The sequence below is a fragment of the Camelus bactrianus genome, chromosome 1 (assembly GCF_048773025.1).
Source record: "Camelus bactrianus isolate YW-2024 breed Bactrian camel chromosome 1, ASM4877302v1, whole genome shotgun sequence".
NCBI lineage: Eukaryota > Metazoa > Chordata > Mammalia > Artiodactyla > Camelidae > Camelus > Camelus bactrianus.
The window spans coordinates 4,070,646-5,177,229 of record NC_133539.1 but is presented as its reverse complement, the minus strand read 5'-3'; the positions used below and the strand labels follow the sequence as shown (position 1 = coordinate 5,177,229).

At 44.1% G+C, this 1,106,584-nt stretch overlaps 3 protein-coding genes, 1 long non-coding RNA gene and 2 other non-coding genes across 13 annotated transcripts; 4 read left to right on the top strand and 2 right to left on the bottom strand.

Moving 5' to 3' along the window:
* The first annotated feature begins 17,522 nt into the window (after positions 1-17,522).
* IGSF5 (immunoglobulin superfamily member 5) lies at positions 17,523-57,584 on the top strand. 7 transcript variants are annotated; one of them, XM_074352253.1, is made up of 10 exons: positions 17,687-17,819; positions 21,080-21,157; positions 21,788-21,881; positions 28,073-28,390; positions 33,053-33,352; positions 42,848-42,988; positions 45,715-45,739; positions 48,893-48,993; positions 50,264-50,337; positions 56,723-57,584. In XM_074352253.1, exons 4-10 carry the CDS (start codon positions 28,180-28,182, stop codon positions 56,816-56,818), a joined length of 948 nt encoding a protein of 315 aa, XP_074208354.1. In that variant the 5' UTR covers positions 17,687-17,819; positions 21,080-21,157; positions 21,788-21,881; positions 28,073-28,179; the 3' UTR covers positions 56,819-57,584. The 7 variants fall into 7 exon arrangements, with proteins under 7 accessions (XP_074208257.1, XP_074208229.1, XP_074208480.1 ...); XM_074352156.1 differs by lacking the exons at positions 17,687-17,819; positions 21,788-21,881 and adding an exon at positions 17,523-17,680; XM_074352128.1 differs by lacking the exon at positions 21,788-21,881 and having other exon boundaries at positions 17,681-17,819.
* On the bottom strand, positions 19,925-25,375 carry LOC141574950 (uncharacterized). 2 transcript variants are annotated; one of them, XR_012502113.1, is made up of 4 exons: positions 25,150-25,375; positions 24,540-24,668; positions 21,059-21,857; positions 19,925-20,103 (listed from the first exon to the last, which is right to left on the bottom strand). It is a non-coding gene; the product is annotated as an uncharacterized LOC141574950 (long non-coding RNA). The 2 variants fall into 2 exon arrangements; XR_012502105.1 differs by lacking the exon at positions 19,925-20,103 and adding an exon at positions 20,118-20,956.
* A 38,422-nt stretch (positions 57,585-96,006) lies between the features above and the next one.
* TRNAV-AAC (transfer RNA valine (anticodon AAC)) lies at positions 96,007-96,079 on the top strand. Its single transcript has one exon. It is a non-coding gene; the product is annotated as a tRNA-Val (tRNA).
* A 3,036-nt stretch (positions 96,080-99,115) lies between these two features.
* Positions 99,116-153,901, top strand: PCP4 (Purkinje cell protein 4). Its single transcript, XM_045506825.2, has 3 exons — positions 99,116-99,219; positions 124,257-124,308; positions 153,494-153,901. The coding sequence occupies exons 1-3, from the start codon at positions 99,211-99,213 to the stop codon at positions 153,619-153,621; spliced, it is 189 nt and encodes a 62-aa protein (XP_045362781.1). The 5' UTR covers positions 99,116-99,210; the 3' UTR covers positions 153,622-153,901.
* A 70,365-nt stretch (positions 153,902-224,266) lies between these two features.
* DSCAM (DS cell adhesion molecule) lies at positions 224,267-768,818 on the bottom strand. The gene is made up of 33 exons (XM_074373020.1): positions 768,758-768,818; positions 766,539-766,856; positions 753,274-753,420; positions 481,031-481,177; positions 473,804-474,082; positions 470,054-470,329; positions 464,944-465,240; positions 463,927-464,202; positions 440,175-440,453; positions 420,873-420,992; positions 402,420-402,593; positions 350,793-350,989; positions 349,731-349,827; positions 349,045-349,173; positions 341,331-341,498; positions 332,846-332,916; positions 318,349-318,589; positions 316,197-316,343; positions 311,560-311,715; positions 301,856-301,989; positions 287,678-287,831; positions 282,791-282,908; positions 281,262-281,425; positions 279,586-279,684; positions 276,420-276,608; positions 274,992-275,282; positions 271,557-271,733; positions 259,717-259,747; positions 253,638-253,753; positions 250,360-250,509; positions 241,566-241,763; positions 239,931-240,233; positions 224,267-225,232 (listed from the first exon to the last, which is right to left on the bottom strand). The coding sequence occupies exons 1-33, from the start codon at positions 768,816-768,818 to the stop codon at positions 224,880-224,882; spliced, it is 6,057 nt and encodes a 2,018-aa protein (XP_074229121.1). The 3' UTR covers positions 224,267-224,879.
* A 228,985-nt stretch (positions 768,819-997,803) lies between these two features.
* On the top strand, positions 997,804-997,877 carry TRNAT-AGU (transfer RNA threonine (anticodon AGU)). Its single transcript has one exon. It is a non-coding gene; the product is annotated as a tRNA-Thr (tRNA).
* Positions 997,878-1,106,584: the final 108,707 nt, after the last annotated feature.

Here is a 1,106,584-nt window from a genome sequence, read left to right as displayed (position 1 = left end):
CACGAGGGGTCTGTTACATTCCTGCCTCGGGAGCAGGCACTGTCCTAGTCTTCTGGGTATCCTCTCTGTGGGACTGGGGAGTCTGGTGTCAAAGAGGTAACAGGTGACTCTGGCTCCCTCTGAGGTCTTCGCCATCTAGTGGTCAGGTGTGGCCAGTGGCGAAGTAGTGCACAGGACAGATGGCGTCCGCTGGGAGGGTGAAGTAGTATCATCCGCGAGCCCCCAGGAGAGTCAGAGGGCCCCTGGGGACCAGCAAGTGCAGTCAGAAGCCACGTAAGTCAGAGAACAGGAGACTTGCATCTGTCGGCTGCAGCTAGAAACCTGGCCGTAGTGGACACAGTGTTGGCTTGGCCCCCATCACCCCGCTGTGGACTGTGTGGAGTGCCATTTCCTCTTGTGACCCTGCTCATCAGGCCACAGCGGACTCGCCTGGAGGTGAACACCAACTAAGATGGATCAGTGAGCTTCTGTCCTGGAGCTCTGGATGTGGCCGGAAGGATACAGTCAGCCTTTGTCCAGGGCTGGAGGTGAATGCCGATGGACTGGGGCTTTTGATGGAAGGACAGCAACAGGAGCTGGTCCTCATCCACACACAGAGGCGAGGGTGGCGGGGAGACGGAAGGGGTGTGGGGTCGGGCTCCCCCTGGGCCTGAAGCACGGCGCTGATTCTGTCCGCGATGTCGGGAGTCACTCGGCGGTCGGCGGTCCTTACAGTAAGTTGCTCACTTTTGTTCAGATGATCCGTGTTGGATTTCTGACACTGGCAGATGACCAGACTTGGATAAATGCACATTCAAAGCTAATGGTCACCCCCCTCAGTGAGTGCTGATCAGACCCCTGTCGTCAGGGAGCCGAGGCCCCTCCAGTCCCCTGAGGTCCTGGACAAGCTTGTGGGGAACCCGCCTGGCCGCGGGGTGGATGGAGGAGCCAAGGCCTCTGGGGTGACCTGAAGGGCGTTGGAAGGCCACGCATCCCCCTCCTGCCTACATACCTTCCCTTAGCACGTGTCCCAGCGCCTGGGACTCTCCCAGTGGGGACCCGTCACCCAGGTCTTGACTCTCCTCCCTCCTGACCATCCCCTAATACATACACCTTGCGGGAGGGCCAAACCGCATCGCCCACCCCTCGCTGCTGTTAGACTCCACACTTACACTTGTGGGATTCATTTTTATTGTACACCTTTCTCCTCCACCTGACTGTGAGCTCTCTGAGGGCAGAAACCATGTCTGTTTATGTCTGTGCGGCACGAAAACCAGACCCTGACAGGCAACAGGTGCTCCACATGTGCTGAGGAAATGAACGAGTATCGGGACTGCCTGTGTTGTAAACGACAAAATTCTGGAGGCGACTGCCCCTCTCCCAGGCTTCACTTGGGCCAGTTCTAGCACAGAAGGAGACCCCAGGCTCCCCCTGCCTACATGTTGGCTTAGCCGAGGGCCAGCCTGGCCTACTTCTCTTGCAGGTCAAGGTCAGGCTGATAACCGATGGGCGTTAACTGATGAGAGACAGAAGAAACAGACAAGAAATAGAACACATATATCTCTTGTGTATATAATACCCACAAATTCGATGCACACAGTGCTGCCCAATAAACGTCATTTGTCCCTAACACAAATATTACGTGTAGGCTACATGGGGCAGCCCGCTTGGCTTGGCATTCCTGTGCATTTTCCTTCCCGCTGTAGGTCCTGGTGTGCGCGCTGGCCCGGAGAGATAGAGACGTCATGCCCACCAGCACGTGAACGCCCAGCACTGATGCTAATGTCACAGAGCAAGTTTTGGCAATTTGACCCATGAAGATGGTTTCTTGATGATTTAGTTTTCAATTGACCATTTTTTTGGTCTTAGGTGTTTTAAAATAAACTTTAAATTTTAGAATTGCTTTATTTTTATTTTAATTTAAATTTTAACCCTTTTAATTGAAGTGTAGTCAGTTTACAATGTGGCATCAATCCCTGATGTGCAGCATAATGTTTCAGTCATACATGTATATACATATATTCCTTTTCGTGTTCTTTTTCATTATAGGTTAGTACAAGATATTGAATAGAGTTCCCTGTGCTCTACAGTAGAAAATTGTTGTTTATCTATTAGAATTGTTTTAGATTTACAGAAAAATTGCATATAGTCCAGAGGGTTTCTATATACTACCTGCTTAATTTCCCCTATGAAATGAACACCCCTATATCTGTATGGGACATGAAAAACATCCAACCCCAAATGAAGGACATTTTGCAAACTGTCTGTCTGGTTCTCCTGAAAACTGTCAAGGGCATCAAAAACAAGGAAAGTCTGAGAAGCTGTCACAGCTAAGAAAAGCCTAAAGAAACATGATGACTAAATGTCATATCGGATCCTGGATGGAATTCAGGAAAGAAAAAAGGACATCAGAGGAAAACAGGAAATCTGAGTAGAGCCTGGGCTTTAATTAATAAGAATGAATCGTTAACTGTGACAAGGGTACCAACTCTCTTGAGCTATTAGTAAGCAGGGAGGGGGTGGTACATGAGAACTCTCTGTACTATAAAAGGGATTTTTCAGTAAATCGAAAACTACTCTAAAATAAAAAGTTTATTTAACAAACAAAAAATCCATGTGGAATCCGAAAGAAACCAAGAAACCACCAAAAAACACCCCTAAGCTTTAGATACAGAGAACAGATTGGTGGTTCCCCAGAGACAGGGGGAGGGCGAAATGGGTGAAGGTGTCAAAAGTTACAAAATTCCAGTATAAGTCCTGGGGATGTCATGTACAGCATGGCAACTGTAGTTAATAATACTATATTGCATATTTGAAAGTTGCTAAGAGAGTAAATCTTGCAAGTTCTCATCAGAAGAAACAAATTTCGTTAACTATGTGAGGTGATGGATGTTAACTAGACTCACAGTGATAATTTCACACTATATACATGTATTGAATTATTATGTTATACACCTGAAATGAATATGTTATATGTCAATCATATCTCAATTTTGAAGAAGTCCAGATACTTAACAAAACAAGCCACCACCTCCCTACCAGAGAGGAACACTAGTATGCAGTGGTTGATGGGTTGACCAGCAGGGGGCAGGAACCTGGCCTGTAGAGAGACACCTGAAATCACATCTTTCAAGATAAGGGCAGTTTTCTGGGTGAAGGATTCGGTTAGTGAAGCACCTTCTAAACTTTACCATAAATTTCCTAATGAAAAGACTGTGCAGGAGAGCGGGAAGAGCTCGGGGAGACTTCAGAATCAGAGACAGAGGCAGAACTCCCGGCTTACTGATGGTGTGACTCTTGGCCACGCAATGAGATGTCTAGAGCCTCAGTTTTAGTCTCTGAAATGGGTATGATAATACCCACCTCTCACGACTGTTGGGCTGATTGAATGAGACTGTAGAAATGGCCCCCTACTCAGTGCTGGGCCCCGGGGAAGCAATTTCTCAACTGTTCACCAACATTGAGCCCCACAAGGGGTACAAATCACAGGGAAAGCACATTTGAAAGTGGAAATACTGTTTGAAAAACGTGTTTAGTTCAATAAGTTAGTTTTTTTTTCAAGTACCTATACTATCTAAAGCTGGAACACCAGTATTTTATTACCTGTTATAGGTAATTGGGATTTGCCTGCCAATAATTGATTAAAGTGCTTTAAAAATTATTTACAAAACAGAAACAGGTTCCTAGACATAGAAAACAAACTTTTGGTTACCAGAAGGGAAAGAGGTGGGGAGGGATAAATTGGCAGTTTGGGATTTGAAGATGTTAATTACTACATACAGAATAGATAAACAACAAGGACCTACTATATAGGACAGAAAACTATATTCAAATACCTTGTAATAACCTATAATAGAAAAGAATATGAAAAAAATACATATATGTACAACTGAGTCACTATGCTGTACACCAGAAAATACAACGTTGTAAATCAATTATATGTCATTAAAAAATTAAAAATAAATAAATTAAAAAATTATACTCTCTGCAGTAAACTTCTGTATTTTATTTGTGTTCTTAATTTGGTTCAGAACAGTTTAAGTTAATTCTAAGTTTGATATTACCATAAATTCCAAATTAAAGAAATCTAAATCCATGAGATTTTAATTTGTGGTGAAAATAACCAGGTACTTAAACAATGTGGTGTCCTCCGCTCCGTGGACCACATCCCTCTCCTGATAGCATCAGGTCTGCATCTAATGTGGCGGTGTCAAATACGAATAATGCACTTCTCTCCCACTGCTAAGCCAGGTGGTGTACTGATCAGTGGGGAGCAGGGAAACTCACATCCAGAACACCCTGGAAAGTGTCCGAAAGACCAAAAAGGACTCAGAGTGACACGGTAAAATAAACAAGCATCTAGCCAGCCAGGGTGGTTTCAAAAAACTTTCTTTGTTTTAACTTTGCCCACAATGATGCTTTAAATGTTGAGATGTGTGCTGAGAATCTTCTGTGAGAAGGAGGAGCAGAGAACTCCAAGGAGCTACAGCGTTTCCAGAATGATCCTCTTGCTTTCCCAGATGACAAAGTGGTATGTACATTTGTAGCAATCTTGGAATGCACAATTAAGAAAAAAGAGAAAAAAATGTAAACATCCTTTGTAGCTTTCCTTTTTCCTGCTCCTGCTACCAGCTGAGTCTACAGAGAAGACAGAAGGAAAGACTCTGTGAGCTGGTCCAGGACTCCTACCTCTGGACTGCTCTCTGCAGGAGAAAATGCCTTATGTGCATGAGCCCTGTCATCTGGGGTTTCTCTCAATATGTTTGAAGCACGTGTGGCTGACATCATAGCAAACATTTACAACCTAGGGATGTGTAATAACGAACCTATTTGCCGTCTCATCAGGTTAGCGAATGCTGTGAGGTGTTCAGTAAGACTCGGTTGGTCTATGTTTTGTTTTCTGCTAAATGTGCCTGATTCAGCCATTGTGATTTTCCACTCTTTCAAATAAAGAGATCAGGGCTCACTTGCCCCATGGCTTTATTACAGAGCCTGCCGTACCCAACTGGAATGGAAAACTCTACTTCTGTATTGGAGGCCAAGATGTTTAAACATTTTTGGATACTTTTTGCAAAGTCATAAAACACAACTAACGCAGGAAATAGTAACAACTCACAAATAGCTCTTGTTGTTAATCATTTCAAACGGAACCAGGATATTTCTCCTTTCACTGTGCAAAGGCAAGCCCATTTGTTCCCCTGACATAGAAACTCCCAAGTGATTTTCAGCGTTTGAAAATGTTACCTCTTTCTTCTCTGCTGGGCTTAAAATAAAAGAGCTTCTGACAGTCCCAACATGTGAACCAAAAATTCACGTTTTAAACACTTCAACAGATTCAAAAAGAAGACAAGTTTCTTCCTCTGGAGACAAAACAGGACTAAATCTATAAAACTTGACTTTGGGCCAGATGACCACTTTTTCTACAACTAGTCCATTAAGTGAATTTGGAAGCACAAACACAATGTTAATTTTAGTAACTCTGACTTTATTTTAGTGTCAATTAGGAAATCATGCTCATAATTCCACAGATACTCCACATAGATTTAGGATGAGACCAAAGGAGGTAACTGTCTTTTAAGCCGGAAATCAAATCAAATTAAAGTATGAGGCACACGCTGGCTGTGGGTGGCGGCTGCTCCTTCACCCTGGGCTCCACGGAAGGTGAAACTGGTCCAGGTGACAAGAGGTCACGGGCGCCGAGGACCTGCAGGATCCCGGAGGGAGTGCAGGCAAGGACGGTGCCAGGCACTGGCTGGCGCTTTAAGTCCCATCAGTCCATCTGAGTGAAATGTGATTGACATGTTTAATGTGAGGATTGACATTGACATGAGGTTGATATGAGAATGACACGGGGGCTGTGATTTTTCCGCCACTGCATGTTGTCTGGTCCCTAACTCCCTCTTACTGTACTAATTTTTAACCGTGTGTGTGTGTGTGTGCATGTACACATACGTGCAATCAACTCCAGCGGTTGGGGGCGGGGTGGTGCAGAGCGGGTAGAGTCAGAGAGGTGATGAGGAAAGACCTTGATTCATAGGTATGGACTTTGAGAGATCTCCCCCTCATTCAATCTGTGAGTCAGAGCAGTTAAAAAATTAACCAGAAATTCAGAAATTGGTTGGAGACCTCTGGTAGGGACCTAGAAGAAGGTACTGAGTATAGTTCCTTGTGCTGTACAGTAGGACCTTGTTGCTTATCTATTTTACATACAGTAGTTAGTATCTGCAAATCCTGAACTCCCACTGTATCTCTCTACACACCCCTTTCCCCCCGGGAACCATAAGTTTGTTTTCTATGTTTGTGAGTGTTTCTGTTTTATAAATAAGTCCATTTGTGTCATTTTTTTGGAGATTTCACATATAAGTGATATCATATGGCATTTTTCTTTCTCTTTCTGGCTTACTTCACTTAGTATGATGGTCTCTAGGTCCATCCATGTTGCTGCAAATGGCATAATTTCATTCTTTTTTATGGCTGAGTAATATTCCTTGTCTAAATATGCCACAACTTCTTTATCCAGTCATCTGTTGATGGACATTTAGGTTGTTTCCATGTCTTGGCTATTGTAAATAGTGCTGCTATGGACATTGGGGTACATGTGTCTTTTTGAATTAAGGTTCCTTCTGGATATATGCCCAGGAGTGGGATTACTGGGTCATATGGTAGTTCTATTTTTAGTTTTATGAGAAACCTCCATACTGTTTTCTGTCGTGGCTGCACCAAACTACATTCCCACCAACAATGTAGAAGAATCACTATTTTACAAAAGAGAAACTGGGTCTGGTAGTAACTTGCACCATTTATGGCCCTCAAATCCATATCCTTTCTAATTACCCAGGACCAAAACTTTGTGTAGCAAACCTTGAATTTCCCTAATGGTCTCCAGCTTTTACCCGTGAATCCTCTCATGTTGGTTGGCGTATAGATTTGGCTGCTAAAGAGACCAAAATAACAGTGTCTTGAACAAGGCAGATGTTTATTTCTCTATGCAAAAGCCTCCATGGGAGGCAGCCCTGCTCTCCAAGAGCCTCCTCAGATCCCTCTTAGTGCTCCTAATGCCCCTGGGGGTGTGGTTTACACTGGCTCCTTCTCACCCCACTCTCCAGCTGGTAGGAATGTGCGAAAACAGAGACAGGAGAACAGACTCCTCATTAAAGGCAAGATCCCCTCACATCCCACTGATGGGAATCGAGGTGCCCAGCCATGCTTCACTGCACAACAGAAGGGCTGGGGAATCAGCCTGTATTTGTGCACAACTGAAGAGCAGGATTCTGTTGCCATAGAATATGAGAAAGTGGATGTTGGGGCATGTCTGCCATCGTGCACGGGGTACCCCTTTGTGCATGGTGCTGTATCAAGCCTTGTTGGGAAGAGAAAGATGAACATATCTTAGTCCCTGAATTCCAAAGACAGAGACCACAAAGGGGAAGTTCTGTTAGCAGGCAGAAATGGCCAACGTGTTCCATGGAATGAGAAGAATACAGGAGCACAGATAACCCAAGTGTGATCAGCAGCACGTACTGGATGAGAGAAAACACACAAAAAGAAAGAAAGAGGGAAGAGAAAGTAATATTAAGCTAGTTCAAGACTTGAGATGCAGATCTCCTTGGGATATTATAAAAAACCCCGAACCACCCACTGACCTCAACTTCCATTTCTGAAGGCAATACAGCAGGTGAATAAATCAGAGTTGGGGCAGGAGAGAAATGAGACCAGAGAAGGTTCACTGGACTGGGGAATTTCAGTGACTGGTGGCAAGCCATTGGGGAAAACAGTGAGTTCAGCCAACACTGGTTTGTATCTTGGGGCTGCCAGAACAAAGAACCACACACTGAGCGGCTTGAAAGAACGGAAATGTATTGTCTCAGTTCGGAGGCCAGAAGAAAGAAACCAAGGTGTCTGCAGGGCCGCACTCTTTTTTTTTTCTCTCTATTTTTGTGGTTTCTTTCACTTATCATGTTGCTTTTATTTACTTATTTATTTAAACATTTTTTATTGATTTGTAATCATTTTACAATGTTGTGTCAAATTCCAATGTAGAGCACAATTTTTCAGTTATACATGAACATATATATATTCATTGTCACATTTTTTTCTCTGTGAGCTACCATAAGAGCTTGTATATACTTTCCTGTGCTATACAGTATAATCTTGTTTATCTATTCTACAATTTGGAAATCCTGGTCTATCCCTTCCCACCCCCCGCCCGCTTGGCAACCACAAGTTTGTATTCTATGTCTATGAGTCTATTTCTGTTTTGTATCTAAGCTTTGTTTGTTTGTTTGTTTGTTTTAGATTCCACATATGAGCGATCTCATATGGTATTTTTCTTTCTCTTTCTGCCTTACTTCACTTAGAATGACATTCTCCAGGAGCATCCGTGTTGCTGCAAATGGCTTTATGTTGTCAGTTTTTAATAGTATTGAATAGTATTCCGTTGTATAAAGATACCACATCTTCTTTGTCCAGTCAAGGGCCATACTCTTTCTATAAACCTATAGGGGAGCATCCTTCCTGGCCTCTCCCAGCTTCTGGTAGACCCAGACATTCCATGGTTGATGGCAACAGGATTTCAGTCCCTGCCTCTGTCTTCATGTAGCCTTCCCCCGGCGTCTCTTCCCACTGTCTTCCCTCGCCATATGTCTGTCTCTGTGTCCAAGTTTCTCCTTTTCATGAGGACATCAGCCAAGTTGGATAAAGGGCCAACTGAATGACCTCATTTCAACTTGATTGCTCCGTAAAGGCCTTATCTCCAAATCAGGACCACATTCTGAGGTCCTGCAGGTGTGGATTAAAACTTTTTTTGGGGGGAAACACAACTCAACCCATAATGGCTTGCTTGATAGATGTTCATAGCTGAAGGCAAAGTCAGTTTAACTCTCATCCTCAGAAGCAAGAAAGATCCCACGACCAGAGCCCACGTTACCATCCAGCGAGTTTCATTTCCCAGGCAGCTTGGAGCCCTTGTGTCAGCACGAATTGCCAAAAAAGGGCGATGTAATCATTTTTAAACCACACGCACCTGTGATGTGTCAAGCCATTTTGACATGCCTAAAATGAGAACTCTGCTGTAAAAATAGGAGAAATTAGATAATGGTGTTCCAAAGGCATTTGATACTTTCCTATGCTTTGGAATTCGTTTTCTAAAAAATTATTTGTCTTTGAATTGTCTACGTTCACTTTTAAGGGCTACTTTTATTTTGCTTTTTGTTCAACCGTTAATGTATGAACTGTATCAGGCCGTGAATAGGGCAGTAACTAAAATGCGGACCCCCTGGCTTGGGGCTAGGGCACCACTAGAAGACTCCCTAATTTAATAACTGCTTTGAAAAGATTTTGCAGATTTTGAAGCCCTCTTACCCATCAGCAGGCACTACTCTTTGCCCAGCGACAGAAACCAGGTTGCCCTTAGAAAGCCTCTTGTCACATGGAGGACACCTGCTGCCTGAGGTCTAGAGCTGGGAGCCTGCTTGGTGAGGATGTCCTTGTAAACACAGGTCATCCCTGCCATTCCTTCAGGGTTTCTCCTCAAGCCAAGATGATCTGAGGGTGTGATGATTTTAAAACATTGACACCCCTTCCCCAAATTCTTTGACATCTTCCATTGAGGGGGCCTCCCTGAATCTGGATTCTGTGACTTCTCAGCCAATAGGATACAATGGGATGATTGCAGTAGGAAGAACTCTAATGACCCCGCAATAACCCCCATCTATGTACATCCTCTCCCCTTTGAGTGACGCCACTCCTTGATTATGTTACATTACAGGGTGAGAGGGAGACTGTCCAAGTGGACCCCGTCTAACCACATGTGCCTTTTAAAAGCAGAGCGGTTTCTCCAGCTGGCAGCACGGGGGAAGCTGGAGATTGGAAGCAGAAGGGGGTGTGATGCATCATTGTCGGCTTAGGAGATGGAGGGGGTCACGTGCCAGGGAAGGCAGGTGACCTTTAGGAGCAGGTAGTGGCCCTTGACTGACAGCCAGCAAGGGAACGGGGACCTCAGTCCTACAACCACAAGTAAGTGAATCTGGCTCCCAAAAGAAATAAATTGCCCAGACTTCTGACCTACAGCACTGTGAGATAGTAAATGGTATTGTTTTAAGTCACCAAATTTGTGGCAGTTTGTTATCAGTAACAGAAAACTAACACAGTGACATTGCCAGTTTCTAGGTCCAGGCTTTAAAAGACTAGTAGCTCCCCATCTCTTGTCTGATGGGGCAGTTGCTCTTGGAACCCAGTTGTCAGGCTGTGAGGGAGCCCAAGCAGTGCATCAAGAGGCCCATGTGGAAAGGAGTGAAGATCCTCAGCATCAGGACCAACCTTCCAGCGTGTGAATGAGCCACCTTGGAGGCTGGTCCAGCCCCGGCTGATCTGTCCCAGCTGACACTGTGTGATTCTGGGCAGGTCGTCTCTACTGAGCTCTGCCCAGGTTGCAAAATAAACGATGGCTCTTATTTTAAGGTACTAAGTTTTGGGGGTGATTTAAATAGAGTGTGAATTTTCTGCTGTTTGTCCTGGGCCAAGGCAGCTCATTATGTCCCTAGTGACATGATTGATGTTAGAAATAACCTAAATAAAGACATGCCTGCAGGAGAGGGCAAAATGGCCCTTGTGACTTTAAGGACACATTTTTCTAGTCAGCTTTCCTTCTGAGATTGTGTGATTGAGGAGTGCAATGGACAGAGAGCGTTCTGCGAATTCCTTCTTGCAGAGGGATGTATTACCTTTGTACCCCAGTTAACCGCACTCACGAGAACAGTGATCTTCAGTGCTGCTGAGGGGGTGGTGAGGGAAGCCGTCTCAGACACTGCATGGGCTTGTAAATTGGTGTAGTTCTGGAATTGAATTGAACTCTTTCAATAATTGTAAAATGAATAATGTTTGGACGTAGGATTCTAATTCAAAGGGCCCAAGATGAGGTACATTACCAAACGCAAATAAAAAGGCAAAAAACCCAACCCTCTACATAAACAAATACGTTCATCTCAGTATCATTCACGATATTGAAAAGCTGGAAACAACATCGTGTTTAAGGGTTTGGGCATTCTCCCAGTTACTATGATTTACTTATAATGATATTATGCATCATCACGTAGCATATTACTATGAAGCTATTAAAGCAACCCTCATGCATGGTTTTTAATAATATGGAACGATACTTATTTATTGTTAAATTTAAAATGATTATAATATTGTACAAACAACATCATATTCTATTGTACAATACATGAAAGTATATATGGTTGTTCAAGGAAAAGATTTCTACCTATTAAAATACAGATGCAATAAACCCACACTTGGAAAAACAAAATGAAAAAAATAGAGATGCCAAAAAAAAAGTAAAAAAATACAGATGCAATTTAATGTTTAATAATAATTACTTAAATAACTGATAGGACATCCATAAAACATAACACTTTTTAATCCACTTAAAATTATTTCATAAAATGCATAAATTTATGGAGAAACACGGAAGCCATGCAGGCAAGTGGCTGCATGAGCTTCTTAGGGCTTCTATTACAAAGCACCACGTATTAGGGGACTTAGAACAACATGCGCTTATTGTCTCACAGACACGGAGGCTACAAGCCTGAAAGCAAGGTGTCTGCAGGGCCGGGCTCTCTCCGGAGGCTCTAGGGGAGGGCCCTTCCTTGCCTCTTCCAGCTTCTGGTGCTGGCTGGCAATCCTTGGTGCTCCTTGTCCTGGGACCGTATCCTTCCTGTCTCTGCGGCCGCCCTGTGTCTTCACATAATCTTCCCCCTGCGTGTGTCTCTGTGTCCACACGTCTCTCTCCTTGTAAGGACGCCAGTCATGCTGGATTTAGGGCCTTCTGTAAGCCAGTATGAGCTCACCTCGCTTTAACTAAACACTAAGACCCTATATCCAAATAAGGTCACCTTCGGAGGTTCTGGGTGGACACGCCTTCTGAGGGGGACACTATTCAAGCCAGTAGAGTAGATTAAGTGAAAAAAGGCAAGGTTTGTGGGCAAAAACATATATAATAATTCAATAAAAAGTTAAGAATGATCCATGACATACGCAGTCACACGCTCAGACCCACAGGTGCACATCCACACACGTAGAGGACTGGAGGGTTTATGGCACTCTATGGTGGGTCTCCTTGGGTGGCAAGGTCCTGCGTTCTGCTCAATGATCTTTGCGTACGTTTCTGAATTTCTACATTTTCTACATTGACAACACATTCTTTGTGTAATTAAAACAACAACGACTGAAAAAAATTTTGGCCATTTAAATTGTCAAAAATTAAAATAGCTGACGGTGTTGGCTGCATTGGACATTAGCTGCTAGGGGTAATGTAATTATCTTGGAGAGCGTTTTGCTAATCTAGGATGTTTCGGACTTCCTACAGTGTGCATGTCTTCCGACCTAGGGACTGCATTAAAAAGAAAAAAAAACTTTGTTCCTTAGTGTAGTTTTGGGTTCACAGCAAAACTGAACAGAAGACACAGAGAGTTCCCATGTATCCCCTGCCCTCACACACGTATAACCTCCCCCCATCAGCCCCTCACCAGAGGGGTACATGTGTCGCAACTGATGAACCTACACTGAAACCATCCAAAGTCCTTAGCTGACCTTAGAGTTCACTCTTGGTGTTGTACATGCTATGGGTTTTAGAAAATGTAAAATGACATGCATCTAATATTATAGTCTCACACAGAGTATTTTCACTGCCCTAAAAATCCTCTTTCATCCTCCCACCCTTAAAGATCACCGATCCTTTTACTGTCTTTATTGGAGCAATTGCATTTTTCAGACCTGATCCCAAGGAAATCATTCGGTGTCTAAGCTCTGACCCAGCTGTGAGGACGTGCACCACCAAGTGTAATGGTCGGAAATGCAAGTTACGTGAAGCCCGACAGCAGGAATCTACTGAAATAGGTGACGCATCTTCATTTGACGAAATCACGCTTAGCCGTTAAAAATAATGCGAGCGTTCACTGACCGGGGCAGAAGCTTATAATGTATTAAGTAAATTATGATTACTAAGTAGTAGATAAAATATGAACCTTTTATTTTTAGCAGATACATGCCATGCTACTGACTGCTTGTCTTTATATGTTGAACTTGAGAGCAGTCAGTTTTAAAAATTTCCTCCTTTTCTGCTCACCTGAATTTTTTCTAGTTTCTCCATAGTTAATATATATCATTTGTAATAAGGAAAGTAATGGAAGCTACTTGTTAACAATCTATAATGCTTACCTAGGGGTCATGTTTTCAGATGAATTTTGTTTTCCTCTTTATATTAGGTTGAGCCTAATATGAAATTGCTGTCTCTGTAGGTGAAAAAGAGTTAAATGTGGGCACTTTTGTAACAGGGAAGAACAAATTTGACTTAATATTGGATCTGTTTCTTTTACTTTAATCTTTGTATTCTATTGCTTTTGCTACAGGTTAATCACTAAAAGAATATTGCCTATGGCTGGATATATACAGGACAGCCCATTTTCAAGGCTTAGATCTTTAAAGGTACAACACTTTTCCATCCATACGGAGCTAAAAAGTTGCAGAAAAGAGAATAACATTTGTCTTGTTGGAGATTTATAGGAACATTGTGACCAGACCTGTGTGGGCAGCTGCAAGAACAAAGGATTCCAACACCAAGAAGTCTGTGACAACCAGCCACACCTGGCCCCTTTTTAATATAAAAGAAGCCTGAATTCTAACTCAAGTAAGTTTGCTCTTTGGGGTCCCAGTCCACCATCTTCTCAGCCTGCTGGCTTTCTGAATGAAGCTTTTATTACTTGCCCCCACACCTCATCTCCCGATTTATTGGCCTGTCATATGGTGAGCAGTATGAGCTTGGACTTGGCAACACTTTTATATGATTCAATCTAAATACTTTAAATATTTAAAAAATATTCTGCAGAGATCACACCACATGTTCACTTAAATTCCTCAAAGAGCTCCTGTAATGGGTTTGAAATCATGGCTCTCATACAAATCTAATAGGAATGTGTCCCAGATTTTATTTAACTCAGTTAATAAGGGAACAAGCAAGGTGTTACAACAGATCCAATGGAAAATTCAAAGGACACACACGTCTATGTACCATCATGAATGCTGAAAAATTTACAAATAGATGCAAAACTGGTTGATATCTGCAGGGCAAAAGTCAGTTGCATGTTCACCAAGGTTCATTTGCATTTCTACACACTGGGATCATCTGTATTACCATCCGTTTGTTACAACTGTACATTAGTCAGTGTTCTCCGGGAGCAGAACCAATCGGTCATTCATTCACTCACTCATTATGAGAAATCGGCTCATGTGATTACAGAGGCTGAGAGTCCCACAGCTGCCAGCTCCCAGAAGAGCCCATGGTGTCATTCTAGCCCAAGTCTGAAGCCCTGAGCACTGAAGGACTGACTGTGTCAGTTGCAGTTTGAGTCCCAAGGCCTGAGAACCAGACGCACCAACATCCTAGGGCAAGAGAAGACTGGTGTCCCAGCCAAACGGTCCAAGAGAGGAGATTCCCGCTTCCTCCAGTTTCTGTTCTATTCAGGCCCCCTGTAGATTAGGGGAGGCCTGCCCCCTCTGGGGAGGAATCTGCTTTACTCTGTCTACTGACTCAAGTGCCACCTTCGCAGACACAACCAGAAATAATGTTTAACCACGTATCTGGGTGCCCCATGATATGTCAAGTTGACACAAAAAGTAAGCATCAAAGAATTAGAATTTTCAGTAGCTCAAAGACAGCAGCTAACCCCACAAACTTCTTTGCCCATTTCAAAGTTTTTCCACTTACCCTTTTTATATCTGAAGATCAAGACCAGCCCCTTGCCTGAACCCTTGGTCTGGACCCTGTGTCCCCTCTGGGCTCATCTGAGGTCCCCTTGGCTCCCCACCTAGTAGCATTCAGGTTCCATAAGTCTCTTTAATGTTCTCAGGGTCCCAGGCCTCCTGCCACCTATCCTGCTGCGGAGGTGCACATTGTTCCCTCTGCCCCAGGAGTGGTTCCCCAGCCTCCACCTTCCTACCCAGTTAACTCCTGACATGCCCCCCACCCCACACTGACCCCGGCTCAAAGCCAGTTTCCTCAGAGAATCTCCCCCCTCCACCCCACCCCTCATCAAAGCTGCCTTCAGAGATTTTACTGCAATTTGAATTACAGTGTAAATATGCTTTATGTAAATTTGAACTTTGTGATTTTAAAATAGCCCGGGCTAAAAATATTAGTAAAAACTCTGAAATGAGCACCTCCCAGATTAGAATAAAAAGTCCCTCAGGACCACACAACTTGAGCTGCATTTCCAGTGACTTGTAGGTAGTGTCTCCACTTTGCCCCGGGGTAGCCTCTCAGTAACTGGTGGACAGGAGTTACCCCCCACCCCCACCCCGGGCTGGAGGGCCCTGCTCGTGCTGTGGAACTTCTGGGCGTGGTTATGATCATTACACATGCAGAGCTGTTATGGCACTTGTAAGGGGTCAGAACGTGCAACTCTAAAGTATGCCACTTTGGCAAAGGATTATTTTAAGCTGAAGATAATTGAGAAACAGCAGACACCAAACAAACTCTCTGCCCTCCTTTCTCTTTTGTACCAGGAAGGGCAAAACGATCTTAATCGCCGGAGGCTTGTATCAGAATCCACATGACAAACCTTATCAAGACAACCCTTATCTTACAGTAGTTTCGCCCAGACGCTCACCTTCCTGCAGTTTGCCACCCCCCCCAAAGCCGAAACTCCTTTTCCTTTTCTTGTCACTTCTCTACGAATTCATTGTCTTGTTAGATACCATTTAAGCTTGAGCCCTAACTCACGCTTAGGGCTTGTTTCTCCTGCGTGTTTGTGTGCAGCATGTGTTAATAAACTCCTGCCAATCTCTTGTTTTTTTTCTTGTTAACTTAGCTTTGTCTATTTAATTTCTAGGGCCACAGCCATAGGCTGAGGGGGGTAAAGTGTTTTTCCCCCTCTCCATATGCACTTTGTTATTATAACTTGAAATTTTCTAGAAGCTCTAACAATATTCTCTCGTAGTCATGCTGAGGCTGAGGGTAGGGCTAGAAATCTTGGTTGATACTGTGCTCTGAAAGCCAGTCCTCATGACTCCTGGTGCCGACTGATACTCTAAACATCAGGAAGGACTAAAACCAAGAAAATTAAAAAAAAAAAAAAAAAGCAAATTAGGACAATAACGAGCTACCTTGGCCTTAGATTTTTATTCCCGTGGCTCATTGTTGGAATTATCTGAGTTTTGAATTATGCTAGGTCTTTGGGGACACAGCTCCTAAACAAGATCTACAATCTTACGTGTATTTATGAAGTTGTTTGATGAATATATTGACTCCCCAATTCTACCTGCCTATTCACCATTCTTCTGACCAGGTCCTAGTACAGAGCCTGGTAGGGAAGGGGAAAGAGTACTTTCCTCTACCCTTTTATGTTCTGTGAAAAAGGCTTGTGAATTAAACTGACAAAAGACAGATTAACAGGAGAAAAAAGTATATTTTGTGTGTATATGGGAGCCAACAAGGGAAGTACCTGACTCATTAAATGGTTAGGGTTAATGACTTAGTAGCTAATTTAGTAAGGGAAAGGGAAGGGGTAAGAAATATGGGAAGAACATATACATTTCTTCAGGATGGACAGGGATTAAGAAAGCAGTAGTAATATTTGTCTGTGCAGGTATGAGCAGCCTTTCCATCTTCTTCGGCACCATAAATTCTGCTGCAGAAGGGATCTGGAGTAGATTTGTTTGTGTTCCCCTAGGGGGAGGAGATCCACCCTGGAGAGGAATTCATGGCAGCCTTGGAGTTGGTGGAGTTGCTGCTTTTAGTCAGAAAAAGGGAAGCTCCGGGAAAGCCTTTTTTTTTTTTTTTTTTTTTTTAATCTGTTCAATTTCAAAGGTCTTCATTTTAAAAATAATCTTTGTGCAAAAGTGGCATACTTCAGGGTGGCATATTCCAATCCCTTTCAACTGGAAGACGCAGCATTTCCCCCTATTTATTTGCTTCAGGACCTTCTCTAAGTGTATAGTCCACATGTCCCACTGGCACCTATTCTGTGCGGAAGCCCTGGACCCTGAGTCCCATGACAGAATTAGAATGTGGTGGGGACAAGCCACTTATTCCAAAAGAACCGTAAGAGAGCAGACAGTTCCATACAGTGCTGTGCTGCAGGATTTTGGGGGGTGGTCTTTTCTGGGAAGTGCCAGGGCTCTGAACAGCCAAGTTCCCTTGTTTACTTCCAAGGGGCTGGGAGAGGGTGGGTGTCTGCAGAAACCTCTGAGCGGTGGCTCTGCTGGGAATTGAACTTGACTTCTAAACTGGCCCCATCCCGGAAGACTTCGCCCTCAGGACTATTTTTTTTCCTTTCACAAAAGAACTGTTCTTGTGAACATGGAGGAGCCGGGCTGGCCGAAGGAACCGGCTTGGCCAGCCTCGGGCCTGTGCTGGAGCCCAGGGAGCAAGGCTGGCGGGCAGCAGGCCACGTCCAAGTGCACGTCCACGTGCACGTCCACGGGCAGGAAGGGGCCGCCGGCCTCCCGCCCGGGCAACAGTGGGGCTGAGAAAGGCTCCGGGCCAGAGAGAGGGTGGAGGCCAAGTGCAAGGGCAGCCTTGGCCCCAAGGCGGGGCGTTCTCAGCTGGGCTGATGATTAACGAGGCGTCTGCTGCTCCGGAGGAAGGGAGGCCACCTCTGTGCGCACAGCCCGGCCTGTGACGCAAGCAACTTCCTGGTGACAGGTGAGCGCGGGCGGGATTCTCCGGTGGCTGGCAGATTTGAGCCTGCGTCTGCGTGAGGAGAGCTGGGAGGCAAGAGAGAAGCTTTTTGGGAATAGAGGACCTTTGCTGAAGCCCCGAGGGGCCGATCCACCTGCCAGAGGTGAGGCAGACCCTGGGCGCGTGCGGTGTGGCCAGCAGACTCCCCGCAGGTACCCGCTCTCCTCCCAGGAGCCGGTGCCCAGCCCCCGCCGGCCGCTGGCTGGTGTCCAGGGAAATGTTGGACGATCGAACGCGCATCTGTTTCCCAAATTGCACGGAGTTAAACATTAAAAGATCGGGCTGCTCTGTGAGTTTAGGAATTTGAGGCTATTTCTATCAAGCGTCCCTTCTCTGGGGATGCGTGGAAAGCCGGACTGGGCTGGAATGTGGGGAGATGGGGATTCAAAGGCTGGAAAATTCCCGGCTCTCGTGCTGTTCCCTGGACAGACTTTAAATGCCATTGTTCTTCCCCAGTGAGAGGCCTCATGGAAAGGAAATCGCTCTCAATCTCTGGAAGTTCGGAGACTCCCCAGGTCTGGCCAGCAGTGCCAAGACACCTCCGAATGTGGGGGCACCCAGAGCGGGGGTGCCGGGGTATAGGAGGGACCTCGGTGCCTGGCTCTGTGCACACAGAGGTTTGCAGGGACCCCCTCGCCTGGATTTCGCTGCAGCTGTTTCCCACTGAGCCCAAGAAACACCCTCCCTCCTTCTTTTTGGGTTTGGGCTTCATGCTGAGCCTAAAAACAGGATGTCTACAGCCTTTGATTTTGTGATATCAAGCTGTTTCCAAGAACCCAGACATAAAGATTTGTGTGTGGAGGGGTAAATGAGTGAGACGATCACATTTAGCAATTTTCTTCCCAAGATGACAAGGCTGGTGACCCCAGACAGGTCTTCTGAGTGTTTGTTTTCCCCTTGTTGGGGCATCGAGGAAGTGACTGGCATTTAAATCGTGTCTCTTTAAGGCACTTTAATAAGATTGAAGATTTAAAAAAGACTTTGCAGTTTTTTTGGCGAAAAGTTGGCAATTCAAATCTTCTATAGTGAAATGAATGAGAAGTTCCATCTCAGACTACTCCGCAGAAATATTAACTTGCAAATTACCTGGCAGAGGCCCTCATTTAATTAAAAGGACTTGTCTGAGTTCAGTTACGACTTGAACCAATTTGATGACAGTTCCTTCCTGCACCCACCCGTCAAATACCGTCCCCTCACAGATGCACATCTGGGACCCTGTAGGTCTCAAGGTGGTCCTGCCCCACCTGCCCTGGGGGCTCTGCTGGGCTCTTAGAAATGGACTCATTCTGTCATACAGAGAATAAGCAAGTTAAGTAATCCGGTCCTCGTCTGCCGCCTGGCTGACCTTGGTTTTCAGTGAGTAGAAGTGTTTCCTAGTGAACCTTAAGCTATGGCTGCAGTTTCAGTAACGTCGGGTCCACATGTCGCATTTATTGCTTTTGGTAGAATGTGTGACTCATAACTCGATGGCTCAGTTTCTCCTCCATCCTCTGCTGGGGCTAACACCCTAGATGACTGACTGGAGAGCGACTGGCTTATCCACTTGCATTCACTGAACCTTGAAAATGAGTAAATGATTTATACGGCATTCGGTTGTCGGGGATGTTGAATTGGCTCTGGGGAGCCTGCGATTTCAGTTCGGTCTGGGTTCAGCTGCTACACTGCTTGGTACTGAGTCAGGTTGGTAGGGATCCTCTGAGTCTGGTTTTGAGGATTGCCAGGGTTTGAGTCACACGGTGGGAAGGTCCTGCAGCCCAGGGTCTGTGACCCTTACATTACACCTGGCCTCTATGGTTTACTACACCGCCTGGACTTCGCCTCCCGAAGACATTAGAGAACAAAGAAGAGGAAACCCTATGTTCCCTCTCGTGAGCTGTGAGCATCCAGTGACGCACTGACATGTAAAACTGGGGGGAGGGTCTCGGGACAGGGCGTCCCTGAGCCTTCACACCCCGGCTCTGATTCATTCAGCACCTCCCATGAGGTGCCTTCCACAGGTGGAGACGGGTGGTTATTACCCGCGCCTGTCTTCCTTCTTGCATTCCTGCTTGTGCGAGGCTGTGGGGTCTGCCTCCTACAGCCCTTAAGAGAGGACAGGAGATCCATCCGTCACAGAATCCTGCATGGGGTCTCTGATGGAACCGGTGCCGCACGTGTTGGAGGGATGGGGTGGATCCCCCCACAGGGCTGTGAAATCTGTGTGGACGCCAAAGTGAAAACTACCCCCTAGGTCACGTCTCTGTGCTAAAGACATTTGAAATAAAGGGACACTTTCCTGAGGCCGAGGAGCCGAGTTTTTGCAGACAGTTCACAATACCTTCAGTGGCTGATTTAGCCCAAAGTGCTCCAGTGGCACCAAACGGTGCTGGTGACTGCCTTGAATGGGCCTGTCCCAGTGAGAAGGAGAAAATAAAAATAAAAAAATTCAGGGATGGAGAGTGAGCACAGGGTTTATCAAAGAGCAAAGGGGTTGGCAGAGAGGTGTACATGCCAGGGCCCGTGTGTGCAGCCAAGGGACCAGTAAGGCCTCACCTCATCTACTGTGACCTTACTCACACTGCTGTGACCTGCCCCTGCCCCTTGTCCCTCACTCTGCCCCAGCCACAAAGCTCTCTCTGCAACTCCTCAAATGCGCCAGGCATGGTCCCACCACAGGGCCTTTGCACCTGCAGTTCTAGCTGGGATGCTCTTTCGCACACGTGGCGGTCGTCTCCCCTTCTACACTTCGTAGAGCCCCTTCTTGGGATCCTGTCTCTGACCTCCCTGTTCAGAACATCAGCCAGCCCATGAACACCCTCCCACCCGCCCCTGTTCTATTCTCCTCCCGACCTCTTACTACCTTCTAATAAGCTTATGCTCTAGTTCTTCATTCTTTGTCTGTTTTCCCTTTTGATAATGTAAATTTGTGGTGGGTAGGGTCTTTTTTTTTTTTTTTCTTTTTTTGTCCTGAATGATCAAAGCATCGTGATTGAAATGAGTGGCAGGAAGCCCACGCTCCTATCCCTCGGCCAGTAATTCCGTGGTAATGCTACAGCTTCTGCTTCCCCTGATTTATACACAGGCTTGGGAGCTACATCGTTTAATACAGTGATTCTCGAATGTGAGTGTCTACTGGGATCGGTGCACCGCTTAAATCTTCAGGCAGATTTCTGGGCTTGCCCCCAGAGTTTCTAATCCAGCAGGTCTGGGGTGGCCTGGAGAATTTTGCTTTTCCAGCAAGTTCCTGGATGAGGCTGGTGCCTTGGAGGGGTTAGTCAGGCTGAGGAGGGCTGACTAACCTCTCCAGGGACACATACGAGCAGGGAGGGTCCCCGTAATCTCTGGGTGGAGACACACAGTTACCTGCCTGCTTTGCTTCCCCAGGCTGACGAAGAACATTCGAGATGGAGGGCGGCTGCAGAGGCATCCTGGCCACGTTGGTCGTCCTGGCCGGGCTGGCAGGTAGGGCCCCAGGAGCTCGGTGGACAGTTCCTGGGCATCCATCTGGAGTGGGTAGAAGGGACCCGAGGAAGGCCACCTGGGTGTGTGGCTGCCAGGAGATTCTTCTTTAGGCACTTTCCACTGCGTCCCCTTCCCACCCCCACCTCGCCAGCGGGGACCACTCTAGTAGGTTCCTTCAGGTGCACCGGACCCCAGGGGTCCTCCTCACTGGGGTCTTTGCCCCCGGGGCTTGCTTTGCTACCTTCTCAAAGTCATTGCTCTTGTGGAAACATCCTGCCCCCAACCTGGATTTGCTCCTCTTCTGTTTCTCTCTGGTCTCCAAGGAAGACCAGACTCAGGTGTCACCTCCTCCCTGAAGCCCTCCTGACCTGGCAGTTTTCAGGGTGATAATCCCGGTTCCCATGACTGACAGGGTGGAGGACCCGCAGCCCTCCCAATTGCTCCTCCTCATCCTGGAGCTTTCCCAGGGTGTCCCAGGCTAGGGTGTCCTGATCAGACTCCGCACTGCAGGACACGGAGCGTTCAGACCACGGGGCCCGAAGGGTAACCGGAGTCTGTACCCTCAGCTTTATTTTGACTACATCTTGCCTTGATTTCATAGCTCCAGGTGCGTTTGTCTTGTTTTCCCAGTTAGGCTTCCGCCTCCTCAGGGCGCTCGTACCGCAGGGGTTTGAAGGCATTGTGTGGAAGGATGACATACCTGCAGAAAAGTGCTGAGTCACAGGTACAGCTCGACACACGTCTACAAACTGAGCGCCTTTGCGTACCCGCAGTGTGCCCCAGGGCCCTCCACAAACGCTTCCTGCAGTCCTCGCGCCCCTGCCTGCAGGGTCTGAGTTCTGGCTTCTGGCTGCACTGATCAGTCCCTCTTGCTTTATGCTTCATACACCTATAAGCTCTATTTCTGGTGGCTAGATAGTTAAAAAAAAACCACAAAAACAAATACAAAACTCTGTCCATGACAGCACTGAAAAAACAAAATCAATAAAATAGCGTAGTGACTGTCAGAGTGTGTCACGTGCGGTAAGGGCTGTTTTATAAATTTTGGTGCTGGGTATGTTTACATATTAAACCAAGGGGACGAGGCTGTGGTGATAACATGTATTTGGGGGCCAAAGATGTTTGGAAGCCCCTGTCTTGTCGTTGGAGGCACTAGGCGTTTAGTAAGTACTTGGCATTTGTTTGTAGAGGGGGAAGCAGCGTCCCTGCGGGGGTGGAGTCAGGGACCACGGGCTAGCAAGCCAGGCTCAGCACACGTTGCAGGGACGTGGTTCCGACGTAGCTGCCCCAGCCACGCTGGCGAAAACATCTCTGCCCGTGGGAAACAGATAAGCTCTGGGTCTGCAGGTTTTCTGAGACATTTTCCCTGAAATACTGTTTTGAAGGCAGGGATGGCTTTGGTTGAGGCCTGGGTGTGGCTCTTCCAGGAGAGAAGAGGATTTGGGGCTAATTCTGGAGCCCCCTGGGGGATGGGGTCCATTGCAAGCATCTGAGCCCCTAGGATGCTTCATCTTGGAAAGAGCTGGCTAGAGACACCTCCATTTGTAGACTTGGCTTTGAATGACTGAAGGCAACCTCCATGTGCACCCAGAGGGCTCCTGCCCGCCCTCCCTTCTCCACCCCAGCATGATGGGTTATTAGAACTCGACCAACCTATTTGTTCACTCAGTGAATATTCGCTGAGGGCCTCTTATGTGCCATTTAGTTGCAGGCACTGGGATGCAGTGATGAGCAAAACCAGGCATAGTCCCTGCTAACAAAGAGCTTAGAGCCGGGCAGCGGATGGAGGTATCAACTGATAAAAAAATCAACATAAAATCACCACCATGACAATTACCTCACTGATTGAAAAACCTGCTATGGATAATTTGACCTAAGCAGGGCAGTCTGGGAAGGCTGGGAAGGCTGGGAAGACTTGACTGGGAGCTGAAGAGTAACTGAGACCAGCTCTCCAGGTGGTCACTGCCTGTGCAAAGGCCCTGGGGCCAGAAAGATTTGGTGAGTTTGAGACACTGAGACAGAAGACATAGTTTGGGGCAAAGTGAAGTTGGAGAGGAAGTTGATGTGAGACAAAGTAGGGTCTTAGGATAACGTCAAGGGTTATCTGGTCTGTATATAAATGATGGATATATTTTAAACAAGGTCTGGGCTGTGGAGGAGGGAGGAAGGGAAGGGCACCTGGCCACATGGGTGCGTTGAGAAGATCTATCTGGCGGAGAGCAGTTTTGGGCGGTGGCATAATAGTGATGCTGGCATCTCCTGCCGTGGTCCGCAGGACCCCTATTGGCAGCTCAGATCCACCTCCCTCCCTTCTCAGTGTCCTTCTGATGGTCCCAACCCCCAGTGTGCTTTGACTCCCATTTTCGTTTTTGGAGCTGCCTCACCTGAGCACTTCCCTTCCACTGCCCTTAGCTTTGTTTCCCTTTCTCCCTTCTGCTTTTGATTGTCTACTTTTCTATTCATCTCCAGTGTTAACTAAAAGAAGGGAGCAGGTGAGGGGTCTGTAGGTGCAGGAAGGAAGCCGGAGACGAGGCGAGTGGAAGAGCAGACTGGTTGGTGCAGACCCTCCATCCCCCATCCCCATGCCAGGGAGACACCAGCTGCTCTCCTAGGGAGCTGAGAAAAAGCCAACGCAGAAGAATGGTACTTATGTTTGGGATCACTCTCTGGAGGGCTGGGAGGGGCCCGGCAGCTGGCCAGTGTGCCGCCATATGAGTGATTTCAGTTTCCCAAGTGTTAGGACGCAGCAGGTGGAAGAGAAGCTTTTCAACCCTGGGTGGTGGCCAGTTGTTTACGCAGAGATGCTGATGGAGTAGGATTTGCAGGGCAGGAGAAAGCAAGGGCTGGAGCCCTGGGCTTGGCACTGGAGGGTGTTGGTGTGAGTAGGAATCTTGCAAGTGGATCAACTCCTATAACGGAGGACCCGGTGATGGGAGATCGCCGTAGCTGGTGGCCAGGGGCGGGTGGGGGGACACGGATCACTCCGTGGCTCTGCCCCCACGCGGGCCCTTTGCTCTACAAGGTGAAAGGGAGAGCACAGGAGAAAGGGAGGCTCTGCGCTGAGGTGGGGGACAGTTTGACTAAAGGTCTTATTTACAGTTTTCTCATATTTGCTCTGTGGAGGGCAGGTTACACACTCCATAGCTGATAGGATCCAGGTGAGAGAGCGGCGAGGTTCCAGGGCCCCACGTTACCAGAAACAGAGCTTCTGAGTCTCAGAAGCAGAGCCGGAGAGGTTTACTCCTGGGGGTGGCAGAGTGCAGGCCATGACGTCAGGGGGTTTAGTGATTAGGATTTGGTGCCGCCTGTTTAACTTAAAGGCTGAGTTCAAACTCCCACGTCCCTCCCTCCCTCGTTCCCCGCTGCACATTCAGGTACGTACCTGCGTGCATTCCTGGTCCCACATGCAGTCTAGAGGGGATCTACGCTTGGAGCGCATAGTGTTCTGAAGTGGATAAGCTACCTGGCACCAGGCAGTGATGGAACCTGGGTTTCAGATGCTTTGCTCATCCTGTTGGAGAGATTTAGACTCAGCTCCTGGCAGGACCAACCCAGGTGCCCCCGTCCTTGCCCTCCCAGCTCCCAGCCCCGCGGGCCCTGTCCAGCCAACCCCCAGGACCAGAGTCAGGAGTGGGGAAGGCTGCTATCTCAGTGCGGAGAGTGAGAGCGCGGCCTCGGGGTGTGGATGTGGCCGTTTCTTTTCGTTTCTTCTTAAGATGCAGTTCAGGGCTCGTGGAAAGATCCAAGTTGACACTGCAGCTGTGGCTTCCCTGGGGAATCATTTCTGACTTCCTTTCCTCAGGGATTTTTTTTTTTCCTATTTTAAAATCCCAGCTCAAAGGGATCCTTGGATCAGAGAGCCGTGCCCAGGGGCAAGGGAGGATACCCAACTCGAGCCACATTTTCTCTCTTTTTCTATCACGCCCAGAGGCAAAACAAAGAATTGTGATCATGTTTACCCCCGAACGGGATTGGTCCCGGTTCATTCTGACCTTTCCTCAGTTCCGCCTCTTGGGAGCCTGCGGGCCCCTCCTTGACCCTGGCTGCCTCGCTGGCTGGTCCTGCCGGCCTCGGGGGCCCTGTCCCTGCAGCGCGTTCTCTCCCACGGGCCTGGCCCCGCAGTGGGCGTGCATCTCACAGTGCACGCTGGGTGCTCAGCTGGGTGACGGTGTGGTAACCGCGTGTCCGGCGGGGAGGCTCCTCCCCAGAAATCTTTAGAGGGGTAATGAGATTCTTTTAGAACTTGCCTTACAACTTGACCTGATAAGACTGGAAGTGCTAACTAAAAACTGGCACTTGCCATCTGCCTCTACAAGGATCGGATCACGTTGGCACTGGCCATCTACCTCTGCTTGGATTAAATCACGAGCCGCTGCAGCCACTGACCTCCTACACCCCCTGCACGGAGTTCAGGGTCGGGGTCAGGAATGAGGCGCTCTGCGCTCCGGGAAACATGGCTGAACAGGCCTTCAGATAATTAGATGTTTTCAGGAGAAGATTTTATGAGTCCAAATTCTTGCATCTCCTCATATCTCGAAAAGCACTAAAATCATTAACGGTGATGTCTGCTCCTTGTGACCAGCAGCAAGCCTCTGCCTGAGCATGTGCTTGACTGCACGTCCCCCCTTCACTGAAATCATACATAATGTTGAGTTGCCCCCGACTCTTTGGGACAGTTTCTCAGAGCTATCCAGGATCCTGTCTCCCAGGCTATAGTCCTCATTTTGCCCCAAATAAAACAACCCACAACCCTCATGTCGTGTGGTTTCATTGCAGTTGACAGAAGGAAGAAGGGGCTGCAATTATTTGGGGCTCCCAGTGGAGACGAGGGCTGCCTGGTGGACCCACAGGGGTCAGGTGGCTGCAGACAGTAGCGGGAGCGCATCGTGGTCTTACTGATGGTGGCAGGCATGGCTGCGGAGAAGCCGGGGGGTGGCCTGCCGGGGATCTCTTTGCCCTGAACTCAGAGTGAGATCAGAGTGGGTGAAGTGGGAAAGGGGGGAGATGCAGAGTGAGGAGGTCCTGCCTTGCGTCCCAGCACCACCGCTGTGATCACAAGTCCTGAGATGTTGCTGGTCTTCGTTTCCTCAGCATTAAAAGCAGGTGGTGAAAGATGAGAATCAGAAATCTGTATTTTATTCATTTTTTTAAAAAACTGAAGTACAGTCAGTTACAATGTGTCAGTCTCTGGTGTGCAGCATCATACGCCAGTCACACATATACAGACATATATTCATTTTCATATTCTTTTTCATTAAGGGTTATTACAAGATAGTGAATCTAGTTCCCTGTGCTGTACAGAAGAAATTTGTTTTTTAAATCTATTTTTATATATAGTAGTTAATATTTGCAAATCTTGAACTCCCAAATTTATCCCTTCCCACCCACCTCCCCCTGCCCACAACCATGAGATTGTTTACTACGTCTGCGAGTCTGTTTTGTAGATGAGTTCATTAGTATCTTCTTTTTTCTTTTTTTTAGATTCCACATATGAACGATCTCTTACGGTATTTTTCTTTCTCTTTCTGGCTTACTTCACTTAGAATGACGATCTCCAGGTCCATCCATGTTGCTGCAAATGGCATTATTTTGACAGAAACCTTGAAGGCTCTCAATTGCTATGCAAGTCCTACTCTGAATTATAACTACAAACATGGGAAAGTCTAGGAAAACCCTGGCCACCCATTTGCTCTTCTAGGGTGATAAGAAAATCAGTGTTAAATGCCCCCCAAATTTCTTGAGATCTTTAGGAGCAGAACAGGCTCCATCATGAGTGATTCTGACCAAGTTCCGGTGAGCCAGAGAGCTCTGGATGGAAGCCCAGGTGGAAAGTTTGTCAGAAGCTGTCATTTTGGTTAAAACCAGAGCATTTGGTGAGCAAAGAGTAGGATGCTGTGAAAAGTGTGAAGGCAACAATTTTACTTTAATCCAGGACTTTCTTGGCTCGTCTTGCAGGTCAACCCAGTCCCTTCTTCCAGGTCACATGATAGTGAGTGTTTACTGAGTGCTTGAGGGTCACCGGCACAAGGCTTTACACAGGTCATCTCACTGGGCCCCAAAGACACATTGCTGTGGTCCTAGTGTCCCTGCTTTGCAGCCGAGGGAGTGGGCACAGAGAACTCACCCAGTGAGCCAGGACTCGCTCCAGAGTCCACATTGTAGGTTCTAGAACCACCTACCCACCCGCTGGAGTTTTAAACTCAATACGAGATGTGAGACTCTCTCTGAGGCTGCCATGGGTGTCCCCTGACTCATTAAGGAGTCCCCCCTCCCACACACTTCTCCGTATTTCCCTCTCTGTGCCCCCCCCCCCAACTCTGCCGTGTTTCTCCTAGTCCTGGGTAAGAGGGGTGTGGCCTCAGTGACACTTCTGCCCTAAGAGTCCAGGGAGCCGTGATCATGGCAAGCTGGGATTCCCCACCCTCTGTGTAAAGAGAGGCTACCCCCTGCCCTGTTCCCCCCTGAGCCTTGGGGTCTCCCAGAGGTGGAAATCACAGGTCCTTCCCATTTCACTGGGAAGGAAATTCTCATTTCATAGTGAGGCTGAAAAACTTGCCTAAAGTAACCGAGACAAGATAGTGGTGGCTCTCCAGGCCAGGCAGGGGTCAGATACTTAAGGTAACAGCCCTCCGGAGGTGGGAAAGGGGCACCGCTCCCTCCGCCCCCAGTCCTGCTGGGAGTGGTGTGGCTGTGGAGAGAGGGCACGGGCGAGGTCAGGAGGGCACGGGCTGGCTTCCTGTCCACTGGAAGCTCCCCACCCCCCTGGGACACCTGGTGTCAGGGCCAGTAGAACACGGAGTCTGGGTCATTGGATGGTCATGAGGGGCCACAGCTGGTCCGCAAAAGGGTTAAATCGTACACTTGACTTCTGTAGAGTCATCCACTCACCACCTTGAAACATCGGTTGTCTTTTAGCTTTTGGATCTGGCTATGAAATCATAGAAGGTCCCAAGAATGTCACAGTGCTGAAGGGCTCGGAGGCTCGTTTCAACTGCACCATCTCGCCGGGCTGGAAGCTCATCATGTGGGCTCTGAACGGCACGGTGGTTCTGAGCATCACGCCCAGGGAGCCCATCATCACCAACGACCGCTTCACCTCCGAGAGCTATGAGGTGGGCGGCAGCTTCATCTCCGAGATGATTATCCACAACGTGCAACTCAGCGATGCCGGGCAGGTCAAGTGCAGCCTCCAGAACAGTGACCGGGAGGGGGTTGCTTTCCTTTCCGTCCAAGGTGTGTATTCAGGTGGCTCCCAAGAGGAGCATCTGGGGTCCACTGGGTTGAATAGATGTCAGGGGCCTGGAAGGGACCTTCTGAAGTTCATGTCATACGTGGAGGCGTAGAGGGTCTAGCTTCAGCTGGTGCTGCACTTGGGCTTGCTCTGAGCTGGCCGATGTTTGCTGCTTTGCTGTTTGTCTGTCTCTCCCCTCCCGTCCCCACTGACCCTCTCCCTGCCTCCTTTCCTCCTTCTCTCTCCCGCTCCCCTTCCATCTTCCCTTCCCTTTCCTCTTATTACGACTATTGAAGACGGGTATTCATCACTTTCCCATCTGACCCACTTCAGAACTAACAGCTTTTCTGAAAATACACCGGAAATTCCAGGGCCATTTGTAGTCACTTGTCTGATTTGGAGAGAGAGCTGATAATCATCCGCCCTTTTTCTAGTTCTTCATGTCCTTGACTCTATTTCTTTGCCTGACATCATGTATCCACTGTGAACCATGCTTTAACTTTTCCTCTTTCCAGATGAATTTTCCTAATCTAGTACCCTTTTCTGCCCCCCAGGGGACCTTAGAGTCAAAAGTGTGTGTTCACTAAACCATATTAAGTCTTTCAGAGAAAAGAAAAGAGTAAACACGATAGATACGATAGATATCTCAGTCTTCCTTTTATCATTTATTCATTTTCAAAGTAAGATTGTTTTGAGGTGCTGAAGATTCTGCTACATAGGGAAAAAAGTAAAAGGGTACTTTACAAGGATTCAGGACATCTTTATTGAAGTTTAATCACTTTGCATTCCTTAAAAATGTAATTATGTACATTTATAGATGCACTGGAGCTTTTAGAGGTCCTGATTTCACTGGCAACATTTCTTAAAACAGTCTAGAAACAGTGTCTTTGCTTTTTTTCTTACGCCTATTTGTTTGTCTAGGAGAAACGTCTAATGATTTGGTCTATATTCGTACTGCTATCAAATCAGATTTGATAACATTTCATGGAGATACATGTCTACCTATTATTTCTCTTTGTATTTTTTTTTAATTTAGCCAAATTGTTGTATCTTTACTTTTATATGTCTTTAATTTTGTGTGGTTTAATTAAGGGCACAATGATATTCTCTAAATAAGTGATTCTGTGCGGCTACCTGGATTTTTGACCTAGTTTGCATGACCAAATTGTTTTCATAGTCATTTGTGGTATAAAGGAAAGAACGCAGGGCAAGGAATCACAGATGAGAGTCCCGGCTTTGCTCTCATCAGTTAGCTATCTCAGTGACCCCTGACCTGGCTCGATGTCTTCACCTTTACGGTGGGGGTGAGTCTCCCCTGCCCACACCACCGGTTTACTGTGAGGATTAGATGGAAAAACCACTGAGGGCAGTTTGGAGACTCCAAAGCTCTGTCTGTTTCCACTTCCTGCACATGAGGCTTGGGGGCCAGGGTGGTCCAGTGGTTAACAGCACAGACCTGAGCCAGACCGCCAGGTTCAAGCACCAGCTTCGTCACTAACCATGTGACCTTGGGCAGGTTGCTCAATGACCCGGTGCCCTAGCTTCCTCATCACAGGGCAGCTGTGGGGCCAGGTGAGCAGGTCTGCACACAGCCTTTAGAACATCACCTAGTTCACGGCAGTCTTCATGCTGTCATTGGCTATTATTTACTGTGCTCCCCATAGGAGCACGCCATTGCGTTAGGCATTTAAGGGGGATTCAGGGTTAAATGGAATGAGACATAGTCCTGCCCTCAAGAACCTTACATGGAGAGCGGATAACTCAAGTGTGTGAGTACCAGTGGTGCAGTGTAGACGTTGGCAAGTCCGATGAGACGGAGCCAAGGCCAGGATCAAATTGGCAAGGGAGCGACTCAGCGAAGCCTTCTAGGATGACTCCATGGAGAAGGTACCATTTGAGATGTGCCTTGACGGTCTGTAGATGACAGGCAAAACGGGGAAGCGAGAGAGGAGGGCACCCGGGGTCAAGGCAACCCGATCAAAGGCGTGACTCACTGGTACACTTGTGGTCTGTTACGTTCATAAATCCATGTGGTTTTATAGCCTCTCCCCCAAAGCTCAACACCTGTAAAGTTGTCTGAACACCCCTAACATGCACGTTTATATGTTGGTAATTCCTTTTGCTTTTGGCTTTAACACAGCTGGAGGAACACGCGTCTAGGGAAGTTAAAGTCCTCCCCAAGGGCACACGGAAGGAACCCATAGAGCAGGACAGAACCCCGTCATCCATTTACCCTGGATGCGTTGGTCTGAATGGTGCTTTGCACTTAAAGGCAGAAAAGTTCGCGGAGCAACAGGGTCTCTTCAAGGGAAAAGAATCACAAAAAAGGAGGAAACATCCAATTTATTTCGCAAGTGAATTTTCCAAAGATTGTTTTTTTTTCCCTTCCCCAAGTGTCAACAAGAAAAATAAAGAGAACTTATATAATTCCACATTGAGTCTTCCAAAATCTGTGTGAATGTTCTAGCCATCACCCTGTGTGAAGTGTTTGTCCCGCTACTGGATAACCCTTGTGAAAGCCAGTGGGAAAAAGATGGATCTCAAATATATACTGAAAAAGGAAATGCTTCAGATTGCCACATTTGTCTGTTTTTTGCCCAATCCATCAATTAATCCAAACATACCAAACTCTAGACCTCCTGTGTTTTGAGGGCCACTAAAACTTAAGTTCAAGATCATCTGTTAACTGACTGAAATAATACCATCCCCGCCTGTCCCCCAGTGTCTCTCATCTTAAACCTCTCCGTCAAGGACACCGCGAACGAACAAGAATCAGCACAGAGCCCGTTCGCCTTAAGGGACAAGTCCGCTCCTTCCTCACCGTTGCATTTACAGTAATCCTTGCATTAACACAGGCGCTTTACTCGCTCCAGCACCTATTCAGGAAAGGAGTGGCTGGAAGTGTAACATCGCAGAGTGAGGAGAGCTTTCAGAGCCGAGCCAGCTCAGCCTAGTCTGGAAACTTCCAGGTGTCCCCTAGATCCTCTCAGGTTGGGCTGTGAGCTCACAACTGTTTTCACAGTAATAGTAAGATGTGACTTGCCTTTCCCACGCTCCTGGTCACCTGCGCACAGGGAGTTTTCCACGGTACATTCCAAGTGACTGGTGTCTAATGATACGAAATCAAACCAGGGTAAAAAATCCATTCAAAGTGACAGATAGAGCAATGGATTCCAATGTAACAGAATGAAAGTTCCTCTTTCATTTTTCAGTTTCCGCAGCGTAGCTAACCTTTAAGAAACCACTACTTGTTAAGTTTTGGTATAGGATCAGAGACAATCCATGATTATCTGAAAGGCCTTCTCACCATTTCAACTATATAGCTGCCCAAAGTCAGATTTTTTTTTTATATACTCTAAATAAAGCAATCCTTTTGCAACAGATTGAAGGCAGAAGCAGATATGAGAATCCAGCCATATGTTAAAGAGATTTGCATAAATATAAAGCAATGTCATTCTTCTTACTGGTTTATTTTGGTTTATAAATTTTTTTTCATAAAAATATGTTAAGCCTATTAGCATGTAATGGGTTATTATTGGTATTTTAAAATAAATATTTAAAAATAAATATTTAATTCTAACTTCAAATATGGGAAATACTGATAGAACCCACATAAACCAGAAGTCTTTGGAGTCCTCAGTGCTTTTTTTTAAAAAGCATTTCCACCTCAGTAAAACCAATGATCTAGTTAAATTCTCTTGTTCAAAAAGTTCCAGCAGAGAGCCTGAACATTTCAGGGACTTGCCCAAGGTGATGGCAATTTTGGGGGGAAGCCAGGATTGAGAACAGATTTTTTTTTTTTTTTTTGGATTCTTAGTTCAGCGTTCTTTCCATTATACTACATGACACAGGGTTTTAGGATATTTTAATTCGAATGTTTCAATGTATATACATTTCGCTAAGGCTGTGTCTTTACCGGAGCCAGTCCTCAGGTTACTTTAGTGATATGAGCACACACAAGTGCTATTTGCAAATGAGTTCTTTACAGTGTGAACGCTGGCTTGTGCAACGGGGTGCTCACTAAAAAGTTTAAAATGATTTATCTGAGTCATATATTCTGACACATGATTTAAGGTAATTATTTCTCTGATTATATTAGATTTGATTTTTATTTAATTGGTACCTAGAAAAAGATTTTAAGGCAATATAAGTCATAGGAAAATGTATTTAAAATGTGTGACTCAAAAGTAAATGAAATGCATCTGACTGGCCAAAGGCCAGGAGAGACTTGCCTCTCACGAGATGCTGAGCTGTGTCCTCCTTACAGTGAAAAGAATGCAAAGGTTATTTCCCTTTTTGCTTTGGCTCCCAGGTCAGCCCCGGATGACTTTGGGATTCCACTGCTGTGGTCGTGTATCCGTCCACGACAGGCGCAGCTTCTCTCTCCTTCCCATGGAATTTGTATTCCCCCGGATCCTGATTCTTATTTACTCATTTTCTCTGATATTTATGCTTTCTGGGGAGCAACCTCACCTTCTTCTGTGAACCTGGCAGGTATAAATAAAAACAGATAAAACCTGAGCTCAGGTTTCCGGATACAGACACAGCCAACTGGGGTTTGGGAAGATGGCTCTCACATAACGTGATTTGAAGGAAAAGTTTTTAAAAGTCTGGCACTGCAAGGCATGGATGTTTCTTCAGAACATTTCTCTTTTCTTCTTCAGTTGTGGGGCAGTTGCTCCTTCCTGGAGGCAGTCTGGTAGTCATTAAAGATGAGCCTTGTAACGTGACTTGCCGCGCAGTGGGCTGGACCCCACTCCCAGATATTTCCTGGGAAGTCGGGGTTCCGGCGAGCCATTGGAACTATTATTCCGTTCCGGAGCCGGATGGTCGTCAAAGTGCGGTGAGCGTCCTGGCGCTCACGCCCCAGGGCAGTGGCACTGTGACTTGTGTGGCTAACACGAAGGAGCTGCAAGTCCACGAGTCTGTAACTGTAAATCTGACTGTGGTTCAGCCTCCCTTGGGTAAGTGAAGACTTTCCACTTTATATAAAGTGCATCATTATTGCATGCTTTGTGCTTCCTCAGTGACGCCTGGGAAAATCATCGGCGACCTTGATTTCAGGCAGGGAAGGTAACGGAGACAAGTGTCTGGTGTCATGACCTTGTGATTTCACTTTTAAAATTTCATCTTCAGATGTTTCTTTTCTGTTTACATATGGACACCATTAAGAATCTTGACAATTAGTTACCATAAAACAGGATCAAGGTCAGATATAGATACTTAAATTCAATGTTTTTCTTCAGCTTTCACCTGTTGTTCTGGTCTGATTTCATTCCCCGGGCCAATAGGATGCAAGCTCTTTTAATATCTGAGAAGGATGTGCACGTTCTCAGGGATTCTGCCCAATCTTAGTGGAATTAAGAGGGTTCTTTTTTTAACAAATCCAGTGTATCTGAAAGTACTAGGTCTATGTATTTTTTTTTTTTTAACTCAATAGAATGACTCAACAACAAGTTTAGATCCCAAAGAGAATTGTGGGAGGGTCCCTGGTAAACCCCAAACTTTGACCACACACGTTTACCTTCTGTACCCCTTGAATGACGCTATTGAGACCACGGCTTCCTGGCTTCCTTTTTAGCTCAGTCTCCGGCTACAAGGTCTGCCATCCCCAGAAAGAGAGAGTTAATAAATCCATTGGAGCACCCATGCTAAAAATCACTCCCCCCAAACAAACAAACAAACAAACAAACAAAAACAAAAACCAAACCCTTCACAGGGGCTATTGAGCTACTTGAGCTCAGAGGCTGTATTCCAGGTCACATGCGGACGGCACGGAGCGGCCCCAGCACAGGAGGAGCTTCTCCCTTGGTCCAAAGCTCTTCCCGCTATGAATACACCTTTACTTAAGATCTTCCAAAGTTTGGAACAAAGCTACAACCATAGCAAGGTTAATAATAATAATAATGATGATGATGATGATAATAATAATAAAAACAGCATTACTTATAAGTAAAGATACTCTTTTAAGCTGTTCTCAAATAGTAACCAGATTCTCCCGCACAGCATTCCTGTGAGTGACCCTGTTATTGGCTATTATTCCTGTTGTAAAGACCGGGTGACAGGGCTGCGGTGTTGTCTGGAACTTGCCCATGTTTATAGTAAATGGTGGAGGTGGCCCTGCCAGTTTGTCTCCAGAATCTGCTCGCCTGCCCCCCCCCCCCCCCCAACGTGAGCAGCCCCTGGAAGGTGTGTGAGTGTCCTGGAGCGGCCGCGGCAAAGTGCCTCAGACTGGGGGCTTGAGCAGCAGATACAGTCTTTCACAGTTCTGGAGGCTGCAAGTCCAAGATCAGGGTGGTGGCAGGGCTGGTTCCTTCTGAGGACCGTGGGGGCAAACCTGTCTCAGGGGTCTCTCTGGCTTCTGGTGCATTGCTGACGCTCTCAGTGTCCTTTGGATTGTAGATGCCCCACCCTGATCTCTGTCTTCATCTTCACACGGCGTCTCCCTGTGCACGTGACGTGTCCAAATTCCCCCTTTTCATGAGGACATCTGTGATATTGGATCAGAGGCCACCCTGTCCAGTATGCCCTCATCTTAACTAAATTACAGCTGCAACAACCCTGTTTCCAAATAAAGTCACATTCTGATGTACTGGGAGTTAGTACTTTAACACACGAATTTTGAGGGGACATAATTCAACCCAATGTCTTTGTGAACCTGTGAAAAGCTATTCAGTGCCTGGTCTGTGGTCAGCACCGATAGCCTGTGCTCTGCCCTGCGGAGACTGACGCCCAGTGTAGTACCAGCACAGGCTCGTTCTCCTGATGTCTGGCCCTTGTCCCTTGTCTCCAACTCAGGGGTCTCCAAAGACCAGGCAGACAACAGAAATGAAAGCATGAGTGAATGCACATGTCAGGTGGAAGACAGAGTACAGGGGCCCGTTGCAAACCAGACAGCATGTTCCATCCACACACAGTAGTCATACCAACTCCAGCTGGTTGTTGCCAACAGAAATGGAGACCCATGACCTCTAGACCTTTGACCTAGTTCTGGTGAATACCAGTACTTTAGAGATTAAAATAACATAGAAATCTGTGCTTCTTTGGTTTTAAGTCAAGGTTAATTTATTTTAGCTTATTAAATTTAAAGGAATTTAACATATTTTCTACCAAGACTGTATATGAGGATGAAGCTAGAATTCAAATCTAGATTGCTTTTCTTTCTCTACATTGTTATTTTGAACAATTAAAAACCTTCAGAAAAGTTTCAAGAATAGAACCGTGAATACCAATGCACCCTCACCTAGATTCAACAGGTGTTAACACTTTGTCATGTTTGCTTCTCTCTCAACTTTTCTTCCCTTGTCTTCCTCCCTCCCTCCCTTCCTGTCTGCCTTCCTTCCTTCTCTCACCATCTGAGAGTTAGTTGAGGACTTTATAACATTTTACCCCTAAAAACCTCAGCACGTGTGTGATAAGAACAGGGCCGTTCTACACAACCCCAGTGTTGTTGGCAGTTTGGGGATTTAACATCGAAACAATACTATTGTACAATATTCAGTCCATGTTCAAATTTCTTCAGTTGTCCTTTACAGCTGTTTTTTTCCCCAAACCAGGATCCAGTTAAAGACCATGCTGTGCCTTGTCAGGTCTGCTTCAGTCTCCTTTCATGTCCAGTTTTCCTCCACCTTTTTTGTCTTTCCTGATATAAACGTCTTCAAAGGATCCAGGCTGTTTTTGCAAGATGCTCATCAATATGGATTTGTCTGAGTTTTTCCAACATACTTTGATTTAGGCTAAGTATTTTTGGCAAGACATAGGTAATGTCATGTGGGGACATGATGCCAGTTTCCTCTGTCATTGGTAATAAGTTTGATCACTTGGCTGGGGTGTTGTTCCCTGGATTTCTCTGTTGTAAAGCTACGTTTTTACCTTTATAATTAACACATAATCTATGAATACAGTGTGACTATCTTATTTCTGGACAGTCTATCACCTAATAACATTTGCATTTATCCATAAGTCATTACTTGAATCACTTATTTTTAAGGTGGGTGTAAAGGAATGATTTTATGGTTCCATCATTTTTCTGTATTTATTAGCATCCTTTTGTAAAAAAGAGACTTCCCTTTTTCCTTTTTTTTTTTTTTTTTACAGTTTTGGTATGGACTTATTTTTATTCAATACATTATAATTTACTTCTGTCATTGTTCATTTTGATGCTCAGATTGCTCCAGATCTGGCCAGTGGGAGTCCCTTCCAGCTGGCTCTGGTGTCCTTTTGATGTGTCCCTCTTAGTTTTTGAGCACTTGGCTCAGTAAGATGTCTCAAACTTTCTTTGTATTTCCCCTGTCCCAGCATGGAATCAGCCATCTCTCCAAGGAGCCAACCCAGCTTGCTTTTAAGCTATTTAAATTTGAAAAAGTGTGGTCCAGGCTTTGAATGGGAAGACTGGAAAAAAGTTCCATTAGCCCCAAACAGTGAGATGAAATAGTTTAAACCACGTCTTAACAAGGTGATAACGCAGCAGAGAGCGCTGGTCTGATTGAGGAGATGGATGTAGAGATTAGCTTGCCTGCAAAGTTTTCCTTTTGTGGGAGAAGCGCGAGGGGCGTCCGATTTCCCTCGATCAGGCCTGGTTCCGCTGAATCCCTCCCAGCCTGGGACCCGCGAAGTGAGCGGCCTTAATTACGGCAGCTGGGGTCCCAGCAGCCCCACAGAGGAGAGCGCGGTGGGTGCGTTGCGGTGAGCCTGACTTTATTGGGCTCATTTGGAGAAGGGTAATTTGTTTCTCAATTATTCATCAGGATCTAGAGCAGCTGGTGGCTGGCGGTGTTTTGTGTGTTTTATGCAAGGTTTAGTAGCTGAAGACCTCACTACGGCCTTGGCTGGCGGAGCCGGCTGGGGGCTGGTGACGGGCCGGCTTCAAGGAGCCCAGGCAGGTTTACGAAGCGCTGAGGATGCGCCAGGCTGTGCCTGTTCAGGCTTCCTCAGGACTTGGATAAGCATCAGTCCTGCCACCCATTTCCTGAGAGTGCAAGGAATTTGTGTCCTTTTCTGGAACCGTCCATCTGAGTCGTTGGAAGAATGGCCCTGGCGGCTTAGGAAGCCTCGCTACTTCAAGCCAAAAGGTTGTGTGAACTACTTATTGATTCTTTAAAGAAAAGCACATTGCTAGTGTTTTTAAAAAAGCCGATCTTCTCTATCATGGAGGTAATACAGATTTTAAGCACTGCAGACGTACGTGCTGGAAGAGGAAGGCCTGTCTTGCTCCTGCTTTGAGACAAGCCCCTCAGCCCTCTGTCTGACTGTCTGGGTTGTTTTCTCTATACGTTACCAAGTCCGAACTCGTCCTGCTCACCACACGACAGGCCAGTAAATCAGGAGACGAGGTATGAGGGCAAGGATTAACAACTTGATGCAGAAAGCCAGCAGGCTGAGAAGATGGGGGATGAATGTTCTGGAGAACCATCTTCCCCAGGTCAGAATTCAGGCTCCTTTTATACTAAAAAGGGGAGGGTCTGTGGCTAGTTGTTGCAAACTTGGTGTCAGAATCCTTGGTTTTTGCAGCTCTTCACGGGGGGCAGGTCACAATGTCCCTCTAAACCTCCAATGAGACAAGCGTTATTCTCTATTCTGCAACTTTTTAATCTCTATACGAATGGCAAAGTGTTCTACCCTTAAAGGTGAGAGCCTTGAGAATGGGCTCTCCTGCGGATTTCAAAAGGTGCCTCACCAGCAGGACTCAGTACAGGAGACAGAGCCCAGGGTTAGACCCAAAGGAACAGGTGTAATGTGGAGTCAGGTCTGTTCTTCACTATTACATTTATACGTACCCAAGTGTGAGGGCTGTGGAATGTGAAAATGAAGCAGTATTTCCAGGACACACGGTCAGCTTGTAGAATGGAGTGATTCCTGGTGTGATCTGAGTTCTGTGGGAAGGGGTAGTTTCGAAGGCAGGGGAGAGGGGCGGCAGTGACTGGGTGGTGGCTTCGGCACCAGCTGTGTGATGTTGGGCAAGTCACTGACCTTCAGGGCTCAGGTTTCTTGCCTGTAAAACAAGGTGCGGAGGAGAACAGGGCAGGTGCCCCTTCTCCTGGCTGCCCGTCAGCCTCTGGGGAGCTTTCACACATACGCTCAGGCCCCAGCCTGAGGTTCTGATTTAATTGGTCTGTGTGGGGCCTGGGAATTGGCATTTTAAAAAAAGCTCCCCAATTACTCTACAGGCTAGTCAGGGTTAGGGGGTTACTGAGATGGACGATCTCGAAGGCCCCAGCTCATCAGGTGCTACTATCCACAGAAACTTGGACACTGGACAGCCTGGACTAAAACCCCAGCTTGCCTACTTATTTGCTGTGTGATTTTAGGCAAGAGACTTGACCTCTCTGTGCCTGAGTTTTCTCATCTGTAAAACTGAGATAATAATAATACCTACCTTATAGAGTTGTTGTTGGTGTGGGAAGTAAATGGGTTAAAACACCTAAAGCAATTAAGACCATCCCTGCCCCAGAGCCCACGGGACAGGAGAGTGAGTGATGGCTATCGTTTATTTTATTGATTCAGAGATCTCCCGTGTCCCTTTTAATCAGCACCCAGCATGCTTTGCATGTGCTGGTGGCCACATTTTGTAGTCACCCAGTTAGTTTTGAGAAATTCTATGTGCCCTTTTAGAACACCGAGCATTCCTGTGGGAGCATCTGGGAAACACTATTCTCCTTTTCCTCACAGATGGGAAAGGGACAGTCTGGGAGCTGAGTAAGGTCCCACAGTAAGTTCAGTCACGCAGCCCTAGCGTGCACATGGTGGTGTGAAGGAACGCAGGGAGGAGGGCAAGCGGTGTTGAACTTGGAGATAACCTTCCTTGGTCACTGTTTGTGGGTTCTCAGGCATGGTACCCTCACCCTCGCCAGCGGACCTGCCGTTCACCTTGCATCACCACGCCCACACCCCTCACTACAGTACAAGTCAGGGACTGGTGTCCACCTAGACTCCCCATTTCTTATAAGACCTGGAATCTAACTTCCCCAGAAGGAGCCTTCCACACTGGAGGCCCAGCGTGGCAGGACGGGGGGATGCGAGTCAGCGCCTGGGGCTCTCCTGCTCTCAGCACCCTTGACCCGCTGGCCGAGTCTCTTTGTCTGGAGTATCTTACCTGCGTGACACGGGGCTGGGCTATGGACGAGATCGTTCCAAGGGTCTGTTTTCTGTCCGCTGTCATGATTTTTGATTTATTGGTATGTGACTATGGTTTACTTTTCTTTGAACCCACCATACAGGTGCTCATTTAAAAATTAATCTCATACTCAACAAAAATACCCATGATACATGTGCCTGCGTGTATGTGAGTTCTAGATGGTAAATTGAAAGTTATTATTAAAATAAGAAAGGTTCTTCTGTGCAGCTCCAGTGCCAGATTGCACCTCTTCACAGCACAGACACCCTGCTTTGCTTGGGGCTCCCCTGGAGTGGAGGAAGGGCGTACAGTTTTCTTATGCGTGAAACTCCGTGGGAGATTCAGCCCCAAGTGGGGCGTGGCTGATGCCAGCTGCCATTGTGGGGGGCGCCTGGGGCTTTGGGGGGAGTGCAGGTGTCCCTTCACTGAGCTTGCTGGTTAAATTAAGGGACAAGGGAGGAAGGGAGGCCACACTGTCATCTGCTCTCTGCCTTGATTCTGTCTCCACCCTCAGTGAGGTGGCCTCCCTTCCTTTAAGCAGGCCCTCCCTGAGGATGAGTGGCTGTCCCCATGTGAGACGAGAGGGAAGATTGTTACGCCAAGACTCAGCTGACAGAAGCCGGCACGCTGACAGTTCTCTCCAGGAAGAAACCACCCTGATAGGGAGGGCGTGAGTAAGCCAGTGGCGTGCTGACTTTCTCCAGGAAGAATTTCAAGCCTGTCTCTTGAATTTTGAGCCAGACCTTACTGTTTAACCCCCGTTGGCTCCTTTATTATGAAAGCTCCTATTACTTGCAAGCTTCAGTTTGTAAAGAGCTCATCAGACTGAATTAAGATGCCCACAGCAGTCTTGAACACGTGTGCCACAGCACGTGGACATGCATCCTTTGAGTCTCTGAACAGCCTGGTGGGGCAAGAATTGTTACCGATGAGCGAGCCAGAGGCCAAAGGGAGCACAAGCGCACGGCGGCCGTGAGAGCTGACTGGTTCCGTTAACATGAGGGCTGAAGGTCTTTGTCAGTTGTGAAGCTTCCACTGAGTAGCCTAATTTCAAACTGCAGGTTGTAAATATCCTAAATGCAGTTCTGGGCTTAGTGATTTTATCACCACGTCTGTGGGAGGGAGGCTAACCCTGTAATGTAATGGGCTGCTTGGGCAGCATTTACATTTTGGCTGCACACAGGGATGCTCAAAGCACCTGCATCGGTCACCTGGGGTTCCATCCCAGACCCCCGACTCAGCATCTCGGGAGGAGGGTTCTGAGTTGGTGCACGTAACAAGCATCCCAGGTGGTGCTCGGGATTCTGCCCTCGGTGGAGCAAGGGGATGAGCCATGTTATCGTCTGGATGTGAAGAGACTGGCTTGTTTTAAAGCTCCACTTATGGGGCTGGGAGGGGTGCCACGGGGAGGGTGTAATTCTGTTCCCTCCCCCTTCATCGTTCGTGGGGAGAAACTCTTGTCTTATCTGTCCATCCCAGCTCACCTCCGAAAAGTGGTGGGTGATGTGGAGATAGATGGTTTTAGTTTTCATTTTAAGTCCTGTAATTCTTCTCTGAGCATCTCAATATAGGGAGAAAGGTGAGGCCTAGGCCTGGCTCAGCTACAGCTGACTGCCTGGTGCACAGCGTTCTCTTCTCCATAGAGTCAGAAGGAACTCAGTCTCTTTGTCTGTCCATCCATCCATCCACCACGTCGCCCCATATGTGCCAGGTGCTTGGGGTCTCAGGAAAATAAGACACAGTCGTTGACCCTCAGGGGACTAGGTCTAGTTTAGGTAGTAGCAGAGGTGTGGAAAGAAATGGAAGTGACAGCGGTCCCTTTCAGAGACATTTAAGATGGCATCAGATGTGAGATGTTAAAAAAAAAAGAGAGAATTTAAACACCATTGCAGGTAATGCAGAGAAGCTTTGCACAAAGGGCAAAAGGAGGCAAATATCCCTTTCTGGTATGTAGTTCTTCGAAACACAGAGTTCCCTGAACTTTAGCACTTGCTTGGAGAGGAGTCTGTGGATAATCCTGCAGTGGGCAACTTATTCTGAGCATTTAACTTTGACACCGAGATAGAAAAGTGCGATTTCAAGGAAAAATCTAAGGAAGAACATCCAAGAGACCTTTTTCAACTATAATCTCTGGTTCCAAAGTGCTGGACGGCTACTGATTTAAAAGGAAACCTGATCTTCCTTCTAGGAAGTCTGTTGTTTTTAATATTTTTCTGATGACTAGCATCTAATAAAATAGCACGAACTTATACTGAGTTGCTACCCAAGCACTCAAGGCTGAGTGAGTGACTTTACTGACTAGCAATTCACATTTAAACAGATCGACCTAAAGGAGGCTTGACGTGTTTCTGCAGGGGAAGCGCTGCGGGATTGGGGCTTTTTGGAACATCGGTGCAGTTCCCGCAGCCCACGGCTAGGCGGCGCTGCCCCACGGGACTTCCCCAGATGGAGGCAGAGCTCCTTCCCCATCTGTAGCAACTGAGCCCTTGAAATGCGGCCAGTGGGACTGAGGCGCTCTGTACTTAATTGTATACAATTTAAATTAACTTAAATTTGAATTTAGACAGCAACATGGCGTGTATAGGAAAGTTCCGGCAGGGACATGGGCTGTGAGAAATCGAAATGTCTTTTCTTCTCTCCTTCTCTCCCCACCACCCCCCACCTTTTTTTTCCTGCCTGTCCTGCCCGACCTGAAACTTCCTCTCTCCCACCTCCGTGACTCCTGGATAAAACAAGAGGGCAAAGTAGACACTAAAGAAGGTGGGTCTTGGAGAGCCACGGAAGGAGCAGTTACTGGATGAGAAGCGAATGGAGGTTGGGGGTGGGTGGCGCTCGGGGGGAGCCTTGCCCTAAGTTCCTTCCGGAGTGACCCTCCCTGGGTTTGTCCTGATTTCCTCTCGGCTGGCTTTTGACTTTTGATGGGCGGGGACATGGAAGCAAGAACCAGCGTCACCCTTCCAGCCTTGTCCAGCAGTAGCGCCTCAAGAAATATTTCTTGAATGAACAAGGGATGCTGGAGCTTGGAAGTCACTGCTCCGACCGCAGGGCGTCATGGCCCAGCCCAGCCTATCTCCCTCTCGGGAATGTAAGAGGCGGTAACCAGCAAGTGCTTGGACCGTGTTCCTAAGCAGGCATCCACTGGGGGCATTAAGCGCTGTGATGGAATGTTGAGTGTTTAAGCACACTGAGCGGAACTTGGCCTTTGACACTTGGCCGTAGCAGACCGAATAGCTACATTATTGGAAAACATAATCTAGTTTACAGTGTGGCAGAACCATTGATCATACACCCTTGACACTGCCGAGCATCACTAAAACGTTTCTTTTTTCTTCTTTCGACCTTGTAGGCAGTATTGATAAACCAGAAGCATCGTTGCCTACCTGGGCCATAATTCTACTCGCAGTATCGTTGTCATTGCTTTTGATCCTGATGATTGTTCTGATTATAATATTCTGCTGCTGTTGTGCCTCCAGGAGCGAGAAAGAAGGTAATTTTTTAGTTCGTATCGATTTGTATGTATGTTTGAACTTTTGGTACACGCGTTTGAAGTTCATCAGCTCATTGGCTCTTTTAAAAGAGACACTGGCTTTTAGAGTTCTTGAAAGGACGCATGAAATTCACAAAGAGGGAAAGGACTTTCTCAATGAAGGAAGCCCTTCCTCCGGGGCCTGAGGCAACCCCTCCAGGAAGACAGATCTCCACACTTTGAGAAGGTAGAGAGGTGGTGCCAAAGATGCTGACTAGTTGAGTTTTGGGTTTATCTGCAAGGATATAAGGCTATCGCAGTCTGTCATTTAGATGCTGTGTTTTTTTTTTTTTTCCTAGAATAATTCCCACCTCTCTGAGCACATGAAAAGATTATTTTCTATTTTGTAGAATTTCCAGTCTCCTTTTGTAGGTGAATACTGTTGTAGTGGTAGAAAAAAAATATGGTCTTCTGTTAAGAAAATACAAATAAAATGAGTAAAAATAATCACACACTTCTTCTAAACGAGATCTTTTGACACAATTGAAGATAAATTTTGTTTGCGGGGCAGGCTCCGCCCTGGGCTGTCTCGCCAGCACTGGGGTGGTTTGTGAGTTCAGAAACCACAGGGTCTTCATCACGCGGACAGCTCAGGGCTTTCCAAGTGCTGAGTGTGTGTGTCCATCCTTGTCTCTCTCTCCTGAAACCGTCACCTACTTCTATTTGAATATTTTCTGAAGTTAAATTATCTTAAAGTCAGAGTTTTGACGTTTGGCTACATGTCAGTTTAATTGCACTTTTAATTATATTAATACTAATTGCCCTTCGATGAGCACTTTTGCAAGTCTGCCAGGCACCGTGTTACCTAACTCTTTTACCCGGAGCAGCTCTCTTAGTGAGATATTCCGTGTGAGCTGCGTGGTCCAGCATCGGGCTCATAGCCTAGCCTTAGCTCCTTCTTGGATTTGGGGAATTGATTCTGTGATAGGCTTTTATTCTCAAGGAAACAGAAATGAAAAGTAGTAAGCAACTGTTGACCCAGATATGATGGAAGTTTCTTTTTACCTGGGAATTACCCTGGACGCCACAAATGCGTTACTCAAAAAAAAAAAAAAAAAAAAAAAAAAACCAAAACACTGGATTTTAATGAAACTGTTGCATAACTTAAACTTTAATTCAGAACTGACGAGGATTGGTCGGTGCCTTCAGACGGTTGTTTTTGACATTAGCTCCTGTGGTGTAGCTGGAGAGCATCCTGGTGTGCGGACTTCAGCGTCTTTGAGGCTTGTGTCTGTTCCACACCAGTCCAGCAAATCTTGTGGTCCACACAGGATGTGCACTCAGGTGATGGTCTGAGTCCCAGCTCCTCATTTACAAAATGGGGCTAAATACCATCCTATATATTGGTTATGAGAATTAAATAAATGGATGTGATAAAAGTTCGTGTGATCTGTCCTAGATTTTATCCTTTATTTACCTTTGAGAGAAAAAGCTGATGCACAGCGGATTCCTTGACATAAATGTGAGGCGTCCAGTGAAGTCCTGGATTTCCCCATGATAATTATTTCTATGCTTAAAAATATTAAACATCAAGATTTTTAAAAAGTATTTTCTGGGGCTCTGCTTTCTTGGTGCCTGGAGGAGTCTCAGTGCTCTGGCTGGTTTCCGGGGGGCCGACTGAGGATGGCTGGGGCCCCCGTGCAGCGTGGCCTGGAGGCCGTGGGGTCTCAGCTTCTAGAGCAGGAGGACCAGGGCCCATCTCCCACAGCCTGGCCCTTGCGGTAACACTGGTGGCATCTCCCTATGACCAGAGGGAGACCAGACAATCTCTCTCCTTCAATTCAAATAAGATTGCTTCTGAGGTTCAGTTTGAGGCGTGACTCAGGAGATGTGATTAGAACAGAAAATAAGTGAGAACGGTATCAAAAAAAAGTAAAGAAAATGAGTCTTTTTTTGGATCTCAGTAAAGCTCAATGCTTTAAAAAAGGCAGAGGTGCAGAGCGCACTGGCTTTAGAGACAGATGGTGGGGGGCTGCCGTGTGGGCTCAGTGACCCCTCATTTTTAAATGCTAAACTCCCTCCAGTCCAAGAATCCATTGATTAAAACCATTAGCAATTTAATGAGAGCTTTTGGGGGATGGATACAACTGTCTGAATTGATACCATTGGTTCATACTGATTGAAAATGTGTTTTAAAATGAAAGAAATATAGTGCTTAAGGGATTTCATTCCTTATCTGTTAGAATATGGGTATATTTGTATAATAGTATCTAGTTTGTTAAAAATATGAGAACACTAACACCTGCTTCTTGGGTTGTTGTGACGTCTAAATGGGATAAGACCTTGCACGGTGCTGGCGTGGTTTCTGCACACGGTAAGTACTGAGTGACTGACAGCAGGGACTGGGAGCAGGGGACCTCTTCGTGGTGAACAAATGGAGTCTTTATAACCTCATGAATCAAATTCAGTATTCACTCAGCACGTATTGGGTATCTGCTCTATTTTGGGTACCTAGGTATTATAAATACTTATATTTATGATAGTGAATAGTGAATTCTACTTTCCTTATGCTTGGAAGTTATTTGATAGCTCATTGTGGGGGAACTTAATACCTACCAGATCCCAAATACTCAGTAATGTGCGTATTTAAAATCAGGGCGGTCTATAAAATTGATGAGATTTTATTTTCAAAATAACTATCCTGATTTTACTAATGTGATTTTATTTCTTTTTTCTTTTTTTGGCAGGATCTAGTTATCAAAGTGAAATAAGGTAAGTTTGAGATCACGTCAGTTTCCTAAATATAAGAAGAAACAAATGAAAACCAGCCAACACACACACACACACACACACACAAACAGCTGTGGGATTTTTAGGATTATGTTACTCAAAATTAAGTACTGAAAACGAACAACTCTGACAAACACATATGCCAATCACAAACTCATAGGGCAACATTAATTGTGGAATAAAGTAGATAGGTTCCTGCTGCCTAAGTTTGACTTGTGCACTTTGGAAAGTGGAGCCAACTTTTACTTGGCATCTGGCATTTGCAGCTCTTTCCACAAGAGGACGCTGTGCACCATGACTGTTGGCCCTCCTGCTTTGTGTCAAGGTTAAGGATGTGAGGACCGTTTCAAGGATGCTAAAGAACCAGGTGGAGGTCCTGCTGGAATTTCTGGGTGGTGGAGACCGTGGGGCCAGCTGGGTACCTTTGGGCAATGGAACAGAGCAGGTGGACAGATTAGGAGTTGTCACTGCTTGTAGCGCCCAGTGGGGAGGGAGGGAAAACTCCTGCCATTCTCACGGTTGCCTGGAAGTAGCTGCAAACACTTTTAAGGTAACTGTGTCAAGGACTACAATAATCAATTTAAATGTCTGCAATAATTATAAATAATTATAATTATAAATGCATGCAGGGGAGGGATTTTTAGGCAGCAATGGTTTAGTTGGGGGGTGTTAAAACAAAACCGCATCTAGCTTTCAGTATTTTATTAGATAATTTAGATTTTTTAAATGCTGTAATTTAAAACATCTTCCAGCTACATGTGGGGAATAAAGATTATATATAATCATCATGTAGCAGACTGTTGACTGTGTAACGTTTTTCATTTCTTCTTACAACAATTTTATTTATTTTTTGGAGGGGAGGTAATTAGGTTTATTTATTTATTCTTAGAGGGGGTGCTGGGGATTGAACCCAGAACCTCGTGTATGCTAAGCATACGCTCTAGGGCTCGAGCTATACCCTCCCCGCCACATTTCTCATTTCTTTTCTCTGGGGTCTTGGGTGATTTCAAAACCTAGTGCAGTGACCTACAACTGTTTGGGGAAATGGGTAGAGAATAATAATAACGCAACATCATCATGACGGGGGGGTGACAATAACACCTGATATATCCTGAGTGTCGGCACGTGTGCCAGGCACTGGTCTACACTGAGTAGAGGTCATCTTGCTGCTCACAATGATTTTATGAGGCTACGTTCCCTTCCTGTGGCTGAGGAAGCGGAGGGGCACAGACAGGTGAAGTGATGTGCCCGGAGACTCCGGAGCCCGCGGACCTGCTCAGGGCTTAGCGGCCCTCCGCCTGCAGCCTGGCCCTTAGATCCAAGTGCTCCAGGCCCAGGGAAGGAAGACGGGGCCGCTCCCTGGGGCCCCCGTGTTTACCTGCTTTCCCCTCCCACTGTGTCAGCACTGCTAACCTCGGTTGCTCACAGATTTCTTCTGTGTTAAAAGAACATCTGTATTTTTTCCCCATAGAATCAATGCATGTTTATTTTAGAAAAAATACTGATAGGTGTAAGCAATGGCTTTAAAATCACCCCTCATTCTGTTGCCCAGAAGTAATTATTGCTAAGTATCTACACACCTACACACGTGTGTTCACACAGACACACACACATGCATTTTGTGAAACTTGGATCATAATAAATGCCATTTTATATGTTGCGCCTCTCACTTGACACTATTCTGAAGAGAATTTCTGTTGACAAACACTTGCCTGTAATGTTCTCATTTCATTTGCTTGATAAAGTCTTTTTATTGAGATATAAGTGTACACACATCATAGGTGTGTGGCTTGATGAACGTTCACAAAGCATGTGCACCTGCACCTGGTCTGCAGATGTGCAGAACCCACACCCCAGCACCCCCACCTCTGCTCGGGCCCCCGTCAGATCATCTCCTGCCCCGTCCGCAGAGGTCACGTCTAATGACACCCACCCCCACATCCCCAGAGGTTAGAGTCACGTGAACTTGATATAAATGGAGGCATGTCCTGCTTCCTCATTCCCGCCTGCCTTCTTGAGCTTCACGCTGTGAGATGGAGCTACACTGTTAACGTAGCTGGTTTATTATTGCATAATCCCAAGTTCAGGGCGTGGACGTGATTTATTTTCCCATTTTACTTTCTAAGGGCATTTGGGGCCACGATGAACACTGCTGCACGAAGCAATCTAGTCCCTGTCTTTTGGTGACATGTCTGCCAGCATTAACTCCTGCTCTGTATCCTGTTGGGTGTAACCAATTAGTGAAAGTCGGGCCATGGGGTAGGGACGTGGTCAGTGCTAGGTGAGGCCGCCACGCAGTTTTCAAAGCAGGTGTAGCAGTTACACTTCTACCCGCAGCACGTGAGACTTCTCATCTACAATAATTCTCACAGTTGGCATGGAATTCCATTTCAGGGATGTCTCAGCATTTATTTCATGAGTCCCCTGTGGCTGGGCACCTGGCTTGTTTGCAATTTTTGTAACATAAGTAGCTCATGAATGAATCTTCTCTAGTGAATCTTTGCACATATCCTTGCTTATTTCTGTTGCTTATTATAATCAGTTCTTAGTAGTCAAATAAATATTTTAGATCTTTGGAAATCCATTGCCAAACTTCCTTCCCCTGGGAAGCTGCCATTTTTGCTTTATTTCAGGGGTTGGTATCCTTTTTTCTATAAAGGGGCAGATAGTAAATATTTTTGGTTTTTCAGGCCACGTGCTCTCTGTCCCAGCTCAACTCTGCTGCTGTAATAGGAAAGCAACCATAGACAAGATGGAAGCAGAAAGGTTCCAATAAAACTTTATTTACAAAAACAAATGGTGGGCCAGATCTGTGGGTCATAGCTGGCCAACCCTGCTCTATATGGTCACTGGTTTCTGAGAGCTGAGTACCGCCTGGGGACTGGACGCCATGCACCTATCATGATAAAATTCCATTTCTCCCTGCAGTGGGAGTGTGTGAGCAGACAGGCCGTCTACACAGCCATGTGGGGGGGCTGTTAGGGTCCAGCCTGACGCTGGCCACCCACCAGAGGCCAGCACCCGAGCTTCCACCTTGTGGAAAGTCCACCGTGGGAGAATGCTCTGGGTGGAGCAGGGTGATCAGGACATCTGTCGCTGATTAACATTTGGTTTTTTAAAATGGTCTAATTCTAGGAAATCTGCAAATGTGAAGACAAATAAAGAAACTTTTGAGACAAAGTTAAAAAGCGGAAATGAAAACTATGGCTACAGTTCCGATGAGCCAGGCACTGCCAGTGAGTGGGAATCGGGGGGGGGGCTGGGGGGAGGGGGGCAGAAAGATCTGGAAGGGTGCGTGTCGGGGGAGGGGCTGGCTCACCAAACACCGGCTTCTCAGGGCAGCTGCCTTACTTGGCTGTTGGTGGTCATTATTTTGGGGGTAATTTTTAGAAGAAGGAGAAATTCCAAAACTAGAAACACTCTAGGAGAAGGTAACAGTAAAAAATCTACCTATCTGCCTGACATTTAAAAGAAAGTGAGGTGGAAATCTAAGAGTTTTAAAAAATAATGTTCCAGTTTTTGTTTTTTTCATGCTTTTTCTTTAAAGGCGTCTACCTTAAAGTGTGTGAGGAGGACTTTTAATACATTTGAGGGTAACGTCCCCCAAATGTCAATGAAAATAGAAACTCAGCAAGAAATCTTTTCCTCTTCAACTTTACAGGCTGTTGGAGAATTCTGGAACCCTAAACCCGGCCTGGAAGCCTTTTTGCGGCACCCAAGTGTCTTACCTTTAGATGATGCAGTCATAACGGGGGAGGGGTGTCATATCGAAGCCACTGTCACTAGTGAGCAGCAGGGGTAGGATTTGAACCAAGAGCCTTTTGAAAGCAGAGAGAGAGAGTCTACAATGACTCCTTAGCAGTCGGGTAGGGAGACCAGCCCTAATGAGCTGCTAGCAAAACAAATTCCACGGGAAGACTCTTGGTTAACCGATTCTTGCCGAGAGGCCTGGAAACACTTTTTGCACTAAGCCTGGGACTGTCTTCTTGGTAGACCCTCTCTCCCCATCCTCCGGTGGGTGCCTTCCATGAGCGTTCCAAACTGTGTGCTTCAGACTCAAAAAATCCCACAGAGCATCAACAGTTTCCTTTGATAATCTGATCACAGCCTTTTGCAAAATTTCCCGTGGTAGAATATGTATTCATTAGTATTTTGAGTGATTAATCAAATAATTTTGCCCAAAATCATGGCCCAGACTGAACCTCTGGCTCCCTTCCCCCATTTCCCCCTGTGTTTATTTTCCTCCATCAACTGTTGAAACTATGGATTCATCTTGTCTCTGGATGAGACTAACAAGCCAAGAGAAGAATTGATTTCATTAGAAAGATAAAGTTCTAAAAGTATGTAACCTCAAGAAAACTTTAAAAGAAAACCTGTTTGTGGTTGAGGATGCTTTATGTCAGGGGAACTGCATAAAAGCGAACATATTTCTTTTTAAATCAAAATTGTTGTAATAGGTCATACGGTTTTCGGCACTTGCGACTCTCAGATCACTTTCTATTGCAGAGACGTCCTCTCTCCCTCCGAAGCCCGCGGAACCCGGCGTTCCCAAACAACACGGTGGCAGGCAGCCTCAGCAGGTGATTCAGACCGTCCTTCCCCATTTCGGGTTTTTCCTTTTTGCTGTTTAAAAGCCCCTGCCTTGTGGTAGGTGATTATAACACGGTGCTTGTTTTATGTTCGTGATGGAAGAATGTGGCCTTTGCTCACCTCCAAGTCACCTGCCAGCATGGAGGGAACGGGGCCAGGACACGTAGCATCTCTCCCTTTGTAGCGGTGTTTTTTTTTTTGGCGGGGGTGGGCTAGTAGTCTTGTGGTGTCTGTTTGACGTCCACACAGAGGTGTGGAGTGTGCAGGTGGGTGTGTGAGTCTGGGGTCCCAGGCTGAGGCTCAGTCACAGATATTGCTGTGGTTGACGCAACTTTTCTTGGGCGCCATCCTTCCACGGGACATTAACATAAAGCAAATAGTCAGCTGGGACCCGTGAGGACCCAGGACATTCATTTTCTGACAGGAAGTCAGTACTGGTTGTCAGTCATGAGTGAATCAGAGTTCATATGCAGAACATACGACTCTACATTCAGACGCCACATTAAGCAGATGTACGTGCAGCCAGGACTGCTTTGTGGCCTGTGCCGACGCAGCCTCAGAGGAGAGGCACTTGGATGCCATTCTGCGGTAGTGTCCCCATACGCAGGGATGTTCTCCCGTTTAATTTTGGGGAAAGCCAGGCTCTCAGACTGTGGTTCCAGCAGCTCAGTGGGTTACACGCCCTTGGCTTCGTTCTGCCTCAGACTCGCCTCGGGCCCGCGGTGCTGCCCGGCCGAGCGGGGGCCTTGGCGGCCCCACCCCTCCTTCCCGGCGCAGGGATTCATGTGCGTTTCCAGAAAGCTCCAGGCCGTAGTGTCCCTCCCTGCAGCTGGGCTTCAGCTCCGTACATCCATCTTGCCAGTGGTGTGTGCCTCCCAGGCCTCTGGGAGGAAGGGGAGCTTTGATGGACGCTCAGCCCTGCGTCGGGAGGAACTAAATGATGCTATTAGTGGCAACCCAGGTAGCCAGGCACCAAGACATATGAAGGGTCCTTGGCACAAAAGCAGTTGGGCCTACGTGATGAATCGTCAGCTTCCGGGACGAGTCAAGCTACTTCCTCAGGCCCCGCAGCAGGCCAACAGAGAGAGAAAATTCTTCCCATCAAGGCACATGTATCATCCGGCTGTGGAGATGGCAACCATCTTTCCTTCGAAGGGCCCATCTCTTGACTGAGAGGCGGTGGGTAGAAGGGAGTAATTGCCTGGCTGTGAAGGATGTTTCCTGTCCAGGTTCTACCTCCCGACCTGAGTGGGGGCTGTGGACTGATGTAAGGGGTTCTCTAGTGCCCCCTCACCCCTCCAAAAGTTGTCACCCCAAGAGCACATATAAGCCAATTGTTATTTCCGTGGCCTTTCTGTGGTTACCTTTTCAGCTGTGTGTCTTTCCACCAGACAAGCCACAGTGCTCGGGTCTGGGGTGATTCCGAAGTGGGTCATGTCAGATGGCTCCCCTCAACGTGAATGCGGAAAACCGGTAGCTCTCCATGCTTGCAGACACAGGAACGGGGGGGGGGGACGTCTGGGGCTCTGAATAGATGCTTCCTAAGCTTGAAGTGCTGCTTTGAAGCTGTGCCGGGTGAGAAATTTAAGAAGTTTCTGCTACTGAAACATGTAGCCGGTTAAATCATCTGTTGGTGGAAAAAGAACAGTGGCCACTGAGATGCTGGGCCCTGGGGGCTGGTCACACACACCTGTGCATCTTGAATTGTTTGTCCGGCTTCTAGGGGAGCTGGGCATCTCGGCCAGAGCAGCAGGGACCCTCAGAAACAGAGGATGCAAAGAGGATGGACTCTTCCGGTCTGAGCTAGAAACTGATGAAAGATTTTTGAAGAGCTGGAGTTTTCTCAGTGCGGGAACTTAGGACAAGCACATTTCTGAAGAGAACGGTCTTTGATCATTAAGCCAAGGGTTCCTGGGGGGATGGGCCCTGGCACTGCCTCCGGGATGCCCATTTGGAACCCGGATGTGAGGCACCGCCAGCGGGCTGTGCTTCCCTGGAGGCACTTAAGGGAGGGAGGGGGCAGGATGGGGGTAGCGGAGAGGGCTGGGATTTCAGGAGCTCCCTTCTGCGTCTTCAGTCCAAAGAAGACCTAGTCCTGTGTGTGGTCAGCTGCCACGTCTCGCAGCCACAGCTTGTAGACGCCGATCACCTTGACCCTGAGCCAGAGGCTCCTTGAGCACTTGCCAAGGCCAGGCATGCAGCCAGCCTGGTCTGTGTGGCCGCACCCCTGCTGTGCCGGCCACGCATGTGGGCCTCAGGGGCCGGTGGGCCTCCTGCCCAAGGAGCTGGCTCCTCAGCGTTCGGGATTGTTGACTCCAGATTACACAGTTTTGCAGAAAGTCTGCCCTAGGCTGGGGGCCTGAAAAGCCCGTAGGTTAAACCGAGAGATCTCCAGCCTTGAGTCAGCCTGCAGCAAGGACGTGGCCTGGCCTCCAGCTGTGGAGCTGGTGTGTCAGAGGCGCGTCCCATCTGCCGAGACAGGGTGTGTCCGGCAGCACAGAGGCTCCGGCCCGGCGTGGACAGGTCTCAGAGCAGGGGGTCCTGGCTTCGGCTCACATATGCGTGTCCTCTGCATGCTGCCCCCTCACCTGCTCAGCCGGTGTCTTATCTGCCCTGAGCATTTTCAAGAGGTCTTACGTAGTGGACGGCCACTGACCACACGCGGTCTAGCACGGCCTTACTGGGCGCTCGTGACACAGTCATTCCTTCCGGTGGAGAGTGTCCCCAGCACCCAGCGTTGTGGTGTCACAAGCAAGCCAACACCAGGAGTGCGTGTGCCAGGGGACTGATCATCACAGTGCTGTCACGATGAGAAGTGTGACTTGACCGGCGTCGACGAATATGCAACGTTATACTTTGGATCATTGGAGAAGAGTGAATAATTCCACATCAGAGTGTCATTTTACTCCTCTGTGGTCTTGGTCACTTTGGTTTCTTCAAGGCTGTCTTGTTCAAACAGGAGCCACGGCCGGGGCAGCCTGAAGGGCCAGGGCCTGCGTACCGGCTGAAGTAAACGACCTGGCCTTCGGGATGCCCAGATTCCGGGTCCTCACCTCCGGGCCTCCTGGCTCAGTAGAGCTGGGCTGGCCTGAGCGTCTTTGTGTTTTAGAACCACTTGGGGGCTGGGGTTCTGACACGTGGCTAGATGTAAGGGTTACTGGCTACCTTACCGTAAGGTGGAAGTGGGGCTTGCAGGAGGGGAGAGTGGGGCGTTGCCAAGATCAACTTGCGTACTTTGTAATTTCACCCCACCCAATACTTAGGATTTGCTCAGAGTCCAAGGCGTTTATGATAGCTGTGCTAACAAACTCCACTGGGCAGGGGCTGTCCCGGAGCCTCCCGGGGGTCGAGGGTACCTGTGCTCTTGCTGCAATCACGTGGCCTCCCCTACAAGGAGCGGAGGGTGCAGACACGGAGCCCTTCAGTCTGTGACCACGCCTGCTCAGGGCTGAGCCCAGGCGCCAAGGAGCAGGGCGTTTTCTGGGTCACTCTCAGCCTCACCTTCAGTCCCACGCAGAGCTCCACACATCTGTGTCTGCAACCCCAGGCTTCAGTGAGCTTCCACACGCTGTGTTTTCATCACGCACTGCCAAGCAGGATTGTAATTACATCTTACACCCAACAGTTACTAAAACAGGAGACTGGAATCTTAAGACTGTAGGAGGGGGCAGAACCCCCACCCGTCGCGGCACTGGCCTCCCACAGCTCTTGCTCCTACGACATCCTTCCGATTAGTCCAGAATGCCCGAGGCCCACACTGCCACGGGGGAGGTCAGGGTGAGATGTCGTGGGGGACTTTTTTTTTTTTCACATCTCCAGTTGTCTCTTGATGCTTTCAGTGCTGATGGTCCTTGGAAAACTTCAGAAGGGCTGAGGTCTCAGCTCAGGGACAGTGTCACTGGGGACCGGCTGGAGGCTGGAGGCTGGCCCCACCGAAGGCCAGGCACTGTGATCACAAGCTACAGGGAGGCTGTGGCAGATGCAGGTCAGGTCAACTGGGAGTCGATGGCTCGTGAACTATGGTAGGAAGGCGGCCCCTGCCGGCTGCCCGGCGTTCCCTCCCATGGTCATCCCCACCCCTCAGCCCCCAGCCCTGCGGGGTCTCCCCCGAACGTGGGCTCTTTATCAGAGGCGGAGATGGGGAGTCCTTGTTCCTGCCAACAACTGGTGGAAACGGCAGGTGCGTTTCCTGCATCCTGGATCCCAAAGGACGCTTGCTCAGAGGGCAGGTGCATCTAGTGCCTGTGAATGCCTCCATCTCGGTGCCTGGTGGCTGAGCAGTGGTTCTCAGGACAGAGAAGCGCTTCGAGTGCTTGTTAAAATACTGGCTCCTGAGCCTCGTCTGGACTTTCTGGGGCAGAATTTCTGGGAGACAGAGCTGAAGAGTGAGTATTTTTTACCACGTTCCCCAGTCAATCGTCTGGGGAAATTTTTTGTGGCTCAGTGTGAAAACAAAACAGATGTGCCCTGCATTGTTTCTCAGGGAAAGTCACCCCGGGGTTCTGGAGGTTTTCTTAAGACTGGAGTGACCTGTGTTTATGACCCCACTGCACCAAGATTTCCTCAAAACACAGAGAATTTGAGATGCTTGTATGCAGCTGTGATGAGGGTCAGGTGGACGAGTCTCGGCATGGAAATACTCCAGAACCAGGCGGCACCGTGGCTGGGGGACACTTAAAATCTCCCATGTGTTTTAGGGGGATCCTAAGGTGCAGTGCATTCAATGTGAATGAAAGAAAGAGGATTTTAGGCTATGGAGACCCCAGTCATGCACTAACTTGTAGGAAGGATCAGAAGGTTAAAAAAAGAGACTGATTTTCAAAACTGACATAAACCAAAATAGAACCCTTTATTTTAACCGATTATTTTTCTTCTGAAAATAATCTACAGTGAAGATATATACCTCTGACATTATTTTCCAGACAAGAGTTTCTGTTGGTGAAGTATAGTTAACGCAGGTTTAACTGTTCATGAAACATGTTAGTGCAAAACCAATAAGTAAAATCAGAAATTCTTCCTAAAAACAACAGTTCGTGGGAAAGGAAGGTGCCTTTTATTTTTATATGAAGCCATGGGGTTTGCCAATGTTTCACATTTTGAGGAATGCTTAAAACAAACAATCCTTCTTTTCCTCTTCTTGACTCACTGTCAGTCAATTTTTCTGGTTATTTCAGGCCATTCTGTGTCTTTTCTCTTGAGTCTGTTAGTTTTAGGGGGGAGAGCTTGGGAACAACTTGAAACCTGGAGATCACGTCTTCCCCCCTCATCTCTCCCCTTTTGAGATCAACTGAAATGAACTCGATAAATTTACAAAACGACAATGGCTCATGCAACCGTGTAGTGGGAACACAAGGCATATGACAGCAAAAATCCCAGACGTCATCACAGCAGGAGCACCACCTCGCAGCGCGAGGCTGAGGCAGCCCCGCAATCCCCCACAAGGGAAGGTCATCCCGGGGTCCTCCTTGTGTGATCGGGGGTCAGTGAATTAAGACCATGAGCCAGAGTGATTCCATCCCCAAGGCTCACTGACACTCTGCGGTGGTGTAAATAATTTAGGAGGCCCAGTTACATTATTGAAGATGTTAAATGCGGCTACGGTGCCCAGGAATCTGAACTGGCGTTGTCAGGACCGGCAGGGAAATGTGCTGCGTGTGTGTGGTTAAGGCAGTCCTCTCCCCCTGGCCCTGTGCCTCCGAGGAGGGAGTGGTCTGCGTGGGTCTCATTTCAGAATGAGAAGGACAAAGACTGCCTGCCTGCCTCCTGGAGGGGAGCCAGGACCCCACACTGTCCGAGGACACATGGGTCATCTACATGGAGTCAGTTCTTTAATTTTGCCTCTTTCCTTTAAAAAGAGTGTGTGTTATTTAAAGAAGGTTGGACAACAAGGACCTACAGTACAGCACAGGGAACTATAATCAATTTCTTGTAATCAGCTGTAATGGAAAAAATCCTGAAAAAAATATGTATGTATATGTATAACTGGACGTCTTTGCTGTACACCTGAAACTAACATTGCAAACTGACTGCACTTCAATCAGAAATATTAAAGAAGGTTAGAGATATTTGACATTTTCATACAATAGTGAGAATTTCCATAGGAATATTGAAAAAACAAAACAAAACACTGAATCTTTGCCATTAATTTGCCTTCACACACACACTGGATTCTTTGAATGAGATAGTTTTTTAGGCCCTGAACTCGAGAAACGTCTACAATGTGTGTTACTGAAAATAATAAAAGAAACACGTGTTAACATTCGTGTTCTGCTCTGTCCCTCATTTTATCTCATCGGACGAGTGGAGCCTCTTTCTCAAACACGCCCTTTACGGTGATCTCGACCACTAAACCCACCCTGTTCTCTCTGTCACCAGGGACCTGATGACCGCCGGCCGGCCCCAGCAAGTCCCCCACAGGTCTCCGTTTACTTGGGCAGTCCTAAGAAGGTCAGGAATGTGACTTTGGTATAGCACAGACGTCCCTTTGTCTCCACAAGGCACTTGGTGGACGACCTACGTCACGATGATGCCATCACTGCTCACGATGATGTCACTGTGCTCACAGTGACGTCACCATTGCTCTCCTGAAGTCCTCAGGCTGGGCTCCAGCTTTGCCAGCATGACCCGGAAGACACGATATTGCTTGGCATCATCAGAACGGATATGTTATAGCGAGAGAAGGAATCTATTTTCCCAGCTTCCAAAGCGGGATGTGACTTTTAAAATGTTTCAAGATTTCAGTGAATTCCATAGTGACTAAGTCAAAGCCGCACATTCATCATGACAGTGATCCTCATCACGCAACACTCCTGCTTGCTCATCCGACGGATGGTAGCTAAGTCTATATCCCACCATGACGTTTAAGAAGTTTTTGTTACCTTAAATTGTATGAAGATGATATTTATGTATCTTTAATATATAGATATTATTGCATATTGTCTGTGAAAAAAGAGGATAAAAATTAGAATGAACAAGGAGTCTAAAATTTCCCAGAAAACCAGAACTCACAGGTTATAAATAATATTACATTCTAAAGCTGACGTTCACCTTGCGAGATGCCTTGTTATTGGATATTTATACGAAGACATCATTTTTACCTGCTTCCTCGTCAGTCGTGCGCCCGTGTGCTGGAATGAGTTAGGTGTGGGTTATTCTTTGTGGGGGATGTCCCTCGAACCATGGAAAAACTGGCAATGGGCAATATAGTCTTTCATAAATAAAAGCCACCACAAAAGTTGTACTGCTTTTCTGAACTCTTTACTCTTTAGCTGGTAGTTAAAGCATCATAGGGTTTAGGAATCAAGCATTTTCCAAAAAACAAAACAGGAGACTTCCATACATTTTTTTTCTTTTTTCATGTGGAGATTCTCAGTGCATTTCACTGCACACCCCATCATTTCACATTTAACCTGGAGGCTGGGCGATTATTTGGCTGAGGTCCTTGCAGGTTGGTACAGATTTCTCTGATGGTGAGTAATTAGGAACTTCTCTGAACCCTCCATCACCCCCAAGCCCAACCATGCCATTGCCAAAGTAGAATTTGACTTTTAAATAGTGTTAAGACATTAGTGAATTCCTTAAAATTACCTAGCAAAAGACACAAATTCATCGTTTTGATGTTTCTTACCACTCAACACTCCCGGGTGCTAATCCATGGTTAGAGCAGTCTCTACAGGCAGACCTCGGAGATGCTGCAGGCTCAGTCCCAGATCGCAGCAACAGAGCAAGTCACATGAATTGTTCTGGTTTCCCAGTGCCTGTGAAAGCGGTGTGTACACTACACCATAGTCTATTAAATGTGCAACAGCATTATGTCTAAAAAACAATGCACATATATTAATTTAAAAATATTTTATTGCTAAAGAATGCTCACCATCATCTGAGGCTTCAGTGAGTCACAATCTTTTTGCAATAGTCACATCAAAGATGACTGGTCACAGATCGCCATAATAAATATAATAATAATAATGAAAAAGTTTGAAATATTGTGAGAATTACCAAAAAATGACACAGAGACTGGAAGTTAGCAAATGCTGTTGGGAAAATGGCACCCACAGACTTGCGCTGGGCTGTCACAAACCTTCAATTTGAAAATAATGCAGTATTTATGACACACAATAAAACAGAGCACAATAAATTGAGGTATGCCCATATATTATAATGATTTGTAAATTTTTTTTTAGCTTTAATCATATCAGCCCCTACCCTGGACTCCCTCTTATGAATCAACAACTAAATCAGGGATATTTATAATCTACTGCACAACACGGGGCTGTGTTGTCTTGTATCTGTTCTGATTGGCTGGTTCCCATACAGTATCCATTCTGATTGGTTGGTGCCCATACACTATCCATTCTGATTGGTTGGTGCCCATACACTATCGGTTCTGAGTGGATGGTGCTCCTGCCTTACAGGTTGTCCAATATTTTGAACATCACCACTTAGAGGATCTTGAAAAATAAAATCATCTCTTCTAAGACTGTGTCCCTGATGTGAGGGAACTGGTCACGTATTTTCTTTAGAGAAGAACTAAAAATGCAAAGCTTCAAAAACTGGTGACTATTGCTACATCCTTTTCCTATGAGTCCTTTTTATGGGAAAAATTGCCAATTCAACTGCTTAAAAATGAGACTCTTGTTTATTATAATGACTTCTTTACTCCCTGTCAACATGATTCTGTCTCCTGCCACCATCCTCAAATGGATACAAGTCAAGGAGGAAGATCAGAAACTCTAAGGACCCTTCAAGCAGAGCTGTTTGATGAGCGACCTCCATATTTTTTGCTTCATAGTTTACTCTCCTTAAATTGCCACAGAACCCGGATCCCAAGACAAGGCAAATGTCACGTCATTTATGCCTTTTGTAACCTTTACAGAAGCTGGCATTCAGTAGGCATTGAGTAAATATTGATCTCAAACAGGTTAATATTGAGAAAGACAGTATATTGAAGTATAATGAATATTTGCCATCTGCCTGCTGTAAGAATCATATTCCCGTGGGGTTATTTTAGGAGTCGGTGGGGGCGGGGGGGTATTGCATGTAAAATATAATTGAACTTAAAGTTTTAAACTCTGGAGAACAATGCCAGATGATATTTGTTGAAATTTCTCCAACTTGCTATGGGCTCAGTGAATCCGTCTATGTGATTTTTTCATTCTCCCAACTCTGGGAAGTTCTCCAGTGTCACTAGTAAACAGGTTCTTAATAGTAGCTTATTCCACAAACAAGTTTTCTCGAAAGGACCCCCAGCCAGATTCTATTTCACAAGAGGGATGTATATTTTGTGAATAGAACTACCTAGAGTTGCGCTGTTCAAAACCCTAGGCACATGCAGCTATTTGCACGTAAATTATTTGAAATTAAATAAAATAGAAGATTAATTTCCTCCATCCCACTGGCTACACATCAAGTGTGCAGTAGCCACGTGTGGCTAGTGTTTACTGTATTGGCCATGCAGATGACAGGTTTCATTGCTGCAGGAAGTTTTATTGGACCGTGCTGACCTAGAGCCAGCTCCTCGGAAATGACCTTGGCGTGTCCAGGATGGGCCCTTTTACACAAACACGTAATCCGTGTTTTCTCTCAGGGTTACGTCTGTGTACTTGCCAGTTTCTATTTAGGAGTCCTGCAAACCCCAAGGCAGCTCTCAGCTGATAATGGGATTTCACTGATGTGGTGGATTCATCGCTCACTCCGGCGATGTGGAGAGCTGAAGCAGGCTCAGGGGCTGGGGTGAGAGGGGTCGAAATGTCATGGCCAAGGGCATTTCTCAGAAAGATAGATGTGACTCTCTGCTCATGAATGGCCAGTGAAGCTAAGATAAATTAAACAGATTCCTCAGAGTCTCAGTCATAACATCCTACCCAGAGGGACCCCATCTGCCCATCTTTCCAGGGATCTTTGACCTTGGTTATGCGGTCACATTGCAAACCTACCCCATGAAGTCAGGGATTTTCCAGAGTTTACTTAGAGTAGGACTCACTTGAAAATGCCAACATATTGAAGATGATCGGAGCTCAAACAGATGCACCTCCTTTGCCATGTGCGGTCCTGATCTGGGAAAACCATTAGGGACGTTAAAGTTGTATTGCTAGTTCCTAGGCAGCGATGACCTAAAGGTGAGTGGATTTTGCCAAGCATCCGGGAGATGCTGTGTCAGCATCCGAACCTACCACTTAAGTGAGTAAAATGTCTCTGGATAAGAACGCCGTGTCCTGTGAGGAGCGGGAGTGTAGTCCTTTCTGGGGAACAGATAAGGATGCAGAGCTCAGAGATGAGAGAAGTCAGTGAGGGGCTGGAAGGAAGGGTTCAGGGGTGTGTAGGAGGGGATGGAAGGCGGTCTGGCATGCCTGAGGCAGGACCCGTGGGCCTGGGGGGCTGTTATGCTCCACAGGGCTCACAAGGCAGGGAGAGGAGGGCAGCCCTGGATGGAGAGGGCCCCTGCCAGTCGCTGGGGCACAGGTAGAGGGACACAGCCAAGTCGTGGAAGGGAGTCAGGCGACAAAGCCTCCGTCTCCTCACTTTCTTGCTCCCTGTCCCCAACCAGAGCCAGGGGTCCAGGTTGCCCACTGATACCATCGGGCTGGAGGAGGGTGACACACGGATGGGGAGAGGAGGCAGTGACACCCAGCCAGGAGGACGTGGATGTTTAGGAAATAGAAATCAGGGCCTCGAGAATGCGCCTGTGACGTCATGGGGAGGACGATGTGTCAGAAGGGTTCCACTTCTTCCTCTCCTTGGGATGAATCCATTTACCAAAAGAGGACACACGTGGGGGGAAAGGAATCTGGCGGCATTGAACTTGAGTGGGTCACGGCTCTGGTGACACATCGGTAGAACAGAGGGATTGAGTGCACCCCCATCCTACCTTCATGGAGATGTTCACACACACCCACACACACACCTGTGCCCTGTCCTCATCGGACACGGCCCGGCTTTTGGGACCGGGGCTGCCCCCCTGACTGCATTCAGGCCTCCCTCACTCCTGCAGCGTTTGGAGGGAGCCACGCTCCCCTGCAGATAGTAAATATTTAATTCTCATCTCACCCAGCTTGGAAATCATGCGGCAGACCATGACCTCGGGGAGACTCACTTTTCAGCGTTTACGAAGTAGGGGCTCCAGCCTCTCGGCCTGGAAGTGGGCAAACCCGAGGCAGCGGGCTGGGGCCCGAGCAGAAGAAGCCCCGCGTTGTCTTCTGTCTCTTGTTGAGTAAGACGTGTTATCTCTAAAAACGCAATGAGACTCTGAAGGGGCCGGTGGGACAATGTGTGAGAATCGTTGCTCAGCCAGTGGCTTCAGACGGAGAGATTCATGCCTGTCCTTGTAATCCACCTGGGTTGATAAAGCAGAAAATTTATAAGACTCCAGAAAAGTCTCTGGGGAGACACGTAGAACAGAAGGTGTGGATTTTATTCCTCCTCGGAAGCCTGAAGGATGTATGGTATTTCCTGGGGTAACAGTCTGGGAATTCAGTCACACTGGGCTTCACTTTCATGGCTAACACGGTCTCAGGGAGTTCAAATAATGGCGCGTGTTGTCTCAATCAGAAACAGATTTTAGAAACCGCAGTTGATCTAGTTTCTTTTTTTCTTTCCCTCAGAAAGTACACACTGGACTGGGTTAAGTGCAGTGTAGTCAGTGTCAAGCCTTGTATAGCGGCAGGAGCATCTTCACAGCTGTGTGTGTGTGTGTGCGCGTGCCTGTATACACGTGTGTGTGTGGTATGTATACACGTGTGTGTGCACACGAGTGTGTCAAGGGCCAGGGAAGGGGAGAGACGCTGGAATAAGTCATCCATTCTGCAGGCACTTAGCCACCCGTGCGGCCCTGGGGGCGGGGTCCCGGCTTCTGCAGGGCGCCTGCACCACGGGGGGCTGGCGAGCTGAGGGAAAGGCAGGGGTCCCGGGCGTTCCTCCTGGGTCCAGGTCTGCGGGGCTGCTGGCCAGCTTCACCTCACGTCCCGCTCTTGTGCCGACGGTGTGTCTGCAGGGGCCGCGCACACCGTGGACATCACAGCTTCCCTCCCAGACCCTGGTTAGTGACTCTTTTCTGACCCTGTGAGCCTCCCCTTCTGGGCCTTTTCCTCCCCACCATCTCCTACGCTGTGGGAGGTGGGATCCAATAACGAATCCCTTATTCCCTGTCACTCAGAGCCTGGCGGGACTCTGACTCCCTCCCTGCTGGGCTAATGCCTCGACTGTATTACCACGTTGCCTTCGACGTCTCCTTCACTGTACTAATGATGTGCCTATGTAATCAATCACCGATTGCCTGCTTTCCCATTAAATTCCTCTAAGGTGGGCAGGCTTCACATCTGCCTGCTCCCCCGTGGCCCTGGCGCTGCTCCCATCAGGGCAGGGGTGTTTCGTGCGGTCGATAAATGCTTGCAGAATGAACGATTTATTCCAGAAGCAGCTTGGGGACATGGAAATGGGTTTTGCTCTTAGGCGATGGTTACCATTGTTTTCAGAACCTCCAGGCTGTCGAGGCCTGTTGGGTAACGTGTGTCAGAAGCCACTCTCCCCTCGTTGGCCCACCTGGTCCCACAGCATCTCCAGCAAAAGGGGCACAAGCACCCACCTGCAGCTGAAAGACACACCTTTAAGGTGACCATGAGGATTTGTTTGGTCTGGGGGAGCTGTTGTAGAGTTGGATTTTCCCTTGCAGAGGACACAGCCTGAAAACGAGCCATCGGGCTTGCAACCAACTTGCTGTGTGACCGTGGGCACGTTGCCTGACTTGTCCGAGCCACGGGCTCTTTGGTCAAAGGTGTGGCCCTTCCTCTGATGCACGTGTGATCCTTGAACTTCTTAGTGATTGACACGTGCTGGTGACTTTCAGTTGCGGGCGAGTTCCTAGATGCCCTGCCAGACTTGGGAGAAGCCACAAAACTTTCACCTGTCCCGTCAGGCGTCTATATAAGTGATAAATCTGTTTATCTGAGCCTATTTTTCACTATACATATTTCACAATAAATAAAAACATAGCATGTTTATCATGCGTGGAAATTACACTGAACTTTCCATGAAGGCAGCTACCCTGAAAATCAAGCAAAGATTAAAGTTGGTTTTGGGAGGAGCTTGCTCAAGAGTTGTTTGCCATTTTGGAAATCTGCACCACTAGGAGCACCGCCGCCAGCAGTGTCCGAGTTGCTAACACGATGCACAGGGGCCCGTCTGGGTGATAGTGGCTGCATCCCTGCATCCCTGGTGAGTCTAGGCTGGAGGCAGGAACTTCAGTACTTCCCGTCTTCTGGTGTGTCCCGTTGAGCGTTACACTTGCTGTCCTGTGAATCCTTTCATACCTCCTGTATCTCACATAGTGGGCGTTATGTTGGAGGTTTTCATCCTGAAATATAAATAAGTTATGTGATCTATGACTTCAATTTCAAAAAAGCAAAATGGGCATTGCAAAAGAATTGTGACTCCTATGGCACTGCATTTGAAAGCGTAAGAGACTTTAGACTATCTGCGTGTGAATATCCTTTTAAATTTAAAATATCTCTGCATTTCTCACCTTCCACAGCGTCACATGTGGCTTCTGAAGGAGGTTTGGTGAAGGAAAAAGAGAGGTTTTCCCCTGATTGTTTAGATTGGTTTAAGTAATCGTTTCTTCCCTTCCCCCTCTGTTGTTCTTCTCAACTGGATGTTTCCAAATTCCGGGTTATTCTTTGGAGCAATGGAGAACTATCAGTGATATCAGAGCCTCGTGGTAATTACAGTGCTGGGCTTGGCGTTGTCATGTTGGCAAAATACATCTCTGCTGGTGCAGAGCTCAGCATTTACCTCCAGCCAACGTGCCGCTTAAGACTGGACTTGGGTTCCTTTTCTGCCTGGAATGTAGAAAGCTGCAAGGACCATCACTCAGACCATCATGAGAAAAGGCTGGATAAGCTGCAAAATCAGAGCTTTTCCTGAGCCCATCAGAGGGGCAATCAAGCAGCCAGAAATCCAAGGTACTAGAGACTGGGGAGTTTAAAGCAGCAGAACTTAATTTTCTCACAGTTCTGGAGGCTGGAAGTCAAGGTCACAGTGTCGGCAGGGCTGGTTTCTCCTGAGCACTCTCTCCTTGGCTTACGGACGGCCGTCTCCTCCTGGGTCCTCATGTGGTCTGTCCTCTGTGCATGCGCATTCTTGGTGACTCTTCCTCTTTTTAAAAGGACACCAGTCAGATCGCCTTGGAGGTCACTCTTATGACTTCATTTAAGCTTTATTTCCTTTTTAAAGGTCCCATCTGCAAATGCAGTCTTGTTCTGAGGTTCTGGGGGTCAGGGCTTCCACAGGCAGACTTTTTGGGGAAACAGTTTGGCCTCTAACAGTAACAATAACTAAAACAACCCAAAGCCAGTTCAAGCCTAACTAGATTTACTCAACCCCCCATGTTTTTTTCAAAAAGTCACCTCTCATTATACTGCAAATATTTTCCCTGTTGCCGCACAGTCTTTGTAGTTGCCATTTTTAATGGCCACATAGTACTTCTCTGCGTGGCTTTGTCATTCTTATGCCCCTTACTGTTGTCTCGCATTTTAGGTTAGTTCCATATTTTTTTCTGTAAGAAAAAATCTTTTGACACACATTTTCCCTTTGTTTGGAATCCTTCCTTATGATAGGTCCTAAAAAGAGACATTGTTGCATCAAAGGGCAAGACCCCAGTCATGGACTGAATTGTGTCTCCCCCAAAATTCATGTGCTGTCCTAACCCTGATATGATGGTATTTAGAGGTGGGGCCTTTGAGAGGTAATTAGGGTTAAATAAGGTCATAAGAGTGGGGCCCTAATCTGAAGGGATTGGTGTCCCCGTAAGAGGAGGAGGAGACACAGAAAACTCTCTCTCTTTGCACTCACAGCCATGGAGGAGAGGCCACAGGAGCACAGAGAGAGGAGGCAGCCTCCTGCAAGTGAATTTCCTGGCACTTTGATCTTGGACTTCCAGCCTCCACTACTGTGAGAAAATAAATGCCTATAGTTAGAGCCATCCCTCCCATGAGATATTGTCTGGCAGCCTGAGCAGATTATTACAACCCCTTTATACACAGGCATTAACTTACCTATAAATTCCCTTGTCTATGAACAGCTATCTGCCTTTTTTTCTGGCTGTTTTCATGAACTTCTCTGTGCCTGCACCTTCACAATGGACTTTTCTGTCATCTATAAACATAGGATATTCGAATGTGCTTCCCTCATTTGAACAATTTTTGAAGATATATGCCAGATCCTAACACTGACATCCCATAATTCAAAATTATGAATTTTGTGTCTCTAAGCTTATCTGTAAAAGAGTGGTGCTGTCATTCTGATTATTTCTTTTTCTCTTTTTAAAATCATTCCTTTAACATACTAGGAAACAAACAAATGACCAAATGAATGAACAACTGAAGCAAAGAACAAAACTGAAAAAAAAAAACCCACACCGCCCAAACCAAAACACCCTAGAGTTACAGAAATTCACGTCTGGAGGGGAGGCTGCAGCTCAAGTGGCAGAGCACGTGCTTAGCACTCACGAGGTCCTGGGTTCAGTCCCCAGGACCTCCTCTAAAAATAAATACATAAACCTAATTACCTCCCCTTCCCCACAAAACAAATAAATAAAAACTAAATCCATGTCTAAACCATATATATATTTTAATATAGACATTTCTCAAAAGTATATTTTTATACCTTAATACACAAGGACTGTTATTTAAATACTTGCTGCTATGACATGATTTGTGTTCATTTGAAAAATAGAGGGAAATTTTTGGAGCACAAGGGATTTTTAGGGCAAAGAAATTATTCTACATGATACTATAGTGGTGGCTATATTATGCATTTGTCAAAACCCATAGAATGTACAACATCAAGATGAACCCTAATGTAAACTATAGACTATGGTTGATAATAACGTGCCCACGCTGGTTCATCAATTGTACCAAATATGCCATACTGATGAGGGAGGCTGAGGGTAGGGGAGTATATATGTGTGGGTGGGGAGGGCTGTGTGCAACTCTTTGTATTTTCTGCTCAATTCTGTTGTGAACCTGAAATTGCTCTAAAAGAATAAAGTCTATTTTAAAAAATAGAGGAAACTTTTAATAAAACATTTTTCTGTCCTGTGAGTCAGCAAACGTGAGTGAAAGTCATATGATAATTAAAAATGAATAGTTGAGAAGAGATTTAACTTCATTGGGTGATCTGACTTCTAAGATAATCCTTTGATTTGCTCTGGGACAAAGCTTCTCGGGGGCTATAGACGTATCCCACCCATGGAAGGCCAAATTCGCTTCAGAACCTTTATTTTGCTATTATCAGTTGAACTTGAATAGCCAGTCAAATAGTCATTGATTTTCCAAGGTTCCTTTGGACACAAAGACTGAGACACTGTCCGCATCGACTTTTCCAGTCATTGGTTTGTCGAAGTCTTGCTTTGAGGTTGGCTGCTGCTTACCGTGGTCTCCCTGTGGACCTGCATTTGGGTTCTCACATGAGCTGATATTGTCTGAGAGGGACAAACACCTTCTCTGCTTCCTGGGCCTGCTTTCTGCTCCTTCTGAGACTGGCTATCTGGCAGCCAGCGTACCGGCAAGGGCTTTTTGAGGAGTTAGGGAGGGAAATTTTCAGATGATCCGAAGTTGTCACTTAACAAAATCGGCTCATAAATTCAGTTAGCCCTTCAGTCAATTTCCTGACTACACAAAATAGGTGGGGGGTGGGGCTTGGTTTGAGTTTTCACCTCCAGCAAAGAAGGGGATTCTGGGAGGCAGGAGGCGGGGAGAGGGGAGAGGGGAAGCCGACAAGCAGGTGTGGACATTCACCTGTAAAGCCAGCAGGGGTGCTCCAGCGCGGGAGCTCCTGCGAGGAGTAGGGAGCCCAGGAAAAGCCACGCCCCAGTCCCCCAAAAGGACAGGAGGCTGCAAAACTCGTTCAGCTGCTCCATCCCCATTGATGGGGACGTTAATTTCCTCCTCCTTCCCTCCAGCTCCTGAGAAGACCCTGCAGCACAAATGGGAAAGCCTCAAGGTGGCTGCCTGGGGCGGGAGCCGGGGGCACTGCCAAGTGTGCGATGAATCTGAGGCTCCCCTGATCCTTCACCTCGGGCCGAGAGACAGGGTCGAGGAGGCGGGGCTCCAGGCACCGGAGGCATCTGCCTCAGGCATCTTCCTCTCCCTTAACTTCGTTCTATCAATCCAGGACTCCGCAGTCAAACAGGCAAAGATTGGGGAGGCCTAGAAGAGGAGGACTTGGAAAATCTCAGACCTGAGGAATACAGCTTCTGGCACAAAGTGTTGGATACTTAAGTCTTTCTGCTTTATTGGAAAACCGCAGAGAAACTGTGCAGGGCACGCAGCTGCTCTTCGCTTATGATAGTTACGAGGAAGCAAAGGAATGGAGAACCCTGGGGGGACTTCCTTATCACTGGTAAGCAATTGGTTCTCTCAGAGGCCTATGGGAGTAACAGGGCCGCAACATGAATGAGTGTAACCGGCTTTAAACTCGTTGTTTCAGGGCAAATGTGGGCAGGTGCAAACAGCGACCTGCAAAATGCAAACTTTAGATCTGTTCTCTGGAAAACGCACACTTCTAAGCTTCAGGGACCAATGGAAGATCGCGGTTACAGCTGGCCACACGTCAGGGTAGCGCCAATGTACTCTTGACTTTTTATTTCATCATGAAGATAAAAAATTGTAATGTCTAGAAAGATGTGATTTATGCCTTCTTAAAAGCTTAAAATATTATATGTTTTATTTAAAACAATATATATTTATTATAAGGAATTAGCTCACATCATTATGGAGACTGAGAAGTTCCAATATCTCTCCAGCTGGCCAGCTGGAGACCCAGGCGAGCTGGTCTGTGTAAGGTCCCGTCCGGGTCTGAGTCTGAAGGCAGGAGGAGATTGCTGTTTCACCTCAAAGACAGTGAAGCAGAGGATAAGGATTCTTTCTTACTCAGCCTTTTATTTTATTCAGACCTTCCACTGATTAGACGAGGCTCACCCACACTGGGGAGGGCAACCAGCTTTCCTTGTATTGACCAGTTTATATGTCAATCTCCTCCAGAAACACTGGCACAGACATGCCCAGATTCACATTTAACCAAGTGTCTGGGAGCCCTGTGGCCCAGTCCAGCTGAGGCATAAAAACAGCCATCACCCCACACTTGTCACTGTCCTCAGCTCATTTTTGGGTCACTTCTCCTGGTTCATGGAAGGTTTGAACACTCAATTCATTCTTATTATCTGGGCACATGCTGAGAAAATATTTTTATGTCTCTGTCTAGTTAGGGTTCTCTGAATACATCTTACTGAAACTTGGGACTGGGGCTAAAAGAACAAGGCTGCGAGGTTAGGGGTGATGGGGTAGGGGCAGACCTTTCTGAGAGACTGCCCTCCCTGGAGGCGTGTGTTTATATTTCGAGCTGGGGCCGAGACTCGGGACCTTCACTCGTCCTGGGTCCGAAGCTGGAGACACTCATCTTCTCGCCTTCTTAGAGTCATTTATTTACATTCCGAAGGATAAGAACCCAGGATCCTTTCCAAGGAGGGTTTATTTACCTTAGGGAGTGACAAAGGTTCTTTCCTTGACCAATTTTAGTCAGAGTCCTGAGCCTTGTCCTAGATCCATCGGAGCATTTCCTTGTAGAAGCCAGTTTTGGCAAGAACCGTGCTAAGTCAGTTTAACCAGAAGGCCCCGTCCTTGCTATCTGACCCAGTTCCTTGTCCTCCACCATCCCCCGGATGGCGTCTGCTCGCCCAGGCTGCCTTCAGCAAGACCCTGATGGCTTAGTTTGCCCAGCAACCCCCGACCCCTGATGCTTCCTCTCAGTAATTTTCCCTCCGCTGTCCCCACTCAGCTCCCTGGCTGTAATTCCCAATTGTCCACATCATACTCAGAGTTGAACCTGGTCTATATGGAGGTCTCATTTTTTCCACAATTGCAGTCGTTCTGAATAAAATCTGTTTTTACCACTTTACCATCCAACTCTGTTTTTCCTTAGACAAGTTTTAATTTTCCTTTTTAGTAAGGGGAGGAGGGCTCCTATACCAGCCGTTCTATATAACAACTCAGATGCCCACATCTTCATTTGCAGCTGCAGTGTGCACAGGGGAGCATCTGGTGTGGCCCCCGTTGCATCACCCCGGGGACAAGAACTGGGCTGTGCGGGGAGGGGTGTGGTTATTATAAGTAAGTAAAACTTCATCTGTTCTTACTCTGGAAACTCACATCTACCTCCACCTTAACATGAGCAGATACGGCTACCGAGCACCGAGCACTGTCTTCAGCGCTGCTCTTCCGTTCTTGGTGTTTCAACATTCATGTCAAACCCGGCACGCCAGCTTCCCAGCTCCTTCATTTCCTCGCTGCTCACACACCAGGTTTTCTCTCCTGCGCCTCAGCCACCTGCTCCTTTGGTCATTTCTTAGACCTTCAAAATTTTAATCCTAAACGTGCTCCTCTCAGACTCCCACTTCTTATCTTGACTGGCTTGAGCCCGCTGCCCTCGCAATGCTTAGTCTACACTGGGACCACCGGTTTATTCCTCCTTTTTCACTATCTTTTTTTTTTTTTTTTTTTTTTTACCCACTTTAGAATTCATGGTCCTTAACTATAATCACTCGCTTTGCAAACACCCTCAGCTCTTTGCCCCTCTTGACATCATTTGGCAAACCTCCAGCCTTGGCAGAAGTAAAGTTTCTGACTAATTCACACTTGCTTCCAAGCAACTGAATGTGGCTAGAAATGTTTTGCCAATAGTGCTCACTGGTCCCACTTTGAATTCATTTCATGATTTCCCTTAGTTCCTCAGCACTGCCCGGCTACCCTGTTACTTCCTCTGGTCAATTCTTTCTCTCACATCTTCACACTTTCTACTCTTCCTTGGAGCTGCCAGTATCCTTGTGCATCAGTCAGTTTTTGGCGTGTAACAAGCAAGTAGAAAATCCCCACTACATACAACAGCCAGTATTTGTGATTGCACCTACTAAGCCATGGATCAGCCAGGTTGTTTGTTCCATGTGTCTCTTCTTATTCTGGTGGCCAGAGAAACACTCTTCTCATGATGGTGGCAGAATCAAAGAGATCAGCCCAGCTGGGCCAGATCATTTCAATTCTCTGTTCACCTCACATTCACTCACATTCCATTGGCCAAACTAAGTCACAAGAGCAAGCCCCACATCAGTATGGTAGGAAAGTTTCCTCCTCAGGTGGAGATGTTGGAGGAAGGAAGTAAATATTTGCTGAAGGATAATCACTCCCAATTGGTGATCTTGCTTTAATTCCCTGAACAATCAAAAGACAACTACCTTATATTTTCCCCACCGAATCGCCAGCCCCACAATAGCCTCTGTCTGACTCATACCCTGTACCTACTTTCTTTGATAGAGTCTGCTGTGTCAAAACCACCCCCCACCCCAACGTGCTCTGGATCTTCTCTCTACTGGCTACTGTCAGTGGCTTCCGTGCACCATCAACATCCCCTTCTTGCTTGGATCACTGCCATCGGCAGATGTGTTGTACCACCTCCCACACCAAGACGTTGTCCTTCTTTGACTTTTCATCCCACTGTAGTCATCAACCCAATTTGCTGTTCTTTGTAACAAAAATCCTCAAGAGTTGTCCCAAATGACAATTCCTACTGTCTCATCTCCCTATTCCAATAAGCTTTTCACCTCCATATTAAAATCACACTGGTCAAGGTCTCCAACAACCACCATCTTATCAAATCCAATGGACGCCTGCAGCCTTCATCTTGCTTGACCCACTGGCAGTATTTGGTACAGTTGATCACTTCCTCCTTGAAATCTCTCATTTGGTTTCCATGAGGCTCCATTCTCCCCCTCCCACTTTACTAACTTCTTTTTCTATGTTATCTGTTTTGTAGGATTCTCCTCTTCTTGTGACGTCTAAATGTTGGTTCATTCTGGGCTGAGTTTTTATTCCTCTTCTCTATCTACAATCTTTTGCTAGATGGTTTCACATTTTACTTAGTCTCATGGCTTTAAAATCCATGCATAAGCTGATAGTTCTACATTTTTATATTTGTCCTTGACCTTCCTGCTAAACTTCACACTTGTTATCCAATTTACTACTTATCTCATTTTGCTGTTAAATAGATGCCTCAAATCTACCTATCTCCCCATTGCCCATCAGATCTACTGCTTCCCCAAATCTACTGCTCCTCGTTTCAGTAAATGATGCCACCTGGAGTCAGGCCACCTGGCTTTGGTTTTCCTCTTCAAATTTTTTATACATTTTCTTATTGGAAATATCCTTTAAATACATCTGGAATCCATCTACTGTCACCACCTCTGTGGTTGGCAGAATAATGGCTCCCCTCAAAGACGTCCATGCTCTAATCCCCAGAACCTACAAATGCCACCTTACATGGCAGCAGGGACTGTGCAGATGCACTTAAGGTTACAGACCTTGGATGGGAGGCTATCTTAGATTATCTAGGTGACCCAGGTTAATCATATGAGTCCTTAAAAATGAAAGAGGAAGGCAAAAGATGGATCAGAGAGAGATGACATGAGAAGGACTCAACCACTGTTGCTGGCTTTGAAGATAAAGAAAAGAGGCCATGAACTGAGGAACGCTGTAGCCCTCATTTTAGAGTCTGCAAAGAAAGAGGAACCTTGGCCCTGTAGCTGCAAGGAACGGAACTCTGACAACTCAGATGAGTAGGAAACAGTTTCTTCCCTAGAGTTCGTTCTGGACTATAAAGTAATAAATAAGTGTTGTTTTTAGGCACTAAGGCACTAAGTTTGTAGTGAATTGTCACAGCAGCCATAGAAAACTAATACAACCTCCATTACTATCAGCCTGTCAAAGGCAACACCATCTCTGGGCAGTAGCCTTCCAGCTGCTTCTGCTCCATACATTAACCAAAGTGGTATTTTAAAATTTAAACCAGGTCATGCCATTATCCTGCTCCAAAGCTATTCTGCTCTAAAAGCTTCTTTAAAAAAATTTTTTTTTAAATCCGATTTTTTTCATTATGACGCAGAAGTCTCTCCATGTCTGATGCCTGGGTAACTTTAGAATCTTGAATTCTTTCATGTCCTTCTCTCTCATTTTGCTCCAACCATGGAGCTCACAATTTCTAAAACAGGCCAAGCTCTCCCCTGCCTCAGAGCTTTTATCCTTGCAGCAACTTTTCCCTTAAATCCATGCTATTTTCCCAGATAGTCACCAGGTTGGTCCCCTCATTCCATTCAGTTCAGTGCTAACACGGCATCTCCATGGGCAAGACCCTTGGTTGGCTGTATCTATAATTGTCCCATGTCCCACTCCTGTCACCTCTGTTCCTTCACCTGTTATATTATTTTTGATAGCATTTATTAGTATTCAAAATGAGTGTGACAGGCTCATTCCTTTGCTAGTTTATTGTCTGTCTCTGCCAGTAGGAAATACGTTTCATGAGGGCCTCTAAAAGTTTGTCCTGTGTGTTGTTGCTTCGTGCACTGCTGGCCAGAACAACTTCTGGCAGGTAATGGGGGTTCAATATATTTTTGTTGAATGAATGAGGAAGGGCAGAGTGTAGCTAGAATATCCGGGTCTTTGATTCAATGAATCCGTCCCTCCCACATTTCAAGGGCTTGGAGAGGGAACAGAGAGACACGCCTTCAATTTTCTACATGGTTAATTGTTTATCAGGCAGGTTGACACCGCAGTGGCTCACTGGGTGGAAGGTCTCTGCAGAGCTTGGAAGGCAGTGGGGCTGGACTAGACGAGCACGTTGCTCATGTCCCAGCCCAGCAGGACCAGAGCTCAAGGGGGCAATTCACACGGGGGGAGCATCTGGTGGTGCTGGTCAGCTGCTGCCCCAGGGATCTGGGGCTCAGAGGTGTGAGAGGTCAAGGCATTTTGCTTGCTCCTTTGATTTTCCGCTGAAATGTTTTTGAATATAATGATGGCCTCCTCATACTTACAGAATGATCTGGCCCCATGCTGTCACAGCCTACAGGAGAGGTCACCGAGTTTGCCCTTCCAAGTAAGTCACACATCCAGCATCTTTCATTTCTGATGACACTGCTGAAGTGCGGAGACAGCAGGGCACGTGGTGTTAAAAGATACTTACTCACAGAACAGCTCCTTCGTCTAGGGAGGGTGCCCTCGGGTCTGCATGGCCAGCAGAACACCTCCATCTCACCGTGCACGTCTTCCTGCTTATGTTTCAGGACCCAACTGGCACAGAAAGACTCGAGCTTCTGCAGCCTGTTCATTTACACCAGGAGTTTTCTTGTGGTTTTGACCAAACATTTTTTATTATGACTGCAACATAGAAATTTACATTTCTTTCTATTAAAAATATTTTGTCCTGTTCAAGTTCTTCTGCTGGTACCCATTTCCTGGATGGAGTAGCATTTTGGAGTGCATGTTGACTTGAGGATTCCTGTCTGTAGCGATCTACAGCTTAGGAGTCTGCACAGGAACCATGCCTTGTGGTAGACAATGATGCATCCTGTCATCCATTGGCGCTGACTCTGCGCCGGGCTCTATGCTAAGAACAGCACCATATATGGACGGTGCCTCCTCCTCCATTCTCTTTCCCACTCAGTCTAGCTTCTGTCCCTGGTACATCAGGGAATCAGCTCATGGTCACCAACGACCACCATCTTGTCAGGATCCAGGACATCCACATGGGTTCCTTCAAAGGTCCTCTTGGCAGTGTTTGGCCCAATTGACCACTTACTTCTCCAGAAACACTTCCTTCTTTGGCTCCCAGGTTGCTTCATTCTCTAGATTTTCTTCCTCTCTCAGATTGCCTTCCTTATTGCTTGTTTTTACCATATGACATGTTGGAGAACTCTTGGTGGTTGCCCCTCCTTCCTTCTTCATTTATATTTTTCCCTGCGGTGGTTTGCTATGGTCCCATGACTCTAAATAACATCTACAAGGTCCTGTTCATCCCTCACCTCTTCCCTGAACTCTAGACTCATATATGCCGCTGCTCCCTTGCCATCTCTGTTTCAATGTCTACTAGGCTTCTAAACCAGAAAGTCTGAAACACAACTTTTGATCCCTTGTTATAAAATTTTAAAAATTCTAGAAATATTCCTTGGTTCTCCTCTTTCCAGTATGGCCACATCCCGATCCATGAGCAAGTCCTGCCAGCTCCACCTCCACAATGTACTTGCCCAGCCTACCCACTGGGCTCATCTTAACAGCTCCCAAGCATCAGCGCCACCTCTCTAGGTGCTCTAGCCTCTGTCCTGGTCTCCTTGTCTTCAGCCTAGCTCCAATATATGCCATTATCCAAACAGTAAGGAGAGTCTTTCAAAATGTAAATCAGATAAGACATATTCCTTTGTTAAACCATTCAATGGCTTCTCATCAGATTTAAAGAAAAATATCGTCCGAGCTCTCTTAACATGGCTGCACCTCATTTTTCTTACTTCAACGGCATGCCTACCCTGACATCACCCATCAACGTACTTACACAACGTGACCTTGTTTGGAAATAGGGTCTTTGCAGACGTAATAAAGTTAAAATGGGGTCATTAGAATGGGCCCTAAATCCATTAGGCTAGTGTCCTTACAAAACAGAAGATTTGGACACAGAAACACATGCACAGGGAGCCCCATGAAGACAGAGGCAGAGATTGGGGTGATATCTGTAAAAGTCCAGGATCAGCAAGGACAGTGGTAACCACCAGAAGCTGGAAGAGATAGAAGGTTCCTCCCCCAAAGTCTTCAGAGACAGCAGAGCCCTGCTGGTACTTTGACTTCAGTCGTCTGGCCTCTAGAACTGAGAGAGAATGTCTGTTTGTACAGACACGAAGGTTGTGGTCATTTGTTACGGGAGCCCCGGGAGACTGACGCAGTGCATCTAAGGAACTGGACAGCATCCGATGCTCAATGTAAGTACAAATCGCTGTTTTGGTTGTTGTTGAAGCAGCTTATTTTTATTTTAAAAAGTGGCTTCCAGCAATCTATATGGAGAGACAGTGCATTCACATGCTTCTCAATAAAAACAAGAATGCATGAAAAGCCTCGCTCCTTCTTCTGTCCCCATGTTTCCTCTCCACAGGCAATGCGTTTAAATTAGTTTCTTGTGGATTATTCCAGGAGAACATTGTGCATATACAAACAGTTCAAGGACATATTCTGCCCCCATTAAAAAATATCATAGCATGCTATACACTCTGCTTGGCACTTTGCTTTTTTTCACTCAATTATTTATCTTGGAACACTTTCCAAATGAATATATAAAGAGCATTTTGATTCATTTTTACAGTTGCAAAATATTCTACTGCATGCTGGGAAGGATGATTTATTTAACTGACCCTCTCCTGACGGCCATTTAGATAGCTTCCAATATTCTGAATAATGCTAATAATGCTAATAATGCTAAATAATGCTGTAACACATAAATTTGTATTTGTCATTTCATGTATTTGTGACTATTTGTAGGATTAACTCCACAAAAGCAAAATAGCATAATCCTAAAGGCATGTACATTTATTTTTAAAAATTATTTATTTTATTGTGATTAAATACACATAACATAGAATTCCCCATTTTAATGATTTTTAAGTGGCACTAAGCATAGCGTACATTTCAGTGGCTTTAAGTCCGTTCACATTGTTGTGTGACCATCACGCCATCCATCTCCAGAACTTTTTCATTTTCCCAAATTGAAACTCTGTATCCATTAAACGTTACCCTTCCCCTCTTTTCCGCTTCCTGTAGCTCCTGGCAACCACCTTTCTACTTACCGTCTCCGTGAATTTGACCATTCTAGGTACCTCATACAAGTGGAATCATATACTGTTGTCCTTTCGAGTCGGTGTATTCCACTTAGCTTGACGTCTTCAAGGCTTTTCATTGTTGGAGCATGTGTCAGAATCTCCTCCCTTTTTAAGGCTGAAAAATACTGCGTGGTATGTATATAAGACATTTGTTTTATTCATTCATCCATGAATGGACATCTGGATTGTTTCCATCTTTTGGTTATTATAAATAACACTGCTGTGAACATTGGTGTTCAAATATGCATTCAAGTCTCTGCTTTTCTTTCGGGTGTGTACTCAGAAGTTCCTCTCTGAGCCTGGATACTGGAGAGTCAAGGTTGCCACCTCTTGTGTTTTCCTTCCCAAATTTATAATGTCTCTGTTTTCCTATTTTGTTTTGAGTCAACAATTCAGTGTGCTTGTCCCCGAGAAAATGTTATTGGAAGACAGGCTTTGATCTGATGGATGAGTTCACACATCTGTTTGCATCTTGTTCATCTTTTATCCACAGCTCTTGCCACAGCACCTGGGACACAGTAGAGGCTCATAAAACATTAGCTGGATGAACGACTGAATTTACAGGAAGCTGGAGTCTGCAGCTTACCCATCTGGTGAAATAACCAACGCCCAGGCAAAGAGGGATACTCTGAGACACAGGGACTCATACATTCACTCATTCATTCATGCATTCATTCAACAAATGTTTATCTTTTAGACGAGGGGCATGATTCCCTGCCCCGGGGAACTTCCAGTCTCATGAGGGAGACATACCTTGGACAAATAAACAGTAACTATAAACTGATAAATACCAGGAAAGAGGGTGCAGGAAGGACTCAGTTGCATGGTCCCAGAATTGGCTGGTGCAGAGGTGGGGCGGAGCTCTGCGCTCAGTCACTCACCTTGGCGTCCTCCGAGCCCTGACACAGGTCCCCAAGGGGAAGGACCAAGGGGCCCAGGAATCTGCCAACCATGATGCATTAGGGGCCCTGGGTTCTTAGAGCGAACAGCTCTCTTCCAAGAGAGAGCAGTGCATTATCTAACACGCTCTGCGGGCAGAGCCAGCAGTTTGGATGGAGTGTGCTTTCTGACACCATTAAAATTTTATCTGCTGAGACTTCTGTTCCAAAGAGGCAATAAACTAAATATTTAAGAGAGCTCTGAATTAAAATTGATAGGCGGACCCAAAGAAGTCTCCTACTTTGTAATTATAAAAATTAGCATAGTTTCCACTTCATAAAAATGTACACTTACAGGCTTTATTGGTTCTCATTTTATGGTGGCTTAGCTAAATCTGAGCCCTCAGAGTTCGGAATTCTAAAAATTTTATAAAAAGCGTGACTTCATTCTCTTCTTTTTAAAGCTTTAATTTCTTTTCTCCTCTTTATGAAATGATGGGCCAGTTTCCAAATCCTCTTAAGACTTTGGAATGCTTATTCTGTTCTATTGGTTTTCCTTTTTCGTCTCCTCTCTTTCTCTCTCTGCAAAATATAAAATTTGAACCCTAAAATAAAACTCCTAAAATTAAACCCTAAAAAAAATCTAGAACCTGTATTCTCTTTACTAACACATTCCATAAAGTATTGAGGGCATAAGACAAAGGAGACCGTTTAAAGTCCCTTCTACTACAAGAATATTATAAAAGCCAGTACGTTTAAAGATTTAATCTTTAGTGATCCTCCCTTCATGTGACCGTAACATTGATTTCAAGGGGGTCAATATTGTCAGTTTTCCGTTTGCTTTTTTTAAAATTTATTTTTTATTTTTATTTTTTATTGAAGTACAGTCAGTTACAATGTGTCGATTTCTGTGTACAGCATAATGTCCCAGTCATGCCTGCACATACATATGTGTGCATTTTCATAAAAGGTTATTACAAGATATTGAATCCATTTGCTTTGGTATAGCAAATCTACCCATTGTTTATTCTTCCTCCCTGATCTCTGACGTTTGTGGACCCCTCATTTCTTCACTGGTCTTGGACAGTGTTTCTCAAATGTTCCTCTGTGTCCTCTTTGCAGCAGAGAGAGATGTATGTCCCCACGGTTCTGGGGGATCACCCAGGATGACTTGCCAAAAGCACAAAATTTTTGTGTAATCTCATATTTCAGTTTCCCATTTCCCCCATGATTTGCATGCTTACCATATTCCTACTTATTTTAACATGAAATTGTCTATTTTCCCAAACCCTCAAATCACGCTGGTCCTTTGGGATGCTGGGCCCGACAGCCATGCATCTGAGGAGCATTGGGAGTACTCGGCCCAGCTGAGCCGCACGGCATCTGGGGGTAGGACTTAGCCCAAGGTGGACTGAGAGTGCCACACTCTTGATGAGAGGGCGAGGACCAGAGCCTGGCCTCTGGTCGCCCCAGGAGCCTAGCAACAGGCTGTCTTGATAGTTTCTTCAGTCTCCTTCCACATCTCCAAATGTCATCTCCTTCCTGAGGTTTCCTGTATTATCCCAGCTAGAGGTGGACTCTCCCCTTCCTTTAAGTCCATATGGCAAAAAGCAAATCTGAACAAAACAAAGGGAGACAGAATTAGTTGGAAAATGATGGAATGAGAAAATTCTTATTTTGCAATGATCACTATAACCGAGTCAGCTGAAAGTCATGGGATGAAAGTTGTTGGGGAACAGGAGAGTCACACGGTCTTGGAGTAACCCTCCCTGGGTTATTCATTAATCACAAGGGGAAACTTCCCTTCCCAGCCCAGCCATCTGTCCGCATCAGGGTCATGCGAGGAGCTGACATCATGGGCTCATGCTCTGATGCAAGAGGAAGGGCCCAAGCATCAAATATTTAGCATTCTGGCCCAAATTGTTTTTAACCTGAATCTAACATTGAGGACACAGGACAAACTCAGACTGTAAGACCTTCTACAAAACAACTGGCCTGGATTCCAAAAATATGTTACAAAAAAATAAAACAGAAACATAGGCAAAGAGCCTGTTCTGGGTACAAGGAGGCTAAGGGACGAGTGACAAATACAAGGCATGATCCTTGATAGGGCCTTGGATGACCAAGACACTTGAATATGGACTGTGTATTTGCCAATATTATTTATTAGTGTTAAATTTCTTAGATGTGACAATGAGATTCAAGTGATGGAGGAAAACATCCTTTTTCTTAGAAAAAAATATTTGGGGATAAAACATTTGGGAATGAAATGTCATAATGACTTCAACTTACTTTCAAATGATAGGTGGGGAGAGAGAGAGAAAACACGTGCAAGTTGGGAAGATTTAACTGGTGAACTGGGATCAAGTGCATAGTTGTAAACTTTGGCTTGTTCTGCAGGTTTGAAGTTTTTCAAACTTCTGCAAAAAAAAAAAATTTAAACACCTGCGTAGCAACATCTCCATCTGCAACTCTCGCCTGGCAACGTTAACCTTGCCCTCCAGTTGTTTGTGGGCGTTCTACTGCCCCGATGAGATGCTGCCTTTTCTAGGATGAAGTCCCATCTCGTACACTCTCCAGGCACCCACAGGGGCTGATTCGTGGCTTTCCACACAAACTGTGTTCATTAAAGGTCACTTACATGAGTGCCGAGTACTCAATCTTCACCTGTTGAATGAATGAATGAACCCCTCCACCCATCCTAGGGCAGTAAAATGGCTCAGTTGCTGTTGCAAGGGGTAAGGAATTTTAACCTCTTGGGTCCTGAGGATCTTGTGAGCCTTTCCAGTAGGCTGGCCCCACATTTGGGATGCTGGACTTCTTGGCCTCGAAAGCCTGACCTTCATCTATACAAGATGAGATGTGTGTGCGTGTGTGTGTGTACACCTTGTGTGCGGGAGTGCCCCAATAGGCTGAGAGTTATGTAATAATAACGCTTTTATAATCGAGGAGGATGATGCACTAAGTTGCAGAGGCTGAAGTTTTTATGAAGTTCTGTTTTGAGGACATAGGGCGTGAACAATAGGAAGGAAACGCACATTTGAGTTAACGCGATCACAGTTTTTAGAGTGCTGTGTCTACCCAAGGCTCAGGGATGCTGTGGGCTTTTCTCATGCTCATGAGACTTGGGGAGACTTGATTTGTTTTCTGGAGGGGCTCAGTGATGGAGAGGGAGGGCTCCAAACCTTCACACGGCTTGTACCCTGTTTTACTGACTCCATCCTGGATGAGGTGGAGGTGGACGTATACAGTTTCTTCACTGAAGGGCCAGGTCTATTTTGGGAGACCGCTCCCCTTCCCTTAAGAGGACTGGTTTCTCCAGCATGGCCCCTCCACAGGGCTTGAATTCTGAGAGCCTCCAGGTTGGTCTGGATGCTAGTGGAGAACACCGCTGCTGCTGAGACCCCAGGGGAAGGGTCATTACTCTCCTGGGGGTGCGCAGACCAGACCCCCCACCTCTGGTTCAGTCCAACCATACAGGCAGCTGGCCGCCTTTCTAGCTCACCAGCAAAGCTGGCACACCTTGCCAAGAGAGTGCTATTTCTTTTTGGCGACAACGCAGTTGGTCTCACCCAATGAAAGCATGTTACTCCTATTACATGACCTTGTCATTGCCCCTTGCAAAACAATAAGCCCTGGCATCATTGTGCCCAGCAGTGCCTGGCTTCTCCCCAGGACCAGCTTCCATTACAAGTGCCTCCTCACTGGCTATGAATGGGTTTCTCTTCGCCCACAGGCAGGAGAAAGTTGCTCTAAAGAGATTGTTTTACCTCTAAATCTTCCCTGGTGATGGTACAAGGGCGGTGATAGGGGATATTATAAAGTATAACCATAGCCCCACATTATGTACCACTCTTTGTTTTTGTTTTTCCATTTTGATTCCATTTTGATGCTTTGATTCTACTCTGGACCCATGGGGACCAGCGAGGGAGAGGGCAGATGGATGTAATTCCCCAAGTCACACTGCTGTCTCTTTCATTCTGGGTCCCATTTTGTCCCAATGCTTGGCTTACTTGAATATTTAAATTTTACTTTATATTAATTTATTTGAACAGAAATCACATTTGCATGATACAAAATTCAAATCAATACAAAAGGCGTACTCTGAGATGTCTCCGCCCAACCCACCTCCCGCCTCCCCTGTGCCCTCCACTTGCCCTCCATGTCCATTCTCTACCCTCTTCTGCCTGCTCTGCCTGGAAGCTTCCCCATGGAGCACACAGACCAGGTTTCTTGGCTCTGTTTAGCCAGTGGGAGATGCTGACAGAGGTTCCTGAAGTTGTTGGTCTTGGGCAGTTAACTTCCTCTTCTGCTTTGTTAATCCTGCCTTGACTGGGTACAGCCTCTACAGTAAACTCTTTTCTGTTAAACCCATCTGAGTGGATTAACTGCTTATGGTCAGACCCAAATTGACTGAAGGGAGAGAGAGCAGGGCTCAAAGAGGTCACTCAGCTCTCTCAAAATCACACAGCTCCTTGTGGAGCAGAGTTCTGCTGTGGACTGAATGTTTGTGTCTGCTCTCATCCCCAATTTATATGTTAAAGCCCTAACCCTGAATGCGATGGTATTGGGAGGTGGGGCCTTTGGGAGGTGATTAGGGTGGGATAAGGTGATGAGGGTGGGGCCCTGTGATGGGATTAGTGCCCTTATAAGAAGAGGAAGAGACACAGGGGTTCTCTCTCCACAGGCAGGCACCAAGTAAAGGCCATGTGAGGACATAAGAAGAAGGTGGCCCCTGCAAGCCAGCAAGCAGATTCTCACCAGAAACCAAATCTGCCAGCACCTTGATCTTGGACTTCCAGCCTCCAGAACTGTGAGGAATCAAGTTCTGTTGTTTGAGTCCCTCAACCTGTGGTATTTTGTTAAGGTGGCCCAGGTGATCAAAACAATCCTGAAAGCCAGGAAGCCCTGTGTGTTTCCCTGACTTAGGACCCTCCATCCTCCTGAGGAGGGCATGGGGGTCAACAGGGGTTTGAGGTTCAGTGTGAGAAGTTCTAGAATCAGGGAGAAGCTGTTGATTTGATGGTGGCTCAGTGGAGATGGGAGGGCCTCAGCAGGAGGCCACTGGTTGGATTCTCTGAAGATGCAGAGATGGAGAACAGAGGGGACACCTGGGCAGGGCTTGAGGACAGCTGGACTGGGCAGGGGGCATGCCCCAGGCTGAGGGATTTGATCATGTGCACAGAGGTTCAGGTCTGTTTCCCCTCTGTCTGAGGAATGAGTGTCTTTGACCACAGAGTGGTCATGGTGGTGGTGTGGGGGGTTGCTCCTCTGCAAAGCTTCCTCCTCAGCTCTTTTGTCTGTAAGGATCTGGGGGCTTCTCAATTCTGTGACCTCAAGAGGTGCTAGGTGTCCAGCAGAAGAGCTACAAAGTGACCTACATTGGGGTCTATCAAATGAAAACAGATGCTTTTGCTACATTTGACCCAGGTTTTAGTTTATTTGTGGGGTGGATGTCCTCCCAGCATGGCACCCATCTGACATCACCTAATCATAGGAGCTGAAAGCCTCTGAACCTCTTTTCCTTTCCATTCTCAGTGGCTGACTTACTCTTATCAAGTAAGTGTTACCAGTACAATTTTCCTTCCTAGGAAGGAAAGGAAGGGAAGAAAAGGCTGGTTCTGGAAAAAGGAGGGAGAATATCTCAAAAGGAGGTTTTGGAGAGGAAAACGCCACAAGGTCTCGACGACTCAGGAGGCGCAGTAGAGAGGCACTGCTGTCCTCTGGGCGGCTCTGCACTGTGAGAGCGGCAAGGTGACGGGAGAAGAAGTCCCCTGATTTTCCTGCTGGGGATGTTTTTCTATGAGCTCTAGAAGCTTCTGAGTGTGGAGAAAATTCATTCTGACTTCGTGGCATTCCTACTTGCACTGAGAAAGCCAAGCTCTGTGGAGGGCGAAGCAGGAATAAACTAAAGAAGAGAATGGTCTGGAAGGGGGTCGGGTGCAGGACCATCTCCCAAAGGTGACCAGCCCGCCCCACTGGTCCTTTCTGCTGGCTGAGGTCCCCTTCCTCCCGAGGTTATCTTATAAAGGGGCCTTTAAATCTCAAGCCCTGGCGCCCAGGGATTGGGTATTAAATCTCGAGCCCTGGACCACAGGGGTTGGGTATAGCGGCCCTCACATCCCAGTTTCCTGAGACCAGAAGGGAAGAGAGCGGGCAGAGGTACACTTTTATCATCACCACTTTTCTAAACTGCAAGAAATAATTATCGAGGTCTTTTTTGAAACACATTAATTCCCTTGTCTGAATAGAGATTGAAATTTGTTAACTGATAATTAATGTCTTTTTTACCTTTTAATTAAAAGTTAACTGTCAGTGAAAAGTGCCAAGGAAATTCCTGGGCTGTACCCAGGCAGTTCATGCTCTCTGGGCTCTCCTGACCTGCCGGCCAGTTGGCAGCCCAGAAGGTGACATTTGTATGCAAGTAATTAGGGACTTGGGGAGCTTGGAAGAAAAGTTATTTCTTTTATGCAAAATTATGCAAGAGGTAAGGCTGAAATAAGGACAAATGAAAATCCTCTCCCCATCCACAGTGCCGTCTGCTACCAGCTGCGGCCCCACTTCCTTTGCTTCTGGAGAGGAGAGGAATGGCTTGCTTTGTCTTCCCAAGGATGAGGGATGAGTCATCATAATCGCTTTCTCCAGTGTCTTCCACAAGTGAAGGACAGCTGGCCACCATGCTGTAAGGCTCCACTGGGACAGTGCCTCCTTTTTGCCCTCCCGATTGTCATGAACTGTCACAGATGGCGTTTAACTAAAATTTCCCCAAAGGATACTTTCTTCCCACCATCGTTGGTACCTTAGTTCATGGCATGTGCTATGTTCTGTCCAAGGTTGGAAGGTGGAAGGCAATGTTTTTACCTAGAAGCTAATTTTTTTTATTGTATTTTGCACAATCCAAGTTTAATTTGCATCCTCAAAGAATTCATATTTACCATTTTTTGAGCTCTTATTATGTGCCGGGCACTGTGCTATCGCTCTGAACTCTTATGAATTTTATGAACTTTATGGAATTGCAGATTTCAACTGCAGTTTAACCTACAAAACCAGATACTTCCTATGGTTCAGCCTAAGATCTGGTTTCACTTTATCCTCACAGTAGGTCTATGGGGGAGGTATCGTTTATTAACTTTTGGGGTGGTGAGGAGCCACTGTTCAGGGAGGTTAGGGGGTTCGCTTAGGCTCGTGTGGCCAGAAGGCTGGCTTGCGTGAACTAGCTTGTGCTATTTTGCACCTTACTCTGGGGCTCAGGAACCGTACTGTGGGTTTCAAGAATTTTGGACTAAAATTCAGTGCTTTTCAACAGGATGCCGTGCTGTGCTTAAAACAAAGTAGGCAGGTTCAGAGTCACAGCAACTGGGGTGGGGGCCCTCCTAGCATTTACTGGGTGGGGCCAGGGGGCTCAGCATCCTGTAAAGGGTGGGGCGGTCCTGACCAATGATGAGTCATTCCAATCCAAGTGCCAGTTTCCTCCTCTTTAGGAACATGGGCTCGAGTGAATCCCAGGTTTCTTTAGCAGTAGAATCCAGCCATTCTGAGCCTTCAAAGGTGGTGCTTCTTTCCGTGAGTAGCTGACAGGCTGTCTGACCAGCCCCCCTTTGAGGATGTGCTGGTCCTGCCAGGCTCAGGGCTGGCTCCTGGGGAAGATGATTCTGGTTTGTGACCACATCCCCCAGGCATAGTTGACTCACCCAGGGGTGGACACCGAGCCAGGCTGATTTCTAGGAAATCTGACCACATGCACACACAGAGACCCCACCTGGCTGTAGCCACTGCGTATGAACTTGGGCTCGTGGCGGTCACCTTCCATCCATGTGGGCCTTGAGTAGCCGAGAAGCCCAGTTTGCAGTGGAGGAGGGTGGAAGCCACCTGTCAGAGCTTCCTTGACTCCCCAGCGGTCTCAGCCCCCACATCCAGCCTGCCTTGTCCATCATCTGCCTTCCTGTTCTTGGGTTCTAGGCGGCAGACTGCTTCCCTAAGACCAGTCCTCCTCTTTGGCTTAAGCCAGTTGGAAGTGGTTGCTGTTTTTCAAAACCAAAACAAGGTTGAGCAAGGGAGCTCTATCTGCTCTCCCTTCGCACTCACTGTGGAGGGGGGCTGTGAGGATGAGCAGGCTGCAGGCTCCATCCTTGGGAAATAAAGTTCAACTTCATGCAAATGTGAAGATGCTCATCTTAATTTGACTCCACAGGAGACTGATAGTTTTATAGTAGGAAAACTTAGCTTTCATTGATCGAGGTGAATTTTCCATAATTAAAAAGGCAAATTAACTTGTGAAACTGAAAGCTGCGATTAATTAACACATTTTACAAAGGAAAATCTCGTTTCCCAACTTAAACACATCTTTTTTCCCTTGAAATTCTTCTTTGAAATTGGCCTTGTTATTTGTCTAAAACTGTATCTAATATTCACTAATTTATTGTGCAGCTAATTTTAATAATGTGGACAAGCATGATCATAATTGAGCTATAATTCAAAGTAAGAACATAGGTGTTTTCCATATCAAATAACTATTACTTGTGAATGTTTTTCATCTTGTGGATTTTGGGGGGGCAATAAAAGCTATTTTCCTTATATTTAGATTGTCACTGCTAGAGTATTCCGACTTAATTACTTTCAAGGTTTTATCTTCATAAAAGTCACTGAACTACTTGGGAATAACAGTTTCAACATCCAGTGATAGAAATGTATGTGAAAAAATTCCATCCTCGGATGCTGAAAGAAATGATTACAGCAGTAGACATCTACACTCTGCTTCTTTTATTTTTATAATTAGAAGTACTGGAACCCATTATTATGAAAAAATAATATGCTTAATTTATTGAAAAATGGATTGTACCTGTTACATAATAGGAACCAGATTCTCAGCTCATCAGACAGTTAGGGAAATTCTCTGAGATACATGAATTTTCTGGAACAATTTTTTCTGCAGTTGACTTTCCAGGTGAGTCATCAGCAATCTAGATAACTTCTAGAATTTTAGAATGAAGCCCAGCTCCTGCAGAGGCCCCGGCTTTGCTTCATGTCTTGATCTGGATTGTTTACATCTGAACCCACTTCACTGATTTATTTTTCCTCACTCCTTCTGGGAGGTGGGGCAGGGAAGGGCTCATTGAGTAGAGTCTGGACGTCTCATGGTCCAAAAATGGTGGCAGAGTGCGTGTGTGTGTTTGAGAGAGAGAAATGCAGGGGAGTGGGTGGGGGCGCCACGATCTCCATCTTGGGTTTCACCTGCATCTGCTTGGCCGTCAGCCTTCATGACGATGATGTGATGGTCACAAAGGGTAAGATCAGCACCCTCATCAAAGCAGCCGGTGTGAACATTGACCCTTTCTGGCCAGGCTTGCTTGCAAAGGCTCCGGCCAATGCAGACACTGGGAGACTCTTCGGCAACGTAGGGGCTGGTGGACCTGCGCCAGCGGCTGGTGCTGCCCCAGCAGGAGGCCCTGCTCCCTCGGCCACTGCTGCCCTCGTTGAGTAGAAGAAAGTAGAAACAAAGAAAGAAGAATCTAAGGAGTCTGATGATGACATGGGTTTTGGTCGTTTTGACTAAACCTCTTTTGTAGCATGTTCAATAAGGAGCTGAACTCTTAACCTTGCCCCCCCCCCAACTCCCCAAATGCAAAACCCCAGCAGCCTGTGGCGGTGGTTCTGCCCAGAGACCCTGATGCACACGTCCATGCGGATGGCGCCCCGGCTCCAGGCGTCTTAGTGGCTGCAGCGGCCCTTGTTCTTGCACTTCTCAGAGGTGGGCAGTGTGGTCAGCAGAATGATGACTCCCAAAATCTGCCCATGTCCTAATTCCCAGGGCAGGTGAATATGTTACCTTGCACGGCAAAGAAACTTTGCAGATGGGATTAAGTTAGTGATTTTGAGATGGGAAGGTTTTCCTGGATTAGCTGCATGGACCAATGTCATCACAAGGGTGCTCAGAAGATAGAAGAGGGGGTAGGAGGGTCAGAGGAGACGTGACAGCAGAAACAAGTTGGAGTGATGTAAGATCATGAGCCAAGGATTGAGGCAGCCTCTAGAAGATGGAAAAGACAAGAAAATAATTCTCTCCTCAGGCTTCCAGAGAAATGTAGCTCGACTCATTCACTTTAGACTCCTGGCATCTCGAACTATAAGATAGTAGATGCGTGTTGTTGGAAGCCACTAAGTTTGTGGTAACCTGTTACAGCAGCAATAGGAAACTAATACAGACAGATCGCTTCCCTTCTCTGAACCTCAGTTTTTTCATATTTAAAATGGGCTAATTCTGCCTGCCTCAAGGTGGGAGTAAATCTCATAAGGCAGATGAATGCATTGTAGAATCTAAAATAAGACACTAGGCCACTGAAACCTTTGCAGTGTGATCTGTCTGTGATGACAAGAGGCCATGAGGTCTGTAACCATGGGGCTGAAACGTGGGCCATCGATTGCTAGACATCTGGTTTCCACACTGATGCTGTCCCTTTGGGTTTGGGGGGCTTCCCCTATGTTCAGAGAGCAAACAGGCAAGGACAGGGGCACACACACACACACACACACACTACAGAAGCTGAGCCGGGCTCACTGCCCAGGCCCCCGGGCTAAGGTGGAGGCACGTGGAGGTGAGCTGAGGCTTTGGAGCAGACTCCCTGGTGTTGAAAACCAACACCTGCTGGCTCTGAGGCCGCGGGCTGTGCTCAGCTGCGGTGAGCCTCATCTCTACCCTACGGTACTGCTCACCCTATTAGGATGCGGTGAGAAGTAAACGAGACTGTGGGTAAGAAATGCCAAGTGCAGGAGCCCTTGGTAATGTACCCACCTTGCATAACTCCTGCTTCCTGGGACAACCTGGCATTCCTGTCCCCGCCCAGGTTAACTCGGGGATGGGGGCGCGACTGGGTTGGTGGGGGGATAAACCCCGCACCTTCATCACCCCAGGGGGAATGGTTATCCACATAGTCACAGATGTGAAACCGAAATGCCATCTTCCCAAATAAAGTAAAATAAAACCTAGAACTGCCAGGACCGACACTGGAAGAAGAAGAAAGCTTCCTTTCTTTCTCCCGGGGAGTCTGCCTCCCTCAAGGCCTCTGGCTGATGCCCCCACTCTGCCGTCCGTGCCGGCCCTCAGAGCACGCTGTTCTCTTTTGCCATCTGTAGACGAAAGACCCTTTCCTGTAATCTCTGTTGCTCCAACAGGAGATTCATGTTCGAGAAGACTTTACAAGAACGGCTGGTGGATATTACAAAGGCAACATAGATCCGGAAGGACCAGGACCCTAAACATCTGACTCATGAGACAGAGCCTGTGGCCCAGGCTCCCAGGAACTCCATTCCTTCTGGGACTGACCCTCACCCTCTCTGGCTGCTGGCTCATGGGGAAAACCCAGACATCCTGGGACTCAGCAGGCAGGGACTCTAAAATAATGCCACTTGCAGTGACCAGTTTTGGTCACTCCATCCCCACTGGCCTCCTGCCTGGAAATGAGTGCCAGTGTCCCAGGAGCCCCTGGTGTCCACAGCCGTGTGAGAATCTGCCTCTGCTCGTCCTTCCTCTTGGCTCTGGCTCCCTCTTATTCACCATCGCTGCCTGCAAGCAGCATGTTACAGGTTCACCTCCGCCACCATGACAACCCCCATGGAAGGGCAGTCTTTAAGCTGAGATCTCTCCAGATGCACCCAGAACTTCAGACCCTCCAGGTGCTGGCCCCACGCCCAGGTAGGAATGGCCCCGGCTCTGGCTGTGAGCCACACTCGCTGCCACCAGGCTCCAGAAGCAGCTCTGCTCTGCACCTGGCCTCATCAGTCTCCTTCGAATGGGGGCACCAGACACCGACCATCACTCTGTGTCTAGGATCTCACCAAGACAGCTCTTTGAGCAGGTGGTGAGGCTCATGGAGAAGATGGTGGGGTTCATGCAGAAGGGGGTGCAGCTTCACACGACTTTCTCCCTAATCAAACTCTAGTCAAGCCCTCTGAGCCCTCTTCTTGAGTAAAACTCAAAGTCCCCCTGTAAAATCTGCAGCCTCTCAGCGCAAATGATTGAACCTCCCCGCTCCCCTTCCACCAGCATGCGTGCGCGCACACACACACACACACTCATTCAGAGGTTTCAACAAACAACTAAGAGAGTTTCTAACAGCTCAGGGCTGTGGACAGTAACGCAGCCCCCTTAAGTTCCCATCTGGGAGAGGTCAAGGGCGTCAAAGGAATGTACTTTCGCTCCAGGGAAAACCTGGTGATGGACAGAACCTACCTCCTCTGGACTCATAGAACTGTTACTTTGGAAAGTTTGTGATTATAGATCCTTTCTCTGCTCCTTTGAGATACAGATCTTCTACCACACACGACTGCCCTCTCAGGGACGCGAGTGCTGTCTTGAGCAGGACTCGTGGGGTTGACTCCTTACTCTCAGTCCCAGTCCCGGGGGTGTGGGGAACACCCAGCTTGGGTGGGCACCATGCTCTAACTTGAACCCCTACGTCCTTTCCTAAAGTCATGGGAAGTTTGTTTCTCTGAATAAGCACTGTGGACAAATCCAAGTGGCCTAGTCACCTAGACCCCCTCCTCTCTGCCCCCTTGTTGCCCCTCAGTGCCTTCTCTGCAGCATCTAGGCTTTTAAAGTCTCCTGGCTTTTGTGTTGGTGAAGCTGAATTCAATTCAAGCCAGTCCCTCTTCTCTGTTGCAAGAACGCGTGCTAATAAAATCCATCCTCGCCCCTTCAGCTACTGTCCGGCTTTATCTCAGACACGCTCATAGTTCCATCCATTTCCTGCCTCCACCCCGCAGAGAGGGACAGACTCATACTGCCTGCTTCATCCAGCCCCCATGTCTCCTTGGTCCCTCCTCATGGCCCAAAGTCTCACTCCTCCTGGAGCCTCAAACCAAAGCCCCTTCACAGGTGAATGAGGTGAGTCGTCTTAGCCACCGCTGCAGGGTACAGGGACGAATGTCGCCGGGCAGAACCTCTTTGTTGCCCTTGCTCTGGGGACCAGCCTGAGAAAGAGATGCCTTTTCTGTTCGCTCTGCAAACTCTGCTCTGGTTCTCCTGACTTCTGGAAGTGAGCGACCCCAGCGCGGTCCTGGTCCAGTGTTATAACCACACTGTGCTTTCAACTGGAGAGACACAATGGCCAGAAACGGAAGACGTGTTCCTAGAAAATGTCCTTTGGGTCGGCTCTCAGGCAGCCAGTACTGGTGCCCAAGAAGTTCCTCCCAGTTCACCCCTGAGTTTAGCCCAGTTTTCACCTGTAAGAATTCTCCATGCATAGTGGACACTCCAGGGTCTCATAGATGCAGTTTTTCCTCATCAGACCAATGTCCAGAACAGCCCCCCTTCTCCTGGCCGCCTGAGTCCGAGGTGCTGACCTCGCGGGCCCTGCCCAGCTCCTCTCACCCGAAGCACGAGGCACGTGCTCGTAACCCCGGCCCGCCTCCGTTCCTCGGCTCTGGCCTCTTCCCCTCTCCTGCACTCAGTGGCTCTTTGGGAGACTTTTGGGGGAAATTCCACTGGATACTCTCTTCCTGTATCTTTTAAAAGATTTTTAAAAATCTTTTTAAATTTTTTTTGTTGAGGGAGAGATAGTTAGGTGTATTTATTTATTTATTAAATGCAGGTACTGGGGATTGAACCCAGGACCTTGTGTGTGCTAGGCGTGCACTCTACCCCAAGCTATACCCACCCCCTTGTATCTTTTTTTTAGCTGAAGTATAGTCCTTGTACGATGTTGTGTTAGTTTCAGCTTAGTGATTCAGTTACATATTCATATCTATGTTCTTTCTCATATCCTTTTTCATTATGGGCTATTACAAGGTATTGAGTATAGCTCCCTGTGCTGTGCAGTAGGACTTTGTTGTTTATTTTATATATAGTAGTTTGTACCTGCAAATTCCAAACTCCTAATTTATCCCTTCTTGTATCTTGACTCCACCCTCTCTCCAGTCTCCGCTGGTCCTTGGTCCTCCCAGGACAGACTTCACATATGGCGAGCGCCACAGAGCCACCCTCCGTCCCCACTGCTGGGCACCTCCCTTCTCCCGAGGGTGAAGCCCGGCCTGTAGCCATTCATCTCGCGCCTTCTGTCTACCCACCCTAGCCTGGTACTCTCACATATTCCAGGCTGCTCTTCCAATGGTTGAAGTACCTCATGAATTTTCGGTATCTTCCCATGGCCCTAGAGATCAGGGGATGCCCAGGCTCCTGGAGAGCCCCGTGTCCCCGTGGATCTTGTTAAAGGCGTTGCTGTCACTACTGTGGACTGTGTGCTCACGGGGAGTGGGCAGCCAGCCTGCGCACTTGAGTGCTTTGCATACGGATGTCGCTATAGGTGTCACTCTGGCCCTTAACCTGTTCAGGCCGGAAAAGGGCCACTGAATAGAATGTTATCACTCTAAATATGTTTTGACCTCTGGGTACCCGCTTGCCAAAACCATTTTTCAGAAGAGGAATGAGAGCTTTTTTTTTTCTGGTTAATTTCTCTATGTGATGAAAATGGCCTTGCCTTTCGGGACCCAAGTATACAATGACACTGAAGTATTTTTCAGCTTCTTTCTCCACAGTTATGCTTTAGTCCAAATGTCTCATTTATGAGGCTGGGGACTCTGTGGCCACTCTGGGAGAAACATCACACTTGTGCTCCCCCAACCCCCAGATGCTTAATTAGGGAATGAAATTTTTCTAAAGACTTTATTTCACTGACTTTAATTGACTGAGATCTTTTTTCTAATTTTACTACATCAGTAATAAGTTCTTCAGTGTGATTTAGCACTTGGAATTTTTTAAAGCAAATGTTCATATTAAGTGGAATGAACTTATCACTTTTTATGCTAATGGTTTGCAGTCTTGAAATGACTAAAATGACACGAAGGTTTTTCAGGAGATCAAATTTGGACATCATTTTTGCTTTCATTTTGAAAGATTCTAGCACAGTTTCCCAGGATCTATTGACATGTGCATGAGACCCAGATAGTGGGAACTATATATAATTCTTTAATGACCTATTTAAACGCTGTTCAATTTAGAAGGTGCCACTGGGACTATGTTATGGCTGTTTACTTTCTGCCTGCCCCTTTCTCCAGCCGCCACCGTTGAGACGCCCCCCACCCCCCAGATCTTTGTCCTGTTGGCTGGGCCAGCACAACCCCTAGTACAGGGAAGGGACTCTGTTAAGGATTCTGAGGGAACAAGACAGTGGTATCCGTTTTACACCCAAGAAGGAAAACCAGGATCGAATTTTAAAATTTTGCTATCATATAAACTTTTTTTTTACTTGAGGGTAAATGGTTGCATTTTCTGAACTCAGGGAATTCAAATTTATATTGTGGGTGAGTAACAACAGCTAAATCGCCTGTTCCCTGGTATTTTTATTTCCAGATCACTTGGGGTTTCTCACGGACATACTGTCTGAGGTGCAAGACACGTTTCATCCCACAGGACCCTGGTGGACTTTTCCTGGATGCTCTCTTGTGATCACAGACTGACCGGGCAGTACTTACAAATCCTACTAACCCCACTCCAGCCCCTGACGGACACTCCCCCACACCAGTGGGCCCAGGCGTGTTACCATGTGTGCCGCTACGCAGCCAAGCGCACAAATTTTGGAGTCAGTTTGTTTCTAAAAACAAGACTTCATAGTTACTAACTGTGGGACGCTGAGCAGATTACCAACTTCTCTGAACCACAGATTCTTTATCTGAAAAAATGAGGCTAATAAAATTACCTACCTCATTCAATTTTGTGAGCACTAAATGTAATATGGCATTTCAGGGGCTATACAGGTGGGTTAGATCAGGAGGCAGAAACCACACCAGTTTTCGCTCAGAGTGGAGTTAATATGAACATTGAGAATGTGGAGCAAAGTTGTTGGCTAGCTGACCGAAGCGGCAAAAAGAGAACTCTAAGATATTGTAGAGGGAGTGGGTACAGGGAGCAGCTCCTACCTGTAGGGCTGGGGGAACAAAGGGAGGAGTCAGGATTATTAAAATTTAGAAGCTTAGAGGAAGGGCCTCATGGAGCTGAAGTTTGGATCCTTGAGGTGGGGGGGTGCGGCTTGGCTTGTGTCTCTGGAGGGAGTGTGCTGAGGCTGGTTCTGTAAACATAGGGAAAATCACAAAGTAGCCAGGTAGAACCGCACTGCCAAGGTACAGAACGGCTGCCACCAACAGGAACAGGAATCAAACAGGAAGGGAGCAAAGGAAACATGAAGGAGGAAAAGGAAATAAAAAGGAGGAAGAGGAAACAGAAAGGAGGAAGAAGGAAACAGGAAGGAGGGAGAAGGAAACAGGAAGGAGGAAGAGGAAACAGAAAGGAGGAAGAAGGAAACAGGAAGGAGGGAGAAGGAAACAGGAAGGAGGAAGGAGGAAACAGGAAGGAGGAAGAAGGAAACAGGAAGGAGGAAGAGGAAACAGGAAGGATCACCTGCTGAGGAAACAAGAAGGAGGAAGAAGGAAACAGGAAGGAGGAAGGAGGAAACAGGAAGGAACACATCTCTCCTTCCTCCTCCAGCTTCGCGCAGTTCCTCCTCTGCTGCCTCTTGGCTGATTCCGGGAGCGAGTGGCTGGCCAACCTGAAATGTGCTTCGCAGCCCCCAGATAGAGGATGGCAGAGCAGAGGCACAGGAGAGCCTACTATTTCCATCCCTTCTGTGATTTGTTTCTGTGAAATGAACGAATCGTATTGTCCTGCTTTTTTTTGCCTGCCTGGTAGTTTTTGATGCCAGGCCCTATGAATGTCGTGTTGCTGGGTGTGAGATTTTACTGCATTCCTTCAAAGAGTGTTGGGTTACTTTTCTGGCACACAGTTACGTAACCTGTGGATCAGTGTGAGTTTTTGAGGCTTGCTGTCAGGCTTTGTTACGTGAGCCAAGAGGCGTCTTTGGGGCTAGTTTAACCCTAGTACCAAGGCCCAGCCCGCTGAGGCCGCAGCCTGATGCCTGTGTTGCCTGAGGCCACTCCTCTTTGGCTGGTGAGAGCAGGCATGGTTTCCAGTTCTGGGGGACCTTCCAGGAACTATTCAGGGGCTCTTTCCCCAGCGCTGGGAAGTTTCTTCCACTTTGACTTCAGTGAGTGTTTTTTGCACAGATCAGTGTTCAGATAGATTCAAGGGACCCTCTGCCCATCTCTGCAGCTCCATCCCTGCAGCAGCCTCCTTCCTGCTCTCCAATCTTGCAAACCTCGGGCTCCCTGCTGCCCCTGATTTCACACTTAGCCTTCAATTCCCGATTAATCAGCCCAGCCTGCTTTATTTCTCTCCAAAGCCTTGATTTCCCCAGCAGCAGCCATCTCATTCCATCATCCTTAAAGTTACCTTTCCTACTTATTTGTCTAAAGTCTGAGATGTGGCTCCCACCCTGTGCACTCACTTCCACAGGGAGACCACCCCACCTTACGTGATGAGTGTTTCAACCACCACCAGGCTGCACCCTTGGGGTCTTCGTGCCCCATCTGCTGCCACTGAGGGTTCTGGTGGCCATCTGGCCAGCAGGTGATCCAGCTCCCGACTCCAGGGCAGGGTCTGCTTTCTCCCGCCACCTGGTCCGACTGCGTCAGGTCGCACCTGTAAGCAGACCCGGGGGTGGAGGTTAGCAGGCAGGGTGATGCTCGGGGGTGCCCTGTCATCACACCCAGGGGGATGAAGGCCAGGATGGGGCAGAGGGGGAATGTGGACTGTGGTTCCAGCAGATCCCACAGGAAACTTTGGAGCTGGGATGGAGGACCCTGCAGAGTTCTCCCGAATTGGGACAAGGGGGCCAAGACTTTGTTGGATGTGTCTGAATGGCATGGTGACTCTGGGCGAGGCAGCTCCCTTGGGCTGAGAGCAGGCTCCCTGAGGACTGAGTGGAGCGCTGAGCCCATCACCATTGCCAACGGGCAGCAGCTGGGGAGTGAGCGCTTCCGTCCTGGGAGGGCGGGGGTCTGGGGCATCCAAAAGGGAGTCCTCTCCAGAAAGAACCTCAGCCACAGACTGGATGTCCCAGTCTGCTTGGGTTTCCACAACAGAGGGCCACAGATGGGGGCAGCTTAAACAGCAGACGCCTTTTCTTTCATGATTCTGGAGGCTGGACGGCCAAGATCAAAGTGCCAGCAGGGCTGGCGTCTCCTGGGGCTTCTCTCCTTGGGGTGAGGATGCCGTCTCCTCCCTGTGTCTTCACGTGGTTGCCCCTTGGTGTAGGCAGTCTGTGTCCTGACTCTTCTTACCAGGACACCAGACCTATTGGATTAGAGCCCATCCATACGACTTCATTTCACCTAATTCCCTCATTAAATAGTCCCACGGGTCTTAGGATTTCCATGTGTGCATGGGAGGGGGTGGGGGGCCATTACAGTTCAGCCCGTAGCACCGGACAAGTGGGCTGGCTCTGCAGAATCACTGATTTGTTGCTGGAGAGTGAACTGGAAGACTTCACCTGTGTCGGAAGCAAAGATAGAATAATTAAGGACACAACAAAGGACCCAACAAATTAAGGACCCAACAGTTCTGACCGCTGACCCGGCTGCGAGATGGGAGAGCCCTACCAGCAGGCCATCAGATTGGCCTTGAGCAAGGGACCCGGGCTGACGTGTCGGAGAAGGGGCTCTTTGAACACAAACACCCACTGACCTTTTCATCAAAGAGAGCGCTGTGGAGGGCAGGCATGCTGGCTCTGCGGGCCGTCCAGGCAGTCCCCATCCCAGGGGCAGATTTGGACATTTAATTGGGCGAAAGGGGCTGCCGGCTCTAAGGTGACCTTTTCATCCATAAACTGGGAGGGATTTAAACCTTAAGAATGGTAGAGGCTTCAGGTAAGATTGCAACCCTTGGAATTAGCCAATGAGATGAGCAGAGTTCTGTGGAACTGGGGCAGATGGATGTGACTGTACGTGTCCACCTCCTGCATAATCCCTCTTTCTCTCCTACTGGTGATGCCCTTTGCAAAGACAGAGTGACCTCACCGAGGGTCAAGGTGGGGTGGAGGGTTGGATATGTAAACGCAAGTTATTTTAGGTGAGAAAGAGACACGGGGGCAACAGGGGGCAGAGAAGAGAGAACTCAAAGATAAACTTTCAATACCTCCCAGAAATAATAATATGTATGCATCTAGAGGGGAGGGTATAGCTCAGTGGTAGAGTGTGTGCCTAACATGCACGAGGTCCTGGGTTCAATCCCCAGTACCTCCATTAAAATAAATAAACCTAGTTACCCCTCCCCAAGTAAACTAGTTAATTAAACAATAAAACAAAATATTAAAAAATGTATACATCTATTATCCATGTTGGCCAGTGAAGGGCAACCTCTAGGGCAGAGAAGGGAGGGGACAACACACGTGTCAGGCTGGGGGGAGGAAGCGGGACTAAAATGCAAGGTATTTGCTAAACCCTTGGAAGGCCACCACTGAACATGTCTATTAATCTATTTTTTCTTTAAAAAGGCAGTAAAACCCAGTCATGTAGGTTGAAAGCAGGTCAGTCTTGACAGCAATTTTTTCAAAAAATGGTTTAAAAAGTTGGCTTAAACTCTGACGGCAGAGAGATGTTGGAAATACCCTCTTTTCTCATTTTCAAAAGAGAAAATTCTCAGATGTTAGCTTTGGAAAGTGAATCTAATTTTGTGGGGAAAAAAGAGTCTTCTTTACAGAGCGGTGTCCACACTCAGTGAGCGCAGAACACTGGCTTGTGCGGTCAGGGCGACAGCCGACAGGGGCGGGGTAGTTTCATGCTCCTGCAGGAGGTTTAAAAAGCCAAGGAGGTGGGAGACCAGACGTGGTAAACGGCACTCACAGGAAGGGAGCATTACAGTAAAGAAATGCTTCCAGGAGAGGTTTGTAGAATTAGGTTGCGTTTCCGCACTTGTAGGTAGAACCTGGGTAGCCTCCTGGCTCTGGGCCACGTGACGTTCAGAAGTTGGCACAGGGCTCCAGCCTGTAGGCGGGATTCACATTCAGGGTAGCAGGAAGCAAGGTGGGGGATGGCAGGCAGGAGCCCGCCGGGTCCGCCCATCAGGGTGGGGAGGGCTGAGTCTCTGGGGTGGGGACTGTGTAGTCACCAAGGGACTATATTTGGCTTGTGGTTGATGAGCAGTGAAGGCAGAAGGGAGGGATGACACCAGCCAGTGATGCTGGACCACGAATCCTCCATGATGGCCCTCCACAACCCTCCCGTTGTGAAGCCTTCCACATTCAGGGATTCGGATCGTGCTGTATGAAAGTCTGCTGGAAGGTGTTAGGTCATCAATATACACTGTCCCTATAAATAAGCCCAGAGGAAGATTTTGAAAGATTGCCTGGTCCAACCCAGTACCTTCCGGCAGGCTCACACTTCCAAGAAGATGAAAATAATCTATCCACATTACATATTTTTTCATAAATTACAGAACCACATGTCTGTATTTTAATTCAGCAAGGCTGAAGTATTCCCCTAGATCTAATATATGAAGCTGTAGATCTAATTCTCCTGAAGTTCTTTCAAAATTTATTTCCCAGCTCAATGTATTTAGTGTATATATTTTCACTTAGGTTGGCAGGTATGAGGTTTTAATATCTCTATATTACCAGTGGGGGAAATGAGACACTGAGGGATGGACAGGCTTGGCCAAGGTCACAGAGAAAACTATCGCTCACTTCAAGGACCAAAGTCCTAAGCTTCTGGTTCATGATTCCATCTGCCATGTGATGTGGTGTTTGGCTGACCTGAGGAACATCGCATGGTAGTGATGTGCAGAAGCTGTTTAAATAGGATTGGTGCCTGTAAGAGCCAACAGGGGCCATGCAGATGCCAAAAGGAGGTGGGGTGGGGGAAGGGCAGATGGGCAGGAGGGAGCCTGGAAGTTTGGAAGGAGTGAATGAGTGACGTGTGTGTGTCCTATGACTGCCTCAAGCAGTGTTTCTCAGATCCGACTGCTCATCAGAACCTCACGGCCAGGTTTGAAGACCATCTGTTTATTATTACGCTGGTCCCTGGGGATTCCAAGACAAGGGTGGTGGAATCTTTGCAGTCCTTGGTCTGATGCAGTCATTGGTGTCACTGCCCCAAGAGAATGGATGGAGCTCGGAGGTGTGGTCCAGGTGCCCAACCTGGGACATGACAGAAGGAGCATTCAGTGCCTGGGGAGCTGGCCAGCGAGCACACGTGGAGATGTGCTGGGGGCACACTCATATGCATCGGGTGTAACCTGTGGGTGCTGATTTTCCCTTGGGCAGCTAGGTTCTCTCTCTCTGTGGCTGCACTCAGCATTTGCCTTGTGTTTTTTAGAACAGACACAAGCCCACAGGTCGATTTGCAAGAGGGCTCCCTGACCAGTGACCAGACCCAGCAGCCACACGCATCTCAGTTCCCATCACATTGGCCGTGATGTCTGCCTTGTACAAGTCCAGGGCCCACTTGGATGCTCTTCAGGGTCTCATGAGTCCAGGTGTGGGCCCAAGAATCTTCACAGCCAGGCTGGACAGGCAGATTCCAGGGTCAAAGCTGTGGTCACAGCGTGACTCTCCAAGTCCATGACGCCATCTGCTCACGTCCTCCTGCCAGGGGATGAGTACCCGGGGTACAAGCAGGCTGGCGGATATGGGGTTGGAGGAGAGGAGTGGAAAATATTCAGCTCTGAAGGCAGAGGCTTGTGCTACAAAGGCAGGGGAAACGGCAGCCCCGGAGAAAAGCAAGAGGCGGGTGAGATGCCTGGCCTCCGTGTTTCCAGAACAGCTCTTCCTTCGAGAAACAAGCCTCCAGTCCACTGCCACTGAACGTGCATTTTCCCACACGTCTAAGTCCTGTAACCTCTTGAAATCATGAACAATGGCAATCCTAGAATGATCTGTGTACCTTCGACTATGACTCTTTTTTTTAAATTGAAGTATAGTCAGTTACAATGTGTCAATTTATGGTGTACATAATGTCCCAGCCATGCATATACATGCATATATTGATTTTCAGATTCTTTTCTCATTAAAGGTTATTATAAGATATAGAATATAGTTCCCTGTGCTATACAGAAGAAATTTGGGGTTTCTTAATCTATTTTATATGTAATGATATGTATATTATTTGACTCTCTTGTAATCTGTCGTTTCTTCTCCCTGGCTGGGCTTGGAGCTGGGACCAAGCCCGCCTTCCTCCTTTGCTCCACTAGGTGGCCCTTGCTGCTCTCAGATATCTGCCAGGCGTTCAGACAGGTGAATGCATCTCATTGGCTCACGGGAGGCATGATGCTATCGGGCAGCCCTTTTTAAGAGAAAAGCCAGGACCGTGGAACAGCGACCCCTGAGCAGTGCTGTCCGTGCGAGCAGTGGGGATCCCGGAGCTGCTGTTAAGGCATCATGAGTGAGGTGAGCGGGGCTTCTACTCTCGCAGGGAAACTTGGGGGTGAGAAGGGGCTTTGCGGAGCAGCAAGGCTCAGCAAAATGAAGGGATTCCAAGTGGTGAGAGCACATCGACCCTGTGACTGTTGGCCTGGAGGACGGACACTCCTCCTGTCTCGGTTTGCATGGCAAGGGCAGAAATTGGTTAAGTTGGCAACTTTTAAACATTCACCTCAGATAGAGAGAGGGATTAACTGTTTGCTTCCGATTTAAAGGTGACTTTGGAAAGTGCTTTGAGATTTAGACCTCAGAAGAGAAAGCTGGGTTTTTTGGGGTTTTTTTCAGTCTCTTGTGAAGATTTGCGCTACACGCAGTGTGATTTCACGAGCCTTCCTTGGTGGGTACCTTTCAGAGCGCTAGCAGGCAGGCCATCTGGCAGACGTCAGTCTTGGAAGAGAAGTGAGGGAAGGATTGCAGTGCATGGCCGTGTGGACGCACTGCCTGCACAGACTACACCTGCAGTTAATCAGAGCACCAGTGGGAGAAATGCAGATGGTGTGAACCGCGAAATATCTGTGTGTGTGAGTGTGGGGCCCAAGACCCGAGAGACCCTGGCAGGAGACGAGCTCCAGTTTTCAATGAAAAGTCACTTCTCTGAATATGTTTATCCAGAAGATAGTTTGTTGGGGCAAACTGATAGTTCATTGTATTTTTAAATGATCACATTCTCTGTCTTCCTTTTAAAAATGGCAGATTTGGGGTTTGACAGCACCACCCTCTAATTTTACTTGGTAATCGAGACAAATTCATTTTCATTTCCTTTTGGTTGGCACTTAAATAATTACTTTTAAAAATCTTTTGTCTGTCTTTTTTTTTTTTTTCTTTTTTTGACAGACTGGTGATCCTTTTTTTGGACTCTAGAGTAAAATTAACAACTTCAGAAATAAAATGCCTCTTCCTGGCTTTTATCTCTCTGATGGGTGGTTTTTGGTATAAACATGACAGGAATCCTGAGCTGGCAAAACGTTATAAAATTTAGAAATGGGGTTTGGGATGGGGCCAAGGGCTTGGGCGAGGATGTGGGCAAGTGTGTGAGGAGGAGGGTGGGGAGGCTGAAACCATCCAGCAGCAACAGCAGTTATCACCACAGCAGCTCCCGCTTGCCCAGCGTCCCCAGTGCGCAGCAGGGTGTCTAGTTACCTTATTTGAACTTCCCTGACAACCTGTGAGGTAGGTGCCATTGTTATGCCCAGTTGACAGCTGAGGCATGGAGACGTTCAAGGTCAGCTGGCTCAAAGCCACCGGCTAGTGAAGGGCAGGGCTGGGACTTGGGAGGGTCTTGATGGCCAAACTGCGCGTGGAGTTCTCTGAACAGGGTGAACCATGGATGCCAGTGAAGGAGGAAGAGGCGGAGGGCGGGAGTGGGGATCCTCCCACTGGCTGTCACCCCGTCTTCAGCAGAGGCTCCTGAGCTTTCCAGAATGCCTCATCTTGGCGGTGTCCACTGCACAGTGGGTCCCCAGGGAGAGAGCACGGGTCCCAGAGCTCACCCATGATAAGGATCACAACCTCCTTCCTGCTGAATGTGTAATTAGGGCAGCTTTGCAGCCTCAGCCCCGCCCCCGCCTCCCCATTCCATCAGTAGGCAGGCAATTGCAAGAACTCTGCAGTAGTTCCCTTAATGTTGATACAATCCCACAATGTGAGCAGCTCACACCTTTGCCTCCCTTTGCTGCCCATCAGATGCCTTCCAGTTCCCTCCACCTTTCTCCCTCTGGTCCTGGTCCCGCCTGCTCCCATCCCCCCACCCCCACCTCCTGTGCAGCCCCCATCCTCTGGCCACCCGCTGAGTGACCAGCTCTTTGGCTGATCTCCAAGTTTCCAGAAGCGTGGTCCTCGGAGAGCGGGAATTTGTCCTTTGGCTAAAACTTAAATCTGCGTAAAACATTTAATAAAGTTGAACAGAAGCTCCTTTCTGGGAGGAGAACTGGATCCCTTCTCCACCCCCTCCCCAGTGTCTCCCCAAGCTTTTCTTTAGCTGGATGAGTTACACGTGGCTTCTAGTTTTAATAACTCTCAGCGGCGATGGATTTCAGATATTGTTGACGTACCCATGTAACTAATTACCCCGAGGGCTGAATAAATGGATTTTGTCAGACTTTCCTCCGACTTCAGGATTTACTTGATTCTGATGGGAAAACAGATCCTGATCCAGCTGTTAGGGCTTAGCTCCAGCTGCAGAAATTCCCAAGTTCACAGCTGCGTCTTGAGTCAGTGCAGGAGCTGGGCTGGGAGGAGAGGTTGCCGAAGAGCCAAGCGCTCCCCAGGGTGGCGCTGTTCTTGCGGGGCCTGCGGCCTTTGGTGGGGGCGCTTCGCCTGGAGCTGGCTCTACACTGGGCGACTTTACAGGGGCAAAATGTCTTCTTTCTCCCCTTTGACATTGCTTTTTAGGGGGAACAGCACGTGATTGAAAAGAGCAGCTCAAGTGTAGCGAGGAAAGTGAGGTCCAAATTTAGGGCAACGTGAGAGAATGGAGGTGGTTTGTGGGGGTGTCTGATTTGCATTTCAGTATTGAAGTGTGTCAGATGTGCCGGAACAGTCTACGAGATGAGCTGGAAGACAATTTAGCAGGGATCAAAATGCAGGCTTAGGTGCATTCGCTGGATCAGAAATCCTAACCACCAAGGTGGAAGTTTACAAAAGGCATTCTTGTCTCTCCCTGCTGGACTCCCTGCACAGAAGACGAAGAAAAAGAGCCTCCCTCTGTTTCAAACAGACCTAAACTGTTTGACAACAAGTCCCACCAACAATGACAGGCAACCCCGTTTTCTCATTCAGGCATCTGGTTTTAGGTTGCTTTTCAAAAGAACTTATTCAGAGGAGCTAGGAGCAACATTTGAATGCACAGAGGCACACATTTGGAGAGTTGATTTGAAACATGACACACACCATCACCCTGTGTGTGTGTGTGGGCCTCCCCGCTGTGTAACGCGTCAGCTGACAGCCATTAATTAGACTTGAGGCCCTTTGGGGGCACGGTCCCCAAATGCTTGTGTATTGCTGCCACAGCCTCTCTTCTTGCTTCGGCTTGGATGGGATGTTGCAACTCCGTGCCGGGCTTCTCGGCCTTTCTCCCATCCAGACATTGGCCACAACACAAGGACCACACCTGTCAGAGGCGTGGCTTGAATACACTGGGGGCATTTAAGGGCAAATCTTGAGACTCTCAGGGCTATCCTTTGCACAGAATCAGAAGCTACTTGCCTTACCATAAAATCTCTAAATGCAAGTGGAAAGCAGTGAACAGCATTGTTCCAGACAGAGGTTGCCAGGGGAGGCTAATGCCACTTATGTCTTGGGATGAGGGCATGGAAAATAAATGATGTTTTCCCAAAAGGAGCCATTGATTTAAAAACCACATACGACGCTGGTTTAGGGCTTCACTTGTTAGCTGTCGGGTGCCTCTTTGGTGAGACAAATAATAAGATGAAAAAGATCTAAAATAAGAATTACACTAGTTCCTATGATGTAACAGTGAGCCAAAATGCCAATGAGGGGGTAAAGGTCCTCAAGGGACCGTGCAATTTAGACCCGTTAAGCACAGATTCTGAGGGTTACTGTGTAAGACGTAGATTTTTGCACCTGGCCCCAAAGGCTTAGCAAGATGAGGTCCAATGAAAATTCAATTTCTTATGTAATTTTGACCTCCTTTGGGGTTGTACCTGCAGCCAGGAAGATCCAGAAAGATCCATACAGTTTTGCTGGATCACGTAATGGTAGATGCTCTCTCTACGCCGACTGGGGACGTTAGGTCTTGAAAGACACCGATTACAACTTGGGGTCAAGGTTCAACATTTCCCAAGTGGGAGGAGGCCACAGTTCAGCCAGAAGCTGTGTTTGCCAGGCTGATGACTGCAGTGGATCGCTGTAAGGTTCATTTCCCCAATCCTGCATGTTACTAACGCATGCTGTGGGACTGAGAAGCCTCACTGCTCTTCTCTTTTGAATTCTAAGAATGCCAGAATGCAAGATGGCTTGTTTTTTTTCAGAAAGAAAAATTGAATAAATGACTCACAATTGATTTAACTGAAGATTTGGTGGAATAGTGTGACCAAGATGAGGCAAAGAGTGTGGCTTTTTGTCACGGAAAGTGCCTTGAATTTACGATGAACACGTTTTCTCTGCAGTATTTTTTCAAATTCTAGTTTCTGCGCTCAGTGTTTTGTTGGGGGTGTTATAGGTGAAAGGCATTCATGGTTTGTCTGGGGTCCTTCTGTTCTTAGTCTACTGGGCACACTGTACTGTTTGAACACCTGAGTAATATGAGCCCAAGCCTGGGGTTTTCCATTAATTTAGAATGACTTTCTAGAAAGGGCCTCATAATGAGGGAGAAGAAGGACTTTCGGGGGTGAATATCTGCAGATTTGTATCGTATTTGACTAATACTTTCATAAAACAGCAATAAGGTGATGCTGTCAAAGTGTTACCTTAATCTGTCTGGGCTGCTGTAACCAAGGACCACAGACTGAGTGGCTTATAAACAATAGAAATTTATTGCTCACAATTCTGGAGGCTGGGAGTCGGAGATCAGGTACAGCACGGTCGGGTGAGGGCTCCCTTCTGAGGGGCAGAGGTCCTGCGTCCTCACGTGGTGGGAGGGGTGAGGGAGCTCTCTGGGGTCTCTTTTATAAAGACACTAATCCCGTTTGTGAGGGCTCAGATCACCTCTCAGAGGCCCCGCCTCTTAATGCCATCACCTTCGAGTGTTGGGATTTCAGTGTGTGAATTTGGGGGGGACACAAACATCCAGATCATAGCAAGTATTACTGGCTACACTTTTTTTATTAGAACCACCTTACCTAGACTGTGAACATCCTGGCATCATCCACAGACTTGGCTCCTGGTTTGGCTCTTGGCAAACTTCAGTTACTGGATGAATTACGAGATTTCAGGGTGTAGACTTACCCGTTCATGTGACCAATGGACCAGCACCCTCTTTTCTAAATGTTGAGATTTGTGGTCCCGGTAGGTTTGGAGAGGAAAATTTCTCTCTTTTGTTCTTCACTCCAGGTTTGGAACCTGTGCTTGCCATTTAAATCCTTTTACATTGGAAATGGGTGCATTGTTACACCTGCAAAATAAATGCTTTCATGGCAGGCAAAGAAAATGAGAATCTCAACAGAAAGAACGCGTGACATTTGGGAAAATGTCAAGGAAAATAGGGATCTGAAGGAGGGATGGAGAATTCTAATATCCTCCAGTTTGGGGTTGTTCCCTGAGACTATTTCACTTCAGGTAAGTTCTGTGAAATTCAAACAAAGAGGGATGGTGGCCCCAGGGGCAGAGCCCATGAATACCTTGAAGAAAACAGCTGCTGTGTTGAAATAAAAAACCAATTTGACTGGGGTTAGAGGAGAATAAGAAAGAGTCCAAGCTGATCTTTAGTAAGGTAGCTCCTCGTGCCCAACAATAGTCAGCCAAACCGTAAATTCTGGAAGATTGTTGAAGGCACAGTATATCTAGCATCCAGAAAACAAGTTGCATATTTAAATATTATAGTTAAATTGCCAATATTAATATTAATTAAAACAAATATTTTAACTATAGTTGCATATTTAAATATTATAGTTAAATTGCCAATATTAATATTGATTAGAACAAATATTTTAACTATGGTTGCATATTTAAATATTTCAGATTCACTTATATTTGAAATAGGAATATATGGCAATTCATATGCAAAAAAAGATCAACCCATATTTGTCCTCCTGGGAAGCTGGACACTGAACTGTGCGTCAGCACCACTCTGCAGTTTAATGGGGTCTCTCTCACTTTCCTATTATCTCCAGGCACAAAGTATTTATTATTCTTCCAATCTTTGCAATGAGATGAGGCATAAATAATGAATGGAGAAACGTTTTCCATTTGATTTGGTGCAGGCACCTTTTGGGTATGGATGTGAGAATGTTTTATAGCCCGTCGTTTTGTGTCATGCGTCAAAAACACCCATCAGTGGCCCAAACCCATAAATCCAACATCTATTTCTGGGCTGTTTTACACGAACGACTCAGCATGAGTTACACATTCCAGGCATCAGTCTGCTTGAATATTGTTTGTGCCTCGCAAATAGCCCTAAATTTATGCTTCAGAATCTCACTGAATTACTTCTTGTGCCGTTTCTGAAAGGGAAATGCTTGGCCATATTTATAACATTGCCAGTGGAAAAATCAATCACCCACTAAATGCCATTATTTTATATTTTACTCTTAAACTGCCACCTGGTAAGGAAAAGGAAGACAAATTAGAATCATAAAGCAGGAAGGTAATCACCCACAAATTGAAAACTCCCCTGCGGGTTATCTAAGGGGAAGATGCCAAAAGGCGTGAGCCAGCGGAACTACTCAAACGGGGTCATCCTCTCACGATGGCGCTATTATGGAGAGCAGGGGTCCTTCTCTCTGGGGGGGTCTCTGCTTCCAGTTTGAGGACACTGGTGGACTTCGCCAAATTTAAGATTCTTATGTATATCATTGCCTTATTAAGTAGTGTCCACTTTCTCATGAGGAGCTGTTAGAAAAACATTAATTTATCTTCTTGAGCCTGGTAAAATGGCTAAGGTACCTAGGATTTTCTTTTCCACATTTCCCCATGCCTCTTTTTTTTTAATTGAAATATAGTCAGTTCATAATGTTGTGTCAATTTCTGGTGTACAGCATAATGTTTCAGTCATCCATACACATACATATATTCGTTTTCATATTCTTTTTCATTATATGTTACTACAAATATTAAATATAGTTCTCTGTGCTATGCAGAAGAAACTAGTTGTGTAACTATTTTTCCCCATGCTTGTTTGGTGTGCAGAAGAGTCCCTGAGGCCATGAATTAGTCAAATTGTGAGTCAGCTGGAGATCACTCATGGTGTTGGCCGCCTCACCTGGGAGGGTCAGAGGTCATCTGTAGGCATGAGTGTTGACACAAACCTGCCCACATCCAAGGTGGCCAAGCGTGTTGAGCCCTGCTTTAAAAATCCTATCTCTTCATGTGTCTCAAAGCGCTAAAGATGGAGATACAACAACAAAACTTCAAACTGTGACGCTGTAGGAACTCCTCCTGCAAACAATTCAAGGTGCTTTGAAAGGACTACGTTCTCTCCCTTGTGGATGCAAAAGGAAAGAAAGCGTCTATCCAAAGGGAGATTCTTTGACTTTTTACCATGAGCTGTCATTATTCTAATAATAACTATCCACAAGTATTTAAAAACTAACATTCAAAGCTTATCAACTTTTTGGGAACCATTGCCTCCGTCTTTCTGCAGATCCACGACAGAACAATGGCATAGTATCCACAGTGACCATCAGTATCAATCCTCAAAAAGTGTGGTCCTCAAAGTTTTTGATAGTGCACCCTCTCAGGAGGAAAATAGGAGCATGCATGCACAATACAGTTTTACTTACTTTAAAATTGTGTATGTACATGCTAATGTGCTCATATATTAGGTGCAGTTCTAAAGTATACAAAAATAAACATTGAAAAGAATGAGAGAATGATGATATAAACTATAGATACCTTGCTGATTGTGATGGCTTTACTAACCCAAGTCAAAATTTCAGGGCACCACATATACTCATGAGAGGTGATTGTTGATGGAAGAGCATGGAACTCTAGGATTCAAATAGTCTTGGTGACTTCATTTCTTTTTAAGCCGAATTTGTTGATCGTGGTTTTAAAGCTTGTATTGGTGCTTGTGTAGACATTCCAATAGTAGAAGGGTTATGTAGAGATTCCATCATTTCCTTGTTTCTTCAGCTGGGGGTATTCGTATTACTTTCAACCTGTGAAATTTTATGCAGGAATGTTTTAATTCCTGTAAAAAACATCATAAAATGTATCACCTTATTCATTTTTAAGTGTATCATTCAGTAGTGTGGTTCACTTACTTTGTTGGAAACAGATCTTCAGAACTTTTTCAATTGGCAAAACCGAAATTCTACCCAATGTACAACTCCCTTTTCCCCTCCGTCTATCCCCGCTAACCACCTGTCTGCTTTCTGTTTCTTTGAATTTGACTACTCTAGGTATCTCATATAAGTGGAACTATACTATATTTGTCTTTTTGTGTGTGTGTGTGTGACTGGCTTGTTTTATTTAGCATCATGTCCTCAAGTTTCATCCATGTTGTAGCAGGTGACCATGCAGGAATATTTTAAAGCCACTTACCTACTGCAGGGAGATTAGGTTGATTACAGGTAGATTGTATAAGCTATAAATCCTCTTACCCGAGTGCAAGGACCCGCAGTGCAGCACATTGTGATACGCCAAGAACAAGTTAAGGGTGAGGGTGTTCTGGACAATCCTCCATCATGGGAGTTCCACTCTTTCCTACCTACCAAATGATGGTGTCAATATCAATCCAGATATTGGCTGTTGATGAAATCTTATTTCTTTCTTATTGATCCTAAACTGATATAAATAGACATTCTAAAATTCTCTTTATCATGCATTGTTGTGAGAGTTGAGCACCTTATAACACCAGAAGTGTCATTCATACTGCAGTCGGTGTCAGTGGCGCCCCCTAGAGTTGTGCTGTGCACAGCCTGTGCAGCTGAACATGGTGGTCCTGTCCCTGCCTAGAGTGCAGCCGGCCTCCTTAAAGACTATTGACCTAGAGAAAGACTGTCATTTCTATAGTCCTGCTTAGAATTCAGGGAATTCAAGGAGGCTCTGTTGTCATTTCATTCAAAATAGTCATTTTAAAATAGGGAACTGAGTGCCAGAAGGCTAAATTTGTTCAGAATCACAGAGTTTCTTGAGGTAAAGCCAGGCCAGGTTTCTCTTACACATTTCCTGTCCCATTAAATTTCTCATTTTCTGTCATATCCTGGATATAGCCCAATTTCTTTTATACCTGCCCCAATTCCATTCAGGACTTGGACATGAAATATATTAAAAATAATATCGTCCTGGATTTTTTTTTTAAGTCTTGAGTTAAAAAAAAGAACAACTACAGAAATCTTGACAATGTTGGCGTTGCTACCCCTGTGCAGTATCTCATAAGATCTCTGTTGACAAAGTTTTCTTCTGCCTCTCCTGAGAGATTTCCCTTGACTTTGAATTTACACCAATGGCCTTCATTCCTTACCTTGCCCTCCTGTATTCTGTTTTAATAAGAGAAACCATCCTGAATCCCCAAAGTAAAACTCATAGAAAACATCTGCCCAGGAAAGGGTGGCCTTTTCTATGGTCAAAATCATGACCAACCTCGGAGACACTGTGGATTCACTTCCACACCACCACAATAAGGCAAGTCACGTGATTTTTTGTTTTTGGTTTCCCAGTGTATGTAAAATTTATGTTTACACTGTACTGTAGTCTCTTAAGTGTGCAATAGCGTTATGTCTAAAAGAAAGTACATACCTTAATGAAAAATATTTTATTGCTAAACAATGCTAACCATCATCTGAGCCTTCAGAAAGTCATAATCCTTTTGCTGTAGACACATAAAAGATCACTGATCACAAATAGAATGATAACATAACAAAAAGAACGATAATGAGAAAGTTTGAAATATCCTGGGAATTACCAGAATGTGACCCAGAAACACCAAGTGAGCAGATGCTGTTGGAAAAATGGAACCGCTAGACTTACTTTATGCAAGGTGGCTGCAGCCTTCAGTTTGAAAAAAATGCAGTATTCTCAAAGTGCAATAAAAAGAGGTATGTCTAATCGGTAATCACTGACCTTGTCTGTCACATTTCTTCCTGCCTTCTAGATTATGAAACTTGAGAAGACAGAGACTGTCTTCTACACCCTTTCATCTCCCCAGCATGTACCATTCAACCCACAGGGATGAAGAATCCGTTATATGTTGGATATTGTGCTGGGTGAATGGCCCTACCTCTCAAAGAGCTTATAGGCTAGCAGGGGAGGCAGAGTCACCTAAAATTAACTGGATGATGGGGTCCATGCACAGTATAGGTCTACTCCCTATATAAACCAAGTGCCAGGGAAGTATTGGTTAACACCATTGTGATCAGGAAAGCCTTCCCAAAGGGTCAATGCTTACAAAAGTAGGGGCTCAGTTATATACTGGTTGGAGAATAACCTTCATAACTAATGGTTAATCTTAAGTCATGTATTTTAGAACCACCTGTGAATTTAGCAATCTTAAAGTCCAATGGATAAATACATGTCTATTAGGAAACTATTCAACCATCCCTCGGTATCTGAGAGGGACTGGTTCCAGGACCACCCTGTCCACAGATGGACACCAATCCAAAGACGGTCAAGCCCCTTGTATAAAACGGCCAAGTACTTGCATAGAACCTACACACATCCTCCCATGTGCTGTAACTCACCTCTAGGTTACTTATAATACCTAATGTAATATAAATGCTGTTTAAATAGTTGTAAGTGAAATGCAACTGTTATGTAAAGAGTTGCTGGCATGCAGCAAATTCAAGTTTTGCTTTTTGGAACTTTCTAGAATTTTTTAAAATATGTTTAATCTGTGATTGGTTGAATCCCAGATCCAGAACCATCAGATATGGGGGGCTGACTAGTTGATATCTCCCTAGAGATATAAATTCCTTTAAACGTGTCGGACATTTCCCCATCCTTACCAATGAATAATTGGGTTCTACTGACTTAACATATCTTCCTTCAAAAGTGTTGAGTGAAAAAAAATCTATTCAGGACTTTGGCAGCGGATTACGTAAGGACGATCAATAAGACTTTTGGAATTGTGCCTATTGTGTTTTTTTAAAAGTTCCATGCTCTAACGGTGAGAGACACCGACGTGAATTTAGATGTGCCTGTAATCTAGCTTCTGTGAGGGTATTAGTGTTTGTCCACGGCGGAGTATCACTGCACACCTGGTATCTCAGAGCCCCTGGCGGCTTCTTAACCATTATTACTATTTCCTTATCTCTCATGTTGGTTCCAGGCATGGGCTCATCCCTGTGTTTATAGCTCAGTTCTCACATACGCATAAATCCTGTCAAAGTATCGAGACAATGCAGCACCCCACCACAGATACCGTTCCTGGCGATGCTCTGTGCCTCGTCAATGTGGGCTATTTTCCCTCTTCTTGAAGATAGCACCTTAAAACAGACGTGGCGGTTAGTCACTTTGTGCCCCTACCGAGTACCTCCTGCAAGTTCACTGTTATTTCTTCATGTAGATGTAACCTTTCCCGTCTTCCGAGCAGATACGTTTCACTTTGGGGGCACTGTTTCGTGAACTTCCATGTCATCGTTTATTCGCCGAGTTCTCGCTGAGTCTGATTTGGCTGAAGTACACGTGCGCGCTGCCCCACCGCCAAAGTTTGGAAGGGGATGTGGAATTCTCACGTGACAGACATCTAAAGGCAGCGTAACAGAGCGGTCGGGCTATAGGCAGTGCCCCCAGGGACCCTTCCCCGGCTCCCATGTCCCTTCAGAACTACAACAAGGAGGCGTGACAGGGGCGGGAGTCGGAGACGACTCTGGGATCCTTTGCTCCTGTCCACCTCTGCCATCAGCCTCTCTTGAGGTGACGGCAGCTCGGGGTGGGGAACTCTCAGTGAACCCGCAACTGGGCGGCAGGGATAGGACCGGCGAGAAATAGAAATGAGGTGCTCCATGTTGGACATTATTAAGAATCTCATGAGCATAAGACCACGTGCGGGCCCCTCTAATTGAGGGACCCTGTGTGCCTGCGTGGGTCACCCACCCACAAGGCTGGCCCTGGGAGGGCGGGGACAGGCAAGTGCTTGCTTTTTAGTGAAAAAAAAAATGAAACAAAGCAAAAGAGAGAGAGACTGAGCTGATGAAACAGCATTCCAGTATCCCTTTGCAATGCCTGAAGTCTTTTATGTTTTTTTTCCCCTCTCTAAGCGGAAGTTTCTGGAATGGCTCAGGCCTGATTGTGGAAGCAGGTGGCTTGAGGGTCTCACCCACAAATCAGACGGTGTTTTCAGGCCAGCTTGGAGGATGACCACCCAGTGACACCCTTGAACAAGGAATGAAAGATGCTGGCTGACCCCACGTGGCTGTCGTGAGGATGGAATAATAAAACTAGTTCAAAAAGATGAGGAAAGCATGTATTTTGTGAAGACCACACAAATGCTAAACTCTAACCTCACTGAAAAGTTCCCCCAACTAGGATTCCAAATGTCTTTATTGAGTAAATGCTTTAAGTGGCCCGTTTTGTCCTGAGACTTTTCCTGTCCTTAAGCCTTCTGTCCTCACCCGTCTCTCCTTGCTTGTGTGATGTCAAGGGCACGGAGGACAAATGTGTCAGGCTTGTTCAATTATGAGACATTTTTGTGCTTGGGAAGCAAAAAGTTCTCACCGCAGGAAAAGCCGGGGTCAGCATGTGTAGGAAGGAAACAGCTGGGTGGTGTGAGTGTCTGTCATTTGAAACAGCCCTGTCCCTGTGAGGCAACCTATAACTAAATTATGGGTGGGTTTGTTCTCCAGCAAATGAAGTTGTTCTGGATTTCGGAAGGATTTGCAAATAAAATTTGGAGCAAGTATCTGTCATGAAGGGGATAAAGGTGCTAGACTGAGCTGGTCAGAGGGGCTGGGTGGCTCCGGGTAGCAGTGGGAGGTGTGTCTTTTGTTTTAAATGGAGAGAATGCTAGAATTTTCACCTCCCCCGGGTGGGGGCAGCTGATCAAATGGCCCGGATAGCTTCTATCCCGGCTTCTAGTCTCTGTCATTTCACTTCTTGAGCTGTGACAGCTGATTTAGGACAAAGCCCTGCCCTCTCTCCCAAAAGTATACAACCTCAGTCTTCTCCTGTGTTCTAAGGCTATTTTTGTTTTAGTTGAGTGGGGGCAAAAACCCTGGCTGCTTCTCTATTACCAAAAAAGAAAGCCTCTGGCTCCTGGTGCCTGGAGCCTCCCCCCCACCGCCCCTCGGAGAAGCATGTGGCACAGCGCCGGCAGCCAAGTCAACATCTGTGCTTTGTCTCGAGAAGTCATCGCGCGGGGACTGAGCTTTGCCCTTCGTAGGGGGAGTGTGTGTGCACGCAAGCGTCCATGGGGCTAGTTCGATGTGTGAAATAAATCCAGGGAGAGAGCTGTCTGCGTGGTCGCGGAGCCCTGTTCTAGCACCTTGCAGACCCCTGGGGCTTCCCAGGACGGCTGAGGCGGGTTAAATCGACTGTTGCCAGGGTGCACGGAGGTGGCTGCGTACTGACCCACGCACGCAGCCTTTTATTCAACCTCAGACGTGGGGAGGGTCTGCTGATTGGGTTAGGGCACCAACATTGTGGAAGGTGGTCCTTCCGGCATCCTTCCAGTTTCTTCCTTTGACCTTCAGCCTAACCTCCTCCCCCATCTTCTCTGTCTAGAAAAAAATAAAAGTAGTAACTTATACCAAGCAGAAACACATCCTCACTAGAAGCAAAGGCCCAGAAAACTTCACTGAAATCAATAGCTTACGAGCAAACAGGTAGAGGCTGCTTAATTTATGAAAAAAATGTTCATGCTAATATTTTGTCTTTGGAGTCTCATAATAGCCATGCGAAATGCATGCTTTATTTAATTGTACTTATTTTTTACTGAAGTTTAGTCAATGTACAATATTAGTTTTTCTTCTAATTGAAGAGCTGTCGATTTATAATGTTAGTTTCAAGTGCACAGCAAAGCGATTCAGTTACACATAGATATTTTTTCAGTTTCTTTTCCATTACAGCTCATTACAGGAAATTGAATACAGTTCCCTGTGCTGTACAGTAGGTCCTTGTTGTTTATTTTATATCTAGCAGGGTGTGCCTGTTAATCCCAAACTCCTAATTCTCCGTGAAAGGAAATTGAGCATGTGAAGTAGCCACGTGAAGTCACTCATTCAGGATCCTTCGGTCACTTCTGAGAGCCGGGCTTCATCCTTCTTCACACAGCTGAGCCTCCTGTGCTTCTGTTCCCTTAACTCACGACAAGTCGAATACGATGGGAAAGAAAGAGGGGCTGGTCTTTTCAAGCCTTTTACCATTACTTTGCAGCCTGACTTTTTTTAGGGACCGCATCCAGGCGATGTGACTCTTTTTGTCTCACTTAATTCTCACAACCTGATGAGGTAGGTGCATTGTCACTCCCATTTTATAGAAGCAGAAACTGAGGCTCAGAGAAGTTAAGTCAGGGTCACACAGCTGTTAAGTGACAGGGCTGGAGAGCCTGGACAGTCTGATACTAGGACATTTTTTTCATTCTTTTCTTTAAAAGTCAGGTTATTAAAGTATAGTTTATATATAGTAAAAATTACCCTTTTTAGTTGTACAGTTGATGCATTTTGACACATTTACAGTCTTATAATTTAGATGTAGACTATCTTATCATCACCAAAATTTATTTTGTGTCCTTTTGGAGTCAGTCCTCTGGCCCCACCCTTACCCCCAGAACCCACATTGTTGCCCCATCAGACGTTAAAGAAAAGTAAACCCAATTGGTGATGCAATGCATTTACACTGTCTGGAGAATGGCATGATCGCCCTGGGTTGCAAATAAGTTCAATCATATAGCGCAATCATTTCCAACTTTCCAGCTGAGAGCTGAAGTGGTGGAAATGTAAGAAAGTGGCCCAGGGAGTGGCGACAGTCCCGGAGCTCGTCCAGCACTCACGGAGCAAGCAGTCAGGCTGTGAAGCAGGGCAGCCTCAGCTTCTGCATGGCAGCCTCAGCCCGGTCTCTGCCTGGGTTTCCGTCCTGCTCCCTAAACTGACACTCAGCATCACTACCTGCTCCCTTTTTCCTGAGGGCTGTTGAGGCAGGATCTGCTCCCGGTCTCTGCCCTTGGCATATAGCTGACCATCTTCTCCCTGTGTCCCTTTGCCTTGTCCTCCCTCTGCGTGTGTCTGTATCCAAATTTCCCCTTTTTATAAGGACACCAGCCTGCTGGATTAGGGGCCTGTCCTAATGACCTCACTTGAACTTGATTACCTCTGTAAGGACCCGATCTCCTAACAAGGCCACCTTCTGAGATACTGGGGGTCAGGACTCCAATCCCGAGGACACACAATTCAACAACTAACACTGCAGACGTGGTGGTGTCTTCCACCCCACTTCAAGGGCCACTTAGAACCTTCCACGCCATTCCTTCTCAAAGGTAAGTGACAGCCACATAGATGTCATTGCGACTCTTTGTTGAGCTATGCTGAATAAACAAAGCGAAGTGATTTTATTGGCATGTTTGAGATACATGGATTTGAAACGTAGAGGTGTTTACTGGAAATGACCTTCATAGGACATGCACTCATCCCATGATGAAGTCATAGGACACCATGTCATCATGTCGATACAATGGATAAAATGAAAGGATCCCACACAGAAGCCGTTAAACAGCAACTATTCTTTAAATGGCAACGTTCACTGGTTGTGAAACTGTATAGGTGTCATCCACCATTTTTATAAAACAGAAGCTGTATCTACCTGTGTCCATGTTGAAAAAAATGGGAAGCAAATACTCCAGAATATTTCACAGAATATTAACATGGATGGACTCTGAATTTCTGAATTATAAGTAGTTTTTAAATTCCTCTTTGTTCATTTATTTTCCAAAATTTTCATAGTGACCATATCTCACTTTTATAAATAGAAAACAGTGTATTCAGAAAGAAAATTGACACAGAGATTTTTAAGGGTAGAAAACACGAATTTAAAAATAAATGGCTATGGGATAAAGTATCAAGCAAACTGCAGCAAGACAAGCCACACATCCCTAAAAATGAAGGCTCTCTCATAAAAGGCCTGCCTACCGACAGCAAGGCTAATTACTTCTATTACCATAAAGGTCAGGATAAAAATGCTCGGAGCTGAATATAGCATTTGAGGCAGAATTATTTGGGTCTTTCAGAGGTGAGGGCGAGAGGAGGAAGAATTAGGAAGAATTATAAAGGCTAATGCACTTGCCACTGAAAGCCCATCATTTTGTTTTTAATCAACTTTTTTTTCTTTCTTTTGAACCCTTCCAGCTGAAATTCTCATCTGACATTGTTTTTCACACCGTTAGGGATTAAATTAGGGGATTTTTTTAATGCTCCATATTCAAAATATTACTGGGAGAATTATAGATGATTTTAAAATATCAGTGACAAGAAATTAAATCTATTCTGTCTTGATCACAAAATGTTGGCATAAAAGCCTCTTCCGCTCTTCAGACAAATTCGGGGCCTTTGATTTGCAAAAGGCCTTTAATGGTGTGCCTTTGATGTCTCTGAGAAGCCACTCCTTTCATGACTGTGGTGGCCCCAAGCAGTCACAGCCGCCTGGTGGCCGGCTGGGCTGTTTTTCCTATTTCCCTGTGTGATCGCCCTGGTCTCCCTCCTCTGTTCATTGAAAGCCTGATATTTCATCTGAGAGACTCACGATCTTTTGTCAATAAAACATTAAATATAATACCCTAGAAACAAGCTTTTTTGTTTTTTTATAAACACGGTGATCAAAAGAAAGCACAGAAAAAGATGCTCAGAATGGTGGACTGAGATCTTTGGGGCTGGTTCCCGTCTTGGTGTCTCTCCTGGGCAGGGTATTGATTCTGCAAAGAATATGAAACTTCCCGGTCCCTGAGTGCAGTCTATGAAAAAGACATGCGGATTGGTGTTTTCCCCCTTATTTATGACCCACCTGAGGAACTGCTTGTCACGATGCTATCATTTCAGGGGCGCCAGAGTCCCTGAACCCATTTGCAGTCTGAATTTCAGGATGCGACAGCATGAAAGGAAGACAGTGCCCCAGAGAAAAATGACTTAGGAGCAAATGCATCCAGCGGGGGAGCCGGGGCTCAGCAGCACTTGCTAACAAGCGCCTCCAAGCCGCCGTGGGAACAGGGTGGCGCTTTCTTTCTTTCTTTGGCCAAATCTCTGCAGCTAAGTGGTAGATAGAGTCCAGGGGAGGCCAGATATTGGGAACAGGGGGAAAATGCTAAAAAAAAAAAAAGAAAAATGCCTGGAAACAAGGACTGACTTTTTCTCTTGACACAGGGATGCTATCCACTTGATGTCACCAAATAATGCCTCTTCTGGAAAGCACTGTCACTGACGGGTGAGCGGGGAGGGCATGCCTACTGCATGTCAGGTGCCTACATGTGACCAGTAGGAGCCTGAGGTTATGATCTGTCCTTCTCAGACGGAGGGGACGCAGACTCTGATAAGGGTTTCCCCAGCCTCGCACAGCTGGTGGTGACTCATACTCCTCCCTCAAGATGGGGAACCCCCCTTTCCCCCATCCACTCCAATGTGAGTTGGGGGACCCTTGCCCATGCCCCTGACCCTGACCTTGGTCATCCTGGGTTAAGTCTCATCCACCATTTGAAATAGCTGGTTTAGTCTCCGTCAGTCCCTCCAGGCTATGAGCCAACTGATGTCAGAGAATGTGCCCTTCTCCTGGGGACCCTCAGGGACCGGCCCAGTGCCTGATTATCGAAGGATAAGTAAACCATTAGTCCAGGAGCGAGTCACCCCATGGGTTGAGTCTGGGTCTCTGTCTGACACTGAATCCATGACTTTCACTGCCAGTGATCTTGCACGTTGGTGAAGGTACATAATTTTGATTATCTGCTTTTGAAAACAACCTTTTATTTCTTAGCCTGGGAGAGACCGAAGTCCTCTTACTGGGGAATTTCCCGCACGTGGCAGCAGTGCCGGGCTGACCCAGGACGGTGAGGAGCCCCTTCACTTCCTCCCCTGCTGGTTCAGTCACGGTGCTGAAAAGAAATGTCTCCATGAGCCAAAGCCCTCTGAGGGCCCCTCTGTCCTTTGTCCCCTGTGGACCTGGCTCTGTGGCAGTTGCTGTATTTTCTCCAGTGTTGCCAAAGCAAATGCATGCTTGGAGCTCTTTCCAAAATTTTGTGACACAGTGGGCGAGTTGCTTGGGGAGATGGAGGAAGGAGGGGTGAAGAGTTGGGGGGAACTCTGGGGATTCTGGGGACCCTGGGGATAGCCTGGGACCCTTACTGCTTCAGGAGGCTCTTGGTTCCCCAACTTTAAGGGGCCTTTGGAAGTGGTGACCCTCCAGTCAAGTCAAATCTCACCAAATACCAAGCCAAGTTCTTGGAGTGAAGGCAGGCTTGTCTAATTAAATGGTATAGGTGTCAATTCAGAAAATATTTTTGGACTGTCATTTGTGCCCCAAATTTTACCTACTGGAATTCGTTTCACATTTTATTCTCTTCAACTTTCTGCAATGAAAAATAAATGTCTTTTAATGGGAACTTGTGTTTTATCCTAAAGATGAAACAGCGTGTCCTGGCTGAATGCTTTTCCAAGCAGACATAATCTGTCTGGGGTTCTGAGTCCGCATTAACGAGGAAGCAGGTGTTTGTGATTCCGTTTCCCACATGACGTGTGGTTGGCGTACTCGGTTTTATGGGTATCATCGGCAAAGCATGAAAGATGGGACTCTCCACCGAAGTATTCTAGAAATCATATAATAAAAACTGGCAGAATGACAGCACAGAGTCGTAACCTACAGCCATGGCCCTTGAGACAGCTGTAAATGGGGGATTTCAAAGACCGTATTAAAATAATTTTCTAAATCCTTGAAATCACTTGACTTCTTGAATCTTTTACTTGCTTTAGGGAAACATGTGACCAGTGCCTGGTGGAGCCGTGCAGGAACCTCAGGCAAAAGAAGTATTAGTAATAGGATCGATCCTGTCTTTATGTAAATTTTGGTATTTCCTTTATCATGACTTTCTGCAGTACTTTTATTTTTATTTAAATTTAAAAATTTTTATTTTTATTTTTTTGATGGGGAGGTAATTAGGTTTATTTGTTTATTTATTTCTTAATGGAGGTACCAGGGGTTGAACCCAGGACCTCATACATGTTAAACAGGCACTCAACCACTGAGGTCTACCCTCCCCCTGCAGCACTTTTGATTTTCTAGAATATTGCATTAAAATAGTATTTATTTATTTTTTGCAGCTTTCATTGAAAAATAAAACATACTTGAAGCACACCACCAGATGAGTTGATACACGTGCACATTGTGGAAGGATTCCTACCATCGGGTTAATTACTGCATCCATTTACCTTCCTTTTGGCGAGAACCCTTAAGTTTCACTCTCTGGCAAATTTCAGTTACACAACTGAGTGGCCCCAACTACCATCCCCGTGTTACACACGAGATCCTCAGACTTAACTCACAACTGTGTGTTCGTACCCTTTTACCAGCTTCCTTTCCCCTACTCCAGCCCCTGGCAGCCACCGTCCTGCTCTGCTCCTATGAGTCTGACTGTTTTTGTTTTCCAGGTTCCACATAGAGGTGACTCCCCTGCAGCAGCTGTCTTGATTAACGAGTTTCTTGGTTCCCTCTTAACTTCCGTGCCTGAGGCGAATGCTCCACCCACCTTAGCCGACGGTGACCACTCCAAGAACACTAAGACTCTGTAGCAGATTTCACAAGGAGGAAGGGGGGGGGGAGTAACAGAGCCACTCATTTTCACAGGCGCATGGGCTTTGTGATGAGCACGCAGTGAGATTATTTTTGAGTCTGTCTGTGATGGTCCGGCTGCCAGCACACTTGCTATTCGAGCTGACACCGCTAAGACGGGTGTTAACTGCCGTGCGTACAGCTCCTCGGCGTAGCCTAGAAGGGGTGGGGTGATGCCCTCTCTAAGCTCAAAGTCCGGGAAGAAACGGCTCCAAAGCCAGTTAGGAACCGGGATGCTGGTGCGGCCTGTTCCACTGTGGCGTGTCTAGCGTGGAAGGGCTGTCTGTAACTTTGCAACTTGGTTGAAAAGAGCCCCGCAGCCAAGTTGATGTGCTGAGTCAGACACCTCTCCTGAGTCACTCCAGACCCTACCAGGGAGGCCCCTGCGGGTGGCCAGCTGGCATGGCTTCCGCAGGCTTCGAGCAGGTCTGACGTGACAGCACGTCACCGCCCGTCCACGCCGCGTGTCACTGCCTCTCCACCTCCTGCTGTGGGGCTTCCTCCTTGTCCCGGCCAGATGCCCAGTTGGAGACGTGGCCCAGTCTGAAAGCATCAGGTCCTGAGCTCCGTGGTGCTCATCTCGGACCAGTGAGAGACAGGAGCTGGGGGATACTCTCCCCCCTCACCAGAGGGCTGTCCCCAGACACGTTTGTCACCGCGTGCAGTGCAGGGTGGTGCAGGGTCAGGGGTCTGGGTGTGCCTGGCCGTGCCCGTGGATGACGAGTCCTCACGTGGGCTCTCCTGGCCCCACTTCCCATCCTGACCCCCTCATTTCCGGCATCTCCCTCTCCAACAAAGTTGTAGCCCAAACGGCATAGCCTCAGGCTCCGCTTCCCGGGAACCCGAGCTGTGATGTATTCCTTGTTCTTTTCCTGAAGCCCTCGGTGCAAGGGGGCTGTCAGGAAAAACCACTTCAAAAATCATCCCTTTCAATGCCAGTCCTGCCTTTTTATGAACACTTGGCACCTGCTGGATTACCAGAAGGAGCGATACATACTCACTCCTCATTTAGATGAAGCCCGTATTCACTGGGGTTTATGAAATTCTGGAACGCTGTCGTCTTATTTGTTGAGGTCATTGGAGAAGGGAACCTCCCTTCTGAGCCCGTGTGAGCTGCCCGGCCAGGGTTAAGGGCTGAGGACCCAGAGAAGACCTCTTCTGGCCGTGGTGCTGCCTCGTTCCCTGAGACCTCCCAGCCTGCGTGCCAGCCACCAGCGTGTGCTCACGAAGGCGACTTCTGCGTTGTGCTTTAAACTTGTGTCGTATCCTTAGATGGGGACCCAGCACGTCCTAATTGTGAAACAAGGGCAACAGAGAAGGAGAGGGGATTTTGAGGAAAATGCGTCTGTGTTCTAACGAGACCAGCGGTTTTCTTGCTGGTCTAGGATTAGTGATCGTACAGACAAGCTGTGTGAAATACCCTCCCCCCCCCCAAGACCCTCTGTACTTTAAAGAGGCCTTGGGGACGGTGACAGGGACGTGGTGTTGATGTGTGTGGAGTGGGAACGCCAGCGTCCCGAGGAGGTGGGCGCGGAGCTGGCTTGAGCAGCAGAGAGAGTTCTTCCAGACACGTAGGCAGAAGAGAAGGAAGGGGCGGTTCTAGACGCTTAGGAGAGGATGCAGGAAGGTCCCAGGTCTGTGGTGGGACACGATGCTGGGGAGGGTCCCACACAGGACTGTTTTATGAACCTGAGGTTGTTAGGGCAAAAGTGGGGCTGGAGTTGACCAGGGAAGTACCTGAAGGAGGACATCTGTGCCAAGCACCACGACCAGGGGCAAGAATCAGGGCCAGGCTCCTGGGAACTGAATTGGGAGGAGACCTGGCTCTGGTTTTGCTGTTGTTAAAACTGATGCTGATTTTTTTTGCCTGCACTTGCTCCCCCACCAAGGAAAAAAAATAAAAAGCCCATAGATTTCCACCACTGCTGATCTGGGCAGCCATCACGATTGACTCCCTAGATCAGTTTGAAAACATGGAAGCACATTTCTGCTGATAAGAAGGTGTGGGGTGGCACAAGTGGGAGGCTGTTCAGAGACACTGGTGCTTGGTTTTCTAGACCATTTCGACAGTGCAGCTGACACATCTGCTTTGACCTGGTCCTCGTGGCTGTGTACATTTCACTGATCAGAGAGGAGTTTTTTGCCCTCTGCGCATGCTAGCGCATGAGGCCGTGTTGATGTGCAAACTAAACGACGCAGTGGTGGTTCTCATGATAACACTGACTTCTTTCTGAAATTGCTGGAGAAGCCCTCAGAATCCCAGAATCTCACATCAGGGTTTGCTCTGAAGACAGTTCATAGTGTTCTTTCCCTTTAGCCTTTGATCTTGTTGTCAGTTTAGTTAGAACAGATGATGGTCTTGAGGTGTGGCTGCGTCCCTTCCTCAGGCAACACAGCTTCTCCGGGTGATGAACTCACGGTGGGGCCAAGGATGGAGGGTCTTCTCTCGCTTGGGGACAAGAGTAGGTGGGGAGTAAAGGCAGCTTCGTCCCCCCAGGGCGCTAACCTCTATCACTTTGTGAAAGAGAACCTTTTTCTTACTGGACTTTCGGAGAACATCCATCCATTCATTGATTTTTAGAGAATCTAGTTCTGAGTTCTTGTGTTATTTAAACTTTAAAAAAGATCTCACCACAACTCTGCAACTGAGCCCCTGACTGTTGGTTTGTCTCTGCTGCTTCTGGTTAAGTCAAGTGTCCTTAAAACTCTTGCCTGAGGGTGCTAATGAGGTCGCATTGACCTTCACGCAGGGATCTCCCCACCTGCCGAGGGGGAGGGTCTCAGGAGGTCACTGGGAGATGCGCAGGCTCAGTGGTTCAAGGGGAAACTCCGGTGCCAGTGTCTCTGGGTTGGGGTTCTGTCTCTGCCACCTCCCAGCTGTGTGACCTTGAGCAAGTCCTCTCTTTGCCTTAGTGTACAATGTGCAGAGCGAGGCCGATGAGGGCAGTGACAGTATCTACCTGGTTAGGGCTGTTATCAGAGTCCAGTGAGCCTGTGGTGCCCAGGGGCACTTGGAGGATGTCCGGCCTCGGGACCCAGCACCCAGCCTGACTCAGGTCCTCTCCAGAATGGGTCAGAGGAACTTCAGCCACCTCACCTGGTGATAAAACAATCATGTGTGGTGACCAGCACAGCCCGCAGGAGTAGGAAAGCTCTTGGATAGTTCCCCTACTGCTCTCAGCATTGCCTTAAAAATGTCTCGAGGTCTCGACGAACTCTGGAACGAGATGCTTTCAACGACGAGTTCTCTTTTGTCCGAATCATCTTCTGATCCAAGACAGCATCTCCTTATGACATCGATCGGCTTCATTTTGCCTCCAACAAATAAGACCTCACACAAAAGCTCGTCTTAGAAATCCTAAAAAAGGGAGTCCTTTTCTCCCCTGAGCACATTTCATTTTGCTTTTCTTCAGATTTCTAAAAGGTGATCTTTTATGGAATGAAGTATTCATGACATTTGAAAGCTGTCGATGGCTAAGGTCTTTGAAGAGAGTTGGGTTGAGTGGGCACCTAATTTGCACTTGTATAACATTTAATTTGACTTTATTCATCTCTAAAACCCTGTCCTTTTATTCTGCGGAATTTGCTTTGTTTTCCAAGTCATCTATGAATTCTGTGGGGAAGGATGGAGGGTTTAAACCCTGGACTAGTTCAGCCCCCAGTGATTTGACCCTTCACAATGGCGATCAGATTTCCATCGCAGGCAGCAAACTTACCAACTTTGTGTTTGAAAAGAGGAGACGAAATCTGCACAGGCAAGAAGAAAGTGGCAATTTACCTGCCAATCTGCTCTATTTAAGAAATGTGTAATTTGGTTTAAATCAAGAGGATGTGTTGTGGGGGATGGTATAGCCCAGTGGTAAAGCGCACGCTTAGCTTGCACAAGGTCCTGGGTTCAATCCCCAGGACCTCCATTAAAAATAAAAAATCAATAAAAATCAAAAAAAATCAAGAGGATGTATATTACAGATTGAGTGCTTTAGATAATAATGCCATGAGCTGGGAAACTAAAAGGAGTTTATTGAAAAACAATTAATATTTGGCTAACAATTGCAACCTTCTTTTTATACGGGAGCGTGGGCAGGTCTGGATTCTGAAAACTCAAGATGTTTCAAATTAAATGTGAAGAAGGAACCCTCAAAAGCTAACCTTTCCAGCTTGTTGCCTTCCCTTCCCTTCCTGCCGGAGACAAGTGGTTTTTCTTCTCCTTATGAGGCACAGCATCACCACCCCCCAACCCGACCTGGGTGGGCGTTTGCATACGCATGGACTGGGATGGGGTGTGTGTGTGTGTGTGTGTGCGCGCGTGTGTGTCTGTTTGTGGTGGGGCTGATGATAAACGGGAGACTTGACTTTGCCTCTCTCTCGAGATATCATCTGCACAAGGTGATGAGTGTACACAGGGTGGTTGACTTTGTTAACTTAAGTCTACGTCATTCACCCTAGTTATTTACACTAATCAGAACTTGAAAGCAAGATCCTCCCAGATGATTCAGCCACCATTAATCAAGGGTTGGCTAAGGACCTGAGAATTTCTCATGACAACATTGAACAATAATGGAAAGTGATTATTATTTTTTGCTATTGTTTTTAGGCTGAAGTCTTAGACCCAAATATAAAGTGTGAGGGCATGCTTGCTTACCGCCGGTGGGAGCCACCTGTGTTGCTTTTCTCCCTGTGCGGTGCCCTGCCTCTCCTTCCAGGATCCTGCTCAGACAGTTACATAACAATGACGATTCCTGCAAGACGCTAACCTTGGCAGGGAAGTCCAGTCTCCAGTCTCGACTGTGCCACCAATTAGCTATGTGACCTTGGACAAATCAGGCTCTCTGCCTGGCCTCATTTCTTCTCCCTGAAAGTTAGAGACTTCACATTTGCTTCAATTTTTTCAAAGAGCATATTTTTTGATAATGACCAGGAAATTAGATTGACAAAATACTTCTCTCTCCACAGACTAGAACAATTCTGAATGTGTTATTTAAAAACAGTAGCTGGATAAGCTTTAGAAAACACGCTTCTATGTCTGCATAGGTAATGCATTGCTCAAGGCTCCCCAGACCACATAGCCAGAGACTCTTTCCTGAAGCTTCAAGACTAACCTTAAAGTATTCATCCTTTGAGTCAACCTGGCAGAATGAGAATACACAGAATAGGCATAAACACCGACAGAAAAATAACTCAAGAATAGGAGAAACTCTGACTGTCGACATAAGATGTTTTTAGTTAATTAAAACTTATTTGAAGATAAGACATTGAACACAGCGATGAGAATAAGAACATAGCAATGAAATCACCGTCAAAAGCGACAGTTCTGACCTTCTCACATTCGGCACAGACTCTTGGCTGGTTCCCTCATATTTTTCAGCAAGCTTGTGCTCCATCAGCAGCCCCCCAGCTGGCTTCCCTTGTGACCAGTGAACTGCATTCACAAAGCAGTGAACCTGGTCGAGGGAAGCAGCCTGCGGAATCTCAGCAGCTCCTTTCTTGGGTGAATCTTAGTTTCATGAGCATCACACTTTAACCACCTGAGCTGAGGTAACACAGAACTCGACACGATGCGAGAGGTATCTGAAACAGTAAGGGGGAGAAAAATAATTCTGAAACATGTCTGATAACAGTTTCTTTTCTCTCTTTTTCTTAACTGCCTTTAGCGACAAGGAGCTGGGGCAACCAATGGAAAAGACAAGACGCCTGGCGAAAATGGTAAGACCCCGTGAATTGTGGAGCTACTTACATTTTTTTCCCATCGGCAGCCTTGGGCACGTGGCAGGTGTGGATCGTGACTTCCTTGTAAATCAGCTGCTATATATTCTGCACATTGGTGTAGAGTGGATTTTAGCAATTTAAAGTGAGCACTGTGGTCTGGTTTTACAAAAACAACAACAAAACACAACAAAACTGAGCTAAATGTAGTGATAAGAATGTAGTCCAAAAGGAGGACTCCCATTTGGGGCGACATGATAATTGCAGTGCAAATATAGTTCTCTGCTTTCTTCATTAGGGTTGGTGAGAATCACCAGCGTTGTTGTGAGGAAAAAATGAGACCAAATGAGATAAGTGCTTTGAAAACTGTGAAGCGCTCAGCTAGGGAAGGAGGTTTCCAAACTGGCTTCGGCGCCCCGCGGTGTACAGAGCGCAGCGCTGGTCCCGGGGGTGGTCCTGGGTCAGCGAGTGTTGCTGCGGGATTCACCAGCAGATAAAAATAATAGCAGACAGAGCATTTGCATCCTTGAGTCCAGTCTCCACCTTGGCCTTAAATTGTAGGAATGATCGTCAGATTTTATGCATGGGGAAACAGGCTGCGAGTTAGGGAGCTGGGGTGTGGCTGGGAGTGGGAGGAGCACAGACTTTGAAGGAGCCGGAGCCGGGAGGAAGTGCAGCTCCCCAGTTTTAGCGGTTGTGATGGAGGATGACTGGCGATAGTGAAGAATCCCCAGTATGTGTCAAGGGTTCCGGTTCCGGTTCCGGTGAGGATAGATTCTGGGTGTTCTTACTTTTTGATAATTACAAAGTGAACTCATGCTCTGTGGAAGACTATTCATGCTTCCTGCCGGATGGAATTTGTGCTGGTGCTCACTTGTCCAACTGTGGACAATGCCAATCTCCAGCTGTAAGCATTCCTTAGGGGCCCCAGAACCACACTCTTGAGTTTGAGTAAGGCCTGAGCAAGGCAAAGTTCTAGAATGTTCCTTCATGGTGCACTCGTCTGGGGTCTGCTGGCTCACCCACCTACTTTGGCCATCCTACTGGGCGGGATCAGTGTGGTGACCCCTGGGGTGGAAAGGTCCTTGTAACAATAAGTAGAGGGGCTGGTGCTCAGGAATGTGCTGATCACAGTCCGGGGGTTGGGGCCGGGGGAGAAGGTAAGTTCTTTCACAAGCCTTTCACAACACCCACGGCTTTTCCCCTCTTCTCTGTATGGGCTGGCGTGGGTGTGGGCTATTGGCAAGGAGGTCGGACAGCAGAGGAGGAACAAATGACAGCTGCCCAAATGGAGAAGGATGGACTGCCAAACAGGACTGTCCCGATTTTCTGTGTTCATAGATTCACCTCCATCTTGTCATTGGAATTCCTGTCCATGGACCCTCCCAATCTCAGAATCATGGGGTTTTATAGTTGAAGGACTCCTGAGAGGTTCCCCTACTCCTGTGGCTGTTCTCAAACTTTTTGCTCTTATGACTTCTTTCCATTCTTAAAAATTCTCAAAGGCCCCAAAGAACTTTTGTTTCTGTTAGCTGTATTTACTGATGGTTTCCATATTAGAAATTAAACTGGAGAAATTTTTTAAAGGTCTACTTATTAATTCATTAAAAATAGGAACTATCTTCAATATCTTGTAATGCCTTATAACAAAAAAGAATCTGAAAAAGAATACATATATGTACATAAATGTATGATCAAATTACTATGCTGTACACCAGAAACTAACACCACATTGTAAGTCAACTATATGTCAATAAAAATAAATAAATAAATGACGGGTAACATAAACAACATTTAAAAAATAAAAAGTAATGATATTTTCCAAGACAGAAAAAAATACTTAGCAAAAGAGTTTTATATCTTTGCGAATCTCTTTAATGTCTGGCTTCATACATTCAATCTGTTATAACCGCAGGTTCTACATTCAGTGTGTTATAACATCCTGTGCTGTGTAGCTTCTAGAAAAGTCCACTGTGTACCTGTGAGAGGATGAAATTAAAAAAAAGCAGAATACCTTAATACTATAAAAAAAATAATTTTGATCTGGTGGGATCCCTCAAAGGAAGGAAGCGCCCCCAGGGTGCCCGGTCCACACTGTGGGAACCGCTGCTCTAGGGCAAGCCCTGTGTCATGCAGGAGGAGCCTGGAGTCGGGGTCAGGCCGAGTGGTGGCCAAGGCAGGACGAGATCCCTTGTGTTCGATGCCTCTGCAGCCCGGCTTTCCCCTGTCATCCGTAGATACTTCAGAGCAAGTCTTCATGCTCCGTGCCTTGTATGAGATGAAATTATCAGCTGTTACAGAAGACGCTACCTTCTGCTACGCTAAGGCATGAAATTTCTTTCAGATAAAAATCGATCCACTCTAGTGAAAATTCAGCGTGCCTTTTCTGAAGGTATAAAAGTTAATAGAAGGGAAAAAATCCAAGGTGCTAGGAGGTAAAGCTTCTCTTTATCTAATTCTAGATATTAGAGGATATTCATTTTTTGAGCAGAAGTCCGAGGTTATTTGGTAGTTATAGAATCATGGGGCTATGTAAACTCAAATTGTTACTAACATGTTCTACCTTCATTTCAGAAAAAAGTGCTCATTTTGATATCTGTACAGGATATTTTATTATAATACTAAGCTTGTGCTTTTGCCTCTAAAAACAGACAAAGATGAAAGTCAATAAAAACTCAACAAAAATTGGGGGAAAGATTTCTAGGTATGGTCTAAAAGACAGTTTTCTAAAAAATCTGAAGTTGCTTAATTCTTTATTCTTAAATTTGTTATATGAAAAGACCATCTTGGAATTTCTATTTTAACCTAAGATTGCATTCCCCTGAAATTCAAATTATGTAACTCCGCCATCGCAGGTGTCTAGAGAGACCTTTTATCTTAATGTATATTTCCTATTAATACAAATGAAGCTGCCTACATAGGGTGAAGGAAGAGGGACCCATGAGACTAGAAATACGAAGCAGAGATGATCAAAATGTTATGAGATTTAGATAGCAGTCAATTAATCATAAAGTGAATATTCCCACATTTCATTAGCTGACTAGAAGTCAGAATGTCCTTATTTTAACTAGTATAAATTGAGTCAAGGTCTTCGTTTAACAAAAAACAATGAAGACAAAGGGAGTTAATTACGGGTGCCTTGAAATTCTACTTTGGATCAGAAGACCCAAATCAGATACATTAAAACTCCAGAGGGATCCAAATTCTTGGGCTCTGCTGAAATTTTATTATATTAAGTATTATCTCAAGAGGGCCATTGGCTGGGATCTGAATTCTTCCAGGATTTGTTTTTGTGTTGTTGTTGCTGTGGTACTAACTGACGTGAAATATGACACATCCACCCCATACAATCCAGAACAACCCTGAAATCGTCCTTACTCTCAAGGATGCCAACCTCTGGATACACAACCCAGCAGATCCAGATGCCCCTCATCTCACCCGCAGTGTGAAGAAAGGTTTTTTTCTTTTTCCCAGAAATACTGGGGTTATATTAATTTTTTAATTTAAAAAATAAGTTAATTAGGATCTTGTTGGTTCAGAGATTTTCATTCCTAGATGCACAAAGTACCTTTATTATTTGATGAGTTTATGCGAAGGACGTCGTTTGTTTCTGGGTATAATGCCCTACTTGAGGGAAACAGTTTATAGCTCCGGTTACAATTCATCTGCTACATTAAATTCAAACGTGTTGATACGTACAGACACAACCGTCTGAATCTAGCTTATTCACCACTTTAGTTACCATTTGGACACAATCAAAAGTTTTTTTTGTAAGACAATAATTTGGCTGGGTATCTTGTTGTCAAAAGACACTTTATAAATCCTTTTTCTTTGTAGTTCTTAACTAGCTGGGTGTTCTGGCTGAATATCTTGATCTGTATCTCGATTCTCATCATCCATAGAGACTTCAAGAGTTAATGTTCTTTATTGACATACAAAAGTAGGAAAATGCTGGGAGGAGAGTGGCTGCTGGGAGACTTCCAAGGAAAGATTTATGAGTAATAAACTCAGATGGAGCTTACTTTTAGAGCTTGGAGGCTTACTCAAGCTAAATTGAATTTCTAAAGCTGGAATGGATTTCTCTTGACTTAGTGAGCGGTAACATATTTGTTTCCCAAATTCTGTCGTTGGAGGCAAAGGCATATGGACATACCTGATTTAGATAAGAGACTCCCGTCAGCCCAGGCTGCAGGCACAGGCTCAGAAGGCAGATCTTGTTCTGACCTACCTGTGGGGCTTGCAGCAATTCTCGTTTCTTTGAGGTGCAAGGAGCTGAGCAAAAATTCAACCACCATATGGAAAAGAGGTTATGGCTTGAGAAATTGCTAGAAGGTGTGGGAATATGCTAGGAGCACCTAAGACTCAGTTTGTGTCAATGTGATGACATCATTACTAATAATGAATAAGATGAAATGTTACCTGACTGGGTAATCTCCTCTCCTTGTTTTGAGTAAAACCAAAATCACAGACAGTTAAGTTTATCTCACCTTTGGATTTGAGGGAACACACACATGTGCGCGTGCACACACACACACACACACACACACACACACTCGCACAGAGAGTAATTTTATTTTTCTGCTATCAAGTAGTTGTAGAGAGAATTTGATTGAGAAGGACCTACATTCATAGATAAATATATACCATTCATCTGAGTCTGATTTTCCAAATAAGAAGTAAAATTCAAGTATTTATTCCCAAAGCACCTCACACCCCACCCGTGCCCCCTCCCTCTTGGCTCCAGATTGCCCAGTTGATCCCCAGTTTTTTTTTCAGTGTCCTGGGTGATTTTTCCGTGCCTACAAATCGATTTGGGCAGATTTTACCTGGGATACCTTTAATCTATCACCGCTCCTTGGTTTGTGGAAGTGTGTGGGATGAGGTCTTTGTGCAAGGATGGAAGATCAGCTTGGAGAAAGCAGGGACCGCCTTTGGGGCCGGGAAGGAAAGGGGACTGTGCGCTCACTACCACACCCAAGAGAGACAGTCACTTCTGGTGGGAGATGCTGCTGGACTGATCTGGTTCCTGAACACAGGAGGTTGGGATGGGAGACAAGAAGAGGAAATGCAATTTCCAGAAAGACCACGGAGGGCTCACGGCCTGTAACTGCCTACAGCGGAGACGTGACTCAGTTCTGCCTAAGATACGGGATGTGACCGTTGAGTCCAGGGATGGATGCAGAGAATGTGGATGTGGTGTTTCTGCAGGCTGCTGTGGCAGGGGGCTGGAAGCCAGGGGCATGGGGAGCTCTGCTCCACACAGGATGTAATTCACCAATTCTGCCCAAATCTGGGTAGGAGTTTAGGTGGAAATTTACCATGCTTAATCCCTAATAAGCCTCTTCGAAAAGGGAAAGTGACACCTTAGAATGTTGAGCCGCCCTGCTCATCAGAAATGAGCTGGTTAAACTTTCAGACTGCATCTGGCTCTGGGAAAAGCACCTCCCCGAAGTTATCAATCACCAAGGTGTGCGACTGTTCCTGTGCCAGAAAGCTCTAAATTTGTTTCTTGCTAGAGCAATAAAACCGCGGGCTGCACGAAGCCCCGCATCCACCCGCGCTGAAGTGCTGTACGTGCTGCCGTGAATACCGCAGACACACAGAGCCTTCAAGGTGAAAAATCAGATGGCTCTGCTCTCCATCAGGGGTCGCCTGGCCCCTTTCCCCTTCTCTTTCTGTATTTGAAGTAACCAGAAAACAAATTCAAAACAAGGATGGATGAAACACTAACCGGCTTTCAGGCATTGTTAGCAGGATGTGCCCTCTGTGGTGTTGGCTCCGAACACGCCAAAGAATCTCTATTCCAGAAGGAATACGTGGATACACAAAGTTGCTTGTGATATTGAGTCAGACGGGGCTGGAATGAAATTGGAATTGCTTATTAAGCCAGGCCTTTCGACCGTCAGGTCTGCACACAAAGCTAGTCAATGGGTAATACTGTTCAACAAGTGAATCGATTCTTTGTGGGGCTCTGTTAGGGATCAGTGTTGACAGGGAATTTATTATTGCCAATCTCGGTTATAAGATTTTTTTTCCCCTTCAGGTGGAACATTATAATAACTTCAATGTGCTGGTAATACCTTCAATAAATACGATGCTTCTGACCCAGTGTCTAGGAGTAAACATGCTTGAAGCCTTGTTAATAAAAGCAGAGATTTTTACCTGTTCCTGGTTACGGTTCCCTACCTCTGTGTGCATTTGTGTAGGTTAAAACGCTCTCACACACAGCTGATTCCATGGCAGACTTGGGGGAGGGTAGGGAGGCCATGTCAGGCCAAGATCCTCAGGAAGTCAGGTGATAGGTCCAAGTGTTACCCAAAAGGGGAAGGGGAAAGACCCCAGTTCTTTTCTTACCTGAAAGAGAAGAATTCAGATGGGAGACAGGAGCATTGCGCAGCGAAAGATTTTAAAGGATTTATTAGCGGAGGGAAAGAACCCCTCCAAGCCTGGGAGGCCGGCTGACCCAGGGGTGGAGGGCAGTGGTCTTTGTCTGCCCCTACTTCTATACCCTCGCTCAGAGGGGGTCTCCTGATTGACTGATGGCTCTTGCCCCTGGCGTGCTTAGTCATGCTCGTCCCCTTTTGTGCGTGTCCTTACCCATGATGCACACAGAAAAGCGCGTGGGGGTGGCGTGCGGGGGAGCTAAACCGCAATGCTAATTATATTACAATGAGCATTGGGTTGTGTCTCGTTAGGTCCTTGTCACTATCGTGCAGTTGTGGCTGCCAGGTTCTAAGTGGTTTCTTGCTGGCACTCATTTAGAAGAAGTAAGGCCCCTTTATGCTGAAGATGGGCATAACGCCATCTTCCAGACCCTCCTCTCTCTCCTCCACCTTATCTCCCTGGTGTCCCCACTTACCTAACTACCTAACACAAGTCGCATAAATCAGAGGAGGGAAGACTGCAGGTCATCTGGCCCCCAGTCTAAACACACCAGGTGTCCCCAAGTACACTCTTTCCTGAGTTTTCTCTTGACCAGGTGGGTCTTGGTTGTAAACTGGCAGATAGGGTGGGCTGTGGTCGGAGCCCATATGACTGGAGGAGGTTAACAGACGTACATCTTGGCCAGGCTGGAAACCATAGTCTCAACAGAACCATCATGTCATCAGTGCAGTTAACTAGCCCCTGGCAAACAGGTGAGATCTTAGACTAATGACAGGGAAAGCCATGTTAATTTTCAAAACAAAAAAATGGAAGCGATGTTCTAATCTGTGGGCTTCTCTGTATTTTCTCTTTCCTCGCCTCCTTGCTTCCTTCCTTCTTTTTGAGATGAAACATTACTTAGCTTTAGACTAACTGAAGAAAGAATTTTGTGAAAACATGAGGTTAGAAATTATGCCAAAAGAATTGCCACTCCAGATCTGTTTTGGCTACGACGTAGCTTGTACCAGGACAATGGGGGCCCTTGTCTCTTTGGCTCCAATCAGGAGACAGGAATGTTTCATATTCACTCATCAATTATTTGTTTGGAAATAATACTTCTCCAAGTGCCTGGAAACATTTTGCTCTTTTAAGTTGGTGATGCATTCATAGTTTTATTTGTAGAATTAATTTGCACAGCAGCACGTTTTCAGAAGAGAGAACCAATTTCAGCCTGAGCTACATAATAAGATGGTTTAAATTTGTAGGGTTCCTATTGGGGGGGGTACATCTGTGATTATAAAGGTGTGTAGAAATGCTAACATTCCTTCTTCGGAAAGGATGTTTTCGAGCAAGACTTCCTCTTAGGCTGGACCTGCTCTTCTGTTTGAGTTGTGTGGGGGAAAGGCGCCTCCGAGCCCCTGTGAACGCCCCCAGGCACATCCTTAGAGCAACCATGGGACTTGCTCAGACCAGAGGGCCGAAGTCTCCTTGGGTCTCACACGAAAGCTTTCTGCCAGAGATTCTAGAACATAGCTTTGGCAGGAGCACCTGGGGATTGTTGTGAGCTTATGTAATGTCCACGCAACACAAATGATTGGTTTCTTCCAACTTCTTAATCAGTAATGAGTGGGAGTTTCGAATCGATATAATTAATTGTGAAGATTTGGCTCAATGCAGGTGATTCAGTCGAGAAATGGTGCTATTTCACTCCAAGTACAATTGATATTCTCTCCTAAGTGGGTCCTTTGTGCTCAGAAAGTGACCACTTTTCATTCAATTAGGCTAAGAACAGACTGGCTCTGAATCATCTTTCTTTTCTTAATTGTCTTTATTGAAATATAGTTAGGGTACAACATTATATAAGTTACAGATATACAATGTAGCAATTTACATTTTTAAAGATTATACTCCACTTATAGTTATTATAAAATGTTGGCGATAGTCCCTGTGTTGTACAACATATCTTTATAGCTTATTTTATATCTAATAGTTTGTACCTTTTAATTTCCTCCCCCTATCTTGCCTCTACTCTCGTCCCTCTTCCCACTGGGAACCACTAGTTTGTTCTCTCTATCTGTGAGTCTCCTTCTTTTTTGGTATAGTCACTAGTTTATTGTAGTTCTTAGATTCCACATATAAGTGATATCATACAGTATTTGTCTCTCTGACTTATTTCACTTAGCACAATGCCCTCCAAGTCCATTCATGTTGCTGCAAATGGCAAACTTTCATCCTTTTTAATGGCTGCATAGTATTCCATTGTAGATAGATGTATGCCACATATTTTTTATCCTGAATCCTCTTTTTAAGAGTGACTTCAAAGTGTGGTTGAGTTTTTTTGATCCTGGGCTAAAACCTAGTTTAGAGGATTGGCTGTATCAATGTGGCTTTCTCTCACAGAGGGAAGGTGCCTCCTGCTTTTTGGGGTGGAATCAGGAGAACAAAGTCCATGGGTCATCACATGGCAGAGTTTGTCTCGAGATTGGCATGACATCACCCAGCCACAGGCTCTGGAAGACAAGCCCCTATAAGCTCATTCTTAACTGTCCCTTACCTCTTTCGCTCTCTACCAAGGACAAGGGTCCAAGGGAAAATGGAAAACATAGGCTCGTTTCTAAAAAGTACTTAAACATTCTATTTGCAGAGGATAGATAGTTAGATTTATTTATTTATTTATGTATTTAATGGAAGTACTGGGGATTGAACCTAGGACCTTGTGCGTGCTAAGCACACACTCTACCACTGAGCTATACCCTCCCCCCTTAAAAAGTATTAAGCAGAGCATTAAACAAGCCTGGGCCTTCCTGAGAGTGGGTCCCTGCACACATTACCTGCCGTGATGCTGGTCTGAGGGTGTCACATACAAATGTATTTTTAAAAACAATTAAATATATATTATTCATTTCATGATATATTTTCCCCTCATGCTTTCTACACTGCTGTCCTGCAGCTAGGTCATTGGAAACCTTTTTGTATGGAAATTAATTTGACTCTAATTACTTTTCTAAGTCAGGGGCATAAAGCTTCCCTTCCTTTTATTATTATTGTATTTATTTATTTATTTGATTTTTAATTGAAGTATAGTTGATTGACAATGTTGTGTTAGTTCCTGGTGTACAGCATAGTGATTCAGTCATATATCTCTATCTCTATCTCTATCTGGATATAGATACAGATATAGATATATAGATATATTCTTTTCCATTCTAGGTTATGACCAGCTATTGAATATAGTTCCCTGTGCTGTACAGTAGGTCCTTGTTTATTTATTCTCTGTATAGTAGTATATTTTTCCTGACTTTAATCACCATGTGAATATTTCTGGATCACTTTGTGTACTGGCTGCGATTTTGTATGATTTCTGTTTTGGGATCAGATTTTGAAGAGGAGTAAAGACAGCTGCAGAGGAGAGGGAGTTCTAAGCCCCTCCTCTTGCTTCGGGCAGCTGGGACCCCTCAGGCCAACAGCACACAGCAGAGGGGAGGGAGGCCTGTGAGTTTCTGGGTTCAGACCTTAAGAAACTGGCACCTTCCACCTTTTTCTCTCTGGGAATGCTTGCTGTAGGAGAAGCCAGCTGCCACTCAAGAACTCCCACTACCTTAAAGCCATCGTGCTGTGAGGAAGCCCAGGCAGCCCGCGGGCAGCCCTGTGGACAGGTGCCCCCCAGCCCGCGGTCGTACCAGCTCTCCAGCCCGGCTGGCGGACGTGTGGGTGGAGGTCCTCCAGGTGCCTCAGCCGCAGGGCCGTCCGGCTGCAATCGCGTGGGGGACTTTGCCCAGGAGATGCCCCGCTGAGCCCACGCTGGGGGAGAGAATACTCGGTTCTGTGTTTAAGCTGCTAATCTGAAGTGACTCATGCTGCAGGGATAGTCAACTGGGATGCACGTAAACCGCTTCTTTGCTAACCCGTGGGCTCCTTCCCCTTCTCTTGCTCTGCCCTCCTTCACGTACATCCCAGACCGAGCTCTACTCTTTGCTAGTTGGAATAGAATCCCTCCTGGATACAGACCTTTAGGTCCTTAGTAACCAGACAAGGGAGGCCGTAAAGTACTCTGGACTCCAGCTTGGCGCTGAGCATTCATTCATTCATTCATTCAGGAAGTACTTGCTAGGCACCTGACATGTGCTGGAGAGGGCACTCAGAGCTGAGGATGGCGGACCTTGGAAGAGCAACACTGGGAGAGTGAAGCGGGGCATCCTTAGTGACGGGCGTGTCAGGCGTGGTCTGGGGAGGAGCTCCTCCACTAGCAATTTGAGGAGTGTTGACTACAAAGGGACCATTTGCAAAGGTGTTGGCAGGGTTTAGGGAAACTCACACAGACTGGCAGTGGCAGGGCCTGCAGGGAGGCCCAGAATCCAGAAAGGGTGTGTGCGGACGGGTAACCCACAGGGGCCGTGGTCTTTTGTTGAAGGACAGAGCTGATCTTTGGGCAATTTTGCAGACTCTTAGGGTTGCCAGATTTAGCCAATAAAAATACAGGGTGCCTCATTGAAGTTCAATGTCCAGTAAGCAAGAAACAAAATAGCATAAGTATATCCCACGGAATACTTGGGGGTATACTTACACTAAACATTTGTTATTGTTATTTGTTGTCGTTTACCTGCAATTCAAGTTTAACTGAATAGTCCACATTTTGTCTGGCAACCCTAGAAGAGAAGGGAGCAATGAAGTAAACCACCCAGAGCTCTCTTTTTCAGTTTTCTGATTACCTCTAGTATCACCCGCTGGAGGAATCCAACCAAAGCCACAGCACAAGGCTTAGGAGGAGTGGGGAAGGGTGGAGAGTGGGGAAGGGTGGAGAGTGGATCGGGGAGGGGGGGCAGGAGGTGACAAATTGCACTGCCTCTTACCCGTGCCTGCCCTTCTCTCGCTGGGCTCTGGGCCAGGTCGCCGGAAAGCCCCCCTCAGGCTTCCCTAATTACAGACGTAGCCTGCTATACTGTGCGACTGCAGCTTTACAAAGACAGAGCAGGCGTGATTTTTGTACACAAAGTCTAGACTAGTTTCAGGAAAAAAAGAAAAAATCAGGCCATCAATATCATCTTTCTATTTTAACTAGAGTGTCCTTGGTTGGCTTAATATTTTTAAAAGAAGGAAAACTGTCAGATATTTGAGGAAAAGAGGACATAGTCGACACTCTCAGAGCAATTAGGCTGCCTCTGTAAAGATCAATGTGTGTTCATGCTGTCAGTTTGAGCCACCCCCTGGCCCCGCTCAGGTGTCATTTGGAGCCAAGGGAGGTGGCCAGAGATGGAGGGGGCGGACGCAGAGGTGTGAACATCTCGGTCTGGTCTGAAGGGAAACCCTGCTGGAGACCGGCCCGCTGGGAATGGGGGTGTGAGCGCAGAGCAGGTCAGGTTCCCCCTGAATTCAACTGTGTCAGAGCAGGAGGGAGAGGACAGAAGCCTCCAGCCTCCTGGAATTTGGGGCCACCAGGGCCTGAACAGGGGTGAGCGGCATGGTCAGACCTCCTCCAATGAGCTGAGGCTGGAAGCCAGACACCACCCGTTGTGGGCTTCCAGAAAAGCTGCCTTCAGGAAGGGAGGGCACTGTGTCTGGGGAGACTCATTCAGCTGCTCTGGCCACCGGGAAGGTGGGGAGGAGCGGGACCGCCAGGACTCCAGGTGGCCCCGGGGGGAGGCTTGGACCAGCTGCCACGTGGCCTGGGGCTGAAGTGTTGATCTGCGGTGGACGGCCCTGTGCTCTCCCAGCCAGCGTTTCAGAAAAGAGACGCTAACATTTGCCTCCACTGTCCTGGGGAGGCATCAGGGAGAAGATTTGCTTTTTTTTAAGTCCCTCTTGGACTCCTGAGTTTCAGAACTTTGAGTTAAACTTCCAGCTTGTGACTGCGAGCCCAGCTGCTTAACAAAATACAAGGCATGACCATCCCTTTCTTTTAATTCAGTACGAAGCAGAGCCCAATCCTGCATTCCTCTTCCTCCCTGCACAACCAGGGGGATTGTTCTTTTGGGCACCATGGTGACAATATTTCCCAAAGAAATGAGGATTGGAGCCCCTTGAGTATAAGTCATACTTCAAAAGTTCAAGAGGGAAGAAGGATAACCAGTGTGTGGGGTCACTGAATATAAAAGGCGATTATTTATAGACTTTGCTTTTTCCAGCATTAATTTGGAGTATTTACTGTTATTGTTGCTGCTGTTGCTATTTACAAAATTGCCGCTTGTCAAGAGTGAGGGCAATTATTTGCATACTACTAGATTTAATTTAATAAGACATTAAAATTATATTTCTCTTGAAGATTACCCTCTTTCTCTAAAAGCTAACTAAAGAGGAGATGCTTCTCATCAACCCTCTGGGACTCCTTTGGGTTCTTGCCACTGCCGTCCTGTTGCAGCTGCCACCTTCCTTCTTCCTGCTGGGACCTGGAATCCAGGAGACCAGCGATCAGCTGAACTATGTACTGATCCCATAGCCCCCGATGAGGGGCCAGAGGAAGGGTGGAACCCGGGCCGACAGCGACATGGCCTCTGCACGTGTTTCTGAGAACGCTCCTTACTGTCACTTACCATTACGTGCGGTGGAAGCTTGCTGCTACTTCTGTGCTTGGCAAGTGGCTCCTTCAGTATTTCCAAGGCATATTCTTCTCTCTCTACCATTCCACCATCCCAGACCCTGGGGATAATTGAAAATTGAACCGTGCTCTGGCATTCATTTGGGAAGCAAAGTCTCCTCGGATGTCAGGGAGATGCTCGGTGCTGGTGCGAGTGAAGCCATTCCCGCTTCAGGCTCGTCCAGTCACACTCCGCTCACGGACCCAAGCGCGGTGGGACCGAGCGCCCTCCCCGGCAGAGCCCATTTCCCTCCGCGCAGCAGGCGCTCAGTGTGCCAATCACGGTGAGACGCCGAGTCTGCCTGCCTCCGAGCTTTCTGAAACTTCAGGGTTTCAGAGCTTCAGTGCAAACATAAACCTCCTGGCAGTTGGAGTCCATGTGCCCTCACCGAAATCCAATTTCCCACCAGTCCGTAAAGACTGTGTTTTTACAGTGTGCTTTAAAAACAGGCAGGGTCATCAGAAACAGCCCCTGAAGATGCTTGCTTGTTATTATAATGCACTTTCTGGCCGTGAAGAGTGCTCTAAATGCTCCTCTCAGGCAGTTGTACTCAATAATTGTTGCCTGTTTCACAAAGAAGTAGAGAAACGTTTAGCATGAAATTTTCACTGGGTCTACTCATGGAAGAGCTGACACCAGGCTGCCTCCTTGGCAGTGCTTTTTCTGTTTTAGTCAATTGCTTTTAAGACCCTACTTTTTAGCCATTTCCCGATTGCTGCATCTCTTAGCCGGCACGGCTGCAGGGTCTGGCGAGAAAACCTTTTCTGATTCTTCATTTCCTCCTCGTAAAGGTGTGGGGGAAGGGTGAATCCCCAAGACCTCTGGTCCCAGCCATTCTGTGGTTTGGCCATTTGCTAGTGGGGGTTCACTCGTGGTGAATCGATTCATCTCTTTGGGTCCCAAGGTCCTCTTTGTGGGACGATGTTGTCTTTAGACTCTTGTCTAATTTTGACACTTTCTGATTCTGTCTTTTTCCCGGGACACTATAGCAGGTTTGACTTCTTTTGATCTTTCTGCACACATCAGGGGCTTGTTGCCTGGGAGTCCAGAGGGGAAATCACATGCTATTTCTTGGTGGAGGCCGTGGAAAGGAAAGAAGGTACAATGTCCAGAATCTGAACGGGATTGTTACTAGCCGGGAACATGTGATAACAAATAATGGAACTATTTCAACAAAATGGGTGAAAATGAAAAATACGGCCTTTTATAGGGACAAACTGTATTTCTAACCAGCTGATGGCCAAACATGGAAAGAGGGCTTATTTCTCTGGATGTTTCGGTAGTGTGCATTCGGGTTTGCAACAACCTGCCCTGCAGGTGACTGGCCTCCAGGCGAGGGCAGGTGTAGACAACAATGGCCCATGCATGATGGGAACACAAAGCAGTGGGTGGCCTCCTAGGGCTGAAATGGGCACACCTGTGCACATGAAGAGGCTGCTGTCAGCTCTCCCTTCACCCCTAAAATTAAATTGTTACTGTGGTTTTGCAGCCAGAAAGTATTCCAATTTTCTTTTGAAACTTGATAACCATTTCCCGTGTGGGTCTGGGAGCTGTCACCGGGTTCCCTGCCTCTTTGGAATCGTGTGTGAAGTTGCCGGCATGTACCTTCTCCAGCCCTGCGGCAATCGAATGTTGAGTTGCAGCTACTTCTTAAAAATGTCTCACTGGCATTTTCTACAAATCCAGCCCGGTGACATCTCCTTTTTTTTTTTTTTTTTAGTAATTTTTTTTTGTTAGTTTGTTTGCAGTGGGGAGGTAATTAAGTTTCTTTGGTTTTTCAGTGGAGGTACTGGGGATTGAACCCAGGACTTTGTGCTTGCTAAGCATGGGCTCTACCATGTGAGCTATACCCTCTCCCCACAGCCCAGTGATATCTTAAATGACAGCAGGGTGTGTAGGAATTGCACTATAATTTTGAAGTTATAAGCCAGATCTGTGTATGGAAGGCCCGAATGGGGTCTTAGAAGACGTACTGAGACTCGTGCAAAAAAGATATTGTCTTTGTCTTTTCACACACCTCAGATTTGAACAAAACAAAACAAAACAAAAAAAATCTTGCCAATTACATATCTGGGCGGAAGCAGCCTGTTAAGCTGCCCTGGCCATTCCCAGCTGGCGGAGGAGAGCTCCCTGCCGTGTCGTGCCTCAGCGCAGCTTAAAGTGACTTCAGCAAAAGGTCAGATGCCGCCGCTCCGGGGAACCCTTCTATTCTCTAACAGACTGATGTTAGACACTTTCCCTCTAACGTTCTACCTAAATTGGTTTCTCTCATCCGTTTCTTGTCATCAGCCTCTATTTAATGCTCCCTTGAGCTGCTGCAACCAAAAAGGGCATTTTCTCACTGCTTCCATTTTTGATCTAGAAAGAAATGCTTCCACTACCTCTGTGAATAATTAGAATGCTTCAAAGGATGATCTTTCAAGGCTGGTCCTTTGAAAAAATATGTTTTATTAAAAAAATTATTTCAGAGTTGAATCATCATTCATCCTGTTGCCTGACACTGGAATTTGAGGCGGGGGCGGGGGTTGGAGTTCTTGAAATGAAAATATTCTGCTTGAGTTTTGGTTTATAAGAGCTTCTGGATGGGGGGCTTGGTGGCCCCCCTGTCACACTGTCACACGAAAGGTCTTGGCTAAGCAGTGGTGGTGGCTGTCCGACCAGGCACAGCCCACATCTGAATTCTTCGCCTGAATCTGTAGGAGTCTGGACTTCAGCAGTTGTCCACTTGCTGGAAAAACGTTCTTCCATGTCTCCTTGGGATTCGTTGTCAGCACATTATTATCAAATAATGCTTAAAATTAAAACCCAAACTCTACCGTGAGCTCATCCTTCTGACACAGAGGTGCTGTTTGTGGTTCGGCTCCCTAGCCCAGAAACCACATAACTTTATTTTTTCTTGGGTGTTTGATTTGATTCTCTTTTTACAAATATATGAGCCTGTCTTCCTGGTAAGTACGATAACAAAGCCCGAACCTTAAAAGGACTCGCCTCCAAAAAGCGCTTTCCGGCAAATCAACATGGGTCTGGCTGTGAGCCCTTAAGAAAGTATCACTTTAGAAAAAAGCAAATAGAAGCAATGTTTTTGCCTGAAATCTGCAAAAGGGAACATGGAAGGGAGACTGAGGCTGTGGGGCCAGGGGGCTGTGCATGCAGTTTAAACCCACAGAACAGCAGTTTCTGGAACTGAATGCAGGTCTCTGTTTACACGGAAATACACATTTATGAACAAAGGCACACGCCTCTGTGAAGAGCCCACCCTCGTCCTTCGGATATTTCAACGTGGACTGCCTGGTCATGGTCAGAACGTTTGGAGGGCATTTTAAAATATGGTAAGTCGGGGATGGACGTAGTCTCATCTGTTTCTGCTCCTCTTTTTTTTTTTTTTTCTGTTGCAAAGGAAAAGGGTAAGGAATGAGGTGATGCATGACGGATGGGGGGTGGGTAGTCAAGGCTGACTGCAGTCCTGGGTTTGAAATGTTGAGCAGTAGCGAGCATTAATCAGCCCGGCTGCATCCGGACCTGCCTCTAGCTTTGCTTCACAGACCCCCTTTCAAAGCATCAGAGCTTTGCACCCAAAGTCAAATTCTTTATACACAACGGGCGCATCTGCCCGATAGCCTTGTGCGTCTAAGAAAGCTTGTAATCCCTGAAAATCCACAAAGGGAAACACCTGTCTGCCTGGATTAGAGGCACAGGGCTGAAGAGCCGGAAAGAGAATGTGTCCGGCAAGATAGCACAGCCCCTCGGCTCAGCTGCTGGCAGGGGTCCAGGAAGGATGCAGAGGAGCTGATCGGGGCTGATGCTCGATGCTGGTACGCTGCTGGAGAAAGTACCTCTAATCAGGCAGTGCTGCAGAGAGCACAGGGAAGGAGAAGAGTCTGAAAACAGCTTTGGTACCTTTCTGGCATCCTTGTGGTGATTTTTCAACCCACATTGCTGTTTGCTTTCCAAGGCATTCACAGAGCCTGACTAATTCCACGAGAGCCCTAAGGCATTCTGGCCTTTCTTCTTATCAGCCTTTTTCCTCCTGCACTGAGTCCCCGGAATGCAGTCCATCTGCCTGAGATCCTACTTTTCCGCTTTAAAGTCAAACTCTCTAGAATGATGGGGTGAGGGGAGGTGGACACTCAATGTTCTCAAGTCAAGTTTTTTATATTAATTAGGTGAACTAATTCTCCTTCAAGGCTACCTGAACATGTCCTGGGATTATGATTGCATTTGACTTTTCTTTCTATTTCAAACTGGGGAACTTTAGAAAATCCTCTATGGTGGTGAAATTTGCAGAGTTTAATCCTTTAAAATTGGTACTTTGGAGTTTAGAAGCTGGGGCCAACATGAGTCTGAGAAGGTTTCGCCCTTCTGAAAAGACAGGAAAACACTCAAATTATTCCAATGCTCTGAAAGGAAGAAAAAAGATGGACTTGGAGCAGAATGAAGGGAAGGGACTAAAACCTGGTTGGAGAGAATGCCTTCCTAGGAGCTGCACCTATTATTTCACATTTATTTCCTAGATTTTCAAACACATGAAAATCTATACACTTTCCAAATCTGTAAGGGGATGGGTGTGGAGGAAAAACTGATGCCCCAGGAGAAGAAAAAGAATAAATGAAGCAGGGAAGATGGAGAGTGATGGTTGGCAAAGGTTACAGGATATAGAAGCAATATTTCTGTAGGAAAAAAAACCCAAGATTTTTTTAAAAGTACTAAGTTCTATAAAGAAATGGCCATCCGTGTCAGAAACTGGGCAAATGTGTATATCAGAAGAATGATCATATAGTTAAGGGAAGAAAATGAAGCCATACTGTGCACAGGGATGTATATTTGAATTTCTGTTATCAGCCTAAAATGAAATGTTCTCAAATGAATTACATTTATTATAAGATATATGTCAGTAGATGTGGTTCATCTACAAGAAGCTGAAACTCTGAAATAACAATTGCTTAAAACAATAAAATTTATCCAACTCTCATATAAAAGGAGTCCAGAGGTAGGTAGTTAAGGGCAGTCAGAATAATTTCAAGGAGCATTTCAAGTATTACTGTTTTGCCATCCTCAGCATAAGACTTTCAACCTATGATCCAAAATGGCTGCCGGAGCACCAGCCATTGCATCTGCATTCCAATTAGTGCGAAACAGGAATAAGTAAAAAGGGCTAAGGGTGTCTGTCAGCTTTCTTTTAATGAGATTTCTTTCTTTTTAACCCACATCATATTGACTAGAACCTAGGTCACCAAATAGCAAGAAGGATGGAAACTTCATTCTGGGTAACTGTGTCCTCAGTCCCAAATCAGAGGTTTTTATAAGAAAAAGGGGGTAAGTAAAGGCAAGGAATAGTCTTGTCCACAACACATTTCAGCTAGTGGAGTTTCCTGAGCACTTACATACCTTGCTGGCTTGTGTGGAGTGCAGGTCTAAGGTGTTAGGTGACTGATTTGTTCTCCATCCTCCCCTCACCCCCCCGGGTCAGCTTCAAGTCTTCACAGCGGGAAGGGGGACAACTGTGGCTTTTCTGAGTGGTTTACTGTTAAGGAAGTTAGCTGCTGATCCCTGGGAAGGAATTTTCATTCTTTCCATGTGCTCAGAAGAGGAAAGAAACATTTGACGAGTTATCCTCACCTCCAAAAGGGTTCTTATTTACCTCCTTTTCTTCAAGTTATTCTCCAGGATGTACTAAAGAATTTTCTATGCAGGTAAAATGAAAGCCCCCATCTGATCTCAAAACACATGGCGTCGTTCTTTACCTTCCATAGCATCCCTCTCCTCCGCAGCCCCGTGTAAGCTCGGTGTGCCTGTGGGAGACGGTGGCTCAGAAAACAGAAGCAACTCTTGCTAGATTCAGCGGAAAGGGGTAACTACAGGGAATCCATGCCTTACAGAATTCCTGCATGGCCAGGACCAATGAATACAGAAACACTCGACCACACAGCAAGTTGTTCTAGCAGAAGCCCCACTACTGTCGCTGCTGCCTGGCCCATGACACTGGGCCCAGGACAATGGATGTCTGCCTGCTGCCCCAGAGAGACCCAGTCGATGCCTCTGCCTCTGTGCTTGCCAGAGGTGGGAGCTTCCTTTGTCTGGCTGCCTCCCCTGGGAGCTCACTTCTGCCCTCTCAGATCCTGCCCCAGGGCACCTGTTTGGCTGGCCCTACACCTGGGCAGCCAAATTCTACTCCCAGGACACCTGTGGTGGAGGGAAAAGATGGAAGGAGAGGGAACTGGGCGAGCCCGTCGGCAGGTCCCCGTCTTGGGTGATAGCCCCGCATCGCTCATTGTCATTCACACGATGCACACAGCCAGTGCGTGCTCTTCTTGCGCCTCTAAACATCTTGAGAGAGAAACAAGCCTCGATACATTCTCTCCCCTATTTCAAACCCAAGGGAGGAATGCGAACCTCAGAAAGGCAAATCTGACCTCGCTCAGTCAGTTGGAACTTGAATTTGAGCCTTGTCTAGTGAAGCTGTTTCGCATCATACCTCACCTGCTTGTCTGTTTTTTCCCCCTAGAAGGTGCAGGCATTTTGGCTACTGTTATGAGCTGCATTGTGTCCCCTCCTAAAATTCATATGTTGAAGCCCTAACACCTAGTGCTTCAGAATGTGACTGGATATAGAAATCTTTAAAGAGGCAATTAAGGTAAAATGAGGTCATTAGGGTGGGCTTTAATCCAAGGTGCCTGGTGTCCTTAAAAGAAGAAATTGGGGCACAGACACCCACAGAGGGAAGACACAAGGAGAAGACAGCCGCCCACTTTCCAAGGAGGGAGGCCTCAGAGGAGCCTGGCTCTCAGCACCGTGACCTTGGACTTCCGGCTTCCTGGACTGTGTGAGGATAAATTCCTGTTGTTTAGGACGACCAGCAGCCTGTGGTGTTTGTTAAGGCAGCCCCAGCGGACTGAAACAACTAGGAGCCAGCTTTGCCTTTCCAATAGGAAAACTACTTTTTTTGATGATATTTGTATCTTTAAAAATCTTTCAAACTAATTTATTTTTCAATAGAAGTACAGTCAGTTGCAATGTGTCAGTCCCTGGTGTGCAGCACAATGTCCCAGTCATACATTGTACCTTTTTTTGTCCTCTTCCTAGACTTAGTGAGTTTGGGGGAAGTTTTGATCCATCAGTGTTTATTCTTTTTCATTGATCCCCCCAGATGTGCACTCATCTGATTACCTGCATGCCGCAGCGGGGTGGGCATCTTTTCTGAACAAGGGGCATCCACAGAGGGGTGGGAGAAACAAGATAATGGGAGTCAGGGGACCTGGAGGGTTGGCAGGAAGCTGTCGCTCTCAGCTGATGCAGTGAGGCTTTGCAGCCACACAACCCTACGTGAACTGTGGAGAACATGGCCTCTCTTTTAGGACGAAAGAGAATTTCTCTCTCTCGGTAAAAACTGTGAGGACCGAAAGGGCGCTAACTTGGGAAATGGGAAACTGAGAGAGATGGCAAATGGGTTTTCATTTGGTGCGAGAACACGGTGGAGGCAGAAAGCCCCCTTGCTGGCTAATGCCTGACCCCGCTCATTAATCTCTGCCACTTAGCAGAGACCTGGAAAATTGCAATTCTCTGCACCAGCAGCCTCCGTTCAATAAATCTCCAGCCAGCGGGCAGGAGCGAGAAACCGCCCGGAGCGCGGAGCTGGGCGCCAGCCTGCTGGGATTCCTCACTCCGGCCCAGCAGAGTTAAAACGCCCACTGTTTCAGCTCGGGAACGACTGTCTGAAAGCTCTGTGGCCTCCCCATGTTTATTTCCAGCTTTTTCCAGAACGTGATTTTCTTGACGTTTCTTTAAATGGATGCTCCATGCCATCATCATTAGGAACTAGATACACCAGTTTATGACTGTTTTTCCTCTGCAGGAGTGAACCTTTTCCCTAACACTAGATGCCTTGTTCTCTGCGTGGATTGTGATCCCACTTGAGGCTTAAGGGATAAAAATTCCAATGTCTTACTTGTCCCTTTGCTTTCCCTGCCTGGAGGGCTGGGTGGGTCCTTGCAAAGGAAGCCACACTGGCCCTGGTGCGGGAGGGGGCGGGCGGCCAGCCCCGGGGCCAGGAGCCCAAGCCCTCAGGTGTCAAGGACAGCAGATGTGGAAGACGTGCGCTCTTTGCAACTTAACATTTCACGTTGAAAGAAGGTAGGGCATTCTGCGAAACTTGGCATGGAAACACCCTATTTGCAAGTCATACTTAAGTTAAATGACTGTTATTTCTTGATGGCGTGCTAAAATTCAGGTCCTTTTATAGTACGCTCTGTGCTTTGCCTCCTAATCAAGGCGAACTCCTACTCAGCACAATTATATCCCAATTTACTGCTTATGTGCGAATTTCTGATCTACAGGATTAGGCCTTAGGAGGTAATTTGTGTCTATAAAATAAGCCTTAAAATATGGAGGGTTATAAGCATGTAAACGAAAGCCATTACCTCTGTGTGTGTGTGTGTGTCTGCGTGTGTGTGTGTGTGTGTGTGTGCTCACACGCCCCTGTGTTCACGACTTACTGCCAGTATGACTAGGCAATGACTTTACATCATTGTAAGCATAGAAACAAATATATTTGATATATTTGAGTTCCTGTGATCAAGCGTGTGGCTCGACATGACGTATTTTAGAACGACGCTGGATTTCAAACTTTTAAAATCCTACCCGGAGTTGTTGCAGGTCCATGAATAGCGCTGCTATGCCCGGGACGACCGGATGTCTGTTAATTTCCGAAGAATTTATGCTAATGGGTTGAAGTCTGCCACTTAGATTATAAATGCATGGGTGAAAAATAGTTTTTTCAAAAAGTGAAGAATAATTTTTCAAAAAGTGTTGTTTCTCGGGGGGGAAGGGCATCTGCCACCTCTCCCACCCTGGCAGGTGGGCCTTAGGCTCCCCTGGGGGACAGGCCTCTGCCCCACATCCGCCTCCGTCCCAGAGGCCGGACCTGACCACTTAAAGCATGCACACCCGCTCTCCCGCTTAGCACCCTGCTTTCTTCGTGGAATTTCAGAAATTCTGTTACTTATCCGTGCATTTACCTTCTAATTTTTTTTTTCCCAGGAGAGCAGGGTCTTGTGTGTGTCCCCAGCTCTCTCCCAGCTCCTAAGACAGTGAAGGGCCCAGTCAAGACGTTCCAGGCCATTTGCTGAGTGATGGAATTGGGTGTAAATTCTCCTGGACCGCCTGGTAAACGGGCAGATTTTCCAAGCTGGTAGACCATACCATGTGTTTCCACTTGGACTGTTTAAGTTTCTTTTCTCCCCTGAGCCACGTGAACTGGTCCACACAGAAGGCTGTCCTCCTGGCCTATGTCTAAGGAACTGCAAGTAATGATAGACCAGGGAAGAAAAACAAGATTTGGAGCAAGACAGGAATTCTGAATCAGCCGTTGGCCGCCACTCACCGGATGCTCTCTGGCAAGGCACATTACCGTCTCTGCGCCTTTGTAAAATGGGGACAGTGGATGTTTCCTGCAGATGCCAGATGAGACACAGAATACAAAGCTCCTTTAAAACCTATAAGGCCCCGAAATTAGATTAGGGGCTATTATGAACTGAGCTGTGTCTCCTCCCAAATATATACACTGAAGTCCTAACCCCCAGGACCCCAGAATGTGACTGTATTTGGATATAGGGTCCTTAAAGAGATGATTCAGTTAAAATGAGATCGTTAGAGTGGGTTCTAATCCAATCTAACTGGCGTCCTTAAGGAAGAGGAAGAGACCAGTTCATGTGAGAACATGGCCAGAAAGCGGCTACTGAAGCCAAGGAAGGGAGCCTCAGGAGGAACCACGTCATCTGAAACCTTGGTCTCGGGCTTCCAGGCTCCAGGATTTGGGGAAAATAAGTGTCTGTTGTTTAGGGCACCCAGTCTGTGGCATTTTGTCATGGCAGCCCTGCGGATTCCTAAAGGTGCCCAGGAAGAGCCGGCTGGTGGGCTGTAAGGCTGATCTGATGACCTCTCCTCTAGTGCTAGACTGTGTGTTTATCAGAATCAAGTCACGCCAACGGGACTTTAGTGCATCAGACCGTTTTCCCTTTCGATGGATTTTCATGACCACATCAGAGACGCGTAATATCCATTTGGGATTGTCTTCACCGCGTAGTAATTCCTTCCTCCAATATTTGCGATTCTCTATTTTTCATTTGCTGTCAAATGGTCCGTAAAAGAAAATCCACTTACGTCTGTGAGGGAGGAGCTCTTTAATGCTCCATGAAGACTGGTTCTTATTACAGTGACCTCTTTAAGAAGGGCTACCTGAACATTTCTCTTATGATGTCGTAAAATGCCAAACAGCAGAGCCATTTCCTGTCTCGGCTTCTGCAAGGAAAAGGCAATAGTATTCCAGGAAAGTGGCATGAGAAACACCTAGAGCCGTGCAGGATGTAACTCTGAACAGGACTGGGTTGCTTCCTGGTGGGGAGGTTGTGGCATTTCCGAGTCCTCAGATGTCCCGAGCCCCAGGGGGCGCCGTTTCTCCACTGGGCTCTCGTTGTCGGCAGAGCTCTGTGCTTTGGTTGTTTGAGGGAGTTTCTGCCCTTCAAAGGCAGGAAGGTCTGGTGGCTTGGGGCTGCTTTGCAGCTTGCCTTTTGTTCTGCGAGAGAAGACGGTTGGTGACATAGATGGATAAAGGAGAGGTAGACAGTGTGGACCGTGTCTGCTGCCCTGCCTGACAGATCCTGGTCCTCACATCCGTAGACTGCCTGGTGTCTTCGGGACCCAGTGCTCCAGGTAACAGACCTGGCAGTCTGGGTGAAGTCTGAAGGGCACGTGGGGGCCCTGCCCCTCAGGCACACAGAACATGGCCGTTTGGGGGTCCCTCTCACACCTCCTGAGCCATACAGTCAGGAAGCTGTTTTCCCTCCCATTCTCCAGGGCGGTTAGCAAGCCCTCTCTATATTAAATCAGCCGACGGGAATGGATAATCTCTAGACCATTCTCCTGGTCAGCTTCAGAGCCCCCTCACGGTGGGGACACACAGAAATGATAAACTTCCAGAGCCTGAGAGAGCTACGAAGGACAGCAGCCATGCGCGGTCCTGAGCAGTTTACAAAGCACACCGGCGAAACACTGCCCGCTTGGGCTGGGAAACCACCGCCAGGAACTGAGTGCCAGTGCGTTTTCCCTTCAGGCGGGGAGTGCTAAGTAAAACTGTCAGGTGCAGCCCACCCCGGCCACATGTGAGCCGGCAGACGTCTTCATGAAGCGGCAGCAGAGGATAGGGGTGGGGGTGGGCCGCAGAGCGATCCGGCACGAGGACGGCTGTGTCCCCGGCACGGCTCGCTCTGATCCGCCGCCCCTTCTGCTGGGGCCGCTGTGCTGAGCCGGGCGCCCCAGCCGCGGAGACCAGTCTCAGCCCTCTTTTGCGCCTGTCCCGGGTGCCCAGCCACAGGACTCGGGAGTCGTGGGCTGCACCGGTCTTTAGGCGTAGGAGTCTCCGTGTCCTGCTCTGCTGAGCAGTGACCATCCCAACACAAGCCCAGCGAATGCCACCCGCCACCCCAGAGCCTGGGCGGGGCCTGAAACTGCCGCACCCCTGCCTGGCTGTGTTTGATGGTTGCGTGGCCAGAACGGGAAAGCATTCCTTTCCCCTTTGCAATGGGGCCTGAGCTTCCAAGAGTCTCACCGCTGAGCAGACACAGGGCTCCGGCCAGGCCAGAGAACCACGTGATGGCCCACATCCTTCTCTGGCAGGGCAAGTCCTGCCCAACACCACTGGGCCCGCGTTTAATTTACACCATGGCCTTGATCTGCATGTGACGCTGGTGGCTGGGGGAGCAGGCTTTTAAAAAATAATTTTACTTCTCCATTTTTGAGATGAGCAAACTGAGACCCAGAGAAGCTAGGAACTTTCCCGAGGTCACAGAGCAGGCAGAGACACCCCCCAGTCCACCCTGAACCCACACACCTGATTCTGCTGGCTGCCTCACCTGGGTTGGGAGGGTCTGAGTGTTGGGGGGAGTCAGCCTCGCCCCCCCAGGAGGCCAGAGGGCGCTGTCTGCATGATGTGAGGCCTGCCTTCCATTTACCCCTCACCCTGGCGCTGGGGGCAGGCGCTGTCCTAGGCTTGCAAGGGCCAGAGCTCCCTGGCGTGGGAACCACCGTCACCGGGGAAGGTGCCCACCTCTGCACCCCTGTGTGCTCCGTCTCCCCGCCAGGGCCCTGACTGTTTCCTGCAGCCCTTCAGACAGCGCCTTCTGATGTCATTCCACGTGGCCGTGTCTCCCAGCCAGGAGAGAGGCCTCCCAGCTTCTTCCCTGTGTCCCCGTCCCCTGTGGGCGGTGCTCCCTGTGTCCTGGCCACGGAACTTCTTAGTCTCCTCCTTTCGAGGCCTGCTGCATGGAAATATAACGGTCACCACCAAGGGCCACTGGTGTGGCCCTTCGGGTGAAGGCCTGCACTGGACAGCTGCCTGTCTCATTAATGAATGGACTCACTTGTCATTATTGGTGACCCATTGAACACCTGCTCTGTCCTGTGCTAGCCGCTAGAACCAGACAGATGAAGTCTGGGACTTTATGGAGCTCACGCTGTGGTGGGGTGAAGGACCACAAACCAGGGAGGAGAGCAAGAAGTGAAATCGGATGGTGACTGCTCCGAGAGGAACCCTAGTGTGGGGACAGGGGATGGGGTGCGCCCTGCAGGGGCCACACCCCCCAGGACCCTTTCTGTCCCCAGCAGGCGTGGCTGAGGTTCTGCCTCTGGGCTTCAGCTGGTGCTGCCGGTGGGCACCCCAGCTCTGCCCTGGAGGGATGGGGAGGGGACCTCTCATACGGCTACCCTGCACCCCTCTGTTGCCACCATCGCCCTAGGTCGTGGGAGGGGAGCCTCGGCAAGCAGCTTGATGCCTGGGATTTGTGCAGGGCCTGGGGCTCTGTGGCCCTGGCTGGCTCCCTCCAGACACCCTCCTCCGTCGTCCCTTTGCTCCTGCTGAGTCTGGGGTGCTCAGAGCTCTGCTTTTCTAGCTCTCAGGACCACATGGGCCATCTTCCGGCCTTAACATCGTTTGCATTCAGCCCTGTGACACTGAATCTAATTCGTTGTCCCTTCTCCACCACCATCGGGTCCCCCTCCTGCTTTGCACATCCCTGGTCAGCTCAGAGGAAGGACTAACAACTGCAGACCATCCCCCAAGAAATGCTTGACTCTACAAAGTAAAGGGAAAGTAACGATTCCCGAAATATTAGTGGTTTCTGTTTTAAACCCTGGAACATTTTTTCAAATGAGGAAGCAGTTGATGTATCACTTTTGGCTGAAGATATTAGTTTAAGACATAATTGTTAAATTCACTTTTATGACCCGTCCTTACTGTCTCATTATATATTCCCTAAATATACATAATTTTCTGCCTCTTCATTCATCATTTGTCAAAAAATAATATTGGCTGTTTTCTTCCATTATCATAAAAGGGAAAAGATGAACCAGGCCGTTCTGCAGCCTCAGGCTGCAGCCACATTTTAAATCTGAAAGAGAAATCTCCCGTTGCCTTTCGAATCAGAGCTCGTTCTGCCCCTTTGCAGCCATGGGACCACAGACGCAAGGGTTCCTTTGGGAGGAAAAGGACTTGGGACTCCAAGCCTCTTATGCCAATTCCTGGTGCAGAAGGTCCGGCCCTTCCTCCCTGGCCTGGGCAGGGGAGCTGGGGTAATTTGCACTTCAGGTTTGCCAGGTACGGGAGCTCCAGTCCCAGGCTCGTGGGATAACGTTAGGGAAATATTTTTAAAGGATGGACTTGAGCCTCAGGAAACTTGTCCCTCCCAGTGGTCCTGCCCCTCAGTAGAATCTCTGAGGAAAGCGCCCTGCGGTATGGATTGAAAGGCGAACAGCTACCCGATGCCATGAAAGACAACCCCACATATTCTCTGTATCATCTGGGATCTCATGGGTTAAAACAGATCACCCCAAGTAGTCCCTAGACATCAGCGCACTCAAAATCTCTGCGCTTGTGAGCCTTGGCAGTCAATCTAGGACAGAGGAAAACAGTTCTACTGATTTAGGTGATTTAGGTCACGGACTGATCGGTCCTGCGAGGATTATAAAGTCCTCCCTTCCCAGATGGAGGCGGGGTTGGAAGGCTTGGGCGCAACCTGCTTGGTCTCTGGGAAAATTGAGAGCAGCCTGCTGAAGGGTCTGCAGAGGAAATCAGGCAGCCAGAGGCATCTATCTGTCATCTGTCTGTCTGTCTGTCTGTTTGTCTGCCTATCTATCTACCTGCCGACCTACCTATAGAGAGAGAATAGGACAGAGTTAGCAGGAGAGAAGGAACCTGCCTCACTTATATGTAATCCCAGTGTCCTGACCCTCTGTGCCGGGCGTCCTGCCTGAGCACTGTCCTCCAGAGGCACTGAGACAGGTTGTGAAGGATTGGACCACATTTAGGTTCAGTGATGAACTCATGCTGTCTGGTGACAAAGTCAGGAATAGAGCCCTGTCCCTGCTCCCTGGCTGGGCTTCTTCTCCTGCCTCAAATGCCCCTGATTCTGCCGTCCCCAAGCTGGACGTGCCCTCATGCTGTGGGGCCCCTCTGCTCCAGGTGTGGAAGCCCAGGGTGTCTATGTTGCTCTCAGCCCAGGTACCAAGCGGTGGGTTCTGGCCCCCAGTTCTTCCTTGAATTAACTTGAGGGCCTTGCTTGTTACTTCATCTCAAGTCAAGTAGCTGGATCTCCGTTCTGACTGTATCCTGGAATCATGTGAGAGCCTTCCAGAGGAAACTCTAATCCGAAAGGACACATGCAGCCTAGTGTTCATAGCAGCACTATTTACAACAGCCAGGATACGGAAGCAGCCTAAGTGTCCTTCGGCAGATGACTGGATAAAGTTGCAGTATATGTATATACAATGGAATACTACTCAGCTATAAATAAGACTAAAATAACGCCATTTGCAGCAACACGGATGGACCTAGAGATCATCGTACTAAGTGAAGTAAGCCAGAAAGAGAAAGAAAAATACCATATGATATCACTCATATGTGGAATCTAAAGAAAAAAAAAGACACAAATGAATCTATTCACAAAACAGAAACAGACTCACAGACATAGACATCAAACTTATGGTTACCAGTGGGGAGGAGCGGGGACGGGAGGGATAAATTGGGAGTTTGGGACTTGCAGACACTAACTACTATATATAAAACAGACAAACAACAAAGTCCTACTGTACAGCACAGGGAAGTTTATTCAATGCCTTGTAATGTCCTATGATGAAAAAGAATATGAAAAGGAATATATATGTATAACTGAATCACTATGCTGTCCATCAGAAATTAACACAGCATTGTAAATGGACTGTACTTCAATTAAAAAAAAAAAAGGTACGGCTGTTTGGCCCTGTCCCCAGGGAGGCTGGTCTATCTAACTTGGTCTTGTTCTCAGGAGCTCTTCCCGCCGTGGCCATACAGAGGGGCAGCCCTGGGTCTGGGGTGGGTCCTCGTGTCTGTATTTAAAAAAACCGCCTTTGACGATTCTGATGATCAGCCTTCCCTGGACTGAAGGAGTTTTGAAGGTTCTTCCCTTCTGTGACCAGAGGGCTTTGTTTATTTGTCTGTGTTCAGCATTTGGATGGAAAGCTACGCAGCACAGGGGGCAATCAGCACATGTTATCACCTCGCTTTGGTTTGTATCTTGTTTTCAGTGATCATAACTGTGAGTGATCTCAGTCTTCTGCCTTAGCAGACGAATTGCTAAGCCCACGTCATTTGGAACAAAGTGTAAGACTTGTGAGAGTTCAGCCTAATTGTGAAAGTCAAAGGGTGTCATCTGCCTGTGACAATGATGGAAACACAAGCCCTGATTCACTAAGTAAATCTCATCAGTCATAGAGGCATGTGTGCACAGAAACTCAGAGACTTTGTTAGCACAAGCTGTTGTGAGCATCACCAGCCATCAGCTCCACGTCTGTAGCACAGTTTACATTACCTATACGTGAGCAACCAGGGGTAAGGAACAGCAGAGCTGGCATTTTAACACTCTATGTAAAATGTGGCCGTGAGAAACAGACAATCACACACACAAGGTATCTAAGAGGTTGAGACCGTGTCCTTGAGTTTCTTTGTCCCTCCCTTGCAGGTGTAGAGTTCAGGCAGCCTCAAGCCGGCTGCTTCTGAGCTCTGATGAGGCTCAGGACACGCTCCACTGTACTTTGCAAACTAGGTCTTGTGCTGGGGGTGGTGAGCTTGAGCCCCGTGGTGCACCCGCGGCTTTGCTTTCCAGGGCTGCTGTCTGTCTTCCTGCGTGCAGCTCGGTGATTGCCGTCTGTTTGTGTTTTTCTTGCTGCAGATGGGCAGAAGAAAGTTCAGGAGGAATTCGACATCGACATGGACGCGCCAGAGACAGAACGCGCGGCAGTGGCCATTCAGTCTCAGTTCAGAAAATTTCAGAAGAAAAAGGCTGGCACCCAGTCCTAGGGGGAGAGCGCCTTCCTAGTCTGCCAGAAGACACCAAATTCACCCATCATCTGTCAAGAAATTAAAAGAACCAACCCCCTAGAGAGAAAGCGCCTGCACCTGGTACCCATGCACCCAGCATCCCACAATGCATGTAGAGACCCGTGATATTTATACCCTCGTAGGAAGGTGTAGACAGTGCCGTTGTGAGTGGCTTAAGCTCTGTTTATCTCCAGTATCATTCCTCCTGCAACTAATTATTTTCCTTGATGTTATAATAAAATGGAGTTAAGATGTGTGATTACAGTGTCTGCCTCCGTCTCTCCCCTTGTATTAATGCGGGCAGTTACCACTGTTAGAAGGGACTCCAGGCCAGGTGTTTGTTTTCTTCTCCCTCTAAGAAGAGTTAGAGCTGAAACAGGGCCCTCTGTGAGGAGCTCTCCTGCTGAGAAGGGGAGACCTGTTCTCAGCCTGCTTGTCCCATTTGGAGAGTCCTAACTGCTGACTGGCAATGGAGATGTGTTTTCTTCCCATGTTGGAAATAGAGTCTTGGACCCTGAGGGGAAGAGCAAAGATTCAGAAGGTTCCCTGGAGAATTGTGACTCATCAGGAGAACAAGAAGTGGGAGGGGGGCTGCGTCTGTTGGAAGGGTGTCGCCCAGGCTCACACAGCAGGTGCCTACAGCTTTCCGCACCTGTGGGGCTCCCGGGCCCGGTGGCTCTCTGGTGGCCCCTAACGCCCCCTCTCCCACCCTGAGCGCCTTACGCTCTTCAGGTAGCGATTTGCTACCTGCTAGGATTATTTAGCACAATCTGCAGTTTGCAGAAGCTGTGGGTTCTCCCTCACCCCATCTCGTCCCCTGCAAACCTTGTAGGTAAACTGCTTCCCACACCCCGAAGGGTAAGCAGTGAGGAGAGGGAGGCCTGCTACATGGGGCGGGCGCTGCACCGAGTCGGGAGCCAGGGGGCTGGGTGCGTGCCTGCTTTGTGGCCCCAGGTGGCAGGAGCCCCCAGTGCCCAAGTCTGGCTTTGAGTTTGCGCTTTGTCACGTGAGAGCCTGACATGGAAGCTGCATCCCGAGATGCTCTAGGACAGCATGGCGCACCGCTGTGGGGCGGCCGTTTTCTTTCCTTTGCCAGAAATTAACCAAGGATCAAGGCAGAGCCTTCCACTAACCAGAAGATAATGCAAAAGGGAGGAATCGTGTGCTGTATGTGTGTGTGTTCACACACGTATGCCTGGGGGTGACAGTGTAAAACACGGAGGTTGGAAGCTACCAGTGGGCAAGGCCACGACTCGCTACTCCTCCCACGGGGCCCCCAGCCTGGGGGCATGGCTCTCATACTCAGACTTGGGCGGCCAGCAGACAGGACCCCAGCACTCAGGATTCAAAACTGGATTCATTTCTGACCTACGGGTCAGCCAAGTGACCTCAGAGAAGTTATCTACCTTGTGCAGCTGGATTCTTTACCATCAAGGTGGTGATAAAATCTACTTGGCAAGGTGGATGGAACATGTCAGGAATTTAAAATGGCTCAAATGGGTGTCTGATAAATGGAAGGTCATTAATAGTAGACCCATGAGGTAAAGAGTCAGCCATTGCTCCACCACCAATATCCTTTTTCCTAACTCGATCCAGTTCATGGGACTCAGCTTCTCTTGGTCACAGCCAGTTGGACCAGCGGCGGGCGCCCGACCCAAGATGGGGCTCTGCCAATCAGAAGCTTTTCCTTGTGAGTCAGAACAAAGTGACTAGAACTGAGGCAGTTAATGGGAGGAGACGCCAAGCAGGGGCCAAAGCTATTGCTGCTGCCGGTCACAGCTGCGGAAAATGCTTAAAAAATAAACTTTTCTTTCCTTTTTTGCAAGAAAATGCAGAAGTTCATTTGGAGCAAGATGCAGGGAGATGTATGAAAGGATGCCAAGCCCAAGATATATGGGCCCACGAGAGGCGGAAGGGCAACCCCGGTTGAGTTAGTCATTTGGTTGCCATGAGCAAAACCCCACTCACGTGACCCGATGAGAGAGAATTATTCAAGTCATCCAAGACCAGAACATCCAAGAGAAAAACAGAATGCCACAGGAATGCAGAATTACATTAAATTAATAACTAAACTGGGCACAGTGAGGGGAGAAGAACTGATGTCTTTATCTTATTGTCTATACAGCATTTTATGACCTTTTCAGTCAAGTTTGGTAGATACAGATATATCTTTCTTCATATAGGTCTTGCACATTTCTTTTGTTCTATTTCTAGGTATTTCAGAGTTTTTGTTGTTCTTCCAAATAGAATCTTTCCCCAGAGCATTCTCTGGCTGGTTTTGCTATTTTCTAGGAAAACTACTGATCTCTGTATATTTAACTCTAGAACTATACATCTTACTGAACTATGGAACATCCGGTCATTTTTCAGTAGATTCTTGAAAGATTTCCAAGTAGATAGTCCTGTAAATAGTAATTTTGTCTCTTCTTTTCTACTGTTTTTGGCTCCTCGCTTTATTCTTGTCTTGTCTACCTTCCACTCCATCCTTGTGTTTGGAGGGACATGTACGGACTGTTTCCATTTCAAGTGACAGTGAGAGACCATCTCATGCATGAGGTAGGCATTTTCATAGGTCATCTAAGCTTGATTTTAACTTCATAGGTCATCTTTTCCCAAGTCTGGTAAGCCCCTTTTATGTACCTCTGAATGCACACATTTTATGTAACCTGAGATTTAACCTTGATAAACTAGTATGATTGTAAGGGAAGATTGGAGAGGGAGAAAGTGATTGGGTTAGAGCTTATTTAGGGCTTGTGTTTAGGGTGAGAATGCACATTAATGGCATGTTAAGGAGGTTTCACTTGATTCCAATTCAAATCACGGATGAGTAAGGTGGGGTTGCTTGGTCATTCTGCAGTGTCCAGTTTCTCAGCTTCCACCGCTCTAACAAAATGCCATAAACTGGGGGGCTTACCCAATCGATATTTATTTCTCATAGTTTTTGGGGCTGGAAGTCCGAGATCCAGGTGCCAGCAGATTTGATTCCACAGTCAGGGCTCTCTTCCTGGTTTGCAGACAGCCTCCTTCTCGCTGTGTCCTCACAGGGCGGTGAGAGAGGGAGAGAGCTTTGGTGTCTCTTCTTATAAGACCACTGATCTCATCATGGGGGCCACTCGCACGGCCTCCTGTAAACCCAGCTACCTCCCACAGGCACCCATCTCCTAACACCACCATGCCGGGAATTAGGGCTTAACCCTGTGAATCTGGGGGGAGGACACAAACACTCCATCCACTACGTCCACCTTCTTGGGAGCAGGGCTCGCCAGTTCTCCTGGATGACATTCACTATAATGTGCTCGGACTGAGCAACCCCCTGGACTTGACCCACAGCCCTGCTGACTTACTGCTGATGTGTTTTCACTGCCACTGTTTCCTCTGAGTCGCTGCTCTGATATTGGCTCTGCTTTTCTTACAGCTGTGACAGCGGACTCTGCTCACTGCCACGCGGCCCTTTTTGAAACAGTTTTTCTTTTGCTAACAGATACTTAATTGAATAAGAATCATACTGCTGCGCTTTATGTGACCTCCCCGGGAGTCAGGGGTCTGCAGGGCAGGGATAAGGATGGATTAGGGCAGGACCCCATCAGGCTCTATGGATAAAACAACCAGAGGATTGTTAAAAGTACAACCCCTGAAGGCGTCCTCTCTCTGCTCCTCGCCCTGTAAAGCTGATCTGAATATGGAGATTTTCAGCCCCAGTGCTGCTGGTCTCGCTATTTCTATGTGCTGGTGCTGCGGGGTTGCTGCCCCTGAGAGTTTAGAAAAATGCCATCACTATAACGACGGCCACTCACAAAGGATGGGTGGATGGAGAAGTGCTTCTCCGTTAGTGCTTTCTGGGTTTTGGGTAGGGGTTTTTCTTACAGCCCCTCAACTAAAGAATCATTTCCTAGCCCACCTGTGAGATGAACTGCCAAGCTCCAGTGAGACAATTGTCTTTTCCCAACCCTGTCTTTGACTTGTGAGATGGATTCCTGCACAGAGACAAGTTGACGCAGGTAAAATCACAGTGTTCACTTAGACTGGGGGAGTCTTCCGTGCCGTGTTCTTACGTGAACCTTTCTGATGCCGAAAGCATCACCCTGATTGCACATTTCCCTCTGGTGCAGACATGGCCACCCGCATCCCAGTCCTCTAACCATCCACAGTGGTGCGGAAGCCACAGATGGAGCATGTCCAGCTTGAGACAGGAGAGCTTGTGCCCCACTCTCTAATTACCCACTGGTCCAAAGGGCTAGAGAAAGCGGATAACTGGGAGAGAGACATGCCACTCCACACTGGAATCACTTTGTCGTTCCTGTGATTCCTCCACTTTGCACCCACGGCCCTCTTTCCAGGATGTTCCCCTGTGGCAGCCAGAGTAGTCTTTTAAAAATGTGCATCTGATCATGTCGCCTTTTCTTGCCTTCTTGCCCCCACGCTTAAAACCTTGCACCAGCTTCACTGAGCTCTTTGGATAAAGCCAATCACCTCGATGTGTCCTGTGAGGACCTGCACTGAGCTGATGTGTGACCTTCTGGAACAGCTGAGATAAAACGTACAGCTGGGAACGATCAGCCCCCGAATCCTGGAGGCTGCGCCCAATAGAAGCTTATTTCCCACCAGTGCAGAGCCTGAAGCAGGTGTTCCAAGTCGCGGCCATTCTCCAAGTGGGAGATGGCATCAAAGGTCTGCAGTGAGCCAGGCTTAGAAGGGACACAGAGCAGCTCCCCTGGTCTGAACGCAGACACGTGGCCACTTGCAGCAGGAGATCAGCCTAGCCGTGTGTTCGGGGGGGAGAGGAAAGACACTGCACTTCTGCCACAGCCCCTCCCCTCGCACCCCATCCCACACATGAGGGCCTGTTCTTGAAGGCTCTTATTCAATCTTCAATTTCACAGGCATTTATGTGATTCTTCGATCCGTGCTCATCACCTCCTCTCAGCTCCACCAGGTCAGGGACGTCCGTTTGCCGGCAGGTTAGTTGCTCGGTAAATACTTGCCAAGAGAGTGCGTGAATAAACCCGTGCCCACGTTTGCTGCGAGCAGCCTGCAGGAATCGTATCTGAGGGCCTGAAGACCCATATGTGAGAGACATAGAGGAGCCCCATGTTTCGTTCAGTAACAGCCAAGAATGACCCTGCTTGGTCAGAGTTCAACGTCAGCCTGTACTCTTCATTTTACTTTCTTAAGAGGGTCTTAGAAAGGCAGCCCTGTTGAGGATTTTCTTGTCATCTGAGTTTACGATGGATAGACAGATATAAAATGGGATCAAGACAGACGGACAGATGGGCACTTAGACATGTACATTCTAGGCCACTTTCCTCCTAAAAAAAAAGCAAACAGATCCCCAAGCCTGTAGTGGCTGCAAAGACAGCAGGTTTCTGAACACTGCCAGTCCAGGATCCTGCTCAGCATATGTTTTTGTCATCCCTTCCAGGTGGAATGTAGCCCCTCCTCTCCACCCACCTTCCCGGGGAGCAGACTACCCTGCACCTGTGGTCAGCAGAGCCAGACTTTGGCCCTGACTCAGTCTCTACCACCAGTGCTGTCCTGGGAAAGAACCATAACTTCTTCTGGCTTCAATCCCAATCTCAAAAGTGGGTATAATAGAGCCGCCAGGGTGGGAGGGAGGGAACGGAGTCCCTTCTGTGTCAGGCTGAAACAAACCACTGGGCACCTGATATGTGTGATCTCATTTAATCGTAATCATCTTATGTAGTAGGTGTTTTATCCCCACTTTACAGATGAGAAAACTAAGGCTCAGGGAGGACCAGGAAATGCTTAGGGTCATGCAGTTAGTGAGGGGCGAAGTGGGATTTCTCACTTGGCTCTGACTGGAGAGCCTGCAGTCTTTGACACCTGTATCAGCCAGTACACGGCACTGAAAACCAATTTCTTGTCCACATAGGCTGCCATTAGGGGCCCACAATCTTCAGTGACCCCCATGATGCTTTCCATCCATCCAAGACCTTAGGAAATCCTTTTGCCTCTGATTTCCGACAGTGGTGGTGGACAAAACGATGACCCCCGAAGATTCCCAGAAAATATAAATATGGCAAAAGGGACCTTGCAGACGTGCTTACGTGAAGGACCTTGAGGTGGGGAGAGTGTCCCGGTTGTCCGGGTGGCCCAGTGTCATCATGGGGTCCTTATCAGAAGGAGACAGGAGGATCCCATCAGAGCAAGATATGACGAGGGAGTAGAAGCTGGAGCGGTGCCCTCTGAAGGTAAAGGAAGCGGTGGTGAGCCCAGGAGCGCAGGCGGCCTCGGGAAGCTGGGGAAGGTGAGGGAAGAGCTCGTCCCCCAGAGCATCCAGAAGGAACTCAGCCCTGCCCAGACCTCGATCTTCCACCCATAAAACTCATGTTGGACTCCTGGCCTCCACAACTGTGAGAGTAAATTTGTGTTGCTTGAAGGTACTAGATTTGTGGTAATTTGTTACGGCAGCAACAGGAGACTCACACACCGGTATTTTCTGTGTCCTGTCTCTGTGTCTTAGCCCTGCGTGTGGTCTTGTAACTTAACTGCTATGCATGTGGTCATTACTATCGCCCTGGCTAAGGGAGAGGCCCTTGGCGGGGGGTGTGGAGACCAGAGTTTTTCCCCCTCCGTAAGGACAGTGCAGACCCATAAGACGGTCGAGTAGAAGTCTGTTGAGGTCCCAAACCATGAGCCAGTGGTGAGGCTGCTGAGATGACTGGCAGGTCACTGTGCCACCAGCGGGGCCTCTGGGATGGGAGCACTGGGAAGACCCTCCCCAGGTGGGCGGCACTGACGCTGAGCTGGGCCCGCTGCCTCAGGGCAGCTGCAGCTGGAACTCGGCCCGCAGAGGGGCCCAGACCCAGAGGCTGGCCCGGGGCAGCCCCGCTGTCACCGCAGACCTTCTCCTGGCTCAGGTGTCACTGAGGCTCTTTGGCGTGCCATCTGTCTGCAGCCCAGCCAGGCAGCAGCCTCTGCAGCACCAGGGCCCAGAGCCAAAGCAGAGGAACACAGCGGGAACGGCTGTGCTGCTGCGGAGCCACGGGCGGGAGGGAGCAGGGCGGGAGGTGGGAATGCTCCTCCAGCATCAGCAGCCTCCCGCTGCGCCTTCCTGGTGGCGGTGAACGCGGTGGGAAAGCAGGAATTGGGTCCTTTGTTAACTTGAAAGCCTCCAGGGTGGGTGTGTGATGGTGGCGGGGCTCCATGGAGCTGTTTGTGGAGGGGCTTTTGTGACTGTCTGGGTCTAAATGAACTGCCCTGCGCTCAGTCCAGCACCCCCTTACTTGGCTCTCTCACCCCCATCAACAGCTCCCTTACGGGCCTTCCTGTTTATAAATCAAAGAGCGTTCAGTGCTGCAAGCTGCCGTAGGGGTCTCATCCGCTCCGGCATTTCATAAACTAATAAAGCAAGGCTCAGAGAAATGGCGGAGCTGGTCCACGGCCGCATGGCCCAGACCCCGCTGAGAGTCTTTCAGGGCCAGCGTGTCTTCTGATGGAGCTTAATCCACAAACAGGGCTGATGCCACCATCCTGACCTGCCATCGGAGACACGAGGCTGTGCTCTTGGCCAGCCTGGCCTCCAGAGGCCCCCAGCTGGCCGGGTTGCACAACCTTTTGCTGAAATTCCCTGGGAATGGAAGTGGAAGAAAGATCAGGAGTAAATAAATAGCAGGCCGCTCCACCACGATTTACGTCCAAATCTCAGAAGAGCGGAGAGGCGGGGGTGTGGCCATCAGGATTTAACTTCAGCTGCTTTAAAACACCCGGAATCAAAGTGGCTCCAGCAGGAGGTAGTGGCACCTGTGACTGTCTACATGAAGCGTCCCAGGGCTGGCAGGCTGGGAGGGCAGCTCCTGATAGAGAAACACATTCCTTCCGTCTCCTTGTTCTGCCCCCTTTAGGTCCCGCCCTTTCCCGTCTGGTCTAGGATGGACCACCACGGCATTCACTGTCCAGCTCCAGGAAGAGGAGACGAGAATGGACATCTTTGGGGGGGGGATGTCAAGCAGCCTCTGCCACACGGGTCATCTTTCATGGCCTATGGAGACGGGCGTGTATGTGGCCCCAGTTCCCCAGACGGCTGGCTTCCCCCGACCTCTCTTGGCGCATGTGGCCTGGGAGGTGTGGCTGATGTGGTGAGGCAGACACTTTACACACCCGCTCACATCTCCCCAGCACTGGTCACTCCAGTTAATACCGATGGCCTCCTCCCACAAGCACCTGTGCCCCTCAGGGGCACCTCCCAGCCTGCAAGCAGGGCCTGAGGGTGATGGGGCATCCCTGCTGGCCAGGGCAGTTTCCTGGCCAATGCCTGATGGGGTTGGAGGATAACCATCCTGGCTCCCTTGCTCCCCAGGTGGGATCACTCCAAGGCTGCTCCATCCTGCCCTCCAGAGATCCTAGTGTGTGGTGGGGTGGGCCCCAGACAGCACAGAGCCGCCTGCTGGACCACATGCTCTGCCTTGGCTTTGCTGCCTTCCTGCCCCCTGCCCCCACCGCACTCCCCATGCTCCCTCAGAGAGCCTCCCAGATAAACCACTCACATTCAAATCCTTGTCTCAAAGTTGGCTTCTCGGGTAATCCAACCCAAGACATATGGCAAGGGGGATGTGTGGGCATTTTTAGCCAAAACTCCAGGTTCCAAGAATTCTGGACATATGGATGATGCGTTTTGTTTATATCACAGTTTTTACAACCTCCTTTTATTAAGAAATCAGCTTCTTAAGACTTAAAAATGGGAAGAACTGACTTAGTTTTTATCCATGAAGAGTTTTTTTTCTTCCCGTCTTTGAAGGGAACACTTTCCTGTCTTGATGAAGGTAGGTGGAGTGAGATGGTGGAACCAATCTGCTGTGTGTGGGGCTCTGGCTACGTCTTGGATACAAAATGAGAGAGACCTGGCCTCTGTTTTTCCCGGGAGGTTTTCTCCAGTGGGAGACGAGGGCGTGCTTACTTCCTTAGTGTGAGAAGGTGAGTAGGATGCTGGCAGGGCAATGCAAGCTGTGTCTCAGTGGAGCTCTTGCTTATGAGATAGCGAGTGTGTCCTTGAGAACTGGAGAGGTCCCAGTGGGCGTGCTGGGAAGCCGGAAGCTTCTAGAACTGGAGACTTAGTGGGGAAGAGGTGGAAGGACATCCACGAATTAAGTGACGATGCCCATAACGAGACCACATGTTTCCGGAGCAGCCTCATCCACTCCGCCGGAACTTCAGCCACGGACCCCTCCCTCTGCTCCTTGGGCATTGCACGCAGACGTCCCTCTGCTTTTTCAGGTCGGAGACCATGAATTTCAGGTTGTTTCAGGGGCAATGCCTTCTTTAATGATTTGTTATGACTTTGCGCCATCTGGGATTAAACTGGGTGCTGGTCTCTGCACACGTGCACCCCTCCCTCCCCTCAGTGATGCTCTCTGCCGCCCAAGCTCCCTGCTCCTTCCAGATGTCTGCTTCCTTGCTCTCTGTTGAGGCTCCCTCGGCCCCCTTACCCTCCAGATAATTCTCAAAATGGTCCTCGCTCCCTTGTGCTTGGTCCAGTCTAGTCAGCTCAGGACTCTGCCTGAGGGATAACTTCCTCAACACCTTGTGACAATACTTCTCAGATGGACAGAAGCTGCTGGCGGTCCTGGCTACAGAGGGGACTGAGGCTGTGGCCTGTCTCCCCATACCTCCGCTGTTCTAGGACCATGAGAAGATTCTCCAGTTAAAACCAGTTCAGTTTGGGTTGAGACTGATTACACTGTGGCCCCTCCTCTTTTCCTATAGTTTCTAAGCCCCTGGCTATGATTTCCCAGTTTTCTTAACAGGCAATTGAACAAGATAAGTTATCTTCTAGACAGATTAGATCATCTTTGTCTTGCTTTAACCTGGATGCCTCGCCTGCGCTGGAGCAGTCCTGGGTGTGCCTGATTTGGTTTGCTCTGACCTGAGACCACGTTCCTTCTCCATATGAGGTCTCCCTCGGACATCCCGTCGGACTTGACAGCTGTGTTCTGTAATAAGTGGGCTGACTTCATCTCTTGAGTCAGCGGTAGCACCGGTAGGCTTTAGGGATAAGGCGGGACTAGCCGGGTCTTGTGTATGGTCTGGATGAGAAAGACACAGAACTTGACGCCGCGTTGAGGACAAGGAAGCAGAACTGTGTATCTCCTCTTCTTTTCACCTTCCCTGCTCTCAGGTTGCTCTTCTGTTCTGACTCACCTGGATTCCTACGTTCCATCCCTTTATAATAATAGTTCCATTACTCAGAGTAATTAATGCTAGCTGCTGTGACAAACAACCCCACATCTCAATGGCTGGATACACAAGACGTGTGTTTCTCACTTCTCTACAGTCTGACGAGCACCAGACAGCTCTCCCAGGCAGCTCCCCATCCAGGCAGTGACTCAGGGATGCAGGCTCCCTCTCTTGGGGAGCTCTGCACCCTTTGGGCCATTCACTTTTGGGAGAAAGAGCTGGAGTGATTACCTGCTGTGTTACTTTCCAGGGGCTTCCATAACAAATGGATATAAACTGGGGCCTTAAAACAGCAGAAACTTGTGGTCCCACAGCTCTGGAGGCCAGAGTCCAAGATCAAGGTGTTGGTGGTGTTGGTTTCTTCTGGAGACACTGAGGGAGAATCCGTTCCTGGCCTCTGTCCTAGTGTCTTCTGCTTCTGGCAATTCCTGAGTTTCCTTGGCTTGTAGACATATAACTCCAGTCTCTGCCTCCGTCTTCACTTGGACCTCTTCTCTGTGTATCTGTGTGCTTCTCTCTCTCTCTCCTCTTATAATGATATCTGTCATTCGATTTAGGGTCTGCCCTAAACTTCAGAGTATCTCATCTCAAGTTCTTTGACTTAATTACATCTGCAAAGACCCCTTTGCCCAGAAAAGGTCACTTTCACAGGTTAGGGGGTTAGGACTCGGATATATCTTTTTGGAAGCCACCATTTGACTCACATGGTTTGTTTTATTTTCAAGTCTAGAAGTGGCACACGAGTCCACCCACATTCCACTGGCCAGAGCTACTCACACAGCACAGCCCTAATGGCAAGGGAGCCCGGGGAACATAGGCTTCCTGCTTGCCCAGAGGCAGGAAATGGAGGTGGTGGGCATCTGGCTAGTCCCCAACATCTGCTGACACTCAGGGAGCACTCACTCTTTGCCAGGTGCCCTGCTAACGACTTCACCAGGATGATCTCATTTCAATCATTTTTATCCTCACAAGAAACTTGAGAGATAGATACTCTTGGTTATCCAAGTTTCAGCTAAGTAAACAGAAGCACAGAGTCCTCCGAAGAACTTCCCATGTCATTTGTAAATGGTGGGACCTCTGTTTTCAGGGCCTGTGTTTAGCTCCTGTGTGACTTGGTCTCAAACTGCACTGACTATAGGCTATTGGTCTCTGTGGGGCACAATTTTCCCCTTCCCCACACGTCCCCAAGTCTGGACTCAGACCTGTCTTTGCTCAGCACTGGGCACTGACCTGGCTGGGGTGAAGTGCTCACGGGGTAAAATGCTCTTTCCTTCCCTCTGGGAAATGCCTTATCTTTCTTCTCCCGGCTGTGACTTGTTCAAGGACACCTCAATGGACCATGATGAGACAGCTGAAGTTCTCACCGTCTATGTCAGTAACTGGGTGACACCAATCAACAAGGATGATGGTGCAGATTCCCCAAGTTTACTGAAGTACATGTGGACAAGTTCATCTGCCAAGAGCAGAAGCTGGCCAGGGTAGCCCGATGAGCATGCCCCAAGCACAGTGACTGACTTTTGAGTGAGAGGATTTATTTCTATCTTGGCTGCTCAGAGAACTGCATTTCGGCAGTGCTAGCACAATCCACATCAAGCTACAAAACATCAACTGGCAGCTTGTTTGAAGTGGATCCAAATTACCTTGTCTGAATGGAACACCACAGCACCTTGGTAAGCAAGAACACCTTGGATTCATGGCCAGTGGGGAGAAAAGGAGCAGGGTTACCCTCTCCCTGCTGCCCCTTCCATTCTGGAAAATTTGCTACTGGCTTGCAGAAGTCCAAAGAGGGGCAAACACGCTGTGTAACGTACCTCATTATGATTATTGATCCAGATTTGTCTTGTACATAGAGAGACAAAGATATATTTTATCAAAGAATTAAAGTCCAGGAGAAGAGTGAAGATGGAGGATGGGTAAGAAGAAGGAAGAAAAGAATCAAAAAAAAAAAAAAAAAAAAAGAGAAAAAGAAAGAAAAAGGAAGAGAGGCAGGAAGGGAAGAGAAAAAAGGAAAGAAGAAATAATAGGAAAGAAAATAATTTCCCTCTAGCTGGATTTTGAGGTGAGGGAAAACGTTTCTCACCATGCCCTTGGCAAGTGCTTAGTTAGGGGATATGTCTGCTAAAAGGTCTGGCAGATTCGCTCCCAGTTTCTGCAGATGCAGAAGATTTCGTCTTGGAGCTGGAGTCCTGTGATCAGTCCATGGATGGGGGCAGGGACACCTGAGGGCACCTGTTGACATCAGTTTACTTTGTACCTGCTTATAGGAGGCATTGCATCAATTCTACGGGGACACAGAGAGAACGGCGTAATTAGGTACACCCCATCCTTTCAGGTCTGCTTTGATTAAGCACAATGTTAAGACATGACCATCTGTCTGCAAGGAGCTTGATTTTTAATGGTGGTGATGGATATGCCCACAAGTAAGGTAAAAGTGGCATGTTCTCTGGCAGACAGACAGAGAGACAGGGAATGGGAAGGGGATGAGATACATTTCAACCCAGAGAGTCTTGCATGGAGAAGTACAGGTCTTGAAGAAAGCACAGAAACTGAATGTGTGGAGATAGGGAAAGGCACATTCCAAGAGCGGCAGCCACAGGGGCGAGGAAACACTTTCGGGGATCCCAGCAGCTATTCCAATTTGGGAGACGTGTAGGGAGCTTAGAGTTGTGTGGTGGAGTTGATGCGTGAAGAGGCAGGTTAAAGCCAGGCCAGATGCCAGATGGCCACCGTGGCAGAGATAGCTAGCAGTTCACCTGCCTGTCTTCTCCTTGTTTTGGGAACACAGCCAGTCTACACTTCTCAGCCTTCCTCACAATTAGATGTGGCCAGGTGACTGAATCCCTAACAATGAAATGGGCAGGAGCCATCTGCCAGAAAAGAGGAGCAAATACCATGGATGGGTGGAAGGTGACCCTGCACAGCTGCATTCTTACCACGTCAACTGCTACCACTACCACCTTTACCATCATCACCACCACCACCAATACTGCTATCACCATCAACACCACCTCCACCACCATCACCACCATCTCCATCACCATCATCAATATCACCATCATCACCACTGCTCTCATCATCACCTCCACCACCACCATCATCACCACCACCATCACCACCACCAATACCACCACCACCACCATCAGCACCACCTCCACCACTATCATCCCCACCTCCACCACCATCACCACCATCTCCATCACCATCATCATTATCAATATCACCACAACCACTCTCATCATCACCTTCACCACTGCCATCATCACCACCACTGTCACCACCATCAATACCACCACCACCACCATCAGCACCACCTCCACCACTATCATTCCCACCTCCACCACCAGCACAAATGGAAGAATCGTGCTTCAGGCTCTACACTCAGCATTCACTTCTCCTCTCCAAGATAATCTTGTTTATGCCCATAGCTTCCATCAGTTGGCTCCCAAATCTTCATCACCAGCTTTCTGGTTTTAAATGCTCAGGCTCCATATAAGGAACACCTGAAGGAAATAACTCTTTGGTTTTATGTAGGCGGACAAAGATGGTATTCAAAATACTGCTGTGATGGCTGGAGACACATGGCAGAGGGGAGCATGCTATCAGCCTGCTGTACTTCCTTAGTGAGTGCAAGCCATTAAGTGTAGAATACAGCCTTCTACCTCAACTAAAGACTCAGGGTGCCTACCCGTCTTCCACATGAAATCCATACCTTACTCTGTCTCGATTTGGGGCCTGTTTCATACCTAAACTGTTCATATTCTTCTGGTTCCCAAATTACCCTGAAATTACATTGTATGTTCTATTTTCTAAATTGGTAGATTATTTTTAGTACTTAGTAAGTGCATTATGGTATTTTTTTAATTATTATTTTTTATAGAGGTGTAGTCGATTTACAAGCAATTCAGTTACACACATACACACATATAAATACACTTTCAGATTCTTTTCCATTACAGCTCATTACAAGGAATTGAATATACTTCCCTGGGCTGTACAGTGGGTCTTTGTTCTTTACCTGTTTTGTATACAGTCATGTATATTTATTAATCCCAAACTCCTATTCTTCCCCCCCCAATTCCTGCCGGTAACCACAGTTTTTTTTTTTTGAAATTACATTTTGTAGTCCACCTGTAGCTAGGCCATAGAAATATGGTCTTTTATTCTTTTTAAGTTCAAAATGAAAGTGTAATTTTGTTTATTCTGTGGCTTGGAGCACAAGGGGCTAGCCAGACCTCTTCCAACTCCCACATTCACTCACGCGCTCGTTATGCTGCCCCTGGATTCAGTCTTGTTGCTGGCGTTCTCGGCTCTGGCTCAGACTAAACGCACCCACAGAGCTTCGGAAAAGCACCCTGGTTCAGGTTCCACCCTAGACCAGTTATGGGGCCTGGACTTCAGTGCTTTTGCATTGGTGCTTTTCATATGATTCAAATGTGCTGCCAGAGCTGAGAGCCACAGTTCCAGACTTTTTTTTTTTTTTTCCTTTGCCCAATTTGTATTCTCTCTTGGCCAAGATTCAAATCTTACTCTAGTGAGTCTCCAGCAATGCGTATATCAAAATCATCTCGAACACTTATAAAGACAGATTTCTGAGCCTCACCCTTGGGGTTTCTGATTTGCTCGGTCTGGGGTGGGGCCCAAGAATTTTCATTTCTAACAAATTCCCAGGTGATGCTGACACTCTGGTCTGCGGACCACACTTTGAGAACCCACTCCATCTTAGTTAGGCCTAATCCTGCCTAAGAGTGTTGGTCTTCTGAAGTCTGCTTCTCAGAGTCAAGGTAACCAGCTAGTCCAAATGTTGGTGCCAAACATCCCACATCGTGGGGAACCCCTCAGGCTCTGGAAAACAGTTGGTCACCAAAATGGTAAGTACACTTCCTAAGCTCTGGACCCTGTGAAAATCATCTTATTATGAAAAAGGACCTTTGCCGATGTGAGTAAGTTAAAGATCTTGAGATGAGATGCCCACAACGGATTATCTGGGTGGCCCCAAAGCCAATGACAAGTGTCCTTAAGAGAATGAGGCAGAGGAAGATTATACGGACAGGAGAGGAGACGGCCACACGATCACAGAGGCAGAGAGTGGAGTGATCCTGTCACAAGGAGCTCCAGAAGCGAGAAGAAGTAAGGGCTGGACTCTCCCCTAGAGCCCCCAGAGGGAGTATGGCCCTGTCCGTACCTTGATTTTGGACTTCCCCAGAATTATGAGAGAATAATTTAGTACAGCAGCCACAGGAAGTTAATACAGTTGCCCTGATCACTGCTCTTCTCTTGGGGGTGTTTCTTGTCTCTTGTGCCTATCAAAAGTGAGATATTCACTTAGAATGACAATGTCCAGGTCTCAACTGGGAGTTCAAGATTTGCAGATACTAATTACTATATAAATAATAGATATACACCAAGTTTCTACTGTAGAGCACAAGGAACTATATTCAATATCTTGTAGTAACCTACAATGAAAGAGTATGAAAAGGAATTTCTATGTGTGTATGTGTGACTGAAACATCGTGCTGTACACCAGAAACTGACATAATATTGTAAACTGACTATAATTCAATAAAAAAAAGTAAAAAATGAAAAAAATGACATATCTGGAAAATATATTGCCTCCACAGAGACTGGATGATTGACTAATGAATCTGTAAAAATATTTCCCAGAAAGAACGGGCTGGAAGTCAATGGAGTACAGCTAATCTGACATATTAAAAGTTCTGAAGATTGTCTCCAGTAGGTCATTAAGCAGCAAATGAACGAAACAGAAAGTCTATTAATATTAAATGTGCCACTTTGTTATGCAGGCTACGCAGCCCAGCAGTGGTGGGTGTCCTGTCAGGAATGTTCTGGAGCAGGGGGCTCTGGGTCTGAAAAACAGACCAGGTAGAGAATCCGGAGCATGTTCGAACTCCCGACCAGCAGACCACCCGTAGAGTCAGGTGTTGAAGGGATTTCTGTGTTCTGAGAAGGTTCTGGTATCTTTACATCATTGGGCCACAGAGGGACAGAGCTCTTGTGAAAGGGCTGGGCCACCATCAGGACACACCCTGTCAACTCTCGGTCACTCCTTGGGCCAAAATTCTTGGAAGGGGGAGGTTAAGATACATATGAAAATCCCAGAAATAGCAGCTTGCCCTGCAATGGTCTTTGAGTTCTATGCCCTGAGCTGGTTCTGCTCTGGAAAACCAGGTGTAGCTCTATCTGGGACCCCCTGACTGGCATCCTCCATTTTCTCCATCTCTTCTGGGTTTTCCGCTGGCTGCTCCTCAAGGAGACTCCGGCCCCTCCGTCCTTGCTAACGTCTGAGTCATGGTTTTCTCCTGACAGTCAACGTCTGGACTGGTCTCTGGACGTACCACTGTGTGAATTACCTTGTCCAGGCTGCCCATACTTAGTATATGCCCAGCATGTCCTGTGATGCTTCATACTTTTTCTTCTGTTAATTTTTTATTTTTTTTTTTGCGGGGGGAGGTAGTTAGGTTTAATATTTTTATTTATTAAAAAAAAATTTGAATGGAGGTACTGGGGATTGCACTCAGGACTTCATGCGTGCTAAGCATGGCTCTACCACTGAGCTAGACCCTCCCTCCTTGTCTATTTTTGTAAAGTTGTTTGTCAGTTGTCTCCTGTGTCCTCTTCTGCAAGTTGAGATTACTAATTATGTAACGACAAGGATCAGGCCCCCTGCCTTTTCTCATTTGCAAGACACCCACATCTGGCACCAGCACGAAGTAGGGTCTTATCTGGAACAGACATATTCACAGTTCCCCACCACAGTGTTGTTGTTTTTTTCATTCTTGGATCTACGTATTAATACAGCCTTCTGGTTCAGCTGTGAATTGAATGGGGTCCCCCTGAATGGGCCTCAGAAGGGGGTTGAATATTCTAGAATACAAAGACAGAGGACCAACACAGCAGACCCGGGAGAGGTGCGGGGAACCATGGCCCTGCTCAGTATCTGGCACCTTTGCAAACACTCAGTGAATTTTTGCTGAATGAATGCTGCCTGAGAGAATTAGCCGTGTCCAACACCTCGTAACAGAGCACCTTGGGGTGTTTTTGCATTGCAGAGAAAATCTGCTTTGAAACTCAAGTTCTGCAAGTTCTTTTTGGATTTCATTTCTGCGACTGTAGAGGAGAAAACTCCAAGGTAAATTTAATGTCACGTTCAGCCTAAGACATGACGGGCTCAAAGGCCTGAGATTGGTTTGCAAGCTGGTGTTCTAGCCTCAAAACTCACACGCACGTCTGTGCTATTCGCCAGTGTTTGCGTTGTAAATCACCCACCAGGGAAGAAAGCCAGTCTTCAGGGAAGATGGCTCTGTGTTTTGTTACTTTCTTTCCCTTTCTTTCTGAATCCTGGGGTTCAGGGTTCTCGTGCGTAGCCCTCAGATACGGCTGGTTCAGGCTACAGCTCTAAGGAATTGTGTTAAAATAGAGACATTAAAGAGGAAGTGACAGTTTATAAAATGTGAAGATGTAAGAGATACTTGGTTCTCCCAGCTACCTCTGGAGCAGCTATGAAGGATGCTCTCAGAGAAAATTTAAAGTGCTTATTGCTAAAACTAGAAGCCACCTGGCGAGATGCAGCGGGCTAGTGTCACAGGCTCTGTAACCTTTTCTCCAAAAAGCAGAATGGTCAGAAAGCTAAAACGCTGTGGGGTTTTAACTCACAGGTTTGCCACTGAACTTTTTACTTGGGAAGGCCAACATAAGAAATACTTTGCTTGCAAAGTGATCAGTAATTTAGGTGATGGTTTCTTTGGGGATTTATTCACTGATCTTACTGAGCCTTTGCAAGGTACAGAAGAGAGAGCAACAGTTTTTGAATATTGTTGAAATTATGCCACACAAAGGCTCTAAATTGGAAAAGAAGAGCTTAAAGGGAGATCAGAACACACTACCTCCTATTAGTGGGAAGAACAGGTTTAAGAAACTAAAAATCTTGTATCAGTCACTTTGGTGCAGAGTTAGGACAACCTTTATGTTGGTTCTTATAAATTTCCATTAGATTTGCTGTAGCATTCTGTTACTAAGTCCCAAATCCAAAGTGAATTTTGTAAAATGAATTTATTATACTAAAAAAAGAAAAAAGTGTATCCAAGGATAGTCAGGCTTCCTGCTGACAAAAAGTGGCTGTTTTCTCTTGGCTATTGTTCTAGGAACTATTTCTGGAAGCTTACTAATGTCTTTAAAACTTAGGATTGCGAGCCAGTGTCATGGAAATGAAATCAAGCTTATGAAAAATCAGTTTCTTTCTGGTTTTAGCACTCTCAATAAACAGTGCAAAATAGATTTTAAAAATAAGTTTTGACATTGGGGAATTACGGTGCATGGTAGAATAAAACAAAATGGAAATAGTATTTTTAAAAATTATGTGAGTCCACTAACTTTGTCCTTGGCTTTAAAGGTGTATTTAGCCTATAAGCCTCAATTTAAAGAAACCATGGTGAGAAATTAAGTTTCATGGAAAGAGGCAACACCTCTGTGGGTCTCAGGGTTAAGTTCATCTGAGGCTGAAGTCATGTCTATGGATGCGTGATTAAATCACGGAGCTCCATTTCAAGAGGCATCTAACAAGCCTTGGAGAGTTAACTGATGCTTCAGGTGCCTTACAGCCACATACCTGCAGCACACGTCAGCCCTAATTTCTCACAAATTATCACCTGTAGCTCCACAAGGTATAGATCACCATTAGGCAAACAGGCAGCATTAATTCTTCTTTTCCTTCTTTTTTTAAAGAAATGAATTATATTTATTGTACAATATTATATAAGTTACAGGTGTACAATTTAGTGATTCCCAATTTTAAAAGGTTATACTCCATCGATAGTCATTATAAAATATTGGCTCTATTCCCAGTGTTGAACAGTTTATCTCTGTAGCTTATTTTATACCTAATAGTTTGTATCTCTTAATCCCCCACCCCTGTATTACCTCCCTCTTTCCCTCTCCCCACTAGTAACCACTAGTTTCTTCTCTAGATCTGAGTCTGCTTCTTTTTTGTTATATTCACTAGTTGTGTTTTTTAGATTCCACATACAAGTGATATCATACAGTATTTGTCTTTCTCGGTCTGACTTAATTTCACTTAGCAAAATGCCTGCCTGGTCCATCCATGTTGCTACAAATGGCAAAATTTCATTCCTTTTTTATGGCTGCATAGTATTCCACTGTGCATGTGTGCACACATTGTGAGATATACATATCTTGCATTTTCTTTATCCATTTATCTGTTGGTGGCCACTTAAGTTGCTTCCATATCTTGGCTATTATAAATAGTGCTGCTACTAACATTGGGGTATATGTATCTTTTCAAATTAGTGCTTTGGGTTTTTTCAAATATCTACTCAGGAGTGGAATTGCTGGGTCATATGGTAGTTCTATTTTTAGTTTTTTGAGAAAACTCCATATTGTTTTCCACAGTGCAGGCTGCATTAACAAACTGTTAAGTGAGGGTAGAGGGGAGGCTGTGGGGCTAAGGGCACAGACATCTTTGTTGCATTTTCCAAGTCACCTTTCCTCTGAGTTGTCCCAACAATCTGCTTCTATCAGTGCTGATGTTCTATGGAGCAGCTGAGCTGTCGGTCTGAGCTGGCTGTTCTGACTTGCTTCTCTTTTTGAAAAACGCTGACCTGATGTTTTCCACCTTGAATTTCAAGAGCCAGTGGATTTGGGGGAAGTTCAAATTCTGTAAGTTTGTATGTTACCTTTAGCGGGGGCTTGAAAAGCAAATAGATGGGCATTTATATAGGGTGACTTTTCAAAGAATGTTATGTCTATATTTTTATATTTAACAGTTTGACTAGACATTTAAAAAGATGGCTTCATGTCAGCAAGGAAACTTGCAGCATGAAACTTTTATTAAAAGTTAGAACTTAATGAAAAATCCCAGCAAAAACACTGCATTTTAGCGGAAGGTAGGAAACCGTGGGAGAAGATAAAGTATAGGGGAGGCTGTAGGGCTCTGAGCTGGGTTTTTAACTCAGATCTAAGGAAATGAAGAGACTGTTGGCTTCAGTTTTTCACCCGTCTTGACATCAGTGTTCTTCATTTGCATTTCATTTCAGAAACTTGTTCATGGCCTTTTTCTGGGTCTTATAATCGTGCAGAATTACTCTATTTTCAAGGAAGGCGCATTCCTCACCATGGCTGCAACCGTTGGTCTCTTCCTCTGTCTCACTCCAAATGTCCTTTTTTCCTCCATCAAACCAGCAGCTTACAACCTCCCCCCTTTTCTCCCAGTCCTTCAATCATTTTTTACTAGTTTCCCCACTTGGTCTGGCTGAGATGATCAACCATTTTCCATTTTAACTATTCCCTTACTAGTGTCCTTAGTTTCAATATCTGCTTGATTTCTTCATCACCCATTTTGCTTTTGTCTAACATTGATAAAATTCTTGTGTGTGTGTGTGTGTGTGTGTGTGTGTGCCCGTGAACACGCACATGTTTTTATAGTCTCGATGGTGAGCTTTTAGATACTATTAGAAAAAGATACTCAATAAAATTCATTACTCTCATCACAAAATTATTTTATATAACCTCAACTGAGGCCGCCTTGCTACTTGACATTTCTTATCAATTATTCTAGTTAATTCCCTAGTGAATTGCCCACAGTGGATGATCTACCCTTTTCTGTTCTCTTCAGTCATACTTACTTTCTAAAACTGCCTCACTCTGAAGGTGAACTTGTGCCCTGCTTCACTGAGAAGACACAGCTTCTTACACCTCAGTTTCAGAATTCCTCTTCATCCTCTCTTCTCTCTTGCTAATTAATATTTCAGAAGAGAAAATATCTCTCTTCCTTTTTTCATTGCTGCAAAATTCTCAGCCATTAATTGTTACTTCTGCCCAATTTTCTCCTCTGTGGGACACGAAATGTATGTATGTTGGAACTTCTGAGAGTATTCCATATGTCATTTATGCTCTTACTTGTTTTTCCCACTATTTTTTTCTGTCTGCAATTTGGACAATTTCTACTGGCTTTTCTTCCAAATTACTAATACTAAGTTCTGCATGTCCAGTCTGCTATTAGCCTATCCACTATTATCTCAACTTGAGACATTATACTTTTAAAAGTTTTGGATGTCTGTTTGATATTTTATGAACATAAGTTCTTTGGAAAAAATCTTTATCTTTTTGTCTATATTATGATTCTTTCCCTTCATTTAAAGAAACATTAATCAGGTTAAAATCCTTGATTGCCATCTCCAATATCTAGCTTATCTGTGTTTCTACTCCTATTGAATGTTTTTTCTACTGATTATTAGTCATAGGTCTTCTCTCTTTACATACCTGATTTAAAAATTCATATGATTTATAAAAGAACAGTAGACACTCCAGCTGATGTTATCTTCCTCCCAAAAGACTTGTTTTTTTTTTCCCCCTCTTTAAGCAGAGAAGATAAGAGGCTGATCACTTTGGTATAACCAAGATTGAGCTGAATTAGGGGCTGAGCTGCAATTTTAGTAAGATTCAGCTTACATCTGGCTTACCATGCTTCAGGCTTTTGATCCACAACCTAATAAGTCTTTATCTTAGCCCCGAAAGACCAGAAAGTTCAGTTCTGCCCTTCAGAGGTTTTTCAATTTAGCTCTTTAACTTTACCTATTTCTGCATCACTAATTACCCCAAACTTAGAAGCTTAAGAAGACAAGCATTATTGTCTCAGTTTCTGTGGGTCATGTATTTAGGAGCCACTTAGTGGGGTGATTTGGCTCAGGTTCTCTCCTGAGGCTGCAGTCAAGATGTTGGCTGGTGTTGCCATCAAGATCAAGACTGGACTGGAGCCAAGAGATTTGCTTGCAAGCTTGGTTACTTGGCTGTTGACCTGTGCCCTTTTTTCCTCTCTGATTGTTGGCCAGAGGCCCCTTTTTCACAGTGTAGCCTCTCTATAGGACACTTGGGCATCCTTATGACATGGCAGATGGTTTCCCCCAGAAGGAGTGATTCAAGAGAGAGCAAGATGGAAGTCACAATGTCTCTATGACCTAAGCTTAAAAGTCACACCCCATCATGTCTGCCATATTCTATTCCCTAGAATTGTGTCACTGTGCAGAGCCCCCACTCAAGGGGAGGGAGATTCGTTCCATTAAGGGAAGAGTGTCAAAGCATTTGTGAACGTATTTTAACTCACCACACCTCCACACACAGTTTTCAAAATCTGGCAAATGTCTTCAGGGAAGCTCTGCCTTGTGTTCAAGGCAGACTCCCTTGTCTTTAAAGCACCAAGAGAATGCAGGTAAAGTCACTTAGTTGTTTAGAGATCTTGGCCAGCCTCCCCCATCTCCCAAGTGGCTCGGAACCCAGAGACTGTCCCGAGGCCCCTCTCATTTCCCGCTGCCACAGCAGCCTAGTTTGCTGTTAGAAACTTTGTTTCTCTCTGTTTCAACAGAAGCCTTCTGCTTGTCCTGATCTTCAGCACCCACCAGGAACAGAGCATCCCCAAGGGGAGAAATGGCTGGCCATCATCATTTAATCTGAGAATGACTTTCCCATGTTTGGAATCTTAGTTTGTCTAGGCCTTATTGCTTCTGGAGTTCTCTGATGCCTTGAAATTGTAGTTCTGTAATTTATCCACCTTGCTGTGGTTGCCACAGCAGGAGCGCTGGCCTGACTGCTACATCCTACCCCGCGGCAGAAGCAGACACTCTTCCTTTTAAAGGAAAAGTCCCATTTGTTGTCTTGCTGCTGAGTCCCCAGAAGCCCGGCACCATGAAGCGGACGCCCTCTCCCTGGCACCTCCCTTCGCCCCTGTTCTGCTCCCTTGGCTTAGAGACAGCTTTGTCTTTGCTCGGCTAAACAAATCTGCTTTTTATTTCAACGCTGACGACCCTTTACCACCACCCTCCCACGCCCCTTCCATGCCAGCTCTGCAGCTGCCTTAGCCTCGTGTCCCACGTGTGTCCCTTACACTCTGGTTTCTGAAAGCTCCACGGAAGGTCCTCAGGTGGCCTCTGGACAAAACCCAGAGGCTTCCCCGTGTCCCTCACCTCCAAAATTCCAGCCGGGTTTACTGTTCTTTTCTTTGGCGTTTCCCTTGAGGGGTCCTTTTGGGCACAATTTTGTTACTTGCTGTGCTCATTTCTCCTGCTCCTGGGTGTTCACTCCTAATTTCACTAAAACCCAGGGTTTCAACATCCCCTCCTCTTCGTGTGACCCCTGGGTTTTCATCTGTGGTCTTCTGCCTTTCCCTTGGACACTAAATCCAATGGTAAGGGCTAACCGGACATCTCCATAGGACTGGATAATTCTTACCCTAAAAACAATATTCTTCCCTAAAATTTGATTTTCATAATCTCCATTTATTTGTCAAGACTCAGATCCTGTTGTCCTGCTGACTGGCATCCATCTCTGGTCCCTTGGGCTGCTGGGGGCCGGACGGGGGTGGGGCTTCTCTGTGCGTCTCCATCATGCACTCACTACTGGGCTCTGCGTCATCTCCTCACTGTCCCTCTTGCTCCCCTAGAGCAGCAGTTCTCAACTAAGGGCCTTTTACAGCACTCCCTCCACCCAAGAGAATTTGACGATGCCTGGAGACATTTTATGTAGTGACTATATGGATGCTGTTACCGGCATCCAATGAGTAGAGGCCAGGGTTGTTGCTAAACATCTGATAATGCATAGGACAGCCCGGCAGCAAAGAATCATCCATCCCCAAATCTGGCTTCTAGTGCTGAGAAACTGCACTGGACTATGAGCCTTTCAGAAAGTAGTAGCGTGTTTCCCTGATCTGTGCACCTGCGGGGCTTGACTCACTGTGTGTGCCCAGGAGATGCCTGCTAAGTGTCTGAAAGAAAAGAAAATGTTAAATATGCTCCCCTGCCTTCCCTTCCAGATTCTGTAATATCTTATTTCCTCTTTGTTTACTAAAATCTTGTACATTCTTTATGATTCAGCTCAGATACCAGTCTCTCATGGTTCCTCCAGAATTCCTGTCTCCTACGTGCTCCCACAGCAGTTTGCTCTCAGCTTTTATCACCTCTCCCGGAGAAGTATGTTTATTTGCTTCCGTGGTAACCTCCCTAAGTTAACTCAGAGGTCCCCTAAAGCTCTGTTGGCGAATTACTCTTTTTTGGAATGTTTTTCGGCCCAGTAAGTTGCCTCAGGAGAGTAGGCATGTTTTTTCATCATTAGTGAGTTGACTCAGTCTCTCCCACAGAGTCCTTTTTGTGGACCAGGTTGTGTCCCCTGAAAGGATGCAGAAACCCGTGGATCATTTGGACTTCCTGTTGGGTGTCATTGGTTGTCTGAGGATAAACGCCTAACTGAGAGCTGATGGGGGGCTGGTGATGCCCTGTGGTATTTGTTAAATAAATTCCAACAAAAAGGCTTCGGAAAACATCTTGCTCAACCACAGCATCAGAGGGATTAATACATATTTTTCCATAATGATGAATAATTTTTATTTCAATGTATAAATACGAGTATGTTTGCCAAAAATGAAAAAAAAAAAAAAACCACAAAAATCAAGCATATCCCTCAACAGGCACACTTGGCCTACAGCACTGAAGGACAGGGGACTCTGCTGTCCCAAAATGTGCCACTTTGACTCGTTGATGAAAATAATCAGTAAACAGTCGATAAGTCTCATTATTATTTGAGCCAAACTGAGGACTATCCTGGAATCCGCTGCCCAGTGACTCTGAAAAACTGCTCCAAAGAAGCAGGGTTTCCAGCAGGGTTTTCTGTCTTGTCAGAACAAAGACCATTAAACACGTCAGGGGTACATTTCATCAAGATTTCAAAAAAAAAAACAAACAAAAAAAAACACAGATCCACATGTACACACACATAGGCCACGTGGCCTCGGCACCTGGGAAGGGGTCTTGTCATCAAAGGAGGACCAGCTCTGGCGTCCTGGGAAGAGGGGCGCTTCATCTTTACATTTAACATGGACGTTCTTTACTTCTGGTCAATGTGCCCTTTTCTTTAGTAATTAAAACAGAGGTACAGGGTATGTTTGATAGGTTACAAACAGGCTGTTTTAGTCACCATCAAATTCAAGTGAACTCATGTATAAGCCCAAATGCCTTCCCTGTTTCTCAGAATGTGAACATATCGAGCAGATAGAAGGAAAGTTCCCCGCCCGACCCCATTTGCCTAAAAGCAAGATATAAATCTGTAAAGGTGCCCCCGCCCCTTCCCTTGCTACGAGGAAGGACAGAAGTTAATCCTTGGAGACAACGCTGGACCTTTATCAGCCCAGTGGTGGCCCCAGAGCAATCTACAAGACACACCTTACTAGGTAGCACTTACCTCCCGTCTGTTCCCCGATACGTGCACCGTCCCAGAATTTGCCTTCCCTAGAAGCTCAGAGTCCTTTCCCTATGTCTTATCACTTGTCCAAAAATGTGTCATTCTTCTGTTAAGACGCTATACATGCCTGAGCTCCAACCCCCTTGAGTTATTCATCACTGGGTACTCTCTTGTGTAGATAAGCTGCACGTATCAATAAACTTCTGTTTATTTTTTACTTGCTAATCTGTCTCTGGTCAGTCTAACTTACACGGTTCTAACCAATAAACCTAAGATGGTAGAGGAGAAAAAAGTTAAGCTTTTCCTCCCCTCCAGGACATATCTAAAACATTATGAACAAGTTCAGAAGTATGGCTGTTTATTTAACAAGCCCCATGGGCTGGCGCTAGGCATATAATGGTATGGATAAAAAATGTTGCCTGTGTGTCAGCAGACAAAGGATGCTGTGCTCGTCAAGCCATCAACCATTACCACTGCCTCCGGTGGTGAGTCCGAGGGAACTCAGGATGGGGACAAACAGGCTGCCTGCTGCCAAGCCCTCAGCCTCTTCAGCCACCCACAACGGTGCACCCAGAGGGGACCCATGATGGGAAAGAACGGGACGCTGGCCCTGGACAGCTAAGGTGCACATCAGAGGAATGATTTCAATGAGCCCAGACTCTTGCATCTTCCTATACACAGACAAGTATTGCATTCATTAATCTGAGACGTCTGGTTTTCTCCAATTAACAATCATCTTTTGATGTTTCGACTACCTGGTCTTTGTTGCAGAAAACGTCTATATATCCTGGCTCCTCCCCTACCTCTTCTGAGCAGTTCCTCACAGCTGTCTGAAAGGCTGGCTAGAAGTCCTCTGAAAGTCCACCAAATAAAACATAACTCTCAGCTTTCAGGTTGTGCATTTTTTTCTCAGTTGACAGTGGTGAAAAAACAAATCCTTTCAAAGACGGACTCGTTCTTCTTCCCATTGGCAAATTCTTGCTCTTTGATGGTGGATTTGAATTTTTGAAATTGTCTGAAATCTTTCAGAGTTGAGAATAGTGAATAAAGGAGATTTGCCCTAGGCCTTCTCTGCAAGCTACAAACAGGGTATAAACAAAAAATTTAAGCTGTGTTTCTTGAGTTGCTTATAAACAAGTTCAGAAAGCCATTCCAACATGGTTTTGCATATTTCAGCATCACTGATACAGCTTCTGGAGACTTAAAATGACTACTTTGAGAGGGTCAAACTTATGTTCATATAAAAATTCTGTCAAAGTCTCATTATCTGCTATTCAAACCTTGTTTGGAAATGTGTTTAAGCACCTTGTGAAGAGGCAATTACTCCGACTCCATTAGGAAAGACTCGAATATTCAGAAGACTGGGGAAAAAGAAGAACATTCAACATCTTTCTTGTGAATGGCCCCTCAAAGTATTCCTATTGCTTTAAATCACGGTGTTGCTTTTTTTCTGCCTCTGTCTAGAAAACTTCCAGGCATTTTAGATTAGATTTTCTGTGCTTCCAACACAAGCGTATCATTGGGGAGCTAAATTACATTTAGAAGCTACATTTTTATTTTGATGATAGATTGTTGATTGACTTTGCACTCAATTTAATAGAGTGATCATCTTGCTCCCGAGGGTCTGTGACACCCTCAGTGTCCTAGGCCATGAGCCAGAATCAAGATCCTGTGTAAGAAAGCCATCAAGCTCTTTAAAGGAGAAAAGGAAGAGAATAGATTCTCTGCTGCACACCCTCCAGCCCCACCAGCTGTTTTGAACTCGCTTTCATTAGGTCTGCAGAATTAATAAATTATCTTTTCCGAAATAGCAATACCAGTTTACACAAATGGATGTGTCCTGAATGGACCAAATAGGTGTGTGTTTGTTTTGCAATAAGAAAGGCATGGACTTCCAAGGTTATAGTTTTAATGTTAGACGTTTAGTTCCATTTTTCTTTTCAAAATATGCACACACCCTCAGATACACAACAAATTGCAGTGAAAACTTTCAGAACATCTAATTTAATTCTGCAGTGCTGGGATAGGACTGTGATAGACACAATTCTACAGGGCCTCATCATTTACAGGGCCCATTTTGTGTTTTAGTTTATTCAGTTTCCAAAACTACCACTGGAGGTGAGATGAGAGAGTGATGGAGCCAGGAGCAAGTCGTCTGGCCCTGTTCCTCCACCCTCTTCTTTGTAAGAGTGTTTCCCAAACTTGAGTATTACACAGGCCCCTTTGAAATTAAGGATTTCTATGTTGCAGCCTCTAGCTGAACTCCTTCCTCTCTGGGAAAGCTTAGTCTTTGTTCTGAAGGCCTTCAACTGATTGGATGAGGCCCACCTGCATTACGGAGGGTAATCTGCTTTACTCAAAGTCTACTAACTTATTCTTATTCCTATCTACAAAATACCTTCATGGCAACATCGATGTTAGTGTTTGACTACCCAGCTGGGCATTCTGGCCTAGCCAAGTTGACATATAGTGTTAATCATTACACCCCTCCCTGCATGACTTGGCTCCAGAGGACAGACCAGCTTGGGCCCCTTCTCAGGACACCCATTGATCCTTAACTGTCAGGCATCCTTTTCTGTGATCCTTCACCCCAGCCTGGGAACAATTAAAAATTCTCCCATGGGGCAGGGAAAACTGGCTCTCACTTTATCCTATGTTCTTCCAACTCTGTTGCTTATGGTATAAAATGTCTTTCCCTGGGTCCTTCAGGATTGTGGCTTCTGTGACTCAAATGGCTTTTCTTATAAGACGTGGTTTCTCCAGTGAGTAGCAAAGGTTATTTTTGCACTCAGAAACTGAGAGTTGATGCCCTGGTTCTGCTGTGTCATTGCAGAAGGAAGGATCACGCAGGGGAGGATCTCATGATGTTCAAGCTGCCTCCTGACCCAGGAAGCAGCAGAGGGAACAGGAAGAGTCCCTGGGAGTGAGGACACCAGTCCATCACATCAGCGGCTGCATTCCTAGGACATAATTATGTGCATCTGGACCAGAACCTCCTCTGTGGCCGCTTCTTCACCTTACTCATCTGCATTAACCACCGCTGGATTTCACTGAAAAGAAGTTGAATGGAACATTGGGAAGCTTCCAGGTTTTCCTCACCCCTGATTGACTGAGACAGGCTAGGGGGTACAGCAAGTATACATTTCTTTAAATAAGAACTCGAATTTCTTCCCATCTCTGGTTGGCACTGTTCTCTAAGGTGGCTGAATATTTTTACAACCAATGAGGCCAAAGGCTTAATGAATTGTCACTCCTCTCTTCATAAAGCCCTTGCTGATGGTAAGATTATAAAGCCAAAATCCATTTATTTTTGTCATTCAGATCAATTATTATAATTATGTTTTGAAAAATAAGACTTTCGAAGCACTGATATTGAATGAAGATTTAACTGCCTCACTCAGACTTAGTCCTCTGTGTCCTTGAACGAGTTTCTAATTTGTCTCAGGAAAGCTGGCTCTGTGAAATACAGCCTATCTTTAATTGCTGAGGAAGATCTGCATAAATCTAAGGCTCTATTTCTTTCTTCAGAGACATACCATCTTACAGAACCAGCGCAGAGGAGGCTCTCAGTATTATACGTTGAATGAAGGAACACACATTAATAATACAGAAGCTCACATAAAACGTAAAACAGTCAGCGAGCCCCAGGGGAGACACAAACCCGTGTGGCTTAAATCATTGGTATTGTTGGCACAGATTTTACCATCTCCATTTTCTGATCTTGAGGGAATTTAATCAATGAGTAAATTGTCAGAATCTCTAGAGTGAAGCAGAGAGGAATTCACTGGAGGCTTCCAGAACTAAAGAGAAGGCTGGAGAACCTGACTCAGAGAAGGAGCAGAGAACAAAGTGGACTCAGCGGCAGGGCTGGAGCCAAGGGTCCTGCAGGCTGGTCATTGTTGCTGGCACTCTGCCCCCCCACCCCGGACACCAAACGCCAATGCTGACACACCCTGGGGCCGGAGGCCACCGTGTACCTGCCTCCGTGTGGCGGTCACTGTGAGTGATTTTCTCCATCTTCCCGGCATCTTTGGGTCACCCTCCCAGATGCGGAGGCTGGGGCAGGAGCTTCTTGTTGGCTGAATGGCAGTCACAAGCCTACTCAGAAGCCACCAGGGCGGCACGCCTGGCCTTGCCATCCATCAAGATTCACACAATTTGAGGACTCCCCTGTGTTCAGAATCCCGGGAAGCCAAACTCCCAGTGGCGCTCAATGATAGGCTGCAACTGAGCCATGAGCAAGTGGAGTTTCACAGAAATGAAAGCAGCACAACGCCGAGGGGAACACATTCTGCTCCTAAGGAGCCGCTTAGCACCTGAGGCGGGCCTGTAATAAACACTCAGCGAATATTGTCTCCTGCTGTTGCTTTATTATCTCATTGTTATCAGTAGGGCATCGTCCAGGTTCTTAAAAATGGTGGCTAGTCCATGGGCTGGCCCTTGGTCGAATGGTGAAGCCAGGGAATTTTACCTCCGGCATCCACTGCCCTGCATTGTCGCCACTCTATCCATCTCCCTCTTCCCGCCCCCACTTTCTTCCCCGCATTATCTGTTCCTCCTCCCAGTGCTATTGTGTTTTATTTATTCCTGGTGGTCAAGTCCCATTCCTTAAAGTAGTTAAGACTGAAAATGGCTTCCGTGCCAACTCTGCAGAGCTGTTAGTGTTTATACCACGAGCTTGCAAAGGTGTTAGAGTCTGCAAGGCCAAACGAACGAGTCTTCAATGGTGATACTTACTGTTGCAGGAAAAACGAGCATTCATCGAGGAAGCATCACATGTTGGCACCGAGCTAATGTTTTGAATGTATTACCCGCTAGGCATCAATGCGTTTAATCCTCAGGTTTGGGATCATTACTATTATTATTACTACCCTGATTTTCAGATGGGAAAACCAAGGCTCAGAGTTAAGGCTCAAACACAGTTTAGACTGATCTGCAGCTCATCCTGGGGGGTATAGTTCAAACTACCTCACTTTCAGCCTAATTTCTCATACTCCCAGGGCTGATTCTCAGCACTGCTGCACATCAGTAAAGAAAATAACTTGTAGCACGTGGAGGAGTTCAGACTTAGTCAGGGTTCTCTGGAGAAATAGAACCAATTGGATGTATAAATATAAGGAATTGGCTCATATCTTGGGACATCCCAAGATCAACAGTAGACAAGCTGGAGTCCCAGGAGAGTTGATGGCATGGTTCTAGTCCAAGTCTGAGTCTGAAGACAGAAGACTGATGCCCCAGCTCCAGCAGCTCGGCAGAGAGAGAAGTTCTCTCTTACCCAGCCTGTTTATTCTCTTTAACTGATTGGACGAGACCCACCCACACTGGGCAGGCAATCTGTGATGCTCAGTCTACGACTCAAATGTCGATCTCATCCCCAAACACACTAGACACACATCCAGAATAACGTTGGAACAAATGTCTTAGGCACTCATGACCCTGTCAAGTTGACACATAAAATTCACCATCATAAATCCTCATTTTCTAAAGTGTTTTGAATTCCTCAAGGTCAAGGGATAATTTTTACTCTTTTTTGGAGTTTTCTGCTATTTATTAGTATTCAGCACCCAGCTAGTTGAGTTGAATAAATCCACACCAGACTTAGTTCATGCATAGGAGTCACCCCAGTGGCTCTGGCGAGGAGTCCTGAGCCCAGATGTAGGAGCCGGAAGAGTCTGGCTTCAGCCTTGTGTCTGCAAAGAAGCAAGTGATTCTGCGTCTCCAAGTCTCCCTGTTTCCTCTATCGAATGGGGGATCTAGTTCCCAGGGTCACGGTGAAGGTTAGGGAGTCAGCAGGTGAAAGTCCCAGGCACACAGTAGGTCCACCTACTGGGTGCTGTTACACCTAAGAGAGGAGGAAACTGAAATCAATTTTGCTGGTAATGATCGAAGATGGCAGCATTTTACTTGAGCCCAAGCAGTTTAGGGAGAGGAGCATCCCCAAGCCTCTGTCCATTCACTGGCTGGGCCAGAGTTTTTCTCACAATCTATTCTGGATGGTTTCACTTTAAAGACACCCAGTATGCCTCCTTTTAAAAGATAACTCACTGAAGATATGACCTTTGTATTCCAAAGCAGCTTTGATCTGGGCCAACAAAATATTTGAAATGCTGAGAAAGCCTTTTATATAGAGACATTTACTGCTGACTGGCAGAGCCCGGGTAGATGACCTTTTAATTGACAGTGTACGGAGTTCTCAAAAATCAAGTTGAAAGTTAATTTGTTAAATAATGTTCCTTGAAAGAGTTAGAAGTTGTGATTTCTTTCTTGCTAATAACAACATAGGGCTTTACTTTTTTTTTTTTTTTCCACAAAGTATTTGCTCCCTGTTTTAACATCCCTCCCTTTCCCCCAAGCATCTCTGAGGCCTTGACATAGAAGTTAATTCTCTGTGGCTCGGGACCTCTGCTGAGATACTGCAGAGAAACAGATTAGTCTCCGAGACTCACAAAGACTTACAGAGAGTTCCCAAAGAAGCAGGAGGATAAATGCTGGGTCCGATGCTGCAGCTCACTGAAAATCTATAGTGCTACTCAGTCTTCCCGCTGAGCGCCCCTTGCTGAGTCTGCATGGACGCGATGGTAGATGGTGGCTGTCGGTGGGAACACTTGGCCTCTGCCCTACCAAAGCAAGCACAATGCTCATTCAGGAGGAGGGGGTCGAAGGGTATTTCATTACTTGAAATAGACATTTCCTTTCTTACGTTACTCGGTCAAGACACCATTTCAACTTGACGCTTCCCTTTCCCAACTGCCCTTTGAACTGTGGATTCCCCAGGGACCATGGCTCTTGACCTTATTCCCAAGTATCTCTTTTGATGGGGAATTTTCTATTCTTTCAGTCACCATTATTTACGCAAATATTCAGATTTGTCTTTGTGTGTGTGTGTGTATGTTTGTTTAAATCCAATAGAACGTTTGACTGTGTGGGCTTCTAGAATGTTCCTTTTACTGCTGAGTTTGTTACCTACTCCTACTTTCTGGGCATCCTGGTTTGTCTCAAGTACACCAAGGCTATGAGTATAGATGGCCTGGGGTTTGGCCAGCATCCTGTGTTTGTCCAAAGGCATAAACTCAGAATGTTTACCATACTGGGCCACCTCTAACCTGAAGACATTCCTTTGATAAAGCCCCTATTGCCTCTCCCAGGGGAGGGTCAGCTTCTCTTCTGTCCTGCATCTCCCTCCCCTGGGGATGACCCACCGAGTCAGGGTACACAACTGCTTTTGGTGCCCTCGTCCCTCCACCCAAAGCACTCCTGACCCGGGAGGCTATTCCCCAGGGCCCCCCGCCACTGGAAATCATGTACAGTCAACTTCAGACTGAAGGAAATTGCTCCAGCCCAACGTATTTTTGGCTCAAGCTAGCTGAAAGCCATGAAATGCTGATTTTTTAAAAAAATTTTATTTTTTTTTTGCCAGAAGCACATGGCTGCCTCTTTAAATTATTTCAGCTAACTTCCGTTGATGGTCTGTGGATAAACAAAAGTGCCAGTTGAACTGAATTTGTGGGGTGATTTCACACAAAAGAGGCATGGCGTGAGTAGGAGATCTGTACTCCAGAGCGTCTAATTAGGAAACCCTAACAACAGCCTCGGTAAATACCTCCCACGGATCCTGCATCCGAGCTCAATGCATACATTGCATATTAAAGATTCAGGGCTTTTGTGAGTCATTAAAAACTATGTAACAATCATAATGGCAGGTTCTCAGCTCTCGGGGAAAATGGAAGGCATGATTTGGGGTTTAAAAGTCATTGGCCTTTGTGTGTGTGTGTGTGTGTGTGTGTGTGACACAAAAATGCTCACTAGGAGACCTTTGCTCCACATGCCTCCTGCCTTGGCCCCCACCCTGTATTCTGCGTCTCCCCTACGGGCACCCATGTGGGATTTCATGTCATAGGTCCTCATTATTTTGCTAGCTGTCATGTTGGGGAAATGAACATCCACTAAGCTTTTTAAGATTTCGAGCAAACACGTTTTAATATAGAGCTTCTGAACTGAAAATCTTTCCAGACCCACAAGGATTCATGTTGAATAACAGCCTGTGGGCTTCCGGAAGAGCTGATGGGAAGGTGATTGTGGTCAGACGTGTCCTCGCCTCACCTCTCAGTTCCCTCCGTTCTGGAACGGAGTCCAAAATCGAGGTGTCGGCAGAGCCATGGCACCTTGGAGCCATGACGGCCTCTGAGGGCTCTAGCGGAGGATCCTTCCGCCTCTTCCAGCTTCTGGAGGCTCCATGTGGTCCTTGGTTTGTGGCTGCATCCCTCTGACCTCTGCCTCTGTGACCACACGACCTTCTCCTCTTCTGTGTAATCGCCCTCTGCTTCCCTCTTCCAAGGACACAGACCTTTGGATTTAGGATCCACCTGGATCACCTCGGATGATCTTACCTTGAGATTCTTACCTTAGTTACACCTACAAAGACCTTTTTCCCAAATAAGGTCACATTCATGGTTCCAAGTGGACACATTTTTGGGGGAACACTAATCAATCCACTACCTATCTCAAAGCACAGTACACAACAGAGAAAAGGGCCACTACATTGCTCTAACTCAACTTCCAGGAGAAATCTGTTAGAAGGTCAAAGCTGGTACCAGCAGGAGCATCACTGTGTTGCCTCCACCTCCTTCCTTGCCTCCAAGATATTGTTCTGCAATTCCCAGCCTGATTCCTGGAGGATGACCCTTTGCATAGATCTGTGGCCAGCAGTTCCTTGGGGTAATGGTGAGCACTCTGGACTCTGAATCCAGCGATCCTTTGCATAGATCTGGAATTTTTAGTTTTTGCACCTAAAATTTGGAATCTGGGGATAAATCCTTGAATTAGGCAGTACTACTTGGACAATTTCTCATATATAAAAAAAGGGGTTTTATGAGTAAAAATCCCAAAGAATTAGCCTCAGATAATGGCATTTTATTTTCTTTTATTAAATTTTATTTTGTATTGAAGTGGAGTTGATTTACTATGTTAGTTTCAGGTGTACAGCAAAGCAATTCAGTTCTACATATACATATACATACACATATATATATTCTTTTCTATTATATGTTATTACAAGAAATTGAATATAGTTCTCTGTGCTATGTAGCAGGTCTTTGTTGTTTATGTACTTTATATATAGTGCTGTGTATCTGTTCATTCTAAACTCCTAATTTATCCCTCTCCTGCCCTTTCCCCTTTGGCCACCACAGTTTGCTTTCTTTAAAAAAAATGATACAAATTCTATTTACAAACCAAAAACAGAATCAGGGACATAGAAAACAAACCATAGAAAATCAAATAATGGCATTTCAGCTCCCTTAAAAATTAATGGGGCCTGATCTCTGTGGTCAGAGGTCACTCCTGTTGATTCTGGTTGGGGGGACCTGGCAGAGCAGCTCACCCTCCCCCTGTAAGAGGATCAGGGTCAGCGGGAACGAGAGGGTAAGAAGACATGGAGCAGGAAGAGCAAGGTGAGGCTGGAGAAGCAGAGGGAGAAGTGTGGGGACCACAATATGTCAGAAGGCAGGAAATGAACCCGAGGGGAGAAATGGAAGCGCAGGAAGAACGGGAGGCTTTGAAACAAAACATTGTGAGGATGCAAACTCTTTCTTAGGATGTGCTACATCCTGGAGCTTTTCCATGCCCTGATGTCAATGCGAAAGGCAACTAGAAACCATACTAGTCTTCTCTGGATCTGGAATTCCGGCCTTGCGAGTCCTCACTTAGAGCCTGGACTTGGCTCAGAGCCGATCCAATGTAAAGCCATAAAGATCCAGCATGACCTGAAATCGAGGTGTACATTTACTTGTTTTCTTACCACCTTTCTTGTGAGAATGAAGGCTCCATGGGGCCAGAGCTCCTGTCCATCATGCTCACCCTCGGGAATAAGATACCCAGTTCCTAACCTCGATGTCTGACACGTAGCAGGTGCCCATAAATATGTGATAAATGAAGGAGTGACTGGTGACCTCAAGCTTTGTCTGCCTGTATTTTGTTCAGATTTGAATCTTTGAATTTTCTTTGACTTACTTCCTAGTCCTCGCTAGTGTCTGAGTTTCCCCCTGTTTGTCCCGCTGGTGGGGGACGCACTCTCCCCCTGGGGTTGTGGAGAAGTGTAGCAGGCAGGAGCTCTCCCCCAAATCACGTTACTCCTGGTGCTCATGTGTTAGGTGTTCACTTACATGGGTGCCATCTTCCCTCATCACAAACAACCAAATAATAATGTAATACAATAACATCAGTACTATTCTCATGTTTTTAGGAAAGTATAATATATTTGCAAAGAAAAGAGACTCTTTCTTGTCTTTGGAGTGAGACTGAGGGAAGTTCAACCAACCAGCTGACCCGGGAGAAGTTGCTTGACTTCTCTTAGCCTCAGTTCTTCATCTAAGTATGGAGAGTAAGGCTTTTACACAGATTAAATGTAAGGCAATATGATGTATAAACTTCCAGCCCAGCGTCTGGGGTGTACAAGGCTCTCCTTAATCGTGATTACCTTCATCGTGATTGTGTGGCTAGTTCTTTTGAGACACATGTCTTAGCATAAAACGTTTGTGAACATTCTTGAGAAAATACCAGTTTGCATGCATTTTAGAAGATAAAAAGGGCCACTGGGGGTGGGACAGTAGGCGTCATGGCCATATTCCAAATTGTAATGGCATGCTCCTTTGACAAAGTTCTAAGCACTGCTCTCTCCTTAATGATCATGCATACCTTCACACTTGCTTGCGGATAAAGACTGAAGTCCATACATGTTTTGAACACACGTTTTGGCCATAAAGGATTGGGGCTCAGCCCTTCCCCTGGGTCCCACGGGAGGAGGGCACCGTGGTCGACCCATGCTTGCTGTCTGGCTCCCCAGAAATCCTTTGTTTCCTCTTTCTCCCACCTTTTCTAGGCAGACTTCTAGGACGTGGTAGCCAGACCACATTCATCGGAGGGAAGATGAAAGGAAATCAGTGGTTCTGGCTTTACAGCCCACGTGGGAAATCTGTGCCCTTTCTCCAGGGGGTTTAATTTTTTTACATTATGAACTCTCTGGCAGGCAGTGAATTTCCTTTAAGACAGTCACTGCACGAAGCTTCTGTTGGCAGAAATAGCTTTGTGGAGCTATAAAAATTTTGGCAGAGTTCGAGAAACACACTGGTGGTCCCAGCCCATCTCCAAGGGACCGCTCCACCAAACCCCAGGAATCAAACAGTTTGGTCCAGGCCCCACTGACAGCGAGCATGATGCTGGAATTTATTACACAGTTCAGAGTCTAATGATCCTGGGAAACAATAAAGAAACAGAGATTAAATTCCCAGCCGTGCAGCATAACTCTTCCAACAAATGGATCCGATCCTGTCTCTTATTGTGGACTCCCAAGATTGACTTTGAAGGTCTAGACATTTCTGTCGTGGGTGCTACTTAACAGAGAGGCTGGTTCCAAAATCATCGAGTGCTCTGTTGTAGAACAAATGGAGTCTTAATGACCCGCGGTGCCGCGTGAATACTGATGCTAACAGGTACTTTCCATTTAGGAAGTAAGGACAGGGTAACCCAAAATCAGCCCCGATGGCCGGCTAGTGACTAGACAGGAGCAAACTGCCACATCCATTAAGGAAACTGAAGCGGCCGTCTTCTCTCGTCTACCTGCACTTTCTCCACATTTGCTGAGCTTCCACAGTCTTCTGAATGTGTCTACCAGTTTTCTTCCAACCATTAAGTGCTCCGTTTCCCATTTACTGTTACTCAGTTAACAATAAAGGAACTCGATATAAAAAAACCTTAGTGCAAAGAGCCGAATACTTAAAACACATTAACTGGGTCCTTCAAGTAAGAGTGAGGCCTTGCAGATGGCCCAGGAGCTCTTGTGGGTTACCACTGCGTGCATCAGAACTGCCGTCGCTGAGCCCAGTTAAGAATGTAGGTTTCAAAACGTATAGAACCGGCTGGGTGGGAGGATGGATGGCTCTTCTGCATAATCGGACAAAGTGAAAGTAAAGGGCTCTCAGGATAAACAAAAATGATGACCTGTTAATTTCCCAGTCTTCAGTCAGAACCATGAGAATCATGTCTTGACCTACCAGCCGTCCCTCAAAATCAGTGTGTTAGACATCACAGCCTGCTTCCAGAGCTTGTCTGAAAAGAGTAAATTTTTTTTTGAAGTCCCAGCCATTGTTTGAGGGTTACTTTGCTTTCCGTTTTTCTTTTTAACCAAGAGTTAGTTACAGTCCAATAAGATCACCAGGACTGAGAGTCAGGCTACCTGAGTCTTAGCTCTGGTTCTGCCACTATCTAGTTTGGTGAACTACTGACAGACCTCTGAGTATTAACTCAGTGTCCTCGTCTCTGAAGTGGAGACATTGGACCAGATCACCTTCAGGGTCCACTTCTGTTTTAATCCGCACTGAGACATTTAGACAACGGCGCTCCCCACTGGTCAAACTTCTTCCCGCTTCCAAGCTCAAAAAGACACTTTAAGAACCAACACAAAACAGAAAAGAGAACAGAGTTCTGGGGTCTTGAACAGGACTGGAATACCCTAGGTGTGGAAATACAGTTTACACGCTTTAGCGCAGTGGTTCCCCTAATTTTCACCACGTACAATCCCGTCATTTGGAGATTGACTTCATACTTTGCCTATAAATGTACAACTTTGGGATCAGGACACACAAATTTCTCCAAAATACTTGAACTGTTTTTACTCACAACACTTCTGGTACCAAATGTGTGGGGTTTTCCATTCCAAGCAATTCCTCAAATTTTCCGAGGACACCAGCTGGGGGTCCTATAATTCGATTCAGTTCTGACACTAACTACTTGGAGGTAGCAGAGACCCCACAAGTTTAAGGCTCAGCCCACAGGCCTGCCCTCACTTCAGAGACCAGTTCCAAGCCCAGGCCACCCGTACATGGACCTGCCAGCTATAAACTGAGGGCTCCTACGACCCCTTCCTTGGGTTTATAACTTTCTAGAAGGCTCACAGAGCCAGGAAATCGTTTTACTTACGTTCATTGGTTTATTATAAAGGATGTGACTCGGAACAGCCCGATGGAGGAGATGCGCGGGGCCAGGCACTGGAGGTTTGTGCTGGGCGTCCGTGCCCTCTCTGGTCTCGTGACTCTCCCAGCACCCAGGAGCTCATCACGTCCTGTCCTTCAAGAGTTTTCACAGAGCTCAACCTCCAGCCCCATGTCCCCCTTCCTGGGAGTCCGTGTGTGGGGCTGAGTTCCGGCCCTCCAATGCCTTGGTCTTTCTGGTGACCAGCCCCCCATCAGAGGCCAGCTGGGGACCCCACTCTAAGTCGCCTCATTAGCATTAACTCAGGTTTGATCAAAAGGGGCTCCTTAGGAACAACCAAAACCACTCCTATCACTCAGGAAATTCCAAGGGTTTTAGGAGCTCTGTGCCAAGAATGGGGACAGAGACCAACTATATTTAGTGCACGACACCACACTTCTTGGCTACGCAGCTGGGGTTCCCACAAACCCCTCTCCCTTTCAACTTCGATAGTTCGCTAGACTCACGGGACTCAGGGAAGTACTTTACTCACTGTGACTGACTTATTATAAAGGATACTATTCAGAAGCAGCCCAATGGGAGAGCCGCCCAGAGCAAGGTGTGCGGGGGGAGCACGGAGCTCCCGTGCCCTCTCTGGGCACGTGGTCTTCCCGGCATCTTGATGTGTCCCTCAACCCGGAAGTCTGCTGAACCCCAACGTGTGGTGGTTTTTATGGGGTTTCATTAAGTAGGCATGAGCGATTAAATCACCGGCCTTCGGTGACTGAACTCAGCCTTCAGACCTAGTCATGTAGGCTGCCCGGAATTCGTGCTGCAAAGGAAGGCATTTCATAGGATTCCATTGATGGGACTCAGAACTTAAGCATCCTTCTGCCACTTAATTAATAGGTCAAAAAAAATGAAGTCTTTGTGTCGGAGACCACGTTTTACGCAGGAAGTGAATATATGATTAAGATAGGGTTCTTGTTCTCAGGGTGGGGGGAGGACACTCATTGTTCACCATTGTTTAAAGTGTCAAGACACAAAGGTACAGGCTGTATTGTGGGAGTTTAGCCTGAACTTCAGACCGAGAGTCAGGGCCTAACTCATTTTGTACTCAGCCATCAATGTCTTTGAATTTCAGCATCACATCCCTCTTCTGTGCCATTGCTGATGCAGTGAGTCTGCAGACAGTGATCAGCAGCCGTCCTGAGACTCCCTGCAGGGTTCAATGTGGCACTTCCCAGGACGGCTCAAGGGAGATTTCTGTTTAACAGTGGCACTTGCTTCATCACCAGATGATCTTTAACAAGAATGTTGAATCAAACATCGAAGCAAAAGAAGGGAGGGGGGGCAGCATGGTTTTGGAAACTCCCTGAATTCCCTTAAGAACACACAGAGCAACCAGGATAACAAAACCCAAAACCCACAGGCACCAACTTGAGATTTAGTGGTAAGGTAACCCCACAGATCCCGATATCTAAGCGAGTCAAAAGCCCGGGCCAACAGATGCCATCACGCCACCCCTTCCAGCTCATCTCCTCCTCAGGTCCTCACCATCTTTCCCTCCCTCCCTCCCTCCTTCCCTCATTCCTTCCCTCTTCCTTCCTACAGAGGAAGTAATTTATTGGCCATTGCTCTCCCCCAGCCAGTGCCATCCACTGGACTCTCCTCAAATCTGAGGGTCACATGCATGGGATTTTCCAGAATCCCCTTGGTTTCATGTAATTTTATTCTTTTCAATAAAGTCAATTTGCTAAAAGCATAGAACGAAATGCTATTTTTGTAGGCTTGTAAAACTTCTCATAAATAAATTCATAAATCCTAAAAATAACCTTATTTCTAAAAGTGCACCATGACTATGGCTTGGGAAAAACAGTTTTTAGAGAGGACACAAAGGGACACATTTAAATTGAACAGCTGGAGAAAGAAGCTAGAAAAAACAGTTCCTCCTCTAAATAAGACAGAAGGATGTGATGGGCAGCGCAGTTCAGTGAAATCTGCTACGATTGCTTGTGAGATTTCACGGTGTTGGTTTGCGTTCCTGACGCGGCCCAGCTGTGACTGAAGTTTGAGTGGCCCAGGACTGTGTGCAGTTTTCTGCTACCAGGGGCTTCCTTTTCCTCACTTTGCTGACCCATCCCAGCCCCTCACTCTGCCAGGCGGAGTGAACGCATCCTTCCGAGTCCCTCACCAGCCCGTGGTACTCCCTGTTCCCTCCTTCCCTGGGGTCATCTCTGATGCTCACGCGTGTGCACAAAAACATGCTGCAGACTCCCAGGCACACTTCTCTGGCCCTGACTGGTCTCCGGAATTCCAGACCCGTATTTCCAGGTAACTGGAGGACACCTCCAAGGAGGCTGGAACTTTGGAGCCTGGATCCGTGGGCACTTTTGGAGTCCAGGGATGGCGACTGGAGATCCACATGCATTTTTCTGAGGAGATACATAGAATTTGTCAGATTTGTACGTGGTCCCTGGGGCCCCCTCCCTCAGCAAAGCTGATGCTCAGTGGGTGTGGACCTGGGTCAGGCATGGGTCCGAGCGCTTCATCTGAAATGCTACGTGATGCAGTGGTCCTTGTGCACCCTGAGTGGTCCCCTTTTTTGCCTATGACGAGATGGAGGAGCAGTGAAACCGTAAGCAGCCATGGTCAGAGCTAATGGACATGAAGGTCAGGTTCAGCTCCGGGCTTGTAGACGCCCAAACGCAGGTTTTTAACCCCAGGGTTCTTCTGTCTCCTTTGCCTCCTAAAGTGAACAGCCCCCACTCTAATCCCATGCTCTCCACTGGACCCTGGTGTCATCGCTGTGACCCGTCCCATCCTCCAGGCCCTGCCTTTCCCTCCCTCAGCCAGTCATGGGATCTGTTCTTCTGCACTTTTGATCCTCTTCCGTCCAGATGTCTCTCATAGCCCCCGCTCCACTCTAACCCCAAATACCATGTCTGAGTTAGTTGGTCAGACCAAATTATCATCGCACTGGCCTCCTGCCCTTCCTTTTCACATCCATCTGCCACCTGCTGCCACCCTGTCTCTCTGAAGCATCGATCGGATTGATTGGCTCACATTCCTCTGCTCAGACACGTCCGTGGCTTTTAGTGAGAAGCCGAGTCACTCCATGATCAAGGTCACTCTGACCTTTCCAGCTGAAGTTCTGACCAGCTCACACACACACACACACACAGAACTGAGCCTTGTTCATGGTTCCTCCTCTGAGATGTGCCATCTAGCTCCTCTTTCTGGAATCTCTGTTGACTCAATCCCGTCCCCATCAAACCATACCAGTGGTCCATCACCTTTCCACGTGTGATCCCTCCTGAATCACCCCATTCAGAACACTCTCCTCCCTTCGGTCCCCAGGGCCTCACAGCAGGCGCCTGGTCTAAGGCGTTGTAGTCAGGGGTGTATGATTCTGTTCCCTCCAACACACAAATCAGGTCCCACTCAGCTTTTCCTCTGGCGCCCCTGTGCCAGTCCCTGACGTCTCCCAGTCTGTCTCCCCAGGTCTCCTGCAGGCGTCTGACACAGGACATTCAATGGCATCTCTGGTTGGAATGTGACCTCTTTTTCAGCTGCCACATTTTCCAAATGACAGCCACATGGTCGGATTGGTGGGTGGGGTGTGAAAGAAATACTAAGGGAGGTTTGCGCCCGTGGAAAGTCTGGGAACGCCCATCTGAGTGCTGGAACTCTCCAAGTCCTGCCGGTCCCTGAGCCTTGGACCCCTGGACCCACTGAGGGAGGAAACAATCACCAGTGAGGGAGAGGAAGGAGCGGAAGGGGGTGGGGTGGGGCAGACTGCGCCCCACGTGGAATGTCATGGACCCGTCCTGTCTGAGTTCAGGCAGCGACCGCTCAGAACACTCCTTGAGCTCCAGCCCCTCTGGGGAGGGGGACGCTCAACCCAGCTGTGCCTCTGAGATCCTTCACCCACCAATACCCCCAGCTGCTGGGGAAATGAAGGGGGCTCCGGGTGACCCACTGGGACACCAGCCATACCTTTATAACTCCAAACATAAGAGTCTTCTAGAACTTGTACGGGCACTAGAGATTCTCTAGTCCAAAAGTTTCATTTTATAAGTCAGAAAAATGAGGTCCAAATTCAGTAAAATGTCCATCCAAGTCAGTGGTGACACAGCTTTTCAGTGGCTGAGCCAGGACCAGAGGGCACCTCGCCTGCTTCGTGGTCCATCTCTTTTTCCACATGTGTAATGAACACCCACTGCCCCCCTCCCCACAATGGACCCAAGTTGCTTCTGGTGGTGGTGGGGTGTTCCCGTGTTGACAAACCACAGGTGACCAACCTGTAAGATCCTTTCTAAGTCTCTGCGAAGGAAGTCACAGGGCTGACACTCAGCACCCCTGCATGGAAGCAGCGAGACAGGCTGGAAGCATCTGCAGGATAAAAAGAAGGCATTAGAATTTTGAGCTTACCTCCAAACCTCTCGACAGTCGTGCCCGATGGCTACGAACTCCAGGAGGACAAGACCCCCCACCCAGTCATGGGCGTACCCCCAGCACCTAGCGCAGAGCTGGCACTTGGCGGGCCACACCAAAGGCTTTCTGAGCTAATAAACCTCTTCATAACTGGTAACTGGCTCATCCAAACTGCTAACATAGGCTCTCCTTCAAAAGTTCCCTCAGAAATTAGCATTATCTTCTCAAGTCTTATTCTGAACTAAAAAAAATGCTCTAAAATGAACATCATGATCTCATTCTATTCCAAGTCACCAACCTGCTGTCTTCCCACTGGGACTGTTATGATTTAGCACCTAGGAAATTCCCCAGCCAGCAGGTCCCATGGTGGGATGGAGGGCCAGAGACTCGCTGCGGTGTGTCCTGGGGAACAGTGCCTGCAAGGGAGGAGGGAAGCAGACCTGGGCAGAGGGAGATGCTGAGCTGAGAGGAAGGCACAAGGGAGGTCTTGGCTGGGGAGGGGGCTCTGGAACCAGGGTGCCCTCTCAGTCCTCTCAAGTCAAGGCTAAGGGTGAGGCCTCTGTGCTCTGCAGCGACCAGTCCTTGGACGCCAGCTGACCAGGGCAGGGAGCATCGCCATGGGTGGGGCAGCTCACTCCCCAGCTAGGGCTGGTCCTGGACCGTGTCTCAGCTGTGAGCCATGGCTTTGGTCTTGAAGCGGGTGACAGACACAGCATCGTCTGCATTCAGCGATTTGTTAATGTGTCTGGATATGACGAGGGGCCCGCTGCGGTCCCACAGCACCAGACAAGACTGATGCTCCTAGCACGTGCTGAGGCTCACGGTGCGGCCCACTCTGTGGGCACCTACAGCTGCCTCTGCTCTCGGCCCAGGTCACCCTCAATCTTTCCCTCATTCCCAAATTCCAAGGCTCTGCAGTACTGGGGGTTAGGACTTCAATATGGGAATACAATTCAACACATAACAAGAAGGAGGGGGGGAAGTGATTGTAAATACTATCGCTATAATTTATTTTCTCTACCTCTTGCCTAAGTACATAAGTCTTTGGAATCCCAGCTGGCCGTGGATATGGGCAATGTCAGAGAGTGGAGATTTTTGGTGGTGATCTAATGGTCCCTGGGCCAAAACAGGGCTTCTGGCTTTTACAATGAAACGTGTCCCTGGAAACTTCTTTGAAGGGCAGAGCTCCCCAAAGCAGACAGAGATGTGCACTGTGTTCATCTTTTGGTCTCTAGAAGTGTGTCTGCTTTTCAGATAAGGCATGCGGTGATTTGAGGTCAAGAGTTGGCCGAGGGCACCTGTAGCTGTAGCAACTGGTGTGTGTTTTCATTGTGTATTAATTGTAATAAGTGATAATAATGACTCTAACACTTTATTCGGGTTTCCTATGTGCTGGGCACTGGGCTGAATATTCTACACGTGTTATTTCACTTACGTTAGATGTGAAAATGGAGGATCAGAGAAGTCAAGACATGTGCCCAAGGTGAGCAGCCCGCAGACGCCCTGAGAGCCAGTCGGACAGCGGCGGGAGGAGGTATGAGGTGAGGCCCCCCACGTGGGGGAGGGGCTCCCAACTAAGTGAGAATCGAGGTCTGCCTCTGTTCCATGCACACCTGAACACCTGCTCTCGGGTGCCCTCCCAGGTGCCCTCCCAGGGGTCCTCAAGCCACTGCTGAGGGTGGCACTGTGCCCACCTCCTCACTTTTCTGCCTCTTCTACCCCAAACAGTGGTTCTCCAAGCCGGGCACCTGGGCCGGCAGCCTCAGCGCCACCTGAGCTCTTCTTAGTCATGCAGAGCCTGGGGCCCCTCCCCAGACACGCTGAGCCAGATACTCTGGGGTGGGGGCCAGAAATCTGTGCTTTTTCAAACCCTCCAGGTGAGACTGATGCACTCAAATCTGAAAGCACGAAGCCAAACTGCCAGGTTTACAAACCCTCGGCCAAGAATTGACTGAGAGGAATCTGCTTTTCAATTGGGATGGACTTCCCCTTGGATGCAGAAGACCCTGCTTCGCCCACTGGCCACGGACAGCTCCCCGGGCGGGGCGGCCGGGCTTCTGGGCTTGGGTCCCCGGTCCAGCATCTTTCTGCCCCACGGCATCCCTGCTTGTCTGGCTCATTCTTCCACAGCATTCTTAATGCCTGTCTGTGTAATAAGCATTTTTACTTTCCATCAGCAACCACACTTTAATTTTTGCTGTGAAATTAGTTTTAATGAATGGAAACCCTTTAGCACTTTGTGCTGTGTTTCCATGTTCCTGGAGAAGGGTCAAGTAGGAATGCTTATGGCGAGTTAATTAACATTTTGCAGTTAATTCAGAAATCCGAGGTTTTAAACATTTGACTCCCAGGGATGCTGAACACATCCCTTCAATAATTTATATGAAGGAGAGGATGGTCTTTGATCTGGCCATGACAGAAAGCAAATTAGATGGGCTCATTTTGTTTTGCCACTTGACAAGCGGCTCCCCCAACCCCATTCAGCTGCTTCACCAGCTACAGGGGTGGTGGGGGAGAACACCCAGACCATCTGGGCAGGGACAGGTCAGCGTTCAGGACCGAAGGGTGAGCACGGGCAGGTGAGTGCAGCCAGGTTCTGCCCCCCAACAGAAGCTGTTCCTAGTCCTCTGTCCACCCTGGGACTTATGAGTAGGAAGAGGGCAGACCTGGGGCCTCAAGTTCCTGAGCCTCTGATGCTGTGCTCCCATGACGCTGGGGAAAAGGGGCGAAGACAAGACCTGCCCAGCGTGGGTGCCGATGGTGTTACTGTCACTGGGTTTCAACCCAGATGCTGTCAATGTAACTGCGCAGTTTGATTGAATTAAATGCTCTTCCCCTGGGGGTCTTGTAATTCCCCCCAGCCCCCATGCTGAATGTTGAGATCTGTGTGGGGCAGGACTGGAACTGTCAGACCGCAGTGAGGTGGTCGGCTAGAAGGATGGGCGTTTAAGACAGGCGGGGTAGCCCAGTGGTCAAGGCCGTTGACGATGGGGTTGCTGCAGGGTGTGCGTCCCATCTCTGTGGCCTTGAGCAAGTTCCTTGGCCCCTTCTAGGCCTCAGTTTCTTCATCCACAGAGAGGAGATGGTGATAACCATCCCCACCTCATGGAACTGTCCTGCAAAACCCAAGACTCTGTATTCATCAAGTGCTCAGAACAGGCACTGAGTGTGAAAGTACAAGAGACTCAGCCAATGATCTGACTTGTTTTCTAGTGATTTCTTTTTCCTCCTAAAGACATAAGACAGAAACAATCATTCTGGTTAATGGAATTAATTGAGGGTTTTGGAGATGATGTAACTGAGAAGGATGCTGTGGGACCTTCCCAGGACAGACTCCCCCATGTCCTCCATCTGCCTCCTGGTTGTAGAGAAATTTTAGCCACCTTGGCCTTCCCCATTCCAAAGAATAAATTTAATCAGACAAATAAGAAAATGAAGAAACAAAGGAAAATAGTCAAGTAAGACAAAGTAATAATAATAATAGTTTAGCCATTAACCTTTGGTTCCTCCTCAAGGGCTATAGATAATATTGTATGTCCTTTGAGCTACTTTGCAGACATTGAAACCCCTACCAGGTGGGAGAAGTTAACTGGACGCTGTCCACCAGCAGGTAGACCCCAGACTGACTGGGACCAGAAGGTTGATGAGGTTGACTCCGGATTACCTCACCACCAGCCAATCAGAAAAATGTCCGTGAGCTGATCATGAACCCCACAGCCCCCCTCCCTCACCCTGTCTTTAAAAACCTTTCCCTGAAAGCCATCAGGCCATTCTGGTCTTTTGAGCACTAGCTACCTGGGCTCCTTGCTTGGCGCCTGCAACAAACATGGCGCTTTCCTTCACCACAACCCGGGGTCAGTGGATTGCCTTTACTACACGGGCGAGCAGATCCAACTTTGGTTTGGTAACAATGACTTTGTATTAGTTTGCTAATGAAGCAAAATCATGGTAACAAATCATGGTGACAGTACCAGGCTTGCTGGCTTAAACAATAGAAACGTATTGCCTCCCTGTTCTGGAGGTGGGAAGTGTGAGATCAGGTGTGAGCAGGATTGGTTCCTTTGAGGCTGTGAGGGGAGGATGTGTGTCCCTCCTTGGCTTGTAGAAGCCCACCCTCTCCTTGGATCTTCATTGTCTTTTTGTGTGTCTATCTGTGTCCAAATTTCCCCTTCCTATAAGGACATCAGTCACACTGGATCAGAGTCACCCTGATGACCTCATTCTACCTCGATGACCTCTGTAAAGACTCTGTCTCCAAATACAGTTAGTTCTGAGGTCCTGGGAGTTAGGACTTCAATATAGCTTTTGGGGGGCCCACAATTCAACCCATGACAACCTTTAACCATTGTTTTGGTTTCTGTGATCATCTAAAGCTGTCACAAACTAGCTCCCCAAAAAGTCCTCCTTGCCACTAACTCAGCCTTCTCCAACACTGGCAATTTGCATTGGGATCTGTGCTCTGAACTCCTCTGGTCTCTGGCCATTTGGAATCCTAAATGAAATCAGTGTTTCCTCACAGATTTTTACAAGAGACTTGTACTTCCAGTTTTGAGGTCACCTCAGTGTGGTTTTGCTTTAATTGGTTTATTCTTTTCTGGTCTAGCCTGATTGCTACCAGCACTTGGCTTAGTGGACAAGCTTTGGGGATGCTCAGAAGTACGCAGCAGGCCAGAATCCGGCCCACGCAAAGGCTGGTGCAGGGCTGAGGGTCAGGCATGACTGTTAATGACAGTTATCACAGGGTGATGCTCAGAGCCAGTGTCATATTCAGAAACATTATTCCCCTCAGCATCTGCTCACTTGAAATACAGGCATGGGATATTTAAAGAATCAAATATTCAGAACACGCCTTTCTTCCCCCTGTTTCTGAGGAACTCAAATCACCATGACTCTGGCTTTCCATGGCACTTCATGATAACATGGCAACTTAAGGCACTAGGGAGTCAGATGTGGTTATACTGGGGTTACTGGAGTCCACACAGGCTGGGACGACTCACAGAGACATGCTCTGTGAAGCAGCAGGGAGACAGAAATAGGGATGCCAACATTGCTGACTCTTGGCCCTGTGTTCCAACTTCTGACCATACTTTATCTAGGTTGACCAAATTTGGAGACATCTGTCATTGCAAATCCCGTCTGTGCTCTGATGCGTGTCTTCTGCAAAGGCTTCGAGGAGCTTTGCTTTATGTGCTTTTTTAAATTATCCATCGCTGCCCTGAAGTACATCCTGGGTTGTCAAAATCCTGACATTTTTGGATGGTTCTTCAGTTGGCCAAGCAGATGCCAGGGACGCCCTGCTGCCAGGCCCCCGGTGTGTGGTGGGCCCGGTGGGTCCACATGCCCCTTTTCTTTCTGGAAAGACCCCTGCCACCTGGCGCCAAGAAAGACAGAATAAGGGGCCGTAGGGAGGGGTCAGTGGGGTCACATCTTCCCTCTTCTGACTTGTGAAATGTGTTTTTTTTTTTTTTTTTTTAATGAGCAAAATGAAACCAGCCTACCAACGATACCGAGACACTGTGGAATCCTGTGTTAGTTTCCTGGGGCTGCTGCACAAACTAGGTGGTTTAAACAACAGAAACTTACTCACAATCCTGGAGGCTGGAAGTCTGACATCAAGGTGTTGGGAGGGCGATATTCCGTCTGAGATTCTGGTTAGAGCCTCTCTTGCCTCTTCCTAGCGGCCGGTTGTGGCTGTTGCCCTTTGGCTTGCTTTAGTTTGTAGCTCTGTCACTTCAGTCTCTGCCTCTGTCATGACATGTGTTCTCCCGTGTGTCTCTGTGTCCAAATGTTGCTTCCCTTATAAGGACACCAGTCATGACACTTAAGGCCCCCTTTAATTCACTGGGACCCTACCTTAACTTGATTACATCTGCTAGGACTTTATTTCCAAGTGCAGTCACATGTCGGGGTGATCGGGGATTGAACCTTCAACATATCTTTTTGGAGGACACAATCCAGCCCAGGACACAGCCCATCATCCTCGCATGCACTCACTTGTCTTCTTGGCTTTTAGAAGCTTTATTTCAAGAATGTAAAGTCCTCAGAAAAATTGAAAATTATCTGACTTGGGGATTTTGATGCTGGGTTTTCAGTGGTCATGTGTCCTTTGTTGATAGGGGTAAGAATACAATTTGGAATGCTTTTTGGTTTGTAGGGATCAGGTCAGATGCCCAAAAGACAACTACCAAGCTGTCTGATCCCCACTCTGCTGCCATCAGAACTGGTAAACGCCCACTCAGACCCACAGCTGTGTTTCACTGGTGGAATTGTCTCTGTTGGAAAAGACTCCCCAGTGTTTCTATGTGTGGTGAGGGAGTTTGGGCAGGATCAACACTGAAATTAAAATAGCAAAGCAAAAAGCACGGGTGTTTTGTTAACAGCATTCTTTAGCATTCATTGGGAGTTGGAAAGTTTCATAAAGAAAAAACAGAAAAACTTGGGCAGTTGATTCACTTTTAGGAAGTTGACTGTCTCTTGTCCAGAGACACAGCCTGAAAAGAGGACACCCTGTCCATGTGGCTTCTCCATGCTTGTGTCGTTGAAGGAATAAAGGTGATGGACCCTCATACTCCCCACCAGGTTAAGAAGCCACCTGTGTGGACATTGAACTGGCAAGAAGACCCAGAGGATGTCCGTTGCATCTTTGGATTCACTTGGTTCTGACCTTGGGCAAAGCAATTCGACGCCTTTCTCTTTGCTTCTCTCAGTGTGAAGTGACTATCACAAGAAAGAAGCTCACACAAGAGAGGGTCCCCTTTGCTGTGTGGGAAATAGCAGGACCCTCAGAGCAGCTTATTGGGGTCTAGTGTGAATGGCATTCACAGCGAGGCTTTGAACACGCTCATTAATGTTTTCAGGGTACTAGGGCATTATTGAGTAAATTGCAACTTTAGGCATAAAAAATAAAATATAACTGAAAAATAATTCTAAAGATCCCAACAATTTTACATGAACTTTTTTTTTTTTAATAGGTAATTGGGACTTTCTAAATAGTTGGGCTGTGATGATTCTCCCACTCAAGGAATTCTCCCACAATCAGATTAACTGAAATAGTATAGGTCCTGAAACCTGCTTTGTAGCAAGTAGCTGAGTTTAAAGGACGTGTCTTTATGCAAATGTGGCTTTTTGCATATACATTTCATGTGTCTTTGTTAGGTAAAAGTAGCATTTGCCAAAACAGCCATTGTGGGAGAATTTCCACTCAACTGAAATCGAGGTTGCTGTGAATGAGGGAAAAGGGCTTCTGTTGTCACCTTAGAGCTTCTTAGGGCCACAGCAGGGGGAAAAGAAAATAACTCCATGAATTGTGTGTCTTATGCTCCTATTATCAAGCTAGTGATTTGCTATGTATTTGTTCATATTCCTTGATAAGCAACACCTGTAAAGGGACTGACTAAGCTTGAATCGTAGGTTTACGTGCACGTTTAAAATTCTTAACTTTTGGAAATTTGAACAGTTACTCACAGATGCGAGTTGAACTGGCTCCTTGTGAAGTGTCAGCTCATTAAGATGATGAACAAGAGCCCTGCAGTTTTATTTTTTCCCAATCTCTGTCCTTCCCCATTCTGCTGGGACGAACTCTCCCTCCAGGCAGCAGCTCCCTGGATCAGCTCCTGGACAGGACTGATTCCTTCTCAGTCCCTTTGATTCTTAGAGCTGTGTCACTCTGGTACCCAAGATTCAGGGTCGTTCCTTTGCAAACATCACTCTCAAGTTTGGTTCAAGTCTCTCTTCGCCTCACAGAGCAGGTCACATCTCCTTCTCATCTTCCTCCTCCCCCCCTCTTTCTCTTTTGGGTACTGGATCCTCTGAGGATGAGGTCAGGAGGTTGGCAGAAGGAGGTGGATGTTTCCTGGGTTGCCAGGTAAGACTCCGTTCTCCTGGCTGATGCTGACTGACCTCTGAGGCTCTTCTTAGGCTGAGAATCCAGGTGTTCGGTCCTTCATGGCTTAGACGCTCATGTGGTTCCTTGAAGGACCCTAGAGAGATCTCTGTCTCCTGGCCCCACCACAAGAAGTCCCATCCTTATATTCTTCCTGCTTTCATGGAAGACCCCTTCTTCACTCAGTCTCCACAAGTCAGCACCACCTTGAGATAATCAACCACAAGGAACTCAGTCACAAACGGTGGAGGAGCAGGCTGCTCCATGTGTGCTAGCTTAACAACCTCCCCACGGTCTTCACGGAGAAGGGGTGCTGCCCTACGTGGGCTGACTGGGGAGAGTGAGAGGAGATGGTGCGGAAGCTGGGTTTACGAAAAGCCCATGGGCTCCTCCCCACTCCTCTCCCACCCCTGAAGAAAGCCCGTGGGGGCCTGCAAAGCCAGCGGGCCCCTCAGCAGGCAGAGGGAGGCTTCCAGGCGAACCTCCTGACTGGCTGCAGAGTCATCTTCAAGTGAACCCCATGGTTTTTATCTTCACCATCAGTCTTGGATGGAAACACGCTGTCTACATAAATTTGCTTCCCACAGAAATTTCACAGGCTGAGAGGCTGATGAGTTCATTTTAAAGAAGAGGAAACATTCCAAGTACCAGGCTCCCCTCTTGTGTAATACTTTCCCTTCAGACACCTTCTCCTGGCACTTTCCATCGTTCCTCCTTCTGAGACAGAGATAACCACCTCCTTGAAGCCTCCCATGATTGGGTTGACCTTTATTGTCCTTCTTCCTGGATACTTAATTTGGCACTAAGTTTAATCTGTTTTGCCCTATTTTATCTGTCAACTGTATTGGTTTTGTTTCTCTAACCAGATGGTAAAATGTTTGAAGATGAGAATCACCTCTTCCAAGACGTATATTCTCCTCTTAATTACCTAGAAAATGCTGAAAAAAATTTAGGAGATATTTTAAAATAGTTCCTGATTGATGGGAAAGAGCAGCGCCCCAAACTAGTTTTAGAAGCTTGGATCATTCGGGCATTTCCTTGGATCCGTTTTTACGGGGCAAACTTTGATCCAGTTGAAGAGACCCGTGATTGATAGATGCCTCCATTTCCTTCATTTCATTTTACAGACAAACGTATGACCTTTGGCAGATCCAGCCAGGGCTGGGCCCCGTTCAAACGCACCCCCGGGGAGGCGTCCCTGGACTGCCTGCTCTGAGACCCAGAACGTGCAGATGGCGGTAGCTGGGGTGTCCTGCCCTGCAGCTTCCTTAGTCTTCCTGGAAAGGTGCTCTCAACAGCGCCTCACAGAGACGTCCAAGGAGATGGCTGAGAGAGAGCGTAAGCGCACTGCGGCAAAGTGCGCGTGGCTTAATACGCAGGAGACGTCAGCGATAACGTGTGTGAGACCAGCGCCCCTCTGTGGTCGCAAGGAGAGTCTGATTCTGGTGCTGAGTGCGAATCAGTTCTCCCCGAAGGGCTGGGGAGACCTGAGCGACCATCTCTTTCCCATTCTTGCTTGACTCTCTTTTCCCCTCATCTGCTCCCGTGATGTCCCTGCGTCTCTTTCTGTCCTTCACTGAACTGCATTGGATGGGCAACTACTCGCATTTTGGCTGATTAAAATAAAACAGCAGCAAAGCCCTCATCCATTCAGGAATTCTTACTTAAGGTACTGACTTTAAAATACAGAGTTTCATGAATTTAACTCCTGCAACATTTGTGCTAAGGCAGCGGTCCCTAAAGTAACCAGAAGTGCAGTCTCCCCCCGGCCCCGACCGCGCAGTCCCCAGGCTGCAGTGTTTGCTCCTTCCCGAGGATGGCTCTTGTTTTCTCCTTGTTACCTCAGCGGCTGGAATCTGTGATCCCTTCCGGTGTCTGAGCAGATGAAAGCAATAATAGAGTCAGCCGGACATGGGTTCCGATCTCTACTTGGTTGCTTGTGAGCAGCAGTGACTTTGGTCAACTCACCTGATCTCACAGTGTCTTCACAATGCCACCCGTCATTCTGTGCACATCAGAGGGGACATGGGGCTCAAGGGTCAGAGCTCCCCAGCCTGCAGAGCCCCGTGGAAGGGGAGGGGACAAGGACCGCTGTTGCTGTCTCATGGTTTGGTGCCCACTTCCTTAAAGTCGCTTATGGTGACCTTTGTATAATAAACTAAAAAACTGCGTTGCCCCATGTGATGCAACATCAAAATAGCGATGCCGATGGTAACCTGGCAGTTGTAAATGCAATTTTTTCACGTGTACCATTACTTGGATTCTTATTTTTCACTGTCGCTAATTTTTGTCCGAGTATTTCACACGGTTTCCACAACGGCATTCTCGTTGACCACTGTGGATTTACACTCACTCCTCGCTTGAGTTTGAGGAAGGAACAGGTGGGTGTGGTGTCCCAGGGGCCTCTCACTGCGCTCAGGATGCTGTGAGCTGTGCCTCTGCGGTGAGTCTAGTGTGAGGGTCGGGTCAGCTTGACTGTGGAGGACAGAGTACTGAGCACCTGGAGGAGAAAACAGAAGGCAAGCCAGCCTTTAGGAGGGCTTAAAGCCAAGTTCCAAGGTGAAAAGGGGGGAAAAAAAGTAAAAACATTAAAAAAAAATCCTCATTAAACTGGAGGCATTTGGCCAAATCTAAATCTTTCACAAATTGCTCATTTGGGCCTCAACACAGATGTGTCCTAAGGCTGAAAATACCGAAAACACCAGCCTGAACTGTCACGTGACAGTCGTGACCCGTCAGCGGCGACGCTGTAGCTGAGCCCAGCCGCGCTCACCTCCGTGAGGGGACGTCCCGCTTAGGAGCAGGGTCTTCAGACTGGTCACAGCATCACGTTTGTTTCCTTCTGATAACAAACCTTTAAAACTTTCAGGAAAATAACAACAAAAAAGACTTTGTTGACACTCGTTGACCGGCGGGGCTGTGTCTGCGGGTGGCCTGGCTATGCAGCCAGGAGACAAGCTGCACATCCTCCCAGACTGAAGACGGAGCAGTGCTTCCCGAGGGCACCAGTCCTGCTTCCTCCCTCAGCGAAATCCATATGAAATCCATGGAGGGACAGGAGAGCTGTGGAGTCGCTGACACAAGCTGGGGGGTGGGGAGCTGAGCCTCGGCAGGTGCCGGCCGTCAGACGGCCTCGAGGATCATGTCCAGGGGCAGCGGGAAGTCACTGAAAATGTAAGTGGGAGAGCTATTTGATCATACTTCCGTTTCAGGAGGATGGGTTTTTAGGAATATGAAGGAGAGACTGGAGGGGGCACGACTGGGGTCAAAGAGGCTGGTTGGGAGCGCCGCCTTGCTGGGAGAAAGAACACCTGTCGCTCACGCAGACGATGAGATGGGCTCCTGCAGGCGCGGCGGGGGAGCGGGAAGGGCCAGAAATGGAGGCGGTTGAGTCTGGAGCAGACTGCGTCTAGAGCCACTGAGGGTGGGGGCTGAGGTGTCTGGAGGAGACAAGGCTGACGGGAGGGAGACGAGAGGCTCTGGCTGCTTGACATCTCAGCTCCTAGTCTTTATAATCTGTGCCTTTGGGCAAGTGAGTGTCTGCCAGCCTCAGTTTCCCCACAGGTAAGATGGGGGTAGTAACCCCTGCTTCGGGGGCTGGTTAGCACATCCGACAAGGGGCCGTGTGCCCAGATCATGGTGCCAGGAGCCTGAGGCCTGGCCGGAGTGCCCAGACCCAACACGTGCGGACGTCATCAGAATAGTCTGAGGCCATGTAAATAGAGAGGGTCGACCAACGACAACCGCGCAGTGATGTGAGGATTTGCCAAATGCAATTCTGGTCCCTATAAAAATGGGTCTTTGCTTCGCACACAGGAAAACTTTTGCCTGGATCCAAAGGGCGTCCTTATCCTGTCCAAGCTACAGAACTAGCTGCCACGAGCTTACGCAGACAGAGCACGGTCTCGCCCCGCAGGCGGCTGAGAGCCGGACGAGGGGGCTGCGGGCAGGATCGGAGAAGTCCGGGTGCGGGTCTCAGCATCGCCGCCACCTCCTGCTTACACCACCGAAGGCGAGTTTCTCGCCTTGTCTGCGTTGTTTCTTCGCCTGGAAAATGGGAATGCTCATGCTTGTTTTGGGAGGATTAGGGGTGACACGTGGCAAGACTCGGCCAACACTTACCATCAGTAGGGGAGCGGGCAGGCAATCACAGATAGTCACCTCGCACAGAACGGGGAGCACGCTCACAGGGGCAGGCTGTTTGGAAGTTCAGAGGAGAAGGGGACCATTTTCAGCTGAGACAGTCGGGAAGGCCTCCCCCTGGAGGAAACAGAACTTGCTCTGGGCTTGGAGGGGGCACTGTGTGGTGGCTTCACCGTGCAGACTTGGCCAAGCTGGACCTGCTTTTCCCAGCATCCCCTTCCTTGCGTAGGACTGGGTTGGGGGGGCCACGGGGCATTTGCCTGAGGTTTGGAAGGTGATGGAGAAGCAGCAGCCACGGTCCTTCAGACCTCGGGAGTTGATGCCCAGGGTCCAGGTGCGAGGCTGCACCCATGGTCCTCGTGTGCTGGCTCGTCTGGGTGGCGCAGCCGGGCCGGCCCCCACCAGGTGTGGGCTCTGCTTCTCCGACGCCTGGGGGTGGGGACGCAGGCTTAGCTCTGTGACAAAGAACACCAGCTTCTCTGGCAAAACACCCCGCATGCCTGTCATGGAAGTGGGAAGTTCGGAGGTGCAAGAGATTGGGGTAAGGTCTAAGTTACCTGTGCCCTCGCCACTGGGGAAACACAGGAGGGCCTCCCGTGGTCTCCTGCGGATGCAGTCCCCTGGCTAAACCGCTGTCCCGTCGTGGGGACCGGGTGCAGGGCACGCTGAGCCTTCAGCTGTCTGCCAGGCTGCCGGACTATCCAGGCCGACCCTCCATGGCCTCCCGGGGGAACTCTGCCTGGTGATCCTGCAGAGCCTCCTCCCTCCACCCCGGGGCTCACCCCGCTCCCGAGAGTAACCCCAACGCGGCCCTCCGCGGCGCGTGTGCCCTCCTCCCCGGGGGGGCGTGGGTGTGACCGATGCGCCGCAGCCGTCCCACTGTCCGGCGTCAGGCGCTGCGCGCTGGGTGGGCCCCTCAGCCCTGCGGGCGGGGTGCTCCCTCCCCGGCGAGGCAGAGCGTCCGTGCTCAGCGGACACCCAGGCAGGTCCCGTCTGGCCGACGGACTCCTGCTCCAGTCGTGGTCCCGCTGTCCTCCTCCCCCTGGGCTCATGCCCATCCTTCCTTCCCCCCGCCTCCTTGGGGACCTCAAGCCCCAGCCCCAGACACAGAGGCCACGGCCCTGCGGGGACTGTTTAATCAGCTTCCAGAGCCGCACGAGTCAACGCGTGGGTCATAGAACTTAATTACTCCCCGGTGGCCCGTTTCTTCAAGGAGCAGAAACATAATCTCCCTAATTCAACTCTTCAGAAGGGGGAACATTCACTCTGGAGACCAGCATGGTGGCAGTTGTGCAGGGGAGGAGTTGGCCTCTGGCCGTCCGTACACACGGCCTCCTCTGCAGTGTTCAAGGTCAAGTTCTGCTGGTGCTTCTCTGCCCCATGCCCCGCTCAGGACGGCGACCCCTCCTCCCACATTTGATCCTCCTGCCCTCTCTCAGGGGTTGGGGTCTCTCTGAGGCCACTTTGTGCCCTTGGCTTCAGCATCCCCTGCAGATGTCTGCTTGGTGCCCAGGGACCCCCAGGTCCTCGACTCTTGGGTCTTCAAACATACCAGAGGTGTTTCTGCCTCCTCCCCTTGGGGCTTGTCCTGGGCTGAGTTCATGGCTTCTTCTCAGAGACCTTGCATGCATCTAATTCTTCCCTTTTTCCTTTTTCTCTTCTGGTCTAAAGAGAGTATTTTTCCCTTTTAGGAGAAGCAAGTATTTCAAAAAATCTTATTATCTTTTCCTTGGGCTACAGCTTTAAAAAAGAGGGAAAAAATCCTCAGATATGAAGAACTTGACATCTTTCCTATTTCTTTCCAGTTGACCTGATGACTTTGGAGAAATGGCAGCCTCTGATACCAGCTGGGGAGGCCACAGGGCCAGTGAGGGAACAAAAGGCACACACACCACACAACCCTTCAAAATCCCAGATCGCAGAGGAGAGGTGCAGAACCCAGCATCATAGACTGAATGTCCATGTCCCCCCAGATCATATACTGAAGCCCTTACTTCCAATACAATGGCATTTGGAGGTGGGGACTTTGGGAGGTAATTAGGTTTCATTGAGGTCATGGGGGAGGAGCCCCGGCGATGGGCTAGCATGCTAGGAGGAGGAGGAGGAGACCCAGCCTGTGTGCACCCACCGAGGAAAGGCCACGGGAGGACCCAGCAAGGAGGCTGCCGTCCACAAGCCAGGAAGAGAGGCCTCATCAAGAACTGAGTCCATGGGCACCTGCTCTGGGCCTCCCGGCCTCCAGCACCATGAGGAGTAAGTGGCTGCTGCTAAGGCCCCGGCCGGTGATATTTCACTACAGCAGCCTGTGTGGACCAGGACCCTGGGGGAGCCAAGGGAGGGACTGGATTCCAAGGGAGAGCTGATGGGCAGCCGGCCCCCTTCTCTCGAGTCAGGAAGGCTGGGCCTGAGGAAGGCCATTCCATCTGACATGCAAGAGAGCATTTTGGGGAGAAGACCAGAGAGAAAACAAGACTGTAAAGGGTCATGAAGGAAGCAAGGACGGGAAGCACGGGCTGTGGCGTGTCAGCCTCCTACTTTCTAAGGCAGCCTAGTCAATACAAGTGAAGATAGACAACAGAAGACTTAGCGCCCTCAGGGGACAATCAGGTCCCAGCAAGGAGGATACTTTTAGGACAAGGGACACGTGGGTGTTCTGGTTGACAGGAGAAAAAGCCGAAGGTAAGGAAGAGATCAAACATGTAGTGACAAATCTCCGCACTTGGAAATGGAAAACCTGTTTTGGAGTCTTGGCCACCATCCTGGCCAACGTGGTGGCCTTGGACGGGATAGTAAACCCCTCTGAGCTTCACTGTCCTCATCTGTATGACTTCTGCGGACGGCAACTCTGTCACAGGCTTGCTTTGAAATGTTTTGCTGTTGAATGAAAAGGACTTTGCCTAATACACCACCACTTCTACGAAGAGGGACACCAATATGGCCTCACTATGCATCAGGCCCTGCTCGCCGCCTTTAGCGTACACTGACTCACTGAACTGCGTTCACTGAGTGTCTTCCAGCTCACTTAATTCTCAGAGCAACACCGTAAGCTCGTCACTTTGATCATCTCCATCTTACAAATGAAGAACCGAGAGGTTCATAACTTGCTCAAGAACACAGAGCTTAACGAGGCAGAGAGACTGCCAACAACCTCTGCTCCTCACCGCTGTGCACACTGCCTCCTCCGAATGAGCTTTCAGGATGAAAACTGATTACATGGTGGATTGATGGGCTGAACAGAGAAAGACGAAGGATAATTTTCAGGAGACAACAGCAAAGAAGGAACTAAAGGGTGGGATCAGCAGCCCAAGAGGAAAGGATGACTTCTAAAGGGTGAAGGACAGAAGATGAAGAGATGGAGCTGCAGGCTGACAGTAACACTGTGCAAGCAGCTGTATCCAGCCGCTCCTGAAGCTGATCGGATCTCGTCCCCCAATTTCTGCCTGAGCCAACAAAATCTCTTTCTTGCTCAAATCAAGACAGACTGGATGTTCACCCACCTTGCCTCTGAAGGATGATAGCTGGGATGCCCATGGATTTTGGAAGAAAGGTGGATGGGCTGTCATTTAATGGACCTCGTCCAGCTGTCTGCATTAGTGTCCTGGGGCTGCAATGACAAGTTACACCAACTGAGTGGCTTAGAACAATAGGGATTTATTCTCTCATGGTTCTGGAGATGAGAATTGTGAAATCAAGGTGTTGGCAGGGGCAGGCTCCCTCTGAAGGCTGTAGAGAGAATCTGTTCCTTGTCTCTTCCTGGTTTTTGATGGTTTTGAGAATCCCTTGTGTTCCTTGGTTTGTAGATGCGTCACCCCACCTCGATCTCCCGCACCACGTGGCTGTTTGCCCTCTGCGTGTGTATCTTTTCTCTTATAAGGATACCGCTCATGTTGGAGCAGAGCCCACCCTGATCGAATATGACTTCATCTTAATTTGCTTGCAGCTGCAAAGAGTCTGTTTTGAAATAAGGTCACGTTGACAGGTACCGATTCACCACCCTTTGACATATTTGGGGGGAAACATAATTTGCTCACTACGTCCTCACAGCACGTTATACACAACCACTGCGGCAAACCATCGTTTTTATGTTTTTCCCATTTCCTCCTATCTTTCCACAAAAGTTCAGGCATCTTGCTGTCTCCCAGATCTCAAGGGGAAGGGATGATAACGTCTAGAACAAAAGCCAGATTCTGGGCTACGGGTTCCAAAACTGACTCTTGAAAGCCACTGTAAAGATAACAGTCTGAAAAATCAAGGGGTTTTTGATTGACAAGAACTGGGCTTTGTTGAAGGACAAAAGGATCTGTGAATTTCAGAGAGAAAGCTTTGATGGCTGAGCACAAAGAGTATAAAATAAGGCAGAGTCCGGGAGAAGACACGGAACACAAGGCAGTGGCAGCTTTTCGACTCCTTGCAGAGGGAAAGAAGCTTTCAACAAGCAGGGTGCTTAGGAGGCAACAAAGTTGGAACAGAGCTGTTGGTAGGCTTCTGTGAAGGCCTCCATCCTATACTCTGCTTCCTCCTGGAGTTAACACTCAAAAAAGGCAAGAATTCTGCAGCAGTTTGAGGAGCCCCAGAAGCACAGTTTGGGAACACTGCATGCCTCTTAGGATGGGCCAGAGCATCTGGCCCCGGGGTAGCAGGTGACCTAAGGTTGAGGGAGGTGTTTAGCCAGGCAGGTCGCAAGGCGGTCTCCAGGTCCCGCACGTCCCAGTGGGGAGCCAGCCTCCAGGCGGACTAAGTGCCCATACGGCCAGAACAGGGGGCAGAGCTGCCAGGGCAGGGACCGCAGACCTTAGCCGTGGCTGTTGGCATGAAATTCCCTAAGACCACGAGGGCTGCATCGCTGGGACTGAGGCAGAGGCAAGAGGCCAGCCCCCGCCCCAGGCAGCCTGTCCTGAGTAATGTGTGTGTTCCTTAAAGCGCACCCTCTCCCAGAACTTAGATTGTCACAAAGACAGGGACAAGAGGAGGGACAGGAGGGACCCCCCCGCAACAGGCTGAGCTCTAAACTGAACCTGATCAATTTCCTTGAATTAAGTTTTTATTTTTAATCATCAACTGAAATATAGGTTGAGTTCAGTTTTGGAGAAATAGAATGGCCACATCTTTACACACCTAAGGTTTCTTAACATATGTACCAGTTACCTACAGCTGTGTAACAAATGACTACACACTTAGCTGCTGAAAACCATACACGTTTATGATCTCAGGGTTTTTGTCTGTCAGGATTTGGGGTATGATGGACGTAGCTGGGCTCTCTGCTTTGGGGGTCCCACCAGGCTTCAATGAAGGTGTTGACTGGGGCTGAGGTCTCATCTGAGCACTCTGCGGGAGAAAAATTCACATCCAAGTTTGTACGGGTTGCTGGTAGATTCATTTACTTGTAGTTGTAAGACAAAGGCTGGTTGTTGGCTGGAGACTGCCTACAGCTTGTGGGGTTCCCCACAGGTCCCTGCCACCCGCCATTCACAACATGGCACATCCCCTCTGGAAGACCAGCAGGGGAGGGAAAGGGAGGTGTCTAGCAGGGTGGAGTCTTATGCAACATAATCATGGGAGTGACAAACCATCACCTTGGCCACATTCTATTTGCGGGAAGAAAGTCACGGGTGCTGCCCACACTCAGAGGAAGAGGATTCGTAAAGCCGTGGCTATCAGGAGGCAGGGATCACTGGGGGTTACCTAAGCGTCTGTCTGCTACAGTACATAAATTTTCAAACTTGCTCTATGTGTGCAATCGACTGCATATAGTTTTCATCCCAGTGTATGGGTTCGACAGTTTTCAGTGAAAGAGTATATTTGTTGAACTCTCTACAGAATTTATAAAGAAGCTGAGTAAATCGTATCCAACTTCTGAAGGATGGGAAAACTTGGATATGCAGGACTCTGTAGAGAGCACAGAAGGGATGTCTCCCAAGGTCTGCCACGTGGGTGTACTCTATGTTACAGTTCCCTGGACCACTAGGGTCCAAATGGACTGTTTCCTTTATCTACTCAGATGTTACTCAAAGAATTTGGCTATTAAAAAAGGATATAACATTTGAGAAACAAGAACTTGTTTTTATTACTTTTATTAAATCTAGTAAATAAGAAATAAATGAGAACATGGAGCTACATGACTTTAGTGACCATTTCAGAATTTTAGATGTTCTTCCTTTAGGGAGATAATGGGGCTGCTGCTTTCAAAGTTGAAGTTATAAACGCTGTCACTTACACATTTCTGGTAGACATCCTTTAAGAAGTGGTTTCATTTAGTGCCTCTGCCCTCTTCCTTTCCCCATCCTTCCCCTTCCTCTTTCTTCTCTAATATATGTTAAAATAATTACCTTTAGGAACCAACCTGGTTCAGTGAAGCAGAAGACATGATCTAAAATTGAAAAGGAACTGCGTGGCTAAATGTTTAAACACAATTAAACAAACGCATTGTACATGCCGTTGGGCTGAGAACTGATTTCAGTACCACGGACAGGAGTCCAACCCTAAGCCCCCGGGAGCGTTGCCTTATGCCCAGATATACAAATATAATAAAATGACCCTTTTCAGCCCAAATGTTGAAACAGTGCTTGGGATGACTGAGTGGGATGTTTGTTGGGACATTCCCCATTGACAGGTGTTACTCACAATACATTGTCTTAAATCAGTGGGTCAAAAGGAATAGCTAATCACAACTGCTATCACTGATTGAGAACCTGTTATGTGCCAGACACTGGTTCTAAGCCTTTAAGATGCAGAACTTATTTCATACTCACAACATCCCTAAAAGGAGTTACCATTATTTCCCTTGCTTTACAGACAAGGAAATCAAGACCGGGAGGAACTTGCCCAAGGTTACAAGCTTATCCATGGTACAGCCTAGATCGGAACCCAGTAATCTGCCTCCAGATCTCACACTCCTAACCACTAGGTTTTAAGTTTCTGAGTGCACATGGGTCAATCCCTGTAAAAGTCTTTGGAATGACTGAAGAAAAGCAAGTCAGTCCTTTTAGAGCTGTTCCATTAAGTCTCAAAATTAACTGCTTAACAAAAAGACCAGGGTATGGTGTGCATTCAGGGTAGCAGAGTGGTTTCCATCTGGACAATGAGGCAAGTCCTGATGAAGCACATTCTCCTGGATTCATTATTTTTGGGCCAAAGCCTAGTTCATATTAACTTTGTGTGAAATGCTATCTTTTTTTGGCCCTGTTTTGAAATATTGTGCTCAGCTCAAGTCAACAATCTCTTGCCCCAGGTGTTAAAAACCCTGGGCTCTTCTTAGCCACAAAGGGAGCCTTAGAAGGAAGCCAAACTCAAATTCCGGGAAATGGTGTTAAAGGTTCCACATGTTTTGTAAGACGTATAAATATCTCATCTTCTATCTTAGCCCTTACTGCTAGTCCAAATGTTAATCCTCATTAGGTTAGAAACCTGGAAAGGATTTTGTCATCAAAGACAGTGCTACATTTGGATGCTTCCTAGCTGAGCCCAACCCTGCTAAAGAAACCGAATGACTTCCCTCTCCTGGGCATCAAAGCCCCAACAGATTTACCTCTTCCCCAAGCCTGCCAATCCAGAAGAAGAGGTCTTTGCTGAATGCCTGCTCTAGCAGCGTTCTGCCAGTTCTTCATCTGGGAGGGGGCCTGGCAGGGAAGGTTAAACCCGGAACCAGCCACCACCAGCCATGCGTCTGGCGCCATGTCAGGTGACTCTCATGCTGGTTCCCAATTGCCTTCCCTTCGTCTGATGGTGGGTGCGCAGCTGCAAAGCAGACCCTCCAGGCTGGCTCATGTTCATTCGAGACTGTAGAAAAGCATTTTGCATTTCAAGAGGATTTAATCTTACCCTTTCTCATTTACTTTTGGCCAAGATTTACTTGTACCATCCATCCAGAAATTCAGATATCATCCAATAAGCATCTCTCCAGAGATATCTTGATATGATTGAGAGCGATCATAATCATATTCCTTAATAAGGTGAATAAGAAAGGAGGCATTAACATTTGCAATGATATCTGATCTTAATTGTTTATTGCTAAATATGTATTGAACGTCTAACACACGCGCTAAGGTAGGTGTATGGGTAGAAAGAAGAGTAAGAATTAGGTAGGGCTCCCTGAAAATAGAGCTTGAGATGTGAATTTAAATGCAGATGATTTATTAAAGTGCTACCAGAAGAAAGCAGAGAGGGAGTGGAGAGGAAAGGCTGGAAAAGGGAAGAAGCAAGGATGTGATATCCGGCAAAGTCTCAGCTCCAGGTCAACCCCGCGGGGCGTTCTGGAGCATAAATGGCAGCTCAGCTCTGCTCCCTGTGGAGGCAAAGGAGCTCCGCACGTGTCACTCATCGGCCAAGCGCTCTCCAGGGAGACGTGAACTCCCAGGCACTTGGACTCTCTGTGCTGGCAGGACAGGCACTCCCGGCAGCTCGAGAGCAGCCCAAGGGAAGTTCCAGGCGCTGCCGCTGGGAGGAAAGCACAGAGAATCCGGGGGACGAGCACACGGAGGCGCCAGAAGGGATCTGCGGGACGGGGTGGCACACCGCCAGGGGACCCCAGCCCAACCCTTGCTCTCTTTAGCTCTGCTCACTCCTCACAGTCTTGTATTGAGTTCACCCCATCCTGTCCCGGCTTCTTCAAGTCTGTGGCTGATTTCAGTTTCTGTGGAAAACCCTGCAAGAGGAGAAAGTAAGTGGGGCAAACTGTAGCTCCTTCTGCTGCACGTGGTCCCAGGGCAGGGTCTGGCCGTCAGCGCCTCTCCTCTGGCACCCATCCAAGGGCCCCTGCTCCTGCGGCGAGCGCTCCTGTGGTCTGGGTTGCCTGCTGGGCAAGGTCACCGAGACCTGCATCCCTGAGTGGACGGAGCCCTTGGTTAGTATCTCATTTAAGGCCCATGTGCTGTTAACAATGGACGTGGGGCACCAGGAGATATCCACCCCGGTAAACCTCGTGAGTGCCAGACACGTTCCCCCTGCCCCTGTGGTGGAGAAACCCTGCCTTCTCAGGATGATGAGGGTCAGTTACTCTCGCCAGCGTGGTCACACCTTTTTGCCTGCTGACCTGCTGACCTGCTGTGAGAATCTAGAATGGCTGGGCAGTGGCTGTTGCTTTAAGTTCAGTGTGACTTTTACTGTGTCTCTCGATGGAGACATCTCACCTCTGGTACCTGGGGCTTCTGGACCCACTCAACCTGAAGTCGTGGGGATGAAATCACACATTTGCTTGTGAGTCACTGGGAGTGACGGTGCGTGAGGTCACTCCTGCTTCCACACTTCTGTTTCTGGATCCGTGCATTTTACCAGTGAGGACTTAGCACCGTGTAACAGCTGTTGGCTTGAGATACATGCTGCTTCCCCAAGCACAGGACCCCAGCCGTGTGGGGTGTCACCTGCAACGTGGCATCTTGGCTGCATCTTTAAGATGCTATTACCACGCTCTCTGGTAGCCTCTGGATGTAGCAGGACCAGTAGGTCCCATCGGCATGTGCCCAAAGCCATAATTTGTCAGCTGTAAGTGCGTCCCTTGGTTCCAGACACCATTTTGTTATGTGGGACCCCGTGGAGGTACATTCGTCATTCTACAATCTCTAAAGATGTCACACGAGCCTTGGCACTGGGGCAGGGAAGGCAGGGTGTTGTATGTTAATCCCAATCACAGTCGCTACTTTTTCCAGACCAGGGAAGAGGAAGGCAGATGTCAAACAGCAAAGATGTCACTTCCAGCGAAGTTCCAGGCTCAGAATTCTCTCTCAGGGAGAACTGGAGAGCAAGGTACAGCCCAGCAGAATGGTCGTTCTGCTCTTAAGCAAAGGGGCTTGGGTTCCCCGCGCCTGCACCAGGCTGCGGCTGGCCAAGGCCCCTTCACCAGGGTACATAAACTCCCAGTCACCTCCTGCTCTATTCGTTTGTGGGCAAAGTAGCCTCGGCAATCAAAGGGAATTCTCCCCAAAAGAATCACAAGTGTGGACACTTGAAGCAAGGGGATGGGAACGGAGGGTCTGAGGAAAAGGGGTCCGGGGAGATCTGGGCGAAGTGGAGCGTCTGTATCATGGGCCTGGTCCCTGGGTTCATGCAGGTCCCAGCCTTAGGGGAGTGGCAGCTTCTTTTCCATCACAGGTTACGACAAGCTCCTGGATCTAGTTCCCTGTGCTGCACGGTAGGTCCTTGTTGTTTGTCTGTTTTATATTCCCTAGTGCATATCTGCTAATCTCAGACCCTTAATTTATCCCTCCCCCCGGAAACCCCAAACTGTTAAAGGGGGTTGATGGCAACCCTACCTGCCAAATTGTGTGCCTCAGAAGGAGACACTGCTTTTATTATCCTGGTCAGCAAACAAGTCTGCTTTTTGCCCACCAAGAAACACCTCAATCTTCCAAGATGATTTGTTATATAAAATCCTTGAAGAGATAGGACAGAACGGAACCCACTCCTGCCCCTGCTCAGGAGACACACAGATGCCAGGGCCTCGTGGAGGACTGTTACTTCCCGCTCTCAAGCTGGATGACACTTGAGAGACCCAAGTGACGCTGAGGTGCACCGAGTCCCAGTCCCGGCCGGCTGGGGGCGAGGGGCTCAGCCAGGGTCCTGTCCCCCGATACCACTAACCGTGCTAGCCTGGGTTTGTCAGGCTCAGAAAGCCCTTCACCACTCAGGACTCCACCATCACAAGCCTCCTTCTCAACCAGGCGGTCGTACAGAGCAAACGCACACAGTTCTTGTGGGTCCCAGACTCCTTGACTGAAGCCCCGGGCAGGCATTCCGGTAGCTTGGTTTCTGCGAGCTGAAGAAAACCTTCACTCCAGCCTCATTCCTCCACTCTGTTGTTTGACAGGTCACTTTGGGCCAATGGGTGGAAAAGTAACGTGGGGCTTGGGACCCTTGGATATTAAATTGCTGACAGTCTTCCCAAGTGACCTTCAGAGAGCCGATGTCACCGTCTGAGACACATCCTTCGGACAGAGATGGCTTTGGGACGTGGTCGTGTGTTAGTTCCCTTTAAATCTTCGCAGAGCAGGTGACTGTAACGAACTTGCCCTCGGAGTCCTGATCCTGCTTCAGGCCCTGGAGGCGGCCCGCCCTGCCCACCGCTGATGGAAACAGAGGCAGGTCCCACTGCTCCAGCGGAAGGCCTCTGCCATTTCTTTAAACTCTCATGAAGATGTTGGCACATGACGAATCCAAGCCCCAAGTCCGAGGGGCCTTAACTGAGTGATGACTGATTGCTTATTTTAAAGGCCACATATGTGAGTGTGTTTTCTTTTTTTAAATATAGATATATTATTGAAGTATGGTCAGTTTACAATGTGGTATCAGTTTCCGGTGTACAGCACAATGTTTCAGTCATAGATGTACAGACATATATTTGTTTTCATATTATTTTTCCCCATGAGTTACTACAAGATACTGAGTATAGTTCCCTGTGCTGTACAGTATAAACTTGCTGTTTATATATTTTATATATAGTAGTTAGTATCTGCAAATCTCGAACTCCCAATTTATCCCTTCCCACCCCCTTCCCCAGCTGGTAACCGTAAGTTTGTTTTCTATGTCAGTGAGTCTGTTTCTGTTTTGCAAATGAGTTCATTTGTCTTTTTTCTTTTTAAGATTCCATATAACTGTTATCATATGGTGTTTTTCTTTCTCTTTCTGGCTGACTTCACTTAGAACGACAATCTCCAGGTCCACCCATGTTGCTGCAAATAGCATTATTTTATTACTTTTTATGGCTGAGTAGTATTGTATTGTATAAATATACTATGACGTCTTCATCCAGTCATCTGCTGATGGGCTTTTAGGCTGTTTCCATGTCTTGGCTGTTGTAAATAGTGCTGCTGTGAGCACTGGGGTGCAGGTGTCTTTCTGAATTAAGGTTCCCTCTGGATATCTGCCCAGGAGTGGGATTGATGGATCATATGGTAAGTCTATTTTTAGTCTTCTGAGGAATCTCCATATGGTTTTCCACGTGGCTGCACCGAACTGCATTCCCACCAGCAGTGTAGGAGGGTTCCCTTTTCTCCATACTCTCTCCAGCATTTATCGTTTGTGGACTTTTGAATGACGGCCATTCTGACGGGTGTGAGGTGATCCCTTACTGTAGTTTTGATTTGCATTTCTCTCACAATTAGCGATGTTGAGCATTTTTTCATGTGTCTATTGGCCATTTGTACGTCTTCTTTGGAGAATTGCTTGTTTAGGTCTTCTGCTCATTTTTGGATTGGGTTATTTGTTTTTTTTTTGTTAGTAAGGTGTATGAGCTATTTATATATATTCTGGAAATCAAGCCCTTGTCAGTCTCATCTTTTGCAAACGTTATCTCCCATTCCGTAGGTTGTCTTTTTGTTTTGCTCTGCAAAAGCTTATAAGTTTAACTAGGTCCCATTTGTTTATTTTTGCTTTTGTTTCTATTGCCTGGGTAGACTGCCTTAGGAGAACATTGCTAAGACTTATGTCAGATAATGTTTTCCCTATGTTTTCTTCTAAGAGGTTTATAGTGTCTTGTCTTATATTTGAGTCTTCAAGCCATTTCAAGTTTATTTCAAGTTTATGGTGTGAGGGAGTGTTCTGACTTCATTGACATATATGCAGCTGTCCAGTTATCCCAACACCATTTGCTGAAGAGATGGGCTTTACTCCATTGTATGTCCTTGCCTCCTTTGTCAAAGATGTTCAATTGATCAGGTGTTTGTGGGTTTATTTTGGGGCTCTCTATTCTGTTCCATTGACCCATATGTCTGTTTTTATACTAATGCCATGTTGTTTTGATTACTGAAGCTCTGTAGTATTGTCTGAAGTGTGGGAGCATTACTCCTCCAGCTTCATTCTTTTTCTTCAGTATTGCTTTGGCAATTCTCGGTCTTTTGTGATTCCATATAAATTTTAGGATTATTTGTTCTAATTCTGTGAAAAATGTCCTGGGTAATTCGATACAGATCACATTAAATCTGTAGGTTGCTTTAGGCAGTATGGCCATTTTAATAATATTCTTCCAATCCAAGAACATGCAACATCTTTCCATTTTAAGTCATCTTTAATTTCCTTAGTCAGTGTTTTGTAGTTCTCCACATGTAAGTCTTTTACTTCCTTGGTCAGATTTATTCTTAAGTATTTTATTTTTTTGGATGCATTTTTAAAAGGGATTGTTTCCTTGCTCTCCTTTTTTGATATTTCATTGTTACTGTAAAGAAATGCAACTGATTTCTGTATGTTAATCTTGTATCCTGCTACCTTGCTGAATTCTTTTATCAGCTCTAGTAGGTTTTGGAGCCTTTAGGGTTTTCTGTATACAGTATTATGTCATCTGTGTATAATGACAGTTTTACCGCTTCTTTTCCAATTCTTTTTCTTGTCTAATTGCTATGGCTAGGACTTCCAATACTACGTTGAATAGAAGTGGTAGTGGTGAGAGTGGGCATCCTTGTCTTGTTCCAGATTTTAGTGGGAAAGCTTTCAACTTTTCACATTGAGTATTATGCTGGCTTAGGTTTTCCATAAATAGCTTTTATTACATTGAGATGTGTTCCCTCTATACCCACTTTGGTAAGAGCTTTTTTTTTTTTATCATAAATGGGTGTTCAATTCTATCAAATGCTTTTTCTGCATCTATTGAGATGACAGTGTGTCTTCAGTGTCTAAAGATATTATCAAGATTCTCTGTAGCAAAGACAGAAAGAACAATGGGATTAGAGCTTATCTGGGTGAGCCTGGGACCAGCTTTACAGCCTCTCACTCTTCTGTATTTTCCCGCCTCCATTCTCCATCTCCTTCTCTTTTGGGTGATGTGGCAGATGTGGGGACAAAGCAGGAGGCAGGCAGATGTGGGCGTTGAATGGAAGCATCATTGTACATTCCTGTGGCTGTACCAGTGCCGAGTGCTGTAGCCTGGCTGGAGGGTAACAGAAGACCTCACTCACTTCAGGAAGAAGGATGTTTTTCAGACTGCCAGCCAGATGGATGCCTCAGAGACCCAGTCCATTGACCCAATAGCTATTGTCCATTGACCCTAGAGATTTTGGCCAGAAGATAAAGAATTTATCTGGCTTTCACCACTCTAAGATACAGCAATATGGTTGCAGACTCAGACTAATAAGGTGACCTCTGAAAGGCGTTATAAGTCAGATTAGAGATGGCAGAAGTCCAGAGGAGAAGTATTACTGCTCTCAGTAATGGTCTTTTAAGTACTCTGCGGCCCTTTACTCTGCACACCTGGATCTCTTTGTGGATGTGTATAACAGGCCCCTTCCTGAGTGGTAGGGTGGACTTCTGGATACAGTGCTTACGTGTCAAACTCATTTAAAAGAGCATTTTCAAGGCAGTATTATTGAAAACAATCCATTCCAGAGGCATACATGAGGTGGAATTTTTTATTTTTGCACAGCTTGAGATAGAAATTGAAATAAAAGGTAAACGTCTGAGTTTGGAGAATATAGAAGTTTTAAACTGATGAAAGACAGCGCTTTATTCCCCTCTGCCGAAAGTAGCATTTTACTTCTTTGCATTAAAAAAGCCCGTGAGAGTCGGTGGGGATGCAGAGAATAAGCTGTCAACATGAATTCTGAAGCCATGGCAAGAAAAAGACCAGTTCACATCCACGGAGTCATCTAATGTCAGTGCCAGCCGGTGGTCCTGACACGGTCCTGGACCTGCTGTGCAGACATGCTCAGTGTCACTGCATCCATGGAGGCAAATGGGCTTGCCTGGAAAAGAAATGGAAGGAAGAAATGATGGAAAAGGGGGATGGAAGGAGAGGAGGACAGAAGGAGAGAGGGAGGACAGGAAAAAAGTTTCCAACATGTCCCATGTGGCAGTAACTGGCCCCAGCCCATGCTGAGGGCTTAGAGGGGAGCCTGCAGATGTGAAGGGAGAGGAGGTGTTTGTGCAGTCTGCTACCTGGGCGACTCGGTCAAGGTTTCCAGTCAATGCCAAAGCCCTGACAAGAGACCTGAGAGAGTCCGGCCTGGGAGTGGGGGCCATGTGAGGATTATGTGCTCTTTCTAAAGCACCCCATGGGAGGGTCATGGGAAGAAGGGCGCAGTTCATACAATTTAAGAGTAAGTCCCCTGTTAGGATGAGCCATGTGGTGAATAATTTAAACAGAGGAAAGAGGAGAAAGTTAGGTCTCAGAGGAGCATCACTCACTCTGGACTCGCTGCGGACTCGCCTTCTCTGGGTGTAGAGGAGTGGGGCGGAGGTGACATCCACCAGGAAGGGCTGTTGCTCATTTAGACCCCAGTCCCTGTGGTGGCAGGACAGGTCCCTGAGGGCAGGGCGCCTGAACTTCTCTTGGGCCAGTCTTCTTTCCTCCAGCTGCGGGAGGGACTCTAGAGTAGGGGTCTGCCGACTTTTTCTATAAAAGGTCAGAGGCTAAATAGTTCCAGCTTTGAAGGCCAGACCATCTCCACTGTAACTGCTCAACGCCGCCATCATGGCACGAAACGGCCACAGACAGAATGCCAGTGGTGCGTATGACTGTTCTAATAAAACTGCATTTATATCAACAATGGTGGGCTGGATTGTCCCACAGGCCCTAGCCTGCCAACTCCTGGTCGAGCCAGAAGGCCAGGCGTCACTGGAGACAAGGGCAGCACGTGGGGGCGGGGTTAGGATACACGCCAGCCCCTCGTTAAGACTGGGACCCAGCGCACCTTCTGGGCCCCTCCCCGCCATCCCGGGCCGCTCGGGGTCTCGGTACCCTCTCTGCTCTGGGTTCAGCCCTGCTGTTTGCAGACACAGCATCCCTGGGAAGGGGACCCAGTGATCAGCAGGAGACGAGAGAAGCAGACATGGAAATAAAGGCCGACCACCTTTTCTTTTTTATTTCGCTTAGACAAAATGCAAAGAGTATCTCATTAAATTAAAAAATAAACCAAAAAGAAAACCAAATTGACCCCCCCCACCCCTTCACTGACGCCACTCATCCTAAGTAACAACAGAAGAAGGTCAAACTGAGGACCCCGCTTCTAACGGGAAAGACAGGTGTGCAAACGAGACTAAAGCTGCCCCGCCCCCAAATCAATGTCCCCTGTAAATTCACAAAGCGGGTAAATTTTTTTTCCTGTTTTCTCTCTTGAATCTTGTGTGATAGAACCTCCAGTCAGAAGGTTTAATGAGTCCCCCATGCACTTTGTAGAAAATCAGTAAAAATGCAATAGCCTGTGAAGATCATAAAACTGGACTCTTTCCCAAAAAATCAGATGCCCAGGCGGATGGAGCTCACACTCAGACAGAAAAAAGGCAGGAGAGTCTTTGCACTGTCTGTGGCTTTTCAGTATTTTCTCTTTTTTTTTTTAATATATTTTGGCAATTTTCTTTCATTATAAATATTGGAATTCCGTAAAAAAAAGGTAGCTTTGATTGAATTCTTTAAATCGTATGTACAACCGCTGTCCAGCCATGCTGTCTGTTATACCAAGGTGTAGGATTTTGCGTAGGGATTGTTGCCTTTCAAGTGGCCCCGCGAGTCCAGCAGGGATTCCTGGGAGCTGCTCATTTTGGCCGCCTGTCCCAGCTCCGCCCCTTCCCGCTGAGGTAATGTGGCCACGGCCCCCTGCTGCCACTGCTGTCCCTCCCGGGCGGAGGACGTGGAGGCGGCGGCTTCCATGGGGATGGGCTCGAGGACCGTGGGGCGCTTCAGGGTCCGACTTTTCTGAGGCTCCAAGCACGCCTGCCCTAAACTCAGGTCCCTGCTGGTGCCTGGACCACTTCGGTTCAACAAGAAGTCCATTCGAAGGTAGGGAGGCAAATGTATGAGGTCGCCTGGAAAGAGACACACAGGGTGAGTCGGCATCTTCACACGGTAAATGGGCGCCGGGGGCCCCTGGGCACACGTGGTGGGCCGCTCAGGGTTTAGAGGTGGGACTGTCACAGCACCTGCGTGCAAGTCCCGAGGCCCCTGTCAGAGCTCCTGCCCGCCATCGTCCTCATGGCTCTCCCACTGGACACAGGAAGAGCTGGCTTTTCTATGGCACATTCAGTTAAGCTCTTAAACGTCAGAGTTTAACCAGAGCAAGAGAGGTCACAAGAGCCTTTGAAACCCCACCAGGGGAAGAAAAACATACATCAAAGGCAACAGCGCACACTGGCTATAAACTGCTAGACCAAACCCTGCGTGTGGCGGCAGGTGCTCGGCAGAGCGCGGGGCTCAAGGAGGGGGGCACGGATGCCGAGGAACAGAGGGTGGAGGGCCGGCTCGAGCCTCAGCACTTCCACGGGCCATGCAGCCTGGACCGCCACTTAGTCATGGTTTCCACGACTGCTTTTGGTGGAATCGGAGAGCACGTGGCCTCCTTCCTGGGCTTTCCCTGCCTGCTAAATGGCTCGTACCTCTTCTGTTTCAGTTAGTGCCGTGTACAGAGAGACAAGAACAGCTTAGACCTAAGTATTAGGGTTTCTGCTTCCTTCTCAGGACCTCTCACTTCGGCATCCATGGTCCCAGGCAAAGGCACCCTCTTCAGGAGAACTCACTGTGGGGTGAGAGGCTGGCGAGCAGACTCCAGCTGTGGCCCCGGACGCCGAGGCTATCTGTCCTCGGGGCTGCTCCCTGCACTACCTGACATGACAGGGTCTCCTGATGCCCGTCCCCCACCCGGTGCAGGATTTCTCCATGAGGGATTTGCTCAGGGCATCTCCATCATCCCAGCCGCAGGCTGCAGCCTCCTCAGCAGGGTCTTGCCGCTGAGGGTCCCCCTGCCCACTCCTTCCCTCCCTTTCTCCTCTCGCAGGTGTCACACTTGTGTCATGGTCTGTGGGCCCTCCTTGCCTGCTCCTGCTGTAACTAAGCTGAACCCTGTGGGGCCTTCCTGGGACAGACTGCCCCCCTCCCCACTGTGTCCTCTGCCTGCCTCTTGTTTATAGAAAAACTTCAGCCTTCTAGGCCTTCCCTGAGTTCCAAAGGACAGATTTAATCAGAAAAATAAGAAAATGCAGAAAGGAAGGAAAATAGGCAAGCAAGACAAAATAAGAATAGTTTAGTCATTAAACAAAAGTGAAGGGCCTTTAGCTTCTCCTCAAGGATATAGATAATATTCTGGGCCATATCTTTGAGCTGTTTTCCAGATACTAAAACCCACACCAGGTGGAAGTTAACTGTATGCTGCCCACCAGCATGTAGACTCCAGACCAGGTGGAAACAGAATGTTGATGCTGCTGACTCCCAAGTACCTCACCAGCAGCCGATCAGAAGACTGTCCACCAGCTGATCACAGACCCCAGACCCTCTCCTCAGCACAGAGCCCCTTCCTCTTTTCCCTACAGAATCTCCCAGCAAAAGCTGGAGAAGGGGGAGCTGGTTCTTTGGGACATGAGTCCACCTTCTTCCCAGGACTGTCAGCTTCCTCAGTAAAGCTGTCTTTCCTTTAACCTAATACTTGTCTCTCAGTGTGGGATTCTTGAACAAAAAGCAGCAGAACCTGAGTTCAGTAACACTGCTACCTCTTTCTTTATTCTGCACAAGAATCTGCCCCCACCCCCAATCCCCTGCAGAGCTGATCTGTCTTGGCATCTGCTTCTTGGAAAATCAACTGGCACAGCTGCCATCACCATCAACTACTGAAACTGTTCTTTTGAAGTTCAACTATGACTTCTTTTTTAATGATTACATCACCTTTACTTACACTCATAACACTTTCTATGCTATATTCACTAATTTATATCTATAATTAGGGCTTGTTAATAAAGTATCATGCCATCAGAAAGCACAGGGCACAATGTTTGCAAAGGTAAAATAGCGTAATTCTGTCCTGATTCAACTATGACCTCTAATTGTCACATTCAGTGGTTTCTTCTTGGTCCTCACCAACTTGTAGCCCCGACATTTCACGCCGTTGATCTTTTGTTCTTGGGCCTCCAGCTTCCACGGCACTGTGCGCTCCCACATCTCTTCCTACATCTCTGACTGCCACCTGTCACTCTCCTTTCCTGGACCCTGCCCTCCATCCATCCTCTAAGACAGGGTTTTCTCCTCCATCCATCCTCTAAGACAGGGTTTTCCCAGTAGCCTGTGCTCAGCCCTCCAGGAGCTGCATCATCCCATTACGAATAGCTCTCATATCCATCTTTTCCATTTTGCTCTCTCTCCTGAGCCCTAGACTTGAATTTCAGATGCTTTGCTAGATATTTCTACATGAATGCCCATCATGAATTTTAAATGCCACAGTCTACCAACCCAGTTAATGAAGGCCTACCCAGACTCCCAAACTCATCCCCAAGTGCCTTTTTCTCCCTATCTTTTAAAAAGCCATCCTCATCTTCCCAGAAATTAATACTTGAATCCTCAGTGCTCTCACTGACACCTCCCTCTCCAGGTTACTTGTACTTGCAAAATATCTCTTGATTCCTTTTCGTTACCATCTTTATGACCCTGGTTCAAGGCTTTAACACATCTCATCAGCCCCCCGTAATGCATGAGTGCAATCAGGGCCCAGCTGCTGGACACAGGTTGCAAACGACATCCCCCAGGTTTGAGGTGGACTGAAGCCTGGATCCGACCCTCGGGCACTTTTGGAATAGACTGTGATCATCCCGCAGCCCAGTGCATCCCACCGGCCTCACTTCGAGATGCATGCAGACAAGGGGTATTTGTGCAGCACGCTGGGGTGAACGCAGGGGGATCTTCCTGGTCATTGTGGGGGCTGAGAGCCTCACCACCTTGGCTCACCTGTCCCTCCCTTGTGGCATAGTTGGTGAGCAGCTGTGGTGAGAAAACAGGTTGGGGGCTTACAGTCCCGGAGTCAAGAGCCAAGGTAGGAGGATGTGCAGGCAGGGGAGCCAGGACGACGGTCTGAGCTGGGAGGATGTCCACGGGAAGTGAGAGGGAGGGAAACCGTGAGGGCGGAGGAGGCGCAGGGCACTGGCCGCAGAACTGAGGACAAGCAGGGCCGGGGGAAGGGAGGGAGGGGCAGGGACGACTCCCTGCCAGGTTTCAAGCTTAGGGAACTGGATGGACTGTTCATTCCCTACGAAGCACTGCCAGGAGAAAGATCTTGTTTTGGTGGAAAAAGAGAATGGTTCGGACATGCTGAGTTAGACGTGGGTGGGGACACCCCAGAGGAGCTATCCAGTGGGCACGTCAGGCTTAATAACGTGTCTAAGGCAGAACTCATTCCTTCACTTTCTGACTCTAGAATAACTGGCAATTCCAGGTTCCTTTGCTTCAGAATGTTCCCTGCTTTCCTCACTGTTGCTCACGCCTGCCTCAGCCGGGCCTTTTGTGGGGGACAAGGGCCCTCCTGTGCCGGGCAGGGCTGCCCGTGGCTGGCTGTGCTAACAAAGTAGTGAAGTTCAGACAGTAACTGAAACCCCAGAGCTTCTGAAAATTCAAGCTGACTCATGGAATGGGAATAACCATTTAAACAGAAGGGAGAGACTGCTCAGTGGTACAGGAAAACCAGAAACAAAAGCAAGACAGGCTGAGAAACTACTGAAAAAATGCACACGCACAGTTTGAATGAGCACAAGAATCTTCAAAATGCTTGACTTCTCTTCAGATTTATTCTCCTCCCAGGGTACGAGGAACGATGACTTCATTTTGGGGAAATTTACCAAGCTGACGTCTGCGTCCTTGCATCCCACTGCGATGTCACTGGGGATTTACGATGCAAGAATCCACTTAGCATTTTCCTGTTGGCTTTCTCAGAATGTCTGTAACCCACCAAGCGATAGTGAGTAATTATAGGATTTTATTAATTTTTTTTGCATGTTATTTCACTAAAAGGGCCCCAGCAACGTCTGGGATTTGGCTCACTGAAATCACAGATACTCTGACTCAACGGTGGCTTCATACAGTGAACTGGATCAAAGGAAAACCCAGTAACAAATTCCTTGGCAATAATTTGGCTGTAACACTCTTAGAGAAAGAAATGATGTGACTTGGCATTACTGTGAAATGGGTTTTGGCAATGTGATATAGCTGGACTTCGGCTTAGGAAGGATGGTGGCATTAAGGTTATCATTACAGACTCCAGGGTTGAAGGTCTGCGTATGCTTGCTTTGTGTATTAGCTTTAGTCTTGAGAAGTAAAAGTATTTAATATTTAAAAGCAAAACCTTATGTCCCTAAAGCACTTCATGACGGCATTGAAAATTACGTGTCTTTGTTTATGGGAGTGATGTACATTCTTCAACCTTCCCTCTCGAGGGGTAATTGTTTACAAACAAATATCATGAAAGCATTAACAGAGATGTCATTAAAAATAAACTGAAAAATTCTTTCATAGTGTGAAGAATATTTTTTGTATATGAATCTATTACATCCTAACTTACTGATTTTGAAATTTGTGGATTTTTATAAATCCAATTTCCTAAAAGCGATGATCTGTCTTTAGTCTAAGTCCAATAAACAAATTAATTTGCTCTTTATTTATTTACATAACTAATATTATTTTTTAAATCATTTTGTCCAAATGATTGAGAAAATGTGGAAGGCATTTATCTCCAGGGTTATTTTAAAATATAGGTCAAGAGAGCCCGGAGAGCCATATGCTGCTTCTGAGACTCAGCTGAACCCCGAGCACTTGACCTGTCTGTAATCCACAGATTTAGGAAGGAGTCTAGCCCAGCAACTCCCCACTGAACGAACAGGGCTTATTAAGCCCCGAAAAGGCAACAGCATCTTGGCCTCAGCTGCCTTGCAGGATGCTCAGGTGTTAGACTGGATGGAACAAAGGTGTTTGTGGTTCTCCTGCACCACTGGAGCCCACGCGGGCTGCCCGCTGCCTGCAGGGGCTCTCACTTCACACCGAGTGATCGAGGTGGTGCCGGCAGCTGGGAAAGCTCGGTGAGAGCTGGAAATCCTTAATCATGGAGAGAAGCTCGGCACCACGTCTTTACACCCAAGGGCGTCCACGTTTGCTTGTGGCACGTCTGCCCAGCACCCCGAATACTCAGTGTCTCTGAGAGATCCGCTTTTTCACGCAAAGCTTTATTAAGTCGTATGAGGCTCTAATTAGCTCCTTTCAACAGTGTATGTTTTTTGATTAGCGCCCAAAGTAGCCCTTTCAAGTGTGTGAATTCTGCAAGCGAGCTCCCTTAATAATTCACGCACTCAGGCGGGAGAAAGCGCCGGAACAGTCGGTGGGGAGTGCTGTTCAGTAGAGGCATTTTATGGCCATTAAACCCCGATCCTTTGTGCTACTCCCAGTGCCAGTGCGGAGGCTGGATTCTCAAATCGTCTGTCTATCGTGTGTTCTTTGACGTCTACAGACGCCGAGACAGCCGTGCCCGGGTGACGCCGGACAGAGAACTGAAGTGAGACACTGCGGTGACAATCTCTCCCGCCTGAACAGGCAGACACAGGGCGCACGGGCTTTTCTCACCCTCCCTGCCCCGCATCTGCCTATTTTTCACGGGAGAGGCTGAACAATGCTTCTGACAGTGATGACTAAGAGGAGTCCGGACGACACCGCCGCACTGCATCTGACTGGTGTAAGTCTGGGCTCGGTTTCCTTATTCATAAAGTGGGACTAAGACCGGAGCCCACCGCGGAGGGCGGAGGTGAGGCCTTAGTTATCAGACGCACGTGGAAGTCTCACCGGCGGACGTCTAGCATGTCAGTGGGTCTGCAGTTATGGGAATGAGCTGGGAACTTTTCTTTTGACCTTAATTTCTGTCTTTTATGGGTTGATTAGTGCCCCCCACCAAAATAGGTCCATATCCTGACCCTCAGAATCTGTGAACGTGACCTTATTTGGAGAAAGGGTCTTTGTAGATGTAATTAAGTGAAGGATCTTGAGATGAGATCACCTGAATTGAAGGTGGGCTCTGAGTCCAATGGCAAGTGCCCCTATTCTTTAAAAAGCAGAGGGAGATTTGAGACACAAAGAGGGGAGGAGGCCACGTGGGGTGGAGGCAGAGGTTGGAGGGATGTGGCCACGAGCCAAGGCCCATCAGAGCCAGCAGAAGACGGGAGAGACCAGGAAGGGGTTCTTCCTAGAATTTCTGGAGAGCGTGCCTCCCCAGCCCGCAAGTCGCACCCTTCGCCACAGCCTGCCAGAGCCCAGGCCCCGCTCTGACTCATGCCTGGAAGGGTGACAGGTGATTTAGCTATTATTTCCATGTTATGCCTTATTATTTGACGTAATGGTCCATTTCTCATCCTCCTGTCACTGCCTTCTGGGAACTTTCGGTGCCATTAATATCCCCCAAAATTCAGACTGAAGTCAGCATCGATTTCTCCCTTTGTCCCTAACCGCTTTGCTCACTGGTGCCTGGCCTCCGGCCCTGAACCAGCACGGATACCCCGGCCATCCCACGTCCACGCTCAGAGCTAGCCGCTCTCCGGCAGGGGGCCTTCCAGCCCTGCTCAGCCTGCTTATGTGAAAACTGCTGTATCAAACATGCCTCTTTTTAGCTGAAAACCAGGAGGCTCCTCCTTCCTATCAGGAAAGCAAAATGTCCTGAACTTTCTCAGTCTATTCAGACCCACATGCAAGGCTTGAATGAGTTTTAGCTTCGGAAGAAGACTGGCAAAGTCAACACTGAGACAGAATGAGAATGGGTCAGTTCAGAAAGCCTGTCGTAGATGCACATTCCCTGAGTCTGGCTCAGGCTCTGCCACCTGCCACTGGGGAAAGAAAGTCTTCGGTCTAGAATAGTCTCAGCTGAGAGCAATTTTGCCCCCCAGGGGGCACGTGGCCATGTCTGAAGGCTTCTTTGGATGTCAGGGTTGGTGAGACGGCTGCTACTGTCTTCTAGACAGAGGCCAGGGGTCCACTGGTCAACATCACACAAGGCACAGGCCAGCCCCGCACCACCATTGCCCAAAAGAATCACCCCATCCTGAATATTAATGGCGCTCCTGTTGAGAAAACCTGGTTTAGATGATCCAAGTTCCTAACTCCAAGTGGATCTTTATTTCACTTTAATTTTCCTTGAAAAGTGTCAGGTTCAATTAGAAGAAGGAACAGTACCCCTCTGCCTCTTCTAGACCACAAGGAATTACGGCCCCAGTTCTTTAGGGGAGAAAGTAAGGGACCGGCCCGATGGAGCAGCAGTTAGAAGGTCCGAGCCTGGCCTTACCTGACGAGGTGGGAGCTTAGAGCAACGGGAGGGGCACGGGTGGGAGACGGCTGAGCTTTGCCTCCCTCTGCCTCCAGGAGTTCCGTGACCCCTTCGCGTTTCAGTTCTCATCTCTAGTCAAGGGAAACAGGCATGATGATTTCCAGCGAAAGCCTTTAAGCCTAAAAGAATTTTTGTTAGGCACTGAACTATCTGGTTTGTGAGAACAGGTCAGGCACCTCTGCGTTCGGAATGGGGTTAAGTAAAGAATGAACAAATGCATTTCTGGGAGCCTAAAGTCCCAGGGGGCATGGCAGCAGCCTCCCCCCTGCGGTGCAATTCCTGGTTAGTCAGCAACCGTGCAGACAGGTGCATGCGTTCACAAAACGTCGTGCAGAGTGGAAATGCAGCAGCGTCCCCATGGGCTTCCGTCTCCTCCGGGGACACATCAAAAAGAACTTTCATCAACTTCTAACAAGGTCTGCGATCTCTGCTTGGATGGAGCTGGATACTGATGCAAAAGTGAGAAGCCAAGGATGCTTCCTCGAGTTCTAGCAATTTCCATAAAAACCACAGAGATCAGACTGGCAAAGACACTACAGTATCAAAGAGCCCGTCACAGAGGGGAGCGTGGCGTCCGCCCACGCCGGAGGCTGACAGGATCTAACACTTTCCCAGTTTAATATTAATGTTGCAGCTTGGTAATGAAAACCTGTAAACAGAACTCTCTCGGTAAATGCATCTTCACTCCCAAATGGCCCCCAGGAAAAACTCTAAATAAGTGATGTGAGATGGATATCGAGGTCCGTGTCTGCGGGCTCTGTTACGGCTCTTGGCTCGTCCCAGGGAGACTGCGTGCATTTTAAGAGCTCGTTGGTGTGATCCTCCCCCTCCCTCGCTGGTGAACTTTGAAAACTACACTGAGGTATGCAGCAGGCCTTTGTGCTTGGTGTGCTCCCCATTCTTCTGAAATTGAGTCTTTCTGAATAAAAAGCGGGATTGGAAAATCTGCTCAGAACGTGGGCAAGTGGAGAACTCGCCGGCGGGGATTTCGGAGCTCCTCGTGGGTAAGGGTCCATGAGGTTCAAAGCCAGCTCCAGCTCCCACGTGAGATGCCCCGGGACCCACACACTGGGTGCCCCCGAGGAGGACCCCTGGGGGGACTTGTACCTGCTCAGCCACGAGGCTGGCAGCCCCATCTCGATCACCCTGCGTGTCACCCCACAGGAGGCCTGAGGGAGCTGGAGAGAGGATTCCAGGCAGGGGAAATCAATGTTTAGGAGGCCAGAGAGTCGGAGCTCGGAGAGCAGGGATCAGATGTCGAGGAGGACGAAGCTGGCCTACCAAGAGCCCCCGAGGTCTCTACCCAGAAAGCAGTGGGTAGGCAAGGAAGGAATTTTAAAAAACTTTTTTTAATGAAGGGACTGGGGATTGAACCCAGGACCTTGTGCGTGCCAAGCATGCGCTCTGCCACTGAGCTGCACCCCACAGAAGGGACTTCAACACGAGGGGCTGGACTACATTGCTTGAATCCCGGTTTGCTGCGTCCCCGCCTGGGAGCAGGACGCGCTGGAGCTTGGCGCCAGCCGCACCCACACGGGACCGCGGTGAGAGACTGCCCTCTGCGCTCTACTTCCTTCCTTCTGTACCTTCTCAGGACCTTCAGGTTGCTCCGGCTTACCGTGACATCCCACCAGGCTGTGGCGGGGGGGGGGGGGAGGAGCCCCTGTCTTCCATAAGCTGGGCTTTGTCTTGTTTCTCGGACCTCCTCGGTTTTCTGTCTTGTGTCTTTGGGACCCTTTGTCTTCTGTCTATGGCACTACATGCTATTCTGGTTAAAATAAGGAGCCTGCTAGAGGGGGTGGCTTAATGCCTCTGATGTCTTAGGGTGATACCTGGAGTGGCATCTTTTACAGAGAAGATACTCGCTAGAGGTGGGTTGAGTAAGTGGGTGTATTACACTCGTGTTTGGACGGGGCATCTGGAGACGCAGCGCACTTGCAGGCAGGCGGTGAGCCTCTGCTGGGCATCCGTACGCCGCCCTGGAGTGCAGAGCTGCCTTCTGGTCACACAGCAGGACACAGGTGGCCATCCTGCCCTTCGTCACGGCCCAGGCCCCCTCCTCACCTTCCACCACCTTCTGCAGCAATGGGAGCTGAACCTCGATACATCAACCGAGGGAAACAGCAAGCCACCTACAGGCTCAGAAGCCAGAGCCAAGGCGGTCGGAATGAAAGGTGGGGGTGGGAAGGGAGGAACTGGGGGTTTGAGGTTTGCAGACACTAACTACTACGTATAAACTAGATAAACAATGAGTTTATACGGTGTAGCACAGGGAGCTATATTCAATATCTTATAGTAACTTATGGTTAAAAAGCACACGAAAACGAATAAATGTACGTCCCTATATGACTGAAGTACTGTGCTGTACACCAGAAACTGATACAACATTGTAAACTGACTATACTTCAATAAAAATATTTTTAAAAAAGAGAATGAGAGAGCAAATCTCTGTGTAGCCGGGGCTGCAGCAATAAAACAGCGGGAGCACGAAGTCGGCTCGGGGCTTCGGGGCTGTAAGCAGGCGGGGGCGACAGGCAGGCGGGCTGACAGTTCCAAGCCTGGGACCCTCGGAACAAGTCCTGCCATCGCTTTATGTGTCTGAGGGACATCGACAAAGAACAGACTAAAATTACAGACGGGTCCTTAAGAAGACAAAATTGCCAACGCGCATCGGGGAGGCTTGGTTTTCTAGCAGGAAGCCAGCTGGAATGGGCACATTCAAATGTTTAGGTCGACCTAGAGCTGCGTGAATAGCAATATTCAAAGGCGCTTCATGGCCCCAGGTCCTTCTAAGTTTAACTTCTAACTTTAGGTGGGACTGTTAGAAAGTTTCACTTTTGGCAGCTCAGAGGGAACTCCCCTTCTGTGATGGGGATGCCAAGTTCATTACTATCCGCCTTTCTCTCCGCTCCTCCCTTGGCCTGGACCACTGGCCCTCAGGGGCTCCCCTCCCCCCGCCCCCTGCGACTGACTGCCGATCACTCCTGTCTCCACTCCCGTCTCCAAAACACCTCCTGCCAGACTTCATCCCCCTCCTCGGTTTACTTCTCTTCCCAGCACCGACCATGATCTGAAACAATATTACCTGTTTACTGGGTTAGTGTCTGGCACCCCCCAGGAATATAAGCTCCTTCCAAGTGGGGTCTTTGTGAATTTTGCCTACTGTTGACTCCCCGGCTCTGACAGCAGGGCCAGTCCTGGAATGGGCGCCAGGAAGCGCACACTGAGGGCGAGGGGAGCAGGGACGGTGTGGGGGGAGGAGCAGGGCCGTGTCTAGAAGGCGGAGGCCAGGGGAACACAGCAGCGTGCGGTGTGCGCGCATGCGTGTGTGTGCGTGACTGTGTGTGCAGGCATCCAAGATAGTTGCACATAAGACCCTTGCCGTAGCTCTTGGAATCACATTCATGACAGAAATTTCAAAATTGAATTTTAACGATGTGCCAAGAAGAGAAGGAGGATGTAAGCCCCTCATGGGGGTGGGGGCAGCCCCCGACCCAAGGAGAAAAAGAAAGAAGAAATATTCTTGCTTGAAGGGAAGGGGTGTGACACTTGGGTCCTGAGGTGGGAGCCCTGCACCCGTTTACCTGCCAGGAGCGGAGCTCAAGTCCTCAGGTGGTGAGGGAGATGCAGGTAGGGGAGGGGGTCGCTTGGCAGTGAAGCTCTGTGGATCATTCTGATTCATGAGCCAACAGGAGAGCCACGCAGGCTTCGAGGGGAGAAGAGCACGTCACGAGGACAGCTGAGAGCAAGGCCAGCCTTTGTTGGGGTGTGACCTGAGCAGAGGTCCGCTGGGCCTTCGGTGGGGGGGGGGGGCTGCCTCTCACTCCTCTCTCTTCTCTTCTGTTAAACACACACACCCAGAAGAGCATGAGGCATGGGACGACTGGATCCTAAAATTAAAATTCCAAACTGCTTTGCATAACTGGTTGTTCAGAGAAGCAGCAAGTTGGCGGCAGGCGGTGGCCACTTCCAGCTGGAACACCTCAGCCACGTTCATGGTGGTGGGGCTGCGGGCTGAGGTGCAGGTGTTTAAGGCTGGGGTCCCAGGGTCTAAGTGCAGAGATCTCATGGGCAGGTGCTTCTCCTGTTGCTGGCGGGGCCAGGCTGTATTAGGTTGCGTATTTGAAGCTTTAAATTGATTTAAGCAGCTCCCTGCAGTGGCAGCTTGGCTGCACAGGATAAGCGTCATGAATAAAGAAGGAGCAGTAACCCAAGAACGTGAGACACTGGCTCCAGGTGCTCCCCGAAACCGAGAGAGGGACGGGCGTCAGAGAATCAGAGCATCAGAGCCACCTTGACCAAGAGGAAAAGAAGCTGCTAAACCTTCCAGCTATTTCTCAGGGGAACAGTTTTGTTTGTTTGTTTACTATGTTTTTTGTTTTTAAAGACGGAAAGAGTCTCGCCTTAGGGAAGAAAACAAATCACATGACTGGTATTGTATTTAAAATCCACTAGTCCTAGAAAGGCAGCTGATTCAAAATTCAGGTGTTGTTAAAAATCTAAAGCTGGATTCTGACGCCTGCCTTGGTACGAGCTGTCCACATTTCATGGCGAGCTCTTCCCCATCTGTGGAAGAGATTTCCTTTCAACTTCAGAGCAAGAATAGAAAATAAATCCCTTTGTTTCAAGTTAGGCTGGAAGAGGGCATAGACCTAAAGATACTCTTGCATTTTCCTCAAAATTTCTAACCATTGCAGTATGTGAACCGATTGGCCAATCTTGCCATCACAATCATGATACATTCATTTATTCAATAGCGTTTATGAAGCACCAAGTATGTATCAGACACAGTGTTAGGAGTCTATGTTCAGCACCATTATGTCAGTTAAAAATATTTCTTGAGCACTCACCCTGCTGACAGGTGTCTGCTAGACTCCGGGAGAGAAATACGGAGGTAACTAAGATACATTTCCTATTTTTTCAAAGTCACAAACTGGCCAAGTTCATTTAACTTAACCCCATTCACAGAGAATTTAAAAGTGTGAGACTGTGAAGGAAAAAAAAAAAGATCACAGAAGACGGAGAATTGATGGCGAGGAGAAGGAGTCCAGAGATCTGGACGGCTGACAGCACTCAGAACACAAGGAGCTGCAGGTAAGACTGGCGTGAGAGCCCCGCTCAGGGGACCGCTGGCCGGGGCACAGCCTCCAGCCAGCAGGACGGGAAACTGTGACTTGGGGTCTCGTGCTAAACTCCGTTCTGTTGTAAAGGAGCAAAACAAAGGCTTCCAGAAGGACGAACTAGTTTTCTAAAAGCATATCAAACGTCCAATAATAATACAGCCCTCTAGAGCGGACAAAACAAAGGCTGTCGGCATTGGAAGTCACACGGATTTAAAATCTTACTCAGACCTAAAGATGAAAACCATTTTAGTCTAAATAGAATCTTAAGACAGTCTTTTGTATCTCACTTAGCTGTGATCTTTCTGTTCCCACGGATCCAGGCAACAATGTCATGGGACTCGCTCACACATTTTTTTCAATATGAGTTGAACGACACGCCATCCAAAGGAAGCAGACTTTAATGACGTCAAGGTCTGCGCGCAGGACGGACGTTTGGCCCAGGGGATCATGCTCTGCCAGCGGGGGTGTGGCCCGTGCCTCCGATGGTAGCGTGAAGGACAGACTGGGAGGCCCACAAATGAGGTGGATGCTCTCCAGCAATCCGTGGCCACGGAAGGTAAATAAACCAAAGAAGGAAGGAGACGGGGGGGCCGGCAGCACGTCTGCCAAGCATCATGGGAGTCACCGTGGGAGCTCTGACAACAGGTAAAGGAGGCAGCGACTAAGGCTGGGGATGCCCGCACCCGGCGACCTACAGCTCACACAAGACCCCGATGGCGGGCGCTGATGGGACGCCCATTTCACAGATGGGGCAACTGCAGCCCAGCGAGACTAAACAACATGCTCGCGGGCACCCTTTCTCCTCTCTGGCCTTCCTCGCCCTCAAGCTGCATAGCCACAAAAAGCCATGGCATTTATCCTCCGTTTTCTGCATCTGCCTTGCAAATAAACGCCAACAACCAACAGTACTTGAATGCAAACACCCCACAAGTAACGACTCGTCCCCTTCCCGAGGAGAGGGACAGCATGGAAATAAATGAAGCCATCATTCTTTATTGTCTGTGGGCAGGGATCTTGGCTTGGTTTGGAAGATTAGTTGCCAGATAGACAATTCTTATTTTATGTATTTTTATGCATTTATAAAGCTCATTGCCGCTTGGCCGTATGCCATAAACCCCAAAGGGACCTTGGTAATTTAAAAAGAAGATAAATTTTTTAAATGGAACCTGTATGGTGGTTCAGAAAATGGGGACAAAGAGAGAAATAAAACTGGAGTCAACAAGAACGGATAGGCCGGTGCACGAAGCCAAGCCTACAGGCGGGTATTTCAGGGCTACGAAGAAAAAGCGATCCTTCAGACGAGACCCACAGCCCAGGCTGCAGCGGGGTGGACCCGACCTAAAGATGTGCTTTATTTGCCCCGCGCGATGGTTTGCAAATATCCGAGCAAACACTCAAAAACTACGAGTCTCCATCTAAAACCCAAATTTCTGCTTCTCTGGAGAAACTCGCTCGTCCTCGGCCCCACTTGGGATCAGCCAGCGGAGCTGCTAGAGTCCTCTTCCTCTAGATGGTCACTGACTCTTGAATTGTCCCTGTCTCCACCCCTCCCTCCACCTCCCTCCCCTTCCTCTTCGCTCATTTACATGATCTGCCAGGCCCTGCAGGTCTTAGAGTTGGCAGCTCCCACCCACACACCCAGAATACTCAAGGCAGAGACCAAACTACTGCTTTTCCCAACATTAGCCATTTACGGTCACTTGGGGTCACTCTGCGAAGCCAAGTCCCAAAGGCTGGCTCACTGGCGAGACTGCTCTCCTTCTGAAACCCTCAGGCCCCCACATTGTTGACGCTTCTCTCACTGAGCGGTGGAGAGCTCCCTCTCTAGAATCTGGGCTGCCTGGGGCAGAAGTGATGGGTCAGTGTCCAGGCCCTGCCTGAAGAAACTGGCAGTTTCCACTGTCTCTTGGGACGTTGGCTCCTAGAACTGAGTCACCATGACGTGAGGAAGCATGAGCCACCTCGCAGAGAAGCCCCTCTAGGGACGCTGTGCCCAGCACCGACTCTCTATGTGAGTGAGCTATTTTGAAAGTGGCTCCTGCAGCCCTAACTGAACCCCGCTGTGACACTGCTGGAACCGAGATGAGCATCCCCACGATGCCCAGGCTGAATTTCTGATTCATAAACAAAATCAGTGATTGCTGTTGCCGTGTGCTTTGGGGGCACGGTTCTTTACGCAGCATGGGGCAAACAGAACACCAAGGGCTCTCACAGAGGACCGGTGGGAGTTGGGAAGACGCGCTTCCCTTGACAGTGGTCTGCGCAGCCTCGTCTCACCTGGCCGATGCGCCTTTGGAACCGCCATGTTCATCACTCGTCCTGCATCCTGAGGTTTGGGGGGAGATGCAGTGAACCTGCAGATCCCCGACTCTGAAGGGGTGCTGGAGGTCAGGCTGTCTGTGTACTCGTTTGTCCCTGCCGTCAACTGCTCGGAGGATGTGTCTGATATGAAGCACTCCGTGATGGTGAACTTGGCGTGCCGCAGCTGTTCCTCCATCTTGGCGTGCTCGTAGGCCCTGGCCAGCTCCTCGTACGTGGAGGAGGCACTCTCTGTGGAGACCATGCTGCTTCGTGCCCGATCTGTGCGGGCGGCGGTGGGGGGAGAGAAAACAAGGCAGGGGGTTTGTCAGCCCAGGTCTGCACTGACCGGTGGCTCTCTGGGGCTTGGGGCGCTCTGTCCCCGGACACCGTGCGACCCTGCAGGACTCCCGGGTCTTTGTCTGAGGACTGCCTTTGTCACCGTGAGGCAAGCTTCTTGAGACTCAGCAAAGTGGCCTCAGGGTGTCAACTGAATCCCTGGAGTCAGAGGTCCCCAGCCGGGGACATACCCTGGGATCAGGAAGACACTCCCCTGGCAAAGTTCTGCCTCTAGATAAGACAACGGGGAGCCAGCGTAAATGAACTGCAGTGCCCCCTCCACCCCCTGCTCTGTCTCGCGAGTCCACTCGGACCCCAGAGCATCATTCATTGGCGGGGAGGCCGCGAGCTCTGCGCTCAGCTGCTCAGGCCTCCGCGTGGCGGGAAGACGCAGTGATGGTCAGACGTGAAGCTGTGAACTGCAGGGAAACTGGCCCCTGGGCAGAAGTCCCCAGACCCCGGCTCCTCCTTTGTGTCTGCCACCGTTTCTGGGGCCCAGAAAACAGCCCGGGAGATGAATCTCTGCCTTGTAAGCTCACTAAAAAGTTCTCAAGTCACCTCTGTGGAACTCTGAGCTTCTTGTAACAGAAGTAACTGGCATAAAAATAAACGTACGTGGTGACACCCCACCTCTGGAAGACTATTTTTGAAGTATATCCTCCAGAACAAAAGAAAACGAGTATTCAAGCTCCCTACAGCTATTAAGTTGAGATATAATTTCTTTTCAAAATTTAAAGTTTGGTTGGGGAGGGAGGGTCACCCAGTGCTACACTCGGGCTGTCTCCTCTCCAGAGTGAAATCTGGCTGGTGGCTGGCAGAGACGAGGTGACTTACCTTGTCATCAGCCCTTGTTTAACAGTCAAATGGCTCAGCCACATCCCCTAGAGAGGGGGCCGTGACCTTGTCATGTAACTTCAAGTGCAGCGTCTTCATTCTGGAGGTGGCAGCGGGGCAGACGCCCTCAGGGTATAATCAGAATGATTGTAACCATGTGGGAGAACATTAAGACATTTCTGTGTTTTTCTCAGCAGGGCAGGAACTAAAAGGGGGGAGAGCACATGGGTCTGAGATTCGGGACGCCTGCAGAATAGATTCCCTTGGTTCTGTCTGCAGAATTCACCAGGCCCTGGACGTCACCACTGCTGTACAGTGGCATTGGTAACTGTTAAGCACCTAACAATTTGAAAGTGGCCTTGAAAGGGAATAGGTGGGGGGCCCTGAGGCCCAGGGTGGGCCTTGCTCGTCCCAGGAGAGGAGGAGGCATGCAGACCCTACCTGTGTCTTGTGAGGGGCTGACGCTGTAACTGTCACTCTCCTTGTCCATCGACCCCGCAGCCCTGGGCGTTGGCAGCCTCCAGTCAGTGGTGAGGGTGTGTGTCGACACGGTGGGGTGGGGTCTGTTGAGAGTCCACTGGCTGGCGTATCGGTTTCTCGCCGTGGGCCCAGCCTTTGCGTTCCTCCTAGTGGTGGGATCTGGAAGGAACCAGAACAGGGTCTGTCTTTGTCTCTAGGCAGGTGGTGAGCCGTGATCAAGGTGCTGAGTGGGGTGCTCCCAACCCAGCCCTGTGACCCACCCAGCAGGTGGCTTCCTCCAGGAAGCCCTCCATGACTGCCCCTTTCTCTTATGGTCGGCCTGAAACATTCACGTGATACCTAAACACTTAACCCAGCCCTGTAGGGAAAGAATGTTCCATTTGGACTCAGGAGTTACAGATTTGAGTCTTGCTCTTGGCTTTGAATAGTTTCATGACCCCCTCATATCACTTCCTGAGAATCACCACCTTCTGTCCAAGGAGGGAGTTAGGCCAAATACGCTCTCAGGTGGTTTCCTTTCTACGGTTTTGCCTTGAAGGGGTTGAACTGTGTCCCCCAGATGAGATGCGCACATCCTATCCCCAGTACCTCAGACTTGCAATCTCGCTTGCAAATAGGGTCATTGCAGATGTAATTAGTTCAGATGAGGTCAGACTGGGGTCAGGTGGGTCCTGGAGCGAGCATGCCTGGTGTCCTCACAAGACAAGGAGATAGACCAGGGAGGAGGGAGCCGTGGGGTGATGGAGGCAGAGGCTGGAGTGCGGCAGCTGCAGGCCGATGCACCTGCAAGACTGCGGGCCACTGCCGCAGACTAGGAAGAGGCAGAGATGGGCCCGCCCCTGCAGGTTTCGGAGGGGGCATGGCCCTGTTGACACCTTGACTTTGGACTTCTGGCTAGCAGAACTGTGCAAAAACAAATTTCTGTTCTTTTAAGCCACCCAGTTTGTAGGATTTTGCTATAGCAGCTACAGGAAAGTAAGCAGGTGTCTCCTGAATGTATTGTCTTGTATTTACTCATTGCCTTTTATTCAGCAATTAAACTGCAAGTTCCTGGAGCAGGAGGAAGAGAGATCTCTAATCTCTCTGCATATGGTAGCATCTCTTCAATGGACTTGTCCGAACCTGGACAAAGACTTGGGTTATTCAGTGTGGGGAGCAAAGGGTTAATGCGTCTCTGGCTCTCACAGGTCCACCATCTTCAGAAACACACAGGTTTCTGGAAACAGAGGCGGGAGCCAGATGGGTTTCACGGTCTCTAAACCTGGAACCAGAGACAACAGGTCAATGGCGTGGATTGGGTTCTTAGCTCAACTCCTTGCTGAGCTAAGAAAAAAGATGTTCCAACAGCACAGAATGTTGGACACTGGAGTGGACGATCTTGCCTTTTCTGGAACTCTGTAGAGAAGGGGAGAGGCTCAGTTACCTGGAATGATTTTTCTGGGGATCCAGCCCAAAGGCCACATAAGGTCCTAGATACTTCTCTTCCACTTTGGAATTTGCTGCTTTTCATAGAGGAATTTTATGCAACAATATTTCAGTATGATTGGGCCACTTCTGAACACAGCAGCCTCTACTGACTGCTTACTAATAATTGGATTTCAAAAGAACAAAACCGAGAGGGCCGGCCCATAGCCTTATTACCCAGACTCAATTATGTGTGTTTATGAGCCTGAAAGTCTCTCCGGGGACGGGGGCAAGGGTTACATCCTTGGATCATCCCGCAGAGCCTGCTGCAACCCCCGGCACAGAGCCCCCTGGGTGAACAGCTCAGGGTCACTCACAGATGAGGCAATGGAAGCTCAGAGAGGAGAAATGACACAGCTGTTAAGTGATAAAAATGGAGCTCAGGACTCCACCTGTCGGTTCAGAGATTACCCATTACTTGGCTGTAAGCATCCTCACGCCTGACATCTAAGTGTCCTAGTACAGGGTCTGCAGACCCTCACTCGTTTATAATTCCATGTTGGGTCATGGGAGGCAGACGCTTGAACATCATGGAGTGACTTTCTTTTTAAATGGAGGATTTTCCTTTTTGCAAGTTTCTAGTTATTGGACTTTGAACCTAATCCATCATTCGACAATCCTGGAGAGAGGCATTCACATGGCAGCCAAATCAATATATTTTAAGATTTCCTGGTTCATCAAAATGCACCGCCTTGGTGCATAATTCTCCGGGGCATTGATTTTTAAGACATATTTCATCCGTTACTTGCAAAATTCCACGGAAGACTTTATTGGAAGACTTTTTTTTTGCCTTGATTAGAATGTAAATGAGTTATGCTAGAACGCCAAGCTCTCTGGACAGCAAGGTATGAATGATAATTGGGTTTCTCTGCTGAAATGCTGAGAGAGAGAGATCCTCAAAGAGATAGAAAAACATTCGCCTGGGTGGAGGCTAAGTGCCCTCCAGGCGCTGCCGCCCGCCCGGTAAGTGGAGCTTAAACAGGGGAGCTTGTTATTTACATGCTAATGAATCTTTTCCAGAAAACCACCCAGTCCCTTACATAAGTTTTCAGGGTTCTCATTTTTATTCTTCTTTAAGTTTCTTATAACTACAGCTGTGAATCAGGTTTGCTCCCGGCGTGGATGCTTGTGAAAGAGGGGGTCAGACTGATAGTCCCACTTCAGGGACACAATTTCCTCAAACTCGCCAAACCCTCAGGACTGTGTCCCTCCTGCCCCGCTCGCCCACCAGTGGTGCGGCCGCGGCTTTCACGCGGACGGCCCTGTCCCGCCGAGATCACCCTGTTTGGAAAGTTTCATGATCAAGTTGCAAGTTTCAGCCTCTACTCAGGCCGGAAACCTTCTCATTAATTTTGTTCATGACCCCTGTTTTTCCTCGATGAGGACAGTTTTACCAGCAGCCTGATAGCGCTGGGAAAGGAGGCCACGGTATTACCTGCTGTTCGTTCTGCTCTAAGCAAGCATCGTAGGCGCAAAGCTGTCTCAGTGGGTAGAATATTTGAGGAGTTGACACATTTGTTTTTTTAATAATCAGATTTTTTGGAGCTGTTTTGTACCTGAACTGAACTTTTCTGGGACAGCAGCTCAAATAAAACTGTTACTTGGACGGCATCGGCAGCCTCCTTTTTGGACCTTACAGGTAAATCCATTAACCAAATAAATGCTGGGGTTTACTGCCCCCGGGGGGAAAGTATTATTTGGGTCCCCAACATTCTAATATAAATAAAATTTAGTGATGAGGCATCATGCTTGCTAAACAGCCAACGAACAGAGGGTGAGTGATATAAATAACTCTTGGCCTTTCAGCCCTGGGTCTGAACCTGAATGAAGCTTCTGCTCATTGAATCAAATTATTTTAATTATCCTGAACTTGGGATAAGAGAGGATTTTGTGGATAATAGGGTTATAAAACATGCCACGTGTACTGTGACGATGGTATTAATCTGCTTTCAGTCTCTGCTGTTGCTTTTCATGTCTTACAGACGCCGAGCCCTCGGATTTGCGTGATGAATTACCAGTTGTCTCGCAGAGAAGATGAAGCCGGCAGGCCTGAACATTCCTATTATTTAATGAGCAAATATTCATCAAGGGCTTATTGTACACCAGACTGTCTTCACCCCATCAGGTATTTTCCTGCAGTATGTCTGGTACCATCTGAGGGGACAGAATATGCATTGTTTTAAAAGTTTCAACAAAAAAGATTTAATCCATGTCGTCAGCTTTCCTTATTTAATATGTATGTAAAGTCTATTATGTCCCTAGATGTCCTTTAAGAAGCGTCAGCCCCGTTTAGAGGCAGCTTGGAGGGGCTGAGAGCAGGGCCTGGGAGCGAGCTGAGTTTGATTCGGTTTCACTGCTCGCTGGCTGTGACCTCATCGATGTGCCCACTTCCTTCATCTCTGAGACTGGGGTGAGGACATCACCCACCACCAGTGCTGCTGGGAGGCAGACATGGGTGAGGCTGGCGGGCTGGGGCCTGCAGGTGTTGGGGGCGCAGTCAGTCTGGGGCTTCGCCCAGGATTCCTGAGTGACAAGCACTTGACAAGGGATGGGACATGTCCTGTTTAATGGGAAGATGGTGACGGGAGATTTGGTAGGTTGATCAGGAAGGCCAGAAACTCAACTTGGAGAGATAGACAGAAAGATACCCATTAAAGCCCACAAAACTAGATACTAAGGGACACCTGCGATGCTGAAAGGTCTTAACTAGGAGAGCTGGGGAGGATGGAAGCCATGTCCTGCTCACTCTCCAGTCCAGCCCTGTGTAAACCAGGGGTGCTTGGTAAATGCTCTTTGCACGAATGTACGAATGATGAGTGAATGGATGACTTCCAGGAAAATATGACAAAACAAGCCTGGGTCAAATCTAATACTGACCGCTTCACATGTCTTGTACTCTTGCATAATTTGTGAGTAAAAAAGTGGATTCAGTTTCTCCAAAGCAATGATATCACTGATAAGTTTCTGCAAAGTGTCCTGGGAGGAGCTGAGTACATATGAAAAGAGACACGTCTAACTGGGTAAGGAGATACAGACACCCAGGCGGTCAGACGTCTCAGGAAACAGAGAGCAAAGGGGGAAGAAAGGGATTGCCCAACTCCTATTGAAAATTCTAAATATCCTTTCTCTTCCATTCCCTTTGAGACAGGAGGGAAGGGGGCAGGGAAAAACCTTTAAAAGAATGACACAGCCGTTGAGGATACGACCAAAACCAGATAGAACCTACTGGGCCCAAGACGGCGGAAGATTCTACTTCCAGTGGACCTCGAGCTCATTGTAATAATTAGCTGCTAAACGACACTCCTCCAGGCACCCTGACAGCTCCTGGGCGGACCGACGAAAGGCCAAAAAGTGGGCAGGGCCCCACTCCCGGAAACCCTTGCCCCTTCCCCAAAACAGCTGGAACAGTCCCCCACCTGTTAGCCTATGACATCCCCCAGAGCATGGAAACTAGGCACCCTGCCCCCGGGACTGCCCTCCCTTCTGAGACGGACCACATTCTGCCCACGGAGTGTGCATTTCTCTAATAAACTTGGCCTTCACTTTACTGTGGCTCGCTCTCGAATTCTTTCCTGCTCAAAGCCAAGGACCCTCTGGTCAGGGCACATCCCAGGGACACGCCTGAGACCTGGGACATGGCTATCCTCTCACGCCTCGTTTTCCTGTAACATCTTACTCTTACTTCAGAAGCTGAAGTCAGGCAGTACTTAAATGTATTTACTGAAGGTCCACTGTGTGTTGGACCCTGTGGCAGGAGCTGGGGACACTGGCGTGAGTAGAAACCCAGCTTCCGAGTGCGCCCTAACCCACAGGAGGGACGAGAAGTGGCTAGAGCCAAGGACACAGCCGAGGCGGGAGCTCCCACAGGCTGAAGGAGAGGAGCAGCACATCACTGTTACTTCTCCCATCCTCGTGCTTAGAATTTTTGCAACTCTTTGGCAAAGTAATGAAATGCTTAGAAACGTAACTTCTACGATGCAATCATTCCAGTGTGCAAACAACATATTTTAAGTGTTCTCCTTAAAAATAAAAAATTTTAATAATAAAAAGTTAATTTATTAGCCCTGGTTTGGAGCCCAAGTGTCTGTACTTTGAAAAGCTTCCCGGGTTGTTCTGATGTACTGTTGGCACCGAGAACCACCAGTATATACAGAGGAAAATACAAGACCAGAGGGAAAAAACTCCTACAATAACCACATATTACAACAGAAGAATGTCTTCTGTAGCTGAGGAAACAGACCATGCACGGATCTCTGCAAATGCGCCAGATCGCAGTGAGAGGGACCTGTTCCAGGGGACAGAGGTGACACCGGGGCAACACCTGGGCACAGGTGACAAGCTCTGGGGCACCAGAAGCAAGCAGCGGACTGGGCTTCCGAAAGCGCAAGGCTTCAGCCTCCGGGATAACCTGCTGGGGGCGAGACACGCACCGTTTCTGCTTCCAAATAAAAAACGCAGTGCTCTTAGACCCTCACAATGCGGTTTTCAAGGAATTGCTGATGAACAAATGATCCCAGAGATCTTTTCCTAACGGAGAAAGTTCTGCAGATGCTAAATGAATAACTCTATTTTTTTTTGGAACTAGAGACTGAAGCTCAAATTTGAGTAGATTCGCCTTGTGTTTGTAAACATTATTTCAGTTCATCACAAATGAAAGCAGCACCATTCTACAGGCTGTAGCTGTTTCCATGGGATGTGACCGTCGCAAACCCCGGGCGAGCGCCCCAACCTGCTCAGATGGAATGGAAACGTGTCACTTCTGCCTGCAAGGTCCAGGGCGAGGTCCTACCAGCCCAGGGCGGCCGGGTCTCTGGCCCATCCTCACCCCCTTCCCCCTCGATCCCTGCACTCTCATCCCACTTCTGTCCCCAAAATGCCTTAGGTCTCCCTCCCAATCCTTCTGCCTGGCAGGCCGGCTTCCGCTGGTGACGCAGGCCGTGGCTCACACCTTCTCCGCCGTGCAGGTCTTCCCAGAGCCTCAGACTGAAGCAGCGCCGCCCACGGTCCCCCCGCCCCGCGGACTCTCCGTCACATCAGTCTGTTCTATTTTTCCCTAGTACGAACTGATAACCGATAAATGCTTCCGTTTCTTATTTAAGGTTTGGCTTCCTCCACTGAGATGCAGTGAATGTCTCTCTGCGCCTTGTGAGGTACCCCCATCGACTGAGCACCGGAGCCACATGGAAAGTCATTCCTTAATAAACACTTCTGAGTTTGAATGAAGGAATTCTTAACGTGCCCCAAGCACGCTCACACCCCTGGAGCCATGAGAGAGACACCTCCACGCCCCTTCCGTCGGCCTCGGGCCTGCCACACACCTCCCCCTGGCTGGACTTCTGCCTGTGGCTCGGACGCCGGTCTCTGCGGGTTTTCTGAACGGCCGTCACGTCGGCCTTCCCTCTGCTCTGGGGCCGACGGCGCGGCCGGAAGGCTCCCCGGGCTGGGGCGTCGCGGCCCCTCTCTGGCCTTCACTACTTATGACCAGCCTCTGTGTGTTTCTCCGCTCACTCAGCGTGGACAGGGATGTGGAAAGGCACTTCCTTTCACCTGGCGGGAAGGACTGATGTGACGGGAGCCCGGCAAGCTGGAGGGCTTCCATGTGGCAGCCCTGAAGGGGAGCAGACACGGTTCCTGGGGTTCTGTGTGACACACGTCTAACCCCTGGGGAAGCGTTTCTCAGCGAGGGGTCCAGGCCACCAGCACAGAATCACCCAGGGTGGCTGTTACAGTGCAGATTCCCGGCACCCACTCTAGACCAAGAGGATCAGACTCTCTAGGGGTGGAGGCCTGGAATGAATGTTTTAAACACGCACCGGGGTAATTCCGCTGCACACAGAAGACTGGGAGCCAGCTACCTGGCGCATCTGTCCTGTTTTCTCTGCCTCTTTTTTCTTCTCCTGCTAATGTCTCCATTAACTTCCGCTCTGACTGGGACAAAGGAAGGCCGAGGTCAACGATCCATCCATCCATCCAAGTCCCCTGGGGTCTCGAATCTTTCCCTGGCTTTACGGCAGTAAGTGGCTCAGAAACCCAGCAGCGCAGCGTCCTGAAGCAGCCAGAAGCAGCCCAGGCAGCTCGGGATGGAAAAGACAGCTGCCGGAGAATGCCAGGGACCTCGGAGCAGTGTTTAAGAGCAAGGCTCTCGGTCCTACACGCCTCTTCGCAAGCAAATCCTCACTGACACCACATTTATGTCTTCAGAATGGACTCATGTCACCAAAGAAGGGAGGAGGTGAGGTTACACAGAGGGGAGGACTGAGAGACGCCTTTAGAGAGTTCTTGAAAACAGTTTTCAAGTGAATTTCAGTGACTGCAGAACTGTTTTTCTACAGAGCGTGGTGGTATTCAGGAACCAACCCATTTGTTGCATAAACCTCAGTGCACTTTACAAACGCTTCCTAAGTCAGACATTGTAAAGAACAGCCGTCAATGGTATAATATTTACTTTTCTAATTATAGTGCTCTAAGAATGTAAGTTTTTGCAAAGAGAGTGATTAATGATTTAAAAGCTAGACATCAAAGCTTCCCAAAAGATAATCATCGGGACCTAAATTTCTCGGTCTTTAAGGAGATTTAGGAACAATTTCAATGATGAAGGAACAAGAATCTAATTAATAACTCTAGATACGTATTAGGGGATTTAATTTCATGGCAGTAATTAATTTCCATATAACATGGATGCAAATATTAATAACTAAACCAAACATAATCCCAGATTAGCCAGAAGTGTATTTTTCTCAAACAATGGTTCTGGAGAAAAAGCATGAGCTTGGAGGACAGACAGACCTGCAGCTGAATCCTGGTTTTACGATGTAGTATGTGTACAGCTTTGGGCTGGTTCCCTAACCTCTGTGAGATTCAGTTCTCCCATCCATAAAACAGGGGCTCTAATATCCACTGTGCAAGCAGGTGGCTTGCGGGGCTGTTGCAAAGGTAACAGACATGACCTCACCCTTCTGTCCCAGTCCTGGCACAGAGCAGATACCCACTAACGCTAACTCTTCTCCCGTGCAGTCTAAATAAAAACAAGTAACAACTTGACCTGAAATTGCTAACACTTTCAGAATAAACCAATGCCAAGAGTTACTGGCTTCAACTGACACAATTTTACTAATAGCTAAAATCAGACAGTAAGAGCTCAACGTCCCAGCCAACGACGTTACCATCCCTATTCGTTTCTTAGGCGCAGGGCTGAGAAGCTCCCCCGCCTTGTACTGGACAGGCACGCAGCGTTAACGCACGCTCAGCACGGACAACACTCACACAGGTTAACTGATGCTTGACTACTCACTGGTTCCCGGCCGAGCGTCCGAAACGTCCACCAAGGGCCCGGTGGCCTGCGACACCGATTGGTAGTGGACTGTGTGCGTCACCGTCAGGGACTTCTGTTTAGCTGCCTCTCCAAAGTCAGCATCCGTCAACAGGACCGTGGAGCGATCATCTACAGAACAGCGGGAACCCAGGAAGCCAGACACCGTTACCCACTGCTCAGGGACTCCCGGCCTCTCTCTCCTGGTGCTTGCGTTATTGTTAATAACAACGATGAAACAACAAAACAGTCAAGCGCTGCATTAGAATTACTCGGGAATGCTAAAATAGACGATCACCCTCAGGGCTTGGCTTTGGAGCATGAATGAAAGAGAACGACCACAGCAGGGTCCCTCCTCTCTCCTGGGACTCGGTTTCTCCTCATCAAGCAAACATTGACTTGGGGAGCCTGCTGGGCGGCTGTCCATTTAAAAGAGTTTGGGATTTATGTGTTTGTCAAGAGCTCTACTGAGACATCAACTGCCATGTCACCACCACCCGGGGACGGGACTGCCATTTAAAATAAGCTCTGTTTGCAGTCCTAGAAAAACTACACGGCGGTGGTCTATCCCGGGGTCACCTCTCATTCTGACCCTGGCAGGTGTCTGAGACGGGAGGTGGGGGAGGAGCAGACAGACCTGTCTTCAGGGTGTCTTGATTCCTGGACTGAAATGGCTCTGCAGTGTGTTACTTTTCTCCCCTCGTCTCCTGAGCTTTAACGACGCTAGAACACCCTTTAACAGACTTCTCAAAATGACTCCCTTGTCAGATTCCCCAGGTCCCATCAGCATAGGCACTTGAAGGTAGGGAGCTGGAGCCTGGGTGCAGGTGATGTGGAGGACTTTGGTGCTTGGAGAAGGAGTGGTTGGTTGGGCTTTGTGTCACTATTGGATCGTCTCAAGATTTTCCTTACTTTGTTATGATACTTTTCACACTTCCTTAGGAGCTTTTTGACTCCAAGGGAAAGTGGGTTAGAATGTACAAATTTTTCATACATTTTCAGGCACTGCAGCCTGGGATGATGCTCTTGTGAGTTTACCAGTCAGCCGGGACCACGCTGCAGCCTGCCCTGACACGCGACGGTGATGGGAAAGTCATAAACAACACAGCTAGACTTCTGTGCCCAAAAAAGGCCCTGAACAGAATGAACCTTACAAAATCCAATTACTCAGGGCTCTGGCAGGAAAGGAAAACCTCTTGAAGTTAGAATAAAATTTCTTGGCAGAGAAAAAGAGGCAGCCCTGCCAGGAAGTCTGCAGGAACTCCGCGCGTGGTGCAGCCCAGGCTGGTACTGCAGCGTGGGGAGCCGGGGCTCAGCTTGGGGGTCCTGGCCCGCAGCCCTCCCCCCCCCCCCGCAGATAGGGTGGCCTTTCCACCGAGACAGGTTCTTACGATTGGACCTGGTGTCAGAGGCCCAACACCCACGCCCGTTCTTCATCCAGAACACCGTGCTGCGGCTTCTACCGCGCAGCCCGGCCAGGAGCGCCCAGGGCACCTGTGGGGCTGGGCTTCCAATTTTAATGGGTCATTTCAAGCGCTGTCAGTTTGTGAAGTTAACCGTTCATTCTGGCTAGAAAATTGATGGCATTTTCCTATTGGATTCTTGTTGGCAGAGCCCAGAGCTCTTTAAAGCATCCAGTTTCTACTTCCCCAATAATTAGAAAATGCCATCGACCAAGCTGTCAGGCAGCACCGGGAGGTCAACGACTCTTGGTGATGGATGATCCTGCAAGGAATGGGCTGCATCCCTGGCCAGGGGTCGTTACTGTGTACAGAAATGACGGGCAGGCCTCCCTCCGGCGTGCGGTCAGTGGTGACTGGCTTTTAGGAGGCGATGCACTGCTCCCTGGATCTGCCTAGCCATCTGTTTTTTTCTTTTTCTTTTTATTGAAGTGTAGTCAGTTTACAGTGCGGTGTCAATTTCTGGTGCACAGCATTATGTTTCAACCACACATATACACACACCTATTTGTTTCCATATTCTATTTCATTATAGGTTACTACAAGATACTGAATATAGTTCCTTGTGCTCTACAGCGGAAGCTTGTTTATCTATTTTATATATATAGTAGTTAGTATCTGCAAATCTTGAATTCCCAATGAATCCCTTCCCACCTCCTTTCCCCCTGGTAACCATTTAAGAGTGTTTTCTATGCCTACGTCTGTTTCTGTTTTGTAAATAAGTTCATTTGTGTCATTTTTTAAAGATTCCACATATGAGAGATCTCATATGGTATTTTCCTTTCTCTTTCTGGCTTAGTTCACTTAGAATGACAATCTCCAGGTCCATCCACATTGCTGCAAATGACATTATTTTCTTTAAACAGCCACAGGTAGAATTATTTGGACACAGGTGTTAACAGTCACCAAAGGCAAGGCAAGGGCCAGGCGGGGGCCCTGCCCGGTTCCGCTCCTAACTGTCCGAGTGACCTGCCAGCTGCGTCCCCTGTCCGCATCCCAGCTCCAAAGTGGTGCCTTTTCCCTAGACTGCTCAGGAGGAGTAAGTTAACACACACAAAGTGCTTACAGAAGTGTGTAGAGCTCCTCTAAATGTTAGCTCTTCTTCTGATCGTTTCTGCGGTGGAAATAGAAAGTCTCTGATTCTAGAACAAATAGAACCATCTAGGTAAGCAGTGCAGGACAGCAAACTTCGAGTGGAAAGAAGCCAGAAGGAGTCAAGACACCGCGTTCTGGGTGGAAAGGCCGCTAAAGCTCGCCAAGCGTCTGTTCTGCCGTCGTGAAACAAGGCGGCCGGGTCTTTCCCAAAGTACCAGGGCGGAAGCTATTCCAGGATGTTGAAGGGGCACTGGGGGTGGAGAAAAGATGCCTGTGCAAAGACCCCTGTTTGCTGAGTGTGAGGGGATTTCAAATGTTTCTTGAATAAAGGCCCTACTGGAGCTGTGGAGATTACATGAAGTGAACTTCCAAGCCGGATCTTAGTGTGAAGCCTTCCTCAGTTTGTTAGATTACAGACGTTGGTTCTTTGGAGCAGCACAATAGCCTCTCCAGGAAAGACCCAACTTGGGTCAGAGCTGGGGGACTCTGCTCAGCTGACCTCTGTGGAGTCTCTAAGTTCATTTCCTCCCATATTTGCTGGTACTTATTCGTCTCCTCAGTAAAAGCTGTCTACCTCCTAACTTCTCTGCTCATGTAGCATTCAAGATGGTCTCATGTCTCATACTTCCCATGGCCCAGGGTTTGGGCTGAGAGGGCATGGCTATAGCAGCCACGTTGTGTAAACAGGCAAACAGGGCACCTTACCGATGGTCTCCATGGTGTCTCTCTCCTCGATCAAAAGCTGAGCCCTGGGTATGTCAATGTGCATCCTCAGGGTCTGCTGTTGCTTGCTCAAGGTGTCCGAAGTCCGGGTGTTCTTACTGGGGATAAAACAGGGGGAGGCATCAACAAACTCAGTTCAGGGGTACATTAGGCCAACACGTGCTTGTCCACTAACTCGGCTTATTATCTAATTATGTGAATGCCTGTGGGGTGCGGAGGGGAGGGAAAGAGGCACATGATAGATTTTTCTTCCTTCATTCAATTGATATTTATTAATATTAAATTTCGACAGCCCATTGTGAGGTTTAGAAAATATAATCATCAGTAGGGATCGATTCTACATCGGTCGACGGAAATTTGGAGTTTCCCGTTCCTTGTGTAAAAGCCAAATGAAACACACACATGAGAAACCACTCATAAACCAACACATTTTCATTTGTCAGATATGAGTTATTCCAGTGACAGCAAGAGACGGAGCCTGGGTACTGGCTGTTCACTGACTAGGTTTGTATTTATATCTGGAGTCATTTTATTTTTGTTCTAGTAACAAATCATAAACCTTGTTAACTCCCCTTGCATTAGTTTAGTTTTCCTAGCCCAAATTACACTTTAGAATAGAAAAAAAGCAATTACTACAAGAATTTTACCTCAAAATTTGTGTACCAGAAAATTACTCTCAGAGTGAGCTGTCTTCTAAAAGTAAATGAAAACAAGTAGTAAAACTGCATGGCAGAATCAAAGGCAGCCACAGCGCGAAGTAACAACAAGTCTGCATGTTGGACAAAAACCCGCAGAAGTCGATGAAGACCTTAATTAACAATCCAATTAGAAGAATGGTTGCTCAGTCTTTGCAGAATTTTAAGAATTGAGTAGATTTAAAAAAACATCCTCCAGAAGCAGCAGCCATTCGGATAATTTAATCAATGTGGTGATCTATGGCATCCATAAATTCAGCTCAAAAATTGCCAAAATCTGTTTTGAAATGGTCTGTAGAGCCTCGTACACTCAGTGACGACTCATCGCCGTGTTGGCCACACTGAGTGGAGAGCAGTCAATGGGAAGCTGTACTGTATCTCAGATGCTTTTTGCTACAACCAAGCCTTCACCAGGAGGCCCAGATCCTTCCTCGTCCATGAGCACTCATCCACTCTTGAACTACGTGGCTGAAGAATGTTAATAACCTGAAGGTCAAGTTCACTCGAGAAGTTTAATGTTTGCAGTCAGGGGTCTATGTTAATATTCTAAATTTTTTTTAATGGCTCTTTCCTCACCTGAGTGTCAACAAAATAGCCCATGAAAATGACAGCTTTTGAAAGGCACAGGGGCCCAAGGTAGGACTCGCTCTTGAACCAGATTTCTTGCTCTGCAGACGAGTAACTGGGTTACGTAGCTAGATCATGCTAATTACGCAGAGCCCAAATTCAAGTGCCTTGGCCTGAATTTCTTGCATGGTCTACCGACTCTTTTCAATTATTTGCTTAACCAAGGCCTCATTTTATTTGTGCGTGTGTTTTAAAGCAAAGATTCAGATATTTACACAAAACAGAAAGCACTGGTGACCGCAGTTATGTCATGCGGAAACAAGCGCTCTTTCCAGGAAACACACGGGGAACTGCTCCTCGGTGAGTCTCTCGGAGTCTGTTTCGGAACCTCACTAGGGACGGGCGCTTGTCCTCGCACCAAAAACAGCAGCGCGAGCTCGTTCCTCCTGCTCACCTCCTGCTCGAGTAGGGATGAGGCGGCTCTGCTCAGCGGCTCGGAGCCCCGCCGGCCTTCCTCAGCCTCAGGGTCTGCTGCCCCTCGGCACGGGCAGCAAACTACCCGCAGCCGTGCTCCACCGCGGCCGGCGCCCAGACTCAGCACATGATTTAACTTCAGGAACAAGGACAGTCAAAGCTGGAGGGAAATTCCCGCTCCCCCAAGGACTAAGCTGCCAAGCCCCGCTGCCGGAAGGCGAGGAAATGGCCCAATAAACCTTGAGATGCAGGGCTAACTGTTCCTCTCTCTCTTTGAACTTGCTGGTCCCTTTGCCTAGGACACACTCCCCCAGCTGGAGCCCACGTGGCCGGGTCCCCTCCTCCATCTCTTCAGGGGAGCCGGGCTGGCCCTGCGGCGGGGACACTCTGTGCTTCCTCCCCCGTCTCCACTCAGTCTTCTCCCCTTGTTGGGCACTTAATACTCCCCAGCAGGTGTTTAATGGATCCATCTCCTTTATTACCCCCCTCTCCCAACGGACTATCAGCTCCTTAAGGGATATTTTCATCCCTTCTGTCCCTGTGTATCCCTGGAATTTGGAACAGCATGTGACCAAAGTAGACACTGAACAAGTATTTGCGGAAAGTCTTGAATGAATTGCACTGTTTGGGGGCTGAGTGACGGTCCCAGAGCCCTTGTTTTGGGGGCAATAAGAGCCTTTTCATCTAAAAGGGTCCCAAGGAAGCTGTTTCTTTATCTTCACCTGCACTGCCATAGTTTACAATCTATTGTTATGTGATGGTTGATTCCCAAAATTGTAACAATTGATCATTAGGACAGCAGCAAACCTTCAAAAAAAAAAAAAAAAGCAATTTGGGAAAAAAAAAAAAAAACCTCATTTGTGACCTGGAAAAAGATTCTGGGTGTTTTCACTGTGGAAGCAAAAGTGCATCTTCATATGCTATGGGATCATGCTTAATGTATTAGTTATTATTGAAATACAATCGTCCACCATCCATTTGCCATCTGGTTGTCTGATTAAAATGACAGAGAGCTGACGATGGTTTGCAGAGGATGGTATTTCTGGGCTCAGCCAATAAATTACACGCACTTGCTACAGCTCTTTGAAGTCTTACTATTTCTTTAAGTTTTGTGGGAAAAAAAGTAATCATGGTGTTTGCATAGCATTCCCTTCTTCAAAATATGATATGGAACATCCCACAAGCATAAAATAACTGCGAGGGTATCGGCATCATCGCTCATTGTAATAGTCAGGTGGGCGTTTTTATCACCACGCGTATAAAAATATAAACATCAAAAACTAAACTAATTTAAACTCTCAACCAGAACCCTTCACTGTCTACAACTAGCTTTCTTAGGAATACTGGTCCTCGGACATTAACGACGCGTTGGTTAGTGCCTCAGGGCAAGCCAGTCTGACCTCTTAGAAGCCTAGTGTGTTTAAAAACCTTATTCTTGCCTAATCGTATAAAAGGAAAATCCTTCCTCTCTGAGCACGGTGGGGGTGGCACCAAGCAGGGGCCCCCCCGAAGGCTCTAGGATGTTGGTGTTTGCCCTGCAGTTGCCTCTGTCTGTCTGGCCCTGGGGGAACTAAGCTCGCCGAAATACTCGGATGCTTCCTTGTGGGACACGGACGGATAGTAAATGTCACATTCACCTGCATGTCACACAGAATGACAAAGCTAGAAACAATCTCAAATTCTTGTTTTCAGATGAGGAAAGCAGGACTCAGAGATGCAAAAGGATGCACCCCCCATCCCAAAACCATCTCGTGGCAGCACTAGGCCTAAACCTAAGCTTGTGACTCTGTGTCCTCACGGCCCCAGCCTGCTAAGTCCTCAAGTCCTCGCCTTCCCAGAGAGAACACGGAGCGGGGACAGCGAGGCAGTGCAACTCTGTACCAGTGGCCCTGACTCGCCTACACCTCCCGGGCCACGTCTGGAACGTGGCTTTCCTGACCCGGTCAGGCTGGGGCTGAGGCCTTCGGTTGCTTGGCCTGCTGACCTGCCAAACGTACATCGAGCTGGCCCTTCGTGAATAAAAGCATCGCTTTCACTTCTAAATTAATCCCAGAAAAATCCATCTATTTGAGGAACCCGGAAATTCCCTTCATTTTCAACCACATGCATCCTTTGGGAGAGAACCGCCTCGCACACCTGGAGCGGCCGTAATCACTGGTGTCCATGTTCCTAACTTCATGCCGGCAGCTGCAAACCGCAAACATCGTCATTAGTTCTCGCTCTTGTCAGTGGGCGGTCTTCCAGCCACGCTGCCTGCCTGCTAACAGAGAAGGACGGGGACGCTCTCTAGCATCTAACCTGGGCTGACGAGCGCGGGTGCGGGGACGTCAGAGAAGCCAGCGCCAAGTCACCCTAACAAAGCAAATACTGACCATGTTAGAAAACACGGACCCCGGGGTCACGGGCTTGGGCGGAGGCAGGGCTGATGGTCTGGGATGGATGAAGGAGGTGGCCAGGAGCTCTCTGGGGGAACGCGCAGCGCAGGAACCAGGCTGGGGAACACATCGGTGAGGAGGCCTGGGGTGGAGTCAGGGACGGGGCCACTGTGCTGAGCGGAAGCCTCACCCAATCTAAAGGGGGTGCTGGTAGCAGGTCCAGACATCCGTTATCACCTGGGCTGTGCCCAGTGCGACCAAGGGCATTTTCAGGAGAAGTCAGAAAGCCACCGTTTTATGTGAAATTTCTTGATTCTTAGACGCCATCAACAATTTCGTATTTTTAAGTCTACATTAGAAAATCTATTTTATTGGGTAGAGAACTATTATAAATCGAATGACTCTAGTTTATTTATTTGTTTTCCAGATGTTCTATCAGATTTGCTCAACACAAGTGCACACGTCTGGCTGCCTTCCACGTGACCACTAGCAAACAAGTACAGATATGCACAAGAGCACGGACTGAAGGCGTTTTATATAGATTTTCATAATCATGCAAGTTTGATCTAGCGTGATGTGGTTAGATAGACGAAGGATGTATTTTACAGACCATTTGTCTCTCTGAGCACTACTCTGAACTCCAGCTTCCTGCTACCAGCTACTTGACACCTTCACTGGACGTTTAAAAAATATCCCGAATTCAACACAATCCATGCAAGTCTTTTTGATCTGATCAACATGTCTTTCCTCCACCCTACAAAAAAGTCCACCCCAGCATCTATCTCCCTAATCCTGGCAAAGGGCATCAGTGTTTTTTGTTTTTTTTTTTTTAACATTTTTTATTGATTTATAATCATTTTACAATTTGTGTCAAATCTAATCACGCACACCAACTATTTCAGAGTCATCCTTGATTCCTGCACATCTGTTACCAACAATTCATACTGTTTTAAAACCAATAAAGACGCCCGTGGGAAATGTAACCTGTGAGCCAATGGTATTCAGCCTCTGACTTGGATCTTCAATGACACTGGTGATACGGGACATGACTCTCTGTGAATAACACAAAGTCCTAATTTTATATGCAAAGCTGGGGCAGGAAGTTAGAGCCAACTGCGGTGAGGTAGGGGATGGGAAGGGACCTACATCCCATCCACTTTATCTCCTACATTAGTCATCCTAAAATGACAATGTCAAGTTCACCATCACAGTCCTTGACATTTTTCTTACCTGGTTCCTAGACTCTGATTATCTCCCTTTCACTTTTGGTTTAATCATTACAATATAAAATACAAATACTGGAGTGCCTTCTATAGCTGTGAACATTCAACTACCCCTAGTCAGCCATCTACTCAATGGTTAAAAATGGGGCAACTCCAGTGCTGGGTACTCCTAAAACGGTGATGAAATAGGAGGCCGTGCCCTCCAAGACCAGACAGGGAGCAGACATTTGCAGCAGGAGTTGGTGAGTGCCTGGTGGAGGGATGCTGAAGGAGCTGTGGGAGCTGGGGACACGGAAGGTCCTTCTTGATCAGCCCATTGATTCTGGGGAGCACAACAGACAACCCATTTCACGAGGTGGGTTTCTTCTCGCCTGGCTGACTGCTAGCAAGAAGGCTTGGCCTCAAGGCGGCGTATCTGAGTGGAAGCAACACCAAAGCTGCTTATTCGTAACACGCCTCTCTATTCTCAGGTTTATGGGAAACACTCTATTGGTTGAGTCCAGGCTACAAGAAAACTACCTAGGCTGTGCAGAAGAGCGTAGTATCTGGGATCTATGTATCCAACTCTGCATGACATGGATATTCCGGTCCATAGAATGAAAGCTGTATGTTAACCACAAAATGGGTTATCAACTTCAGACTGTCATTAAAAGGAAAGAAACCATCAAAGCAAGTTGGAGATTGTTCTTTTAAACATGACATTTGGGATGCTAGGTCTTGTTCTTACCTCATGAGCATCTCAGCCAAACTCTTCGCATCTGGGGAAAGAAAGTTGATATTAGTACATGATAAACAACTCATTAACATTCGCTTAAGCATTTGTGACAAATACTCTACAGATTCAGATGACAATGGCCATTTTTAAATGTGACTGTATATCCAAATTACTACTAATGACCAAAAGTTTTATGGATTCCTTATTTCTTCTAAATGAGGCACCTATCTATCTATCTGACAGCATAAAGAGATAGCCACAGATCTCTCAGATGCTTGCTAAAGGTTTTATTACAATCTATTCATTTGTCACTTTTCAAAAACCCAATTTTACTTTCAGAAGGCAGAAATCAACATTTTGGAAGTAATTCATTATGTAATACAAATTCTACTCTCTTTGTTATCAAAATACCAAAATTAAAAAGATTATGATCACTTAACAAGGCATGTTATAGAGTTATGAGTCCCTTTGGCTGATCAAGGAATTGTATAAATGGAACATCACTGTGTCTGGAAACTTAGATGTTTATTTCAAATCAGAGATAAAACCCTTCTTTATTCCTTTTCTCTGAGGACACTGTTTACCAAGACCTGGTTATCACTCCTGACAAAAAGAAATCCTTCCTAAACATGATGCAAATCTTTTTTTTTCTTTTTTTTTACATTTTAATGGCATTGTTTTGAAATTCTCATTTCCCTTAAAATATAATTTCTTCTTTTTACACATTTTGTCCCAGCAAAAATGAATGTTTCCTTCCTTAGAACACAAAGGCCTTCTTTCTGTTTTTTTTTGTTGTTGTTGTGGCTCTCTAAAAGTCTCGATGTTACTACCTGCAGTGTTCAATGGACAGAACTTTCTGGAAATGGATTCAGCTGACTGTGTGACTGGCTCTAGAATGAAGACATGCGCATGCTGGAGCATTTCCATCTCTGGGCGCCTGACTTTTGAATGCAGTCGCTTTCACATCAGGGAGCAGGAAGCTGTAACTGAGAGGTGTGGGCAGTGACAGGGCCAAGCACACGTGGCCCGGCACCCCATGACCTGCCAGGCCTGTTGCCACTGGTGACCTCACAACGAGGCCCCGAGTCTGTGCACAGATGGGCTCAGTCTGGGAAACGAAACAGCTCGCTTTACCCCACCCACATAGCAAAGCAAAGACAGCAAAGTCGCGTCCAGTCTCCCAGCTCATGCTGCTATATTTATCTGCAAAGACACAGTAAGTATGAGGAGCTTCTCCACTTCCGGAATGATTTCACACTTGCAAAGTAAACACACACATACACACACACACACAGTGCCAGCAGCCTGGGATTAATTAGCTCTGTGTCGCAGCCGGGCCCTGGCTGGTTCAATTCTCTGAGTAAGAGAGGGGAACTCTGTGGAGCAGAACGCTGCACAGCAGCTCACGGTGTGAGGGGAACTCGGACTCAAACGTCTCCAGAAGGGACCCGCTCTCCTCGTTTTGCCGGCACCGCTGTTCTTGTTCTACGCCTGACGTCAGTCATCAGAGTTTTCTCTCCTGTTTATCTCAGTGTGTAAGGAATGGTGGCGTCCGAGTGAGCACAGAGGTCCCTCGGGGACCGACATGCTCCAACTGCAGATCTTCCGTGTCTGCATCTAGCAGGCGCCTCCATCCCCGCGCTTAGGGCCCAAGCCATCCTGGTCCACCCTCGCCACGCTTGTCATCTCACATCCCTTCCTCTTTTATCTTAGCTCCTACCTTCTCCTTCGGATTCATCTGAAGTTGTGAGACACATTATAGTCAGGGAAACTCACTTCTGTGAGTTCACCTTTAAGAAAGCTGAGAGCTGGTGGGGTTGAAAGCACAGTGATGGGGTCTGGACGGCACAGGTGGCACCATGGGCCAGCAGTGAATGGCTTCTGGGGAGTGGGGGACGGAGTGGACTGGGGTCACAGTGCAGCTCACGCCAGTTCCTTCTGGACGGCCGGCTCACGTCTGCTTGGTATCTGTCTCTGCCTGGGGGCTGTTATGCTCGCCTTTGGAAACCAGGAAACTGGGGCCCAGAGACGTTCAGTCATTTGCTGCAGCTGAGTGGGAAGTCATAGCGCATGTCTGTTGGTTCAATCTCTTTTTTAATCACTATCTCAAAGTCCTTTGTGGATTGAGTGCGATACACATCGTATCCGCAGGGACACCCAGAGGAGCAGGCGCCTCGTGCCAGGTGACTGAGGGACACATCCCGGGAGGGCACTGTCTCAGGTGGGGTCAGTCTGAAAGGATGGAAGCCTGCCCCCACCTTCAAGGGAGCATAAACTCTCCTGGGAAGAGTGCGCCACGGCACAGAATGAATGTGTGCTGGGATTTGGCCCTCCTTCAGGAAGCAAGGAGAGGGTCAGGTTGACTACAGGGGTGGTGGTGAATTGGGGATGGTCAAGTCTTTAAGGAGCCAAGGGGATGCAACTTGGCACCACCGGTCATAATCCAGAAGCTTTTACCAGGGCCAAGCGGGGAAGTCGAGGAAGGAGGGCAGAGTGGGCAGTGATGAGTGGGTGTAAAACCAGCATTAATCAGACGGTCCAAGCGCCTGAATGGGGGGCGGGCAGGGACTTGTTGGCAGGGGGCAGGGAGCGGACGACATGATGGTAGACAGAGGGCATCTGCAAGAATCAGGGACCCACAGGCGTGGAGGGGACAGACAGAGGGGCCGCGGGGAGTCCAGGGGAGTGGTGAGATTTGGGACGTGTGCGGCTGGCTGTATGGTAGCGCGAGGGGCAGACACAGGAGTCAAAGACATGGAAGCGGTGATTTGGGTGAAGGCGGAGGTGACTGGCTTCAAGCACCGTGAGTCCTCTAACATATTAATATAAAACGGCAACGTTAGGTGGAGCTGCTCAAGGCAGATTTGAAATCAAGTTTGGGAGCGAAGTCAGGGCTGAGGTGGGGCTTAGGGTCTTTCTCACACAGGGAGAGGGGAAGGAGAAGATGGAATTTCGGACTTGCTTCTGCTTAGGGGCGAGAAGATCTAGGACAAGTTAAGACGATATTTTCAGTCATGGAATCATAGTATCTTAAGAGCATGAAAGGCTTTTGAAATCAGCCTCTTAGTAAATGTCCGAATCCCCTTCACAGCATCTTGGACAGATGTTAAGATGAGCTGGGGCTGTGGACACTCCAGGGAAGGGGCCGACACCCTTCCTGCAGGCACAGCGCCCCCTCTCACTCCCAGCACCGACCTGCCTACCACGTCTGTTGACGGCTCCCAGCTGCACAGGGAGCAGGGCCTTCTGCTGTTTCCTCTCTCAGTTCAGTTCTCACGGACTAGTCAGGACCTTCCCTGGCCTCCCCAGCTCCAGACGCCCAGCCCTCTGAGAGACACCCACACAGCAGGAGGGGTGATGGATCCGAAACACACCATCTGTGCTTTAAACCTCCCTGCCAACAGGACTCCTCAGTGCAGACGACCAGCCTTCTGTGCTGGGCCCAGGCTGCCTTTCCAGCTCGGCGGCCTCCTGCTTCCGACCTCCAGCCGTCTCTCTGAGTTTCCTGCGCTTGCGTTCCCTGCCGAGATGCCCGTGGCTCTGCTCCTCCAAGGCCGTCCTCCGCCCACACCGCTCTGTGCAGACACGACTTGCTCCGCACACCTCCCCAAGCCCAGCAGGGGACGGGGGTGGTCTGGTTCCCTGGGCTCCTGAGGACCCCTGCGCCGCAGCGAGGACAGCCTTCCCGGCTCGCGTGGGGACTCCCTGTTTTCATGCTGTCTCCCCTTGGCCCTTTTCTCTCTGTCTCCAGGCTCAGCCCAGTCCCTGGTACAGCAAAGCCACACGAAGTTTTTCCTGAGGATACAATTCATTGTGAGAGACACTTGCCTTCTCTGGTGTTGAAATCCTGTAATGTAATATCTACCTGGAGGAAGTGGCAGCACCTCTGGAATGACTGAAAAGCCGCTCGAATATTTCCCAGCAGCTATCATGTCCACTGTTTGGCTTCAGCATTCTCTTTTCCAGGTTGAATTCTTTAATTTTCTCAACCATTCCTCAGATGCATGATTTCCAGGTAACTCTCAACTTGGGACTCTCTTCTGTGAAAGACCTGTGATTTCTTATTGTCCTTTATTAAACGAGGCCAAGTGCAGAAACCAGAAATTTTTTGATGGTCTCTTTCCCCCGCACCAGTGAGAACACAATGCTCACTGTATGTTTTGTAAATGAATTTTCGCAACTTACACAGAAGACTTCACGATTATCCATATTGAATTTTATCTCCTTGGGTCTGGGCTTCATCCTCTAACACGTTAGCCTTCCCACGTGGATTGGCGCCATTTCAAAAATAGGTTTAGCCCGCCCGTGTTTCAGCCCGGCACTGCGGCCAGGTACTGTCCTCAGCCAGCCCTGTCAAACTGGGTGCCGGCCCAGCTTCTGGTGTGCCCCTTTACTTCTCTGACTGCTCACAAACTATCCTTTCTATAACCTAAACTAATTTATTTCAACCCGTAAGTTCTAGAATTTATTGTTTTCAAAAGTGGTATGGAGTACAACTGTTCTCTTAACAGCTCTGATGTGATTGTTCAAAGATAATCTACAAAGGTCTTTGGGATTATGTCTGGGAACATTTTGTTCAGAATCTTAAAACGTTATCTTTTTGGGTCTAGGGATGGGAGCCATGTGACCCCTTCCCCAATCATTCCAGTCAGAAAAAAAATCTTCCCCTTCGGTGGATTATCATGGCGTAGCCTGGTGCCCAGAGTTTCTACGTATCATTCAGAGCCTTTGTAATAGTTTGCTGTAAATATGGTTTGCCTCCCCTCATAGCAAAGGATTACAAATACTACTTTATGCAACATCCTCTCTCCTCCCCTGATAATGCCCAGGATATAGTAGGTTTTGAAAGAATAAGTCAATTTAAATCATCAGGGGCTCTCACGCACTGTCCCATCCAGGCCCTCACTTGGCCTACGGACTTCTTACCCATGTTCCTGGTTTGCAGGTTCATTGGTTCCTCAGCCCGTGACAGCTGAGGAGCCATGTCAAGGGTGTGGAGGAACTGTTGGAGTTGGAATGCTCCTGAGGGCCTGGCTTAGTGCTTGGCATTCTCTTAAACCTCAGAACAATGAGATTGGTACTTTCAGCCCCCATTTTACAGAGGTTGGAATGTACTGTTAAGGGATGGCCAAGACAGGGCAAGAGACGCAACAGCCGGAGGTCGGGAGGGGCCGGAGACCCGTGAAAGTAGCTTAGATCTGCCTTCACTTCACCTTGTACCTTGAGGGTTCCTATCACAACCCTGGGTCAGGAAGGGATTAATTTGGTTTATAATGTTTATATATTGTTTAGAATGTTTAACGAGAGCAAGAAGGTGGGTTAATAAAAATTTTGGTGCCAAAAAAAAAAAAAAATCAGGGGTTCTCATTATTTTCTCAAGCAACCAACCTAAGTTTTCCTTTTTCCCTCCCCTTCCTTCCTTCCCTTCCTCTCTTTCTTTCTTTCTCTTTCTTTCTTTTCCTTTCTTTCTCTCTCTCTCTCTCTCTCTCTCTCTTTCTTTTTCTTTCTTTCCTCCCTCCTTCCCTTCCTTCTTTCTTCCCTTCTTTCCTCCCTTCCTTCCCTGCTTCTAGGTCCCCCTCCACTCTTCCTCTCGCTCTTCCTTTCTTTTTTTATGCTTCTTGTTCCACGTTTCCGGCTTGAAGAGCACCTCTCCGTGCACATCAAAGCAAAGCAGACGTGGAGTCTCTCTTCCTCCACCTGCCGTCTGCTAACGTGAGAACATCACCCCAAGCCCCCATCTTCTTGCCCAGCACAGCTAAATGGCCTCTTGTGTTGCCTGTCACATTTTCCCCCATAAATTTCGGCTCAGCCTGAGATTTAGACTTTGTGACACCTTTTCTAAAGCCCCCACTACTTCTGCGTCTCCACCCTTGGATTTGTGTTCTTCCCTGCATCTTTTGGGATGAGAAATGGTGGAGAACCACTACCAGGAAGTCTAGTGATACTGAAATGTGGAAGGGAGCAGTTTCAAAAAAATAACACGTGCTAACACTCTGTGCAAAAGAGGGCTAGAAAACGGTAACTGAAAGGAGAATTTGGGGATCAGAAAGTAATTGGTCATCTGCCTTTAGGAGAGCACTTTCGTTGGGGTAGGAGGAGGAGAGTGAGACCGTGAGGATGTGGGAGCTGGTGAGAGGCAATGCAGCTGAGCATCGAAGACCCTTTGAAGAATCCAGCGGGGAAAAGAAGTGAAGAGAGGCAGTAGGTTGAAGATATGCAAACAAGAAGGAATCCTAATTTTATTTTAATATAGGGGAGCCTGAGATGTAGTTAATATAAAGATAAAAGATAAATAAACCAAATATTTTTGGTGGGCAAGAATAAAATTATAAAGTAACTATTGATTCTGTGTCAATACAGCTTCTGATTCCATGTTCCATTGATAGATCTTTTTAAGCTAGCTTAGTGTGGATGGGACAGACTAGTTCTTTCTTGAATGTTCCAAAGCTGAAGAAGTTTCATGGAGAGAGAACAGGGGTGGACAACAGTGTTCTCAGTTCTGCTGGCTCTTCCCTGACTGAGCAGTGATTTTTGGATACGTTCCCTTCAGTCTTCTTGTCAGAAAAGTAGAGCATAATAATATTAAGTTCATTTGCACCTATTCACATAGCTACTTAGAGACTAAAACAGGATCGCGTATGGCAAAGAGTTACGGAACAGGAAGAAGAGAGAAAGCATGGAAGATGGCAGCTCTCTGTCGATTAAAACGTGGCTCGGCCAGTTCTGGGGACGAGGCGCCCGAGTGGGGCGAGGAGCGCCCCTGGTCCGGCCCGTGTGCTCTGCGGGTGGGCCACCACTCCTCTGGGGTCTGCACGTGGCGCGGAGGTTCTTACTAACAAGGCACTGCGCTTGTGCCAGTCCTGAGAGTCTGAGCTGCCCCCTATTTCACAAGCCCACACATTTCTTTAAAAAAGAGACTCTCACTCATAGCCACTACACTTCCGTCTCCCAAGTTCTACGTACGTAAAACGGAAGCTGCGGAGGTGCGCACCTGTAGCGGGAAGTCACCGGTGCACACTCACAAAAACGCAGCATCAATCTGGGGACAGCAGGTTCCACCCTGCTTTACCATCTCTTGAACGCGCTTATTAGCAAGGTGCCTCGCAATATTCCCTGCCTTCCCGTGGAACTGAAAGGGTCTCTTAAAGTCACTATTTCACGAGGGCTAAAAACACACACTCACACTTCTACGGGACCACACACAGGACTTCCGGCCATCAGCATGCTCAAGTGAGAGCTGACTCCAAAACCACAGCAAACCATACGTGCCCCAGAGACCACCACGTGGACTTGCAACCTCAGAAACCTGCGTGCACAAACACGGATAAAACAGAACCCCTGGGCGGGGCCGAGCGCCAGGGCCAACGTCAGCTCCCTCCCTCCTGCCGGCCCACTGGCTGTCCTAGCTCCGTGGCTTGGCCCAGCCGAAGTCCCACTGCTTCTCTGCGTCCGCGTCTCAGAAACAGAAACTCTTTCCCCAGTTAGTTCTGCCCTAACACATTTGGAGTACTGAAAGGATAATTTTATTAAGAAATTAAGGTCAAAAGAAAAAAAAAAAAAAAGGAAGGAAGGAAGGAAGGAAGAAAGAAAGGGAGGGAGGAAGGAAGGAAACAGCTGAGAACTAAAGTTTCAGAGTCCAGGCTTCCAAGCCCACCTAAGCCACAATTTGGACATTAATCAGCCCGGCATGGAGGCTCTCGGGTGCTCACTCCCTCCTCGTCACTCAGGAACACTGGGGACCCTCTGCACACACAGGAGATCAAAGCATCAGTGCCAAGGCCACTTTTATTTGTCTACCTTGAGTCCAAGCGCCTTGGGGCTCCAAGATGCACACCCCTCTTCCTTTGGATTATTCAAGTTCAAGCTAACGTTTGGTCTTACGGATGAGGAGAGATCTAGTGCATTTGCAGAGCAGATAAATGGAATATGAGAACTTGGAAAGTGAAGACGACCCCTCGTGACCCACCCCTTAAACGGTGCCCACGTAGGACCGTAAGGCCAGATTCTCTCTGGGAACGGCCTTCTGGGACTGATCAGCGGCATAACTTGCATCCATTTCAGAGCCTCTTTAAAATAATCCGTATGTTTCTGTCTAAGGGGAGAAGAGCATTTTGCCTCTGAAACATGCTCAAATTTCATGTCCTCTACTGATTTTTGTCTTTAGCTTATTTGATACCCTGGGAGCAGCTTTTCGGTTTGGCTTTGACAGTTACCCATACCGGTTGGTGCCAACATAAAATTTTACCTCTTGGGTAAACTCACACTAAAGGAAGAAGCTTTTTGTGATCCTGGAATTGACTACTGACACGGGAATCACATTTTTATAAGCTTGAGGCTGCTGGGATGGTGGGCCCAGTCAGTGACTCATTCTGCAACCATGCGCTTTGAGGGACCTAGAGGTGGGGAAAAATCAGGGCATCATTAAAAGCACAATGTGGCTTCTGAACTCCCGGGTAAGGTTACAGGTTTTTTTTTTTTTTTTTTTTTTTAAATGTAGCACTTGAAGACAATTTAGACCTTAGGAGGTCGCTATGCTCTAAAATTAGTAAAGCGCTCAGGAAGGAAGAATATAGGTTGACTAAATTGCTTCAGTCCCATTTTTCTTTCTTTCCTTAAAAAAATTTTTTTTTTACATAAAAGAACGTTCTGGTGCATTCATCTAACTAGGCTGCTCGTCTATACAGTGAAACAAACGCTGCTTATAAGCACCGAGTACTGACTAGCAATCAAACAAGGTCAACAATGTGAAGCTGACCTTACGGTGTTTATTAGAGACCCCTGCAGTATTACTCAAATTTTCTTATTTCCAGTTTTGATCCTGATCCGTGGTTGCTCAGGCAACACTGACAGATTATTAGAAATGTCCTTATTTTGCACAGTAAAATACCGTAGGAAGCAACTCTTTCCGTGGAATGTGTAAATATACTTGAACTCATTCTAACCCAGGGAGAGGATCTGCACCTTACGTGGGTCAGGCAGTAACTGGGTGACCGTACTAGCGAATTCTGTCTAATAGGTAGGCACTTACCACCTTAACCTCTGTGGCTGGATCTTTCCACAAGCAAATGGGAAATATCTTGTGTCACTAATTAACATCACATTTCAAGGGCCCTGCAGGCCCAAAAGACAAAGATCTTTTGGGGGCAAGGCCTGGCCTCTCAGATTCCCTCTTCATAACCCTGGTCACGTGCTCTGCCCTTTTACGACACAATTTTCAGCGTTATAAAAAGATGAGCCTGCCCCTTGTAAGCCCCTGCTGGCTGCCACTAGGACGTCCGTTTCCATAGCTCTGGGACAGGGCCTTAGGAAGCTTTTTTCTCTCCAGGACCTAGCCAAACTCTAGTGACCAAATAGAAATGTTAATAAGAAAACTTTACTGTTGGTTTTAAGAAATGTTCTGCCTGGTACCTGGGAGAGAATCAACAACGGTTTGCTGAGTTGAATATTTCAGTGCCTCCACAATAAAACCTGCCATCAGGAGAGGACGGGATTAGGCACCCAGTCCTTTGCATTCGTGCTGCCCTCTCATCAGATTCAAGCTTTTCTTCAGCCCGTACAGCATGCCAGACTGCAGATACCTCTGTGCATGTGAGCTGCTTCTCTGGAATTCTCTGCTCCTCAGCACCTCCCAGGAATACATCTTCTTTGCCTCAGCACTGATTTCCTTCCCACTGAAACCTTTGTGTTGGCTCTCTTTTCCAGCACAAAGAAAACAAAACCATTTCTGGGGAATGAAAGGCTGTTCCCTGTGATGTGATGAAGGGCTTTCTTTACCAAGACCAGTCACAAAATACTAGTGTCTAACAGAAGAGATGCCAACAACAAAAATGCCAGGTCTAGGATGTTTTCTGGACAGAGCCTTTGCAAAGCAATAACTAAATTACAAGGGACCTTTAAGAACCAAAAGAAAGGACTCCCAGCCACCATCAGCCTAACTCGAATGCACCTGGAAGAGTCAGCAACATCTTTAGCATCTTTTCCTCAACTCTTGGCAAAGAAGAGTGAGGTTGGCGTGCTTAAGTCATAAGTAGACTAGAAACACAAAACAATATAAATGCTACCAGAACAGACGGCCTTGGTACCTCAATGACAGTGTCCCCAAAGCCCGACTACGGGATTCTGTTTTTGGTGAAAGAGGGGTTACAAAAAGGTCCTTTTAGTATTTTAATGATGAAGCCTTGTGAATGGAATCCAGCACAGCTCACCTGATACTGAATTTCTCAATAGGTTAGGCAACATTATGTTTTTGTAGTGCTGTTTTCTGTAGCTCTTGAGTGGCCGCCCCTGCTTTCCCCAGCTGGGGTTCACCACCTCCTCTGTGGTGCTGACGGAGGATTGTTTGGAGCCCATGTTAGCCTTTGTGGCATTTTGGCTCTTTTTCTGGTCCATGCTTGTGTGTCTGCCTCCTACACTAAACCTCAAGTGTAGAAGGCTCTGTCTTTTCATCTTGTGCATGGAGCACCCAGCACAGTGCTTAGGGCATCGGATTCACTCAAGTGAATCTGCTAAATTAAAAGGTAAGTGGATAACATGATCGAGAAAGGATATTTCAGTAAGACCGATAGCTCATCTGAATGACTGGGCCGCAGAAGATTTAAACGAAAGGACTACTGAAGTGTGCAGGTGGAGTGCGACGCACTTCAATTGTTTTAATTTGTTGGCAAAGTGGAAGCCAATTGACAATAAAACGTGTTAGAGTCCCATCAAGCGGAGAGCTCGGGAGGCGCGAGGCGGGTGAGAGCAGCCCCGTGCTCCGCTGCACTACCTGGACCAGGGTCCCATCCGGTATTTACATCTACACCAGAGGCTAGTGGTTCCCAAATCCACCAGCCAGCCTTCGGGCCATCGCAGGGGGCCTTTAAAGAGAGCGCTTCCAGACTTGCTCCGCAAATGCCACTTTGAAGGCTACACGGGACGTCTCATACTCCAGGCTGCATGGATATAAACATGCAAACAGCTCAGACATGCATGTTACCAAGAAGTGGCTTGGTTAAATACTCTGACAGGTAAAGAGGAGAACTCAGAACACTGTCTTGTGCAGGGTGTTGTATGTGAAGGAACTCACAGTCCTGACATTGCAGCCCAAGGGCAAGCAGGGCTGTTGGCCAGAAGCTGGAAGTCGCCCCGATGCGCAGAATCTGCAGTAATGATGGTGCCGCTGACAACGGCTCTCATCCAGCCTAAGGGCTCAGCTCCCATCATTTCTCATCTTAGTTAAAGCAAAACTTTTACAGTGGGCTTCGGCTCAAATGTCTAGCTCAGCAGTGTGTGCTTTCTGCTTCCCAGTGCTTTCCCAGTACCTTAAGCCCTCAATTTCCGCTTCCCAGTCATAAAAGCATTCTCATTCCGGCTCATTTCCAGGGCCAGTCTGACGGGTCTCTTTACAGGAGGCCGTCACGGGCGGCCCTGCGGCAGCAGCTGGAAGTGACAGTGGGACTGGTAAACCATGTGGAGACAATCCTCTTTGGGGGGCAGGTAGAGCACTCAGTGGTAGAGCACATGCTTAGCATGCACAAGGTCATAGGTTCAATACCCAGTACCTCCGTTAAACAAAAAACAAACAAAAAAACTAATAAATAAGTAAAACCAATTACCTCCCCCCCCAACAAAACAAAGCAAAGCAAAATTCTCTCTGCCTGCCCTGCTGACGGCTAGGACGCAGAAGACTTGAAAGAGGGGGACTATCGCTCGGTTTCTGAGTAGCTGCATTGATCTGAATTGCCCATGAGCCTCTGCGGTCCTGCTGAAGGCACATCACATGGGCAGGCAGTGGGGGGGCCTGGCCTGGAGAAGGAAGGTCATTCCGCTGGGGGTTAGGACCCTCCCAGCTGGCAGCGCGAGCCTGGACTCACCTCTCAGTCTCTTTAGCCTCTGCTCCCGCCTCCTTCTCCGAACTACCAGCAGAAGCACGGACAGCAGCAGGGCCCCCACCAAGATACAGGAGATGGTCACCAGCATCTTGAGCCCCTCGTTGGTCGTCAGCCCTTCATCGCTTTGGACAACTGACTTAATGAGTGGGGGGATTGTACCTGAAAGCAGGGTCATGATGTTAGGTGGCCGTTAATGACGTCAGGATGGCGGGTTACAAGAACGCCCGTGTGATCCGAGGGCGTCCGCGGTGATGAGCGATGAGAGGGACTCTTCCTCTGGGTCCTCCCTAATTTCTTGCCTTGCTCACTCGTCTCCTGTCTGTCCTACTTCAGACTTGCTCTCTGGAACATAAGACCAGGATCTACACCAAGGGCAAAGCCCACTTCTTTGAAAGGGACCTCACTGTGCAACGTACTGCTGGGTGCAGACACTGGAAAACATGATGTCCAGGCCGGGCGCTTAAAAAAGCCACACGCATTTGCCTGGAATTGAGTGTCACCCAGAGCACAATTGGGAGAGGCAGTTTGAAAAACTGCACATCAGAGCAGGGACAAAAGGTTTGGCAAGTGGACAGAAGGGAGTCTGCGGGGAGGCTGTACCAGATACGCTGGCTTAAAGGAGCTTAAAATCCTGGCTTTTTCATCACAGGTGTGACACCAAATCTACTTTTAAAACTCTCATTTCAGGGTATAAAAGCAAAGCCAACTTTTCAAAGGGGAGCCATCCAGGTCTCTAAAGCAAGCTACTTATGACCATATAATGCCATGAAATTCAGATTATTCAGAATCACAAGGAAACACCTAAGCAGACTGAACTCTAAGCTGTTTTAAGTTGCCTTCTGCACAGAGGCTGGAGGAGAGACAAACACAGGCATCCTTTTCTTCACGGGGCTTGTGTGGGGCCCACTATTATGTAAGATGGTCCCGCCCACTGTATTCTCCATGATTTAGGGAAAATAATGCAATTTCCTTCAGAGGAAAATGGTTAGTACCCTTCATTTACTGACTAGAGCAGGGACAACAGACCACCAGGCCCCTCTGCCATCTGCTAAGGCCAAGAAGAACATTCTTCCAACTTTACACATAGTGTTTTTCACTAGAAACCCAAGTCCGCAAATGCTCAGAACCCAGGTGAGAGGCACGTAAGGGGACGCAGGCGAGGGGGGGTCTGCAAATCCAAGACCTACACAGGACAAGTGGAAGCGTTTGGCTAAGGAAATGGGGCAAGAAAGAGTCAAAGACATGGAAGAATCTGAAATGTGACTGGTAGAGGTACAAGGCTCATTCTCAATGTTTGTTTTTCCCAAAATGGAAAAAAAAAATTCTTCAGGCAGATGTAACAAAAGGGATATTAAAGCTATATCATCCACAAAATTAGTTCAAAGAAATATCTAATATTTTTCAAGGAAACAGAACCAAGTATTCTAATGTTTAGGGTAATAAAATCATTTCAGATTTCAGGACATTTTCAGTGTAGCTCCCAGGACTTTTTCCTGATTATAATCTATGATCTTGGGTAAAGTGAGAGCATTTTTTCTAGAAGACAAATATTTAAACCCTGCAGCGCACTTTGTAAGTCAGAACGACAGTTTCAAATTTTGCACATGAGCGGTTTCTAATTAAACAGTTAGCCGTGAACATATCACTGACATGCACCTTGAAGCTGAACGCACCAGCACCACACAGATTACGGAGAAGCTGAGCGCCAGGGTGCGACGCTCCGGAGGCAGTTAACAGAAGTCAATAGCCTGCAGTGAGCAATGTACTTACTGCCCAGACGTGGACCCTGTTAGCAAAGGACTTTGGGGAGCCCTTCAATGCTAGATAAAATGTTCGGTCTGTGTCAAAGTCCTTTATGTTGGAAGATCAAAGAATGAAACTGCGTTGGGGTGGAAAGTAATTTAGCTGCGCTGCTCTGCAGTGGGTGACGCTCTGCTATGAGACATCTCTGAATGAAGTCACTTGCGACTGAGGCTGGAAGGTTAGGGAGGGCGGCCCTCAGGGAGCAAACTCCTGAGGAGGGGCTGGGCCGGCCGCCCCAGGACTGTGGGACAGACGCGCCTTAGGGGCCAGGGCGGGGGGCTGGTGTCACCAGCACGAGGGGGCTCCGTCCTCAGAACCTTCCTGCATTCATGGGGCCTGGCCTGAGATGCTGGAGGCAACCCTGGGCTCTGGCTGAGACGGGCTTTGTCAGGGGATAACCTTGGGCAGAGATTCAGGGGTGGGTTTGCACAGGGTGCAGGTGGGAAGAACAGGCCAGGCCAGGAGAAAACGGCCAAGTGAGGAGCTGAGTCCACACCACCTCGTGAGCTTCCTCGGGTCGTGTCTGAGAGTCCTTGGCTTTATGGACACTCTTTTCTTAGGACAGTATAACCTGCATTTCAAGGAAGTTCCTGCCGGAGCTTTAATTAAATCCCAAGTGCACATAAGCAGAGAAGGTGTAGCGGTGAGCAGATATGGGGGAGTTTGCTCAGGTTCTGGCTTTCTGGGGAAGTCTTCCAACACCTGGTCCGACCTGATCAGAGGGGACGGGACAGAGGCTCCGAGGGGACCTCCAATCTGATGAACTGAGGCCGGTTGTACCCTGTGGTCACAGCACCTAGTCAGCCTCTGCCTTTCCTGAGTGAGGATCATGGCGAGGCTGCAGAGATCTGCAGCGAGGTGCTGCTGGGCAGGACTTTCTCACGTTCCCCACCACGTGGTGGTCAAGGGCACCCCACCTTTTAGCTTCACTGGGCTTGGCATTTTTCAGACATTAATAAATGGTCCTTGATAGCAGCCGTAGGAAAAAAAGGCTAAAAATCTGTGTCACTTATTTTCAGTTAACTAAATGTCACGAGACACCTCACCTGATTTTCAGAAGGCCCATGCAAACCGCCTGTGTGCACGCGAGTGTGCGTGTATATGTGTGCTCGCGTGTGCATGTTTGCACGTGTGCGTGCGTGTGTGTGCGTGTGCCCACTGCCACCCTATGACTTTACCCTATTTCCAACAGGGCCTCTATTTCTGCTCGGAGACTAACACAAGCCCCTTTACCATGGAAAACTGGTTTTGCACATGCAGTTTAAGGGCTAAATGAGCGCAGAAAAGAAAGTTGTTATGTGGGTTGGGATGGGGTGGGGGGAGGGGAGGGAGACAACAAAAGTAAGGTTAGCTCAGGGTCGTGGACCCGGCGCGCAACCACATGGTAGAGAAGCCTTCAGCCCGGAGAGAAGTCACTCCTGCACCAAGACTCCCTAAGGAGATTCCCGCAGGCCCTCAGCCCCCTTCCTGGGACGCAGCTGGGGTCACGTGGGAGCAGGGGCTGGGGAGCCCTGGAGGGGCCAGCTGAATGGCCCGAAGCCTAAGGGGCTGGGCGGGCAGTGTCACACTGTGCGGGGATGGCGGCGGGGCGGGAGCGGCCCCGCGCGGACTTACTGCCGTCGTAGTTGAGCGTGGCGAAGTTGGCCTGCTTCTCGGCGCAGCCAGCGCTGTTGCACACCCGCATCTGCAGCTCGTACCAGGTGGCCTCCTGCAGGTCGTACAGGATGTAGGACTTGGAGAGAGAGGTCCGCTGGGCTGTGGTCCAGACTGTGGTCCCGAAGGGCCTGTACTCGAGCGTGAAGGAGGTGATGGGGCAGCCGCCGTCGTTCCAGCCGATGAGGTTCAGCCTCACGCGTGTGGTGTTGATGGTGGCAAAGAGGTCTTGCTCCTTGGAGAACTGGGGCTCTGCGGGAGAAGGCACACGGTGGTCAGGATACCCAAGGGAAGGGCGTCAAGGTCACCCCACGTCTCCCTGGGGCAGCTGTCTGCCAGGCGGGGGGCTCACAGATCACCTGCTACTTGTCCACTATTTCTAGGGATGTTGTGGACCAAAGGGCTGGGCTGTCTCCAACCATAATAACCTGGGTGTGAAAGGGAGCGCTGGATGGGTGGAGGAGATTCTTGTGAATCTGAGAGTTCCCTGAAGAACAGCGCTATTCCCACGTGTGCGTTTCCTCGAGTGGTTTCAGAGGAAGCACTGCGGTGTGCTGGGCAGCCCCATGTCCTGCCGTGGACCTGGCTTCAGAGAAGACGGAGTGGGACTTGGGAAGTACCCGCAGGCCTCCTTCCCATCCCAGAGCTTCACGCTGGAGCCCGAGGATCCAGTGGGTGTATTTCCGCTACATCTGTCCCTCATCACCTGAACCCTGTTACGTGTTATCCAAAACTCAGGTGCTAGTTTATAACTAAAATAACACCCTCATCTCCCGCTCTCCTGCCGTCCGGGCCACTCGGTGGTGGGTAAGTTCAGAGGAGAGGAAACCTACAAAGACGCCCTTGGCCTCCTCACTGACACTCACGTGCAGCTGCCTCCCTCCCTCCTGGGGTTTCCGGGCTGCAAATTTCACTGCCAAACATCACTGCCCCCCGAAAGGGCAATGGTCACCTCCCTGAAGGTGCACGTTTCAGGGAAGAAAACCAACTCATGTTAAAGGTTAACAACCTACCACAGTGACTTCCCATCTGGAAAGCGGAGCCTAGGGGGCAATGTGAATATTATAGATGGGGGCATGGGGTTACCAAGGGAGAAGGTCACACCAGAACACAGTGAGAGGGCAAAGGTCACATTTCATGGCTGCTCAGCCTGGGACCTTTAATGTTGACACCAAAGCCCTCGCTTTTCAAATGAAAAAGGAGAACCAGAATATTCTGTAGGGACCGTCCATCTCTCTCAGTGCGCTGTAACACTGCCAAACCCATTTGGAGAAAAAAAAAGTGCAAAACTCACAAACATGCAAATACATGATGCATCTCTTGTGATTTCAATCTCCTCTTTGGTTTGGAAAATGGAGGGAATATAGAAACAAAAGAAGGCCGACCCACCTTTTCCTAATGTCTTCGCTTCGATGATCTCACTGATGCGGCCGGGGCCCACTCCATTTTGCGCAGTCAGAGTGAACTTGTACCAAGTACCACATTTCAGGTTTTCCAGGCGGTAAGAGCGTTCGCTTGGGCTGATTGGAAAGCTCCCCCACTGCTCACTGTTGTCTTCAGAATACTGCAGTATGTATCCTTCAGAAGACAAGACACGTTTGGAAGAGCACGATTAGGTTTCCGTCCGGGATGAGTTCCCAGCACCTCCCGTCTTTGGGAGAGAACGTCCCTGCTCTTCGCGATTCCAGGAAGCTCCCCCTAGGCCGGGAGAAGCACTGTGACGCTGTACCGAGGGTGAGGTACTGAGACCTCACCAGACGGGGGCGGTGCTGCTGGACAGTGCCACGAGGACAAAGCCCCTTCCTGCCCCTTCCCCTTTAAAGGTGTAAGTGGGCAGTGGGGAGTGGAGACTCCATCTCCAAACATCTGACCTTCAGAAAACGTGTGCCCGAATCCTGGGGCGTGGGCGTGCTCTGAAGCTGAGTTAATTTTTTCCTTTGTGTTTTGTTTTTATTCTGGAGTGGGGAGATAATCAGGTTTATTTATTTATTTATTTATTATTTAATGGAGGCACTGGGGATGGAACCCAGGACCTCGTGCGTGCCAAGCACGAGCTCTACCCCTGAGCTGTACCCTCCCCCCTTGAAGCTGAGTTATTTTTAAGAGAACCAACACTCTGGAAAACGAGTAAGTTATCAACGGGGGCAGGGATATCCTCAACCACCCCACCCCGTCTGCAACCATGAAGCATCAAGTATGTCTGCAGTCTGTTACTCATATTACCTGACGTGACCCTGTGACATAGGAATTTTTACCTCCCCTGTGCTGATAAAGACACTGAGGTCCAAAGAGTTTAGGCGACCTCTAGAGTCTTATAAGCAAGATTCGAATCCCACCACGAGAATCTGAAGCCTGCCCTCCTGAACGCTGTGACGGCTGACATCTCTCCTTGTTACAGCCTTCGTCCCTGCCATCCTAACCACCTTCCTGGGGGCAAACATACGCTGTCGGCTCTGTCCCTGTCTCCTAAAGGTTCACACCCAGCAGCCCAGGCCTAGCCAGCCTGATGCACGATGCCCCCACACCAACGGACAAGTGTCTTCCATCCTGCCCACGAGTTCCACGGCTAACACAGCGAAGAAAGCGCTTCTCACCTCTGCGCTCCAGAGGCTCCTCGCGCCAGTGGGCAGCACTGAGTGGCTTCCACGCCTCTCACATGGAGCTCACCCACCTCTGGCTCCTTCTCCCTCAGCACCCTCCCCCGGGCTTCCTCCTTCTCTTTCCGGCCCTCTGCAGCCTGGGCCGGGGTAGGGGTGGTCCCCCTGCCTGCCTGGGCCTCGTCTCCCCTTTCCCGTCCCCGATCTGCACTCCTGGCAGCTCCTTCAGCCCCGGACAGGTGAGTGATGGATCAGGGCCCAGCTCCCACGGACACAGCCGGACTTCGCCACCTCCTCGGTGCCCTACGCTTCGTGGGGACTGGGCTTTCCTTCTAACTTCCTCCATCTAAACCACGTCTAGGAAGCTTTTCTAACCCTTGGCGATGGGAACTTCTATGCCAACGGCTTTCGCCATCACTGGGTTCCAAGGATTGCTGGTTGATGTTGCCTGGAGACTGTTACTAAAGCTGGCTTCATCTCTAAGCCCGTCCACTCCCAGCCGTTCCAGTACGACCTCCCCTGTCACCTCCCACTTACAGAACCAGCCTTCACTTCACCGGGGCCTCGAGTGTGAGGGCCCCTTGAACTGTCCCCTCGGTGCCCCACTTTGCTTCTTTCAGAAGAAGGTCCTCCAGCCAGCCTAGAGCCCTTGGCAGGCCACCTCAATAAGGAGCCTGCTTTCACTCACTCTTGAGCCTGCCGCACTCACCCTGCCAGTCACCAGCTTTGGTCACCTGCAGTCCACCTGTCTGCCCAGCCATCCAGCATCACTGGAGAATGTCATTAAACGGTGATAACTGGGGCCACTACAACTTGCTGTTTATCTGCAGCTGGGGCCCGGCTCCCGCCTGGCAAAGCTTTGTTCATCTACTAACGACTCCCCGTGCATTTCCCACAGCAGCTGTTGTAAATCTTCCCCACGCTCCCCAAACCCACCAGCACACCCTCACCCCTAGTCAATCTACTATTTAAAAAAAAAAAAATCTCACCTTTTATTTTCCTAAGAAAAGGAAAGATCCTCCCCTTTGCCCAGTGGAATGCTAATCAGTGTTTAACAACTGGCTCTTGAGGGAAAAAAAAAAGAGCCCCAATGGCGAGCATTTCTGATTTCCGGCGGTGTGGAAACACCCCCAGCCAGGCCGAGGTCACTGAGAGCAAAGCTGGGAAGAGGGGCAGCTTTGTCCCCACGAGCTGGGAGGGGCTGCTCCAGACACCGCTGGCCTCACCCAGGAACGCTCCTGTATCTCCAGCTGTCCTCTCGCCTTCCTCTGTCAGAAGAAAGGATGTCCTGTGGAAATCCAAGCCGCCGTCCTCCCCCCACCTGCTCTCGGACCTCTTCCGTCACTCAGCTCCTTCATCCTGGGCCCCCTCAGTCTCCTCTGGAGCCTCTCCCCCGCCGTGGTCTACAACCTGCTCAGAACACCCTCCCGACGCCGCTGAGGCCGGGGTCATCACGCCATCTCGGCCCTTCAGTACAAACTTCCTTTATTCTTTTCCGCCCTGCACTAACTGAGAAAGATTTGTGCAAACAGACCATTTCCCATCTTTTGGGACTCTGTGGTCAGAACAGTAGCTGTGGTCGCTGGAGGGAAAGGTTGCGGACATGAACGGAGGATACAGCGCTGACAACACGAGGAAGACACACAACGTAGATCTCGGTGGGGAGAGAGCACCACATTTGTTTTTTCTTTCTTTTTCATATTTGTTAATATTTCACTTAGTTTGGATGTTTGATACTCATTCTGTGGATGGACTTCCTTGGATGAATGATGAGTTTCAACAAATACTAGAAAAACAGATTTTTTTTGTCTAGGTAATGGAAGAATGAATTGTATGATGCGTTTTTTTGGAGGGAGAGATAAATTGACACATAACAATTATTTGATAAAGATGTGACACTAATCAGCCTGTGGATAATGACAATTAATCAACCACTGTGGGCAACTACGGCTTCTTACCTCTGATAGAGCTGCCCCCGTTGTCCCCAGGGAGCCACGAGAGGGTGATGGAGGACGACGTGGTTTTGGAAACGGTAAGGCGAGGCTGATCTGGTGGAACTAGATCGGAAACAGTTTTTAGAAAACAAGAGTTAGTTGTTCACATCTTCAGTCTTCTCTCACAGTCGTTTACTCAATGATTTTTAACAGCCATTTATTAAGTAAGTGTTTCGGGTTGACAAAATACGCAATTCACTTCTGTCAAAATGTCTGTTTCACTGATATTCTGGGCTAAAGAGACAGAACAGACTGAATCTATCACTTAAAGAGAACTCAGCCACATTTCCACTTGGAGTTATTTCCTCATTTTCCTCACCGACTCCTTGAATTTCTGAGTGCCTCATCACGAATTGAAATCTTCTGTGAACTTACTAAGGATCCATGCAGTATTTTAGTCTGAATTTCAGCCATGATTCAAGTGAGAAAGACCAGTGGCTTCCACTGAGCTGTTCTGTTCTCAGCGGTATGAGCGGGGGAGGGAAGTGTGGCTAGTGGGAAGAAAACTGCAAAAACCCCCACTATTTTAGCTGCTCCCCAAGATGCAACACACACTCACACACACTCACACACACAGCTCTGAAATCAAAGGCGCGCACGTCACTGAGTGGCAGCATGTGAACTTGAACTGCCAAGCAAGGTCTGAAGAACACACACTTCTAATCAATGGGCTCAGTAATATTTTGGATTAGGTCTGTGGACAGAAACACTGAAGAATTTTAGGACTAGGTTATCCAAATTATGTAGAAAGTTTCCCATAAAATGTCCTTCTCTTTTTCTCCAAGAGAAGCTTGATATATTAACCAAAAGCCATGAAAAATGGATCCATCTCTTAATATAGTGTCTGTCTTCTAAAATGCCCTGGAATTCTCCTGACTTGAAGGTACTTGAAATTCCAGATCAATTTCACATTATTTAAAAAATGTAATTCTTCTCCTGCCCTCCCCTCCCACTGACTGCGATGATTTTATTTTTACTTTCTGTGATTTATTAATGTGATGACACTGAAATCCAAAGAAGTACACACTTCGATTTTTTTCTACTGATAAAATATCACTGTGCAGGCAAATCTGAACCCAATCAGTGGCCACGTGGGATTTTAGACACGATCTTAATCTGATGATCTTCAACTTGTCATGCACTTCTGGTGTGTGATATCAAGCAGCCTACACTGTATTCAACACACAGTTACATGTTAATGCAACAGAGAGTTTCGGCTGGTGTCCTTTTTGCATGTATTGTATATAATAATTCAGTTGATTAGCAGACAAACCACCGCAGGGCAGCCTTATTTCCTGTTGGTGTTTTCCTGGATTACACTTGGACACACATGGAGTAAAACTGCAATCAGCAGATGTTACTAAGGAGGACTTTTTCAGCAACGCACACATAAAGAAAACTGAGAGTAGGCTGTCAACAGGAAAAGATGTAAACTGTGTCATCTCTGGGAATATGAATGCTTTTAATTTACTCTGATTTGGTGACTCACACCACCCCCCCCAAGTGAACATCTACGGTCTTGTGACGTAAAGGCGCCGGCTAGCCCTTCACAAAGGCTGATTCTGCAGTTCGCTCACATGCACTCTCCACACACAGGCGTGCCCACCAAAAGTATTAAAAAGGGTTCCAAAGTGCAATACCTTGTACTTGTAAATTTAAAATAATTTCGTCCGACCCCCAGTTGTTATTGACGATGCAGCTGTAGTAGCCGGAATCTTCCGCCTTCACCGTGCGGATGACGAAGCTCCCGTTGCTAAAGATGCTTCTCCGCCCATCAATTGTCACCAGGCTGGGTGTCCCGTTACTGCCTCACAGGAAGAAGAAGGCGCAGATTAAAGAAATTACAATCCAAGTTGGCTAAGGCTGGGGACAAGCACCAACACTGTCTCGGAAGCAAGCAACATGTTTGGAGGGTTACGCTGAGTGAGAGCTAAACTCTGATTATACGAAGGAAACAGTCACAGAGCTGAGTTCTGGTCTTTGAAATAAACGCAATAAACGCTGTGTCGAGGTGAGGTCTGTGTGGTGGGGCCTGGATTTCAGCCCCGGACATGGGTCAGTGCTTGTCAAATCCCAGTGGGCCCCTCTCTCCTCCCCCAGGTAGGCACCGGGGGTGTCCGCTCTTTGGGAATTCCTTCTGTGAGCAGAAGTGCCATTTTGACCAAATCACCTGGGGACAACTAAATCTGGGGATCGCTTGTAGAGTCACTTAGAGTTATAGTTGCTAATGATTCTGGTATAAGAAGCGAGCCGGCTGTGTTGAGAGGGTGATGAGTTGACCCTCCTATAAAGAGTCCCCTTGGTGACATCACAGCCTTGGCAGTGGTGGGGACGGTCCAGTCACCTGGGGCCACCCCCACGTCCCACGGAAGGCCACTTGACCTTGAGAGCTTGCTTATTTCCTCTGGATTAACTAACTTGAAGAGAGATGAGAAAGTGGTCCCTGGACCAAGACCATTATTTCAGGAGTTTATGCCTTTTAAGCACTCTTGTTTGAAACTAGGAACTTCTGAATCCATTTGCTATTGAATCTCTATGCCCATCAGTGACTTCTCAGCCTTTTGTTTATATCTTAATTTCATCTTCTGAATAGAGATAAAGAACTTTATTTAAAAAGTCACCCAGGCAGGGTACATCTCACCCACTGTCTCCCTTCCATCACGATTGCTATTATTTTAGTAATTTCTACGAGCATGAAGACCAGATTTTACTTCCACTAAGTCCTAATGTATTCCATTCCTAAAGCCGTTTCTCAAGAGCATCTGAGTTAGGTTAGTTGGCCCATTATCTCAGAGAGGCAGATAACAGCTAAGTTGTGTGTAACCTTGGGTATGTCCATCTCAGATGTTTGGGGATTTTCGTGATAAGCACAGCAAACCTCCCCGGACATTACTGGGCTGGTTAGACTATGTTCCTCGGGGGCGCTCTGCTATGAATTTAAAGCTCTGAATTTTTAGAGAACTGACAGAATAGATGGATCCCTTTAGTGCTAAAGTCAAGACTTCTCCCCCACTGTCGCCTCCCCACCTCGCTCCATCTCAGAAGAGTGGGCTGTGTTCCTGGAGCTTTTCGCCAGTGCAAACGTGAAGGAGACCACGGGGCCCAGCACAGCAGGCCTGCCACCCGCTCTTAGAGCTTCACCGAGGGCGCACATTGGGTTACTGGTTACCTGTCTTTCATCCATTTTACCGCAGGAGCAGGGTCTCCAACAGCTTTGCAGGGCAAGGCGATGTCCTTCATCCACGGAGTAGTCACCGTGCCACTGAAGGTCAGGATTCGTGCAGGAGCTGGAACCCCAGACAGAGAGCTCAGTGGCCCCACAGGCTCATCTACACAGAGGCCCCGCGGACCCTCCCCGGCACAGCAATGGCCCAGAAAGGCGAGCGCAGCACAGCCGGTTCTCGTCACAGCCGTCCACACTGCCCCCAGTGTCGGGGCGCGCAAGGGATTGTTCCCGCAGGAAAACACAACGACCTGAAAATCCCCGATTGCCCCATTTTCTCCCCAGTATTGACGAAACACGAGGAGCCCAGATTAAATATATGGGACTTCACGAGCCCGGCAGCTCCACACCGTGCTCTCTATGAGCCCGATGATTTTTCAAAGCACTTTATTAAGCAATTTATCTCAACACCCCCGAACTGCACATTACAATGTATTTTTAATATTGGAGAGAATAGATGAAACAAAGCATAACGCCCCAAGACAGGAAGAAGTAAAACTGGAACAACTTCTATTTATCAATTTTGTGGGACTTTCCCAACTAATATAGCAACTTGATCTTCGGCACAGACGCCAAGAAAAACAAACGTTTCCAGAGCTGTGTCTCTTGGAGAACCACTGTTGGCCTAGGACAGTGATTCGAATGCTCAAGTGGGAGCACTGGCTGGGGACATCTGGCACTGGCCCAGTCCCTAGACAGCAGGATGGCCCAGGAGGCGAGAGGAAAGAGCCCAGGATGGACCCATGTCAGCAGGACCTCCTTGAGGACTGGGGGACCCCGTACTGACAGATTCCTAGCGCCAGCTTCTTGAGTGAGACACAGAAACCGACAGAGACATGAAGACACAGCCCTCCAGAGGCGACGACCTGCCTGGTCTTGGCCACCCACCGGGATGCTGCTTTCAGGGACTCTCCCTCCAGCAGCGCAGCCCCCAAAGATGCAGAGACAAGGAGACCACAGGTGGACGGTGGCTCCAGGCTGATTCTGGACCCACAAAGATGGGACCCCCGCTGGGACACCTGCACCACGCGGGGCTTGAGGGTTTAGGTCGGCCAGTGGGCATGAGGAACAGACTCCTCAGGAAAGCCCCGGAACTCCAGGAGAGGTGGGGTTCCCAGAGCCAGCTCATCAGGAAGTCATCCTGCTCTAGAACACAAGTCTCCTTCATCATTGAATCTGCCAGACAACGCCTGCTTTTGTTGATCTGAGCACCGGAGGCTAGAATAGAGAGAAAGAGGAAGGGCCAGGGGCTCAGACGCTGGGCCTGTTTTGTGCAGCAACTGTTACCACAGAACAGGCCCGAGTGTCAGAAGCGAGGTCCCCTGACTGCAGGGGCAGGCGACGCTCTCCCCGTTCGGCAGAGATGGCTCACAGGTGCCCCCCTGGATTCCAGAGGCCTCTTTATCAGTCAGTGACATCTCTGACTTTCTGTCACAATGACAAAAACATCCTGGTCCGGCAGCACTGGACTTCTGGCATGGAAGGATGGCAGCTCCCCTTTCAAGCCCTTCAGACCCCTTTCATATGACGAAGAATGTTCTTGCAGAAAAACGGGGTGATCAGGGAAACCCAACTAGAGTTGGGGGCTTTTATCTTTTTAACAGCCGCCTCCCCTCATAAGAAACACATTTGACAGTGACTCCCAGAAGCTACACACACAATGTGTCGGGGGGGATGGGAGCAAAGCTCTGCACGTCGGACTCTTACTGTGTGTGATGCGTTCTGCTGTTTTCTGCCTTTCTCCCCAAATCTAGTCTAGACTGTTGGGCTCTGCTCCGTTCTACCCCATTTAAGTGCTTTAACATGCCGGCCAGAATGCCTGAAATTAATTCCAGGACTTACGGATGATTTTCCACTAGCATTTTGAAAAACACTGGCTAAAACCAGTTTATCTTTAATCCCCACACACCCGGTTTCTGGAACGAAGGCTCGTTTATGGTGGCTGGAATTTACAGGCTCCTCCTCTGAGATTTTAAGACTGAGCAACAGAGCACACCAGAGCTGGTTTTCAAGCTGGAGCAGGGAACGGAAGCATCCGGAATCTTTGTGAGAAATGCAGACTCTTCTCTAGCTGAGCACTCCCTCTCATTCCAAGCATCTCTGGCGAATGCCTGACACTGCCCTCCTGGCCCTCCTCCTCCTCTCTGGCCCGACCCCTTTCCTCTGCCGGCCCCTGGGCCTCTGCCTCCCCAGGACGCCCCTCCAGCTGTCCCTGACCTGATCCTCTGCACCCCCTCTTCCTACAGGTGGGCTCTCCCCTCCCCGTCTGGGTGCCGACCCCTCTCCATCTCTGCCTCCTGCCAGATGTCCCTTAAGAGCCAGGACTTGCCCCCACCACACAGACTGCTCCAAGAGAACAGCTCTGTCACCTCAACGTGTCCAGATGTCCCCAGCTCCTGTCACCTGCCTCACAGCCCACTTCCTCTGCGGTCATCCTCTTCCATACATGATGCCTCCACCTACGGTAAGTTGGGCTAGAATCCGGGTGTTCATTCCCGCTCCCTCCCTGTCCACCCGCCGCGTATCTTCCACTGATTCCCGGAACTTCAGCGTGGTCTTCAAAACCACCCCTGCTGTGAGACGGCACAAACGCACCAGACCGACCAGATGTCAGAGATGGGAAAGCAGGTGCGAAGTGCACGGCAGCTCTGCTTACTGGCTTCACAACTTCTCCGTAAGCCTAAAGCTGTTCCGAAAAATAGTGTATTGCCTGTGCACACAAACTGGGTGGCGCCCCACACTGTCTTTCCGTTTCACTTCGAATAGAACCTGAAATTCCTACCACAGCCTTGAGGGTCCAGCCTGGCCAGGCCCCTGCCTTCCTCCCCAGCCTCACTGAGACCACTCTCCCCTCCCCAGGCCCGTGGGGTCCAGTACCCCCGCCTCCAACACGCTAAACCCTTTCTAGGCTGGAGGCCTTCTAACACTGGGGTGCTTTTTCTTCCCTCGTCATGTAACTGCATTTACTCATCCTTGTGTGGCCAAGTCCATCCACCGCCTCTAAGGCTCTCAGGGGAGTCTGTTCTACACTGCCTTCTTTAAAGCATTGAATGCTGTCTGCATTTTTGTGGTGCTTTGTTCACTGACTATCTCCCCACCCAAGTTTGAGCCCCAGGAGGGCAGACAGTAAACAACTGTGCTTTATGTAATCTTTCCAAGAGACTCCTGTGTGCTCACCAAGCCCTGTTTCCTTTTGCTTCTGGACATCCAGCTTAGTTTCACGTTCCCGCTCCCTCCGCTTTGAAAACAGGTACAACAATGCTTCACTCTATGCAGTGGGATGTGGGTAAAAATGAAGTAAACATGTCCATGTCCGGCCTGTGAAAACCTCCTTGACCAGCCTCCACGCTGTCTTTCTCCATCTACAAGGCTGGACATAAAGGACCCCAGGACTACAAATCACAAGGTGGAAGCAGCCTGGATCCCTGAGTCACTGTGTGGACTGAGCCACCCAGGAAAGCCACCAGTCTGGAAACACCTGTGTTGGCCCATGTTATTCGGTGAAGCCACTGAAATGTACAGGATATCTGCTGCAGCCATAAGGTTCCCTTGGTGAAATCACCCCTGAATGCCCCCACCCCCCGCATAATGCCTGCCACACGGTGAGCTCTCAAAATGATTTATTAAATGACCACATGGCAGTTAACCTCCCCAGACAAGTCCTGTTCCTGCAGAAGTAGCCACGTGCCAGTTGCGCCCCTCTGAGCCTGTCACCTTCTACATTAGCTGGGCCGTCCCGGCTGTGTCTGGTGAGAGAACATTGAACACACAAACGTAGAGAAGAGGTACAGCTATTGCCAACCCTACATCTCACAGTGCAGTTCCTTTTTTTTTTTAACCCGACAGTCTTTATGCCCTTTGATAATCATTGTTTTCTAACTGTTAAAGCGTGTATCCTAGGGGTGGCTGGATATCATGATATCAAGAGTAAAACAGACCCCAAATTCCACCGTTTACATTCCTCACCAGCAATGTGCTGATTGTCTGTATTTATGCTCAGAACGTGACGCCGCTCTCTTTCTACCCCTCACTCTGTGCCGCAGCCCCTTGCGCAGCCACCACGTCAACGAGCGAGTTCTCAAGAGCTCTTAGAGGGAAAGCTGGAACCTCAGAACGTTGATTTTCTCTGTCAGGCGCCTAGAAGCTTTATTAGTGATAAATGGCCATGTGGGGTATTCCAGAATCAGGGGCACCTCCTGTTGGTGTGGAATTATGAATTTTAAGTACAGTGACTGGTGACAGGTGCTAATTTAGGGGGCCACTAAACACTGCGTGGTAGCGATCACCAGAAACTGAGTAAGAACATTCTCTGCCTATACGGGCTTTGGAGGCCCAGCGTCACATCTCAATGCGAAGATACTGTATTCATTTTTAGGAACATTTTGTTTTTTGGTGAACGCAACTTTCTATTATTATTTAAAGTCTGTTTTCAGCTTCGTATCAGTAGAAGAAGAGGTTATGATCTCCTTATATTTGTAAGATTTCTAATTCCATAGACCAAAAGCCCGACATTTTTCTTTAAGAAGCATGATACCTGATTATGAAGAGAGCAGAACCTGCTCAGGAAGCCGCCACGTAGTGACTTTCACCCACGGAAAGGGGTGAATGGGGCTCCTTTTGCCAACTTTGCCCAAGGCCCATTCCTAGGAGGGCTCCTCTCTGGTTTGCACAAACGCTCAGTGCCGGCGAGCAGCAACCCTCTCCCCTGGGCTGAGATGTGATAACGTGATGTTCTGGTTTACTTGATTTTTAGGGCATTGTCAGCTTTATTGCAGAGAGAATAGGGACTTAAAATGGTAAATGATCGTGGGGACTGAGGTCCTCACTGCACACCTTTAGCTAACGGCTCCACCGTGATGATTTCACTGCTGTTGCCTCTCCCCGCCGAGGTCACGGCTACCACCCAGACGCTGTACTGACGATTCCGGCTCAGGTTAGGAATTCTGTAGGAAAATGAGTCAGGAGAGGCTTCAAATTCGCTGATCACCTGTGAGAGGAGACATAAATGTTCCCACATTCAAGGAGGCAAATGGCACAAATGGGTTTCCTAAAGGAACAGTTATGAACGTATTATCTCTTTTAAGAAACAAAAGCCACCACGAATCCTCCTCTTAAAGGGCTGGCTCTGCAGCGTCTACAGAGTCTGCCCTTCTTTGTGCAGCAGCTTTGACAACCAGCAATGAGTAATTTAACCCTTTAGATTACGGGGCACGTCTGTTTTCAGCAGGGATGGAGTAACAAGGACAGACGCCTCATCCTACCGGAAACAACCAAGGGACACATGAAATACACGCAATCAGTTTCAAAGGCACTGCACGCCAGCCAGCGAGGACAGTGATCACCTGCCTGAAACACGGGAAATACATGAGGGGAGGCCTACAGTTGCAAGGTTTGTACGTTTTTGTGAGAGTTTCCAGGGAACCCAGGAGGGGTCCAGCAGCCTCCCTGGGTTGAGAAGACAGTCCTGGGAGACTGGGAGGGACCTGGAGTCCACAGGACAGGGAACAGGAAGAGAGCGCCATACAGAGTAATATCCCTGGAGATCTAAAGAGGGTCCCACTTGGGTATTCAGCTGAGCGGATCTGTGCATGTGAGGAACCCATCTGAGGCCAGGGGAAGAGCCACCTGAAGGGACGGGAGGTCCCAGTGCCCAGCACTCACACAAGGCGGGGCAGAGTGCCCGTGCCCACCAGCCACGCTGGAAGCCCTCAAGATTCACGGGCCGGTGGTTACAGTGCATCAGGGTCTCACCTGGGTGGTGGGGGATATTAGTCCTAGACTGAACACCGCACTGGCACTGCCTAACAAATAGTAAAAGCAAGATCCATAAGGATCAAACTGTCACCAAGTAGCCGCAACCAAGAATGAAAGTCAAAAATATTTATAGAAATAAAAATACCCAGTACCCAACGAGGTGAAATCCATAATGTCTGACATTCAACACAAATTTTCTAGATGTGAATAACCCAAATATCTAGCAACTAATGGATGGATAAACAAGCGTGCTGCATCTATACAATGGAGTATTATTCAGCATTAGAAGGAAGAGAAGCACTGACACATGCTTAACTTGGAGACGTCTTGGTAGCATTATACTAAGGGAAAGAAGCCCAGCACGAGAAGCTGTAGGTCTATGATTACCTTGTATGAAATGTCTAGAATAGGCAAATCTACAGAGACAGGAAGTAGATTAGTGGCTGCCAGGGGTGGGGCGGGGCAGAAGATGGGAGGAGACTGTTAGTGGGTGCGGGTTGTTTGGGGAGGAGGGTGGATGTTCTAAAATTAGACAAAGATGGGGCTGTACAGCTCTCTGAGCCAAAAGCCACTAAACTGTACACTTCAAAGTATGAATTTCATGGTGTGTGAATTATAACTTACAAAAGCTGTTAAAAATTCTAGAAATGCAAAGAAATAAAAATGAATCATAAAGAAAACATAATTCAACAAACTCGACCCATAATTGACATAGATATTAGATTTAGCAGACAAGGGCGTTGAAACTGCTATGATAATGTATTTTAGCTGCATTATAACTATAGATGTTAAGAAACCTAAATAGATACATGAATGATATAAAAAGACCCAAGTCAAACTTGGGAGACGAAATTACAACATGTGAGATGAAAAATACACTGGATTAGATTAACAGCAGATTAGATCTTGCTGGAAAAAAAGCGTTAAATGAACTTGAAGACATATTAATAGATGAAGCACAGAGATAAAACAGAATACAATATTTAACACAGCATTAGTGAGCTCTGGGGCAACAGCAAGCAGCCTAACACACGTGTAACTGAAATCACTAAACGGGGAGAGAAGCAGAGAAGCAGGACAGAATTAGTGGCTAAACATTTTCCAAATTTGATGAAACCTAAAAATGGAGAGTCAAAAATCTCAAGAAATCCCAGCCACAAAAATATGAAGAAAACCACACCAAGGCACATCATAAACAAATTACTCAAAACCAGTGATAGAGAGGAATCTTAAAAGTAGCCAGAGAAAGGACAAGTTATATATGGAGGAACAAAAACAAAGATGTCAGCAGACTTCTTGTCAAAAGCAGTCCAAGTGCGGTAGTCTGAGTGTCCCCTCTAAATTCATATATCGAGACCACATTCTCAAGGTGGGGTCTTTGGGAGCTGATTAGGTCGTGGGATCAGTGCCTCTCTCATAAGGGCACTTGTGAAAGTGGGTTGGGGCTGGAAGATTTTGAGATTGATGCTGGAAAAAGCTGACATTGCCATGAAGGGACTGCTAAAGGTGATTCTGGTGAGAGCTCAGAAAGAAAGAGGGGAGGTGGAGAGAGAGCCTCTATCTTCCTAGAGAATATGCAGATTACCATGAACAGACCGCTGGCTGACATGTGGGTGGTACGGGCCATTTTTGGATGTCTCGGACAGAAATCAGGAACGTGTTATTGGACAGTGGAGAAGGCGGTCCTTGTTGCAAAGCGGCAAAGAACCTGGCTGAACTGCGGTCATGTTCTAGTATTTTGTGGAAGGTAAAAGCTCCAAGTGATGAAACTGGCTATTTAGCCAAGGAGATTTCTAAACAAAGTGTCGAAAAAGGGGCTTGGTTTCTACTGACAGTGGTAGTAAAAGTTGAGAAGAGAGACATACATTGAAGCAGGAATTGATAAGCAAAAAGGAACTAGAACTTAAAGATTTGGAAAATCCTCAGCCTCTCCGTATCGCAAGGAAACTAAGGCACAGAGTAAGCGACTCTCTGAGGTCACAGTGCCAGCCCAGGGCGAGCAGAGGCTCAAGCTCTGCTTCTAGTCACGCTCCGCACTGCCAATTACAAGCCACCAAACACAGGAAGGACTACACGTTTACCCATGTGAACTGCTAAGTAAACCTTATGTAGGCAGGAGGCTACAAAAGCCGCAGCCCCAGCTCTGCAATTAAACAGAGGACACAAATGTCAACTAGGCCTCTACATTGTCATAAAATCTATGTTCCCACAACAAAAAATAACATCAAAGAATTTCCCACTATCAAATATCTAACTTACAGGAACCCAGTGTCGGGTGGCTGAAGGGGGGCCACGGGGCTCCGGCACGGGCTGCTCAGAGGTACGGGCACACCAGGGGCGTGTGCGCCCGTGCGGGCACCCGTGCTTCCCGGGCCGCCTTCACCCACCCCGCCCCCCGCACACCAGCCTGTCTCCTCCTTAGGAAATCATGGGCAAAGTTAATTCCTCTAAAAGTCCACAGGGAATTTGGCTTGTTTCCTGGAAAACCGAGGAGACAATCCCATGACTGTGTGTGCTTGTGTTCTGCAACGTTCCAAGGCTGCGTTGCTGCCAAATTAATTTTACGAAGCTTAACGATGTGTGAATTATAACAACTGCTCTGATTGAACAGTCAGCATCAACAGAGCATTAAAATATAGTCACAAAATAAGGATTTTCCGTGAAGGGTGCATAGCTCTTCGTTAAAACTCAATCACTGTCCCGTCTATAAGGTGTAACTGGTCCTTGTTCAACTTCTACCTGAAACACAACGACTAGCTAAAACTGATGGTACAAATACGATGTCTTATGCAGTGGTACTTCTTCCACGCTTTATATAGAAGATAAACCAAAAGCTTAAGCAAAGGAAGGTTTATTTATAGAAGCTTCCTCCAGGTGGAATGACCTTTCTCTATAGATTAGACTGGAAAGTAAAAGTCAAGCTGTTCAGGGTTCCCATGGGTATCTGGGAACGTCAGCTGCACAGGTGCCGCTCTCCTTCGATGCCAGGACACCCCCGATGACTGCCATAACTGGGCACCATTTTCCTGTCCTCAGCAGAAGGGCAAGCAGAAAACTGACTGAACAATTTAAATAATTGAAGAATTGATTCATTTCCTTCATTATATATGTAACTGGATGTTTCTGTGAGTCTGTTTTCTTGAAATTTTAGCAATGGCCTTGAGAGGTGAGAGTCGTCCCCCAAATGCCAATACTTTCTTTCCTTACAGGAAATGTGAGACCACCTCTGCAGGCCTTTCTGAGTCTAATGTTTTGGCTGTCATCTATGTCTGGGCCTCGTAAGAGGCTGAGTCAGAAATAGGATATTTTTGTTGAGTGATGTCTGTGTTCACGCCCACCTGTGGGTGGTCGGGGCCTTTGAGCTCACCATAGGGACTGGTGGGTCATATGTGACAAGATTAAAGGCAAAGGCCAGCCCTGCTCACAGCAGGAGAGAAGGCTGTGCCGGGACTGGCTGTCACTGCGGGTGGCTGGCGAAGGAGGCGCATGCGCGGACCCTGCAGGAGAGAGCAGGACAGGCTGTCTTCAGAGGGATGCTGAGAGATGCGAGGGAATGAGATGTCTCCAATAGAGGGGGTGCTGGAAATTATATAGTGTTTGTTTTAAACAGCATTACTTAACTATAGATGGTGCATAATTCAACCATCGTCAACAAGTCCAAGAGGTGGCAATAGGAAATGGGAAAAAGATTAGTCAGAAGCTCATTCAGGGTAGTGGAGCGAATCGGTTTAAGTCCTTCTCCTTAATGCTCAGCCAAAACTGCTTGTTCTGAGAAAGAGGAAAGGTGAAGACTGTTTCCTTTGAAACATTTTCCTCAATTTTATATGATGTATAATAGCATTGGTTATATGTTTCCCTAATTTTCTTTTTATTGGATAACAGGTTTTCTAACACAAGGATTGGATCATGTTTAAGCTGACTTTCTAGTTCATATATGCATTCTGTTTTGCTCTTTTTGCTATTGTTGCAGGAGGCAATTAGGTTTGTTTTGTTCGTTTGTTCATTAATGGAGGCACTGGGGATTGAACCCAGGACCTCAGGCATGCCAAGCCTGCGCTCCACCACTGAGCTGTGCCCTCTCCATGCTAAAGCTCTTGCCACCATGCCTAGTGATAGCAAAAGCTCACGAGTAGTTGCTGCGTTTGAATTCACAGACATTTATTGAGTTTAATTTCAGTGTATAGATTATAAGGTAAGTTTCTCCCCCACAAGGAACAAGATATGATCATGGCTGACAAATGGAGGGTTAATTAAAATACAGCAGCTGACAAACTCCTACTAAAATCTAGAAATAAAATTATTTCAATTCCCTTCCCTGTCATAGTCAAGGACATGGACTCATATTTGTAAAATTCATAGGAAAATAAACGGAAACTTCAGGCATTTGATTTTTTTAAAATATTCCAGCAAGTTTTAACAAAGTTTCTGACATGTTTTCCTCCCTGAAAGTGGACCCGGAGTGGACACTGCAGCTAATGGCATACACCTGTGACACCCAAGCCAGACACACGCGTTCCCAGGGCTCTGCCTTTCCGCGTTACCGCTTTAGGTCTGGTGGGTGGAGTCGTGCATTTCTAAGGAACTCGACAGAATCCTCCTCAAAAGAATTTAAGGTTGCCTAGAAGGTTTGTCTCATCCTCGTGCTTCAATGTCACCCCATGAAAAGCCTGGGAACAGTGTCTTCCAGACCTACTTTGACTCCAGAATTATTCTTGTCTTGTGGTGCTGATGTATCATTTTTCCTTTCATCTAAGACACTTTTTAACTAGTAAATAAAATAAAGTTGGCCACAATGAGCTCCTTGAAATGCTCTTTAGTAATTTCTCCAAAACTGGATGTGTACCCAATAATGGCTGAATCCTTCTCCAAATCCCTTACACTATGCAGTTCAGTGCACGAACTTGGAAAGCCTTGGATTTAATTCCCTCAGTCAGGTATCATATTTGGCCTTTGTTCATCCATCCTTTGTGGTCCTTATCTTTACTCCACTTTGGATGATGGTTCTGCCTGTTCTTGCCATCTCTCCCCTGATGGACGGTCCAGGCTGTCTGAGTGGGCTTTGCCTCACCCTTTCCTCCACTTACCCCCCAGGGATCCCAGGTCAGACCATTACAGGGTTGGGACCCACTAACCCACTGGAGTGGACTGAGGAAATGTCTGTTGTGTTAGTGAGTTTAATAAGGACCTAGAAATTATTTGAATGCAACAGAGAAAAGTGCATAGAGAATGACTGTGGAGTCACAGCCTGCTCAGATCAAATTATCCAACGCTTCTGACAGATATAAAAGGAATTTCACTTTAAAAACATTTCAATTAACTTTTTAATGAAAAACTGATTCTATTAAAGAAATATGGTGCTTTAAAAAGCTTTAAAATCTAATTATTAACCTCCAATTTAAAAAAAAAATTGAATGCTCTGAGTTTGAGGATGGAACGTTAGCAGCAGTGATTAAAAAAAAAACAAAAAAAAAACTCCCCTAAAGCAGAATAAACAAAATGCTAGCTCCCTTCATCACAGGGCAACGACACTTTCAGAGCACATCAATCTTCCCGATTAGCGGCGGAGAAACAGCCTGGGTTGCAAATAAGCAGTTAGCTGGATCAGTTTAAGATTTGCTTCTTTTTAAAATTTCCGTGTATAAATACATTTTGATCTGATTTCCATTTGATTTCACTACTTTCGCCTCTAGAAGAAGACAGTGTAGCACAAGGGTCTTCCTAACGGGACAGAGCAAGGTGCCAGCTCTCACAGAGAGAGCATTAAAACTGCTTGTTTTCTCCTTTTGGTAGTTTCCTCTGTACTGCACCGAGATCACTGCAGCGGTCATGCTATGGGCTACTTTTAAAGAAGACTTCCAAACATAAAATATTTTATTTTTTGGCCTTCCAAATATAAAAACTATTGCTATAATGTTTTGCAAGTGAATTAAAGTTGATCTCCAGCAAAGATATGAAAGAAACTAGCTTCTCTGTGTTACTGTTTACAATCAGGCATCGTCCAATTAGCCAGACTCAAGTCATAGGCTGCTTACATTTCCAGTCTCTTTCTAACAAAATTACCTCCATTTACTACAGTTTGGCTCATCCCTTCTGCCTTGTCATGCCATCTGCCATACAAATCCTCTCTCTGTAAAAGTGCTGTATTAACTAACTTGGCTGCTGTCACCTATTCAACAAATTTTGCACAAAAGGACCAGTGTAGCATTATGTAACTTCTCACGTGGAAGAAAAATTGTGAGATAGGCTATTCTCAGTAACAAACATAACATAGGTATAATATACAGCTTTGGGGAAAAAACAGCCATTCCATTAAGTCTTAATTTAAAAAGATTTGAAGCCATTTATTTCCTTAACTAGTACTGCATGTCTGTATCAGGCCAAGTCAAAAAGATAAGATGTTTTCAAAGCTGGAATCTTTCAAAAGCTCCAAAAGCTAGTTGATCAAAAGGACATTTTAATCTGCGGCTACTTGGGAGGCAGTCAGCAGCAGTGGAGAAGCCACACTGGTCGTCCAGTCCGAATGGATGGCGGCGCAAAGCCAGAATACGTACTGGCAATTTGCAGTACAAAATTGGGCAGACGATCTTGTGAGACTGGGCCTGAAAAGAGTATCAGGGCTTGTTTCTGTACAGAAATTCCATCTGAGGACATGCTTCTGCTTCCCTTTGTTCAATAAAATGCAAAACTGGGCTCAGGATTTTAACGGCTAAGCTTTCTCCCAACCTTAGCATGAGCCACCTGATTTTGACCAACTATAGCAACTGGATAGCTTCACCTGATGCCCAGTGAAACAGAATGACCCCTGATGAATGATTTTCACAAAATTAAAATACGGACTTCACAGAAATACTGAGCAGTCAGTTATTGGCCAGGTCACTGAGGATAGGTAAGGGGGGAAGGAGGGCCACTTTTAAAGAACCAGATTATAAAAGATAAGATGTACTTCCCCTGACTCTCCGAAAAAGTTGGAATCTAAGTGGATGTAAACAGCAACATAAAAAAATTTAAAGCAGATTTAGAACATATTGCATCAGAACTGGCCGTGATAAACTGTAGTATTTCAAGGGAAGCTTCAAGAATATACTTCCCTGGAATTTTTATAAAACCAGAGTTAGCGTTCATAGGCTTAGGAGCAGGTATGTCTGAAGGACACTTGTCTAGTTTTTTCCCAGCCATATGATGATAAATGCTAGGGTAAAATCTGGTTAATCACAAGAGCAGAGAGGGCCTGAGATATGCCAGCCACCTCGAGGTGCTCAGCTAAGATGTGCTGACACGTAATTAATTGCATACATGTAAGTGGAATATGACTGGGCATTCTTTGGGTGACTTTTGGCATTTCTATATTTTCTGCTTTGCTGTTACAGAAAAAAAAAGAGGTCCAGCAATAGGTCATTGAGCTGGAACCATGGAAGAAGGTCCATGTCAGTGACTCAAAAGCATTTTAGTGAAATCCTTCTGGGATGGGAAGTCTCCCAAAGTAAATAACACACTTTTCCTGCCTTATTAAGCAGCCACTTCATTAGACAACTTAACCTCTACTGGATGACTCACAGCCATCATCCATAAAATCTGACTCAACATAGCATTTGCTGAACATCCCCTCTTTCAGCAGAATACCAGGATTCCCCAGGGTATAGCAGCAACGAACTGTGGTTCCTGTACTTAGGAAACTGGCAAGCCACTACAGGAAACCAATATCCCCACCTAACAGTAATGCAGGATGTAATGGTTGCATCAAAGAGAGGTTGCTGGGGATCCCCGAGGCGAGACGGAGCCAGCTTCCCCGGGGAAGGCGGTAGGCTGTCGGGATGGGGGCCTGGATCCTGAGCTCAGACCCCTGTGGGCTGCAGACTGTCTTTACCTCGCTGAGCTGTGTGGCCCTGGCCAGACTGCACGATCTCCATTTCAGTACCAGTGCAGTGAAGAGAATATTAACAACTCTGCCTGCACAATTAACCATCAGACTCACTGATGAGAAGCAGTATTTTTATACATGTGGGCCCTAGAAGCAGTTGAGTGGGCCTGACAATCATTTAAAAAATACAAGAAGAGAAAAAAATATCCAATAGAACAGAAACATCAGAGTGCATCATGTATGGTAAGTGTAAGATTTGTTTACAAAGCTTTTGTTGTATGGGTGTCCTGGGGTGTGATCCTGTTGTGAGTCATGGAAAGGCAAGTTTGGAAACCACAGGCAGAAAGCGTTTAGCACACAGTGCCTAGAATATGGCAGGTGCTCAGAAATGCTGGAGTAAATGATGTAGCATTTAAGTTGGGCCTTAAGAATAAACATTTCTACGTGGGAAGATGAGAGGGAAAAGATGAGGAGGACCCGATACCCAGGCACCCCCTCAACACACACACCCCACATCACACTCACACACACACACACACACACACACACACACACACACACACACACACACGAGACATGCATGGCTCAGATTTTGGAGAGAGGAAGGTTAGTAGAATATGAGACTGGACAGGAGTCGGAGCTGAGTTGTGGAAATGGGTACAACTCATCTTGAGAATTTTGATCATTTTTAGGTAAAAACGGAGAAATCATCCAAGAAGTCTGCACAGAGGAATGACATGATTGGATACAGAATCTGGAAGAGTAATCATGACAGTGATGGAGACTGCAGACAGGAGTTGGGATCATAGTGGAAAGGCTTCTGCCCTAGTTTCGGTTTCCCAGGTGAGGACTTGAACCAAGGCAATGGCGGTGGGAGTGAAAGGAAGGGAGAGGATTAAAAAGACGTTGCAGAGAGAGCATCTACATAACACAATGTCACTTTGCAGATGTTATTTCCTCTGGTCATAAAACCCTTTCATCAGATAAAATTCTTCCCCTCCTACAAGCCAGGGCTGTGTACATGTCCTCAGTAACAGCCTCTGACCTGACTGAGTCACACTTCCCTTGCCTGGCTCCTGTGTCATCCTGTACTACTGCACCTACCACATCACACAGAATGGTGACACTCTCTGGTATTTTCTGCCCTCCTTAGAACCAAGAACTCTTCAAAGAAAGACACTCTATCCTTTGTCATTGCAGTTCTGTGGTTGTTGTTATAGCTATTTTCCAAAAATTCTGGTTTGCCTGTCTTCTTGGTACGTATTAGACTGTCCTTCCTGGTTCCCTTGTGGTTGGGTGAGGCTGTGCAATGAATTCTGGCCAGTGATTTGTGCTAGAGTATTTAATGCCTATGTCAGACCCTCCAGAGATTTCTTTCTCTCTGCCATAAAACTTGCATGGTTTTTTTTTCCTGGAGTGAGAATAACATGGGACAGAGCAACCACCAACTCACAATGGACATAAATGTGAAAGAAAAAGAAAGCTGTATGTTGGTGTAAATCACAGAGATTTTTTTTTTGTATGTTTGTTATGCAGCATAACTCAGCTTCTCCTAACTAATACACCTCAGAATCTGGCTCAGCCCTTGGCACAGAGTAGTGCTCTACATAGATTTGTGTGTAAATGAAGAAATGATCTGGTAACCAATCAGACAACAAGTGGAAAGAGAGAAGAGGAATCAAAGGTAATCTAAGGCTTTTGGTCAGAGGGCAAAGGATCTTGTTAGATCATTAGCTTAACTGGGAAACAGAAAGAGAAGAGGGGCAAGAATGAATTTGGTTCTGGACATGCTGGATGTGGTGGGATCTCCAAGAAGACATGGATGGTAGGAAGTTGGAAATAGAGAACTGATTGGTTCTCTAAGCTTGTCAGGGTTACAGAGAAACATTTTGAACCCACTAATTTCAGGTGAGAGTTAAATTATGAGAATAGATTCAGTTACTCATGTTGATACTAAAGAATATGAAAAGAGGTTAAATGAAGAGTATTGAAAAATGCCTACATTTAAGAGTGAGATATTGAGGGAGAGGGAGCAACAAAAGAGAAAGAATAAAAAGATAATGGAAGCTAAGAAAAACATTTAAAAACAAATAACTATATAACACTAAACATGCTGTGCTAAAACTTGAAATAGGAAGAACATTCTTAAGAGGTAATGCAGTTTCACAACCCGAAGGTCCCTGATGACTGCTGAGAGACAACCATCACGATGCCATCATTATAGCTATAGATGGTCAGGTTAGAGCTCCTTGCCTGGTTCTGTTACGGCACTGTTTTTTGACTGGAGATTCCTGACCATTTCTGGTTCTCTGCAGCCACCCTCTCTCCTCCTCAGCCTCCCTGTGGCACTATGAAATGCAGTCTTGGGAGGCCCGGGAGGGAGACCCACACCTGCTACCTTGGCCTGAATGTTGTCTGGACCTGGTGAACGTTCCTTTTCTGGCTTCCCAGAAGCCTTGCTGAGTTCTAAGTTGTGGCTGCTCTGTGGAGAGTTAGTTGCCACAAGTCTCACTAGCTCATTCAGCAACATCTCCTGAGCCCTACTCTGTGCAGAAACTGGATGACCTTTTCATCTGAAACTAGAATCCCTGGTGTGGTTCACAGCTTGTTGGTACAATTTAAAGGCCTTCTGATTTTTAGTCTTCATTAATGAGAAGTTTGTTCTATCTAATTTCTCATTTCTCAATCCTATGCACACCAGCTTAGCAGTGGGAAATAGACAGTTTCTATAACCTACTGCTTATGTGCTATGTAGCATTTTTCAGTCTGCTGCTACTATGCGGGGAGGGTCATTAAAGAGGAAATCCAGATTGGCTATACTTTTTATCTGGGTCCTCACAAGGTTAGCTCACTTATTTGGATTTCCACTGCTTATCATACAGTATGAATTGATCATTCAAACCACTGTATATTAATTAATAGCCACGGTCCAAAAATTACGTGGATGAGTTCCTGAATCAAACATATTTTGAGATTTTGCTCTGATTGGGTGGGGGTTGATGTTTTGTTGCATTTACTGGTCCCTCACAATGAGATTAATGTTTACCAAGCATGACTTTTAGACAGCCAGTCTTGAGATAAATTGATAGTTTCTTGTTGTGTGAATGAAAAATATTGCAGTCATATCAGTAAACAAAGGATGCTGTGGCCACCAAGTCATCAGCTGCTACCGCCGCCCCCGACAGTGAGCGGAGGGAACTCAGGATGGAGACAGGCAGGCAGCCCGGCCCCTGCAGCCGCCCCCAGCGGTGCCCCTGAGGGGACTCAGGATGCGAGAGAACAGGACACTGGCCCTGGACAGCTAAGATGCACATCAAAGGAGTGATTTCAGTGAGCCCAGACCTTTGCGCCTTCCCATACAGAGAAAAGCAGAAAATGCCTTAAGTTGAGAGGTCTGGTTTTCTTTAACCAGTAATCTTTTGACTACCTGGTCTTTGTTGCAAAAACTCCTATATATCCTGGCTCCTCCTCTGCCTCTTTGGAGCTGCGCCATCTGAGAGGCCACCTCCAGGGCTCAAGTCCTCAGAAAGTCCACCGAATAAAACACAACGCTCAGCTTTTAGGTTGTGCATTTCATTTCAGTCGATGTCTATCAACACAGTTTCCAACTCTAAAGACTTTTATTTCCTAAGCTGAACTGAGGGAACACCATGAAACCAATGCTTATAATCAGATAATGCATTTACATGGTAGAGAAAAGAACCTGTGTCTTTTAACAAGGAGGAGGATGGACGGAGGCTCTTGAGAGAAAATTTACATCAGCAACGACTTTAGCTGAGGGACTCTGATAAAGAAGATTAAATTACAGAGTGTGCTGTGTCCTAATTTATTGGCCCATGTTCTACATTCAGCTATGAAGTCATTTCAGAGGGAAAAAATCAGATATATGAGCAAGGAAAATGCACAGAGCTAGGGCTGCCCTCTGGTGTTCCTTGTGATACACAGGCAACCAGGTCGGAGCCTCTGAAAACTTGTTGGCATCCGGTTTTCTGACTTAAAATTAAATTACAAAAACTAAAGATGGGGGAAAAAAAACCTTTTCCAGCAAGTTATAGTTTATTATTCATTCCATGTGAAAACACAGAATAGTAGGTGGGATTTTTCAAGGATTCGCCTCTGAAGAGAAGCGTGTCAGTTCTCTCTGATCTTCACCTGGAATGGTGGTGTTTTATTTTAAAAACAGGTCTCGTATGAGAAACCTCTGTGCCTCACACTCAGTTTTGCTGTCAGCCTAAAACTGCCCTGAAAAATGAGCTCTATTTAAAAACAGGCCTCGTACTCTTGAACGCTGTTTGAAGTAGGTGGATAGCAGCGTAGCTCTGGGGATGGCGTAGCCCTGGCTCTGGTTCACTTCACGTTACTGGGGCAGCTCCAGGGTTCTGGACCCTCCGTGCAAAGCTTAACCCAGAAGATCCGGGCACCTTGTGATAATCACATTTCCAGCTCACAGTGGGTTTTTGGCTTTTTTTTTTTTTCTCAATACGGTCCAAAGGCAGCACAGACACACCTGCCAGTGGTTGTAAGACGTCAGTGAGGGAGAAATGGAGTTATTTCCCACCTTTTCTGGTTGGCCTGCTCGCATCACTTTGTTTCTGGAAGGCTCTTAATAGCATGTTTGAAACCAAATAAGGAACTCACATGGAAGTTCTGACGCCCAGCCGACACTGAGCACGCTACACCGAAGGCTCTCCTTCAGTGCCGGCGGTGCTGCTGTTGACCTAAAGCAGCAGAACTTACAACGTGATCTTTCTGAGCAGATGAGGACCCCTGGGAGTCACACACCTGCTCCCCCTCTGCTTTTTTGTTTTGTTTTGTTTAAGAAACAGTTAAATTCTGTAAGCATTCTTCAGCGGGAATAAAATTCATGGTAATCAATACCATAATGTGAAATATGGAGTGCTCTGACTTTTAATTCCTTCACAGTGAATTCAGGGCCACAGATTCTTCTTAAAGTCCCCCATTTGTCCCACAGCAGGGGCGGGCCTGTGCGCTGGCCCAGTCGGGGGTGGGCAGGGAGGGAAGCTGGGGGGCTGGGGGGCGGGGGGAGCAGAGGGAGGGCGGCGGGGGAAGCCTGAAGCCCCTTAATGACAATTCCAAGAGCCACATCAGTAGGTGTTGTCCACTATCAAGGCCTCTGGGCTTTGATTTTGATAAGCCGGCTGGCAGTTTTGTGGGAACTCACCAGATAAACAATAATTTCAGACGACTGTGCCCCTTAGAAGGATTCAGACGCGTATTTTCAAAGGAGGACATTGATTTGTATGGGGAGACGACAGAGGGGGAAATAAAACCCCAGGAAAGACCCAAGTGGGCAGGAAAGAGGAGGGAGAATGCCCCACATGGGCCCCCCAGCTGGTTTCTGGGAGATGCTCGAGAGGCCCCTGGCTTTGCGGACTTACTGTGGGATAGGGGTGGGAGCAGAACACCGTGTACTTCCGGATGACGCCGTTCAGCTTGAGCGGGGGGAGCCAGGACACGAAGACCATGGAGGCCGAGGCCGCGGCCGCCTTGACTCCCGCGGGAGGACCTGGAACTGGAAGGGCCGTGCGTTTAGTCCCCAAAATGGAGTGCCCCCCCCCGGGGGGCACCCCCCAGCAGCACCCCTGCACCCCCTGCACCCCCACTCCTCCTGCTCAGCTCTTCAGGAGTCGGTGGGGCGGGCTGAACTGTGTCCCCTCAAAACCCACGTGTTGAAGCCCTAACCCTACGGCCTCGGAATGTGGTCTTATTTGGAGACAGAATCTTTGCAGAGATGATTAACCAAGCTAGCCTGTGGTCACTAGGGTGAGCCCTGGCCCAGGATGGCTGGTGTCCTGTCCAAAAGGGAAAGGTGGACACAAAGCCACGTGTAAAGGGAAGACCACATGAAGACCCAGGGAGAAGATGACGGTCTACAAGCCAAAGAGAGAGGCCTGGGGACGGAGCCTCCCTCACGGCCCTCAACAGGCAGTAACCCTGCTGACACCTCGATCTTGGACTTCTCACCTCCAGAACCGTGAGACAATACATTCCTGTCCTTGAAGTCCCCCAGTCTGCCCTCCTTTGCTACAGCCTCCCTGGGACCTGACACAGTGTCTCTTGGACCAGTGACCCAAGAGCTCCACTGACCCCTCTCCTCGGGCCTGTCCTGTAAGAGCTCATCTTAGCAAGAATCCTGCTAAATCAGTTTAGCCAGAACCCCCAAGGTATCGGATCACCTTCGTTACCTGACTAAAGTCTTCATTCTCCCCCACCGCCAGGTAATAGCTGATCGTCCTCGCCTGCCTTCTGCAAAAGCCCTGTTAGGTCTACGCAGCCAGAATTGCGCTCATCCCTGAGTTTCCTCTTAGTCGCTGCTCACCCCATGACCCCACTCCCTCCCCTTCGCTCCTTGGCTATAAATCCCCACCTTCACCTGCTGTATTCAGAGCTGAGCCCCCTTTCTCGCCCCTGTTCAAAACCCCACCGTGGCTGTGTCCACACCGGCCACAACGGTTCCCCTGAAAACAGCCTGCCTTTCTGTCCTTTGACAAGCGTCAGGAATAACGGTTTCTTTAACAGAACTAATACAGTCAGTTCAAGTCCCCGTCTTCCTGGGAGCCTCCTCTGCCCTTTTCGGTCCCTGGTGACTTCCTGCCTCTGAAGAGGGAATTTAGCTTCTGGGTCATTCTGGATTGTGCTGCAGTGTTTGGCTTTGGACGGGCTGGGGTGGCACATCTTGCCTCCTGAGTCAGAGAGGAACGGGGGCAGTTACCTGTCTTCAGGGACCACCCTTCCGTGCCCAGCACCGTGTGGCCCAGGAGCGGTACGGAACCACTTGTTATGAGAATAGGTTTTACGTGAAAGGTTTGCAGAAAGTCCCCTCTTTAAATCATCTAAGAATACAGAAGAGGGTGTGAACAATACTAAGCATAATTTGGGAAGTGAGACTGAACTGAAGCGCCCCTCGCCCCATCCTTTTGTTTTCCCACAAGAAAGAAGAGGCAGGATGGGGTGGGGGGTGAGAAGGCAGGATAAAGGGGAAGAGTGTTGAACCTGCCATGAGGGGAGCGCCGAGGTCCTTGCTTGGTCCCTCACTGCTCTAACTGCACGCGAAGAGAGGCTCTCCGCTTGACGGAGACCTTCAAATTCAAACCAGTACGAGTCCCTTGTGAGCCCTGGAGGAAGCTTTGAGTCTCCTCCTGCTCCAACAACAACATAACTTCACAGTAAATATTTTTGGAGTTGAAGGTGTGTCTTATAATCGTGCCCTTGACTCTTCTAGGTCAAAGCGACAAGACTGACAGCTCTGGTGAGAGCTAACTCGGGCTGGACACAGTCATCCTTTGAACAGCTAGAATCTTGGGATCAGTTTTTGGCCAGTCCCACCCACCAACAGCAGAAGCTCAAGAAAAGGGAACACACATGAGAGGTGAAGGATGGACAAAAAGGTCCTTGGGAACAAGGTACCAGTGTCCCGAATATGCTGGGCATTTATGCCAAGTTTCCTACAGGTGAGGGCAGCTGCCAAGATGTCCACACCCTGGTTCAGAGCCACACGGGCGCCCCCTGAAGTCGTTGTAGATCAGACATTTGCTTCCTATTTCCACTCTAATGGATGCCCCAGCTTGGCCACACAATCAGTCTCTTCTGTAATGCAAGCACCCAGCTGCAGTCCACCAGGCCGGGCACTCCCTCGGCCTGGGACCCCCAAGGACTTGGCAGCAATCCCTTGGCTAGTTGCTCAACAAGACTCAGTCTGGTCGGTTGCACCCTGTTTACGACAATCGTAATTTACTGGAACCAATAAAATATGAGTACAAAAGAGAGCTGTTTTTATGACAATTGATGGGACTTTTTGGAAAAGCTTTCTAAAGCTTAGTTAGAATAAAAGAAACTTCAGGACCAGTGAGAAGAACAGGACACGTGGCAAAAAACCAAGGCAAACAGGCAAGTTAAAAAGACAGGTTATTGGCCGGCAACTATATGCTTTTACTCCACTGTCAAGTAATTAAAGCGGAAGTTGCAGATGGTCCAGGATGAATACAGTTCAAGGAATGAAAGAACACAGAACTCTAATCGCTTCACCCGAAACAGCCTGGGGCATTCGATTAGCCAATGATTACATAATAGACATATATTTATATGTTTTAAGTTAAAATAGAATGGTTACGTCTCTTGGTCGCTGTACGATGCAGTGAATCTTTCTTTAGTTGATTATTTCCATTAACTTGCCTTGATCACATCAGATCAAAGCACTTCCATTGCACTTACTGTCTAAACCCCATCTGGCTTCTCAGACGCTGACTTGTGGTTTATCTCGTACAATCTCTCCTTGGAGGGTTATTAGAATTTGGCACAAGAAAATGGTAACTCTGTTGAAACTGAGGAACGAGACGTTCTGGAAGAATTTTCAGGATTGCTGAGCCAACCCTTTAAGAACCAGAAATAAATTTTTACTTCTGGTTTGGGTTATACCATAATGGTTAAAGGTCTGGGCCTTGCGGCCCCCGCGGCTGGCCCAGCTCCACCACTCGGGCCTACGTCCTGGGCGTGTTCACTAAGCTGCCTGTGTGAGTTTCAGTTTCCTCGTCTATGAAGCCGCAACAACACCTATTTACCATTTTACTGCTAGCATTATGAGGGCTAAAGAATTAACAGAGTCCTGAACACAATATGCACTAGATAGAGTCTAGCTATTGCTTGTAACACCCACTGTCATTTCTTTATATCGCATGTCGTTGAAGGAACCTGGCCTCTACTTTTGACTCAGGGTTGAATTACAAACACCAGATGCTGAGCGCGTAGGACGGTGTGTCTGGGACAGAGTTTGTGAAAACGCACCTAGCCATCAGGTCACATTTTGGTAATCCTTTTTCTTATGAAAAAGGCATGCTTAGGCAGCTTTCACAACTTTCCGGCCGCCATTTGGTGAATTTCTGACTCCAAAGTTGATTGGTTGAAGTAAAGCATGCAGCTGCCAAGAACCATCTCTCTCCAGTCTCCCAGTCTGCCTAGACCTCTCTCCGCTCCGCAGGTGCTTTTAGAATCATGTGTCTTGACTGCCAATGGCACTTGCACTTGGACGCATGGCATCTTACACCCGTCCTGCTCCAACCAGGGCTCAGCATCCTCTCTCCCAAGCTCCCTCCTCTCCTCCTCTATCGCCAGAAATGGCACAGCCATCTCCTCGGCTGCAAAAGCCAGGACCTAGAATTCTTCTCCCGTCCCCCTCCTCGCTCTCAGTGGATGTGTAAGGTCGGTGTGCCCTTCAGACCTCCGTGTGGACGTGTCAGGTCAGTGGCCAGGCTCTCTTCCACAGCCCTGGACCCCTTTTCAGGTCCCCAGATGTGGGATGTGGCATGCGTCGCCCACGTCAGGTCCTTGGCACGTGACGGCCGAGAGCCTTGGGCTCCCGCCTGGAACCGTCCCCACCCCACCTCGCCTCGGCAACTCTTACTCATCTCTCAGGTTCACTTTCTCAAGAAAGCTCTCGGTCACTAGCCTGGACTAGATCAGGGCTCCCATATTCTCTCTGAAGACCCCTCCTCCCAGCACTTATCACAGCTCGCTCCGGAGTGAGTAGTAAACCTGTGCCCCCACCAGCCTGCAGGCCCCACCTCGCCTGTGTTCTCTGCTGTGTCTCCAGGGCCTGGGCCAGGATCTGGAAATCCTAGGTCCTCCAAACAGATTTTCTCCACGAGCTCAGTGTGGTAGGCAGAATTCTCACCCCTGATGTACCTGCCTGTGTAATTACTTCCTGAGAATGTGGGCGGTCCCTGTCACTATGATGGATGGGTAACTCTCAAACTCAGGTGACATTCTGTGGCAAAGGTGAAGGGAGCTTGCAGATACAATCAAGGCTCTACTCAGCTGACTTTAAGTTAATCAAAAGGAGAGTATCTTGGGTGGGCCTGGCTTAATGAGACGAGCCTCTAGAGAGCCTAGAAGTCAGAGAGGGAAGAAGTGACAGCAGTTTGAAGCAGTAGAGACACGCTTCTGCTGGTGAGGGAGAGACAAACGGCCCTGCTCCGACCACATGACAATGTGACCCACTGGGGCCAGATGACAGGGGTTGTTGGTGGCCTCTGGGAACTGAGGAGCTGGTCTCAGCCCTCCAGACACGTGGACGGGGTCCTGCCGATCACCAGTGAGCTCGGGAGAGGATGGACCTCAGAGGGGACTCCAGGCCCAGCTGGCACTGTGACTTCAGCCTCTGAGATCCTGATCCAGGGGCCCTGCTGACTCACACCTGACTCCTGACCCAGGACACGGTGAGATAATAACGTGTTGTTTTAAGGTGCTAAATCTGTGATGATTTGTTCCGCAGCACAGAAGAGGGAGCCATGCAGTCAGGCCATCTCATATCTTAATGTGAAACATCAACGCCATTTTCTGTAAGAACATTGCCTTGATCTGAAGTAGGACAAAAGTCCAAGTCCCGACAGACACTTCTGACAGCTTCATTTAGGCATCATCGTTTTTCTGGTCTTGGTGATCAGCCGCAGGCAGGTGTGTGTGTGTATGTGTGTGGCTGTGGTTTGTGTGGTGTGTGTCTGTGATGTGTGCGGTGTGCGTGTATGTGACGCCTGTGGTGTGTGTGGTGTGTGTGTCTGTGGTGTGTGTGTATTGTGTATGGTGTGGGGTGTGGGTATGTGATCTTATGTGTAGTGTGTGTAAGTGATGCATGTGGTGTGTGTGATATCCGTGTGTATAATGTGTGTATATGTGATGTGTGTGGTGTGTGTACATCCGTGTTTGTGCATGTATGTGTGGTGTGTGTATGTAATCTGTGTGTGCAGTGTGTCTGTAACTGGTGAGTGTGATGTGTGTGTACACCCGTGTGTGTGTGTGTGTGTGTGTGCCCGTGTAACCCACCATGAAAACCAGATCCACCCAAACCCCAGAGTCCACAGTGGCTTCTCTGAGCCACGAGCAGATGACGTGACACACACAGACGTGCCCAGAACAGCAGGTGTCATCACGGCCAAGCAAGGCACACTTGTCCCTTTTCTCTTCCCATTTCCAGAAGACTCCACCATTTCTGGCCTTTGCTCTCAGGAGAGCAGTGGTTTTCAAACATCCTTTAAAGCAGACGATTCCTTCAGTGTGTCACGTGGGAAAGCAGTGTCTAACAAGGGAAGTGGGATGGCTCTTTCTGAAGCAGAGCAGGGAGCAGGGGGCCCAGGGGGCCTCTCCATCACTGCTGGGCGCCTCTGAGGCCCCCCAGGAGCACTGAGGCTTCACAGGAACCCATATGGGATCACCGCAATGCAGGCAGCTGTGACCTCCCAGGACATCCTGGTCTGCTGTGCGGCTGGTGTGCCTGCCACTGCACAGAGCACATCACAGCACTGCCAGATGCTCTCGGGCTGTGGAATCCTAAGCAGTATTGATACTGACTAGTTGATTGGCAGGTCATCCCAGGACACACACCTTCAGTGCCTACTGAGGGGCAGCACCGCTGGTGGTTAGGCAAACACACACACACACACACACACACGCCACACACAGGATCCCTCACTTCTAAGGTATCAAGATGCAGCTTCATCACCACCTGAGGACACACCATCCCTGCCTTCAAGAGAATGTGTGGCTCAAGACCCGGGGCCCAGAGGGCTCAGAAACATCCCGATACCCGTCTATCTTTCCCTTACTCGTAGCTCCACTTTCAGTCCTACCAGAGACGGTTAACGTGGCTGGAGGGACCAACGATCACGTGCCCCCCTCCTGCGGGTCTTCGTCCCACACACCACCTTACAGGGCTCTGTGCGTCAGCGACGCGCTCCATAAACAACTGCAGTAAGACCCAGCCGGCCACCGCTTTTACACAGACACAACGTTTACTCTGGCAGAAAAGCATCAGGGCTGAAACCACCTTCTGCCTGCGGAGTGAAGCCGACAACTAGACAGTTAACAGACTGCTGGTCTGTGTTCTCTTTCCCAGTGGCTTTGCTCAGATTACACTCTGAGCAAGCAGAGTGGTCTTAGGACCTCACAAACGTTACATAACTCAGAGTTAGTTGTCTTGTGTTCACAAACAGAAAGCTCGATAGGCAAGCAGCCTTCTGTGGCCTTGCAGCAGTGATAAAGGTGTGCGCTCTCACTGACTGAGCCGTCCTGGGAGGAGAACCTGAATCCTGAGCAGTTCTCACAGGCCCTGAGAACGTGCCCGCGGACCCAGGGCTGTACTTACAGATCTGAGACTGTGTCTATGGACTCAGGAGCATGTCCAAGGGTCCACTGGCTCAAGCATCCTTACAGAGGCTAAGAAACGACTTACGGCAAGAAGACTCGTTCTCTAAACAAAATTTCCACTGCTAACGGCCCTCTGTGAAAGTAAACTTCCTGTCTGCTTTATTTTTCAATTTTATGTATTTATTTAATCTATTTTAATTAACTAATTTATTATTTGATTCTGTTTTTGTCTCTTTCATGAGTAAGTGAAACATTTTTCCTTTTTTAAGGTGATCAGTGAACTAGCAACACAATTTAAAACTCCAGGCCCCTTGATACTGAGAGGTTTAAGAACAGTGCTGGACGCAGAGGATGGAATTGAATATTGTCATTAATGTGTTAGTATTTCTTCAGTTCCAAGAACATCAATAAACAAGGAAACTTCAACTTGTGCCTCTACTGAGGAAAAACTTAACAGATGTTGACAATTTTTGTTTTACTGGAATTCTATCCACATGTTTACATCATTTAACTGGAGTTGGCAGTGTAATCCAAATTGCAAAACTGTAAGACTTCATAGACGCGTAAGCAGGATCTGTACTCTGCATCTGACGAAGCATCTTTCAAGCAGACGCAAGTGGCACTCGGTTCTGTAAACTGCTTCAGTGCCTATTTAGATTAGATTTGGAGTCTATAAAGGTGGCTGGCACAGTTCTTCACCATTCCTAAATTAGTGAATTTTTCACGTGAATCTGGGAGATCAGCTTATTATTACACTAGTTTTTCTCTCCTTTTACCTAATCTCTGCTCTGCCTTTTTTTTGAAGATGTGATGATTTATCCCAAGTAAATACCGACATTCAGTTTTATAACACGCTTTGTTCCACACACTAAGCACAAGTGGAATTCTTCGCCTCCTCCCTGGGGCAACTGGTATACCAAAGGCAGGGCCTTCCAGAGTCAACGGCATCGCCACGCACCGTCAGCACTGGATATGAATGCACAGACTTCTTGATTGACAAATTAGACTTTGGGTCCCAGGGTAGGTCTTGAGACAGAACTCTACAACTTCTAAAACTGGAAGATCAATTAAAAATTGGCCCCAAATTACCAGTCAGTAAGGAGATGTGGGGAGCCTTTCCTCCTTATTGGATTTCTGTACATTCTTCTGAAAAATGCAGGTGTCAAAATGTATGTTGCTGATCAATTTGCCCTTTAAATAATAATTCCAGTGACATCTGTGTTATTGCTTAGCAATGCAAAAGAACGTTCCACCCTCGCTCTGCAGGCGTGGAGATCAAATAATCAGGTATCTCGTGTCAGGAGCCATCCCACCACATGTCAATCCAGGTGTTTGCACACATCACTTCACTTTTTATATCTTCCTTCTGAGCAGCCTGATTGTTACGGAGACTTTGCACACGGGGACAGTCCGGTTCAGAGGAGGGGCAAGGTGCCACAGTCCCAGAGCCAGCAGCTGGCAGAGCCAGCCTCCAGAGCAGCTCTGAGTCTATCACATTTTAAAAGCTAACTGTCTTCACTCGGGACATAGCTTTGTAGACTTCTCTATGTATGTGGGACTTCCTAATGGCATTGCATTCTGACCTTAGATTTCCCTAAATAATCCAATTTCTTTGAGCAGAATTGGCTGACACCTGCACATAACTGGGCATGATTACTTATGTGTTCTACAAAACCCCCCAAAACTGAAAGTAATGAGGTTTCATTTGGGTGCAGGAACTAGAATGCAAGAAGGGCTAGAGAGACAGTGAAGATACTGTCTGAGGGGAGATGGACGGGGCTGCTTGGGGGTGCAGGGCTGAGCAGAGAGTGGCTGACAATGTCAGCAAAGTGTTGAAAGGAGTCACAAAAGCTGAAGGGAAGAGTCTCTCCAGGCCTCTGAGTGCATGTCCCTCGCTTTGCTCCCACAGGACAGACAAGAAGCGAAGCAACAGCATGTTGATAATCTACATAGTAAAGGACACCAAACCTACCACTATGTGGTCAGTCACAGGCAATGGACAGCAGCCCCACCCCAATCCTACCCCACTTCCTGGGGAACAGAGTGGAAAAAATTGCAGAGCCAAATCAGCACAGAATTTAGGGACAGCAGTTCCCCCCAGTCCTGGCTCTGGAATCATTCTAAGCTCTGATTTGGAATTATTTCACACGGGTATCAATTTGCCATCAGTCGCTCCTTCCTTTTCTCACTATTGCTATTGTGCGTATTGGAACTTGAGTTATTCTTCAGAAAGCCTTGGATGAGACCCCTCAGGGTTTCCCTTAAAATAATACAAAAAACTACTTTGCATCCAGTTTTTGTGGGTTTGGGACATAGCCCTATAATCAAGTCCAAATTGTGTGGAACAGCAAGAATTAATGATCTGAAAAACATGCTATGGTTTAAAATTTTACTGAATCATCATAAATTCTTGTAATTAAAAAATCAAACATGAAGCTCTCAAATTGAGGGCTTACTCTCATGTTATTCTCAAGCTGGCATGGAACATGATGACTTAGACCATTATGTAATGTTTAAGTGGGGAGACGGAACTAATCAGAGCTTCCACTAACAGCTAAAGAGTCTAAAATTATTCTAATGGATAGAAGACAGGGATGGCGTGTATTATATAGCCCTGGGGTAAAAGGCATTTTTGTTTAAAATAATATGTGACACCCCCCCCCAAAAAAAACAAGAAAAATTATAAGGGAAGAGAGAAACAATCGGTAAATCAAAGACTGCACAGGGAGTGACGGCCTGACTCGTGCTGGAGGATTTGAGAGGCAGCAAAAAGCTCTCGTGGAGCAAAGACCAGAATTGGTGGGTGAGTTCATGGCAGGCTCTCTGACCCAGCCTTCCTGATCATGGCTCCGGCCCCTGGGGTACCGCCTTCTGGCAGGAGCCTCCTGTGTGTCCCCCAGAGGTTCAGATGGGAACTGAGCTTTCTGCCCACAACCCCGTCTCTCACCATCCTCTTTGGTCCGGGTGAAGATCTGCTCACTTCGGACGCCGTCCCCAGCCCGGGTGAAGGCCAGCACCTGGATGCTATAGTTGGTGTATTTCTCCAGCCCGTCCAGCTCCAGAGAGGGCTGCGTGGTGGTGACGTTTTTAATCTCGCCCAGCTCTGGAGGACGGGAAAACAGACCCCGTTATCGCAGTGGCGGGCACGCGCCTTCCCCGCCCTGTCCTTGCTGCCAGCGCTGCCCCCGGCCTCCACCAGTCACGCCCTGAAATTACTCAGAGGGACACAGCCTTCATGCGGCGCCGACACTCTGTGGCCCTTTGGAAAAGGTTCTTTGCACCAAACTGCCACAGAGCACCAGGCAGAAATCGGGCCGAAAAACAGCAATTCACCCCAAGTTAAGTGTTATACATCCCCCGCCAGCGCTGTGGCTCCAGAAGGGTCCCCGCAGGAGCTGACCCCACACCCTGAAGCCAGGGACTGGGACCACGTGTGCTCCCTCCGTAGGGACTCTTCTAACTGCTCATCAAGAGGGTTAAGAAGCCAAACTGGCCTTCCATGTGCATGTGACTTTCAGGGCCTCACTTCTCAGACATCTGAGCGGAGCTGAGGAGGCTCGGCGAGCTCCTCCTGTCACCTGGAGTGAACTCCCCCCGCGTCCTCGCCGCAGTGACATGCTGGAGTGTCAGAAACTCGGCGACAGCTAAAAATGCTGCATGATCTGGGGTGGGATCCACTCGTACTGTGCAAAGACGGGACGATCTGCTCTCCCTTCTGAGGCCCAGGACACACGGCAATTTGAGAAAACTCCCAACCACGTGTGAAACACCTCCGCGGGCGCCCTGGGCTTTGAAATGAGCCGCCTGCAGGGGAGGCAGAGGAGAGGGGGGCCCGGGGAACTGCCCCCCACCCCCCGGGTCAAGTGGCCGTTGTGGAATGTCTGAGGGGGCAGCCTGGCCTGGTGTGTCCAGTCACTAAGAACCGGTGTGGGAGATGGGGTTCAGGAGACCGTCCTCCTCTATGGTTGGCTGTGGTGAGAGCCACCTCTGTGCACATCTGGACAGTGACAAGGCTGCCTGACGGCGTCTCTCACTCTCCCTGGCTTCAGTGAAGCCACCTCGAGCCGGCATGTGACTGAGGTGCCAGCCCTGTTCTGGGCACACACCTTAACTCATTTATCCCGCTCAACCATCCTCTGCTCTCCACAACCCATTCCTCTTATAGGTGAGGAAACTGAGGCAGAGAGAGGCTCCATTATCTTGCCCGAGGTCACGGATCCCAGCACGGGCCATGGAGCCACAGGGCTGGCCACGTGTCCCCAGTCCACGATCTCAGCCATGCGCTGTTGTCGCCCGGTGGAACTGCCACCGGGGCCAGATGAAACAGGCTTCTGCTGGTCTGGCTTTCTCCTCCTGCTGTTTTTCGATTCCCTGGTCCTTATAGCACAGGGCACATAAGCTCAGAGATGAACGGCCCCCTGTGTTGTGATTATGACGACTGTGTCTGTTTCGGCTTTTAGTCATCAAAAGGATCAGGGTTGACGTGGACACAGCAGAAAAGTCGAATTTAACGCAGTGGGTAGCCAAGGCTTGTCCTGTGAAGTCAGGGACCCCTGTGTGTGACGAGGGTTGGGAGAGGAGTGAAGAAATGGGTCCAAGAGAGATGAGTGAGCCACAGACTCAGCCCCAGACCCCGGCACCAGCCAAAGGTTCCCACCTGGAGCAGACAGGGGGCAAGTTCTGGGGGCAAGATGCTTCGCTGGGGGAAGAGAGCAGGGCAAGGGGGCAGCCCCCCAAAGATGTCTGTGGCCTAGTGTCTTCTGGGGGAGGCCAGCAGGTGGCAGACCTTTAGGGGCCACCATTTGGAAGCCACAGCAGATGGTTTATAAAAATAAGAAGAATGAATAAATTTAGAAATCATACTATTTAAATTACAAAAAGTTTTTTTAACTTTGTATTTTAAAACAATATAATTTTATGTGTTTATTTATACCCTCTCTTACTCTTAAATGGGTTTAAGGAAGAAATCAGAATAGGGGTAGAAATAACTTTTTTCCAAAGCCTGCCGCCACGGCAGCAGAATCCCCGGTTGGCACCTAAATGTTGCTTTGATTCAGAATCTGTCATTTTTGTCTTGAAGAAAGACAGAGAGGATGAAAAGTACCTCCAATTGCGATGGAAATGGTGAGTTTCTACAGTGTGCCCTCTTCCTAGCCATCTCTGACTCACTGCTTCTGTCAGGACTTAAAAATTATTTAATTTACAGATGATGCTAAGATACTCAGAAATTTCACCAACATCTTGTGTATGTAACCTGCCCTGTCAGATATCCTAACCGATTTTGTTTTATCTGATCACATTAACAAAGTATTTCAGGCAACTGCTAATCACAGAGGTAGAATAATCTTTCCTTCCCAGCCTACGTGTGTGTGTCTGTGCGTGTGTGCGTGCGTGTGTGTGTGTGTGTGTGTGATGTTCTCAAGGCTAGTGGAGATAGTTCCTTACACAATCACTCTGTAGTCTGTGTCTGTGGGAATCTTGGGGCCACAGCCTGAGGAGTTTGTGCAAAGCATCCAGTCATGCCATGAAATTGCCTGCTCGTGTCATGTCACCTCTCAGAGGAAGCAGCAGACAGGGAGTGATTGTTCGTAAGCAGGTTTATGTTTTTTTATGTTTCTGAGGGTTTTTTCTTATCTTTCGGAGACGGAGCATAGAACTTCTACTTTAGGCCTTAAGCTCATCACTTTGACCTGAATACAGTGAGTACAAGTGTCTTTAGGAACTGTTTGCCTTTCCCAGCATTCTTTACTTAAAGACTTTTATATTTTTAAATATTCAAGTTTTTAAAGCTTTAAAAGTGTAAAGTTGACTGAACCACGTTAACACATCCTCCATCGAAGAACTAAGGAGCTACGAGTGAAACGTGAAAATAAGATGAAGTCACCACTGGATTGTGGGAATATTTCCAACAAGAAGAAAAAAGGAGTGACTGTAGTGTAACGTGACCTTTAGGTGAGTACATTTCATCTCGTTCAAAAGGAGGATTAGAAACCAGAACAAGTCTGCATGGTATCTCATGGTACTGTGTCAGTAAAACAGATAATTTGCACATTTTCATTGCTTTATATTTTACATCAGTGGGGATTTTTAAATCTCTCTTTTGGGAGGAGGAGGGGCAGTGAGTCACCCGCCTGACTCCGTCCCACCGTGGGCGGGCGGTGCGCTGCGTGGCTCGCGGTTCTGTTTTCCCTACATCCTTCCGCACATCCAACGGGGCGGACACTGCGTCCTCAGCATCCAGCATGCACTTAGCATGGAGAAGATGCTCAGATAACATGTCTGCTCCGGGTCCAGCAGACGAATTAGAACGTCTCCCACTGGCGGTGCCGTGCAAAGTGCTGCATGCAAGAGGTCAGGTCCTCCGTGCGGAGAAGCACGTCTGGTTACAGGCACAGACAGCTAAGCCTCGGACTCTGCTACTGACCTAGAAATTGAGCTGAATTTGCCAACGTGTCTTCCTGCCTGTATCCTGGCACCAAGAGTGGCACCCCTGCAGCCTCCGAGGTCCGCTGTGCTCTGTCTACCTGGATGGAGACAGCCACCTGACTGGCAGAGCAGGCCCACGTGGGCCTAGGCAGGGGTGGCAGTGCCCTTGGGGCCTGGGCTGTGCTGGCTCGGACTCAGAGGGCAGCTGCCCCAGGAGGGACGTGCAGTCGGGAGGCCTGGGAGAAGCCCCAGACGGGGGATGTGGGGGGGGGCGGGAGGAGCTTGAAGGGGGCCAGGGGAAGGTGCCGGCTGCCTGAGAGTCTTGGGCCACCAGCAGAGAGCAGCCCTTGGCGGCCCTACCTTACTGGGGCTGTAGTGCAGGTGGGCCCAGGGTGCTCCCGGAGGGGGGCTCCACCTGGCTCAGCAACGTCCACCCCCCAAAAGCAGAGACACGGAGATGTGTTCTCCCCAAGATGCTTCGAGCCCCAGTCTCTGCCCCTTGAGCTGACACTCTCTCATGCAAAGTCTTGTCCCCAAACAGGAGAGTTTTGTCCTACAGCTTGAAAAGAAAAACTGAACACAAAGAAACAGGAAGAATGAAGGGAGAGAGGAAAGACAAAAAGAAAAAGGAGGAGACAGACATGGCAGGTCTGGGGGGAAACGGCTCCTCACGGGGAGTCATAATACTCCTCTCACGGTCCTGGCTTCCTCCTCCCCACTCTGTCGTGGCTCAACTGCAGGAGCTTAAGGCGTTTCCCTGCTGAGTCCTCCCGGGGAGCAGGAAGAGGTCAGCCTTTTAGGATACGCATCACGTAGAACCTTCTAGATACAGATCAAGGTTTTGGTGCTGCCTGCAGAGGCTTGACATAGATACCCATAATTACGAAAACACATCTATTCCTGGATTCCCCAGTGCCAGCCCCTCCCATCCTTCAAATTGCTTTGAAGGTAGATGATGGTTTCAAGAGCTGTACACACTTGTTTAAATGTCAGATGAGAGGTAAGAACAGAGTGATGAGGGGGAGAAGGAAAGCATCCACGGATAAAGACGTGCCCATCCTGTGCTGAATCCCACGGTGGGGGGCTGGGAGGGGGGCTCTGCAAATTCTATTGCTCATCCTTCGGGGCAAACTCAAAGCCCCAGTTTAATGCTCTTACCTCCGTCCATGAGGTTGGCCCAGTAAATGACTCTGAAGCCCTGGAGAATCCCATTCAAGGCTTCCTTGGAAAGTGTGGACCAGGATATTGATATGCTCTCTGGTGATGTTGCTATGGCTTGGACATTTTCAGGGGGGTAGCTGGGCACTGAAATTAGATAATTAGAATCTGCAATAACCGCGGGTGGTTTAATTAGCAAAGCAATACCAAATAAGCAACGTTAGTCTCATATTTCAGTGTGTAAGCAAAAGAAAAAACTTGCACTCAATTCTCAAAAGTAAGTGAGAAAAAAAAAAAAAAGAGCACCGTTTCCCTATGTAAGTATTATGGTCATTCGGTAAAGTGCGAGGAATCTGTGCTTCTGTCCGCACAGACCTCCTGTCTCTCCTTCCAGAAAAACTGCTTCACTTTTAAGGAGGTCGAGCTGGCCTTAAGGAGCTGCGAACATTTCTGATCTTACTGCGTGAGGAAAGGGCACTGCTGGCCTGGTTTATGCCCCATGACTCTCGCAAACTTCTGTTTTAAGTTACATGTCCTTTACACAGCGCCCCCCCTTTGGCAGGTAAACTGAAAATCCAGCTACTGAAAGCACTACAAAGCAGACAGGCAGCCGCACCTGCCGCCACCTCTCCAGCTGGCCCCCTCTCAATACTACAGCGTTCATCAGAGGAGAGAGAGAAAACGGACCAGGAGAGAGGCTAGAGAATATCTGAGATATTCTTCACGTCGAGTTTATGTAAACCGTAAACTCTGGCTGGGAGAGGGGGCGAAACAGTGACTGAGGCACAAACATCAATGGAAAACTGGCATCAAAGCTAAAACCGAGTGGCGTATTTAACCACAGCTGCCAAGATCGTCAAGATGGAAAGAAAACCCTGGACTTCAGGTTTCTGGTTATCTAGGACGTCTTTCCCTGTAAAAATGGTCAGAAATTATAGATGCAAATCACCGCATGTGTTCTCAAGCTCAGGACCAAGTGACTAGTTGCACAAGAGGCAACTGGTTGACCTGCAAGCTTGCTGCCAGAAAACCTACCACTTACGGCTGCATCTGACCCAGTATCTGACCTCTGCACCTGAAGGACTGTGCTTCTGGGCTCTTTTCAAGCACCCTTGGGAATATGAGCTTTCAGGTTGCGTGTCACGGTGGAAGGATACGTTAATGACTGGGCCACTAGGGGGCGCTCGGTCACCGTGAGATTTGCTCCAGGAAGCCTACTCATGCCTGCTCTCTGGTCTTAGAACACTTGAAAGTAGAAAGCAACAGGAGAGGAGAGGAGAGGGAAGGAGGAGGGGGAGGGGAGGGAAAGGAAGAGAAAAAAAGGAGGGAGGGAGAAAGAAAGAATCCTCCTTAACATAAATTTGTGAGAAATTCAAAAAGTTCTTAGAAAATCAGATTTCTACATTCTGGCCGGACTGCTGCAGTCACAGGGAGAGCCTTGGTTTCACTTGGGAAAAGCCCAGCCCTCGTGCAGGAAATGACAGAGAAAGATGCTGAAAAGGGGGCGGATTTGGCTTTGCAATCAAGATGTGTCCAGGATGAAACTGCCTGGGGTACTTTTTTGAAAGATGAGACTTCAGGTCCCTCCCCTGGGGCTTCTGCTTCAGCTCATCAGAATCAAAACCTGGAAATCTTTTTTTTTTTTGATTGAAGTATAGTCAGTTACAATGTGCCAGTTTCCGGTATACAGCATGGTGTTCCAGGCGTGCATATGTATATGCAGGCATTCGCTCCCACGTTCTTTTTCATTAAAGTTGTTGCAGAATGTCGAACGTGGCTCCCTGTGCTACACAGAAGATATTTGTTTTTTATCTATGTTTGTGTATGGTGGTTAACATTTGCAAATCTCAATTTTGACAAGCAGTTAAGGTGCATCTGTACTAGAACAAGCAAAAACTGCCCTTAAAAGAGGAATTTTAGGATACTAACCTACTCCTGTATCTTGTTAAATTTTGTTATTTTATAAGGGGAAAAAAGGAAAAAGAAAAAAAAAAAAAAAAAAGATGTGTCCAGGGCGGGATAATGAAAGCAGCTTCCCCTCGGGGACCTCCAGCTTCCGTTGTCACTGGGGGCCAGGCTGTGGGGACCTGGGAGGCGACCAGAACAAACCCTGGAGAAGGAAAGGCTCGGCACCCCTTCCCTGCGAACCTACCGTCCTCGAGGGTGGTGGTGATGATTTCCTGAGAAGAAGGCCCGGTCCCGGCACGGTTGCAGGCCTGCACCACCAGGCCATACTGCGTGAACTTATTCAGGTTGTCCAGGGTGTAAATCTCACTGTCCCCGGTGGTGTCAATACTGATAATGTTGAACTGGAAGTTGCCCCCGGTGCTGTACTCCCGGTAACCTATCTGGTAGCCACGGATAATCCCATTTTGTAAATGTTTCTTGGGAGCCTGAACAGGAAAGAAGAGAATCACTAAAGAACACTAAACGGACGCCAGTGGGGAAGCCAGGGCCCGCCCACCTCGTAGAGAAACACAAATGAAACACAAATGAAGCAGGAGCAGCGAGGTGTCTCCCAGAGCCGGCTCCTGGCCGGACGCCCTCCCTGTACCTGCGTGGACGCGCCCAGCACCCCTCCAACCCCGTCCCACATCCTGTGACAGCGCGACCAAGACCCTCACTGACGCAGGGGGCCACACACCTGAGGGACAGGAGGGGAATCTGGCCCCAGAGCCTGCGCGCTCAGCCCCTCCGTCCTGCTGCTGGGGTGGCCGCCTCCCCACGCGGCGCGGAGGTTTCCAAAAACAGGCCGAGCTCGCAGCGCCTCTGCGGCCGCCAGCCATCCTCGCGGGGGCCCGGCTCCACGCCTCCGCCCACAGCGTCTGCTGAGCTCTGCTCCGCCGGCCTGTCCCAGGCACTGGGGGACTGAAGGGATCTTTTGCTTTAAGGTCCCTGCCCTCGCAGAGCTTACACTCTAGTGGAATATCCCAGAATAAAGGTGTTTCCAGGTTGAAAGCCGGCTGTGAAGGGAGTCCCCAGGAAGGCAAACCTCTTTGATTCAGGTGAGTCATTCTGGAATAATTTTAGGTCGACTTTAGCTGAGCGAGCTGAGGCTGTATTTAGCGTCTCTCTGCCGAGGGTAAGGGGTCGCTGAGTGGAAGGCAGAACCGTTTTCACTGATAGGTTGGACTTTTTTAAGAATCCAGAATTTTTCAAGTCTGTTATGAGAGCAACATCGAAGCGATGCTCTAAAATAATAAAGGTGTTGTAGACTTTCAGGAAATCAGCAGGTGTATGTGTATGTGTATGTGTATTATGTCTGTGTACATGCATGTGAGCATATATGTGTATACATGTGCACGTGCGTGTGTGTATTTCAGTGCAAACCGTGGATTAAGGTCTCTTAGGGCTCTGAAAAGCTTTCTCAGCCCTGAAAATGCTTACAATCCAGTTGGAAAGAGGAAATAAACACGTGGGAAACTGTAGAGAAATCTGAAGCATCCAAGTGCATCCAAGTGTGTGTGACTAGACGGTGAAGACCAGCAGGCTTCCAAAAACTGGTGAAATGGGAGTGGCCTGGCGCAGGCAGAGAGGCCGGTCGAGGGACCCTGGAAGGGTGGCCAGGGCTCCAGGGGAGGCGAGGGGAGGCGAGGCTGCTGGGTGGGAGACACAGAGTGGCCAGAATGGACTGAGTGTGCTGGACCAACAGCAGTGGGGACTGGCAGAGAACAGACAAGGCGGACTGTTGGGGGCTGGTCCTGGATGCCCGGCCAGAAGAACTCTGTGAGCGGACAGCAGCATGAATGAGTCCAGCAGTCATTTGTGGACTGCTCACTACGCCAGCCTCCCAAGGGAATGAGATGTCTCCAGCTGTCTTTAGGCGTTGTCCGCGTTATACAAGAGCAGCCAAATTACATTTCTGTTTTTTCAAGCATGTTCCCTCACTTCTGGCCGTCTTGGATCCCACTTGCTCTTCTCAGCAACCCATCTAATCCATGCACTCACACGATGCTAATAGATGCCAGGGAGGTCGTCCTATAAACCGTCACTTCCGAAGTCAGGTTGGCGCAGTCAGACCTTGACGGAAGAGCTCATACCTTATGATGAGCTAACGTCTCTGCACCTGTTTCTGCATCGATGAACTGTAACTTTTCACTTTGCTTTCAAATTAGATTGAAAGAGTTCAGATTTTGAGAATTCCATTACCTGGAATTTGATTTATCTCAACCACTGAATTGCATTTGTATCATTTAATTAATTAACAAAATTAATTTCCTTCCCAAAGTCACAGATAAGACAAATAGAAAACAAAGATATTTCTACCAGTTTGCATAGTTTTTTTTAAATGAAGTGTAGTCAGTGTACAACGTTAGTTTCAAGTGTACAGCAGTGATTCAATTATACATATACACATATACATGTATATTTTTTTCAGTCTCTTTTCCATTACGGCTCTTTACAAGAGATTGAATACAGCTCCCTGTGCGATACAGTAGGTCCCTGTTGTTTATCTGTTTTATATATAGTAATGTGAACCTGTTAATACCAAACTCCTAATCTACTGCTCTGAATCTATAGTTTTTTACTGTTAAATACCATCATCCAAACATAACGGATTTTTTTAATTTTGAAAATTACTCTCATTTTTCAGTGGGCTCCCTGTGACAATTTAAGCCTCCCCTTATAAGATACCAAGTCAGGATCACAGAACAGGGCCACGGAGCCAGGTCAGGAAGGAGGTGGACGGGGTGAAGGCAAAAGCCCACAAGAAACTGTTTACACACGGCACCCACTTTAGCTGAATCTTCTACAAGCAGTGGGACCTGCTTGCTGACTCCCACCTTCCGGGGCTTGGGGGGATTAATCGCGCCTGGGATCTGACTGCGCAGGTAGGTGGAGGAATCTTCTTTTGGCCCTTCTTCTCCCCGGGTGAACACACACTTTGACTAGGTTACATAGTTTAGAAACCACAGGGGGTTTCGTTCTGCTCAGTTTAGATATTTTGTACAAAATAAATAGAACATCTTTTACATTTTTCTTAGAACTAAATGTTAGTCCTACTAATTCTAGAGTGACACGAAGGTGATTTTTGTTTATTAAGTTTTCTGCCATATTTTGTGCATGTGGATTCAAGTTGAGAGCTGGCTCCTCTGCTCTCATAAGCGTGGTGGCCTGCCCATGAGGACGAGACCCAGGCAGGGTTTGGAGGGTCGGTTTCATCTCCCAGGCCCCGTCAGGGAAGAAACTAGCTTTGAAGGGCCAATTGGTTTGGACACTGTCGTCCACCTTTGTTTCCTGTTTAAAACAAGGGTTCCAGAGAGTCGTTTCACTTGCGCAGCCAGCCAGGGGGGTACATGTGTTTACAGTAAGGACCGCGGAAGGTGAACCTTTTGCTGGAGAATAAGTCCCTGTCTTACACAGGGAAGCATTTAAGAGCGAGGCACAGTAAAAGGAAGGTAAGTTTATTCAAGGAGACACGCACTCCACAGACAGAGCGTGGGCTGTCTCAACAGGCAAGAGGTGGCCCCAGCGCATGGGGTCAGCTAGGAAGTGGAGATCAGCCCCAGAGCATGGGGACGGCTCGTATGGGCTGCATGACTTCATATGCTGACAAGCAGGAGGATTATTCCAACTGTTTTGGGGAAGGGGTGGGGATCGCCAGGATTTGGGCTGCCACCTACTTTTTGGCCTTTCATGGCCAGGTTTGGAAATGTCATGGTGCCTGTGGGTGTGTCATGTAGCAGCTAATACCTTACAATGAACCTAAAATGCGACTCAAGTTCCTCTGGAAGTCAGATCCTCCACCGTCTCAGGCTGAGCTGGTTCTAACCAGTTTATGTCTTGTCCTCAATTGCTGTGTCATTCGTTTAATGCCTGTGCCCTGCCCCTTCCCTCCTGTCTCAGACCTAAAGACTTACAGCAAATCTCACCTGGCAACCAGACCTCTTCATACATGTTAAAGGAAGACTGGGAAAATAGTGATTAGAAAAAGAAAGAAAGAAACTAAAGTGAAGGAGGGCTCCCTTCACTCCACAGTCAAGAATTCAGCCATCTGAGTCCCTTCCCATGCAGGAAGACGTCCTTATTGACAGATCGCTTTGATATGTGAGTGCTCTGTTTTTACCTTTTCTCAAATTCCTTCAAATGCACTACAGTTCGAAGAGAAGGCCTTCCCTATTCACTGTTGTGTTTCTCATGGAAGGAGTCACTGTTTTCCATGTTGAATTTTACTCTTGCTTCCCTTCGCCTTTGCATCCAGTGATGATCCTGACTCCTTTTCATCTGTCTCATTATCTGCCATCTGTGACTCTCTCTCCCCGCTTCCAGTCCTGACATTTTTTTTCTCCTGTGGTCTCCCTAAACAGCCTTCTTTCATCCTTCCAGGAGCCCTTTCTCCAGCCTCCAAATCCCTCCCCACCCCCTGCTTCCTTTAAGCCACTGTCTCTTTTGGTCTCCATGACAACAGGAACCCCGTGTCAATTTATTTGTGCGGTTTGCAAGTGCCTGTATTTTTTGTGTCCACCCAAATCAGCCTGCAAGCTGCCCATGGCAGATTCTTCGCTCTTTACAGAGATGGTAAAAGCAGGGGTGAGCAAATGCTCACAGCACCCGTGTGGATGTGAGTGATTAGAACAGGCATCTCTTCTGCAGAAAACCACCAGCCAGGCCTTGTTTCCGGCACGCTCCCCTCCCCCTTCCCACTGCTGGCGAATGGACTTTGCTCAGTGTCAGGCTCCGTCTGCTGACCCGGGGAGCCCACGCCTCCCCGGCAGGACTCTGCACTCCAAGAACACTGCTTCACTCCGGCACGTTGACTGACTTGGTTGAACGATGATTTGAAACATTTCCTTTTAGATTTCTCCAGATTCACTGCAAATGTAACCTGTTCTCATTTCCCTTTTATTACAGAGGTGGGGGGCTGTCTTTTTCATCTCTGTGTGCTTCCTCCAGCACCCCCTTCCATGCTCCCCAATATAAAGAGCATAAACTCAATAACTTGCTCAGGGAACGGATGCATTAAAGTGAACAGCCAGGAGCTGGTGCCTGTTCTATCCAAGGCATCGTGTGTAGGGGAGACCTACGGTGAATCCATGATTAGAGTCTGGTGCTTGCAGGGCGGAAGGTTTGCCCAGGGGACGATGGAAGGGAAAAGGGACGGCTTCCTTTTCCAAGTGGGGGCAGCACTATAGGAAACCAGTCAGTGTCCACAGCTGCGCTGAGAGATGACCTGGGAATGCAGAGCAGCCCGCAGTGACACTTTGGGGAGGTGTGTGTGGGGATCATCGGGGGCGGGGGGAAGGCAAGGGTGTAGGGAAACTGGGGAAAAGCTGGGCCCTGCCCAGACCTCCTGAAGCGGGAATACAGGCTGGCTGCAGGGGGGGGGGGGGGGCGGGCTGGGGGCTCGTGTTTCAACAAGCCCCCTGGGATTCTGGTACACGCTCAAGTCCAAGGACCGCTGTTATCACTGGGAAGTCGTTAAAAGGTTTAGAATTGGCCTCACCTGGGATGGACTTTAGCCAAAAAGCAATGTCTGCACATTCCCTGATTTTTTAGGTCACCGATAACCCATGTATTTTCCTGGTGTCTTTGCAGAACAGAGGGAATGAGTGCGGACAGGGCTGGAGGCCCTCTGTGGTCCCAGGAGTCACACAGCAGCAGAGGGACAGCTGCACAGAGGGGCTGGGGTGGAGGAGGGGACAGCTGCCTCGCTGGACAGAATACTGCTGTGCCCCACAGCCACCACGGGCAGCCTCTCTGGATGAACGGACAGTGGGTTTTGAGGGAGAGAGGTCACAGAGAGGCGTCTGACATCCTTGCCTCAAAGCACATTTTCCTTCGGTCTCTCTCCTTTGAGTTGCATCGCACTATGCACGTTGTCAACCTTGCAGCTCTTGTGCAAGCAATATGTGTCACCATATGGCTCCCCGTCAATGTTAGTGTCCACTGAGGGACGCATGAAGAATGAGGAGGCCACATGTTAGGAAATCAAAAGTGGACACATGATCCGATAATGAGACATGTTTAGAACGAAGGAGCCTGAGAAGTCATGAGTAACCAAGTGTTGGAAGGTCTGCAGTGTCCCGAGGGGCCAAGAACGTGGACTTGGAGCTGACAGTCACCATGTTCTAGGCAAACTTGGCGGCCGAGGAGGAGATGGCAGCCAAGGGTGTTCCACCGGCTTGGAACACAAACGAGGACTTTCAGAAACAGGCTCAGAGAATGTTGTAGGATGAACTTGAGGTTAATGATTGCAAAACAGGGCTCCGTTTATTCAATTTCCAAACCATAGGGTGGCTCCCATTTCATTCACTCCCTCATTCATTCATCCATCCCACCAGCAGACTTTAGTCAAACAGCTACTCTGGGCCCTTCCTTGTTCTGAATCTTGCTGCCTTTTGCAAATCACACTCTCTGGTAACCACCTAGAGCACTTCGCGCCAGCCACGCCGGCTCGCCCATGACTTCTGCCAACGGCCTGACAGAGGGATTCCCAGCACACATGCAGACCGGGACTGGCTTCGTACATATCAGCTCCGAGGCCTCCGGGAGTTTCCCCCACTAACATCAGACCTCTAGATGTCCTGACTCAGGGAGCTGGCGAGGAGAGGGGGGTGGCTGCTGCAACCCAGCGAAGCCAGGGGAGACGTCCAAGTAGACTTGGCCAGAAGGGTGGTGGCTCAGTGTCTCAGAGCCTGGGAGTGGGGTCAGTCAGAGAGACATGGCAGGGAGAGGGACTCTGCCCTGGGTTCAGACCAGGGAAAGAGCAGGAGAGAGTGAGGAGGGGGGCTATGGAAGTTTCCGTGGCCAACAAGGCAGGCAGCCAAGGCCCAGGCAGGAAAGAATCCACCTGGAGACTGTGAGGTTTGGGAGACTGGTCCAGCCTGCACCGCCAAGCCTGCAGGTAATAGGGTTTAGAGGAAAAGCGGTTTTGATTTTGACGCCAAGAGACAGTGTGTACTAGACTGTGAGCATTAGGCTGGGGCCGCCATTTAGTAGCAGCTGAGTGATCCCAAAGGAGCTGGCTCCCCCCGTGCAACGGGCATCCAACCTGGAGTAGCTCCCCTGCAAGGAACAGGGGTCCCTGTGGATGGCAGAGTGGCCACGGAGGGCCAGAGGGACCCACCAGAAAGACACAGAGATCTGGGCGGGGGCACAGCTGACCCAGATCTGCTAAGCTTGTGCAGAAGGCAAGGAAGAGGTCGCTGGTGCTTTGAATCTCTGCCCAGGGGACCAGTGAAGAGGAAGCTACTGTGATGAGTTTCAGTTGTCTGTGGCTGCTTCTCCAGGTATCATCATGGTTTAGTAAACACAGCTGACAAACTACGGTCCTGGGGCCAAGTCAGATAGTCCTTGTTTTTCTATGGCTCTTAATTAAAACTGTACTTTTTTTTTTTTACATTTTTAAACAATTGCAAAAAATCAAAAGAAGAATAGTTTGTGACACATGAAAATTATCTGAGCTTCAAATTTCCCTGGACCTGAGTATGCTGTACTGGAGCCCAGACGCTCCCACTTAAGCACGCACATGCCATGTCTGCTTCGGGGCTACAGCGGCACAGGAGCATGGCTGTGACAGAGACCTTTGGGCCCCGAAGTCTGGAGTATTTGCCCTCTGGCCCCTGACAGAGCCAGGGTGCAGACCCCTGGAGGACACAGCGCTGTGGACTGGCCCCTGCAGGTGGGATTCACTGGCTGGCTGGAGGCCGAGGGCGGGGAGGGAAGGGGGAGGAGGAGGGCGAGGAGAGGAGGGGCAGAGAAAGGCCTGAGAGAGGAGGGGCCGAGAGAGGCCAGGGTTTGGGTGAAATGAGAGTCAGCTCCCCTCCTTGCCAGGATGGCAAAACCCGAGCATCCGTTCAACTGGAGGACAAGGGGTGCGAGCACCAGCTGGCCTCTGGTCATGGACTGGTGTCTGCCAGGTGCACACTAGTGACGACGTCACTGCACGGCGGCACTGCGCCTGCAAACTGTTTAAGGAGAGTCTCTTGTCTGCATGACAAAGAAAGTTACTTGTCTGCATGACAAAGATTGTTTTTATTAAATGCAGAGACAGGAGCAATACTGAATTATGCTGAAGTCTAATCCAGTACTTTTCATACTGTACCAAAGTATTCTTATTATCTGTAATTTACCTGCTGTAGATGCATTTAACTTACGTGGCTCCTACTTTACCCATAATGCCATGGAATGCTGTCGAGCTATACTTTTACATGCACACTTTATTTTCAATGCAAATATCATATATTCATAAATATATGACACTGTAGGTTTTCATCACTAAATTATGCCGTGTACTAGATACACAATTGAATATATTTAACTTGATCCTGACTATAAGCAATTTTTAGCCTAATGTCCCAACTTTAGAAGCCAATCCACTTACAAAACCTGAGGTTGGTGTACTAAACAGAGACCCACGGCTGGTCACTAGCAAATGTCCAAAATGCTGCTTCAGTTCCAGCCTCATGGTTTCTACTCATTACCCCTATTTGCATTTCTGATAATACGTTCCGTCAGTCAAGGCAAAAATAACGATGCTAACCTTCTAACCTGTTGTAACCTAACAGTTCATAACTTGTTTATAATCAGAACAATGCAAGTGTCTGTCCTCAGATACCTTGCATTATGCCAGGTTCATCCAGGCTCAATGTGAAGCTTTCAGAGGAAACCATCCGAAAGGACTGCCAGCTGATGAACGGAGTTGGCCGTGATCTTAGCCCTTCATTCAAGTTCAGTTTACACCCTGTCAGGGTGAGTCAGCTGAGAGGCACAGCCTTTGCTCTGGGGCTGAATGGAGCCACCCCTCCTAGGCTGGGTCCCAGCCAGCCTGTCTTCCCAGCACGCCCAGGCGTAGACCTGGGTCCCACACTCTTGGCGCCAAGCAGCCTTTGGAAAGGTGGCCAGCATCTTTTCCCTGCACTTGAAGGCTGGGAGCCAGAAAGACAGCCTGCTTAGGGTGGGGGGCCAGCCGGGACCCTCTGGGCAGGCAGGCTGGCAGTTCTGCTCTGGGACAGAGAAATGGGGTCCCAACTCCGAGGACCCCAGGAAAAGACCGACCGATCACAGGGTTAAACCAAGAGGGCTAATCCAGTGGATACATGGGGAGAGATGTAGACTGTATTCTAAATGAAGCAAAAAAGTGATGAACGGTTTTATGAAAAGGATCTGTACGTTTTACGTATGTGCCAGAAAGTAGGATGCTAATATAGTCATGTAGGGCTTTTTATGGAGCCCCGAGGTCTCCAAAGGAAAGGCGCCCCTTCTAGATACGCATATCTGAACGTGAACAATGGGAGAAGTGGCTCCTGTATTTATTTAACAGGTATCTACTGCTCTTCTACTGGGATATTGCGAACGAACAACATAGGCCCTCTACCCTCCCTGAGCTCACGGTCTCGTCAACTGAAAGAAGCTGAGGGAGGGCAGTCCTCCATGTGGACGACCAAGAAGTTCTGAAATCAGTTTGGATTTTCCTTCTCTCATTATAAGGGGAAGAGCTTAGACTTGCTAACATGAGAAGGGCTGACAATTCCTTAAATATTTGTAAGGCATGTTGGTTGTCAGGATTTTTAATAAAACTGTTGAAAATCCAACTCTAGAACCAATTGATTAGCTCATAAAAGAAATGTAAATTTTGTAATTTTGCACAGCCTAAGGATGAAAGCGAGAGGTCAAAAATTAAGTAAAATTAACTCCAAGGCAACACTTCTGAATTTCAACTGACTTAGGAAAGAAGGGTGTGGGCTGACTGCTCAAGTTATGCTCAGGTGAAGTCTACAATTTGGAAAGAAAGTGGCAGTAGGTAGAAATGTGCATGTTACCTATTTTCTTTAACTTTAATGGGGATGGGTAAAATTTATAGCATGAGGTTGGAAGGAAAAGGAAACGGAAATAATATTTGTTGACCTTTCCGCGCACAAGCTCACTTCACGCGCATTAGCTTAGCAACTGCTTGGAAGAGCAGGCAGGCAGGCAGCCAGGCAGCCAGGGTAGGCAGGGCTTCTCCATCTGATAGTCACAAGCCCTCAGATCTTGGGCAAGTCCCTCCAACTTTGGAGGTTGTACACAACTAGGTCTACCTAGCGCACAGACCTCAGGGTAAAAAGCATGTCAGGGCTGAGCAGCGAGCCGGCCAGTGAGCGAGGACTCAGGAGGACAGGTCTCCCAGGAACCCCAGCCAGAAACGAGCAGCGCTGCCTGTAAGTCACCCTTCCCGCGCGGCACGTCTTACCCTGCGGGTGGAGGGACGCGGGTGTCTAAGGCAGGTGGAAGTTTATTACATCACTACTATGAAGGTCACAGGTAATAAGCGGCTTTATTTTTAAATGATAAACTAGGCTGTTTTCCCATCGTAAGAGCTCGTCTCTGAAACATTGAAATGAGTCCTCAAATAGTTGGAATTATTGTGCCTTGTGGAGATGCGGCACTCCAGTTAAAAGTACTCTTCAGATTACTAAAATTGAACTAAATCCCCAAATATTCAAAGTTAATATTTTATGGACAGCATGTGTCTTTTCTGCAACACTGTTTATTCTAAATAAAATCCCAGTCAGAGACTAGGATACAGAAGAATAAGAAAGTGGCCACCTCATTATCAGGATTTTTACCCTGAGTCGTCAGTTTGACAATTGTTTTCAGCAAAGCAATGGAAAATTTCCATAATTCTCAGTTTTATTTGAACAATTGAAAGGTTCATATTTTCGGGATAGCCCATGGCTTTAAAAAGAGTTCTCACTCAAAACAAAACACAACACAACATTGAGGTCTACAGGAAAGAATGTCTCTGCCTTAAAATTGCGTTCTCTGGTAAATGTTTTGCGATATCTAGAGTAATTGAACAGTCTAAACTCTGAATGTCCCATGAGCTTATGTGAATAGTTATCAAACCATCCTTAATCTGCATAAAACAGGATCAGTTGATTCTGAGAGTGACCAGATTAGGTGACAGGAACTGTCAAAAGAAACACGTTCTGTCAGTGTTTTTACACTTAGGAGAGGGACTAAAATCAGAATTTTCTGAAAAGAACAGAGAATTCCCCTTTAGTTTTACAATTTTCAGGGACTTAATCAAATATATTGTTATCAATAATCTGTAGCTTTAAATATTCTCTCTGATTTTGAATAACCCCAGCAGAAACATACAGTAAACTGTATCTGCTTATGCGAACCCTTCTGTTTTTCACGGGGTGTGGAGCAACAGTTACAAAGGGAAACTTTATTTTCATTTGCTTTATCTTTGTTTTACTTAGAACCCTTTGCTTTATATCTTGAGCTTTTGTTAAGAAATGGCTTAGCATTTTTGACTCAAAATATGTAACAGTATTGAGGAGGTTTCTGAGCTTATAAAATACAGACAATTTAATTCCTGGTTCCTGGCCATCTTCCTGGGGGCTCACACTTAAGCGATATGCTGCTGATGCCCATTTTCCCTACAATTTATCACACACTTATTAGATAATTATTGCCATTTTTTCCCCAATAAATTATAGTAGAAACCCACATGTAAACGGCCGGTCTGCCTGGTGCACGGAGCGTGGGTCGCGCCGCTGGGCGTCCACCACTGGACGCCCCACTCTGTTTCCTGCAGTGTGAACTAGACCCTCGCCGTGTTACAGCCTGGTGTTTGGAGAGCCTGAAAGCTAGGGTGCCTTCCTCACAGCAGCTTCTGAAAGACATGTGCTGCAGAGGCTAGTGTGACAAGAACACTTGTCATTTCCAACTCACATATGCACTCATTCATTCACGCAGAACCGCCAGGCGTGGGGACCAAAGACAACTGAGACACTCCCTGTCCCTAAGGAGCTCACAGAACAGCAGAGGAGATGCGACTGACGGGACCACAGAACGCGTGAGCTGGGGACTTCGTGGAGCCATCGCCGGGGTCAGGGTAGCTAAAGATGGAAGAGTTAATTCCACTTTGGAGATTCACGCGTCTTCACATCTTCATAGAGGGGTCAGGTGGGACCGGATGGGTGGGACCAGATGGGTGGGACCGCACGGGTAGGAGGGTGGGGTGCTACAAACAGGGTGAGCAGCAATGTCAGTGGAGGAGAGGAGATGACAGACCAGGGGGTCCCATATACCTGGGGAAGGAGAGGGCAGCAAACCTGAAACAGGGGCTGTGACCTGGTGCTGGTGGCTAGGCTGTCCTCTGGGGCTTGGCCTGTAGCCAGCAAGCCGCGGGGAACCTCTGCCGAACATGAAAATGGAAACATTTGACACTTTTCTTTGGTGAAAGAAATAACCAAGATAACCAGGGAAAGCTGTTATTTTGTTCACTGGAAGGTGTGCGTTACAGAAGTGTTGCTGGGTCAGTGAGAATTAAACTCATGGAACATGGCTCACTGGTGGCAGGAAACGGCCAAGAACGTGCCCCTGACCTTTAAGAGGGTTAGTTTCTTAAAGGGCTGGATTCCCACCCAAAGCCCGGAGCTGTTCTGCCCTCTACGTCCTGCCTCTCCACTGGGCGCATCTTTTACTTCTGATGGGTTGTCTCGTGACCCTAAATGAGTTTCCGCCTCCTTCTCCCCGATATTTCCATCCTGGCTGATGGATGTGCGGCCTCTTCCTTGGACTAATGCCATTTCTGTCTTTCTTTACTTTCTTCTTTTTCCTCCTTTCCTATCAGCCTAAAGAGGCTAATTACACAAAGCATAAATCTGGAATTTTTACACCATAAAATAAAAGCATGGTTTAGGCAACATATTGTACTTGGATTACCTAGAATTGTATGCAGGTTGGTTGAATCAGCGACGCGCTGTCATTACACGATCAGGCCAGTGTGAAACGACAGCCCGTCAACGGCAGCCCTATGTCACTCAGTGGTTCAATCACCCACACACCTGCCTGCGTTCTGACAGGCCGGGCAACGCCGGCAGCCCGCCACCCCGAGGTAACTCACTGTCCACAAACAGGACGTTACAATCCGCTCACCGTCTAAAGGAGACAAGGCCTCTTTTTTGACAGCCCACCACTTGTTCCTCCCTTTGACTCTAAGAAGAAATTTAACTGCAACCTACTGACTTCCTGCTGCTTTTCTATGGAGACAGAAAGGATTCCCTGCCTTTTAAAGCCTCCAGAGTTTCCACTTTTTAGATATAAGAGCTCTGTGGACAGACACGTCTCTGGTGCAGGACACAGAAAGCTCCAGGGGCCACCATAATAGCTGGTCTTGTCGTGCGAGAAAGTGCATGAAAAGACAGTGCAACGGAATGTGGGCGAAACTCCCCGTCTAACTCCAGGCGGAGTGAGTCAGCATTCCCCGGGCAGAGCGGCCGAGACGCGTGCGGGGCCGCGGCTCGCTGAGTGCGTTTCTCTCAGGGTATGTGATGCTCGCAGCTGGCGGACGCGCTCACAAAGACGGACGGCGCCCCTCCCCACACGGCTCAGCCTGCCCTGTCTGAGCCCTGAACAGACACAGACTGCCACCCGCTGGCATCACAGCTCCTTGGCTGGGCTGTGAGACTGCACAAAGCGGCTTGCTGCAGTAGTGTGTGTTAGCACCAAAGGTGGTGTCCACCCCAAGCAGGAAAACCCCCTTTTTGTTGTTACAGAGGCTGGTGGTTTTATGAAAGAGCTGAGGCTCAACCAACAACAGGCGCAACGGGCGAGGGTTTTCCGGGGGACAAGAGGAGTGTGGTTTGAAGACCTCACTCCGGCTGCCACCTTCTTCTTCGGGGAGAGCGCAGCGGAAAAGGGTGAGGAAGGAGGTAAGAAGAAAACGTGCAGTGAGAGAAACCCAGAACCGGAAAAGCAAGCGCACCTCTGCAGAAGTCCCGACCCAGCCACGGCACTCCAGATGACGTGGAACCTGCGCGGGAGCACAGGAAGGAGGTGGCCGGCTCCCCAGGCAGCTTCGCCGCCAGCCGAGGGACTTCAAGACCCCTGGGGCAGTGGCGCCGAGTGTGCTGGTTTGCAATGAACTTGGGCCAGAATATAAATCAGCGTCGCTTCCTTCCTTGAGAAAGTCTATTCATTCTATGATCTCTTTTGTACTGAAGTACAGTTGGTGGACGGTCCCACGTTAGTCTCCGGTGTACAGCGTGTGGATTCAGTCACACCACGGAAAACCCGTCGGCCGGACTCAGAGCCGCGTGCTGAGTGGTGTGGTCCTTTGCACTGCGGCAGGTTTTCTCCCCGCAGCGGGTGACAAGCTTTCCGCTCACCAGCAGCCTGTCTGCATCTGCTGGCCATGCTGGGGGCACCACGGCCTCCGACGGCAGCCGGCCCGTCAGCACCCCCGCCCCCGCCCCCGGGCATGTGCGAGGGCAGAGCTAGCTGGGGCTCAGCCAGCACTTCTCTCCTTTCTGCCACTTGGTGGACTGGCTACCATGCCAGGATTTGCCATTTAGAAAAAGCCGTTAGAAAGTTTCCGCTGGGCTGAAATGAACCCACAGAGTCATGCACATCCCCTGCACTACTCCTGTGGAGACCGACACTTAGGACCCAATCATGACTGAAAGACAAAAAACCAGACACCAATGACAACTCCACGCTCTGCAGATAACAGAACTGCTGTGGAAGTATTCCTGTGTGCATACACATGTCGGATTTCAGTAAGAGGGCTTTTCATCTAGCTTTGCAAAATGAAAGCTTCATAGAATGTTCCTGTCGGGGCATCAGAACACTTAACATGAGTGAGGTGCTCCCCGCCCCCCGCCCCGCACTCCCGTGGAAGAGAGCCCGAGACAAGTGTTTGCTGGGTTTACCTTCCAGGTGACCCTGATGCTCTGAGAAGATACGGGCTCCAGGTGAACTTCCTGGGGCGGGCCGTCGGGAGCTGAAAGACCAAGAGCCACGGGCCGGTTAGAGACGCGTCTGGGCGCAGACACCCCACAACCACACGCGGGCCCCGGGGACAGGCCCCGGCAGCACAGGCGAGCTTTCCGCTCTGGCAGGAAAGGCCACTTTGCAGAGTCCCGTGTACACACTTCGCCCTGGGCTCACTCATGCCGAGAGAAAATGAAGTTTCAGGACCTGTCCTCGTGCTTTCCTCCCCTTGTCTCTGACACCTTGATGAATAAACCCCAAGTTTGAGCACGTTAACCGGTGGGCCAGGAGGCTGTCACACAACCTGTCTCTGGGATCACTATGCAGTGCTTATAGGAGGCCCTTCTCGCTCCTTTGAAGCCTTGTGTAGGGACATGCTGAGGTCCTTGGGTTGCTCACAACTACTTGGGGAGGGGAAAAAAAAAGATTTCTCTGTCTTTGAGTCTCTCTGGTTGCTTTAGTTCTCCACTCTTTTCAATTAAAAACTCCTGTTGACCCGGGGCTGCAGCCAGAGGCAGAAGCAGAGGTGAAGGGTAAAGCAAAGTAGAGACTCTCACACACCCGCTCCCAGTGCTTGCGCAGGTGCCGATGACGCCCCAGGCACAGCCAGGCCCTCGGGACTAGGGGCAGACCGTGTCTGCGCACGCAACGCAGAGCTTAGAGAGAGGAGACATCCCTGGCCAGCAATCTCATCTGAACAACTGGATGAAGACACAACACAGCATATGCCCAAGTGTCTCTGGGAGCTGAAGGCAGTGGTCACCCAGGGGCCAGCAGGGAGAGACCCCTTTGGATGACAACGTTTTCAGTCACTGCTGAGCTGCACAAAGGGCCACTTCTCTGGATGCCAGTTTGCACGAGGGTCAGGAGCATGTGGGCGACAAAAAAGCAAGAATGATGGAGGGAAACCAGCCTGAGGGGCTTGGCAGCGAGAGAGGAAGGGAAGAGAGAAACGTCATTTTAGGGGAGAGGCGAGAGCAAGGGAAACACGTTTTCCTCTTCTCAGACAAAGAAGTTTTGAGTAGCATGGCCATGCAGCTGAAACTCAGAGCTTGTCCCCCCAGCAGGTCACGAGGACAGTTTTCTGGGGGATCCACAGCCTCTCAGGTTTATTGATTCTCCAGGCTAAAAGGCTGTGCTAGGCACTGAAGCTAATTTCTAAACAGTAACCAAGGGAGAGGCTGGCATTCAGCTAACTGTGATCATTGTTACGGCCCTGCACCAAATTTCTGCTCACATGGTCAAGCCCCTTATCAGATCCAGTGAAAACACGTGGGACAGATTTCCCTCACGCACAGATAATCCTGCGGTCGCGGAGAAGCATGCAGTTCATCCACAGAACCCTTGGGAGAATTATTTTGAGGGTCTGACAGCTATACCGATGCCAGATTATTTTAACTTAATTTTGCTAAATCCAGTTGAACAAGGAGCCTGCTTGCTCAGAAGCGGGGGCAAGGCTGGGGCACCCTCTGGGGGAGCGGAGCCACCGGCACAGCCTTTATTTTCTTGTTGAGATACATTCATAATCACAGACAAGGCACTAGAAGAGTGTTTCTAAAAAGCGCTTTCAATTCTATGAGAAAACACAAAGTCAACGATGCAATTACGACTTGGGGACAATTTGTTTCTCGGCTGGCATTTTATGAAAGCCCCCTATGAAATGGGGGGAACAGTCCCTGTCTCCAAGACCACTTTTAAGAACCCAAGACCTTTTCCACTTAGACTAGCAATACTTCAGTGGTTTGTCAGTAATTCTTTTATTAGTCGGCCTCGTCTCTGAAGTGAGCGCATTCAGATCTTTCCTCGCTTAAAAATGAAGTGACAGAAACTATATGCATCCATCAAAACCCATCAAATTGTACATCTGAAATATGTGTAGTTTACTGTATAGGAATCATACTACAATAAAGGTGTTAAAATTTTTTAATTAAAAAAAAATGGCAGAGGCTAAAATATTATAGCCCATAAACACACATTAGGGCTGTGCCCAATATAACTGGGTAGAGTCTTTGTCAGTTTGGGCACTGAATTTTCCACTCTAAATTTCTAAAACATTATAAGGAAAACCTTTTAAATGATATGAAAAATGAGTCGGCTTCAGAATTGTAGTGCTTTTCTTCCAACTCCTTAGCTATAATTTTTTCATGAGTCCTCATTTCATTGCGGAAGGACAATTTCTGTAAAATTATAATCCAAGGCAGACTGAATTCCCAACGCTAAAATGGCTGAAGATCAACCATTAGGCATCCATTTATTTAACTAAATTTGAAAATTGTGTTGACATTTGACATTTCAGAATTTATTTACATGCTCTTGAATTGAAGCTGCGCTATAAATAGAAAGCTTAGTTTCTTCTCCTTTTTTAAAATCAGAATGTTTAGCTTTTTCTGGCGGGAAAAAGGAGATGGCTAGAGGTAAGAATTAACAATGAATGTGATTTTCCAAAATAAATAATCTCTGCATTTCTACAGAAGCCAAAACTACTCAATCTGTAAAAGAGTAGTAAGTGAAGACTATATTTACAGTTCCTGAATGTTTTTTTCTGGGCAAGGCAACTTTCACGAATTCCTTTTGGCTAAAAACACAGCGATGACAGATTCTAACTGCCAAACCCACGATGGTCCTCTCTCGTTTCTAACCAGGGAACAAACGCCAAGACTCAAGCCTCAGCACTCCCCTCAGCCCGCAGATACCCTCTCCTCCACATATCTGTCTCCTGGCTCCACCCAGAGGCTTGGGGCGTAACTGCTCAGGGAGCTGGGCTGAGCCACCCCAGCAGGAAGCTCTCCCAAACTTCTCTCTCTGGTTCCTTTCTGAGGAATTTACTGAGGGCCTCTCGTGCGCCAGATCCAAAACTGGGCAAAGACTGGGGTGTAAAAGTGGGCAAAAAAAAAAAAAAAAAAAAGCCTGCGGGGCCCCTGCATGACCTCCGACCTCCCGCTCATCTCTGATAGCCTGGGTGAGCAGAATGTTCTTTGCTGGGCAAGGAGACCAAGATGCCATTCAGTAAAAATTAAAATAAAACCAAGAACAGTTGACGCCTCAACTGGGAAAAGATGAATTCATTTAATAATGATTTCTCAAATAAAGAGTGTATTCATTTAAACTCTTCTTTATTTAGGCCCTGCCATGTGCCAGACACTGCTCTACGTGTCTGGGAATAGCAGTGCACAAAACAGGCAGCTCTGCCTGCCTTTGAGGGACGGAGGGACCAAGAACAGGTCGTAAACAATATACATCAGCAAACCGTATGGTATGCTGACGGAGATGGATTCCATTTTTTGCAAGGAAGGTGTTGAGGGAGGGAGGGGACCTGAGTGGGCGGTGGGTTGACATGAAATAGGGTGGTCAGGGTAGCACTCACTGAGAAGGTGATCCTGGAGCAAAGGTGTGAAGGAAATAGGGGAGGAGGGAAAGGACGCTCCAAAGCATTCCTGAATAATGCCAGAGTATCCCAGAACGACGGCTGACAGGAGTGCACTGGGCATGGATGAGGAGCAGCGAGGAGGGCAGTGATTATTTTGGCTTAATTTCCAGCATCTCTAAATAGAGGCTGGAGCACAGCAACACCTACGGAAGCAGGATGCTGAAGGCACAGGGACTCCTGCTTCTCGGCGGGCACCCCCTGTGTGTCTGACCCTCTCCTTGAACACAGATGGCACCACACTGGGCCCTCGCGTCTGCTGTTACATGTTGATGCCTTTTATTCACTAAGCCATCGTCACACTCCCTCCCCCTCTGCCTCCAGCTCAGCACACAGGACACTCTCCTTATAGATCAGACCAGCTATTCTGGAATGTGATGCAAGATGATGCAAGACTCGTCCACTCAGTGCGGGATCCAATGCAAACCCATCCCCTCCATGTGGTGACCCTTCCATAGTCCTGATCTTCCATTCTCTGATGAGTTTGAAAACTCACTGGTTATTCAATGAGCTTCGGCATCACTGAACATTCACGGTCTCGGGGCAGGTTCATAAAAGTGATGAAGAGATCAGCCACCCCAACTCGGTCACCACACTAAGTGACACTTGACCTTCAGGGCGCCGCTGCTGACGGGGAGGCTGGTCTTGGGTGAGGGTCAGCTGTGGACATGACCTGCTGCTTGGTGTCAAAGAAACCGGGCGTCTCAGGGCTCTTCTAGTCCTCTAGGAGCTAATCTCCTTAACTCCTGACCGTGTCTCCACTTTCTCTCTTGATTTCTCCTCTCCAGCGGACTAAGGATTGCTGAGGGGAGTCAGAAGGTGTGCTGGGCAGTGTGATCTGTGCTTCATGGCTATTTCCTGAGGTCAAGTGCATCAGAGGGTCTGATGATGCCCTTGTGACTCTAACGTGAAATTAACTGCACTGCTGTGCAGCTGGAACAATGCTTTTTCCAGCATTAGGTGGGGATGCTCTGTGAATGGCAGAGATTCCTTCTTCCCTCAGCTTTGCAGTGGATGATACAATGGGAATCCGAAACCCAAATCCCCTCTGTGGCAAGACCTGAGTTAAGAATCTGGAAACGTTTCCTGTAAGGGACCAAATTGTAAAGATTTAGGCTCTGCGAGCTATGTGCAGTCTCTGTGGCCTATTCTTCTTTTTCTTCTTTTTAAAATGTAAAAACTGTTCTTAGCTCGAGAGTTGTAAGTGGAATTTGGTCCATGGGTTGTGGTTTACTGAACCCTTACATGAAAGAGGGGTGGGGATGACAGTTAATCGGGGTGCATGGCCAGCCTAAAGGGTAACCAGCATCCGCGTGGCTCCGGCTGCCAGCTCGGATGCCTCCTTTGGTCCCAGCTAGAGTTCTGATGGGTGGACCTTCTTCCTTCTCTTGCCTCCTTCCTCCCCCCACCTTCTAGATCTACCCTTTTGCCTTTCCCTACCTTTCTCTCTTTATGATGCCACTCACGTCAGTGTGGTTTTAACCCTCCATAGATTTTCCTCACCACACACACACACACATGCACACACACACTGCTATTTGTCTGTGTCCTAAGACAATCCTACCAGGTATGTTTATGAACAATTCTCCCATGTGTACTGAGCCCTCTCCCTGTACCAGACACACACGAGGGGTAGAGACGCGAGGAGCATGTGGCCCTGGGGAGAAGTAACGATATGGCTTAAAGGCTGTTGTCAGAAAGGTTTCTCCTTGGTGCTGGGGGACAAGGCACAATGTCATCCAGGGAGACTGGAGAAGGTCCGGCACTGGGGGGCATGGCTGATCTGCACAGAAGGAGATGCGGACCTCGGAGGGCCCTCCAGACAGCGGTCGGCACAGTGTGCAGGCATAGGAGTGGGCAGGAAGGGGCAGCTCATCTCTCATTGGGCCACAGGGAGGGAGAGGCACCCTCAGGTGCTGGGGACTTGAGGATGCCATTACCATAAAAATGAGTGGGTCTACAGCTTCCAGGAGCTTCCCTCTGAGGATTCTCACTGCTTAAAAGACGGCCTCATTTCTTTAGGGAAAGGGGGCAGTAAGAGCAGGAACGGTTATCTCGAGATGCCTACGGCTCCCTAAAGGTGTGCCTTTGGGGATCCTGGCTGGTGTAAGCAGCTCTTTGACCCCTTTTCTGTTTTTTTGGCTCTGTTTTCCTCAGACCTTAATCAGAAAAATGAGATCACTAGGTAACACTGCACCTAACTTCTGAGTTCTGCTTTACCGAATGTACACCATGCCTGGCCTAACTTGCTGATTCTTTTCCTGGATTAAAAGGTGTAAGAATGAAGAATTAAGTAGTTAAGAGTAACCGATTCTCTACTCCCAGCTTCTCCCTTAGCAAATCTGCAGGTGGACCACGTGGGCCAGACAGCATCCAAAGGAAGCTCAGGAGGAGCCCATGGGTCTGCACGCAGTGGAACAGTGACGAGGAATTTGACCTCCTACCTCAATGATTAACTGAGATTGTTTCCCTTTTTTTCCTTTAAAAATTGTCATGACTGAGCAGAATCTTTGGAGGTGATCTTACGACATGAGTCCACTTTCTCCCCACACTGCTCGCTTTTCTGATTAAAGCACCTTTTCTTTCTACCGACACTTGCCTCTTGATTAGTGGTTTTTGAGCAGCAAGCAGTGGAGCCTAAGTTCGATAACACCGGGAGAGGGCAGGAGCAATGTGTGGTCAACACCTGTGGGAAGTTCTGGAGAGGGTGTCTTTGGTCAGGAGAGCTCCCCTCTGTTCTATGAGTCAGAGGAAACTTTTTCATTTCTATCACACAAAGCTACACACCCAGACAAAGCCAAATTCTGCTTTGTAGCTTTCCTTTGCTCAAGCCTTTCCTTTCCTTGCATGTTCCCTTAGCTCATCTGAGTAGTAAATGAGAGGGGCTGTGCGGCCGCCAGCAGCCAGCACCTGGGGAAAACCCAGAAGGCCGGCCCCGGAGCCAAGGAAGTGGCTCTGCATCTGTGTGTCTGCGGAGATGCTGGGAGTGGACTGCATGCTGGTGCCCAGCGACCAGGCGCGGCTGTTCACCTGCCTCCTGGCTGAAGAAAAGCACGTTACCATGGCAACGGCTGGCTGCAGGGAGGTCACCGAAGAGACAGCAGGAAAAGCAACCACAGCTGCCTTTGTCATGGCGACTGGGAAAGCAGCTCGAAAGGCATTGCCGGGAAAACAGGGCTACCTTGAGAAGGTTGTCGAGATGGGAAGAGTGGAAAAGTGGGTAAAGGAAGAAGGTTCAGCTCTGAGCCAGCGTTTTCCTTTCGGAGGCGGCTTATTCTCCCTAAATCTCCAGCATGATGAAATTCCAGGACGTGAGTGCATTGTTTACATAAATATTTAAATAATACTCTGTTTTTGCAGAAGCCTATGAACACTCATTTCCTACTTGTTTCTGAGCATGCAAAGGACTTTCGGAGACTGGAGTTTTTTTCAGTTCTCCAACTTGCGTGCGGTGAGGAGGAGAGAGGCATCATTACGCTCATTCTGCAGATGAGAAGCCACGCAGGCTTGCCAAGTGCTGGAAGCGGCTCACCCTCGGACACAGGAGGGCGCAGCTACCCTGCCAACTGCCCGTGGAAACAATTTTCAAGAACCGACAAGTTCCAGAGTTGAGAAATGGATACAGGAAAAACAGTAAATTTTAACCTACATCCTTGAAGACCATGTTGACTATGCCTATCAAAAGAGTCATTTTTGCATTTGCTTTGATCCAGCCATCATACGTCTTGGAATTTACATGAAAAATCATGCCGGAAATGGTAAGAGATATATCACAAGGGTGTTCACTGCAGTAGTGCTGATGATTATGAAAAATAGAAGATAACCGACTTACTTAACGATATGGGATTTGTTTGAAGAAATGCTGGAAGGTATGAACACAAGTTGTAGGAAGCACTTAAGAGATACGGAAGAGTGACACCTATTCCAAGTCCATTGATGAGAGTAACTGAGAAGTTGGTGGGGGAGCACCAAGGACGACCCCAGGTGAAGGAGGCATCTGGCCTCTTGCGGAAGCTCCGTCATTTAGGCGCGATCACGTTAGTCTTGGAGATGGGCAGCTATGGATCTGAGACTAGGCTTCCAGCTTCCCCTCCACAGCAGGGACTGGCTGACGAAGCCCTGATTAGGGGCAGGAGAAGAAAAGCTAGGTTTGGGGCTGGACACTCTTCTGCCCCTAGAGATGAGCCAGGCCTTGGTTCCTGACCTTTTCTGCCCCAGAGAAGCCCAAGGGCAACCTGCTTCTTCCTCTCCTGCCGGGAGGAGGGCTGACAGTCAGCAGTCACTGCCTCTGCCTAACCGCTCAGTCCTCCACAAACAGGCTATTGTCACCGCGTAATCATGAGCGGACCCCCGTGTTGAAGGGCGTGTGTGTGTGTGCGCGCGCCTGTCTGTGTGTCTGCGCGGGTGAGCGTGCACGCATGCGTGTGTGCTGAACAAGTTAGTGACATCGACATGCTCAGGGTAACTCCTGGTGGTAGGACTGTAAGCTGTTTTGTCTTCAAAATCTTCTAAGTTTTCGACACTGAATACGAAATACTTTGTAACATGAAAAAGAGCAATACAGTTTATTCTAGGAATACTGACATTTCCAGTCAACAAAATAACCAGTGCTACCGTCCCCAACTCCCCACACAGAGAATGTTCTTGCTGCTCCCTAGTTATGCGACACTCCCTCAGCAGGCTGCACAGGGACTCGGACAAGACATACGGTCATGGTTCTCCATGCATCCAGACCAGGCACCATGAGAACAGCACGGTTCTTAAATCTCACCAGACTATTAGCCTCGTATGTCTTTCTTTTAAGTCTTAGCTATGAGAACCTTGGCCTAAGTCCTGTTTGACGAGCAGAGCCTTCCCAGTAGGAGGCAGAGCGCCGTCTATGTTTCTGATTGGGCATGGAGCCGTGGGGAGCAGCCATCAAAGGTGGGGTCCCGCACTGACCGCCTGAGCCCCGCGAGCCAGCTCCCGGCGCCTGGGCCCTGCCTGGCCGGCAGACCCACCTGCCTCGTCCGCAGTGATGGACAGCTCGTTGCTGGGCTCGCTCTTGCCGATCCGGTTCTTGGCGTACATGCGGATGCTGTAGGTGGAGGAAGGGTGGATATCAATGATGGTGGCCGAGTTCAGCTGAGGGGAAACATCTTTGGTTCTCTGAGCGGAATCCCAGGAGTCTTTTGGGTTTTGTTTTTCAAAAAAGAAGAGATAGAGACATGAGTTTTTTCCCTCTGCCTTTGAAAGTTCACAAGTAGGAATTTAAAAAAAAGAAAGAAAGAAAGAAGGAAAGAAAAAAAGTTACAACTCAAAGCGAATTCTCAAAGCAATGCTCCCAGTGTTCAGGTGGGCTGGCCATCAGAGGGGGCAGGACACCACACACTCATTATCCATGCGGAGGGGGACAAGTGCTGGGGGCAGCTGAGTTCAGGGAGGGACATCTGAGGCAACACTACAGACCTCCTGGCAGAGATCTCAGAGGAGAATACAAGCAGGGGATCTCAGGCCAGGAAACTGAAGAACAGCCACTTTTGAGCACTCATTGTACAAGATAATAAAAGAAATTACCATTTGAACAGCCCTTCACCCAAAAGGAAGAAAAAAAAAAACAAAGAAAAAAACAAAACCCTTGTTCTAAAAGGTATTTGAAAACCAGCGACACCTGGAGCAGGTCAGATCCCTTCTTCTCCAAAAGGAGAGCGTTGACAATGAAACACTTACAGAAACTCTAGTCTCAGTCTCCAGCATCAACACTGCTCATCAGATGGACTTCTCAGTTCTACTTTTTGAAATCATTTAGTCTCAAATCCTTTACTGATTATGTTTTGAAAGAAAGAGATGATGCCAGTGATCAAGACTATTAGAATAGGGTTCAAAACGCTGGAGGGTGGATTCCTCAGCCAGAGGTCAAGAGGAGGAGAGAGAAAGAATGTGCTATTTAGAAGGATTTTTATTTTTATTTTTTAGGAGGGAGGTAGTTTGGTTTGTTTATTTATTTTTAGAGGAGGTGCTGGGGACTGAACCCAGGACCTTGTGCATGCTAAGCACTTGAGCTATACCCTCCTCCCTGGAAGGATTTTAAAGAAACTGATTGGAAAAGTCTAGTTAATCCCCAAATGCAGTCTCCCAAGTGGTAAGGCATCAGAGGAAGAATACCAACGGGGCAGTGAGTGGTGACCCAGGAGGAGAGTGAGACAGGCACTGAAAATGCTACTTCTGATCTCAGATGCTGACATGCAAACGGGCAGATCGTGGATCACAAAGTGTGCTTGAGAATATAACACTGGGAGTGAGAAACAATCACAGAGAGACCCTGACACTTGGCGCGGGGGTGGGGGTGAACCTGCAAATTGAAATACCAATATAACTAGCAAGAATAAGCCATAGACAAGATACAGAAGCTCCTCAGGAGGAGTGAGGCACAGAGAGGTGTGCCTGGAAATCCAAGAGCTAGCGGATGCGAGCGTGAATGGGGAGGCTTTGGGTGAAAGGAAGGGCCAGGGGAGGAACGATATGGCTGTGAGGGCTGATCGCCGGTCTCTCTGCCCAGTGGAGGAAGGCGCTGGTGGTTTCTGGATGTGGAGAGTCCATGCAGCACCAAGGGGGGGATTCTAAGCCATGCTGGAAGACGGTTTCCAAGGGCTCCACCCACCGAGGCGCGGGCTGGGCGAAGGGAGCCTGCAGCAGACGCTGAGCAAGAGTGGGGGCTTCTCCTTCTCGGGGCCGGAAGGGCCAAAGGGAAGGGACGGTGCTTCTGGGGTGTTGATGGGGCTGGAACCTCGGAGCAGGAGCCCGACAGAAGCTAGGCACACAGAACCCAGCCTCTTCAGGGCCCTTGTCTGAATCACTCTGAGTCTGCCCTCGGGGGAACCCAGCTAGAAGTCAGAGGGCAAGACAGCCTGAGTGGTGCGAGCCGTGGGAGGAGGAGACGGTGGGTCTGTGGTGGAAGTCAAGGCGGTGGTCAGAGAAATACCAGCAGCAAAGGGAACTCAGGCTTTGCAGGGGCATCTGCTTGCTGGCGCCATGCTGGGCACTTCACAAATGTGACTCCGGCAGCCCCCAAACCTGTGGGCACATGGCCAACACCTCCGAGCTTTCTGACAACTGCACTTTCAGAGCAACGCAATCAGAATCTCCTTGGGGAATGGTACCCCCACATCCGTGCTTTGATGAAGCTCTCTCTCTCTGTCGTTCTGATGCACAGCGAGATTTGGACAGATTGCTTTGTTCGATTGGATTCTTACAACATCCTGGTGAGGTGGGGATTTTTATTTTCATTGTGAAGGTCAAGAAACTCAGACCCTGTTACAGAGCTGATCAGAAGCAGGGCTGGGAGTTGACCTCACCTGCGTTCTCTGCATGCCTGGGGCCATCTTCCTGCAGCACGTGACTTCCCCACAGTCTTTGCAGGATGCCCACGGAGACCGGGTTTCAGCCTCCAGGCACCTGCTGAGAGGCTCACATCCTTAGAGGAAGACTGGTGCCGGATTTTGACTTGGCCGATTGACGAGGAGGAGGCAAGAGAGGGAAATGTTGGCCAAGAGTTATGGTAAATACTCTGGGTTTGTAGGAACCAAGGGTAGGTGAACAGTCAGATTTGTCTCTTGGTTTAGAAAGAAGCTGTCAGAAGCATTTGTTGAAAAAGTAGGTAGGACTCCATGTCCCGCCCCAGAGAGACATAGAAGAGAACAGAGCAGTTCAGAACCGCATTCCTGCCTCTGAAATTCCAATGGTCCCCTGTGGGAAAGGACTGGGGAGCCTATAGGAGCAGTGTGGTCACACTGGGTGCTCACTGGCGAGCCCAGCTTGGGGGTCAGACACCTCAAGTCAGACAGATGGCAGATCACCAGGGACAGATGGAATAGAGGGACGCTGATCTGAAGAAGGGCTGACATAGGCTAGAGTGGGTGCGGGGCACCCAGCGCTCCAGGGACAAAGCTACACAATAGGCAGAAAGAGAGGAGGCGGCTCCAAGATGGACAAGACTTACTGGCTGACAAACATGAAGGAGGCATCAGGACGCAGGGAAAGCGCTTCGGCTCTGTCTTCCCCTCGGAGAAGAGCCTTCGGGTGAAGTGGGGACGGGGTCCCGAGAGAGGAGAAGGGGCTTGTGTCAGGGTGCTGAGGTGACCTGAGAGGCCTGGCGGAGAAGGGAAGAGGCCCCCCAGAGGGGACGGGGGACATGGCAGGCTGCCCTCGGGGGGAAGGACGTGAACGCAGCAGACTGCAGGCTGATGGCCAGCAGTGCGCACGGGGCAGGATGCTGGCAGGGGCTGTCGTGGGGGTTCTTGGCGTCACCTGGAGGAGAAGCAGGGGTTGCTAGGATCCAAGTCTGGCAGCCGAGGCAGTCAGCGGGATGCGGGCTGCACGAAGAAGGTCGAACATTCCAGATGAGGGGGCAATGGCTCCCTTGCACCTGTGCCTGGTCAGATGGCACGTGGGGTCTTGCCACTGGGCGTGATCAGAGAGAGATGGCCAGGAGACGTCATAGGAGATACTAGCAAAGAAACTTGGGATATTTTCTTTTTCTTGGTAAATAGAAAGCCAAGGAGTGTCATCTGTTTTCAGATCCTGGGAGGGATGTAATTTGACCACAGGGGTGGGAAGAGGGCTGCTGGATATAGGAAGGTCTCTTTTGGTGCAAGAAATGTAAGAACTTCTAACAGTCAAGGCTGGCTCAAGACAGACTCGTCCTTTCTTGGGGCTGATGAGTTTTTGCTGCCCGCCGGTTCAAACATAGACTGAACGATTGCTTGCAGGGACCCTCTTCATTAGGAATGTGACGTATGGTAATACATTGTATTCTTAACAATTGACAACAAAGTAGAAGGCGGCACCTTTGGGGGGATGATTTCATTGCCTAAAACACAGGTTGAGAGTCAATCAGTCAACAGACGTGTCTTACGAGTCTAGTATGTGTGCTGGTGCTGCAGGGGACGCAGGGACATGGCACAGGGTTCCTCAGACGTAGTAGCTGCCCTGAGCGGTCACTAGATCCTTCAGAAGGACAAGTACCCAGCAGTGGAGACAGATATTAAATAAACAGTCCCAAGCCCACCACATGTTCCAAGGCATACAGGGCATTATATGAGTAGAGGAGGGCCATGTCATAAAAAAAATGGGTGGTCGGGGAAGGCTTCCTGGAGGAGGTGACATTAAAGCTGTGACTTGAAGGATCAGTTCTCTATGGACTCTGCCTATGAACTGCACTCACTTAAATCATGGCTGGACTGTTTATACATTCAAAACTTACTGAGAGAGCAACGAACACATGCAAATGCTGACTAACACATTTCCTACAGCAGTGACCAGGATTCCTGCCACCAGCATCGCCTCCCTGGACTTTCAGACTCAGAATGAAAGCGATGGAGGCCCTGGAGGGCCCTGGTGGAGACCACAGGCCGTGGAGCTGGGCCTGGCCTGGCCATGGGTTTTCCCCAGCGAGCCTCCTGGCACTCATTCTACCCCTCAGACGGCTGGGCCCCAGGGTTGCAAGAATGCAGGGGGCCCTGCGTATGGCTGAAGAGGAGTAGGAAGGATGGAAATACACCCCTTGATTCTGGCTGTGCCCAGCTTCACAGATGAGGAGCTTTCCTGATTTGGCTGCGTAGAGTCCAATCAGTTTACACATCTGAAAACACGGTTGGCAATAAGGATAATTCTTTGATTTGGACCGCGTGTCGACTGAATGCCACAAACACGACAGAGCGCTTCCTTCACGCAGGTGCTACGCCAGGTGCTGGGGACGCTCAGCAGTAGAGGTCCTGTCTTTGGGAAACTCCTGGGAAAGCTGGGAGTTTCTGAGGACTCTGAACGGGGCAAATCATTTAAGAAACACAGACAGTTCTAGAGGCCTTTGCCATGTGAGCGTGCTGGAGTAAGACTAAGAGCCACGCCTGTTAGATGTGTGCCCTGGGGTGACACGGGGTCAAGTGTGGTGGAAGCACACCCTCCTTAAGGAGAGCTCGCCAAATATCCACTGGGCGTGGACCCTGCGCTGGTCCCGCTCCAGGTGCCGGGGGGCGGGCTGGGCCCAGGGGCCCAAGAAGCTCCCAGTCTGTGCAGGGGACACGCTCCTCAACAGTCACAGCTTTGTGACACTGTTCCCCGGCGAGGTCACATTCTTTGGTACCAGGGGCTAGAACTTCAATGTGCATTTTTGATGGACCGAATCAGCCCAAGGCAACATCACAAAAATGTCAGTTTTCTCTGAAGTCAATGAACACATTTAATGTGGTCCCATTAACAAGAACAGAAAATGATTTTATGGAGCTAAACAGGTTGATCCTTCAGTTATGTGTGGAAAACTAAGGAAACATGGAGAAGGAAAAGCTGCGAGGGTGAAACTAGGCCTGTCAGATACGAAAACACAAAGCCTGCATGGTTAAAACACTGTGGTACTGGAGCACTGACAGACCAATGGACGGACTGGAACCGCAAACCCAGACACAGGCTGACACACAGGGGAAGTCAGTGCGCAACAAAGGCGGCGACGGAAGTCACCGAACAAAGGTGGTTTATAATAAGCAATGCTGGGGCAGCGGGGTCCCATCTGGGGAAGATGACACTAGATCTATCTCTCCCAGCATACACAAGAATAAATTCCAAACGGACTGGAAATCTAAATTGTGAAAAGAGAGAGAAAGAGAAACAACACAAAAGGCTGAATTACTTTATGGCCAGAGTGTACAGACTCCTTTTCTAACTTGACTCAAAACCCAGATATAGTAAAAGAAAATAGTGATAAATTTGAAAAAACAAACAAACAAAAACAAACAAAAACCCCAACAGCCCTGGCTTCAAACTTGGACCAGGGATGTGTCCCTGAGGAGGTGACATGGGAAGTAGGGCTGAGGAACAGGTAGATGTGATCACAGTAACCATGTGGCCCAGGTAAGGGAGGCAGCCTTTGAGAGGCCCTTGTCACAGGGAGACACTGTGCTATCCCATTTCCCAGAGGAGGAAGGCGAAGGGAGGCAAGAGACAGGGCAGCTGCTGAGCCAGGACGGGCTGGACCCCAGCCCTCCTTGGGGAACCACCGTGTCGTCACTAGTACCTAGAAATGAGCGATGCCCTAAGACAGGGAGGCACCAAGTTGCTCCCCTGAGAGGTCCCTGGGCTCCAAGACCCAAAGTCCTCTGGTCAGCGCTGGGCCAGAGAGACTGGCGGGGCCTGCCCCACTCTGGGGACTCCAAGTTCACGCCGCATTTTCATCGCTACTATCAGTTTCCGGGTCGTTCTCTGCAGGAACGTGCCTGCCTCACCTAAGAACTGCTTCCTTTACTTCAAGACCCAGATCTCAGAACCTGTAGCTCTTTGGTTCCCTCCTGACCTTATTTCTTCAGGGCAAAGGCAGGGCCTCCTCTCTTCCCTTGGCCCTGGGCGAGCCCGCTGGTCCTGGTTCCTGGAAGAGCCTCATGGGGTCTGCCCTGAGCTTGCTCACCGGGCCCCGGGTCCCTCCCCTTCACCTGCACCACATGCCACGTTTCCAGGGACCCTGTGACCACAGCCACCGGGCCCCTCTCTGGGAGCTTCCTCAGGTTCTGTGTAAGCGTCACCTCCCTTCTGGGTCTCTGGTTGCGACTCAAGGGATGCAGCTGAGCCGTCCCATTTGTCTTTTCTTACCCATTTCCAATCCACTGCTTATTGCAAGTCTTGGGCACTGCTGCGAAACCTCTGTTCCCGGTTTGATAGCGGCTGATTTCACCGTCCTGTGCTGCGTTCCTTACCACCACCCGCTCTCCCCAGGGGCCGCCCTCGGCCCGTCTCGCACCGTTTGCCTTCTCTGCCCCTTGCAGGCTCTCACTGAAATATTTCCTCCCTCCCGACCCGCCTTCCCAGCCACCTTCTGCTTCATTTTTCACTCCAGCTTCACCTCAAAAGATACTATGTGAGTCAGGACAGTAGGACCTGAAGCTAAGTTCGCTTGGTACCCAGAAAGCGGTCACTTGACTTCCATGGCCTCTGAGATGTTTGTTAACCCTTCACGTGCTGACGGCGCTCGACTTCCTTGTCTCTTTTGTGTAAAAGTCCAGACTAGAAGCCACAGCGGCAGTGGTATCCTACCCTCGGCCTGCAGGGTCACAACGTTCAAGGTGGCCTTATCACTGTCACTTTAAGACGATAAATAGACAGGCCTGTCATGGGCCTGACAGCTGGGTCTGCTTCATTTATGGGGCTGGCCACTTGCCGGCCCTGAGGCGGTACACGAGGGCTCGAGGTGCCATTCGTGCCATGGGCCAGTCCCTGGACGTCCGGGAGGGCCCTGCAGAGTCGGTGCTGGCCTTGCAAGACATGGCCCTCCTTTCTCGGCGCCAGAGCCACGGCACAGCTTGGCACTGAACACAGCTGGCGCTCAGGGGTTCGGACCCAAAGGAAGCAAAGAGAAGCAGGGGAGGCAGAAAAAATAGTGACGGTGGCCAGGGCTGGTCACAGCAGCCCACGTGCCAATCAGAGGCAAGAATGCAAAAGTGGCCCACGGGGAGCAAGACTGAGGTCCTGCTGGCTCGAAGAGAAAGGAGGCAGAGCTGAGCCGGCGGGGCCATCTCGGCACAGCAAAGGGAGCGTGGGTGTTCTTCGTGCAAGGAAGGAGGGGCGCTGGTCAAAGGAGCCCTCTGAGCTTCCTGGAGGCCAGGTTTATTCTTACAGGTAAAAACACATTAAAAAGGAGACCAATAAAAGGGCTGTTTAAAGTGGAAATAAAGCCGGAGGAAATCAAGGACTTACCTGATTTATTTTTGCATTCGATGTCATAGCCTGTGATGGGGCTGTTTCCATCGAATCCCATGGTCCACCGGAGGGTAATTGTGCGGGCCTTCACGTCCTTGATCTCAATTTCGGGAGGGTCTGGGGGCTCTGTGCAGGCAACAGGAAACCTGGGGTTAGCTCTGATGCGGCTCAGACATGAGACGCCGGTGGAAATGCGGAGTGCGAGTCCCCAGAGCTTTGTCAGCACTCGGCACTGGCAGATGGCTTTTGACCCTGAAGTAATTTTTTCCTAATCCCATTTTAAGACAGAAAAATTTCACTTTTCCAAATCTGCCAATTTTCACAGCATTTATAAAGCTGGACCAAACCTGGAGGGTTTAAATGCCACTCTTCTGACTTGGAATCTGTTAACCCAAAGATTATTTTGGCCCCAAATGTTAAACTCCCAACTTGGATCACCTAGTGTAAGGATCCCCAAAACTGAGCAAGGAAGGTGGCAAGAAAGCCCCGCGGTCCAGCCTGGCCCCTTCGTGGGCTTTGCTCTGGGGCTGCACCTCGACACGGCCCCAAGGCGAGCGCAACACTGCAGCAGTGCCAACTCTGTGGCTTTCAGGCTTTCCTGAGGGCTTGGGAGGCGCCCGAGCCTGGGCACACACTTACTGCCCGAAAATAGCTGTCTGTCCCCTAGGCTGTGCCCTTCCTACCTTGCACTGTGAGCTGAATTATTCCACGGTCCTCCCCGTAAGAATTGATGGCGTGGCAGGAGAAGAAGCCAGAGTCTTCTCTTACCGTTGGCAAGATCTACATGTAAAGCAGAAAGAAATCCGTCTTATCCAGTAGAACGGGGTGACGGAACAACTCAACAGGCTTTGGGCTGTAAAAATCTTCTGTCTGCTTTCACCCTCCTCCCACCCATAATTGCACACACGCACGCACACACACACACGGACGTACACGGACACACAGTTCTAAGAGCAAATGATTTCAGCATCACTGTAAATGTGCAGGTGGATGGGTTCAGTGTACATCATCCATGTCTGTTGCCAGCTCGTTAAATTAGGTGTGCAGTTTCTGCAGAGTCTCATGGTCAGGTTGATATATATTGCACGCATATTTTTTTTCTCATAGTGAATTTTTAAAGCATCCAAACCAACCCTTGTTAAAAAGCACAGATCTTTAAATACTGCAACTGAGGTCTGATCTCCCAGGACTCTGGGATTGGACCCTGGGAGCGAATCAATAGAAGCATTTCAAACACAAGGTTTTTTTCCCCATGTGTGTTACAGCACCATTTCTCCCCCACGTTAAAGGAGTCACTCAGCTAACTACCACTATAAGAGACTGCAATATTTTTGTCGTTGAGTTTTTCTAAAGAAGCAAAATATTTTCCTTATCATATTTTTTATCCCACAGCCCATCTAATTTTTCCTTCTACAGGAAGTTAAAGCAGGTGCCCAGCATAGGCTGTCATTCCTCCAGGATTAACTGTCATTAAAAGACGCTATTTCTCCCGTCTGTTCTGGTTACAGTTGGACTCCCTGCTACGTTTGTAATAATTTTACTCTTCATAACACATTCGATAAAGCACTAGTCTTGCAGGCCACTCAGAAATCCTGTTGGATGAAGGGTGAGAGAGAGTGCTTCTTAAATAAGTTTCGAAAGATGGTTCATTGATTGCCACCCGCACGTACCCACTGAGGTGGAAGGACAGGCTCGTTCTGCCCGCGAGTCTGCCTGTGACTCTGCCGTGTTTGCCATGCCTTTACCTGCAGGGTGGAGATCACCTCCTCCCCCACCTCCTTGGTGGACACAAGGTAACGGGCCATCTCGGGGTTGATGATTCGGTCCTCCTTCTCCCAGCGGACGATGATGGGCTTCTCGCCGTGGGCCGTGCAGCTCATTTCCTTCTTCTGACCCTGAGTGGCCAGCGTGGTGTTCGGATAGGACGTAATCATCGCGGGAACTGAAAGCCCAAAAGTGACACAGCTTACTCGGTGAAGCAGGCGTCTCCGTTTTCCCCACCGGAACACGCAGCTCAGTCACACTTCGGGGTGGGGTGGGGGGTGGTTCTTTGAAACAAAATGTAGTCAAGAAACTGCTGAGCAAGAATCATGATCAAAATAATTGGAAGGTGGCAGAAAAATGAAACTGGACTCCATGAGCCCTCAGCGGGGCTGCCGTGTGCTGTCCTGCTGGAGGGGTGCTGCTCTCTTCCAGTCCCCGAGGAGGGGACACGTGGGTCACAGGGCACAGCCCACGGTGGCTCCTGAACACACAGGAAAGCGATTTGATTTGCTCATTGGACTGGAAAGGGGGGCTTCCTTAAGAACTGCAAAGAGGCAAAGTCCTACTGTGTCCTACTGTGTAGCACAGGGAGCTATATTCAATAGCTTGCAACAGCCTATAATGGAAAAGAATATGAAAAAGAACTTACACATGTATGACTGAATCACTTTTGCTGTTCACCAGAAACTAACAGACATTGCAAACCAACCACACTGCAGTTAAAGAGAAGAACCCCGCTCCTCCTTCTGCGATCGCCCGCACTTCTGACTCTTCTAACTCCACTTCAAGCAGGGAAGGAACCTTGCTAGTCAACTGGGGTGGCGCCTGGCGGCCGCCAACCAATCCCTGAAGTGACTGCTGCGCGTCCCCACCTCCCACAGCTGGCCCAAGCTCTGGCAGTCACGTGGAGACCTCAGACCTACCGTCCTCCCAAAGCTTATGGCAGGCGGGGGATCTCATCCCAGTGCACTGAGGGAGCAGGAAGCTTTATTTGGAAAACTTCTCAGTTCTCTCTCTCCATCTCAAAATGCATCTTTAGACTCCTGGGTGCTATGCTGGAGGCCACACCCCTATTCCACCAGCCACCAAGAAATGCTGGACAGCGTATAACAAATATCTTAAAAATACCTGCTAATCTTATACGGAAATGAGAGGAAATGCAGGAGCCAGAAACAGAAGTGGACGCTGAAAGGCCCAGGGTATCACGATGCTGGTGCTCTGACTACCTGAGAGGCCGGGCATTAAAGTGAAACCTGCAGACCAAGCTTCTCAAAGGGCTCTTACTTCAGAGCGAGCCTATCCCCCAAAATAAGTAAATAAGTAAAACCCACAACGGCAAAGGGAGAAGCAAACTGCCTTGGCTTGTGCTGTGAATGAAGGGAAAAATGTGTCCCCTGAGAATCTGTAGCTGGTCTGACTCCACATAGGTTTGGAGTCAAATTCATAGTAAAGGATTAATATGATGGTGAACCTAGTTTGGTAAAGGGCCTGAGGAACTCAGCGAAAGCAAACAAAAACACACTGTAGCGGGATGGGCCCTCCGTCCAGGCCCTTCGTGATTCTCCTAGATGAAGCTCTGCTAAACATGAGCTCACAAACCAAAACTCTAAAACACAGGAGAAAACAATCTACCCTCATTGAGAATCAAAGCCCCAAGGATTTTAGAATCACCAGATACAGACCCTAAATTATACATAAAAAGGCAAGATGCTCAAAAATGATGAGAAAGATTTGAAAAAGAACTAAAACAAATCTATAGCTCCTCCTGCTTTTTACCTCATTTTCCCAATCAACCTCATCTTTCCAAAGACCCTCCCTCATTTCCAAGGTCAAGCTCACATGTTGCTCTTTCTTGCCCACCTCAGAGCCCTCCAATGTCCTCTGGGCTCTTGACCATAGAAACATTGTCTTCTCCTGAGACTGGCACATCCTGGTCACATCTCCCCCAGGCAGGCCCGAATGGCTGGAGACACACCACAACCAGCCAGAGACCTACCAGTTGTGTAGCCGGGACACCCCTGGAAGAGCCTGCACCTTGCAATTTCTCCATAGTCAGCAGCATGCGGCAGAGAGAATAGCACGTGGGGCAGACAGACAGGGAGCCGAGGAAAAGCAGCATCGTGCATCCCACATTTTAAAGAAAGCTGCCTCTGACCACGGTGGGCGTATCCGAGATGCAGCAGAGCCGAGCCTACCATCTCCGACCTTCCCCTGGCCCTTCTTTTCCTCTCGCTTGTTTAAGGAAAACTTTAATCTTATGAACAGCTTCGCTGAGGTCTGATTTACTTACTATGAAGTGCACCTGCTTTAAGTGTAAAGTCATGGGTTTGAGGACTGTCTTTGCCTCCCGGCGTGGCTGTGACCAACTACCATGAGCTGAGCAGCCCCCCACAGACCTGCATCTCCTCATGGTTCTGGAGGTTCTGGGGGTCAGTCCAGAACTGAGGTGACAGCAGAACCCCGCTTCCCTGAGGATGCTGGGAAGAACTATGCTCACCTCTTCCAGTGCCTGGGGCCTTGGCACTGTGTGGCTTGTGGCAGCACTGTTCCCATCTCTGCCCCATCCTCACCAGGAGCTCCTCCTCCAACGTTTCTTTGTGTTTTCATATGGGTTTCTTACAGGGCACCAGTCACTGGATTTGAGACCCATCTTAGTGCAGTGTGACTTCATTTAACTAAGTCCACCTGCCAACGCCCTCTTTCTACATAAAGTCATATTCTGAGATGGACATGGGTTTTGAGGGAGCACTGTTCAACCACAAGCAAGGATATTCACAGCATCCAACACACGCACACACCATTACAACCCAACACAAGAATACAGAGCTGCACAATCATCGCTACACCAAATTTCAGAGCATTTACACCCCCCCTAAAGACTCCTCTTGTCCATTTAGGATTACTTTCCTTCCCCACTCTGGGTCCTACACAACCATCTAGATTTGCCTTTTCTAGACATTTCCTATAAACAGGATCTTATGACAAATGTTGTGTGTGTGTCTAGCTTTCTGGATTTTTTCCCACTGTGCATGTTTTCAAGGTTCATCCAGATTATAGTGTATACCAGTACTTTTTTTGCCCTTTTTGTTGCTGAATACTATTTCACTGCATGGATAGACTACATTTTGCTTCATTTTTGTCATTAATATATTCCCTATGGTTGAGGTTTAGTGAAATGATGCCACTGTAAGGAAAATTCTTATTCTATGTTTGAAGGACACCTGTGCCTGGGGCAGTGGGCCACACCCGCCTGTTGCATGGAGCCCCACCTGGGAGCCCAGCCTGCCCAGTGCACTATGATGGCTGGGATCACTCTTCTGAACATGGTCACGGGGAGAGGCCAGGTCAATCTGTGAGGTTTTTCTGATACATCTCCTTCTTCTATTTTCTCCTGTGCCAACCTGCAATCAGGATAGCTGGAGCAGCAGCTACTATCTTGGATCAGGAGGTGACTCTGAAGATGGGAGCTGGGGTCTTTGATGACACTCTGAAGCTGTGATCCCAAACTTGGCCTGCCTCACTCCAGAAAAAGAAAGTTTACATGACACAGAATTAAACTATTATGTTTATCCATTATTACTTTGTATTTTTCTATAACAGGAGACTGGGAATCGTTCTGAGCTGACCTTAATCATAGGTCTAGACTCTTTGGGAAAATATAGCATATGTTCTACATTGGAAAACAATTTCTATTGCATGACTCTGCAGAGAAGGATGTAGTACACAATGCATATTGTTTCCAAAACAAGCCCCCGCTGAATGCTCAGTGTTGATGGGTTGGGTTGTCATCAGCCTGTACGACGCAGTAGTTGCCTGAATCTGAATCCTCAGGTGTGACATTGGCTCACTGTGTGGCCCTAGACAGTCACTTAACTACTCTGTGCCTCAGTTTCATTTTTTGTCAAACGGAAATGGAAGTAATTATTGAGAGGATAAAAGAAGCCAGCCTACAGCACACAGTCAGCATTACCTGAGCAACAACAAGCATCTCCATGTGTCTGATAGTGGGGGATTCCTCACGCCCCAGGGGAGGTGGGGTCTTCAGATGGGGGACGGAGTGGGCTTTGGGCTTTGATTTGGGGGCTGTGGTCTGCTCAGGCCTTTGGCCACATCTTCTTCACGAGACTTCTTTACTGAAGACATTTTCATTTTTGCACCAAATCCACAAACCAAGATTTTTTTTCTCATAATGCCAGAGGACTAGGTCATGATCATTAAGGACCCCAAGGCCACCAAAAGTGACCTAAATTGCAAAAGTGTCAATAAGCCTGTTGTAGGCCTAAGAAGAAGAAAACAGCTACTTCTCATGTCTCCTTTCAAAGCCAGGAAACATGAAACCCACGTACAATTTAGCTTTGGCACGTGGCCCCCTGGTGCCTCCTGTCAAGAGCCCGATTCCCGGAAGCCCTGGGGCTGAGCCCAGAAGGGAGACACTCTGGCTGCGAAGCTGTGTTCTAGAAATCAGTCCGCGCTAATGCCTCCCGGGCCGTGAGCGTCTAAAGGCCTCAGAGAGGATTTCTCACTGTGCGGTATTTGCTAAAAGACAAGAAATTTGTAAAATGGCAGAGTATGAAAAAAACACAGATTTCTTGTGAGGAGCTGGAAGTGTGACCCTTCCTAGTCCGCGGCACTCTGTCACTCTCAGCCCGGACGCGTTGCTGCCCTACCCCGTGAGCCGCTACGCGCGGGAGCAAACGCACCGTGGAGGCCGGCGCTCATCCCGAGTGTGCAGACGTCCTGCTAGAAGAACACATGACTGGTCTCCAAGTAAACGCAGCAATGCTTTGAGCCTTGGTTGTTTTTGCTTTTTCCTTTTCTTACCAACGAAAAGCTTTATCGCACTCTACGTGGGAGAATAACCTTGACTAAATCATGGGCCCCTGGTTTATGTTTTGACTGACTTACTCTGCTAAAAAAAAAAAAAAAAAGCTTCTCTTTTACTCCTATTTCTCCTTTGGAAAAATGCCCCACTAAAATGGGTATTTTAGTTCTGGTGAATCATCAGAAATGGTCTGACAAACCCATGTTCTGTCCCACCCAAGTCTTTTCAGCTCTTTGAAGAAATGGTCAAAAGGATTTTTTTTAGAAAGTGACTGTTACCCTTGCTCTTTGCAGCGCTCATGTTTGAAGGCATGACCTTCTCACCCGTCACAGCCACAGGTGCTGAGAGATGACAACATCAGCAGAGCAGTGCTTTCTGCCAGGGTCCCGGATGCAGAGCGAATGGCTGTGGGGGTGTAATGGGAACGGGCACCAAGGGGAGGCCGGGGAGGGAAGGAAATCCAGACCAAGAGGGCTTTGCTCACAGACTGCGTGCCACATGTTTTTCCTGGAAAACTGCCCATTTTGGAGAGTGCTGTTTTACTTTGGTACATTTCAGTTCATAAATTTCCTTCATAAACCAGGTATCGCCTAACAGCACCTTAATGTTCAGCAAATCTGCGTTCTTGCAGTATAGAGGCTCCTCCGACCTACCTGCTTGCAGCGTAAAGACGCAGTGGCACAGGGGAGCCGCGCCACCCACCAGGGAAAGCCGGTTCCGCACGCGGAGTTCAACTCTGCAGACCAGTGACGCCATCTATTTTGAAACTGGCAATGGTGGGAGGAGTTACAGCACTGGAACTGGCCAGTGCGAGAAATTAGGGCTTTCTTTCCTCCCTCCACCCCCATCAGCTAGTTGTTTAACATTTCCCAGAATTTCCCAGAACATTATGTAGGAGGGTATGTCGCTACAAAAATGATTTTAACAGATGTTTCCATCAAGCCAGAGGCACTGAGAAGATGGTGAGTTTACCTAAGAGCCATAACCAACCTTATTCATAACCATACATCCTGCAAATAGGAACAGCACATCACTGTACATTTCGACAGGAAATTCAGCAATAAATTGATGCACATTAATTTTTCAACATATGGATATAGAGAAAATAAAACATATATTAATAAATCACTGATATTATGGATAATTTCTAAACTTTACTCTCCTGTTTTAATGCCTCTACCAATGATACAAAACTGAGCCTAATACAGTTTTGTTTCTTTTCTCCCTCCCTAGCTCTGCTTAAAAGACCACTTGAAAAGAAACAACAGGAAATACTAAATGTCTTGGATAAACTGGGCACTACGCCTGTCCAGATCGTCTGTTTAATCCCTTTATCCTGCAGAAAAAGAGAAAACCAGAGAAGAGGAAGGAGGGTCACAGGCCCAGATACCAGAGTCAAGCAGGTTCGGACTTTAATGGGCCCTGTCTGAAAACTGTCCTTGCCGTCACCAGTGGTGACCGCCAGCCTCCCCGAGCGCCCCGGACTTCCCATGCTTGAGCAGGCAAGACCTGCATCCTGCGAAGCCCCTCAGTCCTTCCACGTGGTCAGAACAGAGGTGGCAGAGGCGGGTGTGAGGCCAAGAACAAGGCCGCAAGGTTGCCCCAACACCCAAGATGGAAACTAGAGGCAGGGACACTCGGGTTTCTATTGGGAGGGCCAGGAAGGGAGGTGCTCTGAGACATGGGCACATTTTACAAGCTACTTCTTCTTCCTCTTTTTTTATGTCTTCCCGACAGTTGACTATAAAAATTTTCAAACACATAGAAAGTTGAACAGCCCTACGCTCACTCCTTGTGTCCACAATGAACAGAGATTTGAATCAAAAGTTATTTTTGCTATTATTTCATCAATCAAAATTTGCTAGATACATAATTTTCATTATTCTGAATACATAAAAGAGACTTAGGTGAAACCGTGAAGCAGTGAGCGTCACAAAGATCAGGCACTGTCTTCTTGAGTTCTGCTGCTCAGGGTGGAGAGCCGTGGAAGTGCCTTGCTCTGGACTCTGCAGGTGTAGCTTGGGATCTAGTGGCTTTGGGTTAGAGCTCTGGTCCTCTCACCCATGTCCGATCAGGGGAGGAGGAGAGAAAGAGGGCTGGGAGGCTGGGCTCCAACATCACACCATCCACAGACACGCTGCTGTGAGTGGGCAAGACCATGGGCTGCCCTGGGGCCCTGTTTTCTCATCTGAGTCACAGGAGGGCTGAATGGGACCAGGTGCTTCAACCCGGGCTGCATCGCAGTGGTGGGAATCAGCTGAGGAGCTTTGAAAATATACCAATGCCAGGCCCCGGCCCAGACCAACTGCTCAGAGTCTCTTGGGGCGGGGCTCAGAAATGGGTTTCTTCAAAGCTCTCCAGGCACCCTAATATAATACACAGCCTGGACTGGAACAACTCGACTGGATGAGCTCCAAGTGCTTCCAGCTCTGACCGTCCTCTCCTTCCCTTTCTCTTTCTAATTTTCCCTTCACTCCCCCTCCCTCCTGTCCACCTTCCTTCCTTCTTTTCATTTTATCCCTCTTCCTCTTTCTCCTTCCCTCTCTCTCTTGATCATCACTCCATAATAACAATACTTATCTTTGATGTATGCCACGTGCTAGAAAATTTTTCATATACTCTGCACAACAGCCCGATGGGATAGAAACTCCGGTCCTAGAAGTGACCCAAGACATATTTACAGCTGCCATTTTAAGTGGGTTCCAAATTACACTACAAACATGTGTGAGAGATGGAGAAAAAACATTTCTAGCAGAATCATAGGATTTAAATTTATATGCAAATGATCAAAGAGAACCAGACTCCAAATACCTATTTTGAAGGGAAAAAAATTTGAGATGAAAATATAAAAGAATTTTAGGATTCATTCCCTGCTTGACATCCTGCCCCCTTCCTCTTTGTTTACACGTGAGGAAGCAGAGAACTGGAGGGTTGAAGGCTGGCTAAACTGGCACCTGCTCCTTTATGCCCCTCTCCTCCCCTAACGCAAAGCGCTATTTCATCTAGTAAGACTGAAGAAAAATCAGTGTCGCCATAAAAGTAATGTAGTAAAATGATCTTTACTCCCTGAGAGGATGACCCTTTCCCTCCCTTCCTTTCTGTCTCCAGGGTCTGCAGAAGTAGAGCAGGTCTAAGCTAAGCCACACAGAGTAAAGCACACACCTGGACCTCTGTGTCCATCAAGTTTCAGATCACTTCTACACGCGTGATCTCACAGAGACACAGGTGTTCTCAGCAGAGCAGGAACGCCTCATTCCACTCACCCACACTGACGCGGAGTCAGGCGAGGTAGGCAGTGAGCCTGAAGCCGTGCAACCAGTCAGCGGGAGACCTAGGAGGACACCCGGGCCTTCTGAACCCACGTCCAAAGCCTCTGCCAAACTGCAGCAGAGGCCCCAAGGCGGCTGGTCCTCGGCGCACAGAACCCTGCCTGCTGGGGCGAGGGGTGGCCAGAGTTTCCTTGGAAGATCCTCCATCGGGCGCTGGGCCCACTCAGGGGAGACTTCCCATGATATCCTTGACGGCTCCCTGTCCTCAGCTGCGGAATGAAGGTTCCAGCATCTCTCCTGCAAGCCTCTGGTGTATTTGAGTGATGATGCCGGCAGCACTGGCTACATGATTCTACCCCCTCTATTCTAATCACAAAGGTGGTGCAGACAGATGCAACCTGAATGAGGGAAGGGGTTAGACCCCTTTCAAATACGGTGCAACATACCAATGTGATCGTCCCTGTGACTGTGGTTCCCAGACTTACATCACCTGGGGACCATTGAGGACCTCCAGCCATGTTTCCCAGTCACAGCAAACACATGTTCTCCTTAGCATTCCTCTCCTTTTCAAAAAATTGGAGTGAAATGTACATAACATAAAATGGATCATTTTAGCCACAGCTCAGTGGCGTCGGGTGCATCCACACCGCTGCGCAGCCTTCACCAGCACCAGCCGCTGCCCCCTCGGCCCTGGTGCTCCCTTCTACAGGACTCTCCCTGTGAATGTGACTGCCCCCAGCTCCTCATGTCGGTGGACTCACGCAGCACTTGTCCTTCTGTGACGGGCTTATTTTGCTTAGCATAATGTGCTCAAGGTTCATCCGTGTTGTCGTATGTGTCAGAATTGCCTTCCTTTTTAAGCCTGAATAACACTCTGTTGTGTGTAGGTACAATATTTTGTTTATCCATTCTTCCGCTGATGGACTCTTGGGTTGCTTTCCACCTTTTGCTACCGTGAATGATGCTGCGATGGTCACTGGGGTACAAAGCATTATTCTTGAAAATGTCAGTAGCCATTTGCTAGAGAAAACAGTTTGCAATTCTGTGCCTGCTTCTTCTCAACGTTCAAAGGCTGAGTGGCTTTTTCGCGGTTTGGGGTCCCTGCCTCTCAGCTGCACCTCCGTTTCCTCATCTGTAAGAACAATGGGGCCTCCAGCCTCCCGAGGCTGTGAGGAGGATTAATGAGATTGTGTTCGTGGACCCCACTGAGTGCGTCGCCAAGAAAGGCCCCGCAGAAACACAAAGTGCCATTATCGCTGCCGCAGAATCAGAAATCCCTCCTGTCCAAATCCACGTTGTTCATAAAAGTTTCAGCAAGTGAGGCTGCCTACTGGGCAGCTCTAATCCCCATAAAGAAAATGATTTCTCCAGCCAGGAATTAATAAGTTCTTAGCGCATCCTAAAATATCTCCTCGGCTGGGTTATTATGCTTGCATTTGATTATAACCATTAATCAAGCACAAGCGACAGTGGGCTGTACTTGATGCTAAACTTTAACCAGAGTGACAATGTCTCCACTTCCTGGCCGCTTTGCTGGGGCCTCGTGATATGATTAAATGTGTCAGGGGAAAGACAGAGGACACTTAGGGTTCTTTTTTTTTTTTTTTTTGTCCCGTCTGGTCATGTGGAGAGATGCTACGTTTTGCCCAAAAAGAAAACTTTCTAATAATTAGATAGAAACCAAATATTGAGTAGACTTTGATTTTCTGCCAACAGTGATAGTAAAAAATAAATAAAAAATTGTGAGAAAACAGACCATCAAGTCATCATGAATTAAGTGAGGTCCAGAAAATTTATCAGAAAAAAAGTAACAATCAGCCAAGTGTCAGACAGCCCCCGAGAGGGTCCCCAGTGATCCCCACCCTTCTGGTATGCAAACCCTCCTACGGCCCCCTCCCACATTTCCGCAGAGTTGTCGGTCTCCGTGCCAATAGAAAACAGCAGAAATGGCGGTGTGTCACTCTGCGATTTGATCATAAAAGACTGAGCTTCCATCTTGGGCACTGGAGTCCCCTCTCTCTTCCTCTCTCTCCCATCACTCACTTGAGGACAGCCTGCCAACCTGTCACCAGGACACCCAGAGGCCCACAGAGTGGACCATGAGGGATGCAAGTGTCTGGCCAACCACCTGCAAGGACCCAACGCCAGCCAACAACCCGGTGCAGGATTGTTGAAGTGGATTCTCTCCAGCCAAGCCTCCCCTTCTAAAGTATTTGGATATGATTCCTGAAAGGCAAGAAGTTTCCATGGAAACAGGACCAGTGGTTTCCCATGGCTTAGGGATGGATACACAGAAGAGTTCGGTCCAAAGCCATGTTCTAATGTACAGGCAGGTGCTTGATACACAACTGTTTCTCAGGGAGAAGCAAAGAGAAGGAAGATAAACCATAATCCCACTAACGCTCCTGGTGGTGGCCTGCGCCTCACCCTGTAGGTATCGGCTGCAACGGCACATCGCCTGGGGCTCCCTGGAGTTCAGGGCCGTGTCTTCTGGCAGTTCTGCTCATGCCAGCCCCGTCTTCAGGGTATCCAGGGTCTTCCTCTACTTGAAGTTTCTTGTCAAATGACCACGACTTTGATCCTGCCGTGGACCCTGCCATCCCCACCATATTTTAAAATTTCTGACGTTTTGCCTTTTGCCTGAAGCCAATTTGACCACTTGGTCTTCATCTGTATCAGTATTCACTCCCCACAGCACTTCCGTATTTGGCCACGAGTGAGATGTTCCCATTAGCTTGCAAAAAATACACCATGTGCTTTTGTTAATTTGCTTATCTGGATTTGGTTATAACATCTGGCTTATTTACTCTGATTATCATTTTTTCCTGCATTTATCATTTGACTATGCTAGTATCAGGGATACAGAAAGTCCTGGTGTAATAATGATGATAATTATAGCTGGCCTGCACTAAGCCCTATGCTGGTCATTTTATTAGCTTTTAATCTTTACAGCAACTCTAGGAGGTAGGTGCTATTATTATCCTGATTTTATGAGCACAGAAATTGAGGCCTAGACAGACTGAATGAGTCATTCTGGGCCCCACAGTAAGTGGTGGAGCCTAAATTTTAACACAGTCATACAGGGAATGTGTCCGTAAATAGCTGAGTTTCGTCCTGCCTGGTTTTGAGTTATGTTTACAGTGGCATCACGCTGCACTGTCTTGTGTCCTCCAGCTTTCACTTCGCGTCATGCTTGAGTTTTGTGCGCGTATCTGTTATATCTGTCACATATACATGTGGTGCCTGCAGGCATTTGCATTGCTGTGTGCTATTTCTTCGCATGAATATTTATGGTTTACTTATTAGTAACATTTCAGAATTTGGCCATTGCAAACAATGCGACCATAAACATTTTTGTACATGAACCTGGTCCCTTGTACGTGAATTTCTCTAGGGAACACAGAGAGGAATGAAATTTCTAGTCAAGGTATATGTGTATCTTTAAATTTATGAGACAGTGCCAAACAGCCTTCAAAAATAGTTGGACAGATATGCATTCTTACAAGCTATTTTTGTTACTAATTTGTTCGAAACAGTGGTTCTTCAAGGGCGGTCCCTGAATGATCAGCAGAAGCGTCACCTGGGAACTTGCTCAAAACGCCAGTTTCCGGGCTGGCAATCTGTTTGAACCAGCACTCCAGGTGACTTGGGGCATGCTTACGGCTGAGGACCCCTTCCTCAGAACTGCCCTCTGCGTCATCTCTCCCTTCCCCGGCAAAGCACCCAGAGCCTTCCCCGAGCATCCTGTGAGGGTGCTGTGGAAACAGAGCAATATCTGAAATCAGAAGAGCTGCCTCTGAGTTTTGGCTCTGCTGGTTCTCGAGCTACACACTTAGGTGAGTGTCTACACTCTGAGCCTGGCTGCTCCGTGGGTACCATGGTGATGCCTCCCTCAGCACAGAACAGCTGCAAGGATCAAACACGTGAAAAGCCCTCTGTAGGCTGTGCAGGGTTTGTAGTATTAGTCCTTTTTCTTTAGCTAATATCTGCATCCATGACTTGTCTCCCCAACTGGACTTACATTCCACCAAGGCTAAAGGGCTTTTCACATACATGCCTATAGGCAAGGGCCAGAGGGAAAAACAAAACCAGTGTTACGATGAGGGGATCTTAGAGATTTTAAAGATTTAACAATGTTGTATGCTACCATAAGATATTGTGTATAGCTCATAGAGAAAAAAATGTGACAATGAATATATATATGTTCATGTATAACTGAAAAATTGTGCTCTACACTGGAATTTGACACAACATTGTAAAATGACTATAACTCAAAAAAAAAGTTTAAAAAAACCATGTTGTATGGTTTTTATAAAGCTTGAGTGATAAAAAAATGTTTAAAAGTAAATTTCACTTTTGCAGGTTCTAAATGAAGTCTTTATAAATTTGGCAAATAATATAATGGCTGTATCCTTCGTATCACCTAGAAAACTGACAGCATAGGTTAAAAGGAAAAGCAGGTCTGTTTTTTTTTAAAGAGCTAAATTCTGGTAACTCAGTATGAAAAGAACAGACTGACGGTCTGCATACTCTCCAAGAAGAGGGTTTCCAGGGGCGTTTTCAAAGGGATCATTGCCGCAGATCAACAGACAGGTGGCGCATGTGTGTGCACGTGTGCCTGTAATTGTGCACAAGTGCCTGTATTCTTCTGTAAGTGCACAGGGTGCACATACGTGCATGCACATGTCACACACGTGCATGGATGTGAGCACACCTGTACGTGTGTGTGCTGGAGGCACAGAGGACAGTGCCTGAGCCCTTGGAGAATTTAAATTATCTGAAATTCTTTCTGCAAAATTTTATACGAATGCCATATGGAGGTGCAAAATATCACCAACAATTTTGCCGACAGGGAAACACCTCTTCTGAAGGAACCAGCAACACAGCTAAACCCATCCTGGTGGGAGCCCAAACTACCTGCCTTTTCTTTCTTAATTCAAAGTGGAGAGAATTCCCCTCACGTACTGAATTGTAGGATTAATGATGCTAAGGGGTGGAGATCGTGTCCCAGCTCAGGACCAGACGCCAGGATAAGTAAATGCACACGCACACCTCGCACACAGGCACCTAAAATCAATGCTTTCCCGTGCTCTGTGCTGTGGGCTTATGAGCTTCAGATCCAGGCATAGCATCAGTAAACCCCCGCTTGGCACATTTGCAGGGATATTTTCAGCATAACTGCTGGCAGGTGGCATCCCTCAGTGTCTCCTGTTTATGGCAGCTAATAAATCTAAACAAAGGAAGAAACAGAAAGGAGCAAGGTGTTCTTGGCAAACAGCGCTGTTACTCAGAAGATACTTTATGACCCAGCGGCTCTCTGGGGGTTTTAAGATTTCAGAGGCTTGAGAAGGGACATGTGTCACTGTCCCTCCCAGGGGAGGCGAGCAGGCACTAATTGAGGCATTGACGGCTCTAAATGAAGCAGAAACCCGCCAGGAAGACTCAGCTCCTATGGAAATGAGTGCTGCGGGCAGTGCATGCCGGGTTGTTGGTGGTTTTCATTCATGGCTCGTTCACGCCAGGAAGCGCACGCGTCAGCACAGTGACTCGGGCTCTGACAGCACAAGATTGGAGCAGAACAGCCGCCAAAATGATGCTCAAGAATTAAAAACACCTCCTTTCTGATTTCCTAAATTCACAGTCTTTGGGGATGTACATTTATATCGTGCATTTCCCCGTTCGCATGTGCAAGACAGGCGTAGGATGCATTTAAGCATGCCTCAAAGTAGGCAGAGGAAAGAAAGAACGCTTAACAGCATCACTTCAGTTCCCCGTGAAGAAAGATTGTAGCATTATTCTTCCCACCCCCGTGGGCAGCATTCATGCAACAGGCGCTGGAGTTTTGCCTCATCTGACCTTCTGTATTAAACGTGGAAACAGCACGCCTGCAGAGGCTTCCAGGCGCTTGCACCAGCACTGGCTTCCTTGCCAGAGAGCCTTGGGGCCTGATGGGGAGGGAATTGTGAGTTCTGACTCAACATTCAATCTGTGTGTTAACAGTGGCGCTCTTTCTAAAATCCACCAGGTTCTAAGAGTAAGTCGTGTCAATGCACGCGTGTAGCTAGGGCTTTAAACGTGTGTTTGTGTGCATGCTTGTGAACAGCAAATGAGCTGTAAGTAAAATGTCCTCTTCTAAGTGGGTGTGTCCCCAGTGACAGGGACAGAATGTCAGGTTTAACCCCTGGAAGCTGCTCTGGGGAAACACAGGGGAGGTCTGGGGGTAGCTCCGTCTGCCGCAGCCAGAGCAGCGGCACATTGGGCTGGAGCTGCTTCAGCATCACCCAGCAGCCGGGTTGAAGCAGTGATGACTGGGCTCTGCTGTATTTGATTCAGCAGGTGCAGGGAGGGGCCCCAGGATCTGCACGTCTAACAGTTCCCATGAGACGGTGGTGCTGCTGACCACACATAGGGACCCACCAGCCAGAGGAATGGGTGACTCCAGCACCAAACATCTCCTGACCTGTTCTGATGCAGCTATTTAGATGTGTTATCAAAAAGCATAAACACCATTTCTTTTAATTCCAAATATTGTGTGTAGAAAACATCCCTCACCCTTGCTTTCCCAATGATACTTAGAAAATTTTCAAAAGAAATTTAGGTGCATACTCTGGGGAAAAGAAAAAGCATTATGCATGGAATGCAAGCCAGAAACTAGGAAGTAAAATCTTGATGGATCTGATTATATAACAATTTAGGAATTCCGTATGGCAATAAGCAAGCAAGCAGTTAAGCAAGACAACATGAAAAGGAAAATGGCAAATTGGAAAAGATACTGTAACATAATATAACAGAGAAAGAGGGGTGGGTAGAGCTTAGTGGTAGAACACATGCTTAGCATGCTGGAGTCCTGGGTTGAATCCCCAGCACCTCCATTAAAATTAATTAATTAATTAATTAAAATTTAAAAAAAGAGAAAGGATTATCATCTGATAACAGGAATTTTTAAATATTAAGAAAAACAAAACATCTCAGAAAAATATAACAAAGGATACAGAGAGGCTATTTAAAAAGAAGAAATGGAAATTTCAATAATCAAATATCAAGATACTTAACTCCTTCTGTGATGAAATTAAATGGCCATTTTTGCCTACAAATGCAGAGCAAGCTAAAGACTGAGCACTTCCAGTTTGGGAGGAGGTGGAGATGCTGGCTCTTAACTCCTGCACATGGAAATGGCAGTTGGTATAGCCATTTGGGAAGCTGGCTGGGCCACCTGTGACACAGTTTGGCACCAGCACATCTTCTGACCCTGCAATTCCATTCGAGTATTTTACCCTAAGAATTGATCTCACATATGTGCACAGTTTATGGATAAGGATGCTCATTGCCACCTTGTTTATAATAAAAACCTTTAGGCACAACTTAGAGGTTCATGATCATTTAAATAAGTAATTGCATAGCCACAGAATGGAACATTATTTGGCCATTAAACACCGAAAACTATATATATATATATATATATATATATATAAAGTCCCATAATACAGGTATTGTTTGCTGGGCTACCATAACAATACACCACAGATTGTGTGGCTTAAACCAGAAAACTGATTTTCTCACAGTTCTGGATGCTGGAATTTTGAGATCAAGGCGTTTGCAGGTTTGGTCTTCCCTTGGCTTGCAGACAGCTGTCTTCCCCGTGTCCTCACATGTCTCTTCTCTGCACGTGAATTCCTGGTGTCTCTTCCTCTTCTACAAGGACATCAGTTCTACTGGATCAGGGCTTCACCCTCATGACCTCATTGAATCTTAATTACCTCATTAAAGTTCCTGACTCCACATGCAGTCACATGAGGGGCCAGGGCTTTAACACATGAATTCTGGGGGACACAATTCAGTCCATAACAATACCAATAATATATCATCAATTGACTGAAAAGGTCTATAAGACACAATCTTTTTTGTTTTAAAAAAGTGTATTTATAAAGTCCTATCTCTCCCCTCACCTCTCTCTCTATCTCTCTGTATATAAACAAATCTAAACATCTATATGTAGGAAAAAAATTAAAATATCTTAAAATATATAGTAAATATGTTAACAGTAGTGAATAACATTCACTTTCTATTCTATTTTTTCTGATTTGTCTGCATCTGTTAGAATAAACACATTTGCTTTTATAAACAAAAAACATACACGTTCTTTGGTTTCGATATAATAATATGAGCTTAGTGGCTGGCTTTTAAGGTCCCATTAAAATAGCCCAGATTCATAGCTGAGCAGCACAGTGGCCCCCTGAGAAAAGATGCATCCCCATGCCTTTCAGCCCTGGCTGAAGACTCTCCCGGAGGCTACACTGTGGGTTAAATCAGGCCATAGTTCTATGGTCTGTGCAAAGGGCAGCAAATCTCAAAGGTTTTCGGTTGGTCGCACAGTCTCTCCCATTCAGACAGTGCTTCACAGACGTTGCACATTTTTTCCAAGGAGCTCAAACTGCTGTATGTTCCCATATTGCTAAACGGTCAGGGTTCTCATCCAGTTGGGAAAAGCCAGGAAAAGCAGCAGCGTTTTCTCTCCCTCTTGCACGTGAAGGGGCACGTGCGCATGGTGAGGACACGCAGAAAGCTCTCCCGAGCAAATGCTCTCAACAGGACGGTCTGATTCAGCGCCAAGCGGAATTCCCTTGGGGCGCACCGTGCAGCTATGGAGAGGCAGCTGCGGACTCCTGCTTAGAAAACCTCCCATCTGGCCCACTCCCCCTCCTCTTCTCACCCTCTTATTATGAACCAAACAGCAACAGGAAACAGGCCGCTCTAATCCTCCAGGGAGCTCTAAGAAATGTTTGCTGGTGAGGACACGCATGCCTCCACCTCCAGCTAAGGGAGAAGGCCTCTTAGTAAACAGCCCCAAAGACAAGGTCTGAGCTATTGTGGTCTCATTCTGGAAGCTCTAATTGCAAGGAAGCTGACAGCCAAATGAGGGGGCCCACGTTTGAGAACTTGCAATCAGGATTAATTGTGGAGACAAAGCTCTGCGGGCTTGGAGAGGCTGCCTGTAGCCACTTGGACAATGAATGGCTCTCCCCTCATCTTCCTGCATTTGGGACGCTCGGAGCTGTTGCTATGGCTGATGAAGTGCACCTGCTTCCGCCTTGACACCAGCCTGTGGCAGGAGCTTGTTAAGGAATCAGTGGGGAGGGCGAGTGAGGGTTTTGCAGGGTACGCAGCCAAGCCTGGACCTGTCGAGGATGCTGTCAGGCTTTGAACAAAAGGAGGAGGGGAGGAAGGGCAAATCGAAGACTGTTTCTTACTTTCTAGACCCCGTATCAGGAGTGTTCACACAGGTAAGTGCTTCCACTTCTTTCCTTCTTCCTCCACTCTTGTCTTTCCCTTGTAGATCTCACTTGCCTGGGCTGTTCTGACAATTCATTATAAAGCCCTGACCCACCCTGTTTCCAGCTGCGGGCTCACATCTCTGGAAGTCAGCTCGATATTTCCCACTGGATGGCACGCCTCCACCTCAACGTGGGTGAAATGAGATGTGGCACCTTCTCCTCAAAACTCCCCTCCCCGTCCTCGCACCCCAGGCTCAGTCCTGCGTGGATTCCAGGCGTCCACATCCCATCAGTGACCTGGTTCTTTCCCTTCCCCAATGACATCATCTTTCAAATCAGATGTGTCCTTTTTCGTCCCACGACCGTCACCGTAGTTCGAGCCCTAATCAGGACGCCCGCGCTGGGCTGTTGCAGCGGTGTTCTAATCGATTGGTCTGCCCCTGCCTTTCTCTCCCCACTCCAGTTTATTCTAAATTCCTGCCAGGCTCAGCTTCTGAAGAGGCCGCTTTTCGTACGACAGTCTCTCACTTGCAGTTTACAATGGCTTCTCACTATCCACTCTGTGTCTCCACAGCTTAAAATCTGCAGCCGATGTTTCCGGTCAGTAACAAACTCTTCCTTCAACTGAACAATCTTCTGCACTCAGACCCACTGTGTGTGTGGCTCCACCGCTCTCATCCCACATGTGTGGTCTGGGAACACGTGTCCCCTTCTCCACGCATCGCTGGGGGGCACTGTGCGGCCTTGCTTGTCTCCAGTTCTCCAGTTTGATTTCCACTCGTCCTTCGGTGTTACGCTCAATTCCTTCTTCCCATAGCCTCCCCTGACCTCACCTCTCCAAGGTGACCTCTCCTCTCTGATCTCCCACAACACTGGCATGTCTATGTGATGCATATTTTACATATATTTTTGTATTTTGGAAATTTGGGACATTACTTATTAATATTATTTAATTTTCATAGACCCACAGGAAGTCTGAACTATAGAAATACAGACTCTCAGAGAGCTGCAAAATAGTATCAGGTCCCGTGTGCCTCTCACCCAGCCTCTCCCAATACTGAGATTCTGTGTAGCCATGGTCAGTCTGCGAACCAGGAAACTGACTTTGGAACGTTACTATTAACTAGTAGTCAGTTTTCACCATTTTGAAATGAACCTGCATTCATTTCTCTGTGTGTGTGTGTGTGTGTGTGTGTGTGTGTGTCTCTAAGTAACTATCTGATAGTAACTCATCACCACAGGCAATGCACACAACCACCCCATCACCACGAAAGCAGCACCTGTTGCTACCTCTTCATATCTGCACCTGGCCCACACCAGCCCTCCCTGTCCCCTGGTAACCGTTAAATGATTCTTCATCTCTGCAGTTTTGTCATTTTGAGATTAAACATAACTTTTTGAGATCAACTGTTTTCACTAAGCATGTCTTTCAGGCCCATCCAGGTTGTTACATGTATCAACAGTTCATTTCTTTTCACTGCTAAGTAACAGTATTTCGTTGTGTGGATGAACCAGAGACTTTTCAACCATTCACCTTTTGAAGGACATTTGGCTTCTCCCCAGAATCTGGCTATAATACATAAAGCTGCTATGAACATTCATGTACAGGTCTTTGGGGGAACATATTTTTTTCATGTCTCTGGGGTAAATGCCCAGGAGTGTGATTGCTGGGTTGTGTGATAAGTGCATGCTTAGTTTTATAAGAAACTGCCAAACTATTTGCCAGAGTGGTTGCACCATTTTACAGCAATGTATGAGAGACCCAGTTTCTCCACAGCTTTGCCAACATGTGATATTATAACTGATTTTAAAAAAGGAATCCAACAACACATAGAAAAAATCATACACCATGATCAGGTTGAATTCATCCCAGGATTATAAAGTTGGTTCAACATATGCAAATCAATTAATGTGATATACTACATCAACAAAAGAAAAGACAAAAACCACATGATCATCTCAATAGATGCAGGAAAAGCATTTAAATGGAAACACAGAATATCATATGAGAATATTACAAAAAACTATATGGAACCAAACTGGATAACCTAGAGGAGATGGACAAGTTTCTGGAAACATACTGTCCACCAAGACTGAATCAAGAAGAATCTGAACACTTGAACAAACCGATCACTAGAAAGGAAATAGAAATAGCAACAAAAAACCTCCCTACAAATAAAAGTCCAGGACTGGACGGTTCACTGGGGAATTATACCAAACATACAAAGAAGAACTCATACCAGTCCTTCTCAAACTCTTCCAGAAGACTGAAAAGGAGGGAATACTCCCAAACTCATTCTATGAAGCCACCATCACCCTGATACCAAAACCAGGCAAAGACACTACCAAAAAAGAGAATTATAGGCCAATATCACTGATGAACATAGATGCCAAAATCCTCACCAAAATATTAGCAAATAGAGTCCAACAGCACATAAAAAAGATTATACATCATGACCAAGTGGGGTTCATCCCAGGGACACAAGAGTGGTTCAATGTATGCAAATCAATCAATATAATACATCACATCAACAAGAGAAAGGACAAAAACCACATGATCATCTCAATCGATGCAGAAAAAGCACTTGATAAAATTCAACATCCATTTATGATAAAAACTCTCACCAAAGTGGGTATAGAGGGACTACATCTCAAACTAATAAAAGCTATATATGACAAACCTACAGCCAGCATAGCACTCAACAGTGAAAAACTCAAAAGCTTCCCACTAAAATCTGGGACAAGACAAGGATGCCCACTATCACCACCCCTATTCAACATAGTCTTGGAAGTCCTAGCCACAGCAATCAGGCAAGAGAGAGAAATCAAAGGGATCTAAACTGGAAAAGAAGAGGTAAAAGTGTCACTGTATGCAGATGACATGATACTGCATATAGAAAACCCTAAAAGGTCCACACAAAAACTATTAGAGCTGATTGAAGAATTCAGCAAGGTAGCAGGTTGCAAGATTAACGATCAAAAACCAGTTGCATTTCTTTACACGAACGATGAATCAACAGGAAAAGAAAGTAAAGAAACAATCCCCTTTAAAATAGCACCCAAAGTAATAAAATACTTAGGAATAAATCTCACCAAGGAGGTGAAAGAATTATACACAGAAAACTATAAACCATTGATGAAGGAAATTAAAGAAGACTTTAAAAAATGGAAAGATATCCCATGCTCCTGGATTGGAAGAATCAATACTGTTAAAATGGTACACTGCCCAAGGCATTCTACAGATTTAATGCAATCCCTGTCAAATTACCCAGGACATATTTCACAGAACTAGAAAAAAGCATAATAAAATTTATATGGAACCATCAAAGACCTAGAATTGCCAAAGCATTACTGAAGAGAAACAGAGTCTGGAGGAATAACTCTCCCAGACTTCAGACAATACTACAGAGCTACAGTCATCAAGACAGCATGGTATTGGGACAAAAACAGACATATAGACCATTGGAACAGAACAGAGAGCCCAGAAATGAACCCACAAACTTTTGGTCAACTAATCTTCAACAAAGGAGGCAAGAATATACAATGGAATAAAGACAGTCTCTTCAGCAAATGGTGTTGGGAAAACTGGACAGCAGCATGTAAAGCAGTGAAGCTAGAACACTCCCTTACACCATACACAAAAATAAACTCAAAATGGATCAAAGACTTAAACATAAGACAAGATACAATAAACCTCCTAGAGGAAAATATAGGCAAAACATTATCTGACATACCTCTCAAAAATTTTCTCCTAGAAGAAATAAAAGCAAGAATAAACAAATGGAACCTAATGAAACTTACAAGCTCCTGCACAGCAAAGGAAACCAGAAATAAAACAAGAAGAAAACCTACGGAATGGGAGAAAATTTTTGCAAGTGAAACCGACAAAGGCTTGATCTCCAAAGTATATAAGCAGCTCATACGACTCAATAAGAAAAAAATAAACAACCCAATCCAAAAATATGCAGAAGACCTAAACAAGCAATTCTCTAAGGAAGACATATAAATGATCAAAAAGCACATGAAAAAATGCTCAATATCACTAATTATCAGAGAAATGCAAATCAAAACTACAATGAGGTATCACCTCACACCAGTCAGAATGGCCGTCATTCAAAAATCCACAAATGACAAATGCTGGAGAGGCTGTGGAGAAAGGGGAACCCTCCTACACTGCTGGTGGGAATGCAGTTTGGTGCAGCCACTATGGAAAACAGTGTGGAGATTCCTCAAAAGACTAGGAATAGACTTACCATATGACCCAGGAATCCCACTCCTGGGCTTGTATCCAGAAGGAAATCTACTTCAGGATGACACCTGCACCCCAATGTTCATAGCAGCACTATTTACAATAGCCAAAACATGGAAACAGCCTAAATGTCCATCAACAGGTGACTGGATAAAGAAGAGGTGGTATATTTATACAAGGGAATACTACTCAGCCATAAAAACCGACAACATAATGCCATTAGCAGCATCATGGATGCTCCTGGAGAATGTCATTCTAAGTGAAGTAAGCCAGAAAGAGAAAGAAAAATACCATATGAGATCGCTCATATGTGGAATCTAAAAAACAAAAACAAAAACAAACAAACAAACAAAAACAAAGCATAAATACAGGACAGAAATAGACTCACAGACAGAGAATACAGACTTGTGGTTACCAGGGGGGTGGAGGGTGGGAAGGGATAGACTGGGATTTCAAAATTGTAGAATAGATAAACAAGATTACACTGTATAGCACAGGGAAATATACACAAAATGTTATGATAACTCACAGAGAAAAAAATGTGACAATGAGTGTGTATATGTCCATGAATGACTGAAAAATTGTGCTGAACACTGGAATTTGACACAACATTGTAAAATGATTATAAATCAATAAAAAATGTTAAAAAAAGAAAAATACCATATGAGATTGCTCATATGTGGAATTAAAAAAAAAAGAACATAAATACAAAACAGAAACAGACTCATAGACATAGAATACAAACTTGTGGTTGCCAAGGGGACAGGGGGTGGGAAAGGACAGACTGGGAGTTTAAAATTTGTAGATACAGTCAGGCATATATAAAATAGAGAAACAAGATTATACTGTGTAGCACAGGGAAATATATACAAGATCTTGTGGTAGCTCACAACGAAAAAGAATGTGACAATGAGTATATGTGTGTTCATGTGTAACTGAAAAATTGTGCTCTACACTGGAAATTGACACAACATTTAAACTGACTATAACTCAATAAAAATGTAAAAAAAAAAAATAAAGTGACTCTGGAGGTGCTCAAAAAAAAAAAAAAAAAAAAAAAAGCAAAAAGCAGACCACAACCTTACCAACACCAAAGGAATGTCCAGCAGTGAAGTGGAAGACTAATAACCAAGATGCGGAGATTAGAATGTTTACTATTATTCCTTACAAAATGAACAACTACACAAGGAAAGTATCAGCCATTTTTTCCAGGAACCTGAGATCCTGGGAATGCCTTCAAGAACAAGAGAGCAACCACCCCAGTTTCAACCACCAATAGATTTATATTTTAACCCTGGTCTGTACTGTTTTGGTAATATGAATTGAAAGAATAAAAATTAACACCACATGGGGAGACCCCCAGTGAAAGAAATCTGAAATATATACTAAATGTTTTTCTTCCCCCCCCTTTTTTTTTGTTCATTTTGGATGCTGTTGCTAAACTTCCGAATGTCGTGATTTTAAAATAAATTGTATGCCCTTCTTATTTACTTCTAGGATGAGGGGAGGATAACATTTTGTTTTCTTTCCTGACTCTCTTTGAAAATGTGCAATATGAAGTTTCTCAAAAATAACATTTTACCCTTAAAAGGTAAAAAAATATCCTGCTGCTCTTATAAATGTGTAGCAAGACATCACATGTTCAATGTGCAGAACTGTCTGTTCATAAATCAGGCAGGGGGCTGAGCACTCCCAAAGTCAGTTACATGCGCTTTGTAGCCCTACTGCTCCTTAACATCTGCGGACCAAGTGCATTTCCCTGCAACTCCTGCCACACCTCTCAGTTCAGACTCTGTCAAGTGGACATTTTTATCCATGCCTCACTCCATCTCTACCTCTCCCCTCCAGATGGTGAACTCCATGAGGTCAAAGATCATGTCTCAATTGTGTAGACCCAATTGTTGGCATGTAGTAGCTGATACATGTAGTCATGTGAGACTAAAATTCTGGAACTTCTGTCCAAGGAAGGGTGTTTGAGGCAGAGAAGGCAGCACATTCAAAGGCACGGAGGTATACAGTGTGGATCATGTGAGCAACTTAAGGTTGCTCCATACAACTGGACTGCAGAGAAAATGTTGGGAAAGGTCAAGACTGGGGCTTGGGGCAGACCATGAAGGACCTTCTGGGCCAGGCCAAGGTGTCTAGATTTAACATGAAGGACATGACAATCTATTTAAGAATTCTAAGCAGGAATCAAATATCCAATTTTTTCATACATTGTGGTCAAAGAACATATCCCATATAATGCATTTTATTTTATTTTTTCTTGTTTGAAATGGAGTTTTTCCTTAATCTTTGATATTCTGCTATTAACTTCACTAATCACACTGTTTAGGACCTCTTTGCCTGCCTGCTTGTCTGCCTCCCTCCCTCATCTTCCCTCTCTCTCTTTTTGTTTGTTTGTTTCTCTTTCTCTATTTCTTTTCTCTCTCTCTCTCTCTCCATTTTTTAAGAGAAGTTTAAGTTTCATAGCAAAATTGAGGGAGGAGTATAGAAATTTACCATATGCTTCCTGCCCCTTCCTTATTTTTGTTCAGTTTGATCTGTCAGAGGTGGAGAGGCATGTGCTGAAACCCCTCTGCATTCTGTTTCTTTGACTTCCTGTTGTATTCTAGCAGGGTTTCTTATGTTCGGATACCACAGTCAGTATAAAGCCCTCCTACCACCCTCAGATTATCAGCTCTCCATTTGGTCAATATAGGACCATCCTATTTGTCTAGATAAATGCTTTCTTCCTGGGATTCTGTTTTGTTTGAATCAAGATTGCATTGCCTGCCTTTTTGTGCATTCATTTCCTTGACATGTCTTTGCCCATCATTTCTGAGAAGCACTGTTTTCTCCTCAAAGGCTTTTTGCTTCTGATGTGGCAGATTCTCTGAGGTACAAAGAAGAGACATTGTTCTTTGGAATCTTCCAGGTACCGAAGCTCTTCTGAGCTCTTTACCAAGAGGAGAAGACTGCCTCTGTCTCTCTGGTAATAAAGGATCCACTTCATCTGACAGACTTGCTCTATCAGACCTCAATGCACTTGAATTGCAGCAGTTGATGCAGCAGGTTGAGCTAAGCCTCCTGCTACTCAGATAGTCAATGATGTTGGCAGAGTGCTCAGGAATACCAGATGCCCACGGATGAATCAACAGCTTCCCTACACATCAGCCATGGCTCCCTGGGCATTACTATGGTGGGAATATGGGGGATAACATTTTCCTTGTAACAGCATGAACACGCACTCAATTTGTCATATTCTTCTATTGAATGCTGTTACATGTATTCTCATAATTTATTAGAAAATATTCCATTTTTATAAAAAGAAATAGAGAATAATAAATGAATATCCATATGCCCAAATAAACATTGTCATCATGTGACCCTAGATGACTGCTTATCTTTACTTTCCTGACCCTCAAGGCCATGTGGTGTGGGGACTATGCAGTGAGAAGAAACGAGGATGTTTATTTACCAATGCAATATTCCCATGTGACTTCCTTTTTCTTTGGAGACTTTTTATAGAGTTTCAGGTTTACATTATAATTGCGAGGAAGGTAGAGACGCCCCACATACCTCCTGCTTCCACCTGCAGAGTCTCTCTTATTACCAATATCGCTCATCGGAATGGCACATTTTTACCAAATGTACCTACATCGGTAAATGTAGAATGAACCTACACTGACACACCATTTTCACTCAAAGTCCTTAGTTCACCTAAGAGTTCACTCTTGGTATTGGACATTTGTGAGTTTGCACAAACGTATACTGACATGTATCCAACATTACAGTACCATTCAGAGTATTTTCACTGCCTTAAACATCCTGTGTTCTGCCCATTCATCTCTCTCCCCTGCCCACCCCGGCAACCACTGAGCTTTTTACGTTTTACTGTTTTGCCTTTTCTAGAATGCTATACAGTTGGAATCACACAGTATTTAGCTTTTTCAGATTGGCTTCTTTCACTTAGAAATATGCATTTAAGGTTCCTCTGTGTCTTTATGTTTTGATAGCTCATTTCTTTTTAGCACTGAATAATATTCCACTGTCTGAATATACCACAGTTTATCTATCCACCTACTGAAGGACATCTTTATTGCTTCCAAGTTTTGGCAATTATGAATAAAATGGCTGTAAACATCCATGTGCAGGTTTTGGCATGGGCATAGTTTTCAACTCCTTTGGTAAATACCAAGGAGCTGCAACTGCTGGATAGTGTGGTTAAGGGTATGTTTAGTTTTGTATCAACATCTCATACAATGCATGAGAGTTTCTGTTTCTCCATATCCTTGTCAGCCTTAGGTATTGGCAGTGTTCCGTATTTTGTCCATAATAATAGGTGTGTAGTGGTATCACATCATTGTTTTAATTTGAATTCCCCTGATGACATAAGATGTAGAGAATCTTTTCATAGGCTTTTCACCATATGTATATTTTTTTTGGTGAAGTACCTGTTAAGATATTGGATCCATTTTTCAATTGGGTTGTTTGTTTTCTTATCGTTGACTTTTTAAAAATTCTTTATATATTTTGGATAACAACTCTTTATCAGATGTGATTTTTGCAAATATTTTCTGCCAGTCTGTGGCTTGTCTTCTAATTCTTTTGATATCATCTATCACAGAGCAGAAGTTTTTTAATTTTAATAAAATCCAACTTATCAATTAACTATTTTCATGGTTCATATCTTTGATGTTATATCTAAGACGGCATCACCATACCCAAGGTCATGTAGATTTTCTCTTATGTTATCTCTTAGGAGTTTAATAGCTTTGTATTTTACACTAACGTCTGTGGTCCACTTTGAGTTAATTTTTATGATGACTGTAAATTCTGTGTCTAGATTCCTGTTTTTCGCAGGTTAATGCCCAGTTGTTCCAGTGCCATTTGTTGAGAAGACCATCTTTGTCCCATTGTACTGCCTTTGCTCCTTTGTCAAAGATCAGTTGACTATATTTACGTGGGCCTATTTCTAGGCTCTTTATTCTGTTCCATTGATCTATTTGTCTTTTCTTTCACCAGCACCACACTGCTTTGGTTACTGTACCTTTATAGTAAGTCTTGAAGTCAGGCAGCATCAGTCCTCCAACTTCATTCTTCTTCTTCAATATTGTATCGGTTATTCTGGGTCTTTGCCTCTCCATATAAACTTTATAATCCGCTTGTCAATAACCATAAAATAACTTGCTGGGACTTTGATTTGGATTGCAATGAATCTATAGAGCAACCTGGGAAGAACTTACATTAACAAAATTGGGTCTTTCTATCCATGAACATGGAATATATCTCCATTTATTTAATTCTTTGATTTTGTGCATCCCAGTTTTGTAGTTTTCCTCATATAGATCTTGTATTTACTTTGTGAAATTTATACCTAAATATTTCTGTTCTTTGGATTATAATGTAAATGATACTGTGTTTTTAATTTTAAATTCCTAAATGTTAATGTTACGTATATAGGAGAGCAAATGACTTTTGTATATTAACCTTATATCCTGAAACCCTGTTTTAATAACATTAGTTCCAGGACTCTTTTTGTCCATTCATCCAGATTTTCACAAACATGTCATCTGCAAACAAAGGCAACTTTGTCTTTTTTCTTCATCTAGATACCTTTTATTTCCATTTCTTATTTTATTGCATAATTTAAAACATTCAATACAGGAGTGGCTAGAGGGGACACACTTATCTTGTACCTGGTCTTAGTGGGAAAGCTTTGAGTTTCTCACCATTAAGTATGATGTTGGCTAAAACTTTGTTTTATAGATTATCAAGTTGAGAAAGTTCTTTCTATTTCTAGTTTACTGATTCACTGAGAGTTTTGTCACAGCTGGATGCTGGATTTTTGTCAAATTTTTTTCCTACATCTATTGATATGATGTGACTTTTCTTTTTTAGTCTATTGATGTGATAGGTTACATTAATTGATTTTCAAATGTTGAACCAGGAATAAATACCACTTGATCATGGTGTACAGTTCTTTTTATAGTTTTTCGATTCAGTTTGCTAACATTTTGTTGATGACTTTGCATCTATGTTCATGGGAGATATTGATTACTAGCTTTATTTTCTTGTAATGTCTTTTTCTGGTTTTAGTATTAGGACAATGCTGGTACGGCATTCCCTCTGCTTTTATTCTCTGAAAGAGACATGGAGAATTGGTATAATTTCTTCATTCAATGTTTCATTGCGTGCACTGGTGAACCACTCTGGGCCTGGTGCTTTCTTTTTGGAAGGTTATTAATTATTGATTCAATTTATTTAATAGATATAGGTCTACTCATATAATCTATTTCTTCTGTTGTGAGTTTTGTCAGATTGAGTCTTTCAAGGAATTGGTCCATTTAGCCTCATTTGCCCAGGCAGAGACAAATTAGGGTGAGTAAGAATGGAGATAACTGATTCTACTGCATGGCACATGCCCAAAGCTCATGACATGCCAGCCACAGGCAGACATGCGGTGACCACGCACCACCCTCTGCCAGGTATGACAGCATGTCTGTACTTGAACCTGTGGGAGGCCTTATTAACTCTCATCTTGCCAGAATGGTTTTCCCTTAAGTTTTACCTCAGCTCCTGCACTGTACCCTCAAAACAGAGTTTAAATTTCCTTTCTTCTTCCTATCTTTTGCACTCAAAAGTGAACCTTACACAAATTCATTAAATTTGTTTAATGTAATGTGTCTTAATTTATATATCTATCAATCTAAAGAGGAACTAATCTTTAGACTTCTTCAGATTTGTGTACTGGTCGAGGGAGTATACAGTGATAACAATTAGGGGCCCCAGGAACCAGAGAGATAAGGTACTTGTGACGTAGCCCACGCTGGCCTAGAGCAGAAATACGTACGCATAGTAGGAATTCTTAGCCAGGGTTCCACCGATCCTTAGGGAATTACAAATGGAACTCCAAGGTTTGATTTTGGGTCAAAGCAAGAAGCTGTAGTTACCCTCTCATGCTCAAAGGGGTCTATGACCTCCAAATTTCCAAATTTTTGCTCTAAAGCCACAGATTGGCCCAGAGAACCAAAGTTGGCTGTGACCTGACTATAAACCTATCAAGGAACCTAGAGAAAGAGAGTGTCCATATGAAGGAGATTGACAGCTAAGAAAAGAGGAAAAATGAACACAAAGAAGGTGCTGTCTATGTTCCTTCCAGAACAGAGGAATCCTGACCCCCAAACGTCAAGCATTAGGGTCAGATTGGCAACACATCCACAGCGGCAGGCAATGCAGAGCAGCCAGGCTGACCAGTGCGATTAAATGCTATGTTTCTGTTTCTAGTGCCTCTGTTCTGATTCTGATTGTGCCCAGCCCTCTCTGGCGGTCCTCTGGCTTCGATGTGGGGCTGATTTGAGGACAAATCCATGTCAGTGCACAAAAACAGTCCCGAGCCAAGGAGCACGGGCTGTGGCAATCCCACCAGGGCATGAATGACAGGAGGAGGTGACATCTATAGCCCTTGGCATTCCTGCGGAGGGAGCACCTTTCCTAGGAACTTCCCTGACTGTGTGACGCGTAGGGATGCTACACAGTGACGAGAACCTATTACTGTTTGAAGACTTGACACTTATATGGATCTTTAATGACTAGTGATGAACTTTCTTGAGATCAAAACAAAGATGCCACTTTAAATGCACTTTAAGACCTTTGTCCCTCTTTCCCAACAATATCCTCAAGGCAAATCAATCCCATTCATTTCCCAATGAAACTAGTAAGTTAAATCGCTCAGGCAATCAACACAGTGCCAGAAGGGAAGACACAGTGAACTTGGAAACAAAGCTTGAAAATGCCCCTCATGCCAACACTTTCTGTTGAGTATCAGGATGCCATCCTCACCAGGAAATGCTTTCAAGCCAACTGCTGCTGCATTTCTTTACGGCCGTGAGAATGTGTATCACCACGGGAACGAGAAGACACACACCTCTGCAGAGTTTAGGCTGCTTCTTTGGCTTCTCATCCTTCTCACACAGGAAGACATCTAGTTTGTTTCCATGAGGAATTTAAACATTTTTCCCTGGATGCGCCATCTTCTCTTGAGTCTCAGTGTTCATCCTTAGAACCTCTGAAGCCCTGACTGCGCAGTGCCACCCCCTCCCACACCCACAACATTCTGCCAAGAAACTCAGTCCCCAGACCCTCTTTTTGGCACTGTTTTTTCTCCACCATGATTTTCAAGAGTGAGAAGGCTCAGGCCAACTGCAATTCACTGTCCCAGACACCAAAGTTGCCATGACTTTTGCTGAGAGCTGTTTCAGGGCCTTAGAATGCAGAGTTCCTGAAGTTCAAAGCAACACCCAGGGAATACAGATATTCTGATCTGATGGAGGCAACTCAGGGGACCCCATACCCCATTAACCCTTCACGCTTCTGGCCACTAACAGGCAGCAGTGTCAGCCTCATTGGTGAGGGGCTCCCCCAGTCTTGCTGTGCAGTGGCCCAGCATCTGGTACAGACCCGGGGCACACTGCTGCTGAATGAATGCATGGTGGGGGCATGAGTTCTGGGCAATCCACAGTGACTGATGCCCTTAGATCCGTGTAAAGATGCTATGAACTTGAGTCCAGGGGATGTTGTGTTGGGAGCAGAGAGTTGGCTTTGGGGTCCAGAGACCTGGCTCTCTGCTGGGGCTGCCTCTCCTGCTGTGGGAAGCACCTGCGGGGAGCCCTTCACCGGCCAGTTCATTTGTACAATCTGGGGCTTGACCGAGTGGCTGTAAGGTCTTTCCCGCCAGGAGATGCTGACTTCGTTTGGCACTTTCAGCCTTCTGCCAGATGGGGTTCCTGAAGGAGTCATCCCACATTGGGGGTAAGTAAGGCGTCCACTTTAACAAAGGAAAGGGTAACTGCCCAGCTTTACATGGGTCCAGAGCTGGCGTAAAAGCTCAAGCAATACAAACAGAATAGAGATCTGCACTCATTTCACTTAAGCTGGTGTGAACCCTCAGGACAGTCTCTGTACAACACGATGTTAGTTTAATATTGTTTCCTTTATTCCCGAGTAAAGATCTCAAAGCTCTTTAAAAGAAATGAGATGGGGTCCATCTCATCTCTTATTTGAACAATAGTAGTTTACTGAATATTAGATGATTAAAACGTGGCTGGCTAAGCAAAAAGACCAAATCAAGAATAAATTACTACCATTTGTCTGTTTGCTTTACAGAAAAGATAAAGCTGACCCTTTTTTCCTCCTTTTTTTAAAAAAACCTCTATGTTTGTATTCAAGACTCTCTTCAGATGGACCCAGCCATTAAAATGCATTTCATTGCAATACTCGTTCTGCAGAATAAGTGATAAGCTTAAGTGAGCTGAGGAAAGCCATCATTTCGTTTGGGCTCCTATCAACATCATTCCATTTTTAATGAAATTTATATGAAATCAGTTGCTTCCTGAAAACTCTTAAAAGATGTCTAGAGGCGAGCTCTGCTGATTCTAGAATCTTGTTTGAAATCACTGAGACACATATGTGGCTGTCCATAACCAGCACTTCCTATTAATCTATAATCAGTTACAACAGTGAGAGCGGGGTGTGTGTGAAAAGACGTCCATTAACAGCTTAGAATTAGATTTACGTGACCGTGAGTGAAGTCACTCAAACAGTTAATCACAGGAGAGCAGACAGCACTTTGCTTACAACACAGCCCAGGGAGCACCCAGGAGCGAGGCTGGGGGACCCCTAATGCAGATGACCAGGGCAGCCTGTGCATGAGGAAGCAGCTCTGTGTGGGGACCTCTTGCCTGGAGCTGCTGCCCTGTTAGAATGTGGCGGCAGAGACGAGACAGCTTGGCAGCACTAGATGACAAATGTCTCTTTCTGGCTGAGAATTAGCATCATTTGCCTTATTTTTCAAAGTCAGTTTCCATAAGGGGAAAACAAAGATCACTGGGTCTGAAAACTGAACAGAACCAATGATCCCCCACTACGCTGGGAAAGGGTCCAGTGGATAGATTTCTCTCACACATCCTTTCTTAAAAAGAACCTCTCTTATGTGGTATATTTATACAATGGAATATTACTCAGCCACAAAAAAGAATGAAATAATGCCATTTGCAGCAACATGGATGGACCTAGAGATTATCATATTAAGCGAGGTAAGTCAGACAAAAACAAATATTGTATGTTATCACTTATATATGGAATCTGAAAAAAATGATGCAATTCTACTTACAAACCAAAAACAGACTCACAGACATAGAAAATAAGTTATGTTTACCAAAGGGGGAAGTGAGGGGGATAAATTAGGAGTTCGGGATTAAAAGATACACATTACTATATATAAAATAGATAAACAACAAGGACTTGCTGTATAGCACAGGAAACTATATTCAATTTCTTGTAATAACCTGTAATGGAAAAGAATCTGAAAAATATATAAATGCATGTATATGTATAACTGAATCACTTTGCTGTATACTTGAAACTAACATTGTAAATCAACTACACTTCAATAAAGAAGAGGACATCTCTTACTCCTTTCTTAAAAGTGTTGTGAAGAAGATTTTCATCACTTCCAGACTGCTTCATATTCAGCAACTCAGAAGGCAACATATATTCATAATATTCTATTATATTTGTTTATTATTTTTTCCTGTGTTTTTTTTTTTTTCAGATAAAAAAATGAAGTCTTTAGGGGAGGAGATTATGGGGGGTTGAGCACTGGGCTGGTTGGCTTGTTTTACTTTTGTAAAGAAACCTGGGACCCAAAGGCACCGAATCTTTGGGATTAACAGATACACACTACTATACATAAAACAGATGGACAGCAAGGACCTGCTGCACAGCACAGGGAACTATATTCAGTATCCTGTAATAGCCTACAATGGAAAAGAATCTGAAAAAGAATGCATATGTACATATATAATGTATGTATAACTGAGTAACTTTGCTGAACATGTTAAACACTGTAAATCAACTATACTTCAATTTTTAAAAAGGCACAGAATCTACTCTTTCATGTACTTATTTTTCTTTTTTAACTAGTGACAGGTAGTGGAGAGGGAAAGAAACGAGGAGTTTTACCAAAGCTAGCTTCACAGATACTACCTCAGCACAAAATGAAAATGTGGAGCCCCTTGTTCAAAACTATTAAGAATTTTCAGACAACGACAGCAGAGCGTTGGTTGGAGCACATGCCAGCCCTGCTTGTAACATGGTAGCCTTTCAAGATTCTAGAACATGTTTTGCTTTTGCAAATTTTGTTCCTGCGCTGTATTCCATGACCACGGAGAGCACAGGGCGATGGCAGCTGAATTAGACCGTCAACTCTGGAGGAGAAAGAGATGAGGCAAAGACAGAGAGGAACTCTCTGTCCAGCAGCCACTCCTTATCACCCCATTAGTTCCCCCGTGTCATACAGAGGGCCCACGGTGGCAGTGACCCCCACAAGGAGCAGAGGGAGGGATCTCTCGGGGGTCTACCTGGCATTTCCCATCCGTGATGCTCAATTTAGCCCTGTCAACCTCAGAATGCCGGGCCAAGGGAAAGCAGAAATCAATGGCCCTCTGTGCCCTCATGAATTCTTATTTTCACATTTAGACAACACCTGGGGGAGACGATTTCTCAGCTGGTGTGCTGCCCTATAGACACTGACCGTTCTCTCATCATGGCCTGACAACCTACCTCTTTTATCCTACAGGCTCCAGCAGAACAGTTATTAAAATTCACAGTTTTGCTGCCGTCAGCTATCTCCCATTTAATCACTTTCTTAAGACTCTGTGCCTGTTCTGCGTTTCGTTTTTCATTATGCAGTCCTAAGGGGTGTCAGAGATAAACTCTGAAGGAACAAAAGCAATATAAACGATGAAGGAGTAGCTATGGAGGTAGGAGCCCTGCTCGGGTGGCAGGGGGCACCAGGGGTGGGCAAGGCAGGCCAAAAAACACAGAGGTGATCAGATGTGCATTCTGGAGCAGGCCTCACTTTTCTCCAGCAGCCAGTGGAGAGGTGGACAAAAGCAGGGTTTTAAAAAGCAAGACCAGTCAGGGCTGTCGTGATTTGCATGCAGAAATGTTTGAAATTCTGCCCGGACAATTATTTAACAAGACAGCACTCAGCCCACTGACTGCCGAGGGCCAGACCTCACTGAGAGTCCAACAAGGCTCCAGGAGGTGATGCGAAGGACCTCCAGAGGGACAAAGAGGGCGAGCCTGCTTTCCACCAGCTTCCTCGAGCTCACTCCCTTCCACCCCGTGGCAGAGGGTGCCCCGTTGCCCGAGGGCCCCCAGCTGCCTCAGAATAGCTGGGAGGGAGAATCAGCAAAGGATTGCTCCAGCGACTTTCAGCCGATTTACTGGCATGTGTGTCTTGGGGCTGTTGCCACCAGTCGGGGTAATGACACATGATGGGTGATTAAAGGGCACGTCCTTAAATCAAAGCTGTGCCAATGGTTGGGAAAGGTAGCAAACAGCTCTGGGAGCTAGCTCACCCCTCCAACAGGAGGACCTCATGAGGACAAAAAGGGGCCTGTCATCCTAAAAGAGCGAGCCTCCCATCTGAGAACCTTCTCCTGTTTGCAGGAATTCCTTGAGCTCCTCGGGGATGCCTGAGAGAAGAGGGGGCTGGGAGAGCGGCCAGAGCATCACAGCTCGCCAGGCATCAGCACAGCACAACCTCTGCAGACCCCAACTCCCCGCCTCCACCCCTCCCGCAGAGGCCTGAGGGATGAAGGGCAGTTGCCAGGCAACAGTCCTGGAGCACAGCCTGCCCCTCTGTGTCTCTCCTTCCAGGTGGGTGCTGGCAGGGAGGGTGGCCTGAGCCATTGGAGCTCATAATTCCTCCTTTCCCTTGATCCCAGGAGTCCAGAAGTGAGGAAAATATGGTACCTGGGCCTGTCCAAGCAGGTAAATGAATCTCTGGACTGCTGTGGGCTCCACATCCCTCATCATTCAATGATGCTTGCAGCTTTCATGACGACCTAGCCAGGATGGGGGATGGGGGCAGTGGAGAAGGAACAATCTTCCAGTTCGGACAAGATCCAGGTTCCTGCTCCTTACAGGGTCATCAGGAGGCATCTCCAGGGGGTCTGAGTGAACAGGGGTCCCCTACCCACTTTCCCCTCTCCCAACAAGGAGCAGGGCCAACCAAAGCAGAGGCCCCAGCCGAACAGGACCTGGGGTGGGTGGGTGTGCGCCGCTAAGGACTTGGTGGCGATGGAACTAACATGGAGGAAAAGCAGAGCACTGATTAAGACTCTGAAGAGCAGAACTGGAAAAACAGGCGGAAGCCTTGGTGAGCGGCCTGGAAGAACAAAGGTTAAACCTCAGCTCCTTCACTTCCTGCTGTGTCGGGACACTGAATTTTTAATGCTAAAACCGAGAATGTCAGGCAAACCAGGACAGCTGATCACCCTGTATGTGACCTTGAGTCCATCTTAACCTTCAAGAACATCAGTTTATCATCTGAACCAAGGCAAACAGATGACTGCGGTGCTGTTGGAAATCAGCATATAAATATATTGAAAATATCTAGCATGTTTCCTAGAATAGTGTAGGAATTCAATAGTATTGTCCAAAATGACGGTCATGATATTTCAGTTAGAGTAAGATGCCTGTAAATGTGGTGAGTTCTCTGCCAATGGATGCATTCAAACCAAGGCTAGATGAGATTCTTCCCCGGTTGCTGGAGGGAGCTGAAGCCTCAAGCAGGACCAGGGGACTGGGTGAGGTCCCTTCCTGCTGGGGAGTCCAGACTTCTGGAATGGAGGATCTGCTGTGTAGCAAACAAGGACACACGTGGAGCCAACGTCCCAGGAGGTTCCGGAGGTTGTCTGTGACGGCAGCTGTTCCTCTGAAGTGTGGGGTGGGCTGGGTTTCCAGGGGCAGGAGTGAGGCAAAAACTCTCTTTGTAGCCTGGGATGCCCAGACTTGAGGTCACAACTTCACAGGGAAGGAGAGAGATCTTGTGCGACCACTGCCTGATGGAGAGGAAGGGGGATCCCCTGGCCTGGAAGGGGCATGCTGCCCATTGGTGGTGAGAGAACCCAGAGGTGGCGCTGGCTCCGGAGCACAAGATCCTAATACTGCTAGAACCTGCATCAAGGGCTGGGCCTCCGAGCCAGGCCACTCAGCACTGTTGTCCTTCAGGGGCACGAGGCCTCCACGTGGACACAGGTCTCAGGCCTGGCAGAGCTGTTGTGAGTAAACACTGTGGTCTCCTTGTTGATTTATTTTTTTTAATTAAAGTACAGTTGATTTACAATGTTGTATTAGTTTCTGGTGCACAGCATAGTGATTCAGTCATACACATACATATAGAAACTGACACATTGTAACTGACTATACTTCAATTAAAAATACATATATATACATAATCTTTTTCATTATAGGCTATTACAAGGCATTTAATATAGTTCCCAGTGCTATACAGAAGGACCCTGTTGTTTATCTCTTTTGCATATCATAGTTTGTATCTGCTAATCCCAAACTCCTAATTTATCCTCACCACCCCCTTTCCCCGCTGGTGACCATAAGTTGGTTTTCTATGTCTGTGAGTCTATTTCTGTTTTGTAAATTAGTTCATTCGTCTCATTTCCTTGTTGATTTTTAAGCCCAGCTGTTTTTGCAGAATCTACTTCGGCTGTCACCTCCTGCTGTTTTTGCAGATTCCACTCACCGTGACCTTGACTTCATGATCTTTGCACTTAAATCTGAGACTGCATATGTCCTGGCAGGGCCCTGCAATACAAGGCTCAGGCAGGCAGAGCGATCCAGGAAAGGCTGGAAATTCTTGGACTCTGTTCTGAGCTTCATCCATGCAGCCTCTGGGAAGCCAACGATTCTTTCTGGGTCTGAGATCTCTGAAACATTCCTACAGGGCTGAACAGTTTTATTTTAAGGAAAAGTCAGGTGCGTGGATAAGAAACATGGGGACAGGGAGATGAGGACCCTTGGCTGAAGGATGTGTGGGGGCAGGAAGGGAAGGTATCAAGAGAGGAGAGGAGGTAAATGGCGCTGCTTCGAGAGCTGGAGATGAAACACTTTAAATTATCCCGATGCATCTTCTGTGGTTTGTTTTAATTGTTTCAACATCCCACACTGACAGTGGACGTTGTGATGAATGGCCTGCCAACGCAGGGCAACATGTGGGCCTGTCCTACTTCCTCAGGAAGAATCAGCCCAGAATTTCTGAATCCCCAGATGGCCTCGCTGTGGCCTCCTTTTATCTCTGCTGCTCATCAGTGAAAGGGCAACTTGCACATTAAGACAGCGCTGAGGTGCCCTGGTGGTGGGGCCGGCTGCTGAGCCGCGCTGGGTCATGATGACGTTCCCAGCCTCGCCGCTAATGAGAACATTTGAAGGATTACTGACAGCCGGTGTCCATGGAGGTTGCTGGAAGTAATTAAGCAGTGCTTCAATGATGGCCTTCATTGGCACATTTGAGACTTGAATGATAAATGAGTGAGAGGCTGGGTTGTGAGCAAACTTTACCTGCCTCCGGCGTCTCCAAGACCCTCTCCTTCCTGGCATCCTTCCCAGCTAATCAGGTCAGTGTCAGGGACAGCTGGACTACCAAGCACCTCCAGTCTCCACCCTGTGATATCACGAGATGTGCAGTGGAGGCCTCTCTGCGGATTTCTGGGCTCCCACCTCCTTTGTCTGGAGCACGTAGCCTGAAATGTCTTTGTGCATCGATGAAATGTGGTGTAGAAGCTGTGCTGTTGATACAGCAAAAAAAAAAAAAAAAAAAAAAAAAGGCAAAACTGGCCACCAAGGACAGGGCTAAACCCACACAGGACTAGCCAAGTGATGGAGAGGGCAGACCACTAAAAAGCCCATGGCAGCATCACACTGAATGACAGAAAATTGTCGACAGCACGTAGATCAGAACAAGGGTGGGTGATCCAAGAGTAATTTCCGATATTTGTAGGATTAGAAAAATGTATAAGCACGTGCAGAGAGAAAGCAGACGTCTGCTTGTGCTGTGCTGGAGGGAAGAGATGCTTCCCAGCACCCTGCCGCGCTCCTCCTTCCACAGGGTCAGCTCTCCGGTGTAACACTCCTCGCCTCCCCTACTGCCACCCCGGCTGGGGAGAAGGAGTGGGTTCGGAGGGAGGAACAGGAGTACATTGCGCTGCCTTTTCCTCCGCTTCTTGTTGGGGGGCTCGCAGAAACACGCACCTTCTGGTGGGCAGACTTTAGAACGGCCCCCAGTGATCCTGCCTCTGGCACCCACGACCTCAAGGAATCCCTTCCTCTTGAGTGGGGGCAGCACGACAAACGTGATACAGTGTCACTTCCGTGCTCAGGTGACAGAGATCCTAACTTCCATCTTGCGACTCTCTGCTGCCTCCTCAACTCACACGTTTTGGTGAAGCGAGCAGCCACGGTGGAGACACCCTCCCTGCAAGGAACTAAGGGCGGCTTCTGGCCAACAGCCAAGTGGGAACTGAGGTCTTCAGTCCAACAGCCCGCAAGGAACTCAGTCCTGACACCAACCACGGGAACTTGGAAGCACAGGCTTCCCCAGTGGAGCCTTCAGGTGACACCTTGGCAAGGCTGACAAGTTGACTGCGGCCTCAAGAGACACTGAAGAAGGCTCCGGGAAACTGTCCCTGGTCTCCTGACCCTTGGACACTAGGAGCTGCTAAGTTTGTGTTGTTCTAAACAGCTAAGTCCGGGGTACTTCGCTGCAAAGCCGTCGGTACCCGTGGTGCTGTGAAGCGTGCGTGGTGGGTCTGTGCTTTGGGTGGGCAGAGGCCGCCAGGATGCGAGGGATCCTTAGGGTGGCCTGGGAGCAACTGTTGGAGTCTTGGCTCCAGTCAGGAAGTTCACTTCCTCGTAGATGTAAGCAGCACTGTCCCACGTCACTTCTGTCAGTGACAAATGAAATGCTATTATTTGACTCCTTTGTCTCATTCACATTTTTCAGATCTTGGGCAGGAAAAGAGAGTTCCTTCTATGAGGCATCCTTTAAAACACCATCTGTGAATGCTGGGGTCAGGGGAGATTCTTCTGCTTTTTAACGTATTATTCCATTTAAAAAGACCTGGGAACGTGTATAATTATTATAATCAGGAAAAAAGCATTTTCCTAAAAAGGGTCGGCTAGGTGGCCAAGAAAATGCAAGTGGATGCCAAGCAGGACTTTTACTACTGTCCCTGATGTGGTTTCTGTGACACACGCTGTCATGTCCTTAAACTTTCTAGAATCTTGGGACCAGATTCCCACTAAGCTCTGCTACTTCCAACCACCATCCCAGTCCCCATCCTTTTCCACTGCATAAAACAAAATTGGGATAAATGGAAGATGAAGAGGAAGTGGTCCTGAGTTATGAGAGTGCCATGGCTTGTGTCACCTGTCCCCCTCAAACTCAAGTGAGGGGGCAACAAGAGAATCCCCACAGAGGTTGGGAGAACAGAGGTCATGTTCCGCAACTGCTGCTTCAGTAGGAGGTGACATGTTCGTCCACTGTACACCTACCTGAGCAGAGAAAAGTAAGTCAGAGGGAGAGAGATGTCAGATGGAGGGAGAGGTAGGACAAGGGAGCATGGGACTCCACCAGCACTGCAGAAACTGTCCGCGCTTGACTGGTGCCTTATCCAGGACAGCTGGTTACCAGGAGCAGGTCCAAAGGCCAGTATCTCTGCATGAGAGTGGGGAGCATCGTGGGGGGGGCAGTTATTTATCTCTTTGTCATCCCCCTGAAAATCACCTGCCAAATAAGTCACACATGTTTTCAGAATGGAGCCCGTGTCTGGCTATGTGCTCTAATAAGGAATATACCTGGTCTTTGACCTTGAGTCTTGGCACAGAGCTTCAAAATTCTTGGAAATCCCTGAATGCTGAGAACGTCTTCTGTTATTCACAATGAACTCCTTTCTGCCTAGCAGGATTTGTGTTAATGAGGTAACTCTAGGTGGACCCTCTGGCAGTTTCTAGGGAGGGGCTGGTCATGCCAAGAAGACAAAGCATCTGATTAGCGAATAGTGATCATTCCCACTCCCAACCTCTGGGGAAGGGAGCAGGGCTGGAGACTGAGTTCCATCACGGTCTCATCAGTCACATCCAGTAATGAAGCTTAGATAACAGCTCTGAGCAAAGAGCCTTGGAGACCTTCCTGGTTTTGAACGTTATCGATGTACTGGGTGAGTGACCTGCCCCGCCCTACAGGGACAGAAACTCCCGTGCCCAGCACCAGATCTATGCTGTACACCTGTTCACCCGGCTGTTCATTCAGATCCTTTCAAATAGAACACTCATTGTTAAGCAGAGCACTCTTCTGAGTTCTGTGAGTCCTTCCAGCAAAATATCAAACCCGAGGGGATGGTAGGAAGCCCCTAATTTGTAGCTGGCCTTGCACACCTGTGGGGGGCCTGGGGACCCCACTTAATGCTGGCCTCTGAAGTGAGGGCAGTTCTGTGGGACCAAGTCCTTTAATTTTGTGGGGTCAGACACTAAGCACAGGTAGTTAGTGTCAGATCTGAATTGTACTGGAGGACACCCAGCTGGTGTCAGAGAACGGGGTTGGAGTGTAGGCCTTTTGCCATTTAGAGAACTTTGATAGGTAAGTATCAGAGAAATTACAAGTCGAGATAAATAAGGGCCCCTTTGTCCCTCACCGTCTCCTCCTGTAACCCAACTCAAGACAAGAAGGTGACCAGAATGAAAGACCAGACTCTTCAGCCAGGGGGAGCGTGCAGTGTCACAGTCTAAGTCAGACCGGCCATTATGATGCAAGGAAGCAAGCGGCAAGCTCTAGGACCTGCCCGGGAAGTTGTCACAGGAGATTCAACAGAACCCAGTTGAAGGCAGTCATGCGAGAAAACACGAATTGATTCGTTACACTTCCCCAACCAGGCCCCATCAAGACCACATTTTTCAATAATTCTCTTTGTAGAAAATATACAGTGGATAGTATTAAATGTATTTGATTATTATAGTTGCAAGGTTTTCTAATCACTAGAAGCATACATTACACCAAGTCCAAGAGATTTGAGGCGCACTGCAACTTAACACAGAGAGCCAAGGTGACTGGCTGATGGGCGTGAGAGCCAGGCCTTCAGCCTCGGCAGGGCCAGGTCAGCTCCACAGCTCTCTGCAGAGTCAGCAAGGGCCCCGCTTGCACCTGCTCCCCAGCGTCTCCCTCTGTCCGTACCTCCTGCCTCCCTCATAGGCACCAACCCCAAGTGCCCCACAGTCAGCTTCCTGCACACAAATTCCCACCTCCGAGTCTCCCTCCCCTGGAAGCCAGCTCACGACACCCCTCTTTGTTTTCAGCTTTCCATCTCTAAGTCAGCGACCTCTGAGTCTCCTTCTCACTCATCCCGCACGGGGCCTTCACCACATGCCGCCAGAGCACCTGCTGTACTGCTTCCACAGCACTAGTCGTGTGTTTAACCATCGTTTATTCATCTGGATACACGTCAGTGCCAGACTGGAGGCGCCATGAGGGAAAGGCCCCCGGTCTGTTCACCGCTGACTCCCCAGGGCCCAGCGTCGAACATAGTCTGGAGCGTATCTTCAACATGTACTTATGCAGTGAACAAGTGAATAAAGGATGCCACATCACCCTGCAGGATAATTTCATTATCTGTAGTCTTCTGCTCAACTTTTATTTCTACTCACTCATTCATTCAACCACTGAGCACCTACTGTGTATGTGGCAGTGCACTGGGTATTGTGGGTTGGGGGCAATGGCACCGACAGCTCCTGCTCCACTGTTGTCATGTGATTCCTGAAGCCAGATGCCACCCTACAACTCCCTGTCATTGTCTGCCATGGTATTATGACAGATCTGTCATTGGCCCATGACTCTTTTCTCTGGTGAACCATAAGGGCTCCTAGCAGGTGTCGAGGCAGAATAGTGGCATCCTCAAGATCTCTGGAATATGAATATGTTACCTTATGCGACGAAATGTAATTCTCAGATGGAATTAAGGTTGCTAATGCTGACCTGAAAATAGGGAGATGGTTCTGAATTATCTGGGTGGTTCAATGTCATCACATGGCCCTTGGACCTACAGGTGGAAGAGGACAGCAGAGGACCCGGATAAGTCTGTGCAGCAGCAGGAGAGGCGGGAGGGGTGGGGCAGGAGGAGAGTCAGAGGATCGGAAGTGGGAGAAGGACTCAACCTGAGCTTGCTGCCTCCTGACATGCAAGTGATCTCACGCAAGGGACGGAAAGGCTTCATGGGATGAAGGGCGCTCCCTCGGGTGGCAGCCAGCCCAGAAACAAGGACCTCAGTCCTACAGCCACAAGGAGCAAAATTCTGCCAACAGCCTGAACAGCCTGGAAGTGGATTCTCCCCCAGAGCCTCAGAATGGAACGCAACCCCAGTGACACTTTGATTCTGGTTTTGTGAGATGAAAGCAGAGAAGCCAGCTGAGCCCACTAGATTTCTAAACCTGCAAAGTCTGAGATCATGAATGGGAGCGTTTTATTTTGTTTAAGTCACTAAGTGACGGTTATTTGTTACGGCAGCGAGAGAAACTAAATGTAGTAGGTATCCAATGCATATTTCCAACTTTAAATTGGGGGTATTCCCAAATCAAAAGCCTGACCCTGAGTGCCTGTAGAGAATATTTTTAGTTCCAACTCTGCGTAAACAATATGGGACTTCCATGGCACGTTAACACGTACGACTTTGCGGAAGCCACCGCTACAAGGTGCGTGTGGACACATGGTCCCTCCTGAGCTGCCAGCCGCTAGCACCAAAGTCTATATCTACAGGACCCTCTGGAGAAAGAGAACTGACAGGGTGGAGGTACCAACAGATTTGTGCTAAGGAATAGGCTCACGTGATTATGAGGACTGGCAAGTCCAAAATCCACAGGGCAGGCTGGCAGGGTGGAGACCCCGGGAAGAGTTACTTTGGCAGCTCCAGTGAGAAGGCAGCTGGAAGGCAGAAGTCCTTCTCCCTCTGGGCAACTCAGTCTGTTTTCTCTAAGAACTTCTAACTGATTGGACAAGGCCCACCCACATTAAGGAGGGAAATCTGCTTTTCTCAAAGTCTATTGATTCAAATGTTAATCTCATCCAAAAAAACACCTTCACAGCATCATCTGAATGGTGTTTGACCACACACCTGAGCACCACAGCCCAGCCAAGTCGACATATAAGATTAACCATTGCAAGCTCACCGTGTGTCAACTCAGCACCGATACACGCTTCCTTACACCACACTTCATCGCTGAGTAAAGACAACAGCCAGGCCATACTTCCACCTAACACGATAGAACTGTCCTGTGTACGACCTAAACCGCTCCAACCCCTTCCTCAGAAGAGGAGGTAAAGTACCTGGGGACAACATTCACTCCTCCCCTTGATGTCTTATAACTTAAACACAATGATGTAAAGTTAATGTGTCTTTATTATAAAATACGGAGAGAAGAGAGAGAAGAAAACAAAGGTAATTGTTACAGGCACACAGACACACACCCAAGACCGCTGCCTGGGGGATAGGATCGCCCGAGCAGAGGGGATCCACTTAGCATCTGCACAGTAACAGTAACAACGTGGGAGGCAGTCGTTACACCCCTACTTTTTACAGTTGCAGAAATAATTCCACGGGGTGCGTGAGAAAGGGGGGCTCATCGGCGGTCTCAGGAGTGACTCTGCAGACAACTCAGGAGACGGCAACTATTTCAGTGGTCCTGGGCTTATCCTGACTCTCCTCCGCTCTCAACACAAGGACAAGGTAGCAGTGTGACAAAGTGACAGCAGTCACCATTGCCATGCACCTGTTAACACAACAGACGGTCACCAAACTCCCTTTTCTCCTCATTCTTTTCAGAGGGCTGTGCCTTTCCTCTAATGTATTATCAATAGCCTTGAAGAAAATGTGCTTTTTCTCTCCTTTGTCACATTCAAAATTAATAGCTATGGACTCAGAATTGCAAAGCACATCTGACTTATTCTGGTTCGATTTTCTAGCAACGGCCCATTCGTATCACATCTATAGCTGAGCCACAGAGGACTGGGCGTGTGACCTGTGTCTCTGGGGAGAAAAAACTGTTCTCCAGGAGCAAGTAGCTGAAAAGTGCAGAAATGATGAAAACCGAAAAATACACATTCTGAAAAACGTGCCCTCAGGGTCTGCTACGGTCTGGCCTCAGCTTTCTTGCTCATTCCCTGCTGCGTTTCTTCCCGCTGCAAACAGTGGGGAGGACCCACTTACAAGGCCCAGAGGAGGTTATTCTCAAGGGACACGAACACACGAATTGGTTCCCAAGCTGAATGTCTAAGAAAAGAACGGATATAAAAGTGATGCCAAACCATGCAGTGAAATGTGATGCACTTGTTAGAAATAATGAGATGGAGTAAACAAACAAACAGCCTAATTACCTTCCCCCCAAAGTAAATAAAAAAGTATAAACAAGCAAAAAAAAAAACCCTAAAAATTAATAGAAAGTTTAAAAAAATGAAAAAAAATGAGATGAAGCTACACATATTTACCTAGAAAGACAACTAGGAGATACTGTCAAACAAAAAAGCAGACGCAAACCAAAGTATCTCACGTGATTTCATTTTTTTAAAGACAAAGCTGACACAGATACACTCACTAGGAGAAAGGACAGAGGACAAGGCTTATCCAAGGACAGATCCTCGTGGGCTGTAAGGGCTTCATCCCGGCCCCTCCTCCCAGAACTCTGTCCTCTGCGCCGGTCGCACCACAAAAGAGACACATCAAGCTTTCTCCTGCTCCCGGCTCCCCTCTCATGAACAATCAGGACTCCACTCCGAGCAAGGACATGAGCTAAGTAACAAGGTACAGGGAGCAGGGCGGGGACTTCTCTGGATGGACTTCCGCAGTGAGAACCAGGCCCCACCAGCAGGAAGCGATGCCTTTGGGCCATTTCCTTAGGCAGAAGGCTAAATTAGAATCACCTGAATAATGTTTACCTTATGGGTCTCCTTAGAGAAAATAAAGAGTATTGAGTCAGTCATTCTCAGCAATGCTTGCATCATGCTTACAAACCTTGTGTGGTCCTCCAGTGCTTGATACAGAACACTGACCGTTAAAACCACACTCTGGTGCCCAGGATGAGCTAAAAATCAGGTACCTGTTCCGCTCACACAGCTTCAGAGTGAGGGGGATTGTACTTGTCTGTGTGTAAATGGGCTCTGCTCCTCTGTGACCCCCTGAAGATCAGCAGCTACGTGGACAGACGCATGTGCCAGAACCTCCCCCTTGAGGTGCTGGCATGAACTGGCTAAGGGTGTGGGATTTAACTGAATAAATGGGAAAACATATACTCAAAGGCTCACTTCCCACCTCCTGACACAACTATGTCTGGAACTGCAAAGAGCAGACGGCCAGTCACTCCCTGGTGGCCAGGGCATCCCCCCAGGACCTGCCCTTGCATTACAGATGTTCCTCAGTCACCCTTCTTTGGGGCTGCTGTCTTTGGATGTGTCCTAATGTGAGTAGTTCGGACTGCCTTGCAGAAAGTCAACCCTGGGAGTCCCCAAGAGAACAGCGAGCATTTCAGCACAGATACCCAGACTCTACATGGTATAAGGCATCAGAGGAACATCTCTAAGCCTCATCTTTCCGTTAGCTTTTTTCCATGCACCTGTTCACAAGGTCCATAACAAGACAGATGGGCTGTAAGCTTATTCCCACTGAAGTCACAATAAAAATGGTCTGGAGCGAGGCTATAGCTCAGTGGTGGAGCGCATGCCTAGCGTGCGTGAGGTCCTGGGTTCAATTCCCAGTACCTCCATTAAAAAAAAAATAATAAAATAAACCTAATTACCTCTCCCCTCCAAAAAGTGGTCCAGTAGTCCCTGAAGATGGCATTTATCTGTAGCTGCTTTTCTTTCCTTTTGTTGTGTTTAAACAGAACTACCCATTGTCTTCCGCATTCTTTTCCAAGGGAATTACATTAAATCAGCGACGTGACAGCAATGATTCAGAGAAACACAAGAGAGAAAGGCAGCCCCTGAGGTCCAGGAGCCGGCTGAGAATTCCCGGCCGGGCTTGGTGCTCTCTCGTTGAATGTAAACAGTTTCACAGAACAGCAACAGCAAACAAGGCTACTTCGGGGCTGAGATGGAACAAGATGAAACAAGCCCACTCCATCATCATGTGTGAACACAGACACAGCATGAGTACCGTCGTTTAAATACACAACAGAATGACCAAACATTCACTGTCCTCGCTCATCTGAGTGACGACTGCATTTTACTAACCACAGCTTCGGCCTGGCTCCATCCCTCCCAAGCCATGGATGAGATTTACAAGATATCCAATTGTGGAATCACCCCCATTGCCTACAGCATCCAATCCCGAGCCGAGTGCTGCTTCCTTGACCCTTGCTCCAAATCCCTTAACACAGGCCCAGGTATCCAGTACATCCTTTCTGACACCCTCATATGTAGACACCCCACTGGTCTCCATAGTGTGTGTTCTCCAGCATGACAAGAAAAAACCCAACTTCGTCTACTACTTGTGTGAGGCTGGTGGGCTGTGGCTGGCAGGCATGGACCCACCATTAAATGGGAGCACAGAGGTTTGCGAATCCCAGCTCAGATGCGTGACTGACTTCCTGGCACATAGAGGAATGTAGCAAATGTTTGCTGAATGAATGAAAGGATGAGTCAGCTACTATTGAAACTGAAATGCATATATCTTTGAGACTTCTGGTCACAGATCATCCCACCATGAAGCTGTTAAAACTGCAAAAACATTCCAACAACATTTGGAGTCTGATAATAACATAAAATTATTAAGAACTGGGGAATCAACTGTACACATAAAAGGGAAAGGCAAAATATCTACTTAAAATAGCATACAAAATTCAAAATTCTGTGGGGAAAAATAATAAAATATGCCTATGTCCCAGATGGAGAAACCTGCACACCTCCAGTAAGGGACACGCAGGCAGAACAGAGAAAGCACAAGCTCCACATTCCTGGATGTGAGGACTCAGCGCTGTAAAGATGTGGGTCCCCCACCCCAAATTATTCTACAAATGCAATGAAATTTTAGTCACCCCCAATGATTGTTTTTTTTTTGAAATAGACAAACGTTTATCTGGAAGAATAAACACATGAGGAAAGCAAAGAAAATTTCAAGTAACAGTGAGGGGAGGACAGGCAGGTTCCTATCAAATCTTTACCGTGTCACACAGACACAACTGTTTTACCACGTGACGAGAGCATAGGAACTTTTTGAAAAAAGAACAACAAACAAACTCAATGCAAAAGTATCCATGAGCATGTAGGGTCTGAGTGCAGCCACTTCTGCTAATGAAGACCTGGTCCTTCCTCCTTCTAGAGACACTCACTGCCAGAACATTCTATCACTTGATCCTCACAGCTTTAGACAGTCTGCACAATTATTTCCGTTTTACAGGAGAGGAACACGGGGCTTGGAAAGGTTAGAGAACTCCCCCAAGTTTATATAACTAAGAAGCCATGGAACTGGGACCTGAAAACAGATTATCAAATTTCAAAACCTAAACTCTGAACAACTGTGGCACAGATTCATTAGAAATTGCTGGATATTCTAGGATTTTTTTAAAAAAATAGCTTTGTTAAGGTGTAATTCACATACCATAAAACTCATGTTTACAGTGTATAGTTGAGTGTTTTTTAGTCTATTCACAGAATTCTGCAACATTCACCACTTTCTAATTCCAGAACATTCCACATCCCCAAACGAAACCCTGTTCCCTTTAGCAGTAACTCTCCGTGGGCCCACCCCTCCAGCCCTTGGTAACCACTAATCTTTTTTCTGTTTCAATGGATTTGCCTGTTTTGGACATTTCATATGAATGGGATCCTATGATATACGGTCATTTGTGCCCGGTTTCACTTACTGGAATGTTCTCAAGGTACATCCATGTTGCAGAATGCATCGTGGCTTCACTTGCCGGTATGACTGAGTGACATTCTATTACATGATATACTACATTTTGTTTATCTGTTTACCACTTGACGGCCATCTGAATTGTTTTCACTTTTTAGCTCTTATGGATAATGTTGCTATAAACATTCATATACAGGTATCCATGTAGACACAGGTTTTCATTTATCTCAGGTATATACCCAGGAGTGGAATTGTTGGGTCATATGATAACTGCATGTTTAACTTTTTGAGGAAGCGCTAAACTGCTGTCCAGAGCGGCTGGACCGCTGCACGTTCCCACCACCTATCAGCTCCACATACAGAGGACAGAGTGAGGACCGGCAGAGCCATCAGAACGTCAGGGGGAAACCCTGGGAAGAAGGGAGTCACAGAGAGTATAAGTCCCAGTATTTGCATATACAATCTGCCCAAATCTTGGATGACAACTAACAATTCAGGAGATCACAGGGGCTCAGGGGAAAAGCATCACCAGAGGCTGGAAGAATGGCCCAGAGACTTCAACTGCAGCCCAAGGCAAGGGAGGGGGGTAATTTTGGAGGTCAAGTCCAGCTAACTGAGGTTCTGCTAACACAAAGGCCACCCTTTGGAGGGACATGCCAAAATCTAGAGTCTCTGCAGTGTGTCACCTACAACATCCAGTATCTGATTTTAAAAAATTACCAGACACGCAAAACAACGGGGAAAACGTGCCCCACGCTAAAACAACAGTGGTCAACAGAAACCGACCAGAAAAACACTCAGGTGTAAATAACAAACAAGGATTTAAACAACTATCATAAATATGTCCATCATCACAAATTAATATATATGCATCATAATTAGACAGATTGGAAATTCATCAAAGAAATAGAGAATACAAAAAACGAAATCCCAGAGCTGAAGATTGAAATAACTAAAATGAACACCTCAGCACAGGTGTGCATGAGCTTACAATATGTTGGAGAAAGATGAAGGAAGAGCCAGGAATGACTAAAGTAGATTTAAAAACATGCAACCTAATGAGAGAGAAAAATGATTGAAGAAAAATGACCTAAGAACCAGAAATCTTGATATTGGGAAAATATCAAGTGAGCTAACATGTGTTCTAGAATGAGAGGCAAAGAAGAATAGGACAAAAAAATTACTTGAAGAAATAAGAGTTGTAAACATCTCAGCTTTGATTCCCTGTGCCTGATACAAGCCTGAGTAACATCAGGGGAGGACAGCCCAGAACCTTCCTTGCTGCGGTATCTGGAAGACTCCTGTTACACCACAGGGGTGCATGGCAGCAGGGAACCAGCTCTGCCCTCCCCACCGTCAGATCGGAGCCAGCACTCTCTGTTCCCACTGCTTCCCGTTTTCTCAGTAGAACAGCAGATCTCCCATTGCCATGTGCATAGCCTAATGCATCAGTTTTCAGGCACATAATAATCCTGTCAAGCAAACACACAAGGAACAAACGGGAGTCATCCCTGTGTTGTTTTGTTTCAAGGGTACCGCCCGAGGGACAGATATGTTCACGGGACATCTTTTCTCTTCATGCTCCTATGTCTCTTTATTAAATTATTATTATTTTTCACTTTTCAGAATTTAAATATTACAATTTTAAAGGGTTAAAAATACTGGATGCCTGAAACAAGAAATAATTTATAAAGCCACGTGAGGGTTATCAAGAACTGGTAAAATGAACTGTGACATAAATGTTCCTCTCCACTAGTCGTTTGTGAGATTGAAGAGGGAGAAGCTAAAACTGGCCAACTCTAGGAACCATTTTTCTGTGATGAACACTCACTGTAAATGTTTCTTTCTCTAAGCCCCCTCCACGCACTGGGTACAACATTCAAACACAGTTACCTCTTGCCTTGGGTCTCTGATTTCTTACATCTGCTCTCTCTGTTCCCTCTCCCTCCAGTACCTCTGTTTACCTTCAACAATCTTATCGTTTGGAATCCACTGCGTTCCTTAGGACTGAACTCAGATGCTGGACATCCATACAATAGAATATTATTCACCAGTAAAAGGAGCTACTCAATACAACATACATTTATTATGCTAAGTGAAAAGACAGTTCATATGAGCAATTCTACTCATATAATAGCCTGGAAAGGCTAAACTAAAAGAACTGCAGTGTATCAATAGTTGTCATGAATGGGGAGAAGAGATGCCCTCAGAGGCATAAGGGAATTTTATGGGATGATGAAAAATGTTCAATATGCTAATTTTGGTGGTAGTTATACACTTACATATATTTATGAAAATTCATGGAATTGTACACCTAAAAGAGTGAATCTTACTCTATGTAAGTTATTCTTCAGTGAATCTAATGTTTAAAAAAACCCAGATCTATTTTTCTAAAGAAAACTCAGATGCCACGTTTCATCCTGTCATCACTGATCCTACAAGCAAGTATAAACCGCACCCTCGTCTGTGCATTCCCAGAGTCCTGCTCTCTGTCCCGTGGTGGGTTCAGCTGGACAGGAGTTACCCACACCCAGGCCTGACGGCCCCACAAGACAGAAAGCTCACTCGGGGCCAGGGGATAACTTTGTAGTCCTACGTCCACTACCAGCATCAAAGGTATGGAGAGAGGAGCTGAGGAGAAAACCTTCAGTTTCTGCATTTTTAAATTCTACCCATCTCTAAAGATTGTTAGCCCTCTCTTAATCCCCTCAGAACAACAGTGCTGTCCTCCTTTGAGAGACACATCAGCGTGCACCTCCCTCCGCACCTTGTACCACAACCAGCAGGCTCAACGGGCTGCCGTGCTCTCTCCCTTCTCAAAACGTAAGCACTTTCGCTCACGAAGGTAAGGTCCATGGTTTGCTGTACTTACATCCTTCACAGGGTCCTGTATCTATTAGAGCCCAGATACACTCGAGTGGGATAAAAAAAGTTCTATAAATTTAAAATACATAAAAGCAATTGCAAAATATATTCCTTTCATTGGGTAAATATGGATCAACACTGGTCAATACTGGTCTTCAGATCTTGGGTTTCCTTTATATTTCACCAATATATTATTTTAAAAAATTACCATTTCAACCTTGGATTTAAGTAATATGATCATTTGTCTTCAGATTCTTGCAGATCAGTTCCTCTAGAGCATAAAATTTAGAAGTTAAAACTATGTATTGGATATGTGCCCAATATATTTCAAGGCAACCTTATTTCAGAACTATAATTTTCTAAGATACGGAAGTATAGCAAATAGGTGGCTTGATATTTTCATTGTTCTGTTAGAAAGAATGGATTAACCAGAATAAATTCTTAGTAAAATAGGATGGATACAAGTCTTTGTGTAGCTAGCCTTTAAATCTTTTTCTCTCTCTCACACACCCCACTGAAATTCACTTTTGAATCCAATACCCCTAATGAATGACATGGCAGAGATCCTTGACAACCTATCAACAGCATATTTAAAATAAAAAGACGAAGCCTGATCAAAGCCTTTAGTCAGAAACAAACCACCATTTACCCAATAGAAAAGAACATGAATGGAGAAAGATGTAAGTCCTTTGCCGTAAGTTAGACACACCCATTTGCTAGCAAGCAGCGCTCAGTAAAAGTTGGTCCACTTCGTGTCCTTTCTTTGGTGGTTCAGTTACCAAAGTATAAAAATAATTCCACTGTAAGGTGCCCCGTCCTATAAAATGGGTCAGCAACATGGACCCGGAGCAGAGCACTACATGTTTTAGCTCATCGTAGGGATGTGTGTGTGTGCGCGTGTGTGTGTTGATAAGGAAGTTTCCAGTTTCTTGATTTCATAAGGATCTTAAAAAGAAAACCTATGGACAAGCCAGCTTGCAAATGACAGAAAGCATGAAAAAATAGACATCTGAAAAGAACACAGCTGAGACTGGGTTCTAGGCCTTTCCATAATACAACCAACAGGAGAGAAATGTGGGTGCGAAAGGCAGAGAGCCGCTGGTGGGCTGGGGGGCCCAGAGCCCGTGCCCATCTCCCTCAAGTCAGGGGAATCCCAGAGAGAGAAGCACGTGGCTCCCTGCCCCAGACACGAGGGGACAGGCATGCTGTGACAACCAGCTGGACTTCTACCGTCCTCTCCACTCTGCTTTTAGGACAGCAAAATCTCAAACCCCGGCTGCAGCAAACCACATTTTGTTTCTGTTGTGTTGTTTTGAAACAGTGTGTGTGGAGAGCACTGCAGATAGAAGCCCCCAGAGACCTCTTTAGTTAAAACAAAGTGTTCTTCTTCCTTACTTTTCACCGTGAGGTACATGGACTTGCTGACGTCCGCGCCCACATCGTTGCTGACCTTGCAGAGGTAGTAGCCGCTGTCTTCTTCCACGACGTGCTTGATCAGCAAAGACCCGTTGCTGAGGACCTGAATTCGGCCATTCAGGGCGATTGGTTGGAACTGGGGGACCCCAGCACCTGGAACAGAATAAAAGAGGAGTGGTGATGCAAACACCACTATGGGGAGGCAATGAGCTCAGGCCACCTCAGCCAGTAGAGGAAGTGGTGGATTCCGAACACGCATCATAGAAAACAGGCACCAGATACACCAAGCTTTTTTTTTCTTTCCTCCAACGTTGAAATTCTTGTCTAGGGAAAAACACATTTATTCAAAATGACTGTATTTCAAATTCTGACATAAAGAGTAAGAGACCCTACAGATAGTTTCTACCTAAAAAGCCAGATTTGATGAGTGTTAAGTAGTTCATGAATTACTCACAGAAGTCACAGTAGAATGACTACAGAAGTTGACATCTCTCGTGTGACTAAACACATTTTTTGTGTTCCTAGGGACTTAACATGAATGCAAACAAGGAGTGCTTCAGGGACACGGCATCTGAAGACCTCCTGTGATGCACACATCTGAGACAACAAGGAGAATCCCAGCACTGCAGACTTCTCTCCTACGTGTGTTGCTTCCAGCCTAGAAATACGATGCACTGCTGGCATCATTTAATGTCACTGAAACAAATAAGTCAGGTCATTGCACTAAGACAGCACAAACCCAAAACACTACTCTCTTCAGAGTGCTTGCGTTCAAAGAGATAATTGTGCAGATGTGATATGCTATGATCATAGATGTGATGAATGAAGGATATGAAAGACCCATGTGAAACCATTCTGGAAAATCAACTTAGAAATAATAACCCAGGATTAAGGTCTCAGGAGATTTGGGGGAAGATGGTAGTTGGATTAACCTGCTATGTTGCCCGTCCCTCTTCTGGGACTAAGAGGATGCGGTCCAGGCCTTGCAAGGCTGATAGAGCTTCTCTCTTCTCTGACCTGAGTCAGAAGATTTGGGGGTAACACTCACGGGTAAGGACCAATTCCACCTTCCTGGGGAAAGCCCGAAGTGTGGACCGAATGTGTGTTCTAGACAGGAGCTGCTAGTCTCTGTGTCCCCAGAACCTACACAGGAGCTGAACAGGTGGGCAGTCACCTGTTTATGCAGGAAATGTCAGGCTTTGCATCCGGGGAACGAGAGGGGGATGCACTTCCTTCCATTGTCTCCACACCAAACTGACCATTTACCTCTTGGCAACCCTCAGCTCACAGTGGCAGAGACTTGGCCGTGCCTTCCCTCCCTTACTCCTACTTCAGATATCTGGGCCCCTAAAGAGACAAAGGAAATTAATAATGTATCTAAGGGGACCTTTCACAGGGAACAAGAAGGGCAAGCAGAATCCCTCCAACAGGTGGTTTCTATCAAAACAGAACAACTAGAGAGGATGTATGTGTATCCATGACTGGGACAGCGTGCTGCACACCAGAAACTGACACATTGTAACTGACTGCACTTCAATTAAAACAAAACAAAACAAAAACAAACAAACAAAAAAATATATATATATATATAACAGGGTTCCATTTCCACTAAGGATGGAGTAAGACACAAAAGAATAACACTTCCAGGAGGTTTATTGTATCTTGTCTTATGTTTAAGTCTTTGATCCATTTTGAGCTTATTTTTGTGTGTGGTGTAAGGGAGTGTTCTAGCTTCACTGATTTACATGCTGCTGTCCAGTTTTCCCAACACCATTTGCTGAAGAGACTGTCTTTATTCCATTGTATATTCTTGCCTCCTTTGTTGAAGATTAGTTGACCAAAAGTTTGTGGGTTCATTTCTGGACTCTCTGTTCTGTTCCATTGGTCTGTATGTCTGTTTTGTACCAATACCATGCTGTCTTGATGACTGTAGCTCTGTAGTATTGTCTGAAGTCTGGGAGAGTTATTCCTCCAGCCTCTTTCTTTTTCTTCAGTAATGCTTTGGCAACTCTAGGTCTTTTGTGGTTCTATATAAATTTTATTATGCTTTGTTCTAGTTCTGTGAAATATGTCCTGGCAAGATACAATAAACCTCCTAGAAGAAAATATAGGCAAAACATTATCTGACATACATCTCAAAAATGTTCTCCTAGGGCAGTCTATCCAAGCAATAGAAATAAAAGCAAGAATAACCAAATGGGACCTAAGGAAACTTACAAGCTTCTGCACAGCAAAGGAAACCATAAGTAAAACAAAACGACAACCTACAAAATGGGAGAAAGTTTTTGCAAACAATGAAGCCAATAAAGGCTTGATCTCCAGAATATACAAGCAGCTCATATGGCTTAATAAGAAAGACACAAACAACCAAATCTAAAAATGGGCAGAAGACCTAAACAAGCAATTCTCCAAGGAAGAAATACAAATGATCAATAGGCACATGAAAAAATGCTCAATATCACTAATTATCAGAGAAATGCAAATCAAAACTACAATGAGGTATCACCTCACACCAGCCAGAATGGCCATCATTCAAAAGTCCACAAATGACAAATGCTGGAGAGGCTGTGGAGAAAAGGGAACTCTCCTACACTGCTGGTGGGAATGCAGTTTGGTGCAGCCGCTGTGGAAAATAGGATGGAGATTCCTCAAAAGACTAGGACTAGACTTACCATGTGACCCAGGAATCCCGCTCCTGGGCATATATCCAGAAGAAACCATACTTCAAAAAGACACCTGCACCCCAATGTTCGTAGAAGCACTATGTACAATAGCCAAGACATGGAAACAGCCTAAATGTCCATCAACAGATGACTGGATAAAGAAGATGGTATATTTATACAATGGAATACTACTCAGCCATAAAAACCAACAACATAACGCCATTTACAGCAACATGGATGTCCCTGGAGAATGTCATTCTAAGTGAAGTAAGCCAGAAAGAGAAAGAAAAATATGATATGAGATTGCTCATATGTGGAATTAAAAAAAAAACATAAATACAAAACAGAAACAGACTCATAGACAGAATACAAATTTGTGGTTGTCAAGCGGGCAGGGGGTGGGAAGGGACAGACTGGGATTTCAAAATTTGTAGATACTGACAGGCATATGTAGAATAGAGAAACAAGATTATACTGTATAGCACAGGGAAATATATACAAGATCTTGTGGTAGCTCACAGTGAAAAAAAAATGTGACAATGAATATATGTATGTTCATGTATAACTGAAAAATTGTGCTCTACACTGGAATTTGACACAACATGGTAAAATGACTATAACTCAATAAAAATGTTTTAAAAAAAGAATAACACTTCCATTCTAATAACAAAAAAACTGTTAATCTACAAAATCATACTTTCCTTTGAATGAATCAGAAAGTTGGAGTCACAGGCAAACTACTAGGTAGACCTCATTGCAAAGCATGAAAAACCCTGCAAGGAGATAAGGCACAGGTAAAGAATTTTATCTTTGGCACATGGTGAAAGCACAAGGTCCTGGGCATGAAAGCAGGTAAGAAGTAAAGAACTGGAAAAAAGCATAACCTACTTCAGTTTCTACTCTTTACGCACCATGGCCAAAATTCAATAAAATATGACACACACACAAAAAGTCAGAAAAAAAGAATCAGAGAAGAAATCATCAATAGTTTTGAAAACTTGGTATGGAACTATCAGACAGGGACTTTACAATGACTGTGATTAATACCCATATATAGGTGGGGGATTCAGAAAGAATATTAAAAAATACATGAAAGAGACAGATAAATAAAATGTCAAAAATAACAAACACAATATTAAGTCTAAAGAATTTCTTAAGCTAATCAGTAGATTGGACATGGCAGAGAACATAACTTGAAGCTAAGTCAATAGAAATTATCCAGATTAAAACAAAAAGTGCAAAAGAGTGAAAAATAAAGAATAGATTATCCTAGAGCTCTAGCACAATATCAAATGTTCTAACATTGAGCAATTACAGCCTAAAAAGAGAAGCAAAAAAGATAGGAGTCGAAGAAATAATATGTGAAATATGGAAGTCTCTAATACCACCATCAATCAATTTGACTTCACTGACATTTACAGAGCTCTGCACCCTGCATTAGCAGAATGCATACTGGCTGGGAGTACACGTGGAACTGCTATCCAAAGAGACAAGACTGTGGGCCATAATACAACATGCTGTAAGATAAAATAATACAAATTATATTCTAAGTCCAGAGAAAAACTGAAATTGCAATCAATAGCAGAACTATACCCGGGAAAACCTCAAATATTTGAACATTAAATAATATACATCTAAATAACTCATGAGTCCAAGAATAAATCATGAATAAGTAGAAATATATATATTTAGAGTTGAATAAGAATGTGAAAACAACATATCAGAATGTGTGGGATGCAGTTAAAAGCAACACGTAGATGAAAGTTTGTAGCATTAAACATTTGTATTGGAAAAGGAAAAAATCACAAATCAATGATTAAAGCATTCACCTTAAGAGGCTACTATAAGAAGAGCAAATAAAACCCAAAGAAGGGGTAAGTAAGAAAATAATGAGGAAAACTGAAATCAATGAAATAAAAAACAGAAAAACTATAGAGAAAATAAATAAAACCAAAAGCCAGTTCTTTGGGGAAAAAAGTAGATAAGCCTCTAGTTGGACTGATCAAGAAAAAAGAAGGCACAAATTACAAATAACTATAATGAAAGAGGCCATCACTGTAGACACTACTTGAATTAAAAGGATAATAGAAAAAATATTAGGAATAACTTTGTGCCAATAAATTTGAAAACTTACATTAAATAGATAAATTTCTGGAAAGATACAAATTCTCAAAGATCACTCAAGAAAAATTAGATAACCTTAATAATCCTCTATCTATAAATAAATTTAATTTTTAGTCAATAACCATCCACAAATAACATTCAGAGCCCAGACAGCTTCATTAGTGAATACTATCTAACACTTAAAGAAAAACATTATCAATTTTACACAAAGTCTTTCAAAAAATACAAGACGAGGGAATACTTTACCACTGATTTTATGAGGCCAGTATCATTTTGATACCAAAATCAAAGACCTTAAAACTCTAGACCAATATCCCTAATGAACACAGACGTAGAGATCCTTAACCAAACATTAGGATTTATCAGCAATAATATGTCATCATCAAGAGAGAATTACTCTATGAATGCAAGGTTGGTTTAAATTCAAAAATTAGTCAGTGAAATTCATCATATCAACAAAGAGAAAAAGAAGCACAATATAATTACTTGAATAGATAAAAAGAAAAAAGAAAAAATATTTTATAGAATGAAACATCCTGATAAAATCTCATAGTAAACTAGTCACAGAATGGAATAACTTGGCAAAAGGTTTCAAAAGACTCACAGCTAACATTATACTTAATTGTAAAAAAAAAGAAATTATTTTCCATCAGAGATCAAGAAAGAGATAAGGATGTCTGGTCTTGCTCTGTTTATTCAACATTGTTCTAAAGAATCTAGCAAGAGCAATAAAAAAAGAAAATGAAATAAAATACATATGATTTAGAAAAGAAGACTATAACTGTCTTCATTCACAGATGATATATTTACTTGGATAATCAAAGAGTCTACAAAAATGTTGCTGTAAGTGCTTTTAGTAAAATCACAGGATACATCAAAATACAAAATTCAAAAATAATTTTATTTTATATATTAGTAACAAGCAATTGGAAATTGAAATAAAAAGTAAATTTGCATTAAAACATTAAATATTTAGAGACAAATTTAACAAGTCTGGCCTACTGAAAACTATAAAAGTTACTGATAATTACGGAAGACCTAAATACATGTTTATGGAGCACTATACCATGTTCATGGAAAAAGTTCTCAATATTTTCAGACAGTGATTGAAAATTTTTTTCTATAAAGGCCAAGTAATAGGTATTTTATGGTTTGCATGCCATATTGTTTGTCACAAGTACTTATTTCTGCCACTGAAGCATGAAAGTAGCTAGAGAAAATACATAAACAAAATCAGCATGATTGTGGTCCAATAACATTTATTTACAAAAGCAGGTTTTGGGCAGAATTTGACTTGTTGGCTGACATCTGATACAATGGTATGTGAAAAGCATAGATGTAATATAATTGTAAAGTTGGAAGTGGGGATATACTAACGATACTCACATATTTGGATTAGTTCTTTATCTCCTACCTAATGTATGAAATACAACACCATTCTAAGTAGAAAAAAATTTAATTCACCTTATTTGTAAAGAATTCAAAATCATGGATGAAAAAGTCTTTAAAATATAATAATATTTTAAAATAATTTCAATACGTTGCTTTCCTCAGTATCAGCTACTGAATATTTTATAAAGTGAGACAAAACGAACAAAATCATTCTTATCCCTGTATCTGTTCATTCCTTGGGAAAAGTTAAAAAGTTGTCAAAATGTATAAAATGTGAAATTACAAGAGAAACATTATAATACAGATCATTTAAAACTTAATTCATATGAAAATTCACAGAAGATTTAAACAAGTATTTGATGAATAATGAACATATCAGTAAATGTGTGACTGATTTTGGAAAATAATGAAAGCTATCTACTAGTTTACCTATTGGGGTTTTAAAACATGAGAATTTCAGATTAGGAAACTGTGAATTTTTTTCTCAAAAATTTAAACAGTGAAACAAGTAGCTGCCCTCTTTTCTCCTCAAGATTCCATTATCCTGGGGGATTAAAGCATTCCTAATCTTTTATAAGCCCATATAAAATTGTGGTTTGTCTTTACCAAATGGTTTTTATTGTCCAATTATTAAGCACCTACTCTGTGGTGGATCTTGGGCAAGTAGCTATGGTTACAAAAGTTTGTGGCCTCTTTCTAAATCTCTCTCTCTGAGGTCAGAACTCACTCTGCAGAAATGTGAGCTGCCATATTGTGAGTGCCCTAATGGAGAGGCTTCCAATAGGGACTCCCTCAACCTACCATCTGTGAGAAACTGAGTTCTGCCAGCAACCACATGAGTGGGTTGGAAGATCTTCCCCAGTTGAGCCTTGATATGACTGTATCCCTGGCCAACAATCTGACTGGTAATTTGTTACACAGCAATTAAATTGTGAGAAACTAGGTAATTAGGTAACCTTTATTTCCTTTACTTCCACCTGTAAAATGGAGGTAACAGAATCTCCTTCATAGGGTGGTGTATGCATTTATATTTAAACTAGGGTATGGCATATAGAAATCCCACATGATTGTTGTTTGTTTTTTCTAATTTCTGCTTCTAATTATTTAATCATTTTATGAGTAGTTGACTTTATGTCTTTCCCACTCCACAAGACTAAGGATCATGTTGAAATGAACCTCTCCACTTATCAATCAACATCAATAGAGAGAAAGATATAATGGTAGCCATTCTCTTGGGTTAATCCTTGAAGTGGAATTTTGTACCTTTAAGTGTTAAAATATACTGCTAAGTTGCTTAGTAAAAAGTAGGAGCAATTTTATTTCCACTGGTGCTGGCTAAGGTTAATTATTTTCCTCACACATATATACTATTAATCTTCTTGATCTTCATCAATACAGCATATATCTCATCAGTTTACATGATTTTACTAATCTTGGGGTTGCGTTTGCTTATAGATAAGTTTAAGCATCTTGTCATGAATGTATCAGTAGTTTGTACTTGCTCTTTGGTGAACACTCTATCTTCTTTGCTCATGTATCTTTTGGTCTTTTTTTCTTTCATTTGTCAAAGCACTTTGGGTTCTAAAAAGTGCTCCTATATTCCTATTTAACAAAACTTAATTTTTGTACTTGTTGTTTTAATTAAGATTGGATGTTGAATATTATTAATACCTTTTTATCATCTATTGAGATGATCGTATGTTTTTCTCCTATAAAATTTATTGTATCTTTTAAGGATTTGATTTCACAAATTATAAAATGCCTTCTTATGGATAATATGTTCTTTAGGGTAAGGATAAAGAATATTATTGGAACTTAAAAATCAAAGAAAAAATCTTTAATTTTTATTTAAGTGCTTAAATTTGGTCATTTGAGAATCTATAAAGGCTGTTGATGGTTTCTTCAAGTTACTGCAAATTTGAAGCGAGATCTAGTTTAGTACACACAACCTGAAAATTCAGCCAAATGTAGAATTAAAAAATACATGTACAGTACAGCAAACCAGAACATCTGAAAACACTATGAGAGTTACTAATTATGTAAAACCGTGTTACAATCCTGAAAATCTAATGAAATACTGATAGAATGTGAGAAAGTTATAGGATTATACATGTCAAAACCATAAATGTTTCCTTTTCCTCAAAGAATTTTCACCAGAAAAATACTTATAATAGTTGACATATTCATACTAAAGAATTACAATATAAAATTTAGCTACCTTGCTAAGCTTTCTGAATTAAATAGCTGAAAAGGATTATCTAATAATTCCTATCTGGACCAAGGGAAGCCTCTGCATTACTAAAAGGTCCTCATGGAGACAGATAAAGCACAAATGCAATTGAAAACAATTAAATTTTTTTTTAATCTGAAAATGAACCTAACTTGAAGGGTTCCATGATTTATAAATGCGATCACTGTTGCTAACAGAACAACGGTGAACCAGTTCATCCACCCTAAGGACAACAGTCCCAAGGCCAGTACTGGTTAATTTGAGGGAAGTGGACCTGACCATGGTTTGACAGAATTCTTGGTCATCTATTTTAGATTCATCATTATTGTACCGAGCAATATTTAACACAGTGCATGCTATATTTCAAAACTTTACAATCTTGTTAGCAGAAGGTAAGCACTCTGGGTAATTAGCTGGAAGACAGATGTATAGCAACCAGAAGTCATTAATTAAAAAGCTGTCAGTTTTCTGAGGATAGCTGGGGTCAAGTGGGGACAATTTTAATGCTCCATTTCATGAAAAAGAAACATTCAGGCATTAGGTGAGGCACACACTGACTTACTGGGTGTGTTAATACAGTGGGACCTTTCTTATTTATTGGAAAAATACGCCCAGCAGTGTTCTCAAGGACTTAGTGGGTGGGAAGAGCAGAAAAAGGATTGCTTCCTGTCACCAAGTGAGCCTGCTTTGAAGGAGCCGCAAATACAGTCATTGGTCCATCTTTTCTTACACTCTGAAGTCTTGGCTGGTCTGCAGTGAGAACACTTGACTAAGAGCCAGAAGAGCTAGGTCCTAATGCTGTCTCTGAAACTTATGAAATGTGCCCTTGAGCAAGGGGCCGATTCTCACGGTATTGTTAATTTTATCACATATGAAACGGGAAGAAGACTCCATTTACAGAGTATACAGATCGTTCACACGAAAGGAAGCAAGGCTGCATGAAGGTAAGTGAGTGTCCATGCCCACATGCTGGGACCAGAAGAAGGTGGTCCACGAGCACATGCAGAGTCCCCCAGCAGGGTGGACGAAGATCGATTTGGAGTAGAATATAATAGGAGAGAGGAGATCACTTTTATGCTCCTGGGGTTGCACACAAATGCTAAGGCTGGAAGCGACTCCTCCTCACCAAGGAATCAAATCACAGTCCCTTTCGTCCTTATGGAGAGGGTGCCGTTGTCCTGAGGAATGAGTTTGTTTCCTTGTTCAGGGAGAGGGCGCTCCTTCTCTGAGAACAGCTGGCGGGTTGAAGGGAGTGAGTAGGTACAAAGACAGAGGTGGGGTGGGACAAGGAGAGAGCAGGTGCCCATAGCAACAGCAGACGCACCTCTTTCAGGCATAGCAGCTGGGAACGGAACCTTGATCTGTGATAGATGGCTGGGTTCTGGGGGTCCTGTTCCAGAGAAGAACCCTGAAGTGGACAGAGGCACAGTACTGAAGCACGGGTCCAGTTCCAGGCTGGGGGGCTATTCCCAAGACCAAAGAAAGAAGCTTCCACGTGGTACAAAATGCGCCTGTCATGTTTTGTATGTCTGCATCTTCGCATCAGACATTGTCTGCCGATCCTTAGCACTACTGCTGTCCTTCTAAACTCTTCTCTAATTTACAGCGACGGGAAGCCTGAGGAAAACATTTCCCCAGCTGATTGCGTTCCCAGGTTCTGGTTTGTATTTCATCAGTAAGAGGCACTTGAATATGATTTGGAAGATGCCAGGAAGGAGAAATCACCTTCTCCTTTAGAAGCAGTGAGTTGACGTGTGGGCAAGATGCCAAACATCCAAGTCCCGGAGAACAAACCACTGCTTTAGTTCTCTGGGCGGCTGTAGCCACAGATGGGAGGGGCTTCTTGTGGTTCCCACATTTCTCAAATTCCTTAAAGGTAGCTGGATTCCTCCCATCTGTCTACAAATTTGCACGCATCTAATTCCCCGTACTCAATTTCTTCTTAATAAAACACCACACCCTAACTGGGACAGTGTCAACGTTATTTCTTTTGTACATCTGTATGTTATTGTGTTCACTGTGTAATTCTTTCTTTCTTTAATTTCTTCCTGTCTGTCCCGAAGAATCCTATCCAATGAAAACAAATGAATTCAGGTGGCCTAGATTAGGGCCTGCCCAGAGGTTGTTAGAACTTGGTGGTCCACTAGTTTATCACACCAGTTTCATGACTTCAACTCTGTACCTAACCTGTAAGGATCCTTATTTATCATCAGGATGGAATATTTGTTCCTCGTTCACTTATCAGAAAGTAGAACCATGAACTGACACAAATCAGCACTTACTGATGGGACAAGTGATGCTGGAGGCAGCTTAAGCGGCTGGACTTGGCTGGTGCCACCTGGGCTTTGCACTGGGACTGTGGGCAGTGAGGCACCCCTGCAGCTATGTCTACCATACCGAGTCCTCAGCCACCTGAAGCAAGAGCTCCCCAAACATCTGTCCTTGGTGGGGCTGTCTCTAACCACAAGAGGACTGCTAGAAAGTTCCTGGGGAAAGATGAGAAAGGAGAAAGACAGAGGAGTGGAGAAAAAAGAAGGGAAGGGAAGGCAAGATGGACCCTGGGGCCCAGCATCCTGGTGACTCTACCAAGGCTCGGGTAACTGCAGCTTCCTTGGGTGGGAGTAGGGGTCGGTCTAAGATGGTCTCAGAGTAGCTCCCAGAGCCACAAAGACTCCACTTATTTTGGCAGAGAGAATGGCTGAAGTTTTCTATCCCCAGTGAGTTTTATTCTATCATCACAGGAAGAAAATAAAACAATATGTTGAACACCTATCGTCTCTGTTCTGCTCACCGTCCTTTTCCAAGAGCTCATTGTTGCTCAGTGAGACCCACTGTTCCCACTTGGCGACAAGACAAGCAGAGCTGCTTTGTGGTACCTGCGGAGTCATGTTTGACTTCGAAGCTGGGTTTATTTTCACCACTAATGTCACAGGTGTGCTACAGCTAAGAGCAGGAAGGGCACAGGGAGAGGGGTGAGAGAAACAGGCAGGAAAGGGGGAGTCCCATCCCACTGCAGCCCTCTGTATGTGTTAGAAGAGTGGAAGAAAAAAAGGACTCCGCAAATTAAGAACAACTTCACCTTTGCCCGTAAAAGAAAGAGACACAGACAGCTGCAGAGTCAATAAACACTGGCTGTGGATGTAACACCTTTCCACACAGAAAACCAAAGAGGATCAACGAAAACTGTAGGCAGAAGCTTACAAATACTCACTACCACAGACCAAAGTAAAAAAGCAATAGAATTACAGTGGACATAAAAAACATCTGAGTAAATGGACTCTCCATGATACTGTCTGGGAGGCTCAACAGGTGAGTGATGCTGCTGTTCTCCATGGCAACCTTTAAGTTTATTACCATCTGCTGAGCTTTCCAGAATATTATCTTTCAGTTTGATAAAATTTGCCTAACATTTATCTAGAGGAAACACACAAACAAAAATTCATGTGAGAAATCTAGGACATTAAAAAAAAACTTTAGGGGAGGTGGTAACTAGGTTTATTTATTTACTTATTTTAATGGAGGCACTGGGGATTGAACCCAGGACCTCATGCATGTTGACCAGGCACTCTACCACTGAGCTATACCCTCCCCTCCAGGACGTTTTTGAAAAAGAAAAATAATGAGGGGAGGATTGTTGTATGAGATATTAAAACACATTAGGAAGAGACAGACCTCTGATATGCATGGTCCTGGGGCAAGAAAGATGGGTCACTGCAACAGAGAGAGGGATTCAAAAACAGACTTCAGCAGATGCTTGTTTTTTCATAGACTATAAAGGAATTCAAGTTAGCGGGGAAAGGCTGGGCTGCTCAACACACGGTTTTAGGACAACTGGCTGACCATGTGAGCCGGTGATGATGACAATACTGATGGTAACAGATAATGTGTACTGACTAACTGCTGTGTGCCAGGCACCATGAATCATCTTCTTAAGTCATCACATTAATCCCCTTATTTCATTGGCTTCCCATAGGAGGGCGCTGTGGTTCATGCAGTAATTTTCCTGTAGTAACCCAGAAAGATGGTGTATGTCTGGGGTTTGAACTCAGCTCACTTTAAGTGATGATTTCTACTACCTCTCCTTTATTTTTCTGAAATAAAGTCCAAATTTAATAAAGCTTGGTATATAAACAATAGGATTTAAGTTTAAAGGGTTTAAAGGTGGCAGCATAAAATCAGCATTTCTTTTCTTCCTGGAAACCATACAAAAGCAAATGGGAGAAACAGGAATAGAAAATACAAACTCTTTTATTTTTTTTGCATGAAATTAGAAAATGGCTAAAACTCAACCACAAAATAGTTAACTGGGCAACCAACAGTGTACACTGAGTAGAGGTACAAGCAGAAAGACAAGGAGAGATGGACCATGGCTGGAACTCTGAGCAAACATCAGCAGAGTATGCACTGTACAAGTTGGGGGCACATCAGAGAGACAAAATGGACATCAGTGACCACAGTGCGCCCGGGCTGGGTGGGGCAGGAGCCTCCTTGGACCTAGTGTGGTCTTAGAACCAGTGAAGGAGGGCTCAGTGAGGCACCAGGCATTTTCACAAAGCAATTTCTTTCTGAGGATATGTATTTTCTCCATGTGAACACTAAAGAGGAAGCTAGCAAGGAGCAAATGAGCAAAGACACCACAGAAGAAAATGGAAGAATAAAACAGGGAGAGGAATCAGATTACAAACTCTCATCCGAAAAATGTCATGATTTAGACAATAACTGTGAATTAAACAGCCACATGTCTATGAAGCGAGAACTTGAGAAAGAATGGTGAGCTGGCAGAACTAGAGAAAGAAGGGGAAAAATAAAATCACAAAAATGAGGGCAAAACTGGAGAGAGCACAAAGGAGAACAGATTTTGTGGGGGGAGAAACAGAGAATAAACATAAAAAATTAAAAATGGAAATTAAATAAGTTAAAAAATCAGAGAGAAAATGACAGCTCTGGAGGACAGGTCAAGGGAATCTAATGCCACCATAATTGGAGACACTGAAAACAAAATGCAAACATTGACAAGAAGAAATATTTAAAGATATGATTCAAGAAAAATTTTCTTATATGCAAGGTGATTTGAATCTGCATATGAAATAGGCATGCCACAACTGTGGGAAAATTGACCCCAAATGAATAACATCAAGGAACAGACTATAAATTTACTGGACTTCAAAGTCAGCTCTTTGGTGTATTCAGGGGAAAAAAAATAAAGTTCTTTCTAAGAGGAAATCAGGCAGCCTCCATTCTCTCCCTGGAAGTAATGCAAGCTACTAATCTCCTTCCAACTAAACTGACTAAAGTGCAAAAAGGCAGGAATCAATATGAACAAAGAACCTGGGATATTCCTCACTGGAAAATGACAGCTGAAGGATGAGTGTTGAACACAGATCAATCTGACATGGAACTGAGGTGATGCTAATGTGGGCCATATGCTGGCAGAGCAGAATGTAGAAGGGATAAGCCCTGACCACGGAGAAAGTGTTCATCAATAAAAAAATAATTAGGGTATTTGAAAATGTATCATTGCTTAGAATACTGGGAATTGGGCTGTGTCTACAGAGAGAGAGGCCCAAACTCCTGATGTTGACCCCAGGCTGAAATGACACCTCCACCCCCTCTCAAAGACCCGGACTTCATATTTAGCTCCTCCCTTTCTCTCGAACATCCAGTCCATCAGCCAGATAGATTCAGAAACCAACTGCCCCTTCTTGACTGCTGGTTCACCCAAGCCACATCACAGCAAAGGCCTCCTAACAGGTCTTCAGCTGCAAATCCCTCCCTCCATACAGTCTGCTTTCAACAGCAGGGCCAACTGGATCCTATTAAAACACTGCTCGAGATTTTCAAATATTAACTACTATATATAAAAATAGATTTAAAAAAACCCAATTTCTTCTGGAAAGGACATGGAACTGTATTCAATGTCTTGTAATAACCTTTAATGAAAAAGAATATGAAAGTGAATATATGTGTGTATATATATATATGCATGACTGGGACATTATGCTGTACACTAAAAATTGACACTGTAACTGCCTATAGTTCAATTAAAAAAATGCTATGCAGAGCACACAGCTTCCCTTCATTACTCCAGTAGCCTCCTAAGTTGTGGTTTCCACTCCGTAGAGGAGGAGAGGAGAACATCACTGTCACGACTGATTCTAATCCCCACTGCCTGCACTCCCCCCACCCCCACACCCCCAGGCAAAGCTACATCTTTAAAATGACTGATGAGGAATCTGACCTGCTGGGACCTCTAGAACCTCCTTTTACTCACTCTGCAGTGAGTGAGCAGGACCCCACTCCAATGTCTTCCTTAGTGTGTCTGAAACATTCCAGGTATAGACCCACTTCTGTCCCTGGCTGTGGTCACCTGACCTTCAGTGCTCCCTCAGATATGCACTTGGCTCATCTCCCATTTCTTTTAAGTTTTTGCTCAAATGTCACCTTCTTCTGAGTCCTTCTCTGACCACCTTATTTTAAATGCAAATTACTCCCCACTGCTCTCTCACCCCCTACACCTGGCATGCCTTGACTCTTGTCCTTGGACATGGCTATGACCACAGCTTCCATGGAAGTCAGAAGTGGTCCTATCTGTGGGCAGCCAGAGAGCAAAGGATGTCCAAGCCAACCATGGGTTGGTGATCTGTGTATCGCTTGCATTAGCAGCCCCTATTTGTCCCCCAGAAGCTAACAAGGGGATGGCTCCAGTCCCCAGAACAGCAACTGAAACCTATTTCCTCCAGTGTAAATGACACACATTTGTTTAGCTATGGAGTTCTGGGAGCACAGGTGAGGTCCACCACGGTATTAAGCCCTGATTTTTTTTCCAATCCCTTTTAGACAAGAGACCATTTGTTCATGTAAAAGAAAAAGAAATCAGGAGACAGAATTGAATATCTTAGACTTTGTGTATCCAGACCCAAGGTCAAAAATGTAATAACATTATTTTTCAACAAAGATTGTTTCATTTCTGCAATAGCTGCCCTTAAACCACTGCAATTTACTTTGGAATTCTGCCGCCCCAGGATTAAATTGTTGCATCTCACAGAGGAACAGCCTGCGTACGTTTATTTATTTTATTTTTTTTCTCTTTTTTGGTGTGTGTCACACATAGGGGAGCTGTACTTATGCTCTTAGTGACTATTTGATTATGGGAAACACATTCCACAGTGTGGCTGAATTTTTCTTAAGAAACATCTTTATTACTTGCACAATTAAAATAATAATATACAATTTCCCCCTATTCTATTGAAAAATATTTTAAAACCAAGCATAATAACTGGTATTATTTTCATTGTTAAAAACAGGCAATACTATAAACTGCGGGAGGGCGCATAAGTGAAAACGATGATGACCAGCGGCCAATGCATACTGAAATCTATAGAAATTGATTATTCTTTGAGCCAGCAATTCTACTTATAGAAATTTATCCCCAGAAATAAAATGGACACATGTACAAAGATCAGTGAGACAGAAGTCACTGTGACATTTTTATAACTGAAAAACTGGAAGAATCAAACACAATATCCAGCAATAGAATTGGACACCCTTAGTTGCCTAGAGTCCATCCTCCCCTCTCACTTAGTGAAATAGCTTGTGTTGTAGTCATGATGTCCACAGGCTTAGCTATAATACAGCCTGCAGACCACCCCTGGGCAGTGAGCAGAATAGATTTATGAGGTATTCTGGATAGATCCTTAGAGGGAACTGACTCTGTGTGCTCTTCCTCCTCCATGGAAATGCAGAAATGGTCATTGGACCTCAGTGGCCATTGACTGATGGTAGGAGATGCTTTTGAAGAGTGGCAGAGAGGAAGATGTAAACAGTGGGGGTCTCTGATGACTCGGGAGAAAAACTAATCCTGACCTATCTATACCCAGACTCCTCTTATGAGAAGGAATAAACCCTTGTAGCATTAGGTCACTGAACTCAGTCCTAATAAAGGCAAGAGAAGTTAGGCGTACTCATTGATATATGAATATAAACTCAACAGAGATATTAAAAAGTCATGCTGAACACCCATATTTGTTGTCATGGAAAGACATTCACAGCCCATTAACTGTAGAAAGAAGATTATAGGTCAGAAAGAATCATATGCTCACAATTTTTTAGAAAAACACAAAATTACATGCATATCTACAGATGTGTGTGTGTATATATACACACACACTTGCCGGGGTATGAACTTGAAAAACTAGATAAAATTGTTTACAGTATTTATCTTTGATTATCTCTAAGTGATGTTATTCAAGTGGAATTTTAACTTTTAAAAAATTTGCTCAAATTTCTAATTTTTCTTTAATGATTTTAAGTTGCATGCAAATTTCAAAGATAAAAAGGCTTCTATAATTTAATCTGCACATCAGTGATGGGAAGGAATAAAGTGTCTGTAACGCGCGTAACAGTCAAAGGGTTATTTAATCTATGAGAAACACTTACAAATAAATGAGACAGGGAGATAAGTGTACAAGTAGCATGAATATGAAATTCCCTAAAGGGGAAACAAAAGTGGCCCATAAAAAAGAATAAAACATTTTAAACATCATTAGTAATCTAAATTTGTAAATTAAAATGGGAAGCATTTCACCCAACACATGGTCAAAATCATGGAAAAAAAGGCTACTATCTGGCGAGAATGCAAGAAACACACAGCCTCCTACTACTGGTCAGTGTGTCAATTGCCCTAATATTTTCCAGTGTGTCCTGATCCAGAGGAGATCAAGAACGTGGTCACAGTATTTATAGGAATTTGCCTCAAGAAAGTAATGACACATATGCACATTGATTAACACACAAGGACGCTCAGTGCTGCAGTGCTCGCAGCAGTGAGAAGCAGGAAGCACCCTAAGGGGGAGGGAACATCGCACAACAGCAAACATTAGAAATTATTTTGAAGAAGAAAAGTGTCACGGAAAATGTTTGTCATATCACATAGTCTCATCATATAAACTAAAATTAAATGTATGCTGTTTGTTTGCATGTAAGGCAACACAGGGGTACAAATGTGCCCCAAATAAAAAGTTTCATGGGCAGATACTCGGAATAACAGGCTTTTATTTGGGGATAAAGTGCTTTTCACACAGACAATGTATGCTCCGTGCTACAGGGGAGTAGCCTTAGGAATTTAAAACAAGTTTAACTGATTCTTCCCCCCACCAAATGGTATCAGCACTCTCTTTCCTCCCTCTGCTCTCTCTCTCTCTAGTATTTATTTATTTGTTGTTTGTTTATTTATCCCATCAGCATATATTTGGCCCTCAACTGTTTAATAAATAAGTTACTGGATTAAGATATGTAAATGAGAAAAGAAAGAGAATTGTCAATACTTTAGTAAGCAGAGTTAAGGAAACTTTCCTGGAGAAGTTGATAGGATTGACATAAATTATTCTTATGGTGTCCAGAACGGCTTCCCCGTTGGTTTCCACATTGCACATTTCTATTCATGTAATGTTTACAGTGTTACCTTACCACTGAGAAATGCTGCTTTGCTTTTGAAGAGAAAACATGATTAAGGGTGAAAGTTTGTTATTAAAAAGAGAATACTAAGGAGATGATGGGTCATTTTTTATATCTAAGGCATCTAGGTAAATAAAGCAACCAGTCATTTTATTTTAACCTTCTAAAACCACTTAAGCTTACTTGTCTAAATACTGGGGAAATAATTTTCCAAAGATGAGTAATTCTGACAATTTATACTGTGTCTCCAGATGTGTGGGCTTGCAGGGGTCTCCAAGCAGATCGTGGTTATCCAACATAGGCAGTCAAGGTAGAGCTTTCCCAGGTGCTGAAATAACATACATGAACCACCTGCCTTCCCTACGTGGTCTTTCCAGGGGTATGTTACACAGGACACTTCATGGTCTGAATGAAAACACTCAGGTGGGTTTCTAGGGGTGTATATGAGGGAAGGAGTGTGGCACATATCTACTTGCAAGAAACATCTCTGGAAAAAATGCTCATCTCATCCTTTAGAACATAACATACATTCGGTAGATACCAAGCAAATCAAGTAACTTAAACTCATACCTTTAGAGAATTTCCACACAATAGTGGGGACAGGATAACCCTCAGCTGAGCAATTGAGGATAACAGCTTTGCCATAAATCCCATCCTGGTCCCGTGGCTGAACCACGAACTTGGGAGGAACTGAAAAGAGAAAAATGTTACCAGTAATTCAGACAAGATTGTGACTTATTAAAGGTGTGATTTTAAGAAATCCAAGAATTATAATGAACATTAAAATATAGAGAATGCTTTACATATATGGAAAAATAAAACACAAGGTTTGTAATTTGGGATCAATTAAGGAAGGAACCTCAGTGCAGGTGATTTTTCTTATTTATATCAATGATCTTATGCAGCTGGAAGTTGCTTTGCACTGGGGAACACTGGACCCCTGAGTGTGGCAGTTTGACTAAAGCCAGGGAATATGGTATTCTGTCTTTGATTTGTGTGATGGAAGATCTTCAGGGATCCATTCTTGGGTGTGAAATGTTTAAAACACCTGATATCTTGTCTTCCTCTAACAAGAGATGAAGGGAGAATTACTAGGCCCTTTCTAAACACAAAAAGGAATAAACACGGTATTGCACTTTCCCAAAAACCTGATGAAGACACATACAACATTGTTCCTGATGTCAGTACCCTTCTAGGCCAAAAGAGGCCTATGGAGGCCAGCTGAAGTGAGGTACCATGATGGCTCTACAGAGCATGTATTTTTTTTTAAATCAAGTTAAGTAATTACTTATTTGGTGAGTTTTGTGAGGTACTGAAAATACCCCATCCCTACACAAAACAGACACATGCATTCTGTTTACAACATACCTGCCAAGAGAAAGCAAATGCTTTAAGTTATTGTGACTGTAAGAGTATTCAAGTCTTCTCTTAAAGAGAAGATATAGATTCTTCTAAGAAAGGCAGCATCTAAAAGTGTTAAAATCCCCAAGTATTTTCCAGCAGATCAGTGATTAATTATAGGATGGATATACAATGAGACATTCCCAAGACTATGTGACACGATATGGATTATGTCCACCATATATTAGATACTCAGCAAATGTGGGTGTTCTTCTCCTTCTCACAATTCCCAGTAAGACTAATCTTTTCTGTCTTGCAATTTCCAGAATTCTTCATTTTGAGGCAGAAATGTGGGCCTAGGTGCTACAGATATCTAGGAATTGGAGCCACCACATGAAGTGGACTGGGAGAAGGTTAGAGTCTACAATAGTTAGGCTCTTAGAAGTACGCTGAAATGCTATGAGCCATAGTCAACATCAATTTGCCTACAAAACAGCCAAGGAGGAGAAAACAATATCAAGACAAGAAACAGCTGGAGATGGAACTCTCTGCTGTGTCCCTGGAAGCAACAACAGAGTGATGACTAATAGCACAGAGCCAAAGGCTAAACACCTGGGTTTGATCTTTTGCTCTTCAACTTTGCTACTCTTAGCTGAATGATCTTGCACAAGTTATCAAATGTCTCTTGGCTTTGATTTCCTTATCTGAAAACTGGGGACTCATTTCATAGAAGTGGTATGGGGATAAAATGAATCAAGATTATAACATTTCTCAGAACAGTGCCTGATAGATATTAAGTGTTGTTAAGAGTGTCGGTTAATTTAGTAAATGTAGGTATGTCCAGCTTTAACATATTAACAAACACAGTTTCCAACTCGCAAACTAAGTAATTTACACAGCCGAGGGGTCTTTTCAACATTGCTTAATTAGTAAGAAATTTTACCTCATTTATTTTGAGATGGTATTCTGAGACAAATGTCAATAAAATGCAAATATATTTAAAATAAGGTGATAAGGATTGTCTGTCTCATGGTGAGAAAATTATTCCTAGAAAAAAAAATGCTGGAGATTTTCTAGAGCAAAGTCTTCTAGTAAAATTAATCAAACAACCTCAAGGATAGATTATAAAGTTTAAGACATCATGTCAGAATCAGTCTGTCCAGGGTGGAAGGTAAATATGCAGTCATCTGCATTCTGTGTCCATTTGACTCAAATTCTGTTAAGAACAAGGAATCTCTTGTCAAATGGGCAAGATAACTAACCTCTTGCATTCTCTCCTGCTGAATGTCTAATTATAATTGATCCACGATCCTTCCCGCAGTTTGGTTCTAATCCAAAGAAATGTTACTTAAAAACTGATCATAGATGTTTACACAGGAAATAATCATTGACAAATTATATATAAGGTAATTACAGATGGAAATATCCTATTAAAATTGAGAATTATCTGTCATATGCCCCTCTTTAATCTCCTTGTATTGGGTACTGGTTCTTCCTTGAAAATGTGTCACGTATCCTCAAACTCTCCTCAGTGCTGTGTCCTAGTCATGACAGGAAGGCAGAGTGGGTGGTGAAGTGCTACATGCCTTTTGTCCATCTAGTTTCAGCACTTCTAGCTTGGACAGCTCCACACATCTTGTCTGAGCATCAAGAACAGGAGTCTCTTTGTTGTCTCAGGGCCTTAAAGCAATGAATACTCACCCTTACAGGTGCAGCCCATTGGTGTGGGAGACTGTCATCTACCAATGAGGGAGGGGCGTCAGGATAAATGCCCTGCCTCTCCATCCTCTAATCCTGTGGGACAATTCTGAGGTGTGTTCTATGCCTGCGCTGCTCAAACATCAGAGGGAATCTGAGTCACCTGAAGAGCTGATTAAAACCCAAATTGTTGAACTCTGTCCCCAAAAATTTTGACTCTGGAGGTCTGAGATAAGATGCAAGATTCTGCCTTTCCCCATAAGCTCTCAGGTCATGCTGAGACCAACTTTGAGAATCATTGCTCTGTGTGATTCCTTGGAGGGTTCCCAGGAGGATCCTATCCTCACACTTTGCTTTCAGGGGAACTTAGCCTGAGACAAGGCCAAAACTGGCTCTTATCTGGCTTTCTGAAATAGCTTCCTAACTGGTCTACCTGCTGCTGACTGCCCTACTTGAATCCATTCTCCACACACTAGCCTGAAAGATCCTTCTAAGACACAAATTGCATAATATGACTTCACTGCTTAAAAATCATCAGTGCTGTCCCATTGTCCCTTGATACAATCCAAACCCTCACAGTATTCTGAAGGCTGTTTATGACTTGGGTTCTTGGTCTCCAGTATCATCTCTTGACATTCTCCTCTTGCAGGTTTTGTTCCAGACTGCCTATTCTCCAGTTCCCCCTGGGTCTTCACACATGCTTCTGCATTTCTTTGTTTAACATATAAATTATTATTTACATCTCCCCTCAAATTTCACTTAGTCTGGGACACCTTTTCAGATGCTGTGGACAAGACTTAGTGCCTCCACAGAATCCTGTGTTACTCTGTCATAGCCTTTACCACACTTGTTTGGTATTGTTGGTTTAAATGCCTGTCCCCCACATTCAGCTGTACACCCCAGGGCAAATAAGAATCATCCGTTTCTTGCAGACCATTGCACCCCAGCACACAGCACAGTGCTGAAACATATAAAGTATTCTGCAAATGTTTGTTGAATGGACAAATGAATAAAGGGATATTATTATTATAGTTTTAAAGAGTAAGAAATAGACCTTATCCAAGCAGCATGGCTCAATTAATAACTCAGATCAGAAGGACATCAGTGCACAAAGTCTTTGAGTAGGATGGCTCCAAAAACACCGTATGATGGAAGAAAGCAGAGAGTACTATAGGAAAATTTTGGCCATTAAGATACAGAACAGGAGGTGGAAGGATGGAGAGCCACCAAGACTGTGACAACTTGGGCCAAAACTTATGATTGGACCCAAAGACTGAAGACTCTGTACTGTCTTGGTTATAATTCCCCAAAGTTGCAGGTTTCCTTTAAAAAAATTCTATTTTGGTTTCCTTTTATTTGCATAACACCTAATTTTTAGTGAACATAGCTACCAATATAGTTGGATTTCCAACAGTGAGGCTTTTCCAGTGGGGATGAGGGTGATTCAAGAGGTAAAAGGAATGGGTTCAACCAAACAATTAAGTCACATCCCTAAAAGGCAGTGTAGGCCTTGTTGCCATGCATTTCTCTGAACCACAGTTGGATGCACATCACTCCTGCCCCCCTAAAAAGAGTAATTTGAGATACATGTTTTAAAACACCCAAATCCTGTCATGGGACCCATGTGATTCGACAGTATTTGAAGTCCCAAAGGGATTCCTTTGAGGGAGAGCTGCCTGCCCATGATGCTTAAAATGAGGGTTGTTTAAAATACATGATCTTTGGCTTGGTCTGTTTCTTAAAGGAAAGAATTATTTTTGCTGTTTGTAAGGGAGATATAGTATGTTTATCCTAGGACAGGTATTTTTCAGTCTTAGGTGCAGACCGTTGTTTTATGTTTGGAATTCATGGCCTCTAAGTAGCTGTATATCTCTGAAGAATGGATGCAGGCTTCCCTAGCTGACAACAGGGACAGGGATTCAGTTTTACTGAATAAAACTCGAAGCTATTTGGTGTTGGCAGTGGATGGTGGGGGTGCTGTGTAGATAAATACTGCCATTTTCTGCTGGATGGCATTTAGTCAAGACAGTGACTAATCAAAGTCTAGGTAAGATTTAATTTATGACACTGGAAACTAAACTCCAATGGCTTCCCATCACACTCAGAATTGATGACTTGACTCCTGCCTTCAAACCTTCCCCTACTTTCCTACTGAGTGGTTTCTTGCTGTCCTTTGAATGCACAAAACTCACTCCTGACTCAGGGTCTTTGTTCTTGTTGGTTTCTGACTGTAACTCGCTTCCTATAGAGAGACCTGTGTTTCACCCCTTTTTGGTCAAGTCTCTTCTCAAAATTCTCTCTGGAAAGTCTTATCCTCCCCATCCTAACATGCCATCCCCTCATCGCTCACAATCCTCTTTCCAGGATTTACTTTTCACAGCACAGGTAGACACCTGACATCGTTTGTGTGTTATTCTCTCTCTTCCACTGGAATGTGAGTTTTACAGGGCGGGGACTTGGTCTCTCTGTGTCAGTCATCACTGTGCCCCCAGCACTCAGAACATCTATTACAAAATAGGTGCTTGGTAAATATTTGTTGGAAAAAGTGATCGGATGCATGAAGCAAAATGATAGCGTGAATATGGTATCAAAAACTGGACCCATAAACAGCAACAAGATAGCGGCCTCATATAATTTCTATTTTTCCTGCCAAGTAAAGGGCAAGTAGGGGCTTTTTAGATAGCATGTTTGTTTCTCTACGTGGCAGTTCATCATTAAAAGCCAGAAACAACAGACGCGTCAGAAGATACAAAGAAGTGTAAGAAAACTGACCTTTGGAATCACAGATAGGAAATCATAGTATTGGCAGCTTTTCTCTCAGTGGTGCAGAGCCAATAATAGGAAGCAAAGGGCAGGTGCTTTTTGCCATTAAGTCCAGTACTTTCCCTCCAAATGGCTTCATCAATGCCAAGGTCACCCAACTGAGCAAGACATTAGGGTGATTATCAGTCCACCGCCAGTGCTTAAGCCCTGGGGCATGTATATAAGAGCTAATGGCATTTTATCTTTTAATTTCACTTATGATAACAGCAATTTATTTTAAATTAAGTCTTCATAAATCTTCCCAGTGACCCAAACTACCAAAAACGTGCTAAGCTTTACAATGGCCCAAAGTCATATGACTCTGGTATAAGAAATAACCAGGAACTGGGTCTTGAAATTCCATTTCAATCATACCCCCATTCTTCCCACACCTCAGCTTTAACCTCCAACTCCCACACACAAATTCTCCCCAACTGCTGTAGATTCTTCAAAAATATATTGTAATTTTACCTTTTTGACTGTGTTCCCAAGGCCATCATTCTAATTAATCGCCTGATACTTGGATTATCCTCAGCCTTTTCTATGTAATGTGTCCTCAATCATGTTCCAAAGTTATGTAGATGTGAGTAGATGTAGCAGGAAGGGAAAGACAGAAGGAGAAGAGCCGGGAAGAGAGTCACCATCCCCTGAGGGCTCATTATGTGTCAGGGGCTGTGATAAATAAATACATTATTTTATTTAACCTCCAGAAAACCTCTATTATCCTGCTTTAGGAATAAGAAAACAGAGGTAAACGTAAGTTAAGAAATTTACTCAAGGTCACACAGCTAATAGGTGTCAAATTGTGATAAGGATGCAATTAAAACAGAGAGGAGCGGGGAGCAGGGCAGAGGTCTGAGGAGTCGGGCCTGCAGGCCGGGGGCCTTTCCCTGGTGCCCGCATCTGCAGAGGCACAGCCCACTAATGGCTGCCAGGCTGGTCCCCTCACCCCAAGGCAATCAGCTCCAGGGCTTCTGGAGTTACCATCACTTCTGTAAAGCAGGTGCTTGTTCATGGCAACAAGCGTATGAGCTAATCGGACGATGGCATGGCTTTTATGTCTTATCTGGTGCTGTTTATCCCTCATTGACCCCAGAAAATATGCTTGAATGCCTCTGTCTTCCTTCTACTCATTTATTAAATGGAGAGGAAAGGGAGAGTCCTGCTACCAGCCAGGTGCTACGGACAAAGCAATCGTTACCTAATTCCATTTTCTCAGCAACTCCAAGAAGTAAGTCTCATTATTTCTATTTTACGTATGAGGAAACCAAGGCTAAGAGAAATTCAATCACAGTCCCAAAGTCATACAGAAAATGAACAAGTAGAAATGTGGACCTTGGTTTATTTACTGAAAGTTCCATGTTGCTGTGTTTTTAATTTTCTTTCTAAACCCTACTTACACATCAAGGCTGATGATGTACTCGCTCCTTCCATGAAATCTATCACACAATGAGCTCTCCCTGCTCAGAGTCTGTTTTACTCTTGTCATTAACAGTCTTATCACTTGGAGACTTTCCAACCACCCAGTTGTGACCATGCAACTTCAAGGTCTCAAAACTTCTTATTCTACTTCTGCTTTTCCCAAGCTACATCTCAGGCCAAAAACTTTAAAGCCTCTAAGAGGAAAACATTTCCCAATTCGAGTTAAAGGTTTAAATAACAACCCATATTCTCTAACACTGTTGCTATTTTCATGTGGGTTTTGTTTCCTCAACTATATCTTTGCATTTTTTTCCCACGAATAAAAGGACAGATTATGTCCCAAAGGTAGTAAATCTACAGTTTGCAATACGGAATGCACTTTATTCTAAAAGACAATAATAGATGATAAGATCTTTCATTTTACCTAAAGATCTATATTTAGCTTTTTCAGAATGTGATCTAGCTAAAGTGGTGGTAAAATTCGACTACTTGACCATTCAAATTAAAACTTACAATTCTGAGAGTAGCTGCCTGATCTCTACCTATCAGAGAAAAGAGGCTGTCACCCACAGCGGGCACTAGTCCCCCAGGGAGAAAGACCCCTGGCCCAATCATTATGTACTAAAGGCAGAGGGGAAACAGATGAGACGGGAAGATATTCCACAACTGGAGCAACTCCCTACTCCAACACCCAGCACAGACCTTGGCCAGCTGCTCTTGGATGTCTGTCCTCAAGACTTTTCACACATTCCCCTTGCACAACTGGCCATTAGATCCTGCGCAGTATCTTCTGATTTTGCCCATCCTTGCCATCCCTACTAGGACCACCTTAGCTCCGATCACCACCACTTCTCATGTGGACTAAAAAGACGTCCCTTCAGGCTTTTGTGCTTCTGGTCTCATTTTATTCCAATGCATGATGTGTCCTGCGATGGACCATATGATTTTTCTGCTTTAGATCACTTCATTCTTCATTTCTTTCCTAGGACAGAAAACCTTCAAGATGTGGACCAGAGTTAGCTCCGAAGTCTCATCCTTCCTCATTTTGCTCCCTAGCCACACCATTCCATCAGACACAGGGAAATAAACGTATCTGCTCTGTCAAGCCTTCCTACCATTGCAGGTAATAGATCTTCTTCCAGGAATGTGTTATCTTCCTTTTTCTCTTCTTAACTATTTGCTGTATTTTCCAGTCCTTCAGGATCCTTCCCTCCCTTCCTGAATCTGCCTCACTCCCACTGGAGCAGGAGTTCTCAACGGGAGGAAATGAGCTTTTCTCATCTCAGCAACCACCCTGAGGACCGCCAGTTAGGAGTATGTGCTAAATACTTTGTTGCTTCATGATAGAACAAGGGAAAGATGAAGTAATGAAGGACAGAACAAATGCAGTGTATTGGGAGTGGGGTTAAAGATTATATTTGTATCTACCCACTGATGCTTTAAAGAGGTAATGCTTAGTAATTTTTTTTTTCTTTTGCAGGCAAGTAAAACACAAGAAAACATCAAACTCATGGGATTGGGAAGTTTCTGAAAAAACAAGCAAAATAAAATGCTACAGATAAGGACTTTAAAATAGAGAACACTTCATTAGAGAGTTAAGACTGTCTTGTAACCTTTATTTAATTAACTCATTTTAGCCATTGCCATGCCAACTGTAATTAGACGTAGGCTCAAAGAAAGCTGCCTTGACTTTATTAAGGTGAATTTAAAGGTGATTGATTTTCTGAAATCAGAATGATGATCCATTATGGTATTTTTACAACATGAGCTCAAGAATTGGGCCAGGTTTAAATTTTAATCCGATGAATCATAAGCCCATCTCCACTGCAGCATGGATTAAGGGAAGCTGTATACCTCATGTGCCTTATTTATGTTATTAAATAGAATTAACAAATAGATACATTTACCTAAAGTCATGCTGAAACTAGAATATTTTCCATATGTGTTATAAAATACGATACAGCCTGTGAGGGAGGAGTGCAAATAAGAGCCTTTAATTTTAAGTCACTGAGCATTAATGCCAGAAGCAAAGCTCCTATTTACTGAGATCAGCCACTAACCTATGACACCTACACCTTTCATACAATTCCTTTCAAAACATAGTTTAGCTTTTGGTAAATGATGTCTCCTCTGCTGGTAGGAAAGTTAGTATTTTGCAAAGCAAATTATTTCATTATTTCATTTTTGAAGGGTTTTGAACATTAGAAAATTTATATTTAAAAATTTTAAAAACTAGAGGGGGAAGCAAGATGCTGGAGTAGAAGGACACTTGTAGCTCACTCTCCCCCACAAATACACCAAAACTCACATCTACAGACCTACTCAGCCAACCAGAGCACCTGCCGAACTCCGACATAACATCACTCTCTTTGAAAGACAAAGATGCCAAAAATCTGGTAGGAGAAAAGGAAAAAAGAAAGAAGAAAAAGCAAAACAGTGTGAGACTGATCCCACGGGGAGGGAGCAGCAAAGGAGGACTGGCGCTCGTTCACTGGGTCTCCCCTCTCTGACGGAGAGGCCAGCGGGGCGAAGGGGGATCCTCCAAGGCTCAGATCAGTCCCGAGCACCCCTTGACCAACAAAACTAAGTTGAACGGCACAAAGGGTCCCAATGACACCCAGCCCGAGATGCGAGCCAGCAGCTGGGGCCAGGACAGGCTGCCTGAGCTGGGCGGAGGTTGGGGCGGCTGCACTGAGGCAGCCCCAGGGGACTGCAGGGTGCTGCGCGCCGTGGCTGGGAGGGGATACCGAACAAAACAACCTCAGTTCCCTATAAATTGCGAAAAAAGCAAAGCAACACGGCTTGTGTGCCCTGGGGGAAGGGGCACTGTAGCCTTTGTCTCCTCAGACCTGCACCGCCATTACTGGTGCTTCTAGCGAGAAGAGAGATGGGGCGCAGCCAGAGCTGCCATCTCCTCCTGTGCGCACGCCTGGGCAGGTGCAGGGCCAAGACCTGAATCCGCACCCAGGGGCTCCGCAACCTCCTAGGCAGGACTGAGACTTGTTTACAGCCCAAGGCAGATAGGATCTTTCTGCCCTGGCACCTCAGAGAACTCGCGCTGCCAAGACAAACAAGGAGCTGAGATTTGGCACGGAGCAGGGGTGGAGCTGTTCCGCGGTCTTCCCCAAGCCCACCTCTCGAGCACTGACGCAAAGCAGAGTGGGAAGCTGCATAGAGCAGCAGAGCAACAGGCACCGGGAGAGGGCAGGCGGCCACCCACCTTCCTGGCAGGAATGCAGCACATGATCCCGGTCCTGGGAGGGGGCATGATCCACCCACCTGCCTCGTCAGAGCACAGCATCTGACTGTGGCATCGGGAGGGGGAGTGACACACCCGCCCACCGGGTAAGAGCTCAGTACCTGACCCAGTGTTGGGAGGGGGCATGATCTGTTAGCTGACAGCCACTGAGAGCAGTACACACAAGGGTGCCAACAAAGGGCCTCTGGAAACAGCAAGCTCAGTTCGTGAAACAGGGCAAAGACACAAAGACCTCTTGATAAAATCATTAAGAGCACATCATCTCCAGGAGAACTAGATAACTGATACTCCTTAAGCCACAGTGCCAGAGAGATATGAGCAATATGAAGAAGCAGAGGAATCACTCCCAATTAAAAGAGCAAGAGAAATCCCCTGAAAGCACGATTAAGGAAATAGACATTGATGGCCTACTAGATCAAGATTTCAAAAAAGAAGTGATAAAAGTACTGAAGGAACTAAAAGAAACAGTATTTAGAGATATAAAATATGTCAAAATGAAGTTGAAGCTATAAACAAGAGCCAAGTAGAATGAGTAAACTCATTTGCTGAGATAAGAGCTGACCTAAAGGCTGTACAAAGCAGGCTAGATAATGCAGAAGAACGAATAAGTGACCTAGAAGACAGGACAACAGAAAGCACCCAATCAGAACAGCTGAGGGAAAAACAAATAAAAAACAATGAAAATGATATAAGGGACCTATGGGATAATATAAAGTGTGCCAATCTGTGCATAACAGGGGTTCCAGAAGGGGAAGAAAGAACAAAGGGGATTGAAAAGGTATTGGAAGAAATCATAACTGAAAACTTCCCAAACCTAAAGAAAGAATCAGATATCCAAGTACAGGAGGCTCAGAGGGTCCCAAACAGGAAGAACCCAGACAGACCCACCCCAAGACATATCATAATCAAGATGGCCAGAGTCAAGGATAAAGAAATGATCCTAAAGGCAGCAAGAGAAAAACAAAGAGTGAGTTACAAGGGAACCCCCATAAGGCGCTCAGCTGATTTCTCTACACAAACACTACAGGCCAGAAAGGAGTGGCAAGATACATTCAAAGTCCTGAATGAAAAAATGATGCAGCCTAGGATACTCTATCCAGCAAAGCCATCCTTTAGAATAGAAGGAGAGATAAAGAACTTCACAGACAAGCAAAAACTAAAAGAGTTTAGCAACACTAAACCCATGCTAAAAAAATATTGACAGGTCTACTCTAAATAGAAAAGCAGCAGGATGCTACAAAAATGAGAAACTCATAACTGGAAAGGTGGTAACTACCATGAATTCCAAATAGAATAAACACAAAATTGTAAAAGAAGACATCTAAATCATTAAGAGTGGGAGAGGGAAGCAAGGAAAGCCACTGTGGAAAACAGTATGGAGATTCCTCAAAAGACTAGGAATTGACTTACCATGTGACCCAGGAATCCCACTCCTGGGCATATATCCAGAAGGAACCCTACTTCAAAATGACACCTGCATCCCAATGTTAATAGCAGCACTATTTACAATAGCCAAGACATGGAAACAGCTTAAATGTCCATCAGCAGATGACCGGATGAAGAAGAAGTGCTACATTTATACAATAGAATACTAGTCAGCCACAAAAACCAACAACATAATGCCATTTGCAGCAACATGGATGTCCCTGGAGAATGTCATTCTAAGTGAAGTAAGCCAGAAAGAGAAAAATACCATATGAGATCGCTTATATGAGGAATCTAAAAAAACAAAGCAAAACATAAATATAAAACAGAAACAAACTCATACACATAGAATACAAACTTGTGGTTGCCAAGGGGGAGGGGTATGGGAAGGGACAGACTGGGATTTTAAAATGCAGAATAGACAAACAAGATTATACTGTATAGCACAGGGAAATACATACAAGATCTTGTGGTAGCTCATAGTGGAAAAAAAATGTGACAATGAATATATATATGTTCATGTATAACTGAAAAATTGTGCTCTACACTAGAATTTGACACAACATTGTAAAATGACTATTACTCAATAAATATAAAAAATTTTTTTTTAATTTTTAAATTTTAAAAACTGAGATGCAATTTATATATAGTAATATGCACAGGCTTTAAGTGTACAGTTTGATAGGTTTTGCACAAATCTGTGAAACCCACACCCTTATTAAGATTTAGAATATTTCTATACTCCCGGAAAGTTTCCTCATGTCCACTCCTTATCAATTGCCCATCTCCCTTTGCAGTAGCAACTACTATTCAGATTTGTACATTCATTAAATAGTTTCCTATTTTATTCTTACAAAGAGAATCTTAGAATATGTTACTCTTTTTGCTCTGGCTTCTTTTACTCAGCATTCATGAATGTTCTGGGTATTTCAGCAGTCTGTTCTATTTACATTTAAAGTAATTCTTGATAGGTAAAAATTTACCATTGCCATTATCAAAATTTTTTTGTTTGTTTTGTTCTCTTGTCTCTCTTTTCCTCTCTGTCTTCCTTTTTTCTGTTTTTTTTTTCTGTATTGATACACTTCAATTCCTTTCTTTTTTTCCTTTGTGCATTGGTAAATTTCATAACATTTTTCTGTACATATCTATGCCCTCAGCAAATGTAAGTACATTTATGCCTACCATTAAAAATGTTATCCCTTATTTCTTTTTCTTGCCAAGTGCAAAGGCTATGACCTTGAGAACAATGCTGAATAGAAATGTTGAGAGCAGACATGCTTATCTTGCTCATAAACATGAGGATAAAAAGTGTAAGACACTATGGTTCTTCATAGGTATCTTTTATTATATTGAGACTGTTAACCTTCTATTACTTGCTTGAGAGTTTGTTTTTTCTTTTTTAATCAGGGATAGATGTTGAATTCTGGAAAATTCTTTTCATCTATTTTATTCATGTTTGTGACTTTTCTACTTTATTGTGTTAGTATGGTGATTTCTACTGATTAATTTTTAAATATTACACCAAAATGGCAATCTGATGATAAAGCCCACTTTCTCACTATATGCTATCCTCTGATTATAGTGCTAATTTAATATGTTAGTATGTTAAAGTTTTTGCATCTATATTTATGAGAAACATGTATAAATTTGTATAAATTTTTCTGGGTAATGTCTTTGCAACTTTTTATATTAGAGTTATGTTGTATCATAAACCAATTTGGGAACTCTTCCTTATCCTTTATCTGAAGGAATTTGTAGATGAGTGTTATTATTTCTTCTTAAACGTCTGTTAGGATTTATCAATGAAGCTATCTTGACTTTCAGTTTTCTTATGACAGATGTAGGGCTATTCTGATTTTCTCTTTTATCTCATGTCCATTTTGATAAGTTGTATCATTCAAATCATTGACCGTTTGATCTAAATTATGAAATATATTGGCATAAAATTCTCCAAAGTATTTCTTTATTATCCTTTTAATTAATGTATGCAGAAACTATAGTAATGTTTGTCTTTGTATTAGTTTTCTATGGATGCTGCAATAAATTAAAATAAAATTCACACAAATTATTGTCTTACTGTTTGGGTGATCAGACATCTACATACGTATTCTGCAGTTGTTGGGTATAACATTCTATAAACATCAATTAAGTTACATTGGTTGATAGTGTTCTTTAAATCTTCCCCATTCTTACTGATTTTCTGTCTCCTTGCTCTACCAAATACTGAGGAAGGACTGTTTAAAACCCAACTGTTACTGATGATTACCAGAATTTGTATCATGTGTTTGGACTTCTGCTATTAGGTGCATACATATTTAGGTTTTTATGTCTTTCTGATGAACTTACCATTTTATTATTATAACAAATCCTTATTTGCTTTTAGTAATATTCCTTGTTAAAAGATTTATTTCATCTAATACTAACACATCCAATCAAGATTCTTTGATTGGTGTTTTATATCATTTTACTTGAAATTTTTTATATCTTTATATTTGAAGTATAGCAGCAGATACTTGAATCTTGCTTTTAGATTGCCAGTCTTTGCTTTTCAATTGGTATATTTAGTCCTTTTATACTTAATGCAGGTATTGATATGGTTATGTTTACTTTTTCCATCTACTTATTTCTTTTACATTTTTTTCCAACTCTTGTTACCTGTTCTCTTCTTTCCTATAGTCTGTTTAATTGAGCAATTTTAATGTTCTTTTATCTGTTCTGTATAATAGCTATGCCTATTTGTTTCATTTTTGATCAGTGCTCAAGAATTTACACTGTACATACTTAATTAACAAAATCTATGTTCAAATAATATTATACCACGTTATGTATAATGTAGGAAGAATTTTGGAATAGTAAAATTCCATTTTCTTTCTTCCTGTACCTTCTGTTATTATTATTTGTATATTTTATTTTCATGTTATAAATCCCACAATAAATTATTACTATTTAAACATCTAAATATTTTCAAAGGAAATAAAATGTCTTTTATCTTAGCCATAAATTTATCACATCTAGAGATCTTCATTCTTCTTGACTATCAAAATTTCTGTCTGGAATTGTTTCTTTTAGTGCAAGAAAATTCTTCAATATTTATTGTATTGAGCTTTCATTAGTAATTAATTCTCGCAACCTTTGCTTGTCCCAAAATGCCTTATTTATCCTTTATTTTTGAAGAATTTTTTCCTGATTATAGAATCCTAGGTTGGCAGTTTGTTTCCTCTGCCATCTCCTCCTTTTAGCCCTTTAAAAATACTGTTCCATTCTCTTCTGGCTTGAATTGTTTTGGACGCCTAGTCTGAAGTTTTCTTCCCTGGTTCCCTTGTATGTAATGAGTCTAATTTCTCTGGCTGCTTTTAATATTTTATCATTAGTTTTTAACAATTTGATTATGATGTGCTATGGCATGGTTTTTCTTCATGCTTTTTTTCCTTGGGTTTCATTAATCATTTAGATCTGTAGATTAATATTTTTCATCACATTTGAAAATTTTCAAGTCATTATTACTTAGATATGTTTTTTCCTGCCCTTTTTCTGAGACTATAACTATATTTATATCAGACTCTTGACATTTCTCCAAGTTCACTGAGGCATTGCTTACCATTTTCAGTCTGCAAAAAAAAAAAAATATATATATATATATATTTCTCTTGCCCTCTTTTCAAGTTCAGTTATCCTTTGTTCTGTAGTGTCCAATATCTAACTAAATATATCCAGCTAATTTTTCATTTCAGATTGTGTTTTTTTCAGATCTATAGTTTCCTTCTGGTTCTTTTGAAAAAAAGTGTTTTACACTTCTCTCCTTGCATTCCCTATGTATTCACTTATTGCACACATCTTTTCATTTGAATTTCTGAAAATGTTTATGAAAGCTACTTTAAAGCCTTGCCTGCTAATTCCAACATCTGTGTCTCCATTAATCAGTTTCTTTTATTTTTTTTCCTTTTATTTATGGCTCACATTTTCCTGTTTTTTCTCATACCCAGTAATTATGTGCAAAGCATTGTGTATATGCTATGATATTGAGAGTCTGTGTTTTGTTGTCTTCCGTTTAAGAGTGTTGAATATTCTTCTTGCAGAAAATTAATTTACTGGTGAAGAAGTTTTATTCTGTCAAGGTGACCTTTGCGTTTTTTATTAGGGCTGATCTAGAGTAGCTCTTATTCCAGGACTAGATTTGGCCTTCTTCTATAGTGTGACCTCTCCAAAATTTCAACTGAATTCTCCATGTGTTCTCTACTCTGGCTAGTCAGAACTCCAACATTTCTCAACACTGTGCAACTTCTGGAGTCTTTATTCATCTCACATACTCTTGGCAGTTGTTCTCTGCTAGATTTCATAGCATCTCATCCTATGTACATGAAGTGTGGTATTCAGCTAAAGACTCAAAGGGAGCCTTATACAGATTTTTTTTAGAAATATTTCTTTGAACAGCTCCCTACTCTCTAGCACTCTGCCCTTCAATATCCAGGGCCTCAAAAGTTCTTTCTATCTTTGGTTTTCTTCACCAAAAATATCACTATTATCCATTTGGGCTCTGCATCCCTGTACTGTGGTTTGGAAAGTGCACCAGGAAGAAATCTGGGGTGAATTTGGAGCTTAACTCAAACACACCTTTCCTCTCAAAGATCACAGCTCCCTGTTTCACTGCCTGAAATGGTTACTTTATAAATTTTTGTCCAGTTTTATAATCATTTATGGTAGGAGAATAAATCCATTATATGTTACTCTCTGATGACCCCATTCAATAAATTTTAAATTTATCTTTTAAGTTACTTGACCCAAATCTGTCTCCCTGAAATTTCCTGCCATTTCTGTTGGTTCTAACTTCTGGAGACCTAACATGGTTATTACTATTCTAAACTAGTGTAGTGGACTTAATCCACCGGTGCAAAGAACCCAATTCACTAACTCAAGGACTCGGGTCCTATAATTCTCTCTTTATCCTGCTACATTTTTTCCCTGTCTATTGGCTCATTCCCATCAGTGTGTAAGCTTCTTTTGTCTCATGTCCATCTCTAATTTCCTGTCCATTTTTCTTCCTCCTGTCATTGCAACATTCCCGAAAATGTAAAAATAGTCATATTTTATTCAGTTTCCACACATTCATTTACCTCCCTTTCTTTCCTCAAGCCCAGTAATCAGGCATTCACTGCAGCCACGCCACTCTGCAAGTTCACAAACAATATCCTTCTTCCTAAAACTCTGACCAATATTGATTTTCCTCTTTTTCTACTTTCAGTGGGACTTGATATACTTTATTACCTATCTTCCTTGCTATATTTCCCGTTTTGCTTTCAGGGGCCCAGAGTCCACTGGATTTTTTCTTACTTCACTGGCTTCTCCTTCTCCCTGTTTCCTTTGCTGACTCCTCCTCTTATTCTGAAATTTTAAATTTTGAAATGCCTTAGGTCTAGACCCTCTTGTTTCTTCCATATCATTGTTTCCCTTGGGACAACTGCTACTTTTTGCATCTTCTCCACTTGCACTGAAGACACTTTCACATTTACCTTATTAGGCAAAATATGTGCTTCAGTTAAGGATTCCTCTTTCTCTCACTTGCTACATTCACCTTATACACTTTTTGTTTGCTTTGCCTCCAAAACAGTATTTTATATTCAACTGTTTCTCATTACCTTGACCATGACCACCCTCATTCAAGGCACTATTTATCTTGCCTCAATTTCTGAAATAGCCTCTTACTCACTATCCTTGCTTTCTGGACAGCTGCTAGTGTGATAATTAAAAACATAAATCAGGCCTCGTTAAAGGTACAAATGGCCTCTCTTTGCATTTAGAAAAAAAAATCCAGACTTCTAAAATAGCTGCATATTCAAATTATGCAGGGTGCTTAGACTTAAACTTAGCTGCATATTAGATTCAACTTGGGGAAATTCCTGGTACCTGGGTCTCACCTCTAAAGATGTTTATTTAATTGAACTTCAACCTGGACATCAAGAATTTTTTAAAGCTCCCCACATAATTCTAATGTGTGACAAAACTTGAGAACCACTAACAGGGGAGTTTTGAATTGAAAAAAAAAAAACGCCCCAGAGATCTGGGAGATAGATCTATACTCAAAGATTAGGATTTAACTTGGCCTAGTTAGGACCAGAAAATAGTCATCAATGTTTTCATAAATCTCTCAGGAGATCTTATGGTGAAGTCCAGATCAAGAACCGCTGCCCCACATCATCTTGCCCTTGACTCCTTATCTAGTCACTGACCTGCTTGTGAAGCACATTTTCTTTCTCGGGACTATATTAGCTACCTAGTGATTTAACATTAATTTCATAGACGCTTACTTAACAGATTTGAAGAACAACATGGACACAAACTGCATCATCCTGAATGGCCAGGCTCAATTTCAGTTCAACTGACCTTTCTCTCAGTCAAAAAAGCCTGGTTGCCTTTCCTGCCAAAGCAAGAGATTCAAAGAATATCCAAGGATATTTTTATCTAGTATTTCTGTTCTCTGACCTGGATCCTTCAGAGCAGATTATGTAGGGAACAGGCTGATGCACTCCCTGCTTTGCCCTTCACAGATGATAGTCAGAGTCAATTCTTATGAGAAAACCCTTGGGAAGCAGTACCAAATTGGCTTCCATTTTTATTTATCTTCAAAAATGGGGAAAAAATTCATGCATCCCAATTATTATCAGCATAAAGCCATTTCTGCCTTTAGTTTGTGTCTATCTTTCTTACTTACTCACTCAGGGAAAATCTCTTCCACAAATACAAAGTTGCTGTCTTCATGTAAATTCTAAACATGCTTTGCTTTCTTTTGTTGGCAAATAGACAAAATGGGGATTCCTTTTCAGCCAGAAAGGTAGGAGAGGTATCATGGAGACAAGGTGGAAGGACCGAGGAAAGGCATGGGAATCTACTGCTCAAGAAAGAGTCTGCTCAGACAAATGGACTATCCTGAAAGCCATGAAAATCATTCCCTCCTGACAATTACAATAAGAGCCCAATATTCAAGAACTTTAAAAGGCAAATAATCAACATTAATATAAACCTTTAATTTCATCCAGTTACTTTTGCAATGTGGATGAATATTGTGCTGGTGGATGAATGCACACAGTTCTTGGAGAATCATAAAATCACAGAATATCCATGCTCAACGCTCAACGGACTTTGTAGAACACTAGCTGCTCATGTTGCAAATGGTAAGTGTGAACCTTAGCGGGCGTCTGGCGACCTGGACTGGGATTTGCAGTAAGACGGCTGCTTACATTTTAGGTGCGCTGTGAGCAAGCCCTGATAAAGTTCTCTGCAAGTTAAACTACCTTATCTTAATTTTTTCATAAATATTACCACACTTTGCTTAATTTATTAAGTATTATTTATTAAACATCCTCCCAAAATGATGAGAGATTTAATGCTCAATAGAAGAGAGGAAGTAAGAAAACTGTATTTCTAAAACTGAAACAAAAAATATAAAAAGCTACTATTTTTTGACATTAGAAAATGTGATATATGGCTTTGAGAAATATTTTTAAAAGTCATCAATCTAAATAATAATATAAAAAGTGCTATCTAAAATAAATACAACACAGCAACAGCTCATGGACTTTCGTCCTCAAAAAACATTGAGTTAATGTAGGGACGCTCTATTTCATGAATTAAATCCGATGACCCCCACATCTTCATTCACACATTTCTTCTCTAATTTTTGGAAGCTTCATACTTTAGGTAAATAAAACCTGGCTTGGAGTTTAGGGGAGTCCATAGTTGGTATCTATAGCTGTGTGTGTGTGTGTGTGTGTGTGTGTGTGTGTGTGTGTGTGTGTGTGTGTGTGTGTGTTTTAAGTGGAATGACAGCAAATTTTGTGAATTCTGGTTATTTTCAAATTTCAAGCAAACACCATCGGTGAGTGCTGTTGAATCTGCCGCATAGATGCCAGGCTTCCTCAGTCATTCCTTACCTCTTACAATTAGCTGGCTTTGGTGTTCCACAGCCGCTGCCTCGTTTCGGGCTATGCAGGTGTAATTCCCATTGTGCATCAGGGAGAGATTGGAAATCCTTAAGGAGCTCGTGAAGTCGATGTTGTCAATGGTCACCCCGAGGCTCGCTGGGATTGGCCGGCCATCCTTCTGCCAGGTGATCGTGATGGGTAGGTCCCCTGAGACCACGACACACGGGATGAAGACCCGCTGTCCGATGGAGAATCTTGGAAACTCAAAAGGTTGGATAAAAGGTGGGACTGAAAGGAAAGAAAAGAAAAAGTAATCAAAGGGAGATGACAAGGAACTGTGTAACATCCTACACTCTCCTCCCCTTAACCCTTTTGCATGACACTGAAGGGTAATACAATCACTGCTACAGCGTGTAAGTATCTGAACTAGTAGAAGATGTAAAACTGCTCTCTTCTTATTTGAATTTTCTCATTGATCTAAATGAAAAGTGTGGCTTGATTTGTACTTCAGCAAATATGCTTAATCTAATTTATTTTGATAAATTAATACAATAATCATTTCAGATTCTGTACTTTTCAGTGTAAATACTGTGAAAGAGGGATTGGGTTTGGTTTCCTCCTGGAAGTTTTAAAACTATGTGTATGAGAGACTTCCTTCCTGCTTTGCTAATATTAGCACTACAATTCCTGTTCCCCCTTCAATCCATCCCATGTCTTGTTAATTGGTGTATATACTTTAAGCTTATTGAAGAAGGAGAGATTCCAGTTTTACTGTTAAACATTTTTTAATACTCAATGTCCAACTAATAGCAAATGTTAATTTAAAAGATTGACATTAGGACAATTGCATCTTTACTCTGCATCCCTCAATTTTACACATTCCTTGTACATGACCTTAAAGTATGAACTGGTCTATTACCAGTTTGCTGAGTGGTTAAGATGTGTTGCTACTGAGGACAAGGTTATAGCCTTCAGTCCGGCCAGCCATGGACACAGCCAAGCTCAATCTGGAAAGCTCTTTCCTGATTCAATCTCCCTAAAAAACTCCTATTTATCCTTCTTGCCTCAGGACCATTCTTCCTCAGCAACTTCCTAGACGGCCTCACAGGGTATCAGCATCATAAAGTGGTCAAAATGGAGCCAGTGGTGCCCACTCTGAATCCTATTTTGGTTCCTTGTGAGTCATGGGCTCATGGGCAAGTTGTCAGTATGCTCTTCCAATCAGCATCTCAGAGTAGTAATTCATAGATTATTAAATTATTAAGACCATAATAGCTTAATATAAACCAGTTATTTTAGTAGGTGATTTTACAGGATGAAGTTATTAAATAGCAGGGTGTCTGCAGACTTTATTCATTAAATCAACTGTAATCTCATTTAATGATCAGCTCAGGGGAGTGTTAGGGATCCAGCTGAGAAACAACTGAATGAAAACCATTCACTCACTCATTCATTCATTCATTCTCTCAAGAAGTGCTTGCTGAGCACCCGGGATGTGCTTGACCACACTGTCTGTGCTGGACAGACAGCAGTGAACACAGTATACCATCTCTACCCACTGGGGCCGTCATGCACAGTCATAGGCAGCGGACATCAACAAAGTAAAGCAGCGGCTATTCTGCTATTCAATACTATGACTACTACTATATGCTTTTAAAATAAGTTGGAAGCTCTATCTCTGAATTGCAAATACAGCCAGAGTAATTGGGCAGGTGGCTCATCAGGTCTCATCAGAGAAACAAGCAGGCAAACAAACCACTGAAAGTACAGACAAGCATATTCAACGTCAAAACTGCTGGGGGTCATCAGTGAAAAGTCAGAACTCCGGGTGTGCAGGAAGCTGATCTTATGCGAAGAGAAAAAGATCTCAGGATGAGGGTCTACGTGATGCTTAACACCAAAGAGTCAGTGACACTTCAGAAATGTGGGTAACATGAGTTTTGTTTTTGTTTTCTTTTTTAACTGATTCCTCTGCAGCTAACTCTTGCCTCTGTTCTTGTAAAATTGAGACCTTCCTCTATCTTGTAACTTTCTTCTACTGTAAGGAGACATTCTTATATTTAATAATCATGGACAGCCGACATCCTGCCCAGTGTCTGTTCACAGTTGCCATCAGACACGGAAAGTGCCGCTGTAGCAAAAGTGCTTGTGTTTCTCTAAATCTTGCCCCAAGTGTCACAGATGTTCACTCCATCTGTAAATATTAACACTTAATAAATTGCCATTTTTTAAAAATGAACTACATTTCATCTTCTTTGGTTTCTTACACACAGAAACCTATTGTGAGTCTACTCAGACTCGGCACCCACTGCTGGCTTGGTGCTGCTCCTTATCTGATTTACAGATCATTTTTCTAGTTAGAACTTTGGGGCCAGATGCCTTGGGTTTAAGTCCAGCTGTGCCACTGGCTAAAGTCGTTAACACATCTCTGTGCCTCAGTTTCCACTCCCAGGAGTGTCGCTGTGAGCAGTGAGTGAGTTAGCACAGGGGTTCACAAACCTTCACATGCACCTGAATCAGTTGTTGAGCACTGATTCTATTTCATAAGGAAGTAGAGGGGAAAAAACATAACAGTCAAGTGAAACATTATTGGGCCAGGGAGAGCACTCAATTTCTCTTATAATAGGGAGAAGGAAGAAATACATAAGGACTTACTTTCTATTCCCCAGATCAAGAAAGAAAAGCAAGACATAGCACATTTTGATCTGTTTAATAAGAAAACAACATGGAGTGCAGGCTGTCAATAATTATTAAATATGAGTGTCTTCTTTATAGCAGAAGAAAATTATAGAATAGAAAAAGGGCACATACCTATTATTTTTCAAGAACAGAGGCAAGACATAGCTACAAGGGAATCAGTTAAAAAAGAAAAAAAATAGAATTCATGCGTTCCATAATTCTAAAATATCTGTAATTTATTGGTTTATAGAATTCTAAGAAATAGAATTATAGTTACAGAAGTGAATTTCAGAGTGTTTTGCCAAGAAGCAACATTGTTAGTAATGAAGACCCATGCCTCCAAAGCAGTGAAAACACAGGTCAGAAAGCGCAGGCACTAACACTCCCCCACGTCACTCAAAGGATAACCCCTCGTTTTGAACGTCCTTTGTTAGACTGTTGCAACACTCTTAGTTATCTCATTTCTTGGTCTAAACCAGATGCTGATATTTCAGGCTTACTGATGAAGGCTCAGTAAGAAGCCATGGTTGGTAAGCCAAAGATGGGGAGAAACTACAAAAAGAGCAGACACAGTGCAACACACATAGCGGCTGGGGGACACTGCCCTTCATAGCCAGTTTGTTTTGGCAGTTAATACAATAGCATAGTGCCTGATTAAGACTCTGAATCATGTTGCAGTCAATATATCTAATGGGGAAAATATTTTTATGTATTTTTACTTATATATTTATATATCTAAAATGTTTTAAAACATATTTATAAAAAAAACTTTCCAAGATATTTTAAACAAAAATGTTCATGATGGAAGAAAGGATTTATTTAGAGGGAAATGTCATTTTCGCAGAATAATGTCAGAATCAGTTTTGTGGCTTGTTCTTTTGCTTGCCACGTTACATTGGGATGCACTTTTTCTTAATTGAAGTAGTCGGTTTCTAATGTGTTTCTAGTGTACAGCATAGTGATTCAGATACACACACACACACACACACACACACACACACACACACACACACACATATTCCTTTTCATATTCTTTTTTATTATAGGCTATTACAAGGTATTGAATAGAGTTTCCTAAATGCAAATCAAATCAAAAAACCTATGTATCAATCATATCACTTCTCTCCTCACTACGTACATTGTTGTCTCCTTTGCTTCAGCCATGACTCACAAGTCAACTATATAAAATATTTAAAAATGTCTTAAAAGGTCCTAAATCTTGTATTTTACATCCAGAAGATAGAATATTGGAGGCAAAAAGTAAACCAAGTGATGCAAAAACTCCTGTAATGATATTGGTAAAGCCAAATCACTTGTTTGAGACCCATTGCTTTATCTGATTCACTATATCACCTTTGGAGGTAAAATCTCTGAATATTCTTGACAGTGAAACCTTGAAACATTACAGGAGCAGAAATTCTGAAAGTGATCTGCAGCAGGTTTCCACATAACCTTCCTACATGAAGTATGTAAGTATCTGCTAAACGTCACTTCTTACCAAGTCTGTATATTTCATTCTACGCAATAGTGGGGGTTCCTTTCCCTGAGGCAGTTCAGAGCCACTGAACATTGCCAAATGCTAATTTAGACTCATTCTTTTCAAACCATTAACAATGGCATTAAATCAGGCTAATATATTTCTGTGTCCTGTCCCTCAAAAATTAACAATATATTCTTTTTCATAAGGCACAAAATAATTTTTATTTTTCTCCCCAGAGCAGAGTATGATATATTGAAAGAAACATCAGTTGAGTGTTGGCCAATCTTGGGTAGTTGGCAGTGTTATCTTGATTCAGCTTTTTCAACTCTATGATTCCATTTCTTCATGTGTAAAATGTTGACAGTGCAACAATTCATGAGTGCTGGGGGAGGCTTTCTGTAACACGCCAGCCCCAGAGCCCAGGTGGTGCATAGAAGTAGCTCAATTTAGCATCCTTCTACCTCCCCTTTTCCTAACTCTTTTTTTCCTTTTTGTCCCAACGCCCAGAATTCATTGGGAGAATCAAATGTATTACATGCATGTTGAGACACATAAGGCTCTATTTCCATTGCCATATATAATTTCATCAATTCCATATTCTGCCATTTCATTTCCAGTGGTAATTTAACTCCACGAGTCTTCATACAATTCTCAGGTTGACAGCTTTCGGTATCAGACTGCTCAAGAAGTCTGCTTGAAGCCAAAGTCCTCTGAGTCGTGGCTGCAGATGTTTTAATTTTCCCAGCTCCTTCTCTCCATTCTGTTTAATAAGCCCTTTCTTCCCAGCCTTTAAGAAGTTTTTCATAAAGTCTTCATAAAGTCTCCAAAAATTGCATCTCCTAGTCCTGCCCATTATGGGAATGCAAATCCCATGGCTGGTCTCTGAGAGTTCAGTCCCAATTACCTACCCATCTTAGGTGCCATATGCCCACCAGGTATGCCTAGAACCTGTACAAGCTTAGAACTCTGGACTGTCCACTATCTGTGGCTCCACAACTGTGATGCTGAGGCACATATGTGACCTGTGGGTTGAGCACGTCGCTTAATGGACTGTCAACCCATAAGACAGATTACTTGCCCAATTCTGCTACTTTACAATGTGCTTCAGGTTCCAAAATTGTAAATTACTGACCCTGGGTGATACAGTCAGTCCTCCACTCTGCTCACACAATTGAAGTCTTTCTCCATCCACCCCAAGTTCAAGATTCTACAATGAAATGCATGACTCACTCATGAGTATAGTGATCAAAGTACATGCCTCTTTCCTGAGTGACCCGGGAGACAGGAGATATAGCGAGTTTATCTTTTTTATTTCCCACAACTAGTGGAATAAATAGCATCTTACTCATTGTAATTGCATAATAGGTTTTGAAAATATCTTTCAGAGGTGATGATGAGCATGTGTTTCTGCCCTGCACATCAGACAATCCTGAAGTTATGAATACAAAGGGAGACATGCCCAGGACATAACAGTGATGAGATGTGAAGGACAAAGGTGAGGCTCCTACTCTGTCTGATTAACTGAGGGACCAGGACTTCTCACTAGCAGATCCACTGAGCCATGTCTCCCACTGCTGGTACAGCAAGCTGGGGAGATGCAGTCAAGACCCGGCGGTGTATTCAGGTATAGCCATCCGTGCCAACTCTGAACCACCCTGTGAGCTTGTTCCCCTGAGCTGGGCTGCCTCTGGCTTACCATGAATTAGACTGCCGGTCCTCGGCTGGTGCCTGCTAGAGGAGGAAGGGCAACGGGTAGCGATTCAGGGGGGATGATGCAGGAGCAAGAAGGGCATGGCTGGGAGTCAGCAGGTGCTACATAAAACAAAGCTCCTGTGTGTGCACATAAACGTGGGCTCCTTGGGAAGCCCTTCTTGACTTCTCTGTCTAAGCTCCCCTGGGGTTCAGTATGAACTGATTTTAACTGACACACAAATACTGACCTAGAAATAAAAGGCAGGCGTGAGCCAGCAGGGTGTTCTCTGACGCTGCTACTGGGTGGGAAGGACAGAGGAGTGAGGCGTGGTCCCTCTGGGGCAGTAGGACTGCTTTCAGGGTCCATCTATAACGTTTCCTAAGGGAGTTGTGAATTGGGCATACTTATGACAGCCGAAACCATATAAAATATTAGAAATTAAATAGGTTAAAAGTATCTATTTTTCTTTAGCCAGAGATTGAATATACCATATTTATATTTCTGTAGCTGAGTTAAGTGGGAAGTTTGGATACATTGAGGGAAATTCACAACCATGCATTACTTAAGTCATGCTGAACTGAGGAGAGAATCCCTGCTTGGCTGAGAACTCTGTAAGACAGGCGTCATTACAGAAACAGTAAGCTGGAGTTTCAGAGATTACTCAGCTCCAGCCACATTCTAAGTGATAGGCAACATTCTCCACGGACAGAAAACAACCGTGGGACCAAATTACACAGATTTACCCCAATTTCAGAAAGCTCTAGGTTCAAGGAACCTGCCCTGACTTGAAGGACTGTTTACAATTAAAACAAATGAACACACAAAATCATATAGACAAATTTCACAATTCCCACTAAAGATGAGTACCTACAGTCCTCAGTCTCTGCACAACTGTCCTACTGCGGTTAGAACATCGTGTACTGCAGATATTGCTGTGGTAAAACACACCTTTTCTCAGATTACACTGCAATTTTGACAACGAGTTGGAACTATTTTGTTTTCTGTTGTTATTTTTTAATGCCTGTTATTTTTTCAATGTAGAATTATTGTCCTCATTTTACTCAATGAAGAGTTCAAGATAGCCAATGAGGCGTTAGGGTTTTTTGTTTTGTTTTGTTTTTCAATTATTAGAATTGAATTGCAAAGTGTTTGTATGGTAAATATGATTCAAAATTATCTAATTTAATTAAATGGACTAGTAGAGTAGGAATAATAAATGTTGTCACCATCTCTGCTTGCTTATGAGTGTCTATAAATCCTAGACAACTGTCTATAAGAGTTTAGAAGAGTTCCTAGATTCCATAGCAAAGGGATAGGGACCTCGTTCACTTGAAAAATTCATACAGAGTATGAAGAATATTAAAAACCTTAAATAAGCAGTTCATCAATTCGAATGGAGCCTGTGTGCCCCTGACTAACAGATCTCACCTACCCACTCTGTTCCATTTGTCAGCTCACTGCCGTTGATTTGCCTCATCTCCATTTTCATCCAAAACTCCTTCCCAACTTCCTGCCTGCTTGTTCACTTATCTGCTAAGATCTTCATCTTGAGGTCCCAGAAGCATCTCAAATTCCAAACCAAATGTGTCATGTTTCCCCTTGATGTAAGCCTCTCTTTCAATTCTCTGTTCCTATTAGTGCTAGCCAAGTCTCCCAGCTGCAAGAAGCTCAGAATAATAAAAGTTACTATATAAAGCTTGTATGTAATGTAATGTAATGTAATGTAATGTAATGTAATGTAATGTAATGTAACAGAACAGAACAGAATAGACTTTTCCTAGCTGTAGCTTCCTCTGTATCTCCAACCACTCTCAGGGCTGCAATGTCTTGTCTGCTCCATTTCTCAGTATCTCTTGCATCTGGCTCCTTTCCCCCCCGCCCCAAACACACTACCATCACCTTCTATTAAAACATTTCAATTGTGTCTTAACTACTGGTCTTCCTAAATTTTTTTTCTTTGTAGACTGCCATCCATCTCATATACCTCAACGTATTAATTTTTCTAAAACACTACTGTGAGTACCTACGCCCTGCTTCAGTCACTTCACTGCCTTTAGGAACAAGCAGGGACCACCGAACGCTACAAGATCTGATACTGTCTCTGTGCTGGCCCACACCGTCCACCTACAGGGAGTAGCCTTCAGTTCAGCCACACTGACTCTGAATGTGAAGGCTGCACCCTGCCCTCCTTCTGTCCCTAACTCCTACTTGGCCCCACTCTCACCCCTACCAGCTTAAAGTGTGAAAACACAACTCAGCTGTCACCTGCTTTGGAGATTTTTTTCAGGCTGTAGACCCCTTGGAGCCTCAACTCAGTTTCTCTTGGAAACTTTTTTTTGACTCTAGACTTTATGTCCAGAACTGGCTAGATGTCCATCTGCTCTGCTTCCAAAACCTCTCACACATGTTTCTTTGATGACATTGTGCAGAAATCAGTGATTTTCTTACTTGTCTATCTGTTCTCCCATGACTGGTTGAAATGTTTTGTTTCTCACCCTGTGCTGTTTTTCTCATTTCCTACCTCCTGCCATGTATTAGTTATTTGTCTGAAGGTCCTCCCACTGACCCCAGTCTCTCAATACTTGATCTCAGTAACAGTAGATGCACAGACATTACCTGAATAAGTCAAAGAAATCATAGGAATCAAAGAGATTCTATGAGTTAAAAACTGTTTTCATGACAAAGATCTAGTCTAATTTTGCTACTATCATACACTGTGACAGTTTTCATCTCCTTTTTCAAATATTGGACTAATGTTATTAGAGAAAGTAGAAGCAATTTAATGAAGACATAATTTCAGGAAAACGTGTTTGACATGCACATCTATAGCTGTTTGCCAACTGTGTAAGTGGTGGCCTCTGATATACGTGAAGACACATCTACGTGGCCCAGAGTCCTTTGAGGACGTGTGCCCCAGATTCTGCAAGTGATGTCAGGTAGTACCCTCTAGTCATCAGCCACTTCAAATATGGCCCCAGCTGCAGTGACCCACCTCATCCAAGCACAATTCCTTTCTGGGGTGGCCTGTATCCAATGAGTGACTGAAGAGGCCACTTTTGCCCCCACTTAGGACAACTCTGAAGAAACACTCTTTCTCCAGAGCTCCCTGTAGAGTTGGATGAGTCTGTCATCGACCTGCATCACAGTTCATCTTCTTCCTCTGCCCACTCCTTCCCCCTTTCCCTCCATCCACACATGTTGATTGCAAGGACGCTCCCTGATAAATACCCTGCACACTGAACTCCATCTCAGAGATGGCTCCCTGGAGAACACAACCTGCAAGACTTTGCTTCATTTAAAATGAAAAACCAATCTACTATTGATAACACAACCACGTTTGTTTGTAACACATTGCCTCTGCATACTCCACCCATCCATCCACGTTGCTATTATTCATTTTGGATTGTAACCAGGGGACAGTTACCACGTGTGCTGGGTTCTCTTTTAATAAGACCCCTCTGGATGTGACTATCAGTGTGTTCCCATGCTCCTGAAGAACAGAAAAGGGATGACAGAAACAAGGGAAAAAGTAATTTGAAAATTCAAGACTGCTGCTCATAACCTTTAAAAAGTCTGTGCTTGTTTATTCATTTGTTCATTTTACTAATTTTCCTGCCCCAAGTTGAGCCAGTGTTCAGAACTGAATTTTTGTCTTTATCTATAATATGGGGATATGCATATTCACAAGCTCAGTAAGGATATGTGGAAAAAATGAGGAAGAATTCAATGCCAATATCTGAATTAGAGCCCAAGAGATCCCAAAAGACTCAACTTAGAAATACAAGAAAACCTGGCAAATAAAAATCACATACACACACACATACACAGATACCCAAGCACACACACATACCGCATACACTGCATCCTGGATTTCCAGTAGATGACGCCAAAAGCCCAGGGAGGGTTCATGAGCTGAACACAAGCCAACAGAGCAGCACAGCTGACGTAAGAACAGTGTAAATAAGCCCAGGCACTTACAGGCAATTAACCTACAACAAAGCAGGCAAGAAGATGCAATGGAGACAAGACAGTCTCTTCAGTAAGTGGCGCTGGGAGAACTGGACAGCCGCCTGCAAGCAAATGAAAGTAGAGCATTCTCTAACACCACATACAAAAATAAACTCAAAATCGGGTAAAAACCTAAATGTACGACCAGATACTATAAAACCAGAGGAAAACAAAGGCAAAACACTCTTTGACATAAATCGCAGCAACGGTTTTTTTAGATTCCTCTCCTAGAGTAATGGAAATAAAAGCAAAAATAAACAAATGGGACCTAATTAAACTTAAAAGCTTTTGCACAGCAAAGGAAACCATAAACAAAAACAGAAAGACAACCTATGGAATGGGAGAAAATATTTGCAAATAATACGACCAACAAGGGATTAATTTCTAAAATATACAAACAGCTCATACAGCTCAATATAAAAAAAATAAAACAACCCAATCAAAAAACGGGCAGAAGACCTAAGTAGATATTTCTCCAAAATGATACAGAGATGGCCAACAAGACACATGAAAATATGCTCAACACTGCTAATTATCAAAAATATGCAAGTCAAAACTGTGATGAGGTATCACCTCACACAGGTCAGAATGGCCATCATCAAAAAGTCTACAAATAATAAATGCTAGAGAGGGTATGGAGAAAAGGGAACCCTCCTACACTGTTGGTGGAAATGGAATTTAGTGCAGCCACTATGGAAAATAGTATGGAGGTTCCTTAAAAAACTGAAAATAGACTTACTATCTGATCCGGCAATCCCATTCTTGGGCAAATATCCAGAAAAGACAAAAACTCTATTTCGGAAAAATACATGCACTTCAATGTTCATAGAAGCACAATTTACAACAGCCAAGATATGGAATCAACCTAAGTGTCCATCGACAGATGAGTGGATAAAGAAAATGTGGTATATTTATACAATGGAATACTACTTAGCCATAAAAAGAAGGAAATAATGCCATTTGCAGCAATGTGGATCGTCCTAGAGATGATCATACTAAGTGAAGTAAGTCAGACAGAGAAAGACAAATACCATATATCACTTATATGTGCAATCTAAAAACTGATACAAATGAACTTATTTACAAAACAGAAACAGACAGAAAACAAACTTATGGTTACTGAAGGGGAAAGATTGGAGGGGGCATAAATTAGGAGTTTTGGATTAACAGACACACATTACTATCCATAAAATAGATAAACAACTGTATAGCACAGGAAACTATTCAACATCTTTTAATAACCTATAATGGAAAAGAATCTCAAAAGAATATGTGTGTGTATATATATATATGTATGTAACTGAATCACTTTGCTGTACACCTGAAAGTAACACAACATTGTAAATCATCTCTACTTTAATAAAAAAAGAAATAAAAAATAGAAAAGTGTAACGGGAATAAATCAGAGATAAGAGTAGCTAACTCTTCCATGACTAGCAAGGTAGTTCTTAAGTAGGATGCTTATCCTGGAATACCAGATGGTGAGAAGAACCGGAGAGCCATAACTATGACAACTTAAGTAGAAAGGTAAGAAAAATAAATAAGTAAGTAAGTAAGTAAGTAAATAAATAAATAAATATATAGATAGATAGATATTAAATTACCAATAAATCAATGAGCAAAAATACAATTAAAACATTTTAGAAAGAAAAAAATCCATAAGGCATAATGGAGACATATAATAAGAGAAACAAGAACTGTTCTTTCATCAGCTGGAAAGATGTACTTTAGACATAAAGGAGAGAAAAGACAAACTGCTTGAAATTTGAGGAAGCAAAACACTAAAACAAGCTACAAGAAACATGACAGCATCTCCTTTCAAAGCACTTTCGAGAAAAATGAATTACCTGTGCTCTTGTTAACCAGATGTCTGCAGTGAGAAATGGGGGAAGGAATTGGGTGGTTTCTTCAGGTGATTTTTATTTTTAGTCAATGAGACATTCCTTCAAGGATTTTCATGGAAGGTGTTTTATAGCTATAACCATATTATGTTGAAATAAATAGTTTCTTTAACATTTAAAAATGATGAACAACTTCAGAATTCATGAGAATTTCCATCTTTAACAATCAGAGTTACCTTGGACTTAGGAGCACAGGTTACTTTTCCCCTGGTTGGGGGCAATAACATATTTACTCAGAGACTTGTTAATAAAACAGTAGTTTTCTAATTAACCCAAACGAGCTTGCATCTCTAATATTTAAAGAAAAGCCATTTGAATCATGATGCCATCAAGAAAATGAACCATAGCTCATGTTGTCCTAACCCAGGTGGAGAAAAGACTCATCCAGATGGGTTACACTTATTTTATTTATATGGACTATCAATGCAGGCAAAGCCAGAGGACTCCAACTAGGGGTGATGGCAGCTAGGTTAAATGACAGGGACAGCCAAGATCCATAAAATCACTGTCATTCATTTTAAGACTTATCTTGTTTTCCCCATTAGCTTCTTTATGATAATTGTTAGTAATAGCTAGGTATTTACTTGAGGAGTATTTTTCATGACCTTGACTTACAAAAAGGTCATCCTTTTTTAGAACACTGGTTATTAATCATATAATTGATAATTCAACAAAACTGTAAGTCAATGAAATTTGGAAATTTCAGGGCACTGAATTAGTGATATAATGAAAAAGGAATACTATTAAATGCCTGAAAATAGGCCAATTAAAGACTTGTTCCTCTATATTCTACCCACATAATATTCACAGCAGCATAGATCTATGCAAAATGAATTCTATAGACACCCCCCTCTCTACTCCTTCAGCCAACTCTGTGTTCCTGCACAAGTCTCTTCAATTCTCTGAATCTCAATTTCCTCTTGATGAGACTCAGACAAGATGGCTTTAAGCACTAATATGTTTTGATTCTTTGAATGGAAGGTACAGAGTGAAATTTTCCAAGTATTTGTATCACTTGTAGACAAATTGGAAAATTCAGGTCTGCAAAACCAAGGTATTCTATTGTGAAGCCTAGATTAATACACATTATAAGTAACTAGCTCCTGCTTGACGAAATTAACAAATTCTTTCACTGACTTGAGTAGTTAGTACAAGGAAATCTATGTGCCTGGAGATATGATTGCAGCATATTTATGGTCATCAAGTATCAACAGATTTTATTATAAATCTAATTATCAGTATGTGAAGAATCCTATCTAGTGCAAAGAGAGAACAGGAAATAGAGAGTAAATTAAAAATATAAAATAATTTGACTAAAATAATTTCTGATATAAAATTAATTCAAATAAACATACATGTTAAACATGTATCAAAAGTCACACACACACATTGGATTAAAAACTGAGTTCAAGCAACATCATAAAATAAAAGGCTACAGAAAAGCAGGAGTTGAAAAAAAAAATGGGAAAAGATCTACCAGGCACAAAGGAGAGTAATTTTTAAACCATATAATAGATAATACAAGGCAAAAAATACCAGAGGTCATAGCAGAAAATAGATAAATCAATTGTCTTTGGTAATATTAACACCCACTCTGATAAATTGATTATTAATCAATTTATCAGAGGACTAAAAAATCAGCAAAGCTAGAGATGAGATATAATATAATTATTAAATTTAATCTGACACATACAAATTTATACCCAACAAATATAAGAAAAAACAGATATTCACTAAATAGATGAAACATTCATAAAGAAAGCTTCAATTCAATTTACAGACTAAAATGATCTCTGACCACACCACCATGATCTCTTGATACACGGAGAAGAGTGGGAAGTATGGGTCACTCACTAGATGATATTAAGGGAACTGACTCAATAGACAAAGAAGACACTGGGCACTCACTTCTACTGTGTCTACAGTCCTCAATGTGCACCGAAGACCTACACATAGGTGGTGGAATATAAACATAGAGCAAAAACACGAAAAAATGTAGGAACGTATCTTCCATGAGCTCAGAGACTTCTTAAACATGATCCCAATGAAGACCATCAAAGATAAAGAGTCAAAAGACAGAGCTGGAAAATATATCGACAACCATTTCTAAGTAACAAGAGTTTCTTATTTACATTAAAGAACTATAGCCAAGCTGGGAGAAGTAGCAGGAAGACAGATATAAAACGGGCAAAGGAAATGCACAGATGGGACACCAAATAGCTAAAAAGAATATGAAGAGATGCCCAGCCTCAGTCGTGATGGAAGAAGTAACAAATTAAGACACTGCATCCATTATATTTGTTAGTGAGCCCAGAAGAATGTCTCAACAGTGGGGACTTGGGTTACAACAAACGAATCTTGGTGTCAGGACGGAGGTGATGCTCTCATTTCCCTCTTTAAGACATTCAAAAATTCCTAGAGGGCTGTGTTTCTTTGAGAGTAGACAGATGCATCAATGTATCCTTATAGAGGAAACTAGTTTCTGAGTTTGTTGTACGACGCAGTTGAAGGAACGAGGATGTTAAAGAATGTGAGGGAATAAAGTATGAACTTGTTGTGTATCTATTTTATATGTATTAGTTAGTATCTGCAAACTATAGTTCAATAAAAATATATATTTAAGAGTTTCTTTAAAAAAAAGACAGCGAGGCAGGAAGGCAGTGGCTCACTGCTGTCCCCAACTGGTGGCTTCTGTGGAGAAGGGGGAGAATTCCTTGGAGCTGCCCTGGAGGGAACAAGGGGACCAGAAAGAAAGGGGAGACTACAGAAGACAACGTGCATCCAACAGGAGGAAGACATGTCTGATAGCCACGGCCAAAATCTGAGCACAGCTGAGGGGCAAGCTGTGGATCACACAGGAAGCTGGTCTAGATGAACTCCAACTTCAGGTGTGTTGCTGAAGTTCTATCCTTGTGTCATCTATTTGCACATTGGTAGGCATATATTAGATATACTTATCTATGTCTATCTACATATGAATATAATACACATAAATATTATACATGATTTTAACACACGCAAATACTTCATGTGTGAATGTAATATCTTCCTATTTATAAATAAGTATAATACACATGGATATTATTTATGTCATATTGTGCATGTGCATAAACTATACAATTCTGTTGAATTTATATATTTTTACAAATTACTTTTGTTCGTACCAATCCATATTGAATGATTTTGGGTAATTGAGAGTTATTTTTTCCTGATTTAAAATATCATCAGAGAACTCTCACTTAGCTACCAAAGTTCTTCCTGCGTGTGTGCATATCTGCACAGAGACTGATTATGAGTGAGGCACTGAAAGTGTGAGGAATCTTCTTGCCGTTTTTTCCTTCCTTTTTCCTCTACTTAATTCTCTCCTCTTTTAAGTCTCCATGTTTAACAAGCATAATAAATACTGCGAAACACTGTTTCTCCTACAATTTTAATTTTAACCGAGTAAAAATTTGCATTCTTTGACTTCAGAACAAACCCAATACCTCATCTCTTTCTTTTCCTCTACTTGGAGGAAAGCAATTTGAGATATTATTTCTTAAAAAATGTAATACAGTGTTTCCTTAAAGAAAGGTACCAGTCTCATTTTCCAGAATGGAAGAAAAATTACAAAGCAATCTACCTCCAACACAAATCTGTCTGAAGTAAGCACTCAGGCTGAGTCTCCAGCTCAATTTTGACATCTTAACCAAAGTAAAGAACTCTTCCGTGGAGGTCTGAGAGAATGAATCCTCAGGTCAGGCGAGTAAACGCGGCCATTTAAGCACATCTGAATGTGAGTGCTTCTCTGGTAGTTTGGAAAGGAGGGATAGTGAAAACTCCCTACTTGATCAGCCTTCTTCTGTCACATTAGGGTGTTAAACTAGCAAAGAGAACGTAAATTTGAAATCATAAATGACCACAAAAATGTTACACATTTCTTGTATTCCCTTTATATTCCCTCAGCAGATCTATTATCTTCTGTTATTCATAATACAAGCTATACATTCCCTAAGTAGTTGTTGAAAATCGACATAAAAGTTATGCCAATGACTAAAATTTTGGTCACAGAAGACCCTAGCAAATAGGACCCTAAATTAAACATTGCTCATCTTTAACAACGCACCTAAAAGAGAAAAATAACCTGGAAATGTTATGTTTTCTATAAACAGTATCGCAAACAACTCCAGTAGCTGGAGAGAGGAGAGTGTGAGAAAGCGAAAGCGGTGAATTCGGACTCCCCTCTCCCGGCGGAGCTGGGTTTAGTACCGGCTGGGAGCGGACGGTGCTCTGGTTGGAACAGCACATGAGAAGATGTCGGAAAGCGGGAGTGGGTGACACGGCCAAGGTGGTTTCCGCGCACAGAGCTGTAGCTCTGCCTGGGCCAAATGCCATTAGCTGTCAGGGGCCCTTGAAGAATGATGTCATTAGAAGACCTCACTCCTGGCTGCTCACTTAGAGATGGAGACATTCTCAGCAGCATTTTTAACACAGCGTCCACTCCTCCAACGGCACCAGCGCGGCCTGCCAGACTGCTGCGATGCCAGTCAGGTGAAATGCAGCCTATGGTCCGAAGCAGGAACTTCGTGCCAAATCGTGCAGCAGAGGGTCTCCGCTAGGCTGCGGAACACAAAGGGTCACCGCCGTAAGGGTCGGAAACGCTGTCGACGACGCCTAATTCTTCAACCAGTTTGAAGCAGGACACGATAAAAATCTGTCTCAGATTAGAACTGGAAAAGTGCTACAAATATGAGCACTGAAATGAGACATGGAAGAGTGAGTTCTGTGATTGCTTTTGCTGCATTTCTAACATCATCATCTCCTCTCATTATTGGCAAACGTTAATTTTAAAAACTCACAAAATACAACTCTGAAAGTTAGGTGCTTCTTAGACTACAACTGCACCCATCTCTCTCTGCTAATTTTAGCCCACTCCCCAAATCCATACTTCAAAGTTCCCCTGGTCTGAATCCAGAATGGTGGTCCACAGACACTTGATAACCAAACTCTACCCTTCTTAAGACTCTCCCAAGCCTCTCATATTTTAGGTTCCCTCTCTTGGCCTTTCCATCAACCAGATTACAACTTCTGGAGTCATCTTTGGTTCTTAACCACCCTCACTCACCAAATCCATTCCCTCCTCTTAATCTCTTCAATTTAACTAATGCTCTCTCTCTCTCCTAAAATAGGTGCTCAATATTTCATGCCCTTATTTCTAAAATAGTCTCAGGTCAAGAAACTTGACTTTTTAAATAGTGTTCTTCCTAGGCTTTTGGACTTAATTTCTTCTCACTTCAATCCTGGCTTCCCACTGCCATGTAGCTTACTTTTCAAAAACACACCACGGGGTAGTACTGAATGCAAGGATGTGTGTTTGAGTCTTGAATACATCACTAGACAACCCTGAGCAAGTCTCCTGCTCACTCTTACTCTGTTTCTCTGATGATGCTTTATCTACATGACAGAGTCACTGTGAGTATTAATTAAGGTGACACATATGAAAGTGTTTTGTAAACGACGAAGTTTTATATAAATATAAATATAAGGTGACATTTTTATCTAGTAGCCAATTAACTTTCTTGGCAGTGTTGGTCCCTAGCAATTAGAACACTCAATTAGGCTACTGTTCAAGTTCAATGTGGTGCCTAAAATGAGGCAGGGAAAGCTGTGAAATGTGTTAAATATAACACTGCCTGTTAAACTGAAATGAAGTGAAAGAAGGGATTCTGACTTTTATTTCTCCCTACAAGTTTGAAGGCAGCACAATTGTCTTCTGATTAATATATTTTTGAACTGCTGAAGTTTCCACCATTATCAATGATTAACGTGTCATTTACATCAATCTTTGAGGGTTTTTTTTTTTTTTCCAAATTTCCCAAGTCATATGCTACAAAATAAATGAAGGGGACAAAAAAGCAAAAAAGACATGACAGAAAAATAGTATTGTTTCCAAATGTCAGCCAAACACCGCTCCCCTCCACACACACACACACACACACACACACACACACACACACACACACACACACACCACTCTATTCAGGTTAAAAGAAGAACTTCCAGGAAACAAGATAAAAATGGCTGGTTTCACAGTTTGCAGCATTATTCATGGGAAAAAGTGGGACCATTTCCAATGAACTTTTGAGGTATCATATTTGCTCCTCTATAATTATCTGAATAAAATATTCACTGTGTATTCTACCAGCAAAGGTAACGGAGTTGTATTTATATGCATAAAATAAGAAAGACTGTCTTCTGATCCTGATCCACAGAGAGTCAAAAAATCTGTCTTTTCCTGTAATTCAGTTGATTTCTTATCTCTCCCTTTATCATAATACTTATCATAATTGAAAACAGCAAAGGTTATTAATTTTTTAAAAGCTTTGATGGACTGTACTCCTAACCACTAGAGTATGATTTAATTTACATGTTTTATTTCAAAACATTTTAAAATTCAAATTGAAGTGTTCAGAAGTTAATTTGGTTACAACCTTTCTTGTGACATCTGAGGAAAGGCTAATATTATTAATGGTGTATAATTGTTACTATATATTGAAAGTTAGAAGTCATCTTAAGCAAGAAATGCAAGTAGTATCTTAAATCAAATTACTCTGAGTAATTTTGCTAGAGTGCAGTGCATGTGAATCTGATTAGCAAAAAAGCATGCCCTAGGCTGACATACAGGAATCCAGAACTTACTATTCTTCACCTGGGAAGCCCCATGCAGCAGGCCCCTCCCCAGCCTTCCCTATCCATGGTCATACTTGGCTTCCATTGTCTAACACAGTTCTTTTTACCTCTGAGGTTGGTTTCCTGTTGGAGAGAATTCTTCATCATTGGGTGGGACTTACTTTCTGAGGTGCTGGGCTGCTCGGGGGCCTTCTTTATGGGGCATATTTTAATAAATATAGTGAATTCACAAACTAGAGTCACTGTCAGTCCTGTTCATACTTTAATTCACTGTCTTAAGACAACCTGAAATGTCTGTTGTCTTCAATTCCCCCCCCCTTCTTCTGATAACCGCGTCTTCTCCCTGGTTTGGGGGTGCAGGTGGAGGCAGGCAGCCGATCCAGGCACCCGCTGTCCTGGCCACTGTGACTGGAGCAGCAGTGGGCTGTGGCTGAGTGAGCTGACCCAAGTCCCTCCCTAGGCTCTTCCTAAGCAGAATGGCTGGGGAAGGGCTCTTTTCTTTACTGTAGCTCGTGGGCATGTGAGTCCAGAGATGTCTAGGGCCAGTCTTCCTGCCACCTGGAGAAACTGCTCTGAGGGAAGTAAGCCAATGTTAAGAGGGAAGTGCCAAAAAGAGACGAAGGAAGGTTCAAATGGCAACTGAGAGCCTAGATCAGCCTCCTTGACTCCTACACGCTCCATGTCCGCCCCTCTCAAAGTCTGGCTCAATATGTCAGTCTCCATCCCTACCTCCCCCAACACACTGTTGTAACTGCTGTTAAATTAGTTTGATTTGGGTTCCTGCACTTTGAAATCAATAGGATAATGTTTAATAATAAATTGATTCATTCTAATCTAGGAAATTTAAAAAGAGACAAATTTAAATTTCAAACAGTCCTTATTTGAATGTTTGTCAGACTTTACCTTCAGATTTTTAGTGAATAGGTTTTACCGTGAATCTGACTAAGGGATTGGTAAGTCTGTCTGTATGAAGTTAAACCCTGCAGTGAGGCACGCAGAGTCCCCTGATGGTCACACCTAGTCGCCGGCTTTACACATCGTCTATTCACAGATGTCTCCAAATCCACAGCTTGGATTCCTAAACTCCACCCTCACATATACAGATAATTTCCTACTTTATGGGCCCACCTGTTTGTCTAATGTGTGTTTTAACCTCAACACATCAAAAACCAGAGTCCTAATTTCTTCCCTCAAACTCCTCCATTGCATCTTTTGCCAAATCGTGGATGACAGCGCTGTTCTTCTCTTGCTCAAACCAGAATTTTGCAGTTGTCTTTCCATCTTTATTCCTCTGACAACCACATCCAATCCATTAGGAAATGCTGCTGATTAGATCTTAAAAATAGACCCAGAGTTTGTCTTGCACCGGCGACCTCTACTGCTACTCCCTGCTCCAGGCGCCCTCCCTCTCACCTGGATCAGCTCTCTGACAGGCTCCTCTGCTTGTCCCTTTGGCCCAGTCTCAGCACAGGAGTCAGAAGCATTCTTCTAAAACCTAAGTCAGGCCATATGACATCTCTGTTTAAAATCATCTGATAAATGTCCTCATCTTATTCAGAAGACAGACTCAAGTCCTCTTAACCCAACCCCTGGTGTACCAGGCCCTCCATGAAACAGCCTTGCTAATTCTGACCTCCTCTCCTATTAATTTCCCCCTTGTCCACTCTGCTCAGGCCACACGACCCTCTCGGCTGTTCCTCAAGTTTGCCAGGCACACTCCTGTTTTTGTTCTGTCTGTTCTCTTTGATAAGAATGTGTTTCCCCCAGGTATCTACTTGGAATCTTGCACACCTCCATGTCATTGCTCAAATCTCACCTCCTCAGAGAACCCTTCCCTGACCCCCCTGTTAAATACTGCAAATCCTAAATCCCAACAACTGCCCTGGCTCACCATCAGCCACTTCTCACCAGTCACCTACAATGAAATACTGCACAAAATAACATTGTCCACACAAGACAGGAGGGAAGGGGCAGGGGCAGCCATTAAAAGAGTGACGCAGCAGTTAGTATCACGATGACGGCAGATCCGACTCCCAGTAGAACTGGTGCTTCAATACGCGCTCATTGAAATGCAACAGCTGCTAAATGGCAGCCCCACGGGCGCCTCGGCAGCTTCAAGGCTGACCACAGAAGGTCAGAAAGTGGGCAGTGGCCCAGTTCCTGGGAATCCCAGCCCCATCCCGAGGTAGCTGGAACAATCCTCCCGCTTGTTAGCACATGAAGCTACTGAGCCCATAAGAACTAACAGCGCTGCACCTCGTGGCCTTTTCTCTTGCCTTTGCGAAGTGTGTGTTCGCTTTTGCTCTAACCACCCCCTCAGCTTGTGAACTCTCTGGGCTTCTGAGAAGACCTACACTTGCTCTGTGGAGTGTGCATCTCTCTGAGTAAGTCTCCCTTCACCCAACTACGGCTCGCTCTTGAATTCTGTCCTGTGAGAAGCCGAGGACCCTCACCTGGTGGGACACGTCCCTGGGACTCCCCTGCGCCTGGGACAGGGCTGTCCTCTCATGCCCCATTTTTCCTGTACCCTCCTTTTGTTTGGCAGTCCTTGCAAAGAAGCTGAAAGTGTCTATATTATGTAACATATGCTAAAATAAAGGAAACTCCTGAAAATAAAACATTTGATTAAATTGTTTCCTAAAATCATAGATACACTGGTTACAAGAGCCAATAAATTCTCCTTTGCAGCACATGCCAGTTTGAGGTGGTGTCTTTCACTTACAGTCAAAAGACTTGAGACTAATACACTGATGGATGCTGGTCTGGAAACTTTAAGAATAAAAGATTCGAGTGGCTGTTGTTTGAATTTATGTCTCTTAGAAAACTGGCATTGAACTACTTATATTCATTTATTCAGTGGCCATATTTCTGGCAACTTTTTGCTGAAAGAAATAATATTAAAACTAGATAAAGCTAATGCATAAAGCAGTTCATTTGATACATCATTTATCACGGTTAAACATGAGAAATTAAATAGTTAGCACTTAAACAGACATTTTCAAAATGCAGATTGCAGACCCCAGGGCATCACAGAGACTCTTTTAGGGGGTTTACAAGAAGACGATGATTTTCATTGTGATACCGACACAATTTGCCTTTCTCGTGTTGACATCTGCATAGATGTGCAAAAGTGAGTAAGACTGCTGAGGTCTTAGCACAGATCTCGGCAGTGACCCCAAGTGTACCAACAGGCATTCTACTGTTACCATCACATACTCCCAATCTTGTTTTTTTTTAAACCAGTTTCATGTAAGAACACTTGATGAATCAGTAAAAAATTGACTATTTCAATAAACCTTAACCCTTAAGTTAAAGTCATTTCTAATGTTCTATGATCTGTGTAATAAAATGCAAAGAATGCACAAAGCACCGTGCTGCTTACTGGATAGAGGGGTGACCTGAAGCAACGTATTTATGCACTGGCTTGTGTTACAAGCTCAACTAGCTACTTTTTTTCCATGGAATTCTAATTTTTCTTCAAAGAATGGATACTTATAAATTATAGTTAGTCAGGCTCGTGTAATTGGCAGATGTTTTTGTGGAAAAGAAATAAATGAGCACATCACTCTTAAAACTGATCACAGCAGATCGTGTCTGTTGCAGATAATGATATTCAAACTTCCAAGCAAAAAAAGAAAAAGAATAGATCTTTGGAAAACATGTATCTGCCACCATGAGCTTGACAGCTTCCCAACAGTTAAAGGTTTTTTTGGATGAGATCATGGTGATATTTTGATATTGTATAATGAATTGTGTCAACATTTCGAAGACTTGTACAATTCAGTGAATCAATAATTTCCAAATGATCAACTTGTTGATCATGTTACAAAACTATGTGTGGGTAAAACATTCATTCAAAGGGCATGATGGATCAGTCGACTTTAAGATAGCGGAGTACCATAGCTTCACTGCTATGGCTTCTAGTTCTCAGCTGTAGCCAATCATTAAGGTGCTGCCATGTGGTCATTCTTTACATAGTACTGAATACTAGCAGGTATTTTATGGGTATTTACTCGTTTTAGTTGTTTACTGTTCATCTGTCCTGACTGGAAGGAGGGCTCCATGAGAGAAAGGACTTCGTCTATCTTTCCATCATTGTTTTCCTTAATGCCTACAGTAGTTTAGGGCACAGAGTAGATGTTCCATCCATCATGGTTAAAGAAATGAATACAATCACAAAATGAAGTTTTACGCAGCTATAACCAATCTGGCTTACCAAGAACTTTTAATGATTTGAGAAAATTCTCAAGATATGTGGTTATTATAAAAAGATTCAAAACTATTTATGTGCAGGTATATCTAATAATATAATACATAACACAAGTTATATAACACATACTACATGATATATCACATACTGTGTGTGTTGGAGGGGTGTAGTTACAGGTGTTCCTAAACAGGTGAGCTAACAGGGTTTGTGAGAAAAGATGGTTGGGGAAGACCATGGGAAACCCGTGCAACTTTGTAACCAGGATACTCAGAGACAATCACTGGCACTGAAACAGGTAACTGGGCAGCTCCGGCAGACAGCTTAGCCCGGTAGGAGGCTGCTTCTATGTGTTTTTGATACTGTTTCATCACACATTAGAGCTACTTCTATGACCCGCTTCGTGCAATTATTTACATAATTGAAAATTTCCATTTTACGTTCAGTTGAGGAAGCTGAATTGGGGAGTGGAAGAAATGGGTCCCCCCAAGGGTCTACCACTACAGGCTGTGTGTCCCCGGGTGGGTCTTGTCACTATTGGGCTTTACTGACGAGGAGGTTGGAGTTGAGGTGCATGAGCTCCAAAACTCATCCTGATGGTTCGAGTCCACGACTGTCTGCGGCATGATGCCATGACATGAAGTATAATCTAAAAGCCAGGAAACTTTTCTCTGAGGACCTTTAGTCAAGTAACTCCTATGGTGTTGCTTTGACCTGCTCATCTACTTTGTCTGAAGTCTTTATCCATCTTAAAATCTCCTCCAGGTGGATTCTAAGAATTCACTTTTAGGAGTTCTTAGGAAAACAAAGCTATTGCGCTTTAAAATGATCTGCCAGACAGCTAGATAACCAAGCCAATGACATGTTTCTTCTTCCTATGGTATGCTGAACAACACACAGCCTCTGGGAAACCAAGCCAAAAATTCACACGAAAAGAAGCCTGCATCAACCACAAGTCTTGTGAAGATGCATGAGCAGAGAGAACAGAGCATCTAACGATGTACTTTAACACGGCTCTCAACATGCAGGCCCTCAGGTTACTCCACTCCTCATCGCTGGTCTGGTGAAACGGGAGAGCTAAGTGATGGCGAGCTGCGTGGGGACACTGGGGAGAAAAGCCTTACCTTTGACTGTCACGTGGACACTCTGGCTGGTGGAGAGCTGAGGCTGAACCAGCACGTTGCACGTGTACTCGCCCTCGTCCACTTCCTTCTGCACATCCGAGAGCTTCAGAGTCCCGTTGTTCTCAAATGCCACTTGGCGGTGGTTAAAAGGCAGCAGATTAGAGTTCTTGTACCATTTGATGGAGTAATATGGATAGCCAATCACCCGACAGTGAATGTACGTGTCCCGTCCTGCTATTGCTGTGATATTTTTCATTGGTCGAATGCTTGCAGGCCCTGGAGAGACACAGAGAAACTCTTGAAAATGATTTAAGGGTACAGCTTACGTGTGGAAGTGGGCACACTTTCCCCTGAATTAAAAATGTCAATTATTTTCATGTAAGGACGTCTTTTGAGATTAAATGCATTTTTTCTGCATTTGGCATTTTCTACTAAGAAGGGTTTTTTTTTTCCCTTCTAATTTCATTACATTCAAATGAATTGAAGGAGTGTTAAATGCTTTAATGATCAACTACTTCTATTAAAACATTTTGAATTACAGGATAAAAGGCAATTTAGTCAATAAAAAGTAACTAGCTGTACTGAACGACCGTGCTCCTTTGGTGAAAACGCTGGCAGCAACTCAATTGTTTAGCTCTCTCTAGAAAATCGATTATGAGGATGGAGGTTATGCCACGTTGCACTATGAATGTAAGTTAAATTCTACGTACATGAAGGTTTGCCATGAATGCAGTAGGACGGAGGAAGAGGAGGAAAGCATGCAGAGCATAAACCAGGGAAAGAAAGCTCTGGAGGACAAGTCTAAGAGAAAACAAGAGGCCGAGCTGACTGCAGAAACCGAGATGCCATCTCCAACAGTGACCCCGCCACTGCCACTCTGAGTGGGAAGGAGAGGGTCGGAAATGGGGAGGACAGTCACTTTGCTCCGGCATTCCAAGACTCGGCTCAGTGCATGCAGAAACCTTCTCCACTACAATGAGTTATGTGTGTTTTTTGAGGAGCTGATTTGACAAGCACCTCTTACGTTTATTCGAGCCTGGTACAGGACGACTCCCGCCGAGTTGTTGGCAGTGCAGCGGTAGACGCCCCCGTCCCGGACCTGAGAGCTGGAGATGTTCAGGTAGCTGACCACATTCCCCTCAGACGTGATCATCTGGCTGATGCGGTGGCCGCCGCCCTTGAGAATCGGGTCGTCATCCAGGGTCCATGTGATCGTGGGCAGCGGCGTCCCCTTCACGTTGCACATGAGGGACACCGGTTCTGCCGGACTCACCACTTTTTCACTAAAGGCAGAAATAATTTTGGGAGTTCCATCTGCAGGAAGACAAATCATGGAAGGAAGTGGCGATACAAATAATTAAACGACTTCCAGGTACGTTTAGTTAATGGTTAGGCGGTGGATGCAGGGATTCTCAAACGCGACTCAAAGGTCTGGTTTTACAGATGAAGCTAAGTCCCAATCAGAACAAAATTTCCTTTTCAAAATAAGTGAACACCCCATTTGCAACCTTTAATGACTCTCTTGTGTATTTCCTGATTGTCATAACAAGAAGCAAGATAATGCAACTCAGATGTTCATGTTAAAACAATGTCATCTGCCACCAGGTTTATAACTCAAAACTGGTATGTTCCCAGCCAAAGTTATAAATGTGGAAGAAATCCACACAGCCCCACTGGTTACTTTAGCTTTCTAGTTCCCGCAAGTTAACTAGGCATGGCCTCCCAGGGAACTGTTTAGAGGAATAAAAGAAAGAGCTAAGAGACTGAGTATCTCATCTTTATCATTTTCTCATAAGAAATCACCTTTTATAGTTTTAATGGCAAGTCATAAACGTATGTGAATTTCCATGAAGGCTCTGAGGATGGGTAGATGCTAAATAAGGTTTGACTTCCAGCATGTATTAAATATCTCCAAAAGTATCTCCTGAAGCATGGCCATATAATTTATCATCCATCCTGAAATACTTTTGAGAATAAAATGGATACCAGGAACAATAACACTAGGAGAACACGCACAACCCAAGACTGTCCCAGGCAAACGCGGAGCTCAGTCTTAGGGGAGTTTCCATAGGAATTTCCAACATTTTCGACAAAGATCAAATTTTTATATTCCATTATTTTTCTATCATTCATATATATATATATATATATAAAATTTCCTCATACTGTCTGATAGTAATTACAAATGCATGTTTCTCTTATATATATATACATATATATGTATATGTGTGTGTGTGTGTGTGTATATATATATATACATCTCCATTAAAAGAGATACATACACATTAGAGAAAAATGTATCAAAACTAATGGCCAAGCAGCCTCAGGCATATAAATCAACACTGTGACATGTTTTCCTAGGCGTTAAGTGGGTCATTTTGACATAACTGTGACCACATGCAGCAGGATTTCTGAGTCAGGTAATAAACCTTGCTGGAGGAGATATTAAAAACTTTGGAGCTAACTTTAACGGTTTATCAGTGATGAAAGACGAAGATTAAGAGAGTTTTTTTAAGCTTTTAATTATAAAAGTTACGTACATTCACTGTTGAAAAATTTGAAAGTACAGGTAAGCAAATGAAATGCAAAAAACAAAACTGAAGATGCCTCGCAGGCCTCATCATGGAAAGCTAAGTGTTGACGCTTCCAAACACTCCTGAGGGGAGCGGCACCCATCGTCCCCAGACCTGAGGCCTGTTTCGGCAGCACTGAGCCAGGAGGCTTCCCTGCAGCTCTCTACCACCTTTTAATTTGCAAATCCCTGAACCTTAACTTCTTAATTCCACCTCTGCTTTGGGAGGCTGGAGAAGGCTTTCAAGCATGTTTGTTTTGTTTTTCCTCCCCAGAGGCATTCAGAAGTAGCGCCTATCAGGCCCCTTGGACTGCAAACACCTTTCCAATTGCTGGTGCTTCGGAGTGTTGAAGTTATTTTATTTGACCCTACAATTCAACATTTTTTTCCATGATGTGTTTAGCTGTAAATTCCTTTTCAGTGATTTTTACACTAAACACTAAAATCTCTAAGTCTTCTTTTAATATGTTTAGGAAAGCTTTCATCAGTTACTCTTTTTTTTAAAGATAAAGTTTACCTACAGTGAAATGTATAGCTCTTCAATGTGCAAATACTGGGTTTTGTTAAACACATACACTTGTGTAACCTCCGAAATACCTGATGAGAAGCCGTCCATCAACTGTACTGATGGCCTCCTTTAAGTAGTGTTTTCCTCCCCCAGAATGATAAGATGTTCCATTTATCCCTGGTTTTTAGCTCTGTTGCGCCTGCATGTGGTTTTCTGCGTATTTATTCTTTTTGGGGTTTGCGGGGGTTCTGAGATCTGCAACTTTATTTTATACACCAAATTTGGGGAAATTGTGGCCATTGTATCTTTAAATATTTTTTCTCCCCCATTCTGTCTTCTATTTTGCTGAGCCTCTAATTATCTGCATGTCAGGACATCTGACAAATGTCCCATATGAATAAAGCTCTGTTCACCTTCTGTGCCATCTTCCTTCTCTCCGTGCTTCAAGTTGGAGACGTGATTTTAATGTCTTCAGTTTCATGGATGCTTTTTCCTTCCTTCTCCAGTCTTCCACCGAAGCCAATGCATTTTCACGTCTGCTGGCTCCTTTTAGACCCCACTGCCCCGCTGGCCTTCCCGTCTGCTCACGCTTTACGCCCAGGTTCCCCTCTACGCTGTTGAGCAGACTTCAAGCAGCAGCTCTGAAAGCCTTGCTGGCTGGGTCCTTCCCAGGGCCTGTTCCTATTCTTCTTGGTCTCTGGTCACAGTAACCTATTTGTTTTTCATGCTTAGCTATTCTTATTGTAGACTTGGGTTCTCCTTCACATTTCTGCAGTTCATGTGTCAACCAAGTTTTTCAAGGAAGTTTATTTTCAGATTTTAGGATTCCCTACTGTTATTTCCTTCTTCCTGAAATCTCCACTCACCTCCCTCAGTTTGCAGGTAATCTGACAGCCCAGCCCTCTGTCCTTCTACACCTCAGTCCCACCAAAACTGCAGTTTTCTGCTTTTCTTTTTCTGTTTTAGATTCCCCACGCCCTCATCCCACCGGGACTGGAAACTCTCCTTAGGGGAAATGTGGTATCAGTGTAGAAATCACCTAATTTTCCCCCTTCTTTCAAGGATCAAATTCTTTCTGCCTGTTTGCTGGTGTCTCCCCAGTGTCTGCATACAAGTTTGCATTTCCCGAAGCTCATAATTTTCATCTTCTTGTAGGTTAGTCTGACACATGCTACTCTATCATCTCCAGAAATAGGTCCTTATTCTCTTTTATTATTTCATTTTCCAGATGTTCTGGCTTGATCTTGAACCTACAATTACTAGATCCCAGTTTCTTTAGACTTCCATCCAGCTTCCTTGTCCTCATAGGGAACATTCCCAGATTCTACATTACGTCAATGGCCACTCTTAGTTCCCGGTATTGTAAGAGTTTATCATCTGTGTAAATCCATAGCTACTATAGGAGGTCACGTCGGAGGATACTAGTTAGACATCATTTTAAGGCAGTTACTAGATGTGTATTTGTAATTCCATTTCTGCTGTCTCTGGCTACATTAGCACCGTCATCTCTCAGAAAAGAAAAAATAAAATGAAGCTTCTTGTCCTGAATGGAAACTGACATACAACAAATAAATCCGTGCTCCTCTGCCCCCTCTTTCTATTCAAGTGACAGGCTGTTTTGGAGATGAAAACAGACATAATTTTCCCAGTGAGATCTGTGTGTCAGAAATCTTTCTCGCTGTCACTCTCTGATAACCTGAACTCTTTCGACATCATTATGGATTATCAATATGCTTTTTAGGTCTCCCTCGTCACACGAGATGGTTGCCAAGGTAACCAGGCCTAGACAGGTAATCTCTCCCTTTTCTACAAAGAATCTAAAAATAGTGACTACGTGAGGACTACAGGGCATTGGCCCACTGGCTCTGTGCAAACTGATTACTTTCTGCACTTAATTACTATATGTGCGCCACAGTGTCAGGCTTCTAATCTGAGTGCCATGCCTTCAGCTAATTTCACCTCTGCTTTAAAACACTCATTGTCTGCAAAGAAATGCTTGAATCAAAATAAGGATGCTATTCTAAGCTTGCTTCTTCTTAAAAATTGGCTAAGGTTAAAAAAGTAAGAAGAGAAATCTCCTCTTAGCATCAAGACATACTTTAACTTATTTTCATACAAAAATGAATTTCTCTTTTTCCCCCTTTAGGTTATATGAAAGTCATGTAATTATTTTAATCAGCTGATAACAGATGAATTTTAAATTATATATAAAGACACAATTTCCAACAGCACATGCAAATATACAGATAAATGCTAGTTCAATTATCTGATGATAAACATGTATCTCTCAAATGAATGTTACCTTGATAGCTTCTTTCCCTGGCTGATGATAAGCCTGAAGATGTAAGTTAAGAGAAGAAAACACGTAACGTACCTAAACCCATGATGACACCCCCAGGGAATTCCTCAAAACTTCCAATCACCTACATCTGTGACAATTCGGACACAAACAGGGACAACCCTACAACCCAAATGCCATTTTTCACTCCACCGAGCACTGCACTGAAGTGCTGCTCTGCATTTTGCCTCTAAAGCTGTGTTTCTCAATGAGGGACATCTGGCAATGTCTAGGACATTTTTGGTTGTCACGACTGGAGGGTGGGTACTGCCAGCATCTGGTGAGCAGAGGCCAGAGACACTGCTAAACATCCTGCGGTGCATGAAGCAGCCCCCAAGCCAAGCATCACTGACAGACCCTGGTCTAGAGAATAATGAACTGTCAACCCAACCGTGAGTCTCGAGTTTCTTAGGCCTATATCTTGACAGGTAACTTCAAACACGTGAGTAGGCAACATTTATGTTACTGAACTTTTATGTTAAACCACATTCCTTATGTTACTTCTACCCTGGACAAATTTCACTTCACCAGAATTTATTCTTTAATCTGCCCGATTTAGTTTGAAAAACTAGGGTAGAGTCATTAGCTGGTCAGATGGATGGAAACCTTAAAACTGAGTTATGAGCAATGCTTCACCCTTCACTCTTCCTTTTGGGTGCTCTGGGTTTGGGTTCTTTTTCAGCTGAACCCTGTAACAAGGCCCACTGACCTTCAAGGACCACCTGCACATAGTCTTGAGCGGACAGCTTATCCTTGCGCACAAAGCACTGGTACGCGCCCCCGTCACTTCTGACCATGTGATCCATTATAAGGTTTTCGTGGTTGATCCCTGTGATCCTCACATTTTTTCCAGGGTTGAGGATTTCACCGTTTCGGTACCAGGAGAGTTCCTGGTCCTCACTTCCTGTCACGCTGCAGGACAAGGAGACCTGGCTGCCCACGCTGCTTTTAACCTTCCTGGGGCTGATGGTAGCTTTCAGCGGCTCTGGAGTTTTTGGTAAAAGAAGAGAAAAAGGTAAAAAACATCACGTATGTAGAGACTGTTTCGACCACAGGGTGGACTTCTGACAAGACAAACGCATCGTGGCAAGCACACCGCATAATTTCGTATTTCAGTAGTATTTCATGGGGCACCGTTTTGCTTGGGAACGCTCTCACTCCTATTTGTCTTTTTTTTTTTTTTTTACTGGCCTTCTTTCTTTCTCTGTGTAGCGAATAGACTGCTGTTGGTCAAATCTCTTTCTCATCAAATCAATGTGAGTGTTAATCCACTGACAATGAGAAATGCAATGTGCTGGTTATCGGCAAGGACAGAAATATTTGAATATTTCAATCCTATTTGCCTGGTCCCCCAATGTGACACTGATGGGTTTGCTCTGGGCTGTTCTCTCACACATATATACTCACTCACATCCCCTATGTGGCTTAACCAGGGTCCATGACACAGCTGTAAGAAAGCAGGCTGATATTATAATTTGCAACCATGAAACAGGATATTTTTCTTTAAAATGAAGCTAACTGCTTTGGACAGTGTTGTTAACTCTCATCCTTGACTTCTTATGTTTTCATTCAACAAACCCAATTCAATGCAGTAAGCATTTATTGAACATCTACTGTATGCCAAGGACGGGGTTAAACTCACAGGTGAGACAAAGATGAATAACTCTTGTATGCAGCTAGCATGTGTCATAAAGTTACCAAGTATCCCCTGTACATTATTTAAGTCAGTCTTCCCACAGTCCTGTGAGTTTTGTATTATCTCCATTTTACAGATGAAGAAATGGTTATTCAGAGAGATTAATTAATTTAACCAAATCCACTCAACATGCAGATGGCAAAAAACAGCTGTTTACCCCAATGGTTACTGACTTCTCATGTCACCACACTGTGAAGTCTTTAAGGAGCTCAGTCTTGTAAGTGGGTAAGACAAATATGAAAGCGAAGGATAGTAACCAAAAGGGTCCATGAGAGGTGTACAATCTGTGCAAGAGGATCAAAAGAAAGTCCTCAGACATCAAGGACGGACAGAGCCGAGGCCAGTGGGAGTGCAGAGCGCACGGCGTGCAGAGCAGGGACCGCATGAATTAGAGCACGAAGCAGAGCCATGTCTTAGGAAGAGCTCTGCATCAGTCTGGATGCAACACAGGGTCTCTGAAGGAGACCAGCGGCAGAAAAATGACAAAGGCAGTCTGGGACAATCCTGCAAAGGGCTTTGAGATTTTGGAATCAAATCAGAGGGAACTAAAGAAAGCTCTCCGGAATTTTTAGCAAGTTAGCACTATAGGCAAACACACTTTTAGGAGAATCGACTGATCATATTGCGTTGGACAGGTGAGAGTGGGGAAACTGGTCAGCAAAGGGGCAATGCCGACGTCCAGTTGTGGCGCAGTTAAAACCTGACCTCGGACCGGGCAGAGGTGGAGAGCACAGCTGAGGAGCGCTGTGAGGCACAGCCTCTAGGTCGTGGCAGGATGTGGTTGCAGAAAGGAAAGTCTGAAAGGGGATCCAGGACTTAAAGCCTGCATCTGGAGGATTCGGGGGTGGGAGAGGTCTAGAACACCAAGAGCCATTTGCAAGGTGGAGACTGATGGTGGAGAACAGTTTGGGACATTGTTCTTCAGAAGTGCCAGCTAAACATCAGATATAAAATTGGGAGACATAGTCATTTGACACTCAACACGGAAGCTCAGGCTAAGCCAGCAAATTCAAGGCTGTTTTCAGAGGGGAGGAATTCGAAGCCCTAAAATAAAAGAGAGCACCAGAAGAAAAGAGAAGAGATAGAAGAGAAGGCGGTTCTGAATTTGGAACCCAAGAGCATGCTTTCCTCCTAGAGAAGAGACCAAACAAAGGAGCAATCAGAAGGGGGAGGGGGGACATGAGAGAATCATCTAGAACTTCGCTGGATGTGGCAGAAGAGTACAAAGATGAAAACAAGCACCGCCAGAAAGAAAACCTTTCCACTGATAACTCTTAAAATGTAGACAGTGATAAATGCTTTCAGAGAGAAAGCCACAGGATGCTCTGAGGGTTGAGCAGTAAATAGGAGGACAGTGGGGAACGTTTGGGGAAGGAGGCGTTGCATTTAACTTAGATGGGACATTTTAGACATTCAAGTACTTGAAAACCATCTTCCATATGGAGAGAGCAGCATGGCCTGCGATTAGAGAAGGAATGGGTTTATATGGGGAAAAGGAAGAAGTTAGATTTTGCGGGAATGGGTTTTTTTTGAAGTAAAACTCTGGGAAATATGACCCTACAGGTTTACATGAGATGCTTTCCATACTATCCTAAGTTATCAACTTCATTCAACAGAAACTGGGGAGCCATGAAAGGTGGTTCTGATCCTGCCTGTTGGAACACTTCTTCCTAGCCGCCCAGTGCTGCGCTGCTTCGCCTGCAAACCACAGAAATACAACCGTGCAGATGTTATCCTCTGGCTCCTTCTCATCCCACCCAGCCTGAGCTTGTCTGAACGACACTTGCAGGACTGAGCATGGGCAGCACGTCCCAGGCAGGCACTGGGATACTTGCTCTGAATGTATTCACTTGGCTGGTGCTGTGCTTAAGCAGTCTACACCCCCGGTGACACTGACAAGTCAGTTCCACAAGAGGCAGAAAGCTGGAAAAAAGCCAGGGTAAGGAAATGCCTCCCTTTTCAATGCTAGACTCTGGTATTCAGTTTGCTTAGGTTAGTTCATCAGATTTTTACACATATGCACATAAATATATATGACATCATACTGGCAACTAAGAGGCATGTATTTTGACCTAAGTTCTGCGACTCATTTCTGGCCATGTGATCACTTTGATTTGGTTTCTAAGTAAGTAAAATTAAGCCTGTTTAGCCAGAGTCCTTCCTTCCAGTCCACCTTCGGCAGTCTTCTCAACACCCTCCTCAAGTCAGTCACTCCAAGTCAACTGGAGATGACACATATCCAGCATACTTGGCTAAATGATCAATAATATTGAGTCCAAGTCCAATATTTGGGTAATTATAGCCCTATATACAGCCCTATCTATAGCTAATAATGGTCCCACTTAGGAATTTAAAGTAGCGTCTGGAAACAGGCAAGGACAACTCCTTGGACCTGACTGCCATCGCTTATGTGGACAGCACAGTCCTGCCCCTCTTCCTACATCAATTTTTAGACAGGCTGACTGTCCTGAATTCAACAGCTCAGTACTGTCATCTTCGAAATGTATCCTGCGTCTTAATGGAAATCTTGGATGTTTGGGATTAGACAGACCTGAAGTCACCCTAAGCTCCGAGTCTCCAGCCGTGTAACCTTGAGCAATTTGAGCCTCAATTTCTTCATCTGCAAAATGGGGCTGAGATGAGCCTCAACAGGACTGTTGTGAGGGTTCGTGGGGGCTGCAGAGAAAGCCCAGAGGTCGTTCTGAAGCAAGAGCTCCACCAGGGGCAACCAGCATCACCGCTGCAAGTTACCACCCAACTTACGTTTCACGTACAGGTGGCCTATCACCTTAGCAGTTCCGTATCTGTTGGACACTTCACACACATAGCTGCCCGAGTCTGAGGGACGAGTGTGCTCAATAAGCAGCCCCGTCACGGTCTTCTGGAACCTTCCAGAAAGTTCCAGGGGCATGTTGTCCTTCAGCCAGCGGTAATCTGGCTCAGGGTGCCCAAGCGCTTTGCAGGGCAACTCCACACGCTGCCCTGCCATGGCTTTGCGATGGTCAAACCCATCCAGTATGGATGGGGCTGAGTTCGCTGGGTCTGCAGAAGGGAAAAAAAAAAAAAATTCTTAGATATGATGCATGAGTTAAAGTAGTCATGCAGAATCATAGGGCTGTCTATATAATTCAAATTCCATGTATCAGACCAACTACTGATGCAGATCTTTCAGGTTTTAGATACCTATGAACAGAAAAAAAAAAAGACCTATTCATGTAAATTTCTTCCCCTCAGAATTTGCAGAAAGTTGAAGCAGATGTATCACCAAAGGAGGTATACAAACGACGAATAAGCACATGGAAAGATGCTCAGTATCATTAGCCACTAGGGTAATGCAATGAAAAACACTATGACAGCTACCTCACACCTGCTAGGATGGCTATGATAACAATAAAAAACACAAACAATAACAAGGGCTCGTGAGGATGCGGAGAAGAAACTGGAACCTTCACACACTGCTGATGGGAATATAAAATGGTGCAGCCACTTTGGACAAGAATTTGGCAGTTTCTTAAAATGTTAAGCTTCAGTTTACCTTAAGGGCCCAAAGCTCCACTCGTAGGTACCTACCCTAGACCTAAATGAAAACCTATGTCCACTCAAAGACTTGTTCACAAATGTTCATAGTGGGATTATTCATAACAGCCAAAAAGTGGAAATAGTCCAAAAAGCCACTATTTAGTGAATGGATAAGCAAAATGTGAATACGCACACATACTACTCAGCATGCAAAAGAGTGAACCACTGACACATAGTACAACATGGATGGACCTCAAAAGATGATGTTTGGAGAAAGAAGCTAGATGCAGAGCCCCGTATTGTAGGATTTGATTTATATGAAACATGAAGAAAATGCAAATCTATAGAGACAGATGGTAGGTTAATAGTTGCCTAGAGCTGGGATTGAACTGACTGTTGCGAATGGGCAGCAGCAATCTTTCTGGCTGATAAAAATGTTCTAAAATTGGATTACAGCGATAGTTGCAAACTCTATACATTTACTAAAATCATTGAATAGTTTGTGTAAAATGAGTGAAGTGTATGTTTGGTAAACTGCATCTCAATAAAACTATTTTACAAGAAAAGAATGGGGCATTTCTTTTACATTTTATTTATTTATTTATATAAGGATTTTTATTTTTTGTTGTTTAATTTGCTTTTATTTGATGATCACATTTATTGTACATTTTTATTTCTTGTTTATAATTGTCTCTTCATGCCAATAGCCTTTGGTTCTTTTTTTGTTTTCTGGTTTTTTTTATTGAATTATAGTCATTTTACAATGTTGTGTCAAATTCCAGTGTAGAGCACAATTTTTCAGTTATACATGAACATACATGTATTCATTGTCACATGTTTTTTCGCTGTGAGCTACCACAAGATCCTGCATCTATTTCCCTGTGCTATACAGTATAATCTTGTTTATTTTTTAAATAGACAATGTAAGCAATGCTTGAGACATGCTCTCATGGGGATATGTGGTCAGACATAGAATTAGTACAACCACACAACACTGGATTTAATTTCCATGTTTTGTCTTCAAACTTTTAATCTACACTTTTAAAAATTAGCTTTTATCATAAAAATTTGCAAACTCACACAGAAGTAGAGGAAATAATATAATGCATCCCATATATTTATCGGCCAGATGCAGCAGGAATCACAGCATGTTTAACTGTCGCCTGCGTCTCTGCAGTCTGTGCTTTTGGTGCTAACACGCTTGTCAAGTCATAGAATCTACGTTATTTTCTCATGAATCATTAGTATGTTTCTCTGATGGAAATTAGATTTGTCTTACATAACCACAATGTCAGTATCACACAAGAATAGTAATAACCTTTTGGTATCATCTATTATCTACTCCATACTCATTTTTTTCCTTATAAAAAGTCATATTTTTATTTTTACAACTCATCTAATTAAATCAGAATTGTTCTACAGTTAACATTTAGTTATGCCTCCTTTTTAAATGTTTTTCAGCTTTATTGAGGTATAACTGGCAAAAATTATATGCACTTAAGGTGTACAATGTGATGGCTTCATATAAATATAAATTTTGAAATGATCACCACAGTCAAGCTAATTAGCATCCACTATCTCACATAGTTACCTTTTTTTTTTTCTTTTCATCCCCTGACCTCCCTCCCCTCTGACAGCCACCCATTTATTTTCTGTACTGATGAATCTGGTTGTTTTGTTATTCACTTGTTTTAGATTTCACATATAAGTGAAATCATACAATATTTGTCTTTGTCTGACTTTTTCATTTAGCATAATGCCCTCTATGTCCATCCATGTTGTCACAAATGGCAAGATTTCACTTTTTATGGCTGAATAATATTTCATTGTATATTTATATCACATCTTCTTTATCCATTCATCTATTGATGGACACTTAGGTTGCTTTCATATCTTGGCTAGTGGAAATAATGTTGCAATGAATATAGGGGCGCATATATCTTTTCAAATTAATGTTTCTGTTTTCTTCTGATAAATACTCAGACATGGAGATGCTGGATCATATGGCAGTTCTATTTTAAATTCTTTGAAAAATCTCCATACTCTTTTCTACAGTGGCTGTTCAGTGCATGACAGTTCCTATTTTCCACATTCTTGCCAACATTTGTCTTTTTGATAATAGCCACTCTGACAGGTAGGTGTGTAGTGATATCTCTTTGTGGTTTTCATTTGCATTTTCCTGATGACGAGTGTGTTGAGCATCTTTTTATGTGCCTGTTGGCCATCTGTATTACCTTCTTTGGAAAACTGTCTATTCAGTTCCTCCACCCATTTTTAATTGAGTTGTTTTCTTGATGTTGAATTGTATTAGCTTTTGTATATTTTGGATATTAATCCCTTATCATGTAACTTCTTTTTCATTTCTGATTTTATTGATTTGGGCCCTCTCCCTTTTTTTTTTTTTGATAAGTCTGGCAAAAGGTTTATCAGTTTTGCTTATATCCTCCCTTTCAGTCTGTGTGTGCCTGTAGGTCTGAAGTGAGTCTTGCAGGCAGCATATACCTGAGTCTTTTCTTATCCATTGGGCCACTCAATGTCTTTTGATTAGAGGTGGTCAATCTACATTTAAAGTAATTATTGATAGGTATATATTTATTGCCATTTCGTTCACTGTTTTCTGGTTGTTTTGTTCTTTTTTGTTCCTTTCTTCTTTTCATGCTTGCTTCCCTTGTGATTTGATGACTATCTTTAGTGTTATGTTTGGTTTGCTTTCTCTTTATCTGTTTACCTATTACAGATTTCAGTTTGTGGTTATCATGGTGTGTGTGTGTGTGTGTGTGTGTATGCATATGATTATTTTAAGTTGACGATCTCTTAAGTTGGAACACATTCTAACAACCTTGCAGTTTTACCTCCTCCTGTTTAATATATTTGACTTTATCTTTTACATCTTTCTGTTTTCTGTATCCCCAGCCACGTATTGTGGGTATAAGTGACCTTGTTGCTTTCATCTTTTAACCTGTTTACTGGCTTGATAAGTAGTTGATCTACTGCCTTTACCGTACGTTTGCCTTTACAAACGAGTTTTCTTCTTTCATAATTTTCATATTTGCAGGTGTGGTCTATTCTCTTTTGCTTAGAGAAATCCCTTTTTCATTCCTTGTAAAATATGTTTAGTGGTGCCTTAAATCTTTTAGCTTTTGCTTGTCTGTAAACCTCTCTATCTCACCTTCGTAGAGTATTCTTTGTTTCTTTCCTTTCATCACTTTAAATGTATCATTCCACTCCTTTCTGGCCTGCAAAGTTTCTGCTGTAAAGTCAGCTGACATTCTTATGGGAGTTTCTTTGTACTTAACTGTTCCCTTTCCCTAGCTATGTTGAAGATTCTTGCTTTATCTTTAATTTTTGCCCTTTTAATTGCAGTCTGTCTTGGTGTGGCTCTGTGATTCATCTTGTTTGGGACTCTCTGTGCTTCCTGGACCTGGATATGTGTTTACTTTCTCTAGATTGGGACGTTTTCAGCTATTATTCCTTCAAATAAATGGTCTTCCTCTTTCTCTCTTCTCCTGGAAGCCCTATCATGACAAAGTTAGTATGCCTGATGCTGTCCCAGAGGTCTCTTAAGCTCTCTTCATTTTTAAATTCTTTTTTCTTTTTTCAGCTTAGCTTGAGTGATTTCCACTGTCTCCCAGTTCGCTGATCTGTTCCCCTGTATCATCTAATCTACTGCTGATTCCTTCAGTGTGTTGTCATTTCGGGTGCTGTGTTCTTTAGCCCTGTTCGGCTCTTCTTCACATTTTCTAGCTCTTTGTTAGACTTCCCTAGGGGCTCATCCATTCTGCTCTTGAGTTTGCTGAGCATCTTTATGATCATTATCTTTAGCTCCTTATTAGTAGATTGTTACCCCCACTTCACTTAGTTCTTTTTCTGGGACTTTATCTTGTACTTTTGTTTGCAATATATTCATCAGGTGCTTCATTTTGCCTAATTCTCTGTTTCTGTTCCTATGTGTTAGGTAGGTCAGTTACATTTCCTGATCTTGGGAAAGTGGCCTTATGTAGGAGACGTCCTGTGGGTCCCAGCAGCATGCTCCTCTGGTCACCAGAGCTGTATACTCTAAGAGGCCTCCCCTGTGTGGGCTGCGTGGGCCCTCTGCTGTGCTGGGGCTGACTGCTGTGGGCGCACTGGGAGGCAGGGTCAGACCGCAACCTGGCTGGCTGGCAAGCCCTACCTCGTACAGAGCCTGCTGCCCCCCTGGTGGGTGGGTTTGGGTCTTCATGCAGCTGGCTGCTAGCCTTGGGGGCGGGGTAAGCTTCCAGCAGTAAGACGCAAAAGGGAGAACTCTAAAATGGCACTTGCCAGCACTAGTGTCCGTGTGGTAGAATGAGGTCTGCTGCCACCAGCATCTGTACCCCAGGGGGAGTCCCATGTGCCTGCTGCCTCTGCAGGAGGGTCTCCAAGATCAGCAAGTGGGTCTCATCCAGGTTCCTTTCAAATTACGGCCTCTCGCAGGTCTCAGTGGGTGAGCCCTGTAAGAGTCCTACTTAGCCCTCCAGCTCTACGGTCTCATTCCTCCAGCACGAACTATCTCCTCCCTCAATTACTTCATTAAGACTTCTGTGACAGAAGCCATCAGAGTTATGTGTCACATGCAATGGAATCTCTTTTGGAGCCTTTTGATTACGTGTGATTGACCGCTTCCTTCTCCTCGCAACTATCAAGTGCACCTTCAACCCCAGATGTTCGGTCTTACTCTGTCTCTCCTCTTCTGCTGTGTCTAAGTGTGTGATACTCCCTCATTAGGTTATGCTCTGATGCCCCTCACTTCTCCTCACAAATGCTCACGAGGCTATTGGACTCCCACCACTTCCATGGTGACCCAGTGGTCATGAGTCCTGCTGCCTGTGTTTTTGAAACATCAGTGAGAACATCATTCTTAAAATTTTTTAAGTAAATAAATAAATAATAACCCTAGGTTTAAGAAAAGCAAATATTCCTTTCCAACTCTGAGAGTTAAATTTGAAAACCAGTACTAATTTAGAGTAGAGATACACAAGGTTATCTTTCTGGGTTTCTCACTTTTTTTTTTTTAAAGGTTTTCTCTTTCTTTTCAGGTTTCTCTTTAGAGAAGGATGAGCTCCCGGATTATCATCACTTGGCTCACTTTTTTTTTGGGATGGAGAAATGATTATTTGCTTCTTTCGTGAAGTCCAAATTAATCTTATATCCAGCTCCATCACACCCCCTGAAGCCTTCTCCTTTCTTGTCTCAATATTGTCATGAAGCTCCCCTTCAAGGCAAGCAAGACCTCTCCTTGGCTATTCTGAACAAGTAGACCATTGTGCTGTCATTAAAGCTGCTGCAGAGTAGATGGCAGATGCCATCCACTTTCTAATTCATCTTCTCTACAGTTTTTTCTTAACTGAGCATATTTTCACTGCTGAGTACTCTTGCCCTTAACAGAGCCAACAAGATGTAACTGTAACACAAGGGATAAAGTAACACTTGACTTGAAAAAGAACAGGTAAAGAAAAAGCGCTTTCAGGCTCAGAGGGTAAATCACTTACTTCTGACTTACGTTGTGCCACACCTTAAAAGACAGGTGGGTGTTGCCTGTTTTAAAGACTTAAATAGGGAGGAGGAACCCAGGCAGAGCGCTATGAAGAGCAGTAAGTGGCTGTTCAGAGGGCAATGTTTTAACTGCCCCAACGTTTAACAACTTCCCATCACTTCTTCCTCACAAAACATCACTATAATTGAAATAGATATTCATCACATGGATCAATTTAGGGCAAAGGTCATATATTTTGCACTTGATTTCTAGTACTGAGATGGTCATGTCATGCTTTTCAACTGCTGCATGAAGTGCTAATGCATCACTGTATGAATGGATTGCTGATTTGTTCACAGATGGGCCAAAAGCAAGTAGACTGCAGAGACTGTGTGCAAGGTCAGTATTTTCTCAACGTCGAAGTCTCATTAACAAGGGCACAAAACTGATGTATTTATCAGAGTGGAATAAACTGCTCTGGGGTTTCCTTCACTTGAGAATAATCCTGTAAGGGGGTGAGAGGGTGTGAATATTCCCTTAACTTTAAATGTGGACAATCTCCCTGCTGCTGTTAGACACAGTATAGAAGAGCAGGTGGTGTGTTCTGTGTGCCTCCGTTCTGCCCCCTCAGAGCTGTGGGTGGTCTGAAGCATCGTGAAGCTGGCTGCTGTTGCCAGTGACAGAAGATACAAATTATAGGACAAGGAAGCATTGTCAATAAAATAGAAATCATATTGGGTCAAAGGAACTCAGAATTTTACAAAATGTAAAATTACTTCATTTGGAATATCTATTTTTGCATTGTATTATATTGTATTATATCAGTATTTATTGCTTTAACAAATCTCACATTGCTGAAATGTTTTGGGGAAAAAAAAGGCTTCATTTTAGTCATGAATTCTATAATTTTGATTACGTCCTCCCTGGGGAACTAACAAAGGAAAACAGAAATAGGAAGCACACTCTTGATGAGTTTTTACCTGATACAAAAAGTCTAGCGCTGTTACTCTGCCTCGTCTCCCCAGTGTATCTGTGCCGCGTGATACAGCGGTAGTTATACAATCCATCTTCATTCTGTACATCTTTAATATACAAGGCTCCCGTGGATGTGATGAGAAATCTAGATCCTGAAACAGAAGGAAATAGTTACCCAATTAAAATAGAACAAAAGCAACCCAGTGATATAAACAAAGTCACTGCAGAGTGTTTCTTTATGTGAAGGAAACTCGCGCTAAGGCAAATAATAGGTGTACGTGTTCAGTAAGGATTCAAGCTATATTAATTTTTCAACTATCCTAAATTAGGAGTTTTAGTAAGTGTGCTACACAATAAATCATATCCTTGTAAAACCCAATCTCATGAATTAATTTTTCAGGTCATGGATTTATTTAACACCAACAAAGCTGACGTATAATTGGTATGTAGCTGATTTAGCAGATTTTCTTTGATCATCGCTTTTCTCTTAGAATGTGACAAATTAAAGGAATATTAACTTCCAGTTGTAAGTTCCTACCTCAGGTAAGTATAAACTTTTGCCTCAATTTGAAGTATTTCAATAAAAACACAAAAATGTTAGATTATAAAGCAATAAAATACTCCACGAACTTCCAGGAAAGATGGTCTTATCTTCTCAGTAATAACCAACACCTACCTCCATATTCTAAGATAAAGATCAATTCCGCCTATATTCAATGTTTTAGAGAATCCTGATATTTCCTAATTACTACTCAATTAATGATGACAACATTTTCACCTTGGGGAGAAAAAGTCATACTCAGCCGTTTCTCCTTCATATCAGCGCAGGACACAATGTGCTCACTATGACCTGTGATTTTTGCCTGGACATCTCTAGTTGTACAGAATGGCCAACATTAAGAGATCAAATACCAGTGTTACTTGAAGAAGAATAAAGAGGATTTTTCCTTTGAAAATGTAAATATCTAAAGGTAATTTTTCACTGTTCAATTATAATTTGATGATAAATCAAATAAAAGCAGCCCAGGTGAGTTGTAGCACCTACATCGTAGGTAACTCAAAATACTTTCTGCCACTGTTAGACTTTTCCTATTTCCTATGGAATTTCCTATGGAATATTCCTGCATCTGATGCAATTCTACTGGAAAGATAACGTGATTTTTGTCTCTTTGGGAAAAGACTAAATTGCCAAAAATTCACCTCCTTTTATTGTTTGTTTTCCTTAGGTTCATTTGAAACATTCTTTGGTTTATTTTCATCAGAATTTGCCAGGAGTCTTGACTTCATTAATTTTAGGTCTCAGATATTTATTTAGGTTGTGAACACAGTTCTTACAGCCCTGTTATTTCTTGTAAGAACTATATTCCATTTATAGATCAGATGCTCAGATAAGATAAAAATGGCTTATTATTCTTACATAATACAAAAACAATTCAATAGACATGAATAACTGAAAAATCATAAAACAAATACTGATCTAGCATAAGCTTTTCAAAAGAACACCAGTTAATTACTAAAGTATATAAAATATCTTTAAGTAATAAATTTACTTTTTAAATAATTATACTTAGTTACTTATTTTAAAATAGGCTACAAATATGCTAAATATTAGAATAGCTGCAAAAGTGAATGCTTTTTCTAGATATTTTTGCTTTATCCTTTCCTCCAAAAGAAACTAAAAATACCTTTACCACTTGTCATATGTCATCATATGCCAAGCATTTCTTACCAGTATATATTGTAATTGAAACAGTTTTCTCCTTTCATATATTTTGCATACTTACATAATGCTGTAATAGCCAGTTCCTTTAAAGTGCAGAGTGATAGACAGAAAAGAAGGACAGAAAACATACTGTATTAACACCTGTCACCTCTCTAACATGGAGCATCTTCATGAGAATTGGCAGGCCATCAGCAGTGGTGGAATGTGAGTGACAGCATCCGTGCCCCATTTTTCACAAGTGTCCAGAGACGCACAGCACAGGGTTGCAGCCGCCGCCTACACTCAGGACTGCTCATCCCTGCCAGGGCTCCAGTCTTGGGGCACATTTAATTTAATCACTCACTTTGCTCCTGTAATATCTGACTTCTTTTTACCCACTTAGCATGCTAAATAAGACTCTCTTAAGACCTGCTGTTTCAGGAGGAGAGGGTATATAGCTCAGTGGTAGAGCATGTGGTTAGAATGCATGGGGTCCTGGGTTCAATCCCTAGTACCTCCACGAAATAAATAAATAAATCTAATTACTCCAAAAAAAAAAAAACCCTAAAATAAAATAAATCGATTAAGAAAGACGTTGTTTCAGAGAAACGTAAACCTTGTTTGTCTTAAACATCTTCTGAAATATTCACAGGAAGGCAGAAGGAGTTGACTGAATTTCTGTACTAATTTCAATGATCTCTGTCCAGCTCTTCATTTCTCCCTGAAACCCATCCTCAAACTGATCAGCATTTTAAAATCTAAAATAAGGACAAAGAATAGAAGCCTTTGATTAGGAGAGGACAACAAAGACCTAGGGTCTCTGGGTTCAGCCTGAACTCCCAAGATACGTGGAATTCTCAGGACAATGAGCACAGCAAAGCCAGGAGAACATCTTGACTCTGTGGTGACAGGGACCCTGGGAACTTGCCCCTGCACTCCCCAACTTGCCCCTGCACCCCTCTCCACGCCAGTGTCATGCAACAGAGAACTACCCGGTGTGGAAAGATGTAAACAAGGCCCCAAGAGTAGCTGCATACACCCCAGGGAGGGGCTGTGGGGGGAACAGGGTCATGTAGACAATGTCATCAGAAATCCCTTCTGCAGTAGAAAGAAGCTGGGTTGAAACTAGGTGGAGAGATAAAGCGTAGACAGACAGAGAGAGGGAGCAGATGAAGACTCAGGGACATCCTCCATCATCATCGTGAAGCTGTGTGAGTAAGAACATTCCTTGGCGTATTAGTCAACATCTGAACCCAAGACACATATTCTGAAGTTTTCCAAATGAGTCGTTCCTACCCTCATATGATGTCCCCAGAACATCCTTCAGTTCCTATCTCTACAATACAGCCTGAATGGTCCACTTCGGTCTTGGTGGCACCACCGAGGTCTGAGGATCCCCGCCTTCTAACAGTCTCCACTCCTGCTCCTTTTCAGCCCATTCTCCACTCAACATCCACGCAGACCCTTCAGTGTCTTGACGGAGTCCCGCTAGACCGAATTATTCATGGTGGACACGGTGGTTCAGGTTTGGCCATCTCTCTCTCTGAGAGTCCTTCATCTGCTCTCTCCCTCCGTCCTGCCCCGGCCACACTCTATTCTTTTAGTCGCTCTACCTGCAGGGCCCTGAACCCCAATATTTCCCTGGCTGGCACCATCCTTCTGACCTCAGTTCCTGAATCAATGTTCCAGCAATGTCAGCCCACACGAACCACATCATGGTCACTCATGCTCAGAGCACTTGATTTTATTACATCTGTGTGAAGTTACCCTGCATGCGTCTGAGATTGCTTTAACATTTCTCCCCTCCGACTAGAACAGCAGGAGCTTGATTTGTCATCTCTATGACACAGAGCAGTGCCTGGCTATGCTATTTGAAAATATTTGTTAAAGAGATGGGTGGATGAAACACTTTATCATGACTTGTACACAAAATGTCTCTTCTTAAGTCTGGGTAAAAAGAAAGCAAGCTAAAACTCTTCTTTTTAGATTTCAACATGAAATCTCCGTATGTATAACACATAAAGAGTCTCCCCCACCCAGGAATGGCTATAATGTATTCTTACATGAAAAACGAGCACGCTTAAGATTTTGATGTTAATTATGCTTTCATTATGCTCTCTGGCTTTTTCCCGCACAGCTGAGCTGTTAGATCTACAATAAGGACCACATTATTTTCAGGAAGATTTTAAAAGCATATCTGATTTTTCATTAGTCAGAAACATATCTTTGGGCTCTTTTTTTTGGCTATTGCAATCTCAACTGAGTTAATAATAATTAAAAGAACAGACGGTTCTTTTAATAAGATGCCAAATGGCAGCACAACACAGTGAGACTCCTATCAGCTGTGCCTGCCACCTCCAATCGACATCCGTGCTGTGTAACGAAACTGTGCTTTCTCCTAAGCAGTTTTCATAACAGTTTCTGAAAAATTAGAGGAACACAAGATTGAAATCTAAGCTCTAAGTATATGGCACTAGAAATGAGGTGAGCCTCTGAATGGATCTTATGTTTTTATTTTGAAAGTTAAATTAGCAGTAACTAAAATAGAAGTGGAACTAGAAAAAGATATATATGCATATAAAAGATAAGGATATGTACATATATATACACATAGATAATCCATGATAAAACTTTAAAGCCATCAGTTTCTCTTGATTTGGATGTAGACTGGAATTTAACTCATTTCAGTGGTTCTGAGCTGCGTCTATTCTGTGATGTGATGGGTGGGTGCCTATCCGTAATTAGATGTAGGCATGAAGGAGCCATGGATACTTCTTGAGCAATTCAGTGGCCTGATAAAAATTATGGTTTTAAAACATTATGTGGAGAGCCTCACATACGAGAGAGAAAGGAGTAGGCCCTCACAGTAAGATGTCTCACCAGTTGTTAACGGGTTGAACTGTGTTCCCTCCAAGAATCGTAAGTTGAGTTCTAAACCCCAGGACCTCAGAATGTGACCTTATTTGGAAACAGGGTCACTGCAGATGTCATTAGTTAAGATGCGGTCATCCCGGAGTAGAGTGCGCCCTAATCCAATGGCATGGTTGTCCTTATAAAACAAGAGGAGATGTAGACACAGAGACATCTGGCTATTAATCCTAATCCTAATCAGAGCCGATAGGTATTCTGTGCTTACTGTGAGCCACCACTGCTCTAAATGCCATACGTTTTGACCCATTTAGTTCTTAACAACAACCTACAGGCAGGAACTATTATTATTCCCATTTTTACAGACGAGAAAAGTGAGGAACAGAGGTTAAGCGACTGCGTATGTTCACACAAGTAGACGCATCCAGGCCAGGACGACATCCTGGTGTTTAAGCTGAGAGCTCAGGCCCTTATCCACTGTGCTCTCTGGCCCGGGCCACACCAGAGGGGAGACGGGAAGGCCTGGGCAGAGCAGAGGAACAACTGTAGGAACAAAAGTGACTTGCACAGAAACATATTTACACTGAAGGAGCAACAAAAACTGGCTGGGGAGAGAAGCGCTCCAAGTACTGAGTCTGAAGGGCCCCTGGGGTTAGGACAGCACTGACGGAGCAGAGAGCTTGGGCGAGGATGTCTCTGTTTTGGGGGAGACAGGAGTTCAGCCCTGAACATGCTGGGTCCTTAGGGTGGTTGACAGAAGTGGAGCTGGAGACAGAACTTTGGGAATCAAGCTGTGATGTCGAGGAATCACTTATGGGAACCGATGCCCAGGAATCCCCTGGGGCGGGAGTAAGGGAAGAGGCCAGAGAAAGACAGCAAGAGAGCGGAGAGCAGAGGCCCAGGAGGCGTGGAGCTCTAAACCCGGTGTGCTGGGGGGGCGGGGGGAGGACTTCAGAAAAGGATAACGCAAACATCTCAGTTCCGTGTCTTCCTGTCAGTATAACCAAGAACACAAATAGAGCCTAACAGAGCCTCAGTTTCCTTATTGTACAATGGAGCAATAGTACCATCTTGGGAATATTGTGGGATTAAATAAGAATGTTCATGTAAGTTTCTGCTAGAGAAAGGCACACTAGAATAGCTGTAATCTGAAATAAAATATAATAGTAAAATATCCAACTTGCTAGGTCAATAAAAATATTAAATACCTAGGCATAAACAGCTAGTAATATAGAAAATGAATTTAAAGAAGACTACCAATCATTACCAAAGGGAATAATGGAAGTCCTGGATAAACAGCAAAGCAGATCAAATCCCAGGATTAGACAGCTTGAAATTGAAAAAAAAGTCAATTTTTCATAAATGAAATTATTTTTAATTGATTTATGATCAGAATTTATGTACAGTTTTACCAAATCAATGCAGATTAAAACAAAATGCTATTTTTCATACAGAAAATTAGAAAAAATTAAAATATTTGATAGTATGTAGTCTTGACTAGGGTGTGGGGAAGTGAATACCTACTGGTAAGTGTGTAAACTGGTGAAGCCTTTTGCTCTTTGGTGGGTAATCTATGAGCCTATTTTACATGTAAGAATTGCATACATTTTGATCTGGCCTGTCCCCTTCAAAGCCTATCCGATGGGGACATTCATACACGTGCACAGATCAATGTATGCACAAGTAGCCCACTGCAGCATTGTTTAAGAAATGAAAAACTGAAAACGAGTCCAATTGCCAATCAAGGGTGAACACATTAATAATTAGGGTGTATCCATATTATGTAGCCATTTAAAAGTAAGTTAAATCTAGGATACTCCATGGAAAGATCTCCAAGACATAACATACAGTAATTACAGAACATTATATAATGTCATACACAAAAGACAATGAATGTGTGCACACGTGTGTGTGTGTGGGGGGGATTTCCGTATATATGTGAACAGATATCTGCCAAAATGTTAACTGTATTTGCTTCTAAAGCCATGAGTGGATTAGGAGAAGGGAAGGGGGAATTACATGTTCCATTTCATAGTCTCCTGTACTTGAATACCCTAAAAGTGCACTACTTGTGCAGATGAAATTTACTTTGAAGAAAGTGTCAGTATGTGGTGAGCGTATGGACCGGACGCAGCAGGTGTAGCCCAAACTCACATGAGCCGCATGGCAGAGGGGAAGGAGACAAGTCTCCAATAGTATTTATGTTGAGAGCAAATGTGTCAAAAGACAGACTTTCGTTTTGCTTGGTTTTCAACCCAATCACATATGTGCCTGCTCACAACCAGAAGGAGAGGCTTTCAATACTTACCCTGGTCTTTGTAATCCTTCCCCTCCAAGCACCTAACCCCAGTGCCTACGCCATCATCTAGAGGAGCTCCCGGTCTTCCTGAACTATGTTGTGACACACGACTTCACAGCTACCCGCTTTCGGTCTGCTCAGTTGTGTCAGTGTTAGCGCTGCCTTCCCCAGAGGACAGCAGCCTGTCCAAATACAAGGTGATCGCATGTTCGCCTTTCTTACCTGATGCTTCCCTGACCTGGTATGATGCTGAATGAAGTGCCTGATGATATACATTGAATTTTCCCCGAAAAAAAAAAAATAGCCTCAGTACAACAAGGCATACTACCATTGGGGCCTGCCATATTTATGAAAATATCAAGATATCTAAGAGACAGAAAATTCCTGAAGCCCCAGCTTGGACTTTGAGCTGCTTGGAAGCCCACTTGGCCGGAAAGGGTGAGGTTACCTCTGCACATGGGGCAGGAGGTTGGACTTGATCTGCAGAGTGATTTGGCAGATAGATGTCTAAATTCTCCCAAAGCAATCTCACTCAGACATTTTCCTCATGTAAATAAAATTCTCTCAGTGGAATTCTCCTGCAGTTAAATTAGGCTCAATTATACACTGCTAATTTAAGCCTCGGTGCTCCATTCCGACTGTATACCTAATTACCCCATTTAGGCTGTTAATGATCAGATCAGCTCTTGAGCAGATATTTGAGTCTGTCATTAATCTTTCCTCTAGTTAGATTTCTAGTTCTTTAAAAAACTAAATCCTTGGAAAGGACAGAATTTTGTTTTTAAAGATATTATTTCAAGGAATTTTTTTAAAGAGCCAAAGAAACTTATAAAACTTGAGTTGTATCTATTCATGTATATGATGAACAAAAAGAGTTTTGGCCCCTGACCTCTAGGAGCAAGTATTTTAGTTGGAGAGAGAGAAAAAATTAGAAAATAGACCAAAATTTTTTTTTTAATAAACTGTGAAAAAAATGTTAAAAAAATACACTGTGAAAAGTGCTTGTAAGAGGATTAAGCCAAGATGGTTGAATCCAGATGGAGAACTGCTGTGTAGACGTGGGTGTTGGGAGGCAGGGTTTCTGTGGAGGGCGCATTTCGGACGGAGCACAGTGGATGAGAAGAGCAGGGCTGCGAAACAAAAAGAGAGAAAATGTGCAGAAGTCCTGAGTGCAGCGGCCTGGATGCCAGGATGAGGCAAAGGGACGTGGTCAAAGGTAGCTCCCCCATTTTGGGGAGGTGCTGACTGGCTGGAGAAGGACGCCTTTGCTGGGAAAGAGACTTGGATGGGGTGTTGGTTGTCCGTGGGTGACATATTTTGAACTTCTGGGATCAAAAGTGGCCCCTTGTAGATTGTAGGAAACATAAGGAGAAGAACGTCGTGGAGTCTGCTTGCTGTGTCAGGTTAACTAATCCTTAGAAGAAGTGTATCAACACTATTTCCTGTCCCCCGAGATCTCTGATTTTGAGGCTGAAAGGGAATTCATATTTCATGCTGATCATGTGTCCCGGTTGAGGTAGGTGCTGATTAAAAGGCAACAAGTTCAAAAAGGAAAAGAAAGTGAAGAAAGAACAAAGCCCCACACTTGGATCCTCAATGATTGCGCTTTTCCTGTCTTTTATGTTATAGACCCACTTGGAATTGAAGACCCTGGGCTTACTGGTGAAACGCAGTGAAAATTAATCATAAGGAAAGTCTGTCTGATGCAGATGACAGATGGTTATGGGAAAGAACGTAGAAAAACAGGAACCATTAAGAATGAAATAGACACTACATTGTGGCCACTTAATATCATGGGGTAATGGTTTTTCACGTGGTAGGGAATGACCTATTAATGGGTTGTGAAATCAATTTCACGGACTGTAACTTTACTTTTAAAAAATAAAGTAGAGTAGATAGAACGAATCAGCGTGCCTCACAAACAGTCGGTTAAATACTCATGAAGGCTTTGTTTTAGTTCTAATGTGCCTGTGCAGGGTCGTGTGTGTCAGACAAAGAAAGGCAAATCACATATGACATCACTTATATGCAGACTATAAAAAAAAGATACAAATGAACTTTTTAAAAAGCAGAAACAGACTCCTAGACTTAGAAAACAAACTTATGGTTACCAAAGGGGAAAGGTTGAAGGAGGGATAAACTAGGAGTTGGGGATTAATAGATATACACTGTTATAAATAAAATAGATAAACAACAAGGACCTACTGTACAGCACAGGGAACTATATTCAATATGTCATAATAACCCAGAGTGGAAAAGAACCTGAAAAAAATATATGTATGCATATGTGTAACTGAATTACTTTGCTGTACACCTGAGACTAACACAACATTGTTAACCAATTATGTTTTAATTAAAAAAACTTACATAAATATCTTACCATTTACTATGGAAAAACTTGTTTTTTCCACCCAATGTTACGTGTTCTTAAGTTTTATCCATGTTGCTATAGAGAAATCTAGTCCATTCTTTTTAATAGAAATATAGTATCATTCTGTATAAACATAACTCACTCTAACAACTGCAACGGACCTTACTCGGCATATGAGTTTTTCCAGTTTTTTTCACTGCTGTAAATTTAGCATACAGAACAGTTCAGGGCACATACATACCAGTTATCTATCAAATGAACGAATGAATCCATTCATTCCACTACTGATGGACCTTAAGACTGATGTCAATAGTCCACTATTGCAACAACAAAAAAAGGTTCTTCAAACTTTGACACGATTTCCTCGGCCCAGATGAGAGAGTTTCACTAGCATGTCTACCTAGATCTGTAATCACTGGGTTGAGAGGTTTTGTGTTTTCCATTTTCCTGGGTCCTCTGCAACGCTATGCACCTCCCGACGGCCTGGTGTGACGCACTGTTGGTGTGGGTCCCTGCTCTGGCTGGGTGACCGATGCTCACGAGACCACTGAAGACAGGGTCAGGGCACTGGCTGCTGCTTTGCAATGCCTCTGCCTCTTCAACTGTAGCTTTGTCTTTTCTTCAAAAGCATTAGACACATTTAAAAAAATTGATGAATCTTCATCAGAAAGATGAAGTTGAGTTATTCCAAATAATGAAATAATTCTAAGTATAAAAAAGGGGTAAAATGATTCACAGCCAGTGACAGGGGCCTCTTTGGGCTGTCGGGGTACTGCCATCAATATTGTCTCAGAGCCCTAAAGCAGAGTCCCTTTCTGCCAAGAGTTGGCAGCAGTAACAATAAGCTCAAGGTGGCTCTAGCCTGGACCATCACACCCCGAGTGCCACAGGTAAACGTTAATGCACGTCGCTGTGTAAAAGCAATACCACGCTCCATTAATCACACCTGCTGCCGTGTAATAGCCTTGTAGATCTTACCACGGTGCTGCTTTTATTTCGTTTTGCCTCGGGCCACCTCCCAGGCAAATATAAAAGAAATAAGGCTTTTGAAAAGGAATAAACACTTGAATAAAACATACATACTTCTCATTGCAAAGCAACCCTTAATGGGTTTTGTAACCTCCTTAGGAAAATTAAAAGGACCCTAAGTCTTTTTGCAGATTTTCAGATTCTGAGACTTTGGTTAAAGGCAATTTTAAAGGCTGTTTCTGACACTTACTGTGAATATGAATGATTGTTATTCACTGCAGAAGGACTGGCGTGGTGCTGAGGACTCCGTGGTCAGGCATTTGAGGGGCTGCCCACACCGGGCCACTGTGGGGAGAGCGCTTGGCACCCTGCTGGTCTGTCTGAGGCCCAGAGGACACGGCTGAACACATGTGTGGTGTGGGTGATGCTCTCAGAAATTAAATAGTGAATTCCTGAGGATTTGCGCCACCTTAATACTTCCTCATTAATGACACATGATTCTTGCTTTGTTAATCTATAACCACTTCCTATGTTTACTCCTTCTGAGGCTCTGATAGAAACTGGTGATCAGCAAAATTCTATTTTCCCAGGTACCTTGTCAAATTACTTTTCAATTTAAAGGGTAAGCAATTATTCTTCTCAATTCCACCTACATTTCTTTTTCATTATTATTTTAATTGCAGTTTTATTATACAACCATCTAATGGATTTTCTTTTAGAATACTGAGAAAAAACTCCTCCTTGAATTGATTTTTGGGTATTTCTGTCATGAAAATGGTTTCTTATTTGGAATCTTATTTTCCTTTTTTCTCAAATAGTTTAATATGGTTAATAAGTCAAATGTGCACTGGAGAAGCTTTCATTTCTGACAATATAAAGGTTGATTATTATGAAATACTTCCTGGTATAAAAAGTTAAATTCTGGATAAGTATAATAAATACACATTTAAATAAATAGCAGAGTTCTCAAACGAGGAAAATCCTTGGGGTTCTATAATGAAGAGGGAATTGAACACTTAGAGCAAAAAGTGTGGCCACAGTTGCTATGGGACATTTTCTCTTCTAGGAAGAAATGAGGAAAGAAGAGAGAAGATTTTAGGCCTACACAAATTGAGGAAACCTCTACAGAAAACGGTAAACTCACTGAAGGGATAGACCAAAAAAAAAAAAATCTTAGCAAACACCCATGCCTGTTCCTGCCTAAGCTTTGGGTAAAAAATATGTCTAACCATAGTACTAGCCTTCTCAAGTTTGGTGTTTAGATTTACCCTCTGCCGGGTCTAAGAAACCTCATGCCAAGATATTAACATACAGTGACTCAGTTTCCAAGAGTGTCTTGCAGAAGCAAAGGCAAATTTTCCCTGGAGGACTGAGCCTCCAGGATGTCTACAGATAAAGCCCCAATCCTTCCTTCCAATCTGAGCTCCCAGTCCCAAACCACTGAACATATAGGGAACAGATTACCATAAAAGTCAGAAAAAACAAGAGAGACTTCAGATAATGAAACAACTGAATATAGATTATTCAATAAATATTTTTGAAATGTTTGCAGAAAAAGAAAAGTGAATCAAGAACAAGATAAAGGAACAGACTGGTGTCAGAAAAAAAGATAAATCAGATAAAGAATGAAATAGAATGTGCAGGAGTAAAAAAAAAAAAAAATAACCCTTGATATAAATATTTAGATTAAACACCATTGGGGAGATTAGTACACAGTAAAATAAATCTAAAGGAATTAGTACCCAGATTATTGCTTAAAGAGAAAAAGAAACATAAACACGAGAGAGAATAAAGACAGACGAGGGATGCAGATCATATGGCCAATGACAATTTCAGGAAGAGAAAGTAGAAAAAAGTGGCAGACAAACAATATTTGGAGGAAAATCTGAAAATTTGCGAGGATTTGATAAAAACTGAGAGTTTGCCCATAACAGGCTCTCCTCTGGAACTAAAAGACGTGCATCAGGAAAAGCAAGTGTATTCAAGGATGGAATGATTAACAAAGAAGCTGGTATGACTGCAGAACTCTAAGCAAATAATGACTGGATATACTGATTATAATAATGACTAGTATGACAGGCATGAAAAAATAAGACATCTCCAGAACACTGGACAGCAACAGCCTTTAAGGTGGGAGGGATGTCATAGGAGGCAGGGTATTCTGAGGTCCCGTGTTACCCAGCGTGCGGTAGGTCAGTGATGTTGTATCTGTACTTGGAGAAAAGCAATCTCTCTAGTACAGTTATGATACTGACCCACAAATTCCATTTCACTCAGGTCTTCATTGAGCAGGCACCTACTCACTATTTGAGAATCCAGACCATGCGCCTTATAGCTTACAAAGGGGTTTTATGAATCATCATAGAAAACTACGGGAATAAAGGCCATTTTAAGACCTTCCATTTTCCACTGATTAGTCAGGCTGTGTTTGAAAATATTTGATAAAATTCTAAGCATTGTCAACTTTACATTTTGAGAATTATGTCCAGTCTTACTAAAAACTATTAGAAATGATTACTAGGGGAAAAGGGGTGGGAAGTGATAAATTTGGGAGTTTGAGATTTGCAAATGTTAACCACTATATATAAAAATAGATAAAAAATAAATTTCTTCTGTGTAGCACAGGGAATATATTCAACATCTTGTAATAACCTTTAATGAAAAAGAATATATGTATCCAAATGCATGTACATTTCTTGTGCACCAAAAATCGACACATTGTAACTGACTACACTTCAATTAAAAAAAAAAGTTTAACATTTGGAACAATGACAAGAAAGTAAACACAAATAAAGAATAAAACCTATTAGAATGCATTCCAATGCTAATGAAGTACTGGAGTATTGTTGTATGAATTCACTGCTCTAGGGTAAAGTAAATCTTGCTTTTTTTTTAAATTCCCCACATCTTCTTCCCACATTTTCCCACCGAGTAACTTTTTAAATTCCATGTAGAACATTCATTTTCTATTGGCTTCTATGAGCGATTCTCACAGTGTAACATGGTGCACATTCAGAAATCCCATACAACATGGTAAACTTACTCTTCCTTTCAATCTAACTCAACACGTATTTAATAAAGGGAGGATATTTCTTTATAAAGGACAAATAAAAATTCCTTGTTTTAAGATAACTTGCTCTCTTCTTGAGAGAGTATGAAAGGGTTTTCTCCAACATACATTTTACTCATTTTGATCTCTTCTGATAAATTATTCTCACATCATGCTGAGAAAACTTCCACTTGTCATTTGAGCAAGGATGTGATAAAGTCATTGTAAATGTCTAGCATTGAAGCCATTTTTCTTTCATTTCTTGCTATTAAATTTTAACTAGAGAATATCCTTTTAAAATAACCAATATTTTATGAGGAGAAGTAGCATAAATGAGGGCCAAAAGGAAAAAGCTAATGTCATAAAAAAGACATCTGATGAATGAGCACCACTTTTTCTCTGGTCCATTCCAAACTGAATCACTGTATATGACAAAAACTGAAAAGGGTTACACCAAATTGGTGCTGAATTTCCATCATAGATCTTTAAGCATGCATTCATACTTTCCAAGTACATTTACAAAATTTTTTTTGTTGAATTCCCCAAATCATTTTAACTACATGAACAAAGTTGATGAGGATTCAACCATCAAAAAAAAAATAATCTTGAATCTAGAGAAATCTAGATTCAACTGACTTACAGTAATGAAAGGAGTTATAAAGCATACCCTCAATTCTTGTTCTAAAAAGAAAATATAACCTGTTATAATCACTGGATGGATAAGCACATCCCCAACTGTTTTGCCTGCACTGTTTCCCATTCAGTGGTCACTGCACACATTGTCACAATGCTCACTTGTTGTGTAAGAGGAAACTTGAGGAGAGACATTTCGTGAGACTGTGGGGTGGAGAACGTGCGTGCAGCTGAGGGAAAGGACAATACATGGGAGTGAATGGCTCCTTGGAGGAGGACAGATGTGTGACCACTGTCTTGGGGATCATCATTACACAGTACTGAGAATCAACCCCAAGTGTCATCACATGTCCACGTGTTCATCATGTGTCTCTCCCTCCTGTTCCCATGAAAACCTCTCGGAGAGGAAGTCATCGTATGTGGGAGGGAGAGGCTGATGTCATCCCAGTTTAGTTTTGTCTAATCAAGTTTTTTGACTTCTCTTGCCCAGTTTCATATTCAAGCCTTCTCAGCAGGTGTGTGAGCCTAATCTCAAAATTCAGTCAAAAACTCAATTCTTGTTCTTTTTTTCCCTCCACTGCACACAAGTAAAGACCTGGAGTCTGTCAGTCATCTGTTAGACAGAAACAATTTTAGAAGGATCTGTAATAGTCAACCAAGAGATGAAAATCTTGGTTTTTGAATGGACAGGAACAAAAACAAAGGACTTGAATAATTCATGGCAAGAAGATGGAAGATCTGTGAAGAGTTGATTGCCATTGAAACTTGTTTTGTGTTTTACCCTTGGCTTCATCTTTCAATGTGGCATCTGTATTAGTTCTTAGGGCTGCCATAAAAAAAAGTATATATAAAAAAAAACACAAACTAGGTGGCTTAAACCACAGAAATGTCTTCTCTCACATTTCTGGAGGCCAGAAGTATGAAACCAGGTTAGTGGCAGGGCCATACTCCCTTGAAAGCCTCCAGGCAGGGCTCCTTCCTTTCTTCTTCCAGCTCCTGCGAGCCCCGAGCATTCCTTGGCTTCTGTTCACATAGCTCGAACTCTGCCTCTTCACATGGCCTGTCCTCTCTAAATCTGTGTCCAGATTTCCCTTTTGTTATAAGGATGCAGTAGTATTGGATTAAGGGCCCCATACTCGTGTCTCACCTCATCTTCATTTAACTAGTCACATCTGTAACAGTCTATCTCCAAGTAAGGTCACATTCTGAGGCACTGAGGGTGAGGGCTTTAATGTATCATTTTAGGGGACACGATTTAACCTATAACAACAACTCAAAGCAGTTCATCCTCTGCCTTCATGAAGAATGAGTTTAAAATAAGAGTGAGCAAACTCAACCTACAGTTCTTTGCAAGGGAAGAGAGGTGGGGAGAGAGTTTCTCCTAAGAGAATGGCTTTATTATGAAGAAAGATTTCAAGGTATATAACATTTCACATCAGATGAGTTAGGTGTGTGAAATCACTGTACTCTGGGACCCCTCCAAGGAGCACCAGTCACCTGAGCAGCCACTGCCAGGTAAGCTGTGTTCATACACAGGTGTAGAGGCTCTTACCCTTGGTAGACCTTGTGGCTGTTAGAATGGGTGTCGATGTTCATTTACCCACTCAGATGAGCTTTACATAAGAAGCCAATTCTATACTTAAAATCTATAGGTGCATAAACACAAAACACAGAAATCTTGAGGGAAATAATTTTAGGCAATATGCCCACCTCCTCTTTGAGATAAAAATGTCACAGTTATTAACACCAATTATAAGCCAAGAGTGCAGATCAGTGAGAACATGAAAGAACTCTCAACTTGCTCTAATCAAATGAAATAACGTGCCTGCAAGAGATTTAAAAGTACAACTACAAAGCATTCTCATTTTTCTTCCTTTGGGGAAAAACACTTTTAATTTTGTCAGCTCGGACTGACAGGTATCCTTCTTTGCAAGTTTGCACCCACCATGGAGTCTCCTCTAGGCAAGCATAAGTACAATGTCAATGACATGACCTCTCCAGACGGCCCACTCCATATGAACTGGTGCAGGGAGGTGTCCTCCACTGTGTCCCACACAGCATTAGCCATGTTCACTCAATAAATCCTTGCTTACTGACAATGTCTGGAGAAGTATATAATCCCACTGCTTTTCTTGGAAATTCCTTACCATAAAAATTTGAAGAACGTTTAGCCCTATAACATTACTTTGAGTAGAGTGTGTTAGAACAACGCGCAGAGACTAGGAGCTGGAACGTGGCTGTGGCTCATCTCGGATGAAAGGAACTTGACTAACCCCTTCGCTCTTGCCCTCCCGGGCAGCAGCAGGTGTGTAGAGCAGCGGTGGGCTTGGGGCTGCGGGAGCTAATACGCATTAAACAACCACCTGAGGTTGAGTCTTCACTTCTTTATCGTTCTTTTCAGGAGCATTGTTTTACTCCAGTCATTGTCTCCGCGGTCATTCTACACATCCTCATCCAACAGCCCATACGTTTCTCAAATCCCATACCTGAACACTCAATGAAGGAGATAAAGTCCTGAGTAACTAGTCTTCTGTGCGTCCTAAGTAGGTAAGCTTATCAATTCCACTTTGTAAAGAAACCCTCCTGTGATACATAGTTATAGCATTTATCAAGACTCTAAAAATCATTTAGTGCCCTAGTGTGGACTACAAAGGAACAACTTTTTAAAATTAATTTATTTTTTAATTTTTTTAAATTAAATTATAGTCAGTTACAATGTGTCAATTTTTGGTGTATAGCCCAATGAACAACATTTGGTAAGCATTTGGAAAATGCAAATACCTATAAACCACCCTCAGATGATCAGATCAGAGGTTCATCTATAAGTCATATGCTTCCTAAAACAAAATATGTATGTGTGTGTGTATCTGTCTTAAGCATCCCTCAGAATCACAAACAAGGATAAAACACAAATTCATACAACAGCCTAAACTCCAGGATGGAGAATGTGCTACATCTCTTTGATTTGGGGGGAAGACGAGCCACGTGTGAGACAGAGAACCCTCTGGGCCTGCTCTGAACACTGAGTGTCCTCCCTTGGTTTCTGCCAAGCTCTATGAGATCCAACTGAAGAGATGCTTTCCACAAAGGACCAAACAGCAACATCATAGGGAATATAACTTCAGAAGCAAGGGTTATGACTCAGCGAGGTTCTTTAAACCGCGATGCAGGTAAAAAGATAAAGCAAGCACACACATGATTAGCACTCCCAGAGGCTTCTGTTCATAAGATAGTATCAATTTTAGGTGAGCCGAATTTAACAATGAAAAAATATTTTAAAAATACAAACATTCAAAAGATAGTAAAATCTACCACTCCTAAAACAAGCATTAAAAGAGCCATGAGGTGATAAATATGTACAGAACTGAACATTCATGCATTGGGTGATAAACGTCACTCAAACTCTGCTTCCTTTTGTCCAATATAAGCCTGCATTTAATGCACACGGAGTGCACATCGATGACGTTCTCTACGTCGACTCCACACTGAGACCACCAGAATCTTCTTGGGTGAAAGGTTTAGAAGGCCTTCAAATCTAAAGAGTTCAAAATCAGAGAAATACAGCCTAGAGAACACACTGATTTCCCAACCCTGCCCACTTCTCAAAGCCACGTCCAAAGAACCTGGTATATATTCCTCACCAGCCGAAGATCTTTCAGGACCTGAGCACGCAGCCTCAGCACAGAGCAGCACTCAGTGAACATTAGTTATAAGAAAAGTGACAAATTAATGAATTTCTACCAAGAAGTGAAGTGGTATTTAAAACATGAAAAGACACATTCCAAGCCCTTGGCAGTTTATATTTTATAGGAGGAGAAAATACAAAGAAAACTCTACCTGAAGAATAACTTTATTAAATGTATACGTTTATCAGCATATATTTAAAGATTCCAGCCTGTAGAAATCCATATTTTCATTTTTATAAGGTTTTTTAAATGACTTTAATGACAAATAGAATTTGGCACAGTGTGAAAATTCTGAAAAACACATAAATGTAGAAGAATAAAATGTAAATCCTTCATAATTCCATGACCAAGACACAAGAGCTGTCTGACGAAGAACTGACCACTATTAACATATTTTTGTATTTACTTCTATTAATTTTTCTACATATATATGTATGTACATTCATATAACTGATATTACATTGTTATTTAAATAGCTTTGCATTCAGTTTATTTTACTCAGTATTTTTATTATGTGTATATTCAATGGATATTATATGACTGTTACTGAATCATGAATGATTTCCTGTCACTAAAATGCTTTAATACACCATTTTAATACTGTGCAATAATCCATTGAGTAGATACACAATAATTTAATTAACCTATCTACTCCTGGGTGCTTCTAATATTTCACTATTATAATTAAAATAAAATAACATAAAAGTCTCTTATAGATCTTTATCTGTATTTCTAATTATTTCTTTACCTAGGTCCCTAAAGTAAAGTTTCTGGGCTCAAACCTATACTTTTTAAAGAAAGACATTAAACTGATGAGTCTTTAGAATAGTTAAGACGTAAGTTCCACAACGTCGCTGTTGGGTGGTTGAACACAAAGGCAATCTGCTTGGCATCTAAATACAGCCGTGGACCCACACTGTCCCCTTCACTCAAAGTGTTTATGAACATAAGGGGAGACAAAGAGAAAGCAGTGATTTTCATTGATTACTGCATTCCAGGCATTTTGCATATCTCCTCATTTAATTCCCCCAACACTCTCCCGAGTTGAATGAGGGTCTGAGGTTCAGTACAGTCACATGACTTGAGACTAAGGTCACGTAACACAGGTTTGCCCAACTGCCAAGGCCACACTCTTGCCACTAGGCCAAACAACATGGCTCTTAATAGTTAAGATGAACAAATGGTAGATCATGGATCTGGACCTCCCTTGATGCCCCAGACAGTATCCCAACCACTTCCAGAGCCTGGAACAAAAGTATCTGAGAAGAGGGCTTTTTGCTTCTAAGTCAGCCCAGCAGGGAAACCAGAAGGAGGTGAAGATGCACGTTGAGCAATCCAAACAAAGCCCCTGCTCACAGGGAGATACTTCCAGAAGAGGCAGCAAAGATGAGGGCCAAGCCTTCTTTCCCGAGGAGGGAGGATGGGGGAGCCTCTACCTTATGCTGAACTTTTGAAAAAATGGATGAATTTCACCCAAAGCACAGGGGAGAGGAGGATTTTCAACAGAACTATAGGACCGAAGGTGCACAAGTTCATACTTGGAGGGGTGTGTGTGTGTGTGTGTAATTGGGGAGCACTAGGAAGAATTAGGATTGAAAGATATGTCGTCCTAGATGGGAGAAGAGTTTAAAAATCAGTGAATCCCAGGATCTTTTATATACATGTTATATACATAACTTACTTCTCCAAGGGACCCTACTACAAATTTAAAAGAAGTAAGATAATTTTTTACATGGTTAAATTGGCATGGGGGCAGCAAGAAGGATGTTTATTATCATAATTGATATGAGTATTACTGAGTCCAGTTAGTTTAATTTGCCAAAAGACTTGCAAGATTTTTATGAAAACTCTAACTCCAATAAGAAATGGCAGTTTATGATATTCGAACTTCATCCTTTTTTTCCCTTTCGTGGCTGGTTCCAGAAATAATTGGATGTGGCTCTGTATTTTTAACTTGAGAAGAGGCTATTCTGGGATGTTCTTTTTATTATATTTTTATTTTTATTTTAATGAAAAAGAATGAAAGTCAGATTTGAAGACAAGAAATTTTTCTCTTCAAAGGTCAGATCTATTTTTATTTCAGATTTTTTTTTTGATCAAAAATTCAGCATCTTTGGTATCTGGCTTTAAAATGAAGCAAGTTTTTCTACCTGGAGATTGTAACATTTTCGTCTGTTTTAAGTTGAAAGGGTTGACAGCAATTTGTAAGTTCACATTTTAGGACCACTGAAATTAGGTAGATTGGTATAATAACACAATTTAGAGATGTCTGTGTAGATTCCAAAGTTGCCTTTGCAAAGCATTTCTCTTTGCTTTCTTTTTCTTAAATCACAAAATTTTAAAAAACAAAGAAACTCAGAAATACTGAGATCTTGCTATTAGTTTTCTTTTCTCTTTGTATAAGTGAACACAAAGAAAACAGACAATAAGGCAGTTCTACAAAAGAAGCACTCTCTATAGAGAAAATTCTGTTAAGGTTTCTTGGTGCCTGCAGTTCATTTTTATTTTATTTTATTTTATCAGTTTTGTTTTTTGCCCAGGGGCCCTCCTGCGGAACAGGTTGGGTGGGGGGTATTGGCATTTACTGTGTGATTGACTGTGTGTCCTGTTTATTTGCCAAGTCTTGTTAAAAGTCCCTGAAATCACTGCATATCTTGGCCCTTTCCCTCGATCAGCCATCAATTCAGAATGTCCAACCTGATTACCAGGACTCTTGCTGAAGCCCCTTCTAAGCCATTAGCGGAGAGAAAGCTGTGTCTTGGTGCCTGTGTGGATGTAAATGTAGCTCATCAAGGTTTCCAACTCCAGGGCAACTCACTACGCTTCAGAACAGCACCGACAGTGCTGACTTCCTAAATCAAGGGAGCATTTACAATTTCAAATTTTAACTTAATAGAAGGATTTTCTTTATTTCTGTCTTCATTGCTACTATATCACATCAAAAAACAATTTTAATTCAAATTCTAAAATATTTAGTTCACAAAAATATGTTAAAAGGATGTTTACAGGAAACAACCGTGTGACAAAATTTCACTATCACCCATAACAAGAGACTAGATAAAAGAGATTCTTCACAATTTTGCCAACTTTCCAAACAAATTCTAACCTTGGGAATTAGCTAAATTTAGTTAGATCAGATTTAGCACTCATTAATACATTATGCTAAGAATGATTTCCAAAAACAACGATGGTGTTGATTTGTTGTGGTGGTTTCAGTTGAGTGAGGAGGGAGACTGCCAGGTGGAAAATACACTTGTTTGGAGCAACTTACATTCTCTGTCCCCTGGGAAGTTCCAGAACTGGGCGCTCATCAAGTGTAAAACACTCAACTTGAAATGGCCACAGACACTCACGTGAGGAAAACACTGGTGAATGAAGGGCCCTAAATACTGCTACTGCTGTTTCCACCACTGGCGCGTTATTCTACCCCTCCGTGAGGGCAGCTGCAGTATTAGCGGCTCTCCGCTTCTACAGCAAGTCAGTTTACAAGGCAGTGTCACCACAGGACCTCACTGAGGACACTGCATTCAGCTGCCTGTTGCCAAAAACACTTGTTTGAATTCCCTGGTACTGGGGCTACCGGCAGCTTACAGAATCCTTGCCCTCTGGGCTCTTACACACCTGGGGCGACGTGTCACTTACATTTAGCATTTTAAGAAGTGACTCATTTTAATGGCCGCTCAGTGCTTCTGAGCAAAGTGTAGCGCTTACCCCAAAGTTCAGGGTTGCCTTAAACTTGATCTTATCCCACATCCTAACCTACAACCTATACCTTTTTTTCAGTTGGCTACAAATGGCCCTTCGTTCTCACTATTCATTTCCTCTTCCTAACATGTCAGAACACTACCAGCTCTTCATCCCGTGTTTAAAACAGTGAATCACTTGTTCATGATCACACAGCTGAAGAAAACTGTTAGAGCCAGGTTTAAAGTAAGTCTCCCAGGCTCCAACATCCGCGCTCTGCCTCCCACGATCATTTTGGAACCGGGCATACATACTGAGATCTGCACGATGAGACTAGGAGTTTTTTTTTAACACCTTTATTGTGGTGTGGTTCCTGTACTGTAAACTACACATATTTCAGATGTACAGTTTGATGAATTTTGATAGATGTATACAGCCATGAAACCACCACCACAATCAAGATAGAGAACATTTTCATCCCTCGTCAAGAGGTGCAATTTTCGAGTTCTCAGTTTATCCCTTCCCACCTCCTTTACCCCCTGGTAACTGTAAGTTTGTTCTTTGTGTCTGGACCTGGAGATCATCATTCTAAGTGAAGTTAGCCAGAAAGAGAAAGAAAAATGCCATATGGTATCACTTACATGTGGACTCTAAAAAAAAAGGACACAAATGAACTTACTTACAAAACAGAAACAGACTCAACAGAGATGAGGAGTTTCGTATAAGAAAATGCAGTGTTGTTTTCTTTGTATCTCTTGAGTAAACACTCATTGTTTGAGGAATGAATGATTCAGCCAAATGGGAGGCCAAAGATCCTACTGACAAACAGGTATTTCACATTGCTTTGGGGGGTGTAGGCAGGAAGGGGGTTTCTGTATTGGAAGCTGGGTCACTTTTAATTTCTAAACATGCTTAGAGCTCTTGAGGGAAACCATCCGCTTAAACTGCAGATCAGGGTCCTTAATTCCTTATGTGCCTGCTATTTGATCAGACTAGCCTTTTATAATCTTTACATTTCGCTATGTTCGAGAAGTGGGACATTTAAAGAGAATACCTACCCAATGGAATTCAGAAATCTAAAGGGGTCCTCCCTGAACCTGAGTTGGACAAACATCCTGGATCTCTGGGCTCAAGTCACATCAACCTGGGTACCTGCAAATATGTCATCATTCGTGGTTGTTTATGCACTTATTTTTACTTAACAAGCACTTATACGAACTTAGCAGTGGTAAGAATGTTCTAAGTGTGTTACAGACATTGACTCCCATGAATCTTACACTGTTAAAAGGTAGGGGAAACAATTACATGTGTGTTTTTTGTCTGACATGGCAAGTGAAACGTAATGGTTTATTTTCTGTCTCTGAACTCCTCTGCTCCAGGAATGTATTTCTAAATTTTACATTGATGTGGAATGGATTCTTCCAATGGGATTTTACACAGAATCCCAGATGAACAACAGTCACCAATCTGCTGTGATGGAGGCAGGCACAGTGGGGTGAGTGGTCCCCAGTGTCACTTGTTTCCCTCCATTCCAGAGGCGCCTCCTCCAAGGCCTTACTGTAGCAGGTCTCAAATTTTTAAATCTCTGGACCCCTTTTTACACTCATACAGATTATGGAGGACCTCAAAGAGCCTTGGATAGCTGTTCTAATTTAGTGTGGCAGAAATTTCAGAAGATTTTGAAATATATATTTATTAATTATTTTAAGGAATGAAGCAGTAACTGGCTACATGTTAACATAAATAAACATTTTTAATGGAAAATAACTACAATTTTAAAACAAAAAATGGTGAAAAGAGTGACACTGTTTCCATTTTTCCATTTTTATAAATCTTTGCAATCTCTGTCTTCATAGGCTCTTGGGATGTGTTGTTTTGGTGGAGGGATATCAAGACAAAATGGCTTCACACAGATGTAGTGAGAAAAGGGAGGAGTGTTTTAATAGCTTTCGCAGATAATTATTGATAGTCTTTGGTAGTTTCTTAAAGGTTAGTTGCAGTGATCTTTTCATACTCTGTTACAGTAAAATTCACTGCTCAAAGTTCTGCTTAAACTGTGAACAGATGTATAACTGGTGCATGACTGTTGTGATATCATGCATTAGTCATTTATAGAGTATTGGATCAGTGAATTATATAGATCTCCTAAATGTTGACACATTTCAATATCCAATATCGAAAAATAATAACTGTGAATATCATCACTGATCTCATCAGAAAAATCTTTAAATACTGGGAAGCTGTCATGGGGAAGCACACCATGGTAGATAGAAATTTTTCAGAGTTTTAATTTTTGCTCAAATGTTTAAATTACACCATTGAACTAATACTGTCGGCAACTCGCCTTGACGTGACAGGCTCACCTCGGCTCCTTTTTAAGAAACGGTCTTCTAAGTATCTATAGTCTGAATAATCATCGTTTTCCCATCCATTTCTCTTTTAAGTAAAAGGGCTGTTCCATGAAAAAAATCCCGGAATTCAGCTCGTTTCTCCTTGAGGTAACTCCCTACTAGTGTGTGTTGCCGAAGTACTTTATGCAAACCTCCCAGCCCTTCACAAAATTAAAGGTCATGAACTCAAGGGTTGAGATTTAATAAAATTAACACTTTATGGCTGCATAAGGGATATTCCTTTTTTTTTCTATGAGTGTGTGCAGGGAAGAATATCTAGTACAAGACTTACACAATCTGAGAACAGCTGGATCCCAGCCCTTGATCTGTGCTGAGCCATCAGCAGTTTTACCCATCACGGCAAATATCAAAACAGTGAAGAAGGCAAACAGAACATTAGCATTGTTTTGAAAATACTTTTGACGTTGCAGATCCAGACAAGTGTCTTGGAGACACTCAGGGGTCCAAGGTCACATATGAAGAATTGCTGCTCTTTGGCATTATGATTCAAAGTGTGCGTTTTTGATCATATTACGTTTAGAAAGGATGAAAGACTAGACATGATGGTGCTGTCCCAGCCATGCTCCCTTGGGGCCATGTGCAGCGAGTGAAGTCCAGCACTTCCTAAGGCTCTGCCTCCTAAACTTGTCCCCTCTCCATCTCTGGAGAATGCTCACCTGGTGACCTACTGAGGGCCAGTTTTGCTGGCTCTCCTGGTTCTTTCTACAGAGGCTGTTCAGCTTGTGAGCAGTATTTCAAACAGACAGAGCAGAGCAGTGCTGGGAAAGAACTGAATGGTTCACCTTTTTAAACTCCCAAGTAGGGAACCATTATGATTTCTAAATAGTTATGCAAATTTTATTCTTTCAAGGACAGATGATATTTGATTCCTAGGAAGTGATTTTAGGTATCTCAGATTATGATGACAAGTATCTGCTTTGAGAAGAAGAAAACTTCTTAAGAGCTTAAATATGAAACAATTTCTAAATGGAAGAAAGACTATTTTTCCAAAGAGAATAAAATATCTGTATATTTCCAAATGATACTGTTTTTCTTTACCTGAGGTCAGGCAGGCTCTGAGATAAAAAATGGAACTATCTCAAAATTGACATCATCTTTGTCCCTTTGTTTTTAATAACTATTTCTTAAGGGGGGGAAGCTCTAAATGCAGTGAATTCTAATACATATATTTGGATTTTAATTTTAGGAAAACAGGTCCATACTACACTAACTTTTTTTTTTCCCTGTTGAAAAGCAAAACTTTAAGACTTGATTTTAATTAAATACTAAAAGTCAGAGTAATATAGCAGCCAGCAATAAATCATCTCTTTACATCCCCTGAGAGAGACAAGTTGAGAAAAAATGAATGAACACATTGGAGAAAATTTAGAAGACATCTCATGCCTCTCTCTCCCTCCTTCTCCACTTCCTTATCACAGTCCAGTTTAATCATCTATCCGTCCCCTCCAACAGCCTCTGAATAAATGCACTTCCTATAATGTGCTCATCATAGTCTTTCCATCAAGCACATACCTTACACACAACATGCATCAACAAGGAAATGATCAGAACGGAGGTATCTATAAAAGTCACCGTTAGATATTACCGATGATCCCTTAAAATACCAAAAAGGAAACTGTATCAGTGAACTAGGATACCCAATAGAGAATGTGCATTTATACATTAACATAACATTGTAACAAATTTTTAAGTATAAGTGATTAGTAAATCTACATATTTCCCAAACAATAGATTAAAGACGAAGTTCACTGCAATTTTCCCTGGAATTACACACCTTAAAAATCAGATGTGTAGTTTACCAAACGGTGCCCTAGACACCCTTGTTCTTACACGGGTGGTTTGCCAGTTTGATGTGGTTAATACGCTTGCAGCTGGAGACAAGAGAAGGCTGCCTGCAAGACAACAGGGGAGCACTCCAGGTGTCATTCGCCTTCTACCGTGACGTCCACTTCCTGCGGTGATACTGAAGCATCATTATCATCAGTGTGCACACATGCGCACAGCATGCACACGGGGACACAAACGCATGCGTGCATGCACTTCTGCTCTTACGAGCATCCCAGATGCTGTCCATGATACCAATCACAAAAATCAGGCAAAATCCCCTGGGGCCTGTCACGTTGGTAGGGGCCCTAGACTTGAAAGCTGGTAAAGGCATCATGCTCTTTAACGCAGCCTGAGTATTGGATGTGCTCTTGAACATTTTCCATTTAAGTGCTCAGAAAAACTGACTAATACAACATCTTAGAAAAGAGTATGAAATTCAGGCATTTCTGTTTTCATGTAATTAACCATCATCATCATCATCAGGACGACCACTCATTAAACTCCCTGATAATCAATGTGCCAAGTAACACCAGAGCATAGATGGTCTGATTTAACTCCCTAGTGCCTTGGTCCGCTCAGGCTGCCAGAACAAAACTAGCATACACTGGGTGGCTTATAAACAACATAAACTTATTTCTCACAGGTCTAGGGGCCAGAAGTCCAAGATCAAGGCACCTACAGATTTGGTGTCTGGCGTCGGCCTTATTCCTGGTTCTGAGACAGCTACCTTCTTCCTGTGATTTCACAGGGTGGAAGGAGCAGGGAGCTCCCTGGAGTCTTTTTCAAAATGTCACTGATCCCATTTAAAAGGCTCCCCTCCCCTTATGAATTAATCACCTCCTAAAGGCTCCACCTTCAAGTACTATCACATTGGGGTTAGGTTTCATCATATGAATTTTGGGGAGACACAAACCTTCAGTGTATGATAAAGCTCCGAGATGAACTTCAGTTTCTCAGGCTGATTTCCTCTTAGACCTCTCTCTTACCTCTTTCTGATTTTTTGTGAATACAAGTTCACATATGTACCTTGACAACTGTCTCACTGAGAGTTAATTTCAAAGGGATTCATCTCTGGCTTAAAGAAAAAACTGCTGTGAAACACTTTACATTTGCAAAAATGTTCTGGAAATGTACATGAATGGCAAAAGGGAAAGGATTCAGACACTGCATTTACCATAATCTTTCAGATTCTGTGAACAAAGGGAAGGCTGGAGATCTGTTAAAGCAAAGATTTCAAAGGAAGTTTGAGACATTAGATAAAATTTTGCAAATGAGCTCCTAAGATCCAGCCTCTCGACTAGTCAGGGACACCTGTGTGCTCACGTGGTGTCTTGAGGACTGGAGACCGAAGATTGAGCATGAGGATAAGAGTGTTTCCTTGGAAACAAGGTGCTTCTTCAATATAGCAGACATCACACATTTTCTGTGTGTCTAGAAATCTGCTGTATGAGTTGTACTTCAGTATTTTTTACTGTTTTTTTTTTAATTGAAGTATAGTCAGTTTACAACATTGTGTCAGTTTCTGGTGTACGGCTTAATAGTTGAGTTATCCATTTGAACTTCATTTAAATGAATAAACATGCAGAAGAATTCGACTTTTAGATATTCTCTTTAGAAAGTTCTACTGTTGCCTTAACTCCATTCAGCAAATCGGCACCAGGCTGCATGCCCAAGGCCGGAATAGAAGGATGCTCAGAGGAAGATGTGGTCTTCCCTGGACTGGGGCTTATCGTTTTGTCACTGTCTAAGAAAGGCTCTTCAATTTGTTTGCCTGGCGTTGTTTTCTTTGTACTAATTTCCATTTTGATTCAATGAATGGGTCCTCTCTCCTACAATGACCACATTCATGAGGTCTGCAGGCATAACCGGTCCACACAATCATACTTATTTTATGTGGCAGAATAAAACCGTTGAACGGAATGCTATTTTAGCTCCGACTGTTACTTAGATCAAGAGGAGCCTTGCAAAAACCTTAGTCATAGGAGGATACAAGAAGCTCTCTATGTGCCATGGGGGAAACAGAACAAAATCTTCACTGCCTTTGAAACACTGCTTTTATTCATATGTTAGATTACGACACAGAGAAGATCTAGGCTCTGGAAGATATGGAAAAATCATCTAATCTGGGGGCAGTAAGAATTTTAATTTAGTTCCACACAAAATACATATTATTAAAGTTGAGTTATTTATTTTCATTCAGTGAACATATAGCTCCTATACAATAGGAGACACGCCAAGTGTGGGAGATGTACAAAGGAGAGCATCCCTGGGCCCCAGGAACTGAGAGTCTAGTAGGAGGGACAGTCGAGTAAAAAGTCTAATTTCCTACTGAGTGACACTTGTATTCTCAGGGCACTGGACACAGGGGACTCTGGGAAGCATACTAGGGGCTCTTAGCCCATCTGGCTGGGATCAGAGGAGCCATCTCATCATTTTATCCTTCGGAGACTGTACGTGTATAACAGTTATGTTTAAATTTAGAAGTTGTGCTATTTATCATGACCTAGAATTAGAGTCCCTGGTGTAGTCTTGGGATAAGCCTTAGTGATATGTGTTAAAAGTGGTCCCCAGGACATCAGGCCTCTCTGTGTCAACACTCCTCCTGTGATGTGACTTTGCCTTGAATCCCAGATTCAAGGGGCAGAGTCTATGCCCCCAACCTATGAGTCTGGGAATGGTCCTGTCACTTGCTTTGACCAAAAGAATGACATGCAGGTGATGTAATGGGAGTTCAGGGCCATCACTTGAGAGGTCCTGTAGCCTTCACTTGATTCAGGTAGAATCCGGCAGCCACAGGAGGGAGTCTAAGCAACCCTGATGGAAAGAGGTCATGTGGAAGGGGGACTCTGGAGCTCCAGATGCTCCAGGTAAAGATAAAAGTCACATGAAGGAGAAGCAAGGCTCCAGGCATCAGAGGGCCCAGCTGTCTGGGTTGCCTTGTCTGAGGCTCTAGACTGGTGGGAAGGCTGCCTTCAGCCTTGAGTCCAGTTGACCCCATGAGGAGCAGAGACAAGCAGTCCTCCTGTGCCCTGCTCAGCTCCCTGTCCCAGAAGATCACGAGCTACAAAATAACGTTTATCTTAGGCGTGAAGTTACAGGGCAACCTGTTAAGCACCTATTGATAACCGACACAGTCCTTCTGGGTAGGAACCAGACACTAGTGAGTCACTGCAGGGCACACAATACTGTCTTTTAAGGGTCCCATGAAAGGAATCCAGCTCTTTACAAGGGTCTCTGGCTCCTCGGTGGGTTTGTGCCCACCGAGTTGTTAACAACAACAACAGCAACAAAAGACGCTGTCCACCTTTGCCTGAAAGTAGGCTCGTACTGTTAAGGGACACGGGACAATTGAGTCCCAGGCCAATGGACTGTCCAACATGAGAATAAATCATGAAGAAATAAAGAAGTGTTAATAAAGCATATGTTAAATAAGAGAAATAATAAAAGACTCCAAACTAACACTGACAATGTTTGTCAAAGATGTCGATGGTGAGAAAGAAGAAAGGGTATTAAGTTTGAAGGTGCAAGATAGGCTGGGTGGATGGCAAACTCTAAGACAAGTGGAATTTAATGTAACTTAGTAAGATGGACTGGAGTCAGAATCAAAAACAATGAATAAAGTGTGAACTGTGAGGTTTCAGGGGTTGTACTAAGTAGCAGTAAAAGCTACTTATTAATAATATGAAAGAAAATGCTGGTTATGAGGTATTCGGCAGAAAAAGCTCCAGGGCTGAGTGAACGATGGTAAGAGGTCACCTCGGGGCATCACGTTCAGTTTTGGGGACCATTTAAAGAGAGACAGTGACAACCTGAAAACTGACTAGCTTCTAGTTCTGACATAACAACAGAACTTCAACAGTCTTAAATTGGTATTAGCTCTCCCTGAAGGGTTCTCGTACCCTAGGGTGCAGTTAAGCAATTTATGGAAATGGAAACTTAGTAGGCTTTGTTTTGCCTATCGGCTGACTCTGAATTTTCCTTCCCTGAGTCTGTTTATTCACCTGGGGGATGTACAGGGGTGCACAGGACCCCGTTTCTGTAACACAAGCAGAATGGTGGCTAATCGAGGTGTCCACTCATGCATGCAACACAGTATGCCAAGTGCCCTGTGATGTCAGTCATGATTTTAAATGACATAACTTGTGTTCTTAGGATGATGTGGTTTTGATTAATGAGGCATTTGTTCTCTATCAAGTAGCAATTTAAAATAGTCCATTTTTGATGAGTTATGGGTGGAATTTGAATATTATCCTCCGTCCTGTCTAGATCTTTAAGTGATTTGTGGTTATCTTTTTCTATTGAGAAATCACTTACTATTGCTTTGAATAACAGTGTCATGGCCCAGTATTAATGCTCGTGGAGGAAAAAACATGGTAACCATAAAGAGTAATTTACGTACTTCAGTGTGGATTTAAATACAACTTCCAAATGTTCATTCATATAAAAATTCCACAGTAAATAATGGCAATACTTTCAGTCCCTGAATATTGAGAGCTTTAGCATTTTCGCTACAGAGTTATTTGGACTTTTTAGATGTTCAGTTATGTAGCAGTCACTTCCACTTTCAGCCGTGGTGGAGTAACAGGGTGCATATTTAGCCTCTCATCTTAAACACTTGAGAAATGAACAAGATATTTAAAATAATGTTTACAGGATTGGAAAAGAGGGAGCACAGGACCATGAGCCCCGAGAGAGAAAAAAAATGAGATATCTCTGTGATCTCCCTAGACTACTGTCTGGAGACAGGTTCTTGGCCACAGTGCAGGGAAGGAGACTCCCAAAGCCTAATGGTCTCCCCTCTGAGTTGAGAGCACAGTTTTGAAGAGGCCAAGGCAGCTAGAATTTACAAGAGGAGGATATTGTGCAGTGCAAATACCTGACAATTGGGTTTTTTAAAAAAAATTTTGTTGTAACCTAAGTGCCTGACATTAAGCTTTTGATTGTCAAGGCATCTGACTCAAAGACATCCATCTCCAATAAACATCTTGCCAGTTACACAACTAGATAAAGCACCAGGCCACCCCACCCATGCAACTACTTGGTTTTAGACTAATTATAGAGTTATGCAACAAGATGGTGTATTACCAGCATAAAAAAATACAGGTCAATAGAACTGAATGGAGTCCAGAACAACTGACAAACATGGCCAACTGATTTTTGACTGATGTTCCTAGGTAATTCAATGGGAAAGAAAAGTTTGCAAGATAACTTAGACATCCATATGCCAAATATGGGCCTTAATTATTCCTTCAGACCATACACAAAAGTTTACACAGTGGATCACAGACCTAAATGGAAGCTATAACTATAGCTATAACACTTCTAGAAGAAAACACTGAAGTTATTAAAGTGACTTAGGCAAAGACGTTTTATTAAAGATGCAAAAGAAACCATAAAACTGAAAAATTTGATAAAACAAATTTCATTACAATTAAATACACTTGTTCTTCCAAAATCACTATTAAAAATGAAAAGTTTCATTGCAGATTGAGAGAAAATATTCACAAAGCATTTTTTATTTCTGATGAAAGACTTGTATTAGAATATATGAAGAATTCTTAGAATTCAATAGTAAGATGATAAATATCCCAATAAAAAATGTCCAAAATATTTAAAGAGACACTGCATCAAAGAAGATATATGAATGACCACGAGTGAAGTGATTAATATCATTAATACAAAATGAAATCACAATTAGATACTACTGCACAGTTCCTAGAACAGCAAGAATGAAAAGCTGTTGGTGAGGAAGTGAGGTAACCAACCTCTTGTATGTTACTTGTGGGGATGCAAAATGTCCATAAATAATCTACTGCTTTTACATGAGATGCATTCAGAGAGTTCTAGCCCATCCTTTTCTATATCTTTTTATTTAATGCTTGTCTGGAAACACCACATTTATTTCATATCCAACAATGGGTTGCAACCGTGGTTTGAAATACACTTACCCAGTCAGCAACATAGGCATGTCTTGAAAACCACAGGTTATTATAATCAAGGTGCAGAGAAGATCTGGAAGAAGTTACTCGCCTGCCAACACAAACCTGCCTAAGGCTACAAAGTGTTCTGTAAACCACCAGGTAAACCATCAGGCCTTAAAGCTAAAGAGATTTGTCAAGAAATGGGAGAAAAGAGGAAAGAGATATTTAACAGTCCAGCTTCATTCAGCATGTAAGTATTCACGAGGGACTGAGGGGATACTTTCTCGCCCTCAGTAACATATACCCACAGTTACATATAGCCGGACTTGTGACACACACTGGAAACTTTTCCCATAATCAAGTCCACACATACAAGGTATGATTAGTGAAAGTGAAGGAAGAAATTTCTCAGGAGAAAGAGAATTATCTAAAATTTGATTTGGACATGTTTTGCATATGTTAGGCACTCAATAAAACTTACTTATTAATATTAATACTAAAAATTATCATCTAAGAATGTTGATGTTTTGACTGAAAGATCATGCTGTACACCAGAAATTGAAGCAACATTGTAAACTGACTATGTATCAACAAAAAAATAAAATAAAAATTTTAAAAAAGAAATTTTTCTAACTGAAGGCTTTGCATATAATTTAATGAGGTAGACATGATTTTATAATAGCTATTATAAAAAAGAAAACACAGATGGAATTTAAATGGACTCAAATTCTAGTACAAAATAGCAGTGTACATGCCTGAATACAAGAGGTAGTGTCATCTTTGGCCTCCTTAATAGAATTCCCCAGGAAGTGGTAGCACTGTGGTTAGCCTGTACTGTAAGTGGGATTAATATACTAAGTCCCAGACATATCTGAGTAAGAATTGAATAAATGGTTGAGAAACCAAAGGACTTCCCAGCAGCAGATGGTCACCATGCAAGACGCTGGGGAGGTAGACCAGTTTGTAAGGAGCACAGTGTAGTGGGTGTGGTGACTGGGAGGCAGTGGTAACTACGAGAACAGAGGTCCCGAGTCCTGGAAGGACAAGGAAGCTGGCCCAGGCCTGGACAGAGAGGCAGCCCAGGACCCAGAGAAAGAAATGAGCTCCGATCTGCATACCAGCCCATGTCCCACCTTCCAATAATGGCTAAGAAGTCACCAAGGGGCACCCTTCACAGATGCTCCCTAGTGAGCAGGTGAGACGCACTCGGGAGGCCTTCTCACACTCAGTGGGCCACTTCCTTTCTCTATTCTCACCCCACCATGATCCCCATGCACGCCTCCACCTCACCCCCCACCTCCAGCAGGGCACAACTGTGTTACGCATCTGTCATACTGTCCACTTTTCCCCAGCTTTACTGAGGTATAATTGACAAATAAAAACTGTGTGTATTTAAGTTATACAATACTACACACTTTTATTAGCAATATGTGTGTCTTTGATAACTCAGATTTTCCTTTTTTAGATGGAAAAAAGTCTGAGACCTTCTACACAAAGAATTGTGTTCAAACTCTTGAAACTGGCACAAGAGGCATTCACCATCCAGATGCCACAGTCTCTCTGGCACACAAACATCTTAGTTCAACAAGGAGACCCACACACTCTAGCTCACGTATAACCTGAAGAGTCCTGCTCTGGCTGGACACTGAGGTTATTCTCTTTTTCTGGACTTGTATCTTTGATGTAACTCTTAAATTCCTACCTAAACTTCAAGCATGGGTTCCCTTCCACTTCCCTGTTTCCTCTGGGAGTCTCCTCAGCCACCCTCATTCAGAGCTGACTTCTTCCTCTTCCCTATTCTCTGTCCCAACTTCTTGGTCTCCATCAATCTCTAGACCCACCACGTTCAGCCTGAGATTATGTCTTCAACTGTCTGTGTGCGCTTCATCAACTAAGGAGGGGGAAGCCTTGTAATTATTTGTAGAGACACACAAAGCAGTGCCCTGCACCTGTAGGTTCTTCATGTTTAACAGATGCTTGTTAAATTTCCATCTCATAGACAAAACACATTTCTCCAACCATTTCTTGCTTAAATGCCGGTTGTTTTGCTAAAATAAGCAGAAATATAGTATGGAGATAAGACTGAAATGCACGCTTCTTATATTTCAAGACAAAATAAAAATTTTGCAGGCTCTTTCAGGATTTGGGGGAAATCACATTTGGCTACTTAAAAAGAAAACTATAGAGACTGATCTTAAGGTCAGTTGAATTGATCGAGTTAGTAAAATAAAAGAAAAGAATTGACTGAGTTAGTAAAATAAAAGAAAATAATAAAGATGCTATATTGAAAAACTGCAGTAATTTTTCATGCCTGATGATGTCTAGGTACAGTATTACACTACTCTCTAGTGGCCAGATTATAGAGCAGGATGCTTTCAGCTTCAATTTAGGATACCTTTATAAAGAGTAACGTATATAACATTTAAGATATTATTATTTAATGAAAATTTTGTAAAAAAATTTCTGTATAATTTAAACATTAAAGACCTCCTCATGTAATTATCTATCATTATATGTGCAAATCGAAGGACTCTGAATGCATAAAGCTCCTTCAGGATTTTTCAGTCTCGTATTCTCTCATCTGGAAAGGTGGCACTGGTGTGATGTGGTACAGGTATCTGGTTACACACGTGACTTTGATGTCCATATTTTCATTTCCTTTATGACCATTTCTAACTGTGTAGGGAATTCCCTAAAATTATTGTCTTAATAGCACATAAAGTTGTAAGAATTGATTAAATACCTATTTTTCATCTTTGCTTTTATTTTTCATTGCCAATATATTTCACACAGATTTTGTTTCCGTTGATCAAAAGCCATTTTCTAGACATAAGGCAGAAGAAATAAATGGTTTTTAATAATCATAAAGATTTTGCAAAGAACCAGTGAATTTTTGAAAACAACGGAAAACACACTAGAATCTACTTCAGAAACATGACCACAAGTTAATTATTATGTTTGACATAATACTGGATTTGATATTTGATGAAGACAAAAAAACAGATACATACAGCCATGTATATATCCGTATTAGACAGTAAATAACTAAAACTTTATCTTACTATTGTAAGGTGAAATTTAGCTACAATAGCCGCCCAGATATTTCTGATATGTTTTCAGGTATATAAGGTGTATTTAATTCAGTTTAACTCAGCAAATAATAATCACTGTGCTTAATAAATGTTACCTAGAAAAAGAACACAAAGATTACTGAAGAAAGATCCCTGTCACATAAATCAAATCACCGTGCATAACGGACATGGATGGTCACAACAGTAAAAGATAGCACACTTTGTCGTAGATCATAGTATCTCTTTATTCTTAAGAAGAACGGTCCTCTATCATGACCCCCGTGTATGAACGAGAAGTGCAAGGCTCCAGATGGTTACCACTTTGCCAAGAATCACTCAGCGAACCAGTGGCTGATGCAGACTCAAACCTAGATCTTTTGCTTGATCATGTGTGCTCTTTCTTCTGCACAAAGACATCTCAATAAAAGGTGAGGAAACTTCCTTGGGAGTGACCACTGCTACTAATGTAGGGGTTTTGGAGAGAGTGAAGATTCTCTGTGACCATGAAGAGATCCAGTGAGACCAGAGTATCAAGTGTGTTGGGCAGATTTCTACACTATCCATCTCCGATTCTGGCAAATTATCACCAGTTTGGAAGTCAGGAAAAATAAGGTTGGGTAGAGAAAAGGATTAAATGAAATTACTCTAAACTCTCACATGCTACCTGAGCAAAACACCCTGTTTAAAAAGGATTATGTTTGAATCAGTCAGTCAGTTTTGATTAAAGCTCAAATTAAGATGAAGATGCTCAAATAAACTAGACAATCTGTAAATCTAATTCTTACAATAGTTCTAGAGCCTCGCCTAGAATTTTGTAACATTCCAGGAAAGGTGAGGTGTGACTGGAGCCACAAGAACATGGGATTTATTTTCAATGAAGACAAGCCCTCTCCAGCTCAGGACTTCCAATCCTGGCGGGCACAGGTATGAATGTTTTAGCAAACAGTACAAAAGTAGATGGTTTTAGAAAGAGACTACTTAATTATCCCAAGATAGAGAAGGCTTTACATATATGAAACTAGAATAACCTACTGAAGTGAAGGGACAAGCTGGGATAAGGATGAATTGATTGGGTGGCACTGAAAACATAATTACTGAACTAAAAATTCTAAGTAGAAGATCAAATATTGCATAAAACTGAATGAGTGAGATAAAAGAAAAACTTAAAATTTCACTGACAAGAGTGAAAATTAAAATGCTGATGTACTTAAAAAACTAAGAAGTGGGCATGAAGATATAACCTACTTTGGCCATAAATCTTAGTAATTGAGAATTTAAAAAAGGGAAATCATAATTTTTAAAAACTAGGAACTCACAAATCCTGTGCTTTCAAATAGAGCTCATGATGTATCAGGTATCAGGCAATTTTACTGAAAATAAAAGAATTCTTAAGCATATACTGAAGACATTTTGAAATGTCTCCTAATTATAGGCTGGCAAAACAAGTTATCTATAAATGGAGCAAAATATACGGCCCTCTAAGTAAATTTCTGCACCCAGCAAACTCAATAACATATTGTGTGATTTACAATAAACTCATTTAAATATAAATTAGGTAAAAATATGTGTTATTGATATGCTTATAAAACAATAAAATGATTAAATAATTCTCTCATCATCATCATGTAAAGTCTCAGATTGTTGCTATTAAAACAAGGTACTGGCATGAAAAGACTAACAAAATCAAAAGGACACTGAATTCCTCCCCTCACACCCAAGAAACACGTATATACATTTTGTTCTGGGCATTTATCACTAGAAAAATACATGTGCATGTATCTATATAAAATTTGAAAGTAACATTAGTAGAATAAGTACTGAATGCACGCCTTTCAAATCTCTAGAGAAAGAGTATGAAAGTAGTCATATAGAAAAAGTTAAGAAAAAGGACATATTAAATGAGTAAAAATAGAGCACAACAAAAACATTAAGCACAAAGCAATAAGAGACCAACTATAATGATATAACTCAATGAAACCCGTGTTTTCAAGAACATTGAATAGTTTGATGAAATAATCACAGTATACCAATTAGTGAGATAAGCTGGGTAAGAAACTGTAAAAATTCTAGTTCTCATTTTAAAATATGTATGTATATGAAGTATGTTCGTACTTGAAGTATGTGTCTTTATGTATATGAAGAACTAGGAGGAAACAGGCAATCACGCACATGGACTTTGTGTCTCAAGGTCTGTGATTGAGGGTCTGTGATTTTGTTTACTTTGTCCTTTTCAAATGCTTCTAAATTTGCTAAACTGAGAAAGTATTACATTTATAATCAAGAAAATTAATACTTTTTTCTTGTGGGTTTTTTTTTTTTAAGATGGAAAGCAACAAGGATATATGGTACAGCACAGGGGACTACAGGCATTCCTTTGTAGTAACTTTAAATGGAGTATAAGTTATAAATATATTGAATCACTATGCTATACACCTGAAATCAACATAACATTGTAAATCAACAATACTTCAATTTTTTAAAAAAGATGGAAAAAACTGAAATCTTAAGGAGCTGAAGGAATGAGATTGAATTTCATGAAACTGCTTGCTCTGAGGAGGATCAGAAGTCTGCAGAGTTGGGGAAACAGGGAAAATCATAGGTTTGAACCTTAGTGTAAACTTTGGCAGGGGTTGAATTCTTCCCTCAAAATTTCTATGCTGAAGCCCTCATCCACAGTACCTCAAAGTGTGACCTGATTTAGAGATAAGGTCTTTGCAGATGTAATTAATTAAATTGAGATGAGGTCATTAGGGTGGGCCTTAATCCAAATGAAGCCCACAAGATGTATGAGGAATTTGGCTACTTTCATTTCATGCGCATGGATAGAAAGTTTTATTTTAAAAGGCTTAATGCAAAGTCTAATTTTTAAAACTTTATATATTTTATTTAGGATTTTAAGTAACAACTTGCAGAAATCATACTTTTTATTTTTTTCCAAACAAGGCAGTCACTAAACCAAAATCTCTTTGCAGGTTTTTCCAACAGTAAAAGGTTTTACAGAAAAAGTAAACTTTCAGATACCTTCTCAATATGCAATGAACCTCAATAAAATGTGCATCCATAGACACAGAATACTGTTGTCTAATAAGGTCTTTTACTAAGTAATTATAATGACAGAATTTTATCAGTAAAGGTTAAGTATCTTTATCTGAGCAGAATCCGATGAAATTAGTCCTGATGTAATAAGTACCATTTGTCACTATTAGAGCAAGAGGTGTTGACAGGACTTGGATGTCTCCATGGCAACCCCAGTGTTCCGCTTCTTTTTTCTGTAACCTTAGACACTAACAAGGCATAAAAGTCCAGAGGGCATAGGAGGTATTGCCTGGGTAATTTATTTACCCTTTTCTGACTTTACCAGGCAGTGGCATATGCGAGATTCTGGAAACATTTTATATCAAATAGGTGTTTCTTTCCAACTTTGACTCTGCTGATGAACATTTTAAATAGAAATACTGTACACAGGTTTTTATAACAAAGAGAATCATTAACATTTAAGTGAGTCATTATCCATTAGGCAAGAGAAAGACAGAGAGGGAATGTGTAAACAAAATATAGATTTCTCCATTTCAGAAGTTTATAAGAATAAATATCCCTAAGCAATGCTACATGTTCCACTAAAATTAACCAATTTTAATGAAGTGCTAGGTATAGCTCACGTCTCAAATAAGGCCATTTGTGGAGTAGAGCATCCTAAGGGGGCACATTTGCATCTATGCTTGAAGTAGTAGGACTTACTAGGAGATCCCAGCCAGTACAAAGGCACTGGGGCTCTTATATCACAAAAGATCCCCCTTCAGTTTCTGAATCAGCTGTAGCTCAGTTTCCAGACAAAATAATTCCTGAAAACATGGACACACAACTTGAAGGTTTCCATTTGGGCCAAAATCTGTGACAAAATAAAATTATTAATGGCACCTTATAGATGTTTCTGTTATCAACATTATTGGGCAATGATCCAAGAGTGGAGGGCTGTGCGGTCAGGTGAAGGGTGAACACTAATAAACATGCAGAGAAATAGTGCAAATGAAATCTTATAGATAATTTGTTTCCCATTGCTTTTATAAATAGCAAATTGTTTTCCACTTTAATAGACAAATATGAAAAGTAATCACTTATTTTAAAAAAATGTGAAGTTAAAATGTAATTATTCCATTTAAAAAATTTGTATGCATGGATAACCAAACTTGGAACACTATTCATGAGCAGATACCTTAGCAGCATGGCATGTTGTTTAAAATTTATTTATTTTTTTCCATTTAGAACTTATAAGTTGTGTCCCTTCTCCCCCCAAATATGTTAAAGTTTTAATCCCAAAACCTCAGAATATGAATTTATTTAGAGCCAGGGCCTCTACAGAGGTTTCAAGTTAAGATGAGGTCATTAGTGTGGGCTCTAATCCAGTAGGACCAGTGTCCTTATAAAAAGGGGAAATCTGGACACAGACAGACATGCACCCCAGGAAATGATGTGAAGACATGAGGAGAAGGTGGCCACGTGACTGGGGGATACAGCTACAAGCCAAGGGACGCCAAGGATGCTGACAACACCAGAAGCTGCCAAGAGGCAAGGAAGGACCCTCCCCTAGAGTTAATGAGTGTGCATGGCCCTGCCGACTCCTTAATTTCAGGCTTCCAGACTCCAGACTGTGAAAGAATAAATTTCTGTTGTTTTAAGCCATGCAATTTTTAGTAATTAGTTGTGGTAGCCACAGGAAACGAATACAATTTACTTTGGATTAAGATAAAGTATCTAATTCCAGACTATAATGACAGTTAAGACTTCAACATTGATGTCATCCTACCACGTAGTAAATGACAGTGGGTCACAAATGAATGCTAAGGTAAAAAGTTAAGAAAAAACTTAATACTACGGCCAGGATTAAAATTCTCTGTCATAAATTTCTTGTTTACTTCATAATTTAAAATCAGATTACAACATTTTTTTCTGTTTTACTAAATTATAAATATATTTACTTCAAATCTTGTTCACAAATGTATATATGAACAATATGCTTGTGAGTATGTTTATATATATGCTAAATGTGTGTCAGCTACATCATGTATGCATGGATATATGTGTATATATTTTTATATATGTATATATTTTATATATGTGTATTTTTTTGCCAAAAGGGAGGATAAGGAAGCTAAACTTTTCAAATAAATTAGAGGTCTTCAGAAACATCACTTTGTCTGCTAGTCAAAAACAACTTCTCTAAACCTTGTGGTTGGTTCTTACATTTGCAGACAACCATGGGCCCAGGAGCAAGAGTGTGGCAAGACCAGGTCCATGGGCAGCCCCAGAAAAAAGATCAGCCCAAGATCACGTCCAGCAAAGCTGGTGCAGAGATACGGATCCTGTCTGGGGCTGGGTCCCCCGTGGCCAGGGCTGGAGGCACACTTAATGTCAGTTGCATGGATAAGTCAGCTTGCAACGGTCACATGTGGTCTCACGTCACATTCCAGGCTCATCAATTCCACGCAGCGAGCCTCCCTGAAGAGGAGCAGCAGGGGGACAGGGCCTGCCTCTTCCCGCTGACCACTGTCCCTGGCACATCTGTTCCCACGCTGGCGGGCTGGAGCACTCTGAGGCCCCCATCCGCTGTGTTCACAGGAGCTAGAGTTCCCCAACTCCCAGTATCATCACATCTGGAGCAGTACGAGGATTGCACCCCGATCCTAGAAGGCCAAGGTCAGGCCTCAGGTAGGAGAGATCTGCCAAAGGCAGTGGCCCCTTGATGTAAGCGTCAGGATCCCTCTGCATCCCTGAGGATGAAGGTTCCTGCTCTGTCAACTTGCAGCTTTCGATTTGAAATCTCTGCGGTGCAGAAGACGCAGGGAAAACAGGCCAGGAAAGGCCCGTCCCCCATACCAGCTCCACCATCCAGAGGCTGCCAGGGATCCTCACCCAGGGAGTGTGTCAGACGAAACAAAAGAAAAGCTCGTCCGGCTCCCTCAGTTGCGCCTGCTGCGCTGTTCTTTCTTTCTGTGACATCTGATTGGTGACACGACTGTTTAAGTCAGCCAAGTATTGTGTTTCTGGTGAATATCGACATGTTAGGCAGAAAGCCCTGTTTTCCCAAAGGGAATTCTCTAAGGGATATGGATCTGATGAATTTTGACTCTAAATGGTTCTAGTTCTCTACCAATTATACTTCGACCCTTGTCCATCCCGGAGGAAGCGCCTCACTCCCACCTTTTTGTCTGTCCTCGGAGTTCTGTTCAGCTTGATCTCTTATGATGGTGAGTCTGCCTCCTAAATTCCTGAACTCTCCTTTGATCTCTGAGCTAGGCATGCAGCAGGCTGGCGTGTTCCTCCTCTGTCTCACCCTCAGACAGATGTTCCAGCACAGATTTACTCACTCTCCACGCTCTACAAAGACGCTGGCCCTCAGTTGTGTGAACAATGAATCCAAACCTTACTTTATGACCAGTTGTTAAACTGCAGTTGTGGGTGTTTTTATTGAGTCTAAGACAACTCGGGACTACATAGGGAGACAGAAGTATCTCCAAGTGTGACATGAAACACAAGATCCGCTCTAGAACACACATCCCTATTCAGTGTGGGGTATCATGACACTTGCCGTTCCACACAGTGGCCCAATACAGGTGCACATACACATCTAGACACACCCCACATCACATGATTCATTTCCTTCAAGAAAATAAATTACAGTAAAAGAGGAATTAAATCAGTGTGTAAAAATCTTGCATTTTAGGCACTTCTCACAAGTATACTTGTCACCCCCTACAACCTGATGACTTTCACAGTCAACACATATTTAACTTCGACCTACAATACTTGAAGTCTCACGTAATAGGCTGCATTAGCTTCCTTTCACTGCTGTAAACAATGACCTGGTTTAAGGCAACGCAAATTGATTCTTCTACGGTTCTGAAGGACAGAAATCTGAAACCAAGGTGTTGGCAGTGCTGTTCTTTTCTGGAGGCTCCAGGGGAGATACTGTTCCTTGCCTCTTCCACACTCTGGCTGTTGGCTTCCACCAACATTCCTTGACTCCTTGGCCACCACTCATCTCTGCTTCTGTCCTCAAGCTACCTGCTCCCTCGTTGACTTTCTCCCTTCCCTCTTACAGGGACCCTTGTGCTTACATTTAGGGCTCCCCCATAATCCAGGATAATCTTCCTACATCTCAAGATCCTTAACGTAACCACATCTGCAAAGTCCCTTTTACCATGTGAGAGAACATTCACAGGTTCCTGAAATTTAGAGTGCGGACATTTTTAGAGGAGAGGGGGCGTTATTCAGCCTACAAGGGCCCAGGGCAAAGTTAATTAACCTTAATGCAGAATGCCCTTTTTCATAAATGAAGCAAAAAATTAGCCATGAGCAGGTACAATAAAGGCAAATAATAGTCAGTAGCCTTCATTCCACCACCTGTCAACCTACTGGACCTCCATCGTTCAGCAGCCCTGTGGTCTAGGTTTCACCACCTCTGTGACACAGATGAGGAAACTGAGGTCCAGAGGGCGAAGTTTCTTGCCTGATTCCAGGGCTGCCAAGTGGGGTTTGCACTCAATTCTCTGAACACAAAGCCTGTTCTTGTCACCTGGGCCACACGTGCCCTCCTGGTTCACGCTTCTCTCCCTGTTGTAAAAGGCAACATTTCTGCTATCACCACTACACGTTTTCTATTTGTCTCCAGTTATCAGCACCTTGCAGGTATGGAAAAAAATCAGTCCCATTGCTCCTTCATGAATGCAGCCATCAAAAATAAAATAAAATGAGCACAGATGGCCCGCACAGCACTGGCCACTCGAGGTGCTGTGCGGCACCGACGGTGAGAGCCCAGCACCGGCCCCTTCATACGCTGCTCCTGCGCAGACACCCCCCGTCTCCAGTCCACACACGCCTTTATTTCTCTTGGAGGACTGTCTTCCTAAAACCCAGCGGCGACTTGGAAGCTTGCTCACACTGCGGGCTGGGGGCAGAACCAGGATGCACCTCCCCTACCTCTCCTTCCGCCTGGGCGCTGGCCTGGACAATGGACTGGATGACCCCCCACATCAAGGCCACCAGCTTCCCTTGGGAGAAGCCAGTGACCTTCAGGGCATATTGGACCCCACCTTATTTCTTAACTGGGTCCTTCAGCACAGCCTTCCCTTGGGCTCTTGTCCTAGTTATTAAGTTACTCAGCCCACGCAACTCCGTAACTTTCCCTACCAACCACTTCATCACTATTTTCTTTCTCAGGAATATTTGCACACTCGTCATAATTTAGTGGCAGGAAACACTTATTCTCAAATGACACTGCCTCGCAAAGTTCACCACGAGATTATACATTTACCGTCACGTTGATGGACGTGTAGGGGAAGGAACTAACTGCCATCCCTTCAGCTTACACAGCCGGAGCACGTGTGAGCAAACAACTGGCAGGTGGAGAGAGAATGTCAGCACACCTCAAAATGGGGTGGAGAAATAGCTTAAAATATCAGCAAATGTGAACTAGTCCATCAGCTCCCAGTGTCTTGGGGTTAACCAAAATGCCTCTCTTGAAAACAGACTATTTGAATTTAGAGGCTTGAAATCAAGTGGCTGAACTCAAAATCCTTCTGGACGCTGGGAAGGCCATGCTCACTTTGGGACAGAAGCTCAGCTGGAGGCTGGGGGCATGGACTCTCCAATAATTGTTCCTGGTGATGGCACATTATGCAAGGAAAACACTGTGAGCAATTTTCCTAATCAGGCCATCAAGTGGAAATAATTAAACAAAATAACGCCACAGTGCCTCAATTATAATTACAAAAAAGCAATTTCAATAGGCCCTGTGTATGAAGAAGGAAAAGGACTTCTGGATTTGCATAATTATTTATTATTCTCAATAAACTTATATTAATTATCAGCAATACACTGGGTGTCACAAGAAATACCTGATTAGACATCAGACCAAGATCTTCTGGAGAGCATACTATTACCAAAATGATCTACAAGGCCTATTCCAGCTACCAATTGTTAGGTTATTTTCTCGTAATGTTGAAAATTAGCCACAATTATGCTCATTTGTAGATTGGGGCTCATAGAAGATGAAGAGAGAGTTTGAACCTAGGGTCACCTGTCTCTAAAGACCCACAATTCCCCTTACAATGCTCTGGAGACCTTTCCAATGATGGGACGGATCAGCTCTAACAGAAAGTCCAGCACAGACGGGGTCTTTACATTAGGCCGGAGACCGAAGGAGATTACTCCAGAATCGGGCTTTTCCAGCTCTTAGGTTCAGTGACTGAGGTACAATGCGGCGTGCGACCCGGGGCCTCGCTGCGCAGCTGCCGAGCTGAGTGGCCTTGGCTGGGAGGACGCCCACCGGGCAGCAGGCTCTGTGACCGCTGGGTCTGAAGCACAAGCTAGCTGGCTCGTACGGCCCTTTCGGGCTTTCAGATTCTATACTTTTGGTTTGGTTTAGTTGGGATTATGCTTTAAACAAAAGCGAGTTTTACAATTTTACATTTAAGTCTGTGATCTATTTTGAGTTAATTTTTGTGTAAGATACAAGGTTTAGGTCGAGGTCCTTTTTATTCTCTTTTATTTTTTTTGCCTATGGCTGTCCAATTGCTGGCTCTAGCACCAATTACTGGAGGGAAAAGATGATCCTTCCTCCACTGAATTGCTTTTGCATCTTTGTCAAAAATGAATTGGGCATATGCGGATGAGTCTACTTCTGGGCTCTCTATCTTGTTCTACTGATCTGTGTTCATCCCTCCAGCAAAACTATAAAAATTTTAAAATCACCTTTGTGCTATTTTGTGCAATTGCTGGATCGATTATAGGCAATGCACCTAAAAATAGTCTTATAACTCAGAAATTCATAAAGCTGAATTTGGGGACTGTCCCCCTTGAGATGCTTAGCTTATACAAATTACACTTAAGTCATACTTTCTGGCTTAAGTGACCAGTTATAGTCCTTTGGGGGAAGAACCCAGAACTCTGGTTCTCAAAACAAGGCTGGGGTCACTTCTGTCCAGCAAGCCAAGCACCAGGTCCTTCTAATCGCTTGGCCCTGTGTGACTGCACGGGTCACATATCCATGAAGCTGTCCCTGAGGTGTGTTTCTTGCTCAAATAAGTTGTAGAATTGAGCTTTCATTACCCCAGCACTTTCTGGAGACTTTAATAAGCTACTGTAAATTCTGAGTTTCCAGGAAAGGGATGTATTGTTTTTCAAATGGGTGTGTGTGTGTGTGTGTGTGTGTGTGTGTGGTGACTGCATTATGGGAACTACTGTGTTACAACCACCACAGGTTGACTGCGGACGGATTGAATTTAACTAAAAAGGTAGGGATTTATTTTCAGAATTCTTGAAAATGGTCAAATTCAAGAATGTGGAGTTAAGTAACTTAAAAAATACTCTCTAGACAGCTTTCTTCAGAAGTGTAAGCAGATTCAACAGCATGGTCACCATTTGGTTCATGGTGAGGACAGCTGTCAAATAAGGGGCATTCTGCAGTGGAACGTCCCACCCTGAGAATCCCAAAGGGAGGATCTCAAACTCGACCACACGAGGTGTTCACAGTCACGTAACAGTAACAGCAGTCATCATAGCAGCTAAGTTTTACCAAGTGCCCACCAGGGGGCAGGCACGAAGCTTCCAGGAATGACATCATAATCTTGGTGAGAATCCCACATGATCTCTATCATTACCCCCACTGCAAAGAGAGGAACAGACACAGAGGGGTGGGGTGACTTTCCCGAGTTCCACCCCCAGGAAGAAGAGTCAGAGCTGGAGCCCTGGCAGTCTGGCCCTCAAGTCTAGGACCTGATAAAATTTAAATCTTTGGCAGTAGTAACAGACCCACAACTAGGAACCTAGGGACACAGGATCTGGGTTCTGCCACAGACTGACCATGTGACCTGCAGAAGTCACTATGTCACTGAGTTTAAAATGAGGACAAAATAATATCTGAGGTTCCTTTTTAACCCTAAAGTGCTGTAATCTCATTTAATGATCCAGCACAATAAGACAGAGCTTGTGCTTCGATCCAGGGCAAAACTAGTCTAGAACATAAATTTGTTGAGGGCAAGGATCATGTCTTATGTCGATCTTGACATCTTGAAGGTCTAGACCAGCGCCTGACACATAGGAGGCTTTCAAACGTTTATTGAGTTGATGAGTGAATGAGTGAACAAGTGAACGAATAGTGAATGAGTTAATAAACGAGAGTAGCCAATAATCCAGCACATAGCAAATGATCATAACAGCCAGCCCTCTGTATTCACAGGTTTTGCATCTGTGGATTCAACCAACTGTGACTTGAAAATATTTTTTAAAAATCCAGAAAGTTCCAAAAGGCAAAACTTGAATTTTCCATGTGCAGGCAACTATTTACATAGCATTTTACATTGTCTTTACAACTATTTGCAAAGCATTTAACTTGTACTAGGTTTTATAAATAATCTAGAGATGATTTACAGCATAAGGGAGGGAGGATGCATGTAGGTTCTATGCAAATACTGCACCGCTTTACATAAGGGGCTTGAGCATCTGTAGATCTTGGTACTGGCATAGGGTCCCGAAACCAATTGCCCTTGGATACTGCGGGATGACTGTATATGTTCTCAGAAGCCTCACACAACATGGCACCAAGTGAAGCCTGCACTTACAGCATGGTCTTGGCCAGCCTCAATGTCAGAAGTCCCATTTAGTTACGGGACATATCGTTGCTGGTTACGGGAACTCACGAGCACTGTATCTAGGTGACAGCTTTCCTGTCGCCCTGAGGAAGACATTCATTCGGCCTTTGTTTGGTGCCAAGAGCATAAGGAACAGGGGCTGACTGAGATGACATAATTTTGCACTTAAGAATCAGTGTGTCTTCTGGCACCTTTTGATATTAAGCAGAGCTTCACTCTCCCATGAGGCACTAAACGTAGGTGCAAAGTGCAGGGTCGGTGGAGTTAGTCTTCATGGCTTTACTGGCCTCTGCACTTTGCAGATACTGACACCTTAATTCATATATTTTTATGACTTTTTTTTCCAGAGGGTGGCAATAGAATAGTATGTTCTAATAAAATCAGTATATTCCGATAACTCTTTAACTGGAAGATCTTTTTCTCTTTCACAGAGTTGCCATGTGGACTAGCTACATCCCTGTTTACCATGCATTTGCTGTGTGTATTCAGGCTTAACCTCTCTAGGCCTCAATTTAGTCATTTCTAAAATGAAGACATTAATAGTACCTCCTGCATCACGGAGATATTGTGCAAATTAAGTGAGAAACTAGATGTTAAAGCATCGGTGACAGTGTCTGCAGACTTCAAGTAAGTGCTCCAACACTTAGTTACTATTAGCTTCACCAACACATACACGGGCGAAACTTAGTCTCCTAAGTTCTGATCCCTGTGAGAAAACGTTTCCAGCCCAGACGAGGCCTGGATCCGACTGTTCAGTTAATTCTACAGATGGACTAGCATCAAGTTAGAAAGGTCGGATTAGAAGTAGGACACCTTAAGTGAAAGCTGTCTGGATGAGGGCAGGACCAGCATCACTTCTGGGGTTTGGACAGAAAGAATTCAGTGCTGAGTCCTTAGTGTGCATGTGTTTGGAACCTCAGACCGATGCTCGCTGAGTGCTGAGTCCCCTGCACACAGCACAGCCACTGAGCCATCCTCAAATACAGCATTTTGTCTGGACCCTGTCTCAATGCAGGAATCAGACAGGATCACACTGTTCTCAACAATTAGCTTTCCATTGCAGCTGAGTCTTTAGAGAAGGGCTCTTATCTCTGAACCCTTCAAAGTCTTCTCTGATGAGCTGGTAGTGGGACATAAGAGGAGCTTGGTCCCAGACGCCGGTATCAGTAAGGACTCCAGCCCTTTTCAAAGCAGGGGTCCAGGAGGGCCCTCGCCCAGCTCCGGCTTTTGATATATACACTTGCTCCCTACCATCACAAGAGTCCCCAGCAAAGGCCACTTCATTGAAAAGCTCAAACCTAGGAAAGCCAGGTGAGGTGAGTGTTAATAAAGCTGATGCCTTGTTCAAGGTAAACCATATTAAATATGGAGAAAAGCTTTTTTTTACTATAAGGCTACTTGGGCCACAGGGTGGAAATTTTCTGAAAATGTAAGTTGTTGGGACATATAACTGTCACATTAATAACATGAGTGGCCATCATGAAACTGGCATGCAAAATCCCAATCCTTGGAAACTGACTCATTGTTCAATTCAATGATAGTTCTCACCCATGGAGAGAGGCATTCAAAGAAAGGGTTAATAGCAAATCTTAAAGGCTCTAGAATCCAAAAGGTGTAGGATTAAGTCCTGGCTGTGTGACACTGAGCAACTTACTTAACCTCTCTGAGCCTCAGGGCCACCTTATAAAACAGAAACTGCCACATAAAATTGTAAAGGAGACTGAATGAGTTGATGTGTGAATTATGTCTTGAACAACACTTGGCACATGTGTTAGCTATGCCTATTATTAATAGCTATCGTTGATGTCCCTAGACTGGGCCATCTGGAGCCTTGAAGAAACTCTTCAGAGCGGGGTCTGGGGCCTAGAGTGTTAGCGGGCTGGGGAGCATCCTCAGTCCTCCCCCAACACCGGGCTGTTTCACTGGATGTATGTTCCTGCCATTCTGAGGGCAAGAAATGGTAGACCCAGGGGAGGCCCCACCCAAATACAGAGGAAACGGAAAGTCTGTCTGAGTCCATGGCAGACCCAGTCTAGACCCTGACCCCAGGGTTCCTAGGAGGAGGCAACCCTGAGGCCATCTTCCCTGAGAGCCTGACCCAGGAAGGCAGAGCCCCAGCTGTGGAACTGTTCCTCTGAAAGGAACAGTCTTTCCTGTGGTCAGCACCCATCCCTACCCGGGGGCTGAGCTGGGTTAGAGCCCTGAGTGCACAGGAGTTATCCTGTGACTCTTAACCACCGGGTTATCAGTCGTGACTTAATTATCCGAGCTATAGAAACCTGTCATCTTTTTTTTTTTTTTCCAGCTCATTTTGGTAATAAAGAAATAGCCCACAATGTGGAGAAGGGTTAAGTAATGTCAGACATATATTTGTAAATTTATGAAGCCATTTACAACACAACGTGCTTCACAGCGGATTCCTCCACCCACCATCTCCCCTAGACTTCCTCCCACAAAGCCATCAATTAACTTCCTGTTCTGAAACACGGATCATGCCCCTCCCTTGCACTAAAGATATGAAATGATTTTAGGATAAAATTTAAACTCCTCGCCCTTCCCTGTAAAGAAAGCCTCAGTCTTTGGCTCACCGTGTTCACCCCCACATCTTCTCTTTCTTACTCACCAACCCCTCTCCTGCTTCAGGGTCTTGCACACGCAGGGTTCCCTTCTCATTGAATTATTCCTGAGTTCTCTGGCAACCTGCCTCCCAGTTCTGCTCTGCACACTCTCACCTGCCGTAGGTCTCTGTCCTGGCACCCTGGCTACTTTGCTTCTGTAACAACCCATAACACTTCCTTTCACTGCACTCTATTTTGCTTGCATAACATGTATCACAATTTGGAATTACAGACTTATATATCTGGTTCCTCATCAACGATTATTTTCTTCTCTAGACTGTAGGTCCAGAGGATACAGGTTATGAACACAGCTGAATAATCTCACCTACCAAAGGGAGGACTCATTGAAAGGGACCAAAACTATTTCTGCAGAAAGAGTGAATTGCTATACGAATATATTTATTAACAGAGAAAATGATTCATAACATATTGCTGAGTAAAACAGTGCATGAGAAAACATCAGATACTGTGTGACTCCTTTAAAAATATATATGTAAAATGTCCGTGTATAGAACTTTTATATGCACTTACATGCAAATGTGAAAAAACAAGTCTGGATGTAGAGACTGAAATAGTCACAGTCTCCACCTAGGCTTGGTGGCATTAGAGTGATTTTATTTTATTTTATTTTTTACTTTACTAATCTATATCTCCTAGTTTTTTAAAAATGGGCATGTACAACTTATGTATTAAATATTTTAAAATGAATAAAATGTAATTTAAAATCCCTGAGTTACTTAATTTTTGATTACCGTCTAGACTCCCCCTGGCATACATACTCTCTGATGGAGGAAACTACACAATACATCTATGAACACCTACTTTTTCTACCAGTTCGTGTGTGTGTGCATGGAACAAAAGTACAAAAAATAGCAGATGGAGTATAATTCGTATTTGTGTAAATTAGTAGATGGTGAAATGCCAAGATGCATAAATCAGCACTACAGTTTCCCTAGTCATTTCTTTATGTCTGCTCACACATCTGTAGGTTGCTTGGTGATGTTGGTGAAAGAAATCTATGTGAGTGGCAGGGAGATCGTGTGCATCTTCTAAGTACTGGCTAATTTATGTACTTCGCTTAATCAACTTCTTATACCACTATAAAACGCTAACTCATTCCAAAATAAAAAAATTTTGAACAAGGTTTTAATTAACATTTGTATTGCTATGGGCATAAATCCACATAATGTTCCTTGAGTGGTCTATGGATTTATACTGTAATGGAGGATCAGTAAAAAGCTGTTGAAAATCCTTTATTTTGGCAATATTTCATTATGTGGCAATACTGTAACATCTCCTAATTAAAGAGAATGCTCATATGGCCTCATTGTGAGTGAGAGGGTAGGGACTGTAGGTGGATTAAGGGGTCCCCTTCCTGGTGGTCTGTGTTTGCACCTGTGTCCCGCTGGGGATGCCAGCTGCCCAGGGTTCCACTGCTCATCACATCCCTAGGTTGCTACATTATCACAATAAAACCCAGGTTGATGTCATCACCTGAATGTCCAAATGGAGTTCATCGCTATTTTTAAAAAGTAGAATCACATTAGCCATCTATGACTTTTCATTTGGGCCAACATAATTCCACTGGCAAAACCAAGAACAGGGAAAGGCAATGTCCTAATAATAAATACTAGCAGACAGAAGATGGGTGCTATTTCCTCCAGCTTTACATCAGTCCTACTACTGACGTGATGACAGGTGACAGCAGCATGAAATACTCTAGTGTTTTAATTACTCTACCAGATTTACAATGCCTCTACCTCATGCTTATATTCCTATTCACTCCACAAAGTTGACAAACAGGCATTTGTGTTAAGCTTTTTGGCTGTTAACTTGATATTTTCATGGAGAATTCAGAAGTGGGTGGAGGAAGAATACTTAAATACCTTGAATTTGTGCTGACTGAAGATTTCATTAGGATAAACAATGCACAGGACTAAAGAAAAACTACTGCTTTTTCTTTTTTTTTTTTTTTCTCTCTTACTTTTGGCAAAATCAACAGAAGCTACTCTTCCCTTTCTCAACTTTAAAATATGCTAAAACATGCTTGTGGAAGGATCAATAATTAATCTGTGAGACTCAGGATACCAGACTATAGTCAATCCATCATTGGTCTCTCCCTTCACCAGTCCTGCATTTAAGAAAGTACAAATTTTTCAGTGCCTCTAATGTTAGACTTGAACAAGTGACTTACAGTCAAGATCATGCTAGCAAAGTGTCTGGACCAGAGGTTTTAAATGTGCTCACATGGCTTGACATGATTCTGATGCAGCTGTGATCTGCCCTAAGTACAGAAAACCCCATATACCTGCTGGTCCAAGGAGAAGGAAAATCAGTGGAACCCACCTGGCCTAATCTGATACTTAGTAACAAGCCCAGTCCAGCCCAATCTAGCTGAGGTCAGCCAATTCCCAGCTAGCCAGGAAACTCAAAACCAAGAGAGAGAAATTTTTAGATTTAGGGATTATTTGTTATACTGCATTATTGCAAACATAGCTGACCAATACACAACCTTATTTTTAAAATACTGAGTTATAGTATCATATGTTAAAGACTGAACAGGAACTGAAGTGATCATCTGGACCTGATCCTCTCATTTGGTAGGTGAGAATACTGAAGCTCAAAATCAGTAACCTACTCCGAAGTACAGATGAGGAGAGTAGGATTTGGGTCTCCTGATTCCTGGCGCCTTTGCTGACAGAACAATGGCAGATTCTGGTTAGCATGGATCTTTGTTATGAGCCCCAGATTATACTGTCCACCTCCCTGATTTACACGCTCTTCACTCTCTGACCCACTCTCCTCCCTCCTTCCATCCCTCCCTCCCTAGTGCTTTTCCATCATCGATCTTCAGTTGTCCTCAGAGTTTGCTATGATTTCTACTTGGTAACCTCACAAGCCCTCACTGCGTGCTGGCCTCTGGGCTGTGACATGGCTCAGTTCACTCTCGGATAACACAAAGATAGGTCTGTTCCAAGATTGGTGACTTAAGTGAAATAGATTTTGTTTTTATTTGTTTATTTTGTTATCCCAAACCACTTTCCAAATCTCACATTTAATTCTTAGAATCACAGAATCTCACAGTCCCATGGGGTCTTGAGGTTACCTCATCCCACTCCATCCTAAGTGGGTTTTAGAGGAGAGGGAGAGTTCTTAACACATCTGAGGCCTGAGTCAAAACGTCTAGAAGTCAGTAAAAATCCAACACAAGCAGATTTTTCTTTTGTTAAGCATTGTGGTGGTGATATTATTCAACACTGTGATCATTTCTCTCTCCATTGCTTTGAAGACACAGTCCTTGAACATCTTCCCATCTCCTGCAGACTTCATTTGATCATTTCATTACTCTCCGTAGGGCTGAAGCTTACAGTTCAGGACCTTTAAAGATCTCCTCCATGAGCTCCCCCCAATAAGTACTGTTTCTCTTAAAAAACATACTGAGTGCAGCCAAAGTTTTACTCTGCACATGGTGCCCCAACCCATAAAATGCTTTGTGGGATCTCTTCTGACCTGTGTATAAACCAAAGCTACATAGTCCATTGCTCCCTTAGACCAGGTCCCTTGATTTGACCAACCCAGGTGTGCTGACCCCCAAAAGGTTCACCCAATGATCTCATCAGTTCAGGATTCCATGTTAGCCTCTAATCCATTTTATACATATCTCTCTGACTCTCCATTAGGATTTGCCTTTTATCTCTATAGAAACCCTGTGTATCATATCATGTTAAGATCACATTAATTTACTGGGAAGTCACATGAAGCTGACTTTGCCCAAGAGAACATCTTAGCATGTCCTCCTCTGTGTGTGTGATGGTCCTGGGTCAGTGAGATAGGAGAAATCAACAACTGGGCAGGCCAAGCCTGGCAGGCTGGAGCTGGCATTGAGGGACCAGGGGGAGTGGGATACAGGGCAAATCAAATCCCTTTAGGCACATTCTGGGCTCTTGGCAAACAGAATAGACAGGAGTCTGCCCCCATGGAGCTTAGCACCTAATCAGGGAGTCAGAATATAATGTAAATGCGCATGCAAATAAATTGTTGCATAATTAAAGCTCACAATGCTGGCGAGGAGAAAATGATGGGCTCGGGCAAGTAGAGGTCTTTCTCTTTGAGACCTAAAGGCTGAATGCAAGAGTTGGCTGGACGGATAGGGAGCTGGAGCCACATTTGTGAAGACTCTGAGTCAAGGAAAAGGTGGTGATTCGGGGACCTGAAAGTAGTGAGTGTGGCTGGAACTGGCAGAACTAGATGTTGGGTGCTGGGAAAGGAGGCTACAGACATAGCCAGGGCCAGATCAGTGAGGCTGGTGGATTCTGTTAGGAATCCTGGTTTATCCTTAAACAGAAGAGGCATCCAGTACAGTCTGCTCCTGATTAAGGAGAAATGAATAACAGATTGACCTAAAGACTGTGCCAAGAAGTCAGACCAAATGTAGAGAATGGAACATCCACAACAGTTGTGGGAAGTCTCCCTTCTGCCCAGACAACTGCTACCACTTACTCTGGGAACACCTGTCCTCTTGCAGACCTTATTGAAGGCAATTTCTCCCACTTCTTCCTTTTCACTAGGGCATCTTTGAGATGGTGATAAAGGATAGTGGGACTTCTGTGCATTGTGTGGGTCTACTTAGTCATAGAAAGGATGGGCCAAGTCATTGGTTTATAGCAATTAAGTCATTTCAGAGGATAATGCAAAGTTGACAATCAGCTCACACTAAAATGGCATGCATACCTTTCCGCTTGACTGTGCTGTCAGTCAAGGAAACACCGGACTCCGCTAAGGCCATATCGTGGGATCTAACAAAGAGGGTTCATTCCTAAGGGCACCAGGGCTGGCCAATCTCCAAAGTTATCATGGAAACCCTAACCACACATAGCGATTCACTGGTGATCACACACAACCCAGTATCCCCCAGCTGATCTTCTGTTAAGCTCACTGGGCCTCCTTGGCAATATAGCAGCTAATCAATTTTATTAAGAAGGAGCCATTCCCTGTCAGTGCTACTGCTGAGAAATAGTAAAACTGGCAACAAAAAAGCAAATGCATTCAGCTTATGGTTTACAATGGCCAGAACAGATTCTGACCAAGTCACAAAGTGAATCTCATTTAAGAATCCTCAACAACTCAAGGATCTAGCTTTTCCCCCAAAAGAACTCATTCTACTCGCTACCACAAAAGGAATAATGCTTAGTCCCAACATGAGACAGAGCAACTGTACGTTTTCTAAGAAACCTAAAGTCTTACATTGGAAATTGTATTTAGGAATAAAAATATGAATCCCCACAACCTTCAGAGTGATAATGACAATGACAATGCCAGCTCTAAATGCATCAAGGGCATGCCTCACGTAAACAAACAGAAAGGACTGAGGGTTACTGTGGACCCCGTGTTTCCTCCTTTATCATGTGGACAGCCTGCCTGTCAGGAGTGTCCTCTCTTTCTGTCACCTCCTGTGCTCCTGTGTTATGCTGACTTCTTCCTGCTCAGCAGGAGAGGGGCAGAATGGTGGCGGGGTCCCATTCCAAGCATCCTTGGTGGTCCTTTACAGTCCACTCTTCCTTGGGATGGAGGAGGAACTACTCATCTGGTTAAGGGTGGACACGTGGGTAAATGAAGCCCCACCCCTTCAATGACTGAGGTTTTCACACCTGGTGGGGGCTTACTGTGTAAGACGTGGGAGACCCCTGTACTAACAACGCCAAATCGAAGACCCACAATTTCCTTCTAAAATCCCTATTTTTCCACTTTTGGCTCTAGAAGATCTAGGGTAAGTAGAAACCAAAAGTAATTTAAAACATATTTATGGTATTTTCAATAGACAAGTTGAAACACTTATTCTTTATTTACTGGGGACCAATACTGTTTCATACACTTTATGGCTTAAAAATAATGAACCACCTCCCTCTAGGGCTGAAGTGAATAAGAAGCAACTCAGGATTAGAGAAATATTGCTCAAGCTGAGACAAAGCATCTTAGACATTCCAGAACAACTAAATGGGAGGATTGGTTCCCCACAGGTTCATCCCAAAGGCCATGGCAAATTTCCTTCTCTTTGTTTTTCTAATTAATAAAAACAGGTTCATCATATAACATATCTCATTCCAGTGCCGATACCCTGAAAGCGAGACCTTGTACCTTCAGCAGCAATAGTCCTCTTTGAAAGAACACCCCATTTCTGTTAACTGACAATTTCTTTCTCCTAAATTAGACAACTTCTTTGTGAAAAGGTCTATTCTCACATAAAGATACACCACAAAGCAAAGCTGCTTAGTTAGTAATCAGCTGTGTGATGCTTGTATCAACCAACCTCAAACCTACTTGGAAATTTTGAGGAAAAAAAAAAACAGTCAAAACTGTATTTTTATGAGATGGTTTTACTCTTAAAACTCCATCTGCTTCACCAAAGAGGATTTTTGATCACACAGACTTTTGTCCCTATGGCTGCTGGGATATTGGCCTAAGAAAATTAAACATTTCTTGCAAATCCCAAGGAAAATACAGTATGAAGGCCAAGTTCCTTGGTTCTATCAACATGGAAATCAACCATGTGTGTTTACTCTTCAAACATAAAGCCTGTTTCTCCTGTTTGGAGGGGCTGCACTTCCACCAACGACTCTGAAACACGGTGCTTACAGCTCTGTCTCTGCGCTGAGGGAGAGAACACTACGTTATGCTCCCGTCTGCGTGGGTTTCCTGGGGCTCCGCTGACACTGGACCACAAGGTCGTGCCCGCGGCAGCACAGGGTCATCATCTTACACTTGCGGACGTCAGGAGCTGGACATGAGTCTCATGAAGGCAAGGAGGGCTGCGTTCATTCTGAAGCCCCTGAAGGAAAAATATGTAGGGTTTTGGGTTTTTTGGGTTTTTTTTTTTTGCCCTTTTTAGCTTTCAGAGGCCCCCTGAACTTTATAGCATGTGGCCTTTTTTCATCTTCAAGTCCAGTACCATTGCTTCTCTGACAAATCTTCTGTGGTCACACCTCCCTCTGACCACACCCAGGAAAGGCTTTCTGCTTCTAAGGGCTTGTGTGATTAAATGCGCCCATCTGGACCATCTAAGATAATCTCCCCCTCTCAAGGTCACGTAATTGTATCTGTAACTTCAATTCCCTTTTGCCAAGTAATGCACCATATTCACAGGTTTTGGGGATTGGAATGTGGGCATCTTTGGGAGGATATTATTCTGCTTCCTCAGTATCTCTCTATATACATAATTACCTTTCTGAAATATTGCCCTATGTATAAAAATTTTGCATACCACAATGCTAGGTATATGCTCATGATACTAATTTGTATTCTCATACTCTCAGAAATCAAAGATGGAAAAGAAAACACATGGAGTCATCACACTGACTCTTCAGTAATCAAAATGAAGTTTCCCCTGACAGACTTTCAGCTATGGGCAAAACAAGTGTTTCACAAGTCATCAGTGATGTATTCCTCAATGCTATATTCTAAATAGTAATTGAACAGATTTTTTAAAGACAGTTTTACTGTATCACATAAGCTTACACCTGTATTTATCTGTTCGTAGTTTTTGTTGAAGGCACAAAGACATCAAAGCCTTGGAGTTAAAATAATCAGAGGAGCTAAACTCTAACCTAGCTTCCTTCCTACCTAACCTTGATTAAAGCTCCTTAATTAGAAAAAAATAAAAGATTTAAAAATTCTTAATAAAGATTACATTTACCTTTCTTGGTAGGAATTCTCACAATTACATATTTGATTTTAGTCTATTTTTATTAATTCTAAATCATTATAGTTTAAAACAAGATGGCTACATCTACAATATCTAAAGCAACTAGAAGCATTCCTTAAAGGCAGAAATAAAATCAAATACATTGTTTGATTTTGTTTGTTTGTTCCTTTTAAATAAGTTCTGACTGCATTATACAGAAATAACAAGCCAAAAAAGCAGTTAATGACACAACAAAATGGTTAATATATATTAACACAGATGTTAATAAGTCCTGGGAAGTTCTAGAATGTTCTACAGGAATCAGTTAACAAGTTAACTCTGATATTCTTTTGGGGATCTTTTTGAGTGGCACATCATGGAACTATAGCACTTTTGAAAACAAAACCAAAGTAAAAAACATAACATGAACTAAAGTGTGAGGATTCCTCCTTGGCTTGAATACTGGGAACACCAGCAGAACCAGTCAGGCTCTGTTTCCTGAGGAGCCTGAATCTTCTGAATGTCCTGGGCCCAGACTAGCCCTTGGAAACAGTCTATGATATGCCATTGCCTGCTTCAAATTCTGGCCAGAATCTCACTCATTCATTCACAACTACATGATGATACTTGGCATTTTACTTCTGGTAACACACTAAATGTTATTGACTCATAAATGCAAGTTTAATGGCTTTGGAAAATAAATATTTATAGGAATAAAGTTTGAGCTTAAGATTCCATGTAGCTTTCATGGACAATGACTTCCAAAACGTTTGACTAACTGCCAACATTTTTACCTAGGTTTTAATTCAGAAATGAACTTGGTTTGCAAATTTTTGAGATTTTGTCTTTCACGTGCATTAAGTTTATCTAAGGCGGCAGGGCTCACCAGTTCCTGTTATACATGGCTTTTATAAAGCACATTGAGACTTTATTGAAGGTGTATTTTGTTGTTGTTGCTGTTTTTTAATTGCAGACATCATTTCAGCCCTGAAAGGAAATGTTTAGGAAGCTGCTAATTTATATAGAATTCACATGGAAATTTCTGTCTTTGCATCTTAGGATTTAAATCGTGTTCTGTAAATGTATGAATCTCTTGTGGCTCACCTGCCTTCCTGCCAGAAATTTTGTCCCATTGGTTGGTGTCCTGGCCAGTAGGCTGAGCTGAGCAAGTCCAGGATACATTAAAGTTTCTATGTCTTGTTCCTCAAGTACAGAGCTATAAATAATCCTGCAGTTTTCCTACTGTACACTGCAGTGGGGAGGGCGCAGGAAGATGAAAGATTTCTGATATGTTTAGCAAGTCATCTTGGTCATTCAGCCTCATCATCCAAAGATTCTGCCCAGCTGGAACTTGAGTCTCCACTGAATGGCTAAGAAATCGTTCAGACTCCAAAGGACCTTAATATAAGAGAAGGCCAGGCTCCAGGATTTGTAAAAGAAAGCAGATGGACTTTTAATGAAAGAAGCGTGCTTACCTGTCATAGTCTAGCACCCCCTGGTGGTTTCTACTATCATCCCTTCTCTTTGAAAGAAATATCAATCTTCATAAAAGATTAAGGGGCTGCTTTAATGGCCTATAAAATGTAACAGACATAGGGTACCGAGGGAATTTCCATATCAAATACATGCGACAACTGAGTGTCTGTTGGTTCCACATCCATGTGTTGTATTCTTAAGAATCACGTGCAAGTGTATGGTGCATGGCTTGTCTCATATTAAGTCTGTACCAGGTATATATAGTTGTCAGAATAAATTAAGTTGAAATCACTCTCAACTGCATCAAACATCAATGTAGTTAAACCACAATAATGATAGTAATTTAGCCACAACTGTTTCCAGGAGAACACGTGCTGGACTGCACTGGAGTGCACAAATAAATCAGATCACGATGGTTAGAATCTGACGATAGCTACAAGATGTGTGCATACCAGACACTATGTGGACAGTCAATACAAATGCAATACTTAAGAAGGAATTATTAGTCACTGTGGATACCAGCTATGACTGCCAGGACCCTCAATAGTCACAATAGTCACCCTCAATATCTTTAACCAGGACCCTGCTTAAAGATACCAATTTCACTACCTCCTAAAGCTCAGGTACCGATAGGCACCTCAACCAGATGAACTTCAACATGAAATTTACTTTTTGCCTACCTACACAGAATCAAGATAATTAAAATATGAAGAAAATGTATAAGCAATGTAGATACAGAGCACTAAATATATATACCAAGAAAGAGTTATCCCGGAAAATACCCTACAAATCATCAATCTAACTTGTGAAACAGAAATTCAATATTCAAAACAGATTTCTGAACAACTGTTACCTTACACAAGCTGGTTTCGGACATGAAAAAGTTTAAGATATTTTAGTGGAGTTTCGAAATTAAATAGTGATATTACATGCAATTCTTGCTTTACCATGTAAACATTTTTATATTAAAATGAGTTTCAATGTTATTCTAACAACCTATTAATATTACACAAAGTATGAAATATATTATCTGGCTATTGGTATAGAGCAAAATGTTTATATTTTATTTCCATAAAGCATGCAGTGTGGCATTCACATTCAGGTAAAGAGTGAGATGGTACTGTCAGCGCAGGCAGGTAGCTAGATATGAAAAGAGAACAGGGGATGCCAAATGGCAGGAAACCATACATCATATAAACAATGGCTGTTGGGAAGAAAAAGAGAACCAGGAACTTCCGAACTGACAAGAAATCACAAATTTTGGGGTGACGACTGTCCTGAAGGCAGGCAAAGAAAGGTGAGAAAAGGCAGGACTCTCCAGTGTCCAAATGTAACCTTCTGCTCATTATGCCCTCATTTCAATAAAATTAGCTTTGCAGATTAGAAGTACCCATCATGCACTGATGCCATGACACTTCCATCTGGACTAAATAAGGACAAAAATCCCTCCTTCCTTCAGGAAGGTGGAGCTGGGATGAAAATCAGGGAATATGATCCCAAACCTCTCCTTCCCCAATGAATATTCTGCCCATTCATTTTTACACTCTGTGTAACCAACTTGCCAAAGAAACTCAGCTCAGCTGCTCACCTGAGCCTGCCCACTCTCCCTTTGAGAGTGTACTGTCCATCCCTTAATAAATCTGCACTTTACTTTCTTAACCTCCACATCCCATCTCTGAATTCTTTCTACGATGAGACAAGAAACTAGCTGCTGACAACACTACCAGGTTATATGGGGTATCAATGTGTGTAAGGGATCTCCCAGCAGAAAAGGAGGAACTGGATATTCGGGATTTTTTTTTTTTTTTTTTGGAATACATGATGAAAACAATTCTCTGTCCAGGCTAATACTTAGTAATACAGCTGCAAAGGATGTCTGATCTAGGATTTGTGCCAAATGCTACATTCTGTACAGGAAAACAGAATAAATCTGCAAAATTCTGGCTGAGGCTGAAATTAGTAGTTTATGTCTCAGTTATTCAATCAGATATAATTAGATAACTCTCACTGAATTCAGAACGACATTTAAAATGAGTTCTGGTATTTCCAGTCTTTCCTACCAGGAGCTGAAAGATGGCTGCCTCTGGTTCTGAAGTTTATGGGCTGGGCGTGTGTGAGCGTGTTTCGGTGGAGATGTACACACACAAGTTCTATCACACAAGCATGTATGTTACTGCATAAAGTACATCTTAATTAATGCATAAGCCTCCCAGCTGTTTTCTGAGCTTGTGGGACTGATCTGTGATAAATACGCTCTTTCAAAACATACTCTTTCTTGAGGAGATGAGGAGGATGGGGAGACTTACTGAAAAAGCAATGCACAGTTCTGTCATCCTATCTTAGTGTGACATAAAATTCCATGGCATGTGACACTAGGAAAGGTCACACTGACAAGCTGACGGCTGCAATTCTGGCGAATTCTGTAGCATAACTGGCAAATGACTTTATGTCCTTACTGCACAAAATGCCTGCAACAACAAAATGTATGCTTTCCACTGCATTTTCCCCAGAAAGCTGCATTTGCCTCAACCTTCCTTCAGCCATCCTTGGGGGCCATTGCCCATCTCCTGATCCACTTTGTTAGGATGAAAATTTACCATGTGAGTATTGGTTAGTACAATGTCAATAGATATTTACTATAGTCAATGATGATGGAGAAATAAAAGTAGGACATCAAAAATGCTACGACCCCTTAAGAAAGGATAACATCCAATTAAGAAATATTTATACAACAACTTAAAATGCTTGAAGCACTGAAAATGTATAACGAGCCAACAGCCTTGTCAAGTTCTCCTAACTGAAAAGATCAGGAGATGAACTGATTACTTACTAATAAGACTGAAGTAAGAGCCCTGAATCGGCAAAGACATTCCTTGTGTCTAAGAACAGAAGAGGAGGGGTGCGTCCTTGGATGAGACTATTCACATCACATGAAAGCCATTCCTCTCTCCAACAGGGCCCCAACGTGGCAACAAGGTCCATAAGTGGCCCCGAATCCCTGCCCGGCTGGGATAAAGATAATCACATATTAATGAGCAGAATCATATACTGAAATGGAAAGATATATACGAGCCAATTAGACAGTCTGTCACCATGGCAAAGCCTGCTCATGATAAATAAAGGCAATTTTCTATTTTCTCTAATCTATTTCAAATGTCAAATCTCTCACCGTGTTCTGAGGGCTGTTTCTCTTCGTAAGTTTGGGTTCTTTTCCCAGTTTTGAGAGGTGGTGTACTGAAGTGATGAAGGATGCCAGGAACTCAGCCCTGCTATGTTTAGCCATGGGGCATTGGCCATGGCACGTGATCTACCTGACTTTCCTTTGTTCATCTATAAAATGAGGATACCAATGCCTACTTTGAAGGCCTGTCAAAGGATAGAATGCAACTGCATATGTGAAAGTCTTCTGTCAGCACTACTCTGAAGGAAGCACCTGACTTTCAATTATCCAAATTTCTCACCTTTGAAAAGGTAGGAGTAAAACAGAAAAAGCAATAAACAACTTTAAAGACTCTACATAGAACAGAAAGAAGCTCTGTGAGAAGTAAGAGGAAGGATGGCTGTGCATACACTTTGCAAATGGAGGAGTGTTTTCAGATGGAAGAAATCCATCAAGTCATATACAATTTGCCTTAAAAAAAAAAAAAAACTAAAAGATTTCCATAAACTCAAATCACCAGAGCAAAACAAATGGGAACGCAGGAAGTGACCATGAAGAGATATATGTAGTGACTCAGGCACAGCCAGCAAAGCCTCCTTCTCATAGCAGGGGATTGTCCTGAAAGGAGTAACTACTCATGGTAATCACAAACTTCAGTAATATGATGACAGGCTACTGGTGAGAGTTTTTCCAGAGTTTGTTTGACACCATAAAACACCAAGAGAGGTGGGACTGGATAATTACTATCTTTATCTCTACAGAAAATGGGTGGAGAAGAGATACTCAGAATTAGGAGCTGCCTAGGACCTGCTGACTTCTGTTGGCTGGAGAGAAGTGGAAAATAATTCACACATTAACATAACCATATGTCAGAAGTTGCTTCATTATAAATTGTGAATAATTCTTGTTAATCTGTTATGGTTCCATCCTAAGCAAATCAGGTACTTTCCTAAGTACTTGATCCTGGATGGCCTTTTATCAAAAGGTGTGAAATAAATCAAAAAGTTCCCAGCACAGGGTTTATATAAATACAATACAAGACAAGGCTAGGAAAAGCACTGAAAAAACAAATGGAACATAAACACTCAACCAGAAAAGGTAGTTACTTAGCGGATGCACTGTTTATATTTAAACATATAGCCATGAATGAAAAATAAAATAATAAGGTGGAAGGGCATAGCTCATGTGGTAGAGCACATGCTCAGCACCCAAGAGGTCAGGGGTTCAGTCCCCAGGACCTCCTCCAAGCAGAAATCAATGAAGAAACCTAATTACCACCCCCTCATAAGACAAACAATGCAAGCCAAAAATGTGTGCTTTCATTTTAAAAAAAATAGAAAGAAAAATAAAATAATGAACAATCTGATAGTTGAAAACAGAGGTATAGGGCTAATCGCAGACAAGAAGGAAGTGGAACATAAACCATTTAAGAGCATGGGAGAGAAAAAAAGAGATTTTCTTTTATTCACAAACTGACTGCTATGTTGTGATCAGCCCAAAGAAAGTCAGCACAGTCCATATATGTAGGACTGGTTTATAAAAATAGCCTAGGGAGACGCTGGGTAGATAGATAGTTCAAAAGGGCTTGAGAGAGTTACGTAAGGAAGAAGAGAAGGACTTTCAAAATCTGCATAACTGCTGTTCCTGGGTAAGAGAGGCATACATATTAACCGAAAAGTACTAAAAATGTTATTTAGGAAATAATGCAGAAATATTAAGGTAAGAAGACTTGAACACATAAATTAAAAAGGTCACAATGTCCTAAGAATAGCTGATATAGAAAAGTCAACAAAAATTTTATCTCTATTAGGATTTATTTTATAGGACTTTTTAAAATAAGTAAGCATTTTATAATTGGGTTAAAGAGAAAAAAGTCAAGTCACTTAAGAGAAGAAGGTAAATCATAATTATACACATGTTTATCACAATAACATCCCATTTTTGAAGACAGGGAGACAATGTAAAATATTCACGGAAATAAAATGTTATAGGCAGGCAAAGTAGCATTCAATTATAAAGACTTCAGAGCACATTTCCAAATAGAAATACAGTTACAAATTATAGCTACTGTGAAATCGTCCTGACAATTGGAAAAAGAATTAGCTAATGGAAAAATTGAATGATGACTATTAATATTAAACTCTAGTTAATGATGTGTATGCTGAAGCGCAAATTACTTTGAAATTCATATCTGCAGATTATTTTGGAATGCATCAAGAAGTAAGGAGGATTGATGATTACAGGGATCAATAAATGGATTGCTAGTTGATAAAGCAAATACAGTAAATGTCAAGTGTAGAATTGAGGTAATGGTTAATGGTGTTCACTATACAATTATTTTAATTTTTCTATATGTCTGAAAGTGTTCAAAATAAAAATACGGAAAAATCATAGCAAAAAGATTGGCTGTCCCTGCATCAATTCTGTTTTACTATAGGATTAGGAGAAAAATAACTATGGAAATTTTAGAACAGAAATCAATTGTTTTAAATAATGGCAATTTAGAATTACTATAACAAAAATTTATAGGGGAAGGGAGATAGCAGGTAATGTTTATAACCAGGGATAAAATATAGATCCTATAATAGTCATAAATCAATTGATTAAGATATAAATGTATGTTATATATTTGGGGGGGGGTTAGGTTTATTTATTTTTAATGGAGGTACTAGGATTGAACCCAGGACCTCAGACATGCCAAGCACGCACTCTACCACTGAGCTATATCCAAAAAGATACATGCACTTCAATGTTCACAGCAGCACTATTTACAATAGGCAAGACATAGAAACAATCTAAATGCCCATCAACAGATGATTGGATAAAGAAGTTGTGGTATATTTATACAATGGAGTAGTACTCAGCCATAAAAAAGAATAAAATAATGCCATTTGCAGCAACATCAATAAGAGCTGTAGATCATCATTCTAAGTGAAGTAAGCCAGAAAGAGAAAGAAAAATACCATATATCACTTATATGTGGGATCTAAAAAAAAAATTAAAAAAGACACAAATGAACTTATTTACAAAACAGAAACAGACTCACAGACATAGAAAATAAACTTACAGTTACCAAAAGGGAAAGGAGGTGGGAAGGGATAAATTGGGAGTAACTAAAAGAACTTTTTTTAACAAGAAAGAAAGAAAATACATAAATGTAAATACCAGGAGAACCGATATATATACAATCAAGTAAAATTGAAGGGTGGCATATTCAGGATACTTCATAATTTCATCACAGGTCATTGTGAAGGCTTGACAGTCTTTTCAGAAAAAGAGTATCAAGTATCTTACAGAAATTTGTAATTACAGGTTAGCTATTATAAGAACTAAAAACAGCCCATCAACATTTCATAACATAAAAAGAAATAAACACATGCCAGAAATAAAGGAAGGGGGAGCGATGAACAAAAGAATATAAGGGACAGCATAACATAAAATATGATATATGGCAAAAAAATTTGCTCACCTCACTCTCATATTGGATTGAAAATTTAATGACATACTATTTTAGTGAGTTTTAAGGCAATTTAAAGTACTAAGTATTAAGGATGTGGAAGGGCACATAAGGCAATGCAAACACAGAGATGGCACTGCTCACACTCTTAAGTAGTAGACAAGGTTAAAACTAGGATGGACACCGTTTGTGTGACAAAGAGTGACCCTTTATGATGGCAAAGGGTGTAATCTGCAACAAAGATATAAGAGGTATAAATATCTACACATAATGCAAATATCACATCAAAATTCATAAAGCAAAAAAATGTACAGGAATAAGAGACAAACAGCTTGGGCCAAGATGGCGGAGTAGAAGGACGCTCGTAGCTCACCCTCTCCCACAAATGCACCAAGACTCACATCCACAGACCCACTCAGCCAACCAGAGCACCTGTGAAACTCCGACAGAACATTGTCCTCTTCAAAAGACAGAGACGCCAAAAATCTGGTAGGAGAAAAGGAAAAAAGAAAGAAGAAAAGGCAAAACAGAGCAGGACGGGTCCCGCGGGGAGAGAGCAGCAAAGGAGGACTGGCGCTCGCTCGCTAGGTCTCCCCTCTCCAACCGAGAGGCCAGCGGGTCGGAGGGGGAACCTCCGAGGCTCAGATCTGTACAGAGCAGCCCTTGACTGACAGAACTAAGTTAAATAGGCACAGAGGGTCCCCGTGACACCCAGTCCAAGACGCTGGCCAGCAGCTGGGGGCAGGGTCAGGCTGCCCGAGCTGGGCGGAGGATGGCGACAGCTGCACTGAGGCAGCCCTGGGGACTGCAGGGCGCTATGAGCCGTGGTTGTGGGTGCACAGGCCAGAACAACCTGGGCCCTCCATGAAACAGCACGGCTGATGTGCCCTAGGGGTAAGGGCGCATACCCCATCTCTGAAAACCCGTGCAAAGTTTTCAGGTAAAGAGAGGCGGGGCTCAGGCATAGCCGCCATATCCTCCTGCGCTGAGCACGCAGGCGGAGGCGGGGGCAAAACTCCCATCCGCACCTAAGGGCTCAGCAGCCTCAAGGGCCAGACGGAGACTCGTCTACAGCCCGAGGCAAACAGGATCCTTCTGTCCTGGTCCCTCAAAGAACTTGCTCCGCCAAGACAAACAAGGAGCTGGGTTTTGGCCCGGAGCAGGGACAGGGCTGTTCGTTGGTGTTCCCAGAGCCCGCCTGTGGAGCACAGACCGGAGGCAAAGCCCGGAGCGCGCAGCATCACAGAGCAGCGGAGCGACGGCGCCGGAAGAGGGCAGGCGGCCCCCCGCCTTTCCGGCAGGAACGGAGCACCTGACCGTGGTGCTGGGAGGGGGCGCGACCCACCCTCCTACCTGGCCAGTCTGCAACATCTGACTAAGGCATCGGGAGGGGCAGTGACCTGCCCGTCCGCAGCAAAGGAGAGCTGCACCTGACCACGTGTTGGGAGGAGGCGCGATCGGCTTGACTACCAGCACTGGGAGCAGCACAGAGGAGGGCGCCAATGGAGGGCCTCTGGAAACAGCAAGCTGAGCTTCCAAAACAGAACGAAGACAGAAAGACTTCACATTAAAAGCACACAGTCTCCAGAAGAACACCGACCCCCCCCCCCTTTTACTTTTAAATCTGTTTTACCTGTTCTATTTTGTATTACCCTTTTAATTTTTACTTCTCAAACAATTATATATACACCCAGTTTTAATCCCTTTAAAAATTTTTTAAAAATATTTTTATTATTATATTTAAAAATTCTGCTTCAACTTGCTCTTCTATTATTCATTATACACTGTTTTCAAACCTTTTTTTCTCCCTTCTTTTAAAGTTCTCTCTCTCTCTCTTTTTTTTTCCTTTCTAAGTTTTATTCCTACATACTCATTAGATAGATAAACTCCTTAAGGACCACAATAGATAACTGATACTCCATAAACCACAGTGCCAGAGAGGTATGAGCAAGATGAAGAAGGAGAGAAAGCATTACCAATTAAAAGAACAAGAGAAATCCCCTGAAAGAAAGATCAATGAAATAGACATTGATGGCCTACTAGATCAAGATTTCAAAAAAGGAGTGATCAAAGTACTGAAGAAACTAAAAGAGATAGTGTTTAGAGATATAAAATATGTCAAAAATGAAATTGAAGCTATAAAGAAGAACCAAGTAGAACTGGTAAACTCATTGGCTGAGATGAGGAATGATCTAAAGGCTGTGCAAAGCTGGCTAGATAATGCAGAGGAACGAATTAGTGACCTAGAAGACAGGACAACAGAAAGCACCCAATCAGAAGAGCTAAAGATAAACAAATAAAAACAAATGAAAATAGCATAAGGGACCTATGGGATAATATAAAGCGTGCCAATCTTCACATAATAGGGGTCCCAGAAGGGGAAGAAAGATCAAAGGGGATTGAAAAGGTTTTTGAAGAAATCATGACTGAAAACGTCCCAAACTTAAAGAAGGAATCAGATATCCACGTACAGGAAGCTCAGAGGGTCCCAAACAGGAAGAACCCAAACAGACCCACCCCAAGACATATCATAATCAAGATGGCCAGAGTCAAGGATAAAGAAAGGATCCTAAAAGCAGCAAGAGAAAAGCAAAGAGTGAGTTACAAGGGAACCCCCCATAAGGCTCTCAGCTGATTTCTCTATACAAACACTACAGGCCAGAAGGGAGTGGCAACATATATTCAAAGTCCTGAATGAAAGAATGATGCAGCCTAGGATACTTTATACAGCAAGGCTATCATTTAGGATAGAAGGAGAGATAAAGAATTTCACAGACAAGAAAAACCTACAAGAGTTTAGCAACACTAAACCCATGCTAAAAGAAATATTGAAAGGTCTACTCTAAATAGAAAAGCAGCAGGATGCTACAGAAATGAGAAACTCACAACTGGAAAGGTGATAACTCATGAATTACAAATAAAATAAACCCAAAATTATAAAAGAAGACATACAAATCATTGAGAGTGGGAGAGGGAGGCAGGAAAATACAGAATTTTTTTTCTTTCTTTTTAAAATTTTTTGTTCTTGGTAGGATGGGTATGAGATCATGTTACTATAAGTTTAATAAAAACAGTTATAGTAATGGGCTAATAGACTTACAAAAAAGGGTAACCACAAGCCAAATATTTACAAGGGAGTCACAAAAAATAAATAAAATCCATGACAACACAAAGAAAAATTACCAAACCATAAAAGGAAGAAGAAAGCAACAAAGAGGAAATAACAAATCAACTGCAAAGATAAGTTCAAAATGGCAATAAACACACATCTATCATAAATTACTGTAAATGTTAATGGATTAAATGCTCCAGTCAAAAGACACAGAGTGGCAGACTGGATAATAAAGCAAGAACCTTCAATAGGCTGCATACAAGAGACCAACTTTAGGGAGAAGGACACATAATAGATTGAGAGTGAAAGGATGGAAAAGGATATTCCATGCAAATGGAAAAGCCAGAAAAGCAGGTGTTGCAGTACTGATTTCAGACAAAATAGACTTTATAACAAAGGCCATAAAGAAAGATAAAGAAGGACATTTTATAATGATTAAAGGAGTGATACAAGATGAGGATATTACACTCGTTAATATATATGCACCCAATATACGAGCACCTAAGTACATAAAACAATTACTAACAGAGATAAAGGGGGATATTGATAGGAATACAATCATAGTTGGAGATTTTAACACCACATTAACATCACTAGACAGATCTTCCAGACACAAAATAAATAAGGCAACAGAGAAATTAAATAATACAATAGAAAAATTAGATTTGGTGGATATTTTCAGAGCATTACACCCCCCAAAAATAGGATACACATTCTTTTCAAGTGCACATGGAACATTTTCCAGGATTGATCATGTACTTGGGCACAAAAGAAACCTCAGCAATTTTAAGAAGATAGAAATTATCTCAAGTATCTTTACTGACCACAATGAAATGAAACTAGAAATCAACAACAGAGAAACAAAGGAGAACAAAGGAAGGCATGGATATTAAACAATATGTTATTATAAAACCAATAGGTCAATGAGGAAGTCAAAGCTGAAATTAAAAAATACCTTGAGACAAATGAAAATGAAAGCACAACCACACAAAATTTATGGGATACAGCAAAGGCAGTGCTAAGAGGGAAGTTTATAGCGATACAGGCCTTCCTCAAAAAAGAAGAACAATCTCAAATAAACAATTTAACCCACCAGCTGAATGAACTAGAAAAAGAAGAACAAAAATCCCCAAAAGGCAGCAGAAGGAAGGAAATTATAAAGATTAGGGAGGAAATAAATATAATACAGGTTAAAAAGACCATAGAAAAATCAACCAAACCAAAAGCTGGTTTTTTGAAAAAGTAAACAAAATCGACAAACCTCTGGCCAAACTCACAGGAAGAAAAAAGAGAGAGCACAAATTAGCAAAATAAGAAGGGAGAATGGAGAAATTACAACAAATAAAATAGAAATACAGAATATCATATGAGAATATTATGAAAAACTATATGGAACCGAACTGGATAATCTAGAGGAGATGGACATGTTTCTGGAAACATACTGTCTACCAAGACTGAATCAAGAAGAAACTGAACACTTGAACAAACCGAACACTAGAAATGTAATCGAATTAGCAATAAAAAACCTCCCTACAAATAAAAGTCCAGGATCGGATAGCTTCACCGGGGAATTCTACCAAGCATTCAAAGAAGAATTCACACCAGTCCTTCTCAGACTCTTCCAGAAGATTGAAAAGGAGGGAATACTCCCAAACTCATTCTGTTAAGCCACCATCACCCTGATACCAAAAACACTACTTTACCAGGCAAAGACACTACCAAAAATGAGAATTATAGGCCAATATCACTGATGAACATAGATACCAAAATCCTCACCAAAATATTAGCAAATAGAATCCAACAACACATAAAAAAGATTACACATCATGACAAAGTGGGGTTCATTCCAGGGACACAAGGGTGGTTCAACAAATGCAAATCAATCAATGTAATACATCACATCAACAAGACAAAGGACAAAAACCACATGATCATCTCAATCGATGCAGAAAAAGCATTTGATAAAATTCAACACCCATTTATGATCAAAACTCTTACCAAAGTGGGTATAGAGGGAACATGTCTCAACATAATAAAAGCTATATATGACAAACCTACAGCCAGCATAGTACTCAATGGTGAAAAACTCAAAAGCTTCCCACTAAAAGCTGGGACAAGGCTGCCCACTATCACCACTCCTATTCAACATAGTCTTGGAAGTCCTAGCCACAGCAATCAGACAAGAGAGAGAAATAAAAGGGATCCAAATTGGAAAAGAAGAGGTAAAAGTGTCACTATATGCCAACGACATGTTGCTACATATAGAAAACCCTAAAAGGTCCACAAAAAAACTACCAGAGCTGATCAAAGAATTCAGCAAGGTAGCAGGTTACAAGATTAATGTTCAAAAATCAGTGGCATTTCTTTACATTAATGATGAATCAACAGAAAAACAAAGTAAAGAAACAATCTCCTTTAAAATAGCACCCAAAGTAATAAAATACTTAGGAATAAATCTCACCAAGGAGGTGAAAGAATTATACACAGACAACTATAAACCATTGATGAAGGAAATTAAAGAAGACTTTAAAAAATGGAAAGATATCCCACGCTCTTGGATTGGAAGAATCAATATTGTTAAAATGGTCACACTGCCGAAGGCAATCTACAGATTTAATGCAATCCCTATCAAATTACCCAGGACATATTTCACAGAACTAGAACAAATCATGATAAAATTTATATGGAACCATCAAAGACCTAGAATTGCCAAAGCATTACTGAAGAAAAAGAGGCTGGAGGAATAACTCTCCCAGACTTCAGACAATACTATAGAGGTACAGTCATCAAGACAGCATGGTATTGGTACAAAAACAGACATACAGACCAATGGAACAGAATAGAGAGCCCAGAAATGAACCCACAAACTTTTGGTCAACTAATCTTTGACAAAGGAGGCAAGAACATACAGTGAAATAAAGACAGTCTCTTCACCAAATGGTATTGGGAAAACTGGACAGCAGCATGTAAAGCAATGAAGCTAGAACACTCCCTTACACCATACACAAAAACAAACTCAAAATGGATCGAAGAGTTAAACATAAGACAAGATACAATAAACCTCCTAGAGGAAAATATAGGCAAAACATTATCTGACATACCTCTCAAAAATTTTCTCCCAGAAGAAATAAAAGCAAGAATAAACAAATGAGACTTAATTAAACTTACAAGCTCCTGCACAGCAAAAGAAACCATAAGTAAAACAAAAAGACAACCTACGGAATGGAAAAAAATTTTTGCAAATGAAACCGACAAAGGCTTGATCTCCAGAATATATAAGCAGCTCATACGACTCAATAAGAAAAAAATAAACAACCCAATCCAAAAATGGGAAGAAGACCTAAACAAGCAATTCTCCAAGGAAGACATACAAATGATCAATAGGCACATGAAAAAATGCTCAATATCACTAATTATCAGAGAAATGAAATCAAAACTACATTGAGGTATCACCTCACACCAGTTAGAATGGCCATCATTCAAAAATCCACAAATGACAAATGCTGGAGAGGCTGTGGAGAAAAGGGAACCCTCCTTCACTGCTGGTGGGGATGCAGTTTGGTACAGCCACTGTGGAACACTCCACAGTATGGAGATTCCTCATAAGACTAGGAATAGACTTACCATATGACCCAGGAATCCCGCTCCTGGGCATATATCCAGAAGGAACCTTACTTTAGGATGACACCTGCACCCCAATGTTCATAGCAGCATTATTTACAATAGCCAAGACATGGAAACAGCCTAAATGTCCATCAACAGGTGACTGGATAAAGAAAATGTGGTGTATTTATACAATGGAATACTTCTCAGCCATAAAGACCGACTACGTAACGCCATTTGCAGCAGCATGGATGCTCCTGGAGAATGTCATTCTAAGTGAAGTAAGCCAGAAAGAGAAAGAAAAATACCATATGAGATTGCTCATATGTGGAATCTAAAAAACAAACAAAGCATAAATACAAAACAGAAATAGACTCACAGACATAGAATATAAACTTGTGGTTGCCAAGGGGGCGGAGGGTGGGAAGAGAGAGACTGGGATTTCAAAATTGTAAAAGAGATAAACAAGATTATACTGTATAGCATAGGGAAATATATACAAGATCTTATGGTAGCTCACAAAGAAAAAAATGTGACAATGAATATATACATGTTCATGTATAACTGAAAATTTGTGCTCTACCCTGGAATTTGACACAACATTGTAAAATGATTATAAATCAATAAAAAACGTTAAAAAATAAACAATAATAATAAAAAAAGACAGGCAAAAATACGTTAGTAGCAAGATATTTTAATTTACCTCTCTCAGCCCATGACTGATCAAATACTCATAAACAGTGAAGTTAATGAAGATTTAAACCACATAGTTAACATGTTAGATCTGTATTTAACTTACTTACTTCCAGAACCCAAGGAAAAAAACTGCCAATCTTGAAGACATGTTAGGCCACCAAAAAAATTCATTAAATTTTTGCATGTAGAAATGATACAAAACAGAACTTTCTTTGAACACAATATGACAGAACTGCTATTAAACAGGATTTCCCACATGGAATTTGCTCTTGAGTCACAAAAAAGACCAAAACGGAGATTGGAGAACATCTGTAAAATAACGTCAGTTTGTTTAGTTCATGTCAGAACCTATGTACTATACCAAAATCAATACTCAGAAGAAATTTTATAGCCTTGCACAGTCATATAAGGAATAAGAAAGCATGAAAATCAGTACCCAATTTAAATAATTCAGAAAAAGATCAATAAAATATATACAAGTGAAACAGGAGAAAATTAATTAAAAATAAAATAAATGTAAGAATCAATGCATTAGAAAGCAAACTGATATTAGAACTATTAAATAGACATAAAGTTTTAAATAACAAAATAGATAAATGATTGGTTAAACTAACCAAGAAAAGGGAAACGAATCACAGACAGTGATAAAATTAACTGCGATAACACACAACTTGATAAGAGACAGAAATTAGAACCATGCATATTAAAAAAAAAGAAATTATCATTCTTTGGATACAATATAATTGCATAACTGAAAAGTTAATGAGAATCAATTGAAAAACTATTACAAATAGTAAAAATAATTCTGCAAAGTGACTGAGTATAAAATAAAAGGTAAAAATAGACTGCCAAAGGATATGCAAACAACCACCCTTTTTGAATCTAAGATCCTAGTCACAACAGGAACAGAAGAATAAATGTATACAAACCATATGAACAACATGTTGAAATACTTCTCAGATATACAAAAGGACATTTGAATAAGTGGAATGACAGATCTTTTTTATGATGAGAGCACTTGACGCCCTAAAAAAAGGCAATTCTTGAATTAGTCTATACCTTTCAGCCAACAATAATGAAATACCAAACAGATTTTTTCCAGACAGATAATCTAATTTCAGAGCAAACATGTAAAAACAGCCAGAAAAATTAATCTTCAAAAAATGAGTAAATAAGTCAGAAATATATCTACCAGATATTTAAACATATTTTAAGACTGTGGCAGGGTGCACTGATAGACAGAAGAATAGAACTGAAAGGAAAGACCAGAAAGACAAATAAATATAATTTTTTTAGTGCATGATAAACACTTTGGAAAAAAATTGAAGTGGTACACCTAACCAACTTGTCAAATTAAAACAATTTCCAGAGATTTAAAAAACACAAATAAAATAATGTAATCAAGAGAAGAAAAGTGGAAAATTTTTGTTTTATATAACCTAAGACAGGGAACATTTTTCTAAGTATGATGCAAAACTGTGATGTCATAAAACAATTTGTAAATTCAGTCACATAAAAATAAAATATTTCAGTAAGGCAAAATCAAAGGCAAACAAAGTAAGAAAAATTTTTGTAATTCATATCATGGGAAAGATAGTTCCTTAAACTGTGATAAAATCCTACAAATAAGTCATGAAAGAGAAAATCAACCACTCAAAAGAAACATAGATGAAGGATCTAAATCAATGGTTAACTGAAAAAGAAATATGATTGTGAAGGAATATATGAAAAAACACTTGATTCATTCATCAGAGATGTTAATCAATTATATGAGATACTGTTTTCACCTCACACGGAGGCAGAAATAAAAATGACTGATGACACGAGCTAGCTAAGAATGTGCAGACACACACATACAGCACCGATAGGTGTGAAAGTGGACAGAAGACCTCAAGAGACATAACTTGGCAATCTGTATCAGATTTTAACCTTTGATTCATAAGGTTCAGTTCCTGAAATTGATATAACAGATACACAGGCCATATGCAAACTTACTAATTTATAAGAATATTAATTTAGCCCTGTTTGTAATTATCAAAGAACTGAACAATACAATGTTCATCAACAAAGGACTGGCTAAGTAAACTGAAGTACATTTATGAAATAGAAACTATACAGCCATTGAAAAGAATGAGGAAGCTGATGTGAATTAAATTATTATTCAGAAAAATGAGTTATAGTCTACCACTTGTGCAAATAAATTATATATTTGCATATGTTTGTAGATGCAAAGAACATCTTCCAAAGGATACCCAATGAACTAGTAACAATTTGCCTATGAAGTAGCGAATTGGTGACTGCAGGCAGAGATGTATAACTCTTATAAAACAGTGACAGTTACACAACAATAATAATAGCTAAGATTTTCTAAAATTCCCTTGCCAGAATCTGGTCTGTCTATCTATCTATCTATCTATCTATCTATCTATCTATCTATCTATCTATCTATCTATCTATACATCCATCCATCCATCCATCCATCTATCATCATCTATCTAAATAAAAACCCACATATTTAATCTTATCTTAACACTGTGAGGCAGGTACATTAAGTCCTTGACTTCTAGCAATTTAGAGAAGTTCAATAATCTGCTCCAGGTCACCCCACCCTGCTCTGAAGTGTAAAGCTGGCTTCACAGTCAATCTCTCAGCCCCTGGATTTTGGAGTCGAGAAGGCAAGTGTGATAGGCAGAACATTGCCCAGAGACGTTCACATCCAGTTCCCAGAACCTGTGAATAAATCATCTGATCTTAAAGTAGGAAGATTATGCAGGATTATTCAGGTGGGCCCAATGTAAAGATGAGGGTCCTCAAAGGTGCAAGTGAGAATCCGAAGAGTCAATGTCAGAAAGACTTGACCAGCCATTGATGCCTTTGAAGACAGAAGGGGACTGCGAGCTAAGGAATGCAGGTAGTCTATAGAAGCTGGAAAAGGCAAGAAACCTTTTTCTCCTCTGGAGCCTCCAGAAGGAGACACGGCCCTGCCAACAACCTGATTTTAGCCCAGTGAGACCCATGTAGCCCACTGGACTGCTGGTGTCCACACCTGGAAGACACTAGCCTTGTGTTGTCCTAAGCTACTTATATTTGTACTATTTTGTTAAATCAGCAACAGGAAATTAATACAGTGGATAAGAACAGAAAAATGACTATAGGAAGGTAAGAAGGCAGGAGGGAGCAGAAGGGATTTAAACCCGCTTCCTTCCTCCTAGAAGCCCCTTCCTGCAAGCGCCCACAAGCTTTCACACAGGCACTATGTGAGACCGCAGCAGTACCGCCTGCAGCCAAACCCAGGTGTGTCCCTCAGCCGAGCTCAGTGGCTCTCGTGGATGGTCCTCACACCGGCAGCAGTGCCACCTGAGAACTGGTTACAAAAGCAAATTCTTGGACCCCTCTTAGGATATCTGGAATCAGAAACTATGAGAGTGGTGGCCAACAATCTGGTTTAACAAGCCCTACAAGTAATTCTGAAGTGATACTTGTCCGAGAACCATTGCCTTAATGTAGCTGTTGGTTGAGGCTGGGCAGTGACTCCTAAACTTTACAGCATGTTGGAATCACTTGGAGCTTTTAAAAAAAATCCCAGTGCCCAGCTGCAACTGAATTAAAATGTTCAAGCGTGGGAGGTAGGTATCAGAAAAATAACCCATTCAAATTGATATATATCAACACTAGAAACTGTGTCTGATTAAAAATAATGAGTTGAGTTGACTCATTCACTCGGAGAATAAAATTATGTTCTTTTTAAAGGGCACTGCAGCTAAGTCTTGAGATATTTAAGAAAGGAACAGTGACCCTTTCTTCTCGAACAACTTGTTTGACTATAAGCATGTTTGGTAAAAAAAAATATTTTCTGCAAGATTGTCAAATTCTCAGGTCTGTTTGTTTTTTTAAAGCATAAAAATAAAAGAAGAGCATATCCTTGCTGTTTTGGGTGACAGAATCATGCCCGCAAAAATCTCAAAAAGACCGTGAAATATGCAGATGTGGTCACAAGGGGTGCAATATAAATGGAACTGTTGCTCAAAAAGAAATGCCAGCATCCCACAGACATATGCACAGTCCCATCTGTGATTCTAAATTCATTGCTCATGAACAACTAGGGAATTGCTGGGGATCAGAAGCGATCTGCACGTTCATGCTTTCAGAAACAAGGCAACATACAGCCTAGATACATCTACCCTCCTGGAACTTGAGATAAATGACACTCGCCCCGGTCTAGACCCACTTCTGCACTAAACACCACCTTCCAGTCCTGAAACTCTTTGATTTAAGCAGACAGCCTCCAATGCCATCGGCAACTTCTGCAGGACTGGTAATCTGTAACCCACACAGTCCCAGGGCTGGAGGTTGAGGAGGGACAGTATAGTCCAGGCCATTCTTTGAAAGCCTGAATCCCCTCCATGGCAATTCTGACAAGCAGGTCTCCATCTTCTGCTTGAATACTCACAGAGATGGGGAACTCACTACCTCATAAGGCAGCCCATTCTATTTTTTAAAATATTGTTTTTAATAGTTCAATTCTTCCTTACATGGACCTGAAACTGCTTTTTTCCCCCAGCTTCATATTTCTGCCTTCACTGTTCAAGTGAGAAGGGGAATCACTATGACAAATGTGTCCTTCTGACCCTTGCAGATAACTAACACACCTCTTTTCTCCACTTTACATACCCTTCACTTTTCTCAAGGCAAAATGATAGCAACTCTTTGGGGCCATCTCAAAGGGCTTTTGAACTGCTGAGAGGGGACATCAAGGCTCCAAGGACATTGGGACTCCTCCATGACCTAACATACAGGTTTGATTTCTCTGGTTTCCAGAAACATTCATAAGAACTTAATTAAAATTAGCTGATCATCATCTCAAAAAAAAAAAACTTAGTTTTTCCCTAATGCAGTTATATTTGAAAGTTTCAAAAAATTTTTAGTTAACTTTGTTATTCTTTTTATTAATTTTTTTCTATATTTTCAGGAACTTTAAAATAACTGGATCTCATGAATCTAGAATTTAAGCTGAAGGATAAATATACTAGGCTGTATCTAACTTTACCACCAGAGGGCTCCCACATTTTGGTTATTAGTACTTTACCCGCATTTAAACAATTAAGAAAATAAAGAGGATTTGTAGAAACAGCAATCAAGTTTAAATGTAAGTCGTTACTGACACAACAATAAATCAGAATTTTTAAAATTTGATTTGCCTTTGTTTCTTAACCCCAACACCGTAACTCTTTACACACACACATGCACACACATTTAACCCAGCTTACGTAGTAGTTAATAGATCTTTATCCACAAATGTATTTAATTTTTAAATTTTTTTTCTAAATTTTTTAAGGTTATTTTCCATTTAGAGTTATTACAAAATATTGGCTCTATTCCCTGTGTCGTACGATGCATCCCTGAGCTTGTCTTACACCCAGCAGTTCGCACCTCCCAGTCCCTACCCCGATACTGCCTCCCCCCACACTAGTTTGTTCTCTGTATCTGTGAGTCTGCTTCTTTTTTTATTATAGTTTCACTAGTTTGTGGTATGTTTTAGACTCCATGTATAAGTGGTATCATACAGTATGTCTTTCTTTGTCTGACTTACTTCACTTAGCACAATGTCCTCCAAGTCCATCCCTGTTGCTGCAAATGGCAAAATTTTATTCTTTTTTTAATGTTTAAGTAGTATTGTATTGTATATACACTCAGCCATTAAACAAATAATACATGTATATATCACACCTTCTTTATCCAGTCATCTGGTGATGGGCATTTAGGTTGCTTCCATGTCTTGCCTATCGTAAATAATGTTGTGATGAACACTGGGGAGCTGACTATGGGACAAACTAACTCTATCGCATTATGATCCAGCTATGGAAAAAAAAAGTCCTTTGTCGAACAGGAAAAAAAAATGCTCCCTCTAAACATGTATTGAAAATAAATTTTATTTATAAATGAGAAGACTGAGGGCAAGATACTGATTCAGAAATCCTTCAGTGTAATAAAAGAAGAGGAAATGACATGCCTCCTGTGATCTGAAGAAAAACAATGCAGCAAAAGAAAGTTCTTCACATTAGAACATGTATCATTGCATCACATTTATTTATTTTTCTAGATATTTTTATGGTCCTTAATAAAAATAATAAAAATTTAAAAAACTCACAAATCTATTTAAATTTTTATCATCTGTTTGTCTATATCTGTAGAAATTATCACTATTTACGTGGAAGAATGAATGCTCTACTTTCAGAAATATATAGCTTTGCAAAGGCATATATTCAGAAGTATGAAAGAAGGCATGAAGTGAATTTGCCTATCAAATTGAAAATGATAAGAGATAATGCTTAAAGTTGGGAACCGTAAGAGTTGAGCCATCACTCTTATACAAACTTGTTAGAAATGCAATTTGTTTATTTTGGAGGGTAATTTGGAAAATTACGGTATACTGTAAAAAATGCATGCATTTTAATTGGAGTACCTCATCTAGGCGTGGATAAAAGAGACATGCACAAATATTGGATTTTTTTCTAACAACAATGTTTATAGCAGTGAAAATGGAGGGAGAAGACTAAAGGTTCATCAACAAGAAATTAGTTTAAAAAAACAATTCCATAGTAGAGAGAGACTGAGAGAGACAAGAAGCAAGAGAAGGAGATGAAGGGGAAGAGAGAAGGGACAGAGAGGAAAACAAATACCAGTTTGGAGCCTCCAGTATTTTGGGGCCACTACAAAACGTCCACAAGCCCAAGGCCCACTCTCTGAAGCAGGACGCGGATGGAAGAGCAGCAGGTGTGTACACATAAGGATGGGTAACCAAGGATAACTTTTTTTTCTGCCCACACAGAAGCCTGGAACAACCCAGGGACTGGGGGCACCAGATACTTGTGATGTTTGGTGTGAGCAGGGGCTTGACAAGGAGACACTCCTGAAAACCCCAAGGTCCTCATCACCCCCACACATTCACACGACCACCCTTCTCGCACCTTCTCAGTAGCCTAAAGATTTACTCTCTGGCTACATAGAAACAGAGCTTTTGGGTATTTAAAATATAAGTGTAACTTATGGTTACCAGGGAGTGGGAAGGGATAAATTGGGAGCTCGAGATTTACAGATACACACTAGTACAGATAAAATAGATAAACAGCAAGTTTCCACTGTGCAGCACAGGGAACTCTTCAGTATCTTGTAGTAATCTATAATGAAAAAGAATATGAAAACAAATATACGTATGTATAGGTATGACTGAACTATTATGCTGTACACCGGAAATTGACACCACACTGTAAACTGACTATACTTCAACAAAAAAAGAGAAAAATAAAAACTAATTAATTAATTAAGATGTAGAATATTTTAGAAAGTTAATATGAAGACAAGAAGAAAAAGCTGAAGAAATTTTCTGGACTGTCAAGCAAAAAAGACAAGATTTGGAGAATTAAAGAATAAAGATTTAAAATATGAGCAAACAATGGAGTCCCAGCAGGGAAGAAGGCTGGAAATTGCTGGGGAGGGGGATTGTCCAAGAAGTGCTAAGAGGGAACTGCCCCGCCTTGAGGGTCAGGAATGTTTGCACCGTGGTGGTCACTTAACGTCCAGTGTAGTGAATGAAGCAAGACCTACAGCTGGAGTCATCCTCATAACATTACGGGATGTCAGGGATTAAGAGAAAGGCCTGGATATTTCCAAGGAGAAAAAATAAAAGTGTGTTTACTACCAAAGATCAGGAAATGAAATGGCAACAACCTTGGGGTCTAATAAGCAATGAAAAAATTATTTCATATGAAATGATTTTAAGTTTCTGAGAGAAGAATTATTTTCAGATTTATTAAATTCTTTTACCAAACTTAAGTTCTTAAAAATGTACTTCCCATGCACCCTTTCTTGGAAGTGACCAGATGGAGGAGAGAGAAAGATAACCCAGAGGGAGATACAGAAAATCTAACATCTAACAACAGGGGAAGTGACCAGATGGAGGAGAGAGAAAGATAACCCAGAGGGAGATACAGAAAATCTAACATCTAACAACAGGGACAAGTGCACGGACACCTGAGGGTCACAGGACGGGGCGGAGGCCCCGCCAGGAGGCGGGGAGGCAGCGGCCACTTCAGACTGGCAGCGAGCGGAGGGGCTGAGGAAGCCCTTTGCCGGGAAAACAAACTGGAACTGATAAATTCCCTGACACACCTGGCCATGCAGAAAACTGTTCTGGGCTGTGCACTGTGGAAGTCTTAGCTGTTTAAAGCAAAAAAGGGGAAATGCAATCATAGTATACTACCTGTCTCAGCAGTTAATACTTATTTACATGGTTATAATGGATATGACTAAAAACTGAGAAATACTAGGAGCATGGTGATACGGGGTATGTGACTAAATTTCTCGTCTATCATAACATGAAGTCAGTTGATACATAAATCAAAGTAAATACCAAAAAGACTAGTAAAAACAATGAAAGTGATTGCCTTTATGGAGGGAAGTTGGGGAACGTTATTACAAATTCTTTTTTTCTTTAATTTTTTTTCCTTCCAGTTTTATTGAGATATAATTGACATACAGCCCTGTATACTTTTTCCCCCCGGGGGGAGGTAATTAAGATTTTTTAATGGAGGCGCTGGGGATTGAACCCAGGACCTCATGCTTACTAGGCATATGTTCTACAACTGAGCTATAGCCTCCCTCCTATAAATTCTTTATAATGATATGACATTCAAATTATTTACATATAATGTTTGATTTAAAAAGTCCAATGAAGCAAAGGTACTTTGTGCAAAAGTGTTTTAATAGGTTCAGTAGGGGAAAAAATGTAACCTTACATATTATCATGGGAGAAAACCTAAGTAAGGCTACTTCAACACGCTTAAACGGTTCATCTCTGGGGCACAGGATTATAGGGTCTCTCACTTTTTAATATCATTCCTGTTTGCTGTACATCTATCTTTTGTCTTTTACCAAAAATTACATAATTAATATAAATGTGATAATTCATACAAAGTAATGCAGTTATATGTTTTGTTTATTTCAGGTTTGGCCACAAAAGGAAATGTTCTGTAGCTCAATACAGTTCAAAGAGCTTTGTAACCAATGAAAATTCAGTAAATATGACTAAAACCAAGAACTCTATTAGGCCATTAATTTAATGTTTCTGCTTTACAGGACAAAGCCATGGAAACAGAGTATCCAAGAGCCTTGAATCTTGCAATTTATGCTGGGGGTAGGCTTACAACAGTGTCACAACAAAGCCACCTGTCCTGTTCAGTGCTTTCCTCACCTGGGCAAGATGTGCTTGTTGAAGGTGATTCAAGAGCTTTATGCCACCCCGTCTCCAGCAGGACCAACTGCAAAGTAACACGTAGCTCAGTCTCCCATCTGTCCTTCCTGACTGTTCATATTTTGAACTCAGACCTGAAGTTATTCTTAGTCATGAAGCTTAAAGTTGTGTTTTTTTAGTTAATATGACTAATTCAAGGGTAACAAGGGAGTCACAGCCTGAAACCAGCAGCTTTGGGAGCCACAGGTGCAAGATGCAGTGCTAGGAGTTACTTCGGTTTTGTTCAGCAACTTTACTTTCATTACGGGTATTTTACGGTCCTCCTGGTCTACACTCTAGTTGTCATATTCAGTTGTATCTACCCACTTCCTTTCTGGTATTTTCTCCCTTTAATGTGCCAGAGAGGGTGGCATGTACCTGGTAAAGCTCTGCACCTGGAGACTTTCTTTTCAGGGATTTAGCGTAAGCAACGTGAACTCTGACCAGTTAGGAGCAAGTTACCCCTTCTACTCCAGCAAGATTTTACTTCTCAGGTTCTTAACCTCACACGCAGAGAAAAGCGGGCTGTTCTCAAGCCAGAGAAACAAGCTCACGTCAATCGCTTTACGCAGCAGGCAGGGACCAACCGACTACAGAGTCAGGGCCGTTTTGGACCCGCCCTCATTTTACAGCCAGGTGGTGGCCTTAGACCCACACTGGTTTTTAACCCAGTGTTTTTAAAACAGTAACAGCAACTAGCTGTGCATGGAGTGGTTCTAGGGCCCTGACTCTGTGCTAAGTGCTTTGCAGGGATGAAATCACTTAATCCTCCACAGCAACCTGATCGGCAGGATGTTATTTTCCTTGCTTTATTGATGGAGAAACTGAGAACAGAGGATGCAAAAACCACCTGCCCAAGGGCACATGGCTGAGAAGCCATGGAGCCAGCCCTTGATTCAGGTAACCCGGCTCCACACCCCACGAAGCTGTGATCACATCAGATCCGGGCTTAGAGGGAGAAGTTCTGCTCCACTGTTTTACCAGGAGGGAAAGCTCAGAGGAGCAAAGAGACTGTCCAAGCGCCTCGTCACTTGTCTGGTGACAAAGCTGGTCTGGAGCTCATTTTTCTGACCCTTAAGTCTCATTGTGGCCACTTTTAGTTCTATTATGTCATTTAGAATGAGAAAGAAACGTTGTGTCTGTGCATAAATATGGGAGTGAGGACATGTCACCCTTCAGTTTTTAAATTTAGAACAGAAGCTTACATCACATCCCAAAACATATGTTCCTCAGGAGATGGGTGCAAAGAATTTTTTCATATTGAATCACAGTTTGAATCATCATGAAGAGCTATTTGAAGTTACCCTGAAGTATTCCGTATTTTAAACTAAAGATAACTTTTGGGAAATAATCATCTTTTAATCTACCAGTATACCAGTCCTAATTTTCATAAATTTGTTTTAGTTGACTGGAGATACACAGGCATCTTGTTACATTGGCTATATTGTTTCCTAAACGAAAGAGAGAGAGAGAGGGAGGGAGAGAGAGAGAGAGAGAATGGTAAACTTCACTTTGAAATCATTTTATCCTGACTTTTCAATTATTAGGGAACTCGGAGAGTTAAGATGATATTGTAGATAGTTCAAAGTCAAATACAAGAATAGTTCATTCACTCTGTTTTCTGTGTGGATTTGTTTCAGAGTGGGTGGTTTATTTTTTATCTTTGTACGTTAAAAGGTTTTTTTGGTTAAAAAAAAGAATCACTAGTACTTATATCTCAAAACAAGTTCACGATGTGTCTCCTGTCCTATTCCCTCCAGAAGGCTTCCTCTCCCCTGATCTGCACGCCCACTGCAGAAACTGGGCGCAGCTACCGTGTACCACCGTGATGCGGGAGACCAGAAGGGAAAGCATGGCCTCCCAAGCTCATTGGCACAAACGCAGTGGCGCACTTGATATTTTTGTTATAAAGGTCATATGGGTCGGCCCTCTCAATGAAGGATGAACCTATTTTCCAGCAAACAAGACAGTCCATATGCAGCACAAATTTATTTGAGCAGATGCACCCATGTCACTTTGGGGGAATAAAGGGACAGTTCATCCAACTGGCAGAGACCTTGCTAAAAAAGCAGACACTGTAACTCGGTTTACCCTGCTGGCAAGAACCACTACCTTATCTCAGTTAATGGTTGGGAATTTATCAGCCAGACTGAAATAGAAAGACAGGATGACCTGCACGCATGGAAGAGTGGCACAGTCTTTTCGGACCTACAGATGATCAAGGATATATCAAACATGCAATTTGAAGGAGACAAATACTGGAATTCTCTGTGAAGCCTGTTGAGGACCTACCACTGAGATAAGCAGGAACTAAAGAAAGGGGAGGGCGCAGAAGAAGCCACCGACAATGAAACAGGCCAACCTGAAGGCAGCTGTGCTTTCCACCTGCTGGAAGGTGAAATACGACCATAAATGAGGGCTCTGAAATGGGGCTGTGGCCTTTATAATGTAAGTCACAGAGATTCTCTGTGATGCAGAATGTGCATGCACAACTTTTTAGATGATGGACTAAACTGTGTCCCTGCAAATCTTATGTTGAAGTCCTAACTCCCAGTACTTCAGAGTGTGATTGGATTTGGATGTGAGATCTTTAAAGGGCTTACCTCTTTAAAGCCATGAGGGTGGGCCCTAATCTAATGACAGGTGCCCTTGTAAGAAGAGATCAGGACACAGACCCACACAGAGGGAAGACTACATGAGGATACAGGGAGGAGACAGCCGCCCACAAGCCAAGGAGAAACATAGCCTCGAAGAAATCAGCCCTGCCAGCACCCGGATTTTGGACTTCTGGATTCCAGAACTGGTAAAAAAGGAAGTGTCTGTTGTTTGGGCTCCCAGTCCACGGTACTTTGTTATGGCAGCCCTAGCAAACAAATACAGATGACTGAAAATAAAAACACACACAGACGAGTCTAGAAGATTCCAGAAAATGGTCCAAGAACTCCCCTGGCATGCTCCTTTCAACATATACAATTCCATCCAATTGTTTTCTACCTATTTTTTTTTATAGACAACACTTACTTGTCTTCATCCAAAATATTAACAAGAATTATAAACAGATAAACACAGAAAATAGCTAATGGAGCAGCACCCACCGGGAGCTGCGGCCCTCCCCCTCCTCCTGGAGCCAGCGCTGCCCTCCAGCAGAGCAGAGTTTGAAAAATGCTGCTTCCATCCTGGTGCCTCACAAAGATCTAATATGTCAGCAAATTACCTCAGGTTTGCACATTATCATTAATCATGGTTGTCACTGGGGATGGCCGCGTTCCCCTAGACATAATAAATAATGATGACCTTAAGGCTTGTGCAGGCAGAGTCAGTGTGCATGTGTGTTTGTGTATGCGTGTGCATGGGGGAAGGGGGGTCCAAGTCCATTAGAGACAAAGGGAAACGCTGTTCTTGACATCTTCTTGACCCTCTGAGGGTCCCTACAAGGAGACCATCAGAAGCCTGGCCCCTGCAGACACCCAGAGCAGGTGAAGCAGCAGGACCCAGGCCAACAACCTTCAGAGTGGTTCTGCAGGCTCTCAGGGGCATCTGAAGATTTGCATCTCTACAAAAAAAAAAAAAAAATAATGCCCGTCATCCCAAACAAGAACACGGCTTCTGTCACCTCTCCTATCCTCAGTCCTGGATGCTGAAGAGCACTTGACTCTCCGAAGCGTCTCCAGCAGGGGGGCGCCCCCATCCGTCAGCCGGCCATTCACAATTACTGACAAGCTTTCATTTCCTAGGGCATGAGCACTTCACTCAGCTCTTCTGGGGCTCCCCTGAGTTCATTCTCTGTTTAAGACTTCAAATTGCTTTGATTTAGGTCTTAATATTTAGATGGGTGCCCTTCAGAAGGACATGAGGGTGGCATATCCTAACTTCCAAGGTAACTGGACCCGCATGGCTCCTTCTGTAGAACCCGTGATCACACGTGGTGGGGAGGCTTCTCCCGGAATGGGGTTGGGCCCGTCTGTCTCATGATTGTAGGCTGGAGTCAGGGGCTCTTTCTGACACCTTCATCCCAGTTTAGTTATTTTTTGTATTGTGTTACTCTCAGTTGTATTATCAACATGTTCCTTAATAAATGTGCACACCTTTGAGTGTAAAACTGCCAGCCTGTTCAGCTTGGATAGTTTCGAGTTTCCTTGGCCTTTCATTTCATTCTTGATTTTGTAGGGGACTCAAAACTATTTTTAAGTTATTAATTACCCAACACTCTAGGCTACTTTATTCCACATCATGTTTCATCTTTGTGTAAATGCTGCTTCACTCACAGGCTGGACCAGAAACCTCATGGGAGAGGTTTCTCACGGGAGGAAGTTTACGTGAAACGTCCTAGTATCTCTACTGAGGCATCTCTGTTTAAAGACATTTAGTCAAGGTACACTGATAATTTTAGGGAAGCAACACAGCGTGAGGAAAGCCAGTTCACTCTGAGTTTGAACTTCACCTCAACTATTCATTGCTGATGTGCCCCTGGACAATTCCTTAACTTTAACTATCCTGAGACTTGGTTTCTTCTTCTGCAAGATGGGGCTAGTATCACCCATTGATGTTATAAGGTTCAAATACTTAGATAATGGATGCAAAAGGCACAGCTAAATGCCTGTCACATAGTAATCAATTAATAATGATCATATTGATGGTGATGATGATGACAGTGATAATGATCACAAATATTTATAAAATGTAGAGTTTAAAGTAGAGTTTGCTAACAACTTAATCAGATAAAGTGTCTGTGGTCTTAAGGAACCAACCAAAGAGATTTTGAGTGTGTTTATGGAGGTCAAATCAATATGATCAATGCAGTTGACCATGAACTGAGAAACAAACTTGAGGGGAAGCTGGGAGGGAGAAGTGAGGTTTATTCCCTCACCTTAGTCCAGTGACTATTGTTTTGACAACTCTAGACCTCATAAAAATACTGTTTATTTATTTATTTCTAAAACATATTTATCTCCAAGTTTAAATTACAAAGTAACACATTTTCATTGCATAAAATTGGGATACGTGGAAGAGCTAGAGAAGAAAACAAAAGTTCTAGAACTTCTTTAAAAGTGTTTAATGATGACTGAAGCTAGGCCGTATGCATTTATGATCTCAGTGAGGAAAGGCACAAAATGCATTATAATTTACCAACAAATTTCCCAAATACGTCAGTTTGAGCCTCACTGACACAATACTCATAAATTAAGAGGAATATGAGAATAATCCCTTTTCACTGAATATCCTCGAAAAATAAAAACAGTTCTCTATCCACATAGAAGACTCAAACTTGATCTAATGAAAGGTAAGAACCAAAAAAAAAAAAAAAAAGGAATGGGATAAAGAAGAAATCCTATCCTTAAAAAATGAAGTAAAACAAAAATGGCTGACAGTGTTTATCTGCTAGCCTTTTCTATAGTAGAACTTTGTAATTTCTCTAATGTTCAGCACTAGAGTTCCAAGTGAATGTTTAATTCCCATTGATGCTTATGAATCACCTGTAATTATTTCCACCATATGTACTTACATCCTCTCTGATGAACCCACCAATTAGAAGAGCATTCTAAACATAACGTTTCACTTTTTTTCTGTTTTGCAAGGAAATGCTAACCCACAGTAACTGATGTGCTCAATTACATATAGTGTCCATCAACATTGAGAGGTATGCTTTAAATCTGAGCCCAAATTTATTATTATTTTAGAATGATATCAAAATTATATGTTTAATTTCAAATCCAAGCATATATTTCCATTTAAATTGTTAAAATTGTTTTCTATGTTTTAAAAGACAAAAATGAAACATTTCAAGCACTGACCTTTTTTTGTATTACTTTTTAAAAACTTGCTAGTAAAGTATAAGACACTTAGAGAAGAGTACATTTATTTTAAGTGAATAGTTCAATTAGATTTTCACCCACCAGCCCCATACCATACCAAGGAAGCAATGAGCAGATCAAGAAGCAATAAATGGCCAGCACCCCTGAGTGCCCCCTCCCCCTAACGTCCAGAGTCATCCACACTCTAACTTCTAACAGCACAGGTTGCTTTTGCCTGTTTCTGAACTTCATGAAAACAGAACCACACGGTACGTATCTTTCCGTGTCTGGCTCCGTTCACTCAACGTTGCTTTTGTGAGATTCACCCGTGTTATGTGTGGCTGCTGGACTTTCATTCCCATCTCCTTGTGGTGTTAGATGAGTGTGAACATACCTCAGTTTACCTCTCCAGTTAGCTGTTTGGGGTATGTGGGTGGCTTCCTGTTTGGGGCTCTTATAAAGAGTGCTGCACCCGTGTATTGTGAACAAAGGTGACTATTTCTGTTGGGGATGTACCTCGGTATGGAATGGCTTTGTCACTGGGCAGGTATATGATCAGCTTTATAAGATACTGACAGTTTTCCACAGTGGTTGTTCATACTTACTTTTTATATGCCAAGTAAAGCAGTAAATTACAAAAATGTTATGTTATACTGAAGTTATGACCATTTCTTGGTTACATGTAATTTTCAAAACCTATAGAGAACCCTAAAAAATCAATTCTTGACAAGAGGGAAGACTTGCAATTTCAGATGAACAAAAAATTATATATCTAACTGACTGTCACTAATACTACCATCACAACAACGACAATGACCAACTACAGCATCTACAACAACATAACTAATAACGGGAGCTTCTCTGTGCCAGGCAGCAAGGCACTTCATCTTCTCAGTAATCCTGCAGGTTCTACTCCTGGCCCCCATTATCCACTATGAAACCAGAGACTCGCACTAAGAGTAACCTGACTGAGATCACGAAGCTCCACACCCAGCTCTCCCTGTCCTCTGAAGCCCACGCTCCTGTTTCTGCTCCAGGAAACACATGAACCGCTATCAAAATACAAACGGAGGCGTGGTCGTATATCACTCATCTGGGTTTCCTGTTGTGGTTAATTCCTTAGTCCTAGAGGGATTCTCTACATGGGATGTCATAAATACATTTTCTTGTAAGTGTATAACTTTGTATCTAGCCGTAGAGAGAAATAGGTGGCAAATATTTCATGTTTCATTTCCATACACGTGTGAACACACACAGACACAAATGTAACGGTCTTTTGTTATCAGGTAAATGATAGCAACGTGTGTGAGCTATGACAAAAATAAAATCAGACTCCCATTACCATGCTGTTTGTATAACTTAGCAAAACTGAATGTTGTGTGAACAAATAGCATGTCAGAGACTGATACAGGCTGTTCGCAGACTCATACACATTACATCAAATTCTGTGCATGACAAATTGAGAAGATTTTTAGAACATCATAGACTTGGTTTCCTAAGCACCTGAGACATGGTCGAGATGAATTTTAAACCATTGTAGAAATTATTTATTTCTCATATACATTCCAAATTAAAACATATCTATACCCCAATGTTCATAGAAGCATTATTTACAATAGTCAAGACATGGAAGTAACCAAATGCCCATCAACAGATGAATGGATAAAGAGTTGTGGTATACTTATACAATGGAATACTACTCAGCCATAAAAAGAAGGCAATAATGCCATTTGCAGCAACATGGTTGGCCCTAGAGATTATCATATTAAGTAAAGTATGGCAAAGAGAGAAAGACAAATATTATATGGTATAACTTATATGTGGAATCTAGAAAATAATATAAATGAACTTATTTACAAAATAGAAATAGGCTCACAGACATAGAAAACAAACTTACAGTTACCAAAGGGAAAATGTAGGGGGGATAAATTGGAGTATGGGATTAACAGACACACACTACTATATATAAAATAAATAAGGATTTACTGTATAGCACAGGGAACTGTATTTAATATCTTACAATAACCTATAATAGAAAAGAACCTGAAAAAGAATATATATGTGTGTGTATAACTGAATCACTTTGCTATACACCAGAAATTAACACAATATTGTAAATCAACTATACTTCAATTACAAAAATGTCTGAATATGGAATGTATATGATTTTGACGGTAGAAATTTGGTTCTACTGTTGCAGAAAGGTACGAACTTAGGGCCCAGCACTAGACTGAGTTACTATTACAGGATGATGTGCCTTACATTTTGAGAGCAGAATGTTAAAGCAAGAATATATATAAATATATATGCTAGGAAGGCCATTATTAATCCCCACTTAAGACTTCAGGTAACTTAAATTATAATATGGGGTTAAGGACAAAAGACACGCTTAGATACTAGTATCTATATATTTTCTCTATGTGCAATTGGAAAACATTTTAGTAGATCTACCAAATATATTGTTTTGGAAAAGATTTAACAATGTCATTCATCTAGGAAAAAATTGATTTTAAAGCTGTTAAAATAAAGCTATTCACTTTTAGCTCCTCCCACAGCAGTCCATGCAACAGAAGCCACTTATTGTAGAAAGTTCATAGGAGTGAAGGAAAGCCTTGCTCAGGAATATGAAATGTACTCAAGACCAATGTCATTCAAAAGATAATCAACAATGCTACCAAAGTATAATTTCCTTCTATTTTTTTTAAATGTACAATAAAGCCTGCCACATTCACTAGTGCAAACAGTAAATTATGACAATAAAAGCACTGTCCAAACTCACATGTAGCCTGGGCACTTCATTAGAATTCGGGTTTGGGGTCACATAACTAACTACTCCCTCTGAGAGGCTGACTGGATAGGTATCAGACACTCCTGAAGGCAGGAGGCAGCTGAGTGAGGGACAGAACAACTTCATGGGACTACAGGCGAATGAAGGACAGAGCAGGAACAGGAGACCACCGCACTGGCTGTTGATACAAGGCTGTTCCCCTCACCCTACAGAGTCCACCTGTGGTTCCCAGCTGAGGGTAAAACAAGAAAACTCAGAAGTTGCTGAAGTCACTATATTATGGTGGAGCAACACAATTCTGATACGAAGAACAAGTGTGGTCTCTCTCCTCCCTGTGAGCTTGTCTCTCATTTATTCATATCTGAAAACTGCAACACCACCCTTTTGTGGGGATTCTTACAATGGAAATGAAGACCATTCTAGCCTCTTTACTGGCACAATTAGATTTCTTCCCTATATTTCATGATTATATACTATGGCCTTGCTAACCAGCACTGCAAACATGACTGCTGTATACTTACCCACTCTATGGAGACCTTCTCCAGTGCGTGCTTAATTTTTGCCTTTATAGCAAGAGTAACAAAACTAAACTGGACATGTTTTCTTTGAACACATTTAAAACACATGCCTAGCCCCCAAACTAATAACTATGATTATTTTTGCCACATGTAGATATTTCATGCTTTACTTTTCCCCCTTGTCTTCTCTAGGCTCAACTTTTTTTTTTTAAACTTAAAAGTAGAGAATTTCTCAGAATTTTTCCTCACTATGGCCTAGGCATCATTCAAAACAATTTCAGGTTTTTAAAAATGGACTAAAGAAAACTTTGTTGGATTTGAGAATCAAGACCAGAGCAATCATGACTTTTCCCATTTTCTGGACCTATTTCAGAAAGAAATAGAGCAAAAAGTAACCTATGTTCCCAGAGGCTGGGCCCTGACAGGGGAGGGCAATAAATGCTTGGATTCTGCAATTTTTGATTCCCTTTGTTTATATTATATGTGAGGCCCCTGTGTTTTTTACCAGAGAATTTCAGCAAAACAACTTACAACTCTCAGCAATCTGCCTCTTCACCCTCCTAGGTGTGAAATAGAGGAGAGGGGAGACCCAGAGTGGCTTATTTCCAACAGACTGTGCTTGAAATAAGGTGATAACACACAGAATGCTATCAGGGAGCCTCATGATACACTGCCTGCCTAACTGTGCAAATGCAATTAAGGTAGAGTGCCTGCACCACCCATGTAATTACTTTCAGAAATACATCTGACTCGCTTTTCATATACTGATTGACTGTGTCAGTGAAAGACCGCTCATAAAATTTAACAATGAATTACTCGTGACTCATTTTAAAAAAGCACAAATGATTCTTCTTAATTTCTAGTTAGAAATGTATAATGAAATGCAGTTTGTGGGAAAGCAAACATGCATGTACGTATTATATGCACCCAAAGCACAGATTTCTACTGATTTTGTGTTACTTAGACAATAGCAAATATCTATTTAAAATTTTTCAAAAGCATTTCACTAGTCTGAGATTTTATTTTGATTTAATTTTGATTCTATTTTCAAAATAAGGAGGAAAGAGTAAACATTTATTGAGATCCCGTTATGGATAAATATGGTTTTAATCATTTAAAATATCATTATAGTTTTTTTTTATTTGAAGAGAAAATCAAGCTAGACGGGCAATGAATTGATTTAAGGATTAAGTCGGCTTGGTTTTAATGCCATTGGGCTAAACACTTTGACAAGAACTGTGATGGGAATTTTTCTTGGCAGTTTTATTGAATGGAATGACATGGCATGGTATCTTCAGTTAAATAACTATGAAAAATTTCTCTTTAATAATATCTGCTGTTTTCCCATAGAATAGAGGCAAATTATAATTAAACATATACAATAAATCTGTTTAAGCTGCTAATCAGGCATGTTTTATATAATTCATTTAACAACTATGAATGTCCATGAAGAAACCTAGATGGCTATTTTCCATTTAAAGAGTCGCATCTCTGGGTCAGGCAGGAGAGTATGTCCCTGGTTTCCTGATCATGTTAACAGCAGAGTGGAAACACACCTGGGCTGCCCAGTATATAGATATCTCTTGGGAATTGGTAAAACTTTCTGTGGAGAAGAGTTCCATGATTGTGCTTCTTTCAAAATCAAATGGAAGTTTAAACATCGGATAGTTAATCACTTCATTTCCTACCACGCCACCGAGTGAGCACTTTAAACATTTTTAGGAATTTAGCTATTTTAGCCTCCATATTTCCACTATTGGCCAATATTTATGAATTATTCATTCCATGGAGTAGTGGGGTCCTGCTGGATGAAAATCTAGGTGCAGTTCTTGCTTTCAAGGATGTCCCAACTCCACCCAAGCCCTTCTAACCTTCAGACGTCTCCCCACCTGTGAACAAAGTCCGACTCTAAAGATTGCGAAGATTACGAGTTGGGGTTAAGTCCAATATTTCACCATTTTAAGTATGATGTCAGGAAAAATTGTAAAAGATTGAAATGGGCAAAAAGTGATTCAGTGGGCATTGTGCGTGCTTATTTAGCTCACCACCCGGGCTGTCTTGACTTTTGCTTGTCCTTCACTAGGCTTTTTACAACTCCGCAGACAGAAGTTAACTGATAGAAAACACAGAGCAATGCAAACATTTCCTGCCTATAACAATGCAAAGGACTCCCGCTCACGGTGATGCAAATAGATTCTGTCCAGTAGACAATACAAACCCCCCAGTAAATTAAACACTCAGCTGAATCAGCTGTAACAGCTTACCCATCGTTCCCTCATTAATAAATGAGTTAAGTAAAATTTTTGACTTTGGTTCACTTTGTGTTTGCATGAGAATTACGATTTTACTTCCAACAAAAAACAAAATCCCATAATCCAACTTGTTGCTCTTTGCTCTGGTTTCCTGCTGGGTGTGTCAGCTCCTAACAGCTCTTGTCCCTCCTCTGTCTGGTGTGACACCAAGCGCGACACACAAATTCCCCAGAACACTACTGACATAAGCCTGCCATGGTTACCTGGCTTTTTTCTGGGGTCTAGGATCGTAGCGTGAAGGGGCCCACAACTGTGCAAGATTATTTTAAACTTCGTCTTTTCGCCTTGAAACGCACACAGATCTTGTATCCTAGCTCACGTTACAGCAGCATTTTACCATTAAAACTAACACTTCGAATTTCTGTGGAGTAAACCGGTATTCCAGGGGGCCGGGCAGCACTTCCTTTCCGGTTTCCCGCGTCCCCTGAAGGGCATCAGCCTGCATCCTGTGATCCACACCAGACATCAAACAGTGCTGGAAGTAAGCTCACATCAGGGGGGTGTCTGTGGGGCAGCTGCACCCTGTGGGCTCCTCTGAGCTCCTGCTTGGCTCTTTATAGGATTTCTCTCCATCCTCAGTGCCTGACCTGGCCCCTGGTGTGGAGGCATCAGTGCTGGCTTCAGCCACCGGCTCATCCTGCTTTCTGTTTCTAGGAGGCTGGGAGCATCAGGTATTGAGGTAAGAGACACACCAAAAGAAGAGTATAAGACTGTGATGAGCTCTCCTGAGCCTGAAGTGGAGGATCCTTCGCTCAAAGGCTCAGTCCTTTCAAATTCAACCTTCATGGGTCTTTTATTTAGTTCCTGGTTCTGAACTTCCGATGAGCCAGCTGAACAGTCTGCAGAAGGAGGAGGTCTCCTTCCTCCTCTCACTCCCTCTCCTCCTTCCTTCCCTCTCTCCATCTCTCTCTGTTTACAGATAGGGGTATGCATATCAGCAGCTGTTAAGACTTCACCAGGTAAAGGGCACTGCTGTCCTTTCTCAAATCGACTTGGGAGTCGCTGGAGGGGCCAACTGGAACCGCATGCCTCGCGACGGGATGCCACACCAAGCAGAGTGGACTTACCCCGAGATCCATGGGGAGCCGCTCCAGCCTTTTCAGCAGGGAGATAACATGAACAGATTGGAATTTTAGCAAAATCAGCATGACTGTGGGGTAGGGAATCCACTGGAAGGGAGCCAGGGTGAAGGCAAAGAAGCCATGAGAAGGCTGGAGATCTGAGAGAGAGAAGCAGGGCGGTGGAGTGAAGACAGGCAGCTTCTAGAGAGAAACGGCAGAGCTGCTGTGAGGGGCTTCCTGAAAGCTGGCCAGGTGTTTGGCCCTGGGACTAGTGGATGGTTTGCTGTTCCCTGAGTTAAGGAGCATGGGAGAGGCAGCAGAGTTGGAGTGAGCGGAGAGGCTATTGCCAGTAAACCATAGTCAAATTCATGAGTTCTAGTTGGTGGGCAGTCTGAACCAGTGCTTCTTAAACCCTAATACACATTCCATTTGCATCCCCTAGGCACTTGTTAAACAGACTGATTCAGGAAGTCTGGGGTGGGGCAGAGGTTTCCACCTTTTCTAACAAGCCCCCAGGCGATGTTGAGGCTGCTGGTCCAGGAACCAGACTTTGAATTAAGGCTCTTGATTAATCAAAACCTTTCTGTTGATGCTTCAGCTCTCCGTGAACTTATCCAGAACTCCATAAGGGCATTCGCCTCTCCATCCTCCGCACCTAGAATGGCAGCAGTGGCTGGCGGGCTGTAGTAGACACACACAAATGCAGTGTGAGTCCCAGCACCCACGGCAAAGCCCTCCCTCCCGCCAGCCCTCCTGTTTCCACATGGAGAGGTGAGGCAGCTGAAATGGAGCCAAAGGGTCTGAGACATCTCGGTGGAGGTCACAGCTCCTCCCCATGCTGGGGACACAGGAGGACTGTCTTTGGTCTCCATTAACTTCCACTGGAAGACTCAGTCATGTCCAGCGTTCTCTTTCAGCATCAGACTGTCTGACAGTTGGGATAAAGAAAACCTTCAGCTCTGAAGTCTGACTCTGCTCTGCATTTGAGGGGGAGGAATAAGCTTTTTATCCTTTTCTGGCTTCATGGACACCGAATAACACACGCACATCAGGAAGAGTTCGAGAAAGCCACCCACCCCAAAGAGAAGGGAGTAAACCTCAGTTATCCTACTCAGGATGCCATTCTGAAGAGAGAGCCCTTCAAGAATGACAGCTGGAAACCTCTAACTTGGGAGGGAGACAGAATCATCCTGATTGTACCCTGAAGAGTAGAAAGGAAAACCTTAATTGTACTATTCTCTGCTCTAACTCCTACGCTCATCCAAAGATTTATAAAATGATTTATTTTCCCTCAGTTTCATTTCCAGAATCATCCTCAGCAGACATAATTTAAATTCTAGATATTTCCCCAGCAAAAGGCAAAAAAAGACCCTTTCAGGAGAGTGCACAGAGATTTGAAACAAAGTTCACGGGGATTCACCAGCTATGTGTAAAGAATACTATATGAGATTTACCACACTATGCTAGACTCGTGTGTAATTGATAGTCAGAAACCATGGGCCACTATGTCCTTTTTTAAAAAGTAATGCTATAAAATATGCACAAAGGAAAAAAAGAAACCTTCCATTTCCTAAATTTTGGAAATGGAAATAAAGATGAAAGATACATTGTTTTAGCCAGGACACAATGTGAACCTTTGGAGGTCTGTCTGATTTGCTGAGAAGAGTACTGTTCATGATAAATGTAGCTCGTTTTTTAAAAACTGAATCTGCTACTGGAGTCTGGACATTTTTATTTTCCACTTATCATGTTCATACAGTGGAGCAGCGTTACATCAATCTTAATGCTTAGTCCTTTCCTACTTTGAGTCCCATCATCATACGCTCTGCTCCCTGGTCAGAAGTGCCAGGTGGAGGTGAGAGAAGGGTGAGGGCAGGGATGTGCTGGGACCCCTCCTCCCTCTGACTGCCCTAGCGTTACTTCCACCTAATTCCTGAAAAAGGATCTGGAGAGCTCTGCCTGGAATCTTCGAATTCAAACCACAAGTAATCCTCCCACCTGGACATCACAGGGAGGTTGTATGGAGTGAATGAACTACTGCCAGTGGTACCTGGTACTCCTGGTGGTAGCTTGTGGTTCCGATGTTAATTTCCTTTCTTTATTGTCCTCTGGGCTCCATACTCTTTGCCATCCTCTTGGGATTGTGTACATTTTGAATGTAATTTTCTTTACAAGAATAAATATCTTCTAGTGAAAAATCTATTTTGCATTTTGATAGTAGTGATGTAAAACATCAGGGAGTTACTGTTAATTGCTTTCTTTTGTTCGTATCTCACATCCAGGTCACCAACAAGTTCCGTTCACTCTACCTGCAAAACAGATCCAGATCTGGATCCCTTCCACGTACCTCCACTGCTGTCACCCACTGTCACACGGTCATTTACTGCTGTGACTCCTGCAAAAGCCTGCACATGGGTCTCCCTCTTTCTAGTCTTGAGACATCATTCGCGCCCCTCAACTTGTCTTTTCTCAACTCAGTAGCCACTGAAGTTTCTAAAACAGAAGTCAGATCCTCTGCTGAAATTCCTGCAGTGTCTCCACACACCACAGAGATCCTACGGGGAGCACTGCCCTGGGCTCCCCGTTTCCTCTCTGAGAAGCCTGCAGCTCCACCCCCCACCTCATTCATCAACACTCCAGTCAGGCCCTCGCCCTAAGACCTCTGCGTTTCTCTCTGCTGGGAAAGCTCTTGCCCCAAATACATTTCACCAGACACCTCTTTCCTTGTGTGTCTCCTCAAATGCCACCTTCTCAGCGAGGCCCATTTCAACCACCAGCCCCTATTTAGACCTGCTGCCTGACACACCATTATTCTTTCCCTGTTTCCAGGTTTCTTTCACCCACAGTGCTTATCACCATCTAATATATGACATGATTAGTATATTAATGATGTTTAAGTAGATTTTGGGGGGGGTAATTGGGTTTATTAATTTTTTAATGGAGGTACTAGGCACCGAAGCTAGGACCTTGTGCATGCTAAGCATGTGTTCTACCACTGACCTCTACCCTCTCCACCATGTGAATGGTGTTTAATACCCCTCCCCACAACAGAAGTCCCATTAAGGGAGATTTTTGTCAGTTTTGTTCACTGAAGTATCCCAGACACCTAGAACAGTGACGCGTATCATAGGCACTCAATAAATCTCTCTTGAATAAATCAAGTTCTTTCATTATTTTAGGGGAATGTCATTCCAGAGCTTCAGAATTTTAGTAAATTCTACTTTATGATGCCTATATTATTAGGTATATATTATACATGGTGAAGATAAGCTCCACTGAAATTAAGAAACTGGTTCACTTTGGATTTGTGTTTCCTTGAATTGTAATGTAGGTCACTGAAGGCCAAGTACATAAAAATAAGAGAAAGGAAATAGTTGAGCACAAGGCTCACTTTCCACCCACCCCCCAGAGCAGATGACTTCCACTTTTTCTGATCCCTTACCTCTGATTATGTGTCTTTTAACAGCAAGATGTATCTTTCCTTCTCGCCCTGCCACAGGAGACCAGAAAGGGCCCCCTTCACCACCTGAACAGGGTAGGACTCTCAGACAGGCACAGGACAGGGCTCCCACGTCCATTGGCTTCACATGGCTTAACAGAGATTAAGCAGAAACCCACAGAAAGACATCACAGAAACATAAATGAGAGAGCCACAACAGCAAAGCCTAGACTGTGTAGCATCCCACGGCCAGAAGGTAAGAGTAAATGTTTTCATTAGAAGGCAATCATCCCCTTGACATGGGAGCGCACCAGAAATCGTTTCAATGGTATACTTTCAACTGGTCATTCTCCAGCAAGCATTTAACCAATTTATTCTCCTTGACTGAATAAATATAAATGATTCAGAGCACGCTTTCAAATTTTCTACAATTAGCATTTACTATATATGTCACTTTCCTCTCAACAAAAATTCAACATTGCACTCCTGTTCCAAGGAACTCAGATTTAAAGATAATTAGGATATTTGCGTTCCATAAAAATCAGGTATATACATTTGCCTTGGCATAGCTTTGTGTCATCAAAGAGAAGCTTATTTCTAACTTGCATTTCCAGCTAACATTGGGAAAGACTAACATGGTCTGTCAAAGGGCCATGAATTTTCAAACCATTGCAGTCGTGAAATGTGAAGTATTAGATTTCCAAAGGAGTATATCCTTGATGGTTCTCCCAATATACTCATAAAAGTTGAACACCTCAAAGGCCACAAAATCTAGGGTAAAGACATGGGCTCTGTCAATAGATCTGGGCTTAAATTCGACCTGGGACTTAACCTTGCTTAGTCTCAGTTTCTTCATTTGTAAAATAGGATTAATAATTACATTTACTTTTTATCACTAGCCTAAATGCTCAACACAGTGCCTGCTTCACAGCGGGTATTCAGGGACAGTCAGCCATCATCATCACAAGGCTCACTACTGCCATTTCGTATGCATGTTCTGACACTAGCGTCCCTCGCTCAGTGACCTTGGAAAGCTTAAGCCTTAGTCTGTTCATCAGAAATTGGGGATAACACCACCTGCTCTACAAGACTGCTGGGAAGACTAAACAGAGTAATGCATGTAAAGAACCGAACATAATGACTGGCCCAGGGTAGGGAGTCCAAAGACAGGGGGTCTTGCCTTCTCTTTCTTTTACATAAGGGTGTTTTGGACACATTTTCTGTAAGAGTGGAAGAAAAAACGATAGATAAGTCAGTGAGATTATCAATGAACAAGTATCTACCATTGTTCAGAATTTGTAAGCAGATCTACAAGAACTACACCTTAAGATTATACATACATATAATATATAATATTTTATGTATGTATCCATCACCAATATATGAGAAAGGTAGCAAATATTAAAATGGGAATAAACACTACTGTAATTCTCAAATAGAACTCTAGAATGCACGGAATTCCTGAAGCCATGCACCAGGGGAGAGCAACTAGAACACAAGAGAGTTCCTCATTACAGCAACATGACTTGCAGCCGCTCCTGAGTAAGTAAGAGAGCCGGAGCTTTACATACATCACAGAGGTCGGGTAACAACCCCTGGAAAAATTATCTGGGAATAAACCAGATTATTAACTCAGTATTAAGTAAAATCACCTAAATTTACCTAAGCTAGAAAACAGACTACATTGAGATAAGCGTATGAATACTTACAAACTATAAAGGACTGAGAACAAACGATTCTATCTGTCTGTGTGGTCTTAGTACAATGATGTAAAACACAACATGTAAGACATGGAGAGCTAACTCAACACACAAGTGATTCCAGCCACAGCGTTTATCAAGGTTGAAGAGTTTTGACAAGAACAGCCAATCTCTTCACTCATTTCTCTCCTGCCTTCTACCACCTTGCTCCAATATTCAAATTAAAAGAAACAAAAAACCTGGATCTCCAAAGCATATTGGATGATGGCAGCTGGAACCTTTCAATCTGGGCCAACTTTAAGTGAAAGATCCCAGGTCTTAATTAAGAAGCCACCCACTGGCAAGGTGTTTGTCTTCTTTACTGTGTGGGACAGGCCACGGTCAATACGTCTGCCAAATCTTTGCAAGAGTTCAGAGAAATAATTAGGGATTTTAACTTATTCTGCTGTCACTTCTCTCCCAATCACATCTAAGACAACTGGGTCAAAGGAGCAGAAATGCAGTTAAATTTAGCAAGTACTTCTTGAAAACCTACTAGATGCACAGAAAGGAATCATCCAGGTTTCTGGGCTGGAGGTGAAGGGCTGAGCACCGTTCTTTGAGAAGAGACCCCCAACAGCGCTGGGAGGGAGGAGCAGGGGGGGCTGAGACGGCAGGAAGGCGTGTCACAAGACAACTTAGTTTTTCTCTCTCACTTACTAAATATTCTGATTTCTAAATTTTCTGAAGAGATCTCCTTAAATGCATACCTTCTATAAACATAGGCTTCATGGTCTTGTTTTATGGGGGACACAGGCATTCATTTGAGTGATACATTTCTTATTTACATAGAGGTTATTTTCTAAATTTTTTCTGGCTGATGAAGACTCCCACTTCCATTCATCCTTCCAGGAATCTTTCAGGACTAGATGTCCACTTCACATGGGCAATCACGTGCCCGTCAAGACCTCGCCATCCGAAGGGCACAGCCAGAACGCCAGCTCTGTCGTTTTCTCTTCCAGCCTTTTCTTCTTTCTAACTCATGCTGTCCTGGTCACAGATCACACCATTGATACCGGATATCTATCACACACCTCGCTGTACGAGGGTCCAGCAGGGGAAGAGATGGGCCCTCCAGCCCAGTACTCTGAGAAGAATCTAAAAAGGGATGATGGACAAAGGCAGTCAGAGTCCAGGGCCGAGAGCAGCTCAAAGCTGTTATCTCCTCAAGGACCAAAGGGTTAACGGGAGCCTGACAGGATCCACAACCTGGCAAGGAAGGAGCCAGTGAAACAAAATAAACACCCCAACCAAGCTCTTCTCCTGCTCTCAGGTCTCCTGCTGGTGCCTCCCAGGAGCTGAATCCAACAGGAAGCCAGGTAACCATGGAGCCCATTGATGTGTCCAGCCTCCAGGGGCCCAGAGCAGCGCAGAGACAGGTGAGAGAGTAGACCTGGAGAAGCATGTAGAAGGCGTGCAGCCAAGGCCACTCTTTACAAACAAGGCAAGGTCAAAGAGGATGGTGGATGCAGGGATACTCAACACACTCTCCCTCTGCTACGGCAAAAACCACTCCCTTCTCATAGCCTAGAGATGATGGTCAATAGTCTCTTCTTTGTAGGTTTGGCAGATTTAGTTAACAATACCGGATACCAGTTAAATCTGAATTTCTGATAAGCAATGGGTAATTTTTAGTGTAAGTATGCCCCATGCAATATTTGGGATATCAATATGCTAACATTATTTATTGTTACTGAGTGTCCTAATTTAATCTGACAACCCTTTCTCTTTGTATAAAATTATTACTTCTGTCTCAGAAGACAAGGGCAAACAATGAGTTTCTACAAGTATGTTGCTATATTTAGTATTAATCCTGTGAGTTGCATATTTCTGCTTTCCTTTCCAACTTAATTCTTGAGTCCTCCCTTTTTAAAAATTACACTCTCTATTTTTATTCATTGTGATATATAAAAACTCTCCGCTGAGAATGTACTGATTTTATTCTCACTGAGGTCATCTGTGAATTGCCTCTTTTCTCATGAGAATACATTTTTAAAAGAGCATTAAGCTTACTATTCTGTTGCAAGGCAATGAAGTTTTGTTATGTGTCTTCTGTGTGCAAATGGGAAATGTGAATTTTAAAGATGAGTTCTCATTTAAGAATCTTCAGAATACTTCTAAAGATAAGAAACCTATGAATCTATAGAAATCAACAGAAGAGCAAGCAAGAACCTTTGAGGTTCCACAGCCCCAAAGGATTCCAGGGCGGGGGTTGAATGACGGAAAAGTAATCTTCGGGATGGTTTAAAGCATGAACATTCTGGAAACTCTGCTTTCAGGAAGCCAACACAGTTCCTCAGCTCACCAGCCCTGAGAGAGAAGAGGGGCCCCGTGGCCAGGGCTGGGCGGAGACAGAGGGGCAGATACAAGGTAAGAGCAGAGATAATGTCTGCCTCCCCCTTCCACTTGCCTTCTGCGGCTCCTTAAATGATTCCCATCTCGCTCAGAATAAAGCCCAGAGTCCTCACGGGACTTTTCATGACCTGCTCTCCAACACTCAGGTCTCCTCTATTCTCTTCTCTTCTCTTCTCTTCTCTTCTCTTCTTCCTACCTTCTCACCTTCAGCGACACTGACCTCCTCTGAAGTCCTGAATTTCCAGGCGCACAACTGTGGCAGCCGGGTTCCCGCACCTGCTCCTCCTTCTCCCTAGACCCCCCCTCCTTTCCATCGGCTCCATACCCTCACTCCCTCATTTTTACAGTCTTACCTGACCAGTTCCTTTAAAATGGTGCCCTGTCCATCACTCCCTGACCCTGTACCTTGCTTTCCTTTACTTGTGGGCATTGATCATCAGCTACTAATACATGATTATTTATCTATCTCCCGACTTTGGAATGAGACCTCCATCAGAACGGGGATATCTGTGTTTTGTTTTTGTCTACTACTATATAGCTAATGTCTACAGCAGTCCCCTGCACACAGGGCATCCAACATATTGGCATAAAGCCCCAACCCTCCTGGGACATCACACCACATGTTTATTCTAAAGATATGCACGCCGTATTCACCAGCGGGCTTTGCAGGTGACCATTAATTAAGGTCACCTCCACGTGATCAAGAGACTAGATCTTTCCTTTCTTTTTCCATAGTAGCTAAATTCAAATTGGATTGGAGTAGGATGCTATCAACATCAAAGCCTAGTATCTAACCATATTGACCAGCAACCAACCCCCCCATCCTTCTGTTGTTGTTCACTTGATTTTACCCTTTAATACACTGCATCACCCTGTGGAGTTACACTGACGGTCTTGCTGGTTCTTCAACAATACGAACTCACTGCATACTTTGGGAGATGACTGGTCATACCCCACTGTATTGAAAAGTGTATTTAACAGCTGTTGACCCTCTACCTACAGGCCACTAAACAGCTTCAGTCTTATCATGAAGTTACTCTTATTTTCCCTGAAAATGTTTCCATGAATTGAAGCCTTGAGAATCTGCTTCTCCATGTCTCATCCTCCTAGCTTAAGTTCACCACAGAGTGAACTCTTCCTCAACACAAGACGTATCAGCTCCATTGGTAGCCCCATCAATGTCTTTTGGTTTTGTGTAAATTTTCCTTTCTTTCTTTGTTTTTTGGGGGAGGGAGGCAATTAGGTTTATTTATTTATTTTTTTAATGGAGGTACTGGGAGTTGAACCCAGGACCCTGTGCATGCTAAACACATGCTCCACCACTGAGCTACACCTACAGGTTTTATTTAGAAATGCACCAAATAATAATTCCCGACATCCATACAGTGTATTTGAATTTATAAAACATATTTGAGATGCATTGTCTTATTTCATCTGTACAGTAGATCCATGATGGATTCTTTCCCCAGTTTTACAGAGTAGGAAACTTGCCAGGTTGAGAGGCCAACTGCCAAGTGATAAGCAGGGCCAATGGCTATGTGCAGCCCTATGGGAGCTCTTCCCTCACAGCAGGCATGAGGCTGGGCAGCAGACTCTGCTTATAAGTGACTTGGCCACAGGTTACTTCAGCAGAGAAGGCAGTGGTATATGATTACAGAATCTAACATCAGGCATTTTTCCTGATTGTCAGCAGTTCTTACACATACAATAAAAGGATCCCTTAAGCAACTGTTCATGATCAAAGTGCCTTAGTGGGGAGCTGGCCCCCTGCATATACCACGTAGACATATTTTTCTCACAACCCAGTGAAATATTTCTACAAATGGTATTTTAATTTATATTAACTTATTCTGGAAGTGGGCATTTTGGCATCCACAAAGAGTCATCTTGGGCACTCATGCACAGAGACACAATCTGGTCTTTGATGTCACCCATATATGGATGACACAGCCCTTGGAGCCCAAGATTTTAGAGCTGGAAGAGACCAGAGGCAATGCAGCCCCACAGTTCCCAAACAGAGGTACTGGTAATTGGGTGACAGGATATGAATCCAGGGTATAAGCACAGTCCATAATACCAAAGCTTCATTGTCATGTAATAATAAGTGATTCCAAATATTATTTGTTATTAAACCAAACACATATAATGTGACAAAGAATAAAAATCCACATGAATTTTCAAGACTTAATACAACTTTCACAGATGGTTTCAGCTAATATCAGGCTGCTTTGGGCAAATCCCAAACCCTCTGGGGTTTTATGTTACATTGCCCTTAGGGGCAGGCAACTGGAAAGATTTCAGAAAAGCTAAACCTCCTCAATTAGCAGCTGAAAAAACTTGAGATCTAGACAAGCAAAATGACTAATACAGATGTTGGAATTCGCTACTGCACCAGACGCCATGCCTCTCCTGCTTTTTATAGGATGATATGCCTAGTGTCGGAACTGGCTGAGTGATGAAACTGGTCTGGAGCACGTTAAAGGAGTGATGTCAGTGCTAGGAATGCCGGAACAGTGTAGTGCTGCAAACAGAGTGGCTTAAGCAGCAGTTCTGGAGGCTAGAAGTCAGAGGTCAAGATGTCAGGAGGGCTGTGCTCCCTCGGAAGTCTCTAGGGAAGGCTGTGTTGTTCTAGGCCTCTCTCCGGGGTCTGCTAGTTCCTTGGCTTGTGGCAGCATAACTCCAGTCTTGACGGGTGTGTGTGTGTGTGTCTGAACCCAAATGTCCCCATTTTATAAGGACACCAGTCATTCTGGATTAGGGTCCTACCCTACCCCAGTATGGCCTCACTTTAATGTAACTAATGACATCTGCAATGATCCTATTTCCAAATAAGTTCACATTCTGAGGTCCTGGGGGTTAGGACTTCAACATGTGAACTGGTGAGGGAACATAATTCAACCCTAACATAAGTCAGGTCCATTTGGCCCAGACTCAGTGAAACAAGTGATTCTGAAAAATGGTAGCCAGGTTCAAGGTCTATCATGAAGGTCTCCTTAAGTTCAAAATTTACAATTTACTTCATCCTCAAAATTCATTGCAACTGCACAATCTAAGACTTTCAACTTGATATCTGACCTGTGGAATCCTAAAGAGTCTATCTTTGCAGAGCTTTGGCTAGTCTCAGGTTAAGATATGCAGGAAAAATAAGCAATGGAGGTTTGAGCTAGTTGCCCATAAGAGAGGAGAAATCCATTTGCTGGCACTGCATTCCAAAGAAGGCTTTTTTGGGATCCTAAATATTTGTGACGTGATAAGCAAGGGATGGAAAAGTCTCAGTCACTCTTGATCTGACTCATCTTTTATTTTCGGAATCAAGACTTGGATTTATTTTCATGGACTGTGTATTCCTGCATTTTTATTGAAGAAGTCAGGTCATTCCCTATCACTGAAGACTCAAGACCTAGTCTGGAAGAAGTACTTGGAGACAGTGTTCTGTGTTCTGGCTTCAGTGCTGTGTTGGCTTTTGCTCATCTTCATGTGTGCAAATGACCCTGAACTCCTCCCTATGGCCAGTCTTCCAGCATTGGAGTAATGAGGGCTATTTAGCAATGGCTACTTTTGAACCCTTCCTGAAATGTTTCTCCTTTTATTGAAAGTAGAGGTTTACAACAAGCAGAATTTGAAAAATGCTAGTTCTACTTCTGAATACATTTAGCACATTTTCCCTCACGATAAACATGCCACCAAGAAATAAGAGTTGTAATTTCAAAGCAGTTACTTTAACCAATTAGATGTCAACTCAGTTATGTTTCTATGGCTCTAGGAAATGAGACTTTGAAAAATTGTCTCTTAAAAATACATTTTAACGTCACACTGGAGTATCTAAATTAACAAAGGTTCAACATTGACCATCACTCACAGTAAAAGTGATTCTTTGATTCAGCAAAACTGCAGTATTCACAGATACCCAGGACAATCTCCTTATGTCAGAAACGTCTGATCAGCAACCTTAATTCCCTCTTCCCAGGTCACATAAAATAGTCACAGGATCTGGGGATTAGGACAGGAACACCTTTGGGAGCCATTACTCTGTCTACCACAGACACTAGTAAACACCTGATAAATGACTCCGTCCATAACACTACGCATTTTGTTTACACGTCTAGAAGCGCTGACCTGAGGGAGGGTCTGCAGATTTCATCAGATTGCCAAAGAGCTTTGCAACATGCAACAGGGTAAAAGCCCCTGATTCCAGACAGTGAAGCTGCGGACTTCCTGTAACGAAGCATCAGCCACAAAGGCACTGGCATATAATTATGAGTGAGTGATGGTGAGCTAATTCTTACTTAATTAATTCTTATTTACCTACAAACTTCTGCAGTAAGAGGATTTATTAGGTTAGTTTCGTAGATGAGGAAACTACGGTCTGGAGAGTGATTTGCCAAAGGCCACACTGCTGATGAGTTTGCCGAGCTGAATTCAAAGAGCGCTCTGCTGTTCCCTGAGTTGAGAGGCTCCCCCTGCATCTGGGATGTTTACATCATCATGTGTCCATTTACTGCCTGATACACTTAGACTAAGAAAAAAATTAGTATTAACATAAGCCTGCAATTCCCCCCCCTACCTTACTAATTAATGCATCTGACCAGAGTGGAAAAACATTTTTGAAAAATCAACTTCCATTACTTTTGTCACACACTTTCTGATATCATCAGAGACCTCGTTAACATGCGTACATGAGGTGTGTTTCTCCTGCTGTAGCAAGAATAAGCCAGTGAGCAGGTGCCAATGCTCTCAAGGAGCTGTCAGATACAAACTACCCACAAGATCACTTTTTCAGTCTGTTACCTTCTCCAGGTAGCTATAAGAAATCACTGAAATTAAAATACATTGAAGGTCTTTAAGGTCTAATACAATCTTTAAGTCATTGATGATCAATCTCTTTAATTGAATGGTTTAATCAGGATTCTATTTCCTTTGGATTTTTCAGCTCACCAAGATGGAGATCTAGTTCTGCCTATTTTTTGCTATTGTTTGTTTGTTTGCTTTGTAAAAGCTGGATAACATCTTCACTGTGTAACTTAAAATTCAGCCCAGAATTGCACACTGATCTCTTGCTATTGTGCATTGGTTATCCTTGATTACTACGGTAGTTTATCGCTGTCACTAGTTCACTGACTAGGAGGACTTCTCTTTCAAGCTTTCAAAGGAAAGGTGCTATTCGCTTATTTTGTAACAGCTCCAAAGTTTCTCATTAGCAGCATTTAAGCATGTCTGGTAGAGCCAACCCACAGGACACAGACTTCTCACCCTCACTGTCCGCTTGGTCAGCTTTATAAGCTCGTGTCCCATGACTGGAATAGTGAGGGAAAGAAAGTGAAGACAAAAGGAAAGGAGCAGAGAGAAGATGAGAGGAGAGGAGGAGGAAGGAGGGAAGGGGACGTAAAAGAGACTTTGCTCATCATCCAGTACCAAGTCTGTACTGGGGACGGCGGCTGACTCCCAGGCCAGTGGAACCCAGGACTCGGGTCACAACCGTGGTCGTGGCTGTGAGGACTGAGCTGGACATGAGGCCTCCAGCCCTGCCTTCATTCTTCCTTTTTTTCTTCTCCAAGTCCCAGCACTTTTCCTGTCTCAGCCCTTCCCCAGGTGAACAGAATTCTTGAAGTGGAATTCTATGGTCAGCAGGCACGACATGATGGTATACAAGACAAAGCAAGCTTTAAACTGGCGGTCTGGCTTGATACCAATTTTGTAAAGCAAAAGAAAAACCAGAGAGGTTCTGGAAAAGACTCGAACGTCACATACCATCAAGTGATAGTGGGGGTTCCGACCCCCGAGCCGCTCAAGTTCAGGGGCCGCCTTCTACACTGTGTTCTATGTGAATTTGGACTCCCCTCTTGGAATTGGGCCTGATTAATTACCTTGGGGTGAAGCAGTGAAACTATAAGTGCTTTTTATTTTCTTCTCGTATTTCTCTGTAGGTTTTAAACTATCCAAATGAAATGTATATTATTTTTATTGTCAGAAAAAAATCCCATTATTAAAAAAAATCTAGTGAAAATGGTATGTCACACCAGCTTTCATGTTTTCCTCTGTGGGAGATGCCCGGGGTAGTTATATGGTCCTCTGGTGTCACAGGACTCAGAAGAGCAAAGTAAGACTGAGGCTTCTGCCAGGTGGAAAGGAAGGTAAGACCTTGTTCATGATTTGGTTTCGTGGCTACCACTGTCTCCCATAACCTGCCTACGCGTTTCATAGTTAGTTGACAGAAGAGAAAAGCTCTGAGACAACCTCAGCAAGATAGAGTTGGAGGAACCAGTGGAAATGGACTTAACTCACCATCACTCACAGGGTATGTCCAGACCCAAACTGCTAGGGGCAGGCAGCTGAGTCCAGAAATTGTCAGAAAATCAGCACAGTTTTAAAACCACAATGTTTCATCATGTTATCCTGCAAAGGTAAATAGAAAAGAACCATGTCCGTGGAGGTAAGTACTCTCACATGATAAAACTTCCTTCCAGTTATTTTTAACTGGTTTATTTACTGTTTAATTAAGCTAGGAAAGTCCAGAGTTGTTTATAATTCATTCATAACATTCTGCGAAAACATCTGGTAAATTCTAAGAAAACTTCTATCACTCGGACTTTTCTCAATCCTTCACAACTGCTTTTTGCTGCCTCTGCCTCGTAGAATTCCAGAGAACACCTCTATGGCAAATGCTATACTGAGTTTTCTCCGCTTGATGAACACTGGGGGTCCCCTAATCTCCCCCCATTTACAGGAACCCTTACATTACCGAGTGAACAGGGTGGTGCTAAGGTATGAGGTGGCTGTCAGAAACTTTTAGCTCCAAACATGTCAATTAAACTACTCTTTGGGGATCTCAGCTCGGCATGAAGGATCTCCCCGGGAGTTGCTGATGACCGTGACACGCAGTGTTCCTCACTTAAAACCCCACTGCGACTCCCATACTCAGTCCCTCTGCATGTGCTGATCCCAGCACCTGTGACTTCTAACACTCCACCAGCAACTCTATTAATCAAGTGTCTATCTATGAAATGAGCAAAGTAACTATAGCTCTTTTTCATTCTGGAAAGTGTTTAAAATGCTGCCAAGAACCATTAAAAAAAAAAGACACAAAATCATCCACTGTAAAGTGTAAATTGAAGACAACATTCTTAACTAACTTGTGTTTCTTTTGAGACTCTTAAAGGTTTACTGGGAAAGCTTTGTAATGAATGCACTGCATGCTTGCATTCAAAGATATGCAACCAGTTTTATAAGCAGCTCTGTTAATCTCCAAGACAAACGAGCACTGTCAAGACTTCCTCACCGCTGATCTCAACAGCCAAGCTAGCGTGCGCTGGGGACGGTGACGACATCTATCACACGGGTTTTCAGACAAGCAATAAAGAATGAGTATTCCAGCTAATTAGATCCCTGGTTTGAAGGTTTGAGGCCATTTTCTAGAACCCCTGCTGCCCCGGGCTTTCCCTGATAGACATGAAAAATGCCAATGGGAGCTGCTGACTCACTGACTTCACAGAAGAAAGATGAAAGAATCCAAGGCTGTTTGACCATTTATTTGCTCCATCTCGCTGGAGTGGGAAAACTGAGAGGCTCAGAGTCGGCTTCATTCGGATACAGAGTGGTACACGGTATTTGAGGATCAATTACTGACTGAAAGCAGCAGATTAGGAAGAGTCAGGAGCCCTTTCTACACCCCGAAACCTCGTGTGCTCACCAAAATGTCGAGTTTATAGACGTGGCCAAAGGAAATGGTGGTTCTCTAGGAAGAGAAAACATATCTTTTTTGCCTTATTGTGTTGGTAAAACATTGACTCCAAGTATAATATGGAAAATGTTGATCAGGTAGTAATCAAAGGAGGAAAAATATACTTTGCCTTACTGTTACTAAAACATTAACCGCAAATATAAAGCATATTATGAGAGAAGTGACACTTTGATTTGAAAATAGACCTTCCTTGTTAAAACAACAGCAACCATTATTAAATGCCAGGGTCTGATTTCAGAGAATAAGTAGTCTCTTATGTCATTAAAACAGGCAGCTCTTCCGTTTAACCATGGATGACAAACAGTAGTCACACATTTACACACAGGGTGCTTGCTGTCTTGATATAGCGGTTAACTCATGCACTTCTGATGTATATTTCCCTTTTCTTCTTTTTTAAATAAGCTGCATTTACAGGAGGTGGTTAGATCTGCCCTCTGTGCAGACCTATGTGGCAACTTCCTCTGTGTCCCTCAGCCTCTCGCTCTCTTCCACACACTTGTGAACTGATGCCTCCTGATACAGCTGCTTTACAGAAACACCAATCCCTGTACCTTTGGGATCAGAAATCCACAGGTATTTGCTAAATGTAGTTGTGAAAAAGTGGGCAGAGTTTAATGTTTTGTTTTGCTTTGTTTTATTTGCTAAAGTGGAACAACTTTAAATCAACAGATCGTCTTTAATCTGGTTATAGGGAAGGGTGTGACAGGATACACATCACACCATCAGACAGGAAGGAGACTGTTACCTGTGGGTATTCACCATACAATTTACCAAATCGTTCAACTCGCAAAACCAAGCAAGAACTGCTTGTGGGACTTTTGGAAAATAAATGAAATAAATCCATAATGAAATAGGTCAAATGGAATATGCTGAGATTTACACTTCATCCACATTTCAAATGGACATTAACATGCTACCTACAACTCAAAAGGAGACGGGGAAATATCCCCAAAGTCTATTTTTTATTATTAGAATAAACCCAATTGTTAAATGCAATCTGGTCATGGTAAAAAGATCCCAAGCACAGGTTAATTTAAATCAAATTGAAATAAGCTAACTAAAGAGTTTGGCATTTAAATATGCAGAAAAACATTTTGATGGGAAGAATAATGGCCAAATGATGCATTTCTGAAGCAAAGTTTGGATCTTGAGTACTAAGAACATGGTAAGAACAGGACCAGGGCCCAACACGGGTAAGCTGTCCAATGTCTAAAACACAAAATTCTCACTGCTTCCTCTTGCAACTGCACTTTGCACTCATTGAAAAAGTTGTTTCCACCTCTATCCCCCAAATTCTGCCTCTTTGATGTTGTTCTAGTGGAGTCGTATGCCACACGGGAAAGGGGAAAGCTTTCACTGGACTCTCAGTTTCCTAAAGCACAGTCATTTGCAGCCACAGATTCCAAGGAAATAAAACAGTAAGCAGAATGTAAAAGCCATGTGGATAGTGAACCCCAAAGACCTGAGATGATGCCAAATCTCTCCACCACTTCCTACTGATCTACTGATTAGCGAAGGCTCTTTGACCAAGATGCTTCTCTTTTGCACTAGAGGCTGGAGAAATCGCTGGCAGACCCTGCCAGCATGCAGATGCCTGAGGGACCGCATTTTCCATTCTTCACTGAGAGGACTTTGCGGGGGTGCTCTTTGCTCATCTCACTCAGAGGCAGGGGACTGTCCCTGATTTCCCAGGGGGCCCGGGCACGTTCACCCCAATAGCAGATGCCAATAATGCAGTGGACGCAGCTTGACAAGGAAGACCTGACACAGACGTGGACCCCGCAATGAGCGGCTGGCCAGTGGCAATCCTGTGTGAGAATCGCATCGCATCACATTAAAGAGCAAGGATAAGGCCTAAGCACAATACCTTAATGACTCGTAAAGCTCTAAAAATTTCATACGTGCATTGTGAAGCAAAAAAAAAACTAGAAGACAAAGCAACTTGCATAAGAAATGCTTGGAAATTTTTTTTTCCGAAAGATCCCAAAACTGCCCCCCAAACATTCCAAGATAAATAACAAAACGATCACTATAAAACACTTATAAATACAGATAAATCTAACATAGAAATAAACACTGTATTGGTTATGCTTCAATCAAAGACAATCACATTTAGAGGAGAATTTATTCCTGTCAGTAGGGCTGGTATTTTTATCCCTAATAGTCTAGTTGCGTAGTCAGACATCAGCAGTTGTTGCCTTCTAATAAATACTTTTGACAATTAAAATATATCTTTACTTTTAAATAATGAGTTGTTCAAGATATCAGTACTGTACTTATCTACATATTAGAATAAAAGCAAGAAATTTTTATTTGAGAAAAGTTTATCATGTTTATGCTATAGTTCAAAAATTCCATAAAATTCCTGCCTTTTAAAAATATGTCAGAATTGTTTTGTGCACATATGTGTTAATCATAAAAGTTACATTTATTGGGAGGATAATAAAATTCTATTAATTTGCTTAATTCTGTTTGTGGAATAGGGCTTTTCCAGTTCAGCAATTGCTTTCCCATGTTCTCAGCCACTCTTGAGAAAGGAGAGAGAGAACAGATAATTTCATGCCCATTTTACAGATAAAGAAATGAAAAGAAATTTTTTAACAGCCCTCATGAAAGTGATGTTAAAAATATAGTCACATATAGATACAATCAAAGGCAAAGAATTAAGGTCATTCCATGAATTTCTTGGTTAGAGTAACACATGAGAGCTCCCACTGAAAAAAAACATTATAAATTTAATGTATGTTACTTAATAACAAAAATAATCAAGACAGAACATGATTCTGGTTGAGCAAATTAACCATTTCTTCAAAGAAAACAGCTCTTCAATCAAAAAAAAAATGCAAAGGATCAAACCAGAATCAGATTATTAATGAAACTCCCATGAGTCTCTTTATCTTATAATTCTTCACTGAATAAAATTAGAATCCTGTACTTCCACCAAAACAAGCCACTCACAACTCTGATTATCAGCTGACCTAAAAGGTACTAGAGTTGAGGTCCAGCTGCAAGGAAAAGACTTGCACACAGAGTAGCGTTCTCTGGAAGGAGGACAGAGGGAAGCAGGTTGTATAGTTTTGCAAGAAGAAGGTGTGTGTGTGTGTCTGGACAAGAGAATCCACCTAACAGTGTTGTCCTTCTAATTAAACTTGATTCAACGGTCGCAAATGAGAAGAAATTAATTTGTCCATTCTACCTGGACTGAATCCTGCTCTTTCACACTCACAAGAACAACTGAGTCTATTTCCCTTCATTTCTACCATTTAACAAATATCAATTTAACACCTGCTCAGGGTAGTCACCCCACTGCACGTTGGAGATACAACAGCAAGTAGACAAGCATAATCATTGTCCTTCTAAACCTTACAGCTATGACTTCAAGCTGTTGGAAATATGGACATCTTGCGATGTTCTGGAGCCAAAAATGTCAGAGACAGAGACATTTAATGATCTTCAAGGCCTGTAGGAGAAGGGAGAGGGCAGCGTGTGGGAGACTTTCTTCAAGTTGCGTTATTCTATGTCCATCTATTGCCAAGAGCAAGTAGATCTCAGGTTTCCTATAATTAGACATTTCTTAGGAAAGCACCAACTTCTGACTACTTGGTTAATCAGTAATGAAAATCGTCATCAATTTGTTAATTTGTACCTTTGCATATCATCTTTAAATCTCACTGTATGTTTCATCTTTGGCGAATGCATACCACCCTGTATAGTTACATGCTTTAGGAGTAATAGCGCATTAGCCTCCCCTGTTCATACTCGGGCAGTGCCCCCTGCTGGACCTTTTAACAGCACAACCGCATCCTGGAAGGCTCTGAGATCAGCAGGGAAGGGACTACAGATACTTCCAGCAGCCTCAGTGCTTGCCCATTTGCTCCAAAACTTCTGACTGCAAGCCTCAATGGTGCATAAAAGGGGCTCTCATGTTCCCCTCTTCTATCTTTTTCTTACTACCTCTTTCTTTTCTCTCTCACTTTTGTCTGTCTGTCTTCCTGGCATCCTCCTCTGCTTTACTCAGCCCACCTTGTCTTTTTGTCTTCTCTTCTCTCCACCCCACCATGAATACTATGGAATTTCACTCTGAGCAGACAGGTGTTATTCTCCACAACAAAGAACATGCATTAATGTTCTCCTACAGCAGTCTACCCAAGCAACAGAAATAAAAGCAAAAATAAACAAATGGGACCTAATTAAACTTACAAGCTTTTGCACAGCAAAGGAAACCATCCAAAAGCAAAACAAAATGACAACCTATGGAATGGGACAAAATATTTGCAAAAGATTAAAACTGGCAAGGGCTTGATTTCCAGACTATATAAATAGCTCACATGACTTGATAAGAAAAAAACAACCCAATCCAAAAATGGGCAGAAGACCTAAACAAGCAATTCTCCAAGGAAGAAATACAAATGATCAACAGGCACATGAAAAAATGCTCAATATCACTAATTATCAGAGAAATGCAAATCAAAACTACTATGAGGTGTCACCTCACACCAGCCAGAATGGCCATCATTCGAAAGTCCACAAATGACAAATGCTGGAGAGGCTGTGGAGAAAAGGGAACCCTCCTACCCTGCTGGTGAGAATGCAGTTTGGTGCAGCTGCTGTGGAAAACAGGATGGAGATTCCTCAAAAGACTAGGACTAGACTTACCATATGACCCAGAAATCCCACTCCTGGGCATATATCCAGAGGGAACTCTAATTCAGAAAGACACCTGCACCCCAGTGTTCATAGCAGCACTATGTACAATAGCCAAGACATGGAAACAACCTAAATGTTTCCATCAACAGATGACTAGATAAAGAAGTTGTGGTACAATTTATACAATGGAATACTACTCATCCATAAAAATGATAAAATAATGCCATTTGCAGCAACATGGATGTTACTGGAGAATGCCATTCTAAGTGAAGTAAGCCAGAAAGCAGAAGAAAGATACCATATGAGATCACTCATATGTGAAATTTAAAAAAAAAATAAAAAGCCAAATGAACTTACATATAAAATAGAAACAGACTCACAGACATAGAATACAGACTTGTGGTTGCCAGCGGGGAGGAGGGTGGGAAGGGATAAACTGGGAGTTTGAGATTTGCAGATACTGACTGGTATATATGAAACAGATAAACAAGTTTATACTTTGTAGCACAGGGAAGCAGATTCAATACCTTGTAGTAGCTTACAGTGAAAAAGAAAATGAAAAATTTATATTTATATATATATATGTATATATATATTCATATATGATAGGATTGTGCTGTACACCAGAAATGGACACAACCTTGTAAACTGACTATAACTCAATAATAAATGAAACAGTTAGAACTTCTCACTCAGATCACTCACCTCTCTGAGATGTAATTTGCCCTTGAACAAAAAGAGGTTGCTGTCAGGGCATCCTGTCAAGACAGGAGTAAAATCACGCCCAGGATATACGGGTACATCGTTCACACAAGTGCAGGAACGACAGTGGTCAAGAGAATGAAAATCCCTCTCGGGAACAAACAAAAATTTAAGAACTAAAACAGGTGTATGGGTGTCAACTAAATGGAGATAATACAAGAAAAATAACATATTTAGAAGTCAGATTTAAAAATCAGAAAATGCATATAATAATGAAGAAAACATAAGAACAGTCAAAAACAGTCATACAGTTCTCCAGGAACCGAATCACAGATTGGAAGAGGCAACAGAAAGGCACTTCATAAATTCCTGAGGCTTTGGTCTCAAAACTGCTGGGTAAATAGGCGGTGAGAGACTGTACAGAATCCATATGGAAATCCGAGGCCACGTGTGTAAGCAGAGACAGGCGTCAGCTGGGCACGAACCAGCAGTCACACATTTTTCTTAAAAATGTCGCCTTTGAAAAAATGAAAACTTCCTGAGATAATTTAAGAGAAACCGTGACAAGTACAAAGACAATCCAATGAATATGGTAATCCATACCCCATGTTCCCGCAGGGTTACCTTAGAGCTGCCAGGGTCACCTCCATCCTACCTGCTCTATTTACAATTCCAGAAACACCTTTCCTCCCACCGAGCCAGGAGTCCTGCGGTGCTTCAACATCCCAGGGAAAATGAACAAGGTTGTCTTACTAATTTTACTATATCACACTTACTCCTCTTAAAACACAGCTCACTGTTAGAACTCTGGATGAGTAAAATGCCCCAGGCTGCAACTTAACACATCAGAAAATCGGAGCCCATCTCCTTACTCAAAAGAAAGTTCAGCACCTCTGGATCTTGGTTTTCCCTCCTGACGTTGCATAAAGCAGGTAGAGATTTCAGTAAACTACAGTCAGACAACCCAGGTTGTATCAGTGCATATTCCAATGCTCTGTGGCAATATCTAACAGTGTAAAGGAGATGAAAAAAATATTGACATTCATTTAAATATGAAAGCAGATCTTTTTTTCTTTATAGCGCAAAGTAACAGCATGCACAGATGGACCTGAGAGCAGTCTGATTTCATTCTTTGTTTTCTCTTCTGTAGTAGTAAATGTGATAGAAATGTGTGATATCTGCTAAGTAATAGTGGTTATTAAACCATCTCTAATACAGGTTTATGGACGAGCTAATCAAACTCTGGGTATTCTTGTCCCGTGAGACTCTGAAGAGAGCAGCTCTGATTGACATGGACAGATGTTGAGTGGGTCAGCTGATCACTCCATTCCAGAACAGTGGCACGTGTGTAGTTTGGGAAGGAAGAGGGGAAAGAACATACAACAGTGTTTTTAAGAAGAGGTGGGCAGTGTGCAGAATTTATTTTTATTTTTCCTTAAAGAATGAGTTCCCAGACTTTATTAAAATCTAGACCTTCTATATGTAGAAGTATACCACTTCCCTAGGTCTCTGAATGTAACAGAAATGTCTCTATTGATATTCTGAAATGGGAAATAGCCTTTTCTGAATGTGCCAAATGTTTTGAAGGAGTACCATTTCTACAGCAATGGTTTCTTAATGCTGTTTCTGAAATTTTGAAAATGATCATTTTATCAAAAGCTATATACTCCATTAATTGTTAACTTATAATTTTGGAAAAAATACAAAGAAACATCTACAAAAGTGATCATTTCATCTGCAGCGTAGCTTTCACTGAGCGTTGCTACTTGATAACAATTTGTCACTTTTTCTCCATCATTTTCTCTTTTTCTATCTGCAATAATAATATTGTTCTTGCTGCTGTTCCACAATTTAAAAGTAAGCTGTATATCTGATGCCCCTTTGCCCCTAAATACTTCCACACTGTCTTCTAAGAATAAGGACAGGCATTTATATACTACAAAACATTGATCAGTTTTCGAAAATGAAGATTTAACTGTGAATGCCTTTGAATTTAGTAATGTACAAATGGTAGTGTCATAAAACTCCAATCGCAGGCAAAGATACTTTTCCTTAACTATAAATGGTCTTTTCTGACTCCTCACTCCAGGAAACTAAGAGTAAAAGCTTCCTGAGGGCAAAGATTGTCTTTCTTATTCCCAGGTGCCCGGGAGCTCCCAGGAGAGCCTCACAACAGTACACGTGTAGACAATGCTTAATGACTTCAAAAATTATTCTTCAAATTGCATTTAATGACTAAAGTATCCCACATGTCTAGAGTAATGTATTAAGTGATTCTCGGGTATGTCCAATGTCAATAAGGTTGACATGAACCCATGTATTTGGCAATGTGGTCGTTTTTCTGAACATGAGCATTTTTTTCCCCACATATAACCCTCAAACATCACCCTGATTCTTGATCAATTCTGAAAAGCCCTTGGCATCTGTACCATTGATTTGGACTTTCACCATCCAGTGCAAACACCCACGGATAAGGATGGTTATCATTTTAGGTTGATCGTGGGATCACTGAATTGGGATATCCTTTTATCTCCCTTCAGTGTCAAAAAGAAAAAAAAAATCTTTCAAAAAGTAAAGCAAGACTCTCCAAACTGACTTCTATGAAAATTAATTTTTTAATAACTGCTCGGTTTTATCACTACTTCCCCCAATGCTAATTAATTCTAACTCTAAACTATGTAATTATAATACTTCTGCTGAAATACAAATTATCTGGTGCCCCTGGGGTGAACAAGTTGGAATATATTTCACGTTCCATTCAGCGATTTCTGAGACCATGGAAACAATGTAGCCGCCCCCGGCGGGCGCCCCTCCCCCCAAACGTTTGCAGTTCTGTTTCTTCCTCTTTAGCAAGAAGATGGCAACGGAGCTGACAGTTGGCATCCAGTCAGTTTAATGCCTCTCTCTACACGGCTGGGAGGCACGGTGGCATGCCAAGTTATTTTTGGCCAGGCACCGAAACGCACAGAACCTTCAGGAGCCTTCATTTAGTCAGTGGCCTAAGTGGCCGCCCATACACCTGCAGAATGTGAATTGACGTTGCCATGGAAATAGAACAACTCTTCCCGGTTCTGTCAAAATTCATCTCTATCTGCAACTAGGCAGGGGTCAGGAAGGGAAGAAACACCAGCTCCAGGGAGAAAACAGGCGGGAGGGACTGCAGCACCCGACAGCACTGGAAGAACCCAAATGGCTTCTGCTGCTAACAGAGTCAACACATGTTATTGCCTTTAGAAGCCAAATCTCCTTTTTTTTCTTTCTTTCATTAGATGGTAGCTAATCCAAGTTTTTTTGTTGTTTTTTTTTCCTGTAACCTCAAACCAGCATTCACAGGGCTGCCATGTAACATCTTTAGGGCCCTGGTTCCTCCACTGTCATGTGACCAGATGCTTGTAGAACCCTCTGATTAGTTATTTCCACAATATGCTATTTAATGTTCTGTTTTCAGTCTTAACAGACATCAATTAGCCCATTCTGCCTGGAACCTGAACAGAAATGTCACCATTTAAGTACAAGGCAATCGGGCCTGGCATGAAGGAACAGCAAGCAAGTAAGAGCCTTGAAAGGAGCCGAGATGACTTCTGTGGGCCTCCGGGTTGCAGTTCTGTGATGATGCTCAGGCCTTAGCACTTGAGAATGCAGCAGACAGGTCGGAAGCGTGCTGTCCATGACAAGGCCTGGCCTCCCATCCCTGTCACTGGGAACCTGCAGGTGCAGCCTGGTCCTGCTTTTGGCCTGGAGCCAGCCCACTGGTCTCACCTTGAGTCAACTGCTCCGGCCCACATGTGGCTCTGAGGCCCAGCTCTCGAGCCCAGGCTCGGGGCCCCACGCTCTGCTGGCCCAGCCCCGGGCTGACCACCTACTATTGCAGAGGTATTGCTACTTCACGTGCACCCACTGTCCAGCAGTGCAGCCCAAGGAGGGGATGCGGAACCTTGACAATGGTGATACCACACACGTGTGAACATTGGGTACCCCAGTTCCGTAGGAATCTGTGTGCCCATTCTAGCAGACCCGTAGCATAGAAGGACATCACCCTTGTGTCTGACCACTTACAAGAGGCCCCAAAGGCCTGAGACATGTCCTGCTTTGCTATTTGAATGAAGCATGAGCCCAGTCATCAGCTGACATGGGGCAGTCAGTCAGTTAAACAGCCTTGAAGACCATATGACACAGGTGGTCAATGAGCCTATGCCCTTATCTACATGCCATCCCCACCTGAAATGTCTATGAAGCTATATGCCAATTTCAGGAAGAAAATCCATGCAGCATCACACGTATGAACCTGGTAATTCAAGAAAATGTTCAAGTAGCCCTCTATTTTAGCCCCCGTAGATGTGTGCGGGGGCGGCATGCAGGTATGTGGTGGTCAGTTTTAAGTCAACGTGGCCAGAATGCAGAACCCAGTTATTTCATCAAATACTAATCTAGATGTTGCTGTGAAGGTACTTTGCAGATGTGGTGAAGATCTGCATCAGCTGGCTTTACTGAAAAGACATCCTTGATGGTAGAGGTGGGCCTCATCCAGCCAGCTGAAGGCTTTAAGAGCAAGCACTGAGTTTCCTGGAGACAAAATTCTTATTTAAGACTAGAGGATAGAACTCCTGCCTGAACTGTCAGTCCATAAGCATGTGAGCCAGTTCTTAAAATCAACCTCTGTGTCTGTGTGTGCGCGCGCAAGCATGTGTGTGTGTGCCCATGTGCGTGTGTGTATCTTACTGGTTGTGTTTCTCATGCATGTGTGTGTGTGCCCGTGTGTGTATCTTATTGGTTGTGTTTCTCTGAAGAACCCTAATACAATGTATCCTTGCCTAACGTTTGAACAAAAACAAAAAAACAAAAAAATTACATACCTTTGAAACTTAAGTCACGTGGGTAATTTAGGTCACAAAACATGACTTGCCTTCTCAATGGGGTCATCCTAGACCCCATCTGCAGCCCCTGCCTCCTGATACAAGTGAATACTTCCATTATTTCCCATCCCTCATGAATTAGAAAGCATTTAACTCCTCTGAACCAGCATGTTTCGGGAGTGATGTTACTCACTGGCCTGCATTATGCATGAAGTAGACTGGCCAGCAGCGCAGGGATCAGGGATCAGGTTCTACTCGCAGAAATTCTGTGAGCCACAGACCTGCAAACTCCGAGGTGGACTTAATCGGTGCACTGAAAGGCCCATGTGCAGACAGCACATGTGACAGCAGCTCTGCCTTACTTTAAGTACCTTCCCTCTTCAAGACAAAGTGATTTTCTATAATCATTATAGCGAGGCCAGCAGGAAGGGCAGGACTGACAGATGCCATTGTGTTCCCGCAAATACACTGTCCATGAAAGTGTTTCAAAATCAAAGTTTGCCGTCAACAGTTTACATGCCGTATGTATGTTTATACATTTATAGGCTCTCGATGGGGAGGGGGAAATAGCAACACTAAACTGAGAACGGATGAAAAAGTATACACAGAGTGTACATAAGGCATCACAAATAATGACACGAGTTAGCCCATGGAAACTGAGCCGAAGTGGGCTTTGTTTGCTCAGCTTCTAATAGACTCTAATCAAATCAGTTTGCGAGGGACTCCGGAAGCATTTTCTCTCTGTGTGGTTTTACAATAATCCTACAACCCCTGTTGTATCTAGAACAGTGGTTCTGTCCTGGGGGCAGTTCTGCCCTTCAGAGGACGTTGGGTACTATCTGGGGATACTCTGGGTCACAAGTGGCAGTGGGAGGATGGGTGATGCTGACATCTAGTGGGCAGAGGCCGGGGATGCCGCTAAGTATCTTAGATACACAGGACAGGCTGCCACCCCCAGAACAAGAATCACCTGGCCCCAGATGCCAGCCGTGCTGAGGCTGAGAAAGCGTGCCCTGCTCTAGAACAAAGCTAGGCATAAAGCATGTCCTTTCCACTGGGATGTGTTCCATTGAAGTGAAGAGGGAGCTGGAACTTTGGATTAAAGCCGGGGCGATGCCAGGCAGTCAGTAGGTGGGAAGCTGGTGTAAACTGAAGTAAGTGGCTTGCTGTCCTCCTTAGGAGAGCTGAGCAAATACAGCCCACTGCTGCCCTGCTGCCACGAGCTAACTCAAATCAACAAGAAGGGAGAATAGCAATGCAATTTGTTCCACTTGATTACAGTTCATTTTGCTCAATAGAGAAGTCAGATTTGATGTTCGTAATCATCAAGCAGCCATCCTACAAAATGTATTTAATGAGAATGCAGTGTAGTTTTAAATGCTTTCATTAATTTGATTTTTTCCCTTTTAAGACAATAAATGCCAATAACTAAGTCTGAGTCACGTTACCACTCTGAGTTTCAGTGCCTTGGTTTTAATAGTGGAGAGTTCTACTTGCTGAGTCTTTCCAAACTGGAGGTCAGGAACCCTTGCTGACAGGACACACACTTTCCCTTGGAAAGGCAAGAGCTGATATCTGTGGTCAGTTGTGAGTAAAACTCATTTCACTCTAGGAAGGTAATAAATCTCTTCATCTAAAGGGTGTGTTTGGTCAGGGGTGGGTAGAACTCAGATGCCAGGGGCTGGCAGTAGAGAATGTCCTGGTCCATCCACGTTGCCACCTTGGCAGCCAGAAATGGGGGTAGCCTGGCACTCGGGGTTGGGAGTGCAGAAGCCACATGTAACTGTCCCATAGGCATGAAGTCCATAAATCAACAATGCGGTAACATTCAAAGAGCAATGGACACTGAAGAGTAAGGTATGGGTTTTGTGCTTAGATCACACACAGCACAGACAACTTTCCATCAGGCATCAAGAGACCAAGACTCCGATGAAGCATTTATATTTATGAATTTTACCGACCCTGGAGAAGTAACTTTACTCCTCTGAGTTTCCTAATAAATTAACACTTGCAGAAACCCAAATACTTTTTAACCTTTAAAAACAACAGTATTTCTAATTAATTTAAGATAAAGTGTCTCAAGAACTTTTCGAATGAATGTGAGAGCTTCATTTGATGAAAGGAATCTGGTTTATAACAAAAAGTGCCAGCATGTTTCTTTAGAAAAACAGCTAATGGAAGTTCTGGTCCCTAAGAAAATTTAGATCATGAGCAACTTGAAGTTAGAATTTTCATGAACAATTCTTCAAAATTAAGCTTTATTTTTTAATTTTTTATTTTCCAATATTATTCCTCAAAAATTTTTTAAATTTGGAAAATTAACCAAGTACTATTCAAAAATTTTTACTGTTTCTGTGGTTATGGGAGAATACTACACATATGGATTCTCTTTTTTCCTTTCCTCTTCTGTGTTTTTATTTCTAAACTTTTCACCAATTTTACTAGTGCAAATTTGCTAATTCACAAAAATAACATATTAAGAATTTGTACAGTGACAGTCTCATTTTTTCGCTTTGATTAATGAAGGAACTCAAAATATTAGATATTTTTTCAAAGTTTGCATAATGGAAAAAGTAGTATTACATATAACGTTAAGTGCTTATATATACATGAATAACCATTTTACCTAGAGTTAAGATTTTTCATCAATGTGTTTCTATATGTGTGAGTGTAGCCAGTGAAAACTCTTGGTATGTAATATGTCAGCCAAACACAGAATCTGAACTAGCAAACTAATTCATTAAATTTTTTGGTTGAGCTTTCCAGTGAAAGGGGATTTAGGCTCAGGAAAATCTTTTTATAAAACTGGATGGAAAAATGGAAAGGCACCTTTTTAAAGAAACAACTTAAATTTCTGTTGACAGAGGACTGGTAAAGAAGCTGTGGTATATTTATACAATGGACTACTACTCAGCCATAAAAAAGAATAAAATAATGCCATATGTAGCAACATGGATGGATCTGGAGATCATCATTCTAAGTGAAGTAAGCCAAAAAGAGAAAGAAATATGATATCGCTTATGTGCGGAATTAAAAAAAGAAAAGAAAAGAAAAAAGAAGACACTAATGAACTTACCTACAAAACAGAAACAGACTCACAGACATAGTAAACAAACATGGTTACAGGGGAAAAGGGGGTGCTAAGGGATAAAGTGGCAATTTGAGATTTGCAGATGTTAACTACTATATATTAAATAGATAAAAAAACAAATTTCTTCAGTTTAGCACAGGGAATTATATTCAGTATCTTGTAGTAACCTATAATGAAAAAGAATATGAAAATGAAAATATGTATGTATGCATATGACTGAAACATTATGCTGTGCATCAGAAATTGGCACATTGTAACTGACTATACTTCAATAAAAAAATAAAATGAAAAAGAAAGAAAGAAATGCATTATTAAAAAATTCACGGATACCTGTGAAACTCAAGCAACTCTGTTTAATTCACATGGCATCGATACCACTGACATGCCAGAGAGATCTTAGAAAAGTTCATCATAATTTTACAAATACATACGTTTGTACTATTTGTGTTTTTAAATACTGTTCTTAAAGTGGATCTTTATTTGTGATGTATTTATTTCACACAAGCATATACATATAATAGAGCATAAAATAAATCTACTTGGGAACAAAAAACTAAACTGAAGAGTGACACCATCCCTCCAGCATTTGGGGGACAGAGAGTGTCTCCCTCTTTCCTGTATAGCAGCAGGCAGGGACGCAATTACAGCCAGATCAAAACAGATGCCGTAGAGGACCAGCTCTGTGTGGGGTGATATACACAGAACCACCACCGTCCATCACAGAACTTGGGGCTTTCTGTTACAGGCCCCAAATCATCATGAAACAAGCATTATTTGGGTAAGAAGGACAATTATGCATTGTTGAATCAGTCCTCCCCAGATTTTATCAGTGGTTTGCTAAGATATTAAAGCAATAACTTTTCAGAATAAGTTTGGTTTTCATCACCAGGCCTCTGTGCACGGAGGAAATATCATTGTCTTGAATCTGAACGCTCCAGCTCTTCGTTTATTATCAGTTTCTCTCCTCTCCTGCTCTTTCTCATTTTGCTTACTTGCTGTCCGTCTCTGCAATGTCCAGCTGGTCATCCTCAGTGCCCTCGGGCTGCTCACGTTCACAGCCTCTTCCCCAGCACCATCTGCTGCTTTGGTCTTCTCTTTCCCTTCTTGGGCATCGCACTGTCTGTGGTTGGAATGGGGTCTCATCCAGTGAAAAAGAACATGGACTGGAAAGTCAGGCAGGTTCTGTTCTTGGATGTGTGGCCTCACAAAGTCTGCCAAATGCTCTGCGGCACCCCTTTTCCAGTTCCAGCCAACAGGGCTCCTAATGCAAACACCTGTACCCTGACCTGACCTGAGAGTCTTCTCCAGCCAGCAAATAGGACAGGGGGTGCTGGTGGTCAGAGCCCCAGGAGCAGCCCGCACGCAGCCCTTGACAGAGCAGGTTCCTCCTCCCTAGGTCTGACCACTCTGAAGTGTGCTGGGCCAGCTCTCTCAGGGCTCCCATGTGAGACCGAGCCCCATTACAAAGGGCAGCCCCACTGGACAACAAGCGCAATTGGCTGCTTCCATTCCCCAGTTCCTCAGGGTATTTTCTGGCACTGCCTCTGAAAGCAACTGTCTGCACTCAATTTCCCATCTTGGGGTCTACTTCTGGGGGACCCCAGCCTACGAGAGGACCGGTCAGCAGCTCAGACGGGGAACAGCCCCCATATGTGGTACTCTCTCTCCTAGGGCCAGGCTGTGCTCACCCAGAGCCCTGTGAGCACTTGGCAGGGACCAAGCTTCCTCCAGAGAACCCTAAGTGTAGATGAGAAAGCATGTGTGACTTAGCACAAGACAGTTTCCAGGGAAGGGCCCCCGCCCCAAGCCAAATCACACTCACTCTGACTCGGCTAATTCAGGCTGAGGGCGCAGGGGCTGTTTGGGGTGAGAGGGCCCCAGGCCTCGCAAATGCTCATCTTGTGATGATGGGATGAGAGCATTAAACAGGATCCTCCCACTGTCCCCCCTTGACCAGCCCAGGAGAAGACACAGCATTGTCCAGGAGAGGGCTGGGGTGAGAGCTGGTGTGGCAGAGGGTGGGATTTGGGGTATGGAAGACAATGAGAGCAATCCAAGCGCCTGCAGGAGGGCCAGGCACTCTCCAGCCTGATTCTAGGGTAGTTTGGAGAGAACCACAGGAGGTGGCCTTGGATCTTGCATTGACCCCTAGCACGTGGTAGAGTCTCTCTATGTCAGCAGGGAGCTGGGCTTTCAAGGGGCCTTGGGCACTTCTGCTGTCTCTGAGTTCTGCTGTGGTGCCCTGTGCACAGCCCAGGCTGGCCTGCTGGCTGACAGGACAACAGCCCTAGCACGCAGCTGGCCGGCCACCTCCCTGACCGGCCGCCGATCACAAACTCATGGCTGAGCCCAGCTGAGCCCAGCCTGAACTGCCAGCCTACAGAAGCATGAGCTAAATAAAGAGCTATCGTTTCAAGACACTGACTTTGGGAGGTTCGTCACACACTGATGGATGACTGTGCACCCTGGATCAAGTCTAACATGCCCATCTTGCAGTGCCCATTTTGGCTGCTCTGGCTTCTGGGGCAAAGGGAATACGAAGCCACTCTTGGCTCTGTAAGAGGGATCTTGTGTGAAATTCTGAGATGGGAGCCCTATGCGTGGTCTCCCATCTTTTTCTCTGAAGACTGCACTCCTCGAAGTCGGGGGACCCCAGAGTGAGCCTCCAGTCCAGTCATCAGGGAGATTTCCAAACTGTAAAGTGACACATGCTGGTAGCCATCCTCCATCTTTGGGTCCCAAAATCTCACAGCCCCATTTAAAAATTCTAAGCCCCAAAGCAATCCCGTTGCACTGGGGTGTCTCAGTACCAAAGACCACAGTATTCCTGCAAAGGCCTGGTGATGATTTTTGGTAAATTATCATTGATTTAACCTCACAAAGATCTAATATAAACATACAGCCACAGCCACAAGTCCTGGGTCATATATGATGGCGAAATGCCAGAATTCCCTTATATGCTGGATTCTCTTCTTTAGTCTCTGTGGCTCAGATAAGACGTAAGAGACATAGGCAAGACTCACGATGTTCATTTAAGGACGGAAGCAGCCCCTAAGAACATCATGAATTCATTCTGCTATATTAATTCTGGGTTTCTTTTATTTTATTGTACATATTCAATGATTATAAAAAAAAATGCTTTTTACAGGTAGAATATGCATAAACATTTGCCCTGACTTTTCCAGGACAGCTCTGATTTAGCCTATCCCTTCCCAATATTACACTGGCTGGCGTCCTTCCTTGAACTGAACAAAGGAATCGCTTCCTATAGTCTCCACGTCCTGACATGGCGGCACTGCTGTCCTAGATCACGGATAGACTGTGTCTGCTTCTGCCTCATCTGCCTAACAAATGTTCAGTTCCTCAAGGTCACAAGGCTGGAGGAATGCCCTCTTATATCGCCCCTCCCTTGCTGAAGGATAGTGAGGGTATGTTTTTGCCTTTGCTGAGCTGGCCTTAATAAATCACCTTCTAAGTCAGTGTCTCTGATTTCAAAATTCTGGAAGACAGAGAGTGTAGCAACAAGTAGTTCGGGGTAAGAAGCAGTCAGAGAGTCTCCCAGGTAAGACGTGTTTTGTCCTTGACAGTGTCATCTCCATTTTCAGCCTCTCCTCTTTCTCAGAGTACACAGGACACACAGCTTTGGGGAGAGCGTCCAGTGAGCCACCAGGAAGCCTTCACCTGCCTCCCAATAGAAAAGGACCTGACATGCCTCTCTCATGAGTGGTGTATGTTTCTATCACAGAACATGGTCTTGGTGGCTGTTGATAGCTTTCACTCTGGAATATGAATGATGTTGGCAAAGATTCCACTCCAAGTTCTAATATTTGCCTGTGTTAATGAGGAATTACCTTATCTTAAAAGTCTTGGATCCTTTCCGTGCCTTTCAGAGGCAGACAGGTCTTCTTAATTCAAAGCACTCAGCTGATCAAAGAGGTCTGCACCTCATCCTCCAAGCCTAGTGGTCCCTCCTGTCCATCAACCAATAGTTCACAGTTGTCGCCTCACATCAACTCCTACTTGGACCACAATATGATTGGGTAAGAAACATTCGAGGTAGATTTCTGAACTTTTTAGCTCTTTAGATATAAAAAGCTTGAAGAGTGTTGGAAGTTTCCCAGTGTGGAAGAGTGTTTGTAACCACCTTCAGAACCCCCTTTCTTCTCAAAGGGGATCTTTCTTTTCTATAAAAGCATCAGAGTATTAGGATGACCCTTGGCCACCTATCCCTGTGCTACCCCCTCTTTCTTCCCTTTATGCTAAGAGAACAGAACTAAGACCCTTTATTTACCCAGAAAGCACAGTTACAGGAGGCAATAAAGTTTATGTAAACAGGCTTGCCATTTTTATTCCCCAGTGGCCCCAGTGATATTTTGAAGAAACAATTTCTACATTAAAGATACATTGTTTTAACTCTAAGGGTGCTGTTTATTTTCAAGAGATGCCTTACAATGAGAATGAAATAAGAAGAAGAACGAAGCATCCTTTCCAGTCGCCTCAGGCCCACTTCAGTCACCCTCTGGTTCAGCTCAGCACTGCCCCTCAAAGAGGCTGGACCAGACAGAACACACTAGATACACATCCACTGCTGCTTCCTGACATGTGTATCTTCCTAGACTAATTGTTCTCATGCTGGAATTGACCTTCCTGTTCTCCTTTGTGGAGTCACATACAGACCTGACAAGCTCTTTCTTCTTCAGCTGGCCTCTGTTGGTAAACAAGAAGTGCTTTTTATGATCAAGAAGAGAAAGAAGCCCTAGCCCTTGAGTTGACCAGTTGTCTACAGTTTATCTACTGGGAGCCCTGGTTTTATGAGGATCCTCTAACTGTTTTTACATCATTGAATGTAAGCCTTCTGCCCCATTCTGTCATGATAAGACAATTCTGAATGATCCCACATTCCCCCTATAAAAGTGCCTAACAAATTTAAAACAGCAGATAACCTAAAATAATCTCTTTTCACATTAAAATATTCCCAGAGAACATTTAGCAGGAGGACAGAAATAGGTGAGGGAGATTAAGAGGTACAGAATTCCAGTTGCAAAATAAACGAGTCACGGGTATGAAATACACAGTGTGAGGAACATAGTTAATAATTATGTAATATCTTTGTGTGGTGTCAGATTATAACTAGACTTATCATGGTGATCATTTTGAAATGTACAGAAATGTCAAATCACTGCCATGTAACAGGAACTAATGTAGTGTTGTAGGTCAATTATACTCCAAAAACAGACAAACCCATAGAAAAAGAGATCAGATTTGTGGTTACCAGAGGTGGAGAGGGCTGGAGGCAGTTAAATGGTACAAACTCCCAGTTATAAGATAAATAAGTACTAGGGAAGTAATATACGGCATGATTGCTATAATTAACATAGCTGTATGTTATACATAAAAGCTGTTAAGAGAGTAAATCGTAAGAGGTCTCATCACAAAGAAGGAAACATTTTCTATTTCTTTAACTTTCTATCTTTATAAGACAATGTTCACTAAACTTACTGTGATAATGACTTTACGATGTATGTAAGTCAAATCATTATGCTGTACTGCATACCTTAACCTTGTACAGGGCTGTATGTCAAATTACACCTCAATAAAATTGGAAGGAAAAAATGTTCCCAGAGGAAATATATTTTCTCATATACAAAACCAGTCTCACTCCACCAGGAAATTGCAGGGACAATTTGAAGTCAATCCATCCAATACTGAACTCCGCCAGCTCCACCTTAAACTCACTCTTCAAATGGTTCCCTCTATGCAGGTCCAAATTTCCATCACCCACCCTGTTACCTGATGAGGAAGTTACCACACCCTCCCTATTTGTTCCTTCTCCCTCTCAGCACCCACAGTGTCACCAAAACCATGTGGTTTTCTGCCATAGCATCTCCCAGCTCCACCTCTTCTCTGCATCCCCACTTGTCCAGTGGTTCAAGCCTCCCCTAACTCTTCCCAGATTAGGACACATTTCGTATGCTTATATTTACCCTCCTTCTGGTGCTGGCCTGCCCAATTCCCCCAACCATTTGCCACACCTCAGGCAGGGTAAAATTTATACTATGTTTGATTGTGTCTCTCCCAAGCAATGATCTCTCTGTGTCTCTTCAATACTAAGAGGACCATTATCACGGCATTCAGGACATGAGAGGTTAAGTACCTGCTGGCATCAGCAGCCTTGCCTTCTGCTCAGGCTGTTCCTCACCTCAAGCGTACCAGACTCTCTCTGGTCTCCAGGTTCCCTCTGCGTGATTCACCTCCACCCCTGCTTGCCATCAGTTTGTCTCACCCCTATTTCTCTTCCCAGGTCTCAGTCTGCTCACCTTTTCCTACAGGTGACGTGCCCACGGGTCCCCATCACTTATCCCGCCACTAGCACACATCACCGTTCCACCACAGCCTGCGGGCGTCAGCGCCTGCACTGCAGACAGGTGAGCAGGGCCCCTGTCAACATCGGGCCCCTGTGCCTGGCGGTTTCCTGCTCAGAGAGGCAGCTGCTCAGACAGTATGGGGTGAAGGCAGGACAGAGTGGATTCCACCGTCCAACACGAGGTGACTCGTAGACGCGGCACTGGGCTTGGGAGGGATAAATGTTGAGTCCAAGGATGTTCAGCCACAAGGAAGCAGAACTGGGGTCCGACTGCCCTCCCAGACTTTTGAGAACGTTTACCTTATGTTTTAATAAACTTTTAAAAACTCTTATCACTGCTTAAGAGAAAACTCATACACATTGAGTAGTTCTAAATCAATGTTTGTATAAAAGAGGTTGTCTTCAATATTTTACACAAAGAAGTTCTAAACGTCAAACTGGTTCACACGTCACACTTGGTGGGGAAAACCAAGAATGAGCTGTGAGGCTGAAGCACTAACACACTTCAGTGAGGACAGCTGCTGGTTTCCAGTAAAACAAATCGTTTGCCTCATCCCTCCTCCCAAACCAAATTCTATCTGCTCTTTCAAGGCAGAAATCTCTCTGGCCCCGTTTTAGGAGCTGGAGGCACATCACTGAATGAGCAGAGCATAGGCCCTGGGTGTGGGGGACACGGGCCACCAACCACATAAGTGTACATGGAGTTTGTGTGGCAGTAACGAACGTTACAGAGGAAAACAAAAGGAAGAGTCGTAAGAAATGTCCATGCAGTCCTGGTTTCAAATATGGTGGTCAGACAGGTTTTTCTGGAGGCACACGAAGCTCTGGACCAAAAAAAAATCAGGGATAGGACATCGAGGGTGGTGGGTGTGCTATGATGTAAGATGGTCACTGTGAGGAGCAGAGACACAGAGGAAAAGGGTGAGAGAGGCTGTGATTAGCTGGGGGAGAGCTTTCTCATCAGAGACGCCTACAAATGGAACCACTGAGACAGCATGTGGGAGTGTCTGGAGTGGATTAAGGAGAGAGGGACCCCGAGGCCAGGTCCCAAGGCTCGGGGACATCTCACAGTGCCCTGGGGACCACCGCAGAAGCCTCAGTCAATGATGGAGTCAGAGCTAAGCCTAGATGTGTGTGTGTGTTAAAACAAAGAATGTCGTGTGATTTGATTGACTTCTACCAGAAGGACAGAAAAATACCTCACTTGTAGCTGGACAGCAAGGGCAGGGAAGCTGAGTAAACAGGGACATGGAAGATGTTACAGCTGTGTCCGGATAAGGTAAACTCAGTGGGAACTCATTATCATCCTTCATAGTGATCAAAATACCCTCATCTCTGGCCTGGGTGTGTGATTAGCGCCAGACATCTGTGAATGTATAGTAAAACCACTTTCTTTGTGTTCTGCTATAAACATACAGACTTACAATAGCTGACTTATTCCACACCTATTTAAAAACTGGTTCCCTTTCTTCAGTTTCCTAATTAAAGATCTGAAGCGTAAAACTTAACCAACGTCCAAGTATTGTTCAAAGAAATGAATCCAGCTCTCTATCCATTTTCCCATCCATTCATTCATCCAACCCCCACTCCCATCCATCCCTGCAACTATCCATCCCTCCTCCCTCCACTGAAGTTTGAAAATTAGTCCCTAAAGCCTATTTAGGTGCTTATAGCACATTACCGCTCACAACACTCTGGCTGCTTAGGAGTTAACTTCCTGAAACAGGTTACCTCGTAAGAGTTCTTCGGATTGTCTGTGAGGTCTTCCCTTACCAATACCTGGTGCCTTGTAAGTATGATTTGAATGTAAAGTGGTCCAATATTTTAAAATTTACTTGAGTGACTGCTTTTACTTTATTCCTAAAGAAGATCAGAAGTTTATAAAAGAGAGGATAAACTCTTAACGCCAATGCTCTGTACTAAAATAAAAATTTAAACAGGCAACTATAAGCGTTTTTTACCCACTGAAATTAGGATAGTCCCAAGTTATGGCATGTGAATTTTTTTCATGAAAATTGACTTTTGTAACAAGAATGGAAAATTTCACCCCAGGTGGCAAAATCAATTCCGATTCCTTCTGACATTTTCTAACCTTCGGATTTCTCTAGGAGCAAAGTAGCTGTATAAAGATTATATTCTTGGATATTAATTATTTCGAGGAATTTCCGAGGGGGATAAAAGTAAATGTCATTTGTGACAGTTCAGAATAAAGTCAAGGTTTGCTTTCTCTGGCTTATGAGAGGGAAGAAAAATAGGAAGATCGAGTAGAAAATGCATGCATCTCAGCTATAGCTGAAGGGGGCCTCCCGCATCACGAGAGGATGCAAGGTGACCCACCGTGCAGACTCTGAGATGGTAACCCGAACTCCTGCAGGCATGTCCCCAGCCTTTTCATTTCACTCTTCAGGGCGATGACATATGTCATCAGGTGTTCCTTTTTAGGAACAGATTTCATAAGATGCTGCCTTGACCAACATTCTTTTCACTTCAAGAGCATTAATCCCATTTATTATCCAGAACAACTATTTAGGAGTGACATGTACCTTTTAATTTATCCATCATTTTACTCAATAATTCTGTATAAGATAATGAGCCCACATCACTTTCAGTATTACTTTCACTTTATTTAGTATTTACGAGCCTCTGATTTGGAAATAACGCACCAGACAGCGGGTGGACATGATGCTCTCTCCCAGCACTGCCTCTGGAGCCGTCACAGCATTTTAATCAAGTCTCTGAACCTCGGTGATGTCATCTAACACAGGATAAGAAAAAGAGAACTCTAGTTTGGGGGAAGAGGATGGACTTTAGTGACAGATATCCCTGGATTTGACCAAATCTCCATTTCCCCAAAAGGGGGTCAGGGGTCAGAGTGATACCAAGTCATTGGGTTTTAATCCTGATCTGCCATTTATTTCTACCTAATCTGCTTGTGTACTTATATCCTCTGTGCCTAATTATTCTAATTTGTAGAACGGATATAATGACACTCCCTGTTCTAAAGGTTTATTGGAGAATTAAGTAGAATCATCCATATCATAAGGCTTGGAACAGTGCTTCATATAGAGTAAGCACTAAACCAATGTTTACTCTTCTTATTGTAACACAGAGGAACTTGGGCAAATAATTTCCCTAGATTTATGTCCTCATCCATAAAGTCAGGCCAAAATAAGAACAGAATCATTTAAAAAAAAAATTTTAACAGAGGTACTGGGAATTGAACCCAGGACCTCATGCACACTAAGCATTCACTCTACCACTGAGCTAGACCCACCCCCCTAAATTTAGGAGTCTGAGATTTGCAAATGTTAGCCACTATATATAAAAATAGATTTAAAAAAATGTCTTCTGTATAGCACAGGGAACTATATTCAATATCTTATAACAACCTTTAATGAAAAAGAATATAAAAACAATATATGTATGGCTATGCGTGACTGGTACACTGTGCTGTACACCAGAAACTGACACATTGTTACTGACTATACTTCAATAAAAAAAAATAAGAAAGAACAGAGTCAGAATGAGGATGAACAGTGGTAGCATGTGCTGAGTGCCTGTCAATGCTGGCTGCATCTCAATAATCATTAGTTTCCCAATCACCTTCATTCCTCATTTGCTCATCAGGACATGAGATTTACAATGTTTGATGGGGTCAAAGAACAAATTATCAGCATTGTGAATATTCTGGAAATTCCATTAACTTTGTGTATGATAATAGATTTTTCAAAAATGTATTCATTACAATTCTTAACACATATTAATTGAGCATCTGCTACATACTAGGCACTGTGCTGGGTGCATAGGATACAAGGATGTATAAAAGTCAGTTCCCAACCACGAGAAGCTCAAGGTCTAGTGGGATGGACAGGAAGATGGACATGTGACACACCAGGGGCTGGTGGGAGCCCTGAGGAGATTTTAGCAGAGACACAGGTGCTGAACAGAAAACCTCTATGAGGGTGGAAAACGAATTCTCCTCTGCTCCAAATGTTCACAGCAAGATTGGTCTGGAACAGAATCCCACTCTGACAGGCCTGCATACGGTTCTAAAGAGATTTATCAGAGGAACTGTGGCCAAATTGAGGCAGCCTCAGGCAGGAATACTAGGACTGAACTTGGACTCCCTGGCATCTATTTCAGCCACCTTCTAGTGATGTGATTTGGGGCAAATAGATGTCTCAAATTTCATATTATTAAAAAAAAAGTATAGTATTCCTACAGGTTTGTGTTGATAATCAAAAGAGATAATATATGCTTTTTAAAAACTCCTAATTTGGGAAACACAGTGCGAAGGCAGGCACTGTGGCATAGGAAACACAACCTTTTGCTGTGAGGCATTCCGCCGTCTCCTCGCAGAGGGAGCTGCAGCTGACCCCCGAGTTCTGCTTTGCCCGCAGATTGTCGTGTCTGTGGTGACAAAGTCCCCTGGTGCAAACTGATGCCTAAACAAATCTCTCAGGTACCCTCATTTAAACCATCACATGATCTTTGCTATTCCCATCCTTGGTTTTTGTTTTTTTAATGCTGCTTTTTACAATTCTGATCATAAAGGTAACTCGTGTTCATGATAGAAAACTTCAAAAGAAACAGAAAAGGAATAAAGATGTTACAATCTGCTAAGTTGGTGCTTCTTGCATAACACAGGCCCTGACTTAGAGCTTTACAATACTAACCACGGAGCCCTTGCAGTCACCCATGAGGCTGCTACAGTGGTCATCCCCATTTCCAGATGAAGAAATGAAAGCCCAGAGAAGTGAGCTCATGTGCCCACCATGCAGGTCAGAAACGCGCCCGGCAGTCATGAGGGCTCAAGTGAAGCCCTGTCTGTGCAGCCCTGCCTTCCAGGGTTGTCACCCGCCGTCTGCTGATGCATATGCTTCCCAGTCCTAATGCTTTTGTCCAGCCACCTCCACCACTTACAGAAGAGAAACCCTCTGCGCAGGGGCCATCCCACACACTGAGGAGGAAGCAGCCAACCAAACAGCTCCCAGAGCAGCGTACCTTGCAGTGGCGGAAGGCAGATGACAAGCAAAGACAAGCATGACATGGTAGATGGCTTTAAGGTTACAGAAGTCAGAAGGAGGCAGGTTACAATTTATTGCATGGAACATAAGAAAGAACTTTTGGGAACTTTGGTTTTTCCTCTAATGAAAGACATTGGATAAAGAAGTTGTGGTGTATTTATACAATGGAACACTACCCAGCCATAAAAAGAATAAAATAATGCCATTTGTTGCAACATGGATGGACCTAAAGATCGTCATCTAAGTGAAGTAAGCCAGAAAGAGAAAGAAAAACACCATATGATTCACTTACATGTGGAATCTTAAAAAAAAAAAAAAGCCACTATAAACTCATCTACAAAACAGAAACAGCAGACATAGTAGACAATCTACAGGGGAAGGGGGGTGAGAAGGAATAAATTTGGGAGTTTGAGATTTACAAATGTTAGCCACTGTATATACAAATAGATTTTTAAAAAGTTTCTTCTGTATAGCATAAGGAACTATGCTCAGTATCTTGTAATAACCTTTTATGGAAATGAATATATGTATGTATAGCATGACTGGGACATTGTGCTGTACGTCAGAGATTTACACACTGTAACTGGCTGTACTTCAATTAAAAAAAAGAAACACAAAGCCATCAGAGGGTTGTCAGTAGACGGTATGATTTTACTTATGTATTATTTTTTTTAAATCACTCCATCCATCAATGAACAAAGCGCTTAGATGGAAAGAAAAAAGGAGAAAGGAATTATCCCCAACATGTGAATGTTGGGGGAGAGGGGCACAATTCAATCCTTAACAGGTAGCATTCTCTTCTGTGAATTAATTTTTTCTTGTGATGTTACATCTGCCACAAGTGAAAGAACAGTTACAGTTTTCCCACAATTATTTGAAAGTCCTGACCATTTCTGAAAATGTTTGCAAGGATAGAAGTAGTACTAACCTATGCACAACACTGGTCTGTCATTTCTCTCTCTCTCCCTCTCTCTTCCCACCTCCCTTCCTTTTTACACACACATTGACTTAATTGGGGTTGAGGGAATATGGTATTTCTAGCCCCCAGGACTTCAGACCCTCAAGTGGAAACAGGGCTGTGGAAGACGTAATTAGACAAGACGAGGTTATATTGGAGTAGGGTGGCTCTTACTCCATGGGAAGATGAAGGCAGATATTTGAGGTGTTGCATCTACAACTCAAGGAACACCAAGGACGCCAGAAAACCAGCAGAAGCTAGAGGGGCGAGGGACAGATTCTCCCTCACAGCCCTCGGATGGAACCAACCCTGCCGACACCCTGGTCTTGGACGTCCAGTCTCCAGAGCTGGGAGAGAACATGCTTCTGTCGTTTAAGCCCTCTGGTTCACGGTACTTCCTTTCAGCAGCCTTAGCAAACAAGTGCACTTCCCAATCACCCTTTCGCATTATACAAATCACACCTCTTTCTTCCATGTGGCTTTAGAGCTTCTTGAAGTGAGTATTCCCCTGTGGAACCGAGACAGAGGGCTCAGTAAACGCTAACTAGGAGGTGAGTGAGTGAGCTAGTGAGTGAGCTTGGGAATGAAAGAAAGGACAGACGGAAGGTCTGGCTATCATGGAAGCAGAGCAGGGGCTGCCCTCTGGAAAAAGAAAGGTGTGTTTGACAGTTAAATAATGTGGGGTAACCCTTTGGGTCTCTCACCCTCAGAGCCCCCTGCTTTCTCCACTGAGAGGACACAGGTTGTTAAAGAGATGAGGTTTTAGTGCTTCTTCATTTGCAGTTGAGAGAGATGGTAAGAGCCTTACTTCATTCCAAACACAACCCAAGGGATAGTGAAAAGTAGGGCATTAAATGTAACAGGGTCAGCTCCATCAGTCCAGGGCCATCCTATAGGAACACGAGCTGTTGAGTACTCCAAATGGGGCAGAATCCCCAATAACATTACTTATTATAACAGCCCCAAACTGTAAAATGTCCAAGTTTTAAATCATTCCTTTCAAAAGAATTCTGATTTCTTCAGTTTGGTGCTAAGTAGAATTTGGCCCAAACCTCAAAGGGAGCAATTCCTAAGTATGAAATGAAAATTTGCTTTGACACGGTGCTTCCTTTCTGTGTTTGTCATCCTATAGATTCCAGAGCAATGATTTCATTTTTCTGTTGTTTTTTTGTTTCCTCTTTGTCCCACCTGCTGTTAAAATCAACAGGGAGGCAGTTTTCAAATCAGACGTGATGGCCCCTCAGACAGACTTGCTCCTCAGGAGTGGGGCACATGTACAGAGGGAGAAACAGGGTAATGCCCTGCATTTTAATTAACTATCCAGCTGATTCACACCCACTAATGGCTGGGATCTATTTCTCTGGGCTCTTTTTTCCTTACACAAAATAAAGTATCAGAGGATGAAGATGGTACTAGGAAAATTAATTTATATACTGAAGAGAGGGACTTTCACTTTGCAGCATGAAAAGAAAACCAGAAACACTGTTCTAGGTCAGGATAGGGGCCAAGGAGGGCAGCTCATGACCATAGGCCAGGGGTTGCTTAGGGAGCCCACACACCAGGAGTCCCATATTTTTTAGAGAAGCCTTAGGGATCTCCAGGGAAGAGCATGTGGTGCGGATTCAGGGCAGGCTGGACGGCAGATGTCCACATGGGGTCAACCAGAGTATCTCTGAGATTATCTGTTAGAATATTGGGATTTCAAGTGAGATTCTTACTTGAGAAAGGAATTTATTGCTTGAAAACAACTTTGCCAGCCTATGACCACTTGCAAATAAAACAAATAGAATCACAGTAAGATGGAATATGGCTAAAATCACCTAATATTCACGCCAGAGCTGGAGCAAGAGCTCCATTTTCCTTCCTTTGTATCTGCTTTCCACAGGACGAGAAAAATGCCATGAGAAGTCAGTTCAAAAAAATTCCTGAATTTTTTGAAAAAGGAAAATGTGGCATAGATATCTACATTTAGATCAAGACATATTCTCCATATCTGGACATAATCCAGGGCAGTCCCAGTGTGTCTTGTTTTTGTCTAATGCCTTTATTAATAAAAAGTCCTTTTTACAAATATTCACAAATGTTTTTACATTTCCATTTTTTTCTTAGATACTATGGGAAAACATGATTAAAAAGACACTGTTCTTATGTGCATAGTGCCTCTAATTTTAGATAGAATAAATAAGTTTTCTGCAGATGTTTTTACACTGAGTTACATTATACATTTAAAGATGCTTTATTTTCACGTATGATCCAACCTCAATGCCCTTATTAGAATTCATGAACTCTTAACAAATATTGACCAGTTAACAGCTGTCAAGCTTACGGACTGTTCCTCTTCTACTGGATGCCGGCCCACTTCCCTGTCATGTGCTCAACCTCAAAACAGAAAAATGAAATTCTCTCTGTTCACTAACTCATCCACTAAACATTAAGGTTTGCTTAGATTCTCAAGAAAGTAGAATACAGATTAAACAAGTCCTTAAGAATCCTCCATTGATTTTCCAGATGGAACCAATTTCTCTCTCCTACTCCCACAGGACTTGGAGGGTCTCCTTTCACACATGGAATAATCTTCTTTCTGTCGATCTTAATTACTAAGTCCATTCCTCCCATCACCCCCACAGGTGCCGGCAGCTTCTGGAGTACCACAGCCAGGTTTTATTTTCTTTGTGTGTTCTACTCTCAACAAATGTGTTTAATCCTTCCAAATTGTATGAAGCTTGGTAACAGAGCCAACAAGTGCAATTTTCTAGATACAAGAGCTTAAAACATGTAAATCAGAAAAAGACTGATAATAAACATTTACAAAATGATTTTTTTTTAGTCTTATCGCCCTGTTTTGTCTCCTTAGCTTTATGTCAAAATGCCCTAAATGGGTTTTCCACCCTTTTTTGCCATCCTGTTTCCTCTTGGATGCTCTTCCACCTAATTTTAGCCATGTTACTCCACCAACAAATAATACTGAGCCCATCACCTAACCACTGAGAGAAAACATTTTATTAAAAGAAACTATATATATACATGGATTCAAGGTTAAAAATGAAGTGCTGGCAGTGCTGGAAGAAAATGCAGCTGCCTCTCAAAACAACCTGGATACAGAGGGCATCTTTTTCCATACGTCAAAATATTAATGAATGCCTTTATTTTTACAGGCAGTCTTTATTTTTATTTTTGTTTATCTGTGTTTTCCACCTATTACAGAAAGAACATGTATGCATTTTCAAGGAGAAAGCAACTCACATCGCTACAATCTAATCAACCCAGAAGTTTCTGCAAGGGAGGCTACTTCAATATTTGCTCTACACTGTGCTTTAGTACCAGATACATGTGAGCATTTCTTGGAACAAACAAAATAAGGCCTACCCTCATAAGCATTAGACAATAAATGTTTCAAATACATGAGAATACACTGCAAAGCTCAAATTCAAGTATTTTAGGAGGAGAGTCATAACAATAGCACTCCTCACAAGCTGCTGTTGGCACCATTTCTTTTGGTGCAGTTTACTTTTTACACTGAAAGTTATTTTCTTGCTAAGGACATGAATAGGGGTCTTTTCCAGAGCTGCACTTTAAACATGCTTATTAGGAGACACTGAAATGTGTACATCACTCTTAGGCAGTGGGTTTATATGATTTTAGGAATGGATTTTCCTTTCTTATAGGTTCTCAAGTCTGAGGCACTATGTATATATGAATTTTGAAATCTGTTAAGAAGTAAGAGAATACAGAGAGCCAGAAATTAAAAAATTAAAACACAGTAAAAGGAAATAATAGTTTGGGCTAACATCTGCAACCCTGTGGGTTTTCAGATACAGATACACATACATACATATATATGCATTATAAGACCTACAGCCAATTTTTTGCAAGTTGTAGTGTTATTAAATCTATTAAAATGAACTTTAATAAATGAAACAGTAAGACTCTCCCTAAGGAAGAGTCTTTTTCAATATATTGCTGTCTAAAAAGAAAGACTTTGAAGGAATGCATTCAAATTCAGCAACATTTACTGCTCTGAAAGTCATAGGAAGTGAGTAATTGGAGGTCAATCTAAATTCATCTTTGCTTTGGATCTGGTAGATGACACAATGGACAACAGGAGTGTCTGGCTGGTCTTAAAGTCTGTCGCTTAATATGGGAGGAACCCATTTGGGGTTTCGCTGTAGCCCTGATGCTTAGGAAGAAAGCCACCCGCACAAGTCAGCAGCTGGAAACAAAGAAAAAGCCAAAGAGAACACACACAAAAAAAGGTGGAAAAAGGGCACAGTAGCTCAAAGACTGAATAAGGGAAACGACTTTTCTGAAAGCACATGACACTTCTGCTTCCCTTCTTACTTATAGAGACCACCTGTCTCCTGATCTTTGATTTTGGAAGAGGTACTCAGTGATTCGAAATCTATAGAATGTCTCAAAAATAAATATGTAATCTCAATAGAGGAAAGTTAAAATGCCATTTATAGACATGGTTGGAAATGACCTATTAATGTGCATTTGAAGCTATAATGAAAGAAAATATTTAGGCTTAAGCATGTCACAAGGAACACATGCCAGCTGGATATACTCACACATAATGCACAAATTAGAAGGACGATTTTCAAACTATGCTCCGAGGAGTCAGAATGAGAGTCCTCTGGAAGCAGGGACCGTGGCAGGAGCATGGTCAGAGCATCTCCTTTCTTATCCATTTTATGTATTTGGCATGCACTTAAGAAGAGAAGGCCTCGTATATCTTTCAATTTGTAGGTAGTTTTTATTCTTTTGAGATGGAAGCCATGCATTTTTAAATGATTAACTTAATAAAAGTTGAGAAGAAAGGATGCACAGAGAGAAACAGAGAAGACCTTGTGATGACGGAGCAAAGACTGGAAAGATTCTACAAACCAAAGAACACCAGGAACCGCCAGCAATCACCAGAAGCTGGACAAGGCCAGACAGGATTTCATTCCTCCTGAGAGCTTCAGGAGGGAGCCAACCCTGCCAACACCTTGATTTTGGATTTCTAGGCTTTAGGTATACGAGAGCATAAATTTCTCTTGTTTAAAAGCCTCCCAGTGGGTGCTAGTGTGTTAGGGCAGCCCCAGGACACGAACACTGTAGCCATTATTACTGTTGTTGTGATTAATTTATCAGTTGAACCTTTCCAAATGAAAATTACCTTTCAAAATTGAACTTGGGAGGCAGGTATCAAGCTTTTTCCAAATAAAGAAACTGAGCCATGTATTCATCATCATTTAATTAAAACGATGTAAAACAAGGTAGAATGGGGCCAGAAGTTAAAGCCTAACAAGCTACCAAATGTTCGTTAATCTTCACAAATCCAAATTCCGAAAACCATTTCTCCTCTGAGATCCCTCAGTGACGTTATCAGGCTCTGCGATTTCTGGACCTTCACACGTGTTGGCTCCCTAGCAAGTGAAAAGCCTTACTTGTAAGCCCCACCTGTTTTTCCAAGTCTTTGTTTTACTATTTTATAAAAGCCAAAAACACATGAGAAGTCAAAGAGGCTGAGAGCAGGGACCAGAAGCACGGTCTTTGAACCTCCCACTGACTCCTCAGGAGCCTTGGTTTCCTGAGCTACAGGATGGATGCACTGTGACACCAGGGCTGGGACCTGTGTGAGACAGTGAGTGAGGGGCACATCCCAGCCCAGCACAGCAAGCAGGGCTGCAGAGTTGCACAGAGCCATGCCAGGCATCAGCTCTCCACGTTTACTGCATGAAGGAGGGAAGGGCTATGTCAAAGAGTAGGCACCCTCTGGAACTTCTGAATGACACCAGAAGCGATTTGGAAGCAGAACATGTATTTCTAGCCATTAGTGGTGCTTCTGAACATTTGTCCCCATTCGTCCACTGCAATAATCTCAGCCCCTCCACCCTCCCTGTGTGGCCGGGGTTACCTGTTAGGGAGGAAAACAATCACCTGGGGGACAGGGTGGCAAGCCAACGCCTTTGGTGACAGAGAGTTGGACCCAGTCTGGGCTTCTCCTCTGGGCACACAACCCTGGAGGGTTTCTCAGCCTTTCTAAGCCTTTGCTCCTTCCTCTGCAAATGAAGACTCCAGTAATTTCTAATGAGACAGTCATGAGACTTAAATTAGGATCACAGATTATGATGCAGTACCCAAGGCCTGGCCTAGGATGGGTTTCCATCTTCCCTTACAAGACTCCCTGCAAAAAACTCAGACTGAGGACTCTCCTTCTTCTAGCACGCAGGTATTTTAAGAGGGCCAATGTGTAAGGAAAGTCCATTTCCTGGGGAAAATGGATTTCAAGACCTCCAGGGGAAATCCTTGGGGTAGAAAACCAGGAAGGGGGGTGGGGAGTGGCTTCCTGGAGGCGGTGAACTCAGTATAATTGTAGGCAGTATTTCACTGGCCAAGGGAACTATCTGGTGAAAAGTCCCAGCCAGGTTAGGGACTTCACCACCAGCACACTGGGCAAGCTCCGGCCACAGCAAGATGCAAAGTGGCCAACAGACTATAGGCTTGGAGACAGTTCTGGGTCAGAATGTCACCACGTCACCATGTCCTCTTGACCTTGGGCGAGCTGCTAAGACTTCTCTGAACTTTAGTTTCCACACGTGGATAATGGGTAACATCTACACCACAGGATCTGAACCCCCCTGAGCACAGCTCTTGGCACGGACGGGAACACAAATAAATGGAGTCCCCCAGCTGACCTACAGGCCTTAAAATCCTTTGGTTTTTCCTGTTTTGTTTTTTTAAATTCCTTTGAGATGCAGTCTATTGATTTAAAAAAAAAAGGTAACTTTGATTAAGTTTAAAGTTTGTAGATGACACTCCCTAAAGTTGAATTTGTGACTCATTTAATATTTATTAGGATCAAGTCACTGCTGGCCTCACCCCAGAACTCATCTAGAAAAGCAGGAAGCGCAGGTATTTTCAGGAAAGTCCCCACAGTACCTTTTCGGGAGAGAACTAGAGAGAAGAGGGCTTTGTCCTGGTGGTCAGGCCTGGGGATACTTTAAGAAGGCTGACATCCAGTTTTGGGGGTGACTGGGGAGCATTTCTTCTTGAGACCTAAGTCAGCCCCGTCCAAATCCTCCCTAGTCAGACCAAGCTGAGCAACCAAAATGGTGCCCAAAAGCAAGCGACTCTCAGTCAGGAAGGGCTCTTTCCCATCCTCTTCACCCCTAACCCCACCCATCCCAGGGAGGACAGGACCACACTGCCCCTGGGGAGGAGGTTCAGCTCAGCGGGGAGCAGTGCCGCCCCCTCACCCTCTCTGCAATCCCTTGTGCTCCACACCGCCCCCCACCCTAGCCTTCCTCCTTCCTTCTCAAGCTCCTGCTGTCGGAAAGGTCTTAATCCCGGTGACTGAGGGAAACATGAAATGATGGCTCAAAATCAGATCAGCCCAGAAGCCAACCTGCTCCCAAACCCATCACCTGAAGGCACCTGAAAGCTAATTCCTCAAAAGCGCAACACAGTCATCTCCTTTTCAAAGCCCTGGGATTCAGCTGTCAGGCCACATGAGAACTATTCTCCTCAAGGTTAAAATTTTAATGCACTGTTTACACATTGAAGCAAAAGAGGTTTGCATAATTAATAGAGCACAGAAAATTGAGAGACAGAGCACAAAGTGTGTTATAAAGGAAAAAAAAAAAAGCTGAGAGGGAGGACAGCTCAGCCTCCTGACTTGTTCTGTGCAACTACAGAAAGCTCAATGGAATCAGATGACAGGAGCCTCTCCCACTTCTATAGGGCAGTGACCCAGCCACAGAGAACCTCTTTCCAAAGGCTGCCACTCCAGCAGCGGGCACAGGAAGGTGTACAGAAACGGAGCACCTGGTCAGTTTCCGGGGCAAAGCTTCCACTGTCCTCCAAACACACATCAGATCCTTTAAGCAGACTCAGTGTCTCTGCCACATTCCCTAACAATGGGCAGCTCTCCCTGGGAAGGCAGCGGAAGGAGGCAGCAGGCATACACAGCTCCTCTGCAGACGGTGCTCCGTGGGCCCACAGCCCCACATCGGGCAGGAATTCCTTCTTGTGTCATCAGCAAGGGGCACCCAGCAGAGGCAGCCTGGCATATGGTGTCTGCAATTTTTTTAGTGACAAGTGGCGTGTTAGCAGAACCGCAGAGGAGCAGGAAGAGCGCCGGTTGGCTAATCACTCCCCGTTGCCTGCACCCTCAGGCAGAATCATATTGCTTTATGCAGATGAGCTCATAACAGTTTCTTCAATTTGGCTTTTATATAAAAAAGTGCCAGCTCCTCACACTGTGTCAACAGCCGCCCGAGGGCCTACCACTTTACAACGCCAGTGTATTACTATTTAAAGACAAGCTTTTAGCTGAACATCAGTGCTGCCTTCAGAGTTTAATTACCGCCCTCCCCATGGGGCCCAATGAGCCAGCGACTCCTCCCAAGGGGGTTCTGCTCGGTGATGATCTTTAACTAAGTAAGTAAATGCCAAACCGGCTGGGCTTAAAGCGCCCGCGTCTGATTTCCTGCTCCACTGTGAGACTGTGGGTGACTGGTAATGATCCCTGCGCAGCTCAGCATCCTGGGGCAATTCATTCCCATTGGAAAAAAAAAAAAAAACTAGTAGAACATATACAATAAACTGGTAGAATATAATATATGTATATATACTATTACATCTATGTTAAAATATATATTAAGTTTTTATTTCCTCTTCCGAGTTACCAGAGAAAAAACTCAGTGGCAGAAGCAAGCACATGAAACCACTTCTAATTTTATTAAAGCCGTCATTTAACTCCAATACCAAAAGAGGGCCTTCTCCTCTTAAAATCCTTGCTCAATGCACTGAATTGAACTAAGTGGATTTGAAAGGCTGGGTCCTGGCTTCTTTGCTTCCTACCTAGTGATCATTAAACTAGCTCTTTCTTCCAACCACCATCAAGTAGGCACGGATTGCGGATCTATCACTTTCTGTTAGAGGACAAACTGACATGTCAAGAGTAGTACACATTGAAATTTTATCTGAAAGTGGTCCGTCCAGAGAGTGAAAAACCTAGTAAAAGCTACCCAAGTGTTGAAATAGGCCAAAAGATAAAGAATGCCTTTTATCTTCTTGTTTTTCAAAATTACAGAAAAAAATATTTAAGATGAATCGAGACATGAATTTCATTTTTAACTAAACAGAGCTTGGCAGAATGGTCCTAAGGTGCTGACTAAGCTCCACATAGGCCAAGGTATTAAGTTTTCACTCCAGAAACTTCCAGGAGGTTTTTCAGTCACCTACTTTGGGATTGAAAAGCACCCAAGATTGTTCAGCTGTGCTGATGAAGGGTGCAGAGAGTGGCTAAGTAGGGTAAGTGGTGGTCTCTCAGCATCCGCATAACCAAACTAAGTAAAATAAAACTTCCTGAAACCTCTGTTTGCGGCACTGAGTCAAATAAGTCCTGAGTTTATTTTAAAATGTTTGAGGTGGTGAGGCAGAGTGAAGGGGCTTCCTCTTGGGATCAGAAGACTCAAGTTCTAGTCCTGCCTCTTCTGTTTAGGAGTGAAATCTGAGAACAAGTCCTACACTAGCCTCAGGACCCTCTTTACTTAACAAAAGGCTATATTTGTTATACTGCATTTTGGAAGCCCATCTAAGCAAGTGGAGAGCAGGGCTGGGACAAACCACTTGGAGGAACCCCAGACAAGACACTGCTGCTGAGTAATGGTCTACAAGCTGACACAGGGCGTCAGCCAAATCATAGATTAACGTCATGCTGACATGTACAAAAGTTAACGAATGAAACGTTGAAATGGATGAAATGATGTTGAAATGGGTAAACTAATGAGAAGTTAGGAAAGAGCCTGGCTTTATTGAATGTCTATGAAGTACTGAGCCCTACACTTGGTCCTTTGTGTACTTGACCTCATTCACTTACAAACAGAACCCCATCAGAATACCAGCCCTCCTTTAAGGAAACGGCCAGTATCACCCAGCTGGATCCCAAAGCCAAGCCAATATCCAGCCTCAACCTTGCCACTCAACTTGACTCAACCAATATCCTTTTTCTGAGCTGCCCTGCCCTCTGCTTTCTACCTCTCACACACTGAGATTAAAAAAAATTTATGAAAAGATCAGTAAAATACTGCATAGTCTTTACAAATCCCTTTGCTGATAAAAACTGTGTTTTCATCAAAATTGCTACCAAGTGAGGTGGGCCCTGGCCACTCCCCTTCTCCTCACTCAACGCGCTGTCCCCACCTACCGCGCGGCATGCACCGTGTAGTGCTTTTCTAGAGCTCTAGGTGCCGAGGTATATGATGACTGCAGCCACCCCTCAAAGGTGAGGGCCAGGGCCTCGGGTCCACAAGACAGGGACACGCAAGGTGACTGGTGGGGGAGGGGGTGTGGCAGGTGGATGGCAGGCTCCAGGCAGCCTGAGCTACACCACCCAGTCACCAGGCCTCAGCTCTCTTACTCTGAGCTTTATAGATGAGAGGGGAGAGCGCTGAGGGTCCCTCACACCCCACTAAGTGTTCGTCAGGGCCCAGACTTCCCAAACAGAGGGTGTTTCCAACCACACTCATCTTCTGAGGGGTGGGCCAGCAAATCAAGGTGGGGGTGAAATCAGCAAACTGGGAGAAAGGTGTGCTCCTGAGGCTCACGGCATAGAAGGTTGTCCTTCCACTCAGACATGAACACCTGCCCAGTCCCCGGGGAGCTGCCATTGTCACAGGCCTGAGGAACACTTTGTGCAAGGGCAGCACCCGGGGGAGTTGAGACCCAGAGAGGCCAAAGCCCCAACTCCAAAGGGAGCTGGTGAGGCCGCCCTGGGGTCGTATGGCCGCCGCCTCCTGTCCACCCCATCAGGCCCAGTAAGCCGGTGGGGACTGTAGTGATCAGGACCAAGTCAGGACCACAGGAGCTCCTTATGTTATCTCAACAGAGAGATTAATGCCAAGAACTGTCAACCAGCTACTGGAGAACAGGAAAGGCCCAGGGGAGATGCTGCAGCTTCAGAGAGTTGTAACCGCGGGGCTGAGAGAATGAAAGGAAACTAACTGGAACCCAGAGGCCTGAGGAAAGGACCCATGGCGCTGGACATACAAGGTGACATCCTGGTGGCTGGCAGATGCTGGAACCTCGGGAGCTCAGAAGAGGGACCTTGTAAATTCAGACCTCTGAACAGAGGAGGCAGCTGGCTGACATTTGCATCCCAAGAGGGTGCAACGAGGGTGACTTTGCAAGTGTAGAGTGGAAGCCCTGCAGGCTGAAACTGAGTGTGGACTGACCCACCACTGCTGGGCAATGTTGAGGTTCCACTGACCCAAACTGGAGCCCGTGAGTGGGATGTGCCCCATCTTTGCCTCTCTGCCAGCCTCGCAGACAACACAGGTGGCCCTGATGGGCAGAGCCCAACAGAGCAGCTTGTGAAAGGGAAGGGGGTTTGTAGAACCCCAGCCTTAGCACCACAGTGCAGAACAGAGAGGGTGGAGATGAAGCAGTTAGTCAGAGAAACAGCATGGTCCAGCTGACTGCCGCTGGGCCTGAGCACTAGTTTTCCGTCGCTGTGGACAAAGCCTCACCAGCTCAGAAGCTTACCGGCGCACCCACTGTGGGCTCGGGGCGCTGCCCGTCGGGTCCTGCACGCCCTGGAGGGGCTCTCTGCTCAGGAGAGCAGGCTGAAGTCAAGGTGATAGCCAGGCTGCTGTCTCAGGGGGAGGCTCTGGGCAAAACTCCACTCCCAAGCTCTTTTTTGTTGTTGGCAGTACTCAGTCTCTTGAGGTTTTTGGCACTGAGGCCTCTGTTTTCTTGCTGGTTGTCAGCTGGAGGCTGTTCTCAGCTCCTAGAGGTCACCCTTGCCATGTGGCCCTCTCCCAAAAATTTCTTCTCATGCTCTGTCTGACCTCCAGTACAAGTTTAAAGGTCAGGCTTATACCGATAATCTCCCTACCCAAGGTCAGCTTACTTGGGACCTTAATCACATCCACAAAATCCTCTTTGCCACTGGATGTAACAATCACAGGAGAGAGCTCTCATCATCCTCAGGGGTCCTCCCACTCAAAGGGAGGAAATCATACACGGGCAAGGGTCTTTATAGGTCACCTTAGAATTCTGCCGGCCACAAGAAGCATGTAGGAAATCCCTTCTGTTCTTTTAATTTAAAGAGTGAGAATTCACGGGGAATTTTACCAGGTATTCCAAGTGGGCCCAAGCTAAGTTCTGGTCAAAGGTAAAGCTAAATTCTTAGAAGAAATGCACTTAGATCTTGAATATAGTTCCCTGTGCTATACAGTAGGTCCTTGTTTATCTGCTTTATATATAGAATTGTGTATATGTTCCTATGTTCAATATCTTGCAATAACCTATAACGGAAAAGAATCTGAAAAGAATGTATATGGGTCACTGAATCACGATGCTGTACACCTGAAACTAACCCAACACTGTAAATCAACTACACTTCAATTAAAAAAAAAAAAAAAACAGAAAAGCTCTCAGATCAAAACTTAGACCACTTGAAATATTTCGAATAAGATGTTAAATTGTGGGGCAAGGGAAGCTCTGTAGCAGTATTTTGTAGCCTCTGGGTAATCTCAGCAGAGGCGGTGAGGGACAAGTATGCTGTGTGTGGGTAGGAGTTGGGCTGGCCACACCTACTGCTTCCCTGCATGTGGAAGCTGCACCCTGCAAGCTGGTCGTAGGTCAGGTTTTAAACAACAAGGACGAGTCTTCTTACTTAGCTATTCTGCACGATGGAGAGGCAAGGCTAACGATGAGGACCAGCGCTACCCAGCTCCAGAACTTGCTGCCACCATCCTGTCCTCAGAGGAGCATCAGGGCTCCAAAAGTGGAAAGAGAAACAGACAAACAGAAAGCGGAAGTTCCTAAAGAGAGAGCCAGAAGAATCACAGCAGCCGTTTCCCCAGCCCCAGACCCATCCAAAGTAGGAGGTGAACCCTTAGTTCTACAGTGAGAGTCGGGACGGGTGGGCTTCAGCACATGACATCCCAGTGTGAGCAGCACCTAGAGTCTGCCTGTTGTCCTGAAATCCTGTGTGTTAGAAATATCATCTTTAAGCATCGAATATTCTGTATATGAATATTCAGTCATTCCCTCTGCATGCTGTTGCCAAAGGTTAACTGCTTCATGTACTTTCCATCTGAACCAGATCTCAAACTATATTTAAATCTAACAGCCCTGACCAAATCTGAGGAATAATTCTTTCATTCTTTGTTTTTAATTTAGAGGAACTGGCACTTAGACAATCTTTATGCATTTTCACCTTTTTACGTACCTTGGCGAACTAATTTCACTATGATGTGTACCATACAGATAGTCTTGAGATGCGTAGTGTTCTTAAAAAGCTTTCTCCTCGCCCAACATAGTTACAAGCATTATTTCCTATGCTTAAGGACTCCTGGAGTATCGCAGCGGTTTTCATAAAAGTGCATTACAGATCATCTGCAGTCTCCTAATTTTTTTTTTTAGTCTAGGATTAAGGATGCAAATCCAACCCGGAAATTGAACCATTCCTAAACTGCATTATTGTTTATCTGATTACTGCTCAAAACCATCTGCACTTAATTGTAAGACAACAAATCTTTTAACAATCAGCGAGGATTAAAGAACAGAGCCTCTTAGGAACAGTCTGTATGGATAGAATTTAAGCACAGAAGTAACAGCACATATCCCAACATTTCTTTCTAGATTTTAAAACTCCATCAAGAGTTGTTGTTGGTGTATCTGAGTAGTGCCATTGTGGAAGTACTGGACGGCTTGTCTTGTATTTGTATCCCAGAAGGGACACACACACCACCTGAGGATCAACTCTGCCCTTCTGAGAATTTGCAGTGAGCTCTAGAGACCAACACAGTAACAGCATCTCATTCAAAACAGCATTTCATCCGGAAGGGCTGGTGGTGACATGGCAGGAGTCTGCCGTGGCTTCTGTGAGTGGAAAGGACACATTCTGTGTGGAAGTTCTGGAGCTGTGTGAGGAAGGGAGGCCTCTGCATTAGAACACGTAACACAGGAAAATACATATTTTCTTCTCTTAACTGCAAACAAATAAGGTATACTTTTTATATTATTAAACCAAATCCATATTCAGCTCTCCTCTAACCAATCCTTGCTCTTCTCACCACGTATTGTGGAAAGATATTGAAACGCTACTCATTCTTAATTCTCAGGACAGTCTTCACCCAAGAATATATTGGAAACACTTGCCAGTAATTTCTATTTCAGTTCTCAAATCCAGTTGAACCTGTAACTTTTTTCTTCTGTATTTTTTTTAACCATGCTAAGGCAAAATCTTATTATCACTGAAATAAGACTATTAGAAATGAAAGGTCCCCAAGAGATTGCTTAGTCCAATTTCCTCATTTAACACATGATGAAACAGAGGTCCAAGGAGTTACCTGATTTGCCTGGGCCACAGGAAGTGGCAAAGCCAAGCCAGGAGGAAACCAAAAGAATCCCCAATCCCTCACGAGAGTGCTTGTCATCTTGTCATTTGTAGAAGTTGATTTTTTTTAATTTTTAAAATTTGATTGTTAGGTATTTTTGTTTGGGTTTTTTTGATTGTTTTTACTGAAGTATAGTCAGTTTACAATGTTGTGTCCATTTCTGGTGTACAGCATCATGTTTCAGTCATACATGTACTGACATGTATTTCTTTTCATATTCTTTTTCCTAATAGGTTACTACAAGGGTATTGAATATAGTTCCCTGTGCTGTACAGTAGGACCTTGTTGTTCACCTATTTTATATACAGCACTTAGTATCTACAAATCTCAAACTAGTTTGTTTTTTATGATAATAATACAAATTATTGTGTTGAGTTAATTTTTAAAGTTCTGGAACATAATTGCAAACTGAACAAAACTGGTCCATTTTGCAGTAAAGTCTTATTTAGGTAGAAGTTCCAGGGGAAAGGGTAGCTATCATTTTTAAAATTTGAAGACAAGATGATTTCAACGTATCGTGAAGCCTGTCACTGACTGTAGAAACTTTTGCTCCTGGCCAGTTCTGAGGAGGATGTTCCTGTGTGAACCCAGCCTCAAGGCCCCTCAAGTCTCTAACCATGTGGGCAGTTCTGGGGAAATCAGGCCAATTTTGACAGTCATCTGGTCAAAAATAACTGGAATTCCATTGTGTACTGAATATGATATTGAGTAAAGAAGATAAACAGAAATCCTCACACAGAAAATTATACAGAGATGGTTACTCCACTCATATAGAAATATACACAGTCCTCATAATATTCCACTGAATTCTGTTTTTAAAAATTACAGAAGTTATTTATCTTTTTAGGTGTACTTGAAAGATAGCAGACCAAATTACATGTGAAATATTAAATGTATTTTGGTAACTTTCTTTAGGTTACTAAGTGTAATCTCTCTGTTCCCATAAATATCTCATAGCTTTCTGTAACAATTAACACATTGTATTGGAATTTATCACTTAGCACATTGTGTTGGAATTATGTATTTAATTTTTAGTTTCCTCTGTTTACACTGTGAGAAACTTAAGGACAGTGTCTGAATTACTTTTCAGCACCTAGAACCAAGCCCACATCTTCGCACATTCCATACATGGTTGGTAAATGATGGAATCAATCAATCAATCAATCAATCAATCAATCGATGAGTGAGCGAATGAAATGATAAATGGCTTATATTCCAAAACACTTCATGGTTTTTAAATTGCTGATGTGCACTTTTTTAAATGCAATATTCAAGCACTGCTGTCCCCACTTAGACTAACCTGACAAGGCTGGGTGACTAGCTCAGGTTTGCATTGCTACTACATGAAATGGCATGAGAAAGCCAGATCTAAAATCCAAGCAGTTCTCCATCTGCCCAGGGAACCCAGGAAAGGTAAGAGAGCATAAAACACACAGACCTGGACTCAAGCAGATATTTTATAGCAGCATATAAAAGTGTTTCAACGGTAAAACGCCAAGAGCAGTAATCATTCCTCACTACCAGAAACCTATTACTGATCACTTGTATGGTACTGAGCTACTGAAGACACTATTTAATTGGCTTCTGAAATGTGCTTAAAATCAAGATTCAGTTGAAGTAGCACTTTTTAATAATGCCAAAATAAGAATCAGAATGAAAATTTGATCACTGGTCCAAATAAAATTCTATTTGGTTATAGAAAGTGACATATTAATTTAATTGTCTCATATAAAATAATTATTCCAAATGTGAGTGAAAGACACTTTGGCAAACTTTAAACCAGGTTTTGTTCTAACAGTAGAAAATGTATTAGTTGGGTGAGAGAGGTATCAATTGGATAATATTGTTAGATATGAAGTCACATTTCTGTCATTAAGAAAAACAGAATGTATAGAATGAAAAGTGGTATATAACATTTGCTTCAATTTGCTCCCGACTATTTTCCATCTCTACTCTATAGAATCACTACCTTTAAGGAAAGACATATGTCTGATTTTAATGCTGGTATAAAATTCAGGAGATGAGATTATTTACACAGGAATCTCACAAGTACTACTAGTGAGATGCCAGAAAGATCCAACGTGGATTGATAGAGTTGTTTTGTTTGTGTTTCTGTTTGTTTTGTTGCCTTTGTTTTTGGTGTCAAATTGAAAAAATCATCACCAACACCAATGTCAAGGAAATATATGTATATTTAAATATAGTTACATCTCTCTAGATACACAGCATCTCTCTCTATATATTATTGAGGCATAACTGATATATAACATTGTATTAGTTTCAGTGGTGCAATAGTATTTAACTACAAGTATTAGGTTTACCTGATTCGTGGTTTGACAGTATTTTGATATACAGTTGCATTTCACCTTTGTGCCCTTGGGCACATAGGACAATATTTTTAAAAGACCTTGTGTTTTTGTATACATGATACAAGTCTACCTAAATGACTAGTATCCAAGGATCATTAGATACATGAATGCCCATCCCTTTCTTCAATATTTTTATCACTGAGAAAAGTATGTCACTTAATACTTCCTTTATCAGTTATGGCTAAATTAATCTAAGTTAATTGTATTTATCAACTACAGATTCCTATCCAGTGGGTCAGTTTGTAGCAAGAAATGGGTCTGTGTTTGCAAGTAAAGAAAATCCAGCCTGCAAACTGACAACCAAGTGATCCAGGGTCCCACCAGACATTTCTCATTTACAGCAAGACAGAAACACTGACAGTTCTCTTAGTAGCATAAACATTGATAAAAACAAATATTGGAAGATTTCTTCTTTACATTTATTCTCAAAGAGGCAGTCCTCTTTCTCTCTGTAAATTGTGAGACACTTTCAATGCTATTTTTTACCAAGTTTTCATTCCTTTCCAAAAACCACCCTGGTTATTTTATCGCCTTTGGAAATCTAAACCTTGATTGTTCTTAGCAGCACATGGAGAAATGTCCTTCACTAGGGACACCAGGATAAAGTGAATTTATGAACCCATACATAGATCTGATAAGCAGGCAGAAATCATCTTTATCGTGTACATAAAACAATGCCTGATTAAAGGACAGCCACATTCTTCCCTGACAACCTGTCTGTGTCACTCCAGAAAAAAAAAAAAAAGGCTTTCTTTTTAAAGGCAACCTTACAAGAAACTTAACTTTAAAATGGAAAACTATAAAATATAAAGGTAAGAGATGTGATTAAGCAAGGAAGTCACAAATATTTAGGAATATTTGGAGAATAAACTCTGACAGTTAAGGACAGTACAGTGACAACAAATGATTATAAGCAGAATAAGAAGGTAAGAGAAATGGATGCACATTTTGAGCACTTCACAGGATCGACAGTCTTGCCAACCTTTAAGAGTGAATTCAGACCTTCTTAAGTGAAACAGACTTCAGTAGATCTCGGCTCCAAAGTCATGTTTAGAATTTGAGATTTATCATAATTATATGCAAAATAACTAAAGAAGTAAAACCATGTTCTACTTGGTGATGGCCAAGATGAGTGCCTTGGTCAGCACCTTTTATAATGGGAGGAGAAGGAAAAAAGGAATGAGATAAATGTTACCCTGTGTTTTGTTTCTTATAGGAATTAAGAAAACTATTAACAGAAAAAGCAATTTTAAACCAACAATTAGTAAGAAAAAGATGGAAACAAAACTATGGTCCTTGAATGACTGACTACATGGCAGAAGAAAATGAGTGAGAAGTGATTTTTTCAAATGGTATTGGCAAGTCAGTGAACAAATGCATGGCTGAGTTTCATAATAATATTTTTAAAGTACTAATATCTCACTGCTTGTATATGAAAAAAATCACATTTATACATCTTTTTTAAGATTAATATGCACAAACATACATTTTTAAGATGTATATATATATGCACCAAACATATATAGGTGTTTATTTTTCAAACGGTCAGTAAGATGAAATAATCCCTGAAAAAAGAAGTCAAGTCCTAACCAGCAGACAGGTTCAAAGGCAGAGGGTCTCCAAGTTTCAGCTGGGAGCCTGAGTCCATATCCCTATCCTTTTCTAAGACTCTGTGTGTGTTTGTGTGCGTGTGCGTGTGCGTGTGCGTGTTCGTGCTGGGAGGAGAGCTGACCTAGGCTTCACATTTTTAGACTTCTCTGGGCGATTATTAATACTTTGAGAAACCAATGTTTCAAAGATGTCAAAAACTCAACCTGAATTTTGCTACGACCTAGGCACCCAGCAACTTTCACTTTGAGGAGCACAAATCTCATCCCCACCCCACCGCCCACTCCAAGGCAGGCCAGGTCACCTCAAGGGGAGGGGCGCTCTTCTCCAGACAGCCCCTCCAACTGCCTTCTCCTGCTTCCAATGAGAAATATTCCCTTATCTGACCATGACTTTCCAGCAAGGGGGCGATGCTAGGGAAATTAATATGTGCTGTCCTCCGACCAGGCCTGCTGATTTCAGCTTCTGAGTTCTGTCAGCTCAGTAGGGGAGCTGGGGGGGGGGGGGTCTGTGCAGCTAAAGGCTTAGCTCCTGCCCCAGGGCTCCCCAATTTCCTCTCCAGCCTTTCTGCAGCACTGAGTAAAAAATGACCTGGTTTCTGACTTCCTCGTTGGCTAATTTTGAGGATTCCCACTGCGATTTTTTTCTCTGTTGGAGTTTTTTCCCAGTGGGATCATAAAGCAGGAGTGGCAGGGAGCAACATTTTACTTCCCTGTCTATCAATTAAATCAACTCAAATATTACTATCAGAATTGGTCTCATTTTGTTAACCTTTTTTAAAAAATTAAGCTATAGTTAGTTTACAATATTGTGTTAGTCTCAGGCAAACTGCAAAGTGATTCAGTTATATATACATAAACATATACCAGGAGATATATATAATCTTTTTCAGATTATTTTCCATTATAGGTTATTACAAGTTATTGAATATAGTTCCCTGTGCTATACATTAAATCTTTATTGCTTATCTATTTTATATATAGTAATGTGTACCTGTTAATCCCATACTCCTAATTTATCCCTCCCCGTCTTTCCTCTTTGGTAACCATAAGTTCGCTTTCTGTGTCTGTGAGTCTGTTCCTGTTTTGTAAGTAAGTTCATCCGTATTGTTTTTTAGATTCCACACATGAGATATCATACAATATGTGTCTTTTTCTATCTGATTTACTTAGTGTGGTTAATACCTAGGTCCATCCATTATTTTCTTTTAATAAAGGCAACAGCTGACAATCTGTTACCCTTGTCTCTTGGGCATCAGAATACAGTCAAGAAAAGAAAAATATTTATCTTCCACCTCACGCTACCAAAACAAATTAGAATCACTTGAACTAACAGTTTTTGGAAGCCATATTAAAATATTCTTTTTAATTATTATTTTTTCCTTTATTTCTCCTGTGCCACTTGACAAACTATCACTAAGAGAATGAGAAAAATATACAGTTGACCCTTGAACAAGGCAGGGGTTAGGGACCCTGCCTCCCTGCACAGTCCAAAATCTGAATATAATTTACAGTTGGCCCTCCAGATCTGTGGTTCTGTGTCCATGGATTGAACTAATCATGGATTGTGTAGAACCACAGTATTTACTATTGAAAAAAATCCAAGTGTAAGTGGACCCACACAATTCAAACTTGTGTTGTTCAAGGGTCGCCTGTATACATAAGAACGCATCTGAAACTGCGGTTCTTGTTCCTTCTGCTTTGCTGTAAAGTACAGACAGCCCTGTAAGTTGGTATCTTTGGGTGTGTGTAGGGGTATCAGTAGGAAGTGCCCATTATAGAAAACGATGAAAATTCCCCACATGAGGGTGAAGAAGCAGAACTCATTAGAAGTCCATGTTGTAGTTCTGGGGCCTGAGGATCTCATTTACACAACAGATAAAATTTTGCAAGTATAAAATATCAATGGTTCAAGACATACAAGTCATATGAAAGTCATCTTATTACTCCTGAAATGGAGCAGCACAAAGATTCTCTAGCACCTTGTCACTCCCTATAAAGGCTGTATTTCTGCTTTCAAAATTTTCTGCTTTTTAGACTCAACACTTTGGCCAAATTCTCATCCACTATTGCTCTTGGAACAGTAAGATGAGAAGGTGTCACAACCACGTGGCAGGCTTCCCCGTGAGTTCACATACGTCGCCTCAACACACGGAAGGCTCCTATGTGCATCAATGGAATAAGGTGCCTGTGAAGTAGGACGTGCCTGGAAAACCTCAGAGCAGGACTGGAAAAAAAGCAGTCAGGAAGGCCAAAGGGCTCTTCCAGGGACTCCTGCTTTGGGTGGGGAGCTGGAGGGTGCCATCTGGAAATCCCTGGCTAGCTCCAAATTCCATGACCCCATGTTTCTGTGACTAGCCACAAGCACCTTGAGGCTGACATCTGTCCCATGCTGAACCAGGTGAAGACATGAGCGTTTTCAGTCTCCCACTGTTAATCTTATACTAAGTCCTCACTGTTTGTGGGGATTACACTAGGTGTCAGGGGTTGACAAACACTGATAAATGCTTCTTTGGGGAAAGAAAGAAAAATCTGCAATAGCCAACTTTGACGCTGCCAACAGTAGATTGAATGGCAGAGTATAATAGCTAAGGATTCAGATTTTGGGTTGATAAGGAGATGACGGTCTGTAGCCTAGGCGGGGTGACCCTCATTTCCATACCTGCCTCATGACCTGAGCTAAAGGTGGTGATAACTAGTCAAAAATGGAACCCTTGTTGGAAACCGTTTAGTCGTTCAGACTAAATATGCATGTACTCAGCACTCCCTTGTGACAACATATTCCACACACAACAGTTCTTTTCAGGGGTACACAAATCCCCAGAAAGTACAATCTACAGAAAGTGTGTTCTCATGCACATGTTAAATACATGTCATTCATTTTCTCACAGGCAGAAAGTTCGTAGGAAGAACGTAAACCACCCTGTTTTTATTTAAGTCTGTTTCAGCTAGCTCTGTTTACACAGTGACAGATCACTGCTTTCAGGGCTGCTATTGGAGACCATTTATATGGTCAGCCTTCAACTTTTGTTTGGTGAAATGACACCTCATTTCCTCTATTTCCTCTGGCTTTTCTTTAAATGGTTTACATCTTAGTAAAACATGGGATTTGTGGAGGACTGTCACAGGGAAATAGTCTTCTTTTCTTTCTCTCTTTTTTCCAAATCTTAGTTCAAAATCCCAGATCTCACAATGACACTCTTTCATGAAATAGAGTAATGACCAAAGCAAATGGACAAAGTAGTTGATTCCATTTTTGGAGACGAGAAGGCATATACAGGCAGTTACTGAAATTGCTTCAGAAATTAACAGAACTAGTAGTAAAAGTACTAAGGGAGCCTCGATTTGGGAGCCCTTTGTGTATATTTTGATTTTTTAAAACAACATCTAGGCATATTTCACTTTTTAAACTGTTCATTTTACATACTTTTCATTATTTAAAAGGGACTTCAATTATAGTTGCCAAATCTTAGAAGCAATCAAGATATCCTTCAGCTTGAAGGGATAAATAAACTGGTACACCCAGACAATGGACGTATTAATCAGTGATAAAAAGGAAACTATCAAGCCGTGAAAAGACAGATATGAAACTTAAATGCATATTATTAAATGAAAGAAACCAATCTGAAAAGACCATGAACTGGATGATTCCAACTCCATGACATTCTGGAAAAGGCAAAATTACAGAGAGAGTAAAAAGATTAGTGGTTGCCAACAGCTGGGGGTGAGGGAAGGGAGGGAATGAAACGGTTAACAGAGGATTTTAGGACACTGAAATGATTTTTTTGGGTACTGTAATGGTAGAAACATGTCATTGTACAATTTTCCAAACCTACAGAAATTACAGCACCAAGAGAGAACCCGGATGTAAACTACGGACTCTGGAGGACAATGATGAACTGATGTAGGTTCACGGATTGTAACAAATGCACCACTTTAATGGGGACGTTGACCCTGGGGGAGGCTGGGTGTGTGTCGGAGCAGAGAGTATATGGAAATTCTCTGTACCTTCCCCTCCGTACCTTCTACTTCTCCTTCTTAATTTTGAGTGAACCTAAAACTGCTCAGAAATATAAAGTCTTTAAATAAAAAGGCTCCTCTGACTTCTTCAGAAACTAAACAAACCTGGCCATCTGCCCATTTTACTGACTTTCCCCACATATTGGCCTCACTTAATGAGGGGTGTGTTCAACTCCTGTGACATAATCTCCCTCTTTTTGGGGTCCTCACAGCATCACGTAGTGGCTCCCTCCCCAGACGAGCACAGCCTCAGAGAAAGCTGAGAGCTGTGTTCGCCTCTAAGCCCTCCCCCCCTCACTCATCACTTTCCTATTTATTTCCTTCACAACATCATCTCTTCCTGAACTGATTTTTCTACTACCTCTGCAAATAACAGCTCATTAGAAAGTCATCAGAGATTGAGTGAGCAATTGAATATAATTACACAAAATTATACAGATCCTAAGCCGGCGCTCCACCGTGTGTCTGCGTGTGGAAAGCCAAAGTCTTGTGTTTTACCACCCGGTGCTGCTGGAGGTCACCCGGAGAGCCTTAAAAGGGTAAAGGGAAGGGAGCTGTCACCACAATACACACAGAACCTGCCCTAGAAAAAGGACCATGGAGGTGACAGTGGTGGGACTTCGGCAGTCCACACACAGAAACTCAGTGGACAGGAGGGAGATGCTAAAAAAAAGCATGTCTGGATTCTGGCTGACAGAGGCAGTGGCTGATGGGCATGAGGCAGGCTGACTCCTTCCTCAGCAAAGCTCACACAGAGAGGAGGAGGCCACTGTCAGGGGGGCAGCTGCATCACAAAGTGGCAACACTGCCAGGAAATACTTGCAAATTGAAACAACTTGGAGGGTGACTAACCTGCCCGGTTTGCCCAGGATTGTCCAGGTTTTTATGCTGAAAGTCATTCATCCTGATTACCCCTCTGTCCCTGGATGACCTGGTCAGTTAGTCACCCTACTTAAAGTTACCTGAAGTCATGCAATCTACAAGCACATGGTAGTGAGGAAATGAAAAACCAATCTAGGAGTTGGCAAAGGTCTACCAGATCAATGCTGTTACCTTGTTTTTGAAAAACATATATACTATATATGTTTTATAAAATGTCAGTGAATGAAAACCTACAGCTGGTTTAGTAACTCATGGTTTCAGTCACATGTTTGGAAGCAAAGCTATAAAATCATGAAAACTAAAACAACAACAAAAAATGCCTCCTATAAAAGTGCATTGTAATGGAGAAGTGGCAGGGGTAGTCCAGAATAAAAAGCTGAAAGTGTGATTTTAAGGCTCAGTCACTGCCTGAGACCAGGACCGGAACTCTCTGAGCCTCAGCCTTTCTCCTCATCAATTAATGAGACACCTACTCTCTCCCCGTCGTTAAATTTAATCATTACGGCAATACATGCATTGGGTCAGGCTTCCCAAATATGGAAAAAGAAATCACCATAAAATATTTTTGGCAGTTTTTCCCCAAATTTGTTTTGGAGAGAAGCATACAGTTACCACACTGGGGACAAAGGGCTTTAGTGTCAAAACAGACCATCTGCAGGAAAAAAAATTATCAAGCACGAATTTTCTCATGAAGAGCAGAAATGAAAACAACGGTAAGTCTGTTTTATCCAGGTTCTTCCCGGAAGCCGAGTACTTAATCTTCAGAGTAAATCTGGGGGAACACACAGATAAGCTAGAGTGGACAGGCGGGGCTGTTGTATTTATTCAGTGCTCCTCCCACCACCCTCTTCTTCCTGCTACTTTTCTATCAGCGTCTCCGGCTCTTCTTTGTCCTGTTTTGGGGCACAGCCTTGGGGAGGGTACTGAGTACCTCCCAGCCATGCCTCCTACAGTCCAGGTGGCTGTGGGCCACTTTGCTCCCCTCTCCGAGGCTGCCCTAGTTCCCGGGACTGTTGCCCAGACACCGCGGAGGGAGCCTGCCCAACAGGAGTGTGATGACTGACACACATAAACAGCCAGTGAACGTCCGACTTTGTCGGTCCTGTCTGCACAGTGTCACTGAGGAGTTTCCATCATGCTATACACCAGAAATTGACACAATATTGTAAACTGACTATATGTCAATAAGAAATTTTTTAAAAAGGTGGGGGGAGGTTCCATGTTCAAGGCGACTCTGAAAACCTGTGGGGATTGTGTGTTCCCTTATGACTGGAGCCCAGTGGAGGGAGACGCAGGGATTCCAGAGGCCCTAAGTATGCAGGCCAACCCCACATAGTGAATAACCATCCCCGAGTCTCACAAGCCTTTTGTATGTTAACATAGATGAGGAACCTGTTTATCATTATCAGAACCTACAGTCTAATTCTATTTAGCTTACGAGTATTTTTTGTACCCAGTTCTAAAGTGTACTGAAATTTTCAAGAATGTGACTACTCTGTCAGCTAAAGGAAGGCAATATGTTTTTGTAGCTCAGAACTTCACTAGGGTCATTCACCCATTTAGAGACACCAATGGTACTCTTGAAAATAAAAACCGGTATCACTTTCCTAACCACGCAGTGATTGAACATTTGTAAGGGTCTCCTGTACAGGTATTTGTAGCATCATCACTTATGACTCATGAATGGCTAAACAAAAGGCGACATATCCACATGGGAAATATTTTTTAACAATAAAAAGGAACAAAGTACTGCCACAATTTCAAAAGCATTATGATAAGTGAAAATCAACAGATATAAAAAACAACAGAAAGTAGATTAGAGGTTGCCTAAGGTTGGGGCAGAAATGTGGAATGACTGCTCATGGCGGGGTGGGTTTTCTTTATGGGTTAATGGAAATGTTTTAAAATTAGATTTTGGTTGAGGTTTCATAACTCTGTAAATATACTAAACATTAAATTGTACATGTAAAATGGGTGAATTTAATGATATGTAATTTCAGCCTGAATAAAGCTATTAAAAACTCAATATGTTGAATTAATAATCATCTAAAGACAGGATTCACAAAAACCAGTTTTTAATAAAATATGTGTTTCACTACATACATGCTCAAGCACAAGAGGCTGGAGGTTTGCCCCTCCACGCTGAATCCCTGTTGATGAGACACCCAGAAATGCAGACCAGGTATGTGGGCAGGTGGGAAATATTACTTATAAATTTCACTTCAGTAAGTTGAGAGTTTTTCCAAAATATTTGTTATCAAAAGGGTAGTTAGACTTAGTGTTGAGAGCAACTGGTCTTGTTATTTCTTTTAATCACTGCATTCTTTCTTGTCTCTCTTCTGGAAATAACCTCAAAGGGGTTGAATAAATTAGCCAAACTCATGCCTGCAGATACAATCCTGGTTTATCCATTTCCCAAGGCCAGACCCCCAAACACTGGGCTGCACTCAGCCTCCCGCATTATCTCCACTCAAGGAAGCTCTCCTGTCTCCTCTGCATGTAACCCTCTGTGGTTTTCATGGTAAACAGGAGCATCTGTATGGTTCTCAAGCCTTATTTTAAGGTGAGCTCCATAGCCTACAGCAGCAGGTGAAAGAAGGGTTGAGTTAAAAACTGCACAGAAGACAGAGAGAGAGAGAGAAATGGCCCCTAAGGAGAGAAAGGGGGAGCTGACTGCAGGTCAGACCATGCAGCGGGGCCCCTAGGCCCCCATGGCCCTGTCTGAGAAGCTCTGAAAAGCTCCCTGATCCTGTCCCCCCAGGTCTCTGTCCTGAAGGGTCATGCTTTGTCCTACAAGACTCACCTTCTTGCCACAGCTGTTTGGTCCTGAGGCTGGCCTGTAGGGGAGGGCTGTGCCCTGCGAGACCCTCCGCCTGGGGAGCTTCCATGGTTGACCTGCAAAGGTATCAGCAGACAGGGAGCAGGCAGAAGCTGAAAGGTGGGTGGACAGCGGTCTGAAGAACAGAAGCCCTGACACACTGAGAAAAGGAGAGGACTGACTTTGGCAGAAGAGGAGAGAGAGAGGTGAAGACACAGCCTGAAACACCGTAACAGACTCACAGCTTTGAAATAGTGACAGGAAACTGACCAGGCCAGATCCTCAAGTGTCCTCTTGCAGATACCAAATTTCTTGAAGTTTGTGTCTGACGCAAAAATGTGTGAAACCACGTTTTATCCATAGTATGTGCCAGTTTTTTCTAATACAGAATTAGCATGAGAAATTATCTTGCATTAAGGAAAATTGGTGTGCCTACAAAATGCACTGTATTGATCTAGTTTCTTTCCCTGCACCCAGGATGGGTACCTGGAAGCTAGAGGGGAGGGAGGCAGGGTTTCGGATGGGCAGGGGTAGGGTACAGAGAGAATGCTGCTTCCCCCAAGCACATTACCCCAAGGTGGTACCTCTTCAATAATACTTTAAGGTAATAATGCTGCTGAGACTACCAAGTAAAGACACAAGACTGTAGCTTTTGCCCACATGCTCTCCTCTGCCAGCCAAGGTACAGGCTTCTCTTCTTGGGACAGGCCATGCCCCAGGGATGCTGGACATCTATGTCTGAATGACCCATGTGGCCAGTGAAGCCTCTATCACCTAACAATTTGGCAGCATCTGGGGCAATTAGTTAAGAAGACACTGTAACTTGGAGAACAGAACAAAGAGGAAGGTCTACTCTCATAGAAACGAGAAGAAGCCATCTGTAGCTACAAGATAAACTCTCAGTGGTCAGAGTGGGGGTCCTGGGTCTTTGAACTGGCTCCAGACCATCCAGGATTTCAGACATCTGATTGATGTCAATCCCAACAAAAGAATGCTAAGATGCTAATGTGCTATGGAGAAGGCTCACGACTGTCGCCATAGAGATAAGTCCTACAAGAGGAACAGCCAGGATAAGTAACATATCAGATTTAAACTGGAATTTATTTCCACAAAGCTCAATTGTTGTCCCTACGTTATAAATGGCTTCTGAATTATCATCAACTCTCATATGTTTGCAGTCAGTGCCTTGAGGTCTTCAAGATGTACAAAGGCAGCAGCCAGACTCCCTCTCTGTGGAAGGGCTCATGGTTCCTGTCCACATTTTTCTTTAACATTATGTAAAAAGGCAAGATTCAACTTTAAGAGAGGGGAGATAGTTCCTAATGACTCAATTTCAACTACAGTTAGGGATCCATAAAGATCTTCCTCCAAACCCCCAGCCTTTCACTGGAAAACTGGACCACTATATCTCCTGTCATTTCCACATGTGCCCGTCCCCCACTCCCGACACACACACACCGACAAATATGCATCCTTTTATGTAAACTTTGCTTGCCCGCTAACAGAAGCTTCATGAAAAGAGGCATAAATAAAGCTGAAATGTGAATTCTCAAACTGAGAGGGTAGACATTTAAGTCCCGATTTAAGCCCAGTTCTATTTCCCCTCTGCTAAATGGACCATTTAGCTTTCATCCTTTTCCCACTTTCACACATGTTATTATTGTCCTAAATTTCATGGTTCAGGGTTTTCCAATTAGCCTACCGTAAGCATGTGCTTCAGGAGACGGTGCAGAAGCATTTGGCACCGTTGATGCCGGAACACTGCAGCTCTGGAAGAGCCAGGCCTGTCTGAGAATATTTTCTGAGGTGGTGGCAGGATGCCACAGCCCAACATATGCTTAACACTTCATCGCACAGGCAAGGGAAAAGATGAAAATATGATGGAACCTCAATAACATCATCAAGGGAATCCCATGTAAACTGCTCTACATTAAAAGACTGGGACATTGTGCTACTCACCAGAAATGGACACAATGTAACTGACTATACTTCAATTAAAAAAAAAAAAAAAAAGATGGCGATGGCTGGACCTGTGACCCTCAATGGCACCTAAACGGTTTAAGTCTCTCTAGGGGGTCAGTGATTCTCAAGAATCAAGTTTATCATGATTTGGCTTTCCACCCTGATGCTCACCACCCAATACAGTCTTCACTGCTCAAAAGTAACTTGAATTTATCAAGGACTGGATTTAGCAAGTTTATCTTTATCTGAGTTCCAAATTATTTCTAATTCTCCCTTTGGTTCAAGGCAGCAGGCATGGTGTGGTACAGAATGCTTTTAAAACAACCTCATTGTTTGAAATATTCAGTGGGGTTGGTGCCACATTTCTCTGAAACAAAAAGCAGTCAGTGAAAGAGAAAAGGAAATAACATCATCACCACCACCACAGGCATCCATTCATTCACTCATCCATTCATTCACTCAAGCACTCATCCACTCATTTATTCACTTAAGAATTTATTAATTCACTTAATCATTCACAGAAGTATTTACTCATTCATTAGCTCAAGCATTCATTCATTCACTCAATTATTCACTCATTTAAGAGACATGCATGCCAGTGCTGCCTGGCGCTGGGCACTGTGCAAGGTGACAGTTGGCCTCAGTGCTCCTCCGTAGGCATCTCTTTATGGTGCATGAGAAGGCATGAGTGCAGGTTGATGCCCCCATTCTATATGCATAAGCATCTTTCCTTCAGTGTGAAGGAGAAATGCCAAATAGTAACAAAACAGAAGGAGGGGGTGTTGGCAATATTACTGTGAAAGGCACAGGGCTGTGGGTAGTGCCACATTAAGACATTCATGGGTCTTTCCTCCGTGAAAACTGTTAAAAATTATATTTTATGACTGGCAGTAGAAAGACAAATGCAGTCTGGGCTAGAATAGGTTCATTTTTTTCTTCTGATTTAAAAAAAATTAAAACACTTTCATGGGCTCCTAAAATTATTGTGGCCCTAGACACTGTGCCTACTGCGTTAGCCGGTAAGTCGGCCAGGCTTCGGGGTCGCTCAGGCCAGCAGTCCAGTCTTTCAACAACCATAATGGCACAGCCCTTGCACAAAGCCATGCACTTCTTCATGCCACGTGTCTTTGTTGCTAAGACACAACCAGGGCTCTTGTTTCTGCTTCTCCTCTCTCCATCAAAGAGCAAGAAAAATGTAATCCACTCTGCAGGCCAGTGAACACTGAGTGGCGAGATCACAGAAGTCTCTCATTGTTTACTCCTAAGACCAAACTGGATCATTCAGACTAAGTAAATATCATGAAATTGGAGCCATTTTCGTCAGTTACCCACGACAAAGTGGGCTAAACCAAACAGGTCCCACTTCAGGGAAAGGATCAAGTAGCACCTTTGTATTTTCTCTTATGATAATTCTCACTTTACAGCCCACTTCTCCTCCTCAACTCTGCCTTCTTTAATTATCACTTTTAACATACTTCATAACTGACTTATGTGTTGTGACCGTCACCTGACCCTCCTCACTGGAACATTAGCTCTACAAGGGCAAGCATTAGCATGTTTCATTCACTGTTGTACTATTATTCCTGACACCTAGGTTAGTGTCAGGCACAACGCAAGCACTAGGTGAGTATTACCTGTTAAATTGAATCATTCGAGAATTATCAGAAACTGGTTTGAAAAACGTTAAAATTCAGACTTTAGGATATTTTTGTTATTTTCTATGAGGATTTTTTCCCTACGAAACTGCAACTCTTGATCTAGCATTCCTGGTAGTGTAGCCTAATATTTTTTCTGTCTGTTCATCTTTTCCCTTCTGCTATATAAACTATATCTAACTAAAGTGTTCAGCAAGGGATGCAGAATGCGTGTGTCCCACCCTTTGTTTCCCCTTTCAAATTCTTATGTGCCAGAATTTCTTATCTAAATTTTATACCAATCTGACAGTTTCTTATAAAGCAAAAAGAACAGAGAGCATATTAGCAAAGTTACTGAGCTAAATTTATTAGGGAACAAGGTGTTTTAGGATATGATTCAATTTTTTTTCTTTAAGGTTGGCTGGTCTAGTTTTTTTTTAAAAAAAAAAAGACACCAACTTTGGATTAGCCATTTCCAATACCCTGTATGTACAAGGTATCCCGTTTCCCACAAAGGGGAGCTCTCGAGGTTTAGAGCATTCTTTGTTGTCCCCATGGACCACTGTGATCCCCAGACACTCCAGGATGGACACTGAGGGAGAAGCTCACAGGAATTACAGGTGGACTTATGGAAAAGAAACAAATGTTAAGAATTCTATTTTCTTCCTCAAGGAATATAAACCCATTTCCATTTTCGTTCAAAATGCTAATAGTTGTATTGTTTTTTATTATAAAATTAATATATTCACATTGTAAAAACTTCTGTAAATAAAGGTAGGAAAAAAAATGAACCATGATCACATAATCATAGCTTGCCAAAACAAAACGCCTTCTGTTAACATTCTGATGTATACCCTATAGACTGTTCTGGTGCAGTGAGCAGAATAATCTGAGAGTGGCCCTGGGGGTTCACTCAGGACAGTGGGCCAACTGGAAGCAGGGCCCCCTCCTGCTGGCATAAGGGCTGTATCTGAGTAAGGCTTCTCCCCCTGACAGAAGGGACTGCACCTTCCCATGGGCCTGGGGGTCTCCAGGTGCTGGGCTGCTGGCTCTCTCAGAATATTCCAGTAGCAGCTGATACCTAAACCCAGACAGAATGTTTATCCCCCTGCTTAGTAGGATTTCTCTCAGGCTTATAAGAAAGGAGAGTCACGATACACAGAGAGGGTCCCCAATTCCCAGCCCTATGCCCTGTCCACAGTACTCAGCCCAGCATGAATTTCTGTGGAATGATGAACAGATGAGGAACCCTTTCATTTTCTCCCTTACACAAGGTTCATGACTTCACACGTACTGTACCCCGTTGTAGAATATACCCTTACCTATCAAGACAGCCAGTTTTATGTGTCAATTTGGAGCTGGGCTGTAGCACCCATATATTCAGCCAAACACTAGTCTAGGAGTTGCCAAAAAGGTACTCTGCAGGTGCAGTAAACATCAGCAGTTGGCTGACTTGTTTACGTAAAGGAGATGACCCTGGATAATCTGAGTCAGCATCATCTTATCAGTGAAAAGACCTTAAAGTAGAAATGGGCTTTCCCTGAGAAAGAAGACATTTTCCCTGTAGACTGCAGCATCAGCTCCTGCCCCAGTTCCCAGCCTGCCCCGATGGCTTACCCTAAGGACTTCAGACTTACCCACTGCAGCTCCATAACTGTGTGAGCTAATCCCCTGAAATGCATCTCTGTCTGTCCATCACCTATCCATCTCCTACAGGTTCTGCTTCTGTAGTGGACCCTGACTGGCACACTCACCTAGCACCAGAGCTATATAGTTTCTTTCATAAGCTTCTGTTTAAGTGAGAAATGATCTATTTAGGTAAGGTTTAAGAAACTTGGACATTTTTCCCCATTTATTTGCTTCTTTGTTTTTTATGCCTCCCTCTTTCCCCCAAACTGGGTTTAAGATATCAATATAGCAAGATATCATACATTTTAATACAACAATAACAAAACATAGGATATTTCTTATCACATAATTAATACATAGCCAAAGGAAGTTTATGATAGGAAAGTAAGGAGGCAAGAATACATTTAGCGAACAAAATTGTTGCCTAAAGGTGGGAGAAGCGTGGAAGAACTGAGATGAGATCCTACGAAGATCACTGGATGTTCACCAAGTACAAAGGTTGAGGGCAGAGCCAGAGGCAGAGATGCGCTCAGGTGCAGAGAGCCATGCATAGATCTAGAGAATAAAGAATGCACCAGAAACTCAGAATGCTGACAGGATGGCTCTGTGGCAGAAAGAGCATTCCTATGGTTTGGAAAGCTTGTGGCTGGCCCCATAAAGCACAAAGAGATCTAAAGAGTCTTGCTAGTGCACAGATCCTAAGCCCTCTGAAGGCAAAGTTTCAACCTCACCTTCATAACATGTGACGTTTGTAGTGAACTGAATCTAACTTCAGATTCCAACTCTGCAACAGAGTTCAGGAACAACTCAGCTACGTGTGAAATTGATGCAGCCTTGCACCATCAGCCTGACAGGGGGCATGTCCCTCCAAGAGGTAAATATCCCTTTACCCCAAAGGGACAAAATTTAGCATAAAAAATAAAAAAACCCCACAAGATACACAAAGAAATGAGAAAAAGAGGCTGACATTTACAAAAGGAAATAGTTCATGGAAACAAATATGGCAATGACCCAGATGTTTGAATTATCACTCAGAGATTCTAAAGTATCTGTGATGAAGGATCTCGAGGAAGATGCTGACAACCAGTAAGAGTAGATGATGAATTTCACCACATAAATGGAAAGTGTAAAAACGAAAATCAAACGGAACTATCAGAGTGGAATTATGTGATGTCAGAGAGGAAGAAGAGTTGATAGGCTGATTAGCAGACTGGACCCAGCAAAGAAAAGAATCGGTGAAATCAAAGGCAGCTCAATAGACACCATCTAGACAGAGAAATAAAAAAGTAAAGAGAATTAAAAGTAAAATAAAATAAGGCAAAGCATTCAATCAAGCAATGCAAAAAAAAATGGAGTCCCAGAAGGAGAGAAGAAAGACGTAGGAGAAAAAAATATTTTGAGACAACAGTCACTACATTTTAAATTGATGAAATACATCAATATACATATACAAGAAGCTCAGCAAACCACAAACATGATAAATCTTTTAAAAATAATGTAAAAAAAACTTCAGGGTGAAGACTATGACTCCAGATAGACGCACAAGTCTGCAGATAAAAAAAGAAAACCACAGAAAGAACAATATATAGGTAAAAATAAATGATCTATTTACTATCTTTTTTATGTGTGTGTTTGTACAGATACATATCTATGTTTGTGTAATATATATAACACATTTATAGGTAGATAAACATATATATGTGTGTATATATATAACATATACAGATTAAAGCTGCAACTGTTTGAGTAAAAGTAGTAACAACATGTTGTGGAGTTTACTGGTTCATAGAACACAGAAGAATAAAAGAGCACAAAAAGTGGGAGGGGAATAAATGGATTTATATTTACAATCATGAAGTTCCTACATTTTGTATAGAGTTTGATATAATTGGAAATTGGACTCTGGTAAGTTAAAGACACATATTTTAATTTCTAGCAACCTCTAAAAACTTATATAAAAATGACATTTAAAAAGTTAACAGAATTAAATAATTACTTGGTCATTTAAAATAAGGCAGGAGATTAAAATAAGAAACATATACCAAGATGAAAGATCTAAACACAAGTATATTGATAATTACATTAAATATGAATAAACTAAACACCACTTAAAGACTAGTTAAAAAAGCAAAATCCAAATGTATTCATTCTACAAGAAGTACATTTAGAATGTAAAGAAACAGATGGCTGAAAATAAAATGTTTAAAAACAACATACTATCCAGCCACTGTGCATCATAAATCTAGATGGCTTTGTTTATACCAGACATAGTATAATTCAAGACAAATGTAGCATCAGAGATAGAGAGGAGTATTTCATATTATTAAGAGTCACTCCACCAAGAATGAATAACAAACCTAACTTTATATGCACCTAACAAAATAGCTAAAACATGATGCAAAAGTTGACAGATTAAAAAAAAGCTCAAATTCTTAACGGGAGATTTTAAATGCCTCTCCTTATGACTGATAAAACAAGTAGAAAAAAATTGAAAAAAATTTGAATATTTGGTTAACACTATAAACCAATTTAACACAATAAACATTTAAAGAACACTCCACTCAACAATTATATAACACAGATTCTTAACAAGAGCACATGAAATATTAAGAAAGAAAAATCATATTCTTTGACATTAAAAAAAATCCTCAAAATATTCAAAGTATAGTCATTGAAGCTATGTTCTCTGAAAACAAAATTAAAATTGAAATGATAGTAATAGAATAGCTTTAAAAATACTCAATTAGTTGGAAATTAAACAATGTATTGCTAAACAGGTGATGGCCTGCAGAATCCATGAGGGAAAACAGAAAATATTCTGGATTGAATGACAATGAAAATACAATATATCAAAATGTGTGGAATACAGAGAAAGAGGTTCTTATAGGGCAGTTTATAGCTTTAACTGTTCAAAAAGAAAAAAAAAGGTATAAAATTAAAAATCTAGGCTTCTATCTTAACAAGCTAAAATAGAATAAAGGAAACAACCAAAACTATAGAGAAATTAATAAACTAAAAACAGATAAAAAGTACAGTAAATCAACAATCTGAAAAGTTAGTTTTCTAAAAAGATTAATAAAATTGATAAGACTCTAGCAAAACTGTCCAAAGGGAAAAAAAAGAGAGAGAGAAAATTACCCATATTAGGAATGAAGGATGCAACATCTCTCCATATCCTACAGGTATTTAAAAAGTAATCAGAGAATATTCTAAACAATTTTATGCCAATAATTATGACCACTTACATAAAATGGACAAATTCCTTGAAAATCACATCTTACCACAACTGACACAAGAAGAAAGAAAATCTAAATAGCCCAACATCCATTAAATAAATTACTTATCATCAGACGTCTTCCCATGAAAACAAAACAAAAAAGAAAAAAAAAAAAAACCTGCAGTCCAGATGTCAAATTTGAGGAAGAATATCAGATACCAATCTTCACAAATTTATTTTAGAAAATAAAGACAGGAGGATTATTTCCCAAATAATTTTCTGAGGCTATTTCTGTCTGCTATTAAAAGCTGACAAAGATATTATAAGATAAAAATAGTAAACAATATACATCATGAACATATAGACAAAAATCATTAAAATATTAGCAATTGAATGCTATAAACATAAAAATAATAATACATCATGACCAAGTAGAGTTTATCCCAGAAATACAAAAACAGTTTAGGAATCAAAAAATTAATCAAAATAATTCATATCAACAGAATAAAAGAAAAAATTTATATAATTATCTCAATATACACAGAAAAAAAATTGACAAAATGAACCCCATAAAACTCTCAGAAAACTTAGAATAGGAGGAAACTTCCATAATGTGATAAGGGGCTTTTATAGAAAACATATAAATAATTTTATATCTAATACTGAATTATTAAACATTTTCTCCTTACGATTGGGAACAAGACAAAGTTGTTCACACATCACTTTTATTCACATTCTAATCCAACATTGTACTAGAAGTCCTAGCTAGTGCAATACAGCAAGAAAATAAAATCAAAAAGTCAAAGCAACCTCAAAAAAGAAAATCACTTATAGTACCTGATTTTTAACACTGCAATAAAGCTTTAGTAATCAAGACAGGATAGGCCAAACCACTCCAAAAAAAAAAAGTTCCATGATTTGATGTTTAGACCAACCACACATAATTAAAACAGTGTGGAGTTGACGAGTATAGACAAATAAATCCATGAAACAGAATAAAGATCCACACACATATGATTATTATTTTTTTAACTAAGATGCAAAGTTGATTAAATGGGTGAGGAGGAGGAAAGTCTTTTTCACAGATAATTCAGTAACAATCAGGTAAACAGATGGAGGAAAATGAACCTTGAATCCTACCTTACTTTTTATGTAAAAATTAATTAAAAATGGATCATTAAGACTTAAATGTAAAAGCTGTAACCATATATTTCTGATGCAAAACATAGAGGAATATGTTTACAATCTTAAGATAAGCAAATATTTTTGTTAGACAGACAAAAAGGCACTAATCATAAAAAAGAAAAAAGAAATCAAAGAGTTAGAGTTCATCAATTTTTTAAAATTTGCTAACTGAAAAGCACCATTAATAAAATACATGGTCAGGTCATCTGACCCACTCTCACCTCAAATACATAGTGAGGCAGGCTACAAACAGGAAACAAAATATTATACCTGACAACTGATTCATCTCCAAAAAATATAAAGAACTCTTACAACTTAGTAGTAAGACAAACAGCCCAATACAAATTAGGTAAAATACATGAACAGTTACTTCACAGAAGAAGATGTACTATAGCCAATAAGTGCATGCAACAGCATCACTAGTAATTATGTATATGCAAAATAAAACCATAATAAAATACCATTTCATACACACTGGAATGGTTAAGTTATAAATAGTGTCATAAAAGTTGGTGACAATGTGGAGCAGTAAGAACTATCACACAATTTTGGAAGAGTTTAAGTGGTACCTTTTTGAAGTTTCTTACAAAATTAAACACGTAATCCACACCTAGTATTTACCCAAGAGAAATACTACCATATGTCCACAAAAATATTCATAGCAATCTTTCTCATATTAGTCAAAGACTGGAAAAAGCCTAAAAGTCTGGCATCAGGAGAATGGGAGTTTTTTTCTTTCTTTTTAAGAAAAGAACAAACTTCTAAAGCTGGTAACAACATGTGTGAATTTCATAAGTATTATATTGAGAAAAGGAAGCTAGTTACCAAAGAAGGATACAGCTTAATTCTATTTATATGAAGCCCAGAAATAGGTAAAATTACTTTGTGTTGACAGAAATAAAAAGCGGTTTGACAAGTGAGGTGTGACTGGTAATAGGAACAAGGGAACTTTCTGTGGTGATTTGAAACATTCTACATCTTGTTTTGGGTGGTGTTAACATGAGTGTATTTAAATGGCAAAACACATTAAGTTGGAAAATTGTCATCAGTGCATTTTATTGTATATAATTATAACCCAAAAAAATAAATAAGAAAAACTAAGGACTTCAGTTTAATGCAGGAGACCATGGAGAAAGTTAAAATAGTAACAGGATAGGAGAAGATATTTTAATGTACAAAATCAAAAAACTTCATAGAATATACATAAAACTCCTGAAAATCAAAAGAAACAGATGGAAACATCAATGTAACATAACAAAGGCTATAAATCATCAATTTTTAGAAGAGAAAACCCATAAGGTTCAAATAAATATAAATAAATCCTAAAAATTTTTAGTTATTATAAAAATAATAATTAAAATAATTAGATATTCATTTATCAAAAATTTGAGCTTTTCATCTATCAAAAATTAGAAAACCAGATATTTCCCAGTGCTAGCAAAAATATACAAATACGAGAATCCTCATGCAAAAAAAGAGTGCAGGCTAATGCAGTCATGGTGCTGAACAGTCTGGTAATATTTAGTCAAATCATCTTCTATTTAGAGAAAGAAACTCTAACATGGGTCCAGAAAGGGACAAATACAAGGATATTAATTGTAGTAATATTTGTGGTGGTGGGATCTTGAAGATTTAATTTACACACAGCAATGTGGAAGAATTCCAAACACACAGTGCTCATGAAAATTGAAAGATGTTTTACACCATTTGATTATGCAAATGTAAATTAAAACCAACATTTGCACAACCAACAATACAAAAATATATACAAAAATGCATTCAACACACTAGCACACTTCAAATGGGGGGGATCCTAGAGGGAGTGGACAATAGGAATAAAAGGAAATAAACAGAACAAAAGGGGAAACAATCTCACATAGACCAAAGACCATCATGGGCTGTAAAATGAGAGCAGAGTGCCAGAATCCCCTGAAACTGACCTCAAACAAACAAAAAATGTAACAAACTTCAGACTAGACACAGAAGAAATAGGAAGAGTGAAGAAAAATGCTGATATGATGAATCACCAGAGTGCAACAGAGTAGAGTCAGACACTGTGGAAGAGAAGTTAGGAGAAACAGAGAAAAGAATAACAAATTCCAAAGCATTTTTAATAGGGACCCTGGAAGAAGACAATGAGACAGACAATATTTGAAGAGATTAAAGCTGAAGGAATTTCCAGAATTGATAAATGGCATGAATCTTCAGATTCCAGAAATATTACAAGCCAAGCAGAATTAAAACAAATAAACAAACAAATAAAAATGGATATTTTAACCAGATGAAACTATAGATCATCATTGAGAAAGAAAACATCATTAAAACTTATTGGAGAGAAAAGATTACTAGCAAAGTAAGGACAAATAAATTGACAGCAGACTGCTCATTAGCAATAATATAAGTGAGAAAATCATAAGAAGATACCACCAAAATTCTAAGGAAAGGAAATGTCAATATAGAATTCTATACCCAGCTATGTTATTAGTCAAAAATGAAGCATGACAGAGATCTTTTAAGACATGAAAAGAATGAGAGAACTTACTACTCCTAGACTCTTACTGAAGAAACTATCGAACACTATACTTCATCAGGAAGTAGTCCTGCAGTATCCGGTGGACCCTTAGCCAGTGTGGTCAGCATACTCGGCCACGCCCATTCTGACTGGTCAGGACTCTGTCTGGATTGGTTACAGTCCATGGCTTACAGATTTTAACTATTCAGACCATCTTAGCAGAAGCAAACATAAGAAAAGAACTCTGTGAATACGATGGTAAACCCAAATAAATATTAACTTTAAAAAATACTGATAGGGATGTTACAAAAATTAAAATTCTAAACAAAACAACATAGAAAGTAGGATAAAGAGATCAGAATTAAAGAAGTTAAGTTCAGGAGAAGGGTAGACAAGATCACTAGCTTTGTGTGTGAAGGATACATGTCAAAGTCATTGGGTTAGTAACAAAGAATAGAAATAGAATTTTGTAGCTTCCACACCAACAGAGGAAATAAAGAGAATCCGACCTAGCAATCTAACAGACAGCAGGAAAGTTTGGTAGGGGAGCAGGAGAATCAACAACACTGATAAATGGAAAATACCAAATATACCAGAAATTCAAAGAAATATAAATGTGCTTAAATGGTCTACTACAAATAAACAACAGTGTATTTTTAAAAGTATCTTGTGAAGTATAGCTATAGTGCCTTGTTGGAAATTTATAGCTTGAAATGCATTTCCTTTTAAAAAAGTTTTTATTAAAGTGTGGTTGATTATAATGTTAGTTTCAGGTGTACAGCAAAGTGATTCAGTTATAATATACATACACATATATATTTTCTTTTCAGATTCTTTTCCATTATATGTTATTCAAGAAATTGAATATAGTTCCCTGTGCTGCACAGGGAAATGCATTTCCTTTTTAAAAAGAAAAAGACTGGAAACAAATCACTCAAAAACTCAATTCCGTAAAATAGAAGAACGAAGCCAATTCAAAATCAGAAGGAAGACATAAAATACAAAATAAGAAATTAAAATGAAACAAAAGTTACATTTTTAAAAAGACTAATACTATAGAAGAAAATCTCAAGCACAGGTAATAAATGGGAATGAGGAAGGAGACACTACTATGGCTTAAAACAGGTCTTTTAAATCACAAGAGAATCCTTTAAATGAAGAAGGTAATATGGCGGTCCTCTCTCAAAGTTCAGCGGTTGCCCTGCAGCCTCAGCGTGTGGCCAGAAGTCTAGTGTTCCTCTTAACACCCAGAGGCCTCCTTGTGCCAGTGTTGGGCATGGCTACTGCCCCATGGCCGTTCTGAGTTATGGGGCTTTGGGTCAAGCTCTGATCCAGAAGTGTCCACACAGTACCTGTTTGCATCTTTAACAGTGATGGGGTAAGGACATCATCCCTGTTCCACAGGTAAGGAAACAAAGAGGCCCGGTGTGTGAAACAGCACACCTACACTCACCCAGCTAGTTAGGGGTGGGGGGGAAGCCATGTCTCAAATTCAGGTTTGTCTCAGTTCAAAACATATAATCCCCAAACTGCAGCAACCTTCAGTTTCTCCCAGATGTGAGTGTAGGGGAGCTGGGTTAGGATGAGAAATACAAGGAAGTGTCAGGTTAGCAGATAAGCTTTCCTTCCCTCTTTCCAAAATGTGACTTTCTAGTTTTCTCTGGCACGGGGTATTTTCCCACTGTGGCACTGAAGCCTTCCAGGGTACACTAGAATCTGAATACATATGTCTCAACGTGAAACAGATGGAAAGGTATTCAAATCGGCAATTCATAGCTAATACTGACTTAGTCTCATCCTCTTTTAAAGCCTAACAATGACGCCTTCGTATTAATAAAATTTATTTCTTAAAATTTTTCCTTTTAAAATATATAAACAAGTAACTCAAACATATTTTCACTTCCAGAATCACATTTATCTGATCTGCTTCTTATTTTTAATTCCCTGATCCCGTATGCTTGTGAGATTAGCAAATACTTCTGAAGTGTGCTGGAGTCACAAGACAATTACTTTAGATAAATGTCATTCTGTGGTTTAGGATTATGGCCCTAAGTCCAGCTTTTAATGGGGCCTGATTAAGCCCTCCTTGGATTGGCTAGATGGTCCTGGAGACTATATATAATAAAATCCCACAAAGTAACGCATTCATACATCAGTTCTGATGTGCATACTCCCCAACGGCTGCGTTCATGCCTAAATTCAAATCTTTACGTCAAATGTCAGTGAGCAGGGGTGAACCAGCTTGTACAATCGTGTTTAAATAATGAGAATGTTATTCAAAATGCACACATCAAAAAACACCTATATCAAATGTGTTCACTTTCAGTTTGGGGGCATTTTGTATGTGTGCCAAAATGGTATAAAACATACAAAGAAACACATACTCTCAAGCACACACACTCCAGATTCAGAAATCAAGATAATATTCTCAGCAAGAAGGAGCAAAATTAAAATATTACCGGGTTATACGTCCTAAACATCATGTAGTAAATATGTCCTTGGTAGCGACACCCAGAAAGTGTTCTTAAAATGCACCATTAGGCAGAGGAGGAGAGAGAGCAACGTGGAGAGATGGATATGGACACACATAATTAATGTTTCAGGGATTTCCAGCCATTGGGAATCTGTACATATCCCCTGCACATAAAGATAAGGTCTAGAGAAAATGAAACTCTGGTCAGGTAACAGAAAACCTTACTCATAAATACTTACTAGAAGCTGAGATGGTATTGTAAACATTGCCTACCTAAAAGCAAAATGTGGGTGTTTAAAACAAAGTGCTCTAGATTTGGAAGAACACATAAGTGAGCAGAACCCTGGACCAGATGGAAGAAGAGGTATGACACAGAATGATAGTCCTTAAGTAAACAGAGGGATAACCTTCATATAGACTGCACACTGATATCTGAGCAATGGGACAGACTATGAATTTTACACAAATTTTTAGAAAGCAATAAAAAAAGACCAAGACAACAGATTATGTATGAACGATTGAAGAAAACCCATGTAAGAGTTCAGAAAAGTACAGGATGGAATCGTAAAAGGATGCCTCCAAAATCAGTACTGCATTTTCCAAGAGACCCACTTTATAAATGGAAGGGCATGGCATGTAATGGGTCTGGCTGGCAAGACAAAAGGCTATCTGGGGCAAGCACACACTGTACCATCCAAAGCACTTGCTAGTTTCCAGGTTGAGAACAGATTATATCAACAATTCCAGGCTGGGTTTGATTTCCATTGATTTAATGCTTGGTCATTCAACTCGTATTTGTGGCGTATCAACTTTCAGGACTAACGGCCACAAATAAACCCTCAGACACAAATATGTTTCTGGGCATGACCAGTGAAGGAAATATGTACTTCCTCTGCCCTCCTTTCTTCCACTATGCCCCTGTACCTGCCTCAGCTGTCCCCAGTGGTCTACTCCCAACATCACTGCATCTCTGATGGTCCTCAGACCAACTAGGGAAAAAAGGCAGGAGAAAATAGAAAAGTGCAAAGAGGGAGAGAATATCTTGTGTTTTATTTTTAATGTGAACTTCCTTTTGGTTGGCCAACTAGCTCTAAGGGAAATTCCTTGATTCTTTTCTTTGATTCAGTGAAACCAACAGAATAATTGGATAAACTCAGGAGAATGTTGAAGAACTGTGTTCGTGTGCCTGTATAAAGAATGGGTTCTCGTATAGGGCATAGAAGGCAGGATCTAGAATATTCTGGTTGTATTCTCCATCATCTGTGTGTTCCAGATGATGGAGCTAAATTTCAGAAACGTTGGCTGACTTGATCTCCATCTTCTTACTTAGTGTGATGTTGTGTAGCCCATGAACATGGCCAATGATGGAGCAAAAGCCTTCTTTACACAGAAGAAAGTCATTCCATTTGTGAAGGAAAACCACCAACTTAAAAAAACAAAACAAAACAAAACAAAATCCCCACTGTTATCATCTCATAGCTCCACCTCTGTTCCATTCCTGAGTATGTTTGTAGGCCCAAGTGGCCTGGAACTGACAGACCAGTGCACAAATGTCGGGGTCTCATGTCAGCAAGGTCAAGTCATCGAGCGTGTGGACTCATGTTCAAACTGGGTGTGTGGCATCTCAGAACTTAACCATCAGGCTTCTTTCTGAACTTGGCAAAAAAGGACCGTAAATGATCAAAGTGAGTAAAATTTAGTGATGAGAGAGTTTCTAGGTTTTGAAAGGCAAGATTACTACGCATTAAGGAATGAGGCAAAATTGCTGGTGTGGATGGAATTATGCCTCATGTAAACTGAAGGGAAAAACAATTCCATATCAGTCAGAGAAAGACCCACAACTGATCTGCTCTGCTCATGTGTGTCATGTTGAAATTTGTTTTAAAAAGGAGAACAGGAAATTCCATAATTGTCCCATGAACCCCCTGTGGGTTCCTTTCCTTGATGTTATATGGGGGTTTGGGCAGAGCTCAACTGAGGCACCAGTAGCTCCAGCTCAAAGCCCTAGAGGTGAGTTACCTGGTGGTAGAGGTCACTGGGTCAGGCCTGGAGAGTAAACAGATGACATATATTTTGCAAATCTGTCTGTAAAATGAAAGGCAATCTGGATTTAGCTCTAGACACGAAGCTAGAATGTTACAATGACAAGGACCGAAATCAACTCCCATCTCAGAAGTGATGGCAGAGGGGAAGGAGGTGCTGGGAAAAGCATGGATCTGTGAAATTAGCAAGAGGTGCAGAATGGAAGGAGAAAGCAAAGGGTACCCATGGTGACATGAGGAACCCTGGGCAGTTGGTGAAGTGCTTTTTTATCCATCAGCATCATTAGTTCTCATTCCATCCCCATCACTCAAAGAAGAGACAGGACTCTGCAAAGTCGGGTTAACAGGACCCAAACATGCCACATTGCCAGAAACCATTGAGATTTTCACAGGTACCAATGTCTGGGGCCTGTGGTCTAAGGGAAGCTCTGGAGGTGGGCACTGTGAACCTGGAACTGTGAGGAACCCATCTTGGTGATTCTGATGATCCGTAGGTATAAGAACAAAAAAGGTGCTGAGAGATGGGAAGTATTGGCACCCATTAGGTCCACGAGGAAATTCTATTAAATGTTAAAGAATAATGCTTATAAAGACTTATATTCAAAAAATTGTGAGTATTTATATGTCTACATGTTCTTTTTTTCAGCATGTCAATACAATAGCAAGAAACAAGGATGATTTCAGAGAGGTTTTATTTTTCCTCATTTAATGCTCCAGGGAAAATAACCCCTTACACCTCTCATCAGTAATGACAGATGAAAGGAGAGGGTCCTCTCTGACTCTTCCATGTCCCAGAGGCAAAGTCGGTTAAGGAAAACAACAGCTGCATCCTAGGAAGAGACATTCAGAAACTCCCAGCCCAAGGCTGAGATGAAGGAGAAGGATGTTGTAGAGCAGCTTCTCAAACCTGAGTGTGTGTAAAAATCACCTGAGGACTGTTAAAGTGTGGATGCTGATTCAGGAGATATGAGGCAGGACATGAGTGTCTGCATTTCTGACCAGATTCCAAGTGATGCAGAAAGCCACACAACACCCTGGGGTGTAGTGAGATGTTCCTGGAGGCAGAGCAGTATATATTTGGAAGAAAGGCAGAAAGAGTGTGGACAAAGACCCATGCTTGAAACCCAACTTTTGTGGCAATCCATTGACCACTGCAGAAAGGAGCATGGTCTCTCAATTATCTCTGCAGTCCTCAATTTGTGTCTAAAGCAAATTTCTGTAACGAATAATTCATATTCCAATCATAAAATCATAAAATTAAACAACAAGGAAGCTGGTTTCTAAATAGCAGCGAAGATGATATCTGGGGCAGCAACCACATTACGTGGCATCTAAAAAAAAGACAAGGCATTGATTCCGTTACACAAAAATTTAAAAGAGCAGATGAGTGATTCAAAAGGTCCGTTAAAGGGTACAGCCTTTTCCAAAAATTAAAAAGAAAAATCTTGTAAAATCATTTTACTTAAAAAATAGATAATAACAACATACATACAAAAAAGAGAATAATCTTTGGGAGGAAATTAATAATAACAACACCTGTAATAATCTTATCAATGAAGCAAAGATTCATTGGAGAGGCTATGAGGAAGATCACAGATCACAGACTTTCAGCTAGCAATTACCTTGAAATCATCTACGTTTTTTCTACACATCTTCTGAGTAGAAAACTAGGGTCATGTCTGAGCCTAAAGCACTTAATTTTCATGACAAAAACCTAGGCTATAACTCATATAACTACATATATTTTCTAACGTAAATACTAATTTACACACTAATTTTTTTAATTAGGCATTCACAATATAGGTTAATTGTAGTATGTATTCATGTTGGAAAATATTTTCTATGTTTATCAAGTTTTATACAATATTTTATCAGCATCAGTTAATTAAAGAAAAAAGATGATGTGTAGCTCGTAACTGGTTGCATCACCGAAAGAGTAGAACGTACACGGTCTTCAGCACAAAAGACTAAACTTGTCATTTGGTAAGTCCTTTCCAAATTCTAATAAGGCCTCCAAATAACAGCATCTCTACTTAACACATATCTACCACTGAAGTCTTGTAAGAATCATCAGCTGTATTATATAACTTAAAACATTTAAGATGCCGCAATTTAAGTTTTAGCTCATTCAACTGAATAGTCTGTAAAAATCAACATTTTCTGATTTACAAACCAGGATTTTCTCTTCATGCACTTGAAAAGCCTTCAGGCATGAGCTGGAATTGAAAGTTAAACATCTATTTGCATTTGGTTTAGGAAATCCTCGTCACCTTCCCATGAAATTTCAGCTGTCTCCGTGGATGTGGCGAAGATCAAAGCCCCCACGCTCAGCGAGCTCGTTTTAATCCCTGCCAACAGTCAATCATTTGATTCCCGAGTACAAAGAGCTACTTCTGGTGCAGCGCGGCCCGTGCAGCTCCGACTTCACATGGCCTTGTTTTCACTGACTTCCAGTCAATGGGATGCCTGGGTTCCAGGTACTGCAGGGACTCTACAAAACTGACACAAGGAGAATCTCACAAGCAGACTCCTGCTCAGAACTCAGTGACAGAAAACACTGACGGAAGCCCTTCCCTTCTCTTCTGAGGGTGAGCAGGGCCCTGGGTAGTGCTGTCAGGCGAGGGCTTACATCACCCCTGATCTGTGCACCTCAGGTGTACACCCAAGGACCTTGGCAGGGCCTGCGACCACACCAGGGAGAGGCAGAGGCCCTCTGACTTCAAAGTCTACCCCCTCCTTCAACTGCATCACATAACCTCATGACATTACATTTTGTCATATTTTCAGAAAAAATCACTTTGTGTGTATCATCTGGCTAATATCAACATTGGTCAGAGCATCTTTAAATAGGGGGAATACGCTTGTAATTAATCTCGAACATGGACCAGGATGGTAAAAGTTTTTATAAGCATCGATAGATACCATAATTTCAGCTAGTGGTGATGGGGAAAACTGCAGTGAAACTGCCATTTTTAGAACAATAGGATCTTTCTTGAAATCATGAAAACTCTATTTTTGTTTTTGTTTTACTATAGATTCATAAAAAAACGGATAACAATGACTGATAAGTAAAGCAATAAATAATGATAACTTAATATACATAATTACAGTATAGAATGCTCATGAATATTCTAGTCTTTCCCATGATCTGGACAAAAGAAAAAAATAGAATTTTTTTCCAGGCATACTGTTCAATTTGTTCTATTCTGCATGTGGAAAATGTTTAAAAAGAAAAATAACTGAGTAAGAATAAAGGAAATTATCTTGACCAAGGGTGAAGAAGAAAAACTTTATTCTCATAGAAAAGAAAGTGAAATCATTTATGTGAAGAAAAAGGAATCACAATCAATTATCATTATCTGCAGTCTGATTTTCAAGAGCTGAATTTTCCATCTTAATAATTAGGAACACAAGACTATATTTTTATGGAAAAAAGAAGACTCAGGCAAGTTATTTCATGTGGCACATCACAGCCCTGCCAGTGTGGCCCTCTCTACTTCTAGGTGCTGTTTTTCAAAGATCATGAAAATAATGATTATTCACAACGGAACTGTAATCTATCAACAAGTCACTTTTTCCATGGGAATAACTGATGAAGAAATAGCAATATACCCTGCAGCTCTGATCTCCAAAATTTGATTTCTATACTTTGGCAGTCAATACAATGTGATCAATGTTTTATTCATGCTTCCTCACCAAGTAAAATAAAAATAAAAAACAAACGATAATGAATTACCATCCTTTTAAGACATAAGGTGTTGCACCTAAGAAAAGAAAAAGCAAACAAACAAACAAAACCAAACCGACAAACCAAAAACCCACCAAGCTTGTAATTTTTGAAATCATTTTCAAAAATGAGTATGACATTATCAAATGTGCAGAGATGAAGTACAGAGCTTGCAATCAAACACCTGTAATCATCACAAAACCACTCTTATCACTAAATTTCTCAACACAAACTATTTTAAAAATAACAGACATAGATACAAACTGCTATATATGAAATATATAAACAGAAAGGTCCTACTCTATAGCACAGGGAACTATATTCAGTATCTTATAATAACCTATAGTGAAAAAGAATATATCACTATGCTGTACACCAGAAACTAACATAACACTGTAAATCAACTATACTTCATTAAAAAAAAGAAATACATAATAGACATATATTATTTTGTCCTCTGGTGGCTTATGTCTGGATAGCATAGCCCAAAATTCTATACAAATGGAATGGCTCTACTTTTTATTCCACCATTATAAATTAATACATCCTTTTCCCTCCATCCACCAGTTTCTTCTAAAACATTAAAATCTAAGCATATAACCCCTCTTCCCCAGAATTGAATTGATGGAGACTGGCAGGCAGTTTCTGCCAGTTAGTAAGACAGCCCACATGCTTGATCTGAAGCCCCAGGGCACCTAAGAAATGGACCCAATACGAAACAGTTTTCATACCCAAAGGAAAGGCCATGCCTGGAGTCAAAGGCCTAGATGCATATACTAAGTCTGCATCTTACTCAAGAATATATAAAAATGGAATATTTTAAAATGGAATATTAATATAATGTTGGACAGTGACACTTTGGAAAAATGTGAGTTTATAATATCCCCTATTTTATGGTCCACTATTAGATCCCCTTCCCTCCCAGGCTTGGGCACATTAACCATTCACAGGTCTCTGCAAGGCTTCTACTCTGTGTACTGAGATCACGATCTAATTCTTGATCCACCACTTTGATAACTGTGTGAGCATCAGGGAAGTTAAGCACACTCTCAGATTTCTCACACATAAATGGTGTGAATAACAGCCCTGACTTCACAGAATTACTGGAAAGAGTAAATAGGATAATGTATTTAAAAGGTGGCTGGGAAAATAACCTGCCGAGAGATAGTATAGCTAGTAATAGCAATAATGGTATCACTTAATATTATTTTGAACAGTATGTCTCAAAGTTGAAAATACTTAAAAACTGACAAGAGACCATACCTGGTGTCTTCCTTTTTTAAAAATAAATTCGCGTTGTATTTTTCCCTTCCAGTTTTATTGAGATATAATTGGCACACAGTACTGTATTAAGTTAAAGTGTTATCACACATTTTGCTTACATACATCATGAAATGACTACCACAGTAAGTTTAGTGAACATCAATCATTTCACATCAATACAAAATAAAAGAAATAGAAAAAAATTATATTATGGTAAGAACTCAAAGGGTTTACTCTCTTAACTTTCATGTAACATACAGCAGTCTTAATTACATTAATCATGTCATATATTACATCCCTAGTACTTATTATTTTATAACTGGAAGTTTGTACCTTTTGACCATATTTATCCAACTCCCCCTCCCCTCCAACTCCTGCCAAAATCTGATTCTTTTTTCTATGAGTTTGTTTGTTTGTTTTTGAAGTATAATTGACCTACAACACTATGTTAGTTCCTGGTACACAACACAGTGGTTCGATATTTCTATGCATTTCAAAACGATCGCCATGATGTCTAGTTACCACCTATCACCATACAAAGATGTTACATTTCGACTATATTCCTCGCACTGTACATTTCATACCTGTGACTCATTTGTATAGTAACTAGAAGTCTGTACCTCTTAATCTCCCTCACTTATTTTTCTCAACCCTCTCACCCCTCTTTTTTAAGATAACTTTTTGAACATTATGTCACTACCGAGAGTCCTACCCAAAGATTATCAGTCTCTTAGATGAGAAAACAACTTAGAGGGTCTGTTTCTAGTCCAAGCCATCCAGCTACCCAGGCTGGGGGCCAGGGTTCTTCTCTTTCCTCAGCTCTATCTCTGAGAGACGTACTCCAGGTAACCTTTCAGAGAGAGGGGTAATGAACGTAAATCAGTCACCCGGTCGTCACTCATGGATTTGAGCACTGTGCAGGGGACACAGTAGCAGCGAGCTGAGCAGAGAAGAGCCCTGTCCCTCAGGAGCTTCCCTTCTGAAGAGGACAAACAGCAGACACAGCAGTGTATCACGTACCATGAGGTAGCGATCACTCTTCAGGAAGGCAGCATGAAAAGAGGGACAGTGATGCGGTGCTGGCAGCCAGGGCAGTGGGAGTGCTTCCAGAAGGAGACAGCCAATGGCTGAGTGAGACTGGAGTGAAGCGATGGGCTTTTCTCGGGCTAAGAGAAAATTCTGGGGCACTTTTTCAGTTTTTCCAATAGCCCTTTTCACATAAAGAGTTTTCTGACTTTGCCAGTTCTGTGACACTACTCTCAATTTCAGAAATCTGACGTGAATAAAGAAAACCCTAGGGCTTTGATCATTTGGAAAAAAGAGACATGACCATCTTGCAGTCCAGTGGCCCTCTTGTTCAGATAAGGGGATGGCGCCCTCAGGAAATGAAGTCCCAGCACATGTGCTTGGGGCTGGAGAAAGAGCTAGAACTCAAGTCTTTAGACCTTCCCATCCTGTCTGGGTCTTCCTACCTCCTGTCCATGAAGGCAAAGGTTCTCCCACTGACTGAAATCTCACAAAGGTAGGAAAAGAGAAGGCCTGCAAAACAGAGATTTCCTTCTCACACCCGAGTAGGGACTTGGTGAAAGCCTGATCTGAGCAAATGATGTTCACAGGAAGAGAAAACTCAACTATAATAAATTAAAGAAAGCAAATATAGTCAGCATCAGGATTTCAGCTGATTGAATTCATATGTTAAAAAAACAACCTTCTAGAGGTCTTCCAACATCACCAACTTAAATAATCATCTAAAACCTCCCATCAGGTGGACCTGATAAAGGATGGCAGAAAAGAAACCACAAATCTTCCTTCTGATGAGGAAGGGACTCTGGAGCACAGGGAGATGTGTATTTATGGTGCCAACAAACAAAAACAGCCATCAGCACCACTGCCAAAGAAGGACCGAGCCACCACGTGCTACCTCAACACGCAACACTGGTTTTATATAAAATCATTTGTTAAAAGTCTCCTTATCACCGAAACCCATACATTCATTTGATTAAAGTCAGAAAACATCATTTAGCTTGGATTCTATTAGAAATGTTTGAAACACACAGAGGGACTGCCCTGGGAGGGTAAGTTATGCTGAGAGAAGGAAAGTGTGCACCAGGGTTACGATTCTCGGCGTAATTCTATTCAACATGAGTTCTGAAAGAACCAAGTGAGCCTACAGAGGATGGGTATTCAGGGACTTCCAGAGTCATCCCAGGGCACTGTTTGTGGCTATGGTGGGGACATGCTGAATTCTAATTTAATGATTTCCATTTCAATATCTTAATCACATTGACAATACGAATGGTCCAGGACATTTGGAGAAATCGCCTTGGACTTATAATGACATTTTAACAGCTTATCAATCATTCCCCTACACGTCAGCTTGCTGAACCCTTCTAGTACATCTATGAAACCGACACCAGCCCCATTTTACAAATGAGAGAATTGCATGCCATAGAAATCACATGATCTGCCCAAGAAAAACACAGCAAGAAGTGGCAGGGCCTCACTCAGACCTCACTCAGCCCGGACTCTTCCTCACAGCCCAGCTGCCCAGGGGCATTCGGAATTGCTACATATGCCACATTTAAGGAGGTCTACACCTTCCAGGATGGGGATGATAGCACAATAGAGTTTTAGCACTAAATGTAATTTTGTTATTTTTTAATCTGACTTTTACATATGCAAATGGTATATTTTTTTCAGATAAGAAATTAGCCTTAGAATATGACTGTTCCCCAAGGAGTTCTGATGTTTTTCCTAAGTCAAGGTACCAGTTATTCCAAAAGACTGGAAATCATCATCTTTATAGGTGATGGATAAAGAAACCCCATTAGCTAAATGTCAATCAATTACCACATAGTTGCATGGGCTTGTGCATCTTAATGACATTTTTAATAAGCAGAAGAGATTCAAATTGGTAGCAGAAGGGCAAACTTACTTGGTTTGGGGCAGTGGCTTCCTTCTGCAATTAAAATAAAGCGTGAATGCCTCAACGTAAGTCTACAAGGCTCAACTTAATTTCTGCCCTGCCAGTCTCTCCCACTTCACATTTAAGCCATCCTCCTCCTGACCTGTTCTCTCTGAAGCAGCCATTCTCCCTGTCCTTCAGGTACACTGAGCTCCTTCCTACTTCTCCACCTTTGCTGATGCTGTTCCCTCTGCCAGGCTTCTTCCTTCTCACTCAGGTCTGACTAAAGTCTCACTTGCTCAGAGAACCCTTAGAGAACTCTTATTCTCTTCTATCATCCTCCACCCCAGGTCCTCTCAGCACATTAGCCTGGGTCATTGCCTTCAGCACTCTTGTCGGAATCCCTTTTGATTATAAATTGATTGTCTTTCTTACAGAATGTAAATAAGCCCCATGAAGGAACAGATCTCATTCTTACAAATCTCTGCCCCAGCCCTTATAAAAACTCCTAGGAATTCATCACGGGCACTCAATAAATATTTGTTGAGTCAATGAACGGCAGAGTGTATTAGTGATTCAACTGAATTAAGATTTGGGAACACACAAAACAAAATACATCTGTCTAACTTAAATGTTTAAAGAACAAAAACAGATCCTGAATTGTTCAAAATCAGGACAAATATTTCCTTCCCCAAAATTGAAGTTTGCAACTGCCTCAGAAACTTTTTGATTGACTTAAACCACACTGAATACATATGAATTAAAGTATATACTTTTTATGTTGGTACTTCACAAAAAAGGTTTGCTATGTTATTTTTGTTATTAAGTCTCTGCTATTAGTAATTTTTGAAATTACTGACCCATAGAATAAAGTGCAAATTCCTACACTTAAGTCATCATGACTTGGCAGGCTCACCTGTCAGCCTTCCAAACCCCACCTTCACATAATATGCTTCAATATCATGAAACTGAAAAGATCTGACACCATCATTCAGTTTTAAGTCTCTGGAAAGAGAAATATTAAGGATGGTGTTTTGTCCGAGATCACTGACGAGCGAAAGGTAGAGCCAGGATCAGAGCCCTGGTCTGGGCCAACTGCACAGACCATGCTTTTCCATCTCCCAGCTTTCACTGTGGCTCCACACAATACCAGGGGGGAAGGTATGGACAGGAAGGCAGGGCTCACAGGTGTTCTAAGACCAGGAATGGCGATCCAGACTCACTTTCAGGTCCAAGCACGACCAGGGGGCGTGTGGAGGAACTGGGGGGGAGGCAACAGCAAGTTGCTGACATGTGTCGTGTGCAAGGAGAGAAAGGCTGCGTGGCTGCCCTTGACCCTTGATGTCTCATCAATTTCTAATGTGAGAAACTACACTTTAACTCGCTCAGCTGGCCTCACAACCACACCCTGTTCACGAGAGTTCTTGACATCATGTCACTGTTCAGTCCTAGAACTCCTAGGCAGAGTAATCTGACCAGGTGCGCACCCTTTAAACACATGACACATGGGCTGAAATTTCCAGGTGACCCTTTTCTAGTGTTCATCATTGAGTTAGACTTAGATCTTAAGTAGCTGCTAACTTTGGCACTTATCTGCATGTTTTCCACTGACTCTAATATTCCAAAGCGGAATCTTAAATCTGCTCCTGGGAATTCAGGTTAGACAGTGTCATGTTATTTATTGTTGTTTTCTTGTGTTTCACTTATTTTCAGAAAATCACTTCAGTCCGCTTATACACTACAGAATATTTGATACAAAATTCTGCTATTTCTCATAAGTCCCTTTTCAGTTGAATGCATGCGCTATACTATTGAAAATCATGAGGAATTGTTTTCATCTGTAAAGTCTATTGGAAGATGCCCTCGCTGAAAAAAAAGATTGGAATAAGGTCAAAAAAGGATCACCCTCTAAAATGTAAAAAAGAAAAAAGCATAACCAATACTAGATTTGGCATAATATACACTGTGCAGTAGGATTTAGAAATGTGTTGCTGGGAGCTTCTGCAGAGCCATGAGTCACTGAAAGGTGACCGGCATGTGTGTGTGACACAGATTGGCAGGACATCATGGTAGATGGGTGCCTGGGATTGGAGTCCGCTCACATGGGTATTAATACTGGTTCTGTCTTATTTGGAATTTGACCTTGGGCAAGGCACTTACATCTTTGAATCTCTCACATTCTATCATCTGAAAAATAAAAATACTCAACACTGTCTCATTAGATTGTTGTGAGTATTAAGTGAAACGACATTTGTAAGACCATTAATGCAATGTTTTGCATGGAATGTGGGGGCTGAATAAATGGTAGCTTCTGTGATAATGTTGAAGGTGATAATGGAGAGAGGATGCCGGAGCAGAGGGGGCCACGACCCAGTGCCACTTGCCACACCACAACCAAGCTGCCTACAGCGCAAAAATGTGGTATCTCAACAGGGCACAGCGATGGGAACCAAGGAGCAGGAACAGATTCCTGTGATGGTGGTACTGTTCAGGAGCTGATGCCAATAAAGCAACCAGTCCTTCTGGCGGGTACTTCTAATGCTTAAGGGGTATCGCTTGAGAATGTTCCATGCTCTCGGCCCTAACTCTGCATGCTTTCTGATGGGATAGCGGGCAGGAACTGGGTTAGGTGAGGTAATCTACAGTCACTAAGTTCACCTCCCCTCTTCAGCACTTTCTGAAGTCCCTCCGGCCCCAGGCAGCACTGATCATGCCCTCCTTGGCACTGCCACGTGTCCTTATGTTCACCTTTTACTTTATCATCCTTATTCTTTTCTCCCCATCCCATCCATCTACCTCTATGTACCAGAAATTGACTCTTTTCAGAATTTAATCTGAGACAGCACTGAGTCCATGGTAAGTATGTCACAATGGATGAACAGAGGAATACATAATTATATTTGCTTCTTTGCATTAAGAACTTGCTAGGGAAAGGCACATACTGGGTTATAAGGAAACATATCTACTGGAAGGCATACGCAGGCTTGCGCTGCTGAAGGGACAGCCAGGCTCCCCACGCAGCACAGAGCACGCAGGTCCGCTTGGTCAGGAGCATGAATGCGCTTTCTTACCTGAGGTCCATCAATTCTTCAGGGCCACCCCCCAACATAATTTATCCTTCCTAATAACTTATTGTCACTATAAACAACTAGAGCCACTCTTATTTTCTCACTTGAAATTTGTCATAAACTTTCAGGGATGGTCTTCTGAATGTACTGAACAACATGTGTGACATTCCACCTTGCTGTTAAAGATCCCTGACTTTGGCTGAATACCATTTCAAAACAGTGCCACAGCAGTGTTTTGATATATTTGTAACACGGTTATTCAAAATAGACTGAGTTGCTGAGAAGATCAAAACTACACAGATGCACACACCTATGTGTGTGCATTTACTTATACTGGAATAGCAGCTAGAAAAACTTTTTCACCCACAAGAAAGTCACATTTGATTTGTTTACTTCCATTTCATCCACACAAACTATAAATGTTACAGGTACTTCTTAAGTGAAATGGTTTCTTTCTTGGAGAGGAAAGCGTTCAGTATTTTGCTTATCAGATCAGCTCATATTTAATTCATTGCTTCTCTGGCCAACTCTATAAAGAACAAAGCCAAAAAGAGGAGGCATAAGTCAACCACACATCACATACAGGTTCTGGTTTATAAGGGGACCAGATCCAAATTCTATTCAATGTTATATTAGAAGGAAAGTTCTGAAAACTCAACATTTTTAAAAGAAAGAAAACAGGGAAAAAGAAAGGAAGCAAGCAGGTTGCAATATCACAATAGCCCTAGGACATGGGCATCACTGATGATAAACTCTTTGTTAGACAAAGTTTATGATACAGACAAGATGCAGTATTCTGGCATCTAATGTCGTCACTATTGCTAATGGAATATATGTTCCAGCAAATTGTGGTCTCTTTGTTCTGTGTGTGTGTGTGTAGTTTTTTTCTTATTTCCCAGCTGGCCTCTGACTTTACTTTGGAAAAAGACTAGGGAGACAAAGCACTCTGAGCAGCCCATCGCCCCTGCAGTGGTTTCCTGAGCCCTGCACTAGGGACACACCTTGAAACGGTACGTGAGTTTGAGCAAGAAATACCCTGATACTGACACATCAACGTGGCCATCTCTCTTGTTCCATAAAAATAGTGTTTATGGAAAAGTAGGTGTTTCAGAAAAATGATTTTATATTCACAGGATTGGTCATACTATCAAACTTCCTGATACTTACTTTCAAATACAAACTTGCTTCCTATAAATAACAATCTTTTAAAAAAGTATTAATTTTAAAGCATATTAGAGCCAATATTCTTATTTCACTGACAGGTGGAAGGTGATGAATCTGAGGCTACTCAAGAGCCTTGATGCTCACACTTGGTCAGAGTTTATTGCATTTTTCAGTTATTAATTTATTCTGTTCAGAGAAAAAAGGAAACTCTTGTCTATTCAGAGTTCTACAACATGAGAAACCAAAGGTCTTTACTGGAGAGGCTGGGAAGAGTAAATAGGCTGTATGATTTACAGGTAAGTATCCTGGGGGAAAAAACAATAACAACAAAAGAAAACAGAATACAGAATTGTGGTGATTCCTTGCAGCAAGAAAATATTCTTGAACATTAATCCCCCCAAACAATCTAGATGATACCAAATTTATACATTAAGAAAAACTACTGAACTCTATTCAGACAAATTTTAAGGGCAATAAAATGCTTCTTCTGTGATTTAAGGCCTGGATCACATGACAGTTTCATAGCTTAAAATCACTCTTCAGGAAAAATAAAACAGCTCATGTAGGCCTCATTTCTTGAATATATCATACAAATATATGCATAGCTGTGTTCCTCAGTGTTTCAGAATCCATCACAAGATAAAAGGTGAGTCAATGTGATGTTATGTTAAAAATAAAATAAATAGCATTGTCTTCTGCACTTGTCTTGCCCTTAAAACAAAACGCTTTATAATTCTTTGTAATTAAGGCTCTTCCATATTATACACACACACACACACATATGATATGGAAGAAAACTAATTTATTATGTATTGGCATATACATAATATATATAAACTAATTGATATATGTATCTTCTTTTACCAACCCTAATACTTTGACCTATTTTCAGAATCTACAATCATTTCACACAATTCTCCTTTCATAAACAGTAAGCACTGACAACATACAGAAAATATTTTTGCAATCATTTCTAAGCCAGTTTGGCTCTTGCTGGTTTAAACTAGCTTTTGCCTGATCAGATGTCACTGCTAAGTCTCAAGTGTAATAGTATATAAGGAAAATAAAAATAATCTACCTTCCCTATGTCAAGTGGCCTTGTATATTTGACACTGGAGCTTGATTTCTTGGAAAAACACTCTCTTCAAACAAATGAAAATTTACCACATTGATACAAGATGTTAATAGGGAAACTGCAGGAAGAGGTAGAGAGTGGTGTAAGGGGATTCTGTACAATCTACTCATTTTTTTCTATAAAGTTACTTTTTCTACAACTGTTAGAGAAATAAATTCTAATAATTTTTAAAAGATAAGTTAAAAAAATGATTTGCCAATCCTGGTCTGGCGCCATGGACCTTTCTCTATTAAAACCCTGTGAGATGCTTGGTAAATATGTTACAACTAATAAACCTCTATTAATACATTATTAAATAAAGTACCTACTTTATGGTAAGCTTCACCCTTTGTCTTGTACATTCTATGGGTTTTGATAAATGCATAATGTCATGTATTCACCATCACGGTCCATCATACAGAATAGTTTAACTACCCTAAAAATCCTGTTTAACGTATTTTTCTCTGGCCCTTGCCTCAAACCCCTGATCTTTTTGTCTCTGTAGTTTCAACTTTTCCAGAATGTCATACAGTTGGAATCATACAGTCTATAACTTTTACAGACTGTCTGTCTTCATTTAGTAGTACACATGTAAGATTCTTCCATGTCTTTTTGTAGTTTGATAACATATTTCTTTTTTTCACTAAATAATATTCCACTGTATGGATGCACCAGTTTGCACACCCATTCAATTACTGAAGGACATTTTGGTTGCTTCCAATTTGAAGCAATTACAAGTAAAATTTCAATAATGACTTGTGCGCATGCTTTTGTGTAGACATAAGTTATCCACTCATTTGACTAAATACTTAGGAACGTGATTAATGGATGGTACAGTAAGACTTCCTTTAGTTTGAAAGACTGTCAGCCTTTTTTGAAAGCAGCTCTATCATTCTGTATTCCTACCAGCAATGAAAGAAAGCTTCCTGTTGCTCCACATCCTCATCAGCATTTGGTACTGTCAGGTTTTGGGATTTTAGTCATTTTTATAGATACATAGTGGTATTTCATCATTGTCTGAATTTGCAATTCCCCAATGATATAAGATGTTGAGCATCTTCTCATATGCTTATTTGTCATCCACATGTATTTTCTTGGTGAAATGTCTGTTCATGTCTTTGGCCCTTTTAAAATTGGATTTTTGTTTTCTTATTGTTAAATTTCAAAGGTTCTTTTTTTATTTGCAATGCAAATATTTTTCAGATCATTGTTTTGCAAAGATCTTCTCCTAGTATGTGGCTTGTCTTATTATGCTCTTAACACTGTCTTTTGCAGAGCATAACTGTTTAATGAAGCCCAACATCCTATTTTTTTTCTTTCATGGATCATGCTTTTGTGGTTTTATCTTAAAAGTAATAACCGAGTAAAATCTGAGGTCACCCAGATTTACTACTATAGTATATTCTAGAAGTTATATAGTTTTGCATCTATATTTAAGTCTGTAACTTATTTTGAGTAACTTTTGTAAAATCAAGTTTTGTAAAATTTTTGTTAAATTTTGTGTCTCGATTCTTTTTTTAATATGGACGTCCAATTGTGTTTGGCACCATTTATTGAAAAGACTGTCTTTTCACCATTAAACTGTCTTTGCTGTCAAGAATCAGTTGAATATAATTATGTGGATCTGTTTCTCGGCTCCCCATTCTGTTCCATTATTCTATTTGAATATTCTTTTGTCAATCCCAAAATGGCCCAATCACTGGAACTCTTGAAGTCAGGTAGTGGTAGTGCTCTAACTTTGTTCTTCTACAATATTGAGTTGGCTATTCTGAGTCTTTTGACTTTCCATAACTTTAGAGTCAATTTACTGATATGCAAAAATTAACTTGCTGGGTTTTTTACATTGAGATTGCACTGAATCTATAAAACAAGTTGAAAAGAACTGACATTTCAGCAAGACTGAATCTCTCTATTCATGAATATGGAATATTTCTCCAATTATGTAGCTCTCTGATTTCTTTAGTCAGAGTTAGTGTTTGTAAATTCCGTACCTATTTTGTTAGATTAATGCCTAAATGTTTCTCTTTCTTGGTGCTCATGGAAATGGTATGGTGTCTTTAACTTTGAATCCCAATAATTTATTGCTAGTATATAGGAAAGCAATTGAATTCAGATATTAACTTGTATCCTGAAACTTTGCTATAACCAGTTATTAGTTTCGGGAGTTGTTTATTCTTTGAGATATTCTAAATTGATAATATGTCACCTTTGAACAAAGACAGTTTTATTTCTCTCATCCAAATCTGCATATCTTTTATTTCCTTTTCCTGTCTTATTGCATTAGCTTGGAATTCCAGTATGATGGTGAGTAGGAGTGGTGGGAAAGGACATACATCCTTGCCTTGTTCCCAATCTTAGAGGGAAAGCACTTAGTTTCTCACCATTAAGTATGATGTTTGCTATAAATATTCTGTAGGTATAGATCTTTGACTTACAATCAGTTATGTTCTAATAAATCCCTTGTAGGTTGAAAATATCATAAGTCAAAAAAGCATTTAATTCACCTAACACACTAAACATCATAGTTTAGCCCTACCTACCTCTAATGTGTCCAGAACATATATATTAGTCTATAGTTGGGCAAAATCATCTAACATAAAGCCTGTTTTACAATAATGTGTTAAATATCTTACGTAATTTATTAAATTCTGAACTGAAGGTGAAAAACAGAATGACTGTATTGGTATAAAGTGGATATATCTGTTGTTTACTCTCATGATTTCATGGCTGACCAGGAGCTGCAGCTCACTGCCTCTGTCCAGCATAAGAATAGAATATCATACTGCATATCACTAGCCGGGAAAAAGATCAAAATTCAAAACGTGAATGTATATCTCTTTCACACCATTGAAAGGTTGAAAAATCATAAGTGGAACCTTCATAAGTTTGGGACCATCTGTATTCTTTTTCAAGGTGAGAAAGTTCTTCAATATTCCTAATTTGCTGGGAATTTTTTATCAGGCATGGATGTTGGTTTTACCAAATGCTTTCTTTGCACTAGTGTTATGATCATATGATTTTTTTTTTCTTTAGCTTGTTAATGTGATGGGTTATAGTCACTGATTTCCAAATGCTGAAAAAGCCTTCCATACCTGGAATAAATCAACTTGGTCATGGTGTATAATTCTTTTTATACACTGTTAGATCTACTAATATTTCATTGGAGAATTTTGTACCTATGTTCAGAGGAGTTGTTCCGTATTTTTTTTTTCCTTATGTTTTTAACTGGTGTCGGTGTTAGGGTAACACTGCTCTCCTGGAGGGCATTACGAACTATGTCCTCTGTTTCTATTCTTAGGAAGAGAATTGGTATCATTTCTTCCTTAAATAGCTGGTAAAATTCACCAGTGAAACCATTTGGACCTACTGTTATCTTTTTTAGAAGGCTATTAATTATTGACTCAATTTCTTTAATAGAAATAGGCCTATTCAGATGATCTACTTCTCCTTGCACAAATTTTGGCAGTTTGTCTCCTCCAGGAATTAGTTCATTTCCTCTGAGCTATCAAATTTGTGGCATAGGGTTTTTCATAATATTCCTTTATCATTTTAATGTTCATAGGAACATTGGTGATGACCTCTCTTTAATTTCTAATATTACTAATTTGTGTCTTTTCTCTGTTCTCTTGGTAACCTAGCAGGTAGTGTACCAGTTTTATTGATCTTTTCAAATAACTAGATTTTAGTTTTGTTGATCTTTTTCTATTGGCTTCCTGCTTTCAATTTAAATAATTTCTGCTCGAATTTTTATTATTTTTCCCTTGCTTTAGGCTTGCATTGCACTTCTTTCTCTATTTGCCTAGGGCAGAAGCTTGTATGACTAACTTCAGATCTTTCCTGTTTTCTAATATATACACTGTTACAGTTATGTTATGTTAAAGCAATGTCTTCATTGCATCCCACAAATTTTTATAAGTTTTAGTTTTATTCTTATTTAGTTTAAAATATATTTAAATTTATCTCAAGACCTTTATATGACTTATGTGTTACCTAGAAATGTATTTTTATTCTTCAAATATTTAGGAATTTTCTAGCTATTTTTTTGTGATTAAATTAAATTAAAGTTTATTATAGTTTAATTCTATTATAGTGTGAGGCCATGCATGATTTCTACTATTTTAAATTTGCTGTGGTACATTTAATGGCCAAAATGTGGTCTTGGTGAATAATTTGTTTGAAAAGAATATGTATTCTGCTGTTGTTGATAAAGTATCCTATAAATGTCAATTACATTCAGTTGATTGATGGTACTGTTTGGATCAACTATATCCTTACTGATTTGCTGCGTGCTGGCTCTGTCAGTCACTGATAGTGGTGTTAAAGTCCATATAACTGTGGATTTCTCTATTTCTCCTTGAAAATGTTATTTTATCATTGTTTATTCCTTCCATGATGCTTCTCCTTTCTTTAAGTAGATCCAAGTTCCTGACGTAATCATTTTCTTTCTTGCCAAATAACTTATTTTAATATTTTCTATGAGGCAGTCTTAATGGGGATGAATTCCCTCAGTTTTTTGTTTATCTAAGAAAATATTTCTCCTTCACTGTTGAAAATCACTCTAACGGATATTAGAATCCTATGCTGGTAGATTTCTTTTTCTTTCACTACATTACATATTTCACTACACACTCTTGCTTATACAGTTTGTGGCCAAAAGTCCATTGTAATTCTTATCCTCGTCCTTTTACACGTAAAACTATAGCTTCTTTCAATATTTTCTCATTTTCTTTGGTTTTCTGAAGTTTAAATCTGACATGCTTAGGTGAAGACATTTTTAGTGTTCATCCTGCTTGGTGTTATCTGAAACTCTTGGATCTGTAATTTGGTGTGTGTCATTAATTTTGGAAAATTCTCAGCTATCATTTCTTCAAGTATTTCTTCTGCTCCTTTTTCTCTTTCTTCGCCTTCTGGTATTCACATTATATCTGTGTTATGCCTTTTGTAAGTTTCCCATATTTCTTAGGTATTCCCCTTTTTCCTCTTTGCTTTTCAGTTTATGAAGTTCTGTTGACATAACTTCAAGCTCACTGATTCTTTCTTGGCTAGACCCAGTCAACTAATGAGCTCATCAAAGGCATTCTTCATTTCTGTTGCATTGGTTTTGATTCCTAAGATTTCCTTTTGATTCTTACTTAGAATTTCCTTCACTCTGCTTACATTACCCATCTGTTCCTGAATGTCATCTATTTTTCCCATTAGTGCCCTCAACATATTAATCATAATTAATTTAAATTCCATTCTGATATTTTCAGGCTCTCTTACACCTGAGTCTGGTGCTGACTTTTGCTTCACGTGTTTTTATTTGTCTTTTATTCTTTGTAATTTTTTTCTTGACAGACATGTTATGTAAGTAACAGAAACTGGGATAATTAGACTTTTAGTGTAAATTTTTATGTGAGTCTGCTGAGGATCTGTGCTGTATTTAATGTTGGATGTAGCTGTAACTGACCAGAGGCTTCAGTTTCCTCTAATTTCCTTGTTCCATTTTCTTCTCTCCTATTTCCTGTGTTCCCCTAGGGACTCCTTCTTAGATACAGTCTGTGTCCTATAGCTGTCTCAATTGTAATGCACTGCTACTATTTTGGAGCCCTGTTGATGTGGCGGGAAGGTGTTAGGAAGGGGAAGCTTTCTGTAATCTTATGAATAAATCTCAGTTTTTATTGTTCCCAAGTCTCTAGGTTATATTCTTCAGAAGTTTTTGTTGTTTTTGTTTGTTTTAAACATTTTACCTCCCCTTTTGTGAGATAAGAGGAAAGCCAGAGGGGGCTGCAATTGGCTAATTGCTCCTTCCCAGGTCAGACAAGCCTCTGATCAAGTAATTTCTGTAGGAAGATAGGGCTTTCTGATTGAGAAGGCACTGGGCTTATTTCAAATGGTGACCTTCTATTTGCTTAAAACAAAAGGGGTTTTTACTCTGGCCTTCAGGTGTGAACATGATGAGGTGCCTAGAGGTAAAACTCAGGAAAATATAGGGCTCCTGGGAAATTTTAATTCTCAAGCCATCCACATTTAGTTGCCAGCGATTTGTCACACTTACCAAGTAAGTGTTCCTGCTAGTTCTGTTCCCAATAAGCTGATCATGGCTGTCATTCTCTGGGCCTCCCCAGATTTCAGAGTGGTGGTTTGCCCTGTGACCTCAATTCTCTGATGGATCTAAGACACTGATTTTTAGTTTGTTCAGCTTTTTTCTTGTTGTGAGGGAATAAAGGATAACCTCCAGGCTTTATACATGTCAGAGCTGAAAGTGAAAGTCAGCAAACTTTTTCAGTAGAGGGCCAAATAATAAGAGTTTAGGCTTTGTAAGATACGCAGTCTTTACTGCGGCTACTTAACTCTACAGTTGGAATGTGAAAACAGCTACAGACAATATGCAAATAAATGGGCACAGCTGTGTCCCAATAAAAATTTATCTACAGAAACAGGTGGCAGGCTGAATTTGGCCTGTGGGCCACAGTTTGGTACCCCCTGCTCTAGACTAAAGGCCACAAACTGAAATTTGATCAGGGGACAATACGATAGCAAACATGAGCAAACTTCAGTGGGTTTTAAATAAAAAACAAAGACTCGAGTTATATATGAAACACTTATTTTTATGTCCACACAGAAAAAAATACACTCTATCTCATTTTTCTTGAAACAAATATTTTGCTTTGCATAGAAATGTGGGTACCGCAGATCACTTAATCCTTCTAAATTACTATAGGAAAACGGCAGCACCTTGTGAAGGTAAATGGTGACTGCTACTATGTCTGAGTGTCAGGGACACCCGGGGGTGGTGGGGAATTTGATAAATGGCAGAGGAGAGCACTAGAGCCCAGCCAGTTGCTGCCTGGTGGGAGTAAGACTGCATCTCCAGACTTAGTTTTTCAAGAAGAATAAAAGTCTAGATTGTGTGGTACTCTAACAACTTTAAATGATGACAACTAAACTTTTAAGCATCATACAGGTAAACATTGTGTAGCTCAAACACAAATATTCTAGCTGCTGAACCTGGCTCTTGGTTGAACTGGTCCTCCAATCTAGGTCTACCCGCAGGTTTGCCAGAAGAAAACCTGGGAGTTAAAGAACTTGTTCAGCATCACTCAGCCAGGGATGGCCAAGTAGACCACTTCTCTGGGTCAGCTCACAGTTCACATGAAATGCACCATTTAGCCTCCATGGAATTAAAGTCTCCCTGCTCCTTATTTACTCCTGGCCACTGTGCCATTTTCTTTCACTGATATCAATAATTCCCAGGCATACAATTCTAGGTAGCTTTTCAAAATCAACTAACTTCATAATTTTAATTTTTTTTCAGAGAGCACAATTATATTTCACTTAATCAGCAAAGAACCAATAAAGCAGTCACAATTCTGACTGCCCTGTGTAACATAATCCTGCTTAATTCTAAATTGGTCTAGAAGCATTTTCATCTTTCCAGGGATTTCAGCTTACTAGAAAGCAATATGAGAGATATAAAAGGAATCCAAATTGGAAAAGAAGAGGTAAAAGTGTCACTATATACAGATGACATGATACTATATATAGAAACCTTAAAAGGTCCACACAAAAACTATTAGAGCTGATCGAAGAATTCAGCAAGGTAGCAGGTTACAAGATTAACATACAAAAATTAGTTGCATTTCTTTACACTAATGATGAATCAACAGGAAAAGAAAGTAAAGAAACAATCCCCTTTAAAATAGCACCCAAATAAAATACCTAGGAATAAATCTAACCAGAGAGGTGAAAGACTTATACACGGAGAACTACAAAACACTGATGAAGGAAATTAAAGAAGACTTTAAAAAATGGAAAGATATCTCATGCTCCTGGATTGGAAGAATCAACAGTGTTAAAACGGTCATACTGCCCAAGGCAATTTACAGATTTAATGCAATCCCTATCAAATTACCCAGGACATATTGCACAGAATTAGAACAAATCATAATAAAATTTATATGGAATTACAAAAGACCTACAATTGCTGAAGAAAAAGAAAGAAAGAGGAATAACTCTCCCAGACTTCAGATAGTACTATAGAGCTACAGTAATCAAAACAGCTTGGTATTGGTACAAAAACAGACATATGGACCAATGGAACAGAACAGAGAGCCCAGAAATGAACCCACAAACTTTTGGTCAACTAATCTTCGACAAAGGAGGCAAGAATATACAGTGGAATAAAGACAGTCTCTTCAGCAAATGGTGCTGGGAAAACTGGACAGCAGCATGTAAAGCAATGAAGCTAGAACACTCCCTTACACTATACACAAAAATAAACTCAAAATGGATCAAAGACTTAAACATAAGACAAGATACAATAAACCTTCTAGAAGAAAATATAGGCAAAATATTATCTCACATACATCTCAAAAATGTTCTCTTAGGGCAGTCTACCCAAGCAATAGAAATAAAAGCAAGAATAAACAAATGGGACCTAATGAAACTTACAAGCTTCTACACAGCAAAGGAAACAATAAGCAAAACAAAACAACCTACAGAATGGGAGAAAATTTTTGCAGATGAAACTGACAAAGGCTTGATCTCCAGAATATATAAGCAGCTCATACAACTTAATAAGAAAAAGACAAACAACCCAATCCAAAAATGGGCAGAAGACCTAAACAAGCAATTCTCCAAGGAAGAAATACAAATGATCAATAAGCACATGAAATGACAAATACTGGAGAGGCTGTGGAGAAAAGGGAACCTTCCTACACTGCTGGTCGGAATGCAGTTTGGTGCAGCCACTGTGGAAAACAGTATGGAGATTCCTCAAAAGACAAGGAATAGACTTACCATATGACCCAGTAATCCCGCTCCTGGGCATATATCCAGAAGGAACCCTACCTCAAAAAGACACCTGCACCCCAATGTTCATAGCAGCACTATTTACAATAGCCAAGACATGGAAACAGCCTAAATGTCCATCAACAGATGACTGGATAAAGAAGATGTGGTATATTTATACAATGGAATACTACTCATCCATAAAAAATGACAACATAACGCCATTTGCAACAACATGGATGTCCCTGGAAAATGTCATTCTAAGTGAAGTAAGCCAGAAAGCAAAAGAAAAAAACCATATGAGATCACTCATATGTGGAATCTTAAAAAAAAAAAAAAAAAAAGAACATAAATACAAAACAGAAACAGACTCATAGACATAGAATACAAACTTGTGGTTGCCAAGGGTGCTGGGGGTGGGAAGGAATAGACAGGGAGTTCAAAATTTGTGGATACTGACAGACATATGTAGAATAGATAGACAAGATTATAATGTATAGCACAAGGAAATATATACAAGATCTTGTGGTAGATCACAGCAAAAAACAAAATGTGACAATGAATATACGTATGTTCATGTATAACTGAAAAACTGTGCTCTACATTGGAATTTGACACAACATTGTAAAATGACTATAACTCAATAAAAAATGCTTAAAAAAAGGAAAGCAATATGAAGTCTTTTAGGGGCAAAATGAAAATAAGCGAGTGGTGAGACTAGTCTCGCCCAGGCAGGTCTCTTTCACTGTGCGCTGTCCTGAACAGGGAAGGCAGTGGTACAGAGACCATGCCCAAGGAGACTGATAGATCTGACGGTGGAGGGGCAGTGAGGAATGTGGAGATTTCAGTGGGGAGGACGGGTTGTGGGAGGGCTCCCATTGCCATAAATAAGAACCTTCTATTCTAATCCTTTGACTTGGAGTTCTTCAAAAGAGAGCTGTGTCAACTCTAAAAACCACCACAAATGGTCAGAAGAGACTAATGATGAACTATACACCATCATAATGAACTCTACAGAAATATGTTCTTATCAACAGCAGTACAAAGAATGGTCCTAAAAACCTGGTGCGGTGACATTATATATAATCATTGCTATAATTTTGGAATTCCATAGAAGTATTTTTTAACAGAGTTAGGTATGAAAACTGATATTTCAAAAATATATTTTAAGCCAGAATGGACAACAAAATATCTGTGATTAAATGCATTCAGTAAAATTAAGGAGAAATGGCTGGGTCTGCTGAGCAGAGTAACAAAAAGAAACCATCCCATCCCACACCAGGCATCAATGTATAATTTAGCATTTCCTCAACAGGCAGTCTGAGAAAAAATAAGATATGGCTCAAAACAAATTGTTTTATGCCCAAACAGGTTTTGGAAATGCAGGTTAGATATAATTAAATAGGCATTTTTACTACAAACTCTCAGAGCACTTGTTTTTTAATTGAAGTACAGTTGTGTTAGTTTTTGGTGCACAGGAAAGTGATTCAGTTATACAGACACACACACATATTCTTTTTCAGATTCTTTTCCATTATAGATTATTATAAGATACTGAATATAGTTCCCTGTGCTATACAGTAGGACCCTGTTGTTTATTTTCTATAGTAGAATCTGTTAATTCCAAACTCCTAATTTATCCTCTCATCTCCTTTCCCCTTTGTAATCATGTTTGTTTTGTATGTCTGTGAGTTGATTTCTGTTTTGTAAATGAGTTCATTTGTATCATTTTTTTTCAGATTCCACACATAAGTGATATATGACATTTGTCTGACTTACTTCACTTAGTATAATAATCTCTAGGTCCACCTATGTTGCTGCAAATGGCATTATTTTCATTCTTTTTTAATGCTGTTAATAACCCATACACACACACACACACACACACACACACACACCACATCTTCTTTATTTAGTTTGCTAAACATTTAGTTTGCTTCCATGTCTTGGCTATTGTAAATCATGCTGCTATGAACACTGGGGTGCATGTATGTTTTCAAGTTAGAGTTTTCTCCGAATATCTGCCCAGGAGTGGGACTGCTGGATCAAGTGGTAAGTCTAGTTTTAGTTTTGTAAGGAACCTCCATCCTGTTCTCCACAGTGGCTCTCAGCACTTTTACTGGGCTTTATGCGTTGCACTCTCAAAAAGAGATCTCTGTTCTGAAGTAATTTTCAGATCCATTATCGTCAAAGCCCATATTCAAATGCACAAATTCCAAATTCTCCCAGAGAAGTGTTTAATGGAACTAAATCTGAAAAATAATGATTTATTTGTTGACAAACTTAAATAATAATCTTACATATTAAGAAGTTAAATTTTGAATTTTCTTAAATGATGCAGCATTTTTTGGTTATAAGGATACTAGGCCATGTTTTTTTCTCTTCTTCCTTAAATTTAGATTATTCATTCTAGGGGCTATCATTGGTTCACACCCAGTGCAATTCTCATCTTCTTTCTGTGTAAAATATTTTGAATATAATGAATTGTTTCAGATTTGTAAATCAGAGAATTCTTTCCAACTGGGTCTAGAAAGTGTTAAAATACGCACATCATTTGGAATTTTAAATGCCAGAAGAAGCAATTAAGCAAAGTTGATGTCGTAAAATTTATACTGAAGCAAGACAGAACACCTGGTTAGTTATCAATTAATACTTTTTATTATGCTCTTCCTGGCTTTCTTTCTTCTGATGTATGATGATATTTGGGCTAGGGTTATTTATGATTTATAGGAAAGATGGAAATTAAGATTTATGCTCAAAGGAAATGGTTTGCATCTCTGCTCTGTGTAGAACAACAAAATGAAGCATTCTTTCTAATCACACAGTGGGGAGGTAATCCGAAACTCAGTGAGAAAAGGAAGATGATTTGGGAACAGGAGAGATTTGTTAAAGAAAGGGGCAAAAATGACATTGGAGATGATGACTGAAGGGGAAGGAAAGCTCTAAAATTGGAACGTTTCATTGGAATTAGGTGCTGAGGGGGAGGCCAGTGTTGTCTTTGACAAAGGGGGTAAGCAGAGCTTACCTGGGAAAAGTTAGTCTCAGGATGAACAGAAGGAAATGAGACTGTCAAGAGCCCCTCAAGCTCAGATTAGAATTCTTTCCTCTCAGCGCTCTTAAAGCAGGATGATTCTGGTAATAGTCTATCAAAGAGGGTCACAGTGCTCGTGGGACTGATTTATAAAATGCTAACAAAACTTCCTTATTACTATAATTATAGTAATATAATTACTATATAGATATAATATAGTAATATAATTACTATATGGGGAGATGGACTATATCCCAGGCTCAAAGGGCTGCAGAACACCTTTCATGAGGACCAAACATCTTTAAACAAAAATGGGGCTCAGGACATAGTCCAAGGCAATCCTGAGGATTCTGGGTTGAGCAATGGCACATTTATGTCTCTTGTCTTTCCAGTTAAGAACTAAATTTGGAATGCCCAGTGAGGAAACCCCACCATTTACGGTAGAAAGAACTGCAGGGCAACATGGCGGGTTCACTGTAACACACCCTACATTTCTTCCCTCCACGCCTCATCTCTTGAACACTCCTCTCCATGCACAGTACACATCTGAAGTTGTACCTGGCTTTGATTTGCCTCTTCAGCAAACTAAAGCAAACTAGAGAAATAAAGCAAACTAAGAAACAGCCCAGACCTCTGTGAAGAGCCCAGTATGGGCAGCCCAAAGCCCTGGCGCTGGCAAAACTCTGTCCACCTCAGAGCAGATATAACTTCCAGCACCCAGAACACACATGCTTTGTGCAACTCTGGGAGAGCCCTTGTATCTGGCTCTCTCCTGCACGGCCCCTCCTCCCAACAAGGAGGCCCTTCAGTAGGCTCTGCTTCTAATTTCCGTAATGAGATTAAGTATTGCTCAAACCATGCCCATGCCTTCAAATTAAGCCACCTTGGAGCAGGTACCTAACCAAGTTCCCCTAAGTGTGTTTCATGGAAGACAAATATACATGATGCTGAAAAGAACAGATCCCAAATCACTTCAAAAAAAATTAGGTTAAAGTAAACATGTATCTTGTCCCAGGACTTCTCAGTGCCTTTGCCATGTTCATTATAAACCGTCCAGAGAATGAGTGTTTGCAGCATTTCTTCAAGTATATGTCATCCCAGAATCCTGTCTAGAACAGCATTAGAAATATGACGTGATCCACAAATGAGAACCATGTATGTGATTTTGGATTTTAAGAAAGCCACATTAAAATGTAGAAAATAAATGGATGAATTTAATTTTAATAGTATATTTCACTGACCTGGTATTCGAAAAATTATTACCATTTCAACATGCAATTTATATAAAATATTATTAATGAAATAACTTAAGTTCTCTTTTGTTGTACTGTATCTTCGAAATATGGTTTACATTTACAACACTCACCTTCAGACCAGCCATGTTTCCAGTGTTCAGTGCAGCATCACAAGAGGCCATGGCTACCCCACTGGATGGTACATGGAGACAACTGTTGCACAAAATTGGTATAATTTGGGATGCACAGATAGGCACTATTTCTGGATTTGGGGTAATGTGATGTTGACTCATTTAATAAATATTTATTTGTGCTAGGTGCTAGAGAAATAGTACTGGACATCATAAGAACACCCTTCCTTCATGAGCTTTCACTCCCATGAGGAATACAAGCACTAAATTCCACGATTTAAGCATTTAACAACACCAAGTGCTGAGAAAGGATATGAGAGAGAAGTCTGATTGCTCCTGGGGGCCAATGAAGGCTTCCCCAACAAGTGGCATTTAAATGGACACCTGGAAGATATTTTGGCTTTAGTTAGACAGCACACAAAGAGAAGATCATGAGGTTGGAAAAACCATTATAGTTCAAGGAAATAAACATTGGGATACTGAAATACAGAGAGCAGAGTCTGGCGGAGCCCTCTGAGATGAGGCTGGTCAGCAGGAACATGTCGCATTTCAGGACAGTGTTAGATTGTGTCTATAAAGCAATGGGAAGCCTTGGAGGGGTTTAAGCCAGAGAGTGACACCATCCAACGTGTTTTTGTGAGAAATGAAAGACAGCTCACATTATTTGCTACACCTCTCATTGAGAGCTGGGATCTAACTCCTTTCTCTTTGAATCCAAGTTGATCTTAATGCTTGACCAAGAGAATTCAGTAGAGATGAAGTTCTGGGCATTTCCAAGGCCATTTCATAAGAAGCCTTACGGCTTCACCCTGGTCTTTGGGAATACTCTCTGCTAAGCTCTGAACCACGGTGTGAGAGACAGACTACTGCAAGAGAGCCCTACTCAAGTACCATGTGCAAAGGACATAAGGCAATGAGCTGAAGAGAGAAGGAGAGAAAGGGAGGTCAGCTCATGACTAAGAACAGTTCCTACAAGTCCCCAAATCAGCCTTGCCCCAAGGAGAGAACAGATTTCCCTTCTACTAGTCATTCATGCCATCCCAGCTGAGTCCCACACATCTCAGAGAGGAGGTGAGTTGCTCTACTAAGCCCTGCCCAAATTTCACGATCATGGTAAACATAGTAAATGGTCGTTATTTTAAGCCACCAATTTTGGAGATGGTTGTTACACAGCAGTGGGTGACTGGATGGTTTTGATGATCCCTTTGGCTACGTGTGGAGGTGGACTCCAAGGGAATAAGGACACACGTGGAAAAAGGTAGCTGAGCCAGAAAGTGGCAGTGGGTGAGGAGGGAAGTGGCTGAAGTAAGTCACATTGAGGAGGCAGAACTGGAAACCCCGTGTGCCTTGATTCAGCAACATGTGTCCTTTTCTTCATTTTTGCTTTCTTCTCCATAATTTTTTCTTTTTGAGTTAGAACACTAAGATAAGGATCTTTGATTCTCTTTCCTTTGCTACTTCCCCCATGTTTTCAGGGGTCTCAAGAGCGCCAGTGGCTACTTGGCCATGAAAACAACACAGAAATGATATGAACAGATGGCAGTACATCAGGGTAAAACACCCATCATTCCATTCTCAGGAAGAAGCTATTTGGGCTTATTGAAAACTATACTTCCAGGGTTGGCTGGCTTAAGAAATAATGAAAGCAATCTAGAAAAAATATAACATTTACTTTCACCTCGTGCCTAATTACAAACCACTAAAATGTTTTTTAAGTGGGAACAAGTGTTATTAGCAGTGAAGTGGTGAGAGGGAAGAGAGTTCCGAACAACTGATTTTCCATTGGGTGCATTTGCCTGGAGTCAGTACATCAATGCAAAGCCATATCCTAGCACCATTTTGGAAAATAAATGTAACAGAATTTTGTTTAATTGAGTCACTCAACAGTGATATTTTTGCTTCTGTCTATTCTTAGTGGTTTTATATTCCTAATTCTTAAAGAAGCTTTTTGTGTGTGAAGTGCAATGCTAAATTAAGCAAGAGATTTCTCAGAAGTTTCTAAGAAAACTTTCTTGCATCAGTGAAGGCTACTGTTTTAAATTCATCAGTATAATTAATTGCAATCACATTTTTAAAGGAAAATTGCTAGAACGGCGATCTGGATGTAGAACTTGCCCCTGCATGCAGTACTGCTGAGAGGAGGTATGACGGCCCACTTTTCCACTTCACATTCAGGGGATCTGTAGCTATTATTTCTTACTTTTGAAGTAAAATTGACTGCACCTGGGCGTATTATTAGCTGCTCACCACAGGGAACCTCTTGCTGATGGGCTATAATTTAGCAGAGAAGAAAAAAAGGCAAGCCAATTAAAATGAAGTGCATCACTTGATGCCCTTTCGCTGATTGTTTGTCAGAATTTATGATCTTATATTGAACAAATAAGGGATAATTAGAAAAGGAATAAGTGTGACATAATCAAAATTTGGGGAACATATTACCTCTCCTGCACATGAAGAAAAAGTCTCTCTGAGCCCTCAAAATTGGTCCTGCCCAAGGAGGAAAGCACACCACACTGACTGGTAACCCCCAGAGAACTTGAGAGAAGCCCATTAACCAGGTCCCGACCTCACCGCCAGGGGTTTGGGTCATCTGCACCAACATTATGATACACGGTGGCCACCAGCTTTTCTTCTGGTGGTATGTGACCATGTGAGCAGCCCCCCAAAAGCGCTGACTCCAAGACTGAAGCGGGCTTCCCCCTCTGGGCAACTTGGCACGTGTCACACAGTTCATGACCGGAGGAATAAGCGTGTCCTGTGTAATTAATGGGGAGGACTTTGCAAGCCAGTGCCAGCTCTCATCCAGACTCTGCCCGATGTGTCTTTTCCCTTTAGTGACTCTGTTGTATAGTCTCTCACTGGAATAAACTGCCCCTAGGTCCTAAGCTATGAGTCACTAAACTTGAGGGTGGCCATAGGACACCAAAAAAGAAGGCCAGATAGAAGTCAAGGCTGAGGACAAAAGAAAGTCACAGAGTGGACAGGGGCTGCTGGCACCACTGAACACCAGAGGCCACAGCCAGCCCACTCCCAGCCCTGACTAACACCGGCATCAGACACTGGACCATCACTACCCTGGACACCCAAAGGCCTGTGATCAAAATGGACCCAAAGTTCCTATTTCCTGGCCTCACCAACTCCCATATATTGCAGCTCAGAGCAGAATTTCTCAGCCTCGGCACAGGAGACATTCAGGGCCAGATAATTCTTTGTGAGACATTCTGTCCATCGTAGATGGCAATATCCATGATCTCTTCACACTAGATGCCACCAGCTCCCTCCCAATAGTGATCATCAGAAGTATCTACTGACATTGCCACAGGACTCCTGGGGGCAAACCACCCCTGGCTGAGGACCACAGTAGTAGCTGCACTCACACCTGGAAACTGACTCTGCTAACTCACCTTCTACTGTGTCCCCCCTCCCACCAAAGCTCGCATGGCAGACCCATTCCCAGACAGAGAAAGGGCGTCCAGGAGTAAGGTCCCCGGGCGCTTCGCGCACCATCAGGGCCTCCATCCTTGCGGTTGCCTGGGTTAAAGTGAAAAGTGAAAGGCAATGGGAAGTGTAATCTACTTTCTCAAGGACGTTTTCTTCACTCACATTCCGGCACCTGAATTGAGAGCTGTGTGGGACTGATTAAAGTATGGTGTTGTCTTAAGAAATTAAAGCCTATGTTTCAATAAACATCTCTGATAAGAAGAAAATTGCTGGTCAGTGCACATAAAATCAATAGGCTTCTTGACATCTCTCATGTGTGCTCTATTTTCATAAAATCTAAATGAAGATTGAATCGATGCATTTTTAAAAAGCTACCTGATGAGGTCCACCCTGAACTCTCCATGGTCTCTGCCCTTGTGGAACTTCCACCCAGTATGGTCTGAGGAGAGGTGGGAGGAGGGATGGAGAAGGTGCCCCAGGGCGGGGTGGGCTGGACTGGAAGGCTGTACCACGATGCTGCATCCTCACCGCATGTGCTGCTGTTACCTGCCATCTGAGACTGGGAAGGGGCAGGATGAGGGAGGACCATAAATCTCCATCCTGGACAGCTGGGTTTGTTCTGCCCAAGTTTTTTTCCGCATATTTGTGCTCTGTCAGATATAATCTACAGAGCACTTGATAAATTCTGAATGACTTAATGTGAATATCATAGGTTAAGAACATCACTCCAAATTGACAGAATTTAAAAAATCAGTATTTTAGGGGTAATGCTTTTCAACAATATATAATTCACTCTAATTTTATTGTTATTCAGTCCACATTTCTCCATTTTGTTCACAAGTATGAAATAAAATATTGCACCTATTAAATTATTCTAATACAAAATTTAACTAACTCATCAAAAAGAAAGGAAATAGGGTCCCTCTGACATAACTTATTCTTAGTGAAGGCTTCTGTTGATTACCACTTTGTTTAGTATCTACTCCAAAACAATCTACAAAATAACATGTTCTAGATGTCTGTTTTCCCATCACATTCACAAGCACTGTAAATATGCAAGACCATAGTTTCTGGACTTAATGTATTCTTCTTCTGTGAAAGAGAAAATCTGAATTGGAAAGTTGTTTTTAAAAATCCCAGTCAAAGGGGGAGGGTGTAGCTCAGTGGTAGAGCACACGCCCAGCACACATGAGGCCCTGCTCAACCCCCAGTACCTCCAGTAAAGTAAAAATCCCAGTCAAAAGAGTCTAACAGATACTTCAATAAAGAAAATACAAAAATAGCAAATATGCACATTGGGGGATAAAACCTCCAACATATTAGTCATTAAATCCTTTAAATTAGTCAATTTAAATCACTTGAGGCAACACTATGACACCTAATAGGATGACAAGAAAGAAAAAGAAGAGGGTACAACACCTATTAGAAAGGAGAGGGGGAGGAAGGAGGGAAGGAAGGCAGGAAGGAAGGAAGGCAGGGAGGGAGGAAGGAAGGAAGGAGGAGGGAAAAAAGAAAGAAAAGATGGAAATCTAACAACATCAAGTGCTGGTGAGGATATGAGGATAGGGAGCAACTGGGAGTCTCATACATTGCTGGTGGGAACTGAAAATTAATTAGCCATTTTGGAAAATAATTTGACAGTTTTTAACGAAGCTACGTATTCACTTAGCATACAACTCAGAAATGCTATGCCTAGGTATTTAATCAAGTGGAATAAAAACAATGTTCACATAAAAATCTATAAATGAATGTTTATAATGGCAGTATTCATGACCTCAAGTGCTTTATAAGAAGTGAAAGAAGCCAGACTCAAAAGGCTATGAGACTTGGGGCTTTTGGTGGGGGGTGGTTGGGGGAGTGTGGGGAAGAGGGAGAGAGGAAGTTGACTGCAAAGGGATGCCAGGGGATTGGGGGGGGGGGGGTAAACGTCAGTGTTCTATACCTGATCATGGCAGTGGTTATATGACTACGCATTTGTCAAATTTTGCAGAAATAAACATTAAAAACAGTGAATTTTGTTATAGGTAAATTATACATTCATAAAGAGAGAAAAACAACACTTTGGTTGCAATAATGGAGCCTGGATTTTGAGGTGAGCTTACGAATAGTGGCCCAGGGTGCTGGCCTCCTACCAAACATCCTCTGGATTTCTCCCCTACATTTCAGCCTTCAGGGTTTGAGACAGGGTTCCCAAAGAGCCTTTCAGAAAACCTGTTTCAGGTGACATGTCAACCTACCTCCACAAGGGGTGCCATCTCCTTGTGACAACTGAGGAAAACAGCAAGATGGACATCTTAGGAAAGCAGAACACTCCCCACGACACAGTTGAAAGAGGCTCTAATTTACAGAACCATGTCGGTGCACCCCTGACCAGCAGGCACCAGGCCAGGGCTGTCGAGCCCTCTATGTTCCTCATGCTGACCAGGAGGGACAGCTGTTTGCTGAAAGAGGTCACGTCACGGCCTGGGGAGGCATAGTTCACCAGAGCCCAGCTTTCCCGACTCCTCCTTTCGTGAGTATCCATTCATCTCCATTTCGATTTGGGGTCAAGGGTATCTGGTAAATTTATTTGGAGGTAGTGCACAAACATCACATCTGAGTAGTAATTAGGAATTGTTCTTATGCAAAGTCGGAGGTACAGAAAGGAATCAGGGAGGAGGTAAGGACTGGCACTGAACCAAGTCATGGATCAGCTGCGGAAATAGAACATGTAAGAGAGAAAATCAAGGAATGAGGAAAGTCACTTTTTAACGTCAGCTACCACCATCATGAAAATGATCTCTAAAAAAGACAAAAGCCTTTTAAATACTCAGTTGATGGGTTGTCTAATTTAGACTGAAGTTTGTGCATGTTCCCACAAACAGTACTGGGAACCCACAATTATCACCTTCCTTCTCTCTTGTTACTCCTTGATCTTCACCTGGTCCCCTAAGTCAGGGTACTTTCTTTTAAAGCCAAAAGAAAAAAAAAAAAAAAAGGAAAAAAGAAATTGAGTGGCAGCCACCTTGTTGGCAATACAGGAAAAATGTGTGCTTCAGTGGAAAACTTTTAACAGAAAGGTCAGTGCGAGCCACCTCTCCCTAACCCTAAGGGTAGGGATCCAGTTTGGAGGTAGGATTTGAAGGTTCCTTTCAGTCCACACTGGGTGCCTTTGGGCTCTTTGAGCCTTGAGGTCAGGACTAGACTAAACCCAGCTCTGTCTTTCTTTCTTTTTTTATATTTTATTTCTTATTGAAGTGTAGTTGATTTACAGTGTTAGTTTCAGGTGTACAGCAAAGCAATTCAGTTATATATATATAAATATATATATATAATACACATGTATTTTCATATTCTTTTCCACTATAGCTTATTACAAGAAATTGAATATAGTTCCCTGTGCAATACAGTAGGTCCTTGTTGTTTATCTATTTTATATGTAGTAGTACGTATCTGCAAATCCCAACCTCCTAATTTATCCATCCTCCCCTCCCCCATTGGTAACTATAGTTTATTTTCTATGTCCGTGAGTCTATTTCTGGTTTGTAAATAAAATGTGTATTTTTTTTTAGATTCTACATATAAGTGATATCATATGTTATTTGTCTTTCTCTGTCTGACTTACTTCACTTAATATGATAATCTCTAGGTCCATCCATGTTCAGCTCTGTCTTTCTGGCCATGCTTTTGACTGAGCTGGCTCAGAACCTGTCCTCAGGAAGTATTTGTTTAGAACTAAACACACTGAACACTGATTTGTATGTATCTAATACCGAAAGAAGAAGAAGGAGAAGAAGGAGAAGGAGAAGAAGGAGAAGAAGAAACACCCAACATAAAGGGTTACAATACACTTACTCCTTGTAATATAATTGGACCTAATAAAGAAACATCACATTAGTTATCTAAGTAAATTTCTATTCATTACTAAATTAATAGCTATCTTCACGTACATCAAATATTGTCAACACTTTCCTGGAAGCTAAATATAAATGTAACCACTTAAATATTTAATGGAAGTAAAATGACTTTTATACAACGGAATGGATATCAGATGCATGTACTTGCTCTATGAAACCCCTCCTTTTTCTACAATGCACCATTTTCTAAGAAGGAGATCTAAAGGTGGACCTGGGCTGCCTCTTTCATTGAAGACTGCATAAAATATTTTGAAGCTATTCAGAGGGAATACATTAAAAACAACTTTCCTACCAGAGGTTAAGTGGCAGAAATCTTTATAGAGAAGAGTCTTTTGTTTTGTATGCTATTCTGTGAGTGCGATGAACTTACTAAGCACTTTGATGTAGTAAAAATTGTGATGTGCATATGTACAAATGATCCCAACACAGCAAAAAGCAGCTGAAAAAAATCAATAAAGCAGCTTTTTAACAAATGCATTCGGACCTGGATCAAGGGATAGCCTCGCAGCTATATGCTGTGGGTCTAACATTCATTACATTTTCCTTTCAAGGAAACATCTTTTGCAACAGAAAGGTGAAGTCTGTCTGTAATGAGCTTCTTCTAAGGCAGGAGGAAAGCTTCTTTTCAAATGAGATCAAATAAACACAGCGCCTGCGTGAGGCTTGGCAAACAGAAGGGTGTGGAGGGCTCACCTTTGAAACAGAGGCCGCCCCTTGAAAACAGCTGCAGATTCAAAGGGTGAGCTTTGCAATCATGCTTTCATCTTTGTCCTACCCCAGAACAGACTGCAGTTATGTAAATATGTGGCAAGAGAAAACACTTGCCTGGGGAGACTGGGTATTTTTGTTTTGTTTTGTTTCTGTTGTTGAAGGTACAGTCAAACACTGGAAACTGTATGCTACCAAAAGCTCACCCCGATCTGATCTGATAAGAATGCTTACCACTCATCCTACAGCCCAACGGGTGGTCTCCTCTCAGAATTTTTTAAAGCACAGAATTTTTCAAATGAGTTCACGCTTAGAAGTTTCGTTTGTTTTCCAATATTCATGTGGAGTGAGGCCTCAGGGCGATTTGGGGGCTGCATTCTGAACATACACCCCCATTCTGAGTTATCTTACCAGGGCTGCCTGCTCACTGCGGCACCATCACATCCTAACAGAACACTGGGCTCATCAGGTCCCCCCCGGACCCCTCTGCACCCCTCACAGTCTCTCTACACCTCATTTTCCATTTCGCTAACATGGAAAATTGTCCTTGCCTATTTCATTGGGCTACAATGAAACAAAACAGAACTGACTCTCAATTAGCTTCTAGCACTAAAACACAAGTAGCAGACAGACGAATAAGGCTCAGACATAAAATCTTCCTTCAGACCTGTCTTATATGAGAATCTACCTCAAATAACATGTACCCAGCAATGCCCTAAGATAACCAGATTGAAAAAAAGACAAGTTTCCCCCCAAGCCCTGACTCCCCAGGCCCTCAAAATGGAGGCAAAGGATTGCAGAAAGTGGAGAAGTAAACAGCATAATCTCCAGATGAGGTGGTGGGCACCTGGACCGCACGACATGCCAAAGATGCTTAGTGGCGGCGTCTCATGGAAGGCAGACTGTTCTTCCAAAGAAAAGAAGGGAGCCAAGTGGAACATGAAAGTCAATACTAGTGTTTTTTGGGTCCTTAAACCTGGCCCACCAGAAGGGCCAGGGTATCTGAGGAAGCTTCTAGTTTGTCTTCTTTTTGACTATAATTTACCCGCATTGGCTCTTATTGACTCTAATACGTAGTTAAATATTCCAAGGAAATACCAGAGTAGGCAAGAAGAAGTCTGCGTGTACGCAGACACCTTCAGGTCTGCCAAACGTTAAGGGAAGAGCAAATTGTGAAATATCTCAAATATATTTTGAAAAAGATGAGAAGGTACAATTAATCAAACAATTTTCCCAACAGTTGATTTATACCAATCATTTTACAAGTAAAGTAGAAAAAATCTCTGATTACATGTTAGAATGAGTTTTTATAATCTAAGTATGTGTATTGTGTTAGTTTTTGCCATTTTGATACATCTATTACACAATTATAGTCTTAATTATAATATACAATAACATATAAATCTTGAAGTTAAGTAAAATTTTATTTTAAGTCATTGTTTTTCAAGTGTCCCACTTTGACAAATGAACATAATTTCTGAAAGAAGAATGAGTGACCTGGAAAAATGAGAGATGTTTAAGAAATTCAACAGATACAAAAGCCACAGTAAAATTAACATAGGGGTGAAAAACACAGAGATATACACAGAGTCCACCTTTGTCCAGATTCTCCAAAGGAAAATGAGGAATCTTGGGGAATAAGAGAAAAATATTATATCAAGATGCACTATAATGCACAGTAAGGTTATACTTAAATTCTCCAGAAGCCAGCTCTCCACGAGCCTTCCTCACACAGAAGAGTCAATCCACAGAGGAACACAATCCTGTGTAGAGGAGGCTTCTGCCTTCTTTCCATCATCCTGAGACAAGATTTTAAGTTTCTCATCTCTGTCTTCTCTCTTAAAAGCTCTCACAAGGCCCTCTCCCACCCTTTGTCTAAACAGAAACTTTATCTTAAACGTCCTCAGTTAGAATCTCCCTCAGCTCTACACCCATGCCCCGTTAGCTCCTCCAGGCAGACTTCTTGCCATAGCGCTGGGCCCCCACCCCGTGGCTTCCTCACTCCTGCTTGCTTTTCGCCCTGGTATCTGCTCCTCAGTTTCCTATTCTCTATGGGATCACTGTGCCCATCATGAAACACGCTTGCTGTATCTCATCTTTAAAAAATACACATAAATAACAACAATAAACCCAAATTCCCTTTACTAAGTATTCTCCTTTACTCCTGTCCCATTTTTTGTTTTTTGGGTTTTGGGGTTTTTTGGTTTTTTTTTTTTTTTGCTTCTCAATCACATTTATTTCAAATGAGCAAGTCACAGATTCAACTTCACAGCCTCACCATCCATTCACCTTCACCCTCTTCAATATGATGTCTGCCCCACCACTCTGCAGAAATTGGCCTTATCCAGATCTCTGATCATTTTGATGGTGCCAAACCTTCATGGGTCTCATCGTGACCTCTCAGAAGTATCTGATGCAGTGAAAGACTCCTTACCATTTCTCTCTTGAAGTCCATGACACCCCCACATTCCGATGTTTCCTCCTAATCTATTGGGTGCTCCACTGAGGTCTCCTCCTTCTTTGCCTGATCTCTGTTACAGTTTTCAGGAATTCTTCCTGGGCTCTCTTCTTTTATCCATAGAGCATCTCATTCAATCAGTTACTTTAGAAACAATTATACAGTTGACTACTTGCAGATTTATGTAGCTAGATAAAGTTCATATATCCACCTGGCCCCTCTACATGAGAGTCTATTATATTTAAAACTCAACCTATTTAAAATTTCATTCCTCTCAGAAACTGGGACCGCCATTCACCCACTACCCAAGCCAGGAATCATTCTTGATTTCACCATCCTCCTGCCTCTAAGCTCCTTCTTCCCTCACATCCCACCTCAACACAGCCTTCTACAAATCCTGTTCCTTCTATCTGCAAAACACAGCTCAGATCTGTCCATTTACCTCTACCTCAGTCCATGTGACCATTATCTCTTAGGTGGACATTTGAAATAGCCCCCTAACTGGCCTCTCTATATCCACATTACAGTTTATTCCTTCTTTTCTTCATTAGTGTGAGTGACTGCTTTAACCCAACGTCAGATCATGTCATACTCCTGGTTAAAATTCTTTGCTGAATTTCCACTGAACTTAGAATAAAATCAAAATTCTTTCCATTGCAACTCAGCCTCTGTCGAATCTGAACCACCTCTCTCTGTGACTTTGACTCTTTTTAAGTCACTCAGATCCAGCCACACAACCTTCCTGTATTCTTCACTGATGGATGGCACCCTCTACTCTTTGAGTGACTGTTTCTTTCTCATTCCTCAGGACATGGAGAAACTTCCATTCTTCTCTAATTTAAAACAGATGCTCTCCCACCCTGTCCCAACACTCTCTCTCCCTTCCTTTTTTTCTGGAACATTTATAACAAACTGTAATTATTTCAATTTATATGTTTCATTTATTGCTTTTTATTTCCTATCTCCTCCATTAGACTGCAAGCTCCCTGAAGACAGTTCCTGGCTATACAATTTTCCACTGTATCCCCAGAGTGTCCATCACATAGTAGATGTTAAATAAATATTTGTTGGTAGAATGATAAAGAATTAAGAGGCTAGGGGAAATAAAAAACTTTTCAATGAGGTTAAGATAGGTAGTACAAAGCCAACGGTCTAAAATTAGAAAACTTTATTCATTAAAAAAAATTCATTAAAAAAGTTGAGTTGTTAGTTTCTTTCTTTGCATCCCAAGAAAACAGTAATTCAAATAAACTGGACATCTGGCTTCTAGATCTTTAGCAAAGTAGGAAAGAAAGAAGAGTTTCTGTTGCCTCCAAATCATTCCAATTCCAATGGAGAAGAGAGAGATGTAATAAGTGAGGACAGGAGTCATGTCTGTTTCATTTTTCATTATCTTTGCTTCCTTAGTAGCTAGTACATTGCCTGCCCTATAGCAGACAACTACATATCGATTGAATGAATGAACAAGCAAATGAACTCTAGTAACCTCTGGCAAATAGAGGACAGTACAAACGACTAGGGAAGGACAGAAGAAACAGTGACAAGTAGAGTTTGGGAGATCATTACGATAACTGAGCGAGCCAAGTCTTAAAAATTAGGTAGCATTACTATGATCCAGCAATCCCACTCCTGGACATGTATCCAGAGGAAACCCTGATTTGAAAAGATACACGCACCCCAATGTTCACAGCATCACTATTTGCAGTAGCCAAGACATAGAAGCAACCTAAATGTCCACCAACAGATGACTGCATAAAAAAGTTGTAGTATATATAAATAATGGAATACTATTCAGCCATAAAAAGAATTAAATAATTCCATTTGCAGCAACTTGGATGGACCTGGAGATCATCATACTAAGTTAAGTAAACCAGAAAGAGAAAGAAAAATACCATATGACATCACTTATATGTGGAATCTTAAAAGGGGGGGGGGGGATGCAAATGAACTTATTTACAAAACAGACACAGACTCACAGACATAAAAAACAAATTTATGTTTATGGGAGGGAGTGGGGGTGGGGAGGGATAAACTGGAAGTTTGGGATTTATAGATACTATTATATATAAAATAGATAAACAGCAAGGTCCTACTGTACACCACAGGGAACTATATGCAGTATCTTGTAATGGCGTATAATGGAAAAGAATATAAAAAGATAGGTAGATAGATAGATAGATAGATAGATAGATAGATAGGGATAGACAGAAATGAATCACTATGCTGTATACCAGAAATTAACACAACATTGAAAGTCGAATATGCTTCAATAAAAAGAAAAGTTAGGTAGCATTACAACAAGCAGAAAAGGTAAAGAAGGCTGCTCCCACAAGAGGATCCACAGGAGCAAAGCTGACTTCTTTTGCCATCACTTTAGGAGTAAAGGTGCTATGGAGATTCTGAACAATTCCGAGTCTTCTAGAAAATCACTTGAGATTTAAAGAGCTGGTCATTTTCCTTAAATAAGTATGAGCAACTTGTAATTATATGACTCTCAACTGCAGTTAGTATATGTTTAGAGCCTTCTCCCTTTATATGCAATCAACCACACTTCAGTCACCTAGAAATACAGCAAAAGTTAACCCCTACCCTGACCAACATAGATGGCAATGATTCCTCACATATCTATAGGGTGTCGTAATTCTTGCAACACTTGCATTTACTTAAACTCCTCTATTATTCACAGCACACCTTTAAGTAGATATCTTATCTCCATCGCTCAGAGGAGAAAACTCATAGAGAAGGGGGCAGAGTGCTTTGTGCGTGGTCACATGGCAAGACTGAGTGACCATCGCTAGGATTCAGCTCGTCTAACTTGAAGCCAGCTGTTTCCTACTCCCCTCCCCCACACCACAGTCGCTCTTTCTCATCCTGGGACAGAGTTTCTCTGCTTTTTATTCTACCCTGGAGGGGAGGCATCAGGAAAAAACCTGAACGTACCCCAAGTTGTAAGTAAGTGAATGCTAGCAACCACGAGACGGCACAATTTGACCACTCTGTGTATTACCAGTTGTGTATCTAGTATGGTGAAGCAAGGCACACAACCCCAGCAGCTCGAATAGTATGTCTTTGTCTAGATGGCAAAAGAGATCACCCATAAAATGGCCAGGCCATTAAGTATCTGGGAAGCCAATCTCTTTCTTCCGATCCACACTTCAATAGTTTATCTGAATTCACCAGAACAGCATCACCAGAGAAGCAATGGATCCTAACTTAGGCACATGGACCCTAAAGCCAGACTGCCTTGTTCAAAGCTCAGCTCCCCCACTTACCAGCTGGGTGATCTCTTGTAAGTTACTGCGCCACTAGGAGCTCTGGCTTTTTTGTCTACAAAATGAGGCTAACACGACTGTCATAAGGACAAAATACGTTAACACAGGGGTCAACAAACTACAGCCCATGAGTCAAGTCAGCTTGCTTCTATAAACAAATATATTAAAACACAGCCATGCTCCTTTGCTCACCTATTGTCTATAGCTGCTTTTGCACTACAACGGCAGAGTCACAGTTATAACACAGATTTCATGGCTCACAAAGCCTAAAATATTTAGCACCTGCCACTTGACAGAAAAAAGTTTGCTGATTCTTGAGTAAGCACACGTAAAACAGGTAGACTTTTCTCTGGCATATAATAAGTACTTTCTATCTATCTATCTATCTATCTATCTATCTATCTAACCAACCACCTCTGCACACATGTATCGTATTACACAGTCTATGAGAAGTTCTGGGGTACATATGGCACTGCTTGCTCTTTGAAACAATTCAGTCTCTGCCCCACACAAAGGTCCAGGGGTCAAACATCCCTGGAACTTAATGAGACTATCCTTATAAATTTCCGTGAGCCCTTTGATTCTGGGGTAGTCAACATTAAATTGAAATAAAATTAGCAGAATTTGCCTCTTCAGAAGGATTGAGTCTTAGGAAAACACGTAATTGTGCATCTTTTGTATGCAGGCTATCTATCCGGGTAAGTGATACCCAGTCAAACTCCTCTGGGGAAGATCACACACCCACGGTCTACTGATCTCAGAACTGGCCGTGTGACTTGTTTTGGCCAAGGGTGTGCTAGAGTGCTATCTGAAAGTAGACAGACAATTGCAATATAATTTGATTTTGAATAAGGGCTCTTAGAGCACATTCGGTTGAGAAATGTAGAGAACACAGTCCTCGGTCTCTGAACATCCGCAGGAGGAAGAACAGGAGTCAGAGCTAATGAGCCCTGCGGAGGTAGGTCGCCTGGGAAGTCAGATAAAAAGAATGGGTTTTAGAGGCTGGCCAGGGAGAGAAGCCTCCACAGAGACCCCAGGTTAAGTGACTAACAAAAGAAAGACCTTGGGAGTTGAAGCATCTCTGTAATAAATCTGGAGAGTAAAAGTACTATCGTTTTCAAAATCAAATAACATAACTCTCTCCCCAGGCCCTTCAGCAGTTATGAACATTAAATACACCAAATGATTAAGTAGGAACTTTGTATGCCAGTGTTGAACCTTCTGGACTTACACGTTTCTGCCAAGTCACTTGTAATTATTTTATAGGCACACCCCCCTGACACACACCCCATGCCCCTCCGCATGGCTCTGGCCTCCCCTCCACCAGCCTGCAGGTCAACACTGCCCTCTGAATCCCCTGCACCACCTCCTTTGTCTGCTTGGTCCCTGGGTGACTCTTCTTGGCAAGTTACCCCACCTAATAATTAAACCAGTTAGTTATCTGCTCCACTAGATCATATTCCCATCTCCAACTTTCAGATTCGTTCTAATAAACTGACCCCATAGCTTATTCATTAACAAAATATGTTATTTCTTCACAATAAAATGTGCCAGCTTTCCTGGGCTTGATTTTTGGGTTGTGTTCTAGGCTCCTCGTGGACTCAGATTGTGCATGTGGGTGATTCACTGTTTTCCTCCCACTGACCCAGCATCTTTGCGGCCCCAATATGATTTCCCAGGATCGTTTCTTCCTTTGTCCTCCCTCCTGTGCCTCATAATGATGGGACTGGTAAGAAGGAGTTAAAGACATGGGAATACGTCATTTAAACAGATAACCACTCTGTTCACTTTAGCACAATTTAGGTGGTTTCCATGTTTAGCCGAATGTGTCTGGAAGACAGAATTTCAGAACCAAGAGGGCAAGGGAAGTCATCAGCTATTATCTCTGTCTCAAACTAAAAATTAATGAGCAGCAACATGTGACCATTCAGCCTCTGTCTGCACCTCACTCTCCAGGAGGCCTCCCAGTCTCCCATGAGATGCCCGGTTATGGTGCAGAAGGGAAGATAATGGGTTGGTGGTGACTAGACGGAAGCCCTAAGCCAGAGACCTGGATCTGACACTATCCCTGCCTCAATGGGCAAGTTCTTCAAACTTTCTGCATCTCAGTGCTTTGCTTATAGAACGGGGACACCAGCCATGCCTGCCTCCCTGTGCGCTGGAAGGTTAGACAAGAGCATGCCTTTGGAAGCACGTGTTCATGCAGCAGAAGTGGGCGTTACCTTACAGGTGTGAGTTTGCAAGGGTAGCTCTCTGGCCATGCACAGGGCCTCTGAGGAGCTGCGCTTGCTTCTGGAACTGCTGACACCGGTGCTGAGGGAAGTGATCCTGAACGATACCCGATGGCTGTAATCACCTGGCTTTGCAGGTTTTTTGGACATAGGAGAGCAAAAATAATCAATAAAATCACCCCTCAAATGAGTCCAGCTATTGTAGCCCTCTGACAGAATTGATCTATGCCTGACTGTATTAATATTTATCATTCCGTAAATAAATGAAGATGTAGAGAAAGCAGTTCGCAAGATTCAAAGGCAATTGAGAGGAGGAGAGAGAAAGAGGAAGGGAGGGTAGGGGGAAGGAAAGGGAAACAGAGCGAGCAGAAGAGAGAGAGATCATTAGAGGGAATGAGGCTCTGACGCCGTGGCTCCCTCAGGGAGCTTTTCCAAGAAGTGGGAAAGCCAGGAAAAGCTGAATGGGCGGTCTCAGCAAATGGCCCCTAGAAGGGTATGGTCCAAATGTCTGGGAGTCCTGTGTCTCCCCATACTTGGGAACCTCCGCTGTCCCTGCCCAAGGCCAGCAGGGGACCAGCTGAGCCTCCCAGTAGTCAGGGAGGGCCCCATTTGTCAGCACCCTTGACAGCAGCCAGCCACTGGCCAGGAAGGACACTTGCACCACCAGTTGAGTCGGGCCCACCTGGGTGTCCCCTGTGGGCACCTCCCTGCCTCACCAGCAGCCCATACGTCCATAAAAGAAGGTAGGAGGGGTGGGCGCTGCCCCCACCATGACTGCCTTGTCCACTTCCGGTCACTCTAGGCCACCCAAGAGCACTGACAGCTGTGGACACACCAGAGGCTCCTTCATACACTCTGCTCTCCTTGACTCGCCCCTGGCTTTGAACCTTGGCTGCTCGGCCGTAACATCGAGAAGCTTCTTGATGGTCTTATCTTCCTTTTAGCAGCATGTCCCAGGCAGAATATTCACCACCAAGTTTCTGTCCACGCCAGTGCCCCCATCTCAGGCACAGCAGCCTCTTCACTCTGCCTGGGACTCTCAACCACGAAGTGAGGGGCCCAGCCTGCCTTCCAAACACCTCAGTGAAGTAAGGTCTCTGCTAAGTGTCCCCTCACTCTCTAGAGCTCTGACCACCTTGTGACAAAGAAAGGAAAAGAAGAAAGTACGCAACAGCGTGTGTGGGTGGTCCAAGCGAAAAAGGGGATCAGGGCTCTCTCCCAAAAGAGCCCACTCTGGCACCCTTCAGAGATTCCTAAACACCCTAGCCCTAACTTGGATGTAACATGTAAAATGTATTACATATTAAATTAGCAGTTTATATAAAAGCTGCGAGAAATGTACATGAGGGTAACTGGCTCCTGTAAAGCCCGAGATTTGATACTGAGTCAAAGTTCTTTTTAGAAACGCATCAGTTAAAGCAAATTCTGATGTGACCCAATACTTCACTCTACAGACGAACAGTGCCGGAGGCCAGAGGTAAATGAATAAGGCAATGTTCTCACAGAATTAATTTAAACTGAAAGAGTCAAGTAGCAATGAGAATATAACCCAGAAACTGAGAGAGAGCAGGACTGTTAGGAAGTGTGGCACGGAACCAAGATGTCAGAATCTGAGAGCAGGACTGAGGCAGAGAAGAAAGGCCCGGTGCAACGTGGCATCTCCTGACATGTTCACTGCTGCCCCTACGGTGGAGGCATCTGAACTCCCCTAATGGCTTTGCTACCCTCCCCTCCCATACAGGTGACTTAGGACTTTATGTTACAGTTAGTGACTGCATCTGTTTTCCTACCTACTTAATTCTGATCTCCTTAAACACAAAGACTAAGCTGTATTAGACTTTGTTGCTGAACTAAGTTTAAAATAGGGCCTTGCTGTATAAAGTGAGTGCTCAAAAATAGCTTTGAAACAAAGAATGAATAAACATGTCACTCTGCATACACTGCACACACACTTACGGTCCCATGAGTCTGCAGAAGGCATAGCTCTGACATTCTCATGTCCTTCCCCCTCTGTCCTCCCTGCTTGGTGCCTCTTCATCTGTCAGAGCTGGGCTCGCAGTCACAAATGGCCATGCTCACAGAACCGTGACATCCATCATCGCGTCGCTGGTAGCCATTTATGTATCTCTTGGACCGTAAAAACCACAAGGACCCCATCTCTGGACCCTGGCACAGACTGTCACGTGTTAGTCACTCAGTGGATGTTTACCCAGATAAATGGAGAAGAGAATTAAGGAAGGTCAGAATAGCTTAGAGCTATTTTTGGATTCATCAGAAAAATCACTTTAAATATCATTTCTTTTAAATCTTGGTATACTGACTCTATCACAAGAACGTGATGAATGACAGTCTGAAACTGTAACTATTAACCAGGGAAAGGCCACGGATCTCTTTCAGAAAGAGAAGAAAACCCTGAAGGCTCTGACCTGGGGTTTCAGTGCAGAGAGTTTGGGAGCTGAGGAGGGACTGAGTGCCTGGAGGAGGCAGCAATATGGCTTTCCTTCTATCTCTTCACCAGGAACCACCTTGGGACTATGTCTATGCATTGGTTAGAGAGACATCTTTTCTATGCCCACATTTAATAAGATACCAAGAAGCGTAACTGTACAGAAAATCTATCTGTTTATATATTGGCCCATCAGAGCTGCCCACCTAGAAAGGTAAAGTGCAGTCTCTGCAGGCCGGGGGGGGGTGGGGTCCCTGGTGCACCCCTAGGTCCCCACCTAGTAGACAGGGGCCCTCAGCAAGTGGAGTTCCTGTCTGTAAAATGGGAAGAATAGCAGTCCCTACTCAGCAGGATCCTTTTACACACATGCACTTGCACAAAAGAGCCCTTATACATGTATACACGTGTGTACACGCATACAGGCGTAAGTACACACGTGTGTACATATATACACATGCATTAGAGAGTGGTGTTATATATGTACATACTATGAAACATATATAGTGTATACATACATAACACATTAAAGGATACACATATATACACACATATATTAAAGGATTGTTCTGTACACACATGTTAAAGTGTTTTATATACAGATATGCATACATATCCTAGAGGTCTCTTATACCGACGCACAAACACATTAACATAAAGTGCCCAACAGGTCCTGCTAGTGCTCCACGTATGAGGGTTATTATAATTGTCCTTAATCCATCAAACACCAAGTCCAGAAGGAAATAACATGATGTGCTTATTGGGAGGACACGACCACATTACAGTGTTGAAATTGCTCAGTTCATCGTGTAAGTGCTCTCATTTGCTCCTTATTTCCAAACCTGCAGTTTTTCTGTCTTGGTTTTGTGCAGTACTTTCAGAAAGAGGGAGCCGCCCAATTGCACCAGATGAGCAGGAAGCCCAGTAGCTTTGCAGCTGAGAAAAGGGTGTGACCACGTGAGAGTCCCTCCAAGGGGGTGGGCATTACTTCAACATGCACACTATATGACCGCACAAATACTGGAATGATTTTGGGTACAAATGCTCAAATAATTTGCTTAAGTTTTCACCTGCATCACTTTTTCCTTTTACTGGTCCTAGTGGGATTTATTCCTGGAGATTTTGCAAAAATTCCATGGAGGAGAGTTAATTATCCATTTCCTGGTCATTGCCAACATTCATTGTTCTAAAGCAGTTTGCTATCCTAAACCCCCTTTAAATTGTTTATTGCTGTTTTCCCAGTTTTTGGTTCTCCCTTATTTAATATGTCATCACCAGAGAACAAAAACAAATGCTGAATGATAGTTTCTTTAATAGATTCCAACTCTGAATGTGATACTTGGGTTTCAGAAGTGGAGAGTGGCAGTCTGAAATGATTTCTTCTATACCACCTGTCATACGTCATGGAGGAACTATACCCAACACGATCAAATGCTGGTGGTCCTGGGAGGCAGGTGATGACTCCACAAGATCAAACAGTAAGACCCACTCACAGGTCGCTTCTGCATGTGCAGTATTTGACATATGGAGATCACACACACTCTCACCACAGCTCAGAGGCAACAGTGCAGCTGTTCCAAACATCTTGCCTCACTTTTCACTCTCTAAATGTCCTGGAAATTCCTATTCTTGGCAAATAGCATCTGAATAAAACAAATTAGCAATCAGTAAAATAAAAAAAGCAAAAATCTAAAATAATTATTTGGAAAATGCCTGCTTAAAGAAATGTGTTAATTTCAACGTATTAGTTCAGAGCCTGTATAGCCATCGTTATTTTCTTAGCACACACCCACACGGATTCTCCTACTTGAGCAGTTAACTGACTGGGAAGAAAGGAGGGGGTTAGCAAGAAATTGGGGATAAAATCACAACCCATAAAGGGCATCAGTTAGGACTATAGCTTAAGAACAACCTGGGGACAATTTGAGAAATAGAGCAAACCCACAAGGGTCCGGGTGAGCTGTGGGAGGGAGTGTCTAACAGTATAAGATGCTGGGGTGTGGGTGAGTCAGAGAGAGCCGCATACAGAAAACACAAGCTTGTTTTCTCTCAAAGGAAGTACATGATGAATTTGCCCCCCACTTTATTTTGACCAAGGAACATACACTAACTTAAAAAAAAAAAAAACAGGAAACCTTAGCAGCTATCTCTTTTTTAAGTACATTGGAGTATGTTCCTTTTGTCTTCAAGATACAACATGAAAGCATCTCTCTTTAAAGATATTGGAGAACGGCCGTCCAGCTTGCTCTGCCCAGGACCGTGGTGTCTGCTCTGCATGTGCACAGAGCCAGCCCAGCCTGTCTCCATGTGAGCAAGTGGGACTTCCTGATAGCAGCTTGAACCTGGGTTCTTGGGGGCTTCACTCCACAGCCCAGGGCGTATTATGGCTTCTCCCATTGAAATGCAGTATCACGAATTTTCCATTTTACACTTAAGATTCTGTCTGCCTGCAAGGCTCTTCCTCCAAATATACTCACATCTTTGCTGTAATAGCCACCTCTCTGAGACCCCTTCACAGACCACCCTATTCAAAGTGTGAAACAGCCTAAACCTCTTACCCTTCCTTGGCTTACTTTTCTCTACAGCACTTGTCAGCAAATACGCCATATTTTACATGTTTATCTTAAAAGTTGTCTATCTGCTTCCCCTACTGTAGTGCAGGCTCCATGAAGACAGGAACTTTGATCTTTTTTTATTCTCTATCATATTCCCAGTCCCCAGAACAGTCTCCAGCACATATAAGGGTCTTAGGATGTATCCGTGGAATAAAAGAGCGAATGCATGTGGGAATAGCTAATACAGAGGTCACAGTTTAAGGAAGAAGGGGCACAGAGAAAGGGGGCAGCCAGGGAAGAAGAACCAAGAGGAATCCTATCAGCAGGAAAGAAAGGGGGAAATAAAAATGACAAAGGGAGAGAAACAGAAGAGAGCAAGGGATAGGAGGCTCTCAGGAAGAAAAGGCTAAGACAGCAACATCAAATGCCAGGGGGTCCAGTAGGGTGATAACCATGGCATTTCAAAATTAAACAGTTGTGGGTGACTTTCAAGAAAGTGGATGGTCCAGACTGAAAATTATTAAAAAGTTAAAGGGAAGATTCAGAAACTAGAGTTAATGGAAATAATCAAATTGAAAAAGAAAGAGGGAGTGAGGGAGGCAGGCTAGCCAGCTCGTCTTAACAGCACAGAGAGAAGGCTTATTATTTAGGACTTATATACCAGTGTGTGTGTGTGAATCTGAATGTGTGTTGTGAGTGTCTGATAGTGTGTGTGTGAGTGTGTAAGCATCTGAGTGTGTGTGTTGGTAGAGAAGGTGGTGTATGACCCAGGAATAGTCCTTTCAAGTACACAAGAACTCACTTTGCCACATTTTCTTGTATAAGTAAATGGGAGAAATAAACAGACTGAAAAAGCCATTGACACTGTGAACTTTAGTTTCTATATTTCAATTCCAGGAGGTAAGATATCACAATGTTCACACTGTAATTTATTGAGGACCTTTTTAGAAAATACTTTAGCCATAGCTAAGAACTAAGTTTCCAAGTTAAATAATTTGATCTAAACACGAGTTGTTGACTAAAACAGAGAATAGCGGGAACAAAGTAAAAATTAAAAAAAAAAAAAGAGAGAGAGAGAGAAAGAAAAAAGACAAAAACTCTGCATTAAAATAAATAAATAAAACAAGCGAAAAGACCCACAGGACCCCGAAGGCAGAGGCAAAATAAATTCTCTGAAGAGGAAAATGCATTTTGTTCTAATATTCTCTTAATAGATTTTTTTAAACATGGTAAGAAGGTTGAAAGAAACCTGGGTGACTCTAGAGAGATTATGCAAATACTCATTTCATTTCTCTGCTTTTGGGTGAAGTATCAGCACCATTTTTAAAGCTGAAACACTCCCTATCTCTGCTCCCCAGCTGGTGAGCACAACCAAAGGATTATGCATGGCGCTCGTGATCCCTGGCAGCACAGACATTTATGTGGAGCTCAAAAGAATCTGGGATGCTGCAGCTCTCGGGGGCTTAGAAGGAAGATTTTTAAAATACGGTTCCGTAATTTTCAGCAGCTTATCTCAACCCAGAGGTTGAATATTCTCTCTCTTCTGCACCTTGCTCTCTCGGTGGGGGGAGGGGATTCATTGCTTCTGCAACTAGGAATGGAAACGACTTTGATTCTTTGATTTCAGGTTGTCTAATAACCACAAAGGCCTTCCTTCATCGCCCCTCTTTTTGAAAGTGTGAGGTTTACGCCAGTGAATATGCCACACCAAATTTTGCCATAATCATTATTTTTTAGGATAGTATCTTTAACATAGAAAAATATGCCCTGCCATCACTTAGGCTAAGAGGAATCAAAATGAACAACATGTTATGCTTTCATTGTCTCCTGAAACTCAAATGACTTGACATGCTTGGCAAAAACATACCACGCCAGTCCAAGTGTTTTAGTCTAGGATTCCCAGGACTTTTTACATCATCTCCCTCAACAAATACTCCATGGCTCGCGAATGTGCCTCTCTTATAAGCATTCCTGTCATCAGTGTTCCTTGAGCAAGGCATGCTGTAAATTCAGGTTTCATTAGGAACATTCCCAGAACCCAGTGATCAGTGCAGAATCCAGCTCACCCTCAAATCACAAACACCATCTTTGTCTGCAGGGAGTTACAGTTCCCTATCTAGACCAAAGAAAAGGATCCGAATAGAATTAATCCAGAAATATCCATCCTTGCTAAAACAGTCATAGGCAAAGGCATCCACAGTCTCCGTTCTTCCAGTGAGAACATGATCAAGCACAGTCTTTCTTAAGTGAACCTTGGAGATAAGATGATATATTAGAGAAATGAGTAAACTGCAGCTATATTTATATTTGCCTGAATGCTTCGACATGTGCCAAAAGGAAAAGATCAAGGAAGATGCTTCTTTTCTATATTTGCTCTATAATGTGTACTGTCAGGTACTGACTACCCAAGCGTAATCCTGAACGTTCAAAAAGAATTTCCTTGATTACAAGATGGGAACATAACCACTCATAGAGCCCTGGATAGTAATAAACTATGTATAACTTTAACAAATATGATTTAAAGGGAGATGGTCTGCTTGGATTGTTTGTAGCAAAAACCACCTCATGAGTTCATCATAGGAAATAGATTCAAGATGATTAATTTAAAAATAAATTGTAATTCAAAACAGAATGATAAGCTCTGTGGTTTAACATTTGGGTGGGAAGGGAACCTGGAGCTTACAAAATTCAAATTAAATAGCCAGTCACCATTCTATGCAAGCAGTCAGGGTTAATTCAGATCGCTTTCTCGGCTCCTGCCTTCCCTGATTTCGAGCTCGGCAAAGCGGGGCTATAATTAGGGAGTGGGCAGTACTCACTGTTCACCAGTTGGGTGTAAGCTTTAAACTAATAACTCAGCAATTACGAGAAAAATGAGCAGTAATTACACCCATTTTACTCGCGGCTAGACAGATGGAACATTTTCTTCTCGTTATTGGCAAACTGTCACCACATTTATTTCATTTTTACTGTTTACTATTTGTTGTACTTTGATTAAGAGTAATTACAGGCTATGAAAATATGAAAAACATGAATGTTGGGTATTTTTTTAAATAGAAGGACACCCTTCTCCTCAATCTGTACTGAGGGAGCTCTCATTTTAGATCCTATTGAAATGATACCAGCATTCTCAAGATATTTTGAGGCAGCCTCGTTTCTGTGATGGCTCTTTAGCAGGGAATTTCCACATTTACGAATTATTCAGATCATCACAGACCCCAAAAATCCCTGCGTTTGTTTTCTTACAACAGCCCACCTTGTCCCATATACTCTCCCCTCTTGTGCCCAGGATCAGGTAAAGTGGAATTTCACCTGTGTCTGGAATAAAACAATCAATGCAAAAATAGATCATTGCTACTGTTTTCCCGGCTTTTTGGAAGAGAAGCCTCTTTTCCTCCCATCATCATAAAATAATTTAATATACATGTCCAGGAAAAGATAGTAAGAGTTTCTTAATAAAAATTTCTTTCTGAAGCCCTGTCGTGTAAGTGTCATCAGTTTTAAAAATCACATGTTATTTACACGTTTGTGGCTGACAAAGAACAAGCAGTGTTGATAACACCAGTGGGGAAAATACACTTGAATTCATTTTCAGCAACCATGTTTCTAGCCGGTGCTGTTCATTTTTAATTTATGTAGGCCAGAAAATTGTACTATTTTTAAAGAAATACTTATGACAAAAGAGCACATATAAAATCATTGTTTACTAAATGTAGATTTCAGCTAATATTAAACATGGAATCCATTTTAGAGTAGGTCTCTGTGTGTAAAATGACACGTTATCCATTCCTATGATTCTCTGTGATGCTTTAAAAAAATGCAAATTGTGATTACCAAGGATGCAAGTCCAAATTCTAATCTTTAATGACACAGTCCCAAGAGAAATAATAAAAGACATCACAGTCCACAGCTGGCCCATAGAAAAGCATGATTTTGCAGGATAAAAATTCTTTCTCCCCTTCCTAAAAGGCATACTTGAAAACATCTGAAAACTTGTTTCTAGCATCCGTTTTTCTTAAAGGAAGAAAAAAAAAAGCCCAGGCTCTGTTCTACAAGGGCTCCATATTGATTCATGGAAATGCCATGTGTTAATGCACTGCCTCGCTAATGGCTCTGCCTGTGTGGTAATCTGCTGTGCTAGTGCAACGCATGGAATTGATTAGTTCCCTTAATGAGCCTCTGATTGTGCTGCTACCAGGATGCAGAATGCAAAGCAGGGTGAGTGTGCAGCTGGATGAAACCACCTCAAGACAGCCATCGAGAGGGAAGCCAAGGGGCAGAAAACACAGAAGGGGCGTGGCTTGAGGCAAGGACGCCTTTCTCTTTCAGGAGATGCTGCAGCTTTTGCTTCCTGGACTTTCTCCCTGACCGGGCAGGGTGATGCTCAGACCTCCCTCGGCAGCAGTAACCACGTGCAGCTCCCAGACCAGCTGGAGTCACACAGACCAGCAGTGGACTCTTGCCTCTGCACCTTACCCTCATGGAACCCTAAACCTCCCCTCCCCGACCCCCAGCTTCCTGTGAATGAGAAAGAGCGGGGAATGACAGGCCTTATCTTCAGCTGTGTGTAAATGGCACCATAAAATTTTAGCCAGAGATGCACTAGAGAAAGTAAGTAATGTAAAGCTATTAAGAAAGTCAGTTTGGTTACTGGACAGCCAAGGATGATGTGAGTGGGGCGGGGAGAGGTGGGTACTCCAGGAAGCCAGTTGTGAAGGCAGCGGGAGCACAGAAAACAGAGGTGTGGATGGAGAGGCCATCTCAGACACGCTCCATCTGTGCCAGGGCTCATCTGCCCTCAGTCCCTTGCATCAGTGCCCACAAGGTCACAAAGCCAGGAAGAAGGAAAGAAAGAGCAGAACCAAAGAGCTCCCTCGGTCCTTACTGTTCCCTCAACACTCACACCACACACTCACCACACACAACACACACTCACCACACGCACATCACATACTCACCACACTACACCACACACTCACCATACACACTACACACACACATACCACACACACACTACACACACATACACCACACACACACTACACACATATACCACACACACTACACATACACCACACACTACACACATATATCACACACTACACACACATATACCACACATACACTACACACACACCACACACACTACACACATATATACCACACACACTATACACACAATACCACACATACACTACATACACATACACCACACACACACTACACACACATACACCACACACACACTACACACATATACCACACACTACACATACACCACACACACTACACACATATATACCACACATACACTACACACACACCACACACTACACACATATATACCACACACACTATACACACAATACCACACATACACTACATACACATACACCACACACACTACACACATATATACCACACACTACACACACATATACCACACACAGTACACACACATGCACCACACACACTACACACACATACACCACACATATACCACACATACACTACACACACATACACCACACACACTACACATATATATGCCACACACACTACAACACATATACCACACACACTACACACACATATACCACATACACTACACACACATACACCACACACACTACACACACATATACTACACACACATTCCACACAAAACACATGCCCCTCAAGCACACGTACAGAAGAAGAAGAAAAATATTAGATAAGCTGCCAAGAACTTCTGGATGTTTTAAATAGTATATAGAAAAAGAAATTTAGGAAAACATTTCTACTTTCAAAAAGCAATAAAAACAGACACTATCGCCCACTCCACTGCGCTCATGTCGGAAGAAGACAGCCACATGAGGCCCCATCTTGCGGAGGAGAAACCCCATCCTCAGTGAGAGTCCATCCCCGGGAGCACACAGCGGAACACCCTGCACGAACCTGCACGTGTGTCAGTCGGCGTGGGCTTCCCTCTTGCCTTCATTAAGCATGAAAGGGTTTCCTAATGAACAGAGCCTGTGGGTGAGAGGCGTCCAGCCAGCCCTGCTACAGTCTTGATGGCAGCATCAGTGTGTGGTCTGCGTGGTGGACATTTAAACTCACATCACTGAAACCACACGGATGCTGGAAGTAGAAAAGGGGAGACAGAAAAGACACAGGAACGAACAGGGGAAAAGGTATCTTGATTAAGCGTCGAGGATGCTTCCTCTTCCTCTAGATGCTCTAAAGGGGCTCTTTGTTCCACGTCCATATGAGGGATCGTACTTAAGTGAAGCAGACAGTCATCTGAGTGAAAACAATCCAAAACGCTTTTTCTCATTTTAGTTGTTTTATTTCGGTAATCAGAGACCACTGGCTTTCAAAAAAGCTTTCTTTTCCTTTGCTTTTAACTTCGTAATACAAAGAACTAATACAACTGAAAAGTCTAGGAAAAAAGTTCTAGAATAATTTATTCCTGAGACTTCAGATAAGAATTCATTTGCTTCCAATTCAGAGAAGTTTTTTGCTCTGAAATGGAAATTGTTACAGATTGATAAAAGCCAGGTTAGTATGTGTTTCAAAGACATTCAGTAGCAAAAAAATAATAATAGCAGTAATTTGAATCACTATTTTGATCCTTAAGAATTATAAGTAATAATATCACTTTTCCAAAACATACCAATACATCATATGGCATCAACTAATAAAGGATGTTGTGCAAAGTTAAATTGGAAAGGCAAGCATAACCTCAAGAGTATGGGGTCCCAAGGCTGTCATCGTCTTGTAATATTCAGTCCTGTGGGCTTGCAGATATCCCACAGGGGGAGTCACTTCAACAGTGTGCATTAAACAGCAACTATGTGCCAAACGTCTCCTCTGGGTCAGAAACTATGAGAACAAACAGGAAGTAAAGTGCAGTTTCTCCTTTAAATGAATTTATAACAGCTGGAGAAAAATCAGTGTTTTTAAAGTTTTTTTTAATGGTTCAAGTTCCTCTTGTTTGTTTTTGCTTTTGTTGTTTTGTTTTTGCTTTTGCTGTTTTGTTTTAATGTTTTTTGTTCAAGTTCTTTTGAACCAGACAGTAACAGAAGGTGGTAAAATTCAATGGCAGTGGTATCATTTCCCGTGGACGCACTCCTACTGGGTGCCAATATTCCACAGAATGATTTGTAGACATTCTCCTATTTATCCTTCTGACATCTCTACAACATCTGAATTATTATTAATGTGTTGGCTCTTGGATGGGACAGTGGAGGCTCAGAGAGGGGAAGTAATTTGTCCAGGGTCACACATGTAATGATACAGCTGAATCCTGGCTTTTGGACCCCACTACCCAGAAAGAACTCAGAGATGAAAATCTCAGTATTGGCTTTAGCCACAAAGTAGGCTTCACAGATGATGAGGGGCCGATGCTGATGTACAGAGTGAAGAAATGGGGAGGAGAACAGCACTGCAGTGCTGTGGGAGCAGGTGGCAGGGAAGGACTGCACCACATCCTGTGAGAAGCAGTGAGAGATGAAATTGGAAAGAGCTGTGGTCTAGAACTCCAACTTCCAGCCCACCTGCCTCAGAATCACCTGCAGAGCTTCCGAAAACATAAATATTTCTGCCCCCAGTCACAGGAGGTTCTGGTTCTGGAGGTGAATGATGAGGTCAGGAGGAAGCTTTTTTTTTAAAATACTATTGAAGCACAGTCAGTTTGCAATGCTGTGTCCATTTCTGGTGTACAGCATACTGTTTCACTCATACACATACATACATATATTCCTTTTCATATCCTTTTTCATTATAGATTACTACAAGATATTGAATATAGTTCCTTGTGCTATACAGAAGACACCTGCTATGTATCTATTTTATATATAGTAGTGTGTATCTGCAAATCTCGAGGAAGCTTTTTGATCAGCTCCCCTGTGACGGTGATATGCTGGCCATGAGTCTGGGAACCAGGGGGCCAAGGACCCTGCGAAGCCAATGAGGGGGTTATATTTGCTGTGATAAGACTAGAACTGGGGCTCTGTGATTACAGGTACCTGGCGGTCTTGCATCTCCAGCACCTAGCGCAGTATCTGGAGCAGAGTGAAACATTTTCTAACGGATGTGTGAGCAGATGGGCGGTGGATGGAGGAGGAACCTGAGCTGACTCCACTTGGTCCACATTTGCTCTAGAGACCACCAGCCTCATTGTGCATAAGAGTCATTGTCAAGGGTAGGAAGGGGAACTGGAGGATGGTGGCCAGAAGGTACACACTTCCAGTTATAAGATAAGCCCTAGGGACGTGAAGCACAATGTTAACACAGCTGTATGCTGTGTTTGTATGTTAACAAAGCTGTTAAGAAAGCAGACCCTAAGAATCCTCATCCCAAAAAGAACTTTTTCTTTTCTTTTCTTTTTATTGTATCTATAGAAGACGATGGATAGTAACTAAACTCATTGTGCTAATCACATTATATGTAAATCAAACCATCATGCAGTGTACCTTAAACTGCACATTGGTGTATGTTACTGATTCCTCAATAAAACTGGAAAAAATTAAGTGAGAAGAAAAGCAGCAATCATTGTGGACCTTGTTAAACTCCCAAGTTCCCAAAGCCCAGCCCAGAGAATCTGATTCGGTTGTTCCAAGACAGGGATTCAGCATGACGGTGGTTTTAGAACTCCACTTAGATTTCACCTCCTGGCAGAGCAAGAAGAACCTGTGAATAGTACGCAGTGGGCCAATGAACTACCCCTTTCTAGTAAGAGCGTAAAGCCAAACCTGAATTTTATGACACTTCTCACTTCAGCGAATAGTGTTTGGGGGAAGACTGAAGCAATTTATCTGCAGCTGGGCCTCTCTTAGTGTGGACACAAACGTGAAAAGCCCAGAATACGAAAGGATGAGAGGTACAGTTTAACATCTGACGGGATTTACAATGCTTGTTTCGTTTAAAAATAGATTAAAAAATAAAGCTGCAAGATTTTAAAAATTATTTTTGAGGTAACTAGAAGCCAGACCCTCATATTCTTTTATTACATTGTACAAATATGGATCCATGGGGGAAAAAAAGCTGTGTTTTGTTCAGGCTTCAGGTTTGGCCACAGATGCACACACCAGGAGCTGTCACTTCAGTGACATTTTCCTAGTGTAACAGTATAATGGAGTCTTTCATGAAGAGTTTATACTCTCTTCCTGCATGTTTTCTCCCTAATATTTCCCCTTTCTTCCCACTTCGATGGTTGTTTGATGTCCTGGAAGCTACAGCAATTAAGGAAAACGTTCTTGGGCACAGAAATAACAATCAGCACCGTCTCTCATGGTTTTGATGATTTAATGTGCTACACAGGCACTCAAAGCCACAAAAGATGCAATGATCAAATCTGAAGTCGCTAACAAAGAGTGACATAAACCATGAACCAAGAGAAAAAGATTTTATTAGAGATGATGATACGTATAGATGAAATTTAGCTAGAGTGTAGAAGGCTGTTAATTGAACCATGGGAAAGCGGTGAAAGCATTATTTATGGAATAATGTGGTGCGTGTGCACTGTTCTTTCTGAGGCATCCCCTAGTCAGTTACCTTAGCTCTAAATATAAGGATCCCAACTTAGATTTACTGGTAACAGGAGAGTGAGTGGGTGAGAAGAGGCCCCAAATCCCATGGCCAGGCCCCAAGATCACAAGGTCCTTCCTTCCTGTTTTATGTGATAAGCTCACATTACTTTCCTTTGTCTGGGGCAAACATTCCCATAATTTGCAAAACACTGTCACATTTAGTGATAATTGGGTCGAGGGCCTAGATACCATGTGCTTATTATACAGTTATTTTACCCCATTCACTTCTCTCTCCCCCCCCTCTAATGGCGGTACTGGGGATTGCACCCAGGACTTCACATGCATGCTAAGCCCAGGCTCTGCCACTGAGCTATATCCTCCCCCTTATCCTGTTCACTCTTAAAGCCCACTCAATTTAGCAAGAGGGAGAAATGGAACCTCAAACACGAAAGAGTATTCATCATGGTTTCTTGGTAAACTAAAGATATTTCATGAGGAAGAGAAGGAGGGAAGGCTGGAAGAAGGAAAGAAAATGCCATTCAAACTAAAACATACTTTGTTTTGTTCATGGAATATCCCACATCCAATGGATTATTTGAACAATCTGTGGCATTAAAGGTATTTCCTCCAAAAAGTGTAACAGGTGCAGAGTGGTCAATGATGATGAAAACTGCACATCAGTTATAACCCCGTGGGCTTCGGGCTAGAACATTAACTGCATTAACTAAAGAGATAGCCTTATCAGAGAGGAGGCTGGGGATAAAGGGCCAAGGCCAGGGATAAAGGGCCAAGAGACTGTTCTAATGAAGGAAGCCAGCTGGGAAAAGAGAGACATTATGGGTGGAGTAAAGGCCCAGAACTGAATTACCTCAAAAATCACTGAAAGAAGTGGGTGTTCACCTGATCTCCTGAACTCTGATTTCTTGTTCCCAAGGAGAAATACTGAGGCTTTGGCTCAGATTAGAGTCGGTTTCTGTTGCCCACTGACAACGTCATACGGTTTCTTTGCTCTGAGTTTATCTAGTTTTTCTTCCTTGGGTGAAACATTTAGAAGTAACAGAAATATTAACCTCAAATAGAAAGTATCTAAAAGGAAAGTCAGCAAGCAGAAAAGATTACAGGAGAAAATGGAACATGGAATAAATGTGGTAGAGAGCTCGTGTGTGGTTAAATTTCAGGGGGTTAGCACACCTTGCTCCCAAGGCCAGGGACCAGACTCCCCAGGGGGTACTGGACTGTCCCCCGAATCCCGAACAAGGGCTGCTGAGGAGCTGCGTGCCTCACCTCCCACACGTGATGGGAAGTCATGCTCCGGTACGGACCCCAGGTTTTCTTGCAAAGTTTCTCTTTGCTCTAAGCTACGACCCTATGCATTCTTGCTGAGAATCTATAACATTGTAGAGACACAAAGCTGTTGAAACTCTGCTCTGGGTTTTCAAAGGAGGAAAAGTTCCAGCTACGACTACTCCCTGGGTTATGCTAATTTATCACTGTGAGGTTAAGTTTCCTGATCCTTTAACCATCATTGTATCGGTGTCTGCATTGAAGGAGTTGTTGAAATTCACAGGACTGACATCAGCCAAATGTTACTGTAGAGATGTGTATACTATAATTACAACTTGGAAAAGCCAGTCAATTGCTCCTAAATTATAAATGCAACAATCTTTGCCTAGACCCTATGTTTCTCTGGTAATTATATTTATATCCTCATTTCTACAAAATGTTCTTGAAACTTCTGTAATGTTTCTCTATCGGACATATTTAAGAAAACAACTATAAAAATAGTCTATTAAATGTTCCCAAACTAATAGTTCAAAAAATCTGATTAAACACCAAGTAACATTTGATGTATTTATTATAAATTTTATGTAAGTTTTTATTATTATTAAATAAGTTTCTGACTGACCTTGGAGAAATTTCAGTACCTAAACCATATTCCAGGGTCTAAAACGGCAAAATTTGTAGGGACAGGACAAAGATTTAACAGTGCCAGCATAGTTACAAAACAGAACCTTTGGCAGAGTTAGAATATAAACTACACATCAAGTGAAATATCATGTCCATTCAAAATATACCTTATGCAAATGTTCATCTTCAAAACTCATCATATTACAGTATGTGACAGCTACTTATTTTTTCCTGACTCAGAAACTCAGAAAAGACTTTCAACACTAACCAAATTTGGCTGGTTTATGTGATACCATTCATTGGCATGAAAAATAAGGCACTGAACATCATCCTGCTGCTTTCAAATATCCAGATTTTCTGGAATGATCCAAGCATGTGAGTCTTGCAGATTGGAAGTGCCACCCAACAATGTGCAGTGGGCAGACATTAACGTTTGCTGGAGAAACAAAATGAGGTAAGTTGGTAAGTCGGTGCATGCATGAGAACATGTGCAGACTGAGAAGAAAAATAAATGGAAAAACAGAGATAACAAACTGGTATATTTTGCATTCTTGCAACAGTTAAAATTAGGATTTTGAAAAAGTAGAATAAAAGAGTTGGTAACTACCACACTGTACAGGGGTGATATTAAAATATTCAATAACCCATATAATTGTATAAATTATTAATTAAGTAAAAATTAAAAAATTTTCTCCAATCTTTTTCTTTGACTATATATATATACATATGTATATACATATATATGTATCTGCACACATACATGCACATGCGCACACACAACAGTAAAACCTCTCAGCAAGTGACTAAAACTATAGCACCAATTGTTCACTAAGTCCTTACACTTCTGATTTTACAAACTGCCAGTGTGAGGGTTCATTTGCCGAGACTGTCCCCAGATGAACTGTGCCCCTAGCTGAGCCATGACTAGGCATCATACACTTTCATCACCTCCCCAGAAGTCGACAGTGGTTAGGCCCCTGCACCTGGCTGCAGAGCAGGTGTTTTGGCTGGATGTGCCCCCCAGATGCCAGGAATTTCCGTATCACCTAGACTTAAAAGACTGGTGTCTCGGCCCCAAGCCTAATTCCCCAATGTTGCCTTCAGCCCCTCACCTATTTTGCTGTCCCACCACCTCTGGACACCCTCAGAGCAGCAGTGGCATCGCACACACCCTGCCTCTAACCTTCATCTCTGTCCCCATCTAAGACAGCCCTACTCCCAGAACCTCACTACCTCTGTGGCCTCCATGGGGCAATGCCATTAGATCCTTTGTAGTCTCAATTAGTAGACTATTTCTGTTTATTAAGTGCTACAGAAGAACATTTTAAAGAATATATAACCATAGGTAATGTTATATTGCACACTGTGTATCAGCTGAATATATTGTCTGCTCTAAATATATTGTCCCTTTTGCCCTGGCAATGAAACCTCAATACAACAGCCTGGAAATGAGAACAAGAGTAAGCAGTGATTGAGAACCATGTGACCAGGCAGTTCTATGTTAGAGGTGGTCTAGGAAGAAGTCTGGGAGGTGACCTGTAAGGTCACTAGAGAGAGAAGCTGTGCAGGAAGGTTAAGTGGAGCCCAAGTGCACCACAGGCCAGGTGTCCCCTCTCGGTTTGGTTGATACCAGTTCCACTTTGCACTTCACTTTGCTTCACCTGTTCTACCTGTAGGCATCGCCTGCTGGAAGGAGACGTGGAGAAGAAAGTGGCCTTTGCTCCGTGTGCACAGCTGGAGAGGCAGTGGCTCTGATAGCCTTCCTTGCTACTTCCAGTGTGCCGTGAGCTCCAACAGCAGGGGTGAGAAGCCCAGAGGGGGAGGTGGGACTCTCACCAGGGCAGAACACAGCTCACTGCGGGTGATGGGGGTGGGGGGGTGAGGAATAGGCAGTGGCCACGTACCACTTTATGTGGTGCCGCGGAATCACAGATGGGGACTTTTCTTGTCTCCTTTTGAATTGAACTGCTTCCAGAGGTCAAACACCAAAAACAAATACCTTTTCTTTTGGAGGAAGGCTTTGTTTTCATCCAAGCATCTGCAAGCATTTATCACCTACCCGTCATATTTTTGCATGATGCTTGAGGCAACATTTCTACTTATCATTAACTAAGTGCTTTGGCTCCAGCTAAGTGAGGATGCTTATTACCTGTCAGGGGTGGAGGTATTTAGTCCATTTTTACCCATGACATCATGCCTGGCTCCAAGAAGGAAGCCTTGAATGTGCGAGAATGTTAATGGGGATGTCGGGAAGAGGAGTGACCAGGGAGTAGGTAAGGCAGGAGCTTAGTTTAGGAGCTTTCCCAGGTTCCCACTGCCAACCAGCTGTCCAGCTCAGGAGCCGCAGCACAACCTGGCCTGGAGGAAGAGCCCAGCCTCTCCTGGAACAGTACGGCTGGGACGGTGGGGCAGCTTTGGGTGCACACAAGCCACAGGTTCTGCAGTTCAGGTATTCAGCTCCAAACTCTGGGCATACAGATCCATCTCAGGGAGAAGCAGCTCTTGCAGGGACAGCCCAACTAGGTTTGGTTTTGAATCATAATGTGTAAGGCTGCCAGGTTTTGAGGGTCCTCAGTAAATTGCTGAGCATAATTATGATGGCAGGAGCTAATGGAATCTTTAAAAATAGCAGCAGAAGATTATGAAATTTGCTTCTCGTGAGCCTCCTATTTGATTCAAAAGTTCACACATCCTTGTTCGGTCCCGAGAGCCTTGATATAAGGCCATGAACTGCTCTAAGCACTGACAAGTCTTGGTTCTCATTTGAAAAGAGGTAAGGCCAGGATATTTGCTCGTATCTCATCTGCATCATCTCAACAATCATTTCCCACCTCTCTGATTTACACTTGTAAAAGCAACTCACTTGTTTCTTCCAACCTGAAGAATGATGAGAAGTCCTTGGAGTAGAGTTACTTGGTCATTTAAAGATTTAAATTATCTTGTCAACTGCAAACTCTACTGCAGCTTAACCAGGGCTGTAGTGTATTATACCCTGTATTTTTTCTATATCAGACATTATTGATTGATTACCTAAGAGCTATCTCAATTTAGTTTTGAAGGAAATATACTGTTTTAGGGGATGAATTATATTTTATTTAAATCAAACACACCAAACTAAATCCCTCTGTCAGTGGTTGATCTAGGTGGGCCTGTGACCCAATTCTGGCCAGTGAGATAAAAGGGGGACATCTTCTAGGTGCTTGGGACAAGGTTTTCCTCCTTAACAAGGAACAAACACAAGAGGAGAGAGCTGTCCCTACCATCTGATCTTGTCATGTCCTCTGGGCCCACACATCCCCATTTAGTGCGCGCCATTCTTTCTCCTCCACTGTATGCTCTGTCCTTTGCTGTTTTAATCTGAATCCTCTCACTGTAAACTATAACCTGAGAAGAACAGCTTTTCAGAAATCCATGGGTCCTTTCAGTAATTGCCAAACCTGGGAATGCTCCTGGGGACCTCAACAGAGCCTGACTTTCCTATTTGGGTTCTGCTTGACAACATGGCCTGGAAGCAGCAGAGAAAAGACAACAACTTTGGTGTGTCCAGTTGGGACAGCCTCAGAGTGCCTACCTCCAGTGGGTGTGGTGAGCAATCAGGCATTTTCAGAGTACAGGGCCACAGAAGCTGTGAGAGAACCCTTTCTGGAGAGGCATTAAATTAATAGTTAAGACCACACAAGGCCACAGGCAATCTGCTGAGACTGACGGGAGTATGAAAGATCCAGCAGCTGCTGAGGGTGATCACGGATTGTCATCAGTGATGCAGAGAAGTCCATATCCTCCAGCTCCCTGCTCTAATGCATCAGTTTCAGGTTGAACTGCTGAACACAGTAGAAGTCCCCTAGATGGAGGCTGGAGGAGACCCCAAATTGACTGAGCAATCCCTGAACTGAATATGATCATCACGAACTACATACATTCAGGTTCCACCATCTGGGGTAATTCAGTATATGTTACAAATTAAGTTGAGCTATACAAAAATAAAATACCAGTTCTAACACATGCTATGCTTGTGGCTTAAGATACACATCTATTACATACATTAAAAATTTTTAGTTTTTTAAGAAAGAAAAATAGCATATGAATAAAACTCATGTGGAACTTATTTACAAAACAGAAACAGACTCACAGACATAGAAAACAAACTTAAGGTTACTAGCGGGGAAGGAGTGGGAAGGGATAAATTGGAAGTTTGAGATCTGCAGATACTGACTGGTATATATGAAATAGATAAACAAGTTTATACTGTATAGCACAGGGAACTATATTCGATATCTTGTAGAGCTTATGGTTAAAAAGAATATTAAAACAAATGTATGTATGTTCATGAATGACTGAAGCCTTGTGCTGTACCCCAGAAATTGACACAACATTGTAAACTGGCTATATTTCAATAAAAAAAGAAAGCTATATTTCAATTAAAAAAAAAAAAGTTAAAGTTTTTTTAACCCAGTCACCTAGGCAATAATCCTAAGGGAAAATCTTTTTGTTTTTCCTTACAAATCATATTGACTATCAGGCAGATGAACACAAACATTAGATGTGCAAGATCAAGCCCCATTTAGCAACTTAAGTAGAAATGGATTTCTAGGCTGTGTTTGTGGAAGTGTGTGTTCAGTGTTCCAGTGTTGGCGCAGGATCACCGGCAGCATTTCCTGACACTGCTTTGGTCCCGGCATGTCACAGCTGATGTGCAGCAAGGATATCCAGCCCATTTTGATTGCTTATTGTATCAGTTTCCTCTTGTGGTTGCAACAAATCACCACAACCTTGTGGCTTAAAACAACACAAATTTAGTATCTTATGGATTTAGAGAGCAGAATCCTAAATGGTATCACTGGGCTAAAATCAAGGTGTGGGCAGGGGTGTGTTCCTTCGGAAGGCTCCAAGGGAAAGTCTGTTCCCTGCCTTTTCCAACTTCAAAAGGTTGCCTGCATTCCTTGCCTTGTGGCCCCTTTCTCGATCTTCAAATCCAGCATGACAGGCTGATTCCTTATCACCTTGCCTCTCTTGAAAGAGTCTGGCCCTCCTGCCCCCTCTTTGCCTTATAAGGACCCTTGTGATTACATCAGGCCCACCCGTATAATCCAGGGTACTCTCCCCATCTCAAGGACCTTAATCACATCTGCACAAAGTCCCTTTTGCCCTGTAAGCTTACATAATCACAAGTCCTGAAAATGAGGATATTGGCATCCTTGGGACTAATTATTCTGCTGAACACACTTAGTAAGTACCAGCCTCTGGTCCAGAAGTTAAGATGCAGCCGTGAATTAAAGTATCCCCTCTGCCATCAAGGTGCTCTCAGTTTAGACAGGGAGATAAACATGGAAATGTGATCACTGCTTTAAGCAACCAGAGGAGAAGAGAGCCCCTGGCTCCAGGCTTCCTGCAGTGTGCAGTCCAAGGCATGAAGCACATGTTAGACATCCCACCAGAAACTAGATGTTTAAGGACAATGCATCTTTCTTGTTCCCTACTTCCAGAAGCTAAAATATCACTCTCATTTCATTTCATCATTTTTACTCCCTTTTAAAGGCTATATTTTATCTTTCTTGACATTTCTATTTTATTTTCATACACAAATGCTAACGACCTCCAGGTCCCTTCAAAATCCTAACAGGGAAAATTTTCATCTACTTTTGCAAACCTCACAGCTAAGCCCTGTTGTGCATGAGCAAATGCTATTGTCACTTCCTCCATTAGTAATTGCACTGCCAAACAAGCGGTGTGTTATTTCTTCGCTCCAGTCCCAAGTTGACAGGGAAGCCGAAATGCCCTATTAGACAGTTTAATACAAAAAGTGTTTGTCCGCACAAGCCTGCTATGTTTTTCTTGTTTTGTTTTGTTTTGTTTTTTTAAGAACAAGATGGATCATTTTTGTGCCATTCCTGCCACATTTCTCTATCATTTTGTTGTGGCTGCTACCTCAAGACAATGAATTGCAATAATATAATTTTTCTTCTTAGCTGTCTTTGATGTTGGCAATTTAAAGGCTAGAGTTTAATTGCATATGACATAGGGACAAAAATGACTATGCCTACTGATTTCAGACGCACAGCGAGGAAAGCAAGAAATAGAAACCGGCAGAATCCCATCAGCTCAGCTTAAGTAAGGGTATGATGGTGGAATGTATCTTATTTTATATTATCTTATAGATCAAAATTGAGAATACATCAGTTTTTTCATTAGACAAAGCATATTAAGGCCAACTACATACAAAGCACTATTCTACATTAACCCTTAATGCAAGTATAGTACCCCAATCATTTCATATCTATCCATAAAAAAGTAACTATTTTAAAAATTAAGATACTTGCTTAATAAAGTTTTCAAAAAAATTTAAATGCCTATTCTAGACAAATCATATATATTATAAGAAAGTCTGTGCAACAGTGAGCTGATTTGATGTCTCTTTCTAGACCATAACAGAATGTAAATCAGCTCTGTGTGACCTTGAGAGCACTGAAGCTTACAGAGTCATGAGCACTGCTGTTTCAGGGGCAGGGATACCCTACCTAATCTTCCATCCCCAGGGGTTCCTTACAGGCTGACATGAGGAATACATCAATAATTAGCCCTTAAGATGCGATTCTCTGTTGGCCTAATTATTTGGGCCATTTTCATAGACAATAAAAGCAAATAAATGAGAATACAACTCTTTTCAAATGTAAAGGGAGTTAAAAAGCAACATCAGGGGGCTAGTTCAAGTGCCTTTCAAACTGAAAAAAAAAGTGAAATGGAACAAGTCTAAGGTTCTATTTTCAGTTGAGAACAAGAGAGCCAGAGAGCTGTATGAAAGTAGGAGTAACCACAGACTCTGAGGACTTAAGTGTCCTCAGTCCTAAAGCAACCTGGCTACTATTTCCTGGAAACCACGTGGACAGGCAGAAACATATCTTCTAGAATGTGGCAGTTAGATTAGGGAGGGCTCAGCAGGAGAACCAATGCTGTGTTGGTTTGGTAAGTACCAGTGGTACAAAGTGATAACACTTTTTACAAATGTCTGGAAGGACAGACAAGAAATGAATAGCCATAGCTACCTATCTGAGGGTAGGGTATGCCCATCTGGGATCAGAGCCGTGAGGGGCTTGTGGTGGGACTATAATTTTCTCTATATAATTTTTTATACTTTTTGAGTTTTGAATAATGAATGCATTGTCTATTTACAAAAGTAAATAAAATAACAAGAATAAGCCGACAGTCATCTCCAATTTAGAAGATGTCACACGGTGGGAACAAATTGGTCAGGTAAAGCTTTCTTGACTGGAGCTGTCACCAAAGAGCTGTCTATGAGGAAGAAGCCCTGTTCAGTTACACAGAAGTTGGCTCATCCCAAGATTTTGCAGGACAAAGCCAATCACAGAAGAAGAAATCATAACAAAGGCAATTCCACAAATGTCACCTCCTCTCAAGTTCATAGCATTAGCATTTAATTCCTGAATGTCCCCGGATCTGTGACGATATAGACCTTCTCATTTTTTGTCAAGCCCTCTGGACAAAAGCGCTTCTCAGACAGCTCCTACCAAGGCTCAAAGATGAACTGATATGTGGTTTGCATTTCATCTGAGTAAACGCGGTGCTGCACTTGAGCCCAACTGACACTCTAATAGGTCACAGCGAGCCGAGAAGGAATTTTATTGCAAATCCTCACCATGGGGCACCGTGGGAATTCTATGAAAATCTTCATATTCATGAAGCTTAATTATATCAAAATTGCCAATCTGTAAAATACGGCTGCATTTGAATACTACTTTCAAGTCTGAAACATGAACAAGGAGACTATGGTCCCCTGGAGACACCCCTGCAGTATGTGCAGAGAAATACAAGTGAAAGGGAATTAGTGGGGGATAAAAGGAAGAAAAACAGAAACAGACCAAGAGGCACTCTATTTAACCAGAAAAATGATAATGCCAATCACAGAAACAGTCCTATTATGTACTTGTAATCAACCATAATATTCAAATTGGTGAATAAAGAATCAAATAAAATCACGAATTTAAGATATTAGTCCTAAAGACAATACAAATTTTAGTACTGAGATGAATAGGAAGTTGCAAAGGCTGCGTGCTCATCCCATCTGTTTAATAATAGGCCAAATGAGGCTCTATCTTTAAGCCCCTGCAATAATCAACTTGAAATCCTAAGCGCTCCTTTCGGGGAGGGGGGTGAAGCATCTTGAAATAACCGGGACTGAAGGGTTTCAGCAGAGAATGAGCAGAATGATCACAAGTACCGCTTTGCCTACAGAGATCTGCCAATGTGTCTTTTAGAATCAAAACCACATGTGTCTACCTATTTAATTAAAATTGAGGCAATTAAATTCTGGCAGGGTTACAGATTTTTAGCAAAGAAATAACCTCTGACCATATGAATTCTTCCCTTGGCCCTATTGGAAAGATTCTCTGATGTGCTCTGGTCCATGGTAAATTTGGAATCCCATGGTGGTTAATGGCATTTCCTGTCCACAGTTTGGGGTTCAGATGAATATCTACCTATATATCTATGAATCATCCATCTATCTACCTATCATTCGTATCTATCTATCTATCTATCTATCTATCTATCTATCTATCTATCTATCTATCTATCTATCCACTATCCATCTCCAGCTAGCTGCGTATCCATCTATCTCTCCATCTATAACTCACAGAAGACAGCATTTATGCTCCTGGCGTGGCAAAGCATGGTTGTGTGCCACATGCCCTCAGATAACATTTAAAGCTCAGGCTGATGAAGATGACTGTAATGGATGATATTTTCAGGCAGGTATAGCCAAATAACTCACATGTAAGCAAAGACCTAATGTATTTCAACACATACACAAATAAATGCGAATAAGTTCATTGTTTAAAAAAGAACAGCACATGCGGGTGTAGGACATGGTAAAGGCAGCAAAACAGCATTTGTCCTTCACTGACTGCTAGTTATGGGCTGGGAGCCACGGTCAGCATTTTCATACCCATCATCTCATTGTGTCTTCACAACACCCCCAAGGAGGAGGTAGATGTGATAAATATCTCAGGAAACAAGCCCCAGGAGTGACATGGAACAATAGTAAAGCAGGCAGAGAGCAGCAGAAACAGAATGTGGCCACAGATCTGTTTGACTTCAAAACCTGAGTCTTTAAAGACCATTCAGTGCTGCCTCTCTCCAAATCCTAATGAAATAACCAAAGACAGGAAGAGAGGAAGGAGGGGATGGAGGGAGGGAGGAAAGAAGGGAGAAAGGAAGGGTCTGAGTCAGGCTGAAAAGCAGGAGATGATGCCGTCAACCGGCAAGAAAGTGTATGAATTTACAATAATAAATAATAATAACAACAACAACAATAATAATAAAATAATACAAATCCACAATCTCTATCTGCAATCCCCAAATTGAAAAATATGTTAAAACTGAAAAAGTGTGTTTATGATGCACTTGCCGGTAAAACCTGGCCCAGATGAACAGAAAACTCTGTTTAGTCCTTGTTTATCCCACTCAGAATGAAAATTTCAAAGTTCTGCTGCAGAAATATTGAAGCAATATTGTCCCATGCTCCATTGGGGGGTGTAGGAAACATTCAGAATGTGCACAGGTTCACCTGTCTAAAATATAAGAAATTCTGAAACACATTTGGCTCCCAAGGTTCGGACAGGGCTGAGAGTATGTAGTGTTTGCTGACCCAGAAAATCCCTCTGCCATGAAATGTCCTTGACAATCAAAGCAAGCAGAAAACAACTTGTGCTCAAAGCCAAACCAGCAATGTCAGAAACTTGATGGGAAAAGGAACATATATCTCAATAACTGATAAAAAAAAAAAAATCAGCTTGCTCTATTGCAAGGAGAACCCAAGGCACTGCTATCACATTAAAATCTGACATCATCCTCTCTCCTCTCCAGGTTAATTTCATAACTCAGTTTAGTTTGAGCCCAAGGACAGCCACTTCTGGACCCTGATTACATTTGCAACCCCTAAGTTCACCAACCCCAGACCTTGAGGTTTCAGAAAGCAGAATATTTTGGTGCACAGTTTCTGTAGAAAAACAGAGAGAATATGGAGAAATGATTTAAAAGAAACCTAAAGGTAAATCTTAACATGCATGATATCATGTACATACATCTTAAAATCCACCAAGTAATAGCTTCTCTGCTTTATGGACTCATAAATAGGTTGTCAAGGTATCAAAATATGAACAGAAAATATGAGTGGGACTTTAGTTCTTTCCAACGTTATTATTTATGAAAAAATGAATAAAATGTAGCAAGGTATAAACATCTGTCTCTATGTTAGATTTAAGTGCCTATTTCATTATTCTCTGTCTTTTTCTGTTTATTTAAAATACATTTATCCATTCAACATCACTTCAGCAAAAATAATTCTCCTTGAATACCTACTGTGCCAGACACAGAATAAGATGAGGGAAAAAACAGAGAAAAATCCCTGCTTGAAAAGTTTTATAATTAAAATTTTAAAACATATTCTTTTTTGCCTCTTTTTAGGACTAGAAAACAAACTGACTTTTCTTAGTATAGATGAGAATTGTGCTGATTTGTTTATTTGCTTTTAGTGGAATTTAGACTGATAAAATAAATACTGACAGATTTCTCTAACAAAATGGATATTTCCTCAAACTATACTGAAACACTGGGGTGTTATCAGGCCGTGCAGGAAGGACGGGAGACTAAAAGACATCTGTTGTAAGTAGAATCTCTGCTTCAGATGTGCCCAAAGGGACTAAGGCAACATGAAAACAGAGAGATGCTTAACTCCATTTTCCAGAACAGGACTCTTACTTTGAGCAAAAGTTCCTTAGCTGACAAATAACTGCAAAGAATATAGTAAATTAATATTTGAAAAACTAAAACTGTAAAATTGGAATTTTTCATTACTTACAATATTCCTATCCAGATGTTCTTTTTTTTTTTTCAATCCACTACTGTACACATAGGATTAGAGCATGGGGATTAGCACATGGTGTTACAAAGATGCCCTAAAAGCAAAAAGATTGAGGACATTCAGTGGTTAAAATTTTTTTGTAAAGGGAAAAAAAGCACTGGTTTATGAGCATCAGCAATTATATAAGAAACAAATGTCTAAAAGAAGTTTGCTGATAATATTTCTTCTTTGAAAGATATAATCCTGGCTATCTTTTTTTCAGTTCTATAGATTTTTCCTCTTTATTTATAATCTATCAAAATTATTATCCTGACAGGTATGTCCATCTAAATATGTGGGTTTTTTTTTTAACATAGTGAGCTCTGTATTTTATCTTGAAAGTGGTATATTTGAATTTGAGAGCAAACAAAGTGTTGCAGTTTGGTCCAAAGTGAATTCCAGCCCCAAATCTTACCTCCAAGTGCATGTATGGAGAGATGTCAGGTACAGGCCTCTCCAGGCTCTACTTTCCTCAAAATATACCATTGCGTTTGGTTAGCTCCCTTCCAAGGCACTTAGTAGAAATGAAAATAAATAGAAAAAAACAAAGGGGTGAGTGCTGAGATGCTCATCAGAAGTCCTAGAGGGGCTCTGGAAATCCACAGGGGCTTCCTTTATTTGTAAGTAATAGTGTGTGTGTGTGTGTGTGTGTGTGTGTGTGTGTGTCCCATCGGCATGAGTGCCCAGGGCCACCCCACCAGGCTCAGGTCAGTTCTTCACCACGTGGAGTTGTCCACAAGGCCGACACTCTCCTCCCACCCCTTAAATGCTAGTTGATGGATATCTGTCATTTTTGTCTCAGAGCACCCATTTCTCCCTCTAAGATAAGAACACCTGGGTTTTCCTGGGAGGAGTCATCCATCTTTGGCATGGGACCAAGGTCACTGTGGCCACATCCCTAGACAGAGTGAGTGGTTCATAGACGGGTATGTGACATGAGCGCATCCCAGTGACCATGGAGGAAGAGAACTCTTTCCCTCTGGTGCTGAGCTGCTACTGGCAGTGAGAAGTGTGCTGCACTCAGCCTGCCAAGGGGCCAGGAAATCTCAGTACAGCGAGACTAACAACAAGAGTGAGATGTGCTCTTATCAGAGATTGTCTAAACACCTTGATCCAGCTAGGCCTGAAGTTGGTCACTCCTGGAATTTTTAGTCATGTGAGCCAATAACATCTTTTTTTGATTCCTGCTTCTCATTGGTCATCAAAGAGTCCTGACTAATTCAAATGATTGCCCAAATCCTAAACTCAGCTTACTGCTGCAAAATAAATAAAACCCACTACTTCTGAAGTATAAGTTAATGACATGCTGGCAAATACGTATTCAGATGCCAATCTGCCCAGATATCGGCAGGCTACCATGTATGCACAAATTACACATTCATGTTCACACAGCCTGAGTTCCCCTCCTTAAGTGTCTGTCCCGATCTGCAAATACCCTCTTGCCCATGGCCTGAGATAACAGAAGCAGACTCTTCTCACAGGCTGAGATGCCCTCTGTAGTCCATCACATTTGCAGAGAACCAGCTGTGAAGTCTAAGAAATCTGTACTTTTACAGAGGAGTAAGGTGGGTCCTTCCACTCAGACTCCCAGGTTTTCTTGCCATGTTTGTAAAGATCTGGTCACTCTCCGTGTATGCTGTCATTGCCATCAAGATGTGGTTTTTTTTTGCATGAGTTTGCCTCCCTGCATCATTAGTCATGGAGGAGGCAGGTTCCTACCCGTTTCCACAAAGATGGAGATGCAGATTCCTTGGACTGTAATCCTGCCTCCAGAGACATGGATGGAAATCACCAGTGTTAGCCTCGCAGGGGACAGAGCAGCAGCCGTCTTGAGAGAGGAGAGCCCTGCTCCTGGCAACATAAGCCTTCTGGGGAGTGCCTCTTTTCACCATCACTGGGGTAGCACCCACCACACACTGAAGAATGAATGCCCATGAAATGTCCTGAGGGGTGACAAAGGTAATTAAAGAACAACACAGAGGCTGCAAGCAGGCTGACAGAGCAAAGTCCTCACCCTTCCTTTCAGCCCCTGTCTACCCCTCCCTGCTGCTTTTCAGGCTCCAGGACCCAAAATAGGTGACCTAACCAACCAACTAGCCAAAGTCAGTCAATTGTGCCCAGAACCTCACTGCAAACTCATTCTATGTATTTGACTTGTGAATGGAGGTGTCTTTTATGTTGTTTTATCATTGAAACTTTGGCCATACCAGAAACCACCATCCCGTGTCCCATGGATAGGGAGTGCCTACTATGCACCAGGCACTGTTTTAACTTTGGGGGATGCACTGGACACGACAAAGGACCTACTTTTAGGGGCTTTCATTCCGAGGCGGACAGGCTTCCGGCCTCTGTCAGCTCTTGCCCCAGCATCTCCCCACCTCTGGGTCCTCTCATGTGGTTCCCCTGCCCAAAGTGACCCTGCCCCACCTCATCACTCTCTGATCTAAAGCACTGCCCATCATGAACACATCCCCGAACTCCTCAAGGCCAGGTGTCTGAGGTACCTTCTGACAAGTCCCACCCCTCTTCCCATCTCCAGTGTGTCTCATGAGCATAACCAGGGAGTTATTTGCATGGTTAGCTGAGGTTTCCCCAGGACCATAGCCAATGAGGACAGGAGCCCAACACTACTGCTCACCACCCACCCCCTGCACTTCATCCACACAATGCTGGGCTCATGGCTGTGCCCAACAAACACTCCTGGAATAAACCAACGAATGAACAGCGACTCATATGCAGCCTGTTCTCTCTGAAAGACATGACCATCATGTTGGTTGTAAAGACTTGGATGAGGAGATTTCAGAATGATGGTTAGACACCTGCCATAGCCTCCCCTGAATATCTTTTGTCACCTGTCCCTTTGGCCCAAAGGTGAGTTAGGTGCAGCGTCGGCCTCAGTGTTCCCCCAGCTTCCATTTGGCAGACATGGCCCCTGCTTCACACCTGCCTGAGGACCAGCCTGCGACCACTGCCTCTTCTCAGTCGGGACCTTCAATCAACTAACAGTGACCTGACGAGACCAACTGCACCTCGAAAATGCCAGGCAAGAAGCTTTCCTCCTGCCCCTGTCCCTTCACCCACATACTGACCATGGTCAGCCACAGTAAAGAACTGTAATTGGGAGGATGGTAATACTCACACGCCATGCGTGCCAAGCCCTGATATGAGGACTTCCCCTGCAATATCTTATGTAATCCTTAAAACAACCCTATAAAAGGGCTGTATCATCATCATCATTTTCCAGAAGAAGAAACCAAGGTGCAGAGGGGCTAAGTAACTTGCCCAAGATCACACAGTAAGGATATGACAGAGCCTGAATCCCAGGTGGCCATGCTCTCAGCCCCTGTGTGACGTTGCCTTGCAATGACCTGGACACCCCCATCAAACCTCACCAGCTCTTCCTCTCCCTGCTTGCACAGTGGCTCCTTCTGCACACCCTCAGGGCAGCCACGCCTCCATTTGAAATGGTTCCTTTTACAAGAAAAGGAAAGTCCTCAGTGAGTTTTCCTGTCCCTTTGTCCTTGAAGCATGGCTGTCTATCATTCTACCCACCCATTCATTATCTATCCATCATAGACATTAACTTACTCTTCCACCACCTTCTTTCCAATGCCTCTCCCAATTTTCACCTGGGAGTACAAGGCCCCTATCTCCCTCCATGAACACCATCGTCCAACTGCCGGCATGTTTAGGGATACTGATATGCTAAGGCTGCAGCACTGGACCACCGCCATAATCTACAATGTCTAGAAATTAACACTCACTAGCCCAACCAACATATTTCAGAACACTAGTCCCTGTGCTGGGTGCTGTCTTTGGACAATTTCTCCAGCCTTCCTTGCACCCTTAAAAGACACTGAAATTCACCAAATCGCAGCAGTGGATGCAGTTACATGGTGACAGACAAGTGACAATTGTGTTTGCCCAGGGCTGTGACCTTCAGTGCTGGTAGCACATTAAACTCATTTGTTTTTACAAATACAGATGTTGGGGCCAAGCCTAGACCAATTTAAGTGAACCCCTAAGAACAGGGCATCAGTATTTATAAAACTCCACCCAGGAGGTTACAAGGTACAGGCAGGGCTGAGAATCTATAGCCTTGCCACCCACAGTGCAGCCTATGGACCAGCATATTTGGTAAGACCTGGGAGCTCATCAGAAATGCTGAGTCTCAGGCCCTGCCCTGAACTACAGAATCAAAACCTGTTTTACCAAAACCCACGGGAGTGATTCATGTGCACAATGCAGTTTAGGAAACACTGTTCTAGATGATTAGAAAATAAAACTTTATATCTGTTGAATTAATAAGTTGTATTACAGGAGGCTGCCTATCACATCATTTTCAGAAACTAACACCTGTGTATAACAACTTGAATGTAAGATGTAGATCTCTCCAGATCAACTGGAAATGCCAAAGGACCCTACATTTTTTTCTTAGGAAAATCCCACCAAGAGACTGTGAATGGGAAAAAATAAAATTAAAATACAAAATTTGGGACTAAGATGAGGCGGTGTGGTAGACGGGGTTTGCACAGAGCAGGTGTTCACTAAATATATATTGACTAATTTAGTGTCCTCTGTTGGGAGACCTGTTATTTATTTTTGAGACAGTGGACCAATCTCTCCGCCCCTCTATTTTTCAGAGTTTTCATCCAAATGATCTGCTTAAATTATTTAAGCCGAGATACAAAATACCTAGCAACTAAAAGCTCACTGATAAGTAATGTTGCAATAAACAAACAAAAGGAAGGCCCCAATATCTAGAAAGCACCGTGTGCCTGGTTGAGGAGTCTACGCTTCTCAGACCACATGATCAAGTGGTATTTAGTACCTGGATACCTTTGACATGCAGTCATTAAACATACACTGAGTTTATACTATGTGCCAGTGGCTATTCTAGACAGTAACACAACAGATCCAAATCCTTGCTTTCTTGTAGTTTATGTACCAGTTGTGTATCACTCAGTCAACCATAGTGTTAAAGAAAATAAAGACTAGTAACATTACTATCATATTTTCCCTGAACAGTATCACAATTTTCAAGTCTATTTATAGCTATAATTTATTAAAAATCCAAATTCAATGTCATCAACCACATTTTAAAAAATACTAGGAAATAGTAATACTTATGATTTTTGAAGCTGTTGGTAAAATACAATGTTACACATGCTATACTATTTAATCAATTCATCCAGGTGTTTATCTATGAATAAAATCAACTTTCCCATGAAGTTATTTAAAGGGGAAGGGTGCAATCATTTATTTAACGTTTAATTGGGGTGAAATAGATATAAAATTCAACCATATTAAACATTTTCAAGAGTAGAGGTCAGTAGTTTTAAGTATATTTCCATTATCGTGCATCCAATCTCCTGAACTTTTTCATCTTGCAAAACCGAAACTCTGTACACATTAAGCAACAATTCCCAATTTCCCTCCTCCCCTCCCCCACTCCAGTCCCTAGTAGCCACCATTATATTTTATGTGTCTCTGAATTTGGCTATACTAGATACCTCATAAAAGTGAAATCATGCAGTATTTATCTCTCTGTGACTGGCCTATTTCACTCAGCGTAGTGTCCTGAAAGTTCATGTTGCAACATGTGTCAGAATTTTCTTTCTTTCTAAGGCTGAATAGTATTCTCTTGCATGGATATACCACATTCTGTTTATCCAGTCATTGGTTGATGGACACATGGGTTGCTTCCACCTTTTGCCTATTGTGAATAATGCTACTGTGAACATGGGTGTACAAATATCTCAACAATGTATTTTTATTTTTTATTTTATACAATTTCTAAAGGTTATGCTCCATTTACAATTATTACAAAATATTGGCTATTGTTCCTGTGTCATACAATACAACCTTGTAGCCTATCTTACACCCAATATTTTATACCTCCCACGCCACCACCCCTGTGTTACCCTTCCCTCCCTTACCCACTGGTAACCACTAGTTTGTTCTCTGTATCTATGTCATAAGTGTCAATCAACAGATGAATGGATAAAAAAATTGTGGTATATATACACAATGGAATACTACTCAGCTGTAAAAAATGGATGAAATTTTGCCATTTGCATCAACATAGACAGTACTGGAGGGCATTATACTAAGTGAAATAAGTCAGACAGAGAAAGACAAATACTATTTGATATCACTTATATGTGGAATCTAAAAAATACAACAAACCAGTGAATATAACTCAACAATTTATTTTTTTTAATTAATCTCCAGTTGCTTTTGCAAAGGTGACTGAGCATTCCTACCCAAAACGCAGTCAATCTGAACAATAAAAGAAAAGACAAGTCAAATACAAATTTTTCAGGTAACTTGTACAGAAGAAATTAGTCCACCTCCACCAAATAATATTAACATTCCATTATAAGAAAACACATTCTGCTTGAAGGTAGAGCTAAGAAGAACTTAAGAGCATTGCTCAGCAATGCAGAGAGTGAAACAAGCTGAAAAGGATCTGCTTCACATCCATGAGCATATGAAGTTTCTCCAAAGAAACTCAATTATAGTCTTTGATCACATTTACTTTCTTGAAAGTATTTTGGAAGGAAATGTATGCACTGATTTTAATGGAGGAAAATTGGAGAGAGATCACAGTGAGCAAAGAAAATGAACCAAAGGTTGGAAATTGTGAGACATACGGAGAGGTTAAAAGAATGTCTTCTAAAAAAGAAAAACCTTAGTGTAGCCAAGTGGATAAAAAAAGAAATCTCCACACACTAAATAAGAATAAGGAAAGGGATGACTATAGGCAAAGTAGAAACAGTTGAAACTTATAAAAATGAATTAAAAAGTTAGACCACTTGGAAGCTCTATGGAAATTGAACACAGAAGAGTAAGGAAAATATAAGATAGCCCTTCGAGAAACTACATTTAGACAAAGAGCAGGAAGGTGTTCTCAGTGTTTTTACAGTTAGTTTAAATAAATTAAGCAAATGAAACAGTGAAATAATAATGACTGTCAACTGTGGTATCCAGAGTTTTCAGAGTGGGGTGATTGAGAAGAGGGGCCACCATCTCCCTTTTTGCCCCAAATGCCTAAACCAATCACTTTCCTTTATTTGGATGAATCTGAAACCAGTCAAGAGAATGTACTGAAGTCAGTGGTGAGGATGAATCAGAGGAAGTCGGATCAAGCCCACAATCAAGCAGAACAAAGAAAACAGTTTGAGCATAGGTAGGAGGCAGGAATAAGGGTCCTGTGAAAGTATTGGCAAAGCCACATTCAGAAAGACACTTTTGGTGTGCTTTAGGGGCTAAAAGGACTCCTCTCCTACCCCCACCAAGAAGAGAGTCCCTAAAGGGCTTTGCCTATTATTAAAGATATTTCTGATAAATTTGATTAATAAATAATGTTTCGCCACCTGTTAACAGTACCACCATTCACTAAGTTCCTTAAAGCAAAAATCTCAGTTGTCCTTGATGGTCGTCTCTCTTTCACCCCTCACAGCCAATCTATCAGCCAATGTACCAAATCTTCCCCAAACATTTCCTAAATCTGTCCTCTTTCCTCTGCCCCCATATCTGCTACTCCAGTTAAGGCTCCAGTGTCTCTTGTAATCACTCATTCAATAATACATTTGCTCCCCACTCACAACTGTTCTCTAATTCAGTAACCATGGTCACATTGTCCGCCTGCCCAGATTTCAACAGTTTTCCATTGTCCCTACAAGCTCTATGACTGGCCTGAGAAGGCCTCCCATTTTCTGACCTGCCTACCTCTCAGCCCTACGTCTCCAAGCTCATCCCCCTTAGGGGGTCTTTGCCCACCCTGAGGACCCACACAGGGCTGAGTCCCTTTTTGCTGTTACATCCCAGCATCACCATAGACCTTTTCCTCTCGACTCCATACTTGGCCATTCTGGACCTGACCATACTGGTACCTTGCTTTACAGTAGTATGAATAAAAATAATGCCAGAAAGGTACAAAATAGAATCTGAATCCAATAAAACCTAAAACATCATAAACTAGATTCTAGAAATAGAATTTTCAGATTTGTCCTACCCAAAAGTGATGTCTGTTCCTATGAAAACATCTAGCTCAGACTTAATCTTTAATCATTGTATCTAAGGCTTCAAAGAACACTACTTTTATATAAATCACCTTTGGTTGCCTTAAATTCTAAAGTAGTATCTTCCAACTTGGAAAGGATTATCATGGGTTATCTAAATGGATAAAAGTAAATAAAAATAAAAATTGCCACAATCATCCAGGATTTGTGGTGCACAGTCCCATCATAAAGAACTGTGTTGCTATTGTTTAATATATTATTTCCTAAAAATTTTTGAACTCAGAATCCACATGATCTTTTTCCTATCCTAATCTTAGCCTCTCCATGGACACAGCAGGAGAAATGCTGGAAAATACCCCATTTTATGAACCTGCAGGGAACACGCTTGGAAAAGCATCATTCATTTAAAGGACATTTTCCTATGGTCCTAGTCTTGCCCCAGAATTTCAGAGCTCATAACCAGCAGGAAAACAACACTTCACTTAATGTAGCATTAATTTTTAAACTATGACATTCATAATCTGCCTATTCCTGGCTTGATGGTGTGCCAACTGTGCGTGTTTAACCATGTACTCTGAAGGTTCAGCTAAAAACTCTTGTTATCCAGGTGTACTTTCCTCAAGTTTTCATTATAGAACATTTTAAACATACATAAAGACAAAAATGAGTACAATGAACCTCCATGTACCCACCATCCCTTTCAACAACGGTCGAGTCTTGCTGTGCCCCACCCCCACACACTGGAGCAATTTGGAGCAAATCACAGATATCATAAAGGCATTTTTAAAGAACTACATATTGGTGAATGACTGTTACCAAGAATAAAAAAAGCCACAACTTCCATGGTCAACATTTATACATACATAAACACACATACACACAAATTCACATTTGTTAAAACAAATTAATTCCAGCCGCTTCTGATCTTAGGCTGGCATCTCTGAATTCATTTCATGGCCTGGGAATGTGTGCTAATGAATCTGTCTCTTATGTTCAGTTACTGTTGATGAGGACTAGGTATAAAATATTTGTTCCAGACCACGGGCACCAATACGGTAGCACACGTATGACTGTCAGAGCTGTCTGATCCACACAAACCTGCCAACAAAAGCAGGTCAGCAGGCTAGAGTGGAGAAGAAAATCAATAAATCTTTGAATTAATCATGCAGCCGTCAGAGAGAATAAGGGTGCACAGAATGAAATGTATATGTATGGCCTATTTGCTTTTTCTTTCTTCCTTTAGTTCTTCTTTCATTTCCATCTGATACGTGGTCCCTCTTATAGGACACCCACTCCAATCATTTTCACTTCCATAACTGAGTTCAGATAATTGTGCTTAATTTACAGTTTCTGTCTCACCTAATTCTTTGAAAAAAAGGATCTGAGACTAAGGATAGATACTCCAAATTTATTTAAAAGTGCATTCTAAATTTCTGTTTTTCCACCAGTCTTTAAATGCTGGTCCCATATGATAGTTATTAATAAGCAACTATGCTTCTCCATAAGACTGGATTTTGCATCCTGTGTAATAACCTGACAAACACAAAGACTTTTACTGAAGCTTTTACACATTGGGTCTAAAATATCTGACATTCATTCTGCCTCAATTTAATGGGCCCTCCAAAAGAGAAATATCCTAAATCATGTGTCTGCATGCCTTCCTGTTCTATTTCTGAATAACTATTTCACAACGCTATACATAAAAAATCTATAAACCAATAGCCACTATTAGCGAAAAGCTTAATCTTAAATCCTGAATTTAAAATGAAAGCAACTTTGGATGCATTTTCTTCCCATGTACAGCAAACAGCTGTAAGATTTGAGATTATCAGTGATGAATGTGCAATAAATATATATTTTTTAAATACATGAAATGTGTTTTTTTCCAGTTTAATTATTTTTCTTTAAAAGATTAATAACTATGCATGTACTTACTATCTACAAAGTGTTTTTTAATCTCAATTAAAGGTATTTAAAATAAACATTTTGATAATTTTGGATAAAGGAAGAGAGGAACACATATGTATTTATCTTTTGTTTCAACAAATCAAACCCAGTAAATAAGATCAAGAGATTCAGGGAAATAAACCTGGATTCATGTGTTCAGGACATTAATAAATCATGTAAGCAGTCCAGTTAAAGATCATTCATCAGGCCTCAAAAAAACCAGAGGTTCTGTGTGTCTCACATGTAAAATCAACTTCAGAGTTTCATGGAAACCTTCACTGCAGAATCACTGAAGGCAGAACCAGAAATGGGATGTTTAGATTTTCTTCACTTAGTGATGAGATGGTGCAGAATTTAGCAGAAGAAGAAATGACTGATATATACATTGGTATATTTTTTCTTCATTGAATGGCAAGAGATAGAGGAGAATTTAGCAGAAGAGGGAATAACTGGGACAACAGACTGCTAGAAAATAATGACAATGCAAAGTTTATGTACCCTGAATAAATTCTGTGGATAACTTAAAAATTATCTGCAAGGCTGAAATATACTGGTTATTCATGGTAAGAACTTACAATATAAAAAAAATTTTTTTAAAGAGCCTGAATTCTAGAATAATTTTTTACCAAACATTACTTGGAAGTCAGAGCTGTAGAAATGTCACATGCATCCAGAGTGTGTGCGCTCTGGCTTTCCGCGGAGGGCTGGAGCCTGGCTGCATTCCCTTTTGGGAAATGGTTCCGAGTTCACTGGGCTTTTTTCAATGATAGGGTTTCAAAGCAAGCAGATAACAATGCCAAGAACTAAAAATGTCACCATCTAATTAGGGAGGGGGAACTCAGGATGGCCTTTCTTTCTTAATATCATCTGCAGTTTGAAAATAACTTGATGAAGGCTTTTTATAAAAACCCCTCACTTTTCCTGGTACAAGAACAATTGTAGTGAAAGTTACTGGTATGATGCAATGAGCACCAAAGGAGGAAAACATGTGTGCATAACAGATGGAGCAAAGGAAGCAAGGACAAATGAGAGACGAGAATAAGGGCGAGGCTGAAAGTTTTAATATAAAACTTAGTTCAAAAAGAGAGAGAGAGAAAGAGAGACACTACCCAACATCTCTATCACAAAGTCTAACGTGGTGTGAATACCCAGTGAACCTAGGTTAGGGGAAGTAACAGTGGGGTTAGGAGGGTATAACAACTGGGTGGCAAGGCTGAAGGGAAGGGAAAAGGTTTGGAATTAATGCAGGTTTGAGGACTAATGTGTTTTTCTGGGGACCCACTGTTCCATTCATTACCTCCTCAGCACATTCCTGATCCAAAAAAGGTCAAGAAATATTGATTTAAGGACATTTCTATCTATCTACATCTATCTATCTGTCTATCCATCTATGTGTGTACCATATATATAGAAACTACCAATAAACATTCCCAGATATACAACATATTATTTGCATCAAAATGCATTTTAAATATTTGATATTGAAATAAAACTTAGAAAGTCAGAATTTTAAATCTATTTCAAAGTGATTCATTTTGAGAAGTACAATTTTCAATGGCTGTTTTATTATAGCTTAGTCAGTTTACAATGTTGTGTCAATTTCTGGTATAGATCATAATGTTTCAATCATACATATACATATGTATATTCCTTTTCATATCCTTTTTCATTATAGGTTACTACAGGATACTGAAAATAGTTATAGTTTCCTGTGCTCAATGAACTTCTTTTAAATCAATTATTAAAGGCACTTCGTTAGCCTTTGCCATTCGTTCAATATGGTAAACCTACTGACTTCATTTTTTTTTATATTTTTTATTGAGTTATAGTCATTTTACATTGTTGTGTCAAATTCCAGTATAGAGCACAATTTTTCAGTTAAACATGAACATATGTATATTCATTGTCACATTTTTTTTCACTGTGAGCTACCACAAAATCTTGTATGTATTTCCCTATGCTATACAGTATAATCTTGTGTATCTATTCTGCATATGCCTGCCAGTATCTACAAATTTTGAAATACCAGTCTGTCCCTTCCCACCCCCCGACCCCTTGGCAACCACAAGTTTGTATTCTGTGTCTATGAGTCTGTTTCTGTTTTGTATTTATGTTCTTTTTTTTTTTTTTTAAGATTCCACATATAAGCGATCTCATATGGTATTTTTCTTTCTCTTTCTGGCTTACTTCACTTAGAATGACATTCTCCAGGAACATCCATGCTGCTGCAAATGGCATTATGTTGTCTTTTTTATGGCTGAATAGTATTCTATTGTATAAATATACCACATTTTCTTTATCCAGTCATCTGTCGATGGACATTTAGGCTGTCTCCATGTCTTGGCTATTGTAAATAGTGCTGCTATGAACACTGGGGTGCAGGTGTCATCCTGAAGTAGGGTTCCTTCTGGATATAAGCCCAGGAGCGGGATTCCTGGGTCATATGGTAAGTCTATTCCTAGTCTTTTGAGGAATCTCCATACTGTCTTCCACAGTGGCTGCACCAAACTGCATTCCCACCAATAGTGTAGGAGGGCTCCCTTTTCTCCACAGCCTCTCCAGCATTTGTCATTTGTGGACTTTCGAATGATGGCCATTCTGGCTGGTGTGAGGTGATACCTCATTGTAGTTTTGATTTGCATTTCTCTGATAATTAGTGATATTGAGCATTTTTTCATGCACCTATTGATCATTTGTATTTCTTCCTTGGAGAACTGCTTGTTTCCTACTGACTTTAAATAAGTTATTTCTGTGTGCCTCTAGCTCACCTGTGCCCTTTTAAAATGGCTCACATAATTTAAAGTGGCAACTTTAAAAACAATGCCTTCTGCATATATTAAATGCTTACATGACAGCAATGAAGGAATTAAAAATTACTTGTGCAAAAACAACCACACAAAATCCCAGGTTTGAGTCCCCACTTTGCCAACTCACTGCCCAGATGTCTGTTTCTTCCTATAAGAAATGATCTTCTGATGCAAAATCTAATCCTGTGACACAGATAGGACGGTCCAGACCACATTCCCATCCTCATTCAGGTTCACATCTGGGAGCCCCCTGATGCTAACCATGTGACCTTCCCATGGCTCCACCTTCCAGTTCAGGAAGATAGTCCGAAGCTCTTCCACAGAGAAATCTACAAAGTTTAGATGCAGCATCATAAATTGGTAGAGCACATTTGCCTCTGATTTGCCCACCTATACGCTCTTCGCATTGGAAGGAGAGGTTGATGTGAAACTGTACTTTGCAGTAGTAGGAAAAAAATAGAAAAGTAAAAGCTCTAAATAAAGCATTAACAATAATTTGAAAGGAAATAGCACCACCATTTTGATGGAAAAGATACTCATTCAGCATTCAGTCAACAAATATTTATTAAGCCTTATTAGGTACTAGGCATCATAATATTACACTTGAAGTCAATGGGAAGGGCCAATTTTAAATAAAATTGAAATGAAGAAAATTATTTGCATCCTAGACAGTTTCATCTATTTTGGGTTTTTTTGTTGTTGTTGTGCAGTATTGTTTCGAGAGATTTAAAGTCCTTAAACTTGTCCTCAAACCACAATAAAGTGCTTTCAGCAGATCAAATGTCCAGAAAGTTAAGTCTAGTTTGGATCATATCATATTTGAAAATATTTTATTTGCTTAAACAAGTTCCTACTCTCAAGTTAAGGGTGTTATAGGTTGTGTGTCAGTCAGTTGACAAATTTTCGTTGACTCATGAATTTATGTACTGCAGGAAACTGAAAGGAAGTTTTTAAAAACACAAATCTCTGTCTTTTAGAGGGGGGAATTGCAAGGTAGGATCTTGTGCAAGTTACTGAAATTCTCTGTGCCTCAGTTTCTTCATCAGTAAAGTGGGCTGATGAGAATAACCACCCATGGGATTGTTGTGAGGTTGTCAGACACAATCTGACACACATTGTCAGCTATTTTAATAACCCAAATGTGTTGCAAGTGTTTAAATTTAGGTCCAAACCCTCCCTGCAAGCATATATTCTGATTTATCTGTGATGGTTAAGGCAAAAAATAAGATCATTTCATTGCAGTTTTTCGGTCATTTTACATCATCCAATTTCTGTTCCAAAAAAGTAAACATTTAATAAAGAGTTGTTTATTTTGTTAAAATTACTATTAGTTCAGTAGCATTCTAATGCTCTTCCACTGAATTTGTAAGATTTTAGATCATTTATCCATGACTTTTTCAGCCTACCTTGAATTTTAACAGCTCTTCTTAAATAGAATTATTTCTGCTTTTACTCCCTTCACACAAGCAACTCCTTTGTTTTGGAGCAAGGAGTCTTGACTACCCAGTTTCTGGAGTAGGAACATGTCAGATTGGTGGAAGATAATAATATCACAACGACGACACCAATATTTATGGCAAACGCTGTTCTAAGCACTTTACACACATCAACTCATTGAAATGCTACAACGTTTTACTATCGTTCCCATTTCATGACTGAGGACACTGAGGCATAGAAAAATTACGTGATTAGCCCATTGGTCTGTGGTGGGTCTGGAACACGGACCTACACCCTGGCTTCAGACTCCAGCCTCTCACAGCTAGAGATCAAGACCTGGCTAAATATGTAGAATTCATGGAGCACCTGTCCCGAAATTTCTAATCTTTAAACACTGTACCCAGTTCCAAAGAGAGGCAATCAGTTGTTGAAGTTCTCACAGCTGTGAAACTGGAACCCAAAGCCCGGCCTCCCTGAATTCAAACTCAAGCCCTCATGTAGACATGCCAAAATAGAAGTCTGGCAGAAGCCTGAACATATGACCCACCTGGGAAATTTTTAAAAGTCTGTTTTGGTTTATTTACTGTATTTGCTTATCAGCTTTTCTGAAAAGAATATCTCAACGAGGCTCTCCTGCATAGCCATGTGTGCTGGTTTTCAGTCTTCATACAGCCCAACTCTGAACAGTCAATACTATCATCATCCCAATGTTCCAGAAACTACACAGACTGAAACAGTCTGTAGTCTTCTCATTATGTCCCTGCGTGTGGACACAGCAATTCTCAATGCAATTTTCCAAATATGGTTCAGTTATAGACGTTCCAGTACTAAGTGACTGTTTATCCAATATAACTACGGTGACCTTGGAACTGACTTTGGGATTTGGGGTATTCAGGGAAAAAAGAATTTTATTGCATGTAAGTTTTCAGACCACTAATCATTTGGGAAATTTACAGTAGTCCCTTCTTATCCACAGTTCTACTTTCTAAGGTTTCAATACCTACTGTCAACTGCGGCTCAAAAATATTAAAATTTCAGAAAAAAAACTGTAACTTTTAAATTGTGCACCATTCTCAGTAGCGTGATGAAGTTTTACGCCATCCCGCTCCATCCTGCGTGGGATATGAATCATCCCTTTGTCCAGAGTATCCACAGAGAATGAGCTACCCACCAGTCAGTCACTTAGCAGCCCTCTTGGTTCTAGTAACCCTTATTTTACTTAACAGTGGCCCCAAAATGCAAGAGTAGTGACGCTGGCACTTCAGATATTCTCTTATTGGGCCTAATTTATTATTAAATGTTAACATAGGTATGTGTATACAGGAGAAAGCATAGTGTATGTAGGGTCTGCTGCCCTCTGCAGTCTCGGGCACCCACTGGAATGTATCTTGGAGTGTATCCCCCATGGATGGGGGAGCCGCTATATTATTCATTCTTCCACTGATAAATAACACCCTTTACTTTAGAGAAGGGAAACACAGGACTCTGAGAAGCCAGATAATCCACTATATCTGAAAATAGAATCATTTCTCAAAAACAAGAGTGCTCACTGTGTCATCGCACTGCTTCATATCACCTTCTGTGGTATTACACAGCCCAGAACGTTGAGTAGGGAAGCACTGTAACGTGGGCTTCAGAAATTGCAGAATTAGATTCAGAAAGTGAGTTTATATGCATATTATCCACGTTAGTCATCTTGGGCTGCCATAACAAAATACCACAGACTGGGGGCCTTAAACAGCAGACATTTATTTGTCACAGCTCTGGAGGCTGAAGGTCTGAGATTAGGGTCTCAGCACAGTTGGGTTCTGGTGAAATCTCTCCTCCTTGCTGGGTACTCATACGTCTCTCTTCCTCTTACACAGTCCCGTTGGATTCGGGCCCAACCCTTATGACCTCATCTAATGTTAATCACCATCTAAAGACCCCCATCTCAAATATAGCCACACTGGGTGTCAGGCCTTATGAATCTGGGGGTGGGCGGCACGATCCAGTCCACAGCATGATCTGAAAATGCAAGTCAAGCAGTTTGCCTACAGCCCCTAATGTCTTGGCCCTGGACCATCTTGATTCTGTCTCCATCCTGGCCTCCAGCCCAGTGTGACACACACAGCTGAAGGAGAGGCAGCTGATGGGGTGGCTGCCAGATGGCATTCTGACCCTGTGGGGCGGGGCTGGGGCCTCACAGGAACAGCCGGGGATTCACACTTCTCGTCACACTGCTGAGGCTTTCTGCTTTTTGTTTCCTTCCTTTTAAAATAATTTTTGTAAGGGTCTCCTTTATACACATTTATCAGTTGTCTATTCTGTGTCAAGCAGGAGGTATAAAGATATAAAATATGTGAAAGAGACAGTCAAAAGGAAATGGAAGTACTTGTTAAGGTAGTGGGCTGAACAGTGTTCTCCCAAAATTTCTTCCTTCCCAGAACCTCAGAAGGTGACCTTATTTGGAAATAGGGTCATTGCAAATGTAATTAGTCAAGATGAGATCATATTGGGGTAGGGTGGGTCCTTAATCCAAAGGGACTGGTGTCCACAGAGTCACACACAGAGGAAGACAGACACGTAATGACAGAGACAGAGATTGGAGTGGTGTGTCTACAAGCTAAGGAGCACCAAGGCTGCAGGAAGCAGCAGAGGCAGGGACAGACTGTGGAATAATTTCTCCCCTAGAGCCTCCAGAGAGAGCACAATCTTCCAGACATCTTGATCTTAGACTTCTGTCTCCCAGGGCTGTGACAATAAACTTCTGTTGTTTTAAGCCACCTAGGTTGTGATACTCTGGAAACTAATAGTCACTATCTGGAAAAAAAAAAAGTAACATGAGGGCAAATTCGTTCATGGTGCGGGAAATGCTGAGTCTGTGTTAGTTACGCTCTGCTGGAAATGGCAGGGGGTGGAGGGCAGGCAGTGGGGAGTAATCAAGCCCAGGAGAAAAGGAAGGTCCAAAGTCAGGGTCATCTATGTAGAAGTGATGGATGGAGCCTGGGAAAGGAATGACAAGAACAACAGAGAAAGTGGAGATTGAGAGGGGAAGGAAGTGAGGACTGAGTTTGAGGGTCAATTCACATTTCTGAGCAGGGAAGAAAAGATGTGAACTCAAGGAAAGAGACAGTGCAGAAATAGAGACAAAAAAGTCAGCCAGGGCAGTGTAGGAGGGCAGCTGATTTTAGCTTGAAGATGAAGATAATATAAGCAGTATTGTCATCACTGCCTGATAATATTTCATGAATGATCCAGCTAGTCTCTTCAACTTTCCTGAAATGAAATCTCACAAATGAGCAAGAGACCAAAAAATGCACTTAGGTCCAAATTACATCTGATTAAACTCAGCTGACTGTCTGTTCCTTATGTTCAGAAAGAACCAAACATCACAGGTAGAGAACAGATCGAGGAGGAGGTCCCTAATAGCAGAACATAAAATGATACTGACATCCACGTGGAGCAAGGAAAGGATCTGGGTCAATGTGTTTGGGGATATTAAAGAATTTGGGGTGAGATCTAGCTAAAGCCTGTGACTATATGTCTATTAGGTAACAAAATCCTCAAAGTACAGATTGTCTTATTCACTTGATTTCTCCAGCATTTGGTGGTGGGCATATTCCAAAAGTGATGGTTGAGTGAGTGGAAAAAAATGAGTGAGAATAATGAGGATGGATCCATCCCTGATGGATAAGAGTGGTTCACTGAGCCTAGACTGTATGACTAGTAGGGTTTAGACTCAACACCTGCTTTCCTTCTAGGAGTCTGGAATCTGGGGACATTCCAGGCACTTGCCTACCTGATCAGCTCCCCCAGTAAAAACTTTGGGCACCAAGTCTTTAAAGAGCTCCCTGGTGGATTGTATTTTGTATCCACCTGTTGTCACTGCTTTTAGCCAGGGGAATTAAGCACATCCCCTGTGACTTGATGGGGAAAGAAGTCTTGGAAGCTTGCACCTGGTTTCCTCCAGACTTCTCCCTATGTGACTTTTCCCTTTGCCGATTTTGCTCTGAGTTCTTTCACACTGTGATAACAGGAAGACTATATGCAGAGTCCTGAGAGTCTTCCTAGCGAATGACCCAACCCCTGACACATGCATAAAATTAAAGTTCTATGAGATTAAATATAAGAAGAAAAAATTAATAACTTGGAAACCCGTTGGCTTGAGAAGTGGAATATTCAATTTGAGATTTTAGTATCCTCCTATTTTATCTTGAGGAGAACCAGTGAAACCAACTTTTATCCTATGTGGAAACTGCAGCAAAAAAAAAAAAAAAAAAAAAAAAGGAAGCATTTCCCTATGTCACCCAGCTAATCTGAGCCAGAGCTGCAATTAGAAGCCATATTCTCGGAGTAATACTTGGAGTAGGAAATCAAGGGGCATTTTAGGCTGACCTAATGACCCAACAGCTTCAGCTTCAGAGCAGATGGGGTGTTTTACACACACACACACACACACACACACACACACACACACACTCCCTCCCTCTCTCTCTCTCTCTCCAGAGATGCTCCAGGCTCAATCTGCTACTTACTTTCCAGGCTCAATACTTTCTTGGGGTTGTTTTCTTTGTTTAAATATAATGTTAACACATCTATTGCTAAAGGGTCTGTCTCCCTGTCTCATGAGTTTAGAAGTCAGAAACATCATTTTCTTTTGTTTCAGGCTATAATCTACAATGCACAGTTTCTAATTTTGAGAATGGGAATTTGTCTTCTTCATGAATGCTGTTAGTAGGCTTTCTGTTTGCTCTGGGTCTTCCAGGGTCTCATTAGTGGGTCATTTTGGAATGTCAGGCTTGAGCTGCTGCTCATCTAAAATGACCTCTATTCTCACTGTCATGTGAACTTCCTCCAGATCTGTAAACAATCCTGTTTTTAATTACTTTCAGATGGCTGTAGAGTAACACGTAAAAACTCATTTAGTGAGCAACAGACTTAAATGGCAAAATTATCATCCATTAATGGCTTTTAAAAAGAAAAAGAACAGAACCCCCTCTTCCAGTAAACTTTCACCTGAAATATATTTTTCAGTTGTCCTACTCCCCAAAAATACAGCACAGTGAAAATATTATATCTCTCCACTTTTTGAATTCCAGTCTCCTGCATACCTCCTGTACTAAGAATAATTAATAATTAATTATTAATAAATAATAACTAGTATTAATAATAGGTCAATGGATGGAGAGAGAGTGATTTCTCTTACAGTTTCCACTTGGTCCTATAAATTTCTTTTCAGTGAATGTTAAATAAATGCTTTTTTAATTGTGGAATTCTGTGGTACCTTAAAAATCAAAGATGAAGCTTTCAGGTGAAGCTACAGGTCTGCTCCTTAATCATTTTGATGTTGGTCTCATTCCTTTTACTCATAAGCACACTGAGGGCAGAACTGGGTCTCATCACCATGGCAACCTGAGTAGCTATGTAGCAGATTGCCTTGAAAATGCCCAATGACTAGAAGTAAAAGTAAAATGCAAGTGCCTGAGAAAGAGGGAGCATGGGCTCCCAGAGCTGTGTGTGATGGTAACAGAGCCACAGGTCCTGCACCACCGACCACAGCATCACCCTCTCTGCCCCCAACAGCTGTGCTCCGAAGAGAAAAGATCACATCGCTGGTTTTAGTTTGTTTGCTGAAACGTGCTTAAAGAAAACCTTGCCTCATATCTATAATGTAATTGTTCTCCCCATCCTAAAATGCACAGACTTTCTTAAATGCTCACATCTTTTGTGAAACATCCCCTACCTCCTCAGGCAAAATCATTCCAAGGTCTGTGTTCCTGTAACGTTTGCCCACAGCACTCACACCCCACACAGTGCAGTAATCTCTCCCCGGAGCTCTCTAAGAGCAGAAGCCATCTCCCAGGGCCCTGGAGAGGGGGATGCTTCTTAAAGCACAGGTCCTACCTTATCTATGATGACCGGACCCAAATGCGGCATCCAAAAACCACAACAAATGTTTCATGTGAAGTGCTGGGCTGATGTACTTTGATATTTAATGTGGGCAAAAAATTGTTCACTTTTACCTGAAATACAGGACAAAGATAATCATCCTTGGACTTGAACTCATTGATCCTAAGAGAAAAAATTCTCCTTGAGTCATCACCAGCAGAGGTGTTCAGATGGGAAATTGTCACAGAAAATTGGGCCAGCCAGTGCTAAAGAGGGAGGCAGATTCTCGGGGAACAGTAAAATGTTTGCTTTTTCTATTTTCCAAATCTGGTTACCCTTGGGCTGTGTCTTTGATGTTAATGTAACTAAACCCTCCGTAAGATTCTCAGAATTTTATCATAGGAAACAGACACGGAATGCTGGGCTCTCTCGTTGCTGGCCTCCCTGATGGGGAAGAAATTCATAATAGGCCATTCAGTGAAGCTCCAACGTGAAGCTGGTGCTCTTGTGCTCCTGCAGGACGGGGGCCCAGGTACCTGCTCGGCATCAGCAGCACCCCCAAAGCACGTCCCCACCCAAACTACACCTTTTCACTGGGCTACAGTTGTATCTGATATTCAAAAGGTTCTCATTTTTGCTTAGAGGAAGAGCAGGGATAAGGGTGCTTTAAAAATGCTCTCAGACCTCACCACTCTCGTTTATCCTAGCTCATTTCAGTTAGGTAAGACAGCATGTTAACGGAGGACCTTGGATGCACAGTGTGTGCCCGGGCCTTAGACATTTGTTCCCCACACAGTTACAAGCCTTGGAGCATCTGCTGTGCCGGAATCCAAGAGTGAAGGTCAAGCTCGCAGTGAGTGCCCTGGGGTCAGGAAGGAGCCCAGGCAGAGGTGAAGCAGGGACACGGCATCATCACAGGTGATGAGACTTTCCTTGCTCTGGTGGGGATTATGGGATTCCTTCCTTCAGTCCTGTCCCAGATGGCACCCCAGCTGCTGCCCACAGACAGAGTGGCGTAAACAACATACGCTTTCTTCCGACAGTTCTGGACGAGGGAAGTCTGAGATGTGGGTGCCGGTGTGGTGGGGGTGTAGTAAGAGCCTTCTTCTGGGCTGCAGATAACCGCCTTTCACCACATCCTCACATGAAGGGGAGAGAGCTCTGTTCTCTTCTTATAAGGACACTAATCCCATCCCTGGGGCCCCACCCTAGTGATCACATCTCACCCTCATCACCTCCCAAAGGCACCCCCTCTCCAAACACCACCTCACTGGAGGTTAGGCCCGCAACATGAAGGACGCATTCAAGCTATAACAAGACCACTGGAGTATTCCTTCCCAAGATTGTTCAAAATACATGAATGCATTTACATTCTTAACATCATTGAGCTAATGACCTCATATGACAAAGAGGCACAACTTGATTCCTGAGTCGACATTCAGGCCAACTCAAACCTGCCCTAGGAAGAAATCAATGCATGACCCAATGTGCACTAAGCTAATGAATGCCACTGTCAGAATGGCTAGTGACACCACACTGCTCCCATGGAAACCCAGACGGACCTTGGCTGTGTTCTCACCCCTACAAGAACGTAACCCAGTCATTTATTCTCTCAACCAAGATAAAGGGCAAAATTAGTAAGCTGTGCCAAAAGAAACCTTTTTATTTCTTTTTATAGGAATACAACCATGTTAATTTTTGTTTCATTAGAAAGGAATGACCAGACAACAGATACTCATTGACCTTAGCCAAGATTTACAAAGAGCCCTGGCTTCAAGCCCCAAGGCTCCCCTGATAATAGCAGCCCTTCACTGCTCTGCCTCCCCTAGGGGTGCTCTGAACCACGAAGCTGAGCAGTGGTACCCAACATCCTCACAGTAGACAGGTCTCACCTGCATGGGTCACTTTCCGCACCCTCTCCTGACTGACGTTAGCTCCGAGCTTTCTCAAGTCAGCCACCACCAGCACGCCTCTAATCCTACCCCCAAATCACTACTTAGGATCCTTACGCTGGCTTGTTTTGTGGCTGATTTAGTTCATTGCTTTTCTCCACCAGGAGAACCAGAACTAAAGGAAGTGGTCCATGCAGAGTCGGCGTGCTTCCTGGGACAAACTTCCCAGCCAGATTCACTATCCAGGGAAGGGAGAGGTGGAGTGACAGCCAATGACAATGACTAAATCTAAACAAGTTCAACAAGGAGCTTCAGGAATTATCAGCGTATTTACCAAGTAAAGACAAATTAACCTTTTACAGCCCATCTGCTGTGCATATAGCATCCAGATGGCTTTCCGGAACTCAGAGCCAGTTCAGGCAGGAAAAGTCCCTTGGTCCCTGGGACCTCTCTGCTGTGCAGTGTCTTCCCCTATAGTCAAGAATCCCCAGCGCTTCCCCCACCACCAGGCCTTTGGGACGTGTTGGAGCAAGGTCCCAGCCTCCTCCTCTGAGCCTCCCTGCCTCCTATGTGTGGCTACCTGTGCCCTGCCACAGTCTGGGCTCCGGACCCTAAAGAGAAATTCACTTAAACCACTCCAAACTGGTTTTTATTGAGTCCCACTGTTTTAACTATTTTTCCATTTCTAGTGGCTTCATCACCTCCTTCCCTGAGCATTTTTGCAGCCTCAGAGGATGGGGCTGAGGCACAAGAGGAGGGTCTGACTGTAAGCGATAGTAAGTCCCATTATGAGGCTTAACTCTGGACTTTCTACTTGCAGATTATAACATGGCTATGGGGCCCTGTTCTCAGGTTCAACTAGCTGAGTATAAACACCTTTCTCTTTCTTTCTGTATACTTCTCTCTCTCTCTCTATGCCATGTGGAGCATCTTGGGGACAACTTATGTCTGTTTAAATGGCTCACTTATAAACAAACAAAAACTTACTATGGATGTATTCCTTAATGAGGCAAAAGCCTGTATAATATTGGTTTTCTGATACTTTTGTGAAAAAAGAAAAGCCCAGTGCTTATCCACTGTCCACGCTGTTGCTTTAAAAATTTTGCCAAAGGACAAAGTGCCAATATGATTGAGGAGGGGACACGGGGCCATCAGTTCTTATCAGCAGGATGTCAACTGTGTATTTGCACGTCAGCATCCTCTCCAAGCACCAGATACAAAACTCCTCTCGTTTTATTTTAATTAGGTTCATGTTGGAAGGAGAAAAAAGTCTATTCACATAGATTACAAAAAGGTGAAACCTGCATATAAACATAACACTAATTAAAGACATCTGGGAAACATAACAGATACAGATACCGATATAGATACAGATACATGACCTCATGGTAGATATTTCTGTTTCTCACCCAGATTCCCAGTTCAGGCACACTCCTTTCAGGCACATGTCTTACTGAAGTCAGACGTGGCCATGTGACTTGCTTTGGCTGATTAAATATGAACAGAAATGACATGTGTCATCTCTAAGTAGAAGCACTCAGAGACAGTTTGTCATTCTGGTAATTCTCCCCTGCTCTCGCCCCCTTCCAGGGCAGACGCTGAGGCTGCATCTTTGACGGCTGCTACAAGATGGTAGAGACTGAACAGGCCTAGACCTCTGAGTGTGGGAGACTGCAAATATCTCCCCAGTTTCTCCCCTTCCCCAAACCCACAAGCCCTCGCCATGTACACTGAATGCTCCTGACTCTGCTTCTGGGCCCAGCCAGACCGACTTGTCATCAAATCTCTCCATCTGCGGTCAAGAAACTGAAATGACCTCTAAAGAAGAGCAATTAAGGCCCTTAAGCAATCAAAATTAGCAAATAAAATTGTACAGGTGAGTCTCTATTCTGACTATGGCAATCACATTTCAGGTTTTAAGCTGAGTATTTTTTCAGTATTCTAAGTTAACAAATTACTATGATTAATCAACATAACAGCAAGGAATTTATTGTTCAGTGAAGTGTGAGAGACTTCAAATTCACTGTGAAGATGATATTAAAGAAAGCCAAAAACATCTATTACTTCATAGTTTACTGTAATGCGCTTTAAAGACCAAAGATTTAATTTTTCATTTGGACTTTTTAATGGTTTAATGATTTTTTAATGTTCCTTGTTATAATAGTAACCTGTACTGTCTAGCAAATCAATAAGCCAAAAAACAAAAAAGCTCCATCACCGTGAGAGTTTAGCTCCAGTTTCTCATCTCTATAAGTCGACACAATGTTGGTAGTATCCATGAGTTACATTAGAATGTGTGTGTGCAGGCACAAAGACACAGAAAGAGAAGCAATCATTTATAACCTTTTATACCATATTCAATGCTCATTACAATTCTTGTCCAAAAGCAGCCAACAGTCATTATCCAAAGATGTGCAAAACAGGAAAACTGAGCATAGTACCCACCTTGGCCTTTCCCGGCAAGTAACAAGGAGCAAGAATTCAGCTTAAAAACCATGAGAAAAGAAGAGCCACAGATTCTTAGAAGCTAAATTTCAGCTGTATCATTTCTAGATACCAAAAATAAATGAGGAAATTATTTAGGTACAAATACTTATATACAAAAAACACAAAAAAATACTTATATTTGTACCTAAATAACATATTATTTATATATTCTATCTCACTATCAGATATATATACATATAGTATCAGATATATATATATATATAAATCTCTCTCAGTATCAGTGCTGGATATATATTCTGAATAGAATGTTCAAGAAAGAGGCCAGAGATACCACACTGCTCTGAAGACACCTCAGAGAATCAGGACAGCATGAAATCAGGACTTCCATAGTTTCACGATATCAGTCCTCAGTATCGCCGAGGTCTCCCACAGACACAATCAACCTACCTCCCTGTTCCTGGGAGCAGCAATAAAACCCAACTTTCCTAATATGCACAGTGAGAGAAGTGAATTTCCATCCATCAGTCAACTCACTGCAGAATGTCTGATTCGAGCTGCATAAACCAATATGAAACACTAATAACACATTTAATCATGAAACAGCATCAACCTTCAGCATACTAATTCTTAGTTATAATGAGCAGATACATGGAGACCCAATCAGACACCCAGAACAAGCTGTGACTGACGAGCCTGGTAGCCCAGGGCCTACCTGAGATGAGTGAGACGGTGTCTTTCTCCCATGAGACGACGGTGATGTACGCCTCCACGGAGGAGGGGATAATGCACTTGAAGACCGCGACATTGCCTCTCATGGTTTTCTGGTCCTCCACACGGACTGTATAGGGCTCCCGTAAAACTGCAAGGCAAGAAGAGGATGCCGGTAACACACATATCCTCATTCTGAAAGTATCTCTCCAGAACATACACATTGTATCTTACATGGATTAACTGCATCAAATATATTTAGTGGAAAAATATTTAAGAAACCTACATTTCCTGACTTAAAGACCTTCATTCTGTTAACAATAAACTACACTTAGAACTAAAGGGCATGAGTATGCCTAAAAATAGTTCATCTACCCCCTAAGCGCATCTGGATGTGAGAAGTAGTTTCTTAAACAGAAGCTATGATGATAGGGAACTTCCCTCCATGTCCTCTGAGGACCAAGGGAGAAAAATCAGACCATCAAGAAAGAGTTAAAAAATCAGGACAGCAACCTCTCCTGGGAATCCTTGAAACTATGCAACAATTAAAATAACTCTTCATCAGTGAATTGTTTCACGACAGTCGCAAAGCAGTTTTGTAAACAGTCATTCTGCCCCCATCACTGAGGGAAGGATGCTGATAAGGGAGCCTGCCCAAACACTCCCAGAAAAGTGCTCCGAGGGGACATCCACAAACTAGAGGTCTGGGCTAGAGCACGGGAGTGCTGGGGTCCAGTGCCCATCCTGCAAGCCCACCTGCCTGAGTTCAAATCCAGGCTCTACCACTCACCCAGTGAGCAGTTCTCTTGCCAACTATATGATGGAGACTTTGATAAAAGTATTCACCGAGTAAGTCCATTCTGATGACTCAATCAGTTAATGTGGATAAAGCTCCAGAAACATGCCTGCCATGAACAGGCTGGGTAAAGCTACTTGGACCCACACCATCTCCCAATGTGGGGAAGACCATGGCCTCCAGGATAAGGAGACACTGGTGTGTCCAACCCAGGTTATGCCTCCCTCTAACTCTGTAAGTGTAGGTATAAGCCTTACCTCTCCAGAGTTTCATTTCCTCAAATTTGAAATGAGGGCGTTGGGATAGGAAGATTCCAAGGTCTGAATTCTAAAAGTCTATGATTTTCTAAGATATCCACAGAGACAACTTATCTTACCATCTAATCAGCTCTTAAAAAGTTTTAGTCATTTATGGGACAAATATATGTCAAGAAAACTGGCCATGAAATTAATTTCAAAAGAAATGAATATATCAACAGAGGTAAGAGTGAGCTTCTGAAGGGAGATCTCCTAATGGGCAGACGTAAAGAATGCTCTAAAAGAAGTACTTTTAAGATCGGTGCTAGCTCCGTGGTTTGCTAAGTATTCCAGCATTGGAGAGTGTCATTGTTAAAAGTACTGATAAGAGGATTGATCCCAGTCCCATTTTTAACATTAGTATTTTGTATTTTCCTAAGTTGGAGAATTATTTTCATTCTCATCTCAAACCGGAGAGACTTTCAGAAGTTTAGGGATCTTCCAAGACCCTCATTCCTGCACTCTGTGTGCAGTGTGATGTGATGTTCATGTGACAATTCCACATCTGCAAGAGATCCATTGGGCAATGATTCAGGTACTCAAGGGCCTGACCCCAGAAACATCATTATACACAGAGGGGGAAACTGCCTGCACAGAAAAATACCTCGATGAACAGACCTTTGTGGAGAGTGGAGTCTATGGCCATAAGTTGGAAAGAGGCAACAGAGACAGGTGAACTAATCAAACTCATCAGTGAATAAGAATTTGCTCCTAGTGGACAGTGGGAGACAGAAAAGGCAGAGAATAGAAGAGAACAGGTCAGTGGCGAAGGCCTGCAGGAAGAGTCCATTATCCCAGGGACAGGGTCACCTAAGCAGGGGTATGAGTCCAAATGAAGTTTATGTGTCTGCATGATATTTGTTTGTAAGCTATAAAATCAATCCATCTCCCCAAACCTTCAGTAAACAAATGGCTCAGGTGGAGGAATTTTTAATGGAAATCAAGGAAAGGAGCCAAGTTCTATGTCTCAGCCAGGAGACAACAGAGACAAGAGAAAGTGCCCAGGTGGAGATAGAGGAAGTGTCTTTCCTCCACGAGGCCTCATCACAGGAGCCACAAACCTAGAGTTTGGGCACCTTCTCTGTTAGCATCCAAAGTCCCGCATCCTGAGAACCCTCAGTCCCAGTAACGTGCACACATACCATGGAGTGCCCTCTCCGTTTAGCTGACTATTGGCCTCACCAGCATCAGGACCACTGCACTGTCATAGTTAAAAATCTCTGCAACTGTTTCATCTCCCCATCTCCCAATCCAGCCCCAGATCTTCTCAAAGCAGGGATACTCCTATGGTGCACTGAACCCCATCTGCTCAGAATGGTATGTGGACGGAAATTCTCCACTCCTCTCAGGCTCCCGAGACCCTCCATGACTCAGCACAAACAGCCCACCTGTTGAAGGGCCTGCTTCCTGCCAGTTGCTGCCTTGATGCTCCACGCCCCCGCCAGGATGGGAAAGGCAATCTCCTCTTCCCATATGCACAAACGTTGCCCCAACCCACAATAGACAAGTGACCCCTAAGGGGTTGCAACCTCCATGCCTGGACACTCTTGGTCTCTGATGGAAGGTGGGTAAGAGACATTCCCCAGGCAAGTTGCTTGCAAATGCACTGTGGTGCTGCTAGCCTAGGGCAGGGACAGCATCCTCCATGCCCAACTTTCAAGTGTGTGCACCCGCTCCACCCACACCCCTGCCCACCAAGACGCAGGGTGTCAGTGTTTGCTGGACAGCGCAAGGAGGAAGGGACTAGGAAGGGCTCGGGGTACCAGAGGGATCAGAGGGGCAGCAGTGGTCACTGGGAGGGATTAGGGAGGTGGAGGCAAAATGCGGCTTGGGGCATTGTGTATGAGGTAGATGCAAGAGACAATTAAGGGGGTTATTGTGGGCTGGGCAGAGAGGTACAGAGATGTCCACCATCTGTGCAACTATTATTACCTAATGCTATTATATGAACATCAAGACAACTCTAATAGGTCAGACACATGCTATCACTTGCCTTTTCTTAAAACACCTTTATAAGATATAACCGGCATTCAACAAGCTGCAAATGTTTATTGATGTTTTAACATACGCACACACCCAAGAAGCCACCACCATAATTAAGATTAAAAACAGATCCATCATCCAAAAGTCTATGTATCCCCCTATGTAATCCCTCCTTCCCCCACTTCACAAGGCAACCACTGAAGTGCTTTCCACCGTTATGGATTAGTCTGCATGTTTTAGAGTTTTATATAAATAAGATCACATAGTACACACATTTTTACCTGGTTTTTTTCTATTCAGTATAACTGTTTTGAAATTCCACCCTGCTACTGTCTCATCAATAATCCATTCCTTTTCATCCACTTGTGTAAGTAAGTAACAATCTGTTTACTCATTTATCTGATGGTGGGCTCGGACTCATTTTTGGCTAGTACAAATAAAGCTGAACACTCATATCAAACTCTTTGTGTGGACATATGTTTTGAGTAAGTACCTAAGAACAGAATGGATGGAATATATGGTAGGTGTTCCTCTTTTTAAGAAACTGCCAAACTTCCAAAAAGGCTGTATCATTTTCCTACCAGAAGTTTATGAGAGTCCCATGTGTTTCATATTCTCATTAACACTTGGTCTAGTCATTGTTTTTAATTTTAAATATGTAGAGGGATCGACAGTATTGTGGTGTTAATTCGCATTTCCTTGAAGATTAACGATGCTAAGCAAATTTCCAATGTGCTCATTAGCCATTGTATATCTTTTTTGTTGCGGTATCTCTCCAAATCTTTTTCCCATTTCTTAAAATAGGGGTGTTTGTTTTCTTATGATTGAGTATTTAGATGTCATATTTCTGAACAAAAGGCCTTTAACAGATATATGTCTTGGAAGCATTTTCTCCCAGGCAGGGGCTTGCCTTTTTATTTTCCTAACAGTATCCTTAAATAAACAGAAGTTTTTAATCTTGATAAAATCCAATGTAACAATTTGTTTTCTATGGATTGAGATTTTCGTGCCATGTCTAAGAAATCTTTACATAACTCAAGGTTGCAAAGATTTTCTCCCATTTTTCTTTAAAAGTTTATTGATTTATATTTAGATCTATGATCCATTTTGAGTTAATTTTGTACACGGTACAAAGTATGGATTGAAACTTTTTTTTGCATGTGGATATAAAAATTTTCCAGCATCATTTATTGAAATAACATTTTTTTTCACTCAATTGTCTTTGCACCTTTATCAAATTTCAGTTGTCCATATATGTATGGATCAATTTCTGGATTCTATTATTTAGGTTTATAATACATCAAAGTCAAGAAGTGTTAACCCTCTTGAATTATTATTTCTACTCTTTAGAGTTCTTTGGGCTATTCCAGGTCCTCTGTATTTCAATATAAATTTTAGAATCAACTAATTAATCTCTGTTTGTTTTTAAAAAAAAAAGGCTTCTGGGTTTTCACTGGGATTGTATTGAATCTATAGGTTATCTGGGGGAGAACTGACATCTTAACAATACCAAAACCTCCAAATCATTAAAAAATTTTTTTTTCTTTTATGTCTCTCAGAAATGTTTTGAAATTTTCAGTTGAAGTGTTCCACACTTTGAGTCAGACTTATCCCTAAGTATTTCTTGTTTTTTGATGCTATTATAAACAGTATTTAAATTTTTTTTCTACCTACAATGTGTGTGTGTGTTGATCTTGTATACTTCTATTTTGATAAATTCACATATTTGAATAGCTTTTTTTGTAGATGCCATCAGACTTTTTTAAATCAAAGATTGGCATCTACATTTGTAGATGATGAATTTTTTCTTTATAATCAGGATGCCATTTGTTTACTTTTCTGGCCATACTGCATTGGGTGCAACCTCCAGCACAATGTTGAATAGAAGTGGTTAAAGCATACATCCTTGTAGTCATCATCTTTGGAGGAAAGCATGTAGTCATTCACCACTAAGCATGGTATCAGCTGCAGTAGAATTTCCTTAGCTGCTTTTTATCAAATTGAGAAATCTCTCTTCTATTCCTGAGTGTTCTGAGAGTTTTTATCATAGGAGGATGTTGTATTTTGTCAATGATTTTCTGCACCTACTGAAGTGATCACATGTGTTTTATTTTTAATATGTTAATATAGTGAATTACCTTGATTAATTTGCAAATTTAAAATCAACTTTGCATCCTGGAGCTAATAAGCCCTTTTGATATGTTGTTGTATTATCCTTTTTATATGCCACTGGATTCAATTTGATAAAATTTTGTTCAGAATTTTTACATATATATTCATGGGAAATATTTGTGGTTTTTTTCTCTTATAATATCTTTGTCTTGTTTTATTATCAGGGTAATGCTGATCTCATAAAATAACTTGGGAAGTATTCTTTCCACTTCAACTTTCTGGAAGAATTTGTGTAGAATTTTATTATTTCTTCCTCAAGTATTTGGTAGAATAAAGAGGGAACCAAAATGAATATGAAAAGGAATATATATATATATTATAAAATAATATAACAAATATAAAATATAATAATATAAATATAACTGAATCACTATGCTGTATACCAGAAATTAACACAACATCGTAAACTGACTGCACTTCAATTAAAAAACAAAAGAGTGAATCAATTTGAGTCTGGAATTCCATTGTAGGAAAATTTTCTGTTACAAATTCAAATTCCTTAATAGATATGGGGCTATTCAGCCCATTTCTTCTTGAATGAGTTCTGGCATTTTATATTTTTCAAAAAATGTATAATTTCATTTGAGTTGTTGGATTTATTGACATATTCATGTTCTTAAAATTCTTTTATTATGGTTTAAATATCTGCAGAATGATGACTAATGTAAAATATTAATGACTATATATATATATTGATTACATCTGTAGGATAGTAGTGTAACCTCTTGACATTGATAATTTGTCTTCTCTCTTTTATTTTCCTCTTAAGTGGATCAATTTTATTGATTTTACTGATCTTTTTCAAAGAAATAACTTTTGGCTCCACAGATTTCCTTTGTTTTATAATATACTAATTTCCACTCTGATCTTTATTATTTCCTTTTTGCTCATATTGGTTTGAATTTAGTCTTTTTTTCTGGAGTTAAGATCACTTGAGATCACTAAGAGAGACCATTTTTCATTTCTAATGTAAGTTTTTAGAACTATAAACTTCTCCCCCTAAACATTACTTTAATGACATTCTCCAAATTCTTAGATTGTTCTTTCATTTTTACTCAGTTCAAAATACTTTATTTACCTCCTGCTTTTTCTTTGACATAGATCATTTAGAAGTATTTTTTTAGTATCCAAGTATTTGAGGATTTCCCAGAAATTATACTGTTAGTAACTCTAATTTAATTCCACTGTAGTCAAAGAACATACTTTATATGACTTAACATTTAAAAAATTCATCTGACCAGTTTCATTCACAATATGGTTTATTTTAATAAATATCTGTGTGTTCTTAAAGAGAATGTGTATTGTGCTATCATTGGATGGAATGTTCTGTATTTAAGCATCATTTGGGTCAAGTTGATTAACAGTGCCATTCAAGCATTCTTTATTCTTGCTCATTTTCTGTCTACTTCTGCCAGTTACTAAGAGAGGGACACTGAAATCTCCAACTATACATTTTGATTTGTCTGTTTCTTTTTGCAGTTTCATCAGTTATTATGTCATCTATTGTAAAGTTATGTTTTAGGTGCATAAAAATTTGTAATAGTCATACTCTCTTAATTAATTAACCTCTTTTACATAATGACTTCCTTTAGCCCTGATAATATTCTTTCCTCTGAAATATATTTTGTTCATATTAACATAGGATACTCCAGCTTTCTTTTGATATTTGCTTTTAATTATATTTATCTGATTTGATGAACATGGTATACCTTTTCCCATTCCTTTACCTTTGTCACATCTATGTCTTCATATTTAAAGTGTGTTTCTTTTAAGCAGCATTTGAATCTAACTTGGCAATCTCTGACCTCAATTCAGATTATTGGAACATTTATGTTTAATGTTGATTATCAGTATCATTAATTTTAAGTCTACAATCTTGTTATTTGATTTCTATTTTCACCATATGTTGTTTTCTTTTTCCTATTCTTTGTTTTGGATTAAGCATTTTTTCTCTTTTGTTGGCTGATTAGCCATAACTCTTTGTTTTGTTACTTTAGTGATTGCTTTAGGTTTTATAATATACATCTATAACTTGTCACCATCTATAGCCAGGTGATATAAATGGAAAAAGAACTTTACAATACTCTATGTCTTTACTCCAGGACTTAGTGCCATTGTTGTCACCCATTTTACTTCTATCTATATTAACATAAGACATTGCTACTATTTTTGCTTAAACAGTCAATTATCTTTTAAAGTATGAAGTTTAAATAACCAAAAATGTACATGATTTATTTACCCATGTAACTGCCATTTCTATCAATCTTCTTTCCTTTGAGTAGCTCTAAGATCCCACCTGGTGTCATTTTCCTTCTGATTGTAAGACTCTCTTTAAGATTTCTACCAGTAAATGTCAGCTGCTGATGAATACTTTCAGCTTTTATGTGTCTAAGAAAGCCTTTATTTCACCTTTATTTTTAAAAGATACTTCCACTGGATATAGATTTCCAGATTTCCAGATCACTTTTCTTTCAGTACTTTAAAGATATTGCCTCACTATTTTCTCACATTGATTCTGATGAGAAATCTATTGTCATTCTTATCTTTGTTCCTCTGTGTATAATGTGTCTTTTTTCCTCTGGCTGTTTTAACATTTTCTCTTCATTATTGGTTCTGAGCAATTTGATTATGATGTGTCTTGATATATTTCTCTTTATGTATCTTGTGCTTGAGGTTTGTTGAGCTCCTTGTATCTGTGGGTTTATACTTTTCATCAAATTTGGAAAATTTTGGCTAATCTTTCTTCTACATTGTTTTTTATTTCAACATCTATTCCTTTGGGACATATGTTCCTATTCTATTTGTATATTAAGCTACTTGAAGCATAAGTAAAACAAAAAGACAAACTACAGAATGGGAGAAAATTTTTGCAAATGAAACCAACAAACGCTTGATCTCCAGAATATATAAGCAGCTCATACAACTTCATAAGAAACAACCAAACAACCCAATCCAAAAATGGGCAAAAGACTTAAACAAGCAATTCTCCAAGGAAGACATATAAATGATCAATAGGCACATGAAAAAATGCTCAATATCACTAATTATCAGAGAAATGCAAATCAAAACTACAATCAGGTATCACCTCACATCAGTCAGAATGGCCATCATTCAAAAATCCATAAATGACAAATGCTGGAGAGGCTGTGGAGAAAGAGGAACCCTCCTACACTGCTGGTGGGAATGCAGTTTGGTGCAGCCACTGTGGAAAACAGTATGGAGATTCCTCAAAAGACTAGGAAAAGACTTACCGTATGACCCAGGAATCCCACTCCTGGGCATATATCCAGAAGGAACCCTACTTCAGGATGACACCTGCACCCCAATGTTCATAGCAGCACTATTTACAATAGCCAAGACATGGAGACAGCCTCAATGTCCATCAACAGATGACTGGATAAAGAAGATATGGTATATTTATACAATGGAATACTACTCAGCCATAAAAACCAACAACATAACGCCATTTGCAGCAACATGGATGCTACTGGAGAATGTCATTCCAAGTGAAGTAAGTCAGAAAGAGAAAGAAAAATACCATATGAGATTGCTCATATGTGGAATCTAAAACAAACAAACAAACAAACAAACAAAGCATAAATACTGAACAGAAACAGACTCATAGACATAGAATACAAACTTGTGGTTGCCAATGGGGCGGAGGGTGGGAAGGGACAGACAGGATTTCAAAATTGTAGAATAGATAAACAAGATTATACTGTATAGCACAGGGAAATGTACACAAGATCTTATGGTAGCTCACAGAGAAAAAAATGTGACAATGAATATATATATGTTCATGTATAACTGAAAAATTGTGCTCTACACTGGAATTTGACACAACATTGTAAAATTATTATAAATCAATAAAAGATTTTAATTAAAAAAAGCATTTTTCAATTTTTTGAATACTTTTTAAGAGCATTTTTAAGTTTAAAGAAAAATTTCACTAAAAGTAGAGATAGTTCCCATATACCTGTCCCCACACCCTACAGTTTCTCTCATTATTAGCAATTTGCATTAGTGTGATACATTTGTTGTAGTTAATGAACCAATATTTAGACATTACTATTAACCAAAGTCCATGGTTTACACTGAGGTTCAATCTGTGCTGCACAGTTCTATGAATAATGTCATGTGTCTGCCATTAAAGTATTATATAGAATAGTTTCACTGCCCTAAAAATGTCCAGTGATCCACTTATTCACCTTCCTTCCCTCCTCCAACCCCTGGTAATGACTGATCTTTTTACTGTCTCCACAGTTTTGACTCTTCCACAATGTCATATAGTTCGAATCACACAGTATACAGCCTTTTCAGATTGGCTGCTTTCACATAATAGTATGCATTTAAGTTTCCTCCATGTCTTTTCGTGGTTTGATAGCTCATTTCTTTCTATCACTAACACTCCATTGCATGGATATACTAGTTTGCTTATTGTTAAAGAAAAATTATTTCTGATACTTGTTAAAATGTAAAGGATGACTTTACTCAAGACTTTTGCAATAGGGCTCATGACTATTCCAATTGAGAGAGAATTTTTTCTCAACTCCAAATATAGTAAGAACAAGTGAGGATTTATAGCCAACAAGCAGAGTGAGGGGGTTAGTGGATGGAAAATTACTAAGAGGAGACATCAAGGTTGAGGAGATTCTTGCCAAAGGCAGGCCCAAGACTTATTCACATCAAAGGTAAGATGATAAACATGACTGGATGTCAAGAGTGATCAGGTATCAAAGGTGGGGAATGACTTAGCAGGATTCTTGCTAAAACTGGGCTCAGGGATAACAGACACAGAAGGTCAAGGTCAAGGACTATTCAAGAAAAGGGCTCAGAGGAGCCTGACTCAAGTTTAGTCAAGGAGAGGATCTGTCACTCTTCATTCACATGCTGAAATACATCTTTGTTGTGTCCAATTTTTGGCAAGTATGAATAAAGCCACTGTAAATTTCAAATGCAGGTGATTCTGTCCTCTATCTGGAAACTTAAGGCAGTAAACCGGGGCAATCACTGGGCTCAGCTGTTTCTTCCAGTTTCTCACGGACCACTTTCCTTCACCAACTGATGGCCAGTCTTGAAAACTGTTGCTTTTTATGTTTTGTCTGTGTGCTGTTGTTGTTTCAGATAAATGGGTAAATTTGGTCTCTGCTACTCTATCTTGGCCATAAGCAGAAGCCCCAGTCAAACGTTATTAACCACAATTTACTAAGGAGAGAACAATCACTAGAAATGTTTTGACTTGCCCAAGGTCATGTAGCTAATTACTATTTGCTAAGGAGAAACATAACACAGCAGGGCAGTGCTGTTTCAAGTCGCCCATCTGTACTTCAGTCCTCAGAACAAAAAGGGCAAGAAAGCATTTTATTTAAAGGAGAACTAGGATTGCTGATTAAGGAGACAATGGATGAACCTTTCTTGTTTTGTTGACAGTCAGACCTAAATCAAAGTCACTGAAAACTGTTAAAAATAAGAATTCCATGTACTTCCAAAGGAGAGATTATGAGGCCATTTTACCTAATGGATTATTCCAGGAAAACCACAATGCCAGTCGAGAGGGACACTGAGACATTTTGGAGAATACGCCCTGAGTCGTTCTGCTCAAACCTGCAGTACAGCCATCACTGAGTAACATAAATATCCCTTACCTGACCTTCCAAATAGACATCCAGCTCTGTACTAGCATCGACATAACAATGGTGAAACCAGATTTTCAAGCACCCAATAAATAATCTAAAAGGCTACTGCAACCATAATGTGCTCATAAGAAGTTGTAAAATTAAATGAGAAAAGAGATTTCATTTGGGCAACATGACTATCGGTCTTGTGTGTTCTAACTGACATGGCAGTGGTGTGTACGACAGACTCAGGTGTAAGAACACCAGCACATAAACAGCAAGCATGCGGCAGCATGGAAGGGGGAAGGCTGCATAGATGTCAGATAAGATGGAGGAATTTCCACCCCTCTAAAACTCACATGGTCCATTCCATGACAAATTTAGAAAACAGCAGTTAAAACAGAAGTAAGCATTTAATTATTTTATCTGACAGGAAACCCAAGGCAGAAATAACAGATTAACACCTACAAGTATAGCTGTTTGAAGTTTCAGGTTTTACTATAAGTGGTACTTTGTAGTTTATAAAAATGTTTTTATGACACATCATTAACCTTGTCAGCCTGCCAGGGAGAAGGCATTCACTATGTCTCCCTGTTTGTCAGCCTTAGAAGTTCCTATACAAATTTCATGTGCTTTATTTTAATTATTTGGGGTATCAACTTTTCACAACGCCAATTGATTAAAGCCAATGTTTTTCTCCCTTTCTTAACCGCATTTTCATGCAAGTCTTGGATTCATGAGCATGTCATGGAGATCAAGCTAGAGTTGGGAAATGACTAGCTAGCAGAACGAGTCGTAGTCTGATGTTTGATTGCTTACATCAAAGAGATCACATGCAGGAATTCAGAAACATCTCATATTATGTTCATGTTGTGATGACTTCAAGTAGCACCTTCACACTTGCTGCAGAAATTATTACAAAGCTCCCCCAGCTACCTGGTGCCTAAGACAATAATCAAAGTCACATTTTCTTTACCCCATCATTATACAATGTCAGTCTACCATAGTATTTGGAAGGCTAAGCTTTAAGAAAGGTAGCAACATTGTTTGCTAACTGGAGTCTAGCTGCGTTTATTATTTTCTGGGCTTTATTAAAGGTACAGAATGACACTGTGTCCTGTATGTATAACCGTCAACGTCTCTGAACCTCAGATTGTATTCCTGGTTTGGCTTGTAGCAATGGCAATTTAAAAAATGCAGTATGATGTTAAAAGGAATGTAATCGATTCAGGGTTTATTTATTGACAGCACTTTAACATGTGACAGTCAAAAATGTTAAAAGAGCCTTTTTTTAAAAACTTCACAAAGACTGTAAGAATATTAGATTGATACTGTTTCACTAACAATAAACACTGATGCAACAGTTTTATTCCATCAATTCCTTGTCCACTGTTCTCCCTTTGCCCTCCCTACTCCCCTGCTGCCTGCCTTTAGGATGGAGTCATAGGGGAAAGAGCAGAGAGGGGGACATGAAAGCAAACACAATGGGTGTGAAATACTAAAACTTAGTATCAATTAGTTAAAATACAGTAAGTTTGGGATATAGTTTAGACCTTATCGACTTGATATCATTAATTTCAAGTTCTAGTTCCAGCAACGTGAAGCACTCCAAAATCCAGTCAAAAGATGCTCTGACATCTCAAAGCAGCATCTCAGTCAGTATTAGACTGAACTGATGATAGGATTTCCACTGATTCTCAGCTGATGACTTTTTCTCTCCCCATTTTTTTTTTACAACATCCTCAGAAAATACCATAATGCCTGGAACAGAAGCCAACTTTCCATTATAACTGTGACCCAACTTGATTTATTTGTCCATTGTCTGACTCCCTCATTAGAACATAAGTTCTGTGAGGAAGAAACCCATGCTTTTCCCCCCATCCACCCTGTGTACCTGGCACAGTGCCTGAATCAAAACAGAAGCTCAAGGAGTATTTGTTGAGTGACTACATTAAAACTGACCCAAGAATGGTATTGCAAACTTAATGTTAGTTCCACTGAAGGATTTCTCCCTTTTTCAGTGTTTGGTGATTTACAGAAACAGGGTTGTTAGGGAGTATGTCTGCATTGAATGGGGTTGTTCTTGACATGTCTTTGTTCAAACAGCAAAAACGTTGACTAAAAATAGAAATACCTCAGCAAGAAAAAAGCTACAGGTGAATTTACAGGAATCTGTATATTTGTTTCACTGAGGACGAGAACCACTAATTTGAGTTTTAGTTCCAACAGTAAATAAGGCACTCTAGGATCCAGTCAAGAGATGCTCTGACATCTCAAAGCAGCCATTAGAAGAGTGGACAAATGAGAGGATTTTCATGGGTTCTCAGCTGTTGGCATATTGTCTGTCATTACTCATCCAGATCCCCGGCAGGCACAGAAGGAACAAAGTTCAAGGAACCGTACTCACCAGCCTTGATGTGGACATCCTGACTTCTAATTTTCCCTGAAGGATTTTCAGCTGTGCAATAGTAAGTATTATCATGGATTAAGGTACTAAAGCTTGAAGGAGGGAAGGGGAAGATTTGGAGAGTGCCGTTGGGGTGGACGTGGCGGATCCCGGGGACATCGTAGATCTCCTCACCCGTCGCTAGGTACCATCTGAGAGACACAGGAGGGATGCCTGCAGCGGGGCAGGGCACCAGGGTCCCCGTGGTGCTCGCAAACACTACCTCTTGCAGAGATGCATTGACAAAGTAGAGGCTGGAGTGAAGGTCCTCACTGAAAACTACAAGAAGACAACACAAGAATATGTCAGTAAAGTGCACCTTCTGAACTCATCCTTCAATCAGCTTGGCCTCAGGTGGTTATGCTGAGAAACTGTCATGAGGCTAATCTACACCGAAATAATTCAAAATTGCTCAATCTATTATAGACAGAGAGGCCAGTACTGAAAAATGTGGCCCATGTTTATCTCATATTTTGTCCACAGGCTAAGTTATCCTGGATCTTAACTTTGAAAAGATTACTCTTCAACCCCCTGCCCCACACCCTGTTCCATCTCCAAGATACTGACCACTACTGGAATTTACATTGTGCATTTCGTATTCATTTATTGAATGATATAGGCCCTCAAGAACAAAAGGCCCATTAAGAGCAATGCCATGATTTGCTCACACTATTGAATAGGGCACAGAGCAGAACAGCCAGTGGGTACTTAATAAGAAGGTACTGACTGAATGACTAAATCTAGTTGCTAGGATCAAACTGCTCTGGTTGAAAGGTACATTGAGAGCTAATTCTGAGTGAAATTCATCACAGTTTTTTTAATTAAAATTAAAGATCATACGTAAAGCATTTTAAAAAGCACAGTTGGTTTTCTGAACATAGTGTCCAATTAACAATGCATCTTTTTAAAAAAACAAATGCATTTTTAAAATATATTTTTTATTGAAGCATAGTTGGTTTACAACGTGCTAATTCCTGGTATACAGCTTAGAGATTCAGTTACACATATACATATTCCTTCTCATATTTTTTTCATTATAGGCTATTACAAGATACTGAATATCATTCCCTGTGCGATACAGTAGGTCCTTACTGTTCATCTATTTTTATATAGTAGTTAGTATCTGCAGATACTAGCAATGCATTTTTCATTGAAAATATGTAGCACTAATAAAGAGAACTTTGACAAAAGTAACATTCAATTCCACCAGCCTATGACAGATTCTGTTTCAATTTTTCTCTTCTGATCCATCTGCCTACATGCCCATATAATTAAACTATGTCATAATGTGCATACATAAAACATGCAGTTGTTACAGATTCTGCTTCATTCTCTTAACATTACTTCATGTACATAATGCCATGTTTCACAGACTTCACAAGTACAGCTGACCCTGGACAACATCGGTTTGAACTGCATGGGTCCACTTACATACAGACTGTTTTACAGTATTACACTATCTGCAGGTAGTTGAATCTTTGGATGCAGAGGAACATCAGATATAGATAGTGGACTGTAAGTTACATGGGTATGGACATTTTATATAATATGATTTTCTAAACTATTTCCCTAATCTGGGCTACTTAAGTTGTTTCTGTTTTGATTACTACAAATAAAATGTCTGCAAACCTGTTCACATACATTTGGCTTTTTCATTTATTGAATGCCTCATTCATTTATGGAGTATCCTTTATGTGAACCAAAGAAAATTAACTTGTAGAATCCAAAAATTAAACAAAAGATGTAAAAACGCCATGAAGACCTACTTCCCAGATGTCTGTGCTTATATATGGCTTTCTAAAAACAAGTGCATACCCAGTCACATATTCACAAGAGAAAAAAGAAGCCCTAGACATTGGAATTCATGTCACTGGGCAGAGATGAGAGTAACATTTATTATGCCCACGCCGTACCTGGCCATGTCATGAAACTCAAGGTGTTATTTCATTTACTCTTGTGAACAACAGCCCTGCCAGGTGAGCACAGGTTCTTCTCTGCAGAAGATGAGGTGGAGACTCAGAGGAGTCACTTGAGCCAGAATTCAAGGCTAGGAGGTTGCAGAACCAGGACTCAGTCTTCCTGATGCAGGTTTTATTTCATCATATGGCTGTCCTTACTGTACAAAGCCCAGTCTTGGGGGAGCTGTATTCATGAGATTTGCTGCCCTCCAGATATCTTACTTGGACATCCATCCGCTTTCTCTCGGTCTCTGTCACCAGAAGGACCATGAGTTTGCCCCATGGCCAGTACTGGCTATCTCTGAGCTGGCAGCAGAGTGAACGCCATTTGTCAAAAGATAGTGGAGAAAAATACACTTTATAAAAGTGACAGATTTTTCTCAAAGAGAAGCCAGGCAGTGGTGTTCATCAAATAGTAATCATTTGATGGTTTTCTCCCCGAAACATAACCAAAGTCTTTAGCAATGCTCCGTAAATCAGAATATCAACATCATTTCTAACTAAGAAATTAGTTCAGACCAGAAGCATAGTTATCAGTTAAACACTGCAGCTTTCCACTCAAATAAAAATGCTGATAGTACCACTGTGATTTTGAGTTTTCTAGGAATTAGACATTACCCAAAACATACTGTTAGGAATGAGGTAACTGTCACTCTTGAGGCTAATTAATTCCACCCAGATTCATTCTTTCCCCTCCCCACATTACTAGTCTGTCAACTGAACTGTGGGTAATTCAAACTAAATGAAATTTAGTCATACTGGAATTTGCTCTCTTGTATCATAAAAATAGCCTTGTTAAGAATGGCAGTTTTTGAAAATATAAGTGTGTATAAAAATATTTCTTAATTAAATGTAGAGTTTCATCTTGTAAGCCACATTCTAAGACTCAGCTTATGAAATTATTTAAATGACTGTGAGAAAAATGCAAAATAAATGTTTAATCCTAGTAGTTAAAGAGATAAGTGACCTGTGGGGGATTACTGTCACTTCTCCTTACATTTTTTTAGGTATTTCACATGAGTCTTTCTATTTCACACCACTGAGCTTAATAATGTAACATAAACTCATTCTCTAAGATACACATCATATGGCCACAAGCAAAAGAAAACCCAAACTATATTCCAACAGCTTTTATTTCTTCCATCTAAGGGACCATCCATCTGCTTAAACAATGGTACTTCATTTTATGGAGGGCTGCATGCACTTTAAATACAGTAACATTTGCTCCCTCCAGTAAGGGCACAGGCAATCTTAATGTGAATTGTGTGTATATATGAAAGTTCCTTAAAAATAATTGCAGTTTATTAACAGAAAAGCTAAACAAAACATTTTGCAGAATATTGTTGTGAGATTCAAGGTATAAAATCCTGGGGTATGAACACTAAGGGCACTAAAGGAAGGGGCTCTGGAGAACTGTTTCTTCGCATGCAGATTTCTCCATATTTTATATCATTATAACAGATGGTATAACCAAGGCTCCAGTGATAAACAGAAAGGAGAATGTTACTCTAAAAAGAAAAATAAGTCAATATTGCTTTCTTTAAAATTCAAATACGGCAAAGTGAAAGGAAGAAATGTGGGAGAAACTGTACAGGAAGCAATGCCATGAGCATTCATTCATGCAACAGTATTTATTGAGCAACTGTTATGTGCAAGGCCCTGTGCAAGGTCTCAGTTACACAGATCTGTAGGAGTCATGTTACTGCTCTCAAGGAATTTTTGGTCTAAAGGGTGCCATGCTCATGTTAGGAGATCAAAGATAACTGTTTGCTGAGTGTTGTGACAGAATTAGCAACAAAGTGCTACAGAAACATAAATGATGGAGAAATTAACCCAACCTGGGGAAAATGAGGAAAGCTTCCCAAAGGAGAAGGGAAAGCGTATTCTAGGCAGAGGGCAAAGACATGTTAGGACACTGAGTTGTCACAGGCAGGAGAAAAGTCAGAAGATACTGGATACCAGGAACTTCAGGGCAGAACTGACAGTCACACAGAATCTTGTAGAGGAAGCTTCAGGGTCTTAATAATCACTGCTTCTGTACATACTTACTCAGCACCTAGCAAGTACCTGTCACTTGCTAAAGCCTTGGGATATGCTTATGCCCAAGGTTTGAAGGGTGATCCTTGGAAGCTTCCATTTCAAAAGTTTATTGTGAAGTCTAGATCATAAGCGTGTCAGACCTCAAGCTAAGAAGCATGTGCTTAATTCTGGGGACAATAGGGAGCCCCATCCCTAGGCATACATCCAAGAGGAATGAACACATGTCTGTGCAAAAACTTGTGTACAAATGCTGAAAGCAGTGTTATATCTAATAGTCAATGTGGAAACAACTCAAGTGTCCATCAACTGAAGAATGGATGAACAAAACGTGGTATACCCATGCAACGGAATTATACTCAGCAATAAAGAGAAACGAAACCCTGACGTGTGTTATACTCAGGGATGACTCCTAATGACATTATGCTAAGTGAAAAGAGTAAGTCACAAAAGAGCACATACTACATGATTACACTCACGTGAAATGCCCCGAAAAGGGAACTCTATATAGAGACAGAAAGTGGACGAGTGGTTTACTTAAGGGTGGAGGTGAGGGTGAATGGGGAGGAGGGTGACAGACACAGAGTGTCTTCCTGAGATGATTAAAATGGTCTAAAACTGACTGTGGCAAAGGTTGTACATACCTGAGAATTGACTAACAAAAACCCCTGAAATGTACAAATAAGTGAAAGGTTTTATGTGTAAATTATACCTCAATAAAGTTGCTTTAAAAACAGTCAATGAAAGTTTTGAAATAGAACAAGCAATTTTATGGAATATAGTTTTAGAAAGTAAACACTGGGTAGATGAGGAGTGAAGACTAGAGGCAGGAAGTCTGCTGTGGGAGTGGCCCAGTCCTTCCTGGGCATGGGTGGTGTGAAGGGAGGAGAAAACCCAACTATACAGATATGTCTGATACGATCTGCCAGAATTCATGGGCAAGGCATGGAAGTAATGAGAGTGAGGACAAGAAATAAGTGAATATGCCTGATTGCATAGTTACAGTGAGCGCGCAGAGAACATACAGGGCAGAGCCAGCTGGGTAAACAACGTCAGCTCTACTGAGGTTAAGTGGGCACTGACCCTTCGGCCACCCACTAGCAAGTTGAGGACAGGGGTGTGTGAGGTCTCAGAGAGAGTCTACACTTAGGGAAGCTGAAGCCAACCACTGGGTGAGATACACCAAGAAGAATGTAAAGAATCAGAAGAGACAAAAACCAATGATGGATCCTCAGAGATAGTTAATATATAAAAGGTGAGCAAAGGATATGGGACCATAGACTTGCACGCCAAATACATAATGAACTCCTACATGTCAATAAGAAAAAATAATCTATTAAAAAATGGGCAAAAGACTTAGATGGTCACTTCACAAACTGCAATGTATAAATGGCCAATAAGCACATGGAAAAATATTCAATGTCACTAGTTATCAGGGAACTGCAAATTAAGGAGTTACCACTACACACTTGTCTGAATGACTGAAATGGAAAAAATAGGATAAACTGAGTGTCTCAAGGATGTGGAGCAACATGAAACACACACACACTGCAAGTAGGAACGTAAACTGATAAAACTGTTCTGGAAAGCAGTTCATCAGTATTTACTACAGCTAAACCTAATCATACCTTATGACTCAACAATTCAACTGGTAGGTATTTATCCAACTGAATGTATGCATATGCTCACAAAAAATGCACACTGGAATATTCATAGCAGTACTATTTGTGAGTCCCAAACTGGAAATCACTCAAATATCCATCAATAGTCAAAAAAATTGATAAATATATTGTGATCTATTTGCACACTGAATCAATATACAAAAATAAGAATGAAATAACTACAATGACAAACAAAAATATTATGAATCTCAAAGCCATAATGTTGAAGAAAAGTAAATAAACACAAGAGTACATATTATATTATTCCATTTATATCAAGCATAAACTAGGAAAAATTAACCTATGATGTTAAGAGTCAGGATAATGGTTTTCATGGGGTGGGAGATGGACATGGAGAACAGAAATGGTATGAGGGGGCACAGGCTGCTGGCTGTGTTCATTTTCTTGATCTGGGTGTTGGGTACACTGATGTGCTCAGCTGATGAAAATTTCATTGAGATGTACTCTGTTATATGCATACTTCTATGTATGTATTCTATACTTCAATTAAAACATTAAATATTTTAAAGAAATGGGAAAAGAAAGAAATATAAAGATAAAGAAGAAATTATGAGATCCATAGCCCAAATCCTAGAGAGAATGAAGCTCTTAGGAAAAGGACAGCATTTTGAAAAGTCAACCAACAGTTTTCAACAGTGTCAGTTGCTCCACAGATATCAGAAAACATAAAAACTAAAACAGACTATTAGATTTGCAAATTGGGTATTTTTATTTGGAATGGAAAACCCATTTAGGACCAAAACACTTTTATTGATTTCATAGGAAAATGTGAGTGGATAGGCTTAGTAAAATGAATTACTTCTATAAAGGCCTTCCAAAATGAAAAGAAATACACCTAAGCCTTAGGTAGACATTATCTAGAAAGTATAACCGTTAGCTCATTCTGAGACTCCAGAATGTTTTCAGGTTTGAATAAACACTTTGAAATTTAATGTCATCTTGATTAGACAATCTGAAAGGAGATAAATGGATGTCCTCATAATGACTTGGAAAGCATTCCAACTGTCTACAAAATAATTCCAATTAAGTTACAAAAATATGCTTATCTGTTATAGCAATTGTGCATATAACTCTAATACATTTCAATCATTCTGTCTACTCCCCAGCACTGAAGGAGCAATGCAACTGTCTTCATGAATAAGAATTGGATAAAACTTCACAATGACATAGAACTTAAAAATATGAAATTCTGTCTCTGCCCATGATGAAACAACAAAACAGGAGCTGGATTTACCCTCCTGCAAGTAAACATTCAGTCAATACAAAGCAGTAAGCTGTGAAAGAAGGAAACAAGTGAGATGGGCCCCACTCGCATCCAGCTTAATGCCTGGAGAAAGTTACCACATCATCTCTAAAAAGAACTTGGCGGAATTTTTGAGTTGAGTAGACCAAATGTGAGGCTTGGGGCAGTCAAGACTGCCAAGTTTACAAAGCAAAGAGAAGGAAGTTGCATGTTGGAGAAGCTTGAGAGTGTGAAGAAGATTCCTTTTGATGAGTCTTTAGCTGTGGACCGATATTTACATATGTGTGAGGAAACTACTAATGCTGGCTAAGAAACACTACAATGGAGCAGGTAGAAAAATCCCTGAAGCTCAAATCAGGGAGGGTCTAGTCCATGTTCCAGCCACAGTGGAAGAACTAATGCATGGGGTATCAGACAGAATACTCAGAAGTGTGTCACCATAACAGATAAACTCACCATAACAAGGTTTTAAAAGGATCCTCAAATGGATTCCAGAAGAGATTAAATTGATTCCAAGTAATTTAACTGCACAACAAATAAATTTCAATGCTGATTAATGAAGAAGAACAAAATCCAACAATCGATAATGTGAAGTTTACAACGTCTGGCATCCAATAAGAAACTGGACACAAGTAGGAAAATATGACCTATTATCAGAAGTAAATTTATTCAATACAAGCAGACACAGAAATGACAGATGACAGAATTAGCAGGCATGGACATTAAAAGAGCTGTTATAAATATCCCAATATCTTCGAGATAGTAGAGGAAAGCAAGGGCATACTGATGAGAGAAATGGAGAATATAAAAACAGCCAAAATGAAACTTCTTGAGATGAAAACTACTTGAGATTGAAAATTTCTTGAAGTAAAAAACAGGCAAGTGGAATTAACAGAAAATTAGATTTTGTAGAAGAAAATATCAATGAACCAGAAGGCAAAGAAATAGAAGATACACACACACAAAAAAATAAAATAAAGGAAAAAGGCTCAAAGACAATAAACGTAAAATCAGTGAGAGGTGGGACAATATCATGTGGCCTAATATATGTATAATTGGAGTTCCAGAAGGAAGAACTCAGACAGAAAAATTTTTTTGTGGATTAATACCCAACATTTTCAAAATTTAATGAATGTCAAAATCCCAAATATCCCATAAATTTAATGGATACCAAACAGAAGAAACATGAAGAAAATCACACCATGACACATCATAATTAAATTGCTGAAAGCCAGCAATAAACAGAAAAATATTAAAAGCAGCAAATTTTTTAAAAAATAAACATTACAATGCAGAAAAACAAAAGTAAGAATGATGACAAACTAATCAGAAACAAAGTAAGCCAGAAGTGGAGAAAAAAAATTAAAGGATTATTTAAAGAGAAAAAAATCTTTCAATTTAAAATTCTATACCTAGCAAAAAAAAATCATAAATGAAGGCAAAATAATGACTTTCCAGATATTCAAAAGCTAAGAGATTTCACTGACAGTGGACCAGCAGTATAATGAATGTTAAAGAAAGTCTTTCAGGTAAAAGGAAATTGATACCAGACAGAAGTTTTTGACTTCTCAAAGGAAATGAAGAATGTCAAAAATGATAAATATGTGAGTAAATATAACAAACATACTTCCTCATTTAAAAAAATCATCAAAAGACAATTTACTGTTTAAAGCAAAGATGATAATACATTGTGAAGTTATATATAGAGAGATAAAATGAATAACAATATTAGCACAAAGACAGGTGGGAGGAGGGAAATAACAATCTATGGTTGTAAATTTCTTCTATTATACATTGCTTTATAATAGTATTTGAAAGAAGATCATGTTAGTTTAAAGACAAATATTGTAAACCCTAAAGCAAACCTTAAGAAACAAACAAAATGAAACTTAGACATTAAACAAACCATTATTGTAGATAAAATTGATAATTTAAAAAATTCCATTAATCCAAAAAGAGACAAGGAAAGAAAAAAAAAGAACACAGTAGATGAAATAAATAGGAAGTAATTATCAAGATGGTAGATTTAAATCTAACCAAATTGATGTTCACATTAAACATAAATGGCCTAAATACTTCAATTAAAAGGCAGAAATTGTCAAACTGGATGAAAAAAATCAAGATTTAACTCTATGTAATCTAGGAAATCCATTTTAATTAAAAGATAAGTAGTTTAAAAGAAAAGGGATAGAAAAACATACCAGTCTAACACTACTCAAAAGAAAGCTGGAGTGGCTACATTAATATCAAAGTAGATTTCAGGATAAGGAATATTGCTAAATGGTTACTTTCTAATGATAAAACGGTCGATTCATCAAAAATACTTAACAATCCTAAATGTTTAAGTATCTAATCAGAACTTTAAAGCACACAAAGCAATTCTGCTAGAATTAGAGGGAGAAATATCAAATCCAAAAGGAGAACTGGAAACTGAGTTTCTTTTTTAGTGCTGATTGGTATTGGGGTGATATATCAGTTTTTTGTTGAGATTTTATCTGCCTTATTAAATTTTGATATTAATAAACTGTTCACAGAAAAAAAAAATCCAACTTAATCTTATGCTGATGGTTTACTAGGGTCCAGCCATACCAGTCTCCTCAGTGCCTTGGGGTCCTCAAACCACTTCTCATCCCAACATAGATACTGAATGCCTAGCTGGAATATTTCACCATCCTTCACCCAATTTGCTACTACTCATTTTTTGACTCTCAGCTTAAACATCAATTCCTTGGGATTTACTCCTGGTCTTCTACCTCTCAGACTGAACCCCATGCCCTTCTTCTCAGCTTCCTACTCCATTTTTTCAGTCTCTTCTCAGTTGTTTGGTATGTGTTCCCAACTCTCAAAATCTTCAAGAGGGGCACTGCATTATAGATGATGCAAACTTATTCCTGGTATTTAGTGCACTGACTGGTACATAATAGAAATCCTCAAATTCATACTGAATAAATAAATAAATACTAAATTTTAAAATATTACGGTTTTCAGACCATATATAGCTAAAAGATTCCTTTTAAGGAATATTTAATATGTATTTCATATGTATCATCTATTATAATCTAAATTCCATTATGCAAATCTCAAGGGACAACAAGAATTAGTGGCTGAAAAGAAAAGAATTTCTCAGATATTATAAGAAGAACACATTTATGATATTTTAGCTACTCTATGTAAGAATGTTCTTTTTATCTGATATGTGTGCAGATTTTGCAACAAGGAAGGAAAAAAGCTCAATTTTGCTGTGTGTTTTACAAATCTCCAAAGGGAAAAAATAAGAAAAATGTCAACATTTTGCCCACATTTGTCTAAGTATTGTTTGCAATATCCTTCTAGAGAGTAAATTCCATGTATGTCTAGGGAATTCACTTTAGAGATGAAGTCTCTCTGTCCCTTTGGATGGATGAAAGTCACCTGCAGTAACATTGCTAGTAGTTAAGTGTACAATTTCAGAGAAAAATACAGACTATGTAATGAATAATACGTATGTAGTTTGCTATGTTCCAGCATTTACATTTTAAGCTCAAAGGTTTCAAAAGGCATGAAAGTGGCTAGTGATTTGGAAGAAGCAGAAGACACTCTGGGAATAATGATCACAAGCAGTAAAGCACATGAATAAACCAAAATGATGTAAATGACTCCTTAGGATTGGGGAGTACAAAAATGATGGAACAAAAATAGAACAAATTAATGAAGAATGAGGGATGAGTGCAGATTCACACAAGGAATTACAAATTAAGAAAATCATCAGAAAAAGAGAGTGAGAAATGGAGCTGACAACACAGTAATGTTGACAGAATTGATTCCTGCAAATTAAAAGGCTTGGAGAGGGGGGGAAATTACCAAAAAAGAATGTCCAAAAACACAGTAATATGGACTAGAAACAAACCAGCAAAGCAAGAATAAAAATCAGACTATCAGTGGGAGGGAAAGAGTGAATTCACTGAAACCAACTTATTCACCCATTCTACGATTAAATAACAAAATGAATTAAAACCAGAGACTACAATGGTACCTCAACAGGAAAATGTAAAATCTAAGTCCAGTAATGAAACATGATAAAAAAGACACACATTTTTCTTAGTTAATCTCACTACTACAACAGTGTTCAGCATCATTTTCTTTTGCTAGAGCTTCACCATGCTCAGAGGCACTGAATTTTCCATTTCGCTCTGGCCTTAGGACTTACATAAGTCTAATTTTTAAGGTAATTTATTTTTTCAGGTAATGCACAGGTTTTACTTTGTGTTTCAGTGACAAAATGAATGATTATTCTCATAATGGTAAATATACCCTAAGTGGTGGGTGGCAACAATCTTTTGAATTAGAAAGACTCCTAGAGGATTGACTCTAGTCCAGCCTGGTCCCTCCAATTTACCAATCTGAGTTAGAGATCTGGTCACTGGATTCCTTCCCCTTGTGTGACTCCTTGAGTTTTCTCCAGTGTGTTAAATCAGGGACCACTCACTCATTCACCACCATTGGCATCTTATGGCTGCCACCATCTTGCATCTTTTCCTCTTTGTCCTTAGGATTATGTGTAAATTCCTTTATTATCATTTTAACGGAGTTTCGGGGCAGGGTGGGTGAACAATGTTGGAGCATAGATGTTTGGTTGTTTTGTTTTACCGGCAATGCCTACTTTCTCCAAAGCAGTGATGGGAAAAAACTGTGTCTAGGTTCCAGGTATGATACACCCCTCTGTCTTCCCACAGCACACTGGGGAACATTGCACAGAACCCAGCTGACTTCATCATTCTCTGTACTTTCATGCCAGCTAATCCATTCTTGCATTTTCTGCCCTTGCTTCATCAAGATACTGCTCATTTATGTGACTTTGTTCATTGCTGAAATGTTAGTACCCTGGATACAGCAAAAGGGACATTATCACCCTTGTACACCATCTGCTTATGTAGCACTGAGTACATAGATCATGCAATGAACACTTAAATGTAACTCAAGTCAGGTCTCCCTTGAAGAAGAAAGGACATTTCTTTGGGACAAAAAAAGTGCCATCCTCGTGGGGCTTCTCCATAGTGGAAGCCTGCTGTCAGGCTCTGGTCTATGACAGCGTGGGGGTCAGGGCCAGCTCTTTCACCTCTCTGGACCTCAGCGTGCCCATTTACAGAAGAAGACGTGGGACTGACCTATAATTCTACACCCAGAGTATCAAGCAATGGGGTGAAGACATTTTTAGATAATGCAAAATCAAAAATTTTACCTCTCATGCACTCTATTCAAAAACTTATGGAAGATGAATAAAAAGGCAGCAAACCAAGAAAGAAAAATATATGACATCCATGAAACAGAGACTCAACACAGCTGATGAGAAACAAAAGGAATTTCCAGAGTGACTGTGAAAGATTCCAAGATAAGAACTGTATAGTGGAAGCTAGTCCAGACTGGTGCAGAAAGAAGGCTCCCAGGGAGATGTTTTAAAGAAAAACATAAACATTCAAAGACCTTGATGTACCTGAATGTGTTCAGAGCAGTATTTTGTCCTGTTGGAGAATTTGGGGGATGAATTAGTTACACATGCAGTGAAAACTAAGTAAGCAAAAAAGTAAGTAATTATTAATCTTAGGAAACACACAAAGCTATAATAGAAAGGAAAGTGTTTACAGTATACTATGTGACTCAGCTGTAGCTGAGCTATGTATAAATATTTACGTAGTTATAATAATACAAACCCCCAATACTGATTTAACACCAAATGGTAATACATGGAAAAAATATCAGAAGGTAAGGAGGGAGGGCATTAATAGTCCAAATAATTAAGTTAAATATATACCTAAACCTGAAAAATTAAATATTTCAATGTAAATAGAATTTGAAAGTGAAGATCTGAATACTGGAAGAAAGAGCTTAAAAAGGAAAAAACACACAGAAAGCAAAAACTATAGGTAAACGTGTTTCTAGAGACTGTATCTCTCTGATCACACTAAGGCAGCCCTAACCAACCCTTACATTCAACGATGCTGTCCACGTGTACGAATCACAGTGTGTCTGATCTCACCCTACATCAGCCAACACTGAGCCCAATGACACACCACAGGCTCTCCTACTTACGAGTCTCAAACATTTAAGAAAAAATAATCTGTTGACTGGGACCCTGATAAATTGATGCTCTAGTTTCCTGGTCCACTCAGTTACATTCACATTCTGGGATCAGCATTCTTAACATATCACATTCAGGAAGTTCTCTTACCTTCCTCCTCTTCCACAGGATTCTTTTTCACACTTACTAAAATTTCAGAAAGAGATAAATTAGAACCACACAAGGTACAAAACTATGCTATCCACAAAGTATTAGTTTTTAAGTAAAAGAGCTAAAGACCACTCATTCTTACAGTTGCTCAGAGCAAACACTTGGAGTCCACCCGATGACCCTCTTTTTCTCATGCCTTAAATTCACTGCATCGGGAAGTCCATTAGCTGCACCTTCAAAATAGACTCCAAGTCAGCTACCTGCTAACTCTTCTGCCACCTCCCTGGTCCAAGCCACCGTCCCTCCTCCTGGGATTGTCATGACGGTGCCCTATAGATCTCTCTGCCCCTACCACTGCCCCCAACTCATACTCACTGATCCATCAGCCAGATAAACCCAGTTACACATGCCAGGTCCTCTCTCTCCTCTGCTCAGAGCCCTCCAGGGCCCCCATTCTCCCGCATAAAAGCCAGTCTTTCTCTGTGATCCATGCTCACTGTTCCTCTCTGACATGACCCCTTATTCCTCCCCCTTGCTCATTCTGCTCCAGCCACATCTCTAGAGCATCCTCACCAGCTCCATCTCTGTCTTTACACATTCCCCCCTCTGCCTAGGATGATGTCTATCTTCTCACCAAAACCACCTGGCTCACTCCCTCACCTTTTCAAGGCTTTGCTGAGCTGTCTCCCCCTCAATGGGGCTTGCTGACTTATTTAAGTAGAAATTCTCTCCACCACAGTGAGTGCTCCCAATTGCCCTCATCTGCTCTTTCTCTCCACAGCCTCTATCACATTTTAGTACACTGCATAATTTACTCACTTACATTTGATTGTCTGTCTCTCCCTCCCTTTCAATGTTTAGTTCCTAAAGGGTAGATACTTGATTGGTTTCATTCCCTGATGTCTCCAACTCCTTGAGCAGTTTCCAGCATGTAGTAGAATCTCAATGAACATGCTTTGAATTCATGACTGTCTTATTAAATGCAATTAAATATAAATAAATAAATCTCAGTGAATTACATCTTAAAATGAATGTTTCACCATAAATGATTCATGATTCCACCTGGGTAGGTATAGAGTACTTTATTTAAAGTGCTTTTACTTCGAAGCATTTTCTCCCACCACCATCTGATTAAGTCGCCATAGCGTTTGTTGTTACATACCGTATGTGGGGAGAAGAAGGCGTAGACGGGGGAGGGAGTCAGTTCTCCAGGATCTCATGTTGTGTGTTTCAGGCAGCACAGAGACTAGAGAGTGCTCCCAACAATTGGTGGGGTGCATCTATATATGACATTATTGTAATCTCCACTTACATGGCTGGCTAGTCTCATTTCTAGCAAGACAGTATCACAAAGTGCATAATTAACTTTAAATTTAGTTTAAATCTATCATTATTGTTTCCATTTTGGGTGTAAATGAATAGCTAACATTTACTGAATATGTATTTTGTGCTAGGACTATGCTAAAGTACCGTAATACAAAACTTCATGAATCCTGAAAACAAATCTTACAGCAGCTATTGTTGCTATTTTCACATTAGGGATGAGAAACCACACGAACTTTGAACCTCGTAGTGAGGGAGAGACATGGGATGTGGTCCAGGACTCATTTAAGCAGTTTGGGCTCAGGTCCCTCTGAGAATAAGAGGCTTGTCCTGGGCTCTCTCCTCTGAAGGGAGGCCAAGGCACCTACAGTTCTGAGTTCAATTCCTTAAGGGACAAAATTCTCAAGTTAGCGACCTTTCATCTAAACATCATTGCAGAATAATGATTTATGCTGCTCATAATAAAATGTGCTTGGCTAGGTACACTGTGTTTCTTGGGGCTCATATCAAAGACTTTGTCATCTTTCATCTTTGTAATCTTTTACCTTTAGATAGAAGCTCAGCAATAATAATCTTAGACTAGAACTGCACAAAAAATGGAGAATAAAAAAAAAAAAAAACCACAAAACTCTGCCACTGAAATGCCTTTGATTATAGCTCTTACTTCCTCTTTCTTTTCTTTCTTTTCTTTTTGTTCTAGAAAATCTTAATAATGTACCATGGTGTACTTCTTCCAAAAATTAAAACTATAATTAAGGACTGAAACAACCAAACCAGAAAACATAATTTCCAGAGTGGTTTCCTCTAAAGACATCTAAGCCCAAATCCACAGTGAAAATGCAGCATGTTCAAAACACATTGTGGCATTAAGGCTAATTTACCACCACACGAGGTTTTTCCCTGGAGGGACCGAATCTCGGTTGGAATTCATTAATTTTGACACTTTGCCTATCACAGTAGAACGGATTTGCTGAGTCACAGAGACTTCTCTGAGAAGAAAAGAATCACAATCGCCTTACTATTAAGTATTCATTACAGAGTGGAGTTTGAACATTCTCAAGGCAACCAGATGCACCATTAATAACCCCAGAACCTATGAAATGTGGCTTGGGCTTCGCCAAGCAGAAACCCTGCCGCCACTTGAGTCCCTTTCGTAATAAACCTAATATCCACCAGTCAACTGTGTAATGGGCCCAAGCACTCCCTGGGGCGCAGAAGAAGGTCATAAAATAGAGTCCATTATCCCACATTGGAAATTCAACTTGATTCGGATTTGACACTTCATTTGGAGAAATGTCCTGAAGGCATATCTTTTCTAGAAGGTTAGGGCTGGAGTGGGTGGCTGGCTGTTGCCAAATTAATTCTGCAGAACACTTTTAAACTTAAAGGAGTTAAGATTTTTAAAATATTCCCTTCGTGATGACTTCTGAAAATTAAATTGAGTTGTAACATCTGAGAGTTATTACTAGAATGTTTTAAATTAAACCAACATGGCATCACTCATTTCCAAGAAGGAGCATGAAGACAGTGCCAGACACAGCATCTTTCAGTATTTCATTAAAAAAAAAACAAATCCTATTTGTAAAGAGAAAGTAGTTCTAACCTTATATGGATCATAATGAGGAAATAATGACCACATAGCCTATCAAAGGACACCCAGGACCACACGCCTGGCATGCCCTTGATCCCGTTGTGACTGTCTCCACAGACAGAATAACCTAGTGTGAGATGCCAGCAAGAAAGTGCAGGAGAGGGGACAGGTGGCTAGGACCAGACTCAATACCAACTTCTAAATCAGTGGTGCCTTCACTTGCATGTTTTGAATGGCTACCGTATCATATTGACATCATACATGGAACTCAGTCACGATTACCGAAGACCAACACAAGTACAATCAGGAAATAATAGAAAGCAGTTCTATTACTATTAGGGAAATTTTAGCCAATAGAAATAAACCCATGATCCCAAGGAACCATCATCACAAGAACTATTTTTACATTTGCACATTTGGACCAACTCTACGCACTTAAAAGCAAAGTAAATATCTTTGAATATTTTTTTTTCAAAATATGAGACCAGTCAACAAGAAGAATGCCAGATACAACACAACCAAATTTCAATAAGGGATGTAGGCACACAACAAAGGAGCCCCAAGTATGAATGTCTGAAGAGGTGTTTAGGAATAGATCAAAGACAACCTTACAGAAACACTGAAGTGGCATGAGACTGACCATAACTTTGTCTTATTTAATAATTTATTAGTTACTTAAATAAATATAATGTTAGGAATGATCCTGAGAATCCTGTTACCAAAAGGAGCATTCATTAAATACTGTGCCTGAAACCACTCATTATCTCCTGGGACCTGCCAGCCCACAGGGCAGGTGCTATTATTAGAGAGAGAAGTTGAGGCAGGACGCCAACAAGTTACACCATGGAGGATGCAGAGAGGAGGTACCAGTCTGCTCAAGCTGCTGTAACAAACTACCACAGACTTGGATGACTTCAACAACAAAATTGTGTTTTCTGAACATTCTGGAGGCTAGAAGTCCCAGATCCATGTGTGAGCAGCACTGAGACTGCTCTCCTGGTCTTGTAGATGACAGTCTTCTGACTATATCCTCACATGGGCGCCGCTCTGTGCATGTATCTCCCTGTTGTCTATCTTTGTGTCCAAATTTCCTCTTTTTATAAGGTCCTCTATCATTTGCGGCTAGAATCTCATACTAATGGCCTCATTTAATCACCTCTTTAAAGGCTTTATCTCCAATATAGTCATATTATGAGAAACTAGAGGTTAGGGCTTCAACATACAAATTTTGGGAGGACACACTCCAGCCCATCACAGGAGGCAAAAACGTGGAGGCATGAGAAAAAGAAAATCTGGAACAACCATAATAAAAGAATTCTGAAGATTTCGCAGTGACCACTATGGTAAGAAGATGAAATGTTCTCTAGGCCCCCAGACCTTCAGGAAGAAAGTTAAAGGCAGGTAGACTTTGCTCCACGTGTGGCGGACTGTTCTGACGGTTAGAGCTGCCCAACACTGAGCCAGTGTTAGAACGTTTCAGAGAAAAATGATGTATTGGTGCAGCCAAGGGCCTTGAGGGTTGACTGGACAACTTCTAGGTTCTTAGACCTTTTTACTAAGAAGCAGAAGATAACTTAAGTGACATGTTATTTCTCTACCTTGGAATAGACATGTTGATTTTATAACTTGATCCCCTTGAAAGCTTTTCTGAGTGATGGGAACAAGGATGTTGTACTTAATTATATATTAACTCTAATTCCTCAAATAACTGATAGAAGTATTGATACAATTTCAAATGAACATGTTTTGCAAAATGTTACTTTTTGCCCCTAAACTAGTCCTAATTAGCTACATGTATCCTATAACTGGAAAATCATAGCTCGAATCCAAGAGAAAAACATAAGAATGATGTATGAAAACACTTTTTGAGAGGAATCAAAATGATGCTGGCAAAATATATGACCACTATCCCTATTTAATGGCACTCTGTGCTAAGCCAGGGCTTGCAGCCAGCACCATGACTACAACAATCACTTGCTACTCTTCCCACTATTTTCAGAGTCCCTGCTTTTTGTGCTGGGTAAGATCTATGCATTCGGCAGGTCACACAAATGCACAGAATGTTTGGAGGGGTGGGGAAATGCATAGACAGCTAAATATTTACATGGAAAAATGTTCACATCCATTTTTCTTCTAATATCTGAAAAAAATCCCCTAAAACCAATACCACCACACACACACGAGGCCTTTCTGTGAACACCAAGGGCTGGGGCAGGCACTGGGAGGGGTAAAGAGGTGCACGTGGGTACTCAAGAAACACAAGGCCAGGCAGCTGCTGTCTTCATGCCAATCCACAAGTGACAGGAATTATAAGGGAAGAAGAAGGAAACAGGAGGGAGGCAGCAGACACAGGGAGCTGGGGGAGAGCTGAGGAGGGCAATGAGTCCTGCCTGCTGGGATTAGGAGGGACACTGAGGAGGATGCAGCTTTAATTTCCCATTCCGGGGCTTTTCTTTCATTTGAAGGGTCCTTATATTGGAGAAGTGGTTCTCCACTGGGGGACATTCGGCAATGCCTAGGACACTGCTGACTGTCCCAACGGGGAAGTTGGGTGGTGGTATGGTATCTAGTGAGTACAGGCCAACGGTGCTGCTAAACATCCTACAATGGACAGGACAAGTCCTTAGAATAAAGAACTATCAAGCCCCAAATTCAGTAGTCCCACAGTACAGAAACCCTGCATTGGAGTATATGACCCGCAGACTTTCTATCCTTCCCTCCTTCACCTCAGACAAGAGGTGAGTTTGGGAGAAGAGAGTAGCACATTCTCATTTTCTCCTTCTCTGAGTGGCACCTGTCTGGCTGCAGGGAACGTGTCCTTTAGTCTGTATCCTCCAAGTGGTAAACCAAGCAGGGTGCAGCTTGGCCTGGTTCTGGGGTTCAAACTCAGACTTTGTCATAAAAAGATGTTATTTTAATCTCCATCTGACTCACTCTCTCTCTCCTAATTGGTTCCAAGTGTGGAAAGAAAACCTCAGGATGTCTCATTGGCTTCCTTAAAATCCCAACATCAGTTACCCTCGAATCTAAAATACATGACTGGCCTTAACTAAATTCTCCGAATGTCAGCGCTTAATAAACGATGACTAGATTAAGCTCGGTGAGTATTGAATTAGATGTGCATTGACTTGGAGTCATTTGGAGATCCACATCACCCTGAGGAATTCTGAAAGCAGCCTGAAGATGAAATCGAGGACCTCAAATCCAAGGAAACCCTAATTACAGGCTCTCGGTTTTAATAGCTTCTAAAGAGATCAGAGTGTAGGGCTACTCTAGAAAAGCCTTTAAAATGTTTTTTAAATTAAAAACAAAATAACGTGTAACTCTGTGTGGTGATGGATGTTAACTAGATTATGGTGATCATTTCCAAATATATACATATATCAAATCATTAAGTTGTACACCTGAAATTAATGTAATATTATATGTCAATTCTCTTAATACAAAATTAAAATTTTAAAGTGATATTTTTTAGATGATCCATCACCACCATGGAAAAGGTCTCTTTTAATGGCCAGAGCCTAGAGTTAAGCCATGAGAACAAAAATCCTTCCTTTCTTCCTTCCAAGGACTGCAGCACGAATGTAAATCACAGCACTTTCTTTTCACCTTATTGCAGTGTGAGCCTGGTCTGCCTCTTTGAATGTAAATAGAATTGTTTATGAAGTCTGCATATAATGTACCAGCAGCCTTGTCTCTGAAAATTCAATTAAGCCCTCCATCCCATCTTTGCAGTCAGAGACTTTCAATACATTTGGTTCCCACTTGATTTTCCAAGACCTTCTTTTCAGTTAGGATCTTATTTTTGAAGAATGCTACATGTACATGGAGAGTATAGAAGTGGTTTACCTGCTTGCTTAATATACGCAATCTCTCCCCCCAACTCCTTTCAGCTCTGTCAACTCCACCTTCTAGGACTCCAGAAGGTGAGGCTTTGCCTCACATATTTATGTAGAAGAAAAATACAACGTGCTTTTGGAAGAGAGGAGAGCAGACAGAGTAAGAGAATTCGCGGTTTTGACTCATTATGTTCATTTACATCTATGACACAAAACAGAAATGCTCATTGGTTTAAAATTTAATTTATCAACTATTCACAAATCAATTTTAAAAACTGCTAAGGCATCCAGAGATAAATTGGCAAAGGAATTAATCACTCTCTCCTCATCCCATGTCCACGTGCCTGTAATTGCGTGGATAGCACTGAGTTATATTGATTCCCGTTGCTCGTCTTTCTCTCCCACTAGAATAAAGGTTTCAGAGAGGCAAGGACTGTAACCCATTCATCCTAGGGTTCCTAACATCTAGCCCAGTACAGACACAAATGAGGTACTTCATAATTTTTTACTGAATTTAATTCAATTCAAAGGATATATGACAATATATGACACATGAAATGTGACAATGAGTGTGTATATGTCCATGAATGACTGAAAAATTGTGCTGAACACTGGAATTTGACACATTGTAAAATGATTATAAATCAATAAAAAATGTTAAAAAAAAAAAAACAAAGGATATATGAGCAAAGAAGTCACAAAAGAGGAAACACAACTGATTAAAGAACATGTAGAATTTATAGCAACTAAAGAAATGCAGAGATAGCCACATTGTTTAAAATGCACTTGCACTCACTTAAAGGAAAGTGTATGCACATTTTAAAAAGCAACGTGGTAATAAATACCAAGATGCTGAAAAATGTTATAATCTTTCACTCAGTATTTCTGCTTTGAGAAACCTACTTTATAATACTATAATACTAAAATGTACTATTTGAAGTACTTAAGTACAAGTGTGCTGAGAAACTTTGAATGTCATTGTATCTTTTAATCCTCAAAAGACAATACAACAATCTTATGGGGTAAAGAGTAGTCTAATTTTAAGAATGAGAAACAGAGGCTCCTGGCTGTTACCTAAAATAAAGAGACCATGGGGGCCACATGGTTGCAGAGTGGCAGAGCCACGATTCAAACCAGATCTGCGGAATTTCCAAGCTTTTTCACTTGTGATGTATTTTGTTGTTATGATCTTAAACAGCATAGATGTTTCTACCCCAAAGTATTCTTCTCAATCTTATTTAAAACCTTACAAAGTGGGAAATTATCTAAATAAACCATAAGAAGAAAATAACTCAGGTGCATTTGCTTAGTAGGTATATTATTTATAGATTAAAAATCATATTTAAAAATTATATTATATTATGAAATACTATAGAAAATAAGATACAATGTTAAGCAGAAAGCACAATTGTGTTTTCAATTAAAAAACAAGTTTATATGTAGAAAAGAAGACTATGAGGAATATTCTAGTATTATGGGAGTTAGGACTATAAAAGATGTTTTCCCTTAATGTCTTGTTTTTACTAGTGGATGGTTTTAACTAATGGATTTCTTGAGTTCTGACTGTTAGTTATAAAGGCAGGTTTTGATTTCATTTGAAGGCAGAAATGATGTACATTACAAGACTGCACGGTTGTTAAAACACTTTACCCAGCCACGGAAGAAGTTTGCATTTAAAAGCTCAGCAACCTCTATGTCTTGGGTCAACAACTAATTACAGGGCTGGTGGCACTAAGACACAGGGAGGAGAGAGCAATCCTCAGTCTCTTCTTCTGATGACCCTAAAAGCCAGGACTTATTAGGAGGAGAGAGCCGGGGGCAGCCTCTTCTTGACTGTGTGTTTGCTTTCTCTGACATTATTGTACTGACCACCGTCTTGCTAAAGTTTTGTGGGACGATTCTATTTGCTGGGCTGCTCGGCTGGATCTCTGTTTAGCCCAACAACAGCAATGGGACTTAAGAGTAAAGAATTTATCCAAATCTCAAGTTATTTATCACTAAAATGGGACTGAAAAAAAAAACTGGCTTATATTTATGTAAGTAAATATGTATATTGAGTGTTACTGCTGGCCAATAAATGTTCGATGAAGGATAGGTACTATTATTAGCATTAAAATAGTAGCAGTAATAAAGAAAACAATGCTGATAATAAAATAGCCACGGAATTAAAAATTACTACGTTTCAAGTGTCAATGGGTGCAATGCTACTGATGGATGTCCTTTACTGGCCGGAGTCTCTTTCTAGCTCTTCGTCCCTCCTTCCCTCCCTCTGTATGAAGAGCTGGGAATCTTTCTACCCATCTGCTCATATCTTTGGCCACCCAAATATACCCACACCCTGATTCCTCCCACAAGACCTCGAAGAGTGGTGGCTAAGAACATTCCAGAACTAGACTAGACTACCCAGGTTTGCATCTTAGATCTACCACATTCCAACCACATGACTGCGGGTAAGGTAATGACCTTCTGGCTGCCTCTCTTTCCACATTGTTAAGATTAAGGTATTACTAGAACTGACCTCACAAGGTTACTGTGATCATTAAGTGGGCCAGCATGAGGGAGCATTCAGAACAGTGTGGGCATGTAGCACATGGTCAGTCAACACGGTCCTGTATCTTCATCAAGATGCTAATACCGGGAGGCAGGCTGCAGCTTTTAAAATGGTTCACTTAATCACCTTTGACAACAAAAACAAAACAGAAATAAAAAGAATACAAGAAGCCTATGACAGTTGATTTTATATGTCAATGTGCCTGGGCAACAGTACCCAGATACTTAGTTAAACATTATTCTGTATGTTTCTGTTAAGGTGTTTTTTGGATGAGGGTAACGTTTAAATCAGTGGGCGTTAAGTCAAGCAGATTGTCCTCCAGAATGTAAGTGTGTTTCATCCAATCACTTGAAGGTCTTAGCAGAACCAAAAGGCTGACCCACCCCAAGCAAGAAGGAATTCTGCCAGCACGTGATCTTTGGACTTGAACTGCAACTCTTCCCTGGGTCTCCAGCCTGCCAGCCTACGCTGCAGGTGTTGTGCTTACCAAGCCTCCACAACCACGTGAACTGATTCCTTAAAACAACTCCCTACCCACCTGTCTGTCTGTCTGTCTGTCTACATGCACACACACACACACACGGCACACCACATAAACACACCCTTCTGTTCTGTTTCTCTACATAAACCTAACACAAAATACAAAACAGCTTGCTTTACAAAGGATGGATGAGCTCTTAAGTGATCTTGGCAGGACTTCTCCTCAGCTTGCCCTTCTGCACCTCGCCCCAGGAGAAAAATTCCTCAAGGATTAGCTCCTTGAAGGCAGAAACAGTGTCTCATTCTCTTCAGGCTCTCCAGCGCCTTCTTCTGATCCCTCGTCCCCTAGCCCAGTGGCTCTCAAACTGGAGAATGATCAGAATCCCCATGAGAGCTTGGTAAAAGACAGACTGCTGAGCCCCTCCCCAGAGTATCTGACTCAGTAGGTCAGAAGCAGGCACTGAGCTGCCAAGTGATCCTGATGAGGATGGTGGGGGACCACCCATGCATGGAGTACCATCACTCTCCATCCAGCCAGTGGAGAAGTTAGAGAGCTTGGAGAAACACAGCCCCTGTTTAACATTCAAGGCCCAGCAGTGGCATCACTTCAATTCACTCCCCAGCACCAAGGACCAGTCACAGGGAACCAACCCCCCTAACCCACCCAGGGGAAAGCAGGTAGGAAATGTGGTCTGTGGCTGGGCTGCTGTTCTTCACACCGATTCTGTGATGGATGGGGCAGGGGTCCTGGTGGGGACTGAGCCATCCCTGTAGGCTCCAGTTAGTCTTTGACAGAACTAGCTGTACTCGTGACGGATTCTGAAAGGTCATGTTCCGTTTCTCTGGATCTTCTGCGCATTTGGTTTGCTTTGCAGGCTTTGGCTAAGGAGAGAATGATGTTCCCTTCCCCCCTCATCTTTCTTTATCTTAGCCATTGACAAAGGCGAGGAAGGGGTACAAGCCAACTAGACAGGTGGCAAGAGGACAGAGATGGAGGCGTCCTGCCGTGTGGACTTGGACAAACTCTACCACACGGGGCAGGCAGTGATTGAGAGTGACTTGTTTGTACAGGAAAGGGGTGTGGGTACTCAAAATTTCTGTCTTTCTTGGTGTTAATTTAATCCGAGTGTCTTGGTTTGCTCGGGCCACCATAACAAAGTACTTGGGGGCTTTAACAGTAGAGCTTTATTTTCTCACAGTTCTGGAGGCTTAAAGTCCAAAGTCAAGGTACCAGCAGGTTTGATTTTTTTCTGAGGCTTCTCTCCTGGACTTGTAGGTGGTCGCCTTCTCCCTGTGTCCTCATATGGTCTTCCTTCCGACTGTGCCTGCATCCTAATCTCTTCATTTTATAAGGACACTAATCATATGGGATTAGGGCCCAGTCTCATGGCATCATTGTAACTTAATTATCTCTGTAAATGCCTGATCTCCAAGTCCAGTCACATTCTGAGACACCGGGGGTCAGAGCTTCTGTATAAGAATTTGAGGTGGTAGGGAACACAATTCAATCCCTAATGCTGAGGCTAAAACGTAGCTTTTATTTCCCATAGTCATTGTGTTGCTTAAAACTTATAGATTACAGTTTTCTCCAGCAAAAAAAAAATCTCCTAAATCTAGCAGGCAATTTAGTCTCAGTTACTTATTTCACTTGGGCCTACAGTTTTCAGACATGATTTTCAACAGGCAGCCCATTGTCATGGGTGGAAACATTCCTCAGGAAGGACCATCTCTGGGAGATGCAGGAAGCCTTCTTCCTGCCAGCATCCCAGCCAAGAGCCACAGCAAACCTTCTTTATAAGCAAATGCTTACTGGTCTCTAACCTGAGAACTGTGGGGACACCAGGATGTAAGCATAGGAAACCCATGTAGCCCACAGCCCTTTAAAGTGACGGCTTGAAAGACCTAAAATCATGCTCTGTAAATTTTACACAAATGAAAGTTCAAGTCCTTGTAAGGAGGAGATAACTGATACAGAGTTCGTCTTCTGCATTTGAGATGTGAAGTTTCAACTGTTCATAGTTAGCTTTGAGCCATGCCAGCCCAGATATGATCTGCCTGATGGCAGCCTCCTTGCAAAGCTAAAGAGAGCTGTGGGGATGGATGGTTTGTTCAGAAACCCAAAGATGTGTGTTTAGTCTCTGCAAGATAAACTAACAGCAGCCCAGGTAAGGAGGTTAGGGAATTGTCCACATCATTTGTTGTCCTTAGCTGTCCCCTAACCCAATATAGTCCCATATATGAGAGTCATTACAAGCTCCTCTTTAAAATTCAAGATTTCCATGGAGCATCATGCCTCATTTACATCTGAGTGCAAATCACTTTAATCCTACCATCTTCTGTTTCAGATGAGTGCTGCTGTTTCAAGAATGGGCAATTTCAGTTTGAATAAAGTCAATGGAAGGGAGGTTTTGGATCCATCTGGATGGCATCTGGCATCAAGGTTTTTGACCCAAGCAAGGCAGGCTGGGGACCACAGACTTCCAAGAAGTAGGGACACCGGGGGTGAGAGGGGGGCTCAGAAAAATAGGAGGGCAGCCAGCAAGGAGTGACTCCTGTGAAATTTTGCCCAGAGGCTTTGAGATAAGTGGTATGGCCCCAAAAATGTCTCTTGTCATTTAAAAGGTCCTAGTCAAAGTATCAAAAGTTGAGAATGATGCTCAGCTCAGCAAAGATCAAATTGGTGTCATTTCCCATGTGTGGGTTAGTCAGCGTTCAGAATCTCTATTCAAGTCGATGCAAGATACCTTAGCTAAGCAGCCACTGTGCTGTGCAGGGAGGAGAGGCTGCTTCCCTCACAGAGAGTTAGTGAGGGGACTGGACCAGCTCCAAGGGCCCTCTCACAGCCAGGGAGGGTCAGTGACCAGAGATGGAGAAAGAAGATGAACACAAAATAGCAAAAATGTCTCTAGTCTCCTAGAAGGTACAACTTTGTGACATATGAAAAGATGAAGCATGACGAGCAAAATTCACCTCCTTGGTTTTCTGGTTTGTCAGCTAAAAATTGAAAATTAATCATGCCTACCTTGAAAGGCTGTTGCATTGAAGGAATAAAATTAGATATTTAAAATGCACAGAGTGGGTGTTGAATATCTTTTGTATCTGCATAAACATGCACATTCTTCCAGAATGGCCCCCAAACTATCTGCCCTGGTGCATATCCAAGGGGCTTACGTACTACCTTCCAGAGCAGTAGTTCTCAAAGCATGTTCCCCCGCTCCAACAGCATCAGTCTCACCTGGGAGTTTGCCAGAAATGCGTATCTCAGCACCCAAGCCCAGCCCTATGGAATCAGAAAACCTGTGCTTTACTGAGCCCTCCAGGTGATTCTGATACTGAAGATTGAGAACCACTATTCTAGACCAATGGGTAGCTACCTAGCTGCACAGTCGAGTCACCTGGGATATTTCTAAAAAAAAAGTAGTAATACCACAGCCACAACCAGTCCAAATAAACCAGAATCTCTGCGAATAGAGTGCAGGCCCAGAACTTTCCCTTTAAAGGTCCTTCTCAAATGGTTCTAACATGCAGACAGTGCTGAGAAACTGCTATTCTAGGTACCAGAGATGTGGAGGTATTCAGTGATTCTTTTCATTTGTTTCTCTAAATACAAATGCCAGCTCTATGCCAAACACTAAAGTGGGTAATACGGATGCAAGACAGACATAGGCCACGTGTTTCTGGAGTACACAGCCCAATGGGCATCACAAAAAATCCACCATTTACAGTCACACAAATTGAGCACTGCAAACTCTAACCAGTGTCCTTCACATCTTCATATACAAACTCTGAAGCCACATACAGCAGCTGAGGTTGAAGCCCAAGGTAATCCTGGCATCTAGAGATGTAGAATATGTATCTTTCCAGCAGCTTTAGCCTCTTCTATGTGCACCACCAAAGGCCTCACAGGAAGTCCCAGCAGGACTGAAGCCAGTGAACTGATTCCTCATCACTCTGTTACAGATAATCACTACACTTTTAAATTTAACGAGGGACATTATGTGCAATATGACTTGCTGAGCATGATAGTTTTACTTTGTAATGAACTGGTACCACTATAATGTGTTTGCATTTGGAACTGAATTTATTCTAATCGTGGTAGGCTGAATAACCTTTCCCCAAAGATATACAGGTCTTAATCCCTGGAACCAGTGAATGTTTTCTTATATGGCAACAAGAACTTTGCAGATGTGATTATGTTAAAGGTCTTAGACTCTTGGGGTGGGCTATCATGCAGTCACAAGTGTCCTAACAAGAGAAGGGCAGAGAGCTGGCTCCTACGTGAGCCCTGGCCTCTCCCTCCACGCTCTCTAACCTCTCCTCTCTTGGTTTTCCCCACTCCATAAGTGGCACTTCGGCCAGCTTATTGCTCAGCCTACAGAAATTAGAATTAGACTCAGAAAGTAATTGTCCTTTCTCTGCCACCGTAAATCCAACTCATCAGAAAATCCTAACGTTCAACCTGAAACATGACACCTTTTACCAGGTGCATACTCTCTCTCCTTAACATGCCTGCAGTGACTGGCTCCATGCACTAGATAGAGAAATCTGGTTAGGACTCTAGTTGTGTGATGAACGTCACTCTGCTCAAACACCTCCAGAGCTTTCTATCCCCCACTTCTCTCAGCCCTCACCTCCTCCTCCTGCACCCCCTTGTGTACCCAGTTCCCTCCACCACAGCCTCCCCAACAGTCCTTGAAACACACTGGACACAAGGCTGCTGCAGGGCTTTGGCGCTCGCTGTTTCCTCTGCCAGGAAAGTTCTTCCCCTGACATCTCCACGACTCTTTCCCTCACCTTCCCCAGGTTTTCACTTAAATATCCCCTTCTTTTTTATTGAAGTATAGTTGATTTACAATGTTATGTTAGTTTCTGGAGTATAGCAAAGTGATTCAGTTATATATATACATATATATATATAATATATATATATTATTTTTTAGATTCTTTTCCATTATAGGTTATTACAAGATATTGAATACAGTTTCCTGTGTTACACAGGTTTTTGTTATCTATTTTATATATAGTACTGTGTATCTGCAAATCCCAAACTCCCAATTTATCCCACCCTGCCACCCCTTTCCCCTTTGGTAACCATAGTTTGTTTTCTGTCTGTGAGTCTATTTCTGGTTTATACATAAGTTCATTTATGTCATTTTTTTAGATTGCACATGAGAGATATCATATGATATTTGTCTTTGTCTGGCTTATTTCACTTAATACTATAATCTCTAGGTCCATCCATGTTGCTACAAATGACATTATTCTATTTTTTGTGGCTGAGTAATATTCCATTGTGTACATATACCACTATTTCTTTATCCAGTCATCTGTTGATGGACACTTAGGTTGCTTCCATGTCTTGGCTACTGTAAATAGTGCTGCTATGAACACTGGAGTGCATGCATCTTTCCAAGTTATAGTTTCCTACAAATACATGTCCAGGAATGGGATTGCTGGATCGTATGGTAAGTCTATTTTTAGGTTTTTGAGGAATCTCCACACTGTCCTCCATAGTGGCTGCACCAAAGTACATTCCCACCAATAGTCTAAGAGGGCTTCCTTTTCTCCACACTCTCTCCAACATTTATTATTTGTAGACTTTTAAATGATGGCCATTCTCACTGGTGTGAAGTGATACCTCATTGTAGTTTTGATTTATGTTTGTCTATTAGTGATATTGAGCATCTTTTCATGTGCCTGTTGACCATTTGGATGTCTCCCTTGTAAAATGTCCCCTTCTTAGCCCCCCATCAGAAACCCCTAATCCCCCTAACATTACTCTTCTTCACTGTTTCAGTGTCCCCTTTCACCAGTTACAACCTAATGGGTACATGTTCTATTCATCACATTTATTGCCGCTACCCTGTCATTCACTAGAATGAAGCTGCCTTAGGATATGGGGTCGCCTGTTTTGTTCACTCTCTATCTGCAGACCTAGAATCAATGTGCACCATAATTGCACAAATAAGTATTTGTTGAATGGATAAATCTCAAAGCAATAATGTTGAGAACAAAGCCAGTCCCAGAAGAACACCTCTCTGTGAAGCTAATTACATAAAGTTCAAGAGCATGTACATCTTAGCAAGACTTTACTTAGGGCTACAAATATGCAGCACAACTACAAAGAAAAGCCAGGATTAACTAACATCAGGTTTGGGAGTGAGGTCCCCTCTGGGAGAGGGGCGCTTGGAGAGGAGCACACAGGGGGCTTTCCAAGGACACCCTTCTGTTTCTTAACTTCAGCAGTACACATGCTTGTAATTTGTCAGTGTAGTCAATTTTTAAGTTGCATTTCAAAAAGACAAGAAAAATAACTTAGAGCACAACAGACCAGATCATTCCTTTGGAACCCAGCATTTGTGACACCAGACTCAGCACGGGCCCATCGCACTGACACAGGCTCTGTCCTGCCTCCTTGTGCAGCAGCATCAGTTCACTCACTCCTGGCTCCACAGCCCAAACAGGCGGCAAAGCTCTCACCCCAAGAGACTGGCCTCTACGAACAGTTGAGGCAAGAAGAAGGTGAAAGTTCTCTCTGATTCTGCACCCCCGACAGCACTTTGTATACGGGAACAATGAAATAAGTAACTGCTGATGAATTACACAAACTACAGGATTTTACTTAGCAGCATGAGGGTTTACACCAAGAATGGAGAATGGATTCCCAAAGACTTTGTCAAAAGTGGGGGCTTCCTTTCTGCACCCCCTCCTCTTCTCAGAAGCCCGAGAGCAGCTCCCCTCCCCAACCCACTTGCCCCACACACTACACACACACACCACACGCACACACACACACCACACACACGTACATACACGGGTCCCCACAGGCTCCCGCAGTGAAAAACTCCATTAAATGTTCTTTGGGAAAAGTACCTGTGACTCCACTGACATCTGACAATTTGGCATGAACACCAAGAAGATCTCAGGCAGTAAGTGAGAAAACATGCAGTTATTTAAAAAATTTGTGTAACACTGGATAAGAATGCAAATGTTTAAATTAAGCCCTGTGAATAAAGCTCAGGGAAATAAACAAATTAGATAGATAGATAGATAGATAGATAGATAGATAGATAGATAGATAGATAGATAGATAGATAGATAGGCAGACAGACAGACAGACAGACAGACAGACAGGCAGGCAGGCAGGCAGACAGACAAACGGACAGACACACAGACAGAAAGATAGATAAGTAAATAAACAGAGGAGAAAAGAAAGGAAGGAAGTCTGCTGGGCTCCTTAGCACATCCCCAGCAACTATTATATAATAGACATTCAACAAATATTTGTCAAATGAATGAATGAAGTAATGATGTCAAACAAGATAAAATATGGTCCAACGTTTCTAACACCTTGTCAGATATCCTACACCCGAAAATGTACAATGAGCCCTTCAGCCTTCACTACGTGTGGCAACACTCAGGTAAACGTGCGTTTTGCGTCCTTCTCTTGAATCCCAGGCCTTTGGGAAGCCAGCCTACTCTCTGCTGTGTTCCTGTGTTCCTGCTACATGGCACATGCTTGATGAATAAATTGTTTTAATCACCGTGTATTTGGGGAGAGTATCTACAAGAATCCATCCAGTTTAGTGTTATCAGGAGGTTTTCCTTGGTCCCTTAGATACCAGAAAATGACCTCACTCCAGGGAGAATCTGGTGGTACCTGGTGAGTCCAATATGGTGACACTAAGACCTATATCTCTGGACTACAAGAAGCCTTGGAGTGGTCAAAAACTTCCATGGCTCAGCTGAAGTTCACTATCCTCTAGAGCCAAGCCATCCAATATGGCAGCCACCAGCCACGTGCGACTGTTGAACTCAAATTCATCAAAATTAAATAAAATGAGGAATTCCATTCTTTAGTCACTCTAACCACATTTCAAATGCTCAACAGTCACACTGCCTAGTGGCTACCAGCCACTAAATGGCTTAGTGTTCTAGAGCATTTCCATCATCACAGAAAGTTGCTTAGACAGGGCTGGGCTGGCATGTGGCCTGATGTTATGGAATCACCTTCACTTGGGATTGATTGCACCTTAATGGATACTGAAGATAAATCAGATAGAAATCCTTAAAACTACAAACAGGGATTAAAATGATTTAATAAGGATTATGGAACTAAAAAAAGACATGAGTTATAGTTTGGAAAGCAAAAATACAAATGAAGTAACCTTCCGTGGGGGAAGGGGATGAGTAAATTCTCCACTTAAAGATGAAACAACACATTTATACAAAGTATAAACAGAAACTAGTGACACTCTTTAGACCTATATTATACTGAATTTAAAGCAAATGCATTGGTCAAGAAATAAACTAATCCACTTACAAACTAATTGGATTGTTAGGTGCACATTACTATCAGTAGCCTGAGGTAGCACTTCCATCTAATGGTAGCAATTGCTTTTAAACAACCTTAAGATGAGTACAGTCATCTCAAATGTCCTACTTAACTCCCTTTTCTATTGTAGAAATTACGCTTTAGGTCAGCCTAATGGGGACACACACCTAATATGCATGCAGAGGACAACTGAACAGTCAAGAAGTAAAAAAGTTTAAAAATGAAGCTCTGTAGGAAGAATTAAGATAAATAGACATCAGCACTGCCCTTGGAGCAGAGCCGGGCTGGTCCCCATTCATATTCCTGGTTTTGCACTTGGGAGCTTTGGGACAGTGAGTTTGCCACTGAGCCTCCTTGCACTTCAAACGTTCCACCTGTAAACCGAATAGGGTTGTGAGAGTGCTTGACATTTCCTTCTTTTCTTAGGGAATCTGTGACCATGGCAGTGACAACATGGGAAGGAAGAGTGTAGCCAAGTCTTCCTCATCATCAGGCCTGCTCCTCTCATGCTCAGCTCAGTTGGAGGCACCAACATCTTCCCCATCACCTTCCCCAGACATCTGGGGCCCAGGCTCCAGCCTTCTGCTGACCTTGCCATTATCCTGCCCTCCTGATTGCACCCCACAGCCTACAGGCAAAGGACCCTCCAGCAGGACCACAGCAGCCTCCCCTCTGCCACTTCTGCAAGGCACCGCCCACTGAGCTAACAGGGACTTCCCCTAAAACATCTGCAATGGGAGGGATACTTCTGACACATCAAATCTGTTTCCCTCTTGACTCCCTCAAAAGGTCCTGTGACAGGGACACAAGTGAAAGTAGTCTATTTGGGAGTTGTTTTTAGGAAATCCAGAGGGAAAGTGAGACAGGAGAGGGAGGATGGCCCATGAAGGCTGAGTTATCAGGCACGTCACCACCATGCGCAGCTATAGCTTAATCTTTGGGGCCCCCTGAGAGCCAAAGTAGAGGTGCACCTCAGTGAGCCCACCTGTGAGGCCCAGGCAGGTTATCACCAAGTCCCAGCAGTCACCGGTGGGGAGCTGCCTCCAGCAGTCAGTTCCCAGGGGTAGGGGCCGTCTCCCAGGGGGAGCCCTCAGGCCGAGCACAGCGCAGCCTAGCCGCCATGGCAGCTGGGAATCGGCAGCTGGGAATCAGCTGCTGACGGGAACGCTATGCACTGAGGGGTCTGGGCAGGCACCCCAGCATCTGCTCCAAAATCAGGCGTTGTCACTTCCTCAGTGTCCTTCGGCTCCTTCTCACACCAAGAAGACAGCAGCCAGTAGGTCAGAGCAGATAGATACTTCTAGAATGAGGGGTCATGTCTCAGCTCTGAGTCTCTGATTTTGTTTCTTGAGTCAGTGATAAAAGAAAGCAAGGCTTTATGGGGTGACTGAGAGGGAAGAGAATTTTCTAAATCCCCAAATCCTTGTCCTGTATCAATGGCAAACACACTTGGAGATGTAGTGATGGACTGTGGCTATAAGACACGGTGTTGGGGACACTGAGGGTAGGACTCAGAACAGAGCTCCTGCAGCGTGGAGGAGAGGAGGGTAACACAGCAGGGACTCGGTGCGAGTGAGACTGAGGGGAAGGTGTTGCCCAGGTTCCTGAGGGAGGTCTTAACTCTGAGGGGAGGGGTGTTTGGAGATAACAGAAACTCTGTACAGGCTGACAGGAGGCTGAAATAAGAGGGATCTCCCTCCCCTGAGAGGTCACAGCAGGATGGGAATGGTGGGATGGGTGATAAGGCAGAGCAGAGTATGCCCTGCCCATTTTTAACTGGGCTGTTTGTTCCTTTGATGTTGAGCTGGGTCAGCTGTCTATTTATGTTGGATATTAATCCCTTATTAAACATATCATCTGCAAATATTCTCTCCCTGTCAGTTGTCATTTTGTTTTGTCAGTGGTTTCCTTTGCTGTGTAAAAGCTTTTAAGTTTAATTAGGTCCCATTTGTTTCTTTTTGCTTTATTTCCTTTACTTTGGGAGATGGATCCCAGAAGATATTGCTGTGATTCATGTCAAAGAGTGTTCTGCCCATGCTTTCCTCTAGGAGTTTTATAGTATACAGTCTTAAATTTAGGTCTTCAATCCATTTTGAGTTTATGAACAGGATAGAGCTCAGAAATAAACCCCATGCACTTATGGTCAATTAATCTACGACAAAGGAGGCAAGAACACACACATTAGCAGACATGTGACTTCAAGAGCAAGACAAGATACTCATTAAAACAGGTAGCATTTATTTAGTAGCTGCAATGCACTAAGTACTGTGCTAAATGCTTTTGTACCTTAACTCACTCCATCCCTAGGAAGGAGGTATTTTCGTTCCCATCTTACAGATGAGGAAACCAAGGCACAGGAAGGTTGGTCAAAGATCATACAGTTTGCATGTCATGAAGCTAGAATCACAACCCAGGCCATGTAGCTCACAAGCCTAAGCAATTAATTTCTAGAATATTCTACAGCTCTGCAAAGAAAGTTACCAAACAAGTGGTAATACATACCCATTTTCCTATATCACATATACAAGAGATCATGTCACTCACATGCTATTATCTGTGGAAAATGGCTGCAATTAATTTTTTAGTCCCTCTGTATTTGTCCTTTGCAATGTGGCTGCAGCTCCTCCCATGAAGAGGTGATTCTACTTCTCAAATTCTTGAATCTGGGCTTGGCCATGTGACTTGCTTTAACCAATGGAATTTGACAAATGTGATTCAAGCAGAGATCTGAAAAGAACTTGTGCGTGGGACTCACTGGAGACATGGGATGAACCTCCTGCAGATAAGCTAGGGAGCTCACGGGGAGATAAGAAACGCAAGTAGAGGCTCAGCAGTCCCAACAGAAGCCCTTGGTCTGACCAGGTGCTTTGAGAATGATCTGCAATGCTCTCTGACTTTTGCTTTCTAATGCCAGGTTTTCTCATTGACTCCTTCACCAAGACTTGGTCAAGCACTCCCTGTACATCTGGCATTGTTTTGGGTGGAGGACCCTGTATACATAGTACAGTGAGCAGGACTGTGTCTCCCAGAAAGGTATGCTCAAGGGATAATGCTATGAAAGTGACTTTATTTGGAAATAGGGTCTATGCAGATACAATCAAAGATCCAGAGATGCAGAGACAGACATACCAGGAGAACAGCATGTGATGACAGAGGCAGAGACTGGAGTGACATAGCCGCAAACAGAGGGTTGCTGGCAACCACTAGAATCTGGGATTGAAGCCTGGAACAGATACCCCCTTAGAGCCTCCAGAAGGAACTAACTCTGCCAACACCTCAATTTCAGACTTCTGGCCTCCAGAACTGTAAGACAATCCATTTTTCTTGTCTTAAGCCACTCAATTTGTGGTACATTGTTACAGCAGCCTAGGGAATTAATACATACATATTCTGGGAGATAAAGAAAAAGAACCTAAGGAAGAAAGAAAGATCACAAAATAAGAAACCAAAACTGAGATACAAAGATAGGAGGTGCAGTAACTTCTAGCATAAAATTGAAGGCATCATTTGGGTTACACCTGTTCTTCTTTGGGGCCAACTCTGGCTTAGCAGTCAGCTGCTTGCTTGGTTGACGACTAGTAGAGTCATCCTGTCACCCTGGGACAGCAAGGTGTTAACCCAGATCCTAAACGAGCCTTGACATCCCAAGAGATTTTGTCTTTCTTCCAGCCAAGACATGCCTGGCAGAAATTCAGGAGAAACAGGCTTCTTCAGAGGACCTGGTTAAGACACTCTCGTCCACCCTAGTGGGTGGTATTAAGGCAGACACCTGATCTGTAGCTCTTCATATGGCCTGAACCCAAACATTTATCCTAGCTAATAAGTTACCCCCAAGCAAAGAACTCAGATGCACTTGCGACATTCCTTGCAGCAGAGGGATCTACAACACAGAAGTCTGCCTGAAAGGAGTACTGGGGTGTGAGGTAGAGGATAGAACCATGTGGGAGAGAGAAGGGGGCAGGGTAAGGTAAGGAGAGAGATAAGCAGAAGAAATCACAACAGCTCTTTCCCAGCACAAGTCTTTGCCTTTTGCCCCATCCCACTTTCTGGGTGTTGAGTCTCCCTGGAATGAGAACTAACTGCCCAGGTGGACTACAGACTCAGTTCCACACTCCTCGGTCCTTCCAACTATCTCATACTCTAATTCCATCCTGTGTATCACATCTCACCTCCCACTGCTCCCCAAAATCCCATCAATCAAGACCCCCCCTACTGTCCCCTAATTCTTCCAACATCACAGCAGCCTCATAGCCAACTCTACTCTGGGTTCCTCATGGTACCCTGGAGTCTCTGTGGGTTGGCTTACACCTTGTTGAAGACTGAATAACCAACTGAACAACCTGTCAAGTGTGTGTATCTCCTACATGCCATTCCAATCACTGATTAATGCTCACATTACTGAGAGCAGCCTGATGGCCAGCCTGTCTTATTCTCTTCCTCTTCTAGCTGAGGAACACCAAGGGTGTGTTCCGTAGATTAATATTCCTGTAAATGGAGAACTGTGCTGCTAAGACCCTTCTATGCTGCCTTCAGCACAGATTCAATCCTATTCTCAATTGCTGGATTGGTTGTTGGGGCTGGTGGACCCCAGAGTACTTGCTCTATGAGCCTGAGAACCAGTTGACTCTGACTCAACCATGAGTGGTCACAGTTTGCTCACGCCCTGCCCCTATCTCTGAGACAACTTCCTAGTGGCAGTCAGTACACAGCATGGGCTGGTGCCTCTGCTTTCGGCACCACCTCTCCTCTCTCCTACCCTCTGTCTCAGAATTTACAGTCCCAGACTGAAATCCAGCCCTCACCCTCAACACCTCAACAAAAGGAGGTGGTGAGAGGCAGCGTTCACCTTTTTGAACCCACTTAGGGTCAGGCACTGCAAATGATACTTCTACATCCACTGATTTCATTGGTCCTTGCCTCAATCCTGCATCCAGTATTACAAGATGATTCCCATTTTTTTTAAGATAAGGAAACCAAGGCTGAGAGAGGCACCGTAACTTGCACAAAAATCCACAGATCATATACAACAGAATTTAGGTTGCCTTCCAGCCAGCCTTGTCCCCGAGACAATGCTCTTTCCACCAGACCATGGAGGCCTGGCTGCAGGCCACTCACCAGTTTAAAATCGCCACTTAAGAGACACTCAAAGCCACCAGCAGCATCACTGCTTTGCCCCAGTTAGGCAGACAAGAGCCAGGGAGGTCACCACAGCTGTGACATTCTGCTGCACAGATTCTCTATGACCCCCTCCGTCCTGCTGGCCCAGTGCCTTACCTGGCTGTCCCCTGTTCCTGGAGTCACACATGACTCCCACACAGGGTCTCTGGGGAACAGTGCACCAACTGTGTCTACACTGGTGCCTTTCTGCATCTAAGCCTGTAGTGCCTGACTGGCAAACTGCCCTCCCATCCCTTAATTCTCAGCTGGGGCTCCAGCTTAACTAGAAAAGGGTTCCCCAAGACACGTTGCTGAGAGTCAACTCAATCACGCACCCCCAGTGACTGTGTGTGTGTACATATAAAAGAGAGAGAGAGAGAGAGAAACTGTGGAGCTTTGGGCTGTGCTTCAAAAGGGATGGGAGGCCTTACTTTAAATCTCAAGATTCCTGGACCACAGCTTGGTATTCACCTCTTCTTCTCTTCTTTCCCTCGTGTGATACAGGAATCACTGCTGAATTTCCACCTTCCAGGCTTCACTGACTCCCTCCTATCTGTAACCTGCCAACTCCCTATGTAGAACCAGCTGGTCTGGTATCTGAATTGAATGGAACCTAGGTGGGGGCTTGAAAATGGTTAGTGAGTGACTCTAAGTCAAGCCTTAGGCTTCATCCATACTCTTTCCAGGTAATGGTTTTTATCATCTATTACTCTGTGCAGCTTTGCTAAACCCAAGCCCACCAGCTTGGTACCTGCATTAGTTTCCTATTTGGTGGTATAACAAATCACCACATACTTAGTGGCTTTAAATAACAGATTTATTAGCTTATAGTTCTAGGTTAGAAGATCAAATGGGTGGACACAGCTATGCTCCTTCTAAAGGCTGTAGAGGAGAAACTGTTTCCTTGTCTTTGCTCCTAGAGACTGCCTGTAGTCCTTGGCTTGTAGCCCTTTCTTCCATCTTCTCTCTCTCTCTCTCTCTCTCTCTTTCCTCTTTCTCTCTCTCCCTCCTGCTTTCCTCTTACAAGAACCCTTGTGATTACCTTGGGCCCACGTAGATAATCTCCCCACTCAAGCTCCTTAATTTAATCCCATCTGCAAAGTCCTCACTGTCATGTAAGGCACCATATTGATAGGCTCCAGGATTCGGACATGGACTTTGTGGGGGCTTCCACAGTGCCCATATGTGCCATGACCTGTAAAAGACCCTGCGGACTCACAGGGCAGGAGCCATATCTTCTAAAGTTTTGCATCTCACAGGACCTTGGTCCTTGATGGCCATTTGATACGTAGTTCTTGAGTAAATGAATGGACAATGTGCGGACTGAATAGTGTCCCTTCAAAATTCAGATATTGAAATCATAATCCCCATTAGCTCGGAATGTCACTTTATTTAAAGATATGATCTTTATAGAAGCTATCAAGGTAAAATGAGGTCACTTGGGTGGGCTCTAATCCATTATGTCTCTGTCCTTATAAAAAGGGGAAACTTGGACACAGACACACACACACAGGGAGAAAGCCTGCAGGTCAAGGAAGCATGGAATTTACTTTTTTACACAGTCCCCAGAAGGATCCAACACCTTGAATGTCTACTGTTTAAAGTCACCCAGATTGTGGTGCCTGTTACAACAGCCCCAGTAAATGAGTGCACATAGTAAAGCTCCTAATTAGAGTGTCCTGGTATGCTGAAAGTAAGATTTTTTTAAAAACTAATTTGTCAGAAAGTTCTGTGCCACCAGAAATATTTTACACTAATTGTTAGTTTGGAGAGGCAGAGGAGGTGGGTGGTGGTGGCAGAGCTTAGGACATCATTTCTTGTGGCCCAGGGCGCCTGCCCCTCTTCCAGAGAGATGGTCTGGCACGAGCAGAGGATGCTACCTCTGGGGACTGCAGGCTTCTCCCTGCACAGAGCAAGGCCAGCCTGGAGGCAAACTTTGAAGGAGCTGCCAGGCCTCTCTGGTCCCTGGTAGCCCTCCTGGTCCTCCTGCTGCCTCTGTGGGACCTCCTGTGTGGTCTCCACCACATGTCTGGCATCAGGTGTAACTCTCCCCTCAAGCCTAGAGCTCTGTGCGGGCCATCCACACCTTTATTATGTGTTGTTTATTCTCCAGGGTGCCTGTGGCCACAAGTGATAACCCCAGTTAAGAAAAACAGCCAAAAAAGTGTCCCCTGAGGAAAAAAACACTGAGGCACTGGAGAAGTGGTGGGCTAAAGGACTTGGGGGGTATCAAGTCTTCACGGTAGGATATGGCCCCTTCACGAGACCATCCTTGAAGTCTTGTAAGATGTTCAAGAAGGCATTTTCTCCAGAAGAAATTAGTTCAGTGTCATCTTGCTAGAAATAGGCTAAGTCTCTGCTGGAGGTCACCAATAAGACAGGTGCTGATTTGTTTTGATGTCCACGCCCAAAGATGACCCCTCTTCCTGCGCTGCCAGTGTGTCTATTAAAGCCAGGGAAGGATCTACATCTCTGGATGCCCCTCACTTCTCATCTTACACACCAGTTGTAGAGAATTTCTTCCTGGTCAATTGTGGGGAAAGCAATTAGCTTCCCTCTACCCAGTTTAATTATGGAGTGCATCACTCAGGCAACCCCGTGTAGGGGTGAATGGCAGCCCACCTCCACCCTGCTTCCCAGGCCCGTGGGGAGGCAGAAAGTGAGTGCATTCCGGTGACAGCTGGCAAGCCAGCCTCTGGGAATAAAGCATTTTAGCACTTCATAAATTTCTAACAAGGTTTCAAATTGCCGCCGTTTCCCTCCTCTCAGCTCTGTCAACTAGCGAAAGGGAGGGGGGAAAAGACTAATTAAATCTACAGTGGGAAAGTGCTACTGGTAAGATTGCTACTTATTAAGAATAATGAACTGTTAGGACCAAATTGCAAAGTAAGGTGAAATTCTCCTCATTTGCCTCAAATATAAAAAAATATAAAATATGCCCTTCTAATTGTATATATATTGGGTATACATGGATTGTATATCAAAGAACTAAATATGTCAGAACAGAACATCTGATATATGACATTCTTAAACCTAATGGAAGATGACAGATAATAAAGTAAAACATTGAGAGACTATGTAATAATACTAAATATCATTAAGGCTTGATATCATTTATAAAGTAGGTCATTTCAGATTCTTTTCCCATATGATTTTTGTTGCAAGAAAAATTATTGCTGGTGAGGCTTCAAATGGAGAGAAACACAGCCTTGAAAGCCTTCCTGAAATGACAATTTCCAAGTTTTGATCACCATCGCTAATTTTTAAAAATAACAACACTAAAACTTTCTTAATTCTTCTGCTCCCTGTTTTAAAAGGAAAGATATTCAACTGGGGATATGCAAGGCTGATGGGCAGGGAGAGCACTGGAGAGGGAAAGAGAAAGGAAAATAATTCACAAAGATGCTTCACTGTCAACAAAAAAGCGTGGTAGCAGCCTAGTGCAAGGGGTGAGTTCAGAAAAATAAAAGATAAAATTTTAAAGAACTTTACTCTGAGAAAAGCAACACACATTCCTGTTTCTATTGGCACAAGTGAGGAACTGCAGCTGCCTTCAGCCTGTAGGTGTATCTCATACAATAACCATTCAGCCTGAGATGCGGGGCATAGAACCGGACATGTGAATAGAACAGGGCAAAAACTAGGGCACTGACAATCCTGCCAGTAACTCGAGGTCCAGGTCCCCTGGAGCAAAGCACAAAGCAGGTACTGGACAATGAGCAGCTGCTGGACTTGGGTTACCAGTGCTCCCCACCCACCAGCCCACCAGTCTGACACCCTCTCCACAGGTCTGTTTCACCTGATGCCTGCTTTCTTTTTCAGCCTGAGAAAGTTGACCTAAAGGATGACATATATAAATAAGCTTCTGCAGCTAGGATGGGAGGAAAAAAATGCAAAGAAGATGTGCCCTATTTACGCTTGGGAAAACAAATACACCTTTATAGCTGATGCTATAGCTGACACTCAGAACAGCGACTGACCTCAGGATTGGAAATCTCACATTGGCTCCCGATTGAATTTCAGACACAAATGATTAATTCTTGCTAATATTTGGTCCTGGGCATCCCAGCTAATTGGCGGGAAGAACTGCCAGTTCCACGGATGGAGGTCCCATGTGACATCTGGGATCTTTTGAGTGATAGAACCCACAGTCGCTCGCTATTGCCAGTTTGCCAATTATGATCCTTGATACTTTGCTTGGCACGTTCTCCCTTCTCTTTCCCCTGCCCCTCCTCTTCCCTCGCAACCTCTCTCTCTCCGTGTGTTTTCACTTAGAGATTTATCACGTTTTATTTTCCCTACTTAGGCAAAGGTTTGGTGACAGGGACAAAAAGAAAAGACATAAAGAATAAAGAGTGGATAAATTGGGAATTCAAAATTTGCACCTCTTGGGGAGTGATGGAAATGTTAGCTATCTTGATTGTGGTGGTGGTTTCATGACTGTATACATCTATCAAAATTCATCAAATTATACACCTGAAATATGTGTAGTTTACTGTACAGGAACCATACCAAAATAAAGGTGCTAAAACAAACAAACAAACAAGCAAAGAGTGTGATGAAGAGGAAAACTACTTATAAAACACTCCAATGTTGACTAATAATGGCAAACATTAAAATCATGTTAGAAATTCATCCAGGCTTTTAACATACAGACTGTGACTTCACTAAAGAAAACAAAGTCAAGCTGGGCAGCAACTCTCACCCAGGTTACAGCCGGAGGCCACTAAAGGGGACCCATCCCCGTGGCCCATTACTTTACCAGGACACTCCCTGTGGGGGCTGCAGCATGATCCTTCTGTGCACAGCATCATAACATATATTTGTCCTGCATTTTTATGCAAATTTCCAAGTGATTTTATGGGCATTGTCTAATCTAATGCTCACCACCATTACATCCATCATGTCTTTCACCAGCAGGATCTGATCCTTCTCTCCCCGTCTCCAGGCAATTCCTCCAGGGCATAACCGGTGAGGACAAGACTAGCGACCAGCCAGTATCTGGGGCTTAGTGACTATATCTGATCTGAGTGTATTCTCATCATACAAATTTCCACTTCCTGGTGTTTACAAGGTTCAGCTAACATCAAGTGAAGGTCTTTCCCTGGTAAATTTAGAAATCCATCTGCTGCTGCAGCACCCACGCATTTCAATCACCAGATCTAAAAGTGTTTCAAGGTAAAAGCTTCCCAAAGAACATGCCGCTGATTATAAGAGTGAAGCCAGCGGTTACCAAGAACTGAAGTCGAGCCCTGAACCTTGGGCATGACTTGGGGTACAGAGGAGCTTGTGGAGAATGAGAAAAATTGCTTTTTCTTCGGAAAGGGAGGTGGAGGTCTCTGTGGGATGTGGCTGAACATATCTGAAAGGGGGACGTTATCAGAGGTTGTTTAACTGACATTAAATACAGCAGTGAGAGACCTCCTGCAACACCAGGGTTAAGCATTTTAGGGCTGAAAACTTAGACCCGTCTCTAGAGGGTGGTCTCTAGAGGCTCCTGTCTGCAGTCTCCTCCAAGGCTCTGAATGGCCACGAGCAGCACCAGATGCCCCTTCCCCCAGCATCGCCCCGGAGCACAGCAGGTGAGGATGCTCAGCACTGCCCTCTCACGGAGAGAACCCTGCAGGGACCTCCCCAGGCTGGCCCCACTGCAGTCACCCAGGAGAGATGGTCTTGCAGCTTTGCCAGGGCATCTGGTGTTTAGACACACAGAACTCCTCCCCAAGTGAAACCAAGGAACACCCTCTACATTATACCCATTACCTTCCTAAAAATAAAACTGTTACATAACTGGTCTTCGTTATCCCCCAAGACAAGAAGAAACATTCTTTACCCTCTATTTTTCAAAGTCTCCTCATATTTATGGAAATCTGAAAATCGAAGTTAGCCATCTCTTTTCTCAATTGGCAGTATGCTGGGACTCACAGCTCCAGTGCCCAAGAGATCAGTAAATTCATGCACAAGCACCTCTTCCAGGTTTAGGACCCCGGGATACAGGATGGTCTTGCACCAGTTTTGAAACATGCCCATAAGAAGTCGTTATTTGAGTTTTCTCCATCAACTCAGTGTGATATCATCAGTCACTTCAGGGCGGGACACTCTCTGCATCTTCTCAGACAGATCGAGGACGCAGCTCACATTCACCACCTGCAACTGGCCAGAAGCTGCTCCAAATCTTCTATGTGCACGAACTCACTGAATTCTCACAGCGGCCCCACAGGAGGCAGATGTTATTATTACCCTGACTTTCCAGATGAGAAAACAGGCACAGAACCGTTGGGTGAGTTGCCCAAGCCATACAGCTGGTAAGAAGAGGCACAGGGCCTGAAACCCTGAAATATGGGCCGCCCGATTAGGAAAGTTTTTCACAATTACTAAGAAGCAGCTAAAGCACGTTAAGCATGTTGGGGGCATAAGTACAGTGTAAAATATAAAAGAGGTAAAAAGTTGCCAGGTTGGAGAGCATATGAGGACCTGGGCAGTCTTTTTGGAAACTCCCAGAAAGATTTAGGGGGAAAAAAAGCAGCCTTTGAAGGAAGGTAATAGAATAAACATAAAGCTACGTAGGGATGGGGAGGGGCAGGACATCGCTCCCAGACTGGGTGGCGGCAGACTCCCAGGTAAACAGGGTGAATGGATAAAGACATTTAGACCTGATACAGGAGGAAACTGGCTGTCAAGATGTCCCCAATACAGGAGGAACAAAAGGGCTATGTAAGGAAAGAAGGCTTCATCAGCCCAAGAACAAGGTGGCTCATTTTATCAGGTCTTCTTTGAGTAAGCGCTAGGCTGGGTGTCCCTCAAGGACCTCAGCGCACGCTCAGCCACTGTCATGATGCCATAATGAACTGAGATGGAACTAGATGAAGAGGGTAGTCCCAGGAATGGAAGGGAGAGAAGGTCATCTCAAAGAATAGCACATCTTTTGCAATTTTTCTGAGAGGTGCAGTTTTGAAAACAGAGCTCCTTGAAGATGTGTGCCGTGCTCCCCAACCAGGACTGTGAACAAGTTACCTCTCAGCACCAACACCAGGTGAGACAGGGAGCCCCCTGGACCCCACTTCTGCCAGGTGCGCTTCCATAGCTGATGGAAGTTACACTATAACTTTCTCAGTCGGCTGTCTCTGTCCCTCAGTGTATGGTTCATTTCCATTTGAACTGCGCCACTAAGTAAATCAAGCACAAGCTAAAGAAAGTATGAAGATATAACAAGGAACCCTGAACAATACATTTTTATTCTCAATTACTTTGGGTAAAACTCTGAAACCAATTTGTTTGATTTGTGATGCTATTGTTACAGCCTCAAAAACTGTTTCTGATTTGGAAAGACATTCAAGTAGGTACACCAGGGAACACAACCTAAAGCAGCCAGGTAATTTAATTTTACATGCCTGTTTTATTTCCAGGAAAAATGCATACGTTGCACGTAATGGAGAGAGAAAAAAATCAGAGACTGCAGTTTATGATGTCATCTTCATGTGAATGTTCTTTATTATTTCATAAAATGTGACCATATTAATGGCAAAGAGGTCATGAAAAACATTCATTTTTTGCTACACATGCTAGTGTGAATAAAAAATATTTCAATTAATCTTGACAAAGGAGGCAAGAACATACAATGGAATAAAGACAGTCTCTTCAGCAAACGGTGCTGGGAAAACTGGACAGCAGCATGTATGTAAATCAATGAAGTTAGAACACTCCCTTACACCATACACAAAAATAAACTCGAAATGGATCAAAGACTTAAACAGAAGACAAGATACAAAAAACCTCCTAGAAGAAAATATAGGCAAAATATTATCTCACATACATCTCAGCAATGTTCTCCTAGAACAGTCTACCCAAGCAATAGAAATAAAAGCAAAAATAAACAAACAGGACCTAATTAAACTTACAAGCTTTTGCACAGCAAGGGAAACCATAAGCAAATAAAACGACAACCTATGGAATGCGAGAAAATATTTTCAAAAGATGAAACTGACAAGGGTTTGATTTCCATAATATATAAACAATTCATATGACTTAAGAAAAAAAACAAACAACCCAATCCAAAAATGGGCAGAAGACCTAAATAAGCAATTCTCCAGTGAAGACATATGAATGACCAATAGGCACATGAAAAAATGTTCAATATCACTAATTATTAGAGAAATTCAAATCAAAACTACAATGGGATATCACCTCACAACAGTCAGAATGGCCATCATTCAAAAGTCCACAAATGACAAATGCTGGAGAGGGTGTGGAGAAAAGGGAACCTGCCTACTCTGTTGGTGGGAATGCAGTTTGGTGCAGCCATTGTGGAAAACAGTATAGAGATTCCTCAAAAGACTAAAATTAGACTTACCATATGACCCAGCGATCCCACTCCTGGGCATATATCCAGAGGGAACTCTAATTCAAAAAGACACCTGCACCCCAATGTTCATAGCAGCACTATTTACAATAGCCAAGACATGAAAACAAACTAAACGTCCATCGACAGATGATTAGATAAAGAAGATGTGGTATATTTATACAATGGAATACTACTCAGCCATAAAAAGATAAAATAATACCATTTGCAGCAACATGGATGTTACTTGAGAATGTCATTCTAAGTGAAGTAAGCCAGAAAGAGAAAGAAAAATACCATATGAGATCACTCATATGTGGAATCTAAAATAAAAAAGACAAATGAACTTATACATAAAACAGAAACAGACTCACAGACATAGAATACAGACTTGTGGTTGCCAAGGGATGGCAGAGGGGTGGGGAATGGATAAACTGGGGGATTTGCAGATACTGACTGGTATATATGAAATAGATAAACAAGTTTATATTGTATAGCACAGGGAAATATACTCAGTATCTTGTAGTAGCTTATGGTGAAAAAGAATATGAAAATGAATATATGTATATTCATGTATGACTGAAGAATTGTGCTGTACACCAGAAATTGTTATATTGTAAACCGACTATACCTCAATTATATATATATATATAGCCAGCCCTATCAGTAAACAAAGGACACTGTGGCCATCATGTCATGAGCTACTACCACCACCCCCAACAGTTAGCAGAGGAAACTCAGAATGCAGACAAGCAGTCAGCCTGGCCTCTGCAGCCACCCCGGCAGTGCATCCAGAGAGAGGCATACTGGCCCTAGGCAGATAAGGTGCACATCAAAGGAATGATTTCAATGAGCCCAGACTTTTGCACCTTCCCATACATAGCACTAAATTCCTTAACTTGAGATATCTGGTTTTCTTTAACAGTAATATTTTGATGTTTCGACTAACTGATCTTTGTTGCAAAAACTCCTGTATATCCCAGCTTCTTCCTTGCCTTGGTGGAATAGTCTCTTAGAGTGATCTGAGAGGCTGCCTCCTGGGCGCAAGTCCTCAGAAAGTCTGCCTGATAAAACATAAGTCTCAACTTATAGGTTGTGCACTTTATTTCAGTTGACACTGGTAACCACAAAATAAGATGGACAGGAACTGATAATAGAATTTTTGTAATAAGGATTGATACTATGTCCTATTGTGTCAACACAAATTCAATTCCTTGTTTTTGTTATTAAATGTTTTGTGAGTAATGAATGAAAAAGCAATTCACTGGTTATCATCTATCTCCTTCCTCTCAGCTAAGGTATTTCAGACCTGCATCTGTACCTTCAGCTGGTCATGGTTCTGTATGGAGCTCAGCCAGTTTCAGGCACTGCCTTAGTTCCTCCCCTCAGCAGGAGCCCACCCCTCTCCAATGGCCTCTGTTGGTTCATGAGCCTCTTCAGCCAAATCCCCTGCACCTCTCTGGTTCATGTGACTCCCCTCCCCAACTGCAGAGAGCTGAAGAATGGTGAGCATCTGATGTGCTGGGCAACATGGTACCATTTGGGGGGTGTTTCCCGTCATGCAAATTGGTTGCTACTCATCACATATCAGGACCTATAACAAATTCCACAACTTCACCAGATTTGGATTAAGAAACCATTACTGGCATAGTAGAAGCTATGATGACTGGCACACTAGAAGCTGTGGTTGACCAGCACAGAGCCCCTTTTCCAAGCTGGTGTACCCCTCTCCTAGCTGCTGTGAGTGTCAGCCACCCATGCTCTTCAGCTGTACCTCACCCCCACCCTCACCCCAGAGACTTCTCTGCCAAATGAGAACCAGCTCACCCCACCCCTCCCTGGAGCCCACAGTCAGTCACTGGCTAACCCAGGGTTCAAAAGGGTGCCACCTCACAGGTGGCATACATCCTGCAGGAGGACACTGTCTGTCCAGAGCTCTCCTGTGAGGTCAGGTTGAGTCCAGTCTCCAGGTGAAACCATCCCTGACTCAGCGAGCTCCTCACTTGGCCCTTCCTCAATCAACCCTTCAATCCTTGCACGAGAATCCCCTTCTCAGGCTCTGCTTCTAGGGAACCCCATTCCTATGGCTGCTGTCACAAAAGACCACCAACTGGGTGGCTTAAAACAACAATTTATTCTCTTGTGGTCTGGAGACCAGAAGCCTGAAATTTGGCTGTAGATAGGACTGGTATTTCTGAAGGCTCTGAGGAAGGAAACACCTCATGTCTTTCCTGGCTTCTGGGATTTGCCAGCAATCCTCGGTTTACCTTGGCTTGTAGATACATCACTCCACTGTCTGCCTCCATCTTCACGTGGCTTCCTCTCTCTCTGTCTCTGGTTCCACATCTTCCTCTACTTTCCCTCATAAGGATGACAGGTACTAGATTTAGAGCCCATTCTAAATCCATGATGGTTTCATCTCCAGATCCTTCCTGGATCTGAAGACCCTATGTTCAAATAAGGTCACATATCCTGAGGTTCCAGGTAAAAATGGATTTGGGGGACAGGTCAACTCACTACACCAAAACTAAAACAATTAAGCAAAGTATCTCCAAGCCAGGGTTAGCAAGAGAAAGCACAGGACACCTGACCTTCAATCTGACCCCATAGAAAGGCACACTGGGTCAGGACACTATGACGGACATGTGGTGTGGCTGTGAATTCCAGGGAGGTCCCCTCCACCCTGCTGCTCTTCCTTCTTATAAGGCAAGTATAAGCACAATCTTGCATGCAAGGAAATAATCAGTCCACTGGGGCCCAAGACATGTGGGTTTAGATGCCAGCTGTCTGCAGCAGTTGTTTGGGGAGGTTGGATGCAGCACCTCGGAGCCTGGGAGACCCACTGGAAGCTGGGTTCAGGTGCACCCCCAATAGGAAGGAAGCCATTGGTCCCACAGGAAGCTGACACTGGGCTGAGCCCCTCCACACACACACCCCAGGAGAGGCGCCAGCTGGGACACTGCCTGCAGGCAGGAGAGGGCCCCCAGAGCACCTTCAGACAGTCGTGCTTTGTATACTGCACTGTCCAGGGACCTTCAGCCTGGGACTCGGTTACTGCGAGAGCTCTGTCATTAGATCGGTCTTCTCTTTCTGAGTTTCTAATATAAAATACAGAGTTGAAGAGCATCAAAGTGATACTGAGAAAGAACATGCATGCTTCATAGTGGGCAGTGAGATCAGAGGCACGCAGGTAAAAGCAGCTGTGCCCAGAACCCACATGAGTGACCTGAACAGCGGGAACCACAGTGCAGGTGTGTGAACCGCACAGGAGGGCTCGGCGGGATGACGTGCTCTCCAGAGCTGTCGGGGAGCTTCAGTCATCTTCCAGTTCTAGTTTCCAGAAGGTCCACCTGCGTATCAGTTCCTTTTCTTCCCTGATACCTGGTCACATCGCTGAGGATCCTGGTGTTCTCACTCCAAGTGGATAGTTTACAATAAACAATCATTACCTGTAATGACGTGAGTCAGTCTTATTCTAGCGCATTATAATGAGGCAACAGTATATCCCAGAAAATTATGAGGATAAAATTGGTCCAAATATGTGACACTACGTTAAAAACCTTACACGTAAAGCATCTTTACCCTGGAAGCCACATTAATCACTATTTAGTCTTAACTTGTGTCTCAAGATGAGTCTGAGATACATTTAACGAAACATCTTGCCATGATCACTCAATGAGCTCAACTCAGATCTTCTAAATAGCCTCAGAAAGCAGGCTGAGGTGACCACTAAGGTCCTTTGCTACTATTACCCACCTGCCATTCATTTATGCATTTGTTCAGTAAGTGAAGACTGGGGAATAAAATGGTAAGCAGTCAGATGTAAGTATTACGATGCTCATATTTGTACATGAGGCAGATTTAACCAAATTATCATGGAAACAAAAGTAAAATTACATCTCTGATAAGCGTTACAAAAGATGTCTGATGTTATGAGCTATTTACAAGGGTAATTTTATCAATTCTAGGGTCAGGGATTGAGAAAGCCAGAAGGAGGAAAAAAAGGTCTTTCAGACAGAGAGAATAGGATGTGTGCAAATCCCTGAGACACTAAAGGAAGCAGAAAGGGTACTGCAATCAAGATGGAGCATGACTTAAGATTAGGCTGCAAATTCATCTGGGGAGAAAGCTATTTAGAGCCTTGGGGAATCAAGGTGAGGATACTTGTCTTTGTTCTGTTGGCAATTAGCATGCTTTAAGCAAGAGACTAATATGATGAAACTATTCTTTAAAAAAAAAAAAAACCTCACACTGGGCTTTTAATTCAAGGTGTCAGAATAAGTCTACTCATGTTGCCTCTTCTCTCCCGAAGTTTCCTTCAAACACGAATAATAGGCTAAGGAAAAGGGAAAATAACATCACTATGGTGAACAAAATGGATCTATCAGTAATCAAGAGATCACAACAGATTCTGAAGTGCAGATCTCTCTCATCAGAGGCAAAGATGGCTATTCCACAAGCCCTGACCCCTTACATGATGCTCCCAGTTTCTCTTCCTATTACTTGATCTTGAATATAAATGGACAACCAATGGCCATCAGATATTCAAGGAATGCTCATGTCATAAATGAGTAAGACCATGATAAATAAACATGAAAAAAAAACCCTGGATGAGACATAATTCAGAAAACAAAAGAAAATTAAAATCACCTCCATCATCATCATCTCTAATAAATATCCAGCAAGGAATTCTAGAAGGTAACTTACTGTAAGATGGGAACAGAACAGAAATGGAGAAAATGAGATACATTAACAGAAATGAACTGATTGAAAAAGGCAGATACACATCTAACCAGAATCTCAAGAATATAAAAATGAATGCAAATAAATAATTAAAAGAAAGTAATGGTAAAATTTTCTGGACCAACATAAAACATGGAACAAAAAATCCCCAAAGCACAATATGCTAAGTTAAATAAAAGTTCAAAGTTAAAAGTCATGTCCAAGTGCACTGAGATAAAAATTACAGAACATCAAATACAAAGGGAAGATCTTAAATGTAGCCAGAGAAAAAGGGGAATTGATCTACAAAAGGGAAACAATTTAAATGACAGCTAACATCCCAACTATACCAATGAAATCCAGAGACAGTGAGACATTACCTTCAAAGTGTAGAGGGAAAATAACAGTCAATGTAGAAATGTGTACCCAGCCAAGTACCCTTTCATGAAAAGGATGAAATAAGGACAGTCAGAGATAACAGAAACCAAGAGAGTATACTACAAAGAGACTGGAAATAAAGGAAAATCTAAAGAATATACTTGAAGAAAAAGGAACATGACACCACAAGGATGGTCTGAGATCCAAGTAGGAATGAACAAATGAAATGATGAAGCTGTAGATAAATCCAAATAATGTTATCTGACTAAGGTAATAATAAAATAATGACTGATTTCTGGATTAAAAAACAAAATGCAGAAATTCACAAAACAATAAGCATATGTATGTCTTGAGATGGGTAATCAAAATCAATGTAGTCCCAAACTCTGTCTCCAACAGATGACCACAGACCAGGTGGCTTATAACAACAGACACTTATTTCTCACAGTTCTGGAAGCTGGAAGTGCAAGATCTAGGCACCAGTGGATTCAGTGTCTGGTGAGGGTCCCCTTCGGTTCATAGAAGGCACCTGTTTGATGCATCCGTACGTGGCAGAAGAGGTGAAGGAGCTCTCTGGGCCTCTTTTATTAGGGCACTGATCCCATTCATGAGGGCTCCATCTTCATGACTTAATTACCTCTGAAAGGCCCCACCACCAAGTACCATCACACTGGGCATTAGGTTTCAACATACGAATTTTAGGTAGACATAAACATTCAACCTACAGCACCTATTTTTTTTTTGTTTCGTTTTGTTTTGTTTTGTTTTTTTCCTGTGGAGGAAGGTGGCTAGGTTATTATTTAACTATAGACGTTTGTTAGTATAAATGCACATGATAAAATTCCAATGTAAACCTGAACATACAGAAATAGAAAACATTAAGTCCTAAACAAGTAGAACAAAAAAGAAAAACTCATTAAACAAATAAAGAAAAGTGAAATACAATAAAGTCAAAAAGTAAGGCAGGAGAAAGAAGTTCAATATATCAATCATCACAATGAATGCAAGGAGATGAAACTCGAGTTTCGTAGCCCTGTCCTAGTTTGGGACAGTAAACTATTGTTTTCCAGTATACTAAACTAAGTTTTAACCACGATCAATTTAATAAGATTTTTTTTTCAAAAAAAGGAATAAGAGATAATCTTGGCTGAACTATGAAAAAAGAGAATAGAGAGATGAAAGGTTGTATGTCAGGATGTTATGACAGTAGCCTGAGTGAGAGATGATAAACATACTTAAACTTTTTGAGAACATCCTCAGTTATGTCCATGGAATAAATTCTAAGGATAAAAAATTCTGAGGTCAAACAGATGCCAGTACTTGTGGCCTTTAATATGTATTGTCGAGTTCCCCTCCAGGAAGTGTGCACCATTTAATGCTGCTGCACTGTGTACAAATACTCTTGTTAAAGTTCTTGTTGCATAGGTACCAAGAGCAGGCACTGTTCTAGTTCATAGTAGGGAACGAGGTAGACAAAACTCCTGTCCTCATGGATCTACCATTTCATGCAGGGAGGGGAAGAAGACAGACAAAATAAAAAGTGAATCCATAAATAATAATTCCAGATAATAAAATGTTATGAGGAAAATAAAATAGGTGAGTTGATGGGCAGTGACTTCAGAGTGTGTCGTCAGTGAAGGTCTCTCTGAGCCAGGACTTGGGTGATCTGGAAGAAGAGGATCCCTGCAGAGGTATGGCAGTGTGAAGGCTGTCAAGTAGAAGTCCTTTGCTCATGGTAGAAGTTCCACCAAGAGCAAAGGTCATGGCCAGGGAATAGAAAAATGCTTGTGTGGCCAGTGTATAATGAGGGAGGGGCTGGGTGGGCTTTTCTTTCAAACAGAAGACTAAGATTTACATAGACACTCGTGTCCATGAGGAAGGAGGGGAAGACAAAGATAACTGATGGGTAGATCAGACCCATAAGTGTGTCTTCGTTCACACAACGTAGGGATCTCACCTTTAGTGAGCATTCTTCTGTGCTTGGGACTTTATGTGCCAGCTCTTCAATTATAACAGTCAGAGACATCCTCTCCTCCTTTTAATGTTGAGGAAACAGAGTCAGAGGGCTTGTAAGTCACACAGCATGTAAGTGGTGGAGTCTGGCTTCACACCCAAGAAGTGCTGACTCCAAAGTTCATGGTGTTTCCACCATGAGCAAAGGGACCATTGACTTGGACACTAACACTGTGATGAGCTTTAGAAACTGATATGCAACCTCTTCAGCATGTAAACTTGTTAAGGTGAGATGGTTTTCATCACTTTATTTACTATTTATAATTTTATGAACACCTATTTCCAAATTATATATACTAATTATTGACTCTATTATTTAATATATATCCTACATATAACTGAAAGGTAATTATTATGGAAAACTAAAGAGCAGAAAAAAATAAGTATGGCAGCATCCTAGGGTGAACTGGTCATTACAAGTAGGAATTAAATTTATCTCTAGTTAATCATCACTATGTCTACGGTCAAACTAAAAATTGTTGTGCCTGATAGTCTTGCTACCTCATGTAATAATAAATTCTGATTCTACTAATTACTAACTTATCTTTAGATTGAGACTTATAATACTGACAGTGACTATCTCATGTTAAGATTTTAAAGAGTAAATTGTGTTTATATAAGCCCTTTGGGATGTGGGATATACAAGTGAAAACTGAGTGGTTGTGATGGGTTTCAAATGTTTTCAAGTGAGCTGGAAGAGGGAGGCTAGCAGTGACCACTGGTGCACAAGAATCTGAAGGATCCTTACCCAAGACACATACCACAATTAGATGAAAAGAAAACTTTAGAAAACATTTACAAGGAAGCCCCAACACACTTATGTGTATGTGAGATCAGGAAACTCAAGGGTTTCCATATCGAACACGGGCTAACTACTTTGTGAGATCATAATAAAGGAGAATGCTTGTATAATTAAACACAGGAAAGAGTACAACAAAGATTTGGGCCCATCATTCAGGAGAAGACTTAGCAATTCTAGTGAACAGAAATCTCTTGAGCCCTCGTCTGTGGCTGAAGGATATGGATTTGATTTTTAAACCCTATAGGATCACAGAATCACTGCTGGAGAGAATTCTGGAAAGACTGAGCAGAGAGGCAGGACCTTAGTGGGATACAAACTACCTTTCCTATTCATCACCAGGGATGTTTTCCCCAAAAGCTACTCCAGGGGCAGTGTTGTCCTCAACACCTATGGATGAACTCAAAACCTCTTAGTAGCAGCCAATACAATTCATTCATTCAACTTTTTTAAACTGATGATTTATTTTTAATGCTCATAGTAAAACATTTATGAAGTATAGGATAGTATAAATTGAGAGCAAAAATGTACCTTTACACTCCTGATCTCAATTACCAAAAGAGGAAACCATAGGTAATAGTTTCATATAAACTCTTCTGGATCAAAAGCATATAGTATGTGAAAGTATATAATATGTGTGTACTTTTGAAACACACAAACAGGACTAAAATATTATGATATTATATACCCTATTTTTGTCATTTGATAACCTATTGTTTTGTCAGTGCACATCTACCTCATTCTTTTTAGTGGCAGTATGATATTTTATCATATGGTTGCTTCCTATTTTTTGTTACCCTATTGCTGCATAAATATTGTTACTTATGTCTATTGCATGAGACTATCACAGAGTAAATTCCAAGCAAATAAATCATTGGGTGTTTCCATTTTTTTAAAATATTTATTTATTTATTTAAATTTTTTTAACTTTCACACATTTTTAAAGGTTACACTCTATTTATAGTTATTACAAAATATCAGCTATACTTCCCACATTGTACACCCAATAGTTTGTACCTCTCATTACCCCTCTCACTGGTCCCACCTGTCCCACTGGTAGCTACCAGTTTGTTTTCTCTGTAAGTCTGCTTATTTTTTAGTTACATTCACTAGTTTGTTGCATATTTTTAGATTCCACATATAAGTGATATACAGTATTTGTCTTTCTCTGTCTGACTTATTTCACTTAGCATAGTGCCCTCCAAGTCTATTCATGTTGCTACAAATGGCAACTTTTCATTCTTTTTAATGGCTGAGTAGTATTCTACTGTATATATACACCACATTTGCTTTATCCATTCATCTGGTGATGGACACTTAGGTTTCTTCCATATCTTGGCTATTGTAAATAATGCTGTGTGGACATCTGGGTGCATGTATCTTTTGAACTGGTGTTTTTGTGTTTTTTGGATATTTATACCCAGGAGTTGAATTGCTGGATCATATGAATGTGTTCTATTTTTAGGTTTTTGAGAAACCGCCATTCTGTTTTCCATAGTGGCTGCACTAATTTGCATTTTTACCAGCAGTGTACCAGTGTTCCCTTTTCTCCATATCCTTGACAAAATTCGTTATTTGTGTTCTCTTTTTTTAAATTTGTTTTAATTTTCTTTGGGGGGGGTAGGTAATTAGGTTTATTAATTTTTTAATGGAGGTACTGGGGATTGAACCCAGGACCTCATGCATGCTAAGCACACACTCTACCACTGAGCTATACCCTCCTCCCATATTTGTGTTCTTTTTGATGACGGCCATTCTGACAGGTGTAAGGTGATATCTCATTGTGGTTTTGATGTGCACTTCCCTGATGATTAGTGATGTTGAGTATCTTTTCATATGCCTGTTAGCCATCTGCATTTCCTCTCTGGAAAAATGTCTATTCAATTCTTCTATCCATTTTTTAATTGGGTTGTTTGTTCTTTTGATGTTGAGTTGTATGAACTGGTTATATAGGTTGGTAATTAATCTTTTATCAGTCATATCATTTGCAAATATTTTCTCCCCTTCAGTAGGTTGTCTTTTTGTTTTTGTTAATGGTTTCCTTTGCTGTGCAAAAGTTTTTAAGTTTAATTAGGTCCCATTTGTTTATTTTTGCCTTTATTTCCTTTACTTTAGGAGATGGATCTGAAAAGATACTACTGAGATTTGTCTAAAAGCATTCTGCTTGTGTTTTCCTCTAGAAGTTTTATAATATCCAGTCTTACAGTTAGGTCTTTAATCCATTTTGAGTTTATGAACAGAAAAGAGAGATCAGAAATAAACCCACACACTTATGGACAATTAATCTACAACAAAGGAGTCAAGAATATACAATGGAGGAAAGACAGTCTCTTCAATAAGTGGTGCTGGGAGAACTGGACAGCTATATGCAAACAAATGAAATTAGAACATTCTCTAAGGCCATATACAAAAATCAACTCAAAAAGAGTGTAACCATTTTGAATGTTGGGAGATATTGCTTCATGCAAGGTTGCTCCAATCAACATTTCCATAAGAAGTGGGGAGTAAGGAGACCTGTTCCTGATACCCATGCTAATGCAGTAGAAAATTTCCATTTCCATTTTTGCCCATTTAGTAGATAAAACAGGGCATGGCATTGTTTCGATTTCTAATTCTTTAACTGTAAGAGGAGCTCAGCCTATTTTCATGTTGTTATTGGACATTCAGGTTGCGTTTAGGTATTTGCCTGTCCATGTGCTTTGTTCATTTTTCTGTTGGGTATGCATGTTGGTCTTTTTCATTTTAAACATTTTTTAAAAAAGAAGAATATTAGTTCTTTGTCATATATATATATTATTACAAATATTTTCCCAGAATTCCATGTGTATATTTATTTTATAGTATTTATTAAAATTATAGGTAGTCCATGAGTGTTATGTCAAGAGAGTTTTTCCCTACTACAACATTATTTTTTGACAGAAACATATTTTTCTAGCACTTTTTTGTTCACATTTTAAAGATAAATATTTAATTTATAATTCACTTGGGTGTAAGAAGTTAGATACAGATTTAGCCCTATTTTTGCCTAAATAACTACACAGTTGCTCCAATTTTATTCACTGAAGATTCATCTTTCTGTTGCTGATTCAAGCTGCCTTTATTGTATAATAAATCCTATGTTATGTTGGACCTATTTCTGAACTTCCTTCTATTCCATTTAACTAGTTCTGCACCTAAGACAGGCTGAATAGTAAGTCCAAATCATCTAATCCCCACTTCACACTTCTTTTATGAAACTTTCCTGCCTTTTCCCAAAAGGACTAGACTGGTTAAAACCCCACCACTTCCATTTCCTGGGTATCTTCCACTTAAGCCTAAGTTATTTACCTCTCTCTTTCTCAGTGTTCTCATGTAAAAAACACTGATATGAACTGAACACGCTACCTAAGATACTTCTGAGGAGTAAATGATTTAAAGCAATTAGAAAGCAGCAAGTAAAATAAGCGCTCAAACAGTGTCCACCATTGCATTCATTATTATTCATCTGTCTATGGATTGATGTTGCTCTGTTGTGTGCATTTTAAAAAATAATTTTGAAGCTTTATACTTAGTTTTAGTTCTTCTAGTGGTTATAATTATAATTGTATTTAATATTAAAAATGTATTACTTTCTTTAGTGATTTCAAGCAGTATCTCTTAGTTCTTAGTTGTCTGCTATTTCATATTCCTCCTCATCCGATTTTAATATATATTATTCTGTATATTTATATTCAATTAAATTATTTCACAAATAAATAATATATATTTAATAACATTTAATCACATTTAAATTATATAACTGTAACTCTGCAATTAAAACTCATGACTATTGCTGCTCTATTACTGAGTTATTTTGGATTATACCTTACTTGACTGGATTTTACCATCTGTTGTGGACTGAACTGTGATCCTTTAAATTCATATGTTGAACTCCTGAATCCCAGGACCTCAGAATGTGACTGTATTTTGAGACAGGTCTTTTAGAAGTAATTAAGGCAAAATGAGGTCATGTCGGTGGGCCTTAATCTAATATGACTAGTATCCTTATAAGAAGATGAGATTAGGACACTGATGCAGGGGTGACCACGTGAGGACAGGTGAGATGGTGGCCATCTACAAGTCAAAGAGAGAGGAGAAGAAACCAGAAGAAGAAATCAGAAGAAACCAACTATGCTGACACCTTGATCTTGGGCATCCAGCCTCCAGAACTGTGAGGAAATAAACCCTCCCAGCCTGTGATACTTCACTATGGCAGCCCGAGCAATCTGATACACCATCAGACTGTTCGTTGTTTGTTTTGTTTTGTTTCTTCAACAAATAGCTAAGGGTTCTATTTTTTATGACTTCTTGCACAAATGAAATGTCTGCTGCTTTTAAAAATACTGGAGCAACAACCGAACTGGGTATAAAATTCTTGAGCTAAATTTTCTTTGCCATAGAACTTGTAAACACTGCTTTAACTGTCTTCTGGCATTAAGTGTTTGTGGGAGATGTCTTAGAACAACCTGATAGGTCATTTTTGCTTGCTGCTCTTTGGCTGAGATATTTAAGTATTTCTTCTTAATCCTTGAATTTTGGCAAATCCACTCCTGTAATGCCTCGGGTTTAATTTTTGTATCAATTTTCCCCAGAGCACAGCATGACTTTTTGATCTGCATCTTTACTACTTAATTCATCACATGTTTACTGAGTACCGACTGTGGGTGCACACTGCTCTAGGCTGTGCCAAGGAAGACTGGGGTGATGCAACTAAAAGATGAAGAACATCTGGGGCTACCAAAAGCCAGGAAAGCCATATGGAACAGACCTTTCCCTCACAACCCTTAGAAGGAGCCAATCCTGATGACACTCTTAATCTCAGACTTCTGGCCTCCACAACTGTGAAATGATACATCTCTGGTGTTTAAGTCACACAGTTGTGACATCTCCTGAGTGATTTTGGATGGTCTTACATTAGAACACAAAATGACCTAAGTATCTTTGATTACAGCTGCCACTTGCCATCTACCTCAGGTCTGACTTGGGCCATTCATTGGATGTTTGTGAAATACTGTCTAATTTACCATAGAATCATCCTGGGAAGACTTCCAAATGTCTTCTGTCATCCATCTGCATTTCTTATGTAAGAAGTCAGGGGCCTCAGCTTAAATTTGCATCATGCACTATTTATACCAAATGCCAACATTAACCCAATAGAGTTGTAGAAACAAAGTGGGAGTAGATCAAATTACCAGATTTGCTACCAAATGCCTGTGTGAGTATGGGCAAGTTAGGTATCTTTCCTCTGCCGCCATGTGGGGTCCTTGGCAGAAAATAGCACCAAAGAACAAAAGATTCTGTTTTATAATCTTTTGGAGGGAGAGCTTCCCTTACTTAGAAAGACTCAGTTCAGAAAATGTTCCTCAGGTTTGCAAAAACGAAACACGGGCCTCCATCTTCAAATGTTAATAACACAGGTTGAAACAAAAGAAGCACAGTAGATTTCTTTTTCTCTTTGAAGAGAGATTAAAGAGCAGAGGGAGGGAAGAAAAGGTGAATGAAGAAAATTTCAAACACATGACTTGAGTTTATAATAATTTGGTTTCCCTGTAAATTTACAAAAAGCTCTTCAATACGGAACCACCTTCCCAGAGGTAACCACAAGGAGAGAGTTGACAGCAGTCAATCATTACCAAACATTATGTCCAAAGCAGTTTGGACTTGGATGACCAGAGGCTGGGAGTTCTGAATGGAACAGCAAGCCAGATAACCTGTTCCCAGAACCTTGTGGCCCTTTAAGAGTTCCATCCAGAGGAAGAAGTAACAGTCAACAAGTAAAGGGATTATTTCCATGATGCCAAAGAAGAAGCAAGTGGGTTGCCTTACAAAGGAGTTCCAGATGCCCATATTCAGACTATGACTTTCACAGAGAAGACTTTTCCCCAAAATGATTGCTCTGAATTTGACAGTGATATGCCAAAGCAACATTGTCTAAGGTGCATTCATTTCATCGCTTCTTTGTAGAAACAACTCATTTTCCTGTCTTAACACTTCAGCTACTAAAAAGCCAAATATGTGGAGTCTTACAGAGTGATTTGTGTCCTCCCAAAAATGTACATGCTGAAGTCCTGACGCCCCGCTGCCTTAGAATATAAGTGTATTTGGAGATATGACCTTTAAAGAGGTATTTAAGGTGAGGAAGTCCCTAGGCTGGGCCCTAATCCAATCTGACGTGTCCTTATAAAAAGAGATTAAGGCACAAGCACATGCAGAAGGAAGACCATGTGACGGCACAGGGAGAAGATGGCCATGTGCAAGCCAAGGAAAGAGGCCTCAGGAGAAATTAAATCTGCTAATACCATGATCTCAGTCACCTAGACTCCAGAATTGTGAGCAAATAAATTAATGTTGTTTAAGAATTTATATATACTAAAGGTGCTATTCAATATTGGAATATTTCTGAGTCCACATTTAAGGTGATTCATTTAGTTAAATTCTGCAAAACCAAAATAGGTTGTTAAACACTTATGTCTCGAATTATTACCAGTATTTTAAAAATAACTCAACAATGGCACGTCCCATGTATTTTTGTATGGTACATCTGGTTGGAAATACAGGTGGGTCACCTGTCAATGTTCCTGCCGTGCACCTGACTACTGTAGCCATAAAGTCACCTGCCTTCATGAAACATATGTAAAAAGTTCAGACCACAGAGCTCATGATCTCAGCCTGTCAGGTAGCTAGCTGGTGGTTCTACTGGGATTGTTTTCTGCCCTCCAGATAAACAGCACAACCAAATTATTGTAAGAAAAGAGAGAGGAGAAGGAATGAAAATCATCCTTGGAGAAAGCCCAAATCAATAGTAACATTCTAATGAAGGAGTCAGAAATTGCTGAAGCTGTTACATGGCAACATTAACTAGTCCCAGTTCTCAATCCAGGGAAGCAATCTACCCAAAGCCTAGTGTTGATTTACTAGAGACTGGTGGTCACTGGCTTTTCCAGTTCTGACCAGGAGCAGCACATGTAACTGTAGTAATATGTGCAGCAATGTACCTATTTGTCATCACAAAGCTGCACCTATGCACTTGAAAAGCAACAGATGGGATGAGACTGGATTTTGCATATGCAGTTTTAAACTTCCTACTGGGGGGGGGGAGCAAGTAACAAACCACTGAAAGGCTTCAGTTCTGCCCTTGAAAGCTCATTCTTTGAAAGAATTTTAAGTGCAAAAGTAATTCTCCAGTGGGAGACAAAGGAAGAACATTCCTGGAGTCATGAGAAACATAAAAATTAAGCGCTAAAACTCTCTCAAATCACTGCACATAAAATTGGAGCAACAAACTGGATATAACCAGTATGATGAAAGTCATGGATAGTATCTTGAACTCAGCACACATAAATCTGCATAAAAATGTCCTTCCTTACATCCACTGGCACTAAATGCTTGAAAGCAAATGGCTGTGATGCTTTGAGGATGCCCAATTTGAAGAATTTATTGCTTTCCAAAAGCATCTGTTTGAAGGTCATACCCCCAAAGTACCTGATGAAACTGCCTCCCCTTCTTCTCACACACACTTTTAAAATACTGGGAAAGAAAAACTTGAATCTGTATATAATTTAACGGGGAGGAGTATTTGGTGAGTTAAGGAAAAAAATTGTTTTAAGGAAGTTTTTTTTAAAACAACTCATATGCCTTATTTTATTAGAGCATATAAAAAACATGCTTCAGATTAATTTATGGGAAAAAGTCAACATTTATTAGAATCACCTTTGCATAAATACATTTATTCTAGGCAAGACCATATTATGGCATACTCTATTAATCTGATGCTTTTGGTTACCCACTAAACATACACCATTAGCTAATAAAGCCTCAATACACAGAAAGATAGTGTCCAAACAAACTGAGTGATTCTGCACTAAATTTTTTTTGTAAGTAGAGGCCAAGACAATTACAGTAGAAATAAACTTACATTTAGGTCAAAGCAATTTGTTTTGAGCCACAAACATCAACTATTTCTGGTGAAGTTCAAAGCTGTAAACAGGAGCTCACACCACACTGATGGAGTCGCCCGCAGGACACAACTTGAGGACCTTCCCACTTGACTCTGCACTGCCCCAGGAGCTGTGGTAACATACCAGTAATAAAATGCTCTCATGTGGAGATCTGGAGGGGCTATAAGTGAAGAGGTAACTGGGCCCATCCACATGCCCTTCCAAGAGCTCCCTATGAAATTACTCACAGAAAATTGCCTGCACTGTCCCACCTGTTCTTGGTGCTCCTGAAGTTGCATAAAATAAAATGCAGGAATGGCCTCAGCAGGCCAGCACTCTTATTAGAAGAATATTAGTAAAGACTTAACTGGCAGAAAATAAAAATACTGTCAGTAAATGATATGTAGAAGTAATATTTTTGTATGTCACCTAAGTCCTAATATTGTACTTGTCTTTCGGTTACCATAGTCTGGTTTTCCCCAAACCTCTAGAGTGTGACATCTGGTGAGACATCCAGGAAAAAAAAGGCTTGGGGTCCTTTCATCCATTCATTCACTCATTCACTCACTCAGTCATTAGGTATGTATTGATCTGCCTGCGTGACAGCAGGAGAAGCACTGGGTTTTCAGGGACACAACGGTGAGAAAGCTAACATGTCTCTCTCCTCGAGAGCATAGTCTAGAGGGGTGGAGATAGTTATATCATCAAAACCTCACATAACATAGCGCACTCGGTGTCTGTCCTCTGCACACGTTCCTGTGTGTCTTCCTATCATCAAGGAGATAATATACTGTTCCTACTGCTGATACAGGATTATTTCATCTAAGAAAACCGCCTAGATAAAAATTTCACGAGTAAAGTTACAACATTCACATTCTCTGAGTCCTTGCTCCCTATTAGGAGGTCCATGAGCTGGCAGCATCAGCATCACATGGGAGCTTCTTAGAAACAGAGTCCTGAGCCTACCCTGGACCAAATGAATCAGAATTTGCACTTTAATAAGAGCCCCATGAGATCTGTATGCACAGTAAATTTTTTGAGGAGTACTGCTCTAAGATGCATTTCTCAAGGTGCATTCCAGGGAACACTGCATATTTACTCCTCAGACACACCTAAAAATTAGGTATTGTTGTTCTCATTTTTCCTATCGGAAATCTGAAGCTCAGAAAAGCTAAGTGATTTTCTCAAGATAACACAGCTAACAATTTACCAACTGGGATTAGAACCCAGCCCTGCCTGAAACCAAAGATCAAGAGCTCCAATGGAAATTTACAGCAGTTTCCTAAACATATTTGATCACTGAACTTCCCCCAACATGGACACAGCTTTTTTACTATTTTGTAAAGATCATATAGGACTAGTCTATGAAATGGTTGGCGAAGTCTTTTGTAAAAACATAAAATTTGCCATAGTGTGTCACACCCATAGTTCAGGAGGAGAAGCCCCCAGTGGTGTGAGGTCAGGGTACCATCAAAAGTGATGTCAATTTTAAATGAGAGTCTTGCATTCCAGCTGTTCCAGGGTCAGAACAATCGAAGGGTTTCCTTCAGACGTAGGACACTGGTTACACCCTTTCAAGTTATCCTTGTCTACAGTGACATGCCACTGTCATATATAGCATAATAATCATATGTAGTCTAGTTCAGACACACAGTGGACTTCAGGACTCTCCTCCCATTGTTGCTCAACAGCTAGTACAAATGGATCTCCCACATGCTCATATCATGCTTGGGACTTACACTCTGTACCATTTCTCAGGTAAAGATTCAAGCTCCTTATAATGTCAAAATGCTTGGGTTGTCCTATAGTGTTTAAAATTGAATAGAGGTCCATCTTAGTATCCATTCAACCATTGTTTATTCACATGCATTCAGTCTTATTCATCCATCCGAACCTATTTATTGAGCTCCTACAGTGTGCCGAGAAGCAGTTCAATGTAGCCTGAGGCTCTTCACATTTACAATTATGATCTACTCAACCCCAAATCTCTATACATTCAACAATGGAAGCCATTCAACTATCTTCTTATATAACATTATATCCATGGAGAGACCTGGGGAATGGAAGGGTCAGAATTCAAGGTCAAACCTAGATTATACACAGGGAGAAAATTACACTACACTAGTCATCTTCTCTACTCCTCCTGCAATTCTATGCTGAGGAGATCAGCATTAATATCATTAACAGCAAAGTTGACGTAGGAAAAGAAGACACAGAAAAATGGACACACGGCAAGTAAGCAGGAATGAAGACCCTTCCGCTGGCTGACAAAGCTGACCCAGAGTTAAGGATCTGTTTTGCTCTACAGAACTCTGACTATCTCTGTGTGTAACACTCAAATTAACACCAGAATCAAAAATGCCTTTCACTTTCCTCACCCCTCTTCCAAGAATTCCTTAAATATTCACAATTAACTAAATGTGTTTAGTTCTGAAATAAATACCTGCTATTCACTAAGAAAACATTATTACCCAAGTGGATCTTAATTTTTTCTAAATCTGTATCTCTGTGTTCTGAGTAAAACTAAATGCCTAACATGTATCAGTGGAACAGAAAAGAGAGCCCAGAAATAAACCCACAGATTATAGTCAATTAATCTTTGACAAAGGAGGCAAAAATACACAATGGAGTAAAGACAGTCTCTTTAGCAAGTGGTGTTGGAAAAACTGGACAGCTGCATGTAAATCAATGAAGTTAGAACACTCTCTCACATTATGCACAAAAATAAACTCAAAATGGCTTAAAGACTCAAACATAAGACAAGACACTGTAAACCCTCTTAGATGAAAACATAGGCAAAACATTTTCTGACACAAATCTTAGCAATGTTCTCCTAGGGAAGTCTACCCAGGCAATAGAAATAAAAGCAAAAATAAACCAATGGGACCTAATTAAACTTATAAGCTTTTGCACAGCAAAGGAAACCATAAGCAAAACAAAAAGACAACCTACAGAACTGGAGAAAATATTTGCAAATGATGAGACTGACAAGGGCTTAATTTACAGAATATATAAACAGCTCATACAACTTAATAACAAAAACCAAAGAACTCAACCCAAAAATGGGCAGAAGACTTAAGCAAGTAATTCTCCAATGAAGATATATAAATGGCCAGAAGAGTTAAGCAAGTAATTCTCCAATGAAGATATATAAATGGCCAATAGGCACATGAAAAAATGTTCAATATCACTAATTATCAGAGAAATGCAAATCAAAACTACATGAGGTATCACCTCACACCAGTCAGAATACCCATCATTCAAAAGTCCACAAATGATAAATGCTGGAGACAGTGTGGAGAAAAGGGAACCCTCCCACACTGTTGGTGGGAATGTAGTTTGGTGCAGCCATTATGGAAAACAGTATGGAGATTCCTCAAAAATAGACTTACCTTATGATCCATCAATCCCATTCCTGGGCATATATCCAGAGGGAACTCTAATTTGAAAAGATACATGTACCCCAATGTTCATAGCAGCACTATTTACAATAGCCAAGATATGGAAACAACCTAAATGTATATTGACAGATGACTGGATAAATAATCTATGGTATATTTATACAATGGAATACTACTCTGCCATAAAAAAATAAAATAATGCCATTTGCAGCGACACAGATGGACCTGGAGATTATCGTTCTAAGTGAAGTAACCCAGAAAGAGAAAGAAAAATACCATATCACTCATACATGGAATCTAAAAAAAAGACACAAATGAACTCATTTACAAATCAGAAACAGAATCACAGACATAGAAAACAAACTTATGGTTACCAGGGGAGAAAGGGGATGAGAAGAGATAAATTGGGAGTTCGAGATTTGCAGATACTAACTACTATATATAAAATAGATAAAACAAGTTTCTTCTATATAGCACAGGGAACTATATTCAGTATCTTGTAGTAACCTATAATGAAAAAGAATATGAAAATATGTATGTGTGTGTATATGACTGAAACATTATGCTGTACATCAGAAATTGACACATTATAAACTGATTATGTTACAATAAAAAATGTCTAAACAGCACATATTTCTTTTTCATCTAGAAGGACAACATTATGAAAATTCAATAGAGACATGACCCTGCTTAGTCTAATTTGGTTTTTTGTTTGTAAATAAATTTGGTTCCCCTTTGGGTTAAAGTGTAATTTTGATTTATAACACAAAGAACTTTTGTTTTATAGCTTCATGGGAAGAAATACTGTATCTTCACAATCCCAGGCCAAAATGGAAGCTTGACCCATATAAATCCATTCTTTCTGGTTCATTCTGAGTTGGCATCACTGGTTCTTATCTCCAACTTCCCTGCCCTAAAGGTAGTAACATCAAGTAACTTCTAGCAGTAGCTATTTTTAATCACTTTCTCCAAACTCTAGGGTCCTCTAAATTGAGCAATTTGGGCACACAATATCTGTAACTCCTCAGAGAATATCATATGTGTATTTTCCTTTAATATCAGAATTCCTTTACCATAAAAACATATGGAAGGGATTCTATGATTTAAATCTAAAGCCACACTCCAACTTTTAATTTAAACCAGATTACTAGGAGGGAATGCACAAATCAATCAAAAGATTAATTTAGCAATGTATCTTTTCTACACTTTTTTATGGTGTAATGTAACCATTTAATATTTAACCATTAGAAGAATTGTTTTCTACTTAGTGATCAGAATCAAAGTCTAGAATTTTTATTAGTAAAATATTCTTATTGCAATGTCATTGTTTCATACATGGTTGGTACTCATGAAAGTTGAAACAGTACTAAGATATTACTGAGGACCTGAGAAAAGTTATTTTACTATAAATGCTTCATCTTGTCCTTTGGAGTAATTAGAGAATATTACACACTCACCTGTTGGAAGGCTATTGGTAGAACAGATTGGTTTCATGCTACCTTAAAAAGACACAGTGAAACCAGAGAAGCACTGAGGTGATCAAGAAGGTGAAGAAAGATAACTGACTGCTGGAGAAGACAACTGAGATAAAAATGAACCACACTTTAGAGGATCACGCAAATCTTAATCCTTTGGCTCCAAAGAAACAGTGACAGAAATGGGGTGGTTGTCTGAGTTGGACAATAAATTCAGGCTTAACACCTGCTCTAGAACCTAAGCATGCTAGTTGTGACAACGACAATATTTAAGCAGCTGTGCAGCTTTGTCAATAATTGGGGCAAAATTCCATGATATAACAGCTGCTTCATTATGTCCTGATAAGCTGCCTAGGTAATTAAAATGCCACACGTGATGCAGAAGAGCAGACTGATTTTTCTGCTCTACTTCTTAAAGTCAGATGTTCACTCCCAGCCTCAGTGAGGGGAGCTGACTGAGCAGGCACTATCTACGTGGCTCTGATCAGCATCTCAGCCAGTTGAGCACACGTAGGTCTTGTTCGAACTTCCCAACTAAGGCTGAGACTTTGCTTTGAGAGCTCGGTACAGGAATGGATAATTCATGTTCCTTCCCAATATTAAAGGTTCACAAGCCACTACCCAGAACTCAAAGGAGCCTCAAATCTTTCAGTTAAGAGCTCCCCCAGGATGTAAATGTTATCTTTTATCAAGGTGGATCTCCTCATTGACCCTGATTAAAGTCCAATTTATCTTACACATCATGGAACCCATACTGGTCCTGATGACTTATTTGCTCTCTACAACAGAATTAACTTCAGAATTCATCACCCTTCTATGTGCTTGAAATTTAAAGAATACTATATGCAGTAAGTTTGTGTAAATGGTTTCTATTGAGGCTGTCTGATGCTCAGAGACCTATCATCCTGGTATATGGAATCACATGAATTTGTTAACTCTTGGAGAGAATAATCGTGTGTGTGTGTGTTTGAATACATGTGCACATGTGAGTATGCTGCCTCTGGAGCAATTAAACACTAAAGATGCCTGGGGTATGATAGGATAGAACATAACATAACTTAAATAACAATTTATAAAAATTTATAGGAATCATACAGCAAGTAGAAAGTGTTCTATTCGTATTTAATGTTTGCTCATAATGCACGCTTTATGCTTCATGCAATGGGGAAGTGACCGCCTGATGGAAGGAAAGGCCTTTACATAGACAGATGGGGGGTGGGCTGTGTTTATATCTCTCTTCCAAGAGGCTCTAATAAACTGAAGAGAACAGATAACCTGCAATACTCTGACAACACTCTCTTAAGCAGTCACAGCGTCAGGAGTTGTTTGTATAATAAACAGAATAATGAAATATCAAAATATGTCATTTTTGTTCTTAGAGTCAGGACACAGTGAAATGATTTCTTGTCCTGTTCCTAAGAGGCTACATAATCATCTGAGCTATAACTAAATGCACTACTCTTCACTGTCTTAATCCCAACCCCGGGCACCGGGGCCACGAAGCACAGAACTGCAGGCATGTCCCCCCACTCTCTGGACATGAATTGACCTGACCCTCGACTGTGCTCCCCAGGTCTGTCCTGTCACTCTACCCCTCACAGGGCTCAACTAAGGGAACAAAACAACGCCTCCCTCAAGAACACAAGTCAGAAAGGGAAGATAAGGACTCACTCCATTTGAGGCCTTTTTGATTTTCTTTAGATTTATAGAGGATTCTTATTTAATGGTTGTTAGGTACGGAGATGAGCCTGTGTTGTGGGCTGGATTATGTCTCCTCGAAATTCCTATGTGGAAGTCTTAACTCTCGGCACCTCAGAATGTGACCCTGTTTGGAAATAGAATTTAGTTAAGATGAGGTCAGAATGGAGTAGGGTGGCCCCTAATCCAATATGATTGGTGTTCTTATAAAAAGTGGACATTTGGAAATGGAAACAGGCAAAAAGGAAGTATGCCATGTAAAGATGAAGGCAGAGATCTGTAAGCCCAGGGTCACTAAAATTGCCAGCTAACCACCAGAAGCTCAGGGACAGCCTGGGACAGGGTCCCCTTCACAGCCTCAGAAGGAACCAGCCTTGCCAACACCTTGATCTCAGACTTCCAGCCTCCAGACTGTGAGAGAATGAACATCTGTGGTTTAAGCTCCTGGTCTGTGGCTCTCTGCTGTGGCCACCCTAGGAAACAGCCCATGACATCTGGAGAGGAGGAAACCCACAAATGGGCAAATCAAAGAAATAAACACCCTGTTGGCCAAACAAAACACATCTGTCTTCAACCTCTGTTGCAGGATTTCTGGAAACTTTCAAAATTAATTGAAAAGGGCTTGGACTGGCATCAGGAACTCAGCTGGTGTTCACCTGTTTTGTGTTTGCTTTTTGTTGGGTGGTGAGGATTCGTTTGTTTGGGGATGGAGGGCAGAGGGGAAGATGATTGATAGCCTACATTTAGTTCCCACAGATGTATCTGTAGGTACAACAGGTAAGATACGTGCGTCACTCAATTTCCTTAAATATTTACTTCTGGCCTTTAATTTCTATATATCAGAGCAGAAACAGTTCATTTCTACAGCCTGAACTAAAACATCATGTGACAGATATTTGCATGCAGTTAACAAACCAGACAAATTGTTAATATGCAAGACAGATATTATCAAATTCTCAGTTCTTCGGATCCTCAGTCAGATGGCAAGTAGGTTTCATGCCACATGCCTATTCTGATCAACTAGCACTGATTGCCTGGAGTCCTGTGATAAGAAGGATTCTGAGGTTCAGACTAAACCCACAAAAGTCAGTGTTGTCATCCATTAGCTGTTTCTGTCAGGGATGGCAGAGGGAGGGCCTTGCCGCACCAGGACACGAAAGCACAGCACTCAAACCAGCTTTCGAGGACACTATGTCTTGGATAAGATCCAGCGTGGCTTCAGCCAGACAAATCCCTCACTTTGCAGAAGCAACAAAGGGGAGAGTGCCTACTGTGTTTCAGGAGGCCGACAAGCACAAAAAAGAGAATTATTTTGGGGGCATAGAAGAAAATTAAGATCATGTGAAATATAAGTAGCACACTCACTCTATGATTTTAATATGAAATTCAAAGAAACAAATGTTTATCAGTATTTTTTTGTTTGAGAGGTTGGTGGTTAGTATTTTGTGGCTCTGACTTAAAAAAATTATCTGTAATAAGCTTATTGATTTTTTTTCCTCTTAAAATAAGTAATGTTCTGTGGGAAAAGGCCAACCTTTCTTGGCACTACCTCTTTTTTCTGGAGATTATTAATTTCTTTTTAATAGACCTCATACTGCAAAATCAAATTTTTATATCACAAAGGGATTTACATTTATCTTGGGCTGCACACTTTTTGTCATCCATCAAACTGAGTTTAAGTTTCTAATTGAAATAATTTTTCAAGTGTTGGGCAATAAAGAGGCAATAAGTGATATGTTTAAATTATTTATTCATCTTATTCATAATTAATTCGGTTTTGTTCCTTGCTGCACAGTGAGGCTAACTCGATGTGTTTGATTTTCAAATCTTTTCTACCATTAGGCAACAACAGAAGTGCTGTTTTTTTCCACTCTGCTTGAGTTTCATTGGCCCCTGGGGACTCAGGCAACATCAATTTAAATCACAGCTAAATTTAACACATTAATTTTGTTTTACAACACACTGTTCCAAAAACAGAGATTCATAAATAGATTATGCCTCTTCTTAGTCAAATCGGAAAAAAAAATTATTCACCATGTGAGATGAGCCATTGCATCAACAAAGATTTTATGCTTCAGCATTTAAGGACTGTATATGCTTTGGCCCGTACTCTTCCCTGAGTTAAGGCTGCTAAGATTAAGACTGATACACCTTTAACATGTGTTCTACAATGGATCCTCAACCAGCTGATCTGGTTAACTGGTCTGAAGATTACCTGAAACCCTTCTTCCAACATCGCTATCCCTTTTGCAACACAAACTCATGACCAGATCGAGTGCATCGTTTCCACCCTCACTTAAACCATTTGTCTGCTCATGATTCCTCTTTCTGATTACGGCATTATGACCACCTTCAGAGTTCTCAGGCCACTGGTTACTCTCTCCTCCAACATCCACAGACATCCCAGCCCCAATCACTCCACCACTGCTCTATGTCCCATCCCTATAACCTCTCCTGCACCAAGTTCCCAAGAACTGGACACTCCTACAGCCTATACATGTACATACGACCACAAGTTTTCCCCCAAAGCCCAGGTAACCTACCTGCTCTGCTCACAAACCTATAATGATGCCCCTGGGCTCAATGGAGATGCCTGAGCTTCCCAGATTCCCATTTATTCAGGCTGGATCCCAACTTTGTAGCATCATCCACCACCACTTGGCAACTGGACAGTAATGAACAAAGGCTTACATCTCAGGGACACTCATAAGTCCTCATACAACAGTACCACACTTTTTATGTGTCTCTGCTGCTCATGTGACATCTGATATAACTGGATACTCAATAAATACCCATAGAATGAAAGGCCAAACAGTGGGTCATAAGACAAAAATACAGGGAACAGAGCAATCAAGTGATCTGAAACTCGAGGCAAAAACTCAGAAAATGTGATAAGCAGGAAGATTAAGCCATGGCCTAAAATTACTGGGAAATAACTGATTGTGTGATAACCCAGCCACCTAGAACTGCAGGCAAGCGCCTAAATGACCAAATGCCTGACTGTTCTGTCCATAGGCGGCCTCTACATGTTTGATGTGTCATGGCAGGCAAGAATGGGGACCTTCCTCAGCCTGGAAGATGCAGCAACTTGGCAGTGAGGATCAAGGTGAGGTACAAGAACAAAAACAATAGCAATTACGACTACAAACACTTATTGAGCTTCTCCTATGTGCCAGGTACCGTATGCTATCCATTTCAGTTCACCCAGCCCTGAAAGCAACCCCATGAAAATGTCGAGTGCGTAACAGCTGAGTGGCTTCTGAAAGACCATGTTCCTGTCCCAACTGTAGGGAGCGATACATCCCTGTCTGCCACCTTGCAGGAGGAGCTGGCTTCCCTGCCTACAGACGTGAGGCTCAGACATGTGATTTTCTCTGGACAATGGCAAGTGAGCAGACATGAAGTATGCAAATGCAAGCAGAAGTTTTAGGAGCCAATGCAGGTTCCCAACAGATCTGGGGGAAATGGCATACCCCACCCAGATAAGGATGCCTTCAGAGTGGTCCTAAATGAGCAGAGTTGTAGCCGACACCCTGCCTGACACACCATGGGAGCAAAAAACAAATGTTTGTTGTTGTTGTTGGCTACAGAAACTTCGGGGTGGGTTATTACTACCCAACACTTAGCAACGGCAGAGCCAGGACTCACAGCCAGAGCCTACATGTTCATTCATTACATTCTTCTGCCCCCTTAAGCACATACCCTATTATTAGAGGAGGCCCTAAGTCCACTTCTGTTGGGCTCTGCTCCCTCCTTCCTGCAACCTGGTATCAGCATGTGCTCAGAGCAGTCCAAGGACCAGAAACAGTATGTGTCACCTGGAAGCTGGTTAGATGTAGAATCTCAGCTCCCCACACCAGAATCAGCATTTTGACAAAATCTCCAAGTGATGCATGTTCACAATGAAGTATGCGAAGTGCCTGTTGAACATATCTGAATGAATGCCTTGCTTCATGAAAGGGCAAGATCAAAGGGCCATGAACTGGAAATGGAAAGACACCAGCATCCATGTATTTTCCTTGCTGCTTAGACCTCAGAGGGGGAGGAGCCACGCGCTGTACTACCAGGATGTTTCTGTGAGATTTTCTAGTATGTGCTCCAGACGCCAAATGATGTCTTTTGATAGAGGAGCTCACACCTCACTGCTGGCTGTGCTGACCTCTTGTTCACAACCCAATGGCTTGTTTATTGAAGAAATAAACATTCGGGACTATTAGTCCTCACTAGGGGCTGTTGGTATGTGAAAAAATGACACATTGCATTTATCTTTACTCTCCTGTTCCAAGATCCCATTACTGGTTTATCACCCTTTTGATGGGTGACAGTGACCATTAACCATAACAGTAAACACCACAGTTTCCCAAGCACAAGTTATCATCATAATTAGAACAGGAATATAGCCTTTACCCAGCTGCATAGCTGAGAACTCAATGTCATGGCTTCCTCTCCACATGGTCCTAAAACCCAGTGGCAGTGAGCCAGAGTATCCAAATAGTAACAGAAAAGAGTAATGATCTTTCAAGATGGCGAATGCTATAGGTGAAACAACCACCCCTGCATCTGAGACACTTTCTCCCCAGTGAAAGCTGAGGCTTTTGACAGGCTGGTTTATGAATAAATTCATGACATGAGACAGTTCCAAAATGTCTGTTAAGAACCGATTCAAAATGAAGTCATCAAAATTACTGCAAAATGTATACTTTAAATTCAAACAGCCGGGGGAAAGATTGTGCTTGTTATGTAGAATTCATTATCAGTATTTCGGAGCACAGCCTCTATAAACATTTGTTTAGTATTGCTTTTATGCAATTGTTTGGAACATAAGCAGAGAAAGAACTGAATGGGAAATTCCAGAAGCCCAGAGCTTATTCAGCCTGGGTTTTTTTTTTCCCCTGCCTTGTTAGAAAGAAATCATTTCTTTTTCTTCAAAATATTACTGCAATTGGAAGAATCTGATATTTTCTAATTTATCAGTTTGTGTTATTAAGAGTAAGGGCATCACTTCAATGTGGGAAATAGAAGCCATATAATAGGGGATTTCTCTTTCACTATTATGTGGGGGTAAAAAAAAGACCCTTTATTAGATCCAAATTACTTTTCACAGGTATTTAATTCACAATGTAAGTGTGTGCACATTCACAGACTCATTATATTGATCCTTATATATTTTGAATTCAGCCTGGAGCTGCTAAAAGGTGATGTCACATGGTCAAACAATCATATTAGGCAACAGAGGAGATTTAGGGTCAAAAATATGCTAAGGCTAAAAAAATAAAAAACAAAAAACAAAACACTGTCCTTAACATAGAATGAATGAACTAAGTGGTTGGTTAAGGATCAGAAATACCACTGTGGTACCATGAGGAAAAAAAGTTGTTTTGATTTAAGAGGAGAAGCTGGTTAAGATCTGATATGCCATCAGAATTAAAGAAAATCAATCTGTAAATAATAGGGAATATAAATCACCACAGACACACCCAAAAAGGAAAAGCCAGATATTTTAGAGTACATAAAATTTAGTAATATTTATATGTTAAAGAAGTTCACCATAAACAAAATTAAACTGCAAACAATGAACTTCAACATTGTACACATCTGTTAAAAATTAATAACCCTAACATACAACAACAACAAAAAACTCCCAAACGTATTTTTCAAACAACATACCAAAAAAGAAATGGGCAAAGCACATGAACAGGCAACAGTAAAATTCCAGGAACAATCTAAATACACAACAGTAGCGGAACTGGCTAAGTAAATTGTGGAAGATACATATAATAAAATAGAATGCTGCCACTATAAAATTATATTATAGGATTATATATATTGATGTGAGGAAATGTTCAGAAAGCAGTAAAAAAAAAATCAGACAGCATCTAATTATAAACATTTGACAAAAGATACCCCAAAATGTTAACAGTATCTATCTCTACATCGTAGAACTACAAGTGTTTTCTTGTGTCTTGGGCTTGTGCACAAATAGTTTACATTCAGTATTTACTTTCAACTTGAAAAAATGAAAATAAATATTTTAAAAGGTTTAAAACTGAAACAATTTAGATCAAAGACTTAAGCATAAATGAGAGAGAAATTCTTCCCAATTTTACAAATCATAGCCTAAGCCACTGAAATATTTTACTTTCAAGAGTAGAATGAGATAGTATTTTCCACAAATATCATTACCCTATGCTTATATTTTTAGATACAACCAACTATGGTTGTAGGCAAAAGACAACACTGAGTCACATATATAAGGAGAAAGTCTGGACCAAAAGGAAAATTTCCTGTGCTTAATTCAGAGTCTGTGTTTGCCACATCTGTGTTTCTCCTGCCAGAATACTTGCTATATTCTGGAGTGGTCTGGGTTGACAGGACCAGACTGCTGTGGCTTAAATTTGGTGGTGCCTCCTCACTAACTTTGCTTCTACACTGTCAACAGGTTGGGATGGGAGCTAACACATCAATTCAAGTTTATTTCTGGCATCACCTCCCCGGTCCCCTCACATGAAAATCAATCACGTGAATTCATCAGGGTAACTGACCAGGGAAACACAAGGGAGAAAACCTCCAAATAAATTATCTTTCAATATTAGTTTCCTGCTGTTACTGTAATGGCCTAACACAAATCTGGCAGCTTAACGCAATACCAATATATTCTCTTACAGTTCTGGAGACCGGAAGTCCAAGATCCCTTTCATGGGACTAACATCAAGGGTCAGGAGACCTGTGCACCCTCTGGAGGCTCTGGGAGGAAGCTGGTTCCTTGCCTTTTCCAGCGTCTTGAGGCTGCCTGCATTCCTTCGCTTGTGACCCCCTCCTCACATCACTCCAGGCTCCTGTTCCATCATCACATCCCCAGATGTCCCTCTGATCTTAGAAGGATCCCTGTGATCACATCAAACCTAATAGCTAATCCAGGATAACCTTAATACATATGCAAAAATCTCTTTGGCCATATGAAAAAATATCCACCAGCTATGGAGGTTAGGACGTGGGCATCTTGGGGATGTTACAGCATTATTCAGCCTACCACACCTACCAATCAGCCAGGCAGGGCCCAGCCCACAGAATTCCTCTTCTCAGAGCAGCAATTTGGCACAATTTTGTTGATATTTTAAAGTCCTGACACACTATGCGTCTCTTCAGAAGTACTAAATTGAAAGTAAGTCAGGTAAGTGGGCTTCTGGGAGGAAAAGAAATACTCCTTCCTAAATTTCCTGTTCTTTCCCCCCAAGTCTCTGATGAGGGCTGTGCAGCTGAAAACGCGTATGTTTAAAAGAAAAAAAGAACAATCACAGCACATCTGCCATATGGAAGATACACATGTGATCAGAAGCTCTTGCTTTACAAATGCAAACAATGCCTTTGCCTTTCCTGTGGCCTCTTTCTGCTTGGAAGGCAGTGCAATGATGAGAACACCTCTCTGCCACTGTGTGAACCACATGAGCCACATGTGCCACCCCAAGCCCAAGAAGATAACGGAGGGCAACTGCAGCAGGCAGTGGAGGTGACTGAACATCTGCTAAAGACAGAGAGACTTTAGGTTCCTTAGTGAGACAGGGCTGAGCACCTGAAAGGTATTTTCACCATCACCACATCCATGAGTGACCCATCACGGGCCTCCAGCCTTTCCCTCCTCTCTCTGAGAGTTCACCACCTGTAAAGGTGACATATTTGTGTTTCTATGACCACTAAACCACTGAGTTGTTTGGGGAGTTAGAAATTACTAGAGTTACTAACTAAAGCCGAAAATAAGACATATGCTAAATTCTGACTTGGACAGATTATGAGGGAAGAAGCAGAGAGGAAGCAGAGAATGGGAAAAAGTCACCTTCATGCCCATATCTGGACCCTTCAGTGTAGCTGGAGAAAATAATACAAGTGGGAGGATTTGTGTCACAATAAACACGTGGTCACTAACCTGCCCAGGCCCCTCCATGTCTCCCAAGAAATGCCTCTCTCCAGCTCTTCACAATGGCCCTGTCACCTTCTCTAACCTCCCCAAGCCTGAGACCCCCTCAATCTCAGGAGCCAGTCTGCCCTCCTTCTTTATAAAGAAAAGGGGAAAACAGTCACTGAAAATGACTTTAATCATCTCACAACCACCACCTAGTCTGCAAATGCTCCAGGATCTGATCCGTTCTTCCCTCACTTGGATTAGAATGGAGACAGTGGCCTGTTTGGTACAAAGCAGTCCTCCAGTCATGTCCATAGGGAGATTGGAAGACAGGCTCCCTGCAGTTCTGAGTGTGGAGATGGCCTTACTGATGCTGAGTTTGGTTCAGAATCAGAAGAGCCCAGAGTCTGCAAACCTCCTTTTAACAGAAGCACAGACATTATTCTTCCAGAGGGTGATGCTTCCTGGGGATGGACGCTCAGCGGGGTAGCAAGGCTTCTTCTTCATTCCAACTTTTCCCGTGATACCCGGTTCCTCCTGGATCCCTGTCCTCTCCATCATCACTGATTATCCACTGACTCTGCTCATGCTCTAAATCCAGTGTTCCCTGCATCAATAAACGGCATGTCCACCCAGCTTCCCAAACCAGACTCTTGTAAATACATCTCAGATTGGCTCACTTTTCCCCAGCTGCATTGCTAGCCCCTCGTCCAAGCTCCCATCATCTCTCTTAATGAGCTGTCATGACCCCCTTCCAGAATCCACTCTCTCACACCTCTCAAATCCATCTTCTACTCTGCTCCCTCACTACCTTCCTATAATAATATGATCACATGGCTCCCCTGCTTAAATACCTTAATAACTGCCCAATGGCTCTTGTAATAACCTTTAATGAAAAAGAACATGAAAACAAATATATGTATGTATATGCATGACTGGGACATTGCGTTGTACACCAGAAATCGACACATTGTAACTGACTGTACTTCAATTAAAAAAAAAAAAAACTTAATCCTTGATTTAAACCAACCACCTCATTATAATCTGGCCACTGTCCACTTCTCCAGTCCTCTCTGTGTCCCTCTTCTTCCTCTGGGAAGATCCCTTCGGTATGCTCATCTACATTCCCTTCCACCCTGCTCTCTGGCCCAGGAGGATGACCAGTATTGACTATATCAGAGAGCTGCCCATGCCCTCTGGCTTCCCGAGGGCTCAGGGCAGTGGGCACCCTTAAAGGAGAGCAGAGGTGGGAAGGAAAGTGGAGTCAGTCACTAATCCCATGGCTCACTTCCTGATGGGCCTCCTTAGCTTGCTGCATTTGCCAACCAAAGATCACTCCTCCTATAAAGCGGTCCTCTCCTTCCAAGTTCTGGGAACCACTCCATCATCCCCTGACCCTACCAGGCTTAAGGATGGTGACAAGTCGGCCATCACAGGACTCAGGACATTGTACCATCCTTTGTACTCTCTTGACACCCAGCCCACACCTTCATAAATGGCACCTTTATTAAACATTCCTGAGCGTGCCATCCGTTTACCACTGGGATCCTGCCTGGTGTATCCCCATCCTCTGCACACCAGTCCTGCTGACCTTTTCTCAGATCCTTCAGTATGCCATGGAGGCCTTGCCACAATTGAGATGGGTCCCACAGGCTAGATTAAGTGCCCCACTAGGCACTCCCAGTGCGCATTCTCCTCTGTTACCAATGAACTCTGGAATGCTGCCATTACTGATTTATCTCTTTAACGTCAACTCCACAAGGGCAGGGACCGTGTGGGTGACCCCATTTCCCCTCAGTGCCTGGCACCCGGCAGGTGCTCAATAAATATGTGTTGCCCAACAAACTCAAGTTTTGTTTCTCCAAGTTTACCTAGTGGGTATCTGATAATATTTAAAGTCTCATTCTAGCTTGAGTATTTTGCATGTAGAATTGCTACACAAGTAGCTTTGGATGACCTTGGGTAAAAAGTGACATCACTTATTTCCAAGTCTGAGAGGTATTCAAACCTTATCTTTCATTTTGACAGTCGTGAAGTCCAAAAATGTATGAATGCTACAATATATATAAATATATTCAAGGGCTGGATTCCCATTAATTTCACCTTCATAAGAAATTAGTCTTGCACAGCAGACCTGAAGTAATATTTAATGAAAAGCATTATAAATATTTGATTAGTTGTTTATTATTGCATTCTGTTGCTGGTTGACCACCTAATCATGTGGTATCCAAATTCCTAAAATGTTAGACGTAAGTTTACCATATGGCCTAGCATTTCTCCTCCTAGGTACAGACCCAAGAACAATGAAAACATAGCTTCACACAAAAACCTGTATGCAAATTTTCACAGGAAAACTGATCACCCACACCTGGAGCTTTCCATGTTGCTCAACCTTCTCTACAGCTTTCTTAAATAAAAAGAATAGGAGAAAAATAAGCAAAAGATCTGAAGGAACATTTCACCTAAAATATATTTAAAAATAGATAGCAAGCACATGAAAAGATGTTCAACAGTATGTCTTTAGGGAAATGCAAATTAAAACCACCCTGAGATACCACTTCACACCCAGTAGAAGGGCCGTAATAAAGGAGATAAGCAATAATAGTGTTGACAAGGATGTGGAGAAACTGGAATCGTCACACACTGCTGGTCGGCATGTAAAATGGATGCATCTGCTTTGGAAACAGTTTGGTGGTTTCTTAAAATGTTAGACATAAGTTGACCATTTCTACTCCTAGGTATAGACCCAATAAAAATTAAAACATAGCTCCACACAAAAGCTTGTACACTAATTTTCATAGCAGCATTATTCATAGCCAAAAGCAGAAACAATCCAAATGTCCATCAACTAGATAATGGATAAACAAAATGTGGTTAGTCCATATGATAGAATATTATTTGGCAATAAAAAGGAATGAAGCACTGATAAATGCTACAACATGGATGGACCTCAAAAACATTACAGTAAGTGAAGAAACTAGTCAACAGACCACATATTATGAGATTCCATTTATGTGAAATACAGAGAAAAGGCCAGTCTATAAAGGAAGGAGAGTAGAGGTTGTTGCCTAAAACTGGGGGCTTGGAGGTGGGGATAAGGAGTGACTGCAAATAAGCATGAGGGATATTTTTGGGTGGTGGAGAAATATTTTTGAGTGGTTCTAAAATTGGATTGTGGCAACAGTTGTACAACTCTGTAAACTTAACTAAAAATCAGTGAATTGTACTTAAAACAAGTGAATCATATGCTACATAAATTACACTTCAGTGAAGATGTTTAAAATATGAAAATAAAAGAAAAAGGTAGATAAAAAAGCTGACTCTTGTGATCACCGAGCATAGACCCTACCCTGCCTCTGACTAGAGTTAGCTAACATGTGTCTGTGTCTCCACTGAGACTAACCCTTCTTGTCACCTGGTGTTTTCTTCTTTGTTATATTCACAGCAGAGTCTCTTGACTACAGTCATCACTCAATAATTATTTTTTGAACTTTAATGGAGAGTTAAAAAAAAGACTTTTTTCTGGACATCAAAATAATACTTTAAAAAAAAAGGTCTCATAAAACCCTTCCCCCCAAATATCCTCATGTAAGTGACTCAGGAGCACCATGTCTAGGGAAAGTGTGATGACGTGGGTCTGAGAAGCAGATATGACATTTAGCTGAAGACCCAGCAAGTCTGTCTTTGGGGGAAAAAAATGTATCAGTGAATGTATGTCACCTCCTGATTTGGGGCCAGATAACAGTAGCGCTGCAGAAGGGGCAGCCATCCGTCCACCATGCCACAATGCCAGAGGCTGCTGGCTCCTCTGCTAAAACTGTCAGATTACAGCCCACGTGGCTGAACTTGTGGACAAAGAAGACAGCTGAAGCTGCTTTCCATTTTAGTCTAAATGGTACTGTGCATCTCCTTGCGGGACACTGATGAATGCAGCCTCTGTTCTGATGAAGCCTGTCGCTGGACCAATCAGAAGTTCCTGAGTAGAATCCTTCACCCACAGGCCTGCACTCAGGAGGAATGGCACAGTAATACTCAGGGGAAGAAAGTTCTCTTGGAGGAGTGTAAGTTGTTTTACTTCTGGAGGTTCACTGAAAAGGGGCTCAGAGGCATACCAAAAGAAAAGGATTTGTTGGAAACTCTCCTTGGCCCAGGAGGTCCAGACTACTCCTGATGGGAGTAGAGTTTTCAGCCAGGAACGTAGGTGGATGCGTAGGGAGTTCAGGCTTTAGGGTCTGAGAGATCTGGGTTTGGATCCTGGCCCCATCAGTTATTAGCTGCACAGCTCTAACTTCCCTGGACCCCAGTTTTCTCACTTGTGCAACTGGTATACTAATACAAATCTACTCAGGGTTCTTGCAGGATTGAAATGAGAGGATATACCATGACTGGGGAGAGGGGGTAGGAAATACTCAGCTTGGTGCCACCGGGCCCCTAGGGAAGAGCCCTGGTGCAGCCGGTCATCAGATAAAACTGAGAAGCTCGGTGTGCCCTTGGTGAGGGCTTCAAAAGCCCTTTCTAGTAAACATCAAAGAGGAGAAGGTCTGATTTCATCACTTTCATGCTGTAACATGCAGACTCTCAAGGAGGAAGAAAAAGAGCCCCCATGTGATATTTGAAGACTGGCTTTTTAAGAGTATTACTGAAACCAAGCAAGGCTCTGCTAGGCCTTTCTAGGACAGACTCCTTCTCCCCCAACTCCCTACCCACCTCTTATTTATAGAAAAGCTTTAGCCTCCTAGGCCTTTCCTGAGTTCCAAAGAGCAAATTTAATCAGAGAAGTAAAAAAATATAAAAGCAAAGAAAAATAGTCAAACAATTCAAAATAATAATAATACTTTATCTATAAAACAAGGTCAAGGAAACTTTACTTCCTCCTCAAGGGCTACAGATAACATTCCGGGCCACATGCTTTAGTTCTCTTGCAGATACTAAAACCCCTAACAGGTGGAAGAATTTCACTGCATGCTGACCACAAGCACAAAGACCCCAGACTGGATGAAACCAGACGGTTGGTGATGTTAATTCCCTAACCACCACCCTGTTATCTCACCACCAACAATCAGAAGAGCATCCATGAGCATCCAGGCAACCACAACCCTCACCTCTCATGTTGCCTTTAAAAACTTCCCTTGAAAACTTCATCGGGGAGTTCATGTCTGTTGAGCATGAACCTCCTGTTCTCCCTGCTTGATGACCGCAATTAACACTGTACTTTCCTTCACCACAATCTGGTGTCAGTAGACTGGTTTTACTGTATGATGGGCAAACAGACTCAAGTTTGGTTCCATAAAATTATGTATTAGTCAGAACCCCAAAATTAGTTTCTGCAGCTCTGCGTTTAGAGAGCCAACATGTCAAGTGAGCATTTTGCAAACTTTCTTTTATTGTAGTATAGCCAGTTACAATGTGTCAATTTCTGGTGTACAACACAATGTCCCAGTCATCCATATACATACATATATGAGTTTTCATATTCTTTTTCATCAAAGGTTATTACAAGATATTGAATATAGTTCCCTGTGCTATACAGAAGAAATCTTTTATCTATTTTGCTAACATTTTGCACATCTCAAACTCCCAAATTTATCCCTTCCCACCCTCTTTCCCCCAGTAACCATAAGATTATTTACTATGTCTGCAAGTCCTTTCTGTTTTGTAGATAAGTTCATTAGGGTCTTCTTTTTTTCTTTTTTTAGATTCCACATATGAGAGATCTCATATGGTATTTTTCTTTCTCTTTCTGGCTGACTTCACTTAGAATGACAATCTCTAGGTCCATCCATGTTGCTGCAAATGGCAACATTTCATTCTTTGTATGGCTGAGTAATATTCCATCATATATAAATACCAGAACTTCTTTGTCCAGTCATCTGTCAATGGACACTTAGGCTGCTCCCATGTCTTGGCTATTTTAAATAGTGTTGCTGTGAGCACTGGGGTGTGTGTATCTTTTCAAATTAGAGTTTTTGTCTTTTCTGAATATATGCCCAGAAGTAAGATTGCTGGATCTGAAGTTTCCTTTAGATAGAGAAAAGTAACCAAGGGGCAAGAAGCAGCACCAGAGTGTGATAACAGCCAGAAATCCTTAGCATTTGCTCTCACAAACTGCCTCATGCCAAAGAGCCACTCTGAACAAGAAATAAACCTTTTCCCTTTCAATGCACATGCTCAGGTCCAAAATAATCATACCAGAGTATGTGGAAGATGATGATGGCTCACCCAGTCTTCCAGGTAACCCCCCAGTGCTCACGTCTTCAGATCAGGAGCCCATGTGCTGCACTCTGCATGTCCCTAACACCCAGACAACCATCCTTGCCACCACAGCCCTCAACAAACATCACATCCAGGGCTCCAGGGGCACCTGAGCTTCCTCCTACCTCCCATGCTCTCTTTATGTCTACATATGTACGATTCTTAACCACACCATTTTGGCATGGCTATTTGTGGGGAACAGAGGGAGAAGATGGAATTTGGATTGGAGTATTAGCTTTAGAAGTGATTTTGAGAGTTTCAAGTGGCTATGTCCAGACAACTGAAACCCAGGTTAGAGCTGAAAACTGTAAGCAATGGGCATGTATTTTACTACCCAGGAAAAGAGTAGAGAATAAAAACATAAGAGAAACTGGGCTTGAGCATTAGGGAATTCTAACACTGAAAGGTCATACATGAGCTGGCCAAGCAGACTAGTCAGAGACCACAAAAATAAAAGAGAAAGCAGAAGAGTGATGGAAGTTGGAAGCAAAAGGAAGAAACCGTTTTAATGAGGAAGAAGTGGTCACCAGTGTTGGGTGTAAGGATGGAGAACTGTCCACTGAATATGGCACTGTGGAAGTCACTGGTGACCTTGGAGTAAACTGAGTGAAGGGAAAGGGCTGACTGGAGTTGACACATTGGGTGTTGAGTGAGCACAAAGTAAGAACACAGGGCTAGAGAGTGTAGACATGTTTTTAGAGAAATTTGACTCTGAAGAGTTAAAAAGGAAGAAAAGAGGATAGTAGAAAATGAGGTAGACAACAAAGAGCATATTTGCATTAAAATGCAGCCAAATATATTTGGTGATGTTCGAAACAACAGAAATGAAAATACCATTTCATTCCACAAAAGACTAGAGGATGAGTTAACTGGATTTGAACCCACATCTTTTTGACCTAAAGACCATGTTTGAGCAAGAGAATAGAAGCCCATGAGACTGAACATATGGCCATTAATCCAAATAACTGTAATACATGAAGACAGGGGTCTAGGGCAGGACTGATTCACTGAATCTTTTGGCCACTTGCGATTTTCTAGTGGTCACATGGACACAGCTGAAATGCACTGCTGCAGCCAAGCAAGCACATAAATGCCCAAGAGGACACAGACTGCAAAGGCCCCAACAGCCATCTGTAGCCAGAATGCACCTGGACTGCACTGAGAAACAGCTTTATTTGTGCCACCAAACTAGGGTTTGAGTGTGCCAAGTGTCTAGTTCTACACATGGAGAACCAAACCATGCAGACTCTCCAGCTGTGCATGCTTCCAGTTACACCCTTCAGAACTCTTTAAAAAAATTTTTCAGTGTTTAACTTCAAGCTAAGATGCTTCAAGCTGTACTAATGTTGTCAGTGATATCTTACGAACAACTGGAACGGGAGTCCCATCTATTAGTAAAGACCAACGTTAGAAGTGCTGAAATCTCTCCTGAAAAGACATGCTATGAAGAAAGAAATATTACTTTTTCTGTTACATCTAATAGAAATTTTAAAAGCTCATACAAAGATATGCATTGATGTTGGTTATCTCCATTGCGTTGGTACTGAAGGCTGCAAAGCAACACTGACAAATAAATAGTTCACTGATGTTGAGAGATTTTAGTTAATCTTGGGGGAAGAGGTTATAATGGAAGCATAAGATGAGACACTGACCTGTAGATATGATTGACTTGGAACCACATCCTTGCAGTTGTACAGGCAGAAATAAAAACACTGGGACCATCCACCAGAGGCAATGAGGCAATTCAGTTAATAGGAGGTAGACCAGATAACTGAAATGTCCACACTTCACATACTGACCTTCAATTATTTTATGGCCATGAAAAATACTGGGAAGGCCTACTGATCTCATATTAACCAAAAACAGCAATTCATAAGGCAATTGCGGTGTTTAACAATAGGATGAAGATTTACAAGTTCAAAATGAACACAAATAAAAATAAGTTCTTGAGAGGATACATATCACATCTTCCAAACATGACTTAACCTGCTTCTGAAGGAGAATGCTCAAATACTACAGCAGGTAATGGAGGCAGGCAGTTAAAACTGACAATTTAGGGGCTGAGTGGAGAAAAAAGACCTACTGTCACCACCCTCACCCTTCAGGTTGTTGCCATTTTGTTGATTTCTAGTTGTAAAAAAAAAAAAAAAGAAATCTTAAAGCAACCTCAGTCTAAACTGTGTTTGTATACCAGGAGAGGCCTATTGCCTAGCAATTTCCTCAGGACAAACAGGAATGGTCAGACCATCACAAGATAAGGTTATTTTCACCCTAAACAAAGCTCATTTGTTTCAACCAGCCGCCCCCACTCCTGGAGCCCACCACCTGGCTGACACAGATAACGCAGCAGAGGCAGGCTGCTCACCCACCGAGACACAGAAAGCCCTCGCGCATGTGAACAAATGGAGGTCTCTTTATCTCCAGGATAAAGCTGGCACCAACCTTCGCTGGAAAACTTAAAAGACAGAATTTCCCAATGCTCATCAAATCTCTTCCACTTAAGAAGCACCAATGTCTCTCAGGGAAGCTGCTATTATTTGTGTTTTACAAATGAAATCCTGAGAAAGCGGCAGTGATGGTAGTGTGACACACCAAGATGCATTTCCTTTTTTCGAAGGATGTTCACGTGCAACACGACCATTTGATTTGATGTTAACAATAATTTCGTGATTGAAATAGACATAGGAAGCAGTATGAGCCAGGTTTTAGGAATTTGGGATAAAAATGCTGGTCCTGAGTCAGAAGACCTGGGTTCAACCTGACTACCCACCTTGAGTGACACTGGGCAAGTTCCTCAGCCTTTCTGTGATTCAGTTTGCTCATCTGTAAAGGGCAGAGAGCTGTAAAATGAAGGATTTCTATGAGAGTTAAACGTGACCATCACAGACGGGGGCTACAGTCCGCAGCATAACGCAAGTCCTCAACAGACCGCCAGCTATCCCTGCACCTGTCCTCGCAGTGCTCACCGCCGGTGAGGCGACCTGGTTGAGACCTCAACAGATTCCAAAGTTAGAGACTCAACCAGAAATAGAAGCTGCAGCTCCTGACGTCCCAGTCTCTCACTTCTTCCAGTCTACCATGGAAACAACTTAAAAAACAGCAAAAAAAACTTTTATTAAAGGGTGGGGCTCTCATGTTAAATGTGTATTTTAAATAAATGAAGGTCAAAATCCTACAAGAAGAGCAGTAGTGTGTTTTGAAACTTGAGTAAAGGTGAAAAAAATGACAGTGGTTTGTCCTTAGCCCTGCCCCTAAATTTGTGACAATGAATTTGAGATGTCAAGATGCGAGAAGCTTCTTCTGCCTCCCAAATTAAAAAAAAAAAAATTTTTTTTAAGGGAGGGGTGTTGATCATCTGTATCAAGAGGTGCAGTGACAGAAGAGAACCTGGTCATCTCCTACATCAGAGACTCAGCATCCTCCTAGGAAACAAAGTCCTAGCCCAGCAGACAGCACTTTGTTATTCTGAAAGCCACACGGCGGGGGTTGTCTTCAGAACATGAATGAATGAATGAATGAATGAATGAATGAATACTCGTATTCATTTTAATTTTTCAGATACTCAATATTTCTGAGGGCTCAAAGACACCAAAAATTATCCCAGAATAACAAGAATACATCCAGGAGAAGAAAATAAAAGACAAAGATCTATACATACTTTCCAGTACCACTTCTTTTTTGAACGTCTTCTCTACTACATCTTATGCTGAACATTGGAGGTGAACTTCACAGCATTTAAAGTCACTACATTCACTTCTGCAATAGGTAAGGATTGAAATCTCGTAGGCCAAATAATGGGTTATCTTTATTTAAAGATATGCAGTAAATTAGATTTTTTTTTTTCCTGGTGCCAACAATTAGGAATACATACTTCCTGTTTCTAAGCAATTTCAGGTTTAATTAGGATTCTCTAAGCCCCATTTGTCTTAACAGTTTGACAGCTCTGGCTTCCCCTTCCACACCCACACTTTTCCTTTTTTACACTCTTCCCCATTTGTAGTATTTCATTCCGTATAAACGCCAGGAGGAAAGGGAAGCCAGCACAAATGCAAATCAGATCACTTCTTTCTTCTGTGAACATGCCACTTTCAAGGCACCTCTGATAAAAGGTATTTTCCCTTGACTGACAATTATCTCTAGGCTAATTATTAAAGTGTCTTATTAAAATGTGCATGTTTGAGGGGCTTCCACGGGAGGTGTTGATGAAACCTCCTAGAAGAAGAATATGACATCACAGGGAAGATGTGCAGGAGAGCACCCTGTTTGTCCGTTTAAATTAGTTTCATCATCCATAACAAGTGTTTAAAAAGCAGAAAAGCAAGCATGATGCATAATGCATTGTGTCATGATGCATAATAATTAGGACTGCTCCCCACCACCCTGTCTCCCAAGACTTAAAAATCTCTCCGAGTAAGCATTTTGTTCTAAAGGCTTTGAAAAAAATGCCATTTAGGGACTTTCAAATTTACAACCAGGCAATTTGTCATCATTTATATGAGAGGGAAGAAGGTAAAAGGAATATAATGCCGCACAGTTCATCACTTCTCAAACCTCCTGGTGACGAAAGCTTCCAGGCCTCACACTGCAATAAAGCAGCAGCCTGTCCCTGCGGGACTACATGCATGCAGCCCCTCCCCATGCCATACACTGCTGTTTCTTTAAAAAACAAGAAAGCCATGTAACACATTCATTCCACACTCAAACATGGGCAGAACTGTTTGCTCTTGGAATAGCCAAAGTTAACTGAAGGTTTGGAAATAAATTCCCAACTTCACGTGTGCTTCTCCAATTCACGAAGACTAGGGTTGAGGGTGGCAAGGCATTCCAAACATTATTCTAAAGCATCACTTTTAGAAGACATGATAAAATCTAAGAGAACACTAAATTTATGTAACAACTAACACACAGGTGGACCAAAAAAGAAAACAGACTTTCTTTGGAATGAGACACTGTTACTTTAAGATGATCAATTATTTTATAAGAGCGAGCTTTTTCTGGATGTAGAATAAAATTGAGGTCTGAAGTACAAACGTTACATTCCCCGTTGAAGCAAGAAACAAAATTAGGATGCGATCGAATAAGCCGTACAGAGTCTATTCAACACTGAACATCTAATGCATGTGGATTCTTTACCAGGGACCAGGGCTACGTGCCCAAGAAAACCTAAATGAGAAATAACACAGAGCAGAAAGATACTTAAAAGCTGATTATTAGGACTAGTTGGGAAGGGTTAATGTAAATGATTTAATGAGTGAACAACTAATGGGGTCCAAAAGGCAGACTCAAGTAACCAGAAAAATTCTCATTCAGCTAGCTTAACGTTTTACCATAATTGAACACAGATCGCCTGGAGCCAGGGCTCTGCGGTAGGGGCTGTGTTAACTCCTCCCAAACAACACGGAAGTCCTTGTCACTAGACCATCTTCCTGGACTTTCACAAAGACCTCGGAGAAAAATGCAAGGACCAAACAAGGTAATAACCGTGTCCATGTTTCCAATGCAGACTTACCTAGCATTCGTTAAGCCAAGAATTTAAAAAACACAGAGCTGATGCCATGTAATCACCAATTCTCACAAACTTCCAGCAGAATGAACCCACTGCATTTGGCCAAGGAGACCGTCCTGGGCCGAGCTGTCAGGAGAGATCACACGAGATCACATGTGTGCGCTGATCCGCTTTGACCTACATGTTTCTCTCTGATTTCTTCTACTCCCCTCCCCATTCACGCATCCAGCATGGCAGAAACTGTCTGGAGCCTGGAGGCAGGTCAGCTTGGTTTGAAGCCTAGCTCTGGCCAAATCCTATTGCGTCTTCTGAAAGAGGTCAATTTGTATCTTTGATCCTCCTTTCACACAATGGTTTGACAGGTGATTGTCAAGTCTTTTCATTGCTAACTGCCTTAATCCTCCCAAACTAAGGGTGTCCTTGTCGGGATTAGGTGGGAAGGTGAAAATTTGTGGAGGAAGATAGTGTGTGTTGGGACAGATAAATGAAGGCCCCCTGCATGTGACCAGAAATGTAAAAAGGACCTGGATTAAAGACTAAAGTCATCATATATATTGAGGGGGAAAAAAAAACTGTATCTTAAAGCACAGAACCATGAGCAAAGATAAAGAAAGTGGGGTCTTTGGGTGAGGGGCACAGCCAAGTCTACCCAGGGTTTGCCAACTTAAACATTGGTGACCTCAGAGGTTTGAGTGTGGGAACCAGCATTAATCTCCTGATTAGGCAATAACTTCTTAGAGCACAGTAATAGACTGCATTTTATTATGCCTTTAACTTCGTGAATCGCTTCAAAATCTACTGTCAATAATCTCATATGGCAAGTATCTTCAGCCCAACGTGGCAAATATGTTTACCTGATGATTTCTTGAATCATCTTCACTGTTTTGATTTTGTAAAGTTGCCATTTTTTTATTACTTTTTACATCCTCAGTCAGGACATTTTTAGTGTTATCCTTTTCTCTCTCTTGCATGATTACTATGCAGCCCAAACATTTATCTTCTCACACCACTGGTCATTACAGCAGTAGCCTAGCGAAATTTTCACCTTCAAGTCTTCCATGTTTCAATCGTTCCTTCATGCCACTTCCAGAATATCTTTCCAAAAACACCATTCAACAAGTCACCACAGTAGAACTTTAAAAAAATAGAATCACTTTTTTTTATAAAGGGAAAATATGGAGTAAGGAATGTTAAGTCTCTCTTTAGGAGATGAGTCCACTTTAATCAAGGGAAAATTGCAGCAGACCACTTGGACACTCAGATGTGCTGACAGGGAAGCTAAACGACATCATGTAATTACAAGTCAGAGAACTAAAATATAAATCTGATTTACTCACTAAAAGGGCTACCATGAAGGTCTCAAGTAACACTAAATTTGACTAGGTTATAACTTTGATTAATAATTAAAGATCATTTTTCCCCAAACACTGCTCATGTAGGTTGATAAGGATTCTCTTAAAGTCAAATCATCTTAGCTCAGATTTTGCCTTTACTCATTCCATCAGCAGTGTGAGCCTCTACGTGTATACATCAAGGTCTGCAAAGCAAAGTTGAGATAATTATGGAAATCTTAAAACGTGGCTGGTGTTAGAATACTGAGAGGTCATAAATTTTACCTTTTGTAAATCTCTTCATTTCATTTCTTTGTAACTGACAGGGAACACACTGTCATCTTTTCCTGACTGGAACTAAAACTCTTCACTTTACACATTGTAAAAACTCAGAGCCAATCCCAGGGTCTGAAGTAGCAGCAATGGCGCTGCCCGGGACCACAGCTGTTTGCCACAAGCGTGAATCCTGTCCAAGCACTTCTGACCGTTTCTAAATGCCTCACCATAACATGAAACTGAACTTTCCCCACCCAGCCTTGCTCTGAAAGTCTCTGAAAGTTCTTGCTGCAGCCTGAAGTTTGCTCCTACACACACGTCATTGCTGTCAATACCCAGCCTATTTCTCAAACTGCTGTCCAGCACTGGTCCCTGCCCTGTAGGAGTCTGCTGAAGCCACTCCTCTTTCAGGAAAACTTCCTTGGCTTCAGCTAACAAAGCATGCTCTTCTATTTTTAAGTTAAATGTCTTTTCTGAACCATCAGCAACTCACTTTTTAACTTAACTAAATTAGATTACCCAGTTTATCTCCTTATTTTATTAGCTTATAATACCTCAATTTTAAAAAGATTTTGTTTCCTTCTAATTGTATATGTCATGATTTCCCAAGTAAATGGCCAATGCCAGACAGAAGAACAGAAATCTTCTTTATACTTTTCTTCTCTTATTTCATATTCCCAAAAGGCATAAAAATAAGCATAGTATATATTTTCAGGTTAATTATGAAACACTCTCCTTCTAAGAAAGCCCACTGGTGAGTTTATGTTGGTTTTATGATCAGTCCTCAGTAACATCAGTAACATTCTGTCACTAATGATCAGCCACTGTGGATACTGCCAGTCAGTCATAATCTGTATCATGCAGATACAGATTGTGACAATTACAACCCTCTACTCCTTACGCCTCATCTCAATTTTCAGTTTTGAAAACACAGCTCGATCAGTAAATACAAAAGCAAAAGAGGCTTTAATAAACGTATTATAAGAAATAATGTTTAATGTAAGAACACACAGATCAAGTGTGTTCATGAACCAGTGTAGTTAGTGAGGAGAGAAAGAAATAAAGAAAAGAAAATGAAAAAAGAGCTAAATCACAAAATAAACCCTGTTAGTTGCATACAGACACAAAATGAGACTGAGAACATGAACTGAGTTGTAAAGTATTTTGAGGTTGAAGTTACACTAAGTTGAATTCTAAATTCACTTTTTTTTCTTTTTTTCTTCTTTTTTTATTGCAGTATAGGCAGTTACATTTTTCAACTCTATCATAGGTTTCTATGTAGCAAGTATATAAACAAGAGAAAATGGATGTTCAGGTGATGACATTTTAAAACTGGTGCGTCCTAAGGTTAATTTAGTTACACTGCCTGACAAAAATTACAAATCTTCATTGCAGTGGTCACCCCTTCCTTTTCTGGTGACTACAGAACTCAAACAGGTTCACACTAAAGGAAACTAAAGTTGAGCTCAGTTAGCTATAAAATAATATATGGTGATTGTTACAGTGGAGCCTTAGCCCAAACTCGCCGTCAATTTTAAATTTTTGTTTGCTTTACTTTCAAGAGAGACATGAAAACTAGAAGAAAGTACAACTGTTGGTTCTTTGTTGATTTAAGCTGATCAGTTCATCTTTCGGGGCATGCCCTCTGATTGTGGTCCAGTTTTCAGCATCTCTTGGGTCATGCTGTGATAAAGCAGCTGCAGAATGGCTCCCATCAGGTGCTATAAAATACCCCCATCAGTGAACCCACTATGGTACACAGTCTGCAGATAGGCACGTTTCATAAGGTCTTAAGAAAAAAGCACTGAAGTGAAGCAGTACGGACAGCAATTAAGTATATAACTTATTTATGACTTCAGTTTTCTAGGAAGTTCACGTAGTAAGATGCTCCCATAGGGATAAACCAGACCTAACCTTACTTGCAGTCAAGCTGGGGCTACCATCCAACTCCCTCTGACCCCTCCTCCCCACTCTTCTGGTACCCAGTCAACCACCACCATCCTGGTGGCAGAGCGTCTCCTTCCTGCACCCCTGGAATAGCCTCTGTGTGGTCACACGTCCACTGAGTCTCTACTCTGCACACTCTCCTATGCACCACAGCCCAAACACGACACACTCACATGACACTGAGATTATGATCTTAACACATAAATCTTACATTCAATTAATCTGAATTTGAATTCAGATGCCTCCATACTCTGCTTCCTCCCACATTTGTAGTGTCTCTTCCACTATGACGTGCACAGAAACTTAGTGGAGCTGCTACACGCCTCCCCTCCACATCCTGGCTTCTCACCTTTACTCTGGCCAATCTCTCTGCTGCCCACCTTGTCCAGTTAAACACATACACAGCCCTAAAGTTCAGTTTTGAAACTTCCTTCTCCTTGAAGCCCTTTATGGACAATCAGAAGTTGTTTCTGTTTCCATAAACACTACAGAACTTTCTCTGTAAGTCCAACATGGTAATCATGATCATGTCCAGCCTTTTTATAGTTGGAGTTTGTCCTCTCTTCCTTGGGACTTTGCTATGACCTACAAAACAGGGAATGGCCTGATTTCTTGCACAGTCCTCAGCATAATGATTTTCCATCATTTATTCATTCAACAAATGTTTAAAGAGCAACCTATCTGCCAGACCCTGTTCTAGGATATGGAGATACTGTGATAGACAGCACAAAATCCCTGATGTCTAGGAGCTTACAGCTTAGTGCGCATAACAGGTGCTCAGTAAGCATTTGCTAGAAAATTGTTGAACCAAATATATTTGTATTTACCAAAATGCACATAATAGTTCCATAATTATATAGCTATTCAATTCTTTTAAACCAAGGTATCTTTTTAAATTTTTTATTGATTCATAATCATTTTACAATGTTGTGTCAAATTCCAGCGTAGAGCACAATTTTTCAGTCATACATAAACATATATATATTCATTGAGACTTTTTTTTCTCTGTGAGCTACCATAAGATCTTGTGTATATTTCCCTGTGCTAAATACAAAACAGAAATAGATTCATAAATATAGAATACAAACTTGTGGTTGCCAAGGGGGTGGAGGGTGGGAAGGGATAGACGGGATTTCAAAATTGTATAATAGATAAACAAGATTATACTGTATAAACCAAGGTATTTTTATTGTTATGCCTCTAGGAATAGGTCGGAGTTGAAAATTCTTGGGCATAATGCTTGCTGACCTTTCAATCAATATGCATGTCTACATCTTCCACATGAAGAAAACTTGGCAAAGAGAGAGGGCCTGTCACTCCATCAGGAGGAAGAAAGCAAAATGGAATTAAAGAGAGAGCAATGACTTCAGGCCCATAAGAGTCATATCCCTCTAAATAGCACTCATCACTTTATCATTTATTCAATAAATATTTACTGGGCACCTAAAGTCTTCAGTAACTCTTCTAGGTGCCCGTGATGCAGAGGTGAGTACAGGAGACAAGATGATAATCAAGCAAATAACCATATTATTCCAACACTCAAAGCTGCTACGAAGAAACAAAGCACAGCAAGGAGAAACAGTATTATCAAGGAGGTCACTTTATGTTAGATCAAGTGGGAGATGATATTTAGGCAGAGAATGCAGTGAAAAACCACAGCACAATAAGGCCCAGGGCAGAGCATTCCAGAAAGAAAAAGTAGGGAGTGAAAATTGCTGACCCAGGAACAAGCTGAGAATGCTGGAGGCCTGTGTGGCAGAAGTGGAGGGTGTGTGGTGTGGCCAGCCAGAGCCAGATCACCAAGGGCCTTTTAGGGTACAGTGAGAAAGGCTGGGTTAATATTAGGAATGAGGGAATGCCCTACAGGCTCTGAGCAGAGGAATGACACGGCCTGATTTACAATTTAAAGAGGTCCCTCTGGCTACTGGGTAGAACTCCAACTGCAAAAGTAGAAGCAAAGAAGCCAGCTGGCAAGTGGTTGCAGAGACCAGCCCAGGCAAGTGAGGAGACAAGCTTGAATTGAAGTAGCGCTGGATGAAGTGGTCATATTCTGAGAGCAGAGTCAACAGGATGTGCTGGAGGTTGGAATACAAGATGTGAAGGAAACAGAGCAATCAAGGATGACTCCAGAGCAGAGGATCTCTAGTGATGCGTGACTTGGATGACAAAATCATGAGATAGGAGCAGGTTTGGGGAGAAAGATCCAAGAGCTCTGTTTCAGACAGGTTAAAGTCTGACAGGCCTGGAAGATTTCTAAGTGAGGGTGTTGAGTATGCAGTTGGATTTGAGGGCCTGAATCTGAGCTCAGAGGGGCAGTTGTGGATAAAGATATGAATGTGGACGTCATTAGCATATAGATGGTATTTAATGCCTCAGCCGAGATTAAATCCTACAGAGAGTAAGCGTAGACAGGAAAGCAAGGTAGGGGAGTGGGTGGTGAAAAGGGGAAGAAAAGTCAGGAGAAGAGGGCTGAGAACAGAGCCCTCGGGTACTGCATCATTTAGCACGTGACTAGAAAGGAGACATCAGGAAAGGCAACCAGGAGAAACCAGGGGAACCAGCGAGGCAGAAGGGAGATCTAAAGAGAGTGCTATCCAGGACCCAAGTAAAGGTGCTTCAAGGACAGAGTGATGTGCTCTGTCAAAAGCTGCTGAGAAGGTGAACAAGGTGAAGGCTAGAAACACGATTCCAAGGAACTTGGGAAGAGGACACTAATCGTACTGTATTTAAGAGGGACTGGGGGATGAAGGCGTAAAGTGGACTCAGACAGCCCTGGTCAAAGTGTGCACAGACCCGCTGCTTGTTTCCTGTTTACAATCAGACAAATATGGAAATTGAGGTGTCGCTGCACCCTACAAGGGTGTGCTCTGTGCCCTTGGGTCTCGGTGAGTGGGGGACAGACAGCTTCGCTCACTGCTCAGCTCCCGTGCTGGGCAGCTCATGGAACAACCTGTGTCCCAGGCATGGACTATAGGATTTCACATCCATCTGCAACAGATCAGAAATTGAGAAACAAATCCCTCACCTCTGTTAATCTGAGAAACATGAGCATATGCAACTCCTTCCAGTGGTTTTGCCACAAGAGTGTAAGACATGAGGAATGTGACGAGAACGGTGACAAGAGTGGTGCCTGTTAGCGTGTTTCACATGTTAGCATGTTACATGAGAGATGGCCTGGTGTTGGCATGCTACCCAGAAGAGAGGAAAACTGGGAGATTCTTGAGGGTGAGATCATAAATGTGAGGGCAGAGTCCTTCAGTGGATGGGAGAAGAAGGGATTCTGGACATGGGCAGAGGTCCCAGCCTTCCAGGGAGATAGGCCAGTGCTTCCATTGTCAGGGGAGGGAAGGCAGTGTAGACAGGTATTTTGGTGTAGCATCTGAAATTAAGGTTCAATATTAAGTGTTGTCTCGACATTTGGCAAAATGGAAAAGACCTCAAATGGCTTAACCACACACTCTCCTCTCTCCTTCTGCTCCCACAGACACAGTCTCGCTAAATGACCCTCCTTATCAAGGGACCAGGCATGGTGTCTGCTTATTCCTAAGCAGCAGGTGTTAGTTCCCTGCCAACCAGCCCAACTACTCAAACAAGCCAATCACATCCTCCTGAAGGAACCAGAAGGCACCTCACCCTCATGATAACTGCAAAGCCTCCTCCCACAGCCCCTGGATGTTCAGTCTGTTCCCAAGTGCAACCCCCACGTGGCCCTGCAAGGCTGGATGTCCTCCTCACCTGGGCTGTGAGTATACATGACAAAAATACTGCCATTGACCTCACCACCTGCCCAGGCCAGGAGTCGGTGATCAGTCATCCCCACAACTGAATCCCTCCCTCACCCCTGGGGTAAAAGGGAGCAATCAAAACAGGTATACACACATGCAAACGGATAACTCAGTGTGGGGGAGGGGAAGAGATATCACTTGGGTCTGCTGATTTCTTGGTAAGAGAAACAAGGTCAACTGAGAGTCTGGAAAGGGAAGGGGAGTTTGAGGTTTTCAGATAAGGAGGAACGAGAAGATGCGAAATAGTTTTCTCACAGGAGCAGGAAGCAACAGGGCAGTCAAGGGGGGCTGAGGGCAGAGCTAAGGGCTCACTTGAGATCTGTGGTCACAACTTAAAATGAGACCAGTCAGAAGGGCAGTGTGTAGAGTTTCTCCAGTCAGGCTCTGCTGCTCTCCTGTGGCTTGGGTTTTATCAGGTCGATCCTAAAGTCTAGTCTCTGACACAAGGAGAATGTAGGGTAGACATGAGCACCTGTGTGAAATGGGTCAGAGGGAGAGCATGTTGGAAAGAAGGCATCCAGCAACGCCAGCTGTCAGGTGAGGCAACAGACAAGGTTCTGAGATCCCTAAGGGTTGTCGTCACCTTGCGTTGCCTACTGAAACTTGGGAGAGTTTAATTTTTAATTCGTACACCCCAGAAATGGATACATGACACGGGACACACGCTGCACCATGGGAAGTGGAGGTAATCTGTCCTTAGCAACACAGGGTGGGCAGCACGTGCTTGGTGACACTTTAGTGACAGAGCATCTTACCTCAGGAATGAGCTAAGATTTTAGAAATTAAAACAAACAAACCATGAAACTTCCAAAACTGCTTGCATTGCCTCAGTTTTTCCAACATCTTCCTTCAATAAAACTTAAGAAAGCATTGTTTGCTACCTGGCCCATCCCCACTCTCTAGTATAACTCATATTTCTGGCTCTCCAGACAATTACTGCCACTTAAAACAGTGTGTGTGCTCAGGAGCCAGCCCAGATTCCAGGAGCTAGTCAACTGAGGAGTACAGCATGGTCGCCAAGTGCAGGCATTCTGGAATTAGACCACCCACTTTCAAACCCTGCCTTCACCACTAGCTGGATATATGACTTTAGGGAATTTACTTTATCTCTGTGAGCTCTGATTTCTGCCAAGTGTACAATGAGGATAATATGAATAAGTATCTCAAAAACTCGTTTGAAGATTAAATGAGACAGTACAATAAAGCACTCAGCCCAGGTCCTGGCACATAGTAAGAGCTCAGTGACTATCAGCGATTATTACAGATAGGTTCATTCAGCACTGCATAAAAAAGTGACTCGGCAAGCATCATCACAGCCCATAAACTTCAGGTTACTTAGCCAGTAGAGAGGATGTCAAATATCTTTTCATTTCTCTTCAGTCAGGCCCTCTTTGGGACCACAATCCAAGGTTTAGGATATGGCTAATTAGATAAGATTGGAGGAAAACTCCAAGACAGGGATCTAACTAGAGGTCCAGGCCATGACTCCACTAGAACCTCATACTAATGAACCCCAGGCAGGGTATGTAGTGCAAGGAGGCCACCCAGACAATAAACAGAGCTCCTCCACCTTGCGGCCACCAGCTAAGGGAAGCTTGGGCCATATAAGGTCTGAGCACTGACAGAACTGGGCTATTTTCATCACATCTGGACAATGAAGTTTCCTACACTCCACAGAAGGTAAATATGTCATGTATGCGTAACTGGTCCTCAGGTTACCCAAATGTCTGAGAACAGTAAGAATGTCATCACTGCACGGAACATGGGTGCACACACGCATGTACACACATATACTATTCTTAATTATTATAAGAGCTTTAATTCAAGCTCATTAAGTAAGACTGTCCAAGCAGGAATTTTCTAAACTCTTCAAGATACATGTCCCATGGATACTTCAGTGAAATAATTCGGTTGCAATTATAAGATTCAGATGTATATGCACAAAACTGGTTTGTGTCTTTTTACATAAGACATAAAGTCACATCCAATTTCAGTCTCCAATTACCTATTTCAAAAAAATTTATTCTAATATTTTGGCATTGAAAAAATTGTGTTCAGTTGAGGACAGATGAAATGTAAAGTAAAGACAGATACACAATTTAAACTTGGGAGGTGGGGAAGACCCCATGGTGCAATATAGATATAATATAAATGTCATCCCTTCTCCAATTTCACTCTGAAGAACACCAACAATAGAATATAATACCATGAAATAGTTCCACCATTGAAATGGATAAAAGTTAATTAAACTGTCTCTACTTAACCTCAAATAGGTGAATAAGGGTTGACAAGGAAAAGTAAATGAATTTTCCCAATTTATACACTGATTCTTAAAAGGTGATATTTCACTTTCTCAAAACAACTCTTTATGGCTCAACTTTAAAGCAAATTTAATCTCATCATTTTCAAAGTTTAAAGAAGATGTGTATAAATGTGGCTTTGTTTAGAAGACTTGGGGATACTCATGATGTGGATTGAACAAATCTGTGACTTGAGATAACAGGGGCTCAAAATGCTGCCCTTGAATCACAGGTCCCATCTGACCTCAGGTCCATGTCCAGCATCTCCAAACCCCAGTCTCAAATTCTGTAAAACTGAGATTAAAAGTACTTATTCATTCAGCTGTTGGAGGGTAAATGTAGGCCATACAGTGGTTTGGGTTTGTAAACAGATGTGGGTTTAGGCCTTGTTCTACCTTTTAGTTGCTGGGGTACCCACAGCACTCACTTAATGCCACTTTATTTACAACAGTGATAATAACAATGCCTACATTCCTATACAACTTCGAGCATTATAGGAAATACACTTACAATCCGCACATCCAGCAACAAATAATGTTAGCTATTATTTCTGATGGTATCATCACTATTATTATTTATAATAATAACTGGTGCATATAGTATCATAAGCCCGGTGCCTGCACACTTCAGCTGCTCAATAAATACGAGTTTTCTCTTACTCTCATCCTTTTTTTTATGGGAAGAGTTACAAGCAGAAGTAATTTCTTCAAGGAAAACCAAGAGATTTTAATCTCTCTGATGACATAGCACAATTTTTGGAGTGGGGGATTTGCAGATTTAAGAAGATATTTACTCCCTATATTGTCATTAATTTTTTTGATGGCCCAGAAGTTCTCAGGAAGAGGCACACAGAACCAATAATACATGGTATCATCTTGTGGCCCATTCTTAAATGAAAAATGCCAAAAGTTCCAGCAAGATCAAAACACATGCACATTCTGATAGGGAAAAACAACTATACATAATCTAAACACTCGCATTTCTGGTAACCAGACAATCCCACTAGGCTAATAATGTAAGGGGCAAACAAGTGACAGCATATACAGAAAAATCCAATCATTACTAAGCCCACTTAACTACATCATGAGCCGTGGTAACCTCTTGTCATAGAGTAGAAATCCATTAATAACACACTGCCATCAATATTTTTCACTCACGTTCCTTCCCACCCATTCAAAATTTTCTTGTATCAGAAAGCACTGCCTAAGCATTTAACTCAACAAACCTCAGAGTCACCCAAAGTAAAGCAGTGGGCTTGGAAAAGTAGACTCACTAAGTGAGCACCATCACCCTAAGCTATGTTGGTAAAACACAAAACAAAAATAAAATGGTAGAACCCTGTTTTGAAGGAAATACACACTTGAAATAAACATAGAGAACACCATTCCACCACCATCACAGACACAAGCAGCTTATGTTCACAGGACACATGGACAATAGAGACAGATGCACACAGGAAGTCCTCTCCCAGGGAAAACAGCCTGGTGGCCTTTGCAGCCACAGGGCTTCCTCTTCCATGTTTCTCTGCATCCTATAGCTTCAAATAATGGGTGCTTCTAACCCGGGTTTCCAGTTTCCAGAGACCTCTTCAGTCCAGCCTTCGCCTGGGAGAACAGGTGACAAAATATTCCCCCTCCCTTTCCCAGGCAACAAAGAGGATTTGCACCGCTTTGAAAACAGAGATCCACATGTTCAGGAAGACCAGGCCTCCGTCCGCCTGCAGAATAGGGTGCTTCGGGCAGAAAGTAACCAGGCGAGAGAAAATGCATTCCGAGCAGTTAGCACAGAGGATTAATCGAATTATAATTTAATCATCTGATCAAACACTAATTAGCATAATCACTTGGGAAAATGGCTGGAAGAACCCAGGAACACTTTGGCACTCATGTTCTTAGGGACTGGTGAAAAGGGGTACTCATAGATTTGGGGTTTTTTCTTTTTGTTCAGGGAAAAAAAAGAAAGAAAAGAAAATCAATGACAAGCACTACCAGCTATGGTTTTTGCAGCCAAAGGGATTATAACTGAGATTCAGAACTTCCTCCTCTTGCTTTCCCTTCAGCACCACACTAGCATCCACAGAAAAGCACAAAACCGATATATTGTAGCAACGAGGCTCTAAACTATTTAACTTGTGTTTCTCAACCTCCGCACTGCTGCCATTTTGGACCAGACAATTCCTTGTCCCACGCACTGGAGGATGTTGAACAGCATCCCTGGCCTCTACCCACTAGATGCCAGTGGCATCCCCTTCTCCCCAGAATTGTGACAACTCAAAATGTTTCCAGATGTTGCCCAATACCCGCCAGGGGTGATACTGCCCTGGTTAGAACCCTGATATAACTGAAGAACACATTGTCAGAAGTATTAAGAATGATCAAATCGCAAAAGGAGGAAAGGAGACTTACTCCCACCTGCCAAAAAATAATGAGCCTAAAATAATAATTCCACAGAGCTCCATGGAGTCTACTTTGTATCTGATGTCTCTATTTAGAGCTTTATAATAACTCATAACACATATGGTTCTGCACTTCAGAAAAAATAATTATAAATACCAGCCCCTCCCCATTCAGAGATCTCTAGAGAGACACAGCAGACTTCCAGCGGCAACCCCTGAGGGGGACACCCACAGGCTGAAGAAACACCAACCCTTGCTTCCAGACTTCAGTGCATCCTGAGCAGCTGAGGGACCACAGCAGTCCCTCCACCAGCCCAGGTGAGGGCAAACCACCTGTGACTCTGGAAATCCGTAGAGGCAGCAAAGGCCCCCAGACTCCAGGGAAATATCACTTCCTGCCTACACTCTCACTGTATGCATGTAAGTCTGACAGTTGCTCCAAGGAGGGAGAGAGAAAGGTGAAAATGATGAGGAGAGGCTAAATACAAAAGGCCTTTCTGTTTCTTGCAAATTCATCTCACTGCAATAAATTCGTTGCTCTGCCTTAAACTGCTTCGGCCATTAGGTGAACTGTACCTAATAATGTTCATTCATAAGAACAGATGTTAAAAACCTAAGGGAAAAAACACTCAACACTTATTAATGCAATAAATATTTTCTATGAGTTAAGGTGATTTGTTCTAGTAATAAATCTGAGTCACACAATCTCTCATTTTTATTTTTTCTAAGTATTTAACCATTTACAATTATTTGCTGGTCTCTTGCAGGTTATTAAACTTGATGATGGAAATATTTATGACCTTTCCATGGAGGAGAGATGAAAAAAGGTTAACCTAATTGGCTACAAAATTTAAGAGCTAGCAGTCTGTCCAAGCAGTGGAGGTTATGAAAACTCCAAATCAGAGAGGAACCGTGAGCTATTTTTAAAGGATATCTTCTTCTACAAACTCCCTTGGCGGAGCTTGTGACTTCCAAACACAACACCCTCCCCACTTTTTACAGGAACACTGGTGCAGGAGCCCAGGGCTGCACAGAAAGAGCGCCTACCCAAATTCGGCTACTTATGAGTAAGCAGAAGTTACATTTCTTCAGCCCACAATGTCTTTTCGTCTAAAGCTAAAAATCAAAACAGCTGCTCTGAAAGATAATTTCTATAGTGAATCACAATAAAACCACCAAAGGATTATAACATTCGACTTGTTTCAGATGCCTATAAGGGAAAGTTATTTTTAATATTATCTAAAATAAGATCTCAGGACACAAAAAGTTATTTTTAAGGTTCTGAATTTAGGCCTCTCTCCAGCACACATTTGTGTCTATTTTAGTTCAAAAAATCAAGGACAAGGTGTTTGGAAAAGATTATCCTGCCACTGATAACTGTCCTCAATTTTATCATACATGCGACAAGGTCTAAAATGCGTGTATGTCCTTATATGCCATTTTCTCTTTTTTATAACAACCTAGTGTAACGACAGTACTTTGATAAATACAGTCCACTCAGGGTCATTTACCTAAAAGAAGGGAGCAGAGGCCAAGAAAACCCAAAAGAGCAAAGCACCAAGATCCTTATACCTGGCTTTGGAAGGAGCTTGTGCACTGATACTGGAAAGAAGGCATGTAACATTCCCAGGTTGGCATCCAGGCAAAATCTCAAGATGCAAACAGACTCATATTCCCATCCTGTCATTTCAGCCCTAGCGTTCTCTTATGCTCTTTCAATACGATAACCCAAACGGTTTCCCACTATTGATCTCTTGCTGGGAGCAATGCGGCTACATTTAGGTTCAAAAGGCTTTTCTGCTAGGACTCCAGCTGCTAGCAAAGAAAGGGTCAATTCCAAAAAACACAGTAGAACCAAGTCCATCAGCAAAGCACGTGCTAGCAATAAGCCTGGATATCAAATATGCTAAAACAAAAAAAAAAATGTACGCAACACACATACACACACACACACACACACACGTTCAGATACAAATATGCACAGATATTAGATACACATACAAAAGATTCTTAAGCTACCAGCATCCAAATTAGAAATCCCTGGTTGGGATCACACCTCCCTCTACTCAGGGTCTTTCCTGTTACCAGCTCCAACCACTAACTCTCCCCAAATCTGCCCAAACCCTTATGGTAGTCAGTGCAGCTCTAACACTGCATACATGCACCCTCCCCAGTAAATCACTGCTCAATGCAGAGCTCCCCGATGGTGCATTCGGTCTACCTGAAACTTTACTGGAGCAACGTCCCAGCTACTGTCTGACCAGCTACCTCAGTCAGGGGCTGGGCAGTCTCTTTCCAAGTGTGTGTTTTTCCAAAGGTGGAGTATGCCACCTGGATCAGAATAATAATGCAGATTCCTAGGCCATGCCTATTCCAGAGCTGCAGAACCAGACTCTCTGGGAAACAGCCGGGAAACTATATAACAAATGATATAAAAGATCACGGGAACCTTATAATGCTGTCAAGTTGGGGATCCCATGGGGCAAAGAAAAAGATGGCAAAGGTACTTATCAGAATGAGACCTGGGGAGCTTTTCAAACTACAGCCCGTTCCCAGAATTGTGCCGGCATTGGAATCCCAGGCTCCTGAGGGGAAAAGCCATCTAAGAAATGCCCAACTTTCTTCCTCCTTGACCAAGCCCACCTGGGCTTTGAGAACCAGTGGCCCTGATCGTTGCCTGAAAGATCCAGACAGAGGCCTGTTAAATGGGACACGGTTCAAGGGCATCACCAGCCTGTGGCCTCCAGGCAACCCACATCCTCCTTCCCCCTCACACTCCCATTAACCCGACATGGGGCAGCCCTTCCTCTGTACACTTGGTCTTCCCATAAAACTTTATTTCCATGGCCTCCAAGCATCTAATACCACAGAATTCTGCACCTGTTCTCACCCTCCCATCTCCAGCAATGGGGCAATGGGGTAGGGGGAGAATGAGGGGTCTTGTGACTACAGATCAGAGGTGGTTGTGGCTGGTGAAGTGAGATCCCATAAGACACAGATGAACTGACCACCAATCAAAGTAATTACTCAAAACAAATACGAAGATCACCCCTAGGTCAATTTTTTTCTATACATAAGTATCCATCAAGCCTATTGTAAAACAGTAGCCAGCAAAGATTTAAGAGCTACTGATTCTGGTGAATACACATGCACACACGTCTGCTAATTAAGCATCCTATTGAATTTCTGCTGTCATGTCAAGGTACCAGACAAACGCTGCTAATTTGGGTTTTACCAGCCTGAATAATTTCTGAAAGAACCATTCTTTTCCTTAGACAACATTACCCATTTTTCACACATTTCCTTTTCCCTGGCTAATGAACTAGACAAATGGCTACCCTCTGCAGGAACTGGCCGTGACGAGGTCTAGAAGGGGTGGTGAAAATCACTGCTGAGCCCTCTCTGTGGGGTCTAGGTGCCTGTTTCTCTGGTAAAGTCAGTTGTGGTTGCTGTTGCTGTTGTTGGGGTCTTCAGTTCATCCCTGAAGTCTCACACATAATATTTACAAAGCATTGTTATTTCTACCCTGGCAGCTACAAATCAGTTATTAAAAATGCTCTGCAGATGATATTAAGAAATAAACACTGTAATTAAGCAGACTGGGACTTGGGGGTTTTGCTGTCTTATGGGAACTCAAGATCAAATCATGCCACAGTGGGGCTACTGTGGAGAGAAGAAATGGATCTCGAGTTTCTCTAATGAGAAAATATGTTAACTCGAAAGCTTCCACAATAGAGGTCAGGTCTTTATGTAAAGAAAAAAAAAAGAGTAAAATTAAAAAACACATCAAATTGCAGTGATTCTAATTATCTTCATACTTTGCCTTTCTCTTGTGAATTGTAAAATTTTTCCCATTTCCCTGAAGTCCATGCAATGAGTGAAAAAACAGGTCTCATGAGAAAAATCAATGTTTTACTCAATATTAGGAAAAGAATCAATGGTAAGAGCCTCCACTGCCCTCAGCCATTTCCAATGACGTGGCTCTTCAGGGTGTGACACAGGCCACCTTAGTCAGTCTCCTATGGATGGGAAGCCACCCATTCACATTGGTTCTAACCCCAGCTTTAACATGGTCATCAACTGGTCCCATGAGGATGCAGAAAGGGACCTGGGGACCCTGAGGTCACCAATGGGAGTGTTATCACCGCTGTTGTTTTGCAGAAGCATCTAATAATTTGAGATTCAAGTATCTAGTATTCAAGTATTCAAGTATCTAGAAAGAACTATAAACTCACTTCACTGTATTTATGCACAGAGGACGGCAAGAAGAATGGCTTAAGTTTTGTGTAAAGTCAAGCTTAAAATTGCTTCCTGGTTCATCATGTTAATATTAAAAGAGGCACGGTTCATGTGCATGAAAATCTGCAATGAAATTGTTCAAATCTCCTCATCAAACCTGCCCGTTCCACAGTCTGGGGAGATTGGCTACCACTGTATAGATGATTCTTCATAAGATTAAAAACAATTTTTTCACAGTGTCATACTCTGGGGTAGGTCTGCCTTTTTTTCAGACTTCGAACCTGTAAACCAGCAGTAGGTCGATACAAATTCAAGGATCCTACCCTTAACAGAAAATAAGGTGCACCTGGGACCAGTAAAACCAAGACATTACATGGAACAAATGCAGTCCTAAGAAGGAAGACTATTTAAACCCTAAGAGCAAGTGTGTTCTTTTTTCATTGTCCGGGAACATTTATATCAATCGAGCAGCCTGTGATGACATTTCCTACCCATCTGGACTAATTAATTATGAGAGCACACACCAAAATTCAAATCTCTAGAATTTAATAAGTGATTAACATGGGGGGACCTGTGATAATCACAAGATCCTAAATTTGAACCCTGCTCTTGGGAATTGCTCTGCTCTAAACGGATTCTACCCTCCTACTTTCTGCTGTTGAGCATCTTCAAGGAAGGCAGCGCTTACTGTCGAATAAATATTCGTAGCAGTGCTGCACGTTCAGCATGCTCCCTTCACCTTCAGTCCTCTGCTCAGACCTACCCAAGCCCAGTTTCCAAGTAATACATGGATTGGCTCCCCACCCCCACTTTCCAAGTCTTGACATGGCCTTAAACCCTGAGAGCATTTCAAGAATATTCTGCAGAGTCTGATGTAGTTTCTCAGTATTTCAGAAAGGCTTGGTATGCTTTTTCTTCTCCAAAAAAATCTCTATGATGCTGGGAGAAGGTAGGGGAAGCCAGGCATTTAGTATGGAAGTGAGATTACATTTTCCTTTCTTTCACTTTCCCAGCCGCTGCATTTAAAAACGGCTTTCTATAAATAGGACTGCTTGCTCACTCTTAAATCTTACTCACTGTCTTCTGCGTAAAAATAACTTAAATAGGGATGCAGGCAAGATTCATTAATCCCTGTCATTCTGTCTCTCTGTGTAGTAGCCTCTCTCCGTCTTATCTCATCATCTATCTTGTCAACCCCATTCATCCCTCTCTGTTGCACCAAGATATGTATTTACATAACCCAGGGGGGCTTAAAGACCAAAAATTAATCCAATTGAATGACTTTTTAAGACATAAATTTTGACCAATATAGCATAAAAAAGACAGATCTCCAAAAATCAAACAATGATAAATATTGTAGGCTCCAAGACACCTGATTTTATTCTTATATTTGAATACAAATAATAATTTTAACAAGTAAAACATATTCCTTTCATGTAACTCTGACGAAGGAAACAACTTTTACGTTTAGTTTTGCTGGAAAATAGGGGGGAAAAGATAACAATGAGACAGACACCCATAAATCAATAGAATGCTTAAGAAAATAGTAGTGTGATTTTTTTTTTTTTTAAAGACAATGAAGACCTAAGAAACTGAGCTCTGTTTTGATGTCTTGGGTGGCTCTTTGATGAAAAAATGAATTCCCAGGAACCCCTAGGGAAACTTACGTGTTGGTTTGATGTTTCGGACTGGCTTTCAGAATGCGACAGGGCATTAAACCTCATACAGGATTTTTGAATCCTGCCACTTAACAGCGTACACTTGAGAACAGTGTATCCAACACATTTATTAACTTATTTTCTGTGCCATTTAACCCAATCCAAGGCACAAAGAGCACCTAAAGTAATTGTATCGTTGTTATGTAACTGTGATGAAGTTTTATCACATATTTCAAATGTGAATCCATTTTGGAAAAGAGAAGAAAAAGCCCCAGAAGCATTGCTAGAAAATACACATTTCTGCAGCCATCAAGTTAGTGTGTCCAGCAAAGTGGCAGGAGCCAAGGAACCCACACTGCTGCTTCTGTGTGTTTCTCACAATGGTTTCCACAGTAGAATTAGAGATCTAGGCAGAGAAGCAGCAAACTCGGCAAGGAAGGATAAGACAGAGGCGGGAGAGAGGCAGATGGGAGAGAGGAGGGGGCCAGGGAGGGGAGAGAGGCTCTGCACATTATCTGTCTCTTCTTCCTCGCAGTCAGAGAACATCTATCCCCACCTACTCTGCATGCACTTTGCTCTGTGCTGACACGCTCTGGAACTGCAGAAGCCTCATCTCTGGACATTGCCATCGAGTGAGGGAGACAGTCACTAGCCAAACAAGCACCAAATAAATAAGCAGGGTTACACATTGCCCTAGACACTATCAAGGAAATGAGCAGGGTTTTATGAAAGAGTATAATGCAGGAATCTAATTTGGAGGGAACAGGTCTCTGAATTCCGTCCTAACAAACATCCTGCTCAGAAGCTAGCTAACCTCTGTACCCAAAATCGGCCATCTACACCTTCCTTGGGGTGCTGCCCTCCTGCCTGCCGCCTCGGTGTACATGGTGCCACCGGCACAAGGAACCCCCTGCACTGCACACTGGGAATTCAGACATGCACAGCGGGTACAAGTCGGGCTGCTGGAATCTTCCATTCCCCCCGTCTTAATCTTAATCCATACATTCAGTAAGGGACATGCAACTTCGAATGTTTTCATATTTTCAAAACATTAAAAAGAACCTAAATACAGGGGGAGGGACAAGAGAGAGAAGAGGAGAATGGAAGATGAGAATTTCCGTGCTCGGCTCTCTGGAATGTGAAGAGTTAACACCTGGTCCAGGCGAATAGGGGCTGTCCATTTTGCCTGGGGGAGCATGGCCGGGGTCCTGGGCACCCGCAGGCGGCCGCGGAGCTGGACGAACTGCAGAGGGGCGGGAGCGTCAGCTTCACCCGCGTCCCCAGCTGCAGGAGAAGGAGCTGCGCCTCCTGGAATGACATTGGAAGGTCAGCCAATCAGGAGCGGGGCTGCTCCGGAGCCGCCACCTTGGCCGGGAGGAGGCGCACGCCCAGGCCGGGCTCCCCGGCCAGCTGGAAGCTGGGAGGCCGATGCGCCCTCCGCGGCCCACCAGCCCTGGACATTGTCTGTTCCTTTTTCTGCACCTTCTAGATTTCAGTGTGTTGCGGTGAACACGGGCCTGCTTTGTAAAGTTGGAAACAAAGACGGCGGACCCTGCCTCGCCTGCCATAGCTTTTGCATTCGTTGCTCCCACTGGACTGAACTCCGGGAGCTGGGAGTCTGGGCCCGGCGAACTTGAGGAGCCGCGAGAGGAAGGCGCAGTGCGCTCACTGCTCCTCGGAGGCGGCGCTTTCGTCTGCTCTGCTGAAGGCTGGCTGCACCAGTCTTGTGAGGTTTGCCGCCCACTAGTGTCCTGTAGCAGGGACACAATTGACATGCAGGTAGCACCACCTCACTATCTCTCAGGCCTCCGATGGAGCCGGTCACCGAGAGCCAGAATGCGCGGCAGCGCGGCGCCCAGAAAATGCCCAGACACGGCGTCCTCCTGGGAAGGCCAGGGGCCTCCCTGCCTGCTCCGCCAAACACACTTGGAAACCCAGAAAACCCACGTGCCCGCCTCTGAAAGGCTGCTGAGTGCTCTGCCTAACCTAATGCTAACTGTATTATTTTCACTGCTATTAATTATTTATGAGGCACATTCATAATCTCAGCCGTAGAATTCAGCTAATTTTGTGACATTGGGATGCCGCAGATTTTGTAAATACATCCACTGAAAAATCTGTCATTTTATTTTTTCAGATACAAATTTCTAGTCTCCTGCAGTGTTCTTAGGTCTCTCTTTATAAAATGACCTTCTCTATTTTCTTCTCTCTCTCCCCACCCCCTCTCTCTCCTTCACATGGGTTTCAATGCCTACTGCATTAGGTCTCTTAACGAAATACTCACTACACCTCATCCCAGACACATCAGTGATAAAATACTCTGACAGCTACGTGGAAGTCCAGGAATTAGGGATTTAGATTGGCTTTTTTCCCTTGGTCAAAATTATTTCCCCTATCAGCATGCTGTATTGTACCAGATCTGCCGTGAGTCCCTGGTTCCCTGAGGCAGCAACAAACTGTGGTCACACTAAAGTGGCATCCAGGAGAGAGTAATAAGTCGAGAAGAATCAGCTGGCATTTATTAAAGGTCTGCATGGCATTTTGTTTTCCTACAGAGGGCATCTTGCAGGGGCACGCAGCTTAAGAGACCTAGAAATTTTAGATGAACCCTGTCACTCAGGGATAGAATTTTAATCTGCTTAATAAAAATAGGAGAAGGAGAAAGAGGAGGAAGCCCTGAATCTATTCACCTAATAACCTTTTTCTTCTTCCACATATTCACACCAATTAAATAAAAATCACCTTAAAGTCCACAAGGTGCATTTGCAGTCACAAACATCTGCTCCTAAATTTAAATCAAATACAAGTTTGCAGTATGTAATTTCCTGTGATGACAGGTGACACGGAAAGGTGCCACACAGCCCAATTTCCCTATGACGAGCACCCTTCTCTCTCCTCACACCCAGCTTCTCTAAGCTCCACGGGCTCCCTGAAAACGGCACAGCGGCAAAGCCCAGAACTGCACGGCTCAGGGAAAGATGTCAGGGACACATGTGTACATAATAACAGAGATGCAGGAAAGAGCACAGATGTATTCTATAGACCAAGTCTGCTGATTAGTCATTGTTCTGCGTGTCTGGAGGCCCACCTATGCTCTTCACAAGAATCGTAAATGAGAATGTGCTCATGGGGGTTAAAATCAAGAGAAACTGTGATAACACACAACACACTGTGATCCCATCCCATGGAAATGTTGCAGGATGTGTATGCACATATGTGCAGACCCATTCCAGTGCACTGCAACTGAAGCTCTCCTGAGAGCATTTTCAGAACATCGCAGGACAAGTTGACTGCTTTAAAACATGATGACTGTCCCTGATCAGGTGAGGTAATTCAATCAAGGATTTAACCCATGAAGGGACTGCTCTCTGACTTCTGCTTTTTTTACCCAACATACTGTCTGCAGCCTATCTAGCAATCATACTTTCATTAAGAAATAAAGGTGCATCCCATTACATCAGTAGGAAAAATGCAGATACACTGTGGCCTTCTTATTTGATTAGTACCCCAAAATATCAAACTGAACAATCTTTTACAAATAGATTGTTTTATCATACCAGACATTTTGATGTTTGAGGCCTAGCAGTAATCAGTTTAGGTATTAGAATTCATAGATCTTTTATCACACACATTCAGGAATTTTTCAAAATTAAGGAAGACCAAAATATGACAGTTATTGGGGGGAAAATGCCTCCATTTTTTTTCCAAGTCTCGCTCAAATAGGTAAGAACCATTTAATTTCACATTTTTGAAATACCATCCTATGAACAGGCATCATTCCAAACTGGACTCTTACTTGATTTTGACATGACTATACATTTTATGATCCTTTCCAAACTATGCATTGAACATCATTCCTTGAAAAACTCTTTAAAGCTAGTTCCCCCTCAAAATGAAAGAGTCCAAAGCTCTACAGTCAGGCCTTTTTTTTTTTTTTAAATGCTTGAACATATAAAGAGAAGGCCATTTTATATAAGAGAGTACCATAGCCTTCTGGTAGACAGTATTAGAGCATGCAATAGAGCAATGTAAAATATTAATTGGCATGTACAGTATCTATCTCATACTGTGAAATCTACCTGTATCCATTACAGTATCAATAATGGTGATTATCAATCAATTTTAAGGGTCATGAAAAAGGTGTAAGAAGACAGTGCTCATAGGACTCAGTATATATGCACATACCTAGTCATTGCACATACTGTCCATAGACTAGATTATTTGAAGTTTTGTATGATTTTCTCACTATACATGATTCTATCATGATTATTTTAGTAAAACTGATTGCAAAAAAAGTCACACATTTTAGTACCTCCCTTTCAGAGACTGTACCAGAAATTCTTCCATACTATTTCTGTCATATGTAACTGGGAAACTGTAAAATAGATACCAATTGACTGACAATCTGAAGCACAACCTCTTTCGTCTCCCTGAAATACATACTTGCCAATAGGGTGGAAATTATGCTTCATCCTATAATCCAGGCCCTTCTGAGGAGTCCGGAGATGTACGTCCTGACAGGTAAAACAGGCCGTCAAGGCTTTGTGGCATGTATGTGAGCATTTTCACATTTTCTCTGAGTTCACATTAGCAGAGCAGTATAAAGGGCTGACTTTCCTGATGCATCATTGCACATTAGCTAAAGCAGATCTATCCCCCAAGGTAAATTCCCGCGAGGCTGCAGAAGAGGTATAGTGCCCTCTGGGAAAGATGGGTGTCATGTCAGAACTTGTTGCAATTCTTTCCTGCTAGGAAATCTCAAAATGAAAAGTTTTGAACACTTTGCTTTAGGTTATACTAGAGAGCAAAGTATCATTTTAATGTTAATTTCAGGACTTCCTTCTTGCAGTGCTATCTTTTCTTAGTCATCTTTTTTTTTAATTTTACAAAGTTTATACATTTCCTCTGGCCCATCAGTGTGTCAATTCTTTAAGTACTACCTTGATAGGCAAAGAAAACGCACCCCTATGCAGCTGACACTTAGAGCTGCCCTGTGCCTCTTCCAGGAAAATCTTACAACCTCCCCTTGGCTTCTGGTATTTTCTCACAAGGGCGAGATTTCCTTCCTTTCTCTCTCTCTCCTCCCCATCCCCCCTCCCTTCTGGGTAGTGGATTCTGCTTAATGGTTTAATTTTAACTGTCAGCAAGTCATACATTTTATGCAGATTTGTGTTCCGAAATTTGAAATGGGAATTTAAGCTGTAGCTACTCCCAGGCAATGCCAAATGATGACAATTTCCTCTCATTCCCAAATGAGAGGAAGCCATTCATACACGCAAGTTCATATTTACGCGGTGACAGGCAACCGAAGGTGCAGTCACACTTACTAATTGGATCTGACTCAGTCAAGAGCAATAGCTTTTCAAATATCCAGGAAGAAAGCATTTCAAGATATAATATTAGATGGGCATGAGGAAAGGAATGCTATTTACAACATTCATTTTTACAACCATACAGGTGTTTTAAAGAATTTGTCGACATTTCAGATGATGTAATGCTTATCGGTGCATATTTTTACATAGATGACTGAGGACTCTGTAGTACCAAGAGGGTGGGGGGTCTGGGAGGGGGGAGGTGGAAGGATAGATCTTTCCTAAAGGCGTTCTTGCTGCTGGAGATGAATTGTAGCAGAATTAAAGCACATGTTTTAAAAGCTCAAAAAGCTTTGAATCTGAAGGCAAACGCTCTCAACTGACCCCTCCACCTGCCTGCACTTGGAATGTCAAGACCCTTTCAGGCTGTGATGTGTCAAAGTGGCGATCTTTCCCTTCTCTCCTCCTCTCACCAAACCTGGTTTATTCTGAATGAGGTAGTACTGGAGTTAGCTCAGAGCTGTCACTTTGCTAGGTAAGCGCCTTTAAATGATTACAGAGCAATTTTCCCCCTGCCTCTCTTCACTGCCTCTTCTCCTCCCCAAATAAAGATGATTAATATTTTTAAAAAATAAAAGCATGAAAATATCAACACAGAGACAGGAGGGAAAGGGAAAGACTTCACCCATGCATCCAATCCCCCTACACTCCGGTCAGTACAAATGAAATTCATCACAAATCGAAAGGCTCACCATTCGCGAAGCTCTGGAACAAGGAGAGAGCCAGTATCCACATGCCCCTGCTGCTCCCCGGCCTCCCGCGAGCGCCGCGCCGGCCTCGCCCCCCGCGCTCCGCCCGGCTCCGCTCGCTCGCCACCTGCCCAAGGGCCGCTGCCCGCCCGCCGCCGCCGCTGCCGAGCCGCCCGGGCACGCGGCGCGGCCGGGCTCCGGGGCGAGGGCTGCGCTCGCCGCGCGCTGCGCTCCTGCACACCTGCTCCCGGGCGCCGCGCCCAACGCTGCGGCCAGAGCGGGCCGGCGGGGCTGCAGCCCAGGTGCGCCGTCAGCTCAGGCGGCCGCCGGCAGGTCGGCAGGTGGACAGAGCCGCAGACGCGGGCGTGAGCTCATCCCGGGCACCCGGCGCCCCGAATGCGCAGCAAGCGGCCTCCCGTGCGCCAGCCCTCAGCCTCCACATCCAGGCAGCAGGCGGGCGGGCAGGCTCATCTTTCCTCTCCTGCGGCCCGAATCACATTGATCCCTCGCTAACCTTCCCTGCCTGGGAGGCGGGCGGGCGGGCGAGGAGCGAGCGGAGAGGAGGCGAGCGGGGACCCCCTCCCCTGCCTCTGGCCGCTGGGGCGCTCTGCAGTCTTAAAGCAGCAGCGGATAAGTGGAACCGAACTGGAGGCAGGACCGGCGAGAGCGCAGCCACCACACAGTCAACGCACAGTCATCAAGATGCATTTCTTCGAGGCTTAAATAATCATTTCAACAGCCGATTATTTTTAGTTATTTTCTTGCCGGCTGCTAATAAGATATGGCCAGGGGTGACTATTCCGGAAGGTTGCCAGATAAGCAGAGGTGACCATGAAACCTTAGCAGTTTAAATAAAATGTACAGCTAGATTTAGATTTCGTATTTACTGTCATAAAAGTCCAGTTCATTTGCCTAGAGGGAAAAGCAGCTTCCAAATCCTGCTGCTACTATGAAGATCTCTATGGTTTCACCGGCTAATTTTTAATTATCTCAGATACATCCTAGACTACAAACACAGGCAATTCTAATTTTGCTTTCTGAATGGTGAAAAAAAAACTGATTAAAATTGCTGATAATTTGAGTAATTCCAAACATATAACCCCTTTCACATCACTGTGAAATGCCAATGTGACAACATTTCCTGAATGTTCTGTATGGTCGTTAAAGTCATAATAATATTTAAATACAACCTTTAAAAAGGGCATGCTTCCATATTCCATCCCTTTTCAGAATAATGACCAACAGGGCTGGAATGCACCTCAATTTAGGATCCCACATAGAATTTGAGAGGCAAGGCGGGAAAGACTGAGAGAAGCATTTGAGGAGGAGGGCAGTCTCATGGGAAATTAGTGGGCTTCCAAGGCCCTGGGTATCGTGCTAAGCTCCATGCACCCCTCCAAGTACAAGGGGGATTCAGCACACCTAGAGCAGCTCACAAAATAACAGGAAAAGCAAATGGTGAGGCAGAAACAAAATGGTGTTTTACCAGAGTTGGGCACAAGATGGCCAGGCCCCATGTATGAGGAAGGGCCAGCTGAGCCAGTGATGCTGCTGCGAGCTGCTCGCCATCGCTCTGCAGCTGCAGGTGGTCACGTGCTGCCGCCCACTAGGGGCCAGCCCAGCCCTGCCCTACCACACTCCCCAGTGTCCTCTGGCTTTGCCTGCCCCGGGTGCTCATGCTCTGGTCTTTCCTAAATGCAGTCCAGGAAGGCAGGTAACGGGTGATTTCTGCTCCCGCATCCGTCTCCTCCACCCATCCATTCGAATCACAAATTCTTAACTGCATACCAGCCATCTGTGAGGCTCCACTCAGCCTTAGGAGTTAGACACTCCAGCTCTGGGGTCAGACACACTCCGGGTCTGAGCACCGCTTATCCACTTACCCAATGCGGGCTTGTGCACGTTACTCGGGCCTCATCCTCATATGCAGAATTATCAAGGTTCCTAATGCGGTTGTGAAGGTCCGATGACATATTCCTAGCATGTGGTCACCGTGATAGATGATGCTGTGGTTATTACTGAGTTTACCAGCAGGGACGGTTACATAATTTGCAGGGTCCAGTGCAAAATGAAAAGGGGAGGGGGGCTCTTTTCACAAAAAGGATAAAAGTGCCACTTAAGGTGCTAAAGTATAAAGTCTTTCCCTTTCTTTCTCAGTCTCTCCCAACCTGTCAGGGTGTTTTTTATTTGCTGTTTAACGCCATGCTGCCTCCGGCACAGGAATAGTCCCGGGTGAGTGATGTGACTCAGGGAAGCACCAGTGGCCCCATCTATGACCGCCAGTGGACCATTCGGGAGGGGGAAGTCGGTCTCCCCTTCCTGCAGGCTGCAGCCCCAGCACGCAGTGGACAGGAGATCCCAGAGGGAATGCAGGCTCCGTGCTGGGCAGCACTTGACCCTGGCTCGGAGGAGGCCCTGGCCAAGGCGCCTGGGGAGTACGCCCTGGGGAGGGCGGGGTGGGGCGGGGCGGGCACCGCCGGGCTGCGCCCTGGCACACCGCGCTGGTTCACGTGCCCAGCCTCAACCTCCCCGTGCGGTCCCAAGGCCCCCCGCACGGGCGGAGGGCACAGCAGAACCCAGCCTGCTCCTGCAGCACGACCCGGAGCAGGAGTGACCGCAGGCTGGGGAGGTGGAGGCGGCCAAGGCCCAGGGCACCACGGCCTGGGGAAGTGGGCGGCCGAGAGCCCCTCCTGAGGAGGTGACGGGAGGCAGGAGGGCGCGGGAGCCAGAAATGCAGGGATAACATTAATTTTAAAATTCAGTGAAAATTTCAAGATGGCAACTACAGAGCACTTAACCACAAGGGCCGGCTTTTCTCAGAAGGGGTGATTCCAGGGCAAGTTCATTTCTCACCCCTCTGGGGTCCCCGGGGCGGGGAATAAGATGGAGTCTGGGAAATAAGATAAGGTCTAACCTTTTGTGCTTAGTTGAGATCCAGTTGCCGACAGCGTCCCGAATACAGACGCCTTATGCCTGACACGTCACAACCGCGGCCGACTTCGTGTGAGGAGAAGCGCGGAACCCCGCACCGCAGCCCAAGATGGCGGCGGCCGGCTGTGCGCAGAGAGGCTGCACTTTGCGTGAAACACGCATGCGCAGACTGCAGTGACTCCGCCCCTCTCGCCTGCAAAGCAGCCCCGCCTTTCGCAAGAGCCTGTGCTCTAAAGCCAGAGCCCACACCACTCCGTTCTTTGTTGGAGTTGTAAAACCTTCCTTTGCTCCTGGACCCAACTCAGTCTCATTCTGTTGGTGTGAGCGGCACTGGGTCGAAGGGCCCTTGTTGGGGCCCAACTCAAAAGGGTCTGTAACATCACGAAGCCAGCCCTCTGTGTTACCCCTCTAATGCATCTGCCACAGACTGAGTTGGTTAATGACCTAGAATGGGCCTACCAGAGCACCAACCTCTCTTCTTGCAAATATTTTTAGAACATACTTCAGTATAAAAACGTACTTATATCCCACAAAATGGTGAGCTTCCTGAGATCAGATGTTGCATCTCTCCTGTTCCAGAAGCTGTCCCCAAAGCCGGGCACACGCACAGAGAATGCTGGTGAAAAGCAATGTAGATTCTGATGCAGGCGGAAGGCCAAGCCTGCTCTGTGATACGTACACAGAGTGCTTCGTAGTCACCCTTGGAGAAGTCTTCTGGGGCACATGGCAATTTAGCTGAGCCAGCAAGTGCATTTAAGATGTTAACATGCAACACTAAGTCAAGGAAAGGGGGCATTCTACTCTGACCCAGCAGACATCAGGAAAAGCCAGCTTTATTGAGATACGGAGGTTTAACGTGGGTTGGTTGGAAACCTGGGGGGTTCCCTGGGTGACTGGCTCCAGAGAGAGAGAGAAAAGACAGAGGAAGCCACACTGGAAGGCAGGTGGCAGGTATAATAAGCAAGTGGACTTACATAGGAAGCTTGTCTTGGGTGTCTCAAGATAGGTAGGTCTTTGCACCCACCCCTAGAATCTTAAAAGTGTATTACAAGAAGACTTACTGGGGTTCAGTCACATATCCAGTCCAGACAGTCGCAACACCTAGTTCCCTCAAGGTTGCGTCCCTGAAGCAGCACCTAGTACAGAAAGGCATGAGATGGGGGGCTGGCAGGAAGCAGCCTCTGATTGCCTGGGTCCAGCTTGAGGGTCAACTGGGGGTGGGGTCCTCTTGATGACCTCCACCAAAAATGTAATTCTTATTTTTGGTTCTTCTGATTAATGTAAATCTTGGCCTCCTAAAGATCAGCCTTTGACCTGAGAGCATTCCACGTGGAATTTCCCCCCAACACACACACACACACTCACACACACTCACAACACTCACACACAGTCTGTCCTCTTTCTGCTTGGGTCAGCCTTCCTGGCAGAAGAGACACAGAGTCAAAGAGGCTAATTTTGTGTCCACCAGAATGATGCCAAATAAGAAACAACACTCACTTGAGAAGCATCATCATCCAAGTTTCATGGTCGGTTACTCCTCCCTTTTCTGTTGCAGAATCAAGAAGAGCATCTCTGAAGAGGTGGCATTTGAGCTGCGTTCTAGAGGAGGGGCCAAGGGTTGCACGTTGATGGGGACAAGTGAGGAGGACATTACAGGTGGCAAGGTCATCAGTGGACAAAGTGGAAAGGCTCCCCCCTTCTGATGCATGGAGTGGATTCTGACCAAGAGGATACAGAGTTGCCCAAATGGGAGCTGTGTTAGTGTCCTCAGGCTGATTACCACAAACCAGATGACTTAACACAACAGAAATTTATCGTCTCAATTCTGGAGGACAGAATCAAGCTTTTGACAGGGCTACACTTGTGAAACCTGCACGGGAGCATCCTTCCTACCTCTTCCAGCTTCTGATGGTGGCCGGCAGTCCTTAGCGTTCCCTGGCTTGTAGAGGTATCACTCCAGTCTCTGTCTTTACATGGCCTTCTTCCTCTGTGTTTCTCTGCCTTCTTCCCTTCTTCTTATAAGAACAGCAGTCATATTTCATGAGGGACTCACCCTAATTCAGTGTGACCTCATCTTAACTGATTACATCTGCAACTTGCAAAGAGCCTACTTCCGAATAAGGTCACATCTGAGATATCGGGGGCTAGGATTTCAATATCATTTGGAAGAGACACAATTCAACCCATAACAGGACCCAAGATGCCTGAACTCAAAAGACGAGAGACATGGGAAGAGTTTCCTAAGAGAAAGGAACATGGACTTGGTTGGGGACTCCAGGGTCTTAGTGCACTTCTCACTTGCACCATGAGGACCCGAGGGCCATTTGTGGTGTATGTGCCCAAGAGAGTTTGGAATTCACCCTGGATTCTCAGGTTCTCCCTTTGGAAAATGAAATAATCATGCCTGCTCTTCTTATCTTCAAGGATTGTTGGGATGATCAAATGAGATAAGGGAACTGGCTTCGATAAGGATTACACAGAGAACAACTACATGGAATCATTACTGTCTACAACTGGACCTGCAGAAACATTTGGAGTAAATTTATTACTTGATAAAGCCTCATTCTGGCCGCTGCTGCTTTGATTAAATTGAAGTCAGGCACTATTACACCTCTGGTCTCAGAACAGCAAAGGGCAGAGACAGTCAAGAATGTCAGCGGTGGCCCATACAATTCTTCCTCCAGTGAACTGATGGAGACGTTCAACAAATATTTGGAACACACCTGCTACCTCCAAGTTGCTCTAATGACTCCTGGGAGCTTAAAGATGAGTAAGTGTGGACCGGGAGAGGCACTCTGGTGCCTCTGGGCTGCTTGAAATACCCCCTGTCTGACTCTGTCTGGGTGAAAGTTACAAGAATACACAGACACATAAAAATTCATCAGGCTGTACACTTAAGATCAGTTGCTGTATGTAAAAAAACTAACTGGCACAGTCCCTACTAACCTCAGAGTTTAGTGGATCTGAATTATAATCACTTGATCAGATAAGCTCTATAATTGGGAGGCTGTAATTGGCACATGTAGCTCAGCCAGCTAAGGGTGTGTGTGTGGTGTGGGAGCAAGCATGTCAGGAAGTGAGACGGCAACAGAAGGACTGGTGCAATGAGGTGTTTGAACTTTGTCCTAAAGGCGAGAGGAAGCAGGAAGTGACACGATCAGATTTACGTTTTGGGAACATTCCTTCCTAGGGACACAGTGGAGAATGGCCTGAGGGTTTCAAGGACACAGGGAGACCGTTAGAAAATCAGCCTGAGTCCAAAGGGAAATGATTAAGGCCTGGTGAAAGCCATGGCCCTGGGATGAAGGCACTTGCATAGGTTGGAGATATTTAAAAGGCGAGAGGATCAGACTTAGAACTACTACTAACATGGTGAGAGTTGCTGTCACCATGAACCTAGTGGCTCTTCAGTACATCACTGGCATTTACTCAGCACTGGCCTGTCCAGTTCTGTACCAGGTGCTGCACGTGCTCACCCAGACCAATTCCTGTCCCTGCGACAAGAGCTGTTCCTGTCGTTCCCATTCTTCAGACGGGAAGACTCTGCTCAGAGAGGCCCAGAAACTTGCACTGCAGCACCCAGCCCTAAAGGCAGAACTTGGCTGGAACCCAAGCACGATTCTATGGGCCTGGTGACGATGGGTCTCCTCTGAACAGGGAGACAGGGAGGAGCTGGTGGGAGAGACAGAAAGTGGTGAGAGATAGGGAGGAACTGGTGGGAGAGAGAGACCAGAAGTGGGAGCGTCAGGAAGTGGGGACAGACAGGCAAGGAAGTGGTGAGTGATAGACAGGAAGTGATGAGAGACAGGCAGGAAGTGGTGAGTGATAGGGAGGAGGTGGTGAGAGGTAGGGAGGACACCTAGATGACTCCCAGGATTCCATCTGGGTTGCCTGTGTGGACAGGGAAGCCACTGACCAGAAACAGGGACATCATCATCTCTCAGAGGCTTCCAGTGCTCCTCCCACATCTACCCTCACCCCCACAGTCTAGTCTCTGTAAAACAGCCAGCATGATCTTCTTCTACACAAACGCACAGATCACAGGAAGCCCTATTCCAAACTCTCCATTGTCTTCTGATCTTTCACAGCATGAAATTCAAAGTCCCTACCGTGACCGTGGCCATGGGCCTGTGCTCGCGACCCCCTCTTCCTCCTCTGGCACCACCTCCACCACCCTGTCATGTGGGTCTCCTGCTGCACACTCAGCCCCGCTTCCCTGACTTTCCTCAAACACATTGGACATATTCCCACACTCTACAGGTTTCCCTCAGATGCCCCTGGCGTTCACTCCCTACTATCTTACCCCCAGCTCCAACGCCTTCTCCTCAGAGTGGCTTTCCTGACAACCACCGACCCCCCGTACCAATAGCATTTCTACCCTGTCAACATTTATCCTCTGAGCTTTATTTTTCTCTATTTGTCTAGTAAAGACGTATATTTACTAACTGGCTTACCCACCTCTGTGAAAGCTGGGACTGGTGCATTCCCCACACCCACAACAATGCTCAGCACATAGTAAGTGCTCAGTGGATGTCTGCTGAGTGATGAAACAGAAAGACTAGGTTTTCAAGAGAAACTTCATTAGAAGCAAAACCTCTCGGACCCTCACTTATGTCTCATCTGTTCCACTTTCTGGGAGACGTGTTGAATAGGAATAGCCAAAAAGACACCCAGAAGGAGGGGGTAAAACAACCTTCTTATCCATCAAATAATCTCAATGTGCATAAACATTTCATCAAAATAAATATTTCTTTACTCCCCACTGGGCAGGTGGCTGGCTAATAGGCACGCTAACCGGTTATTTTCCAAATGAAGACAGTTACCAAGTCTAGGGATTTGGATTGTAAGAGAAGGTCGAGGCGAGGTTTGCATCAAACACGTTTTAGAAGCGGAGAACACTTCAAAGGGAAACATGAGCCTGTATGGAGAGTGCTAATCACAGCAGCCCACAGGGTTTCCAGCACAGGGAAGAGGGGCGGCCAGGGAGGGGCCACAGAAGAGGGGAGATGGGGGGAGCTGGACTGTAGATCCTGCGGGATCCAGGCCAGTCCCCTGTGTCTGCCCAGGGCTAAAACCAGGGTTTGCGAATGTTCCCCAAAGACTAGTGTTCCCTCAACATTCCTGGGGATGTGAGAAGTTCAGGTAGCTGTGTTCTGGATCTCATTACAGGAGGTGCCTCAGCTCTGAATGTGGGGAAGGAGTCCTTCTGGGTCTGAGCATGAAGCTTTGACATCATGAGACATGACTCCATGTGGCCCTAGGGAAGCCACAGGGAAAACAGTCCAGTGTTCCTGGGTGACCCCCGAGTGCCCAGGCACAGCTCCCGCCTGTGGCTTCATGGGCTGCACACCAGACACCACGGGATGGAGATGTAGTGCCTCAAGGGCCCCATCATTACCTGGGGGGATAGCGGATGGGGAGGAACAGGGACCAAAACACCAGTAGGAAAGGCCAGGGGGGCAAGCCTCTGTTCCCAGTGGATGTGTGTTTGGAGCACTGTGGTCAGATGACTGTGGTCAGATGACTGTGAAGTCAGGCCCTGGAACTGCCACTGAACTGTGTGACCCTTGGAGTGGGGTGGTGGTGTGGAATTAGCCTCTGGCTTCAAAAGACAGTTCTGTTAACCCTATTTATGCCACAGGGCCGCCAGGACGATTAACTGAGGTAGATTGTGTAAAGCACCCAGAACAATGCACGCTTCCAACAGCATAACGTCACAGAACAAGGTGGATGACAAGTGAAGGCTGGGCAAGGGGACACACGCGGGACAGACAAAAGCCAAATGTCAATAAAAGACTGAACACAGAATTGATAACAAAAAGACAATCAAGCCAATAGAAAAAATAGGCTCAGATCTTGAATTTGACAGTTCATGGAAGAGAAGGTAGCTAGGTAACCTGAGAAGTCACTCAACCACATTCATAGGCAACAAAATGTAAGTTTTGATAACAACAAGATGTTGCTTCTTACCACCAAATCACAAGGAATTAAAAGAAGTGGAAGTTCTAGGGAAGGGAGGGTATAGCTCAGTGGTCGGGTGTGCACTTGGCATGCATGAGGTCGTGGGTTCAATCCCCAGTACCTCTGTTTAAAAAAAAAAAGAAGTGGAAATTCTAATGTTGGCAAGATGCGGGGAGAAAGGGCACTTTCAGACATTGCTGGTGGCAATGGGATGCTTTTGCAGCTTCCTTTATTTTTAACAGATTCTGGCAATATGTATTTTTAAAAAAACAAAATGCAAAAGTATGCTTCCCTTTCAACTTAGCAATCCTACTCTTGGGAATCTATCCTATTGAGGTAAAAAATAACTAGTACTTAAAAGCTATTTGTACAGTGCTATCCATTGCAGCATCGTTTGCTGGGACAACAGAAAGAGGGAAAAAAGAAAGAAAAAAGATACAGAAAGAAAATCATCTGAGTGCCCATCAATGAGGGATATTGAATAAATTTTGGAACATAAAAATATTGCGACATTACAGTAAAAAAAAGTGATGTGAGGACACTTCTACCACATTTAATTGAAAAGAGCAAGATGTGGAGGACTACATAAAACATCTCATTTTTTGTAAAACAAACAATAACAGAAACCCTGTATCTTTGTGCGCTTGTGTGTGTGTGCGTAAGCGAGTATGTGGATGTGTGCAGTCTTGTAAGAGTGGAAGATGATGACACCACTGCAAGTGTTTGTTACTGATTGGGCTGAGGTGGGGAGAGTGGGAGAAAGAAGGGAGAAAATAACTTAAAGAAAATAAGAAAGGCTGATTTAGGAAAAAATACAGAATGCATAACATGATCTCATTTATGTAAAATATAAATGTCAAACTGAAAATAGTAGTTATCTATGTACTGGAATATCTACTTTTTTCTTGTTTACTATCCTTTTTGGGCTGTTTGATCCTGTTTATTTTCTTGATAAGAGTATCTTAAATTAAATTGAAAGACGATAATGACATAAAATAAAGAACATTAGGAAGCCTGACAAGGTCTGGGTACCACAGTAACCACAGGGAGCATCCTAGTGCGCATGCTGCCCCAAGAAGGCCATGTTCTCTGTCTCCCTCTCTCTTGACCTTTCTGGTCCAGCCTCGCTGAAATCCAGTTGTGAGCCCACTTTCCTCCGCAACTGTGGACTCCAGGGCTCATTCTTCCATATTGTTATTGATATTGTTACTTCTTCTTGCCGTCCACTTCCTCAGAGAGCCCCATGGGACATGAGACTTAGGCTTCATCTTCAGCTCCCATTGCACTGAAAGGGTACTGGATGAGAGCCCATTTCAAACTTTTCTCATCATAAATCTCCCTAAAGAGATTTACGTTCAGTCCCCCAGTCCCCTGAAGAGGGCTGAGCCGTGGGGTAGGGGAGGGGGCAGAAGCCAAGCCCAGAGGGGGTGACAGCAACAAAGCCCAGGGCTTACCTGGGGTAAGCTTCTGCAGAGGGGAAGGTTCAGGGGAGTGAGAGGGGGACTAGGTGGTTGTAGAAGAAACAGTGGAGAGCTTTCGTGGAAATCTGTGGTGGGAGAAGATGGAATGAAAGCGAGGTCCAGAGTCAAAGTCCACTGGGAAATCTTGCCCGAGATCAACTGTGCAAACTTGGTTTCCCTTCTGTTCAGCATCCTGCTTTGCAGAAACCTCACATGCACTAAGGTGGCCGAGGGCCAGGTCCTCTTAGCTGAGGGAAGCCCAGGGCAGCAACTAAGCAAAACTCTTAGTCCACAAAATGGGCAATGACATCTTTATCCATGCCAGATTCTGTATGATTTTATCAAAGTTTAAGAAAGGTTTTGACGAACAACTCTCAACACTTTAACTTCTTTGTTGCTATTTCTCTAAGCACAGTAATGACTATTAGTCCAGGAATGGGTATGAAGCAATTAAAAAATAAAAAAGTACTTGATTGCCAGAGTTATCAGTAGCTTTTGCTATCCATGACAAAAGTAACCGAATCAATTTTCAGAAGACTCTTCAAAGTAGGTAAAAAACCTCAGAATATGATCTAAAACTAGGACCTTTACTCATTCACTTAACAAATATTTATTGAGCTCCTGCTATGGGCTAAGACTCGGGGCACATGAGATACATTGGTGAACTAAACAGAATCATTTCTCCTGTGGTGCTTACTGTCAGCATTATGCCCATCAGATGGAAACTACTCACTCGTGTGTTTCCAAGAGCAACTCGAGGAGGAGAACTCATTAAATCCTAATTGATTTATATCCTGGTGTTGTTTTTGAGAGGTCTCTTCTCATGCAATTTACCATCATGGAAAGTGCCACCCACACACAAGTATGTAAGTGGATGAATGATCATTAAAGTGATGTTTGCAATAGCAAACTGGAAGTAAAAAAACAAAGCATCCACTACTGGTGGCCAGGTAAGTAAATAATGGTTCTCTGAGTTGCTGGACTACTATGCAGCCATTAAAAAGAAGAGGCAGCTTTAGACCTCATAGGACAGTATCTCCAGGATGTTTTGAAATTAAAAAATGTAGGGTAGGAAAATGGTGGGATGGTATATTCACACTTATATAAAGAAATATGTATACGTTTACACGTTTATACATGCATAGACAACTCATGGAGAGAGATAAGAAGCTATTACCCTGGGTTGTATCTCCAAAGGGGGACTGTAGTAGAACATGGGAGGGGCACATAAGTTCATGAAGTAGTCTTTCCCATCAAATAGATGTTTTCTTATTACTTTTATTTCATTTTACTCAGCATACGTATACTTTTTCAAATAAAAGTCATTAGCATAAATATGTGTATGTGCAGTTGAACTGTAATAATTCTACCTAATAAAACAGAAAAAGGAAAAGAGATATTTCTTTCCTTCAAAAAAAAGTCATTAGCATAAAAATATATCAATGAGCTTTAAGAAATTACTAACATTCTGTCCAATATGTTAGAACTATATGAACCAGTATGTCAGAACTAGTGTCTCTGCCACTGGCCACATGTAGCTATTTGCATTTAAAGGTGAATTTAAAGGGGCATTTCCATTATTGCAGACAGTTATGTTGGACAGTGCTGGATACCTGTCATGACTCTAGAGCCAGAGAAATTTTTTAGAAATATCTAAGCCTGCACTTTTCACAGTAGAGTGATGCAAGAAAAGAAAAACAAACAACAACAACAAAACAAAAACAGTACAGAACAGATTCTGTATTACCGAACAAGACAGGCATTTCCTTAAATTGAATGTACATCTCTCCCTTTCTCACCCCTCAGTAATCAGAAAAAAGTGAGTAACTCATTCCTTCAACTTTTCACAGTCATGACTTAAGAATCTAAATTATTTTGTGTATATTTTAAGTATTACAATGTCTGGGTACTTTTGCCCTGTGGAAACCTAAATTAATGTTTATTGATGCTATCTGAAAGTATAAAGTAATAAAAAAAAAAAACAAGCCCCAAATCATCTGATGTTTTCATTACTGTGTAAATACTGGTACCTCCTCACATTTTCAGATCACTCACACTTGTTTTGGTTTCTGAAGTCCCTCTTCACTCTGAGAAGCCACAGTGGTAATCCCAGCTGAGAGCTGAGTTGAGTAACTATGGTCCCCTAAGGGTTGTTAGCAGTATATTTAGTTCAATAAACTACAAACAACCAACAAGTTAGTTAGGGATTCCCCATCCATTTCTACTCTGAAGTTTTCATTTGTGTTTCTCAATCAGTCCAGTATCTATTTAAACCTCTCCCAGCACTCACACTGGCCCTTTGGTCAATCAAAGGCCAAGGAAGTCAACTTAAGACTTAGTAAGTCCGCTTCTTTCAATTAATGAAAGACAAATGCCAAATTAGTTCTTTTCCTTGCCCTTCAGTGAAAATAGCTGATTCTAAAATTCTCTCCCTTCATGGGGCCACCTGAGTCCCAGCTGAAAGGGTATCAGAGCATCATCTGGCTGAAGACTTGCCCTCTGGGGAACTCTCTGTGGAGGACACTTTGTTAATAATAATACCTTTGACGCAGAGCCCTACACCCAGCCATCCCTTAGGTGGGGGTTTCCATACCAACCACTAGAAGAAGAAGTGTGGATGAATACACAATATTCTTTCACTCAGTTTCTTGTTTCTATCTTTGGACTTCCCAGAAGGAACTGCAATGACCTGTCTTTGAGGAGAACACTTAGAACCTGCGGAGAAAGCGCAAAGCTTTGTTTTTACCTCCAAGCAGGTATTCAGAATGACCTTCTTGCTGCCACGAAGGAATGTAAATCTCCCAACACTGCAGGCTCTCCCTTTTCTTATTCACAGACATTTATGAGAGTTAGCTTAGGAAAGCAACCTGATCTGAACACACCACACAAGAAAGCTAGGCAAAAATGGGGCCAGTCCAGCTCAAAAAGAACATCCTGTCTCGGGTCAGACATTTACTGGGATAGCCTCAAGCCAGGCCAGTGGAGGGAAGATGGGCAAATCAGTGTGTTTCTCCTATTCACTGTTTTCAGACTTGAAAAACCCAGCAAATACAATTCTGTATGGATCTGCCTCAATTTAGAAGGTGCAAAACAGTAAAACATGGTAGCATCAGTTTTATTTTTCTCTTTATCTACCAAAGTGCATGGAATACAAATTAAATAAGTAAAGTACTGAAAAGTTTACATTTGTCAACCATTATCCAATCCTTTCCTACAGGTAATTTTTATGTAAACATAGAAATAGTCCACTAACATGGTAACACTGATAGGTTCTTCATAAATGAATTTTTCCATCATAAGTTGTCTTTTTGGCGAACAAAAGGAACTTCCTCAAATGAAGATTAGTATTTTCACTTTAAAGCCAGCCAGATGAGGGCTAACAATTACTAGTGATGGGAACCTGAGTGACTCACTCAATCTTTCAAGGCTCCAGTTTCCTCATCTGCAAAGTGGGAATATCAACAGATCACGACCTGTAAGGTCCTTGTAAGGTTTCAACAAAGCATCATCTCTGCTCAGAACCGTGCCTGGCAAAGCTCATTGCAGATGAGTTATTATGTCCTGCCTTCTTAAGGAACGCAACCGGAACATAGCAGAATTTCTCTTGACCACTGAAGCTCATCATTGTGAACACCATGGTGTGGGTCAGAGGCCCACTTGTCCCTGAGCCTAGTGCTCCTACTGTGTTTGGGGACCTCTATTGCTTGGTGTTTGGGATCAGTTTTTGTTACGTCTCCCACTCCCATATCCACTGATGTCAATCTGCTATGAGCCAAGAGTCCAGGGAGCCAAATAAGTTACTATTCTGCTTAAGACAAGTGTAAATGGGCTAAAGTCAGTGATACTCATGTTAGAATCCCCTGGAGAGGTTGGACTGGAGTAGGGTCAAGGCTTTGGCATTTCCTAAGTTCCCCAGATGATTCCAGCAGGCAGGTGGGTGGTAACCACTGCTGTAAAGGTCAATTTTCTCATTCTCTATTGACTGTCCAGGAAGCAGAGCAGTAACCAAGCTGCAGGAACTGTAGTGGGACAGAAGGTTCAGGATGTCCTGTCCAGCCGAAGAGCCAAGGTCACAGACTACTTTATGAATTCAAAGACAACCCCACTCTCTAAGGGAAGGCAGAGAAGAGGCACCAAGGCAAACTCATTCCTTCAGCCGGTACCAACTGAGTTACTGAGTTCCAGGTCCAGTGGATATGTTAGGAAATAAGACAGACACCAGTCCCCTGCAAGCACAGAGAGGTAGGAAGGTCGAAGTGGGGCAAACAAAACATGGGGTATTGGTCTAACCAGCATGACAACTATCTTCAAGGGGCAGGATGGAAGCACACATTCATCATGTGGAGACTATTAGGGTGAAATGGAGACCAATCTTCATCTACTGTCATGGGAAGTTAATAGATCATGCCTAACACTGGAGTTTTTAAAATGTTGCTATATAAGCATGTTAGTTCTAAACAAAGTGATCATTTTAAGTCAATTAGAAAGAGTTAAAAGTTATTTTCTTTAGGGTGAAGGAAAGAGAGGATGGAATGATATTTTTGTAGCAAATCTTGTAAACTATATGACTCTTCGGATTAAGTATATGTATAAGTCTGATAAAAAACATTTAAAAACATAAACATCTAAAGTCTAAACAAAAATAAACAATAAAATATAAAGAAATGCTTCTGGAGTGGTGGCACGTTGAGCTACATGGACCCTCTCCTCAGTGAAACAAACAAAAATAATTGGTAAATTTTTTTTTCTTAAATTGTGTCTTTAGAATTGTCCTAAAGGAATACAGCAAATGGAGAAATACTTATTCCAGAAAATATACAAAATCTCAGTAAGAGTAGTGAGTGTCTGTAACATCTAAGCCATAACATGCTCCCTCTCCACCCGACTCGCACCTCAGTGTGACAGAAGGTCTAATCCAGGCAGGTACAACCAAAAACATGGGGCTCCCAATTCCTTCAGTTTTCATCCCAAAGTTACAGTCTCTCCCCAGCACAAGGAAGCCACCAACATTTCTCATCCTTTTCCTCCTAGCTCTATGTTGCAGAAGTTCTATTCCAGGCAAGCATGGCCAAAATGTCTGGGGCTCCCTCTTCCACCCAGCCCCAAATTATAGGATGGAAGTGTGACCCTTGCTTGGCACAACAGGCCAAGAATCCTGGGCCCTGACTGCCCTTATCCCAGCTCACTTGTTGGGTGAAAATTCCACGCCAGGAAAACCAAGCTGAGAATACCAGAGGCTACCACTCCTGTCCCACACCCTACTCATAAAGAAGGAGTGTCACTCCAAGAGAAGCAGGTCACTCTTCCTACTCCCAGCTCCAGAAAATATTACAGAAGCTCCTCCCAGGGGTAGATACAGGTTGTAAAAACAGAGAGCTCTACAGATATCCCTAAGGGGACTTACTTCATTTGGAACGGAGCATAGGAAATTTCAAGCCACAAAGTACTGTCAAAAAAAATGGAGATTTTGTTGGTGAACAATTAAGAAGAGGCCCCATGATAGCAACAAGTGAAATGGGAGAAAAACTACAAGTTTAACAGAGAGAACTATGGAAAGAGAGTTAAGAAGAGTCATTCTAAAGTCAGAGCAAGCCTCATTGGCTTCAGATAACACCCTGAAAAACAGTCTGACTTTAATTGGATCAGACTGCGGAGCAATTTATGCCCCAGAGTGTTGTTGAACAACAACAGAGTAATCAGCTAGCAATTAATGGAGCTAATAGCTGAGTGTGATACCAACAGAGGCAGAGCAGCCAGAAGCTCAACAGGGAAATTGAAGAAAGAGGTAGTCAATGACACAGTGGCCAAAACCAGTGTCATGCCTTGGGTGACTTTGTGCATGTCCCAGGCTTTACCTATGAGGGGTAACATCAAAGGTGGCACACTGCAGAGGAAATGGACTTCACTGGCAGGGCTCAGCCAAGTCACCAAGCAGATGAAAGTCAAACCAACAAGCCTCAGGGCATGGGGGTGGTTGGTCTCCAGACTTGCTGAGCGTCCATGTTTCAACAACAAAAATATATGAAACATGCAATGAAAGAAGAAAGAGTAACACAGACACAGGAAAACTAAACAACAACAAAAACAAAATAAAAATAAAAATAAAATCCAGGCAGCAGAAACTGCCTTTGAGAGACACATATTTAGAGTTTAGCAGATAAAGACTTGAAAACAGCTCTTATAAAAAATGTTCAACAGGATACCAGGTTTCAGGAATTACAGAATGGCGTAATAATGTCTCACCAAGGGGGAGAAGATCAACGAAGAGACAGTAATTATAAGAACAAGCCAAGTGAGAATTCTGGAGTTAAAAAGTAGGATAACCAAAATGAAAAATCCACTAAGGGCCTCAACAGTGGGTATGAGCTGGCAAAAGAACACATCTGTGGACTTAAACACGGGTCAATAGAGACTATGCAATTTGCAGAACAGAGAGAAAAAAGAATGAGAAAAATTAACAGAAATCAGTGAACGTGGGAAATCATAAAGCACACCAACATAAGGGCAATGAGACCATCAGAAGAGCAGAGAGAGAAAGGCACAGAGAACACTTCTTAAAAATAGCTGAAAACTGCACAGATTTAATACAAGTCATTTACCTAAGAAACTCAACGGACTCCAAGTCATATAAATCCAAGAGAGTTAAGCCCAGGCCCATTTTGGACAAAATGTTGAGTGCCAAAAACAAAGAGAAATCTTGAAACCAGCAAGAGAAAAATAATTTACCACATACAGGGAACTCCAATAACACGAACAGCTGACTTTTCATTAGAAACAATGGAAACCAAAGCAGTGGAATGGCATATTCAAAGTATTAAAAACAGCATACAAACAAAAAAAATCTGTCTACCAAAGCAAGAATCTTATACCTAGGAAGGCTATTTTTCTAAAGTGCAAGTGATATTAATAATATTTCCAGAAAACCAAGTGAGCAAATTCTGGGAAAAAAAAAAAACTGAGCAAATTCATTACTAGCAGACCTACCTTGTAAGAAGTACTAAAGGAAGGTCTTCAGACAATACAGTTGACACTAGACAATAGTCAAATTCATACAAAGAAGCAGGGAATGCCAATAAAGGTAATTATATAGTTAATTGTAGAAGAGAGTATAATTGCATATTTCTTCTCCTTTCTTCTCTTAACTGATTTAAAAATCAATTGCATAAAATAACATGTATGCAATTGTATTATCAGTTCCATAACCTGCAGGTGGGAACAAATTGTATTGAAGGAAGAAAATGATAAAAGATTGTAACTCAAATCAGCAGAAAGAAATAAAGAGAAGCAGAAATGATAAATAAGAAGATTAATATAACAAACTTCTACAAAAAATAAGAGGAAGGCATGGAGTTATATAGAGTAACATTTCCATAATCTCATTTGAATTAAGTGAATATAAATTTAAAGGACATTCTGCTAAGAAGATATATATTGTAAATCCTAGAGCAATCAATAAAGAAAAGATCCTGGAAAATAGAGTGAAAAATCATTAAAGAAATTAAATTTCTACATTAGAAAATGTTCATTTAATGTAAAAGAAAGCAAAAAAGACATTAGACATACAGAAAATAAAAAGTAAAAGGGCAGGGAATTTCAACTATGTCAATAATAAGATTAAATGTGAATGAATTAAACATCTAACTAAAAGCAGAGATTGTCAGACTGGACAAAACAAAAACAAGATCCAACTATATGGTAACTGCAGAAGACACATGTTAAATTCAAAGATATAAACATATTGAAAGTAAGAGGGTGGAAAATGACATACAGTAATGGTAAAAAGAACTGGAGCAGCTATTTAAATATCAGATAAAATAGACTTTAAAGCAAAAAAAAAAAGCTTCTAGAGAAAAAGAGGGAAATTTTATAGTGATAAAACATCAATTCTTCAATAGGCTATAGCAGTTATAAATATATATGACCTAACATCAGAGCCCCAGAATAGGTGAAACAAAAACTGACAGAATGGAAAAAAGGAATAGACAACACAGAAATAATTATTGAACACCTCATGTTCAGTAATGGATATAACAACCAGGCAGAAGGTCAGTGAAGGGGACTTGAACAACACCCTAAACCAACTAGACCTAACAGACATCTACCAAGCACTTCACCTAACAAGAGCAGATTATACACTCTGCTCAAATGCACATGGGACATTCTCTGCATAGACCCTATGTGGGGCCATAAAACTAGCCTAAAGAAATTTACAAGGATTAAAATCACACAAATTATGTTCTCTGACCACATTGGAAAAAATTAGTAACCACAAATATTTAAATAATTGGAAATTAAATAACATGATGCTAAATTATCAGTGGGTCAAAGAAGAAATGAAAATCGAAATCAGAAAATAGTTTGAGACAGTTGAAAATGAAAGACAAAATTTATGGAATGCAGATTAAGTGGTGCTTAGAGGAAATTTTATAGCTGCAAATGCCTATATTAAAAATAAGGAAGTTCTCAAATCAGTGACTTACACTTCCATTAAGACACTGGGGAAGAAAAAAAATCAAACTAAACCTAAAGCAAGGAGATGGAAGGAGATAATAAAAAGTGATAAAAAATTAATGAAATAGGAAATAGAAAAATCACAAAGTCAATAAAAACTTCTTCGAGAAGATTAACAAAATTAATAAGCCTTTACCTAGATTGACTTAGAAAAACGAAGATTCAAATTACTAAAATTAGAAAATAAACATAAGAGATTACTAGTGATCTTCTAAAACATATTATAAGGAAATACTATGAAAAATGTATGCCAATAAATTGTATAACTTAACTGAAATGGGCAAATTCCTTGAAAAACACAAACTCCTGAAACTAACTCAAAAAGAAATAGAAAATCTAGACCTATAAGAAGTAAAGAGATTGAATTTGTCATCAAAACCCACAAAAAATGTTCAGGCTTAGGTGGCTTCACTGGTGAATTCCATCACATATTTTAAAATAATTAATACTAATTTTTCATGAGCTCATCCAAAAATTAGAAGTGGAAAGAATGTCTCCCAGTTCATTATATTAGGTCAATAGTAACCTGATAATAAAACCAGCCAAAAATATCACAGTAAAACTACAGACCAGCATCACTTGTGAATATAGATGCAAAAGTCCTTATCTAAATGTTAGAAAATGAATCAAACAACCCATAAAGAGGATTGTACATCATGAATGAGTAGCATTTATGCCAGGATGCAAGACTGGTTTAACATCTGAAAATCAATTCATGTAACATGTGTCAATTGAATAAAGGGCAAAAACCCCCACAGGATCATCTCAATAAATGCAGAGAAAGCATTAGACAGGATTCAACACTCTTCTGTAATAAAAGCACTCAGCAAACTGGGAACAAAAGGAAATTTTTTCAGTCTGATGAAGGGCATCTACAAAAACCCCACAGTTACTGTCGTAATTAATGGTGAAAGACATTTCCCCCAAGATCAAGAACACGTCAGGGATGTTTGCTCTCACCACTGCTGTTCATTGCTGTACGGGAAGTTCTATCCAGGCGATTGGAAAGGAAGAAACAAAACGACCTCTATTTGCAAATGACAATCTTGTATATAGAAAATCCTGAGGAATTCACCAAAAAAAATTAATAGAACAAATAACAATTTGAGCAAGGATGCAGAATGCAAGGTGAATATACAAAAATCAATTGTATTTCTATACAATTTTCATAAGCAACCTGAACATAACATTAAGAAAACAATTCCATTTACAACAACATCAAAAAGAATAAAATAATTGGAAGTATATTTAACAAGAGAAATGAAAAAGGTGCATTCTGAAAACTATTAAACATTGTTGAAAAAAGTAAAGAGCAAAAGTAAATGAAAAAAACCCCAAGTTTATAAATCAAAAGACAATAGTGATTTTTTTTGCTTTGTAGAAAAACTAGGGAATAATTCTTTAATAACATATTTTTATAAGTGACACATGAGAAGAAATTTTTTAAAATTTCACTCCATAGTTTCATTGTTTCCCTTCCAGTTTTATTGAGATATAATTGACATAGAGCACTGTACAAGTGTAAGGTGTACAGCATAATAATTTAACTTACATGCATCATAAAATGATTACCACGATAAGTTTAGTGAAAATTCATCATTGGATATATTGTACAAAATAAAAGAAAAAGAAAATGTTTTTCCTTATGATGAGAAATACAAGGATTTACTCCCTTAAAATTTTTCGCATATAACATAGAGCAGTGTTAATTATATTTATCATGTTGGACATCACATCCCTTCTACTTATTTATCTTATAGCTGAAAGTTTGTACCTTTTGACCACCCTCATCCAATTCGCCCTCTCCCCTCCTCCCCTTCTGGTAACCAGAAATCTGACCTCTTTCTCTATGAGTTTGTTTCTGAAGTATAATTGACCTACAACTACATGTGAATTCCTGGTGCACAACGTAGTGTGTTACTGTTTCTACATATTTTAAAATAACCACTATGATAAGTTTAGTTATCATCTGTCATCATATAAAGATATTATTATTGACTATATTCCCCATGCTGTATATTTCATACTCATGATTCATTTATTTTGCAACTGTAAATTTGTACCTCTTAATCTCCCTTCCCTATTAACTCTCATCTTTCCTCCTTTCCTTCTGGCAACCACTCATTTGTTCTCTGTATCTATAACTCTGTTTCTCTTTTTGTTTGCTCACTTGTATTTTTTACATTCCACATATAAGTGAAATTACACAGTATTTGTCTTTCTCTGTCTGATTTATTTCACTTAGCATAATACACTCTAGGTCCATCCATGTTGTTGCAAATGGCAAAATTGCATTCTTTTTTGTGGCTGGGTAAAATACTATTGTATAGATACACACATCTTTATCGGTTCATCTGTTGTTGTGCATTTAGGTTGCTTCCATATCTTGGCTATTGTTAATAATGCTGCAATGAACATAGGGATATATATATATATCTTTTCAAATTAATGTTTTTGTTTATTTTTGGATAAATACCCAGGAGTGGAATTACTAGATTATATGGTAGTTCTATTTTTAATTTTTTAAGGAACCTCCTTATTATTTTCCATACTGGCTGCATCAATTTACATTTTCATGATGGTTTCCTTTTCTCCACATCCTCACCAACTTTTGTTATTTCTTGTCTTTTTTGTAACAGCCATTCTGACAAGTGTGAGGTAATATCTCATTGCGGTTTTGATTTGCATTTTCCTGATGATTAGTGATGTCTGAACATCTTTTCATGTGCCTGCTGGCCATCTGTATGTCTTTGGAAAAATGTGTATTCAGATCCTCTCCCCGTTTTTCAATCGGGTGGTTTATTTTTTTGTTGTTGAGTTGTATAAGTTGTATAAGTATAATATTTTAGGATATTAACCCCTTATTGGGTATATCATTGGCAAATAACTTGCCCCATTTTGTAGGCAATCTTTTCATCTTGTTGATAGTCTCCTTCACTATGTAAAAGCTTTTTAATTTGTTTGTTTTTCTTTTTTTCCCCTTGCCTGAGGAGACATACCAAAAAAATCTTGCTAAGACCAATGTCAAAGAGCATACTGCCTTTGTTTTCTTCTAGAAATTTTATGGTTTTAAGTCTTACATTTGAGTCTTTAATCCATTTTGAGTTTATTTTTGTATATGGTGTGAGAAAGTAGTCCAGTTTGATTCTTTTTCGTCCAGTTTTCCCAACACCATGTGTTAAAGAGGCTGCTTTTCCCCCAATGTATATTAAGATGACAATACTCCTCAAACTGACCTACAGATTCAGTGCAATCCCTATCAAAATATTGGATGGCTCTTTTGCAGAAATGGAGAAATTAGCCCTAAAATTTATAAGCAAATGAAAAGGAACAGAATAGTAAAAACAATACTGAAAAGAAAGAATGAAGTTGGAGGACTCATACTTCCTGATTACATAACTTACTAAGAAGAGAATAGATTTTTAAAGTTCTTATCAAAAGGGAAAAAAATAAAGATAGCCACGTGAGGTTGAGAGATGTTAACTACGCTTATTGTGGTAATCATTCTGCAATATGTACATACATCAAATCATCATGTTGTACACTGTAAACTTATACAGTGTTATATGCCAATTAGATCTCAGTAAAACTGGGAGGGAAAACCTTACTACAAAGCTACAGTTATCAAGATAGTGTGGCTGAGAATCAGTGGAAAAGACTTGAGAGTCCACAAATAAATCCTTTAATTTGAGGTGGGTTAATTTTCAACAAAAGTGATAAAACAATTTAAGGGGAAAAGAATAATCTTTCCAACAAACGATGCTGAGACAACTGGACATCTACATGCAAAAGACTGAAATTGGACCCCTTCCTCACACCACACACAAAACTTATCTTAAAATGTATCATAGACCTAAATGTAAGAGCTACAGCTACAAAACTCTTAGAAGAAAAGAGAGGAATAAGTCTTTGTAAACCTTCATTAGGCAAAATCTTATTAGATATACCATCAAAAGCAAAACTGACAAAAGAAAAGTGCATAATCAGACTGTATCAAAATTAAAAGCTCCTTTGCTGCAAACAAAATCATCAGGAAGGTGAGACTATACCCCTTATTTCCAAATCATACATCTGATAAGGAACTTATATCCAGGACATATAAAGAACTCTTACAGCACAATGATTTAAAAAATAAATACTCCAGTTAAAATAATGAGATCTAATTAGACATTCTACCAAAGAAGATGTGCAAGTGGATGATAATATGAAAAAACACTCACCATCATTATTAGTCATCGGGGAAAAGAAATCAAAACCTCAATGAAGTTGCTTTCACTAAATATCAAAAGAGATAACAAATGTCTAAAGGATTTTGAAGAAACTGAACCCTCATTCACTGTTGCTGGAAATGTAAAATGGGATGGCCACTTTGGAAAATGGCTTGTCAGTTTCTTTAAAAAGTTAAACAGAGTTACCATCTGACCTAGCAGTTTCACTCCTAGGCACCTACCCAAGAGAAATGAAAACTTGTGTCCACATAAAAACTTGTACATGAATATTTTAGAAGCGTTATTCATAGAAGCAAAAAAAAAAAATGGCAACAACTCAAATGTACATCAACAGATGAATGGATAAATAAAATATGGTATATTCATACAATGAAATATTATTCCAAAATAAAAAGGAATGAAGTATTGATCATTAATATGGATGAATCTTAAAAACACTGTGAAAGAAGTCAGTCACAAAACTCCATATTGTATGATTCCATGTATATGAAATATAGGGACTAGGGAAATTCATAGAGAAAATAGATTCGTGGTTGCCTAGGGCTGGAGGAGGTTCTATAAAGGGAGAATGAGAATTGACTTCTAATAGGTGAAGGGTTTCTTCTGAGGGTGACAAAAATGTCGTAAAATTCAATGTGGTGATGGGTGTACATCTCTGTGAATATACTAAAAACCATTGAATTATACACTTTAGATAGGTGTATAACTCAGTTCAATTTAGGGTGAACTGCACAATATAGGAATCACATCTAAATACAGCTGTTTAAAAACTGCATAAGCCAGAAGCAGATAGAATGTTACAGGGTATATTTACTAAAATTTCTCAGTGCACATAAAGGCTCTTTGCTTAGGAAACAATGTTTTGTTTGTTTGTTTGTTTCACCTTGAAGCCATGATGATCTTCATGGGAGAGCAAATGTTTCATAACAATAGCTAATGAGCTCTTAAAGATATAAGCTTAGAAATAGAATAAAAATGCAGGGTGAACATATATTTATTTATAACTTTCAAAACATAGTAAGAATGCAGACTGGATGACTATATCACAGACATCATGCATACTGACTGGTCTCCATTCACTACTCTGCCCTATTCTGTCTGCCATATGTGCTTTAAGCAGCTGACCTCCATGGACTGCATCATCCAGGCTCCTTGGGATTCTGGCTTCCAGGGAGTATGACCAATACACGCCAGAGGGCAGAGTGAGGTCTGATTAAATTTCCCTCTTCCCTCCCTCCCACACCATGGTTTTGTCAGTGGCTTGTTCCCCATGAACCTGTGTGCAATCCTGTCTTCCATGGTTCTTGTAACTATCACGAGAGTCCTACAATATCTTTTGTTCCCCTTGCCCCTTCATTCTTCGATGTAGAAAAGCTTTCTGCTAGGAACACTCCTCAGTTGTGTCATCATATCTCATTGGTGCCCACACCTTGGTACATGATCCTTCATTGCACCTGCCATCTGATTTCTCCTGGGGTGGAGGAGCGGGAATGCTCAGTGGAGACAGAATTTCACATCTATTCCCTACTCAACAGGAACCCTGGCCTTTCAGATTCACGGTGGCGGGACAGGATGTGTAAGGATGGGATACTACTGGGTGGCCTTTTGCTTCTATTTTGCCGTGAGACTAGACATGTTCTTGCAAGCAATAGAGTTTCACTTTAAAAGTCAAATGTTTCCTCCCAAAATGAACAAATTGTAAATGTGGCCTGGGTACCTCTTGTGTAACATCTCAAATAAAATAAAAAGAATCCAAGTGATTTTTAAAGGTTCGTTGCATTGTACAAATTTGATATCCAAATGCCACTTGAAGCTCTTTGGTCACACATATTTGGAGTGTGTGACCTGGGTCCAGGGCTTCCACCCCTGCAAGTGCGTGTGCTGGCCTCTGCCTTTGTCTGTGACATGGTTCCCAGACCCACCCAGACTGAGCTGGCCACAGTCTTCTGTGTCCTAGCCCGGTCACACTAACAGCCTGAGTCTTTCCTCAGGATGGGGAACAATTCATCCAGAACTAGCAAAGCCCAAATAAGACATATTTTGCTTACTCTGCCAGATCTCTGAAGGACTGATTTTAAAAGTTAGATGAAATAAAAATATTTGGGTGGGTTTCTTGTGAGTAAGAGATACATTGCACTCTTTCTCCAGGCTGCTTTAGCCATTGGTGGTCTCTGTTTGTCCCTTTCCTTCAGGTCCTATGATATCAGATCTCTTCATTAACATACTGGCTGGAGAGGCTTCTCTCTAGAGTAACCAAGATGTCCAGTGGGGACTGTTTAGGCATTTCACCCATCACGAACCCATCTCTTGGTGATGTACACAAAGGCTGACTTTCAGGGAAGTCAGTCTCCTGGATGGTGTGATCTGAGGGACCTTTGGGCAGATCCCTTGTCTGAGAGTATCAGCCCCTCCACCAGTCACTGCTGTGATAGGGTCACCCTTTTCATCAGGGTTTCTCTAAGTGTGTGTCTACGTTTGTAGAGAGTGGAGACGGACACTGGCCAGCCTACTAACGCTTGTTTGTTGCCTTGGGATGGGACTGGAAGGACTATGGGAGGGGAGAGATAATTAACATTTTATGGCATTGGGGCAGGGTATAGCTCAGTGATACAGTGCATGCTTAGCATGCAGGAGGTCCTGGGTTCAATCCCCACTACCTCCATTTAAATAAAATAAATGAATAAAATCTAATTATCTCCCCACAAAATTACAAAAAAATTCAAAAATAAACAAATATTTTAAAGAAGAAACAGTTAAAATGGTAATTAAAAAAACATATTAGGGCATCATTTCACTTGTTGCAAACATATGTGTTACTTAGGTAGTTTAAGAAATTTAATAACCAGCATTTATTAGGTTAAAAGTCATCCTATAGAATTAGTGTTCTGGGAACACACTTTGGGAACTCTGCTCTCAATGCATTTCCCATTAATAAAGTCCAGGCTCCTTCCCACAGCCTAGAGGGTCCTGGAAAACCACATCCCAGCCTGGACACGCATCTTCTCCCATGAAGCTCGTGTGCAGGCTGCTGGGTGCTAGCACCACCAGACAGCCACAGCTCCCAAACACACCAAACATGTCATGCTGGTTTCCTCTGCCAAAAATTTCCTCCTATCCCTCTGTCTGGAGAGAGCCCACCCTTAACTACTGGAGCCAGTTCAGCTGTCACCCCTCCTCTGCCAGGCTGAGCTCCAGCACCTTCTCCAGGTCCCCACATGTTCCACCCGCTGGCTGTTGACCCACCTCACGTTTTGGAGACCATCAAGTGCTCACGTGCCCAAATCACACTCAAGAACATCAGGTCTTTACTGAGCTCTCCTTGCCCCTCCCATGTGAAGCTCTCTACAAGTGTCCTTCCAACAGCCTAGGAGGGAGAGAGGATCCTTTCACCATTTTACCAACCTGGAACCCCAAACTTGGCGAAGTTACAGAACCTGGCCAAGGTTACATGGCTACTGGCCCTGGTGTAGCCAAGACGTCAACCCTGTTGGCCAGCTTTGGACACCCATGCTCAACCCGGGATCTGGCGTTGAAACATGAGCTCCTCACGAGGCTGCCAGGGTGAATGTCTTATCTTCGCCTTCCCAAAGGAGCTGGCAGGACTGCCACTTGGTAGATGTTTAATAAACGATTGTTGAACAAATAATGGAAAGATTTGATTCCTTTTAACTTCTCACTAAAACATTATTACTTCCAGGCAGGGTCCCATCTTAATCCCTTATCAAATTACTAGATATCTGTTATCAACATCTGAGCCAGGTGAACAAACATAAACATTCCTGATACAGTGCCTGAAACTTGGTAGATTAGTAAATGCCTTCTTTCCTCCCAAAGCCAGAAAGATGAAGGTTGGATGTGCAAGGTCTGGGAGGGTCACAGGGTTCCTAGAGGACACTGATGCAGTGATGGAGAGGACATCAGAATTAATCCTCAACCATCCCACAGTCTCCACTAGCACCAGCCTGTGCACATTGTTAAAATCAAGGAAATTACCCAGTCTGACCTCACTCACCAAAATGTCCACTGTGTACACTCATTTTGGCTTAGGAGTTAACAAGGTGCCTTCATGTGCACTGTCTCAAATAAAATCCCCAGCAACCCAGCTCTTGTTTGTAGGTGAAATAATCAAAACTCAGAAGTGTTCAGTCCTTTGAGATGATGCCAGGCAGAGATGGAGCTGAAATCAAACCTGGGCCTCTCTTTTTTTAAATTGAAGTAGAGTTGATTTACAATGTTTCAGGTGTACAGCAAAGTAATTCAGTTATATAAATATAACATAAATACAATTATATACATATTATATATTCTTTTTCAGATTCTTTTCCATTATAGGTTATTACAAGATATTGAATATAGTTCCCTGTGCTGTACAGCAGGACCTTGTTTTTTTTTTTTAATCTATTTCATATATAATAGTGTGTATCTATTAATCCCAAATTCCCAATTTTTCCCTCCCCCCCTTTCCCCTTTGGTAACCATAAGTTTTTCTATGTGAGTCTTTCTGTTTTGTAAATAAGTTCATTTGTATCTTTTTTTAGGTTCCACATATAAATGATATCATATGATACTTGTCTTACTGTAACTGTATGGCTTACTTCACTTAGTATGATAATCTCTAGGTCCATCCATGTTATGTAGATGGCCTTATTTCATTCTTTTTTATGGCTGAGTAGTATTCCAGTGTGTGTGTGTGTGTGTGTGTGTGTGTGTGTGTACATATACAAATATATGCACTTAAATGTCAATTACATTTAAATGACTGTGACCTGCAGAACTGATACTTTTTAAATAACAGCATTATTGAGAGAGAGTTCACATATGCTACATTTGATCCATTTAAACTTTACATTTTAGTGGTTTGGTAATATTCACAGAGTTGAGCAACTATCACCAACTCTACATTTAGAAGATGTTTGTCACCCCAGAAAGAATATCTGTATACACATGTACATACATACAAGAGGAGGTGTGGGGCCCTGGATTTTAGTCTTGCCTCAGTGAATTGTATTATCAGGTATAAATCACCTAACCTCCCTAATCCTTGATATTAAGTACCCATGTAAAATGGGAATAATACTGCTCATGCTAGTCTCACAAACATATTGTTAAACATGTATATAAAAGCTAGGATATTAAAAGGTCACTAAGAATTTATAACTTTATAGGAATATCAGATTATTGCTATTCTCTATTTTTATTACTATGAATTGAGACATAGAAGGAAGAAAATATGTTTTACATAATATTTAAATTCTGAGGGTCAAAATTTTTCTAAACAATAAGAAGTTTTTTATTCCATGGTGCTCCAGAAAGCAATTATTATTTGTTTCTTTGCTGAACCAAACTAAAGAACAAATAATGTGGATTGATGATTGCCCATCTATTTGTGTAAATACAGACGACTATTTTACTCAGGAAAGAATGGTTATAATTTTTCAAATCCATATTCCCATGCAACATTAAATACACAAAAATAATAATAGCTCTGAGATTCCAAAAGGGCAAATTCTTTCTGCTCCTTCCTTGTAAGGACAAGGGCTTCTCCCCCAGATCTAAATCACTGACATTTATGTGATTATGACTTACAGAGCTGATATTTTTTAAATAACAGCATTATTGAGAGATAAGTCACATATCCTACATTTGACCCATTTAAACTTTACATTTCAATGGTTTGGTAATATTCACAGAGTTGAGCAACCATCACCAAATCTAATTTCAGAAGATATTTGTCATCCCAGGAAGAAACGTCACACCCATCTAGCTCTCTTTCCATTTCCCTCCAACACCATTGCCCCCCCCAATCCCCCACCTCCAGCCTTAGGCGAGCATCATTCTACCAGCTTTCTCTTCGGATTTGCCTATTCTAGACACTTCTTATAAATGGAAACATACAACATGTGACCATTTGTGACTGGCTTCTTTCACCTAGCACAGTATTTTCAAGTATTTCCACCCAGGTGGTAGCATGTGTTATACTTCAGTCCTTTCAATGCGTGAATAATATTCTGAACAGTGACATTTATTTATTCAGTTTTTTGGGGGGGCAGATAATTAGGTTAATTGATTTACTCTTAGAGGAGGTACTGGGGATTGAACCCAGGACTTCATACATGCTAGGCATGTGCTCTACCACTTGAGCTATACCCTTCCCCGTGAATAATATTCTGCTGTATCGATACTCCACATTTAGTTTTGCTAGTCATCAGTTGATGGACATCAGAGTTGTTTCTACTTTTAGCATTATTCTACATTATGTAAAATTCGGCTACAAATATTCATGTACATGCTTGTGTATGGAGATTCTTCTCATTCCTCTTGGGTATATACCTAGGAATGGAACTGCTGGGCTATATAGTAACTCTATTTTAAATTTTTTTGGGAACTCCAAGACTGCTTTCCAAGGTGGTTGCCCAATTTTATATCCCCACATGCAGCAGAGGAGGATCAGGGATGATTGTTGAAGCTTAATCTGTAAGCTTCTCTCTTAATATTCAGATCTGCAGTTGGGTGACCTGAGCATGTTGCCTACCCATATCAGCAGTGGACCAGTACCTTCAGGGGAATATTATCTGCCTCTGAAGATCCACGTGTGGATCAAATGAGCTTCAGGGTACCAGCCCAGGGCAGGTGCTCAGGCAGGGCTGGAGGGCTAACATGACTGGTTTTCAAGTAGGAAAACAACAAAAAGTGACCAAAACATACAGATTACAAAGCTATCATCATTATCCATCTCTAAAACAGGGCAGGTCCACTGGAGGAGTACAGGTAAGTTAATCCAGACAGCGCTTAGGCAGAGAGGAACCCATTTTGGGATGAGGATGAACCCCTGCCTCTCTTCTCTGCCCCAGGCATAAGCCAGGAACAGTGTGAGCCACTCAGGAACATCAGGGTTGTTCCCAGATATTAGCAGGGAAAGAGGATGGAGAAGACTGTCCACAGAGGGGACCCAAGCCAGCGGGGCAGAGCGAAATGGTAGCGTCCTGCCAGAACCTGAAATAACGGATCCACCTGGATGCCTTTCCCCAACATTAAGATACAAAAGAGCTTGAGCGCCCAGCCTCCTGTGTTCCATGAGAGCAATCGTAGGCGAGAATGACCAGAAATAGTCCGTTTCACTTCCTTTCTGTGGGGGAAAACCTCTTCCCTGAAGCTCTCACACCAACTGCAAAGGCAAAACCAGAAAGTAGGTTAAAACAGTGACGATGGGTGACTGTCGGCCCTAATTTAAGCTCAACGTGAAGTGCAGACCTCACCCTATGGCCCCTTACAAGCTCTACCCTAAGCTTTTCCAACAGAATACAAATGAGCACCTCGATTTAGCATAGCCTGGAATCTGTCACTATGACCCGCCAGAAGGAAGAACCTGGCAGGAAACCGAGACTCCTCTGAAATGTTCTGAAGGAGTGGACGGTGGGTTGCCGGGGGGTTGGGGTGTGTGTGTGTATGTGTGTAGGAGGCAAGAGTGTCGAGAACATCAAAGGCCCATTTAGGGGAAGTTAGATTAAGCTGTGGCTTTGCTAGTCAATCTAGCTGGAAAGATGGCTCAGTTGTTTGCAATTTATCAACTGGCAACACGGTAGAGGGTTAATCACCGAAATCCTGTTTAGCAGCTCGATGTCCATTGTATGACACTTTTCCATGAGCAGAGTTTACAAAGGAGCAACAGCAGCAGGGCGCTGGCGGCTCCTTCCGGCGAGGCTCTGCCGCGCCGGCCTCGCCCCCCGCGCTCCGCCCGGCTCCGCTCGCTCGCCACCTGCCCAAGGGCCGCTGCCCGCCCGCCGCCGCCGCTGCCGAGCCGCCCGGGCACGCGGCGCGGCCGGGCTCCGGGGCGAGGGCTGCGCTCGCCGCGCGCTGCGCTCCTGCACACCTGCTCCCGGGCGCCGCGCCCAACGCTGCGGCCAGAGCGGGCCGGCGGGGCTGCAGCCCAGGTGCGCCGTCAGCTCAGGCGGCCGCCGGCAGGTCGGCAGGTGGACAGAGCCGCAGACGCGGGCGTGAGCTCATCCCGGGCACCCGGCGCCCCGAATGCGCAGCAAGCGGCCTCCCGTGCGCCAGCCCTCAGCCTCCACATCCAGGCAGCAGGCGGGCGGGCAGGCTCATCTTTCCTCTCCTGCGGCCCGAATCACATTGATCCCTCGCTAACCTTCCCTGCCTGGGAGGCGGGCGGGCGGGCGAGGAGCGAGCGGAGAGGAGGCGAGCGGGGGCTCCCCTCCCCCGCCTCTGGCCGCCGGAGCGCTCTGCAGTCTTAAAGCAGCAGCCGAGCCTCGGAGCATCCGGAGTCCGAGGCAGGAGAGAGGCAGGAAGGGCAGGGCTGGAGGGCATTCAGTCCAGAAAATGAAGACGTGGGCTGTCGGCCTACCTATATTCCAGATCCTATATCGAATCTAGCCTTACGTCATGGCTGACTACATCTATTTTTGAAAAGGGTAAAGAAATGTTACATTGCACTCATAAACCTGCCAGCTTTAAGATAGGTGATCAAAATAGGCCGCACTGACGGCGACACTTGCTGCTTTTCAGAGCGCTTTCGCATGCATGGCTGCTCCTCGCCCCCGCGATAGTTGTGTGATGCGGGTATTACCAGCTGAGGCTCATTTTCCGAGGAGGAAACAGGCTTGGAGACTGAGAGTCCACTAATAAATGTGGTGGAGGAGCGGCGCTGTCTTTCCAGCTGCTGGCAGGTGTTCCGAGGCGGCTCTTAAACTACGGCTGCCTGAATTGTCCTCACATTCCCTAACTTTTGTAGGAAACACTTTCTAAATTTTTTGTGGATCATTCTCTAAAGGCCTAAAAATAGACAATATATGGTAGATGCTAGGGAGTTTCCAGTAAACCATGGAGAGCTGGACTCACTCTGCCCCCAGGAACCGGACTCCAAAGACAGTGCAAGAACTGAGTCCCAAAGGACAGAGAGTGGAAATGGAGATGATGGTGGGCGAAAGGTGCCAACATAACTTGAAAAGCCATGGAAGGGGAGTTTGTGTGCTGACTTCACAAAGGAGAAGCTGGAACCTTTGTCTGTGGGGAAGGCTCAACAACAGGTAAGGTGCTGGGGCTTTAGGAACCTGGAATGACTGACGGACCCGGAGGCACCAGGTGCTCTGAAGGGGAGTCTTCAAGGAGAGGTGGCCTCCCAGGTACACTCCCCTGACAGGTGTCTCCTGGAAGATCTTGTCAGGAGACTTGGACAACCCCCCTGAGAGCATCTGGACTCAGTATCAGGAACGCTGGAAACCCTGTGGATGGGGGTAGATTGTCAGGAAAAAAAAAGGGGGGGGACTTCAGTTGAAATCCACATCCCTAAGAGCCTCTCTCCCCACCTTGTTCAGGTTCCAGAATGCGGCAGCCAAACTTACACCACCCCTGCCTGCATCCTCTGCCTCCTCTGTGAGACTGCAGATTGCTCTTTGGGGAAGTGGTCTTTACAGGAAGAAAAGACCCAACATTTGGGGACTCCTCTGTGGAAGAGCCTAAAGGGAAGCCCACCAACTAACAAGCTCCTCCCTCCCACCCCCCACACGTGATACGTAGAGTTTCCTATGGACAACTTTGGTTCTCCTCTTGAAATATAAAGGTACATCCAAGGATGGACAGACATTTTAAGAAAGGCCCAAACTAAGCAGAAGGAAACTGGAAAAAAAAGCCTTATAATTAATGACCCCTGGGAAATAACCAAAACATTTTCAACTATGAATCAGGTATATCATGATATGGAAAGGATGACTTACATAAAAATGAGCTCTTGAAAAGTGAAAATATCATAGCAGAAATTTAAAAAATCAGTGGGATGATTGGAAGATAAAGTTGTCAGAAAGTCTCCCAGCAAGTAGAATGAAAAAGAAAAAAGGATGAAATGTAGGAGGGAAAAAAAAACTAGAATACGAATCAAGGGGATCCAATATCTGAATTATAGGAGCTTCTGAAAAAAGAGAATAAAGAGAAAAACATACTATCAAGAAAATTATTCAGGAAAGCTTCCCAGAACTGAAGGACATGAGCTTTTGGAATGAAGAGGCACAATAAGTACCCAGAACAAAAATAAACGAATGAATGTATGAAGGATTCCGAAGCACGTCAGTTCTGAATTTTGTGACCCCTAGGGATGAGGTAAATACCCTAAAAGTTTCCTAAAATCTTTCTCATTGAATGATCATGGCCCAGAGGGCGTTGTATTTCTCAATAGCAACACTGGGACACAGAAGAAGGATGTCTAAAATATCTGAGGAAGAAGAAACGCTGGTCTACTGGTCTACCTTGGCCTCTCCATCAACCTCACAGTGGGCGGTGGAAGAAAGACAAACCTCTCTAAAACATTACCTTCCATGAATCGCTTCTCCCAAAGCTACTGAAAGACTTACTTCACCAAAACTAGAGAGTGAAGCATGGAAGAGAAAGACATTCCCCATGCTCCCCGCCAAGAAGCAGGGATCCCCACGAGAGAAAGACAGAGGCACCCCAGAAGAATGGAGAAGGGAGAGCCCAGGATGACAGCTGTCAGTCATTCTCAAGTGCAGCCAGTCCGCTTTGGGGCAGAGCACAGACAGCAACAAGAGGGAGGCTTCTGAGAACAAAACTGTTTAGACGCTAACAGATAACCTGATGTTTCTGAATGAGTGAGAGATGGAGAGTTCTGTTTGCATGGGTAGGACCACAATGATAGTGATGTAGAAAACAAAACAAGTGGAAGAAGTGAAGTACCTTCAGGAATAACAAAATTTGTATAGGAGAGGAAAGGTAATTGCAGGACTCCATTGGCCAAGTGTGATTACTGTCTACACAGTGATCATATAAATATGGAAACAGAACTAGTCAAAAGTCGATACACTAATATATTGAGAGGGTAGGGAGGAGAAGGGTCTTCTTAAGGTGTAAGAGAACAAAAACTCCATCACCCACGGTAGGAAGTCAGTAAATGACGTCTTCAACTGAATGAAATGAAGAAATCACAATATAATCAGTTTTATTAAGTTCTAAATATGGAAGTCAATACTGGAAAAGAAAAAAAAAGCCCTTAGAAATTGAAAATAGCTTCTGGGGAGTGCAAGTTGGGGGTGGGAAGGGTAAAGTAATATCTTTTTTTTTTTTAATTTAGAAATGCTATGGTAAAATGGCATTGAAAAAAAAAAGGTGTTTAAAATAAACCATGTCAATGCAGAGTGGCATTCTTTGGAGGCTAATGAGTGACCAGGGTGAGCCTGCCTTTCCTGGGGGTCTGGGCACAGGGCTCAACCCAGGTTGGTCCTTTGTGCGGTTGGACACCACCTGGTGGCCGATGTCTGCATAGACATTACCTATTGATGGGTGGTTTGCATGGTGTGGGTACCTGGGACTCCCAGGAAAGTGGCAGCAGTTCTTGAATCCTCCTGGTCACATCAAACACCGTTTGATGGTGTTTGACCTGAGGAGGGTGAACTGGGAGGAACTGGGAACAAGGACACTCATTCTTTATTGGACACTCACACCTATTGAACTGGGGTCTCCTGCCTTTTCCCCTCTTGGTCTTGGACTCCTCTCTGAGCCCTTCCTCCCCTGGGAGAGAATCAGGGCTGATGACTACTCCTGTTAAATCTGAAATTTCCAAGTCACTTCTTATTGCTAACACATAATAGGAGGGGTACTGGTTTTAAATTTTAAGCTACTCATAGTACCTATATTACTTTTTAAAAATAATAAAAATAATAGAATACTTAAGGGACAAGAGTGTCATAAGCCAGGAATAAGGACTAAATATCTGAGAAAAAAGAATCACCAATCTAACTAACCCATCCCAGCCACCAAGCTCATGTGCAAGGTTAGAATAAACTTTCGATATCACAAGGGTTATCTTCCACGCATCCTTTCCCGGTTCCCTTTCACACTTTCTAGTAGATTTCAGCTACATTTTCTCAGTTAAAAAAGAAAAAGTTGACAGTATATTTCTTTCGCAGGTCAAGGCAAATTGCATGACTTTTTGTGTGTGATCACTTTAGTCCTTAGTAAAGCTTTTCTTACAGAAAAAAAAAAAGTTTTGTCCTTTTTTCTTCTCCTAGCTCATTGTATTACAGTTTGCATTCATATATTTGTGAAATTCTAGAATAGGCATTATTGTCCCTAAAATGCCCTTGATAATCTTGGAAGGCAGTTTTAAAGTGATGTCTTGTCCTCCTCAAGTGTCACATTCCACCTGCCTTTCCTCTCAGATCCACTGGGATCAGATTTTAGGCATTTTGGTTGACTTCTCTCCAAGCCCTTCCTCAACCTTTTGGGCTGTTAGTCCTGGTGTTAGAAAGGCTGACACGTCGGTGCTGTGGACTCACATCACTGGAGACGCCTGTGAGCAGAAACCAGTCCCTCTGCAGGCTCAGGTGCAGACGGTGGTCCGGTGCCCTCCGGACCCCTTTCTCTTATGCTTGGCGTTTTCTCATGTTGCATCTACAACATCAGTATCATCAACTGACAAAATGAAAATTTAATGGAAGTGGGTGCCCGACAATGTTACCTTAGTGCAATCAAATAATCTTGTTGTACACAGTAACAACATAGGGTTTTGTTTCACTGTTGGTAAAAATTAATATTTTGAACTCAGGCTTTTTTCTGTTTTTTTTTTTTCCCAAATAGGTCTATAACACTCTGTCCATTTCTTTTTAAGATCTTATTCAAGGTGCAAAGCACTTTATACATAACAGCTTTTTAATTTATTTTTATTGAAGTATAGTTGATTTACAATGTGTTAGTTTCAAGTGTACAACAAAGTGATTCAGTTATACATATACATATGTACATACTTTTTCAGATTCTCTTCCACTATAGGTTACTACAAGATATTGACTATAGTTCCCTGTGCTATACAGTAGGTCCTTGTTGTTTACCTATTTTATACACAGTAGTGTGTAAATGCTAATCCCAAACTCCTAATTTATCCCCCCAACCCCTTTATCCTTTGGTAACCATAGTTTATTTTGTCTGTGAACCTATTTCTGGTTTGTAAATAAGTTCAGTTGTATCATTTTTTTAGATTCTATATATAAGTGATTATCATATGATATTTGTCTTCCTCTTTCTGAATTACTTCATTTAGTATAATAATTTCTAGGTCCATCCATGTTGCTGCAAATGACATTATTTTATTTATTTTTATGGCTGAATAGTATAAAGAAGATGAAATCCTACTATATGCAATGAAATACTACTCAGCCATAAAAAAGAAATATAACAGCTCTTTGAAAGCCATATTACTCAAAGCTAGGCTTTGGAGCTCTTCAGGCTCAGCACAGTCATTGGAGGCGGGGGGTCTGGAGCTTGCTGAAGGTCTGGCACAGTTAGCTCAAAGTCTGGCTGGAGCCCACTCCTCCTGGTTTTCTGCCCAGGTCCCCGTCCAGCCCAGTCCTCTTGTTACCTGACGTGACCAGCACACACCCCGGTGCTGCTCGGGGAGCAGGAGCCCAGGCACGGGGTCAGGAGAGTGCAGTTTGAATCCCATTTCCAGCCCTCACTGGCCATGGACCTTGGCATGTGACTTAGCTTTTCTGTGTCTCAGTTTCCTCACCTAAAGAAGGATGCACCTACCCCAACAAGGTGCACTTAGTAGAGCATGAGATACAGATATGCACGTTGAATGGCGCTTGGCTCAGTAAACATCAGCCGTGATTACCATTACCATTATTCACCCAAGCTGGACATTGTGTCCCAGAAAACTATTTTCTGAGCACAACCAATTAATGAAAGGTCCACATACATTTAAAACTAATTTATTTTATTTTATTGGGGTGTGGGAGAGGTAATTTGGTTTATTTACTTATTTATCTACATATTTACTTTTAACAGAGGCACTGGGGACTGAACCCAGCATCTCAAACAGGCTAAGCACGCGCTCTACCACTGAGCTATACCCTCCCCTGGTCCGCATACCTTTACTTACTGCTGCCCATACTCTGACCAGTCAGCACCACACATAGATCAAGAACTGTGAAGGGGCTGAGACTTGACCCCAGTTACAAGCTAACAAGTTAGCCTATTACTGTTCCATGGATGCTGGCGGAAAACACAAGGCCCAGGACACGTGGGGTCCAGGGCAAGCTCCTCTCTCAACAATGAAGAGCGACATCAGAGCCACAGGACACCTGGCTTTTAAAAGCATGAGATAAATAAGATACTGTGGCTAATGGAAATAGTTTGTTTTAAATCAGGAATAAATACTGCTGGACATTTGGAAATTTTATAAAGCTTGGAACTTTAAGATTTGACCGTCACATTTGTCGTGGCGTCTGCCAGGCATATCCACAGAGACCACCTTTTCTCAGCCTCACAGTGAGCATGTGTGGAAATACTTCTCATGCCCCTAGAGAGGTTAAGGACTTGCCCAAGGTCACACAGCTAAGCACTGGGGGATTTGGATTTGAAGTCAGTCTTCAACTTTCCACCAAAGGTCTTGAGACAGCAGAGCAAAGTGGCTAAGATGAGGTCTGGAGACTCAGATTAAGCTCTTTCAAGGTCTGTCTCCTCCACTGATCAGCTGACCCTTAGAAATCCCTTAACCAATTTGTGCCTGAGCTTTCTCATCTGTAAAATGGGAGTAAAAATGCCTTCCACACAAGACTGAAGGGACAATTAAACGAGGTATTTGTAAAGAGTTTCTATCATAAGGAGCACTAAATAGGTATTATTTCCTGCCTGGACTAAGTTTTTCAATTATTAGTCAGATCCCGATTACCCACACGTGAGTCGCGCATCCGCTTCTCCTGGGAGTCACTTCTTATGCTTCATATCAACCCAGACTACAGCACATACTCTACGCTTCTCAGCTTGGGGGAAGCTCAGGAATAATTCAAGGCATAAACCGAGATGGTGAAGACATGGGAGGGTGACGGTCTGGTGCCGGGGTCAGCAACCTTTGTCTGAAAGGACTGGATGGTAAATATTTTAGGTTTTTATGGGCCATATAATCATAGTCTCAACCACCCACCTCTGCCTTAGTACCCCAAAGCAATCACAGATGAGACGGACATGAACAGGCCTAACTGTGTTCCCCCAAAACTTTTATTGATGGACACAAATGTAAATTTCACACAATTTTCACATGCCACAAATACTCCTGCTTTTTTTCAATCACTTAAAGATGTTAAAACTGTTTTGTGTCTGGGCTGTGGTTTGCCGACCCCTAGACTAATTAATGTATGAACTGCAAAATTAATGCTATCAAAGGAGTTGAGGATGACTTGGTCAGGAGAGGTTTTGAAAAGAGTTATTGAAGGTCAAGGACTTGAGTGAATCCAGAAAGAGCTGGGGGTGGTGGGAGAACAGGGCAGCAGTGTCTGGACACGTTCAAGATTTGGGAGTTTGAGATTTACAAATGTTAGCACTATATGTAGAAATAGATTTAAAAGAAAGTTTTTTCTGTAGAACACAGGGAACTATGTTCAATATCTTGTAATAACCTTTGATGAAAAAGAATATGAAAACGAATGTATGTATGTATATGCGTGAATGGGACATTGTGCTGTACACCAGAAACTGACACATGGTAACTGACTGTACTTCAATAAAAAAAAAAATTTAAAAAAGAGTTTGCTTAGATGAGACAATAGATGTGAAAAGATTTAGCACAAGGCCCTTCATTGATGCAAATTTTAAAACAGTTATTATCCTATATGAGTGAGCACTGTTTTTATTGAAGTATAGTTGATTTACCATGTTGTGTTAATTTGTGATGTACAGCATAGTGATTCAGTTATACATACATATATACACACATACATACATATATATTCCTTTTCATTTTATTTTCATTATAAGCTATTACTACAAGGCATTGAATGTATCTCCCTGTGCTATACAGTAGGACCTTGTTGTTTATCTATTTTATATATAGTAGTTAGTGTCTGCAAGAGACTGCACTACAGTGACACACATCCAAACCATTCAAATACAATTCAGTCTTTATGATTCCAAGGATATTTTTAGCATGGGACAGAATTTCATTAACATGACCTCAGAGATGCAAGATCGTATTCCTGTGTCCACTCCCCACTCCAGATGCTTTCCCAACAATTCAATGGTACCTGGGATTTCTTAATTGATATTCCATTCCTGGGACTTGAATTTCTGCTTGCAAGTAGATCTCAGTTATGCCTGGAAGGAGTTACTCATCACACCTCCTTAAGCATATGCACTTATTGATATAAAAGCAGAACTATGTTGGAAAAGGAAAAGGGGCTTAAGTTCTGAGTTAAGGGAAAAAAAAGGCAAACACCATCCTGGGAGAAGGATCCAGAAACTCAGGACAAACCGAACCAGCTTCCCCTATTTATTCAACTTCATGGTCCTTATTCTGAACATCAATTTTCAGAGTGAAAAAACAAACAAACAAAAACCTGACAGAGTTCTTATTTAAAGGAAGTTGGGTAGTAAGTTGTTACGTTTAAAACACCAGTGCTTTTATAAAGCCAAGGTTGAAGATTTTGTTGTATCGTAACAGAAATTTAAAATCCTATCTAAGTTATTTGAAGGAATGAATTCATTATTAATGATTTTCATACCTAAAATATTTAGTTAAAAGTTTTCATATTTAGGCATAGTAAGATTATCTACTTTAATTTTAAATGACTTAACAAGACAATTTAGGAGTCTGAATGATCTAACATAACATCAAAGATTTTTACCCTGCCCCTATCTATAGTGACTATGAAAATTATCTTATAACTCACCATTGCCAAGTAATTACAGTCTTAAATATGTCCTGAAAATAGTGTGCTTTAGCGTTTTACTGTCTCGATTATGACTCCAGAATTATCACTCTGCCCCTTCCTCATGATCCCGTTCATTTCAGGTCACCAGCCCACTCCATCTCTAAGAGGTCTGCCTCTGTAAAGAAGGAGAAAAGAGTTGTGTAAAGAACTGAAAACAGCTTCTATTTGATTCAGAAGCAAAGTGCACTAAAACCCATAAGCTACAAAACAACCGTTTTATCACAGAGCACATGCTGAGTGTGGAGTTCGCCTGATCCTACTGTTTCATCCCTTGTTCTCTTTTGTTTTTTTTAATTTATAATTTTTTTTATTGAAGCATAGTCAGTTTACATTGTTGTGTCAATTTCTGGTGTACAGCAGAAATGCTTCAGTCATACATGAATATACGTATATTCATTTTCATATTCTTTTTCACCATAAGCTACTAGAAGATATTGAATATAGTTCTCTGTGCTATACAGATACACTTGTTTACCTATTTTATGTATACCAGTCAGTATCTGCAAATCTTGAACTCCCAATTTATCCCTTCCCACCACCCCACCACCCCGGTAACCATAAGTTTGTTTCTATGTCTGTGAGTCTGTTTCTGTTCTGTAAATAAGTTTGTTTGGCTTTTTTTTTTTTTTTTTTTTTAGATTTCACATATGAGTGATATCATATGGTATTTTTCTTTCTCTTTCTGGCTCAGTTCACTTAGAATGACGATCTCCGGATCCATCCATGTTGCTGCAAATGGCATTATTTTATTCTTTTTTATGGCTGAGTAGTATTCCATTGTATAAATATACCTTTCTAAAAAATCTTTATGTTTTACCTTGGAAAATAATTTCTAAGCTGCCATTTCTTCTTGGAGTTTTATGTCAAAGGGTAAAGAAAATTGAATCAGTCTCCAACTTCCCCTAGCAGAACTTGCCAGAGCTCTCCAGGGCTCAGGCCAGGAGGGACCACACATCCCTGGCTCATGTGTGACTAGTGTTTTATGACCACACCTGGATGCTGTAGGTTAGAGGCATGGAGGACACTATTTTGATATTGCCTTGAAACTTTGTTAACAGCCTAGAGCGCAAAATTATAAATCACTGGTATACTTTGACTTAGATAATTTGTTAAATTTTACCCTCAGAAAGTTTTGTCTAAGACATGAGCCTTTATTTTATCTTTTTAGCAGGAAGATGGAATCAAATATACAGACTAGATAAAAAAGGAACTTAGTAAGTTATCTTTAAGCTAATATTCAGTTTTCCATTCTACTATTCTATACTATTTCCCCCATATTTCATTTTGAAAAATTCCCAATCCATGCAGTTTTATTATGGCCTATTGTGTTCTCTCATAAATCTATTTGTAGACTTTTTAGAACTTTTTCATGGTAGCTGTGCTTAGGGTTTGTAGGCATGTTTCACAGGACAAAATCATATGACTTCCAGAATTAATGTAATTTGATTGTAAGAGAAGAGTAACTACTCCGGGAGGAAGGAGGACTTACAACATAGTGATGGTGATGGTGGTGGTGGTAGATGTGGAAGTAATGAAAACAACAAAAATAATAATAATACGTGGTGTGAACTTGAAGGGCAAATAGATCTGCAAATGGGTTGAATCCTGGAGACAGTGAAAGTGAACCAGGGCACTGCAGGCATGGACACCCAGGAGTTAGGGGCAAACATTTCAGCTGAATCAGAACCAAATTACCGCAGCTGCTGGGTTTGGCTCTGAGATGGTGCTAGGGTTGGTCAACCTTCAGGTGTTGCAAAGCTAAGGATATGTTTTCACTCCCAGCAACTGCAAGAACTTGACTGACTACAGTCTCCTTTCCCAGATTCCAAGCATCAGCACGCCAGATGCAGGGATTCTGACTTAGGCCACCGTCCTGGGTGGAGCTGAGTCTGGAGTCACTGTCATTCCACTGTTGTCATTCTCACCATCTCTGTTCTTAACTAACTGATCACTGATCCTCAGGGGATTATTGAGTTCCCAGTTCTGTCCCTTCAGCCTGGTCCCTTCTCATGCCAAGTAATAAAATACCACTTTTAATGCCCTTCTGAATAAACCAACATCAGATTCAAGGATTAAGAGTATCTTAGACTTGGATTCTTTACCAAATATCACTCTGCTTCACTTGAATATTAATGCTTCATTCGCTACACACCAGTTTCTCATTAAGTGCTGATATAATTGCTTCCATAAGATTTTATTACAATACCAGAGCCAAGTGTCCAACTTCCAGACAGGAACAAAGTCTCTAAGGAGAAATCAACAGCACATATAGTTTCAGGCAGCCTTTCCTCATCCAGCTTAACTGTATTAACCCAATGGCATGTGTTTCTTTGCCTAGTTTTGTTCTTGAGCTCTTTGACCTCCTATCAAATGAATCACTTAATGCTCTAAGCCTCAGTTTCCTCATCTGTAAAATGGGCATAGTGACCTCACTTAAGACACTTAGAGTGTTTTGAGAGGATTGAGGTTGATGATGTCCATGCGGCATGTCAGTTTATGGAAGGGGCTGAACTTGGGGAAGATGTAGTCAGGAAGTAGTTTTATTTTACACCCACTATGATCTGCAAACCTGCTTTCAATTCTCTGTCTCAAAGTTAGATGATGTCTCAGAGAAATGCAGGTACTCAAAGGCCAGCTCCTCGCTCTTGGCCTCTGGGACGGTCAGTGCTGGGTGAACATCAGCCGCTATGATGGGTCCATTATGAGTCCCCATACAACTGATCACCCCAGGCATGGCCCACAGACCGGAGGCAGAGGGAACCTGGAACAGAGGGAACCAAGAAGATGAGTGCTCTGACCTGTTCGTTTCTCACTTCAGTTGCTCTGGAGAGAAGTTCTGTTTCCAAAGGCAGGCAGACCCCTCACCCTTTGGTACCCAAATGGGGCACACGTGTGGCGGGCATGTTCACCATGCTGTTGAACCATTCCTGAGACTTCACTTGAAGTCACCTTAGATTAGCAAAAACACACCAGGGAACTTGAAGGTCGATCAGGGAATTAACTTCAGGCAGAGCAGAACCAAGCTCCAAGCAGCTGTCATCACCAGCTGCGGGCTGAGCGGTGCGGCAGCAGCCGGCTTCCTGGGAGCCGGGACCTGCCTGCGGGGCGCTGACCCGCGGGGCTGCACTGATTTGTGCGCTGCAGGGAGTTGTTGAAGGATGCATATTCGAGTGCTGCAGTGAGTATATATTTGTCTGCACCTCTAAAAGGACAAATCCACATAAAAATTGAGAATACAAGGGAGGACAAACAATAAAACAAAGATTTTCACTTGCAGAAAAGCTGCTTTTTGCAGTTCAGGTCATCTAGGATACACCCTCAAAACTTTCTATCCCAGTGACATGCTACAGCTCACGTCTGAGCCCTAGAGCAGGTGTCATTTATGCCTGATCTCTAACAATTCCTGTGTATTGTTACAGCGGCATCCCCTCCCCACTTCTACAACCAGAATAAAAATAAATGTTTTTATTTTTATACCTTATTATCCCATGAATAAACTCTGTATGTAAAGTGCTCATGGCCGCCCCAGCCCCGAGGATGAGAAGCGCCCACAGCAGCAGAGGCCACTCCTTCCCCAGAATTATTACTTACAATTGACAGATGCTTTATTAGCCACCGAACCCAGGCATGCGTGCTGCCTCGTGCTTCCCCTGCATTCAGGTTAGTGGTCATGCCATCTTTGATGGCAGTTCTGTTTCTCCCCTCCCTCCATTTCTCTAGTTTTTATGACACAACAGAAAGGAAGTAGATTCAATTTTTGAGATCCTGTTTGGATGCTCAAGAAAAGTAAGATAAACATGCAAAGTGAAGGAAAAATTAGATGTTTCTGTTGATATTGTATATAAATAAAAATAAATAAATAAAAATTAAATATATGTTTTATAGATACATATTTATAAGTATTTTATATTTAAATATAAATTAAAGAGATATACATACATGGAAAGAGAGATGAGAGATGATTTTCTTTTAGGGACCTGTCTTGGTCCCGGGATTTCCATTCCACAGCGTAATTAAACTGCATGCAAAGTGCAGGAAACCAAGCAGAAGGCCAAGACCTGAGCAGAGAGGAAAGATCCAGACTCCAGCCTTTCAGTTCTGAGGGCCGGACCGAAGACAGACCTCACACCCAGGAGTGAAGACACCATGACGGTGTGCTTGTGACTTTCCGTGTTCACCTTGATGGGGAGACAGCCCGTTCCGCGTTCTCTCTGGGACACTGGAGGGTCGACCAGTGGTTTCATCTTTCAGCAAGTGTGCCTGGGGCCTTACTGGATCCTGGGCAGGAGAGGGAAAACCAGAGACAGATTCCTGCCTTTAGAGCTGTTCCCTGGTCGGGGAGGAGACACAAATAAATAGACAAATGCAATTCAAGGCCCATTTGTGACGCAGCCCTCATGGAAGGCTCCAGGCTGCTGTGTGAGTGTGTGACTGGGGGTCCTGGCCGGTTCAGACCGAGTGGGAAGCACGATGTTGGGAAGGGTGAGAAATACGACATAACAGAGTGGTGGGGGCAAAGATAAGCCATTGACTCCGCCACCTGGCAGAAAGTACAATTCAAAAAATGTTAACTCTGGGCTGGCCCCAAATTCCCAGACTGCCAGCAACTTTAGCTGCCAGATCCCTGCCTCTGATAGACTGATCCATCCACACCACATCCGGGAATCACTGTGGTTCCTGGCCTGCCCCCATGAGTCCGGTTCCTCACATCAGATTGCCTGGGCAGTAGTTTCCTCTTGAATGATGACAATGAAGCTTTGGGGTTTTATGCAAATATGAGTTTTCCATGGTGCATTTATCACAGAGATTGGAGACGGTGTTTTCAGGGAGTTCTTATGAGGACAGCAAAGCACGGACGCCTTTTGTCTCTTCTCCAGCACTGAAGACAGCAATGACCACATGACAGGGGCTCACTTTGTAACCACCTGCCACGTAGCACAGCCTGGGGGACCAGGTAATGATGCTGACCAGCTAACCTTCTCGAGGAACTCTGCCCAGTGAAGAAGCCAATGCCCATTGAACATCTGCCACCAGGTGTTTAAAAAGTGCATTACCTGCTCCTTGGTGATTACTCAAAGGAGCTGAAAACTGTGTCTACACAAAACCTGCACACGTATGTTTACAACAGCTTAACTGGTAATCCCCAGGACTTGGAGGTAACCAGTTGTCCTTCAGTGGGTGAATGGATAAATAAACTGTGGTCCACCCAGACCATGGACTATTACTCAGCACTAAAAAGAAATGAGCTGTTAAGCTATGAAAGACATGGAGTAAATTTAAATGCATACGAATAAGTGAAAGAAGCCAATCTGAAAAGGCTGTATACGATATGATCCCAACCATATGAAATTCTAGAAAAGAAAAAACTAAGGCGACAATAAAAACATCAGTGGTTGCCAGGGTTTAGTGGGGAAGGGAGCGATGACTAGGTAGAACGCAGAAGACTTCTGGGGCAGTGAAAATACTCTGTATGACACATAATGGTGGATGCGTGCCACCATGCACTTGTCAAAACCCACAGAACGGACAACACCAAGAGTGAACCCCAATGTGAACTATGGACCTCGGATGATTATGACGTATCAGTGTCGGTTCACTGATTACAGCAAATCTACCACAGTGGTAGGGGATGCTGATAACGGGGCTGTGTCTGTGGGGGAAAAGAGGGTATATGGGAACTCTACTTTTCATTCAATTTTGCTGTGAACCTAAAACTGCTCTTAAAAGGGGCGGGAAAAGTATTGGCTGTGTTGAAGAAGGCTCTGGGTGGTTGGGCCTAACTCTCTCAGAGAACAAATCAAACCACTAAAGAATTGTGAGACCTTGCATTTGAAAAGTCTAAAACCTGATCTAAATTTTCAGGGATAAACCAAACTAAACACAGTTAATCCAGAAATGGCAAAAAGGTTCACTCATGTAATACATATGAATGCTTTCCATTCTGGGATCTTAAAATTGTAGACTGTTAATCCAAGAAGTGAATTTACAGGTCATTCATGAAAACCATCAGTAGTATAAAGAAGCCAAGTCTAATGAGACAACATGATTCACCTGAAGTTTAATCCAGTCCTTACACTCCTCTAAGCTCTCAGCCTCTTAAAAAAAAATCTACCTTGGTATGAGCCCTGCAGATGGTTAAGAATCCACAGCCTCAGTTTCTGAGTCTGTGAAATGGGCATAATAACACTACCTCTCAGGGCTGCTGTAAGGTTCAGTGACACCATGTAGTTAGCAAATTTCATAATTCATAAAGCACCATTCAACAATAGTCTATTCTGTCCTAGGGATTATGGTGGCAGAAGTCCAAGGCAGGTACACATCCCTCAGGAGGCAGCCATTTATTACAAATGTCAGAAAAAAAGTAAATCAGAAGGGTTGCATTAATTCAAATAGTGACTTCTGGGTGCACAAACATGACAGATAAACAGCTTTAAGTGGCTGATGCTACAAATACAGGAAATACTTAATGATTAAGAAGTGCCTGTGTTACCAAAGCTTTGACTTTTAGTCCATGCTTTCTCAGAGGTCAACCTGTAAAACTTCTTAAGAGATCTTTTTAAACTTCATAACTTCTTTGAACTGACTAAAAATCTCTTTGGATTACAGTATTTATACAGTAAGTACTGACATCAATCCTTTTTTAACTGGGATTGATTGCTTCAAAATGGAAACTGGATTCAAGGCTTATTTGAATTTAGTAGCTCTTTGGTCTTATTTGAGTGGGCAAATAAATGCTTAAGAAAATATGTGGGATGTATTTAGTTCAAATTGTCTTTTGAATAATTTCTGGAAAAAACATTAGTGAGGAGACTGGGAGCAATGATTGTGCCTCAGCTTCAATAAAGCTTGCACGTCAGTTGACACTTATTGATCACTTATGCAATAACCCTATGATGTAGCTACTCCTCTACCCTTTTTCAGAGAGGGAAATGCAAGGCAGAGATGCATAAGGTGGTATGTGTGATATCAGGAACACATACACTTTCAGATCAAAGATTGGATACTTTTTCTCTGAACAGGTAAGTCCGCAAAGGGAGAGTGATTTTACAGTGAAGAGCAGGTGGCTGAGAGTGAGAAGGGGCTCTCCTGTAACCGGACACAGGGAGGCACCATCTGCATCATTTTATAACCATAATATTGGGGGTTTCCGTTGTGTGAGTGTCTGATGGGAGTCTCGCTCCTCCAAATGAGAACATCCAATACATCACTGGCTTACCAGCAATGCTAACAACTGTATCTGAGGAGTCTTAAGAAAAGACAAGGGCTGTGTCATACAAACGCCAAGGAAGAACGGGTTTGGTCAGGAGTCCGAGCAGAGCACAGGGCCACGAGCGTGGGCTTCATAGCCAGACGGCCTCCCATGACCCCAGGTCTTGGGCAAGTTACTTCCCCTTTTCATAATCAATTCCTTATCTGAAGATGGAGGGATCTCTGCTCAACAGTTTGGAACAATGTCTGGCAAGTGGTTGGTTTTATGGCAGTAAGTCAGACGTACCAATCTGGTTTAGACAAGAGGCATCTGTGCTCATAGGGAATTCCAGAGGGAAATGCTGTCACAGAGAACTGCAGAGGGGGGGTGGCTTCGGGGAGGGTCTGGAGGTACCAGGGTGTAGAGGGGGTGGGAAGTCACTGGAGAGGGCGGGTGTGAGACAACACGGGTACTGACAGGCAGACCACGCCAGGCGGTGGGGAACGTTGGAGCAGGTGGCTCGGACATCATCTCTGGAGATGAGCATGAACCGTCCCTGCCATTTTACAATATGGACAAGTGGGCGCTTTGACTCACTCCCCTGACTAATACATGCTGGGCACACACAGGTGTTGCAGGTGTGTCTATGAGCAAAAGATGCTGATGGAGGCAGCATGGGATCATGATGACAAAGTCCTGCCAAAAACATCTCTCCCTTTTTTAATGCAAGATTATCAGACCGTTGGATCAGCATAGTATCTGTTAGATCTCAGGGACCCAGGTCACAGCAGGTGTTCAGTGACTCCAGCAAGTCCTTCTGACAAAGAAGCGACATTCTTGTGACGACAGTGGAGATCTGTGAGGAGAAGCTTTGAATAATCAGAGGGATCGCAGCCAACTGGACACCTGTGTCCAGAGTGCTGGTGGGGAAGTGGTTACTGAGCTCAGTGGATTCCCTACTGGCACAGCAGAGAGCCACGATCTTGACTTCTGGTGTTCGTATTTATTTCATCAACGAGGAGTTGGTTGAGGAGCATGTGCTTATCAACTGCTCACATGATGCTAGCTGTTCCAGTTGACAGTACACTGAGCACAGAATCAAGCTTCACAAACATTGTTTTGAAGGGTCCATAGTTTCACTTAGGGAAAGGAGAAAGTTCTGGTGCTGGATGGTGAGTGCACTTAATGTCCCTGAACTGTCCACCTAAAGATAGTTAAAATGGTATTTTTTATTATGTAAGTTTTACTATGATAAAAAAAATTTTAAAAAGGTTTTTACAACCAAGAGAAATAGGTTGTTTATTATTTATTATTATTATTATTATTATTATTCCACTAAATTCTATTTAGTGGGAGGACTAAAAGCCAAAGGACAGCACGTCCCACTTCTTGCTGAACTGTGACATTCTTTTGGTAGTAAGTTCTCGGTTCGTTTAGGTTTGAAAACAAGAACACATTTAGAAAAGGTGTTAGGGAGTTTCCATTTCACATTTGTGTCGGCTTTGGATATACGCTGGTTGAAGTTCAATGAAACCAACTTTAAGGGAACTTTAAGCCATCATTTCACTATAACAAATTCAAATCCAGAATTAAAAACAATTATTGATCAATTTATTTATAAAAAAATAATTGTAACAAATAAATTATACTAATAAAACATATGGGAAAAGTCTGCTGACAAATTTGACCATGAACATAGCATATCATGAGTATATTTCATTTTATATTTTATTTTGAATCTGTTTCACTAACTCGGCGTAACTACTTTTTAACTGGATATCTCTGTGAAATGTAGAAATATTACCTCATTATTTGTTTACAGTGTCCAGTGCGTACTAGTTATGCTGGGAAAAATGGAGCAGAGTCATCTGGACAATTTGATACAAATATTGATAAAACTGAGAAAATTATGAACTTAGGTAGATGACTAAAAACTGTACTTTTGTTTCAGTTGTTTGAACTGGAGTAAGTACTTTACTGTGCCCAATGTATCAAATGATGACCACTGTTTTCTTAAAAAAAGGAAAATTTTACTGAGAAAATCAAAGAAAAATCAGGAAATGAAAGGACTCTAGAAGGGGAAGCACAGATGTGGTCGGATGTGGGCGGATGTGGGCTGTGGATTCACAGGCCGCGGGTTTGTGCCCCGACTTCCCCCTCTGCTGAAAAGGCCTCGATCCAAAAAGCATTGCTGTGAGAAGGAAACAGAGCGAGGCACGTGATGCTAGCTCCCCTAGGGCTCAGCACCGAAGCAGGGTGCATGGAAAGGATGAGCTCTGTTTAATGGAAGTCCCTTCCCCATCAAGATTAGAGGGGGAGAGAGATGTCTTCAAGTTCTTCTCAGAGGTCTCTGGGAAGAGAGTTCAACGAGAGGACCATTGGCCCAGATGCAGGCAGAGGAGAAGGATGTCCCGCTGAGACAGGAAGGGGGCAGGGCACAGCCATTCAAGAAACAACACAACAATTAACATCAAAATGGTGACAGACTCAGCCCCAGGAGGCCTTGAGGCTTGAGGCGGTGGGATGTTTGACTTCTAGCAGACCTTGAGCTTCCTTACACACCCATCGTCATAACGTGGTAGATAACATGCCCGCAGGCGCCATGGCAGCCCCAAGGCTAGCCACGAAAGGTCAAAGAGTGGGAAATGGCCAACTTCCTGGAATCCCAGCCCCTTTCCCAGGGTAGTTAGACTGGTCCTTCCACTTACTAGCACAGGAAGCTACTGAGCCCATAAAAACTGGCAACACGGTGCCTTGCGGCCTGCCGCCACCCTCTCTCTTTCTCCACCTTCGGAGTCAGCAGCACTCTGTCTACGGAGTGTGTACCTAATCTGAGCACCCAACCCCCACACCTCTTCCTTTCGATGTAGCTCTCTAAATAAATCTACCTTTACTCAACTGTGGCTCACTCTTGAATTCTTTCCTGCGCGAAGCCAAGGACCCACACTTGGCGGGGCACGTCCCAGGGGCTCAACCGAAGCCTGCGACACAGCCCTCCTCACGCCCCACGCCCGTTTTTCCTGCGTCACCATGGGAAGCCATTTCCAAACCTCACTCTCCTCACCGCACCTGCCCTGCAGATTTTCTGCCCCTGCTCACATTGGTGACCCCGTTGGAAACCAGAGGGTCAGGGTTCAGGGCACATGCACCCACTGAGGTCAGCCTCCAGGCCCAGCAGAGAACAGCCCTGGGACAGAACAGCCGAGAATGACCAGCTCAGAAAGCATCTGGGGCTTTCTTGTTCCCCTTCAAGGACTCCATCAGAGTAGCAAGTCCCGCACTGGAGTTTCTAACATGTTATTCTTGTTTCTTCACTGAATTGTTATGAAGCAAGGTTTTGCAAGAAATAAAACCTATTTAACCATCTTTACCAAATGAAACGGCTTTTCCAGCCACAAGTTTTTCCTCTGATATGGTCAAAGATGAAAGCAAGAGGAAGTGAATGTAAGGATTAAGGAAAGGGAATACTTTTAACATTTGGTAGCAAAAGAACACAAGCTTTTGGCAGTAATGGTAAGCTCAGACTGCCTTTGCCTGACTGTGTCCTAACACAATTCCTGTGTTGAAATCCCAATGCCCAATGTGATGGAATTAAGAGGTGGGGGCCCTTGGGAGGTGTTGGGTTGTGAGAGTGGAGCCAGCAAGAAGTCTGGGCCCAGAAGAGGGCCCTCCCCAGCCTTGCTGCCCCCACCCCATTAGACTTCCCTCCTCCAGGGCTGTGAACGATAAATACCTGGTGTGTTAACCACCCAGTCTGGGCTATTTTGTTACAGCTGCCCACGTGGACGAAGACACAGGCTTTAGACCACTCTTAGGAAATACGAGTTCATGCCAGCCACAGGCTCAGCATTTCAGACCCTGGGGGTCCCTCTAGGGCACATCCTTTCCTGTTAGGCACCACCCCAGGGTCATTGTAACCCTCAATGTAATGTAACGGATCACACCTCCTGAATTACAGTTATGGTGGAGGTGCTAACGCGTCCCGGGCTTTGGGCAGGCAGGCCATCAGCCCTGCTAAACCCCGCACAGTACGTTGAGGAGGAAAACTTACTGTCCTCTTGGAATTAGCTGTTTTGAGAATTCTGCCCTAATTTCCAGACTCACTTCTCACTCCCCTTGACTTCAGTGAACCTTTCATTTTAACCAAAGGGGTCCAAGCTGGTCCTTACGTCGCCTGGTGCCTCTCTATGCCGTTCCCCACCCAGGGGTCCCATGTGGCTCCTTGTCACTTTCTCACATCCTCCCCCTTGGGGAGCGTGCCCCCCCAGCACTCAGGCAGACCAGACAGCATCCCAGTAATGAAACGTCATCAGCGCGGTTTCTCTTAGGAAGGCAGCCGCGGTCAAGGGTGGGGCTGCCGTGGACTGCTGGCTCTCACACTTTCTCCTCCAAGGAATTTAGCATCGTGCCGCTCACTTGGCACCTATTTTATGCCTATTCTTGGTGAAAATTTCCTGTGTCTTCTCTTTCCAACCAAGGCTGTCAGCATCTCGAGGATGAAAATCCTCCCTAAGTGTGTCCAGGTCCCATCTGCTCCATCACAGAGCCTTGGCGGAGAGGCACTGACAGCAGCCCGGCCCCTGGCAAAGCCCTGCGGGCGGGACTATGACACAGCTTTGCCCCCACCACGCAGACCATGCGTCACAGTTTAGTGGTTAGGCCTCACAGTGCAGGCTGCAGCCTCAGAACCATTGCAGGACCAAACCCCAAAGCCAAAGCCGCGGCAGGTAGTGCTCCCCGGGCCTCAGCAGAACAGTCCTAGAAAGGTGAACATGTTTTAAAGTGAAACTTTATTTCTAATCCAAATTAGTAAACATGTGAGCTAAAAAAAATTGAATGAAAAATAAGCAAGTAAATTAAATTAATTTTAGCTAAATAAATACACGTCCTTAGGTAAGTTATATACTTTGTATTTGTAATATATAAACATATTCTATATAATATAATTATTTGTAATATATTAACATATTATATAATATAATTATATATAAATATTTGGGTAAATTATATATTTTTATTTATAATATATAAATATAATATATAATATAATTATTTACAATATATAAATATAGTATTATTTATAATACTTACATATTTTATATAATGTTTATGATATGTATATCTCCCAGGATTCATCATCTGCAGCAAGTGACAGATAAACCTGTGAGAAGAGCTAAACAAAGATGCCCACAGGTAAAGAGGCCCAGGTGGTCCATGAACCAGGGTAGGTCCACGTATAAAAAGGTCAGATTCCAGGAGGCGGGGCTACCCAGGCCCCAGACTAACGAAGGTAACAACCAGATCCTAGAAGCAGGTGAGGGCCCAGGAGCCAAGATCCAAGAGCAGAGGAAAGGCCCCAGGTACAAAAGTACAGCAGGGTCACCTGTCTAGAGCTACTACCGCCCCTCTGCTGGAAAGGTGAGGCTGCTGCAATGACTCTCAGCGTGCATCCTCACCCTCCAACCTAAAAGCTGCCTCCAAAACTGTGGCCATGACTCTCAGCTTAAGCCCAAGCTGCTCATAGCCCATGGCAGCAGGGCCCAGTGTTTCAGGCTGTGCACTGCACAACTGCAGGGGAAACCGCTGCATAAACTAGTGGTCACGCCAGACAGCGCACTGGGCCACAGCCAGTTTCCGAACAATTGTTTTCCCATGCAAGGCAATAGGAATTTACCCAATGCTTGTTGAAAAAGAAAAGAAAGCCCAGACAGGCTGTGAGCCACATGGAGGGATTCATCTGGCAGTGGATTTTCAATCATGCCAGTTCTGCCCACCTGGGGCTTGGAGTCCCTTCCCCCATGTATCCCGTGCTATCGCTTCCTGTCAAGGGACGCACTCTCCCTCTGTCACTCAGTGTTTCATCTTGCTCCCTGGGACCTTTCCCAGTAATGGTGAGTGTTTGAGAATAATGTCGCGAGGCTGCCTTTTCCTTCCTGCGCCCTCTCCCATATCTCCACTTTGTCACATCCTCTTTCTCCCTCTGTGACCTCTGCTCTCATCTGGTCCAGGATTCCTGGGAGGAGCTGGGCAGAAGTCTGTGCACAGCCAGGGCCAGGCACATGATGGCAGTTCAGGATGAGAAAGCCAATGAGAGAAGGCCATCCCTGAGTGTCCCCCTTCCCAGGGTCCCCATGCCCACATGAGTAGGAGGAGACCACGGGCTGCCCAGGGAACGCTGAACTCAGCTCGCCTTCTGCAGGGACCTGCAGTGAAGGATGTGGTTGGCTGGTAGCGTGGTTGACCCAGAGGCCACACTCTCCTGGACAGCCCTGGGGGAGGGGGGCAAAGGTGGTGCTGGCTAGGCGGGGAGGATGGGAGTTGAGAAGCACTGACCTGAGTCACCAAGAGAGCCTGAAGGCAGGTTCACGCTGCAGTAGACATAGACGGGGGTGGGGCGGGTGGGGGGACTGGGGGAGGTAAACCGACCATTTTCATGCACTCATTAAATTAGCAAGTGCTACTGGTTAGTGCCTGATCGTGTATCAGATATTCTTCTCACCCCCGGGGATGTTTTCGCAACCAAATCCCTGCTGGGGAGAAGCTGAATCATAATAGTATTTCCATCAAAAGTGACTAAAGTCAGAAAGAGAAAGAAAAAGACTATATTCTATCACTCATATGTGGAATCTAAAAAAAACAAACAAAAAGAAGAGAAAAGAAAGAAGAAGACACTAATGAACTTATCTACAAAACAGAAACAGACTCAGTCAAATTTGTGTCACTCTGAAATCAGAAAGTCAAATGTGCTGACTGTGTGGTGTCCCGCCGGAGAGCCTCATCCCCAGGAGACAAGAGCGGCTGCTTGGTGTTGGGGGAGGCGGGGAAAGACAGCCATGAATAAAGAGATCTTTCCCCTCCTTTCCCTTTAAAAGTCAAGTTTTAAGCATGAGTATTTACACAGAGAAATGGAAGAGGCGATTTTGTGAGTAAATTCGCTTATTTGTCAAGTATTTACTGAGCACCTGCTTTATGCCAGGCGCTGTTTTAAGTTCAAGGGACACAGCTGCGAATAAAACAGAAAATGCCCCGCACTCGTTGGGCTCACACTCCCGTGGAGGGGAAAAACAATGAATAAATAAAAGTAAATGGGAAACATAACGGCAGGTGACGGTAACCCCGGGAAGGAAAGTGGGTGAGGGGGGTGGTGCAGGCGGGCAAGGGGCTGTTGTCGGAACCAAAATGGAACTCCAGAGTCGCGCTGGGTAACAGTGCCGAGGAAGAGACAAGAGGGAAATAAAACAAAAGTGCTCTGTATTGTTCATGGGGCCCCACGGCAAGGGCAGAAAAGATTCTGGAACCTGCCTGCTGTCGCATCAGTGTCTGGGGTTGACAAGCACCATCGGCAGCCACAGAAAATACTCTCTCTGCCACAGTGGCTTCCCGTCCAGCCGATGCTTCTGCCTCGACCCTGTCTCCGGGGAAGTGCTTCTCTTGAGCCTCCATCAAATTTCCATCTGAATATGGGGTGTCCCCATTTGGACATCACACAGGCCCCTCAGTTCGGATATGTCCAATGCTTAACTTACATTTCTCCCCCTACCCCAGACACTTCTCCTCCTCCATGGAAAGGGGCCATCAATCACCCGGTGACTCAGGGCAGAAATCTTGGAACGATTCAACCAGACTTCTTCCCACTTACCATTCGGTCTCAACTGGCCCCCACGTTCTGCCGGTGCAGGCTCCGAAGAGTCTCCCTCTTGGCTCCTGCCCTAGCCCAAGAGAAGGAACTCCTCCTCCTCCCTTATTCTCCCAAATAAAATGAGATTGGCCATGGAGAGAGCTGCCCAAGGGGGTGGGGCATGACCCCTGTCCTTGACCTTTCAGTGGGGGTCTGTCTCTAACTGCCACCCCTGCGCTAGACCTCAAGGGACACAAGGGTCCCCCCACAAAGCCCCTGTGTCACATGGATGCAGAGTCTTCCTCTTAATCCCATGTGCCTCTGTTGATTACAAGCTGAAGCTTGACAACAGAGGTAACACAAAGGAACTGTCACAGACTGCGACATGAAGCCAAATCTGTCTTATGAGAAGGACCAGCTCCCTGTGGCACAGAGACCCTCTCCTCTGTATGTGCAGCTAGCAGGCTGCCCAGTTCCCTGTGAGGCCCTGTTTCTAGAAAGGATGCTTAGGCACAGATGGACACCAGGGCCCTGTCTGTGCCCCATGAGCCGACCTGTCCCACATTTTTGTCCTTAATTGATCCAGGGATTGGCATCAGATCCAAACAGAATTTTTCAAACTGAAACCTTGGGGGAGGGTGGTCTCTAGCCTGGAGGCTGATGGGCTGTCAGCAGCCGTGTGGGCATCACATGGAGAAAGCCGGCAGGGAAGGAAGGTGAGTAAGGAGATGACTGTATGTGGGGAGAAGCGGGGAAGACAGAGTCTCCACTGCAAGCCTAGTCCTCCTGGAGACCCCGATGCTGCTTGCCTTTCCTGAGATTGGGTAAAAGGGTAACTCAGTATCATCGCAGAAAATGCTCTCCCCCGCTCAAACTAGGTCTGGTTAGTTTGCCGTTTCTCACGACAATCCTGAGTAGCACATCCTAGTCCCCAGTTTGCCCTCTGCTTGTCGGGGACCTTTTACTCTGGACCCCTGTCCTGAAATCCCACTCCCCAGGAGTGATGTCCCTTCCCTGCAGGGCTGTGAGATCAGAAGCCCTGGCCTTTCCAGACTCTGTGACATTAAAATCTGCCAGGCTCCTGGCACTCGGAATGGCTCCTTCACTCATGTATGCTTTTGTAGCACCACACATTGGTGTTTGGAAAATATTGGTTCTGCGAATTACACATTATACAATGCCAAAAACATCAACATTGCTGATATAACATCACAAAAGTCTAAGTATTAGGAAAATACCAAGCTCAATTTTTCATTCGCATTTGTACTCAAAAGGTCAAATTTTATCTTTGATAACAAATGCTGTCCATTGTTTTTTTTTAAGTGAGAGGCCCCATGTGTTTACTTTCATGGCCATGTCTGCCAAACCCTCAAGTCTGAGTAATCATAGTTTTGCAGTTTCTCCTTCAGGTTAAAGCGGTATTCCATGAAAACCCAAACGTGGCTAGTTTAGCTCAAAGGTCACACAATCAGACAAGTGTTTTTCCTTCTAACAAATACTGTGCTTCAGCATGCAATCAAAATGGGTTCTGTGTTCTTCCCAGCTTGTCACACAGAACTTTAAGAGACATGAACTCAACAGTTGAGAAGCAATCAAATTAATTTTTTTTTTTACTATTTCATCAAGGATATTCTTAAGTGAAATGGTGTTTATTTGTTTGTTTGCTTGTTTGTTTTATCGTGAGTGTGGAGAATCCAACAGCTACTAGCATAGTTTGGTGCCCTGACTTCATCCACACCAAGGCCCCAGCAGGTTTACCCTGGGGTGATGGTGAGTTTTATGTGTCAGCTCAGCTGGGCTAGGGTGTCTGGTTGTTTCATCAAACCCTAGTTTAGATGTAGCTGTGATGGTATTTTTAGACTTGGTTAACAAATACCAGTGGACTCTGAGTAGGGCAGGTGACCCCCAGGAGCTGGGTGGGCCCCATCCAGCCAGTTAAAGGCTGTAGGAGGAAACACTGTGTGCCCTGTGGACTAGAGAATCCTGCCTGCAGACAGCCTTTGGACTTGAGCTGCGACATCACCCTTCCTGGGTCTCCTGTCTGCCCTGCAGATTTTGAACATGCAGCCCCCATAATCCCCTGAGCCAATTCGTTAATCTAATCTCTCTTGTGTGTATGTGTTTTTCGTATCTGTCTGTCTGTCTATCTATCTATCCATCCATCCATATACCTAATCTACAATTACATTATTTATGTATGTATTATCCCATCAAAGAGCACAGTTTCTTGCAGTACACATACACACAGACACACAGACACACACAGACACACAGACACACACACACCCCCTATTGGTCCTGTTTCTCCTGAGAGCTCTAATACACTCATCAGTGCTCCCACATCATCAATGCAAAAGTCAACTCAGTGAAAACAGCAAATGTGGGGTGGGTACAGCTCAGTGGTAGAGAGCATGCTTAGCATGCACAAGGTCCTGGGTTCAATCCCCAGTACCCCCTCCAAAAGTAAATAAACCTAATTACTTTCACCCACCAAAAAATAAAATAAAACAACTTATTTTTAAGAAAGTCACTTTGATAAGATTTGGTGGAAGTACTTTGGATCTCAAGACTCCCAGAAGTCCACTGCCTCCACCTAGAAAACACAGCTGTCCTAACCCTTCCTGACATCTCGAGGAGCTCAGACCTTCACGACCAGGCAGGTGAATGGATACATTCTCAACCTGATCAGCAGGAAGAGCTTAGCGTCTGAGAGAAGGCGGCGGTGGGACCCCCGTGCTGGGCCCCGAGTGCTTTGATTCCTGGGAGGAGCTTCTCCCTGAGCCCTGAGCTGCTCAGACACACCATCTCCCTGACACCATTTCCCCGGGGGCCCCTGGGTTCAGAGCGTTTCCTGATGATTCTATTTGTGGACCAAGTCCGAACAATTCCTGCTCCTGCTCTTCAGGTAGAACAGCCGTGCATATTTTATTCCTATACGTTGTGGGAAATTGAGCCATCACCGCATGGGAGCAGAACAGGACAAGTTCTTCCAGCCCTTTTCATCTCATTCAGACTCAGCCTGTGCGCTACGAGGAAGAGGCCCGGCAGGTGCTTCTCCTGTTGGCAGAGATCTCGGGAGAGCCTGGACCACAGCCAGGCCACCTCAGGAAGGAGAAAGTGAAAAAAAGAAAAAAAAAGCCACAGTTGGTGGCAAAACTGTCTCCTCACTTGGGGGACCTGTAGTACTCACGTTATTAAATACAGCAGCCCGACTGACAGTTGGCTCTGAGAAGCAATTCATACCATTGTGACATTTCAGCTTCAATTATTCCAATTGGGTGCACAGCTTTTAACGTTCTGGAATGGTTCTGAAAGTCTCTAGAAAATGCAAAAAGCAAATAAGCTTCTTGCTTTGGGGCTCTGAAGAGTGTTTTCCATCCCCATTCTTTTTCCTACGCCTTAACCTACCTTTGATGTCAGATAAATGAGACCAACTGCCTCATTTTGCTGTGAGGAGGGGGACTCATTTATGTTCACTGGGAAGGAAAGATTTAAACTGCCAGGGGGACCCGAGGAGGAGGTCTGCGGCTGTCCTCGCCTGACAGTCTCGGCTGGTGAATTCTGGCCAGAGCCTGCCTTGTGGATTTCCGGGGGAGAGGAGGTATAATTAACATGCTTTGGAGGGAGCGTGCTTGTCCCCTACCTGATCCTTTCTGCATAAGGGGCACAGCAGGACACGAATCCAAGGAGCCCTCCAGGGGTGATCACTGCTAGTGGGGAGCCCTGCTCATTACCAAGGGTGCAACCTCCTCGGGACAGCCCCTGCCCACTAGAGGTGCCACTTTGCAGGATGCGTTGGTGTGCTTTTATTTGCACACCATCCTTGAGCTCAGGGAGCATCTGGGTGACTGCAGTCTGTGCCCTTTCACACTAGAAGGCTTTGAGAGGTGGCAGCCAGATGAGCCAGGAAAAGTCAAGGCCAAAGGCAAACACTCTAGAAGTGCAGAGGACGGGGAAGCCTCTGTCTCAAGCATGCTGCTGGTGTGTGGGCAAGGAAACCCTGGGAGCTCACGACCTCACAAATTTCACTCATTAGAGGTGTCAGGAAAAAACGAAAGCCAGGCCACGGAAAGAAAAAGGATGGCTGCGACCACGGGGCTGTCCAGTCACAGAGAAGGCTGCGGGAGGCCGCGGGCGCTGGGGCTGTCGCCTGCGTGAGGCTGGGGCCCACCTGGGTCTCACCCAGAAAGACGTGGGCAGGAAGGGGAAATGGGGCAGCAGTGGAGGGGCTGACAGAGACCAGAGCAAGGGTGGGCTGGATGCTCGCCCTGCCCTGACCACTGGCTGCTCAAGTAAATAACCTGGAGAAATCCGTTCCCCCGGGTGGGAGTACCTGAGACCAGCCACACCCTCTTCCATCTAGTCTATTTATTTAATCCTGTTGCACTGAAGTTACCAGTCTTCACCAGAAAATAATTCTAAAACGTCCAGTTTAAACCAGTGAATTGGAAGTGTTACTGAGTGCCACAGAACCTGGAGCCTAAATCTCTCTGGGGTCCTCAAGGAACTGTCTGGCTCTGAGCTTTCTTTTAATTATTGAAAATCCCAGATGCTCCACATATAAAAAGATGAACATACGCTTTGCGGGACAAGGTCTATGAAAATGCAATCTCTTTCCAATTCATGATTTAGACAGATTTCGTTTCTTCTAACCAGTCAAGAACTATGTCCCGAAGTTGGAAGTAGTAACTAGGTTTGTTTGGTTTTTTTGACCAATTCCCTACCCCTTGCTTCACCTCTGTCTTCCAAACGAAAAAGGCACTCACTGATTTTCTAGCTTAAGTCAAAGGACAAAACAGAAAGAGCACTTTGAGGTTATAGTTTCACATTTAAAAAGTTCTTACCCCTTCTCCAGTGAACATCGCACTGGTGAAGGAGGGACCCCTTCACCTGGACTGACAGGTGGGGGAGCCCCCTCTCCTTCCTGCAGGGGAGGAATCCTGCAGAGTCATCCCAGGTGGGGTTTATTCTGCTTGCATTTCAGGGCTAGGCAGACGCTTAGGCTTTGGCAGAATGGGGCGCCGAGCCTCGCTAATCTTGTTACCACGTGTCAAAGAGCCCACCAGCCTTCTAAGGAGGAAAAGAGGGTAGGAGAGAAAAGGCTGAGCATTTCAGGGCTGACATAATCGCCCTGAGTTTGATAGTAAGACTCTGTAATTTTCTGGTGATGCTGATAACAGGTGTGAGCGAAGAGAGAACCAGAGAGCTTCGGAGACAGAGTAACTCATTTAAAGTCAGAGCAAGACCAAAGCCCCGGTTAGCTGTGATGTTTAATCAATAGGATGAAATGAAAACGATAAAACTAATATGATATAAATATTGATAATAATAGGGTAAAAATAGGATTTTTAAATATTATAGTTTAGTTTTATATGCCAATCACAGCTGCCAGTGGGATTTATTTGAAGTGTATACTTAGCTCTTAACAGAACGGAGCTGGCCGTAGTCTCTGCCATAATCAGATGGTTATCAATTACTCAGGAATAAAAATGATGGTGTTTAATGATGCAGACGAACTATCTAAACTGCCCGGCGTCACTTTCCTCTGCCATTTAGTATACCAAGTCTGTGTGTGTGTGTGTTTATTTGAGCAGTAATTCTGTCCCACGACATATGCAAAACCTCTGAGCACTTTTAAGAAGGAGACAATTCAGGTCACCCAGAGATCCTGCAGAATTTCTCATGAAACTTATGAGAATAGTTAAGATCTTAAGTAAGCTGTTATTTTATGCGATACAGTGAAATCGCAGGGTAGATTGAGTATGGATAATGAGTAATTAAGCAGCTTGTGAAACACAAGCAGCATTGACAAGATGTGTTAAATATAAAAAGTGAGTTAGCAACCTGTAATATATGAGGTTAGATAGAATAAATTCTTGAAATATGATGTAGTAAAGACAATTCTAGCTTCCAGCAGTAAAAGGGGCGGAGAACAGGTCATAACCATGTCACTTCTGGATGGATGATCATGTCTCCTCCAGACTCAGCCAGACATCAGTGACACCCATTACGGCCTCTCCATGGCCCAGTGCTCTGCCCAAGAAATGCGGAGAAAACTTCGGCTTCTCAACAGCTACTGGTGAGTTACAGCTGAGCCAGCCTTACGTGTCCCTGGTTCTCTCCGGTGGAGCCAGTATGCACCTGCCCGTGACCCAGGGAACCTTCCGTCTGGGGGGCCCCTTGCTCCAATCTCAACCCCAGCCCTCAGATCACACCCTCAGGGAAGGCTGATGTGGCAGGAAGAGAGTCGGGACACAGGAGCACCGTGGAGCCTCAGGGTTGGGGGTTCACCGCTTGTACCTTGTGTGTTCACTGACCTTTCTCTCCCTGCTTCCTCCGTGTGATTTAGGTCGATTTAGTGACCTGTGGGGTTTGTGCACCTTAATATGGTCTGTGCTTCCTTCTGTTGCCCCATCTCTGGGACACCTACCTGGTAGTGTCCTTGAGGACTACCGTTGCATCAAGGCAATATTCCACACAGTAAGTTTCTTTTTAATTTCTAATTTAATTTAATTCCATTGTAACCCAAATGCTATTAATTGTTTTGTATTTGTTGAAGACATTTCTTTGTGGCTTAATACATCACCATTTTTATCGATGTTCAATATGAACTTGAAAAGAGTATCTATTCTCCATTTTTTAAGTGCAGGGATTATGTGTGTGTGTGTGTGTACACATATGTATTTGCAGACACATATGTATCAGTCATTCGTGTCGCTGCTATTTTTCATATGCTCAGCAATATTATAATTGTCTCTGTTTGCTCCATCAATGTCTGATAGAGTTGTGTTAAATTTCCTGAGATTAGGCGTATTTCAACTTCCCCTTATAATTTTCTGAGATGGATGATTGAGTGAATTAATTTTATAGTTTCTCCTTTTCATAAAAATGAAGCCAGATGTTTTTCAGACGTGCACAGGTTTGTGATTGTTGCCTGTTCTTACTGTGACATATTTTGATTTATTACTGTCTTCTTATTTGCTGGCATCATGATTTTTTTTCCCCTTTGCTTTGTATTTTTCTCCTTTCCCGCCTTTTGTTGAATTGATTTCTTTATTAAGTTTTCTTCACCAGCACTTAATTCCACTGGTTGGGAAGTTATAAATTATTTTCTGTTCTTTGGTTATTATTCTTAAATTGTTAATGCACAGACTTGTTTGTAATTCTGATAGACTAGAAGCTTTTTCTATCTCAGTAGCTCTATCCCTTAATAAGAAGAAGATACTTTTAAAACTTTAACCATCACTATCTAGTTTTAAATCTACACTTTTGGACATTGAAAAATGTTTATTTTCTAGCTTATTGTTCATTTAATTTTATAAGTATTTTTTATCACCATCTGTGTCCGTTACCTTTTCCCTTCGCATCTCAGCCCTCCTCTCCTCACCCACTTCTGCTTTGCCACAGGTATTCTGTAGGTGGCCTTTGGGCCAGGATCTGTGGCAGGAGATGGCACGTTCGCTCTGCAGGGGAGACTGGGGAACACAGCCTTTCTTCAGGGTGTGCTGGGCCCGGCCAAACCCGGAGCCAAACCTGGAGGTTCCTTCAGCTCAGAGGAAGCGAAGGATGTGAGGAGATAACAGCAGAGCCGCCCCAGCCCCGACCGCGTTGATTCAGTTCACGGAAGGACAAGAGCGTTCATTCCAGAAAATACAAGTCAGTCCTTTGAAGGCTGCGTTCCTGCTCGTCTGAACAGACAAAGAGTCAATCCCCAAAGAGCTGTTTGTTTTTCTGGGAATGCCAAAAGGGCAGGATGTGCGTCACAGGACAAACTTTTGGGTCAGCAAGGCCCATTCACTGCATCAGAGTAACCGCTCCTGCCCCCCAGTTTACAGACTGTGCCCCCCGGATACATACGCTGAAGTCTTAGCCCCCAGCATGACTGCACTGGGAGACGGGCCTCACAGGAAGTAATTAAGGTTAAATGAGGTCATGGGCTGAGCCTTGATTTGACAGGATGGGTGTCTGTGTATGAAGAGACACCAGGGCACTCACAGGAGCAGAGGGGAGGCCAGGGGAGGACAGTGAGACGGTGGCCACCAGCAAACCAGGAAGAGAGGCCACACTAGAAACCTAATGAGCCAGCGTCTTGAACTTGAACTTCTAGCCTCCAGCACGCTGATAAAACAGGTCTGCTATCTAAGGCCCAGCCTGTGGTGTTCGGTCACGACAGCCTGAGCAGACCAGACCCCCAGCATCGCAGCAGTGTGGGCTGGAGGCACCTGGAGAGCCGTGAAGACGAGGCCTGATGTCAAAGGCCTAGGCTGGCCTCTCCCTACCAAGAGCGTCTGTGACAGCAGCCCTTGCCCACAACACTTCCTTGTGGGTCTAGAGGAATCTGAGGCTTCCTTTTGCGGACAGGGGCAAAGCCAGAGAAGCACTATCTGGGGACTTGATGCTTTTATTATTATTTATTATAATTTTTTTTAGTTGAAGTATAGTCAGTTTACAATGTTGTGCCAATTTCCTGTGCACAGCATAATGTTTCAGTCCTACATGTACATGCATATATTCCTTTTCACATTCCATTTCATTATAGGTCACTACAAGATATTGAATATAGTTCCCTGGGCTGTACAGAAGAAACTTGCTGTTTATCTATTTTATATATAGTAGTTAGTATCTGCAAATCTTGAACTCCCAATTTATCTCTTCCCACTCCCTTTCCCCACTGGTAACTGTAAGTTTGTTTTCTATGCCTGTGACTCTGTTTCTGTTTTGTAAATAAGTTCATTTGTGTCCTCTTCTTTTTTTTTTTTTTTTTTAGATTCCATGTATGAGTGATATCATATGGTATTTGTCTTTCTCTTTCTGGCTAACTTCACTTAGTATGACAATCTTCAGGTTGATCCATGTTGCTGCAAATGGCATTATTTAGTCTTTTTTCTGGCTGAGTAGTATCCCATTGTATAAATATACCACAACTTCTTTATCCAGTCATCTGTTAATAGACAGGTTGTTTCCATGTCTTGGCTATTGTATATAGTGCTGCTATGAACATTGGGGTGCATGTATCTTCTCAAATTAGAGTTCCCTCTGAGTATATGCCCAGGAATGGAATTGCTAGATCATGTGGTTAGTCTATTTTTAGTGTTTTAAGGAAACTCCATACTGTTTTCCATAATGGTGGCACCAAACTACATTCCCACCAACAGTGAAGGAGGGTTCCCTTGGGGATTCATATTGAGACCACACCCTTACTTGGCCAAGGATTACAGCATATAACACAGCACCCAACGCTCAGCAAGATGATGAATAAATGTAGGGATGGGCGAATAATGACTAAATGAACAGACCCCTGACTGCCAGGAAAGGGATTGCTATCCCCAAGGTAGAGGCGGGAAACCTGTGCTTAGACCAGCGTCTGCCCCGGGATCTCAGAGCTGGCGAGCAGCTCGTCAGGACTGCACTTAAATCTCCTTTGACTTTTCCATCACTGAGCTGTGCTGGGAATGTCATCAGGGGCGTCATCAGAAGGAGCAGATGCCTGTGAAGGAGACACCAGCACAGGGCTAAAGACACCCAGTACTGTGTCCCCTGTCCCTTAATGAGCTCAACCACCTGGAGCGCGTCATCTCTCTCTGTCCCCACCTGCTCTTGCCTGCAGAGAGCAAAGTGGTTGGACCAGATGATGATCAGTGCCCTTCTCAGCCCCGACAGTATTGGTCTCTCCCAAAATATAAATTGGTGGATTTCACTGGGATGTGCTTTTAGCCGTGGCTTCCACCCTCCACAGATGGTCGGGTCCATGCTGAATGGCACAGGGCTTTGATGCAAAGGAGCAGGCATTTTCTGTTATTTATGTAAATTATGTCTTCTTGGCTTGAAAATCAAAGCGTTATTTGAACTGCCAATTCTACCCCCTTCATTTGGGGTCTGACAAGTATTTGAAATGTTCCCCTCATCGGAGAAATTGCCTTTCAGTGTGTGTGATGGAGGCAGGCCGGCTGCTGCTTCTGTATTCATGTCCGACGTGGTCCTGGGATGCTAATAGAGGGGCCACCTGGGTTTTGTCTTAATTGAAGAGAACTGGAGGGAGGGGGGAGGAGGTAGTTACGGAAAGATAATTGCAATATTCTGCTTTTCACTCACTCTCTGCTTAGAGCCTCATTAAAATGGAATGAGCAGGCACTGGCTACATGAAGAGGGAGGGAGAATTTTTCTGCTGGACAAAGACCTTGCAGGATGAGGAGAGAAGCAGCACATTTAAGGGACAGAAATACCAGTAGCGTAGTATTTGAATGAGCCTATTCAGGGCAACATAGGTCCTGCCTGGTGAGAAGAAGAAATAAGCTGGGTCCCGCCCCCGGCAGACTTGGTCACCAGCACTAGGAGTCGGTGTGTCTCTCGCGGGCGATTGGAGGCGTGGAGGGGTTGAAGCAGGAGAGTCACGTGACAGACTGACATTCAAGAAAGGTCCTTGCGGCTGCTCCAGGTCTTCATGACTGTGGTGGGTGTTGGGTGGAGAGAAAAGACAGAAGAAGGAAAAGGAAGGAAAGGAAAGAGACAGGAAGGGATTCACCCACCAGTGACACAGGTGCTGTAAGAATCAAAGACCCTGGGCCACGTGAGGCTAGTGTGGGGAGCCTTCGGACTCCTGGCTGAAGAGCACAGATTGTATGTGGCTGTCAGGAGAATAGTAAGCTCTCAGCCTGAACTTGCAGGAACGGCCGGGCCATGCAGAGCCAGCCAGCGGTTGCGTGGGATGAGGCTGACACCCAGTGACGCTGGTGCATCTGGTTAATCTCAAAATTTCCCCATTCAAAAATGATCCCCCTTTTTTGGGGTGGAGGGAAGCAATTAGGGTTTGTTTGTTTAATGGAGGGACTGGGGATTGAACCCAGGACCTCATGCATGCTGAGCACGCGCTCTGCCACTGAGCTGCGCCCTCCCTGCAGAATGATCCCCTTTTTGCTTCACTATCAGGAGGAAATTTTGTTAGTTTTTGTTTTTACTTCAGAGAGGCATTCCTCTCAATCTGTATCGTCCAACACCTGATTTTGTTTTTCACTAGACCTCATGCGAATTCACCTTTTTCTTCCGGTGTTAGGGAATTTCAGTCAAAAGCCGTTAAACTTCTTTAAAACCAGTAGGTATACTCTGAATCTTTTGATTTCCCTTGGTCTTAATAAGCTGTTTATTATTGTTCTGAGCTGGTCCTGAGGCCTCACTGTCCCCGTATCACCGGGCAGCCGGTGTGCAATTCCATCGCGTTGGTGCGCTTTGTTTACAATTTTAAAACTCCTGTTGGAGACTCTCCTGAAACTAACCGTGTTTTGTCTGCAAATTACAGCTAACTCCACCTAATCCACATGGTTCTGGTAAGGCCATGGTCTCTAATTTATTTTAATTTTTTTTTAAGTGCATTTGCTTTATTTTGAAAGCACAGTCTGCAGCAAATATTTCTCTAAGGGTTCAATTTGGAATCGGGGCTGAAGGAGCTGAATGGAGGATAATTTTCACGTCACACCCTCTCACGTCCCGGGAGCACACAATGTCGCCATTGTTAATGCCGACTGAGATGCTGCGGACAGATGTTGGGTCGGATCGTTACTGCAAACAGGCCCCAATGAGCTGGCTGCACGTATTGTTATAACTGCATGATTTTTTTGTACATGTCTCCCTCCAACGATTTAGCCCTTCAAAATCTAAAAGATTTTATAACAGGTTTCCAAGGTCATTGATGGGCACAATCTACCTGAGTTTTCTATTTTTCTTGTCACAGTTAACCCTTTTTATATTAGTGATTTTAAAATGATTGGCATTGAAATTGGCAAGCAAGTTAATATTTTAATATATTAAATCACCTTGACCTCTTAGGAGCATAATCATTGTTGTTTATTGCTTTAGAAAAGTGGAAGAGGTGCATTCAGATTTTAACAATATACTTCTCAATAAATAGAAAACCAAATGAGGTCATCCACTGAAACAGAAAAAGAGAGCCAACGAGTTCTGACTTGCAGATTAAGCCCCCAAAGCAGGGGAAGTAATATGTTCAATCAACCAGTTCCGTCAGGCTTGGCACATAGTAGGAATCCAAGAAATATTTGCTGAATGAATTAATGAATGAAAATGAACTAAATTAAAATTGGGAGCTACAAAGAATTGTTTATCCTTGAGATAAAATTTTAATCAGTATTCTCCCATGCATACTTTCATGGAGAAGAAATATAAACTAAGACTTCCCCAATAAATTGTGGTCATAGTCCAGTCCCATCCAACACATGGTGACGCTTTCATCGCCTCTCCCTTGAGTGTATCGTTCTGCGATGTAGCTGGAACTCTAAGATGTGACTCCCCTCGCTGCCAGACAAGTCACAGCTCATTAGGGCTGGCAGGTGCCCTCTGCTCTAGAGTGAACCAGATTCCCTGAAGAGAGTTTCCAAAAGAGGATCAGAGTCCACCAAACCTGGGCGTCCCTCCGGGGAAGGCTTGATTCTTACAAAAAGTTTGTTTCGATGATGAAAGGAGACTAGGAGATGTAGCGTGACCGTGAGTTCTGAGGGGTGCAGATAAATGACTCGGCATCAGAATCTTACTGTGTTGTCTCAAGGGCAATGATTTGCATTCTCCAGGTGGCTGGGCAGTGTCTTTTGATTCCTTTGAACACTTTCTGGCCTGTAGGGAGAATACACACAAATCAACACAAGGGCTATTGAATATCACCCTGCCTGGAGGGTCAGTTGCTTTAGGTCAGTCCCAAAAGTGGCTGAATATGCCCCGTATTACCCTGGGCCCTCTCGCTGTTACATGAAGGACCATCTCTGTGTGGTGAAAGTGTCCAAAACCCCCAGGCTGGCTACCAGATAATTATCGGAATGCAATTTCCATCTTTAAAGAAGTCTTTGGACATTACCCACAAGCTGGTTCTAGGTTGATGATAACTCAGGAGAAGGCAGGGCAGGAAAATGCCTCAAGTCAGAATCTCAGGTGAGCCTCCAAAACGTAACTCCTACAAAGTTGCATATTTTGGTCCTCACTTTAGGACAAGGTGACATTCAAATAAAATGTAAGTTCCATGAGACCAAGGGATTTTGTGACAGTCCTATCAACTATTGAGCCCAAGAGCCTGGAACAGTCCCAGGCATAGAGTAGAAACTTAAGAAATTTGTATTAAATGATTTTTTTTGTTTTTTATTTATTTATTTTATTGTAGTATTGTCAGTATACAATGTGTCAATTTCTGGTGTACAGCACAATATTTCAGTCATGCATATACATGCATATATTTGTTTTCATATTCCTTTTAATTACAGGTTGCTACAAGATATTGAATATAGGTTCCTGTGCTATACAGTAAAAATTTTTTGTTTATCTATTTTGTATACAGTAGTTTATATCTGCAAATCCTGAACTCCCAATTTACACCTCCTCACCTCCTTTCTCCCCTGGTAACCATAAGTTGTTTTCTGTCTGTGATTGTGTTTCTGTTTATAAATAAGTTCATTTCTGTCTTTTTTGTTTTTTTGGGTTTTTTTAGACTCCATATATGAGTGATATCACATGGCATTTTTCTTTCTCTTTCTGGCTTCCTTCACTTAGTATGATGATCTCTAGGTCCATCCATGTTGCTGCAAATGGCATTATTTCATTCTTTTTTTATGGCTCATTAGTATTCCATTATATATATAAATATATACCACATCTTCTTTATCTAATCATCTGTCATTGGACATTTAGGTTGTTTCCATGTCTTGGATATTGTAAATAGTGCTGCTTTAAACACTGGGGTACATGAATCTTTTCAAATTAGGGTTTCCTCCAGATACATGCCCAGGAGTGGGATTGCTGGACCATAAAGTAAGTCTATTTTTAGTTTTTTTGAGGAATCTCCATACTGTTTTCCATAATGGCTGCACCAAACTACAAGTGAATTTAAAATATTGAAAGGAAATGTATTTACTAAAATCCTTTAAAAGGGGAAGCCTCTTTACGGTTCTTTGTTTCTTCTCCATCCCTCCTTTCCCCCTCTCCCTCCCCTCCCCCAACCCCACACTTCACAATGTGTTAATGTCCTGCTGCCACTTTAACAATTCATCATAAGCTGGGTGGCTTTACCGCAAGATAAATTCATCCCCTCCTGACCCTGGGGGCCTGAAGTCTGCGATCAAGGTGTCTTCAGAGTTGGTTCCTTCTGCAGGTTGTGAGGGAGGAGCCGTCCTCGCCATCTAGTTCTGGTGGCTGCCGGGCCCTGTGGGCTTCGATTTGCAGCCGAATCGCTCAGGTGTCTGCCCTTCTTCGTATCATCTCTGTCGCCATCTTCTCCCCATCTGTCTGCTCCTTTCCTTCTCTTAAAGGACACTTGTCATTCATCTGGGGCCCACACTAAACTAGGATGCTCTCATTTGGTACCCTTAATTACAGCTCCCAAGAGGCTTTTTCTAAATAAGTTCACGTCCACCAGTTCCTGTCAGACATATTTTGGGGGGTCACCATGAACCCACCACACCTGGTATCTCTCACATGTTTGGCAGTACAGCACCTCTGATTTGTCTCCACCAACTCCCCCAGATTCCTCCTCACCCTCCCCACACTGGCTCTTTCCTCTTTCCCCAATTCCTCTTCCCTAATGAATTCCCCTTTTCTGTCCTAGGTGAACTGATACAGAGCATCTGGACTCCTGGTGACCATCCCCCCACCCCGGCTCCCCAGCAGAGGTAAAAAGAAATCTCCTTAGCAGGCTGGGGAGAGGAAGGGTGGTGGAATCTCTTTTCACCTTGTCAACAGCAATTCCCCCACATAAACCAATAAATAAGTAATTCAGAAAAGTACCTTTTCTTATGCTGACGATAAGAAATATTCATGCTCTAGTCGAACTGACACAGTACTTTCCAAGGTCATCTGTCACCAAGGCTGGGAACCTCTAAATGTGAATCTCAAGATCTCAGGAATTATCATCTTTGGGATGGTCCTAGGGTTTCAATTTGAAAGCCCTATCTGGTTCTTGAAATATAATGATAAACACCCAACTTGATAAATGTTGGATTTTTCCTATTATTTTGTGGCCATGTTCAGATTTCAGTTGAAGTGCACTAGAAAAATAGCAGAATCAAACATGTGGAGGTTGAATGTCAGTGTGTATACATATGTGTGTGCATGTGTGTGTGTATGTGCATACATACATGTGTAGATGTGTACACATACATGTACACAGTGTTACTAGTTTGTTGAAATCCCAACACTCATTCTTGCATTTTCCTATATTTGCTTCTATTTTGTTAATCTTCCAATTACTTTCTTCCCTAATCTTCCTCACTCTCAAAGAAATCTGATTCAAGATTAAATAGAGGAAGTTAAAGTCTCTTTAAAACACTGTTTATAACAATGACGCTTGTGCACTCACCCAGCCAAGATGCTTCTGTGATGTTTTCCTGTTGTCCTGTTAAATGTTTTTCTTTCCTACTAATTCCTCTGTTAATTTTTTATCGCTTTATTCTTAATTATAGCAATGTGTTTTCTCGACATTAGGTGGCTCTCAATTTGCTGTTTGCCATTTATGATCTTCTGTGTTTGAATGAATGATTCAGTGGTTACTCAATTTAAATTTCAGAATATCCATTCAAGGACGAACCACGAATGCATCTATCTCCTGTCTACCTAATTTCCTCACGTGCTATTTTATCATTTATATCCAACCAGTGGTTCTCAAAGTGGAACTGTGAGTGATATTTTGTAATATTCTTATTCACAGAATGCAATGATCCACAGTCATGGAAAACAAATAGCAAACCAACTGCAGGGGCTTGTGGCTGCTGTGGTATCCAAATTCTGTAACCACAAGAGTAAAGAGAATCAAATTACTTCCCTTCCTATTATTTTCCTTAGATCGGATTTCCAGAGATCAAGTTTACTTATGACAAATGAACACCTGGGCTCTCCCTTCTCTGCTTGATTTATGGAGTAAAACCTTTGGAAAGAAAGGAACACATTCTAAGTGAGAAATTCAATGATAATAATTTTATGATGAAAATAGCATTTTAGGGTGAGGGATGGGTGAACTGGCCCTTCGTCCAATGTCACACCCCTGTGACGTTCCCAGCAAGCCGAATGTCTTGAGAATTTCATATGAGCCCTGATGGCTTGGACCAAAAGGGACGGAGGATGAAATAAAAGCAGGCTACTGGACAGCCCCACCTGCCCTGCTGCTCCCCCAGCCCCAGATTCCACTGGCAGGAGGTGGGTTAATAAAACTGTCCAGCTGCCAGTGGTGCTGCCTCGCCTGAGAACGGAGAGAGGACTCAGGATAAAACTGAGAGCCCAGAGGCGGAGCCGAGGGCCCTGGGAGATTGCTCCCAAGCCTTGAGAGCTAGTCGGGTTTGCCTGCCTGGGTTTCAGAGATGTTTTGGATTGGTGACCTCATGCCGTTGAGCAGGAATAGCTGTCGCTGTTAACCCATGCCTGTTCCTCTGCTGTATCTTGGGGGCCGGAGACACAGGTCTGTCGATTTGGAGGGATGGTGCCTGGGAGCTGATGACTCAACTACACTTGATTTAGACAAGATTTTTGGACTTTGAGTTGATGCTGTGATGGGATGAGAACTTTAAGGGCTTTGGGAAGCTTCAGGGATGGGAGTGGATCCTGAGGACCAGAGCACAGACTGCGGTAGGCAGAACTTTGGTCCCCATGACTTTGACCCCTGGTGTTACCACCATAAATGTTACATAACATGGCAAAAGGGACTTTTCAGATGTCATTAAGGCTACAAATAAAGTGACCTTAAGAGAGAAAGGTGATGCTGGGTTATCCTGGTGACTACAATGCACTCGCATGACCCCTTAAAAAAGGAGGAGAGGAGGGCAGAGAGGAGGCCGGAGAGATAAGAAACATGAGCCGTGTTCCGTAGGCCCTTGCTGGCTTTGAAGAGGGAAGGCCATGAGCTAAAGCAGGTGGAGGCCTCTAGAAACTGTGACTGACTTCTGGGCACCAGCCAGCAAGAAAAGGGAGACTTCTGCCCTACAGATGCATGGAGCTGAATTGCCCCAACACCTGAGCAAGACTGGAAGAGGACTCTTCCACAGAGCCTCCCAGCCTGGCCAACACTTTGATTTTGCTTGTTTGGAGCTCCAAGAAGAGAGTCCAGCCATGCCACACCAGGCTTCTGATCTGCAGAACCGTGAGATAATAGATTTGTTTTGTAAGCCATTGAGTCAGAGGTAAGTTGTTACGGCAGCGATAGAAAAAGAATATACCTTCTCAGGCATCTGAAAGAAAAGACCCTTCTCATCAGCCAAGGCAATCCCAGGCTCGCTGGCCTTTGTTCCTCCACTGACAGCAGGTGGAACAGCCCGAAAGGAAGGTTCATTTGCATAAGACACAACTCCTGTGACACAATATCATGCAGCACAATGTAATTCCACCTCCTTGCCTAAAATATGTGCACATTTTAGCTCACCCTAGAAGTTTCCCCTCCAGCAATAGCTGTTAGGTAACAAATTTTACTTGAAATAAAAATAAGGCTTCAGATTTTTATTCAGATGATTTTTATAGGAAACTATAAGCCTGAGGTTTTCACCCAGGCTGAGTTCTCAAAGGCTCTGTGGGAACTGGGACGAGGGAAGAGGGAAAGCGGCCAGAGGATGGGGTTGGGTGACCTACAGCCATGGTTAAGTAGGATGGAACGACTTCATTCAGAGGGGACACCAGGAGACAGAGCAAGAGCAGGTCCCTGGGGCCACGGTGCACAGCTGTACTGTCCTGCAATTTTTATTATTTTTGCTGCAAACCTACCTGCCCTCCCTAGTCCCCAGCCCTGCTCTGTTTTTCTTTATAGCACTTGTTAATGTTTATTCTCCAGAGTGTAAATTCCACAAGGACAGAGATTTATGTCTGCTTTATCCACTGCTGCTTTTAGCCAGCTCCTTGAGTAGCAGACATAGTAGGTCCTCAGTAAAGTATTAATTGGAAAAAAAAATTTGGACTTTAAAAAGATTGGGGGTGGCTAAGAGTGGGTATTGGTCTAACACAGTAATTCACTTGAGAGATGGAGATGGTAGCGACTGGACTAAAGTAGTAAATTTTACTCTCATAAAGGACTGCAGTACTCAATTTACAATTAATAATAATATATATATAATATTCTTTATTGTTAATTCCATGTAGAAAATTGATTCTAAATTCCACACAGCAAGTTGATTCTCACAACATGTCTTTATTCATTTTGGCAGAATTCGTATCTACAGCAAAACTATGTTTGAACTGATGAAATTTCTGACATGAATACTGGCTGATATTTTTGTTTGTAAGAGTGACAAAAGTGACATAGTGAGGATGTATGTGAGAAGTTCACTCATTGGTCAATGACCTGACCTATTTCTTTGCTGAATGAGTTTATAATTTTTGAACATTGGAAGACTATTTCCTCAAAATTTTAAGTCACTCACCATGATGGCTAAAGTCACGACACACTTTCAGGGTTAAATGTTAATACATTCCCTCCCATTCTTTCTTAGTTGTAGACAACTAACAATAAATGAATCAAACAACAAATCAAGCTCCAGCTGGTAACGTTTGCCAATTTGCATGGTGAAAATGCCCTCATCAGGGCAGACTTCTAGTTGCCAGTGTGACATCACTGAAGGCAGGATAGGGGAGGGATACAAACTGGATAGGATTTCCACCAGGCGGGTACCACTGTTGAAAATAATCTCAAGAGCATAGGTAATAATAAAGTTCAGTTAGGAAGAGATGGTTTTGAATATTTATTACCTTTACTTTAGTATAATTTATTTACTTGTAAGTTAATATAATTTAACTTTTAGTAACTAAATTTTTATAATTTGATATTTAACAACCAGTTGACAAAGTTCTGGAAAATTTAACAATCAGCTGTTATGAGTCAATGCAAGCCAACTCCAGCACACAAGGAGCACAGAAAGAGCGGTTCCAGGAATGACACTAGAAGCTTGGCTTGCTTAACTAGATAGACAGTCTGTCACTCACTTAGAGAGGAAGCAGAGGAGAGAACCACTTCAGTATGGAAAGGAAAGGGAGGCTATTGCGACCATGAAATTAGAATCAGACATGTCAACAAAACTTCCATTTGGAGATGCCCAGTTAATAATTGGATACACACGTCTGGAGCTCAGACGAAGACCAGGGATGAAGAAATAATGTAGTGAGGCATTTGTCTGTGGATGAAAAGAAGCTGTGGGCATGGAAGCAGTTCCCAAGGGAGAGAGTATAAAGTGAAAGAAGAGGAGACAGGTCCAAGCCCTGAAAAACTACATTCAATGGCCAGGTAAGGACAAGCCTGTAAATGATGTGGAGGATGGTCCGTCTATAACCGAGCAGGACTCTATTGTCATCGGTGACCATCTGACACCTATAATGGTTTTGTGACTGCTTCACTGTGTACTGGTTTAAAGGGTTTCTCTCAGGCTCTTGCTGACCAGGGTTGGGCCAGAGAGGAGGGAGGCTTCGGTGGTCCACCAAACGCCCTCTTGGTGCTGCACGCAGGGATCATGCTCAGTGCCCTATTCTTGACCCCAGTGCCCTGCTCTTCACCCCGGTGTCCTCCTCTTGACCCCTTGTGGTTTCCTTATATCCTGTTGTTCTGGCTGCAGGACTCAGCCTGCAGCTGGAGGTCCCAGGCCTCAGCCTGCTTAAAAGGCTAAAATCATTTATCCACCTGACTTTAAACTGCACAAGTTTCTCTCTAGAGCTTTTTTCCATGAAGCCCTCTCCTATGAACCCTTTGTTCTAGGAACAAGGCTATTAAGAGAGTCCTGAAGCCAGAGATAAACTTCACACCCAGCAGAGGGAAAGGACCACTGCATCTGCAAAAACAAGAACACACCCAAGGGATGAGAGGAAACCCAGATGCAGTGCTATACAGGCTGAGAACAGAGGCTGCTGTGGGAAGTCAGCAGTGTTGAGAGCTCCCAAGCCGTTTAAGTGAGAAGAGGCCTTGAGGTTATTGATGACTTTAGCAAAACTATTTCAGTGCAGTGTTGGGTGGGATCCAGGTGGCAAAGAAATGAAGAGCAAACTGCAAATCAGGAAATAGAGACAGAAAATATAATATTTTTCTTTCTAGAAGCTTGGCAGTAAACAGGTAAAAAAGGATAGACTCAGATGTGAGGTAATGTAGAGTTGAGGGAGGGCATTATTTTATGGAAAATGAAATCGAAGTTGTTGTTCAACTCCAAAGCCAATGAATAGAATCCAGTAGAAAGATACAAAATTCAAGGGAGAATGCAAATAAATGATCATTTCATAAGAACCTGGAAAGATTCAAAAATAGATCCGAATTCACATGGGATTTTATTGTATGTTTAGAGTGGGCATTTCATATATAGCCACTCAAAGAATAATTATGAATCTATACTTAAAACCATAAATCAAAATAAATTCCAGAAAAAAAAATCTTAGAAAATGGAAATTACAAAAGTATCATAAGTGTGGATGAACTGTTGTTAATTATCTTGAAGTTCGAAAGCCCTCTGTAAGTATGACAATAACCTAGAAGTCATGAAAGAGAAGATGGATGAATTTGACTACATGAAAGGTTTTTTTTAATCTGCACAACAAAACATCACAAAGCACAAGACAGATGGGAAACTCAGAAAAATTTTCAGCTCATGTCACAAAGGGCTAACTTCCTGAAAAGAGAAAAAGCACCTAAAAAGCCCTATGAAGAGCAGCAAGTCAATGGGAAGATGAGCAAAGATTACGGCAGTTCTCAGAAAAAACAGCTCAGAGGGCGGCACAGCAGTCAGGTTCAACATCACAGCTTCTAAGAAAAAAGTGCCAGGTGAAACTACATTGACGTACCATTTTCTAATCAATTCGGTTGAAAACCATTTTTGTAAGTTTGTTTACACACTGACTTTGAGAAGAAGTCAGGAAATGGACATTTTCATTCATGCGAGGGGTGCTTAAGTGTAAATTGGCAGAGCCTCGGTGGGCATAATTAGGTATTTAAAAATTACAAATAAACCTACATTTTGAACTTGTAGTTTCACTCCGGGAGTTTATCCTACAGCCTTGAGTGACAGTGTGCTGTATTTGATAAATTTTTAAGATACATCTTAGAAATTGGAATGAGTTTGACAATCGACACTGTCATGTTTTAATCCACAGCATTGTTTTCTTTGTTGATGGTACATAAAATAAGAGAGTGCCTTATTATTAAGGCATCTTAGATTAGCTGATGTCAATTTGTAGACGATCACTCATTATAGCAGGATTCAGGAAAAACAAGGAAAGCCAAGCATGAAACCGTATATCTTATAGACACGTATGTATTCTCACACCTAACCATTTGCTTGCATACACGCACAACAGCTCTGGCACGATGCTGGTAACCTCAGCTGCCTCCAAGGGAAGGGAGCTGGGTGGCTGGAGGACAGGCCTGGAAGAAATTTTCACTTTCTTTTTTGTATTTTGTAAACATTGTGCAGATGGATCATCTAAAAACTATAAAAGTATATTGTCTAAAAATAAATATTATTGAAAACATTAAAAAAATCAATCATCCAGGCTATAAATATTGCTTTGTCTTGGCTTCACAGTGATGCTTACCTTTCAACTGACTAGGTATCCACTAGCCACTAGGCCTGGAGGATGCGAAGGGAGGTAGTGGGGATTGAACCCAGGACCTAGTGCATGCTAAGCATGTGCTCTACCACTAGAGCTATACCCTCCTTCTTTAATTTAAAAAAAAAAATATATATATATATATTTAAATACTAATATGTAAATTATATATATATATATATACACACACACATACACAACAGTGATTTTACACATTGACGGGGTCAGTGGTGACCCAACTAATGTCACCCAGTGGCATCAAAATGTCTGTGTCAGAACGTTCTCCAAGTCAAGCAGTGAAACGGTTCTGCTTCTGTGCAGAAGGTCAGCTGTGACAGTGCCACCTGGGAGGGCCAGGTCTCCTGCCCGGGTCTGCATGTTCCTTGAGGCCATCTCTATATTCTCATCGCCAGGCTGGGTGCCTGGCACATGTGGGTGGTCAGTAAGTACCTACTGAATGCATGAAGACGGGGCATGGGGCTGTTGAAATCCTAACAACCAGGAGCCAGACCTGCCTTGGACCGCCCCTCAGACTGCAGGTGGAGGGGTCTGAGTAGGTCACCCAATGCCTCTGAGTCTTGGTCCATCCATAAAGCGGCTGTAACAGAACTCTACTTACCATGGAAATAAAAAAAAAGGATCTATGCACAGGTGCTCCTGTAGTTCAGGGAACAAAATTAGGGTGCAGTGTATTTTTTTAATTATGCTGATTACCACAGGGAAGGAGTTTTGGCTGGTGGGCAGGGTTGGGTTGTGCCACCCCCAGGGGATGGTGGGGGTGGCAATGTCTGTGTTCTCAGGACGTGATGCCCCCCAACAGGGCTCCACTCAGCCATCCCTGCAGGGGACACAATGTTCAGCAAATGAAGTAAAAACCTGTATTGTTGGAGTTTCTGTCTAAAACTGCTATGAGGAAGCACCTATACCTTGTTTGCTGAGGGCTGCTGGAGAAACCAGGTACCTACCAGCATCGCTGTAGCTACGAGTTCTAGGATGCTAATTTCATCCTAGAGCCAGCGGCCCTGTGGTCCCTTTCAGGCCCCTTCTCAGAGTCCCCACTCAGCCCCACAACAGCTGTTTCACACCTTTGCTTCAATTCTTATGGCTGTCCACCCACTGCCCTTCCTGGGTTCTTAGGAAACCACCTCACAATCTATTTCACTGAGAAATCCCAAGTTGCTTATGAAGATACAATTCACATGCCATACAATTTGTCCATTTGATATGGATCTATACTCCTTCTTCATTGCCATGTAATATTCCCCATGTACACCACATTTTATTTATCCATTTATCAGTTGACAGATACTTGCCTTGTTTTCAGTTTTTGGCTATTATGGGGGGGAAAGCTGCTATAAACATTCTTGCACAGATTTTTGTGTGGACATATGTTTTTATTTGTCTGGGGTATACACCTAGGAGTGAAATGACTGGGTCATATGGTAACTGTATGTTTAGTCACTTGAAGAATTTTCAGATTGTTTTCCAAAGTGGCTGCACCATTTACATTCCCACCTGCAGTGGATGAGGGTTCTAATTTTTCCACCTCCTGGCCAATACCTTTTATTGTCTGTCTTTTGGATTCTAGCCATCCTGTTTGGGATGAAGTTTCATCTCACTGTGGTTTTGATTTGCACAGCTAGTCTTCAGGTTCTTGAAGAACTCCATATAATAATATTAAGTATATGATGTTATATATTATGTAAAATATAAATAAAAATATAATAGAAACATATAGTACATAAAACATAATAAAAATAGGATAGAAAGTTAGCAGGAAAACAAGCCAACCCTAAATACCTATACTAAGAAACATGTAAACCCATTATGACACATTTATTTAGTGGCGGCAGTTAAAAAGGATGCAGTAAGTCTTTTTGGTAGTGACACTGAAACATCTGATGCCAGCCACTCAGATCATGTGCTGACAGCACCCGTCTTTACCAGATCCTTCCCTTCTCAAACCAGGAGTTCCCTTCTGAACCAGGTACATCCGGGATCCCATCTCCTCACACCTCCTGGGGACTTCCTCTCCATCATTTCTATATCCTTTCTTACCTTTATCATCGACCGTAGAAAAATTCCCTTTCTGCTGGTGTTTCCTCCATGAACATTGGATGCTGCAGAGCCTCGGAGGCAAGGGCTGGAAGAACTGCAGTCCTGCCGCTCACTTAGCAAGCTGCGTGTCTCCCACTGTGCTCGTCATCTGTAAGGTGCCACCCCCCGAAGCTGCCATGAGGATGTTCTGAAGTGATGTATCTAAAGCACTCAGAGCAGTGCCTGGCACGTAGTAAACGCTAGCATTTGTTATGGTACTTATTATCTTCAACACTGTGTTCACAGTTCGAATAAATAGTATGTGCAAATGATACAAAACTTAAGACAAAAATGTTATACAGTAGGATGTAAGTTTCTCTCCAACTCCCTTTGCACAGCCTTATCCCAGAGGCAAGCACTGTTCCCAGCTGCTTGGATACCTCACAGAAGTGGGTATTCTGTACTTATTGCAAAATATGGTGTGAGTGAGAATTATACACAGAATAGTCTCCTGAGCACAACGTTCTTGCTTTTGATGTTTTTCACTTCATATTTATTTTGGTGATGTGTCAATGTCAGTACCAAAGACTTACCTCCTCCTTTTTAACTGCTGTGGCTCAAAGAATGTGTCATAATGGACTTATCTGTTTCCTGATAATGATATTTAGGCTTTGTTTCTTTTTTTTCCTACTAGCTTTCTATTTAAAAAAAGAATACTGCAAGGCCTCGTACAGGTAAGAATTTGTATAAGTGTGAATGTATCTGCAGATAAATGATTAGAAGAGGAGTTTTCAAGTCAAAAGAGAACTGTACTTTCATTTTATAATTAAATATCATAAATGCATAATATTGACATATTAGTTATATTATTGATATATTGTGTTAAATATTATAAATACATAATCATGAATATATAATTTAATCAAGCATAATTAAAATATATAATAAATATTGCCAAGTTTGCCTTCAGAAGATGTCCCAAGTGAGCCTTCCCAGCCACAGTGCAAAAGCCTGTCTCTCTCCTCCCATTTTCCCCAACAAGCAGTGTGATCTTTGATCCATGTCAACTGGATACATGAACAACAGAATCCGGGTATAGTTTCAATTTGCATGATTCTTAAATTGACTGAGAAGGAACACATTTCCATGTGTCTAGGAGTTTGTATTTGTGTAGGGACGAGTGGTGGGAACTGTCTCTGTATGTCTTTTACTCAATTTTGTATTTTATTGTTATTTTCTTCCATTGGTTTGTTAGAAAAATTAACCCTTTGATCATGATAAAAGTTGCAAACGTTTTTGCAAGATTGTCGTTTGTGATTGAATTTGTTTGCGGTGAAGTTTTTCCTGATTTCAGGACTGTGTGTTGTCAAATTTACCAAGGTAGGTCTTGTGTGATTCTTACAGAGAAATTCCTCATTTTGTATTTACTGTTAGTGTTTTCATTGTTTCCTTCCTTTGTGTATATTTATAGTTTGAGCAGTTGAAAATTTGTTTTCTAAAATTTGTTTTTTCCAAATACTATGTAGTTGTCGCCACAATCCTTACTTAACAATTAATGTTTTCCTCTCTAATTTAAAATATTATCTTTAAATTCTTGTATCTAATTGGGTCTACAGATGAGGCTCTTTTCCAATTATCTGTCTTTTCTAACGCCAGCATCACACTGATTTAATTATTGTGATTGTATTTAAAAGTTCTTTTTCAGAAAGCTTATTTATTCTTCCCTTTGAAACATGCTAAATGTAAACAATAAATTAATAAAAACAAGTAAAAATGCTATTAGGTTTTTATTTTAATGATATTAAATGTACAGATTAACTAAGGGAGAATCGCCAGCTCTATAAAGCTGGGTGAGTTCCGTCTCAGCACAGAGTACACCTCTCCACGTATCGAGTCTACTGTGTTCTTTCATAGTGTATTGAACATTTTCTTCATCATGATCGTCACCATTTTTTGGTAAGTTTACCCCTAGTTATGTCACGCTTTTGTTAACGTTATAAATGGCTTTTTTCCTTCCACTGTAACCTCCCTCTCCTGGTTACAGGACAATTGACTCCTGTATATTAACAGTTTTATTCTGACACTTTCTGGTTTCTCTTGTTGTGTGCAATTGCTTTTCAACTGTTTCCTCTTGATTTTTCCACTTTTTTTCCCTAATAAAAATATTACTTCATCCACCCTTCATTTCTTTCTCTCTTCTAATTAAAGTAAATTACAGAAATCATGGATCACCAAAAAACAGAGATATTCCTCTACATACACACAAATCATGATCAGACATAACAAAGTTAACTGTTATAATACCCAGTGCGTGTTCTAATATGTCCAATTGATCCCAAAATGGCTTTTATAGCAGGAAACAATCAGAGACCAAAAATTGCATTTGGTTGTTATAGCTTGAGTCAGATATATTTCATATTTGATGAGGAAGTGTATAGCTATTCTTTTCTTAATAATAATTTAGAAGTTGACTGTATCAACTGTCTTTTCAGCATCTAAGGAGAAGGTTATAAACTTTTTCTCTTTTGCTCTATTAATGTGGTGAATTATTCCTCAAAGATTTCCTAATACTGAAGGAAGCTTGTATTCCACGAACGGAACTCCCCTGGTATGACTTTCTCCAGTGTGTGGCTTAATGTTACTAAGTGAGGTTTGCCTGTGGCTTTTGTTTTTCATACTATTTTTTATAACCTTTGACAGCAAAGCTGTGTTTGTTTCAATCTTTTAAAAAGTAAGAGTTTCTCTATCTACACTCGGACATAGGTTACGTAGTGTTAGAGGTAGTTCTCTTTCTTTACGGTAATGAATCACCTCTGCAGACCAGCTCTCGCACTGCTAACACCTGTCATCGCGGGAACGAGGTAAATGTGGTTCACTCTCTGCTCCGCATTACCCTCATGTTTTACTTTCTTGTCTCTCCTACTATCTCTTCCTTGAGCTCTCGATTGATATTTTTTTCTCTTTTATTTTGTACTGATTGATAATGATAACTTAATTAAGATTTCACAGATCTTCTGAAATGTGTTTAGCCTCAACTTCCAGCTGTTTCATGACAACGTTCTTCTGGTGAGTGTTCTGGACCTGCCATTATCTTAAGCTCCCATTTTTTCCCTCACTTTTTCTTGAAGTGCCTTTAGATAGATCCTAAATCAGCGTGTTACTGATTAGTTATCTCATATAAGGTGATTTCTCCTTAAACCACATGCTGGTGGGACTGGAGGTAGAGGAGGCATCCAGACCACCTTCCGGTTCTCATCTCGGGTTATGAATGTAGATTAAACATTGAATCTCCCCGTCTCCCTGGCCACTGAGGATCAGAAGCTGCTCAAAGGAAAGGTATTTTCCTTCTTTCCCGCACCAGATTTCTTAGTGTGCCAACTATGAGGTTTGGCATAAGCCACTTACCCCAGCCTGGGATGGAGTCCTGGTGCTTACTCCTGGTGTTTGTGTGTGGAAGAAGAGAAAACAAAGACAGAAAATAACATTTATTGATGCTCCCGTGTGTACCAAACACTCTGCTAGGGTGTTGGTGTGTATTATCAAATTTAACCCTCAGAACTTCATAAATTAACTAGTATTCCCAATTTTCAGGTGGACAACTTGGAGCAAAGAGGAATAAGTTTTCCTTAGCCCCAATTACAGACCCAAGTGGTGTAACGGGAATCCGATGCCTCCAACATTCACAAAGAAGCGCCTGTTGCCCCCACAAGCGGCACTTATCTCCCCTTTGCTTTTTGCCTCTCCTCCCCGTTTGCCAGTCGCTAAACTCCCTTGGACTTACTCAGTGGGGTTGGTCTTCTGCATTGGTCCCTCACTGATTAAAGCATTGCTCTGCACTCCTGCTGCGCGGTTGCTAGGAGACCATGCCCGGCCTGTGAGGGATGATTTTTTTCCAAGATTCAATCTTTGCCCTGAGCCCCAGCTTACCTCCTGGTTGGGGTGTAGACCACGTGGAAATGAAGAGATGATCTGATGCCTTTTGCTGCCTGGCTGCCGATCACTGTGCTCCCCCTACCTGGACCCCTGACACTCACTGTTGCCAACATTTAATGACCGATTTTCCTTACTGGAAACAGAGCCCTGGAACAGGAGAGGTATGCTGGGCTCACAACGGACAGCAAAGTGCTCGGAGGGTTCTGTCTCGTTCTTTTGCTCATTTGGCCAGTCAGCTTAGGTGCGCCCTCCTGAGCTAAGCTATTCTCCCATAAAACAGGGCCAACACACTCATCCTGCCCGTCTGCTGTGCAGTCCAAGAGAGAACGTGATAAGAAGACATCCTGAAAACTATAACAGACTCAGTAAACATTCTTTTATTAATAATACTACTGCAAGTGATAGTAACAGGGTATCTGGGTGGTAAGGGAGAGGCTCCTGAGTTATATAAAACAGAGGATAACGTCAGTGAGGAGGGCTCGCTTGTTACTCAGCATCACAGGGTGGGTGGGAGGGTGGGTTCTGCGGCAGAGTGTCTAGTGTGAATCCTGGTGACAGCTCTTCCCACCTGTGTGAGCTCCAGCTCCTCTAACTGTAGAATTTGTATTAGTCTGTGTGTTTAACTGGCGTAAGAATTAAGGGAGAAAGTCCTTCTGTGCTGCTCATCATAATGCAGCTCAGTGAATGCAAACCGCTACTGTTACGGTTGTGTGTCATTGAACTGAGTCAATGAGTGGAATTAGAAGGAGAGCCAGGGGAGGGGCCCAGAGACCCCTCTCCGTTGTAAGGTGAGGTCCTAACCGTGCAGGTCCAGAAACTCAACCTTAATGGACTCAGTGTCACTAACTAAACTGACAGGAGATCAGTTCAAATCCAAGATGTGAAATCCTTAATCAGCAGTGGGGACTGAGGCTGATCACCAGCTGGCGATGCTCCGTAACACTGTGGGAGGATGCCTCCAGGCACACAATGCTCCACAATGGGAAGCAAGAGTGATCAAAGGCCGCGGAAAGCGTGAGGGCTGAGGAGGGAGGAAAGGGGACGCCTTTGGCCTCTCCAGGCGGACAGGTGCTCTGACTGGTGTCCCGCAAGACATGGACCCACCTTCATGCCACAACCTGAGCCACCAGCTGTGACCTGTCTCGTGCCGCTTCCAATTTCACACCCGAATTTTGTTAATTTCACCCCGGCGTTCGGTTACTCACGGAGGCTCATTTGAGAACCATTTTGCAGACGCCCCCAAGAACAAGGCAATTTCTAGTCCTCTTGATGTTTGCTTCCCTAGCAGGATTCCCAGACCCACCTTGGCTAGAGCAAGAGAAAGACACCCTTGTTTTTTTGAAACTCCTTTGTTCTGTTTCTGATCCTTGCCCACATCTGTAATTTCCTCCCATTTTTTTCCCTAAGAACATTGCTCAGTATAAATTGTGGCATGGAAAATGCTGCGTTTCCTCTGGTTCCAGATAAGGAAAGCTGTAAATAATTTAAAGTTCCTGCTGTGCAAAATTACCCAAACAGAAAGTCCCTTTTTTTAATGCTTGGCACTGAGGATGGTAAAATAAGAAATTGTGCCAATTTTCCTACAGGTGAAATTTTACCTTCTTTATAAAGTAAGCACTTTGACTCTGAAATAAACAATGTAATGAGGTGTCTTGCAAAGCATGCCAGCAATAATGTTGGGCCATGGGAATAAAGGCCCACATTTCTCTTTCTCAAAAAAAAAAAAAAAAAAAGCCTCACAAAATTACTGATCGAGATTGTGTGCCTGGGACCATTAAGCCACACCCCAGGACTCGACGACTGCTCACTGATAGTGTATGTGTTACCCCAGCGGTCCAGGTGAGCACACCGAACTCACATGGAAAGACGTAGCACAAAATTCTAATTTGTGTGTTACTGAAACTATACATTTTGAAATAGTGATGTGACCTATTTTTCACCCCTTAATTAATGAGTCATAGTAAAATGGGGCCACATCTAGTTTCTCTGGCCCTCTGTGCACTCTCAGCACCTCCAGGGCTGTGCTGCTGTCTCTGCCGTGATTGCAGGACTTCCCTCGTTTATCTCCAGGGAAGCGCCAAGGCTGCCGAAGGTCCATTCCCACGAGCCAGAAGGTCTCAGGGCAGGAGGAGAGAAGTCTGGCCCAGGCTCTTCTCCCTGGGGAACCTCTGTTTGGGAGCGTGGAATGGAAAGAGAAACAGACTCGTGGTCTCCCGTCCAGGTACCAGTTTGTAATAAGGGCTGCTTTGCTTCCCTGGATGCCAGACCAGGGGCACCCACGCCAGCCAGGCCATTCCAGGCCTCATCCTTCATGAGCCGGGAAGGGCGGGGTCATCGGGCTTTATAAAAGCGGAGCGCAAGCGTTAGCTGACAAGAGCCAGAGAGACTTCAAGGATCAGAACAAAAACGGCTTGCCAGGAGGGGCTACATATCATCAGATCCATGGACAGCTAGGGTTTGTTTCTGGTGGTAGCTGGCAGTCCCTCTCACCCGAGTGTTGGCTTCATCCTCAGGGACAGTCAGCTTCTTGACTTCCCCAACTCCAGGTCTCCGGCAGCTGACCAGCGCTGAGCAGATGTTGGAAGTCCAGAGGGATGAGTCCTGACAGGTCGGAATGAATTAGGCTGATAGGAAAAGACAGATACAAGAAAGATGGAAGGAAGGAAGGAGGGAAGAAAGGAAGGAAGGGAGGGAGGGAGTAGGGAAGGGAGGAAAGGAGGGAGGGAGGGAGGGGAAATTTAAAAACAGCAGACACTGCCTCCTGCAGTGGGAGCAGTGGCATGGGCTTCCCTGACAATGGAACAAGAAGAAATCCTCGGCTATTTCGCCTGAGAAGCCCCCCTTGCTCGGTGCCCCTCACTCTGCTGAGCGGGTCCCAGGGCAGCAGCCGGCCCACAGGCTGGAGGCTTGGCCAGCTTGTCCCGCCTTCACGCATCCTCTGTCCTGATGGTGCTTCCTCAGGGAGATTGTCCGCGACCCCTGGGCGGGCTGGCTCTTCCCCCTACATGCTCCTTACACATGGTGGTTGCCACCTGCTTTGGGTTTTTTCTTTTCCATTAAATGATAAGCTCTGTGGGAAGAGAGACTTTATCTGTCCTGTTTGTGGTGTCATCCCCTGAGCCACCCAGTCAACACTCAGTGACAACCACTGAATCGATGAGCTCAGGGGATCTGGCTGAAGATTTTAAGCTCATGTACACACAGGTGACAGGTTCTATGTTCTCCTGAGATCAGAAAGGATGGTGTACCCCTTCTTACACTCTTCCCGGGTCAGCCATATGCTCAGTTATTAAAACATGGCTTGATGAGACCTGGGGATCCTGAGGGAAGTCCAGTGACCAGTCCCCAGAGGGGCTGCCTGGCTGCCTGCCTTGGCAGTTTTCTCCACCTGGGGCCCAAGTGCTTTAAGCTTAACTTGGGTGGAGTGGAAGAGTCTTGAAGCCGTCACACCTCACAGAGACTTCTGGCAGGGTCGCGTCGATACTGCCCTTAGAGAGACAGAACCGAGAGTCTGTTGATTTCTTCCAGAGAACACACCTTACCCTCCCCTGCTCAAAGAACGGAAGTTCTCTGGTCGAAAGTAAATCCCAGGGGTGGATGCTTACATCTCCCTCCCAGGGGTGTTTCTACCTGTTATTTAGTTCGGAAGTTCCCGGGAGGCGGGACTTGGGCTGTCTTACCTTGAGTGGTCATAAGACAGTTGCAAGTTCCGTGGACGCTCTGGATGACATCTGACATGTGTCTTCCCTGAGCTTCGGGGCAAACTGGATCCCCTTTGGAAGTATCTACTTATTACTTCAAAAAGTCCAGAATGAGTTTCTCATCACACGACGAGATCACAGCACAGAGTGCTTGGTAGCCAGTCCTTACAACTTACTGCCATTAGGGGGCTTGTTCGCATTAGGGTCTGACACTCTGCTTTGTCACCAGCCTCCTGAAAAGTGGACCTGGACCGAACGATCCTTCTCACTTGTGATGTTCAGCCTGAATGACAGAATCCAAGCTCAGCTTTTGATTTCTTATCATCCAATTTCCCCAGTGAACAGTTAAACCTCCAAAACAGAGTGTGAGTGATATATTTAACATGTCTCACCTTCAAGCTTTATTTCAGAAATTATACACACCTGTTCTCCTCTATGCTAGGGATTTAGTACCAACCTACAGCACTGTTTTTTCCCCTTGGAAGGAAAGAGTTTAGAGCCCACTGACCCCCAAATAGTGCAATTTGAAGGAATTGTAGAAAGACTTCCCCTTAATTTTTTTTAGCACTGATTTCCAATAATCTCCGGATGCAAAGAGCGTGCCACGACTGTCAGGAAGAATAGAGCAGCTGACACGTGGGCCACGTGTACAGCAATGGCAGAAAGAATCCGGAAAAAGAAAGTGTCCTCCCTGGTCAGGGCTGCCTTGAGGGGGACACCCAGCTGCCAGGGACTCAGGTGCAGGTGACAAGGCCCTCGAGACTGACTTCAGGGGAACTTAGACGTGTGTGCACCCGCCATCGGTGAGTCTCAGGACCAAATCCTCCCCCTGACATAATCCTTTGGGTGGGGATGCTGACTCCGCCAGGCTCGTTCTAAAGTGTAAACTTACCATCTGTATGACGTAGGACGGATCCCTGAATCAATGGCCCTACCAACTCGGTAGTATGTTTTAAATCAGATCTGTGGGAAGGGTCCGAACGGAACAGGACACCAGGACGCTTTCTGGACAAGGGGCTGTGCTGGTTGTCGCCTATGTGACAGGAGAAACTTCCTTACATAGGGCAGACACAGGAGGGAAAAAGCAAGTTGTCAGCACCTTGCATCACCTCTAAGTCCCGAGAGCCCTTGGAGACAGTGGGGTGTAGACAAAGTACGTGTGCATCTCGGCAGTGTTGGGGCTTTCTGCACAGGTTCGTCTGCAGCCTGGGGCTCCTCAGTCCAGAGCAAGCCCTGGGTAGCTGGTTCATACCTGGAGAGAAAGTGAGAGAGCTCTGGGCAGGTTTGTCAGCTCTGAAAGTGTGTTTGCATTTCAAGGGGAAATGAAGCTGGGAACTTGGAAACACCTCCAGCTCGTAAAAGCTGGACACTGGGGCTCACCTGGCCCTTGAAGGGATGTATTTACATTCCCAAAGGTTAGAATGAGAACCTAAGATCCTGCTCTTCCATCTCCAAGGAGCAAAGGTTTTTCTCCCTCCTGTTGGGAGGGGAGGGGAGGCAGCTGCCTCTTTCTCCTGTACCCGAGGAGAGAAAATTCACTCTTCACTTGGGTGCAGACTTAGAAATGTGGGGGGGGGGGGGACATTTGGCCTGGTCCCCATCACAACACCCCAGGGGCAGGAACTGAGGTGTGGTCATGATTTGCTGTAAATGAATGATGATCGTCCGCTGCTAACCCAGGGTACCTCGTGTGTACATTCAGGATACAGTTAATAAAGATGAATATTAAAACCTAACATCAACTCAAAGGGAAGCCTGCTTTACTTGTCTCCGAGCTTCACTTGTGGTCGGTCAAGGGGAGGGAAAGGCTGGTTTGAAGGGAATGAACGGGGCAAGTGGAGGGAATTCTCACGCCATCCACTTTTCTTGCTGTTCTCTTTGCCAAATACATGGGGCTGAACTTGAGTCTGTTAAATCGGGGATTCCCAGCCTCAGCACCGCCAAGCCCTGGGGCTGGTCAGTCTTCACTGTGGGGTCGGTCTTGTGCTTTGTAGGACAGATGCCCATAGAAACAGCCCCTCCCCTGAGTTGCAACAACCAAAAACTTTGCCAAATGCCCAGTAGGGGGCAGAATCGCTCCAGTTGAGAACCAGTGTTTAATGTGCAGGTGTGACATGGTATGTCTACGCATTTCATATAGAAGTCACAGGTGAGACTGGAGGAGCTGGTCCTGTGCAATTGGCAAATTGGATTATTTCCTTCTTGTCTGAAGAGGTCTTCCTTGACACTCCCCTATGTTAACCCATTTAAATGGTAACCGCATCTTCTAACCCACAGTGATAAAGCTTCAGCCACAGATCGCCCTGGGAAAGGTGTCACGGCCACATAGGCCCGCTTGAGAGAGCACGTGAGACTCGATGCTTCTTGAGCTCCGCATCTGACAGAGGGGAAGGCATCAAATTCCTGAAGTGAAAGGAGAGTAATGTGATTGGAAAAGGATGCAGAAATCAAGGACCAGTGGTGCGAAAGACGAGATTCACTTAATGCAAAATTTTGCAAAGATTGAGCACCGTTGAGTATTGAAACACTAAAGACACAAAATGCGCAGTATTGGAGAAGCGCATAGATCCAGCCAGCAGGACCCAAAGCCCTTCTCTGGATTCCGGTGTGTGTCATGCACAGAACCTGCAGCTCCAGGAGGTCCGGTCGGTCCTTCCCTCATCCATTCCCATTTCTTTTCGATTCTCCCTGGAATCCTTTTCTGACCTTATGAGAAGGAGGTTTGTTTGGTCTCACCCCTGTGCTCCCAGACCCTCTCCTTTTCCGCTTTCTAGGTACAAGAATGTTTCCTTCGTCAGGTGGATGTAATTTAGAGGCCAGTCACTCAGCAAGCCCAGTCATGTGTGGGCCAAAGGCTAAGAACAGAGGAAGAGGAAGTCCTTCCCCCCACAGAAGCAAAAGTGAATCACGTTCTAAACCTCTCTGCACAGTGACCTCTTGTCCAGGAGGAAGGAGCCGTGCTTCCCACCCGCCGAAAGCCCCGGGTTCTGAGTTCGCTCCTCTCCCCCCTTGACTTCCACCACCTTCCCACCCCATCCTGCCAAGACAGTTATTTGACCTAATTGCACAAGTTGGAATTGCTCCTTCTCCCCGTTCCCCACCCCCAGTCACCCTCTGTTCCTCTGTGGGCCCATGAATGAAGATGTGTGTCTGGCTTGTAGCCCATTGTGACCCCTGAACTGTTTTGTTCTTATCCCCGCAGTAGTCGTTTGTAATTTGTTTTGCCTCCTCATTGCTTATTACACTTCTACACTTCTCTTCTTACTTTTATCCTTTAAAAAGATTACCAGGTGTTTCTTTGACTTAGACATCACGGGTTCTCAGCTTTGTAAATGTCTTCAAAGATCTCAATCCCCTCATGTAGCGAATGAGGATGGGGGGAATAATGCCTCAATGTCTTGCCAAGGGTCACGTGGTGGCTTTACTGTGAGCGGAATACATCACACATGAAACCTTACATTTATTAGATACTATACAAGCTTCATGGGAGGGAAGGAAGGAAGACGCTGGCTTGCTGAACTTATTGTGCATGTGTTATGGTGGTGAGAAGACAGATTCACAACTAAAGCACAGGTCAGAAGAAGCCAGAAGAGGCCACACTCAGGGAATTGCCTCTGGGGCCAAACACAGGCTTCCTACCTGCATCCTGCATTTTTCATCATCTTTCTTATCTTCCTAGGACCCATTTTTTTTGTAATACCTGCACCTGACTCCTTCACCCTTTATCCTGCCCTTGCAAACGCTTATCTCCTAGTTACTTCACTTAGTCTACGTCACCACTGCTCCTTTTCCACTCAATTTGAAACATCACATTTCCTGTCACACCTACGCCAACTGCAACCCAATAACTCTTGTTTCCCGTGCACCACGTAGTTAGAAGAGCTGTCACTTAAGGAATGCCCCCCAGGTACCCAGGATTACGTGTGGCATTAATCCTCGATCACACAATTTAGTCACCACAAACATCCTGTGCAGGGAATGTTGACTTCACTCCACATACAAAGTGACTGCAGCTCAGAAAGGTCAACGATTTTCTCAGGCTCATCCATTAGTCAAACAGTGCTGGGATTTGAACCTACATCTCATTCCAGGATCCACGTTCTCTATGCTGTCCCAGAATGGCCCCCCTCTATGCCTTGAGTTTTCTTGGGCATTGTTGGTTTCAGACGCTATGTCCCTTAATCCACACATACATGTCAGAGGACCTGTTCTCATTTGTGTTCACTAAGACAACTTCTGTGTTTACGTGTACCGCTAGTGGCACTGTCCTTTAGACTTCTCTTTAGTGCACACGTACACCACAAATGCATGCGTATATTATAGCCCCATATTTTGAACAGGCAGCCATTTCAAAATGATCAAAGATCTGTTTGCAGTCAGACTCACAGCCTCCGTGCGCAGCCCCTCCCTCGCTGTCCATGTTGCAATCCAACCAAGCTGAAGGCGCATGGACGGTTCGTTTCAGTTTCCCAAGTGCCTGACTGCGCACATCCTTGCCGGGGACATTGAGAAGTTAATGTGGTGGTTTTCTGGGGTTTCTGCAGCACGCTGACCTAATTGGTGTTAGGGAATGTTGAAATATTTTGAGGTTTTTTTGAAGTTAACTGTTCTTTTTTCTTTTTGCTTCTGAGTCCTCTCCCCTGTTTACCATTTCCAGTATAATATTTTTGGTCTACCTCTAAGTGGTCCTTGGTGGTTCTACACTGAATGTTTCCTTTTCCTTGTGTTGTTTCTAAAGAAATTGCAATTTTCTGGGCTTTAATTAGAGGGCCCCACAGGATACCCCAGTTTTCTTCTGCTCCATGTAATATCGTGCAACTTTTTCTACTGAGCCTTCTGCTCCTCTTTCTGGAAGCTGAATTCTCCTCAACTGCATTGCCATCAATGCCCATAAGAACCATAGATGTACACATATTTATTATACTTTTCAAAGTTTGAACACAAATTTTGGATTCCTCCTTTTTTTGACAGTCCAACGCTAAACGTGTGGGGATGAGTGTATATTCCCTGCTAACTTGATGAGTCAGTGGTTGAGGGTTAGTCAGCTTTGCTGAGATCTGCTGCTAAACATGGTATACAGGCAAAGGCAAAGTAAAAGAACCCTAATTTTTCTTATTAAAAAATAATGATGTGTATCTTCTGAGTCCAGGTAAATGTAACAGGACATGACAGACCTATATGACCAATGCAACATTTCTTTTAAAGCTGGATGAATTATACAACTCATGTTTTTAAAGGATTGGAGAGCTAAAGAAGTGATGAAGATCAGAAGAAGTACAGCCTTGGGAGCACAGAGTTCCTCCTAGGTGAGATGCTAACTGCTGACTCTTTTCACGTCTTGTCGTATCTGCCAATTCTGGACATAAGTTGAAGTTCAGGCTTGACCCAAATTGAAGGATGCTACTGGTAGACTTTGGGCAGTCATTTGGGGATGGAATGATGCATTGGAACCTAGCATAGCCCCTGAAAAGTATGCCTTCCCCATGAGACATTTGCTGAGCTCTGCTGCTGTGCTAGAAACTGGAGAACACAGACACAAAGAAAAATTTGTGTCCCAGTGCTTAAGAGACTAAGTCACATTAGAAGGAGAAGCTTTGCAACCAACACAAAGCTAGAATCTCCCTTAAGATATCCCCCATATTTGAACTTGTGTGAGGGGAGAATTGGGCTCAACAACTCTGAAGGGGAAAGCATTCAGAGCTGAGAAAAAGAGGCTTTTCAATTACAAGCCTGGGAAAGGCGTATCTGATGAGGGAGGTTGGCAGGAAAGCAGAGCACAATCTCCCCAAGGCTCCCTTAGAAGATGGCATCCCATGAGAAGAAGGGGGTCTGCAAAAAATGCATGACTGGTCGAGACATTAGTCTGATTTTCTGACCTTGCATAAAATGAAATACTGAAGAGCTAATTTCAGTCTCTAAAGAATAGAACATTCTGGCATGAGGAGACAAAGCAAAAACTTAGGAGAACCACATCAAGAAACAGGGACTTACCAGATACAAGACAAATCTTGCTACAATTGGGATCCATAGACTCAAGATAATCTCAATTGGATTGAAGTGATCAGCCCCTCATCGTATGCCCACAACAGGGAGGAAATCCTCACTGATGGAAGATATTATCTGAAGCACTTTGATTTATTCATATACAAGGCCTGGGATATAATAAAAATGTCATTAGACAGTTAATGGGACAATAACCAAGAAAATGTTATTTAAAAATTAGAGGTGTTAGATTTCAACTCTGACATGTAAAGAGCTTGGAAGGCATCGCTCTATACTTAGAGCAAGGAAAATCTGGACAAACTGAAAATTAATGACTCTCTTTGAACTCATCAGGAAATTGAGGTCACAGGACAGATCATCACCACAAAATTTGGAGGGACAGGCAAATACAGAGAATCATAACCTAGATCTGCTTATTTGGAGCAGAACCCACCGGAGCATTAAACTGGTAAGAATGATTAAATGCCAATTCTGATACATTGCTAGAGGCTGAAGTGTAAGCTAGCAGAGAGTGAGAAACTCCCAGGGACCATAGTCCTAGGAGGTGCCCTTCCCACATCTGCAGGCTTTACTTCCAGGAATCACACCAGATTCTCATGGTGAAGATTTAAGGAAGGTGTTCCCCCAGCTCTGACAGGGGAGAGGTAGTCATTGTGAAATATCTTCTCCACAGCAGAGGACTCCTCTTCAGTGGAAAAGAATTTGCCAGTATCTTATCCCAGCGGCGGGAAGGGCATTTCATTCAATCAAGCCCCAGGTATACTTCCTGTCTCACCTATGGGGGAAAACCCAGTCATCAAGGGTCAAAGCTTCAAGGAAATAGATTGGGGATGTTGCATCCAAGGAAGAACATAAGAAGCAAGGGCAAAAAGAAAAAGCTAAGCTAATGGAAAAAACATTTGTGAAGGTCACAGCCTGGAGATAGGACCCACTAAAACACTGGGATTCAATCATAAGATTATAGCTGTGATTATACAGATATAACCCCATCCTTCACCACCACCACCCCACCAACAGGGCTGCAGTTCAGAAAACAACGGACTGCAGCTGAAGGAGCTGGAGAGCGCAGACTTTCTGCGTGAGCGCTGGGGGTGGGGGTCAACGGGGGGGGGGGAGAAAGCAATGACACTGAAGGAACAGGAAGCCTCTGGCGCCCACAGCAAGAGCAGATTTCAAACACATCCTAACTCCTAGCCAGATGAACCTAAAATCTAGCACCATAGCCCTATTTATGTTAGTTCCCATTACCTGTTAATAACATCCAGCTTTCAACACAAAAATTACAAGGCATACAAGAGGCAAGAAAAAGCACAATCTGAAAAGACAAAGCAACCATCAGAACCAGAGGTATACAATCTACCCTTCATATCTGCCGATGCCAAACTCACAGATATGAAAGGTCAACTGTATTCACTGTACCACACCATTTTATGGAAGGGACTTCATATCCATAGATTTCTATATCTGCAAGCTCTCCTAGAACCAGTCCCCAGCTGATACCGAGGGACAATTATATATGACCTAGATGTTGCAATTGTCAGACCAGGCATTTAAAATAGCTATAATTGCTATGTTAATGTCTCCAAGAGAAAAAGTAGACAACATACAAGAAAAGATGGGCCATGTAAGCCAGTTGGAAACTCTAAAAAAGAATAAAAAGAAAATGCTGTAAATGAAGAACATTGTAAAGGGAATGAAGGCTATTTTGATGGGCTCATCCGTTGATGCAACATAGACAAGGTATTAGGGAAGCTGAAGGTAGGTCAATAAAAGACTCCTAAACTGAAGTACAGAGAGAAAAAAGAATTGGGGGACAAAAAGGAACAGAATATCCCCAAATGATGGGCAATTTCAGCGATGTTACATACGTTCAATTGGTATACCAGAAAATAGAGAATTGTGCAGAAAAGCACATTGGCATAATAATGGCGAGAATTTTTGAAAATGGATAATAAACACTAAACCACAGATCCAGGAGTGTCAGAGAACACTCAGTGGGATAAAGACCCAGCCCCCTACCCACCCCCAATACCACGGCATATCAAATTCAGATTACAGAAACCAAAGACAAAGGGAAAATCTCCAAAAAAAGCCAGAGGGAGGGAAAATAACTTATTCTCAGAGAAGCAAGGATAATTATAGCATTTTTTATTACAATAAAGAGTAAGTTTTTTTCAATCCAAAGGATAAAATTATAGCAAAGGATAGGAATTATAGAATTACAAGAATTACCCTGATTTCTCATCAGAATCAGTATAAGCAAAAGATTGTGAAGTGAAATGTTAAATTTTTGAAAGATAAAAAAGAAGCAGATACTAACTACTATGTATAAAATAAATAAGGTCCTGCTGTATAGCACAGGGAACTATTCAGTATCTTGTAATAGCTTATAGTGAAAAATAATATGAAAAGAAATATATAGAAAGGTGTATAACTGAATCAGTATGCTGTATACCAGAAACTAACACAACATTGTAAACTGACTATACTTCAATTAAAAAGAATCAATTCTATACAGGCAAATTACCTGTTAAAAGTGAAGGATAGAATAGGATATTTTATATGCTTCAAACAAGGCGCAGATAATACATATTAAGATGTTGCTTGGAAGGGGCACCTAGGAATGTTGTAGCCATGCTGTGCACTTAAGTACACTGGCCTTGACGAACTCCAAGATACGAAGAAGGTGAGAGCCAGGCCTATCCCTGCAGCCCTGACTACAAACTGCACTACACGTGGAATAGCCCTATATTTAGACTTCATGCTCTATAAAATAATACATTTTCTCTTTGATTGAGTCACTTGAGTCACAGTTTCCTTGTGACTAAAGGCTTCCTTACTAATACGTTTTTCTAATTTTTTCTAAACGTTTTCCATTTTCATAGTTTAAATTAATTTCACCAGTTATTCTTAGGTTTATTTTTGTGTTCTCTAACTTCTCAAGTTGTGTATGAAATAAATTTGCTTTCATGCTTCTATATTTAATAATGAAAATTGAACTCTAAGTGCAGCTTTGGTTATACCATATTTTGATGTTTTTAAGTCTCATCATTAAAAGTGTTCTTTGTTATTTAGGATTGTGTGTGTGTATCACATGTATGTATGTATGTTTAAATATTTTTGTCTGAGTAAATATTTATCCTTTTTCGGTCTTACTGGATTCTGGTCTAAAAAAATGTAGCTTGTTGAATTATTTATTTTGACAATTAAAGATATTTTCTTTGTGCCTAATCTATGATTAATAGTTTGTCCAAAGAATGTACTCCCTTAATAATACATAAAGTTTAAGGCCTTTTTTTTTTTAAGTAAAGGATAAATAAAAACCTTCTCAGATTTACAAAGACTGAACAAATTCATACTTAGCAGATCTACCTTATAAGAAATGTTTAAAAAATTCTTCAGGAAGGAGAAAAATTATGTAAGTCAGAAACTGGAATCCACATAAACAAAGGATGTTGTTAAAAATAATATAGTAAAGAAAGAAAAAATAAAATCATGTATTTTTCTTTTTCTTAATTATTCTAAAAGGTAACTGTCTAAAGCAATATTAGAACAATCTATTGAGTGAGTACAGCATACGGATAAGTCAAAAGTGGCAACAATGATATAACAGATGAAAAACAGTATTGAAGCCCTGGTTTAAGGCACCTCCATGACATGTGATTTTTTTTTTAATTGAAGTATAGTTGGTTTACCATGTTGTGTTAATTTCTGGTATACAGCATAAGGATTCAGTTATACATATATATTTCTTTTCATATTATTTTTCATTATAGGCTGTTACAAGATATTGAGTATGGTCCCCGTGCTATACTGTAGGAACTTGTTTATCTATTTTAGATGTAGTACTTTGTATCTGCTAATCCCAAACTACTAATTTATCCCTCCCCCTCCCCCTTTCCCCTTTGGGAACCATAGTTTGGTTTCTACATCTGTGAGTCTGTTTCTATTTTGTAAATCAGTTCATTTGTGTCATTTTTTTAAGATTCCACATACAAGTGATATCATGTGGTATTTTTTTCTCTCTTTCTGGCTTATTTCACTTAGAATGATGACCTCCAGTTCCATCCATGTTGCTGTAAATGGCATTACTTTATTCTTTTTTATGTCTGAGTAGTATTCCATTGTGTGTGTGAATATGTATGTTATGTATATATACATATATGCATACACATATATACCGCATCTTCTTTATCCAGTCATCTGTCAATGGACATTTAGTTTGCTTCCATGTCTTGGCTATATAAATAGTGCTGCTATAAACACTGGGGTATTTTTTCAAATTAGAGTTTTCTCCAGATATGTGCCCAGGAGTGGGATTGCTGGATCACATGGCAAGTCTATTTTCAGTTTTTTGAGAAATCTCCATACTGTTTTCCATAATGGCTGCACCAAACTACATTCCCACCAACAGTGTAAGAGGGTTCCCTTTTCCCCATACCCTTCCCAGCATTTATCGTTTGTGGACTTTTGAATGATGGCCATTTTGACTGGTGTGAGGTAATACTTCACTGTAGTTTTGATTTGCATTTCTCTGATAATTAGTGATATGAGCATTTTTTCACATGCCTATTGGCCATTTGTATGTCTTCACTGGAGAAATGTTTGTTTAGGTCTTCTGCCCATTTTTGGGTTGAATTGTTTTGTTGTTGTTGTTACTGAGTTGTATGAGCTGTTTGTATATTTTGGAAATTAAGACCTTGTCAGTCCCATCGTTTGCAAATATTTTTCACATTCCATAGGTTGCCTTTTTATTTTGTTTATAGTTTCCTTTGATGTGCAAAAGCATATAAGTTTAGTTAGGTCCCATTTGTGTATTTTTACTTCTCTTGCCTTGGTAGACTGCCCTAGGAGAACACTAAGGATTTATGTATGTCAGAGAATGTTTCACCTATGTTTTTTTCTAAGAGGTTTATAGTGTCTCATCTTACGTTTAAGTCTGTAAGCCATTTTGAGTTTGTTTTTATGTATGGTGTGAGGGAGTGTTCTAGCTTCACTGATTTATATGGAGCTGTCCAGCTTTCCCAATACCATTTGCTGAAGAGACTGTCTTTACCCCATTGTGTATTCTTGTCTCCTTTGTCAAAGATTAATTGGCCATAGGTGTGTGGGTTTATTTCTGGGCTCTCTATTCTGTTCCATTAATCCATATGTATGGTTTTATGCTGATACCATGCTATTTTGATTACTGTAGCTCTATAGTATTGTCTGAAGTCTGGGAGGGTTATTCCTCCAGCTTTGTTCTTTTTCTTCAGTATTGCTTTGGAAATTCTGGGTCTTTTGTGGTTTCATATAAATTTTAGGATTATTTGTTCTAGTTTTGTGAAAAATGTCCTGGTTAATTTGATAGAGATTGCATTAAATTTGCAGATTACTTTGTGTAGTATGACCATTTTAACAATATTAATTCTTCCAATCCAAGACCATAGAATATCTTTTCATTTCTTTAAATCATCTTTAATGTCCTTAAATCAGTGTTTATAGTTCTCAGTGTACAAGTCTTTCACCTCCTTGATCAGATTTATTACTAAGAGGGCTTTTTTGATGAGATTTTAAAAGTGTTTTTTAAAGTTTCCTTTTCTGATATTTCATTGTTAGTGTAAAGAAATGCAACAGATTTCTATGTTTTAATCTTGTATCCTGCAACCTTGCTGAATTCTTTTATCAGCTCTACTAGTTTTTGTGTAGAGCCTTTAGGATTTTTTTTATATAAAGTATCATGTCATCTGCATACAGTGACAATTTTACCTGTTCTCTTCCAATTTAGATCTTTTTAATTTCTTTTTCTTTTCTGATTGGTATGTCTGGGACTTCCAATACTATGTTGAATGGAAGTGGTGAGAGTGGGTATCCCTGTCTTATTCTAGATTTTAGTGGGAAGGCTTTCAACTTTTCACCGCTGAGTATTACACTGGCTGTGAACTTGTCACAAATAGATTTATAATGTTAAGGTATGTTCCCTCTATGCCCTTTTTGGTTAAGAGCTTTTTATCATGAATGGATGTTGAATTTTATCAGTTGCTTTTTCTGCATCTATTGAGATAATCATGTGATTTTTTTGTCCTTTCTTTTGTTGATGTGTTATATTATATTGATTGATTTGCATTTGTTGAACTATTCTTGTGTTCCTGGGATGAACTCCACTTGATCATGATGTATAGTCTTTTTTATGTATTGATGGATCCAGTTTGCTATTATTTTGTTGAGAATTTTTGCATCTTTGTTTATCAAAGATATTGGCCTGTAATTTTCTTTTTTGGTGGTGTCTTCATCTGGTTTGTATCAGGGTGATGGTGGCTTCATAGAATGAGCTGAGTGTTCCCTCCTCTTCAATCTTTTGGAAGAGTTTGAGAAGGATTGGTATAAGTTCTTCTTCATATGTTTGGTAGAATTCCCCAGTGAAGCTATCAGTCTTGGATTTCTGTTTGCAGGGAGGTTTTTTTTTTTTTTAATTATTATTATTTCACTTCTAGTGATCAATCTGTTTGAATGATCTATTTCTTCTTGATTCAGTTTTGGTAGACTGCATATTTCTAAAAACTTATCCATTTCTTCCAATTTGTTGCCATATAATTTTTCATATTGGTCTCTTAATGGGTTTTTGTATTTCTGTTGTGTTGATTGTAGTTTCTCCTCTTCTATCTCATATTTGTTATTTGTGTCCCTCTCTTTTCTTTTTGCTGAACCTGGCCAGAGTTTTGTGGATTTTGTTTACTCTTTCAAAAAACCAGCTCTTGATTTGATTAATTTTTTTCTATTGTGTTTTAATCTCTATTTTATTTATTTCCTCCCTGATCTTTATTATTTGTTTCATTCTACTAACTTTAGGTTTTGTTTATTTTTATTTTTCTAATTCTTTTAGGTGGTTGACGAGGTTGTCTATTTAAGATTGTTCTTGTTTTTTGAGAAAGGCTTGTATCACTATGAACTTCCCTCTTAGGACTGCTTTTGCTGCATCCCATAAATTTTGTGTGGTCATAACATGTGACATTTAAAAGCAGACTTAGATTAGTAATAAGTATACATTGTAAACTATAGACCAACCAATAAAATAATTTTAAAGAAATAATATTAATACAATAAGAAAAGGGAAATTTGAAATAAAATAATCAAAATGAGGAAAGGCAGAAAAAGAGGAAAAACAAGCAAAAAACTGCAATGATTACAAAACAGTTATAAACATGGTAGATATTAATCTGACCATATCAATATTAATTTTAAATGTCAATAAGCTAAATACATCAATTAAAAGACAGATTATAAAAATAGGGAACAAAAAAGATCCAGCTTTATGCTGACAGATGTAAAGTAGAGGGATGGAGAAAGATATCCCACTAATATTAATTAAAAGAAAACTGGGAGTAGCTACATTAACTTTAGACAAGAAAGACTGCTCTTCAGGAGAAAAAAGTTATCAGGGGTGAGGGGAGACATTATATTAACCTAGATGCCTAATATCATTATTTATCAAACAAATAAAAATTGAGAACACAGTGAGACATCACCACATACCCACCAGAATGGAATGAATTTGTAGAAGTTTTAAATGAATCTCAGCCCTTAGCTCAACTTTTTGTAGCATCTCAGCAAACCCTAAGTAAGATTTGTGTGTGTGCGCGGGGTTGGGGGAGAGGGGATTCAGCTAATTCCTACAATTGCAAAGTGAATTCTGGCATTTGGAAATTTAATTATGTGAATAGAAAAATATAAATATTAAACATTTCCTTGAACTCAAAATTTTATTTCTTCCAGGTGATGTAAGTATGACCTTTCAAAGCAGCAACCTTGGCTTTTCTTGTATGGTTCACATTGGGTAAGAATAGATATCCAGAACTCAAATCATTGTCCTAAAGTACTCTTGATAAAACTTATCTGGTCTTCCTGAGATTTTTTCCCCTAATCTTTCTTATGGTATTTTTCCCAAATCAAGCCTATTACTGCTAAGTTAGTTAGATGTTGGTCTCTGGGAGCTTGTGAAAACATCGAAGCTGATTTATCTTACTTCTCCTCTTTCTTCAGGTCTCCATTTCAGAATCTCGTACTCTTCTAAACGTAGTAATACAGAAATTAACTTCTTTAGTTTGTAGGTTTTATTAAGTAGAGTTTGTATATTCTATTTGAAGTTTTTAAAGGATTAGTGGAACTTTTGACATATTTCTCTAATAGAGACAAAACTGTGTGTTCATTTATATGATCCTTGATTGAATGGATTGAGTTTGTATGTATCCTTGTTACTTTGTAGAAAAAATTTCCCATCTGTGATTAAAAGTGGACCTGAGCCATCACCCCAGGTTCTGGGGCAAGATGAAAAGACACCCTGTACAATATGTATTTGAGGAAGGCGACATAGAATACAGTCTCCTAGGACCCTCTCACTCCACTCTGCCCAGGTTCGCAATAGCTGTGAAGTTTCTCTTGAAGCCTCCTGACCTTGTCTTGGGGAGGGAAAGTCATATAACACACACAGACACAGCACATACACGCCACAGCACACATGCATACACACCCCTCACACATGATGTGTGATGTGTACACACCCCACCCCCCCACATACAGTCATTCACTAGAATGAAGAGAAACAAAGTTTTACCACTGCCTTCACACTTTCCCGTTAAATGTCTTCATTGCCCTCTAACCTTTAGAACGTCAAGGTGATCATAATACAGGCGGAAAAGCGTGCTGCATTAGGGTGGGGGGGGGGGCGCCCGAGGAAACACTCATTAGACCAGAAGCAGCATCTCTAGACTAGAAGGGCTTTGCTTGGAAAGCTTGAAAAGGTTCCCACCTCAGGAAGGCTGACAGGGTGAAGGCCAGAAGCGACTTCCTGCAGCTCTGCAGAAAAGCTGGCCAGGGTGTCAAGTAAGCCAGGCCCCCTGGTTCTGGAATTACAGGATGTGAGTGTGAGTCCCTGCCGGCCACTTTCTAGCAGCTAACCCTCTGGGAGTCTCCATCTCCTCGCCCGTGAAATGACTCATGAGGACGGAATGAGACAGAGTGCGCAAAGTGGGCTGTAAAACTCGGCCCCGCGCCAAGCGCTGGCGACCGATGTTTATCAGGGGAAACACCAAGAGTGAGCGATCAGAGGAAGGGGTTTTGCAGTGTAGCCGACAGACATGAAGGCACAGGATCCGCGAGGGAGGTTGACGTGAATCGCCTCCGGAGGGGGTACTCAGCGTGATGACTAAGGAGCTATCTCTTCATAATTTGAACAAGGGAATGATTTAAAGGCCTGACATCGCTTTGAACCTTGCATGGCCCTTTTGGAGGCGAGAATATTCTGAGGATAAAGTCACCAAAGGTCGGTACAAAAATGCCCAGCCTTCTCCTGTCTGTGCCAAGCACACACGTGGAGCCCGGCCCGCAGGGTCTGCCCCAGTGAGAGGACAGCGGCGCGTGGTCAGGTGTAGCCTGATGCTTCTTAGCTTTCCTCGCTTTTCTTAGGAAGAACTTCAGTGATTGATTCCATCCCAGCTCTGTCAGAGTCCCGAGGGTCCCCTTTCTAGGTAAAAGCGTTTTCCCCTGCTGGTCATAGACCACAATTTCAGGCAACGCGTCCTAAATATTCACGGAGTGCGTCCCCTAGGGGCATTCTTAGGGGGAAAAAGTATGTGTTGGCAAGGGAATTATTCCAAATTGTGGAGCATATTACAAGATGCATGTGCATATCAGAACAGTCCGCTTTTCCGGCTATCCTTGAGAAAGCTGATTTTCCTCTGAAATGAACTACACTGGGAAAATCCTACAATGCTGCCTTCCTTGAGGAGACAATCAGTGGTAGGTTTCTGCTTGTCTTCTTGGCCTGCTGCTCTTCATCAGGATGAAGGAACTGAGGCTGCCTGTCGGAACACAGGCATTAAAGGAAAGCATGTCCTGCTGGTGCCTGTCGGTGTTCTTTTGCATAGATGATCATGGCACAGATTGGAATGGATAAAGGAAAGATTTTATTTCAGGTTTTTTTTTTAATGTGGAGGAATAATGGATTTTTTTTTTTTTATCATTTTCCCCCAAATTCTGAAATGGATTGTCTTTAAAGCTCAAAGGAAACATTATGATCACAGTTGTTTAATACAAAGGATCTGGGCTTCCAAAGAATGCGTTCAGTTCAGCATGTGATCATGTAACACGTCGTATTTTCTCTACATTATTTTGGCAAATGTAGTCCTGGCAGCCTCACCTAGCTGATGATGTAACAAATCTAGAGAACAAGAGAGATGCCTTCACAGACAAGAAGACAGAGGCTCCAGGCGGAGGCACTTCCCATGGATACGTCTAACCCTGAGAGTACTGAGTAGAAAGTAACACAAAGTTAAATACTGTACAAAAAATGATGTGAGAACTCAAGCATGAGCCCAGCAATCAAATACGGCATTTTTAAAAACAGAAACTAAGATTTACTGATAAACTACTCCATGTCAGGCACACATTTTACCGTCTTACTAAATATTCACAGCAATGCTATGATTATCACCCTCTATAACTTCTAAGACTCAGAAGAGGGTAGGAACGGATGCATACGCATTAAGTAGAATAAAAACTGCGCACCCGTGATACTACGCCCTGCCACTGAATGGATGCTGGGGAATTACTTCTGTAACTCGACAAAAGGCAGGATGGTTGTATATGGATGGTTGTATATTGGCCTGGGGGTCCCTTAGGTTATGAAGGCAAAACATTTGACCCAATGGGCTTTGTAGTCTGAGAGGGCATTTTAATAGAGAAGGCAGGTTTTTACACACATACACGCACATGCACGTCTGTAAGGTTTAATTTGCTATTCCCCAGTGACCAATGATGATAAGTGTCTTCTCATATGCTTATTTGCCATCTATTTTTTTTTTTTGCAAACATTTTCCCCCAGAGTAAGCCTTTTCTTCATTCTATTAAAAGAGTCTATACATCAAATTGGAAAGAATTGACATTGAAACCTTGCTAAGCCCCCCAATCCGGAATATGACACGTGGCTTGGATGTTCTCATTGGAGATTTACGGTTCTCCACGTGCAGCTCCTGCGTGTGTTTTGTGAGATACACACCACCGTCATTTTTTCCTTTCTTCTTGTTCTCCTTTTTTTTGAGGGGGGAGGATGTTCTTGTGTATCTGTGACTTCAAGGTCTTCCAGGTCCTTCTTGTTATTTCTGTGCTTCCCTAAGAACTTTTTAAAAAATAGAGTCTGTGTCTTGCACTTTTTTTCGGTTCTAAGCCACTGTTAATACACAGGGGTCCTGTTCATGGGATGGTGAAGTGCGGAGAGAGGAGGCACCTAAAATTATATCATTCAACCTAAGTATTTCAGTGGGTCCGCGTCCCAGGGCTGTGACCGTCACAGTGTTTCTTAGCTTTACTTATCTCATGTATGAGACGAGAAGGCTGAGGTGGGAAATGTCCTTTCCTCCAGGCTGGGGTAAGGTTCTGGTAAAGACTTTTCCCTTGCTGGGTAGGCCTTTGTCAAGGACAAAGCCCTGCTCACATTTCAAAATAGTTACTTTGCTCTCCCTTCGCCAGAGACCCAAGAGGATGTTCCTCTGCCCTTCAGTGTGCGAACCTGATGGCCTTCCTGTAGTAAGCCCCGCAGGCTGCTGCTCCTGGCAGCTCCTCACCCGCACGCTAGTCCGTACACAGACCCCAGCAATTCCTCACCATCACCACGTGAGTGCTGCTGGCAGTGCAGGGCTCCTGTGACTTCCGCCCCAGGTAAGCAGATCTCAGTGGCGCTCTCTCTAAATACACCTGCGTGGAGTGTGGGCTTTCCCTTTAATCTCAGTTCCCTGATAAGTCCCCCAAAATTGTTCATTCTTAGCTCAAAAAAATCTTCTTGTTGTAAAGATGGTGGTAATGACTTTCAAGCTCTTTACATTTTGAAGCAGAAACTAAGAGTCCTGGATACATTTTTTAAGGCGAAAAATGTCCAGGCTCCCTGTCAGGCTGGCTAGGAAGGTGAAGAAAACTATATTGGTTGGGAGTTTTTTAGCGGCTGATGATCAAAAGTTGTCTTCACCACAAATACAACATTTTTGGTTTAAAACATTACCTGGTGTTAGAAAAACAGTCTGTTACACGTACCCCTGAGGCTGGTTTTGAATTCAGAGCCCCAAGCCGTTAAGCGGACATTATTTCCATTACAAAGTAGCACAGTAAATACTGTGGGACTCTGGGTTCAAAATGACTTTGCCCTTCAGGATTACCCAAGGGAAATCTTGAGAAAAACAGATTTTAAATGGGTACGTGTAACAGCGCTGTGTTGTAGACACACCCTTGGTTCCAAGAACGATGCCATGCAGCCTTCAGCAGCTCCTGGGTTTGGAATGTCCTCCCAGCTGCCCTTTGGAGCCCACTTTTTGCAAGTCATTGACATCATCCTACAGTCCCTGGGGAATGCCAAGGTGGTGGCAAGCTTTGGGAATGAACACTTAGTGAAGGTGACTTATGCTCGAGCCTATTCATGTATGGAGCGATGGGACAAATGCATCTAGATTTTAATCTGGATTCTGGACAAAGATGCAACTCCTTTGCCTTCACTTGCATCTGTAAATTGAGCCTGGGAGTGACAGCCTTGGAATGCCCATGGAGCTCAGCCCCATGTATGTACCTAAGTGTCCAGTCCATATGAGCTCATTGTTTGAGTTCTTGCCGCTGCCTGCTCGTGGTTTGGTAAAATTTCTACCAAGTAGTGTAAACATAGCTTCTGACGAATGACCCCTGGGAGATATCCAGAGTTGATTTTGCCCGTGGATCTAATCAGTCATGGTGATCTCATGGCCAGTGACCACAAAGAGTTGCTGATACAAAGGATAAGTTCTGACCAGCTGAGCTCCCGAGGCCTCTTGTCTTGCCTATGAAGTTGTTCTTCTCCACGTGAGAAATCATTCAGAGCCTCAGTCATGTTCTCCATCAATGTTTCTCTGTGTGCTGAATACTGCTGATACAATGGTGACTAAGACAGACATGGACCCGCTCTCCCAAAGCTGAGGGTCTACAGAGGAGGCTGAATTTGAACTCTCCCATCCCAGCAGTATTAGCTGGAGCAAGTGTTGTGGAGTGGAGGGAACACAGTGTGAGGCAGGGGGTTGGGGGTTGAGGGAATGAGGACCAGGAACAAGCTGGGGGCAGGGAGGCTTCCCAGAAGACGTTATATTGACCCGGAGATGCTGAAGGCTGGGAGAGAAGCCCAGCTGACAGGCAGGCAAGACCAGACCTTGAAGGCATCATCACGGAAGCAAGGTATTGGCAAACTTCCTGCGAAGGACCACCTAGAAAATATTTACAGCTTTGCAGACCACATCTGTCACCACTGCTCAAGTCTGCCCCCACGGCACAAGCCACAGACAACAGGTAAACAAGCAGGAGTGGCCACGCCCAGTGGAACTTCAGTTACGGACACTGAAACTTGAACTTCATGTAATTTTCACGTGTCATGATATATTCTTCCTTGGATGTTTCTTTTTAAACCAATTAAAAATGTAAAACAACAACAACAAAACTTAGCTCACAGTTTACACCAAAACGGACAGCAGAGCAGACTGGACCTTCAGCTCGTAGTTTCTAGACCTTGAAGTAACAAAGAAGGAGCTCGTGGCCGGCAGGGGGCCGCCGGGCTGAAAATCTTCCAGATGAGGATGAAATAAGAGGAAGTAAACAGGGAAGTGCTCTCCTCCCCGGAATGTAGGGGCGAACTGACATGCCACTTGGCAAACGATTAACGCTCGCAAACAATGACTTCTACTACACTTGTTTGTGGTCTTATCCAGTGTTAATATCCGGGCCAGGAAAAGGGTATCTAAGTGACCTCATTTGCACGCAGGGAAAATTCACAGTTGTCCAAGGTCAAGGGCCCTGTCTACAACGCAGTCATTCCCAGCAGACCTCACTTAAGACTACGAAGGAGTAATTTCCTCTCCTCTGGTGATGAATATGTCCTCTAGTTCAAACTGCTTCAAAATTCATTTCCAGCGGCTAATGAGTATCAGTTAGCAAAGCAGGGAGTGTCCCAAGACAGCATTCTTCTCTCGAAGAAGAAGCGCTCAGGAAATCTGGATACACTTTCATTAAAACAACAGTAGGTGATAGTTCTGTGCTTCCCTAATTCATTTTTTCAACAACTAGTGAGTCTGAAAGGATGGATGTTAGTTCAGAGGAAAACAATGTATAAACAGATAGAAGCCCTGCCTCGTGAAACGTACAGTTTAGAGTGTGAAGTGTGTGTTTTCATAACCAAGTCAGGTGCCATAAAGGAAAAGAACAGGTCCCCGGGAGGCGGCTGAACAGGACTCTTGATTGGGGTTGGGAGACAGGGGTCACCGCTGTGTTCTCTCTGTGGACAGGACAAGCCTGAAGCTGGCAGGGGCTCAGACTTTAAAAAAAAACACAATAATGGTCTTTGGGGCCACATGCACTGAGAACAAATAAGGTAAGTCAGGACCCACAGGGTGGATCCTGCAGAACCTCCTTGGCCCTGGGGAGGGGTTTGGATTTTATTCCTTGTGCAAAGGAGTCTCTGAAGGGTTTAAAGCAAGGGACCATCACTCTGTGGAGTGTGCTTTAACAGGAGGCTAAGTCAAGGGCAAGCATCAGTCATGGAGCTGGGTTTCCAAGGGCAACTAGATTCAATGACATTTCATTGTGTACAACAAGGCTGAGACCAGTAGGTTCCTCGTGCTGTCCATCCACAGTGGTAAACAACTAAATGCCATCCTGAATCTGTTTGTGCACCAACCAGAGCTGAGTACATGTGCTGAGGACCCGTACCGTGCACAAGGGACTGTGGCTGGCACTATGAGAGGCTCCAGAGGTGGCTGTCATCCCTGTCCAAAGCCATAGAACTTTCTGGAAGCAATGCCATGGAGTGATGATTGAACACATGTGTGGCATGGAAATACAGGATCTAGCGTTTCAGGAGAACCCGGGGGATATTTTACAGAAAGATATTTTCTTTCTCCGGTGAAACGAATTAACATGATGCTGCATGGTTTCTTAAAAAACTGTGCATGTTAAAACTTTTCTTCTTCAATTATTTTCTGTACACATCTTTCCTCTGCTTAATTCATTCTCAAAACAGGACATAAGGCAAAAAGGCACCAGCCAAAGAGCTCGTCCTTTTGAATTCACTGGGGATTTTTATAATTTATGGCTAGAACTCTGAATATCACCCTCACTTTTCTCAAAAATGAAAGAGTAAAAAGGCCTAATTATGAACAAAACACTGTATGTCTTGTTAAAATGTACGTATCATCTGTTTAAATGTAACTGCAGTTACTTAATATGGAGTGAATGAAGGGGAAGCACTCAACATAAAAATATTCTGAGATGATGTTCTGCCCGAGTCTCTCCTGAGCTCCCTGAAAGTACGGTGTCTGATTCCACATGGGAGCAGAGAGATGCTTGCCAACCGCTCGGCCTCCGTCTGCTCACCCGAGGGGACCAAGAATCAGATCCGACCTTTGGGACCTTGCACTTAGCTCTGTGCTGCTTGGCTAGGGCTGCTACGGCTAAGCTCTACAGACTGGACATCCAAACAGTGGAAGTCTGCTGTCTCAAGTTCCTGGAGGCCGAAAGCCTGAGATCCAGGTACCTGCAGGCTGGTTTCCTCTCACATCTGTCTCCTGGCCTTGGAGGTGACTGTCTTCTTCCTCTGTGCATGTCTGTGTCCTAATCTCTTCTTATGAGGATGTTTTTAATCATATTAGATTAAATGCTCATTTACTTGATTACTTGATTACTTCTTTTAAGACCCTATCTCCAAAAACCTTAGAGGTTAGGATCTCAGTGTATGAATTTTGTAGGGGACATGATCCAGCCCAATAAAAATGGAGTCATGTTACTATTTACAACAGCCCAGACATGGAAGCAACCTAAATGTCCATTGACAGACAACTGGATAAAGATAATGTATATATAGACAATGGAATACTACTCAGTCATAAAAAAGAATGAAATAATGCCATTTGCAGCAACATAGATGGACCTGGAGATTGTCATACTAAGTGAAGTAAGTCAGACAGAGAAAGACAAATATCATATGATATCACTTAAATGTGGAATCTAAAAAAATGATATAAATGAACTTATTTACAAAACAAACAGACTCAGATGTAGAAAACAAACTTATGGTTACCAAAGGGGAAAGAGGGGAGGGATAGATTAGGAGTCTGAGATTAGCAAGTACAAACTACTATATATAAAACAGATAAACAACAAACACCTACTATATAGCACAAGGAACTATATTCGATATCACATAATAACTTATAATGAAAAAGGATATGAAAAAAGAGTATATATATGTATAACTGCATCACTATGCTGTACACCAGAAACTAACACAACGTTGTAAATCAACTATGCTTCAATTGAAAAAAAAAAAACAACGGAGGCATGTTGACATGACGACCGGAGGTGGCCTGGAAGGCTGGGTGTTTCTGAGAGTCTGGGCAAAGAAAAGGCGGAGGAGGTACAACATAAAGCTTCTCCTTATCAACCTGAGCTCCTGGGTCCACCCCAAGAGTGGACGCCCAGCACAGACTGGGAGGTGGGGAGGGGAGTGAGGAAAACGAGAACCGTGGTCTAGTGGAAGTGGCCTCACAGCTTCTAAAACCACTGCGGGGGCTTCAGTGTAAGGGGAGCATTACAGATGGAGTCAGAGAGGCTGCGCACCACAGCTGCCTGTTCCTGACGTCCCTGTCGGGAGAGAAGAGAGGATCTCATCAAAGACATCTCCTGTGCCAGTGGAAGATAAATGTGCTCACTGTGAAAATGAGGGTTGTCTCTCTAAAGCACCATCTTGCCAAAATGCAGTGTAATTACCATGTGAACAGCGGGCCTCCATTTATGCAGAGGTGACTTGCAGAAACTCACATAAATCTATAATGCACCTGCTTATAATCGGGACATGGGTGGGGGGTTGTGAAAAATAGGCACTGTGAACAACTGAAATCTGAGTCCAGTAAAAAAAAAAAGGGGGGGGAAATACATAATGAAAAAAATTAACATGTATTTGACAAACCCTTAAAAAATTATCAACTCATTTTCCCCCTATGATATATTGTCTTCCTGTTTGAGATGACAACAGTCACTTCTAGTCCTCGTGTGGCACTGACATGTCAGATGCCCTCCTAAGTAAGCTGTGACATTTTAATTCATCACTGCTTAGACCAGTCCTGTGGAGAGACACCTTCCGTCCACATTCTCTAGGAAAAGAGACAGATGCTGAGAGGTAAGCAGTCACTCAGCCAGGAGTGAAAGACCAGGCTTTACCCCAGGCCACCAGGGACGTGCTGTGTGACAGGACTGCCTCGTGGCTGGGGAGTCGGCACCGCCAGGAACAAACTTGGCCCTGCCAGAAGCCAGTTACCGAAATTCTCAGACTCAGTTTGCTCAACTGCCACGTGTGCAAAGAGGCGCATCGCTCCCAGAGTCCAAGGCAGTCTCTTCCTGCTCAAAGTGAGAACATGAGTTGATCTTCAGTGTCACCATCAAGGTCACACTGGGGGAGAGCAGCCTCGACACACACAGGCGGGGCTCACGTCACGCATGTGGAGCCTGAGAACGAAACTGGAGAAACAAACAAAGTGCTAGAAAGACTCGTCTCAGCTCCGGGCGGGCAGATCTCCGGTTCTCAGCGGCCAGCGCCGCCATCTCCTCGCCCATGGGTGCTGCTGTGCTTTTACGAAGCTCTTTCTTTTCACTGGCGTCAGTCAATAAATCAGCTCCAGCTTTTCTGGAGAAACCTCCCATTTCGTGCGACATTGCTATGAGACTGGTAGGTAGAGAGACAAATGGAGTCACCAAGCCTAGCGGCTGGTTTGAGATGATTAAAACCATTGTCTCTGCGAGTGTTTCAGAAAGAGCAAATTGGGGAGAATAGCCGCCTTCCCCAAGCTGGGCCTGGAAGCTGCATCAAGAGCTGATTGGAAGACAGACATCTCCAGTCAACTGACAGGAGAAGCTAGAGACCCAGGGACGCAGCTCCTCAGGCCAGCTAACAATGCAGAAAACAGCCCTGTGAACAGTCTCCTGGGAAAGAATGATAAGGAGCTAATGAGTCAGCCGACAGGGTCTCGCAGATGTGCCCAAACCACCGGCCAGAACCGCGAGCTGCTGGGGTCTCAGAGGAAGGCGAGGAGTCTTGTCTTATTTCCGGTTTGTTTCTGATGAATCTATGCCCAGTGTGGTGCGTCCTGTACGTCTCCACGAGAGACTCGAAAGCTTTTTCAAATTTTTTAAATTAAAAAATGAGTTGATCTGTATGTTCTAAATGTTTTACTTCACAAGTTTTTCTGTGTTTTGTAGACAAGGAACATGAAAATGCAACATGAGAGGTGATTTATCATCAGGGAAAGAAGCCACTTTTTTTCATATGAGACCAAATTTTTTTTCATAAGTTCCCAAGCTTTGTTTTTTGTTTTTGTTTTTTTCCCCACATAAAAACCAGTTAGACTGGAGCCCCTTCGAAAAACTGGCAGGCGTGGGGCTCTCCTGAGGCCCTGCTTCTACTGGACAGTCCCAGCACTGTTCTGGACGGCAGACCTCAAATCAGAGAGCAAGTTGGGGGGTAATGCATCCTCTAAATGAACAGTGGAAGAGACTTAACATCGTTATCCTGGGTGCTGCCTGGCCATAGGGAAATCAAGTCTTAGCTCCTGGGAGGGAAATAGTTTCAATAGTTTATTACAGAGATAGAGAAATAGTTTCTTACAGAGATAGAGACTGCAATTCACAGATAGATATGTGTGTGTGAGAGAGAGAGAGAGGATGTGTTTCTAGGTATGTATTAAATGTAAAAATACGTGTATGTATGTGCTCACATGTGTGTATGTGTATACACACACATACATAAATTCATATGCAGGTATACACATGCATATTTGTGTATGTATGTACATGTGTGTATGGATAAATTATAGATAGATAGATAGATAGATAAATAGATATATAGATAGATAATAGAGAGTAAATAGGTTCTGGCACTAATTCCAGGGTGGGGTTGGGGTCCCCCACACTAGCAAGAAGCAATTTTCCAACATCAGCTGGGTGTCCTACAATTTAATTTAATTCGACTCAGTCCTGACACTGTCTACCCAGAGATCCCATCAGATCCCACAGGTTAAGGGCTCAGTCCTGGGTGACCTTCCCCCCACTTCAGAAGCCAATCACAAGTCCAGGTTGCCACCCATGCTTCTGACCGACTGGCTCTAGATGGGAGGTTCCCACCATCCCTCCTTGGGGCCCTTAATCTACTAGAGCGGCTCACAGAGAAATGTGTTACTTACTAGGTCTCTGGTTTATTATAAAGGATGTAACTCAGGAAGAGTCAGATGGAAGAGATGCAGAGGGCAGGTGTGGGGAGTGGGTGTGGGGCTTCCATGCCCACATGGGTGCGCCACTCTCCCCAAATCTCCACCTGTTCACCAACCCAAAAGCTCCCAGAACCATGCTGGGTTTTTGTGGAGGCTTCATTACAGAGTCATGATTGATTAGATCATTCGCCTTTGGTGATTGGTTCAACTTCCAGGTCCTCTCCCCTTTCTGGAGGTTGGGAGGGGGAGTTGAGACTGAAAGTTTCCGTTCTCTAATCAAGTGATTGGTTCTCGGGCAACCAGCCTCCATCCCTGGGCGGGTCTGAAAGTCACCTTGTTAACTTAACAGGAGACACCCTTGTCATTCTCAGCACTTGGAAACTCCAAGGTTCTGGGGGTCATGAATGATCAAATATATATTTTTCTTAGAAATCACAATATCATAGATAGATAGATAGATAAATAGATACATAGATACATAGATAATAAATAGACTGTAAAACTCGCATTTTCAGAAGCTGGGAATACAGGAGCCAGGTCTGCTGAGTCTAAAGGCAGAAAGCACCAGAGCAAACTTAGGCTGAGGCAGAGTCAAGGTTCACAGTAGGTCAGGTATAGACTCTTTCCAGAAACCTAGGGGAGGAGGGGGTTCTAACACAGCAGACTAAAAACAGGGCATCCTCCTGAGCAGTGAGGAGTCTGGGAGGGGCAGATCCTGGGGTTTCAAACTCAAAAGCCCGAAGGCCAGGTAGGGACCTGGGGGATGGGGAGGAGGCACTTGAAAGTTTCTGAACGGCCTGTGCAGCCACAGGAGGGCATGCACGCAGCTGCCTGTTCTTCCCATCTTGAAAGCGGCTCTTTTTTTTTTAATTGTAGTACAATCAGTTACAATGTGTCAATTTCTGGTGCACAGCACAAAGTGCCAGTCATGCATTTATATACATATATTTGTTTTCATATTCTTTTTCATTAAAGGTTATTGCAAGTTACTGAATATAGTTCTCTGTATTATACAGAAGAAATTTGTTTTTTATCTATTTTTACATTTAGTGGTTAACCTTAAAGCGGCTTTTTAATCGTCCAGTTTTAAATGCCAGCAGCATCTGGGACGGATCTGGTCCATGGCGGGATTTGGGAAAGGACAGGTGTGGTCTCTGTTCTGCAGAGCTTCTAGGATAGTCCGGAGGGAGGGAGAAACTCATCCCTGCAGGGACACGTGAGGGCTGCTGCCTGCCCATGGATACCCGGTGGGGATGCAGGGACGCTGGGCTGCAGGAAGTTCTCCTTCCCCTCCCGCAGGAGACTCTGAGGACATGCGGGAGCCCCAGGACAGGGCTGTGAGGTGAGAGGGGAGCCCAGCACCCACATGATGATGGTGAGGAAGAGCAGGGATTGGGGACCATTTCTTACCACAGATCACACTGCCCACGCCTCCTCGCACGTAGTGCCTCCTCTCCTTGTTCCATCCTTCGCCCATTTTCCTGTGGTGGTGTTCCCTTTTTTCTGGACATTTTTATAAGACATTAAGATTTTTACATATTATCTCCATTGCGAACATATTCAAAATATGATGCTTTTTTGGTTTTGTTTTGTACACGGCATCTTCCTGTCATATAAGTATTTATATAGGAGAATATGTGTCCATAGCTTTTCCACTTTTCTTTGTTAACGAAGTCACCTTACCATTAGAACTGTGTTTATAATTTTGGGGGGATTTTTAAAAATAAATTTCCTTAATCTGTGTGCAGTTTATTGGGGATATGGTCTGACATAGGCGTCCACTGTTATTTTTTTTCCAGTTGGACAGCCCATACATTGGGCCAGCATTGCTTTTCGAATAAGTCAACTTTCCCAAATAAATGTCACCTCCACCCTTATCATACATTAAATTTCTCTGTTTAGCATTAGAATTGACTCCCAGATCCTCTGTTCTATTACATTAATTCATTCATCTCTTCCTGCTGAAACAATATTGATTTGATGCCCCTGAAATGTACATTTCTCTCATTAGCGTTCTTTTTCAGGCTTCTTTTCTTTCCTATATAATTATTTAATTCTATTCCCCCACCCCCAAATCCTCTTGAGATTGCAATTTCAAGGGAATTGGTATTTTTTAAAATAGGATTATGTCTTTTTATCCAAGAACGTGATCTCTTTCCATTTATTCAGAGCTTGTTCAATAAAATCCTGACAGAGCCTGAGGCCTGCACCCCAGTGTCCTGATAGCCCCCTGGCCTGGTTTGGGAGATGGAGGTGAGTTACAGTTGGGAGTGGGAAAGAGTTGGTGCACTTCCTTCCTTCCAGAACATGTGCCTGTATCCAGGTGGACATTGGTTAAGCTTTGGAATCATCCAGAAGGCCTATGACCAGATCCTGTGGATGAGTTTGGGGTGGGAAGCCACCATGCACTTCAGAGCCTTAGGGAAGCCCCAGTCTGCCACACCGTCAACACACACACACACACACACTGTACACACATACGACACACACCACATCCCGCATGCACATACTACACACATCCTCTCTCTCACACACACGCACACACACTGACAGGCTGAATCTTGGAATTAAAAAATCAGATACCCTTCCCTTTGTCTTAAAGTCACTATTCCCTGTAATGATGAAAAATTATCCAAATGTGTAACATTTCCCAGGGGATTTTTTAATGTGAATGAATTCATGACCACCCCCCCTCACACACTGGGAGAGGAGCTTTCTGGAGAGGCGGAAAAGGAGACGGGGAGGAAGGAGTCAGGGCCCCAGCAGGAAGTTCTAAAGGAGCAGGTCTAGGGCAGGAGGAGCCCAGGACATGCACGCCGGCAGCATCTGGGATGGATCTGGTCCGTGGCGGGATTTGGTGGGTTCCATCTTGTCTGCTGGAGACTTTCCCTTATTTACTGCAATAGTTCTTTCAGAATGGGGGTCAACATACATTTTCTCTAAAGACCAGGTGGTAAAAATTTCAGACTGTGAGAGCCACCAGACAATATGGAAGGCATTAGGTAGGAACTTGGGCAACGATTTCAAATTTAACTATTGAAAAATGTAAAAATTGTTCTTAGCTTGGGGGCCATGAGGACTGGGTCCACAGGCTGTAGTTTGATGAGCCTTCCTCAAACTTTGTTATGGAATTCCAGAATCCACTCTACTGTCCCACTAGAATGGCAGCGGGTCATCGTGCCCATAAAAATACTGTTTCTGTGAACAACTACATACACACTCTACACGTGGAAGCTACACGTTGAAAAAGACACCATGTGCCTGACAGTACTGACCCAGAATGACTAAGACACAACCTAGTAAGATTCCTGAACTTAAAGAAAGATGGATGGGCATCTAGGCACAAAGAATTAGTGCATATAAGGGGAAAAATTAGATTATTAACAGGCTTTTGGGCTGGAATGATTTATGCCATAAGAAAATGGAGTAACATCTAAAAAAAACCCAAAGAAAATGTGAGTTGAAATTTTATAGCCAAACGAACTGACTTTCAAGTAAAAAATGCACAGAAAAACGACATCATCACACATGAGCCTTACTTGTTAAGGAAATAACCCCAGAAAACCCAAAATGACTGCAGAGCGTTGATGTCAACACTGGTGGCCATCGTTAAATACATAGTTACTTCTACAACTGTCTGAATGTGGGTGAAGGGGACAGGCTGTGACATGAATTGGCCGTGTGCTCTGAGGAGATCTAGCGTCACAGAAAGACAGGGAGAGCACCTGAAAACAAGACGATTAAAGCTTCCAGCAGTCACTCTGGGGGTGACAGTATTCGTGTTGCTATTCAGAGACCGTTGTGTGTGGAAGTGGGATAAACAAGTCGTTAAGGCTGTTCTGTCATCCTTCCTGTCCTGGGGAAGCAGGTTCTTAATTTGGAAGAATGGGGAGACAGATGTAGTTTAGAAAAGGTTAGGGCATCTCCCTGTAGTTTATTTATTACTTACTTATCTTTTTGTTAAGATTTGATTTTTAGAGCAGTTTTAGGTCTGCAGTGAAACTGAGTGGAAAGTGCAGAGATTTCCCATCCACACCCCCTGCCCCCACACACGCACAGCCTCCGCACACCCCACAACGTTCCCCACCACGTGGTACGTTTGTCACAAGCCATGAACCTGCTCTGACATATCATTATTTCCCAAAGTCCATTGTTTACCTTACGGTTCACTCTTGGTGTTGTACATTCTACGGGTTTTGACAAATGTACAATGACATGTATCCACCACTGTAGTTCATACAAAGTAGCTTCACTGCCCTCAAAATCCTCTGCGCTCTGCCTTGTCACCCCCTCCACTCCAGTCCCTGGCAACACTCATCTTTTTACTGTCTCTCAAGTTTTCCCTCTTCCAGAATATCATTTAGTTGTAATCATACTGCATGTAGCCTTTTCAGATTGGCTTCTTTCACTTAGAAATACATGTTTAAGTGTCCTCCATGTCTTTTCATAGCTTGATAGCTCATTTCTTTTTAGCACTGAGTAATAGTCCATAGTCTCATGCACCACAGTTTATTTATCCAGTCACCTGTTGAAGGACATCTTGGTTGATTCCAAGTTTGGGCAATTATGAATTAAGCTGCAATAAACATCCATGTGCAAGTTTTCGGGTGGACATAAGTTCTCAGCTCCTTTGGGTAAATACCAAGGAGGTGATTGCTGGATCTTATGGTAAGACTATGTTGTAGTTTTATTTTGAATCAGAAGTATCAGTGTGTACTCATAAGAATACACATGTGTGTCTGTGTACGCATGCATGTAACACATATGTTCCCATTAAAAATGCTGGGAGGCTTAGAATAAATGACCAACCCCAGTAGCCTCCTCGTCCTTCAAATCAGATTATTGTTTTGTGGTTGGAAATCATATTTTCCATTAAAATGAAATCGTTCTTAAAGCAATAGCTGATTTCAAGTCTGGGACCAGGACATAAACAAGCTAAGCTTCAAATATCTTTCACATCATAAAGAATGGGGGCTATTAAAATTATTAGATTGATTTCAAATGGAGAAGGTCCCACTAGCCAAAATGGGACAATTTGAGCTTCGATACAAATAATGATTACCATAAATGGAAACCTATAAAATATATTTAAATCCATTCTTTCACATAATGATATGTTTTCTTAAAAAGCTACTAGTCACTCTTGGACAGTGGTAGGAAACCAACTGATTATTTTAAAAACTGGACAATAATGAGAGGAAATACAGCAAGTCTTGAAACCCAGTAAATAAACACAACATTTATTGCTATTTATATAATGAATGAAACTCCTGGGTAACCGAACAGTAGATGTGAGGAAGTATCTCTTTGTAAAAGTTTTCCTGTTAAAAAATGAAGGCGAAATCACCAATGTGTGAACTCCTCCCATCACAATACAAAACAAAACACACAAACTCATGCATTAACAGACTAGGGCAATGAACACACATGACTACAAACATTTTCTTAAAAACCCAGATATTGTGTGCCTTCAGATGAAGGAACACTGCACCCCTTCCTGTAGTTGTCCAAAGGGACCAAATCTGAAAATCTGAATCTAATCAAACTTCAGGATCCAGCTCGCAGTCTTCAGGGACTCTGAAGGAAGACCAGCATGCTGGACTGTGCGGTGAGTGTGCATTCAGCAAAGTCGAGCTGGAGTGCTCTGCAGGTGAAACAGCTCAGGAACCTCAACAGGTAAAGTGTAAGGACGAGAAGGAAATGGACGGGATGGAGAGAAAAGCTGTAGATCAGAAGAGACGCGAGAAACTGCCAAACTAGAAAAAATAAATGAGACTAGAAAATACTGTTCAGGGAGCTACGGCTGGAGGTTAAACTTTAAAGAAATGCAAGGAAGTTATCGTTATAAAAGTTGGGAGAGTGGTTCCTTCCCGGGGACTTGGTGTGGTTGGAATGGGGCATGTGGAGAAGCTTCTGCATGGACGGCATTGTCCTGTTTTTGACCTGGGTGTTGGTTACAAGTGTGTTCACGTCATGGTGACTAATTCAGCTCTGCATGTGTTGTGTGCGGTTTTCTGGATTTCGTAGGTTTTATAATAAGGTTTTAAAAAGAAAAAAGAGTGTAAAACACAAACTGGATGATCTTCAAACGTATCGTAAACGTGTTTTCATGTTCAGGGCTAAGTCTCTAGGGAAAAAAAGAAGATGAAAGGTCAGGATGTGGCTTGAGGGAAGAACGTAAAAGAAAAATAGTTAATACTACTTGTGCACGGCCATGTCAAGAGAATTTCTTACAGGATCGGTTTCTTGATATTGAGAGCTAGGATGCATGTATGGTTAATGGGAGGTGCAAACAGCCCAGCTTACATTAGCAGAGAGAATAATGGTGGGGAGGGAGTGTGAGTTTTCTAACCATATATGGGTCATGCATTTCAAGGATCAGATCGTAGCACATTTTAAAAGTCAGAAACTTGGACTTTCTACCAGAATTGCCGGTAGACTCGCAAATCCTTGGCTGGAAATTTTCAGATAGGGCCTCATAGTGACTAGTCCAGCTGATGACTGGATTACACTTTGTCCATTTGGTGCGGCAGAGAGACATCTGATGTGCAATACTATCGGCCTTGACCATCAATCTGTCTTGTGCATTTCATTGGAAATATTTACATGAAAAGTAATCTACGACAGTAGTTTATTCCAAAGGTCCGTACTCACAGTTTTAAATGTATTTGTCTAATAGCTGAGCAGGTGGTCTATTCATGGCTCAAGCCAAAGGGCTTGCATCAGCTGCTGGGCTTTGAGAGGAGCAGACCAGCAGGACAGGAAGTGTGCTTTAGCGCCTAGCAATCCAAATCACTCCATTGTCTCCTTGGATTATGCATCTGCTGGGCCAGCCCCGGGAACCTCGCTGAGCTGAATTAACAAGATTATTCAAAGCCTGAAATCACTATGATAGAGGAATGTTATTCATAAAGTAATTTTATTCCCTATTTTCAATTAGATTTTTTTCTTGTTTTCTCCAAAGCACATTAAAATGCTTTATTAACATAAATAAAACTTTCTGAAGAAACTTCTCAGTTTACAAACACAGCACATATCTGGGAGGCCTGTATTTTCTGGCTGGCTGTCTGTCCAAGGCCCAAATGAAGGCATTGAGAAATGGATTTGTAGGGACTGAGCTACTGAGAATAGTCTTGTTGCCCCCGAGTTTCCAGATCAACTGCAAAGAATAGAATTTAGGGGTGGAAGCAAAGTTTCAGAAATGTGAGTGGGAAAATGTAGACACAGACCAGATGAAATTAGATCATAGATTGCAGAGGACAATATTGGAGAGGCTTCATGAAATAAACCCTTCATGAAGTCTAGCAAAAAAATAAAAAGTACAGCAGGGTGTATTTGCAGGGATTAACCTTTTACACATTTTAGGTCTGACTATAAATAAAGCTTCCGAAGAGAAGTGGAAAAAGAAAACCCCTGTCGAAACCTCCAAGAAGTCAGAAGCATCTTAGAGGACACCAGCCTAGCCCCAGCCCACTGCTCACACAGCGTACGTGGATTCCTTGCACAGCATCTCTGACAAGCTGTCATCCAGCTGCTGAGTAAGGACACAGAGGTGGGGACCTGGAAGACTTGAAGATAAACAACCCTTGAGCTCTGGGAAAAGTGATAAATGAAATCTGTCTTCATGCCTCCCAAGTTTCCTACTTAATACCCTTTCTTCTCTGCAGAAAACCTCTGTGCTTTTTCATTGGCCGAGTTCCCACTTAATTTCCTGGCTGGGGAACTTTGCAGTTAGTTAGAGTTCTGAAACAGGGTGCAGTGTCTTGTGTGATAATACGCTCCCTGTCATGGGAAGCAACCAAGCCAAAGTTGCATAACCACAAGCCAGGAACACTACAGAAGTACACCGAGTGGGGAAGCAGGACTGAGGCTCTCCACCCACACATAAGCTAAGGCATCACTTGCAAATACTGGTATCAATTCAGCAAATCTTTATTTATCTTTTACAACAGTCCGGGCACTGTGTTGGACACTACCATGAAACTGCAAGTTGAATAAACACAAAACTCATGTATGCTCTACTGCTTGGAATGAAGTAAGTGCTCAGGATTTGCTGAATAAATGAATGAATCATTGGTACAAAGCTAAATAATTGTAAGCTAAGTAGTATAATGTTTGCTGAACCTGCAGTACCTAAGTTTTTCTAAACGTAAAATGGGATTAATAATAATACCAAACTCTTAAGGATATAAGAATTAAATTTAAAAATACAAATTCCTGCTTTTGCCAATGGAAGAGTAACTGGCATAGTATTTGCACTCTTGCCATTAAAAAGAACTAGAAAAACTGGACAAAGTATATGAAGTACATATTTTCAGACATTGGATGGTATACTATACAGAACTTGAATCCTAATTAAAGGGAAAGAAATGAGGTAAACACCATGGCTATCCAGGCTCTCTTGACCACAAGGCAGAGAAGAGAAATCCAAAAGCAGATCCCAGTAATCTGCTGAGCGGAGGGAAAAGGCTACAGTTCAGGAAGCGTGTAGCAGCTAGAACTCGTGGAGCAGGGCACCGGAGAGAAGGAGGCTGTGCAGAGAAAGAGTTCCCAAAGTCTACATCAGGAGTCTCTTGAATATGAATCTGCACATGTCTAGGATGAAAATCCACAAGGATGGGCAAAGGACTATTACTGAGGAAAGAAAAATTATTTTTGGTAACCATAGGCTAAAAGATTCCCAGAACTCACTTATAATGCGGAATTATCCAGGTACCCACCAGGCAGCAATTATTCACTGAGTACATAGGGCAATTGTTACAGACACCAGAAGGGCTGCATCTTAGTAGAGGGGATAAACCAGTCCTAAAAATAGATTACTTTAGACCCATGTCATATTTTTTAAAGAGTTTGAAAAGATCAAGCAAATGTTCCAATAATTTATTTGAAACTGATCAATAAACTAAAGTTAAAAATCTTGTTGAAGAATATATAGGAGGACATCTTCGTGTCCTTGGAATAGACAATTATTTTTTTAGCCCAGCAGCAAAAGCACAAACAAAAGAAAAAAATTATCAATCGGACTTAATTAAATTTTAAAAGTTCTGTTCTTGTAAAGACATTGTTCATAAAATGATAAAGTAAACCATAGTTTGCGAGTAAATATTTATAACACATATATCTGACAAAGAATTTGTATCCAGAATATGTAAAGAGCGCTTACAAACCATTAATAAGATAAACAACACAATTAAAACATGAGCACAGGATTTGAGCAGATATATTACAAAACAGATATATGAATGTTCAACAAACACTTTAAAAGCTGTTTAAGGAGGAGGGTAATAGCTCAGTGGTAGAGCATGTGCTTAGTATGCACAAGGTCCTGGGTTCAATCCCCAGTACCTCCATTAAAAATCAATAAAAATAAAAAATAAAAGATGCTCAACATCATTAGTTATTAGGGAAATTCAAATTAAATCCACAGTGAGATACCATTACAAATCTAGCAGAATGTCTAAAATTAAAAAAATCAGACAATACCAAATGTGGATAAGGATATGCAGCATTTGAAACTCTCACACATTGTAGAGAAATTAATTAGACCCTGCACCCCGTTTTATTGGCTAGAGCCTTCTGAGCAAGTTCCGCTCGTATGTCCCAGGTCCAGGGTCTTGGTCTTACTGAGCCCAATCCCTGCTGGATTCTACTTCCTGGGACCTGAGTCCAACCTCCCCCAGTCAACCCTCTCAGGAGTTCAAGTCCTGCACGGTGTGGCCACCAAGCGCCTCGTCCTGCCACTCTCCTCGTCCCACCGGAGCCCGGCCTCCCCGTTCAGCAGGGCTGAGGGGGCCCACCTGGACCTTTACACTCCACAAGGCACCCCCGTCGCACCCACCAGCCTATCATCTACCGTATCCCCCGTCGCACCCACCAGAACCACATGCAGTGTGAACATGGATTTTTTTCCCCTTCCTCTATTTCAGGAGGGTGACTAGTCTCTTAGTTTTTCTAGGTCTCAGTCAGAAAACAGTCTTTAGTGAGAACCTAAGTTCATGTAAGAGTTTGTACAGGGACTCTCCTTGTGGGCGCCAGCAGAGGGCGTGGGCACTTCCTCTATACCGAGAGGTTGGAGGATATGGCCTGGGACGGATTTAGAAAGAGCGAGGATGCTCCAAAGACTTGGTAGCAGCACCCGGCAGAGGGCACTCACAGAGGGGCTGGCTGGTGGGCACCGAGCAAGGCTGCACTGGGGGCCCCGAGGGAGATTCCTGTGCCCTCCAAGCAACACAAAGGGAGCGAGCCACCAGACCTGAGGGGTCAGATCACAGAGAAGCCCCTCAACAGAAACCAGAGAGCCTCCCCGGCCCTGGCCCAGCCCTGGAGACGGGCCACCAGGAGTGACTCGGGACGCGCAGCCTCGTGCACCTCCGTACGTGGAACAGGACTGGCGGCTGGGTCCGCGCCCACCTGGCTTGGGCCGCCTCCAGCTCGCATCCCTGCTGAGCCCCAGTGCTGACAGCTCTGGGGAGGAGATCCAACAACAAAATCTCTTTCCTCTCACTCAGTATCTTTTAAAGAGGCTGAATTGTGTTTACTGAGAGTTGGCTGAAATGGCGCAGTGCAGCGGTGACAGACATTCGTGCTGATTACGGAGCGGAGCTCATTCAGGGCCGCTTCCGCTCCTGTGATTAAGCTCTGGAGGGGTTCAAGAGGCCGCACGGAGAGGTCTGCACTTATCCTTCCTCCTGCAGGGAATCTGCCCACCTGAGGGCCAGACTTAGCACTCAGGGTTTCCAATTAAGCCCTGATTACATGCCTAGCCCTCTGCTTCCGAAGGCAATCAAACCTCTCTGGCTGTTTTGTCGAAAGTGACTTGAGCTCTGGGGAAGGAAACAGCAGACGAGCGCACAAAATCGCACAGAACCGCGCCCTCTGCTGTGACCAGTTCCCAGAACTTTCAGGTTAGACTTCTCAATATGGGGGCGGGGGGGAGGAGGGGGAAGATTCTGGAAAGCAAAAAAAAAAAAAAAAAAAAAAAGCATCACGCAGCCCAGCTCCTTTTGAAGCAGGACGGCCGGCAGGTCACGCACATATTACCAAGGACTGTAGGTTTGGAGAACTCGCCCATGGGAACAGGCTGTCTTGAGAGCGATGATGCTGTTTCTAAAGATCTAGTCGCCTTCACTCATAATGCGCTGCAGGTAGGACTTAGGATAGAAATTATTTATATCTTAATTGCAAGGTTGATGCGCTTTACTCTCTTTAAAATAGCCAAGGGGTTTTGCTGTTGTCTTCAAGGTGAAAGCAGGTCATGAGGGCGGGATTTCAGCCAGTAGCTCAGTGCCTAACGACACAGAACTGGGAGCATCTCCGCCAGGTGGCCCGACCTGCTGGGAGCAGGCTGCGGGGACAACTCCTGATGCTGAGTGTGGTGGCAGAGTAATGGCCCCCCTAAAGAAGCTCATGTCATAACTCCTGGGACATGTGAATAGGTTGCCTTACAGGGCAGTGGGGACTTTGCAGATGTGATTAAGGATCTTGAGACAGGGACGCTCTCTCGAGTGATCTGAGTTGGCCCAGTCTAATTGCAATGATGGTTACAAGAGGGAGGCAAAATCATCAAAGACAAAGAGAGATGTGACAGTGGCGGCAGAGTCCAAGTTGGAGACGGGAGAGAGCCTGGAAGATGCTACACTGCCGTCTTTAAAGATGGAGGAAAAGGCAGTGAGGGAAGATGTGCAGACGACTTATGGAAGCTGGAAAAGGCAAGGAAGCAAGAGTCTGCCTTAGAACCTTGGAAGGAACCAGCCCTACGGACACCTTAACCTCATGACCTCGGACTTCCAGAACTGTAGGATAGTAAGTGTGTTTGAAGCCACTGGGCTTGTAGTTGTCGGGTTACAACAGCAGCAGGAAACTAGCACGCTGGGGGACCCAGAGCAGGGCACAGAGGCCCTCCCCATGCCCCTGCATCAGCCGTCTCCTTCAAGGGGGCTCACTGTCACCCCACTAGGTACATAAGAAATGTCCTTTCCGCATTCACCTTCAGGGTCCATTATACCTTCCTCGACTTTACTTTTCATCCCAAACAATATATTTTTGATTATTATATGCGATTAGTATTTGTCCGGCTCATGGTCCATCTGGGCAGCAGTATAACTAAATAGAAACTAAATTTGCGGATAGCGTTAAGCTTCTAACAGACCGTATTCTAGAAACCACATGCAAGTCTGATTGGGGGAAATACCTGGCCCTATCTTCCAAACACCTGTGCAAATGAGAAGCAAACTTTGAAGAGGACACAAACCATTTATTGTGAAGCATGCGTCCTCCAGCTTGAGCTTGCCAAACAAGAGGAGGCTTTTTCTTTTCAAGTTCTAGAAGGTATTTTCTTCAGTTAAGACTTCAGGTGATAATCAAGATGATTAGAAATAAGAAAAATCCATCTTTTCAGACCCAAGTTTCTATGTAGACATGAATGATGGAGACAAATAGGTTGTTCATTTTTCTTCACCATCAGATTTGACGATGGTCCCCAGGACTCTGATGCTGTGAGAATGTGTCATAAGGGAAGGGTGGTTAAATCAGTGTGCAAACAAGAATGCTTCCATGCAAACAGACCCCAGAGCCCCTCAACTGTTGTTTTTCTATGTCTTTCCCCAGCCTTCCTATGATCTGACATTTAGCAGTTGGATTAAAGGAAGGTTAGCATGTACTTGGCTTAGCATCACACTGTCCATCCCACACCCGTGGCAGACATCACTAGTCCATCGCAGTGCTGCCCTTCTCTGCCTGGATTGGAATGAGGCTCATCATTCTCAGCCTGGTCTCTAACAATCAGTGCTAGAGTGGAAAGCCCGTGGAAGTTCAGTTATTTTTCAGTCCTGGATGAAGCAGCCTATCTGTGGAAATCACCTACTAAGACAAAAAATTGTGGACATCAGTGGACATTTGCCTCCATGGCCTTCACCATGGTAGCATGTCCAGGTCCGTGCTATCAGTCCTTGAAGAGGTGGCAGAGAAAGCACCTGCAGCAGAGAAGAAGGAACAGTCAGGCTGGGTCCACAGGATGCTTCCTAGCTGGGGATGCCAGGTGGAATTCCCAAGTAGCCCCGACAGAGCGGGGCTGAGAGATATAGAGAAGGGAGGAGAGAGGACAGGCAGGAAGGTGCAGAAAAGGAACTGTGCAACCTGACAAGGTGGCCCAGCACCGGCCCTTCCTTCTAATGCAGGAAAGAAAGAAGGGGTCTCCGCCCACCTCCTGACTACATCCATGTTCCTCTCCTTCCATGGGCCTCTGTGACACCCTGTTCTGAGGGCTTGTGTATCATTTCAGTTGCCATGGAAACCTCTGGCCTCATCCCACAATATCACCAGGGTTTTAGTGAGCTCAATCATATGACTGTAGTCCACTGGTTGTGAAGGTGAGGGCACCCAGTGCTCAGAGTCTCATGGTTTTTCATTAAGGCATATTTGCCTCATCCTAGGTAGAAATGCACTTGGATTTCGGCTGAAGGGCAGAGAGTTGATTTAACAGCCTCTCATGTAGAGGAAAATCGATTGCAGGTTCCTAGCATGTGAGCATCACAATACAGTCTGAAGTGCACCTCCCCGTGGCCCCCTCCAGGTCCCAGAGAACACAAGGCAGCCAGGTAACTGGCAGTCAGACCTGGTGGTATGGAACCGGGAAACAAAACGACTTGCCTAAAACAGCACCTGCACACACACTGTGCCTCGGGATCTTATTTTTCTCTCCTTTATTATTTGGATATTTAAAGTCAAAGCAGAATTTGGGGCTGGATCATTTAGAGTTTTACTGCAGTTTGCACTAATGCTTATCTAATTCATTTCTCACATTGAAAAACTAAATATTACCTGCTGTACAGCACAGGGAACTACATTCAATTTCTTGTAATAACATATAATGAAATAGAACCTGAGAAGAAAATACATAGATGTATGTGTATAACTGAATCCCTTTGCTGTACCTGACACTCACATTGTAAATCAACCACACTTCAATAAAAAAATTTTTTTGAAAGAAAAAGAAAAACTAAATATCAAACTAGGGACCTGATTAAAACAAATCATGGAATGTCCCTAAGCTGAGTGCAGACACAAGTCAGGGACACCAGTGTTCCAATTTTAAGTGAAAAGTTTAGAAGACTATACAATAAGATGCTATTTTTAGTGATTTATCTGTGTGTATAAAAGTTGAGAATTACGTAAACAAATGGGCCTAAGAACGGGGGAGGTATTGAGTGTTGTCATTTTGCTTTGACTTTATTTTCTGAGTTTTTTTCTGTTAAAAAGGCTCTGTTTTTGTAAAAAGGAAAAATTTAAGTTCTTTAATGTCCAAAAAAATGTAATGACTCTAGTAAGTTTGTTTACAATAACAAGCCTGTTAAGTTATCATAATAGATGAGAGAAAAATAGTAAACGTGTTCGTGACTCTCCTTTATTACTCTGACACTGACTGCCAGAAATGAGAGGGTGGCGGGCTCCTAACTAAGGCTGTGTCCTTAACCCAGTTCTCCCGATGCCAGCTGGGTGGTCACCATTGTCAGCATCACCATCATTGTCATCACTGCCATCACCGTCTGACCTCCAAGCCACACTGATTAATTCTCTTAACAATGTCACTTAGCGAGCACCAGCCCTCCGGCTCACCCCTCCTGTATTAAATACCACCATTGGGAGCAAGCAGGCTTTTCCCGGAAGCCGGTCAAGACCGTGTCAGAATGCCCGGCCCTGCTCTACCCGCCAGTAGATGGGAGACAGTTATGTTTTCCCCCACTTCTCCCAACGATTATTGTTGGTGCAAAAGGGAGAAGATATAAAAATAAGAACTGTAACTCCACATAAATCATCATGCTCTGAAAATGAGGTTCAGACACCCTCAGCCCAGTGCAGAGAATACAGGTGTGGATGCTGTGGGGACTGGAAATGTGGGGGATTCTAGAAAGATCAGCATGTTTGGGAAATCAACTGAGCATCTGGCTTGAGCACAGTGCACAATACTGGCAGCCCCAATAGCGTTGTCTGCGATCTTGGCTTTTCCTTGGGAGCTTGTGTGATGCTTGTCTGTGCGTGTGTGTGTGTGTGTGTGTGAGAGAGATAGATTCTATTTTCAATGCTTCCAAACTCATCATTCATCATATAAACATACACACACACACACACACACACACACACACACACACGAGCTGGCTTCCTTTAAGAAAGCTTATGCAAGGAAATTATTCCGTGTGGTTTCACTCCTGGGCAACAGGACAATGAGCCGCCTGCAGCGAGGTAACCAGATGTCCCCTCTGGGCACAGCCCTGCGTGCTGCCGATCTTGGTGGATTGTCGGGCCGCCAGCCAGAGCCCAGAGGGACGGAACAGGTGCTGAGGGGCCAAGCGGGTTGCTGGCAAAGCCGGCAGAGTGGAGAGCTCGGGGGGCAGCCCCTCAGATTCGGACCTGCTGCCAAGGAAAGGGCCGCTGCAGGGAAAAAGGAAATTTCAGAACAAGAAGAGGGGACCGCCCGGGGACACGCAGCCCGCGCCCGAGGGGGTCTGGCTTCTGTGCGCGGCGTCTGGCTGCGCTTTCAAGTGTTCGCTCGTTCTACAATGAATGTGCGTATTTGCAAAACGAATTTGAGAAAACACGCAGCCGTAAATTTGTTTTCTGTGTCTGTGAGTCTGTAACGGGGTTGTGGGGAGGGATAGATGAGGAGTCTGGGATTAGCAGATACAAGCTACCGTATATAAAACAGATAAACAGCAAGGTCTTACTGTGTAGCACGGGGACTACATTCAACATCTTGTCATAAACCATAATGGAAAAGAATATGAAAAAGAATACACACACACATATATACAGAACTGAATCACTCGGCTGCACACCAGAAACTAACTCACTGTAAATCAACTACACTTCAATTTTTAAAAATGCAGAAGAATTTTATGTGACACTTTTTATTTCTTTCCACAAACCTACCCCGTGGCTCTTTCTGTTGATGTTGTGGCCGGTGTTCCACGTCTCCGTCACCTGCGCCCCTTCCGTAATCCCCACTCCGCTCTCCAGCTCAGCCCGGCCGTTCTGCCTGCCCAGCCTCTCACATCTCTTCCCTCCTCACCCAGATGACGCCCATGATGGCCTCTCAGCTTCCGTCAGCTCAGGAAGAGCTGCTTTAGACGCAGCATTAGGCTCTCCTGAAGGAAACAAAGCCCTGACTGTGCTTCCTGAGCCTGCGCCCCGTCTCCTCTGCTAGACTGTAAGCTCCTTTGGGGCAGGATCTGTGTCTGGGTCATCTTCGTGTCTCTTAGAACATCTACCAAGGAACATGTCTTGAAAGAAAACAAAAACAACAGCAAAGAACGTAGTGTGTGCGTTACACATGGCCGCATCCTGCCCCCACCTCCCAAATCTTTATCTCCTCTTCTCAACACATCTCCATCCCTTCCTCCCTCCACACTGGTGCTTGTGCCCAGACGCCAGGGAGAGAAAGGTAGGAGTGGGTGCTGCTCTGGGTTCCGAGCCCCCCTTCTTGGTGAAGCACTAACCAGACTGACACGGCCTTCCCTGTTGAAGGAAGGGGCCATTCCTGCATTGCTCAGAGGGAGACGGCCCTTTCTCCCAAAGGTCAAAGTGTCCCTGAATTCTCATCAGATTTTTGACCCCTGGTCCTCCCCACACTCTTACCATTATCCTGTCCTGTAATGGGAGGTTGAACAAGCTGAGCCGAGTCCCCACAATGGGATCTGGATGAATGAATTTAGAGATGCCCGTTTTTACTACCTGTAGAGAACAGGTACTTTATGCTATAAGCATTTATATCTGTTTAGCCTAGGAAAAATCAGTCTCAAATGCCAAGAAGGAACATTGAATAATGCTGAGGAATAAAATATGGAGGGAATAAATTTCAGCAGCCTCCACCCTGCTCCATTATCCCTCTGCAGGAATACAATTGCTCATCAGCAAATACACCTGGATAATCACCTCCCTGGGTTTCCATTCTGAATGTGACATTTTCCAAAGAGAAAGCCAGGGCAACACGGATAAATACAGCATTGCATCCGTGACACTCTAATGCTAAAGCCAAATGTAGGGGTTAGGTGCTTCCTTTGGCCCATAACCTCTCCTCTACACGTAGGGACAGCTCTGCACCATGGAATATGCAGCCCTCACCATACAGGCATGCAGGGAATGCAGCCTTTCTGGGAAGCAGAGCTGCAAGCAAGATGGCTGCAAGGGTCGAAACAGTTCAAATGAAAAAGAAGGACACAGACAAAGCCAGTCTGATACTTAAAGGTAGTCACCTCGGACATGATCTGAGGATGGTAGAGAAGGAGATGTGCCAAACAGAAGCCTGTTTGTCAATTCCCAACCAGAACTGCAGCTGTTAGGAAGAAGTGGGGACATTCTGGAGAGCTTTATAGATGCTCCAGATGCACATACCCTTATTGTGTAATATTTATTGGTATACAATGGGAACATCCAAGAAAATCAGAGGTCAGAACATGCTCATCTCCTTACTCAGGAATAATAAGGGGGGAAACCAGGAAATAAGAGATTGAGCTTAAATCTAGGTTTAAACTCTTCCCAGACTGTTATACTTTTGCTTTTTTATTGCCAATGTTAATAGTTTAATACATTTTGTTCTATAATCATTATTGCGATTAGTCTCTAGGTTGGTTCTAAAAGGTAAAAATCAATAACATCAAAATAATAGTGTAATTAAATTCTCCTTCTATAAGCCTTTTATTTTTCCTATAGTACTTAATTATCTCTCTATCCATCTACCTACCTTGTCATGTCTGCTTTTATCAGATATGTACCATCATTCAGTGCCTCAAGGACATTTTCATATATATAGAATCCTTTATGTTCCATTCACATGTCATTACTGAGTCTTTTTGCTCTAGACTAATCTCTCTCTAGTTTTGTTGCAGAGTTGTCATTTTAGGTAGAATCTATTCTTCCTGGACCTTAAGTTTTCCTTTTTTGGTTTACTCCCTTGTTTTGTTGGAGCACATCCTCGAATAGCATTGTCACAAAGTTTGCCTTGGAAGTAAAACTTCTGGGTTCTCGTGTAATTTGTCTTCACACTTAGTTGATAAGTTTATTGCATGTAGAATTCTAGGCTGTAAATCACTTGTCTCAGAACTCAGAAGACATTCCTCCCTGTCTTGGGACATTAATCTTGTAAGAATTTCACAGGCAGTCTGACTCTGAGCCTTCGTAGGTGAACATTTCTTACTCTCTGGAGGCTTTCAGAATCTTCTATTAATTAGTAAATTTTGAACGTTTGTAAAAATGTGCCTCAGTGTCTTCTTTCTCATACGTTGTGCTAGGATCAGAGGACCATTTCAGTCCAAGGACAGGACATACCTTCTTCAGTTCTAGGAAATGATTGTCTAGTATTCCTTCAATGACATTTCTCTTAACGGAAACACTCTCGTCTGCAGCCCTTTTAATCTGTCTTTGTTGTCACTTAGGTGCTTGCACGTATTTCTGTCCCTTTGTTTTTTCTGTTTTTGTCCCATTTTAGAAGAGATTTCCTTGTTAAACCTTCTGTTGAATTTTGTACTTTGAAGCTCTTTTTTTTTTTTTAACTCAACAGAAGACCCTTCTTGTTCTCCAATTGTCTTTTTTTTTTTTAATCCTGTTTATGTGTTATGGATTTTATATCTTTCTCAAATTTCTCCAGGGACACCAATTAGAATTTTTTAAAGTACACTTTTATTCCTTGAACTGTGTTTCTTCTGGGACATGTTCCTCTGCTTGCTTGTCTTTGCCTTTCTCTGTTAGGCTGCTGACTCTCTTCAAACATCCGTGCGCCCCCGTCGTCTGTTCATATTTTAAAACACTGTGATGGCAGAGCCATGAGCCCTGTGTCTGTAACAAGGCCCCTCCTACGGAAGGTTTCACCCAGCCTGAGCGGGATGGAGACAGGCGGCAGCAGGGGGGCTCAGATGCGCTGCCTTGGGGCGCCCGTCTGCTGCTTTTTCTCAGACAATTGGTTCAATTTCTTTAGTGAAGAATCCTTTGTCTTTTTGCCTGAGGGGTAAACATCTGCCTAGTGGCTGTTCTGTCCTCAAAGAGTAGGAAGGGGTTTGCCAGGGCTCAGCTCTTGGTTCACCCTCCCTGTCTCACCCCCACCCTGCCCTCCGTGGGGTGCTGCCGGGCACAGGGAGAGGTGTGTAGTTGGGGTCTCCTAGTTACAGTCCTCTGGACCTTCGTCCCCTGATTTCTCAGTCACTAGTACTTCACCTGCTTTTGTCTTCAGGAAGCGTACAGAAAGCTGTCAGTCAGTGATGGTTTCCCTCCGACCCTCATTAGGACTATAAGTAATTCATTTTTCATTCCTTAACCCTCTTTTGAATAGGATTTTTTGACGAAGAGAAAAGAAATATATGTGCTCAGCCTCTCATTCAAGTGGAAGCCACTTTTTGAAGTAATCAACTCCCCCCAAAGGCATGAGATGCAGTTAATTACTCAAAAAATCAAGTACAATAAGGAGCTTACACTCGAGGACATTTTCTTGGGTTTCCACTTCCTTCAGTATGTGGTGCTGGACTAAAAGAGGGGCCTTACTGAACAGCAGGTCTGGGGACTTGGTCCCTGCCCGCAGGAGTTTAGATTCTATTACTAGTGACAGAGATTTATCAACTTCCTCCCACTGTACATTTAACTGCACACTGGTTTTACAGTGACTAAACATACCTGAGTGCACCTAGGTATGGTTTTTCAGTGCAGTCTTCTAAATTGGCTGCAAAAATAGGTGTGAGTGACCAGGAGGGGGGAAAAAAACAGAATAGAAAAGAGAGAGGGGTGATATTCCAGACGATGAGGTCAGTATAACGGTGAGCTTTCTGCAACACTTCCCCAAAAGAAGGTGAATTCCACTCCTCCTGGGTTTGCCAAAGCATAGCAACCTCTCCGGGCTGCCCTGGCTCTGCTCCCAGGGCTGAAGAGCCAGGAGCCCCCACTTCCTGCCCGTTCACAGGGACACTGGGACGGTTACTCAAAGCCTGAGCGGCTGTAATGGCTTCCCTAAGAGGGTAGCATCCTTGGGTCTGCGGAGAATTTTGCAGCTTTTCTTTATGCATTTTTAATCAATTCTAAGCTACTTACAAATATGTGCAATTACTTTCTGCACTTCGCTTTGTAATAAGATTTAATGACTCTGCTACAATTCTCTGGGTGAACATCGATAATCTGGCTCTGTGATTTAAAATTCAGCTGTAGAGATGAAGGCATTTTTAGTTTGGGTTTTTTTTTTTTCTTTTTAAAAGAAATCAGAAGTTGAAATTATTTTAGCTTTCAAAATATCCCCAATAGGAGAGAACAGAACATCTCATTTATTTGCTACATAGTATCTGATTAAAGGAAAGGGGCGGGGGGAAGCCCTGGAAACATAAGCCCTCTTTCTTTAAAACATTTTACAGATTATTTTAAACAGAGAGGCCCAGAGGCGCCCAGAGAGGTCATCCAGTCCCTTTGCAGGATTTAGATATGGAACATCCTCCAAGCGTCCTTGACAGAGAGAACGTCCCCCAACTCTCTGATTACCAGGAGGACCACCTGTCTCCACCATCCAGGTGTATACTGAGCAAGTTGTTCCATAACGAATAATAATAAATTCGGCTAATATCTACCAAGTGTGTGGTCTGTGCCAGCCACAGATGACAGGGCCAAATATCCTTCCAAAGCCCAATGAGCGAGACGTTATTGTCACCCCCATCATGGATGAAGACATGGAGGCTCAAGTAAGATGAAGGAACATTCTCCAGGGAGCTGCAGCACCCACGTTGATTGAGAAGAGGCCGTGGACACACAGCATCCTACAAGGAGTTGCTACAAGCCCTTCGTCCTAACTTCCTGCAGACAGCTGCGCCCCTCAGACCCCAGGGCTGGTGCCGGCGGGCTCTCCTCTCGCTGTTCATGTAAAGTACGTGAACACAAAAGTCACCCAAGAGATTAGGCTCACCTCACCACTGGCCACCCCATCGAGTGGCCTCCCCCTGCCCAGAGCTCTAAGAGGCCGTGTGGCCCGCCTGGGAAAGGAGGATCGGGGCAGAAGGCCAGGGCTCAGCTGTCACCGTCCAGTTGCCATGCAACCAGGCAACCCGTCTGGGACTCATGCTCTTTAGAAACAAAGCAGGGTGAGTGAGCTCCCATCAAAGATCCCCCACCCGCTCCACCACAGGTGAGCTTGCTTCACTGTCATTTGCTGAGAGTTAATTACCTGATGAGAACTCAAGATAAGTAAGAGAAAGTTTCTGAGTTTCTCAGTGTGCCGTGGGAGCCCTGTGACAGAAGACTCAGGCCCAGAGCGCCTTCTCAGCGGTGCCCTGAAAGAAGGCAGATTTCTGGCTTTACTGCAGAATGTTCTGCGGCGAGGGATTCCTTCTTCCTATGCTGGGAGGAAAATCGGAGCTACTTCTCAGTGACGGTGCAGATAAAGCATGGGATCCAAGGCAAGTTAAACTAATGGGCTCTGCTTGGGGTCACGAGCTGCTGTGCACATTCTAGCCCCCGCCCCTCTCTGGTCCCGGACGTTATCGAGTCCCTGCCCGTGACTTACAGCCTGCCTTTCACTATGGCCGTTATCAGGACGGACTCCTAAAAGATGATGAGAACTGCCTGAGTTCCCAACTGGAAACACCCAAGCAAGCCTCCTTCCTCCCAGGCAGCCCCCGGATCTCCGAGCATCCTGCGTGAAGAGCAGCCCTGGAACCTGGACAATTTGCGGTTTTTAAAATAATCAAGAGCATTTTCTAAATTTTTTTTTCCTACAAGGGAGGTACAATTTCATGTAATTGACAATTTTGTTCTAGGTTGTTGAACTTCGAATTTGAATAATTTCATTTTTCTCTTTTCAGACGTGGAACACGGGGATTTAGATCTAGAATGGTTTTTAATAAAAAGGAGCAGGTAGAAAGTTGGATGAAATGGTTGTGGAAAGATTCTGGTTCTTCTTTTGTAGCTGGCGAGGCAGAAAGTAACGCCGAGGGACTGTACCGCCAAGAGGAGAGGAGAGGCTGTGAGAGTCGGAACGGGAGGAGCCGGGCGCAGACGCCCCCGCCGGCCCTGCGGCCTCGCACGTGCCCGGGACGCCTTCTGCAGGCAGGGCGGGGAGGACGAGCACTTTCGTGGGAGAGGGCTGCCCCAGCTGCAAGGCAGGTCTGAGTGTGGACAGGGAGGGGACACTTCTGGAAGAGGGAGAGGTGGGTTTTAGTACACCCTCCCCTCAGTGGACTGAGCACCCCAAATGACACACAGAGAAGTTAAAACCCAAAGGACATGGCAGAGATGGTGGAGCGGGAAACAGGGGCCCCGGCCGACCCAGACAAAAATACAGGCAGTGGGGGAATCAGCGTAGCCTGCTGAGCTGAGGGATCTATTTGCAGGAAGCGCATTTTCCACAATCAACAATCCACCAGAAAGCACAGCCTCGCAGACAATTTCCTCTGCTCTGTGAGCGCCCGTCCACCAAGCGCACACTTTCCAGTCCCCTTAAGGGGGTTGGAGTTTCAATTACTATGATCAAAAGGAAACCATCTACTTAGAAAAGTAACTCATGCAGAACATTTGCTCAGTACATTTGGGCACTAAGTATGTCCTAAAAGGTGGTCACGAGGCAGAAGTCTTCTGCAAAAGGCCTCCACTGAGCTTTTAGAACAGTGTCCTTGCTCGGAATGGCAAAAATACAAAATCAAGAAGTGTCCTCTCCCCTTCCAAAATGTGATCGCTGAAACCAGTAACATAGACTCATTCAGGCATCTTGCAGGGTCTCTCCCACTTTGAAGATTTGGCAATTGGTTTCTCTTGGAGAAAAAAGAAATACTGGCTTTAAAAAACAAACAAATTTCTTCTGTACAGCACAGGGAACTATATTCAATATCTTGTAATAACCTTTAATGAAAAAGAATATGAAAACAAATATATGTATGTATATACATGACCAAGAGTTGTTGTGCTGCACACCAGAAACTGACACATTATAACTGACTATAGTTCGATAAAAAGAAATAAAAAATAAATTAAAAAATACTGGCTTTACCAGGAAATTTGTGCAAAAGAACTAATATTTATTGAATTTTCCTAGACTTTGAACCTCAAGAATGCCTGCAACCAACCTGCCCAGGCAGTACCTCAGCCCAACAGCCTGAGACTCTCTCAGTCCGACACTGACATCTAGTTGATTCTCTTGATAATACAGTGATGGAGGCGCTGTCCTCGCTCCTGTCCTCAGTGAGGAAACTGAGGCAGGTAACGGGAAGTGTCTAAAGACATAGAGCTAGTAAATCGGAGAATCTGAACTCAAGCCCAGGCTTCTAAAGCAAAAAATGATTTAAAAATACATTTAAAAAATATTTACTGTTTACCATAACATCAAGAAAATCAGATACCTAAGAGTAAATCTAGCAAAATCTGTGCAAGATCACTATAGTGAAAGCTGAAATACAGACATTAAAGACTTACATAAGCGGAGAAGTGCGCCGCGCTCACAGATGGGAAAGCGCAATAGTGCCGCGCGTCTGTTCTCCCCAGAGTCTGATCCAGAGAGTCGACGTAACACCAATCGAAATCCTAGCAGGTTTTTTTGGTTGGTGGTGGAAATGGACAAAATGGCTCTAAAAGGCACGTGGGCGTGCAGAGGACCCGGACGGTCCGGACGGTGTGGAAGATCCACGTGGGGGGCTTGCTCCACTAGATTTCAAGACTTACTACAAACATTCATTCACTGGGACACTGTGGTTCTAGGAGAGACAAACAGACAGAAGCAGAACAGAGCGGCCCCACACAGATGCGCCGGAAAACGTGCCTTTTCTTGGTTCCACCTCCTCCTCTCAGAGGTGGCAGAGGAGTGCCTGGCCGAATGCAGTTTCCCCGTCTTACAAAACTCACCTCTCTCCCAACACACCCAGCACAGGGCCCTGAAAATAGCAGGCACTGTATAAGCACTTGCTGTTTTCTTCCCTGCTTCAACAGCACATCTTGAACCTGGAGACACTGTCCTCTGTGTCTGTCCCTGTGCTGCCAAGCAGAACGCCTCCCTAGAACCGAATCCTGCGTGGAACTGGCTGCTTACTCCTTCCATTTATGCATTCTGAGTTAACTCCACAGTCTTTTTGAAAGCACCCATTACGTACCAGGTGCTTTGCTAGACGCATGTGATTGTGATTCCTCGTGGGTTTACAAGCTCTTTCAAACTCCTTGAGTTACCGTCCTCCAGTTGATCCTTGTGATGACCCTGCCGGATGGACGTTTTTCTCGCATTCCTTGCTGTGCCCATAAGGGAGCTGAGCGTTGGAGAGAAGGTGTGATTAGTCCACCGTCACACCGCTGCTCTGCAGGGTGTGAACCACGAGGTGAGCGTTCATTATCCCCGCGTCAGCCCAGACCCCGCCCCACACCCCTGAGGCGCCACCAGGCGTCTGGGGGAGGGGCAGCTCTTGCCACATCTTTGCCTTCCCCATGAGAAGCCTGCACTTCTGTGGCTGACCCTCCCCACGTCATCACACCACTTAAGCTTCTGACTGGCCACAGATAATTTTTATACCTGGGGACAAGATCTAGGGGAAAAAAACGTCAGGGGCAATGTCCACACTACAGCAGTCCTGTGAGCACAGGCAGCTTGGAGACAGCAGCGTGCGAGCAGGTGCAGGTCAGTGTGAACGCCTTGGGAGCCGTCTCCGGAAAGTCTCCGCACTTGGGCTGAAGGAAAAGCCACACGCTCCAGGGTTTCTCTTTCTAAACCACCTGCAGCCACAGGTAGGAATGGACCTTTCTGAGAGCAGAGCACTGTGGTTTCCAAGGTAATCCTTGTGCTGAGAAGGATCTGTAACTAGACACTTGAAACGTCTTCATTCTGTTTCCAGAGCTACTGACAACCAACCAAGCTCCCCTACGTAGGTTGAAATTCCATAAGCTGTGTGACAGAGAATAGTTCTAAACATCTGATAGCTACCTATTGGCACAGTCGTCCCTCAGGATCCACAGGGAAGTGGTTCCATGACCCCAGGATGCTAAAATCCAGGGATGCTCAAGTCCCTTATAGAAAATGGTATTATATTGGCATATAACCTACCCACATCTTCCCGGATACTTTAAATGAACTCTGCATTATTTATAATAATACAACGTGAATGCTGAGTAAGTAGTTGTAAATACAATGTAAATACTATGTAAATAGTTGCCAGGGAGGGACAAATTCAAGTTTTGCTTTTTGGAACTTTTTTTCCCCATAATTGTCAGTCTGAGGTTGGTTATATCCTGGGATGCCACAGCCATGGATACAGAGCACTGACTATATACTTTACTGAAGATTTCAAAATGACTTGGCACATGGATGGACAGAGAGATTATCGTATTGAATGAAGTGAGTCAGACAGAGAAAGAAATATTATATGCTATGACTTATATGTGGAATCAAAAAGAAGATACAAATTCTATTTACAAACTAAAAACAGACTCACCAACATAGAAAACAAACTATGGTTACCAAAGGGGAAAGGGCGGGGAGGAATAAATCAGGGGGTGGGGGTTTACGGACACATTACTGTATATAAAGTAGACAAACAACAAGGACCTACTGGACAGCACAGGGAACTACATTGAATTTCTTATAATCCCATATAATGGAAAAGAATCTGCAAGGAAAATACATATATGTATGTATATGTATAACTGAATCGCTTTGCTGTACACCTGAAACCAACATTGTAAATCAACTACACTTCAATAAAGTTTTTTTTCAAAAAATGACTTGACAAAAACGAGAAGTACTGTTGACAAGTTAAATATTGAGCGCAAGCTGCTAAGCAGAAAATGCCGTTCCTGTGACTCCACGGAAACTCGTTTAATGAAACAGAGCAGCTTTCACATTTGGGTAAAATGAAGAAAAGCAAGATCGTATTCATGGGAATTACCCTTTACTCCAAAAGACAATACCTTACAGGGTCGCCCGGCTCTTATGCCGCTTCGGGTGCATCGCAGGTGAACTGTTCGCCCTCCTGCCCCTCGGAAGCACTGAGGAGCTCGATCACCCCGTTTATCTTGATCCCCAGCATCTGCAGGCATCGTGGCAGGAGTCTGCAGACGCTGCCAAGTGGAGGTGGCACAGTTTTCAAGCCTGATTCCGTCGTAAGCCTGTATTTTGAATTATTGAACACCTTCCAACACATTTACCTTGAGACAATACATTTTTAAAGTCTGGTACTTCTCCTAAAGGAAACTTTTCCAAAGTAAATTTAGACAAGAAAAAACTTGATGAAGGTGATCTAACCACGTTGTGTTCTTAACTCAGGCACCCCAGATCCTGTACACATCTGTGTGTATTTGTACCAAGGAGGCGAACGCTGGATTCACTGCTCGTAGCATGTCATTATTGTCCAGCACGTGCTTGTCTCATGACAAGAAATGTCTGGAGGACAGTGAGCAGGGCCTAGGAGACACGTCACATCTTGTTAGGATGGGTTGATACGGAAGGATGGAATCCAAGTTGAGACGGGCCTGGTGGGTCACACACGGGACACAAGCTCTGTTCCTCAGTGGGCAGACTATTAGGGAAACCAAGACTCGCCAATTTTGGAGAATTCTTATTCAACTCACTAGATTTTCCTCTTTGAACAGCCCCAGATCTGATGGTGAAAGCTTTTAGAATGGTGGATGTACAGACAAGAATTTTGGTATCGCGCGTGGAGGGCTATTTCGCTCAGAGCTGTATCTGAGGCGACCTGCGAAACCGACCAAGGTAAAGTGGCAGGCGAGGCTTCGCGCGGCCCCCGCTCGTGTCCGGTGGCCGTGTTACTGCGGCAGTGATGCCCGGGAGTGTCCAGGAAACGGCAAAGGACCCGCAGCCCCAAGTCTTTCCCCCAAAATCTGGCTCAGTGACTCCTGGCACGGCGGCTTCAAACCCCACTGCCTCCGCACCTCCCCCTGCTGCCGCCTCCTGTCCCGCTTCCCCAACAGCAAACCCTAAGCTCAGGGAGACACTGACCGTCAACGTGTGCAGAGGGCAGAAATGCATCTCCCCAAGGAGCTGAAGTCCTAGCCCTTTGGTGTCTGTGAATGTGACCTTATTCGGAAATAGAGTCTTGCAGATGTAATAGAGTCAAGGTGAGCCAAGTAAACCCAAGGACTGGTGTCCTTATGAGAGACAAATTTGGACACAGACACAGAGGGAGGAGGGTGTGAAGACATCCAGGGAGAATGCCCTGTGGTTGAGGTGACGCACCCGCAAGCAAGGAACGCCAGCTGCCACCAGCCACAAGGGAGACAGAGGCAGGAAGCCTCCTCCCCTGGAGCCTCCAGAGGGAACGTGGCCCTGCCGACACCTTGACAATGCACTTCTGGCCTGACCTGTAGGAGAATAAATGTCTGTTGCCTAGGGAATCCAGCTCATGGCAATCTGTTACGCCCTAGGGACTCAAGCAACGTGTAGACCATGATACAGCGGCAGGTGGCATTTGCTCAGTAAAGACGGCACGACCTCATTCGGAAGTTCTTCCTTTCTAATGGCAAAGTTCCTTCCGGTCCTGCCCCCAGGTCACCCTTCACACGGGCTCGGGTGAGTCCCTTCACTTTTGCTTTGGTTTCCTCCTCGGTGCATTGGAAATAACAGTCCTCACCCCACAGCTGACAGGCATCATTCAGTGAGAAAGTGTAAGAGTGTGATGGATACGGTAGCACGTCTCTCCTCCTCATCACTGGATCCCTGCATAAAAGTCTGGTCAGGATTTTAAATATTTGCCAATGATCCTAGAATCTGCTGCTTTTTTTTAAATTTGGTTGTTGTGATGGTTAATTTTGTATGTCAGTTTGACTGGATCATGGTCTGTCCAGATGTTTGATCAAACATTATTCTGAGTGTGTCTGTGAGAGTGTTTTTTTGGGTGAGACCCACATTTGAATCAGGAGCCTGAGTGAAGCCCTCCCTCATGTGGGTGAGCCTCGTCCGACCAGTGGAGCGCCTGCACGAAACACAGGCTGACCTTCCCCCGAGAAAGAGGAGTCTCCCGCCTCACTGCTTCCAGACTGAAACATGGGCCCTTCCTGGTTCCACAGCAGTGTCCAGCCTTCAGACTCAAACGGGGACATTGGCTCTACAGATTTGGGACTTGCCAGTCTCCATAATCACAGATGCAAATTCCTTATAATAAAGCTTTTAATGATAGATGATTGATTGATAGATAGATGGGTAGATAGATAAACAGACAGACAGATTAGATGATGGATAAATAGGTAGACGCATGCATAGGTAGACAGACAGACAGATACACACAGAGAGAGACAGAGATCGGTATCCCCTGTCGGTCTGTTTCTCTGGAGAACCCTGACTGGTGCAGCCCTGAGCACCAGGCTAACCCCTACAATCTGAGGACACGTTTGTACTTCCCACCAACATCATTTGCGGAGCACCTGCTATGTCAAGGGTACCCAGGAGACAAGTATGTACAAGCCAAGGCCCACCTTCACGATGCTCTGCCCCTCCTTCTGGGTTGTAAAGAGTCCCTCTGCAGCACAGAGCACGGACGTCAGCAACAACGTGTTAGAACTGGACAAGGCTCAAAAGTGCGGTGCCATTCCCCCACCATCCTAAAGTGAGGGGCCAGCACCTACGGGGCCTCGAAAGGGAGGCTGCAAGTGCATTTTCCACTCTTAACCCAAAACTCTGCCCCACAGAACTTCTTTGGGGAGAGGCTGTGCAATATCTGTGTTGGTTTTCCTACCTCGCCCCCCATGAAGAAGGGGTGGGGGGCTGTGCTGTCTGACCGCTCCAGTGTCCAGTGGAGGGTTCCCAGGGGGCCTCTCAGAGATCTTATCAGGTGTCCCTTGGAACTGAGGGATCCAGACGGCCCAGTGTCTGGGAACCGGGAGGTGTGCGGGTGAAAGGCTACAGCTGGGCTCTGGTGCCGAACACACAGTGGTGGCCGCTGCGGGAGCCAATTACACTTCTGTCAAAGAGGGTGGGATATGCTTCCTCTCAGGTCTCCTCTTAGGGACCCTCCCCCTGGAGTGGCGGCGACATGGATCTGAAAGCAGGTGATTACACAGGAGGTGATTGCAGGGAGTACCTGTAAGAGAGCCAGGAAGCTCGGGAAGGAAGCCAATGAGCAGGGCGTATCAGACAGCTTATTTTGTAAGCACCTGGGGCTCGCGCCTGCTGGGGACCCTCAGAAAGACTGCCCACCGGAGGGGGGATGAGGCTGGAGCATCTGTCATCCCGCCCCCCTGGGATGGGGCCACAGGTATTCCCAAGACGGCGAGGGTCCAGGGGTAGAGTCGGGGCACTGAGCGTCAGCTGCAGCACCTTTGGAAGTGACCTGTCTCAAAGGGCCTCCAACGGGGGTGAGACAAACTCACAGAAAGAGGTGCTGGGCCCGTGGGCGCAGAAGCTGAAGGGAGAGGTTCCTGAGTGAGGAGCCCCCACAGGGCAGGATCAGAACGTGGAGGTCCCAGAGGAAAGTCAGAGGACCCTTCAAGGGGAGGTTTAGCCATGACCACGAGTGAGGCCCAGGGAGCACCAAACCATCTCTCAACCTCTCCCCACCGCGCTGTCTCAGCTCTAACCCTGGACACAGACACAGAGGGAGGACAATGTGACGACATCCAGGGAGAGTGCCATGCGGTTGAGGTGACACACCCACAAGGCCAGGGATGTGGGGTGGGAGGGTGGGGGTCACAGAAGACCAGAGGGGCAACAGGAAAGATTGTCTCAACTCCTCCAGCCCCCCAGAGCTCCCTATTCTAAGGCATTCCCCAGCAGAGGTGGGAGAACCTTCAACTTTGAATATAGCTTGGAGTTTGGGCTACCAGGCTGTGTCAGGTATTTTAAACACTGAATCAAGACCGGGGGTCTAAAATTGTCCAGAACGCCTTCTACCATCCAACAGAGATCTAAGGAGGCACTGAGTTGCTCATGATTTCATATAAGAGCAGAGCTGGGAGGGAATGAGACCACATTGGACAGTGGAAGGGAAGAATAAAGTCTTTGAAAGAGTTTGTCTCGTTCAAAGTAAAAATCACACATTTTGGCAAGTAGGGAAAGATACACATTTCTGACTTTCCCAACCCAAGCAGGCGCTGAGTAAAAGCCAAGCAGCCGTGACTCTAGGATTACAGTGAATAAAAGAAACGGAGCAATAAAGAAATCTATCCCACCTGACATTCTTCCAGTCTTAAAAATGATAACTACCCAGCCTGTCTCACGACAACCGGAATTTTTCCCTCTAATAAATGTTGCCCCCAGCACATTCCTTTCTTCAATGTATCACCCAGAATTTTAAATATTCAGTTTTCCACTTCACTAGGTATGCTTCCATTCGTTTTTCATCAAACAAAATTCACCTCTTTGCGGAAGGTCTTCTAGTTAATTAGTGGCACACGATCAACAGGATGGAACGGTCATTCCTCGCAAATGACTCAGGACTGTGATTGTCGCTGGCGCTGGGCAGCAGCGCCACATGGTGGGAAAGACTGGTGTGTTTAAATGGACCAGGTGGTCTACGCTTCACACAACAGGGTTCCACACACACGGCTGTGGCACCATCCACCATGGAAGCCCTGGGTCTCCTGCCCTGGCTCGTGATTCTGCCATCTGCCCCTGGTCACCTACCTCTCTAATGGTTTGTTCCCTCCTGCTGTTCCCCCAAACAGCCCTTTTTCCTCTTTCCACCCATAAGGGTTGGTTTTCCCACTCCTGTGTCAGTAGCCACTCCTTTCCTCCCTCCTGCTCTCACTGAGTTTGAACCAAACCATCAACCTCAGTCTCTGTCCTGAGCTTCAATCTCCTTCATTTACCTAGTCCAGCCTTTCTCAGCCATGGCTGCACGGAGGAACCTCCCATGATGCTTTCCCAAAGTACTGATGCCTGGGTGCCACACTCGTCTACCTGGATCCGAGAGTCTGAGATACAGCCTGGAGATTTACACCTCCCGATCGCTCTCCCAGACGGCAGAGACCCATGCCTCTCCTTCCTCCTGTCGGGTCAGCATATTTCCTCATGCATGCCTGTCTTGTTACCACAGTGCGGCAGTAAAATTCTTGAGGCTATAGACCATACTGCCCCATGGCCCTCATGTTGACAATGACCATCTCAAGGGGACTCAGTGGAAAGACAACTGGCCGAGAGTCCACAGCTGCAGGGTCTGGATGGGATGTACACCAACAAGCCTGGAGCCTTCGAGAAGCTCTGCTGACCCAGTCCCTTCACCTGTGGAAGAGCAGACAGGGCCTCGCTGTGCCACATGTAAGGCACCTTCATGCTGTGTGAGCCTCGGTCCTTGTGAAGCCCTGTAATTACCTGGGCTTGTTTTCTTCGGGGTCATGTTCATTTCTCTCATGTAGCTGTTGAAGTTCCTTTTTTCTTCCTTGTCCTTTTTTTTTTTATTAAACTTCTTTTTTATTGAGTTATAGTCATTTTACAATGTTGTGTCAAATTCCAGTGTAGGGCACAATTTTTCAGTTATACATGAACATGCGTATATTCACTGTCACATTTTTTTCACTATGAGCTACCACAAGAGCTTGTGTGCATTTCCCTGTGCTATACAGTACAATCTTGTTTATCTGTTCTACAGTTTGAAATCCCAGTCTATCCATTCCCACCCCCTGTCCCCTTGGCAACCACAAGTTTGTATTCTTTGTCTATGAGTCTGTTTCTGTTTTGTATTTATTTATTTATTTTTTTTAGATTCCACACATAAGCGATCTCATGTGGTATTTTTCTTTCTCTTTCTAGCTTACTTCACTTCGAATGACATTCTCCAGTAGCATCCATGCCGCTGCAAATGGCGTTATGTTGTTGGTTTTTATGGCTGAGAAGTATTCCATCGTATAAATATACCACCTCTTCTTTATCCAGTCATCTGTTGATGGACATTTAGGCTGTTTCCATGTCTTGGCTATTGTGAATAGTGCTGCTGTGAACATTGGGGTGCAGGTGTCATTTTGAAGTAGGGTTCCTTCTGGATATATGCCCAGGAGTGGGATTTCTGGGTCATATGGTAAGTCTAGTCCTAGTCTTTTGAGGAATCTCCATCCTGTTTTCCACAGCAGCTGCACCAAACTGTATTCTCACCAGCAGGGTAGGAGGGTTCCCTTTTCTCCCCAGCCTCTCCAGCATTTGTCATTTGTGGACTTTTGAATGATGGCCATTCTGACTGGTGTGAGGTGATACCTCATTGTAGTTTTGATTTGCATTTCTCTGATAATTAGTGATATTGAGCATTTTTTCATGCGCCTATTGATCATTTGTATTTCTTCCTGGGAGAATGGCTTGTTTAGGTCTTTTGCTCGTTTTTGGATTGGGTTGTTTGTTTTTTTCTTATTAAGTCATATGAGCTGCTTATATATTCTGGAGCTCAAGCCTTTGTCAGTTTCATTTTCAAAAATTTTCTCCCATTCCGTAGGTTGTCGTTTTGTTTTGCTTATGGTTTCCTTTGCTGTGCAGAAGCTTGTAAGTTTCATTAGGTCCCATTTGTTTATTCTTGCTTTTATTTCTATTGCTTGGGTAGCCTGTCCTAGGAGAACATTGCTGAGATGTATGTCAGATAATGTTTTGCCTATATTTTCTTCTAGGAGGTTTATTGTATCTTGTCTTATGTTTAAGTCTTTGATCCATTTTGAGTTGATTTTTGTATATGGTGTAAGGGAGTGTTCTAGCTTCACTGCTTTACATGCTGCTGTCCAGTTTTCCCAGCACCATTTGCTGAAGAGACTGTCTTTATTCCATTGTATGCTCTTGCCTCCTTTTTTTAATTTTTATTTTTAAGTGAAGTCATTCAGCCTCTGCTCTATGGAATTTCCACGAAGAAAGTAGCTCATTGACCCAAGAAGCTACCATTTCTCAAGAGAAGACACGAGTAGTTATTAATAGGTAAATGCCTCAGTAGAGAATTAGCCATTCGTTCTGCCCTGCAGGGGTAGGAGAGGGCTTCAGGGACGTGGTGACTTTTGCTATAAACCTTAAAGTAAAACGTTCTCAGATGGAGAAAATGAAGGAGAAATGGAAGGATTTAGAGAAAATACCTGAAGAATGTAGAAATGGATGGGCAATAAAGCAAAAAAAAAAAAAAATCAGAAAACAAGGGTGAAAAGAATGCAGAGAAAGAGGTCTGTGTGAGGAGAAATACAGTCCTGGGGTCTCACAACCCGCTGTGCGAGTCTCAGGAGATCAGACAGAGAAGATGCAAGGGGAAACCCCGGCACATGGACAAACACCGACAGAAAGCTGGTCCCAACAAAGCGCGCTCGCGTGCGGCAGCAGCGAAGGCAGAGACCGTGATTCTCCACCTGCATTTCTCCAGAAATTGTGTTGGGAGAAGGAAGTAATCACATCCTCCAAATACTTGGCCTTGTCACAGATTGAAAATTTGTTCCCATTTCCTTACCGGTCCTCTGTTTGACAGAGTCAAAAATGCTGTAAACCCCTAACTTGTCTTCTACGAAGGAATATAGTAATAAAGTTTAACTGCACACAGACATTAAAAAAAAAAAGCGATTTCCGCCCATAGAGTCAGGCAATCACACAATCCTAATTGTGCAAAGTCTAGCTCACCGTTTGCTTTCAAAGGCTCACAGGGGGAGGGGCAGGGGGAGGGAACCTGTGCAACAGGGACTCAGGAGGAGGAATGTCTCCTGAGCGTGGGGGATGAGCTGCCTCCCTTGGTAATACTTTTTTTTAATCATTTCACACCTCCGTGAAAAAGCAAACTACTGCTTTTAACCACATGTTCCTAAAAGACAAATACCAGCGTTTACAAAAGTAAAGAACCTCCAGGGATGCAAGACTGTGGCCAATTATGCTGCAGCCCAGAGGGAGCGGCAGTGACCAGCTGACAGTATCAGTCCCTTGAGAAGAGCTGTGATAACTGAACCACAGCCAGACCGCAGGCTCGAGCAGCGCCCCGGGGGCGGGGCGCTACAACGCGGAGCATTTTAATTGCTTATGCTGGCATTTCCCTGATGTTTTTGGTCTGGCTCGGCATCCTTTTGTAACTGTTCGGCTTGACCACAAATCAGGTACAAAGAGGAATTTAGCTGCTCCATCCTCTCTCCTAAAGGCAATTGTATTATTTTGCAGGTATATGATATTTAAATTCTAATGAAGGTGGACCTAGGATGGAATATGGGCAGAAGCGGGGAGAGCAGAACGAGAGCTTGTTCTGGAATAAATAGGTTGAGAGGGAGAGAGGGAGGCTCGGGGACACAGCGAGAGGACAGGGGTGGACCCGCCTGCGGATGAATGAGCCTTGCCTCTGATGCTAGTGGTCAGAGCCTGGCAGTCGGAGCAGCAAGATGGCTTCAAGAACGCAGCGGGCGGGTGTGAGCCTGCAGGCGGAGGGCTCACGTGCAGTCAGCACGCTGCCCTCACGCGCTGCAGTGACTCACCGCGTCCTAAGGCAGCTTGCTCTGGCGGGGGGCAGCCGACGCTCCCTTCAGTCCCGTGAGCCGTCCTCCAGCCCCGAGTGGGAGCCGCACGGCTCCTCTCCCACCTGCTGGCAGTTTCCTGAAATGCAGGGCGCACCTGGCCGACAGCAGGGCCTCGTTGATGCCTGCATCCCACTTTGCTTCCTCGCATTTGGAAACCAAAACGTGGCACAGAAAAGGCTCCAAGTCAGGCAAAACGGTTTATATCACATAATTCTCTTCTGAAATGTACCTACATCTCTACAGGATGTTCTGGGTCGTGTGGAAGAACAGAAAGTTGCGGAGTACACGGTAAATATTTCATGACGTCAGCTCAGCAGCAACTTTGAATGAGAGCTCCCACCAAGTTCCAGAAATAACCTCACTTTCTCGTTTGAAACAACGGAAGGAGGCTTATTGCTGCCTTGGGGGCTGGGGTGTTGTGATAAAATCCAAAAAGCTCCCTGTTTTCTTTTCCCTTGAAGGATCTTAACCAGAGAATAGTCCTCTGACCACAGCTCTGACCCTTCAGGTTAGCAGCTGTGCCTTCTAGAAACGGCAGCAGGACTCAGAGACGTGAGGAGGAGAGAAGGGAACATCGCCTGCACCTTCTCAGATGCGCCAGTGGGCTCCCACACAGACAAACGCGGCTCTGAGTCTTATCCGGTCCAGTGTGAACTTGACCAACCTCATTCCGTGTCTTGACCAGTAAGCTGATGGAGTTACCTGTTGTAAGGAGGAGGAATGCAACTGGGGGCTTCAAACTGGGGGCACTGGGAAGGATTGGTTGGTTTGAATCAGTCAATCAATACCTTCAATCCAGATTGTTTTAAGAAGCAAATAAAATTTAACAAAGTGGGAAATCAAAAGAGAATAAAGACATTCATTGTTTTATTTTAACATAAGAAGAAAATTAAATCGCCTCTAATGACCAGAAAAGCCAAATAGTTGGCCATTTTGTGATAGAGGCTCTTTATGAATCAGTAACTGTCAGCCCTCACAAAGCGGCAGGAACACTTTGGTGTCATCAGGGAAGCAGTATTCTAAGAGACGGAGGATGTGGGACGACCCAGCACCCACAGGACGGCCCAGGGCACGCTGTACATGGCAGTTCTCAAAGTGTGGTCCCTGGCACAGCCTGCCCTGGGCACTGGTTAGGAAAGCGGATTGCTGGTCCCCACCCCAGACTCACTGAATGAGAAATCCTGGATGGGGCCCAGCCACCTGCGTTTTGAACAAGCCCTCCAAGTGACTTGGAGGCACCTCAAGTCTGAGGACCACTGAGTTCCTAGCAACTGCTGGTCTGGAGAAAAACAGCTGCTGAGTTTTCCTGCCCATTCCCACCGTGCAACGCAGCACCTGCCTCAGAGAGGAGAGAGAAAAGCTGCGGCAAAAATGGCCCTTTTGTTCTCTGAGTTGCAAGCATTTGTCCAGCTCTGACGAGCTGCGTGTCCCCGCTGCAGAAGTGCCTTACTTGTTCCCTAGAAACCGAGGCAGGGATGGCCACATGCTCACCAGAAGGAGAAGCAAAGGCACAGGAAGAAGGTCTGCCCCGTGGCCCCTGCAGGCCATCTCCCAGAGCGCACCTTCCTCCCTCTGCCGCTCCCCTCCATCCTTTGGGAAGGAGCTCCCTCTGTGGGGAAGCCTTCCCTGGGAGCCCGGGGCCCCTGGATGGTTGGGGCTCCTTCGCTGAGCCCCTCTGGTTGTCTGTCTGAGGGCTGGTGACCCATCAGCATGGCGCAGGGGGCAGGGGGAAAAGGATAGACCAGCTGGCCGCAGGCTTGCTTCCCGCAGAGGCACCTGGGGAGAGGAGACTGGGGAAGAAAGGAGGAATGGGTGGGGTGGGCCATCCCTGCACCGAGTGAAGGGCCAGGTTTGAGTCACTGGGCAGAGGGGGCTGGACCCGGAGCTGAGGGAGCTGTGCTCACGAGAGACTTGTTCCAGGAGACTTTGGGCACCAGGAGGAGTCACCCTGGAGGCTTAGGACCAGAGCAAGTGCCCAGGTGGCTGAGACAGTGGAGTGCTGGAGAGGGGCTGGGACTGGAGCACTGGGCAGACATCGCCCCCCACCCTGACATATACCTAGGCTTCTTAGGAAAGTTCCTGGCGGTTAGATGGAAGGCTGCGGGTCCTGGGAGCCACCATGGAGAGGTGCTGCTCAGACCTCCCTGCTGGGAGAGCCTGCCACGAGGAGCCCCTGAGAGGCTGGCCTCTGGCAGCTGCACCTTCAGGACCACCGCAGCCATCACCTGGCGCCTGGCCCCCCGGCGCTGCTCCAGCAACACTGAGCTCTCCTGCCCGATGACGCAGGACTCCTCCTCAGGCTGTCTCTGCTCTGGGGTCCCCCGGAGCCCTATGAGGACTTCTCAGAGGGACAGGGGAGTCTGAGGCCCCTCCCACCCATCCTCCCCACTTACCCGCTGCCTTCACAGGTGTCGCTCAGCATCAGGCGCTGAGGCTGTCCCCTACTCTGCTCCTCCCCCTCAACTTCCCAGTAAATGTTTGAACTTCCTGTTCCTCCTTGGCAGCTGCTTCCCTATGCCCCTTTGGGACACATTTTGTTTAAAGAGAAGGGAACTGAGAGCCAACATTCAGCCAAAGGTAAGATCCTGGTGCGCAGGCACTGGCTGGTGGGGTAGGACCCGTGGCCACACCCTTCCCGCCACATACAAATATAATGGTGCCTGCCACTTCCAAATGCTTCATGCACTGTCACTCATTTAATTCTTGCCACAACCCAGTGAAGGAGGCTACTAATCTTATTTCCGCTTTACAGGGGAGAAAACTGACAACGTACAAAGAGGTGAACAGACTTACCCAGTGTCACGAAGCGACCAAGTGCTGGGAGAAGGACTCCAACCGAGGCACCCCACTTCCCAGCCTCGCTTTTGTCCACATGTATCCACCTGAAGGCGAGAATTACCTCTTGTCCATCTCTCTACCTGTGGTTCCCAAGACCTGGTTGGCAGCCAGTAAACAGTTAACAAATAAATAAATGAAAACTTAACATATCACGAGTTCATTGGTGCCCAACCTATGGGCAGCTGCAGCTGTATTATCAGATGTCCCTTAAGTGCCCATGAGATGAAAGAATAATTTTTCGCATGTTTATATGTAAAGTCTTTTAAATGTATTTGGAAGCCATTGTCATGAATTACATAAAACTTACCGTAAGAGGTTGTTGAGTTCATAGTTGTTTTCTGTGCGCTGTTTCTGTTTCCACCACATCAGATACTAGAGGTACAAGATCCACGGGGTGAGGCTCTAGATATTCCGCCACGTTAAACAAAAAAGAGTTGTGATATCGGAACATGAATCAGAACAAGAAAACAGAGAAAGATAAAAGAAAAACCAGAGAGGAAGATGGGACTTGGAAGAGAACGAAGAGGAAGGAGAGAAGGCGCAGAAAGCCAGTCTTTGGGGTGGGGGGCGTACAGCTCCGTGGCAGAGCGCATGCTCAGCACACAAGAGGTCCTGGGTTCAGTCCCCAGGACCTCCTCCAAGCAGAAATCAATGAACAAACCTAATGCCTGCCCCCTCATAAAACAAACTATACAAGAAAACCAGTCTTTGGGGCAGAAACCATCATAAGGAAGTTGTGTCTTCCTTTTACATAATATCTCACTTTCTATGTTTTTACTCCAACAGGGCTCACATATGAAAGTTTTGATTTGGTTCATCTAAGGACCACCGCCCTGATTGGCAAAAGCAGGATTTGAACTTAAATTGTACTAGAAATGTTTGAGAACCATGTTCCATGTTTAAAAATGATCAGACTTGGCTCAAGTCGCTTTGGGCCGTAATTAATGAATCAGCAAGAATGGAAGCTCGTTCAAGCCTCCACGGAAAAACCAGGCAGAAGCTGAAATGCAATTTGCTTCCTGCATTACCAGCAATAAACAATCCTTTATATCATAATGTAAGATCTAAAAATAGTTCATTTTCAATTTTGAGCCCTTGAACATAATGAAAGGAGGCCGTGCATAAAAGCCAGTTATTCATTTATTCTCTGCATTAAAGGCTTCAACAGTAAGAGCCCGATTAACAAAAAAGACCAGTGGGAAATTATACACAATACTTTTTGTTTATTACAGAGCGACTTTGCATTCATATCTCACTGATGGGAAATTTTGTAGCAACTTACAGAACTCACATGTGGCATTATTGCCTCCGAATTTAGGGCTGACCGTGCAGAAAGAAACGAAATGGGAAAATCTGATACTTAGAAAGATGGCGCCATGTGTCATTACGAAGTGTGAGCAGCATTTCCTGTGGTCGCAGGTCAAGCCCACAGCCTTGGCCAGATGGGCAGGATGATGACCCAGCAGCTCTGGATTCCAGCCTTGGTTTAGGAGGGGTCCTCTCTCCATAGATTGTTTCATTAATTCCGGGCATGTTATGCAAATTACCTCCAATCTTCTCCCCACTGTGCCTTTGTGCAGATAAGGAAACAGAGGATTAGGGGATTGCAGGGTTGGGATTAGTGGATTCTCGCTATCACAACCTCCAGCCCCGAATGCCTCTTCTGCCACTTGAGATGGGTAGTAAGATCATATTTAAGGTACCTTAAGTCTCAGCTACTGTATGACTACTCAGGGGGCTGGAGCCACCCCCAGGATGCCAGATAACTAAGGAGAAATAGCAGAGATCACACACTCTCTTCAACATTGAAGAATGAAGTTTATTGTCCTTCTCAATCCTTAGTGTCCATGCCATAGGATGACTTGTGACTGCAGAGGCCCGTCTTTGGATGCCAGCTAGGAAGTTGGCCTGCTGGAACAAGTCATTCGGCTGAGGAATAAGCCTGCTGACCACCCAGCATCCCCATTTGCAAATACCCAGGTGATTCTCTGCTCCCTGTCATAGTGAGTAGCTCTTATGAACTGATGAAACTCTTCCTCTTCCTGGAGAAACGAATGGCCACGAAAGCAAGCCACTGGCTGGTGCTGGCATTGGTGCTGCAAGGAAAGAGAGGCAGCGTCAGGAGGCAGCAGCTCCTGCTAAGGGTGCAGGCACCGTGCATACTCAAGATTGGGAGGGCCATTCAGCAGTGCCTCGGTCTCTGGCAAGCCCACCGTATGCACTTCCATGGGGGAAATTATGTGTTACCATTGCATGTGAGAGCTGGGGTATGTATTAAGTTTTCAAGACGTATCTTTTAATAATATCAAAGGTCTTTCCTATCCATTCCTCCATCTTTATTACACTTAAAGTTGCCAGAAGTGATAATGTGGGTTTTGAAATATCACACATGACTTGAGTGTTAACACATGACATGATGGTTCACTAACTGGAGCCACTGTGACTTACAATGCTTCCAGGTGGTCTTTTAGCACCAGGAATGCCCATCCAAGCCTCCTCTCGTTCCGGGAATGCTAGGCTACGGTCTTAAATTTCACATCACACGCACATGTGGAATGTTCACAGAAGAGGTAAAAAGCCAGGGGGTGGAGATAAATCTGACACTTTCCGTGGTACCGGGACACTTTCCGTGACTTACTCTGCTTGTCACACCTTCTCTACTTTTGCGATACCCGACAATGAGCGTGACCATGGGGTCTCAGGTCTCTGGCAGAGTTGCTGAGCAGATCCAGTCTCCCAGCTGCCCCCTGGCGACTGTTCCCCAGACCACTCGCCATCTCAGGCAACAGTCTCTAGTAAGAGTCACATATTGGGATGCCCAGAGCCAAGGACACTATTTTAGATCAATGACTTCCAACACAAACACCCCAGGGATGAGTGAGATGATTCATCAAAATGTAAAAAATACAAATAAGAACTTTTATGTGTTATTTTTACCTAGTATATGTAAGTACATATACACATACTTACATATCATACAGCTGTATCTATTAATTACATAAACATAACTATAGTAATATATTATATGTATAGTATATATATCTTTATATACATATAGTATATTTATTTTATATACATAAATATTAAAATACAAAACATAGTATATTTTATACACATAAATATAAGATATATTACTTTAATTACATGTATGTATTTAGATATATATGTATGTATATGTATGTATGTGATGGAAAAATGATAATACATAGAAGTAAAATACATTACTATAGCTACATGTATATGATTAGTAAATAAATATATATACAAATAAATGTATATTGTAGCACATGCTCAAAAATGGTTTTCAAATGATAGTGTGCAATCAAAAATGCTCTAGATTACCTCGCTTCATCTGGACACTGTATTTGTCTCAGTTAATCTTAAGATTGTGTTGGCAATATTTCCCTACATCTCGTTTGCAAACAACTGAAAAAACAAGATAGTCTTCATCTCAGCGTATGCTAAGCCAGGCCCCTCTAAACCTGTGACGGTAAAAATACCCATTGAACAAAAGATCAGAATTTATTTGAATTGATATTCCGCTCGCTATTTTTGCCTGTCAGGATTATATTTGTCCTTAACTATGTTTAAAAAAAAAATGAGTAAGTGTATTTTTAAAAGTCTGGATGAAAGCATGCAAAATGTCAGCAAAAGTTGTTCCAAGGTGGCGAGTTTCTGGTGACCAACTCTGCTTCGGCTTGCTCCGCGCGTGCGATATCCCACACTGAGCGTGCATTTCCGTGAAACAGAAAAATTAACATGTGTACAGCCAGAGTTTCAAGTGCTGAATGAGGTGAGTGAGTGGTAACGAAGCCTGAGGAGAGGGAGGCGAGGGGCTTGGGCACAAGACTGTAAATACACGGGCCAAGAAAACCAGAGAGGTTTCCCCAAAGCATTTTGACGGGTGGCAACAGCAATCGTGGCAAGAAGAAATCAGCGCTTGAGAAGAAAGAAAGATCACACGCTGGACTCAGAGTCAGTATGAGATACACGTTATTGTGTTTCTAAAGGTGAAAACACCCACAGCGTGGATGACAAGTCCGCAGCCATTATCAACGCTTCTGCACAAAGTGTGTTATTGTCTAGGTTATTAAGCCAGCAGCTCAGAGACCACCATTAGGAAATGATGGTACAGAAGAGAGTGCAGGACTGGAGCTTAATTAGACAGGATACGGGAAACGTGATGGTGGCAGAAACTAACAAGGGGACCTGGGAAGGGGGCTGGATTCAGAGGGCGGTCCTGTGCTTATGCATAAAGTGGATAACAAAGACTGTATTTTCAAACTCACACAATGCATGAATATCCCTTGGGACAATTCTAGTAGACACTTCCTGTACATTTCTGAAAGAGTGTGTGCAAATCACTCTTTTTGGCCAAATTATTCTTTAAGTGTGCTGGGGGAGATAATGCATATATGAATGCTTTGAAATTTTTTAAAACACAGAAACACCAGTCAATTAGTGACAGCAGGGTCTGCACAGCTGATGTGGGACCAGAGTTCTGATTTGATTTGGAAAACTCAATCTGTAAACTCATAATGATAGTAACATTAATAATGATTTTCCCTTTTGTAAATGAAGAATTCTCAGGGAAGACAACGCTTGTCACTTGAGTCTTGTGTTGCGTGCCTGGGCTTTAGAAGATGAATCTGGCCGCTAGCATCCAGGATGTGGTGGCCTGGAAATGAGATAATTGCATCAGCCCAGACCTGACTTAGGTTATGAGGCTGTGGGAGCCAAAAGAAAATGCAGAGACGCAGGAGGCATGATAAAGAAATAGGGAAAGCAACCAGACAACTCGGTGGCTGACTGCAGAGGAGAGGTAAAGACCTCTGGCATCAGAAGCCAACCCAGGTGAGCTGGGTAACTAGAAGATGCTATTCTCATCGTCAACTAATTGGTTGAGGGTGGGGGGAAGCCAGGCTATGGAATACGGGCCAGGGGACCATAACTGATTCATCCTTGGAAGGGTCTGAGTGCTGGAATTCCTGAAATCAGCACCTTTGCCTGAGGGTTTACACATTGCTCTCATGCAGGTTTACCAAGTGTGAGTGAAACAAAGAAACACAGGGCACCACAGGCTCTGATGAAATTGAGTTATTGAATTCAGAAGGATGGACGATAGAGCTGGGGTGTCCCCACCTGCCTGAGCCTGAGTCTATGTGCAAGATGGGGGAACCGGGTTTAGCACACGCCAGCCACTCACAGGGACACTCCGCTGAGAGTCAGCAGCATGCCAGGGTCTGGCCAAAGCCCCGCTCAACACCCATATTCTCTAACGTCCCTCTTTTGCTGCTGCAGATGACTACAGAGAAGAAAAGGAATTCAATTCAAAAACAAAACATCTTCAGAAAATTTACTCAATGAAGAAAATTAGCAAATCACTATGGAAAGCTCAGAGCATTGATTATTATTTTGGTAGATACTCAAATGCGCACAACAGTGGGAACTCTATCGGAGTTAAGTACTACAGAAAAATGTACACCCCCAAGAACTAATAGAAAAATGACAGCTACATTTGTTAAAAAAGAATTAATCCAGATTGGAACATTTAAATGAGTGGGCAGAGAGTTGTATTCTGTTGATATTCTCTGCCACCAAGAACGTACTGGCCTTTGCAAAAAATCAGTATTGGACCTGAAAGTCCTTCCAAGAAAGAAAAATCACATATCCACACTTTCGCAAGACCATTCTCAATGTGGATAATTTACCACTGCTTTCAAGCCCCCTTGTACATTGCTACCTAAAATTCATCTAAAAACATGACTGTGAGAGCTTGGGGCCAGGTGAGAAGCCAGCCATGCGGCGGATCCTGTGCCGCCTCCCCTTTAGTCACAGGTCACACACGTGCAGCTGTCACCTCAGCGTTAGTCATGGGTTTTTCCGAGCAGGGATGACACACACCAGAAGCACTGGATCACTTACATGTTAATTGCAATTACACAGCAAAACACAATGTGCTGCCAAAATATTCACAGGATAATTGGCCTGTGATGACAAGATAATTCTTCCTATTCTTCCCAAACAGAATGTAGATGCCCCATCTAATTGCTTCGCAATCTCCTAGGCAAAAATTCGTACGAGGCCCCAGCCAAGCAGGTACCTTTCCATGCCCAGTTTCTCTCCAAACATCTTTCATCATGACAAAGGACGCGTGTGGGCATGCCAAGGACTGGATCCGGGTTTCTCAATCTCAGCACCACTGACATACGGAGCCAGATGACTTTTTGCTGTGTCTGTGCGCGGAGGGCTTGTCGGCGGAGGGGATCTCCTGTGTGTTGTGGGATATTAGCGGCATCCCGGCCTCTGCTCACTAGACAACCGTGCCCATCCCCGCCAGATCTGACAACCAAAAATGTTTCCAGATGTTACTAAATGTGCCTTAGCGGGCAGAACTGCCCTCCGCTGGGGACCACTGGATTGCAAGTATTTGCCCAGTTGATGTGAAGGTCCTGTTTGCAGCAGGTGACACAGGGCACACACCAGAAGAGAAATGTGTCTGGTGTCACACCCCGCCACACACACACCTGCTACCCTCCTCTATGTGACTCTTCCTAAATCTCCAGGCACCCAGAGACTGCTGCCTTCTCCTCCCTTAAAGTCTCAACTCTAAGAAGCCACCTAGAACTTTCTCCCTCCAAATGGTCCCAACTCCAAACTGACCCTGCTGCATTCCTCATTTTCCACAACACCCCTCACCACCCTGAGAACCACACATGTGCACCTTCTCAAAGCATCTATTTCATCATCATCACCAATCTCAGATCACAGTGAAGAGGGAAGTTTGAAAAATAAAATATAAAGAAATCATGTTCTTCATATCCACAGAGGTGTTGGATGAAATTTTAGGTAGTATGCACAAGTGAACCAAGACATAATTTGAGATCAGAAAGCTGTTTTCAGTATTTCCTGCTTAATTCTAGCCCTGCTGAGCCCTCCCCAGACTTTGAGGGGCAGGAAATCCTCAGAGTCCAAGAACAGTCTGGTCCTGAGTGAAGGGAACAATTTGTATTAATTCTCAACCCTGAATTTATTTGGCTTGGGCTGTCTCCAGTAATTTCAAGGGATAAATTAGGAAACTTCCAAAAGATTCTCAATATGTCATGATAATTTGCTCTAAGAAACAAGTACCACCAGCAGATGCAATTGCCTTAGAGTACATGACCCAAACATTTAATGTACAGGACCGGAGTGAAAATGTTTTAGGCTTTCTGGGTGACAGAATGGCAGCCTTTGGAGGGTACCGTAGGCAAAATGCAGACGAGTGAGTGTAGCTGTGGTCCAACAAAAATTTATTTACAAGAGCAGTTTAGGGCCCAGATTTGGTCCAAAGGCCATATTTTGCCAACCCCCCGGATTAGAGGTCCCCCCTTATTCACACATCCAGCATTTACTGAGCGTCAACTATGAGCCAGGCTGGGACGCCACCTGGGGAGGTAGGATAAATGACACACTGACCCAGCTCTTAAAATGAGCGGCATGCAAGCACAGATCCCGGAAAGCGCAAGAGGAGCACGTGGAGGCCCAGGGGCAGAGAGCAGCGCCCCTCCGGCGGTGGCAGTGGAGGGGGTCTAACAGGCTCACTAGAGATGCCGGAGCTTGTCCCCCGACAGGGACGGGCTTGCTGCAGAGGCTACGCTGTGCCCCATCCTCCTGCTGCAAGTCGCCTCCTGCCTGCCCCCGCGGGGCTGCCCACCAGGGCCATGCTCAGAGGCCACCCCTCCCTCTTCCGGGGCTCCTGTGCTCAGCCAGAGGAGGCTGCAGCTCTCAAACGCCCCATCCTCAGTGACTCCAACCAGGGGCTCTGGCACCCTTCCTGCACCGAAGGTGAGGGCACAGGTTTCACTGACCGGAGTCTCTGCCTCCTTCCTTTGTGGTGAAGGCGCCCAACTCTGAGCTTCCCACGGAGGCTGCGGGCAAGTTCTGCCCTCTTGTATTCATATTTTGGTTATTTTTTCCTTTGCTTTTTAATTTATTGGCTCACTGGAGCACTTTTAAGTTCCAACGCGGATGGTGAACATACCTCATTCTGCAATATTTACCAAAGCCTGGCGACGGGCTGACCTTCCCACCGCAGAGCTGTGATGGGACGAAACTTCAATGACCCCTCTAGGACCACGACTTCGCGCCTGACTTATGAATGACAGGACATGGAATGCTACCGTTTCCCTCTGTTTCTAACCACAAAGGGAAGAAGCATGGGGAATGGAGAGATCGTGGAGAAGACGAGGAAAACCCCCACCCCGAGTGTTACGGGAAACGTTCCGTTGACTCCACCGCCCACCTGTTAACGTTCGTTGATTATCACAGTATATGTCTATCTCTGACGTGTGAAATCTCACCCATCACAGAACAGTCCAAGGGTCTGCAGGGAGAAAACGAACACACTAACGTTAGGGAAGGATGGCAATGAACAGCTTACACTAGTTTAAGAACAACAGCATGACAAAAAGCCATATGATGGCAGCCTTCTTGAGGTTCCCTTGGAGAAATCCCAACATGATAAATAGAGGACATGCTGTAAATCCCAGTGAGATGATGTGGAAGGCCTCTGACCCGTCTTACTCTGAAGGCAGCCCCATGGGTCCTACAGACCTTCTGTTTGAGAAAAGGGGCAGGAGGATGGGGTGGATCAGTGCCTTAGCCGGTGGGGCACAGGTCAGGGCACAGAGCTGAGGCCATCCCTTCCCCCTGGTCCTGGCCACAATGCTTATCTAAGTGACTCATTTTACCGTGCGCACTGGCAGAGCAGACACGGCAGGCGGGGCCCGTGCAGCAGCGCTGGTGGGATGACTGGCCTCCAACATGACGGCAGCCAAAGTCACCGTCTGCCCACAATTGCTCTCACCAGCCCGTCCTCATCTCCAAAAGAGGAGCCACAATTAGCAGCCCAGTGCTCTCACCAAGATTTTACGTTTTCACAAAGTGTACCAGATGAGTGGGAACTGGTCTTCAAAACAATAGATCTCAGACCTGACAAATTCTCATAGAAGTTGTGTTAGTTCTTGTGACAGATGACCACCAACTTAGTGGCTTAAAACAACATCAGTCATCTTACTGTCCTGGAGGTCAGAAATCTGGAATGAGTCTGACGAGACTAAAATCAGGGTTTCAGCAGGGCTGCATTCCTTCTGGAGTCTCTAGGGGAGAATCCATTTCCCTGCCTCTTCCAGCTTGTCTGCCCACATTCCTTGGTTTGCAGCCACCTCCCTCCATCTTCAAAGTGTGACCCTCCCACCTCTGTTTCCACTGTCACATCCCCTTTTCTGACTCTGACCCTCCTGCGTCCCTCTTATAAGGACCCTGCATCTGCCTACCCGCAAGATCCAGGATCACCTCCCCATCTTAAAACCCTAATGGAATCTGTAAAGTCCCTTTTGTCCTATAAAGTAACATATCCACAGGTTTCAGAAAGTGGGATGTAGACGTTTTGGGGGATCTATTGTCCTGTCTACCGAAAAAGGGCCAGTCCAGAAGGAAACATTGTCTGTCAAAGATAAAGTATGCATCTGGAGGTGGAGGCTAATTCAAAGTCAAATCTGGAGGTGAGAGCCTTGAAATGGGGGTGTCAGCTGGAGTCAGGAGACCTCGGTCCTAAGACTGCTCAGCTGGAGACCCCGAGTGAGTCTCGAGTCACCTGCCTCTCTGGACTTTCTCCTGCTCCCTTCTCCCCCCTCAGCCCCTCCGCCCTGCCTCTGCACCCACGCACACTGCCTTCCCTCCTGGTACAGCCGTTTCTCCTCGCCCCTGCTTTGGCCTCTGCCCCCTCCCTCTCACCTCTGCTGCAGGCCATCTCCTCACTTTGGTCCCCCGTCAAGTCTTTTCTTCTCTATGGAATCGCTTTTTTAACCCACACATGTGATGTAATGTCCCTTTTCTGTATAATGTCTCCTTTGGCCTCACACTCACCTTCATCTACCCCCTCATATCTCCCTTTCTCTTTATAGCAAAACTCCCCAAAACAGTCGTCTATGCTGGCTGCCTCCACCTCCTCACCTCCCACTCCACTGGACCCACTCTGCTCAGGTTCACAATTGTCAGGAGTGACGGTGACATCCGTCTTGCCAAGCCTCGTGGGCGTCTCCTCCATCCTCCTTGACCTCTCAGTGCATGTGACACGGGTGATCACCCCATCCTTTCTGAACACATCCTTCACCTGCCTTCCTGGACTTCAGGCCCGTCTAGTGTTCCTTCTCTGTCCCTGTCTGCACTTCCCAGCCTCACCAGCCGATCCCTGCCCCTCCTTCCCTCCCAGCATCTCAGTGCCGGTTGCTCCGGGCTTAGTCCCCGGACCGCGTCTATCCTTACACTTATTCTTTTAATGAGCTTATCGAGTCTCGCTGCTCTCAGCGCCTCCTGCAAGCCAACAATTCCCCAATGTACAGTCCCAGCTCAAACCGCTCCCTAACTCTAGACTCATGTACCTAGCTGCCTGTTCAGTATCTCCACTTCAATGATAAAGAGACATCTGGAACACGCGTGGCCAAGGATGGACCTGGGCTGCTCAGCTCGAGCCCTGCTACTCCCAAAGTCCTCCCCACTTCAACAACTCTGATCTTCTGGTTGTTCAATCCACCTTGGCCTCCTCTCATCCTCTGCTCCAGACATCCAACTCAGCAGTGAGGCTGAAGATTCCCAACACGCCTGGAAGCTTCTCTGTATTTTGTACAGATGTCCCCACACCGCCCCACTGCAGCCTCCACCATCCTGTGCCCGGAAGGCTCTGTAGGGCACTGACTTCCTCTCTTGCTCCCCCCGTGGTCTCATTTCAATGTGGGAGGCAGAGCAGTGCTTTTCTTTAAGGAAAAGCAAAAATCAGATCTTGTCTTTCTCCTGCACAAAATTTTCCCACGACCTTCCATCCCACCCCAAAACAAATAAATAGTAAAAAGAAAAACCCTAGCTCCTGTGAAGTTCGCATGGCCCCACACCTGCTCCCACTCAGCCTCTCCTGGGCCTCATTCCCACCGGATCCCACCCTGCCTCACGTCTCTCCAGCCTCCCGCTTCCTTAAGCAGAAGCTCCCTTTGCGCGTTGGTGCTTGCTGGTGCCACCTTTGGGCCATCCTGAGTTTCATGCCCTGACTTTCTTGTCTCTGTTCACATGTCACGTTCTTACAGACACCACCCCTCACCCCTGAGCCAGCACAGCCCTTCCCTTCCCCGTCCCCTCCTCCACCCCGTGCTGGAAAAATCATTGCCTGACACTGATGCCCATGGTAAGGGCCGACCTGTCTACTTTCTGTCTCCCTGCTAGAATGGAAGCACCATGAAGGCGGGATCTTAGGGGCCCCATTCTCCGTTGTGTCTCAACGCCCGGCACATAGGAGATGCTCAGGGCGTTAGGAGAACATTCGTAGGCTGAGTGAGTTGTTCCCATAGCACATCTGCTTCTCCATCACGGCGCTCTCTTCTAGTCAGCGTCCCCCCTGCTGCACACTGGGCTGTTAGGTCCTCCAGGGCAGGCAGCATAGCCTCTCTACCCCAGGGCCTGGGCAGTCCATATATACTGGGTGCTTGGAAAGACGGATGGACAGACGGGTTTATGAGATTAGATGAGTAAAGCTTAGTCTATGGCTTTCCATGGGGCCTGTGGTTTCACAGGTTAGTTGACTTGCTTTTAGAAATGAATTCATCCATCGTCTCAATGGGTCATAGAAATGCCACCCCAGCTGGTCACACAGCCAGGAGCAAGCAAAATTATTTTCCAAAAAAATCTAGGATTCAACACTTCCCACCTTCCTCCAGGTTGTAGTTAGCAATGAGGTTACTTTCCCTTTTCAAAGCCTCTTATTACTGCTCAGTTCCATCTCCCAACCTGTGCCTTAAACAACAGGAGGGGATGTCCCCTGGGAAGTTCTCCAAACGCCACCCTCAGTTTCACAGCAGAAAACACAAAGGGCCCAAGTCAAGCCACTCCCTCCCACAGTTAATTTGAACACAATGAGAAGTAAAGACAAGAACATCCGTTTTCATTGTATAAATATACCATTGTATAAATATAACATATCTTCTTTATCCAGTCATCTGTATATTTATACAATGGAATACTATTCAGCCATAAAAAATGACAACATAACACCATTTGCAGCAACATGGATGTCCCTGGAAAAATGTTATTCTAAGTGAAGTAAGCTAGAAAGAAAAAGCAAAATACCATATAAGATCGCTCACATGGAATCTAAAAAAAAAAAGGACATAAATACAAAACAAACAAATTCATAGACATAGAATACAAACATGGTTGCCAAGGGGGAAAGGGGTGGGAAGGAATAGACTGGGAGTTCAAAATATGTAGATACTGACAGGCATATGTAGAATATATAAACAAGATTATACTGTATAGTGTGGGGAAATATATACAAGATCTTGTGGTAGCTCACAGTGAAAAACAAATGTGACAATGAATATATGTATGCTCATGTATAACTGAAAAATTGTGCTCTACACTGGAATTTGACACAACATTGTAAAATGACTTTAACTCAATAGAAAAAAAAGTTAAAAAAAGAATATCTGGTTTCATCTGGGCTCATGACCTGATTCCCATCAGCTCTCAACAGTTTCTCTAAAGACCCTCAACCAGCATTCGTTTGTGTGGGTCATTTAACTCCCATTGCTATTTTCTATGTCCTCCAAAGCTTTCTTGATAATTTGGGGCTGTCCAGTAAAATTTTAGCAATTTTGCCTTTCTTGGATTTAAAAAAGCAAAAAAAAAAAAAAAAATTAACTAAACCAAACATGTTATTTGAAGAAGGAGAAGGGAGAAAATGAAGAAAACATTTAAAATACAGATATTTTTAAAGTACGGTTGAGAAAACTAGCACCCAACCCATTTGTATTAGAATTATAGTATTTTCCATGTAGAGAAGTGGGACAAGTTAATTGCATAGTTACCGTGAAATAAACTCCATGGTAATTACACAGAAACTCCTTTAGAAACCATAGTAATTACACCGAGCAAAAGCTCTCTGAAATAGACCAAGAGGTACAAGTTCACGTTCACTGGAAAGACGTTTACCCTGAGCTCCAGCTCCTCGGTGTGCCTACAGTGCCGTCAGTGACTGTTGATGTCAGTTTTTGAAGATGATGATTTTTAAATATAGACATATTTCTAGAAGTGGTCCCTGGCACAATATTTCCTTTCAAAAAAAAAAAAAAAAAAGGGAGGAAAAGCTCAGTAACTACTGCCAGGTGGCAAGAAAGTTGACAGTAATTTCCTGTCTAAAAGAAGGGGACAATCTTCAAAGAAAAATACTAGCAGCCTCCCTTTTAGAAAAGAGTTTCGGGTTGTTGGCTTGCATTTACATACTGTGCGTCGCGTTTGAAAGGAGGCTGTGTCAGAATAGAAATAGCTAGGTTGAGAAGTGAATGGTACAGTATATTTTGCACAGAACAAGCAGTTTTCTTGGGAATTAAAGGGCCTGTTATGTAGCCAACCCAGCAAAAGGCTCAAAACAATGCCCCTTTGTAACTCTATTTCACACAACCCGAATTATTCAGCTGGAGTGGGGGGGGGGAGGGGGGCGGGGAGGTAGACAGGGGACAAGCATCTTCAAGCCCTAAGAAAACTGGCAGAGTGAAGAGGTCATGGAAATAAGGCTCCTGGACTCCTTAGTGCTGAGTGTTTGGAGGCAATATTCTAAGCCTTGGACCTGACTTGATTAAAAAGGTCAGGATCTTTCACCAGGACTTCTTTACTGAAGACTTGGGATTATGGTTGCATAAAAAGCAAATGGAACGTTTCCCCAGAGTTCCTCTGCACATCAGCTAGGCTCCTGCCAGCCCCCACCCTGCCAGACAGGGTTCAAAAGTCCGGCTTACCAAGGGTCACTCTGCTCCCTGCGCGCGGTACCAGGTCTACCAGATGGCTACGGCCCGGGGTCGCATCTATACTGGGGCTGGATTCTGAACTAACTGCCAAGGCCTTTGTGAATTTAATTTTATGGACAATGTTCTGCCAAGTTGCCGCCAGCCTGGGTGGTGGGCATGAGAGTAAGAAATGAGATTAGAGATGAGCAAAACCAGATGAAGGGGGAAAAGGGAAATTTCTAATTGCACGTAATTTAAACCTTATTTTTATTCAGCTCTGGCACAGCCAGGCCAGCTCCAAAACCATGGAGAAACGCATTTAGTCCAAAAATGGTTCTGTTACACCCTGACCCAAGTTGCCTCTTACTCTCTTACCTTACACACACACACAAACACACACACACACACACACACACATTGTTCCCAGAGCTCTGGCATCTCCACTGGGTTGTGAGATCCTTGAGCGCAGAGAAGTAGCTTCTGATTCCTCTTTATATTTCAGTAAATGTTTGTTGACCGAATACATGAGTGCAGACATCTGAGCCAGAGGGCTTTGCACAATCAATAAAGAGAAGAATAGCGACAGAGTGGTCTTGTTTTTCTGTGTATGATACTCAAGAGAACAAAGCTGTCAGAATTAGTTTGAATTTCGAGGTAAGAAACCTCGTAGAGTTGTAGTCATTCAGAGACATGCAGTGACCAGCAGTAGCTAGAACTCAGGATTCCAGGAGCCTCTTTTAGAACTCTCTTCTTTCTGCTCTGTTGCTTTGTCTTGACCAATATTTATGTCATGCTGCTGCTTAAAATGCAGTGTGTCAAAGTCAGTTAGCCACCATTTTTGAAGGTCCCAAGACTGTAAGTTCTGTGTGTCTGTGTGTGTCCACGTCAGACAGAAACAAAGTTGGCTTTCCTATTCTAGAGTAACTGCTAGTTAAAGTCATCAACACAAGGTTTTTCTGCCAAACTTAGTGTCCGGGAGGATCTTGTATCAGTCACTGTTACGGCCTGAATCTTTTTGTTCCCTCTAAATGCATTTGTTGAAACCTGCATCCCAGTGTGATGATATTAGGAGGTGGGGCTATTGGGAGGTCATGAGGTCATAAGGGTGGAGCCCTCATGAATGCGGTAGTGCCCTTGTAAGAAGCGGCCAAAAAACTCAGACAGCTTGCTCTCCCTCCACCGTGTAAGGACACAGGAAGAAGCTGGCCATCTGTAAACCAGTAAGAGTTTCCCTTACCTCCCAGCATCCTCGTACCCTGACCTCAGACTCCCAGCATCCAGAACTGTGAGAAATAAATTTGTTGTTTATAAGCCACCCAGCCTAAGATGAGTGAGACAGCCACCCTCTTAAATGTAGATGTAAATCACTCAGTACGTTACCTACTCTGGGGACATATGTGCTAAAGCTTAGCTCCAATATAGCATCAGCACTTCACCCTTAAGGAGACCACAGAGGGAAGGAGAAGCTCAGAGTCCTTCCCAGAATCACGTCCCCGGCTCTGAGCCTTTTTCAGGCTTTCTCCTGTGGTCTGGGGGTGGGCCCTGGTCACTGCCATCGTCACAGGCCAAGTCCACGCCACGGGAACAAGAGGTGATCCACTGAAAGAGATCCAGTTCAGGTAATCACTGTCTCCGCAGAATCTGCCAGCCTTATAAATCCAACCAGATTCCACAAGAAGGTGGCTTTCTCACCCCAGGCCTGCCAAATACCAAGAATGGGGGCTCTGCTACAAGAATCAAAATTTTAAATAACTAATTCTGATATCCAGTTCTCTAGAGACCTCCCAGTGCCATCTATTTTGCAAGTTTTACACATCCCTGCGGGGCGCCCTGTTTCCTGCCACTCCGTCCTGAGGGGCAGGATGGCCTGGTGGGTGGGGGCAAGGGCCCTGGGCAGCTCCCTCAGGTCACCTGACACTCTGCCTCTCTGTCTCGTCAATGGAAGTCTAGGGTGTTAACAGAACCATCCTCTCAGGCCTGGTGTAAAATTAATTGTTTAGAAGATGAAATATTTAGAAGACTGGGATTTCAAAATTTGTAGATGCTGACAGGCATATGCAGAACAGATAAACAAGACTATACTGTATAGCACAGGGAAATATATACAAGATCTTGTGGTAGCTCACAGTGAAAAAGAAATGTGACAATGAATATATGTATGCTCATGTATAACTGAAAAATTGTGCTCTGCACTGGAATTTGACGTAACATTGTAAAATGACTATAACTCAATAAAAAATGTAAAAAAAAAAGAAGATGAAATATTTAGAAGATGTGGCATAGATATACAACAGAATACTACTTGGCCATAAAAAAGAACAAAAGTTTGCCATTTGCAGCAACATGGATGGACTCAGAGGGTGTCATGTTTGGTGACATAAGTCAGACAGAGAAAGAGAAATGCCATATGGGATCTCTTATATGTGGAATCTGAAAAATACAACAACTAATGAATATAACATAAAAGAAGACCCACAGATACAGAGAACAAACTTGTGGGCACCAGTGGGGAGAGGGATGGCGAGGGGCAGGACAGGGGTGGGGACTGGGAGGTGCAGACTGCCGGGGGTAAGACAGGTTCAGGCTGTATTGTGCAACACTGAATACAACCAATATTTGGTAGCAACTGTATAAAAATAAAAAAACTTTTTTTAATTAATGGGGGAAGATGTTTAGCAGGTCTGAAACATGGTACGTGCTCTATGCATCTTGACTCTCATTTTTACACATTGCAGCTGAAGGATCTTAAGTCTCGGGAAGGTGACTGAAGCACGTGGTTCACGAGCACAGATTCCTCCCTGCTGAATCTAAGCCCTCGGGGTGGCTCCCATCAGTCACCCAGGCGAGGCTCAGAAGTGAGTTATTTACTTCTCCCCTTGTAGGAATAAGCAGATTTACATGTAATAACTACTGTTTTCAAGCCCCTGGACATTGTACACACACACACACACACACATATACAACATATACACACACATACACACACATACCCATCTTCTTATGTTTATATTTGCTAAAATGAAGATAATGTCAAGTGTAGAACATTTGAAAAATACAGGAAAGTATAAAGATAATTAGGAGCTCCTCATAATCACACAACCTCAATGCCAGGCACGGTCCCCACAGGTGTTCTGGGACGCGGCCTTTACGGCCTGGGATTCTGGGGCCTAAACACACACACATTTGGGGGTTTACACAACCTGGTGTCTTCATGCTTTTTGCTCCAGCTCCAGGGTATCCTTGACAGGCCACATTATGAAATTAGTAGGTTCCCGAGACAGAATTCAGAAGGAAGGTGCAATCTTCTGATGCTGTGTTTTTTCCTCTTAGGGGTTTCGCGGTGTGATTCACAAAACCCACCAATCAGAAACACCCCCACCCCCAGTGCAAGGGGTCAGCCTCACTTCATTGTATTGAGGTTCTAATGCTGGGGAAGTGAACAGATGCTGTCTCCTCCTAGAACCACGCACTCCGAGCGGCTCTGATGCTACGTGAAATAAACCAGTCACAGAAGCAGGCAGACGGCATAGTCCCCCTTGCACGAGGTAGCGAAGTGGGCCGACTCACAGAAGCAGAGAGCAGAGTGCTGGTTCCCAGGAGCTGGGGCAGGAGGGAACGGGAGATGCGATTCAATGGATGTGAAGTTTCTGCTGTGCAAGATGAAAAGCTCCAGAGGTGTGCTGTAGGACACTTTGTAGTTACAGTGACAACACTGTACTGGACACTTAACTATTTTTAAGAGGTAGAGCTCATGTTATGTGTGTTTTTTAACCACAATAAATTAAACAACTGAAAATGCAGAAGAGTTCACTGAATTCTGCATATAGGATGCCTTATGAGCCCAAGATGGGCAGGCTGGCATCCCGTCGGTGTGCTGTCTGGGGACAGTGGGGGTGAGCGGGCCACCTGGGGACATCAGCCGCTGGGGCAGGAGCTCCCTGCCCCCATGTCTGGTGGAGGCTCTTTGGAAGTGGATTCCGACCTTTCATGGCGTCTGCCCAGGACTCTCTGCTCCTGGGTCGTCCGACTTTCTGTTGCTTGGTAACTGGAGCACCTAATTATTCCACTAGGAGGTCAAAGAAATGTCAGCAACCCCATCACACAGACCCAAGACGGGCAGACATAAGGCAATAATTTGCATAAAGAACTTCATTTTCCAGTGAGAGAGAGAGGAAAGAAGGAGAATTCCAAAGTTCAGTGCATTTTTGCTAATAGTGAAGCAAGATGAGCTGGAAATGCACTTCAACAAAAGGATGATAAAAAGCAACTCAGAAAAGGTTTTTGGTGTTTGCTGGGTGTTTGGGGTCTGTTTTGTTTTTGTGATTTTTGTCTCTGGATGAAGAGTAGTGAATGGTCACGGAGGAAAGCATGTCATCTGTTAGGTAATGAGTTCATTTTTAGTAAAAGTTTGTGAAGGATCCGAGGGTTTTTGGCTTGCATTTTGCTTTTTTGTCTCTGTGTGTAAGTTGAGTGATCCTCTCAGCTAATTCTAGGTTATCAGGTTTAACAATAACTGACTTGTCTTTTCTACTTTCTTTGTTGAGACACCTCATCCATTTTGATCTGTGGCTCTAAGTGCCAGGGTTTCATTTTCTAAAGAACTCTTCCCTAAACTCTGGGTAATTTGCTAAAAATGTTCCAGCTGCCTGTCAACAAGGGAACATTGCTTTTCCATATAAACTCTCCCTGCAAACGGACTGGCCTTCTGTTACTCAGAGCTGGACCCGCACTGGGAACTCGGAGACTGGAAGCTGTGATAGCTGCGTCTTCTCTAAGGAACGTGCAGAGCGGCTGCAGGCGTCATGGAGAAGCATTTAGCAGGGGCGACTCCAGCACTCATAGACACGCCCACACCATTCCAGGTACGCGAAAACCCCGCCCCCATCCCTACCCCCTGCCCACTTCCTTATTTTCTCCAACTCAAACTGAATTTCACACCAACGTTGGCAATACACTGCAGGTCTCTCTCCCCAGCTCGGGTGTCCCCAAGAACTGCCCACCTAGGTTACAGAACCCAAAGAACGCTGTTTACCGTCCCCAATCAAAAAAGCAAGGACTCTGGAAAAGAGGGGACAATTACCATTCTTCCCTGGTGATCTCTCTCACCTGTGAAAAGTGGTGGGAAAAATTTCCGTGACCCACCCGACCATCATTCGGTCCCAGCGTTCCCTACACAGCGACGCTTGTTTGGTGATGCTGGTTTGTCTGCTGCGTCCGCCTGGCCGGGTTCTCCCTGCGTTCAGCGCAGCAGGGGAAGGAACCGCCGCGGCTCCACCAGGCTTGGCCCACCGCCCCCCTCTGCTGGCCATGATGCGTAAATGGCCCGTCGAATCGGCCGCTTAAGACCTCTCTTCAGTTTCAGCTGTTTCCTGTAGAACCATTTTACTTAAACCTCCAGAAATATCGCCAGTGACTGACAGAAGCAGGAAATGGTTTACTGTACTGTACACGTGGAGAATGACATTCACAGGAGGATGTGATGGTGGCACAACGTGAATGTATTTGGTGCCACTGAGCAGTGCACTTGAAAATGGTTAAAACGCCACATTTTATGTTACGTGTATTTTACCACAGTAAAAATTAATCGCCATACACAGAGGGCAAACGGCACCAGTGAGACCAAGTGAAATGAAGCGTGAACGATGCTTTCGAATTTAACGTGTGTGTAGCCCCCAATCTACTTAAATGCTCCGTGTGTCACTATTGAGGGGTGGTCTGCGTGCCCTGGACCAACATACTCCGGACCACCGAGGGGTCACAGTCGGTACCCCGGGATGGCCCCTGGGTGGGGAGGGGGATGAGGCAGAGGAAAGGAGGGCCAGGCCTCAGAGGGCTGGGGCAGGCCTTGGTGATCAAGGTGCCCACCCTCCCTGCATGTCTCTGTCCCCCCTCTCAATCTGCCTCCTCACTCCCTCCAGGCTGTAAAGGAGAGGCTCATGGTGACCCCGAAAATGGAGCTACAAAGGGCTTTGAAGAACGCAGTATGTCCAACCCCATTATATTAACGGCTCAGAGGGTGGAAAGGAGATTTGAGAAAAGGGCTGAGATGCTCTGAACAGGAGAGGCATGGAGGTTGCAGACCCCACACAGTCACCCAAAGAAGATAATGCAAACAATGAAAACCAGAACCCAAGAGGCCATGTTCTAAATAGGGGGGAAATGGGTCCTGGGGTGTGAACAGAGGGAAGACCAGCTTCTCCCTCCCTCCGTCTTCTCTCCAGAAGAAAAGGAAGCTTCATGAGAGGAGGGGAGGGGAGGGAAGGAGGAGGTGGGAGGGAGAAGAGGAGTGTAAAGAAAATGAAGTAGAGGGGGAGGGTAGAGCTCAGTGGCAGAGCGCATGCTTAGCAGTCATGAGGTCCTGGGTTCAATGCCCAGTACCTCCATTAAAATTTTTTAAATAAAATAAAAATAAACCTAATTACCTCCTTCCAAAACTAAAAATTAAAAAAAAAAAAAAAAAAGAAAGAAAATGAAGTAGAAAAGTGGAACAGGCAAGAGGGACTGCTGATCTACCCAGAGCCCTGCAGTAAATCAGGCTGCTCTGTGCATCTAAGGTGAGGTGGAGGCCGAGAACCCAAGTTTGTCCTCGTTTCTGCAGAAGGTGGGACTAGGTTACAGAATCAGCAGAGACGCTAGCCTTACACTGTTGAAAGAGTACGTGTGTGTTGTTTGCGTGTGTGTGTGTGTGTGTGCGCGCGCGTGCACTGCACAGCCATTGGGGGGTCCTTGTAGGCATTATATGTCAAAGGAAAAAGATAAACTATCAAACCAGCTCTCAGTTTATTCCTTCACTCACCGCAGCCTTCATTGTAAACTCTAAATTTAACATGTAACCCTCCAAAACTATTTTTTTTAGAAAAGATAAGGGGTTATCTTTTTTTTTTAATCCAGGAGAAAATACGGTCCCCCAAAGACAAGTCAAAATGCCATGAACACACCAAGGGAGGAAAACAGACGCTTGACGAGGACCCTCAGGAAAGACTTGACAAAATGTAACCAGTAGTCAGGAACTCAGAGAACACGGGAGATGCAAGGCTGTTCGTAAAAACCAAGGAGCTCGGGTGGCTTCAAGCACAGGCCCCGGGAGTCAGATACGAGAGCGGAATGAGGCCAGGCTGGGACGGCGGGCTGGGGCCGCAGCCCGGGGGCCCCTCCGTCCTCTGCTGGATCCCAAAGCAAGATCACTGGCAGATATTGGTAACACACAACATCGTGACAATGGAGGCCACTCTGAGGACCTAGGATGTGTCTGCTTGTTGCTGAGTGAAAAATCAATGAGAGAAGCCCTGAAAGCCTTAATTTCCCTGCAAAAGGACAGAGAAAGCCACAGTGCTTCCGTGAAGCAGTAAGGCGCAGACTGTCACCATTCTGTGCTTTAAAGTCCACTGAAAATACCATTTTCACGAAAAAAACTATGAAATGTGCTATCTTACCCAGACTTAGACAACTTATCAAATCAGCATTTGATTTGTCAGTATTGATTCAGTGGTGGGGATAATAAAAAAGAAACCCTAAGAACATCAAGTCCTGCAGCAACCTCCTCTCTCTCTTCATGAAATGTTAGTGGGACTTTTTATGCATCTCATTCACCAGCGTTTAGTAGAGCGGGCCTCCCAGAAATGTTTGTTGTAAATGCAATGATCCAATTAGAAATGTTACAGCAATCTTTGAGACAAGTGTAAAAAGACTGAGAAATTTTGAAGAAAGCAGAAAAATGTAGAAACCATCTGGAAATCTTAAATAGACGACAGTAATTATTCAGCTGTTTAGAAACAAGTCTTTAACAAGAAAACTCGAAGCTAGTCTCTCATTTTCTGCTAGAATAATTGTTTGTTTTTAAATCTTACAGCTTTGGGTTTTGCAATATCACCATCAGCCAGCCCACCCCCCGCCACCCTGGTGTGGACAGACTCCATATGCCAAGTGGCGGGGTCCGCGTCCAGAGAACATCAAGATGAAGCTTGTTCTCAGCAGGCATTTCACCCCCACACCGCTGCGAAGTATCTCCTTGGAATGACCCGCCTGCAGCCCTGCACCTGCAGGCCGGCTCCCACCCCCAGCTCCCAGCGCTGCTCTGTGTACTCAGTGAGGAACCAGAGGGGTTCCAGCTTGTTGCTGATGTGACTGGAAAGAAGTCCGTCCATCTTCGGGCACGTCCCCCGCACCTGAGTCAAGGTAAGCCCTCCCACGGGTTGTTGAGTCAGCATGAGCCCCTGAGTCAACGCCCTAATTTGCTCTGTGCCTCATCAGCTTCCTACGGGCACTCCGTGGGCCCGGCTGCTTCTGCCTTGGAGCCCAGCCACGCTCAGGGAGGGCCTCCCACCCCCAGACCGTAGGTCCTGCGCTGGGCAGGCGCTCAGCCGTCTGCACCCAAACTCTTCTTGGGTTTGTGCTTTGTTCACGCCTGGGGATCCGTCTCTCCCCGACCTCCCTGCGCTGACAGTCCTCCATGCCGGGTGCTCTTGGATCAAACCTCAGCCGTGACCCCGACTCGGTTCTGCCCAGCCTCCTCCCCGGGACGTTGTGCTGCCTCTGAGTCCCGTCCACCACCAGGCCCTGGCCAGACAGATGCCCGTCCTCATTACGATTCTAATCCTTGCATCTTTTTTTTTTTTTAAAGGATAATCATCATTTTTATTTTATGTATTGTTGAAGTATAGTTGATTTACAATGTTGTGTTAGTTTTGGTGTACAGTGTAGAGACTCAGTTATACATATATATTCTTTTCCATATTCTTTTTCGTTACAGGTTATTACAAGCTATTGAATACAGTTCTCTGTGCTATACAGTAAGACTTTGTTGTTGATCTATTCTGTATAAAGTAGTTTGCATCTGTTAATCCCAAACTCCTAATTTATCCCTCCCCTACCTTTCCTCTTTGGTAACCATGGTTTGTTTTCTATGTCTGTGAGTCTGTTTCTGTTTTGTAAGTAAGTTCACTAATTATTAGAGAAATGTGACTCAAAATGACAAGGAGGTGTCACCTCACACTGGTCAGAGTGGCCGTCACTAAAAAGTCCACATTACATTCCCACCAACAGAGCAGGAGGGTTCCTTTTTCTCCACACCCTCTGCTGGGAATGTAATTTTGCTGTGGCCACTATGGAAAACAGTATAGAGATCCCTCAAAAACTAAACATAGACTTACCCTATGATCCAGCAATCCCACTACTGGGCATATATCTGGAGGAAACTAATTCAAAAATAAACATGCACCCCAGTGTTCATAGCAGCACTATTTACAACAGCCAAGACATGGAAACAGCCTGAATGTCCATCAACAGGTGAATGGATAAAGAAATTGTGGTATACATACACAATGGAATATTACTTAGCCATGAAAAAGAATGGACTCATGTCATTTGCAGCAACATGGATGGACTTAGAGATAATTGTACTAAGTGAAGTAAGTCAGACAGAGACAGACAAATGCCATGTGATATCACTTATATGTGGAATCTAATGCCTACATCCTAATCCATCATGGTGTGACCAGCATACCCTCCTTCCTCAGAATTCTCTAGAAAGTCACCACTTCACTTCCAGACAGAGTTCCTGACTCCAGTGCACCCTGAACCATCCAGTATTCCCCATTCTCCCTTCTATCTCATCTGGCCCATGCTCACCTCTTTTTGGTCTTCCTTGCCCATCAAGAACCCAATGGTTTGTAGAAGGGCCAAAGAAGGATGAAGAACAACTAGATGGCAGAGCTATCTTCTTAAAAATCTAAGCTGCAAGCTCACCCCTGCTTTAGGCAGCTCAGGCTGCCATTACAAAACCCCACAGGTTGAGGGGCTCAAACAAGAGAGATAAATTTTCTCACAGCCCTGGCGACTAGAAGTCCAGTATCAAAGTGGCAGGGCTCCTTTGTCCGAGCCCGCGCGCTGGGCTTGCAGACGGCCGTCTTCGCCCTGTGCCCTCACGCGCGCTCCCTCTGTGTGCGCGTGTGTCCTAACCTCTTCTTAGAAGGACCGCCGCCAGGCGGGTCAGGCCCTCTTCTAACAGCCTCATTTTAATTTAACTTCTTCTTTAAAGGCTCCAGCTCCAAATACGGTCACAGTCCGAGGTACCAGGAGTCTGAGCTTCAACATATGAACTTCCAAGGGGCACAACTCAGCCGGTAACAGCCCCCAGTAAACCGTCATGAAAAAGTAAAGTGCTGTCCTCGTCAGACTGGGCCCCGGGCCGTGCGGCTGGGGGGCCGCCACGGCACAAGTTAGATGCGGCATGACTCGGAGAGCCCGCTGTGCTTCACGCTGTGCTCTGCCTAGAAAAAAATGTAAATCAACAGAGTTTGAGAAGAATTAAAATTTCAAGGAAAATTGAAGACCCAGGACTTCAAAACAAAATCTGACTCGGCCTCAGACCATCTTGGGCTGCATTCTTAGACCGACCAGTGGTATAAATTCTCCTTTTCCTCCTGCAGAGGTACGCTGGGGGTGGGGGGGAAGCTGGAGGAGCCCTGAGCCCTCATTACCAGCTTCCCCATGTCTTGAGCAAAACAAAGGTTTCAGCAGCTCCCTGCCGTGTGCATGCTGTTGAAGGCTTGTTGGGCTAGAAACACGCTGAAATTTTTCTACTCAGGCAGAGTTCATGTCTTAAATCATATCCCCAGGGTGCAGTTAATTCATTTTAATTGATTGGAGGAAGCTTTTTAAACTTTCTGCAGCACTCCATCCAAGAGGGAGGTTGCAGGTGGCAGCAGAGTGTGCCGACTCCGGCTGAGAGAGGCACGTTTCTGCACACGTCTGTGGTGAGATGAGACGGGAGCTCCCCGCAAGAGAGCGCCCCCAAGTAAATTTTGTTACAACTGATACCCATGCTTAAAAAAAAATAGTTTGGGTGAATACACACTACCTGAAAATTTTAAATTATTAATAGATATTAATGACCTGAATAAATGGAGATCTGTACATATTCCTGGTAGAAATTTATACAAGAGTGTACCTAATATAGCAAGTACACCAATTAACCAACTTAATGTAGAAGATATGCCAATTCTTCCTGAATTAATCTGTATTTTCAATGCAATCCTAATCAACATTCCAGCTGGATTTAAAAAATAATTTCCATATACTAATTCTAAAATTTATATAAAGGAATAAAGATCCATGAATAGCTAAATTGATTTTGAAAATGAAAAACAAAGGTGAGGATCAGGCTGGATTTGACTCGAACTAACGATAGAGATAAAAGCAATACGGTTCTCGGACAGATTTAGACAAAGAGACCAAGGAACCACGTGCAGGAGCTTGGCGGTGGTCCCACGCCAGCACCGCGAGGCAAGGGGGGAAGAGGGAACTGTTTAGTAGATGACATGCAAGAAACTGAATTACTGGGGAGAAAATAAAGCTGATACCATCCCAAGCTGTAAACTCCAGACAGTTTAAAAGCCTGAAAATTGAAAAGAATTGCAAAGATGCAGGAATACATCGTTACAACTCAAAATCAGCACAAGACTTTTTAAACAAGAAACAAAAAAGAATATACCATGACGTACTTTGTGAGTGGATCAATCTGACTACATCAAAATTAGAGCCTTTTGTTCAGTAACGAACACCAAGAAGCTACAGAGAGATGACAGACTAGGAGAAGGTGTTTGCCACATCAAAATCAGCAGCATATTACCATCTAGAACGTACAAGGACTCTTGTAAATCAACGAAAAAGAAAGTCCTATAGAGAATTGGAGCTCTATAGAAAAAAACCATGAATAAGCAATTATAGAAAGATGTGTGTAAATGGTATTAAAATAACACAGATTAAACCACAATGAGAGGTCACTTTACAAGCATGGTGAGTATTATCAAGAGCTGGAAGAGATGTGGAGACAAACCTTCCTGTCCTGCATTGCTTGTTCTGCAAGATGCATGACCATTCAAGAACATGCAGTGCACACTTTGGAGCGGCTGTGAGAGAGGGGGGAGGAAGGGGGAGCTGGCATAAGGGGAGGGGGTAGCAAATAAAGATGAACCTCACACTCAGCCACGGGGAGACCCTGCCATGAGCTCACATACATACAGCGACCCCACCTCTGCCACGGGGGAGCCAAAGAACACCACCTATGTTACCCTGTGGAAATCACATGCATGACTGGCAGACATCAACGACATAAAAGCTTCCTTAATTATGAGTGTCAGAGACTAGCTAGCTGTACACCAAGTCCCTGTGTGCCTTCCTGGGCACGTGGACAATCTCCACTTTCCAACCTCCTTTTCAGTTTGCTTGGGACCATGTGACTAGTCTCCGATCAATGAATGTAGGTGCAATGTCACTTCCATCTGGCCCCTAAAGCATCCCATGGGACCTTCCATGCCCATCTGTCCCAACCATGATGCCACATACAAAGGCAGAGCCACTGATGAAAGAAACCTGGGCTCTTCAATTGGCATTTGGGGGAGAACACTCAAGAAAGCCACCTGACGCCAGCAGCCTCCCGTGAGCAGGAAATAAGCCTGAGTTAAGCCGCTGGGGTTTGGGGTTGGTTTGCTTCAGCCTAGCCGGGCTAGAGTGGGAATCCATCAGACATAGTTTGAGCCTCTCCACCGAAAATAAATAAGGCAAATATGCTTACCTGGCACCAGGTGAGGTTGAAATCATGAGACTCGGGTTCAGAAGTGATGAAGTTGAAGAGAAATTAGCATACGATTCTTAGGAAATAACCTAGAAATGTCCCTGTCTTCACTCCACAGGAGCACAACGGCATGCCAGAAGTCCTCGTTCATGGAGCCCGTGCCTCTGAGGCTGAATACAGCACAGAAGTGTCTGCTAAGCCAGTCTTCCTCCATAATCCTCTCACGCTTTCTCCAGAGAAGCAGAACTTCCAGAGAAACATGGGAAGCAGGAGTCCCAGCGAGCATGCCCGTCCTCCGCCTCAGGCGCAGCAGCTCAGGCTAATTCTCAGTCCTGGACTCGGGGTGAGTCTGGGTGCTGGACACTCAGCTTTCAGCCTGAGGGACATTCACAAACTTGCACCGACAAACGTGGGGCCTCCCCTAGAGAGGGCTCTCACATTACCTCCTAAAGCAGTTATCTTTATGCTACCGTGCATTGTTTTAAAATGTTAATGAACTACCAGATCCTTTTTGACAGTTACACTGTATAAGAAAATGCCCCTTATAGGCCATATAGCTGTGGGAGTTTTCCCTTATTTATTATCATCCAAGTCACGTAGATCACAGTCATGTCTTTATTTGCTCCCCATCCTAATCACAACCTTCTCTTTGCGCACCCCAGTTAGCGTCTCTGGAAAGATCGATGAAGCTCTAAAATTGGATTCTGAAATTATGGAGGTTGGCACATGACACCAGAACTGCAAAGTCACTGTGGTGCCATGACCCCTCGGGACGTGTGTGGCTCAGAAAGGCTGCACTGCTGTGGTGCCCTGGCCTTTAGGCATCACCTTCAAAGTGGTGAACTTCACATCTCACAGAACCACAGATCTATACACCAGAAACTAGCACATCATTGTGAATCAACTCCACTTCAATTAAAAATTAATTAATTAAAAAAAAGAATCACAAACCAGAACATTAGCCTTTTGGTTAGTGGTCTATTGCTCAAAAACCACTATGATAAAAATAAGGCAAAATGAGTCCCAGGAATGTGCCCCTCAGTGATGCTGGCAACCAAATCTACACGTGCAGCTGAAGCCCTGCCTTCCTTTAAGTGACTGGCGCTTCCTACGTAAAGCCTAATCCACAATTTGGAGCCCAAACTATGACAAGTCCTGGCCTCTCATCGTGCCTTGCACTTCAGTTATAGACCTCTTTATTTTGTCTGTGTCACAAACTGCATCTTGCCCACCGAAGTATAATCCATCCTCCCCTTTGTCCACAGAACTAGAGTTATAGGGCCTGGGGAGGGGGCAGGGCAGGGGACTGACGTCAGGCAGTCAGAGAAAGACAAATATTATATATTATATGATATCTCATATACATGGAATCTAAAAAATAATACAAATGAATATATTTACAAAACAGAAACAGACTCACAGACATAGAAAACAAACTTATGGTTACCTAAGGGGAAAGCAGGTGTGTGGGGGCGGGGAATAAGCCAGGAGTATGGGATTAACAGATACACACCTATTATATATAAAACAGATAAACAGCAAACATTCACTTTATGGCACAGGGAAGTGTATTTCACTACCACCTTGGAATAACCTATAACGGAAAATAATCGGAAAAAAAAAATTATATATGTATCGCTGAATCACTTTATCTGAAACGAATACAATATTTTAAATCAACTATACTTTAATTAAATATACATAAATATATATTTTTACATGTATCTATTTATGTAAAATCTGCCAAATAAGCTCAGTGAGGAAGTTTTACATTGAACCTTATAAAACTTCCACTTTGTAGGTCAAAAAGGCTGAATATTAGCAATTTAATATGATTCAGCATATTGTTTATTTTATGCATCTCCACTTCCCAGCATCTAGCCCATACTTTGCATATGGTAGATTCTCAGTTCATGTTTTATCAAATAAATAAGTAGCAAAATATTTAATACAAAAATAGAAAGAAAAAAAAAACCTGCCTAAACCCCTCAGCTTCCTGTTAGACTATTAGTTTCCTGTGCCTGTTGTAGCAGATCACCAAAACCTTGGTGGCTTTCAACCACACAAACTGATGTTCTAGTAGTTCTGGGGGCCAGAAGTGTGGCCCCGGCATCACTGGGCTGAAGTTCTGCTGCTGGCAGGGCAGCGCTCCCTCTGGAGTGTCTGGGGGACGATCTGTCTTTCCCCTCTTCCAGCTGCTGGGGGCTGCCCGCCTTCCTTGGCTTGTGGCCACGTCACTCTAACTTCAGCCTCCCTGGTTGCATGGCCTTCTCCTCCTCTCCCTGTGTCGAGCCTCCCGCTGCCACTCTCTTACAAGGACACCTAGCAGATAACCCAGGGTACTCTCCCCACCTCAGGGCCCTTAACCTAATCGTCTCTGTGAAGTGTGCCACGTAAGGGAACGGTCAGAGGTACCAGAGCTCAGGAGGCAGACATCTCACGGGGCCACTACTCAGCCCACCAGGGTCAGGGCAGAAATTTCCAAGAGTGCAGGTGGGAGCATGTTTGGGAGCAGCAGGCAGAGTCTGACAAGCTGGAAGAGAAACCACATCCTGGTGAGAGACTGTCAGACAAGCCTGGAGGCAGGGCTGCCTGCCGGCTCTCGGGTCCCCTGCTCACCCTGGTGACTTCTGTTGCTCAGGCCAGTGTCCCTGCGCTCACTCCACGACCCCAGGAACCCCGAGGAGAGTCTGGTGATGGTCTGGTCTTCTGGACAGCTGAGTGGATGCTTCCTTCACTACTCAGTTTTCTCAACATCTCTGTTCTGTACAAAGCCCAGAACTGCAGGCAATAAGCAAGAGTTGTCATTGCTCCTTATTATTTGAGGGACAATATGACAAGCTTTGGTTAATGGATGACCCAGTGCCAAGGACACACGATGATATGGGGGGAAAAGTCAGATGACATGGAGCTGAGTATGCTTTGCTGACTAACATTCCCTTAACTTCTTCCCCCACCCCCCTTAACCAGTGGCTTACATTTTGGCCATTTCATTCTCTTCATACCTCTACAATAATCACCATCTTTAAGCACCCACCATGTGCCAAGAATGATTATGTGAAGATGATTCAGATGCCTGTGAAATCTTGATGCCTAGCAGGACATCTTGTGCCTAACAGTCTGTGGGCATCCCCAGCTTTCATCCTGGCAGGAGCGTCGCGCCTCCGACAACGTACCTCCAACACCCTCAGCCTGAGAAACTACGGCTTGTGTCTGACTCTGAGAGCCTCCTAACGCGCATCCACCTGCTCGATGTCTGTGAAGACTTCCGCAAAGGGTGGGAACCAGGTCTGGCTACGCAGGATGTATCCGCCACTGTAAGGAAGAAAGAGCAGGTAATTTTCGCAGTGAAGCTTATCGATTGTAAGACTCTTCAGTTTCTGGACCATGATCATACTGATTCAAGCAAGGAACTTCTGAATCAGGCATGAAATGCAAGGGATATTGAGAAGGGTGAATAAGAATCACTTGAACATGAAAGTCAAGAGAGGATCTGTTTCTGCGGGGTTCGCCAGGAAAGCGCCGAGACGCTAGGAAGGGGGCAGCCTCCGCAGGGCGGGCTTCAGCAGCAGCTGGGAGGTTCTCCCTATGTGCGCGGGCGTGAGGGCGAGAGGTTAAGAGGAAACATATGGTGGAAGATTAGACACGTCCTTTTCATCCCCAGTTGTCCTGCTGCCCCTGCTGTAATTACATGCCATCAGATTGAAAGGCCACCAGATGTTCACGGGCTAAGCCAGGAATTACCAACTTGGCCACTAGCTTAGTGAACGCGCGCTCTGGCCAGAAGGGCAGAGCTGCATTTAAATGAAACAAGATGGAAGCACTGATAGATTGGGTCAGCGAGAAAACGGAGGTAAACCAGAACTTTAATAACCGTTTTCTTCCCAAGAGAACCACCGCACCTGGACCACATGAAGTCAGTAAAGACACCTGTTGGGATCTACCCAACAAACTCTCTCTGCTCTTTTGCGCTCAGAGAATTCCCACTGACTTTTATCTTGGGGGATGAAGTATCTCCGAAGTCATTTTTTTTCTTGATGCTCCAGTACGTAAGTCATTTCTTCCATAAAAGTTAAAAAAGCAAAAACCAAATTTTCTCTCTCCTTCCTTTAAAGAGAAGATGCAGTCAATAAAAAGAGCCTTTCTTACCCTTGCTTCGTTGATTTTCATGATTGTCTCCAGGAGATGACTTTAAATCTGGATACTCGGCAGAGGGGATACCTCCCCAAAACTGTGAGTGACAACCGAGGTAGACAGGTCTATCTAGTTGTATTCCGCCTGATTTTAAAGCTTCATGTTATCATGAAACTGCTTCAAGTTATGTTCATACTGTCAAGGGTCTGATTCTGATTGATCTGGAGTGAAATCCCATTAACTGAAAGGTCCTTCCAGCAGACACAGCCTAGATGCTCAACATGGGCTGCTCCTGACTCAGGATCTTCTTGTGTTTGTTACCGAGTCCAAACTCATTCTGCTTGCCGCATGACAGACCAATAAATTGGGAGATAAAGAGTTGGGGCAAGGAATAGCGACTTTATTTGGAAAGCCGGCAGAGAGAGAAGATGGGGGACCAATGTCCTAGAGAACCATCTTCCCCAAGTCAGAATTCAGGTTCCTTTTATACTAAAAGGGGGAGGGGGTGTGGTTGGTTGTTGCAAACTTCTTGGTGTCAGAATCCTTGGTTCTTGCAGCTGTCCATGTAGGTCAGGTCTCGATGTCCCCGTAAACCCCTAAGAAGACGCATGCTATTCTCTGTTCTGCAACTTTTTAATCTCTATATGAATGGAAAAGTGTTCTACTTGTGAACGAAAATATGCGATGTGAATGAAAATACTGCAACCATATCAGTAAACAAAGAATGCTGAAACCAAGTCATCAGCGGCTGCCGCCACCCCCCAGTGGGGACAGGCCTGCAGCCCGGCCTCTGCAGCCACTCACAATGGTGCCCTCTGAGTGGACTCAGGATAAGAAAGGACAGGACACTGGCCCTAGATAGCCAGGTGCTTGTCAAAGGAATGAATTCAGTGAGCCCAAATGTTTGCTTCCTCCCATACATAGAACAGCGCTAAATTCTTTAATTTGAGATGCCTGGTTTTCTTTAGATAACAAGCAATCTTTTATTGTTCCAACTACCTGGTCTTTGTTGTAAAGCTCCTGTATATCCCAGCTCCTCCCCTACCTCTTGGGAGCAGCCCCCCAGAGCCATCTGAGGGGCTGTCATCCCGGCTCGAGTCCTCCCGCCAAATAAAACATAACCCTCAATTTTAAGGTTGTGCGTTTATTTCAGTCAACATACCCTTAAGGGCGGAGCCTTGAGAACGGGCTCTCCTGCAGATTTCAGGCTCTAGGCCACGTTCTGTTATAAAAGGTGCAGCACCAGCAGGACTCAGCACAGGAGACCGAGCCCAGGGTTGGAGCCAAGGGAACAGACCTCATATGGAGTCAGGCTTGTTCTTCCCTGCTGCGTGTGTACCTCCAGGGAACCAGGGACCCAGCATAAAACAACGACACCCCTCAATACGAGAACAGATTTTGTTTTTTATTGACGATGTGTTATTAAAATATTTCCCATATATCGTTTAGAACAGGTTACAAAATCATGGGGCTCAAAATTATTTGGGGGTGAAGCCCATGAGCACCCAAGTGATCCTGAGGTACAGCCAGGCTTAGGAACCAAGTGTCTAGTCTAATGTTACTTAAAAAATAAAAGTATCGTGGCCCTTGGTTTGCCGCCTGAACGAGCCCAGGGGACTAGGCTCTTTCCGCGCGGCCCGTCAGTTGCGGCTCAGCAAGACAGGCAGGCGCCGCCGTGGCTAAGAGCAGGCCCAGCTCAGCAGCCAGCCGCCTGGGCTTGGATCCAGCCAGCTCGGAACCACAGCCTCGTTACTTAACTTGCCTCTCTGTGCCTGAACTTCCCAGATTATTAACCGTGATAAGGAGAGTAAAGCATTTCTTACTTCCTGTAGCAGGAGGAGCTCGGTGAATGGTGGCTGTTGTCACTCACAGCTTTGAAATGGTAAGTACCCGATCTTCACTGCAGGGCCTGGGCTGGCCACGCAGGCCTGTGTTCCTGCCAAAGAGACGTGTCCCAGAACCCCGGGGAATTACTTGTTTAGGTCTTGGTTGCTGTTGGGTTTCCACCTGGTGGCTAGTTTGTTTTGCTCATCCTCTCAGCGCTCCTGACCCTGGGTGGGCCGTCCTCCACCCTCACCCTGGTCCTTCCCTCCTCGCATTCTTCCTGGGTTTTAACTCGTGTGGGTGCTTTGAACCCACAGCCTCACCCTGGCTCTCACTATATTGGCCTGGTCCCCACTCAGATGTTTCATTTAACTTCCAACTTGGTCTCCAGTTTAGAAACCCAGCCCTGAATCTGATTCACCCCGACACTTCAGTCCATGCGGCCCGGCCTTACAGTGTGGTGTGCATACACAATGAAACAGCACCCAGTCTTACAGCGACTCTCATCCACCGCAGATTTGGGGACTTTTCAGTTTCCATAATTATGAGAACCAATTCCAGTCATCAATCAATTAATCGATTGGTCTGTTTCTCTGGAGCATCCTGACCCGGCGACCCTCGAGGAGGGCAGAGTAAGGGAGAGACCCCTGTTACTGTGCGCGCGGAGCGAGGGTCAGGACTCCGCGCAGCATGAGCGCCCCTTCCTCATCCCTGCTCGTCTCCCCGGGGCTCTGTCCACAACCGAACGTTCTTCCCGCAGCAGGACAACTGTCACTACGGCCCCAGATTGACATTCTTCCAGTTCATGAAGCAAAAGGAGGAAAAAGCTATTTAACACTCCTCTACCCTCAACCTTCAGTCTAGAAAATTCCCAGGAAGGATTCCAGTGTCTCAGCGTCAGTAAAGAGCCCACCCCCTTGCAGTCACCCCGTATCCAGGAAGTGGCAGCCACTGATTGCCTCAACTTGGGCATTGTGCCCCCTTGTGGCCAAAGGGTGCAATGCGCCATGACTGGCTGCCCCACAAGTACATATATGTGATATATGATATGATACAATACAACACGATACAACAGCTACTCATTAGGGAACCTGTTCCTTCAAAGCAGGAATGCCCTGCAGACTGATAGACATGTTTAGCCTCAGCCTCCCACTGAGTTCCCTCCTCCACTGTCTCTCCAAGCTCTACACGTCCTGCTGCCTCGGGCGGGAAATCCAACCCCAGTGTCAGAGGCTACCTTTGTGCTCTAACCAGGGTCCCCGTGCCCCCGGGGAATGGTGGTGGAATTCTAACAAGAATAACAGAGTTCAAACTGTCCTCTTGAGAGCTTTCAAGCAAGAGGAGAAAGACCCTTGGGATACCCCCCAAATCCAAATATTAACAGAGGTCAGACTCTGAGACCCAGGACTGCGCAGCAGCATCACCCCTGACCTGGAGGGTCCCTCAACGCTTTCGTCACACGTTCTCCCTCTGTGACCGGAAGACTCCTTGTTTCTCCCGCAGAAGTCGTCTTTATGACATGACTCACAACAAGCGGCTCCAGACGTGTGTCTGTACTGTCTTCCCACCTGCAGGTGTGCGCTGAGCCCCTCTCCTTACAGGGCTTCTCTCCCCGGATGAGCTCTGTGCAGGCATCTCCAAAAGTGCCCTCTATGGCCCCTCTCCTTCATCCACGCCTACCCTCCGGTGTCGGGACAGACGCGTAAAGACACCTGCATTTCATGGCTATTATTCATTAGGCACGTGGGAGAGAGTCTGCACATTGCAACAGTTGTATGTTATCACAGAATATATTAGTGCACAACTGAACGGAACCCTTGGGCTGCGCCCCCACCATCCGGCTACCACGGACGCTGGGCAGCTCTGCTGTAGCGTTCACTCCCCACGTCAACCCAGAGACTTGTATCAGCTAGGGCTCTGGGGCTATTCATTCATCCATCCATCCGTCCCTGAAACAAACACCAGTTTCCTTCCCTGTGTGAATTCCCATGCCGGAAGCTGGAAACATAGAAACGCCTACGAAAGCCTCCGTCCTGGGGTGGAGAAGGTCCAGCCCCAGGCAGCACGAGGAGAGCTGGGATGGGGCCAGGCACAGGGTGCCACGGGAGCACGGGCCTCACAGGAGGCCAGGGGGAGTGCACAGGTGACCGAGAAGGACATCCCTCAGAACATCGTCATGAGCTGAAGTTTAGATCTGGTCAAGTGTCCAAGGTGGGGAAGGTGTTTCTAGGAGAAGGGCAGTACGACCTGTGGAAGGAAGGAATAAATGAGGGTGAGCACCGTGTCTGAGGAGCAGAGGCAGACCAGGGAGGCTGGAGCCTCCAGAAGGAAGCCTCTGTGAGTTATTAGAGAGACCCTGGTGAAACTTCAGGGAGAGGAAGGCGTCTGGTTTTACAGGAGCGCTCCTCGTCATCACCTTGAGGGCAGCCCTCTGCCGCCAGTCTCAGCCTCCATGAGGGAGGCTGGTACTTCTGGCCCCTCTGCCCCCAGCTCTGCTGGCACGACAAGCAGCACCTGGGCCCTGGGCCGGCCCCCGCTGCAAATGAGGGGCAGGCGTAACTCCGTGGGGCCAAAACACACGCGTGAGATGCGGAACGGTGCTGGAACTTCTCTTTAAATTGACTGAGAGTCAGATGAATGACCTGGTGTCTTTCTCTTTCTCTACTGATGTCCAGTTGCTTTGCTTTTCACATGTAACTTCCAGATATTCTGTATGACAACACAAATCATGATTTTTAAAAACTCAAATATATGCCTTTTACAAACTAATACTCTTGTCATCAGCCAGATCGGTCACCAGATCACTAACTAAATTATTTTCATTTCCCTAGGAGGCTGAGTTCCTGATGGCCAGAGCCAGAGAGGGCTAGCAACGGCCAACGTTTTGCTAAGGATATGTGTCATGCATCTAACGTTAGCTCCCTGGGACAACCACAGAATCCAATCTTGCAGCTCTTTGAAAACAAGCCAGGTAAATGTACAGGTGACCGTTTACATACGGGCCTGTCCAAAGCCAGAAAACTACAGATGAGAAAACCCCCCTTCCATGTCTGGCTTTGCTTTTGCAAACCAGCAAATGTAACAGGGAAGAGCAAACCTGACTCCATGTGAGGTCTGTTCCTTTGGCTCCAACCCGGGGCTCGGCCTCCTGTGCTGGGTCCTGCTGGTTCTGCACCTTTTGTAACAGAACGTGGCCTGAAGCCTGAAATGGACAGGAGAGCCCGTCCTCAAGGCTCCGCCCTTTAAGGGAAGAACACTTTCCCATCCATATATCGAATAAAAAAGTTGCAGCATAGAAAAATAGCACTTGTTTTGCTGGAGGTTTACAGGGACACCATGACCTGGCCCATGTGGACAAGATTCCAACATCAAGAAACTTGCAGCAAACAGCCACGCCCCCTCCCCTTCTTTGTATAAAATGAGCCTGGGTTCAGGCTTGCGGAAGTTGATTCTCCAGGATGTTAGTCTGCCACCTTCTCGGTCTGCCAGCTTTCCGAATAAAGTCATTATTCCTTGCCCCAACACCCCGTCTCCCGATTTATTGGCTTGCCGTGCGGCGAGCAGAACGAATTTGGGCTCAGTAACACAGAGACAGAAACCAGCCCGGTTTGCTTTTGTTACTTCCCAGGAGTGCACTGGGGCTGTTGCAAGTCCTCACTGTCTCTCCACGTCTCTCTGCTGAAGGCCAGGCTGCTCCTGGGCACGAGGAGGGGACCCTGTCAAGGCGGTGCTTTAACAAGCCGGAGGGAATGTGGCTCTCACATACAAGCCCGTCCCTCCCCTCGGGGCTGGAGGCACGGCCAGCATCAAACCCCCAGGTTCACCAACCTTGAGAGTAGAAGTCTGGCACCATGAATCAAACCTGGCCTCCTGCAAGGGAGGGAGGGGATCATTGACAGGAGGCTCCTGTTTTCAAACGGTAGAACTGAGTCCTATTCATAAGTTGAAGGTTGAAAGTGATCATTTTTTCCAAGACAAAGGCTAGAAAAGCTTCATCTGGGAATTGAAGAAGAAAGAGATTACGTCCAGTTTGGGGCAGCAACTCTCAGCTATGGGAAGAAACAGCGCCATGAGGACACGCGGAAGGGGCAGCGGCAGAGCCTGGCTAGACCATTCCCCAGGCGCGTCTCTTGCCTTCTAACTCTGCGGGTACGTCCGCTGGGGAAGGGCGCACTGCTGGTGTGCGCGCGGCTCGTGGGGGTCAGAGTCCGACTGGATCAGAGCCCCACGGAAACGGGGCGTCAAGGAAGACACCATGGAGGGAACATTTAGGCTGAGCTCTGAGGGACGGGGAGGACTGGGCTGTGGAAAATAAGAGTCATGAAAACTCCCGGCAGAAGGAGCTGTGTTGACAGAGACAGGAGAACAGAGCAGATTGGAGGAAAGCAAATAGTACGCTTTATTTGGAGCAGTGGTTCTCAAACTTTGCTCCTGTGGAACACTGCTGACCTCTGAGCAAAACTGAATGGAAACCTTTAAATTCAGGCATGATAGCATTCCTCCTAACTTAAAGAAACAAAAAAACTAAACTAGTACATAATTTTTAAAGACTTTCTCTCATTTATTTCTCTTTCTTTCCTTCTTTCTCTAACATACTATTAAGCAGACACTCTGCTTAGTGCTGAGTTTTACTGATCCTTGATAACACATACATGTCATCCTTGCCTTGATGGAATTGAGAATCTAGCGAGAAAGGCAGACACTGAATAAATTCTTATTATCACGGTCATGATTAAACTAAAGTTTGATAGAGGGGTATAGCGATGGTGTGTTACTTTCCCAGGCTGTCTGTAACAACACCACAAGCTGGATGGCTTAACCAACAGAATTTATTCCCTCTCAGCCTGAAGGCTAGAAAGTCCCAAATCAAGGTGTCAGGAGACCTGGTTCCTCCTGGGGGCTGTGAGGAGAATCTCCCTGTTCTGGCCCTCTCCCCAGGTTTCTGGATGTTTGCTGGCAAGTTTTGATGGTTGTTGGCTTGCAGATGCAGCACCCAGTCTGTGCCTTTATCTCACATGGCATTCTCCCTGCATGCATGTGTCTCTGTCCAAATTCCCCCTTTTATAAGACCCCGGGCTTGAGGAACCTGACTTTCTCCCTTATGACCTCATCTTAACTAATTACATCTGCTATGACTCTGTTTCTGAGATCCTGAGAGTGAGTGAGGACTTCAACACATGACACAATTCAAACCATAACACACGAGGAAGCCAATAACCTGAGGATGTCTGGAAAGATTGCTCTCAAGAAATAAGTAAGGTTGCGGAGAAGAGGCAAAGCATTCCAAGCAATGGAAATAGCACGTGCAAGGTTTCTGGGGCAGATGAGACCATGGTGGGTCTAACACCAGTGTGGTTCAGCTAAAGAGGTAATGTTGATGGGGAAAGTAATGGAATGGAATGGAAGAAATGGTGAAGTTATCATCCTGGCAACAATTTCCCAAGGCCAGAATGAGGGAGGGTCCGTGGTGTGGGTGCACAAGCATTGGACAGACAGACCCACTAGACAACTTTCCCCTGGACACAAGCGAAACAGTCAGTTATGAATGATCACAGGTGTGGCTACTAGAGGATTAGAAAGTGGAGGCACCATTAAAGAGATAAAAGATGAGAGTGATCCCACCATCAGAGATGCTGGAAGGAAATGCTCAGGACTGATGATGAGGTTGGCACAATGCAACCACAAACTCTCCCCACGAGAGTGCAGGCGGCATGGAACCCTCAAACCTCCTGCCCAGGAGTGTCTTGGATAAACAGAGGTTGAAAAGGCCTCACCTGAAAGATGAAGGGAACACACCAAACCAGAGCAATATTCCAGGAAAATTCCCAAAATGTGATGCACTCCGGCAAATGTCATGTCTGAAAGACAAGAGTGCAGGATGAGCACTTGTGAAAGACTCTAAAGATGGCAATTCTCCTGTGCAGCCACAGCTGTCAGGAAGAAAATCCAGGAAAACTGGGTGATGTAAGAGCAGACACATAGAGAGACCTGATACATGTGTGCTGAGCAAGAATGGGATGGTCCGTGGGTAAGAGATGACAGAGCACAGAGTGTGTAAGTAGTCGACCCCACTTTTCCTTCTGGGCTGAGTATCAAGGAGAATCGGTGTTTGCAATCCGACAAGGACACAGATGGTCACACCCGGTTTGGACCTCAGCTCTGCTACTCACTACGACCTACGACAAGCCACTTGCTGTACTGATTTGAATCTCAGTTCCCTCATCATTACATTGGGGCCAGTCACAGAATCCACGTGATAGGATTTGTGGAGACTTTATGAGAAAATGTGCTTTACCAGTGTCTGCCCGTAGAAGGAGGCCACTCAAGGCAGCATGAGTTGTTGCCAAACCAGAATGACGGACCCAGTAGTCCAAGGACTGAAAGCCCAGAGTAGGTCAGGGCTCAAGAGAATCTGAACTTCTGAGACATGTTCCCATCTTTGGGCTGATCAAGTTTCTTCCCAGGATCCTGAAATTGAGGTGAAGTCACAAGGGGCCTGTATCAGTCAGCTCCAGCTGCTGTAACAAAATACCATAGACGGTGGGGCTTGAACAAGAGACACATGTTCTGTCACAGCTCTGCGGGCTGCAAGTACAAGACCAAGGTGTCAGCAGGGCTGGTTTCTCCTGACGCCTCTCTTTGGTAGTGATGCCATCTTCTCAGTGTCTACACGTGGTCATCCCTCCGTGTATATCTGTGTCCTGATCTCTTCTTAGAAGGACACCAGTCACGTTGGACTGGAGCCCACCCCAGTGACCTCATTTACCTCTTTAAAGAGTCTATCTCCACATACTGTCACATTCTGCAGGACTGGGAGTTAGCACTTCAGCTCAGGGATGTGGGGGAAGGCGGTTCAGCCCATAGCAGTCTCCCTGGGTGACCTGAGAGATCTCAGTGAGTGGCCATGCTGTCAGACCAGCCACGGCAGCTGTCCCAGTTTTAAGAAGGACAGATTCTGGGAACTTCGTATCAGTGAGGTTGACCCTGATCCTCAGAAAAATTATGAGTTGTGTTATTAGACGTTGGCTTTGAGAGCACTTTGAAGGAAAAAAAATTCTCATCCCCTGGAGTCAACAGACATTCACAGGAATTGTGCCAAATCGCCCTCATTACCTTCTTTTCAAATTAAATGCTCAAGTTAATCACTGTTTGTTGAGCGTCCACTCCATGCCAAGCATTGGGCTCCAATGCAGTCCCAGCTTCAAAAAGTTCACATTTCCGTAAGGAAGTCAGGAAGCCAAGCAAACAAATTAACTTACAACGTGAGAACTACAGCAAAAGAAGGAAATGCATGTTGCTGAGTTTACAGCGAGCAGAATAACTAATTTTATTTGAGGGACTAGGAAGGGGTGGCTGGCCAAGGGTGGCTGCCCAAAGATGATTTGAGCTGGAATCTGAAGAAGTAACTTTTTTCCCAGAAGAGGGCTTGGAATTCCTCAGGCATATAAGGGGGTTGTTCAGGAAGGGACCCAGTGGGCAAGGGGGGAAGCACTAAAAACGTTCAGATGCGACAATACACGTTCAGAAAACCGTAAGGTGCTTGTTTTCCTTCCTCAGATAGACTGTAGAAGTGGGTGACGTGGGCGACGTCAAAGGGCACCAGGACAAAGAGGGAGTCAGAGGTCAGAGACAAAGAGTCTTTGTCTTGCCACAGAGCTGGAATTTTCTCTACTAGTAATGGGAAGTGGAAGCGGTGTTTCAAAACAGAGACAGCAGTTCGTACGTGTGACGGAGCACAACTTCCGCTCTTGCAGGAAGTGGTGAGTGTTCGGCTCACGCAGGAAGGGAGGGGGGCTCCGCAGAGACGCCAGCTCCTGGGGACCCAGCGCCCCACACCTTCAGCCTGAGCCTCCGGCCTCTGTTTCCCTCTATTGTCAGCTCCGCCCACTTTATTACCTGCTTCTTTTGCCCGAGGGTGGAGGAATGGCCGTGCACATTCCCTGGGCTTGTATCCTGTGAGCCCTGCCCTTTAACAAAAAGATATTTTTGTGTCTCCATCCAGACATAAAAGTCATTAGGGAAATGCTCTCACCATCCCCACCTCTGCGTGGCCAGAGTCAGGCTAACTGACCATCCCACTGGAACCAAGACCAGAAACGGACGTGGGCAGGAATGAGCAGCTGCAAGGAGGAGTTGGGGACTGTTGGCAGTCGATGGCTGATACTCACTGAGCATTTATAAGTCCACAGCAGCTGTCCAGGCAAGAGATGATGAAGACAGACGTACAAACTATTCTGTATAAAATAAGCCACGAGGGTATGCTGCACAACACAGGGAATACAACCAATATTTGATCATAACTATAAACTATAAAAATTATGAATCACTATATTGCACATCTGTAATTTATACAGTATTGTATCTCAACTGTACTTCAATTAAGAAGAAGAGAGATGATGGAGACATGAACAAAGGCAGTGGTGATGAGAAAGACCTTCAGAGCTGAGAGATATTTAAGAACCAGAAGTAACAGTACTTGGGGGCTGACTGAGCAACCTGTGTAAAAGAGAGAAGGAGACTGAGGTAACGCTCTAACTTGGACCACTTTGTGAATGGAGACGTCATTATGAGGGACACTGGGGATAAATGTGGGAGCAGGTTTCATTAGAAGGTAAACTGTGCATGTTGGGGGCAGCTTGAATTTAATGGACATCTTCTAATCTCCAGGTGGAGATTCAGCATGTATACAGGTTATAAGCCTGGACCAAAGCTGGAGATCTGAGAGCTATTAGGCTGGTGGAAACAATTCCACGCACAGAAGGAGACAAGGTAGCTGAAGGTGGAGGCCGGGGGGTGCAGAGTGAGAAGCATTGTGGGGACTCCTATTTCCTCTCATGTGATCAGTACAAGAGATGTAATTAGGCATATATTTGACCACAGTCCTAGGAATCAGCTAGATTTACATCTAGGAAGACGTGACAGGAAAGTCTGCAAAACACATTACTTATAAAGTGAGAAGACACCAGCAAGGCAGCTCTCCATCCCGAATTCAGGAGTGTTTACTTGAGGGACCTGAAGCCCATAGTCCCCTCTCCTGACTTCCAGATCCTAACTTAACACTCTTTATCAAAATCACACTATTTTCAGGGTGGTGGGGTGGGAGAGAGGGTGTGGCTCAGTGGTAGATCGCATGCTTAGCATGTACGCAGTCCTGGCTTCAGTCCCCAGTGCCTCCATTAAAAAATAAATAAACTAATTACCTTCCCCCAAAAAACAAACAAACAAAATCACATCATCTCCCTTTTTTGAGAGCCGTAACTAAAGGATTCTTGCTTATCTTCCAAGGGACTTCAGTGCCCTTGGACCAGAACACCTGTTCTGGACAGAGAAAGAGTCTAGAGACGAGTCTAAATAGTCTGAGAGCTTGAGATCAACACTCCAGCCACTCATTTTTAAATAAGCGTTGTTGCTTTCCAAGGTTGGAACCAAAGCTTGGATACAGAGGGTTGTTTATTTGAAAATTCCATTGGCGTTGCCTGTCCTGTTCGTGTCTATGGCCGCACTTTTCAGAGATGTCTCGCTTTAAGCAGAATAAAAGTGGAACTCATTCAGCTGGTCTCCACGCAATCCGGAACCCAGCACCACACAGCCCCACTGCCGGTCAGCTCTGTCGCAGCCTACCCTGTTTGTGGGTAACAGTAAAGGGTGCATTCCCCCATCCTAATGTCCCTGGAAGTCTCAACTCATAACAAAATCAGCTCAGAGTCCAAAATGTCACCTAAATCTCATCAGATCAAGAGTCCAAAATTTCATCCTCTAAATAAGGTGTGGGTGAGACTTTTGGCATAATCCATTCAGTGACAAAATTTCCCCCATCTGTAAATCCAGGAAACTAGAAAACAACTTATCTGCTCTCAAAATACCATGGTGATACAAATGTAAGGTCCCAGTAGACCTTGGTTTATGACCTGAATCCTCCATTTTCAAAGACAGCCATCATTTCACTCTGGCCTTCAGTCCATTGTCATGTCTTTTTCTCTCTGATTCTGACTCTCTTCCAGTTTTAAATATCCTCGTGATTATGTTGGGTCCACTTGTGTAGTCTAGGATAAACTTCCTATCTTAAGGTCAACTGATTAGCAACCTTAATTCCATCTGCAACCTCAATTCACCTTTGCCATATAAAGTGATATTCTTAGTTTCCAGGGATTAAGACATGGACATCTTTGGAAGGCCATTACTCTGCCAGCCACAACTTCAAAGGGGTTGAGTTTGAGGCTGCTGCCTTGAGTTCTGAACAACAGGTTGGACCAAAGGGAGCATCACATCCCCTCCAAAATCAACAATTTTTACCTAAATTACTGATATTTTAAAATAAAATTGAGGTAACACATATGTTTACTATAAGCAATTACTTGGTTAGAATTCCCTCTTCTAGCCCTTGGGAATCAGAGACTTAAGAAGAATGAGAACTGTTTGGTGTACTGGGGGAAAATGTCTTTGAGCCTACACACACTGATATTTCTGTTTAAACAATGCGTGACTGTTTGTGGTTATGTAATTCTAGCCATACACTTAATCACTCTTTGATAATGACCTGGCTATGGCTTCAGGCTATGATGGTACTACAGGTCAACGTGGGCTCATTACCAACCCCAGAAATTTTAGAGGAAAATAAACTTCAAGAAATTTAGGCAGGACACAACATTGTAAAATGACTTTAGCTCAATAAAAAAATGTTAAGAAAAAAAGAAAGAAGGAAATTCAGACAGAATTACAGTTAGAAATTCAAATACAAATATTCAGATTTGAAAACATCAGTACATTTATGACCATTACCAAAATTTCACAGTTTTCAAATAATTGCCCTCTTATTTAACCACAGGAAGCCAAGTGCAACCTGACAGTCACAGAGCCCATGCCCCAGTGATGATGACAACCACACCAAAGCAATTCCTATTTGTTGACCACGTGGCAGGCCCTGAGCTAAGCTGCTTGCTCGCAAGCTTTGATTTAGGGGAGATCGAGCTGTCCCTGGATGACAGTATCAAGTAAGAGATGAAAGGGTCCGTAAGGGAAAGAAACTAACACACTGAGTGGTTTGCACTTTATATGTTATCTTGTTTAATTCTTTCAACAGCACTGTGAAATAATATTGTTTTGTTGGTGAGTAAATAGACTCAGTGAAGGAAAGCAACTTTCCCAAGTCCCCACAGCTAGCTGGTGGCAAAGTTTGGTGACAAACCTAAGTAGACTAACCTCCAAGTGCACCATCTTTTCTCTACACCCCAGTGTCTTCCATGAAGTGCAAGATGAGTTCCAAGAAGGGAGATGTCACCGCCTGGGACAGCTGGAGAGTGATCTACAGAAAGAAGGCATAGAATGAGGAAGAAGGGGGGCTGGAGGAAGGACATTCATGCTAGACTGACGGAAGCGTGAGGACCCAGCACAGATGAAGGGAGCTTGCAATGTGTTGGGCAGAACAAGGAGTCTGTAGCTGGAACACAGACATTGGAAGAAAGTAAGGGAGGGGCAGATTGGACTCAGGGATTGGGTTCCAATCCAGAAGGCCTGAATGGAAGGCTGTGGAATGTAGCCATTTTCAGTACGCAACAGGAACCAACGGGAACCCATCAAAAATGCATGAGCAAGGAACCGACCAAATCAGAGCCACACTTGGCGAAGATTCGCCTAACCACAATGTGTAGGATGAAGAGGGGAAAACGGGTTCCTGAGACGAATGAGAAGGTGGTTGCCCTGGTCCACATGCAAAGTAATGAGGGTCTAAGTTACAGGGACGGTAACAGGAATAGAAAAGAGGGCAGATGCCACAGCTGATGTGAGAGGCTGCAGAGTTAGGCTTGACAGCATGTGGCAGCTGATGGAATGTGGAACACGTGGGGAGGAAAAAGCTAAAAACATCTGACTCAGAGGTTTCCAGCCCAGGAAACCAGGTAGAAGCAGGGTCCCAGAAGGCAGGAATGGAGATGCCCGAAAGGAAATTGGAAATGAGGCCCTGGATAATGGGGCAAATCAGAACAATAGATACCTCTAACAAAGTGTAAAAGTTAAAAAGGGGAGAGGAGACCCTGGCATGGGAAGGGAGAAGGATCTGGGCAAATCTCTGACAGAGCTTGCCTGTAGAGGACTGGAGATCTAGAAGAGCCCCTGAAGGGCACGGAAGAAGCAGCTGCAGGGACAGGAAAGAGCGGCCTGGATGCGAGAGATCTTCCAGAGGATGGAACTGACACAGTGCTGACTGCTGCCGGGAAGTCAAGGGAGACGCATCTGTTAAGAGAACTGGTTGATTCCGCGCTAAGAGGGTGCCGAGCGTGCTCCCACAGGTCAAGCCAGGGACCCCTTACACTATAAGGTACAGCTCCCTACACATGGAAAACCAGGGTCAGGACCCTCAGCAGGTCACACAGCTAATGCACAATGGACATGTGTGTGGGCTCAAGCTGGTCTGACTCCCAGGATTTCTGTCATGCCATCCTGCTTCTCCAAGTCTATTCTCGCCCTTCAGAAAGCTGCAGAGCCTCGGAGTCCTACGGAAGAGCATGACTTGCTGCTGCATTAGAGGAGCAGCACGGAGCAGGTGACAGGGTCCAGTCCAGCACACACAGCGCCTGGAACGTGGGCTTGTGTTGAATGCATGGTAGTTCCCATCCCTTTAGTCTTTCTGCTACAACAAGGCAGGGGACGTACGCAGCGGGAAAGTGGCCCTCTCCCAGTAACACATGCCCGGGAAAGGGGCGCTGGCCACTCACACAGCCGCGTCTGTGCCATCCTGCAGCATCCAGCACCAGCAAACACTGAGGTGAGCTGAGAACGTGTCGCTCAGAGGAAGGAGTGAGAAGGGTATAGCTGAGCTGAGCTGGCTCTCCTCACTTCCTGCAGTGGCGCTGACGTCACAGCCTGCAGGATAAATGTCCTTATGGAGGTTCTCCACCTCCACCCCTGCCAAAGCCCACCAGGAGGTGAGCTGGGCAGCTTGTCTCCCCCCTTTCCTGTTCTTCCTTCCGTATCCCTCTCCCCTCCTGAGTCTACCTTTACTTTCTCCATCATTTTCCCTCACGTCGAAAAGAAGAGCTGTCTATAAAAAAATTAAAAACTCACCACTTTCCAAACGTAGAAATCTTACACTAGCGTGACTTCTGATCACAATGTCAAATACTCTGTATTAACACCATCAGAGAGTCTAGTCAACTGGAAATCTTAAAAGCTGTTTGCTAAATAGTTCCTGTGGTGGAAAGGAAATTGCCATGGGAACACGTGCTATCAATACCTATAGGATGTAGAAAAGCAGTAATTCAAAGGGCAATCATGGCTTTATTGGAAAACTATAGAGGCTGAAAATAAATGAGGTAAGAATTCAATGCAATAAGTCAAAACAACTTAAGTAACCTAAACATTAAGTTAACCTAAAGGAAAGAATTAATGGAGGTAATTAGAAAAAAATTAAAACCCCCTTAGAGAGTTAACAGATTGATAGTAAAATCAAGAGCTAATTCTTCAAGAGGACCAGTAAAATAGACTAACCTCGAGCAAGTCTGACTTACATGCATAGCAATAAGGATGATAAAGGGAGAATAGTTTCTGGCCAGGTGGAGAATTGTGTTGTAGTTCTACCACATGTGGAAGGAAGGAAGGAAGGAAGGAATAAAAGAAAGAAAAAGGCTGGATAAAATATAACAAAATTTGTTCTTTGTTTTAAATACACAGAAGTCACGAGGCGAAATGACCAGGTGCCAAAAATGAGAGGGGACTGTAGGCAGAGTAGCAAACATGAGAAGAACCTTAAGCCCAGGGGTTGAACTAGATTCAAGCTGAGCCAAGAGGTGTCACCCTAGGACCACGTGGAATGAAGAGCGAGACCTGAGCTCCCTGCAGAGAGGTGGGACTCTCAGGCCTCGCTCTGCTTGGGAGAACAGGATTAGAGACGCTCTGCCCGCTTCTCCAGAGGAGCAAGGAAGCTGACACGAGCCCAGCGCTCTGGCTGCTCCTGTAAGAAGGGAAAACTCATGCCTGCACTTTATATGGTTGTGGGATCCAAATTCATACCATCTTTGTGGTACAGATACATACAAGAAAAAAAAAATAGAAGGGAGGGTCAGCTATGTGCATGTTAATTTTAATTAAAATTAAATAGCATTTTAAAGTCCAGCTCATTAGTAGCAGTATCCACATTTCAAGTGCTCAAACAGCCACTTGTGGCTGGCGGTTTACACCCTGGACAGGGCGGCTGTGGAACATCTCCACGACCGCAGAAATTCCTACTGGGCAGCCCTGGTCTGAAGGTCTTAATCAATGTCTTCAGACGGGGGTGAGAGGGCATGAAATGTGTAACTATTAGAATAAAAGAAATAAAAAGTATAGTTATTTCCATATAATATCTACCTCGAAAATCTAACTATATCAACTTTAAAACTGTGAGAAACCAATACCAGAGTCCAGGGAGGGGGCAGGATACAACAGAAACATACGAAAATGAATAATAACAGAGAATCACTAATTGTAAAGTGTGACTAAATGAAGCAGCTGAGCAAAGCAGCGACCACATGTACAAAATATCCAAGGATAAGCTGAAGGCAAATACACCAGACTGATGCAGGAAACTACGAACGTCTCCTGAGGGACCTGGAAGAAGTTCTGAATAACTGACGACATACACATTCCCTAAAGAGAAGACGTCATAACCACAGTTATAAGAGGAGATACCCTTGGCTGAGGAATTAGCACATACCAGCACTTCCTAAAATTCAGACCATTTAATCCTCGCTATTCTGTGAGTGAGGTCCAGTAACAGTCTCCAACCTGCAGATGGGAAAGCTAAGGACCACGTGGTAAGCGGAAGAGCAGGATTTTGAGCGAGGCTGCAACTCACATCAGTGGGAAAGAATGAGTTCGTCACTAAGCGGCACCGGGGTAAGTGGCTAATCACGCAGGTGAGAGGAGTTCAATCCCTACCTCGCACCGCGGGCTGAGGTTCTGCACGGACTGAAGATCCACATAGTCTCATAAATTATGCAAGTCCTAGAAAAAAATGTGAAAGTACTTTTTCTAAAACAATCTTAGTGTGTAGGAGGTCTTTTGCAGCAAGACCCAACTCAGGAGCCATAAAGAAAGTGACAAAACTGGGTATTTAAAAGCTCAAGCCCTACATGGCAAGAGACTCGTGACCAAAGTTGGAAGGTGGGTGCAGGCAGGGGAGCAGAGTGACTCGTGTGAGTTTGGGGATCAGGCATTAACTGTAGGATTTAGACGGTGGTTGGGGAGAGGCTGGAGGAGCAAAGGGACAGGAGAGAAGGAGGAGGGTTTAAAGGATGAACAACCAGCCACTCTGGACAGCTGGGCACATCCAGCTCCCCAGTGATGCTCAAAAGGACCATTCGTGGCAGGCTGTGGTCAGCCAGGTGAGCGGTGGGCACCAGAGAACAGGACGCAGGAGAGAACAAGGACTGCTGGAGCCTGCTGGAACCCCTGCTTCTGTCTGCCCCGGGTCTACAGAAACTCTTTAGAGACAGTGACAACTGAGGCTTTATTTCTTCTCCCAAATCTCATGTAAACTCCACTTTTGGCTAATTCTAACAGGGATCGTCCAAGGACAGATTTGGGGACACAGAGCTCCAGCTTAAACAAGTTGACAAATGGCCGGCTGGAGGAAAATGTTTGCACATCTTTACTAAAAAAGCAAAAAAATACATGATGAAAGCAATAATGAGGTGGTATTTTTTCACCCATTTATAAATTAGGACATTTGTGTTGGTGATGCTATAAAGAAATTATCACCTTCACATACTATTGGTGGGAGTGTAAATGAATGCAAACATTTTAGAGGGGATAAAAATGTCTCTGCTCCAAAATTTTAAATACGTACATTCTCTGCTAGAGCAATGCCATCTCGAAGCTAGAGAAACAGCAGCCCAAGTGAGCAAAGATGTGGTGCACAAGGTTTTCCAGTGCAATTTTGTAACAGTTAAAAGCAATACTAGTAACGGAAATAACCTATATTAGTACCATGAACCAAAATGCAATTGTTTTGAAAATGATGTGTATGTAACGATGTTGAGAGATGATTACAATATATTATTAAACTAACAAAAGAAAATTGTCAAAGTAGATAAGCAGGTAATTAGGTAAGTGGTTAGGAGAAGAAGGAGGAAGAGGAAGAGAGAGAAATGGTAAAAGTGGCTGTGGAAGTAGGGAAGTGACGGCCCACAAGGAAGCTTGGAGATAAGAGAATACGTGGTTTAGGATTTGGTGGGAAACTCACATTTTACTTAAATGTGAAATTGTTTTCATTCATTTGAACAACACAATTTGAAGAATTATGTATTTAATTTATGTATCTAAATTTATTTTTAAATTAGGTATCTACCTTAAAAATAACTTTTATCTTATATATAAGGGTAAAAGAAGGAAGGAAAATGAAAGCGAAGAAGCAGGGGAGGAAGGAGATACTTTCTCTGAAGCTCAGATGCAAATGGATGGCTTTCACATAATGACCTACCTCCAAGGAAATTTTTTGTAGAATAAGTTTGGGGTAAGATAACACAAGTTGACATTTATGTAAATAAGACAGCCACGCCTCTAAGGAAGAAAAAACCACCTAAACGTAGAATTCCAGCATGAAGTCGACACGCGCTGCCCATAGCGCATCTGCTTCTCCCGGGCCTCAGCGTCTTTCTTCCAAAGTCATGAGAATTCAGGGCTCAGAAACGCAACAGAGGCCCAGCCCCACGTCCCAGGGCTGGGTTTCCTGCATGAAATTTCCCTTCGTGCCTTTTGCTCTTTTCCTGCTGGATTTGGAGCCACGGTGTTTTCTGCTGCACAACTTTTGAGTCAATGCTTATCCTTTGTGACTGATCCCAGGGAGCTTTACGTCATTACTTTCTTCTTTAATGATTTATTCACCTTAATTTAATCTCTGAGAAAACAGTCCACCAAGCAATGCATAGTCAGCTCTGTGATTATAGTAAACCAGCAGGCTATGTATAAGCTGGACTTTATCACTCTTTTGCTGACCACAGTAGTAATGATGATGATGATGATGATGATGATGATGACAATGGTGGGGGGGACGAAGATGATGACGCTGATGATGAAGATGATGATGGTGATGATGATGATGAAGAAGATGCTGATTATGATGATGATGAAGACGATAATGATGATGATGATGATAATAACATTGATGACAATGATGATGACAATGATGATGATGATGATGAAGATGAAGATGATGAAGAGCATCTATCATATGCTATTCCTGAGCCAGTCAGCATCCCTAAACTCTATGTATATTAATTCCTTTAACCTCACAGCTACCCCATGAAGTCAAAATCATTACCTTCCCAGTTCCAGATGAGGAGCCCGCTGCACACTGCTGAACCACAATGAGACATGGTGGGGGTCTTGGAGCAGCAGCAGCCTGGTTCCAGGATCTGCAGCCTGCCTCCTTACAAGCGGGGAGCTCTCTTAGCACTAATTAACTCAACAGCCCAGCTGGTCTTCCTCCTGTTTCATCCTTCCTTTTGTGGCCCAGACCACAAGCTAAGACACCCTGTATGTTAAAGAGCAAATGGCGCAGTGCTCGCCACAAACAGGCATCCTGTGTGCCACCTGGACTCCGTGCACCTGCGGGCTCCACTCCAGGTCCCTGCTGGTCTGCAGTTAGCAGGAAACAGCGAGTGTCCCGCACAAGCCAACTAGAAGGGGTTTTGTGTCCTTTTACTCCTTCACTCTTCAGGCTGCCCTTCCGAGATGAGTAGAAATTTCGCCACTTTCAACTGAGCGTGAGAAAACAGAAGAAATCTGTCCAAGGTCAGAGAGAATTACTTCCACAAGTCAACCAAACAGAATTGTGGGGCATCTTTAAACAATGCCCTAAAAAGGCTTAAATATGTCTTTGAATTTCCTAAAAGTGAATTTCAGCATTCCTGACCGAGGGGCTCCAGCTCCCCCCGCCTCCCGCAGGCCTCGGGGCCACCTGAGGGTGAAAAAGTCAGCCGTTCCCTGGGGCCCAAGACAGTGTCTCCTCTGATGACCAGAGCCCCTTCCCAGTGCTCCTGCCTGCAAGTCCCCAGTGTCACCCTGAGCAGAGGCTGCCGCACACTTTGATGTAAAACAAGGTGACACTTCCCATGAGGGACAGGAAACTGCACCAGCTATGACTTGAGCCACTTCGTCAGGGCTACTGAGCTGTCGCAGGCCCCGACTCTCCCCCCACAGCAGCGGCCCTGGAAGGCACGGTCCTGCAGCAACCTTCAGGCACCCAATGAATGCCGTGGCATGGGTGGCACCACGCCCATACACTCAATAATACCATTACCCATTTTTAAAAAAATTTGATTCAGATAGACTTGACTTATAAAAACACTGCACCTGCTTGATATATACGTTAATGCTTGGAGATAAGTGTATTCCCACAAGCCCAGCACCATCCTCGATGCCGTCAAGGTATCCGTCATCTCCAAAAGCTTCCTCCTGCCTGCTCAACACTTCACATAAGCTCTACCGTCTTGGCATACGTTTAAGTGTGCACTGCGGAATCGGTACCTAGGGGCGCCGAGCTGGGACTCACTCACCCTGTATAACCAAACCTTTGTCCTTGAACTCATACTCCCCCGTAGAAAGCACCATTCTACTCTGAGCCTTAAAAAAGAAGGAAGTCCTGCTGTACGTGACAAAATGGATGAACCTGGAGAACATTATGCAGAGTGAAGTAAGACAGACGCAGAAGGACAAATACTACAGGATGGCACTTATATGAAGACTCTGAAGCTACCTGTTTTTGCCTGAGCTGAGTATGGCCATGTGCAGTATCCCACTAAACTCTCAAAAATCCCCTTTCGTTCCTTCATTTAATAGATACTTGCTAAATGCCTGTGATGTGTTAAGCACCAAGGACAGAGCAGAGGACAGAGCATGAGTGACAGATTAAAGCTGACAGATTGGAGGGGGTGCAACATGTGAAGAGACCTTGGTAAACTGCATGCAAGGGTCAGGGATGATTTTGGTCCTGATGGATGGATGATAAGAGTTGGCTTGGTCGACAAAGGAGGGGGCCAGGGGAGGGGGAGGGGCTGGGTTGGCTATACAAGGGGAGATGTAAGGACAAAGGCTTAGCTCAGCAGTTAGAGAGACAAGGGGAGGGGGAGAAGCAGAATGAGAAGGGTGGGCACTGCCCCTGGGCTGTCCACCCCCATAGGGCTGAGTTCTAGAAGCAAGCGGTAGCCCTGGAGAGGAAGGTGTCCCATAGCATGAACGCGGGCATGGGGAGCCTTTGAAGGGTTCAAGCAAACTGACACGTGAACACATTTGCATTTTTGCTAGACGGTTCTGGCTGCAGTGAGAAGCGCATTGGAAGGTTTCTGTCTGGAACCACAGTCGGGAGCTGTCACGATGCTTCAGGTCCAAGATGGCAGAGAAGAGTAGTTGCTGGGGAAACGGAGAGAACCACATGCATGCAAGAGATACCTCCAGAAACAACACGAGGTGACAAATTGGATGTGGGAAGAGGGGGCAAGAGAGACAGCAGTCCAGGACAACACCCAGGCTTCTGGTCCCAGCAACCTGACAGACGTTACGGCCGAAGGTGGCAGATGTCAAGGTGGAAGTCCTAGGCGGTGAAGCTGGTGTGGGGGCAGGGGATTTATTCTCAGTTTGAACACACCTGAGTTGTGAGACATCCGTGGAACAACCAAACGGAGTCGTCTTGTGGGCAAAGGTGGCTCATTTGAGCAGGAACTCAGGAAAAAGACCTAGGAAGCAAATGCAGTTTGGGGGTTAGCGGGATGGGTGATTACTGAAATGATAGATGGGCCTGAGTTTGTTCAAATGGAAAAGCGGTCCCTGGACAGTCCTGGAGGGAGCACTGACATTCGGCGTCTGAGTGAAGGAAGATGAAGCCGCGAACACTTGGAGCAGGAGCAGCAGAGATGGAGACAGGAGACCGAGTGGGTGAGCGGGGGCCGAGGGTTGGGGAGGAGCGTGTTTTAAGGACAGCGGGGCCCACAGTAGACAGGCTGCAGGGAAGGCAGGTGAAGAAGGACCAGCGGGGATTCGCTGGATTTAGCAGCTGTTTCAGGGTAGGGTGGACACCCAGGGACAGAGGACCAGGATCGGGAGGGAGGGAGAAACGGAAACCACGGGTGTGACCAACCTTTCGCCACGTTGGGCTGTGGAGAGCAGGGGGTGGTTCTGGGAATAACAAACTCTAAGAGTGAAAACCAAAGTGGAGTGAGAAGGAGGTGCCCGTGGAGGAAGAGGTGAGAAGCCAGGGCATTGAGTCAGGATGGCAGGGCTCAGAGCGCAGAGGGAAAGCAGGGGTCCAGCGCCAAGGCCTCCACGAGGAGGGGCACGGCAGGAGGAGAACAGAGCAGGACCCAGAGAAGCCACGAGGAGTGGTGCCACGAGAGCCATATGCCTCCCGACAATCAGGTGTGACTGGGACTCAGTGAGGGGCAGCGACCGTGGGCCGCACTCTGGACCCCTGCGGGCCAGGAGCGCGGGAGGAGAAAAGAACTTCCCTGTGCGGGAAACCCGCCCTCAGGTAGAAGCAGGTCTCGGCTAAAGCCAAGAGGAGGAAGACTCACGGGAGAGTTTTAACGGTGAGTAGTTCGCTGGTGCGTGTACCCAGAAACGGGGTTCCCGAGGGCCAGGTGGGCAGGTGCGTGATGGGGAGGGCACCAGGCAGAGAAGGCCAGAGCAGAGCACTCTGAGGAGCCTTCTGGACTTCCTTTGCGAAGGGCACAGAGTGGGGTGAAGACAGGGATTTCCATGTTCTCCACGGAGAAATCTCTGCAGCTGGAGAAGACACAGTCACTCCCAGTCATCGAAGCAAGTGCCATGGCACAGATTTTCTTTGAGGGTGAGTGTTATCACAAGATCATGGGAGAATCTTGCCTCTTGCCTGCATCTGTTTCCTAGGGCTGCTGCGATCGGGCAGCCTCAAGAGAACAGAACTGAAGACCAAGAGCTCAAGAGCAAGGTGTTGGCAGGGTTGGCACCCTCCGGGGCTCCGGGGGAGAATGCTTTCCATGCCTCCTTCTCCTGGCTTCGGGTGGCTTCAGCAGTCCTGGGCTTCCCTGCAGACCCAGATGACAGGCAAGCTCTCTGGTGAAGTAGGTGAGGGCCGCACGGGCATTGTAACTGCTGGGAGAGCATCAGGTGGGGTGGTTCCCCGTGAACTTGTGACTCAGGGCAGCCGACTGAAAGGAGCCCCGGCCAAGCTGGGAGGAGGTGCCAGGTGGGAGTCACTCCTTGCCCCGACACCCCGCGGTTTAAAAGGCATCTTCTGGAGATGTTAATTTCACACTTCTGTGCAGGTTTCATTGCTGCTTCTGCTTCGAGATGTGCCCTGCTCTGGAGCCCTCATTCTCTGTGGATCCCATTCCCTCATCAGTGAAATGGGAAGGGACTGTCCCCTAGCCTCGCTCCTCCTGCCCAGGATGCTGGTGTCTGCAGAATCATTGCTGGAGTTGCCAGAGGGAGCCTGGAACGTTCGCTGCTGTCAGCCTCGTCCAAGAGGTGGCGGAGGACCGGCATTTAGGAAAGAGCCTGGTGCACCATGTTCGGAGCAGATGCTCATTCAGCTCGTGATGTTCCAGAAACAGCTACTAGGCCTGTGGGTGTGACCTAGTGGCCTCCTTGGAGAGAGAAGGGGAAAGGGGCTCCTGGCGCGGGACAGAGCTCTCTGGTTTGACCATCACTCAGCTCAAACCTAAGTCTCTAGTCACCAGTCAGGGTGATGGGGTTCCCCGGGCTCTCCCTCCAGCATCTCACTAGTCACACAGCTTCATTCCCTCCCCCCAGTTCATCCTGCGTGAGGATGCCTGATTAATTCTCCAGACTCTTTTAGATCAAGTCATTCCTCCCCTGGGAAACCTTCAGCATCCAGGCCTGGTCACATCGTATCACAACTCCACAACGCGGCAACAGTCTAATGTGTCAGCTTTACCTTCCACAACCTGTGCACAAGCATCCTTCCCTGCAGCCAGCTAGCTAACTCGGGGCTGCTGAGTGCAGTTGTGCGGGTTCCGCACTGCACATCTCGGGCTGCAGTTCGCAGATGGTAAACTGTACAAAGCGTGCCCTGCTGAGTGTTCACTAGTCACCCCTCCCACCACCACCACCACCACCAAGCAGGATTTATGCCTTCTTTTTAATCGAAGTATAGTCAGTTTATAATGTTGTGTCAATTTCTGGTGCACAGTATAGTGATTCAGTTACACACACATATATATTCCTTTTCATATTCTCTTTCATTGCAGGCTATTATAAGAAATTGAATATAGTTCCCTGTGCTGTACAGTAGGTCCTTGTTGTTTATCTACTTAATATATAGCAGTTAGTACCTGCAAATCTCGAACTCCCAATTTACCCCCATCCCCCTTTCCCCTCTGGTAACCATAAGTGATTTATGCCTTTCTTGTTCTATACTTTAGTTGTTGAATTTTTAAAAATTGGTTTGTGGTTCCATGGACTTTTTTTAATTTACAGAAAACTCTATATAGTGTAGCAAATGCTCCCACAGTCTAGCATCCTCCTCAATTATCAAGAGTTAAACATTACTTACCATATTTGCTTTGGTGTTTAACAAGATGAATAAAATATTACAGACACAGATGAAGTCCATCTCTCCCTTGGCCTTGACTCCATTCTTCTCCCTCCCTCCCCAAGAGCAACCACTCTCGTGAATTTGGTGTGCATTTGTCCATTTGACCATTTAGTACCTCCCAAATATAGTATCTGCACACAACATTGAAGCTGTCCCGGGCTGGCTGCACACAGCAGAGAGATCCCCAGCCAGTTTGAGCAGGAAATAAATGTATAAGGATATATGGTTGTTCTCACTGGTTTAGGGAAGGAAGCCTGGAGGATCAGCCCCTCAGATCACGCCCCAGGCTGCTGTGGTGGGCAAAGCCCAGCTCCACTACGGGAACCCTCACTCGGGCCCTGCCACCTGCCGCGCCCCCTGAGAACGCTGCTCCGGAACATAGACCCCCGTGCCCCCACCCCACAGCAAGGAGGGTGATGCTGGCGGAGTTCTTGTGTCACCAGGTTCTGTTGCAGCGTCTGCTGCGGGCAGACCTGATGAGCTGATTGACGAAAAGCAAAGAACCAGCTCCAAGTCTGACCAGATGCGTCGGAAGAATGGGCTGTGGTTTGAGGACTTCGTTTTATAAATTCTATTGAACACAAAGAAAAATAGGTAAGAAGAATGTGTGCAACCCGCAACGGGCAAATCACGGGAGCCCAGTTGCCAATTCCAAGTGCATCTGTCTCCTCTCCAGTCAGAGGGAGTTGGGGTTCGTGAAAGGCCTGAATCCCCAGCCCACGTCCTCACTGCTGCTTGAGACCATGTGCGAGCAGAGCTGTCGTATTCCAGGATTCCAGCTCGCAGTTGTCTTAACTCCCTCTCCGAGCATAGACTTCCGACAAAACAAACATCCCCACAGAATGAATACGAAATAATCTCTCATATCAGATGTGACAGTCATCAGTGGCCTAATAAAACTTGATCTTCGAAATGGTTTCAGTCAGTCAGACCCTTAAGACTGGCCCCCCCCTACAGCTTGCTCATGCGCAAATATGTGTCTTGTGTACGTGAGGAGGGACACAAGTATAGGGAGCAGCCGTCTCTCTATATGCATTCTGGGAAGTGTCAGAGACCCAGAGAAGTCTTCCGGGGGGAGGCACGTTGAGATATGCTCAGGACTCCGCCAAATGAGGGCACTGAGACACACTCCCTTGGAGATACAATCTGTCAAAACTGCCATTGATGTTTCAAAATGACCTTTGGATGCTTATTCAATGCGGGGGGTACCCCGTGCTCGCTCCACTAATGGGATGGAGCCTGCACTTCCCCCCAACAATCAACCACGCAGGAGGCACAAGCACTGCCTGTCTCGGCCGCAGCGCATTCCCCGTCCAATGCCTCGCTCCCCTGTTCTGCGCGTATCTGGGCTGGGAGAACCTTCAAGGCCACGGCTGCTTCCCAGCTAAGGAGGAGCTCTGTGCTCAGCCCGCATTAGGATATGAGAAAGTCATTTGTAAAAATAGCGCTGGCAGAGTCGCCAAGAAAGACATGGCACTTGTTCCAGGAAAACGAGCTTCTCCTGAGCGCCTCCGAATTGTCCCAGCCAAGTGTGCGCTTTTGGGAATAAATACTTGCTACTCCTTCTCTTCTTTTAGCTGAAACCAGCAGCTACAGCCTCGGGACTCACGTCTTTCCTGTTCTATTTGGACTGTGATAAAATACAGATAACAAATACATACAACGTCATAACCATTTTCACGTGTCCAGGTTGGTGGCATTAAGTCCATCCGCATTGTTGTAAAACCGTCACCCCATCCAATCCCAGAACCCTTCCATCTTCCCAAACTGAAACTCTGTCCCCATTAAACACACTCCCTGTTCCCCTGTCCCCTGCAACCACCGCAATTTCTGTCTCTTTGAATTTGACTCCTCTGGCTGCCTCATGTGAGTGCAATCAGGCAGTATTTAGCCTTTGTGCCTGACTTATCTCACTCAGCCTATGTCCTCAAGGTTCATCCATGTTGTAGCCTGTGTCAGAATTTCCTTCCTTTCTAAGGCTGAATACTATTCCATTGCAGGTAGAGACCGCATTTTGTTTATTCGTTCATCTGTTGATGCTTATTCTTCGTGTCAATGAGTAAGTCCAATGGGAACAGAAAATAAAATGAGTTCCTTGGATCACACACACACACACACACATGCAAAAAATGAAAGGGCTCATTTTGCTTTGTTTGGGACCAGCCTTGAGCACACACGGAAGAGCAAATCCCCTACCCTGACCCACAAGTATCTCTTCCATCTGCCTGTGGTTGATGCCTAAGGCATCACTGTAGATAATTATCTTTTTGTTCCCTGATACCCCTGGGACCAAGAAACACATTAAAGTTTTGTCGTCCTCTAACAGGCTAGAGGAGAACAGCTCGTGGGCTCCAGCGCTCCCTGTGACAGCTGTCTGAGAAGTGGTAACCGATCATAGATGAGATTTGATGGGAAGAGATGGGAGGGAAGATGAGGCAGTTTGAATCCTGGAGCTCGTCTTAGGAGAAAAAGAACCTTAATGGAGATTTCTGTCAAAGGAGTGGAAGGGCCAAGATTATCTCCCAGACTGTGGTTCCCACAGAGAGGCAGAGAACGAAGGTGGCAAGAAAGAAGGAAGGATGGTAAATGCCTGTCCCCGGGGAGTCAGCAATGGGGGGGGGCAGCATCCTCAAGGGCACCCCTCACGCCTTCCCACAGATCCCTGTTTGAGCAGCACCTGCCACTGAGCCACATGCATTTTCACCCGGAAGATCTAAGAATCCCTGAGGAAATGCAGCAACCCAGGTTAAGTGTTTTAAATGCATTCAAATAAAATATAAATGTATATAAAGGATTCAATTGTCAACTCATGCATGTACTTCTGTATCTATACAATGGGGAGGGCCAGTCAATTATGAATGCTCGGAATTTTAGGGATGCATTTTGGCATTTCAGGCTGAGGTCCTGATCCTGGGACACTTTCCTCCACGTCATCACGTGGAGGGTCCCCTCCTGATCTCACGTTCCATGTTACCCCTCAGACGGTGCTTCCTCAGCCAGCCCACCATCCTGTTATTCACCACAGCACTGATGATTACCTAGTTTCTTGCATGTTAGTCTATTTATCCAATTCCCTTTCTAGAACACGAGCCCCACGAGCACAAGACCCTAGCCCCTCTTTATGGCTGTATCCCCTCAGCACATCCCCCAGGACCGTGCCTGGAACATTGGACACAGTCTAGCCACTTCCCAGAAGGGCCAAGAGTGAGATGCAGAAGGGTGATTTCCCCCACGACATAGCCCGGCAATGTTTTCTACAGCAAGTGGAGCGTGGAGGGGACACGTGGGTCAGCATCACTTTCTCACAGCAAAGAACTCACGCTTCAATATGCATTGTGCTCTGTGACCAACCACCGAATCCCTTGCAGCAAACTCTGTGCTGAGCTCTCTCAGTAGAGGGCGCTGGAGGGACCGGGAGAGGGAAGCGGCTTCCTGCTGGGTCCAGCGTAGAGGGTGCAGTTGTGAGGACACTCTGGGGGACGACCCCAGGCAGGGGCCCAGCACTGATCCCCCTGAGATCTCGCAGCCTCTGCTGGGTGACAGCCTTTCTGCAGGTTTCTTTTGCTCAGAAGGGCTCCCACCCAGTCACACCCATGTCACCTGCACTTCTGGGGGTGTCCTGTGGCTTGCTCTGCAGTCCAGACCAGCACTGGCCTGGCCAAGCGGCAAACTTCCTGCTGCCCAGTGGCTGAACCACACCTTCTCCAACAAGATCTGAACGCCTCTGAGTCCGCCCTTCCTTGGTATTTCCTTATGTCTTACAGTTACCCTTTGATCATAACTAGTGTTACCTAGCAGAGCTTGCTGCTGTGTGCATAGAAGCCAGGACTATGCACCTGCTTTTGAAAAAGGAAAGGGCTGTATGGGGAGGTCAACTGGTCAGGAGACAGGAGGAAGGGCTCAAATCTGTCTCCCTGACCAGAGGGTTGGAGTGAAATTTAAGGAGTTAGGGAAATTTCAAACTTGGAAACTGATTGGCTGGTCTCGAATCAGTGCAGATAAGCTACGGGTGCTGCTGAAAGCCAGGTTTTCCTCACTGGAGGACTTCTCGCTTTGTAAAGGGCTCCAGTGGCGACATTTCTATTGTCTGAGTTCCGTAGACTGAAGGTTCTTGGTTCCGGGGTCATCCTGGCCATACAGGTTCCCGTCTTGCGCGTGCGCAGAGCTGTCTGTGTAAAACAGCTCAAGGTCTGGTGAATCAATCAGCTCATCTAAGAAGGCAAACCCAGTCTAAGCTGGTGGAAGTTTTATGTGCTGTTTCACAGCAATTCTTCATTTTAAACGCCCCCCCGTTTCACCCACTATGTGGCTTCTAGCTTCTCATTGGAATCAGACTTCTAACCACAACGGTCTTGCCCAAAAGTCCTGCTCAGGGACTGTCATTAAGTGATTCTCTCTGCAAAGGGGCCGCTTACTTGACCACAGGGCTGACGTACCGACCGCAGGGTGGCCCACACATCAGCTGTGAGAGACAGTGAGGGGCCTGATTAACAAATGTCAATCAGTGAACCCGATCAGTGACTCTTTTTCTAACATTTGGTGGGGAACACAAAAGTCAGCATGCCTTTACTTTTAGAGGAGATACTGGGGATAGAACCCAGGACCGTGTGCATGCTAAGCATACACTCTACTGCTAAAAATAAACCTAATTACCTCCCCCAGCCAAAAAAAAAAAAAAAAAAAAATAGCCAGCCTGCCTTTAGGGATGGATTAATAGTGATAGTAGCTAACCTTTATGGAGGATGACTACCTGAGAAGGAAAAGCCGGGCTGGGCTAACAAGATAACTCACAAATCTAAGTGTAACAAGTGTCAGATTACTGATCTGAGTTCTCCTGGACTAACTCGTAAATCTAAGTTAATAAGTGTCAGTTTGCTGATTCCCTGTTCATGTTTTTTTTTTTTTTTTTTTTTTTTTTGCTAGCCAGCTGGATTTTCAAAGAGACATATCTGGCCTTGAAATGTTGGTTTGGTGCCTCCCTGCCTCTACTTTTGTAACAATGATGCTGCTAAAGCTGTTCCATGCCTATTGGTCGAATACCCCAAGCTTGTAATTAACCCTATAAAACCTCATGCGCACATCTTGGAGGTGCTCGGAGTTTCGGAGCAGAAGCTCCTCTGAGCCCGCCGGTGTAATAAATCTGAGTACTCCAACCCTCCGCGTGGTGCTTGTTTCTTGGCTGGCCTGTCGTTTCCGTAGCATACCTACCAGACCTCCCTCTACGCACTTTACTTGTGTTAACTAATTTAATCCTGACAACAATCCAGAGGTGTGGGTTACTATTATCAGCTCCACTTTATAGATGATGAAACAGAGACCCAGAGGGATAATGCAACTAGATTCAAGGGAACAGGTTGTACGTGGCGGAGCTTGGATTTGAATCCAAACTGTCTGGCTGAAGAGGCCACCTTCTTCATCATTTACATAAAATTAAAATACGTCCCCATAAAAGAAGAGCATACCTTTTTAAAAGATGACCTTCAAATGGAAAGAAACCCTTTCAGCTCGTTACTATAAGACTCTGGCCTACTGAGAGTGTGTGCATGGAAGTAGAGCGTGAGGACAAAAAAGAAACGAACCCAAGGATGAACGCACAGCAGAGTGAGAGCATGGGCTTGCAAACGTGTGCACACAGTTACGATGCATGCAGTGATGGCTGTGTGGATGGAAAATATTGCAGCCAAATCAGTAACAAAGGATGCTGTGGCCATCAAGTCATCAGCTGCTACTGCCGCCCCTGACAGTGAGTGGAAGGAACTCAGGATGCAGACAAGCAGGCAGCCCGGCCTCTGCAGCTTCCCCCAGCCATGCCCCTGAAGGGACTCAGAATGTGGAAGAAAAGGACACCGGCCCTAGACAGCCAGATGCATATAAAGGAATGATTTCAGTGAGCCCAGACCTTTGTGCCTTCCCACACATAGGAAAGCACTAAATGCCTTAACCTGAGATGTCTGGTTTTCTTTAAGTCATGTCATATTTCAATGTTCTGACTACCTGGTCCTGGTTGCAAAATACTCCTGTATATCCTGGCTCCTCCCTTGCCTCCACAGAACAGTCTCTTAGAACGATCTGAGAGGCTGTGCCCAGGCTCAAGTCCTCAGAAAGTCCACTGAAGAAAATATAAGTCTCGATTTATAAGTTGTGCATTTTATTTCGGTTGACAAGTGTGACTCACCCAACCCTGTGAGTGCGTTGGTGCAAAGCAGAAGCATGAGTTTCAGGATGGTGGTGTTGGGAATGGTGTTCAAGACACAGGTGAGTGTGTGGTGTTCTCGGCACCAGAAGGACCGAAGGGAACCCCACCCAGGGCAGATGGGGCAGGGCGTATCCTGGCCTTGATGAGGTGCTGCTGAGAACCTCTCTATTCTCATAAAAATGGAACCACTCAAACGGAGGCTTTCTGAGGTCGGGAAATTTGTTCAGTGTCTCGAACACAGCCTGGCATACAATAGATGCTTAATATTTGCTGAAAGAATGAATTAATGAGCCAAGGGCAACTGTCTCCCTGGGAGCTCACGCTAGACGGGGCGGTTGAGGGCCAGCCGTGAGGAGCATCCTCCAGGAGGGAGTGCGGAGGTGACCGTCCAAATGAGTAAAGGAAACACACATTTGAATCATCCATCTGAGACAAGTCTCTTGCTTTTTTTCAAACTTGGGATATAAATCGTTCAAAGAGCACACGTGTGACCAATCATTTTTCAGGTTAAATTTGGTGACGAGCCCATCAGTTGTCCAAATGCGCTGCGCAGTGCCTCCGCCCGTTGTGGGGGGTAGCTATCCGCCATTTAATTCCAAGTCAAAATAAGGAATTGATTTTAAATGCTAACAGGAAATTAGCATAAATAGAGCAGAGCCGATTCTCTTAGGAATAACTCTGTTTGCTTTTCATTCTAGCCGGAAATAGGGCCAGGAAGAACCCGGCCGGCATCGGTTGCTAGAGCAAGTGCTGAACTAGTATGTGTCCCCAGAAGATGCCCTTAATAAAATCTTCAGCGAGACATTTAAAAGTCAAGCACACGGGAGTATTAAAATTGCCTCCCGCAATCCAGGCACATGACAAGTTTTCTAAAGCCACAGCCCCAGCGAGCACTCATTTTGTCTGTGTGACTTGATCAGGAAGCAGTCCAGGCTCTTCCTCCTTTCTCTCGTATTTTCAGGGATGTCAGAAAAGATCAGCTTCCAACAGACCAGACGATCTTCCTTAGTTTTTCCAAGTGAAGTTTGACTCTTATGTCTGTTGACTGAAATAAAATGCACAAACTGTAAGCTGAGAGTTACATTTTATTCAGTGGACTTTCTGAAGAATCGAGCCCGGGGGGCAGCCTTTCAGATCGCTCTGAGGGACTGCTGCAAAGAGGCAGGAGAGAAGCCAGGGGATATGGGAGTTTTTTGCAACAAAGATCAGGTAGTCAGAACATTAAAATATTACTATTAATTAAAGAAAACCAGATATCTCAAGTTAAGGCATTTAACGCTTTTCTATGCGTGGGAAGGTGCAAAAGCCTGGGCTCACTGAAATCACTCCTTTTATGTGCACCTTAGCTGCCAGGGCACCACTGCGGGTGGCAGCAGAGGCCAGGCTGCCTGCTAGTCTGCATCCTGAGTTCCCTCCCCTCACTGCCAGGGGACAGCAGTAGTGGCTAATGACTTGAAGGCCACAGCATCCTTTGTGTACTGATATGGCTGCAATATTTTTCATTCACGTGCATAAGTATCTCATGATCACTGAACATCTGGGCTGATGTCAGCTTCTTGCGGATGAGCAGAAGCACACCTGTCTTGGCCAAGGTTCCAGTCTTGAGTGTCTGCAGGCTGGTATTTACCTCCTCACTTTAAAATTCACGCGGTGCACACAGATGTGATTATGTAATTACAATCAAATGGCAACCAGAGTGTGAGTCTTGAATTACTTGTCCTGGAACAGAGAGAGCTGTGTGTCATCACACTGAGGCTGGGAACAGAGTAAGCGTGGGCAAAGGCAGACTAATTTCTAGCCCAGGGACGGAGACTTAAATGAAGCATCGTGAGGGGGCGCTGCCAGGTGCGGGCGCACAGCTCACGCCACCCACGGATTGCAGGGGAGAGCACTCAACGCTGCTGCCTCGAAGAAAGGGACAACCCTTCACGGGGAACTGTGGTCCGGGCCTGGCTTTCAGCGATAAGCCACCAGCTAGTCTTGGCAGAGAGGTGAGGCCGAAAAGGGCCCCAACACCTCTTTCCCTTCATTCCCTTGCTGGGCTGAGTGTTTTGGCTCTCGGCAGAAGAGTGGTTCCCAAAAGCGGGGTTTCAGAAAGAGCAGAGGCACAATGATGTGGACAAATTAGTTCTTTTCATTTTAACAGAGCTGGGTTTTACTTCCAAGGGGCAGGGGAGAAATTGAGAAATGAAATAGACAAGTAGGTTATCCCTCATTGTAAGGACTCAGGGATCCAGGCAAGGACCCACCGGTTCATTCAGTAAATCAGGCAAAGCTGGGTGATGCCGAGCATTGTCCCCAAGATGCTTCTGTGGGCTTGGTCCTCTACTAAGGCAAAACTACATGGAGGTTCATGTCCTGAGCTCTCGGGTCAGAAAGGCCTGGGTTTGAATCCCATCTCAGTGTGAGTGTATTCAAGTTACTCAAATCTATCTGTAAAACACAGAGCATCTAGACAAGTTTCCATTCCCACGAATGTAGTCAGCTATTCTAGGACTTTTGCATTAAAGGTCCACAACCTTCTGACTCCAGGGAACTGAGGATGACGGATGCTGGAGAAGAATTATTTCTTCAGACGCAGGGAAAGGCTCGACTCTCAGATCCATCTCATCATAACTATCTCCTCCTCTTCGCCAGGTGTTAAGAGGGTGCGGCAGCTCCTCCCCAACCCTGTCCCCCAGTCAGCATGGACACTCTGGGTGCTTTTCCTGCCTCTCGTTAGCACTTTATCTTTTGAAGGTTCTCGCTTTGTTCCATATCTAGCTAGTCAGGACCCTCCATAACCAAGTCCTCGAATTAAAAGGAGCTTTCCATAGAAATGCACCTGCGATGTTGTGATCTATTATAAATGCAATCATCCCTTGGTATCCACAGGGGAATTAGTCCCAGGAACCCCCGCGATACTAAATCCATGGGTGCCTAAGTCTTTTTATAAAATGGCATAGAACAATCATCCTTCCATACACACAGGTTCTGCATCTGTGGATAGGGAGGGCCAGAGGGCCAACTGTATACATTTTGGTCCCTATCCAATGTTCCCAGGTCCCAAAACCCTTAGAATTTCCTGAGCATAAGAGCAATGAGAGCATCTCTTGTTCTGATATTTGGTCTTTTGTCCTTAGTTCCTGAAATCACTTCAGAGCCTCATGGATGAAAAGAGTATCTCACTATTCATAACAAGCCTCTTTCCCCAACACCCGAGCTTGCGTTCATGCCATGACTTTTGGAAAGCACTTAAGGATGGGGATTCATCGCCAGGGAAACCAACCATGAATCGAGCCCCACCCCCGATTTCCTGGGAGAGAAGAGGGGCTGGAGGTTGAATTAATCACCATTAGCTAGTGACTTACTCAGTCATGCTTATATAATGAAGCCTCCATTAAAATCCAAAGGGTGGGGTTTGGGGAGCTTCCAGGTTGGTGAACCAGACCGGTTTCACCTGTTGTGGTTCCAAGCCCCAGACTCCACGGGGACAGAAGCTCCTTTATTCCGGAACTGGCCCTACATACCTCTTCATCTGGCTATTGATCTACATCCTTTGATAACCTTTGTAATAAACTGGTAATCTAGTGAGGAAACTGGCTTCCTGAGTTCTGTGAGTCGCCCTAGCAAATTAATTGACCCCAAGAAGGGGGTCTTGGGAACTTCTGGTCTATAGCCAGTCAGAAGCACGGGCGACAACCTGGACTCGCGAGTGACATCTGAAGTTGGGGGCAGTCTTGTAGGACTGAGCCCTCCATCCGCGGGATCCGACGCTCTTCCCCAGGCAGACAGTGTCAGAACGGGGTTGCCTCGTAGCACACCCAGCTGGCGTCGCAGAATTGCTCGGTGGTGTCGGAAAAGCACAACTGGAACTGCGTGCCGAATCGTAGCACCCCATCCACACACACACACACACAGGCCGTAACGCCTCCTCCTACAGTATGAAGTCGTAACGTAACAGCCAGTACGCACTGAGAGCTTCATATGTGCCCGACACTACACTGCGTGTTTCCAGTGTGTTGTGTCTTTGACTTAATCCCCACAACAGCCCACAACTGCCCTGTGAGGCAGGCACTAGTATTGTCTTCATTTTTTTAATAGAGAGACTGCGGCCAGGGAAGGGTGAGTAACTGCCCCAGTCACGCAGGTGGTGGGCGATGGAGCTGAGAGGAGGCCTTGGCAGGCTGGCTCCAGGGTCTGTATCCTGAGCCGTTAGGCTGTGGTGGTCTCCTCTGTAACCATTTATGTGGAGTGTTGTTAGTACCACAGCAGACACAGCCAACGTATGCGGAAACAGCGGAGGGACATCCACCTGTGGATGGAGGAGATCTTCTCAGAGAAAGTGATGTGCTCGGAGTCTGGAAGGATGAGTAGGAGCCATCCCAGGGAAGGAGGAATGAAGGGGGGAGCGTTGCAGATGAGGAGCAGCCGTTGCACAGACATGGTGGGAACAAGCCAGCTCCTACAGGATACGTGGTGGAGTTGGTTTTCAAACCCAGAGGAGAGAGGATCTGGGATGTGATGGATAACGAAAAAGGAAAATCGGTCACAGCTTGAAATGAAATAGGATTTCTGGGCTTCATTTGCTCAGAAGTAAATTTTGAACAAAACTATTCTCCAATCGATTAGACAAAGAAATGTAGAAATGTCTGGGAAGAGAAAGGTCCCCCCTTTTTTTTTAATGGGACTAGAAAGGAGTTGACTAGGGCACACTGCTACAGACAGCAGCGGGCCGCACAGGCGAGGGGCGCCTGCGTGAGCGCCCAGGGCCGGTTGTTGGGGTCTTTTATAAGGTCGGGTCACAAGGCACCCGATCGGCTTGGGCACAGGTCTCTGCTTGGCTGTAGGTGGGAAAGCCTTCCTTCTTTAAAGCTGTTAATTGTATCTACCATGAGTTCTGAGGAGACTCAAGGGGCAGTAAAGACTTACTGAGAGGACATTATGGTCCAGAGACAGAGATGACCCCTGTCCTCGTGGGGCTCACAGGCTGGGAGGGACACAGACCGGAAAATGGGAGAATCTAACCCTGTCTTATATGCGCTGGGATGGGGATTGTTCCCTGTCCCCAGGCTTGATTCCCTCAGAGGCAAGTGTTGAGAAAAGGATTTATTTGGGAGGTGATCCCAAGACGTGCTGGGGGTGGTGGGGAGAGAGACACAGACGGGAGGGAGCTAATGCATGGCAGAGAGTTGCCATGGCAACACCTGGACCCACCCACTGGGGAGGTCTGGGAGACAGCGTGGTACCTGCCCCGGGCCACTGATGAGGGCAGCTCTGGACATGCCACCCCCCTGGCATGTTCAGTCAGTCCTGTGCCTTGGCCCCTCGGACAGAGAAGCAGGTACAAGAGGGACCGCCACCCTCAGGAAAAGCGAGGGGCTTAGGAAGTTTTCCTGGATGTGCTGGTGTATAAGCGTCAGTTGGTTGAGTAAGGAAGGAGAGGGAACAGAGCACCCCAGGAGGAGGAACAGCATCAACCACACTTACTGGGATTGGTTCTGTGTGTATTTTTCCCCCACTAGGTATACATCCCTATAAGGCAATGATTAAATCTTATTCATCTTTTTACTCAACTCACCTTTCTCAAGCATTTGCTCCTTCTTGTGCTGGGCTAGAAAAATCTAAGTTCAAGAAATATGGGACAAGGTACCAAGGGAGCAGCTGGCCTACCCCCTATCTAGCTCCACAGAGGTCCACCGAGAATGACCATCCTGCAACTTCCGTGGCCACAAAGACAGTGTAAAAGTGCTTCCAGGTGTGTAGCTTTGTGTGACAGAAGCCACACAGTTTGTTTCTTTCAGAACTTTTTTATTTTTGTACAAAAGAAAATATTTTTACTTAATTTTAAAAATTATAATATACAGAATGTACAATGTATTAAAAGATTGTTGCACCTACAAATTTAGCCTGTTTCTTAAAAATATCAACAATATGCTGTGGACACCATTTATAGCCACAAACATGTTTCTAGAATGTTCTAGAATGCCATTTATCTTAATAGATTTCTTTGCCTTCTTTTTAACCTATATTTACCTTAAGACCTTTGTATGAGGTTAATGTAAGTAATGATTGCTTTCTGTTTTTTCAGTTCTTAGAAGATCTCCTGCATTTTCTTTGAACTAAGAAGGTACTTTCCTCCAGCAGTTGCTCACACTCGGGCAAAGTCGAGAAGACAAGACGTCATGATTCTGCAGGTCTAGACGTCCTTTATGCTTGGGGCCTTGGACATCTGTGAGCAAGCCTCCGAGAGCAGATCTCCCTGCTGAGATGGAGGGTCTCGCTGGACCTACAGCACACTGACATCTGCTGGTCACTTAGAGGTCATCGCTGGGAAGAGCTGTTCAAAATGCAGAAAGCTGCTCTGAGCCGTTTTCCCTGAGTACGCGGAACTAAATTCTTGTTCTGTTTTCAAGGCTTTAATCAAGATACAGACGAGGTTCTCCAGGCAGTTACGTCCCTAATGGAAGATCTCTTTTGGACATCATCCTCCTCAATCTCTGTTCACTCCAGTACTGCCACTTGCCATTGGTTGGACTAATTACACTCACCCAGCACTCTCCTGGGAGCATTTGTGGTAGAAAAGGTAGACGAGTGGAAACCTTTCACAGACTTACCCGTTAAGCTTATTTTCACAGGAGAGCCCCGGAGCCTGAGCTCTTAGGTCGTCCGCAAAAACTAGGGGAGTGGGAGGATGGGGGGACGTGGAGAAGCGGTTCTGAGAGCAGCTCATGGAATGCCAGCTCCTGGCTTTCCTTCGCACTCTGTCCCAAAGGCGTCAGTGGTGTCATGCCTGCCAGCCCCAGCAGAGAGCCGTCACCGGCAGAAAACTAGGTTAGCAGTTGTCATTCTGGAAACCAGCCTGGCCCGGTACGGCAAGCCTCCAGAACCCAAGTCCCCCAAAAAGGAACTCCGCCCAGAGGATGGACTCCCACCCCTTATCCGTCTGCGCCTGCTGCTCCCTGTGTGTGGCACCCAGCCTCCTGCTCCTTCTGTGACAGTGTGGCCACAGAAAGAAATAGACTTCAAAGCCCACGGCCCTGGGTTCAGCTCCCCTCTCTGCCCCTTGCCCATCTGAGCACGGGCTAGTAATACAGTCTTTCTAAGCCTCACCTTCCTCAATCCGGTAACAACAGGTAATGGGGGCGAAGGGAACATTCATGTAAAGTGGGAGCAGGCTCGAGCTTCCTGGCGCACAGTAGGGATTCACTTTTCCAACTCAGCCTCACAGCAGGTGCCCAGCCGTTCTCTCCTTCCTGCTTCAGTGTCTGCTCCTCTCAGAGCCGACATCTTAAAAAGCATCTCCAGCCTCTCATGTGCCCTCCAGTCAGGACAGTTCCCGCTGCTGCACTGAAGCCCGTTCTGACAAGCCCACCAGTGACCTGTTGACGATGTTTCTGTCCTTGTTTAACTTCTTAGGGCTCCACGACACCCACTTACCCATTTTCCCCCTACTCTACTCCTTCTCTGACTCCCTCTGAATGGGGACGTCTCAGAGCTCAGCCTGGGCCCACTCACCTTTCCTCTCCAGTCTTTGCCTGGGTTGACCACCTGTGGTTCTGAATATCATCCGTACGCTGGTGACTCCTGCCTTTATAGCTCAGCCTAAGCACCCTCTGAGCTCCAGGCACGTGTGTCCAGCTGTTTACAGGACCTGTCCTTTGGATGTTGTGCTGGACATCTTATGCACCACCTCATGTCCACTCAGCCCACCTTTCGCTCCAGCCATTGCTCTGGCAACCAGCCAAGGCGAGGAGCTGGAAACACCTGCCCCCGGTGCCCCGCCCACCTCTCCCTCTCTGCCTCAGGACTTCTCTGCTGCTGTCACACTGAACTTTTGCAGGAGCCCACTCACCTGGCCAAGTGGGAGAGCAAGGGAGCAGACACACCCTGGGCGACCCTTGAGAGTGGGGATGGGAGCTGGTGGCCAATCACATCCCTTCCTGTTCCCCAGCAGGGCTGAGCCCAGAGGCCCACGGTGGGAAACGACTCAGGAAAACACCATGGTGGGGAGGGTGGAGCTCAGTGGTAGAGTGCGTGCTTAGCATGCACGAGGTCCTGGGTTCGATCCCCAGTACCGATAAATAAACAAGTAAATATCTGATTGCCCCCCAAAAAATAAAAATAAAGAACACACCGTGGAGTGGCTTTCCCCTCTTTGCAGCCCCCAGGATTGTTCCCCCCCAAAAAAAATTATGTGTGTGTTTGCGATGGTGCCAGGGTCTGTTTTTGGGAGAAGCCCAAGCTAAGTGGCTTGTGCCAGAGGCCCTGAAACACAGAGAAAGTGTTACTGGCTAGCCTTGCTTCTCCCTGCCCTCCCACCGTCTTCCCATCTCTTGCGTCAGGGCTGTGCATCTGCATTTCTTGCTGATCATTAAATACATTCAAGGGTGAACAGCCTGTGCACCCTCACAGCACACACACACAGGGCTGCTGATGCTTGTGACCCAGAGACCACTCAGAGCACGTGGGGTCCGTGGGACTTCTCAGCACCTGCCCTCCCTCCTGTTACTGCCTGGGGAGCAGCATCCTTCAGTCCCAAGTCCGTTTAAAGCTCTGGGGTCTCACGTCACCCAACGCAGGCTTTATGTGTGCCCGATGCACAGTGAGGCCAGGCAAACAGAAACGGTGGAGTTTGGAGCAGAGAAAGGTCTATTGCAGGGCCAGGCAAGGAGGGGCGGCTTGTAGCCCCAAACCTCTGAACCCCCCGAAGGGTTTCAGCAAAGCCTTTTAAAAGCCCGGTGGGAGGAGGGATGGCCCAGGGTGTGTGATCAGCTCGTGCACAGGCCTCTGAGTGGCTGACGAGGAGGTAAGGGCGTCAGCACCACCAGTCCTTAGGCATCTGGGGACCACGTACTCCTGATCATCCAGGAGTAAATCTCTTCCATTTGCTGGTGGCTTTAGCATCTGAAGAACTCCAGAAATACATACCAGATGCTGTTACCTCCCGAGAGGAGCCACAGCAGAGGATACGGGGGAGGGAAGGTCTCCATCGCCCTGCTCGGTTACATTTAATCGAGACCTTTAACTACTCTCCCCTTCAGTTTTATCTCTAAGCTGGGCTAAGCCCCGCCCACTGCACATGTCTGCAACACAAGCTAAACGAGATGTTTGGGGACATCCTGCTCTTACGAGCAGAAGTGCAGTCTCCCTAAGGGCTTGTGGCTGTAAGTTCCGGGGTTCCACCTACCTGGACCAGACCCCGTGGATGAGGCCGTGGGGCACCATTGACAGGACCCGGGCTCCCTGAAAAGCAGGAGACAGGTGGGGAGATCGTGTGCCTCCTGCTTTACTTGGGGGGTCCAACCCCAAAGGTAGACTGAGCCAGGGATGGAGAGTGAGGCCAGGGAGCGCGGGGAGCAGGTGGGAGCGCTTGTATCTGGCGTCTCTGCGGCAGACTGCTCACCCCAGGGTGCCCCGAGCAGCCTGACAGACTTCGCTCAGGGGCACCCCTTGGAGGGGAGCCCCCGCCCCAGTTCTCTAGGCAGGTGGTCCCTGTGGGAGTGGCTCAGAGGAGGCACTGCGGGTGGTGAGGACGGAAGCCAGGGTGTGGGTGGCGAGGCGCAGGAGGTACTGGAGCGCGCGCTGTCGGGGTGCACGCCTGGGCAGCCGGCCAGACCCCCCCGAAAAGCAACTCGAGGCACAGGTGAGGTCTTGAGGTCTGAACTGGGGCACAGCGGTTTCCTGCCACACCTTGTTTCCAAATGGAATCATCCCTGGGGCGCCTCCTGGTTTCCCTGCTTTGTTTTCTTTCTAGTCTTGATCCTGTCACCTGCGCATTTCTCAGCTGTTCTTGGGAAAGCTCAGGCTTTCGAAGATATTGCCCACCTGCCAAGCATCCTTTCATCCTGCCACGGGCCAGGCCACTCAGCTTGTGGGGTTCACTACGGGCCACTCACGTCCTGGGCCGGGCGCTTGGTGGAGTGGGGGCGCTGCTGTGGCGCTGCTGTGGGTAAGTCCTGGGGTTGTGGCAAACCCAGGGCTCTTCCAATCTGGAATCTTCCAGAGCTCTGAACACGGGGCTTGCGGTCGCCCCTCACCTCTCACAGTTCCTGACAGGTGCCTTACACACGTAGCCCAGGGCTGATGGACGGTGTTCCCGGAGAGCGAATACTGTTAAATTAAAAACGAATGAACGGCACCAGCAGGCACAGGCTAGCCTGTTTACATAGCTCGTGCCTGAGGCCATAAGGCCAATCAAAAGTAGCGGAGGGTACAGCTCAGTGCTGGCTTGTGCTCAGCATGCACAAGGTCCTGGGTTCAATCCCCAGTACCTCCATGAAGTAAATAATAATAGAAATAAATAACCTTAATTACCTCCTCCTCACATGCCAAAAAAAAAAGAGTTGGTTAAAAAAAATAAAAGCTGGTCTCAAGCAGCAGATCAAGGTGACAGAGGTGGTCCGTGGGAGGACTTCTGGGCCAGAGGCATCCCTGCAGGGAGGTCCCTCCTCCACCCCAAGCAGGTTCCAGCCTGCTGGGTGGCGCCACCCACCCGGCGACCTGCTCCGTCCCGTCCCACATGGCAAAGACTCGCCAATGGAAATGTGGGGCTACCTCTGTGCCAAGGCTGGGAGCGGTGCTGCCAAGGAGTGTGGGATCGGAGCCACCAGCTCTTCCACTTAGGGCACAGCTGGGTGGCATTCTGCAGGAGGAAATGGCCCGACTTGCTGGGCCCCTGAGCAGGGGAAGTATCTGCTGCACCCCCTTTTCAGGAAAGAAGAAACAAGAAGGGGGTACCTAACTCTAACCCAGTCCCCAATAAGTCAGTCAATTCAGAAGGTCCAGCAGGGTCTTCCATCTCTGCTGACTTTCCCAGCAGGCCCCCCCCGGAGGCCTGCCACGGACCAAGAGAGCTGTCGGGGAGTCTGGCAAGCTGTCCCTCTGCACGCCCGTGCCTCTCAGCTCTCCCTGGGCCGAGACGCTCAGTCTCGGTGCCCGGCAGCCTGGAGCCTTAGGCTTCCCTTGTAGGATCGAGGCAGCTGGACTGTGGCGCTGCCCCTGGTTGGGATCCCCTGGATAAGTGGACACAGACACCGGGCGAGAGCCAGGTGTCCCACAGAAGAAGGGTCTCAGTGGTCCAGCTCACTAAGAAAGCCATGGCGTCCGCGTGCTTCTCCCCCAGGACCTCCGCCAGGCAGGGGTGGGCGGCAGCCCCTTCACCGCTGTTCTGCTGTGCTTCCCAGGGGCTGGGCAGCGGCCACAGCTCCATCCCTCTGTTCCTGGGTCCTAGGCAAGTGACAGGCCCTGTGCACCAAGGGTCCCGCCCAGCATCCAAGGAGATGGGAGAGGGAGGGCCTTGCGGTGGCGGGTCTGAGATGCCAGCGAGGACAGCAGGCACGCTGGGCTCACACCAGCCCCGGTGCAGCCACTTTGTGACTGTTCTCAAATTCTCCTGCCAGCTGTTCGGGAAGCTGTCGGCTGGATCTGACACAGGGGGAAACCGAGTCTCTGCTGAGTGGCAGAGCCGGGAGGTGAGCGCAGGTGTGTCTGATTTCCAAAAGAAGGTGGCAGTGGAGGTTTCCTTCTGCGCGGGGAGCCGGGCTGTGGAGCCAGAGCCAGAGACACGGCGAGGAAGCGGCAGGATGCAGGGTGGAGGGTCTGGACGAGCCCCTTGGCCTCCGCTGTGGGGCAGGGTTCTTGCTCTCGGCTGCCTGGGGTGGGCGTCCCCAGAGCCACCGCTCCCCGCACCCGCCTGAGAAGGTCAGGTCCTGCTTTGTTTATTGCTGAATTCTCAGTGCCTACCTCTGTGTCTGTCTATAGTGGGTGCTCAGTATACATTTGAAAAAGCCAATCCATCAGTTGATCAGTAGGATGGCTGAGCAGACCAAAACTCCACACTTACTCTCATGGAATTAATCCAAACCTGTTTTCACTACAGTTGCTTTGAACATCCCTGCATAATACGCCTCTCTCTCTCTCTCTCCCTCTTTAGCCAAAACCCTACATATCTGCTCCTTGAATTATGGGCAGGAAAGGGCATGGCTTTGGGGTGAGTCTTCCTCCATAAATACAGATTCCACCTCATTCCCGGACCACCATCTCCAAACAGCTCGTTGGGGGAAAGAAATTTAAAATTGTGTCTTCATATGAAATCTTTCAAAACTAAAAAGAGAAAACAAGGCTCCCCCCACCAACCATGTCTATATTTTGAAATTGGCTCAGAAAGAAGTTTGAGAAAAATCTCTGTCCATCTGCTGCCCCGCCTTCCCTCAGCCGAGCGCTGCTCAGCCGGGGTACGCGGAGCCGGAGAGACAGTGAAGACGCGCAGAAAACCTCCTCCCAGCCCACACGGCTGTTCGTTTTCCAGAACGGCGCTCTTGCCAAATGGGCTTCTGGCTTCACCCACTCACACGACTTTCTCGCTCACTGTTTAGAAGAGGCGTCTTGGCAGAAGGGGCCACGGTGTGAGCCTGGCACGCCGTTCCCGCTCCGGTGGCGAGAGCTGGGGCAGGACGCAAACCCGCGGAGGCAGGTGGAGCTGACCTTGCGTTCTCCTTACGGGTCCCTCTCCCCCTAGACGTCCGTCCTCTTGTCACCCAGGCGTCCCGTCTCCGCCCACAGCAAGCTGCTTGCTTTACACACTCATCTCACAGGCAGGTATTCAGGGCTGCAGTCAGCCTGGCACCGTTTGAAGTGTCTCGTGCGTGTGAACAGCACACACTCTGAACGGTGGGTATCATTGCAGCCATTTCCCAGACGAGGAAACTGAGCGTCAGGGAGCCTGTCTGAGGCCGCACAGCTGGTGCATGGCGGGGCGCCCGCCCCAGACCCCGCCCCGTGCCCACCAGCACAGCCCCGGCAGCTCCCTCAGCGTCGAGGTGGGCCGGCCTGGACCTCCCCCCGAAGCCAGGGAGGGCAAGGGGCTGGTCTGCTCATCTTTCTGCCAATGGGAGGGACTTGGGGGGCCGCTCCAGAAGCTCCTGCACCCAGGCCCGCCCAGAAGCCAGTCTCTTCCATTTAACCTTAACCTGGAATGCGGCGCCCAGAGGGAGCCTCTTTTCTGGCTCCTCTAAACCAATACATACGTGTCAAGGGGTCTGTCACACTAGTCATTCCGGAGGATCCAAGGCAACTCTCCTCTCCTTGCTCTGTTCTGAGGACTGCGTGCCAGGCCGGGCTGGGGCGGGCACTGACATCTGGGAACACGGAGGGCTTCCCAGAGCACTTTAACCCGAAGGGTTGGTGGCGGGTCTTGTCTGGGGCACCGGGAAGCAGCCTCTGATGCCCTTGGCTATACTGCTGCTGGTCACGCTAACATTTGCTCTGTGGATAATTTTGACATTTACTGGGCTATAAAGCCCACCTGTCCCTGGGGCACCGTGTCCTTAGAAACACTTGGTGCCTGATGTGGAAAAGCAAACAGGGAAGGTGGTTGGCTGTGTCTTCATCTGGAGAGCAGAGCAGAGGAACTGGTGGGACAGATGTGTCCAAGACGCTTCTGGAGAGAAAGAGGGGTGGGAAGGGGGGACCCCGCATCAGGAAAATAAGTGTGGTCTCTCCCCTGAAGCAGACAGACCTCTGCGACGTCCCAGTGGGAAGGAGATTGCTCTGGACCACAAGCCGAGGGACAGGTGGCAACGTGACCCAGGGCAAGTGGCATCACCCAGACAAGACAGGCTTGGACCAATTATGTGTAACTTTCTTCCCTGCAGAACTTATTCTTCCAAAGAAACTTCTATCTTAACCCTGTGGGACTGAGGAGAGAGCTTCTTGCTGATCCCCAAGTTTTAGGACCAGGAGCCCCAGCACAGCATCCAGCCTCTGCCACATGGGGCTCTTCTCTGTCCCAGTAGCCCAGGATCCCCTGCCGCACCCGGATGCTGGGCTGTTGACCAAAGGGGCAGGAATGTGTCACAATGGCCAGGCTGCCCCTGATTCAGGGCAGTACAGGTCTTCAGGCCATTATGCTTTTCCAGGACAGAAACGAGGACCCGGCACTGACTCCCAGTCACAATTCTTGTGTGAATATCCTAGGGCAGTGGTAACAAAGCACCACAAGTGGAGTGGATTAAACAGCGGAAATTGATCAGCTCCCAGCTCTGGAGGCTGGAATCCAGGTCAAGGCATGCGCAGGGCTGGTTCCTTCTGAGGCTGTGACGGAGAGTCTGTTCCAGGCCCTCCCCGGGCTTCTGGGGGTTTGCTGGAGATCTGTCACCCCTTGACTTATACAAGCACCTCCCTGATCTCTGCCTCCATCTTCACAGGACATCTCCCCATGTGCCTGTCTGAGTCCAAATCTCGCCTTTTATAAGGACACCAGTCACACGAGGTTAGCCTGACCGCGTCCTACCTAATGACATCCGCGATGACCCTACTTCCAATAAGGCCACGTTCACAGGTACTGGGGTTAGGCCTTCAGTGTCGGGACGTGGTGGAAACACAACTCAGCCCACACCAGCTGTAGTCCAACAGCCCGGGCGCGCTGAGGGGGACATCCGGTCCCAGCTCTCCTGCCTCATTTCCAGAGTGAAGAGGCTTCGTCTCCTTATCTTTAATATATTTGTTCAAAAGCAAGAAACTTAATTTCTAGATAAAGAAGGACCCCCCCCCCCACTGTTCCTTCTCACTGGAACCACTGGGTCACAACTTCCACTGTCGCCTCACTGAGGACAGTCACTGTCAAAGCCTGCACACTCCACCACTGTCCTCGGAGGAAGTGAAATTACACAAGTGCGTGTGTGTGTCTGTGTCTGTGTGTGTGTATGTCTGTGTGCGTGTCTGTGTGTCTGTGTGTATCTGTGTGTCTGTGTGTGTGTCTGTCTATGTGTGTGTGTCTGTGTGAATGTCTATGTGTGTGTTTGTGTGTGTATGTCTGTATGTGTGTGTGTCTGTATGTGTGTGTGTGTCCGTATGTGTGTGTGTGTCCATGTGTGTGTCTATGTGTGTGTGTCTGTGTGTGTGTCTCTGTGTGTGTGTGTCTGTGTGTGTGTCTCTGTGTGTCTATGTGTCTGTATGTGTGTGTGTGTGTGTGCCTGTGTGTGTGTCTGTGGGTCTGTGTGTGTGTGTCTGTGTGTGTGTCTGTGGGCCTGTGTGTGTGTGTCTGTGTGTGTGTGTGTCTGTGTGTGTGTTGAGGGGAGGGTACTCTTCCAACCCTCCAGGGGAATTTGGACAAGCATCTTTCTTTAAAAGCTCAATGTGGAAAGTGGATAAAAAGGGAAAACCCTGGGTGGGAAGAGGGGGCGGCCGCATCCCGGAGTGGAGTAGCGCCATGCCTCCCACCTCGGTGCCTGGTAAACTTCGGCTGCCCCGGGAGCAAACATGTACTTCATTTTCTGTAAGGCCCTTCTTGGAGCATCAGGGTCAGGCCACCTGCAGCTGGAGCCTGGGGCAGGAAGGACCCCCGGGGCTCCTGCAAGAGTGGAGGGTGTTGCTTCACCAGGACGTCCCTCGGTGCCCCCCTTTCCTGGCACTGCCCTGGGGCCGCAGCACAGCCTCCCCATCATGGCCTCACCCCAGGCCCCAGCTCCAGACGCCGGGGGAGCAGTGTGCTCTGGGGACAGCCAGGGCTGAGACCTAGGCCACAAGAGCCACCACGCTGCCTGGGCTCCCTGAGCGAGACCTGCTGGCGCTGTCATCCACGTCACGGGCAGAAAGGCTCTGCGAGCTGTTGAGGGGCCAGCTCCGTCCTGCACGACATAGAAGTGAGTGCTGGCCTCTGTGAGCGGCGTAATCTGACGGGTTGTAGGAAGCACTTCCAGGTGATGAGGAAAGGACTCTGCATGTATTAATTACAAAGCTCAGATGTGCCCAGCCCACGAGGGGCCCTACAGTTGTTACTGAATCCCAGTCCTGGGAATTCCCTGCTGTCGTCACCTGTCACACCTGACTCAGAGCAGAGGCCCCCGTCTCCCCTGTGGCAGCTTAACCAGGCAGTGACACAGGGGAAGGGCCTGTCCGCGGCGCTGGGCCAGTTGCAGTGCCTCCCAGGCCTCTGGCTCGCGTGCCCCCCTTGGCTCAGCCAGAAGCCCGGAACCATGTGCCTGGAGGCCGACCGCTTTGCAAAGGATCCGATCAGATGTTTTATTAACCTCCAGGTTTCTCTCCTTCCATTTAACCATGGTGAGACTACGGCATCTGATCCACCTGGATTTTTGTTCTAAAATCAAATGTGAATGAAAAATATTGCAGCTGTATCAGTAAAGGATGCTGCAGCCACCAAGCCATCAGCCACTACTGTCACCCCCCGACAGTGAGGGGAGGGGACTCAGGAGGGAAACAAGCAAGCAGCCCCCAGCGTGCCCCTGGGGGAACTCAGGATGTGGAAGAATGGGACACTGCCCTAGACAGCTAGGTGCACGTCAAAGGGAAGATTTCAATGAGCACAGACCTTTGCACCTTCCCACACGTAGAAAAGCCTAAATTCCTTAACTTGAGATGTCTGGCTTTCTTTAACAGGAACTATTTGATGTTCCGACTACCTGGTCTTTCTGGCAAAACTCCTGTATATCCTGGCTCCTCCCTGCCACTTTGGAACAGTCTCTTAGAACGATCTGAGAGGCTGTCACCCCAGGTTCGGACCCTCAGAAAGTCCTGTGAATAAAACATAACTCTCAACTTAGGTTGTGAATTTTATTTCCGTAGACACAAAGGTTTTCTGAGTTTTCCCTTTTGTACACAATGAAGCACGGAGTGGACTTGTGTTCTGATTTTAGTCAGGTTGGTCTTGACAATTTTTAGATAATTCACGGAATAAATTGTGCGGTTTTTCGGTGTCCTCAGTCCTGGGGCTAATGTTGGGGGAAGGGGTGGCCCAGAAGCCCTGTGGGCCAGGCTTACTCAGCACAGCACGTGGAATCTTGCTGTTCCACGAGGGGAGGACTATTGGCCCAATTCACAGCGGCGGAAACTGAGGGCCAGAGAGGGTGAGAAACTACCCAAAGTCCCACAGCTGGGAAGTGGCGGCACCAGGATGGCTCTAAGGCTTGCTGGGCTTCACGGTCTGTGCCCTTCGTACGACACCAAACTGCCCTTTGTAACTCGGTGCTGAACGCACTTGGTCCTCCAGACCCTAACGTCTAAGTCAGCAAATCAGCGGGGCCTCCGGAAGCCAGGGTCCACACTGCACATCTAACAAGGCAGGAGTGGGAAGCAACACCTGCAGGGAGTCATGATGAAATGGGGTGAACTCTTCCTGCATAAATCTGATTGTGGGTCATTATGTGGAAAAATAAAGGGAGGACATTTGAGCCTTAAAAAAAAATCCTAGTGAACGCAGTTTGCAGACTGAGGCATAAAGGAGGCTGAGGTCCTGATCAAGACCCAGTTGACAGGGTATTAGAGAGAAAACGCCGAGGGGCGGGCCCGCTGCTTGTGGGGGGGGGCGTGGCCAGCTCAGACAGAAACGTTTCCTGTAGTTAGAAAACTACAGACAAGAAGAAAGTATATCTACTCACAAAACCGGCTTTTCTAGTTTTGCCTTAAACCTCCCAGGGAGCCTGGCAGTTCCGGGGCTAAGGCAGGGCCCCTCTCCTAAATCAACAAGGACCAGGTTAACAAGGCGCGCCTGTAACAGTAAAGCCGCCAGTGAATTTACCAGCAAAACAGGTTTATTCAAGAGCAGTGGGGAATAGTAACTCGGCCACGCCCTGATGTCCAATCTCCCATCAGTCCAGAAAGCAAAGGAAAGGAAACTTACACAGAGGAGAAGAGGGAGCTGGGAGGGGCAGTCTGAAACAAAGTGTCCGTTGGAGGATGGAGTGGGAAGTATAGGGGCGTTCCATTGGCTGAGCTGTTGTCAAGCGAAGAGAAAATCTTCCTCCTGCTGGGGAAGGAAACTGGTAAGCTTCCTGCCTGAGACGCACGGTACCTTTCCTCAAGTTGGAATCTGCAGTGACTTCCATGGTAGGTGTGTAAGAGCTCCCCCTTCCCGCCCCCTGACTTTATTTTAGGGAGGTTTCCTTTTATTAATTTTCACACAAGACGACCACATCTGTCACCAGCTGGTCCCTACTCCAAACCCAGCAGACTCTTGCTGAAGGCCCTCCTTACTTTCCACCTTTTTCCCTCTCTCCTTCCCCAGCCCCTGGTGTGTCTCTGATGCAACAGCCATTGTTACTGCTCTCAGTGGGTCTGTGCTCGGGTGCATAGTCAATGAACACGCCAAGTACTTTCGATCAAAGCAGAAGTGTTACTACTTGTGACAGAGACAGGGAGATAGCTCTCAAAGCATGGACTCCCTGAACAGCAAAATCAGGGCAGTTTTAAGCTAGGGGTGCCTGCACACTCAGGAAGTGTGACCTTCCCGGTAGGGGTGGGGTTCTAGATGCACATGCCCAGGGTGCCAACCCTCTCAGACCTAAGCTGCGTGTTAAAAATGGCAACAACCCCCTCCCTTGGGACGGAGAGTTTAGCATTAAAATGAGGCAAAGTTTACTCCAGATTGACAAAGTCCAGGCACCTAGGTGAGTGAAGTGATGAGGGCCAGCAAAGGTCAGCGTCTTCCAACCTCAGGCCGCCGTTAACCTGGTGGCTGAGTGCTGAAGGGGGATTGGATCCTGCAAAACAGCTCAAGAATATGTGCCAGGCTGATCTCTACCTTTGAAACAGAACTTTGTAACTGATTTATTGTCTCCGTTACTTCTCTGGCCTCATAACAGCCATTTGTTCCTACATTCCTTGTTCTTTTAAACCATTAACTACTGAGACCTACTCTTTGTTCTGCAGGAAGACCTCGGAGGCCAGAGTCCGTCTGCCTCCCAATCACCAGTAAAGAACAGGAGGGGATCTGAAACCCACGTCTGGTTCTCCACTTAAGCTTGTCCAGTCCGTGTTAACTTGTCTTGTCGCCTGGTCCTCACATACCCTGGTTCTCACATACCCTGGTTTAACCCATCCCTTCCTCAGCGCTGTCTCACCAACACCATCACTGCTTGCTTTGCCTGCGGTCCTGCAGGAGGTACCCCGCTAAGGCTCCTGAGCACAGGTGCCACCTCTCCAGGCCCCCAGGGCTCCCCGACGCCAAGCCTGCGCAGACAAGCGCCACCCCCAGGGCCCCCGAGCTCACAGCACCCGGGCTCCGTGCTCTTCGAGTGGCTATGACTCGGTGGCCGCTGCTCAGTAAAAGGGGCTGTATTGTTGAGACAATTTCACCACCAGTGCTTCAAGCAGGGAAGGCCGTGTTGAGGATATGCTTAAATCACCGAATATCGTGACGACTCTCATTTCTCCTTCAGGAAAATTGTCCAGAAAGCCTGCTTTTCCAGGTCACGAGGCGAGTCCAGCTAGGTCGCAAGCACAAACTGTAAAGCAGCAGCCATGTCCCCAGCGCTATTCCAGGGACAGCGGGCCACCCAGGACTGGGTGTGTCGATGTAGCAACTTCCGTGGGGCACACTGGAGAAAAGAGCAGGAAAAATTGCCAGAAAGTGTGTGTGGAGGGTGGGGGAGGCGTATGTGTCCTGCAGGTCATCCGAAAACGGCCAGAGGAGGAGCGGCTCTGAGTGGCTGCGTTTGGTGCGGGGAGACCATGCACACGCGCGCCTGCTCTCGTGTTTGGCATCTGTATCCAGAAACCATGCTTTTAGAAAGGAAATTGAAGTCTTTAGTAGAAAAAAGTCAGAAAATATAAACTCAAATTATCTGTGACTCCAAACAAACCATGTAGCTTATATAAGCCTCGGTTTCCTCGCTATGTAAGCTAGAAATACTAATTCTTACCCCCCACACACCTAGGAAGATTGCTGAGACAATCCAGTTACATTGTGAATTGAATGTGGATTTTTTTTAAAAATATAAAGCACTGTAGAAATTCAAGCTACTTAC

Bases quoted from the DNA above. Each gene is read 5' to 3' on its own strand.
- IGSF5 (XM_074352156.1), top strand. From the start codon at position 21,100: ATGGAGGGCGGCTGCAGAGGCATCCTGGCCACGTTGGTCGTCCTGGCC. The intron at 33,353-42,847 runs GTAAGTGAAGAC...TCGACCTTGTAG, and splicing joins TGTGGTTCAGCCTCCCTTGG to GCAGTATTGATAAACCAGAA. The intron at 48,994-50,263 runs GTGAGTGGGAAT...TTTCTATTGCAG, and splicing joins CGATGAGCCAGGCACTGCCA to AGACGTCCTCTCTCCCTCCG.
- PCP4 (XM_045506825.2), top strand. The intron at 124,309-153,493 runs GTAAGACCCCGT...TTCTTGCTGCAG, and splicing joins CAAGACGCCTGGCGAAAATG to ATGGGCAGAAGAAAGTTCAG.
- DSCAM (XM_074373020.1), bottom strand. From the start codon at position 768,818: ATGGGGCAAACTCATGGTCCTTCTGGTGACAGAGACCGAGAGAAAGCG. The intron at 474,083-481,030 runs GTAAAAACTCAT...TCCCTTCTGCAG, and splicing joins CGCTAGACTTTTTGTATCAG to ACCCAGCGAACTCAGCCCCA. The intron at 464,203-464,943 runs GTGCTTGTCAAA...GTGTCTCTCCAG, and splicing joins GGCTCGAATAAACGTAAGAG to GGCCTGCAAGCATTCGACCA.